General features: G+C 45.7%; 1 protein-coding gene across 2 annotated transcripts; it reads left to right on the top strand.

The window, feature by feature from the left end:
* Positions 1–181,317: 181,317 nt before the first annotated feature.
* On the top strand, positions 181,318–1,150,054 carry ARHGAP8 (Rho GTPase activating protein 8). 2 transcript variants are annotated; one of them, XM_085652441.1, is made up of 13 exons: positions 181,318–181,490; positions 256,871–256,965; positions 406,192–406,332; positions 493,228–493,315; positions 563,324–563,455; positions 660,597–660,683; positions 776,166–776,264; positions 913,697–913,807; positions 995,732–995,805; positions 1,043,284–1,043,361; positions 1,045,249–1,045,377; positions 1,112,044–1,112,147; positions 1,148,702–1,150,054. In XM_085652441.1, exons 2-13 carry the CDS (start codon positions 256,929–256,931, stop codon positions 1,148,897–1,148,899), a joined length of 1,278 nt encoding a protein of 425 aa, XP_085508567.1. In that variant the 5' UTR covers positions 181,318–181,490; positions 256,871–256,928; the 3' UTR covers positions 1,148,900–1,150,054. The 2 variants fall into 2 exon arrangements, with proteins under 2 accessions (XP_085508567.1, XP_085508568.1); XM_085652442.1 differs by lacking the exon at positions 181,318–181,490 and adding an exon at positions 181,728–181,849.
* The last annotated feature ends 3,379 nt before the right edge of the window (positions 1,150,055–1,153,433 follow it).

Raw genomic sequence — 1,153,433 nt, 5'->3', positions numbered from 1 at the left:
CTGTAGACTGGCAGAATAAGAAAATAGACTTGCGACATGCTAAATATTTCAGTGATGTAATTGAAGCAAAACAGCGAAAATTGAAAGAAAAGGCTATGTGGGCACAAGTGAAGGTAGCAGAGAGACAGGAAGCACAATTAGCAGAACAAGCGAATAATACAGGATCAAGACAAAAATTTAGTCCTGGGAAAGGTAAAGGAAACTTAGAGTAAGCTAAGAAGAAATTTCTGTGTCATAATTGCGGTAGGATAGGGCATTGGAAATTCGAGTGTAAATTTTCCCCAAGTACTAACAATGAAAATGCATCATTGAATCCACAGGTGCAGAATGAGGTGAGTGGTCAACCGCAGCGACAGCAGCAGGTTGTTACCCAACAGAATCAGGTGCCAAAACCGCCTTTTCCACAGAGCAAAAATTCCCAGAGGTATAGTAGTGAAACGGGATTCTACAACGGAGAACAGGTCAATAAACCGCAGCGCGCTGGCGCTGCTTCGCAGTATTGGCTGCAACGCGATGAGAGTGATTCAGAAGAAAGTTATTGACGGTGCCGAAGGGAGCAAGAAGAGTGCGTACTTGGCACAACTCTAGAAGTAGACCAGCCAGACCCATTTGTAGATGGAAAGATTAAGGATGAAAGCATTACTTTCCTAGTTGATACTGGTGCTACTCGATCAACTGTTAGATCAGCTGATGTTAAGAATCTTCCTCTCCTCGGATGAAACGATCCAAGTAGTTGGTGTATCCAACAAGCAGATTAAAACTTACCTTACAGACCCAGTGAAAGTTAGCATAGGGAAATTTTCTGAAATGCACCGCTTTGTCGTGTGCGATACCAGTCCCGTGAATCTGTTAGGTAGAGATTTGTTGTGCAAAATGAACTGCACTATATTCTGTACCCCGAATGGGATAGCATTTGAAACCCCGGATAAAGATGTGCTGTATAAAATGACAATGACAAACAGGGAAAATAAGGTAATTGAAACCTATGCTGTATTCAACCCTGATGAATTACCTAAAGAATTAAAACAATCTGTTAAGGCAGAAGTTTGGGATTTCACAGGAGAAGACGTGGGATTAATGAGAAATGTAAACCCAGTAAAAATATCAGTAAAAGAAGGAGCAAGTTATCCAAATGTCCCTCAATATAAATTGACACCTGAAATAATTGAAGGAGTGACTCCTGTGATTGAAAAAAATGATAAAACAAGGTATTTTGAGAGAAATAATGAGTAGTCCATGTAATTCACCAATAATGGGACTGAAAAAGCCTAGTGGGAAGTTCAGGATAGTACAAGATCTGAGAAAGATAAACAAAATTGTTGTGTCATGTTGTCCCATTGTACCAAATCCATCTGTGATTTTATATCAGATTCCCCATGACGCAGAATGGTATACAGTAATTTATCTATGCCATGCTTTCTTTTCCATCCCATTGCACCATGACAGTCAGCAGATTTTTGCATTTCGTTTCGGCAAGCGTATTTTGGCTTGGTGCCGAATTCCTCAGGGGTATACAGAAAGCCCCTCGATATTTAATTAGCTATTGAAGAAGTTTTTGGAAAGTCTAGAAATGCCTGAAAATTCAGTACTAGTCCAGTACATCGACGACCTTCTAGTGGCGTCAAAAACCCGTGAGGCTTGTGAACTTGACACAATAGCCTTGCTGAATCATTTGGCGGATGGAGGACTTAAAGTGTCACCATCAAAATTACAATTTTGCAACAAAGAAGTACAATATTTAGGACATCACATTGAAAAAGGGCTGAGAAAAATAACGATAGATAGAATCAAGATCATAAAAAGAATGAGTGCACCCATGACCCAAAGAGAGGTGAGAACGTTTCAGGGAATGGTTGGATATTGTTGGCAATGGTTTAGCAATTTTTCGTTGATAACAAAACCTTTGGTACGACTGACAAGAAGCAATGTGAAAGATCCCATTGATTTGAACAAAGAGGAATTGGCAGCATTCAAAAGATTGAGAGATGGGTTGTGTGAAGCACCTGCATTAGGTATGCCTGACTATGAAAAGGAGTTTGAGTTGTATTGCAGTGAGAGAAATGGATGTGTGCTCTTTGTGCTAATACAGAAGCATGGAAAACTGAGAAGACCAATTGCATATTTTTCATCAATGTTGGACCCAGTAGCTGTAGCCTTACCTGGGTGTTTGATAGCAGTAGGTGCTACATGCCGAAGTTTGGAACAGAGTGAGGGAATTGTGATGGGATATCCTGTGAAAGTGTTCATACCTCATGATGTGGCAATCCTTTTAACAAGGAGTCGCACTCAGTATATGACACACAGTCGACTGACTAAGTATGAGAAAGTTATATTAGGTGCCACAAATGTAAGTCTTGTGAGATGTTTGAATGTGAATCCTTCAACATTACTGCCTGATGCTGAGAATGTGGAAGTCAGAGATGAAGCAGATCATGACTGTCTGGATGTACTTGATTTCTGTACAAAACCTTGACCTGACATAAAAGATATATCCTTACCAGAAAGTGATTTTGTTCTGTTTGTGGATGGGTCTTGTTTGAGAACAGATGATGGAGTGTTAAGTGCAGCCTATGCGGTATGTACGGTTGCAGCAGTAATGGAAGCATCATATCTGAAAGGAGTAAAATCGGCACAAGTAGCTGAACTTGTCGCTTTGACTAGAGCATGTAAGATTGGAAAGAGTGTGAGAGTGACTGTGATGACTGACAGCCAGTATGGATTCGGAGTTGTACATGACTTCGGTCAAATATGGCTGCAGAGAGGCTTTTTGACATCAAGTGGAACTCCCATTAAGAATGCTGAAGTGGTTGGAAAATTGCTTGAGGCGAAATTGGCTGTTGTAAAGTGTGCCGCCCATAATCAAAGTGGTGATTATATCACCACTGGAAACAAATATGCAATTGACATGGCACAATACTGTGCCCGAAATCAGAATTCCATTAATCGGGCTAAGGAAAGAGAGGTGATTTCTTGCTCTTTGATGTTTACTAACACTGTGGGAACATGGGAAGAAGTAAGACAATTGCAGGAAGTGGTAGGAGAAGAGGAAATGAAGCAGTGGGTAAAAGCAGGATGTGCACCCAGAGAGAAAGATCAGGTGTGGGTCTATCGAGATGGAAGACCAGTCATGCCTGATAGCATGATGTCTGCCATGGCACGGATGTATCATGGACAGGGACACATAGGGAGAGATGCTATGGTCAGGTCATTTAAACAAACCTGGTACAATGAAAAATTCAGACTTGTAGCAGAAAGTCTTTGTCAGAGATGCCTAATATGTCAGCAATACAATCCAGGAAGAAAGACAGTAGTGAGTCTAGGAACAATAGGTCGAGAAGGAGGGCCTTTTACCAGAATGCAAGTAGATTTCATTGAAATGCCTCCCTGTAACAGACTGAGGTATGTTTTGGTTATGGCCTGTCTGTTTTCCAGATGGGTAGAAGCATTCCCAACAAGAAGAAATGATGGGGTGACGGTGGCAAAATTACTTTTGAGGGGATTCATCCCTAGATTTGGGTTCCCAGTGACGATTGAATCAGACCGAGGAGGACATTTTCATAATGAGATCATAAAACTGATTTGTGAAGCATTGAATGTACAACAAAAACGACATTGTGCCTACCGACCAGAGGCTTCTGGTGTGGTGGAACAAATGAATGGTACTATCAAAAACAGGATAGGGAAAATGTGTTTAGCCACAGGTATGAAATGGCCTGATGTCTTGCCTCTAGTACTCATGACTATTAGTTCAATTCCAGATAGAACTACAGGGTTAAGCCCCCATGAAATCATCATGGGACGAGCCATGCGGCACGTGTTTATACCAGTCAACAAGCTGATGACTATAACTGATGACATGGCGTTGGAATACTGTAAAAGCCTGGCTGACGCAGTTCATTCTGTGTTTCATCAGGTTGGAGCGGATGCCACCACCCTTGAAAAGAAGCCAGCCCATGATCTAAGCCCAGGGGACTGGGTGAGAATAAAAGTACACAGAAGAAGAAACTGTTTGGTCCCGAAGTGGGGAAAACCAAGACAAGTCATCTTGACCACAACAACAGCTGTAAAGTGTGCTGGATTGAAAAACTGGATCCATGCAAGCCATACATTGAGAATTCCAAATCCAGTGTACAGCACAGAAAAGGAGTATTTTGATTAATCAGAATCCAGTACTGAGTCAGATGACGAAGAGCCAAGAACAAAAGAAAACCCTGAAAGGGGGAAGCAGAACAAAGTCTAATACATGTTCCAAGAAGTATTTCCCTGAGAAGGAGGTTATAGATTTCTGATACCAGTTCAGACTCAGAGACTGAACAAGGAGCAAAGTGTTCGAAGGAAAAACGAGAGAAAACCAAAGAAAAAGACAGTGAAGAGACAATAAAAGAAATTCTTTGAAAAGGAAGTGCCAGATGAAAGATGGAGAGAAATTCCACCTGAAACAACACATCAAGATGGACAGGTGCCAGATACAGAGAGAGAGGAAAAGATTATTGCGGAAGACCCCCGAGGAGGTGTAGGGAAATCTAACATCCAGTTAGAAACAGGGACAAGTAGTCAGCAGGAAGATTCCGTGACGGAGATTCGAGGAGGGACAGAAGTAGGGACAACTAAAGAAGTGGTGGAAAAAGAAACTGTTGAGAGTAAAAAGCAAGTTGAAACAGAGTCAGAAGAAAGCGAAGATGAAATACCTGAAGGTCGAGTTCTAAGAAAAAGAGCTTGGAGAACTGAAAAGAATGATAAAGGAAGTAGATTGAAAAGAGCAGCAAAAGATGATGTTTGGCCGAATAAAATAAAGAGCTGAACAGGTGAATGAAGTGACAAGTCAGGTGAAATCAAAAGACGAAGAAACCACTGAAATTAAAGAGTGCAAACCTAACCAGAAGTGTAAATCACCAGAATGGACGTGTGTGGCCCTGCCTGAAGTAAAAGAAGAGGCGGATAGCCAAGGAAATCCAGAGGTGGTTGTACCAGAAGTGGTTGAGGAAGACGAAGAATCGGAAATCCTGAGAGTTATCTTGTCCGATATTGGAGAAGAAGTGGATGTTCAGGACATTCTGTATACCGATCACGAAGGAAAAGTGAAAAATGATGAAATGCCAAACTGAATGAGACAAGAAAACAACTGATAGAAAGACAATAAAATACTGAAAAAGACAAAAACTGGTAGAACCAAGTAGGTGCTTAGAGCCCTGGGTTAGAAAACTAGTTGTGAAGTAGAAGAGGCTAAGTCAAAAGACACAGTCCATTTTAGCAAAGGTGGCAAACATAGATGGTAGAAAAGATAGATGTAAATTTTTGAAGAGATGGTGTAAAATGTGTTGTTGTTGTACAGGATTATTAATGCTTCTATGGAGCGTATTTGCTCTCCTGATCTCATTTAAAGTTACTATAGATACATTAGAAGGACATGGTGAAAACATAACTAATATAGGGAAGATTCAAAAAGTAGTTCCGGCTAGAATAGATAAAAACTATTTACATAAAGACAGGTCTATAACTAATTTTTCTAATAATGTGTTTTCGAAATTGTTGTATGAATATGTAAAAACAATCGATGTAAGGGACTGCTATGTCTGCATGCAGTTACCTGCTTCTGTATCGGAGGGAGTGACTTATCACCCCCTTCCAGTGACTTATGGAATAACATGTAGTGTAATAGCTAGTTTATTTTATCAGACAGGAAAATTAGAATATTATTTTTCAGATGTAGATACTATATTTTCACAAGTACCGTCAATTAACAAGTTAAATAAGGTAAAACCTGCAAAGGTGTTAGGTGTATTTTTCCTAGAGACTAAATAACTAACATTAGAATACATATTTAAAAACAATTTGATTTACAGTTTAAAGAAAGAGGAAAAGACATTTTTAGATATGGTTGAAGAAAGGAGACTGAAAATGCAAAGAAAGGCTTCAGAAGGGAAGGTGGAGAAAACTGTATGGGATGTAGAGATGGAAACACACTTGAAAGGGGAAACGTGTCCAACTATGGCTTTAGATTGGCCTCAGAAAGGGAAATTGTGTATTAGAAGGAATCAACCTGCATATGATAATTATTTTGTAGGGAATAGCGAGTGCCATGATACATACTGAATCATGGGTGGATGGGAATTTAAAGGTGGAAAAGATCCAGTTTTTCCTGGACTATATTTCATTTGTGGGAACAGGGCATATTATCGTTTGCCAGACCATTGGTATGGCACATGTTATGTAGGCCTGGTTTTTCCAAAGATTTTTCACATGGATAGAGGAGAAGATGGTGTACATAACTTAGGTAGTAATTTAGTACGTAGTAAAAGAGAATCTTGGGCAGAAATTGTAGGTGATATTTTTGGAGCATTGATACCGGCAGTGGGAATATCTCTGAATGCAAACAAAATTAGAAGACTTTCAACAGTAGTGGATCACTTGTCAACAAGCACCGCTGGAGGATTTTTATTGGTAAATACTGAAATGGTTGCTATGCGTGCTATGGTAATGCAAAATCGACTTGCCCTTGATATATTATTGGCAAAAGAGGGTGTAGTCTGTGGAATGCTGAAAGTTCAACATTCTTGTTCTTACATTCCTGACGAAAGTAAAGATTTAAAAATTTATATTAAAAATATTACAGAATTGCATGACGAAATTGCACCACTGGAGGTTGAAGCTGTATGGGAAAAGATTGGAAGGAAGATATCAGCTATTAAAAATTTCTTAGTAAATTTAGGTAGTACCTTTTTAGGTAAGATATTATTTTCATTAACATGTGTGATTTTTAAAGTATTAATGATAAGATTAGGGTGTATCTGTTGTAAAAATAATAAAAAACAGAAAAAGTCAAAAAGAGAAAATTTAAGGAGAAAAGACGTAAAACAAGAGAGAGAATTTGATGAGATAGAATTGGAGGAAATTAAGGAGAGTATGCATAAATCAGCAAGAAGGGAAGAGACAGGGGAAACTGAATTATGAATAAAAACAAGAAATCACGTTAAAATTCCGAAAAGGGATACAACATTTTGATGGTGTGGTGATATAATCACCAAAGGGAGAATTGCTGGAGCGGGTAGTGCAACATTTTGTATACCCCCCCATTTCTGCATGTTTATATTAATCCAAATAATCTATTAATTGTAATATTATTAATCTGTTTGAAGTGATAACTCACCAATTATATTAATGAAAAAATTATATGTGGGATTTGAATGTGCATGGTTAAACTAACTGTATACTAATATATGTACGCATACTAATGGTAGAAAATTAGAATATTGCATGATATATGTTGCTTTTGTGACGTAATCGTAAGTTGCACCAGATGACATCACTGGGTGAATAAATGTTGCTATCATGCTAGATAATTACTGACACATAGGGGAATTAGTTAGGGTTTAACATTTTATTAGCCATTTCAATGTTTTAATTACGTTTTATGTTTGTTTTGCTTAAGTTGACCATTTGGGCCTAAGAAAAGATGGCTGACTGAGACACACGACGTGACTACTACCGTTTCACGAGCTTTTGGGTGAAGTGCGCCTGCGCCACAGCCAGCAACAAGTGGCCTCGTCCTGACCCCAGGCAAGATGTACCCATCAAGGTCACACTGGGAGAATCGCCAAATTCAAGAAACAAAGGACTGTCTTTAAAACCGGAACCAGCAAGTGTGATGACTTAACCTAACGGTCTATGTGAGAACTTTACCGAATGACCCCAAACCAGCCAATCAGGACTGCCTAAAACTGATTTTTGTTACATTTTGACGTTAGTTTAATTATAAAAGAAGGTAGACTAGGGAGTTAATGGGATTCCTTTTCCTTTTTCCTGACGTTATGCTGACGAAGAGGACAGTGACACTGCTGGACAGCTGTTTTCCTGAATCTTTGAAAGACTGAGTTGCTGCCTGACTTTGATGAATTAAAGACTTTTCCACGACTTGATTGACTTAGAGGACGTCTAATAGCCAGATTAGGTAAATATGATGTTCGGTGATTTGGTTTATGACTTACTGAAATTGAAATTGATTAGATAAACAAAATTATTATTCTAACGAACAAATGTGTTGGGTGATTTATTTAGAGAAATTAGAATAAGATTAAATGTAGATAAAAAGAATTGTGTCAACAAATATCCAAAATCAACTAACTGATTCATCGATTAAATAGAGGGAATATCTCAAGGTTCAGAGTTCAATAAAGGTACTTAATGTAGGTTCAGGCAAATTGGGTTCCTTAGTTGAAAAGGTATTCCTTTCATATCAGCGTTTGGACAATGTATCTCTCCCGTGAGAACAGATCAATGAAGTGTGAGTGTTGGGGTTATGGGCCCCACCATTGAAGATATTGAGTGAATGAGCTAGTGTGATATTTGATCTGTGACGAAGGGAGAATTTAAAAATCCACGCTGCATCAGCCTCACAGCTCTTTAACCAATTTCAAGGCCCAGGGTCATACTTGCAAGTGATTGACAACACAGGGCTTCATTGGCCACCCTCCTGCAAATCAATATAGGAACTTTAAAGGGAGAGGAGTGAAGGCCGAAGGTCCATTATCTCAGCTCCAGCACCTGAGGAGAACCTGAAGCGGAGAACTATTAGGCAGCACAGGAGAAGTGAAATAAAAAAAAAAAGAATGTCTGCTAGTGCCTGCCCAGAAGAGCGAATGGCTAAGATTGAGTGACTGTAAAAGTGAGTGAGATTAAGAAACTGGCAGAGAGAAAGTGAGTGACAGTGTGTGGCTGAAAGCGAGTGAGTGTGAGTGAGATTGAGAGACTGACTAAGAGTGACAGAGAGAGTGGCTGAGACAGAGAGAGACAATCATTGAATGGGAGAGAGAGAGAGAGAGATAGAGAGAGAGAGGGGCTGAGAGAATGACTGAGATAGAGCTAGAGTGAGAGACTAGAGTGACTAAGAAAGTGACTAATTGAGAGTGAGTGAGTGGCTTAGAGAGTGAGTGACAGAGTCAGAGTGAGCGACAGAGTAAGTGAGAGAAAGAGATTGAGTTACTGTGAAGATGAGAGAGTGAGTGACTGAGTGAGTAATTGAGTGAGAGAAAGTAAGTGGCTGAGAGAGTGGCTGAGTGACTGAGGTAGTGCATGAGAGAGAGACTGAGAGAGATGGACCTGACAAAGAAAGTGACTGAGAGAAATAGAATGACTGCAAGGCAGAGACAGAGAGATGGAGTGACAGAGTGATAGAAGGTGACGGAGAAAGAAAGTAGCAAAGAGACTAGAATAGTGATTGAGAGAGCTAGTGTAACAGAGTGACAAAAAGTGACTGCGAAAAATAGACAGTGACAGAATTACACACAGAGAGATGGAGTGACAGAGTAATGGAGAGTGATTAAAAAGTGGCTAAATTTGTCTGACCGAATAATTTAATTTTTTTTAAATTAATTTAAAAAAATGTATAAAGCACCCAAATCACCTCCAAAGGGGTATCTCCGCGCTAGAGCAGTACAAGAACTGAGCCCGTAAAGAACTAAACGGCAAAGAGTTCGGTTTTAAGGAGTTTCCTAAAGATCAAAAGATCATCGCATCTCTGAAGTTTAGGGGGCCGTTGATTCCATAACATGGGCCCATATAAGAGAAGGCTTTAGCTCCTGTACGGGCTTTCTTGAAGCGAGGAGTAATGAGGAAAGATTTCTCACCAGATCGTAGGGCCCTACCCGGTTGGTAGGGGATGAGTTTATAAGCTAGATAACCGGGTCCTTTGCCACTTAAGGCTTTATGTGCAAGGCAGCAAATTTTGAAATGAATTCTCTGGCGAATGGGCAGCTAGTAATGTTGTTGCAAGAGGGGGAGGGAGGGCGTTCTAGGGAGTATATTAGTGACAAGCCGCTGTGTTCTGTACTACCTGTAGCTTATTCAGTAATGCTTCATTAGCCGCAATCAAAAGAGCGTTGCAGTAGTCCAGATGATTGATAACCAGTGCCTGGACCAAGGTTTTACATGCACACAGAGGCAGAAGGGGAAATATTCTATGCAAAAGAGGCAGTTATAGAGAAAGATTGAGACAGCGACTGAGAGTAAGATAGTTTGGCAGAGAGAGTGACAGAGATGAAGAGAGACAGAGTTTCAGTGACTGGGAGATAAAGTGGCAGTGAAAAACTGAGAGTGAGTTAGAGTCTGACTGACAGAGTCAGACAAAGAAGCAGAGAAAGTGACAGAGGAAGACTAAGAGAGCGACTGTGAATGCGATAGTTTGGCAGATGGAGTGACCAAGAGAGAGTGACAGAAAGAGTGACAGAGAGTGGCTGGGAGATAAATTAGGAGAGTGTGACTGAGAGAGAACTACATTGTTAGAGAGAGTGACTGAGAAAGTGAGATAGAGTAACAGAGCGTGACTAAAAGAAAGAGTGACAGAGAGAATTAGAGTGAGAGTCTGGTGGTTGTGCAACTGTAGAGGCTGGTCTGAAAATGGCTGAGCAGTGGAGACACAGGAAAGGCCACCTGGTCGAGGGAAGTACCTATAGATTTGGTGAGCTCTCTTTGGCAAACTAGAAGCTGAAGCGGTTTCAGAATGCCAGTGCAACTTAAGGGTTGAGGGAGATGGAGTGCAAAGGGTGCTAACAGGCTGGTAAAGTTAGTGAGGGAACTGAGTGGAGTGTGATAAACAAAAAGCATGGGGTAACTCAGAAATCCAAAGGGCTAAAGTGCACGAGGAGACAAGGAAGTAAGCGGTTCTAGTGCATGGGCTGAGAGCGGACAGACAAACACAGGGGAATTAAGGGACATGTACACATGTTCCTCTCAAGGTACTGAAGAGTACAAGTGTAGGTAGGGGGTGGTGGTAATGAATAGGTTCAGCCAACATGAAGGACAGATGAGTGAGCAATGTGCTGCATCCACTATTTGTGATGGGACGATGGAGGAAGGGATAGGAAGGGAGCCCACAACATCAACGTCATTTTAGCTGGAGATGTGTCAGTCACAGCACCGGGGCAGCCCAGACTTGAGCGCTGAGGACTCCTGCTGCTCTGTCATGCTGAGGCCTGCAGCCTGCAAGGCTGGGAGCTCATGCCAACCCTGAAGTCTAAGATTCTCTCTCTGATCTGCAGACCTGCTCTTCTATATGCTTCATATTTGTAGCCAGAGCTCACATCGAGCCCGCTGATGGTGTCTGTCAAGCCTGATGGGGGCTCGTGTCACGGAGGCAGCGTGGAGAGCTCACATTGAACCCGCTGATAGTGTCTGTCAAACCTGCTGGGGCCTCGTGTCCAGGAGGGAGCGTGGAGACCTCACATCGAGCCCGCTGATGGTGTCTGTCAAGCCTGCTGGGGGCTTGTGTCCAGGAGGCAGCGCTCACATCCAACCCACTGATGGTGTCTGTCTAGTCTGCTGGGGGCTCGTCTCCAGGAGGCAGTGTGGAGAGCTCACATTGAGCCCGCTGATGGTGTCTGTCAAGCCTGCTGGGGGCTCGTGTCCAGGAGGCAGCGTGGAGAGCTCACATCAAGCTCGCTTATGGTGTCTGTCAAGCCTGCTGGGGGCTCGTGTCCAGGAGGCAGCGCAGAGTGCTCACAAAGAACCTGCTGATGGTGTCTGTCAAGCCTGCTGGGGGCTCGTGTCCAGAAGGCAGCGCGGAGAGCTCACATCGAGCCCGCTGATGGTGTCTGTCAAGCCTGCTGGGGGCTTGTGTCCAGGAGGCAGCGCGGAGAGCTCACATCAAGCACGCTTATGGTGTCTGTCAAGCCTGCTGGGGACTCGTATCCAGGAGGCAGCGCAGAGAGCTCACAGAGAACCTGCTGATGGTGTCTGTCAAGCCAGCTGGGGGCTTGTGTCCAGGAGGCAGCGCGGAGAGCTCACATCGAGCCCGCTAATGGTGTCTGTCAAGCCTGCTGGGTCTTGTGTCCAGGAGGCAGCGTGGACAGCTCACATCGAGCCCGCTGATGGTGTCTGACAAGCCTGATGGGGGCTCGTGTCACGGAGGCAGCGTGGAGAGCTCACATTGAGCCCGCTGATAGTGTCTGTCAAACCTGCTGGGGCCTCGTGTCCAGGAGGGAGCGTGGAGACCTCACATCGAGCCCGCTGATGGTGTCTGTCAAGCCTGCTGGGGGCTCGTCTCCAGGAGGCAGTGTGGAGAGCTCACATTGAGCCCGCTGATGGTGTCTGTCAAGCCTGCTGGGGGCTCGTGTCCAGGAGGCAGCGTGGAGAGCTCACATCAAGCTCGCTTATGGTGTCTGTCAAGCCTGCTGGGGGCTCGTGTCCAGGAGGCAGCGCAGAGAGCTCACAAAGAACCTGCTGATGGTGTGTGTCAAGCCTGCTGGGGGCTCGTGTCCAGAGGCAGCATGAATAGCTCACATCGAGCCCGCTGATGGTGTCTGTCAAGCCTGCTGGGGGCTTGTGTCCAGGAGGCAGCGCGGAGAGCTCACATTGAGCCCACTGATGGTGTGTGTCAAGCCTGCTGGGGGCTCATGTCCAGCATGCTAATGGAAATGTCCTGCTTCAAGTGCTGGAGGTGATGCAGGAAAAGGGTGGATTGATTTATCATGGGAAGCTGGTAAGAAAGAAAGGCAGTGGAGGCTTCCGCCCGCACTGGCATTATTGAAAATAATGCTTGGGGAGCCGGGACCTTATGGAGAGATGTGTTTCCCGTATAGTATGATTAAAAGGAGTACAGCTGGGAAGATAAAGAGCACAACAACCGAGTGTCAAGTTAGACAGATGGAGAGGATATGAAAAGGTAATTTACCTACAAAATATTTTATTACACTGACGCCCTACTAGGAAACACAATAATGTAATGGTTTGCAAAATGTGCAGACGGTTTAACTTTATTTAGAGATTAGGTTATGACAACTTCCATTAGGCAAGCTTAAATAAAGATGGAAAGGGGTTACTTGTAGGGTCAGCATTTTTGCTGCTGCAGGATTGTAGTGGATTCTAATTTACATATGTATTTAACATCCCCTCCCTGCCTGGAGTCACACAGAAGCCTCTACAGTCACTGTTCTCGCTGGGGTGCATTCCTTCTATTGCATTTACCTTGACAGATTCGATTAGTGTAGAGGGGGCGGATCACGGAAACCTGCGATATTCAACCCTATCAGCGGAAAATTGTGCAGTGCTTGATGTTAAACCCAAATTGCACCATATTTTGTATTACTCGTTGTCACCGACAGTTTATTATTAATATTTTATCCAGCTGTAGGCTGCAGACATCGACCGAGCAAAACATTCAGTCCCAGTTACAAATAAGATATTAGTAATGGAGGGAAAGAGCACACACCACAAACAGAAAAATACTAACATTTCTAAAACCCCTAAAGACCACTGTACCTTTCCTTGGTATATGGGGTTTTGGCAAGCACAGATTTCACCTGAGGGCATCTTGGCGCCAACGTCCCATTGAAAGCACCACAGATTGCAAGGATAGAGCCACATTTTCACCAGTTTCCTGCATCTCAGTGGGTTGGACTCCAACCGGATGTAAATCAGGCGGGCACTTCATAGGCAAGCCGCAGAGAGCATCCTTCCACGCTGGGGTATTTCCATGAAAGATAGTTCTTCCAGGATGGCTTGGGTGCTGAAACACATCGGATGACTAGGGATATACTAGTAAACGCCTTGACTAGGGATATACTAGTAAACGCCTTGACTAGGGATATACTAGTAAACGCCTTGACTAGGGATATACTAGTAAACGCCTTGACTAGGGATATACTAGTAAACGCCTTGACTAGGGATATACTAGTAAACGCCTTGACTAGGGATATACTAGTAAACACCTTGACTAGGGATATACTAGTAAAAGCCTTGACTAGGGATATACTAGTGAACGCCTTGACTAGGGATATACTAGTAAACGCCTTGACTAGGGACATACTAGTAAACGCCTTGACTAGGGATATACTAGTAAACGCCTTGACTAGGGATATACTAGTAAACGCCTTGACTAGGGATATACTAGTAAAAGCCTTGACTAGGGATATAGTAGTAAACGCCTTGACTAGGGATATACTAGTAAACGCCTTGACTAGGGATATACTAGTAAACGCCTTGACTAGGGATATACTAGTAAACGCCTTGACTAGGGACATACTAGTAAACGCCTTGACTAGGGATATACTAGTAAAAGCCTTGACTAGGGATATACTAGTAAATGCCTTGACTAGGGATATACTAGTAAAAGCCTTGCTGTATTGAAGAGTCTTTTGACTGTAGACTGTTTTTTTGACTTGACCAGCCATTGTCACCTAAATTGGGGTCACTCTGCTGTTGGGCACCAATTCGATACAGATATCTGTGAAATATGGTCTGATAGTTTAAGGTTCAGAAGAATACTAACAGCAGGAGTCTGGACCAGTTGGAGCTTATGCATAGGCTGTTGTGTTAGTCCTAGGTGCTAATGGCTTAACGCAAATTGATGGGAAACTCCTGCAGAATGTGATGAGATTGACTCAAGGAGACCAATGGGCTCACAAGCAAGCTAAAAAGAATCAGTGAAAGTTCTGATCTTGGCAGAACTCTGCTTTTAATGTTTTTTATCAGAGGTTAAATAAAGTTCCAGGGATAATCTTAAAACATTTTCCATACAAATAATTCAGCCATATATTGTCCAGGCCTTACATTCTTATTTTCGACACAATACTACTTATTCCCAAAGAAGAGTTTAATACTCTACTGCAAGCTATGGTCCTTTTGTCCATCAGTGGTAGCCAATGCGTCCTAGTCGGCTTACAAACTCAGTGCAGGCTGTCATCAAAACCAGTCCTTGGGTCTACACCTTTCTAGCAATCAAAAACAAACTCCACTGCCTGAAACTTATTTCTTCAATATAGGGGACCATCTAGAATAAGGGAGGAAGGAAATGAGTCACCTCGCCAGCACCGGGCTGGACACAGTGTGCAAAAAGTATTTTTGTAAAACACCCAATCATACATAAACTAAATTTTTGGGGGGGTATTTAACCTTAGTTTATTGTGCATGTCAATAATACAAAGAAAAATCAAAATACATACATAGCTGTTAAAAATAGAAACAGGGAAGAAATATGTATAAACAATTACAAAACCCTTATCACCCAGACGTAAGCAACATGAATATTATACAAAATACACATAACTTAACCATGCAAACTGATCAATTCCGCACTCATTCATTCATTCACTGATCGAACCACATAGACAAGAAGAACACCAGACTGATCAGCTCCACATAAACCACAATAAATAGCGCCTAAGCTAATCAGACATATACCACAAATTAATTTGTACAGATATGTTCCTAATATTTTGCTGTAACAATTTAGGCAGTTTATAAATTACTGTCCAATAGATTTTTGTATAAAATATCAAAATATATATAAAACAAAGACAATCGCATGGAATAACATCAAATCTGAAGAACAGTTGCGCCAGTCAAGTGGGGAGATGCGCCCATGCGCGGTTCAGTGAGAGACCCGGTAAAGGTCACACCTTCTTCGGGGCGCTTAGAGGAAAAGCTAAGAAAGCAGCAAATGCCCTGGGAATCTGGACAGGCTAAAAATGTGGCCCACAAAAGGAGGCAATGTCGTCTAGCTGAGTATACAGCTCCCCTAGGGGGAGAGATGACCTCAAGGGACGAGCATAGGAGGCCGGGCCAGAGGTGCAGCAGAGGGAATGCAACCCAGAAATGTCCGGGCCGGGTTATTTTAGGAAAGATCATTAGGAAATCGGCAATGCCCACATGTGGCGAGATAATTGAGAGCCATCATGGATAACCAATACGATCTGATGACAAAAAATCCATAACTGCCAAAGCCGGAACTGATCCGGGCGCCCGAACTCCTTTTGAAAGGAGGGCTATCCCGTTATCAATTCCGGCTCTGGCAGTTATGGACAAATTAATTTGGGTTATATGTCTGACTAGCTTAGGTTCTATGGGGCAGATTTATGTTCCCTGGCGCATCCCTGTAAATCAGCATGGATGCGCCAGGGAAGATGCATCACGAAAGTTTACCCTTGCGCCACAATAGATGCGCCGCATTTACAATGCAGCGCATCGTGGCGCAAGGATAAACAGATGCGTGATGCATCTGATGGCGGAAGGTTGGCGCATTGCTGGAGTTGCGTCGCAAGCGCGACGCAGCTCCAGCAAGGCTCGGGGGTGCCCTATCGTTACAATGCTGCGTCAATCCTTACGCCTGCTTCAAGCAGGCACAGGGTTTTGACGCAGCATGGCCGGAAAAGTGACTGAGTGAAATCTTGTAGATTTCACTAAGCCACTTTTCGGAGGCGTTCCTGCGCCGGAACGCCCCCCCCCTGTGCAGGTACGCCCACATGTGGCGCAGGCTTTACAACGTGACGCATCTCCCTAGATACGTCCCGTTGTAAATGGGGCGCAACATGGCGCAGGGTTTACGCCGCTGCTGCGTCACAAAAGTGACGCAACGGCGGCGTAAAAGTGGCGCAAGTCCGTTATAAATCTGCCCCCCTGTATCTATTTTTAACAGCTATTTATGTATTTTGATATTTCTGCGTATTATTGACATGCACTATAAACTACGGGTGCATACCCCCAAAAATTGTTAGATTATGTATGAATTAGTGTTTCACAAAAATCCTTTTTGCACATTGTGTCCAGCCCGGTGGTGACTCATTTCCTTCCTCTCCTAGAATGCTTTCCGCCTCGTTGAGATAGTATTTTCATTTACCGCATGCTGGTTGAATAAGCAGGGAAGAAACTCTTTAGTTTCTCCAAATTTTGAAATGTTGATTAGATATTCCAAGAATGTTATTGTTATGTACATTTCTATATATTACATTTAATGGAACTGTCGACATTTTATCTGAAGCTCGATTTCATAAAATAAACAAGCATTTACAATGCAATGGTCTCGGCATTGGTAAAGTTAGAGCTATTGGCATTGCTCATGACAATGCCGTTTCTTTAAATGTTTTAAAAACAAAAACATAAACAAAAATAATGTCATGAGCAATGCCAATAGCTCTAACTTTACCAATGCCGAGACCGTTGCATTGTAAATGCTTGTTCTACATCTCTCTAGTCATAGGTATGAAACTATTTGAGTCCACATACAGTGATGGACACTGTGGAGCATACTTACAAGGGCATTGCGCCACCGGAGCGTCAAGTTTTGATCCGGTGGCACTGTGCCCTGTTTCATCATCACAAAACGTTATTTTGCATTAATTAAAATGCATAAATGTACATTAAAAGAGTAAAAAAGAACATACAATTTGCTAGGAAAATATATGATCATGAGTTTTTTGGGCTAAACACAATATATTCATGTCCTTGTCTTTTTTCTCAGCATTTATACACTTCCCAAATACCCATCGTGGATGCCCCCAGTAAGCCATCATTTATTTCAAATGTATAAAAATTCCTCACTACAAATTGTTACAAACATCTTTCAATACTTAATGCTTAAAACATGGTAAGGATGGCCATTTAAAATCTTCATACTAAGATCTAAATAATTGTAGACTTATAATTGATTAAATTAAACTTCGTAGCTTTATAGACTATGGTTGATTTAGACAATTCCAGGTCCCTTGCCCTGTAGAACATCAGCAATAAAAACCCATATCCTGTTAATATTTGATCAAATGTGCAGGTAACTAATCCTTACATTTTCTTCAGATTATCCTTAACAGGTCACAGTCTAAGCGCTAATATTTTCCTTTCATAGATTATATCTATTTTCCTTCTCGCTATCTTTTCCCTTATATAGACCCTGTCCCGGTTTGTTTCACGTCAATTGGGGTACAGGTCAATTCTTCAGGACTACCCATAGAAAAGATACAAGCATATAGCACACATATGGATTTTCCAATTGTTGAATGACAGATAAAGCTGGCAAACATTGTCTAAAGTTATATTTACATAAAAGCGGGACAATTAATTTTTTCCTATGCTTCGTTTACAGGGAACAAAAAGTGCAAGTTTGACTGGGAGGATTTACCATCACATGGGCAAGAGGAAAACTAGTTAATTAAATATAAATTTGCGGGGTAACCCATCATGAGTAGAATGTAGTTTAAGCGAAACCTTATTAAAATGAACCGGTGCTGTGGGTTCTCTACAAGCGAGAAATAAGAAGGAGCACCATGCGTAGCAGGAGGTAACCGCTAATTCAGGACTACTGTGCTTTTGTCTTTGTTTATTGTCCATCTGTCACTTAGCCCAAAAAAAATCTTTAAGCTTAGACATGACGAAGCTACAACATAACAGGGGGGTATCATAGAGTTCACATAGTCCCAGGGATGTAAGGATAGTCTTAACATACGCCCACCATGGAATTCTAAATGCGTGATCCAATTTCAAGACATCTTTTAGGACTAGTTGATTCAGTTTAACTGTATCCCTCTTCCATATCAAGAGCCACAGCATTATGGGAGTCTTTTAATAGAGTCAGTGATGTACGGTAACCCTAATTCCGCGTGGCAAATAACTTTTGAACAGGCACGGGATGCAGATATTAATCTTTTACAGAATGCATCCTCTACGCACTGCAACACCCCAGCGTCTACCATACCCAAGATTGCTGCTCCATAAGTTGCAATTGCTTTAGCTTTGACTAGATAGACTTTGATCATTTCCTGGATTGGTTGTGAGACTAGCTTTTTTTGAGAATCTAAATAATGCAGCTATACTTTTTTCCATAAGGTTCCATAAGGTTGCTCTATTAAGCACCATGCCGTTCCAGTTCAACCTTAAATGAAAAAGAACACCCAAGTATGTAAACTTCACCACCACTTCTTTTCTTCTCTTTCCTATGAAAAATCTCATAGACTTCTTGGTGTCTGCGCCCGTGATTAGTATAAATGTTTTTTGTTTTGTTGACATATAAATCCACATTAGCCAATTAAATTTGTATTCTTCTCTATGAGACTCTGCAATGCCATGGATGTTCTAGCCAGTAGCACTGCACAATCTCCACTGAGAAGAATAGGAAGGGGAAGAGACTCAACATATGGGGTATCTTTTACATTTTCCATTAAAACCTTGTCTAGCTTGTTAGTACAGAGGGTAAATAGGAATGGGGCCAAGACACAGACCTGTCTTACTCCTTTTTCAATTTTAAAAGGTTTTGCGCAGTAGCCTTGCTTCCTGTATCGGACGCTTGCCTTTGCTCCCATGTATAATTGCCTTAAGAATGTTATAATTGGAGCATCCACACCCATGTTCTCAATAATGGTCCACAGTTTACTGTGGACCACACAGTCAAAGGCTGAGGTCCATAAAGGCCATATAAAGGTGACCTTTATTACCATGGAATAATTCGCCACCACCATCATTGAATTCAGACATTGGTCTATTGTGCCCTTGCCCTTTCTGAAGCCGCACTGGACAACAGAGAGGGCCTTCTTTTCCTCCACCAAATCTTCGAGTCTATTTAGTAGAAGGCAACCCATTAACTTGACTGTGCAGTCAATTATGGAGATGGGTCTATAGTTCTTTGGATTAGAACCATCCCCCATTTTAAAGACCAGTATAATTAAAGAATGATTCCAAGAAGTCGGCAGGCCCATTTTAGCTATACAGTTAAAGACATTTGTTAATAGTGGTGCCCACGCTATTTTATTAGATAGAAAAATATCAACTGGTCCAGGGGCTTTCAATGAAGATGATTGATGGAGCACGAGTTCTATTTCCGCTACTTCAAAAATCAAATGTGGACGGTCTAACGGAACCGGGTAAGCTACATAGGGAATTGCTCCTTCATTATATTGGAGTATCTTTTGAAAGTGCGTAACCCAACCGTCTTTCTCAATATGCACATGTAGAGGTGGCTCTCCTGTGTCTGTTAAAAATGGCATGATTACTACTGTCCAAAAATCTTTACGGTCATTTATTTCTGAAGCATGCCTTAAATATTCCCAAGCTTCCTCTCTTAGCTGTTTCAACCTATTGGCTCTGGCTTCTTTGTACCCTGGTTGTGAGATACATATAAGCTGGTTATTTGTGCAATTTTACTAATGCCTTAGAGCAATTACCATCAAACCAGCACATTGGTGAGTACTATTTGGCAGAAACTGGGCGTGTTAAATGCTACCTGATGTATTTTAGGACACTTTCAAAGGACCCCATTACCTGTTTAGATTGGCTGCTTCATCTAAACACACATGACAAGATGTGTCCATTCTTCCTTGCTAAAACAGGCTTTGGGACAATCTTCTTTGACACATTAATACACTCTCCACACCTCAAATCACAAATAAGCGAGGCATGGTCGCTAAGCTCTATGGGCTGTATCTGTATATTTTTAACATTATGTATCAGGTTGTCTGAAACAATAATATAGTCAATTGTCGAGGCCCTACCTGCGCTTTCAAAGGTTTTGTCCATCAATCCAGTCTGTTCTGTTTCCAATCTTTAAGCACCATGTCATCAATAGCCAATCTAGGACATTTCCATAGGGAGTGTGACTAAAGTGTATGATAGGGTCTCCGTCAGTCTGTTACCCCGCAGATCGGAAATTTCACTTTCAGACAACTTTTAATGTTAAAATCGCCCATCCAAACAATTTTCAGGGGTTTAGGGTGGTGATGGTGGCTAATTTCGTTAATCGACCTGTCAAGTTCTTCTACCACTATTGTCACATTGCTAAAACTATTATTATAGTAGTTTATTAACATTAGGTCCCAACTGCCTTGCCCTTTACTAACCAAAGTGTGAAAATAGGAGTAAATCATAAAAAAATTTATTAAGACTGACAGTGTTTGCTGTCAATATCAGTATACCCCCCTTGCCCTTCCAGCTATAGATTGCAGTGCCGGGGTTTGGTATGATTGATAACCATCCAAGAAAATAGGCCCTAACTCCCAGGTTTCCTGAAAGCAGATGATATCATATTTCGCGATTTCTTCTAACCACTCAGTATCGTCTTTCTTATTAATATATCCTGCGATGTTCCAAGATATTAGAATTAAAACCATATTCATCTCTCTCTTTTCGTCATTTACCCCACCATCTGGTTGCCTAGTGACAATCGCATTTGTCCCTTTTCGTATGGACCTAGAACGTCAGTCCCAGCTGTCTAGGCTCTCCAAAGGGGCAATCCGATTAATAGTGTAGATTCTGGAAGCTCCTGTAAGAGAAGCAGAATTAGTGTTTGAAGGAACCGTAACCCCTTCTCTTGCATTTTGGAATGTAAAGGTGTCTTAGGGCTTATAAAAAACCCCAAGGGAAAGGCATATATCTGCATACCAATGGATGGTGCTATTGGACGTTGGCCTAGTAGGTCTCCTACAAGGCGTGGACTATCAAAGCTGAGAACGATACAGTCCACCTCAATTTGTTTTGTAGTTGGACCCACCCAGGGTATTCTCCTTGCCATACTAAGATGTCCCTGAATGTGCAGCCCCGATCTTGCAAATTAATTCAACCAGTAACATGCTTTATCCATTAATTGCTTTGTAGATTCTTGATGTGACCACCTTAGCTCCAGGACATTAACCATTATAATAACATATGGGCACGCTGCTGGTGGGAGGTTTAGACATCAATTTGTAATCCCTCCAACTTGTTGGTAAACCCAAGTGCCCTTCAATCTACCCTCCTTGGTTTAGACCTGCCGTCTTCTTCCCTATGGCAATAGTGTTTTGATATGGGCCTCACATCTGGGGTAATTGTGGGTGCTGTCCCTAATCTCCCCTCATTGGGTGCTATAACTGGCAATCCGGCACCCATATCTAGCATCTGGGTGGTATGATGAGAGTATGTGTGGCCAGGCCCTCTATTTTCCTTGTCCCTCACCTCCTGAATCTGCTCGTGTGAGTTTCGGGAGGTATTCGAGGCATTAGTTATATTAGATGTTACCACATGGGGCCTTTGATTTGAGTTTGCCCATCTTTCTTGAATAATTCTAATGTCCGCGATTCAATATTTTCCAGACGAGACAATAAAGGTAGCACCAAAGTTAACAAAAGAGATTTCAATTTACCATAGAGTTCATCTAAATTTGGAATAGTAGAAGCCGGCGTTTGGATTTGACAGTCAGTCAGGGGCCCAGCTATAGGGTATTTCCTTAGTCTTTTCGTTTTAGGGGGTTGAAGCTCTCTAGTCTCACCTCTTTTTCTTTTTCCTAGGGACTACTTGGGGGGATTACAGGATTGTCACTTAATTCTTGAAAGAAAGGGGCTAAACCAGCAGAAAGATCTCTTTTATCCCTGTGAGCTTCAGTTGGAAATGAGCACTGGGGCCCATTTCTAGTATTAACTCCACTCCCGCCCACTTCTAATAAAAGTCTCTGTTCTGTGAGTACAATCTCTTCTGATATAGCATTTGTCACCTTAACAAGAAAAGAATCAAGCATAGAGATAGTTACCCCATTGGAGTAAGGTTATTTTATCTGCTTTTTGCCCACGATGGATTAAAGGTCGCCTTCTGTGATGCCCAAAAAGTTAGCAGGGGGGCCCAGCCCAACCTCCTCCGGGCTCCAATGGGTGTGGAACGGCCCGGGCTTTGCCCAGGTGTACCCATACGCGCGTCCCGCGCAGCGGTTTGGTATCACGCTTAAATGCGCATTGTTGGGCTGCATAGAATGATGGGGAGTGTAGTTTTCCCCCCAGTGGTGCTGAAGACCTGGATGGCATGGCTTTCTCCCCTCACTTTGAGGCTACAGATACCGCAGTTAGGTGTCATGCTTAAATGAGCGTTGTTGGGCTGCGGAGGATGATGGGGAGTGTAGTTTTTCCCCCAGTGGTGCTGAAGACCTGGATGGCACGGCTTTCGCCCCTCTCATTGTGGCCCTTGTCCATATGTTGCCCTTATCCATATTTACAAGCCGGTGCTTAGCCACTTTGCATGGCTTAATGCCGCCTTGTAAATGTGGTCCTCCTTGACAGTTTTTTGCGGCAAAGGGGCATGCAATGGGTATTGCCTGTGGGTGTTCCCATGCAAAACCCATTGCTTTTTGACACTGCTCTAGATTTACAAGAATCTGTAAATCTGAGGTAGCGCTGAAAACTTGGTGCAACAAGGAGAAATACTCTTATTTCTCCTCATTTTTTTTCTCTTTCTGTGTGTGCTACATTCTGCAGCACACCTAGAAGGAGCAAAACACCACTGATGATTGTTTTGTGGAGGAAGGTGACCCTTCATGCACACAATCGTCCCGGCAATGCAGGCACCCTTGCATGGTGCAAGGGTGCCTGCGCTGGTGCTTGGATGCTTTTTAGCTCAGACGCAGGGGTGAGTATAGGAATGTGCCATATTGTTTTAAATACAGCGCAATCCTTAGAAAATGACGCAGCTCAGCACAGCAAAATTGCTTGCAGCACCGCGCTGCACCATTTACTTGTAAATCTACTCCTATGATTTTATTACTAAATATCGCACCTTCATCTAGTTTTCCCCGAGTCCCCATGGGAGATACATAACTCAGGTACAAGGAATGCACAAATATCACTTTTGTCATCATTTAATAACCAAAAATAATCAGCCAGTGGGCTAGTGTGAAAAAGTAAGCACACGCTTATTGGTGCCATATCGGGTAAGAAGGTAATTATAATAAGGTGCTGCTAAACAAGTGACAAGTGACCTAGGACACCACAGAGTGTGGAGAAATAATAGGGTCTTAGCCATGGAAGTCTGGGTCTGTTTTCAGGAACATTACCTGTCTTGTGGTGCTACAAAGTCTAGGACAAATCATAGACCAAGTCAAATTACTCCATGTTTGTTATGTACACTTAAGTTCACTCTAAGAGCCGCAAACATATAGTTGAGTGCTAGCAGGGCAGCACAATAACTGTTCTTAATACCAGAAACTCACACCTTTGACCATTTGTCAATTTGGCATGTAGATAATCACCTACAAGTCTTGCATATATGCATCACACAAGATCTCGATACAGCTGGAGGGGGGAATGTATTTGGTTTGTCTTTGTGTGTGTTGCATTTAAAGTAACTGCTACAATTTATGCTTTATCTGTTAATTACTTTCTTCTCTCTTTTTACCAAGATAAGTAAATGGTCGTCCCTTTTCGCACTGTGTCATATGCCCATTGACCCCCACACATTATCCAAACACAGTTCTCCACCCTGTTCAAACCTAGCTAACCCCCATTTTTGGTTCCCAGATGCACCATACACAATCGCCATAAATGCCTTCACCGTGTTTAATCCCAGTATAGTGTGCAGCAGGTGCAAATGTAATATTTTTGGAATACCATATATTTCATAAACAAAGTCACTGCAATCCAACTGTTCCAACCTGAACTAGTAGAGTTCATTTTTTGTTTGATCTGTTTATTGAGTTTTGACATATATGATACATAAAACAACCACATAGAAAATGTGCGGGACCAGTAAACATTTACAGAGATCAAAATGTTTTCAAGCACTTTACCACAATGCAAACAGAAGGTTGCTAACCTGTCCATGTTCATGCAGCATAATGACTTATATCCAATACGACAGAGATATATCATATTAATCAATTCCTACTATCATTACAATAAATGATCAAGTTACAGGTGCCTGTATCACAAACAAATTTGTTCCACATGCATCTTTTCCAGTAGCTTCTGTCGGCCCTGCTGTAGCATCAGGGTTGGTGATCAAACTACTTTATGTATAACAATAGAACGTTGGACAACAAACCAAAAAGAAAGAAATGGCAGAGCAGGGTAGGCTAAGGTAAAGGCAGGCAAACCATGCCTGTCACAATAATGCCAGTTTGACAGTTTTAGATATGTCAGTTTTAGTATCATACTACTGCATGCTGGGCCAAGTATGCATTATCTGTGGCGTGCGTTCCATACCATCTCATTGCCAGGGCACACTACGACCCATGAGCAAACTAGATTAAGTAATGTTGGGGATGTCTAAGGGGTCATCCGGGGCTATTGCCACTTGAAGCGCAGTCAGGATTGTATTCCAGGATGTCGAAATGGGGTACTTGCGCAACTCAAGTGTATCCTCCCTCAGTAGAGTGACCGCTTCAGCCTTAGCCCAGTTGAGCATGGATTGTATCCGGGCTTTAAGCGGTGGGGAATCTTCGGCTTTCCATCGTCATTGACGATACTTTTGGCTGCCGCTAGACCCAGATCCAAGAAACTAGAAGAGGCCCTGTGTTTCTTATCTCTTGGAAATATTTCTGCAATTGCAAGCCTCCCACGTGTTCAGTAAAGCCGTATCTGTGCTTGTGATCAGCAAGTGAATCACACCATACCAGTATTCGTGCAACCTGGGGCATGACCACAGCATATGCAGAAGATCAGCGTCTACCATTTTGCAGCGTGGGCAACAAGCGTCCACTCTCTTAAAGTACCTATTAATTTTATTTGAGGCTAAATACGCTCTGTGAATTATATAGAATTGGATCAGCCAAAATCTTGCATTTCTGGGAATATATTTAGGGCTCTCCAACAATGTGGCACATTTTTTGGGTGTACAAGGTCGTATCAAGTCATCCTCCCATCTATTATGCAGGGGTGTTAAATCAATCATGGTATGTTCACAAATTGATTCTGCTAACCATTTTATAAAGTGCTGTCCTGTGCCCATCACATGTATGTACTGCATCAGGAGATGTGTTGGGAGTTCCTGTGATATATTGCCCCAATGACGTCCCAGCATGGCTACCCAAGCGTCATGTTTCAGAAACGGCCCAGGGTGAACAGCCTCTTTTTCAGTCATAGAGAGAAAGGGCCATAATGCACCTCCCATGTATAAGTCTCCTAATGTGTATATGTCAGCGTCATGCCAGTCTGTGAGTTCAGCCGCCCCAACTTTGCCCCCCTCTTTCGGCATTCCCAATAATGGTATTGTAGGCGCATATGGTATGATATGTCTTGTAAGATGCAAAGCTCTATGGAAGAATTTCTGGGCTATTCGCACCAGGAGGGGAAGAGAAGTGGGTGACCTAGTGCAGGGGTGGAAGATAAAAAGGAGTCTATCCAGCATTTACGGGGGACCACATTCCGCCATATCTGTAAGATCTAGTTCCGCTGCCAATTTTGCAACCCATTGTATTTGGGACGCCAGCTAATAATGCTCCATGTTGGGTAGGGCTAACCCACCCTGTGTGTGAGGTAAGTATAATTTAGCTAGCGCCACCCTACAGCACGTATTGTTCCATATGAGGTCTCTCATCATGCCTTCCAGTGGCCGAAAGAATGACGCTGGTAGATATAACGGGAGGTTAGCGACGTAATACAACAGTCTGGGCAGCATCACCAACGTGCCACCCTAACTGCAACAGACAGGTTGAGCGTTTTCCAGAATTCTATTTGGGGTCGCAAGGCAGTGATCGCTCTGTATAGATTACCATCCAGGAGATCCCTGTCGGTGTGATAAATCCAGACCCCCAAGTACTGGGACATAACTGGTTGCCAGGCCACTAGTGCACCATCCACTACCAAACTGAACTAGTAGAGTTCATGTAAGTGTTGTGTTGCAACCGGGAGCTAAGTGGTCACACTGTCCGGTTATCTGCTATTGTGCCTCCTACACCGGGCTCCTACTTATCTCTTTCTGAACAACCATCAGCCCTGCTATGTGCACCTGCTTGCCCTTCTCAGATTGGCACACAACAAAGTGAGATGAGAACGCAAAACACACAACTTCTGCACACCACAAAAATCACTCTCAGCCTAGATTGACTGCAGCACGTGCTGCACTCCCTAACTGAGAGCTACTTTTTGATTAGCTAAGTATGCATATTACATGATTAGATCATCCATACTCTCCCCAGTGCTTTCCTCAGTTCCATGAGAGCAAATAAATTCAAGGGCATGAGTAATCAGACAGGCTTCACACAGTTTGAATGGTTCCATAGCAGTAACTGGTGCAATGGATGCATTCACGCCTTTGACCCCTGCTGCCATTGCAGCAGCAGCACCATTGATCGCTGCGCTTCAAATTCTGGCTCTAAAATGAGCTACAACAGTCATAGCCTTTTCTACCACAAAAGGAGAGGTTGTTGGTCTGTACAGTAGTGCCAGTGGCTGCAAGAATGGCTAGATGGATTGCAAGATTGGACCAGCATACATCAACCACCACCTGAACTTCCATTAACCCTCCAGACCCGTACGCTCTGTCTTCCTCTCCTTCCCTCACACCCCCGCATCCGCTGGAGCAACATTGGAGGGAGATCATTCTCCTACCCGTAGCAAAATCCTGGAACGACCTCCCCCTTCACCTGCAGACTTCATCCTCTCTTCTGGAATACAGGAAAGAACTCAAGACCTAGCTGTTTGACTCAACTTCATAGCTTGCTCTCAGCACCTGGATACCATAGCGGGTGATTAGCAACGCTACATACATCGGATTGATTGATTGGCTGATTGAAGATTAGCTACAGACTGAATGAAATGGAACATCTTGCTTGAGTGTAAGTGCCACTCAGTGAAGTTTTTTATGCAGTCACCATAGCAATACAATGGAAACACCACAAAAATACTCCAAACAGGTTTAAAAAATAGAGAATACTTCTATGACTAAAACAAGACCTAAATACCAAAAATCTAAAAGTAGAACTGGAGTTTTGAATGTTTAAAGATTAAATCAAAATGTAGTGCTTAGAAGCAAATAGTGCTTAGGGGTTCCTTGAGGTCACGCTGGACTGGGGTAAATCCAAAGTTCAGCCGACCGTGATGGAGGGCAGGCCAGCTACAGGATTCACGCTAGTCCCGCTGAAAAAGTACCTTCACAGGTCCAGTAGTGTACTCTATTGGTAGAGTCGAGGCCCAGTATTTATATCCATTTGTGCCTTTAAAGTGAGGGTGACTTCAAAAACGGCGCTTGAAGTACACCAGCTTTCTTCCCAGCCCTGGCTCCAGACAATCAGTAGGGGGTAATCAGAACTTTCTGTGGGCAAACAGGACACTGCCTTTTCAAGTGTAACTGTCAGCTCTCCCCTCTATTCCTGTCCAGGCAGAGCTATCAAAATGCAGATGGTTGCAGATGGGCTCTCTGTTACACCTACACTTCCTGTGTTTGTGGCTGTCTCGAGGGAATGCACAAAGTGCAGCTGTTACCAGCCCAAGACATGTTTAGGAGACAGGCTGCAAGGCACATAGTGCAATACGAGCAGATAAATGTCCACTTTCTAAAAGAGGCATTTCTAAAACAGTAAAGTTAAATACAACTTTACCAGTGAAAAGAATGTATCATTACCATTCCAAAGATCTGAAACACGATGCAGCTACTCCTTTCTAATCAGGAAAAACAGTTTGAAAGTATTTTAATGAATTCCCAATGTTAGCCTATGAGAGGAACAGTAGTAGAAAAACGACTTTGGGTGTTTGTCACTACCAAGACATGCAAAACTTAAAAGTACTTGTCCTACTTTTTACGTACACAGCAACCTGCCCTTAGGGATACCTAGGGCCTACCTTGGGGGTGACTCATGAGCACTAGCATGAGAGTTTAAGGATTGGCAAGTAGTTTTAAATGCCAAGTCGAAGTAGCAGTAACTTCACACACAGGCCTTGCAGTGACAGGCCTGAAACAGGTTTGTAAGGCTACTTGTGTCGGTGGCACAATCAGTGCTGCAGCCCCACTCGTAACATTTAATTTACAGGCCCTGTGTATATGATATGCCACTTTACAAGGGACTTACATGTAAAGTAACTATGTCAATAGTGTATACACCATATGAAGGGTAGTAGCATATGTAATTTAGCACTGGTCAGCAGGTCAGAAAAAGAGGAGGAGGAAGGCAAAACGTTAGGGGTTACATTTCAGTGGGGTCCATTTTCCAACACGACTTCCCTCTGGCCTAAAGCCAAGGTAGACGAATCAATACCTTGATGGACTGCCCTGCTCAGGGCGATAAAGCATGGACAATGGCCTGCTGCTGCATGGGCACTTGCTAGTTCTATGCTTCTCTGAATCCAGTTGGATCCCTCTGTCTATGCCCTCTTGGGCTACTGAACTGAACCAAAGGAGAACCCTTCTCCTCATCTGTGGACCCCATTTGTGCAGCCCTTAAGTTTAATATGCTCACAGATGCATTCCAGTAGGCAGATATTACCACCATGGCCAAAAAAGTGATGTGGCCAATTCCACCCCTTGGGTCTGATTTCTTCCCCAACCCAAGGAAAACTCTGTTCACAAGGACAGCAACCAACATAGGCTACTGACAGCTATCTGTGTCAAGAGCCAGGCCACATGCCATTCAGGGCTCTCTAGCCTCTGGAGTTTCTTAGAGTGGAGGCAGTAGCCCCAGATGACTTGCATCCTTTTTCCACTCTCCCTTCCACCAGTTCAGGGGTAATATCCTGAACCCAGCCCTTCAACCCAGGGTCTGTACCCTTAGGCTGAACATGTATCTGGCAAGCCAGGACTTCCAGGGGAGTACAACTACCCTCCCCAAGGGAAACACATTCTGCATGTGTTGTGCAAGAGTCTGCCTGGTGCAGTTCTCTAGCCCTATGTCCCTACGACAGTGCATAGGACAACCCCCAGCCCATAAGTGGCCTCAACAGGGTCAGTCTTGGGGTACTCTTAACTCAGAGCTGGCAACCTCTGACAAACTGCTCCTCCCACTGTGGACTGTTCCACCTCCTACCCCTACATCTCGGCTTCTACACATTCTGCTGTGGAGTGGTACCCCCAGACAAAACAACTGGCAGAGGGCTTGTGGCAGCTGCCCCAAACCCAGCTCTATTGACACTATGGATCTCCCATCAGTGGATGATCTCTTGGTACAGACCAGGTTCCCCTGCTTGGGCTTCCTCAAGGAACACTCCAAGCTCTGGGTTAGAAATAGGGCACCCTAGGCCTCTGTCCACCCCCACCTCTCCTCCTGCTCTTAGAAGGGACATGGGACCCTTTCATCCCCCCACTATACTGGCACCTGTCTGGGTCACTGTGAGCCTCCCTCTCACTCTGTTGAGGGGAACCTATGCCAATCCTCTTAGGATCACTCCCCAGTGCCTTCTCAGACACTCTGGTACTCACCCAGAGGTCTGCATCTTTTGCAAGTTCCCTGGGGTCAGAGAACCTGCAATTAACCAAGTGTTGGTGTAGCCCTGAAAAACATTGACTGAACAAGTGCTCTCTGGCAATCAAATTGTACAGCCCCTCAAAAGAGTTTACCATACTACCCTTCAACCAACCCTTCAATGCCTTGCAAAAGTACCACACAAAGTCCTCCCAGGACTTGTGAGACAGTTTCTGACTGCCCCTGAATTTCAACTTGCACTCTTCTGGGATTTATTCATACTTCTTGATAAAGGTCGCCTTCATGGTGGGATACCTCAGCCTGTCCCCCTTCTCTACGGCCAGTAGGGCATCCATCCCATCACCAGGAATATGACTCCATATGCCGGCTCACCAATCCTCAGGAATCCTGTGCACCTATAGAGCTAGCTCATGAGCACCTCTAGAGCTACCTCATATGCCTGAAGCCACCTGTTTATGTCATCCCCCTCCTTGAGGTCAGGCACCAGGTCTCTGGGTATGTGGATTTCTTCTTCAATACTAGGCGCAGCAATAGCTATGCACAAACTGGTAAGGGGCTGGTACGATGGTGGATTAGCCCTACCACCTATCAAAACATACTATTGGACCTCGCAACTCATTGTGGTAAACCAGTGGCTGCATGCCCCGCAAGACGAACCAGCGCTTCGTATGGATAGACACACTCTCAGCAGTGAGGGGGTGCTCAGAGCACTATCCAACAAATCCCGGAAAAACACGCTAATGGGACCAACTGCGCATACAGTACACAGTTGGTACACGGCGCTTCGTGCACTTGGCTGGGACGGGGTCTTAACACAACACACACCCCTTTGGGACACCCAGCGACTAGGTAGACTCCGCAACAGTAAGGGTTTCAACCGGTGGGACCTCATAGGTATATCAAAGATAGGGGATCTGTGGAAAAAAAGGTGGGGTCATTTTATTTTACCAACTTCAAGAGACATACAAAATGGCAGCGACGGAACACTACCGCTACCTGCAGATTAAACACGCGCTCATGAACGTTATTACACTGGGCACTGACCTCCCCAAACCCTCTCCCCTTGAGGACAGACTGCTGACGGACTTCATGGCCAAAAAAAACATCTCCCTGACGTATCGTAAAATCATAAATAACCAGCATGATCCCACAAACACCCTTTGGGAGAAATGCTAGGCTGAGCTTGGGGAACTTGACGAAACAGACTGGCAGGAAGCGCTTGCGTCTCTGTGCGGAGTGGCCATACCCTCCAAATTACAACCAGTGCAACTCAAAATACTGCACCGAACATATTACACAAGAACGACACTACATAAAATTGGAAGAGCTGACACCCCATTGTGTTTGAGGGGATGCGGGACATCAGGCACTTTCTATCATACCCTGTGGGAGTTTTACTTTACTGGGAGGCTGTCATGGAAATGATCACACAGGTCTGCGGACCCACTGTCCCCCCGGAGCCCAAGAGATGTCTTCTCAATATTTGGGAGCCGACAGATCTTAACCATGCGGCTCAGGACTGGGCGACTTTAGGTATGATGCTGGCTAAGCGGACTATAGCTCAACATTGGGGAGCGCCGACCGTCCCCATACACACAGTGGTGCAACGACATGGATAGTGTAATGGTGGCAGAGAAGGCGGTCTTTATCCACAGAGGGTGCCCCAAGAAATGGACACGGGTATGGGGGAAGTAGAATGCTTTCATTTTCTCCCAGATACAGTATGATAAGTGCAGTGCGTGATAACACTTTAGTTTAGGCACACAAGTACAGAAACGCTTGTCAATATCGGCGCTGCAAGCGGTGTGCATTCTGCACACGTTCCTGGATTATTGTTCTCCATCAACAGAGGAGCAAATATGTATAGAGGCGCTTGGAAAATGTGCTTAAAGTACCACTCCCAGAGGTAAGATGCTGTCAGAGGGCGTGGTCAGACCAGTAACTCCACGAGGAAGCCAATCACAGGGCGGTAAAAGAGCACACCACCTAACACACCAGCACAGATTTTCACAGATGCTAAGGGGCAAATCGTGCTGGGAGGTGAAGCATTGCGCTCCCACCCCTTCCTGTTTGAAAAGGCTCCCATCAGCCATTGAGCTGACGAGCTTGTGGAGATGCACCTGTGCACCTGTGCGAGGTACTGAGACCTGAAAGGATTGTGGCAGCCTCCTCAACAACCCCAGATTAAATTTGTTTTTATCTCTACTGATGATGGATGATATCAAGAAACACGTGTCTAGAGACTTACAGCACTAACCTGCACCAACTTTGTGGAATACCCCAGGAAATATTCAAGTAGGCATGTAACATGAACTGCATTTACCATAATGCTAAGGGGCGAACTGTGCTGGGAGGTGAAGCAGTGAGCTCCCACTCCTTCCTGTTTGAAAAGGCACCCTTGAGCCATTGAGCTGATGAGCTTGTGGAGATGCACCTGTGCACCTGTGAGAGATACTGAGACCTGAAAGGATTGTGGCAGCCTCCTCAACAACCCCAGATTAAATTTGTTTTTATCTCTACTGATGATAGATGCTGTCCAGAAACACGTCTGGAGATTTACAGCACTAACCTGCACCAACTTTGGTGGAATACCCCAGGAAATATTCAAGGAAGCATGTAACATGAACTGCATTTACCATAATGCTAAGGAGTGAACTGTGCTGGGAGGTGAAGCAATGTGCTCCCACCCCTTCCTGTTTGAAAAGGCTCCCATGAGCCATTGAGCTGACAAGCTTGTGGAGATGCTCCTGTGAGAGGTACTGAGACCTGAATGGATTGTGGCAGCCTCCTCAACAACCCCAGATTAAATTTGTTTTTATCTCTACTGATGATGGACGATATCCAGAAACACGTGTCTAGAGATTTACAGCAGTAACCTGCACCAACGTTGGTGGAATACCCCAGGAAATATTCAAGTAAGCATGTAACATGAACTGCATTTACCATAATGCTAAGGGGCAAACTGTGCTGGGAGGTGAAGCAGTGTGTTCCCACCCCTTCCTGTTTGAAAAGGCTCCCTTGAGCCATTGAGCTGACGAGCTTGTGGAGATGCACCTGTGCGCCTGTGAGAGGTACTGAGACCTGGAAGGATTGTGGCAGACCCATCAACAACCCCAGATTAAATTGGTTTTTATCTCTACTGATGATGGACGTTATCCAGAAACACATGTCTAGAGATTTACAGCAGTAACCTGCACCAACGTTGGTGGAATACCCCAGGAAATATTCAAGTAAGCATGTAACATGAACTGCATTTACCATAATGCTAAGGGGCGAACTGTGCTGGGAGGTGAAGCAGTGTGCTCTCACCCCTTCCTGTTTGAAAAGGCTGCATTGAGCTGACGAGCTTGTGGAGATGCACCTGTGTGCCTGTGAGAGGTACTGAGATCTGAAAGGATTGTGGCAGCTTCCTCAACAACCCCAGATTAAATTCGTTTTTATATCTACTGATGATGGATGATATCCAGAAACACGTGTCTATAGATTTACAGCACTAACCTGCACCAACTTTGGTGGAATACCCCAGGACATATTCAAGTAAGCATGTAACATGGACGGCATTTACCATAATGCTAAGGGGCGAACTGTGCTGGGAGGTGAAGCAGTGTGTTCCCACCCCTTCCTGTTTGAAAAGGCTCCCTTGAGCCATTGAGCTGATGAGCTTGAGGAGATGCACCTGTGCGCCTATGAGAGGTACTGAGACCTGAAAGGATTGTGGCAGCCTCCTCAACAACCCCAGATTAAATTCGTTTTTATCTCTACTGATGATGGGTGATATCCAGAAAGACGTGTCTAGAGATTTACAGCACTAATCTGCACCAACTTTGGTGGAATACCCCAGGAAATATTCAAGAAAGCATGTAACATGAACTGCATTTACCATAATGATAAGGGGCAAACTGTGCTGGGAGGTGAAGCAGTGTGCTCCCACCCCTTCATGCTTTAATACATCCACTGGACAGCATACATAGAGTGGTAAAATTACACGTTAGTCATGCGAATATCAAGCGATACTACACTACTTCATTGTTTCATTTGACACTCAGATTTCATGCACAGCGAGATCATGCAGCTGATTTTGGGCTCGTGTTAATATTTGGCGGGCCGTCCTCCACCAGGGTGACATTGGGACGATGACCAAATGTAGAAATGTCCATCAGGCAGGCAGACATTTCACCATTGACAGGAACTGCTATCAATCCAGTTCCTCACAATATATTGTAATTTGCCGTCTGGCTCCTTCAACCATGATTGGGCCAATCAGCAAAGTTACAATTTTATTTTAATTTTCAAAAATAAAACCCCAAAACAGGAAATTTAAAAAAAATTACCCCTTTGCCATAAGAGTTATCACTCATGGCAAGGAGGGCATTTTGAAGTTTTCAGTGACCTTTAATCCAAGGGAATCCTGGCAGTGACGGGCAGTGAAAATCAACCTGTTTATCTGCCCATCTAAATTAGGTGGGCAGACATACAGGTCAACCTCCGATGGCCCTTACTTTGTTGGGCCGTCATAGGAGTGTAACCACAGCGGAGAAGGAGTAGTCTCTGCTGTTTTTTCACCAAAGGTCCACCCGCATTTAAATTGGGCGCGTGGACCATTTTGTTCATAGAAAGGTAGTCTGTCACCATTGCAATGGAGTATCCTTTCTGCCAGAATATAAATTGGATCCTTTTTGTGGAATCCAAGGGGTGTTTGTGCTGTAACGCACTCCCCAACACCAATTTTGCATATGTTATCAGGTTTAGTGCTTGTTGAAAAGTGAGTTATTAGTACTGGTAAATATGCTGGTGGGGAGAGCGAGTAACGCAAGGGTGGCCCATGGTAGTGGGTGGCCCCAAAGGAGAGTAGTTCTCGAGCTAAGGGGTGTAGTGGTAGCTCCCAGGTTCCCTAGGTGGGCTAAGTGACTAACCCTGAGGAGATATCAGAGGGTTAGTGGTGGACCCTGAAGTGTCATTGTAGGGTTGGTGGTTATCCAAGGAAGCGAAAGGATGTCATCCAGGAGCTAGTGTTGTGAATCTGAAGTGGTGGCTGTGGCGATGCCTGGCCGGGTGACCAATCAGGTAGATCCTCTGGGGCCAGACTGGGGTGTGTCCCTGGGGCCCCTCAAGGTGGCAGTTGAGGGGTGTCCCCCAGCTAGGTGCAGAAGGTGGTTCTGCCTGTAGTGGTCCAACCAGCTGGTAGCCACTTCTGTCCCATGCTGTCTCTGTGAACTGTTTATCAGGCATGCTTCACTCGATTGAGCTAGGCAGACTTCTGACTAGTAGTATCACCCTGGAGCCAGGTGGTGCCCATCTTAAGTGAATGGACCCTGCGCTTCCGGCTGGGGTAATGCAGGCCAGCAGGGATCTTGAGGGTCCCTGTCTGAATATGGTAAGACCAACCTGAAGCCAGGTATGTCCCATCTTAAGTGAAGGGATCCTGCGCTTCTGACTGGGGTGGTGCAGGCCAAGAATGGATTTTGAGAGTCCCTAGATGGTCTCCCAAAAGGCAGCAGGGAGACCGAGGAGGGCTCTTAGAGGTAGGCCTGGGAGAAGCTGACTCCGGGCTCACAGGCTCTCCAAGGGTACTCCGAGAGGGGAGTGTACCTTTTGGAGGGAAGGGTGCATAGGCCCTGTTCTTACAGTGGAGAACCAGGAGAGGGTCTAGATTCCCAGTGTGATTTCAGTGGGGAGCTACCAATGGGGTGGGGTAAGCTGCAGGATGTCTGGCAAGGCACCATCAGTGCTCCTCCCTGGTACTGCCTGTTTGGTGGGGAGACTGGTCTGAGGTCCTGTCAAGGAGCCAGGTCCGGGGCCAAGGGTGCTTCTCTATAAGGGAACGGCATGAGTGGGCTGTTCTTTCTTTATCAAAGACAATTGTCCCAAAAGGGTGGTGGCAGCTAATGACCCCAGCAGCAAGCTGTAGCTGAGGGTCCAATGAGGTTGCATATTCGGGATGTGGGGACCTAGAAGCAAAAGGGATTCATCTCCAGAAGGGGGACCAGCTGGTAACTCAGGAGATAGGTTCTAGACCTATCCAATGTGGAGGCATCAGTGCTGAGGCACTGTACCCTTTCTCAGACGAGTGGTGGGCGTAGTGTTGCATGACCCAGGGCAAGGGTACGGCTAGTTCTGCAAAGTCTACGTAGACATGTAGTGATCTAGATGCCTATAACCTAGAACCAGGAGGGTTCCTAGTGCAGTCTGGGATCCATGTAGTGGGCAGAGGTCTCATGGCTGGGGGAGGTAGGTGGTCTTAGCAGAAGACTGGTGAGTAGGGTGTCTGGTCAGGACCCAACATCATTTGTTATCGCTGACTAGGTGAAGAATACCCATGCATAGTGGCTATGTCTTCCCTGTAAGCATCAGCTGGGCACGGCGATTTTGAGAAGGTGGTTCTGACCATCTGAGCTGCCTGGATTTTTCACTTTTTGATCACCTGAGTTTTGACCTTTTACTGTGGGAGAGCTTCATAACCTGGGACTCACCCACGGTAAACTCATGGTAAAATGGACTGCTCGTGTTTACTGCCCATCTCTGCCTTGTGAAATAAGGCTGCTGCCGCGCAGCCAGGGTAAGGGGCACTGGCCTGGTTACATGGGGACAAGTGTGCACACGCATTTGCACCCATGTGAGGGCTGCACGTGGGAGACTGGACATGCGCAGCCCAGGAGCCAGGCAGAGTTGGGTGCTGACCTGGAATAGGCCTTATAATGTGGGTGTACACATGTAGGGGATGGTCAGTGTGCTTTACTGTTTGACTGTAGGAACAGTCCATTATGCTCCTATGGGTAAGGCTACCTCATGGTGCAGCTTCAGTACCCTTGCGCCTACGAACTCCAGACATGCAAGAAAGTACACTGTAAACTATTTGAAAAACCCAAATATGCTATGTCCAAAGCGTATTTGCACTGCTTACGGGTCACCCAGAAATGTCATGTACCTCAGCCTCAGCTCAGAACCAGAACCCTGGCCTTGAGTGACCCTGCCAGGCTAGATTAATTACTTTTCTCCCCAAGTTGTAGCATCAGATGCCTAGCCCTTCGCAACAAGCAACCCCCAGGGCTCAGGTCAACGCTCCAGGAGGGAGAGACGGGCGACGCTGCTCGCCATCAATCAGCCAGCCGTCACTTAGTGCCACATACCCAGACTGTTCCCCACCCTGGCCATGATGTCAGGAGTGGGGAAAGTGGGCTTTTCAGAGGCCATGTGGCAAGGGATCCCTGGGCGATGCCATATTGAAGTATGCCAGAAGCCTATGCTGGAAGGTGGAAACAGGGGTGGAGAAAATATGTCACCACAGGTTAGGCCAGAGGTACATTACTGCCAGCACCCTCCGCCCTCCTTGCACAGACAGGAGAGCTCTCTGAGATGTGCTTTTGCTGAGGAACTCAGGGACTCGAGGGTGACGCCATGGACAGTTAGAAAGAGGTATCCCCTGACTGTCCCCAGGTCTACAGACTGAGTGAACTCAGAACTAGTGATGGAAAGCCTTGGTTTCTGCACATGGGAGAGAAGCCCAGAAGAGGAAACCAGGTGAAAGCCTGGCGCAGGGATCCAGTGAACCCAGCTCCCTGCCAAATTTGTCTGCTTGGAGTCCAGGAGGCTGAAAGAAAGTGCTCCAGGTGGCTAGCGCTGGCCACCAGGAGTAAAATAGTCAAGATTGTCTAAATTGACCTAACAGGGCCAGAGATCTGCCCCCGTGAAGGTAGGCGACCTTTGACCTCTCCAGATCTGACAACAAAGCGCGTTGGGCTCCGCTGCCTGTTGCCGGAGTACCCCCGGGGTAGTTTTGGTCCCGGGAGAAGGCAAAGTTGGGAAGCTCCTTCACGCTCTCTATGAAGCAGCCCTGGGGCCCAGGATCCCACCTCTGGCCCCCGACATTGAAGCAAAGTCAGTGAGCGCCGTTGCACCCCCCGTGAAGATGCCCGGGAAGCCAAGGTCCCCATCCCTGGGCCCCAGCAAAGAAGCGGAATTCGGGGTGCACTGTGGTACCCCATGACCGGAATCCACGACGCAAACCATGCGATGCGGAGGAAGAAAAAGCATAGCGGCTCTCCCCAGAGCAGGGGAGAGCCCGTGCTATGATATGCATGCTCCCGGAGGAGCGCCCCATAATGCCTTGCGGGGCCTGGCTGCATTCTTTGCATCAAACTGTTCATTTTCAGTGGGAGGTGACCCCAGGAGAATGGGATCACCATCATCTTCAATCACATGTGTGGGTGGGGGCTGCAGGAGCAGCACAGACTCCTCAGGAGAGCTGGAAAGTCCCCCATCCGTAAGTCTCTGGTGACTTTGAGAAGATAACCCCTCAAGGGTTTAGGAATGTTTTCAAGTCTTCCTGATGCTGAAACTTTTGTTTCACAGCTGGATGGATAAAGAGTATGGCTACACCCAGGTGTGGCATGGAGATGAATAGTATGAGTTTTTATAAATGGTAATTGCACAGGTGTGCATTTACAATAATGTTGTTCCTTGGGTACGAGGTTTCATGTGTAGTATGTTATGCTAAATGTGCATTTTGATTATATGTCACTAGCATTCTTTATGGGTTCCTGATTGTAATTGCATAGTCATCTAATGATAAATGTGATGTCCTTTGGGGGTTGTGAATGAATTGTGTTAATCGTGCCAACAGTTATGATAAGTACACCCCCCTCCCAGTCATGCTTAGATATTTATTCTTGCTAATGCTTTAGTTGAATAATGAGATTGTCAGCCACTGTGATTAAAGTTTGTATACATTATTGTCAGTATTAGGTGCTCTCGGTCAGGGTTATATGTAACCATTGCATTTATTCCCATATTGAAATGCTTGTTGAAATAGTGCAGTGGGCAGCCACTTGCTTGATGCCAGTGGTAAGGGCCCTCACTCCAAGTTATGGTCAAACCTTGGCATTTAGTGACAAGGTAATCGTTACACATCAGAGTGGTGGTATTAGACCCCCCTCCTGTGGGACAGGTAGGAATGTTCATGCAATGTCATCAAGAAGTATTTCCATCAGCTTATGTATATTTGTAAATTGTTGCATTGTATTGAGTAGTGTGTGTGTAATAAATGTACTCTGAAGAAAAGCACAGACTGGTCAGTGATTTATTGAGTGTTATTATTGTGTATCTGTGAATGGTGATTCCTAGCCTTCACCACCTCCCTTGGGTAGACTTTGGACTGCTCTACAAAGCTACCCTATGAGAGTCAAGCACTACCTTGGAGTGTTTGGTTTCCAGTGAAGGACAAATATACACCCATTACTTGTGCAGGCCACAAAACTAATCCTTCGTTTTCCAACAGTGCTTCTTGAAACAAAGCGTTTTTGGGGCTGTGCTAAAGTCACCTTTAAGTGCAAAATAGCTTTAGTATGTGTAAATTGATGAATACTTCCATTGTGTCACTTTACAACGTAAAACGCCCTTTAGTGTTAAACAAGAGTTCACGCTGTTCTATAGTAAATCTGAGCCTAAATATGGTGAAGTTGTTATATGTCTGTAATATTTCTGTCCTTCATTTGTATGAGGACCTCGAAAATGCTCCACCGGAAATCCCAATTTACCTGATGTAAATGGTTTGCATCAATCAAATTGCTAGTATTCTACTGAGCTCTTAGGGAGAACATTTCAGTTGTTCTCAATTACTTCTTGGAATTGGTTATGGATGTCTAATGGAGTCTATGGGTTTGCTGCCATTATTAATCAGTGCAGATCCCCTTTGTCTTCTGGACCTATGAAATCCATTGTCCAAAAATCCACTTGGAGCAAACGGATTCACTAGAAACCCTTTATAACTGATCAGATGTAGTGTCCTCTATGAGCCTCCTTGAATTCTAAAATGTAGCTTTCACCCATTGTATTTGACAAGTATAGGGCTGCTTAGTGCCCTGGAGGGCTAGAACACTATCGGTGCCCCGCTGCTGTTTCGCGCTGGTCGCGCGTCATCTCTGCTCTGCCTTGATTTTAAACTACCCCGTTTTGTGGAGTTTAGTTCTTTTATTTTTGCCTTCCCCCTGTTTTTATAACGCGCTCCTGGCCCCTACCTTGCACCATAATCTGTCATCACCACCGCTGTTTGGCGGGTCCGGGTTACCGGGAGGTCTGTGGGTTTTGCAGGGTTCGGCGCCATTTTGCATTGGGGAGGAAGCGCGAGCGCCATCTTTGAGCGTCCAGGTCACCTGGGACGCCGAGACGACGCTATTTAGGGCGAGCTGAGCAGCAGGTGAGTCTGCTTAGTGCCCTGGAGGGCTAGAACACTATCGGTGCCCCGCTGCTGTTTCGCGCTGGTCGCGCGTCATCTTTGCTCTGCCTTGATTTTAAACTACCCCGTTTTGTGGAGTTTAGTTCTTTTATTTTTGCCTTCCCCCTGTTTTTATAACGCGCTCCTGGCCCCTACCTTGCACCATAATCTGTCATCACCACCGCTGTTTGGTGGGTCCGGGTTACCGGGAGGTCTGTGGGTTTTGCAGGGTTCGGCGCCATTTTGCATTGGGGAGGAAGCGCGAGCGCCATCTTTGAGCGTCCAGGTCACCTGGGACGCCGAGACGACGCTATTTAGGGCGAGCTGAGCAGCAGGTGAGTCTGCTTAGTGCCCTGGAGGGCTAGAACACTATCGGTGCCCCGCTGCTGTTTCGCGCTGGTCGCGCGTCATCTTTGCTCTGCCTTGATTTTAAACTACCCCGTTTTGTGGAGTTTAGTTCTTTTATTTTTGCCTTCCCCCTGTTTTTATAACGCGCTCCTGGCCCCTACCTTGCACCATAATCTGTCATCACCACCGCTGTTTGGCGGGTCCGGGTTACCGGGAGGTCTGTGGGTTTTGCAGGGTTCGGCGCCATTTTGCATTGGGGAGGAAGCGCGAGCGCCATCTTTGAGCGTCCAGGTCACCTGGGACGCCGAGACGACGCTATTTAGGGCGAGCTGAGCAGCAGGTGAGTCTGCTTAGTGCCCTGGAGGGCTAGAACACTATCGGTGCCCCGCTGCTGTTTCGCGCTGGTCGCGCGTCATCTTTGCTCTGCCTTGATTTTAAACTACCCCGTTTTGTGGAGTTTAGTTCTTTTATTTTTGCCTTCCCCCTGTTTTTATAACGCGCTCCTGGCCCCTACCTTGCACCATAATCTGTCATCACCACCGCTGTTTGGCGGGTCCGGGTTACCGGGAGGTCTGTGGGTTTTGCAGGGTTCGGCGCCATTTTGCATTGGGGAGGAAGCGCGAGCGCCATCTTTGAGCGTCCAGGTCACCTGGGACGCCGAGACGACGCTATTCAATGCTCGCTGGTGTCGCGCAGCGGTAACGCGCAGCGGAGCGCCTTCCCTGCGCCTGAGTCGTGCCAGAGTCCTGCCCGTCTGCGCTCGTCAGCGTCTCGGAGGCGGACGAGGTTGGACTCTGGCTCTCGGCTCCGATGTTTGCTGGATAAGAGGAGCCTACCTGTAGCGTCAGGATGATTACGTACAGCGCTGCTTCATTGCGTGCGTTGCGCCCTACACGCTCTGCTTGTCTGTCTCTCTTCCCTGGCGGTCGCCGTTTGGGACGGGGTTGCCCCGTGTGTAATTGGCTCCCCTTATTATCATCTACCCATAGTCCATCTACTCCTCCGCAACACTACCAGTGCGCGCTGCTCAACACTAGGTCCCTGCCTCGCCACACTTCGGATATATGGGATCTACTCGCGCATGCCAAGATCTCATGTTTATTTTTAACTGAGACTTGGCTGGGAGTGGGTTCTGAACCCGACATCGCCTGTGCTGTCCCTCCTAATTATTCCATCTTACGGAGGGATAGAACTGAGGGACGAGGCGGCGGGGTGGCTCTGGTAGTGGACAAGGTTTTTGACTGTTCCTCCTTTGTGGTGGACAGCATTGCCGGATGTGAAGCATTAGGCTTTACACTCCATCTATCGGCGTCCCAGACCTGTACTGGTATTCTCCTTTATAGACCCCCTGGACCCATTGGATCCTTTTTTGAGGACTTACAGTCGGCCTTGTCTGTACCGTGTATGCGTTCGGCGCACTGCCTGTTACTGGGCGACTTAAACTTGCATATGGACTGCCTTACGGATCCGGAGGCTATTAAACTCCGCGAGATTACAGAAATGTTAGGGCTAGCCCCTTTTATCCATAGCCCCACTCACGAGAAAGGCCACACATTAGATGTGATCTTTGCTTCCAAACCTATTGAGGTGTTCCCTCCACTCCCAGTCCTTTGGTCAGATCATTATCTGATAAATTTTGACTTGGTGCTTGAATCCAGGCTTAGTCAAAGGGCTCGAGAGGAAGGTCCCCGGCATTTCAGAGCCTACCATCTTGTGTCAGCAGATATGCTATCCGAGGCTCTCTGCAAATATCCGTGTCCAGTGACAGGGGTTCTGGATACTGATCTCATCTTGGTCCAGAACTGGTTGCAGGCAAGATTTGAAGACTTGGCCCCTCTGAAGCTTGCTAGAACAGCTCATCTCAATTCTGCTCCATGGTTCTCGCCCGCTCTACGTATAATGCGACAAGACTGCAAAAAGTTGGAAAGGCAGTGGCGGCGCAAGTACGATCTTGTGGAGCGAATGAATTACCGAGGTGCGATAAAATCCTATTATAAACAGATTGCCGCAGCCAAAAAGAACTACTTGGAGCAGAGAATTGATAAAGCGGATAATATGAGCAGGGAACTCTTTAGGGTTGTGAAGGAGTTTGTCAACCCGGCAGTAGGGACCCCGGTCCATTCTCATTTGGAGGAACGGATCAAACAGCTCGCTGACTTTTTTGTGACTAAGATCACAAAGATTCAGGCCACTTTTCCAACGGCGGATTTTCAATCAGTGGACGTGGTGTCAGGGGACAAGTTGACTTATTTAGCGCCCTTGCAGGCCGAAACTGGGCCCTTATTGTCTGCTTTTCCCCAGTTGTCCTGTGAGACATCGCTTGAGCTGCTATCTAGGCTGCAATCTGGTTCGCCGTTGGATGTCTGTCCGGCGAAATGCTTGGGCATGGTGGCTCCGGCGGTGAACGGTCTGCTGAACCCCCTGCTTAATCTCTCATTAAGCTCAGGGGTGGTTCCACGCCAATGGAAACACGCACTTATTCTGCCGCTGATTAGGAAGCCTCAGCTCGACCCCCTGCAATGTGCTAACTACAGACCAATCTCCCTCCTCCCTGCTCTGGCGAAGGTGTTGGAGAAACATGTTCAGCATACTCTGACCACCTTTATTGAGAACAACAAACTGCTGCATGACTCCCAGTCCGGCTTTCGTGCGAATTATAGCACGGAGACGGCTCTGGTTGAGGTCACCGACGCCATCAGGGAGACGCTCGATCATGGGGGAAAGGCTATGTTGGTTATGTTGGACCTATCGGCGGCATTCGACACCGTCCCACACGCAGGCCTTCTCTCAAGACTTAGGGAGATTGGTCTGCGAGGGACGGTGTTGGACTGGTTTCAATCCTTTCTTGCCGACCGCCGACAGGTGATCTGGGCCCCACCGTTCTCGGCCGAAATGCTTCCGCTGGAGGTGGGGGTGCCTCAGGGCTCTATCCTGAGCCCCACCATCTTTAACATATACTTGGCCCCTCTTGCGGAGGTAGCGGAGGCGTTCGGGGCCCGGGTCATCTCATATGCTGATGACACCCAGCTCTTGTTCACTTGCAGGAAGGGAGAGGCCTTTAGCGGCGGCAGAATCAAGGACTGCCTGAGTGCAGTCTTTGCTTGGTTTCAGCGGCACAGCCTGAAATGCAACTCAGACAAATCTGAGCTGCTCTTTTTCGGCTGTGCCCCTGATCCGGGCTGGAAGTCATGGTGGCCCCAGGACATGTCCCCCACAGAGAAGCCATCATCCCAGGTAAAAAATCCCGGAGTGGTGTTTGACGATGTTCTATCTTTTCGTCCACACATCCTGGGATTAGCAGGGAAATGTTTTAGCATCCTTAAGATGCTTAGGAAATTTCTCCCTCTACTTTCACTGCAGTATCGTAGGAAGGTAGTCCAGGCGCTTGTGGGCTCCCGCCTGGATTATGCAAATGCTCTTTTTTCAGGCCTACCTAAGTATTTGTTATCTAAACTGCAGATTGTCCAGAACTCGGCGGCCAGAGCTATTTATGGGTTGCCTAGGAGAGCTAGTGCCTCTGCGCTTTTGGCTAGGCTGCACTGGCTCCCAATTTTGGGGAGAATTAGATTCAAGCTCCTCACTCTGGCTTTCAAAGCCCTTCACGCGATTGGCCCTCACTACCTGAGGAAGCGTATCGTCTTCTATGTGCCGCGGAGGCTGCTGAGGTCGGCGGACCTGGCTAAAACGGAGGTGCCTGTGGTCAAACGTGTCCGGATGGGAGGTCGCTCCTTCCAGTACGTGACAGCCTGCCTGTGGAACGAGCTCCCACTTTCCCTTCGGAAGGAGAATAATCTTCTGGCTTTCAGAAAGGAGTTGAAAACTCTGCTTTTTACTAAGTAACCTAGTGTGACGGTAGTAGGTCTTTCCCTTTGGTTTCGTGTTTCTCTGGGTCACCTTGCCAAAGCGCCGGGACACCCTTTCGGGGTAGCCGTGCGCTCAAAAAGTGCGGAGTAACATAACATAACATATACATTTGTCTTTTCTTCTTAAATCCAGCAATACCTAATTTGTATCCCATTTATTTATGTAATAAATTTGTATAGATGTAGGTTTTAAAAAATGTAAAACTTTCTAATGTTAATTCCCTTTAGGTCTTATCGGGATAGTTTGTCAACCACTGGTCTATGGGGCGCGATCTGTGTGAGATTTTCAGGGCATCCACATGAGAAAACCACTAGTTACAGCCTTTCATCCTTCAGAGGTTGTTCTTTATCAATAACATAACATCAATTAATTATAGCCTTTTTAAAAAGGCAAAAAATGTAGTGCGAAGAACCATATAAAAACGTGCATGTTTTATTCTGGAAATCTGGCATGAGCTGACTCTCCAGTCCAAGTTAAGTTAAGAGACGCTAGGCATGTACTGCCAATAACATATGGGAGGAAAACAGCCTCACGGCCAGAGCCGACAACTCTGGAAGAGGATTGAGTCCTGGCATCGGCTCAACAGCCTGTGATTCTGGGCACATCACTTAATCTCCCAGTGTCTTGGGTACTGTAAGCTGGTGCTCGTGTAAAGTGCTTTCACGCCTTTTGGACCAAGCTCGCGCTCTATAAAATTGCAAAGAAAAAAACAACATATTTATGTCATCAGAGAATCGTTAAACATTGCATTTGCTCTTTACTTCAGAGCATTACCCAGGAAAGAATTTGTTTCAGGATGAATTTTGCTGGCAGCTAAATCAGGACCTGGCTTACACGGCCCAAAGTCCACTTTCAAAACCTGGGCGGCGATTGTGTTCAATACAAGTGAAAGCTATGAATCAACTCTGTATGTAAACTCCCTCGGTGTTCCTTTGCAAACACCATTTGCATGACTAAAATAAATATGGGCATATATATCTTGGCCTAAAGTCTGCTTTTAGTACGTCATAAATGTACGCGCCCTTTGAGTTGTGCTTCCAACTATCACTCCCTTCTCTTAACCAATTCTTCAGGCATTCTACTGGGTGGCTGTTTCTGTAGGATTGGCGCCTAGCACTCATGAGGTTTGAAGGGGATTTAGGAGCCTATTTTCTTAGTTTCTGTGTTGGCATTTGCTAAGTGGATTAATAAGACATCTACATATCCAAACTGATGACCCACCGTAAAAGTGCCTACCTGACATCTGGAAGGCTGACAAAAGTCCCCCAGCAGAACTTAAATAGTTTATAGGGGAGGGGATTGACCGGTGACATCAACTCACTAAATTCATAGGGGTTTTGAAATAATTGAGCGCGACAAATGAGGAGGAGAAATCTTAGCGAGACTGTTCACAGGTATGGGAGGGACTTGTCTGTTGGATTGTTTTTACAAAATTTGGATCCAAATCTGCACTAAGAAAAGAATATTCCTGGAGGTGGATACATATGGCCGCTTCGTATTGACAAAGGGCCGTCTAAATGGAAGACAAATAGTACTAGGCTCATTATACGCCCCGAACACGGAACAAGGAGCTTTCTGTCGAACACTGTCTGAACTGTTATCGCGCTGGTGTGATATTCCTGGTTACTGGGGGGGGGGGGGGGGTGACTTTAACGCGGTGCTAGACACCAACCAAGACAGGTCCTTCCCACCCCTGCAGAAAACTGAGGACACATCTAATGCGTAGGTCCTAGGGCAGTGGTTACGTCATTGGGGTCTGTTAGGCGTGTGGACAACCCTAAATCCGCAGGCACGCCTCTACTCGCACTACCCCCACCCACACGGATTGCATGTCCACATAGACCGAATTGTGGTGAATACAACACAGCTAGCAGACCGTTCCAGCGCAGGTTATTTAGGCTGTACACATTCGGACCATAACCTTATACACTACAACTGCACAATGACAGCATAGAGCGCACCACTCGATTGTGGAGACTGCAACCCCTGGCGTTGGCCCCCTTTAGAGCCATGGTGGGAGCGGCTATAGACACCTACTTCGAAACCAATGCGGGCTCGGTCCCTGATGCCAGCGTGCTATGGGATGCAGGCAAAGCCGTAATCAGAGGGCAGTGTTTAGGACCTACCTGCAATATCCGTCGCCAGCTAGACCAGGAGGCGAAGCGCATCAAAGACACCCTTGCCCAGTTAGAGACTGACTTAGCGCACAGCACTGGTACTCAACAGGCTCTGGACAACCAGAGACAAAAACACGCTGACGTGATGGAGAGGCTGCGCTGCTTAAAATTTGCAGCGCACGCATCGCGCATGCACACGGCAGCTGAGAGCGCAGGCAGATTGCTATCACGATTGATCAGGCAGGAACACACACAACAACCGATACTGCAGTTGCGATCCAGGTCAGGGTAGCTGCTGACTCGCCAATATGACATTCACTGTGAGTTCACCGCCTACTACACCAGAGTGTATAAGTCAGTAATCCGCGTAGCACCGACAGCACTAGCATCCTTCCTAGCTCTGCTCACTAGGCCTTGGTTATCTGTGGAGCAAGCAGAGAGCCTCCTAGAGGTACAACAGGCGATAAAGGCACTGGCCACCGGTAAAGCGGCGGGACCAGACGGACTGCCAGCCCAATACTACAAACCATACCAGTCAGCTCAAGCCCCACAATTACTCTCGCTATACCGCAGCTCACGGAGGTCATCCATATTACCAGAGACGCTCCGCAAATCCCTACTCGTATCATTGCCTAAGCCCGACAGAAATGCAGAAATTATAGGCTTGTATTGTCTGTTAGCATTATTGAATACGGACTATAAGGTACTAAACAAAATACGGGCAAGCAGGCTGGCCCTATTGGTACCGCATCTGGTACACACAGACCACAATGGGTTTGTACCCACTCGCTGCACATCACTAAATCTGAGACGCTTCTTTAGAGTAGCTCACTACTCGAAGGAATGTTGGGCACATTCGGGTTGTCTAGTGCTTAACTTGGAGAAAGCATTTGACACGCTGGAGTGGGACTTTTTATTCGCTGCTTTTCACAAGTAAGGCCTAGGTGCCAACTTCCTAAGTCCCTCCAAGTTGCTTTATACTCAATCTACCGCCAAAGTTAAGACAGGCCCATACATATCTCAGCAGATTCCAATCGGACGCAGCACACGACAGGGCAGCCCGCTCTCCCCCTTATTGCTCGCCCTGACCAGTGAGCCGCTAGCTGAATCCCTGTGCAGGACACAGGAAGAGTGGGGTATTCCCTTAGGAGACTGTACACATGCGGTCTCTCTATACGCGGATGACCTGTTAATATATTTTCGAGATGTCAAGTCACCGTGCGGAACAAAAGAGAAGGCTCTGCTGAACTTTAACTCCCTATCAGGACTTTGAGCAAACTGGGAGGAGTCGTGCCTGTACCCCTCTGTCGAGTCAACACTCGACCCAATGCTGTTGATTAACAATTTGTGGGTACGCTGGCATCAGACAGTATTCCGATACCTTGGGATCCACACCTATAGGGAACCAATGGATCTATTGGAGGGTAACCTCACGTGTGCCACTACAGCATTTAGGTCACAAATGACATTCTGGCGCACCCTTCCATTAGCTGTCATGGGCCCCTTTGCACTCCTGAAAATGGGGGTACTCCCCAGGCTCCTTTATCACTTCACAAACTTACCCCTTTATGTCAGGCCAGCATTCTTCCGCATGTTTGAGCGAGACATGCAACAGTTTATTTGGCATGGAACGCGTTGCAGGGTAGCACTAGCCAAACTATATCTCCCAACTAACCGCGGCGGCCTGGCTGTGCCTGACATGGAGCATTACTACCTAGCAGCACAGTTACAGCAGGTGGCCTGATTGTTCAGTCGCCGGTATCTCGTGGACACTGATACACAACAATCGGGCTGCATCCACCCCCAAATAGTAACACTATTTCATCCCTTCAGGGCAGGAGCATCACCCACCCAGCTGTTGATGAGAGTAGCTGTTAAAAATGGGGGACTCTAGTTGGCAATGGTTGGCCACTGTCCAAGTAGGGACCCTTCTTCCTAACTCAGAGTAAGCGGGCTACACCCTTTGATAACCCCTGCTCAACCCTGTGGTAACGTAGCACGAGCAGCTAGGCTTATCTCAGAGGCAGTGTGTGAAGCATTTATGACCATACACAGTAACACAGTGAAGAACACTACAAAGGGACACCACACAAGTAATTATAGAAAAATAAGCATCTTTATATATAGACTTATCACAAGACCAATAACGGTAAAAAGCCACAATACTAGAAAATAGGGTTACTCTTGAAATGCTGCAAAAATAGTTCAAAGTGTGCAAAGAGGAGTTCAGTTCATTGCAGTGGTCTCTGCGACCCTTTTACTTACTAAGTACCTGGATTCTGTAGCAAAACAACCAAAATGTCGCAAAGGAGCTGTAGCGATGATTTACCTCACGCGAGACCGGCGATGCGTTGAATCCTTGCCGCAAGGGAGGATGTTGCGCTGATCTACAGATGCGTGCGGGACAAAGCGACAAACTTCTCCATGCTAAGCCGGCGATGCGTTGAAATCCTTGCCGCGAGTGAGGATGATGCGCCGAGCCTGTTGCGTGTGCGACCCTGTTGCAATGAGAAGAAATGGGGCTCCGCGAGGGAGCGACGATCCGGGTGTGATGCGATAAAAATGGCGGACGCACGGCGCTCGCACTGCGATGTCGTGGTGCGATGATCTCAATGCGATGATCCTTGTTTAGCGAGCACTCGACAGCCCGTAAACGTGCGATGCGATGATCTTTGGGTGTTAGCAAGCACTTTTATTGTTAAATATGTCGCTATAAGATTAAGGCAATGCCAATATAAATCCAGTGTACCTCTTATTTTCAGGAAAATTGTGTGGCTTTCCTGACGAAGGTGCCGGTGCGCCGAAACGCGCGTCGAAGACGATCCATTGCCGCATTTTATTTTAATGAATTGTTGATTTGTATTGTTTTTTCTGTACATGTATTTTACCCCCTTTCTTGGTTATTATATCCAAATTATATAGTGTATGATCTCAACAACTTAGGATATAACCAAAGAAAATCACATTTATTCATTTGTTGCATTGAAAAAATGTGTTCCTTTTTTTAACTTGTAACTATAAATTGTTTAAACGTCTTTTTTACAAAATACTAGCTCCTCCTTATAATAAAGAAAAAAAGCTTATTTACAATCATTAAGTGGTACACTGCGTTTTATTAGATAATTCTTGTTTTCTGTTTTTTATAAATACATTTATTGTGATATTCATCTCTATGTGATTGCCTAGGAAGTTATTATTCACTATATAGCAAGCACTTTGTGGCCCGCAAGCGTGCGATGTGATGATCCTTGGTTTGCGAGCGCTGGGTGGCAGCAGCGCGATTATTTTTCGTACGGTCTTCAGCTGCGGCAGCTCGCAAACGGGCGTTAGCGACGATTTCAGCACTCTCTTCTCTGTAGTAGAACTAGAGGCCCTGGAACTCACAGGAGCCTCACCTGCAGATAGAAATCCTCGCTGGGAGGAATCAGGAGGCTGGTGGTGGAGTCTGATGTGCCTGAGACTCCAGCAGGAGGCTAGCTCTCTTCTAGCCCTTGGGTGATTGCTTTAGCAAGTTGAAATAAAAGTTCCTTCAAAGTCCTTTTCCCTCTTATTCCAAGTACAATGGTAACTACTGCAGGCCAATTCAAGAAACAGCACACAAGCACAAGGACAGTCACCTCCTGCAGATTCCTTCAGTTGTACAGGAGCAATACAAATTGTAGGGGTTTCAGAACAGATATTTATACCCCAAAAGTCTTTGTTCTCAGAAGCTACAAGTCACTGAACCCAGCCAGAACCAGTTCTGCCCAGTCCTGGAGCACTTTGTTTACCAGGCTGCATCCTTCCTTTCAGAAAGAGAGGGTCTGCCATCAGACGTACAGTGGGAAGTGGAGCCAGCATTCACCTTGCCAGGCACAGCCCTATTCAGGTCAAGGAGCTACCCCTCCCCATACTCCAAGTGCAGATCTCTCTATTCAACCCAGGTCTGACTCAGCCTGCCCTGTCCCTCCAAAACCAGACAGCCAATACACATAAAGGCAGAGCACACTGGAAGGCTTAGGCAAGAAAATACCTACTTTCTAAAAGTGGTATTTTCAAACACAGAATAGAAAAATAAACTTTACTAAAAGATGTATTTTAATATTCTGTGCTCAGGCATACTAAATTCGTTTTTCTACCATGTTCCTGGGGTCAGTTAGGACTATAGAATGTAATAGTCAAACTGCCCATTCTGGCCTATGGACAATAGGTAGCCTTACAGTAGTGAAAAACAAAATTGGGTGTAAATCACTACCAGGACATGCTACACACACCAAGGCATGTCCTACCTTACTCATACAATGCACCCTACCATAGTGGTGACTTACATGATGCCAAGGGAAGGTTCAGGGGCTGGGAAGTGGGTGCACTTCACAGCCAAGATGGCAGTTCTGGACTGCACACAGACTCTGCAGTGGCAGGTCTGTGACACACTTTACACGCTGCTTCTGTGGGTGGCGCAAACCAGCGCTGCAGGCCCACTAGCAGCATTTGGTTTACCAGCCCTGGGCACACACAGGCCACACTACTAGGGACTAACAAGTAAACCAAATAAGCCAATCATGGATATACCGATTCACATGTCATATTTACACAGGGAGAGCATATGCACTTTAGCACTGATCAGCAGTGGTAAAGTGCCCAGAGTCATAAAACCAACAAAAACAGGTCAGAAAAAATACTGGAGGAAGGCAAAAAGTTTAGGGATGACCCTGCAAAAAGGGCCATTTCCAACAGTAGCCTACGCCTGTTATAGCCGCAACCTAAGAATCACGAGAGCAGTCACACCATACGTACCATCTCTACCAGTGCTTGGCATGCCTAGACAATGCCGAACAACCACCGGAGCAGAACTCCACTTATGGGAGGAGGCAGGAATCCAAACCCTAGGGGACTTATATCGAGATAAGCAGTTGATGCCGTTTGATATACTTGTCGAAGAATTCATCATGGCGCAGGACCAATTCCTGCTGCATGCTGCACTGACGCGGGCGCTGCGTGATTCATGGGGAAACATAGCGCAAAAGCCTGCAACACATTTAACACTCCAATATTTACACAAACTAGGCATCGGCTGGCACCTCACCAAGTGGTTGGCAGAATCCCAATGTGCGCATGCAGTACCTCCACTGACATCACTCAGGGCCCACTGGGACACAGATCTACAGCGACCGAGCACACAGCGCAAATGGGGGGCCATATTAGAAGGACCCACATGCATTCCTCGAAACGTCAGATTCCGGATCATCCAATATTTCATAATGCACAGAGCCTACATGACACCAGCCAAGATCAATCGATACTTTGGCCGCAACAATATCAAAAATGCCCCAGGTGTGGGCTAGTGAGAGGAGAACTCTTACACATGTTGTGGGCCTGCACTGCTATTGTGACTTACTGGGAAATGGTCACTAATAACTTAGCCCAGTGCACAAAGCGCACGTTAGAGTGGACCTGGGAGGTATGTCTTCTGGGACTCTACCAGAGGTCTAAAAAGGATAAGGTCAAAACTCGATTCATAGACCTGGGACTCATCGTGGCCAAGCGGCTACTCACCAGGCATTGGAAGTCCCCTGAACCCCCGGATGTGAAGGCTTGGTTCCCATCCCTACTAAGCTGGGCGCAGGCGGCAAGCATGGCGCTTCATCACGAAGATACAATGGGGCTGTGCGCACTGACGCTGGCTGCACCATGGGTTGCAATACTGGCAGACTTCTGTGGCTCCTGGCAGGAGTATACAGAACCACAGGATGCTTCCTCAGGGGTGGGTGGGACACCAGAGTCAGCTGACAACATAGAGTAAAACAGACATCGCCACGGGGGAGACTGTTAACATAGGAACCTGCAGGGCCTTAAACATTGTGCACCTCATGCATATATCCAAGCCACAGCTAGATCATTCCAGCAGTAAGGTATGGCGTTACACACTGCCAATATACAATTAAGGAGCAGTGGGGGGTAGGGGCAGATCGAAGACGGCGGCGATACACCACAGCTAACACAAGAAGTTGTCTTATCATGTCAAACCAATGGGACTTTACTTTTGCATTTTATTATACACAGTTAACACTCTATTTGCTTAGGCACCTTGTATGCTATGCATATGCAACTCCCAATTCTACAAATGTCAGGATGATATCGTATGCTATATGATTTGTTTCACCAATGTAAATGTGCATATTATTGCCTATGTTAATTTGTTCAAATGCATACAATTAAAAAAAATGCAATGAACAAAGTTAAACAAAATAAAAAGAAAAGAATATTCCTGAATATATGGATCAAATGTGTAGTCCAGAGTGTGGTTATTTATGGTGCACACTTTTTCCATCTAAATTTTGTCTAGGTAAGGGCACAAGACCTAAAAATAGAAGTGGGGACGTGGCCAAGATGGCGGACGGCTGGGACGTGTTTTTTTGTCTCTTGAATCGAGGCCCTGGTCCCGCACACTTTGAAGCATTTTGGAGCCAAGGTGGGGTCCGGCATGAGCAGCGGTATTTTCGGATTCCCCCTGGGCACGGCAAAAGCTTGACCTGAGTAATGCTCCTGCTGAGGGGTCCACCACGTGGCAAGGACACGAGATTGGGCCTGGCGCGGCTGCGGAGTAGACGACCTGCGGGTATGGCTTTCCGGCCTGGTGGACCCGACCTGCAGAGGGGGAGGGACTGTGTCCAGAGAGTGCGGGCGCAGGTCTATGCCACCTGCTCCATCACCAGCACACCATAGTCAACCCCGGGAGAGCACAACAGGTTACGGCCCGATCGTCCTTGCACCGGGATGAGGGCCTGGTGAAGCGGCCGGAGGCGGCTGGGATTGGGCCACGGCACGGGCTGGGGCACTCCTGACGCACTGAAACACCTGAGAACTCCCGAGCTCCCTGGGTGGGGGGGAGAGCCTTCTTCCGACCCTGCCTGAAGTGCAATCGTCCATTGCCTGGACCGCAACAACCCACCGGGCGGCATATACTGCGGAGGCAGCCCCGAAGGATGTGGCTCCTGGAGGACACAGCAGGCTCCGACCAGCACCAAGGACCTGTGCATCTTTAATAGAGGGCAGTAATGTTCAAATTGCCTTTATAACGGAAACATGGACTGATTAGGCTTCTGGCCCTGATCTTGTGAAGGCAACCCCTCCTGGATTCATATGCTATACTGCTAATAGACCTTTTAAAAAAGGTGGAGGATTGGCAGTTATTTATCACAGTTCTATCAAAGCTAGTTTTGATATAATGCCTAATCCTTTGTATGAAGTGTTATCCTTCTCTCTCAGCCTCTCTGATCATTTTATGTTTAGGGGAATTCTAGTGTATAGACCTCCCAGTCCTTGGAATCCGTTCCTAGCTGAGGTCGGCACGCTTTTGGAAGCTGGCTTGAGCCTTGACTCGTACACTATATTGGGAGATTTTAACTTCTATCTAGAGGATGATGCAGATAAATATACGCTAAATCTTTTAGATCTAATGAATAGTGTCGAGTTTAAGCAACTAGTGAAGGGACCCACGCATTTGGCTGGGCATAGGTTAGATGGGATTTTTTCAAATTCCCTATCCCTCTCTGTTGTAAATGTATTACCTCTTCCCTGGTCCGATCACGCGGCAATTATGTTTGAACTGACCATTCAAGAAGGCCGGGGTAGGGATCCCCCCTCTAGGAAATCAAAGGAGATTAGAGCTTGGAATAGGGTAGGAGAGAAAGAACTCACTGAGCTGCTATTTTTGACTCAGGCTTCCCTGCCCTTGGAAGTGGAGGAGGCTTCGGTTGCCTACACTACTTGGTTAGAGGATGCTTGTCATATTTTAGCTCCTAAAAAAGTAATAATTCCGAAGAGGATACAGCCCACGGCTCCTTGGTATTCTCAGGAACTAAAGACTCAAACATTGAAATGCAAACAATTGGAACGGTCCTGGTCGGAAGTACTATCATCCAACTAATAGAGCTTTATACAAACAAGGCCTCGAACAATATAAACAGATGCTTTTTAATACTAAATGTGAGTTTTTCGCTGGACAGATTAAACTAGCTAGTAATTCCTCTAAGGAATTATATAAAGTTGTTACTAGGCTCGCTCATCCACCACCTGCAATCATCTCAACCAGCCAGGCTCTCTGTGAAGAAATGGCCAAGTTTTTTCAATCTAAAGTGGAAGCCATCTATAGCACTTTTAAGGACCATGTTGGTAGTAATTCAGGGGACTTGGCCCATGACGTTGAGGTAGGGCCCAAACCAAAATTTAGCATGGATATTTTTCCTCCAATAACCTACCCGGACACTTTTAAGCTTCTTGTATCCACTAGATCAGGCTCACCCTACGACCCGTGCCCAGTAGCAATTGCAAAAAAGGCTTCTGAACCTTTAGCTGGGACGCTTACTACTCTCTTTAATGCCATGTTCGCAGAAGGGCTTTTCCCTAAATTGTGGAAAACTGCGTCTGTCCTGCCGCTCTTAAAAAAACCTAGCCTAGATAGTAAAGACCCAAGCAGCTTTCGCCCCATTTCACGCCTCTCTTTGCTTTCTAAACTGGTGGAAAAATACATGGACACTACCTTGAGTTCTTACTTATGGGAAGCTAAGGTTCTGAATCCCACCCAGTTTGGGTTTAGAGAGGGTCATAGTACGGAAACCGCCCTCCTTAAATCCACGGAAGAGATTAGGAAAACGCTGGACCAGGGAGGAATGGCGGTGTTGATCTTGCTTGATCTCTCCGCTGCCTTTGACACAGTCCATCATGGGGTTCTGATGGATCGTCTATGGGGTTGCGGAGTGAGAGATAAAGCCTGGTCTCTCCTTAAATCCTTCCTCTCAGACAGATGCCAGACTGTCTCATTAGGTGAGTTTGTTTCCAAACCTTTCTCTCTTCCTTGTGGGGTGCCTCAGGGGTCTTCCCTGAGCCCAACGCTTTTAATATATACATCTCCTCCTTGGCCCCCTTGATTGAATCCTTCGGCTTTGGTTTAACATCATGCGCCGATGACACTCAAATTGTCATCTCTCTGCAACCAGGTCAGGAGGAGGCAACGGGTGAGATGCTTCACGACTGTATGGGGGCAGTGGGAGACTGGATGTTGCATAACTGTCTAAAATTGAATGCTGGCAAAACAGAGGTGATTCGGTTTGGGAACAATGTTAATCTCTGGACCCCTGGTTGGTGGCCTGAGGCCATGGGGACTCTCCCAGTACCCTCCAGGAAAGTTAAGAACCTGGGGGTGGTGCTGGATGAACACCTTGACATACGTGATCAAGTAAATGCCGTGGTTTCTGCTACTTCTTACACCCTCAGGACCATGAGGAAAGTTCTGCCCCTTCTGCCGGCTGACTGCAAGCGGACAGTGGTCTCGACCTTGATTATGTCAAGACTTGACTATTGTAATAGCCTCTACTTAAGTAATCATGAGCGCAGCTTACAAAAACTTCAGATGCTCCAGAATGCAGCTGCCAGGTTGCTTACCGGAACTCCGAAATTTGCTTCCATCTCGAGTTCAATAAAAAAACTTCACTGGCTGCCAGTAAAAAAGCGAATATTTTTTAAATCACTATGTTTGGTTTTTCGAACACTCCATGATATAGGCCCATTCTATCTGAAGCAACAATTTCAATGGTATGAGCCTGGAAGATCTCTACGCTCATCAGGAGCTAAACTTACTGTAGTGCCCACCTCTAAGAGAGTTAGATGGGGAGGCAGAAGCTTTTCCGTTAGGGCAGCCAAGGCCTGGAATAAACTTCCCGTTGGCTTAAGAAACTGCAATGTTTTTTTTGCTTTCAGGAAGGCGCTCAAAACATAGTTGTTTTAATTTCCCCTGGCCAAACCTTAGGAGGTCTGTAGCAAGCGCCGGGACACCTTCGGGTAGCTGCGCCCTATATACGTTTTTCTAACATACCATAACATAACATAACACAGCCCACCAGTTGCCCGGACATATGACAGATAAGTGCCTTCTGCTCCACTATTGCTCCTGTCCCCCACCTGGACTGTGTTACTGAACTTAGGCCGGGACTGGGTCCCGGTGCTGGCGGCTGGTGCTTGGGGTGTATGAACACCAGAGTCTGCTATGCGCTGAGACCACTGAGGCAAAAACAACAGTTGATGGACAGAATGCAGAACAATGTCATACATTCACCCCAGTACAGAGATCTGGGCCTAAATCCATCGTTTTTTTGCTCACCATGCTGTTCCAGTTTGAACCCTGTCATATGCAAATCAGTCTTGACCCTGTGCCTCATGGGAACTGCCAAGCAAGGTCCTCCCTGGACTGGAAACAAGCATCCTAGGACCGGTTTCGAGACCACTGAGGGGCCCAACTATGTGGTGGTGACATCTATCTCTTGGATTCCACGAATCGGAGCTGTGGGGGTAGGGGTGCTAAAATCCTGCGCACCCCCTTCCTTGGGATCAGTACCTGAGTGGGCAGCTCTGCCCTCATCCTGACCGCAATTCTCCCTTCTCCCTGTGCTCAGAATCTACCGATCCAGGGGGTGGACCATGGACCCCTGGAGCTGCACGTCAGTGGGACAGTGCTCCCCATTCAGCGACCTGTACATTGAGCACTATCACTAGGAATTAAAGCACTTCTACCTTACCCATGCAGGACCTACGTCGCTGTGTCTAGCACCATGGCCACAGGGAGGGGGAAAAAAGACCGGTCAGTGAAAGGCATGCTATTAAAGAACCCTGGCTGTCAGGCAGGCAGCCTTGCAACGACCTTGAGCGCAGTGGACACAGCGGAGCCCGACAGACCGGAGGCCCTACTGAACTGTTCTTTCATCGAGGCCCTGTTCACGTCCCTATGCAAGGACCTCCAAGTCATGAAAAAGGACCTTTCAAATGATCTCAAAGAGGTCCACCGAAACATTGATGCTCTTGGAGACAGGGTTTCTACACTTGAGGACCAGGGGGCGAGCAGTCAGGAGGAGACTGAGTGCCTGCAGCAAGAGGTTCTCAAACTCCATGACCAACACCTTGACCTACAGGCCCATGCGGAGGAATTGGAGAACAGGTCCTGCCACAGTAACATCCATCCTTGTGCAGAAAGCTCTGACTTCACTGCATTTGTAGCTGACCTATTTTGCATGATACTTGATGAGCCACCAGAATTTGAGATCAGGCTAAATGGCACCTACCGTGTGAGCCCCAGGAGATCGATCCAGACGCCCCCTGTTGACATCTTCACATGCATCCACGAATACCCACTGAAGGAACGCAACCCACAAATGGCCCAGAGCAAGCAACCGCTTCAGTTCCAAGGTCACACGGCAAAGCTTTACCATATCCTCGCTTCATCCTCTTTACTGAAATGCAAATCCTTCTGCCCAGTCACTGCTCACCTTCGATACATTGGTGTGTCTTATTCATGGGGGCACGAATTTTGGTTGATCTTCCCGTTCCAGGGGTAACTTCGCCAACTCAGGTTGGTGGAGGAAGCATGCAGGCTCCTAGACATCAAGGCAGACTCTCCATATCGCTCTGTCTGCTCGAGGAGACGAGGGGGCACCTACAGGTGGAGAGTTGTCAAGCGATCGGCCTCGGGGCTGCATCTGGATCCAGACGGTGGGCAGAGGGCCATCCTGACGTCGCTCATAGAGGACCCTGTGGACTTATGATTGAAATGAAGCTGGCAGCACTCATTTACTACTGCCCTACCTCTGCTCCTCTTGTTCTCTTCTCTCTCTTGCTTGTGCTGGAGTCGGCCCAGGCTCGGGTGGGGGAAGGGAATACCGGTCTCTTTAACCCCTTTATCTCTTTCTACCAGTAGGGCATCCCACCCTGGACATTGCTTTTTGCTATGGACCTTTAAAGACACTTTCTGGACCTGGTTAAATATACATGTATATATTGCTTTCTTCCCCTTTAAAGCCTTTAAAAAGTCACATAGTGACAAAACACGTGTAATAAGTGGAATGTACAGAAGAGCACAAGATTATACAATGTGTTACTAAATTGTATCTCTCCCCAGGGGCGGCTGGTCCATAGGGGCGTTGGGGCAGCGCCTCACAAAAGAATCGGGCAACAGGTGAACAGGAATGTAAGCAGACGAATTGAGCTTTCAATTAGTCTGTTTACATTTCTGGCCGCCTGTGCGCTTCACTGGTGAAAGTGCGCATGTCACGCACAGCGCACACAGGCAGAGACGAGCAGGAGTTCAGAAGATTGTCTGCGCATGTGTGAGAGGAGCGTTGCACCTCACTCACATTCACAAACCATTAAGGTTTGCTGCGCATGCCCAGTGTAATGCAGGAGTTTGAAGATAGGCTCCTGCTCGGGCGTGATGCATTTTGCGCAAAGTTGCCCCATGCCCTATCAAATGCCAGGACAAGTAAACAATGTTCAGCCGCCGGGCCCCCCAGTCTCCTAATTGGCAAAAGATAAGAGCGGGGAGAAGTTACTTCCACCACGTTGCAAGGAGACGTGATGCGACGCGGGACTGGAGGAGATGCCTGGTAAGTTCTTTTATTCATTAAATTAACCTCCCCCTCCCCGCGCGTATTCCCCCCCCCCCCCAGTCATGTCGGCCACGTCTGCCCAATTGGCAAAGCTCATGGTCTGGGTTGAATGTTTGCATGCAAATACAATATATGCACCTTTGTGTGAGCACTCTGAAGCCACGGCCAAGGCTTGTTTGTTATCCCATTACATCTGGGCATTCACGAGACCACACGTCCCTCACACAGGTGCCTGTGCCACACCGCACAGTGCCCTTGTCTCTGCCCACTCATTAGACTAAGATACAAACGTTTATTGGGCTGAAACAGAGGGGTTAAAACGGGGGGCTCAAAAGGGTTTTTTTTACCGCACAGGGGCTCTGTCATGAAAACGATCGTATATGACTTTTTGTGTGAGTCTAACCTCCTGTGTCACTTCATTACCACAGCAAGTCAACTTCGAAAAACGATCCAGGTACAGTTTTAATTAACTGTCATCTGGCTGATTATTAGAACAAGCATTGGCATAGCCAATAGGTCTCGCCTTTGGGACCTTATAAGTGTTTAGTTATGCAGCACAATATCCTTGGTGCAACAACATCAACTGTTGCATGGCTAAACACTTATAATGTCCCAAAGGCGAGACCTATTGGCTATGCCAATGCTTGTTCTAATAATCAGCCAGATGACAGTTAATTGAAACTGTACCTGGATCGTTTTTCGAAGTTGACTTGCTGTGGTAATGAAGTGACACAGGAGGTTAGACTCACACAAGTTAAATACTGAGTTTGTGCTTTTCTAGACCAAGCACTATTAAATTACACTGCCTACCAGTATGGATGACATGTGACTCCTACACCTTATAGTCCTCTGGCTTTTGTAACATTTCATATACGCTGAGTTACTTATTGTCTCTGTGTAATGTGTGTGTGAGGCAAAGTGCTCTGACACCCTACACTGGTATGAGTGGCGCTATAAATGCATCTGAGAGAGATTGGTTATGGAGACTTGGGCACTATTAACGGGTGGTGGTTAGGGAATCCTTGGCAGAGGTGGTCATTGGGGGGCGCCAACAAACATTGTCGCACTGGGCGCCAACAGCTCTAAAGCCGGCCCTGGCTCTCTTAACGTGCCTACCATGTGAAGTGTAATCCTTCGACGTTTCAAAGAGAGCTAGCGGAATTTTTACACAATACCAGGGGATAATGGAGAAACCTTGACTTCAATGCTGACTTGCATGTTTGTCAAAACTCCAACCCTAATTCTTTCTAGTGGCCCTTGCATTTTAATGTTTGTGTCTTACTTAACCCCGGACCCCTGCAATGCCAAGACATATCATATAGATTTAAAGTCGTATATAGCTGCTTGCCCTCAGCTGGCGAAGGGTAACTAATCAGCTTATAGAATCATAAAACAAAGACCTCACCAGAGTTTACTTAAGAGATTATTTGTCGCCAGATTGACATTTGAGAGCCCGGTCCGTTTCTTTGTGGGCGGAGAGTGTGAAAACGGTCACGAGGTAAGAGGCCTGATGTTTGCTTTGGATACACGGACTCGTTCATTTGGATCTAATGGTGGTGTTCTAGAAACAATCATCTGGTCTGTATTTAGTGTGTGCTCACAGAGAAATAAAGACGATGTTTGTTTTTTCAAACTCTTAATTAACCTCCGCTGTATTACCTCATGAATCGAAGTTCCTATCAACAAGCTGCGCCTCGATAAAACAAACAAACAGACCCAGTGAGAATTAAGGTACATTCTTTCACCAAGGATGCATGCCGGGGAAGACCAACTGTCTGCGGAAAAATGTCCTGAAACGTGCGCCCGGGGGGGGGGGGGGGGGGGGGGGGGGGGTCTGACACTGTGCGTGCAAAAGTAAACAAGCGTTGCCAGTGTCAATCGATAGGGTGTTGGCTGCCAGCATTTTGTCTTTGTCAAGGCTTTTTTGTCATGGTTTTTTGCAAATGTTTTATTTGGGGGGAGCTGCTGGTCCCTGGCCAATATAAAAAAACAAGCATTGGTCGCGGGGAATGCAAAGATGGGGGCTGCAGCGGGAGAGAGAGGCGGAGGCAAACACGCGAGTGGTGCACGCGCAGCAGCGCCCAAAGTGAAAATAATTGCACGTTCATGCGAGCGTGAACGCAAGCATTAGCCCAGCAAATGCCGGTGGGAAGCACTTTTAAATCCCACTTACAAAAGTCGAGCAACAGCGCATGCGCTGCTGTAGGCTCGACCTAAAAATGAGCAGTGTCTATCAAAATGTAGCATTCAGATAATTTTGATTTATATATGTGAGTTTTACAGATGTTTCCTTACATCTTTAATGTAAAATATACAGTTATATTGGCATATAGCATATACACTCGATTCCCGTGCGTGGCATTTGAGGCCATTCCTCTTTTGGACCTGAAAGGCCCTTATTGAGCAAAAGAGATTCAAATGTTTTTTTTTCTGGGAAAATCACTTGAAGACCACGTGCATTAAAGGTGAATAAATGTGACCTTGTGTAATAAAACTCGTGTTCATGTGAAGCGCTCCAATACTTTTGGGTCGTGTTCATGTTATGTTAATATTCAGTCAGTGTGACCTTTTCGGTTTGTGGAAAGGAGGTTGCAATAATTTTCAACACCGGGAACTAGATAGGTTTCTGGGACACAAAATAGCACTACGTCAGGGAAAGTATTGAAATGTAGGGTATTTTTATTTAAATATTATAAGGTGGAGGTACACGAGTGTCAACACTCCTAATTAATTAAAGAATAACCATTGGCAGGAAAGGGAGATTCATGAATGTTAACGCGCAGTCAAAACAATGAGCACTCAAGAACCATCGTAAATGGGTCAAAATGTATTTATGGGGATTGGCTGAGGGCCCCATAGATGTTGACAAAAAAGTAAATAACCAGTGAAGCAAAATAGGACTGAAAACGTACTCATGTTATGTATATGTATAAGCAAAATGTGGCTGCGAGGTGAGTTTCAAATGTATTTTGTGGTCCAAGAACCTCTTTAATTTTGTAGCAGGTTCATAATCTATTGCTAAATTAGAAGACAAGCCCTTATCTCGTTTTCCACAAATTGTGTGATCCTGGACAAACCACTTAACTTCAGTCTCCCTTCTGCCCCAAACTGTGGTTGCCTAGAGCTGTCCAACTGAAGTGTGCACTGCTGCATTATAGCGGCCAGAAGCTTCCAACCTGTGGCTCCCACTGTATGTTTTTTCGGAATTTGTGTCGCGAACCATTGTATCCTAATCTCTGTTATGACCTAGAGAAAATGTACAGTTTTTTTTCATGGCGAAGAGTGGAAAGTTTAGTGAACATTGCGGAAGGTCCTTAGTACAGTCTGCTGACGCAACCGTACATTAACCAACAGGGATATTGTCAAGCTGCAGGCGGTTCGGATTTTTTTGCACACCATACCTCTGTTAAGCAAGTAGCTCGAGTAACAAACATGAATGAGAATTGTGTGCCTTTGTTCATGCCTCCGCGTGTATGGCATGCGGTGACACTTTTCTTCACACACACACACACAATATGTGCGGTTAGACCACAGCAGTGTTCCACCCTTGTTTTACTTTGTTAATATGAGACAGTGTGCGTTTTATTGTGCATTCTCAGGTAACACTGGCGGAGCCTGCCACCAAATCTCCCCTTCAGCTACTATTAGGTGTGTTGATACCAAAACCAATATTGATGTGTCAACAGCAGGTGGACAGTACACCTGTCGGCATACAGGCTGCGTATTTACATATTTATTTTGTGCACAGAAATCTATAGCCATGATTTAGTCCATTTTCTTTATTATGCTAAGCGATCTTTGTAAACTCTCACATGAAGATTGTAATTGTGTTTTCATATTAGAATCCGCATAATTCCTTTATCAAATGTACATTACGTTTGTATTACTCTTTGAATCTTCTACGTTGAAACTGTCTCAGTTTACATGCTGTTATCCAACTCCGCCTTTCATACTTTTGATAAAATAAATACCATTAATTCAAAAGCATGTGTTGTTTAAGGCACTGAGAGAGTGCTGGGTCTTCAGTTTATGGAGTAAGAGTGCTGTGTATTGTGTCCATGAAGATGAGGTGCCGACTGAGTACTGATTAAAGGGTGAGAGGAGTATGCAGGAGGGGTGAGAGAGCGACAAGAGAAACATAAGGGAGAGAATAGAGCGTGCGGAGGGAGAGAGAGAAAAGTAGTGGAAGAGGGGAGGAGAAAAAGTGTGAACACTTGGAGGAGAGGAAATATATGGAAAGAGTGACAGGGAGATACAGAGGGAAAATAAAAGACAAACCACAAAGAAAGGAGAAAGGGGCCGACTAGAGTGAGGAAGCAGAGAGAGTAAGCAAGAGCAAGATAGGTAAATAATGGGAGGTGGAGAAAGAGAGAGAAAGAACGAAAGAGGAAGGAGGAAGAGAGGGGAGAGACAGCAGTGATAGAGAAAGAATAGAAGATGAAGATAGAGCAGGAGAGGAGCATAAAGAAAGAAAGAGACAGAAAGAAAGAGGAGAGTTAGAAGGATAGGGGAAGAGAGAAGAGGAGTCAGGAAAGACGAGAGAGAGAGACCAAGTGCTGCGATTTCTGTAATGAACACAAGATGATGGACGGAGTGCTGAAACTTTTCAACTACTCACCCCAGTCAAGACAGCTGGGTTTAATCCATTGTTCTTTTGCTCACCATGCCACCCTAGTTTGGACCCAGTCATATGCAAATCAGTCTTGAACCTGCTCCTCATGGGAACAGTCCAGCACAAACTGCCAGGTTTCTATGTTTGCCCTAAGTGGGACGGGTATGCCCAGACGTGGGTCACGTGTTCACTACCCCCACCAGATACAAGCTAGCCTGGCTGATGAGGGATGATACCCCGAAACTGGTTCTAGGGTGCTTGTTTCAGGTCCAGGGAAGACCGGGACTGGCAGTTCGGGCTGGACTGTTCCCATGGGGAGCAGCGTCAAGACTGATTTGCATATGGCCGGGTCTAACCTGGAATGGCGTGGCATGCAAAAAAAATGGATTTAACCGAGATCTGTGACTGGGGGTGAATGTTTGATTTGTTCACCATGAAGACTGAAGGTGGGGAGCTGGTTTCTGGCGTGTTAAACATGTAATACTCCCTTGTGTTTGGTTTCCAGTTCCCCGGGCGAGGCAGGTGTGCCCGTTAAAAATGTGGGTGCTGCTAAGCTCATGTCCTGGGCTGGGAAGCTTATTTTCAAGGCTATTTTTCAGCACCTTGATCCTTTTTCATGTTTCCATATTGCCTATTGGAGACTTGGTACAGCACTGTGGCTAATAACAAAAATGCTTCCTTTGATATTACTCAGCAATGCATTGTATCTCGAAGTCTCTTATGAAGCTCTGTGGTTATACGGAATAAGCAGCTACCTATGTTATATGACATCTCTTTATTAATGTAATAACTGCACTTTCACAATTGCTTTCTTAACCTTACTTTCTCAAATTTGCTTCAAAATGCACCATTTGTCCACTCTTTTTTCAAAATGTTCTCGGGGGGGAAACCCCCCGATCCCCCCTTAGGTTGTCTGGGATCGCTTGCTACGCTCATTCGCAGCGGTGCAGTATGACAATAATTTTACGCCCCCTCACTTTCAAATTTCACCAGCCGCCACTCTCTCTCCCCAAACAAAATCCTGAATGTTTGAATTTTTTACTGTTGTGACACTATACGAGTGCTTGAGTTTCTGATTCCATTGATACTGCTGTACTCGTGCCAGAAGATAAGTCCCCAACTCTGGGGTTTCCACACAGGCAGACGGGTTACCCTTCCCTACTCCCACTTAGATGATAACGAAACTTAAGATCACTACCCTTAACGTGAAGGACCCAACAACCCCAATAAATGGCGAAGCCATACTTTCCTATTTGGAACATTCTGGAGCACACATATGTCTCTTACAATAAAACACATCTCCTCACTAGCGATATCCTTATGCTTCATTCTAGGGCATTTCCCCACCAATATTTTTCTTCTCTCCTTTCTAAAACATCTGGTGTAGCCCGTCTTGTCTCCAATACCTTTAACGGTCCCAAGCAGGCTGAAATTAGGGGAATATTATTAGCATACTTTATCATGGTGGGCTCCCACAGCTTAACCCTATGCACGATCTACGCTCCTACTGATGGCCAGGAAGGTTTCATTCGCTGGGCTGTGATGGAGCTATCGGGATCGGCGGATTGTTGAGGGGAGACCTGAATTTGGCTTTCAACACTGAGCCAACGTCAGGGACAATCTAAGGCTTTCCCCCGAGACGGGGCCTGCTTTTTACAGGAAATGGGCATGGTTGATATCTGGCAGACAGTTCACTCCCACACTAGAGACTTCACCTTTTATTTACATGCCCACAAAACCTACACCAGAATCGATTACTTTTTCGGTTTGCCAGTGGTGCTTTCTCTTACCCCGACTACTAAATTAGAACCTTGCTCGCTTTTTGATCATGCTGCGGTGACGATCAGGTTAGACATTCCTTTAACTTGCCCATCCCTGAAACATTGGTGCTTGCACAAAACCATTTTGCAGTGCCCTGACGTTGTGCAATAGATTACTAAAACGCTGGAAGACGTTATAGCATTTAATAACACCCTGGATGTCTCTTTCGCTACTCTATGGGAGGCCCCGAAGGCCATCCTCCGGTGCATTTATCGCGATCTCTTCGACGGATAATGAGATCAGCAAAGATAAAAGGGAACAACTAGCTCGCCAGGTCCTTGAACTGGAGCGTTTACATAAGCACACTGGGGCTCCCCAGGTCTGATTACAACTCGAAGCGGCACGTTCACAATTGGTGATCATCAACTTAGACAGGGCAGAATCTACGGCTCTTCGATTAATGTCAGATGTATTTCGCCAGGGGTGACAGGTGTGGGCATCTCCTAGCCAATAGGTTGCGTGCACGGTACCAGATAGTGGGTGTCCAGGTAGTGCTAAATTCGTGGACTTCTCAGCACCTTTTACGAGAATCTTTACACGGCTCAACAGCTATCTGTCGAGGCCCCGTCCCGCTATCTCCAAAGGATGTCCATTCTCAAACTCACCTTGGAGCAGGCCATTGACCTGGATCGCCCCATTTGCATTGAGGAGGTTATGTCCACGATTGACCACAGGTAATTGCTAAAATCCCCGGTCCGGACGGGTTCCCGGCAATATTTTATGCACCATTCTGCCCCTTCATCGCTCCCATCCTTACTCGTTTGTTTAACACTTTTGGCGATGCCTCTGCGATTCCCTGATTGATGCTATCAGCCTCTATCATTGTTATTCCGAAGAAAGACAAAGACAAACGCCTCTGTGCATCGCATAGACCGATATCTCTTCTTAATGTCGACTTCAAACTCTTCACTGGGATACTTGCCATCCGTGTGAGCTCGATACTGCCCAGACTCAGACCCCGACCAAGTAGGCTTTGTTCCGAGTCATCAATGCAGCGACAACACGAAACGGCTGCGCCATCTCATTGACCAAGCCCAACACTTCGACACGGAATGCATGCTGCTGGCGATACACGCTGAGAAAGCACTTGATATGCCACAGCTACTAGGCCTTAGGCCATTATTTGCTTTATATACGTAAAACTCAATAAAGAGATTTAAACCATAAAAATAGAAGTAAGGGAACTTACCAAGTTAGGTAATATACAAGTGACATCATGGTGTCTGACTTCACATTGCGTGACATCGCAAGTGGCATCACAGGAAATGGCATCACAACCCACGACCTCACAGAAAGTGACATCATAATAAGTGACATCAGATCTTAAGACCTCACACACATGTTTAGCAGGTCTATCATGAGTACATTTGAATGGATTACAATATTTAACAAATTATATTTAGCGCCAGATTTAGGCCCAAAAAGTTATGCAACCGTGACGCAAAATCTGGGCCTCAACTTATACAATTATTTTTTGTAACTCTGCCGAAAAGTAGTGGGCAAGAAGGAGAAAGTGGCAATAAATCAGTCTGGTTAATTAGTTGTAAAATCTGCATTTTGGTTTAACTGTTTTTATTGAGGTTTAGGTATTTATCTTAACACATACCGTCGCCTACAACCCAACAGCTGGCGAGAAAAGCCAGTGTGTAAGAAGGCACATAGAAGGAAAAAAGAGAAAAAGAACAAATATCCCAGATAATCACTGCCCCCACCAGCACTCGGCGTTTGCCATGTTGTGAAAAGGGGTTTATTGGAGCGTAGTGGGACGACATACTTCAAGTCTGGAGAGCTAATGCGTGCTAGGCACTAGAGGAAAGCAGCTGAAACCGCTCTCTAAAATGAGATGTAACACCTTTAAATCCTGGAAGTCACAGGATAAAATGCGTAGGAAGGGTCGCAAGTGACTTCATATGCGTGGATAGAGGGTTGGGTGGCCATCGAGAACTTTTGAATTGCCAGCCTTTCCAGATGCGGCCCATCCATTCACGAAGTGTGGGTGTCATAGCCGTTCCCTAAAATGTTAGTATTCTCTGAAGGGCAGTGACTAGAGTCATGGCCATCTGTTTCCCTGTAACCAATTTGGGGAAACACTGGAGTGGGTATGGTTGCCCAAAAGGGTAAGTGAGGGGTCTTGCATCATGCATGTCATGTACCTCCTCCCAGTAGGTGTGGAAATTGGGGCGGCGCCAGAGTAGGTGCAGCAGTGTGCACTTGACAACGCACTCCCTCCAACATTGGGCAAAGATTGCTAGGTTACACTATATAATTTTGTATGGAGTTTTATAGCAATCAGTCCATATTTTATATTGGGTTTCCTGCTGGCGCACATCAGCGGCGAAGCAGCAACCCCTTTCGTATATTTTGTCCCAGTCCTTCTGTATAATCTCATGCCCTAGTTCCCTCTCCCACCATTTCTGCCCTGGTGTCTTATCCCCACTGGGGGAATCTGTGAGAAAGTGGTAAAGAGTGGATTCCAGAGCTTTGCTATGAGGTCCATCCTTGAACCATTTCTCCAAGCCCGTTAGAGGTCTAGCTGCTCCCTCCAGCATGGAGGGCTGTAGGACCCAATGTCGGATTTGAGTGTAAGTAAACCGTTCAGATTCAGGAAGCTGGAATCACTGTTTAACCTCCTCAATGGAGAGACTTTGTTGATTTGTGAAGATGGAGCCTACCATAAGACATTTATGTTCCCTCCAGGTGCTAAATCAGGAGGGTGACTGCGTTGGGGAAAAAGCTGGTTGAAAAGAGATAGGTGTAAATGGGGACAGGAATGACGTGAAACCTGGACAGGGTGAAACATTATCTTAGACCGCCAGGGCAGCCCTCATTACTGGTGAGGAGTAGAGGCCCCATCTACGATGGAATTTCTTCATCCAACGGACATGCCACAGTAGAAGGCCCACTATGGGTTCTTTGATATGGAACCATGGTGTTTGCGGATCTTTCTTGCCCACTTCCACGGAGACTTGGAGCTGTGTAGCTTGGTAGTATGATGTTAGGTGAGGAAGCACCATTCTTCCCATGCCACTGGTTTGTAAAGATTGCGAATGGTGCTCCTTGGGGCTTTGTGCTGCCAGACAAATGTGTTTAGCAATGTTTGAAGGCACTCGAGAAAAGGCGGAGGCAGGAGTAGCGGTATCGTTTTGAATAAATAAAGGATCTATGGCAAGAGTCTCAGCTTCACCTCTATGCTACCCAACCAAGAGAACAGCTTGGAGTGCCAGCTCTGTATATCTTGTTGTAATGTTTTAAGTAGAAGTGTATAGTTGAGAGTGGTTACTTGGGTTGGGGTGCAGCCTATGAGGATGCCTAAGTATTTTACCGTATTGGACGCCCATCGAATAGAAATGAGGCCTCCAGGGTCTCTCTCTGCCCAGGTTGGGGGTGCAACAGGAGAGCCTCTGATATAGAAAAGTTCATTTTAAAGTTGGAGACAGCCTGGAACACCCCAAGTTCCTTCGATAGCAAGGATACCGGCCGCTCGGGATCTGTTAAGGAGAGCCTAATGCCATCTGCATAAATAGTTATTTAAAAACATAGTCACCAATTCTTGTGCTTGGTATCTCTGTAGCAGAGCGAATAGCATTAGTGAAGAGCTATAGTGTCCGGGCAAAGATAGGAGGCATGTACCTTGTTTAATGTTAATGAATTGGGAAAAGGTGTAGTTAACTCGAATTTTAGCTGTGCGAGTCTGATAATTGGCAGTGCCTCATCAGAGGAATCACTATGTTAGCTAAAGTCTCTTTCATGTATGTCCAATCCACCCTATCAAATGCATTCTCTGCATTGAAGGAAAGGAGAAGGGCATTCTTAGATTTCCTGTGGACGTTATCCATGATATGAATGAGTGTTATCGCTGCACTGTCTGCCCGGGATAAAACTCAATTGATTTTTATGGATAAATGTGTGTAGCATGGGGCCCAGTCTGGCAGTCAAGATGGCCATCAATAGCTTTGCATCTGTATTAAGTAAAGATATAGGTCTGTAGGAATTGCATAGGGAGGGGTCCTTCACTGGTTTTGGAATAACAGTCACCATTGCCTCTCTCATAGTCGCCAGTAGAGAACTATCATGGCCTACCTCATTGAAGAGGTGGTTTAGGAGTGAGGCCAAGCTGGGACAGAATCTTTTGTAGAAGCTTGTTGAATAGCCGTCGGGCCTGGGGTTTTTCCAGTTCTGAGTTTGAAGACGGCCCTTGTTAATTCCTCAGTTAGGATAGGCACGTCGAGAGTGCATTGCCACTCGAGTGACAAAGACTATTGTGATTGAGCATCAAGGTAATGGGTAACCACCTCCAGGATAGGGAGGTTCCTTGTTGTAGAGAGATTGGTAAATCTTTCTGAAGGCTTCCTGTATAGCTGGGTCATTGCGAGCAGTCTCAGAAGTACAGCGTATGATCTCTTTAACTCTACTTTTATTAGTCTGGATGCACAGCTGCACTGCTAGGAGCCTACCCACTTTGTTGGTCTAGGAGTAATACATGTTTGGTGTAGTTCAAGTCGTATTCAGCTCTGTCCCACTCAAGGGTTTTCAGTTGTGATCAGAGGTTGGTGACCTTATGCCTGTTCCTAGCAGATGGGGCGTATTTGTGTGTGCATTCTGTTTGCTCTAGTTCCTCCTGTAGATCGCGGAGCTTCTCAGCACGTATAGTTTTACGCCATGTGGCTATAAAGATAAAGACCCCCTCAGGTAAGCTTTGAGAGTATCCAATAGAGTGGCTACTAAGACAGCTGGTGAATCATTGCTATGTAGGAAGTTTGCTATCTCGTCCATGTAGCTGGGTCATGTATGAGGAAGTCGTTCAGTCTCCAGGTAGAGCAGGTACGGCGTCTCTGTGGGACGGAGATGGTAAGGAGGACGGGGGCATGGTCATACATTTTCTGTGCCCTATATCTACTGAAGTAATTGCACCAATCAAGCTGTCTCCCAAGAGAAAATGATCTAGGCACATATACGATTTGTGCACCATGGAGTAAAAGCTGTCATCTTGGTCCCCAGCATGAACTGATCTCCATCCATCCCTCAAGCCTATGTCCGCTAACCAGTCTTTGAGCACAGAGGAGGCTACAACTGGTACATCATGGCAGGATGGAATCCTATCAGTCATATTGTTCATTACTAGGTTAAGGTCTTCACCCACTAGCAAGAGCCCTTTTGTAAATTGAAGCGCCTGGGAGATGGCGTTCTCTATGAGTGCTTCTTGGTGGGTTTTAGATACATATACATTCAAAATAGTAATGGTCTGTGAACCCAGCCATAGCACTATACCCTTCAAGCGACCCATCTTCTCTGTGTAGACCTCTAGGACCTTACCCTAGAACAACTTGCAACTCAGGATAACAACACCTGCCTTCTTTGTGGTGGTGGAGATGAAGTATTGGTATGGGAAAACCTAGAGCGCATGCAAACTGTATCTTTCGTGTGTTTCCTGGAGTAGGCATACATCAGCCTCCGTATGTTTCAGGAAGTTGAGTATTGCTAGCCTCTTAGCAGGTGACCAATTTAACCATGTGTGGTACGGGTCTGAACACTGTATCATTCCTGGGTGTGCTGATGCGGTGAGTATGAATCCTACTACTGTTGCTGTGGGTGTTACTCTGAACCCTACCCAAACTATGTGTGTGTCTCGGATGCATCAACTCAACCTGCTCCTCTCTCCAACAAGCTTCCAACAAGCAAACTGAGTAACCTCTCAATCAAGAAAATTATCAAATGAAAAAAAATGTCTACATTATGAGAAGTTGCCATGGCCATCTGAAGCAGGGGAAGTAGGTCAACGTATCACTCTACTGTCCCCCACCCGTGTTCTCTGTCTCCGGCGCAAGGGCCTGAGCCTCACGTGACCTGACCAGGATCCTCCCCGCACTCTCCAAGGCTGGTGTCTCTCTGTTGCCCCCCCTCATGTGACATTGGATCTAATTTTCCCTGCTTCTCCCAGGGCCGCCTTCCTAGCCAGTTCAATCTTCCCTGGTGGTGGTGAGGCGCTGTTCCGGTGGCGCTTAACTTTGGACCAATTAGGGCATATGGCTCAGTCTGCAGGACTTTGGGGAGATGTTGCATTTGTAGGGCATTCCTCTGAGAGGACCAATATGTGACTGATGACTGTTTCCATGTATACCATGTGCTTCTGACCGTCCCATGTGAAGATGAGTCAAAAGGGATGACCCGTTGATACGGAACTTGGTGAGAGCGGAGGTGATTGGTTTCAAGGTGCACCAACGCTGCAGCATTGTCTCTGTTAGATCATTGTAAAGGGTCGGGGCCATGGCCCTCGAAGAGCACTGAGTGTGAGGAGCAGATGAGAGAAATAATCTCCTTCTTCTCAACGTAAAAGTATACCCTTGTGAGGATGTCTGTCGAGCCATCTCTCCACCTGCCCCCGGGGACATAGGCCTGGACATCCAGAACTTCCACCCCTCCCGGTAGACCCCTGATTTGAATGTTATTGCAGCAGGGTCAATTTTCTAGCTCCTCCTGCTTCAGCTCCAGTTCCAGGTAGAGATTCTCTAGTGCAGACAGACCCATATCTATGTCATGAACCTGCCCCTCTTGCATAAGTCATGACTTTGGCATAACTCTACAAGTGGTGCTTTCCCACCCACGAGTGACATGGGTGAACTTGGTTCAATGCACTAGCAATGAATGTTAAAAATGAGTTATTGTAGCCCCGCAAACCATAATTCAATTTGTAATTGACATAGAAGTGCTGCTTTTGGGTAACTAACAATCCCATGAAGGGATCAGGGGCGCCGTGGAAACAGCAATAAACCTTATTTCATTATTCACAGTATCACACAGACTGTACTAAGAAGAATGAACACTTTTAAGTTGAAATTGTTTATTACTATAGGAACAATCTGCTTCGCAGAACATCTAAAACAACTATACAGAATATGATAAAAGCAGCAACGAGACACGTTATAAATAATGAGAATAAAATGAACATATCTAGCATTGTTAAAACGCCACTAAAATGTCATTTAGAACCTAACACCCTAATGCTTACTTCTATGCTCTATACTATGAGAGCATGAAAGGAGGAACAACTTGCAGCCCAGGCTTTCTTAGGTAGAAGGGATGCTCTGTATACCTTGTTGACAGCAAAAGCTGTCTTTATCAGTGGAGGCGTGAAGACAGTGTTCCCAGTGAAGGGCAAACATCCACTGCGGTGGCAGTTAGTTGGTCTTACTCCGGAACTTGATCTTTATCAGCTTCAGGCGAGATGTATCATCTGCGAAGTGTGAAGTCTACTGGCAGCAGGTGACACCATCTCCGGCAGAATCTCAGGTGATAACGTGGGCGAAGGACCTCTCCTGACAAGTGGTCAAGTAGCGGTCCTTATAGCCTAAATCTTATCTAAAATTGAAATTTCTGACATACGTTTAGGAATGTCTGACATAGATCATGTGCATCACGGTTTCCATCCCAGGCGGTTCTTTAGGAAGACATATGGTAAAAGGACGTCAATTCGGAACACATTATTTTGTTTATATGTCTGTATATGTTCTTATTAACCTTGACATGATGAGGAGTAGACATTTGACCCAGATAAATGTCACATTAGATGTTGTATCTACATCAGTGTTTCCCAAACTGGGGTCCGAGGACCCCCAGGGGTCCGTGGCACATTCCCAGGGGGTCCGCAGGCAGCAGTTCTAAAAGCACTGCAAAGTTCCTTGTAAAATTAGCAGTTTTCGAGCAACTATAAAAGTGTCAAGAAAATGCCAGTGATTAATGTACCTGCTGGAGAGAGATGAAAGTTTTTTCCAGTGGCAGCTTTGACTTATCTAACGTAACACAGAGGGTTAATATGCCTACTGCAAAGAACATGTACAATGCATTTTAAAAAACAGTATTTTATGTGCATAGGTCAGTGGGTTACTGATTTTGTCACAGAGATTCTTTTGTCACTGTGCAATCCATAAGGGACAATCGTAATCTAGCACAGTGTCCTATAAACTGTCAAACAGCTGCTTGCAAACTGCATGGTAAAATTTAGCAACATATGTTTATTCCCTGTCTATCATTATACTGATGCTGCTATGTTCCCACTTCCTGCACATGAACAATTTTGTAATGCCTTTTTGTCACTTCTATGTGTGCTGCCTAATGCAGCACACATGGAAGTTGCAAAACGTCATTTTTTATTAAAGATTGTTTATGTGCAGGAAGGGTCACCTTCCTGAACATAAACAATCAAAGGTGTTTTGCTTTTTCCGTTGGAAAAAGCAAAAACGAGGAAAAATATGGCATTTCTTCTTCTATCGCCAACTTAATACCAGGTTTTTCATGGTCTTAATTTTGGTGCTGTCTCCTATTTAAGCTGACTTTGTAAATAGAGGGCAGCATCAAAATCAATGGGTGTTGGAGTGAAACTTCCACTGCCCACCTTTTTCATGCTAAGCATTGCGTGAAAGGGGGTCTTATTTACAAGGCAGCGTTAAGCCACAATAAGTGGCTTAACGCTGCCTTGTAAATAAGGCAAAGCCCCTATTGCCACAGGAACATCGCAAAATGTGACGTTCCCATGGCAATAGGGACTTGTAAATATGCCCCTAGAATCCTTAGTAATTTGAGTATTTGTTTTGTGTGCACACGTGCGTTTTTTTAATTCGAATTACTGTTTTAATGTTTGAAATTTAAATCCTACAAATTGCTTGGGGGTCCCCGGCTTCCAGTGGTGACTCAATGGGGGTCCTCAGAAGTCAAAAGTTTGGGAACCACTGATCTACATCATTAATCAAAGAAGCTGATGATATCACAGTTCCTAGAAAGATAAGGTCTGGCGACATCTATGTTAAAAGGCAGACATGACAATAATTCTGCATAAATCAGGGAATATGGCGGCTTCCATTGCCTAAATTAGGGAAAATGGCAGCCTCCATGAAATAAGATGGAGTCGGGCCGACATGAGATGGAGTCAGACCAAAGGGTCTTTACATCATTCTCGACTAGTACGTCTGAATTTGACATCATTGGGACGTGTCTAAGGAACAGGAATTTGACTAACGTGCAGGAAAATTCATTCTCTCAAACTAACGTCTATATTTACCTAGGACAAGATACATGTAGTAAAATATAAAAGCCAATAGTGCATTAAAGATATAAAAGATAAATAAAGCATATGTCATAATATATTCCACATATTGAAGAATGAGTATTTTTAATCTTTGCATTACAGCTAATGATCACAAAGCATGTTTCTTAATCTATCTAAAGTTTGTTATGCATGTTAGTGACTAAACATACCAATGATAATATAGATAGGTCATCCATTGTTTTCTCGAGGTCTCCCACTCTGTGGGCCAGGTCTGTGACGTCTTTTAGAATGTCTCGTAGATAATCTTTGAGGTCAGCACATATTGAGCCAATTTCTCCTTTGATCTCTGTAAGGAACGATTGCAAGAAGCTTTCTGATATTGCAGACCCTGCAGGAGTTGGGGGTTATCTTCATATGGAGGGCTCGATTGCCTGTCAAAATTGTGGATTTAAAAGCCAGTATCTCCATCTCTCTGATGGAGGTGTCTCTTCGGGGTCGCCCAGAAACCATGTCGTCAGGGGCCCCAGTCTCTGGTGATCTCATCTAGTGACCATCGGCTATCTCATCTCAGAAATGGGCGAGCACCAGCTTGGGCGGCTTGTCTCTAGGCTCATGAACCTTCCCTAGGGTACAGGCAACCATGGAGAACACCCCAGGGGGACTGGTCCTGTTAGTGTGGTTATCCCTCGTTGGGCAACCCCCGCCAAGGTCCGTTGCAGTTAGCCCGTAGTTGGAGTGGCCACGAACCATCTGGTGGCAAGGTAGCTCCGGTAGGGAATGCTATGTGGACAGAGGGCCCCAGCCTCCAGGCAGGAGACATTCCACAGGGGCTCTCAAGGCCACCTCCCCCACCCTGTGCTCAGAGAGATTGTAGATCAGATCACGGAGGCGCACCCAGCTGTGGAGCCCCAGCAAAGTCCACAATACCTAAAGCTGTTACTTGGGAGCGAACAGATTAGCAGACCAATGGGGAGAGTCAGGAGCACTGGGGGCATCATTGGGCTCCACGATGGCATTGATGGCCCCCAGTCTTTGGTGCTATCATATGTCCAAACCCATCCAGTCTACCTTCGATCCGTCCAAAGTATCTCTGACAGGAGTGGTCGGAGGCTCTGGAGTCGTGGTTGCCCAGGCCGATGTGCTCTCCCTATGCTTCTGGGAGCAAGTGTACCAGGCATGCCAGGATGTGACCCAGGGCGTGATCCAGGCCGTGGTCCAAGGTCTTGATCAGGCTGCTCTGAGGTGAAGTACTTGCAGTCCAGTGGACGTGGCCGGATCAGCGACCGTAATGGCAGCTTAGAACTGCAGCTCCGTGCCGACCCCACTCACCACGGCACAGAACAGCACATTAATATATCCAGCACCCACGCAAAGTGAAGATTCCGAAATCGGAATGTAAGCGGCAACAGCTGGGGCACAAATTGCGGTTTGAAACGGACTAATGAGCCTGAAATCGGTGATTGTAAACCCCGTGCCCCGTCTCACAAAATGTCGCCGGTGAATCGTAAACCTTCTGCTGACTGGGCCGAGGGTGGAGTAGCCTTATTTGCATAATCCCTGCACTGGAGCCGTAATCAGAGCAACTGGAAAGACCACGTCTCCCTGATTCCTGAAGCAGCATCGATACTGTGATTGCCGCTGGAACCGGGGCTACACTGCGCGGCTTTGGTGCCGGACGAGGAGGTGCTGCACCGCAGTGTGCTGCGGATGCCCAAGCGCGATATTGTGGCGGGGCGATTTGGCAGACCTCCGAGTTGGAGGCTATGAGCGAGGAATGTACATGGCCCACGGTAAATGCCCCTTGAACGTATCACACGCATCGGAGATTGCGCATCCCCTTTTTTGGAGAGCAGCACCCCCTGCAGCAGCAAGCCCACCGCTGTGATCTCTCTGAGCGCGCAGGCGTCTTGTCACTGGAGCGAAAAAGGTCAGGCCGCCCCCTCGACCCCCCCGGTTCCTGGTGTATAGACGTTGAGAGCGGAGTCTCTCTGAGAGCTGCCGGTGAGGCCCGAACTGAGTCATTGCAGACAGGGTACCCGGCAGTGTTGATCCTTACAAACGGCTGATCGGAGCACGGAGTCTGAGGAGCTTCTAATTCAGGATGATACCAAGCAGTCCAAGAACCACCGCGCACCGACACAGTGATCTGGTGAGTGCCCCCATATCCCAACGGTGTAGCAGTTGAATACCCAGCGCCTTACCACAGGGTAAGGAGCATGCATAGCGCATGTTGGAGTCCAGGAGGGTCGGATAGCACTTGATGAGGTACATGCAGCCAACACAACGGCTATCTCCCTAGTCCATGATTACTAACTTTGGGAAGCTTAATCTTCTATTCTGTGACTGCCTCCTGTGAGGGACAGATGGTGTGGGAACATGTCTAAGAAGAGGTGCCGCACAGCGCAGTTGGACTGATTGAAGACTCTGGCGATCGTTGAGAATGGTGCGCAAGGACCCTAAGCAGAAACAACTGCCTTTTGAAGTCCTTACAAAAACAGACAGCCGGAGACCCGCAGCGATGGCAGCGATTGCCTTATTGCTGGAACTATGCTCTGGGTTTAAGGCATTGGACACCAGATTTGACTCGCTCGACCAGCGCCTCAATGGATTGGGAGAGAGGATTGATCGTCACAACACCAGACTGGAAACCGTAGAAGGCTGCAAATCAGATCTCGAGGATGGAGCAGCTCAAACTATCAAGCGGGTTGAAAGGTTAGAACGTATTTTGAAGACAGTTGCCACAAAGAACGAGGATTTGGAGGCAAGAAGCCGACGCAACAACGTGCGAATCATGGGGTTCCTGAATCAACCAGCACCGGAAGACTGGACCAATTCGTGGAGCGGCTTCTGACAGACCTGTTTGGGACGGAGCATTTCACAACCACCTTCACTGTAGAACAAGCCCAAAAAACACTTGGTCCCCGTCCTAATCCGGGACTGCCGCCGAGCCCAATCATGGCACGGTTTCTAAATTTTAAAGATAGAGACAAAGTGCTCAGACTTGCTAGAGAAGCGGGAACACTGTCATGGCAGGGCTCCAACGTCTCATTCTATCCAGACTTTACCACTTTGGTACAAGAAGCCAGGCGTAAGTTTGAGGGAGCCAAGGCTGCAGATAGGAAACTGGGGTTACGCTACGGCATGTTGTACCCAGCCCGACTTAGAATTGATGTAAATGGCAAGGCGCAAAATGAGCATCCTCCCCTAGGAGAGCATCGCAGGATGCACTGGTGGGGACGAGTGCGGATCTGTTTTCAGCAAGTTAACCGCAGCGCCGGGACAGACGGAAATCAAATGGAGGCGACCCACGTCTGGTTCATCCCAGGCGGTAACAAGTATGGGCATAGATACTGAGTAACACTGTGAATACTGATTCATGTACATAGACATGACTGAAGAGGGATAAATACTACTTCATTGCTGGGCGCGTGGTGTCCCACGTGGCATTGCCACCCCCCGTGGGAGCAATAGTTATTGGGAGGAATACTGGGGTATCACCTGGTGGACAGCCACCAAGTGAGGGAGGGGTATAGAATTGAATTGCCATTTATTTGATGCAGGTTGTCGATTACACATATTTGTTAGTTGTCATATCCCCGAAAAGCAAGAACAGTACATACATACAGAATCCCTGTCATGGCTCACAAGGTAGAAACACGGCGCAGTGCTAACATTACCCTATTGACCTGGAATGTCAGCGGTTCAAATAGCCATAAGAAATGCAGATTAGTTCTTCAGTACATGAGATAGCACGCGACAGATATAGTTTATCTTCAAGAAACACATTTATCTCCTTCTTCTCCGTCTAAATTTGCGTTGACTTGGGGAACCCACCGATACTTCTCCAACTACAGTACATATGCTCGAGGGGTAGCCATACTGATTAATCGAAGAGTGACGTTCACACACCTAGACACAATTTGAGACCCAGGCGGCCGTTACTTAATAGTATTAGGAGCACTTGCAGGCCACAAAATTGCACTGCTAAATGTTTATGCCCTAAACACTGACAAATTCGCCTTTTTTTAACAGTTGCTGATGCACATAGACAGACTAGTGACGGACCACATAGTGTTGGGAGGAGATTTAAACATCCTCTTAGACCCCCTTTTAGACAGCACAGTGAAGGCCCCGGTGAACAAACCCCGCTCCCACAAGGTTATACAAGATATATGCCAGGACCACGACTTGGTAGACACATGGAGATATCTTAATCCTTCCGACGTAGAATACGCCCATTACGCACAACAACATAATACGTGGACAAGACTCGATTATTGGCTGATCACTAGGCCAACTGTAGCGTGGGTTAACAATGTTAAGTATGTACCCTGTACTCTATCTGACCATTCTCCAGTGTCTCTTTCATTACAACTTCCCGCAGAAGGGGGTTTTGAGAGGCAATGGAGGTTCCCATCCATAGGGCTGAAAGATTCAGTATTCCAAGAAGAACTACGCGCAGCAATAGTGGATTATTTCGCTATTAATGCTGGGTCAGTCTCAACGTAGGCAGTTCTTTGGGAGGCCTTTAAGGCGGTCATGCGGGGGGTTTGCATATCCACACATACCGGAGTATTGAGAGACCTAAGAAGGCGGCTGGCTAGACTTGAAAATTACCTTCACTTATTGGACAGGGAAAACATGACGGGAAAGACCGAGACAGCGCAAACTACATGCTCCGCAGAACAGAGTTGCTGGCAGAATACACAGACAAGGCTGGCCAGGAAGCACTATATCTAGGAAAATATGCCACAGCTCGCAGATATGGGAAAGGGGAATGGCCTGGCCGCACCTAGGACAGGCTTCTCAAGCCCCGCTATACCCAGAAGTACATTACCAAGTTGCGCGACGAAGATGGGCGGATCATAGCAGGGAATACCGCTCTTGGACGCACGCTTCTGAAATACTACACAGACCTATGTACTACTAAGTCAGAAAACCACGCGGCTGGGATTAAGGAATACCTGGACGAGAGTGCCATGGTATGGCTTCCTGATGCAGACAGGAAGTTTCTGAGCGAACCTTACTCGGTCGGATAGAACAGGCTATTGAAGCAATGGATGGTTCTAAAGCTCCTGGACTAGACGGGTTTCCTGGCATTTTTTACAAAACTTACAAAACACTCCTAGCCCCACACCTTTTGGAAGTCTATGCTGAAGCGTTGGAAGCTGGCACTTTTCCACCTTCATTCAGGGAAGCGGTATTAGTGCTACTCCCTAAGCCTGGTAAAGACCCTGAGCAGTGTGGATCGTATCGTCCATTATCGCTTCTGGATTTTGACTACAAAATCCTTGTCAAAATGATGGCGACCAGACTATTGCTTTTAATGGAACAGATTATAGCGCCCACCCAATCTGGGTTCGTACGGCATAGATCCACTGCGCTTAATCTCCGGACCTTTTTTCAGTAGTTAACAGAATAAACCCCTGCACCCCTGCCATCACTGCCTTTTTCAACGCAGAAAAAGATCATTCGCAACCGTTATTGATTGAAATAGAACATTTTGGAGCATTGTCCGGCCTCAAAATCAACTGGGGTAAATCAGAACTGTTCCCCCTGACAGATATATAAAATCCCGAGTGATACGGGTAAACATTTGTTTGTCGATAAATTTGTCGCTAATATGTTACCGGAAATAGCTAGTCGCTTAAAGGCCAGCGAGAGTTCTTGGACCACGTCTTCCCCAGTTTCCCTTTTGATTATGGCCCAATATTATGAGCGGCAGGAACAGGAAGCAAAAGGCAGAGAGGATAAGAAGGTTAAAGAATTAAAGACAAAAGTTATGTTGGCTCAAGTATATGGTCCACCATTTAGGGGAGGTGGAAGAAGCGGACGTGCAGTGTATACACCTTGGGTGCCCCCTCTTCCTCAAGCAAATTTGTCCCCTGATCAGTGTGCTTATTGTAAAGAGACTGGGAATTGGCGTTCTGAGTGCCCTCTTTTGCGAGGTTAGCAGTACCAGCGGGGAAGGGGAAGTAAGAGAGGATTCCCAGGGAATTCAGGAAACAGGGGAGGTACAGGAGGTCGCCCCAGATTTGAAGCAGTTGAACAAGGACCAAATTACTCTAATACTTTTGATAGACGAAATCAATATCAAATGTCTGATTATTCTGCTGATGACCTTGCGGATTCCGATTATGCATAGGGATGCCTAGGATGGGGTAAGGAACCGGTTGAGGAGCCAGTAGATCAAATGGGTCCTTATGTTGACGCAAACATCTTGGGATTTACTGATCGGTTTCTGGTTGATACAGGAGCTACCCGTAGTGCTCTGTCTAAAAAATTGGTTGCTAGGGCTTCCCTGTCCGGCACAATGATAACATCGATAGGATTCGATGGGACACCTACACCTAGCCCACTTTCACATCCACTTGAATTCAGACTTGATAAATTCACTGCAGCATGTCCATTTTTGCTTTCCCCTACCACACTGGACAACATTGTGGGTATCGATATGCTTAAATATTTTCGTACCACAATACGTTGTTCTTCGGAAGGTATGCGTGTTATTTTGAATGACAATTATCCAATGGTTGAGAGATCTTGTCTTATCAATGAGGATGTCGCTCTGGCATCCTTGCCCAGTACTTTGTGAGCTAAATCAGATACTGATGTGGGTCAAATGGTTATTCCACCGGTACATATTCAAGTAAAGGAGGGTGTTTCATTGCCTCGATGCCCCAATACAAAATATCCCGAGAAGATGAAGAAGCATTAGCACATATTGTTCAGGATTTTATTAAAGTAGGGGTAGTGGAAGAAGTCCCCTATAACATTTGCATTAGCCCTATCCGTCCTATTTTGAAAAAAAGACACTGACACTAAAATCTACAGATTCATTATTGATTTGCGAGATGTTAATAAAATTGTAGTGCCGCAATACCTAGTAGTTTCTGATATCACTACACTTCTCACTATGGTCCCTCCTACTGCCACTATATTTTCGGTGATCGATTTGAAGAATGCTTTCTTCTCGATACCCATTCACCCTGAAAGCCGCTATCTTTTCGGATTTACGTTGAAAAATAGATCGTTCCGGTTCTGTAGAGCTCCACAGGGCTATACGGAAAGTCCTAGTATTTACAGTCAGGCTTTAAAAAGACAGCTTGATTCCTTTCCTGTACCTAAAGGGGTGGCTCTTATCCAGTACGTCGACGACATCTTGTTGGCTGCAGATACCCCTGAGCAGTGTGAAGAAAGAACACTGTTATTGTTATCATTTCTTGCCTCTCACAATCACAAAGTCTCGTGAAAGAAATTGCAATTTTCTAGACAGCAGGTTACCTATTTAGGTCACCTCCTGTCTAAGGAGGGACGTGCACTTACACCAGACCGCATTCAGACTATTCTAGATACTCCTGTGCCCTGTACTCAGAAGGATGTCCATGCACTGATTGGCCTCACTTCTTTTTGTAGGCAGGGGATTCCCAGTTTTTCACACATTATTAAACCTTTGTTGGCCCTTTTGACTAAAGACACTCCGATGCCCCTCCCATTGACTACTGAATGTCAGAATGCCTTCCAACAGTTACGCCAATCTCTTTGCTCTGCACCAGTATTAGGAACTCCAGACTACACTAAAACGTTCACACTCTATGTCCACGAAAGGGAAGGTTGTGCCCTCTCGGTTTTAACACAGACACACGGAGATAAACAACGCCCTTGTGCATATTTCTTAGCTGTCCTTGACCAAGTCGCCCGTGCGCTACCTGGATGTTTCCGAGCAGTGGCAGCAACGGCTGTATCAATATGTTGGAGTGAAGGAATAGCTTTGTAACATAAACTGCTTGTTTTAGTACCCCATTCTGTTGATGCTTTGCTAAAGCAAACGAAAACACAGCATGTGACTAGTGCTCGCTTGACAGGATATGAATTGACACTTTTGGCCCCTCATGTTACACTGAAAAGATGTCTGACCATAAACCCTGCTACACTATTGCCATTTCCAGCTACTCGGTCTCAGTCACAAGAGTTACATGATTGTATATTCCTTACTGAAGAGCAAACAAAGGGCTGCGTTGACCTACAAGATACACCTCTCCCTAGTGTTGATGGGTGCTATGGGTTGACGGCTTGTGTCTAAAATTGCCTGATGGCACTACATCTGCTGCCTTTGCGATTACAACACTTCAGACAGTAGTTGAAACAGCTCGCATCCCACAGAAGTCAGCCCAAGCGGCCTAATCGATTGCACTAACGAGAGCATGTGAGCTCAGTACAGATTTGCTTGTTAACATTTTTACCGACAGCCAGTACGCTTTCGGAGTTGCACACAATTTTGTCGTTTGTGGAAAGAAAGGGGCTTTCTCACCTCACATGGGACACAGATAGTGCATGGAGAATTAGTACATAATCTTCTTACTGCTCTAACCTGTCCTAAGAAATTGGCAATTGTTAAGTGTAGTGCACACAAGAAAGTGACTGATAAAATAGGAGCAGGTAATGCCTTTGCAGATCACACAGCACGTGAAACCACAATTCAGCGAAGTACCACATCTATGTATGTAGTGAAGTCACAAGCTGAACGTTGGCATGATGCCAGGCAAGAGGTGCTGGACATGCAACAATCTTCCTCCACTGATAAACTAGACCAATGGTCTAAGGAGGGAGCACTGGATGCTGAGGGCTGCTGGAGGAATAAAGATATGACCAAATGGAAGTGACCTACAGCTTACTTATACCCCATGATTCATATGGCACATGGGCTGGCACATGTTGGTGCATCCTCAATGGCAAAACAACTTATGCAAGTTTGGGGTCATCCTGATATTGCCAGCACTGCTAAAAAGATAATCCAGTCTTGTTTGGTCTGTCTCCATTATAATCCTGGAAAGGGAACACGAACTCCAACAGGAGGGTTTGCAACACCAACTGCACCTTTTGAGGTCCAGCAAATGGACTATATTCAGTTTGAGTGCTGTAATAACTTAAAATATGTCCTAGTAGTGGTTTGTGCCCAAGTAAATGGGTGGAGGCGTATGCTACGAAGGATAATACAGCCCTCACAACAACGAAGGTACTCCTAAAGGAGTTCTTTACTCGATTCGGCATTTGTCGGGTCTTATGGAGTGACAACGGACCTCATTTCATTGGGCAAGTTGTTGAATATGTCATGAAAGGGTTAGGGATTAAGGAGAAATTTCATGCCGCTTTTCACCCACAATCAGCAGGCTTGGTGGAGCATTACAACTCCACCCTGAAATTGAAATTGGCTAAAATACAGGCTTACACCTCTTTGAAATGGCCTGATGCCCTGCCCCTAGCACTACTTTCTATCAGATCAATACCACATACACGATCTGGCCTTACGCCATATCAAGTTGTGTTTGGCAGGCCCATGAATTTTTGGGGAATCTCTAAGCCTCGCCCTGTACATAATGTACCCTATGTGTTGATGAGTGACTATTTGTCCCAGTTAACTGACAGCTTGTCTTCTATTTATCAGCAGATACAGGAAGCCCTTTCAGACAGGTCGCAGGGGGATGGCCATGATCTGCGGCCTGACGATTTTGTCTTGACAAAGTCCTTTCAATGGACTAGTTCCCTCGCACCTCGTCGGCGCGGACCGGAACAAGTCCTCCTGGCTACCAGAACTGCAGTGCGAGTGACCAACAGGAAGAATTGGGTGCATGCCACCCACTGTCAAAGTCCCACATGCCCTCGCGAGCCCAGCTGCGTTGACAGACCACCGCGACATCCTGGTCACCGAGAAAGGACGAGCTGTGTCACCTGAAAGACCTGAGGAAGTCTTCCCGGACCACACGATCCCTGATACATCTAGATATCTGCTTCGATCCAGGAAGAAAGACATTTCATCGCAGAAAGAGACTGTTTGAGCACCTGTCCTGGGTGGTTAAAGACTGACTACAAACGGGGTTAGCCCATTAGTGACTACTCGTCTCAACGTTAGTGAAGAAACCAACGCCTGCCCAGGACCTTAGGGCACCATCTGTCTTGTTGTTTACCGACAAAATGAACATGTTGAAGGAGAAGAAATCGAACGCTGCAAAAGTCTGTAGTAAAAATATGATGTTCGCTATTGGACTAACTTTGACTGTTTTCATCATTGCTGTAATAATGTGGGTTGTAGAGGAAGTAGCTCTGACTCGAAACTTATTGACTGTTACTACTCCTGTCCCCCCGAACATTATTATTTTACTCTTCCTTATCATGAAAAGAAGCACCGAATGTCGTATCTCAATAACACTTTCATACAAATGATGCATCATACTCATAATGCTACAAACATTACCAACTGCTGGGTATGGGGAATGATGCCAGCTCATCAGAAGAAGGGAGGAACGTCTTTCATTCCCTTGTCAATCTCGCATAATGGCTCCTATAGAGCCTGGTTCGCCCTGTTGTGGGCCTCTGAAATTGCTAATATTACTCTAGCTGATGTAGGAGGACTTAATGCAAAACTTAATAAAGTTTGTTACCCCGATGAGGAAGGGGACCCACAAGCCAAAGGAGCTGTATGGGAAATGGAGGAGTATCGCAAAGGGAATTCCTCCACATGTTATGTTTTCCCCAACACTCGAACGACCAAGGGTAACGGGCCTTTTGTTATCGATGTTACTAGAGCCCGAGCAAATCTTTGTGTGAGCAGTTTTGGTAGTATCCCAGTGGGAAAAAGTGACTGTACCACAGTATTGAACATTACTTGAATGAACAATAGCAGTTTTCTATCCTCACACAACACTTATTTCATTTGTGGGAGTAAAGGCTACTATCATCTACCAATCGGATGGTCTGGAACATGTTATGTGTCCTTCTTGCTTCCTCCTGTGTTCCTAGCACCTGCATCTTATCATAAAGATAAAAAACTGTTTAATGGCATTTCCTTGAACCAATTCAAAAGAATTATAAATAATCATGAAGTGGATCAAACTGACACTGCATTACAGCAATATGTTGACTTTAATTTAGGACTCTTTTTCTTTGTTGGTGCGGCTTTAAATAGCAGGAAAATCAGATGCTTAACCCGTGTTTTAGAGGCTGTGACTAATCAGACATCAATAGCGGCTGGAAATATTACAGAAGAACTCCAAATTACGAGAATTGTGACTTTACAAAACCGGATGGTGCTAGATGTAACTCTAGCTGATTGTGGTGGACCATGTCGCATTATCGGTAGTAGTTGTTGTGTATTTATCCCATGCCCCTTCTGTTTATGATGCCATTTCCAAAATGCATTAAATAGCCACTGAGATACATCACGATTGGAACATGGACTTGGGCTGAATGGTTCTGGAGTGTATTTTCTGTACGGGGTTTAAAAATATTATAGGCCTTGTTCATAATTATTGCAATTCTCTTCTCTTGTTGTTTATGTATCCAATGCGGGCCAATGCTTTGTTCCCCCTGTATTTCCACTTGTACTACTTGTCTACCATCTAAAACAAATGTCCAAAATGTAAATACCCCTTTAGCAATAGACTGAGAAGTCAGCGATATGATGCTAATTGATATACATGATGTTTATCGTACCGCTTTTAAAGCATGTCTTAACTTATGCTAAAAGGGTCGTCTGTTGAAATGTGTAATATTTTACTTAGCGTAAGCGACAGCCATTTTGGCTGTGGTGTCCATTTCATTTCCTTCGTAATTCTCCCGTCCTCTGCTGCTTGTCTTTGCACTCTGCTTGTGTTATCTATTCTAGTTGACCTCCTGACTCAGCTAAAAGCAATGTTCGTGCTGAGGGTTTGTAGCTGCCAGTGCACCTGGTCTCAGATGTTAACTGTCGACCATTTACTGCTGCCATAAGCATTCCTGCTCAGCCTCCCACTTTGCTGACCATGTAGTTATGCATCTGCCCTTGTTTGCTGATAACTATTTCTAAAACTTGTTCTTCCTATTTCTGTTCACACGCTTACATTGCAGAAAACCAGTATAAAAGGGACAACGGTTTGTGAATTCAGTGTACTACCTCCTGCAGCACTTGAGAGTGTTGTGTGGATGTGGTCCCACTCATGAGTGACAAGAGGGTGACCCTGCACCAGTGTGCCCACTTTTAGGCACATTTCCACAAATAGTGAGTGGACGACGTCTATCTGCGTGTACCCTCAAGTAGTGCCCTGGTCTAGGTGTGGATAAAAAGAAAAAATCACCAGGAACATTTAGAGCCACACTAGAGTTTAACTTGGATATCAGGTAAGTTGTAATGTTTTTCACAATTTACAAGTGACTACTTCAAAGGCAAATCGGATAGAGACCTAATAATTCATTCAAAACTCACAATTTTCCATAGCACCCTCAATGCATTGTTTTGCTGACACTATAAATGTTATGCAATAGCCAAAATCTTTTCCAACTGAAACATTTTGGCATGTTAGATGTGACAAGCGTCATTAATGTGTTGCAAGAAAGCACAGAGATCATTAGGAATGCAGTGTTAATATTAAACTGTCTGAAAACCATAAACAATACACTGACATCAGATATATCATCCAGAAATAATGCCTATGATAATAGAAAAATAGGATATTACCACTCTGAATGCTGTACCATAGAACAATGCTTTTCAGGTGGGGCCCTCCCGATTATATATAGATTATTAGGCAACAGAACTTTACCTTGAAATATTGTGTTGTAGAACAGTGGTTCTTCACGTGTGGTCATGGGCCCCTGGGGTTTAGTGAGACTGCTCAGGGGGTCCACAACTGCTTAGAAAATAACATAATATAAACAAAGTATATATAAATAAATAAGTGTTAGAAATAGTGTTTCTGGTTGGCTAGGGCACGCACCTCAGCCAGGCAGAACCCACCACTCTAGTCAGGGTAAGCGAGTTACGCACCCAAGATAACCCCTGCTCACCCCCTTGGTAGCTTGGCAGAGCAGTCAGGCTTATCCCAGAGCCAATGTGGAAAGTGTTTGTGCAACACACACACACACCAGCAACACACTAGCACACCACAAAAAGACTCCAAACAAGGTTATATAAAATTATTCTTTGTATTATACATAAGATACTTTAGACAATAATCACAAAAATCCCTTTGCCAAATAGGGAATTGTCATGACGTCACATAGATCATAAAATTACTTTGCCACTAGGCAATTGTCATAACAGCATAGATAGTGCAGTAGGGTAAATACTCATTGATTGCACACATCACAAAAACACCATCACTGTGTACATAAAGGCAACTTCCTGAAATAATAATCTGTGTACTGATACTGTGTAAGGCAAAACGACATATATCATAATATCAGGGCCTGAGCTGCAAGAGAATATACCATAAACCACACAAGGATCATAAATGCAGTGCCAACATATGCGGTAATGTGAGAACCATGCATAGGTTACAGGGAAGTCTCCAGGTTCAAATGGGAGAGTGCCTTAACACCTGCCCTCCTATTAGGGACAATATGGTAGTCTGTTCTCTGACTACCGAAGCAGGTGCCTACGCCCAGGACTCACACTTCGTGTCTCCAAGGTCCTGTGCCGCTACCACCCCGGCAGCCAGGCGCCACCATCAGGTATGAACCCACACAAGGGACGCACTATCACTTTGATCTGAAGGGAAAGGTGGCTCGGTCTTTCCCTCGGGTGAGGAGAGCAAACGGCAGCTGCCCGCAACTGTGCGGGTCAGCTTTTGAAATCAATGCCATCTAAAAGGCGCGGATCGCCGAACAATCCCGCAGGGACCACCCGGGTCTGAGATAAGCAGGCAAAAACACCGCCACCGGGGTCAAGGATCTGCCTCGCAGCACCCCAGTGGGGATGCACAAAGCTGCAATCTCTGGCTGTCACCCAGCCGTGCCCACATAGGACCTTGGGCGGCCTCACCCTTTCCTTCCTTGTAGCTTCTGCGAGATTGGCTTCCTAGGCAGCATCAGAATACAACCCTTAGGCACTCTGTTCCACGGGAAGAGACACAGAGTGCTATGGCAATTGCCCCAAACCATCCCGGGGGTTGGGGGGGGGGGGGACCCAATCCGCAGGAGAGTGTCAGACCTTCAGAGTGGCCAAAGGTGAAGCGCTCAACACATGCTGCGCCACATCAGCGAAAGGGAAGAACACTTCATGCGCTATCAAGAGGATTTAGAAGCACTCCAGCGCAGTTTTCCACAGACTCACAAAACCGGGGGGGAGGTGGGGGGTGAGGCACACCACCCGGTCCCTGGAGAACAACTGGGGGCACTAGAGCAGGGAGCAACCAGCAGGCCAGCTCATTAGGGTCCTTTCAAAGCAAAGTGGCAGTCCTTCATGTGACCTAGCAGGCACAGGCCAGCACAACAAAGTAAGCAAGTTCAGATGGCGGTTCCTCCTGGCAGTGTGTAGCATGTAGAACCAACAGCGTCCGGTTACAAGTTTCACGCAGTGTCTGAAATCATGGGGTCACAGCCCCTGTACTTATACTGCCAAAGTCTTAGTTCTGGAAGCACTGCAAACAACTTTAGCAGTGCACAGCACCCCTATTCCATCCCCAGCCTGGCTTCAGACACTACGGAGTGGCGGAGACAGCACTGTAGAAGGCAGGCACAGCCCTATTCAGGTGCAGGTGACAACTCCTCCCACCACTCTAAATGCAGACCAGGCCTATTCAGTCTACTGTGAGTCAACCAGGAAAGGCAGGGCACACCTCAACCCGCCGTTGTGACTCGCCAAGTGAATGCACATCCCCTGCTCCTGTCAGTCTAAACCAGCCAGTGAATATAAAACCAGGAAGGGCACAAAGAGTCATAAGCACACAGAAATGCCCACTTCTAAAAGTGGCATTTCTAAAATAGTAATAACAAATCCACTTTCACCAATAAGCAGGATGTATTACTACTATTCCAAACATACCAAACATGGCCATGCTACCCCTTACAAATCAGAAATTACCACTGAAACTTATACCGGGAAAATCCCGATGCAAACCTATGAGAGGGCAGCCTCACAGCAGTGAGAAACCAAATAGGCGGTTTGTCACTACCAGGACACGTGGCACAAAAAAGGCACATATCATACCTTTTACCTACACAGCACACTGCCCATAGGGCTACCTAGGGCCTACCTTAGGGGTGACTTATATGTAGTAATAGGGGAGTTTCAGACGTTGCAAACACTAAATGCCACGTCACTATGGCAGGAAACTGCGCATGTAGGCCCTGCAGCGGCAGAGGCCTGAGACAGGTTTGAAAGGCTACTTTGGCGAGTGACGCAAACAGAGCTGCAGGCTTACTAGTAGGACTTAATTTAAAGGCCTTGGGTATATGGGATACCATTGTACAAGGGACTTACGGATAAATTAAATATGCTAAACAGGTGTAGGCCAATCTTACCACGAATACAAGAAAGAGCACACGTACTTTAGCACTGATCAGCAGTGGTAAAGTGCCCAGAGTCATAAAACCAACAATAACAGGGCAGAAAAAATACAGGAAGAAGGCAAAAAGTTCTGAGATGAAATTGGTACAACTGAAGATACTGCACAGGGTTTACCTTTCAGGGAGGCAACTAATGCTCATGGGTAGAAGCGAGGATGGGCTGTGCAAGAGGAGATGTGGGATGGAGGGTGTGTTCTTACACGTTCTCTGGGAATGTCCACTAATCCAAGACTTCTGGCAGAAAATCTTGAAATGTAGGAGTATGGTTTGGGGCGTGACTTTGCTGCCCGAAGCCAAGAGATGCCTGTTGAACATCTGGGAGCCCACGGACTTAAATGTGAAAGGGAGGCTCTGGGTTACACTCGGGCAGATGATTGCCAAGCGCAACATAGCGCAGGTATGGGGGGCCGCTGCACCACCGACACTGAGGAAGTGGAAAGAGGACATGGATTGGTGTATGGCGAGAGAGAAAACAGTTTATGTAACTCGGGGGTGTCCTAAGAAATGGATAGCAATTTGGACTAAATGGAATGTATATCGGGGAGGGCTGTGCGAACCTCCTATTATCCCATCCCTTGATGAACACTGCACAGTATGAAACCCACTGCATGTACTGTAGATGTAAATATTGCTAGCGGAAGCACTATACCGCTGCCTGTAAAGAAATTGTTCCTTGGAACTGTACGAAAGGCATAACTGTATTGCATGACCATTTTTCTTGTTCAATAAACAGAATTGAATTAAAAAAAAAAAAAAAAAAGTTCTGAGATAACCCTGGAAAAATGGCCAGGTCCAACAAGAAGCAAAATGTATAATTGGAAATGTTCAAAACTTGAAGAAATTTGAAATTGTAGGCTAAAAATTCAGTTGGTATCTTTAGATTGATTTGTGGAAGCAGCGCAAGTACATCAAATAGAACATAGTGTGGATGATGGCTAACCTCCATTCAATATGGAAAAGATCAATCCTTCCCATTAAAATTTTGATTTGTTTTCACATTTGTTTGTGAATTGCACAAATATTTCATCATTTAATGAATGCTTGTTTCTGGCTTTATGTGTATTGTTTCGAGGTTGAAATGGTCTAAATTGCTAAGGCCAGAGTCCTGTTATGTCTCAGTGTGGGGAGGGGTGAATCTCTGGATTGCAATAATGATTAGTGAGGCTCCCCGAATTCCAGTAATGAATAAACAGGGGTCCAAAGAAGTAAAAAGGTTAAGAAGCGTTTTTGTAGAACACGTACAGCACCAACATTTTCTGATGAAATAACATTTGTGACAGTAATTACATTATAATACATGGGAGACTACAATCGCTGTATGAAACCCTGGCACTAGTTTTCTTATTACAGTCTAGTTGTGACATCACTAGTCACTGGCAATAAGAAAATTACTTACCTACTCATCTGTGATGCATTATTACAGCTGAGCAGCTACATCATGACTGTTACTGGGGAGTTGTGATGTCGCAATTCCCGCTAGCAGGCAATGGAGCAGAATTAAAACGGCTATTTAAACATTGAAAAGTAGAACTACATTTCCATCACTTCTGATCTGTTTCTGAACAGACAGGCAGCGTATTTATTTTGTGCAGGGGTATGGCTTATTACACGAAAGCAGGTATCTATCTGCATCTTGCACATTGTGGACTAGACGTTTTAAAAATGACAACTTATCATGTAATTTCCATACAAATAGCCTCATACTGGTGTGTTTAACTTCACGTTATAGATTATGTACATATTCTCTTCTACATATCTGCAACCATACTTTTTCACATTAGGCAGCAAGAGACTAAAGACAGAGGGCCATATGTAGGTAGCATCACATTTACCGATTCATAAATACCGAATTTTACCGATTCGGTATTTATGAATCGGTAAATGTGATGTAGGTAATAATTCGGTAAATTTTAACGAATCGGAAAAATTCGGTAATTATGAATCGGTATTTACCGATTCGGTAATGAGGCATACCTTCCCATTGATTCCTATGGGCCTGGAGGCCCATAGGAATCAATGGGAAGGTATGCCTCATTACCGATTCGGTAAATACTGATTCGGTAATGGGGGAGCATATTCAAGGGTGGCAGGGTGTCACATTGACACCCTGTTGCACCCCTGAATCTTGCATGTGTGCACATGTGGCGCACATACATGCCTTAAGGGCATGTATGTCTGCCACATGGCACTCTTAAATCTGCAAAATATTACTTTTTGCAAGGTATTCGTTATTTATCACCAACCTGTATTTGGTGGTAAATAACGAATTCTTAATACTAATTTTCACTCTTTAGAGTGCTCCCTACATATGATTTCAGGATTCGGTATTTACCGAATCGGTATTTGACCGATTCGGTAATTTACCGAATCCTGAAATTATGCCTCCTACATCTCAAATAGCTAAATACCGGTCGGTAACGGGATATTTACCGAATTTCGGCCGTTACCGACCGGTATTTAGCTACCTACATGAGGCCCTTAGTGCCATATTACGACTTTGGTGGTGCGGGAGCGGGCCACCATGCCGCCGCCCTGCTCCGACACCACCAAATCTCACCGCCGCCTGCCCGATTACAAGAATTTGTGTAGTCTGGTGAGTGGTCCCACGGTGGTGCCTTTCAAAAAGGCACCGAAATAGGAACGTCAAAGGCTCTTCCTGCACGGCATGGACTATTAAAACCATGCTGTGTCGGAAAAGGGGGTGCTTGCACATAGGGCGGCAATACTTGTGCCTCCTGCATATTTCCCAAGGAACAGAGGCGAAAGGGGGCCCTGTAGAGCACCCTTTGTTTCCTCCCCAACTCTCTTTTCACTGCGGGCACACCGCTGTGAAAAGTGAGGCGGGGAGGAAACTCGTAATATGATTGGCGGTGCCGCAGCGGCACCGGCAAGCATATTGTGTCCTGAGGATCGCCATGCCACCGCCAGGGTCGTAATCCCCAGTGGTTGCAGCAGTCCCTTCACAATTCGACCGCTGCACTCGTAATGCAGCAGTCAGACCACTAGAGCCGCTGTCCACGACCGCCCTGCACCTCCGCCACAGGTTCGGCAGTCCTATGGACTGCCAAACTCGTAATCAGGCCCTTAATATTTTTGGGGCGAAAGGTTAAGGTGTTCCCATGTATTTTAAGAAATAAAATACTCTTTTACTTAGTTATAAGGATATTGAAAGTGCCCCTGAAGTAAAAGACATTAAAAAGAAACTCGGCCTTTGAAGTTAAATGACCTTAAAAAGAAACTCTGGCTTTGGTATTGTTCCTCTATATGGTGATGTTACTCCTCAGTGACTTGCAATAGCCTGATATAAAATGCATACTATAGTTACCCCTCATCTAACACAAAGTAATAATTAACATCTGTATATTCTAGAATGATATTGTAGAACAAATATTTTTCATAGATTCTGTCTATTTTATCTCTGTTGGCTCAGAGAAAAGTGACTGTGTCTCCAAAGTTCAGCAGTAAGTATTTGATGGGATTTTCTATTGTTTCCTTTTCTCCTTTTGGCTAGGTTTGCGCTAAATGAATATCAAATACATACATGCATGGATATTGACTTAATTTTTGACAATACCAAGAAGAACTGTAGACTCTGCTGCTGATAATCCAAAGGCAGAACGACAGCTCTTTCCTAGTAATTAATTACAATCCTCCAGATACTTGCTGTTAATATTCCCTCAGAGATTTGTTGTTGACGTTTTACCTACTGACACCCAGTGGTGTAGCTAGACCTCAATCTGCCCAGGGCGGTCCCTGCATTTGCCGCCCCACGGCAGCCGCATTGAAGAGTGGGAGGGCGGATTTCTTGGATTTTGCACCCCACGATGGCTGCACTGAAGAGCAGGGGAGCGATTTCTGCCCGAGATGGCATGTGTGAGCTGGAGGAAAGCCACCTCCCCCAAAACTCGTGCCACCCAGGGCGAGCCGCTCCCCTCATCCCCCTTGTTACGTAAGGCGTGATACCACTCAGAAATGTGGTATTGATAATGCATAGATTCACTTGGAAATGTGCCCTTAATAATGCAGACATACTCCAAGGTTTCTTCTTAGAATCCCCTACAGTACATTAGAGATTTTCTCTTAATAATTCCTAGAGTAACTCAAAGCTCTCCTTTTCTCCCATTAACACCCAAGCAACTTTGTAAACTTATTCTTGGTAGTTCCAGTCTCACTCATAACTCTGCTATATATTAGCCCTGCTAAGGGCCCCCAAATTCAGTTTCCGACTGCCAGGCCATGTCGGAAAGGCCAACATGAAATGACTGTCGGAACCGACATCGTAATCCTTACAGCGGAGCCGAGCCTGGCTCCACCATCACTGAAGGGATTACTATTCGGCTTCTGTTCCGGCAGGCTCACAGAGCCTGTCGGAATAGGAGCAGAATCCCCTTGAGATTTTCCCTTAGACCACTGTAATCAAAATACCGCGGTCGGAGGGAAACCTCAGGATGTCAGGCGAAGAGACTCCGACCGGTGGTCGAAGGCTCTACGCCCGACATCCAAATCAGGCCCATATTGTTTTAGAAGTGTAGTGTCAATGTATTTAGTCAGTCATAAGTGGATTCATAACCAGTAAATGGTGTAGTAGTGGAATGGGGTCATGAACCTACTGCACAGATCCACAGAAACCTCAAACTAGGGTAAAGACAATTCCTGCTTTACAAGCTTGATGGTGAATTAGTTTCAACTCACAACACAGAGTGTTGAAACTTTGGAAAAATTATTCAGAACAACATATATGTGTTTTCATGCATCTGTTCCTCCTCTCAGGGGCCTTAGTACGAATGTCACTAAATTTACAAATGAAACGTTCAAGCTACAAATTGCTAATAGTTTGCTCAGACATATAAAAACATAGATCCAACCAATAAAGATTAATCAAATGTTTGTAAAAAGTTTTCTCTGAATTCTACTTACCAGCTGTCAACTCGTTATGTATAGCTCTCATTGAGAGCCTACATTATTTACATAAATATCTGAATCTGATAAATCACTGACATAAAGTTGATACCAACACTCCAAAGACGTCCTTTATGGGTCGCAATGGGTCGCTGCTGCGACCACTGGCAAGCTCCTTGTGATCCCTGGTGACCCCTAGGCATCATCAGTGGTAAAATCAGTGCCAGGATCAGAAGCAGGTCGTCCTTATGGTGGGGGCTTCACTCTTCTTATTATTTGTAAAAATTTTATTACACTAATACTGAATAATATTACATTATTCACTATTCGCTTAATAAAAAATGGAGTACAAATAGCTGGAATATGACTTTCCCTGGCAGCTGAGGTAAGTAAAACAAAATGCTTATATATATATATATATATATATATATATATATATATATATATATATATATATATATATATATATATATATATATATATATATATATATATATATATATATATATATAATCTACTGGCGGTCGCCAGTAGATAGTTATAGTTAGGACCGTGTTTCCATAGGAAATCTCAAAATTCTATTTTGAATAACTTTGGCGCCGGTTGACGAATCCTCGCGAATTTTTCAAAACTAATGGGGCGCTCCGTTCAGCTCCTACCCTGAAAGTCTCGGGGTGATTCGTCAAGCGGGGGCCGAGAAAAAAGGGGGGTCCCAAAACGCGTTTTCCCCATGCATTTTTCCATAGGACCTTTAGTCGCAGCTACAGCCCGAACGGCTGAACAGAATTACTTGAAATTTGGCAGAGAGGTAGCCATAAGGTCAAGGAAGTGCCTTTTGCAGGTCTGGTGTAAATCTGTTCAGTATTTCCGGAGAAAATAGCATTTAAAAGCATATATATATCTATACGCGCGCAGGGTGCGCGCACCGTGCGAGCACCCTAACGTGCGCGAGCGTAATTCTGATTGGTGGTTACATGTTAGTCAACGTTCGAATCGGTCGAAATCAGGAAGTGTCGGCCGCCATTTTGTTTGTTTTCAGTGCGAGAGTGAAAAAGGAAGGTGGCGAACGTGAAAAGGGGGCAGGGTAGAGAGTTCCTGACCCCCTAGCCTTTGTCAGGGGGTCCCTGAAGGACCCTGAAGGCAAAATAAATGTTTTTTTTAAATCGCGGGGGTGCGCGCACAGTGCGCGCACCCTGAAAAACCCCAAAAACGTAAAAAAAAAAAAACGAAGGGTGAAAACCCCCCCAAAAAAATAAAATAATTTTTAATACGCAGTTTATTGTAAAATAAATATATAAAAAAATAATAATACATAAATAAATTAGCATTTAAAAAAACCGTACCAATTCACTGAAAAAACCATAGGTTTCACACACGTTATAGTTAGGAATTAGCATTTAAAAAACCTTGCAAATTCACTTAAAAAACCATAGGTTTCACACATGTTATAGTTAGGTGGATATTTCACTCGTAAAAAACCAATGAAATTCCCCCGTTATAGTTAGTTCAGATAACTATAACTCGTGCGACCGCCACTCTATCACAAGGATGATGTCATCAGTGATGTCATGAGTGATGCCACTGACCATGTCATGAGTGATGTAATATGTGACGTCATGTGCAGTGGATTGCGGGCGCACGAGATATATATGCTGCAGATCCTAATAAAAAATGCATGGGAAGAACATAAGGAGTTGGTTGAGCAAATACATCATTTACTGGATGAAAAGAGACAGACCAGAATGAAGTGAAAACAATTCTGACTGTAGTCAATGAAAAAATCAAGATTTTTGAGAAAGAGATTTGAAAGAGATGAGCGAGATTATCGATGCAGAAGAATTCTGACATTCGCAAGGAAGTTTGACAAACTGCACTTCAATCTCAACAAAGATCGAGCTCTGGGAGCAGCAGATAGAGGAAGATGGGAGTCTGGAACCAGCCTCAGCTCCGATATGGGCTCCATCGACAGCAACACCTCAAACCTCTCTGAAATCTTATCTTTTTCCATTTTGGGTCGTACATTTTTTCCTGACACACCGCTTAATTACACACAAACACGTATTGATCTTTATCTATTTGCACATAAGCTCAAACTTTACAAAATACACAATTTTAAAAAGAAAAGTGAGCGCATTACACAAGACAGCGACGAACAACATCATTGTACATTGAGGACTTAAACATTCTCATGTCACTCCAAGCACTGGAAGAAACACCTGAAATTCAGGGTACTCAAGACATAGACCCTCACATCGTGGCAACATCCCCACTGTATCCAACCTAGGTATTGTACAAACAGCACCTAGCATGACGGATGAGCGAGCTTATCGATGCAGAAGAATTCTGACATTCGCAAGGAAGTTTGACAAACTGCACTCTAATCTCAACAAAGATTGAGTTCTGGGAGCAGCAGATAGAGGAAGATGGGAGTCTGGCACCAGCCTCAACTCCGATATGGGCTCTATTGACAGCAACACCTCAAACACCTCTGAAATCAGTTTTTTTTCCCGAGGATCGCGCCTCCTACAGGAGATGAACGAACAGTCAATAAGAGGGAGAACAAGGGGCAGAGGCATAGGAAGCAAAACAAAAGCGAGAGAAGAAGAAACCGCCGCAAACAAAAGCAGCAACATTGGCATGTGAACAAGGGGCCAGCCCAGGATGGAGAAATAACACAACAATTAACGGTAATGAATTTATCCAAAAGACATTTAACTGACATTGAAGAAGAAGTACTGAAATTGGGTTTTACATTTAGTCCTGATACACCGCTTAATTACACACAAACACGTATTGATCTTTATCTATTTGCACGTAAGCTCAAACTTTACAAAATACACCATTTTAAAAAGAAAAGTGAGCGCATTACACAAGACAGCGGACAAACAACATCATTGTACATTGAGGACTTAAACATTCTCATGTCACTCCAAGCACTTGAAGAAACACCTGAAATTCAGGGTACTCACGTCATAGACCCCCACATCGCGGCAACAACCCCACAGTATCCAACCTAGGTATTGTACAAACAGCACCTAGCATGACGGGGTTTAGAGCAAAATTCAAATATATACCACAAATTGCCAGGGTCAACATAGACACTTTTCACGAAGCTGTAGATCAAGATATCTTACAGCTACTAAAAAAGCCAGCTGAGAACTCCAATAGAATCAAAGCACAGACGGATGCCATATCATCACTATAGAGTGATGAAAACATTATAATTAAACCCTCAGATAAGTAAATCCGTCCTATATGCGCCCTGCGAGTAGCTTGGTGATGTGTTGCGGGAATCTGTATCGCTCTCTGAAATGTGGAAGCCTTCTGCATTTCGTAGAGTGATACAGATTCCTGCAACACATCACCAAGCTACTCGCAGGACGCACGTAGGACAGATGTACCCATCCGTTTTTTACTGTGGATAAGAATTCAAGGGGAAGGGACTTATCCACCCTCCCCCCCAACATTTTCACCAGCAAACCACCAGCTGCTTACTCTTGCAGCTTACCCGTTCAAACCAGGTTGGAATTATCACCAGCTCAGCGATACTACGTTTCAGTTATCCCTTCAACCCTGAAGAGTCACGGGTGAAAGCCCCAGTGATGAAACACATGTCGGCTGGTTTTTCGACTCATGATACTGTCTGAACAAAAATTCATAAAAACCACACACAAAAGAACCTACTGGTGTCGACCGGTGTTATTATTTCATCTGTAATATATATCTTGCTACTTGACAATTACAAACACTTCGTTGAACGTGTGCACAGGACTTTGTTTGAACTTTACCTTGTGGGCCCGCGCCCTCAATTTGCAGGGGTTGTTTTGGGTTTCTCCTGACCTAGTAGCACCGTAAATTATCCTGTACTTTTCCCAACCGTTTCGCATACTCTGGTTAGCGCCATTCTTCCTATCCACTTAAAACCCCACGGAGAATCAATAGTCGAAAGTCTTTATACCAACATTAGAAACAAGGACGGTCTTAAGGCCTGTGAGCACTTTTTAAAGACACAAAGTTTGCATCTACTGTCACAAACATGTTATTACAAATGATAGAGATGTGTTTGACTGAAAATCTGTTTTTGTTTAACGGACAACTTTACAAACAGATACAGGGTACTTCGATGAACACCTGCTTCGCTGCCAGCTACGCCAACCTGTTGGTGGGCTGGTGGGAAAAGCAGGTGCTCTGGAGTGATTGCATGGAACACTGGACAAGTAAAGTAAACATATGGCTAAGGTACATCGACAATGTCTTTTTTGTATGGGAGGGTGGAGAAGCAGAACTTTTACAGTTTGTCAATGAATTAAATCAAAACACTGTTAGTCTCAAATTTTCCATGCATCATAGCCAAAAAACAGTGGAGTTTCTTGACATTAGACAGAAAATTGAAAATAACCAATTGGTAACAGATCTGTTTAGGAAAACAACAGCGGGTAATTCTATATTACACTCAGCCAGCTGTCATCCACTGAACTTTAGATAGAGCATTCCATTTAGTGAGTTCTTAAGAGCTAAAAGAAACTGCAGCTCTGAGGCCAACTATCAGAGAAACAAAGAAGAGATGAAAGCTAGATTTCGAACTAGAGGTTATTCCCCCAAAATGTAAAATTGGGTGAAAGTAGAGCTGACCCCATAAAGAGAAACAAAGCCCTGTACCAAGTACCAAAATCCATGGATCTTCGCAAAGACTTCGTGACTCCTGCGAATACTTCACAAAAATGGAAAACAAAAGCAGGCATTCAATGGCCACCAACACACCCAAAAATAATGTATAAAAAAACGTTCCGAACATTGCCCTACACACATTACTAAATACATACTTCTTTGAAAGCATCTGTAAACTCATATCTCTGTAATAAGTTTCTTTAAAAACAATCTTTCAGACCGATTTTCTTTTTCATGGTTATTCGGGATGTTAAGACTACATTATTATTCATGACGATTGTGCCTTTCCCATGAAGTGAAAACACATATATGCACACATATTAACTTATTCCACACACTTGAGGTTTATTACTGTACACTTAAAAGTCATGATTTTCTAGTGTATTTCGAGAACAACCATCTCTAAAACCTATGTTCTATTTTCACTGTGTTTTCGGAGATCACGATGACGCCACTCCTCACGATCCCTGCGGACATGTCGTGAAAACAGAAAACAAAAGCAGGCATTCGATGGCCAACAACACATCTAAAATGAATATGTAAATAAAGCATTCTGAACATTGCCCTACACACATTACGATATACATACTTCTTTCAAAGCGTGTCTAGCCTCATATTGTTGTACCTTAGTTTCTTTAAAAACCCTCTTTCAGACCAATTTTCTGTTGTCACGGTGATTCGGGGAGTCGCGATGACGTCATTAACTGCGACGATCGCACCTTTCCCATTAAGTTAAAAAAACATATATACACAGACAAAACAGTATTCTACACGCTAGAGGTTTATTACTGTACACTTCAAACTCATGTTTTTCTAGTAAATTTAAAAAAAATCCATCTACAAAACCTATTTTCCATTTTTGCAGTGAATCAGGAGATTGCAATGATGTCACTCATTGTGATCCCCGAGGGTATGTCGCAAAAGAGGAAGGCAAATGCAGGATTTCAATAGCCACCACCACATCCAAAAATTATAACTATATAATTAAATCTAACCATCACGGTAGTTAACTTACTATAAAAATAACTCAATAAAAACATTTATCAGAATCTGAATATCTCTATAAATATGCACATTAATGATTCACCATTATTCGCGACACCGCTGATAGTCGCAACGTCCATGCAGTGGTACATGGGGCTGCGATGGCTGTAGCGTCGTCGTCGAGAATATCGCATGCAATTAAAAAAATCCATTTTGGACACACCTTCATTTCTCAATCATGGGGTCAGAGTATCTCACTCTGATCCCTTATGTGGGCTTTCGCACACATTTTCAGCCCCAGTAACTGTCCCCAATAGATAAAATGGCGGCTTCAATTTTCTATTGAGGTTGCGACTAGCCAGCCAGAGCATTCCCCTTGGTGTGTTCATTCGCGAATAATTACAAAGCCACCGCAAAATATCCGCTGCCAGAGATATCACTATAATTTTAAACTTACATTTCTCAACAATGACTGAACGGATTTACAACAAATAAGCAAAAAGCACTTCCTTGAACCAACATCTACCTCCCCGCCAAATTTGTCCATTCAACGGTTCGGGCTGAAGAGGTGGCTAAAGGTTCCTATGGGAATTAACATAACAAATACAACCTCATTTATCACCCCAAATTCTCGGTCTCCACTGCGCAGGTCACTCCCAAACTTTCCCAGGAAACTAGGTCATAACTATAACTACCTACTGGCGACTGCCAGCAGGTTATATATATATATATATATATATATATATATATATATATATATATATATATATATATATATATATATATATATATTTATTTTCACTGAAAAAACCACAGGTTTCACACACGTTATAGTTAGGAATTAGCATTTTAAAAACCTTGCAAATTCACTTAAAAAACCATAGGTTTCACACATGTTATAGTTAGCTGGACATTTCACTCGTGAAAAACCAATGAAATTCCCCCGTTATAGTTAGTGCAGGCAACTATAACTCACGCGACCGCAATCCTCTGCTGATGATATTACATCACTGTATTTAGTCTCTTATTCACCCATGTCTTCTTCCATTAATCTTTAGCTATACATATATTAAAAATATTTATTTTTCAGAAAGACACATATGTCATCAGCAGAGGATTGCGGTCGCGTGAGTTATAGTTGCCTGCACTAACTATAACGGGGGAATTTCATTGGTTTTTCACGAGTGAAATGTCCAGCTAACTATAACATGTGTGAAACCTATGGTTTTTTAAGTGAATTTGCAAGGTTTTTAAAATGCTAATTCCTAATTATAACGTGTGTGAAACCTGTGTTTTTTTCAGTGAATATATATATATATATATATATATATAAATATATATATATATATATGTTGTATGCATGCTTGCAGTTTTTGGTGTGTTTATGTGAGAGTGTGTGTGTGTATGTCTCTATGTCTAGGCAGAGTGTGTGTGTGTATGTGTATGTGTGAATATGTGTGTATGTGTGAGCATGTGTATGTGTAAGCATCTGTGTGAGTGAGTAAAAGTGAAGGTCAAAGGGCATGTATAGTCACTACCGCTATCCCTGGCCTTTTGATGAAACAACGTCCATGCAACACTTACTGTTGCTTGTCATAAAGGCCTTCCAGACCAGGCTGATGGGGCTCTGTTAGAGCCTGTCAGCGCATCTCTGCTTGTCTGATTTGACTGAACGCAGAAAGCACAGCTGCAGGAGGGGATAGGAAACCAGGTAAAATGATGCAGGCGGGTTAAGGATGGCAGGTAAGTTATTTATTTTTCACATTTGGGTCAGGGAGGAGAGGCCCTGTTAAGTATGGCTCCCCTTTACTCCTTCTTCCCAGCGTATCAGTTGAAAACAGGGACAGATGACTTTGGGGGCAATACTTAACAGAATTACGGGGATGGTTTTAATCTTGGGGATCTGAGTATCTTGTGGTCTATTTGATGTCACTCAAACCCCCTCAGTGAAAAACATCCCCGTAATTCACTGTTACCTATCTATAATTCTATGTATTGCCCTTCGTCATCCTGTATGCCCTCTGTGTGATATGAGGCAGATAGGGCTGCACCACCTGCTAAACATCTAGTTTCAGTGAAAATGACAGAGCTTCCTGAAGACAGTGCAGCTAAAAAAGGAACTTTATAACATGAATAGACAGCACCTACAGATCTGACTTTTGTCTTTTACACAACCTAGAGGCATACATATAAACATGTGCATTCACAGAGCAACTAACGTACAGGCATTCATTCGTATGCACACAAACCAGAAGGCTCATAGGCAGCCATGCACATAGACCGAACACGCATGCAACAATCTATTCACACACAGGGCAACACATACATGGAATCCAAACTCATATAACACATATGCAGCTACTCATGTACACAGACAACATTTATACAAATTAAAAAATAACATATTTCAATCTTTGTTTTAACTAAATATATTCTTTATTCACACCGCAATGCTGTCTCTAGCTTAAGTACTCTGTTACTTTTTCAATTCTGCTTTATTTAGAGTTTATGTTCTCTGGTTATTTGCAGTGATCACGTCTGCCCATCAGTCTGCGGGTGGGGAAAACCACTAATAGAGCAGTCGGTATGACATAGGTATACTGTCAGGAAGAGAGGGGGCTCACTAATAAACGTATGTTTGTTATATGTAACGGTTTGCTTTACACTTTGTGGAATGTACATGTACAATAAAAACCAATACAGAAATTTGTAAAAAAATAAATAAAAAAAAATTAAACAAAAAGATCACGTTCACCTTCCACAGTGTAGTATTGCTAGAGAAAATTGGAAAAAAACGTAATAAAATACATTCACATATAAATACATATAATGTCCCAAACAACACACATATTGGCACTCGCATGTGGAGGAATGAATGTAAGAGTGTATGGGTAGATAGAAGGATGCAAGGGTGCAGTTCAAGTTCATATGCATGGGTGTAGATGCACTGTTGGATGGATGCATTTTTAGCTTTGGTTGTTGGATAGATGTAGTGATGTGGATGGACAAGTTGGTGGGTGTGGATGCATTGTTGGATGGATGACTTTATAGCTGTGGTTGTTGGATAGATGTAGTGGTATGGAGGGGTAGGTTCTTTGGTGTGGATGCATTGTTAGATGGATACATTTATAACTGTTGCTATTAGATGTAATGTGTGGAGGGATAGGTTCTTAGTGTGGATGCATTGTTGGATGGATTACTTTGAAGCTGTTGCTGTTGGATAGATGTGGTGGTGTGGAGGGACATGTTCTTTGGTGTGGATGCACGGATGGATGGATACATTTATAACTGTGGTTGTTGGATAGATGTAATGTGTGGAGGGACAGGTTCTTAGTGTGAATGCATTGCTAGATTGATGAATTTATGGCTGTGGCTGTTGGATAGATGTGGTGGTGTGGAGGGACAGGCTCTTTGGTGTGGATGCATTGTTAGTGGGATACATTTATAGCTGTGGTTGTTGGAGAGAGGTAATGTGTGGAGGGACAGGTTCTTAGCGTGGATGCATTGTTGGATGGATGGATTTATAGCAATTGTCATTGGATAGATGTGGTGGTGTGAAGGGACAATGGATGCGTTGTTGGATTGATGACTATATAGCTGTGGTTGCTGGATAGATGTGGTTGTGTGGAGGGACAGGTACTTAGTGTGAATGCATTGCAGAATGGATGAGTTTATAGCTGTGGCTGTTGGATAGATGTAATGTGTGGAGGGATAAGTTTTAAGTGTGGATAGACAGAACATCAAATAAATTGGTGAGTGAATGTATGTATTAAATGCATGGATGTCTGTGGACAGGTGGATAAATAGTTGGGTGTGAGAAAATACCGGGTGAAACTTTGGATTTGAAAGAAGCTGCAATACTCTGTTACCATTTAATTTGAGATGATGTTTTCTTTTAACAAGCAAGCAAGCTATGCAGGAATAATTCAAAATAGTTTGCATGGTAACGCGACTGACAAAGTCATTTAATAAAGACGCCGACAGAATGGGAAGTGCATTCAGTTCCACACTCCACCGTGGAAGTGATTGTTTTCAGGGCTCTACCCTTTTTCTGCCAGTAGCCGGTGAGCTTGCTCAATGTCATCTTTTTTTAAGTTTAAAATGCTTTATTGAATTGAAATACAGGTTGTAAAAACAAATATCATATAACAGCAGAGGTCAAATGATAACATATTCAGAAAAATTTGGAGTAGCAAGTAGAACAATATTACAATGGTAGAAGTATAAAATGATGACAAAATGTACTATCGAAGCTAATACCTAGGCAAATGCAATTTTAAGGTTTTTATAAAAGAGGAAAGGGAAAAGAGAGGAAAGAGAGAAAGGAGGAAGTAAGAAACAGCCGCTAAGTAATTATAGAAAAAGAATTACAATACGAAAGAAGTAGAACATAATCTTGTTAAAACAGTTTCTAACAGTGTAAATAAAAAGACAATCAAAGAGGTGACCTGGAAAGAAATGTCGTGAGTGGTGACCAAAGAATGTCCTTTTTAATCAATAGGGGAGTAGAAGTAGCAAATGCACGATCCAATCTGTGATGATGAAATAGCAGGTTCCACCAGGTTTGATATGACATTTTTGAAGTGTCCTTCCAATTGGTGGTGACAATCTGAAGAACAAGTTACTTACCTTCGGTAACGCTTTTTCTGGTGGATACAGTATCTGCCTGTGGATTCCTCACCTTATGAATATCCCCTGCAGCAGCATTTCGCAGAATTTTTTCCTAGCTCTCCACGTCGACGAGGACGTCGGCTCCCCTTGCGACTCCGCATGACATCACCGGAGCCATAAGAGGGTCTTGTCGGCGTGATGGCGTCAGTGCCACCTATTTTTTTCCGTGCCTCCGAGGCGAAGAGGTGGACATACAACAGATTCAAAGTATACACAGTACACAATAGTCGAACAAATATACATAGTACATAATCAAAAAGGAAAGCTAAAGAACATAAGCATTTCCTATAAATGTACCAGATAGAAAGAAGATACAAAGTAAAACAACATGTCAAACAAGGCATCCTTTAAGGTATACAAAGGTGGACAACGGGGAGGAGGGTGGGTCAGTGAGGAATCCACAGGCAGATACTGTATCCACCAGAAAAAGCATTACCAAAGGAAGGTAACTTGTTCTTCTGATGGATACATCTGCCTGCAGACACAGCAGTCCAGCTCCCGGAGGAGGGTGTCCACCCTCTTATACCAAAAAGTCCTGCAAGACAGAGCACGCAAAGTGGCCCTCCCTCCTCATCTCGGAGTCCAAGCAATAATGCTTTGCGAAAGTGTGGAGGGAGGCCCAAGTCGCTGCCTTACAAATGTCCAGTACAGGAACACCTCTAGCTAAAGCAGAGGTGGAAGACTTGGCTCTAGTAGAATAAGCTCTAATACCCTCAGGTGGTTCCTTACCAGCAAGGGCGTAGCAGATCTTAATGCACAAGATGATCCACTTGGAAAGAGTGCGCTTGTGCACAGCTTTGCCTTTAGAGCGTCCAACGTAGCCCACAAAGAGCTGATCGTCCATATGCAAGTCCTTTGTCCTGTCCAAATAAAAGCTCACCACTCTTTTAGGGTCCAGGCGGTGAAGTCTCTCCTCCTCCTTGGAAGGGTGAGGGGGTAAGATACAATACTGGGGTAGTTACTCCCAGATGAAAGGGAGTAACTTCCTTAGGCAGAAAAGCAGCCCTGGTCCTGAGGACCATCCTTTCAGCATGTATGGTCAAAAAAGGGGGTTTTTAACTAAGAGCTTGAAGCTCACTCACCCTCCTTGCTGAGGTAATGGCTACCAGAAAGACAGTTTTAAAAGGCAAAAGCCTCAAAGGACAGCTATGTAAGGGCTCAAAGGGGGAACCCATCAAAAAAGTTAAAACAAGATTTAGATCCCATTGGGGCATAACAAAAGGAGTAGGCGGAAACCTATTGGTAAGGCCCTTGATAAACCTCAAAACGATGGGAGACTTAAATAAAGACGGCTGATCGGGTAGACACAGAAAAGCAGATAAGGCAGACAAATAGCTCTTAACCGTGGCCACAGCACAACCCTGCTGAGCCAAAGAAAGAGCAAACTGAAGAACATTCGGCAAGAGGGCCTTTAAAGGATCAATGGATCTCTCTCCACACCATTTAACAAACTTAGACCATCTATAGGAATAAATCGACTTTGTGGAGTGTCGCCTGGAAGATAAGATAACATCCACAACATCCGGCGGAAGAGAGAAGGAACTCAGGTTGCCCCGTTCAATCTACAGGCATGAAGGTGCAGGCTCTGGAGGTGGGGGTGTAGAACCTGCCCCTGCGACTGCGACAGGAGGTCTGCCCTGAGAGGGAGACAGAGCGGAGGGTGCGATGAGAGGTGAAGAAGATCTGTGTACCACACCCTTCTTGGCCAATCCGGGGCAATCAATATGACTTGGGCCCGGTCTTGGCGAATCTTCCTCAGAACCAGAGGAATCAAGGGTATGGGAGGAAACACGTAAAGGAGTTGTGAGCTCCAATCCAATTGAAACACATCCCCCAGCGCTCCCTGCAACAGAAACTGGAGACTGCAGAACAACGGGCAGTGCGCGTTCTCTTGGGTGGCAAACAGGTCCAACCGAGGAGATCCCCACATCTGGAAGACGTGATGGACCACCTCCAGATGAAGCCGCCACTCGTGATCGGCCGAGTAATGCCAACTGAGACTGTCTACACAAACATTCAGCACACCGGCTAGATGACTTGCAAACACACAAATCTGATGGTCCTGAACCCAGGACCAGAGTCGCAGGGCCTCTCGACAGAGACAATATACCCCTACACATCCCTGTTTGTTGATGTACCACATCGCGGTAGTGTTGTCCGTCAGGACTTGAACCGACTGACCCCGAAGGGAGGGAAGGAAAGCCTTTTGCGCCAAACGTATCGCCCGCAATTCCAGAAGGTTGATGTGAAGCAACCTTTCCTCTGGAGACCAAAGACCCTTGACCTCCAGATCCACCAGATGAGCACCCCACCCGAGAGTCGAGGCATCCATGATCACTATAGGCACCGGCGGAGGAGGCTGAAAGGGCTTTCTTTGAGACAGATTGCCCTCCACACTCCACCAAGTCAGATCTGCTGCAGCGTCTCTGGAGATCCTGACTGACTCCCTGATATCTCCATTGTGTTGAAACCACTGTCTGCGGAGGCACCACTGGAGTGCCCTCATGTGCCAGCATGCATGGTTCACCAACAGTATGCAGGAAGCAAACAGACCAAGCAGGCGTAGAACCTTCAGGACTGGAACAACCGCTCCATCGTGACACAAAGGAATCATCTCCTGAATGTCGAGAATTCATGTGGAGGAGGAAATGCTCGACACACAGTAGTGTCCAGTACCACCCCTGTGAACAGGTTGCTCTGAGAGGGCACCAGGTGAGATTTGGGCACATTGATTGAAAAACCCAAGTTGAACAACAGCTGAGATGTTACCTGCAGATGATGAAGCACCATCTCTGGCGACTCCGCTTTGAGCTGCCAGTTGTCCAGATAGGGAAAAACAGGAATCCCCGACCTTCTGAGATGAGCTGCCACCACTGCCATCACCTTTGTGAAGACTTGAGGTGCAGTAGTAAGACCAAACGGGAGGACCGCAAACAGGTAGTGCTGCTACCCAACTTTAAAACGGAGATACTTTCTGTGCGACTTCAGAATGGGGATGTGAAAATACGCATCCTGTAAATCAATCGACACCATCCAGTCCTCTTGCTGCAGAGCCAGAAGAACCTGAGCAAGGGTCAGCATCTTGAATTTCTCATGCCTCAGGTAAAAATTCAAGACCCTGAGGTCCAGAATCGGACGTAACCTGCCGTTCTTTTTGGGGATCAGGAAATACCGGGATTAGTATCCCTGACCCCTTTCCTGCTCTGGAACCACCTCTATCGCACATTTTTGTAGAAATGCAAGGACCTCCTTCTGTAGAAGAAGCAAATGGTCCTCTGAACAAAAACCTCGGCAAGGAGGGTAAGGAGGAGGAAATTCCCGAAAGGGAAGGGCATACCCATTCTCTACAAGGTTTAAAACCCAAAGGTCTGACATGACCGATTTCCAACCCTGTAGAAAGTGAGACAGCCGACCCCCTACAGGACTCACATGATCCAGGATGGGGGATCTAGGGCTGCTTTTCTGCGGTAACAGAGGGAGCGGGGGAGGCAGAAGAGGAGGAGGAGAGATTGCAAGGAGAACCACGTTGGCGACCTTTGGCTCTTCCTCTATAAGATTTATAGAGTGGATTCTGCTGCTGCTGCTAAGGTTGACGGAAGCTGCGAAAGGAAGACCTTCCAAAGCCACGATATTTCTTGTAGCCAAAACCTCTTTACTGGGTTTGCAATCCCAAGGATTTCGCCGTGACTCTGCTATCCTTAAACCTTTGCAAAGCCAAATCTGCCTTTTCCCCAAAGAGCTTGGATCCGTCAAAGGGCAAATCAAAAAGAGTGGCCTGGACATCCGGGGACAATCCAGAGGATCGAAGCCAAGCCTGCCTTCTTGTAGCTATGGAGGAGCCCATAACCCTAGCCACTGAGTCAGCCGTATCCAGACCTGATTGAATAACCTGTCTAGCCGCAGCCTGAGAATCCAAAAGAACCTCCATAAAGTTTCCCCTCTCCTCATCAGGTAACATTGGGGCCAACTATATCGCCGAGTCATCAAGGCATCTATATAACCGCCCAACAGACAAATAGCATTGGCCGATTTCAGTGCTATGCTAGACGAAGAGAAGACCTTTTTAGCTGACTGCTCCATTTTCTTAGAGTCCCTGTCAGCTGGAGCCTGAGGAAAAGCACCTGAAGATTGTTTGGAACAGGATGCCTGCACCACCAAACTCTCTGGAGATGGATGAGAAGAGAGAAATACTGGATCCCCTGGTGCAGTCCTATATCTATTAGCCACAGCCTTAGAAACAGCAGGCGAAGAGAGTGGTTTACGCCAAACTTCGAGGATAGGCTCCAATAATGCTTCATTAAAGGGTAACAGAGGCTCAACTGTAGAAGAAGGCGAATGCAAAACCTCTGTCAGTAAATTTGATTCATATTCGGCAGTAGGTAACTGTAAATCCAAAAGCTCCGCAGCTTTCCTTATAACTATATGGTAGGGAGCTACCTCTTGAGGAGGAGAAGCCCTTGTCGAAGAGAGTTCCCACTCAGGAGAGGTATCCAATCCACTCGCCTCCTGAATTCCCTTGAATTCATCAAGAGACTCTTCCAACTCGCCCTCCTCTACTTCCTCTCTACGATACTGCTCCTCTTCTAACAGCCTCTGTGCCTCTCTCCTTGAATGAATCCGCGGACGCGGCATCAGTGGCGTCGTACGCGGCGCTGACTGCTCCGGAGCCGGCGTCGAAGGCGGTTCAGAAGGAGGCATGGGATCCGTACAAGGCCGAGAGGAAGACTCACCAGACGGTGCCGGGGATTCCATCAACGGTGTCGAGACACTCGGTGCCGGAAATTGCCATGACTGCGCCATCGGCATGAAAGGCACGAAGGGTGCCTGGGCATAGTGCTGGGGCACGCCCAAGTTGAATGCCACAGGACCAGAAGGTGCTCCTGATGGGAAAGCCGGTCTTGCAAACTCCGTGCATTACATTTAAAAAATGCGACGGATCCGAACCTGGAGTCGGGAACTGTGGATACGGATTCGAGCCAGTATCCAAACGGGGAGTGTCCGACGTCGGAACAATCGGATTCACTGCCGAATCCCCGGTTCATTCTCAGGCACAGGCGAAGATGGATCATCCTGAACCGGCTCGGCGTCTGATGCCAGTGAATCCCTCGGCACCAGAGACTGCACCGGAGCGCCTCTAGGCGAAGGAGACCTCTTCAGAGTAGTACGAGGTGAAGGCAAGGGCGAAGTAGATACAAAGTCTTTACGGCGATGTCGAAGAGCAGGCGAAGGCGACCTCAAAGCCTTACCCTTCGTTGAACGGCGCCGAGATCCATGTCTTTCCCGGTGATCTCATCAGTGCGCTGCTATGTGCTGTGCCTATTGTGGTACAATCGGATATGTCCTGTTGGCAGATTCAGGCACTCTATATACCCTGAAAGCAGCATTGTTAATGGTGCTGTACTCTGTCCGGGAGCCTCTGGTGGGTGCCCCCATGCTGCTCCGAGGGCTGGCAGTTGTGTTTTTGCTGTAGACCAATATCTCTGGTGAGCCAGCTGTAAGAATTTAGAGGCTAAGAAATTAAAACCGCACTCACTCAATCCATCAACACAAACCAATGAGTGGAAAGGCAGTACACTGGCATTCCAATAAAAATCCTGCTCCACTTAGAGATAATGGAATATTTCTCTAAAGTCACACTCTGAGGCACAAGGCACGGGCAGCTACTAAGAAGTTAAAAACTGTTTCTCTTGGCTCTTCACTCTATAAATCAGGGGCCCGTTGGAGCCCTAGAACGGAGAGTCTGCTGCCTTCACCTGATCTAGAAATGTTTTTAGAGCCTTGACACCGTTGGTGTTAAGTAGTGGGCGCTAGGCCCACATACTTAGGAAATAATGCATTCAGACACGGTGTCTTCGGTACTGGTAACTGGCACAAAGCGCGTGTGCCTGGCCCCTATTATTATCAGGGTTACCTGACCGGTGACGCATGTGCTGGATGGGTGTACAGTGTAATACATCACACTCTTGAGCATGAGACCGTGTCCTGCAGGACACTACATTTGGGTATTTCTGCGCTCTTACCAGTTTATTTCATTTCATAGTGACAGAGAAGGTAAGAGTGCAGAATGAAGAGTGAACAGGAGACAGCTCGGTGAAACTGGCAGTAGGCAAACATCAAGCATTGCAGGAAACGTAGAGTAGATAGTGCTAAGGTAACACAGTGTGAGTAACTGAACAGGCAGCAGCAGCCAATGAGCAACATCCTTATATATGAGCTGCAGGAACGGTCTTTCATGATTTTTAGCTTTCCAAAACATATATTCTCCCTGTTTGCCATACACAGCAACAAGTTATTTACAAGAACTGGGATGGACACTGGTGCATGTTGTTGACTAAAAACAGAGACCTTCAATCGAGCATTGAACAAAAACCAAGCGCCGCATTTATAATTTGGTGGACGGGTTATCCATCATAAACGTGACGGATATCCTGTCGGTCTTATTACAAGGGCATAATATCCCATGGCACCTGTAATAATACAGAGAGGATATCCATCACATTTGTGATGGAGTATTCCACCCGACAAGCTTTAAATAAGGCTCAAAGACAGGGTTTGCGAGCGCCCAAGTCTTCCTATAAAATTTATAATAAGTCTCTTGTAATACCCTAAAATAGCAATTCTGCTAATAGTTCATTTATTATACTATCCACAGTGACGCATAACTATGTCACCTTCAGAACTGCCTACAGAACCTGCATGTGGTTACAGACAGAGGGTGGTGCAAGCTTTCTGTGCTGTCACAGGTTCATAGGAAACACCTTACCCCTCACCTTTAGGGGTTGGTCAACTAGTGAGTTCCTTCAGCTGTTCCCAAGTAATGCATCCAGTGCTTCCACAATGCATATTGATCTGCGGCATTTAGGTACAGAGAAACCATTTTTCAATCTGGTCTAGAGAAACTTTCAATGCATTGCAGCCTCTTGTAATCAAAGAAATTCATAAATAAAAGAATGCATATATACACACCTACAGGGGCTTTGGGTCAGATGTCTTTATACATTTCTCTGTTCAGATGTCATTCTGCCCACAATAACAGACAGAATGGGGCAGGGGGCAGCCCACTTCAACCACTGGCTCTATTGCACTGTGAGCGCCAGAATTTTGTCTGATCATATGTCCACATTCAACTTAGAAAAGTGAACTTCATTGCCAGTGATGGTAGGACAATGCTTACTATACCAGTGCTTTTCCATTCCAATCATTATATTTTTCAGTTCCTGTTATGTGTTTAAACTATGTCTTTACTTTACAGTGATTCAAAGTACCAATGTAAATCATATGTTCTGTGACTTGTATTAGAACTTCTAGAAAGTGCTTATACTGATCTATCAATATTATATTGATGTTTATTTTATTTTTCAGATTTAAACTTTTTATTGCAAGCATATCGGCCTGCATAATCTTCAAAACCAGCGGCATCATTTACAAAGCCATGACAACCATCACCCCATTTATTGTGCAGACAAGCTAACCATCTCTGGTGGTTCTTGGCACATGCACAGCCTGGATAACATCAGACAGCACATTTAAAAGTGTAAAAACAAAAAGAAAAAAACAAAGCAGCTGTTCTTCTCTACCTAGGCACCGGGGATCTCGAACAACATCCCCTTATCCATCAGGATCGACCCAACAATGCTCAAATTAAGTAAAGCGTTGAGGACTCACCTCTTTAATCCCTTTGCTGCTAGGACTTTTCCTCACTGTGCCAAGCCTTTTTTGGCTATTTGGGGTAGTTTGCGCTTAGGCCCCTGTAACATTTTGACCACATAAGGTATCCATGCCAAATTTGCGTCCTTTTCTTCCAACATCATGGGGATTCTAAAGCTACCCAGGGTTTGTGGATTCCCCTGGATGGGAAGAGATTAGCCCAAATTTTGATTTTTGAGGGAAAGTGGGAAAAAAGGGCTACAGATGAAAGGGTCTGCTTTTTCCCCTCCAAATGGTATCAACAAAGGGGTTGTTGTGCTGAAATCACAATCTTCCCAGCTTTCATGGACAAGCAGACTTTTGTCACAAAACCAAAATATTTTACACAGTTTTGGCATTTTTCTGAGACATAGCCTAATTCCAGTTAATGGTAGAAATGGGTGTGAAAACAATAATGGATCCTGGAAAGCTATACATTTTAGAAAAGTAGACAACATTCTGAATTCAGCAAGGGGTCATTTGTGTAGATCCTTCAAGGTTTCTTTATAAATGAATATAGGAAAAATTGAAAATTAGTTGAAAAAAACAGCCATTTGTGTCAACGTTTTCACCTGTAACTTATTCTAATTATGACAGCTGTTTGAAAGCTATATACTGTTACATCCGCTGGACCTCTCTGGTTGTGGGGATATATAGGACTTGTAGGTTCACCAAGAACCCGACGAACCTAGAGCCAATAACTGAGCAGCGTCTTGCAATGGTTTTTTATTATATACTGGGTATATAGTAATTAATTTGAGAAAATATATACATGGAAAAATCGGTATGAAAGACACCTATGTATTTCTGAAATTGGAAAAAAATATAAAGTTTAGAAACAGTAGATATTTGCACATTTCCGTAAATTGTGAGTACCCATAATAGCATGAGAATTATAAGTCATTTTTCAAAATGACTTCTTTTTTACACATTGTCTTTCATTTGGAAGGCAGAAATGCATCAAAGGTCAATAGGTAATAACAGTTGCTCTACAATTCTGTGTTACCCTAAGTCTCACGCTAAAAATGGTACCTCACTTGTGTGGGTAGGCCTAGTGCCCGCGATAGAAAACGGCTCAAAACGCAAAGTGGGCACACTTTATTTTTACAGTGAAAACTGACCCCTTTTTTGTAAAGTGCCTAGCTGTAGATTTTGAACCCTAGCTCTGCCGGCATATATGGAAACCTAGCAAACCTATACATTTTTGAAAACTAGACACCCAGGGGAATCCAGGATGGGGTGACTTGACTAGCTCTCACCAGGTACTGTTACCCAGAATCCCTTGCAAACCTACACATTTGTAAAAAGAAACACATTTTCCTCACATTTCTGTGGTGGAAAGGTCTGGAATCTTCATGGATCCACAAAATTCAACCCACCCCGTGTTCCCCTAAGTCTTCTGAGAAAAATGGTACTTCACTTGTGTGGGTAGGCCTAGTGCCTGCGACAGGAAACGGTCCAAAACGCAACGTGGACACACCACATTTTACAGTAAAACTGAAACTATTTTGCTAAGTGCCTAGCTGTAGATTTTGAACCCTAGCTCTGCCGGCACCTAGGGAAACCTAGCAGGCCTATACATTTTTTTAAACTAGATACCCAGGGGAACCCAGGATGGGGTGACTTGACTGGCTCTCACCAGGTTCTATTGCCCAGAATCCCTTGCAAACCTCAAAATGTGTAAAAAAAAAAAACAAATTTTCCTTGCATTTCTGTGGTGGAAAGTTCTGGAATCTGCGTAGATCCACATAATTCAACCCACCATGCATTTTGCAAAGTTTTCAGAGAAAAATGGTACCTCACTTGTGTGGGTAGGCAAAGTGCCCGCAAAAGGAAACAACCCAAAACGCAACGTGGACACACCACATTTTACAGTGAAAACTGAAACTATTTTGCAAAGTGCCTAGCTGTAGATTTTGAAACCTAGCTCTGCCGGCACCTTGGGAAACCTAGCAAACCTATACATTTTTTAAAACTAGATACACAGGGGAATCCAGGATGGGGTGGCTTGTCTGGCTCTCACTAGGTTCTGTTACCATGAATCCCTTGCAAACCTCAATCCATGGAAAAAAAACACATTTCCTCACATTTCTGTGGTGGAAAGTTCTGGAATCTACGTGGATCCACAAAATTCCACCCAAACCGCATTCTCCAAAGTCTTTCGAGAAAAATGGTACCTCATTTGTGTGGGTGGGTCAAGTACCCGCGACAGGCAAGGGCCCAAAACTTATTGAGGCGACTTAAAAATGACCTATCACAAAACAACATGGTTTTGCAAGGGGGGCCCACGAGTTTGTGGCCTTGGGCTCGGCGGCCGGCTTGGGAAACCCATCAAACCCACACATTTCTGAAAACTAGACACCCGGGGGAAGTCCAGCAAGGCATGGCTTGCGTGGGTCCCCCAACATTTCCCTACCCAGAATACCCTGTAAACCTCACATTTTGTTGAAAAAAATCTTTTTTCTCTCTCATTTCTGTGTGGGAAAGTTGTAGGATCACCGGGCTGACACAAATTTCCTACCACCCAGCGTTCCCCCAGGTCTTTCGATAAAAATGGTACCTCAATTGTGTGCGTAGGCATAGTGGCCACAACAGGAAATGGCCCAAATCGTACTGTGCAGACTTAAAAATTACCTATAACAAAACTACCTGGTTTTGAGGGGGCACCTGGGGTTTGGCCCTGGTCTCGCCGCCATCTAGGGAAACCTACCAAACCCACATATTTCTGAAAACTAGACACCCTGGGGAGTCCAATGAGGTATGGCTTGTGTGGATTCCCCAACATTTCCCTACCCAGAATTCCCTGCAAACCTTCCTGGACTCCCCCGGGTCTCTAGTTTTCAGAAATGTGTGGGTTTGGTAGTATCCCAAGATGGCCCCCGAGACCGGGGCCAAAAACCCAGGTGACCCCCCTTGCAAAACCAGGTTGTTTTGTGATAGGTAATTTTGATGTCTCCTCAATACGTTTTGGGCCCTTGCCTGTCGTGGGTACTTGACCCACCCATGTGAATGAGGTACCATTTTTTTTCGGGAGACCTGGGGTAACGCTGGGTAGTAGTAAATTTGTGGAGACACGTAGATTCCAGAACTTTCCCACACAGAAAGTTGAGAAAAAGTGATTTTTTTTCTTCAACATTTGAGGTTTGCAGGGGTTCCTGGGTAGAGAAATGTTGGGGGCTCTATCCAAGCCATACCTTCCTGGACTCCCCTGGGTCTCTAGTTTTCAGAAATGTGTGGGTTTGGTAGTTTTCCAAGATGGCCGCCGAGACCGGGGCCAAAAACCCAGGTGACCCCCCTTGCCTGTCGCGGGTACTTGACCCACGCACGAGAGTGAGGTACCATTTTCATCGGGAGCAAATCCAATAGGCCGCACCCTGCTCGTCACACCAGCAAGTTGCCCCAAGGAACTGTGGTCAATGTAGTGGCGACGGCGAGTACGCCTATGCCACGGTGTGTGTGAATAAGTATGTGTCGCATTAGCCATCCCTGGACACGTGTTTCGAGGTAGTTGCCTCTCGTCAGCAGGGAGCAGGTAAGTGTGTAGGGGTGCCGCGTGGACTGCCAAAAAGTAATTAAAACAGGTAGAGTACCTCTCATGGCGCGCAGGTGCAGGTCCAAGGCTCGTCAGCCCGATAGCTCAAGGGAGCCGTAATAGATCAAATCCAATAGGCCGCACCCTGCTCGTCACACCAGCAAGTTGCCCCAAGGAACTGTGGTCAATGTAGTGGCGACGGCGAGTACGCCTATGCCACGGTGTGTGTGAATAAGTATGTGTCGCATTAGCCATCCCTGGACACGTGTTTCGAGGTAGTTGCCTCTCGTCAGCAGGGAGCAGGTAAGTGTGTAGGGGTGCCGCGTGGACTGCCAAAAAGTAATTAAAACAGGTAGAGTACCTCTCATGGCGCGCAGGTGCAGGTCCAAGGCTCGTCAGCCCGATAGCTCAAGGGAGCCGTAATAGATCAAATCCAATAGGCCGCACCCTGCTCGTCACACCAGCAAGTTGCCCCAAGGAACTGTGGTCAATGTAGTGGCGACGGCGAGTACGCCTATGCCACGGTGTGTGTGAATAAGTATGTGTCGCATTAGCCATCCCTGGACACGTGTTTCGAGGTAGTTGCCTCTCGTCAGCAGGGAGCAGGTAAGTGTGTAGGGGTGCCGCGTGGACTGCCAAAAAGTAATTAAAACAGGTAGAGTACCTCTCATGGCGCGCAGGTGCAGGTCCAAGGCTCGTCAGCCCGATAGCTCAAGGGAGCCGTAATAGATCAAATCCAATAGGCCGCACCCTGCTCGTCACACCAGCAAGTTGCCCCAAGGAACTGTGGTCAATGTAGTGGCGACGGCGAGTACGCCTATGCCACGGTGTGTGTGAATAAGTATGTGTCGCAGGAGGGGCTAGCGGAGTGCGGTCCATTGTGATTGGTTTACAAATATGGCTCCCTCGAGCTTTGAGCTGACGAGCTCCTGGACGACGCACCTGCGTGCCTGTGCGGGCAACGAGGCATTTGACGGTTGTTTGGCGGCCCTCTTTTCCACCCCTAACTATTTTCTCTACTGAGGAGGGAAGTTATCCCGAAACCCGAGCCATGTCTCGGGTGATATTTTAAAACCCGGGACATGTATCGGGTCTAGAGATCATCAATTCAACAAGTACTTACTTGCACCCACTGGGGTGAACCACTCAAGAACTCCATGTCAGAGATCATCAGTTCTACAAGTACTTACTTGCACCCATTGTGGTGAACCACTCCAGAACTCCATGTACCAGCTTCCCCAGGGGCGACCCGGAGGAGGGGCTAGCGGAGTGCGGTCCATTGTGATTGGTTTACAAATATGGCTCCCTCGAGCTTTGAGCTGACGAGCTCCTGGACGACGCACCTGCGTGCCTGTGCGGGCAACGAGGCATTTGACGGTTGTTTGGCGGCCCTCTTTTCCACCCCTAACTATTTTCTCTACTGAGGAGGGAAGTTATCCCGAAACCCGAGCCATGTCTCGGGTGATATTTTAAAACCCGGGACATGTATCGGGTCTAGAGATCATCAATTCAACAAGTACTTACTTGCACCCACTGGGGTGAACCACTCAAGAACTCCATGTCAGAGATCATCAGTTCTACAAGTACTTACTTGCACCCATTGTGGTGAACCACTCCAGAACTCCATGTACCAGCTTCCCCAGGGGCGACCCGGAGGAGGGGCTAGCGGAGTGCGGTCCATTGTGATTGGTTTACAAATATGGCTCCCTCGAGCTTTGAGCTGACGAGCTCCTGGACGACGCACCTGCGTGCCTGTGCGGGCAACGAGGCATTTGACGGTTGTTTGGCGGCCCTCTTTTCCACCCCTAACTATTTTCTCTACTGAGGAGGGAAGTTATCCCGAAACCCGAGCCATGTCTCGGGTGATATTTTAAAACCCGGGACATGTATCGGGTCTAGAGATCATCAATTCAACAAGTACTTACTTGCACCCACTGGGGTGAACCACTCAAGAACTCCATGTCAGAGATCATCAGTTCTACAAGTACTTACTTGCACCCATTGTGGTGAACCACTCCAGAACTCCATGTACCAGCTTCCCCAGGGGCGACCCGGAGGAGGGGCTAGCGGAGTGCGGTCCATTGTGATTGGTTTACAAATATGGCTCCCTCGAGCTTTGAGCTGACGAGCTCCTGGACGACGCACCTGCGTGCCTGTGCGGGCAACGAGGCATTTGACGGTTGTTTGGCGGCCCTCTTTTCCACCCCTAACTATTTTCTCTACTGAGGAGGGAAGTTATCCCGAAACCCGAGCCATGTCTCGGGTGATATTTTAAAACCCGGGACATGTATCGGGTCTAGAGATCATCAATTCAACAAGTACTTACTTGCACCCACTGGGGTGAACCACTCAAGAACTCCATGTCAGAGATCATCAGTTCTACAAGTACTTACTTGCACCCATTGTGGTGAACCACTCCAGAACTCCATGTACCAGCTTCCCCAGGGGCGACCCGGAGGAGGGGCTAGCGGAGTGTGGTCCATTGTGATTGGTTTACAAATATGGCTCCCTCGAGCTTTGAGCTGACGAGCTCCTGGACGACGCACCTGCGTGCCTGTGCAGGCAACGAGGCATTTGACGGTTGTTTGGCGGCCCTCTTTTCCACCCCTAACTATTTTCTCTACTGAGGAGGGAAGTTATCCCGAAACCCGAGCCATGTCTCGGGTGATATTTTAAAACCCGGGACATGTATCGGGTCTAGAGATCATCAATTCAACAAGTACTTACTTGCACCCACTGGGGTGAACCACTCAAGAACTCCATGTCAGAGATCATCAGTTCTACAAGTACTTACTTGCACCCATTGTGGTGAACCACTCCAGAACTCCATGTACCAGCTTCCCCAGGGGCGACCCGGAGGAGGGGCTAGCGGAGTGCGGTCCATTGTGATTGGTTTACATTTTCATCGGGAGACCTGGGGGAATGCTGGATGGTAGGAAATTTGTGGATCCACGTAGATTCCAGAACTTACCCACACAGAAATTTGAAAAAAAATCGTTTTTTTTCATCAAAATATGAGGTTTGTAGGGGATTCTGGGTAGAGAAACATTGGGGTATCCACGCAAGCCATACCTTCCTGGACTCCCCCGGGTCTCTAGTTTTCAGAAATGTGTGGGTTTGGTAGGTTTCCCTAGAAGGCCGTCAAGCCTGGGACCAAAAACTCATGTGATCCCCCCTGCTACTCGGGGGGGGGGCAGAAAGACTTGTGTGCCCAAACAAATACGGGGGAAGCAAAGGCCCTTGCCCAAGGGGCAGGTCCCCCCTCCCTGGTACTAGTGGGTGAATCCCTATTTGGGGATCGCCCTCCTGGGGTGATCCCCAAGGCAGGGATCCATTAGGGAAGGGTACCATTGGAAAGGGGAAATTCTCCCCTTTCCAACAATACCCCTCCCATCTTTTTCGGTGCTCGGGGGTCTGGGATAGCCCCACAAGCACCGAAACTGAGAAACTGAAACTAAGTTTGTTTCGTTTTCATTGCAATGACGTGCGCGATCGTCATTACAACGAAATTCAAAAATAGGCCGGGGGAGGTTGCGGAAGCTCTTCCCTACCTCCCCAGGCAAAAAAAAGGGAAATCCCTCTGCTGTCTGCAGCAGAGGGATTTTCTGAGCATTCCGTCATAAGCATGGAAGGGGTTAAAAAGCACTACATCACAAAACATTAACTGTCCACAACTCAGCAATCTCTCTTATCCCTCATTGACTTGATGCTTGTACTTTGCCCTTTACAGCGCTCCATTGCCTTTTAGCTAGGTTTGGACTATAAATGTACCCTATACATACCACTGCCAGTTTAGGAGGCAGCATAGTTTCTTTTTTCTCCCTTGTATTTTGTGCCATATGCTTGCAATACAAAATGACAAATAATGACCAGCTTGCCAAATCCAGACCAACTGGATGTGCCAATGCTGGTTTGCTCTTTCTGTGATCTGTTCTGAATATTTGCCGAATCAGGCCAGCGAATAAAAACAAAATTGATTGTGCAGGGAAAACATGGTAGCCAAGAAGTGGGGCGAACTGACAGAGGATCATTGTCCATTCTGAGCACGTTTCAGGCAAAATAACATAGGACATACGCAGCTATAATTAAATGTATTTTTCAAAATGACACCGTAGCATAATTTCTGGCCTGGTTTTGATTGCTTTTCTAAATATACTTGTTACAGACATGCACCAGGCAGCAGAAACCTGACAATTTCCCCCTCTCCGATCTAATCTGTCATAGGAGATAGAATTAATATATACTAATGTTTGCATTTTTGGTGCAATGTAATAAAAAAAAGATTGACATATAATATATTGTTTTGGTGTCTTAGATTTTTTATGTTGGAATATGTATTTGTGCAATGTGAAATTGATGAGCATGTTTATAAAAACAATGGAGAGTATACTAGTCACATTTTCACATATGCATTACGTAATTCACTCATTGGGGTCTGTGGCACCCCTATGCAAACGGGAATGCACTCAGCAAATACACAGCATAATAATGAATAGAACTATGAATGCAACTATGACATAATCATTCTCTCTATGTTGGAAATTGCCTGATAAAAAATACCGTATGAGACATTGTTGTATGTTGCACTCCATGTTCATAAAGCACACTCTTTCTTACTTATGCATGTCTTTGTTGGTATGTTGCATATTTTTGAGTGGTTAGTAGGCCTTGTGGACTTTCTCAAGTCATCCAAGATCATCAGTGATCCAGACAAAGCAAATATTCTAATTATAAATAAATGATACTTAAAGAAGCATTTTTTTCTGCATAGCATGTCTTAGACCTGTCAGCCTTTGGGTGGTCTTCCCAAAAACCTTTTGCCTTACTCCTCCATTTTTGCTGACCTCATTTTTGTTGGCCTTAGGACTCTGTGCAATTTACCACTCCTAACCAGGGCTAAAGTGTGTGTGCTCTTTCCTTTAAACATGGTGAAATTGGATTACACCCAATTGGTACATTTAATTTACTTGTAAGTCCCTAGTAAAATAGTACTACAAGTACCCAGTGAACCTGCAGCACTGATTGTTCCACCTAGTTAAGTATCCTTTTAAATATGTCTCAGGCCTGCTATCGCAGCCTGTGTGTGCAGTTTAAACTGCCATTTTCGACCTGGCAAAATAAACCTTTTGCTCGACCTAAACCTTTCTTTTTACTACATATAAGTCACCCCTATGGTATGCACTAAACAACCCATAGGGCAGGGCGCAGTGTATGTTAAAAGCTGATGATGTACTTTTAACTTTCACTCTTCCTGTTTGTGAAAAACTCTAAAATTTGTTTTTACTACTACAAAGCCTACCTCTCCCATAAGTTAACATTGGGTTAACTTATTACATTTAATATGTAATAACTTTCATTTGAGAGCAGGCATAAATATCAAGTTTGTTGTCTACAGGATTGTAATTTAAAGCCCTCTTTAATGGTAAAGTCGAATTTTGAGTCACAATTCTGAACATGCCACTTTTAGAACGTTGGTATTTTCTTGTACCACCCATTTGGTGTCTGCTGCCTGTATCCTGGGACATATGACTAGGTGTAGCTGGCAGTTGGTCTTTGTGTATTGCTCCCAGACAGTGCGACAAAGGGAAGATAGGTGTTGATAGGATGGGCCATCTCTGACATGATGAAGAGGAGGAGCCTACCACACTTGCACATCACAAAGCCTCTGCCTGAGCACACTCACAAAGACTTTGACACTAGTCTATTGTGACCTTAGACAAGCTGAGGCCAGAGCAGGGTGACAGGCAATTCCAAACACCTCTGAGAGTGGAAACCTCCAGAACCTTCTCCTTCTTCAAAGTGGGCACCAGATAAATACAAGAGAACAACAAGCTGATGAGAGGCAACACAAAAAAACAACAATGGGTTAAGACACAGAATGAAGAGTTTGTTTGCAGGTGTTGTTGGTTTCCGAAGCAAGTCCTTTATTTGAAACAATCTTTTAAATACTTTTGGATACAGCCAACGCGTTTCACCCTTCAAGAGGGCTTCTTCAGGGTAAGGTCATAAAGAATTTTATGCCGATGCCTGCGTAAAGCATCAGAATGGAGTGCCAAAAGTGATCACCGTGTGGGGGCGTCACTAGTGATGAACGATATTGCCACAGTTCCCAGGCCTTATGTGAAAACCGTATGTCTCAAGGCATCAGTGTGTTACCAACTCCCGTCGTCTCCAGATTAGTAGGTAAGCAAACAGAGAATCGGTGTAGGAGAGTAGGATCTGCACTTATGTTGCCCCCACTTTTTTTCTGATGTTAACACTGGTTTCTGGCTATAGTAAGGCTGGGTCCCTGCTAATCAGGGCCCCCGTCTCTCTGTTGTCTCTAAACAACTTGGAGTGCATATTAGATGCACTAGTGATTGGATACTGTGGTACCTTATGAGCCCCTAGTATATGATACCTTAGGTACCAAGGGCATAGGTACTTCACAGGCCTACCAGGGGCTGAAGCATGTATTATGCCACCCCTGGGAAGCAGACTAAATCTGACACCTCAGGCCTGCTACTGCAGCCTCGGTGAGGTAGTGATAGCACTCCTCACTGAGGTATAGGTTCCTATATCTCACCATACACACACATATAAACCTATCAGCCACCCCTAAGGCAGGCCCTATCAATCCTGAGGGCAGGGTGCTTGGTATACAATGTGAGGGGGCACATCTGCCTGAGCAGGGCCCCTCAGCAGCTGGCAGGGTCTATTCCCTGTGGCTGTTTGTGGATGCGGTTAAACCATATACTCTTAAGTGCATTATAACCTCCCGGTAAATGCTAACTTTGGAATGACTGCATCAAAACATGTTGTGTTTGGTGTCAAACAACTTGGAATCATACCCCCACACCAGTAACTGGTGTGGGAGTATGATCCCACCCTTCTAGAGGGGACGACATGTACCCACTGTGGAAACACGGTAGAAATCTGAAAGAGCCCTGGCATCACAAAATGGATGCCACCAGCACAGACACTGGGCTGCCCTCCTGCTGCTGACTGAAACTCGCAGTGGAGGAGGCCCAACAATAGGCATCCTGTCACAGGGAAGTGTCACCACCTTCCAGACAGGATTTAGTGTATTGGGGCTGGGTGGGTGCACTCTTAGAGTGCTTTGAAGTCCTGCACTGGGGGAGCAGGAGGCTCCTCTGTGCATATGCCAGCTCAAACCGGTTCAGGGGCTACCTGTCCCTGCTCTGGTGCGAAACTGGACAAAGGGAAGTGGGTGTAACAACCCACCCCCATGACCCTCCCAGAAGAGTGGTCATAGAGCTAGTCCCTCCCTTCCTTTTGGTATAAGTTAGGGAACTCTTGCCATTGCAAATCAGATATCCCTGGACGACGCTCTACAAGAAGAATCCTGGCCCTTCGACGTTCCACTACCTTTGGAAGACAGAAGAATCTCCCTTGGAGTCAAGGAGTGACTCCCCTGCTTGGCAGGGACCAAAAACTTGAATCAACGGTCGCAAACTTTCCCGCTCCCGCCGGAGTCCGAAGTCGCTGCAGCCCCGGTAGTGGATTTCCTGACTTCTCGACGGCCATTGTGAGTCCCCAGCAGAGCTGAGGCGAGGAACCGCAATACCTGGGTAACGGGCACTATTGTCGAGTGCCACCCCTTCACGACGTTCTACGAACTTGTGCTATGGACCACGTGTGGCCCAAGCCTCCAGCAGGTTTTTTCAGTGAAAATCAGAGACCTACCCCGTCCCGAGTGACCATGGGCTCCTGTAAAGCATTTCCTCATGAGGCGTCTTCGCGATCCCTTGCCCGTTGGCTTGTGGGTCCCCCGAAGACTTTATCAAACAAAAGGGCTCCCCTGGTTGCTCCAGGCCTGCCCTCACTCACCCTCGCTGGGTGAGCCCCTCAGACCTTGCTGGTCTGCACCGCTGACTTTTTCCACTCCCACAAGACTTGCTGTTGCCAAGGCTTGTTGGCTCCAATCCGGTTGCTGACACCTCAGTAAGCTGCAGACGTCGTGGGACACTTCGAATCCAGCTGCTGGTCATCGTCGATCCCTCCTGGACCTCGTGAGCAAAGAGTCAAAACACCATCGATTACCTGAAATCACCCGACTTCCGTGGGCATCCATCTTCCTGGCCCCGGTTCACTGGCAAGTGACTGTGAACACTGTCCCTTCTGCTTTCAGGTCATCTTCATCTTGAATCCAGCCTCGGATTCCACCGGACACTTCTCCAGTCTTCGCAAGCAGCAAATCTTCTTTGGCTTCCATAGAAAACAGCGACGCGACCCGACACCAAAAGACACCTATGCACCCGGCTTCCCTGGGTGAGGTAACTAGTGCACTCCGGTGCCCTAGAGTGTGTTGGCCCTCGAATTACTTACCTTGTAAGTGGCTTGCTTGTAGACTTCCTCGAAGTACCCTAAAACTTTAAAAATCCAACCGCGACTTGCTACATTGAAATCAATAGGGAACCCGCGGCTGTGTTCTAACACTGCACGCATCTCCAGTGGGTCTTTTACTTACCTGCCTTGGGTGGATTAGTGAAGCCCCAGCGATTCTACAGGCCCTAGGCCTTGTCCCCCTGCAAGTCGACTTTCCTAAACCTCTTTTTTAGTATATGGTCTGGTACGCCCCTAGGGCCCCAGCCATATTTGTGCTTAACTTATTGTGAAACGTTGATATTTGAATGTGTTCCTGACTTCTAATCTCATAAAGAGATTAGTAGAGTGTGTCTAGAAATAAATACATATATTTTTGATATATATACACCTGTGTGGTGTCCTTTCATTTGGTAATTCAAGAGATTATAAGGTAAAACAAGCTGCTTTACATTACTCTGAGACTTAGCCTGAAGGCTGCACTCCACAGCTACCACTAGGATAGCTTTCTTTAAAAGGTTGTCTTAAACCTATCTACCATAAGAGTCGAATTGGACTGGTGCAAGGTGGCCACTATAACTAGTGACCAGCATATGCCAGGCAACTTCTTACAATCGGCGAGTAGGTCATCTGCACGATCCCGTGTACGGTATTCAGTAGGTCTGTTTCCCTGCTGACTAAGTAAGAAGGATTCGACCTGCCTCTTTATCCCAGGACCACCAGAGTGACTCCAAGGGCTAGTTGTTTGCCTTCCTGATCTGAGCCTCATGAACAGAAAAGGCTAAGTTAAAGCCTGCCTGCTTGAAGCCAAGCCACTATGGATTGAGCATGAGAATAATTTATAGAGTCCTCTACTGAGCCTTAGACCATGCTAGTGGCCCTATTGCCAGTGGGAGATGCACATTTACAACTACTAATAAACCACTTTCCAACAGGCCCTAACTTCTTCCCTGTATCGGGCCCACGCTCCATCTCGGTTGACCTAAGCATGTGACTATGTCCCAGTACAGCGCGACCAAATAACCCCAGTTGGTGCTTTGTGCTTTTCAACACTATTTTCACTTAAATCTTTGAAATCATATATCTCTGGTTCTACTGATTGAATTTTTGTCACTTAGGTCTTAAATAAGTTATTAAATTTGACTCTATTTTACTAAATTGGTGTGGAATTTTCTTGTGTTTTCACTTTATTACTTTATTACTGTTTGAAGTGCTGCATAAAAACTTCACACAATGCCTCTAAGTTAAGCCTGACTGCTTGTGCCAAGTTACCAGAGGGTTAAACACAGGTTTTTTTTTGATAATCGAGTTTATTGATTTAACAAGTTGCAGCAAAGAAAAACAATACCAGCATTTGATACAGTGGTCATGACATATCAGCAACAAAAATAAATAGTACCCCAGCATACAGTATTCAACATGTGAGTAGCAAGTGACATTATCCGCACCCAAGTCCATAAGTGATCATCAGAAATGTTCAGTCTTCTACCACCCGACCTATTTGCCCCACACCCTTCAAAACTTTTTGGGACAGCCTTGGGCCGCATACATTGCTCGTTCTTGCGCTGCCCACCAATCTACCCCTCTACGCCATCGCGCCATAGAAGGAGGTGACGGGTCCAGCCAGAGAGCTGCAATATCCTGTTTGGCCACCATCAATGCCGTGTTCAAACAAAGCTTCTCGGCTCTGGTCCCATCCAATCCCTTAGTAACACCCAAGAGTATGGTGATCTGGCTCAAGGGAACCTCCCAGCCCAGGAACTCCGTAAGTTCCCCTGTCAGCAGCTCCCGCTAGCGCATGATAGTAGGACAGAGCCATACCATGTGATAAAAGTCAGCCTGGGGCAAACACAATGGGGACAGGAAGCATCAGGTCGGAGTCCAGCACGATGAAGACGCAATGGCTTGAGGTAGGCCATGTGCAAGTAGTATATCTGGACCAACCAGAGCTGTGCCGAAGCGGGGACTGTTTTGGGAGCTATCAGCAGATCCCTCCAATCAGCATCGTCCAGGGAGCCAAGCCAACCCTCCCACTTATCCCGGAGATGGGAGAAGGAGTTGGGGGTGTTATTCGTGAGAGAACGGTAGATGCGGGAAATCCCCCTTTTCCCCAGATTGACAGTCATGACCTGAGCTTCAGGTGGACTATACTCGGGTAAAGAGGTCCCCTCTGGGATGTGGGTGAGGAGGGCGTGGCGCAGCTGTAGGTAACGGTAGAACTGGGAGATGTGGAGGGAGAACCGGGCCTGCAGATCTGGGCCTTGCGTAAGTGGCTCCTGCCCCAAACATCCCCAAGTTGTGAAATCCCAATGAGATCCCAGGGTCCGAAACCCAAAAGGGCAGCGACGTCTTTGATCCACGTTCCGCACCACAAGGGGGTGGATCGGGTCAATTTGCCCGAACACTGGGTGTGGCGCAGGGAGGCCCACCAGGCCAAAAGCACCCCATGCGTGACCTCCGGCTGAGTGTGGGGGATAGCGGTGCCGTAAAGAATCCCCTGAATATTGGAGAAACCCAAGTTGTGCAGCTCTAGATGGTACGCCGGGTCCGACCATCCACCATTAATCCAGTCATGGACGGTGAGGAGCAGAGTCGCCAAATAGTATAAATACAGGTTCGTCATTCCCAACCCACCATCAAAGGGCGGTATCCTGCATTGGACGAGGGCCAACCGCGGCCTCCGACCTCCCCAGAGGAATTTAGTGGCCAAGCCGTCCATCTCCCGGAACCAGGACCGTGAGAAGGAGAAGGAGAGGGGTGTATTCTGGAGCAAATAAAGAAATCGGAGCAGAATCATCATCTTGAAAAGGGCTATTCTGCCCATAGGGTTTAGTGGAAGCTTTTGCCATCTAAGAAGGTCGGCCCAAGCCCATTTCACCAGAGGAGTGACGTTGAGAGACCGGGAAGGAGGGCCACCCAGATCCCCAAATACTTGAACGACTGCTGCCGGAGAGGAATCGAGGACTGCCAATCAAAGCACTCCCTCAAGGGATGGAGGGGGACCAGGACCGATTTGGCCGCGTTCAATCAGAGGCCGGAGACCTGCTCAAAGAGGTGCAGGGCTCGTAGACATAGAGGCCCTGATCGAGCAGGGTTTGACAAAAAGATCAGAACATCATCAGCATAGAGGGCAATCTTGTCCTCCGCCAGACCGGGCCATTGCCATCCCATGAGAAGTGGATCGGATGAGGGAGGCAAAGGGCTCCATCGCTAACGCAAAAAGGAGGGGCGAAAGGGGGCAACCCTGCCTCATGCCCCTCCGAATGGGGAAGGGGCGTGAAAGAGCACCGTTGACCATCACCTGGGCTCGCGGCTTACAATAAAGTGTAATGATCAGTTTACAAAGGGGGCTCCAAATCCCATTTCCAGCAACACTGCCTCCAGATAGCGCCAGTCAACTGAGTCAAATGCTTTCTCAAAGTCCACGAGGAGCAAGGAGTGGTAGGGGGTCAGATGTTGCAGATTGCCAAAGCGAGGTGGAGTCGTCTGAGGCAGTGCCTGGTTCCCCGGTAGGGAATAAATCCACATTGGTCCATCTGGACCAGTTTATCCAAGTAAGGACATATGCAGTTTGCCAGGACCGAAGCGAATATTTTGAGTTCCAAATTAATGAGGGAGATGGGGCGATAATCGGAGCAGTGGGCCGACGGAGACTGAGACTTAGGAATCACCACGATAGTGGCCAGGTCTGTTTCAGGACGGAAGGAGCCGCGGTCAGCCACCTCCCGATACACTGCTAGGAAATGGGGAATCAGCATGTCCCGATAGGACGTGTAGAATTCCTGCAGGAGTCCGGTTGGCCCGGGTGTCTTACCCGCAGCCATGCGAGAGATAGCATCATTGATTTCCTTCGGAGTAAATCGGAAGATCCAGGTCCTCCACCTCAGTGTCACTGAGCTGCGGGAGGGGGAACCTTTCACCTCGGAGGAGCTCTGGGAGTGTGAGGCCTGGATACTGGGCAGAGTACAGAGAGTCGTAGTACGAAGCAAAGCACTGGGCCACTGCCGTGGGGGCCTGATGGATCTCCCCGTGGGAATCAGTCACTTCAGGGATAATACGGTTAGCGATTGGATAAGTGGCTAAGCGATGCAGCAGCTTCCCATTTTTATCCTCCCATCCATTCACTTGCGCCACGGAGGACCTCCATAGCAGCTTAGCGGACTCCATAGAGGCCTGTCTGAGCTCATCTCTCAAAAACACCGGTTTCTGATCCTGTGCCTCTGTTCTCTCTCCTGGCGGGTAGGCTTCCAGCTAGGCAGCCTGGGCCTCCAGAAGCGTGAGCCGGGCCTCTCATTTTGTGCACTGAAGCGAAGCCACGGACGGTGACCTTACTGGCTTCCCATAAAATACTAGGAGATGAGACCGAGCCCTGATTAGTGGCGAAGTATTGACGCAGTTCGTCTCCTACCTGTTCTCTGAAGTCTTTGTCCTGGAGAAACCGTGTGTTCAGCAGCCAGATGGGACGTGAAGATGCCGGGAGGCTGCCCAGTTGCATGGAGACAGGGGAGTGAAAGGCCCCTGGGATGGTCTGAATTGATCAACAGTCTAGGGCCGGAAGGAAGAGATAGTCCACTTTGGCATGTGTGTGGTGAGAGGCCGAAGTGTGAGTGAACATACGAGTAGTCGGGTGCCAGAGTCTCCAAGCGTCACCGAGGCCCAAAGTCGCAGCCCAGTTCGAGAGGAGCGCTGACTGGGAGACCCGAGAAGCAGAAGGGGCCGCGGCAGAGTCAAGGCCCAGGTCCATAACTGCATTGAAGTCCCCCCAACAACAGTTGTCCCTGGGGGAGGGCAGCTACTAGCGGGGCAAGACACTGGAGCGTGAAGGACAACAAATAGGGGGGGGGGCCGTAGTACACAGAGTTCAGATTCAAGGATTGGTTCCCAATATTCCCTTCCAGGGTAACAAAGCATCCTCCCGGATTATGTACGACCTTATGCACCACAAATGGAAGAGCGCTGTGCATGAGGATCGCACCCCCCTAGATCCAGAGTGCCAAATCCCACCATAGCCATATCGCACCAGAAAGGGACACGGATTGCCTACTGGATGGGTCTCCTGAAGCATTAATATGTCTACATTGTGTCGCTGGGCATAACGCAGGACCGCAGTGCGCTTGACCTTATCCAAGAGGCCATTAACATTCCAGGACATAACATGATGTGATGTCACTCCGGAACAGTCGTCGGGAATGGGGAGGTTGGGCAAGTAGTTGAGCACCCAGCATGGGCAGGGAGCATAATAGGACAAGTGCGCAGGATAAAAAAAACCATAGAATTGCAATGTCGATCACTGGACAGTCGTTTCACAACGAGGCGGAAGTGCTGGTGCCAAGAAATAAGAAAAAACAAACAATAAAACTCGAGACATCGGTCCCCCCTCCCCAACCCAACTTCCACCCCCCACCCTATACTTCAGGAACAGAAGCATCTGTCGCCCTAACAGTGAGATACTAACAAAAGACCAAACTAGAACGCTTGGGAATGGGGGAAGCGTGGAGGACCCCTCCTCATATCAGGATTTGCATAAGCAAGTCCGTCGGGAATTGAAGTGGTGGTGAGTCTTTGCGTCGCCTCTGGTTATGGAGCCAAGCCCGGCAGGCAGAGGCGAAGATATGCGGGGTACGTGAGGAGCGTCAGGCTACGTGAGAGGTCCGTATCCGGCAGGTCCAGCAGCGATGAACGAGGCGAAGTACCCCCAGAGTCCAGGTGGCTGGAGGAGCCAGACCGCCGCACGACCAGGTGGTCTCCAGGGAGCAGCGTCGGCTGCCGAGAGGGGCCCAATGGGGAGTCTGAGTGGGCTCGAATCTGGCCACGACGCCTACGTGAGCAGTTGTGCTGAGGCCGGGGTGCGGAGGCCTCCTGCCGGGCGCCACCCTCACGAGCACTCTTGGGTGATGGATTGTGGTCACTGACTCGTAGGTGGCACTCCTCTGTGGCCCAAGTACAGGCCTCCTCATGGGTGTCAAAGAATAGGGTCCTGTTGAAGTACACCACGCGCAAGCTCGCTGGAAAGAGGAGTACTGTATGTTAAGGGCGCGGGGCTTCTGTTTGACCTCCCCAAAGGATCAGCGCTGACCCTGGACCTCGCGGGTGTAATCAGGAAAGATCATGATGATATGATTGTCATATTTGAGGTGCTGCTGCATGCGGGCCTCGGCCAGGACAGAAACCCGGTCCTTAAAATTGAGGATTCGCATTATGATTGGTCGGGGGGTGCCCCGGGGGGCGGCCTAGGAGCAAGGGAGCGGTGCCCCCGCTCAACTGCGAACAATGAGGAAAGGGAGTCCTCGGGGATCCAGGAGCGCAGCCACTTCTCCACAAAGTCCGCCAACGTCCCTGTTCCACTCCCTCTGGAAATCCCAACAGGTGGAGGTTGTTGCGGGGGGACCTGTTTTCGGCATCCTCCGCTCACCAGGTGCAGCTCCTGGGTGTGGGATTGGAGGCGAGCGAGTTGTCCCTTAAGTTGCTGAACGTCGTCTTCCACAGTGGAGATTCGGGATTCGGTTTCTTTAATCCGGGCCGTGGCGTTCCGAAGGTCTTGCCGGAGGAGTGTCACATCCACCCGGACCTCAGCAATCTTGCCCTCTACGGAGGACTGCGAGGCATGGATCGCTTGAAGGATGGCAGATAGGTCCGCAGCAGGTGGGGCATCCTTATCCGTGCCTCCTCCAGTCGCCCCAGAATCCGCGGTGGTGAAACGACCCATTTTCGTCTGGGTGGCCGGGGTTTTGGCTGGTTGGGTGCGACCAATGGCTACCACTCAGCAGGGCAGGAGATCCAGTCGCGGTTCTTACAATGCCACTGCAGCGGGGGCTCACGGCCAGCCTCAGAGGGCCTCAGATCACGACAGCCGCAGGGGACACTGGAGGAGGTCTCCGTGAGACCCACGCCGCATGATGCACGTGGCTGATTCCACCACCTCAGGTGAGACCCACATCAGAGCACAGAGGTCCACCCTAAGATCCGCAGCAGGGCCTCCACACAAGGATCCCGAGACCACTCCGGGTGCCACAAGAACAGCACGAGGACAGGGGGATGGCAGAGGAGGCTTCTTCCAGGGCTCCACACCTCACGCTACAGGGCCGGTTCCACCTCCCAGGCGGCACTCCCAAGCAGAGGCGACGTTATAAAGGCGAAGGAGCAGAGCAGGGTGGGCCGGAGGGGCGTCGGGGAAGGCCCCACCTAGGACCTCACGCCGCTCGATGGATGCGGCCGGACACCCACTCCCCCCGCACCACAGCACCTGGGAGGCATCACATCCACGGCTCGACATCAAGGGCGGCAAGAGCAGCAAAAGGATTACCACAGCCAAGGGCCCAAGGACAGCACTGGAGATATCGCGGTGAGTTGAAGCAGGGGCCGCAGGGGCCCGACCCCGGGATTGCGTGCCGTCCAGTGGGCACCACCGGTTCCACCCACCTCAGGGCCTAGTCCCTCCAGTAGTAATTTCAAGATCCCAGGGAAATGGTAGAGGAGCAGCACCAGGGGTCCGTTGGGCCAGGGGCTGCAGCGAATCGCAGCGGGTGAGAAACAGCGGGCCAACTTCCAATTCGCAACGCCCAGGTCACCTCCAGAGCGGGCAGTCCACGCATGCGGGGGGGGCCCTCACACAACACAGTCCCAGCGCCCCCGACGCCGTCACTCACCAAGTCCCCGTCCTGTCGAGCACCGGACCTCCAATCGCCGCGACCCAGAGGGTGTCAGTCGGTTCTCAGCCACTGCAGCCCCAGTTCCCCCACTGCCCGAAAAAGGCAGCCGGCACCACAGGGGGCCAGGGTGTCACCTGAAATGGCTCCGGCCATCTCCGCCATCGGTTCCAGCCCCCAATCAGGCAAGGCAGCTCAGCGCTAGCATGCAGGGATCAGCAGCAGCGGCGGCGGCATGTGTAAAGGTCCAGCCGGGCGGGGGGAGGAGGGCACGGTGGGCGTCTCGCCAGGGGGGTCCACAATCCGCTGGCAGTCACTGCAGCCCCAGGGGTCGTCTCCACCAGGACGAAAGGCTAGGAGCGGCCGCAGCAGCCCAGACCGCGGGATGCAGGGGTCCAGGTTCAACGCAAGGCGTTAAGCACAGGTTTGCTTGTGACTTCACCCTGACAAAAATGGTGGCTGTTGCTTGAGCAGGGTTTACACCCCCCCCCCCCCAACCAGTGGCCCAATGCAGTTGCATTTTAGGAGCCCAGAGCTTTGAAATGTATTGGTTGCTTTGGCTCCCATTTCAGAATCCTCCTTTATGGCCCAAAGAAAACTCAGTTGAAAAAAAAAGACAGTAAGGCTAAAGGCCATTGCATTTTAGGCCTGGCTTGACAGTATAGATTACTGCATAAAGGAATATTATTACAATTACAGATTTTTTCAAATAGACGTAGAGTAGACTTTACCTCCATCAAGAGGAGTATTGCTCTCTCACATCTTGCTATTGGCTATTTGGTGTATGTTGCTGCCATTCAGGAACTTACTCCATTGGAATGCATGAGGGGCTATTTAATTTCTGAAAAGTACACTCAATCATTTCACTGTTTGTCACATTCAATTCTTTATTTGCTATATGGATTATATATAGAAAACTCATTTTATTTGTTTTCCCCAGCATTGGTAAAGCCAATAAGGCAGGTGTCAATGTCATACGTGTGAGTTGTGCATGCAACACATGCAAACAGCATTTGTGAATGTCTGTGGTTAGATGAGTTGGCACATTAAAGCCAGACCTGTTTACAAAGGTATTTTAGGTTTGTGCTAGTTTAGGAGCAATGTAGAGATATCTGAAGAATTTCAGAAATTTGTTACAGAACATCTATAAAAAGTTTGTCATAATCAGTAAATATTTAGCTTAGCACTGGTGGGCTGCAAACTTCTGTTTTTTTGTTTGATCCGTTTATTGTCATTTTAACAGTAAGACATAATAAGACAGTAATTTCCTCCGGGTGCTTAGCACATGTGTTCAGGGCATCTTTACACAAGAATAACAGGAAGACACATTATATCAGCTGACTTTATTCAGTGATCTTATAACTGTACATATAATTATAGACTCCACAATGTATTCTACATCTCCAAGGATGTTTGCGGGTACCTTGTCAATCTACCGCATCATTTTAAAAGATCAATGAATATACCAAATTAACAAACTAAACATCTATAGGCAAACACAGAGCTCAAGGTATCCTCCCTTAACAGAAATTGTGCATAGTTACAGCATCATGTGTCTAATACTGTCTGAGTAAAACAGTGTCCCATACATGTGCTGCCACATAAATCTCCGCATCCCTCCCATCACAGCTAAAACTAGCTCCAACCCCCCGACTCAACTGATTTCGAGCTCTATTTGTTGTGATATATGTATTTCTGATCCTAGATTTATTTGAAGTGTTACAAGAATTGTGTTCCAATTATCCGAGAGTGGAAACGTACGTAGTCACAGTGTATCCACTCTTCTAAGGGATACGCCCTTGGCCATTGCCCAATTTAGGACAGAGCTAGACCAGGCCAGTAATGCCGGAGGGTCATGGGATTTACAACGCTTAATTATAAGTCTTTTAGACACTTCAAGGCCCAAATCTAGGAACCGAATTGTGGCTCTGTGTACTTTATTTCTAGGGAATACCCCCAGTATGCATGATTCCCAAGTGTTTGAGAGTTGTCTACCTGTGCATTCAGTTAAGTGTAATGTAACCCCTTCCCAGTACTGCTGAAGTTATGGCATGTCCATAACATGTGCGCAATGTTTGCGTCTAAATAGGTGCATCGGGGACAATGTAAGTAATTTCTGTGAAAATCTCAGTTGATTGTTCTCCGAGGTAAGGTATGCGCGGTGCACTATGTAGAATTGCATTAATTTGAACCTAGCATTACGGGGAACATGTGTAGGGCTTGCTAGTATCTCGCTCCATTCTGTATCTGTGCATGAGCGACCTTTGATCTGATTCCCATTTCGTGCTTAGTGAGGTCAGAACCGTTGGAGACAAATGGCGTCCGCAAACCAGCGAATGAGGTGGCTACCATTTCCCATCACATGAATATATTGAAGTAACTTATTTGTCTGTAACTCATGTGTAATATCCCCCCATCTGTTTTGTAATAAACTATCCAAGAGGCATGTATAAGAAAATGTCCTGGGGGCATTCCATCTTCTTGCACCAAATCACTGAATGGTTTGAGCACTCTGTCGGAGTACAAGTCTCTGAGTGTATGTATACCCGCATTGTGCCAATCCATCAAGTCAGAAGGGGTGGTGGCTCGAACCCTCTGGGCGTTCCAAGCAAAGGAATCACTGGGGCATGTGGTTTTACATGTCTGATGAGGAACAGCGCTCTACGGAAACATCGATAAGCCACTTGTAGCAATAGGGTGTGTGAACCACTTTTCCCCCTACAATGGTGGAAAATAGAAAGGATAGCGTGGACTGTGATGAGAGCCTCCCCGCCCCCGTGTCCGATAGGTGTCTACCCTCCACCCAGCGGGCCACCCATTGCAGCGGAGACACTATATAATAATGCTCTAGGTTAGGTACAGTTAGCCCTCCCTGACCCTTTTGTAGGTACAGCTTCGTAAGTGCCACTCTGCAGCGCGAGGTGTGCTATATAAGGCTACAGAGTCAGTGATTTCCAAAAGGTGATTTGTGATGACAGAGAACTAAGTGCTCTGGTAAGATTGTCATCCAGGAGATCCTGATCACTATGGTATATCCTGCTGCCTAGCTAGCGGAACATGGATTGTTGCCAAGTAACTGGGGTATCATTGATGGAAAGCACCGGGTCAGGTTTGGTAGGTTCAAATGGAAACAGACAGGACTTATCCCAATTAACCCGCAGTCCTGAAAGATGAGCAAAATGACTGAGAATAGCAGGTACAGTATCTGGAATCTTCCCAACGTTACGTATATATAAAAGAAGGTCATCTGCATATAGGGATTTTGCATGTGTAACTTCTCCCATACGGATGCCCCATTGAACTGCGGATGCCAGCATGGCCAAGGCCAGTGACTCAATAGCTAATGAGAAGGGGTGAGAATTGGCATCCCTGGCAGGTACCTCTGTATTCCGGTATAGGTTGTGACAGCATGTGGCCAGTCCTGACTCTTACCACCAGCTTATTATATAGTAATTGTATCAGTCTGGTAAAGTATGGTCCCAAGCCGAACCCAGGCAAAACGTTGAAGATGTATTGAAGGCTTTTTTCCAGATCCAGCACCATTCAGCCAGATCTGGGCCAGGTCAGTGGAGCATATTGCAAAACTCCGAACAATCGGCGCAGGTTAAGGGAGGTAGACCGTTCTGGGACAAATCCATTCTGGTCTTCGTGCACCAACTGAGGTATTAGGAATGCCAGTCTCCCAGCCAATATGCTAGCCAGTACCTTGTACTCTGCATTCAGTAATGCCAGTAGTCGATATAAGCCACGTCTGGTGGGGTCTCTGTCTGGCTTTAAAAGAGTGACCAGTGTGGCCTTGCACATAGAGCTCGGCAATTGGGACAGTTGTAGTGCCTCTTCAAATACCCTCACTAGATAGGGACTAAAAGGTCCGCATAAATCTTGTAGATCTCAGAGGGAAAACCATCCGGTCCCGGCCCCTTCCCCGATGCGAAGGATTTGATTGTGCCTTGAATCTCGTCTACTGTTATGGGTGTATCTAGTTCCGCACGCTGATCAGGAGAAAGCTGTGGGAAGGATATATTATCCAGAAACTCAGTAGTGTCCGATTCAGTTGCCTCTATAGTTGATTGGTAAAACGAGGTGAAATAAAGCACCAGGTCATTGTGTATTTCATGTTGGGTGTAATGTAGTACCACTGCTGCGGATTAGAGTGCAGTATTGGGCCCACACTGCTGGGGATTAGTATGCAGTATTGGGCCCACGCAGTTGTTCTTGCCTTATCAACCATGCAAGCAGGGATCCCGATCTATCAGCTAGGGCATGTGTTCTGGCAGAGTGTGCAGCATAGTGAAGACAGCACAGTCTCTCTAGTGAAGTGCCATATTGTTCCCTCCCTGCCAACAGCTCAAGAAGGTGCAAGAAGGGTCAGAGTCCGACCTTGTCTCAAGCGATAATAATGCTCGCTCCAGATCTTGGAGTTCTTGTTCCACTTGCCTCCACATACCACCACCCAGTCCCATACAGCCTTCTCGAAGCGTCGCCTTAAAGGCATACCATTCCAAAAGGACTGATGTCACTGTGCTTGAGTTTTGTGTAAAGTAATTCAACGGCTATGGCGCTCGACCTCGGACCTGGGGAACTGCGTTCGAATCTCGGTAATGACGCTGAACATCCTGTGATTCTAGGCAAATCACTTAATCTCCCCATGCCTAACAAAAAATGAATGTGTGTCCTCATGTAACGTAACTGGTGCTATGTAAAGCGCTCTGATACCTGATTGGATTCGGGTCAAGTTCGCGCTATATAAAACTGCAAAAAAAAACAAAAAACGGTGGTGCCGAGGAAAGCATGAAAAGGTGGGTCCTCTAATATCGTAGGTTGTAGGCACCAGGACAGGGATGTATGACAGTGTGCGTCCCATGTTAAAACGATAAAATGGGTGTTATGATTCAAATGCATTCTTTCCAAGTACTCCACCTGTGTTACATATGGCAACACATTGGGTGTGCGCAGGTAGCTCTCTATGGGGACATGCAAAGTTTGGGGGACAGATTAAAAGGACTATAAATGTGTGATGGGATTTCAGTGTCTCCAAGTGTCTACCAGTCCCCAGCTGTCGACCCAGTTCCTCAACAGTGAGGCCCCACCAGCTGCCGATGGGTCCCTAAGAGGTGGGAACGATCGATCAAGGGTCACATCTAATACATGATTGAAGTTCCCACCTATCACCCATGGTATAGGACACCATTTGGAGAACTTATGCCAAAAGGGGCCCTGCTCCATATTAGGAGCATATATGTTTCCTATTATGAGAAATCTACCATCTAGTTTACCCTTTAGGAAGATATAACTTCCTTCTACATCCGTCTCTACTCCCTCTATTATTAGGGGGGCCCCTGGGCACACCCACACCAGTACTCCGCGAGCAAACGCTGAGTAATCAGTGGAAATTATGCGGCACCGTAGTTTGATTGACTCCAAGTGTGTCAAGTGGGACTTCTACAAAAGGGCTATCTGTACATTATGACGCTTAAGGTATGAGTGGACCGCATATCTGCAGCAGGGGGTACATAAACCCCTCACATTCCATGTAATGATTCATTGTGACAGCATAATTTAAGTGTATATGTATATATTATTTGAGAGGCTAAACACATATGCTTATCGGTGTCTGCGACAATGTCATGTGGGGGTAGCCATAGTTGAGCGTACCAGCGCCTGAGCAAACGTTTTGCAAAATATAACATCAACCTTGCAAACATATAATGCCAAAAGAGCGGATCCTGCAACTGTGTAGGTCTGCCCAAACTTATGAGTGTATCTAACTCAGTAAACCAACCCTGGGGTCGTGCGAGTGTGCATGATTTTCAAAGGCCAACCAATGTTTTATGCCCACCCAATGACGGAGTAAATGTAATTCCCTCTCATAACTCACATATTGTTAATGAACATCTCAACTGCCGCGTCAGCCCTCAATCGACTGTGGCCAGTGCCCCCCCTCTTAACCATATCATCACTTTTCCATGCAGCAGCCACCCAACTGCACCTTAACTGTGTCCCCACATGGGCATGAGGTCCTTACCTACAAAACAGGCCAAGGATATATAATGTCATCAGATAACTCCCTCTGACGTCTGTGGAGTGACTTCTGGCATAATCAAAGAGTTAGTGTCTGAGGGGCAGGTCACCGAAGAGCATCCGTCATTACATCTTTGGGTTGATATCAAATCCCTGTCCGATTCTTTAGCAGCCTCCAAAATCTTTTCCGCTTCTTGAAGTGCTCATTGCCGTTCTTTAATTATTTGCTCCAGATTTGGGACCGCTGAGGGTTGCCCAGCAGCCAAGTCTCTTGACTGTGTTTGCAGCAGCTCCGCGTGTGTTTCCTCTTCCAGTGCGTCTAGGACCCCTCAATCTCCCAGAAGGACCCCTCAATCTCCCAGAAGACTCAAGCCAGTCCCATGCGTCCTGTGGTGTGTCAAAAAATTGAGTTTTACTATCTGCCACCACTCACAATTTTGCAGGAAAGTAAGGTGAGTATTGGATGTCAAGCTTCCAAAGTTGGTGTTTCACCACCAAGAAGGAACTGCGCTGATGTTGGAAACCCACAGTGTAGTCGGGAAAAACATTACCTTGACGTTGTCCACTGGTATGTCTTGTATCTTCTGGGTTTCCCTCAAGATTGAGTCCCTATCCCGGTAATGAAGCACTTTAAATAAAAATGGTTGGGGTTTGAACCGGGGCGGGTCTCCGAAACAGAACTCGATGTGCTCTTTCTACTGAGAAATAGGGAGATGGCGCATCTTCCAGCATTAGATCCTTCAGCCATTTTTCAGTGAACTCCACTGGCATTTGACCCTCCGCTCTTGCCGACAGTCCTATCAGGTGGATGTTATTCCATCTTGAGGAGCCTGCTGTATCCTCTACCCTTTGTTCCAGCTGTCTGAGCTGCACTTCATGTTCCTCAATTAGTTTCTCCAGGAGATCTGAGGCTGGCTGTATTTCCATTATAGTATGTTCCACAGTTGTGACCTGGTCCGTTAATTTTCTGTGGTCTGCAAGTAGAAGCGTGATCTCTGTAGCCATGCAGTCTATTTTGGACTCTACAGAGAATCTAGAGTGATCAATGGCCTGGAGAATGGCATCCGATCTATCTTAAGGTAATGGGTTCCGTGGAGTCTGAGATCTCTGTTTTTTCTCTCTCTGCTGCCGTAGAAGCTTGTGAGGAAGTTCTGGAATTTACTCTTCTGGAGCGCACCATCTCGACTTGTCACTCAGTGGCATAGCTCTGCAAATCTATCTTATGTTTTTTGTGTGTGAGCTCCGCCTTGTGTCAGCGATAAGGTATAAATCCCTCCTATCTGAGCGGTTGTTTAGTTGATCTCGCTCCTGTGTGCCAGCATTACACAGCAGGGCCTAACTTCAGCATGGGAACACCATTCAGCTTTAGAGGCATGTAACTGGGCCCTGTGCATGTCCCTGTGGATTCTCCCATCCAACGGTGTGTTCTAAAGAGGCTTTCTTTAAATCTTTGGGATGGTGTATGATCCCTTGTTTCCTGCTGCCAATATCATGCTCCCTGAACCATGCCCAACACTGCCCAAGGCCATGACATGTAACTCAGCAGTCCGAGATGGTAGCGGTAAGTGCAGGCAGAAGGGGTGAAGTAAAGAGACCTGTTCCCAAAGAGCCCACACTTATAGCTCTGGACTGAGCGCGTCTGTTCCCCTCAGCTTGGCCTCAGCACTGACGCTATCCCGGTGAGCTTGTCTCCTCTGAACGATAGTTATCTTTTAAATGTATTACCACCATCAACTTCAGGTCCCGGCTTCAATCTGAAGGGTACCAAGGCCGCCCCAACTCTCTCTTCCAGCCTATGCAGATTCTGGGGCCTGCTCCAATATGTAATCGGTAAACGGTAATCGATCTCCCCCACTGTCTGTGCAGCCCCCGCATTCACAGCCCCTCTGTCCCAGGGGTGGGAGGGAGGAAATTCCCCACCTAATTCAGTGCCCCAGGCATCCCTCCGAACTGCTCGGTGCTCTGGTCCCGGGACCTCCGGGTAGCAATCGGCCCCTTCGTCCAACTGCTTGCTGAGCTAACCTCGGCTCCCGCGGGCATCGCGCAGATACAGCAGCCACAATCTTTTTCTCTGGTTCCCTGATCGGGATGCTCGTTTCTCTATTCCGTGAGCCCGGTCGGTTCCCAGACAATGGGGAGTTTGGGGGGCAGCCGAGCACAGCGAGGTCTGCCCCCCGGGCAGATTGGGAGGGGGTGGGGCCAGCCAAAGGCGGCCATTTTGAGGCCTTTGGGCTAAATTTGGGGAAGCCCAATTGTAGCCCAAATAGAGAAAGTAGCCCAATTTATTTAAGGGGTTTGCGTGTTTTCCCAGCCACCATTTTAGGTCTGGTGACCTGGTGGCTGGGAGCGCTGCAGTGTAGGTTTTTGTCGGCTTAGGCCTAGGTTTGTGGTGTTCTATTTTATGGATTATTCACATCTGTTTAGGTGGTTGGACCTCGTGGTATTGGATTAGTTTGTGGCATGGCAGGTAAAGATTATAGGGTGTTGGAGGCAATCCGCCTCATCAGCGAAGCCGGCCGTATGGATTTGCTGTTGCCGGGCCCATCGGGTGGATCGCGCCCAGTTCGGCGTGCGTCAGCGGGTGTGGCGGCCGCCGTGGTGGCCTGCTCACACCCCCGCAAGGCAGCCAGGAAGAAGGTGAGCGTGCAGGGCCGCGCGGATGCGTCTGGGGGAGCGAGGGGCCGCGGGGGAGGAGGAGGCCCAAGTTGTGGGTGGGAAGAAGGCCCGGCGGGGGAGCACGTCTCCCCGCCGGGGCTGCAAGTGAGAGCTGGCAGCTCAGGTTCGCAAAGAGCGGCCGCGAGCGGTGGGGGGAGGAAATTGGAGCTTGAGGCAGGGGGTGAGGAGGCCCGGACCCTCGCGGCTGGGCCTCCGGGAGGCAGACAGGTGGCACGGCGGGGGAGAGCGGCCAGCCCCTCCCCGGCCCATACGCAGGAGGAAAGGGGCCGCCCGCAGGGGAGGAGAGCGGCCTCTAGTATGAGCGGCAAAGCGGGCATGACGCGGCAGGCCACATATGGAGAGGAGGACGTGGGGCCGGAAAGGGGGGGAATACAGGGCAGGGGGCTGAAGCCCCGGGTCCCAGTCAGGGTATGGAGATGTGAAGGGGGAGGGCCTCAACGGGGTGGGCAGAGGGCCTGGAGCAAGCGGTGGGGGAAAATCCCGTGGGGGCCTGGAGGGGGGCACGGTACAGGAGTTCGAGAGGGCCGGGGGTAGTGGGGCCTGGCACGCAGGCGTGGGGAACATGTCCCCATTGTTGTTGGAGTCGGATGGGGGTAAGAAGGACTGGGAGGGGTTGGATGTTTTTGATTCTTGGGCGGAGGGTGTCAAGGACGCCCATGGGGAGGGGAGGTTGGCGGAGAGCCGGGGGTGGCTTGTTTCCCCTTCCCCACGGGCCGGGGGGCTGAGGGGTGAGGCGGAGGGTGAGGGGGGAGACCTTACGGGGAGGTTGGGGCGGGGACGGGGGATCCCTGGGGGAGGGGGGTGTTGGGGCAGGGGGGTTGGTTTGGAGCGAGGAGGAGGGGGATGGCGAGGACGTAGGGGAGGGGGTCGACCTTAGCGTGGCAGGTAGGGCATGGGTGGCTAGCACTTTGGGTGTAGGTGCAAGGCAGAGTGGAATAGGTAGGGGGAAGAGAGTGGGGCCCAGCACACCAGACCTTACGTTTATATTGCAGGCGGCGGACCGACGTGGGGCACCAGACTTGGCAGGGCTGGGAACGGCCCACTAGCGCCAAGGAGAAGGGAGGGCTGAGCCTCGGGCAGCGTGCCCGGTACCGGCGGGGGGGATCCTGTCGAGGCCGGCAGAAGTAGGCCCACAGCGGGCTCGCCGGCCCCAACACCCACGGGGCCGCTACGGCCCGGGGAGCACCTTCGGAGGAGGAACGACGAGAAAGTGGGTTTGTGTGTGTTTCAGAGAGTGCAATCGGTGCCGCCGGCCATGAGGGCTGTTTGTTCTAAGGATGAGGATTTGATGTATGATGAGGACAGCATGGAGGAGGGAGAGTTGAGAGAAGGAGAGGGAGAGGGGGGCAGAGTAACGCTGTGCGTAGTATATTGCAGGTGTCACGGCGCCAGGCGGAGCACACGGGTTGGACATCACGCTGGGAGGACAGGTCGGCACCTCCGGGGGGGGAAGGAAAAGAGAACGGCGAGCGGAATCTCTAGCTTCAGGTAAACGGGCGGCCGGTGCGTCCACTTTTATGGAATCGTGGGGGTGGGGGGGTAGGGGACGTGGGGGCAGGTTACGGAAAAGTACGTATGTGATGGATGTTGGGGTGGGGACAGAGGACACAGACAAGGGAGCTCCGGAGGACGCAGGTAAGGCGTCCGGAGGGAAAGATGGCCCAGGTAAGGGGTCTGCAGAAAGGGAGACTGACGGGGGCAAAGGGGCTGATGGGTCTGGGGTGGACAAGACTGGGTCGGACGACGTATCTTCCAAGGAGGTGGGAGTCAAATTGGAAAGTAAGGAGTTGAAGATAAAACGTCTACCGTATATGGGTGTCACGAAACCGTTGGGGGCGCATTTAATGTTGTCCACCAAGGAGTGCATCTGGAAGGGAGAGTATGTGGAGATACTGAAGCTCCTGCATAGGGAGGTCAGGGCCAAAGAAGGGTCGAAAGAGGAGATATACGAGTTACAGAAACTGCCGAAGGTGCCGCTTACGATAGAGAACTGGACAGCGGCTTTCCTTATTTATACCAGCGTGTATTGTGAAAAGTTTCGGAAAGGTCTGTGGCCATGTTTAAATACATGGACGTGGTTAGAAAGGTCCAGATTACTGGGGGGGAAAACGCCTGGGCTCAATATGCCGAAGAATATCGGGCTCGCATGGCGTGGGACCCGGAAGCGAAATGGGGCGAGCTGGACTCAGACCTGTGGCAGCATACCATGGGGTTAGCTGGGTCTGGAAAGACGATTTTTACAGCCAGCGGGCTGCACATAGTGTATCAGCCCTTTCAGGGCCGCGCACCCGAGGAGTGGTGGGAGGCGTGGGGAGATGTCAGTCGGGATCCAAAGGGACCTGTTGAGACTATAATAAGGGTTCCTGCACACAGGAGTACTGTAGGTTTCGCCACGAGTGCTCAGGGTGTGGGAAGAGTGGGCATGCCTTGGTTAAACGTTGGGGGGGGGGGTCAGGGTCAGCAACAAGGGGGACAACAGGGACAAGCTGGGGGGTTCCGGTATGGGTCCCAGCAACAGCCTGCGGGTGGGCGAAGGGCCAAGAGGTCTGGGCCAAAGGGCTCATACGCCTTGGGTACGACGGACCGAGGACACGACGATGAGCAGACAATTTGAAGTCGGCAAAGGAGCATCCTGAGGTGGTGCAAGATAAACTAGACAAGGAAGTGCGTGAGGGCCGCATGGCCTGACCCTTTGAGGATTGGCCGCTACAAAATTTGATTGTGTCACCCATTGGAGTGGTGCCAAAGAAAGAGCAAGGGCAGTTTCGCCTCATACAGCATCTGTCATGGCCCGAAGGTGGCTCGGTAAATGATTTTATTGATGAGAAAGAGGCAACGGTGTCATATTCATCAGTTGACGCAGCCATGTCACTAGTAGTGATTGCGGGTGCAACGGCGATGATGGCAAAGTGCGACATGAAGTCGGCTTTCCGGCTGCTTCCAGTCCATCCAGACGATTAGGACTTACTGGGGATCCAGTTTAACGGGCGCTGGTACGTGGACAAAGCATTGCCGATGGGCTGCTCTATGTCATGCGCACTGCTCGAATGTTTCAGTACGTTCCTGCAATGGCTATTCTCGGCACGGACGGGTCACCAAGGAGTAACGCACTACCTGGATGACTTTTTCTTTGTGGGCACCCCAGGCTCCGCGCACTGCCAGGGGGCACTGGACAGGTTCCAAGAGATCATGGAGGAATTGGGTGTGCCGCCGGAAAAGATGGTGGGGCCTTGTACGGCACTTTCATTTCTAGGAATTGAATTGGTCTCTGAGGCGATGTAGGCACGCCTACCTGCAGACAAAAATCAGCAAATGTTGTGGCTGCTGGCAGCTATGTTGGCACGACACAAAGTCACAGTGACAGACATACAGGTGCTATTGGGTCACCTGAACTTTGCATGTAGGGTAGTGAGAGTAGGGCGGACTTTTTGTAGGCGACTGGGCAGGGCAAACCTCCGCATCATCACGTTTGCAGGGGTGAGGGAGGACCTGACGATGTGGCAGTTCTTTTTAATGAACTTCAATGGCATACCAATGATGCGGGAGGACAACATTGTCTGGGATGTGCGATCTCGCTGTGGGGGGAATTGCTGGCTCACAGACGGGTGACGTTTAGAATAGATAACATGGCAGTGGTGGAAATTGTGAACCGGCAGTCTGAGAGGAATGTGCAAGTTTTGAAGCTGCTAAGGGTGTTTGTGCTGGGCTGTTTGCGGCATTATATTGCCTTTCGTGCAGTGCATGTGCCAGGAGTGGACAATGACATCGCCAATGCGTTGTCTCGTTCATAGTGGGGGAGATTCCGTGGGCTAGCCAAGGACGCGGACAGGACCCCGACCAGCATGCCGCAGCATTTGTGGTACATAGGCAACACAGGATGTTGCAGCTGGTTCTAGGTTCGCTGGCGCAATCAACGAAGGTGGCATACACAGCGGCATGGGCAGAGTTTGTAGGCTTGGGAGCAAAGCGGCGGGCTTCACTGGTGAGTGTAATACAGTTTATCCTGTCTTTGATAGAAAAGGGGCTCACGAGGGTGACGATAGTGGGGAAATTATACAGGGATCATGTTCGTGGGAAAGCTTTTGTGGGGTTACGCTCCGTCGGCGGGGGAAATAGGGTCACGCATGTTGGAAGGGTGGGCCCGAGAGTGTGGACAGGTGGCTCGGGCCAGGAATCCCCTGTCATGGGACCTTCTGGAGAGGGTGTTGCAGACTTTGCCACGGGTATGCAGGGATGACTCAGAGCTTTGCCTGTTTTCCACGTTGATGTCGTGGATGTTTTTCCGGTTTTGGAGTTGTTGGGTTCCAAATGGGGGGGAGGGTTTGTTATGGACTGAGGTTTCCCTCCAGGGGAACAGGGTCTGCCTGTGGCTGAGGAAATCGAAAACAGATCAGAGGGGTGGAGAACGATGGGTCTCTTTACAGGCAGCCGATGCAGGCTCGACCTGTCCGTACAGGTGGGGGGTGAGATGTAGGTCTTTGGCCTCAGACACGTGGGTCTAGTTTTCAGCAATTCAGATGGACGGGTGGCGAAGGCGTCCCAGCTCCTGGCGGTATTGAGGAAGGGTTTAGCTCAGCTGGGGTTGGATGGCAAATGTTTTGGGACTCATTCTTTCAGGATTGGGGTGGCGTCGGAAGCAAACAATCGGGGTTGGGGGCGTGGGGACATTATGAGATTGGGTAGGTGGTCCTCCGACTGTTACCAGCGTTATGTGCGCAGCGCTCCCGGCCCATTGTAGCGCGGTTATGTGTTTTCCCTGTGTTCATCCATGTTTTTCATTTCAGGTTCAGTGATGGGTCCCCTCGCCAGGGAAATGGCCATTTGGATCGTGGGTCATTCTTTCGTGAAGTGGGCGCAGGTCCAGGCGCGCAACAGCTATTTCGGGGAGAACCTGGGTTTTAACAAAGAACCTTTTAATGTTTGTTGGAAAGGAAAAGGGGGAATGCTCTGGAAAGATCTCTTGCAAGTGTTGAATAGGATGTTGGTGGCTGGTAGGTGCCCCGACGTATTGGTCATTCATCTCGGTGAAAATGATAAGGTGAGGGAGACAGGCTTGGCATAGATGAGGTGCATGAAACGCGATTTGGACGTGATCAAACGACAGTGGTCGGGGTGCGCAGTAGTGTGGATGGAATTTGTGCCGCATAGAGTTTGGAGGGGTGCTGTGAATCCAGGGGCTGTGGACAAGGCCAGGAGAAAGGTTAATGTGGAGAAGGGGCGTTTTTGCCACCAGTTGTGTTTTTGCCAGAATTCGACATAGAGACATTAGGTACGACACGCCGGAGTTTTTCAGGGGGGACGGGGTCCATTTGTCCAGGCTAGGCATGGACTTGTATTTGTTGGAGTTGAGGGAAGTACTGGCCAGAATGTTGGGGGTGCGTAGAAGCTGCATGGGGGAAGTTTCTGGACGGCCTCAAGGGCTGGGGGTCTGGGTAGGGGTTCAGGGGGCAGGGGTTTGGGCTAGGGGGCAGGGGAGGCAGGAAAATGGGGAGGCGGCATTTCCGCCTACTCTCCCGCCTTTTCCTGGTTGGTGGGGTTGTTTGGAAGTTGGCCAAGTTTGGCTGGAGTTTTGTAGTTTCTTGTTAAGTTTGGGGAGTTTGTGAACAGGAGCAGGGAAAGGGTAAACAGATAGGAAGTTTACATTAGAGGTTCGTTAATTACAGTTGCATAAAGGCAGGTAGGATTTTAGGTCTTGGGAGGTTAGGATTTAGAAATGCTATATTGTAAGATTGTGTAATTATATTGTTATGGAAAGTTATTTATTGTATGTTGCAGGGTGGGGGTTTATGACGTGGGGGTCGTAGGGGTGGGGGGGAAGAAGGGGTCAGGTATTTTATGTATAAAGAGGTTGTAGTTTTGTAAGGCAAAGTGCCAGTGTTAATAAAATTGTGATATGCACCTGTTTCAATAAAGCAGCCTTTTTCACACACAAAATGGGTGTCGGTGTGGCTTGCCCTCCCTTTCCCTCCCAATCCACCAGTGCGGATTATATGGCTCACTCTTTTCGCGGTTCAGCCTCGATCATCGGAGAGGGACAGCCGTTCCGTCCAATCCCCCAGTTTTGGCTTTTAGGGGCACCAGCACATTCGGCTTGCCTCGAGGCATATCAGAGACATTTCAGGCAATCGGATGGTAATTGATGTGGGAAATAATTTACGGACAATTTGGGTGTGTGGCGGAGCGAGATTAAGTCGCGTGCGCCATCTTGCTCGCGCAAAACGTGGGGTGCAAACTTCCTTAGTACCTGGTTTTAATCTTCCTATCAGAAGCAGGACACAGGACTCCAGTGTTTACCCAGCCCAGATTGTCAACTATGAGTGCAGTGCTCATACCACCTTAGATTTTTCATTCTGTAGGCAAAAGTATTGCACATCAGTTTGAAAGACCACCAGCTTTTACTGTTTTTATATTGCAGTATACTTCATCGTAAATCAAACTACACTTGTGAGTAACTTACACTTGTAATTTATTTTTACCGTATTGAGTAACTTTCCTACTCTATTATTTAACATGAACAAATTTTTACTAATTTATTATAAAGTTTAACAAACTCCTTAAATGTTCCCTATACTTTACCACAGGGAGAACTGCCGCCCGACTAGGAAGAGTCTCCCCAAGGTAAATTGCCTTCTTTCCTGGACTAGCATCTTCTTTGAACAGGCTTTGTCATCTTTCACTATCTTGTCAGATAATTATATTCTGCTGCTGGTTGTCTTTTATTGCATCAAGTTCGGTGATCCATTGCCTTCCTCTTTTACATGATGCCTGGGAAGTCGATTGCTACCGCTGGGTGGTGTTTGGTACCTTCCAAAGCACCCCCCCCCCCAAAAAAAAAATACAATTATAATATAGCGTTTCAATGTCCATGTTTTCTTAACATTTACCTGCATTGTTAATTTCAGTGCATATGATTTCTTTGCATTCTAGCCACAGACCGCATGTCTATTAACTCTGTTAACTTTGGTGGTTTTCAGTAGCAAGATGTGTGATGAATAATGTATGATACTCTATTACATTTCAATTTGTCTTCCATAAAATGATTTAAAACAAACCATCAAAGTAAATGACACCAAAAAGTAAATAAAATCAGAAATGTAAAAAGAGTCATAATGCCATATAATAGAGCCCGTCTTTTATTATTTTGCGCAATAGCGGATCCTACAGAACATTATTTTGGAGCAAAACCATTTCAGAAAATGTCCATCCAATTTTTTATGGAATAATGAGATAGCCTGCTGTTAAAGAAGCCTTTTTTGTAAAGGATTACAATGTACTGTATTTGTAATAATTTTTTATCATCTTTCTTTACCACTCCACGCTGCGTTGTGTACTGTAGCACGTGTTTTACGAAGTGTGTGCAAACAAGCAGCCTCAAAAGGTAAAAACAAACTAGGAAATGTGTTTTTTCATTTCTGTAATCAGTTCTTGTCGTGTGGTTTTGTAGCGCCGGGGTTTTCTATCGCTTGGTCACAGGTTCAGAATGCATTTAAATAGCTTGCCTCGCACTTTCGGCGGAAAATAACATTAGCAAGTGATTAACTCTGCAAGAATTCTCTTATTACCATTTTCCAAATTGCATGAGCTGCCCTCTAGGGGGGTCAGGGGCCTGTCAGGAGCAGATGGATGAAGACATCTGCGGAGTCCTTTAGCTAAAGTATGTCTTCTTTCTTGAAGTACTTTCTAAATTGAACATTACACTGCTTAAAAGAGTGCCATACGCACGGAAGTGTATTTCAATTTTGTAGAAATTGTACGTAATGCGAGTCGAAAGGATGTTTAAACTTAGTTTATTTCTCCGATTGCCTTGAATATGACCTGACGTTTTTTTTTAGTTTTTTTTTTTAGATTTCATTGCTTCCCGGAGGAGCATTGCCCCTTAATGTATTTCAAATGCAGCTCTCAAACGTGACTGGTATGGAAGAGCCAGGGCCAATTACGAGCGAGACTCCACGCCACGTTACGTTCTACGACTTTCTATGAGCGCGCGTCATTAGAACAGTGGGTAAAACATCGCGTTGACACATGTCGAGGAAAATATGATCATTCAATTAGCATATAAATGGAAATGTCCAAATCTCCTTCCAAATCACCGTTCTGACTTTTGTCGCAGATGGAAATATGTTAATGCGAAAGAACGACTCCTCGTGTGATAAATACTCCACTTCTTGCGTGCGTTTCGGATGGGGAATAAAGCCCTTTTATCTCCACAAAGTTGTCTTTTTGCCTACTGCTCGCAACAAAAGACTAAAAAGGAACACATGCAGCACTCTGTAACAAGGAGGAGAATAGAGGCCGTCCACTATTGCACAGACTACAGGCCTTTTTAGCCTAGTTTTATTTTTTTTCTATTAAGTTAATTTGCAATACAAGTACATTTTTATTAAGATACTAATATGGGCCTTTCCCCCTCCCCAGCCACCAAAAACATCTGTTTATTTTTAACGGTATTAAATGTACTCATTGTGGGTGGACAAAGATAAGAAACGGGCACATATGGGCAATTTGAAAATAAGAGAGCAGAAGAAGTGAAGACAATCAATATTTGATGATGATTTGATAACTTTGTAAACGTGTTGCAGAAGAGCGATTTGCTCACCTTTCAGAGGCTTGCAGTCATCCGAGAAGGTATCAAGAAAAACACCAACTTTATGGGCCTTAATATAAAATAAATGTAATTTCCTGTGATTCACCTGCAGTGCAGAGTAAAATAAATGTAGTGATTATGTTAATCGACTTCTGGAGGGTGCTTTATTTTGTTTTTCTTTATGAATGTCCTGTCACATGAGTGTTTGAGACAGGTTAATGTCAGACATTTTATTTACAAGAGGCATTATTTTTTTGGTCTGGCCCGAGTTGTCTCGCCAACCTCATCTTCTCCCACAAATTCATTATATATATATATATATATATATATATATATATATAGTTTTTTCTTTTTCTTCAAAAAACACAAGTATTGCATGCTCTAAGGCAACACCAAGACGAGGAACTCTGAAAAAGATTTATTCCCTCATAAACCTCAAAGTAATGCGTTTTGACCGTCAAGCGGTCTCGGTCACACAATGAGAAGCACTGCACAGCGTCTTACATGTCATGCAATGAAACAAAAGAAGTACTAATGCATACATACAATGCGGATCGCTATATTGTAATGTCACAAAAACATAGAACCTGCATAGATTCATAAACAGAAGACAGGTAGAAATGGTATCTACTGCCCTAGAAGTGTGCAGACATATCAGGGGAGACATGTAGACATGGGGGTATGAGTTGAAAGCCATGCGTGAGGCACAGCGCGGTCGTACAATGTGGTCAACCGGTATATAGATGTAAAAGCTGTTGCCATGAAGGATTGCCCCCAATGTCAAAGTACAGAAGCGGATGTCTCCAGAAGGAAAGAGCACCCGGCGAAGTGAAGAGTAATGGACATAATGTCTTTAACTAAAGAGGGGTGCAACTGACAACCTGCTCAAGGAGGTATAAACGAGAGCATATCTAAAATAAAACAAGGATGGATGTAAATGTTGTCACTGGTGGCAATGAAAACCAGCTAGAGATATATATATATTACCTACTGGCGGTTGCCAGTAGGTAGTTATAGTTAGGACCTAGTTTCCATAGGAAGAAGCGTTTTTTGATTTGCCAATATCTTTGGTGCCGTTTGACGAATCTTCGCAAAATTTTCAAAACGAATGGGTTGCTCCGGTCAGCCCCTGTCTTGAAAGTTTCAGGGTGAATCATCAAGCGGCGCCCAAAAAAAAAAAAAAATAGGGTCCCGAAACACGTTTCTCCATGTTAATTTCCATAGGAAACTTTAGACAAAGCTACAGCCCGAACTGCTGAACGGAATGACACCAAATTTGGCAAAAGGGTAGCTCTTGGTTCAGAAAGAGTGCTTTTTTTTAAATGGTGTAAATCCATTTAGTAGTTCCTGAGAAATTCAAAAATAAAAAAACATCGATATCTGGTGGCCGAGGAGGATTCTCAAATCATCCAGAGCACAGGCTTCATTCTGATTGGTTGCCAACACTCCAAACCAAAATGTGTTGGCAGCCATCTTGTGACTCAGTAGAACCGAGTCACAAGAAAAAGGATGGAAAGGGAAAAAACAAAAACAAAAGGGGGCTGGCTAGAAACACCCTGACCCCCTAGACCTGCTCAGGGGGTCCAATATATTTCTGTCCGAATTCGCACTGAGTGCGCGAATCTGTCCGAATTAGTTTTTAAAAAACCGAAGCGCGGGCTCTGCGCTTTGTTTAATTAAGCCCCTGGGTGGGCCAGGTCCCGGGGGATATGTTTTATTAGGGTTTGAAATATTTTCGAAAAACTTAGTGTAGGCGGGCTCGAGCCCCCCCCCCACACACACTGCCCCGGGGACCACCACCTTCCCGGGGTTTTATTTAATTTAAGTCTGGGGCCTCATGGGCCCCCCAATCCCCGGGGACCGCCACTTCCCGGGGCTTTATTTAATTTAAGTCAGAGGGCCTTGCGGTCCCCCCCAAGCCCCAGGGACTGCTACCTCCCCAGGGCTTTTTGAAATAATTAGTGTGGGGGGCTCGAGCCCCTCCCCACACTGCCCCGGGGACCACCTGCTCCCCAGGGCACACTTTATTTAAATATGGGGGCCCGTTGCAGACCCCCGGCCCGGGGACCACCACCTCCCCAGGGCTTTAAACACTAAGGGTGGGGGGCTGCACGGACCCCCTCCAGGAGACCTCCTTGGCCCTGGGGACCGCCATCCTCCCAGGGCCGGCGCCGGCAATGTCCCAAGGTGCCTACCTCCAGGATATTGCAGTTTGCAATGACAGGAGGGGAGCACTGCTCCCGTCCTGTCATTGTAAACTCTGCTTCGCTTCATGGAAGCGAGAACAGAAAACCTGCTCTCGCTTCCATGAAGCGAAGCAGTATTGCTTTTGGACAAGGGGAGCAGCATGTCAGCAGCTCCCCTTGTGCAAAAGCAATGCTGGCTCCCGCAGGAGGCGGGGAGCCAACTGAGACAGCGGGGGCATTGGGGCTGCCACCGCGGTGCCTAACGTTGAGGGACGGCCCCGGGGAATGGGGTCCCTAGTGCCCTAACTGGCTATCCAGCTGTGTCGGGATTACTGTAGGTACCTGGTGGGCTAGTTGGCCCCCAGGGACCCTCAAGAAGCAAGGGGACTTCATCCCCGAACCCAGAGTGTACCAGCAGGTGCGTTTGCAGAGTGGTGGAGAAAGGGGGCGTGGCCTCGGTCCACCTCTCAGCAATCCCACTGTATGGGGCTTGCTGGAGGTATCAGGTAGGCTAGTTGGCCCCTTAGGATCCCACAAGCGAAGGGGACTTCAATCCCCATCAAAGAGCGTGCCACGAGGCGCGTTTGCAGAGTGGTGGGCAAAGGTGGCGTGGCCTGTTATGAGAGTTTAGCAATCCTGCTGTGTGTGACTTACTGGAGGTAAAGATGTCCTTCCTGTTACCTCCAGTAAATCCCACACAGTGGGATTGCTAAGAGGTCTTCAGGGGCCATGCGCCCTGTCTCCACCACTCTGCAAATGCGCCTCCTGGCAAACTACAGGTAGGGGATGAAGTCCACTTAACTCCTGAGGGACATTGGGGGCCAAGAAGCCCTCCTGGTACCGCCTGTAAGTCCCACGTAGCGGAATTCATGAGTGCTGGTCAGAGGCCCAGCAGCCTTTCTGCACCACTCTGCAAACGCGACTACTAGTTAAAGAAGCATTTGCAATGTAATATGTCTCGCATTTGCAAGAGTTAGAGCTATTGGCGTTGTAATTGTACGAGTTTTTTACTAATGTTTTTTGGAGTGGAGTGGATGTACGTGCTGCGTAGTGGAATTATGAGGTATGTTGTGCAGTGAAATTATGTGGATAGACTGAATGTAATGTGGATAGAAGGTATGTGGTATTTAGTGTATAGGAATTATGTAGAGTGGGAATATGTGTTATTGAGAGTAATTATGAGGTATGGTAGTCTGTGTTGTGGAGTGGTAACCTCGGGTTTAGTCTTCCTCGTTTCCATAGAAGCTAAATTATAAACTCAATGAGACCAAAAAAAGAAGGAACCACTGAGGAGCACGTCTGGACCTATTCCAGGGTATGAGCAGGGCCACTGGAATTACGTGACTGTTTGACTGCACCGACTGTCGCATAATTATACATTTTCCGCATTTGTCACATAATCCATCGTCTGCAGCATAATCTGCAGATTTGAACAAAAAAACCTAGCTTCCAGTTCAAACTCTACAAAAAATGCAGCGACAGGTGTTACAGTGTGGTGGAAGCCCCTTTACAAACGTAGAATGGTCCCCTGTTACTTATTGCTAAATGTGGGTATTACATTGGTACTAATGGTGTGCAAACCACTCTTACCTCTTTCTGCACCTCTGTTGCCTCTTTCTGCACCTCACCTGCATCTTCCTGTACCCCTCTTGCCTCTTTCTGTACCTCTCTTGTCTCTCTGCACCCCTCTTCCCTCTATGTGCATCTCTTGCCTCTTTCTGCACCCCTCTTCCATCTATGTGCAATTATCTTGCCTCTTACTGTACCCGTTCCCTCTTTCTGCACATCTCTTGCCTGTTTCTGCAACTCTCTTGCGTCTTTCTACATTTCTCTTGCCTCTTTCTGCACCTCTGTTGGTTCTTTCTGTGCTGCTCTTATGTCTGTCTGCTACTCTCTTGCACATTTCTGCACCCCTCTTGCCTCTTTCTACACCCCTCTTCCCTCTTTGTGCGACTCTCTTGCCTCTTTCTACACTTCTCTTCCCTCTTTCTATACCCCTCTTGCTTCTTTCTGCACTTCTCTTGACTCTTTCAGAACCTCTATTGCTTCTTTCTGCAGTTCTCTTCCTTCTTTCTGCACCCCTCCTGCCTCTTTCTGTACCTCTTGTCTCTTTTTGCAACTCTGTTGGTTCTTTCTGCACCTCTTTTGCTTTGTTCTGCATTTCACGTGCCTCTTTCTGTACACCTCTTGCCTTTCTGCACCTGTTAGTTCTTTCTGCACTGCTCTTGCTTCTTTCTGCACCTCTGTTGCTTCTTTCTGCACCTCTTGCCCTAGTCTACCCATCTGTTCCCTCGTTCTGCACCCCCTTTGCCTGTTGCTGCAACTCTCTTGTCTCTTTCTGCAGTTCTCTTGCCTCCTTCTGCACCTAACATGCCTTTCTGCACCTCTCTTGGTTCTTTTGCACTGCTCTTGCTTCTTTCTGCACCCCTCTTACCTCTTTCTGCACCTCTGTTGGTTCTTTCTATACCTCTCTTGCCTCTGTCTGCACTTGTGTTCCCTCGTTCTGCACCTCTTTTGCCTGTTTCTATGACTCTCTTGCCTTTTGCACTTCTCTTGCCTCTTTCTGCACCCCTCCTGCTGCTTTCTACACCTGTTGCTTCTTTCTGTACCCCTCTTGCCTCTTTCTGCACCCCTCTTGTCTCTTTCTGTATCACTTGCTTCTTTCTGCACCTCTCTTGCCTCTTTCTGCACCCCTCTTGCCTCTTTCCGTACCTCTTTTGCTTGTTTCTGCACTTCTTTTGCCTCTTTCTGCACCCCTCTTGCCTCTTTCTGCACCCCTCTTGGTTGTTTATGTACTGCTCTTGCTTTGTTCTGCACCTGTCTTGCCTCTTTCTGAACCCTTCTTGCCTTTTTCTGCACCTCTCTTGCCTCTTTCTGCACCTCTTTTGCCTTTTTCTACACTTCTCTTGCTTCTTTCTGCACCCCTCTTGCCTCTTTCTGCATCTCTGCTGGTTCTTTCTGCACTGCTTTTGCTTCTGTCTGCTACACTCTTGCACATTTCTGCACCTCTGTTGCTTTTTTCTGCACTTCTCTTGCTTCTTTCTGCACCTCTCTGTCGGGCACTGCTTCAGGCACGGACTATCGCTTTCATTGCTCACAGTCACGTTCCTTCCTACTTTAACGTGTTCAGCCTCAGGGATGTCCTGCACACTTAGAGACTGTCTTTTGAAGAATAGATAATACCCATTGATGTTGTGATATTGACTGAAGATGTTTTCGTTTGTAGATACCCCTTACAAAGGGCAACTGTGAATGCTCGAAATGCATTGGGATTAGCCAAATTGTCAGTTTTTTATATATTGAATTCGGACTCATGTCTAGGAGGAATATTTCTTTTCAAGATTCACTTTGTCGGAAATTAAATCGACCTGAGCAAGATACAGCCTACAACTGTTGTTGTTAATGGACCCTTTGTTTAAATATTGATCATATACACACCGTTAACTTGGTGCTTCAACTGTTGAATTTGTTTTCTTTGTAGTGTTTAAATTCTTTCCACTCTTGCAGTGAATCAAAGTAGTGAACTCCGTGTCTAGGACGCAAGTCTTGAGTATTATTTTCATTTCATTTTGAATTGGGTGGCTGGGCAGAGGCTCTCCACAGGGTACACACTTAGATTGTGCTTTTGAGTAATTTGTTAAACTCTGTATAATCGCTGTTAACTCAAGAGTGCAACCCAGCTGTTTTGCTGTACCTTTAGAACATTGGCATTTTCCTGCCTAAGCCAAATGTGCCTTTATGACAGTGTTCAGTGCCACCTGATTGTTAATGGTGCGGTTATGGTGAGATGGGTATTGCTCCCAGATAGTGGGCCAGGGACTTGGGTGTGGGGAGATGCATCTGGGCTGTGCCCAGGAACTTACACTTCAAAAGGTGTGTTAGAAATGGGGTCCCTAGTTGGCAAGGGCTTTCACCTTTGTCCAAATAGGGACCCTTCTTCCTAGTCAGGATAAGGGAGTTACACTCCTAAAATAACCCCTGCTCACCCCCTTGGTAGCTTGGCATGAGCAGTCAGGCTTATCTTAGAGGCAGTGTGTAAAGCATTTGCACATAAACAACAGTAATACAATGGGGGTCTTTAGTTGCCTAGGGCTTGCACCGTTGTCCAAATAAGAACCCTTCTTCCTAGTCAGGGTAATGGAGTTACACTCCTAAAATAACCCCTGCTCACCCCCTTGGTAGCTTGGCACGAGCAGTCAGGCTTATCTTAAAGGGAGTGTGTAAAGCATTAGCACATAACCAACAGTAATACAGTGTAAGCACTACAAAAGGACACCACACCAGTTTAGAAAAATATCCAATATTTTTATATACTTAAGACAAGACCAAAACGATAAAAATCCACAATACAGTACTTAAAAATCTTCAGTTAGCAAAATAACCTTGTAAAACAGTTCCTTGAGGTCGATAGCTCCGTCCGGGGCTATCATGGTGTCGTGAGCAAACAAATCCAAACAGTTCTGGCTGACCGCGGCGTCGCGGGCCAGCTACGGTGTCGGGAAGAACCGCAAACAGTACCTTTCAGAAATGTAGGGCTTTGAGCTTCCCAAAACACAGCGTCCGCAGGCGTCGGTTCCGGAGACCGGTGCAGGAGTCGTCGGGGCCCTCGAAGTCACACGCGTTGCAGATCGAACTCCTCTTTGTTGAAGTCAGGAGCGCTGGCGTTGGGTGCTGCAGTGCAAAGTGCAGCGGTGCGGCGTGCGGTGCCCTCAGGTCGCAGTGCGAGCAGTGGTGGCGTCAGATGGCGTCACTGGTGAGACCAGGGTCGCGGTGTGAGATGAAGGAAGTGCTCGTCACGGTGCTGGCAGGTGACGGTGCAAGCAACTTCATCGTCGCTGAAGCGCTGTCGTCGGCTGACGAACTGGAATTTATGGCACCGGCGTCAGTAGGCCAAGGCTGAGGAGCGGGATGAGGGCGGTGCATTGCGTAACTTTACGAGCTGTGCCCTCGAACCACGGTGCAAGCAGCGGTGTCGATTCCGGCGTGGAGCGGCATCGTCGGGGATCCCAAGGCATCGTCGTGAAGCAAGGCGGTGCGGAGTGCGGTGCCCACAGGTCGCTGTGCGAGCATTGGCAGGTGTCGTCGGTGAGACCAGGGTCGCGGTGCGGTGTTACGGAGGTACCCTCTACGGTGCCATCAGGACACAGAGTCGGCAGCGGCGTCGTAGATGTTGTCGAGTTGCTTTTCTTCTGTTGCAGCAAAAAACACACAGTTCCCAGTGCTGAGGGCAGAAGAGCTTGAAGTCTTTGCTGTTCCTGAGACTTCTTGAACAGGGGGCAAGCTCTACCTCAAGCCCTTGGAGAAACTCACAAAAGCTGCTACTCCTCCCACCACTCTACATGAAGATAGGTCTATTCAGCCTCGGGCTAACTCACCCGGTCTCCTGGAGTCGCCCTAGCCCCAGCCCCGGTCACTCACAAAAGTGTGCAAAAGGCTGTGCAATTCACTGTGACATGAAAACTTGCGTGTCACAAGGGAAGTGTGTACACTTGCCAAGTCGACATGGCAGCCCCAGGCTGCACACAGGCTATGCAATGGCAGGCCAGAGTTACACTTTATGGGCTGTTTGCGTGGATGGCACAATCCAGTGCTGCAGCCCACCAACAGCATTTGATTTATGGGCCCTGGCACTCGCAGTGCACTTTGTTAGGGACTGACACATAAATCAAATAGGTCAATCATGGAAACACCAATCCATAACACATTTTACCACAGGAGCACTTGCACAGTGCGCAGAATTATTACACCAGCAAAACCGGGAGGTCAGAAAGCAAAAACTCTGGGGAAACACGCCAAAAGATGCGAAGTCTAACACATGTCCCCTCCAGCTGAAAGCAGGGAGAACTACCCACCTTTCTGGGAGTTCTCTTCACCAAGGCAGAAGAACGTAGACAGACCATATGCGTTGGTGTCCTCTGTGCCAGGGCGGTGTTTCACCGTAAAGTCCATTCCCTGTAGGGCGCTGGACCACCTCAGCAGTTTTGGATTCTCAACCCTCATTTGTATCAACCATCTGAGTGGTCTGTCTGAACCCGGATGTGAGTCCCAAACAGGTATGGTCTCAGCTTCTTCAGTGCACAGACCACAGCAAAAGCTTCCCTTTTTATGGCACTCCACCTCTGTTCCCTGGGGAGTAGTCTCCTGCTAAGGAAGACTACAGGTTGGTCTAGGCCCTCTGCGTTCAGTTGTGAGAGCACCGTTCCCACACCATGCTCTGAAGCGTCTGTCTGCACGACAAATTCTTTGGAGAAGTTGGGTGCCTTGAGCACGGGTGCCGTGCACATGGCTGCCTTCAGGGCATCAAAAGTTTTCTGGCAGGACTCAGTCCAGATCACCTTCTTGAGCTGCTTCCTAGAAGTCAGCTCTGTTAAGGGGGCAACAATGGTGCCATAGCCCTTAACAAACCTCCTATAGTACCCGGTGAGACCTAAGAAGGCTCTCAACTCTGTCTGGGTCTTGGGGGGCTCCCAAGCCAGTATGGTGTCAATCCTGAGTTGTAGGGGTGCCACCTGGCCGCTTCCTACCTGGTGTCCCAAGTACACCACAGAACCCTGCCCCATCTGGCACTTACTGGCCTTGATCGTGAGACCTGCCCCTTGTAGAGCCCTCAACACTTTACCGAGGTGCTGCAAGTGTTCTTCCCAGCTGGAACTGAATACAGCAATGTCATCCAGGTAGGAGGCACTTGTGGTGGAGACAAGGTTCTATGTGCACACATTGCTATGTTAGCATAAGCGCTTTAGATGTAAAACGCCATCTTGCCACTTTGCTGCTTTTGCACACGACACTGCAGGTAGCTGTTATTACAAGAAAAACTGCTTGCTTGCTTCTTCTTCACATGAGAACGGTCTGTTGTTCCCATCCTTAGACGTGCACCGCGACCATAGTCTGAACACTATGTGCAGAAGCCGTCAAGGTTAAATAACAATGTATGCTTTTGAATTCAGGTTGATCGGCCCACGCTCTAGCCATAACACGCACACAGCTGCAAATATCTGAAACTCGGGTGCTTTTAATATTGCATTTTCATGCATGATTCAGACACTTGGAGAAAACCTTTTCCAGACACAGAGCAGAGCTGATCCAGTGATTTGATTCACCTAAGCTGAGAGTTTCCGGTATGGGATTCCCCATTCAAGCCTAGAGACCTTCTATTAGTTCCATAAAACTAGGTTACTCGCGAAGGGAGGGTGGTTGTTTTCCACTATCATTTGTAATATGATTTCTCCCTTCATGTTCTATGGTATTGTAACAATACTGATGGTTTTGTTTTTAATCATTTGTCTGCTTATGTTAGCCAAAGTACTGCACCTTAGAGCACGTAATTAATCAATCAATCAATCAATCAAGGAATTTGTAAAGCGCACTACTTACCCGTGAGGGTCTCAAGGCGCTGAAGGGAGGGGGGAACCGCTACTGTTCGAAGAGCCAGGTCTTGAGATGTCTTCTGAAGGTGAGCATGTCCTGGGTCTGCCGTAGGTGGGGAGGGTGTTCCAGGTCTTGGCGGCGAGGTAGGAGAATGATCTGCGGGGGGACGGCCGCGAGGGCGAGGTTTGCTGAGCGGAGCTGGCGGGTGGGGGTGTAAAAGTTGAGTCTGTCGTTCAGGTAGGCTGGTCCGGTGTTATGGAGTGCTTTTTGTGCGTGGGTGAGGAGTTTGAAGATGATCCTCTTGTCGACAGGGAGCCAGTGCAGGTCTTTCAGATGGGGGGTGATGTGGCTGCGTCGGGGTACGTCGAGGATCAGACGTGCGGAGGCGTTTTGGATGCGTTGTAGTCGATGCAGGTGTGTGGCTGGGATTCCTGCATAGAGTGCGTTGCCGTAGTCCAGCCTGCTGCTGACGAGGGCCTGTGTAACAGTTATCCTTGTTTCGGACGGGATCCACTTGTAGATCCTGCGGAGCATGCGGAGGGTGTTGTAGCAGGAGGAGGAGATGGCGTTGATCTGCTTCGACATGGAGAGGGAGGAGTCGAGGACGAATCAGAGGTTGCGTGCGTGGTCGGTAGGTGTGGGTTCCGTTCCCAGCGTTGTAGGCCACCACGAGTCGTCCCAGGCAAAGGGGGTGGATCCGAGGATGAGGACCTCCGTCTTGTCCGAGTTCAGTTTCAGATGGCTGCTCTGCATCCATTCGGCGACGGCCTTCATTCCCTCGTGGAGGTTCGTTTTGGCGGTGTGCGGGTCCTTGGTGAGGGAGAGGATGAGCTGGGTGTCGTCGGCGTAGGAGATGATGTTGAGATTGTGCTGACGGGCTACTTGTGCGAGGGGGTCCATGTAGATGATAAACAGCGTCGGGCTGAGTGATGATCCCTGGGGTACGCCGCAGATGATGTCGGTGGCTTCGGATCGGAAGGGTGGGAGTCGGACTCTCTGGGTTCTGCCAGAGAGGAAGGATGTGGTCCAGCGGAGGGCTTCTTGAAGGCGTGTTTTTAGGGTGCGATGGAAGACCGTGTCGAAGGCGGCCGAAAGGTCCAGGAGGATGAGGGCTGAAGTTTCGCCGTTGTCGAGTTGTCGCCTGATGTCGTCTGTGGCGGCGACATAGTTAAAAATAAACATTTTAAACTTTACTGTGTCTCCGATTACTCTTGTTGTGGACTGATATGAGAATAATAACGAAAAGGTGTTTCTGATTCCCACCATTCTTGAGAGTACTCTAAGTCGCTTGTTCTGGGTTGTCTAATCATTGGTAGCTTCGAGATGATACGGAGAACGAATGAGACACTGATGCTAGTCGGATAGGGGTTCTGGGTACTGAGGTGAGTTTTTGGTACACCACAATTCACTGAGGTCCTGGTTTCCTGCGCATACTTCTGTGCATGAGCAGAATCCCTGCAACATGGCGCACCTAACGTTTTGGTCTTATGATTGGGATGCCTTAGTAGTGCTTATATTAGTTCACAATACCCTCACTCTTGTTTCCGGTTAACGGGAGTGACGGTTTAAACCTACCTAAATAGTTAATATATAGGTTCTCTCAAGCTTGACAATTAAAAAGGTTTGTTTTATCTTATACCCTTTTTGTGCTATTGTTTATATAGATTGTTTATCTTCTCGGTGTCCTTATGGCTGAAGTCACTATTGCAGCGCATAGTCGCGCACCTCTCCGGCGTCATTTGACGTAGTTCGGGGTGCCTGACGATGGGATGTCTATTATCTTTGTAGTGAGTGCCGATGCATCGCATCCCTATGAGCTGTTTTACTCTTGGGTTACTTTGCCGGCGGTGAATGCGGATGATAATACGTTTCACTCATACACTCCTACGGCAGTCCCGGCTAATTACACGCCATATAGGACGCAGGAAATTCCAATTTTTGCTTGGCAGCATTGTATTTGGTTCAATGGTGCACTCTCCCACACGGTTACACCGGTTTGTTTGGGTCCCTTGTCTATTCCAGGGGCCATATCCAGGTTATTTGCAAGCCCCGGTGGATGAGTTATGTCAACTCCATACCGCCCTAATTACAGTACATAGGGCTTTAGTGCAATATGTTTCTCGCAATGTCCAGGTGGGGGCACCTGGGGCTGCGGCGCAACCAGCTGGCCCGGCCGGGATTACTATTAGTCCTGTCATGGTTAATTCGGTAATGGGCAAGCGCCCCCAGAATAAGGACGATATGCCTTATTGGCTTGCTGAGAAATTTGACCAGCTGGAAGCAGTTTTTCCGAATTCTACTCCTGTGGAAAAACACAGGATCCTCACCATTAGTTTGCAGAAAGACTTGGTCCCAGAGATAGTGGATTGTGATAACTGGGGTAAAGTGTTTGCAGCAGTCTACTCAAAGTGCTTCGACATCCCGTCTATGGCTGTACTGCCCTCCATGATCAAACGTGTTCAGGATCAACACGGTCCGGAGGTGGCGGTCGAGTTAGGGATGAGGCTTGTCGGCGTGTTCGTCGTAGTTGCCATGCTCATCCTTGCTAACATCAAGGGAGATGCGGTTAACTTTCAAGTGTCGAATGAGCTGCGCCTCGTCGCCGACGTCTATAAACCCCAGCAGTTACCAAAGATTATTGCGGAGGCTTATAAGACCATTGGCCGCAATAGTTTGGGGGTTAAGTCTTTTGTTCAAACAACAACTACGCAACCGCAAACTAAGACAGGGACGACTTCTAAAGACGACCGTCCAGCTTTTCCTAAACAAAATTGGAAAGCTAAAAAACAGGGGAAGCAGCAACAGAAACAGGGGTCTCGTCCCGCGTCGCTGGTTCAAGCGACTACTGAACGCACACATAATGTGCGCGATCGCACTAGGAATAGGTTTCCTGATAGATTCAGGTTCCTGAACAACGTTCTCCTCGTTCTTCACAGGAAACATCGGTCTCACAGTTCGGTGGAGGAGAACGTGGCAAAGGTCGGGGTGGCAAAGGATGGGGTGCCCAACAAGTACGTGAGCAGCCCCGCCAGACTGACGGTAAAGGCAAAGACCCCCGTTTGAAAAGAAGAAAGTTGCTGCACTAACAGCGAGGTATGCCACAGATAGTGAGAACGCAGCTTCGGAACCTGACATGTGCACTAACGTTGCTAGACATCGCAGCGGAGGTTACAGTAGTGCGGCAAGCACTGCGTCCATATCTGAAGGCGACAGCAACTGACACGTTCATTACTGTAGAAGCTGCTGATACTAGAGTGGCTCCCCCTGACAGACTATATGACATAGTCCTTTTAATAGAAGGTGACATACAACATACCATAAAAGGGATTTTTTGGGAAAATCTGACCTCTACATATGACATTCTGTTAGCAGAGGCAGACTGGCCCCCATCTTTCGTCTTGCCGCTCCTAGAGGGGAGGAGGTAATCCTCCCATCTTTCGTGTACACTGTGCCGAAGGATAAGGCTCAGAACTTTGCAGAAGAGTGGGCTCAGGTACATGCTCCAGCGTTGTACCGTACTCAGGTTGGGTGGGATAAGTTGTCGCCAAGCCATGAGATTCCAACATGGGCTATGCCCCAGCCGCAACCCCAATATCCCATGCGCCGCGAAGCTAGATCTCACGTCGCAGAAATCCTTGAACAATTGGAATATCAAGGTGTTATTGAAACGTGTGTCACCCATGAATAATCCTCTATTCACTGTAACCAAACCTGATGGGTTGTACCGCCTAGTTTTGGATTACCGACATTTGAACCCTCATTGTCGGACCTGTGCGGTACAGAATAGCCACAGTTCTGCCCTCGTTTATAGTCTGGTGAGAAAAAGGTTTAAAACCACACTGGACATCTCCAATGGCTTTTATAGCCATAATCTGTCCTCTATTAGTAGTCAATGGAGAGCCTACTTCTGGCGGCAAACAGAAACAGTTTAAACGATTAGCCATGGGCTATAAAAACAGTCCAGGTGTCTTTGCCGCACGTGTAGTCTCTCTGTTAGAGAGCGTTGATCCTGATGCGTACTCGTATGTTGATGATATCTATCTCACAGACGACGAATTATGGAGCAAACTGTGGCACGTTGACCGCATCATTGTCATGTTTGCGGACTTCGGTTACAAATTTAACTTTGCTAAATCACACATTGCAGAGTATACAGTGTTGTTTTTGGGCTATGAACTCAACAACGAAGGGCAAGGTTTAGCACCTCACTTCCTGGAGAAGTGTGCGTGTTTGTGTGCACCAACAACACTGAAAAAACTACAATCTTTGCTGGGTTTTTTTGAATTTCGGGCGTACTTACATTCCTGATTATGCCCAGCGTATCAAGTCGCTATATGCCTTGGTACAACCTACTTATTCCAAATCGAGCTGGCTGCCAGAACATTCAGCTGTCCTGCAGTCTTTGCAGGCTGATCTTCTTGCTTCAAAATACTTGCTGACGCGTGATAACCACACTAACCTGGTAATAAGAATTGTGCCTGGCGCAGTGGGTTTCACGTACTTAACGTTCAATGAGGGCGATACAGTCCCCATTGCTTACAAGTAACACTTGTACACTTCGGCTGAAATGCGCTTTTCTACTGTCGAAAAAGTTTTGACTGCAGTGCAGATGGCGATTCTGAAAGAGCGAGCGCTATCGCAGGGGAAACGCATGTTGGTTGTCACACCGTATCCTGCCCTAGAGGCAGTAACGAAAGCCAGTGTACCAAATTCTAAAGCTTTGCACCCGCGGTGGATACAATGGGCCACTTCTTTGACATCGCCAGATGTCACTTACATCTTTGCCTCATTGCAGACTCAGGAGTATTTGCAGTATGAATTTGTTCATCCAGCTCCTCTGTCCTTGCGCCCGCTTGAGAATTACCATTGTGTCATTTACACTGACGGTTCGACGCAACCGGCGACGGAATCTAAGCATGCTTATTCAGCGGCCTGCTCAATAGTAGCTGGTACTTTCGTATGGTGAATTCAAATCTGATGTCGTGCACACGCAGACTTTGGGTGATTGTACCGCCCAGTTGGCAGCACTATGTGCTCTGGTGCTTGCACTGGAGTTTGCTGATCCTCGAGTTACTACTCCTATAGTGAGTGACTCTTTTTACTGTGTTCAGTCTATCAATGACAATTTATTCTTTTGGTCTCAAAATGAGTATCGTGATTCCAATGGTAGCACAATCAAGCATAAAATGCTTTGGGTTCAAGTCGCAGACCTCAAACAACGTCTGCCGCTCGTGAATGTGATTCATACTCTAGGGCACCAACGAGTAGGTGTCCACGCTGTTGGAAACAGCTTAGCTGACGAAGCAGCAAAAATAGCAATGGCAACATATCTAAGTAGCAGCAGTTAGAAGATCCAAAAGTAAGATTGATTATGACATCTTGGCAGCTATATCTGTTACAGAGAAGGGTGGTAATTACCCTCTGGGTTTCCCTTCTAAATACTCTTATCATTTAAGTCCTGATAAAGTTCCCTATGTGAGAATTAACGACGTTGGTGACTGATTCCCAATGCAGACTGCAGACTTTCTTTGATAACAGCGGCCCACGAAGGGATGGCTTCTGCCCATGCCGGCGTTTTGGCGACTGTTACTCTCTTACAACAACGTTACTGGTGGCGCGGATTGTATAAACAGACTTGTGCTTATGTCCTTAATTGTGACATCTGCCAGCAGATAAAACCTTCAACTGCTGCTCGCCCACCTACTACACAGTTGTACATATCTAATAAACCACTTGGGTGCGTTTATTTAGATCACTGCAGTCCTTTCTCCTCTGATACTGCGTATAAGTACATCTTAGTTGCAGTGGATTCGTGCACACGTTTTCTTTGGGTCTGGCCACAACGGAGTGCTGATGCTCGAACTGTCATCAGGGATTTGCGTGTCTTTGTGGGAATTTTTGCATGTGGTACCCTTCATTCTGACCAAGGTCCTGCGTTCGCCTCTAAGGCGTACAAAGATGCCATGAGATCTTTGGGGGTCCAAGTCAAAATTTTCGTCTCCATACCGGCCTGAGGAGTGAATGAACCGTGACTTAAAGCAATCCCTGTCAGCTAGGGTTTTAGGTACTGGCAGAAACTGGTTGGCCCATCTGTATGGCGTTCAACGTGCACTTAATAATCTCCGTAGAAGGTCTCTGGGTGGGGGGACCCCATACGAAATGCTCTTTGGCATAAAGATGTTTGTCCCGGACCTTGATGGTCTAGACATGGCGGCGTCAGCCACACCCTTTGACGTAGATGATCACTGTGCTGTATTACAGAATCTTCAAGAGACCAGAGACAGTCTTGAAAAGGAACACTTGCCCTCCACAACTGATGCTACACTTCAGATTCCGGTAGTTGGTTGGCTACCTCGAGTTGGTGACCTGGTCCGTGAGAAGGTGGAGAACAAGAAGGAGTTCGGCCCCTCTTATCGTGCTCTAGTACCAGTGCTTGGCGTGCAGGGTACAAAAACAGTCATTTTACCTCCACTTCCTGGTCGCAAGGATAACAGGTACATCTCCATTGACAATGTCAAACTACAGCGAGTGGCCGATTCTTCTTAGTATGACTCCAGCGGTCTCTTGTCCAGCAATGCTGAGAAATTCTGTTTTGGCTCCGGCAACTACCAACAGGCCTGACATTGCCATCGAGATGCATACAGTTACTAATCCTTTATTGCCTCCACCGGCTGGTGGTCCAGTTGAAGATACTGAGTATACCTATCCCACAGATGTGTCGTTGCCTGGTTTACATTCAAGTGCAGTTGACCAGTCACGATTTTCATTTGACACTAACTCTGTGACTTCCAATGCCCCATCGAAAATTTCTATTTTTGCTGCTTGGTTTAAAAGACATTTTTTAATTCCCCCTTGGACTTACATTTGGCTGGTGCTCATAACTATTTTTTTGTTTATGTCCATTGGATTTGTGGTTGTATTTTTTCGTCTAGTAAATGGATACTATCTCACCGAAAGATCTACAATTATATTAATTGATGGAACTTTGGCCCCCCACTCCTCATCGCACATCATGAAAAGGGACCAGACTTTTGGGAATATTACTGCCTGGCCTGTGTTGGATGGGATTGTATGGGACGCTGTTAAATTTCAAATTCATGGTCCAACAGAGGTGATTAATGTCCCCAATATACTTTGTGTTTCTATGGGGGATGTTGTCAAATAAAACATCCGCTCTGATGATTGGGATGTCCAAGCCGTAGAGGCTCTTTTTTCTGATTTGAAATATTATGCCGCTTTTGATGCTGAAGATTTGTATTTAGCCACAGCAAATTATGGGGAGTTGTTTTGCTACCAACACTATGGCAATCATTTCCTGCATAAAGCAAACACATTTAGAAATGTTGTCAATTATACGCAATGGGAACATTGCCCAGCGCCCATTGAAGGCAGCTCCAAAACTCTAGTGAACAAATTTACATATTTTACTGACTTCAGCGTATCTAAACCTGAAGCCTTTTATTTTAAAATGGCTGCTGAGTCAGCTTCCAAAGTTAGACTGACCCACACTAAATTATTGTATTCCAAGTCCTTTATGAATGGATGAATTGGCTATAGGGGGCTATGAGCTGTGGAAAGATACCATTGATCTTAAAACTGTTTGGGGTTCTAAAGCATGGCAGGTACGGAAGCTCTGCATCGTGCTTGCCTTATGTCAAACTACATGATGTTTTTGAATTCTACCATTTTTCTAAAAAGATGAATTCCCCTACTATTCCTGATCTGGGTGCTTATCCAAGATGAGATAATCACACAGATCTGTCCCTTGATGCATTGCAGTCATTTATTACTAATACATCCTTCAACATTTCCAACTTAGATCCTGAGGGATGGTTGATATGGCAGATGAGCTCAGATTCCCGTCAACATCGTTTTCTGGGTCTATACCCTGGCTATACACAGGTTAGAGTGGATCCCCGATTTGAATCTTCCCATTCTGTTACTACCTATTCTGTAGGGAAGTTATGTCAGAACTGGCTGCAACATTCCACCTTGGCATCTGTTAAACTTAATTTATCAAGATTGAACGACAAAGTGGATTTGAATGATTTTGTTAAGGGTCCTGTGGGTGGCAGGTCCAAAAGATGGGTGTATGCCGTTTATAACGAAGTTTGGAAATTATCTCAAATTGAAGCTGCATCCAGATTAAGGGCTATTGATCAAGCCAATTTGGAAAAAGTGCTAGCTGTCATCGATAATAGCATTAAAACTTTTTCTTCCAGAATTTACACATTAGATAATATTGTTTCATCTGTTGTAGATATTGTAGAGGATGGTATGTCCGTTTTATACCATGGTCAAAATCAATTGCGTTCTATAATGCAGTTTGCATGGACTTTACAAACATTGAAGGCTGGGAAAGCTCCCTGGGACTACATGAATACATCATCTTTATTCCTGCTGTTTAATCTGACTGCAAAACAACAGTTCATGTCCATGAGTGATGCGACATACTTATTATTGCATATTAAAAAGTTGGAACCTTTACCTTTCTCTGTGGCCGAATCAAACTCAGCTGTGTGGCTTATCCACGGTTTAATCACCTTGCCGTTTCCATTGTTTAAGTTCAGTTCATGTATGAAACATTATGCCCTAGGCAGATATGAACCATTGGGTACTGCCTTCCTGCATGAAGTTTGGTCACTCCCATTTACATACAGGTGCATGAGAGAGGGTAAAGAGGTTTATTTAAAAGGAGAGGAATGCACTTCCACACCTGATCACTCAGTAGTCTGTAGGAATATCCATTTGCATGGCACCTGCAACGTTCAGGCACCGAATTTAGCTTGCATTCTGAAGGGAAATCCTGAGCCAGCAATTACACCCACTTTTACATTATAAGCTAACGGTAGCTATTTGCTTTTAAATAATGAGGCATGCTGCGGGATGCTAGTGGGGATTCTGTACATTGTAACTGTCTCCCAACACGTAGTCTGCTGTAAAAATTTCCTTTTGCCGCCCCCACATGGGAGACTGGATATATCCATCTGGCCTACCATCCCAACCTTGAAAGCAGAGTTCAACAGGATGAGCAGAATAAGGGCTCTATTGTCTCAAAAAGAAGTCGCTCTGACTTTCTCCCATGAAACATTCGTCCTTCACGTAGCAAACAACCGTACCGAGGTGCATGCGCTTTTAAATACTGATCTCCCCCTTCATTTTGGTGCTCTGATTCATACTATATTCAATGCCTAGTCAACAACTGGCTTGGTGCATTTTTTCAAAGTTGTGGGCTCCGGCCTAGTGACCTCCTTCCAAACAATATTTGGTGTGATACCGGCATTTTTTCATTCTATTTTTTCTAGCGTCTTCGGCGGGCTACCATTGATTCTCGCCCTTACTGCTGGTGTGCTCCTGTTGGTTTGTTTGCTCCGCAATGGCTGCACGATCTGTATCACACGACAACCCGCCGCAGCGGTTTCAGCTGTGCAACCGGATGCTTGAATACTATGGAACATTACCGCTGGCCACTTTAAGCGAGGCCTATGGATTATCCTTCCGGTTCTCTTACTTTACTTGCGTGCAACCTGTTTTCCATTGCCTAGATTATCCATTCGAGTGGGCTCTGGATTTGTGCCTCTCGAACACGTTATCTCCTGCCCCGGATTATGATCGACTAATGAGTCCCTTGGTGGCTCATGAGTTGGACTGCTATGGCATCGGGATTATGGCCTGTGGAGCGGCACATGGAGTCCTAGGGAATTGGGGGTATATATGGGGCAGCATATGACTTCTTGGCGAAAAGTTATCTTGAAGGACACGCAAGTTGTCCTCTGATTGTGCTAGAGGCTCCGGTTATTGAAGAACATGTATGTTCATTTCCTTTACTTGACTGGATGGCTGAATCTTTTACAGAACATTATAATGACTTCCTCTTGGAGGCAGTCACTACTTTTTGTGCCTACACGTTGATGGATTAACTTGGGAGTTGTCCATCTTCCGCAAGTACAAACCCAGATTTTTAAATTTTTCTTTTTTACTCCACATTAGGCTCTGTCACGCCTCTGCGAGATGTTTTAATTTAAATGTTGTACTTTTTCTTACAAGTTTTTCGAACTGTCACTACCAATTATATGGATTGGCAATACATGAACTTGGTTTTGTCTCAATCGAACTTGAACTCTGCGTTCCTACTTTGCTTCCCTATTTTGTTTGTGGTCCGATCAAGGGAGGGTGTGGTGGAGACGGGGTTCAATGTGCACACATTGCTATGTTAGCATAAGCACTTTAGATGTAAAACGCCATCTTGCCACTTTGCTGCTTTTGCACACAACACTGCAGGTAGCTGTTATTAAAAGAAAAACTGCTTTCTTGCTTTTTCTTCACATGAGAACGGTCTGTTGTTCCTATCCCTAGACGTGCACTGCGACCTTAGTCTGAACACTGTGTGCAGAAGCAGTCAAGGTAAAAAAACAATGTATGCTTTTGAAATCAGGTTGATCGGCCCACGCTCTAGCCATAACACGCACACAGCTGCAAATATCTGAAACTCGGGTGCCCTTAATATTGCATTTGCAAGCATAATTCAGACACTTGGAGAAAACCTTTTCCAGACACAGAGCAGAGCTGATCCTGTGATGTGATTCACCTCAGCTGATATTTACGGTATGGGGTTCCCCATTCAAGCCTAGAGACCTTCTATTAGTTCCATAAAACTAGCTTACTCGCGAAGGGAGGGTGGTTGGTTTCCACTATCATTTGTATTATGAATTCTCCCTTCATTTTCTATGGTATTGTAACAATGTTGATGGTTTTGTTTTTAATCATTTGTCTGCTTATGTTAGCCAAAGTACTGCACCTTAGAGCACGTAGTTAAAAATAAACATTTTAAACTTTACCGTGTCTCTGATACTCTTGTTGTGGACTGATATGAGAATAATAACGAAAAGGAGTTTCTGATTCCCACCATTCCTGAGAATACTCTGAGTTGTTTGTTCTGGGTTGTCTAATCATTAGTAGCTTTGAGAGGATACGGAGAACGAATGAGACACTGATGCTAGTCGGATAGGGGTTCTGGTTACTGAGGTGAGTTTTTGGTACACCACAATTCACTGAGGTCCTGGTTTCCTGCACATAGTTCTGTGCATGAGCAGAATCCCTGCAACACACTGAAATCCTCCAGTCCAGCCAACACCTGGTTGACCAACCTCTGAAAGGTGGCAGGGGCATTCTTCAACCCAAAGGGCATCACCCGGAACTGGTAATGTCCTTTTGGGGCCGCGAATGCGGACCTCTCCCTGGCCCCATCGGTTAAGGCAATCTGCCAGTACCCAGACGTTAAATCAAACATGCTGAGGAACCGGGCAGCTCCCAACCGATCAATGAGCTCATCAGCTCTGGGTTGAGCGTCAGTCCTGGTGACAGCATTGAGCCCACGGTAGTCCACACAAAACTGTAGTTCTGGAGTGGCACCGGGTGCAGCAACCTTTGGGACCAAGACCACTGGGCTGGAGGGCTCGATCACCCCTAACGCCAACATCTTAGAGACTTCCTCCTTGATGCTGGCCCTGACCCGGTCAGTCAACCTTTAAATCTTGTGCTTCACAGGAGGGCTCTCACCAGTACCCATGACGTGGTGTCCACGTCATGGGTACACCAGTGGGTAACACCTGGGGTCAGAGAGAACAGTGGGGAGAACTGTCCCAGCAACTGGCGACAGTCCCCCCTGCTGCACTGGGGTCAGTGTAGGGGAGAGGACCACACCTTCTACTGACCCATCATGCTCCTTGGTAGACTGGAGGCCAGGGAGAGGCTCAATCTCCTCTTCCATCCCATCATCTGTCGCCAAGAGCATGCTCACTTCGGACCTTTCGAAGTGGGACTTGAGGCGGTTCACGTGGAGGACCCTCAAAGGGTTCCTTGGAGTCTGCAAATCCACCAGATAGGTGATGTCACTTTTGCGCTCCACCAACTCAAATGGTCCAGTCCACTTGTCCTGCAAGGCACAAAGTTCCACTGGTGCCATGACCCACACTTTTTGCCCAGGTTGAAATTCGACCAGAGTGGCATTCTGGTCATACCACTTCTTCATTTCGTCCTGGCTTGCTTCTCGGTTTGCCTGAGCGAGTTTCCTGAAGCGGACAGTTTGGTTTCTGAAGGCCAGCATGTAACTAAACACATCCTGGGGAGTTTTCCTGGGAGTTGCCTCCCAGCCTTCCTTCACCAAACTCAGAGGTCCTCTGACAGGGTGGCCATACAGGAGCTCAAAGGGACTGAACCCAAGAGACTTCTGAGGCACCTCCCTGTATGCAAAGAGAAGGCATGGCAAGAGGACGTCCCACTTACGCCTCATGGGTTCTGTTAGACCCTTAACCATGCCCTTCAAGGTCTGGTTGAATCTCTCCACCAGACCGTTACCTTGTGGGTGATAAGGAGTGGTGGACTTGTAGGTTACACCACACTCCTTCCACAGGGATGTCATATACTTGGATATGAAATTGGCCCCCCTGTCAGAAACCACCTCTCTGGGGAGCCCCCCGCAGGAAAAGATTCCCATTAACACCCAGCGCACCACTGGCGCACTCGTTGTCCTGAGAGGATTGCCTCCGGGTACCGGGTGACATGGTCCACCAAGACCAGGATGCACCTGTTGCCCATGGCTGTCTTGGGATCCAGTGGCGCAACTGGAAAAAAGTAACCGAAGACCATCTCATCACCACACTCGCTCGAGACCCTCCACCCGAGCCCACCGAGACCGACGCAGCAGCCCATAATCTCAGACAATGGATCGGCGACTGCGCCAACACCCTTGCCCCGATCAGGAAACCCTCTAACAGGCACATTGACACAAGAGCCATCTGGTTCAATGCCGACCTTCAGATCTCCAAGCACACCTGCAGAAGATTCGAGAGGCAAAGGCGCAATGAACAGACACCAGACAACCACGCTGCTCTCATGAACGCCAGACGCAAACACCACCAACTCATCCGATCCGCCAAAAGATCCTCCTTCAAGGAATGCATTGACAACAACGCACACAACAGCAAATAGCTCTTCAACATCGTAAAAGAATTCACCAGCTCCAATGACGTACCGCCGTCACAAGAACTCTGCGACTCCCTGGCTACCTTCTTCCACCGCAAGATTGCAGACATCCACAACAGCTTCAACACCCAGACACCGACGATAGACGCCGACCCAACACCCAGCAAACACACCGACCTTCTGCTCTCCTGGAACAACATCACCGACGAAGACACCATCAAGACACCATCAAAATCCTGAACACTATCCATTCCTCCGGCGCACCATCTGCCCCCTGCCCCCACCACATCTTCACCAAGGCAAGCTCCATCATCACCCCCAACTCCGGAAGATAATCAACAGCTCCTTCGACACCGCCACCTTCCCTGAGATCTGGAAACACGCTGAGATTATCGCCCTCCTAAAGAAGCCCAAGGCAGACCCAAATGACCTCAAGAACTTCCGACCCATCTCCCTGTCCCCGTTCCCGGCGAAAGTCATTGAGAAGACCGCCAACAGACAACTGACCCACTTCCTGGAGGAGAACAACGTCCTGAATTCCTCCCAATCCCGCTTCCGCAGCAACCACAGCACCGAAACCGCCCTCTTCGCCGCCACGGATGACATCCGGTCCATACTGGACAAGGGGGAAACCGCGGCCCTCATCCTCCTGGACCTCTCGGCCGCCTTTGACACTTTCTGCCACCACACCCTGCGAACACGCCTCCACGACCCAGGGATCCGAGGCAAAACCCTGGCTTGGATCACCTCCTTCCTCACCGGCAGAACCCAGAGAGTCCGCCTCCCCCGTACCGATCCGAAGCCACCACGATCACCTGCAGCGTACCCCAAGGATCATCCCTCAGCCCGACACTCTTCAACATCTACATGACACCGCTCACCAACATTGTCAGAGCACACCACCTCAACATCATCTCGTACGCCGACGACACCCAGCTGATCCTCTCCCTCACCAAGGACCCGAACACCACCAAGTCCAACCTCCACGAGGGAGTGAAGGCCGTCGCAGATTGGACCAGCTGCCTTAAACTGAACTCTGACAAAACGGAGGTCCTCCTCCTCGGTTCCACCCCCTCTGTATGTGACGACTCCTGGTGGCAGACCATGCTGGGAGCTGCCCCGCACCCATTAACCACGCACGCAATCTGGGGTTCTTCCTGGACTCAACACTCTCAATGACCCAGCAAGTCAATGCTGTCTCCTCGTCCTGCTTCAACACCCTCCGCATGCTCTGCAAGATCTACAGATGGATCCCCACTGAAACAAGGAGAACGATCATCCAAGCACTCATCAGCAGCAGGCTGGACTAAGGCAACGCCCTCTACTCAGGAACCACGGCTACACTCCAGAAGAGACTCCAACGCATACAAAACGCCACCGCACGCCTCATCCTCGAACTCCCTCGCCACAGCCACCTCACCGCCCACCTTAGAGATCTGCACTGGCTCCCGGTCAACAAGAGGATCACCTTCAAACTCCTCACCCACGCTCACAAAGCACTCCACAACGTCGGACCAGCATACCTCAATGAAAGACTGTCCTTTTACACCCCGAACTGCCAGCTTCGCTCCGCCCACCTCTCCCTCGCCACCGTCCCATGCATCCGCCGAACGACCGCAGGCGGAAGATCCTTCTCCCACCTCGCCGCAAAGACCTGGAACACCCTCCCTGCCCACCTGTGGCAGACCCAGGACCTGCTGACCTTCAGGAGACTCCTCAAGACCTGGCTGTTCGACCAGTAGCTGCCTTCCCTCAGCGCCTCGAGACCCTCACAGGTGAGTAGAGCGCGCTACAAATGCTTGATTGATTGGCTGACAATTTCCATCCCTACCCTTTTAAAGGGTGTTGCAACAATTGGAAAAGGTTGGAGAGGAGCTTTGACCTTCCTCCCACTCCTGCCACTTGCCTGGCAAGTTTGGAAAGACCTGTAGTGTCCATCTGACTGCCTTTGCATTTGGGGCCAAAAGTAGTGGGTGACAAGCCTGTCAAAGGTCTTGTCCCGCCCCAAATGTCCTGCCAAAGGCACATCATGAGCCAGACCCAGTAGGAAGGTCCTGAAGTGCTGGGGTACCACCAGCACACGGGCTGACCCAGGCTCAGCAACCTTAGGCTCACTATACAGGAGACCATTCTCCCAGTAGATCAGATGTGACCCGGACTGATCACCAGCTGCCTGGTCTGTAGCCTGCCACCGCAGACCCTTGAGTAGGGCACTCTTTCTGCTCCTTGCAGAATTCCTCCCTGGTGGGACCCCCTTCTTGCTGCCAATGGGTCAGCTCAGAGATGGCCCCCAGCTTGGCTACTTGTTCCCCTGTAGGCACAGGGGCGTCCCCCTCCAGGTCAGCCTCCTCCCAGTCTATGGGAATTTCAGGGGCTGGTTTCCCATGCCCCCTGCACTTTCTCTTGGCAGAGACTTGGGCTACTGTTTCAGGCTCCAAGTCCTCTTGATTACCCTTTCTGTCTGCCATTGACCGAGTAGACACGCCTGCCCACTCTGGCAACCCAAGCATCTCCAAGTGAGACCTGAGCTCAACATCCTTCCATAAGGACTGCTCCAGGTCATTACCTAACAGACAATCTACAGGCATGGTGGGGCTCACAACCACCCCCAAGGGACCTGAGACCCCCCCTACTCAAAGGGAACCAGCGCCACCATACACTGGCACTCTGAGTTGTCCACAGCAACTACTTGGTGGAATGTCCCTGGGACCACCTGCTTCTCAGAGACCAGGTGACACCGGACTGAGGTCACACTGGCTCCAGTATCTCTGAGAGCCTCTACCCTTTTCCCATTGATGGTCACCCAGGTGCTGTATTTCTTTGTGTTAGGGGGCACCTGGATTCCTGGGACCATCTCACTGTCCCCTAGTGAGACGAGGGTCATTTCTGCGGGATCTCCACCCTCCTGTGGGTACCCCTCCTCCCCAAGCGCTACACTAGCCAACACCTTGGTCTGCCCACCGGTGGGTGGCTGCGTCCCCTTTGGGCACCTGGGGTCCCCCTTCAGGTGACCCACCTGGTAACATGAGAAACACTTGCGGGGGCCGGTCTCAGCAAGCTTTCCTGTAGAGACCCCTTTCTTCTGATCTCCTAGGGGATGGGAACCTTTACCCTGGGTATTAGTTTGGGACCCTTTGGAGAACTCCTGTGCTTTACCCTTGTCCCCCCCCCCACTTTTCTGTTGGGGACCCTGCCCACCTTTGGCTGAGTCTCCCCTAAATGCTTTCTTGTGGACCCTGGCACTCACCCAGCGTCCGCCTCCATAGCAAGCTTTCTTGGGTCAGTCCGCTTACTATCAACTTGGTTACTGGTGCAGATCTGCAAAAAATAGACTAGATAAGTGCTCCCATGCAATCAAATTGTAGAGCCCCTGAAACCCTGTTACATTACTGCCCTTCACCCAGCCATCCAGCGACCTGCAAAACATATCCACACATTCCAACCAAGTGTTGGCCACAGACTTTTTACTGGACCTAAACTGATCCCTGTACTTCTCAGGAGTGAGACCATACCTAGTAAGAAGGGCTTCCTTCATATCAGCATAGGTGAGGTTAGGCCCCTTACCCAAAGCTGTCAAAGTATCCCTGGCTTCCTCTGGAAACAGAGGCCACAATCCTGCTCCCCAATTCTTCTCAGGAACCCCATTCATGTGGATCACTGCCTCGTAACCCTGAAACCACCTCTGAATGTCATCCCCTTTTTTGAACTCTCTGCCCACATTCTTAGGGATGTGTACGATTCTGTCTGCCTGTCCTGATGAGTTGCTGCCACCATCTGAGCTGTGTCTACTACTTTGATCCAGTTCCTTCATTCTGAGCTCATAATCTAATATAATCCTTTTCTCTTCCATGGCTAGTTTGAGCTTCTCTAACTCAGTTGCTACCTTCCTTGCGTCCCGCCTGTCCTCCAGCTCCTCTGGGGACAAGCTACTGCTGCCTGGCCTGGAGAGTACCCCCCTCCCAAAAGCACATCCACCCTAGGAATAGGCTCCTCCGCCTCTCCATTGAGGATACCAGACTGCTCGCTGGACTGTATGGCTGCTACCCAGGCCCTCAGCGACTCTTGTAGTTCGTCTTTCTAGTGAGGCCTCTGAATTGAACTTTCAGGTTTTTGCAAACCGCTTTCAATTCTTTCACATTGTAGGATTCCAACCTATCCTCCTCAAAGGCAATTTCCACGGATGCAATAGATGATGATCTTGATTCAGGCATGATGAATTAGCAAGTTTAAACTGGCAAGATCAAAAATAGGCCAAAAAGAAAAAGAACCAGTATGTGGTACGTAGTGGTCTGCGATATGGTAGTAGTGCACACCGATCACTGTAAGTCAAGTGCAACCACAAGTCCTATCCCACTGCTACCACCAGTGTTAGAAATGGGGATCTCTAGTTGGCAAGGGTTTGCACCTTTGTCCAAATAGGGACCCTTCTTCCTAGTCAGGGTAAGAGAGTTACACTCCTAAAATAACCCCTGCTCACCCACTTGGTAGCTTGGCATGAGCAGTCAGGCTTATCTTAGAAGCGGTGTGTAAAGCATTTGCAAATAACCAACAGTAATACAGTGTAAGCACTACAAAAGGACACCACACCAGTTAAGAAAAATATCCAATATTTTTATATACAAGACCAAAACAATAAAAATCCACAATACAGTACTTAAAAATCTTCAGTTAGCAAAATAACCTTGCAAAACAGTTCCTTGATGTTGATAGCTCCGAACAAACAAATCCAAACAGTTCTGGCTGACCACAGCTTCGCGGGCCCGCTACGGTGTCGGGAAGACCCACAAACAGTACCTTTCAGAAATGCAGGGCGTCGATGACCTCTCGTTGAGCTTCCCAAAACACAGGGTCCGCACGCGTCTGTTCCGGAGATCGGTGCAGGAGTCGTCGAGCCCTCGAAGTCACACGCGTTGCAGATCGAACTCCTCTTTGTTGAAGTCAGGCGCGCTGGTATCGGCAGGCGTCGGGTGCTGCGGTGCTGTGCCCTCAGGTCGCGGTGTGAGCAGCAGCTCTGTGGCGGCGTCAGATGGCGTCGCCGGTGAGACCAGGGTCGCGGTGTGAGATGAAGGCGGTGCTCGTCACTGTGCTGGCAGGTCACGGTGCAAGCAGCGGCGTCGTCATTGCTGAAGCGCTGTCGTCCGCTGACGAACTGGAGTCTATGGCACCGGCGTCAGTAGCCCACGGCTGCGGTACGGGATGAGGGTGGTGCGTTCTGTAACTTTACAAGCGGTGCCCTCGAACCACGGTGCAAGCAGCGGCGGCGATTCCGGCGTGGAGAGTCGTCGTCGGGCATACCAAGGCGTCGTCGTGAAGCGAGGCGGTGCGGAGTGCGGTGCCCACAGGTCTCGGTGTGAGCATCGGCTGGGTGGCAGCCTCAGCAGGCGACGTCTGTGAGACCAGGGTCGTGGTGCGGCATTGCGGCGGTGACCTCTGCGGTGCAGTCAGGACACGGCGTCGAGTTGCTTTTCTTCTGATGCAGCACAAAACACACAGTTTCCAGTGCTGAGGGCAGAAGAGCTTGAAGTCTTTGCTGTTCCTGAGACTTCTTGAACAGGGGACAAGCTCTACCTCAAGCCCTTGGAGAAACTCACAAAAGTAGATTGCAGAAAATTTAGTCCAGTCCTTTCACTTCCCAAGACAGAAGCAGCCACTGCAGGCCACACAGCAAAGTGGTAGTTCCTCCTCAAAGCTTCTCCAGCTCTTCTTCTTGGCAGTCTTCTTGGTCCAAAAGAGTTCTGAAATCTTGGGGTCAGGGCACTAATATTTATACTCGCAAATCCTTTGTCCTCTGAAGGCAGAGGGTCCTGTACCTAGTTCAAACCAGTTTGGGTGCATTCTGCCAGTGTGCACCTTCTTCCTTTGTCAGTGTGAGCCAGGGTCATCAGCCGCACCACTGGAAGTGGAGCCAGCATTGTGGAAGGCAGGCACAGCCCTATTCAGGCCCAGGAGCTACTCCTCCCACCACTCTACATACAGATAGGTCTATTCAGCCTTGGGCTAACTCACCCTGTCTCCTGGAGTCTCCCCAGCCCTGGTCCCTCACAAACCAGACATGCAATACACAACCTAGCAGAGGCAGGCTGGATGGTTAGGCAAGAAAATACCTACTTTCTAAAAGTGGTAGTTTCAAACACAGAATATTAAAACCAACTTTACTAAAAGATGTATTTTATCATTCTGAGTTCCGGGATACAAATTTGTTTTTCTATCATGTTCCCTGGGTCAGTTAGGATTTTAGGATGTTCTAATCAAACATTCCATTCTGGCCTACGGGGAACAGGTAGCCTTGCAATAGTGGAAAAAAAAGTAGGCTGTAATTCACTATCAGGACATTCCACACACACCAGGGCATGTCCGACCTTTCACATACAATGCACCCTGCCTACAGGGGTACCTTGGACCTACCTTAGGGGTGACTAACATGTAGAAAAGGGAAGGTTTAGGGACCGGCAAGTGTGTGCACTTGCCAAGTCGACATGGCAGCCCCAGGCTGCACACAGGCTCTGCAATGGCAGGCCAGAGTTACACTTTATGGGTTGTTTGCGTGGGTGGTACAATCCAGTGTTGCAGCCCACCAACAGCATTTGATTTATGGGCCCTGGCACTCGCAGTACACTTTACTAGGGACTGGCACATAAATCAAATAGGCCAATCATGGTAACACCAATCCATAACACATTTTACCACAGGAACACTTGCACTTTACCACTGATCAGCAGTGAGAAAAGTGCGCAGAATCCTTACACCAGCAAAAACAAAGTCAAAAACGGGAAGTCAGAAAGCAAAAACTCAGGGGAAACACGCCAAAAGATGCGAAGTCTAACAAGGTGCCTACCCGATCACATGCCAGTGTAACTTACCTAGCCCTGCCCTCTTTATTGTCCTGCTAACCAGTCAGGCACCAATACCAGTGGGTGAGGGGCTGCAATCAGAACCGGTTGTGAGAAAACCACAAAGAAAGGTTTGCCCATTATCAAAGCCACACCTCTGGGTGGGCATAGGGTGCTCTGACCAAGGAAAGAAAGATTTTGCCATGTTGGATGTATGCAGAGAAGGGCACTGTGGGATAGCGGACAGTAAAAAACACAGGATCTGCTGCAAAAGTAGGTAGGGTCACGCCAGGGAACCTTTACCCCATTGGACAGGGAGGAGCCAAGAGTTGCACCCATCCACAGGCTTGCACTGGGCATCAATATGGCACCCTCAGTAACCGTCTCGGAACACTTCGGGACCTGTCAAGATCCAGAGAAAGACTACCCTTCTGTCTGCAGAGCCTGAAGGAAGACTGGACCTGCTTGACTTAACTCAATGACCACAAGGTCAGTTGGTTGACCTGCAGTTTGAGCCTCATGGATACAACAAGCTTCCAGGGGCCTTTCCTCCAACTGCCCAGCTGACCTGCTTCAACTGGACCTGCCCAGGACCCTGCTGCTTACTTCTACTGGAGAAATTCTTGACCTCCAAGTGCTGTCTCCAAGGTCCTGCAACCTTGGCTACTGTCAAGCCAATCCACCAAAGAGTGCCAAAGATTCAGGTTGCTCCTGTTCCTTTCTTCCCCACAGCAGCAAATCCGATCCAGCGAGACTTTGCAGGGAAAGTTTCTGGCCTTGTGGAACTATCCTCGGCTATAGCCTGCAGCCTTCCTCCGCTTGAAGAATCTGAGCTCCAAAAAGTGAGGAAGACTGAAGGTAGAAATCTTCATTGGGCGAATGTTCGAAAACATATACGGCCGACGAAGGACCTTCCTTGGGCGCAAAAAGTATATGTCCGACAATGGGCTTTCTTTAGGTGCGAAATTCTAATTTCTCCTGCCCGGACGTTTCCTGCCAAAAGTCAAAGGCTTCACAGAGACCTCCCCTAGCGGGTATCAAATGACGTGGAGCCTTCTTTAGCCACAGCCTGATTACTTGCCCTTTTGAGGATTTTCGAATTCCAACCCACAGGGTTCTAGTCTTGTGTTCGCTCTATTACTAATTGAGTACTGCAAAAATACTTTACACATTGCCTCTAAACCGGACTGCTTTGTGCCATGCTACCAGAGGGTTAGCCACAGGTCTATATAGTGACTTTTTGGTTCACAATGACAGAGATTGTGATCAATATTTGAGGTGAGTTCTCACCTTTTTCAACTAATACCCCCATTCCTTACAGGGACCAAGAAAGAAAAGGGCATAGGTGTGGAAGGAACATTTTTGTTATGGATGGGAAAAAAAAATCAAGAACGCATCAAACCGGGAAAGATGCAAGAATGATGTCAAATGGCGTTCAAAAAGCATGGAAAGATTTCAGAGCCGTGCGGGAGGGGTCGCAGGGTGACAGTTTTCAGTCATCAGGATGGAAAGAAACAGAGCATCACAGCTTTTAGTGGTAATGAGAAAGGTACTGGCGAGAGTAGGAGAAAAAGTAGAGGATTTTGACACACACTCTTTCAAGATTGGAGTGGCTTCTGAGGGTTAAATGTTTTGTATTCCCCTAAAGTCTCTAATGAGGTTAAGAAGGCGGTCATCAGATGGTTGCCTATTCTACATCATACAAGTGGAATTAATGTGCTAAATAGTGCATAATGGTTTGATTTTCTTTGATTTAGGTTGTGTTGAGGCATGGAGCTTGGCAGTATTTTAGATTCGGATTATCTGAAACTTATTTATTAAATGGTCAGCCAAATAAGCCGACAAACACATTTTTGGGAGAAACCTGGGTTTTAAGACTAATCAATTCAAGATTGACTGATGAGGGGGGAGGCGGTATGAAATGGGGGCAACTTTTGTCCTGGCTGTCAGAATTGGTGAGTTCACGGCCATACCCAAATGTGCTCTTGATCCTTCTAGGTGAAAACAATTTGGTCGAGCTTTTGGCTCTAGGTCTCAAAGGCCATGAAATGCGACTTGATGACTATTGAGAGGTTTTGGTCAGGAACACATATTTTCGGGACAGAGTTGGTCCCTACAAAGGTGTGGTGCGGAATAGTAAAATATAATGCTATGGAGAAGGCTAGCTAAAAATTAAACAGAGAAACGCAACCTTTTTGTCTAGGCAGGAGGGTTGTTCTGATTGAGAACATCACACAATAGGATTTTGCATTCTTTAGGCAGGATGGAGAACACTTGTCGTTTAATATTATTTAATGGAACTTAGGTTAACCAAAAAGCTATCAGTAGGGCTTTGGTGTCGTTTTTTCCCCCAATAAATGTTTTTGATGTTTATAATGAAAGCAATACGATGAGGAGGTTGAAGAAAAGATTCATCTCCCGTACTTTTACTTGTTTTTACCTCTGCAATACATAAATAATGAAAGGCGCCTTTTCCCAAACTGTATTTACAAACCACCCGAGTTTCAGGATTTAATACCGGTTTCTTGAGGGAGGCGCAAATGACCACAGGTACTTAGGCGAGCGCTCTCCAAAACTCGGCGGTTATCTAGGAAAGCAGGATTGGAAAAGCCAGTTCGGCAGGCGCGACCGACCCGCCCTTTCCGTTGTAACTGAAAGTAAATTTACCCTTTCCTGCTTATGTGAGAGCGCTGAGATTTGCAGGAAGAGCTGGCCAGGTACGTGAACTGGTGCGAACAGACTAACCAGGCACCGGGTCGACTCCAGAGAGCAGAGGGACCCGAGAATCCGGACGTGGGCATCCGGCCTCCGGAAGCCAGCAGCGGACTGCGCCGCAACCGTACCTGAGGTAAAAATGATTCCGCAATTACTTCAGTTTACTTCATGTTTTTGTTCGTTAATCTCGTCGCGCTAGACGCGGGCCCGCCCCCTCGCAGTCCTCGTGCTTTTCTATACGCGCAAGTACTGAACGGACACTAGCCGCATATGGCCACGCAAGGGCGTGTGGAGGAGGAGGAGGAAGAGCGCCGTTCTGTGTATGATAAGCAAGCTACAGCACGCCGCAGTCTCTCCTAGAGTAGAACCTTGCTTCCCCTTGTCGCTCGATAATACCTATCAGGCCATCCTTGGCCCTCAGTGGAGACCTGCACAGTGGCTACATTCAAAAGGCACTTACGATGGACTTTCTCAGACCGGCTGAGGATTTTTGTAAGTCAATTTAAACCAACGTATCCCGAACTTGGATCAAATATCGGTATTTGAGAAGGCCGTGCTCATAACCGAGCTGAAAGTCCTGGTGATTTACAGCACTGAGTGGGCCGGATACGAACCTGTTTTGAGTGCAATGAAGTTCTCCGAACCTGCTGCTCTGTAGGACATAGTATATTGAAGGCAAATAGGGAATATCTCTCAAAGGCTCTATTTGTTTGATATTAATGCACGCCTGCTTCAGCCTTCGGTGCTTTGAGGGCACAAGATCTCACGTCCCCTCTGTACAAAAGAAACACTAATTTGCCTGTCAGGTAGTTTTAAACATAGTATGCATATTTCAAGAAAAGCTTTTTCCCCCTTCAGAACTGTTTGTTGATGAACCCATAAGCAGTGTTTCGCGGTCAGCTGATGCGTATGCAGTCTAAAATAGAAATGCTGACTCGAGCAACCAGAGACTAAATTCTGTTATTTGTGCTGTTTAGGTGCACTGACTCATTCACTCCCAAAACCCCCCTCCTTTTCGTTGCAAAGCTTCGAAAGCAAACCGTTTTTTTGTTTGTTTTGTTTCCAGTACAATAGAAGACGTTTGTTTTGGTCTCCGAAATCATTTGGAAACACTTGTTGTCTTTAAACATTTAATTCCCGATGTGTTTTGCCAAATCACCGCAGGGTTCTCAATCTATGCCAGCTCAACAGCAGCGCCGGGAGCTGCTCCCTCACTGAGGAGGAAGCTGTAGAGATCGAATTAAAACAGCAGGGACGCAAAGCTACATGAAGTTTGACAGAAGCATGCAGTGGCTGCAGCTGGGCTTTATTACGAGTGGCCCCTAATTGTGTGTGTAAATGCAACATCTAGGCTTTTATTACAGATGTAGCATTTTATCCACAGTGATAACGCCATAGGTGTCACCGTCCTGGAATTATGTGGTCCCTAAAACACACCAGATAATTCGGGTCTGGAGACACCTGACCTGTCGGACACTGCAGCAGGCACGGCTCCAGGATTCAGGTCTGGGAGGGCCATTAACATGCATGAGTGGGCCAAGGAGATGAATGGAGTAGTCTAGCGGTTTCCGGGTGTCTGAGAGGTGGGACTGGGCATGTTGTATGGTCTTGTACGGGGATAAGCTTCATACTTCTTACCAGTTGGCACTTTATTGCTAGGGTTCTGCACCGAAGTGCGTTGTTTCTTTTGCTCTCTGCCTCATCCTCCCCACTCTCTCAACCTTACCCTCATTTCTTTGCTCTTCACACTACTCTTCTCACCCTCTGCATCCTCCTGCCTCACCCTCTTTTCTCTCCCCCCCCCCTTTTTCATGTCTCACCCTCCTCTGTCTCAAACTCTTCGCTCCCAGCTCTAGCCGTCTCTCACTCTCTTCACCTCACATAGCTATTTCTTTGCCTCTGCCTCCTCTTTTTCCATCACCTACTCCTCTTCCTCTCTCTGATGCTGTTTCATCTCTCTTCACCTCTCCATCCTCTCACTGTGCCTCCACATCTCCCTCATCCTTCTGTCTCCATCTTATCCCCTGCTCTTGCCTCAGCTGTCTCTCTTCCATGGCTTTATCTCACTCTCTTGCTCACTTGCCTCCTTCTCTTCACCCCACCACCCGCACTCCCTCGTCCTCCCTATCCCCTCTTGTTGCCTCACCTTTCTCAACCCCACAATCCTATCTCTCTCCCTCCTCTTTCTATGCTTCACCAACCTCTTTCTACCCCAACCTCCTGTCTCTCCACCCCAACCTTGACTCTCTTCATCGGACCCTCTTTTGTCCGCCATACCTTCAGTTCTCGTGTCTATGTAGTAATGATTTTGTGTGCGTAAAGGAAGTTTGAAATGGGTCCTTACGAGTGGTTGTGCTTGTGTGGGCGTGCGTAAGTGGACCTTACAGTCCTGCTGTCTTGTACCACCTGTTCACTTGCCGCGCTCAACATTTTGAAGAACAGCTGCACAAGGTCCTGGATTATGTAAAGTGTGCTCATCAGTACACAGATGGTCTATAAAGGCTTGGGGGCCATGCATATTTTAAAGAGATAGCAAAGAGCCATGCAACTTTTTGTACTTGTAATAACTGCTGCTGTCCATTTAGTTCAAATAAGTGCTATAACAATCGGAAAGCAATCCAAGTTGGCAACTGTTCAGACACCAAATGTGACCCGATTTATACACGTAGCTGCCCATTGTGACAAGAGTACAGATTCTGTGGTTGACGACTGGACTTGTAATTTGGTGGCTAGTTTTTCAACCAATATTCGCTTTCAGTCCCTAGAGTAGAATGTATTTTATGGGTAACAAAGTGGAACTGTGCAGCTTATGTGAATGCCACAAAACAGAACCTTCTATTGTAAATTGTGACTGGCGTGCCCTCTTTTTTTCTTGTTCTCTTATTGTCTCCTGGTAGTTCTATCACCATCTGTTTCCATCACTCTGCCCATTCATCGCTCACTTCTCCCTTATGCTTTACCACTCTCTTCCTAACACTCGTTCTCTGCCCATCCACTTTTTATCATTTGGTCTCTTATTGTCTCCTGGTAGTTCTATCACCATCTGTTTCCATCACTCTGCCCATTCATCGCTCACTTCTCCCTTATGCTTTACCACTCTCTTCCTAACACTCGTTCTCTGCCCATCCACTTTTTATCATTTGGTCTCTTATTGTCTCCTGGTAGTTCTATCACCATCTGTTTCCATCACTCTGCCCATTCATCGCTCACTTCTCCCTTATGCTTTACCACTCTCTTCCTAACACTCGTTCTCTGCCCATCCACTTTTTATCATTTGCCTATCACCCTCTTCTCTGAGGTCCTTCCTTTCTCATCATTCTAACCTTTTACTAGCCTCGTTGTCCACATTCATCTTTCCCTATTCCTCTCATTATACTTGCATCTCTTCCTTTTCTCAGTACAGAACTGAGCCAGCGCGACTGAGAGAGAGAGTTGGGGGAAAAAGAGCAGATTTACAGCTATCCTTCCTGCGTCGCAGACCCGACGTCACACTAGCTCATTCACACACACATTCATTGGTGGTGCCCATAACACCAACACTCATACATTTCCTCTCACGAGTCTGCACACAGGAGGGATGATGATTACGCACTGGACATGTGGGTGGGGTACCTTATAACCTATAGTGAAAGAAAAGTTACTTTACAAAATATACATTAACATTCGCCACCTATAGATTCCTAAACATCAAGTCACTCCGCCCACTTGGTCGACAGACCAATTAGTTGGATTGGTTGATGGTGATTTAGAACCAGCTAAAACACATTTAAGACTCAGAATCCTTAATTCTCTTTAACGAAGAACCACAAACTCATCATTTCTGTTAATCAATATTTGTTTATCTAAAATTTCATTGTAATTAATATTAGCATTTGTCACTTCAAAAGTTTAGAATTTCTAGATCAATTTAGTTAAATCACAGAACATCATGTTTACATATTCTGGCTATGTGGGTTTTCTCTAATTCATTCGCTCTGCATAACCACATTTTGTCGTTAAATTGTCCAAATAAGCAGGCCAGAGCTCAGAGTCCCAAAGTCCTTTGCTCAGCACGTTACAGTCCCAAAGATCGTCAAAGGACCAGAAGTCGTGCCAGCATCTGTCATCGCCTGATGGGGTCAAAGAGAGTGTGCAGTCATAGTTACCGCCGAATGTGTTAACCCCTCCCTATTCTACTACTCTTTTTATAATACATTTCGGGATAACATGAAACATTTTTGGGCGCAGAATGATTTCTATTGGTTGGGGGCAAACGTCCGATTTTTGGACAGTCCACGTTCACATGGATTTTGCTGATACGTTTCTGTTGATGATCCAATACTGATTGTTGCAAAGTTTCGTCTTCTATTTGTATGAATCCATTGTTCTTTTATACCAGTTTCTAATGTCCGGGGTCTTGGCAGTCCACCAATATCCTAACCTTGACAGGGACAGGGTGTATAGAGGTCATTAGGAAGTTCACAGAGCCATCCGAGTCTGCGCATTAGACTTCGCGCTTCAGGAATCGGTGGCCACTTCTGAACTCGGTTTCTGCCGCCATATTGCGATAGGCCCAAATGTCAACTTAAGCGAAACAAGCATAAAAGAACAATTAATACAAAGAAATGATGCTTCTAATGTTATACCCTTACTAATCCCTTTATATATTAGTATTTTCCTAGCATATAGCGACATTTAAAGCAATATATTCACCTTTACGGTCCTTCAGGAAGATGTAAACATTACAAAAGCAATATAAATCATGCGATATCTAATTACCACATATACTACTATTAATATGCGTACGTATTTTAGTTATTAGTTATTTTGCCAAGCAAATAGCAAGTTCCCACGTGTAATTTGTGTATGCAAATGGTTAGTTATAATAAATCACAGCACACCATTAGTAAATTATTATTAGTAGGTTATTCAATTAATACTTTCATGCAAAATAGAGGAGGTATACAAAATTTTGCACTACCTGCTCCATCAGAACAACCAATAACCCTATTCCCACCACCCACTTTGGTCATCACTCTCCTGCTCCATCTTCCTCCTTCATCTTCTTCTAGCACAGCCTTATCGCCTTCACTTCTTAGAATCACACCACGCTCCTCCTCACTAATCGGCCCTCTGTCATTTTATTCTCTTTCTTTCTATTTACTACTTTGACTCTAATTTCAACCTCCTCTTTCCCTACCGACCTTTTCTCTTATCATTGCTTTTTTTTCTGTACCATCATCTTTTGTGTGTTCTCACACTCCCCTCTAATCACTTCCCATTTCTCATCGCTATACCTTATCAACATTTGCCTCTGTCAAGATTCTAGAATTTTTTTATTGTATTTGCTACCCTTCAGAGCCACAGTTGCGAAAACTGTGGGGCTGGATTTTTCAGTACTTCTGACAATAGGACAACACCCATCCACAGCTGCAAGTTAATAGCTAATAAAATGAGTGGCCTGTGCGGGTCACGCACTGTACCTTTCAAAATGCACCAAAACATCATAATTATTTGCATCTCAAAGAAAGTGTTGTTTACCCAGATCAGGGTAACCTGGCAGCTCAGAAATTTTATATTGATAGGCACCTGGACACCTAGCCTGCCACTTGCCTGTGGCCTCCAGTTCCAGCTTGACCCAGACTGATCCAGTAACACCGCCCACCACTGCTCAGGTTTTCAGCTCAGGGTTTCCCACTCCTTGTTCTTCCTGCCAACATAATCCCCGCCCACCACAGGACCTACTTAATTCGGGCCACAGTGCGACTGCGCAGCGCGTGCACCAAAGGCAAGTTTGTTTGCGCAGTCCTCACCTGGACTGCGCCCAGCGCCACGACCCCTGGACTTCCCGCCCCTGAAGATACACCATCACCGAGCTCTCCACCCTCTACCCCAGACTCTGCAACAAACACTGCCACCATGCCGACTCATGCAACATGTTAGGATCTTTCACCGGCACCCACTGCCACTTCACCTGCCTCAGCACACACACCAGCCCATCGACCAGCCCCACCTTGAACATACCACAGACACCACCTGCACAAAAACACCAACTTGCATTCGCCCTTATCAACACACGCTCACTATGCAAGCATTCCACCAAATTATGGGACCTCATCGGCTCCCTTACACCTGACATTGTCTTCCTCACGAGACCTGGCTCAACCCCACATCTGCCCCAGACATTACCACAGTGATCCCCAATTGACTCACCTGGACCACGCCAACAAGCCGGGAGGAGAAACAGCCATCATCCACAAAGAGACCATACTGTGCACCACCGACAACACCCCCGTGGAATCTCTCAACTTCAAGCTCCACACGGATGACAAGACAACCATCAGAAGCACCCTCGCATTACGGACCCAGGCCCGTGCTCCAGCTTCTTCAATTCCATTGCAGACTTCTTTGTGACCCTAGCCTTGCACTCCAAGGACTACATCTCCATGACGACCTAAATTTCCACATTGACAACCCCAGCGACCACACCGCAATGCCTCCTCGACAGAATGAGCAGCTTTGGATTGACCCAGATCGTCCACGACCTCACTAACACCGCAGGACACACGCTGGACCCCATTTTCACCTCCAGCAACCGCGTCAAAGATAGCCATGTCACAGAACACCTCCAACCCAGCTACTACCACCAACCTCGAACAGGGAGTGAAGAACTTCAACATGTGAATCACCAATTGCACCACCAGCATCGTCCCCAGCAAGAGCAACATCCCCCAAAAAATCATCCAAACAGGCCAGCAGGTACACCCAAGAACTCATACCAGCGAAACGAGACAGCAAATAGCTGGAGAGGAGATGGCACGCCATCAAGGACACCTCCGACAGGGCAGCCTTCAAGACCTCCCTCAAACTCTACCTCTGCCTGTTGAGGGCAACACGAAGACAGACCTAACTGCATGTATCGAAATCAGCACCAACACCAAGAAACTTTTCAATATCCTTAAGGAATTCTCTAATCCAGCTGCCAGCGAAAACAACATCACACCCTCGCAGGAGCTGTGCGACAAACTCGCCTACTTCTTCCACAACAAGATCGCAACCATATACAGAAACTGCGAACCCCAACCCAAACCTACGGACTGCCTCGACAGACAAGCCACCACCACAACTGACATGAACCACAGACTGACCACCTGGAACCTTCCCTTAACCCAGGATACCACCTCCACCATGAAATACATCCACTCGGGAGATCCCAGAGATCCATGCCCACCTCACATCTTCAACCTCAGAAAACAAATGATCGGCCAGGAACTCGCCACCCTGCTGAACACCTCTATCAATATCGCAACATTTCCTGATGCCTGGAAACACGCCGAAGTCTGACCACTATTCCAAAAACCCTCCGGCGAACTCAAAAACGACTGCAAATCTCCCTGCTCCTATTCCCAGTCAAGGTACTGGAGAAGATAATCAACAAGCAACTCATGACACATCTAGAGCAGAACCAGCTACTCAACACCTCCCAATCCGGCTTCCACCGCACTGAAAGCGCCCTGAATGCAGCTACCAATGACATCCAAACCCTCCTTGACCGAGGAGAAACAGCAGCTCTGATCCTCCTCGACCTCTTGGCAGCCTGCAACACTGTATCACACCACATGCTGATTGAAAGACTTCACCTCATCGGCATCCAAGGGCATGTATTCGGATGGATCACCTCCTTCCTTGCCAGAAGAACCCAGAGGATCTACCACCCACCTCCACTCCAAACCCAAGGAGATCACCTGCGCTGTTCCCCAGGGATCATCCCTCAGCCCCATGCTCTCCAACTCCGATATGACCCCGCTGGCCAACATACTCCAATCTCACAGTCTCAACATAATTTCCTACGTAGAAGACACCCAAATCATCCTCTTCCACCACTGAAGAGCTCAACACCGCCAGAACCAACTTTCACAGATGCATTATAAGAGTCACCGACTAGATGAAGAGCAACTGTCTCCAGCTGAACACAGACAAGTCTGAAGTACTGTTCTCCGGCAACAGTAGCAACAGATAGAATTACTCCTGGTGGCTATAAGAGCTAGAACTCGCACCCACTCCATCCGACCACGCCAAAAACCTCAGAATCTTCATTGACAACAAGCTCACCATAAAATCACATATCCGTGCCGTCTCCTCTGCCTGCTGCCTCACTTTGCGAATGCTGCGTAAGATCTTCAAGTGGCTATTCCTACACATGAGACACACCATGACATAGGCCCTCATCACTAGCCAACTGGACTACAGGAACGCCATCTACACATCGCTGCACACCTCCTACACAGACTTCAGGCCTTACAGAATGCTGCAGCCAGATGCATCCTCGGCCTTTCCAGATATATCCACATCGCACCCTACCTCAGGTAACTTGACTGGCTCCCCGTACAAAAGAGATGCCAATTCAAGCTTCTGACCCATGCACACAAGGCTCTACACAACCAAGGACCCGCCTACATTAACCACCGCTTGAACTTCAACAGTCACAAAGACTACGGTCCGCCTACCTCTCACTTGCCCATACTCCCTGCATCTACCGAAGCAGAAGTGGAGGATGCTACTTCTCCCACATTGCAGCAATGCCCTGGAACAGCGTCCTTACTCATCTCCGTACCATCACCTAATTTCCAGAATTCCAAATGGCCCTCAAGGCCTGACTGTTCGAATAAGCCTACGGGACCTGCAAGCGCCTGGTTACCCTATTTAGTGATTAGCCGTGCTTTATAAATCCTTATTGATTGATTAGTGGCAGTCTATGCAACATTTTTTCAGTGCTTGCTGTCCCAGTCTTTAGTCGGAAATTAAAGGTTGAGTATCAATATATGAATTTATGAAGGCACAGATTCTAGAAACATCTTGGCAGCATGTGCATCAGCCCACTATATATCTTATAGGAGGGATCTCCAACCTTTTCTATAGTAAGAGATGCTTATAATCAATGAAAATCGTCCTGGGCTGTTATTAGTGTTGTACTAGTGGCTACGTCAGACAAGATTAATTAGTGGCAATAATATGCAAGATTACTAGTAGTGATCGCTTAGTGTATCAGGAGGGTTACCAGTAGCAATGTAGAAAAAGATTTGTCATTTGGAAGGCCTCTATATGAGTGATACATAACATGTATGTAATGCTCCTGGCACCACAGTAATAATATTAGTAATAAGTTTCCCCGATGCCACATGATTTATCACGCAAATATCATCTTTGAATATATTTCGAAAATTCACCATTTTCTCCAAACATCAGCTTATGGGTTCTGAAACTACACACGTATTTGTGTCGAATTCACACTTCTCAATCTTGGTATACATATATTAATCAATCAAGCAAACGCTTCAAATTTAGTAGTTTGGGCTGGAAACAGCAGAGCTGCTTACACATAGCTAGAGAGCTACAAGTTGCTCCCAAGCTAATTGTTGGAGAAGCCTATCATATAGGTTTTGGACTTGAAGGTGTTACAGCAGCACTATAATCCATTTCTTTCCATCCATGTGACATAAAGAGAGAATTGTTGGGAGAGAATAAGTGCACCGTCACCAGTGCCCTGAAATATGGTGTCTGAGCCTTAACGTCCTTCTAAATATTTTAGCGGACTCAGCTAACCCCTCTGGTGCATGGGAGTAGGTAGGACAGTGGAAGTACGTGTTGCAAGGGCTGCCACAGAAGACCTGCCACTACTGTTCTTTGTACAATGGGAAATTGCAATGGTTTGCCCAAGCTGTATCTGTGTCCTGTTACTGAACTTGGGCAAAAGGGTTTTCTGTTTAGTAAGTCAAAATGTGTTGTCTTGGCAGTCGTTTTCATAACGTTTTCATAAATTAAGACAGCAGGAAGAAAATAATACACGGCACTACTAAGATACAAATTGATTGTATGTATATTTTCAATTACTTTTCTTGGTATGGCAAAGTCCTACCAGATTGTTTTCGCCATATGCAGGGCCACCGGAATTATGTGGCATGGAAGGAAGAAATTTTGCTGCTGGTTTTACCAAATTACAAGGTAAGAAAAGGCGAATTATGGAGCGTAATGTGACAATATTACTTAATTAGTTTGTCATTTTTATACATGGTAACACGGACTGGGCAAAGGTTCCCCCTTATTAGTACCAGTCTAACACCCAAATAATGGGCTTCGTGTACCCTCCTGTTTCAGCGAGGGTGGGGTTCTTGCTGGACCTCTTCTGTCTACAACTCGGCAGACAAAGGCTCATAATTAACATGAAACAGGAGGGGGTAAGTGAATGAGTGAAAGGATGGATGGATGAGTGGATGGATGGATGGATGGATGGATGTATGAAGGAGCGAAAGTATGGCTGTAAGAGTGGATGAGTGAAATAATGGAGGAGAGTGAAGGGGTGAGTGGATTGATGGGTGAGTGAAAGGATGGATGAGTGAAAGTTTAAAGGGATGAATGGATGAGTGAATAGATGGATGGATACATGGGGAAGAGTAGATGGTTGAGTTAATGGATGGATGCCTGAGTGACAGGATGAATGCATAAGTGAAAGGGTGGATGGAGTGACGGGGTGAATGGATGGAGTGAAAGTGGGGATGGATGAGTAAAAAGGAGGATGAGTGAAAGGATGGACAGATGGGTAGGATGGAATGGTGAAAGACTGATGGATGAGTGGATGACAGAATGTAAAGGTGAAATGGTGGATATCAATGGGAGCATGGAAGGATGAAGTATGAATGGATAGATGCTTGGAGAGAAGAGGCCAGTTCACCTGAGGAGGGTAGTGATAACTTGCTTTTCTTGCTTAGTGCCATAAGCAAGGTCTTTTCTAAATGTCTGGCTACTCCCTTGAACCATATACAGCAATAGAAAACTGAGAGGTGAACAGTTGGCACAGGACTTTTCACTGTGCCCCAAAGCACATTGCTATATTTTTAGTAACTTGTTTCAGCTAGAAACAATGTTTTTTGTTAAACCTTAAATCTCTGGATTTATGCTACAGATGGTGGATTATGTGTTAAATGTGGTAAAATCCACACTTGTGCAGAAAACACAATGGGTGAAAAATCCATTATTTCAGTGGACCCCTGCATTTCACATGTGCATGATAACACCCAACACCTCCACAGACTTCATACCTCTCCCCAGGTACTTCAAGAAGTCCAAGGCATTGATGTTTTCATGAAAGTTAAACAATTCGGTCCAGAAAGCGAATCCTTATGGAAAATAAAAAACAATACTTTTCTGCTTATAAATGGACAGTGGGAGGGCTACCTGGCCCCCTGCTAGAACCAGGCCTGCACTGCAGGGTCAGGGGTTGTAGGTAGCAGCAGAGCCCAATCCCCTCTCTAAACCCAGCAGCAGCACAGGAGAGCAGACCATGATCACCAGACAGACACATGCATTTCTTGCTCACCTAATCCCCCCCCCCCCCCCCCCTCCACCCCAAACCTTAAACAGGAACTGTGGAGACGGGTAGGATCACAGCAGGGACCACAAAAGGGGCATAGACCCTCCTGGCAGACAATGATCCCACAAATCCAATTCTAATACAGATAGGTTGAGTTTTTCGTGAACACTAAAATGACCCAAAGTTGTAAGTCTAAAAACAAATGCTATGGAGTGCACAGAAAATTAAGGTGTAGTGGAAGCACACTATCTTTCTAACGGAACACCCACTGCACGTGGATTAGGTTGAAGATTTGGTCCTGATGAATTGCCATAGATTTGATTGGACTACTACAGGCGTGAAACATGTTGAACTACGACTGGAATATCCGCATTGTTTTTTCGCTAGTTAGCCCCTTGTTATATTCACCTTTAATAGAGCCCCATTTAATAAATCACTTGGGTAGGGAACCTTTAGTTAATTCTAACCTCCCAATTTACTAATCTACCCATCTCAGTTGAGTATGCTGCATGTACATTGATAGGTGGACTTCTAGTTTACTAGGACTTGTGCGGGGTAGAATCGAAAAAGATCTCTGGTAAAGAGCCAGACTTGGCCGCCCATTGGGCATTGCAGCATCAGCTCAACAAGGAGCTAAGCCCAATTGATGAAGCATGCCACCCTGGGTGGCGAGGGCTCTTGGTTCTAGAAGAGAACACTCCACCTTATCGCATGTTTTCAGCTCCAAATTAGGGTACCCTGACATTTATGAGGAACAGGACACTTGATTATATTACTGCAGGGGCAAACCTATCTAAATTTCAAACATGTTTAAGTTTTGCTTATGATCCACTCACACCTTATAGGTTTCAGGGCACTGGACGATGTAACTAATATCAAAAGGAGACTCTTGAACATTTAGAAAAGGTTTTCTCTTTACATGCTTGCGGCACAGCTGTTCAGGAGTGCAGTAGCAGAGTTGAATTTATGCTTTTAAGGGCAGTCATGTGGGTAGTGCCACCCGCATGATATTGGCCACTGGTGCACATCTTGTACCAAATTACAGTGCCCTTTATTAAGATATAAATATGGTACTTGGGGTTAGTCAATCTTACCATGTTTGCAGGCCAGAGAACACACAATGGGAAATTCTCAGCAGTCTCCCAGAGTTAAAATAAGCCAGCAGATCCTGTCCAGTAAAGGGGAAAAAGTCCACGCAGATCATGAGAAAAGGCAGATTTCACTATGACTGCTCTACCATGGACTTTGATGGTATAGTGATGCCCTCCATCTGTGAAATGTTGACCATAGCAAAATCGTGATGATTCTTGGCACATTAAGGCCATCCATGGCTTCAGACAGTGATGCATAGCAAACCCCTCCCTTCCAGGTACTGCATTGTAGATGAGCACATTTTAAAGCTCCTACAGTTTTAATTTTGTAGCTCACAATTGTGCATTTTGTAGCATTCTTTTCAACGGTTTATTGACAGGGATCACTGTTCAGTGTTGTAAATTGTAGTGATTCCATAGAGACTACACTTGTGGCTATTTTGCCTTTTTCATCTGCACAGAACCACTCTGTCTGCCCATCTAAGTGCAGACTACCTTTTAGTTGTTCTTGAAGGCAGTTTCCATCCCATCCCAAGGCAAGGGCTTACAATGCTTTTATGCAGTTTCACTCTAGCAGCATGTTGCTGATATTATTTTGACTTGTCAGACTTGGTGCAATTTTATATTTCTAAAAAGACAGTCTGTACTAGAACGCTAGTATTTTAGATGTGGGTAGAAGACAGATTGATGACTAGTAACATTTACAACATATAGCAATATGGAGTTTATATGAAATCTATAAAATGCGACTAAAAATGATTAATTTATATGATAAAAATTGCCATACCTTTAAAAACTCTTATAACTGTTGTTTCTTATTTCTTAATGTGATTCAAATAGGATAACTCTCTGCATTTGAACTTTCCAATGTTAGAGCTTTCACCGACTTTCAAAGCTCCATAATTATTGAATGCGTTATTGACATAACAATGTATATGAACCTACTTGGACTTTCAAATGTATGGGAAAGCCTAATAACATCATGCATGGATCTAAACTAATGTAATCAACCTAAAAATGTACAAATTCCACACCAGTAAATATAAGCCTTGGGCAGGCACCCACTATGTATTTTCAGTACCCAGTTGTATCATTTGGCCATCCACAACAAGAAAACTTTCTCAAATAAACCTTGAGTTTTCGGCATATAGTAAAGCATTCATCAGTGCAATAAATACAATAAATGTCTAAAGTTGCACCTCAAAATGGTTTAAAAGTATACAGAGATTTCTGTCATTTGTGTTTACCCCAGCTTCTTTATCCCATTTATCAAAACGTTTAGTTAGCCATTTCTCATGTGTTTTGCTTCAGCTTCTAGTACAAAGAGCCAATGCATTTCAAAGCATCTGCAAATGGGGCCTTAACTACAGCTTGCGAGTAAACTTTTATAGGCTGTAAATGAGACTGGAAAAGAAATTGTCTACTGAAAAGTAAGCCAGTGCTATAATTGATTCCTGGATCTTTTCCATGTATTCCAAACTTCTTCCTTAACAAAGTCTGAAACAAATGTAAGTTCCAATGTTCCCATTTCTTGATTAATTTTAGTTCAAGATTTAGACCTAGACTTACACACAACCTTAAGAAAGTAAACATATTTATCACGGTGACGGGAATTTGACATATGGAAAATACCGACCTTTTAAAAATTATCTTTTGTACATCCAGTAGTTGAATTGCCTTTTATCTTATTTCCTTGCCTTTATCTTCTGTTTCTTTAATAAAATGCTGGTAGATCAATTGCCCGCTTTTCAAACATTGTGTTCCTAAAAAGAGAGTTGAATATCATTGCTTAATTGACTTATATTTGCAAAGGCTGCCAGATAATTTTTGTAATATTAAATTTGGCTTTGATTTTGGCTTGCCTAGCCCACTATACTCTATATCAATTTATAGCATATCTAATTTTTTTTGGGGGGAGCAAATTTGATTGGTTTCGTAGAAGTACAGAGTGTTCAAGCAGCATGAGACGTATACAGCCTGTTAAATAAGTTCAATGCAATCATAAGTCCATTCTTCTCCCGAACAGTCTGAGGAAAAACAAGAAAAACATACCGTAACTCTGGTATTAACTTATTACTTTCAGTGCCCCATATTATACAGCATTAGCAATCTAGATCTCACATCATGCTAATCGTGCCGTTTATTAAGGCTACATGTCTCGCACATTTATTGTTACCTCACTATCCAACTGGCCTTCTGTTACCTTGTATATCTTCAGAGGAATGCCTCTATAGGTGGCCCACCTAGTCCATATTTTGGTGTGTTTCTGTGGGCAGCCTCAGGCAATGAAAACTGGAAGTTCTGAGTCCATTATGTAGTCCATGACCGCTTTCCAAAGCGATACTCAGGGTGAATTTTCTGCTTTCCATTGCAGAGCTATGTCTCATATGCTAATGTAAGGCCTAAGAAGGAGATGTTTTTTATATCTATTTTCACCTATGCCATCCGTACGGTGTAGAAGCGTAAGTTTGGGGGATCTCGGTAGTTCTCATGCCAGTACCTCAGCTAGACATGCCAGAGTCTGGTATAATATACCCTATTCAAATATTTGAACTGGATAAAGCGAAGTCAGGTGGAGATTGCTGCCTCTCATGGTGATTGTAGTGCCTCTGCCCAGTCATCGTCATCTATCGGCCCCACGTCGGCTTTCCATGTGGCCATTAGGGAGTCGATAGTCTTAGGGCTATTTGTCACTAAAGTTTGATACTTTTTGGACACTTTGTTCCCCCAGGTGTCCCATCAGGAGTTTGCCCTCTAATGGGCTGAATTCTGGTGTGCCTGTTACATTTCTAATGTAGGGATGAAGGGCATGCCGCACTTGTAAGTATTTGTAAAATTGAGAATGGGTCATGGAGAAGTCTCCTCGGAGGTCACCAAAGGATTTCAGGTCTGTCCCCTTTATAACATTGCCCAGGGTTTAAATGCCTATTCTGTCCCAGCTGTGGAACCCCTGAAGGTCTGCTATTTGCGAAAGTAGGCGATTCCACTATAGCGGAGTTTCTCGCATTAGCATATCTAATTTTAATTGCTGCGATTAATCTCTACATATAAAACTTTGGAATATATGTTCTTTCTGCAAAAATATTTTAGTCTACACATTACAAAGGCCGCCCAAGAATAACAAAAAGAGAAAGAATACACATTTTATCTAAGCCATACGGCCTATAATTAAAATGGTAGAGCTCGTCACCTTTTTAGCAGATGGATAACCTTGTTTCGTCATCTGAAATTATTTGGTTTGAACAAGTCTTCATAATTGGTGGAAATATGCACTCCCAAATACCGAAGTATATGATTTGGATCCTACCTTTCTCCTAAGCTGGCAGTTAAACTATCAGGTAAAGTGTTAAACCATATTGTTTCTGTTAGCTTAAGTTGGACCTGACATCCTTGGTGTGGTTTTCCACCAACTCTTTGCCTTCCATCCTTATGCTGACTTTGTTTTTGCTGGCATTAGGGCTCTGCACACTCTACGACTACTAACCAGTGCTAAAGTGCTTGTGCTTTCTCCTTTAAACATGGTAAAATTAGCTCCCACCCAATCGGCACATTTAATTGACTTGTAAGTCCCTAGTAAAGTGGTACCACATGTACCCAGGGCCTGTAAATAAGATGCTACTAGTAGGCCTGCTGCAATGATGGTGCTACTGTTGGACCTGGGCGCTTCTGCAGGGTCACCCCCAAATGTTTTGCCTTTTTCCCTCCCACTTTTTGCTGAATTTGTTTTAGTGTCCTTTGGTCTCTGTGCACTTTGCTACTGCGAACCAGTGCTAAAGTGCTTGTGCTCACTCCTCTAAAATATGGTTCAATTGGCTTATACCCAATTGGCATACTTTAATTTACTTATAAGACCCTTGAAAAGTGCTATACCGTATACCCAGGGCCTGGAAAATAAACAATGCTGGTGGGCCTACAGCACTTAACTGTGCCACCCACTTAAGTAGCACCTTAAAACATGTCTCAGCCTGCTACTGTAGTTTGAATGCAGTTTTAAAATGCAATGTCGACATGGCCTTAAAACCCGCTTGCCAAGCCTTAAACTTCCATTTGATTGCAAATGTCACCTCTAGGTTAGACCCTAAACAACCCATAGGTCAGGGTGCTGTGTAATTAATAGATTGGACATGTACTTTCAAGTTCTACTTGTCTTGGTAGCGAAAAACCCCTACGTTAATTTTTCGCTAATGTGAGGCCGACTCCTCCCATTGGATAACATTGGGCATTCCTTATTATAAATAATAAACTGAAATTTCCGATTGGGGACAGGTAGCCAGTCCCAGCAGACTGAGAAGTGGGTTCCTGACCCCTAAGTAGTGCCTCTCAGGTCCTGGACCCCTGGTGTGACTCAGGGAGCTGTATTCAAGCTGTTGGGCACTTTGCGTCTGCAAATGGGCCCTTTCGCACAGAGACCTTGCCACTTGCACTGCGATTTAACATGAAGCTCCATCAGCTGCTTCTTTGTGCTACAGCATCGACAACTAGTGGGGGACCGCCAATGTGAAGATCCAGCAACGTTCGTGACACCTGGCCAGTTGTTCGCGCTACTCCGGTAGCCTCCCGTGACGCTCTCCCTGCTCCTCCCTGCCCCGTCCTCCTCAAGCGGGACTCTTGGCATGGATTTGAGTTGGGAAAACTTCAGCTGGCCTAACCTGGTAACTGTAACTGACTATTGCCTTTGCGTCTGAACTTGTGAGTTTGATCTGGTCCAGCGTAACTAGACATCCGTAGTTGGTGCTGTTTGGCACTATTTTTGCTAGAATCTTTAAAAAAGTATAACTCCTGTTTTAAATTTTGGTGTCAAATAAATTATAAAAATGTACCCTACTTTTCTAAATTGATATGGATTTTTTCTTGTATTGTGTTTCACTGTTTCTGTGCTGCATAAATATTTTCACATTGCCTCGAATTTAAGCGTGTTACAGCAAACAAATGATGGATGGAATGCTGACAATGCAAACATTCTCCCCCGTCAAAAGATCTGGATTAAATCCATCGTTCTTTTGCCCACTACACCACCCCAGTTTGGACCCAGCCATATGCAAATCAGTCTTGACCCTGTGCCTCATGGGAACAGTCCAGACCGAACTGCCAGGCTAGGTCCTCCCTGGACCGGAAACAAGCATCCTGGGACCGGTTTCAGGGTATGTCACCCTTCTTCAGCCAGGCTAGCTTGAATCCAGTGGCACAGTGAGCAAGGGACCCACGTCTGGGCATACCCATCCCACTTAAGGCGAAAAGTGTTACAGCAAACAAATGGCGAGGCTGTTTTTTATGCCAAGCAACCCAGCACTGGTTAATTTAGTGATTTTATTTTGTAGTTCGCCCTGCAAGGGATTGTGGCTGTTGCTTGACCAAGGCTCACACCTTAGACAACCAGCAACCCATTTTCTCACAGATGCCCACTTAAGAAGAATTTTTAACCATGACTCAGGCCTGCCATTGCAGCCTGTGTGTCCAGTTTTCAACTGACAATTCGACCTGACAAAATAAGCTTTTTGCTAGGCCTAAACATTTCTTTTTTAATACGTATAAGGCACCCCTCGGGTAGGCCCTAAACAGCCCATAAGGAAGGGTGCAGTGTATTTTAAAAGTTGGACATGTACTTTTAAGTTTTACATGTCCTGGTAGTGAAAAACTCTTATATCTGTGTTTTTTACTACTGCACGGCCCACTTTTAAGCTACTTGTTTCGACCCTTAAAGGGTATCCAGGGACTGAAAACCTTAGTGTTTCCTCTGGGGTAGAAGAGCTCTCTGGTAAATAAACAAACCGGTTTGTGAATACAAACAACTATGAGTTCTGGGAAGTGGACAGGTTAGTCACAGGTAAACTAGTTCCAATCATAATGGAGGCTGACGCTGTAATCCCTGGGGCTTGGGGGAGCGATTGGCGGAATGCTACCTAGTCTGAAGTGAGACAGACAAATAGTCCTCATTGCAAAGGGGAGGGTATCCACCTGTGTCAACAGACGTGTCCTCCATTTCTGTGGACTGTTTATGCATTAACTATGATTATATTTACAATATTTTTACATATATATCTATATCAACCAATTGTTTATGTATAAGATTTCCTTTAACTGTACATAATATTTCCAGTTTTTGTTTGACTTTGCTTATCATTGATACCTGGTAGGACTATGCTGCCTTTCGCTCAATATAGATGGAGATGTAAAGCAGGGCAACATGAGTCAGGCAAATATGTCCACCACGCCTGATGCTCTCACAACGATGCTCTGAACTAGGCCCAGATCAAATTTGATTTTAGCTGCAGTAATCTCATGTAATTTCTGCAATTTGGCATTGGAGTTGTTTCGCAAAATGCCTGAGACAAACATTGTGCCTCGTCATTTATTTACTTAGTCTGTGTGAAAGGTGTATTGCTGGAACACAGTGAAAATGCGAACAAACTGAACACAAGTAGCTCATGATCGTGTCACCTGTGATTTTGCACATTTTTAAAAGCAGAAAATGTGTGCCTGTAGGAAAAATGGGTGTAAGTATACATTTGACGTTAAAAAATGGTGCAAAATGTGAAAGCCACCGTTTTGCGTAATAGATAATTTCACATAATTTTGTGTAATTTATGCAAAATAAATGATGCAAACTCGACCCAGGCTTTACTCTGCCACATGAGCCAGATGAAAATGCAAGTTTGTGGGCTTTTTTTTGGGGGGGGGGGGGGGTGGAGAAGGGGGAGGTCATGTGGGCCGTGATGGGACCAAAAAAGAGCACCCTGCACATGGGACTTTTCAGGCTAGCCTATGAGGGCAGTGCCAGACTGCCCGAAAGGCCAGTCCAACAGTGGGCCTACTCCAAACACCCTGGAGCCCAAGGCACCCATCTTATGACAGGTAGTGCAGGTTTGTCCTCCATCTATTGTCCAAGCAGGGCTTATGTATAGGGTAGAGCAGTGTTTCCCAAAGCGTGGGTCGTGACGCTCTGGTGGGTCATCAGCTGATTTTGATGGAATGCGAAAGTCCAAGTAATTAATAAAGATGCTTTTAAATTCTGTATTTATATTGTATTTGGTCTACTTTAAAGACAGAGGTCAAATGTCAGGCTTTGTCTTCTGCTGTTTATTTTTAGGGTCGAGCCTGCGAGAGCATGCAATGATAGTGCATGTGTTTTGTTTGCAAGACACTGTTGTTAACAGAAAGATCTTGGAGATCGCCCATTGCTTAACATTTGTTGGCTTGCTTTGCACTCTTCTTTACAGCCTAGTAATTTGTCAAGGCAGGCCTTACATTATTTCCAGTCCTCTCTGTGGGGCAGAGACCAAGCACTGTTGATTCAACTTAATCAGTGCCCGTCCACTGCCCCCGACGTGATTGAGGTACTATTTAGTTCTTTTTAACTTTTAGTGCCCGGCAAACAGAAGGCATGTGACTGGCAAAATTTGCACAGCAGGGCAAGCAAAAAAAATTACAAAGATGTATTTTCTTTATTTAACTTTCTTTTTTTTGCCAAGTCTTTTTTTTTTTCACACTTTCAACTCATGTTTTCATTTGTTTTTGCTTGTGGACGCTGTTCTCAAAGATGAGGATTATTTTACTGCAAAGCGAAATTGTTTCTTATGTGTAATTTTTGAAATGATGCTTTAACACATGATCTTGCAGCACACTCCAATCCGCCCCACACCAATCCGCCTTACTCAATCCAATCCACCCTAGAACAAGCCAAACCACTCAACCCAATCCAATCTCCTAAAACCCATTCCAATCCAGACCTCCCAACCTGCCCCACTCTAACCCTGCCCCACTCTAACCCTGCCCCACTCTAACCCTGCCCCACTCTAACCCTGCCCCACTCTAACCCTGCCCCACTCTAACCCTGCCCCACTCTAACCCGCCCCACTCTAAGCCACACCACACCATCCCACTCCAATTTGCCTTATTCTAATCCAAAACAATCTGTCCACTCCAATCTGCCTCACTCCAATCCAAAACAGTCTGCCCCACTCCAAACCAAACAAGTGTGCCTCACCCTAATCAGTCCCACTCCTGTCTGCCACACTCCAATTCACCCACTCAATCCAATCCACCTCACCCCAGTCCACCCACTCGATCCCAGTTCACCCCACTCCAATCCAATGCACATCACCCCAATCCAGCCCAATCCAATCTACCCCACTTCGATCCAATCCACCTCACTCCATTCCAATCCACCCCACTCCCTCCCCAATCGACCCAGTCCAATCCATTCCCTCACAATCCACTCCACTGTAATCCAAAACAATCTGCCCCACTCCAATCCAAAACAATCTGCTCCCTCTAATCCGCTCTTCTCTAATCTTCCCCACTCTATTCCAAAGTAATCTGCGCCACCCCAAACCATCCCACTCCAATCTGCCCCACACCAATCCAAAACAATCTGCCCTATTCCAAGCCAAACCAGTCTATCCCACCCTAATCAGCCCCACTCCTCTCTGCTGCACTGAAATTCACCCCACTCCAATCCAATCCACCTCACCCCAATCCACCCACTCCAACCCAATTCTCCCACTCCAATCCGGCTTAATACAATCTTCACCACTTTGATCCAATTCACCTCACCCCATTCCAGTCCACCCAGTCCAATCCAATCCATCACAATCCACCCACTCCAATCTAAAACAATCTGTCCCACTACAATCTGACCCACACCTATCCAAAACGATCTGCCCTGTTCCAATCCAAAACGATCTGCCCTGTTCCAATCCAAAACAATCTGCCCTGTTCCAATCCAGAACAATCTGCCCCACACCAGTCAAAAACGATCTGCCCAGCTCCAATCCAAAACAGTCTGCCCCATCCAATCCAAAACAGCCTGCCGCACTCCAATCTCAAACAATCTGCCCCACACCAGTCCAAAACGATCTGCCCAGCTCCAATCCAAAACAGTCTGCCCCATCCAATCCAAAACAGCCTGCCGCACTCCAATTCCAAACAATCTACCCCACACCAATCCAAAACCATCTGCTCCAGTCCGAAACGATCTGCCCCATTCCAATCTGCTCCTCTCCAATCCAAAACAATCCTCCTTGTAATTTGTACAAAACAATGTTGCACCGTATGTCACATTAGTCACTGATAACTGTTGTTTTGTTTGTGACAGCCTTATATATTAATAGACATTGAAATTAAATACAATTGAACAGATTGATTATGTCTCTTTTGTGGTGTGTCTAGACATATTTATACTAAATAATAATCTCCTTTTGTGATTAAATTGGCATTTTTACTAAGCAGTTGTTTTACTCAACAGAACATACTTTAGACTATACTACTCCAGTGCCCCACTCCAAACCAAATTTTTTTTCCTCCTCCAGTCTGCCCCACTCAAATCCCAAACAATCTGCCCCACTCCGAGCCCACAAAATCTGCCCCACTCCAGCCTGCCCCACTCCAATCCAAAACAATTTGCCCCACACAAATCCAAAACAATCTGCCACTCATCAATCCAAAATGATCGACCCGACTTCAATCCAAAATGATCTGCCCCCTCCAATCCACACAATCTGCCCCATTCCAATCTGCCCCACTCCAATCCACACAATCTGCCCCATTCCAATCTGCCCCTCTCCAATCCAAAACAATCCGCCCCACCCCAGTCCCAAACAAGTGTGCCCCACTCCAATCCAGAACAATCTGCCCTACTCCAGCCTGCCCCACTCCAATCCCAAACCATCTGCCCCACTCCAATCCACACAATCTGCCCCATTCCAATCTGCCCCTCTCCAATCCAAAACAATCCGCCCCACCCCAGTCCCAAACAAGTGTGCCCCACTCCAATCCAGAACAATCTGCCCTACTCCAGTCTGCCCTACTCCAGCCTGCCCCACTCCAATCCCAAACCATCTGCCCCACTCTAGTCCAAAACAATCTGCTCCACTCCAATTCAACGCACCCCACTCCATCTCCCCGCAAACCAATCCACCTCACCCCAATTTAATCCACCCTACTCCCTCCCCTCCCCAATCCAATCCATCACAATCTTCCGCACTCCAATCCAAAACAATTTGCCTGATTCCAAAACTATATACCCCACTCCAATCCAAAACAATCTTCCTCATTCCAATCTAAAAAAACCCGCTCCACTCTAATCCAAAACAATCTGCCCCACTCCAATCAAAAGCAATCTGCCCCATGCCCCACTCCATTCCCAAACAACCTGCCCCATTTCAATCCCAAACATTCTGGCCCACTCCAGTCCAAAACAATCTGTCCCCTCCAATTTAAAACAATGTGCTCCACTCCAGTCCACCCCAATCCAATCCACCTCCCCCACCCCAATCTAGTTCACCCCATCCCAATCCAATCAACCCCAATCCTATCCATCCCTTCAATCCACCTCACTCCAATCCAGTTCACACCACTGCAATCCAATCTCGTCCACTCCACCCCAAACCATTCCATTCCACTCTTCCACACTCCACTTCAACCCACTCCAATCTAATTCAGCCCACCCAGTCCACCCCACGCCAATCCACCACACTCTACTGCAGTCCAATCCAACCCACTCTACTCCAAATTACCCCACTCTACCTCAATCCACCCCACCCCAGTTCAGTCCACCCCAATGTAATCCACCCCAATCCAGTCCACTCCGTCCACTGTAATGCACCTCACTCCAAACCACCCTAATCTAATCCAATCTAACTCACTCCATTTTAATCCACCAACTCCAATCCAACCCACTCGAATCCACCCCACTCTGCTCAATCCAACCCACTCTACCCTAATCTACTCCAATCCACCTCACTACCTCAATCCACTCCACCCTATTCCACCTCACCCCACTCTACGCCACTACCCTCGACAACACTCTTTGCCACTGAACTCTGTACTCCACTCTACCCCCTCTACTCCACTCTGACACTCAACTCCAGGGGTCTCCAACCTTTTCTGTAGTGAGAGCTACTTCAGATCAGTGAAAATCATTGTGAGATACTGAAGGCAAAACAACTTGCACATTGTTACCAGGCACCCCCACGCCCAGCTTCATTGACTTTAAGGCTAATGTTATTATGGTTTGAAAAACAAAATACTTTGACTAGGGGCACTATGACAGGGCTACCATGTGTGTCAGTGAGAATGTGGTCTTTAGGGATTAATGAACATGTGTGTGTATGGATGAGCTATATGAGTTACTGACAGCCTGTGTCATATGTACACAGAACATAACCTTTTGCCATATGTTGCTCCGATACATGTATAACACAAACATAGAACCATTTTCTTTAAAAATATTCTGCAAAATTTGTCAAAATATGGAACATTTTTCTGCCGTTTAAATTTCTGCCATTTAAAAAAATTCCTGTATTTTTCAATTCTATATATGACAGTGTTTACTTGCATTACAGCTTTTTAGCAGCCATAGAGGCCTGCTAGTTGTAAATGCAACTCTTTGAGTTTTGAGAATACTAAAGTGAAGAGTTAACTTAATCATTAAGGTAACTTTTCGTTTTCATTTTTCCTCATTTAAAAGCATTCAGGAACATATTTATGTTCTCCCACACCAATATTGAGTTGACAAGAAATTTTAAGAGTTGAGTGCCTCAATGCTTCAGTTCTTCACCTCTGTGCTCCAGCCTGGTCATAAATCTGACGGAGCACTGCTCATTATCAGACCCTGCTACCTGCAGCCTAATGATAATAATTTAAATATAAACACAGACTTCCTTTAACTTTAAGAGGAAAATGTGAACCTGTGTTTATTTGAACTCAAGGCTGTGAGCTACTCTGAAGGTTTCTGGGGAGCTACTAGTAGCTCCCTATGGACTGGTTGAAGACACTTGCTTTACTCCAAGAAATCCAGTCTACAACACTCTACTTCCACCCCACCCCACTCCAGGACACTTCACGCCTCTAACATCTAGCCATGCTGAACAGCAGCCACACTGGTGTAAAATATGGCAAAACACATAGCTAAAACCCATAGCTCTTGTATATGCAAGACCTGTTGGCCTTGCCAATGCTTGTTTAACATGGGGGCTAATGTTTACAAACTCCTCTCGGTTTGCAAACAGAGAAAAAGTAAAGTGACTTCTGTTGCAGTCTTGCTGGGGTACATGAAGTATGGAAGGAAAGGCTGTAGAATGTTATTTTTTCATAACACAACAAAATTTAGATCGATACATGTTAATTAACTGTACACATACTGTACACATTCAGCAGTTAGGAAAGCAAACATTAAGCACTTTTTTGTGTGTGTAATTCCGAAGTGTGATGGAAACAAAGATTTTAACTGGTTCGGTGTGGAGGACCAGACCTCTTATTCAGGACGTCTCCAGGCCGGAGAGGCAGGAAATCCCTCTGGTATTCCTAATGGAGAGAGGAAGTGAGTTCCAGAGAAATAGAACGAGGACACAGAAAGAGCAGCCGCCGGCTCTTACTCTCCCGACTCGAGGAATGATGGCCAGGTTAAGGTCAGCTGAGCGCAAGGGCCGTCGGGACCGGTACGGTGAGAAAAGATTGGGCAGGATTGGAAGTGAAGGGTCTTTTGGGAAATGCACAGGTCTTGCAGTGAACGCATGTGTCCAGAGGGAGACAATGCAGCTTGCGAAAAAGACTGGAGGCAGAGCAGATTTTGGAGAGGAAAATTAGTAGCCCAAGTGCAGCGTTTTGGGCCAGCTGAAGTCTTCTAGTAAAAGATTTGGTGGCTCCTAGGTACAGAGTGTTACAAAAATCTAGCCGAAACAGAATTACCACCTGAATGATGGTTTGATGGATGCCTGGGTCGAAAAGTCCTAGGATGTCTTTAAGCCCTCTCATAAGCCCGAAGCAAGGACCAGCTACAGATTTGGCTTGAGCCTCATAGGCCAAGTTATCCATCCACACCCCTAAGTTTTGATGGAGGACTTGGGAGGAGTGGTTGCCCCAGGCATGGACATGTTTGCCTAATAGAAGTACTTCTGTCTTCTTCTCGTTCATGCATAGATTGTTGATGTTCATCCACTCTGCTACAGCAAGTATTCCCTTTTGGAAGTTGGCCATGTCTTGTGCAGGATTTTCAGACCGTGAAAGAACAGAATACGATACCAGCGCAAGCCCCCAGATTTTACCGACCTGTGTCAGTAGGTGAATGTATATATTGAACAAGGTAGGGTTTGGGACTCCATAGTGTAAAGCATGAGGTTGGAAGCTATGTGGAGGAGAGATGACCTTGAAAGAGTGCTTAGATAGGAAGGAGGTGAACCAGAACAGTGCAGACCCACCTATGTCAATGTCCTGTAAACGTTCAAGTAAAATTTTGTGAGACATCGTATCAAATGTGAGACTCAAGTCAAGCAGGCTCAGGACTGATCATCTGCGTGCAAAGTTGCTTGGATTCCATGCTTTGCGCTGGCCTGAAACCGTTTTGGCTTTGTCCAAGATATAATTATTCTTCCAGGAACTTGGTCAGAATGCCATTGACATGTCTCTCCTTGAAAGTGAAATGAGCCGATGGGCTCATTTAATTTCACTGCATCAGTGCTCTGGGCATATCTCAGGGGGAATCAGAAAAAAAAAAGATACTTTACTTAGTGATGCACAAATAATAAATAATCAAAAATTTCCACACACTGTCATTTGTGTGCAATATAGATTTATCAGTAACACTGTATCTCTTTGCAAATTTTGTGACCATTTCAATGAAAAATGTGCAGTCTGTAAAGGACCATGCGCTACCACACACTGTTTTAAAAAAAATGCCCTTGTCCATCAATGCTAGGTGGGTTGCAAATGTTTGTCCTACTAAAAAGTAAGTTGTGGTTTTAAAAAGTTTGGGAAGCACTGTGGTGGAGAGAAAACGACGGAATTTTAAAATGTCAAAAGACTTTCGCAGAGGGTGCCAGTCTCAAGGAGGCAGATTGTCCTTAGTGACGTATAGAATAAGGACGAGGAAGTGGATGACCAGGTAATGTACGCTTCAACGTTACAATATATACAGATAGAAAATATGAAGGGATATAGTGGTGTATGTCTCAAGGGGTTGTAACCTCGGCTAAATAGGAGTATCAGAGGAGTGGCCAAAGACCTGCATTAGAAATTAGTTCACACCCACAAAGTCACACATTCATTAATGTTTACAAACACACTTTATCACACTTTGCCGTGCACAAAATGTGCACCTATTTGTGTATGTTAATATGCTATTGCACACGTGCAGATTTTATGATGCTCAATAGACTTCCCATAAGTACAGTCCAAAACGAGTGGTAAAGTGTACTAGGGATGTCATAAGAAAAGTAAGAAAACCTTAAAAAGGACGTTTGTGAAATGTCATAACCCTGCACATGCGAAATAAATTAAAATATATTTGTAATGAAATGCACTTAAGTTATCATTCGATGTAAATTCCGCATAAAGACAGGAAAGTGATGCATTTTGTAATTTAAGTAAAAAAGCTTGCGTATAAAGGCGAATCGCCAAAATGTAATTCTGGGACCTGTGTAATCGTTATCCCTTTAATTTGAGTTGGACATTTGCAGTCTAGGCGGAGTATCTTTGGAATTCCTTGCTTTTCAGTGATTCAGTTAATGGTAAACACATTGATTCCCGCCCCCCTTACAACAATGCAACTGAATAGGCATCACAGTGTTTACCACTCACTATCAGACAAGTTTTTCGACAATCTTAGAAGTTCCAATCGCAGGTGAAGGGAATGTCTTTCGACTTGATGAAATAACTGCCTCAGACCTTATGAACCGCCTTCTTCCCGTCTGGCGAAGAACACACAGTTCTGCAGCTACGCCAGTCACATGCCGCCCACCACACACCGTGACTCAACCACCGGCTCAGGTCGTGATATGTTTTGCTGAAACAACTTAATGATTTCCAGTTCCTGCCAGCAGCATACATCATAACACGTGCTTGCCATTTCCAGCACTGCGCAATACAGACTTTCTCCCATTTTCTCAGCAGGGCTGCCTGCAGCACTCAGTGTTCTGTGCACCCATTTTGTGTGTTAGGCAAACTTTGAATTGTATATTCTTCCCCTATATCAGCCTCGATGCATTCTGAACTCTGTAGGCTGGGATGCTTCAGCGTGGATCAAACATTTGTGTCTAGATCTTCATCTTGAATTGCTTGGTATCTCCAATGTACCCCAAGGCTATTTTAAACTTGAAGTTTTCCTAATTATTAGATTGCTCATTATCCTTCTGCCTCCTCGAAGATCTTTTAAATGTAATATGTTTTTTTTACTTCCATCGTCCACCTATTCTTTGGCTGTCTCTTTGAAGTCTATAAACAATAAAACATTTAAATGGTAATAGCACATTGATTATCAAAAAATAGGGGGAATAAGAGGTTAACGGTTAGGTTCACCCTCCAACAGTACATGTATCATAAACAACCTGAACTAGTCAAGTCAAAGAACCTAACCTAAGGGAGAGGTAGGTGTCAGAAATCTATTGGATTCTGAAGTTCACCAATTCGAGAGAAAGGAAAAATGTATCTCTTTCTTGAGTTCCCTCACTCACCAGGGTTTCCCCACGGTGACATGCTTCATCATTGGGGTCTTCCCAGCCCTCTACGGACTGAGGCGTGCTGCGACTTGCAGATTACGTAGGAGCACTAAAAAATCAGATTATGTGTAGTGCAAGTGAAAGTGTGGTATGTGTAGTGCAAGTGAAAGTGTGGTGGAGTGGTATAAGGTAAATTAAAATAATCAGCTAGTGGGCCAAATATATTTTATTAATGCTCCTAGCTAATTGACTTAAAAACGGGGTGATATGCTAAAGGCCCTAACTATAATGGATAGGTGTACCTAGCATATGGTCAACTAGTTTCGAGCTTCCCCAGCTCTTCTTCAGTTCTACACCGGGACCAGCCCAGTGTGAAAGCACCACTCCTAGTTAACCTAATTAAGGTGCAAAAGTGAGACGCTGCAACTGTACGGCATGCGTTACAATTAATACATACGTAATGTACGTCAGGCAATATCTGTAGGATACAACAAAATACAAATATTAAAGGAACAAAAAGTCATATGCACTGTTATCATTATCAATTGTGAGCACACGACACCCAAGTGTTCGTACACTCTTGCCTCTGATGTGCCTCTATGTGGTTTAAAAAAAGAAAGAAACGTTCGGTAACTTTCTCCATGCCGGCGCTGTGCTGAGAAGTGAGTCGAAAATCGCAAAATATACAAAAGAACCTCACGCGTCTGACACAACATACAAAACACACAAGACTAACGGTAAAGAGACATTACATACATTTTACGAAGCAACAATGTGCTTCATGGTCAACGGAGGGGGTGTGGCGATCTCGTACACTTAAGAAAATGGTAAATGAGGTCGTTAGACGGTGGCGAGCTCCGTATCTGTGGCTGGCCCTTAGGGAGAGAAAACGGGAAAAAGAGTTGCTCTCCGCGATAGGGGTGGGCATGGTGGTCTTCCCTAAAGTTATCACTTACTTGTACGTGGACAACCACACTCACGAACACCTACTGGGGCCAAACCTCACGGACCGCATTCTGGCGTGTCCCCGGTGAGAGACTGGTTATCAATGGGTATTTCCGCATGGAAAGCGAGGAGGGCTCGCCGTCGGAGTCCCTTCCGGGTGGGGCCATTTTGGATTGGGATATTATGCGAGGGAGTGTGTATTAGTGTTAAGGCTTCTGGTCACATCATATCAAACGTTGAATAGTGGTGAGAAGGAATAATACCTTAAAAAGGCAGAAGTAAATGCCTCATGTGAAGTATACTAAAAAAGTATACCAAAAAAGTATACTAAAAAAAGTGGGGGTATCTCTATGGAGCGGCCATGATGTATAGGGCCAAAAAACGACCAAAATGCCTTAATAACCTCCTACACGATGATCTCAATCGGCTGAGTATTAGTGATTGTCCCGAGTCTGATACAAAAGGAGGTAAGGGAGTTTTAATAAAATCGCAGTGTGATAAATAAATCGATCAGGGGGACCACAAAACTCACAGTAAAGTGAATAAATGTGAGGAGACATGATGGATATCTGGGATGTTCAAAATGAGCCTGCATTGTAAAGGGTTAAGGCAAGTACATCGGATTCCATGTCATGTAAATTGTCCCCAAGGTATATCATCATTCAGACCTTTGCTGTCAGACCGTAACTTAAACACCCAACGTTGTTCTTTTTCGTGCAGTTTCCTTTCAATGTTGGGGTGATTGTTTACATGTTCCAGAATAACCCAGGTGAGGTCATTCGGTGTGTGTTGTTGTTCCAAAAAATGAGTGGTCATTTTTGTGTTACGTTTACACCTAAAGTTGCTTTGGTGTTCGATTATTCTTGTGTTCACCTTCCTTGTGGTCATACCCACATAATGAAGGTTACAAATGCAGGTGATAAGATATACCACCCCTGTCGTATTGCAATTGGTGAAAGATCGAAGATTCCATGTCATTCAATTGTTATAGGTTACTGTTTTGGTAACTTTGGTTAGATGACATACACTACAGTTGCTGCATGGGTAATGGCCCTCAGGTAGTGGATGGAGCAGACGTAGAGGACCAATGGTTTGCGTGGGGTTGGGGCGGGTGTGTACTAGATAGTTCCTCAGATTTTTGGCTTTCCGATGGCTGAACATAGATTTTGTAAATCCAAACCTCCACTATTCAGGATCCACCAATGTTTTTTTATTATTTTGGTTACTTGATCTGATGCGATATTGAAGGTGGTGATGCAGATTTGTCTTTTTCGGTCTTTTTGTGTGGTCTCAGGTTTGCCTTCAAGTAGTGCCTCTCTGTTATTATTTGAAGCTCTTTTTTGGGCTCTGGACACAAGATGTTGTGGGTATTGTCGTCGTTTCAGTTTCTGTGATAGATCATTGGCTTGAATGTTATAATCTTGACGTGTGGTGCAGTTGCGTCTCAGGCGCAAGAATTGTTCAAAAGGAAGTTTGTCTTTTAGACTTCTGGGATGGAAACTATCGTACACTAGTAGGCAGTTCCTTGCTGTGGGCTTAAAATGTGTAGTAGTGATTATACGTCCTTCGTGTGCTGTTATGTTGAGATCAAGAAAAACCAGATTGGACCTACTCATAGTGAAGGTGAATTTGAGGAAAGGGTCTTGTTGGTTTAGCCAAACAAGGAAAAGATCAGCCTCTGCTTCGCTCCCTTCCCAGATCAAGAACACATCATCTATGTATCTTTTCCATAGTTTTATATGGTCGATGTGCGGATTATTTTGGTGGAGAATCTTTTGTTTCTCGAGGTGATGTACATAGAGCCCTGATATGCTCGGCGCAAAGGTGCTTCCCATGCTGGTACCGTGCGTTTGTTTGTACAGAGAGTCGTTGAATTGGAAGACATTTTCTGTCCAGGGCAGGCGGCAGCATTCAAGGACCACGTGTCTGGGTGTGTGGTAACCCCAATTGTTTTGAAAAAGTACCTCCTCCAGGATATCTAATGTGTCCTTGTGTGGGAGACTGGTATAGAGGCTCTCCACATCCAAACTAATCAGTATACTGGTTGTGGGGTTAAATTCGAGATTCTGAATTAAACAAAGGACTGCTTTTGTGTCCTGTAGAAACGTATCAGTGGCTTGGACCAGAGGTCGTAAGAATGCGTCCGCAAACTTAGACAAAGGTTCCAGAATGGAACCAATTCCTGATACTATTGATCTACCAGGGGGCGCCACCATAGATTTATGTATTTTTGGAATTGTATAAAAATAAGGGATTATGGGTTTTTTGTTTTCCAAGAAATCCGCTTCTTTTTTACTTATCCAATCATTGGTCAATGAATCTTCCACCAGACTTGCGATTTCTATCGGTAGACGTTCAGTGGGTTCATTCTGTATTGCCAAATAATTTCGTTCGTCAGCCAACAGGCGTAGGCATTCTTGTTGGTAATCAGGTGTATTTTGTAGAACTATTGCCCCACCTTTATCAGCTGGTTTTATTGTAAGATTTTTATCATTTGATAGTTGGTGAATAGCCTCTTGTTCGATTTTGCTGGTGTTGTGAAATACCCTTATTGTTTTGGGGTCTATTTCTGTGACCTCCTTCAGTACTGCTTTTTCAAAAGCTAGTAGTTCAATGGGAAGGTTATTGGATGGAGGTGTTAAGTTGGATTTTCTATTTAATCCGGTGTCCGTAGAGGTATTAGTATTAGGTTCCTTGTCTTTAAAGTAGATTTCCAATTTTATCCTGCGAATAAATTCTTTCAATTCGCAGACCAGCCTGAATTTCTCCAAGCTGGCTGTTGGGACAAAACCTAATCCTTTTTCCAATACAGTTTTTTGGATAGGTGTTAGAGTGACTTTAGAGAGATTGACTACTAAGCTTGGTTGCTGCTCGTTGAGGGCATGTTCGGTGGACCCATGCTCCGTGTGTGGCTCCTCACCGTCTCCAGTGGCTGGGCCCATTGTACCTGTTGGCCTCGTCTGTTTTTTCCTCTTAAAGGAGTCTTTCCTCTCCCAAAAAAAGACTGGCTCTGTTCCTGGTTATGTGATTCATCCCAGTAAGGGTAGGGTTGTGGTGGATAGGATTGATGAAACGGAGGTGGTCCATAGAAAACTGTGGTGGGGGGGCGTATGGTGGCATGTTTCTATATGGAGGCCAACCAAATCTTGGTCCGCCCCTATTTCTTTGACGTCCTCCTCTTGATCGTCTGTTCCTATTTGTAAAGTTGTAATTTTTACCCGAATCTGATAAATCTGAGCCTGTGTCAGACCCATCGCTATCCGTGTTGTAACGTGGATTGCGATTTGTGGGGATGTAATCATCTATAGTGTAAGGGTACACTTTTTCTTGGGAGAAATTTTTCTGATCTTTTTGTAGTTTAACGTATTTCGTATCTTTTAAGCCAATTTAAAATTCAGTCATAGTCTTTGAGTTCTTCAAGTCGTTTTTTTAACTCAGCAGTACTCTGATAAGTTTTTAAACGAATCTCCAAATCATGAATGCCAATTTTCATTTCTTCAGAGAGGCGTGCTGCAGTTTTTATAATCAGCACAAGCCAGTCTCTGGTGCAATGCCAGGATATTAATGACCAATCCTTTTTAAACAGTTTGTCATGTTGAAAGATAAAGGGTTCATTTCTCACTATCAAGCCCCGTGGGGCAATGTTGGCTCTTACATACTCAGTCATCATGATCCCATGTATCAACGTTTTTATTTGTTGACGTTTCAATTCTGTTAACTCATGCCAGCATTGACTGGCTTCGTTGGTGTCCCTGGTACTGGTCCCAGCCAGGGGAAGCATGGATGCTATGATTCTATCTACCTCATCTTGTGAGTAGGTGAGACCTGTTACTTCGGTCATTTTGGTCAGAGATATCTAGAGGGGTATGTGAAGTGAAGTGTCAGACAGAGGTTAATTGTAAAAAACGGGGGGGGGGGGGGGTAGGTTTCCCACAGCTGCACGCTGTAAATAATGGTTATCAAAAAATAGGGGGAATAAGAGGTTAACGGTTAGGTTCACCCTCCAACAGTACATGTATCATAAACAACCTAAACTAGTCAAGTCAAAGAACCTAACCTAAGGGAGAGGTAGGTGTCAGAAATCTATTGTATTCTGAAGTTCACCAATTCGAGAGAAAGGAAAAAATTATCTCTTTCTTGAGTCCCCTCACTCACCAGGGTTTCCGCACGGTGACATGCTTCATCATTGAGGTCCTCCCAGCCCTCTACGGACTGAGGCGTGCTGCGACTTGCGGATTACGTAGGAGCACTAAAAAAATCAGATTATGTGTAGTGCAAGTGAAAGTGTGGTGGAGTGGTATAAGGTAAATTAAAATAATCAGCTAGTGTGCCAAATATATTTTATTAATGCTCCTAGCTAATTGACTTAAAAACGGGGTGATATACTAAAGGCCCTAACTATAATGGATAGGTGTACCTAGCATATGGTCAACTAGTTTCGAGCTTCCCCAGCTCTTCTTCAGGTCTACACCGGGACCAGCCCAGTGTGAAAGCACCACTCCTAGTTAACCTAATTAAGGTGCAAAAGTGAGACGCTGCAACTGTACGGCATGCGTTACAATTAATACATACGTAATGTACGTCAGGCAATATCTGTAGGATACAACAAAATACAAATATTAAAGGAACAAAAAGTCATATGCACTGTTATCATTATCAATTGTGAGCACACTACACCCAAGTGTTCGTACACTCTTGCCTCTGATGTGCCTCTATGTGGTTTAAAAAAAGAAAGAAACGTTGGGTAACTTTCTCCATGCCGGCGCTGTGCTGAGAAGTGAGTCGAAAATCACAAAATATACAAAAGAACCTCACGTGTCTGACACAACATACAAAACACACAAGACTAACGGTAAAGAGACATTACATACATTTTACGAAGCAACAATGTGCTTCATGGTCAACGGAGGGGGTGTGGCGATCTCGTACACCTAAGAAAATGGTAAATGAGGTCGTTAGACGGTGGCGAGCTCCGTATCTGTGGCTGGCCCTTAGGGAGAGAAAACGGGAAAAAGAGTTGCTCTCCGCGATATGGGTGGGCATGGTGGTCTTCCCTAAAGTTATCACTTACTTGTACGTGGACAACCACACTCACGAACACCTACTGGGGCCAAACCTCACGGACCGCATTCTGGCGTGTCCCCGGTGAGAGACTGGTTTGTCGTAAATTGGCTGCGATTAAATTAGCGTTAGCAGAATCCATCTGGTATTTACAGGCTATCCTGTACACTTTGTGGAATCCATTTTGTATTTCTGGCAGCCATTTTGTCTTCCCTTGTGCTCTGTTTAAAGGACTGGCTATACTTAGACTCTGCTACCCTGCACATGCGCAGGAATATCTAACTGTCCATGCATCTGTTTTTAGTCTGTAACTATCAGGTTGTTTCTACCAGAGTCAGCAACTGCTAGCTCCTCCTATACTATTTACGGTGCATTTCTGTATGACCATCTATGTATGTAACTCTTCTCATGTATGCTTGCATCGTCCTTTTCCTGAGCCCCTGTGTGGGTATAAAAGACCCATGGTTCTTCTACTCTGGGTGCTACCTTCATTCAGCACCACAGGGTGCTGGGTGAATGTGGTTCCACCTCCTGAGGTTTAATAAACTATGTATTTTCTATTTCAGTTTCTGTGCCAACTTCTTTCTAATAGTCTGAGGACTCTGTGCAGAGAAGGGCGAACCCCTTGCACTGGTAGGCCTAGCTGAGGCCTATTTTCTACAATTGGCGCCTCAACTTGGGGCTCATCGGTGACTCGGATGCCCAAAGGATTGGTCGCGACGAAGGATTGGAATCTCGCTCTGGACGTGATCACTGCCCGATAAGACCAGAGTCTTGGCATCCACGGCGACTTTTCCTTTCTTTCTGATCTGACCATCCAGGTGGCACCGGTCCTCGACTGAGATCTCTTCTGTTGATTCACCGTGCAGTGACCATTTGGTCGATTTTAGAACTTGGCAGGATCAATGGGTATTTCCGCATGGAAAGCGAGGAGGGCTCGCCGTCGGAGTCCCTTCGAGGTGGGGCCATTTTGGATTGGGATATTATGCGAGGGAGTGTGTATTAGCGTTAAGGCTTCTGGTCACATCATATCAAACGTGGAATAGTGGTGAGAAGGAATAATACCTTAAAAAGGCACAAGTAAATGCCTCATGTGAAGTATACTAAAAAAGTATACCAAAAAAGTATACTAAAAAAAGTGGGGGTATCTCTATGGAGCAGCCATGATGGATAGGGCCAAAAAACTACCAAAATAACTTAATAACCTCCTATACGATGATCTCAATCGGCTGAGTATTAGTGATTGTCCCGAGTGTGATACAAAAGGAGGTAGGGGAGTTTTAATAAAATTGCAGTGTGATAAATAAATCAATCAGGGGGACCCCAAAACTCACAGTAAAGTCAATAAATGTGAGGAGACATGATGGATATCTGGGATGTTCAAAATGAGCCTGCATTGTAAAGGGTTAAGGCAAGTACATCGGATTCCATGTCATGTAAATTGTCCCCAAGGTATATCATCATTCAGACCTTTGCTGTCAGACCGTAACTTAAACACCCAACGTTGTTCTTTTTCGTGCAGTTTCCTTTCAATGTTGGGGTGATTGTTTACATGTTCCAGAATAACCCAGGTGAGGTCATTCGGTGTGTGGTGTTGTTCCAAAAAATGAGTGGTCATTTTTGTGTTATGTTTACACCTAAAGTTGCTTCGGTGTTCGATTATTCTTGTGTTCACCTTCCTTGTGGTCATCCCCACATAATGAAGGTTGCAAATCTGATTTTTTAGTGCTCCTACGTAATCCGCAAGTCGCAGCACGCCTTAGTCCGTAGAGGGCTGGGAGGACCCCAATGATGAAGCATGTCACCGTGGGGAAACCCTGGTGAGTGAGGGGACTCAAGAAAGAGAATTTTTTCCTTTCTCTCGAATTGGTGAACTTCAGAATCCAATAGATTTCTGACACCTACCTCTCCCTTAGGTTAGGTTCTTTGACTTTAATAGTACATTGATCTCACCCAGTTGTTCTTAGAGACACCACCCAAACCGTATGCTCTATCTGTTTAGAGTGCTCAGGTTTTTTATCCCTCTTCTGAGGACATAAAGCTCAAAAATGTTTGCAAAGCCACTTCAAACCAAGCCCTAGCCCAAATTCAGATTCAGATTACATTTCTTTGTGTCGCCAAACTGCTTGCCTTTTGTGGTAGTTGTTTCATGCCTAAGACCTCATTTCAGAGGAGCAAAGTATGTCAGATAAAGCAATTACAGCTAACATAGTAAAAACAAATACAAATTCTAACACAGTAAAAACAAAGACATTGAAAACTACTTGTTTTTAAATAAGGAAATGTTTCTTAAGAGCATGCTGGCTTTAAAAGAACGAGTTGGAAAATTGAAAACTCAAAGTGGAGGCACAATGTAAACTATTTTGAATGTCCTAAAAAGATACTTAATTCTTACCACCATTGTGATCAGCCCTAACCCCATCAGAATCAGCCTTACCACCGTCTGCGGCAGCTCTAAAAGCCTTGGAGAAGAGGACTGGGTTTTTGCCCTTTCCGTGCAGCGGCCCGAGCACACCAGCACCTTGCCGAAAGCCATTGAGAACTTCAACTGCTGGATCACACATGCGCTGACATCAAGGCTTCCCTCAGGCGCAACCCAATGGCAAGAGCCTAACCACAGGCAACTGTAGCGCAATGGATAACAAGCCAAGGAAACACAGATAGACCTCTTCAAATCAGCCCTAAGATTCTACCACCAGCAGATATGGAACACCAAGCACACAGCTCTTGCTGAGCGCATCAGCACCAGCACTAACAGCAGCAAGGAAATCTTTGACATCTTCAAAGATTTCAACACCCCTCCTGCAGCCTAAAGCAACATCACCCCATCAGATGACCTTTGCAACTCTCAGAATTCTTCTGTCACAAAATCACCTCCATATACAGCATCTTTGACTTTTTTTAACCTGACCCCGTCACTGTCACAACTCCACTTCCCTTCACAGCTGGGAAGCGAACCTTGACCTCCTGGCCCACCGTCGCCACTATAGAAATTGTTGCTACCATGAAGGCCATCCACTTGGGGGGGCCTTTGTATTTGAACCTTTCCCCCACCGTACCTTCACTAAATGACTGCTATCAATCAGCGAAGCACTAACACTCACCCTCAACTCTTCCATGGACTCAGCCACATTCCCGAAACATGCCTCCAGCATGCCCTTGCTCAACAAACCATATGCTGACCCAGCCACGCTTTTAATTACAGACCCCTCTCCCTCTCCGTCATGATCCTTGACAGAGGAGACTCAGCAGCCCTCATTCTCCTTGACCTCTCTGCAGCATTTGACACAGTCTCATACCTGCAGGGGCATCCAGGGACATGCTGTCTGTTGGTTCTGCTCCTTCCTAACAGATAGAACACAAACTATCAACTGCATCTTGCTCCTATATATTTATGTAATATTTATATGGGAACTGACATTGCAGGAAGGACAGACGTACTACGAGTGGCCAGGTCACTTAAATGTAATCTAGGGAACACTCTAACTAGATGAAAAAAGATTTTGGCGATATCACCTCACCCACATTAATGGTGGTATTCTTAATCATAGGCGATATTCCACACCATAGTAGGCGAATACCACCATGACGGACTCAACCATTGCTGGGAGATGTTAGATTGATCAATATTGGATAATTGCAGAGATCCAATTGAAGTTAAAAATATCTTGAGATGTACCCAGTGGGCCTAACGTTATTATGGGTAAATCAAATATGATTAAAACCACCCCGATTTTGGGTATAGGATGAACTATAGTGCCCCATCCACCTGTGTACCTACGCCGACATGTTTCGGCTGTTTGGAAAGCCCGCTCAGGTCTCCATCCCTCGTCAAGACCACTGCAATCCCTGCCTAAGTACACATGCAATCCATGCAGTTATAGGAGGCCAAATGTGCTCACCTTTCTGGATCTCTTCATTAGGAGATGAACCCTGAGTTTAGGGTGGTCAGACCAAATACTGATCAGAACAGGGTTGCACCCCCCTGTACTCATACATTCGTCAAGGATATGTCCTGGTGTGCACACCTATGTGGATTCCTGTCTGCCAGACGCTAAAGGAAGGACTCCTACTTTGTCTTCAATTGGAATCTTCCAATAGTGCCCTCTGGATAATCAACCATCTTGGGAAGGTTAGTTCAAAGGCCTGACCATGTCTTGATACTCTACTTATCTAAATACTTATAGGTTTTTTGGCCTTCTCTATAAAATACCACCAAGTAATGAGTTTTTTAGACCTCTGGCACTAAAGACTTTGCGCCTCGTTTAGAGTTTGGCCAATGGGTTACTCCGTCACAAACATGGCTTGTATCCTGTTCGCCTGATTACAAGTGGATATTGTCCTAATGCCCTTGTAATTAGGTGAACGGGATATGTGGCATGTCAGACAGAGAATCTGGTGAACTGTAACCTCCCGCAACCCACTGGGCATTACTTGTGTAAGGTGCATTTTAGGCAACAATATGTCCTGTGAGAGGAACAGGGATAATTAGTGGATACCACATCCTCTTTCATCATGAAAGACACATTCAAGACTATTAGGAAACTAAGAATATACTTTCAGGATTTATGAAAATACTAACCTAGTGTGCCTATTATGAATAGTAATTATTGTGAAGATAAACAAGATAGTGGCCAAATTATTTTTAATTGTATTTTAGCGTTTCCCTACAGAGATAACCCCAACTACTCCTTTCTCACTTTCCTTAGCTAACTAAACAGATCTTCACACCAAAAGAGGCCTACTTGAGTCTCCTAGATGGTTGACACCTACATACCTGTTCTGAATAATAGAAGCAGTGTTCTATAAAAAGACAGTAGCTGTTGTCCTTATCTCTCCAGCTCAATGGCTGTGTGGTCCTCAAACATAAGCTTGTTGGAAGTCTTGATGTGCCTTGTGTTTAGCCTTCAAGAAGGAAAGGTGTTTACAGTTATTGCATGACCCCCAGACTGAAATCCCTGGATTGAAGTTCCCCTCTCTCTGATAATGCTTTATTTCTGTTTATGTATTCTGAACGTTGTTGAACATGATCAAAATGATGAATCCTGAAGCCCCTTTAGCCTTTCATCTACTTATATTCTGTGAAACATAACTTAATATTTAAAAACAATAACTGAGAAATCGAAATACCAATTTCCATAACGCGTTGTTTGTTATATGAAAACAATAAGTAGAAAAGCAATTCCAACCATGCAAAACGAAACTTGAATTTATGCAAGCAAATTGAATTATCACATGGCAACGACTGAAATACCTCAACAACATTGGAATTTTAAAGCCTACATCTGAATAAATTAGCTTATTAATTCAGAAGGGGAATACTTAAAGCAAAACACATATGAATATTATATCACTTCCTTGAGAATCATAGCTTTGTCTAAATGCACACAAAAAAGACCAAGTTTGACGTCCTTTTTCCACTGCTGGATTCCACAGCTCCACATCTCCCTGTGCTGGCTAATTATGGACGTCATTTAGGAGTCGCAGCTTCAACCCCTGGCTTACTTCTTGCGACCCCTGGCACTGTGTTTGCAACCTCTGACCTTAGAGATCACAAAGTCAGTGGCAGGAAAATAAGGCAAATTGGCTGGCAATAGCCCTGTTTACTTTCTGTTGTTCCAACAGAACTGGGAAATTTAAATTCATTAGAGTTTGCTTCTCACTTCTGAATGTCATTCTGAAATGCATGCAGTGCACACTCAATTTGAATTAAAACGTTATTTTCTGAAGCTTATTACAAAAGCCCAATTTCATTTCAGGGGTGCTAAGAGCAACTGCTGAACTTTGCCTGTTCCTTCTCAGAGCTATTCCCATCAAGGGAAGAGAGAAGATGATCAAAACCGAGGAGTGACCTGGCAGGTTATGTCTCAGTCACATTGACTTGTGGTCCGGGTAACTGCCTATTTTCTGCTGCTGGCCATGAGATGTATACTTGGGCCCAGATTTACTAATCCTTTGCACCGGATTTGTGTTACTTTTGTAGCGCATATCCAACGTAAAGTGTTATGCGAGGTTATACTATCCAATGTGAATCAGAATTTATGCTGTTAAGTGTCCCAAAGTAATGCTAAGTTGCCCTATGTGCTGCTTTATGTTACTGTATGGCCAGGGAGCGAGCGTTCCATGGGTGGTACATGGATGTTTCCATGCAACCATCCATGGATTTGATGCAAATCGATATCCACAAAATGTATAGACCGGGATTTGTTATAAAACCTTACGCCTCCTTGAGGTAGGAGTAACAAAGAGAGATATTTTCATTTCTCCTTGTCTTTCTTATTCTACATGTGTACTACATCATATAGCATACATACAAAACAGGAAAAGTGTTAAAGGATAGTTTTTCGTACTGAAGGGATAACCTTCCAATAAAAAAAAAAGCCTATTTCTGAAACAACGTGCACACCCATGCACTATGGCGCAAGGGTGTGTGCGTTGGTGCGTGTCAGCCTTAAGTGCACCAAGTCAGGTAGAGAGGAAAACAGCAGCATATCGAAGTAGATATGTCGCTGTTCTGCTCTCTCTTTTTCTCGCAACCTGTTTGCTGCGCTGTTGTGTGATTTTTATTATTTAATTATTTTTGTTTGAAAATCTGGACCTTGGTGTGTAATTCTTGAAATAATGGTTGTGCCTTTCGCTTCAGGCTGTGTGGAAGAAGTGAAGGCTGTTTCTGGAAATTGGGTGAAATGTTTGGCCCTTGGCTGGGTCTGGCATATTAAGCTGTTTCTTGGTATGGGAAACTGTTAATATGGGGATCTGCCCATGCTGGCTGTATCTTGGGAGATGACTACCACAAACCTGACATATCTTCGCATATAATGGCTGCACTCCTAGTATATTGTGGCACTACATGAATGAATATGTGTGTGTACAAAAATAGATTTGTAACTACTTTTTTGAAACATTTTGCCTTATTTGATACATTTTTCATGTAATGTTTACTCTTTGATTTATTGCTGTAATTTGATGTTGCACTGTTACTAACTTAATGCTATTATGTAAACGGTCATGCGACAACACTTGCTCTAACATTATCAGGGTCCCTTCCTCTGATGTCATCAGCGGCTGTCCATTTGGATGATGTCACTTCCACTGCCTCTGGTATTTTTGTGAATTGACACCGATGTGGCTAATGACTTCAACTTATCACAGAAAAACCCTTCTGGGCGACTGAGATCACAGAATGATCAGCGCGCACATTCCCGAAGGGCATCCACCAAGTGAAGCATCCAACAGCACACTCTCTGGGGGGTTGGTACATGCACAGTCTGCTCTGACTGCAGACAGTCTCGGGTGAGTCCTGGGCACATTTGTGAGAAGAAGAAATTAAAAATTAACAGACAAGACAAAAATCAGGCAACAATACTGATGACGCTGTTCTGACCAAAATGTTCTGAATGTGCATTAAGCTGAAGAGAACATCACCCACAGGTCACACTGTAAGAGAAAGCGAGTGTCAGAACACACACATGCTCTCTATCCCTGTCCAAGACATTTATCCAGGTGAATGTCCATTACACCTACATCAGGTCACATAGACTAAGCCACTGTACATATCTGTATCCCGACCAACACAGAACTTGAAAGGCAACAGCCCTGGATATAGCTTCCACAAAAATGCAAGTCAATGACACAAACAAGTGTATTAGTCACCAAATAGTCCCCTGGCATTGAAAAGTGCCTTTCCTTACACCTTGTGACACACAACTCACCAATATGAAAACCCAGAGGATCTGGGAAATCCAAACCTGAGTAAGGACAGTGTGATGTCATTGTCAACATTATTTCTATCTCATCCACATTCAAACCCTGAACTAGATCTCAAGGTCAATTGGAAGAGAATTTCGAAATGAAATGCACCCATTGAGTAGACTACAACCATCCATGGAGAGCCCATTTCGACCCATTTTATGTTTCCTGGTTACCCTACACCCCCCAAACACTGCAGCACACTATCTTCAACTCATACAGGATGCCTGCTTCCCTGCATGTGATGAGCAGCTGTGATGGCGGTTGTGTCTTCAATGATTTGAAATGGACCAGTGCCAAGGACTGTCTGAAATTCCAACATCTCTCCAGGAGTAACTAAGCCTAAGTCACCCTGGCGCCTGATTCAACAGTGATGAAATGTTTACCCTACCCTACCACATGTGATGCTCCTCAAGTCAAGCTGATCTGACACTGTGACAAAAAGGAAACGACCTAATTAAAAAGTAGCTGACATATGCAAGTGATTTTGTGCATAGTCTCAATTGCTGCTCATATAATGTATAATGTTCAAATATCACCCGATACTACTGCCACTGAAGAAACCATCAGACATGAATGTCAAATTTGACCCTTAGACTTGGCAATCGTGTCTTACACAGTTTCGTATTTCATCACAGTCCTTGTCACAGAACAATTTCACAGACTAAAGCTGTCCCTAGGCAAAAGGAACTGTAGCCAAACTTTCCTTTATTGCTTTTCCAGTGGGGATTAGCTCCAGCCTGGCAAAGTTATATTCAGCCCGGTAATATCAACGCTTGACTCAGTAGTTTCCAGGATCTTAAAACTGTACATAACTTTTTACTCTCCCTCACTGTTCTTTCCTGTTTATATCCTATTTATATCGATTATAATAATATAGCATGTGACATTATTTATGAATTGTCAGTGATGGCTCTACTGATGAAAAAAACATCTCTTATTTTGATTGCCTGCATTTGGCAATAGTTGGAGCTTATCCGAGTGCTGATAATTTGAAAAATTAATTACAGCTATATCATACAGGCATTCAAAAATATACTGCATAAATAGGTAGATATGCACCGTTGTAAGTAAGAAGCAGGAAAAAAAGAGAATACAAGATCAGCTGTTCGGGTCGAAGTTGTGAGGTAGTAGGGACAAGATCAGGATTTAGAGTTGAGGTAGTGGTAGAGGCTGCAGTGTCTTAGTAGGTGACAGTAGGTAACTTTTTACATGCATTTCCAGGACTACTTCATCTTCAAGGAGAACCTGGAGACAGCCTTGTACAGAAAGGCTGTCAAACTCTCCACACGGAACAGGGCAACTCCGCTCCTCAGTGGCTTAGACTCGCAGCATGACCACTCTCAGTTGAGCAACCCTATTGTACTCAGCCGACTTCTGTGCAGGGGGAAACTCACTGTCCAAAGAAGGTTGATCATACGGTACCTAACAGTATCAATCAATCGGGAGTTGGTAAAGCGCGCTACTCACCCGTGAGGGTCTCAAGGCGCTGAGAATCCAAATACTTGTATGCAACAACTATATCACGTATGCAGGGCATTGGTGTTAGTTTCATCTCATCGTAGGGCTGCTAAGAAGACGATCAAAGGTTTGAAGGAATCGTATCCACTATGACTTACTTCAAACGTGACTGGTCCCTAGTTTACACCTGGGATCTGAAAAGATGGGACAGCAGATCTTTGTAGCAGTGGTTGTTAGTTGGGAGGAGTTTTGTCTAGCATTCCTCTAGGTGGCTCTGCCAGTTGTCCCTGACAGTGCATACTCCGCCACTTCACAGGAATGTGTTCCCTAATTAGAAGGGACAAAGCTGAAGGCCTGAGGTGGGTCCACTCTCCTACATGCGAGGGGAAGGGTATAAGCTGCCTAAGACCGTCCTTTATATGAGCGGGGGAGGGGGTGAGATTGGAATTACTAAGGTTTCCTTTAGCTTCCTTGCTGTTCAAGACTTCGTTATTTTTTCCAAATTTGCTTTTGCTGCTATTACTACTAGTAGTATACTCTTATAACAACCTTGAATTCCCAAAGGTCAATGGGCGTTTGTTATCCTGAATCTAGATTGTCCGGTACTAAAATATCAGTGTATAAGCTTCTGGTTGAAGGCTTAGTAAGAATGGGAAGGACTTGCAGACCATTTTGACTAGAACAGAAAAAAAATAAAGAGCTGATCCCGAAATGAGCTTATGGCCCAATCTCCAGAGAAGCTTTTGAAAATCAGATAGATTCTTGGGATCAAGACTGCGCCTGTAGGTCTGGCAATCACTCTTGTACACAAGGCTTCCCGTTATTGGTAGCTAGTGAACATCTTCTAGTTTGGAAATGTAATTTTATGTTTTTCATTCTACCTGCAGGCCACGCTGCAGTGTTCAGAAACCTGTTACCAGAGTCTATTTAGTGATTTTCTGGTAACACGTAGGTTACATCTTTTTTAAATGTAAATAAGGGAAGTCCTTGGATTTATCTTGTGATGCTGAAGGAAGCGATTTATGCACTACCCTAACGTATGGTTCCAACGACTGGGTTAAGGGCAAGACGTCTGACGTAACTAATGCATTGGCAAAGCCTTCTGTCCTTAACCTGTAAACACCACATTCATACACCCATGGCTCAATGAATAACGACAAAGCCAACTAATAGCAAACGTGACCACAGACAATACACACAAAATGTCCTCGTTCACTGAATTCCATGGCATCGCGAGAACAATGTGAAAAGCCACTAGCTTGCCTAAAGTGCTACGATGACTAGTAGCAGAATGTTTGGTATATAAATGCTGATAATATTACATATTGAAGTGCAGAATAAATCCCCAGTTATTTGCTTTGGCTTTCTTGTACAGAGATGTCAACAAGAATATGAATAGGAGTAATGTTCACAAACCTTTTGGCTCATTCAGGTTGAAACATGTCATCTCTTGATGCAAATGGCAGATCCTGATTCAGACAATCCGAAATTAGGGAAATGTATGGCCACAATGTAATGCATTCCTTCAGGATAACTGCAATTATGCTGATTTTTCTACAGCCGAGAGTTAAGCGATGGGCAAAAGCAGAAGGGTGTTGTCATGGGAGGAGTACAAAAGTGTTAACTGGAAAGGTAGTGAACATCCAGATGATCCCAACTTTGTGAGCATGTACAAACATTCTGTCAGGAATTCTCTGGAATTTAAACACTCCAGAGCTAACCACACTTCTCCCACTTTCAGTAAAATGCGATCTGTAATGAACTCCAGAATCTGATGTGACTTTACAGGGAGGTAGAGAGATAGAAGGATTGCTCCATAAGACTCTGCCCGCTGACCAGTGCTGCACGGATTGGTGGAATGTGGGCAACAAGAACCCTCGATCTGCAATGAACCAACTGGTAAATCCTGTAACCCTGTAAAACAAGGTAACATTAACCTAAATATATGTAGGTACAACAGGTAACAATATCTTCAGAGTATCAATGGAATAGCTTTCCTGGGAATGAAAGTGGAGAGGTCATGACTAGCCCTAGATGACTACGTACAGTCCAGTGACTGAATACGAAAGTTGCATCAAATAGTAGAGGTGCTAGGGTGAATTGGAGTGTTTGAAGTTGGAGCAAGAATTCTTGAATGGCAGCAAGCAGAGCTCAGAATTTGTGTAACCAAGGTTACCTGAATTTCCCTAGGCATCTGAGGAGACTGAAGTGGAGCAAAACAAAAAAGGAGCAGAAAATGCAATCTGGGAACTACAGGGATAGAATAAGAGACCACTAACTGATCTTGCCAGGCAAAGTGTAATACATTCTGTGACAGGTGCTTAAATCTTTTCAAATCTTACTGACACGGAAGTGTCTTGAACTATACGACTTCTTCCGGAATGTTAATTCTCTTCCGGAATGTTTTTAGTTCTTTTCACCTTGCCCAGGAAGTGCTGATCTGTGTTATCCTGTGACTACACCCTCCTTTACCTCTCCTCCCGCCAATGGACAGTCTGCTTCAGTCTCGAAATTCAACCCATAGCAGGCTTGTATTGTGGAGTCTGAAAAATGTGACCGCATTCCTATGACATTGGAGGTAGTCCCCGGAGAGTAAGAACTCCAGGATTACTGACACTTTCTTATGGTTTTCACCCTCAATTTCTGTACTTATATACTGTACCAAATACAGCTGGAGTGAGAGTGCAAAATGTATGCAAAAAAAACCTTCATACATTTTCTGTTCGTGCATGGGGCATTGTATTATACCACCAAGAAAATTTTTTTCCAGGTGAAAAAAAGAGGAAAAAAACTGAACTTGCCCTCCCAACTGTAACTCGCAGAGTTTCCAACTGTGGAGCCTCTGTAATTTTACAACTAAGCAAGTGCATAAACTATTCAGTTTTGAAAAAGGTCTCGAAAGTCATAGAAGCAAACCTACAGTTTATAAGGTTACAGTATTCTTTTTAAATTCTCCCCCCCCCCCTGTCCCCCCCCCCCCCCATAAAGAACGGACCACTTGTCCAAACAAGCATTGGCAAACCCAATAGGTCTCGGCCATGAAAACTATTGACTGTACAAATGTTCATTTTTTATTATCTTAGAAAACCACCGCAAATAATTGTGCATCCACAGCACTCATCTTTGAATGGATTTTATAATTTAAAAAACTATTTTCAAGGAGGACCACCATTGGTGCATGGGAATCTATGGTGACCATAAAAATATTTTTATTAAATTTAACGACAATCATACAGATATTACTGATTGATAATATTGACTGGTTACGCACATCATGTTACAGTATACAGAAGTTAGCAAAGCAATTACATCAATTAGTCACATCCCTGTCCACAGTTCTGCGTATTTCCAACTCCACCATTGGGGATATACAACTTCTTTCTCCGCAATGATGCATCTAGCTAATTCTTTCACCCACAGAGAAGTGGAAGGTTGGTGCCGCCCACCCACTCCCTCGCCAATTCCCTCTTTACCAGCGTGTATCCCAGCATCACTAGCTGTTGTTCGAATTCAGTAAGGTCAGTGGCGGCCCAGATGTTTAATAAACCCAGTTGTGGTGTCAGCACTACCATCTTTCCCAGTGGTCTGTATGTGATTTGTGGCTTCCTCCCAGAAGTGACGAACAACCGGGCACTCCCAAAGAGTATGGTAGAAGGTGTCCAGCTGTCGGCAGCCCTTCAAACAGAGGTCGTCCGGCCTTGCACCTATTTTAGCCAAGGTTATCCCTGTCATATAGGACCGATGTAAAATCCTAAGCTGTATCAGTCTAAATCTGAGTGTGATGGCCGCTTCTCTAGGGGACATAAGGGCCGATCGCCAATCCTCCTCATCTGTCGATCCCAAGTCTCTCCCACTGCTCCTTAAGCTTACCAAAACTATCAGGCAGATTGTTACTAAGTTTTTTATACGTTAAAGATATGGCTTTGGAGTGTAGTAGCCCATCTAGCAAGCGGTCCTCCAGTGACGCGGAGTCCGGTATGTCCTCAAAGCTTGGAAAAGCCACCTGTAATGCGTGTCTTATTGTAGGTATCTGAATACCTCCCCTGGAGCCATCTTGTAATGCCTCTGGAGTTCCTCAAATTTAAGTATCAAGCCCTTTTTAACCAAATCTTTCACCACTGAGATTCCAATCGCGTCCCATTTATCAAGCCCTGGTTGATAGCACAACATGCCCAATTTTTGGGTGTACCACAGTGGTGTCACCTTGGTGAGGGTGTTAGACCAGCCGAGCCGGGAATTCGCCTGGCGCCAAATCCCTATTGTGTGCAATGTTGGGCCGACGTATCTCTTCTTCCGAGTGTGGTAGTATAAGGCCCCCAAGTATCCCGAGCGATCTGTCTGGTACCTATCCAGGGCATAGGCCGGGTCAGTAGGTGGGAAGTATATCCAACAGTGCTCAATTTGTGCCAGTGCTATCCGGTGCTCGGCACCGGCACCTTTTTATCAGGGCCGGGTCTATACTGCCAGTGCCAAACTACAACATCATGACTGCACTGCAGTCTGCATGTCATGGCCAAAGTATATTAAATATAATTGCCTTACTGCAGTGTTGCTCGCTTCACAGACAGTCTCCAGAATCCTCCGTCGGTGAAGAAGAGTGTTTCTCTGCATGGCTGCTGAGAGAGCGAGCCCGATAAATCCGTATCCATGATGCAAATTAATTTGCATTCAGTGTTGCTGGTGGTGGGCGGGCCACTGATTGGGCTGTATTTGGTTGTATAGGGTAGGGGGCTGCGGCAGCGTGCCGTGCGTAAACTTTTTTCATTCCAGGGATGGTGGACCACACCCCAGCACACACGCACTGGACGAGTCATTAGCACCAGTTAGAGCGACGTCGAGGCGGGCATTTCGAAGCAGCAGGGGCGGCTCTAGGCTCATGGTGGCCCTGTGCGGGGAGCGCAGGTAGGGGGCCCCGGAAGAGGGGGTCCGTGCAGGGAGCGCAGGTAGGGGGCCCCGGAAGAGGGGGTCCGGGCGGGGCGGAGCTCAGGAAGGTGTTTTAGTAAAACGTCCAGAAAAGGCGTTAGATGACCAGTAACATGGTAACAGAAAAACGACGTTTACTTTTTGAGTGCTCATCACTTGGATACTTTGTTTTAGAATCTGGGTCTCTGAAGGGACCCCTTTCAACAAGAAAAACACGTTGCGCGTCCGTAAGAGAGTTCGGCCACAAAGTAGGATCCCTCCAATCACATAAATCATATTCAGAACACGGGTCTGTAACATGGTCTTGCTCTTTGGCTTCCTTTTCAATACCAGCATCATCCGTCTGTAAACTCTGAACCTCCTTCAGAATGCCAGATGTTGATGGACCGATGAATGATGTTTGAGTTTCTCTGTCTGAGGGTCTTTTGTAATAATCCTCATCCTGAGTTGGTAATTGCTGCATGTTTGTATCAATTTCAGAGTCACCTTGTTCATTTTCATTGGTCTGCTCATGAGTATCATTCTGCTCATGGATATCATCATTGTTTTGTTCTTCTTTATGGTCGTCAGCGCCTGTTTTACCGAGTGCATCAGCAGTACTCTGGCCAGAGGATTCTCCATCTTTAGGTTTCCCTTGGGTGATAAAGTTCAGGATTGCTCCTTCCTGTGACACTACGAAAGCCTGCTGAGCCACCTTTCTCTTTCGTTTCGAATAACCAGATTTGTGTACTCGAATTCTCTTCATTTTGCTTGCAATGCAGCGGGCGAGGCTAGCAGTGGGTAGGGAAAAAAAGAAGACAATCAGCAGTGGCGGCTGCTGAAAGATTTTGATGTGTCATTTTTATTTTCTTGCAAAAACAACAGTTGATGGATAGAATGCAGAACAATGTCATACATTCACCCCAGTACAGACATCTGGGCCTAAATCCATCGTTTTTTTGCTCACCACACCACCCCAGTTCAGACATGGCCATATGCAAATCAGCCTTGACCCTGTGCCTCATGGGAACAGTCCAGCCCGAACTGCCAAGCCATGTCTTCCCTGGACTACACAATGAAGGACCAGCATACCTTAATGAACGAGTGAATTTCCACCAACCTACCAGGAAAATATGTTCCAGAACCATCTCCCTAGCAGCCACCCAATGCAGCCGCTGATAAAACAGTGGAGGCCGCTACTTCTCCCACCTGGCAGTGAAGACCTGAAAACCCTCCCCCTGCACCTCAGAGCCTCACCATCGCTCCAGCAGTTCAGGAAGGACCACAAGACCTCGCTGTTCAACCAACAAGCAGCATGATCCAGCAGCATGAATCCCACACCGCCTTGAGACCCTTATGTGTGAAGCACCTGAGCTTTACAAACCTTGATAGTAATTACCCTTCACCCTACATGTATGACACATTATGAGGACTAGCCACATATGGAAGGTTTATTTGAAGAGTGATATAAAACTATAGGGTAGATCATGTGACTTGGCATACAAGGTCTGTTTTCTCAGTCCACTGAGAACAGTAGAGCCTGGAGAATAGTTCATGATCTATTTGGGAAGTGACCTTAGCAGGAAGAGAGTAAGCTACCTTGAAATCATGGCACACAGAGACCTGTCTCAGTACGTCACTAACTGATCCTGAAGACAGCCTACAGGTAACCAAAGACTCGTCCACTTTACCACATTGTCAAAAGACAAAATACAATATATTTAATTAAGGTTTCTTGTATAGTGCCATATTCCAGCAACCAGTTCTGCTCGCTTTCAGAGCACCTATTAAACAAGGATTAATTACAGTGAGTCCTAAGGCTATGAAAAGGCACTAGAGGTTCACTGAAGCAAAATGAATGTGCAAGGAACATCCAGTCAGGAGACAACTTTCAAGCAGACGTACGAATCACTAGCACAGCGTACCAACGACCCCATGGGCCGTGGCATAAGCAAGGAAAATGGCCCCTTTGGCTGCTGCTCAAGAAGTAAAATATAGCAATTATCAGGGTTCAATGGCCCCCTGAGGGTTTTGGGTCTCAGTACCACTGTACTTGCTGAACCAATGGTAACTATGCCCCTAGTATGGATATAGAAGGCTGCTTCACCAATTGCAAATTGAGGACTAGTTAAACTAGTTTTCTCTGCTAGTCACATGACAAGCACTGGAATGTAAGAAATGATCAAGAAGCCAGTCTCCTACCAAGGTCTCTGCTAAAGGGCATTAGATTGGGTTAACATGGGTAGGCACTGCCATCCTATTCCAGGCGTCCATCCATAGGTGCTTGCATTTCATGTCTGCCTTAACACCATATAAACAGACATAACCAAATGCCAAGTACATTCGAACACTCGATGTTTTAAAAGATTTGTGCAGGCAGATCCACTCATTAGATCACAAGTATCAGCTTCATACTCTGTTTTCATGATTGTTGATAAGTAATTGTAATCATTTTAATGAATCCTTAACATTACGTCTAACACCTCGTACCCTGCTCTCCTCTTCCCCCCAATACGACCGTGCCTCCCAAGTTACACCTCCAAAAGTCACCATGCCTCCCCTCAGCCACAAGTAAACACCGCCCCTGCACTCCTGACTCACTCTTCCCTCAACATACAGCGCGGATCTGTACCACTCCCTACCCCTGGCGCACGGTGACCACCTCTCCGACCTGCGCCCTCTCAGAGATGAATCGTGAGAGAGAGGCTCTCTCTCACGATTCATCATGCCCTCCCTTCCCATGACCACCAGAATACCTCCAGCTCGCCACCTCACATGGCTTACCTCCACCTAGATCCAAAGCACACACCATCTACAATAACATCCTCACCCAACCTTCCCCACGCCCCCGGCTCCTCACCCCCACGGGCTGGGATACATTCCTACGCCAGATCTGCCCTCCTCCCCAGGGCTCCCCACACCCTCGTCCAATGGCTCACCTTCCCTCGGGTTCACTCTGCAGTGGCACACGCTGACCTCCTCACTCCCCCTCCCCATGCCCTGACCCTCGGGCTGCTCACCTCGCAGCTGGCACCAAAGGTTGCACACTGGCATGCTATCCTCTGCAAGGCGGCCTTTCTTGCCCAGGGTCTCTAGGCGCGCCGGTGCATGGCCTCGGCCGGTCTCGGTGCTGCTCGCTGCACGCCGGGCACGGGTGCTGCCACCCCTCCTGCCGCCAGTGATGCGTGGTGCTTCTGTAACCCCTTCGCTGCAGGACTCGCGGGCACTGCACATGCGCGCGCATGCGCGCGTCCGGAGGTGCCAGATCTGGACTATTAAAACAAGCTCGATTCTCCTGGAAAAAAAGTTCTAAACAAGCACAAGACCTACCAGAAGAGCCCGAAACAAGGCCGAACCCACACAAAGACGAGGCTGGGTTAGAAAGGAAAAGAGTATAAGAACAACCATTCAGCGTGCATCATATTGGATTTAGCACGCCTCAGTCGTTCATGCGCCAAATCCCTGCCAGGGGCCGCCACGAATATGTATTGTATCCGATTCCTCGTGGTGGCCCCTGGGGTTTGGTGGCCCTGTGCAGGTGCACAGCTTGCACATGCCTAAGGCCGCCCCTGGAAGCAGCAGCATGCCTCTTATAAAGTCAGTGCCACCGCAGTAAGTAATACAAAAAACAATGCTGCTGCTTTTACTGGCTCGAGGTGACAGTCATCTGAACTTAGGCTGAGGCCCCAGCAATCATGTTACTGGCATGATCGGGCGGGGCACCGTGTGCACTGCTGTGCTCCGAGGCTGCCAGAAGCGCAGGGCCTTGCCCTTAATTTAACCCCTGTTTACTAAAGTGTATACTTACTTTTTACTTGGCAGGCAGTGCTCAAAAGAAATGAAAAAATCCTCGAAAGCCAAATGGAATAAAAAAAAAAAGGTGTGATAATCTTTCAGGAAATGTGATTTTCACGGTGTGGGAAGAGCCACCAGCAGTAACCGTGGCGCATACAGTCAGTAAATAAAATCCAATGCTGCTTTTACTGGCTCGAGGTGACGGTCACTTGAATCGAGTCAGAGAGGCCCCAGCAATCATGCCACTGGCGTCAAGCGGGGCACCGTGTGTAGTGAATCGACACAGGGCAAAGAATCGTTCAGGTCACATACATGTGACACAAACAGTGTGTAGCCAAATCACGTCTCACTTGTCCCTGATTTCCAGTGTCCCCAAGTTACGTACTCTTCTATGTACAATACTCCCTGGTTGAGATGACCCTTCGAAAATAAGAATAATCCCTGCATAGCCCCCTGCAGCTGGCTGTAAATCCATTTGTAACACAAACACAGTAAAGAACACTTTTAAGCACGAGGGGCCTTCAGAAGCACATTTGCTAACTGACATATTATGAGAACGGTGCTGCGAATAAAATACACAACTCAACAATGCCTTCTAATTGCCACTTCACTGGTGTCCGGCAACATTGTCCCTGCCTCCATTGCATAATCTACTTCGTTTCTTTAGCACCGTCTTGCTAGGAATTCAATTCAAGGGGCAGAATGCCCATCGGCGCTATAATTAAGGCAGGCCGACTGGCACACTGACATTCTGCACGCTCAAGTGTTCTGTTTTTCATTAGCACCCTTTTCAAGGTATCGTTTCCTACTTTATTTGTGTAGAGAGTAGTTTCACCGTAGTTGTGTAACCTCTTCCAAATCATCTCCCCTGAAGCGGTAGGATGATCTCATGGACAAATTTCAAAATCTTTTTTATTGCTCTGCACTCTTTTGTTTGCACAAGCAGTTTATTCATATTTTTTTTCAAACAAAAATATTGCTTGCACAAAATATCGAAATTTGCAGTCAAACATGTAGAATTTCAAAACTAAGTTGCGATAATCAGGTCGCAAGAAAGGCAGAGGAAATAAACCCAAATATCCTCCCAACTGAGCTTTTCCAAAGCATACATCCATAGTGTGCACGGGATCAGGAGGGCTAGCCATGCAAGAATGTGCCTGGCACAAATTAAGCTCAAGAACAGTGCAAGAATCCCGAGGCCTCAGTCCACCGACCTGGCTGCAGCCTCCCAGGGGAGTTTGAGGGCCAGTGGGGGTGAAAGGTTTGTTGGCAGGCATGTACATGATGTACATGCTTGTGAGTTGTTAGTCTGTAGAATGAGGCAGTGACTTAACTTCACATTGGGGCACCTCCCTGCAGGGGGTGTGCAGTGCGTTCCTAGGGAAGTTTGAAAAGCGGGGGTGCGGCCGGCCTGGAACAATACCCCCCCCCCCCCCCCCCACCCCCCCCAGCATGGACAGAGGAGAGAGCAGCAGAGATTTGGAGGCCTGCCTGGAGAGGGCTGAGGAGGGCAGGTGATATCCGCTTGGGGAAGAGTACAGAAAGGCGTGTGGGGTCGGTTCGTGTCAGTCAAGTACAGGGGACTGGAGACCAGAAGGGAGTGGGGGTGCAGCCCTGTAGGAGAGAGCAGGAACGAGGGGCAAGTCTATGTTTAGAAAGCAGAAGAGATGAGCAAGTGTGCAGGCCTACCGGAGGTAGGGGGTCAGAAGGGCATGTAGGATGGGGAGGTGTCGGGCATAGCGAAAAAACCTGAAGGAAAGTAGGGGACATCCCGGTGAGAACTTGACATGGGGGAGGGGGTGTCATGCTCATGGCTGAGAGGGGAGGGGGCCTCAAGGAAAGATCAGAAGAGATGGGGACTGGCAGCAGAAGAGGGTTAGTGTGCAGGCCTTGGAGACATCAGAAGGGGGTGGGGGGGGTTAGAGCTTGTCTAGATAGAGGCTGAGCGCAAGGGGAGAAAGTGCACAGGTGTGTGAAGACAGCAGCAGGGAGGGAGGTGTAAGGGCGTTTGCAGGTCTGGTGGACGGAACAGAGGGGTATGGGGAGGTAAGGGCGCACTGTGGAGGAAGTGGGTGGAGCCAGGGGGAAGTGGGTGGAGCCTCCAACAAATATTTGAGCACCTGGACTTCATATTTTACAAATTAGGCACTGATATCCAATGGTTCACAGCCACCAGCTGTGAGGCCCAATAGTAAAGCTTGAGGTCCGGCAGTGCTATACCTCCGTTGTACCAACTTTTCGTTAGCTTTTTCAGTGCCACCCTAGGGGCCCTGCTATCCCACAGCAGCGTACGGACCTCCCCCACCACTGCTGCGAAATATGTGTCTGGGACTTGGTTTGGGCTGTTCTGAAGGGTATACAGAAAGCACGGGAGTGCCAGCATTTTGAAGAGGGCGGCTCGGCCCCCAGGGATAGAGGTAATGACCTCCAGTGCTTCACGTCTGCTCGCAGCCTAGCCAGCGGGGGCGCCACGTTACGTTTATAGAAAAGAGCTGGGTCTGATGTAACAAAAACTCCCAAATATCTAAATCCTTCTCCAGCTACTTCTATCTTACAGTTTACTGGAAGACGGGTAATTTGTCCCTGAAGCACGAATAGCACTGACTTGTACCAGTTGATCGCGTACCCAGAGTATTTCGCGAAGTTTGAAAATATGTTCAGAACAGCATGTATGGATTTATAGGGGGAGGCAAGATACAATAGTATGTCGTCAGCATACAAAGATATTCCATCTTCCTGATCATCCGCCCACCTCAAGCCTCGTATCATTGCGTCCCGGCGTATCCACGCCGCCAAGGGTTCCAACATAAGGGAGAATATCAGTGGGGACAGAGGACATCCCTGTCTGGTGCCCCTCCGCAGCGTAAACGCGCGGGACGTGTAGTTATTTACTCTCACCTGTCCCTGTATGTCAGTATATAACAGTTTTACCCTTCCTATACATTTGGGACCCAGCCCTACTCTGGTGAGGACTTCAAATAAATATGGCCATTCTATGGAGTCGAATGCCATAGAGGCATCCAAGGACAGTATAACTGCGTCTTCTTCCAGAAACTCTCTGCGTGCCAGTACGTTGTGGAGACGGTGTATGTTAAGAGCAGTGTTTCTCCCAGGAAAAAAACCAGATTGATATGGGTGTGTTAAGGAGGAGATTACTGTCCCGAGTCGTATAGCAGGAACTTTCGCAAGAATTTTTGCTTCCACGTTGATCAACGAGATCGGTAGATAGTTGTGGCTCATATAAACCTGTTTCCCGGTCTTGTGGATAACGGCGATGTTAGCTAGACGTTGGTCTGCTGGCAACCGTCCCCTCTCATAGCTTTCTTCGTACATAGCACACAGATGCGGGGCCACTTGAGAGGACATGACTTTTAGGAACTCAATGGGGGTACCATCGGCCCTATCGCCTTCCCAGACTTAATTTGACCAATGGCATTTTGGATCTCTTCACTTGTCAGGTCTTCATCTAGTGTGTCCCTGTCTGATTCCGAGAGGGTCGGCACATCGCTGTCTAATAGGAGCTAACTTGAATATTCTGCCTTGTATGTGGTAGAAGGGGAGTATATTCTTTCTAGGTGGTCTGGGAATGCCTCCGGGATGTAACTGGGATGCTTAAGTATCTCGCCATTTGGTAGCATCAATCTAGGCACCCATCTCGTACCCTGTTCCCCGCCTCTCCAGCCACGCTAGGGTTTTGCCTGCCCTGTCCCCTAGTTCGTACAGCCTTTGTTGGGTGTTACGGTCTTCGGCAATCATGTGCTCTCGTGCCTTAATTCTGTACTCATCTTGTTTCAGGGTCAGTCTATGGTGTGTATCACCTGAGGGGTTATTCGCTTGTCTGCCTCTAGCCTTTGGGGTTTCTCTTCTATCTGAACCAATATTTGACGCCTCTTTTGAATGTACCCCGTTTTTAAGGACTGGGCTTGCCCCTTCAAAACCACTTTATACGCTTCCCATATGGTTTGTGCAGAGTCAACCGAACCTAGGTTTTCTTTAAAGTAGTTCCCCGTTTGCGTGCATAGTTCTTCTTTAATGTCAGGTATTGTCAACAGCCACTGGTTAAGGACAATAGTGGTACGTGTCTGTCATTCCCAGCGTGTAAACTCAATCCTGACTGGGGAGTGATCCGAGATATCTCTGGGTAGGACTTGGGGGTGCCTAAAACTACCTATCGAGGCCGTGTACGTTAGAAAGTAATTTATACGGGATAGACTTTTGTGCACGCTAGAGAAATACGTGTATTGTGTGTCTGCCGGTTGTATTTCTTGCCGACGTCTGAGAGCCCCAGTGCCGTGGTGAATTCTGCCATGAGTTCGTTCGGTCTAGCTCCCGGCTGCTGTGGGTGCCTGTCAGTCGTATCATCCATCCTCATGTTGTAGTCTCCTCCCATAATTAAGGTACCGTCAGGAAGTCCGGTCAGCACATTGCCAAGGTCTGCCAGGGCTGTCTTACCTAATGCTGGCAGCAGGTCGAGAGAGATGACATTAAGTGCTCTTCCCTCCCACTGGGCTTCTAATACAGCAAATCGCCCCATGGGATCCACCCACATCTTATGCACAATAAGGGGTGTACTTCTTTTTACCAGGATACCCGTTCCCCTAGAACCAGTGGTGTAGTCTGCATGGACTAGGAGTTGTATCCCCTATCTAGTGGGGGCCCTACTTTTGTTCCCCACCAGGTGGGTTTCTTGTAGCAGTACAAGGTCTGGGGAGTGCCTCTTCAGATACTGTTGGACGATTCCCCTTTTTATTTTATCGCCCATTCCATTTACGTTCCAAGATAGGACAGAGGGTGTTAGATCTCTTTCAGCCCCCATCCCATATCATAATGAAATCTGCAATACAATAGATCAATGATAGTGAATACATGTCGTGTAGTATCAATTGAGCGTGAGTAACTCCTCTTTGCGTGTGTCCTCCGCTTCTAAGACCAGTGTGAAAATCGGCATATAGCAAGATACAGTAACTACAGTTTAAGTCAACATAACTCTGGATAGGTGAACACCCCTCCCTACTTCCCTGCCCGTGGATGTAAAACTACCCACTCCCCAACTAGGCAGAGTGCCTCTCTTCCCCCCCAAAATGCTGAAAGAGCGCGGACTTAGCCAGTCCCTATCCCCGCTAGTTTCATGTTACATCATGCCTGTTACAATCTGTCCTTTGTCCGTATCCTATGAGTGTCTCGAGAGGGTCCCCCACAGTGAGGTGCAAACTAGCTAAACATTTACCAATCGTAGCCTCAATCGGTCACGTGTATATCAGCCTTTTTTTTTTTAACTTATTTTTATTGCCATTTTCATATTTCATACATTGTACATCATTCATATTCTTCAGGTGAGCGTATCCGATCATACATCCTGTAATGGTGTTTAACAACTGTACTGATTGATGATTCGTCACCAGGAAGCATAAATAATGCATACAGTTATCCTGACGTTTAGATCCTGCGATCTCGGGTTCCATATATGGCAAAGGAACTGGGGTTTAACATAGGCATAAACTAGGGAATGGATATGGAGGAATATGTCCAATTACACTGGCGAGGGAATGTAGCGTCGTGATGGTGAGGCATCACTGATACTTATGTTTGCCTATCCTAGTCGGTGCGACCGAGAAGTGCAATAGTGTGCCTGAAGCTAAGGCTTGTCAAGAATGTGTATATCAGCCTTAGGAACATTCTCCCCTCCCCAGCGATACTTGCAATTCCGTAGAGACACTGGCCGGTGCCCCGTATCTCCAGGCACTATTCAGGCTCCGTCGTCTTCTCACCTCCAACAGTGGAGTGACCCCCAGGCAGTCCGTCTATGTTCCCTCTCTTCTGTCTGGGTCCGCCAGGTCAATCTCTTCTCTGGCCACCCACCCTCTGCCATCCCTCCAGCCAGTCCCACGCTTCCTCTGGCGACACGAAGAACCATGACTTTGGCCGTGAAGTCCGGAAAAAATGTAATCTCGATGTTGTCAATCTTTAGCGGTGGGCTAGACCTCGCCGTCTGCAGTATGATGGCCTTGTCACGATAGTTAGAGACGCGAGCGATGAAGGGGGGAGGGGAGGGGGCCAGGCTTTGGGCTGCCTCCGGCACCCTATGCGCCCTTTCGATTGAGAAATTGCTTGATAGGGTCTTGGGTTATAAGTGTGTAGTTATCAAATGTTCTACATAGAGATCAGCTGCTGGCCCTTCGGCCCGCTCCGGAACAGCTAAAATTCTTATGGTATTTCGACGTGCCCGACCTTCATAAGCGTCAAGTTGTTGGCCCATTCGCTCCTGTTTAGTCTGTAAGTCAGCCACCTGCTTTTGTAGCTGGGATGTGTCCATGTGCAACATTGTAGTAGCAATTTTGAGTTCCTTAACTCGGTCATCCATTTTACGAAAGTCTGCTCTGATTAGTGAAACCTCTACGGTAACTGAGTCTAACGAGGTGTGTATTCCGTTTATCGCTGCCATAACATCGTGAAGCGTCGGTTCTCACCCCGGTTTAGGGCTATTCTGTGTCTCGGCCTTCTCCATTTGGTGCGTGTCTCTGTCGTCCGCCGCCTTGCCCCAGGCGAATTTTGCGAGTTTGTTCTGCGCGTTGGCCTTAGGGCCCCTGCCTGTTGCAATGTGTGCACTTTGGGGTCTCACGAGCCAATGACAGAATGTAATACCTGCCGCCTACTACAACAGGGGGGAGGGGTGCCTCAGTAGTCTGGTGGGACTCGCCAGCCTCTCCAACAGTACTTTAATGAGCAGGGTTGCTCACCTTGACCACCATTGCTGCCACATCCGCTTCACGCGCAGCTTACGCCTCTCCCAGTGACCGCACTGGCGACAGCATGGGGCGAGAAGATGATCCACTTTACTCAATATAGGCGCTGCTGCAAGCGATAGCGTTCCCTCGTGTCCCCCTCTCTACTCAAATCCTCCATCAGCGTGGTTGTCGCAGCTTCACTGCCTGCGGTGCACACATGCGCGCCCACTAACAGCCGGGGCTATCACTCTCACACTCGGACCCCAGCATGTATTCCAGCTCCTATGGGATCCAGATGGCCCCTAATCAGCGTGCTGGCTGCTTACAGTCTCTGCCGATTCATTCAATGGCTCCTTTTTCCTTATGCAGGGTCCTGGGTTTAATTTTGGCCGGGATCCAGAGGGGGGGGGGGGGCGCAGTACAGAGGGGGGGAGAGCAGGCCCCCTACATCTGGAAACTCCCGTCTGTCCCTCGGTCTGCGCCCTGGCACCCATCAAACACCAGGCTCTCCCTCCACTTTCTGCCCCCTTTCAGGGCCTCGTTGCCCTCTGAGTCCGGTTGGGGCCTAGCAGTCCCTCAAAAGCCAGGGCCTCAATAAGTAGGTGCCTCCCCGGGGCGCCCGCTCCGTTACCTCCGCAGCTGTGCTTCGGGTGGCTGGGCCCGCGTGTATGTGACAGCTAGCCCGAACTCGAGGTCCCAGCCAGTTGCAGGCCTCTCCATTGCCGTCCGCCTCCTTCCCGGGCCTCGTAGCCACCTGAGCTCGGGCGGGGCCTAACAGGTCTTCAGAAGCCGGTGCCTCGATTTTATTAAAGCCGCCTCGGGACGGCCGCCTCTGTGCCGCTGGGCCGCCGCACCTGTAGCTTGGACCTCTCCCTCCACGTCTGCCAGGTCTGTCTATTCTTGCAGGTCCACGTCTCTCTTCGTATCTCGTACCAGCTGGGAGGTGGCGCTGCAACCCCACAGGACACTGGACTCTATCTATGGGCCTCCGAAGGCCACCATGTTTGAAGCCGCCGTCTTCTGCCTTCACCTCGCTCAGGAGCCGCCGTCACCGCTTCGTCTGCATTTATTCACCCTCCACTCTATTCCGGACTCTTCTACACTCTCGGACCGGATGTATTAGAAGCTGATGGTATAAGATTGTTTAGGATAGCCGACGGGAATGCTGGAGCTCACTCAGGCTGCTGCCATACTCGTCGGCTGCTAGCCACGCCCCCGGACATTTTTTTTTTTTACAGTTCAGGAATAGGTTTATTTGAGAAAATTAGCAAGGTGATATTAAGAATACTTCGTACAAGTAATCATTCACCATTGCATTAGTACAAGGGAAATAATTAAATAATAACAATAGTGTGCAATGAACTTGAATAATAGAGAGAACAAAATAAGTAATATGAATACAATCAAAATACATAAAATCAATTCACAGTAATCTTAAAATAGTAGTACTTGTTAAAAATATACAGTCGAAAACCTGTTACTAAAGTATTATATTAAAACAGAGTCATAGTCAAACATTAGGAAGTCAAGAAAGCTTAGTAACTTCCTGTAGTAAGGGTGGAGGTAAAGAGGTTTTCTTCGCGCTGTCGTCTAAAAATTGTGTGATGGGACACCAAAGGTGTAAACGTTTTGTAGCGAGAGATCTGGGATGTACAAGTGCTGTATCCAAGCGATGATTATGGCAAACAGCATACCACCAGGCTAGATAAGACAATTTGGAGGCGTCTTTCCAATTTTTTGTTATCCGCTGAAAGGCCAGCGCTAGTAGCAAATCAATAAGTAGCGACTGGGATTGTCCCCTCTCCCAGTCTGATGTCAAGCTACCTAAGAAAGGATTTGTAAAGGAGAGGGGGGGCTGTAGTGTTAAAAATAGTATTGATTTAAAGCTAGACCTGTTCCTAAAATTTAAAAACGTGTGGACATGTAAATAACATATGTTTCAGATCAGCATTGTCTTGAGAGCACGTCCAGCAGGTTCTGAGACTTGTGTTATGTATCCTGTGTAGGTGTGCAGGGGTGAAAATAATCTGTTACATATTAAAAAAAGTGTTTGTGATGTGCTGGCCGCTCTAGATGATTTCCTGATTTTTATCCAAATTCTGTTCCACAGGGAGATAGGCCAATCCACTTCCAAATCCGTTTCCCAGGAAAGTTTCAATTTTGTTTTGTCCCGATTTTTGGGGGGCTCTATTAAGCAAGTGTAGATGGTAGAAGCTTTAGGGTTTATAAGTAAGAAGGTATGCCACAGAAAATGAGATTGGGAAGGTGGAGAAGTTGTACTTGAAAGTTTAGTATAAATTTATGTTGAAAGGAAGAAGGTAAATGATAAAGTGTAGTGTAGTTCCTATGTCCCTGATAGGCTCTGCACATTGGAATAATATACACTATAGATTTGACATAGGACTGAGGTCAGTATGTCTCTATCGAGTACATTAAACTTAATTACTTGTGTGTGACAGCTAACTCAGAGGTCACTAGAAACTTCTCTAATAAACAAGAAGGGATTAGTTTCTGACAACCGCATAAACATGACAACTTTGTTTCCCTTAGAGTCGGAACAATCTCAGAACAGTGGAAACAATAGATAACAGTTTCACTCAGTAAATCGTGCATGCTGCGTTTCTACAGAGTTCCATAGAAATAGAGAGACGGGCGTTTCAATAAAAAGGGTTTATTTATTACAGTCTTATTTCTCGTGCAAGAGATATGAACTGCTACAATCGTAAGACAACCTGCGAAGTACAATATGTACAGAGTTAGCAGTAAGATAAAATAATACTGCAATAGCATGGTTTTTAGCTATGACATATATTAATTAAAATACATACATAAATAACACAGGCTAAAATGTGAATACTCATCTGATGCTTCTAAATAGTTCTACCCCAGTGTACCTAACCTAAGTGTAGTACGAGGTAAGAAGTAGGTGCTGTTTTCTAAAGTATAGCTAGCTATAGTTTTAGTTTTGCCAAGAGTTGCCAAAAGTTTCTCTAAGTTCTAGTCTGCTCCATACCGTAGAATGTGTGAGGTTAGAATCTCTTTCCGGGACTCGATATCTAACACCCCGCAAGGGGAGTCAGAAACACTGGAGCTGGATTCTCTGCGAGGAGGATGACAGCGTCTGGTCAGTGCATCAGGCTGGAACTCGATCTCCTTACGAACTTGCTGTGGCGAACCGCAAGTAGGCAGTCGAACTGGAATGTGCTGGAACCGTGGTTTGCCAGGGCAAGTGCAGGTATATTTATACCTTGAAGGTGTTTAGGAATGCCTGTATTGACGTAAAAGTCGGGCATCGGAACATCATGAATGAACCCCTAAGGAATAGATGTTCATGCATAATAATGAGTTCTTGGAGAAATCAATATCCAAGCAAGGGAAATTCCTAAAGGCTTAAGAGTCTGGTTTTCTAAGAACTCGTTGTGACGTGGATTGATGGATGTAGGAGACCATGACTGTACATGGACAATGCCTAAATAAGGGCTGGATTTTCTATGCCTAAATAAGGGCAATATGAATTGTACCTATATAAGGGCATAAATCGGGAAACCTATATACGGAATCTAAATCTACACACAACAAAAGGGACTGTAACTGTGTAAATTGAATAGGTGAACCTTGATCAAATAATTGATGAATCCAAAGTAGACCCTTATTTCTCCAAACTTTCCAGTATATAGGTTTCTTGTTGATAAGGACTAGTTTATTGTGCCAGATTGTGGAGTTGAGAAAGGTATCCAAGTCATGTGCAGCTAAATGGGATGTGGCAGCTAATAACTTACAGGAATGCTTAATTACTGGGGTAGAAAGCTTTTGTGGTTTTCGAGTGAATGAGAGATATTCTTGAAATGAAAAAGGGGCTATAAATGCGGACCGTAAAGGTTTATCAGTTGGTTGATCAGTAACCCAATTCGATAGTTGTCTTAATTGAAAGGCTCTGTGATAATTAGAGAAACAAGGAAAGTTTACGCCACCCGTCCGATTTTGGCCTTGTTAATTTCTGCAACGCAATTCTTGATTTTTTTTAGCATTCCATAAAAAGGATAACAAAATAGTGTTAATCTTGTGAAAGAACTTAGCTGGGATGGATATTGGTATATTGGATAAGATGTATAAAATTATATTAGTGAGCATCATTTTAATTGTCTAAAAACGACCCCACCAAGAAAGATGAAGGGGAGCCATTTTGCAGTCAGTGTTTTAAGTTTATCGGTGCACTTGTCTATATTTAGAGAGATAGATGACTTTATAGAGGGAGAAAACCATAGACCAAATGTGCTTAGGGTTCCAAGTGAAATTAGAAATCTTAAAGTCGTCCTTAAAGGTATATTTGGTCAAGGGCAATATCTCACACTTTCCGCTGTTCAATTTGTAGCCCAACACCAATCCATAAGCTTCAACCTCTCCCATAAATGCTGTGAGTGAAGACTGTGGTTGAGAGAGAAATACTAAAATGTCATCAGTATATGCTGCTAATTTAATCTGATGGGAACCAGAAAAAACCCTGTTATACCGTGATTCTGTCGAATTCTAGACAAAAAAGGTTCTAAAGCTAAGTTGAAAAGAAAAGGGGATAAAAGGCAACCCTGGCGTACTCCACGTTGGAAATTAAAGTAAGAGGAAATGAGGCCATTAGTAGGTATGGCAGCTTTGGGTTCAGAATAAAGTAAAGCAATTAAAGAGGTAATTTTCGGTCTGAATCCGAACCATTTGAAGGCATGGAACAAAAATGGCCAATACACCCTGTCAAAGGCGTTTTCCTCATCCAAAGCAATTGCTGCCAGTGAATCTGGAAAATGTATCGATTTAGACAGGATGATAAAAAATAAGCGTGTGTTGTCGGTGATATTACGACCTCTGACAAAGCCTGATTGTTCTTTCTCAAGTAATGGTGGAAGATGAGGTTCTAAATCTTAGGGCTAGAGCTTTCGAAAACATTTTGTTATCCACATTTACTAGGGATATAGGCCTATAATTCTTACAAAATCGTAAATCCTTATCATCTTTTGGTATCAAACATATCAGAGCTTCGGAAAAGGAGCTCGTGGAGTTGCTGGAAGTAATGAAGGAAGAAACGAGTGTATAAACGTGGAAGAAGTAAGTGGGCAAAGTATAAATAGAATTCCACTGTAAAGCCATCTGGGCCTGGGGCTTTTTCCTTTTTAAGAATGTTTAGTGCATTTAGCAATTCTGTCTGCGTAATATCATTTTTTAAAAGATAAGATCAAAATTCATTTAGGAGTTAGTTTGTTTCTGGATTGTAGATAAATACTGGGATATATCCTCTTTTGCAGGTACGTTTTCTGATGTATAGAGAGATTTATAGAAGTTTACAAATTCTTGGAGTATTTCGGGGTCTTTGAAATGTGGTTGTTGGTTATCATCTATAATAGATTCAATATGAAGTTTATGTTGCTTAATCTTTAGATAGTTAGCTAGTAATTTGCCTGACTTGTTCTGGCCACCATAGTACTTCACAGAGGATTTTAATAAGTATAGGGAGGCCTGTTCGGTGGAAGTTTCATTAAAGGCAATCTTAGCTTTGATAAGATCCTTAAGACATTCTTTTGACTTGAAGGTATAAAAGGAATGCTCAAGTTTCTTAATCTTAGTGAGAAGTGCATTATTTAACGTATGTGATGTTTTGCGTCTATTTGACACAAATCGGATGATGAAATCACAAGCGGATGCCTTGAAGGCATCCCAAACTGTGTGAAAGGAAACATCATTTGTTTGATTTATACGAAAGTATTTATGGAAGAAAGAAGTAAAAAGTATTGAATTTAGGATCAAGAAGTAAGGAATTGTTAAAACGCCATCTTTTTGGTCGTGTGGACTTATGCAAAATATCTAATTGAATCGAAACAGGAGCATGATCTGATATAAGAATAGGGCCTATGTCAGCTGAGCGTAGGGATTGGGAGACATTTCGTGAGATGAAAATGTGGTCTATTCTAGATTGTGTTTGATGTGGAGGGGAGAAAAAAAAGATTATTCTCGTGTGGACGGATTGCACAGTCGCCAGGTATCCAATAAATTCCTTTGTTTAATAGCTTGTAAAAAAGCTTTGTGGGACGTGTTTGGAATGAAGGGAGACTTAGAGTTTCTATCAATAAAAGGATCCATCACTTGATTACAATCTCCTGCTAGAAGGACATTTTCTAAAGGATATTTTAACAATAGTTGAGAGATATGTGACCAAAACAGGGCATCTCCATTGGTAGGGGCATAAATGTTAAGCAAAGATAAAGGGGTTTTTCCCAACAACAGGTTAGTGAAAAGCCATCTGCCACCTGTGTCTGATTCTTGAGAGATGAGTTTAGCGTTCGGCGCTTTGTGGCAAAGAGTTATAACACCATTCCTTTTACCGTCTCCTGGCGAAAAGAAGACTTCACCCACCCAGTTTCTTTTAAGTTTTAGTGATTCGTTTTCTGCGAGATGTGATTCTTGTATTAACGCAATATTAGCATCAAGCTTAGAAAGGTGGGATAAAACTCTTTGTCTCTTGATGGGGGAATTTAAGCCTCTAACATTCCATGTGACAATTTTCAGAAACATATGTGGAATGAGAATATTGAAATATGAAGAGAACCATTGAAATTCTGCATATTGTGAAATATAACATTTGTAGAAAACACAACAATGAAAACTGTAAAAACCATTCGAACAATCTTAAAATTAAGTACGATGATAAGAACCATAAAAACCGTTTGAGAAAAATTGAAAAAGAGGGAAGATAAGAGTATGAAAAACGAGATAGATGATAGAGTAGTATACAAGGAAAAGGAGAGAGCGGGAATACAAGAAGGGAAATGAGTACTGTAAAAAATAGTAGAAGTAAAGAGGTCATACCTAGATGGAATTCAAAACAATGAAGGGGTGAGGGGGATGTGGCCACATGGAACGATGACATGTCCAGACTCCACAAGGTGAGGCATGGGGGACTTCAGGATGGAAACAAACATACAGGACGTACAGTTTGGACACACAGAGACGGAACCTGTGAAAAGAAAAAATTATTAGTACTGTCAAATATATTACGACAAAATGCATTATGAAGGCATAAATTGCAGATTAACGACCTGAAATCGAAAGGTTGGTTAAGACAAGCAAACCAAAATATTTCTTTAGAAATTAACCTTTGCATCTACAAAAGAAATGATACAATAGTTTAAAAACTATATAATGTTAGACAACATAAGCAAGTTCATTTAAATCGTGCACTGGAAGTGTCCATCCGATCTGGGCAATGCGTATTGAGGAAACTCCTTAGCTTGGTTGCGTCTTCATAAGTCATGGTATTGTTGTTGGAAGTAACCGTGAACATACAAGGATGAAATACTCCAAACCTAGCTGCAATAGAGTGTAGCGCCGTCCTCTTGGTAAGGAATTCTCTGTGACGATCTGCCGTTGATTTAGCATAGTCCTGTGAGAAAAAAAGTTGGTAGCCTGAGAATGAAATCCGTTTCATGAGCTTGACTGCTTGTAAGACTTTAAGGAGATCCGTATATTCCAAAAAGTATAATATGAAACCTCTCGGTTTCCTTGTGCTTGAGGATGCTGAATGCGTCGGGCCCAGTCGATGAGCGTGTTGAATATTGAGTTTGGTGCCCTCAGGCAAGTTGAGCACTGTTGGCAGGAACTTCTGAAAGAAAGAAATGGGGTCAGGCCCCTCTGAACCTTCTGCTAGGCCATATATATACGAAGGTTATTTCTCCTGTTTCTGTTTTCGAGATTTTCAACCTGTTTTTGTAGGGCTGTGACTTGGGATTGAAGAGCCTCAGTTTCCAAAAGAGATGAGTTTAGCGACTTAACACTATGCTCGACTTTAGTAACGCTCTCCTCCAATTTTTCCCAACTGTCTGTAAGGAACTGGATTTTAGAGTTTGTCTCTTCAACAAATGGTCGTAGGGCGCGAATCTCCTCCAGAAGAAAATCCATAGACCCTAACGAGGTTTGCTTTGGTGGAGAAGGAGGATCTTTTTTCAGCCGCTTGGTTGTTACTTTGGTAGCTGCCGAAGAAACATTAGCAAGAGATGAAGACGCCATTTTGGGTGATGAACTCAAGGGGATTTCCATTTGGGCGGAATGAGCTCGAAAATTTGAGTGCACAAGAAGCGTACGCTTCGAAGTAGCTTGCAGAGAAAATACTTTTTTCAGTTTGTCCATAGAAGAAAGGAGAGTCGATGGCAATATTGATAATGGAGCAAATGTTCACTTTAATTGAAAGTATGCAAGCTGAAAAACAACGTAACCGTGAAGTACCATGAGATGAAAAATGCCATTAAAAGCTGCAGGTGTGTAGGGAAACCCAAATCATAGTAAAACACCATGTAAAGCTATTTAAACGGTCAAAATGACATTACCAGATGTCTGGGTTAAGAAGCAAAGAGCGATTGAAGAAACTCATGAGGTGAGGAAAAGTACCACTTTGCTGATAAAATGAACAGAGGTGGTGTACAGCAAAGATATTAAAAAATGAACTTATTATGTGGTAAAGTTGGAGTGTGCTGCATCATTTCCCCGCAATTTCCTGTGACGCAAGGCAGGAAATGTTCAGGAACATGTGAATGCAGGACCCGCGGTGAAGGCATTTCTCCTCAGGACGCGAGCAGCACTAAGATAGCGGTCGTCCAGTCGGTCGCAACAAAAGTAGAGGATATAGGGCTGAGAAGCGCCTGTAAAAAGCTGATACTCGCTTCACCTTGTGGAAAGTAGGTTCCAACGTCTGTTCGTCTTGAAAGAATCAGTCCATGCCGTGAATTACATGAGGAGTTCCTTCCGTCTCCCCTCCGTCCTCAGCCGAGTCACGGGAACGCCGCTATCTTTGTTGGGCGCTAGCCACGCCCCCTATGGTTGCCATTTTTAATACATTTTTTCATATTTCCCAGTCTGTTAACAGCTGTCATTTTTTAATGGGAATTGTTAAAATATAATCAATGTTAAAATATAATCAATGTAATTTAAAAATGTCTTCTGCTCTTAGGTGCACTTGTGCATGCATGGCTGGCTAGCGTGAAATGGTTAAAAAAGCATTTTAAAATGGCCACCTGCAGATGGCACAGCAGGTGGTGGCAAACAAAGCTTGGGGGTGTATAAGTGGGAATGGGGAGGGTACTTAAGTGTGGGTTTTAAAGAGAAGGAGTTGGAGGAGGAAAGGGAGCACATAGAGAGAAGCAGTGAGTGAAGGAGGGAAATAGTCCCTCACAGGCCCTGCAATTTAAAGTATGATGTCAGCAGTGAAAGGAATCCTGTCAAAACACTGTGTAACAGAAATGTCCTAGAATAGGTAGGAAAGCCATTGAGTTGGGGGAGGAAAGCGATAGAGAGAACATAGTTATGCAGTAGGGGCTGAACCAAAGCCCTCTCGAAGCGCCTATAAGGTATTGGTAACAATAGGTCTCCAATAAGCAGCTGAAGCTGTTTTTAGCGGAGACCTGAAAAAAATAGCTCAGTAGTATTTCATGGCAATCTGTTAAAGGGTAGATAGAGCACAGTAATTGGTGAAAGCTGTCAGGGAAATATTGGTAATAATAATAATGACAAACTGTTAATATTGTGCATACTGAAACGGGTATAAAAGATGAAAGTCTTGTAAGGGATGGTGTTATTAGTATCCCAACCTAATGGTTGTTACTTTGCAAACATCCAAAGGTGGACTGGAGCACGCTCCATGATTCCAACTGTCTGCTGTGGGTTGCACATAGATCTTTTGTGGTTGCGTCATTTTCTGAGCTATCTTAGGTTCCATGTTTGGGAACATCACCAAAGGATGTGGGGCGTCTAAGTTGTAAAAAGTCAAATGTTTAGTCACTGGGTAGTCATATCCCAATATCCCCATTGTTCTGGGACAATTTTGTTTTTGTTAAATAATTTACACCTATGGTTGCAGATCTACACTTTGTCAGTCAACATTTATAAATGATATCTAAAATTCTATCTTTGTTCACCAAAAATCTGTTTTGCATATTATTATATAGCACGACATGTAAAAAAAAATTGCACGCCAAAGCACACCTATTTTGTATTTCACTGTAAACAGTTTCATCTTTTCCTTTTTATATAAAAGACAAACCACTCATTCATTTTTAAATGCTTTCTGGAAAATTAAGGAAATCTGTAAAGGCCATTTAGTCCCAAGTGTGTTATTGTTTCAAAGGACTATTTTTTTCCACACTATTACTGTTTCCATGAACCTACAAAGTTATTATTTTAGTATGTAATGTAAGCCTTTCGAACGTTTATAGATAAAAAAAAATTCCCCTCAATTTTACAATAACCTTGAATACTTTTAATGGGCAATTGAGACTGCACAATAACCGATTCATAAATAATAAAAAAGTTCTTTCTTTCATAAAGACATAATAGCTGACCTTGTTTTTATGAACTGTTTGTTTTGCTAGACCAGTGGCTAATCTTTTGTTAAAGAACTACTTTGGACGTGCATAATGTACTTATCTCTGTTTATTGTAAAAGCAAGTATTAGGAAATCCTGTTTAGAGAGCCTTCAGGTCACACAGTGTTCCTGAGCCTGAAACTGATCCAACTAATTGTAGTATGGGGAAAATGTGAGTTACAATGTTAGAGGATTAGAAGGTGACTTGTGCAGTCAATCCCATGGAGTTTACTGATGTGGTAAGGGATTTAATATGTGCGAGCTCTCCCCTAACCCCCATTTGATTCTTCAGAGTGTTTTTTTTTTCCGGAACTGGGCCCTAAGGTATCAGAGCGCTTTACTTGAGCACCAGTTGCCTTACAGATAGAAACATTCATTTTGTTAGGCATAAAGAGATTAATTTAGCGATTTGACCAGAATCACAAGATGTTGAGCGTTCCTTGCCGAGACTCTATCACGGTTCCCCATCTTCGAGGTCGTCGTTCTAGCCGTTAAGCTACATCCTCTCTCCAAGAGGTTAGGGAATGTTTTGCGGCTTAGATAAAAGGTGAGGATCTGGAACAGAAAGAGGTTTCTTACAGTAGGAGGGTATAATTGGTAACAAGAAGACACAGAACTGCCAACTTTGAGTTATTATTAGAAGGAGGCTGTGAAAACAAACGAGTGAATTGCGTGCCCCTATCAACTTTATAGTGAGGAAGCTTAAGAGGGAGCTAAGTAAAATAAAGCCTTTTTGACTATAAAATGCACATTTAAACCCTAATGAGCGGCACAGTGGAGGATGAGATCTTTATCAGCCCCAAAACCGATGCCCTGGGGATCTGTATTTATCGGGTCCAAAAAATGACCATTAGGAATTTCACCCATAGAAATGGGGATTCACCTGCATTTTGTGTTGCTTTCTGCAGCAGGGTCTCTACCTACCTGTGTTTACCAGCATTTTCCCCTCCTAATCTTTGGCAGGTTTGACCTGCTGAAATTCACTTGCAGGGGATACAACAATTACAGACAAACCTATTTGCAGTGGGATCGGAATGACATAGGCCATTGATAATGGGCGGCAGCAATACGTGTTGCATGTATGCATGCACTGTGCCACTGGAAAACATGAAGAGATCTGTAGAAGGCCTGGCTCCTCGTCCACTGTAGCAAAAGTGAGAAGCAGTTTCTTACAGCTGGGTAGTGACCATACATTCTCAGTCCATGCTTTAGTGTTCTCTAGAAATGATGGTCTCTTACTGGCTGCATGTTCCCTAAGTTTTTCATTTTGGCATACAAACCACAGGAATACACTTCAGCCTTACATTATATGGGATCCATGTTGGGCGTTTTCAGCCTATCGAGTTCACTATATGTGCTCTCGGAAGTACACTATTCGTCAACATATAAGCAAACTCTTTGGCGTTCAGTGGCTTTGTGACAGAAACATTTGTGGTGCAAAAAAGGGTTCAATGCATTTGCTTCATTTTTGTTGCTTGCGAAATATGAAACATTGCAAATGCTATTTGCGCCAAATCAAAACACTGAAGCAAAGTAATGAAATGTTTTGGGTGCCTGCATAGTAGGACATACCTGCTTGTGTTTGAGTGCTATATCTATTTGCTAGTGAAATGACATTAATTAGAAGAAGCAGCCTCGAACATCGCAGGATTGGAGGTCCCGAGCCAGGCCTTGCAAAGACCATTTCTGTTTATCTACAGTGCTAGCTGTGGTGTCGCAGAGTTACCATCGTGTATTTGTTCTGAACAATATGTTAACTTGCAACATGCATAACCATTACTTATGCGTGTAGGCATTGTTTTACATTTAGATTTAGTGAACCCAGTGATCTGTATGTTTTCTATTGCCTATAGTTGGCAGATGTGCGTCTTAACAGTGACATGAGTGGACATAGGCCCTAGGCATCTACTCCTTATTGAAAATAAAAACGTTGCATTTCCGTTTGCCCTTTTTTTTCGGGCATCAGAGTTACTGCATTTTCATTAAATATATTATTTTTAGTTAGCTTACTGTGTGAAGGTCATTTGTGTTGCAATGAATTGGTTTGACCATGATTCTCAGCATCTGCACAGAATGGGAGGCTGAGAAGGTTAATACTCTGTGATGCTGCGATGATGGAAGAATCTTGCATTGTATTGTGCATGAGTGACAGACCGACACCAAGTAAAGCAAGAAAACGGATCTGTGATAGGCTCTTACTCTGTGGGATCCTACACAATGTGTCACTTGGCTTCATTTCATGTTTTAACTGTGAAAGCTGAGTTAGTTAAGAGACTTGCGCTTTGGCAGGCAGACGTTTCTTCGCCTCTCTTGAATCGCAATACTCCTTATATTTCAGCTCATTGATTTACTTTCCAGAGCAGGTACATTTCTCCTTTTCATAATTGGAACCTTCATTTGGTCCTACTTGCCATTTTAAATTTGATGACTCCTGCTGCTTCCAAATCTCCTACTTACTCACAAGCTTTGTATTAGGAGGTTTCCCTTTATGGGAATGGAATTTTATTTTACTGTGCATATGCTGTGTTTAATAGTGTGTGCTTACTTGCATTTGTCAAATTGAATTGCCTGGATTATATTCATACATGCTGTATTTAGGCGACTATTGATCTATGCTTAATTGATCTGATTTCAGATTGTTAACTTTACTAATGTGTTAATAAGCGGTCATGGTAGTAGAAGTACCAGATCATCTGGCATTCCTGCGAGGCAAATTCTGTTTCACTGTCATTGTTATTGCTAAATTTACTATTTTAGCCTAAGTTGAAGATAGAGGTCCATCCCTGTGGACATGGCGGAGATTCGAGTTTGAGCCAAATCTGCACCACATGTGTGTGGTTCAAACACCATCCTTCTCTCTCACTCTGTCACCTGCTTTGACGATGCTTCTCACACAGATATGGGCACAAATTACAATAGGAGCGATTAATGACACTGACAAGCAAACCTGGTTTAAGTCAGCACATTACGACGTGGCATCTCAGCACTAATCTTTCTAAGAAGTATCAGAATTGGCGTGTAACGCCTGAGATTTTGAAGCAGGCCTATATCCCTCCCCATGTTTTTCTACGTCAATTTTTATATCTCTTAAATTATTTTCAGCCATTTCACCTATTTGAGTTCCAAAACAACAAGTCCTAGCGGGACGAAGGGAGAGTCTGTCCATTTCCAGTGCAATGATGTCTGATATTTGGCTAAGGTGCCCAAACTAACAAAAGTCTTCTTTTTTTGTTTTGTCAATACCAGCTCACTTGCCTTAATGTTGTAGAACGGGGTGAAAGGTATCAGGTAGAGCACCTCACAGGAAGAAAACTGCAGTCAAATAAGACCGCACAACCGACTCTATTGCACCAAGTAATGGTAGAAGAGAGGGGAAGCTGCCAAAATACAGAGGGCTTATGTAGTTTGTGAGTCATAATGCCCGGCTACCGAAAACGCAATAAATAAAATGCATACATAAATTATATGTCAAGACCAGGCTCATGAAGGAAAGGCATTGTGGCTAAATTTAAAATGGACTGATTACAAAAGTGAGGATTTGATAAAAATGCTGTAAAACCAGTTTAAGAAGGGATGTGCACTAAAGCTATGCTAAATAACGAAGGATGAGGCACCAATGCCAAACATGTTGAACTAATATAATCACTGTGACTAAAACTTAGAGTGGTTGGGCACAAAGGAGTGGCATGGGCAATAGCGCCAATGCTGGCAAAAGGGGCACTGGAGCTGTAATTAAAATAAGACATAAGGCACTAATGCTAAAGTTGAGGGGGTCCGGTATAAATACCCTTGAATAAGTGTAAAAAAAAAACGTTTTTAATTAACATTTTGCATAAAAGGCATCATCCAATACAAAAAACGCACTGGTTCAACAATCCGTAACTTTTATAAATGCAGCATGAATATAGCATATTTCCAGTTCACTATATTTTACAATCAGATTCAAAGGATGTTCTTGTCCATACTGGGTGGGAAACAGGGAGGGGAGGGGGCTACGCGGCACAGGTCCTACCTCTAAACGGCAAAAAAAAGTTTTTACAATGTTGTAACACTGGATGAGTGGAGGGAGCATCTCACATCCACCAGCTGCACACCCAGTCATATCAACTGCAACTCTCATTATGTATCTGGTCCCCAACTAGTCAGGAGGGGGGTGAGGGAGGAGGCGGGGAAGCAACCCAACAACAAGAAGGTTACTCTGGGACTGCCAGCAGACCACAGGGGGACAGAGCAGCGGGCACAGGTGACCCCAGGTCTGATTCCTCTTACTCTGCTGTCTCAACGTCTCCTAACCTGTCTACCTTCTCGCGCCGCGTCTCCAAGTCCCTTTCCGTATGTTAATTTGTGCGACCCTTCCTGAGTTGACACTCCTCCGCTACTACCCACTCTTAGTCAGTTTTCCATGTGTTCCACGTACGCGACGGCACTCGTGCCCTGTGGATGGCAATACGGCATCGGGCCAGAACCAGGCCTCATTTTTCCACCCTCCTTTGGGAGTGACAGAAGGCCCAGGAGACTATGAAAACGACCTATCTGTCCTGGTTCCCATTACCAGGCCCACCGAGTGTAGTATCCTTGTCCAGTAGGTCCACTGTACTCTCGAATAAGTTAATAAGGGACATCACTAAGGCAGACTAAATCACTAAGGCCAGGGTTGTAAAAGACATATGGGACATTAAGACCAGAGATGGAAAGAAAGAGCCCAATGTAAGTAAGGATATCTGTACCATCAAGGAGAAATGGGATCATAATGTGGGATTGCACTACACTAAGAGAAGGAATGACCCGTCATCAAGGGTAAGGAGGTAGATAGTTTGAAGTCGGAACTAACTCTTGTTCCTTAATTGACAATATAATCAAAAATTCTGAGTTAGGAATGAAAATAGGTATACACTGCAGAATGTTATCTTTTTCATGTCTATAAATATGGCTACTTTTAATTTAGAGAGCTTTGCTCAGGCATGGGAATTTGAATGGATGATCTTACAAAGCAATGAGAATAACTGACAGACTTGAGACTATAGCTTCACATAGGCATAAAGAAAAGGTGTATCCCTAGGGACAAAAATCGATATTTAGTGATGCTTCTAAAGCTGAGCATGCTTTAAGGCCAGACATCAGATCAGATTAAGAGAGGCACAAAATCAATTTGGTAGGAAATAGCTCAGGACATGAGTCCTCCTGTGTAGGTTCTAGGTTGAAGGAGCATAGGAGCGGATTGCTGAAATCCACTTCGACTCCAAGTCACAGCCAGAAATTTGGAAGGCTTGGAGGTAAGGAGCATGAAATTGTCTTTCTCGAATAAGGAAACCTGCTTACTCAACAAAATTGCTCTATCATAAGCCCAGAAACCAGAATAAGAAGAGAGTCGGGACAGACCAGCTCTACATACTCCAACAATCCACATGATGTGTGCTTGCATGCATCGCAGAAGTCCGGGTAGTTAAACCGTGAATTGCTGTCTGTCTTGGAGGCACCTCAACGATGCCGATAAACCTAAATTTTATCTTACTTTTTTGACACTGGAAAAATCTCCCATCAGACAAAGCATACCCGAAAGATTCTGGCTCCTCTCCAACTGTTCAGGTACAAATTCCACAACATACTCTTAGAAACCCATAATTCATTCACAGTGCCACCAAATGTTTAGAAAGGAATCTTGTGAATTGCCACATTAAAGAGTGAACTCATTTGGTGTGCTGTTTATTTTGTACATCAGCTAGGGTGTAAAATAACCTTGCTGAGATCTTGTCCAATGATTCAGTTCAGCTGAGCCCCAATATTGTCTTTCAGTTTCTCTTGATTGTAAACGTTTTGTATAGTTATTATATAAAAAGCTCTGTAAAGTATGGTAATGCCTTTGCCGCCCTCCCTTCCCCCGCATATGGGATGCAAGAGTTATCAATGGCATTCCTTGGGTAATCCATCCTATCCAATTCTTCCACACTTTAGCAGATAATACAGTCTATGTAGTTAATCTTCCCCTCCACACTATACATAAAAGTCTCCAAGTTGGCAAATCAACTATTTACATGATCGTATCCTATAGTCCGCTCCATATCCCTAAGGAGGGTGGGGGGGTTAAGGGGCTTGGTATAGGGCTGTAGGGGGAATGTTAAGCGGATGGGAAAGTATTCCGTTAGCCCATTCTGCACATTTGGTAAAGTCTGTCTTAAAGAAATCACTTTTTCATCATCATATTTCGGAGCACTGTAGGCGCATTCGTCTTGACAGGTGAGCAACAGTTTGTGTGGATTTTGAAGTCCAAAAAGTAAACTAACTATAGTAAATGTGTTTATTGCAAAGTTATCTTCAATTGACTGCCACGGGGTGGGGTGGTCAGAGGCTGCAAATACAGTTTTGCCGTTGCATTCAGTGAGTGCTTAGAACAATAGCTTGTCAAATGTAGTGGCCTTCCTCTTGTCTGGTGCTTCCACAGCATATATCGATGGAGGTTTTCCCTGTTTTTATTGTGGATAACTCCTTGCATACTTTACTTATGAGGAGTCATTTACTGCTTAAATCCGAGTGAGAGACTAGCCTCTCATAGTAAGGAGCCGTCTTGAACAGAAACCCCACCATAGTAATGAAGTCTGTACCCTTTTCTTTTCAGGACCCTGCATCCAGCGCCCTTTAACACGAGTAACACGAAGACCGCCGCATCCCAGATCATGTCTGCGTTTGACTTCGAGCAGTTAGCCGAAATAGGTACTCGCAGAATTCCTCTGCTTTTCACTCATGTCTTCAGATTCTGGCATGTACCTTAACACAAAATATTCGTTACCAAGTGATACATAATGAATGCAGTGTCCCATTTCACTGAATGAGCCAATTGTATATCTTTATTCACAAAGGAGCCCTGTCGTTTTGGATACAGATATTAATAAAACATGAATGGCTGTTCTGTTTTTGTATGGGTGCACGCGCATATGTGATTGTATTGCATGAATGGCTATTCTGTTTTTGTATGGGTGCACGCGCATATGTGATTGTATTGCATGAATGGCTATTCTGTTTTTGTATGGGTGCACGCGCATATGTGATTGTATTGCATGAATGGCTGTTCTGTTTTTGTATGGGTGCACGCGCATATGTGACTGTATTGCATGAATGGCTGTTCTGTTTTTGTATGGGTGCACGCGCATATTTGACTGTATTGCAATTTCTCTTGCACTTTTTGGATTTCTATAATCATTCGCTTCACCTGATGCACCTGAGGGAGCTCTTAAAATGTTATTTAAATGTTATGCTTTTTTAAAATGAGTAAAAACTTGGTATTTTGATACTTGTATTCAGAATGAAATTACGTTGCTGTTGAGTACATGTATAACAGTGTAATATCGAATTTATTTAAATTCTAGTTTAAGTGCCGGATATTCCTGTTTATATATACACTGGACACAACCTACAACGAAAATGGTAGATTATGCGTTATTTTATATCTACTGGGTTTCAAATCTACGCTGACTTTAGGACAAGAAAATACTAATATTAAACTTAGCACCATGGACTGACTTTCAAGATATGTATCAGATATTTTTATGGACTTAACAGGCAGCCTGCTCATGGTCTTTCATTGTGAAATTCGCCAATCATGACGAGTCTGTGTTCTTTACTAGTTCAGACTTCCAATGAAGTAGCTCCAACTCGTCAAGTAATTCTTTAGCTGTGAAATAGCACATAATTGTGGCACGATTTGAGATGGAATGGAATATTAATGTTCAAGTAAAGTAATGTGATGTCACTGTCAGTTTGCAGGAAACTGGACAAATCTTATTCAGTACATCTCAGTTGTCCTATCAAATGACAGTGCTCTCCTTTCATCTCCAGCTAAGCTCCTGAAATGGCCTTCCCAGTGAGACGTTTTCTCCAGAATGTAGCTGGATCATATTAAGCTGTGCAATAAGGGAATGCCCAGTGGTGTAGAGTGAAAGCTTCTTTGCAGAGTCTCCTTCAACCTTGGCCTGATGAGTCATTCTTGATGTTCCCAATCAAGAGCAATATATCATATAAATATAGGATCAGGTGACAGTCACTCTCTCTTCACATTTCATCTTCCGGTTGCTCTCTCTCATCCCATAATCTCTTTTATCCGTTCACGGTGTACATTTTCGTTACATCAGTAATTGTGTTCTAATGAATTTATAACCGTGTCCTTCAGTGTATCATCCCTGTTTCTTAAGACTCTTTCCTATTGGATTTATTACCCCACAAGTGTAGATCCACCAGTCGCCTTCTCTTTTCTCATATTACCTCTGAGCCAGCTGGTATTTATAAGTGGGATACAAGATTGTTTTGCTAATAGAACTATGAGGAATGAATGTGTAATAATGGATTAAACTAGGGCTTGGCGTCAGGCTATGGATCAGCTTGCTGTTGCATGTCTGAGATATGCAAGTCAATGTTTTCTACAGCTGGGTTTCAGGATAGGTTTGGTCTGCACTTGACCAGTCTCTACAACTGCATCTCAAAGAAAGTGCTTAATTTAGAGAAAAACCTGTCATACCACATTAGCATCAAAGCCTTTCTGTAATTTACTGCAGCAAATTAAGTTCTACGATGGTAAGAATGCTTTGTTTTGGGGAGGCAGAGCCTGGCGAGACTCAAGAAAGCAGTCTTTTTGTGAACTCGGTCACACCCATCTCTTCTTTTTCCAGATTCTGGTGTGACCTTCCGAATGGCAATCCATTATCCCCCACACTGAACTCCCAAAACTCGCCAGATAGATCACAAGACTCTGAATACTAACTTTTGACCATTGACATTTTCTCGCCTGCAGCCAACAAAACCCACCGCTTTACATGTTAAAAGCAGACGCTCTTTTCGGTAATTGTTACATAGATCAGGAGCCTGCTGTCAAAGTGATAACACTTCTTTGTACCTCCAGCAGCATCGTTTCCCTTTATTACCCTAGAAGGCAGCTGCAGGAACCTGTTGTTCAACCTCAAACTGCAGCAGCCATCTTAGGTCCCGGTGATGCTGTATTGAATATCCTTTGTACAGAATGTACCCTTGGTGGCCATGACGATAATAGGCTCTTTCATGGCAGCTGTCACGGTATCGGGAGAAGCTCCAGGGCCACATGAACATTCCAAAAGGCTTACTGTTAGCTAAATCTGACATGATTTGCACTGCGTTCCACTGAATAGAGCAGTCTTGTGCTAAAGATAGGCATTGACTAGTGTCAAATCCACGATCTAGATGTGGACCTTAGTGGAGGAAGTACCCCCTGTTTACAATCACACCTTGAGTAGTTGATAATTCTTGGCACACCACAAACATTTAGCTGTGATCCATCACTGTGGCCCTAGTGATGGTCCAGAATAGTGGTGGGGCAATCCAGTCATTCCTCCAGCACAATACTTATTGCATAAGATTAGCACTTATGAATAATCGGTGGGTTGGTGTGCCATCTGTTCCATTAACCCCCATAAATCCATTACAGTGGCTCTCAGGATTGCACTAGACGGATTTATACAAGTTCAATGCAGTTCTGGCTTTGCATTGCTTTAATTTTACGATCACTTTTATGTGAGCTAGAGATGCTCATTACTAGTGATCTACCACAGTGACTTATAACATTGTATTTCTGTCGGAAGTCATGTCAATGATTACTCTAGATGAGGAACTCCTCGCAATAAAGGTGTTCATAGGGTTCCTGAAAGGTGCAATGTCCGAAATGTCAATAAAAGTCCAACATAGTCAATTCTCCTCCTTCCAGCAATGGCTAGATTCTGCCAAGAGGAGACAAATGGCAATGATAGATCAACTAAATCATCCCATGGACTGGGGCCAAGAGCTTGTCAACCTTAATTGAAAAAAAACAAAGAATTCGAAGACAAGAACTCGAGGGACAATGCAAGAGTTTGTGATGAGATTTCCTGGAAATGCAGGGAAAGGTGTCGTGCCTGACTTTATTATCTGCTTTCTAATGACTAGTGGAAATTGACTTTACACCACCTCTGGAATCTCAAGAAGCACACTGGATACCTTCCTGCTATTCAGCCAAGAAGAACTTGTCACATCTCATCATTCCTTTCTTTTTATGACCTCAGCAGGCCAAACAAAAGCAGATGTTGGCAGGGAGGTGTGGTCTATACTTGAGGTGGGCAAGCCAGCAAATTCACAAAGAGATCCGAGACAGGGTTATGGCTTGACCAAGTCAGGAGCAGAGCCATCAAAAGATTTCTTATCTAAATGATGCAACACACTGAATGTGAAGATATGATATACCCTATTTTTAATTTTAAAAGTTGGTTATTTCTATGCGGTTGATTTTCCTGTAGTGTTATTGGGTATGTGTGCTGAGACCGGATCACATGACTGTCATTACCACTTCCCATCCAGACAGCACACACTGCATGTCGGACCCAGGTATGTGGTTGCAGGTGTCTTGGTGATGGGGCTTTCCATGTGCAGGGCCTGAGGGCAAGATTGATTGTGTTTGATTAGCTGAATGCTTGTATGGCTGTGACTAAAATTGTTAAATAAAAGAATATTCTAAGGGCAGCTAAGTTGTGGGGAGAAGGCTTGTAGGGAGAAGTGCCAGGTTGATCTCCACCCAGACACCCAGCAGTTCACAGAGGGACCCAAACCTGTAACTGTCATAGGGTTATAGGCTTTGCATTCGTCAGGTACGCAGGCCAGTTCCCCTACCCTGAGCCCACATGGTGTGAACAGACCTAATCTGTATCAGCCACTTCACATAGCTGTCTGGTGTTAATGGTGCGGCTTGAGGATAAACCTTATTTTTGCTACAGGACTTGACAGTTGTACTTGTAGGTATAGTTTCAGATTCAATGTATAGATTAGGAAAGTACGAGAAGGTCTCCTGGGACTGGTGCAAGGTGGCAAGGCAGTCCTGACTTCAAGTGTGGAGGATGTAAGCTCTTGGAGAAATGTCGAGTGGTCAATAGGAAGGCCAGTAGGACAAGATGGCATGTGTTCTGAGAATGACCCTTATCTGTAGCAATCAACGTGTGGTGGGGCATGCCACCTACGAGGGGCCATCTTTCATTGTCCTCAAGTTGCACATAGGGTGGTCTCTTCTGGGCGGCGGCTAGATCAGAGTTCCAGAGGATGCTTTAATGAGTGCCAGACTAATGCACATAACCAACGGGGGTGTGTGTTTTTATTCTGAGCTGCCTTTGGGGTGTCTAAACTAAGCGCTTTTTCAAAGCACCACAACTCCTTGCTTTAACCCACTCCTATGGAGACTGGTCAGCACTTTAAACCACATGGTGTTTAACCCACTCCTATGGAGACTGATCAGCACTTTACACCACGTGGTGTTTAACCCACTCCTATGGAGACTGGTCAGCACTTTACACCACATGGTTTTTAACCCACTCCTATGGAGACTGGTCAGCACTTTACACCACATGGTGTTTAACCCACTCTTATGGAGACTTGTCAGCACTTTACACCACATCGTGTTTAACCCACTCCTATGGAGACTGGTCAGCACTTTACACCACATGGTGTTTAACCCACTCCTTTTGAGACTGGTCAGCACTTTACACCACATGGGGTTTAACCCACTCCTATGGAGACTGGTCAGCACTTTACACTACATAGTGTTTGCGGTACAGCAGCCTCGTGCAAGAGGAAAAGTATTTGTCTTGAAGTTGACCAGTCGGTGGAGAAATGCAGGCCGGAAGTCGTCAGTAGTGCCAGGGAACAATATTGAATTAGAATATATCTGCTTCGATTCCGGTACTTTTTAGCCTGTTCAGCGCTCCTTCGTATGATTTAAATAATCCTACAGATTATCATGAATACCTTCATGAGAATATACAGGCACGCCTCCTCATGTCCCCACTGTGCAAAAAACGTTATCATCTATGGAACCCTGGCAGACGGGGTCACCATTTCATTTCTACCACGTATTCGCGAAATAGGACATTCTTTACAAATTGTACCATAATAACATTAATCCCTGATTTTCTACAATGTATAAAAAGAATGCGTGACAAACATTGCAGTACAACATTTACATTTCAGCTCAAGTTATGTGGAACACATTACACATTTACTTCATTCCTATGGTCATTAAATAAAGATGGGAAATTTAGGAAGGTCACCAGAATATGGCATGCAAAGGAATCGGTTCATATTTTTTCTGTAGCGGTTTCTATATTGCATGAACAGTTGCAATCAATATTTAATCGAGTATATTTAAATGTGGTTTCAATTGCATCTTCTGTAGAGATGAAACCATCTGTTGTAAGACGCGTGAAGATAAAATGTCATTGAAACTGCATAAAATTGGATTTGAAACCTTCTGCAGACCCCGTCAGCATCAGGAGTGGTGTGGATGGAATGGTTTGTGACTGATTTGATTAAAGGAACTGATAGTGTTTGGTGTGAAATACAGAGTGGGGGCGCAGCCGCCGCCGCATGATGGGGCATGTTTCACGTTCGTACATTAGCTTGCTCGCAGCAAAGCTCTTTTGAGCATATGGTGCCCCGCGGTATTAGATCACAGCACGCGCTTCAGCCTGCGACAGAGGGCTCTCGGCACCGCTGCTTTCTCATTCTGTCGACATTCAGAGGTGTGTAGGCGGGAAGGATTCTGCTCGTGGCTGTAATGTAGGTAATGGCGCTGCATGGCGGTCCTAGGGCAAATTAGAGCAGATGTCGGCAACCTTATCTGCAATTGTGTCTAAACATTTAGTGGCCTGTTAAACAGTTTCTCAGAATATGGTTACGCGGTTAAAAATATGAATTGTGTAGCTCGACCTACACTATTAACACGTTTAACTTAAATTTGTTCATGAATTTAAACAATGCCACTTTAATGGTAAATCGTGTTTTGATGTAGCTGGGTACAGATGATAAATAGTTTCAACTATTTTTTGTCTTACAGTGAAAGGCCTTAACATTTTGTTAATAACTATATTTTGATTTCGGATGATCTACTGTTGCTCTCTTATGCTACCTTCTTTTTTTTTTTCACCCCACACCCTGGGTCTTCTTTAAAAAAAAAAAAAACTTTAAAAAAACTGCTTTTAGATGGACTGCTTTCTGTAGTCGTAGAAATGAATACAGTAGCTGTTCTTTTGTTTTAGAACAAGAAAGGCATAATAAATCGATTAGCACTATAAGTTCATGGTCATGTATTGTATTCTGTCACACCTCACTGAAGTTTTTAGAGCTTCCACGATGACCGCATGAACAACATGATGTCCTAAACTGTTAACCGTACACACATACACACTTTCTATATAATATGAAATGCACATGGAAAAAAAGAAGGCGCTGAAACAAAATGGCTCTGACCATAGAATTAGTGAAACGTTTAGGATATGACACCGATTTAAAGGCTCCAAGCTGTAATGACAGATGGAAATGTAGTAAGATATTGACCACTCCCTTTCAAAGAAGGCTGAAACGAGAAAGCCTTATCCAAGAAATAGAGGCCAAAAAAAAAGGCAATAGATCAGATAACCACTCTAAATCCAAGGAAAATTAACTAAAGCATAGCATGACAGTAACTAGGGTTTTAATACCTTAGAGATTAACTAAGCCTTGGATGCAATCATGAAACAGGAGTCCAACTCCAACTGAATAAAAGAACAAAGGGGGTGATTACGATAGCGGGCGGACTCGAGTCCGCCCACCATCGTAATGGTGCGGTCCTGCACCACGTATTATGATGCGACCGCCACTGTGGCGGTCGCATCATGCTAGGTTAACATTGCGGTGGGTGCTGCTGGCTACAGCACACCCCCACAATGCTAAAACAGCATTTTGTGCGTTTCCCTGCACTACGTGGCAGGCACCACGCGGTGCCTGCCTCTCGGTGCAGGGAAATGTTGGGGTGTACCATGGGTATCCCTCCAGTGCACCACTACTTCAAGGGGGACCCACAACAGGCCCCCGAAACTAATCCCCGCCTGCCTTTCAATGGCGGTTTACCTGCCACGGAAAGGCTGGCTGCGGTCAGCATTGTAATTTGGCGAACCGCCACCATTTTACAGATGCTGACCGCTCCGCCAGGCAATCCGTACGATTGACTGTGGTGGAAGTGTGGCGGGCGGTCTATGCAACCGCCGCGGTCCGAAAGCAATTCCCCCCTCCATCGTAATTTGGCGGGGGAAAAATTGCTGTCAGATGGCGGAGGGCCCACCCCGCACGGCTGGTGGTGGCGGGCCTTTCGCCATTGTAATCACCTCCATAGTCTTTAGTACTCAAAATAAATACAGGCCATAGGAGCAGGAAGTAACCGGTAGCAGAAGGTAGAAAATGCCTTAACACAAAGGCCTGAATTAAATTTGTAAAAGCAAAGGCACTTGAAAGCAGACTTCACATGAACTCTGTGCATGTGAAGGAAAGAGCCGGGTTTCTGAGAGATTTTTAAATGCCCATTAATTAATAGGTGTCAGCCGATGTGTAGCAGAGCGAGCCTCTGTTTGAGGTCCAACAAAAGTGAGGCCCTCTGCAATTCTCTCAAAACGAGGCTGCTGGAAATGAGAGGCAGGAAACCACATCCTCGCAGGAGCGAGACTTCGCACACTACATAGAAGCCCCTTTAGCAGGACACATGAAGTGAGGCAACTCGCCCCTTTAGGGCTCTGGCAAGTCAGGCTCACCTGCCAAGATGGCCCAGGGGCGTAACACAGGCCCCCGCAGCCCCCGCGTTGCGGGGGGGCCCCCGCGCTCCAGGGGCCCCCTCACTTCATCAAGGAGAATTAAAACAATAAATTAATTAATTAATAAACTAATAAATTAAATGGTGCACTGCACACGGGACGCACGCACCACGGGCCTGAGGGTCAGGAGAGAGGCTCGCCTGAGCCTCTCTCTCATTATAATTAAATGGTGCGCAAGTTACAGCAGCGCAGTGCACACGAGCGGGCCCCGGCCGGGCCTCTGCCTGCCCTGCTTTGACCTCCGAGCCTCTTCATTCAGGAATAGGTGCTTGGGCGCGGGCCCGGTGAGGCTCTGCTGCTGCTTTTTATAATATATTAAATAAATGGTGTGGGCAGGTGCGCGCGGCGCGTAGTTGTCTCCATGACGCGTCTACGCAGTGCGCGGTCTCGGGGCTGGTGACCAATGAATGAACTGCCTTGCTGGCCCCTGATTGAAGTTATTGTGCGCAATGCGGGGCGGGCGTTTCTAAAAGTGCGGCGTGCGCTTGAGACTTGGGTGTGGCTACTACGCTGAGAAGGACCACCCGTCCCGACCATAATAATTTAAAATATTCCTAACCCCTGGCCTGCCTGGCTAGCCTTGCCCTGCTGCCAGTGCCTTCTCTGCTGCTGTGCCCGGCCCGCTCCCGCCTACCTCTGAAGAGTGAAGCTGCAGCCTGCAGGCCAGGCCAGGCCTGCCCAGCCCCAGCCCCAGCCCTCAGGTCAGGAGGTGAGTCTGCGTCCGAGGCTGCGAGCCTAGGCAGGAGTGGTCCGTGGGTGGTGGAGTCTCAGTGGGTGGTGGGTGGGGATTCGGATGCAACATTAATTTGGGAATGAGGGAAGCCATCATGTTGGGGCCCGGCGGGAATAAAAGGATAACACAGTGTATCAGTCAGATACAGTTCCAAGGTAAAACAGTGCGATGGGTGGGGAGTGCAGTGAGTAGGAGATTTGATGATCGGGGAGGGGGGGGGGGGGGTCTGCAGGTGAACTGAGTGTAGAGGGCAGAACCTCAGTGAGGGTGCTGTCGAGTGGGGGAGTGGCATAATGTGCGTAGCTAGATGCGGGGCAGGGAGTGTTCAGGGTAGTGGGCCGGTTAGATAAGAAATGCAGTATGGATGAATGTAAACATCATAGGGCTGGTGTTATTTATGGGCTGATGTTCCCGCCAGAACGTGGGGACCCAATCACTCCTCTCGCATGATAGCGCATGGTATGTCTTTTCTCTTTTTTGATACCACAGCTTCCGGGGTCCTGGCGCATCTGGGCAGTGGGGGGGGGGGGGGGTGGAGGGGCTCACAAGTGGGGCTATATAGAAGGCTGGCGAAGGAGCTCATGGTATAGAATTGCTGGCAGCAGCAGAGACTTGTCAGCGGCCTTCCAATTGTTTTCTTTTTTTTTTTTTTTTTTGAAAACCTTTATTTCAAAATTCAGGACACAGCTATTCAGCCGACAGCCCGGAGGTTCGGCAGCATTGCAAGTTAGATACAGTGATGTGTCCCCAATGCAGTTCAAAGAGTAATGCAAAGGTCCAATTTTAAGTAAACACAGAAAAAAAAAAAAAAAAAAAAAACTAACAACAAACCCCAGCAAGGCAAGGACATTGAAAGCCCATGGCGGAGGCCCCCAGGGGAGGCCGGACCCCACTCATCTAATAAGTACAAGACTGTGTAAGGAGGAAGAAGGGGAACAGCAGAGGCCCAGAACAGTTACTAAAACCAAACTGTGCTGGAAAGTAGGTCAGGGGGAAAGCTGTTCCTCGGGAGGTTCCAGGTCCGGGGCATGACATATTCCCCCCCTGTATTGGTTCCACCGCCCCCAGATGGCATGCCACTTCCGGGGGCGACCTCTAGAGCAGTAGACCGTCTTCTCCCTAAACATGCTCCAATCCATGTTCTCCTGCCACGCGGTCAGTGTAGGGGGTCCCGAGGAGCCCCATAGTCGCGCGATATCCCTTTTAGCTACCATGTTACCCAGAGTCACCCATTGGGTCTGCGCCTCATCGAGGTCAGTGGGCCCCCAGACGTTCAGGAGGCAGCACCGTGCCTCCGGCTGTACCACAATGCCCGTCACCTCCCCCATAACTGCATGGACTCTCCTCCAGAACTCCACAATGACACCACATTCCCAAATGATGTGCAGGAAAGTACCCACCATACCACATCCCCTTCTGCACAGGCCGTCCTCCGAGAATCCCATGCGGACCAGCCTTGGCCCCGTCACATACACCCGGTGCAGTATTTTAAGCTGCACCAGCCTCAGACGCGACGGGATCGCAACCTCCTTAGGCGAAGAAACCGCTGACTGCCAGTCCTCATTATCCAACTCAAGGCCATCCCTGGTCCACTGTTCTCTCAGCCCCAATAGCAAGTCTGCCCGGACGTTTATCAGCTTCTTGTATATGAGCGAGATCGTGCTCTCGGGCATATGACCATCAAGGACTCGGTCCTCAAGGGGAGAGGACTCTGGCACCTTCTCACCCTCCACGAGGACTGATCGGAGGGCGTGACGCAGCTGGATATACCTGAAATACTCTGAGGGCCCTAGCTCAAACTCAGTCTGCAACTCCTCGAAGGACTTCACCCTCCCCTTATGCAGCACATCTCCCACCTTGGATATACCTATCAGATCCCACTTATCAAAACCCTTCGTGTGCCAGAGTTTTCCCAATCTTTCCGATTCAAACAATGGGGTAGCGAGGGTTAGCCTATCCTTCCAGCCCAACGAGTCAGTCGCCATCTTCCATACGCGCACCGCCACACCTGTGGGCCCCGTGAGGGACGAGTCTAAGGACCGTGAATACAACGCCCTGTAGTAGTTGCCGCCGCGCAGCAGCCACCTATCCATGGCATACCCAGGGCTGAGGGCAGGGCCATAAAACCCATGGTTGATCGCGCTCAGCTGCGTGGCCCAATAGTACCGTCGGATGTCTGGGAGCGCAATGCCCCCATCGTACCATGGGAGCGTCAACTTTGAAATAGCTATTCGTGGCCGCCCATCCCACAGCAACGTCCTTTGGAGGCCTTCGACCTCCCGAAAGTATTTGGCCAGTACCCAGTCCAAGGTGTTCTGGAGGGCGTAGAGGAAGCGGGGAAGAGACATCATTTTGAACAGGGCCGCACGCCCAACAAGGGAGAGCGGCAGCCTCCGCCAACCTTCCACATCTCGCCTCAAGCGTGCCAAGGGGGGGAGCAGATTCCTCTCATAGCGCACAGCAGGATCCATGGATATAAAAATCCCCAAATACACAAAACCCTGCTGGGCAACCTGTATCGAACATGTTCTAGGGATCGGTGGGACTTCGCCACTAAGAACGTACAAGTACGATTTGCCCCAATTAATCACAAGTCCCGAGTTCCTACCGAACGAGGCGAGTACGTCACAGACCACTATAAGTGACTTCTTAGGTGAGGCAAGGTACAGTAGGATATCATCGGCATAAAGCGAAATACGGTCCTCGTGATCAAGCGACCACCGAAGGCCCCGTATATCCGGGTGCCAACGTATCCACGCAGCCAACGGTTCAAGGGCGAGGGCGAACAACAGAGGCGACAGGGGGCAGCCCTGCCGAGTACCCCTACCAAGCTGAAACGGAGTAGATGCCCGACCATTCACCACAACATTCGCTAGTGACCCCTCGTACAGCAACCGAACCCAACTCACAAAACCGCGACCGAAACCAAACTTGGCCAGCACGGCCCATAAATATGCCCACTCCACCGTGTCAAAGGCCATCGTGGCATCAAGAGATGCCACAACAGCCGGTTCACGCAGCGTGCCCGCCCTGGCGATGACGCCATGAAGACGCCTAAGGTTCAATGCTGTGTTTCGGTGCGGGATAAAGCCAGATTGATCCGGGTGGACCAAATCGCCAAGTACCCTAATCAAACGGGTAGCCAGGAGTTTGGCCAGAATTTTCGGCTCAGCGTTGAGGAGGGAAATGGGCCGATAGGAGGTGCATCTATCTCGGGGTTTACCCTCTTTATGTATGACCACAATCGACGCCAGCCGCTGGTCCAACGGAAGGATCCCATCCCCCCGCGCCTCCAAAAACATGGCGCGCAGGTGAGGGGCGACCCTATCCGGGAACAGTTTGTACAGGTCGATCGGCAGTCCATTCGGTCCGGAGGCCTTACCCGAGTTCAACGCGCGAATCGCCCCCGCCACCTCGTCAACCGTGATGTCACCATCCAAATCGTCCCTATCTATGTCAGAGAGGCAGGGCAACTCGATATCACGGAGGAGATCAGACGAGTCCTCGGACGGCCTGTCCGACACAGAGGAGTAAACCCTATGAAAATACTCCGCGAAACACTTCACAATCCCCTCAGGTTCCACAATAGCCTCTCCCCCCTCTCCAATCAACTCTGGCACCACTCTATTGACCCGTTCTTTCCTGTCCAACCACGCCAGGAGTTTCCCTGCCTTATCCCCAACGTCATACAGGCGGCCCTGTTGTTCCCTGCTGAGGGTCTTAGCGGCGTTCGTCACCAGGTCCCTATACTCCGCCTGCTTCAGGCAAAGCTCATGCAATGAGGACTCTGTAACCTCCTCCTCCATATCCCCCTCAAGGGCCGCAATCTCCTCCTCCACTTGCCGCACCTCGCCATCCCTCCGATTCTTGGCAGCCACCACCAGGGAGAGGGCTTCCCCCCGAAGCACGGTCTTAAAAGCTTCCCACAGCGACACCGCCGAGTCCACGGTTCCCAGATTGTCCTTAAAGTAATTATCTACCTTCTTTACCAGGGCGCTGCGCATCTTGGGGTCTCGGAAATACCATGGGTTGATGGGGGCCACCCTCCCTCCTCCCTCACGACCTAGATCCAGCTGGATCCACACTGGCGAGTGATCAGAGATACCGCGTGCCATGTGCCTCGCCTCGGATATCAACGAGGCATGTGCTGCCAGAGTGAGCAGGTAGTCAATCCTGGAGAGGCTACCATGCGCCCCGGAGTGAAACGTGTATTGACTCTGTGTGGGGTGCCGGAGTCTCCAGCAGTCGATCAGACCAAACGTATCCAGGAAGTCTGGAAGCCATTTCTGAGCCCCCCCTGTGTCCCTGGGCGGGTATCTATCCAACAGTCCTGAACCCACAGCGTTGAAATCCCCTCCCACTACCAGCATTCCCCCCGGGAGAGTCAGCAAAGCCCTGCCCAGTTCAGCAAATGTGGAGGCCTGCAGGGCCGGCGGGACATAAACCGAAACCAAAACCAAAGTCCTTCCTTCCCACCGCCCCGCCACCGCCACAAACCTCCCCCTATCGTCAACAATGGTGGAGTCCACCTCAAAGGGCAACGATGCTCTAACGAGGATGCCCACACCCCTGGACCCAGAAGAGAATCCCGAGTGTGCAATGAATTTATACCCCTTCCTATTCAGGGCATAGCACGTATTGCCTATGAGATGCGTCTCCTGCAGCAGGACAACGTCTGGCATTGAGCGTTTCAAAAATTGCAAAACAATCCCCCTCTTGATGCGATCCCCCAAACCATTAACATTCCAGCTTATAACACTTAAGCCTCTACCCCCCATCCTCAAACGGAAAGAGGCCCACCCCACACCCGAGGCGCCACCATGGAACAGCCCTGAGGATAATCATCATGCCTTGCAGAAATAAACCCCCCAACAACAAACTCAAAATCCCCAAAACTCCCCCCACCCTGCACCCCTGCTGCAGCTTAAAAAGCCCCCCCAACTTGCAGTGTGCCTGTCGCCCTACAAATACAAAAATCTACAAAAAGTACCCTAAGGGAGGAAAAGAGCACCCCTCGTCCTCCCGCAACCCTCCACAGTTACTGCACTCTGTTCAAATCTTCAAGTATGATTAAATCAAGTCAGGCCGGCTTTGAGATATCAGCCCTGTCCATCCCGGCCACTGTCTCCATGCTCGGCTGTGTCGTCCCCGGTCCGTCGCCGGGGCAAAGCGTCCAGCCATTCGTCGGCCATAACAGGAGAGTCAAAAAAGAATGTCCGGTCTTCATGCACCACCCGGAGTCTGGCGGGGAAAAGCATGGCATACTTCAGGTCCAGTTCCCGAAGTCTCCGCTTCACCCCCAGGAAGCTCTGTCTCTGTCTCTGCACCTGCTGGGTGAAGTCCGGATAAAAATTCACCGACGCATTCTGGAAGGGGACTGGGCCCGTCACCCTCGAGGCTTGCAGGATAGCGTCCCGATCTCGAAAATGAAAGAGCCGGGCGACAATCGGCCGCGGCGGGGCACCCGCCTTGGGCCGCCCGCCCGGCACCCTATGGGCCCTTTCCACCGCAAAAAACTTTCCAAGGCCCTTAGGCTTCAGATGATTGAGGACCAAATCTTCCACAAGCAGGTCCGTCGAAGCCTCATCCGAGGACTCCGGGACCCCGATGACGCGCACGTTGTTGCGCCTGGACCGGCTCTCGAAGTCCTCCAGCCGGCGGGCGGCGAGGTCACTCTCGGCCCTCAGCTTCCGGACCTCGTTCTGCAAATCCGCGACATCATCAGTGAGGCCCGTGGTCTTGTGATCGAGGTTCTTGACGCGTTCGTTTGTCTTGCCCAGGTCCGAGCGGATCAAATTGACATCCACCAGGATGGCATCCACCTTATGCGCCAGGGCCTCGAATTGCCTCCCCATCGAGGTCTGCATCCCATCAAGCGCGCCCATGACATCCTGCAGGGATAGCTCCGGTGTCCCAGGCGAGTCCTCCTTCTGGGCATCCGGCGCCTGGCTCGGTCCACCAGGCGATGTTTTCAGGAGAGCGTAGCGGTCCATACTGTTGACATGGGAGTACGTTCCCCGCCTGGTGGACTTAGTCTTCAGCCGATCCCCTTCTGCCTTGCCCGACATAATGGACTCCAGGCAGTCCAATGCAGTGAAGACCGTTCCCTCTCAGAAAGAGGAATAAGGAGTGAGCAGGTCCGCCTTGTGCTGCCAGAGTAGCCCGCCGAGTGTCCTTGGGGTTATAAAGCCACCCAGAGCTCTACAGTGTCCGGGCAGACAAAGGGAACGAAATCGAAAGTGAAAGAGCGAAGGCCTCCGTCCGACAGTTCACACCTCACCAGGCCGTTGTTGATCAACTAGGAGTCGGGCATCCTGCCAACTCTAGCCCCTGGCATCTCCGGGAGTTAGGCCGCAATCTTTCGCCAGTCGTAAGTCCGGTTCCCGATGGGCGATCCGACCGCGGGTGGCATCAATCGCCTCCCTGACAACTCAGCTACACGGTGCCATGCATACCATCAGGATTAGAGCCAGGATAGTCGACGGAGGGCGCGAGGGTCTCGGGAGCTCTAAGCTCACGCGGCCATCTTGGTCAAGCGCTCCACTTTTCCTCGCCTTCCAATTGTTTGTGCCCTCGAGGTGCAGCTGGGGGTTGAGGGCCGGTGGTATTGAGTGGGGGATGCAGAGGTGAAACCGGGTAATAAATAGTTTGTTGCGTAAGGAAGAGAGATTAGAATGGAGAGTGGTGCGATAGGAAGCATCGGTGAAGAGTAAGAGAAGAAAGTGGGACACACAACAGAAAAAGAGAAGGAAAAGTTGAGATATAAGTGGGAGGGGAAAAGACAGACCAGTGAGAGTAATCCGAAGAAAGGAAATATGGAATGAGAGACCTAGAGACTGACAGAGAGTACGATTGAGAGGAGTGAGGTGAGGTCGGTGATGGGTGAACAAGTAGAATGAAAGGAGAAAGAGAGAAAGGAGTGACGAAGACAGAGGAAAGAAAGGGGGAGAGGCAAGTGCAAGCAACTTTATTTAAAAACGCTGCAATAGCTTTGGAAGAACGTTTATTTAAAACGCTGCAAGACATTTATGTAAAAAAAAAAAAAGTGGCAAGATATTGGAGAGACAGTCTATCAAGCACGCAGCAATAACTTAGACATTGGCATCTCTTATATTGCCATTGGATTTAATTTGATTGTGAGGGACTCGAAATGGAGGGGGTAGAAAAGAAATGGGTGAAGTCATCATTTCTTATCTGAAAATATTCAACTTCGCTCCTAGAACACACACTCGTTTAAAATTAAAGGCTGCACATTGTCCACAGAAGTAGCACATACTCTACCTCTCCCTCCATCTATCTCCTTCTCCCTCCCTCTATCTCCCTCCCTCTACCTCCCTCTCCTTTTCCCTCCCTCTCCCTCCCTCTCCCTCTCTGTCCCTCCCTCCCTCTTCCTCCCTCCCTCTACCTCCCTCTACCTCGACCTTCCTCTACCCCTCTGTCCCTCCCTCTCTATCCCACCCTCTCCCCCTTTGTCCCTCCCTCTCTGTCCCTCCCTCTCCCTCTCTCTACCTACCTCTACCTCCCTCTGTCCCTCCCTCTGTCCCTCCCTCTGTCCCTCCCTCTCTACCTCCCTCTACCTCCCTCTCCCTGTCCCTCCCTCTCCATCTACCCCCTCTCCCTCCCTCTCTCTCTACCTCCCTTACCTCCCTCCCTCCACCCCCCTCTCCCTCCCTCCACCTCCCTGCCTCTACCTTCCTCTCTCTACCTCTATGTCGCTATCGGTTTGTCTCTGTCCCTATCTGTCCGTATCTGTCCCTATCTGTCTCTGTCTTTATCTGTCTCTAGGCGCAATTGTCCAGATTCTGAATGTGCTTACATCCAGACGTGCAACGCCCATTGAGCTCAAAGGGCTACAGCCCTAGCTATTCCCCCTCTTACCCCGTCATGTGTGGCAGCCCGGGCTGAGACAGCTTCCCGGGCGTGCACACAGCCGCACCTGAGTACTTCACAGGTCTTCCATTTGCTTGTTAATGAGGCGTTGTTGTTTTATTTCACCTTTTCTTACAGCCCCTTCATCTCCACTCTGCCTAGAAACGACAAGGCAAGGTCCGTGGTCCGCCAATGAAGGCCTGCCGTGCCTCTGGCGGCCCACGGGCCGTACTATGAGTACCGCCGATGTAATTAGTTTACACAACTTTAAAATACTTTTTAAGTGCTTTGAACTTGTATTTGCTATTTTGTCAGCTAGAAATTACAGCAAACCTAACCACACAACACAGTATGGTTTACTCCCATCCAAGATGAACAACAGCAGAGGAGTGCCCGATGCCTCTGACCTTTCCCTCCCCACAAAGACCTTCTCGGATTCTCACAAGCAGGAACGCGTGCTCTCCCGCCCTCGCTCGCAGTCCCAGCACCTTCCACATTATTATTTGGATTGATACTATTTATCTGACATGGGGTTTGACTTCCTTTCGCCTTGCACCAGAGAATCTGGCAAACCAAGCAGACAGAACCAGCAGCAACGTCTACACTGCACCTGCTGCACCCTCTGCTTGTGTAGCTCCCCTCCCCGGATTGTGACACTGCCTGGGACCAGCACAGGCCAGAGGTGCAACTGTAGGGCAGGAAGGCCACACACTCGAAATCGGTGAAACTGCGTCATCAGAGGAAAGCTGTGTGTGGCTGTTCATGTTTTAACGCGGAAAGCGTGGACGTCAATGCCCAAAAATGCCAGGGATAGTGAAAGTAACATCAGACACCCTTTGACCATGTGGTATCACAGTGTTGACCTGCATTCCTAGACACTGTGGCTGACCCTCAACAGCCCCTATTTGCTGCTGGTGAGCGCAGATAGGCTGTCTGTGGCAACAGTACCCTGCGGCCAGCCTGTATGGCGTTTGCCTCGTCACTCTCCCCATTGGCTATGTCACAGTAAGTGTTACTGTCAAGAGGTGAAAGGCGTCCAATGTGCAGCACAGGGCACCCATCTCAATGCGCACAAGAACGCACACAGGATGCAATATTTATCTTATGCACAGCACCTACTTCTCATTATGTGATGCACCTCTGCATACCTTTGCAAACTGGATTCAGAGGCTTATTTTTTTCTGGTTCCAGGCATTACACCCTGGGGCTACTCCTTACATTTGAAATTTACATTTACTGCAGTAGCGCGAGAAGGCATTTCATGAAAAAGAATGAAGATAAAGTAGGGTTGCCAAAAGAAAAATACAGCCATGTGTTTAAAGACACTGAAAGACCCCGTCTTGACACTAAATAAGGTTGTAAATAAAAATGTATGAATTCATTTGTAATGCGACTTTTCTGTCTTTGTTCCCTTTAATTATCAGTCATGAATCATTCAGGCAGCCCTAAAACACAATTAAAAGTGTTTTCTATTTATGTTTGCTGTTGGAAGTATGCACAGATAAGTGCTGAAAATACGGCTTTAGGTGACTGCTTATTTTTGTCCTGTATGGGGCATTAAAATGAGTTGGCAACCCTAATTATTAGACTGGAAGTTTATTGCAGGATCAGCACATTATTTCCTACACCCTTGATCCCTATTAATGCCAGAATAACAATAGTTTAACTTTGGTTTCTGCTGTACCAGCCTTCAAACTCTGCAATTAATTTCACCAGGCTCCTGCAAGTACTGTTCCTACTCCTAGTCTGATTTTCTATATGTATCTGTCCTTTGAATCACATGAGGAAGCAGTAAGTAATATGGTATTCTGCCAGTATTTCATATTGTTCGCTTATATATAGGCTAGCTCAATATTCTGAACGTACATTTATAGAGGCAAGTAGAAATGTATTCAGTTTAACCTGACTATATGCACCCCCTTGGCACTTAATTTTGCACAGACAAAAGGGGCATCGTTTGAGTAAGCAGCTTTGTTTATTTTGCTGCTTAGCTTGTTATTGTTTTGCCGGTCACTTAAATATTTGTGACTTTATGCACAAACGAAATGGGCATACTTTGTTGACTTGTTTAATGTTCATGCTGCTAAACTTGTTTTAGTTTTTAGCACTCGCGTTGAAATATTTGCACCTTTATGCACAAATAAAAGGGGCATTGTTTGACTGGATGGGTTTGTTTATGTTGCGAAATTGTTATTACTTTACCAGGCACTTTGAAATATTTATACCTTCATGCACAATCAAAAGGGGAATTAGTCTGACTAAATAGGTTTGATTTATGTATGCTGGTGCTTGCTGTACGTGTTGTTTTACCAGTCAGTTTGAAATATTTGCACCTTCATGCACAAACCAAGAGGCATTGGTTTGATTTTTGTATGCTGCTGCCTGCTGTACTTGTTACTGTTTTGCTAGTCACTTTGAAATATTTTGGGCCTTCAAAAAGGGAATTGTTAATTTAAACTGGTTTGTTTATTGTATGGTGCTGTAGTTGTTGTTTACCATTTGCTTTGAAATATATGTGCCTTTATGCACACACCAAACGGGGAGTTGTTTTAGTAACCTGGCTTCATTTTTGCATACTGCTGGACTTGTTTTTATCATGCACTTTGAAAGTATTTTCACCTTGATGCAAGAAGAAAGTAGATTGTTTTACAAAACATGCTTGATTTTTGTATATTGCTGGACTGGTGATTGCTTTATTATGCACTTTGGAAGTGTTTGCACTTTTCTTTTGCTTTACCAACTACAGTTTGTATAGATTGTCATTAGGTACTTGCTGATATGGTTTGTTTTTATTCTACATGCAGTGTTATTTATGGTGTTGCTTGCACTTGTCTGTAATACGTGTGCCTTAAATCTTTTATTTAGAATTGTTTACACTACAGAAATGATTAATTAAAACAGACAAAACATCTGCATCAATGTTCTGAAGCATCCAAACAGTGTTCTTCCTCAGCCTTGTTTGCCTGCCTGTTTTCTAATGCTTACTAATAAAGACATGATGGTAGGAATTGAAATTGCTTCCTCAGTTCACGTTATCATACACAACCCTTGACAGTCGCTAGTGTGTGGCATGCAAATAATTCACTAGTCTATTTCTCTTGACTTTCGCAGGATACTGAGTTATATCTTGTGTTCTTCTCATGTATATTGTCAGTCGAGTTTTTATGGAATTGCAGGTTTGGGTTTGTCTTTCAAAGTTTCAATGTATTGTCTATTAATGTCAATTCTATTTCAGACCCTTCATAGTTATTCTTCAGCCAGAGGCAGTTCCTGAGACAATAGGATCGCTCCTTGACATAGTTCTGATTGCTGCCTCAGTTAAATAATCTGCTTCTAACAGTATTGTTACAAATGGCATAGCTTGTATGTTACGAGTATTTCCCATTTTTTCATTAGAACATAGAGAAAGACAATATAGAGGCATTTCATTTAAATGTTGGAGTTTTCAAATCAAAATATACTAGATTTCAGGGTGGTTGGGGAAAGTGGTAGGTGGGGGCTGGGCCGCCAGGGGGGGGCCCCCTCCATGTGCTTTGCAGGGGGGCCCCCTCAAGTTTCGTTACGCCACTGCAAGATGCGCTCCATGAGGTAAGAGATGGGAGCGCATCAGTTACAGTGGTGAGCGGCATGAAAAGGAAGGCAACACAAGTTGTAGAATATTATCCTTAACATAAAATTTGCAATAGAAACATTTCATGAATTCAAACATTGTATTCATAATACCATTAATCAAATCTAACACGTCATCTCTGCCACACGTCCCTACTGTCTTGTTATTATTTTGAAGGCGATAACTTTTGTAGGAGACCTCTCATAATTGCTTTTTAAATACTTCTTTCACATTTCACTTCTTCACCTGTGTTTGATCATTGGGATGATTGGTCATTTTGTATCCAAACGTTCTATATTTAAGAGATCGTTAACTATTTTTATATTTAATTCCCTCTGATGCATTAGTCCAAATTAGTCCTACTTTATGACTGCAATTATGCCTTCAGTTGTTATTTTATTGTGATTTTGGTATCGAGTTTCACTATTGACTTCATTCTTTTCGCTGTTTGAATGAGTAGTGGATCCAGTGAGCATTTCTTTAACATGCCTTTGCTCAGGATTTTGTTATCTGTTTTTGCCAGTTTGGATTTTAAAGCTCTTCTCAGTGATCTTGTTATAAACTGAACTTTGTTATATTGTGCAATTGTTTCAGCATGTAAGGCTTGGGTTATTTATGTCGTCATTAGACATTGCATTTGTTTTCAATTTTGTTGTTGTTTAGGCGTCAAGTTAATTTTGTGCTGGTATCCTTAAAAATACTATTAATATTTGACATACTCGTGGCGGTATTTCTTTACAGAAAAAAGTAGTCCCTGCTCTTTTTTTCTATTATGTGCCAAGTTTCTTAAAAATACATCTTGTTGATTTTAGATGTATCTGCTTCTCTTTTCCAAATAAATGAGATCATTAGAATGATTAAGCTTCACCATTGTTGTCATTATGTGACATCACTCGCACAATTCAGATGCCTGATGGCAAAAATTCAGCAGTACCACTGGCATAATTCAGGAAAGACCTCAAGACCTGGTTCTTCGAATGACCCCAACGGAGCTGGCCACACCCTCCCCATAGCGCCTTGAGACCCTAACGGGTGAGTAGTGCGCGCTACAAAACACTGATTGATTGACACTTTAAGTAGCCCCACTGGCATAACTGGGCATCACTGTTTGCTATAATTAAGTATAACTGTCAGACAGCCCTTGGCAAAATATGTAACTGCGACACTGGCAGGCTGGTTTAGGTCCTTGACATAATTGAGAATCATCCTTTTTGTAATTTAACAATGCAGCTAGCATAATTGAGTGACACCAATGGCACACATGAGCTTTTGTTCCTAGCATAATAGATCATTATTACTGCCACATTGAGCTAAACCCTGTTATTGTATGACTTTGGCCTTAGGCTTCATAGTGGTTGTAAGAAATGAGGGTCAAAGGGTCCCATGGCAGAGAGAAGGTACTGGGCCTTTTGTCACTGGTGTTCTGGGGCCTCGTACTGAAGACCGCCAAACTGGGAACCAAGTATACATTTTTAGCCCTTGACGCTTAGGGTGGTGAGGAAGTTCAGCCTTAGTCTTTCTCAGGGGAGGTGTTGTGGGCTAGAGACTCGGAACTCGGCAACAGAAAAGATAGCACCTATTGTGCTGTCCAGTCAGTGCGTTTCCTTTGATAATGAAAAATACTTTACTATACCCTGCTAAATATAATGCACAAGTTAACAAATATATACAGAATGGCAGATGGAAGTGCCTATGGTCACCCCCTCTGCAAAGATATATGGAGCCTGCCTTTGCCCTAGTATATTTGTCGATAAGCAGCGCTAGGTTTGTACATTGCTCGATAGTCCCTATTCACTTTCTGAACCCATACTGCACCGGGGTTAAAACTGAGTATTTGGTTGCCCATTCCTCTAGTCTTATGAATATAACCCTACTCATCACTTTCATGGTTGTATCAAGGAGTGAGATCGGTCGATAGTTTTTTGGGACCTCTTTATCCCCTTTTTTAAATATGGGTATGATGGTTGATTCTCCCCATGTCTCTGGAATTCTATCTACGGCAGCTATGTTAAACACCCTAATTAGGATGGCTCCCCACAGAGTAGGTGCGGATTTAAATACATCTACTGGGACACCGTCCGGCCCAGGAGCCCGACCCCTGGCACTTGCATGGTTTGCCTGGATAACTTCCTCATTTGAGATATTCATGGGGAGGTTTCTTCCTTCACTTATCAAACCATCATGTATCGTCCTCTGTGCCATATTACTATTAAATATTTCAGAAAAATGATTTACCTATTTATCCGCAGAGACAAAGAAACAAAAATTTGGGATATTTTCGTTCTTCAGAAATGGGACGTTAACTACATCCCAAAAGAGTTTGTTATTTTTAGTTTTTGCAGCTATGGTCAAATCTTCCCATGCCTCTTCCTTTTAGTATCTTTTTCTGGGCAGATACAGCTATTTTATACTCCCGACGTAGGGTTTGAATTGTAGATAATTCTCTTGGTGATTTAGAAAGAGCATGCTTCAAATCCCTTAGAGCTTTAGTGCTGGCACCATCAAACCTCCCCTTCTTTTTACTGCATGATGGTCCGGTGGTTTTAGTGAGAATTGCCGTGATCGATTGCGTAATGGTACAGAAATTCTCAACCAATAACATGGGTATAATCTCTTCCTGCAGACAGTATGCGATTTCCCTTCGATTAGAGTCCACTATTTGCCTCATTGTTAAACATGGGTCAACACCTGACCATTTAATTCTAATCCCATTTGTCCTAGCCATATTTATATGATATGCTATGTCATGAACATCAATCTTTTTACTCCAGAAGAAAAAGGATCATTTTAATAAATTATGATCGCTAAATGGAGAAGGAGCTACATTAAGATTATATGCACAAAAAATACTCTAACAGATCTGAAAGAAGATCTAGTAAAATAAAGGAATGGGGGGAGAGAAATGAGAACTCATAACACGAGGTTGTGCCTAATACAACCGTGGTCGTGGGGAAACTAAGTGTTTCTTTAAGTTACCCTCACACACCCTAGTGGTGTCATGCTTCATCATCGGGTCACCCAGACCCCTAGAAGTCCGGGTGGGCTCGACCACAGTGTTGGGAGTGCTTTTAATATGTTCTACGGCAGAGGGAGTTAACTAGATAAAATACCTCAGACAGATCCCCAGTATCCCTTTATTCTTGGGTCTGTCCGGGTAATTAAAATACTTTAAAAAATGGGTCTTTTAGGAGTGTTATGGTCCTGGACCCTAGTGCCATAGGACATATTAAAAGCACTCCCAACACTGTGGTCGAGCCCATTCCTTTATTTTACTAGATCTTCTTTCAGATCTGTTAGAGTATTTTTTGTGCATATAGTTTCTATGGGAGGATATACTCTATACAATCCTACCTCTCTTACCCCCTTAGTCATTGGGGCTTCCCAATACTTTTGATGTGTTATAGCTACATTAAGATTGCCACACAGACCAGCAGCAGAAATGTATACCAATACATGACCGATAGTAGATGTGCATTCCTTCCTATAAATGTTGGGTATAAACACCCATTGGGGTCACTGCCCCCCTTGAGGAGTTGAAAATCATATTTTGCGATCATTTGATTGAGTGCTTCCCCATAGTCGTTATGGCTAAAATGGTGAATTTCCTCACCAACATTTTAGACGACCACAGGGGATCAAATTAGGGCCTCCGCATGCATTTAAATTAAAATCTCCAGCCCAAAATATAACGTACTCTGTGTTGACTAGGGACAGAAAATGCTGCAAGCCCTGATCGAGGGCTGCTACCAGGTTAACTCTTGAGGAGTCGAAGATGTTATTATAAAAATTCACATTTATCATGTCCTTCGCATCTTTTTTGCTAAACCACACCAGTTGTGCATGGGGACCCACTGTTGCAACCTTTTTGATATTAACAGATAATTTGTTAGACACTAGAATTTGTAAGCCCCCTTTGGCTCGACCAGCTTGTGATCTAATAGCTGCTAAAAAAAAGGGAGGAGTACCCTTCAACGTGAACCAGGTTGACACACCAGGTCTCTTGTAAACATACTGTGGAAATGTGCCTAAAAGTGGGCACACTGGTGCAGGGTCACCCTCTCATCCACGGGTCCAGAGACCAACAAAATAGAGATCAGCACTGGAGTTGGAATAAATAACAAGTTTATTAATCACTCATGAGTGAGACCACATCCACACAACACTCTCAAGTGCTGCAAGGAGGTAGTACGCTGAAGTCACAGAACACAGGTCTTTTATACAGGTTTTCTGCAATGTAAGCATGTGAAGAGAAATAGGAAGAACAAGTTTTAGGAACAGCCATCAGCAAACAAGGGCAGATGAATAACCATGTGGTCAGCAAAGTGGGAGGGGGAGCAGGAATGCATATGGCAGCAGTAAATGGTCGACAGTTAACATCTGAGACCAGGTGCACTGACAACCATAAACGCTCAGCACGCACATTGCTTTAGCTGAGTCAGGAAGTCATCAAAAATAGATTACACAAGCAGACTGGAAAGATGAAAGAATTACGAAGGAAACTTAAATGGACACCATAGCCAAAATGGCTGTTGCTTATGCGAAGTAAAATATTACACGTTTTCCACAATATAATATCATATTCAGAAATAAAAGTGACCCAATCGGCTATTAGAATCTTGCCCATCAGCCCATTCACGTTCCAAGTAGCAATGTCATTGCCTTTATAATAAAGTGTCCATGCACGATTTGTTGAAGGTACCATTATACAATCATTAAAATTATCATCATTATTAGTTAGGTCATTTCTATATACGACCGGCCCTTCGGAAGAAGGGTCCTGCATGGTCGGTATATGTATATTGGTTGTCCTGAAATGCTTCTTTAGATCGCTAACCTTAGAATTTTCTATATCATGCACAGGCTGCTGATCCTTAAAGGCCCCAGCCCCGATTGGCTCAATACTGAGTCATTCATTATCGTCTAAACTGCTCAGTGCTTTGAATCTATTATGCGTTGCGAAAACCGGGGCACGGTGGTTATACAAATTTTGGGTGGGTCTCTCAGTTTGGATATCCAATACGCCCTTATGGCGTTGATCTATGGCCCTCAGGTGGCGGTAAAAAAAGCCCAGTGGGAGTATGCTCATAGCTGATGGCTCAACAGGCATGGTCTCAGTCCTGTTGAGAATACCTCCTGCAATACTGGGGTTTCTAAAATTGATTATAACACAGTCACCCCTATAATCTTTAGTCAATGGGCCAATCCACCCTATTCTCCTTGTAAACAAGATCTCATAAGCTCTACTAGGGAAAAATAAGTGTCTTTTACTTAACCAGTGAACTACCTTATGCGTCAGGCATTCTGTGGTTTCTGTAGACCCTTCTTTACGTGGCGGGACATTAGCCAAAATTACCACATATTGACAACTTCCGGGTGGTAGATTAATAGTGACTAGGTCTTGTGGGGGTGAAGTGTTATGAGGTTGTTCAATCAATCAAACATTTGTAGAGCGCACTACTCACCCATGAGGGTCTCAAGGCTCTAAGGGGAGAGGGGGTGGTGCTGCTACTGCTCGAACAGCCAGGTCTTGAGAAGTCTCCTGAAGGTCAGCATGTCCTGGGTCTGTCGCAAGTGGATGGGGCGGGTGTTCCATGTCTTGGTGGCGAGGTGGGAGAAAGATCTGCTGCCGGTGGTCGTTCGGTGGATGCGTGGAATGGTGGCGAGGGCGAGGTCAGCAGAGTGAAGCTGGCGGTTCGGAGTGTAGAAGGTGTAGAGTCATTTGTTGAGGTATGTTGGACCGGCATTGTGGAGTGCTTGGTGCCCGTGGGTAAGGAGCTTGAAGGTGTTCCTCTTGTTGATAGGGAGACAGTGCAGGTCTCTCAGGTGGGCAGTGATGTGGCTGTGGTGGGGGAGGTCGAGGATCAGGCGTGCGGAGGCGTTCTGTATGCGTTGAAGTATTTTCTGGAGTTTGGCCGTGGTTCCTGCGTAGAGGGCGTTGCCGTAGTCCAGCCTGCTGCTGACGAGGGCCTGGGTGACCGTCCTTCTGGTTCCGGTGGGGATCCATCTGTAGATCTTGCGAAGCATGCGTAGGGTGTTGAAGCAGGAGGAGGAGACGGCGTTGACTTGCTGGGTCTTTGATAGTGATGAGTCCAGGATGACCCCCAGGTTGTGTGCGTGGTCGGTGGATGTCAATGCAGCTCTCAGCGTGGCCGGCCACCTGGAGTCGTCGCAGGCGGAAGGGGTGGAGCCAAGGATGAGGACCTCCGTCTTGTCCGAGTTCAGTTTCAGGCGACTGTTCTTCATCCATTGGCGACGGCCTTCATTCCTTTGTGGAAGTTAGTTTTAACGGTGGCGGGGGTCCTTGGTGAGGAAGAGGATCAGCTGGGTGTCGTCGGCGTATGAGATGAGGTTGTGTGATCGGACGATTTTGGCGAGCGGTGCCATGTAGACGTTAAAAAGGGTTGGGAAGAGGGATGATCCTTTGGGTACGCCGCAGGGTGTGGTCGCAGACGGTGTTGAAGGCGGCCAAGATGTCCAGGAGGATGAGGGCCGCGGTATTGCCGTTGTCCAGCAGGGTCCTGATGTCATTGGTGGCGGCGATAAGGGCGGTTTCGGTGGTGTGGTTGCTGCGGAATCTGGATTAGGATGAGTCCAGGGTGTTGTTCTCCTTGAGGAAGCGGGTCAGTTGCCTGTTGACAATCTTCTCGATGACTTTCGCCAGAAACGAGAGCAGGGAGATGGGCCGGAAGTTCTTAAGGTCCTTTGGGTCCGCTTCGGGTTTCTTGAGTAGGGCGTTGATCTCGGCGTGTTTCCAGCTCTCCGGGAAGGTGGCGGTTTCAAAGGAGCTGTTAACGATCTTCTGGAATTGGGGTGCGATGATGGAGCTCGCTTTGTTGAAGATGTGGTGAGGGCAGGGGTCGGAAGGTGAGCCGGAGTATATGGTTTTCATGATTTTTATGGTGTCGTCGTTGTTGGCATGGTTCCTGGAGAGCAGGAGGCCGGTGTGGCTGGGGGTGGTGAGTGAGATGTGTCGGCGGCTGTTGGGGGGGGTCTGGGTGTTGATGCTGTTGTGGATGTCTGCGATCCTGCGGTGGAAGAAGGTGGCTAGGGAGTCCCAGAGGTCTTGCGACGGCGGGATGTCGTTGGAGCTGGAGCTCGGGTTGGCAAGTTCCTTCACGATGTTGAAGAGCTCTTTGCTGTTGTGCGTTTTGTTGTTTATGCGTTCCTTGAAGGAGGTCCTTCTGGTGGTTCGAATGAGTTGGTGGTGCTTGTGGCTGGCATTCTTGAGGGCTGTGTGGTTGTCCGTTCGTGTAACCACTTCTTCTCGAGTATTCGGCAAGTGTGCTTGGATGCCTGGAGGTCGGTGGTGAACCAGATGGCCCTTCTGTCGGTGCGTCTGTTTGAGGGTTTCTTGATCGGGGCGAGAGTGTTGGCACAGTCGCCGATCCAGTGTCTGAAGTTGCGGGTGGCTGTGTAGGTGGGGTCCGTTGGTGGGTCTCGAGCGAGGGTGGTGATTAGCTGGTCTTCGGTGACCTTGTTCCAGCTGAGGTGCTGGGTTTGTTGCGTGTAGTTGTGCGTGGTGCGTTTCTCGAAGAAGTGGATGCAGCGGTGGTCGGTCCAGTGGAGTTCGGTGGTGTGGCTGAAGGTGACGTGGTTGCTGGTGGAGAAGATTGGGTCGAGCGTGTGTCCGGCGGAGTGGGTGGGTGTCGTGATGAGCTGTTTGAGTCCGAGGTTGGTGAGGTTGTCGAGCAGGGTGGTGGAGTTGCTGTTGTTGGCGTTCTCGAGGTGGAAGTTCAGGTCTCCGAGGAGGATGTAGTCTGTGGATGCAAGGGCGTTCGTGCTGACTACGTCGGTGATGGCGCCGCTGAGCAGTGGCTGGGGGTTCTGTAGACGAGGGTTCCTCTGAGGGTGGTGTTGGGATCGGTGTGGATCTGGAAGTGCAGGTGTTTGGCAGCGCTGACGGTGTCTTCGGTGCTGGTCAAAATTGTGAGGGTATTCCTGTGGACGATGGCGATTCCTCCTTCTGGTCTGTTGTGCCGTGCCTGCGGGTGATCTTGTAGCCGTCTGGGATGGCTATGGCAATGTCGGGCGCCGAGGAGGGGTTCATCCAGGTCTCCGTCAGGAAGGCGACGTCCGGGAAGGATGAGTCGAGTAGGTTCCAGAGTTCGATGGCGTGCTTGTATATGGAGCGGGTGTTGAGTAGTATGAATCTGAGATGGTTGCGACCTGCCCTGGTGGGAGGGGCAGGACGTGCAGGTGTTCTCTGGCCAGTGAAGCTGCAGCTTCGGCAGGAGAAGGGTCCGTGGGTCAGCTTTGGGGTGGCCTGTGGATGATTGACCCGTGTTGAGTTCGTGAAGGGTGTTGGCATCGTAGCGGCGTCTGGCGTCGTGAGGGCCAGGGGGTCAGGCGCTGAGCGCGGTCCAGTGGCGGACACGCGCAGACGGGCTTGCCTTTGGCGTCTTGTGGCATGCCAGCAGCGCGCCAGCTGTGCTCGTTGTGCAGCAGATGCCATAATGTAGGGAGGGGGAGGGACGAGGAGCTGGGAGGCGGAGTGGGGCGGTAGGGGAGGGGTCAGTGGCGGCTGTAAAAACGGAGGGGAAACGAAGGGGAGCAAGAGCCCGCAGCAAGGGCTCTAGGGGAACTGAACAAAATATGGGCAACAGAAAACAATATTTAACAGTGACAACAATAGTCAGATCAGACGAATTTACAAAAAACACAATCACCATGTGCCTGTGGGAGAACCTGTACCAGGGTAGTCTTGAACCCTGCAACGGAGAGGGGCTGGCTTCTCGCCGATTCTCAACCTGTTGGTTTCTGACACCCTCATTGACTTTTTTTGTTTCTTCCTACACCCTACACAGCCTTTCTTTAAGTGGGTTTACTATTTTATTAACAAAAGCAGATAATTTATGCCAAAACAGTGTCAAAATGTGTGAGTCCATTTGATTATGATCTTCATAGCCTTCTCCCAATAGTAGAAGATCGTCTGGAGTTCGGGGGTGATCGGGGACTTTCGCTTCCGTTTAGCGGCAGGTTTTTGGTCTCTGGACAGCGCTCTTTCTCCCCTTGTAGATGTTACTTCTGGGGTGATGTGTAGCGATCCCTGTTCACCTCCAGCTTTCGTGGGAATCTGGTCACTATGGTCATTATCGCCTCTTACTTGATCGACTTGGTCTGTTTGTTCGTTGACCATACCCTCGCCAGTAATTGTAGTGTCTATGCTTGTAGCACACCCCCTGTCATCAGACCCTCAATCCCGGCCCAGTGAGATGATCAACAGGCGCCACTCTGCCATGTCAATTTATTTTGTAAAAACTCCAACAGCCCGTGCCAAATAGCTGTCAATGTTGGTGGGCCGCTTGGGTGTACTTAGTGAGTCAATTGCTGTTTGCTTACTGGGCCCTATCTTTTTCCTGCCCATCTTTTAAACACGTGTCCACCACCTGGGTCAGCAGGTATATTTAATTAAAACTTGTCCTGCTTTGCGGTTTCGTTGATTCAGGGGCACAAGCACAGCAGGATCATATAGGTGCTCTCTGACAAATCCTAGGATTAGGCAGGTAATGTATGTTCTACGCACAGTTTGATGGTATAACCTGCTGGGTATCCACTCTACATATCACGGCCGAGGACCAAAAGCCAAGGGGGTGTCCTGCCCTTCCTCTTCCTGGTGATGACGGGCACAGGACGGGTCTGCCCTTGGCCTGGGCTTTGCTTGGGCGGGGCCCACGCGCGTCCCACGCCGCGGGGTTGGAGCAGCGTTTGTGAGTGCGCTGATGGCACCTCACTCTCAGGTGCAAGAGCGCCGGGAGTCATGCGTTGCACTCTGGGACTTGGAGTCCCACCAGAGTGTGTGGCCGCATAGTGGTGCGCGACGAAAGGAAGAGTTACACCCTGGGCTTGAGAAACAGCGGAATTAGAGCTCCGGGTGGTTTCAGCTCCCAAAGTGTGTCCAAAACTGCCCAGCACAGGAGCGCCTTTAACATAAATGCAATAATTCATTTTTTAAATTCAGTTGGTATCAAATTCAATAAATTAGCACAAGATCAGCTATAAACATGGGAATGCAGTTGAAAAAAAAAACACTTAAAAATTATAACCTTCAACCTTATTATTGTTGCATTTGACATCCTAAGTGCGGCGGGTATGCCCAGAAGTGGGTCCCATGCCCCTCTGTACCATAGGACTCAAGCGACTATTTATGAACCCCAAGTAGGGCGAAACCGGTCTATGGTTGCTTGAGGTCTCTTCCGGAGGGGGCATCATCTGGTGGTTTGGGATAGGCTTTTCCTATGAGGAGCAGGGTCTGTACTGATTTGCATGAGGTGGGCCTTTGTCAAGAGTGGCATGGGTTGCGAAAAGAGTATAGGCCATGGCATCTTGCCCCGGCGAAACATACAGTCGAGCAACAAGTTACTTGGAATAAATGTAGAGCGATACAGGACCCACAAGATAGCAGATCAGCTGGAGTTTGAGGTGCGCCCCACGCCGCGGCTAACTGGCGCTGTGTCAGTTCTTGCAGTCAGTTCCTGTAGCAACTGCAGAAAATGCTGCCTCTGGCTCCCAAACTGCCCCCTACCCTCCATCCTTCCCCCTCCAACTACCCCCCTCCCTTCCCTCTCCCCCAGGCGTGTCACGTAAATCCATTATCATTATTATTTTCAGTTTTTATATTTATGATTTTCAGATGACCGCAATATTTTCATATTTCTTACATTGAATGCTATAATCTTTTTTGCAGCATGTAAATGAAATTAAAGTGGTTCTGCTTTATCTGTCAAATTTTGTTGGTTGAATGGATCTGTGCCTATCTATCCAAACAAATGTTCTCCCAAATGGCACACAGCGCTATAAACTGGTGCCACATGTTGTCTCCAAAAAAGGGTTCAAACATCAGCGTTTCATTTTCTTGATCAACCTTCATCTTATTTTCACTTTCAACATACTACTTTTTTAATATAATGATTCTTTTATAATAAATTAAAACTACGATAATGCTAATGTTTTTTAGTAGGATCCCTTTTATACAAAATAGGCTTTAGCGACGCATTTTGTTTTCATTTTTATCGGTCACTCCACATTCCATTTAAAAAACAGAGTTTAGCTCATCTTGTGAATGATATGCAGTACCACCAACATGGCATCCTCTATAAGAGACTTTGGACCTTATTATGATGTTGGTTGGACCACAATTGACAGGCCATCGGTGGCAGTCTCACCGACATCCAGCACAGCAGTCCGACCACCGCATTATGATGCGGTCGATCGAACCACAGCGATCGGAGGGAGCAACCGACGCTTCCAACAGGCTCAAAGAGCCCATCAGAGCGTCTTTCTGACCGTAATCCCTTCAATGGGGGCGGTGTCTGCGCAGGTACGGCCGTAGGTATTACAAAGTCCCTTTCTGACAGCCTTCCCAGGGTGGTCTGAATGCCAGGGAAAGGCTGACGTAAAGTGACCTCCGCAATGTGGCTCTGGGGGCACCACAAATATCCATGCACCATGGGCCACTGCTCAAGCAAGTATTTTATATGCAGCCGCAATAAAATACTAGCCGTGATTTGTGATTAACTATGATTAATTACCATATGTGAGTCAAACACACTCCCCAAGGTTAAAGAGCAAGGGAGGCGTGCTGTACCATTGGGGTATTAAATGTATTCAAGGTCAAGATCTGTGAGGACCAAGAAAAAAGTAGTGTAATGAACCATGAGGCACAGTGTATCACAAAACTATATATTTGATCTAGAATTGCAACATTCCAAGAGTTGATGCCAAAATTAGGGCTTACCTCCTGACACGAAAAAAACATCAAGAGACCTTGTATCCAGTGTATATTTATCCAAGAGTATTTTCAAAGAAAAATAGTCCAATAGTAAACAAAATTGCCATATTCTGCAAGAAAACATCATAGACCACGAGTAGAAATATCTACCCCACGTATTATAAATACTGTCCCTTTCAGAAGGCTGAAAACAATGCTCACAGCAGCACGTTGTTTCAGAACCCCTGGGGAGAGTGTAAACTCCCGTTAGTTCGGATCAGGTCCCTTGAAAAAACTCTTGGATAAATATACACTGGATACAAGGTCAAGTTAATCACAAATCACGGCTAGTATTTTATTTTACAACACTATAGGGGCATCAGAAATACGGATGACGCAACTTGTTTAGATTTCAAAGATATGTCACCATGTGTATTTCGGAACTAGCATGCTTTGCTTGAACTATGAAATTGTATTAGGCACCGAACACTTGATTTTGAAAACCATGAATTTATTGGTGTATGTTGCTAAACAGTGCACTAAATGGGCACATTATTGAATGAATATGATTTTCTTGCACAGGGCGATTTTTGGGCATGCACTGAGCTCTAGAAAGGTGTGTAATGTTTCGTGTATTACATATTTGGTATTTGTATTACTTTTAGGCCTGAGGAAGTCGTAGGGGTGTCACCCCCTAATGATGAAACTCGTTGGCTAAAGGGAGTGGAAGAAATAAAAAACACCAAAGATGATACAACAGTCTATATCATTGCTTTCATCTTTCTCAACTGTACTATACTCTGACTTGATCTGGAAATGTGTGTGCATCAAAAATTGTAAATTGTTATGTTCAATCTTGAATTGATGGTTGGGGAAGTAGGGTGTATCTCCCCCTTTTGAACGCACCGCAAGGATACTACTTGTGTTGATCAGACTAATATTGATTGTTATGATTTCTATATCAGTGCCTCTTACCCCTTGCACCCAACTCAGTACATTTTAGGAAAGGCAATAGTAAGTTTTCAGACCTCTGCACGTTAAGGAAGTATTCAAAATCAACCTGGTTGAGTGACAAAAAATGTATGCACTTTAGCAGGATGGCCAGGTGCAATAAAAATCTTGATTGGCAATTACCTGGAAGAAGTAAAACTCCACCATCAATAGATTGGATGTGGGAGGAAGTAACAAATGCAGACTGCAGACTAGAAAGTAACGGCTTCCACCTTGAGAATAGAGGGTGGAAGTAGAAGAGAAACCTATAATGCAATGGCCAAATCTTTGATCCAGAGTAATGGCACCACTGTGAAACTTGTAGGTAGACCGGTAGTACTACGTTAGAAATTTGATAATTTCATAATCTAATTATGTATAAGGAAAAAGGGAGTATGGAGTTGATCTCTGATTTTGCATGTTGCATGATCTGGGATTGATCTCTGATACTGCATGTAGCATACATTTATGATATTGCATGTTAGCATGTATGCTACATTTGTACATCAAGTATTATTTATTTGTTATGTTCAATGTTTTCTGCAACCACTGTTGTCTTGTAAACATCTCTCTTGTTCACATCTCAAAAAACTATTAGTGTTGTGTGTTCCACTTCAGGTTGGCAATACCTCAAGGAGGCAGCCACTGTGGTGGAACTCTGCAACAGTCAGCTGAGTATCATCGGCATATGATATGATGAGTGATTGCATGACTCATAATAAGAAATCCAGAACACTCAGTCTATAAAACCCTGCAATATTCCATCTTCTCCCTCTTTTGGCGCTGTTTATTGTTAAGTCCTCCATCCACTTCCTTCAAATTCCATCGAATCCAAAATGGTTTCCTATGCATCTGCGACAAAATAAATCAAGTAACGTATCTTTCTGGAAAATGTTATTAGAAATATTTCAATTCAACCACATTAAAGCTTAATTTCAATTAAAATGTACCACTCCCTCCCAATGTTTTCTTATATCCCTGGGTAGGAAGCGAGGGATAATGCTGTCCTCCTTGTCTTTAATAAAATCATGATTCTCCATCCGCTGAAGCTATGAGAACTGCATTTTATGGCAAGAAGCTAGTATTATGCGGGGGCGCTAGGTGGCGCACGAGTGGAATGGCCGCCTTTGAGTGAGGCTCCCACAGGCTGGCTGTAAAATCCGTTAATTATCCTGCTCCACCTGGAGATATTTCGCCAAGAAACCACAGGTTATGGTGGTGTAAGCCTGCAGCATCACCCGGTGCCTGGCAGAGGTGTCTGATGGTTAGTTTGCACCTGCTGATGCTCGCTTTCCCTTTTGGCGGAGGGCAGCGGTGACTCTTCTGGAGCCGGACGGCGGCGGAGAGATGTATGTGAGTGGCGGGCGGCACACGCAGCTACCACGCCGCGCTGGGGCAACGGCTGGGAACCACACCGCGATGCACACTGGGCCCTCTGCGGACAATGCCGATTGACTGTGGACAAAGTTGAGGCTACCTGTGTGGGTGACACGGGAGAAGAGGTACGTGTCCTGATCGGGGTGCACAGGGAGCGGCCATAGCGGATACAGCCCGGCCGGAGATCAGAAAGGCGGGAGAGATCCCGGTGAGCAGCGGCCAGAGGCGGGACTAGAGCTGCTTCGGCCTGGGGACGGACATCACGCAAGAAGGGCATACCGGCGGTAGTGAGACAAGACGAATTGCTGGGAGCGCTAAGCTAAGCGGGCACTGACACACTCGGACAGGTCATCAGCAGCGCTTCAGGGGGAGAGGCGCGGCGGCGTGAGCCCGCTGTATGTGCGGTAGGAAACCTGAGGACTGCATGCAGAGGGGCTGAGTGCATTATTGAGATCCAGAGGGATTGTGGCTCAGACGCACCTCGATGGAGGTGAAACAGTGCATCAACGTTGGCTCCCTGAACGCGTGGCAGTTGGTGGACTGAATTGGGACAGCAAACCTGCGCACCTGGAGAGGATGGTGCGCAGATTACATTCTCTTCACGAATTGCAGGGAACGCACTGCCCTATGTGCACTACTAGAGATAGATGCCAACACAAGCTACCCTCACCATAGGATGCTGCGCTACCTCCCAGTGCTGCATGGTACATCACGAGGCTGCGTGCAAGTGGCTCGAGGACCGGAGGCAGACCTACAGAGTCTGGAATATTTCAGCTGTGTGGAACTGGCGGAAAACTGTCGAACGTTGTGACTAACAGCGGCATGAGTGGTGCGCTTTGAGCTACTTGAGGAACTAGCATTGTCCTCCCTGGTCACTCCGACTTGTGAGATCTGAAGGACGGAAAGAGCGCTGGTCCCAGAACTCTCCTTAGTAATACTATGATGGGGAAAACAGATGCTCGCCAACAGCGGCTAACTTTTGATGCCCGGAAGCCGGTAAGGCAGCCACAGATAGAGGTGGGCTCAGAGGTAGAACCCTCACAACCGGAGCGGGCGGCAGCCCCAGAGGAGGATCTGAAAACGATCTTAACAGAAATACGGCAGGGGTTTGCGGTCATAGCAGGCAAAATGGACACAATGACCACTCGCATGGACGTGATAGCTCGGAAGCTGGAGGGCCACGAAACGCGCCTAACGGAAGCGGAACAGCGTATCTCCACTGTAGAGGACACTACTGCCCATGTGCAAAAAAACACAGAACAGCTTGAAAAGTTGCTTAAAGTGATCGCAGCAAAGAATGAAGACTTCAAAGCGCGCAGCCGAAGAAATAACATACGCGTTTTAGGTATACCAGAAAGTACCAACACGGGTAAATTGGAAGATTATATTGAAAAACTGCTAACGGCTGTGGTGGGGAAGGAGGTCCTCTCTCCGCAATTTATAGTAGAACACGCTCACCGGTCCCTTGGGCCACGGCCTCTTCCTGGTGGCGTCCCCAGACCAATCATCGCCCACATGCTAAATTATAGAGACCGGGATGTAGCTTTGCGCGTGGCCAGGGAGAAGAAAAAACTGTCATATGACGGAGTGACATTCACCATGTACCCGGATTTCACGCCGCACGTGCAGGAGGAGCGCCGTCGGTTCCTGGGGGTGAAACAGAAGCTCAGACAGGCTGGGATTGACTATGCGCTAATGTATCCGGCCCGTCTCCGTATAATGCATCAGGGAACGCAAAAATTCTTCACTAACCCACATCAGGTGGAAGAATATCTGAAACCGATACGGCGACAAAATGAAGCGTCAGCACCGCTTGACCGGTCAGAGAGATCTCCCTCACCAGAAATGGAGTGATAGCTGCTGGGGATGGAGTTGGCAGGATGTGAGGGCACACATTGTGATTAGTGTCAACAACAATGCCTGGGATTTTGCAGGGAGGGATTGGCCAACTGCTGTTGTAGGCGGTAGATATGACATTCGCTAGATCATGCACCGTGAGAGGAGCTGAATATACTGTGTTAACCAGCCACCCTCAACGTCCGTCATGGGGTCTAGCGGATGATGCTGCTGGACCTGGGCTGACCAGAGGTTTTCGTGCGCCACCCAGACACACAACCTCACAGGGGAATACCCTATGTCTGTTCACTGTTGTTTTTCTGTTTTCCCATTTGCCCTTCCTTAACTGGGAACGGGGAGAAGTTGTCATGTTATTCGACATGGGAGAGCGGATGGGGGCAGGGATCCTTTGTACTGGCATGTTTGGGATGCTTCAGTGGGTGGGTGAGGAAAGGGGTGGGGGGGCTAATGGGTATGATGAAGTGCGCGCACAGATTGTTTATTATGTGCAGATGGGCCTTCGAGTGTATATACATGTTTGCGCAGGTTTGCAGAATATGAGAGGCATTTAGAGATGAAGAACCCTGATGGCACAGGAGGATAGGCACATGATTAGAGTGATGTCCTGGAATGTTAGAGGCCTTGGGGACCCGAGGAAGAGGAGACAGATCTTGGCATATCTGGATAGGCAGCAAATACAAGTGGCACTGCTACAGGAGACTAATTTAGATCCGAGGGCTACTAATCATTTTGCATGCAAGTGGGCGGGTTGCCGTCAGTTCTCATCCTACTCCTCCTATGCCCGAGGGACAGCAATACTTTTCTAAAAGCAGGTTCGGTTTGAACAGGCAGGGGTGCTCACGGACACGCAAGGTAGATATGTTAATGTATGAGACAGGTTAGGTATGGACTCCATGACGATAGCAAATTGTTATGGCCCTAATACAGATAGCCCCGACTGTTTCATTGACTTATGGAGTATAATACAGACCATTGGCTCCACCCACATAATATGGGGGGGGGATTTCAATGTGGCACTGCGGCCGCACCAAGACATGTCGAATGCTACGATGCACCACTATACCAAGTCCAGAGAAGTACTCTATGGCATTCTGGGGGAGGGGGGTCTCCTTGACATCTGGCGACATCTGCACCCGCAGGAAAGGGAAGGCACACACTTTACCTCCCATAGGGGAACCTGGGTGAGGATAGACTACTGTTTCATGTCCAGGGGGCTGGGGCCCAGCATTCAACAGGCCTCACATTTGGCTAGAACTTTTTCGGACCACTGTCCGGTAAAGGTATCGTTCACCACGCCGGGATATACTAGTCCAAGGCCGCGATGGAGGTTACAACCCACGGCGTTGTTAGACACCGTTTTTCATGCAGAGCTGAAGGAGGAGATCCATTACTTTTGTATTAGAAATAAAGGGTCAGTAGATAGTGTTGAGGTAATTTGGGAAGCCTTCAAGGTGACGGTCAGGGGGATTTGTATATCGAAGAGTTTTGGGGTGCTACGAGATATACAGCGTACACTCAGACGTCTGGAGAGGGAATTGAAGGAGTTGGAGAGGAAGATGGGGCAGGGTGAGGCAAGACAGGCACACAGTGTATTTCGGGATACGCTGACGGAATATGAGGCTACAGCACAACGCGAACTGAACTTTCGCGGGCGATACTGGACGGCCCGCAGATATGGCGAAGGGGAACGTCCGGGTAGAGCATTGGCGGAGGTGACCTGACATCCTCACTTCAGCACATACATACTGGAGGTGCAGGGCCCTGGGGGCACCACTCATAGGGACACATTAGACATTCTAGAGACGTTTATTGCACATTATGGCACACTGTACACATCTCAGAGACGGGGGGTGCTCGGGCTGGAGGAATTCCTGGGGGAGGTCGCACTCGGATGGCTAGGAGATGCGCAGCGAGAGTTCTTATGCCATCCATTTGAATTGGATGAAATACGGGAGGCAATCATGCAGCTGAAAAACGTGAAGGCGCCCGGTTCGGATGGTCTGCCCGCTGAATTTTATAAAAGCTATATTGATGTTATGGCGCCGGTTCTAAAGGAAGTATATGAGGAATCCTTGGAGATGGGAGCGTTGCCACCCTCGATGAGGGAGGCGACGGTCACGTCCTTGTTGAAACCGGGAAAACCCCCTGACTCCTGTGATTCATATAGGCCATTGTCGCTCATAAACTACGATGCCAAAATATTAGCCAAAGTACTGACTAATTGTCTGTCCCTGTTGATGGAAAAACTTGTACTGCTGGACCAGTCAGGGTTTGTACCGGGTAGGTCGACTTCACACAATCTCAGGATACTGTTTTCACAAACAGTGGACTCTGACTTCCCCCTGGCTGCAGTTTTCCTTGATGCCACAAAGGCATTTGATTCAGTGGAATGGGATTACCTCTTTGGAGTTTTGCGGAGGATGGGATTCCCACGTCTGTACATCTCATGGCTTCAATTATTATACCATCAGCCCAAGGCCCGTATATTGATAAATGGACATCTGTCCCCCCAATCTCCATTTCCAGAGGCACCCGTCAGGGGTGCCCGTTGTCGCCCTTATTATTCGCTCTTGCTGTTGAGCCGCTGGCTGCCAGGCTGAGACAGGTCCATAATGATAAGGCATTCCTTTGTTGTATGCGGCAAATATTGATATCGCTGTATGCAGACGATATAACTTTATACATCAGAGACCCGCAGAGCAACACAAATCCCATATTGCGGGAGTTCATACGATTTGGGCAGCACTCTGGCGTGGGGCTCATGCAGGCGGTAACCCCCTTCCCACTAGACTTTCCACTGGAGTGGTGCCAGGATGAATTGAGGTATCTCTGAGTCCGTGTAGCTAGGGACAGAGACGAAACTATACGGGTGAACTATGGCACAGCTATTGAACGCCTGAAGGGTAATATCACGCGCTGGGTGGCATTGCCCCTGTCCATGGCGGGCCGAGTGACGCTTATTAAAATGGTGATACTCCCACAATTTTTGTACCTCTTTCTCAATATTCCCTATCACCCAGGACGTTTTTTTTCCGCCACACTACGCTCTGAACTAATACGATTGGTATGGGGGGGCAAACAGCTGCGGCTGAAATGGTCCATATTAACAAAGCCATATGAGCAAGGTGGGTTGGATGTTCCTGACTTTGAGATCTATTTCCTAAGCGCCCAAGCGCACTATGCATATTATTGGGTGCACCCTCCACGGTATATGCCGCGAGTAGCGGTGGAAGACTGGCTTGCGGATCCGATACCTCTTAGCGGCATCATATATGGTCCGATACATGCGCCGGCACCATCACCCACCACCGTCACAGGCACGATTGCAGCATGGCACCGGATAAGGACCCTACTAAATGTGTCCTTCCTTTACTCTCCTGGATAGCCACTCACATATCACCCGAATTTGACACTATTGCAGGAGAAGGGGTTCCAGGACCTATGTATGAAAGCACAGATCAGTATGTGGGGGGATCTTTTTCATGAGGGAACCTTCCTCACGTTAGATCTGTTCCTGCCGACAGAGGCACGCACGCCACTAGATGTTTTCTTATACGTGAGATTGCGACAAGGTATGAGGTCACTTCTTCCGGATTTACCTCGGGCACCTGTGAGATTGGAGCCATTACATCGGATGTTACGATCTGCAGATGGCAAACATTTGGTGTCCTGGTTATATACCACGATACGGGCACTTAGGGTGGGAGCAGATAGTCAGTCCAGACTGCGTTGGGGGGAGGACTTGGGGAGGGACATCACTGCTGACCAGTGGCAGTATTGCTGCCTACAGACTGCACAGATATCGGCTAGTAGCTGGCTCCGTGTGATCCACTACAAATTCCTGCACCAATTGTATTATACACCGGTTAAGAAGCTGCGCTTTAAGTTAGCTGAAAATGATCGTTGTGAGATGTAGACGACCGGGAGCAGGGTTCCTGCATCTAGCGTGGGAATGTGTGAAAATAGAAGAGTACTGGGAACAAGTGTTTTGTAGCATTGGTAGACATGATAGACAGTCATCTAGCCAGGTATCCAACATTTGCGCTCCTAGGATACATGGCGCAGATACCCAAAAATTGCAGAAAATTTGTTGCTATTTCACTATTGCTGGCAAAGCGTAAAGTGGCCTGTCGATGGGGTAGAGGCAGGGCCCCGAAATTTAAGGAATGGCTGGCGGATCTAATATATTGTCAAGAACAGAGTAACACTTACGCTGAGCTGCTGCCACGGGCGTCTCAACCCACAGACATATGGGGACCACTGGTGTGATACCTTCTCTCGCATAGTACCGGGGAGACGGCGGCAGTGGGGAGTGCTATTGAAGAGGGGGTAGAATAATATGATGGTCTTTTTTGATTCAGAAGGGATGATTATATGTGACCGGATAGGTGTGGGAGGCAAGCCAGTTTGATGAGCTCTCGATGCGCACCGGCAGACCTGGGAATGTCAGGAATGTCTTTATGTCTGTACAACTTCTTAAAGCTACATGCAAGATGTGTAGATTTTGTTATTCGCTCCTCAGCACCTCGGATATTGAATGGACATTACTACCAAACCTGTGATAATAACCACAAGATATGTATTGTAATCTGCATACACTGGCCTGTAACTGATTTGCTGAATTTGTTAACCACGTGATATTGAACTACTATGTACCAGCTTAAAATTATAAATAAAGTTTTTTAAAAAAGAAGCTAGTATTATGTATGTTCAAAGTCTCTAAATGCGTGAATTTGAAACATGCTCCACAGGTTTAAAATAGAATTGTTTTGAAAACTTCAGAATTTGATCAATCTGCTGCTTTCATCACCTCCTCCAAACATGCTCCTGCTGTAATAACTCTAGAAGCCATCGCGCCTCTCACCGAATGTGATTTAAAACTTTCAAAGTTCACACCAGATTCCTTCATGACCTCCTTTACCCATGTTGCAATTGCGGCAACAGGCACTACTTTATGAGGTTTAACATATGACTTACACCATCTCTCCTCTAAGAAACTGAACAAAGCAAAGTTGTTAACTTCCATGTCAGCTCCCTTAAAGCTAAATATGTATTCAATGACCAGGACTCAAACATCTTTAAAACCACATCTACATCCCAAACACTTTCATAACGAGACCTAGGAGATCTCTCCAGACAAATTCCTTTCAAAATGCTAAAAATCAAAGAACGTTTTCCAATAAATAAACCATGCACCAAAGAATGACCTGCTGCAATATATGACCTGTAACAATGAACTGTCATGTATGGAAAACCTTTTGAAAACGACCCTGATAAAAAGAAAATTCTATCTCATCAGCCTCTACGGAATCCAAGTCCCTTTCATGCACCAACGTACGCAGACATTCCATGCCTCTTTATATCCCTTCTTTGTTCCTGGTGCCTATGACTCACTGAGAAGGTCTAAAGCCTGCCAAGAAAGTCCATTGATTCTTCCTGATCTCCTAGTATCTTCTAGACTAGAAGTTTGAGCAAACCCGGTTCTACCAGAGGATTCTCCTCTCCTATACCTACCAACATCCCTTTGCATGGCTGAATCAAACAAGGAACTTCTACAACCAACTCCATGACTGACGGAAACCAAACTTGAGTCACCTAAAAAGGTGTCACCAATACTATCTGACACTTCTGTCTCCTGGACTAACGCCTTCTGTATCATTGAAAACAGCGGGAAAGCATAATCTTTCAGATCTACCAAACTTTGAGTAAACGCATCCACTGCCATTGCCCCCTAATTTGGACACCACCTGAAATATTTCTCCTTCTTGAAATGTTAAACGGGAAGCAAACATCCACTTATATTGACACTAGACTTGACTAGATCGTCTGAAAAAGCGCTCTCTTCAACATCTACTTGCTGCAGTCCCTCAAATTGTGCGAATTGCAATCTGCCACTATAGTCTCCTTTCCTGGAAATATACTATGCTAACACATGAATTTTGTTCTCCTGACAAAACTCCCACCCATAACTCCTTTGCAATCTCTGACAGATTCTTTGACCTGCTTCCTCCTAACTTGTTTGCATAGGTTACTGCTCGTTCATTGTCAATAAAAACAGACCTTTCTTTCAACTTGTCCTTGAAACTGCAAAGGGCAAACAGTCCTGCAGTCATTTCCAAAGAGTTTATTTGCTCTTTTATAATCCTCCCACCTCCATATCCCTCCAGTTTCCTGACCCATACACATTGGTCCACATCCAAAACTGCTTGCATCTGAATCCACCACATAATCTGGAACTGTCCCAAAAACTGCTTGACCATTCCAAGCATCCAAGTTTTCTAACCACCAGGCAATCATCATCCTCTGCCTCTATCATCTCTAACTTGTTTGCATACCACAGACTCTGTGCTACCCCAACCTATTTTAAGCACTGCAGAACCTTATAATGCAATGGACCTGAAAAAACTGCTAGTATTGAAGATGAAATAAGACCAAGTAAAATAAGGTAACCTCCTTCCTTTTCCTCAATTGACGTAACTCTCCTTTTTATCATACTTATCTTCCTGTCTGACAACTGCATTTGGACTTTCACTATACCTTTTTTTTTATAACATATTTTTATTGGGTTTTTACAACATAAAATAAGCCATGTCCAATATTTCTTGCCAATAAAAAGATCATACATAATACCATGCAAATATCAATATTAGTTCAGAATTCAAAGGAGTCATAGCAGTAGCATTCGATGGTCACTGGCGGATTAATAAGCAACATAATGTATATTCTGTTAACCTCCCACGTATTATCAGAGTTTTGTACATAGTATTCTTTTGATATGACATCTTCCGCCTTTTTCAATAAACTCAGTTTATCGTTTCTGTCGAATGATTATGCGTTTAACAATTAACATCCGTCTAAGAAAACCCCTCCCATCCCTCCCACCGACTCAGCTGTAATGAACATTTCTAGGCATCTTTCAGAAAATCAGAGTACCCTTACTTGTCATTATGGATATCCCAATCAAGTAATAGGTTATAAATCAGTAGATGCATGTATATTATCCCTTATTTCATCCAAAACCGGGCCCAATAACATTGATGTGTATTAATTCTCTCAATCATTATCATTACCATGGCTATAAACTCCTCCATCATTACATTCCAGTCTAATTATATCATTATTTTACGCAGGCTTCTTTGTTCTTCTTGCTTAATTTCAGCACCCACTGCTCTTCCCCATCTAGTCGTTTTGGTATGCCAGTCTAATATTGACGGAGGTTTAGCAGTCTTCCACCTCATTGTGATATTACACTTTTCCAATATAAGTGCAAGATTCATGAATTTACGAACAGGGCCCGTCTTCTCACCTCTAGGACCCAATTCCAATATACAATATTCTGGTGAGTCATCATTTAATATCGGTGCAATTTCATGTAGTATTTTGTGCACCGTTGACCAATAATGTAGCAATCTTGGGCAGTTCCATATCATATGTAACAATTTTGCATTTGGTGCATGGCAACGGGGCAACTATCTGTTACCTCTGGGAACATCACGTGCAATCTATGTGGTGTTAAATAAGCTCTATGCACAATCATCAGTTGAATAAATTTGGGATTTCTGGAGGTTTTCCTGGGGTGTTTCAGTATAGCCTCCCAGTCTTTGTCAGTAAACTCATGGCCCAGTTCTGTGACCCATTTTTCGCGATTGGAGAGGGGTCGCCACTACCGTACGGATACCCCTATATAACCATTTGGTTATGTGGCTGCCGTTCCCCATTAGGTATTGCATGTTTAGTAACTCATGCGTCAAAGGTTCCTGGCGGTTGGGGCCCATGTGGTGCGTATATAACGTGATATATGTGCATGTAATAGAAATAATGTGTTTGGTACCCCGTGAACTCTTATAAAAGCGTGATGAGTCATGAGGTTACTATCTGTAAAGAAAGCACCTATAGTATTGACACCGGCGTCTTCCCAGGCCAGTATAGTCCTATTTGTGACAGTCCCCGATTGTAATGGCAGTCCAAGTTATGGTATGTTCAGGGCATATGGGGGTAATTTCTTTGTATAGTGCACTGCCTTGTTCCAATATAATAACGCTACTTTCAATAAATGAGGTGCAGTTGGATTAGCCCTGCCTCCCGGTAACATAAGCTTATGTAAACTTCCACTTTTCTAAGATTGATGAGACATCTCAATTTCCTGCAGGTTTCTGCACATGCTCCAATATTGTTAACCATTGTAATTGACTCGCATAGCAATAAGCTTTCAAATCTGGTGCCCCCAATCCTCCACTTTTTGTGTCCAGTTGTAGCTTCGTTAAGCCTATTCTCCTGCATTCAGGTCCCCATATCGGCTCAATTAGTAGGGTGTCTAGTAATTTGAAAAATGGGGCTGGGACAATTATTGGAAGATTGGTGAAACAGTATAGCAGTCTGGGTAACAGCACCATTTTGCTGATTGCCACTCTTCCCTCCACCGATATGGGTAGGGAGCCCCTACATTTTATTTGTGACTTAAGTGTCGTGATAGTGCGCAGTAAATTACCGTCTAGTAGGTCTTGTGGTTTCCCGACTGTGTCTGTGTATGCGTTATCTTTGAAGGAATATGCATAGGATTTGTTTTCATTTAGTGTTAGACCGGATAACTTTTTGAAATTATAAAAAATAGCTGGTATAGGGTTATATGTGCCGTTGAGGTTATTGAGATATAATATTATATCATCCGCATATGCAGAGACTATATGCAATGTCATACCTATTTTTATGTCCTTGTGCCCTGCGGAGTGACGAATTGTGCATAATAACGGTTCTAGTGCAAGTATAAACAATAATGGGGATAGCGGGCATCCTTACCTCGTGCTATTGAATATTGTTTTGAAATCTAGTTTCCTGTTCGAGCCCTAGCCGTTGGATTAGTATATAGTAACTTCACCCATTTAATATATTCCTCTGGTATACCAAACTTCATGAGAGTGTACAACATGTAGCTCCAATGTAAAGAGTCAAAGGCCTGGTGAAGATCCAGAGAGCTACAGCCCTGAAGTCCCCCAATCGCAGACGTGTGCTGCATTATCGGGTGCTGTCTCCTAATATTGAGGGCCGTGCTCCTACCTGGTACGAAACCACATTGATTGGTATGTATTAATGTAGGGATAAATTGGGATAGTATATCTGCAAGTATTTTACTTAGAATTTTGTAATCCGTATTTAGCAAAGATAGTGGTCTGTACCCTGCTACCTCCATACTATCTCTTCCCGGCTTCGGTAGTGGGACCATCATCGCCTGCAAAGTGGTAAGTGGCGATGTACCAGCATCTAGAGAAGTTTGATACAATTGTTTCAAATGTGGGGTCAGTAAATCCTATGTATGCCATAAAAAATTCTATAGCTAGGCCATCACCTCCCGGTGCTTTATTTCTGGGTAGGGCTTTTTTCGCAGCTCTAATCTCCAGGTTTTTTAAAATCCTCTTTATAGTCATTTATTAATTGCGGGAGGTGTAAATCCTCGAAAAAGGGGGCAAAATCTATATCATTTAGCTCTCCAGGTGAGTCATACAGTTTTTCATATTATTATTGGAAGGCAGTGTTTATTTCCAGTTGGGTACACACCATATTCCCTTCTTCAGTTTTTACTTCTAGGATAGGGGACTTCGCTGGGCCATTTTTAATAATTCTTGCTAGGAGTGGGCCCGCTTTATCTGCTATTGCATGCTGTCTTTGTGTATATAAAGCGTGATCCATTGTCCTTAGCTCTTCTACTAACTCTGCATGTTTTATATACGCCTCGTGTAGTGAGGCCATTTGTGTGTCTTGTGTTACTGCTTTCTGTTCTAATTTACCAATTTGGTCTTCTAGCTCGGTAAGGCGCTTTATCAATGCACTGCACACTCCTGCCTTCATGCTGATCGCCACTCCCCTAATTACAGTTTTAAAAGCATCCCATTCGATCTGACAATTACTCGCAGTGCCTACGTTTTCGTTGAAATAATTTGTGATTGCATCAGACAAGGCATTTCTAAATATCTGATCTTCTAAAAGTGTGGGGTGTAATTTCCATGTTGGTACTGGTGCAGGGATTTTTCCCCATGTCAATGTGAATTCCAAAGGGTTGTGGTCCGATAGGGTTTTCCCTAAATAGGTGGCGTTGCTAACTGAGTCTACCAAATTCAATGAGCCAAAAATTCTATCTATGCTAGTATGTAGCCCATGTGGATACGAAAAGAAAGAGGATTCACTGCTGTGCAGGTGATGCATAAATAAAAATGTAAATCCAGTATTTGTAGGCATCCCGGTTCTGGGGCCAGTCGGGAAGATTAAGCGAGCTATTGGCCAGAGTCACATGGTGCTGGGCTGACCTGCCGCCGGTGATCGCACCGTGATCTCAGCATCCGGCGTCAGTCGCCCTGGCCGCTGCACCACACCTCTTCCGGTCGCCATGCATCTCCCAGTTCCCATCCATTGGCCCACCCTTGCAATGCCTCAGCTAGTTTTCTGCCACTTGTATTTTGTAAGGGAGGATGGAATCTATCCAATGCTACATCCAAAACCATATTAGAGTCGCTTCCTATTATCCAAGGGTATTCCTCCCATCCAACTAGTATAGTACTAATGGTCTCAAGAAATTTGTCCTGGTCTGTGTTTGGGGCATGTATGCTACCTATTACAATGTTCTCCCCGTCTAATGTGCCCCGCACCAGCACGTAGCTGCCATTTATGTCTTTCTTTTGCTCTATTGGTTTGAACGGGACTCCGTTTCGAACCCAAATTGCAGTACCCCAAGCAAATGCCAAGTAAGTCGCACAGAATAATTGGCCCCGCCATTTCTTTTACAGCTTAAGTGCCTCGGCATCCATCAGGTGAGTTTCTTGTAGAAACACCAAATTGCCCTTTCTGCGATTGAGTTGCACCAGTAGCCTATGTTGTTTGTGTACAGAGCCCAACCCTCTTATATTCCAAGAGATATACATGTATTTACTAGGTTGTGTCATCCTTTGTGTCTGTATGTAAGTAGATACATTCGGAAAGTACCCCAATTTTATCAAGCGTTGTAATGGATACAGCTGAGCCTACATTCCCTGTGAACAAACCTAATACTAGGTTCCCCCGTTTAACCATAGGAGACCAAACCATATAAAGTAGCTCAACAGGAACGTCACATAATCCATAGTGTAGTGCAGTTGCCAAGGGAGGGGGGGTGGCAACCACCAAACCTTCCACGTTCATTAACCGTTAGTATATTTAAACAGTGCAATCCGGCACAGGCCCTATTTCAATATGATAATAATAGAGACCAGGACCAAACAACCCCAGTGAACAACCGATCAACTCATTAGATTGCATATTATATTTCACCAATATGCTAGTGTTACAGTCTTTAACCTATATAGTCATTCGCAGTCTGCGGGGTAAGTATTGGGAACAGGGCCAAACTGGATTCAGAATCCGATTGTTCGTTTATTTCTTCCGATGAGTTTCTGTTCCCATCCATTGTTTTTGCGTCCAAGTCCGCCAGGGCTGCTGCGGTCAGAATGGCATTATTCTGGCTTTCTGTAACTTGTTCCTGAGATGGGCTAGCTCTAGTTCCTGCACCGTGTTGGCAGTGTTTAGTCATCGCAGGTTTGTCTCTACATTGCGGTAGGGGAGCTTGACTTCTGTTTGATTGTAGAGAGAATTGTGTTGACTGAGTTGCAAATGTGACCTCCAAACACTCTGATACTTCTTCTGGGGTATCAAAGAATAAAGCTTTTTGATCAGATATCACCTTTAATCTGGCTGGGAACAAAGGGGTGTATTTTAAATTATGGACACAGAGTGCCTTATCTTCCTGAAAAGTAGCTCGTGCTTTTTGCACTGCCAGTGTAACGTCTGGATATAGTGATATTGTTTTATTTTCAAATTGTATGGGGGCATTCTCACGTGCGGTAAGTAATAGAGTATCACGATCTTTATAGTTCAGTATACGTGCTATGAGTGGTCTAGGTGCAGCTCCTGGTGGAGGGGGTCTAGGTGGAACCCTATGCGCACGTTCCACACTAAAATGCTCCGTAAGGCCTTCTGATGCGGCATGATCTTTTAACCATTTCTCCACAAAGAGAGTGGGGTTAGACCCTTTGCTTTTCTCCGGTATTCACAGAATTCTAACATTAATTCTTCGAGATCTCCTCTCCGCGTCATCCACTCTTTCTTGTAAGCTCTTTAGCCGATGTTGTAATTGTTCTATTTGGGAGGAGTGCATAGTTTGTTGGGGCATTAAGTCATTCAGTGCTAGCTTGTTAGATTTCACTTTGTCTGACAATTTCTTGTAGTCTGCTATTAGTAAATTAAGTCCCACAGACAGTGTGCCCATCTGAGTCTCAAGAGCTTCGCGTGTGTCTCTAATTTCCTTCAGGATTAAGTCCAATTTATATATTTGTCCTTCCTGTGCCGTGGGTGGGACAGCGTCATTTTCAGAGCTTTGCAAATCGTCATTTTGGGTGCCAGTACCTAGTTCACCTGAGATCAGGGGGTCTGGTTGTTTAGGCTTCGTGCGCCCCATCGTTGTCGAGTGTAGGATGCTCCTTGACTTTAAATTGTATAGCCCCTTGCTTTATGTGTATGCTAAGTTTGTTCTTATAAGTAGCGCTCAATGACAAAATAATGATTCAGTAGGTAGTGAATATTTACACGTTAGCTCCTAGTAATGTTTCTTGGCCCATATAGATATCATATTCTTGGGCATATATTTAAGCTTTATTTATTATTTCATAACCACTTTATGGCAAGTAGTAAACAGTGCCAATGTCGTGACCCCACACTTACTGCTTGAGGTCTGCTTGAATTCGTTGTTAGTGCATAATTGCCGTATTTTCTTGGGTACTCGTGTCACAATTTCCAGTCTGATTGACATCCACACCCAAGTTTTCTCGTTAATATATACTCGCGAGGCGCCAGAAGGCAACAACGTAATGCAGAATTATTGAGCTTTAAGTAATGTCTGATAGTCAACCGCTGTGCGCAGATCAGGCTTCTCCGGCCGGTTCCGGTCTGTGTCGCAGGTAAGAAATTCCCGAACACAGAGGCGCTTACAGGGCTTCCTGATGTTGTGCACAATATGTAGTTGGCCGTATATCCGGGGACTTCGCTATTGGAGGGCCGAATCCCATTCTATAAAGTTACATTTACAGCTCAGCGCTGCACTTACTTGGTTTTCCTCGATGTTGTTTGCGGTCCACTGCCGCTGCCATTTTGGCCCGCCATAATTGCGCTGTTAATGTCTGCCAATCCTCCCCGAGGGTTCTCCGAGTCTGTACACCACCGCACTTGCTGTCACTGTTCCCCGCTTGGTGAGTCTCTCAAGCCCAGTCCGGCTCACCGTCGTACAGTCCCCCTTCAGTGCCGCTTCTCCGATCATCCGGCACACGCAGCAGCTGCCGATGTTCTGCTCTTGTAGGCTCTCAGTGCAGTCCGTTGTTTTTGGTATCCTCTTAGTCCCAGTTTGTTTCGCCGCATGTGCCACTAGGTTCGGATCACCAAATGGTCCTGGTCGCAGCTCATCACTGCCATAGTATTCGGGCCTGATGCGGAGCTCCACTACCACACGTCCGCCATGCTCGGCAGTTGGCAATGCCCCCTTCACTATACCTTTAACAAACATAAACACCATAATTTGCGAAGGTTTAAGAATAGATTTCTCCTGATTGACAATGAAACCGAGTCTTTCCAATAGCTCCTTCGCCATGCGCTTGTAATATAGTAAACACTGACTCCTCCTGTAATAAGCCTCTTTCAGATCCATCTTTGTCATCCAATCTAACTCCTGCAAAATGTCATGCAACATATGCACACCCTCTATTTTTAAAGGGAGATAAGTTACAAAATGATTCAGGTCTCTCAAATGTATTACTGGTCTCCAATCCTTGTCTTTCTTTTCCACCCAAAAAGGGTACTTTTTGCCTCTTCCACTATCCTTACAGTAGCCTCCTTCTCTAGTAATAGACATATATTTTGCTACGATCTTTTTCTAATCTTGATTGAACACCAACTCTCTTGGTTCTCTTCCCTGAAAAGGTTCTTTCTTGAATTCTATTACATATTCTTTTAACTCAACAACCACTAAAGGATCTTGAGTAATTAAGTTCCATTCCTCTGCAAAATGTTGCAACCTTCCTCCCACTTTTAGATAAAACCAGTAATACTATTCCTTATACTCACCTTGTGGTGCTGAAGATTGTTGTCCTCTCCCTCTTGAGGTCCTTGTTCTTCTGCCTCTTCCTCTTTGCAGGTAACCTCTCTAAACTCCTCTTCCTTGATTATATTGGGGCCTGAAATTACCTCTGCCGAAGGTTTGCCCTCTCATTCCTGCCTAACCATATAAACCTTTCCTCATCAATGGTTGAGCTTTATCCAAAGCAATAGAAGTGGAGACCTATTTGCCTAGGGATTCACACTGGCATTTGCTTTCCACAGAAAGCAAATAGAGTTTTGATTTCATCCTCTCAGGAGCTCGATATTCATGTCACTTGACATAGACCTCTTCCACCAAATCAAAAATATGTGCCAACGGACCTGAAACAACCTGCAACCTATCTTCACATTGGTTTAAAACATGCTCCAATCCTTTCCTGGGATCCCTACCAAGTTTAAATAAATATGTTAATAGTTCAGGATCTATATTTGGAGTCATAGTCTCCTTTTCACAAATAACAGGTGTTAAGCATTCTACCCTCATTAAATTTCTCTCCTCTTTGTTTTATATAATCTGCCACATGTTTCTTTGGCGACCAATCTGAACTTCTCAAATGCCTCACATCCTTTGGGTCAAATATGTTTTGACACAACTGGTCTTTGACTGACTTCCCTGTGTCTACCTTAATCTCATCTAATTATCCAAACTGATTTCCTGATAATTTATTGGTCTCTAAATCGAATATATATTCATTCCAATCTCTAATCCTTTCCTCTGTATTGATATGTTCAAATACCCCTTCATTCACAGGGATATCATCTCCTCTCGCCGTGTCACCTTTCCTCTGTAAGACACTTAGGACTCCATTTCCTGATATTCCAGCCTCCGCCACCACTGACATGTCTCTCTTTCTTAAGACACTTACCTCCTGGTCCTTTATTCATGAAATCCTCCTCTTCCAAGAATCACTAAAACTCTTCCTCTTCATTCCCTATAACCCTTTGTTTCCTGCTTCATTTAAAAATGGATTTCATAGTTTCCTGCAGAGTCCTTAATCTCCATCAATCAGCCATCCTGACTAAAATCCTCTTTAATATCTAAATTCTTTCAAACACTCCATACAAATAACTTTACTGGCTTCCTTAAACTGCAGCCTTTTCAACTGTCCTCCCAGTGTGGAAAACCTGTTACTCAGTGCGTTTGTTACTGATCTCTCAACGTTTCCCTTCGATCGTGAAAAAAACGATCTAAGGTTTATTACTCTTAACGCATTAGAAAAACTAGGCTGTGTTCCGTTCAAATTCACTCAATGAGGGGTGTTCACTTAGTAAAGATGGCCGCTTGCTTTCTTGCTTCTGTTGAAGCATGCATGAACAGAATTGCCCTCACTTCATTACCCAATCAGATAAATTGCAGGACGCACGTTTTTAAATTATGCCTCAAAATGGATTTGTTTTATTTCGCGATCGTGAAATTACAAGTGCCCAGGTTTTATAAGCCTATATATTTACAGTAATATTTGAAAAGATGATTGTTTTCCCACAAAAGATGTCCATCTTAACACTTACACTAAATACATTTGTTTATAAAAGCTAACAGAAACAATTTAATTCAACAATTTTCCTATGTCATTTCTTTTAGAACCAAACCATCACTCTCTCCCAAAATCCATAAATTGAATTTACTTTGTAATGAAAACCCAATCTATAGCACTCATCATGAGACTAATGTAAATGGAAATACTTATCTGCTCAGAAGCAGCAAACAAAAGAGGGAGAAGATGGACTGTTGAGGGGTTTTATAGACTGAGTGTTCTGGATTTCTTAAGAGTCATGCAATGTTCGAATTTTGGAACTTTGAAGTATTTGTTGCTTGGAAGTAGTGAATAAAAGATAATGTATAATGCTAGCCTCTTGTCTTGCCATAACATTAAGAGTGTTTGTTTCCTAACAAATGCACAGGGAGAGGCCGGCCTCTTGTTTTCCTTCACTTAGATAGGATGGATCATACATGGCTGTGAAGTACTCTAATCAAGAGTGTGATTAAGACTTTTGACCATCCCTTCACTGCCCCATCTAAATAGGTCCCAGAAGCGCTTTTTGTTCTGATCTTGTATTGTCAGCTTGAATGCTGCCCAAGCTTTGACATGAATGGTCCTATTTGTGTTTAGTTACTTGTTATATTCTTTCTTTAATGCCAAAAGGTGTGCCTCACTCATTAGGAATTCTATCCATGGCGTAGGACATTGTCCAAGGATTTCTTCAGTTTTAAGCATTCACTGTCAAACTACTCAATGTTAGTATTTTCAGTGGGGCAGGATTGTTCAGCTCCGGTGACCTTACTGTTTTGGGCCAAATTTGGAGTTCATTTCAGTAAATTTTCCATCTTGTAGTTTGGCAACTTGAGATATTGACTCCTTTAGGGGTGCAGGATGTGTCTGTATCTTGATAATGCTCAAGCTGGATGCTCAAGGCTGCTGTTAGGGGGTCATGGTTACTTTCAAACCACCTTGAGACACTCATGCCAGCAATAATATTCCAGATCTCCATATCCATGTAATCAGTTCAGTTGGTGTGTTTGCTAGCTTTAAACATGTACTGTGCAGGGCAGTCAGACATAGTTTGGCCATTGATCAAGTGCAGCTCATTTCTGAGCAGTAATTCAATTAGGAGAAAAGCAAGTTTGGTGATCCCTAGCTTAGTGTCATCAAGGTGAGGGAAGGCCCCACATAACCTTTTGCTTGGACATATGTGGTTCCATCATCATGTGGGGGCTAGTATTGACATCGCCACAGACAATTGTGTGGGCCCTACCCTTTCTTTGAAGAAAGCTTTCGAGGCCAAGAAATTTATTTTGGGTACTGAAAATATAGTCCCCTAGCTCCTTGATGTTGGCTGCAAAGTCATTCAGATTTCCTGGTGGAAATTAGATAATAAAAATAACGATGTTCCACTTATCATTCCAAAATTTTAATAGCTGGATGTTCTTGATTTTATGATTTATCAATTGTATTGCACAAATGTTGGTTGAAGCCCAAATTGCAAGTCCGCCCCATGGGCTACCTCTCCCTTCTCTCGCGGCTTTAATGCTTAACGATGTATATCTGTGGAGCTCTAGATCCTCCAGCGCCCTGCATCTTGAAAGCAATGCTGTAAGATTTTTTTTTGAAAATCTTTTTTTATTTTGTCAAAGATAATTACAATAAAGCAGAGGTTCTCCGTCCGTTGGCTATACATAACAGTCAGCAGCAGTACAGAATCCCAACATTTCGCTGTGAGAAAGCACATTACATCATAATCACACCCCGTAACAACCCTTGACCACCCTCCCTAGCCGTCCTCATCAAGGCTCTCATCCGTGTGTTCTTGTAGAGGCTCACAAATGTTGCCCCTGTATTTGTTCCAACCTCCCTATAGCTTGTTCCATTTTTTGGGGCAGCCCCGGTTGGCAAACACAGTCCTCTCTGCTATCATGGCCGTGTCCATATCGGTGCACCATGCGCTAAGCGGCGGCACCTTCTCCGCTCCCCATTTCCGCGCTATTTTGCGCTTAGCCAGCATAACCCCAAGTGTCGCTCAGTCTTGCGCCTACTGTGTTAAGTCGTTTGGTTCCCAAACATTCAGCAGACAACCCCTGGGCTCTGGCAAGAGGGACACCCCCGCTACCTGCGAAATCATACTCATCACTTTCACCCAATAAATCATAATCTTCGGGCAGTGCCATATGGTATGATAAAAGGCGCCCTCCTCCCCACATCGCCTGAGGCAGTATGGGTGCGAGGCTCTACCCATCCGAAACAATTTGCATCTTGTATAGTAGGTTCGGTGCAAGATTTTGAGTTGTACCAATTTGAGTCTCGAGGGTATACTCACTTCCCTCGGGGAGGACAGCGCCTCCTGCCACGCTGTGTCATCGAGATCACCCACATCGCGGATCCATCGGTCCCTGAGAGGCATCGTGGGATCCGGTAGGTTGTTAACTAACTTGCGGTAAGTAAACGACGTAGCACGCTTATGCATATAGTCTGTCAACAACCTATCCTCCATAGGGGAAGCCTCCGGGACTGCAGTACTGAGCGGCAGGGCTGACGTCAGTGCGTGCTTTATCTGCGTGTATCGGTAGAATTCAGTGGGTGCCAATTCGTACTGTTGCTGGAGGTGTTCAAAGGTGACCACCTCCCCTTTATGCCACATGTCTCCCACTGTAGAAATGCCAATGGCATCCCACTGGTCGAAGCCCTTACTATTCCTAAGCCGCCCCAGTTTCCCCATGTCCCACAGAGGAGTGAGTTGGGTAATGACCCCCTGCCAGCCCAGTTTTGACTGCGCTTCGTGCCATATGGCAACTGTGTGTTTCGTGGGCCCTATTAGTGTACGGGTGTGCTTCTTATTGTAGAGGGGAGACCGCAAACTTCGTGTTCCTAGAAGGGATCTGTCAGCCTTAAACGCAGGATCCGCCTGTGGTACATGCACCCACTGATTAATCACCTTCAGTTGCGCCGCCCAGTAGTACAGGTGTATATTTGGGAGCGCTATCCCCCCGTCATACCACCCCCGTACTAGTTTAGCCTGCACTATGCGTGCTGGTTTGATTCCCCACATCAAGTTGGAGACCTGGGCCGCAATTGCTTTGAAGTAACTGGGATGGACCGGGAACGGGGTGTTTTCCAGCACATACAGGAATTGAGGAAGGGCCATCATTTTGGAAAGCGCTGCCCTCCCCAGCAGAGTCAGCAGCAACAACCCCCAGTGTGCCGCGTCCCGTTTAAGGCGCTCCAGCGGGGGCAGCAAATTCCTTTTAAAGAAGTCATCAGCGTCAGCCGTGACATAGATTCCCAGATATTTAAACGCAGCGTCAGTAACCTTAAGCGGGCAGCCCAGAGGCAGCTGTGGTGGGGGGCCGCGCAAGACATATAAGATGGATTTGGACCAGTTAATGGTGTACCCAGACACCCGCCCGAAGAGCTCGCATACATTGAGGAGAACCATTATGGAACGCCTGGGGGAGGCCAGATATAATAAGATGTCGTCCGCATACAACGAAATGCGGTCCTCCCACCCGTCCAACCAGCTGAGACCTCTGATCGTTGGCTCCCACCGAATCCATGCCGCCAAGGGCTCCAATACCAGGGCGAAGAGCAGCGGGGACAGGGGGCACCCGTGTCGCGTGCCCCTCGTTAAAGGAAAGTCAGTAGAGATGTGCCCATTAGCTGTAACATGCACCACTGGCTTGGTGTATAGAAGGCGGACCCACGCACAGAATATAGGGCCAAAGCCCATGTGGCGAAGAACTGCAAACAAAAAGGGCCACTCGACCATGTCGAACGCCATTCTGGCGTCCAGGGAGAGCACAACCGCCGGTTCTTGCAGATATGGGATACGTGCCATTACTCCGTGCAGGCGCCGCAGGTTCAATGCAGTACCCCTACCAGGCATGAATCCGGACTGATCCGGGTGAACCAGGGTCGCCAGGTGCGGCGTTAGCCTCAGTGCCAGTAGTTTTGCCAAAATTTTCGCCTCCGCGTTAATTAACGATATCGGACGGTAGGAGGTGCAGTCGTCAGCAGGCTTGCCTGGTTTAGGTATTGCCACTATCGTGGCAGTTCGCTGGTCCAGTGGTAGCTCGCCCGTCGCCAAACAGTCGGTGTACATCTGCAGCAAATACGGGGTGACGGTCCCTGATACCTTTTTATAAAGCTCAACAGGAATGCCATTTGGTCCCGTTGCTTTGCCGGATTGCAATGACCCAATTGCCAGTTGTATCTCCTCTACCGTGAGGCCCTTCTCCAACGAAAGGGCTGCCTCCGGGGTAAGCCTGGGCATGGGTATATCCTGTATATAGGACAGTGCCACCTCTGGTGTGATCGTCGACGCCGACTCATACACCTGCTGAAAATGGTGCGCCAGGGTGGTCACTATTACGCGCGGATCCGTGGTGAGTTGCCCCTCCCTCGTCCGGATTCTCGCTATCCACTTACTACCCCGCTCCCTGCCATCCAGCCACGCCAGAAGTTTCCCGGCTTTATCTCCGGTTTCGTATATCTTGTGTTGCGTGGCCGTTAGACGCGATCGGGTCACACCTTCAAGGTATCCCCTATATTGTTGCTGCTTAAGGTGCAGCCTCTGGGCTGTATCTGGCGTTGGGTCGCTGTTGTGTTGGGCCTCTGCGTCATGTAGCTCCAACTCCATATCATGCAGTTCCCGCTGCTTTTCACGTGTGTACCCCGTGATCGAAACTATGGCCTGTCCCCTAAGGACAGTCTTATATGCCTCCCACAGAATTGTCGGGGATTCTACCGTCTGCGCATTCTCCTGAAAATAGTGTTTCGTTGCCTTAGACACAGCTTTCTTGATCTCCGGGACCTGCAAATAGCCCGGATAGACGGGATAGATACGGCGCCTAGCCGTATGGCGGTATGTGTATGTCATCTGCACCGGGGAGTGATCGGATATCCCCCTGGGTCGTATCTCAATACTAGCAACGTGTTTTAAGCAGGCCATCGGAGCCAGGAAGTAGTCTATTCTGGATAAACTGTGGTGTACCCCAGAGTGGAAGGTGTACTGCCGTGTCGCGGGGTGGTGCCATCTCCACACATCGGAAAGCCCCAGCGCCTCCAGAAAGCTCCCAAGGCGGGACGCACCCTGCCCAGGAGCTCTCGTTGGATGGCGGTCCATGGTGTCATCTACAGTGGCATTAAGGTCCCCCCTAATCTAAAGGTCCCCCGCCGGGAGACTCAGCAGGAAGTCACTAAGAGCTGGGAGCGTCACTGTGTGTAACGCGGGGGGAATGTATACTGACACTATATTTATAGATCGGCCCTCCCATTGACCTATTAGGGCCGCAAAGCAGCCGCGGTCATCCGTTTTAGTATGGTGCACTATCAGTGGTGATTGTTTTTTAACTAGGATACCCACGCCTCTAGAGCCGGAGGAGAATTCAGAATGCACCACCATAGTAAACCCCCATCTGTCCATTGCCTTACAGGCGACGCCAGTAAGGTGCGTTTCCTGGAGCAGGGCCACCGCCGGGGAGCATCGTTTCAAGCATTGCAAAACCAGTCCCCTCTTTATTTTATCGCCAAGACCATGTACATTCCAGGAAATCAAGGACAAGGGTTTCACCGGTGTCACAGGGTGCGCGTCAGGTGTGGGGGTAGTCGGAGTATGTGCTGCCATACCTGATGTCGGGGGTATGTGGGTGCACGGAGATATCTCTATACTGCAGCTGCCCGATGTCGTGGAAAGGCACCCTCCGCCGTAGAACTTCCTTAAATTCAGTCAAAAAACATAACAAACAAAGCATATTCACCTCTCGCCCCCCCACCTCTACCCCCCTCCCAAACACAACATACCAACGTTCCCTATACCTCCCTTCCCCCCTCCTCCCTAAACCAGAATCATTCAGTAGCAACAAACGAGTTATAGGCATACGAGCTGCAGAATCCAGAGTTAGGTACATTCTCACATATTCACCAAATTCACCCGGCCTTACGGGCCTCTTATTTCTCACTCCCAGGAGAGGCCAGATAGAAATCTCAGTGCTCGCACAAGTTTATCAGCTACATTAGTCAGCATAATAAGGTAGAAACCAATCATGAATGAAACCAGAAAACGTCCCGTCACACCCACCCCCTCCCTCCCTGCCAGACGGATCCCCAACTATCCGCCACCCCAACATAGCAGAGTGCTTCAACCCCTTCAACAGTACTTGCGTGTGGGGGAGAAGAGAAGTCCGTGGGATGTCGCAGTTCATCCCCTCCTCAGAGACAGTCTAGTAGTCGTAGTATGCCACAGCCCACTGAGTAGGCCCAGCACGTTGGGTCCGAGCCCAGCCCCCCCGGAACGGGAGGGGAGTACATCCTCTATAGTGCAGTCAGGAACTCAACGCCCCCGTACTTATGGCCGGATCTCGTCAGCCATGCCCCGACAATGCTTCTCCCAATCGGTGTACGCCGCTATCTATCAAGCCTCCTCTTCAGTCCGGTGCGTACCGGCCTCCTCACCAGTCTCCACCCGTCCCGGGCTACGGTCCACAGAGCCCTTGGTGTCTCCAGAGCGTCTCTGCCGCCTCTCTTTCCGGCGGGACCCTTCCGCTCGTCGCCATCCCTCGAGTCAGTCGTGGGCCTCCTCTGGGGAGTCGAAAAACCAGGTTTTACCATCCGCCACCACTCGCAGTTTTGCCAGAAACAGCATGGAGTATGATAGTTCCCTGCGTCTCAGTTCTTTCTTGACTTCAAGGAAACTCCGGCGTCGCTTTGACACCGCCGCCGTATAGTCCGGAAAGAAGGATACCACCGCGTTCTGAACTCGTAGTGGAGGGGCCACCCTCGCCGTTTGGAGTATAACGTCTCTGTCGCGATGGTTGAAAATGTGGGCCAGGATCGGCCTGGGGGGAGCTCCGGGTTTGGGTCTGCCCCCTGGCACCCTATGTGCTCTCTCCACAGAGAAGAAATGTGAGAGTCCTCTTGGCTGTAGTTTGGCTTTGATGAGCTCTTCAACATAGAGGTCCATAGCCGGATGACCTTCGCTTTCCGGAACACCCGTAATGCGTATATTCTTACGACGCGCGCGCCCTTCCTGGTCGTCCAACTTCTCTGCCATACTCCGATTTTCGGCCTCCAGATGGGTGACCCTATTGAGTAGGGTGGCGGTGTCTTGCGACAGAGATTTCGTCAGCTGTTCCACCTCGGTGACTCTGGCGGTCATTTTTTGGAAGTCCGCTCACAGGAAGGAGACATCAGTTGAGAAAGTGCCCACCATCGATTGCACATTAGTAAGGGCCGCCATAATATCATCCAGCGTCACTTTCGTCGCCCCTGACTTCTTGGGGTCTGCATGAGGGCTGTCCTCCCGAGCAGGCCCCGCCGGAGCACTTTTATTATATGCGTATTTGTCCATTTTGGCCTGCGAGTGCGTGCGTGGGCCCCTGCCCCCCATCCCCGCCACAGCGACGCCGCTCCGGCCGTTAGTCGCTGCCGCAGGAGCGCCCTCCTCGCGCGGCCTGTCGGTTTTCCCACCGTGCTGTCCTCCCTGGGCGGGTGGGGCATCTATGTCCGTCCAGCCGGGTCAGTAGAATAAAGACTTCGTGGCATCAGGGGCACCACACCACCCAGACGTGTCTTGTCCCTCGACCGCCACCTGGCGCGCCAGCCGTTGACTCCGCCGGGGAAGGAAGCGGCACCCCCTTGTAGGTTGGGCTGTAGGGTCAGAGCGCCCGCCTGTCACTCCTTGCAATCCGGGGGCCCCCCAGCCCGGCTATGCAGCCCCCGGTGCCTCCAACAGTCCCCTGCTCCAGCCACGCACAGCAGCGCCGCAGTCCCAATGTGTGCCGATCCAATGTCAGTAGCCCCCGCAGGCCACAAACCATTCAGCGCCGTGGAAGAGGCCCCTCGGACCACCACCTGCTCCAGCAGCCCCCGGATCAAACGAAATGGTGCCCTCCAGTCCCTCTCCACTCTACTGCACGTGGCAGTGCAGGCTGAGTCGCAGTGTGCGTCTCGCCGTCACCCCCAGCCCACAGGCGTGTCCGGGCGCCCGGTACCGCCAGTACTTTAATCAGGAGGTGGGGGGCACGGGCTCACCCACCGCGCTCCGACGCGGGATGCGCTCTCACCGCTTCAATCACAGGCAATGCGGCCGCTCACCGCACCCACCGCCGCTCCCGGCGACACAGGCACTTCCGGCCGCTTGCTGTCCACGCCACTCCCCAGCTTTCAACGGGCTGCCGGGCCGCACCTCGCCTTGCGTCTCCCTCAGGGCAGAGCGCGCCTTCGCCAGACTCGGAGCGACTCAATCGGTTCTCCCGGCGTGGCACTGTAAAGCGGGGTCTCTGAGGCACAATAATTAACCGGATTACTGTACGGATGTGTCGGGGATCCTGCGTTTCTCCCCGGAGCTTCTCTAGCTTGCGGCCATTAAGCTCGGCTGCTGGCCACGCCCCCCCAATGCTGTAAGATTTAATAAAAATAACCCAGTCATGATCTTTTAGTTTTTGTCTCATCCCGGTGATGATCCAGCTTAATACCCATCCAAGCCTGCTTCCATTATGAGCGAGTTTGGATCCCTATGCTTGTGTCTGTTTGGGTCCAGGTTAGCATCGATGAAGGGTTGTTTGTTTGTAAATTGGTGAGGTATGGTGTAAATTTAAGCTTACTTCAGATGAATTGATGGTAGGTAGTGGTAATTCCTCATCGGCCTCAATTGAGTGGACCATTACTCTTATGGATGAGCCTACCGGGCCGTATTTCCCGGGACCCCTGACCGATCTTATTGCTGATCTAGAATAAGTGTGGCTAAATTGCTGGTCATTGGAGTTAAATAGGGTCATGAGGCCTATTGATAGTAGTAGTGAAGATGATGCTATGGAGTCCCTTAGCTCTGTGAGAATTCTTTGAATATATGTGTGGACCTTACATGACACATCATATTTCAGAGGAGAGACAGATGATACTGGGTTCTCTGCAGTCGTTCCTCTTTGTGACCCACGACAATCATTCCAGGGAAAACATGTTCTTGGGAAACTGGAGCTAATTGCTCTAGGACTTTTACATGTTTAGTATAATTATTCTCCATAAAATTCAGTTTTTTCTTGTAAAATGGTTTTTAACGATTTTGCACAAGCGTACTTTAGGCCCTTTATTCTTCTTGGTTTTGTTTTTGTTTGTTTGTTTCCTTCATGAGGAGGACTGTTCAGTACATTGGAGTTAGTTTCTGAGATTCTAAGTGAGGAGACTTGCATCTCGTGTTCCTCTTGGTTGGGTCCGTGATTTCATGGTGAGCTGCTAGAGATTTCGTTCTTAAATTTATTACAACTTTTAATATTAGACTTCATCATAATTCTGTGTCCTTGTTTGCTTAATCCTTTTCGCCTCTTCACATTTTGCACTCAGAATTGACTGAATAACCTCTGGAACAGCACCCAGTTTTGTTAATATTACAAAGCAATGACACAAATCTCCTGGTTTTAAGCTACTCTTGAATGAATCTCACCTTCTTCCATCAAGCACATTCTTTTATCAATTAATTAGCCAATTGACTCAGGGGTGTGGAATTTAATAAAATATCTACTTGTCCATGGGGCAGGTTGCTTCATAAATCTACTTGTCCTGTACCAAAATCCACTTGTCCCTTTTGTGCCATGTAATGCGAAGACAAATCATGGCAGCAATCTCATTATATAAGAGCTCTGAAATAGCCTCTCTGATAATACCGGGGCTCCTTCCATAGTAGGGTTTGAATACTAGCAACTCCCTTATGTTGCCACGTTTCCGCAGATCTACATACTGGGGCTGAAGGTAATGTTCAGCAACAGTTCCAGGGTTGGAATGCCCTTTTGAGTCTGTGCAAACCTACTAACGTGCATGTTTTAAGGATTTTCACCAACTCTTCTCTAATCTTTTCCCATACTGAGAAATGTTGGAAATATACTCCTGAAAATGGCAGACCTAAAACCTCTTCCAGGATTGGGAAAAAAGTGGTTGGAGGGAAAGTGAACTTGCAAACACTCAGATTTTCGCATGAGCAAATCTACATCTGTACATTTTGCTCATGCTAAAATGCAATTCACAAATATTTTCTAGGCCTACTTCTGTATTGTATATCTGCACTTAATGCAATGACATGGGTGTACTGTTGAGACTTTATTTAATAATTGGGCCCCTAATTAAATCTGGCGTTAACCATGACCTTTTGTGTTTATTAACATTCTGTCTCTCTCTCCCTCTCTCTCCCTCTCTCTCTCTCCCTCTCTCCCCCTCTCTCCCCCTCTCTCTCCCTCTCTCCCCCTTTCTCCCCCTCTCTCTCCCTCTCTCTCTCCTATCTTCACTGCGAGTGATAGCATTCTGTTCTTTCACAAGAAGCATATCGACACATTGTACCCGGAACTACTGTGGCAATGTGTGATTTTTGAAACCCAATTTTTTTTTTGCTTTTGCCAATGTTTGTTATAATGGTGAGGGCCCGGCAGCTCCCACACCAAAAAGGTTTTACAAAAACAAGTCACACATTGACAAAACCAGTCAGATGACCAACAATTTCAGACCTACTGACTTTCCCAATGCTTATTTTTATGTTTCCCATAATCTTATTATAACTGGTTACACTGATTTTCCAAAACACTAGCATATATCAACACATTTTACTAAAAGATGCTGCAAAGAAATGGTACCTAAAATTTGACAGTAGTTTAGCGAAATGTTTTTGCATTTGTTTTGTGAACATTTTATTTTGAAAGAAAAGAATCATCAATCTTGCTTTCAAGCTTCTACAAATATTTGCACCTAATCAGACCGCATTCTGGGAGCATTATAGATAGCCTCATATTGCTAAACATTGAAAACGTGTGTACACATTTTTATATTGAAACCACTGTCAGTGTGCAGTCTGAACTTACATTTACTTAGAGCGCTCACCCTAATAATAAAGGCTTTGCATTAAAGAACCATAGATGCAAGTTTGAACAACATTATCACATGTACACAAAGATTACCTTAACTGCAAGCAATGCCTTTCCCTGATTCATAACGTGGCACTATAAACTGGCCGCAAAAGGATTTGTGCTGTAGGGGGTTTGGCCTACTTGTCCCAAGGACAAAATACATATGAAAACTAGTTGCCCTCGACCCCAAACAATATGTTTCGGGCATCAGGCTATAGGAATGCCACATCCCTGAACTGACTACGTTATTCGCAGCCAGAATATTAGTCTATTCGATCTTATATGTGGAAAGGGGATATCTTTTTATTATGGATCTTAGTTTTGTACTCTTTTTTTATCTTTTTCTAAAGGTTTATTTCTTGTATATATTTTTATTATTTAGAATTTGAAAAAATTGACATTTAACATTGCATTTGCAACAACCAATTACCGACCTGCCTTCCCTAGTTTGGGAGTGAATTACCCACTAAGCCATTAGATTATTTAAATATCTCCTGTTCAATTAGGCACATTGTCTAACCACTTCCGATTGTGTGTGTCAAGTGATCAATGATGTATTTTAAAATTCTCCATTCCAACTTATGTTAGTCAAATATTGCCCGAAGTACCCTCTCTCAATCCACAGTTGAGTTCCAGCCCCCCATACTTTCTCAAATGTTCGCAGACACCCTCTTCCCTTATAGACTTCCTTTTCCATTAAACTATATAGTTCTATTCCCCTTTCCCAATTTTGGTGTGTAGGAGGAAGCCTAGAACCCCATCTCTGCGCAATATCCCGCTTGGCCACCATGCAACCCAAGTTCACTAACAATTTCTGGTAGCGGGAATGGTCTGTCGGGTCTCAGATCCCCAGTAGTGCCAGTCTGGGTTGCAGATGCAGGAGTTGCCCCATTGTTTCCTCCAGCGAGTTCACGATTGGATCCGAGAAGGTTTGTATGCGCAGGCAGCTCCACATGGTGTGTAGAAAGGTGCGTTCTAACCCACATCCTTTAAGGCAATCTGCGTCCCTGTCCTACCTATCTGAAAGAAACACGTTAGATTCCTCACCGTAGAATATCCCCAGGTGTCAGGCTGGATCCGGAAAGATTTTTCGTCAGCAATAACCCTTGCGCGTTGCTAGGCGTCGTCTGCGGCTCCGCGTCCGTCGTTGGCGTCGTGCGCCGGAATGACGTCATCGGAGTACTTGGACGCCGCCCTCGCGCGCTGACGTCAGTTCTTTTTTCCGTGCCAGAGAGCGCCGATCCGGGAAGAGCTTACCCCTTTAGTCACTTTTTGACTAAAACTTTTTGGACTCTTTTGTCTACTCGATTCGAACTGGTGCCGGTAGATTGCCCGGGTTTAAAGCCTGTGACTCCTGTCATTGACTGAGGTCGGTGACGGACCACCACCACCGGTGCCTCTACTGCCTGGGGGCCGACCACGATGCAGAGTCGTGCATCGACTGCCAGGCCTTGACCTCGAAGGCAAGACGGGAGCGGTCCGGTAAGCTTCTCGAGCTCCGACACTCGGCTCCGCGCCGTTCACGGTCCCGGTCCAGGAGGAGGTCGAAGGACCGGTCACGGAGCCGCAGGCACCACCACCACCACCCCTTCGGGGTCGAAGTCTTCTGGTAAGTCGAAGCATGCTAAGAAGTCCAAGAGGCGCCATCGCTCTTCGGACTCCCCTCGCCGGTCGCACGACTCGGTCGAGGGTCCGGGTGGTACCACCCCCGCGGAGCCTCAGGAGTCGCGTCCGTCCCTCATACCCTCTGGTCCCTGGGACTGACACGGCTCCGGCGGAGATCAGTGCCTTCCTCTCGGCCATGAGGGGCCTGACTCCGCCGTCGATGCCTGCCGGCGCGCCTTCGGGCCCCTCGGGCTCGACTGGGCGACCTAGCGAGCCGGCGGCTCCGGCCCCGGCGCCGTCATCTACTTCGGTCCCGACGCCCCAAGTCCCCGTGGGATCCAGGCCTGGATCTCAGTTGGTGCCGGTCGACCTCATGACGCCTCCTCCGCCGGCACCGACACCGGTTCCACCCCCGGCGCCGTCTCCGATGGATGACCATTTCATCTATCGTCCGGCCCGATTATTCCCCCTGTTTATCAGGAATCGGATGACGGGGGCAACTGGGAGGGGTCTGAGGACCCTCTGGCCATGCAGGCCAACTTATCTCAGGACTGGGCAGATGAGCTGGGGATGCCAGTGGTCTGGACACCTCCCCGGACACTGGTTTCATCTCTCCTCCGACTGTGGCTTCGGAGGAAGGTGTGGCATTTTCAGTGGTGCTGCGCAAGGCGGCCGAAGCCCTTGGGCTGGAGCTGCCTGCTGTGGCCGTGAGGACTAACCTCCTCACTGAAGTGCTTCAACCGTCAGCATGCTCCTCGGAGCTTCTGCTGCAGTTCAATGAGGCACTAGTGGACGTTCTGAAGGGCACCTGGCCCAAGCCCTCCACAGTACCTCCTGTGGATCGGAACGTGGCCCGGTGCCACCACCCTGCGGGCGACCCCAGTTTTCTGTCCCAACACCCTACGCCCGAGAGCCTGGTTAGCCAGGCCTCTACTTCCCAATCCTCCTTTCCGACCGCTCCCCCGGATCGGGAATCCAAGAGGCTAGAGCAGTTTGGTAAGAAGCTGTTCTCTTCCCTTCGTTTGGGACTGCGGTCCTTGAACACCGCTTGCCTCTTGGACCGTTATTCCCACTCTCTGTGGGATGCGGTGGAGGACGTGCTGCCCCAGTGTCCGGAGGAGGCCCGGACGCGGCTCGCCCAGGCTCTTGCCGACGGGCGGGATGCAGCACGACATGCTATTCGATGTGGACTAGACACTACGGACTCGCTGGGTAGGGCGATGTCAACCACGGTGGCGCTCCGCCGCCACGCCTGGCTGCGGTCCACGTCTTTCTCAGGGGATGTCCAGAGCACCCTCATGGATATGCCCTTTGATAGCGCTCGCCTTTTTGGCGAGAAGGCGGATAGTGCGCTGGTGCGCTTCAAAGACTCCCGGGCTACGGCCAAGTCCTTGGGCCGCAACCGCAAACTTCGGCCTTTTGTGGCCAAGGAAGGGGCGCCCCCTCACATCCGCCTAGCCACCGGCCGCAGATCCAACCTGCACGCGGACGTGGATTCCGCCAAGGCGGTACCGGGGGTCAACATGCTGGTCAGTCCATATCCACCCCGGCAGCATCCGCCTCAAAGCCCTCCTAGTAAGTGCTTTCATGCCCATTCCACGCCAGTGGGCAGCAGAGTTCGCCATCACCTGCTCCACTGGCGTTCCATAACGTCGGACAGGTGGGTGCTGCAAATCGTCCGAAGGGGCTACTCCCTCCCCTTCGAGACGACCCCTCCAGCCATGCCACCGCAGTGCCACCGCAAGGTGGAGGGATCACTTGAATATTCTACGGGAGGAAGTTGCAGCCCTCTTGGCCAAGGGGGCCTTCGAGCGCGTTCCTGGTCCAGAAGTAGGTCGTGCTTGTTATTCCCACTACTTTCTGGTTCCCAAGAAGGGCAAAGGGGGCCTACGCCCTATCTTGGACCTCAGGAGCGTCAACGCCTTCCTCCGGAAGGAGAGGTTCAAGATGCTTACCCTAGCTCAGGTTCTGGCTGCCCTGGATCCAGGAGACTGGATGGTAGCGTTGGACTTGCAGGACGCCTATTTTCACATTCCCGTCCTGCCGGCCCACCGGCGTTACCTGCAGTTCACGGTGGGTCAGGAGCATTTCCAGTTCACGGTGCTCCCCTTCGGCCTCACCCGTGCCCCTCGGGTGTTCATGAAAGTGATGGCGGTGGTCGCAGCTCATCTGCGCAGATCAGGGGTTCCAGTCTTCCCCTATCTCGACGACTGGCTGTTGAAGGCGGGCTCGCCCCAGCAGGTTGTCTCCAGACTACGGCCGACCTCCTGCATTTGCTGGGGTTCTCCATCAACTTGCCGAAGTCACATCTGAGTCCCTCTCAGAAGCTCCTTTTCATCGGGGCGGTTCTGGACTTATCCTCCGGAGCAGCGGCTCCGGGATATTCAGGCTCTGATTCCCATCTTTCAGCCTCTATTCCGGGTTTCGGTCAGGTTGGTGCTGCGGCTTCTGGGTCTGATGGCCTCCTGCATCCTGTTAGGGCATCACGCCAGGTGGCGAATGCGGGCTCTGCAGTGGGACCTGAAGTTTCAGTGGGCCCAGCATCAGGGCAACCTGTCCGACCATGTCTTGATCTCGGAGGGCACTGCAAAACAGTTGCAGTGGTGGCTCACGAACCGCGATTGGGTCAGCGGCAGATCCCTCTCCCTACCCCACCGGGAGCACGTAGTGGTGACGGATGCGTCCCTCCTGGGATGGGGGGGCCACATGGGGGAGGCGGAGATCAGAGGACTCTGGTCTCCGGCGGAGGCTCGGCTCCATATCAACCTTTTGGTGCTGAGATCGATCTGACTTGCACTGAAGGCATTCCTTCCCGTTGTCCAGTGTGGTGCTGGTGTTCACGGACAACACCACCACCATGTGGTATTGCAACAAACAGGGCAGGGTGGGGTCGTGGACCCTTTGTCAGGAGGCTCTGCGCCTCTGGACATGGCTGGAACATCAGGGCATCACCCTGGTTGTTCAACTTCTGGCGGGCTCTCTGAACGCCAGAGCAGACGAACTCAGCCGCCGGTGCATGATGGATCACGAATGGCGTCTCAACTCGGACATGGCGCAAGGCCTCTTTCGGCAGTGGGGAGAGGCTTGGTTAGATCTATTCGCCACCTAAGAGAACGCGCAATGTAAGCAGTTCTGCGCGTTGGAGTTTCCAAGGTGGCACTCGCTCGGGGACGCTTTTCGTCGCGAGTGGAGTTGCGGTCTGTTGTACGCCTTTCCGCCTATACCACTTCTGCCCAGAGTGCTGAAGAAGATCAGGCGCGACCGGGCCCAGGTCATCTTGGTGGCTCCGGATTGGGCACGAAGGTACTGGTATCCCGAGCTACTCCGTCTGTCAATCGATCCCCCGATACGACTGCCTCTTCAGGAGGACCTTCTGTCGCAGCAGCAGCGGACGGCCCTCCACCCGAACCTGTCCAGTCTCCACCTTCATGCGTGGAGATTGAGCGGCGACAATTGATGCCATTTGACTTGCCTCCTGAAGTCTGCGATGTGATTCTGGCAGCCAGGCGTTCCTCCACTAAAACGGTATACGCCTGTAGGTGGAACAAATTTGTGGCATGGTGCACAGCAAAGGCTGTGGATCCCCTTTCCGCCCCTCTTTCTGAGGTTCTCCTCTTCCTTCTTTCTTTGGCCCAGCAGGGCTCTGCTCTGGGCACTCTCAAAGGTTATCTTTCTGCTATCTCTGCCTTCCTTCGGCTGCCTGATCAGCCTTCTCACTTCAGATACCCTGTTGTTTCTTGTTTCCTTAAGGGCATTACTCACATATTTTCTCCTGTCCCTTTCGTAATGCCTCAGTGGGATTTGAATCTTGTTTTGACTTATCTGATGTGCGCTCCCTTTGAGCCACTTCATAATTGTCCTCTTCGTCTCTTGACGCTTAAGACTGCTTTCCTGGTAGCCATCACCTCTGCTAGAAGGGTGAGTGAGCTCCATGCTCTTTTCTAAGCCTCCTTTCCTTTCTATTCATACGGACAAGGTTGTGCTCCGCACTCGCCCTTTCTTCCTTCCTAAGGTTGTGACTGCCTTTCACATCGGGCAGTCTGTTACGCTGCCCACCTTCTTTCCGCCACCGCATCCCTCGAAAGAGGAAGAGCAGCTCCACCGTCTGGACCCAAAATGTGCGCTCTCCTTCTATCTGGACCGTACAAAACAGTTACGGGTGGACGACCAACTCTTCGTTGGCTCCGTGGGCGCTAAGAAGGGGCGGGCGGTGCACAAGCGAACCATCTCTCGGTGGGTCGTTTTGTGCATCAAAGCTTGTTACTCTTTAGCTAAAAAGGAACCTCCTGTTGGGTTGAGGGCCCATTCCACTCGGGCCACGGCGGCGACGACGGCCTTGGGTCAGGGAGTCCCCTTGCAGGACATCTGTCAGGCAGCAACGTGGGCCTTGCTGCACACGTTTGCCAAGCATTATTGCCTCGACAGCCAAGTCCGGAGAGACGGCTTCTTTGGCCGTTCTGTTCTCCAGTACTTTCTGGTGTGATCTTGGTTCGCAGACCCGCCACCGGGGTTGGTATTACTGGGGTATCTATTCTAAGGTGAGGAATCTAACTAATGTGTTTCTTTCAGATGAACAAGTTACTTACCTTCGGTAACGATGTATCTGTAAGAAACATTAGTTAGTTAGATTCCTCACCGACCCACCCATCCTCCCCGTTCTGCGAACCGACATCTAGGGTTAAGGTTATCCTTTTCAGGCCCCTAGACGTTTTTGGCACCAGTGTCAGTCTCTTGCATCTTGCATGGCTCTGCGCTCCTGGCGCGGAAAGCTATGTCCAAGAACTGACGTCAGCGCGTGAGTGCGGCGTCTAAGTACTCCAACAACGTCATTCTGGCACACGACGCCGACGACGAACGCGGAGCCGCAGACGACGCCTAGCGACGCGCAAGGGGTATTGCTGACAAAATCTTTCCGGATCCAGCCTGACGCCTAGGGATATTCTAAGGTGAGGAATCTAACTAATGTTTCTTACAGATACATCGTTACCGAAGGTAAGTAACTTGTTCATTCTGTGTAAAAATGTATGTGTGTAGTATTCCCTGTATAGGACCTTGAGCTGAATAAGTTTGAAGCTCATCCTCACCATTCCCATATGGCCAGCTCCACACCTGTGCATCCACATGCACCCACTCCAACAGTACCTCTATAGCCAGAGCAAACCACATCAGCGAGAGCGGGCATCCCAGCCTTGTGCCCCTTTGTACTCTCTTGACGTGTAACCACTGATCCATACTCTGGCCTTAGGTCGATCATATAGCAGTTTAACCGACCTCCTATATATAGGGCCAAACCCCATTTTGGCCAGTAGTTTAAAGAGATAAGCCCATTCCACTAAGTCTAAGGCCTTATTAGCGTCAAATGACTTAATCGCACGCCCGACCTGTGAGACCCAAACTGTCGCCAAGTTATGTAGTCTACTTAAATTAAGTTAGTCGAGCAGCCTGGCATTAAATCGTTCTGTTCTGGATGTACTAACTCTTTCACAACCGCCCTCAGTCTATTTGCCAAATGTTTGGCCAAAATGTAAAAATCTGCGTTTACTAATGATATGGTTCTTCTTGAGTCACATTTATTTGGGGGTTTTCCTGCCTTTGGCATAAGAACTTCTGTTGCTGACCGCATATCATCCGGTATTGCCCCCTCCTGAAACACTTTCACATAGGCCAGCCTCTCCTAAAGGTTTAATTCCCAGTCGCCTCTATCCGGCCCGCAGTCTCCACCTCCGAAGAATCGTCATCCTGGCAACATGTCTCTGGTGAGTTTTGTCCCCCTCCTCCCTTTGCCCTCTACCTAATCCGACCTTTAAGAGTCATAATTTTTAACTCCAGCGGAACCTTTGGGAGATTGATCGTCCTCCCCTAAGTCATTCCGCCCTGACACTTGCTCTCTTACCACCCCGGTACATGAGACACTCTACTTGGCCGTGGACTCCTGTGTATGCCCCGAATTCTGCCTACCCGGCCAGAGCCCGGCACTTCTGCGGACCCTAGGCTGGAACCTCCCCACTCCACATCATGGCAGGACCTTGCTTGACTCCCACGGGCGACAACACCTATACCGTTGTCTATCCTCCTAATCTCTCCAAAATCTCCACCAAGTCCTTCAGACACTCCATCCTGAAAAGTCATCCCGAGACCCTGGTCACCGATCCGCGCTTCAGCTCTGACAAGGGCGCAGTCATTAATGACCTCATCTTCTCTCACCACTTTAAGGTACGCAAAACTAGAAACATTCCTTACGGCCATAAACTCAGGGTTGCACCTTCCGCAAAACTGTTTGGTGACCTCACCATCACCATATACAAAAACAGCATCATCCTAACCCCAAGTCCACCCAAAGACCTCAATAAATTTGCGGACCTCATCACCCTCCTCAAAAGCTATGTGCACAACCCCCCTCCGTCCACGCTCCTCCCGCACCATCCCGAGTCCATTCCTCCAAGGGTACCTAGCCTCTCACTATCCACCATACCTAGGGCTCACGACACAGGTCGACTAAGCCCCACTACCATACCACCAGCTCATGCCAACAGAGGCGTGCCTAAACCTCGGACCTCCTGCTCGATTGTTCCTCCCTCTCTCATGGTTTCTGAAACTCCCCCTAGGGATCTCGACTCTAGCTGAACTAGCCTTCCACCATGCTACCAGCTCAGGCAAACAGAAGTCTTTCCAAACCCCTAACCCACTGCCCGCAATCCCCTCCTCCCCATATGGATATTGAAACTCCTGCAAGTTCTCAGGACACCGGTAGACTTAGCCTCACTACTAGGTCGCCATCACCTCCCATCAGAACCATTCCCTCTCCTTCGGCCCCCTGCTCGCAAGAACATCCTTCTTACAGAGATATCGACGCACTCCACAGCAGAGCTTCTGAATTAACCCTTAAGTATCCTCTACTCCATTCGGGATCTGCAGAACCTTCTGCACCTCACCGAATTCTCCTTCTCGAATCTCAAGCTCTCGCAGAACCTGACTCCCCCCCCCCCCCCTTCTCTGAGCCCCTCCTTATCCCTCTACCGCTATCCCTGAGACACGTGCGCCCTTGAAAGAACCCTTGCTATTTTTCAGAGGAGGAAACTAAGGCACTCCTCCTTAACTACAAACCTGCCCCTGCTTTGCCCAGCCCTCTAGACCTCACAGAGGAAGAAGTTGTAGATCTCATTAGGTACGAGTCAGCCCTTATAACCTCTACCCCTTCAGACCTGAGCGAAGAACACCATATCCACACGGTTGCAACCAACCCCAACAGATTAGCCACCCTCCGCAACTTAGCGCCAGTACCCATTTCTGCCCCTACTCACGGCACGCACCCCGACCCCCCTCTGTCCGGCCTCCTAATTAATTGCCCCTCAGCAGTTAAATATTCCTCTGATATCGCCGATCTCATTCTGAGCCTAAAATTGGACTTGGTGATCTTGACCAAATCTTGGCTCAATTAATCTGCATCGCCCTGCCTAGAGCGCCTAGTCCCGCCCAATTACAACATCGTAAGGCTTGACAGACAATCCCCCAAAAAGGGGGTGGCATTGCCTGCATCTACCATTCTAACCTCCTTGTTACCGAACTTCTGGCTGATCCCACGGACTCTTGCGAATACCTTGACACCTTCACTGACCTCCTCATGGAAATCAACACAGCTAAAACTTCCTCCAACTTTAATGACATTTTTCTTGGTGACTTCAACTTACACTGGAATGACCCTCAGGTCAACGCCATCAGAGACTTCTTGGCCGACCAAGACCTTACCCAAGCCTGCTCACTCCCAACACACTCGAAAGGCGCCACTCTAGACTGGATCCTCGCTAAGGAATCAGCGGTCAAACTTATCTCTATAGACCCCTGTGACTGGTCTGACCACCACACTATCACCTTCCTCCTGCCGGGCTCCATCAAGACCTGGACACCACAATCCGTGATTCCCAAACCTTGGGTTAGAGACACCAAGAACCTTGATCACGGGAAACTGGCTGTCCCCTGCGAGACTGACCTTCACCCCCCCCCCCCCCCCCATCTCAAGGACGGTTAACAACCTCACCGATCATTATACCTCAACTATGTCCAACATTCTCGATGACCTTGCTCCTCTAAAACTAAAAAGAATCCAGATCAAAGACAGAAACCCCTGGTTCAACGGATCCCTCAACAATGTGAGGAGATCCCTCCGGCAGACAGAACGTAACTGGAAACAGCATCCGTCGGCAGCCCATCTAAAACTTCTCCGCCAGGCCAGAAATGCTTACAACAGGAAAATCCTTAACTCAAAAAAAGATTTTTTCAGAAAAGAACTGGAGAATGCCAAGAACAGACCTCGCAAGTTTTTCAATTTGGTCAAACACCAATCCAACAAACTGGCTATAACCTCCAAAGAAAACCCTAAATCGCTAATATCATGCGAGGAATTTCCTCCTCCTTCTGTGACAAAGTCACAGCCTTAGGAAACAAACTTAATTCCGCAAGGCACTCTCAAATACCGGCTCTACCACATCTCTCCACGCTGCCCTCCCAGTCTTCACCTAAAAATCTAGCGCACTAGTCCAACTTTAAAGTCTATGATGAGCACTCTATTTTGAAAATCCTATCCTCCTTAAACCCGAACAATCACTACTATGATCCTCTCCCCTCCAACTGCCTAGCCGCAGTCTCGCAAGCGATCCTCCCCTCTTGGACTGCTATAATCTATGCATCCCTCCTACAGGGTTCCATACCTGATTTGCTTAAAGCGGGCCAAGTTGTCCCATCTTAAAAAAACCTACACTTGATCCCGCTTCCCCGGACAACTATAGACCGATATCTAACATCCCACTACTATTGAAAGTCCTGGAGAAATGTGTACAATAGCAGTTGAGCAGACACATCACCAACTTCCACCTACTTGATGACTTCCAATCCGGGTTCAGACCTGGACACAGCACGGAAACCATCCTCCTTCACACCGTGGATGATGCCCTCCAAGCCCTTGACCAAGGCAAAACCTGTCTCCTAATTCTCCTGGACCTATCCTCAGCCTTCGATACGGTCAACCACGAAACTCTCCTTGAATGACTCAAATTCAGGATGGAACTGGATGGCACCGTTATTGAATGAATTAGGTCCTTCCTCCAGAATCGCTCACAGAGAATCCTAATCGACGGTAACTTATCCACTCCCTCTCCGATTACGGTTGGTGTCCCCCAAGGATCAACCTTGTCCCCCACCCTCTTCAATCTCTCCCTTGAACCACTCACAGTTGTGCTACGCACCGCCAACATCGCCTACCACATGTATGCTGACGACACCCAAATCTACATTAAAATCTCTTCTCCTGAGGACATTCGCTCCCTGAATGAGGCCTTGAGACTGACTGTTCACTGGCTCACCTCTAACCAGCTCAAACTGAATGCTAATAAAATTGAATTTCTTCTCATCTCACCACCAAAAACGAATCCAGACATTCAGGAATGGATTAAGGCTATCACAGCGCTAAACTGCCCTCCTACCATTGTGGACTCAGCTAAATCCCTTGGAATAACCCGAGACTGTAGCTTGAATATGTGTGCCCATATCAACTCGATGGCCAAAACTGCAAGATTTCACCTGTACTACCTAAGACACCTGAGACCTTTCCTTGACACACCCGACCTAAAAATGGCAACCCAGGCATTAGTCCTCTCCAGACTCGAATATGGTTGCTCTACCCTCGCAGGTCTACCCAAGAACTCTCTGGCACCATTGAAAGGCTGCCTCAACACTGCCACCAGACTCCTAACAGGCTCAAAGAAATTCAACCACATTTCTCCACACCTCAAAGCTCTAAACTGGCTCCCTCTCGAAGCCAGAATCCAGCTTAAGCTGGCTTGCATCACACACACAAGGCTCTTTACGCCAATTCCCCAGCCTATCTCGCCCAGAAACATGTGATCTCCGGAGGAGCCAGAACTTCAAGGTCCGCCAGTGACCTGTTGCTCCAACCGGCATGCTTGCGGGAAAAAAAACTTACAATTGGGTCTTCTCTGGGGCTGCCCCAAAAATATGGAACTCCCTTCCGCCCGCCATCAGAAGACTTCCGTCTCTGACACACATTAAAAAGGAGGCTAAAACTTTCCTGATGGGCAAATTCCTCTCCTAACGCTCGCAGTTCATTTACCTCAGCGACTTTAGTTTCTCACTCTTGTATGGTTTTATCCACGGTGTCCCGGATGATATTAGCCTGACACTACTGGACATCCTACCCTGGATTTGAGGCTACATTATTGTATTCTTGTTCTATCTTTTTTTTTATCCCTATTGTGTCCTTGGTGTGCTATTGAGTACTCTTTTTATTTTTGTTAATGCAGCTACTGTTTTACCCCTTTTGTATCCACCCATCCTAAGTCCTGTATTCCACCTGTCAATTCTGTAAAGCGCTCTGATACCCTCACGGGTCTGGTTCGTGCTCTATAAAACGAAAAAAATAATAATAATAGGCCACGTATAGAGGGGTCATCATTCACCTCCATAGTTTATTGAACAACTCAACCGGGAACCCGTTCGATCCTGTGGTCCTCCCAGATTGAATTAGTTCCATGGCTGAGGAGTCTTCCTCCACTGTAATGGCTGCATCTAAGTCTCTTGCATGGTCTCTATCCAACCTTCTTGTGGGCAATCATTTATGAATGCCAGCCCCTCCCGTTTAGGGGCCCACAGATGAGAATTATAAAAGAGTTCTAATTTCCTTGCAAATTCCTCCACTATTTCACTACTCCCTCTCACCATGTCTCCCGACTGTCCTCTTTCCTTGCTGCCAAGCTACGCAAGTAGTTTGCCAGTCTTGTTCCTTCCTTTGTAGAGCCACTTTTGTTTCCCTAGATAAGAAGCTCTGGCCACGTGGTTTGTTACTGTTTGATACTCTACCATTTTGAGGTCCATGGCCGATTTACCTGCGGGATTGGGGGAATGTGCGTATTCCCTTTCCAACCAGGTCAGTTCCCCCTCCCAAGTGGCCCATCTTTCTCACTTGTCGCCTATCTCTGCTGTGATGATTACCACCCTTATTGTGTCTGTGTATGCCTCCCATAACTCTTCTGGGCCAGGGGTGTGGAATTTAGTAAAATATCTACTTGTCCATGGGACAGGTAGCTTCATAAATCTACATGTCCTGTACAAAATCCACTTGTCCCTTTGGAGCCTTGATGTGCACCGTCAAATAATGGCAGCACTCATTATAGAAGAGCTCGGATAATAGCCTCTCTGGTTATGTCAGGCTCATAGTATAGAAGGATTTGAAAACTAGTGATTTCCGTATTTTGCCTCTTTTCTGCAGACCTACACATTTATCCTTTCATTCACCCACTGATATCTAACATTTCATCTTTACATTAGCTTCCATTCATTCTTTAATCAGCATTTCACCATTCTGCTTGTCAATCCATCCATCCGCCCATCCATATCCAAATCTACCCATCCATCCCCAAACATAGCCATCTTTTCGCTCACCCATTCTTCCTCTCATCCATCAATTGACTCTTCCTCTCATCCATCAATTGACCCTTTCACTCATCCATCCTTCCACTCATCCATCAATTTACCCTTTCACTCATCCATCTTTTCGCTTACTGATCCATCCACCCTGCAACCCATCTATCTTTTCACCCTTTCCTTCATCAACACATTCATCGTCCATCCAACATCCCTGTCACTCATCCACCCTTTCTCTCACATCCATCCTTTCACTCACTCATCCTTACACGTTAATTATGGGCTTTTGTCTGCCGAGCTCCAGACAGAAGAGGCTCATCAAGAACTCCACCCCGCTGTAGCTGCTAAAGCGAGCGGTTCACAACACCCCTGGCCAAACCTTTCCTTCCAGCTCCAAATCTATCATTCAAACTCATCCATCCCTCCTTCCACTCATCCATCCATCCTTTCGCTCATCCATTCATCCACTTTCACCCCCTCCATCCACCTTTTCACTCATATCCATCCACTCTTTCACTCATCCCTCCATCCAGGCATCTATCTTTCACTCCCCCATCCCACTCAAATCCATCCATCCTTTCACTCATCCCACCATTCATCCTTTTGCTCTTCCGTCTTTCACTCCATCAGCCTCCTTTTCACTCAAATCCATCCACCCTTTTACTCATCCCTCCATTCATCCATCCTTTTGCTCTTCCATCTTTCACTCAAATCCAGCCACCCTTTCACTCAAATCCATCCATCCACCGTTTGACTCATCCATCCATCCACCGTTTGACTCATCCTTCCACCCACCCATCCATCACTCTTCACATCCTTCCACCCACCCATCAATCAATCTTAACATCCACCCAGCCATCCATCCATCCATCCATCCACTTTCACCCCATCCATTCACCCTTTCACTCACTCTCTCATCCATTAATCCACCCTTTTATTCAACCATCCATCCTTTCACTCACTCTCTCTCATCCATTAATTGACCCTTTCATTCAACCATACATCCTTTCACTCACACTCTCATCCATTAATCCACCCTTTCATTCAACCATCCATCTTTTCACTCATCATCCACTTTCACCCCATCAATCCATCTTTTCACTCATTCATCCATCCATCCTTTCACTCATCCATCCATCCTTTCACTCATCCATCCATCCTTATATCCATCCATGTATATATCCATCAACCCTTTCAAGTAAATTATGAACCTTTGCCTGGAACTGTAGAAAGAAGAGGCCCACCAAGAACTCCACAGCTGCTGTTAGCTACAGTGGCGTGTTCAGATGCCCCTGGTGCATGGACAAAGTGAGAGGAGAGGCCCAGTGCAAGGAGAGAAATTAGGGTGCGCCTGAGGATTGCATGAATTCCCCATGGGTAAACTATTGAGCTTTAATGTAAGCCCTGGATGAGGTAAAGATATGAGAGGCCAAGGGGAGCGGGGTTAGCAAGTACAGGCACTGGGTGAAACATAAGGTGCACAGGAAAGGCAAAGTGCAAAGGAGGGTTGTGCAGGGGTTGCAATAGAAGAGAAAGCATGGGCTTTACTTTAGGCCCCCGGAGGGGAGGGCAGGAGGGATCTTGGGGCCGATTTGAGGCCGAAGGGTGAAGCACAGAATAAAAGGCAGGGGGTCACAAGGTTAAAGTCAGAGCATGAGCCAAGAGGCCCAGCCTCTTACATTCCAGTGATGTGAGTGTTCTGGAGCTGCATCTTATGCTCCAAGGAAAGGAAAGGGCCAGAGGAGGGCCTGGAAGCCTCGGGGAGAAAGCAAAATGACTCTTACCTGACAGTGCTGTCCATGTTTTATATGGAGCTGCAACTTTGAGCTCAGCTCAATCATTTTGTTGTCCTACTCTGGTGAAACTAAAGTGCAGGCCCCAGCTTTTGAATTGACCCTTTCACTGCCAATGAACTGCTCAGAGCTCCTTATTAACTGGCTGTGACCAAGAGGGTTAAACTGCTGTGTATCAGATTACCGTAAGCCTGTCTACTTGTCCTTTGGACAAGTTAGAAATTAAAACCTCTTGCCCTTGTAAGAAATCTAGATGTCTCGGGCGTCGGGAGATAGGAATTCCCCACCCCTGTGGGCTTTCTACCGACTTCATGTTTTCCTCAAAGCAATGTTTGGATGGGGGGGCGCTAGAGAGCCGGAGCAAGATGGCCGCTTCCTAGCGCAGCTCTGCCGGCCGAGACTTCTATCCGCCAATTATCCTCCGCCTCCCGTACCATCCATGCTGGGTACGATCGGACCTGCCATCCCTGCTGCCTGCTGTACATTTTGATACTCTTTGGTGGCCCGCAGCTACTTCCTGCTTGCTTTTCTGCCTCTGGGGTCCTGGCATGTAATGGCGACTGACCTGCTGGCGAGGTGACGGCTGGGCGCAGCCGGTTGCTGGGTGCGGAGTCCGGATCTGTGCTTTGCCTCCGGCGGAGCGGTGTACCCTGGGCCTTTGTGGATCCGAGCCGGGGGTGAGCTCCGAGCAAGTCCTTTGTTGCAGCCCAGCCCTTAACCTAACGGGCACAGTACCTTTCCGAAAGGCGGGAGGCAGTCCGGTCGTCAGTGGTGACTCACCGGAGCTTCAGTGGAGGAAGCGCAAGGAGCGGAGTGTGGCGACGGATGCAGGCTGGAGGTGAGGGGGCCGCGGTGGAGTTCGGGGCCCTGTAGTCCTGTGCCTGGCCTCTTCTGAGCGGTGCGGAGGGTGACGCTGCCCTCTCCCCGCCTCCGCTCACTGCTGCTGCTCCCTGTTGCTGCCGCTGGTGGTTCCGATCTGCCGCATTGCGAAGGGGAGCTTCTCTGGACCTCGTGGGCTGCTGTGAGCGGGCGGTCCTACCTGGGCTTGTGCCTGGCCCTCTCGATCGCCGCTGGAGTCCACTGAGTGCTGCAGTGCGGAGTGGAGTGCCCCTGGACCTGCATTGGTAACAGTGAGTTTGCCCTGCCTGTGCTCCCTGCGGGCTTGTGTCTTCTTGCTGCCTACTTGCTTCATCCTGTGGGAGTGCCGGCCTGCTTGGATCCTGGGCCCTGCGCTATATTGGCTGCCATTGCTGGTGCCCTGGCGTGTCTTTGCGGCCTGCGGTGCGGCGGAGTGGCGGCTGGAGGGTGCTGGGCCCTGCGTGGGCACCACATGCTTTGCCCTTTTTGCTGATTATCCTTCTTGAGCCCTCTCTGCTGTGTGGGTATCGTTGTGCTGGTGGACTGCTCACTGCCCCACGCTATCTGGGCGATTTGGTGGCTGATTATGTGCCTGCAGGCCCTTGCAGTGGGTCTCATAGCGCTGCTCGCCGCCTCCGCCGTTTTTTTTTCTCTTTTTTTTCCTGCTTTTTGGTAGCGCTTTTGAGTAGATTTGTTGCTGCTACCCCTCGCAGTTACTTCTGATTTTCCCCTCGCGGGTGGCTCTGGGTGTTCGACATGGGCCGCACTGATAAGCAGCAGAGTAAGCTCTCTTTTGACGCTAGAAAGCCTCCTAAGCCTCCCACACCTATTACTTCGGACGCCGAACCTGACCCTGAGCAGGGCTCCGGGGCTAGACTGGAGCGCATGATGATGTCCATGCAGCAAAGCCTTCACACTATTGATGCCAAAATAGACAATTTGAATCTGCGCATGGACACAATGGCGTCCAAGTTGGACAAGCATGGCGCCCAGCTGGCCGAGGCAGAGCAGCGTCTTTCGACGACCGAGGACCGGGTTGAGACACTTAATACCTCTTGTGAGGGTATGGAAAAGCTTCTGGAGGTCATCCGGGCTAAGAACGAGGACATTGAGGCCCGCTCGCGACGCAATAATCTCCGTATTACCGGAATTTCGGAATCAACCAACACTGGGCCCATGGAGCTATACGTTGACGCTGCTGACCTCTCTGCTGGGTGCGGAGCACTTTTCAAAGGTGTTCATTGTTGAGCGGGCTCATCGCTCCTTGGCTGCTCAACCTATTCCGGGAGCGCCGCCCCGGCCAATAATAGCCCGTTTGCTGAATTATCGTGATCGTGATGCCGCTGTGCGGCTGGTGCGGGAAAAGGGCAGTCTGAACTATCAGGGCATGAAAGTCGAGCTCTTCCCTAACTTTAAAGTGGCGGTGCAGCAGGCGCGCAGGGAGTTTCACGCTGTCAAGAAAAAACTGCAATTGCTCAGCATTCCCTACGCAATGCTCTATCCTGCGCGTCTGCGCATCCAACACAATGGCAAAGCTCACATTTTTTCATCACCTAAGGATGCTCTTCACTATCTCCGGCAGCTGGAGCGCCGCTCCCCGCAACATGAGACTATGGGGGACTCTGGCCCCGATGGCTGAGCAGTCGGCTTGATATGTATCTGTATTATCTATGTTCCATTTGCCTTCTATAATGCTGATTTGATGTCTCATGCATTCTCTTTGCGTCCAATTGCTGTTTTGTGATGCTCTGTTGTAGTTGTAAGGTCCAGTTTGCTAAAGCCTCATTTTGACAATTTGTTTCATATCGTCATGACACTTCGTCCTGCATTGCTTGTTGTGATGTGTATAGGGGATGGGAGGTCCTTTGCTGTAAGGGTTACGTCAGTGACAACTATGTAGATATTAAGGTCAGCATAGGGTGGCCACACATGTGTTGTCTCGGCCCACCCTGGGTTCCTCGGGGTGCCGGTGGCCTCTAGCGCGTCTCTGAATGGGAAATCCCAGCAAAGTTGTTTTTTTTGCTCTAGCTCATAGGTGCGGTTTGTTTCTCTCCTTGTTACTTTGGCGACTGTTGTTGCCTGTGTTGCTCCTGTTGCAACATGTTTCGGGATGGTTCCTTCAACGTTGTCTCCTGGGATGTCACGGCAGCCGTGGGTGGATTGGGAGGTTGGGGTTTTTACCTTTTTTTACTTGTGCAATGGTATGGCGCTGCAGATGTAGTGATGTAATGCTTTGGGCTGGTCCTAACTGTGGGCACGGGACATTGTTTCTCCTTGCTGGGACGTGACTGCCTCTGCTGCCCTAACGATATCCTGTCTTAGTTGGAATGTAAGGGGGCTTAATAATCCGCGGAAGGTACGTCAGGTGCTCTCATACCTCGACCGTCACCACATCCAAGTTGCTCTTCTACAGGAGACGCATCTTCTCTAACAGGCTGTGTCCGGTATCGCCACTAGATGGGCCGGGGTGCGACTTGCTGCCTCGTATTCCTCTTATGCTCGAGGGGTGATGATTCTGGTTAAAAAAGGCACCCCCCTTTACACCGCTCTCTGTAGATGAAGACGACGAGGGGAGATATCTTATTGTGCAGGGTACACTTTATGGTAGATCTCTGACTATTGTCAATGTGCATGGCCCTAACATCGACGATCCTGCGTTCTTTGAGGCTCTCTGGCGAAAACTTTGCTGTCTGCCGCCATGCACTATCATCTGTGGTGGGGATTTTAATGTGGTTCTGGACCCTGCTGTGGATCGGGTGTCCACTGTGGACCGGCCCCCTAAAAAGGCAGCTGCAGCTCTTCGAGATGGTATGTTGACGCTGGGGCTGGTGGATGTCTGGCGCTCGCGCAACCCTTGCGCTAGTGACGTCACTTGCCACTCTTATACCCGTCCTGCATGGTCCCGTATTGACTTCTGGCTGCTGTCTCGTGATGCTTGTGACTGGACTGTGCATGTGGAGCATTTACCTAGGACGCTCTCTGATCATTCCTCTGTGCTGGTCCGAATGGCGCTTCCCTCATGCTCCCCCCCTCCCTTCCACTGGCGACTTCAGCCTTCTGCCCTGCTGGACCTGGTGTTCTGCGAGGGTGTTCGGGAGGCTATCACTGATTACTTTGCGCGTAATACTGGATCGGTTGATGCGGTGGGAACATTATGGGAAGCCTTTAAGGTGACCATACGGGGGGTCTGCATTGGGCTCCAGACTGGGGTTCTTAGAGCCCTTCGGCGTACAATGTCCGCACTGGAGCGTGAGCTGCAGGGGCTGGAGCGCAGTTATGAGAGCTCGCCTGACCCTTCTGTGCTGGCCCTCATTAATGACAAACTGGCAGAATACAATGAGGTGGCAGATCAGGAGGTGCGCCACATGTCGCGGAGGTGTAGGGCTAGGTACTATGGGGAGGGTGGTCGGCCGAGTTGGGCATTGGCTGCCCGTCTTTTGGAGCCCCGAGGGGGGGGTCTATACGGTTAGCTCCATTGTAGCTGATGGCGTTACCCATCATGACACTTCTCATATTCTGCAACAGTTCGCGGATTTCTACACGGATATGTATGCTCAACGGCAGGTTGCGACTGAGGTGGAACTGCAGCACTATTTGGACATCGCCTTAGTATGGCTCTCTTGGGGACAACAGGAATTTTTAATGCACCCTATTACCCTCGGTGAGATACGGGATGCCATCGCGGCTCTCCCTAATGGTAAATCTGCCGGCTCTGATGGCCTGCCGGCAGAGTTCTGTAAGGCTTATATTGATATCCTGGCTCCTTGTTTGCTTCAGGTCTATGTGGAGGCATACGATGCGCATTGTCTGCCTCCTACCTTACGGGAAGCTCTGGTGGTCACTCTTCTGAAGCCAGGCAAGCCGGCCGATAGCTGCGACTCCTACTGACCTCTGTCCTTAATTAACACAGATGTCAAAATCTTGGCTAAGGTTCTTGCGACCCGACTGCAGCTGCTCCTTCCCGTTATGGTTCTGCCGGATCATTCAGGTTTTGTGCCGACTCGATCCACCTCACATAATCTTCGGACGATTTTTGCGGCTATGCATGTTCGAACGCCCACGTTGCCTGCGGTGGCTGTACTTCTTGATGCCGCTAAGGCTTTTGATTCTATCTCTTGGTCATACATGCTTGCGATCTTGCACCGGATGGGGGTGCCTTTTGTCTTTACCAACTGGATAAAACTGCTTTACACTTGGCCCACAGCGCGCGTGAGGGTCAATGGTGCTTTATCTTCTCCTTTTCCTATACAGCGTGGTACACGGCAGGGCTGTCCGCTCTCTCCGCTGTTGTTTACGCTCATGCTTGAACCCCTGGCCTGTATCTTGGGGCAACGTTATTCCCATGCGGCGTTGCGGTTCTTGCAGCGACCTTTGGCAGTCTCCATGTAAGCAGATGACATGGTGCTGTACGTGCGGGAGCCTGCCCTCTATTTGCCTCCTCTTCTCCGGGAATATGTCCGTTTCGAGTGGTTCTCGGGGTTGGGCATCAATTGGTCCAAGTCCGTGGTGCTGCCCTTGACGGACTGTACATCTCCCATTGACTTGGAGTTTCCGCTGGTTTGGTGCACTGACGCCGTCAAATACCTGGGCGTGTGGCTGCACCGTGATCCTCAGGAGGTGGTGCGCGCCAACTATGGAGTGGCAGTTGCGCGGCTTGAGGAGCAGGTTGGCCGTTGGATTAAGCTGCCTCTTTCCTTTGCCGACCGTCTGGCGTTGATAAAAATGGTGGTCCTTCCCCGCTTTCTGTACCTTTTTTTAAACGTGCCAGTGCATTTGTCCCGCCAATTTTTTCGTTCTCTTCGCTCGCATCTGAGTACGCTAGCATGGGGGTGTACAAAGCCTTGTCTTAAGTGGGAGGCGCTGGTGTTACCATATGAGCTGGGGGGGTTCGCTGCGCCTGATTTTCAGCTGTACTATTTGTGCACGCAGGCCCATTTTGCGTATTATTGGCAACATGACCCGGCTTATATTCCCCATGTGGCGGTCGAGGCTGGGGCGGTGCACCCCATACCACTCAAGGCCATGCTTGTTAACACTCACTCAGTGTTTGAAAGGGAGAGTTTGATACGGTACAGACCACAGCTAGGGCTTGGTGAGAGCTTGGCAGACGTGCTTGGAAGCTGCCGTTATATGCGCCTGCTATGCCACTGCTTCATCATACGGATCTCTCGGTGATCACTGAGGTGGGCGCCTTGCGGGTCCTTAAAGACATGAATTTGGTGACCATGAAAGATGTCTACCCTGGGGGTCACTTTGTGACTTCGGCAACCTTGGCTGCTACTAGCCCTCTTCCTTCTATGCACCTCTTTGCTTACATCAGATTGAGGTCGGCAATGCGTGAGCTGTATCCGTGCTTTCCTGCTGAGCCGCCTACATTGGAGGCACTGCAATTGTTATACACTACCCCCTCCAGGGTGAAGGTAGTCACGCGGCTTTATCGGGCGTCGCAGAGGGAAGCTGCTGTCTCTGATGCGGTGGCCTTGGCCAAATGGAATGCTGTCCTGCCGCGTGCTCTGACTGAGGATGAGTGGGGTGGTTGCTGTCGCCTTACTGGGCATCTAACGTCGAATGGGAATTTGGGGATGGTTCATTTTAAGTATATCCATCAAATGTACCATACCCCTGCTCAGCTGTCTAAATATGGGTTACGTGATTCTGCGGCCTGTAAGCGGTGTGGGGCTCCTGATGCTACCTTTTATCATCTAGCATGGTTGTGTCCTAGAGTATTCTCATACTGGGAAGATGTAATAAAGATTCTGCACTTAATGACTGAGCTTTCCTTGGACTGCACTCCTCAGCTATGTCTGCTTGGTCTCCTTGCCGATGTCAAGGCCTCCTATAGACGATTTGTGGCTATTGCGCTGTTGGTTGCCAAACAGCGGATCTCTCTGTGTTGGGAGAGCAGGTCGGCGCCCACCACCAAGCATTGGCTGCAGGACTTGACCTACTGTAGGGATCAATTGGTTTTCTATGCTGAGGAGCTGCCTGTCCCCTCGCGGCCACGAGACATATGGTCGCCCCTTACGTCCTACTTACTATCAGTGACTGCTATCTAGTCGCCTGCCTTCCCGGCCTCTGTGATGGATTGGTCCCCCTCACCTGTGTTTCCCCCCCCTCAGTTCCGGCAATATTGTATGCTCTAATTACGTGCCTGCTCCAGCTCTGCTCTTCATGGATCTGTTGCCCTTGCCATGTGCTGTATAGTGACCAGTCTTGCACCCTGTAGTGTGTTTCATTGCACTTTTTGATTTCTTGTTTGTATACTTCATTGAAAATGACAATAAAAAAAAAAAAAAAGTAATGTTTGGATGCCTTGCCTAAGCTTTTGACTTCTTGTTTGTTGTTGAGTCGCCATATTTCCATTTTCCATATCCCTTTTGGATTCAGAGATTTAATGGTTAGTGCCACTAGTAGAAGGGAGTGATGGATAGATATGAGGCCTCTCTACATTTGTAGAGTGAGTCACTTGTGCATGTTGTGTGCCCCAGAGTGGAAGAAGTATCCTCTCTCCTCAGTGTGGTGTGTCCTTCAGATGTTGCTCTTCTACAGGGGCTCTACCTCACTAGGGATTAGTACCAACTTAGTGATGTTAGTGCCCCATTTTGTCAAGTTAGATGATTTTTGAGCAACTAGTTTCTGGCTAGGAATTTCACCACAAGTACATTGATGAGCTTCTGTGGGCGTGGGTTCTGTTCAGTAGCTAACTCAAGATCGTCATCTTGGGTCTCCCCAATATACCGGACATACACTGCCCATAATTACTGGGGTTGCTGAGCGGACTCTCCAGGTCTTTAGGGATAGTAAGGCCCTGGGTTGCTTCAACCGCTTTTTTAATGTAGTAGTCCATGATTTTATTACTTGCAATTACAGTGCACAGTTCCTACACTTGAGGGTACTTCATGCTGTGAGGCACACTTGTAGGGGCAGAAGTGGCTGCTAGTAGGATCTTCAAGAATAGTAGTAAGCTGAGTGTGGAGAGAGAGTAATGTTGCTTTTTGACCATACAATGGACTCTTCCATACTAGTGCTAATGACTTGATCTTTGTAACATCTTCATGGGCTGTGGACTCTGGATTGTGTGTTTGATCCTGCTGCATCTTATAGGGAATACCATAATCTGTTGAGTTTGGATCATGTTTTGAGTCTTGTGCAACAGACTTTAACATCTCTTAGTCTATATTGGAAGATGTTGTTTTTAATTGAAGAAGTATTTTTGTTCTCTGTCCGGTGGCCATTGTGACTTTTGATTTACAACGACCACAAGGATACTGATTAGAGGCTATGCTGGGTCTGCCTTGGCTATGAATGAGGATTCTTTGCCCTCACTCCTCCGCCTTCCACTAATGCCGACAAAAAGGTCTAACTCCTTAACCAATTGGGGACACTAATCTGGCATTTTTCAAAAGGTATCCTGGAAACAGCAATACCACGACACACAGGTATTAGCACACTCAACCACACCCACAGTGTAGATCAGTGTCAGTAGCTCGGAGCAGTACTTCAAATCACTGGTCAGCTTGCCTACGTGTTCCGCTACAGAAATGGCAAACGAGGTTGCAACAGTAAGTGCAGGCAACCGATGCTGCAATGCGGCGAGGGTTGGAAGATAAAATACAGGGGCTTTAGTAACTCCCCCTGTGGAGTAGCTGAAATAGCTAGAGTGGCTAGGCAGGTGTGACTGCGAAGAAAAAGATGGCTGGATGGTGAAAGGTGAGAGTGGAGAAGAGGGAGTGCCGAAACACATGCTGCACCAGCACCTCGGCCGACCTCCTCCGGCCCAGTGGTCGCTTCTACAATGCCCCTGCTCCAGCCGCTCCAGTCCCTGTTCTAGCTCCGCTTGGCTGCGCTTCTGCCAGCCCACTTCCTTGCCCGTCCTCCTTGGGCCTCTTGCTTTTCAACGTCTCAATGACTCCGATTCATTTATAGCATGATTATCCTCACCATCATGATTCAGAATAATTTACTTCCCCACAAATGTGTACAAATTATACATTACATTTTACGTCTCTAGCCCCTGTGTAATTTATCCCTTTGTCACCATTGAGAAACACAATGGTTGTATTTTGTATCTCAGTACCCAGATGGGCTGTTGCCGTTTTATCACCAAACTTTAGAAGGGCCTTGTGTATTCCATATATGGATGGAACGCATAATACGGTATTTGTAGTGAACATGGCCATAGTACTGTGGGGTGCTACTTCAGTCATTACACTAATCCCAAAAATAAAGATGACTATAGAATTAACCTTGTGTTCCTTACATCGATGTAATACATGATACGGGAGACTAGACGTCTCTCTTGGTGCACTTGACAATATTATTACTGAGTGTCACCTTAATCATTACACCACTCTTGAAAATATTGACTATGGAATTAATGTCTGCTCTATTTTTACATAAGTTAACACTTTGCTTTGATGTTTATTTCATTTTTGCTGTTTACAATATATGTTTTGACTTTATGATACATAGTTCCTCAAAATAGTCCAAACAACTAGGTAGGACTTTATCAATTAACAAGACAATGTGTTACCAACATTTTATCTAATTAAAAGCACAATTGAGACCTGAAATGCTGATTGCTTACGTTGGAGGTATAATTATTGAAGTGCTTTTCTGCCACATTCCCACGTGCATATATTTATATTAGATCTCTCATCAATTTACTGAATTTGATACTAATTGGCTTTAAACAAATTAATGACAGCATCTATGCTAACGGCATCTGACTTCTAACACAGAATATGAGTTGTACATTTTAATATTGGTACATATTCCTTTTATTTTGAATAAAGTACATTGACTTCTAAACCTGGAGAATAATTTGAATTATCTTCTATTGAAACCTCTTGACCTCAACAACAGATTCTTCTAAATTCGGTTACTTGAGCTCTGTTTGTGACAGTCTACTACACTTCAAAGCTGCCAATGCGCTCCGTTCGAAGTGGCTGCAGTTTGGAAACATTTCCTTTTTGGCTTTATTTTTATGCTTCCCGTGGCGCATAGAATTTTATTTTAATTTGAAGCGGTTGCCATTGACCTAAGTCGGACACCCATGTCTTCTATGTTCGGGGCTCCAAGGGTGCCCCTGCAGCCCGTGTGGTCCCGGCCAGCTCCTCACCTACCTTGGACTGTTCTCACTGCTGGTGTGGGAGCCGACTCTTGTTTCTTCCTCCCTCCTGTAGTCCTGCTGGGTTAGATTGGAAAACTGATGCTTGTGCTCTCTCTGTCCCAGCTCGGAATAGTGCTTTGTATCAGTTTCAGCCAGGAGGCGCTGCCTCTGTTCTCTTCCCATGCCACATGCCAAAGCCAGCGGCACTCGCCTTCCCGACGTTTAATTAGAGGGGGAGAGAAGGAAGCTCTACTTGTCCTCCATTTCGACAGATCTTTTGGTACACCTGCCCTTCCCGGGTGACATGGGAGAAAACTGTGATTAGATTGCTCTTGAACCAGCAGCAATGGGGACCCACCAAGCAAGCCTGACTCTCACAGGGGAAACGCATACACAAAAGGAAGGCCCTGTTAGACCTAGAAAGATGTGGTTTACTGCATTCTGCTTCTGGTGACTTGCTCTAGCCATCAGTGTTACTTGCAGGTCTTCTGGCCTTCTGGTTACACTCTCTTCTTGATGGACTTTTCTGTGATTTAGGTATCGCTTCCTCTGGTGAAGGAGGGCGTAGGAACCTTGCTGTTTGAGCTTTTTAGCAGTCGCCTTGGTCCAAGATCTCCCAGCAGCAGCACCATGCAGCTCTCACAGGGGTCCAAACCACCTGCCTTCATTCCCCAGCTCCTGTGGCCTCCTGGCCATTTGCCGGGCACCTGTGTGTATTACAGCAGTCTGGGCTATCACTGACTTGGGCATCTCCAGCAAAAACTGGTCTACAAATGGTTCAGAAGAACCCTTTCCTTCAGGGTCCCCATCAAGTCCGCCCTCTTCTGTCCCCCAGAGGGAGTGGGGATACCAGTGCCCTGGGCCTGGAGACAAGAGACCCAAAGAGCTAAAGACAGTTCAAGTGTAGAGCGTCCCTTCACTCCTGGCTGGTATTCGTACGCATAGTTTTCGACCTTCCTTTTCTTCTGTAGCTCCCTCTCCTTCTCAGAGTTCTTTCCTCATGTAGGGGTTTAAAGTGGCAGTTAAAGAGTTCTAGAATGTGACCACCTCACCCATATCCAAATATGTCACATAATATCTCCACCCCGGATAGACACTTTCTAGGAGCGCACTCTGTCTGGTTCACCCCTTTACACATCATGATTACATTTTAAAAGATGGAAAAATCAATTCATGCTGTGCAATAGTTTTATCCTGGGCTTTAATCCTGCCCCTATCTGCCACTGCAAACTGGTTCCTTGCCTCCATGTCTTCTCCAGTGAGCCCCTTGTGTGATTGGTGCCAAAGGAATGCTTGTCTCCCTTTGACTTTCATCTTTCCTCTGTGTTAACCAATGCAAAGTTAATATATTGGTTCAATTTTCACCTAGAGAGTGAATACGGTAAAGCACCAAAGACTTTCAGTATAGCACTACAGACACACTGTAGTAAAAAAAGAAATGGGGGCATTTATTTTGGAATCAAATCAGAACCAATGTATTCCAGGTCCCACCTGTGAAAGGCTATTTGTGCACACATAACGGGCAGATTTAGACAGTAGTCATGCTTGCTCAGGCAGCACACATGTATACAAAGCATGTGTACTCGTGTCCACGTGTAACCAGCACAGAGTCTCCTGCACCTTAACGTGGTAGTTGACCTTATTTTAAAAGTTTGGCAATGCTGGTTAGTACTTAAGTCAATGTTAGCAGAATCTTATTGTGAGTGTGACTCAGTGAGATCCAAAAACCAGGTATCCAAAATCAGATAATGCAAGAGGGATTTAAGCTGACCAGAAGGCTCTCTCACACTAGGGTTACTGTTAGCACTCTGAATACTGTCAAAAGATAAGTCATGGTATCTTCCAATATTTCCAACAATCACTGGGACTCCTTTCAGTCGGTTTCATGCTTCCTCTGTTCTTGAGGCAGATATATATATTTTTAAACACTTTTTATTTCAATTTGCATACAAACAAAAGGTATGGTAGATACAAACATTGCATTGCATTGGCATTTACTAATAAATTGTGGAATCGCTGTGCAGTGATCCCTAATGTAACAATGTAGCATAACCAGTTCAGAAGTTGCTGTCGAATCTGAGCCATTTTGTCCACTAGCAAATTGTTCACAAGAATACTATTTGAGCCTTCATCAAGGAACAAACAACAAATAGGCTAGACCCCCCCCCTACCCCTCCCCACACCTCCTCCCCAGGTCTCATATGGTGCCCATAGTCAAAACACATAGAGTTTCAACATACAGTAGGGATCTCAAGTGTCTTTGATCAAGATGCCAGGAGACAATGTGATAATCTCACAGTAATGTACCCCGTTATTGTTAATTGACTAGTGGTGATGATCTCTCGTTGCTCTATTTCTCCATTCGATTAGCCATTCGCTTCGGCGTGTGGCCGATTACCTACGAGTAGTGCTACCCAGTGACATCTCATCCTCTGTCCGCATTGTGTCCAACAAACCCTACCATGCTTTTGCAGATTCCAGGGACCTCTGCCTTTTTGGTGTCCCTGAAGAGAATTACACTATTGTACTCTGCCCACCTGATATGCTCCCTCTTCCTATTCTCCAACTGTAGGCCCACTGCTGAGTTCTATTTAAGCATTGTTTGTCGATTGGCCATGGTCAGAGCAAAGTTGATGAACCTAGACATGCTTTTCTTCTTGATCGGGTGTGGGTACAGATCCAACAGACATGTGGAAAGGGATATACCGATCCGTGGTGTCATTAAGAAAGGAAATAACTTCCACCCAGTATTCAGTAAGATGTATGCATTCCCAAACCATGTGAGACATCTCCACCCTCATAGTACCACACCTGTCGCCTAGGCATGTGTGTGGAAATGTGTAATATTTTACTTAGCATAAGCGACAGCCATTTTGGCTGTGTGGTCCATTTTGTTTCCTTTGTAATTCTTCCGTCCTTTGCTGCTTGTCTTTTCACTCTGCTTGTGTTATCTATTTTAGTTGACTTCCTGACTCGGCTAAAGCAATTTACGTGCTGAGGGTTTGTAGCTGCCAGTGCACCTAGTCTCAGATGTTAACTGTCGATCATTTACTGCTGCCATAAGCATTCCTGCTCCCCCTCCCACTTTGCTGACCACGTAGTTATTCATCTGCCCTTGTTTGCTGATAACTATTTCTAAAATTTGTTCTTCCTATTTTTGTTCACATGCTTACATTGCAGAAAACCAGTATAAAAGGGACAATGGTTTGTAAATTCAGTGTACTACCTCCTGCAGCACTTGAGAGTGCTGTGCGGATGTTGACCCACTCATGAGTGATTAATAAACTTGTTATTTATTCCAACTACGCCAGTGCCGAACTCTATTTTGGGTCTCTGGACCCGTGGACAAGAGGGTGACCCTGCACCAGTGGCCGACTTTTAGGCACATTTCCACAGTTGGCGCCCGACACGTGGGGCCCCATCGGAGACGCGGCCGTCCATAGGAGTGGTCTCGACGGAGTATCGAAATATTACTGAGGAAGCGCACTGCACAAGGAGACCTTTGTCTTTGCAGGCCGATGTGACTTTTCCGGTTTTCCCGATTTGACCCTCCAGGTGGTGGCCGGTCTCAACCGGGGTTTTCTTTGGCGTAATTCTGTAGTGACTATTAGGTCGACCAGAGCTCGGCAGGTGGGAGTTGGAGACTTCTGTTTGGTAAGGTCGCTGAAGTGGCACTCTTGATTTGTTTGGCCTGGGCTTTTTGTTTAGATTTATTATTCATTCTTTGCAAATTTTGAAGGCAGGTAATGTGGAGATTTTTCTCCTTTTGGAATATTTTTTTTTTTTACATATATTTGTAAAACCTGCCTGTTCTCAGCAGTCTCCGTAGGTGGTGTTGCTGCTCTGGTGGTACCAAAGTAAGCTTGGAACAAAGGCAGCCAGCTCCCCCAGAAGGGACACCTTATAGAGACATGTGTGTCAAATATGGTATTTCTTCCATAATATACGGTCCACTATGGAACAAATACACAAAGAAAGATTCTGATCTGCAATGGCACGTGAATGGGTCATTTGATTCTAAAAAGGTTCAATATGTTGAGCAGTGTTTATTGAAAAGAAAAAGTAGACCGGATATGTTTGATTGTTTGCGTATGTGGGAGAAAGAAGTACGTGAGAGAGCGAAGAGAGCAGAAGCTATAGCAGAAAAAGAACAATGAAAAACGATATATCAAAAAGCGCTAGAATTGAAAAATAAAGGAAAAAAGGAAAAAATAGAAAAAGAAGATAGGGAACGTCGATTAGAGGTAAATGGCCAGTATCCTATTAGGCGCCCTCTCTATTCCCTACTTGATACGTCTGAGGATGATTGCATCCTATTAGAACGTCCTCCACCCCCGTATAAATTTCCCACTCCGAGTGCCCCTGATGAGGCTTCTGACGAGGAGCATTCTTCTTCAGAGGATAAAGATATAGGTAAGCAAGGTGGGCAGCAGACTCGCTCTACTTCGACTCTGGCAGAAAAGGATACCTTAAAAACCGCTGCCAGAGAGAAGGCTCGTCGGCCTCATGCTGCATCGCTCATTGTAACTATGGTTCAACAGTGGAAAATTTGCTTGGGAGGTAATATTTGATTATGGACAAATTTCTCAGGAATTTGAGCCAGCTGATATAAATACTGATTATAAACGATTAACAGAGGGGACTTTTCCTTTTTCTGACCTATCTGATATGATTAGACGAGTGGTTAAAATACGAGACGTAACATTACGTTTACGAAAGGAGCAAGAATTAGCTAGAAAACAGAGAGGTTTAGAAGCAGTTCAAACTCAAGCACAGAACGTAGATGCTCCGGTGGATGAGGTTGCACCCAGTAGTAGTATAGTTACTGTGAAACCTATGCGTGAAGCTGTACCCGTGTATGTTCCTCTGAAGGGTGCAGGAACGAATGATGATAAAACTTCGGATGATGCAAAGGGATATTTTATATACAATTGGGTTTATACTCCTTGGAGTAGAGCTGATGTGATGGCTCTTAAAGCGGCTTTACCCGACCCCCAGAAATATCCTGCCGCCTTCTATGAGGAGGTGGAAGGAGCCACCTGGCTCCTGGATTATGACCTTGCTAGATATTGATATGTTCTTCTGGCTTATTTTGCTCCCTGATATGTGGAGAACGATATGTAAAACAGATGATAATGTAGCCTATGGTGATACCTGGGAACATTTAGAACAAATAGATGCGGAAAAGGAGCCTGCGCAGAAACCTCAGAAGGAGATATTAGATCTTCCTAAAGCTATTGTGACTAAGTTACAGACTTTCATACCCCCTAAGAAAATAGATTGGACTACGTTAGCGTCCTGTAAGCAGAAAAAGGATGAGTTAGTTTCTGATTTCTTTTCAAGATTTGAAGAGACATTCCTTGATTTTAGTGGTCAGTCATTGGCCGATGATATGGGTAAGCATTTGTTTGTTGACAAATTTGTCGCTAATATGTTACTAGAAATAGCTAGTCAGTTGAAGGCCAGCGAGAGTTCTTGGACCACATCTTCCCCAGTTTCCCTTTTGACTATGGCCCAATATTATGAACAATAAGCAATCAAAAACATCCGAGGTCTATATAACGCAACTAAAGATGCAATTCAGAAGTTGCCATACAACACTTGTGTTTGAGTGTGAGGTGCAAAAGGTGAAGGTCAAGATGTAGAGTGAAAAAGTGAAACAAGAAAGAGAAAGACTCAATCAGGATTATTGGCATCCCATCATTTCACTTTCAAGTGCCCAGTGTCATCATCTGGGATACCAATCAACTCTTCTACCTCCCTCTTGAGTCACAGAGGGGAAAATGAATGAGTTGTATCCTCTTGTCAAGTTCTTGCCAGAAGAAAAAATGTAGAAAAGAACCACTCTTTCAGAAAAGTGCAGTGCAAATAGAGCAAAGAAAATGTGATTTAAAATAGGATAAGCAATAAAGACAGAAGGTAATATGCTTCTTGCTTATATTCTCTAATTGCATTCCTACATAAAAAACAGTGCAGGAAAGAAAACAGCAGTTGTAACTAATCACTGCTTGTGTCTATGGTCGACATGTTTCAGCCGTTCGGATAATTCTTCCTGGCTTTTTTCAGGACCTCACAAAAACTTTGCTACTGCTATATTCAAAATTCGTAGGTATTGATGGGTTACTACTCAGGAACAATGTTCAAGTCCTCAGTATTTGCTCGATGTGTAGGACATCAATGCATTTTGAGGAATAGACCTCACCTCTCTCGGCACCAGCTCAAGTCAAAGAGGCCCCGCTCTGTCCGTCGTTGCCTCCAGCTGCGACCTTCGCTAGGATGGAGGTCCAATATTATGATCGACAGGAACAGGAAGCGACAGGCAGGGAGGACAAGGTTAAAGAATTAAAGACAAAAGTTATGTTGGCTCAAGTATATTGTCCACCATTTGGTGGAGGTAGAAGAGGAGGACGTGCAATGTATACGCCTGGGGTGCTCCCTCTCCCTTGAGCAAATTTGTCCCCTGATCAGTGTGCTTATTGTAAAGAGACTGGGCATTGGCGTTCTGAGTGCCCTCTATTGCGAGTTCAGCAGTACCAGCGGGGAAGGGGGAAGTATGAGAGGACACCCAGGGAATTCAGGAAGCAGGGGAGGTACAGGAGCTCGCCCCAGATTTGAAGCAATTGAACAAGGACCAAATTACTCTAATACTTTTGATAGACAAAATCAATATCAAATATCTGATTATTCTGCTGATGCCCTTGCAGATTCCGACTATGCATAGGGATACCTAGGATGGGGTAAGGAACCGGTTGAGGTGCTAGTAGATCAAACGGGTCCTTATGTTGACGCAAACTTCTTGAGATCTACTGATCGGTTTCTAGTTGATACAGGGGCTACCCGTAGTGCTCTGTCTAAAATATTGGTTCCTAGGGCTGCCCTGTCCGGCACGATGATAACATCAGTAGGATTTGATGGAACACCTACACCTAGCCCGCTTTCACAGCCGCTTGAATTCGGACTTGACAAATTCACTGCAGCATGTCCATTTTTGCCTTCCCCTAACACGCCGGACAACATTGTGGGTATCGATGTGCTTAAATATTTTCGTGCTACAAAACGTTGTTCTCTGGAAGGTGTGTGTGTTATTTTAAATAACAATTATCCAATGGTTGAGAGATCCTGTCTTATCAATCAGGATGCCGCTCTGGCGTCCTTACCTTGTGTGTAGAAGAACACTGTTATTGTTATAATTTCTTGCCTCCCATTATCACAAAGTCTCGCGAAAGAAATTGCAATATTGTAGACAGCAGGTTACCTAGTTAGGTCATCTCCTATCTAAGGAGGGACGTGCACTCACTCCAGACTGCATTCAGACCATTCTAGACACTCCTGTACCCCGCACTCAGAAGGATGTTCGTGCACTGATTGGCCTCACTTTTTGTAGGTGGTGGATCCACTGTTTTTCGCACATTTTTAAACCTTTGTTGACCCTTTTAACTAAAGACACTCCGATGCCCCTCTCATGGATTGCTGAGTGCCAGAGCGCCTTCCAACAGTTACGCCAAGCCCTTTGTTCTGCACCAGTATTAGGTACCCCAGACATGTTGATGAGTGACTATTTGTCCCAGTTAACTGACAGCATGTCTTCTATTTATCAGCAGGTGCGGGAAGCTCTTCCTTCGTGAGCCCTGCTGTGCTGACAGATCATCGCAACATTTTGGTCACTGAGAGAGGACGAGTTGCGTCACCTGGAGGACCTGAGGAAGTCTTCCCGGACAACACAATCCCTGGCGCAGCTATATACCTACTTCGATCCAGGAAGAAAGACACTTCATCACAGAAAGAGACTGTTTGAACCACTGTCCTTGGTGGTTAAAGACTGACTACAAAGGGGAGTAGCCTTTTAGTGACTACTCGTCTCAACGTTAGTGAAGAAACCAACGCCTGCCCAGGACCTTAGGGCATCATCTATTTTGTTGTTTGCCGATAAAAATGAGCTCGCCTAAGAAGAAAGAGATCACTGCGACAACGTGCAACGGCTGTACAATCTGTATCCTTGGTCTGACTTTGACTGCTGCCATTATCGCTACTGTAATGTGGGTAGTGGAGGAGGTAATGCCTGGAGCCTCCTTACATAACATTACTGTTAAATCACTTGCTGCAAAAGAGCACCATCATTTTGATTTGCCGCAACATGAACAGGGATATCGGCAAAATCTGAGAAACAATTAATTTCTTCAAATGTTGCATCAGACACACCAACTAAGCAATGCTACTAACTGTTGAGGAGGAATCTTGCCACAAACCCATCAGAACATAAAAGGAATCCCGTAGTCACCACTGCCATTCTCTCACAATGGCTCATGCCCAGCTTGGTCAAACTTCTATATGTCTCTAATGAACAAAGTCTGTTACCCTAACGAAGATGGGGACCCACAAGCAAAAGGGACTACTTTAGAAATGGAAGAATATAGTAAAGGAAGTGCAGCAACAAACTATGTGTATCCAAATTCTAGGTCGGCTAAAGGAAATGGACCCCTTGTCATCTCTGTTGCCATGACCACTGTCCCCCTTTGTGTACAAAGTACAGGCGATGTGCTAGTGGGCCACAGTAACTGTACTACAGTGTTGCAGATGTCTACGAGAGGCTGAATCAGCTTCCTTGTATCACGTCACACTTATTTTGTTTGTGGAACTAAGGCATACTACTTCCTACCTCCAGGCTGGTCTGGTACCTGTTACATAGCCTTCCTTCTACCACCTGTATTTTAGCTCCCCTCAACCTACCATCAAGATTTGCAATTGTTCGATCACCATGCTGATAGTAGGGGAAAACGTGCAATCGATGTCTCTGCAGTCGACCAGACAGAGACCACATGGTAACAATATAGACTTTAACAGAGGATTCTTCTTCTTTGTTGGCCCAGTACAGAACAGTAAGCTGGTACGTCGCCTCACCCGTACAATGGAAGCAGTGATCAATCGGACAACTGCGGCCTTAGGGAACTTGACAGAAGAACAAGCATCGATCCGCATAGTTGCTTTGCAGAATAGACTTGTTCTAGATGTTGTTCTGGCTGATCGAGGTGGAGCATGCCGTATCATCGGATCCAGCTGTTGTGTCTTCACACCGGACAATTCACCTTCTGTATATGCGGTCATCTCCAAACTACACAAAATAGCTACTGAGATCAATCAAGACTCAGGAACATGGACTTGGGCTGGATGGTTCTGCAGCATATTTTCGTATGGGGTCTGAAAAAATTGTCGGCCTTATTCATAATTATTGCAATTCTCTTCTCTTGTTGTTTATGTATCCAATCGGGCCAATGCTTTGTTCCCTCTGTATTTCCACTTGTACTACTTGCCTACCATCTAAAACGAATGTCCAAATTGTAAATGTCCGTTTAGCAATAGACCGAGAAGTCAGCGATATGATATTAATTGATATACATGATGTTTATCGTACCCCTTTTGAAGCATTAGAAAATGTCTTCGCTTATGCTTAAAGGGCCGTCTTTGGAAATGTGTAATATTTTACTTCGCATAAGCGACACCCATTTTGGCTGTGCTGTCCATTTCGTTTCCTTCGTAGTTCTTCCGTCCTCTGCTGCTTGTCTTTTTACTCTGCTTGTGCTATCTATTTTAGTTGATTTCCTGACTCAGCTAAAGCAATGTACATGCTGAGGGGTTGTAGCTGCCAGTGCACCTGGTCTCAGATGTTAACTGTCGACCATTTACTGCTGCTATACGCATTCCTGCTCCCCCTCTCACTTTGCTGACCACGTAGTTATTCATCTGCCCTTGTTTGCTGATAACTATTTCTAAAATGTGTTCTTCCTATTTCTGTTCACATGCTTACATTGCAGAAAACGGTATAAAAGGGACGATGGTTTGTGAATTCAGGAGTACTACCTCCTGCAGCACCTGAGAGTGCAGTGTGGACGTGGTCCCACTCATGAGTGATTAATAAACTTGTATTCCAACTCCAGTGCCGATCTCTATTTTGTTGGTCTCTAGACCCGTGGACAAGAAGGTGACCCTCCACCAGTGTGCCCACTTTTAGGCACATCTCCACATGTGGGAAGAATTAGTTTTTCTTAAAAGGCATGTGATGCACCCTGTTTGTGAAGTAAAAATATATTAATTTGAACCGTGCCTTCCGAGAGACCCTCTGGACCTCATCCAGCATTTTAACCCAGTCCTCTTCTGCAGTAGGTTCCCCTCACATCTTCTGCCATTTGCCTTTAGGTGCATTCAAGGGAGTATTTATATCTGCTCTCAAAGCTCAATAAAGTCCAGAGATGTCCTTGTACTAGCTGAGGTGGAGCATATAATATGACATCCCTGATATGTCTTAGGTTCTACAGAGACCCCCCCCCTTCCAGTGCTTCATAAGCGCTGCCACTGCTGAAACTCCATGCAAAAAGTTTCCAAGCCTGGAGTTCAATATCCCCTCTTAAATCCTCAAGGGGCAGGAGTTTGTTGGCTCTGAATAGGTCACCTAGTTTCTCGATCCCTAATCCTGTCCACTCAAGTACTCCCCTCCAGTTGTCTTCAAGTGGAAGTACAGTTAAGTACTGCAATGCAATATTAGGTGAGTTTGGGACCTCTGCTCCAGTTCTCTGCAGGCAGCTAATCTAACATTGTCCCATTTCTCTTCAGTCAGCTAATCCAACAATGTTTTTTCAGCAAATGCAAACACACAAGGCTAGCGGTAACCCTCTAGGACAGCACCGGATTTAAAAATAACTCAATGTAACTACTGGTGATATATTCCATTAACCATAAGTGTGCAATTTTGGTTGGCACCCGCCAGCACAATGCCGTTCCAGTTACTGGAATGTACATGTACAAGAACAACACCAGATGCACCACTCTACTTATACAATATGATTCAAATAAGTCCAAATCCTTAGAGTTTTTTTCTTTTTCAAAAAGTTCTTCTTTATTATGCAGTAAGTCATGCAATTATAAAAACTTCCAAAGCAGCCGACGCGTTTCGTCCACCTCTGGACTTCTTCAGGGCAAAAGACTTTGTAGGGAGTATCACCGTCTTTTTGGATTCTGTCTTTCTTCTTTCTGCTCCCTCACTATTTCAATTGGTAGTATTGCTGGGAGTAAAAGTCAGAATCCTTTTGTTAAAATAAAAAACATTCTAATCGATGTAGAGAAGTTGTCTATTGATTAGCCCAGGTGAGGCTTGCCAATGTAATGATGGTCAATATAAATAATCATCCAATGGTAAGGACAGCTATAACACGTTCTGAGATACCCGATTCCGTATCTCGGAAAAATAAGGAAATGCACCGATCCTGTCAGGTAGCAACCTGACAGGATCGGTGCATTTCCTTATTTTACGTGTTATAGCTGTCCTTACCATTGGATGATTATTTATATTGACCATCATTACATTGGCAAGCCTCACCTGGGCTAATCAATAGACAACTTCTCTACATCGATTAGAATGTTTTTTATTTTAACAAAAGGATTCTGACTTTTACTCCCAGCAATACTACCAATTGAAATAGTGAGGGAGCAGAAAGAAGAAAGACAGAATCCAAAGACGGTGATACTCCCTACAAAGTCTTTTGCCCTGAAGAAGTCCAGAGGTGGACGAAACGCGTCGGCTGCTTTGGCTGCTTTGGAAGTTTTTATAATTGCATGACTTACTGCATAATAAAGAAGAACTTTTTGAAAAAGAAAAAAACTCTAAGGATTTGGACTTATTTGAATCATATTGTATAAGTAGAGTGGTGCATCTGGTGTTGTTTTTGTAAATGTTTTTTCAGCAGTCCATACTTTTCTACCCTAGTCCATTTAGGGTCCTATAGCATCTGCATCAACAGCTGCAGCTTTGGCCTCTGCCATCGTCCCCTGTGCTGTCATGTAATAAGTCTTGAAATCCCAAGTTGCCAGCTCTCCATCTGTCATGGGGCGTTGTAGCTTGCTCAGTGTCACTATTTCTGCCTCCGTCTCATATCCATTCCGTGAGGAAGGTATCTAACTCATGATATTTACTTCCGGGGATAACCACAGGTAAGGTTTTGAAATAGTACAACAGTCTGAGCAGAGCTACCATCTATGCACTCGCCACCCATCCTGCAACTGACACTGTGAAAGATTTCCAGAAAGCTGCTTCAACTCCTCATGGCTGTGATGGCTTTCCTTGCCCTTTAAGTAGTCAGAGTCGTCCTGCAAGTTCTTGCGCAGCCCTGAAATGTATTTCAACACGTTCAGCAATTAGATTTCTTTCCTAGCATCCGTCCATTTATCATTTAAGAAAAGCATATCATCACTATATAGTGAGATATGAACTTTTGAATCGCATGCTATTATGCCAGTAAAGTGAGATTCCAGCTGTGTCCTACACAGTAGCGGTTCCATCACAATGACAAATAGCCGAGACAGACCGCATTCCTGCCTTGTACCCCGCTCCACCCGATCTCCTTTGGAAATCATGCGACCTGTCTTACCTCCTGCCGTTGGGTCAGAGTATAGTAGTCAGTTCCATCCGATTAATCCCCTCCTTTGGCCCAGTCTATCCATCACAGCGTAAATGTATTTCCAGTCCAGGCTGTCAAAAGCATTTTCAATATCCAGATACATCACTAAAGCCTCCACGCTAAGGAAAGGGACAATCATCAGAAAGGCAAGTAACCTCCTTATATTTGATGCAGTGTTCCAGCCAGGGATGAACCCCGACTGGTCCAGGTGTATATTGCCATGCATATGCGGTGACACCTTACAGAATATTTTATAACAGAAGTTTAACATCCATAAGAGCCTTTAGGCTGCTACATCAGTTGGAACCCTTCCAGCTTTAAGTAAGGGCATTACTAATGCTTCCCTCATTGACAGTAGCAGGGAACGGCCCTCCCTCGCAGCTCGGTAATCTTCTATGAATCTTTCAATGTAGGCTCCCAATAACTGGACCAGTAGTCTGTCAGACCCTGGTACTTTTCCTCAGGCCATCTCTTTGACCATCACTTTAACGACTTCTATTATTATTCCACTACCTAGCTTCTCCGCCCTTCTGGTGTAACGTGGGCAGGGAAAGGTCGCTGAGAAACTTCTGTAAGGTGTCCACTGTCTCTTAATGATTGCCAGAGTATAAATTAATCTATTAACATGTGAAGACTTCACCCGCTGTTTCTACTATACACTGCCCTCTTATTACTGTTTTAACGGTTTCCCACTCTAAAAGCATGAAGGAGGCATTGCCTTCATTCGTTGCAAAGTAGTTATGGATACCTTCTCCTACAGTGTCATAAAGACCTGAACTTCGCTTGGACTTTCAACCTCTAACTGGGTATGAGGGTGCCTGTTCTGACCCAGGCCATAGTTATCAAATGAAAAACAACATATAAAGTGCAACATCCACCCAATCGGGCCTCAAGGTACTAAAAAAGCCTAGTAAATCCAAGTTACCTGAAAGGACAACTAGCATTCCCTAGAGGATTCTAAAACAACTTTTGAGTAAAAAGCCATGTTTTAAGATGTTTGCTAAATGTCAAATAGCTTTCAGTCTCTGGCAGCTGAGGTGGTGGAGAGTTCCACAATTTAGTTGTGGCGATAGCAAAGGATCTGCCACCCTATGTGGCTGGACAAAACCTGGGGACCAACGTCTGCTTACAACTGGCTGAGCGAAGTATCCTGGTAGGAACATACCAGTGAAACTTGGATCCAATGAACCTCAGTCCTGGGTTAAGAGCCTTGTGTGCAGTGCACAAGGACTTAAAAATTCTCACTGGGGGAAGTCCAACGTGTCTGGCCACCAATTCCTGTTCCATACAGAAGTATTAAAGCCAAATATAAGAATCTGTCTTATCCACATTTAACTATAAGCAATTGTCCTTCATCCAAGTGCAAATGGCCCTCATAGAGTTGTTCAAGTTCCTGGCTACATATTGGACATCTTTCGTGATGGTGACTGTAATTAGTGTGTCATCTGCATACAATACCACTTAAAGACCAAAAGACTGGATTAGCTTAGCAAGGGAGGATACATAAAGATTCAACAATGTGAGACTTAGTGAAGACCCCTGTGGTTGCACACATGGCAAGAAAAAGGACTTTGAAACAAACTGTCTACACGCAACTGTTTGGATCTTTCTGACAGAAAAGATTTTAAAAGACTCAAGGCCTTGCCCTTAATTGGCACTGGGATAGGCAGGATGTCAGCAGTAATGACGCCACATTGAATGCTACGGATAGATCCACCTGACCAGGATCGCGACAGCTCCCGCATCTACTAATAGTCTGATATCATCTACTGCCGCAACCAGTGTGAATTCTGTGCAGTGCTCGCTTTGAAAGCCAGACTTTGAGGGGTCCAGCAGATTCTGTGTTTCAGTGAAAGTCGTCAGTTGTTGATTATGATACTTTTCCAGCACTTTCGCTGAGAAAGGTAGCAGGGATATAGGGCAGTTGGACCTAGCCCTTTTTGCAGGGTCACCCCTAAATATTTTACCTTCCTCCGTTTTTTTCTGAATTGTTTTGTTGACTTTAGGAATCTGTGCACTTTACCTCTGCTAACACATGCTAAAGTGCTGCTTGTGTTCTCTACTCTAAACATGGTAACATTGGCTTACATTCAGTTGGCATATTTAATTTACTTGTTAGTTCATAGTAAAGTGGCACTGCAGTTGTCCAGGGCCTGTAAATTAATTGCTACTGCTGGACCTACGTCACTGGCTGTGCCACCCACTTAAGTAGCACTTTAAACATGTCACAGGCCTGCCATTGCAGAGCCTGTGTGTGCAGTTCCAACTGCCATTTCGACCTGGTAAAACAAACTTTTTGCCAGGCCCAAACTTTCCTTTTTAAAACATATAAGTCACCCCTAAGGTAGTCCCTGGACAGCCCCAAAGGCAGGGTGCAGTGTATTTTAAAAGTTGGACATGTACTTTTAAGTTTTGCATGTCCTGAAAGGGAAAAACTCTTACATTTGTTTTTCACTATTGCAAGGCCTATCGCCACCATAGGATAACATTAGAGATGCCCTATTAAAATTTTATATGTGTCATTTCCAAATGGGAAGAGATCACCAATCCATGGTTGGTGTCTCTGGAATCCTTATTTAAAATCCTAACTTATGAAGAAGTCGGTTTTTAAATTAAAATTCTGAAAATGATACTTATAGGAAGTTATCAAACAATTTAAGGGGCAACCCTATAACCCTGGGAACCTGGGTTCGTAAATTACAAAACAATGGTTTCCGGTGAGGTAAGTCACATGCCTAGACCCCCTATTCCGAAGAATTGACAGCCAAATCATATGAATTTTGAAAAATCATTTAATTCAATCTAACACTAGTAAAGAAAATCAAGCAGTTGTTCCAGAACCGATGCCGTGAAAGTGTAAAGTAACATCAGTGAGATAATTGTTCATAAATGCTGAACAGTAGAAATATTGAATACATTTGAAATGTACATTACTAGCTAGGGACTATTGAAATTAATTTTGGTAAGACTCCACACTGAGAGTACATAAAGATTAATATGGTCAATGAAAACAGTCTACTAGAAAAATTGTCAACATTTAGACCCTGTTATCAACAGTTTGTCAAGGTCATCATTAGGGCAAACAAGACAATGTTAGCAACCATAGCAGGAATCAATCAATCAATAAATCGTGGAATTGTAAGCACGCTACTCACCTGTGAGGGTCTCAAGGCGCTCGGGGGGGGGGGGAGAAGGGGTGCAGATCCATTCAGCCGAAGAGTCAGGTCTTGAGAGCCTTCCTGAATTTGTCCAGGGAGGGAGCGTGTCTGATGTCCGTCGGTTGTTTGTTCCAGGTCTTGGTTGCAATGTGGGAGAATGATCTTCCGCCTGCTCTGGCTCTGTTTATGCGTGGGGTTTCAATTGTGCGAGGTTGGCGGATGGAAGGTTTCAATTGGGTGCATGGAAGTTTATTCTGTCGTTGAGGTATTTGGGTCCGTTGTTATGTAGGCATTTGTAGGTGTGAGTGAAAGTGACTCTCTTCTCGACGGGGAGTCAGTGGAGTCTTGGCAGGTGCTGGCTGATGTGTTCGTGCCGGGGGACGCCGAGGACGAGTCTGGCTGCGGTGTTCTATATTGTCTGGAGTTTGCGGAGTAGGGATTTGTTGATGCCGGCGTAGAGAGCGTTACCATAGTCCAGTCTGCTGGTGATGAGTGCATGGGTGACTGTTTTCCTTGACTCCAGGGGGATCCATTTGAAGGTCTTTCGAAGGATGCGGAGGGTGTTGAAGCCCCCTGGGAATGACCCCCTGATGTCGTGTATGAATCAGGAAAATGAATATTGTGTTTCCCGTCAAATAAGTATCAGTCATGTGAACAGAAAATCCATATTTTCCCGGGGAAATGCACCCTCGGGAAGGAGACCACCGACCAAGGAAAAGTGCTTGCGAGCTTTAAAATACACCGGGGATATATATACCCTCGGGAGGAACTACCGTCTATGAATCAGTGGTTCGGGCTTCACAACCAACAATCGTGCTAGCAAGCTACAGACTCAGCTTGGTAGCATGATTGTTGGTTGAGAACGCGGAGCGTCCACCCAGCAAAAAAGAGGGGCAAATAAAAATTCCAGCTAGGCCACTTCGCTTTTGGAGGTTTCTCTTTGAACCGAATTTACATGCAATGAAGCTAAAAGAACATTGCAAACAGAAAACAATAAACCAAATTAAAAAATCCTAAATAGCAACTGTTCAAGATGGCACCTAATTAAAAATGGAGCCAGGCACCTCCAGAAGCGCTCACTGTAGCGCAAGTACAAGTAAATAAAGTTGCTCCATCTTGAGAGTAGAGAATCCAATAGAAACAGCACTCAAAGGTGTGTAGTCTCCAATCCCACTCGGGTTCACAGTTATAAGACTAGGATTATGATCCATGATGGTTTTAGCCAGGTATTCGGAATCAGTTGCTGCTGCATGCAAGTCTGATGTGCATAACAATGTATCTAGTCAAACACGAAAATCATGTAGTGCAGAGAAGTATGAAAAGTTACGGTTATCTGGGTGGGTTACACTCCATGTATCTCTAACACCCTTACTGCTCTTGCCATTTGTGAAAATTCCTCACCAGCCTTCTGATGGGCGAGTCCCACATAGGTGGGTGTGATCTGTCCAGCCGTTAGTCATCAGCACTGTTGAAGTCCTCCTAAATAAGGTCAGAGTGTGGCATAAATGTGCTCTGATTTGCAAAATCATGTTCAGAAATGTAGCCTGATTAATATTGGGAGCATAAATGTTCACTATAATTATATCCCTGCCGCTAATTATGACAATCTGGCCGTCCTTGTCTTCCTTTTCCCCTGTACCTGAAATTAGACCCTAAGTTTCACCCATATGAGTGCCCCTCATGCAAAGGAAGAGTACTTGCTTTTAAACGTTTGTCCACGTCAGTGCCTTTGTTATGTCACCACTTCTTGTTTGGTCAAATAGGATTATTGCGCGTAGAGCGATATGGATCCCCCAATTTTAAACAGTCCTAGACTTAATATTGGTTTGCCATATTATTCAGACCCCCTACTTTCCAGGACATGATCTTATATGCTGTATGCTCTCTCACCATCTATGTAACAACGAGGCACAACCCCATTCTGTTCATATCAATGTACAGCTTTTGGGCAACCCCATGTACCATAACAAACTAACCCAACTCCCCCTCCAGTATAGAAAGGCAACATCCCTCCATCAAAACAGCATAGAACGATGTGAATCACTTGAGCAAATGCACAAGATAAATTAGAAAAACTCCTCAAATAATATCATTAGCCGGCTGTGGCATAAGTTGTGGATATGAAAGGTCGATTGCCAGAGTCCAGTGTAGAGTATGATTCAGGATCTGTGTCTGGATCTTATGTCACACCGCCTCCCAGGTCTGAATGTTGTCCAGCCCCAGAGTTGTTGAGTTTTGCAACCACATATACTGCGCGCAGTTTGTCCTGCTGTTATTGGACTTTGGTAAGGTCCAACCACTACATTTGGGCTTGCTCTGGGAGTGAGTCCACTTGAAAGTTCAGGCCTTCATACAAATGTTTGTTGATCTGTTGTGCTTCAAATCAATCCCATGCCTCCTGTGGGTCTAGAACTGGAGTCTCCAGCGTTAGGAGTCCTAACTTTACTACTCCTAAACTGAGAAAAATCCTAATTTTAAGACTTTCGGTATTCACAGAAGGCATTTAGGAGTCCTAAAGTTAGGACTCCTAACTTCTGTGAATACCGAAATGAGTAAGTGCCTTCTGTGAATACCAAAATGAGTAAGTGCCTTCTGTGAATACCAAAATGGTAGTAAGTTTAGGATTTTGTCTTAAGTTAGTTCTGTGAATCGGGCCCTTAGTCTCAGTGTCTGTGATTACTCTTATCTTCACAGCGTATAAGATTGTGTATTTCTTGCCCATCTGGCAGAGTTGCTTCCTAACCTCCAGAAAGCATGCCATTTGTTTTTGTACTGCCATTTTGAAATCCAGAAACATTATTACCTTGTGATTCTCTATTAGGAGTTCACCCTTCTCGCATGCTTGCTGCAAGATATGGTCCCGTCTCGATAATGCAGTAACTTAGCTACCACTGGACGTGGAGGAGCTCTGAGGGAGGGGCCCACACTGGGAACCTATGGGCTTGTTCCAGGACAAAAAAGGAAGATGGGCCTTCTGGGGCTCCAGTTAGCCTCATCACCCTGATATTATTCCTACACCATGCACTTAAGCATCTTCAGCCCTGTACTCAAGGAAACAGACCCTGTCCGTGAGCTAGAACAGCTGATTCATCAAGTCTCCAGCTAACTCAGCCAGAGATTGTTAGTTTCTTGTGATTCTTTCCGCTATTTTGTACTGATCATCATCATTGCTGACATATATCAATGTCAGCAAAAACTGTGTCAATTTTGAGCTCCAGTCCCTCCCTAGTCTCTTTGATGCTAAGCAGAATAGAGTCCAATTTGTCAATAAGGGTGATGTCAGTGTCTTGAGAAGATCGAGTAGATCTTTCCTCGGTGTCGCTTACTGAACGAGGCATCGTCTGCTTACCATTATCCGCTTACCTCCATTTAGAGTGTCGACCCATATTGTGCCCATATTATAACCACAGATCTCCATGGGCGTTCGCCAAAAGACCAAGGGCCTCTCTTCTGGAACAGCCACTGTGATATGTTCAAAGCCCTATAGTGGGGATTGCACCCCTTCCCTAGGCTCATTCTCTACATCAGGGGCCCGTAATGTATTACACAAGCAGTGTACAGTATGATGGTGTTCAGCCACCCAAAGGCACCTGCAGTACACTATTCCTTCAGGTGCCTGGTGGAGAGGGGTAGATCTCACTCTTCTCCCCAAACTAACAGTGTCCTAGATACTCCACTAACCCGCTTGTATTGTCTTCCACACCGTACGCAAAAGAGTTTCCTAGGGTGGCCCAGGGTCTTATTGCCAATCTTCCACCAGCAGGGGGCCGAGATGTAGCAGCGTTTGCAGGCCGGCCACATAGCTGTATCGCCTCACCGCAGGACCATGAGCGGTAGAATCACTTCCGCTCACTGGCTCCCAGCAGTGAGGATGGGGCACCACCATTGTGCCCAATGGTCCCTCCACAGCTCTGGTGTTTCATTCAGAGATTCCAAGGGCAGCTATGATGCAGCAGCGTGCTAAAGCTAGCCATATCACCTCATCACAGGACTACCAGGGGTAGTGTCACCTCTGTTCACTGATTCCCAGCGGTAGTACACTGGCCACTACCATCGTGCCTAAGGCAGCTCCACAGCTCGGGCGCTGCTTCAGTCAGAATACGCAGTGGCCACTGTCTTGGTGTCCTCTGCCCAGCTGCAGACTGGCGTTTCTCAGTCAGGTGGTGGAGGTGTAGACAAAGAAGTGACCGCCTCAACTAGCCCAAACCTCTTCCCCACCGACCAGATGTGGGCCAAGGGTCACTGCTGCAGCGTTCTAGGGTAGTGCCTTTACAGGGGCGCTGCATCACACAGAGCCGATTGTGGACCCCATCTTAGTTTTTGAACCTCATGGCTGCAGTCTGCTTCGGCCCTCAGCTCTCCCTAGCAGGAAGGACACCGGTATCTCCGTTTGCAGGCAGGGATAAGAGAGGTTCATCCACAAGCCCCATGCCAGGAAGCAGGGAGCAAATATTTCAGGACGGTGCAGGATGGCAGTGACCCTCTGGGAGCTCCTGGAGTTGCTGCTCACTCAATCTGTGTCAGGCCATGCCCTCTTCTTGAGGCACATTTCATAGTACATTGGGGTCGTCCTACTGCACTAAAGGGCCCATGTGAAGTTTGGTGGAGTGGGAGCATCATAAATTCATAGTTCCCTAGCCCCACCAAATTTCTGGTTTTCCCACCCCATTCAGGGGAGGGTGATCAACACAGTTTCTGACAGCAGAGGGGCACCTGGCTCTGCCATTGAAAACCTTTGAGCCAATTGCGCATCTGCCACTGCCGCCAACTCAGTGACAATCCTCCTTCCAAAATTTGATTAGGTGACCATCACTTGTTTTCCCTGCCTGGGTCTGCAATGGAATGCATGCTGGGCCTAACCAGAGAAAACTTCCAATAGCCTCAAAGTGCAGGGAGAAAAGTCCCTTCGTGCTCTACGTGCCAGTGTCATTCTGATTTGTGAATTTGTTTCACTAAAACTAAAAAGTACGCCATTGGGGTCCAAGAAAACATGGTGCCTACTTGGTATACTGCTCTGCCTTCCATGCATCCGCCCTACCAACTGATACACAAAAGGTAGCATGGTCGCCACTAGTCAGGCGGATATCTGAAAATGTGTCGGGCGGTCCTCTGCCAGCAGAGCTGAGGCCAGGGCCTTTGTGGACCTGGCAGTCTAGCAAATGCCTGCCAATATTAAAATGACCCTGTAACACTGCAGTCTTCCATGGAGTCAGTTCAAGAGGGGCATTAGGACAGCTGTTTTCTCTCAAACAGAAAAATCATGGCTTATTTCTTCTTCTCTCTTGTTGGGCTTGAACGAAGACTGAGGAGCAGTCAAACCAACATGTGTTATTTAGAGGCCCCTTTAGAATATCATTGACTGTTATCCCTACCAATCTATAGATGTCTGATATGTGTCCCTCTAACCCTACTCCTAAAAAGCGTGACATCTTTCAAACATTTTGCTACTTGCCTTATGGTTGTGGATATTTCACAGAACACATTCTGCAAAATATCTGCAGCTCTTTTGGTCAAGTGGACCGTGTTCTTGTTCAGTAACCCATCCCTCAGCACTACAGAGGTCTGTATAACCCTACTACAGAGGTATAATTTTAAAGAAGAGATATTTATTTTCATTTTTTGTGACAATCGAGAAAAAATATAACAGTAACAACACTGTCAAAGTTAAACATTTTCAGAACCAGATTTTGGCAACTTCTCACCCTGTGGACAATCGTAAATACAAAACATAATTGTGTTTCACACATAGACATCATGAGATATGAAGGACAGTGGGAAGAATATTTTTGCTTTGTAGGTATGGCCCGATCAGAGTAACTCTGCACTGACGCAAACACACAAGGTCACTTATAATGTAGTGGCTAGTATTAGTTGACATCTCCTTGTGTCGGCGGGGTACTCTGACAGATTCAAGTAAATGTCAAGTTAACACGGCTACACTGAACAGAAAAAACAATATCGGGCAATAAGCACCACCACAAGCCAAAATGGGATAAAAGGCCGCTTTATTGGACAGGTAAGCAGTTCATGTAATACAGATAGGCAAATAAGGCCTCATTAATACAGAGTCCTAGTCTATCACCCCCCGCCCTTAAACAATACCCCACAACAAACTTCCCCAAGATTGTTCTAACTAATCCTTCTCCCCAACCCCTATCTTTCGTCCCCTGCCTACCTCCTGCCTCATTCCTCGCTCCCCTGTTTCCCTCTATCAGAAGCTAGTCTGAATGCCCCCAACTTCCTGCCTGTCTCGATCTCCTCAAATTCTGCCACCAGGAAAAATCCTGATATAGGTGTTTTTCTCCTGTCCCCCTTTTACCCTTTGGAATATGAAATTGCTATAAAAAGTTTTGGCAAAAGAAAAAACACACACTGTCGCTAAATAGGTACATAGCTTTTTTACCATAACTGAACAAAATATTCCCCAAAACACTTGGCTTTAATGCAAAAGGCAGAAAAAACTCTGATACGAAAAAAGGGGGTTGTGGGGAGGGGGGGGGGGGGCGTGGGGGTCGACGTGTTGCAGAGAATACATGAAGCTGTCACCTAACAGCTGATCTAATAACACCAAGATTTTAACTCCAGAATTTTTCAAATCTTTATATTCAAAATGTAAATCTCATTAACTATGAAAGAAAGGTGCACTCCATCATGACAGAAAAATTGATAGTCCTCTTTTGTAATATCGCTGTGAGCCAACCAATATATACCATTAATACTACAGAAATTATGTAATTCCCTGTTAGCTTTCCTCCCTGCTCTTTCTACGGCAGTAAGCCTTTCTGCCCCCGCCCCCCCCACCCCTCCAAACCCTTCTAGGCATCAGAGCTGTTAAAATCACCTTCGTTGACGCCCATCATTTTGCTAACAACTCAATATCCACCTTTATTTCTATGAGTAAACCCAGGCTGGATAATTGTACAAGATCATTTTCACCGAGGTGAATCAGTAAAGCTTCTGGACGCTTTTTTGATGACAGCTCACTTAAAGAGGCAGTAACTGACCCCATTTCATACCGCTTTTTCCCCACCATATAACCGAAACTTCTTCTGAACGCAAACCCAAATTTGTTTCCAAAATGTCTCTCTTCAGATTGTTTTGCAGCCCACTTGACAAATGAATGTCCAACTATCCACACGGCCTTCTGTGGTAATGTAAAATCCACTGCCTAGGGGGACGCTAGGTGGCGCGCTCGCGAATGGACGCCTTCTTGTAGGGCTCCCGCAGTCCGGCGCCATTCATCCGGTAATTTATCCTCTTCGGGGCACACCCGGGTGCCGTCACTGCAGGCGAAGGTCTAGCTGTCTGGCAAGAGTGTGCGGGCGGACGTGGAGGGCTCCAGCTGCTGGGAGGCCGCCGTGCGAGGAGCCGCATGCTGCGGCGGACGCGACACAGGAGGACGCGGCGCTGAGGCCCCGGATCGGGCTGGCAGGCAAGGCCGTGGATGGTAGCGAGGTGGAAGGCCGCGGACGACGGATACAGACTGAGAGGCCCCCTGCGATCGTGGTGGCCTGGAGGGGTGAAAGGAGCGGAGCATTGGAGAGTAGGGTGAGAGCGAGTGGGGGTGCGCCATCTCCCCCAACTCCCCCCCCCCCCCTGGAGCGACTGCAGGGCCTGGGCGCCCGGGATTGATCAGGTGTTGGCTGGTGCTGGCACGGGTCCTCGAGGCCATCACTGTTCTGGACCCTGGGATAGCGACGGGGGTGTTGGTCCCTCCCCCCTCCCCCCCCCCCCCCCCCGCCCTGGACACTGTGAGCGGAGCGGTCCGAAGAGCTCCTGATGCAGCGGTAGCAATCTCAGGTGTGCAGTGGGCATGGTGGGGTGAAGCTTGGTGGCTGTGCGTACGGCGCCGCGATTGGCATCATCAGTGGAGTACTGTCCCCCCAGGCCTGAAGATCATCGCTGGTGCCCCCTGCTTGCGTGGCTGCGCAGGTTGAACGCACGTGGCCTGCGCTATTGAAGTGAAGCTGGTGAATTGGCGAGTGCACTCCCCTTGTGGACTGGGTGCGAAAGCGGTGGCCTGCATGGAGGGGCGTGCACGGTAGTCCCTTGGAAGCTCCGACGGGCGCATCGGACGCTCGTGGGCGATTGAGGTGGGGGTGTCGTGGTGCTTGTACTGGTGGTGCTGGAGACCCTTGCCCTGGGAAAACGATGGGCAAGACGGACACTAGACAGCCCAAACTTTCGTTTGCGGCTGGTAAGAAAGTGGTAGCCCCAGAAGAGAAGTCGCGTCACCCGGAGGAGACGGCTGAAGCGTCGGGTGGAGCAGTGGATGCGGCGACGGATTTACAGGCAATACTACGCGAGGTGCACCAAGGGTTCGCGACAATTGCGGACAAAGTGGACAGGCTCTCGTCCCGTATGGATGCGGTGGTGCACAAGGTGGATGCGCACGAGGATCGCTTGAAAGAGGCTGAACAGCGCATATCGGACTCAGAGGATGTGGTGACCCAACACTCGTTGCAGTTATCCAGAATGGATAATCTCCTACGTGTCATCGCAGCTAAAAATGAGGATTTAGAGGCGAGGAGCAGGCGTAAAAACGTACGCATCGTAGGTATTCCGGAAACAACAAATGTGGGCAAGATAGAGGAGTACGTCGAGAAGATGTTGGTGGCGGCGATGGGTTCTGAGGTTTTCTCTACACACTCTATAGTTGAGCGGGCGCATCGGGCCCTGGGCCCCAGACCAAAGCCGGGGGCGACGCCTAGACCAATTATAGCCCGGATGCTAAATTACCGCGACCGGGATGCGGCCTTAAGAGTGGCGAGACGCACGAGGTCATTGTCGTACGAGGGCAATTCCTTCACGCTGTATCCGGACTTCACCCCGCTGGTTCAAGAGGAACGTAGGAAATTCCTTGCAGTCAAGACTAAATTGCGCGACCTGCAAATGGACTACGCGTTGCTCTATCCGGCACGCCTGCGGGTCACGTACCAAGGGCGGCAGAAATTCTTCACGAATCCACAGCAGGTGGAGGAATTTCTCAAGCAGCATAAAAGGGCTCGGAGGTTGGTAGCAGGAGCGGACGAGGAACTAGCCCCCAGTCAAGAGCCGCAGGACGATGGTGAACCGTGAGTGGCCAGTACTGTATCTGCACATAGACTCTTTGCTGAGCGCGGAACGCTGATTATGTGCTCTGCTTGGGATTTATCGTTGAAAGACATTGTACTGCTCTCAGAGTGGGCATGTTTGCAGTGGGGGATAGGGGGTATCATGTTAGAAGGTGGTTGCCGGGGTCCTTGTGGGATGGGGTCCCTCCTCGTCTGTGAAGCAGGAACTTATTGCTATAACAGGTTTATGGTTATCAACAGAAGCTGACGGTATGCATAAGGTTGCCTTTGATTATAGCGCCGGACGCCCTCTCCTGGTTGCCGGGCTGGGCTGCACTTGATGTGGTTCGGGCGGGCTGTCATGGGGGGGGTATTAGCGGTGCCACCTAGATGCGTTGCCCTATGGGAATTACCCTAGTATACGGATTTGGGGTTGAGGGTTGTTTGAGCCCTAGTTCTGGGGGTGTGTGTGGGAGGGATTGGGAGGGTACGTTGCTGGCAGGTTGGGGATTGCTTCAGTGGGAGGGGGGTGGGTATGAGGGTTGTGGGGGTTGCTTGTATGATCGGAGCTCGCAAAATGAGAGGTGTGTGCCTACGGGGTATGGTGTTGGTAGGCTAAGGAATAGGACAAAGCTAGGAATGCACAGCGCTGACACTGCGGGGGCTCTCGTGGTTGCATTGGTTGGATATAGCTGGGGGTACGTGCGATGTGGCTGCTCCCTTTGGCGGGAGATGTGTTCGGAGCGGAGTGGTGATCTAGATCATGTGGGATTGACTGGGGATGACTGAACAAAGCCATAATTCCAGAATAACGGTTATGTCCTGGAATGTCCGTGGGTTGAATGATGCGAGAAAATGTCGGAGGGTGGTGGCCTATTTGGACCAGCATCAGGTGCAGATCGCTTTGCTGCAGGAAACGCATCTTAGCCCCCGGGCTACGTATACCTTTGCGAATAGATGGGCGGCAGTGCGTAGCTTCTCCTCTTATTCTGGGTATGCCCGGGGTACGGCGATTTTGATTAAAAAAACGGTGCCGTTCGTGCGGTTGGGTGAACGAATTGATGATGAGGGTAGATTTGTATTGCTGTGGGGTAGACTGGGAACTGATACGGTCACTATTGTCAACTGTTATGGGCCTAACGTGGATTCGCCTGCGTTTTACACCAAATTGTGGGGTGAGGTACTGAATACTGGATCCATGCATATCTTATGGGGTGGAGATTTTAATATCACATTGACACCTGGGTTAGATAGATCGGAGGGTAGCCCCCAGTATAACAGAAACGCGAGAAACGCGGTGGAGGGCATAATGACGGAAGGCGACCTTATAGACAGTTGGAGGTTTGTGCATGCTGGGGTCCGTGAGGGGACGCATTTCACGGGGTATGCCGACACTTGGGCTAGACTTGATTACTACTTACTGTCCCGGGGATTGGCGGTGGACTTGGGCAGAGTGACGCATTTGCCGCGGTCCTACTCGGGGTACGGCAGGGTAGCGTCGCGGTGGCGATTGCAACCCACGGCGTTACTGGATCCACTATTCCAGAAGGAACTGGGGGAGGAGATTGTGGAATTTTTTCCACACAACAAGGGGTCGGTGGACAGTGTTGAAACCATCTGGGAGGCGTTTAAGGTTACGGTTCGGGGTTTTTACATCTCCAAGAGCTTTGGGGTATTAAGGGCCATACGTGGCACGCTCACCAAGCTGGAGGCTGAACTTAAGGAGCTGGAGACGGCCATGGCCCGAGAGCTGATGGGCCCACTCCACGGGGAGTTTCGGGAAAAGCTGTCGCAATACGAGCGAGAGGTGGACAGAGAAGCCAACTTCAGGGGGAAACACTGGCAGGCCCGTCGATATTGTGAAGGGGAGAGACCTGGGCGTGCATTGGCGGGAATCACTGGGCATTCACGGGGCGCTTCGCACATATTAGAGATACGCGCACAGAGCGGAGCTCTACATCAAGACACAAAGGGGATATTACGGCAATTCGTTGAGCATTACGAGGGATTATATGCAGCCCGTGATGTTGGGGATGTTCAGTTTGGGGACTTCTTAGACGATGTAGCATTATGTTGGCTGAGCGATGAACATAGGCAATTTTTGGGGGCCCCATTTGAGCTGGATGAGATACGAGAAGCGATAATGTCTTTGAGAAATGGCAAGGCGCCTGGGCTGGATGGGTTGCCGGCGGAATTTTACAAATGCTATATTGATATAATGGCTCCTGTACTTCGAGAGGTCTATGAGGACGCCCTGGAGACAGGAGTGTTGCCGGGATCGATGAGAGAGGTGGTGATAACCTCCCTGTTGAAACCAGATAAGGATGCGGTGGATTGCGGTTCCTACAGACCACTGTCCTTGATAAATTGTGATGCCAAGATTCTGGCGAAGGTGTTGGCCACGCGACTCTCATTGTTAATGACTAAAATTGCCCTTCCTGATCAAGCGGGGTTCGTCCCGGGTAGATCTACTGCCAGTAACTTGCGAACGCTCTTCTCCCTGATTCAAACGATAGCGCCGGAACTTCCTGTCGCGGTTATCTTCTTGGACGCCACCAAGGCGTTCGACTCCGTTGAGTGGAATTATTTGTTCGCTATTCTGTATCGGATGGGTTTTCCCAAAATCTTTGTCGACTGGATAAAATTGCTTTATACTGACCCTAAGGCTAGAGTGTTGATCAATGGGGAATTATCACATCCGATTTCATTAAGTAGGGGAACCAGACAAGGGTGCCCGTTGTCCCCGTTACTGTTCGCCATAGCGATAGAACCACTGGCATGTCGTATCCGACAACTCCATAAGCAGAGTGCCTTCAAATGTTTTCAAAGGCAGATTGATGTGTCCTTATATGCAGATGACTTAACCTGAATTCGCTGCTCCGCGAGTTTGTTGTGTTTGGGAGACTGTCTGGAATCCACATTAACTGGAGGAAGTCGCAATTTTTCCCGCTGACGGCCGCGGTAGGGCGATATGCACTAGATTACCCATTGGAGTGGTGTGAATCGGATCTCCGATATTTGGGGATTCGAGTCTCGACGGACCGGGAAGAGACTCTCCGTCTGAATTATGGCACAGCCATTAGTAAGCTGGCGGAGGATGTGAGGCGCTGGATATCGTTGCCACTGACCATGGCCGGGAGGGCCTCCTTGATTAAAATGGTGGCTTTGCCTCGTTTTTTATACTTCTTCCAGAACATTCCGTATTACCCAGGGGCGTTTTTCTTCCGGACGTTGCGCTCTGAGCTGCTGCGACTGTTCTGGGCTGGTAAGCAGCCCAGACTAGCTTGGTCGACTATCACCCTGCCGTACAGTAAGGGGGGATTTGACGTCCCCGACTTTCAGGCATATTATCTGAGCGCGCAGGCACATTTTGCTTATCATTGGATCACCCCTACGCCCTGCATGCCGCAGCTGGCGGTTGAAGACTGGCCTCTGCCACTACAGGGAATCATTCATGGCCCCGTCACTGCGATCGTGACGCCGCTCACCACCGTGACGTGCACGATTGATGCCTGGCAGCGCATATTACGCAGGCTGTCAGCTAGTCTGTTATATGCTCCGCTGTTGCCGTTGGCTTATCATCCGGGCCTCTCTCTGTTGCAGGAAGGCGGGTTCCGCGTGTTATGTACTAAGATAGGGGTCCGACGCTGGGGAGATCTCTTTGTGAATGGCCAGTTCAAGACGAAGGAGCAAATTTTCGAGGGATATCCGCCTAATCCACTGGAGGTCTTTTACTATATCCGGTTGCGGCAGGGGATGAGAATGGTGATACCGCATTATCCGGTGGAGCCCGAGGTGGTGAAGCCGTTGCAGGTTCTGCTTGCTTCTACGGATGGTAGGCATTTGGTCTCTCAGTTATACTGCAGTCTTCGAGAAGGTGGTGGTACTGCAGGCAGTAAAGCGCTTCGCGGATGGAGTGTTGAGTTGGGTAGGGACGTCACGGAGGCACAGTGGGTGTATTGCTGTGAACTCACTTCCCAGATCTCTTCCAGCTGCAGACTGCGGATCATCCATTAGAAGTTCTTGCAGCGCTGGTACTACACTCCTGTTAGGAAGTTTCGATTTCGGTTGTCGGATTCGGATCGATGTGAAAGGTGCCGATCGGAGGGGGCGGATTTTTTGCATTTGGCTTGGATGTGTCCGGGGGTGGCTGACTTTTGGTTGCAAGTCCATACTGCGCTTGCGGCCATGGTGGGGGCTGTGGTTGAGCTTGACCCGCTTGTGATGCTGCTGGGCCATACAGTGTCGGTGCCTAAGGAGCACCGTCGATTTGTTAATATTGTATTGTTGCTTGCGAAACGGCGTGTTGCATGTAGGTGGGGTAGGGGTCGAGCACCAAAATTCAAGGAGTGGCTAGCGGATGTTCTGTACTGTCAGGATCAGAATGCGATATATGCCGAAACGCAACCTTTGAAGAGCAGGGCAAAAGACATATGGGATCCGTTTAGAGCATACTTAGCGGCGCAGACTAGCTCCACTGCAGGGGAAAGCCAGGTGCCGGAGAGTGCAGGGCGGACTGGTGTGGCGTCCGACTAGTGGGGGCCAATTGTGGCTTGGCCGGGGTGGGGACATATGTGGGGGGGTGTTTTGCTTGATAGCCCAGAGGGATTGGTACTTGTGTAGTCCCTGGTGGGCTGCGTGGGGGTGTTGAGTTCCATGCTTGGGGAGCGTTAGAGTTCAATGGTCTGAATGGGCCTACTGGACGCTCCCTCATTCCGTGGCCCGGGTCTGCTCTGTCTCACACAACATTGACGTTCAGAGGGGTATATACAAACGTGCCGCCGGACCCCCGGGTTGTCGGCAGATTGGCTGTGTACAAGATGTTTGTAATTTCAATACAATTCTATCGTAGCCGGCCGGTGAGGTTGTAGGCGAGTGGCTGTATGATTGCTGAAAGTTGAAATAAAGGTTTTTGAACTTATAAAAAAAAAAAAAATTAAAAAATCCACTGCCGAACCTAGGAAGAAATAGCAATGAATAAACTTGAACTATAACATTATTCATCTAATTCTCTAATATATCTTAGGCAGCAGTCAGAAGACCAACGCCCCAATTTCTTTACTTCACTATTTGAAAACCCCCACCTGGCAGCTTCGGAAGCCACACCAATTTTAAAGGAGTGAGTCCCAAAATTAAACTGATTTTTATCCAACTTTTTTAGTGTTTTCCTCATAACTACCAGCATCTGGGGAGCCTTGAGGGAAGACCCACCTAGGTGCCTAAAGACAAATTCCAATGCTGCACCTCCCACCTCTCTAAATTCTAACCATGCTTTTATAGGGCATAAAGGTCCATATAATTTTTGTAAAACTAACTTTGAACCTTTGCCAACTTGATCCGTTTTATATTTCTTGGGAAGAATACCTATCCATTTTTTTATTAACAACAACGTTTTTAACTTGAAGATCTTCATTTTTTGATTTGCCCAACAGTTCGGATATTCTGAAAGCCCCAAAAAATAACCAAATCATGCATCACTTAAACGGCATTCAAATTCATTGCAAACTCCTTGTCATATCGAATAAGAGTTTCAGAGTAATTGGTTCTCTTGAAAATTGTCCTCTTTTTTTTATTTTTGCCCATCCTTGCAGTATTCTTCTCCCCATCTCACCGGCTGAAGGTTCATATCCCCAAAAGTACTTCCCATAGAAAGACACCCCTGCTAACTTCCCCGCTATTGTTGTTTTGCGGAAATATTCCTTTCAGTGTTGGACATTATGAAATGAATTAGATAAACCCTGTGCCTTCCAATCACCTTGGCACTACTAGCTCTAAATGAAGCACCTGATTCGAGGAATTTTAGCCATGCTTGTGGAAATGAGCCTTTTTAGGGGCCCACCGGTGCAGGGCTTCACCCTTATCTGTCCACAGGTCCTTAAACCAACAAAGTAGAGATTGGCACGGAAGCTGGAATATCAAAGAACAAGTTTATTAATCACTCATGAGTGGGACTACATCAATACAACACCCTCAGGCACTGTATGAGGTAGTACAAAGAATACAGAAACCAAGGGTCTTTTATACCCTGTTTGTCGCTGAATAAGCATGGAGACTCAAATAGAAGCTACAGGCATACACGAGAATAGCTATCGACTAACATGGGCAGACAGAAATCACTTAGTCAGCAAAGTGGAAGGGGAGACAGAACTGCTTGCATCAGTTGAAACAGCCTGACAGTTACTTTCTAAGACAGGTGCATTCTAGCAGCTAAAGGCCTTTCTGAGCATACACAGTGCTCTGGCTCAGTACTGAAGGAGTTAACTATAGTTGATGACTTAAGCAAAACAGAAAGGCTAGCAACAGTGAACGCGAAAGAATCACATGGCTAACGAAAATGGATACCACAATCAAAAGGGCTTCAGCTTATGCTAACGGCAATTTCTGCGATTTCCACAGACGGCCCTTTTAGCATTAGCTGAAGACATTCACAATGCAATAGAAAAGACCTGAAAGTTATCACCTATATCTACTAACATCAGTTGACTAATGTCTTGGCCAGTTACTAGTCGAGCATTTACATTCTGAACATTTCGTTTAACTGGTATACATGAGGTACAAGTAGAAATACATAGGGAACAGAGCGTTGGGCCACATTGAATACAGAGGCAGCAGGAAAAAAAGATCGCAACAAATATACATTGGGCTGATAATAACTTCCAGCCCCAGACGGTAAACATTGTCCGTAAGCATCCAGTCCAAGTCCATGTTCCTGAATCCTGGTGTATTTCAGTGGCTATTTTGTGCAACTTGGAAATCGCCTCAAAATCTGAAGGGGCGTGGTCAGGGATATACACGCAGCAACTGCTCCCGATGATGCGGCATGCTCCATAGCGGTCCGCTAGAACCACGTCGAAGACAATCCTGTTTTTGAGCGCCACAATTCTCGCAATTTGTAGTTCTTCCGTGATGTTTCCAAGTGCCATGGTTGTCTGATTGGTTACAGCCTCTACAACACTTGTCAAGGGCCTAATCTTTCTGCTGTTTAAGGCCGCACCGACAAAGAAAAACAGCCCCAAATTAAAGTCAACATATTGCTGCAGTGCAGTATCAGTCTGATCCACCTCATCATGATTTATTGTTCTCTTTGATCGGCTTTTAGAAATGTAATTGTACAGTTTATAGTCTTTGTGGTAGGATGCAGGAGCCAAAAACACAGGCGGTAACAAAAAAGACATGAAACAGGTTCCTGACTAACCAATGGGTAAATGACAGTATCCCTTATTTCCACAAATAAAATAGGTGTTGTGTGATGACATAAAACTGCTATTGTTTATTCCAGTAATGTTTAATGTTTTAGTGCAGTCACTTTTTCCCACAGGAATGCTACCAATACTGTTCACATACAGGTCTGCTCGAGCTCTAGTGACCGCTATAACAGGAGGTCCATTAGTCTTAGCTGTTCGTGTGTTGGAGAAGACATAGCGTGTGGAGGAATTTCATCTGCGATACTCTTCCATCTCCCATACAGTTCCATTAGCTTGTGGATCTCCTTCCTCATTAGGGTAACACACCTTGTTGAGCTGGGCATTCAGTCCACCTACACCAGCTTCAGTAATGTTAGCAACGTTAGAAGCCCATAGTAGCACAAACCAGGCCCTACAAGAACCATTGTGTGAAAACGGCAGAGGAATGAAAGGTGTGTTCCTCCCTTTTTCTGATGAGCTGGCATCATTCCACACACCCAACAGCTGGTGATGTTCGTAGCATTATGGGTGTGATGCAACATTTGAATGAACGTATTGTTGAGGTAAGACATCCTATGTTGCTTCTCATGATACGGGAGAGTGTAGTAGTGGTGCTCAATGGGGACAGGAGTAGTGACAGTCAGTAGATTTCGAGCAGGAGTTACTCCCTCTACAACCCATGTTATCGTTGCAATGATGATAATAATGGAAGTAAGTCCAATAATGAATATAGACTTTCGATCACAGACTCTCGTAGCAGTTGATCTCTTCTCCGCAGGCATATTCATCTCGATGTTGAAAAACAAAACAGATGGAGCCCTAAAGTCCTGGGCAGCCGTTGGTTTCTTCACTGAGATTGAGACGGGTATCACTAGGCGGGTCCCCCCCCTTTGTAACTCAGGCTTTCACTAACCCAGGACAGTGACTCTACCAGTCTTTTTCAGCAACGAAGGGTCTCTTGTCCGGGGTCGCAGCTGATATTGCTATGTACCAGGGATCGTATGGTCCGGGAAGACTTCCTCAGGTTCTTCAGGTGACGCAGCTTGGCCTCTCTCTGTGTCCAAGGTGTCGCGGTGATCTTTCAGTGCAGCAGGTTCCACCAAGGCAGACAGCACCCTCTTGCAATGGGTTGAGTGTACCCAGTTCTTCCGATTGGTCACTCAGACTGCAGTTCTGGTGGCCAGAAGAACTTGTTCAGGTCCTCGCCACCTCGGTTCTAGGCTGCTCCACCTCTGGAACACCTTCACCATCACTTGGTCACCGGGTCGTAGATCATGACCATCACCTTGCGACCTGTCAGGAAGATCTTTTCAAACCTGTTGATGAATAGAAAGCAAGCTGTCAGTCAACTGAGAAAAGTAGTCACTCATCAACATATAAGGTACATCATGTATAGGGCGTGGCTTAGGAATCCCCCAAATATTCATTGGCCTCCTGAAAACCACCTCATACAGTTTGAGGCCAGATCGTGTATGTGGTATCGAACTAATGGATAGCAATGCCAAGGGCAGTGCATCAGGCCATTTCAGAGATGTGGAAGCTAGAATTTTGGCAAGTTTCAGTTTCAACGTGGCGTTATAACACTCCACCAAACCTGCTGACTGCAGGTGAAAGGCTGCATGAAATTTCTGTTTAATCCCCAATACTTTCAAGACATACTCAACAACTTGCCCAATGAAATGGGGTCCGTTGTCACTCCACAAAACTCGACAAACGCCGAATCTGGGGAAAAACTCTTTTAGGAGCACCTTTGCTGTAGTAAGAGCTGTATTATCTTTCGTAGCGTATGTCTCTATCCACTTACTAAAGGCACATACCACGACTAAGACATATTTCAGGTTATTGCAGCGTTCTAGCTGGATAAAATCCATTTGCAGAACCTCAAAAGGTGCAGTAGGTATAGCAAACCCTCCTGTTGGAGTTTGTGTTCCCTTTCCAGGATTATAATGGCGACAAATCAGACAAGACTGAACTATCTTTTTAGCTGAGCCGACAATATTTGGATGATCCCAAACTTGCATAAGTAGCTTTGCTATTGAGGATGCTCCAACATGTGCTGGCCCATGTGCCATGTGAATCATGGGATGTAAATAGGCTGTGGGCAATTTCCACTTGGTCATTTCTTTGTTCCTCCAACAGCCCTCATCATCCAATATTCCCTCCTTAGACCATTGGTCTAATTCCTCAGCAGAGGCAGATCGTTGCATGTCCAGCACCTCTTGTCTGACATCATGCCAACGTTCAGCCTGTGACTTGACCAAATACATAGATGTAGTACTTCACTGCAGTCTCAAGGGCTGTGTGATCCGCAAAGGCATTGCCCTCTCCTATTTTATCCGTCACTTTCTTATGTGTAGTACACTTAACAATCGCTACCTTCTTAGGATATGGCAAGGCAGTAGGGAGATTATGTACTAATTCCCCATGCACTATTTGTGTCCCATGCCAAGTAAGGAAGCCTCTTTCCTTCCAGAGTTGCCCAAAATCGTGAGCTACTCCAAAAGCATATCGGCTATCGGTGTAGATGTTAAGAAACAAATCAGTGCTAAGCTCACATGCTCTTGTTAGCGCTGTCAACTCAGATGCCTGAGCTGACTTCTGTGGGATGCGAGCTGTCTCAACTACAGTCTGAAGTGTTGTAATTGCATAGGCAGCAGATGTCGTACCATCGGGCAACTTCAAGCAGGACCCATCAACCCATAATTCCCCATCAACACTAGAAAGGGGCATATCTTGCAGGTCAACACAACCCTTTGTTTGTTCTTCAGTAAGGGATATACAGTCGTGTAACTTTTGTGACTGAGGCTGAGTAGCTGGAAATAGAATAGTGTGGTGGGGTTCAAAGTCGAACATCTTTTCAATGTGATTTGAGGGGCCAAAAGTGTCAATTTGTAACCGAGCACTAGTCAAATGTGTTTTCGTTTGGTTCAAAAGGGCATCAACTGCATGGGGCACTAACACAAGCAATCTATGTGACATGACTATTCCCTCACTCTGACGTATGGACACAGCTGTTGCCGCTACCGCTCAAAAAGACCCAGGCAACGCACGAGCGACTGGATCAAGGACAGCTGAAAAATAGGCACCAGGACGCTGCTTATCACTGTGTCTGGGTTAAAACCGAGAGAGCACAACCGTCCCTCTCGTGTACATAGAGTGTAAAGGCCTTAGTGTAATACTGGTGCAGAGCAAAGAGCTTGACGTAACTGCTGGAAAGCATTCTGGCATTCAGTAGTCCATGGGAGAGACATCGGAGTGTCTTTAGTCAAAAGGGCTAACAAGGGTTTAACAATGTAGAAAAAGCTAGGGATCCATTGTTTACAAAAAAGAAGTAAGAGCAATCCGTGCACGACCATCCTTCTGAGTACGGGGAACAGGTCAGTCTAAAATAGCTTGAATGCGGTCTGGTGTGAGTGCACGCCCCTCCTTAGACAGGAGGTGACCTAAATAGGTAACCTGCTGTCTACAATACTGTAATTTCTTTCGAGAGACCTTGTGACGATGAGATGCAAGAAATGAAAGCAATAACAATGTTCCTTTGTCACACAGTTCAGGGGTATCAGCTGCCAACAAGATGTCATCGACATATTGAATAAGAGCCATCCCTTTCAGTACAGGGAAAGAAACAAGCTGTCTTTTCAATGCCTGGCTATAAATGCTAGGACTCTCTGTATACCCCTGTGGAGCTCTACAGAATCTGAAGGATTGATTATTCAAAGTGAAGCCGAACAAGTAACGGCTGTCAGGATGAATAGGTATCGAGAAGAAAGCGTTCTTCAAATCGATCACACTGAATGTAGTTGCAGTAGGAGGAACCATAGTAAGAAGTGTTGTGATGTCAGAGACTACCGGATATTGAGGTACTACTATCTTGTTGACCTCTCGCAGGTCAATGATAAATCTAGAAACCTTAGTGTCAGTGTCTTTTTTCAAAATGGGAAGAATAGGGCTATTACAGGTATTATAGGGGGCTTCTTCCACAACCCCCACTGATCAAATCCTGAACAATGTGTATTAGTGCTTCTTGGCCTACCCAAGATATTTTGTATTGGGGCAGTCTAGGCAACGATGCACCTTCCTTTACTTGAATATGGACTGGTGGGATATCCATTTGTCCCACATCAGTATCTGATGTAGCCCACAAAGTTCTAAGTAACGATGCCAAAGCAACATCCTCTTTAATGAGACAAGACCTCTCCAGAACTACTACTTAATGACGGCCGCTACAGTCCCGCCCCCCCTCCCCTACTTAATGGTGGCCGCTGCGCGGTCGTGCCGCTGGCACGCCTAAGGCAAGCCCGTCTGCGCCCGTCCGTGCCTGGACCATGCCCAGTCCCAGACCCCCTGGCCCCCACGAGCGCCACGACACCCGACGTCGCTACGAGGCCCCCATCCTCCACGGACTCAACACCGGCCGATCACCAGACTGCGTCTAGGCCAACCCGAGGCTCACCCATGGACCCTTCTCCTGCCGACACTGCAGTTTCACCTGCCACCGAACACTTGCACGTCCCGCTCCACCAGTCAGGACAGAACGCAACCACCTCAGATACTTTCTACTCAACACCCGCTCCGTCCACAAGCACGCCATCAAACTCCGTGACCTACTTGACTCATCCTCCCCAGACATCGCCTTCCTAACAGAAACCTGGTTGAACTCCTCCTCGGCACCCGACATTGCCATTGCCATCCCAGATGGCTACAAGATCACTAGGAGGGACCGCAACAACAAACTTGGAAGAGGAATTGCCATTGTCTACAGGAATACCCTCAGAATCTCGACCAGCACAGCAGACACCTCCAGCACCGCCGAACATCTCCACTTCCAGATCCACATCGACCCCAACACCACCCTCAGAGGAACACTCGTCTACAGACCCCCAGGGCCCCGGCCACAGTTCATCGACACCATCTCCGACATCTTCAGCACGCACGCCCTTGCGTCCACAGACTACATCCTGCCCAGAGACCTGAATATCCACCTCGAGAAAACCGATGACAGCTACTCCATCGCCCTGCTCGACAACGTCACTAACCTCGGACTCAAACAGCTCACCACAGTCCCCACCCACACCGCCGGACACACGCTAGACCCTATCTTCTCCGCCAGCAAACACATCACCTTCAGCCACACCTCCGAACTGCACTGGACCGACCACCACTGCGTCCACTTCACCTTCAAAAAACCCACCACGCAGCACCACCCGCAACGAATCCCCCACCGCAGCTGGAACATGATCACCGAAGACCCGCTCATCACCACCCTAGCCCGCTCCCACCTACCGACACCACCGACACAGCCGCCCGCAACCTCTGGCAATCGATTGACAACTGCGCCAACACTCTCGCCCGATCAAAAAACCCTCAAACAGACATACAGACAGAAAGACCAGCTGGTTCACCGCCGACCTCCAGGAGTCCAAACGGAATTGCCGAAAACTCGAGAAGAAGTGGCGCCATGAGCAGACACCGGACAACCACGCTGCCCTCTGCCAGACGCAAGCACCACCAACTCATTCGAGAGACCAAAAAGACCTCCTTCCCGGAAAGTATCAACAACAAAGCACACAACAGCAAAGAGCTCTTCAACATCGTGAAGGAACTCTCCAACCCCAGCTCCAGCACCAAAGACATCCCACCGTCGCAAGACCTCTGTGACTCACTAGCCTCTTTCTTTCACTGCAAGATCGCAGACATCCACGACAGCTTCAACACCCAGACCCTACCTACAGCCGCTAACACCACTGATTCACAACCCCCAGCCTCACCAATCTCCTAATCTCCTGGAGCCACGTCAACAACGACGATACCATCAAGACCATGAACACCATCCACTCCGGCTCACCATCCGACCCCTGCCCTCACCACATCTTCAACAAAGCCAACCGCATCATCACACCCCAACTCCGTAAGATCATCAACAACTCCTTTGAGACCGCCACATTCCCGGAAAGCTGGAAGCACGCCAAGGTCAATGCACTACATAAGAAACCCACAGCGGACCTCAAGAACTTCCGGCCCATCTCCCTGCTCCCGTTCCCGGCGACAGTCATCGAAAAGATAGTCAACAAGCAACTGTCCCACTTCCTCGAGGAGAACAACATCCTGGACCCGTCCCAATCAGGATTCCGCAGCAAGCATAGCACCGAAACTGCCCCTCATCGTTGCCACCGATGACATAAGGACCATGCTGGACAATGGCGAAACCGGGGCCCTCTTCCTCCTGGACCTCTCGACCGCCTTCAACACCGTCTGCCACCACACCCTTCGCGCACGCATCCACGACGCAGGAATCGGCGACAAGGCCCTGGGCTGGATCACCTCCTTCCTCACCGACAGAACCCAGAGGGTCTGCCTCTCCCATTCCGCTCGGAAGTCACCAAGATCATCGGCGGCGTGCCCCAAGCATCATCCCTCAGCCCTACCATTTTCAACGTCTACATGGCTCCACTCGCCAACATCGTCCGCTCCCACAACCTCAACATTGTCTCCTACGCCGACGACACCCAACTAATCCTCTCACTCCCCAACGACCCCGTCACCGCCAAAACGAACCTCCACGAAGGTCTGAAGGCCGTCGCCGACTGGATGGAGAACAGTCGCCTAAAACTGAACTCAGACAAGACGGAGGTCCTCATCCTTGGCTCCTCCCTCTCTGCCTGGGATGACTCCTGGTGGCCGGCCGCGCTGGGAGCTGCACCGACGCCCACCAAACACGCATGCAACCTGGGGTTCATCCGGAACTCATCTCTCTACGCCGTCTCCTCCTCCTGCTACAACACCCTCCGCATGCTTTGCAAGATCTACAGATGGATCCCCACCGGAACCAGAAAGACGGTCACCCACTCCCTCATCAGCAGTAGACTGGACTACGGCAACGCCCTCTACGCTGGAACCACGGCCAAACTCCAGAAAAGACTTCAATGTATACAGAACGCCTTTGCACGCCTCGTCCTCAGCATCCCCCGCCACTCCCACATCACTGCCCATCTGAAGGACCTGCACTGGCTCCCCGTCAACAGGGGGATCACCTTCAAGCTCCTCACTCACGCTCACAAAGCACTCCACAACACCGGACCAACATACCTCAACAAGCATCTCACCTTCTACACTCCGAATCGCCAGCTTCGCCAACCTTGCCCTCGCCACTGTCCCACGCATACACAGAACCACCGCCGGTGGCAGATCCTTCTCCTACCTCACCGCCAAGACGTGGAACACCCTCCCCACCCATCTGCACCAGACCCAGGACCTGCTGACCTTCAGGAGACCTCTCCAGACCTGGCTGTTCGAGCAGTAGCTGCTACCACCCCCTCCCCCAGCGTCTTGAGACCCTCACGGGTGAGTAGTACGATATACAAATGGCTTGATCAATTGATTGAACCATTGGATAGTTGTCATTTAAAATAACACGCACACCTTCTGGGAAACAACATATTGCAGCACGAAAATGTTTAAGTTGATCGATACCCACAATGTTATCTGGTGTGTTAGGGGAAAGCAGAAATGGACATGTTGCTGTCCATTTATCAAGACTGAATGCTAGTGGTTGTGACAGTGAGCTAAGGGAAGGTGTCCCATCGAATCCTATCGATGTTACTGTTGTGCCAGACAGGGGAGCCCTAGGAACCAATTGTTTAGACAGAGCGCTACGAATAGCTCCTGTATCAACCAGAAACTGATCAGTAGAACCCAAGACGTTTCCATCGACATAGGGACCCCTCTGATCTACTGGGACCTCAACCGGTTCCTTACCCCATGCTAGGCATTCCTATGCATAATCAGAATCCTTAGGACCATCAGTCGAATAATCAGACGTTTGATATTGATTGCGCCTATCAAAGGTATTAAAAGAATTTGGGTTGGTCCCAACCGCCTCAAATCTGGTATGATTATCCATGCCGCCCCTATTTTCTTTGTTCCCTGGGCGGCCTCTCATACTTCCTCTACCCCGCTGATACTGCTGACCTTGCAAATGGGGGCACTGAAAACGCCAATGTCCAATCTCTTTACAATACGCACAATGATCAGAAGACAAAGTTGTTCGAGGAAAAGGGGGTACACCAGGGCGATACATCGCACGTCTGCCTCTACCACCACCTCTAAATGATGGACCGTAGACTTGAGCAAACATAAATTTCGTTTTTAAATCATTAACCTTTTTATCCTCCTTGACTTTAGCTTCCAATTTCTGATGCTCATAATACTCCGCCATAGTCAAAAGGGAGGCAGGGGAAGACGTTGCCCATGAACTCTCGCTGGCCTTTAGGCGGTTAGCTATTTCTGGCAACATGTTTGCGACAAATTTGTCTACAAACAGATGCTTACCCGTGTCATCTGTCAACGACTGCTCACTAAAGTCATGGAATGTCTCCTCAAATCGTGTAAAGAAAATAGGAAACTGACTCATCTGCTTTCCGCTTACAAAACGCTAATGTAGTCAAATCTATTTTCTTAGGGGGTATAAGAGTTTTCAACTTAGTTACAATAGCTTTGGGAAGATCTAATATCACCTGTTGTGGTTTCTGCGCAGGCTCACTATCAGCATCTATTTCCTCTAAAGGCACCCTAGTATCACCATAAGCTACATTGTCATCTACCTTCCGAATTGATCTCCACATATCAGGGGGTAAAATACTTCTTCATAAAACGCTGCTGGATTTTTGCGCGGCTCAGGCAAAGCAGCTTTAAGCGCCATGTCGTCTGCTCTAATCCAAGGGGTATAGACCCAATTATAAATAAAATATCCTTTCGCATTATCTGAAGTTTTATCTTCAATTGTTCCTGTTCCCTTTGGAGTAACATACAATGGTGCAGCTTCACGCATCGGTTTCATAGTAGCTACGAGATTACTAGTGTCTGCATCTGTCCCTGTAGCTCCTTCTTGTTGCGCTGGGATCTGAACTGTTTGCTCCGCTGTAGCTTTATCAGCTGCCTTTTTCTCTTCTCGAAGACGCACTGCATCAATACGCAATTTAGCCACTCGCCTAATTAGATCGGACACCTGTGAAGACAGAAAGGTGCCATCACTTAACTGTTTATAATAAGAATTTATATCAGCAGGCTCTAGAGCACCTGAATGTTTTCTAAAACTTATTACTTCACAAGTGAATGTCTCTAAAAAATATAACTGCTCTAAATCTGACCAGTGCTGTTCCATTGCTAGAATTTCTGGAGCGGAGGCATTCCCATAAGCTGCTTTACGAACAGCAGATCTAAGAGTGGCCTTTGTCGTCTGAAGAAAAATGCTCTTCATGAGAACCTTTATTCTCAGGGGTGCTAGGAAATTTATACAGGGGTGGAGGTCTATCTAACAAAATAGAATCATCTGGAGGTCTATTAAGTATGGGATAAATGGGGCGCCTAACAAGGTACTGGCCAGTTACCTCGAAGTGACGCTCCCTATCTTCTTTTTCTTTTATTTCCTTCATTTCTTTATTTTTCAATTCCACTGCTTTCTTATAAATCTATTTCCGCTGTTCTTTTTCTGCTATAGCTTCTTCTTTCCTCACTCTCTCATTCACCTCTTTCACCCACATTCGTACACAATCAAACATATCTTGTCGACTCTTTCTCTTAAACAGACAGTGCTCAATATACTGAATTTCCTTAAAATCAAATGTTGCATTTACTGGCCATCGTAGATCAGGATCCTTTTTCGTATATTTGTTCCAGGGGGGTATACATTATGGAAGAAATACCATATTTAATGTACATAAACCTATTAGGTGTCCTCTTTAGGGGAGCCGGCTGACTACTTTCTAGATCCATATTGGTACCTCCAAGACAGCAAAACATTCTACGAAGTGTGATAGGAGCAGGCATGCCAAAAATATTATAACAAAATATTATGTTATAACCAAATAGTATTTATCTCAAGTATTATAAAAAGTGGAGACAAAACATCTCCTCATTACCTGCCTTTGTTTATTGCAATAGACAAATCAAACAAAACCAGAATCTTGGCCAAGCAAATCCAAAACAATAGTGTCGCTTCAGCGACCTTACCAAACCAAAGTCTCCAACCTCCACCTGCCAAGCTCTGGGTCGACCTAATGGTCACTTACGCCAAAGGAGACCTCAGTCGGGACTGGCTGCCACCTGGAGGGTCAGATCGGAAAAACCGGAAAAACACGTTGGTCTGCAAAGACAAAGGGTCTCCTCGTGTAGGGTACCTCCTCAGTAGATTCCTGTCCTCCGTCAAGACTGCTCTTTCGGATGGCCGCGTCTCCGATGAGCCCAACAAGCCGGGCGCCAATTCTGTGGAAATGAGCCTTTTTAGGGGCCCACCGGTGCAGGGGTTCACCCTTATCTGTCCACAGGTTCTTAAACCAACAAAGTAGAGATTGGCACGGAAGCTGGAATATCAAAGAACAAGTTTATTAATCACTCATGAGCGGGACTACATCAATACAACACCCTCCGGCACTGTATGAGGTAGTACAAGGAATACAGAAACCAAGGATCTTTTATACCCTGTTTGTTGCTGAGTAAGCATGGAGACTCAAATAGAAGACGGGCATACACGAGAATAGCTGTCGACTAACCTGGGCAGACAGAAATCACTTGGTCAGCAAAGTGGGAGGGGAGACAGAACTACTTGCATCAGTTGAAACAGCCTGACAGTTACATTCTAAGACAGGTGCATTCTAGCAGCTACCGGCCTTTCTGAGCATAAACAGTGCTCTGGCTCAGTACTGAAGGAGTTAACTATAGTTGATGACTCAAGCAAAACAGAAAGGCAAGCAACAGTGAAGACGGAAGAATCACATGGCTAACACATGGCTAACACATGGCTAACGAAAATGGATGCCACAACCAAAATGGCTTTAGCTTATGCTAACAGCAATTTCTGCGATTTCCACATGCTCTCCTGTTACTCTTGATACTCTTTGCCAGAGAGCTTTCAATTAGTCGATGCGCTTTCAGTTTGCTAAATCCCATACCTCCTGGGGAACCTGAGTCTTCTGCAGATCTGCTCCGGGTGCCAAACCACGGAGTTTTTGCCACTGAAAACGAGATCATGTGTCTGCAATGTTATTGTCAGCTCCAGGTACTTACTTAGAATTTTGTATTTTTAAAAAATATATATTTTTATTGATTCCAAAACAGAAATATTCAATCATGATCAGGGTACAAAAACAAGCAGGCGCTCATTACCTGCAGTATGCCCTGGGCGCACCCAAATACAAGTTACATAGCCAACAGATATTATATACCGTCCCTCAAAGTGATAGGACAAATTGACAGCCAGATTCTTGATAAGGAAACATATTAGTAACGACTAGTGAGCAATGAGCTACAGGAGAGCAGTACCTGAGTCACACGTTGTAGGAATACAAAACTAAACGTGTCACCCCACCCTCTTATCCCAACCCCCTGGCTTGTCACACAGAGCAAAATGTATGATAACTGCAGGGTGTAGCGCAAAGGACCACCATACAGATATACTGCAGCGTACAACAGGGAATTCTGCAGCGTCAGAGGTAGATGTAATCAGGGATACAGTAAGTACAGACAGCCAATTATTGAATATATATTGGTCGGGTCTCAAACCGTGGGGTCTGTATCCAGATCAGTGTCCGGGGCTTTCAGTAAGACTACTAATGCTTCCCAAGCCCTTGCAGCCTCCAAAGCTTACTCACTATTCGCTCGGCCAGCAAGCTGTAGTCGAACAGTGCCCTCACATTCAGCCCATTTAAGGAGGTCAGCTCTCCACCTCTGAATACTAGCCCCCCCCCCTGGATTTCCAATGTGCTGTAATGTCTTTTAGCCAAAAGAAGGCCCAAGTCCAAGAATTTACTAGTGATCTTGTTCTTGGATGTGTGGGGGAACAAGTGCAGCAGACAAAGGCCTATAGTGGGTTCAATCTGTCTCTCAGTTATGTCGCATAATAGCGTTACCACCTCCTCCCAATACTTCCCAAGTTGAGGGCAGCCCCACATCATGTGACGAAATCTGCACGCTCCGTGTTGCATTGCGGGCACGCCGTTGCTGGGGTGAGGTACGCCCTGTGTAGTATAAAGAAATGCAGTAGCTGGAAACGGACATTTGTAGAGCTTTTCCACGCCCGTTAAACCAGCTCAGCCCACAATTTCTCAGGGTTTCTCTCCGCCGAAGTCTGACTCCCACTTCTGCTGCAGCTCCAACAACGGAGTCAGGGTCTTGTGCGTCATACGCCTATATGGGCAGGTAACTGCCTTAAAGGTTCCTGCTGCTAATACTACGTACTGGGAAGCCATGGACTTTGCAGTTCAGACAACCATTCCCTCCAGAGCTTTCCGGTAGCCGCAACGAGTGCCGAGTGAAGCCGAAAGTCTCCGCGAGGCAAGCCGTATCTGTCCCACCAGGCATCAAAGGGAAGCAGGGTGCCATCCTCATACAAGTCCCCTAATGTATACAGACCCTTCTCCCTCCAGTCGGCCAACGCAGTCCAGTTGCCCCCGTGCGGTATAGCAGTGCACATGGCTAAAGGGATCTCAGGGGCATAAGGACGCTCGATCTGCGCTCTCCTCTGGCTCCTGTTCCAGCAAAGCCGAAACGTCCACAACTCGTTAGTGAGTGCCTTGAGCTGCAGTGGCAATTGTAAAATAATGCGGGAGGCTACCTGCCGAAGGGCCCGTCCCTCATCCCGCTCATCAGGTCTTTGAAATTCCAGCCCTACTGCTTGGGTAAGCCGCTGTAACTGGGCCTTCAAGTAGTATGTCTCAAAGTTAGGCACCGCCAGTCCGCAGTCGGCCTTTGGTCTCATCAGAGTTTTCAATGCCGCCCTCCTCTGCCAGCAGCTCAGAGAAACCCCGTGATCATCGACTAAAGCTGTTTAAAGATCGACGCAGGAATCCAGATTGGCAGGGTACAAAAAAGCAATACAATACAATAGCCTGGGGAGGGTTACCATTTTGAAGAGAGTCACTTGGCCGGTCACCGAGAGAGTCAAGTTCCCCCAAAATTCCAAGGTTACCTTTAAGGCTCCGGATGGCTCTACCCACATTACCCTCCAGTAATTCAGCCTGCGTATGATAGATACAGGTCCCCAGATATGTCGAGCAACGATATTCCCACTGCACCCCGTCTGTAATGAGAGGGCCCCCATCCATTGGGGCAGTGAGGAACAGGCAGGACTTCGCCCAATTCACCTTGAGTCCCGCAACAACGCCAAGGTCATGGAGTACGTTTTGTTCCGACGAGGGCGTTGGCCGTATTCGCTAAAAACATGAGGAGATCATCGGCATAGAGCGCGATGTAATGAGTGTAGCCATGCACACAGAGCCCTGGATACCACCGCCCCGTTCTGACCTGGGCCGTCAGGGGCTCCATGGCCAGGGCAAACAGCAGAGGGGAGAGCCGGCAACTGGACTGTTCCCATGAGGCACAGGGTCAAGACTGATTTGCATATGACTGGGTTCAAACTGGAACGGCATGGTGAGCAAAAAAAACGATGGATTTAGGCCCAGATCTCTGTACTGGGGTGAATGTATGACATTGTTCTGCATTCTGTCCATCAACTGTTGTTTTTGCATTTGTCACCCCAAGTGGGATGGGTATGCTCATGAGGGCTCCATGCTCTCCATACCACTGGAATCAAGCTGTTCGAGGCATGTGGGCTGCTGAATTCATATCTGTGCATAGATCGCCGCCTAGTGTTGGGTCCGGATGATTGCACGTTGTTGTCCTGGAAGAGTCTTCGAAGTATCCTGGGATAGGTGACTCCTCCCCTGGACTACAGTGCGCATGGGCATCCTCTCCATCCTCAGATTGTTTTTTTCCGCCATTGGGTTCGGATGTGCTTATCTTGACTCAAGTTAGGAAAAACTTTTTCTAGGCCAAAAGGCCTTTAGTTCGCGTCGGTACTGTTCCCGATTGGTATCGATAGTATCTTGTTAGTTTACTAACTTCCAGAACCAACTTTTTCGCTTCCTACCCGACCATCGACCCGTCATCGACGATGGAGTCGAGGACACCATTCAAGCGGTGTCCGGTATGTAATGCGAAATATCCCCACATCGACGTCCATCCGGTGTGCAACAAATGCCTTTCACCGGATCACGACGAATCTACATGTATGGCCTGTGCCCGATTCCGATCCAAGAAGACTCTCCGGAATCGACGAGCAGCGAGACTCGAAGCGCAGCAAGCGGCACCGGCCCCGGCCGACATCTTCAGCGCTGAGACCGAAGATGTCGAAGACGTGGAGAACCTACCCTCCAGCCCCGTTTCCGAACACGACTCCGGCTCGGAAGACGTCGAAGAAAGCCTCTTTCGCAGAGACGAAGACGACACCGAGGTAGGAGACTACAATGAGGCCTTAGGGGCCGAAGAGAGTAGCTCCGATGACGAGCAAGGCCTACCCGTACAGACTGAGGACATCCCAGTGCGCCAGTCTATGGCTCCGGTCGAGGGATCGCCTTCGGGCCTTACCCAAGACCTATCCCGCAGTTCTTCGGCCCCGCCCTCTGGCCCGGCCTCGGACATTCAGCGGCAGCCATTAATACCCAAACCGGCTGGTTTCCCTTCTTCGAAACCGAAAGCTGTATTGGTTCAACTGAAACCGAAACCGAAAGTAACGCTGGTCGGATCGAGGCCCACCACACCTTCGACGCCAGCAAAACCCATCGGCACCGAGCGCACCAAACAATACTTCGGTGCCGAGCTTGCAACGGCCGACGTCGGCGTCGACATACGGAAGAAGACCTTCGGTGCCACCAAACCTACTCGGCTCCCGGCACCGACGCAATCGACTCCGACCCCAAAGGTCAAACTGCCTGCTGCGTCTCACACCGCTTCGACAGCACCATCAAAGGCACACTCATCGAAGACGTCGACGGCCATTACCGCCCCTCGACTCGATGACTCACCGACGCCGAAAAAGTCCACGCCCGCTTCTACGGAACCGGTCGGCGCAAAGGAATCGATGGCGCTCCAGGTGCGGCCCGTTGCTGCGCAACGCACCAAACACAAAACAGTCCTCCAGGACACATCGGGCTCCAAGCCAATAAAAGCTCCAACAGCCTCTTCGGCACCGGCCAACATTACTTTTGGCCTGCCGCCATCCACGGCCCCGAAACTGTTCCAAATCAGGACACGGGTCACCCACACCACGATCACGCCTGCCGAACGTTCTCCTGCGGAGACGTCTCCGTCACATATCATCGACGCCGACACCGGCAGGATGCTGCTCCACAAAAGGAGAATAACTTCAGAGCCAGCTTTGGACTCCTTCCGGATCCCACTTAAAAGAAAGCTGCCAGTGGCTTCGGAACCGGTTCTTTACGAACCTCTCCATTCCCCCTACCAGGATCCACAGTCCTTCTCTCCCACACACTCCGACACAGATGTTTTGGAGGACTACATGGGTGACCACGTCCCCTACCCCGGAGAGATGGACCCTGAAGGCCCACAGGACCCTGATCAAGCTTGGGATGACCCTGTCGACTCCGGTGCACCTATAGATGCACAGGACCCGCAACTCTATGGAGCAAAAACATCTCCCACAGAGGACACTGCCGCGTTCAACGCCTTAATTGAACGTGCTGCGGCCAATCATGGGGTGCAACTTCACTCTGACACCGTAGAGGACGACTTTCTCATGGACACTTTCGCATCCTCAGAAAGGAACATAAAAACTCTACCCATGTTGAAGGGTGTCCTCAAACCAGCAAAGGACATCTTCAAGGAACCCACCAGGGCAAGAGTAATAAACCCCAGGATCGACAAAAAATACAGATCGGCCCCTGGGGACCCCACCTACATTAGAGGCCAGCTACCTCTGGATTCAATTGTAGTTGCGAATGCTCGCAAGAGGGCACACTCGCAAACAACAGGTGATGCTCCTCCCCCGGACAAAGAGTCCAAGGTGCTAGAGACCTCCGGCAAACGGGTTGCCGCACAGGCGGCTAACATATGGCGTATTGCCAATACTCAGGCGCTCCTCGCTCGCTACGATCGAGCACACTACAACACATTAGAACAACTACTCCAACATCTCCCTGACCAACACAAAGAAGGTGCAGAGATCCTCATCAGGGAGGGACAGCTCCTCACAAATGCATCCATTAAGTGTGCACTGGATGCCGCGGATACAGCTGCCAGAGCCATAAACACTAGCGTCATGTTGCGACGACATGCCTGGTTGCGAATCTCCGGATTCAAACCTGAGGTACAAAATAACATCCTCAACCAACCTGTCAACCCCGACTACTTATTCGGGCTGGAGGTTGACACCACCCTAGAGAAAATAAAAAAAAGACACGGACACTGCAAAGTCCATGGGGGCTCTACAAACGCAGTCCTTTCGGAGCGGCTCCTTTCGTCGCCCCGGAAATAGAGGAGCAGGTAGAGGACAGGGGTCACAGCAAACATACAACAAGGGCAACACACAGAGCACCTACGACAAAAACACCCGGGGTGGATATCGTGGCTCCAGCACAAAGGGCAGAGGACGCGGCTACGGCAACACCAGGTCCTCCCCCAAGAACAAGCAGTGACGCCCTCTCCCTTCCTCCCGACCACATAACACCTGTCGGGGGAAGGCTACAAAGGTTCCTGTCCACGTGGAACTCCATCACCACGGACAGGTGGGTCAAAGATATTGTCAAATACGGTTACTGCCTAGAATTAACCTCAACTCCACCCACAATACCTCCAAAAAACCGTCCTATGTCCTCAGAGCACTTAACGCTCTTACAGCAGGAGGTGCAAAGTATGCTACTAAAAGGTGCAATAGAGGTCGTACCCGTCCACGAGCAAGGTACGGGGGTGTACTCCCTGTACTTTTTAATACCAAAAAAGGACGGGTCGCTCAGACCTATATTAGACCTGAGACCCCTGAACCGGTACATTCTCTCCGAGCATTTTCACATGCTCACTTTACAGCAAGTCCTCCCGCTGCTCAAGCAGGGAGACTTCCTGGCCACACTGGACCTCAAAGATGCGTATTTCCACATACCCATTCACCCCTCACACAAAAAATACCTCAGGTTCACTGTTCAGGGGCAGCACTACCAGTTCAAAGTCCTTCCCTTCGGCGTGACAACAGCACCCAGGGTTTTCACAAAGTGCCTAGCTACTGTAGCGGCACATCTGCGGAGGCAGCACATACACGTCTACCCTTACCTGGACGACTGGCTCATTCAAGCAAAGTCAGCCCAACAATGTGCCAGCCACATGTCCCGCACCATTCACCTCCTTCACAGTTTGGGGTTCTCACTAAATTACCCAAAGTCCCATCTCCAGCCCGCACACGTACAACAGTACCTAGGTGCGACCATAGACACTCTGGCGGCCACAGCTCAGCCAAATTTAGTGAGAATCAACAGCATACAGATGCTGATTTCCAAGTTCAAACCACAACACTCCCTGCCCGCGCGAGTGTTCATGCAGTTGATAGGCATGATGGCCTCCTGCATTTTCATAGTCCCACACGCGAGACTACATATGCGCCCGCTCCAGGAGTGCTTAGCACGTCAGTGGAATCAGGCTCAAGGACAGTTGAAAGACCTAGTGTTGGTGAGCGGTCTGGCATACAACTCTCTGCATTGGTGGAATCCACAAAACCTTTGCAAGGGCCGACCGGTCCAAGAGCCTGTTCCACAAATAATACTGACAGCGGACGCGTCTCTCCAGGGATGGGGAGCTCATGTACTCAACTACACAGTGCAGGGACTATGGACAACACAACAAAGGAAGAGGCACATCAACATTCTGGAATTGATGGCGATCTTCCTCGCGATGAAAGGGTTCAAAGTACACTTGTGCAACAAAGTCGTGTTGATCCGGACGGACAACATGACTGCCATGTTCTACATACAAAAGCAGGGAGGAACACACTCTCCACAGTTGTCTCATCTGGCTCAGAGCATGTGGAAGTGGGCCATTCAGAGGAACATGTTCCTCATGGCAGAACACCTCCCCGGCAAGGACAACCAGATGGCGGATCTGCTCAGCAGACACAGCCACCAGATACACGAGTGGGAGTTACACCCATCAGTACTCCAACCGTACTTCCAGCAGTGGGGTCATCCAGAGATAGACCTATTCGCCACAAGCGAAAACGCAAAATGCCAAAGCTTTGCCGCCAGGTTCCCACATCCGCAGTCGCAGGGCAATGCGATATGGATGAACTGGTCCGGCAGATTTGCGTACGCTTTTCCCCCAGCACCACTAATACCGCTGGTGGCACGCAAACTCAGACAACACTCACTGACACTCATCCTGGTTGCTCCAACGTGGGCACGCCAGCCGTGGTACACCACCTTTCTCGAACTCTCCGTGGTGCCGCATCAACGGCTGCGGGTCAAACCCGAGCATTTGACGCAGAACCATGGAGAGGTTCAGCACCCAGATCCGCAACAGCTGAACCTGGCAATCTGGCTCCTGAAGTCCTAGAGTTTGGCTACCTCAACCTGCCACCTGACTGTATGGACATCATTAAGGAGGCCAGGAGACCCACTACCAGAGCTTGCTATGCAGCCAAATGGAAGAGGTTCGTCATTTATTGCAATAATAATGACATCAACCCGCTAGACGCATCCATCCAAAACATTATTTGTTACCTATTACACCTCTACCGATGCAATCTGGCGTACACCTCTATACGTGTCCATTTGACCGCAATATCAGCCTATCTACAGACCAGGCAGCACCTCTCTCTATTCAGAGTGCCTGCCATCAAAGCATTCTTGGAAGGACTCAAACGAGTCATTCCTCCTAGCCACCCACCAGCCCCAATGTGGAACCTCAACTTGGTCCTCACACGCCTAATGGGTCCACCCTTTGAACCTCTACACTCATGCGAGATTCAATTCCTTACCTGGAAAGTAGCTTTCCTAGTAGCGATAACTTCTTTACGAAGAGTTAGTGAACTCCAGGCACTGACCGTCCAAGAGCCATTTATACAAGTTCACGCCAACAGGGTCGTACTACGTACCAACCCCAAGTTCATGCCCAAGGTGGTATCGCAGTTCCACATGAATCAGACTATTGAACTGCCGGTTTTCTTTCAAAACCCACAGACTGTCGCTGAAAGGGCACTCCATACCCTAGATGTAAAGAGGGCCCTCATGTATTATATCGACAGGACCAAACCCTTTAGGAAAACACAACAACTTTTCGTTGCCTTTGCCCCACACCACAAAGGTAACGCTATCTCCAAAGCAGGTATAGCCAGATGGATCGTTAAATGTATTCAAATTTGCTATGAAAAGGCTAAACGCACTTTAACGATTCCCCCACGAGCCCACTCAACACGTAAGTTAGGGGCCTCCATGGCTTTCCTAGGAAACATTCCTTTGCATGATATATGTAGAGCAGCCACCTGGTCCACTACACATACATTTACCAAACACTATTGTGTAGATGTACAATCAAAACAGCAGGCAGCTGTAGGACAGGCTGTTCTCAAAACTCTTTTTCAGACCGCTGCAGCTGGCACTGGTAGCCGCCGCTAAGAGAGGGCACTGCTATGTATTCTATGCACAGATATGAATTCAGCAGCCCACATGCCTCGAACTGAATATGCTACTTACCAGTATGCATCTGTTCTTGGCATGTAGGGCTGCTGACATTCATATCGCCCTCCCTCCTCCCCGGCGCCTGTAGCAGCTGCAGCTCTCAGAATTACTGTAAAGCATGGTCATCACTTTCTGTATCTACTCCATCACTGCCACAATGGCGAAAAACAATCTGAGGATGGAGAGGATGCCCATGCGCACTGTAGTCCAGGGGAGGAGTCACCTATCCCAGGATACTTCGAAGACTCTTCCAGGACAACAACGTGCAATCATCCGGACCCAACACTAGGCGGCGATCTATGCACAGATATGAATATCAGCAGCCCTACATGCCAAGAACAGATGCATACTGGTAAGTAGCATATTCAATCCTGGCTGAAGAGGGGTGAAACCCCGAAACCGGTCCTAGGATGCTTGTTTCCAGTCCAGGGAGGACCTGGCTTGGCAGTTCAGGCTGGACTGTTACCATGAGGCACAGGGTCAAGACTGATTTGCATATGGGTGGGCTCAAACTGGAACAGCATGGTGAGCAAAAAAACGATGGATTTAGGCCCAGATCTGGGGTGAATGTATGACATTGTTCTGCATTCCGTCCATCAACTGTGGTTTTTGCATGCGTCCCACGGCTTACAGCACAGGCATCCGAAATCAGTCCACCCGTTTTAACCCAAGCAGTTGAATGCTTGTTTAATAACGCTGTCCAATCTACAAAAGTATCTCTCAAGCCAAAACTGCGCGTGACCTGAAATAAGTAAGGCCATTCTAGGCTATCGAATGCTTTCTCGATATCGACCCATAAGATGGCAGCTGATGCCTTTGGATATGAGTCAGCTTCCAATATACGAATCGGGCGTCTCACATTAATGGCTGTGTTCCTTGTCGGGATAAACCCCGCCTGATCCCTGTGTACTACGTTGACCATGTATGGGAGCAGCCGGGTCGCCAGGATCCGACTTAAAATCTTATAATCAGTAGTTAGCATGGACAGCGGGCGATAAGAGGTCCTATCAGAAGGCGGTTTCCCGGGCTTCAGCAGTGGAATAATAATAGCTTCGCGAGTGGTGACAGGCAGTTGCCCTGCGCGCTTTGCCTCTTTAGAAAGAATCACTAACTTAGGAGCTAAGAAATCAATATAGGTCAGATAAAACTCAATCGGCAGGCCATTTGCCCCAGGGGTCTTATTCCGTGCCATATGTTTAATTGCTACCCGAACTTCTCCTACTGTTATATCCTGGCCCAGCTGCTCCACCTGTGTCCTATCAAGTTTCAGAAGGTCAACTGTAGCTAGACACTCCCCAAAAACATCATCATCCAACGTCACCTTGCTCTGATAGAGATCCGTGTAGTAAGCAAGGAACTGATAGTTAATCCCCTGCTGGGTATAGCAAAGATCCCCCGTTGGGCTACACAATTCTAAGATGACCGTCCCTCGTCTAGTGGGGTTGGCTAACCAAGCCAACAATGCACCTGATTTGTCACACTCTGCATGAGCTTGTGCTAAGTATTTCCTATAATCGAAACAGCGCAAACTCTCGACCCGCATGGCGACTGCTTCCCTCGCCTCCAGCAAACCCTGCTGTTTATCAGGCTGTTCAGGCCGTTCTTGTTCCACTTCTCGCAGGCGCTGGTCCGCAGTCTCTATATCTTGCAGTAGTGACTTACACACCCCCACCCTGTAGTACAGCCTTAAAGACATCCCACTCCACAGCCGACGAGGACGCCGTGTCCGTGTTCTCGAGAAAGTATTGGGTAATACCAGCCCCCACTGCTTCGCGGAAGGCCTGATCTTCTAGCAGTTCTTGATTTAAACGCCATGTTGGAATTGTGGGGTGCGCTGTAGTGAGGATATGGGCTGACCTGCGGACATTACTAAGTTAGCATAAGCTAGTATACGCTTGGCCTCCATTTTGCTGCTTTTTGCTCATGTTACTACATGACACATTTCTCGTTAACACTTTGCTTACTCGCTTTCACATGAGAACTGTCTGCCTTTCACATATCTAGTTGAACACTGTGCTACTAGTCTGCACAGCGTGTTCAAGGTCGAAAAACAATGACCTCAGTTGAATTGCTTTGGTCAGCCTCACGTCCTTAGCCATAACCTAGAACACAGCTGCAACACTGAAAATCTAGTGCTTTTAATATTGCATGCATGTTAGGGCACTTAGAGAAAATCTTCCCAGGATAGAAGAACTGTGCTTGTCCGGAGATGTAAATTCCTGCATCTAAACTCGGAGGTATGGGGCTCCCCTGACAAAGCCTGGAGGTCTTCTATAATTATAATAAACTAGCTTCTAGCACGGGAAGGGCGGCAAGGCGCTATAGTCCTGTTTCCACTATCATTATAATATGATTTCCCCTTTTGTTCTATATGGAATTGAAATGCTGATTTGTTTGATCTTATGCGTTTTTCTGCTAGTATTGGCTCGTGTACTGCATTATAGAGCACGTTAGTTAAAATAAACATTTTAAACTATACTTTGGCTCTATTTACTCATGTTGTGGATAAGTACGAGAGTTTGAACGGAAAAGTGTTCTTGTTCCCATGTATCCTGAGAGGGACGGAGTAACATGTTCTAGGATGTCCAATTATTGGTAGCTTTGCTGTAGTACGGAGAACGAATGAGAGACTATAGCTAGTTGGATTGGGGTTCTGGGTACCGAGGTGGGTATTTTGGTACACCACTACACACTGAGGTCCTGGTTTCTTGCACATAGTTCTGTGTGTGTGCAGAATCCCTGCAACAGCGCCTGGGCCCAATGTATCCATAGGAGTAGTGGGTTATGATCTCAGAGTGTTCTAGTGAGGTATTCACTATGTTTGTCTGCCGCGTGTATATCTGGGGAACACAGTATCACATCTAATCGAACATGAAGCTCATGCAGAGCTGAGAAAAAGGAATGATGGCGCACTCCCGGGTGGTGTGCCCGTCATGTGTCAACCAACCCCCATCTAAGCTGCCAATCCCTTCTAGCCTTAGAGATCTTATGAATAGGTGCGTCAGGGAGAGGTGGATGAGACCTATCCAAGGAAATATCAGGAACAGAGTTAAAGTCCCCGTCCATAATCACTGAGACAGTCAGATGCAACACCAATTTCCCAGACAATTGAGTGGAAAAAGCTGGTTGCTCCGTGTTGGCTGCATATATATTGCCCAACACAACATCCCTGCCATTGAGTTGACTCGCAACCATCACATACCTCCCCTCTGGGTCTACTAGTTGTTGTGTAGGGTGGAAAGGTACCCCCACCCTAATCCAAATCAATACTACCTGCGCAAAGGCAGAATAAGTTGTGTAGAAAGTCTGACCCCTCCTTCTACGCTGCAGTGCGAGACCCTTGTGACGTGTGATGTGCGTCTCCTGAAGAAAAGTGAATTGTACCCCTCTTCGCACTAAGTACGCATGTATCTTGTGGCGGCGCACCATTGTTTGCATGCCCCTGACATTCCATGATATACATTTCAATTCAAGTAGCGAACCCATGATAAAGCTGTGTACAGTATCCTAATAGTCTGCTGAAAGTGACACGCCGAAGCCCCAGAAACATCCCGTTACAAAACAAACAAAAAAGTCCCCAACTCCCCCTCCCAGAAAAGGCACTAATACACTAGTCCCCATTCAAACTAACTATACACTCTGTATCCTCTAGTAACTACAGAGGATCAAGGGGGAAAGCAGCTGTGAGCCGGTGTTGTCTGACAATGTAAACAACAATCAAAGCAGCGCCATGCCTCGAACAGCACCCATTGCCCTGTGCCCGGGGGTGCATAACAGTGATCTCGGAGAGCCCCCCTAGCATCCCAACAGTGCAAAGTAAGGCAGCGCAGTGCCGGGAGGCCAAAAAAAGAATAAACGACAGATAAGAGAGGAGGAAAGAGCGAGGCAGAATTAGGAAAAGGCAGCAGAGCAATCAAATAAGATCATCAGCTGTTCCTGGAGTAACATGCGGCAGCTTAACACTGTCATCTTGGGACTCATCAGAGGCCGAGCCATCCGATGCCTTCTCCGACCCCGATTCCACTCCAGATGGCAGTTTATAGTCCTGCAGCAACTTCGATACCACCCGCAGGGCGTCAGACCTCTCCTTCTCTGTCTGGGAAGCACTAGGTGTTCGCACGGGAGTATGACGATGCCTTGTCTGTCTAGTTCTGCACGGGCGTTGCTCCCCAAGGAGAGGCGTGCGTCTGCGCTCCGTCGGTCCGCGGCCAGTTTTGTAGGTTTCAATCCAGTCCCATGCCTCCTTAGGATCATCGCAAAAGTGAGTTTTGCTCTCTAAAATTTTCGGCAGTCGAGTCGGAAACATTAAGGAGTACTGGAGCCCTTCATCACGCAAGGCCCTCTTGACCGCCAAGAAAGCAGTGTGGCGGCGCTGGACCTCCAACGTATAGTCAGGGAAAATCGACACTTTGCAATTGTCCACTGTGTATGGCCCTGATGAGCGCGCTTTCTGCAGCAGGAGATCCCTGTCTTTAATAGTGAAGAAGTCGAGCGACCACCAGTCGGGGGGGCGTCCCTGGCGCCGGAGGACGAGGAGGGACGCGGTGAGCCCTCTCCAGAGTGTAGAGCTGGGTCAACCCAGCAGGTGCCACCGCATTGCGGAGCCAGCCCTCCAGGTAATCGATCATATTAGGGCCTTCCACTCCCTCCGGGAGACCGAGCACCTGTATATAGTTCTTGCAATTGCACCCTTCAGCATCCTCAGCTCTTTTCTTCAGCGATTGAACCCTGTGAGAGATATCCCTCATCTGAGCCGAGAGGGATTGCTGCACCGGCGCCATGTCCGCCAGGGAGGTCTCTGTTTGCTTCACACGGTCAGCCAGCTTGGTGTGTTCAGCCTGTAGGAGCCCCAGGCCCACCGCCACATTGGCAGTGTCCTGATGCATGGTGTCTTTAGTATCCGCTATAGCCTGCAGGATCTGGGCCAGCTGCTGTTGGACTAGATTGTCGACCGGCAATTCAGGGGAATCCTGCCTTCTGCGTTCCGATGCTGACTCGTCTTGGTCCTGGGGGACCCCCATCTGTTTGCTCCTGGGTTTCCCCATGCCCCCAGGAGTGTAACACCACCAGCTAGGTACAGATGGATAGTGGTGCCCACCAGGGCAGTCCTTGGGCCAGGTGCGACTGTAAGCCCCACGCACCCGAGTGAACACGCTGGCCAGGTACCGTCCCTGCTCGTCGTCTATGCGCAGCACAGTTGTCCAGGTCCCGGCGTCCGGTCCGCTCTATCGGGCCCAAGGGAAGGCCAGAGATACCAAGCACTCCAACAGGCCGCGACCCTCTTCCCACTAGGCGAGCAGTTCAGCACACAACAGCGCCGGGAAGGATGGGGCTCGGCCACCTCCTGCAAAATCAACTCCCTCAAATGGCCCAGGGATCCCACATCAACAGCCGGGACACAGCTTCCCCCCTCCTCAGTCAGTGGGGCGCAGAGTTAGAGCCCTCCGAAAGTGGGAGCCCAAGGTCCGCGGCGTGCGGCCCCAACCATCAGGAAAGGGCGCCCAGTCTGCCGCCAGGCAATCCCAGTTTCAAGTTTCTGGCTCCCAGCAGGCGCAGAGACTCTTATTCCACAAAGCCACACAGTGGTGCCCCGCTCCCAGCCTCCGCTCACCACAGAGAACCCCCGTTCCAATTGAGCAAGAAAGGGGCAATACGCTCCAGCAGGTACGCTGCTGCGGATCCCCACCCGCCGCACCAGCAGCAAAATGGCAGCGGCCGCATTGTGAGCTATCCTAGCCAGCAAGGAGCCGTCTCTGGGCTGTAGTTCTAGTGGGAGAGCCCCTCCGGTTTCCCATATATGAGGGAGGCCTTGGCAGTACTGTAGTGCAGCGCGGCCCCAGGACAGTCATTGGGAGCACAGGGAGGCTCCCAATGGGTCGGTCGCAGCACGCGAATCTCCGCGCCGGGAGAAACCGTGCGAGGTTGCGCTCACTTCAGCAGCCCCTGATAGTCCGCTTCAACGCAGCAGGGCCCCTCGCACAGTTCCCGAGGGGAAATTAGGCAATCACCGGGATCGGATGGGTCTTCTCCGCAGTCGCCGGTCCAATCACCCCATCACAGCCAGGGCCGCCATTTTGGAGATTCAGAGTCAGAGCCTCTCCGCTCGCTCCGCACGATTGCCACAGCTCCCAGGGCATTCGGGGTTCCCGAGAATCAGGCCTAAACACCCCCAGTCTCGGTGGGGCCAGGCGCATGTCCCGGAATCGAGGCAACAGCAATTTAACCAGGATAATTAGTTGGGCTGGAGCGGAGCTCCGAGCTCACACACCCGTCGCCCTCGGCTCGTTAGCCATGCCCTTACTTTGAAAATTATGTTATGCATTAAGCAGTGTAACATGAATCTTTGTAGTAGTTTAAATAAATTCTTCTCTTTTGCCCTCTGACCATTTACCAAATCAGCCACTGTCCTATTATCCACATGGAGCAGAACTGTCTTGTTATCTAGACTCTTCCCCACACAGCTAATGCAACTATCAAGGGGAAAAATTCGAGAAAAGCTATGCTTTTTGCTTCTGATACCCAAATAGATGGCTACTTCTCGGCACACCATTTTCCGTCCAAAAAAAGACCTGAAGCATCAGAAAACAACTGTATCTGCCAAATTAAGTCTTCATCCAGTGACCAAATCGTGACACCATTAAATGCTTGTAAAAACATCAGCCAAACTTCGAAATCTGCCCTCATGCTAGCAGATATGCTTTTTGCTTCTGATACCCAAATAGATGGCTACTTCTCGGCACACCATTTTCCGTCCAAAAAAAGACCTGAAGCATCAGAAAACAACTGTATCTGCCAAATTAAATCTTCATCCAGTGACCAAATCGTGACACCATTAAATGCTTGTAAACACATCAGCCAAACTTCGAAATCTGCCCTCATGCTAGCAGATATCCTAATTCAGTGATATGGCAACATGACACCTTTCCATGGCAAAGCCTAATCTTCTACAAAAACTTCTACCTGCCCTTACTACATGGCAAGCGAAATTCAGATGACCCAATAGGCATTGAACCTCATTCAGTGTCAACTTGTGAGATAATCTGGCATGCTCTAACAAAGCTGTAATCTCCAAGACTTTTTTTATGAGGAAGCCTAGCTTCCATCTTCACTGTATCTATTTCTATACCTAGATAAGTCAAGCAACAATTAGACCCTTCTGTTTTCTCAGCTGCCAAGGGCACACCTAGATCCTTTGCCACAATTTTAAAATCTCGTAAAGCTTTTTCACACTGCTGAGAGCCTACAGCCTCCATGAATAGAAAATCATGTAGATAATGCGTCGCATCCAAATGTCCAGTTTGAACGAGAAACACCATTGCAGGAAAGTACCGAAGGTCTCAAATTGCAGGAAATTTTTACAACCCATAGGTAGTACTTTATCCACGAAAAACTGTCCCTCAAATTAGATACCCAGCAATAAGAAGTCTGATTGGTGCTCCGGCAAGGGCCTAAACGCAGATTTAATGTCACATTTTGCAAGTTCAGTATTGGCCACCATTTTCCTTATCATACTCAAAGCTGTGTCAACAGAAGCAAATTTGACCTTAGTATCTTCCTTAGCAATAAAATCGTTGATAGAGAAACCTTGCGGCCAAGATAAATGCTGAATTATTCCAATTTGCCTTCCGTTTTCTTAGGAATGACGCCAAGCGGAAATATAATGAGATTTTTTAACGGTCAGGTTACGAAAGGGTCTGCCATTCCCTTCTTCTACTTCAGACTTTTTCTTCACCAACTGTGGGTATTTGTTTACAGCCTGTAATTTTTTTGCAAATCTGTAGCATCTAGGCCCTTGATAACCCAACCCAATCCTTCCTTGAAACCCCATTCCAACTTGGATACATCATTCAAATTAGGATACAACTTAAACCAGAAACACAAAACTTCCACATTAATTGGTGTAAAAGTCCTTGTGTCCAGGTTGAAATGCGTAACCTTTCCCCCTGCCTTGGCCAAACCCACCCCAGTTGTTCTGATCCCCAAAGCATTGCAATATGGCGTGCTTGCCACCACACCTAGAGCATTCATGTTTGTATTTGCAAGGGTTCTTCTGGCAATATCCCCTGTTGAAATTCCAGCAGGCACCTGACACGACTCCTTGCGATTTATTCCAGACCCCACCCCTCTCATCCTCCCGAGGTGGGTCTACCGAGAAAAGGCAGATGAACTACCGCCAAACCGCTCGCTGTATACATTGAAGGGAGAGGCCTCTGAGGATACATCCACTGAACCCAGAGCTCAATGTCTACTTCTCCCAATGCTTTTTCAGGATAAGTACCAATCTAGCTCGCAATCCTTCATCATAATGAAGCCAAGCAAAACCTCCAAATTCAGTGTACGCTTTCCTGATTGTGTCTAAGTATTTGAATATTGCCACAGATCTCTCTGGAAACTTTTCGTAATATACACTAGCGAAAATAAGGAATGCCAAAGTCCATGAATCAATATTAGTAGGTACCCTCGGCCTTTTTGCTAGCTCTCATGCTTCCTCTTTAGATCCCTCTCTAGATCCCTCTTTTGACTGAATTTCTCTGTGAAGTAATTTGAAAACGTCTACAAACTCCCCACTCCAAATTCTGTCTTTAGTATTCTTGCTTGAATGGGAAACTAAAGGCATAGATAAGCCCTTATAAGGTAATCGTTTCAAAGACACTGAACTTGTTTTTTCGCATTCATTTTTGCTATCTTTTGCAATACCTTCTTTAAGATTATCTTTATCAGCATTAGAACCTTCTTTAACTGCCTGATTTAAGATATCCTTTGAACATTGCTCACTTTTATTTTTCAAATCGGTTCCCGCATTTTTGTCAAAACATTGCTTTTTATTAAACACCCTTTTCTGAACCTCACCTGGTCTTAAGGAATTGTCCAGTTCAGATGTTATTTTTTTCTTCTTTTCCCCATCTTGATGATTATTATTTGCGTTTCTTCTGCATCAAACCCCTTCAATTTCATTATCCTGCGAAAAATAATCTCTGGACAAGTTTTTAGCATTTCCCTCCTGTCCCCAATTCGACTTTTTCAGAAACTTAAAAATTTCCCCATCATCATCAATTTCCCCCTTTTCCAAAGATTCAAAATCATCATTACCCCAATCTTCACCTACCACCCCTCTATATTGACCTCTTTATTCTACCATACTACCCCCAGGACATTCCCCGTCCCCAACACCCCCGTCATATACTTTCCAATTTATCGCTTTAGAACAGCCTGCTGCTCTATTTTGATCCATGGGTGTGGGAAAATTCACTTCAAAACTTTACCCTTCTTCTCTTACTTTGCTGCAGGACGCTAGAGACCTGTCCAAAACTTTTTTACTGCCCTTTATTTTGCTTGGCAGTATCTTTCCTACGTTGGTCTGCAAGCCGCCACAACTTGCAGACTCAGGAAATCTTTTGTTCTTCAATCTAGCTAATCTCCCTTCATAATTAATTTCTTTGGGGACCCCAAATCCAATTCCCCTCTACTTCTTCTGTCTATATTATCGGGTGAAACGCTTTTATTTTTGGATTACTGAAAATTGACTTCTTTATCTGTACCTAAATATACAGAGTCTAAATCTCCAAGTGAAGCGAAAATCCCTCTCATTGACATTAACGCTCTGGCTTTCAACCGTAGAGCCTTCACTAGATGCACAGGCAGCAACAGCGGCAGGCACACCACTTGCTACTGTTCTCTTCTGCCTTTCGAGCCCCACCCATGCCTGAAACAAGACGCCGGGTAGGATTAAATCCTCCCTCTCGGCCTCGCAAATCGTGCGCCATGCCTCTCTCACCGAAGCGGCCACTTCTGCCATCGCGCTGCTCACAATATAAATAAAAGGGTCCAACCAAGTGCCTCATTCTCAAATTTGTTTACAGTTTACCAAATAACAAGCGCCTACCTCAGCCCTCAACTGCCTGACTAACTCCGCATTCTAAAGCACGAGCCCCAACTGACTCGTGCTAAAAACGCCAGCCAGTCAGGACACTTACCTGTCCTTGGAATGTGCTGCCCGGGGTGGACATTCTACCAATACCACCCCCAGGAGCCCTCATTCGTGAAAATGCTAAGAGACCAAAAGACAAAACATTCAGAGGGAGCTCTCTGTGCATGCAGGATCTCATACAACCTGTTACTGGAGGTGCATGGTCAACAGCAGAAAATTGCTATGTGCTGCTATGATTTTTTTAAACAGTAGATAAGAGCCAAGGTATGAACAAAACAGAATTGATACATGTGTAAATGTTTACAATCAGGGTTATATTTTCTTGTTTCTTTTGCATAATTGCTGGACATTCCCTCAGGTTTCTAATAGATGTTTTACACAGATATCCATACCCACAGTAGATTATCACCTTCTATACGTTGAATGACTGTTGTTTCGTTTTGCCGAAAAGTGTAGTAGTAATTTTCATGAAAAAATTATTCAATCATTTTGCTAAAAGAAGTTTCCTTTTTTCCAGAATTACAGAAAGATGAGGAAGAGCTTGCAGTACTTGGAGTGGAGAATTGTACTTTAGCACCAGTTACGCATAAAGGTGCTGATCTAAGCATAAATCACCCGTACTATGATGTTGCACGGCATGACATCATACAAGTAGCAGGTAGGTTACTGACATGCAATTTAAAATCTTACCATGGAATTAAACGTTGTCATGCTATTTTTTTTTTTTTTAGATTCTCTTCATGCGTTTTTATTTATTTGTAAAACAAAGAAATCACATGGGGCTTCTTGGCGCTAACAGCTGGACAGGTTTGCTACCTTTGCAGGCTAATATGGGGAGTATTGTCTGCTCTTTTCTGCTATATCTCAGAAATGTGGTTTTCAGATGGATCTGAATTGGCTAGGAGTTCCACAGTCTAGCTACCGATACTGAAAAGGCTCAGCCATAAAGGCAGAAGGTCTAAGGAGCGTGCCCCAAATGGGGCAAAGTGGCAAAGCCCACCATTGGACACAATTTAACAGCAGGGAAGTCTCCTGGCCATAAACCGTGTTGTGTAGTAGGTACAGAGTTGTGAACTGAATTTATTTTGTCATCTGCAGACCGTTTAATGAGGCCAATCAAGGTGCAAAGCTGTCAGATCATTTAGAATTATGAAAAAGTCCGACTTCCAGCTTCTGAATTAGTTGAACTCTATGCTTGGCAGTCTTAGCTGCCTTGAATTACAGTAACCAAATCTTGCTGACATAAAATGATTCGCTATCACTTTGTGGCAAAAGGTGATGAGATAGAGTGTATGTTTTAAGAAATGTAATTAAAAATAACACGAGTGATTCCTGTATATATAAATGAATTTAAAGATTTGATATATTGATATATTATTTGTGCTGCCTATTAGTAATTTCCAATTATGAGTATTTTAATAAACTGGATTGTTGTATAATATGAAAACATCGGTGCATCTGTTAAACAGAGATCATGCTTAAGTAAAATTACTACTCTCACTAATTCACAGCCTGAGGCCTGCGGCAGTGACAGCACTAGGACATGAGCTCTCCTTGGAGTATTTATTTACTTATTTACTGATTAATTTTGAAAAGCCCTGCAGGCTGTCTTTTCGTTACTTCAGTGCACTTGTGACATCAGTAGGTGAATGGGAGTAGAGTGCTTAATATTCCTACATGTCCATTGCATCTCACTGGATGGACCTTCCCCACACTTTGGTATAATTTTGCTAAAATCATATGGCAGTGGAATTGTCAGTCTTTCTTTAAAGCTTAATTAGTTGTCAGCAAATAAATACAGAGTTATAGCCCAGTAGCAGGAACCAATGACAGGTGAAAGGAGGCATGATTAGTAGGTCATTTGGTTAATGAGCATACTATTAACATTTAAGCGTGGAAATCTATTGTGAGTTAAATATTGCAAAGCAGTGGTCTGTGCGAGCAGCCAAACTGCTTACAAACAGCAATTTAAAAATGTAATAATCTTTTTCTAAAACCTTACTTGTTGCTGATCCTATCTGTCCTTCATAATTATGTGAAACATGTTGCCTCGCTAATGGACGTTTGAAGTTCCTGGCTTTTCCCAGTTGTCCTATCTTCATTGTCTACATTTTTGAGTCCATTGTGGCTCCGCCCCCTCCATTCTAATAGATCACCCAACTTAGAATCATTCTTTCTTGTCCTGCTTTGCTGCCTGACCAAGGCCAGGCACGTTTTCCAGAAGTCGGGGAAGGTGGCTATGTTAAGGGCAGGGCTCCTTGACAGCTCTTGCCAGTCTCCCCGGAATAAATAGAGTTTTGTTATTTGACGGAGTCCTGTCGGTGATGAATGGCTGTTGCCAAACTAACTGTTGTGCAGTCTCTGCTGCCTGATTATGTGGGAGCAGGAAGAATGGCATGGCATAGCACACAGAAGATCTCCAGGAGAGAGACCAGATACTACTTCAACAGCACTGTAGAGTGGAGGTAGCTGCATCCCTGCTCTGTTATACTTTCTGGCTGTTGGGATTGAAGACATGTCCGGGAGGATGCACTCCATTAAAGTGAATGATATCAGAAGATGAAGCAGGTCTCACTCCCACTCTACATTGTCTTCCTTTTCTCCCAAGTGCAGCAGGACATCAAGGGAAAAATTTACCAATTGCACTTAGTAAGAAATTGGGTTACTGGTTGACTGGGGTGTGGGCCCTGTTTAAGCAGTCAGGATAAGGCACAAGTAAACCCTAAATTAACCAGTACTCAATCCCCTGATTGCTTGGCACAGAGCAGTCATGCTTAACTTAGAAGCAATGTGTAAAGTATGTGTGCAACACTTCATACAGTAAAACTGTGAAAACACCTCACATAAAGATCACACACTGGGTTGGAAAAATATACCTTAATCTAATAAATAAAACAAGACGAAAATGTTAAAAATCCAATCAGGGTGGCGTGGCCCGGCAATTAGGGGGGCAGGCAACATGGCCAGGTGCACGTGATACATACCGGCTCCGCAGCCACATTGCTGCCTTGCACTAATACAGTGAACGAATGTAGCATCCAGACACCAGGATGTGGTCCATACATCAAAGACATCCGGTTGAGCCTGAGACTGACTCTTGACAGAGGGATTTAGTAGCACCAGACTACAAAGATCAGGAGAGTCTGAGACACCCAAGATGGCGCCGCCGGTCTGCTTGAACGTATGGGAGTAGCCCCAGGCCATGGCCCGCCTTCGGGGCAATGCACAAGGAACCAGCAGTGACTTGGTATGGGCTGGGCCGGCGGCAAGAACCGGGACGGGCCAGAGGGTGAAGCCAGAGGAGGTACTGCCGCAGCAAGGGGTTCTTCGGTAGCATGCGGGGGCATCTTAGCGCAGAGATAGTGAGCGCAGGGCGGCCCGGACTCCCGGAGCCACATGCGGGTGGGCAGGATATCAGGGCGGACCCCACGATGTTCTAAAGGTCCCAGAGTTAGAAACTGGCGAAGGGCGGGGTCCGTGCCTGACTTTGAAATGGCGGCCGCGACTCTCCGGTCACCTGGGATGAAAAGCTGGTTATAAGGAGGGTGCGGTTCATCTCCTGAAACCGCAACTGAGCTATGGGAAGGAAGAAGATGCATGTCTGCGATGCATTACAGGCGAACACAGGAGCTTTACGTGGGGACTCTGCCTGACCTTAAGATGGCGGCCCTCTGATACAACCCCGATGACAGAGAGGGAGTGGGGAAGATCACCGACAGAAGTCCAGCGCATCCCAAGGGGGGAGCGAGGTCTCTCCTTCCCTGGCGAGTGCCCGGCCCGGTGGCACGGGGTCAGAGGCACAAGGAGTCGGGTGCGAGCTGCACCCACGAAAGCGGGGGAGTACCTGGTCGCACCTATTCCACCAAAAAAAGCCACAAGCAAGGTCTCAAATTTCTTTACCCCTGCTGAGAAGAAACAAGGGCCAGACCAAAGAGAATCCGATGTGACCATAGCTTTCAGCAGGAAAGATTTGATGGCCTCCCTGAGGGAATTTAGGGCCGAATTGCACACAGAACTCAAGATGGATATACGGGCCTCAATGGAGCAACTCAAAGCTGAGCTGACAAAGCGCATGACCTCCCTCCAATAGGATGTAGACCCTATAGGCACCAGAGTATTGGAGGTGGAGGCCCAAACACAAGACCTCTACAAGAGAGTAACGGTGACCCATGACAGAGTGCAAGACCTCCACAAGCGACTGTAACAGGCACTGCTGAAAAACGAAGACCTGAAAAACCGGTCAAGGAGAGACAGCATTAGAATTAAGAGACCTGGAGGAAGGAGCAGAGGGCCAGATCTGGATGCTTCCAGTGAGGGGCTTTTTGTGGAGATTTTGGGGCCATAACAAATTAAAATTAAAATAGAGAGGGTCCACCGAGTGGGTCGACAACTACCGGGAGAGCAAAGACGCACCTGCGGCATCCTGGTCAAGCGTCACTCATTAAAGTCAAGGAAGCCATACTACAAGCAGCCAGTAAGAAAGACTCGCTATCCTTTCAGGGCTTCTCCTGCACTCTGCTTTAGGACTTGGCACAGTCCACCCTGCAACAACGACACCACTTCCGACTCCTTACGGAAAAATTGAGGTCGGACAACATCAAATACCGCTGGACTTATCCATTTGGATTGGCATTTGAATTCATTAAAAAAACACAACACATCACAGAGCTGGAGAGGGGCCTGGAGGGCCTGGGCCTGCCAAATCCAGAGGTGGGACCCAATCAAACGTCCTCAAAGGGGACAGAGAGAGAGTACAAAAAAAAATGTGATGTCATACACTACCCAAAGGGTGACAGTCAGAAACCTGAAGCGGAAAGGAGATGACCTGTCAGCACCAGTCCTAGTTGGAGGGGTGGCGATTGACTCCTCGTCTGCACTTGGACGTAGCGATCTAAGGAGGGAGCCGAGAGTTACTTGCTTTAGCTCAAAAGACTCCGCTCTGGTCCCACAGACGCTACCTCTCTAAATTGACCACGGATTCAAAATAGATGCTGAAAGGACCTGCTACATCCCATATGCTCAAGAGGCAGTTGGGGTGGTGGGCCTAGACCAAGGTGCCTGACAAGATGCCCTTTTCCTTGAGAGACATGGTTGCTAGGGGCTCTCTGGCTCCCCAGCTTAAGTTTAGTTCTGTTACATGTTTCAAAGATTTGGGAGGGGGGGTTAATGCATTAGGCTTAGTGGTGGAGGCACAAGGGAATCTGACACACTATACAGCATGTCTGACACTGGGAGGTGGACGGCATGGGGTGGAAGTCCAGAGGGGCAGGGAGAGAAGAGATGGTGAGTCCAAAATAGGTGGACCAGCTCTAAAGGAGGGGACGAGATCTGAGACCGGAAGATTACGATAGCATTGTGGAATATGAAGGGCCTGAACCCTCCTCTCAAACATCATAAAGTCTGGAAGTACCTGGGTGATTACCAATTCGATATCGTGGCACTCCAAGAAAAACATTTAAAGCGGTCTGAGGAGCTCAGGTTACAACACATAAGCTACTCCCTTATATAGAGATCATCTGCAGGAACAAAACAGAAAGGGGTAGCACTATTGTTTCACAATTCCTCAACATTCTAACCAGAAGGTATAAAAGCAGACAGAGCGGGTAGAGTGAATATGGTGAAGGGGAAATTAAAGGGGAGACTCTGTACATTTGTCTCGGCCTATATACCTAACACGGGTCAGGTGGCCTTTACGATCTCCCTGCCAAATATGATGGGCAGATTCGCGGAAGGTCAGATAGTGCTTATGGGGGACTTCAATCGCACTTGGCACTCTGCAATCAACTGCACGCACCCCCAAAGATCTTCCACTGGAAGTTTCTCTAGAGGCTTAAAACAGACCTTTCAGACTTTGTGTCACTGCGATACCTGGAGGTCCCTAAATCATACCACAAGGTACTATACTTTTTTCTCACATGTCCACTAGACATATTCACGCTTAGATTATGTCTTCAATGCTTGCTGAGGTCCCTACAAGCTGCACAGATCCATCCCATCACTATCTCAGACCACAACCCCATATCAGTATGTTTGAAATGGGGATGTCCAGCTGCGGGCCCTTCAAGATGGTTCTTCCCCATCTCCTTAACATGGGAAAGATTGCTTAGAGATGAGTTGCGTGCTGCAATTAAAGAATTCTTTCAACTGAACCAACTGCACGCCACTACACCCATGAACAACTGGGATGCCTTCAAGGCGGGCAAATGCATCGAACTCAATGCCGCATTGAGCAAGCAAAGAGCAAGTAGCTCTAGAAGCAAAACTGGGGGAAATAGAAAAGGAACATAAAAGGACTCCCACTCGGGACCTCCAGCATAAGTTAAGTGCACTAAAGGGGAAAATCAGTGCGATCTACATCAGTATAGCCGAATACACCCTCCTGAGGCTGCGCCGTATTTCTTATTCTCAAGGGAACAAAGTGTCAAGAGTCAGTCTCATTTGGCCAGACAGCTTTGTGAAAAAAGGGAAAAGGAATATGTATGAGGGATCAGGGATGGGGAGGGGCTCATAGAACAGTCAGGTGAGGGTAAAGCTAATATATGTGGGTCTTTCTATAAAGAACTCTTTCAAGCACTACCCATAGATCCAACTGCCCAGCTAAACTATTTGGACTCGCTCATGTTACCCCAGGTACCACCGGCCTGGAACGACCAACTGAATGGCCCATTCACTGATAAAGAAGTAGGGCGTTAAAGCCACACAAATCCCCAGGACCAGATGGGCTGATGGCGCACTTGTATAGAACCTATGCATCAGAGCTCATCCCACACTTAACCTCTCTTTTTAATGCAATGGCGAAGGGCTCAATGGTGACGGCCTCAATGGCGGAAGCCATGATAACGGTGATCCCGAAGACGGGGAAGAACTCACAAGAGTGTGCCCCCAATAGGCCGATTGCACTTTTGAACCTAGACGCCAGATTATACTCTGCAATATTGGTGGCTAGATTGGAGAGCCTGATGCCAGATTTAATTCACCCCGACAAATCAGATTTTATAAAGGGGAGGCAAACCCATGATAACGTCCGTAGAACACTACACTTGATTGAAAAGGTCTCAAAACACAAAACGCCGGCAATCCTCGTCGGGATATACGCTGAAAAAGCCTTTGATAGAGTGGATTGGCCATTTCTTTTACACACATTAAAAAGCTGTGGTTTCTGGGAACCTTTTATTAATAGAATCAAAGTTAATTGTGCGCAACCCCGATCACGAATGCAGATTAACAGTGTTAGCTCTCTGCTGTTTGTCCTTGGCAGGGGGACGAGTCAAGGGTGCCCCCTGTCTCCCCTGTTATTCACCCTAAGTATAGAACCCCTAGCAGCATGTATCAGAGCAACTCCAGAGATCCAGGTGATCAAATTTAGAGACGAGGAACATAACCTGTAGTTATTCGCAGACGATATCCTGAGGACACTGACTTCTCCCTGATCCTCACTGCTGACTCTTCAGGAGGAGCTTCAGCAGTTTGAACGCATAACAGGGTTCCGGGTAAACCTGGCCAAATCACCCGTATTGAATCTCACCATGCCAGAAAGGGAGATGGCTCTCCTACGAGGGGAAACCCCATTCCAATTGGCTAAGCACAATCTCACATACCTGGGGATCCAGATCACACGTCACCTGGAGGGATTATTCAGGGCAAACTATCCCACCTGATTACTCCAGTTACAACAGGACCTCAAACGGTGGAAACCACTATATATTTCATGGTTGGGAAACCTACATGCAATAAAAATGACAGTGCTACCCAAAATCTCTATCTGTGTCAGGCACTCCCGATTGAACGTGAGAGAGACTTCCTCCCTAAACTACGCTCACTCATCACACGCTATATGTGGCAAAACAGTAGGGCATGTCTACCTTTTCACGTGTTAAGACGCACAAGGGACGGGGTAAGGGTTGCCCTACCTGATTTTGGCCTTTACTACGAGGGCGGCGCAACTGTGGGTTATTGCCCAATGGTCCATGAGGGAATCTGACAAACACTGTCTCTACATGGATCGGGCAATAGTGGGTAGGACGATTTAGGACATGATTTGGAAGCCCAGGAAGGATAGACCTATGAATGCCTACCTGAATACTCCCACACGGACCGTCCTTAAGGTTTGGGATTACGTTACCAAAGGGCTGGGCTGGACGATGTTCCCCTCTTTAAACACTCTGCTTCATTTCAACCTCGAGTTCTCCCCCGCAATGAAGGCGGGACCGTTTGATGCATGGAGGGAGGGGGGATGCCTGGTACTTTCAGATCTCCTCCATGGTTATGATATGCTCACATTGCCAGCGGGAGTTCCACCTCGCATCTAGCAAACACTTCCATTATTTCCAGCTTAAACATTGGGCCGCACACCCACAAATTAGGGAGGCAGCTACATGAGATTTTACACTGATAGAGACTATTAAACCATTTTGGGAGGAGATTCTAGCCCAAATGAAAGACATTTTGGGATACTCCATCCCGACTACAGCAGAGGCAGTGCTTCTGGGCCTCAGAGGCTCTGACCTGGAGCACCAATCGAAAACAGACGGGGCTATAATGTGGGCATTCCTGGGGGCGGCCAAAACGGCAATTGCAGTGGCCTAGAAGAAAAAAGCAGCTCCAGTGCCGGCACAGTGGCATTCCCGTCTATGGAAAATACTCTTCATGTAGAGCCTCGTAGATGACTATAAAAACTTTGAATATAGATGGGGCCCATTGGTGATATATCTTATGCAGGGCCTTCCGCTGGTGGTATGTCCCACCTCTACAAGAGATATGCACCTGTTCTAGTTTGAGATCACGTTCGGACCCACCCATATAACGCCTCATACTGCCTGACACTCGACGACCTGTCACCATGCCTCTCGAAACCCAGGGACCATGTCAAATTTCCCTTACAGACCACGCATAAAGTGCCATGATGGTTGTTAGCGCTTCTCCACCACTATTGTTAGGGGGAGGGAACCAGGGGGTGTGGGATAGTTGGGAATGGGTTATAATAAATGTACTAAGCAGATGATTGAATGGGAAGGATTGCAATGGACATGTTGTCTAAATCTAGACGTACCCATGCATTGAGAAACCGTGCTCCCTTTAGATTTGGATAAGATTGTGGGGACTGAATATATGATGTAATGCCTTTCCTCTTTTTGCTGGTTATTATTAAACTGAATTTTGACCAAAAAAAATCCAATCAGTTGAACTGGAGTTGCACATTTTTAAAGAATAAACTGTAAAATAGTGCCTGAAAGCTACTGGTGATATCTGGTCGCGCTGGACAGGGCCAAAGTCAAAAGATCATGCTGATTGCAATGGAGCATGGGCAGATGCAGTCCCAGATTAGTCCAGCTGAAGCTTACCTTCTCATGTTTTGTGCCATGAGTACTGTTCGCATTGGAGAGGGTCACAAGGAGCAAGGCGAGGGTTGCGGGCATCAGTCCGCATGGTGCAAAGTGCAGTCCGGGCGTCGCGGACGGGCGGGCTGGAGCTTCACGTTGGCAGTCTCTGCGGGCTGTCGAAACTGCTTTGCGAAGAGATGGGCTGGTGGCTGCTCACACTCATTTTCAGTGTGAGCCATGCAGTTCCGGGGCAAATGGCCTGTTCGCGGTTGTGAAGAGCACAAAAGCTTGATTTTCAGAACTCTGGAACCACCACCAAGGGTCCGGGACCTGAGAGGAACCACTTGGAGTTCAGAATTTCCCTGAAGACGGGTCCAGTAGTTGTTGGGGGGCCTTTTATGTCCCTTGGGCTCAGATAAGCAGACTATCCCTTTCAGTCACTCTAAGTTCCTGAGTTCAAGATGTAGCAGCAGGTCAGGTTCTTCTTCTTCAGGCAAGAGGGCAGCAGGTCACCAAAGCAGGGCAGCAGTTCCTGCAGAGCATCAGTCCAGCAGACTAGCAGTTCTCGTAGCATCACACCAGTCCTTCCTGGTAGAGTATCCACAGGTCCAGAAGTGCACTGAAGAGGTGGTGTCTGAGGCCCTTCTTTTATACATTGGTGACCTGGTTTTGGAAGGTGGAAGAAGGTTCTAGAGGTTTGCATTTGCAGTGCACAGATTACCTGCCTTCAGTGCCCTGGCTTCAAGCTGGCTGAAGTGACAAAGCAAGGTAGTTAGACCCTTTGTGTGGAGACAGGACATAGGCTATTCAGGTGGAAGTGAGCCTGCGCCTAGTTCCTCCCTCCCATCCTGCCAGTGATGGCCCAACCAAATCACACTTAATCTCCCATTGTGTGTGGCTGTCTGGGAAGAATACACAAAGCCCATTTGCCAGTTACACCCAGTCATGTGACCAAGGCAGGCTGCAGGCATCAAATGGCTAAGACAAGAAAATGCCAACTTTCAAAAAGTGGCATTTTCAGAGCTGTAATTTAAAATCCGATTTCACCATAGTTTAGGATTTTAAATTTGGATTACAAAGACACCAAAAATGAACCAGTTGCCTGTCCCCATTTGGAAATTACAGTTATAAACAGTAATACAGCAACCCCAATGTTCTCCTAAGGGGTAGAGAGGCTTCGCAGTAGTGAAAAGCGAATTTGAGTTTTTCACTACTAGGACAACTTAAAAGCACATGTCCAACTTTTTAAATACATTGCACCCTGCCCTCGGGGCTGTTGGGGCCTACTCTAGGGGTGACATATTTGTGTTACAAAGGAAGGTTTGGGCCTGGCAATAACTTTATTTTGCCAGGTCAAAATAGCAGGTTAATACTGCACACACAAGCTCTGCAATTGCAGGCCTAAGACATGTTTAAAGGGCTACTTAAGTGGGTGGCACAATCAGTGCTGCAGGTCCACTATTAGCATTTAATTTACAGTCCCTGGGCATATGTAGTGCCACTTTACTAGGGATTTACCAATAAATTAAATATGCTAATTGGGTATAAGCTAATTCTACCAATTATACTAATTAAGGAGAGGGCACAATTACTTTAGTACTGCTTAACAGTGGTAAAGTACACAGAGTCCTAAGGCCAACAAAAAACGGATTCATCAAAGAGTAGGAGGAGGAAGGCAAAGTTTGTTGGTAACCCTGCAAAAAAAGGCCTGTGTTGCAAGCAGTGATTCAAGAGGCGATAGAGGGGCCTGTGAGTATGAACTTGAGAGCCAAATTATTTCTTAAGACTCTGAACAAAGTGAGGGAGTGGCTACCCCTCAATCTCGTTTTATTGTAAATGAGGTTGTGTAGTAGATCATGCTCGACAAATCTAAACTAGCATTTAGGGGGGCGCTAGGTGGCGCCGAACCAAGATGGCCGCGCATTAGCAAGGCTCTCGCCCGACCGGGCACTCTTTCAATCCTTGCAGCTATCCTGACCACTCTATCCTGCATGCGGACGCCTTGGCTGGACGTCGGAATACCTGCTGATTGCAGCGGTGCTTGTAGAGCGTGGATGCCCTGCCGAACGGCGGAGATATTGACGGCGATTGTTCCCGGGCGGCGCTGCTGGCAGTCCTGAGACTAGCGAGGGGGCGGAGTCGACTGCCAGGAAACTCCGTGGCTTCTGAGGCCCTTGCGCTGCTGCGCAGACGCCCCCCGGGGGAGAGCGGTGCATCGGTGGACTCGAGCGGGGGCGCCGGAGCCTGCAACGCCCCTGTCGTGAGGAGCTTTCCTGGTGCCAGAGCGCAAGAGACGACGTGACTGGTGGCGGAGTGGATGGCCTCTTCCCGACGACTCTGGTAGGACGTTGCGGGGGCCTGGCGGCGATCCCACCGGTCCGGTGGTGCAGTGTTTTCCTGGGCGGGTGGCCTGGCGGAGTGTGGCCCCCAGAAGGCTACAGAATTGACTCTGTCTGTCCCCTGGCTGCGGGCTGCGGGCCGTGTGGGGGAAGGGAGGAGCTCCCCACGCGGTGCGGCCTGTCCGGATTCGGCGCAGGAGGCGCAATCTACCCGTGCCTACCCACCACGAACGCCTCAGTGGATCGGTGGCATACCGTGGATAGGAGGTACATCCTTGGCTCACGGGTCGGCTGGACGCCTTGTCGCGGCCCCCCCCCCCCCTGCCTTTGGTTCTCTCCCTGTGCAGGACGCGAGGCGGTGCAAGGGCTGTGGAGCGACTGTGACGGGGCGGGGGCCGGCCAGAGGAGGTGGGGAGTCCACTTGCTGGGCGCCTCGACCCGGAGCTCGTGACTGCGGCGCTCGCCCTGGGGCTGGCCCGCTGTGTGCTGCCTGATTCTGCCTGCTTGCGGTCATTCGGCTGGAGGGGGCCGCGCGGAGTCGCCACTTGCACCGCCGGTTGGAGATCGTGCCCACGGACTGCCCGGCTACTGCCCCGGCTGGGGGGGCTCCTTTGATCGACCGGTCTGACGGACTCTGGAGGGGGCGGCCCTGGACATGGGTCGCAAAGATGCTAAACAGGCCACGCTGCCGTTCGAGGCCGCGAAGAAATCTGCGACAGCGCCGGCGTCGGGGAGCGAGCCGCCCGCCGCGTGGGCACCCGACGAAGACTGGAAGGCTCTGCTAGTGAGTATGCGGCACAGTCTGACATCCATAGACGCCAAAGTGGATAGCATCAATACCAGGTTGGAAAGTGTTGTCACTAGGCTGGAGCACCATGATACTCGCATCAAGGAAACGGAGGACCGGATTTCTACCCTGGAGGACGGGGCCTCTTCTGCTGCCAGGCAGGTGACCCAGATGGATCGGCTCCTTAAGATTATTGCGGACAAGAATGAGGATTTAGAGGCGAGGTCCCGTCGCAACAACATCCGCGTACTGGGCCTGGCGGAGTCCACCAATACGGGGAAAATGGAAATTTTCATGGAGAACCTTGTAGTTGAACTGTTCGGGAAAGACTCCTTCTCCTCATCTCTCATTGTGGAACGTGCCCATAGATCTTTAGCTGCCAAGCCTCCACCGGGAGCCCCGCCGCGACCCATCGTGGCGCGCTTCCTTAATTACAGAGACAGGGACGCGGTGCTGAGGCGAGCGCGTGAGATTGGCACGGTGGTGTATGGTAATGCCACGTTATCTTTTTTTCCTGACTTCACTGCCTCGGTACAGGAAGCTCGACGCAAATTCACCGGGGTAAAAAAGAAACTACAGTCCCTAGAGCTGCCCTACGCCATGCTCTACCCAGCGAAGCTAAAAGTTTCTTACAAGGGCCGCCTGCATTTATTTCAAACCCCACAACAGGCTGAAGACTTTCTCAAATCCTATAAAAAAGACATGGCCACGGAGGCGACAGGAGGGGAGCGCTCGAGGGCGCCGTCGCCAATGGCGCTGCAGGACTGATCGTGCTGGGGCGTCATGCAGGCCGCGTGAGGCCACTGCTGCTTCATATTCCCGGACTATCAGATGTATATTCTGGTGCGACATTTCTGATGAACAGGTCAGGTGTTAAGCTGAACTGAACTATTTCATTCTTTGTGCCCGGTCACCCGCCTCTGTCCCACATTGTGCTACCAGGAACATACCTGGTTCCCAGTGGGTGAAAGTAGAGAGGGGGAGGGCAGGTTTGGAGCCCCTAGGCATCGTCCCCATATGGGCGAACCCCTATACTCCCCCTTCCGAAGTGTGGGGAGGGCGTCAGTTGTTTCCCTCATGTTCTTGGGGATGGTTTTGTTCGTGGAGGGGGGGACGGGGAGGGAGCTAGGTACCCGGCTAGTGGGGTTTGCCGGTGTGGGAGGGAACCGACTCCGGCTAGTTGCTGAGATCCTAGATGTGGCACTGCCAGTCACCTGGAGTCGGGGGGAGGGGGCTGTTGTTATGGGAGTTTATCATGTTGGTGAATTTGAGTGCTACACGACTTCATATGCTATGCCTCTCAACCGTGGATGTTTGGGTCTGGGTGAATGGGTGACGTAGCTGATTCGCGGCCCTCTATACAATTGCAATTAATATCCTGGAATGTACGAGGGCTGAACAACCCGAGGAAGAAGAGACAGGTCCTGGGGTATTTGGACAGGCAGGGGGTTTCCATTGCCATGCTTCAGGAGACGCATATCTTACAGGGGGGGTCCCCCTTATTTGCATCCCGCTGGGCTACCTGTAGGGTGTTTTCATCCTACTCTAACTACGCTAGAGGGGTTACGATTCTGGTGCGAAGGGGAGTGGGGTTTGTACCCGAGGGGACTGAGACGGACTCGGGTGGTAGATATTGTCTGGTCTGGGGGACACTGCACTCACACACAATACTCTTTGCCTGTTACTATGGCCCCAACACAGACGACCCGGCCCCGTTTCTCACACTGTGGGGAAAGATACAAACACTGGGAGTGGCGCATGTCGTAATGGGAGGCGATTTTAACACTGCGCTTCGGCCCGCAGCGGACAGATCACACCCTCAAACGTCGCACTACACGCAGACCCAACGCACACTATCAAACATTGTCGACGAACATCACTTGATAGATGCGTGGCGGCACTCGCACCCCTCGCTCGGGCAGGGCACACATTACTCGGCAGTGCACTCCACGTGGGCACGCATAGATTATATATTTCTTTCGGCGGGTCTCTCTTCATGGATCGGCCGTACACAGCATCTCGCCCGTACACTTTCTGATCACTCCCCGGTCCTCCTCTCGCTGCGCATACCCGTGGCAGTTTCCCCCTTTCTTGGTTGGCGCCTCAACCCGGCGCATCTCCTGGACTCGGTCTTTAGGGCGGAACTGGAGCAAGACATACCGGAGTTTTTTGACCGCAATGTGGATTCCGTGTCCAGTATTGCCACGGTCTGGGAAGCCTTCAAGGTTACGGTGAGAGGCTGGTGCATAGCCAAGGGAGGTGGGGTCCTCAGGTCCTTGCGCGGGGACCTGCGCAGACTCGAGACCGAGATCCGTCGCTTAGAGGGCGAGCTGGCGCGACTCCCGCGGGGGGCTGCAGTGGCCGCACAACTTCGAGAAAAGATGAATGAATACACGGAAGCGGCGGATAGGGAGAGTAGGTTCTTGGGGAAACCATTCGTGGCGAGGATATATGGAGAGGGAGACAGGCCAGGTAGAGCATTGGCCTCGGCTGTCCGCCCCCCTAGATACCGCAATTTCGTGGCCTCCCTGCTCGACGAGCGGGAGATCCCGCAGCGCAATCTCCCGGATCAGCTTCGGGTCCTCACTGACCATTATACTAGACTCTACACCACACATAGGTCGTCGCCGATTAATCTACATGATTATCTCGACGACACGGCTATAGCCTGGCTGGGCCCTACACAGCAAGAATTTCTTCATCATGAACTCGAATTGGATGAAATAAAAGATGCCATAATGTCCATGTCATCGGGCAAGGCGCCGGGCTCGGACGGCATACCGATCGAGTTCTACAAAACTTTCATTCATACTCTGGCCCCGGTGCTGAAACAGGTATACTATACTGCGCTGGAGGAGGGCTCTCTGCCGGCTACGATGCGTGAAGCCCTTATCACGTCCTTATTGAAGCCTGGGAAGTCGCCGGACCAATGTGATTCGTACAGGCCTCTATCGCTACTGAACGTGGACAGTAAAATATTGGCGAAGGTACTGGCTACCCGCCTTAATCTACTTATGGAACGCCTGGTCCTTCCGGATCAGGCCGGATTTGTCCCTAACCGCGCAACCGCCCATAATCTGCGCACGTTGCAGGCTGTGCTGCAGGATATCGACCCGCAGTGCGAGGCGGCTGCCATTTTTCTCGACGCCACTAAGGCGTTTGACTCCCTGGAGTGGGACTACCTCTTGGCGCTACTAGAGCGCATGGGCATCCCCTTCAGCTTTCTGAATTGGATCAAGCTGTTGTATACCCGGCCCCAAGCCTCGGTCTTGCTCAATGGTGCCCGATCTGCCCCCTTTGCCATCCGCAGAGGTACCAGACAGGGGTGCCCCCTCTCTCCAGTGCTGTTCGCAGTCGCGATCGAACCCCTTGCGGCTAAACTCCGACAGCACCATAATCACCGCTCTCTTATTTATCCAGAGCGTCAACTGCTGGTTGCATTATATGCGGATGACATCACTCTTTATGTGCATAAGCCGCAGGAAAACCTGAATCCTCTGCTACGTGAAATCACTAAATTCGGGGCCATATCTGGGATACAGATCAACTGGGCGAAATCAGCCCTATTCCCCTTGACGGATCGTACTCTACCGTTCCCCCTGGACTACCCATTGCTGTGGGAGTCGGAGGAGGTTAAATACCTGGGCATCAGGGTGACCAGAGACCGGGAGGCTCTAATCCGGGCTAATTACGGGACGGCGCTAGACAAAATTACCGAGAATGTCACTAAATGGATACATCTTCCGCTGTCTATGGCAGGGCGTGTTTCCCTGATTAAGATGGTGGTGCTTCCCAAATTGTTATACCTTTTCACTAACATCCCCTATAGCCCGGGTCCCCACTTCTTCCGAGCTCTTAACTCCCAGATGTCTCGTCTGGTTTGGGGCGGGAAGCAGGCCAGGCTTGGGCTGCGCACCCTCATGTTGCCTTACCACCAAGGAGGGTTTGAGGTGCCTAATTTTCAGCGCTACTATGACTGTGCCCAGGGGCACTTTGCTGCCTACTGGCTCCACCCCCCACCCTTTATGGCGCACCTGGCGGTGGAGGATGGTTACATGAGACCTGAGCAACCTTCCGGTTATCTATATTCGGAGGTCCGCTTGGGAGAACGCGACCCCACTACGGTTGACTGCACGGTACGGGCTTGGAAGCGCATAGCGGCACGAATGGGGGCCCCATTTCTATACTCTCCCCGTATGGTCCTAGCACACGATCCTAGGCTGAGTGTTGCACGTGAGGAGCTCGGTCGCAAAATGTTTACAAAACTCGCGATTTGCACGTGGGGTGACCTATATCATGAGGGGAGTTTCCGCTCGGCGGCGCACTTCTTTGGCGAGATGTCCCCGTCGGTGATGGAAACGTTCCTTTATGTCCGACTGCGACAGAACATAAAGGCGGTCACGCCTAATTTCCCGGACGAGCCCGAGGTCTTGGCGCCTCTACATGCTATGTTACAAACGGACACCCCGAAACATGTGGTCTCCATGTTGTATGCCCACGTACAACCGGCCCCGTCCCCCCCCTCCCTCAGGGCGCGGACGGACTGGGATAATGACCTGGGGAACCCGATGACGGACGAACAATGGGAGGAGAGTTGCTCTCATGCCACCGCGGTAACGGGGAATGCGCGACTCAGATTAGTCCACTTTAAATATTTGCACCGCCTCTACTATACCCCTGCCAAACTGTGCCGGATCGGACTGCGGGGTGATGACCGCTGTGTGAGATGTAAGAGATTGGGCGCCGGCTTCCTCCATCTGGCCTGGACGTGCCCAGCTGTGGCCGATTATTGGGAGGAGGTCTTCTCGGCCCTGTCCGAGATGGTAGGGGTGCCCACCGCGCCTTGCCCTGAGCTCGCTCTATTGGGACGGACGCACCCGGGGCTCAAGGCGCATCGGAAATTCTTTGCTCTGGGACTCCTGCTGGCCAAACGCCACGTGGCGTGTAGATGGGGACGCGGACGGGCGCCAAAATTCAAGGATTGGCTGAGTACCATGTCTACATGGCAGGAAAGGCTTCAGCAGTATGCTGACCTTTTGCCCCCTAAATCGCGACCTAGGGACCTCTGGGGACCCCTCGTCGCCTACCTCCTGCGGGCCGATGAGGGGGGAGAGGCCGATGGGGGCGGGACGGAGAACGTTGGGAGAGCCGACTCCTCGGCTACGCCCTGCGCAGTCGCTACCCCATAGACCGTTACGACGGATTGATTGCCTTGACCCCCCCCCCCTTTTTTCCTTTTTTTTTTTTTTTTTTCTCTTTTTCGTCTTCCTGTTCCCCCCCCAGGATGGGTGTACGGGACGCTCCCCGTTTGCCCGGACCGAATACATGCTTGCTGGTGTGCAAGCTTTTTCTGCGCTTGCTACATGGGTGGGAGGGGGCGGGATCCCATTTCCCCAGCTTCGAGATGCCACCAAGCTTCCCCCACCGCAGCGCAGGTTGAGAGGTTGTGTCGTGTGTAGCACCGGTTCATGTTCACTACATTGCATCAAGGATGTCTCCCCCCAGGTCACTGGCTAGGCCAGTTACGAGCAGAGCAACATAACCCTACAGTTGCTTTGTACCCAACCATGGGTCCACCTCATACCACGGCTCTGCACTGAACAGTTTCGCACGCCACATACTAAGTATGGTGGACAAGCGCTGGGGGTGTACAGTTCTCATTGAAGTTGAAAGTTGGTTCTGTTAAAATGAAAAACGAAACCTCACAGGGTGATTGCTTGCGTGCTTCTTGCTGTTATCGTTGCCACTATCTACCTGGATCAACAGCCTTAATGTACTACCCAGTGGCCGATAGATATCGGTTGTTGGCGACATACTGTGAGCCTGACTTACTCCTGTATAGCAAGTGTTCTCCGCCTATTGCGCTACATATTGTTGCTGCCGGCCAGGTGACATGGTTGTAGGCAAGAAGCTGTGTATGCTTTGTACTTGATCAATAAAGGTTTTTCAAAAAAAAAAAAAAAAAATCTAAACTAGCATTTAACTGGTTTGATGCTGCACAGTTCTATAAAAGAATGGAGATACCCCAAAAATCTGGTGCCTAAATGTATGGCCAAAATGCTGTGGATAATGACAAAATGGGCTTATCTGATGAAGTAGTGGTGGGTGCCGGCACATTTCTGTGGCTGTAGATGACATGACACCAAACAATTAAGTGGACCATTAGGTTGATTCTGCATTAAAACATGTATATGTGGTAGCAAATGTATCCATAGGAATTGAGAGTTATTTGGCATCTGTGGTAAAATCCTTGACTTACATGCATGCATGCAGAATGAAATGAAATGGAAAGGCATTTGTAGAGCGCACGCCTACTCAGAGAAGTGTCCCTACGCTCGAGAAAGGTTATCTGCACACTTGAGGCTGGACGATTGCATCACTTGCTAAACAGCCAGGTTTTTACCTTCTTCCTGAAAACTGAGAGTTCCGGAGTAGCGCGAAGTGCCAGTGGGAGTTGATTCCAGGCCCTAGTCCCGAGATAGAAAAAGGATCATCCACCAATTCTGCCCTGGTGAATTTTAGGGGTAGTGGCTAGGTGGCCAAAAGTTGACCGAAGTGTCCTACAAGGGGCATAAGTAGAAAGCCTCCTCCTAAGGTACATTGTGCCTTTCTTTTTCCTGCAGTGCTTTAGGAGTCAGGACCAGTGTCTTAAAGCATATGCTCTTTTTAATCGGGTAGTCAGTGGAGGAATTTTAGATGTGGGCACATATGGGTTCTAGGAGCAAGATTGAGAACTGGTCGCCATATTCTGAATCACTTACAACTGGTTCAAAAGGTAATCAGGCAGATCTAAATACAGAACATTTCCATGGTTGAGTCTTGATGTGATCAGGCCATGATCACTGTTTTCCTAGTTTTGTCTGACAAAAGAGGCAAGAATTTATTTCAAAGTGCAAAGCAGTCCAGTTATGAAATCGAGACTTATGCTCTTTCATGGTTGATCTGGGGTAGACAAAGGCATCAGTTGACCCATGGGTTTAGAAGTACTAGCCTTGGCTCTAGCAGATACACCACATTTTGTGATCCATTGCTGCACATCCGCTCTCATAGCTTCCCACCAAAAGTAACGCTGAAGAAGCTCCCTTGTCTTGCTGGTTCCTGGATGTCCGGCCAACTTAGACTCATGACACCACTCAAATGCCTTGAGCTGCGTTTCTTTAGTGGGCAAGAACAACTGGTTACCATAGAAAGGCAGTCCTTGTTTGATGCTACGAGGATTACCTTGAGTGACCCATACATCCCATGAAGAAGATGATTTGGCTTTTTTCACTGCATCCATGAAGGCTTCAATGGTGATACAGCACCTTGGAGGTTTGGATGATGGTTTCCATGGATGTTTCTGGTACGTCTTCCCCCACCGAGTGTCTGGACAAAGCATCTGCCTTCCTGTTCTCGGTGCCTGGTCGATACATGATAATAAAATCAAAATCAGCAAAAAACAACATCCAACGCATTTGTCTTTGGGTCGATAGCCTTGCAGTTTTCATGAATTGGAGATTTCTATGATCCATATAGATGGTGACGTGTGTTGAGCCCCCCACAGGTGTTGTCTCCATTCCCGAAATGCTCGTTTGATAGCTAAAAGTTCCTTCTCAGCGATAGTGTAATTCAGTTCAGCTGGATTGAGTTTCTTGGACATGTAGGCTATGGGATGTAGCTGACCCGTGTTTTTATTTCTTTGTGACAGTATTGCTCCTAAAGCCTCATTGGATGCATCAGCTTCCACTATGAATGGGCTTCAGGATTAGCGGGGCTCAACACGGGTGCTGTAGTGAACGCATTTTTAAAAAAACTGAAGGACTCTGCGGCTTCAACCGACAAGCTGAAACATACTCCTTTTCTTAACAATCTGGTAATGGGTGCTACTACTTGAGAGAATCGATGTATAAATCTCCTGTAGTAGTTAGCAAAACCCAAAAAGCATTGCATGTCTTTCACACTGTGAAGTTCAGGCCATTCTTGCACGGCTTGCACTTTTCTTTCAGCCATATGAAAACTAGAGGAACAAAGCATGACCCCCAAGAATTCCACCTCCCAACACATGGAACTCACACTTGCTCAGCTTGCAATACAGTCGGTGCTGTCTTAATTTACTCAAAACTAACCCCACATGTGCCTTGTGCTCTTCCTCATTGGCTGAGTATATTTGAATGTCGTCAATATACACAACGACAAATTTATCCAGATATTCCATTAACACCTCATTCAAAAAGTACTGGAATGGTGCAGGGGCATTGCACAAACCGAAAGGCATAACAGTATACTCAACCAATCCGTATCTTGTCTTAAATGCCGTTTTCCACTCGTCCCTGCTCTCATTTGTACCAGATGGTATGCACCCCTTAAATCCAATTTAGTGTACACTGTGGCTTCCTTGACTTGATCCAACAGAACCGAGATCAAAGGAAGAGGGTACCGGTTTATTTAGCATGCAAATGTCAATGCAGGTACGCAACTCCTTGTTAGCCTTAGAAATAAAGAAAAGTGGTGAGGCAGCAGGAGAACGGGATGGTCTGATAAACCCTATGGAGGTGTAATGGTCCAATTATTTCAGGTGCAACGTTTCGGGTTCTGACAAAGCGTACACTCTACAGGATGGTAGAGTAGCACCTGGGACCAGATCTATTTGGCAATCGTACTCCCTTTCAGGGGGCAAAGACTCAGCCTGACTCTTGTTGAAGACGTCCCTGTATTCTGCATAACACAAGGGTAATGTTTCTTTTTCTGCTGCTGTAGCTATCTTAAACTGTTGTACTGTAGCTAAAGAGTGAACTGGGGCGTTCTGTATACATAGAAGCTGGCATTCTGTGGAAAGGAATTGCAAGGACTTTTCCTTCCAATCAATGGAGGTATTAAGTAACCTGAGCCAAGGCATACCTAAAATTATTTTGTACTGAGGGGCCTCTATGAAATTGAATGTGATAATTTCTACATGTCTGTGCATTCCGTCTTTGATAGTTTAAAGTGACTGGTTTGGTTTGTTCGGCTATGGGACCAGACTTTAATGGTTTGCCGTCTACGGCCAATACCTTTCCAGGAAAGGCTCTGGGTACCATGGGGAGAGAAAATTTGTGTACCAACCCTGTATCTATTAAGTTCCCTGTGGCCCCATAGTCAATCATGGCTTCTATTTGTTGTTCAATGTCTTCCACCTGCACCCCTACTGGAACCAAAATGTGTGACTCACTTTCGTCACGGGAAGGAGAGGATAGGGAAGGTACCTTCCATTCAGATTCAGGGTCTAGTACAGAAGGTAGACCGTGTGGTGTTGGAAGGACTGACACTGCTATATTCTGTGTTGTATACTTTGAGAAGGATTTCTTGGGTTTCTTTGGACAATCACGGACGTAGTGTGCTTTAAGACCACAATACATGCACAGGCCTTTCAATCTACGTGACTCCTCTTCTTCGGTAAGAGGAGTCCTTACCGCTCCTACCGCCATCGGCTCCGGAGTACTCTCACTAGTAATAAGGTCTTGCAATAAGGCCTGTCATATTGACCTCCCGCTCTCTTTTTGCCTCCAGACCTTTCAGTTAATCCATGGTCCAGTCTTAGAGTCAAATTCATTGTATCCATACAATTAGCTGGTTGAGGTTCAATTTGTGCCAAAATGTCTTTCATGTCATCCCTCAGTCCTTGATAGTACAAGGACATCCTTTTTATCCTCCGGCTAGGCTGACTCAGCTACCAACCTATTAAAAGAGGTCATATAAGTAATGAGGTCTTTCTTTCCTTGCCTTAATTCAAGCAATTCCCTGTCTGCACTAAACGTAGTAGCTCTTCTGTCGAACACTAGTTTGAACTCAGCCCTAAAGGCATTCCAGTCCGATAGAACCAGGTCGTTGTTTTTAACCAAGGAAACTGCCCAATTGGCCACATCTCCCACCAGATAGGAAATGGCAAACGGTACACGTGAATGGTTGTTCGGGAAGGCAGCGGGTTTACACGAGAAATGCAACAGTATCTGCGTTAAAAGCACCTGTACCCTATGTGGATCACCCAAAAACCTTTCTGGGGAGGCTAACGGGATTTGTGGGGGCACATGGACCTGTATTTTTGATGTAGCGGCATTGAATGGGTTCCACTGCAACTTCTCTACATTTTCTCTCAATGCCGCTGTTTCTGCCCTGGAATTGACAAACTCCTGTTGAACTGTTTGTAAGGCCTGAAGGACATCATTCATAGTGGCCATAATGAGATTGAACGGACCAGGAGGAGTTAGTAACGTGGGTGCGTAATTCTGTCACGGCTTCCACCTGGCAAGGGTGAAAGAAGGAACTCCTCAGGATCCGAACGATGCTCAAATTGGTCCACCTTTCGATACCCTCAATTCAGATATGTGAAGCAGAATATTAGGGTGATCAAGCGGGGGAAGGGATAGCAAGGGAACAGCTGGGAAGAGGAAAAACCTGAAAAAAGAGAGAGAAAGGATTAAATGCATGGAAAAAACGACTCTCAGTAATTCTCGAAATAAGGGAACCCCACATACCTCAGGAAAGATTAGGGTGTTCTCTCACTTCTTTCACACCGCAATGCAAGTGCCCCAATACTACGTACTCTATCATTGAAACCAGAAAACAAGAAGAGTCATTAGTCACCACTTACATACTACCATAAACCATTTAAGCGTTTGAATCGTACTTGGTTTCATACATACCCCTCAAACAATAATCAAAGGAATCAAAAATCATCTGCAGAATCCTTTTTCAGCTTCCTCAGCCCTCCGCAACATGTCAACAAAATAATAGACATCCACGAGTAGAAGCTAGAGCCAAAGTCTTTCGTGGAAACAAAGTATCCCTCCAAAATGACACATGTCGACCGACGTGCCTCGTCCTTATTTAACGGCCTTGGATTGGTCTCCTTAAAACTACAAAAACACCCATTGCCTCAAGGGAGATGTAGTTTTCCATGTCAGTGTCTGAAACGGCTTGATTCGTTCATGATCGTATTTCACTATTGAATGGTCCCACTCCCTTACTGCAGACGCCATGCGCCAGAGTCCTGACATAAGCAGAGAATGGGACAGACTGTTCTGAAGTACTGTCTGTGATCGAACAGTAAGTTGATTTATTCACAGATTTCGCTTTTGATTCGCTTGGAGCCTCCGCATTCACTGGTGCTTCAACTGTAGGCCAAGCAGAACACTTGGTGCAAGAACGGCATACCTATTCAAGCTAGAAAGTTTTGTTTCTACAATGTCTGTGGGGGGAAGGAAATTAGTTGACGACCATTATCTGGAAGATATGGTCTGGAAGGCATTTGGAAACAAAGTTTGCATATCCATTTCAGAGCAACTCTCATTTTCAAGGGGGTGGTTTGAATAGCAATTAATCAAGTTCTATAACTGGTGGCAGTAACCTATCAATATTTTGTTTCCATTATAAAATATCTATTAGTTGAAAAAGAGAGAACTCTCAGCATCCTTGCAGTGTTCAAAAGAAAGAGACTAGGTCTTGACTGGCTGCAGGCTCTGCTTCTGGGGATCGTGGTGGGGGGTCAACATCACAGATTCGGGACTTCATGGCAACGGTTGTTCAAGTACCCTTCCATTCTCTTTGTAGTGTCCTGCAGCTATCAAATTAGTTTTCTTCCCTTCCTGCCCAGTCCAGTGTGGCGAATATTCCTTCACGCAGGCATCCATTAACATGACCAGTTTTGATGAATGAAATTCAGGATCTAATACACAAGAAAAAAGTCATTCTCGTTTCCCTGAGGAGTGGAATCGGTACCTATTTTGCCATTTTTGTGGTGCCAGGCAAAAGGTGGATTCAGATTGATATTGCATTTCAAGGAATTAAATCAAAATTTCCTTTCACGATGTAGACTTTAGAGAGGTGAAACCTCTTGTGTAACCAGATGATGTTTAAGCTTAACTTTATCAGCAGAAGACATATCTCTTTACCCTGATTTGGAATACTCGCCAGAGATATCTCTTGGAAACTCTGTGAGACAAGCATTTTCAATTCAGAGTCCCGCCATTCAGGCTCAACCCATGGTGTTTACCAAATGTCTTTGCTCTCCTTGTGGAATTGCTACTAGCAGAGAGTGTCATGTTACACACGTATTTGGATGACTGGTTTGTCCATGCTCTTACATTGCCCCTGACGACTGCAAATATAAGATGTATATTCTGACCTCGTTTCACTCAAATTGTTAATTAACCTTCACATGTCACAGCTAAAGCCATTAAATCTCTGGGATTTATAAGAAAACAATTTCAGACATCTTTGGGGAAGGTGTTCCTACCAGAGTGCAGGATGCTGACACTTTCTCCAGTATTGGGGTGTCTTTCATAGATTCACATGCTTGAATATTCCCCGTCGTCGGAGTGGGAGTCCCACGGTAAATAAAAATAGCAATATATATAGTATAATATACATAAATAATCACATAAATAGAGCTATGCAGGTGTAAAAACACCAAGAATGTACCTATATGAAAATCTCCATAGGGATACATGGAGAGAGAAAAAAAGACATTTGTAGTCTATCTCTGTCATTATCTTGGTCCAAACTACAGCCAATCAGGCGTCAGCACCTCTCCAGAACCTTCTCCTCCGAGTTCCTGACCTCAGATTTTCTACCGCACGTCGTGTGACAGGGAGTCTCCCTGAGGTCTGCTCAGTTTTTGTCTGTCGGAATGTCTTCAAGTAAGAAATCTTTGTTTAGACCTTGTTCTTCGTGTGGAAAACTGCGTTTATTCTCTGAGGACCCACAGTAAGTGTATTTACTGTTTGTACCCAGATCATGAGGTGGCAAAATGTAAATTTTGTAGAACCTTTTCTACAAAAACTTTGAAGGACAGGGAAGGCCGTCTCTTATTGTGGCTACAGAGACTGAAAGATAAGGAGGATCCAGTTTCTGATATTGAAAGCCTTATTTCTGGCCGTTCCCAGACAGCCTCAAAGCGCAGTAGTGTGCAGGAGTTGCCATCTCCCTTCCTGAAGAAAAAGAAACTGTCTTTGGCTCTGACATCTGCCACATCTGCTGACTCACCTACTGCTTTGTCGCCTTCGAGACCTAGTTCTCAGGCTGTTGAGGCGTCTACTTCCCAGTTTTCTGGAAAAAGACTGGCCGCCTCGTCGACGATGCTTCCGACGACGAAATCTGCAGTGTCCGGCTCGTCGACGGTGACTCTGACGACGTCATCAGCAGCGTGTTCGTCGACGATTGTCCCGTCGACGTTATCCTCGTCGACGGTAACCATCAGTACCACAAGGTCGGTGACTTCTATATTGCCCATTACATCGTCGTCGACGAAGAAGGAAAAGGTTCCGTCGACGATGACTTCGTCGTCGACGAAGAGTGTGAGATCGACTTCGAGAGGAAGAAGATTCCGACGGCGGCTCCGTCGACGACAGCTCCGTCGACGACGGAATGAGTTTGTCGGCACAAATTTCGTCGACGATTGTTCCGTCGACCACCGTTCCATCGACGGTAGCTCCGTCGACGAGTCCCTCTCCGAAAACGTCCTCGGTGACTACCATGCAGCCGTCGACGGCAGGTTCGTCAATAAGGATAAAAGTGAACAGACTGTCATCTGCTCAAAGGTCATTGAGGGAGCAGCTGCCTCCCGCGACTTCAGTGCCGGTTTCATCTTTCGCTGTGGTTCCCTTGATGCCATTGCCACCTAGTACTGGCCTAGATAGGCAAGACGAGATTATTCCTGTAGAGGATTCGCAGCTTCTATCACCATTATTTGCGACAGATTCTGAACAGGAGTCCGAGGAAGGTTTACCTGAATCTTTTGGAACGGCGCAAAGCCCATCCGACTTAATAATTAAATGCCAGGATGACAGTAGTGAGGCTGAAGATCCAGTTTACATGCAGCAGGTCCCTGCGAAACATTCAACGGCGACTCTGCCATTGTCACTCATAGCTAATCTCCAACGCATGTTGGACGATTATAACCAACGTTTTCCTCTGTCTCCGCAACATCCTGGGGTTCCGTCAACTCCTGTGGTTTCGACAAATATAACTCCGGTGCCGATTGGAAATCCTTCACCCCTGATACCGTCAGCACCACCAAGACAGCCTTCAGCGAGGTTTTTACCTCACCATGAGTCTGTGGAGGAGGTCCCTCAAGAAAGAGAAGAGGGTGAAATCCCAGATGATGATGGTGATGTTGATAACGACGATGATATGGCGGAGTGGGACGATTACCAGGCACAAACACCATCCCCCTCTCCGGTAGTATCTGGTGACTCACCTCCAGTGGACATAGCGAATTTTCACCAACTAATGGAAAGGGCGGCACAACGTTTTAAACTGACAACGGAGCGCAGAGAGGAAGATTGTTTCCTTTATGATTTCAAGAGTCAACCTTTTAAACAGACGCATACTATTCCCATTGTGGAATTCATTTGGGAAGAAGGCAAGAAGTTGATGAAAACACCGAATACCTTGCCAGCACAGGTGCCTCGATTAGAAAAGAAGTATAAGGCACCACTAGGAAGCCCAGCATGCCTCACGGGTCAGTCAAGACCTGAGTCCGTCATTACGCAGGCAGCGCAACGTAGGGCGAAAAATCCTGCGTCTACTGTCACCGCACCACCGGATCGTGACGGACGTCGAATGGATGCCATAGGGCGAAAGTTTTCTTCAATGGCCTCTACTGTGGTTAGAGCGGCTAATTTCTTGGCCATCTTGGGTCGTTATAACCGACAAGTGTGGGCTGATATTTCAACTTTTGTTCAAGAACTGCCGGAGCCATCTAAAGGCGAAGCAATGAAGTTGCTCCAAGAGGGAGAAGCTACGTCGGCGGAAATGATTGATTGTGCAGTGGACATCGCATGCACGGGTTTCCATCAGCTTGCTGGAGCGGCTGTTCTGCGCAGGCAGGGGTGGTTACGATCGACATCCTTTCGCCAGGAGGTGCAGTCCATGATTCTAAACATGGCTTATGACGGAGAGGCGTTATTTGGAAATCACGTCGAGGAAGCGCTCCAGTCCATAAAGAAAGATACTGAGACTGCTAAATCTCTCGGAAATTTACATTTTCAAAGACAAAATTTTCGTGGTGCACGCGGACGCGGCACCTCCTCAAATTTTCGAAGGGGGAATAATCAATACAGACCCTATAATCAAGGATCCAACCGCTATTCATATAGCCAGCACCAACAATCATCACGACAGCAGGCCTCCAAGTCGTATAGAGGGAAATCCTCATACAGAGGAAACGCGTCAAAAAGACAATGACTCCTACCAGACATATAAAGTTGGAGGTCGAATCTCTCTGTTCTTTTCTCAATGGTCCTCCATTACAAGGGACCGTTGGGTTTTGGACATTGTGAAAAAGGGGCACGCTTTAGAGTTCACCAAATTCCCTCCGTCCACACCACCCACTGGACCACCACCAGCTCACATCAAGGAACTTTTACATCAAGTTCGACTTCTAAGGCAAAAAGGTGCTATAGAGTTGGTACCAGTATCTCAAAGGGGAAAAGGATTTTATTCCCGGTTCTTTCTTATCACAAAGAAGAACGGAGAATGGAGGCCCATCCTCCATCTGAGGGCACTCAACAAATATCTAAAGAACCAATCCTTTCGTATGATGACGCTAGTAGAGATCTTGCGTTTACTCTCGCAGGAAGATTTCATGGCAACGATAGATCTCCAGGATGCCTATTTTCATATCCCTATATTACAACGTCATCGGAAGTTCCTGCGTTTTCGAGTGGGTCAACACGATTTCCAATTCAAAGTGTTACCGTTTGGTCTGCGCTCGGCCCCTCGAGTGTTTACAAAGGTACTAGCTCCAGTGATAGCGTTCCTGCGACTCCAGGGAGTGCAAATATTTCCATACCTAGACGATTGTCTACTAAAATCACAGTCAAGCACTCACCTGCGACAACACACGCTTCTATGCCAGGAGGTGTTTCGCTCATTAGGTCTCTCCATAAATGCAGCGAAATCCCAACTTCATCCTTCGCAACAAAGGGACTTTCTGGGAGCCACTCTGGAAACGGTATCAGCAAAAGCGTTTCTCTCCCAGGAGCGTCTACAAAAGATACTACGGCTGGTGACTTTGATCAGGTCAAAAAAGTCAGTTTCTGTAAGACTGTTAAAATCATTTCTGGGGATGGCATCATCGTCCATTGCCTTGATTCCTCATTGCAGGCTAAGGACACGTCCTATCCAGGAAGCACTGGATGTTCAATGGCGCCAAGTTTCGGGATCTTTCAACGACATGGTATGTGTCACAGATCAAATGAGGTCAGCACTCGAATGGTGGACAATACCAGCCAACTTAGCAGAAGGCACTTCATTTCTGTCGGTGACGCCGGACAGGACAATCACGACAGACGCCTCATTAGAGGGATGGGGCGCGCATTTAGAAGATCTCTCTGTAAAAGGAAGGTGGTCAACACATCAAAGAACTTGGCACATCAACAGGTTGGAGCTTATGGCGATTTTTCTGGCTCTAAAATCATTTCTACCCTAATCCAAGGAGAATCAGTGCTAATACAGACAGACAACACAACCTGTATGCACTATGTAAACAAACAGGGCGGAACGAAATCCCCAAGTCTATCCAGGTTAGCTCAATCAATTTGGGACTGGTCTCTCAATCATCGCATCATGATTACAGCAGTTCATCTACCAGGAATATCCAATGTCCTAGCGAATTCCCTGAGCAGGTCCTCCTCCTCGACCCACGAATGGGAATTACACCAACCAACTCTAGAGAGGATATTCCAACAATGGGGTCGTCCACGGCTGGATCTCTTTGCTACGCCGGAGAACCGAAAATGCCGAGATTATGCAAGCTGGCATCCCCACAAAGGATCGCAGGGAAATGCCCTTTTGATGAACTGTTGCAATCTATTTGCGTACGCTTTTCCTCCAATTCCCCTCATACCTCGGGTCCTTTGGAAGATGAAGAGACAACCTTCCCACCTGATTCTAATAGCCCCACGCTGGCCCCAACAGGCATGGTTCTCAGAATTGCTCCTGCTGTCTCAATGCCAACCAATCCTCCTGCAGCCTCGGACAGATCTGCTCACGATGAGCGAAGGGAGAATTTGTCATCCGAATCCCTCCTCACTGAGCTTATCGGCCTGGAACCTGAACACCATGAGTTCGCCCATCTAGACATCCCGCAGGATTGTAGGGACATTTTGGCCCAAGCAAGAGCACCCTCTACAGTCAGGACGTACAAGTTGAAATGGAAGAGATTCTGCCACTGGTGTGCTTCTAACGGAATCCACCCAATACATTCCACGGCACACCAATTACTACCATTCTTCTTGCACCTAGCTAGTTCCGGACTGTCCCATGCAACCTTACGGGTTTTCCTAGCAGCGATTTCCCGTTTCCTACAGGATGAATCAAATTCCCTTTGTTCCTCAAGAATAATCTGCCAATTTTTTAAAGGCTTATTTCGAAAATTTCCACCAATTCGGCGCCCTCCTCCATTGTGGCATCTTAACATTGTGTTAGCGCAATTGATGAGACCACCGTTCGAGCCCATTCACAAGGCCGACTTAAAATATCTAACTTGGAAAGTGGCCCTGCTTCTGGCACTAACGTCTTCACGTCGTGTCAGTGACATCCATGCTTTTACCATCAAACCTCCTTTCCTGCAGTTCAAACCGGATGCTGTAGTGTTGCGTACCAATCCATCATTCCTACCCAAGGTGCCTTCTGATTTTCATATTAACGAGCCAGTGATATTAAAGACTTTCTTTGCTAATCCTCAGACACCTGCAGAGCAAAGGTTGCATTCTTTGGATGTGAAACGATGTTTAAAGTTCTACATCAGCAGGACAGCTTCGTTTCGAAAATCCGATCAGCTTTTTATAGCGTATGGACGCTGTCGTAAAGGACGTCAGGTTGCTAAACCGACGATTGCACGCTGGATTTCGACGGCTATTGTCTTCTGCCATCAAAAGACAAACAAACCACTGCAGTCTTCAGTGAGAGCACACTCCACTAGGGCAGTATCATCATCTACCGCCCTATTTGCTGGAGTACCTTTGCAACACATCTGCAGAGCAACTACGTGGTCGACCAGACACACGTTTACTAAGCACTACTGCTTGGCGGCTTTAAGCGAGGAGGATGCTGCAGTGGGACAGGCAGTGCTGCGCAATCTTTTTAAATAAGGTGAGCCTCTTCCTCCCGCCTCCATATTGTTTCCATTTACTGTTCAATACTATTCATTGCATTTATATACATGCTGTATGTCGACAGTTATATATATATATAGATGTGAATATATATGTGATGTTTTTATAAGAAGGTTTATGATCATTGCGATCTCACGTTGATGTCATTATGGAAACAATAATATGGTTACTGCTTTCTATTCATATTCAAGCATGTGAATCTATGAAAGACACCCCAATACTGGAGAAGAACAATTGTTACTTACCTGTAAACAGGTGGTTCTCCAGTATTGGTGTCTTTCATAGATTCACATGCAACCCTCCCTCCTCCCTTCAGAGGCTCTTTCCTCCTCATAAACTATGCATACACTTTGGTGCTACGAAAATCTGAGGTCAGGAACTCTGAGGAGAAGGTTCTGGAGAGGTGCTGACGCCTGATTGGCTGTAGTTTGGACCAAGATAATGACAGAGATAGACTACAAATGTCTTTTTTTCTCTCTCCATGTATCCTATGGAGATTTTCATATAGGTACATTCTTGGTGTTTTTACACCTGCATAGCTCTATTTATGTGATTATTTATGTATATTATACTATATATATTGCTATTTTTATTTACCGTGGGACTCCCACTCCGACGACGGGGAATATTCAAGCATGTGAATCTATGAAAGACACCAATACTGGAGAACCACCTGTTTACAGGTAAGTAACAATTGTTCATAAGCAAGCCTATTGAACATTCTGGCGATGGGCAGGGCACCAGTGAGGAAACGGATACAAGTTTAAGGTCATATGACAGCAACATTTTCTCAGGTGCTATAGACCAGATTCCAGACAAACCCTATACCACAATTTTTGGAGTCTGTGTGCCTGGAGACAGGAAATCGAAATGTGGTGTTGCCAGTTCCTCCAGTTCTAAAACTTAAAGTGAAATTGTGGCATGGGGCAGAAATCCTGAGGAAGGGTATGCAGCTTGATCCCATATGATCATGACCGATGGCGTTTCTCGAGGTTGCCATATGTCTGGAACAAGAGGCGCAAGGTCAATGGATGAGAATGGAGAGGAAAATGTCCTCCAACTAGAGTGAACTGAAAGCAGTGAATGTGGTCTCCTGGCCTTCTCTCCCCTTCTGCAGGGAATACCAGTCATTAATTAGGGCAAACAGTACTGTCTCAAATGCTTTTCTAATCCAAAAAAGAGGGGTACCAAGGTGCGAATTCAAGCTTGCTTGAGCTGTCCCTTCAAGACATGCTGTATTCAGGATATGTGAATAAAGCCCCGCCCACTTCCTGCCCATCTTTTTAATTGGCTCCTGTCCCTGTCCTTTATAAATGGTGGCTTTTCATTGGGTAATAGACTTAGTAGTCCCTCCTTAGTAACCGCCTTGTCTCTTCTTGTAACCTCCCACGAGGACACCCCCTGTTACATGTGTTGTTACTCCCTAGATCTCAATTACAGCCTCAAGGGACTATTTTCTTAAAAGGCTTCAGGCAGGACACACACTTGGTCCTAAGCTAGGCTTCCAGTGCTTACTTCACTCACAAGAACATCTCACATTTATATGAGAGAGTCTACTAATTTCCCTTCATCAACTCCACACAGAGTAGAACCTAATCTGGAATTAATTATCTTGTCATATTTCAAAGCTACTAATTTTATACATGGACATAGCTAGTTGAATGTACTTGTGGTACTGTCTTGCATGCAATGCATAATGGGTAGGGTGGATTTACCATATCTTTTGCAGGGTGCAGTACCATTGTAGTGTAGTTCCTATTTCCCTAGTAGGCTCTGTGCATTGGAATAATATACCCTATAGATTAGGCATAGGACTGAGGTCAGTATGCCCCTATCAAGTATATTAAACTTAATTACTTTGGGCCAGTTAACTCAGAGGCCACTAGAAACTCTTTGTAAACAGGAAGGGAGTCGTTTCTGGCAACCGCATAAACATGACAACTTTGTTTCCCTTTAGAATCGGAACACTCTCAGAATCGTGGAAACAACAGATAACAGTTTCACTCAGCTAATCGTGCATGCTTAATTTCTTCAGAATTACACAGAAAGAATAGACTGGCGTTTCAATAAAAGGATTTATTGAACAATCTTGTTTCTCGTGTAAGAGATATGAGCTGTTACAATCGTAAGACAGTATGCAAGATATATTATGTACAGCGTAAGCAGTAGAAAGAAATAATACTGCGCTAGCATTATCTTTTAGCTATGACACATATTCATATACATAAATAGCATAAGCTAAAAATGCGAGTACTCATAAGATGCTTCTCTAACTAGTTCTACCCCAGTGTACCTATCCAAAGTGTAGTACAAGGTAAGAAGTAGGTGATGTAGGCTATAGTATAGTATGCTATAGTCTGGTATGCCAAGTCTGGTATGGCAAGAGTCCCTCTAGGTTCTAGTCAGCTCCATACCTTGAGAATGAGAGAGGTGGGAATCTCTTTCTGGGTCTCGAAGTCTTAACACCCCGCAAAGGGAGTCAGTTATACCTGGTAGGTGCCTTGAAATGTTAGCATTGACGTAAAGTCGGGCAGAGGAAGACGTCAGGAATTAACCCTTGAGGAATAGCGGTTCATGCATAATAAATGAGTTCTTGGAGAAATCAATAATCCTGTGCTAGGGGAACTCCCAAGAGCTTAAGGGTCTGGTTTCTAGGAACTCGTTGTGACGTTGGGGTGGATGGATGTAGGTGACCATGCCTGTATTTGGATAGCATGGCTAATGCCTAAATAAGGACTGGGATCTTATGCCTATATAAGGGCAATGCGATTTGTGCCTATATAAGGACATGTATCAGGAAAACCTATATACGGACACCTAAAGCGGAATACAACACCCACTCCACTTTCGAATGAACAATAATACTAAATGCTAAACATTAAATGCTAAACATTAAACAGAGTACCACATGTTGTAAAAAAAAAAACATTTGTAAAAGCATAGTAAAAGAATTTTTTTTTTTTTACTTTTGCTAAACATGTAATGCAAAGGTACTGTACATTTTAAAGCATTTTTTCATTCTAAGCATATATCGGAAATAAATGACATATGAATGAATAGAAATATATACATATGACAAAATGATTGACAATTATTCAAAATCAAAGCCATTTCATAACATGGTACTAAGTGAAATAGTGGTGAATAAGGTGACAATGTGTCCCTTGAAGTATTCAAAGAAGTCCGTTCTATATGAATAGTTCTACTGTAAACAGATTGAATTGCCATGTATTTTCAAATTTATAAAAAAAAGTCAATTTTAGGAAGAGTTCCAAGTTTTGCTCTGTTTTGAAAATATGGAGGCCAAATTCATAGCTTCCCTGGTACACTGTGAGCCAAATCAAAAGTCAGTGTATGGGTCTGGTGTAAACATGAAATCATCTACTCCAGTAGACAGAAGATCGTCTACCGGTGGCAGTTGTAACACCTCGTTTAGAAGGTTAACTGCACAGAGATGTGAAGCATCGCCTTCAGCATGGGATGCCACAGCAATGTTCGCGTCCGTTGTCACCTGTGTACCTGTTGATCTATCTCGTACCTCAGCAGCAGCAGGAAGCGTCTGTGAGATCTCAACGAATGCCGTCATCAGGATTGGTAGCCTCTGGAGACAACACAGAGCATGGGCCGTTATCGGGTCCAGCAGAGTATCGATATCCGTTGGCATGACTGATTGGAGTGTTAGACAGATGTCTAGCACGCATTCTTCATCGCAAAGCAGGCAGCGTAGAACAGGTAAGATGCAATCTTGCCAGAGTGGTCTAAATGACAGAAACTATGTTGTATTAAGTTCCCGTAGAAGGGGTATGCCCAAAAGGTGCACTATGCGCTCTCCGCACTTCCGTTCTAGCAGAGCTTCTCCAAGTTGCTGGGAGTGACGCCGGTGGATAGGCTTGCCATAGCGTAGTAGTAGGAATAGAAACCGGATTCCCGCAATGAGTGCTAGAATTAATGGCAGACCACCAAACACCGAATGCACAAAGTTTGAAATGATTCCGAGGACTGCCTGAAAAGGTGTTAACAGTCCTGAACATATGGTCTTAAATACATGTACAATCCCGCTCGTATCAGAAATTTTTAAGATACGTCCCATCATTTCTACGAAATGTATAGGGCAGTTTGTACGAATTAGAGCCTGTATCTCAGCCGAAGTCCTTACAATTTGTAGAACATAGCTTTCTTTGGCCGAGGTCAAAGGCACGGTCTGTTGCAAAAGCATGGTTTTCATTCTGATTAAAGTATCAAAACGTATAAAAGAAACATTCAATGAAGGCCATAGAGGCGACACCCTGACTGTGTCTATTTGGGGGAACAATACTTGCATACAACAAGTAACCCTGGAGCTAACCGTTACCAGATATGGGATTCCTGGCAACATGCCGCAGCAACTTTGATCATTCAACATGAGGTAACTCCCGTTAGAAAGTTGGATTAATCACAGCAGCTGGTGTACCCTGCAGCTGACAGGACAAGTTTGCCACAGAACCATTACAAGCCCTGTGTAAAGAAATGTCCTGACATATGAGTGATCCGCTCAGTGCATTTTCACAGTATGTACCGCTTAGAAACACTTTACGACCCCCACTCCAACATCTGTATTCGTAAGGTAAATCCCAGGATGTCTTAATGTATTCCTTACCCAACCTTTCATATTTGCCTGCTTGCATTTGTTTGATGCAATACTGAAAATGAAAAGTAGTGACAGGTAGAGTTATTTTGCCATGGATAAGCCATTCTGTAGCTGGTTTTTCTGCTACCGTAAATGGTAATTTTTCCAGTTTTTCAATGCTCAGCATTGTACGCTTTGCTCCCCTTTGTGCCAGTTCGATCTGTTTATCCGTGAGATTGTATTCTGAAAACAGAGACGACGTGTGGATAAAACGCCAAGGCACATAGCCTGCACGCAAGAATTGCAGCGCCGAGCCTAATAACATAATAGAACGCAACTGAGATTGGCCTTGTTGTAACATGGCTAAATCTTGTTCCAGTATGTCGACAGCAGAGAATACAATGTTGTCCAGTGAGTATATTCTGGATGACATAGTTGTTAACCCATTGTCGACCACAGTGAGAGATTTCTCTAAGTTAATACGATCAAGCTCACGTATTCTTTCTGCGGCCTCTGCCTGTGAAACCTTCCATATTTCATTATAAGCAGCATAAATGCCGGCATATATGAAACATTTTTGTTGCGGTTTTCTTGGTCCTAGCAAGAAATCCTGAAGGTCTGCGTCTTCTTTAAGTAAAGATAAGTGGTGTTTCACATCCTCAAGTGTAGATTTTCGTAACCAGTTGAGGTACAATTTTCCTACACTGTATGTTGTTACTACCCCCGGGTGCTGTCGTTGAACATTACGTGGGTTTGGCCTATGGATAGTAAAGCCCTGTATTCTATTCAGGAATCTTTCTTGACAGATGTTTGTGAGACAGAGCAACCATTTTTTCCAGTCAGGATCTGATCTGCTGTTTTGTAGTATTGTGTCTACTGTGACCGCTCCCTGTGTAGTGCTATTACTTGCAGGTTTTGGTACAGAAGGTGTGTTCATGTCTTTGATCTTGGCTAATCCAAGGCAAGACGTTTGTTGCACAGTGTTGTTCAAAAACATTATTTGCTGTGGGAAGATACAGGCTCTAAACAAAGCATCTATCCCCTTCACTTGCCAATCTTTAGAACCCCAGACAGATTTTGTTGATTGTGTCTTTCCAAAAGTCAAACCCTTGTCTCGACAGTTGGGCAATAAAGGCTGCAGAATAAATCTGTTTTGTATTAGTTAACATATTTTTCTGTCCTGTTATGTTTACATTTCTTTAGAAAAATGTTTCTGGATCAGATGTATTGTACCCTGCAAAATATGGAAACTTATTTGCAAAAGTTTTTTAACTACCCTTTGGTGGTGTAGGACAATGTTCCCATTGGTTAAACATAAACACATTTCTAGGCGTTGCAGATTTATGCAAGAAATGATGACCATAGTGGTTGTAACAATAAAGCTGTTCGTAGTCTGATGAACCCTCGAAGTTTTCATTGTTGGAGAACGCAGCAGACCTTTCTAGATCAGACATCATGTTATTAACAGTCTCAAAGTCCCAATCATCAGAATAGGTACTGGAGGTAATAAAGTAACTTAATGAAATTTTAAATAAATGTGGAATCTTCAAAAGTTCAGTCGGCCCGAATTTGTCCCAAACTATACCATCCTGTATCGGAACGGCTGTGATGTTCACTGCTGACAAGTCTCTTGCTTCACGATGGGAAGATTTGTGTGGCTTTAAAAGTAAGTTCACATTTTTACTTTGTGTCCAAACTAATGTATCTGCCATTCATAAGCACGCTAAGAGTCATTACCAAAGCTAGCCAAAGTAGAAAGAAAAATAATCCATAGTTCAATCCATGGTGAAACCAGATAAGTGTCTTTCAGAAAATGAAAAACATCTTGTACTTGTTGTTTGAAAGTTTTTAGGGCTGGCGTCGTTTAAGGCTCACTTGGATCCTCAGAAAACGTATCAAAGTTAATGAAGTAGCCAGAAGCAGTTAGTTGGAATTGCATCAGGATTCGTCTAAATCGCTGGAACCAGTTTATCACGTGTTACGTTGGTGTAGACAGGTGTTTTCCAAGAGGGATGAGTTCCATAGCATTGTTGCTTAGTCCTTCATCTCTTACTGCTGAATTCTTGATGGTTATGAGTCTTTCAGTCTGAACCTCTTGGATAGTAGCAAGAGGAGGGTGTCTGCTACTAGGTCGGAGTCCACGAGGCCTACTATTTAGTATCGGCCACATAGTGTGGTTTGGTAAGGTTGATTGACACAAATCTTCTCTCCTTTTTTCCAGCAAGGGGCGGCAGAAGTACTGTTCTTGCTCGGTGGACGGCTAGGACAGGCACTGGTTGTCTGTAAGAAGGTCCAAATTCCTTCTTGTCTGCAATCTTCTCTCTGACTAGATCCCCAACTTTTGGGATCCAGACAGGCCTTGCTGGGACTGCCGGTTTTTACCCCAGTGGTGGTTGGCTTCAGTAACACGTGGCTTTGTTTCGATCTTAGTTCATTTAGATCCTGTAAAACAGCCAAACGATCTATGATATCAAAGGGTTTATTTTCCACCACTGTGCCTTTACATTCGAGATCAGGAACCCACATTCTTGTCCCAAATAGGACCTCATATGGAGTGATCCCCCAGAGAACTTCTTGGCAAATTATTTAATGAGCGTTGGACCCCATAAAGATGTTTGACCCACCCATCACCTGAATCTAATACTCTAGCTGTTATAGACTGCTTTATGTCCCGGTTTTTCCTTTCCACAACAGAATTTCCCTCCGGATGAAATGGAGAGGAGTACCGCAATGCTACGCCCAAACTGACCATGACTTCTTTGTAAGCCCGAGAGCTAAACGCAGGGCCCTGGTCAGAATGCAGTGTGCCAATAGCATATGTGCCGATAAAGACTCGCAAATCTTTTATAACAGTTCGAGCGTCAGCCGAGCGCTGAGGCCACATCCATAGGAACCTTGACTTAGTGTTTGTGGGAATGCATTTGTCATAAAGGACGCCTGCGCGTAGATAGTCTAATGCTGTCTAACAATGGTGTCTGTACTGGGCAGGCTACTTCGTAGTCTGGTGTCTGATGGCGTTCTGCACTACGCTGTCTATTGCAGTCTCTGCAGTCATTGATGAAGATGTGAAGCAGTGTATTTGTTCCAGGCCACCAGTACATCTCTTTTAATGTTAATATTGTTTTAGAGATCCCCTAATGTGACAGACCCTCCCCAAGATGTGCTTCATAAATCAAAGCTGCTCTACGTTCCATGTTTGGAATTACCCTATCCCCCTCTCCGGGGATTCGAGCAAAAGAAACGTTGTTCGCATCAATTACATAAGAGTACTTCAGTGGAAATGTATTTGGTAACGCTGCACCACTGCCTTTGCTTGAAGCATTAACAGCCAACAATATCTCACTGTCTATTCTAGTTTTTGAATGAGTGATCGCAGCTACAGAAGCCGTCTGAACAGCCCCCTTTGCGGCTTCATCAGCCAATGAATTCCCTGCAACGTGAACGCCATCACGTTGATGACTCAGCGTGTGTATCACATGAGCTTTTGGTAGTTCGTTTCTCAACTGAACTACTTGTTCCCAAAGCATTTTATGCTTTATTGTGCCACCTTTTGCATCTTTGAATCCGTTTTGAAGCCAATTCTGTAAATATTCATTATATGACTGAACACAGTAAAAGGAATCGCACACTATAAGTGTGGGGAATTCGCAATCTGTACTTTCAAGTGCCAGTTTGAATGCTTGTAGTTCAGCTCGCTGAGCTTTACAATTTCCTAGAGATTGAGTTTTAGTGACCATTGGTCGGAAGTTACCATCGCGCATGTGACCTTAAACGATTGCGCACGCTGCACTGTAAGCTTGCTTACTCCCTGTAGCGGGTTTTGCTGATCCGTCAGTATAAATTATAAATTCGGAATGATCGAGAGGCAGAATTTCAGTGGGCAGAGGCATTCATGTTCATATTGCAGGAACGTTTGTATTTTTAAATCAGGATCAAAAACATATTCAACATCTGTTGCAGCAAGAGAATTAACCCATTGTATCCATCCAGGATGTAAAGCTTTTGCATTTGGAACGCTCGCTTTTGTAACCGCCTCTAAGGCTGGTACTGGAATCACGACAATAATGCGTTTCCTCTGAGCTAGTTATTGCTCTTTCTTTTATTACAGCGGTTTGAACGTCTGTCAGTATTTTTTCTGTTGAAGTGAAGCGCATTTCTGCTTGTGTATAAAAATGTGATTTGTATGCTATTGGTACTTTTGAACCCTCATTAAATGTTAAATAGGTGAATCCGCATTGACCCAAAATTATTCGGATCACTAAATTGCGTTTATTTACACGTGTTTGTAAGTGATTTGTTGCTAACATGTTAGCTTGGAGTGAACGCAGGATGTCTGTGTTCCTGTGTCCAATGTTTTGTTGAAAAATTAGGTTTGATTAATTCGTAGAGAGGTTTAACCCTTTCTGCATAATTTAGAATGTAAGTTCTTCCAAAATTTAGGAAACCCAAAATGGATTGTACATTTTTCTGCGTTTTTGGAGGTTGGAGCAGCGCACACTTTTCTAAAAAGTTAGCTGCCAGGCTTTTGCCTTCACTTGAAAGCTCATATCCTAGGAAAAGGACATTAAGATGAGCAATTCTGGATTTTTTTAAGTTGAATTTATAGCCCTCAGAGGCGAAGCCCAGTATAATGGTACTCACCCTGTTCAAGTGCCTATCTAGGTCATCGTCTGTCAGATAGATGTCATCGACATATGACAATGCCTCATCATCATAAATTTGTAGTAACTCTGTTACCCTTGCTGAGAATAACCCCGCGCCTGTTTTTGAACCCTTGTGGGAGTCAACAAAACTGACGCTGGGTCCCCATTATTGAGAAAGCTATACGATATGTATTGTCTGGTTTGGAAACAGGAAACAAAGGATTGTTCATTGAGGAGGTGCATGTTTCAGTCACCCCTTGGTATTCAAGTTGATCTAAGATCTCCCTGACCTGTGTTTTTAGCTTCTTGCTTTATTGGGTACTGCCTTTGTGCAGTAGGTTGATTTTTTTTTTTTAGCTGTATTTTGTGGTGAGGTGAGTCCTCATCACATCTTACATGATTTTTGTATAATGCTGGGGCCTGGGCCACTGCCCATTTCCTGGCATAAGTATATTTTAGGTGAACTGGAATATGGTTGGAGAAAGCTGGTATAATTATGTCCTCGCCATGTGGGCACTCCATGACAAATTTTGGTTGCCAGTCCTGTTCTGCTAAAAGTATATCATAACCCTTTGAAAGTTTCTCCCAGAAGAGTGCTTTCACTTTTCTTGGTGTGTCTCCCTCCATCCGGAGTGTTATTTAATATAAATGTTGTGGAGTACTAACCCTGGTGTGTATAGTCTCTACTGTGATGTACTCATTCAAGTCCACTATTTCCAGAAGTTCCTTCAGGTTCTGGCGAGCTATTGTTACTTCTGCTGCACTGTCCAGCATTGTCTGAGTCCATTCGCCGTTCTTGAGCTGTGTTTTCAGTATTCTCTGCATGTCTGATCTTCAGACCTGCTACCTTCTTTTTGGTGAATTGAGGTTTTGATTTATTTTTCTGAACGTGTTGATCGTCTTTGGACTTCACGCGTTCTTTGTGATCTGACCGTCCTCTTCTTTCTGATGTCTGTGTCGATATCTGAAAGGTACGAGAGGAACATGTATCAGTATCCTGATACCTGGCAGGTTTTCTTAAATTATCCCTATTCCTGAGGTTATACCTCCTTTCAGAGGGCTCCTTTCGAGCTGACCTACCTCGGGATTGAGAAAGTTTCTCTTTTGAATTTTATTAGTTTCCCACTTCTTTTTAGAAGATGTAGGATTTTGTGTAATAGTCCTTCTCAGGACCTTCAGACAGTTTTGGCTTCAAAGGTTTTCCACCCAAACTGTCTCTGCCTAATTCTGCATAAGATTTTTCTGTTATTCTGGGTAGTTCATGTTGATGTTTTGTTACATCAAATTCCCTTAAGCGTTGGCGGATCGCCACTGATTCTGCCTCCCCTTTAATATTAGATGATATTATTGTTGAGACCTGGTCGAAGTTTTTCAGTAATTTCATACCTAAATTCAGAGCAGGCTCTGCCCCGTATTCGTTTTGAATTTGTTTCGGTACATCTGGTATTACTGCAATTGACAGAACACCATGTGTTTTAGTATAGATGGCAGCAAAGACTGTGCCTCAAGTGGTGCAGTCTTCCAGTTGTGGTGTGATCCCCATTGGTAAACAGATTGTTAGGATTCTGTGTTTCTCAAAAGGGCTAGTATGTGGAAGTACTGCTTCGATTTGAGTAATTATTTGAGCTATCCAGAATGAAATTTGTTCACGTTTTGTGGGCATTTTACCCATGACTGCGTGTAAAGTCTGTGGAGTAATTTTTAGTGTATACCCCTGTTGAGAGGTTTGATTTGGAATGGTCATTGGTGGTTGGACTGTGAAAGTCCGAATGACATATTGGACTAATTGTCTGTACATTTTTATTAACTCTTGTAGTTGAGTGAGTAATTCCTTGTCTGACATCTCTTCGATGTCAGGATGAGGTGTGTAGCCGGCTAGAATCGGGCATGTTGCTCCTGGTCTACCTAGTGGACCGAGTCTGGTAATGTTTTTGTGATGTTTTAGGGCGCCTTTAAACCAGAGATTATGCTCCTGGTACGTGAGTGGAATTTCAATATCCTCGAAAGGAATATATTCCTCAGGTGGTTCATCTCCTTTAAAGAAGTGAAATACTTTTGTTACTGGATTTTGATTCTGGGAATACAATTCATGAATAGAATACCTCTGTCTGAAAGGATTTGTGTGCCTCTATCACGAAAACTGCTCTACCACCTCTTGGTGTTGGGCCTTGTTTTATACGTTTTAGAGTGATGGCTCTCCTTAAGTTTGGAGGGATGTGTACAACACCCCTATCGGTTTCATTTAAACCTGTAAAATTAAAAGCTGTTACGACTGGGTCAGTCGCAGCTACACCGTTCTCGATGTTAGTATCCCTGTTAAGGGACATTGTTTTTTTAAAAAGGTAGAACAAGTTTCAAGGAATCAAAGATAAGGTGCACAATATTTTGGAACACTGTATCCTTCAACATTGACCAACCAAATAGCTAATATATAGGATTTTTATCCTATTCAGCTTTGGCGGATACTTAACCCTACCCACTCTAGACGTCTTATGGAGTTTGTGAGTAGGGGTCTCTGAGAAAAGCACGACTGAGTTACTCAGTATCTAGTGTTAAATTAGTGCCTTACCAAACGTTGGGTGCAATGTAGTGTAGTTCCTATTTTCCGAATAGGCTCTGCGCATGGGAATAATATACCCTATAGATATGCCCCTATTAAGTATATTAAACTTAATTACTTTGTGCCAGCTAACTCAGAGGCCACTAGAAACTCCTTGTAAACAAGAAGGGAGTAGTTTCTGGCAACAGCATAAACATGACCACTTTGTTTCCCTTTAGAATCGGAACACTCTCAGAATCGTGGAAACAACCGATAACAGTTTCCCTCAGCTAATCGTGCATGTTTAGTTTCTTCAGAGTTACACAGAAAGATTAGACAGGCGTTTCAATAAAAGGATTTATTGAACAGTCTTGTTTCTCGTGTAAGAGATATGAACTGTTACAATCATAAGACAGTATGCAAGATACATTATGTACAGCATAAGCAGTAGAAAGAAATAATACTGCGCTAGTATTTTCTTTTAGCTATGACACATATATTCATATACATAAATAACATAAGCTAAAAATGCGTGTACTCATAAGATGCTTCTCTAACTATTTCTACCCCAGTGTACCTAACCTAAGTGTAGTACAAGGTAAGAAGTAGGTGATGTATTCTATAGTATGGTAGGCTATAGTATAGTATGCCAAGTCTGGTATGCAAAGAGGCCCTCTAGGTTCTAGTCAACTCCATACCTTGAGGATGAGAGAGGTGGGAATCTCTTTCCGGGTCTCAAACTCTAACACCCCGCGAAGGGAGTCAGAACACTGGAAGCTGGATTCTCTGCGAGCAGGGATGATAGCGTCTCTTGTCAGTGCGTCAGGCCGCGACACGGGCTCCTCTAAAGTCGAGGTCTCCTCCTACTTGCTTAGGCAAGCAAAGGTATATTTATACCTGGTAGGTGCCTTGGAATGTTAGCATTGACGTAAAGTCTGGCAGAGGAAGACGTTAGGATTGAAACCTGAAGGAATAGCAGTTCATGCATAATAAATGAGTTATTGGAGAAATCAATAATCCTGTGCTAGGGGAACTCCCAAGAGCTTAAGGGTCTGGTTTCTAAGAACTCGTTGTGACGTTGGGGTGGACGGATGTTTTTGACCATGCCTGTATTTGGATAGCACGGCTAATGCCTAAATAAGGACTGGGATCTTATGCCTATATAAGGGCAATGCGAATTGTGCCTATATAAGGACATGTATCAGGAAAACCTTTATACGGACACCTAAAACGTAATACAACACCATATGTGGCCAAAAGAGGTTCCCTGGGACCTCTTTTGGCCACTTATGGTACTGCACCCTGCAACATGTCTAGATTTAAAACAAATGGCATTTATAATGCCATTAACTCCAACTCCAACAAATGCAAGACCAATTGCATTTCCAATGCAATAGGTCTCAAATTTGTTAAAGTTAGAGCTGTTGGTGTTGAAAATGACAATGTTTTTTACTTTTTCTTTTTTATACCATTGGCAATAGTGCAAAGCAAATACATTAATTCCACGGCAAACAAAAACAAACTAAATGTTCTGCCCCATTTTTTGACTCGGCTCCTGTCCCTGTCCATTGTAAATGGTGGCTTTTCATTGGTCAATAGGCTTAGTATAGACCGAACACAAGCTATGTTCTCTGTAAAGCTGGCAGTGGTTACTTTACTCACTAGCACATCTCACATTTATATGAGACCTTCTATTGATTTCCCTTCATCAGCTCCACACAAAGTACAACCTAATCTGGAATTAATATAAAAATGATTTTGTCACATTTCAAAAGTACTAATTGTATACATGGATATAGCTATTTGAATGTGCTCTTGGCACTGTCTTGCATGCAATGCATTATGGGTAGGGTAGATTTACCATATCTTCAAAGTTTATGATGCTCACTAGGGACCTCTAGGCACAGCTTGTGCTACTGCACCTAGACAAGCAGTGCTGGATTTATGATGCTCTCTAGGGACCTCTAGGCACAGCTTGTGCTACTGCACCTAGACAGTGCTGGTGCCTTGCTCGCTAGGGATATCTGTGCGCAGATTGCTGTACTGCACCTACCACATCTCATTTATATTAGACCTTCTATAAATTTCCCTTCATCAGCTCCACATAGAGTACAACCTAATCGGGCATTAATATAATCATTATTTTGTCACATTTCAAAGCTACTAATTGTATACATGGACATAGCTATTTGGAATGAATGTAATATTTTTTTTCAAAGCGACTAGTTGTATTTGTACTTTGTACTTATAGTCGTTGCTTATGAGTAGCAAGGCTGGCAGTAACTGCGCCTCTTTTACTGCCAGACTTGTTGTTCATAAGCATGGATTATAAGCACAAAATGCGTGTTTAGGCACTGCTTGCAGGTTTTCAAAACACATAAATAAAATACATTTTCATTTACAATGGTAATAGCTCAAATTCTCAAAATGCGATACCTATTGCATTGCAAATGCTTGTTTACAACAAGTCTCTGCCCATGTTAATCTATATGTGGAGAATGTTTTACATAAAAGAGAGGTTTACTGCACAAACTAAACTCAGTAATGCTTGGGCATAGAATGACAGTTTTTAAATGATTTCCCAGACAAAGATTAATGTTTTATTGCGGAATCAAATGTCTTTGTGTACCAAAGAAAAAAACTATACAACAGTTTGGCAGTCCTAAGGATGAGGAAGTGTCTTTGATGATTGGAAAAAGGGTTATATGTGAGGTTTTACCGAGTTGAAAGAGACTGTAATTGATTGTTAAGAGGTGCAGCAGAAAAATTAGGTGACTGAGTTGGTGGCAGAGAAGAGGTGGTTAAAGTGGATAACGAAATTTGTCCTACCTTCAGGGGAGAGTGTGGGAGTGATGTATGGGCCTGGGACGCGTTTACAAAACTACTTGTGTGGTTGTTGCTTTGGTGTGTTCTTTAGCACTATGTTTGATCTATTTTATTACCATGATCAGTCGTGCTTTATAACAATAAAACGATCAGCTGCATTTTTGCCTACCAGTATTGATTACCAGAAAGGAAACAAATCCAAACAGTACACCTATATAATGTGCATTTGTACTATATTGTACTAAAGAGAAAATGAGCACCCTACCTGCAATTTAAGGCATCGGCTCCTGCTTTAGGGACTGCAGTGAAATACAATTACGATAAAGGGGTCCGCTTGTGAGGATTTTTGTAATTTACAGGATAGAGGGAACTAAACCCCTCCTTTTTGAAGCAACTTTTTCCTTTTTCCTTTTTTTAAGCTAATACTTCATTTGCTCATTCAAATAAATTAAGTTACCAATAACTGCAAGCTTAAGGTGTGCTGGCAGCATCAAATGACCAGATTTCATAAACTGCATTTTCAGAAATTGACTCAAGTCTGGTCATTTTGCCTTTAAAACACAGATGAGGGGGGGCGTGGCTAAGATGGCGGCCGAGTGAGACGTGTTTCTCTGTCTCTCCAGAGCCGCCCGAGTATCGCATTGATTATCTGGCCCCCTGATGCCCATCCGAACCTGCTGTGATACTCCTTTGTGTGGGCCACTTACCTGCTGCCTCCGGCGGTCCTTCTTTTTTCGAGCGGCGGTGCCCCATGTGCCTTGTGGGCCCGTCCGGCCCCGGCCTTGCTGCGGCCCAGCGGCCCTTCTGCTGGGAATCGGTGGCCGCGACCAGCGTCGTGGAGCGGAGCCAGGTGCATCGGAGACGATTGGCGACGGTTGGCCGGTAGAAGCGGCGCTGCTTGGGACTCGCCCCTTGTGAGGGCTGGAGCGCCTGCGGTGAAAGCGGAGCGGCCTGCTTCCAAGCCGCCAATAGCCGCCATTTGCAGCCCCGGAGGGACTAGCTCGGCGTCTTCCGGCATTGTGGGCCTTCGGCCGGAGGCGGTGCAACCTGCAGACCCTGGTGCCTCCCGCGGTCCGCTCTCCTGAGGTGAGCCGCCGATCTGTGGATTTGACGGGGCCATCCGGTCCCGGCCTTGCTGCGTCCCGGCGGCCCCGCTGATCTATGTTGGTGCCGCCACTGGGCGGTATAGAGCTGCGACGGAGGCGGAGGGGGTGCCCTGAAGCGACCTGAGGACAGCGGTGGCATTGCCTGGGGCGCGCCCCCTGGATTCCTTGGGGGTGGTGCGGAGCGAGCGGTTGGCCTGCTGTCGGGCAGCTCGCTGATCTACTGGAAGGCCTGGCCGCGCTGCTCGCAGACCGGAGATTCCATGGTGGGGCTTCACGCCTTTTTTGACTGCAACGTCAGGCGAGCTAGTGGTGAGTGCTCGTCGCTGTGGGGTAACGCTCGGTCCGCATATCGGTGGACGGCGAGATTTGCGCTGCTGGGGCATGTGTGAGGCCTCGCTGGGGGACCCTGTGGCCTACCATTGGATGCGGTGCTCCGTGCTCCTCAAGCACTGTTTGTGACACTGCGGGGAGGCGCGTTGTGACTGGGTGATCACCCCTTGCCCCTGCCTGGGCATTGGTTGGACTGATGGCTGGCTGAGGGCCCGGGAGGCCGGTGGCTTTGGCTTTTCGGCCCGCAGACCGGCGGGCGGTGCTTCATTAACTGTACTCTTCTGTGGAGGTCTCGGTGGGGAGGCCCTCTGGGACCTGCAAGGTGGGGGCCTTCCACTGCTACTGCTGTTTGTGTGGAGGAGGCACTCGGACCGTACGTCGACGGTCGGCGAGGGGGCTGGTTGACCCCCTGTGTTCCAGGGACGGCCTTGGTGGCGTTATTGCGCTGCCCCTGATTCTTCAGCCTCGTGGGCCCTGCTGCTTTGGTCGCTTAGTAGAAGGCCCGTTTTGCTGCCATGTCCTCCTCCAAAGCTAGACGAGATAAGACCCTGAAAGACGCTCTACAGAAGACCGCGGGCCGTCCTCTTCTCAGTTGGCTCCCCTTTCGCAACCGCCTGAGGATAGTGACCAGCCGGCCACTAAGGCGTTTATGCTCGATTTACTCTCCGCCATCAAGGAGGACATTGTGGAACTCCGCTCCCAACTCTCCTCTGACCTTCGTGAAGTGCTGCGTGACGTGGACGCCCTTTGGGACCGCGTCGCCACTGTTGAAGAGCATGATTTGGGGCGTGAAGATGATATGCCTCAGCTCCAGCAGGATGTCCTCCGTCTCACGGAGCAAAACCTTGACTTGCAGGCCCAGGTCGAGGACCTCGAAAACCGGTCTCGACGGAATAACATTAGAATTCGTGCGGTGCCATGGAAGGGAGAGGGAGACGATCTACGTGACTATGTTCTTCAACTTTTCCGGCAGATTCTAGGGGAGGGGACGGAGCGGGAAATCCAGATGGATCGTGTGCACCGTGTTGGCTTGCCGAGGGGTCCGAAGGCTCTCCCACCGGACATACTGGTGTGTGTGCACGATTTCCAACTTAAAGAGCAAATTCTGCGCATGGCCCGTGATCTTAACCCGGTGCAGTTTCGGGGCCACCAGCCGACCCTCTTTCAGGACTTAGCTGCTTCCATCCTTGTGAAACACAGGGAGTTTAAGCCTGTTACTGCTCACCTTCATGAGAATAACATCCCATATTCGTGGGGTCACCCATTCCGACTTACCTTTAAATATCCGGGTAAACTCCTCCAGCTCCGTTCTTTGGCTACAGCGTATGAGGTTCTGGGATTGGATCGGCCCCCCTTCCCGGCTGGGGTGGCTGGCGCTTCCTCACGGCGGCGTAGACGCTCGGATGGCTGGCAGCGAGTTGGGCGCTCCCCCCGGCTCCCGACGTGTCCACTAGTCTTTTGGAAAGGGAAGCGGCGGTTACTTCAGTGGCACAGGTGACGGACAACAACGGCGCTCCATGAACTTTCTGTAGTGGGCATCAGGTGGACTTTTTCTTACGGCGCCGGAGGGAAGAGGTCCCTGTTAGGGGGTTCTTGTCATCAACTGCCCTTTGGGGGTTGGATGGCTGGTGCCCTTAGTGCCGAGGTGTCATTTCTCCTGATGGCACATTCCCCCACATCATTTGTTTCACGTGACAGACTGTTGTCCTTTCTCAGGGCCTTGGTGTCCTGTGTTTTGCATTGTCTTTTTTGTGTTAGTGGTGTTTTTTCCTGGGTTTGGGGCAGAGGGGTGGGGGGTGGGGGGAAAGGGTTGTTTTTGGGAATGTGTTGGGGCTCCGCATCAGTCCTCTCTGGGGTTTGGGAAATGTCTGTCCCAGAGTTGCTGCCCATTGGCCCGCCTCATCGCTCTGGGGTCCTGCGCTTGAGCCCTGGCTGTTCCCCCCTTGACTTCCATGGGTAGGAGTCTCAAGGTGGTGAGTCTGAATGTTAGGGGCTTAAATAACTCGGTTAAGCGCTCCGCGATCCTGTCCCTCCTGGAGGGAGTTGGGGGCGACGTCTGTTTGCTGCAGGAGACTCATTTTCTCTCTAAAGACACTAAGCGGATGAGGGATCGGCGATTCCCGCTACAGGTGTGGTCTTCCGGCGCAGCTAAAAACATGGGGTCGCAGTTCTTTTTAGCGCGCGTGCTCACTGTAAGGTTCTTTCCCAGGTTGCTGAGATTAAGGGGAGACTCCTTGTGCTTCGTGTGCAATGGGGGGACATGTACTTTACTGTAGGATCGATGTACGCCCCGAATGAGCATCAAGAACACTTCCTAAAGGCGGCCTTTTCTGAGGTGTTGGCTTCGCCAGATTCCCTGATCTTAGTAGGAGGGGACATGAATGTGGTGATGGATGCATGCATGGATAGGTCGGAGCAGCGGTCACAACATACAGGCGCTCTCTCGCAGGGGGGGAGACAGTGGTTGAGTGATGGCAGTCTACATGATGTCTGGCGTGCACAGCATCCTACTGAGCGTGAATATACTTTCTACTCGGCAGCACATAAAACTTACACCCGCCTTGACCATTTCTTCGCCTCCACCTCCCTTTTGCCCTGCCTGACAGATGCGGTTATCACTCCCCGCTCCCTATCCGACCATGCCCTCATTTCGGTGCAACTCAGCTCTCCTGCTGCGCGTCCCCCATCTTCCGGATGGCGCCTGCGCGATTCTCTGCTACACTCGGAATCCGTGGTTACTCGTATACGGGACACGATCGTTGCTTACCTGGCAGTTAATGACCAAGAGAGTACGTCTCTAGAGGCGGTTTGGGAAGCCCTCAAGCTGGTGGTTCGGGGTGAGTTCATAGCGCTGACGGCTGCGTTTACGAGTCTGCGTAAGGCTAAGCGTGTGCAGCTGGAGCAGGAGGTAGGAGCCCTGGAGTCCATCCATAAGCGAACCGGTGCACCTAGGGTGTGGAGAGAGCTTGAAACGAAACAGTGGATGCTGAAACACCTGCATCTCGATAGGGCCAAGTATGCGCTTTTGCGCCTGTGCCATAAATTTTTCCTTAGCGGGGATAAAGGGGGGCGTTTGTTGACCCATAGCCTGCATGCGAGTGCGCAGCGGACAGCGATCCAATCCATTAGGGACTCCCAGGCAGTGGAGAAGACCACCGACGCCCTTATTGTGGACTCTTTCCGTCATTTTATCAGCACTTGTATACTAGGGAGGAGACCGTGCCAAAGGAAAGGGAGGCTTACCTTGCCTCCTGCCGTATTGCGCCGTTGTTTGCATCCTCGGCTGACGCGTTGGAGTCCGCCATCCGTATTGAGGAAGTCATATCGGCGATAGCCCGTCTTAAGGTCGCCAAATCGCCTAGCCCGGATGGTTTCTCCGCTTTGTTTTTTAAGACCTTCTGCGCTGAGCTGGCTCCGCTTTTAACGCGCCTTTTTAACTCTTTTCTGGATACGGGGGAGGTGACTCCCTCTATGTCGGAAGCCGCGATCACGGTCATACTTAAGCCTGGGAAGGATCCGAGGGACAGTGGCTCATATAGGCCAATTTTCCTCTTAAATATCGACGCCAATTTAGTAGCGAGTATTCTGGCGGCGCGTCTCAGTCCGCTGATGGATGGCATCATAGACCCAGATCTATCATGTTTTATTCCTACGCGCCAGGCCGGGGACATCACCAAGCGTATTCTCCATTTATTTGACCTGCTTCACCGATCTCGGGCCCAAGCTTGTCTCCTTTCCATCGACGCCGAGAAGGCCTTTGATCGGGTGGATTGGGACTATATGTTTGCTGTTCTGCGCGCTTTTGGTATCGGTGAGCACTTTCTTCGCTGGGTGCACTGTCTCTACGTAGCTCCTAAGGCATCAGTGAGGGTGAATGGGTGTCGGTCTTCCCTCTTCCCCATCTCTAGGGGGACGAGGCAGGGATGCCCCCTGTCTCCGCTATTATTCGCGCTCTATAATGAGCCCTTTGCCAAGCGAATACGCTCGAATATGGATATTGAGGGTATTAAGTTTGGCGCCAACATCCATAAAATTAGTCTCTATGCGGACGATGTTATTCTCTCCCTTACTCACCGCGTACCACCCTGCGGTATCTGGCGCGAGAGCTTTATGACTTTGGCTTGGTAGCAGGATTTAAAGTCGATTTTTCCAAATCACTGGTGCTTAATCTTTCTATCCCTGAAGATGAGGTCAGTGACTTATTGCGGGACTTTGCCTTCCAATGGGTGCACTCTGACATATCCTACCTGGGTATCTGCTTGACCCCTTCCGTTGCTAAAACTGCCCACCTCAATTACAAGCTATTGGTGGAGCAAACTGCTAAGTCGTTATCCGATTGGTCTCGCCTTGGTCTGGCCTGGTATGGGCGGCTCGTGGCGGTAAAGATGACTGTGTTGCCGCGTGTCCTTTATCTGTTCCAGATGCTCCCGGCGCAGCCACCACCAGGTACCCTTTGCAGGTTACAGGATCTGCTTAATAAGTTCTTATGGCACAATAGGAGGCCGAGACTCGCCTTATCGCTTGTTACCTCGCCGAAGTCCGCCGGGTTTTCCGCTTTAAAGTGCGTTTTACCAGGCCTCTTTCCTCCGATATATTACGGAGTGGAACCGGCCTTTGCCCAGCAAGCACTGGCTTTTTATGGACCAGACGGTCGCTGGTTGTAATATCTGGCGTGAGCTCTGGCTTCCGCGGAAGCATGGGGCATGGGGCCTTTACTCGTCCCCGGTGACCTGCCCGACTCTCAAGGTGTGGGATCAGTTGGTGGGCTCAAGGGGGTGGACAATGTTCCCCTCCCCTATGACCCCTATCGTGGACAACCCTGGCTTTCCGCCGGGGTGTGCGTCCCCTGTTTTCCAGCACTGGCAAGAGGAGGGATGTAAGAGAGTGGGCTCCCTCTTTGAGCCGGATGGCGTGATCCCTTTCGCCCAACTGCGCAAAGACTATTTTGCCCTGCCGAACACTGACGCCTACCATTACACGCAGCTAGCACATTGGGTGACCCTCCCCTCCAACTTCGCCTTGATGTCCCGTCCCTTGACCGCTTTTGAGCGCTGGTTGGTTTATAAGAAGGATGACCGGAAACTCATATCGGAACTGTATGCAATGATAATGGCGTATCCTAAGCAGCAGCGGTCGAAGGCGCAGGTTGGATGGGAGACTTAGTTGGGGCTCCCGTTAACAAGCAAGGAATGGGAGCATGTTTTCTATCGCGCCCACCACACAGCGTCTGACACGGCGGGAGCAGAATCTGACTATAAGTTGGCAGCATACTGGTACTATACTCCAGCGCGCATTCAGTTTTGGAACCCTACTAAATCTGGCCTTTGCTGGCGGGGGTGTGGTCACCCTGGCACTCTCGTTCACTTGCTGTGGCGCTGCCCGAAACTGGTGCGGTATTGGGTGGCGATCTTGGACGACCTTGAGGTGGCGTTTCAGATCAAGCTGCTGCGGAAACCTGTGCACACACTATTGGGTCTCCCTCACCCCAAGTCCTTTCCCTTGCGCACGCTGAGGGGCAGACAACTTGCGCTGGCGCTGCTCGCGGCGCGACAGGTTTTGTTGGCGCAGTGGGGCTCCCCGGCTGCGCCAGACCCAAGGGACTGGATCCGGAGGCTCTGGCACCTGCTTGCGATGGAGCGTCTATCGCTCAGACTTGATGGGGGGGGTTCGGAATATGCTAAGCTCTGGGGCCCTTTCTTGCAGCTTCTGTCAAAGGAGTTGCGGGAAGTCATGTGCCCCAAATATTTGCAAATTCCTCAGCTTATCCCTTTGGAACCGGCAGGGGCCACTGGGGAGGTTTGACTCATCTTTGATCAGGGCTGTCGACTCCCGGGGACCTCGGGGTGGAGTGTAGAGGCTGATGCGGAGAGGGTGGGGAGGGTTGGGGGGGTGTTTATCTGTTTTCTTTTCAAACTCTTCTTATAAATGTGTGAGCAATTTCCTGGCAGACCTGGCCTGTGCTACATCATTTTCTTGCGGGGTCGCACTCCGGGCTGTAGACCTGTGTGCTGTGTACTGCCCATTCTGTTTCGCTCTGCCGGCCGAGGTTTGTAGGCAGTTGCGCTGTGTACTTTGCAGGTGTATCACTTGATAAAAATGGTTGATTCTAAAACACAGATGAGTGTTATCCCTTTTTAAGAATTCTGGATTTAAAGGTGGGCGAGCCAACAAATTAACAGGCAGAGTAGGAGCAGAGCCATGGCTGTAAGAGCCCATGCACGAGCCGAGCTTTATGTTTGGCATGGATATCATGCAACAAAAATCATGTACAAATATGATAAAGTCTCTTCGAAATTCAAAAAAGTGTATTTCTTTAACACGTGGAAAAGTTTCACCTTAATACATCAGAATATATCTTTGCATTAAGTGGCATTTATTAGAAGTGATAGTATTTAAACATGAACTTAGAAACATTCATGCCCACCCCCAGACCGTGATGACAATACCCTTAGTGAACGAAGAAACTAGTCCGTTATCATGCATATCCTCTACGTGGCCAAAGTTGTTATTAGACATGGAGCAAAATGATAGACTATTAAATTAAACCTAAGGGAATTTTTGTACAAGGCACATTTTGGACTCCTGTATCACAAGGTGCTCCCATTTGTGATAATATGAAAAAGTAGGAATGGTACAATAGAATAATTGCTGAGGATCTCACAGTTTTGTTAAGCTGGAAAGAGGAGATTCATATCAGGTTGTCTGGTTTCACATTATACAATTCAGCCATTTTGATGGTTATCTTTTTACCTCCCCCATTTACAGCAAAGGTTAATGCTTTGTCTTTAATTCCTGGATGAGGAGGTTAGCGTGTGGGTGGCAGACCAATGAGCCTGATATCTGGCTTGAGCCTACCTCGAGTTTTCAATGCCTTGCCCACCCCCATGTGAATTGATTCAAGTAGCCACATAAATCCCTTTAAAACAATGAATGAATGCAGGGTTTGCTTTGACCCTTAACAGGATGTGTCATCCAATACTACAGCATTTAAATGAGTCCTGATTTTACATCTTGTGTGCTGTAGCCATGGTTTCACATGGTTCTAATGTTTAACAATGGCATTACAAAACGTTGTACCTCTTTTTTAAGGGGCTTATATAGTAAAGTAATTTACCTGGCATGGAATTGCTAATATTATTTTGTTTACAGTATAAGCAGAGCAATACCGCAGTTTATAATGCTTAGTCTCATGCAGTCATTTTGTCCTCTGTCAGTGAAGCTCCTAATGCTTCTGGGCAGATAAAGGTTTTCAGTTGAGAGAAATACAATACAGTGTAATGTAATGCCGTTTCATTCACTTTGCTTCATATAAAACTCCCTAAACGCCTTACAATAACAAATAAAAATATGTTATATACAATAAATGGAAAAAAATCAAAAGATGCTATTAACACTCTGAGGATCGAATAGATACAGCTAGAGTAAAACAGCATAACCATAGCAGGCCTCTCAAAATCCTAAAAATGTTACTAGACCTGCAAGTCTAGTCACTTGAATAATCTACTCGACCTTACTGTAATGCCCTTGACCCATACACTGGTTAAAATTTTGTGATCCTAGCAAAATACTTTATTTTATCAAGTTACCTTTTTCTTCATTATTAAATATAAGAGCACCTTCAAATATGTCTGTCACACATCAGAATTTTAAAAAAGTGCTTTCCCAACTACTGAAATATATTTTGAAATATTTGTACAGTTCATTTACAAGGTATTTAAATGTTTTTTAAACAAAACTGACCTCTTATAGCCTTTATTTGCACACAACATGATTGTCAGACAGTTCACGTTAATTTTCTTTCTCTGACTGCAAAATTGAAGGATTTTGTAAACATGATCTCCAGGATAAAATAAAGAACAATCTGTAAGAAGATATAAGCTGGCATTTGACATCTGTCTCCGAAGGCATAGCAAATGTAACCAGATTTAAAGCCATCTTTATTGTTCTTTCACTTTCTTAATTATAAGAATTCCTGTTCTTTGTCACCTGGAGTCTCTCGAGCCCTGATAACATCTGACTCGCCATAGCCAGTCAGGGAGTAGATTTATCGAGGCCTGCTTAGAAAAGTTCCATTCTCAGAGTCAGTGTCTCCGAGTTGGGTATGTTTTTATATTAAATTAATTGAATTATCAGGACGCCCCTCATTCCTCAGCCAGGTAATGTTAGCATAATGCTACCCTGTAATCCAGAGATCTTCCAATGTTTTTGGTCTGAGGTCACTTAAGCAAAATGTTTTGAAATGTAGCTCTCGCCAAAATGTTATGGTAAAGACTGTCGAAGTGGGAGGGGCATGGCTCAGCGGAGAGGGCGGGGCTTATGAGATTATTTTAGGGGCACTTTCTCTGTAGCTAGTAATCCACACTAAATGTGAGATTTATTAAAGATCAAACGCATCAAACAAAAATATACAGTGACCAGAAAACACTGCTCCCCATAATTGGGGCACTGTGAGCCCCTGCCGCTCCTGGACCCCAATGCAACTGCACCTGCTGCTGTGACGCTGACTTGCAGGCTATCTCCACTACATCTTTCACCTCTTCCCTACTTTGCAGGGTCATAACTCCAATCGTGAAGCTGGCTCTCTCTTTTAAAAACATTTAGCTTCCATGTGTTACCCCCTCTTTGCAGCAAGGGTTCCCTCAGCTTTAATACAAGCAAAATGGGCTCCCAGGCCCTATTTTTAAAGTATGACAATCATAATTGTGATACAGTGGCCGCTCCCACCCCTGGGACCCAGTGCCACTGCACCTGCTTCACTTAGCCACTGTCTTGCAAAGTTGGCTGTCTCCTCTGCCCTTGGTTAAAAACTAGGGCCTTGTTTTGCCCCATCCCCCTCATTGCCATCTCCCTGAGGCCTAAACTAAGCTTCCCTCCTCTTGGACCACTGCTGTGAGGCCCAGAGCAGCACTGCTGCAGCAAGTGCACACTGGGCCATAATGCAAGCAAGGAAGGAAAGTAAAAAGGCCATGATTAAGATTTAGTTGGCCCCTCACTGCCCCTGGCCCCAGTGCCACTGCTTTCAAAAGAGGAGGGAGACAGAGGAAAAATAGAAACAGGAGGGCTTGTCCTCCAAATCGGCACGTATCAATCATAGAGAACCCCTCTGTTACAAGAAGGGTTGTTTTCTTTCCACTTTGATGGATGTTTGTTTTTAAAACAATGTTTTTTCCTAAGATAACCCTCACCCACCAGAGTTGCACCTTGGTGGCATGATTCATCATCGGGTTCTTCCCGTTCCGTTGCGGAACGGGGTGTGCTATGACCTACGGGAACGTGGGAGCACGTATGGTTGGTACAATGTGTAGATGAAGTGTTGAGGTATGAATGGGGGAAAAAGAAATTAAAAATACCTGGCTAGTAGGAAATTATTCTTTACTATTACCTCTATCCGGTATGGTTAAAATATAGGGAAAATGGGAACTTAAAGGGGACAATGTGCCTTGGTTCCGCTGGTCAACATGTTTCTAGCCCTACCCCAAGGCTATTCTTCAGGACCAAATATTAGTGAGTTCCCTGCTACCATTCTTACAACTCCTTATAATCAGGAGGAAAACCAAAGAGATAGCTTTGTTCATTTACACAAGAATTCTGTCTTTCCAGTAGGCAGCGCTTACCTCTACCCTACCATAAAAAAATTTGTTTCGCTGATAAAGTAGCACTTCCCTCTACCTTACCCTTCTAACAAGCAAAAGGCAAACCTGTTTCTCTGGGGATAAAACACATGTGGAGACTACACTGCTCCTGAGAATTAAGGCTGAAGTTTCACAAGAAAACCTAATGCTATTTCACTCACACACATTCATACGGAGATTTTCCTAACGTAACACAATTCAGTTTTTTTTTACCACAAGAACCCAAGCAGAAGCTTGCCAGAAAAGCATATGTACATCCACTATGTCATATATTCAAATCAATAAATCACATTCGATTAGTGTCTTGGGTTCTCTCAGGCAACAAGTCCTCCTCTGCCTTTGGAAGACAAACCAAACTCCAAAAAAGACAAAAAGGCCCTTTGGAATCCACAAACTTTTTACACACTTGCCGAGGCACACACAAAAAGTACTAAACCAGAAAAGCTGGTTTCCACTGTTTGTTTATATGTATCAAATTGGAGTCCACAAATTGCTTCAGGATTTTCTTTCCATATTTCTTCATTATTTCTTCTTTTTGAAAAAACAAATATGTGTTCAAAACAGCCAAAACAGCCGACACTTGTTTCGTTCAAAAAGACTTTTTCAAGGCTGTAAATAATACAGAAACAAACAATCACAATCCATATAAATCACCATCAATATTTAACAATTTACAAAACATCTCATATTTGCTCATTTTCATCATACTCATCATCTGAAACTGGCATCAGAACAAATAGAATGTTATATCCTCTGTTCGGAAAAAAGCTCTTATTTGACATTTATTAAAACATTTTTTTACAAAAAACAATATCACCACTTTACTGTCCTCTAACAAACAAATTCCATGTTTGCTCAAACTCGCAGAGTTATAGCCACCACCAAGAACAAAGATGTCTGTTATGGTGTATCAAACAGAAACCACCACCAGAAACCACATGAGAATAGAAACAGTGACCTCTTATTATTCTATCTCACCTAATGAGTATTGAGGAATCCAATAAAAAAATCCGTAGTCAATCGGACATGTAGAAACAGCAAATACAACTGGGTAATAATTGTCCCTTGATTTATATTGGTATTCGAGCTCCACGGATCAAGTGCATTCCATATTCTGTAATCACCTTGTTTCAGGTCATAATAAACCTATGCGTAATGAATATATATGTTATTGACTTTATTCCAAAAACTAGTGTTATGTAAAACTAGTTATATTGTTTTAAAAAAGATACACATATATTTCCTGTCTCCAACGTTGTTCGCTCTTGGTATGTAAAGAGCAAAAGGTTTTACATAAGAAACAAGCCAAGGATTTCGTAGTCCATGTGCTTGAAAATAATTCAACTTGCCACATGTAACTTATATAGACCTCTGATAGAGTTCTCTAATTTCATGTCGATCCCCAAATGCGGGGGAGATAACAACTTAATCTAATTAAAAACGACATTGACGTCCAGTCTACGTTCATCGTACAGTGTTACGGAAAATATTAGCATTCGATATGAATCACCATCTCTAATTACGAAAAGTGGAAAAGCAAAAGTACGTATGAGCTGATCTGCCCTCCATCTTTCTTTATAGTTCCGAAAAAGCACAGACCACAATTTCCTCCTTTTAAATAATATGTTAACTAAATCTTCCCACATACATGTCTCAGAGTTGAAGTCTTGACTCTGAACGGAAAGACAGCGTGTAGCTCCCTTCACTAGGCTCTCGCTATAACCTGTGAGCCCGCGTAAAAAAGATAGAAAACGGACTAAAAAGACAAGGTCGCCCCATTTCCTATCGCGCCATATTTGAATGGTTGGAAAACAGGATAAGTGAAAACACGAAACCTATTTGTAATTAAAATTACATTTGCACAGATGTATAATTGCAATACAATCAATAAAAAAAATTCATATAGAGACCAAAAGGGAAAATTAAGATGAAAACCTTTCAAAGGGTTTATATCGATCATCGTTCTTTGTAAGTACAAGTTGCTGTATGTTACTTTTCTTAAGTTTTTACTTTTATCAAAAATCTGTTAGTAACAACATAAACACATCTCCATTGCCTGTTTCACTAAACAAAAGAGATAGCTTTGTTCATTTACACAAGAATTCTGTCTTTCCAGTAGGCAGCGCTTACCTCTACCCTACCACAGAATTTTTCATTTTGCCGATAAAGTAGCACTTCCCTCTACCTTACCCTTCTAACAAGCAAAAGGCAAACCTTTTTCTCCGGGGATAAAACGCATGTGGAGACTACACTGCTCCTGAGAATTAAGGCCTAAGTTTCACAAGAAAACCTAATGCTATTTCACTCACACATTCATACGGAGATTTCCCTAACATAACACAATTCCGTGTTATCACAATTCTTGAAACCAGGCAATGTTCGATTCCATGTGACTTCTCTTGCCACATAAATCCACTCCCTACTTCCCGGAAGCTTCAAATTTCCGACTACACTTAACGTAAACAATACTCAACATATAGTGTTAAAACATAAATCAATAATCACCAAACCAATACAATAGTAACCATCATCTCTGCTACCACGAAATACTGATCCAGCACAAAGGACACAATTTACATATTCTCCTCATATCACAGATTCTTATTCACAAAGGTTCATTCATACATTCATTCTTTGGTGGGGCCCATAACACCAACACGCTTCTCTTCCACGCAAACTCACTCGAATCTGTACACAGGAGAAAGGGCTGCTGGAGCAAGTGGGTACCTTATTACCTATCAGGACTAATTTTCTACTATTTTATATATACATTCTATATACAGTCTTCTGAACTCTTGACTTTATCATCAAGGCACTCCACTGTTTGGTCGATGGACCAACTAGTTGGACTGGTTGATGGTGAATTAGAACCACCTAAAACACAATTAAAGTCTAGAAAACATTTAATATCTTCAGTGATTAATTTAAGAACCTCAAACTCATTTCTTATTATTTAACTTTTGTTTATCTAAATCATTAATCAATCCTTTTAACCTTACATTTATATACTAGAACTCATAATTTGAAATTTAGGTTTATTAAAGAGTAATTAAACATCTAGAAATCTCATTTAAGCATGAATTTAGAAAAAATGCAGTAAATCATTTTCCAATAAACAGGCGACGAGTAGCTTCAGGTCGAACCACCCAACAAGAACTCCCTCTCAAAGAATAGCCCATAGACAAACGTAGCCGCAACTCCAACTGCAACTATCGAACTCTTCCCGAACCCACTAACTCCAACTCCAACCAACTCTAAAACCCCACTGCGACTGCAACTCCCGAACTTCAACAACTTCGAACCCTGAACTCCTCCGTAATGACAGATGAGTGGTTATTATACCTTTTTGTGCCTTACTTCATACAAAATATGGCAACTTTAGGGGCAGACTAAATGTTCGGATTGGACATTTCGGGGTTATCAATAGTTCATTGCACTCTTCCCAGTGCAAACTGGTTCTGCATAGTGACTTGGCACAAGAGTTCACAAGTTGTCAAGATCCTTTCTGATTCCCATGCAGAGACCAGTAAATGTATCTTTTCAAGGCAAATGGGTCCTATTGACAGGTTCATTCTTTGTCTCTTCCGTGGTTCTCATAGGGTCATCTTCTGGCTCGCGGTCAAGTCCCCAACACATCGACCTTGGCAAGGAACACGATGTCAGGAGTTCATATCACCTCGTGATCTCAAGAACCATCTGGGCATGCGCAGAAATTATCGCGCGCACAGGGTGGCATCTGCTTCAGAGAACGCCATCTTGAGTACTGCGGCCTAGTAGGCCCGAATGTTAACTAAGCGAAAATAGACATAGCAGCAATTAATATGTAGACATGAAGGTTCTAAAGTTCAAACCCACACTAATCCCAATGTATATTAGTATTTTCCTAGCTGCAGCAACATTTAAGGTGATAATACTTACCATACGATAACTTTAAGCCACAATACAATCACAAAGCAATATAAATCATGCAATTTTACTATCTCACCACAATCTAAAGTTAGTTTACGTACTATTATTAATTATTTAATTTTGCAATGCAATTAGCAATTTAGTCCCACATGTATTTGTGTTTATCAAGGTGCAAATGTTGATTAGTACCACTTCCACTGCAAACGTTATGTAAATTAATTTTAGAATGATTACGTAATTAATTTCATGCAAATTAAAGGAGGTATACAACATCTTGTTTTATCTGCTCCATCAACCTCACCAGTGCAATACCCCAGCAGGCAACTTCCTGAAAGATGTCCATCAAAGATAGACTTTACTTGTGAGGGTGACTATTCCATCAGTGTGATACTCAAGAGTTTTTGTAAGGTAGCAGAGGAAGAGTAAAAGATGTGTTCCAGCATCTTCTTAGAAAATAATTTAGGAACTGCAATTCTGAGTGTAAAACTCTGGCATGAAAAGCTGTTCCCAGAAATGTTGTTTGGAGCTGAAAGCATGAAATGTACTCAAAGTCTGTACCTTGCTATACTATCCAAAGTGTTGCCTATGTTGTCTGGTTTGCTTGCTTGTGATCCCAAATCAAAATGTACCTTTGAAAATCCGTTTATAGTGCAGATATAATTACTCTTTAATATGGGCATGTGAGTTGTGCATGTCTGCTGCACAAAAAAGGCTGTGACAATTCGTCCAAACACTGGCAGGGACTTAGTTCACAAAATGTAATTTTCAGACCAGGAGCCGTAAATGGTATAAAGTTATGCTTGTATGCACACTTCTGTTTGTGGATATTATTCAGCATTGTAGTATGTCATCCCATTCTGCTAGTGTACCTGTGAATGTCTGGTTGTTTGAGTGCACAAACCATAGAGCGCGTTGACAAATATTCAGGCAACACAGGAGAAGTACATCGAGATAGCATTTAGTCCAGCATACTGTTTTCATCTGGGTCCCCAGAGGGAAGGATTGAACCTCGCACTTGGTTATCATCAGTGTGTTGTCCGACTTAGTGTGGTGTTCATATAATACTAGATGGATGTACTTGGAGCTGCTGAACAAATACTACTCCATGTGCTCAGAAAGACATGCTCATTCCTTCTTTAATGTAAATTCCTTGATAGCCTGGGTGGGCCACATATAATACTCTCACGTGGATCAACGGTGCCTCCAAAGGGTGGTTGGATTACATCTAATACTTCCTTGATGGTTTAAGAGTGTGTTCTATAGTGTTTAGTGTTACATATTAGTTTATTTTCATTTAGTGCATCATTTATGTTCCTAGTGTATGTAAGTCTTTCTTCCATTTCTTTAACTCACTGTTGTCATACAAATCACTCAAAATGTTATGTAATAGTGTAGTTGTTTTGTTTATCTCCTTCAACCACACCACCGGACTTCACTGGACCTACCACTGCTGCATCCACTTCACCTACAAGAAGGCCACAACGCACCACCGTGCCCAACAGCTGCCCCGCTGCTGCTGGAGCAAAGTTACAGAGGGCCAGCTGGCCGCCACCCTCGCCCTGAACCCACCCACCGACCCAGACGCCGTTGCCCGCAACTTCAGACATTGGATCGACGACTGCGCCAACACCCTCACCCCAGTCAAGAAACCCGCAGCCAGCCGCACCAGCAAGATAGCCACCTGGTTCACCGAAGAACTCCAGACCTCCAAACGCACCTGCCGGAAACTGGATAAGAAATGGCTCCACGAACGAACACCGGACAGCCACACAGCCCACAAAGACGCCACCCGCAGACACCACCACCTCATTCGACTCGCCAAGAAATCTTCCTTCAAAACCCGCCTGGGCAACAACGCACACGACAGCAAAGAGCTCTTCAGCATCGTGAAGGAACTCTCCAACCCTAGCGCCAATTCCAATGACATCCCACCCTCCCAGGAACTGTGCGACTCGCTGGCCACCTTATTCCACCGCAAGATCGCCGACATCCACGACAGCCTCAACACAACGACCAGCCCGACAACTCAAGTCCCCACACCACCTGCGAACCCCACCTGCCTCAACAGCCTGACCTCCTGGACCAACGTCAACGACGACGAAACCCGCAAGACAATGAACTCCATCCACTCAGGATCACCGTCTGACCCCTGCCCTCACCACATATTCAACAAAGCCGACGCAGCCATCGCACCCCAACTTCGGAAAGTGATCAACACTTCCTTCGAGACAGCCACATTCCCGGAAAGCTGGAAGCACGCCGAGATCAACGCCCTCCTCAAAAAACCCAAGGCGGACTCCAAAGACCTCAAGAACTTCCGGCCCATCTCCCTGCTCCCGTTCCCGGCGAAGGTCATCGAGAAAATCGTCAATACACAACTGACCCGATACCTCGAAGACAACAACATCCTGGACCCATCCCAGTCCGGAATCGGAAGAAATCACAGCACCGAGACAGCCCTCATCGCCACCACAGACGACATAAGGGCCCACCTGGACAACGGCGAAACATTGGCCCTCATCCTCCTAGACCTGTCATCCGCCTTCGACACGGTCTGCCACCGCACACTAAAGACATGCCTCCAAGAAGCCGGAATCCAAGAGAAGGCCCTGGACTGGACCACTTCTTTCCTCTCCGACAGAACCCAGAGCGTCCGTCTCCCCCCCCCCCCCCCCCACTTCCGCTCCAAAGCCACCGACATCATCTGCGGCGTACCCCAGGGCTCTTTCCTCAGCCCGACGCTGTTCAACATCTACATGGCCCCCCTCGCCCACGTTGCCCGCCAGCACGACCTCAACATCCTCTCCTACGCCGACAACACCCAGCTAATCCTCTCCCTCACCAGGGACCCACACACCACCAAAACTAACCTCCACTAGGGAATGAAGGCCGTCGCAGATTGGATGAGGAACAGCCGACTAAAGCTGAACTCGGACAAGACGGAGGTCCTCATCCTCGGATCCACCCCCTCAGCTTGGGACGACTCCTGGTGGCCGACCACGCTAGGAACAGCACCGACACCCACCGACCACGCACGCAACCTGGGCTTCATCCTCGACTCCTCCCTCTCCATGTCGAAGCAGGTCAACGCCGTCACCACCTCCTGCTACAACACCCTCCGCATGCTCCGCAGGATCTACAAGTGGATCCCCACCGAAACAAGAAGAACAGTGACCCAGGCCCTCGTCAGCAGCAGGCTAGACTACGGCAACGCACTCTACGCAGGTATCCAGGCCAAACACCTACGACGACTGCAACGCATTCAAAACGCCTCCGCCCGGCTGGTCCTTAACGTCCCTCGCCGCAGCCACATCACCCCCCACCTGAGAGACCAACACTGGCTCCCCGTCGAAAAGAGGATCACCTTCAAGCTGCTCACCCACGCACACAAAGCCCTCCACAACACCGGACCAGCCTATCTCAACGGCCGACTCAGCTTCTACACTCCCACCCGCCAGCTCCGCTCCGCCAGCCTCGCCCTCGCCGCTGTCCCCCCGCATCCAACGAACGACCGCCGGCGGAAGATCCTTCTCCTTCCTCGCCGCCAAGACCTGGAACACCCTCCCCACCCACCTGCGGCAGACCCAGGACCTGCTCACCTTCAGAAGACTCCTCAAGACCTGGCTCTTCGAGCAGTAGCAGCACCCCTCCCCATCTCCCCCCCAGCGCCTTGAGATCCTCACGGGTAAGTAGTGCGCTTTATAAATGCATTGATTGATTGTTTGTGCCTGCTACTGTGGTTCTGCATCTGTTGGCTTGAGCTCTTGTTTTCGGAGACGGCTTCCAGCGTGTAGTGCTTTGCTCAGCACAGGGACTCCAGTGGTTTGGGACTTTTAATGGCAGTTGGTAGACTCCACTTGTTCTAGTTGACCCCACTCATGCACATCACCAGTGGTTTTTAGGTCTCGCTGAGTCAGCGCGCATGCACTGCTCGGAGAGACATTTAGTATGTGAGTTTTGAAAGTGCTGCTGGCTGGCTACAAGCTTCCGTTCCCGCGAGCGTGCACGCGCGCAGCCGGCAGCTTTGCAATATGTACAGATGTGATCACTCACTTTCGCGCGCGCACCCTACTTTCACTTTTCGCGCTCATGCACCACTCACGTTTCTTGTTTTTTTCTACTTTATTATTTTATATACATTTTTCTGCCTCTGACTTTCGCGCGCGCAGCCTACTTTCACTTTTCGCGCGCGCGCACACCACTCGCGTTTTTTTTTTTTTTTTTTTTTGTCCTCATCTGCCATACAAGTTTCAATATGCGATCTTGCTGATGTACAGACCTTGCGCTGCCTCAGTTACTAGAACTGGTTGGAGCAGTAATGGAACGTAGGGCTCACTCCTCAGCAACAATGTTTTCAACCAGCAGTGATCACTAATTTATAACCATACAGGCAATTGCCAAGTTCACGTCACGGCACTAAACTTAGTACCATGAAAGAAGAAACCCCCAGAATGAGGATAATGGCATAATCATTGGACCTGGGGAAAAGAAAAAAAAAAAAAAGAAAAAAACCCAGGTATTCAATGAGACCAATTCAATGAGACCAATTCAGGAGATGCCAGAAAGATCTTGTATCTGGATTACCGGATCTAGCCAAGTCCAACTGAGAAACCATCAGAGCAGAAGCATACCAGTCATTAATAGAAGGAGATGAAGAGTCTTTCCATTTCATACATATTTCCCTCCTTGCTAGCAGAATGGTGTAAAAAATAAGCTTTTTTGCCAAGGAGGGAACCCCTTGGTAGCAACCAAAAATTACTGATGTTAAATCCAAGGAAATGTTGACTCCAAGAAATAGTGAAAGAGTCTTACTGATAGCTTCCCAGAATTGGGCCAAATGAGGGCACTCAAAAAACATATGAATGTCAGAAGCAGCCACCAAACCACACTTCGCACAGGCCACACTACTCCCCTCAGCAAATTTAGATAGACGAAGGGGTGAGTAGTATGCTCGATGGATCGTGAAAAGATGATTCCTGCGCAACCATGCAGGTTTAACAATATCCCACATCATCATGCAAGATGACTTCCAAAGATGTTGCAAATCGGAATTGATGACATGTAGGGACCAAAGGTCGTCTGGGAGTGAAAAAATTCCGTCCATTTCCTCTAAGATTAAATTATACCATAATGAAATTTCCTTCTTGGCAGACGGCTTATCTAGCAAAAGTGTTATAAGATAACTATATACACCCAAGGGAAATTTAGAACTATATGGTGGTTGAACGGAATATTCCCGAGCCCAGCTTGACATTTGAAAATACTTAAGTCTAGAGAAGTGTGGGCCAATCTTTGTGCAGAGATACTCCCAGGGTAACAAATCCCCGTCAACAAATAGGTTACCCCACTCCTCCAAGCCTGCCTCTCTCATAGGTATAGCTAATGCATCTCCCAACCATGATGGCCCATCAGGTAGGTCCCACAGCGGTGTCCTGCTTCCATAGTACCCCACTTTAATTACTTTAGACATCTGAGCCCATATTCTTGCCATACCCTTTAGGATTTTCAGTTTAATTTTTTTGAAGAACTTGGGGTTCCCAAACTTAAAAAGGAACCCTGACTGACTTACACCTTCCACATCCAATAACTTTGAATAAAGAGACCGCACTCCCTGCCCCACTGGCCTCTTTAATAGGATCCTGGCATGTGATAGCTGGAAAGCCCAGGCATAAGCCTGAAGATCAGGTGCAGCAAGCCCTCCTTTTTCCCTCCGCCTCCTGATTTTTTTCCAGGAGATTCTTGGGAGATGTTTATTCCAAATAAAGGTACTGATATCAGACTGCAATTTCCTAATAGAGGTGGGATCAAAATATAAAGGTATCGTATTAAATAAAAAAGTAACCTTAGGCAAAATAGACATTTTAACCAGGCTGATCCTACCCAATAGAGAAAGTGGGAGATGGGCCCAGGTCTGGAACAACTTACGACACTCCTTTGCAACCCTTGCAAAGTTAATAGTAGTAGTCTGATCAAGATCAGCTACAATATCCAGACCTAAATATCTCATACGATTTGCTGGCCGGGTTTCAGAAACAAAGATGCTTTGATCAATATTCCAGGTCATCATCTCAGTTTTTAAGGTATTAATTTCGTATCCGGAGACCATTCCAAATTCTGAAGCCAACTCGAATATTACTGGGAGAGCCTCATGAGGATCAGAGGTGAATATAAGAATATCGTCGACGTAAAGGGCCACCTTTCTCTCCCAGCCCCAGCCCCCGCACTCAAACGCCTTGATGTTAACACTATCCCTCAAGTTCTGAGCAAAAGGTTCAGCATATAAGTCGAACAAGAGCGGGGAGAGAGGGCAGCCCTGTCTGGTACCCCTCGAGATTTCAAATGAGTCGGAGAGTATACCATTAACCAAGACTCGAGCACTCGGGTTACAATAGAGAAGACTAATCGCCCGGCGAAATCTAGCCCCCACGCCAAATTTTGCCAAGGCCTCCGACAGGTACAGCCAATTAACTCTGTTGAAGGCCTTGGTGGCATCCAGCGTGAGAACCGCCAAGGGTAAAGACCTCAAACATGCCATGTCAATTGACCCAAACAAGTCATACGTCAATTCAAAGAGCTGTCGTCCCTTAATAAATCCCTTCTGGTCAGTAACAATGCAAGAAGATGTAATATTCGCATTCTCAATGTTCCAGAGGGATCTGAAGGTGGGGATGTTAAGCAATTTGTTGTTCGCCTGTTGAAGGAGGGATTGTGTTTGGAACATTCCTTGGACCAACTATCATCTGATATTCAGAGGGTCCATAGGGAACCCTTTAGACAGAATCCACAAAGGCAAAAACCACGCAAAATTCTTGTTAATTTTCTTACCTATACTATCAAAGAGCAGATTTTGAATGCAGCTCTCAACAGAGGTCCCTACTTGGTAAGGGCTTTACCTTCCTCGTCAGGTCTGATCTATCTAGGGTTACACTGGAGAGGCAATGGGAGTTTGGAAGGCGGCTGGAGGCTTTCAAGAAGTTGGGCGCTTCCGCTCAATTGGTGTTCCCAGCCTCTCTGAGGGTTATGTACAATAATAAGATGGTTAACATTAGAACAGTCCAAGCTGCTGATGAATTTCTTTCGAATATAGGCAACAAGTCATCAGATAATAGCACTTAAATTTTTTTTTAGAGTTTTAGGTTTTATGGCCACATGCAGCTATTGTGACACATTAAAATCTATTATTCTAGTGTTCTATAAAAAAGAAGGAAGGGAAAAAAAAAAAAAAAAGGGGGTAGAGAATAATGGGGAGGGTTAATTTCTCTTTTCAGCATTGGGTAGTGCGGTACTACTTTTTACCTCTATACTGTTTAGTTGTTGGTTTTGGGCGGAAGAATAACGGGAGCCTGAGGTTGGGGTGCCATTACTGGACTTGATCCGGTTAGGTACATCGTGGGTTCTCTATGGGGGAGTGAGGGTGGGGGTGGGTGGGGTTCACGTGCAAACTTAAAAAATTCCTCATCAGTCATTCTGTTGTATTTTTTTTTGCTTGCTGATTTTGTTGTTTTTTTATTTATTTTTTGCTGCGAGTTTCTTTTCCTTGTGGAGGTGGGTCAATCTTTGATTGGTTCTGTTATAAAGATAGGGCTGACAGTGTTTTGGTTTAGTGGAGATGGCTAGTTTAAAAATTATGTCTTGGAACATTAATGGGCTCCGAACCAAACCTCGGGCTAAGACATTGATGCAATATCTCCGGGATTCCGATGCCCAGGTCATCATTCTTCAGGAGACACATTTGATACAGTCTGAAATCGATACCCTGGTAAAAGGGAATAAATGGATTGATTTTATATCATCTACATCTCAGTCTATGACCTCCCGTGGTGTGTCTTTGATTTTTAAAAAGCAGCTTAGAGCCAGGGTATTAGATTTTAAAGCTGACCCTGCGGGAAGATGGGTTACTGCCTCTATGATAATTTTGGGTGCTTCGTTCACTGTGGTTGGATACTATGGCCCTAATGTGGATGACCCTACATCTTTGGAAGTGGTTTTTTCTCATCTTTTGTCCTTCCTGGAGCCAGTTATATTAGCTGGAGATTTTAACATCGTTCTAGATCCAGTCCTGGATAAATCTAATAATAGTAGATCCCGTGTCCCTTCTAAATCAAGATCTTTTCTGTTGAATGAAATGAAACAATATGGATATGTTGACATCTGGAGATTAAGGGCTGGGCAGCAACAGGGGGTGTCCTTTAGAAATTATAAATACAATCCTCAATCTAGGATAGATTTTATATTAATTAACCATAGTTTATCCGACGTAGTTAAGGATATTTACTATCTCCCGCTACATCTATCCGATCATTCTGCTGTGTTTTTGGAACTTATGGTTCCTACCTCTGATGTAGTAAGGTCTTGGTCTTTTGACCGTTCTTTGCTCTCTCACCCTGAAGATGTTACTTTTTTAAAAACTGAAGTGGGATCTTTTTTAGAGGTGAATGTGGGTTCAGCAGAGTCTGGTGTGGTTTGGGACTCACTTAAAGCCTTTCTGAGGGGTCTCATCACAACAAAGACCTCATACAGACGGAGGGAATACAGAGAGGCTATTGCCTTAGTTGAGGCAAATCTGATTAAAACGCAGGCTGAAATCGATGACAACTTGGATTCCACAGATGATGTCTTAACACCTATACGGGCTAAATTATTGAGCCTAAGGGGTGAATTAACCTCGATCCTTAACCGGCGGCTTCAGGAAAGATGGGAGGCCAGTAAAATCGCACACTTTCAGTATGGAGAGTGTGCTGGTAAGTTATTGGCATGGAAAGTAAAAACTGATCAGGTTCGTAACAACATTAGCCAGATCCATGTCAATAACGTTCCTCTCTCCTCTGATGCAGACATTAGAGCAGCATTCAAAGATTACTATCAAGACATCTATCATGAAGATAAGAATATGGATATTATTAAGATCAATGACTGGCTTGGGAAAGTAGATCTACCAAAACTTTCAGTTGACCAGTCAGGATCATTAGATAGTAAAATTTCGGAAGAGGAGGTAAGGGAAGCCATCCAGGATGCCAGGAAGGGCAAGGCGTCTGGGCCTGATGGGCTGCCTGCTGAAATATACAAATCATTGGAGCAGGAACTTGTTCCCTTTCTAGCTGTATTGTTTAATCAGATCTTGATGGACGGAGTTCGACCACCAACATCATGGGATAACGCATCCATAACCGTTATCTTGAAACCAGGGAAGTCTACAACTGCCTGTGGTTCTTATAGACCAATTTCTGTATTGTATGGAGACTATAAGATCTTTGCCTCCATTCTTGCAAAGAGACTGTCCTTGGTTGCTCCCTCCATCCTACATACCACTCGCGTTTCTTGTTCTGCTATAGCACTACGGTGACATGAAATGAGTTACAGTGAGAGGATCTGAGATTATTGACAGCGTCAACCTGTGCGAGTAAGTATGGGTAACATAACGACAGTTTGACTCAGATTTGAAATGCTACCTTTTCCAAAACGGGAACTATGGAAATGCCACACATAAGCAACCTTAAAACTTAATAGATATGAAAATATTATTCTGCATTTAAAATCGGATACACGGGACTACAAGTACCAGGATGCAAAAAAAAATGCACCGGGTCCGTGAGCTACTCTCAGACTGCCATTGCAAACTTAGCTCTTCCCAACACCACTCTCCTCCCTCCCCCACCACACACACACTTTTTCCTAAAGGATCACACTGTGGAAATGTTTATACGGTCTACAGTCATAACAATAACGCTCATTCTCAAATTCCCAGCATGCCTCAGACAACCCACATTACAGCGTGGAGGGGGTTAGTAGTCTCAAACATCCCCTGGTTTTGTTTTCCAGCATGATTCACTGAACCAGGCTGGACATGGGGTACACATTTTCGCAGCCTGCCGTGGGCACCCGATTTCAAAACATGCCTCAATAGCTGCCAGACCACAGCTCGATCAATAGCCAACGTTTATCTATCTCCGGTAACAACTAACCTTCCCACCATAGTTTCAGTAACCCTCGTGGCGCAGTGGGTGGGTTTTAGTTACATGTCTCCAGCAGCCCCTCGTAGCCCTCCTTCTGGTTCCTGTCCCTCCTCCTCAGCTTTGATGTGCCTTTTCCAGGTCAAATCCATGTCATTTAAAGAGCCCAGTGCTGCGGCTGAGCGTTGTTACGTCAAAAGAAGAGTGCATCATAGGAGGTTTAGTTCCCTGTTGTGAATTCACAGTCTCTGCGTTTGTTACAAATGCTTTTCTTGGATAATAAGAAACAGGTAACGCCAACAAGTTGTGTTCACAAATTAGACCAAATTAGGTATTGTAATACCATGCAATACAAATTAGGTACGCACACTGTGCACTCCAGACAGAGAAAATTAACCACGAAGAGTGCCCCTGAACCTGTGTACAACCTTGGGGCCACGTGATGGTGGAGTGATTCAATAAAGAGAATTCGATTTCTTCCATTGTCAATAATCTATAGAAATGTTTATCCATTTTAGGAAATACTACAGTTATTTGCTGGTGAGTTTGGGGAAGTTACCTCCACTCCAAGATGGCACTCGGTATTATGAAGCAAGATTGTCTAGTTCCTCTAGGGTGGCTGACTTCCGAGTTGTCTCCTTTTCTATGTCGATTCATTTCTGTAGTCCCTCGCCAAAGTTGTTAGTCCTGTCTTTATTTATTTTGCCTGGGAATAACTGGTATAGGTTCTTTTCTAAGATGGCGACGTCATTATAGCTAGTTCTCATTATCCAATTGAATAATGCTTTCAATGAATTGGCATGACACAACTTAGTCTTTGTTTATATTGTACTGTTCACAGTGCCGAAACCCTTGTATGACCACCAAATGGCGCTGCTGAGAAAATCTTTTGATGGGGCAGCGATAACATTTGGAAACAAACATTGGCAAAACCAATAGATCTCGCCTATCATTCGAGAGCTATTGACTTTGCAAATTTGTTTTATCCGTGTTGTACACCAGGGAGCCTGCTGTTTAGGATGGCTAAAAGTTAGTGCCGTAGCAAAATGTTTATCTAGCACGAACTGGTGCTATTATGTCTCTCAAACAAGCACTGTAGTCTTCAGCACAAACCAGGTAGTTACAATTAACAAGCATTGGCATAGCCAATAGGTCTCGCCTAAGGGACCTTTTGTTTAGACATGCAACACTATATGTTGTTGCACCAAGGATATTGTGCTGGATAACTAAACACTTATAAGGTCCCAAAGGCGAGACCTATTGGCTATGCCAATGCTTGTTAAGTATGATACTGGCCACCTTCAAGATGGTGAGGGTCTGCATGAACAGTTCTATCTATTCTCAAACTTTCCACAACATTCCATGCTAAAGCTCGGTGCCATTTGATTTGCTGTGCGTCCACCTTGTCAACAAACCTCAGGTAGTTCACTCAACATGTTGCATGCAGTCCAAACCAAAAACCATGCGCCCAGGAACTCAATGAAACGAGCAAACTTAACGACCTCGACGAGGCTCGGAAGTGCCATATAAATAATACACTTGGACCACCCAGAAGGCGCTTTGGGCCTGGCTAAGTCAAGGAAATTGAATATTCAATTACAAAGACAATTCATACTCTTAGTCGCACAAAGCAGTAAGGTGCTGAAGAATCCGAATACAAAATACATCTCTGAGTTTATTTAGTCTGATCCAGCGATCTGGGACTAACAAATTTCTAGTACCTGGGCCCAATTCATTACCCTACAAGTCCCTTCACGCTGGGTGAGTGAATACCAAACTTACCAATTTCCAATTAGTATATCATCCTCGCATATACTTTGTGGCAATGTGATCTTTATTTATGTAATCAGGGTTTGGCAAACTAATACCTGGATCTAGAAATACTCTCTATAAACCAAATTCAAAATCTTTAATAAAGACAAACTCACTTGTATATTTATAGTGCTTTATCTAAATAATGCGATTGCTCGTCAAATACAATATAGCTCGAATCATCGATTACCATACATGAAACAATAAATGAAAATGACAAAAGAACATCTCAGCATCAATGCAATGAGTGAGTGGATAGGCGTAGAGACAAAAGATTAGAGACAAAAGACATTTGCAAAATGAATATACAAATTCAGAGATTATACTAACCCACAAAGGAAATTAGGAAAAACTACTCTCTGGCCACGAGAGCAGCAAGGCCCCTCAAGAAGAGTTTAAGACCAAAGACTAAATCAGGATTTAGCAAACCGGAACAGCCAGCCCAAATAGGAATAGGAGACAGCAACGCAGCCCTCTCCTATCACAAAGTAGAAAATCACGCAACCTTTAAACCCCTCCAAACCCGGTACCTAATATTATACTCTAAAACCCAAAAAGACCAACCCGCATTGTATCATAGCACACAATTTCTCTTTATTCTATTTGTTAAAGAAGGGGGTGTACTGTGACACCACTCTCGTCATGACACTTCTGTAAGACTGTCCATTGTCCTCTTTACTCATTTTATCAACTTCCAGCCCAGGAAATACAAATTTGAGCTGCTGTCATAATACACATTTCCTCCATCTCGGTCATGTAACAACTTGTATTCCTCGATTGTTCAATTGCGCTGCCGTCAAAGGAAGTGTTCCGCTTCCGAAGATTATTTTATTTCTCCACGCAAACTTTGGTAGGCACACAGGACTTGTGAAGGACGAATAGCTATCCACCTTCCCTTTCTCACTCAGATTAAACCCGCATTTATTTTCTAAAATGACTCTCTGGCCTTTTCTGCAGAGCAGAAAACCATACTTCTATGGAAAGCAAACACATTCATTATTAATCACTTATAATGCTAGACCATAGCGCACCCACCCTGTGTGTTGCATTTACCCATGCGCATCCCAGATTAATGTGATTTCCAACGCATATTACTATAGAAAAATCAAGCTGCATTCGTCCTTTTATTTTACATTAGTCATAAACATTTGCGGGCTACTCCAGCATTTTAGTTTGCGCTTGCGCAGTTTCATTTTCCCTCATGTTAGCCCTTTTCGCATTCAGTTTGCACACCACACGTGTAATGATTTCACACTATGGGGGTTCAATCTGAGCAGGTTTCATTTCGCGGAAACCCTGCTCCATCAGTCACTAGCATTTTCTGAGTATCGGGCAGCAACAACTATTTTTGTCAGACTAATAGTTAATTCATAACAATATTTTCTGCTCTTAGAGTCCAGGATAAAATCCTAGCTGTGAAGACAGGCCGCCGACGTAATTAAATGTTAATAAAATAGTGTGCTGTTAATTGTTGTTATTCCGACTTTGCAGAAAACCATAGCTGTGGAGGACGAGCCGGCGGCTGGAATGAACATAATAACCGCTTACGGCGCTAAACACACACTTTAAGTGTATTCCACAGCAGCCCCTTCTTAAAATGTGCTTTGTGCAGGTGCCTTCGGAAAATAAAATATCTTTAATAACACAAATATAACGCTGATCTCTCGAGCAGTCAAGTCATCAAAAATGTTGTTTCTGAGTAACTGAAACGCGAGCGCAGATTTCAGAGCAGAGGATGCAGACGGTGGGAACTTGTGAAATTAAGATGGTGCTATATTTTACAGCTGTGAACTAACAGTAAAATCCCGAAAACCATGGCAACAACAACTGTGCGGAGACAGTGGATCCTATTCCTGAGTCAGAAGGAGAGAAAATGTCACTGTCTCGCAAGACCATTTATAAAAGGTGTTTGTCTAAGCACGGGTTGTATAGAAAACGGAAGCCCTCGCTCCGCTTTCACACATGTATGTTTATTCTCCAAGACAAAAGTCGTGATTGATGAATATTTCCTTTTGAAACTTGAGCAAGGCTAATACCATTGTGATTGGCAACTATCCATGTACATTTAAGTTGAAAAGTTAATGTATTTTTTGGATTATGTATTTATTAATTTATGGCTTATTTATTTGAATATGCCTTGCCGGATGCTGAAGAGTTAAGTTGAATAAAGGTAGGTTTTCATTTCTTTCAACATCGGAGTCGTGTTCGCTCTTTAGTGGGGTTTGCTTTGCGTGTGTGGAAATGTATTTTCACAGGAAACCAGGAGACGGTACTGTCTTGTGCTGTCAGCTGTAAACAGCGTATGAGCAAGCGTCTCATTAAAGGTTGTTAAACTAAACTCTGCGTCTCATGAAAGGTTGTTAAACTAAACTCCCTCTTTTGACTATCTACAATTAATGAAATGTCACTGTCACAGCGCATTTCATCACAAGGAATTCCACTTTGAGCATTTTTTGGTTACAGTTTCTATGTAGTGCAAACTTGGCCCAAGGGTATTAAAGCGCTTTATATGAGCACCAGATTACATTACACAGATATTTTTTGAATGTACGGGGAGATTAAGTGATTTATCCAGAACCACAGGGTGGCGAGTTGACACCAGGACTCGAATGTGGCTCCCCAGTTTCCAAAGTCGGCAGCTGTGTACGATAGGCCACTGTTGCAAAAAAAAAAAAAAAAAATACAAACCTTTGATAGCAAGTAAGGGCACTTTATTAGGACATGTTTGTAGTTATCAATTTGGTATTTACAAATACATCCAAATGCTCCTTACTAATGCATAAAAACTCACTCAAGAGATTCCCCGCTTTAAAATTCCCCAACAACATAACATTGTGCAAACAGCTCCACATACCCCACAACATCATTCTTTGTTGTTGCATTCACTGCTATTCCCTTCTCCAAACTCCCTCTCTCTCTCTTCCTACCATTCATTGCCGTGCAAACTCCCATTTGCCTTGCTCCACATCCCCAAACCTACTCTTCCCCCTCCTCCTTAGGGGTGGATCTGCCCACACCTGACTCTATCCCCCAAACTACCGCCTAATAAATTCTAAAATACCTGCCCTACTGAAGCAGAAATCTTTTGAACCATATTCTCAACCTTTTCTAACACTCGATTATGCTGTATTCCAGGCTTACCTTTTGTACATAATGGCTCAGATACCCAGAAAGCTCCATAAAACATCCACAGTATAAGTTAACAGAAATATGATTCCTTCTGATGCTTTATAGCAACAATAGGGCAACATTTCTAGTAACCCCTCCAACTCTTCAACTGTCACCGGTTCATGCAAAGTGTATCTCACACCTCTTTCCTTCCCCCCCATCCAATCAACACTCTCCTCGCCGGGTCCCCATTTGCCGGGTTGCATCCCCACCACAATTTCTTTCTGCACGATGATGCTCCCACAAATTTCCTTGCTACGATATTTGGGAATAAACCTTTGTTAATTAAACTCATGATGAAGCCTAATATCTCCCTGTCTCTTCCTACCATTCCTGCACCTTCACAAACATGTCAACTACATACATAATCAATACATTCTTGCCACGCTTGCAAATAACTCCTCCTTGTAGGTGATGAAATGGATTTTTCAACCAATTCCAATACTCTAATTCCACCCATGCCCAGATGTCTGGTAATTATGTCTTCTCCTGTTCCGCTCCTGAAAATCACATGCAAAATCTCTGTCACTGCAAATGAGGTAAAGCATCTGCTATATTATTGTTTGCTCCTGCCACGTTTAGCTTTAAAAACTATGCTCAACTGTAAACACTCCAGCATAAAATGTGTTAACAGATGCAGTACACTCAAATCCTTTCATTTTTAGCTATTTACCATTCCACCACCATCATGTTGTCTTAGTGGAACATTACTGAACTGTCAGCTGAGTAGTCAACTAGCTACCTCTCCCAAACTGTCAGTGCCACCAACAGCAGGAAGAATCCAAGAAATGCAATGCTTCTCCATTTCACCAGTCCATGCACAGGCCATCTCTCAAAACACCATCGCCTGTTCTAGAAATTCCCGAAACCTTTGCCTCCTGATGCATCAGGAAAAAATTAAACCTGCCAATATGTATTTTATTTTAAAACATTAATAGAAACTCAGTTGAGCTCCTCTAAAAATTAGCAGCACACACACCACTCTACCCCCGCTGCCATGGTAACCCTCACATTGATGTGACAACGTGGCAGCTGACAGCAAAGCTCGGTCTCCTGCAAAACGTCCTGCCTGCTCTCCCCACTCTACAGACAAAGGTGAAATTACCCAACAACTTTTGAAACCTCCTCAGTTCCACTTTTCTCATCCTTATCACACTGCCCAGAAAATCTCCAATCTCCTGCACCTTACTGTCGAGTAACTTTGCTACCATGTTCTGTGTAGCCGGTTCAATGCCCAAAAATGTCAGGGAAGTTGTAGGTCCTGCAATCTTTATAGGGGCTAGAGGCACTCCCAGCTCATATGTCAACTGTTCAAAGAACTGAAGCACCCTATCCCTTTCTCCTGTTCTATTCGTTTCTTGCCAACAAACAGAAGATCATCCAGATAGTGACATGGCCAGCATTCAATTGAAAAGACTATTGGAATAATGTTCTAAAGGTCTTACATGTTGAGCAATAACTCACACATTCTATTGGTAGAACCTTATCCTCATAGATTGCCCCGCCAAGTTGCAGTCCCAACAGAGATATCTCCTGGGTAAAAAGGGAATAAGCGAAAGGCAGACCATCACTTTTTCAATTGAGCTCCTAATTCCCCACACTTGACTAATTGTAAAGCATCATTCACCGACCCATAAGTTACTGTAGCATCCTCATCTTTAATGCAATCATTTACTGAAGCACCTTAGGCCAATGGAAGTGGGGCATAAGGTGGTTCTTGCTCTTTGTGGTTTTTTTAGGCACCACTTCCCGGAGAGAAGTTATCAAATCCAGCAATTGCCACTCCGAGAATGGTGTCGCAATCCTTCCTGCTTTCAATTCTTTAACCTCTTTTTGCTCCACAATCTCTGGTAACTCGTTTTCTGATCTCTTATTATCCTCCTACCTCCTAGACATACGTTCTTAATACCCCAACCTATCTATTCTCTGAATCTCCAATCCAATTTAGCGGCAGCCTCCCTATCAGTTTCAAGTTGCAACCACAATCTTAGCCTGTGCTCATTAACTGGAGTACTCCCCCCCCCCCCCCCCCCCCCCCGTTTGCAGAAGTTGTAATTGTCCTCTACCCCTTATTGGTTTCCATTGTTTTCCACTATTTGCCATGGCAAAACATTGGGTGACCGCCCCCACATTTGGAACACTCATGCTTATAACGGCAAACTTGCTTGGGGCAGAACCCTTTGTTGAATCCCCAACATGCTCCTGAAGTAAACCTATGCTACCTTCCATATGACCCCATCCCTTGCTGGGTGGCATGGTGAAGAAAGGGACAATATGTTGCTGGTAGACCCCGGGCAGTATGTTTTGTTGCCAGGGGATGTATAGATGACATCCATTGCAGCCATAATTCCACGCCTACATCCCACCACTGTTTCTCTGGCTTCAAACTCAATCGTACCATCAATCCCTCCTCATGATTTGACAGTGCATATCCCCGGAAATGCATTTGCGCTTACAAATGATGTCCATATTTTTAAACATAGGTACTACTCTGTCAGCATGCTTCTTACAGTAAATACTAGCATATATAGGATATGCTGATGTCCAGTTATCAATGGCCATAGGTATCCCAGGCCTTCTTGCCAGCTCCCATTCTTTTTTCATGGACACTTCTTTGGACTGTATGTCTCTTTGAAGCAGTGTAACAACATCGACATTCATGTTTCCAAATTTTATTTTATTATTTTCTGTTAACTGCTACCCCAGAGGCATTGCAATCTCCACATAAGGCAGCCTCTTACTATGTTGTGTCTCCTCTGGCTTCTCCTTCCTTATTATCTTTCAAGTTATCTTTATCTTTCTTATCACATTGCATTTTTTTTTAATTGTACATTGCCTTCATCTTGCTATTGGAACACTTACCTTTTGCACTGTGCCTCTCCACATCGATGAGTCCTTCACCCACCTCAAATAATTTCCTCCGTGCTTTTTCCCTGACTTCACTTCCTATGTCCCTTGTCGACCACCATTGTTCCATGCATTTTTTTAAGCTTCCTCCTGCTTTTATAAACCTCTTGTCCACGTTCTGATGTACTCCTCCATTCTTGCCCACCACATCTGATGGTGCACTGTTTGTCTGCTTGTGACTTCTAAAATGTACCAGTGTTCCTCCTTTCTTCAGTTGGACCCCGTTTTCCCCTGCTCCCTATGCCTCCCCTATTCCGAAAAAACTTGCTACCTCCTACTTTCCCATTCTTCATCCTCCTCCAACTGTGTTGATGCATGATCCCTATTGTAGATCCTTTCATGTCTTTTGGTCAACGTCCAGGAACCGTAATGCACTCTGCTGGCACCTGCATGCTATTACTAGTCCTTTGGATTAGTGCTGATACTGCCTCCTCACCCCCTCCCCAGGCTGCTCTAACCTGGAATTGCCTCAATACTGGTGGCCCCATAAACTGCTATAGCGCCTTTTTATCCAAGTCATCTCCAAAGTCTCAAAACCTACATTTCCTTCACTTTCCAGTTGACCTGCACTCATGCCCCATTGACCGCTATTGTCTGCCTGCATAAAGCTGCTTCTATGAATCTTTACTGCATCTTGCTTGCCCGACTAGACTACATTTCCTGACATACACTCAGCTGTGACCTCATCGCTTTTTCTGACCATAGTGCACTTTTAATCCTGTGCCGCCTGCTGGTGTGCATCTGGCACCGCGCTTGCCGACTTCCTGTGAATAGCCTGCATGGATGCTGCTCCACTTAAACAAATCTTGTACGTGCTGACCACAACAGACAGCCTCCCACCGGCCTTGCTGCTACTGACGGCGCACCCTCTGCCTAGCTCTGCACCACAGTTGGAGGCCTGCCCACGCGCACCAGGTAAGCGCCTTCGCTTCTTGGGAACTTCCTCCTCAATCCCAACAACAGAAAGATCATTGCTACTTTTCTTTTCTAGCCTCCTTCCCATTGGCGATGAGCATGCAGCCAAGGCTACCACCATACTGCCTCCTGCCTTGGCATCACCGCCAAGGCTTATTCCAGCACTGCCACCTTGATTAGATAATCCCTGCCCAATGTACATAATATGTGCAGCGCTTCCCTTGCTAAATCATCATCACACTTTATCGGAAGGCTGTGGCAGGGTAACTACCTTAATTTTCTTGAGGTTAACCTTACATTACCTTACTTAAGGATTTGCTGATGAGTGTCAAACCATGTACAATCTTTTAAAATTATTACGGAATCCAAGGAAGCTCTCCTGTTTTATTTGAGAGACTTCAGAAGGGGTAAATACTTGAGGGTCTCTGCTTCTGCTAGGTTCCCTCGAAAATGGCATTTTAGGAGAATATGTTTCAAATATAGTTCTTACTGCAGCAATGTATTCTAATTATTAGATAGATAACTTCAGTCCTAGGTTGCCAGGCATTCCAGAACCTTCCATATTTTTCGCATATTTTCCTGGGCCCCCTCTACAAAGTCGATTTACGTTGGGTGCTGAGACCAATTTGTGGACTGGCATGGAGTCTGCCACCCAGACACCTTACAAGCCAAACTGTTTGTTTTGTTTGTTTTGTCTTTGGACCAGCAAGGTATTGAAGTAGGCCCCATTAAAGGTTGTCAGCCCTTTGCTTTATCACAGACCAACCATCCTTGTTTAAATCACCTGTTTTTATGTGGTTTACTAAATGTTAGGCACACATGTTCCCTTTGAAAAATTTTGTACCGCCACAGTGCCATCTTAAGTTGGCCATACGCTCCTCATATGTCCTCTTTGAACCAATGCACAGCTGCACGTTGCGTATTCTGACTTTCAAAACTGTCTCCCTGATTGGGATCACTTCATCTCATTGTGAGAGTGAGTTCTAGGCTGTCTTGGTGTAGTCACCCTACACCACCTTTTTCCAAGACAAACTGGTGTTGAGGGCTGGAACTGCCTTCTAGTCGTAAGTTGTGACTCCTTTACATGATGGACAATTCAGCACTCTTTCAGTGTTGTTTTGCACCTCCTCATCCCTCGAAAAAGGAGGAAAGAATCAGTCAACTGGACCCCGAAAGAACCTTAATTGATCACACAAAATACTATTGTGTGGGCAACCAATTTTTTGTGGGGTTCTCTGGGGCAAAGAAAGGCAAGGCAATGCAGAAGAGGACTTTGTCAAGGTGGATAGCCCTCTGCATTAGGATCCCCTATGCACTGGCCAAGAAGAAGCTTCCGGAAAGACTAAGGCTCATTCAATGAGGGCCAAGGCTGTTAACCACTGTGTTGGAATGCAGAGTGCCTATTATTAACATCTGCCATGTTGGCATCAATGCATATGTTCATAAGACCTTGACAACAAGGTTCAATATGAAGGGTATTTCACCAGTTCGGGTTTGCAGAACATTTTGGTCTGAGTCTAATCCACTGCCCATCCACCCCCTGCACCACCCAACAACCACCACAACCACCATGGGAGGTACAACTTTTGTATGTAGTCTAAAGGTGAGGATGTGTGATTAGAATAACAAGTTACTTACTTTTGGTGACTCTCTTTCTGGTAAATACTCTATCCACAGAATCCTTACTTTTGTACCACCTACCCATTCTTGTGCAGTGGCCTCTCTTTTTACCATCTAGTAAGGTCCCAAATTGGAGATCTGCACATTGGTACTGGCAATTTTTTTGTGCTACGGAAAAAGTCAAACAAGAAACCGACATTGGCATGCCTGTGTGGTGCTTATATGTGGTTCAGCTCCATCATCACTTCCATGGTGGAACAAAGGCATTGCGGAACAGTACAGTGCCACCCTGATGAGTGTGGTAGCATTGCTGTGAAAGATTACTTGATCCAATCTAGCTGCTGGGGATATCCTAAAGTTGAGGGATCTGCAGATAGAGTATCCACTAGAAAGAGCGTTATTGAAGTTAAGTAACTTGTCTTTTTGGGGATCGGAACTAGAAGAGCATCATCCAACCACCTTAAGATGGAAACCAAGCAAATACACCTTTTATTATTTCTAGAAAGGAGATGGAAAAATTGCAGGCTGTTGTAGTATTTACGTGAACTGCTCACTTAACCGACACTACACATTCTATTCCAACCAATAAGCCATGATTTCGTAGCCATGATTCAACTTGCAGTAGGACTTTGTAGGAGAGAGCTGCACAGAAAGGGCATAAACTGCATCAATGATGAACACGTTTTTGCCCTAGGAGTACATCTTTCGTTTAGTGATTCTATACCTGCCTGTTATTCAACTGCTGATACTGAAAACTACTTTTCTGACTCCCTTTGGTGGTACAGCTTATTAATTTGTTAATCCTTGATGTCTGTACTTCGCTCGTATACGTGTTTGGTTCTTGATCCCACATCTATATCCTACCTACCCCTTCATGTAAAGTACTCTGAAACCAACTAGGGTCTTGTATGCACTATATAAAACTTTAGAAATGAAATAAAAGAAAAAAAATCAGCAATCGATTCCAAGGCTCTGCATTCTGGTAGGTGGGGGAAATAGTGTTCCCTGAACTGTCCTTGAAGAAACTTCCTGAGTTACTTCTTATAGCTACACCTGGTGGAGCGGCATCGGTGCTGCCACCTGCATTTTCATTAGATGATAATTAATTGGATAAATGCAAAAAGGCAGTATTTGATTTCTATATACAAAACTTTGTGACCTTTGATGTCACACCATTAAATGATTTTTTAAAGGACTAAAAATCCTTAAACAAAGATTTTACTGATTAAAATATTTTTTACTGGTAGTCCTAAAAACAGAACGGGACAGATTTTATGGAGGCCATAAACCTTATTGCAGTTTTTATTTGGATATTTGCAATCACAAGAGAAAATAGGCCAACCAGTGTTTTGCATCTTAACAACTTTGTATGTCACTTTGTAAGGGAAATACTTTCTATAACCGCAAAGAACGATCATTAAAGCAAAGGACGATCATTTAAGCCAGGTTGCACAAAAAAATAAAAAAAGTCAACCGTGAACGATAGCGATACAGAGATAAAGAGAAATGAACAAAAAATAATCGTTAATGGCCTGCACAGATATTATTACAAAGTTCAAGTTTCAATTATGAAAACAAAAATGTGATCAAAGCAATCTATTCTATACAACCATACAATGAGAAGGATATAAAAGAAATTAGTGATATTTACATTGCTGATGCTAGTGCACAGAGACTGAGATGTGAAAAAATTTACAATTAAAAGGGAACTCAAGTAGATAGTGCATTGAAAGCATCCCAAAGACCAAAAAAAAGGTTCAAGAGGTTTATGAAAATATCAAGCCTTATACAAGAAAACAATAGCTTAAAAGATTAATCTTTCCGAGGAACACCATTATACGTATGCATGTATAATGAACGGCGCTGACTCCTTTACAGCCCAACATTCATTGACTAGAGATAAACCTCTCTGTGTATATATATGTATATATATATATCACTTTCTTCCGTTACCAATAGGATGGCTCCAGATACGGACCCAAAGATGAGTGCTAAAGCTGTTTTATTACTCTGTCACCATAACGTGTTTCGGCTCCCGCGAGCCTTGTTCACATGACATGGCAGGTTCAACTGGTTTGCATTTAAAAAAAAAAAATGTATAACTGTTTTTATTTTCAAAAACGAGAAAAATGCATCGGTGCATAACATAGTACAATCACATAAATAGGTCCAAAAAACAGCTAAACAGAGCATTTGCATCACCCCTTCCATAAATGATGTCGAAAATACCACAGTTCACTGCCTCTGGCGGGCCCCCAAAAATCTATGCCAGACAAATCTGAGCAAATACAGTACATTTCAAGATACATGGTAGTAATAAGGCCACACCAACCCCAATATGTTAAATCGTCGGTGGGGAGGACCCAGCTTCGTCATTGGGGAGGACCATCATCATTTGTCTTTCACGCCTCCGTTCAATTGTAGGGGAGACGCAGATGTCTCCCCAGTATTTGTTCCATTTACCCCATTTATGATCCCATTTCCTGGGGCATCCACGTCCCTTGAATACAGTTTTTTCCGCTATCATTGTGCAATCCGTATCTTGAGCCCAATCTTTAACCGGGGGGCTCGCGGCCACCCCCCATTTCTGTGCTATGTTGCGTTTTGCAATAGCCCAACCCGTTGCAGCCCACGCCTTCTCCGCCTGGGAGAGGTCAGTAGCCTCCCATATGTTGAGAAGGCAGAGTTTAGGAGAGGGTCTCAGGGGTTTGTCACATGTCCTAGCCATTTGGCGTGTCACCTTCTCCCAATAGTTATGTATGTGTTGGCATTCCCACAGTATGTGTGTGAAGGTGCCAATTAGATTGCATTGTAGAAGACGGAGCGGATCAGGTCGTCGATCTAGTCGGAACAGTAGTTTAGCATCAAAATACACCCTGTGAAGGATTCTAAGCTGGATAAGTCGGAGACACATGGGGATTGCTACCTCTTTGGGAGAGGCTAGGGCATCTCTCCAGTCCTTGTCATGTATGTCCCCCAGGTCAGCTTCCCAGCTCCTACGTAATTTCTGCTTCGGGTCTGTACGGTTATTTACCAGTTTTTATAGGTGAGGGAGATAGCCTTGTGGTTCATTGGATCTAATAACAATCGGTCCTCTAACGGGGAAGAATCAGGGAGAGGGATTTCCTTTGATATGGCAGTTGAAATAGCATGACTGATTGGGATGTATCGAAAGGTTGGTGTGCATTTTTAAAGTGACAGTGCATTGTCAAAGAACATCACGTGACATTAAAACCATAGACATAGAAGAGTAATTGAAGAACACTTCCAAAATGAGGCACTGCATATCGATATTATATTGATGGGTAAACTGAATAATATTAGCCTCCAAAAATTGTTAATACCTGCTAAAATTCATTGCTTAATGCCACAATTCAAATGGATGCCAAATACATAAATACAAGTGTGCATATATATAATGAAATCGATATGTCAATCATAGGATTTGTGTTAAAATTCCCAAATGTATCCTAAATGCAACATTGGCCATATAGTTCATCTGGGTGAATAACAAGTTATCCTGCGATACCATTTGACAAAGGTTCATACAAATAATGAGGAAAAATCCTCAAAGTAAGCATCATTATGATGTGTAGATATGCCTCATTGAGATGTCTAATTTACTAGTTTTGTAGAGTGCTAACGTGCTAACGCGAGGTGTAAAAATTCCAAATTAATAAATAAAGCAAACGAACGCGTAATGCATATCTCCATAACCTTAATACTGTTTTCACAGTTGATATATCCATTTTTACCTTTTTTCCCCAATTTCATATGGTGGTTACTGTCCCGTATGATATAGTTAATGACGATGTGACTACCAAATCGCGCACTGATGGAACATGTTGTGCCTGACTCAATTACATGGTTTTGTGCAAATTCTGCAACTATCTATAAGTAAGTTCTATATATACAGTGCCAGTATGGGTATCAAATCCGGCAATGTACGCATATATTGCCTGTTGATGTTCTTAATGAATTTGTGCAAATCTACTGCATATGTACATAGATGTATTTGATAAAAGTCCACATATAATCTGTAAAATTGTATAAATAAATACATAAATATATAATACAGAAATATATAAATACATAGCAGCATCTAAATGTTCAAATATCAATATAAAGTCATAAAGATTATAAACTGACCTTAAAACTGTAAAAATTTTAAAATATTACCAGATAAGAGCAGTTTGTGTGTGTGTATATATATATATATATATATATATATATATATATATATATATATATATATATATATATATATATATATATATATATATATATATATATATATATATATATACTACAGGGTCCAGCATGCACCGTGCACTTAGCTACACCCACTCAGGGCGGGACGTTACTTAACAAGCATGCTGGGCCGCCGAAAAAACTTTGAATGCAGCTGCCCATGAAGAAGAGGAGAAAGTCCTCGAAACGCGTCGGCAATATGATTTTAATTCAGGATGTAATTGCTGGTTGCCGCCAAGAAATAAAGATTACAGTAGCACTGAGTGCGTCCAGATATGCTTGGGCAATTTGAGTGAAGATGTTAAACCGCGGTAGCCCTGCCGCGCTGGAGCGCACCGTCTGCAAATTGAAGAGGCTGCGGTAGGAACGATTCCTGACCGGCTCAGCAGTGCTTCTGTGGCTCAACATAATCAACATTCCAACCTGAGCTCTACATAGAGTTTGTTTATGAGCTGCTACACGAAGATACTTGGAACCCACTCAGGGTATGTACTACAGGGTCCAGCATGCACCGTGCACTTAGCTACACCCACTCAGGGCGGGACGTTACTTAACAAGCATGCTGGGCCGCCGAAAAAACTTTGAATGCAGCTGCCCATGAAGAAGAGGAGAAAGTCCTCGAAACGCGTCGGCAATATGATTTTAATTCAGGATGTAATTGCTGGTTGCCGCCAAGAAATAAAGATTACAGTAGCACTGAGTGCGTCCAGATATGCTTGGGCAATTTGAGTGAAGATGTTAAACCGCGGTAGCCCTGCCGCGCTGGAGCGCACCGTCTGCAAATTGAAGAGGCTGCGGTAGGAACGATTCCTGACCGGCTCAGCAGTGCTTCTGTGGCTCAACATAATCAGCATTCCAACCTGAGCTCTACATAGAGTTTGTTTATGAGCTGCTACACGAAGATACTTGGAACCCACTCAGGGTATGTACTACAGGGTCCAGCATGCACCGTGCACTTAGCTACACCCACTCAGGGCGGGACGTTACTTAACAAGCATGCTGGGCCGCCGAAAAAACTTTGAATGCAGCTGCCCATGAAGAAGAGGAGAAAGTCCTCGAAACGCGTCGGCAATATGATTTTAATTCAGGATGTAATTGCTGGTTGCCGCCAAGAAATAAAGATTACAGTAGCACTGAGTGCGTCCAGATATGCTTGGGCAATTTGAGTTAAGATATATATATATATATATATATATATATATATATATATATATATATATATATATATATATATATATATATATATTCTAAGTTTGTCCTTTTTTGTCGTTGATTCTTGCAATGCCGAATCCAAAAATGGAAACAGACTCCTCTTATCTTGTGCGTATTCTTTATTGTTTGTGCTGTGCTGCCATGACGTCTTACGGCCTCGCAGGGCCTTGATCACATGGTTTATCGTCATTTCCTATCTGAATTTAAAGTGCTAGGTGCTCAACTAAATAGCGAAGACAGACTACCCGTCTGAACTCCCCTACTACCGTACACACATGGGCAGTCATGAAACTACAAATATAAACATCGGTCCTACATTCTCGCTACTATGTGCAAATTATGCAATTAATCTGTATAAATACATTTAAATATTAGCATACATACAACATAATGCCATGTACTTGAATAAATAGTGCCTTAAAAATTGCTAAAATTATGTTATTCTTATTGTAAGGATCCCTGAAAAAGTCATGTGCAAATGCTGCAAAAACAAGGAGAATACTGCCCCTGTGGGCATCTGTCCTACTGTGTACTGTATGAATGTAAAGTGCAATGTGCCTATCTGTGAAAAAGGTGCTCATCTGCATATTTATCATATGCAGAAAAAGTGCATAGTGCAAATTTAAAACTGAACTATTATGGAAAATTGGTTACTTATAAACCCATATCCATAATAAGAAGAAGGGGAAAAGGGGGAAATAATTCATGTTTCGCGGTTGAGTGGAGTAGCGGCCTATAATACATAAAAACACCCTAATGGTTTAAAATAGTTGTTGGAAATGTATGTCCACTATGTAGCATGTTAGTGGGGAGGCTGTGACATCAAAGCCAAATACATAAGTCCTCAGTAGTATTTAATCCTTAAGGGGACTCTTACTGTCTAGTTCTAAAATATACTTAGTTTCTAGCCTCCTCAGGCTAGCCTCCCTATTGCCACCTGGTCTCTGTGGGGGAATGCAGTCTATCACGTAGTACTTCAAGTGGTCCAGATTTTTATCATGGACTTCACTAAAATGACGAGCCACTGGATAGGTTGTATCCAAATTTGTTATAGCTCGTAAATGCTGGAGAATTCTCTTGTGGGCTGGCAGTTTTGTGCTGCTCACGTACCACAGCCCACAAGAGCACTCCAGCACATATATTGCAAACTTTATATATTCCTGCACAAGCCTAGCCACAACCATCCACCAAAGGGTGGGGCTGGTGTGAAAAGACTGGTGCAGGTCCACTTCCAGTATGACAAGGTTTTTGATCCCATTGTTAAACAGAGCTAAGGACTAAAGTCAAAAACACCCAAGTACCCAAAGTACAGGGGAATGAAATGAGTAAGTAGTAGTGATAATGTATGTATTTAGGTTTTGATTGTATTGGTATTGACGGAATAAATGTTGGGCGAAAAAACATATTGGTTTTAGTTCTCATTAAAGAATCTTTATAACAAAGACTGAAAAAAAATTCTTAGTGCACCTGCTATTTCACCACTGAATGGTTATATTTTTTAAAGCCCTACGCGTTATTGAGGATTTTTTTGTTTTCTTCTGTTTTAGGTGATGACAATTCTGGAAGAATGGTGATTACTTTCAGTTGCTGTCGTTTGCCGCCATCTTATCAGCTTGATCACGTCAGGCTTCTCGAGTAAGTGTTAGCAAATTTTTGCCTTTCTTCACTAACTAACTTATCACTTCTATCTCAAGCATCTTTAGGCAGTGCTTCAGTTCTTCAAGAGTCGTCTAATGTTAGACGTTGCATGAACTATTAAAGTAATGCAACAAATACATGAATAGAACCACTCTCTTGAGAAAATGTGCTTCACTAGGAAAGAAGTTCCATTTCGATAGATTCTTACTTTTAAAAAGTATTGATGGTTTTCTAAATATTATTTAGCTTTCAAGCAACAGTCTTTTACACCCCCCACAAGTGGGGACCAATTCTCTAAGCATAATGACCAGACTTTTTAAAATTTATTTTGGGTTGATGTTGGATCACACAGTGTGTCAGGCTGTATGTTCATTTTAACATAATCTACCATAAGTGTATTCTGAACCAATGGTGCCATTTTCTTAAAGAAAAAAGTCCTAGCCACGATAATGTAACATTTTCCAAGCTAAAATTCACAATTCAGGTTTTTCAGTTAGCTCTAATTTTATTTTGATCTATGTTATTTCCAATGGGGGTACTGCATAAAAGCTGTCCATTTTTGCACCAAATGAACACTTAAGATGGGTCCCTTTGAGAGAGCTCACAACATTTTGATTAAAAAAAAGTGGATCCAACGGTTGTGTTTTATTGCTCTATTTTTCAAGGCAACACACAAAAAATCCATAGATTTTACGAACTGGTAATCAAAAAATATCCAGTGTTTTAAGTGATTTACTTTTCTCCCTGGCGTTGCAAAATTGCATAAAGGCGGGTATGGAGAACAAAGTACAGATTGAAAAACATTGATCCAAATGATGCATTTCACATCAATATTTTGTAAAGAAAGTGAAATTAGTTTCTGAACCTAGAAGATATTTATTTATTTTTATTACTACTAAGGGGCCGATTCCGATCCGAGTCAGAAAGCTCTCCGACCGAGCCGGTTCCGGAGTGTTTTCCGACCGAGCTGGAGTCCTGCAGTCCGACCGAGCGAGTACGATGTGGCCGTATGCTGCCGGACTCCCATAGAAGTCAATGGGAGCCGGTCATATGACACGTACATGGGCTCCCATGAACTGAATAGGTACGTCTCGCACAAGGGCGCCCCCTACAGTGGGTATGCGTCGTGCCATCCGCACCGTACATGCCTGTGTTGGGGCAACACTTGGGAGTGTCTCCCTGTGTCCGAATCGTAGGGCTGCATGTGACAGGGGTCCGACGCGGACCCCCAAAGGCAACTTCCCGGACGTTTTGCAAGCCGGACACTCCGGCTCGCTCCGGCTGTCTAACGCGTGCATTGTACTGGCTAGGTCGTAAATCATATCCATTGCACGCCACGGTTAGCTTACGGCCGAGACGTACGGAGCGGGTCGGACCCGGGAACGACTCGGTCGGTGAATTTCACGTAGCTCGCATCCTACTTGCTCGCTCGTCCAACTGTACGAGTCGGGCGGAAAAATCGCATACGACTCGTAGTTTTTCCGGCCAGAACGCGTTCCGTGCCCTTCCGACCCGGATCGGAATCGGCCCCTTAGTAAAGAACTCTCTCGTTAAAACAAGAAGAATCCAGTTGCCTTCACCAAAAAATGAATCTCCAATAACCAGCAACAGTGACGGCCCAGAAAGGCTTATTTAGCTGTCTGTGGATGAGGACTTATTGTTTGTATAATGCAACAAAACACTACATAAAGTGGTTTTTGCGTCAATCCCTTGCTCATGATTGGATGACTTTAAGATCTATCTCAGTCTGAGGTCTGTTCTCCATATTCCTATTAGATTTGATTTTTGACCGCAAAGCGGTAAAAAAAACTATTGTTGACAGTATAGATGGTATGGGGGTTAGAACCACATCTTTCACCCATTGGTTTTCTTTGACCAACACTTATAGCTATTGAGACTTTTTTAAATCACATCTTGGCCACTGACCAGTGGCGTATTTATCGCTTACCTAATGCTACTGGCTGTTTGAGTGTATCCCTCCACCTTCAGTCACAGGCTTGCATTGATCTACTTGTGGGACCATTTCATTGCTTATTTAATCATTTTTTAGACTTGTAAATTGCTGGCTTGTGATATGTTGCAACTTTGTAGTTCGGAGCAATTTTAGACCTCTCAGTACACTCCTACTGGCAACTTCCTGTGTGTCTCGTTCTAATGTACTAATGCTGAATATGTTACCACATTAAACCAAGACCTATTGGCTGTGATTGTTCCTCTGATGACATAAAGGAACTATTTTTTGATTTGTGTTTTTTCACTCCATTCCAGAACTTGGCTTTCCTTGCTCTCTCACTATACCAGTAATCAGGAAGTGAGTATATGTCTCCTCTTCAACCTCCATCCTTTCCACCAGGTTTTAAAGAGAAGCACCTGTGGTTTGGGGAGAAAGAACAAAATCTACCTTTCAGATATAGCATAATCCTTCCAACCACCAGATATTGCTGTTAACCTCACTGTATATGTGAGTCTTCATTTCCAGGCTCGTTTTATAAAGATCCATCTATTAGGAATAGAGGAGGAGTGCTTACTACATTGAAGTAATGGCCTTAACTCAGGATGCATGGAATACAGACTGGATGTGACAGTTGAACTACTAAAATACCACCTTCCCTATTAAGGCACAAGGGCCTACAAAATGTGGTGTTAAGTTGATGGCCATACCTTGTCCCCTTTCTGATAGGTGCCACACTCTAGTGATGATATGCAAAAAGTTAATATTGTGCTTTGGCTTGTAGGAGATGTTGATGCGTTGCCCTTTGGTTGGTCTGAATTTCTTGTAGAAGGACTGCCACCATGGGGACTATGAATGTATTTATCCTGAAAGGCACCTCTGTAGATGGTATCCTTACGAGCAGAAGAGTGTGTAGAGTTATGATGTGCTAACTGGAATTGCAATTCATTAGTACTAGGTATTCTGATGATCCATTAAAAGCATCTCGGATTTGATTCACCCTTTCCGTCTGTCAATCAGTTTGCGGATGACGGCTAGGAGACTTAAAATGCTTGGTATCAAGACTTCTCATCAGTTCTTAGTTACGTCTGTCAGTAAAAATGGTTGCTGAAAGTCCTTGCAGACGAAAGATGTGTACTATGAAGATACCTGCTACTATGAAGATACCTGCTACTTCTACTACAGTGGGAAGTTTGTTGAGTGGAATGAAGTGTCCTATTTTATCTAAGTAATTCACTATGATTAACAATGTTGCATCCCCATTAGAAGGGGGATATTTCACAGCGGGACTAACACAGATGTGCTCTAAATGCCAGAGTTTGTCCCACAGTGATGTTGCTCTTATCCCTCTTTCCCTGCATGTTTTTTTCTTTAATTTTTATCACTGCTCCGTGTTCTTTTGAAAGACCTGCAGGCACCTTTTTTTCTTGCAGTCCACGGTCCAGATGTGGATATGGGTTTCTATAGGCTGCTATCTTTCTGTGGCCCCCTGTTACCCAGTGCTTCCTTTTTTTCTTTACAAGTGTGGTTATCTCCCGTGCCTCTTTTTTATTTTCTTTACAGCGGTTGCCCGCCATTCCTTCACTCTTCCAACCTGCTGTGGCATTTCGCCACCTGCATCTGCTGCATTGTTTACGCAATGCAGTGCGGATGAGATATGTCCAGCATCAGGAAAGCTGCATACCAATAAATCAAATAAAATAAAGTTCTAAGGCTGTCAGAGTATGTAGATGACACCATTTAATGACTGTTTGTTGAGTAGACATGCGGGTTGGAAATACTGCTCCTCAATACAACTATCCTCACTGTAATGACCTTTCGTCAAGTTCTCGCTGTATCCATTGCAGAGTGTCAATGCCTTGTTGCGTTTTATTTATGGAGTCAAAGAAACTAGAGGAACCTTTGGTAGACGAAGCAAATATGCATGAAGATGTAGCGGGCATTTCAAATTCATCCGTTTCTCATTAGTGAGCATCCGGCTTGCCAATCCTTTTATTCCAGGCCTGTATACGATTACTTAGTTAAATTCAGAAAGAAATTCAGTCCATCCAGCATTTGCACATTTCTTGGAAGTAAGATAAAATAGGTTCTTATAGTCAGTCTGTGATTTTATTGTGAGATATTGTCGACAGTGAAATAATTCTTCTTCAATGGATAATAATTCCATATGGTAGAGGGCATAGTTTTCCTATAAATTAATGACAGAGCTCAGGAATATTAGGTTACCGGATACAAATGTTGAGTCTTCGAATCAGGTTGTGGTAGCATTGCTCCTATAGTAAATGATAATGTATCATATCTACTTTAATATGCAATAATATATCACAAAGGCAAAGTATTGGTGCAGATGTAAGAAGGTGGGCTCTTGCTCTTCTCCCCAACTAAAAGATGTCAGCTGGGCAATGGGTTGTTTTATTACTGGTGGCCCTTGCAGAGCAGCACCTTCAGCATGTGCTGCATTTTTTTAGAGAAGGGAGCTTCACAGTAGTGTTGTAACCGCACCATCAAAAATCGCACTGAGGATATGTTCAGGAACAGCAGCAACAGAACCTTAGTTTTCCTTTCTGCATGCATCTTGAGACCTCTAACTGCTGTTTCTCACATCCTTGTGATAAAGGAATCCTTTGGCAGATTTTCTAAGGAGTGTTAATGTTGACCCTTTAGCAGGGATCTTCTGGCATTTGCATTGGAAAGGCTATATCTACCCTCTCACCCACTGGGGTGTTTAACTTGTGATTGCCTATCAGAAAAAAAAGCTGAAAGCCAGGAGCTAAAGTTTAATTTGCATTTACAACTCTGCGCTTTGGCACTATGACATACGATACCATCTTTTGTTTGCTTTTTATTCTTCCAGATAGCAGCATGTTAAATTGTGGGACTTGTAGTTTTGCTTTTAGCATATTCATCCTGAATTGAAATATTTAAAGGTGCTCTCAGAAGTACTGATGATGGAAATGGGTGCACAGGGAAGGAAAGTAATTGCCTATGGTCATACTGTCAAGCTTAGAACCCAGGATTGAAATCAGATTTCCTGCCTAGACATTGTACAATTCTGATCCTCTATGGGTATCGCATTCTTTCCCTCTTTTGCCCTGATGACAATTTTATTAGTGACCCAAGAGGCAAGTCCGTTGTCTTGTAGTAGGGCTTTATTGCTATTATAGATGAAGCAACATTGTTGCCAAATTAATCCATATATAAGAACAGATTTTTGTACAGTGCAGATCCTGAACTAAATATTTTCATGGTGCTCTCAAATGTGATGATTACAGAAAAAGAGGCAGAGTGAAGAAAAGTAATTGTCAATGATCAAACACTTTGGTCAAGCTGGGAAGCCGTCATTGAAACCAGGGTCCCTGAGTCAGGGTCGCTCAACTATTTATTGCCCTTGGTCCAACAAAAGCTTCTGACTTGCCTTGGCATGTTCTGGAAATGCATTGAAAGTATCCTTTGTATTTTTATACGGTGGGGTAACCACATTGGAAACACATCCCTTCATAGAACAGGTACACCTTGGGCAGAAGCAGCACAAGATTCCCAACCTCAGAGGACAGATACTGGTAGGGTAGCATCAACACAAGCTTTTCGAATAGATAGGTACAAATCAGGCAGCAGCAGTGCAAGCTTTACTTTCTTACAGAGCCGGGACAATATGGCAGTACCAAAACAAGCTTCCCTCTCTCACAGAAGGCAAACATGCAGTCTTCCATATCCCGCAGAGCAGATCCGGCAAGGAAGACTTGTACTAGCTTTCATTGTTCTCAGAATAAGTACAGTTAAGGCATGAGTGACATGTAGGTTACAGACGGATCTCTGAAGTGGGTGCTTGAGTCACTGAGGTGAATGTATGGGTGGATGAGTCGGTGAATATGCAGGATCTGACATCATTCCTGCGTAGGTGATATTCTAAGTCAGCATCTTGAAACTCCTGCTGCTGTCATTTAGAGACCTGCTGTTTGTGTAGATTCTTTGGTGTTCCAAGCATTAAGCGGTAGCGGTCACCTACTTAGTCATTGTTATTTGGATCAGCCTTGCCACGACATAACCAACTATTCTATAGACAGGCAGACATGTGTCAACCTCTATGAAAACGTTTGAAGTGTGGACTCCTTAGAGGACTCCATACTTGTTCTTTGTCTGGAGATCTCTAAACCAAGGAGATGCTGGAGACCTCAACCATGATTAAAAAGTAATTTGTGTCAATAACAGACAATTTAGTTATTATATTGCTTATCCCTTGTTAGTTACTTAGGGAGAAACCAATCCATTTCCTGACAGCTGTGGGCAAGCCAGAACGATGTAGCCCATTTTTCTGCGTCAAAGGCAGGTTCCTCCTTACTCCTATGTTTTCTTCTGTAGTAAGAGATTTTCAAGCTTCACCAGTCTTGATTGATTCCTCTTGGTTGATCAAAATCTCTGTGGGTTCAGAAGTGTTAGAAATTCACGATCAACTGTTATAACCTCTCCTCCATTGTACAAGACTTTTGTTGTGCACCTCCTTGGAGTGTTAGGTCTATTAATGCATAGTCTTTTGAGTATAAGACCATATGCATCTTATAATATCTTCCCGAAGTCTTTGATGGATTGCCACAGCAGCAGTGTCATCAGTCCAGGCCGCTCCAACTGCTGAAAATGGCTTAAATTACTAATACTTATCCCGGTGTTCAAGAAAGGAGATAAGTCCCTCCCTGCCAACTATCGTCCAATTAGTTTGATCGATACTACACAAAAGATCCTAGGCAGGTTGATCCTGAATAAAGTGCTGGACTGGGCTTTAGAGAATACAATCCTTTCCCATCTACAGGCTGGTTTTAGAGCTAGAATAAGCACCATTGATCAGGTGCTGCATTTTGCTATGCTCTATTGGAAAGTAGTCCACTTAGGGGGGGGCAGCTTATATGCTGCCTTTATAGATCTTAGGGCAGCCTTTGATCTTGTCCCCCGGGCATCCCTATGGACCACCCTAGACAAGATGGGGATGCCTGCTGTCTTAATCTCCCTAATTGCCAGACTTCATGTAGACAATTTTGCACAGATCCGATGGGGTGGTGTCGGCCAAGTGACTAAACAGTTTCCTATCCAGAAGGGGGTCAGACAGGGATGCGTACTTGCACCAACTTTATTCTCCCTGTATATTAACGATGTTGCTGCATTACTGATAGATGCAAATATAGATGCCCCCTCCTTGGCAGGTAAAAAAATTCCTATTTTAATGTTCGCTGACGATTGTCTTATAATTTCTAAAACGCCGAGTGGCCTCCAGAAGTCTCTAGGTATTTTTGAGGACTTCTGTCTAGCCCGCGGCCTTGAAATCAATGTTTTAAAATCTAAATTTATGTCTTTTAACCAGTCAAAATCTTTTAAAAGTAAAATATATATGAATAACATGCCATTGGACCAGGTCCAAGATTTTACTTATTTAGGTATTTGCATTCAACATGATTTGGGATGGAAAAAGCAAGTAGATTTGGCATCCCTTAAACATTCCCAGCTCTCTGGCGCGTTAAGCAAAGAGCACGCCAAATCCCTGACTAAACCCATTAACCCTGCTCTTCGGGTGTATGATGGCAAAGTGGTTGGTGCTGCGCTCTACGGGGTAGAGTTGTGGGGTTTTGATAATGTATATAAACTATCTACCTCTGAAAATAGATTCTTAAGGAATCTCATTAAACTACCTCAGAGTACTCCCCTTTGTCCCTTGTCCTATGATCTAGGTATAAGGCCAATAGCACTAATTGCCCTGTTTCGCCCAGTTTTATATTGGAGACGCCTATGGGTGACTCCTGAACTCAGGCTTTTTGCTCTTGGCCTGATGGATATTATTAAATTGGATACTTTTCATAAGGTCAAGTGGCTTTGTAGAATGGGTGATTCGTTCCAAGATCTGGGCCTAAAAAACTTGTGGGAGGATCCACTAAATGCTAGCTTCCCGTCTAAACAAGTATTGAAGGCTCTATACTGGGAAAAAGTAGCAACTCGAGTTTTTAGTTCCACAGCCCCGCTTTCATTGTCTGGTATCTTTCTTGATTTTAAGGATACTATTTCTCTGGCACCTTTTTGGGATGACATTACAAATCCTTTGGACAGGAAGCTATACTTTCAATTTAGGGTTGGCAGTCTCCCAGTTAGAGAGTTTACTTCTAGGTGGGCCGTGTCTAATGTGCTTAACTGTCCTGGCTGTACTGCACCTATTGAATTGGTCAATCATTTTCTGTTCCAATGTCCATCCTATGTAATTCCCTGCAAGTTCTGGCTAAAATCAATGTGCCGACTCCTAGGTACCAGAAATGCCAAGGTGGCAGTGCGTATTATGCGTTCTGCTGAAATCCCATTTGTTTACATATCTGTTGCCAAGTTTTTAGGTAGGGCATGGGTGATCAGGAATAAAATGTTGGCGGGATAACCATCCCGATATTCTGTAATGTTAATCCCTCTGCAAATGCCTTTATTTATTGTCTTAAACCATTTTTAATATGCTATTTGTCAATTGTGTATATATATAAATTTTGTATGCTTTTATGACAATCGTCGAATAAAGCTTTCTTGACTTGACTTACTAATACCTTCCTTGTTTACTTGTTTTAGAGCTAATAATCTGGTATTGAACCAATTGGTTGAGTGCAGTTGATCAAAAATGGCTTTAAAGTGAGTGTGAGGCTGATTCCAGTTTGATAACCAAGCCCTGTGATTTAAAATCGGAGTTGTTGCCCAAGTAAGAGCGTCTCAGGTTCAGTATAAAAATGCAAAGGCAACTTTAGAAATATCTTCAGCAAAATGATGAAGTCAAACTAATAAGTGCATATGACACTATGCAAATGGTCCTGAAATGGGTGATCACTCCCCCCAAATATATCTAGAAGCCATACAACAATGGAGTTTTGTGGTAAAGGATTTCTTTCAATCCCTGTTGCAGGGTGTTAGAAATTGGGTTGCTGGTTGACTGGGGTGTGAGTCCTGGTCAAGGAGCAACTACAATCCTAGTCAGGGTAAGGCACAAGCAAACCCCAAATCAACCTGTGCTCAACCCCCTGGTAGCTTGGCACAGAGCAGTCAGACTTAACTTAGAGGCAATGCGTAAAGTATTTGGGCAGCACTTCAAACTGTAAAACAGTGAAAACACCATACAAAAAGATCCCACACCAGGTTAAGAAATAGAGCTTCATTTCTAAAATGAAATAAGACCAAAACGACAAAAATCCAATTAGTATGACCGGAGATGTTGAATTTTAAAATTTGTAGAGAAAATAGTGCCAAAAGGCATAAAGCGACAACTTTGGATATCTGGTTGAGCCGGACTAGGACAAAGTCAAAAGTTTAGGCTGACCGTGATGGAGTGCTGACCAGCTACAGGGATCCAGTTAGGTTTGAAGAACAGAGTGCCTTAAATCCTTGTTTGCGGAGCATTGCAAGGGTCCGCGCTGAAGATGCGTCGTGCAGCCGAAGCAATATGTCGGTTCTGTGATGCGGCGGTGCGAGGGCCTGTGTCGTCTTCGAGTATTCTGTCCACGGGACTTGCGATGCGAAGTCTGGCGTCGAGGATGCGGCATGCAGTCGGGGCAATGCGTCAGTTCCGAAGAGCTGCGAGGCTGCAATGCATATTCCAGCCTCGTCGAACCTGCCATCGACTAGGATGCAAGAGCCTGCTCCGGGGATGCGTCGCGCAGCGGTGGAGATGCATCAGCTCCGTTGGATCTACAGACGCTGGCAGAGCACCTTAGGCTCGCTTCCAAGGGTCCAGGACTGGGGTGGCACCAATTGGCAGGGACAACTCACAGATGGCAGAGTCCAGGGGCAGATGCAAGGTTGTTGGAAGCCTGTTATGTCCCTGAGGTTTCAGATCAGGAGGTCAGCCAACTAGCTCTTGAAGTCACTCTGGGTTCAAGTGATGCAGGTCCAGTACTTCTCCACCAGGCAAGAGAGCAGCAGGTCAACACATCAGGGCAGCAGTTCTTTCAGAGGAGCAGTCCAGCTGTGAACAGTCCTTGCAGCACACAGCAGTCGTTCTTTCTGGCAGAGTATTCACAGGTCCAAAAGTATACTGAAGTCGTGTTGTCTGAGGTCCTTCTTTTATACACAGTTTTGCCTTTGAAGTGCACAGATGCTCCGCCTTCCTGGTCTTGGCTCCAGATTAACTACAGGGGGTATGCAGCCCTTTGTTTGGAGACAAGACACAACCTATTCTTGTGTAAGTGAGTCTGGGCCCAGCTCCTCCTTCCCATCCTACCAGTGATAGCCCATCCAGTCACACCTAAACTCCCATTATGTGTGGCTTTCTAGAAGGAATATACAAAGCCCAACTGCCAACTACATCCAGTCATGTGACCTTAGACAGGCTGCAGGCACCAAATGACTAAGGCAAGGAAATGCCAACTTTTAAAATTGGTATTTTCAGAATCTTAATTTAAAATCCTACTTAACCTTAATTTAGGATTTTAAATTAGGATTCCGGAGACACCAAATATGAACCAGTTATCTCTTTTTAGCTCTATTATACAGTACCGACAGGATTCCATCCTCTCCTAGGCCCTGCCTATCCGCCTGAAACACTGGGTCGTCATGGGGAGTGTGCAACCAACTATTAATCGCTTTCAATTGGGCTGCCCAGTAGACTCCTGGCCAACTTATCCTGCCCAATGCGCGCCGGTTTATTTCCCCAAATCAGACAAGAAACTTCCGAAGCGATTGTTTTATAATAGCTCAGTGGCACTCGAAACGGGGTATTCTCCAAAACATACATAAAGCGCGGGAGCGCCTTCATTTTAAAAAGTGCCGCTCTTCCCAGCATTGATAACGGCAGACCGCGCCATACCGACGCGTCGCGCCAAATCCGCTCCAAGGGAGGTCCAAGATTTCTCCTAAAGAATTCATCGGGTTGGGGTGTAATATGGATGCCTTGGTATTTAAAGGTCCTCTCTGTGACCTGCAACGGGCAATCCCTGGGAAGCAACGGCGTCGGACCGTGCAATATAAATAGGACCGATTTGGACCAATTGATGGTGTATCCGGATACCCGACCGAATATTTCGCAAATATTTAAGAGTGCCAGGATGGAGCGTTCGGGGGATGTCAGATACAGTAGCACATCATCCGCATAAAGGGAAATGCGGTCTTCCCAGTGTGGTGTCCATTTAAGTCCACGAATCATCGGCTCCCATCTAATCCATGCCGCCAGTGGTTCCAACACTAATGCGAAGAGCAACGGGGACAGTGGACACCCTTGGCGCGTTCCTCGCGCCAGCGGGAAGTCTCCAGATATATGTCCATTGGCCGCTACATGTGCTATTGGTTTAGCGTAGAGTAGTTGTATCCACGCACCGAATTTTGGGCCAAAGCCGAAATGCCTAAGGACTGCAAAGAGATATGGCCATTCCACCATATCAAACGCCATCCGTGCATCAAGGGAAAGGATAACCGCCGGTTCCTAAATATGGGACATGCGCGCCAGCACTCCCTGCAGCCAACGCAAGTTGAGAGCCGTGCTTCTATTTGGCATAAACCCAGACTGATCCGGGTGAATTAAGGAAGCCAGATGGGGGGTCAACCGTGTCGCCAATAGTTTGGATAATATTTTGGCTTCTGCATTAAGTAATGATATCGGGCGGTAGGAGGCGCATTCTTCAGGAGGTTTTCCGGGTTTCGGGATCGTCACAATGGTAGCCATTCGTTGATCTCGCGGGAGCTTCCCAGTCTCCAGGCTCTCAAGATACAAATGTAAAAGATAAGGGGCAGTCATAGCGGCCGTCTTTTTATACAGTTCAATGGGCAAACCATTAGGTCCCACCGCTTTTCCCGACTGTAGGGAGCCAATAGCCAATTGCAATTCATCGACCGTTAGGTCAGCTTCCAGGGTGAAGGCTACTTCCGGGGATAATTTAGGTAACCGAATATCTTTAATATACTCTTGAGCCTCTATAGTCTCTATAGTTGTCTGTGATTCGTATACCTGTTTGAAATGCCCAGCTAAGGTATTCACTATTTCCTCCGGTGCGGTCACCAATGAGCCACCTGGCGTCCGTAATTGCGCTATCGTTCTTTGTGCTCGCTCCTTTTTATCAAGCCAGGCTAAAGGTTTACTAGCCTTATCACCTATTTCGTATACGGTGTGCCGCGTGGCTTGGATCCGAGCCCTAGTCGCCTCCAGCTGATATTCCCTAAACTCGCACTGTTTAGCGCGTAATGCTCGGGATGCCTCTAAGGAAGGATTCTGTGCATGTTGATCTGTAGCAGTGAGCAGTTCGGACTCAATGGTATCTAATTCGGCTTGTTTTGTCCTCTTGTGGCCTACAACAGATGAAATGGCCTGCCCACGGATCACCGTTTTATATGCTTCCCAAAGACTACCCGGAGACTGGACTGAAGAAGCATTCTCTTGGAAGTAATGCCGTGTCTTCGCGATTATGTCTTCTGAGATCTTAGGGATTTGTAAATATCCCGGAAACACGGGATAGACACGCTTCCGCGCTTTGTGATGGTTCGTGTGCGTTAGCATTAAGGGTGAGTGATCTGAAATACCCCTAGGGTGGATCTCAACATCCACCACATTCGTGAGATGATCTGCGGCTGTGAAGAAGTAATCAATACGGGAAAGGCTATTGTGCACCCCGGACTGAAAAGTGTATTGCCTCGTCTCTGGATGTCTGTATCTCCATGCATCTGTAAGCCCGAGAGCATCCACAAACCCCTTTAGATGCGCAGCGCCTGTCTTGTTTTGCCTGGGGGGTGCCTATCTCTGGTTCCATCAATAACAGCATTGAAGTCCCCACCAATCCGTATCATACCCGCTGGAAGACTTAATAAAAATGCACTAAGCGCCGGGAGAGCCACTGAGTGAAGGGCTGGGGGGATATATACTGACAGCTTCCCCTCCCATTGACAGGAAATTGCCGCAAAGCGACCCTGGTCATCCGTTTGAGTGTGCTGTATTATCAGCGGAAACTGTTTACGCAGTAAAATACCCATGCCTCGTGACCCTGAGGAGAACGCAGAGTGCACCACCATTTTGTATCCCCAGCGATCCATAGCCCTGCAAGCCGAGCCCACCAAGTGCGTTTCCTGCAGCAGGGCCAGCGCCGGTGCGCATCTCCTTAAGTACTGTAGAACGAGACCTCTCTTTATTTTATCCCCCAGCCCATGCACATTCCATGTAAGCAGCGTTAAGGAGGTAACCGGTGACACCGAGGGTATCTGCAAAGTCGACTCAATTCGTGTCTGTGTCATCCCTTGCCATCACGCACAATCTGCCCTCTCTCAGGACCATTTACATAGTGCATCCAAAAACTTTTTCTAATCCCGTACCGGAAGTGTGCAATGCCTGCCCTTATACCAATCTTAACCAAGAACAGAAAACACCAACACCCTATTGCCCCCCTCCCACCCACCTCTCTATCTTCAAGCTCACCCCAACCAAACTTCTACTGATGAGCGCACGGTCGTCATGATATCGAGGTGGGCGTGCATGAGTGCAGACAGTATTCAGGGGTCCCCCTTGTAGGGTACATAGCATATCCATCAGTCACTTTAATAAAGACCACAGCCGATGTATCTGCAGTCCCATGTTCATCACAATTTGGCTAGCCCATGTAAAATAGTAAAAACCATAACAAACCTAAAACGAAAAACACCCCTCTACCACCCCCCTCCCTGCGTCCCTGCCAGACGGACCCCCAACTATCCGCCACCCCAACTTAGCAGAGTGCTTTACTCCTAGTAACAGTACTTGCGTGCGGGGAGGAGAAGTCCGTGGAACACCGCAGTTCTTCCCCTCCTCAAAGATAGATTATCCACAGGAGCGTGCTACAGCCCGTCGTTCCGTCCCGTCATTTTGGTTCTTTACCTACCACCTTCGAGTGGGAGGATCATGGTGTTCATATCTGGGCCATGTAGCAGCCGCCTCCTTCCTTTTGATGAAGCCGTGTGACATCCCAATACGAAGACGTGACCCAGGTAATCCATGTTTCCCTACTTCAATCCTCTGTCGCAGTCTGCAGCGTATGGCCTTCCTCACGCTCCCCTCCGTGGTCCCTGGAATCGCCATCTTCTCTGCGTTGCTGCTGTCGCTTCTCCGTTAGTCCGGGTCCCTCCACACACCGCCACCCCTCGAGCCAGTCATGGGCCTCCTCCGGGCTCTCAAAAAAACAGGTTTTGCCTTCCGCCACGACACGCAGCTTCGCCGGAAACAGCATGGAGTATGATAATTTCCTGCGTCTAAGTTCTTTCTTTATTTCCAAAAAAACTCCTGCGACGCTTTGTTACTGCTGCCGTGTAGTCTGGGAAGAAGGACACCACTGAGTTTTGGATGCGCAGCGGTGGAGCCACCCTCGCTGTTTGTAGTATTGCATCCCTGTCCCGAAAATTGAAAATGCGAGCCAGGACTGGTCCAGTCCCCAGTTTCGGTCTACCACTACCCCTACCCCCCCCCCCCACGCCCCCCCCCCCCCCCACCCCCCTGGCACTCTGTGTGCCCTTTCCACAGAGAAGAAATCCGAAAGTCCTCTGGGCTGGAGTTTGTGTTTTATGAGATCCCCAACGTACAGATCCATGGCTGGGCTCCCTTCGTTTTCGGGAATACCTATGATACGGACGTTGTTGCACCGAGAGCGCCCATCCTGGTCGTCAAGCTTCTCCGCCATAAGTCTGTTTTCTGCTTCCAAATGACCGACCCTTTGAAGCAATGCAGTGGTGTCCTTTGACAGAGATTGTGTCACATGCTTAACTTCCGTGACCCTAGCCGTCATCTTCTGAAAGTCTGCCCTCAGGAAGGAGACATCAGTGGAGATGGACCCCACCGTTGATTGCACTTTATCGAGAGCCGCCATAATATCTTCCAGTGTCACTTTCGTCGCTCCATCCAGATCAGAGCCTTTATCGGAGACATCTTTGCGCTCAGGCAGAGCGGAAGGGTCTTTATGGTAGGCGTATTTCTCCAGTTTGCCCTGCGGGTTCGCACGTGGGCCCCTGCCCCCCATTTTTCGCCCAGTTACGGTCTGCTCCAGCCGGTAGTTGACGCCGCCTGCCGCGGGAGAACACTCCTCGCGCGGCCTGTCGGGTTTCCCGCTGCGCTGGAAGTTGAGATTAGGCGGGGCCTTGGACTGCCGAAGCGCCGTCAGCAACCGTGCACCGATGCCATAGACTATTCTAGGTCAGCGGGGTTATGTCAGCCTTATTTGCAGTATTGCTACAAACGCCGTCAATGGTAACAGCTATGGTCCAGGGGCAAAGCTTGTGGGTTAGTTAAACACCCCTCCTCAGCAAGGGCCGTCTAGAGTGTTCTTGTGTGCCCCAGACCACTTGGTACAGCAGCGATATTGCCAGCTGCCACCCTTACCAGGCCCGCACCAGCAAGCCCCCTTGATTCCTTGTGGAGCAGCAAACGGGCACACCTCGCAGGCGAAACCCCAGCCGTCCTTCGGTGCCCAAGTCCCTCTCTGTACCAGCGCTCAACCACCTGCCTTCGCCAGCACAGGTCGCGCTTGTCGCCGTGCGCGCACCTCGATATCTTTGCCTTCGGTCAGTCCGGTGCCCCCTCCGGTAAGCTTTTTCCTTTGTGCCTCACTTTTGGATTCTAGGCCCAAATCTTCCCCGCAGGCGTACTGGGAGTGCGGGAGGTGGAGGGGGAGAGTAGGAACCTCCAGATGTGTCAACACGATAGTCGCGGGCGTGCACTATCTTCTGCAGCTGCTGTCCGCAAATGCGTCACTCGGTTTCCGCGCAGCCCCGCTGCTCCCGTGCACCTCCGACGGCTTGAAATGTACGCCAGTCCCCGGTGGCCTTCGCGCGTCCAGGCCTCTACCTTCGTTGCGCACCCGTCAGTGCATACACGATTCGGTCCGCTCAGGAAGCAGTGCGATCGATGCACCTCACCTCCGGCTTCCGAGAAATGGCTGTTGAGGTAGGATTAATGTCCGGATTCAGTGTCTGATTGATCGGGGAACCGGTGTTTCCCTCGGAGCTCCTTTAGGTCGTGGCCACCATGATCGGCTGCAGGCCACGCCCCCCATTTTTCCCTTTTTTTAATTGTTTTTTGAGTGAGATGGGGACCCTTAATGGCAGTTAATCTTTTCCATTCCCAGGGAATTTTATGTTTGCAAGCTTCAAGTAATGCAGATACCGCTTTTTGACCATAATTTATCTGGCTAGAGTCTAAATTACATAATCTTTTACTCAAAATTGTGTAGGAGTTTCTATGATATTAAGCCATCTCTCCCCAGATAAAAAATCCACTAACTTTTAAACCCTACTTTTGCCCACTTTAGAGTGCCAGGTTAGCACCAGACACCGTAACTAATTCTGAGAGGGGAGTTACTGCATTAATATGGGGAACGGCATACCTCCTATAGAGATCCATATCCTTCCAAAGAACCCACTTGAGACACTTAGAACTGACTTTTTGGGGTGAGTTTCTGATTTTAACACATCAAATATATATCATATTCTTTAAAAATTAAATACATAAAATAATTTGTAAAAATACCATTGCATAGCTTTACATTAAACCTGGACATATACACTGCAAAATAGGCGAAATAGTAATCCTTAAGATTGGGAAGCGCCATTTTCCACCCCTTCATATAAAGTGCTCAGTGCTGCTCTGGCTATTTGTTTTTGCCAAATAAAAGATGTAAACATAGATTTCACCTTTCTAAAGAATGATGTGGTTAATACACACAGATTAGCCGAGAAGAGAAAATTAAACAGAGGGAGAATCGACATTTTGACCAAGGAGACCCTCCCCAGAATAGTCAAAGGAAGAGAATTTCTTGCATTTTTAAAAGCAACTGGGAAAAATTGAGATCATATAAATACTCAATCCTTGATGAGTATCTAATACCAAAATCTCTTTTCGACTGCGAGTTGACGCACAAGGCTATACCTAGATGTATTATATTGGAGTTACTCCCACATAATATTTCAGTTTTCTTCTTGTTGATTTTCTAGCCTCCCAATTTCTAGTACTATGAAAAAAATCCCAAAACCTTCTCCTGGGCACTCTTACTACTGTCAAGAAGTAGCATAATATTGTCAGCATATAGCTTTGTCTTCCCCATCTGTGGCACAGGAGGGCGGATACAGCCATTCTCCCTCATCGCTATTGTCAATGACTCAATAAAAAAAGGAAATAAAATAGAGGATAAGGGATAACCTTACTGGATTCCACACAAGACTCTGTAGCATTCACAATGAGATTGGCTTCTGCATTACAGTACATCTTGTATATCAACCCCGTGATCTGGGCAGGAATCACAAATCTACATAAAATACATAACAAAGTTTCCCAGGTCCCGAGGTCAAATGCTTTTTCTGTATCTAACAGAAGCACTATAGCTGGTGTATTGTTGAAGGAGAAATAATCTAATGCTTCGGCCAGATAATTTGTATTTGTGCCTAATTGACATCCAGCAATAAAACCATTCTGATCTGAATGAATCAACTTTGATGCGATTAGGTTGATCTATTGGCTAATAATTTTGTGATTATTTTTTAATCCATGTTTAATAATGTAATTGGTTGATAAGAGTTTGGGTCTTTGTCGTCTTTTCTCTTTTTAAAAAGCTCACAACATACCCCGTATAGGCCCGCCCTCTAATATTGTGTTGGCAACAAGTAAAAAGTAATCGACTAAAACCTCTAGAAAAAGGATTTTTTATCTACCGGTTGGTTTTGGTATCGATCTGTTTTAATGACCAACCATAATTTCCCCCATTTTCTCCGGTTCTTTACACCTGATTCCTTAGACTGGACATTTCAGAGCGTCTATCCTATTGTTGGCAGCTGGTGTGCATGCCTTCCAGGCTAAAAACCGCCCAGTGAAATTACTCTCCTCGTAAACCTTTTGCATGTAGGCCCGATTTTAAAACCTCACATTTTGGATACTTAATGCCTGTTGAGTCCTATCATGTTCTGTTTTGTTGGGCTTTGATGAATTGCTTTAAAAAATGTCGTAGCTATGCTAAACATTTCTTTCTAAAGTTTGCATTTGTAATTTAGCCTTTTTAGTATTCTCTGTGTCCTTAATTATCACCAACCCTCTGATATATGCCTTTAAAGCGTCACATACTATACTTGGGGTGGGGGGGGGGGGGGGCAGACCCATGTTTCATTGCTAAAAATTCCTTTATATCTTCTTAACAACTCTGAACCCACCCTGCCTCCTGCAAAAAACAGTTTATTAACAACCCAGCGTCTAGGATGTTCTGTGGTTTTCCGCACCAATTGAATGACCATTGCGTGGTCTGAAAAACCATTAGGTAAAATCAGTTAATCTTTAAAAGCCAAAGCCTTAGAAAGTAAACATAAATTATGTGAGAAGAGCTATGAAATCGTCCAGAAAGACAAGTGTATGCCTTTTTTGTAGGGAAGGCCGCCCTCCAATGATCAATCAATCCCAGTGTTTTTTGATAATTTTGTAAGACCTTCAAAGTTTTAGGTTTTAGCTGCCCATTTAGATTTACTGAGGAGTACATTTTTGGATTCTGCAGGAAATTATAATCACCTCCAATCACAACTTTGCCTGGGATTTGTAATAATGATTGAAATAGCTCCTCATAGGGTGTGACATTCTCGTTTGACTGGAGCATACAAACTTACAAACGTGAGACGCCGAGACCACACAGGTAGCTCATACAGCACTGCATTTGTCACTGGCGGAATCAACCACTTCTGCCCTAGCCTCTTAGCCACCTGCTGCCTGGGCAGAGGAGAAGCCTCTATAACCTGCCCAGGCTTTAAACATTTAAAATTCTGACAATATTCCTACCGGAAAGTGTGTTTCCTGGACAGAAATCACAGACGCGTTCTCAATGTGATCCAAGTTTCTATTGCACGTAGTTTTTATTTTTATTATTGAGGCCATTAACATTCAAATAATCAACTTTCAAAATGTTATTCATCATTATGTTGACTTTCCTTTCCTAGTAAAACCATTGGTGCAAACAGGTGGCCGCCAAGTGTGCCCAAGGACCATACAATATAACCTATACCAGTTAATACTACACCACCCAAAGGTCTACTTTGAAAAGAAGAAACTCAAACCTGGACTACCCAGCTAATGCCAACATCTAGATTTTTAGTGACCAACATCCTCCGCTTCAAGTCTAATTTACTGGAACCTTATATCTGCCCTTCACCTCTGATATGCCCTTTAAACATAACCTACTGTAAAACAACAACAAAATCATATTGACACTAGGGCAGAAGGGGTGGCGCCTCCCTCTTGTAAAATTGACATTCTAGACTTCTATAAATCGTGCATGTAACAGTCAATCGCTGGTTTGGATCTCTTGTTTACAAGCCTTTTACATCCAACCACCACCTTACCCCATCAACCCCACAAACCACAACCAATCACCTACCATTCCTCCTCCCCAGCCATATGCCACCCCCACACCCTGAGCAGCATTGAGTGGGTCGCCTTCCCACTCACACCTGACATGATCATCCCACCCAGACCAATCTGGCACTATGACACTGTAAACAGTGAGGAGTCTTACATACGTGCTACTGAGGCAAAGCACATGCCATGTCTGCACGCAAAAACAGAAAATCATGATCAAGTTGGTATAATTGAAAAAGCTGGTGTGCATCCTATCACTTATTTAGAAACTGTGACACTGTGCCTGGACCCAACGGCCTGTCTCCTCCAACCCCCCCCCCCCCCCCCCCCCCTCACGTCAGGAGAACCCAGAGAAATTCAAAGAAAAAGGAAAAAAAGAAATACAGTAGGAAAAGCGACCAAACCTCCCATAATCACAAAATAAGATACCTTCACTAATTGTGTCACGTTAATTCTGCCACATCGTGAATACTACAAACTAAGAATAGCTATTGTATGTTGTATATAAAATCTCACAGTAGATGCAAAAGACTTATCAAGACTTATTAGAGATCTGTTGAAGTAGCTGCCGAGGCTGACATATCAGAGAATATACGACACAGAGGGACATCGGGCATAGTAAACTGTCTCTGTTGAATTGCCTTACTTAAAACTTGCTCCTTAATTTGGTCATCTTCAAAGTTTGCAAGCATTAGGCACAGAAATTTTGAGTTGGGGGACTGTTATGCCGGCACATGGTATGCTCTTGTTGGTGTCTAGTCCCCAGAGTGTTCGCGAAGGATGTGTGATTTTTATGAAATAGTCCACCCATTCAAGTACATGTTGGCCCTCTCTTCCTTTTGGGACCCCTACAATGTGGAGATCAGCACGTCGAGAATGATTTTCCAACTCCTCGAGTTTGTTTTCTACCGTAGATTTTTGCTTTTGAAACATGTCAGAGTGACCTGGTGCATCAGAGTGACCTGGTCCGCAAGCTGTGAGATCCTGGGCTCCACTTCTTTCAACATCTCCGGGATCTGGGCCATGGTGTCCTAGATTTTGGACAGCCTGGCATATAAAGTAGCTATTTCTGTGCTTTGTGAGATTTTAAGACCCCTTATCTCTTAAGAATAAGATTAAGCATGCTTTCTGCACCCCATTGCATAGTTAGCAGCGTGTCCCCCTGTGGCGTGCCTTCATTTAGGGGTTCTGGAAATCACTCTGTGTGCGCCTTTTCACTTCCAGGGTTGGCCTATTCGGAAAATTGAGACAAAGTCAAAAACTTTGGTGCGGCAAGCACTGGTGATTTTGATTTGTCTGGAGCACTACCAGAAGGAGCAGCCGGCATTGGAAGAGAAGAAAATGGGTCGACAAACTGAAATCTTTCTGACACTTCTGCCTCCCAGCCCATGGCTGATTTAGATTTAAAAACAGCAGGTATTCCTTAATTTTTACAAGCCAAGCCTCTGGCCCCAGGGTAGAATCCGCAGAGATCCCCCAGTAATCAAAGACTTTCTGCTCGAACGCTGCTTGGGAGAATCTGCTCCAATTACCACAGTTGTGGCAGAAGCGTTACTGATGTTTAACTCCTCCAGATCCCCATCCTGAGAACGTTATGAAGCGTTTGCCCCCTTCATGATCCTGATAATCTGAATTAAGAGGCATTACCGGATCTTTTCAGAGGGAGGTTGTGCGGTTTGCCCGATCTGTGGCCTGCCCCACACACTTTTTAACACTTTGAGCCAAGACTGTTGTATCAAGACTGGCTGTAGTGCCTGGAGCTTTAGAGTGACTTTGCATATTTTTCAGAGTCTTCTTCTTCAAAGCTTAAGCCATTCTAAGCTTTTTTAAGGCTTAAGCAATTTCTTTTCTTTCGTTCTTTTTCCTCCCCCATCCCCCCCCCCCCTCAATTACGCTGGGGAAAACAAAACAAATAAATCAGACTCGGATCAAATAAACCCCCCCCCCCCCCCACCTCCCCCCCGGCAACCATCAACCGGGTAGCGACTCTCTGCCCTCCTTGGGCTTCCCACAGAGCTGCACGCTAACCCCCCCCCCCTCCCAATGAGAAACCTGGTGGCCTTACTGGAGACTTTTTGCGTGAACCAGTTACTTTGTAAAGGATTCAATGAGATGGGCCATACCGTGTAAATGATGACCCATAGGAAGGCCAAATAGTGTACCTTTAGTATCCTTAGGTGAAGAGTGAAGAGAAAGGGCCCTGCCTGGCCTCGACCAAGCGCGAACCAATGAAGCTAGGCCACTCTTTGCCAATCTTTGCCTAGGCTGCGGGACACCAATGTTGATTTTTATGCTCCGGTCAGGGGCGCTGGCAATTCCCAATGTAGATTCTCCAGCCGCTGTATTTTGCTGGGGCCCGTTGCCCTCATTTGCCTCTGCCAAATGTATCCATCGCAACGGGGCACCAACGCTGACTTTTGTGCGCCGACAATGTGCACTGGCATTTTCAGGCGTTGCAACTCCTGACCCTGGGTTCGCTGGGGCCCTTACACCTCCCTGGACTGTGCAAGGTTTCCCCCTGCACTTTTTAACGCCAATGACACCTATGCGCAGTTCTCCCCCTCACAACGGGGCATGGACATTGACTTTCTGCGTCGGCGCGGCGAGCTGATCATTATAGACGTAGTTTTGGTTGCATCTAGGTTCGCCGAGGCTCCGGTCAGGTTAGTAATGTAGGAGCCGCTTCCTAGTATATTGCCCCGAGGTATAACTTAACAACAATTGTGGTGAATTAAATGAAATAATTGAGCGAAGTAAGTTCAATGCTGGCACTGATCCCCGTGCACTCATCTACCAAGAAGTTTTTCAATAAAGTAGGAGAGCGGTGTAAACATTTCAGGAGTTCAGTTAGTATGGTGAGGATCCAGAGAGATGGTGCCTCTGAGGAGAACAAGACAAACAGTAGTTGACAGGCTTCAGCACCTACAGACTATGTCCCCTGCATGCCAAGATGGACAGAATCTAGTGTGCTCTTTATTGCTGAGTGCCATCTACTGTATACTCTCATCATCATGCATTGTGTCTGTTTTTGGCTATTATTGTGCCCTACACAATGCCATAGAAATATTGGGTCGTTTATAATAAAATATGCCAGTTACATGCGTTATATAGTGCTTAATACAGCGAGCTTGCTGGTTGTTGACGCTACAACAAGAAGTATTGTTATTATTTAAATGAATAGTTCACACTGAAAGGGTACTTCCCCCCTAACCTAATGTACATCTGGTTACTGCACAGAGTTCTGCAGCATATGGAGTAAACCATTACTCTTATCTATCCCTAATGAAGAAAGAGCCATAGACAATTGCTTAATATGATCTGTGAGCTAGTGCATGTATTTAGGCAACTGCAGCTGAAATTTGTTTGAGGCCTATAGGTCATGTTCATTCTGTTAGGATCAATGCCACCTTATATCCTTCTTAGATCAATAAAAGGATCACCATTTAATGTGACAATAAAAAAACATCCAGAGTGCCAAACTGTAACAACAATGGCTTCTTAAAACATGGTATTTTGACTAACAAATTACAGGTTGCTGCTTTATATTCTTCAGTGTCAACGTAATTTTTTGCACGGAGCATGAATAATGTGCCCTTCACAGGGGCCAAATGGCAGTTCCTCCTCATTCAGCACTGTTTCATTATCATTTACTATACAAACACAGGTCCCTTGTGCTGTCTGGTTTACAGTGATAGAAGAGTCTTACAAGTCACCAGCACACAGTTTGTGGTTTACAGAAGAATAAGACAGTAATTTGATAGAAAAGGATCCAGAGAAACTTGTATTGGCCGATAAGTGGTCAGCAGACCAGAATAACAAAGGGCTTTAGCAGCCAGCATAGTAAAGCCAGAGGGAGAGGGGAACTCTCAACATACTGGTTCCAAACTGGAGGGTAAGAGCCTTGGCAATTTCCATTAAAGGATTCAGGGTTCAGTAAAGGTGGGAGGGGAATTGGGTTCCTACTCAGGAACAAAAGGACCAAGGAGGGAAGGAGAATTCCTTCTGCTCAAAGTAGTGACCTGTTATTTGGATTTGAAAATGGGCATTACTAAAGAGACTGAACGATAAAAGACCCAGTATCAAATACACTCTTATTTTTTTAAGAATCTTGACCACTAATTGAGGGGACCCTGTGACGCTCAACCTAGTTTTAGGCTACGAGTTTGTCGATGTGCCGAAAACCCTCTTGCCACTCCTGAGCGTCTATGCCAACAGCAAAACAGGACATGCTGTCTGCAGTTGTAATGCTGGGAAAAAGAAAAATGTAAACCGGCCTGGACTCTTTCAGAACCTCATCAAATCTGTAAGGGTCTGGCCTCTCACAGGCAGTTGTTGATAGTTTGCAGAGTTGACCCAGCTGTTAAACAGGAAGGGGTTGATAAGTATAATGCAATAGATGGGGGGTCGGTAGAGAGCCCACGGCAAAAGGGCCGCATTTTAGTGAAGCTCGGCCGGCCGTGAGCCTACAACATTGCCAAATCCTGTCATTGAGCCAGACTGCGAGCGATAACCCGTGGGGGACACCTCTCAGAACACAGAGGGCACCGAAGGACCCCAAAACAACAACTCACCAGAGCGGATGCGGAGCGATGCCGTGGCGGGCTGGCCCGGAGGAAACTGCCAACATGGCGGCCTCCCTGTAGTGGTCATCCCCGCGGCGGAGAGGAGGTACAGGCCCAGCCTGCGAGGTCCGATGCAAACCTGCCAGCGCATACCCTGCGGCGAACGCACGACATCGCCCGATCCCGGGCTGTGGTGAAGAACAGGAGCCGCGGTTGCCAAGGTCGTGGCCCCACCGTGCGGAGGGTGACTGCGCCGGTGAACGCAGAGCCAAATCGCCAGGCCTTGGAGGTGTGGGCTGTATGCGGCAGGCGGGCCCTCGCTGATGCTGAAGATCCGGGCTTCTGCTACTGGCCCTGATGCGGGGGGAACACTGCAGTGGCTGGAGGGGGTGCGATTGCAGACCCGGCGCCGAGGAGCAGCGGCCCCCAAGAGATTTAGCAGGAGGTAAAGTGCCGATCGCCGCGCTGCCATCATGACCGGGTCCTCTCTGCGTGTGTGCGGCCCTGCAGCACGTAGGCTGCGGGAGCACCTATACTAACGCGCTGCCCTGCGGGAGTGCTCTAAAGTGGCTGCCAGCCCTGCCGCCTATGCGAAGAGAGCGGAAAGTGAGGAGGGTGATAAGCGGGACGGGTGAAGTGCAGTGGGGGCACCCTGCTGCTCCAACCTGGAGACAGTGCACGCGCTTGGGCCTCTTGTAAATGCCGGGGTGGCCCTCCCCAGCACGGATAGCGATACTAACCACTCGGTCTGATCCCCAGGCGCAGGTGCACCACCCTGCACTGCCCTGATAGACGTGGCTGGTCGCGACCCCTGAGGGTGGCGGGCGGGCGGAAGACAAGCTCTGCACGGAGTCGCGGTGAATACGGGGCTACAGCGTTGGAGGGCCATCTCGGGCTGATCCACCGGAGAGAACGGACTGGCGGCTCGGAGTGGAAGGACTCCCCGCGGGCTGACCGGGCCCCTGATATATCTAGTGGAGATTCACTCTCGCCTCCCCGCCCACGCATTCTGATGTGGAGGCCGGACAAGATGCAACCGAAACTGTCCTTTGAAGCACGAAAGGTCACCCGTGCAACTAGCGACGCCACGTCAAGCATGGGAGAGCAGGGCACAAGCCTGGATGCGATCGCGGCCTCACTAGCAGCGGTACAGCAGAGTTTGACCACCATAGATGGGAAGATAGACCACATGAATCTCCGCATCAACCACATATCCACTAAACTGGACCAACAAGCAACTCGGATTACGGATGTGGAGGCCCGCGTCTCAACGACAGAAGACACGGTGCACGAGCTGCTGACCAAAAACCTCAACATGGAGAAATTCATGGCTGTCTTCCAAGCCAAGAACGGGGAGCTTGAGGCGCGCTCCAGACGTAACAACGTCTGCATCACAGGAGTGCCGGAGTCAACAAACACGGGGCACATGGAGCACTATGTGGAAACCCTTCTCAAAGATGTCTTTGGTGAGACGAAACTGTCCCATATACTAATAGTTGAGAGAGCGCACCGAACACTTGCTCCGTGACCCTCGCCGGGAGCGCCGCAGAGACCGATAGTCGCCTGGCTACTAAACTATAGAGATCGCGATGTGATTCACAGGCTGGCACGGGAAAAGGGCGCCATTAATCATCAGGGAAATGATCTGCAATTCTTTCCAGATTTCACGGTGGCAGTGCAAATGGCGAGATGGGAGTATCAACAAGTGAAATCGTGCTTGCAAAAAGCCAGCATAAAATATGCAATGCTCTACCCAGCCCGTCTCAAAATAATGCACAAAGGCGGGAACAAGATCTTCACCACTCCGAAGACGGCCATGGCATACACCAAGTCTTTGCTGAAAAATGATCGACAGTCCACACTCCGATACAGACGTTTGAAGAGGTCTACTGTTGGAGCACAGCGTGGGGAGGCAAAACATGACCCATCTTCAACACCACGGGCTCCGCACTATTGCCTCACACCAGACAAAGGTGAACCCTGCATGAGAACAGAACAGGTCTGGCACAACACTGACTGCGGCCCTCATGGCCCTCCCCAGTACTACCAGGGGAGCATGTTGGGACTCAGGCGCAACCACGATGGATAAGCCCCAAACTGTTATATACAAAGTTGTAAGATTTCTAGTGAGTCTGTTTGGCACTAATTGGGGTGTTCAAGTTACAAATGTTGTGGGTACACTCTCCAGCATGGTTGGGATGCGGGAGTGGGTGGGGGAGGGAATTGGCAGGGTTGTACGTTTATGCTTGTTCGCTTATGGTACCAAGTCATATCAGAGCAGTATTGTGGAAGAGGCTATTTTAACATTCTTACTATATACATATAACACACCAAGATGCATGACCCAGCTGGTAATAGGTCTCTAAGATGTTTGACTTGGAATGTCTGGGGACTGAACAATCCCAGGAAGGTACGTCAGGTGATGGCCTATCCTAACAGACACCACATAGAGGTGGCAATGATACAGGAAACACACCACACCGTTCATAATGATAAGGCATTGGGTAGAGGCTGGGCGGAACTGATTGCGGCCTCCTCCTACTCCTCATACTCACAGGGAGTTATCACCCTCATTAAAAAAGGAACGCAATTCCACCTAGAACAAGTTCTGAGAGATGATCAGGGTCGCTGGGTGATTCTAACAGGTATACTTCGCGGTACGCGGGTGGGGCTGGTCAACTCGTATGGGTCAAACATAGATGATCCCACTTTCTACACAGACATACGTAATCGACTTCGGGACCTGCACTGCACTGGCTTTACCTTGGGGGGGGGGGGGGGGGGGGGACGGGGGACCTTAACCTCACATTGGACGCTGAACTGGATAGGTCGAGAGACGCGACTGAATATCACAGACAGGCCACCACGGAGATGCGGGCCTGCAGTGACGAACTTGATTTAGTTGATGTATGGAGGCTTCGACACCCAGACAACAGGGAGGGCACATATTCCTCCACTGCGCACGCCAGTTGGTCCCGGCTGGATTACTGGCTGACTACCACGCGTGCTCATGGATGGGTAGTGGACATCCAGAACCTTCCCAGGACACTCCGATCACAAGCCTGTACTACTCACGATGAACATACCCACATATGCGTCACCACAGTTCAGTTGGCGATTCAATGCAAACTCCCTGCTTGACCCTCGCTATAGCGAAACTATACGGGGGCGATAGAGGAATACTTTCAGCACAACGTAGGGTCGGTTGAAGACCCGGGGCTAGTGTGGAAGGCCTTTAAGGCCACCATACGTGGGGTGTGCATTAGCACCAGTGCAGGGATCCTGAAGGATGTTCGCTCCAAGCTACGGAATATAGAGCTGACTATCAAACAGTTAGAGAGCGAATACGAAACCACACACCAGTCAGATGTCCTAGGGCGCATAAAAGAACAACTCATTCAATATAACGAATTCGCAGAGGACGAGATTAAATATATCTTGAAAAGGCAAACGGTGAGGGAGGCAGATCGGGACGCACCCTGGCTCGGAAAATACAACAGCGCAGTGCAATGCAAACAATAACACACATAACTGATGACTACTGAGAAACCCACTACAACAATGCTGGCATCTCTTCCACCTTTGCTACAGCTTACACTCACATGTACAGGATGAAAGCCAATTCGCCTGGTGCGTTGGGGTCCAGAAACGGTGGGATACCGTTTGCAGGGAGCTCAGTGGCTCAATGGTCCTCAAATATTGATGTTCCATTACCCTGGAAAACCTAATAATCCTGCCGCCACATCCTTGCATTAATTGCAATCTCATAGGACACATTTGTCGTTTAGGCAATTATTGTTTGTCCTGATGATGATCCCATTATTTTTGTAAACGGGATCGAAACGTCGTCGACCTCTGTAAACAATGTGCACACTTACTATTTCTTTAAACTAGTGTCACGGTTGTGCCAATCATTACGCTTGTTTTATCCTTTATATTTTCCAACAAGCTTTTTTGTTTTTCCTGAATGTTTTGTTTCTTGTGTTTAAATGTCACAAACTACCTTACCCCTATGACTCTGGATACAGGACTGTATCCCACTGTGTATTTTCTTGTGCTTTGTTAATTAAGAATAAACTGTATCTAATCCCTATCCGGCTGGATAGTTAACATATATTGATTCCATTCTATATTTATTTGACCTTATTCACTACTTACAAGGACCGTTGTCCATAATAAAAAAAATAAGTATTATATGGGGCTCAGCAACCAATCATTGAACTGTCCTCAGACCCCAGAAGAGAGTAGTGCAAGGGTCTGCAGTTAGCTGTCTAGTGTTCCAAATATAGCTAGCAACTGATGCCTTTTCCATCACCTCCAGCCCCCGGGGCAGATTAAATTGCATTTCTTTTCCAAGCCTCACGCCTGATACCTAGTGCTTTGGAATTTTCGGAAAGGGACCCAGATGCCCTAAAGCACATCAATCAAGATATAGTGTGATTTGTGCTGAAAACAAGTATAAGTTGGATGAAGGATTCTGTCCTTGGGGATACAGGTGCTTACATGACTATGTTTGTGAAAAAGTATTTCAAATGTAAATAGATTCTTCTTTGTGTTAGTGGTGCACACTTGGTAGCCAGTAGGATGCCATGGAGTACCCAGTTAACAATGTTGAGGTAAACGTCAGTGGCATGGTGGCTGTGATCGATGTAGTGGTATGAGAGAAACAAGGTGCTGGACATCTCGTGGGCAATTATTTACTTGCACCTGATTTAGTGCCGGGACTAGACGCCTGTATGATTTGGACCCTGTCCGTTTTTTTGACCAGCGGCATGGACTACATGTCAATCTCTAGAAGAGTCTGGGACCGTTCCAGACTTGCAAAGGCCAGAGAACAGTAGAAACAGGATCTGGGCAGTCTCTGAGAATGCAGTGGGCTTGGTGTCAGTCACCCCATGCCAGACCGAACGACGGATGAAGCACTGAAAGCGGGCCAAATGTTGGAGTTTGGGTCACTGCCAGAACCGCAGGGTTTGTTGGTTGCTGGAGGACCTACTGGAAGTAATTCTGCCAGGCAGAAGTTGAATGCCATACATTTGTGGACCTTGGAAGGCAAGCCAGAAAGGGGTGTGCAAGGAAGCGGTTGGAAGGTATTTTGTTAGCTAGGGGATAGACTACTTTAGAGTAAACCCTTGAATTCTGAGCCAGGAGCTAACAAGAGGCTAGCTTTCCCCCAGTGCACAGAAACCTCCTGTTGTCACTGGCTCTTAAAGTGCCTTTACCAGGGCCCTTAGGCATTAAAAAGCCTATGGATAGATTGGTCTCTTTGTTACATTAGCTAGAAATGCACCAAGACACGCTGGTTCTGTAGAACCTGACCCAATTTTTTATTGAGTAATAACTTGGACATATTAGTGCATACTTAGTTTTACTGCCAGTTTAGGTGTGCCATTCGAGTGCATGGACATTGGCATTTTTAGTCCATTTCAACATCCCCTCTGCATTGGCAACATACATATATTGTTTGTGGTGGACCATGCCACCTGGTATCCAAGACTGTACCTCTAAGGTAATGAAGTAGTCCTAGTACTCTCAGAGATCATTTAAAGGGTTGGATTTCCCAAGACTGCAATTTCCACCCAGGGAACAAATTTCATCTCTTCCTGTATTAGTGAGATGTGAGAGAAAGCTGCTGTAATTTACTACTTTTCTATGACATGAGACCCACCTACTAATGGGTTGGTGAAATGGTTTAACAAGACCCTTAAGAGCATGATTGAAATTTTACCTAAGAACTTTGAGGAAGTAATGTTCTCTCATGCCATACCTCTTATTCGCCTACTGGGAAATTCAGAAGAAATAGTTCATCCCTTCCAGCTTATGTTGGGGCACTCACTATAATTAGAGAGTCTCTCCAGAAGGATGTGGTGGACTATGAGATTACCCTCCAGAAGCTGGTGGTGTAGCATGCGAGTCGGGTGAAGAAACAACTTCAGACAAGCCAGGAGCTGACAAAGGAGTTGTTGTACCAGAAAACAACACCGAGTGATTATCAGCAGGGTCTGGAGGTATTGTTGCTGAATGTAAAACAGCAAAAGGAATGTAGAGAGGTACTAGGATAATTTTCTCATCTCTTCTTGTTGATCCCAGGGTTGATACTTAGCTGCATACATAGCATAGATGCAAGGAGATAGCTGAACAGTCTAGAGCAATGTCAGATCTAGTCCAAGAAAGCATCAAGATAGAAGTAGCTATTGGGCCTGGGAATGATTGAGCAGTCACGTAGTCCTTGGACAGTGTTGGTTCCTACGTGAGGTCCATATACCTATGTTTTTTTGTGGACAACCAGGAGCTCATTGAGGTGAGCAAGACCAATGCGCATCCTTTTCCCCTAACTGAAGCGCTGGTGGACCAGTGGAGTGTTTTTAGTTTCTTGATTACCTTTAATAACAGTCCTCTTTGGCACCTAGTGCCAACAAGTGGAAGCCATTTTCCATGCTCGAGGCCGTATAACAGTTAAGTGTTGTGCTTTTTGGTTTTTAGACTGAAGATTGCTCTGGCCACTTGCCAGCACCTGATGAACCATCTTCTGTCTTGGCTTAAAGAATTCTGTATGGCTTACCCTGATGACTGCCATCTTGAGCAGTTTACTGGAGGACTACCTGAAGCACTTAAAACACATGTTGATCAGGATACGTAGGGCTCACCTGACCATCAAAATACCAAGTATGTCAGACAGTACACAGTAGTCTATCTTGAGTATAAGATGGGCAATGAGGAGATCCCTTTCTTTCACGGACTGTTTCATAATGAAGAGAACTGGCCTGCGGTTGAGAAGGAATGCTTTGTGATAGAGTGGGCCCTCAGGAGTTTCCTGATTTAATTGTTTGGTGTAACGTTTGTGGTACAGACAGATCACACGCCACGTACATTTTTGATGGCAGCGACGGGGAAAATTCCCAAGTTGTTAAGATTGTCTATCTCGTTACAAGGCTTAGAACTGTAGCACAAAAACAAAAAGCACTGTAGAACAAAAAGTTGAAATGCACCATGGAAATGCAGATGAACTTTACAGCCGTTCTTCCCAATCTGACAACCAGACTTCTGCTACGGTAGAGTAAGTTTCCGGGTAAACTGATCTCTCTAAGGAATCTGTTGGGATGGGACTGTCCTCTGCATAATAAACTGGCTTCTACCCCTGCCTTGAGTGAACCGATTGCATGTGCATCTGGTGTCCTCACATTTTGTTGGCCCAGCTACCATGTTAATCTAGCACTGTGCATTGAAGACTAAGCCTGTCCATGGTAAAGCCAGTTTCCTGAATGTGTGATCTAGAGTGGCACACCAAGCATGCCCTCTTTACTCACATGGAACTTCTGCCCATGTCCTCGGTTGTTGACATGCAGCGGTTGTAGCAGTGCACTGATTTTTGTGGATCATTAGTCCTGAGCAGTCTTAATGGCCCCATTCAGTTCAGTTTGTTTTTATTTCGATAAATTGTATTTTTATGATGATTTTTAATTATCACATTTCATTCCTGAACTTCAACAATTGAAAAAGAGAAGGATTAAAAACATATACTAGGGACATGATTTGTGGGTCAGGGGCAGAAAGGACATGCAAATACGATTATATTAGTTCCTTGTATTCCTAAGTCTAACAGTAACTTTTAGGAAATTTGAGATAGCATAGAGAGTATACATATCATTTGCTTTTTGTAAAAACAACAGGGCTGCTTTTGCTTGGCGTATTTTCTGGTTTTTCAGTATTTGGACCAGGAAGCGGCGCCTTGGAAATTGATAAAATGGACATAAAAGTACAAAATGAAGGGTGTCCTGCGGAGACTTATTGTTGCAGCCGCAGGCACCCTTCTGCTCAATCGTTGTGGTGAACCCCGCGGGGTAAGCTAAAATGTTAGGTAAAAGATTGAGCCTAAAACGGCACATTAAAAATCTGTCCTGTTGGTTGTACATTAAAAACAAATATGGTTCCATGCCTGCCCTGTTTGCTACCAAGCCATGTGCAGTTACTGTTCTCTTAAGTTGTCCCACTTTGAGTCTAGCACTTGGAAAGTTTTCCAGTAACAGTTTCTTTACTATGAGTTTAGACATGGTTGTAATCTGCGTATGATCCAAGAACAAATGTGTCTGATGAATACTTTTCAAGGTATTTTTAACATATTTCAACCATGGAATTTCAAGTGCGTTTTCCCTTAGCAAACAGTCTTTAACAATTTCCCTGGTTAATTCCGCCTCTGGGTTGGTCCATACTCTTGTCCACATAGTAATTGGTCTGATCTTTACCTCGTCAGAGATATAGCCCGTCCCCAGTTCAAGATGAGCAATGTCCGCAGGGGTGGATTTTGGGATTCTGAGAATTCGGCGGAGGAACTTGTCTTCTTCGATTTGCAATTTAGTCACATCCGTAAATCCCCACACCTCTGCCCCGTATAGGGCCTTTGACTTAGTGATGGACCCATAGAGTGTCATGATCTGTTCCGGGCTCCACCGACCCAGTCTGTGTGCAAAGCTTAAAATTACCCCATTGGATGATGTAAGTTTTGAACAATGTTCGTCTACCAAAGGCTTAAAGTACATGTTAGAGTCCAGGAGCAGGCCCAGGTAAGGGAAAGTATTTACCGTTTCCAGGACATGTGGCCCTATCTTGAACAGTGGTTTCTTAGCTGTTTTTTTCCCTGCTACCAAGACAAATGATTTTTTCAAGTTCACTGCCAGATCTAGGTCAGCCATGAATTCAACAAACCCATTCACCAAGATTTGTAGACTCCTTGGTGTGCGGGCCAGCAGGACCGCGTCGTCCGCGTACAAAAGGACAGGTATTTGTCGTGATCCTACTCTTGGACAATCTGCGGCTAGAGAGATGAGGTGTTGTTCCAGGCCATTTATGTATAGCGAGAAAAGAAAAGGAGCAAGGATGCATCCTTGTCTTACTCCTCCTGTGCAGGGGAAAGCATCCGTGCAGCCCCCATCCGAGGTGAAACGTACTTTAGCCTTAGTATTCCAATGGAGTTCCTTTAGAATGTTAATCAACTCCGCCTCCATACCCAGGTTAAACATCATGGCCCAGAGTTTAGTTTTATTGACATTGTCAAAAGCAGCTGCCAAATCCATGAACCCCATGAAAACGGTTCCAGTGGAGGCTTTGGTGTATTTAGCTGTTAACAAATACATTCAATTAAATGTCCCCTGACAAGTAACACACATGCTCTGATACTGACATTTCGTTTTCGTGTTGATTACATGTTCATGGTCTGTGTATTGCACCTGTTTGATAGCAAGACTCTGTTTCTGGTGAGAGTATGATTGCCAGGACCATGGGATCCATTATGGTTCTTCCCTGGTTAGCATGGCCCTAGTTGGAGGGCGTACACATTGTCTCTAGACAGAAGTGTGTATTGGGTGCAAACCTGAAGCTGGAGGTAGGTAACCCAGACACTGAGGTGTGACGGAGAAAGGGCTGTCCTTAGAAATTATGCAAAAAGCTTTTAGCAAGGGATTGCTTATTTTTCTTCAGCATTGTCAGCATAATGGATGATAGGGGAGAGGGGCATAAGTCAGCAACCTCTGTCATTTAAAGTGAGGCCGTTTCTAGGTGTAGGGCCTTTCCTTTGTCTTCCCTGATTGCTAAATCAGGAAGGCTGATGCAACCTTGATACTGAGTCTTTACACTGCATTGTGTCCATGTTTGGAAGAATACTCCTGCTTAAAGCCATCCTCGTGACTACCTGCTCTATGATCATGACCCAGCACAAAGGCTCTCTACACTGCAGTCAGAAAATCATATTTGAAAGTGCACTACCTCAAAGTGGTACCTGTACCTTGGGCAGTTCATTCACACGCCCTGTTTGTAAATGAGTATAATGAGTATGAAGGTGTGATCCAAACATCTTACCTTGTTTAGTTGGAAGTTCATTTTGACAAAGAAATGGAGTGCTCCACAGAGAACTTGACAAGGTGCTGCGAAACCAGGGCTAGTGTATGTATGGCAACCAGTCTCTCATTGGTGAGGTGATATCACTTAAAGTTGGTGCACAGAAATTGGGAGTCAAACAAATCAAGCTCACCATCCAGATGAGGACTCCAGATGGGGAGTTCTAGAATGAGGAGCATGCATTTAAAATACCACGGACTCTTCTCCGCATTAAGACATGATATGATCTTAGAAAAATCCTTATGTCTCTCATTTACATGCACACCCACAAACACGCACACAACACTACATGTGGCCATTAAAACAAAGAAAACATACACCTTAAATAGCCCAGATCTGTTGGGTTTGCCAGTGCTTGTTCGAAGTTTGGTTAGGCTTAAACACTTCTTGTGACATCATCCACTAGATGACCCCTCTTAAATGGCTTTAAGGGTTCAAGGGTCTCTTTTTGTAGTCATTACTTTTTCGAGATTCTTAAGTTTGTTCACATATTTAAGAGTGACGGCTACAGATTAGTGAACCATAAATGTAAGCCATCACTGGGCACTGAACACCCACTAAGAAATAACTTTATACATTACTTACGGAAAAAAAATTACAAGTGAGATGCATTGATCCAAGAGCAAAGTCTTCTTTTTATTTAATCACGTAGTAGTAACAACAGCAAAAGGGCCAACATATGTTTCATAAGATTTCTCGCTTCATCAGGGCGATAATTTTTTTTATTTGTCACTCACTACAGTATATAAACAAAAAGTAGACCATTACTAAAACCTGATATTTGCTTGGACAAACAAGAATAACCACACAATTCAGTGTCTGATACTTCATGAAAACTGTCAAAGAAGAATCTTTTACAGAGACCCCCATAATTTCAATACCTCACTGATTACCAGCATCTTATAGAGAACCTCAGACAGTAGTACACCAGGCATCAGTGAAATTCAGTATATAGCATCTCCTCAATTTTTCCATAGCTTTCACCTTCTATGTAAATTCAGAATCTCTGTTTATATTATCAGAATTCAGAATCTCTTAATTTATGCAAACATTACTTGGCAAATTCCTAATAAACGTTTAACTAAGAAATCAAATAGGTAGGATATGCCTTCCAAAACTTATAATAGTATCCCCACATTAGAATAGGCGAATTTTTCCTAAGTATTCTTTCTTCTCCTACAACAAATGTAAAATGCTCTCTATAATTAACAGCATCTTAAAGGTGAAAAGCACATTCACTAACTCCCTGTTTGAAAACCCCGCTGGTCTGGCCACTTGTCTCTTAACCTCAAGGTGTAACCTATATTATGCCCTCAAAAGATCAGTGTCCTATCAAAATTGTGCTCTCCAAATAATCTCCTTTTATTCCCAGTTGAATCCAAAATGGCCGCCACCACCTGTTCTCTGCGTCCTAAATCTCTATGGTACTTCCATCCTACTGTTTTTACTCGAAGCATCGCCCAATGGCTTTAGCGTTCTAAGGCTTAACTGCAATCTGTTACTCTTCCTAGTATAAACTCTAATTCAATATCCAGAAACCTTTGATGTTGTCCTTTATTACCTACAGACCTAATCAAAAAAATATATAAGCTCCCTAGTATGTAAAATAACATATAAGGTTTATATTCCAAAATCATTAATTTAACAGGATACATAATTTTTATGTTCTTAATCCAGGATCATACCCCTCTTCTTTCATAACCACCAATCATGCAACTCCACAAGTGATATCACAGGGATGTCTATTAACCTTGGTACCAATAAGTGACTAGATATGCTATGATGCAGATAAATCAAACAATTGGATTTCCCAACATTCATTATCAATCAATCAATCAAAGATAGCTTTATTCGGTATTTGACAAACACCATATAAGCAAACATTACAAAAATACGATTAAAACAACGTTATTTAAACATTTACCTACTAAAAGGAGATTACTAAGAAGAAATACATATTCATTACCCTAGTCATTCAAGTAATCTAATATTAAAAACCCTTTAAAAAATTTTTTCTAGAAAGCGATTGATATATGTATCGTTACATTTGCATGATAGAAGGGTCGAGGTAAATATGACATATTTATGTATTATATGATGTTATTAGGCACAGAATAATACTTCTACAAACCCTCAACCTACTAATCGCTTCTCATAGACCCTCTACATTTTATAATAAACGACAGGAATTTTATCATCACTCCAATAGTACATTCGTCTTGAAGCAGATACAATCTGTGGAGGGCTGCTTTACAGCTTCTCAGGCCCCACAGTTTTAACAGAGGCAATAGATGTTTTTTCCTACCCCATTGATAGTACTTGCAGAACAGTATGCAATGTATGTTAGACTGAGTGGCTACTCCGTCACACGGGCAATTAATCATTTTCACTGACCAATCATTCGGTGTAGGGAACGTTATTAACCTGAAGAAACAGTCTGTCCTCAGACGGGCCAACAGCATTCTATGGTAAGGGGAGATATTTGGCGCCAGATAAGGATGTAAACCATGTTCATGCAAAATCTGGCGGTGGGCTATAATGGTGGACTTATTCCCATCTAAATAATATCTCCTCTCCTCCAATAGGCCAAGACACGTCTCTTTTAGTGCTTTTTTGGGGATTTGGGCGCATGATATTGGGTCTGAAAAGAATTCTGGGTTGCCGATGGAGTTCAGGAATTTTTTAACGTAGGCTAGCCAAGGTTGTTTAGCGCCATTTCCTTGCTGCAGGCAATCCTGAATTACCTCCCTATTGAAGGTTGTGTCCTCGCATGTCCAGATCTTATGCCACAACATAACTGGCGCTATCTTTATAATGTCACTAATGTGAGATCTATCCAGTTCGTTGTGGCAGATAGTAGTAGATGTGGAACGCGGGACTCCTAAGAGGTACCTCAGGAAAGCATTCTCCACCCTTTGAATTTCCGAGCTATCTGCAAGTCCCCAAATCCCCGCCCCATAAACAGCTGTGGACACACATTTAGCTGCATAGATCTTAAGTAGTGTGTCTACCGGTTTCCCGCCCTGTTTTTTAGCAAATTGCTTAACCGCCCCTATTGCGCGGGCAAAAGCCAGGTTTCGGGAGGTAACCGCTGCAGACCATGTCCCCCTATTATTAAAAATAATACCCAAGTAGGAAAAAGTTTTCGACATCGCTATCTTTGAATTATTAACAAAGGTTTTGCAGTCTGGTACTTTTTTTCTCGTTGTGCATGACATCGTGAAAGTTTTCCCCACATTTATTATAAGGCCTCTAGAGCTCATGAAGGTTGCAAAGCCTGTTAGTGCCTTTTGGAGTCCCCGCTGAGTGCGGGCCATAATCACCGCATCATCAGCGTATAACAATAACGGGACTGCGAGTCCGTTTATCTTGGGGTAATCCACCTCCAGGTCATTCATCGAGTCTGCTACCTCGTTTATATACAGATTAAATAAAAACGGTGCAAGGATGCAACCCTGGCGAACGCCCTTTGCAATTGGGAATTTTCTGGTTTGCTCGCCGTTTTTGCCATATCTCACCGTAGCTCCTGCATCTCTGTAAAGTTCCTGGATAAAAGTTAGGATGTTTTTATCTATCCCCATATTAGTCAGGGTTTTCCACAGGGTTCCATGATCCAGACAATCGAAAGCCGAAGTTAAATCGACAAATGTCAGGAACAAGTTCCCTTTTTTTGATCCAATATATTTGTTTATTATAAGGGACAGGTTTAAACCCTGCTCTATGGTTCCCACCCCCGACTTAAAACCATATTGAAATTTTGAGAGTATCCCGTTAGTCTTGGACCAAGTTTGTAGTTTGGTTAGTAGCACCCTGCCAGCAACCTTCATTAAATTATCTAACAGAGAAATGGGGCGATAACATTTTGGGTCTTGTCTATCTCCTTTTTTAAATATTGGAATGACTATCGCTTCCTTCCATGTGTTGGGGAAACCTAATTTAGTGTAAGCATTTAGGACATTTGCCAGTAAGGGTGCCCAGAGATCTACATTCCCTTTAAATAGATCAATGGGTACACCGTCAGGCCCTGGAGCTTTTAGGCTTGCACTCTGAGAAATCGCTTGTTCCAGGTCTGCAGGGGTGAACATTACTTTTAATGGGAAATTTCCCTGTGGTTGTAAAAGGATCTCACTCCCCTCAGCCAACTCCTCTTGTGAGGTCAACATAAGTGAGTCTTTCTTGTAAAGCGCAGTAAAATGCTTGACCCAGACGTCTTCAGCTATGCCAATTTCCATGGAGTCTACCTTCCTATCTAGAAAAAAGGGGGCATTTACCTCTTTCCAGAAGGACGTATTATCCCTTAGTGCGCTTGCCTTTATCAAGGCTTCCCAAGCTGCATTTTTGAGTTATTTCTTCCTTGTCAGGAGAGTCAGCTTGTAAGCTTGTCTAGCCTCCTTGACTTGTCTGCTATCCCTGGGTATAGTCTTTAAAGCCTGTAAAAGTGCTTTATGGGCACTTGTGCAGGCTCGGTTAAACCAGCCATATATTCTCGTTTCCTCCCTTGCCTTTAATTTTTTGGTTAGCTTAGCGTTTATTTCTGCTTTAATCTCATCGAATGCCTGTATTATTTGTTCTGGGTTAATGCTTAGTTCCAGGCAGGTGTTAAATTGACTAGTTTCTTTCTGTAATAGATCTTTCAGAAAGTTCCTGGGTTCAATTTTTGCCCATTTAATGGCATAGCCATTTTTCCTGGCCAATGCCACTGAACGGCCATGCAATATATCCGTGGTGCTTATTTTTTGCGTGCCCCGTTTCCCTAATTTAAGGGAAATACTAATGGGAAAGTGGTCACTTATTGCTAGGCCCTCCGTTTCAAACCCGCCCACCCAACCTTGGTTCCTATTTGAAACCAGGATGAAGTCTATTACAGTACCTGCCCCATGACCAAAAAAGGTTGTTTGAAACACTACGGGTGGCTGGCAAAGTTCATTTGCAAAAGCCAAATCCCATTCATGCATGAATTGATTTAGCAGATTTCCCGCTAGGGAATGTTCAAAATGTGTGGTGGGATCCCCTTGTGAGTCAAAAATGCCACAGTTTTTTGTTTGGCTATAGGGACATAGGTGACAATTAAAATCCCCTGCTATAAGTAAGCAGTCTGCCGCCTGGCCGCCTTTGTTTAGCAGAGAATCCAGTTCCGCTATTAGAATTTTTACCTCTACTTTTGGCATATTATTATAAAGGTTTATCAGAAAAAAGGAGCGCCCATTTAATTTAAAAGACAATCCTTGCAGTGAACTCCCTACACCTGCTTTTGGCCCATTTGCCTCATACATGTTCTGTTCTATGTTACAAAGGTTAGAGGTAAAAATACAAAGTCCCCCCAAGCCCCTGCCTCGGTTACCCTGGATCGAGGGAACGTAGAAAGTGCTAAAACCCTCTACTGATGTCTCATATGGGTCCCAACACTCCTGTAGGCAGACTATATCCTGCTTTTCCATAAAAGTTAGGAATAGCTGGTCACGCGCTTTTTTCGAAAGCCCAGCAATATTCCAGGAAGATATCTTAAGCAGACAAAACCCCTCAGTGATGGGGCAGGGTTCTTCCTGCCTAAGTTGTGAGACCATGCCCTCTTGCAAGGCTTCGATCTCATTATCGAGTTGGGTCTTAGTCCTATCTACTGTACTCAGATATGGTTTTATGTTGATAATTTCAGTTATTGGCCCAGTTCCGTTCTCAGTCCGTGACCTGCTGGATTTTTCTGTTAACTGCTGGCTTAGCCGGTTTCCTCCACACGTGTCTTGCACTAGTATAATCTCTGACATCACGGGGTTAGTATTTTCTACTAGGGAAGGGACTTCATGGATCTTATGTCGGGGAACAGTGACTTCTAAAACCCCTGTGGTGACCTTTATTGGTCAATCGACCATGTCTAGATAGTCGAATCTGTTCCTCAAGGGAACCCCCTCCCAGTAATCAAAATGTGGGTTGCCTCTACTATGGTACCAGGGTCGGGAATTCCAGCCTCTATTCCATCCATTATTATTGTTATTCCTATTTCTGTTTCTATTAGTGTACCCCACCTGTGTCCAGGGCCAATCCTGAGCATCCTCCCATCCAGTTCTGTTTTCATAATTCGGAGTATTTAACGGAGGATAAAAAAAGGAAAGGCGCTGTACATCCACCCCCCCCCTTTTTTCAAGTGCTGACCAGGAAGAGATATAGTCAGCCATAGCAGGATCGTCACAGTTGACTATAACGCAGTCACCCTGTAAGCTTTTTTTAGTTTCCCCAATCCAAAACACTCTTCTAACTGAGTTGATTCTGCTATGATGCGATGGCTGTATAGGTCTATTTTGGCTAAGCCATTGCAGAACTTTGTTTCTCAGTGACCACTGGGGCTCATCCGCGCCCTCTGTTAGTTCTGAGACCCCTGTTAGGACAACAGTGAACGGGGTGGCCTCAGGTGGAAGATGGAATGGCCGTCTAGGTCTAGATCCCGTCCTCTGTTTCCCCTGGGCTTGAGAGGGCTGAGATTTTTGGAGTTTTTGTGTATTCTCCTTTAGGTTTGCTAGCTGAGTATTTAGGGCTACTAGGGCTGGGGTGGGTTGTGCGTTATCACTAGTGGTGACGAGTTGGCCCTTTTCCTCTGCAGTTTGGGGTTTAGGAGTATTTTGTGGATTCTGTTTGACATTTTTAGTGGTCTGGATGTTCCCTTCTTTATCTGGTCCACAGGACTTTGGGCAAACAGCTGGTGTTGTAGATGGTTGAGTTGATTTAGCCGATTTGGCCGGTTTACTCGGTTGTTTGGTCTTCCCCTCCCCCATGTCTAGGGTGCTAAGTGACTTCTGCATAAATGCAGGAGTATTTAGTTTGGCGAGTTGTTTTTCAATTACCCTTATGCTTTTCTCCAGGGGTTTCAGATGGTATTTTAACAGTTCCCCCATGCTGTTTGTGAGAAAATCGTGTAGTGTCACACATGAGGTACAGGGTTTTTGTATGCCCTCTACTGCGCCTAGTGTATCTAGGTTCCCCAGTGGCGTGATGTTCCGTGGGGGCGTGTTTAGGATCACACTATTGGTTGGTGATGGTGTTTGCAACACTACGGTGTTGTTACTGTTTATGTTCAGGTTGCTGGGAATCCCACCATTTGGTGGAGCTAATAAATGCACATGTGGGTTCGACCCCTTATTTAACCTCTTAGGTATAGCGCCCTCCCTGGCCCCCGTGGTGTTTGATTCTGTGGCCATTTCATGATTATGTAGGGGTTGTAAATCTGGTGTTTTTTCCAGATCCTCCCTAAAATCAGAATCGGAACCTAGTGACAACTGTGTTGCTGACAAATCCACAGTGTTTGAAACTGTGTGAACTAGTGCACTTGTTGGATTCAGCAGGGGTATGATCGACCCCTTTTGTATAGGGGTTTGTGCTGAGGCCAGCGGGCCCATAGACGATCTTTTTCTGGCCATCTCCAATTCGTGAGACACCCGTCGATCTATCAATTGGATAGTATTGTCAATGGCTGCATTGGCCTTGTGTAGGAATAGGTCAAGTGGACCCGTTATATCGGTGGTTTTGTCTGTTTTTTTACTTCTAGTGACTCTGGACATAATTAAGCGCTCTGCGTCGCAGGGGCAATAACTTGTGGGTCGCGAGCAAAACTAGTGTCGCTGTTACAACTAGAATATGAGGTCCCACTAATTTATGACCACACAGAGCAGCAAGTGGACGGAGGGAAATGTAAACATGAAAACAAAAATAAAAATAGAAATACCATGGCCCAGTCCAGTCCTGCACAGTCTGTAACGGGCTGAAACGGGCCCGCCCTTGGCCCGGGCTTCGCCTCGCGCTTCTCCTCGCGCGCGTCCCGCGTTGCGTGAAGTATGGTTTAATTTAAAGGGGGGGTAAAAGGGCGTTACCGCCGGGGGAAGAGGCACCAGGTGGTGGAAGCAAAGGCTTCTGGTCCTCGCAGTCCCCCGGTGCAGGCAGCCAACTAGAGTGGGGTCTAGCGCACGCTGGGAGCTATTGGACACTCCGTCGATCAAGGAGGAGCTCCCACCAGCAGCGCGACCTCGAAAGGTTTCTCCAGGCAAGTTTGGCGCTAGTCCGCTTCCCAAACGTCCTTCAACGCAGCAGTAACTCGGATTTAGTGAGTGGCACCCGCGAAGCGGGTGTCACGAAAGGTAAATAGGGAACGGCAGGTGATGGGCGTTACCGCCGGGGGAAGAGGCACCAGGTGGTGGAAGCAAAGGCTTCTGGTCCTCGCAGTCCCCCGGTGCAGGCAGCCAACTAGAGTGGGGTCTAGCGCACGCTGGGAGCTATTGGACACTCCGTCGATCAAGGAGGAGCTCCCACCAGCAGCGCGACCTCGAAAGGTTTCTCCAGGCAAGTTTGGCGCTAGTCCGCTTCCCAAACGTCCTTCAACGCAGCAGTAACTCGGATTTAGTGAGTGGCACCCGCGAAGCGGGTGTCACGAAAGGTAAATAGGGAACGGCAGGTGATGGGCGTTACCGCCGGGGGAAGAGGCACCAGGTGGTGGAAGCAAAGGCTTCTGGTCCTCGCAGTCCCCCGGTGCAGGCAGCCAACTAGAGTGGGGTCTAGCGCACGCTGGGAGCTATTGGACACTCCGTCGATCAAGGAGGAGCTCCCACCAGCAGCGCGACCTCGAAAGGTTTCTCCAGGCAAGTTTGGCGCTAGTCCGCTTCCCAAACGTCCTTCAACGCAGCAGTAACTCGGATTTAGTGAGTGGCACCCGCGAAGCGGGTGTCACGAAAGGTAAATAGGGAACGGCAGGTGATGGGCGTTACCGCCGGGGGAAGAGGCACCAGGTGGTGGAAGCAAAGGCTTCTGGTCCTCGCAGTCCCCCGGTGCAGGCAGCCAGCTAGAGTGGGGTCTAGCGCACGCTGGGAGCTATTGGACACTCCGTCGATCAAGGAGGAGCTCCCACCAGCAGCGCGACCTCGAAAGGTTTCTCCAGGCAAGTTTGGCGCTAGTCCGCTTCCCAAACGTCCTTCAACGCAGCAGTAACTCGGATTTAGTGAGTGGCACATTCATTAAAGCACCACACTAGGGTAAATACCCAGATCCAAAAAAGTACATTATGAAACACATTTCCAACACTCGAATCCCTCTCTTTTCCATGATACATCTCTTTTGTTTCCTTAATCCAGGATTAAACCTCTATTTTATCATGACTTTAGGTCCGTGTTTAACCAAATACGCTACTCTACAAGTGATATCGCATGGATGTCTAATAGCCCTACAGCATATCAGTACCAGATGTATTTTTTAGCTCGATTAACCTATTTGATTGGTTAACAGCCATGAGAGATCTACCTTAGGGTAAGTATACAGATCCAAAAATTCTTACATTTTAAAACAAATCACCTTCGTTATTTCCAACACTCAAATACATCTTCTTTCCAGAATTGCAATCATTAATAAAGTCAGCATCTTCCTTCCTTATTATAATTCGAAAACCCCACTCTCTGCTCCATAAGAAATCCTTCTAAACATTCTTCTAATCCATTGTTACTTCACCATGTTCAGTGTATTACCTTAATGTAGCAACATTTCTTACCAAGTACTACGCTCAGTTCAATATGCAAGTCTTGGAAAGTTACTAAACTTATTAATAAATAAGCTACATTTAAAAAAATTCCAAGTATACACAATTTCTGAAACAAAATATAATATATGATCGCCCAGTATTACTGATCGAACCGCTGTACCTTTTTCTCATGCATAGAATCGCTGTTTCTATCAGTGCTACACCATAACCTAAATACTACCATATAGTACCATACTGCTCTCTTCTAATGTTCATTCTTGTGGGTGGAACATCCCCTCTACCATAATATAACTAAACATCAGGTGAACATTTTTTAACCATCTTTACAGTTCCTCACTATTTGAGTATTCACATTATTCACACAAGTGTTTTGAAACTTCTTAAGATTGTCTCTTTGAAATGTATTATACATAACATTCATAAATACATACTCTGAAGACCCTATCCCCATCTCTTCTAGAAGGGCTAATCATTGCTATTCCTATTAACCTAATCTTCGAAAGCTCAGTTAGTGAATGCTCCCCCCAAAAATGGAACACTAGTGAATACTTGGGCCGCTTCTCTTTAGAAAACACATATGTTCTTGCCATCTAATTTTTAACTTCCAAATTACTGACCCCATATAGATTTTCTTAAACATTCGTGATTAAATGTAGGCAGAAAGTAGTCTTACTTATCATTCTCATCCACGGTTCATCTAAAGCCAAGTACATAAATGTTGAGAAAACGTGCCATCAGATAACCTAGAAAGATAGCAGCTCCTATTGCTTGCAATAAAAGATAACAGATGATCCCCAGATCAATCATACCGTGTGACAGTAATCAGTAGTGTTGAAAACTGAGTGATTCTGGTGCACTTTATTTTGTTTAGCAAATATCTTTACATCTTTCTTATAATTGTTTATGGCTTCCTGTGACTTCAGGTTCTAGCAGTGCATAATGTTTAACTTCAGACTTGTCCACGTCTGGTTCTGGGTGTGCACATGCGCTGAAAGAACATTACTCTTGTTCTGGTTTTTTTGTATTACTTCTAAAAATGTTCATTTATTTTCCATGCGTCCACCGTCACCAAAACCAGTATGTTTTAGAACGCCCAGTCATTGCAAAGTGCTTATTGAGAGAACAGGAACATCCAGGGCACCTCTATCCTTGCAAACAAAGGCAAGTGTATCCCACTGTAGAGAACTTTTAGATTTGTCAGTAGCAGTGAGCAAACATTTAAGCTACACATGCTATTTCAGTAAATGCCGAGCAAAGGTCTTTGAAAAGTGTGATTAATACGTTTTTCTTTACCCGCCGGGGAACTGTTTGTATAAATGTAAACCCATGCTTTTGCGTGATAGCTATGGTAAATAGTGTGCACATATGTCAAGAAAAACATTTATATGTGACACAAAAGCAGCTCTGCTTGTACAGTTTAACACTAACAGCTAGACTTAGTGTATTACCAATCAAAAGTATCTTTTTATGATAGATGTTTATAGTTTAAAATGAGCCAGAGTAAGACTAAGGTACCTGGGCAGTATCTTTTTATGATAAATGTTTATAGTTTAAAATGAGCCAGAGTAAGACTAAGGCACCTGGGCAGTGGCGGCTACTCCAATTTTGGTGTAGTGAGGCAACGCGAGGGAACGGGACAGGAGACGGGAGTGAGTGGAATTTTTTTTTTTTAAAACTGCTGCCTCGGTGCTCCTCTTACAACACTGGTCACGCTGCACAGGCTCCTAGGGTGCAACCAGTCACAGCGCTGCTCTCATTTTGGCCTGAGCGGCCTGACTTGACGTTCACTCAGGCCCAGTGCGCCTGGGGCTTTTCTCCAAACCGGCTGTACAACTCAGCTGGGTTGGAGGAGCACGAGTGCACACACACGTCTGTTTAGCTGGGCTGAGATGACCAGCCAAAAACACATGTGCACTTACAAGTGCCCAAACACTCCTCCCTGACCTTGACTCTCGGCAGGATGGCCCCGCCCCAGCCCCAACCTCAGCCGGGAAGTAATGAAAAATATAATCATAATAAAGTGGTTTTATTATCATTTTATTTTTCTGTGGGGTGACACTTCTCCACCATAAGGGAGGTGCTGAGCTACCCTGTGGCTATGGTCCTCATGTATGATATATAGGACCGTCAAGTAGGCAGCCTGGAGTTTCGGAGACGAGATGAAGAATACTCCCATCGGAGCCAAACATGGAGATTCACGACTCGTGTACTAGATTTCCCAAATGTTGCAAACTAGTGCCTGTGCCTGGTGGGAGTGAATGAGGGGTATTCTTCCAAATGATTCTTAAACCAGTGTTATCTCGTCTGGTGAAACTTGTCCCTGGTACAGTATGTCATTGACATTGTTGTGTTTAGTGGAACAGTTTTATCTGTCCACATGATGAGAGAAAGTGGGTTGTTTGGGATAGGCCAGTCAGGGTTGGAGGCAGTCTGAGTCGGTCCGTGGAGTTGCTGAGGTGCCATTGTGTTGCATTGACGCCTGTCAACCGACGGGCGAGAAGTGCAGAAGAACATCTGATTCCTGTATTAGTTAAAGAAGGGCTTTATAATTTTTCCAAGATCTAGGCAGTATTTAGTTAAACATTATAAAACCCCAAAGTGGAGATAACAACATGCCACTGCATTTATAGGTCTGTTTGGAAAACCTCTCATGCATTGTCTTTAGAAAGTGGTCCCAATTAGAACACAAGAGACTAGAGGTTTAACTGTCACTCACTTCTTTACTTGAAAAACACAAAATTAAATACATACTTATAGAAAGAACTGTAAACGTTTCCCTAGAATTGGTCCTGCGCTGTTCATTTTTATCCCATGAATATTAAGATATAACTCTATTCATTTTATTAAAATAGAAGCATTGATTTCACACATGCTACCAACATACACTTAATAAAGCATACTGCAAAAAGCAAATTTGTTCCTTTGCACATTGCATTCGGTGCTGAACTCAGTGCAACAGTATGGAGCAGGTTACACTGTGAACATGTGTTTAATTAAAAAGATGTCAAGATGTTGAGAAGGGTCTTTGAAGGCTAAGTTATATTTAGATCAGCGAGTTGTTTTTGTGAAAAGGAATACAAGACAAATACTGCATTCATTGTATCTTACACGTTCGAGAGGAGTGTTGCACGAGTGTTGATAACGCATTCTACCGCAGAGCACAGTCGTGTCAAAGTGTTACAAGTGAATACATTATTTGCCGTCATTTTAATTTCTTATCATTTTGGCTGTCTGCAATGTTGAACCACTTTAAAGTGGTTCAACATTGCAAAAGGATTAGAAATGAAATGCGTTAAATTGATAGATATTCCAGATTGCACAGTTTTAATTCAAAAGTATTATTCAAGTTCCCTGCAGGGGATACTGATGAATCTTCTTTCTATGTGGTTTAGGCTTGGAGAGAAACCAAGCATTGCTGTTTGTTCTTCTTTTCTGTGAACTTTATATGGTATGTGATATTGCGCATTTCAGTGTAGCAGTATTACATATTTTCATTTTTGACTTACATTGAGAATAAATCTGTATTTAGGAGAACTGGTTGTTTCATTGAGTTGAGTCTGGTTCTTTATATGTAGCACCAGTTGGACTGCCACAGGCCACGAGGGGTGGAAGGGTTATATATGACGAACGACTCTCACAAATTAATGCATGAATGAATTTGGAAATTACTGCCAGCGGATGATTACTGTACCACTACATTCAACAGACCAGGCGTGCAAATGGTTGTGGCAGCCCGATTTGGATACTACCTAACCAGGCTAACACTAAAAGAGCCAACATATTAATAAATATATCAAACTTCATGTTCCTTTTATTTAAGTACTGGCTTTACAAAATTACCAGCGCATTCATTACTTTTACCTTTCTCGCATCCTTTTGCACAGGCTAGCTGTCATTTATTGCAATAGAAGCATTTCCATTGTACGAAAATAGTCGTAGGTTTAACAAGCTTTGACAAAGCCAATAGATCTCTTCTATATGAGAGCTATTGGTTTTGCCAATGTCTGTAAGCTATATTGTATAGCAGTGTGGCTTTTCAGCATGGCTAAAAGTTTGTGGCATGAAGGAAAGTGGCATAGAGGAGAGTGGAGTGGTGTAGAGTGGAGTGGCATAGAGTGCGGTGGAGTGGTGTAGAGTGAAATGGTGTAGAGTTGAGTGGAGTGGTGAGTGTCGTAGAGTGGCATTGTGTGGTATTGAGTGGCATAGAGTGTCATAGAGTGGAGTAGACTGGAGTAGAATAATGTGGAGTGGCATGGAGTAGCATGGAATGGCGTAGAGTAGATTGTAGTAGTGTATTGTGCCGTATAGTGGCATGGAGTGGAGTCGGTAGAGTGGCGTAGAGGGGAATGGAACTGCATAGAGTAATGTGGAGTGGCGTAGAGTGGGGTGCTTTGAGTGGAGTGCTGTAGAATGGATTTGATTAGAGTGGCATAGGATAGGACATTTGTGGGTGTAATTAACTAAAGCATCAATAGAGACGGCAGATAGGGTGAAAGCAACATAAATAGAAAGCCAAATACCTGTGTTAAAAGTAGAAAAGTACATTGCAAGTCAAAAGATTGCAAATGAGAGTGACAACAAAACCATCTAATGGTATGCTGTGGGTGGATTGTAAGCCCACTGAATTGTAAACAATTTATCTTACACCACAGCACATGTGTTGTGCAAGCGATACCTAAAAATGTGAATTAAACTTAGATTGGTCGGTCGCCTTGGGCAAAGAAGCAGATGTCTGTGTGCCGGTGTCAAGAAGTTGGTATGCTAAATACAATAAGGTAGTTAGTGTTGCAGTTTGCTCTCCTACTTGATAACTCGTCTAAGCACTAATATTAGACTTAGCTTAGGTGTTCACTTTGGATAAGGTAAAACCCATAAAAGAACAGGTTCCTGGGTTGGTACCCCTTGATATTGAGTCTTAGAATATTTTTGTTATCATGTTCTCATTTTCAATTTCAATATTAAACCCATAGTCAGATTTTGATGTTGTACCTTGTAGTATGGACCATTAGCGAGGGTGACTCCATGCTCACATTCTTCCACCTGTCACAGCCTTTGGCTAGAGAGGCCTGAGATAGTAACTGCAATGCAGGCTTCCATTTGGTCCCATACCTACATTGTACCAGGCTTGGCCGCTCCAAGGCTATTTTTGGTTGCAAGCAGTAGAACCAGTTGTGATCCGTGACACCTGTGCAACTCCTCTTCATAGTGTCGTGTGGATTACTCTGCTGAGTCCTAGTGAGAGGACAAGGAAGATGTGCTATATGTGTGTATCGTTTATCTGGAAGACATTTCACTATAATGACACCGCATGGAGCTTAGTTTCTTGACCTCACATCCATGTTATGTTTTCAGATTTGTGTTTGTGGTGAGGTCACCACTTCCCACTATCCTGAGCAAATTAGTGTGCACACAGAAGGGTCAGAGACTCTGCCTGGCTCAGAAACTGGACTTTGGTGCCCTTGGCACACTGAAGAGTTGCAGTTAAGGCCCCCTTCCTGACAGAAAAAAATACAAACTACGTGTTTATTACGGGGAAGAAGAAATGGCAATTTGGTCACACGTGCACAGTTTAACTCTCTGAAATGTGAAAGACGAGACAACCTATACCTAGGCAGCACATCTCTGCCTTCGCTTTCTATCTTGTATTCTGGTGGGGATTCACCCCTCGTGGTTTTATGGTGCAGCCCGCTCGGCATAAAAACCATTTTGTCTTTGTTGAAGAGGTGATCTCATGGTTTAAGCCCACATCATGTCAATCATATGTCCACTTGTCCTATATGTGGAACTGGATACTCCTCTTTTTCCTTTCCATTGATCAAGTTGATCTGAAGAGCTCTATTTGGCATGTGTGTATTTTTCTGCAAATGTGCAAGCATTTGGAACATTTCCCGTGACTGGTGAACAGTAAAAAACATGTTGGCATGCCAGTAACTCGATATATGTCCCTGGCAGGCACAAACAAACATGTTGATCAGATGGATGCATTTTGTGTGGTTGGTATTTACTTGCTGTTCTGAAAGACTACCCACTAATAGATTTGGCATTGGAAAGGTTCTGCTGGAACAAAATGCATTGGCTAGGCTGACGTTTTATTTCTTCTGAATATTAAGCCAATAAAGAACTAAGATAATATGGATTATACTTGTGTTAATCATGTTTGGTTTGAATTTGGATCTTCATCCTAAAAGGGAAGAGTGACCTTGGAATATAAAAGCTAATGAAAATAGTTTAAAAAAAAAAAAAAAAATTCTTTATTAACCTTTTCAATAAAGTAGACTCGCTCAGTACAAGAAACACAATCGGTCACTCCGGGTCCAGGGGGACAATGTGGCGGGCTCAATCGACGTCGGCGCCGATCCATCCTCCTCTGCTGTCTCATCATCCCCTAACTGGTCTACCATCTTGCTCCACATCTCCAATTCCCTTTCCGCATGCCTGTGCAAACCTTCCTAAGCAGACACTGCTCAACTACTGCCCACTCTAGGAAGTCCGTTCTTGATTTGTTTCACGTCGGTGGCGCCCTCGTGCCCAGTGGATAAAAATTCAGCAAGGGGCCAGAACCAGGCCCAACTGGGCAAACTTATATCTCATTTTCCTGCCCTCTGTCGGGAGTGGCAGAAGGCCCAGAAGACCATGTCGGATTGACCGATCCGACCTGGTTCTCGTCATTTGGTTCACCGAGTGCAGTATCCAGGTCCAGCAGGTCCGCAGCTGACGGCACCTGCATGTCGCATGGATAAAATCAGCAGAGATTTCACCGTAGCGAGCACAGCCCACCGGTCGTGTGGTGTAAACCCTACGGAGTATCTGCGGCGTCAGGTAGGCTCAGTGAAGATCATAAAATTGCGTCTGCTTAAATCTAGCATTGCTTGCAGATTCCTGTACTTGTGCTCTGGTGTGGTTCCACTCGCCATCTCTGAATGGGGAGTCAAGGTCATCATTCCATTGAAGACTGGGAGACGTTATGTCCATCTGCCTGTCACCCTTCAGGGCAGCATACAGTCGTGAAATAAGGCCCTTGTGGGGCCCAGATCCAGCAGCCCCTCTAGCACCTTGGACTCACTAGGTTCCGCCGGGAAACCTGTCCGGAAACTAATGAAAATAGTTAACTATACCTGTTATGATTTACATACTGAGTGCTTCCTGTATCCCTTAAATTCACTGATCAGTCATGGCATTTTGCACACCAAGAGAATATAGCTTTACATAAAATGCAATTCATATAATATATAAAAAAGCAGTTTTTTGTCACCGTTATAAGAATGAAAATGTCTTGAATTTGGATTCCCATTACAAAATAATGGGGTAACCCATTAATGGCCACAAGACCTGGGTACAATGCTGTAATGAAAAAAGTGGTCCTCGAATGCTTTAGAGGAAAATAAATTGTAGTTTATCCTGTGTGTGTAGCTCTATAAGTCAAACACTGATAAACAATAGCAAATAGAACGCAACAACATACCCTGCTATTTAGACAATGTATATATTGTAGGCATGCGAGGCTGTGAGTTATTAAGATAGTCGTGTTCATGTTTACTCAGGTACCCTTCTGCAAAACCCACCTCAGTGATGTTTTTAATGAGTGTCGCAATATTAATGTTGGGTCGGAGTTAAGTTTGGTATAGTTATCCCGTATACCTAGTTGATTTAGGATCTCTTGTTTGTAGTCTGAGGTGTTTTGAATGACTATTGCCCCACCTTAGACCGCCGGCTTAATGATAATGTCAGAAGAGTGATTCTAGGGTTAAACGTTCCGGCTTAGAAATTTTATAATTGACATATTCCTTATGATTTAGAGAGTGCATGATGTCCCTCATGACTACCTGCTCAAAGGCCAGGATTTTGTGTGACATCATTTGGGATGGTGGATTAAACGTAGAGGGAGGTTGTAGGCCTGTGTTCGTGAAAGAGGGGTTGAAAGGGATTTTGTTGAAGTAATACTTTAGCCTCACCTTCCTAAAGAATTGGTGTAGTTCCAATTTCAGGTTGAAATTGTCAAGTAGGTTGGTAGGGACAAAAGATAACCCCTTTTAGAGTACTTTTTCTTCCTCAGGACTAAGAGTGTGACCTGATAGATTGACCACCGGGTTTTCCTTTGTCAGTGGAGGGGCTATTCACCAACGGTAATGTTGGCGGCGTGTCTGAATCTCGCTGTGTGTTTTGGAGGGGAAGTGTACCTGCTTCTTCGCCCTGCCCTTGCCTCTGTTCCAGGTTGTTTCTCTCAATCCCCTGGGTCGCCCCCAGGGACGTCCTCTCCCCCTGTGTTCTGACCATTGTTCCTGTGCTAAAAAATTAGGTTGACGGTCGTTGTACGTATATCCTTGTACCTGCACTAGTACCCAGTCTTTCGTTATCACAATCAGAGTCATTACTTATCGAGGAGTACGAGAAGGTGGCGTATCTGCGGTACCCCCCTCGTCCTCTGCTGGAGAATCTGCCTTGTGAGTCCTGTTTGTGGTAACCTTCCTGTAGGTAGGGATACGTTACTTTCTTGTCGTAAAGCTGTATGTCACGAGCTAATTTGTCAAGTTTGGTTGTTTGTGTGAAAGTATCAAAATCCTTAAGGGTTCTTTCAAGTCGTTCTAATGCCTCTTTGGCATTAGTGAGTGCCTTGTCCTCTACAATCTCTTTTTTTAAATCAGCAATCTCTTTCATCAGGCGTTTCACTTCTTCAAGGGCAGTTTCTACGCCGAGCACCATCCAGTGCCTTGAGCAATTGTTAGAGACAAAACTAAAATTCTCCTTCAATTTAGGATTGTCAATAAAAATTGCCGGCTCGTTCCTAACTTTGAGACCAACATGAATGACATTAGCTTGAAGATATTTGGCCAAAACATGCCCGTGTAGGCTGGTGCAGATGAGCATTTTTCTAGTCGTTCAAGTTTTTTTATTTTATCATTTAGTGTGAGATCAATGCCATGGGTTGAAGCATCCAGAAAACTTGAGCCAACTTGGCCCTGTAATAGTTTGTCGATATAGTCCTCGCTGTAGGCTAATGTTTCTCTCTCAGACATATTCTTAAGTGATATAGACGTGAAGTGTTAGGACAACCTAGGCACACCAGTGTAGTCCTATACAATATTTACAGTGCAACCAGAAACACTTTTTAAGAAAAAGAAAAGGAAAATTTTACTATATGTACATTTATACAAAAAACCCTTGCAGGCGTGCCTGCACAAGATAACCATTACAAAATAATGGGGTAACCCAATTATCGCCACAAGACCTGGGTACAATGCGGTAATGAAAAAAGTGGTCTGCTTTAGAGGAAAATAAATTGTAGTTCATCCTTTGTGTGTAGCTCTATAAGTCAAACACTGGTAAACAATACCAAATAGAACGCAACAACATACCCTGCTATAGATGATAGCATTGTTCAAAACATAGTCAATGTAAAACAAGAAAGCGCCAAGAATTGTTTAAGTTCAGTATATTTAATTTCATATTCTTGAATTAGATCAAAATGTATTTGACAATAAGATGATGCAAAAGGTTGCTCAAAGAAGGGGAGAGTAAAAGTGGTGAGGCAAAGTGGTTTGACCTGAATAGAACCCGTTAGCTAATGCAGCAAGCAAGGCTTTTTGGAAAGAGGAGGTGTGAGGGGTGTTCTCTCACCTGGATGCAAATTGTGTATTTTGCTCAATTCATTTGGAATAAACCTACTGCAAATAGTTTTTAAAAAGGTTGCAAAAGGTACCCTTTTGCATGCACCACATTGCACTCACAGACCAAAGTCTCACCCTGCTCTCAGACAGACACACAGCTCTCTCTGCCTTCACTCAGGCGCAAAGCTCACCATGCTCTCACACAGCAACACTGCTCTTCACACACTTACACAGATTACCCTGTACTCACATAGACACACAGTTCGCTCCGCACTCAGAATGGCACACAGTTCACCTTGCATTTACAAAGACACATCATTCACATAGACACCATTCACCCTGCACTCACAAGGGCACACTGCTCACTGTACCCTCTCACAGACACAACACTTACCTTGCACTCACAGGTACACTGCACAACCTGATCTCTTACAGGTACACTGCTCACCTTGCACTCACACATGCTCAGTTCACTCACATTGGCATATTGCTCATCCTGCACTCTTAAAAGGCTCCCATGAAGCATTGGAGTACTTTCACGCTCTGGATTAGGGGAGGGAAAGGTCTGCTTCATGTCAGTAGCTCATGGGATGCTGGATTCTGTCAGTCATTACTGTAGGATAATTTGATGCCTGTAGTAAATGCAGTTCACCGTGGTGCATTCGTTAAAAGGAAGTTACACACAACATTTAACAAATGCAGTTTTAAAAGGCCCATTTACTGAATGCAGCTCTCTGTGGACAATTAATGCTGTTACTGTGCAGCATGCAACAAGTGTATTTGGCTATGATGCAGCCAATAAATAAAAGTGACCTTTGAATCATGCTTAAAGGCTCATTGAGTTGATCCCTCACTGCTTACCAACGCAATAAATCAGGGAACGTGAATTCAAATCAAATCCTGCCAAGGTAGACTTTCATCCTTCAGAAGTCCGTAAATTGAGCATCAAATATTAGTTAAAGTCATATATGTGATTTACACTGCAAGTGGAATCCGGCTAATGGGGCCTAATTACATCATGACAGTCATTCTCAGGGTCGGACTGACATAGGGCAATCAGGCAGTGCCCGACAGGCTGGTCTCACAGGTCATTGTGCAGATCCGTGTTTTGGCAGTTTGTGAGCTTGTTCCATGGTACGCTGGGCCATTTATTTTTACTGTTACTCTCCCTGATATCAAAACAAAGATTCCGTGCATCAGGCTCAAATCTAAGCTGTCTTCCATACTTTGCCAAACACTTTCACAGTATGTGTTTGCAAGTACAAAACGACATCATTTTGCTCTCATAGACCACTTTTATTTTGGTACTCATGCCTGTTTATGCCCCAGCCCAACCATGACACTTCCCGTTGTAAGAGCATGACGCTCTAGAGTTTCAGATTGGCTAGGCTGGACCTGCTTACCTCTCACATCCTGCTGCAGCATTACTGGTAGGCTGAGTGTCTGTGACAATGACTGCTAATCTTTACCCACAGTCCCAACCCAACGTGACTCTTGGCAGGCCACGGTAGTTGGGGAGGGGCGGGGGGGAGGGGTCGTGTCTCTAGATGGGCTGCTTACCCCTTGCAGTCCACAATTAGCTCAGAGCTCTTTCTAGCACTTTTTTCACCTTCGTTGATATCGGTCCTGACCTCTGTGGCATAGCAAGGAGAGGGGTGGGGGGGGGGGGGATGTGTCCGTCCCTGGTGGCACACGTTTTGGGGGCTGAAACCTCCCCCCCCATGCCCCCACCCCCCTTCTCCCGCTCCTACATGCGGGTGGCTAACTCAGGGGCCGGCATGGGCAGCAAAAGGGCTCGCTATGCCACTGCCTGACCTGTGATCATAGCATTGATTATATGATTTTAGACTGCATGGCGATTCCTCTACCTCGGCTGGGCCACCAGAGCCAGTTGCATGGGCTTCTACCCTTCCAGAAGCAATGGATAGAGTTGGAGGTAGACCCATTTGAAGGTTTCACCTATGAAATCTCTTGTATTTAATATATCTTAAAAGGGGGGTCTTATCATTTCCCATGGCCGAATTACTGTGTTTATTCGCTCTTGTGTGAAGCTTTTCTTTTTGTTCCCTTCCCCTGACTGTACAAATTTACGATACTTCTACTAAAGCTGTTCACACTGTTTAAGCTCTATTCACTACCAGGATTAGATCTCTTCCCACAGAAAAGGAAGACCGCTTCTAACAGTATGCTGGAATGCTTGCTTTTTATTAGATGTGTAAAGCAGATACTTTAGCATTAGAACGTTTGTGGCATTTCCTGTTCATGCCTCACAACTTTTCTTTGCACTTTGTAGACATTATCGGATTGATTTTTTTCAACTTAATTTATTTGGTCATTATGATCAAATTCTAAATTTTGTATTAAACATTGCATGTTAAAAATAAAGGTAATATACAATAGCTATGCTATATTTTACTACCAAACAGGCAGCCACAATTGCAGTTACCTTTCTGACAACAGGGTCATGATTTGTATGGTGCAGCAGGAGCAGTAGCACCGGGCCCTAAAGTTGTCCGAACTCCCCTAAACCCAAAATATTGCTGTATTTGACTACTAAACAGGCAATCTTAATTGCAGTTACAAGGGACTTGATTTGAATGGTACAGCAGGTGCAGTATCACTTGGGCCAAAAGCTCTAGGGGCCCCACTAAACACAGATTGTTGCTAAAATTTAAAACCAGACAGACAGTCACAAGTGCAGTTACCTTGCAGACAACAGGGTCATGATTTCAATAGAGCAGCAGGTTTGGTGGCACCGGGCCCAAAAGCTGTCAGAAGTCCTCTAAGCACCTAATATTGTTATGTTATACTACTATACAGGCAATCACAGGTGCAGTTATTTTGCAGGCACTAGGGTCATTATTTCAATTGTGCAGCGAGTGCAGTGGTACTGGGGCCAAAAGCTGTAGGGACCCCACTAAACCCAGATTATTGCAAAATGTTACTACTAAACAAGACAGTTACAAATTCATTTATCTAGCAGGCAATAGGGTCATGATTTGAATGATGCAGCAGGTGCAGTAGAACCAGGACCAAAAGCTCTAGGCATCCCACTAAATACCAATTATTGCTATATTTTGCTACTAAACAAACAGTCACAAGTGCAGTTAACTTGCAGACAACCGGGTCATGATTTGACTGGTATAGCAGGTGCAGTGGCTCCGGGGCCAAAAGTCGTCGGAACTCCTCTAAACACCTAATATTGCTATATTTTACTATTCTACAGGCTGACACAATTGCGGTTATCTTTCAGTTAAAAGGGGCTTGATTTGAATGGTACTCCTTTTTCACTCCTTTTTCACCATATTCGGGTGGGGGAGACATAGGACTATTATACATAGATAGTCATTTTGACATACCTCGTAGACAAATTGCTTTTGTCTTCTGTTAGTGAACTACACCGTAAAATAGCTTAGACGATAGAATCGCAAGCTATAAATGAGGGTCTAATATTCATAGCCATCAATACGGATGTATGAAATATCCGTTCACAGTGTGAGCAGGTCCTTGTTGTTTATAATGTACTGAGTGGGGGATGACCTGCTTTCTGCCCCTTTAGCTCCTTTATATAGATTGGCCGTGGTACCGGGGCCAAAAGCTCTACGGACCCCATTAAATGCTGAATATTGCTACATTTTACTACTAAACAGGCAGTCACAAGTGCGATTATCTAGCAGGCACTATGCCATGATTTCAATGGTGCTGCAGGTGCAGTCGCACCGTGGCCAAAAGTTGTCAGAACTCCTCTAAACACCAAATATTGCTATATTTAACTACTAAATAAGCAGTCGCAAGTGCAGTTACCTTGCTGGACTAGTCATGATTTCACTTGTGCAGCAGGTGCGGTGGCACAGGGACCCAAAGATCTAGGAACCCCTCTAAACACTAAATATTGTAATATTTTACTACTAAACAGGCAGTCACAAGTGCAGTTACCTTACAGGCAATAGGGTCATGATTTGAATGTTGCAGCTGGTGCAGTGGCACTGGAGCCAACAGTTGTCATAACTACTCTCTAAACGCATAATATTGCTATTACATCAATTCATTCTATTATATCCCTCTTTGATTTCATTTTTCAAAATTGTGCTATTACTTTCCCACACTATACCACTTAAAACAGCACAATATATTCGCTGTTTGTACATAAACAAGTCATAACACTTTAACAGACTTTCTATAACTTATATTGTACAACTATTTAGCAAGCTACAACTTACAACAAAAAACAGCTTATTATTAATCACATAGGCAAAACCTAATGCATTTGCCAATGTTTGTTCTCTAGGCAAAACCAAAGGAAATGATGTACGGAGTCTTGAACATTGCAAGCACTCACCCCCAGTCAACTGACCTGGGTTTAATCCATCACCGTTCTTTAGCCCACTCTGCCACCCCAGTTCCGACATGGCCATATGCAAATCAGTCTGACCCTGTGCCTCATGGGAACAGTCCAGCCCGAACTGCCAAGCCATGTCTTCCCTGGACCGGAAACAAGCTTCCTAGGACCGGTTTCTGGCATTTCAGCCGTCTTTAGCCAGGCTTGCTTGAATACAGTGGCAAAGTGAGCAAGGGACTCACGTCTGAGTATACCCTGCCAACTTATGGTGAACAAAGCAAAACCAAAGGAAATGATGGACGGAGTGTTGAACATTGCAAGCACTCACCCCCAGTCAACCGATCTGGGTTTAATCCATCACCGTTCTTTAGCCCACTCTGCCACCCCATTTCCGACATGGCCATATGCAAATCAGTCTGACCCTGTGCCTCATGGGAACAGTCCAGCCCGAACTGCCAAGCCATGTCTTCCCTGGACCGGATACAAGCTTCCTAGGACCGGTTTCTGGCATTTCAGCCGTCTTCAGCCAGGCTTGCTTGAATACAGTGGCAAAGTGAGCAAGGGACTCACGTTTGAGCATACCCTGCCAACTTATGGCGAACAAAGCAAAACCAAAGGAAATGATGGACGGAGTGTTGAACATTGCAAGCACTCACCCCCAGTCAACTGATCTGGGTTTAATCCATCACCGTTCTTTAGCCCACTCTGCCACCCCAGTTCCGACATGGCCATATGCAAATCAGTCTGACCCTGTGCCTCATGGGAACAGTCCAGCCCGAACTGCCAAGCCATGTCTTCCCTGGACCGGAAACAAGCTTCCTAGGACCGGTTTCTGGCATATCAGCCTTCTTCAGCCAGGCTTGCTTGAATACAGTGGCAAAGTGAGCAAGAGACTCACGTCTGAGCATACTCTGCCAACTTATGGCGAACAAAGCAAAACCAAAGGAAATGATGGACGGAGTGTTGAACATTGCAAGCACTCACCCCCAGTCAACTGATCTGGGTTTAATCCATCACCGTTCTTTAGCCCACTCTGCCACCCCAGTTCCGAGATGGCCGTATGCAAATCAGTCGGACCCTGTGCCTCATGGGAACAGTCCAGCCCGAACTACCAAGCCATGTCTTCCCTGGACCGAAAACAAGCTTTTAGGACCGGTTTCTGGCATATCAGCCGTCTTCAGCCAGGCTTGCTTGAATACAGTGGCAAAGTGAGCAAGGGACTCACGTCTGAGCATACCCTGCCAACTTATGGCGAACAAAGCAAAACCAAAGTAAATGATGGACGGAGTGTTGAACATTGCAAGCACTCACCCCCAGTCAACTGATCTCAGTTTAATCCATCACCGTGGGCTAAAGAACGGTGATGGGTTAAACCCAGATCAGTTGACTGGGGGTGAGTGCTTGCAATGTTCAACACTCCGTCCATCATTTCCTTTGGTTTTTGCAATGTTTGTTCTCTATTCCGACTTCTGACCAGGTAAAAGGGTGTATGATTGACAAGCCCTGAAGATTCATTATGCTGCACTTTGTGACACAATGCAGCCAAGTGGAGCCCTCTTCTGCTGCCTAACTGACATTACAGCTTTTACATGCAAACAAATGATCAGTGATGACATATGCTTTCATGTAAAAGTGTAAGAGGTAAAGCAAGATGTTTGTGGCAGAGCAAGGTGGCAGGTCAACGCCCAGGCGCCCCTTATGGAAGAACTGCTCTGACATTCTGGAAAGTTCAAGTCCCGGGTGGAATATTTTCCTCAATTTAATCCTCAACCACAAGAAGGGAACAGTGATAAACCCCTGCGATGTCAAGCTTGGGTGTCTCTGACTTAAATCTCTCAATCCTATAGCATAGTAGTTTGCAAACCTTACAGTTGGAGAAATCATGGGGATGCCAAGTGATAGAGTACATTGCACTGGTCATGATTACTACTAACCACCATCTTCCTCCTGCACGTACCTCAACTGATGATACCTAAAACAGATAATCCATGCAACAGGTGGGGTTTAAACAGCGAATTAATGCTAAGCCTTTACATTAAAGGAATTGTAGTCTGTATTCTGGCAAGCAGCAAATGGCAGAATTGTACTATAATATAATTCTAACAGGTGTGAGAGATAGTATTTGGACAGGATATTGGAACCAAAATATCATGGGACAAAATACTGTGTCAAGAATATGAAGGACAAAAATATTGTGACGGTAAGTTTCTATAGGTAAGCAAAGTTTTGCCACATCTTGCTCCACATGTATGTTCCTTGATGATATATATATATATCTTCAAGGTATGTTGATGTGGAGTTAAGAATAGTAAATCTGTACTTACCTTTATGCACTTACATTCTAGATATTTTGATCCTCGATGTTTTTGGCACAATATTCTGTTAACACAATATTTTTGTTTTTGATATTCTGTAAGTGATCTGTGAGAGGCCCGCACTTGCTACTGACCACTCTAACTTCCCTCAGCTCTGCCATGCCTGAAAACCCATGGCCCTAACTCTTTCTTCATTATCTTCCCCCCCAATTTCTCACTTAAATCGAAAACAAACTTCAAACACAGGCTAATTAGACAACACCCGGAAACCCTCTTCGCCGACACATACCACTGCTCCTCCAACGGCCAGCAAAAAATGGATCTCATTTTCCACACCCAGCAACCTACGAAATAGAACACCACTCTTAGAACCCACCTTCACATATCAAATACAACTAGCACCCCTCTCAGCTGCAAACTCACAATCTCTAACTCAAACCGTCCTATGCGCAGTGGCAACATCTCTGCGACCATCTGCAGCAATGGTACAGACCTGATCCAAGCCAATAAATCCAACCTAGACTCATTTGACTCCCTTTTACCCCCTTTACGCAATGCCCTCACTCATTTACGCTATACCCACTTGCACAACTCCCTACCACCCATTCGAACGACCACCCCTGTGAAAGCACAAAACAATCCCAAGTCTCTTTCAACCAACTCCAATTCTTTCCCCTCTGACGCCACCCTCTTCTCACCTTCCACTACCCACTACCTTCCACTACCCTGGACCTGCACAATAAACACTTCTCTTCCAGAACAACTCCGAGGAATGTCTGCCGACCCCCACCTCTCCCTCTCCTCACCAGGAAACTATTCCTTACAACTAACTAGCGAAACCGACCCTCAATCAATGCCTCATAACTCTCACCTGCTCACACCCTACACCCTCAGACACCAACATTCAGCACTCAAGTCACCCCAAGGCACAGGGGCACAGCTGGAAAACAACCCCATTCTTAAACCAGCCTCAGAGACCCAAAAGAACAAGCGCTGCAATATCCTTGAGAGAGGCAATTGATCTTGCCAACTCCTATGACTCTTCTACAACTGTCAACCCCAGCTCCAAGATCCAGGTTATCACTGGATTTGGGAGAGGCGGCATCACACCTAGAACGTTGAGACCACCAGCCTTCCACATCAATATACCCTCAGCTCCTCCCACAAAGAAATCTAACAACAAGGGGACGTCCAACTGCATGCTTATAAACTGCAGATCTGCAACTAAACACGCAACAGAACTGGCAGAAACCATCCTCACCCATGACATTGACATCACGTTCATCACAGAAACCTGGTTGAATGAGTCCTCCTTCCCAGTCATTGACATGCTTGTGCACCCTGGGTTCTCAATCATCAGTAAAGACAGAAAGAACCATTGAGGCGGGGGGATTGCAATTATCCACAAGAGCAATATTTCCGTAACTGAAACTGATTCCTTCAAATATAACACAATTGAATATCTAACCTCCACCATTAAGACGAATCACAACAAAACACTTTACTGCCATCTCCTCTACCATCCGCCTGTCAACACTCCCACATTCGGAGAACCCCTCTCAGATTTGAAGTCAACTTCTACTCATTAATAATCTTATCCAACACTGCACAGAGCAAACCCATAACAGAGGTTCATTCCTTGACGCCATTATAGCACACGAAGATACGGTTACTATTGACTACATCCTTCCTGTTGACTGGTCAGACCACCACATCATTCTATTTCACATCAACAAAACGACCCATTGCCCACATAGTACACAGGAATCCCTACATTGGGCGAGAAATCTTAGACAGATTCCCCTTGCAGACCTGGAAGAAAGGGTAAGATCACTCCTTCCCCACACCTCAAGCGACCTCTCTACAACTGAACTTACCTCTCACTACAATGCAACAATGACATTCATACTGGACCAAGTAGCTCCCTTGAAACAAAAAAGAGTCTGGAACATTCCATCGAGATCTTGGTTCAACATAGACCCAAACTCTGAAAGAAGACAACTAAGAGCTGCAGAAAGGCTTTGGCGGAACAACCCGTCGACAATCCACCTTAATCAACTCAAAACAGAACGCAGGAAATACAAAAAACACAATTAAGAACTAAAAATCTACCTTCTTCTGTGATGCGTTAGACAATGCCAAAAATCGTCCCAAAGAACTCTTCAATCTCATTAGACAGTAAACATCCAAGCCTCCCAGTACTTCAGCACAGGCCTCCAAAGACCTGTGTGACAACTTTGCCACTTTCTTTAACGAGAAAATCACAAAGATTGAGCTTTTCCTAGATGCCCACCTCCAGGCATCCAAGTAAAGCCCACCCCCTGCAAAGAAGGCAACAACCCACCCATGCACCCCCCAACAACTGGAAGTCTTTAAATCTCATCTCCGAAGCAGAAATTATTGCATTGATCCGCAGGTCCAAACCCTTCTCACACATAGCGGACCCTATTCCTGCCCAACTGGCAAAAAAACGAAACCTCGCCCTAGCCCCTCTCTGGACCAAGATTATAAATAGCTCCCTGAGAGCCGGAGTCATGCCAGATTGCCTTAAAATCGTCCAAGTCACGCCAGTGCTAAAAAAAAAACGGGCTCTTACCCAAACATTTCCTCTAACTTCAGGCTCGTCTCCAATCTCCCATTCTTAGCCAAAATCCTGGAAAAAATGTGTTCTTCTCTAACTTAACCAACACATTGACAACAAAAACCTTCTAGACTCTCACCAATCGGGTTTCAGAAAAGAATGCAGCACAGGGACAGCAATCCTGAATGTCATAGATGATGTCCAGAAATCACTTGATGCAGATCGATGCTGTCTACTTATACTCCTTGACCTTTCTGCAGCGTTCGACACAGTCAACCACAAATTGGTCATTAACGTGCTCCGTGAAAGGATTGGATCAGATGAAGTGGTCCTACAATGGTTTACCTCCTTTCTTCTGAACCGCTCCCAACGAATAAAAATTAATAACTTCACGTCTGACCTACTCCCCATAACCAGGGGTGTCCCTCAAGGATCAGTTCTCTCCCCATCACTATTCAACATATACATGGAGCCTCTCACCAACATACTCAAAAAAGGCAACATCCCCTTTCACCTCTATGCGGCCGACACCCAGATCTACCTAGAAACGTCCTCTATTGGAGACATACAAAGACTAAACGTCACTCTAAGAGAAGTCCAGCACTGGCTATACCTCAACCACCTGAAACTCAACCAGGATAAGACAGAAATCCTTATCATATCCAACAAAGAGTATTCCCCCCAAGTCACCTAATGGCTAAAAACCATTCTCTTAACTGCAATCTCACCCTGACCGACTCCATAAAATCTCTGGGAATCACTCTGGATCCAAATTTAAACATGGACAAGCATATGAAGAACACCGCAAAGAGTTCATTCTTCAACCTAAAATTACTCAACAAAATAAAACCCTTCATCCCTCCCAATGACCTTAAACAGGTTACACAATCCCTGATTCTATCCAGATTGGACTATGGGAATGCAAACCTCACAGGCACGGCAACATCTCACTTAGCTCCCCTCAGATCAACTCTAAATGCAGCTGCCAGGATGGTCACTGGAGTAAAGAAATACTACCACATCTCTCCCTCTCTGAGGGAGCTAAAATTGCTCCCAATCCAAATGCATTCCAACTTCAGAACTGCTCGTCTCACACACAAAGCTCTGCACACTGGCAAACCTGCCTACCTGGCTTCTAAACTCATCAAGTCCGGCCAGACAAGGAATCTCCGGAGCACTAACACTCTACTTCTCATTCCCTCGAAAACTCTCAAATAAAAAACCCCATCACGCTCCTTCTCCTGGAAATGCGCCTAAAATCTAGAACGCCATCCCAGTTCAAAGACCTCTTCCTCAACCGAACTCATCCGAATGGATAGCTGCTGCCTAACGAGGAACCTTGCCCAGCGCAGTATATATTAACTTCGATAAGAAGACTTTTACATCGCCTGCCATTTGACTCGCTCCATTGTCCCCCCCCCCAACCCCAAACAAGATTTGTCATGACTAAATGTTTTTTATTGAAATACTTTGTGTTCGACTGCATCACGATAAATGTTGTCAAGCGCTCTGATACCTTCGGGTCTGGCCAGCGCTATATAAAACTCTTAAATAAATAAATACTTGCAGGTTTTCAATGAGTTTTCAGGCAGTAATGTCCTTGAATAACTGCTCTAGTTAAACAGACCTTTGAGGTGTGGATGTTGAATAGGTTCCCTGTCTGAAATAGTCTGGATACATCATTCTTCAAGTACAGGCTGATTCTGCTTCTGTGTCTTGTTTATCTTAACTAAGGTAGGTAAAAGTGCCAACAAGGGATTCACTTGGAAGCAATATTAATAAGGCAATTATCATCACTCCGCGGTGCCTGTGAGTGACATCTCAAATAAATGGATTATTACTTGATAAACAGAACATGGTTTGAAAAGAAAAATAAGCCAATCATATAGGCAGGTATATACGTTTTCAAATTTGTATTAGCGTAAAGCAAATATTGAAGAAAATACAGGGGTTTTAAACAGATAATAGTTCATGGTACAATGTAATCCAAGTTTCAAATGTGTTTGACATATGACAATCACTCTGTACCCACTTTAATACATACAACTAGAGAATGTTTGTTTTTTGACAAAAACAAGACTCCTATGGGTATTATGGATTGTCCAGAAAAAAGATTGGTTGTGCATCGAAGTTTTGGTCTCATTTGGTAAACAGGACAGTTTTTGTCAAAGGACAAAAATTCTCTAGTTATATGTATGAAAGTGGGTACAGAGTACGTTGTCATATGTCAAAAAACTTTGCAACTTGGATTACATTGTAATAGACACTGTCAATGTATTATGAGATTATTTGTTTAGAACCCTTGTAATTTCTTCAATATTTGCTTTACTGTAATAAAAAGTTGAAAACGTATACACCTTCCTGTATGATTGGTTTCCTTTTCTTCAAACCATGTTCTGTGTATCTAGTAATAATCAATGTATTTGAGATATCACTCACGTGCATCATTGAGTAATGATAATTGCCTTAGTAACATTGCTTCCAATTGAATTCCTTTTCCTTTTTTGCACTTTTACTTTTCAATGCAGTTACCCAAGCCCCCTAGGGAATACTGGGTCGCTCTTTTGTGTTTTATATGTTTATCTTAACCAACACTACACTAGGGTTCTCCCTGTAAGATCCACATTCTTCTGATACAGTTATATATGAACTAGGAGCCATAGCCAGTTATGCTTTGAGGCAACAGATATGTATATTACTGCTTTTGGGTTTTCACAGAGGCTATTAAGATATTGACATTGGATGGCTGTATATTGAGGAATGTGTATTATCATGCCTAGTTCTATAACCAGTAAATACCATAACCTGTTCTTACATCCAAAAGTTGCACTAGTAAATTCCCATTATCTAGTCTGCATACAGTAATACTCTAAATTTGAGTTGAGTGTCTTACTGAAGCACATTAGGGCTCCAAGAGACCAACCTAGGTGAAGGCCTAATGAGTAGTAGTGCAGCCTTCGTAAGTTAGGTTCTGTGAGGTTGCTTAGAAATCTAATAAAGAGTTTAGTAAAAGGTTTATTTTTCGGTAAAATGTATGTGTCACAGGTATTGTCAAAGGCAATAATGCTCCATTATGCATAGTGTTCAAATCTGTATTCCTAACATTTCATTGATTATTTGCAACAGCCTCATTTGGAGGTGTTGGACTGGACATCTTTGCCGTAGTTTTCCCCCAACCTTTTGCCCTCCATCCACCCGGTTTTGTTGACTTCGTAGGTGCTGGCTATAATACCCTGCACACCTTACCACTGCTATCCCGTGTTAAAAAGCTTCTGCTCTCTCCTTTAAAAATGGTAATATTGGCTTACACACAATAGGCACATTTTATTTACTTCTAAACCCCTAGTAAAGTGGTACGACCTGTACCCATGGCCTGTAGATTAAATGCTACTAGTGGGCCTGCAGCATAGATTGCACCACCCACTTAGGTAGCCTTTAAAACATGTCTCAGGCCTGTGTGTGCAGTTTTAAACTGCCATTTTGACCTGGCAAGATAAACCTCTTGCCAGGCCTAACATTTCCTCTTAATACGTTTAAGTCACTCACAGGGTTGGTCCTAAATAGCCCAGAGGGCAGGGTGCAGTATATTTAAAATGTTGAACACAAAATTTTAGGTTTTACATGTCCTGGTAGTGAGAAACTTACATGTGTTTTTTATTACTGAAAGGCCTGGGGTTACCTTATCATATGTAAAAGTGCTAACTTTCCATCAGGAGCAAGTAGGAATGTCGACTTTGGCATCTAAAGAATTGTAATAAAAAACCTTCTTTAATCGTAAAGTCGGATTTGAAGTCATAATTCTGAAAATTTTACTCTTAGAAAGTTGTAATTTCTTGTCCTAACCATTTGGTGCCTGCAGCCTGCATCACATGACTGGGTGTAGCTCGCAGTTGTGTATTGGTCCCAATAGGGAGACAAAGGAAAAAAGATGTTGGCAGAATGGGTCATTTCGGACTTGATGAAGCGGAGGAGCTATCACCTACCACACTTGCACATCACAAAAGCTCTGTCGGAGCACCCCCCACTAAGAGTTTGACACAAATCTTTTGTGACCCCAGAGCAGCTGGGACCAGGGCAGGGTGGCAGGAAGTTCCAAGCACCTCTAGGGGTGGAAACAACCAGAAACTTGTCTGACTTCAAACAGAGCACCAGTTATAAAACCCTCAGACTCAATTCTTCAGTGCACCTCTGGTCCTGTGGAAGACTCAGAAGGGCTGCTACTCTGTTGCCCTCCTGTCTGAGTGAAATGGACTGGACCTGCATGTTGACCCCAGGACTACCGGATTCACTCCAAAGGCTAGTTGGCTGAACTTCTGATTAGAGCCTCAGACTGAAAAAGCTCCAGCCACCTTGACTCCAGCACCTGAACTCTGTCTGCTGTGAGTCCTACCCTCCACCCCCCTACATAGTGCCTACCAGTCCTGGACCCTTGGAAGTGGTCCTGAAAGTGCTTTGCAAGTCCAGCTGTGGTCCTGTTAGCATAACAGATGCGCAGCGACGCATATTCTTGCTGAGGCTTTGGAACTGTCACTGCGTGACCCATCCCTGACACATCCACGAAACAGCGTTGTAGCCCGCAGCTTCCTCTGAATCACTGCTGCGTGGTGAATCCTTGACGCAGGCCTCCACAGCGCAGGCTGCCGCAGCGCAAGCCTCTTTTCGGCGGCATACTCTACAGCAGTGCAGGACTCCACATTGCAGCCCTGCAGCTTCTTTGGAACCACGATGCATGACACATCTTAGACACAGGATCTCCCAATGCTCCTCAAACCAGGATTTAAGGTACTTTGTTCCGCTTACCTAACTTGGTCCCTATACTCGTCCTACGCTCCATCACGGCCGGCCTGAACTTGCAACTTTGTACTGTCCGGCATTACCAGAGAACCACAGTTGGCGCTTTGTGCTTCTAGCCACTATTTTCACTTAAACATTTAAGATTGCATATCTCCGTTTCTATTAATTGTTTTTCTGTTGTTTGGGTCCCAAATAATTTTTTGCATTTTACTATTATGAATTTGTACTTGTGTTGTATTTTTACTTTATTGCTGTTTGAAGTGTTGCATGCAAACTTTACACATTGCCTCTAAGTTCGGTAATTTGTGGTTTGCTTATGACTTCATCCTGATAGGAATTGTGGTTGCTACTTGATTAGAGTTTCACTCTCCTTAACCAGTAACCCAATTTTCTATAGAGGGATTTTAAAATACTGGTTGATATATTGCCATTATGATCACTGCTTGCACACTGTTTGCCAACTGTATTTTATGTGTTTGTGATTCTTTGCACCGTCTTTAACTTGTGAGCACTGATATATTTTTATTTTTAAAACATGTTTAAAAGTCCTGAATGGACAGTGATATATTGACTCATATTATGTGTGTTACTGAGTTCTGAGTTTTCAACCCACATCACCTCCATGAGGGAGCCATGGACTGCTCTTCCATCGCTAGCTACCTTGATGGAAAAGGAATTATGCTTGGTTTTCAATTCGGGGTGACAATAATACAAACTGCGGGGGCCCCCAGACCCAGTGATGAACAACATCAGTTGGCACAGTTGCAGCCCCATAACCCTCCGATGCCCAGGGACCCCTGGAACAAGACCTCATCATGCAGGCCATATGTCAAAACAAGCATTTACAATGCACTGGTCTCGGCATTGGTAAAGTTAGAGCTATTGGCATTGCTCATGACATTATTTTTGTTTATGTTTTTGTTTTTAAAACATTTAAAGAAACGGCATTGTCATGAGCAATGCCAATAGCTCTAACTTTAACAATGCCGAGACCGTTGCATTGTAAATGCTTGTTAACTCAAGAAGCCTGACACTAGGCACCCGTAGCTTTTCTACCCAATCGTTGTGGCCTACTGCGAGGGATTAAGTCCACGTCCCACATCCAAAACTTGCTAATTGTACTGCTAAAAAAAAAAAGCAGCTCCCCCTGGGGAGTGGGATGGGAGGAGGTGCATCGCATGCTGTGACTACTTGCTGGACCATTGATATTCTGCACATAAAAAATGATCCGGGTTGACTATGGCTTTCTCCATTACAATCGCCTAAACTGCAGCAGCCTTTCCTGTTGAGCGCCAGCAATAGAGTCAGACTAGGGATGTGGTGGACTTGCTTTTCCCGTTGGAATGGCCGTGGGTGGCCAGAATATTCCTTGGGTGGGCTTGGCCCACCTCGCCCACCCTCTAGAACCGGGCTCGCTTGCAGCCTCGAACCTTCCAACAGGCACTGGAAGCAGTGAGGCCTGGCCAAGCAAAGACCCACTCTAACTGCCGGGTTGACAACACACACAGCTAAAATCATCCGCAACCGATGCACACTCCGCTATGATGTTTAACGTCTACCATCCTGTGAAAGACGGCTCGCTCAGTACTCAGTCTGTTGATATACCTAAGACGCACGTGCAGACTCCACAGCCAATGAACGCTTCAGAATTTTGTGCAGCACTTCAGGATTGGCAGGGGTGTCGCATTACGGGCTTCCCCTCCCCTCACAGATGATTTACTGAATATGTTTAGCTATGGGATTGGCTGTCATGCAACCCGGAAGTACTGTCATTCCTGACGAATATCTTCCGTTCAAAGAAGGAGCAGTGTAGCAGGGAACGGACTTTAAACTGCATTTACGGGTGGTCCGTGTAATTAACGGGCGATTGGTCACCTTTATGGCGAACCCGCGCGAATTCCCCACGCAGGTAATTGCACAAATCGATGCTTAAAACAATGTTATTCTCCTTAGGGGTAATAGTAGTAGGGTTCATCCTCTTAATGTGTAACTAATCCGGTCTGCAGACACATGGGGTTTCCAAATCTGTCTTGTTTATGCACCACGGGAGAGAGCTTCACCTTACCGCAGGAAGCTGGAAAAGATGCGCTTCCTTTTCGTTTCACATTCCCCAGAATGTCCAAAGATTGACGGCCCATCCGGGACACTTTCATCGCACCAGAAGCAGACCGGGGCCTCCGCGTGGGTCACCCGGGAGGCACCGAGATAAACCCCCCTCCTGCTCTTTTCAGAAACCTAAGTCCATGAAATACCTCGGAATGAGAGATGCGCCGGAGGTATGTCGGAATGCTTTTCTGCGAATGTCTTTGTGCTGCGGGTATATCGGGAACGGAGCGCGCCTGCTTTAATTCCCTGTTAACGCCCTGCTGTTTTAGAGCGGAGCGGAGACTCCGGGTTACGGAATGAGCACGGACGCTGCCCATGACGCGGGTCCGTCACCTCAGCGGCCAAGCACAGAGCTCCTGCCGTACAGTAGGAGATCAGGTGAGGGAGCAACGCCGGGACACCACCGCCTTTCTCCGAGGCACAGCGAAAATGCCTCGGAGAAAGGGAGCCTCATTTTCGGATTTGGGGGCGTGTTTTGCTGTTGTCTCCTCCCTGAGACTTCTCGCAAAAAACACGCCCCCTGATCCGAAAAAGACGGGGCTTCAACGGAGTGACTGGACCTCTTCTCCAGTGGCTGGCCAGCATTTAAGAGGCCAGCCAATGGAGAACAGGAGCGAAGAGGGGCGGGTGCAAGCCCCTCTTCTCAATGACATTAAATCTCCGGACTTCCGGTCTGCCGACCGGATGGTCCCGAGACCTAAAAAGGTGTAGGTTCCGTCCATACTATTGTGAGTGTATGAATGGCTCAACACTCTAAATAGAGCAGGCAGGGCATCTGCCAAACTCTGAATAACCCTCTCTGATCTACATAGTACTACACTGCGCTCATGAGTAAGTCTCTTGAATATAAATGCACAGGTATGGCTTGATCCACCATAATGTTGTAGATTTAAAAATAGTTTTCTGAGTTTTGCTTGTGGACAGGAAAAGAAAATTCAGATACCGAATACATCCTTAGTTTCATGGCAAAATATGTGTATATCCAGTGAAGAACCTAATGCTATATGACTGTCTCCTTCTCTAGGTACTTGAAGTATACACTGGATCGTTATGTGGAGAACGATTACACCATTGTTTATTTTCACTATGGGCTGAATAGTCGCAACAAACCGTCACTGAGCTGGTTACAGAGTGCGTACAAAGAATTTGACAGAAAGTAAGTTCTCTAAATATTTTCAGGCCTTTTTTCTCTGTGCTTTTGGCAAAGCACATTTTATAAAGTTTTGACTTTGTTACAGCAAATGCACTCCATTATTTCCATGTTAGAGGTGTATGTTTATCATATTGCTAAATATGGACTAATATTAAAGCTATCAAATTTGATCACATATTTTAATCTGATTTCATTAAAATTGGGATATTAGCAGAAACATCATCTACTGTATAGAGCTCATTTTACATAGCACTGTACTACCGATATTGCAAAAACTATGGGGCAATATGGCAGTGTCAAAATGGCCTAGATACCCGTAAAACAGAGTTATAAATTATGAGCATTTCAAACTAAAGTAAGCGAGCAAAGTGTAAGCGAACTTAAAATTCTGAAACTCCCATCAATGAACTTCTAACTATTCATTTTAAATGATAACCCTGAATTTTATTATTTTATTTCCTTCAATTATTTGTGTGTGATGGACCTACTTTTCTAGGGCATATTATGTTGTCTTTCATGCCTGACTAGTTGAATAAATTATAGTACAGCCGACAGTATTTGTGGAAATGAATCTAAAGTGAGCTCAAGAAAAACGGGACAATCAGAAGAATTCTAATTTTTGTGGGTAGGATATTCCCTTTGTGTTATGCTAAAGAAGGGGAGTCTTTGGTTTTGGGTCTTTAGAAGCTTCCAGTCTGAAGCTGGATGTGTTGCTTTAGTCTCTGCTTCATTCTGCACGTTTGACCTTGTCCGTCGGTGTGGGAGAGGTAAACTGCCATATATATTATCTAGCAGATATTGAAAGAACTATGTGCACCCAGTGGTAGTTAGTGGGAGAAACTGAGTAGAGGGATGATGTGCTGAGGCTTTTTTGACCCGAAGATGTGCTGTGCTTCAGTATGATTTGGTAGATCTGTGAGAATAGCATTGTAGTCTTTCATAATGGGAGAACAGTGGAATAGAATGAAGTTTGAAGGCATTCAGAGGGAGGAAACACTTGTGCAACAGCTAATGTTTGTAAGAGGTAGATCTTTTCACTTTGGTCTTGTATTGCTGAAGTGTGGATTTGATAGACATGGAGCTTGTTAATACTTTGGGTCTGATTACGATGCGGTTTGGACCGCAACCCACGGCATGTGGGTTGCGGTCCACACTACATCTACTGATGCGGTCCGACCGACGCATTACGATGCGTGCAGTCGTAGGCAGTTGGTCGGTCATAAAGGCCTCATAATCCATTAAGGACGGCGTTTCCCCTGTTGGGATTATGATGTCGGTTTCCGACATCCTTTCCATGTCGGCCTTTCCGACATGGAAAGGCTGTCGGAAGTGTGACATTGGGGGCCCCAAGCAGGGCCCACTTACCCCCTGGCCCTCTGCATCTGTGCTTAGGGCACACCTATGGTGTCCCACTGAACATCCCTGAGGTGCCTGTCACATGGTGCAGGGATGTTCACAAACTCCCATTTCTCAATGGGAGCTTGTGCAGTGGGAGGTTGGAACCACCGACCTGAGGTTGGTCGGTTCCTAATCTGCAGCGATGACGGTCGGAGGCAACTCCAACCGACATTGTAATCAGGCCCTTTGTTCGCCAATGATATTCAGTTGTACATAACAATGGGAAATACTCTCAAATGTACTACTAAATATATACTGTGTCTCATAGATCAAGTTTGCAAAAAAAGTGGAGGTCACCTTTCATAATGAGCTTACAGGTTTTCAGTTTAGATATACTACATGAAGACAACCTCCGTTAGGATTTAGTGTTGTCTGTTGATTGCTGGATGGAGCCACATTGACTCCCACCTAAAATAAGTTGATCAATGATGGTGAAATGATTGATATTTAAGGCACTTCGCAATATAAATAATGTGGTAGTAGCCTACAATGATCAATTCAAATGAACTGATATCTTCTAGAGAGGGAAGATGTAAACTATTCCAAACCCCATAAAAGCAGTAGAGGTGTGTTCCACTATCTACAGTGGTCACTGTTGCACAAAATACTAATGAGCAGGCATCTCTTTCATTCCTAATATACTTTGTATCATTGAGCACCTGCTAGGTAGCTGTCTTTCTGCTGTCTGATATTTGATTTTGATTTTTTGTTAACCCCATGGCTACCTTATTGATAGGTGGGAGTGTCTATATGTGTGTCTGTCTGTCTCTCTCGCTCTCTCTCTCTCTCTGTATATATATATATATATATATATATATATATATATATATATATATATATATATATATATATATATATATATTCACTGAAAAAACCATAGGTTTCAGGGGTGTTATAGTTAGCTGGACTTTTCACTTGTACAAAACCATTGAAATTCCCCCGTTATAGTTAGTTCAGCTAACTATAACTCGCGCGCCCGCAATGCACTGCTGATGACGTCACATATTACATCACTCATGACATGGTCAGTGACATCACTCATGACATCACTGATGACATCTCAAATGACATCACTGATGACATCATCCAGTGAATGTGTGTTATTCTGAAAATTAAATATGTTTCATATATGTATATCTCAAGGTCGATGGAAGAATAAATGGGTATATAAGTGTCTAAATGGATGATTTGTTTTTGAAAAATTGATTGTGTAACTGACTGATTAAGTGTATCATAGTGAATACATGGCTTAGTGAGTAATGTTTAAATATGTAAATATCTGTATCAGTCTCTCACTTTGTGTATAAGTGGCTGCATGGGTTGGTGAATAGCTACATGGGTGTCTATATAGGTTATTAGTTGGTTTTTTGAGTATCAGTCTGAGTGTCTGCATGGTTCGGTGGGGTTATTACGTAGTGCATAGGTGCATGAATGAGTGACTCACTGTTTGTATGTGTTGAACACAGTATGTGTGCAGGACTGTATGGGTGGATGAGTGTGTGTATGGGTGTGTTAGTGAGTGAATGACTGTCTCAATAGTGTCTTTATGAGTAACTACATATGTTTTAAACTAGTATATGTGACTATTGGTGTATATATGTGAGTATATGTGAGAGTGAGAGATTGAAAGAGTTCCTGTATGAATAAGTATGTGTTTCTATAAGTGATTGTTTAAAAGACTAAGTATGTGTAAGTTTCCGTAGAAGTAAGTGTGGTGGTGTGTGTATAACTGTATATGCAAGTAAATGTATGTTTGATTCTTTATTAGCATGAGTGACTATGTGTGTGAGTAACTATGGATGAGTGGCATTGTGTAACAGGATGTATAGGTGTATGAGTACATATGATGAGTGAGTACATGTATGAGTGACTGTATTGGACTGTTGGTGAATGAGTGGATGTGTATGTGGATCTTAGAATTACTGAAGAGGTTGTTGTAACTGGTATTGGTATGTCCATTGTTTTGAAAATTTTAGTCTCTATTTTTGAATGTGTGTATCAAAGGTTATATTAGGGTGAGAGGAGGTCTGCCACTCTATCACAAGGATGATGTCATCAGTGACGTCATCAGTGATGTCATTTGAGATGTCATCAGTGATGTCATGAGTGATGTCACTGACCATGTCATGAGTGATGTAATATGTGACGTCATCAGCAGTGCATTGCGGGCGCGCGAGTTATAGTTAGCTGAACTAACTATAACGGGGGAATTTCAATGGTTTTGTACAAGTGAAAAGTCCAGCTAACTATAACACCCCTGAAACCTATGGTTTTTTCAGTGAATTTCTGAGGTTTTTTAAATGCTAATTCCTAACTATAACGTGCCTGAAACCTATGGTTTTTTCTGTTAATTTCAAAGGTTTTTTAAATGCTAATTTCTAACTATGCCTACAGAGATAGGACATGTGAAGAAAGAAGAAAAAATGCACAGAAAGAAACAAAAGAAGTGCAGAAAGAAGCAACAGAAGTCCTCAAATACGAAGATAAGTGCAGGAAGAAGGATAACGTGCAGAAAGAACAAAAAGAAGAGCAGAAAGAAGCCTTGTTGCAAAATCATCCTGTACCCTCAACTTTTTCAGACGGATACTGGTGGTAACTGAGTCTGACTAACCAGTCCTAGAGCCAGTGCTATGTTAAAAGACACTTAGAATACAGTGAAAACACCTACATACACTAGGGAACATTATGCGTTGGGGTCCCCCTGTGATTAGCCTTACCTCCTCTATAAGCCCCTAGTATATAATAGGGCATGGGGATTAAAACTACCTCTTAAAACAGGCCACAGGGCGTTTTTGCACACGTTAACTCAGGCCCCGTCCCCTCCTTTCACCATTGTGTAAACACGCCCTGTGTCCGTTTTTAGTTGGGAGATTAAGTTCATTTGAGTCCTGAGGGTCCCTAGGGTCCAACTAGCCCACTAGGTACCTCCAGTAAGTGCCACAGAGCTGCGTTGCAGAGAGGTGTAAAAAGTGGCACGGCCTGGACCACCTCTCTGCAATGCAGCTCAGTGGCGCTTACTGGAAGCACTTGGTGGGCTAGTTAGCCCCCAGGGGCCCTCAGTATTGAAGGGAAATTATATCCCCAATTTAAAACGTGCCATGGTGCCTGTTTGCACACGTCACCTCAGGCCCCGTCCCCTCCCTTCACCACTGTGTAAACGCGCCCTGTGGCTGTTCTAAATTGAGAGATTAAGTCCCCTTGAATCCTAAGGGTCCCTAGGGTCACACTAGACCACTAGGTACCTCCAGTAAGCGCCACAGAGCTGCGTTGCAGAGAGGTGTAAAAAGGGGCTTGGCCTCAGAACACCTGTCTGCAGCGCAGCTCCCTGGCGCATACTGGAGATGCCTGTTGGGAGCGCGTTTGCAGAGTGCTGCATGGAGGGGGCATGGCCTCCGGCACGATGCCAGTCTTTTATTTATTTTATTTTTTTAAGAAGGGGGGCTGTGTGGTTCCCCTTCTTATTCTAATTTATTGGCCCTGATGACCCCATCCCCCAGGGCCTGTCTCCTAATTATATTTTTTTGACCCCAATCCCCAGGGCCGGCCACTGTTTTTTATTATTTTTAAAAAATATATATTTATAGACACACCTAGGACATGCTGGACAAACCGTACGTACCTATCACCATGACGATTTGCGTGATATTCATTAAAAGGCGACTATGCATGCAATTAATCCACGTGGAATGTATTTACACCACTAGTGAAGCTCTGACATGTCTGATGCTCTACCGTGCCTAATCCCGGTAGACACCCTTGTCGTTTATTTATACAAACATGGGTAGCTATTGACGGGCACATTTAATACACATGCACACCAAGCCATTCAAAGGGGATTCGACAAAAATTCGACCAAAACTATGCAAGAAACCCCCCTCACAGTTAATAAAACACACATCCACTGCCGGATGTGTAATACTTTTTATTTTACTCTCTGGAAAGGGGACGAACATCACTTGCGAGTCACAGCGCGCTCCTGACAGAGCCCAATGCTGTGTTACACCCACCATTGCCTGCCGAGTGCCACACACCTCTCTGTATTGTATTCCACTAGCTAGTGCATATGCTATGACACTCTCTAGCCCATGTGCACTGTAACACCACCCCATGAAAATGTCATGCCACACTTGTCTTCGCACGGGTTATATTGCCCCATCTAACGTGCCTTCCTCGATGCCTATGTTATAACGCACAGTGCTATGCCATACATATTACAATTTGGGATCCATATCTTTGTCACAGTGCATATGCAACGTTACACTCCCCAGCACATATTTTATATTACAACTTTAGAGACTAGTTAGGTTACACAACACTGCCCTGTGCATATTACACTCCAAGGCGCATATCGCATAGCACACGCTAGTGCCTGTGCTATCTCGCGCTCTCCAATGAATCTGTCATTGCGCACAATGTATTGCATATTATATTTCACGCCTGGTTCATCTTATATCACACTTTTTGGTGCATAGTTTATACCATACACTATATCTAGTTTTCATTTTCAATCGTGCTCTCAGGACTATGTTCTATATAACACTGTGTTCACCTACCCTTTTCACGGGCATTACATTTTGCGATAGGGGGTGGAGGGTCAGGGCTTGTTTTTGCCAAGTGAGCCCGGAGTCACAGTCACTAACGTCTTCTTCTTCCTGAATAAAAGTGAGATTATGCTGCATACTTGTTCATATTTTAAGTAGTTTGCACAGACAAAATGTTTTAAAAACAATAAAGTTTCTAATACCCGCCTTCTCTGAACAGTTAGCTTGCTGCCCCATCCCCCTCCTCCCTATCCTCTGTTGTGTGAATCCATGGACTAGCCTCCTCCCTCCTGCCATGCATGGTCTGATGTGCTGCCACTGCCCTCAATTTAGTATGATGTACCAGTCCACTCCTCCTGCCCTCCATTGCCCAATTCTATGCCCCATCATTGACCTCCTGCTTAAACTCTGTGCTTAGCTTGCTGCCCCTATTCTCCTTCCCCCTGCCCTCCGATGTCTTTGTGCATGCCCCTGCTCCATCCTTTTTGCCCACCATGTCCCATGGACCTGCCACTCCTATCTACTCTGAGTGTTCTGTTGAGCTGCCACTCCCCTCCCACCTGCCTAGCATTGTCAGATGACTGTAACCTGTCCCTGCCACCTCCACCCTGCCTGTCCACATGCCATGCCTCTATCCTCTTCCTCCTGTCCTACATGGTCCATTGTACTGCCACACCCTTCTGCCCTCCCTGGTCTGTTGTGCTGCAACTGCTCCTCCTGCCTGCCCCGTGTGGTCTGTTGTGAGGCCCCTTCCCCTGAACTTTCTTGTCTGTGCACAGGTCCTGACCCTCCCTTCTATCCTCCATCGTCCTTTGTGCATGCCCCTGCACCCTCCTTCTTGCCCATCATAGCCATTGTGCTGCCACTAACCCTCCCACTTGCCATGCATGGTCTTCTGTGCTGCCATGGCCCCTCCCACCTTCCCTGTGTGGTCAGTTAGCTGCCCCTGACCCCCTCCCACCTTCCCTCCATGGTCTGTGTGTATGCCATCACAGTCTCACTGTTGCTCTTCATGTTGTGTCTTGCTTCTAGTGCCCATCCTGCCTGACCTCCATGGCCATCTTGCTGCTCCTGCCCTGCCCCCTTGCCCCCAGCCCTACTCCCTCCCTCCTGGCTTGTCTGTTCCATTGTAATGCCCCTGATCCGTCCCTCCTGCCCTTTATGGTCTGTTATGCTGCAGCCTTCTCTCCTGTCTGTCCATTATGGTCAGCTAGCTACCATTGCCTCTTGCCCCTCTGTTCTCTGTTGTCCATGTGCATGGTCCTGTCCCCTCCCTCTTGCTTTCTATGGATTGTTGTGCTGCACTCCCGTCCTGCATGCCCTGTGTGGTGTATTGTGCTGCTGCAAACCCTGATGCCTGCCCTGCAGGGTCAGTTTGGTGCACCTCTCCATGTCTCTCCTGTCCTCTGTTATCCAAGTCCATGTCCCTATCCCATTTCCTTCCATGATCCAATGTACCATACTTGCGAACATTTTGAACTTGGTAAAAGGGAGATTTTGAAAAAAAACTGGGGTATTGATTTTCCCCTTTGAGTTACATTGAAAAAGAGGATATTGTAGACAGGAGACAGATCAAATAAAGCCCATTTGAGCTTAAAAACATTGGACGTTTCCTGGCTGAATCGGGTCTGTTGGCATGTATGGTTGTTCTACCATTGCCTCTTCCTTCTGCCCACAATGGTCTATTACATTGCCACAGCCTTGAAGGAGGGTAGATTTTGTATCACAGGGGGCCCCTGGCCCGTTCTGTCCACACCTGAAGTATGAGACCCTTGTCCTTGCCCTGCCAGCCGCATTTGTAGGCCGTATTAAATTGACCAGCGGGTCCTGTGTTGCTATATAATTATCCTGAGACATCCTTACCACTCAGCCAGCATAAAACCCCTGTGTAGGCCCTTCTGTTCAATATGTAGGCCTCTTTGTTAAATTGACCATAGCTCTGCAATTTTAGTGTATAGCAGTCTGAAGGCAGGTCTGCGAGGCCTTCTGCTCCAAACTAGTAGCCCCCACCCTACCCGAGTGCTCCGTGCTCGGTATCAAAGTTCAACATCCCCCTGAAGCTGTCGACATACAGTAGGCTGCATCCTGGACTGGTACTTGCTTCCTGGGCAGGTTTCCCGCTTTTAAGGAAGTGGCAACCGCAGAGCGTCAAGTTAGGAGAACTGAGGAGATTTTATACATGAATATATTGAATTCCTGTACAATACCCATTATTTTCTGCTTGCTCTATGGAACTTACGATAAGCGATTGGCCTGAGAGACTGACCTTTTCACCCAGTCCATTGTCAGCATTAAGTGGGTAAATGACGAAATGTCTGGTAAAATCTGCAGACGAAGCTTTTGGGTAGCATACGTAGGTAGATGTAGCGTGCAAAGGAGCCCACAAAATGATATAAAAAGGGAGCACCCACAGATATCGACGGACAACCTCGCCGTCTGTATGTAGGTTAACAGGCTGTGCAGGTTTTCCCCAAGAACTGGGAGCTCTTGTCTTCCTTTGCTTAAAATGTCTTGCTCGGCTTTGCTTGAAGTATCTTATTCTATTTTACCTATATGAAATGTCATGTTATGTTTAACCATTGTTCTCTTTACTTTTGCATTTAAAAGATGTTGTATTGTAATTGCAGGAATGCTTGCTCTAAGAGTAAATGTGAGTGTCCCTAGGTAACATTTTCCTTGGTGTAACTTGTTTCTCATGATGCATTTATAGATGTGTTTTCTCTCTCTCTCTGTCAGTCCATTAATTGAGATACAGAGAATATCATGACAGCTGTTTGATTATCTGGATTCTGTATTTTGTACTTTAGGTCTCTATTCTGCGGTTTCTTTGAAGTTGCATCTTCTCATTAAACTGCCATTGTATTCTGCCTCCAATTCCATGTCTCATATGTCTGTTTTCTTCATTTTTGGAGCAAGCGTTCCTAGGCACCCCGGCTCAAATTTAGGTGCCCCTTTTGTCCCTGACTCACTCTCCTGCTCAGTTCTGTGGTGGCTCCCGGGGCTCTGGGGACCGCCCCTAGCTTCCTTGACCCGTAATAGATCTTCCCTCCAACAGCCTCTCTTGCAAGTCCTGTATTGTTGGTTTGTTGCCCCTGCCCCCCTTTCCACTGCCCTCCATAGTCTGTTGTGCTTCCACGGCCCTTCCTGCCTGCTCAGTGTGGTTAAATTGTTGCCTTTGCACCCTCCTACCTGCCTTCAATTTTCAGAGTCCGTGCCCCTGGCCTCTGCCTCTCAACAGTATCCTAATGAACAACTAGATTGCTAACATTCTATATTTATTACAAAAGTGTGGAGCGCCTGACATCATCTTGATGTAATCAAAACTGTAATACCTAGAGCATTCCTTTAGAAATTACATATATGAGAGGGTCTTATTGGCATCAAAATTATGGTTAGTGCTCTAAAAGACTAAAATAAGGACATATTTTCTGAGTTTTCAAATAGCGACAAAGCACTTTTAAATTATTTGTTATCTTTATGTTTTTTTATCTAGTTGACAACTTGATTAAATGTTGCACTTAGGGGAGAGGATGTGGTGTTACTTCCAGAACTGCAGACTTTGCAACTGGGGAACCAGGTTGAAGTTTCTGCTTCAGCTCGACATTCTGTGATTCTGGTCAAATCACTTAGTCTCCCCATGTCTACAACCAAAATGAATTTGTTCTTGTGTGATGTAACCAATGCTCATGTAAAGCACTCCAATACCTGACAAGTCTGCACTATATAACACTGCAAAAACACAAAATAATAAGTGTTTTGCACACTTCTGTCATTGGGCTATATTTGGGCTATATCTGGGTGATTTTGGGCTACATTTGGGCTCTTTTGTCTCCGGTGGCCATCTTGGGAGATTTATTTGTTATGAAGTTTCCTAATTTCCTCATGTACTGCAGTCTCCTCAGTCGGAAATGCTTTCAGTTTTTTACTTTGATTCCATCATGAAGGTATTCAGATATGTCACACATTTGCCATGAATTCTGAATGTTAGCACTCTAGTTGCTCATTAGATCACTGTAGTAAAACTACTGCTCACCATGGAAGTCTGCTCCTGGTATTAAAAGTGCATGTTTCAGTCTGCATGTCAGAATTTTTTAATGAAATAGAAGAGGATTTGAGAAGTCACTCAAAATGTGCCCTCATTTTCTTTCTTCAGCATTAATCATAATTTCTATGGCAAAATGAACCCCCTCATTGTGTTCCTTTTTAAATTAAATGTTTTAAGTGTTACCAGTTTATTCCAATCAAGATGGCTTCAGGTGTGCCATACTTTTGTCATAATGAAGACAGTAAGTGCTCTAGTTGTTTTTAAGAACATTCTTGGACATTCTGTCATTGGGCTATACTTGGGCTACATCTGGGTGATATTTGGGCTCTTTTGTCTCTGGTGGCCATCTTGGGAGACTTATTTGTTATGAAGTTTCCTAATTTCCTCATTTACTGCAGTCTCCTCTGTAGGAAATACTTTCAGTTTTTTACTTTGATTCCATCAAGAAGGCATTCATATGTGTCACACATTTGCCATAAAATCAGAATGTTAGCACTCTTTTTGCTCATTAGATCACTGTAGTAAAGCTACTGCTCACCAGGGAAAACTGCTGCTGGTATTGAAAGTGCATGTTTCAGTCTGCATGCCAGGATTTGAGAAGTCACTCAAAATGGACCCTAATTTTTCTTTCTGCAGCACTAATCATACTTTTTATGGAAAAATGAACCACCTCATTTTGTTCCTTTTTAAATTAAATGTTTTAAGAGTTACCACTTTAATCCAAGCAAGATGGCTTCAGGTGTGCCATACATTTATCATAAGTAGGACGGTTAGCGCTCTAGTAGTTCTTTGGAACACTCTGGAAAGCTGCAGTAGAACACAAAGGAATCAACTGACAGTCTCTGCCCTTGTTGGATGTACATGTTTTACTGAGAATGTCAGACTTCATTCTCACATGACTGAGAAAGATAATGTGAATTTACAGAAAATAAGCTCTCAGTTTAGCTTATAGATCACCTTCCAAACCTCTGTGGTAAAAGCATGAGAAAATATTTTTCTCTCAATCATGATATCCCAGCAGAAGGCTTTTTCACATGGTGAAATCACCTTAGAACATACCACAATTCCTAAAATGAGTATGGTACCATCAACAAAAGATTTATAATGTAACTAAAGTCTTAAAATCTTCTATTAACTGCAATGCTTTTTAATGAGGTGCTATCATGTATATTGGTCCCAAGATGGCTGCCAACACTTCTTGGATGAAGTGCTGACAGCCAATCAGATCTCAGGATGAGATGTGTGGTTAGGCTCCGCCCACATATATATTGATTTAAATGCTATTTTCTCAGGAACTACTGAACAGATTTACACCAGACCTACAAAAGGCACTTCCTTGACCTGAGGACTACCTCTCTGCCAAATTTCAAGTAACTCTGTTCAGCCGTTCGGGCTGTAGCTGTGTCTAAAGGTCCTATGGAAAAATGCATGGGAAAAACGCGTTTTGGGACCCCCCTTTTTTCTCAGCCCCCGCTTGACGAATCCCCCCGAGACTTTCAGGGTAGGAGCGGAGCGGAGCGCCCCACCTATTTTGAAAATTTCGCGAGGATTCATCGACCGGCGCCAAAGTTATTCCAAATAGAATGTTGCGGATTTCCTATGGAAACAGGGTCCTAACTATAACTATCTACTGGCGACCGCCAGTAGATGATATATATATATATATATATATATATATATATATATATATATCCTCATATATATATATATATATAGTTTGTATATACATGTGTGTGTGTGTGTGTGTGTGTGTGTGTGTGTGTGTGTGTGTGTGTGTGTATATGTGTTTATATATTGACAAAGTCTTCGCCGAAACGCGTCGTACTGTTTGGTTTTTGAGACAATAAATCTTTATTGGACTCGTCCTTTGGTGTGCCGCTGGAAGTTATTCTTTATTCTTGAATGACTACTTCCTTGTGAAAATATAATTAGCGGTACTGTGTCCGCTGCTGGCACCAGCGTCGTTAGGAGGGTGAGCGGCTGCTCACAGTGACTCTTGCAAACATATATATATATATTTTATTTTTTTTCCCACTGAATAACAAAGGTTAAAGTAATGTTATAGTTAGGAGACGATGTCAGTTTAATGCCTTTTAAACGTACGAAACCACTGAACTTCACCAGGTATAGTTATCTTAAGTAACTATAACTTGTGCCCTAAGGTAACTAAAACTTTTGTCCTGCCATGTACAGTTTTCTTTCCAATAATTTCATTGCAAATGTTGCAATAATATTATCAATGATGTCATGGAAGATGTCATGAGTGATGTTATATGTGGGGTAATTAGCAGTGCATGGTGAGGGCATAAGTTATAAGTCAATGGCCGTGCATGGAGGGGTTTGGCCGCAGGGCCAGGTCTGCGGTCAGGCCCTGCGTCTAACCTCCTGCAGGCAGCCAAATCCCCTCAGCGTACTTGTGCAGCACTAAAGTATGAAAATTGAGTCTATTAGCTTTATCAAGGGGAGAGCATATCAATATATATGTAAAGCAGATCGATCATCTTTCTCCAAAAATCCACAATAATTGTATTTAAATGTATATTTCAATCATTCACTCAATGCTATATTTATTAATATTGATTACAAAATATGTTAAAGTTTTATTAAAACATGTATGTGACTCTCTTCTTACATCATTTTATTATTACATTTTGTGGGTATAAAACTTGAAAATAAATACATATTGGGTTTTTTTTTAAATAAATAAATAAAACAAACAAGTCTCTTTCTTTTTTTTCATCCCCAAAAATTCAATCATAAAAACAACCACAAGAGAACTTATGTCTTTTTTTCAATACATTTTCAGGCCACATTCAATGCAGCCATACAACCAGACCCTAAATGACATTACTTTATCAGGTGTAGAGCAAAATCACCAGCCTTGGAATTGCTGAAAAGAAATATAGTAAGTTCTCCTGGGGACATTAATTCAATGACCCAGAAGACTTACTGTGCCTCTTAAAGGCGTGGGGGCGACGGTCATGCACCCCCCTCTGTGATGACATAACCCAAGGGAATGGGGACGCAGGCACCTTTCTAGGCTTGGGGAAGGGTACCACATGGCCCCTACCCTTTAAGAAAATGTCAACCCCAGGGATGGGTACCCATGGCATTTTATAGGCTTAGAGGAGGGGGCCATGTGCACTAAATAAAAAGTGCACCTGCTCCACGGGCCTTGGCCCACCCCAGAAGGGTGTTATTTTACAGGCATTTTTCTTTTCTAAATTTTCCTGCAAATTTGCGGATTCTCTTTAAATTCTCCTCAAATTAAAAAATAAATGTTTTTGGCCTCATGGAACCCATCACTAGGCCTAGGAAGCCAGGGTATCCCTACCTTGCATCCAATGTATATATGTATATTACTTTTTTCTTAGGACTCTGGTCTGTTTCCAGCGGTAGCTTTCATATACAGTATTGTAACTATTTTTTGATTCTCCACCCTCGACTTTACATCAAAAATTTTCAATTACGTTGAGCTAATCTTTTTTGTTTGTTACAAATTTAAAGTATGTCTTTTCAGGCCCGACAGTCATGTCTCTGCCTCTACCAAACTCCCATTGCAAATTAATAAAAATTCCATCTATAAACCAGACTCATGAGAAAATATTTTCAGCCCAGCTTCCCAAATCTGGATCATTGACCACCTGCTCTTCTTATCAGCGCATATGCCCATAGCTGGGAGCTAAGCAGGTGCCCATCGCAGTGCCTCCCTGTTGTTCATATAACTCATCATTAAAAACAAAGATATTCAGTGTAAGACATTTTTCTTTGTATAGCTTACGGTTATGTTCATAAAAGTGTATAGGTCTGGCCCTTAAAAAATGTTCCACCACTTTCAAACCATACACATGCCTTGTGGCGGTGCATAAAGCTGATACATCTTGCGTCATCATGTACATATCTTTTTCCCACTCACAATGAAGATTCTTCTAAGAAAATGAGAAATATCCCTGATATAGGATGGTAAGCTCTCAACCAGAGGTCTAAAATAAAATCAATATATCTAGTAATGTTTTCAAACAAACTCTCTTGCACAGCTATAATGGGACGCCCAGGTAGATTTCTGGCATCCTTATGTATGTTATGTATAAGGTGAAAGATGTGTAATCTTGGATGTTCATTCATTTAAAATCTGTAATGGAACTGCACAAAAATTGGCATGCTCGACCTTAGGTGAGTGCGCTAGTGATAGCCAATTTGTCCTCTGTGCAGTGAAGATACTTGGAGATAGGGAATAATTCACAATTTGGCTATTTGAAGGGCTAGAATTTTAATGAATATAGTGGAGATGGGATCATTATTAATAAGATGATGGTTCAAGTAGTGAAACTGATTTTAGTGAGAAACGAATATCTACACTAAAGGCAGATTGTGCCCTATATAAGTGCCGGATAGTAGCATAGGAGTTTTGAAATTAGACCAAGTAGTGCTAGAGCAGGAGTCACCTCTTTAAAGAACTCCACTTAAACAATGCATTAACCATCCACAACCCAGCTATCTCTTCTATCACTAATTTACTTTATGCTAGTCTTTGACCCAATACAGCACTCCACTGCCTTTTGACTAGGTTTGTCTTACCAAACATCTCACCCATCCTGCATATGTGAATTTGATGCACTGTTTTTGTTGGCTGTGAAAAAGCTGGCCAATCAGTGATTGTCTTGTCTTTCCAGTGCTGTCAATCTACCAATGTTAGCTACAGTTCCACTGTATGTCCTATGAGAAAGCCCAGTTGTGATTAAAAGTAAGTTTTTAACAACTTTGCCTGGAAAATGATATAGACTTGATTGAAACTTGCATTACAGATAGCTTTTCACTTTTTAGCAACACTCTAGTTCAGTGGTGAAAGTAGATTCTTGATATATGTAATGGAAAAGTGACATTTAAAATGTACTTTGTACTACCCTTACACACTAGCAGAAGAATTGGGAGCCTTATGCAGACAACACTCAGTTGCTTTTCTCCTGGTGTAAGGGATCCCAGCCCAATGGCACCCAAATTAAAATCTGCCTTACTGCAGTCGTTTACTGGCTAGCCAAAGCTCAACTTAAATGTTCTTCTTTGGGACTTTCCCACCTGACTTTGTGTCAACTATTTGGTCAGATGACGTTTCCCTGCCTGGTCCTGAAAAGGGCTCCGTTAAAAATCAGGGAATAAGCTTTGATAATAAACTATCCTTTTGTCAGCAGATCAAAAACCTTGTGGGTACGTGCTTTGGAATTTTAAGGTTGCTAAAGAAATGTCTGCCCCTACTCTCCTTATCTGCTAGGAAAACAGTTATTCAGGCACTGGTCACATCTAGATTGGATTACGGTAATGCTCTTTATCTGGGCATACCGGTATATCTTATGGACAAATTGCAGTTGATCAAGAATGCGGCAGCTCGCCTTCTGTTGAATGTGCCAAAAAGACAACACATTAGCCTTCATCTGCGGGGACGTCACTGGTTGCCCATTTGGGAGAGGATTGAATATAAGGCTCTGACACTGGTGCATGATGTTCTGTATCAGATGGGCCCCGAATACCTTCTAGCTAGATTTAGCTTTTACAACCCTGCTAGATATTTACGCTACACCAATAAAACTGCTACCTGCGATCCCAAAGTACCAGTTCAAAAGATCTGGAGGCAGAACTCTAACTTTTTTGAGCGCCTCAGCGTGGAACCAGCGCCCGATGGAGTTTCGCTCTGTTGGTAACTCATTGCTGTTCAGGAAGAAACTGAAAATCTGTCTCTTTGTGCAAATCTTTAACCCGCCTGACCTCTCTATGTCTAAGCTGGGACACTCCTGGGAGTAGCCGTGGGAGTAGCCGTGTGCATTATAAATCGCCTATCATATCATACCTGAAGGCTAAACAGAAATAAGCCAGTTCTTCTGGCCTGACTTTACTTCAGTGTCTATAATTGTGCTGTATGAAATCAATACACTCACTTTAAAAGTCAGAAAGACTGTTGTGATACAGACACCTATTACACACTTGGAATGGGCCATTTGGAAAGAGAAAAAAACTGATGGTATCACAAAGGACTTTAGGAAGAGCTTTAATTTTCGCACAACATTTTCAAAAGGGGACCCAAGTGAAAGAAACGTTTAATTTAGAGGCGTCTGTCAGACTTTTGTCTGTGCACACATCAAGAGAAGAAGGTTTTTCCTGATCTGGTAGACTGGGTGGTCCCTCATTTCCATGGATCTGAACCTCAAGGGGACTTAGAGCTTCTAAGAGGGGAGCATAACTTCTGCCATCTTGGACAAGGGCCTCAGGGAAGGGTTGCAGTTAGGTGAAACCGAGGGTGTAGAAAAAGATTTTGTTGTTGGAATTCTGCAACAGTTGGCCCTAGGAATGTCTCCAATCATTTGTTCACTGCCTAAACATGGCACCCAACTACCAAATTCTCAGAATGCTCCTTGACTTTGAAGAAAACACTTGAAGGAATAGGATTCCTGACTGACCAGCGGGGGAAGATGCCTGAAGGACTCCTGGACTCCTCTGACACCTAGGAATGGACGTGCAGACTATGAGTTAACTGCCTGGACTCCAGTTCACTGTTTCAGGGCACAAAAGGCTGAACAGGGGCTCTATTCTGTGCGACAGAACCCACTATCCATTTGGTAGGGGACAGCACTGGATCTTGTGTGTCTGGAGAGTGACCTATAGCTCAGAAACCTTTCCTGAGCATGTGGGGCTATTGTAGAGACTCTCAGTGATTTTTCCAACATCTTCAAGAAATTGGGTCTCTTGACTGTAGCATGACACACTGGTAAAGAGGTCTGTCTTGGTGCTGTGGTTGGAGTCCCACAGAAGAGCATCAGGAAGATTGAAAGCATTATAGTCTACCGGTGTAGAAGATAATGGACTTTGCTCCTGACCTCCCGGTTGCGATAGACTTGAAAGTTTGGTGATAACTTTTTCTTCTTTTGCTTTTGGAGTAAGAGCAGTCTCTGTTGGCTATTTTTGGGTAACACACAGAGACAAATGGTGACTTTTACTAATTCACCCCTTCAATAGGCAGCTATATAGAATTCCACCTATTATCTAGAATACTTAATAATATCATGACCGTGGTGGCTTTAGGGGGCTGAGTATGGCCCTAATCAAGATTTTCACCTCCAGTTAATGCTCCAGAACTGCCCGGAGCCTTCATGCGAAGTACGACCAGTCCAGAGTGCCCTGCTGCTTTATCCCCTCGGGCGAGCTGTCAGAAGGCATCCAGCTCTGATTGTTGCCATTGGCATGGACTTTTGACAGAATGAAGCGCTCTTGTTGACCTCAACACAATCTTTTCAGCTACTGCTTCTTCTGACTGCTGGAGCTCCCTGGGCCTGTGACATTGCCCCGAGGTCTCACTGTTCTCAATCGATTCAGCAGAGCTGCCATGGTTCACATCGGGATTCTCTTCGTCAGACTTGGACCCTTGCCTGGAAGACCCAGCCTTGGTGAAACACTATGGCCTCCTGGAACCGACCACAATGTTAATTACTGGTGATGGCAAACAGAGAATTCGAGAAACCGGAGGATCTTGAACAATATTTATCCTCCCTGACTCTAACGGATATGGACACATCACACTCGAACATAGATTATCATGCTACAGATGGCCATCGAATGTCTCCGCCTCCATGTCATGAATCTACTTTAACTACCATCTCCACAGAACACCAAAGGTTGGACACTGTGCTTAAACGATGGGAAGAGAGAGCACCTGGAGATGGAAAAGATGTGACTACCAGAGGTCGCAATAAGTCTCGCTCTCCCTTCAAACCTTGCCCATGCTAGCGTTAACAGCTCCTTTTAGAAAGCCCTTGATTTTATAAGACCCAACCGATATATTTCTTCTACCATGTTTCCTCTCATTGTCTCCATCCCTTAAACTGATTGGGAGTGACTGTCATTCTGTTAAGACTACTATAAAACGCTCCCTTCCTATGATCACATGTTCCTGCTGCCTCGGGCCTCACATCCCGTCGACATGCTCTTGGGTTTATGTATCCTTTAGCTTCTCTGTTGGGACAGGGTACTTGACTGAACATTCTTGTATCTGGGCATGTCGGTCAGGTGGAGGGCTGGGAGGACACTTGCCTGTATAAAGTAGTTTTTCCTTCTACCTTCTTAAAATGCTTCTTGCTTAATACCTCTGTTAACTATTTAATTGGAATATTGTTCTGTTACATCACCGACTCTTACCATACATTGTGATGGTGCTTACTCTATATATCACTTCACATATATAATTACTTTCTAATAGGACACCTTGACTCACAGGCTCTTTACCACTTTTCCCATGCCTGGACTGATGGGCTTTTCCTGGTGCTCCAAACACCTTTGTATCATATCTCTCAATGTCAAGGGTCTAACCCATTACATTAAACTTCAAAAGACACTTAAATACCTAGTATCAAACTCCCCTGATATAGCCCTTTTATAAGAAATGCACTTATCCACCCTTGAGTCCAATATAATAGGAAGAGACTGGGTGGGCAAAGTTATAAGCAGTTGTTTTATTCCTACTGTACTATAGTATTGCTATCCTATTTCATAAATCTGTTCCACACACTGTTCTAAAGACATGGACGAACCCGTTAGGTCGCTATGTTTTTGTGAAGTTCAAAACATTTGACCACGTTCTGATCCTGGGTTCTGTCTATGCCCCTCATCAAGATAGAATGTCTTTTTTTCCGTCTATTTCCAGACTCCTGACAGAATTTGGTAACACTAAGGCCATTATGGAAGACGATTAGAAGTTAGCGTTAGACTCCCTTCTCGCCAGATCAGGACAGCTTAACAGAGGTAATGCTAGAGATGGGGCAGTACTATTGGACCCTATACAGGACCATAATCTATATGACTATATGACCCATGGTGCCTTACAGACCCCCAAGATGAGGACTACACCTTTCTATTGTGCAAACATGGCACCTTTTTGAGAATAGACTTTTCCTTGTGAACCATCCATCCCTAGCCTTCCTTCCCACATGTACGATTGAGGTTGGGGGAATCACTTATCCCGCCCCACTAGTTCTCGGACTAGACCTAAGACATATTACTCCTACCTCAAAATGCTGAAGACTCAATCTCTCCCTCTTTTGGAGGCCGGAGGATAAATGTGATCTAATGGCTCACCTTTGAAAATATTTCTGTGACAATGAAGATTCCACCTCCTCCACGCAGGCTCTCTCGACTGCTGGGAAGGCTACTCTACGGGGTGCCCTCATGCGGGACTCAGTGGTTAGGAAACCCATAGCCCAGGAGGCCCAAGCTCTGCTAGAGACTGAGATTCGTACTCTCACTGAAAGGTATACCCATCATCCAACTCAAGACCTACATTGTTTGGAACAAGTGAAATATGACTTAAATATGTATTTCAGGGCACAAGCCAAACAGGCCCTTCTTTGCCTCAAATGTGGCCATTATGAACTGGGGAAAAGGTGGGCAGACTCTTAGCTGCACAGTTATGCCAACAGGAAGCTAGTTTTGCTATCCTTGTGGTATTGGACACCTCTCAAAAATTGGTGATCCACCCTGTGGAGATTGTCAATACCTCTTTGGACTTCCAGGGTACCCTACCCAGCTCGAAGGCACCAACTAATCTCCTCTGAGAACAAGCCTTTTTGAGACCATTTGCATACCCACACTGCCCAAAGCAGTTCGGGAACTCCTTGAAGGGGAGATCTCGGAGGCTATTACCTCTTTGTCCAACAATAAACCTTGTGAGTGGATGGGTTCCCAGCTGTGAATTGTATTAGTTAAACCTGCAACTAATGGTAACCTTGCTTTATAAGTTGTTCAAAGAACTGGACTCCACTAACGCATTATGACTGGAAAGCAATAAGGTAGTCATCAGTCTTATTTTGAAATCAGACAAGGACACCACAAATTGCATGAGTTATCCCTTGATATCGCTTATCAATACGCACATGAAAATACTCACAAAGATTTTAGCAATCTGCTTACAGCAGGTAATACCGAGCCTGCTACATGAATTACAGGTCGGGCTTGTACCTGGCTGTTGGAACTGGCACTTTCTGTTTGGCTAAGGCAATGCCCCAGCCAGATAGAACCTACCCCTCCCATCAGGGAGTATGACATGCGCTCACCCTTGGGTAGCTTGGCACTGAGCAGTCTGGCTTACCACTGAGGCAACGTGTAAAGCATTCGCACAGCACTCATTCACAATAAATACACTGAGCGTCACAAAAAGACTTCACACGGGATGTATGTAAATAACGTTTGTTTTCAGTACACTCAATAATCAACACACTATGAAGATCATCTCAACACAACATGAACATCATGTAGTGCAGGGCATAAATCACACTGGAACTATTACTAGCAGTACTAGGTCCGACTATGTTGAAACAACATCAATAATATGCACACTTAGGAACGATTCTATTCTAAACCCCCCCCCCCCCCTCTCCGCCCCCCCACAGCACCCTTATGTGATGCAACACATTGTCCACCCCAGGCCCACCCTAGCATTTCTCATAATTCAATACCACAGAGTTAGAGGGTGCACCCCGGGTCACAACAATATCTCAAATATTTACATACAATGAATTATAACACTTTTTAGCAGCACCGCGGCCTGAGGCTGCGCAGGTAAAACCAATATCAACCGTAGTGTTCTTCTGGTAAGAAATCAATGTGCAAAGCAACACCACCGGCCAGTGCTGTGGATCACAAGCGGTCCGCAGACTGTTCCTCCCACGCACACACTCACTCCGCACTGATACGCAGTGCAACAGATATCAGGAAGGTCCGTATGGAACGCGCTCGCACATATACACACTCTGCACCCAAATGCAGTGCACTAATACCCAGCATGTCAATTGATGGCATATTGCAGACCCTGTGGCTGAATACTTCCTCTACCCTCCAGCTCACCCCGACTGTCCTACGCCCACATATGGAAGATAATCGGCCCTCCCCCCTGGATACTAGGCCGCACGTGGCTGAACTCGCACGTAGTCTGGGTCCCACTGGAGTAGGTAGCAGGACTAATTAGAAGACCGTTTACAAATGAGGGGCTTGGCAGCCACTCAAGAAGTTCACTCACAGGATGCGGAGCAGAAGCGGGCTGAAGGCAATAGTCTGTCACTCAAAAGGGTTCCACAGGGCCTTCTGGCACCACCCCAGCCCAGCTCTGCGAAGCACAGGGGGTTGGGGGGAACGGAGTCTTTTGACCTGCTTCCGATCGCTCTCGGAAGCGTTCCTTCAACCCAGTCAGTCACTTTCACTACCCAAGTCCGAGCAAGGCAATACTACCTGGCAACACAATGTCGTCGAAAACCGGGTGAGGAGAGGGGAGTTGGTCCGTTTCACTGAGGGCCAAACAGGGAACAAATCGATGTATGGGGAATGAAGCAAGGGAGAGTCTCGCAAGAAGGAGGCACCCTGTCAGGTACGCGTCGATTAGGGTCGCACTCAGGCAATCCGGGCACAAAGTCTGGTGTGCATTGATACGGGTTGCACCAGACCGTTCCCGTCACACACGACAAAGAGTTGCATGTTCTGTACCTCCCTGGAAATGAGGCATAAAGTCTAGTGCACGTTGTTATGGGTTGCACCAGACAATTCTGGTCACACACAATGAAGAGATGCAAAGTCTGTACCTCCCTGGAAATGAAGCACAAATCCTGGGGCGCTTTGATACTGGTTGCACCAGACAATTCCGGTCACACACACAAGCGCAAGTTCAGCACTGTCTCACAAGATAGAATAAGGCACTTCTATGGTTACGCCCCCATCTTTGAAGGTCGCAGCCTGTGAATTGGACACAGCACGCAATGAGCATGCAGTCGACGTGTTGCACAAGAGAGATGTGGCACGATGGACGAAGCAGGCCATGCTGAATCCTGCAACCAGTGAATTCGCTCACCACCAACAAGACGCTTATTCATGCCGAGGTCCCCACGATGCAGGGGTCACAAGCCTTCGATGCAGGCATGGTTTCTGGGGCTCTGCGCCAGGCAGTTTGGTCTATAGGCGCAATTCTTAATTTGACGCTCACTCCCTGCTACCGGCTGCGATCCAGCAGACAATGTGGGCACTAAAGGTGGCAGCACTCTCCAAGTGTCACAAGTAGACCGTGTGGGTCCCTTGGAGGAGGTTTTTGATGTCCCTGAGAACTCTGAAAGAACAGGGGGCAAGCCAACAAGCCCTTGGAGAGCACAGTTCAGGGTGCCACACAGCAGCAGGTAGTCAACCCAGGGCCCCCACTATTCAAGAAGGGCACGCGGTTCCTTTCAATGGCAGTAATCCTCCTTGTGCACAACAGATTCCTCTGGTAGTGGCACTACGCAGTTTCAGGTTCTCCAGTCCCACGTCCCCACAAGTGTATCTCTGCCCTACTGAAGTATGGCACCGGTAGCTATATTGTAGTGTGCCTTTGAAGTTGGGGGTGGTTCAAATTATCTCCCTTTGAACCACAGATGTCTCCCCTAAATATCAGTCCTGCCTGCCATGAGGCTGTGGAATGCAGATCTTATTCTTTAGTTGGGACATGATCTGTCTCCAGAGGGCAAGTGTCAAAACCTCTTCCTCAGATCTATTCAGCAAGGCCCACTCGCTGGGGAATGCCCAGATGTGCTCCCCATGCCTCCAGTCTGGACTGGAGTCCAGCTAAAAGGTACATAAAGAATTATAGAGCAGAGAAATACCCACTTTCTAGTATAGGTATTTCTAAGCTAGTAATGACAAAACCACCTTTACCGCAGGAAAGGGTTTGTCATTGTAAATCCAATGATAGGAAACATGATGAGGCTGCTCCCCTGCAGTCCACTATTGCAGCTTGTAGTAATTTCAACCATTTCCCCAGGTTAGCCTATGGGAACAGCAACCCATATGGGTAGTGAGACACACATGGGTATTCCTCAGTGCCTGGGCAGGGAACACTCATGTGTACCTGCCCGGTCTTTTATCTACCCTGCTTCACACCTTAATACGTACCCTCTGGGACGTGCTTTAGTTGTAGTGAAAGGTCCTCTCAGGTTGGCTAGTGATTTAAAAAGGCCAGCCTGAGCCGAAGTGCAATTGCGCACACTCAGACCTGCAATGGCACGCTGGACACATGTTTATAAACACCATAGGTGCAAGTGCGCACACCAGCCTGCAATGGCAGGCTGGACACATGTTTAAATGCATCATTGGTACAAGTACACAGGCTGGCCTGCAGTGTCAGACTGGATACATCTTTAAGCACATCATTCGGGCCAGCCCACACACCTGCCTACAATGGCAGGCTGGTGACATGTTTTGCGAACATCAGGTAAACACCCTTTCCTAGCCTGGGAAGGAAGATCGCACACACTTTCACGCTGTTTTTACAGTGGTAAAGTGCCCCATGCCCTAAGGCCATAACAGGAGAATCAGCAAAACTCAGGAGGTGTCCCATGGGGAGAACCGACACCCTAGTTAGGGAAAACCCACATGGGGGTTCTTCCATCACTGGCAGCGAACACTCAGGTGTCCCTACTTGACCACTCACCTACCCCGAGCTTCATCCCTTAGGACTTACCTGAGGGTCACTCTGGTGGTAGTGAAAGGCCCCCCTCCGGTTGGCTTATGAGTGAGATAGGCCAACCTGAGCATGACACCGGCTATTCCGGTGGGTAGAACAATCAGGGTTGCGTCCCACTACTAACCAGGGCAGTACCCGTCCTAGGTATGTGGTGTACCTTTTTACAGGGCACTCACCAGTACGACACCTAAACCAATCAAGTAAGCACCCTTTCCTGTCATTGGTCAAAAGGGCCCGTGCACTTTCCCTCTACAGTACAGTGGGAAAGTGCCCAGAGTCCTAAGGTCATAAAAAGACAAGTCAGCAAAAACCTGGAGGACAACAAGCGAAATGTTTTAGGGAAATTCCCCTAAGAAGGGCCATGTCCAACACTGGCTGTTCCTCACTCAACCATGTGTGCCTACTGGCAAACCTCATTTGGCATGTACGCAATGACCCTGACTAAAGATTTCTCCTCTCATTGGATGCTGAAAAAGCCTTTGATCGCGCTGAATAGAGTTATTTATTCTGTGTGATGGGCAGAATTGCGATTGGCCCATCCTCTCTGCAGAAGGTCCAGTGGCTCTATCCCATATTGACTGTGGCAGCCATCTTTAACAGACATTTTGGATACACCGGGGGAAGAGATGGGTGCTCCTTGTCCCCCTCTGCTGTTTCTCTTAGCCCCGGAACCCTTGGCATCTGCAGTTCGTCTCTCTTCTCTTATGCTAGGCATAGAAACTCCAACAGGTGAACGCTAAATTATCTTATATGCTGACGATATCTTGTTAACCCTGCATACACCAAGATTCCCTATATCCGATCTTTTTTCCCTGACTGATAACTTGTTACGTTTTTTCCGACTACGAAATAAATTGGACAAAAAGTAAAGCACTCTCCTTGACAAGCCACAATCATGATCCTATTCTAGATTCCTATGGCTTTCCGTGGAAGTCCTCAGGATTAAAGTATCTAGGAGTCCTTCTCAACAGAGGCCTCAAGTGCATGGTTCTTGCCAATCTCCACCCCTCATATCTAGGATGGAGCTGGACTTTACTCGCCGGACCGCTTTGCAGATCTCTTTTTGGGGGTAGAATCCAGATAATCAAAATAATTTCAGCACCATGATTCAATTATATCTTTGGCATGTTACACCTTCCCATACACATGCTCCGTGACATCAACAAACACATCAAGTTTATTTGGGCAGGCAGAAAGCCTCAACTTTAACCTGCCCGGCTACATGCGCATACTAAAGCTGGTGGCCTCTGACTCGCCAATATCCATATGTACTACATGGCCCACCACTTATCCCAGCTGGCTTACTTTCTCACACTTATCAACGTTCAACCTCTGTATATTCTCATACCTCTCATCCTCCCCCACTTTACGGGCTATCGGGGAATCCTGGAAATATGCAAACCGGCAGCTAGGAATTGACAGAATGGCCCACAAGGAAGTGCCACGCTGGTCGAATGAGAGCATACTCATAGGCCTCAAGCCAGTCAACTGGCCGACATAGGCGACCAGGGGAATTTCGACAATGAGAGATCTTCTTAGTGGAGATACTTTCCAAACTTTTGCACAACTTCAAACTGACTCTGGTCTCAACTTTGGAGGTATTGAGACATTGTCTAAGATGTAGACTAGGACAAGACCCCATACACCTACTGGACTCTCCCATTTTCAAATATCTCGGGACATTGGGACTCTCCAGGGTTACGGTCTCGAACCTATATCAGATCTTATTGACAACATGTACCCCAACCTTACACACTATGGTCCTCTAAAGCCTACTGGCAGGAACGACTGAGAATTGTCTGATCGGAAGTTGACTGGAAGGAGATTATGGAATACCATGATTGTTCACTCCGAGAAGCAAGACTCAAATACTCTTACTTGAAAGTGTTGCCTGACTGGTACTGGTATCCTTACAAATGGCATAGAGCCTGCCTGATCCCAAAAGGCAACTGCTGGAGGTATTACACCGCTGACTGTTACCTTTTCCACATACTATGGTCCTGTCAAACTTTGATGTCGTACTTGCATTCAGTATGGAGAACATTACACAACACTAGCTCTGCCCCCTTCACAGACTCTGCCAGATTGGCCATATTGCATGACTTTACAGATGTGGTTGACAGCACTACTCATTAGCCTAGATGAATATCGACGGCCCTCATGGTGGCAAAGGTGTATCCTCACACGTACCTACACACCAAGAATGGTTCACTGAACTATATCGTTTGTCCACTTACGAGAGACGCATATACAAACTCCAAGACCAATTGCCCCACTTTAAGGCTGTTTGGGATGCTTTCCTACGCCTCCAAGACCTCTAATACACTGCTGTGTTATGGAACCCCACACACTCTTCTCTATTACTCATGCTCCTCCCCCCACATCGAACTCTGCTCTCGACCTGTGAAGATAAACTTACATATTTAGCACACCAGATATGCCAGTGAGTTGGACAGCAAAGTTGATGACCCCTGACCACATGTTTATTAGATCTAGTTTGACCTTCTGGGCGTTTGCTCATTTACTTACTGGAAGTGTTTATTTGTGATCGTCCCCGCACCCCTGTCCTATCCATGACCTGATATCATATGGATATCGCAGAACTTTAAAAACTATGCTTCAGTTCAATCCTTTTCTCACTGACATATGTTATGATGCTTTGTATACGTGAACACAGACCATGTATATGCTCTTTCCTCATATAATTGGATCATACTGTTTGTTCCCTGATACGGATTGCCATTGTTTTGAAATACCAATAAAGAAATGTTTACAAAAAAAAGAAGGTGGTGGCTTGTGGTGTGTAAAAAAAAAAAACTAAAGCGTCGGTGTGTGTGTGCCTGCGTGCGTGTGTGTGCGCGCCCCCACCTATGTATGTGTAAATTGTATCGGAGGGGAAGGTACTACAAAAGGTGGAATTTAATATTAGGATTTTGCCTCATTTAATTGTACAAACCATTATATGTGCATAGAGAAGGGGATAAATGGGCAGTATAATTTCTTATTTCTCATTTTTCTGTGCGTTAATACTCTTGCTCTCTGCCCCCAACTCAATATGGGAAGAAACACACTTGAAATATTAAAGAAAATTTACAGAGACGAGATACAGCTATTTGTTGTTCAGATATAGCCTATTATCCGAACTTTTAAGGTTTATCTTGTGGTATATGCCAAATGGTCTTAAAACACGTTTCATTAAAAAATAGTTGAAAGCAAAAATGAGCCTGGATAGTTTTGATGAAGAGCTGCGGGCAGTTAAGGAAAGTTGTGGGTAATGGAGTGACACGGCTTATACAGCCACAATTGATAACACATGATTTATATAAATAGCAGTTTCTACTTCACTGGACCCAAGAGAGTCCAGAGGAATCGACCTTACGAAATGGCTTTCTGTCTAGCAAGGGGGAAGGAAAAACGTATCCATTGATCTGCCGTACTGTAAGCCAGAGTCCTCGATGTGCAGCAGTACGAGGCAACACATAACAGAATGGCAAACTTTTACAGTGCTGTACTGGTACTGCTCAATATCGATTTTTGTGCGAATTGTAGTTTGCATGGGGTCAGGATTAGATCTGCTGTGCCAATACTGTACAGATCCTGTGGGTTTTCTCTGCACAAATTGTGCCAAATTATTTGGAATGTCCCATATCCGATCAGGGTTATTGCCTTCCCTCGTTTATGCCTGCCTCGCCTTCTAATGTTCTTCCCTTCATCCCGCAGCCCACCAGTCATTTTCGCCCATTTCAAGATACTTAAATGATACACAGAATTAAACATGCATCGGTAATGCCTATAGGTCTGGCTGCCGCTGCAAAAGCTGCTAATGCATTCAAACACACAGGTGAGCATTTGGATTCCTCCATTTCATGTGTTACTCGAGTAAACCCCTGCTTTAAGGTCCTTGACAAACGGCCTGTGGCATAAAAGCCAACTTTGAGTGCATAAATACGGACACATGGGCTTATGTCATTTATTAATATTAGCGATTAGATGGTTGAGCTAGACAAAGGTTTGTCTGTAGTCGTTGCTTGCCATTGCATCGAGATCAAGAATATTGTGCAAGGACAAAACACACACCAACTCAGATAGGGTGGCTTTTTTGTTGATCCGCCCCACAGCCAGTCACGTGCCAGAATCACTCGACTTTTCAAAACCAGGAGGTGAAAAAGAAAGAGACAAAACCAAGGAACAGGAAAAACACAGTCTAAGCAGCGACACAAACATTTACTAATCAATATTTCGGATTACCCTTATCAGCCCTAGAACGAAAAGTATTGAATAAAGATACATATTTTATTCTGGGAGCAAAAGACACACAATTGATGGACGGAATGCAGAGCAAATCAAAACATTCACCCCCAGTCAAGAGATTTGGGTTAAACCCATCATTCTTTTGCTCACCATGCCACCCCAGTTTAGACCTGGCCATATGCAAATCAGCCTAGACCCTGTGCCTCATGGGAACAGTCCAGCCCGAACTGCCAAGCCAGGTCCTCCCTGGACTGGAAACAAGCACCCTAGGACCGGTTTCAGGGTTTCACCCCTCTTCAGCCAGGATAGCTTGATTCCAGTGGCACAGTGAGCCCAGGACCCACACCTGGGCATCCCTGGCACACTGATGTACTGTAGTGTCAAGTCATAGGGCTGTACACCCGGATCCCACTCACCCTGAGGCACCAGCACCTTAGTGTACGTGTCCATTTTGGTCTGTGTGGTCGTGTGCAGGAGGTGGGGGCCTTATCTAATTTGGTCCAATAGTTCAAATAAATGGTTTTGAGCTATTAATAAATAATTCAAGAACATTCATTAATTTAAGCTGGCAATGAAATGAAATGAAATTAAAAGGCATTTGTATAGCGCTCGCATACTCTGAGAAGTGTCCCAGTGCTGGAAGTTGGAAAGCCTGCCAGCAGCAAAAAAGTGAGTCCAGCTAGCCTGGCTGATGAGAGGTGAAACCCCGAAACCGGTCCTAGGATGCTTGTTTCCATTCCAGGGAGGAAATGGCTTGGCAGTTCCGGCTGGACTGTTCCCATAAGGCACAGGGTCAAGACTGATTTGTATATGGCTGGGTTCAAACTGGAATGGCATGATGAGCAAAAAAAAAGATGGATTTAGGCCCAAATCTCTGTACTGGGGTGAATGTATGACATTGTTCTGCATTCTGTCCATCATTTGTTGTTTTTACATATTTTGTTCCCACATCTCAAACTAATTTGTTGGAAAAAGAAATTGCAATGTTTACATTTATGCCCAACTTAAGGCTCGAATATTTTTGTAACCACCATTCCAGGTTTGAGTTCTGCAACCAAAGAAGAAAGATACAAATAATTCAGTCCACAAAGTTTGTATATGTCTCCACTTTCACATAAAGTACTAGACACATTCGAAATTTTGGAGCATCAGGATCTACTAAAACTTACATTTGGAATCTCTTGAAGTCGTTTGCTGAAAATAATTAAAAAAAAAAAAACTTTTCTAAAGCTGATAAAGATAGAGGGTTCGTAGTGTTAAACATTGTTGTCTACAAAGCAAAAGTATGGGCTCACGTCAATGATGAAAAAGTTTACATCAAATTACAAAATTATCCCACATGATCTTTTCAGAAACCGTTGAAAGAAATTCTAGACAAAGCAAAAGAAATGGTATGTATTTTGGTGGAAAAAACGGTATTTGTTTACGGCGTTAACAATTAGACCACAATTTTACATGCTTCCAAAAATGTATAAAACTCTAATGTATCCACCTTTTAGACTAATATTGCCATTCTGTGGTTCTATTCATGAACCATGATGAAAGTACTTGCATCACTTTGGGGGGCGTGGCTTGCGCGCCGCTGTGAAATGGCGGATCGCGCTTGAGCTCCGTACAGAGCGAGGGCCGACGGAGGTATTGCTGCCGCTGCGGACTGCTCCGTTCAGCGTAGATGATGATTTCTTGACTATAAGGATGCCGTGTGTGCTACGAGGGAGTTTTCCGGTGGTGTGAAGCGGCCAGGGACCATATTTCGGCATTTCAAGGTGGCGCTCGATGTTTTCACGAGCGGCCACCGTTTTGTTTCTTCACTGAGGGAGTTTTACTCTCTCCTCTACACGACGACGCTACTGGGACTATCCTGTCAGGAATGAGGTCATACAAGAACTGGTCACGTTTTTTCACTTTTTCTAAGCTTATTTTGATTTTTTTCCTTCCGCCTATTGCAGTGCTGCCCATTGTGAGAACTTTTTGAGTTTTCTACTAATATATTTCTCGTCAGGCGCACTGCCACTTCCTTATTTGAGACTTCTTTGCTCTATGCTTGCTCTTGGTTGTTTTCGAGGTCGGTGTGCGTCCACTTGATACCTGCAGCACATGATATTTTTTGTGAGGTGTTTTTTTTTTTCCTGACCTTGTTCGCCTGCCATAATCATTGTCCTGCTCTTTTTGCTGAAAGTGCGTTATCCCTTTCTGCTCGTTTTTCTTATTGCACATTAAGTGTTTTACATCCCCTGGCATTTCCTTCCCTTACTATCTGAAGGGGTGTATTTTGTTCCTGCTGAGGTGTTGTGCCCTATGGCTGCGAATATGGGCCCGTCACCGAATGCTAAGGACGTAAAGGACTCTAAAGCATCCCTTAAGAGGTCCAAACAGTTATCCCCTACACCTGAGTCTGCTCCAAAGGACACTAACTCCACTCATGAGTCTATCCTGACGCGCCTTAATGAGGTCTATGAAATTGCGCAGTCTACTAAGACGAACACAGATTTACTGCAGGTGGAGGTGTTAGCCATCAGGAATGATTTCAAGGCCCTTTCCCTTCGTGTTTCAGGTACAGAAGCACGGATTAGTGGCGCAGAGGATACCATGCAAAAGCATTCTAGATCTCTCAATCAGATGGAGCGTTCCATGGCAGCATTGAGGAAAGACCTCACTGAACAAGAGGATCGCAATCGCAGATCTAATCTGCGTATTTTTGGTCTTCCGGAGGATGTTGAGAAAGATGCATCTTCCATGATTGAGTTCCTTTATCAATGGATTCCTTCTACACTACAAATTTCTTTCCAAAGAGATTTTGAACTGGAACGTGCACACCGTGTTCCCACCTTTCGCCCCAAGTCTGCTACGCAACCAAGGGCGATAATTTTTAAGCCACTGCGTCATCAGCATACAGAGCAAATTTTGGCTCACATGCGGAAGGTTAGAGCTGTTTCTTGGAATGGCCATCGTATCTCCATTTCTCAAGACTTTGCCAGGGACACGGTGATAAGGCGGAAGGGCTTTCTCAATCTCCGGAAGCGTTTATCTGAGATGAATATCCCCTTCTCCTTTGCTGGCCCTTCAAAATTCCGCATTACTTTCAAAGGTCGTGTCAGAATCTTTGATGAGCCCGCTGATTTGGCCTCGTTTTTGGATAATCAGATGGAGTTACAGATGGAACTTCAAATGGAGGCCTGACATGTTCCTGGTTCTTCGGGCACCTGATGCGGTTATACATACTGCAATGTGCTTTCTTTTTTGTCAGATCTATTAAGTCTAGTTGCTTTTGGATCTGCGTGGTGGTCTTTGTGTCCATTGGTTTTGGTGTGTTTTTGTCGTCTTTTGGTGCTCCCTTATTATCGTTATGGTGTAGTGGTCTTTATTGTTGTTAGTTTTACTGTATAAACCTTCCAATATTTTGTGGTAGCGTCTCTTGATGGTTTGACTTCACTCCTGCTCGCGTGTCGTCCTTTTACTCCTTTCCTTCCCAGTTTGTCTTTCGACGTATTAGGTTCTGGTCCGTTTCTTATCCCGTTGTATGACTTCTTTATTTTCGCCAAATTTTGATGTGAGATTTGTTTGTTTTTTATCTCTTTGTGGTTGGTCTTTCTGCCTGATGGTTGTCTTTTGTTGTCTCGTATTTATGGAGTATGCCATTGTTTTTTCCTTTTTTTTTATCAATGTGTTGATGTATGGATTGGTTACATATTTGAATCATAGGTGTTTATTAGATGCTTATTTATGGCTATAATTAGAGTCAATATGGTTCGTCTATATAGTTATTAGTTATTTCTATTTTACTGCTATATCACTGATTGGTTTGTTTATTTAGTATTATTATTTATCTTTTTCGAATAGGTCAGATTTCTATAGATGCTTTGTAATTGATAGTCTTATGCCTCTTTACCTCCATGTTCACTTACTTAGATATGCTTACCTCTTTTAGCCAAATTGTGTGTATCCGGTTCTATCTATTTATGGTCAGTTATCTATAAGCTTATCTATAGATTTTACATATTTATATATAGTACTAGTTCTTTTATTTATCTGCCATAGGGCTTCATTGATTGTTATATTGAGAGGTTACTACATGCCGTTTTCTATTATGTTTCACTTATTTTTCCCATAATGTATCATATAGTATGCTTTAGAATGTATTTTTTCTTTTCTCTTCAGTCTGTTCCTTTTTCTCTTCATGATGTCTGCTTTGGTTTCGCTCTACCTAATAGTTATGTGAACTTTTAGCTCACTTTACACCAGCTCTTATTGCTTACATTTGTTTTTCTTTCTCTCTTTTCTGCCCTTCCCGATTTCTATGATCCATTTTAGCTGGTACCTATTTATCAACTTGGTTAAACGTGTTGCCTTTATAGTCTTTCATTTCGCTCTGTTTCCAGAATACTATAATTAATTCCAGTTCATATCTTATAGATAGTTCTTCTTTTAAATACGTATAATCAGCTATGTACTGTTTTGGGGTTGTTTATGCTGATGTTTTTTATTCCTCTTGTTGGTCCTTTGCTCTTTTTCCCATGTTCCCCCTTGTATGAATTTGGTCTTTTTCAGACCTGCCTTATGGGCCCTTCTCTCTCTCTTTCTGTGTATTTTCTTGCTTTCTTTTTCCTCTTCTTTCCTCTTTTCTCTTCGGATTTCCTTTTTGGTTTCACCTTGTTTCGTGTTGGTTTCTAATGTCTGCTGGTTGGTTTTCCTGAATGTTGTAGTTCATTTGTCATATATGAAATGTCTTTTTCTCCTGATAATGGTTCTATGTCTGGATTGAATATACTTTCCCTTAATGTCAAAGGGTTAAATCACCCAGTTAAAAGGTCAAAGATTTTGGACTACTGTAAATCTCTTTCTTCGGATCTCGTCCTTTTTCAGGAAACAAAGATCTCTGCCAAGGAGGCGTTGTTTCTGAAGAAGGAATGTGTCTTTGATGTTGCTTGTTCAGATGCTTGTGGTAAAAGAAATGGGGTAATTACCTTAGTTTCTAAACATTCTGGGTTGTCTATCGTTTCCTCTGAACAGGATAGAGAGGGTCGGTGGTTGCGGTCTAAGATGTCCAATGGTAATGCTGATCTCTTTGTCATGAATATTTATGCCCCCAACAAGGATGACCCGTCTTTTTGGAAAGCGATCACTAAAAAGCTAAATGACACACCTCATTCTGGTAATCTTATTGTAGGTGGAGACTTTAATTTGCCAATGGATCCCATCTTAGATAGGAATTCTGCCTTTAATTTTCGTCCCCCTAAAGCACATAAACAAATGATTAATATGTGCTCTCTTATCCATCTTCAGGATGTCTGGCGTCTTCATAATCCCACTGGCAGTGACTTCTCCTTTTTTTCTTCCCCTCATTCGTCCTTTTCACGCATTGATTATCTTTTGGTTCACTCCTCTTTGGTTCAATCTTCTTCTTCTCCGCTTATTCACCCTATTTTAATTTCAGACCATGCCACAGTGACTTTTACACTTATGTCTTTTGCCCCTAGGGCAAGATCTCGTTCGTGGAGACTAAACACAGAAATTTTACATGATGATTCCCTGGTGCGAGAGTTTTCCAATGATATTGAGACGTTTTTTATTGAGAATGTTGGGTCAGTCAGTTCCCCTGTTGTTCTCTGGGACTCTTTTAAATGTACTTTCCGTGGTCAGGTCATTAAATGTATGTCAAGGAGAAACGCAGCCATTAAAAAGGAACTCGCGGACTTAGCAGATGAGATTAAACGTCAGGAATCCCTTTTTCGACATTCTAAGGACAAGTCCTGCCTCCAATCTATTAAGAATTTAAAATATTCGTACAATACTATAGTCACTAAGAGAGCTCATATTGGCCTTCAGGCTCAGAAATCTAAGAAGTTGCTGTTAAAAAATCGTGCGGGCAAGATTCTTGCAGCCACTTTAAAGTTTCAGGAATCATCTTGTAAATCTTCCCAAATTTCTTCTATTACTGACCAGCTTGGTAAGAAAAAATTTCAAACTGAAGAAATTCTTGAGGTCTTCCGCGATTTTTATAATAATTTATATACCCCGTCTGCTCAAGCTTCTTTTGAACAATGTCAGGAGTTCTGGAAGTCGGTTCCTTTGAAAACTGTTTCGGAGGAAGATAATAACTCATTGAATTGTCCGATTACTTCTGACGAAATCATTTCTGCGATTAAAGCTACTCATTCTGGTAAGGCTCCTGGTCCTGATGGATATCCTATTTTGTTTTATAAAACCTTTATTTCCGTGCTTGTTCCGAAACTTCAATCCGTTTTTGATGCTTTTATTAAAGATGGTTCTGTGTCTGGTTCCGCGGCTGATGCTACTATTGTAGTTATCCCCAAAGAAGGGAAAGATCATTCAGATCCCAAGAACTTTCGTCCTATTTCCCTTCTTAACATGGAAGCTAAGATCTTTGCTAAAATCTTAGCTAAACGCTTAGAGTCCTTTATTCCTCAATTGGTTCATCCCTCCCAAACAGGTTTAGTAAAGGGGCGTCTTGCACGTGATAATATTCGTACTTTTTGTCATATTCTTGGTTCCGCCAAGCGATCTAATCTTCCAGCGGCGGCCTTGGCCCTTGATGCTGAAAAGGCCTTTGATAAGGTCTCTTGGCCTTTTTTAAGAGCTGTTTTATATGCACATAACCTTGGTGATTCCTTTATTCGTATGGTTATGTCTCTTTACTCCAGACCTAGGGCTAACATACGGGTGAATGGAGCTACGTCGTCCTTTTTTAACCTTTGTCATGGCACTAGACAAGGGTGTCCTTTGTCTCCTCTCTTATTTTTGTTGTCCATTGATCCTCTTCTCAGAATGATTGACTCACATCCAGATATTAAGGGGTTCTCTTTTGGGTCTCATCAGATAAAAACAGCTGCGTATGCAGATGATGTTCTCATCTTTTCTGATGATATTGCACTGGCCATCCCTGCTATTTCGGATACGATTTCTCTTTTTTCAAAAGTTTCAGGATACACTCTGAACAAAGATAAGACAGAGATGTTTCCCTTAAATGCTTACTGCTTCTCTTCTCATATGGGTTCGGCGGGATTTAAGTGGCAATCTAAACAGCTAAAATATCTGGGTATTTATTTTTGTTCCACCCTATATGCTACGGCTACTTATAATGAATCCCAAACTATTCTTAAGGTGAGACGTCTTTTATAAACTTGGTCTCCGAAGCATATTTCTTGGTGGGGCCGACTGCAGACTCTTAAAATGATGATCACACCTATTATTAATTTTGTTTCCTCTATGCTTCCAGTAAGGCTTTCTGATTCCTTCTTTCATGAACTTGACTTACTTACTTCCAAATTTCTATGGAATGACAGAAGGGCTAGGATTGCTTATAAATTTTTACGGAAACCTTATGATATGGGAGGCTGTAATTTTCCTGATTGGGGGAAGTATCAAACTGCTTTTCTGGCGTCCCAGGGTGCCCTTTGGTTTTCTTCTCCATCTCTTCATGTTCCAGCATGGTTGACAATAGAACAGGAACTGGCCTCCCCACTGCCGACTGCCTCTTTTTTAACCACGAATACCCTTTCCATTCCATTCTCTCGTTCTATTATTTTAGACACTATTGCTGCGGTTCGCAAGGTTGATAAGAGAGTAGCAATTCCACTGCATAAAACTAGATGGTCGTCTATTTGGCGGAATTCTAAAATCAAAATTAATATTGATCCAGAGTTGATGTCTTACTGGGCTGGGAAAAGTGTCTCACTTGTTAAACATCTCTATGATTCCAACAATGACCCTTCCCCTTTCTCATCCCTAGCTCAACAATTTTCTTTATCTAATTTAGACTTTTATACCTTTCTTAAGATAAAGGTAGCACTTGCTAAAATGCACCTTCATCCTTCTTCCCCTATGATTACGCTTTTTCAGTTATGGATCAGGACTGGTCATGTTGCGTCTCGGATTTACAAATTCTTATCGTCCTCTACACTTCCTTCCCAAACTGTCGCACAGCAAAAATGGCTACATCATTTTGATCATAGTGTTACCGATCACATCTCTTCTGATACCTGGCAAGATATTGGTAAATTTTCTCTTCGTAACAAAATCGCCCCCTCTTTAATGCAGTCTAAGTTTTTCTCTATTAATCTTCTTCGCTGGACTCCCACTCGTTTGTACTCGCTAAATCTCAAAGAAGACAATCTGTGTTGGAGTTGTGGGCTTTTACCAGGCGATTTTCAACATATGTTCCTTGATTGCTCCCATCTCCAATCCTTTTGGGATTTAATTCACAAACACCTCATGCTCATCTTTTTTATATTAAATTCCAACTTTCTTTTCCATTAATCCTTTTAGGTCCGTTGGCGGCCCCAGTCCCTCTGCCTTTAGATCCCATGGAGTTACAGTTGCTGGATCTCTTATTGACTATTGCAGTCAAAGTAATTCTCATGGAGTGGAAGTCCTTTTCATCCGTCTCTTACCATACTTGGTGGGCTTGGGTTTCCTTTCTACGAAGTGCTCATACGTCAGTTGACCATGCTCATCTTTCTCCTTCTATATCTACTGGTGTTTGGAAAGCCTTAGATTCGTACATGGAGTTGGCCTCTGAGGGGTTGGTGGAGCAATATCCCTTTGATTTGTCTGGTTAGTGTTGTCTTGTGTGTCGGGTGAATCCTTTGGAAATCCTCTCCTCTTCCTTTTCTCCTCTCTGTCTCTCCTTTTCTTTCCTCATCTCTTTCCTACTCTTTCCGTCTTTTCTTTCTTCCTCTCTTTTCTTTCCTCTTATCCCTATTTTGCCATCTGATGGTGATACTTTTGATAATTATCTTTGCCGGATATCAATTTGGCTCGTCCCTCCTTAATTAATTTATTTATCTGATATCTGCGGATTAATGAATGACAATGATTTGATTTCCTATTATTTAATTTTATTCTAACATATTTATTGCCTTTGTCTGATATCAATTGTATCACTTTTGCTTGTATCTCATGTTCCGTATTTGTTTCTTTAAAATAATAAAATTCTTTTGAAATGAAAAAAAAAGTACTTGCATCACTTTTTTCAAACTATAGCACAGTGCATGAGGTCGTCCGTTAAAGATGCCACATCATTCCTAAACTAGCTATCAGGAATCAAGATTGAGTCAGAACCAAAAAAAATGGTTAAGCACCATTGACGTAAATGCATTTTATATATCTATTTTGCATTAAGAAGGAATTAAACCTGTAGAGTGAGCATTGCTTTGGTATGAAAATATACAAGCAAACAGTGTTTTTACACGAACCTTTGTATTTTTGGTTATGCCACTGCTACTATGAATGGAAAGGTACTTTCTAACGACAAAAAATGGAATTTACTGGTTCCCTTAGCTATGCAAATATCTTCATGGTGAATGTCGAATCTGATTATGTTAACAATGATCATCTGAAGCTATACTTAAGATACATAGATAACATTGTAATTATATGGTCAGGTCCACTCTCTGAGTTGCAGGAAATTTATGTTGAACTGAATAAGAAAAACCCAAATATTTAGTTTACACATAAAATTGAAATAGAAAAAAAAATATTCTTAGATGTGGAAATATACATACAAGATGGATTAATGCAGATAAAGTTACATCGGAAACCCACTGATAGGAATAACAGTTTGTCCTTCTCTAGCTTTCATTCAAATTCACTGAAGAAGCACCTTCCTTGCTTTGAATTTTCGATAATTAAATGCATAACATCTGAGATACAACCATTTAAAACAAACATTTAAAATACTTTGAGCATTTTGTGATTTGAGGGTGTCCCAAAACCCTCATACAAGATTCTGTAGATTGATTTAAATACAAAATAAAAAACAGTTATTGTTTGCTAAAACAACAAAAGAAAAAGCCACTAACAAGATTTACATTCAAGTTTTTCACCAACTGAAATCAAATTAGAGATAACATTTTATGACACTGGGTAGTCTGTATTTAAAGAGAAAGTTATTAACATACCAGCGCTCCAGGAACCTTAAAGAAATCTTGAGCAAACCCAAAAGAAATCTTGAGCAATCCGTGGAAGGAAAAGGCATATTGAGATCTGAGGATTGTATTAATTGTAACAATTTGATTCTGGGTAATACAATCACTCATCCCCATCGCAGATATATGATGACATTGAGGCATAGGTTTAGCAATGACAGCAGTGATTGTATGTACGAATTGAAGTGCCCTTGGGGATTAAGGTACGTGGGTAAACCTACCCTCAAAATCAATGTCTGAATCACTTGACATAAAAGTAACATTCATCACAAATTGAAAACATCCAGTGTTGCCACACATTGGCAATAATTCGAACATAATCTAAGCCAGCTATGGTTTCAAATTTCGGAAGTAATAACACTGAGTATGGCAATGGAGACTAACAAGAAATTACTACAGAGAGAAATCTATTGAAAAGAATTACGTGATATGATGCACCCCAATGGGTAAAATTACAGATTAGAAATGATATATTTTTTTATAATCTTGTATATTGTTAACTTGCATTTTCTGGATGTAGATTATTAATTTTTGTGTGGCATTGCGATTGTTCAGTTATTAGTAGTCTCAGATTTCTGCTGTTTGTACAATTTGTGGCAGCTCAGTGGGACACTCATGTTGGATTTTGTGTTTTTGTTTCTGTTGCACTGATTAAATTAGTTGGTTGTGAATTTAGCATTTTAACAATTTGGCACACACTAACATTTTTCCACCAACCGTCCATTTTTAAAACTTTGTTATTGCTGATTTGTGATGATGCAGATATGGTTGAGGACTTTTTCCTTGTAAATGTTTTCCACACCAAATGTTTATAAATCCCTGGTGCGGTTATTTTTAGTTTGTCCCTGTTGGATTATAACAGGGGCTGTAAGGTTTTGGTTTTGGGGTTGTGTTTGACTTCGCCCTTTCTGCAGAGTCATCCCCAAACGTTTTGCCTTCACACTCCTGTTTCTGAACCCATTTTTTGCTGGCTTTTAGGTCCGATATCCATTGCTAAAGTATTTGTGCTCTCTACTTAAAACATGGTAGAATTGGCTTATACCCAATTGGCATATTTAATTTAGTTGTAAATCCCTAGTAAGGTGACACTTCCTGGGCACAGGGACTGTAAATTAAATGCTACTAGTGTGTCTGCAGCACGGATTGTGCCACCCATTTAAGTAGCCCTTTAAACATGTACAGTTTTAAACTGCCATTTCATCCTGGCAAAATAAATAGGCCAGGCCCAATTATTCCTTTTTAATTCATATAAGTCAACCCTAGGGTAGGCCCTGGACAGCACAGAGGGCAGGGTACTCTGTATTTAAAAAGTGTAACATGTACTTTTAAGCTTTACATGTCCTTTTAGTGAAAAACACAAATTTGATTTTCACTACTGGAAGGCCTGCCTCTCCCATACATTAACATTAGAGTTATCTTTTTGCATTCAATAGGCAGTAATTTCCAAATGGGAACAGGTAACGTATTTATGTTTGGTTTATTTTGAATTGTAATGAAGAATCCTCTCTTATAGTGAAGTCGCATTTTAAATTACAATTTTGAAAATCCCCTTATTAGAAAGTTGGCATTTTCCTGCCCTACCTGTTTAGTACCTGCAGCCTGTCTCTGGGTGATATGACAGTAGTTGACAGTTGAGCGTTGTGTATTCCTCCTAGACAGTCACACATAGTAGAGAGCTTAGGTGTCCTTGATGGCCCATCACTGGCAGTATGGGAGGGCGGGATCAGCCCTACTTACACTTGAGTGGGCTGTGTCCTGCCTCCACACAAAGGGCTGCAAACCCCCTGCAGTAAGTCTGGAGCCATGGCAGGGAGCCTGTGGACCTCAGGGAAACCTCTAGAAGCTTCTCCCATTTCAAAGCAAGACCCAGGTATATATATTGGACCCAAGACACCAACTCTTCAGTACGCTTCTAGACCTGTGGATACTCTACCAGGAAGAAGGACTGCTGTGCTGCTGTGCTGCTGGACGGACTGTCACTCTGCTGGACTGCTGGCCCAAAGGACTTCTGCCTGTTGTGCTGACATGTTGCCCTCCTTCCTGGGTGAGAAGGACTGGACCTGTTTCTGTTAAACCCAGAATCCCAGAGTGACTCCAAGTGTTGGTTGGATGGCCTCTTGACTAGAGCCTCAGAGACAGAAGGCTCCAACCACCTTGAACCCAGGACCATACTCTGCCATCTGTGAGTCCTACCCTACCAAGTGGTGCCACCTCTGCCCTGGACTCTTGGAAGGGGGCCTGAAAGTACTCTGCTAGCCCATCTGTGGATCCAGCAGAACTGATGCTTCACCTCTGCTGCACTGCGCTATCCCGAGCAAAACTGACGCATCGCTTCTGATGCGAGGGTTCTCGCAGCACAAGGACTCGGCATCAACCTTGCAGCCTGCATGGGAATCACCGATGTGCGAAGCTTCCACGACGCAGGACCTCGCATCGCAAATCTCTGGTCAATGGCAGTCTCGGTGACGACGCAGGTTCTCGCATAGCAGCCTCACAGCTCTTTGGAACAGGCGCATTGCCCTGACTGCGTGATGCATCCTTCACCCCTGACTGTGCACCTCAAGCCCTCGTTGACGGGAGCCTCGAGGATGACACAGGACCTCGCATCACAGCTCCTCGGAACCGACGTATCGCCTCAACTGCATGGCTCATCCTCGATGTCAGACCTTAGAGCATTCCGTAAGCAGGACTTAAGGTTCTCGTGTTCAGCGGGCCAAACTATGCCCCTGTAGCTGGCCCGTGCTCCATCATGGTCGGCATGAACTTGTGGCTTTGTCCCGGTCTTGCGCTAACAGATATCCATAGTTAGCTCTATATGCTTTTTTGCACTATTTACTATAAAATGTTTAAAACTGCATGTCTCCGGTTCTGCTGCTTGGATTTTTGTTGTGGTGGTCTTGATCTATTTATTAACATTTACTCTATGTTTCTGAATTGGTGTGGTTTTTTTTTGTATTGCGTTTTCACTTTATTACTGTTTGAAGTGCTGCATAAACCCTTTTCTCTAAGTTAAGCCTGACTGCTCTGTGCCAAGCTACCAGGGAGTAGAGCACAGGTTAATTTAGGGTTGGCTTGTGCCCCACCCTGACAAGGACTGTAGTTGCTGCGTGAGTAGGGTTTCACCCTCCTCAACCAATAACCCAATTTCTTACAGCATGAGTATTAGATACCTTTATATTACACCTTTCCGATATGATGCTGATACTAGAAGGTATTATCCCAGTTCACGTTTGGTCACATGATCGAAGTATGTTAACATAGGCTCTGCAGCATCAGTTGCAATGGCATCGGTCCAATAGTGGCACAATTTGTTATTTAATACAGAATTGTGGTAAACTTTATAGCTAAATTGGAGATAGTGGCAGTATGCAATGTTTTGATTGTTTATGCACATGGTGATGGATTAGGATGTACAGTTCACCAACATTTTAATTGAGTTGAGGATAACTGGTAACCAGTTATCTTTAAACTGTTTACACAGATGGTGACAGATCAAGATGCAAGTTCCCCGATTGTTTAATTGAGTCTCTTCTATATTTTGGATTCGCATCTTTTAATTCACAATTTTGTGGTGTTGGGGTTTGATTTCTTGTTTTGCCAGTTCGAGTTTTAAAAGAGTTCACTGCATATAACTGTAATCGCAGTTTTTTTTGCGACACCACACCAGTGTGTCATTGTTAGCACTGGGTGTTGTGTCCAGGAGCTGAGACACATATCTTGGTATATTTTTGGCATGTTTGCGTTTACTTAACAGAACATTTCACATATAGTAAATAGTAAGGTCCATTGCATTTAGTTCCTTTTTAGATCTTGGCTAGACAGCGCATGTGCTGTTTCAAAGAGATATGAGGTATTCATTATGTGGGCTTCAGTCCTCCCATAGGCTTCCCACTTGCTGGCCATCATCACTCTCATATTCTTTCTCCCCATTTGTCCATGGCATGCATGCATCATGCCTCTTCCTGTGTTTAGGCCCCCCTGAAAGCATGGACCTATTATCAGTTTCTATCCGCTGCTCCCATTTTAGGAACTGTTTTTGGAACTACTTTTTTGTTTGTTTTAGAACACTTCACACAAGCGCTCATGTTTTTACTCGCTCCGAGCTACATTTCTGTAAACAGGCCTGTAAATCTTGTTCTTATCTCATTTGCTGTGCATTCTAAGACCATGGTCAAATGTCAGATGCTGTTTTCCGAAGGCACCTGTTTACTTTTCTTTCTTTCACTTGAAAGTGAGAGGATTTAAAAAAACAAAATGTCCCAGTGTTGCTTGTTTAAGAAAGCCTTCAACATTTCAGCTAATGTATTTATTTACTTCTTTCCATCTATAGCAAAATCTATTTTAAATGACTCTGCTGTTCCCTCTGAGTCATGCAATACACACTGCCTCTGATGTATTTTCGCAGCGAAAAATGCAAATGGGTGTGAGAAAATTTAAGGATGGTATTAATATTTGTGTTGTGAGTTTGTTCATGTACGCGCAGTCACACATGCACAAATGCGAGAGGATAGATAAAATATTTATAATCGGAACATGCATGGAATAAAAAATTTAATTGCAGTGCTTTCTTGCCAGAGCAAGAGTTTGGTAGCTCGCGTCTTCCTGGCAGGGAAGGCATGGCAGACAATGAAGTGTTTTCTCTCGCAGCTCATTTTGAATGCAGAACGCATCCCGGCTGCTGCATACCACCGCAAGCGTGTACAGGCAAGAATTCTGACTGGCTTTGGCTTTATATTTCTCCAGCTACACACCTCAATCTTGTGCAGAAGTGCGAGACAATTGTGTGTTGAATTGGTTAATAAATCTTCAGATTTATGCCCGTGGCAGATGCATAAACTTTGTCTCTAAACAACAGTAAAAGTGGTAATATTTTAACCACTGAAGTGCTTGGGCTTGTGTAAACTGTTTGTTCACATTTGAGAACATTACATTCGAGGCTTTGTTTTGTTCTGCTTTCGAAGAGCGAAACACAAATTTATCAAAATGGAGAATTACTATTCCTCAGCCGTGTTTACTAATTCGATCCTAATGGTGTTGTACATGAGTCACCGCAAAGCAGGATGGGAAAAATACCAGTGCATTATAATGCACCACCTGTTACCATACTCATGCATGGCATTAACTGCATGCAGGGTGTGTGCTTTCAAAATAAGTACAAACTGCTCTTGACTCAGTTTCACAAAGTCATTCTATTTGTTAAAGTTGTCAGGGAGAGGTATTTATGTGCAGCAGTGGCTCATATTCTTTCTCCCCATTTGTCCATGGCATGCATACCTCCTGCCTCTTCCTGTGTTTAACCCTCCCTGAGAGCATAGACCAAATATTTCTATCCATCCACTGCTCCTATTTTAGGAAGTGTTTTAGGAACCACTTTTTTTCGATTTTTTTGTGTTTTCACTTGCTCCGAGCTCTGTTTATGCAATCGGGCCTGTAAGTCTTGTTACTATTTCGTCACATTTGCTGTGCATTCAAAGACCAAGATTAAATGTCAGATGCTATTTTCTGAGTGAACTGAAAGAGACCCGTGAAGCGAAATGTAGATGCACAGAAATTCAGCAATTATATCACAAACTGCACTCATAATAAATGAATGGCCAGCCTTTCAGCGAACCTATAATTAATAACTAGTCTATAATAAATGAATGGCCAGCCTTTCAGCGAACCCATAATTAATAACTAGTCTGAAAAGGCAAGTTTAAAGTGGTTATGTAATGTGTTCTGTACTTGATGCTGTGTTCAATCCGTTGCACAGACCCGATGAATCGTACATTTTCACATTTTCAAAGGTGAGATTTCAGACAAGGGCTTCATATTTGTTCTGATGCACAACGAAATGAATTTGTATTTACAATAATCCACACTGAATTACTGCTCTTTTACTTGGTCATGCATCTTAAGGAGCAGCAAAGGGAGCACAAGCCGATCGGCCCGGTTGAGGCGGCATCCTTGCGCCCACAAATTAAAAAATACCATCTCTAGCCCACGGTCTGGACGCACGGAGTAATAGAAGATAATTCATTTCCAACATTCATTCTCAAGCACGCAATACCAATAAACTGCTTCTTTTAATTTCCGCTAGAATTATTTTTTGCCTTCCCCGGTTTGTGCCACGCAACATTTGTACACTCCACATAATACCACTCAACACCACATGATTCAGCTCCCCCCTAATTACACTATATACCCCACATAAATCCACTCTTTGCCAGATAATCCACATAAATACACTCCACACCATGACACATAATTCCACTGAACATAATTTCACTCAAATCCACACAGTTCCAGGCCACACAATTCAACGCTACACAATTCCATTCCACACCACATAATTCCACTCCAAACCACATAGTTCCACTCCACAATATAATTCCACTACACAACTGTGAGGTAGTCCCCGGCCACCCAAAACCCGTGTTTCCCCCCCCTGGATTGTTCCCCCTCCAATGTTCTCCCTTCCAGGGTACACCATATACGGAAAACGATCTACAGCGTCCGTGACAACGGAGACCCCGCCCCTCTCTTTATTACAGGAGCCAATCCGGAACGACAGCGGACCGGAAGGACTGCCCCGTGACCCCGGAAGTCCCTCCTCCATACTGTCGGCCAGAGAGAGAAAAGACGGAAGGAGGGAGTCAGCGAGTGTCGGAGTGTCGTGGCAGGAGGTTTCGACTGGAGGTGCGGAGAACAGTGAAGGCGTGGCGGAGAAACCGAAGAGTGGTCCGAAGAGTGGTGGACTCCTACGGAGGTGGCTGAAGAGCGGCCGTAACTCGGAGGAGAGTTACGGCGGAGCGCGTGAGTACCAGTTACCATCTTAATAGCACGCTAGGTGCTCAGTGTAAATAGTGTAACTCCAATGTAAATGCCCCTCTCCCCTAGGCACGTACTTTTTCACCGGATAGATCCTGTCTAAATCATATACAGCACCGTGCACGTTGTAAATATTGTCCCACACGCCCCATTCCGAGCACCCCTTTTTCCCTTTGTCAGCCCCGCTCCGTTCCCCTTCTCTCCCCTTTGCCCTCACGGTCAGTTCTTCACCTTTCTCACCCCTGGTTATGGTTACGGTTTCAAACAACGAGCCTCAGTAGGACTAACGGCTCCTTTCCTTTCTCTTACTGCCCTCCGAGGAACCGTCCACACCGGGTGCCGGGTGCCGAAGTCGACGTCACCGAAGTTCCTGGGCCACCACAAAGACGGAGAAAGAGGAAGAATCCTACTCGGAGTGTCGTCCTTCTCACGGCTTGAGACCTTTCTGGGACCCCTTGTTTATTATACAACCTGACTTGTGTACAATAAAAACGTCAATATTGCCCACTATATCCGGCCTCCTTGCCTGCTTTTCCAGTCTGCCTACAGCCCACGATCACATTTGGTGTCAGAAGTGGGATCACCTGGAAGCATGGAGGCCGTGATGAAGAGGATGGCCGATTCCCAAGAACAATTGGGGCAGTTAATGGAGCGATTCTTAAAGACCGCCGAAAATGATCGGGGACAGCTCCACGATGTCTTGAAAGGACAGGGGAACACCCACGAACAAGCCATGGGGAAACTGACAACCGTTCTGGAACACCAGAGACCAACAACCTCCCTGCCCTCTGTCGTTCTACAAAAGTTCGTACCAGGAGAAGACCCCGACTTCTTCTTCACAAATTTCGAACGACTAGCACAAGCTGCCTCATGGCCTAACGACCGTTGGGGCCACTACCTGGGTCCCTTGTTGACCGGTGACTTGCAGGCCGCATATCAACAGGCCAATATACAGGGTACCACTCCTTATGCGGATATCAAGAAATGCATCCTCGAACGACTGGGCATTGATGATGAAACCTATCGTGTAAAGTTACGTCAGGTCAGGGAAGGACCCCAAGAAACCCCCAGAGCCCTGTCATTTCGAATCAAAGACTTAACCAATCGATGGCTGAGACCGGATACTGCCACCAAAGAGGAAATCCTCGAGAAAATCTATCTTGAACAGTTTTTGATGTCCTTATATCCTAGCACGCAAAGGTGGGTTAGACAACATGCCCGTCTTACCCTGGAGGTCGCAGTAGAAATAGCCAGCGCCTACAGTCGTGCTCAGGACCTGCAACGAGGCAAGGATGATTATCCCCCTAAGGCACACCCAGCAATAGGGCCACGAGCTCACCGTCCTCCCTTCCCAAGAAGACCAGAACCAGTCCCTCTGCCTCCTGTCCCTGTGCTACCGAGGCCTATCAATCCCGGGCCCCAATGTTACAGTAGTGGTGGGTTTGGACATATCGCTCGGGTTTGCCCCCATAAGGAAGAACCGATGGAGGTTGGCCTGGCCCGAAACTATGTGTGCTCAGTCCAGGGTACTGCACCACCACCCTTTCATTGTCCGGTGACCATTGAGGGACAAACGCTGATGGCTCTGGCAGACACCGGGTGTCGACAAAGTGTTCTTAGGCCTCAGGTCTTGCCTCACCCTGTTCCTTCCCCGTCAGGTACGGTCGCCATTCACTGTGTTCACGGCGACACTAAAAGTTACCCCACCACCCGAGTGCAAGTACAACACCCCAAGGATCCTGGAACCACCCTCACCGTAGGTCTGATACCTGCTCTTCTGGAACAGGCCATCTTGGGGAGCGACTATTCTGGCTTACCGCTTCTGCAGGACACCACCGATTCCCTGACCCGCTGGTGGGAAGAAGCCCCTTTTCCCCAGGGGCCATCCTCCCCTACGATGGAATCCAAAGTCCCGAAAAGCAAAACACAAAAGAAAAAGGAGAAAAGAGAGTACACCGGGGTTTTCCCCGTCATACCGGAAGAACACCCCTGGCAGACCAACAGGGAATTCAGGGCGGCACAGCAAGAAGACCCTAACCTACAAGAAGCATGGGAAAAGGCGTTAGACCACGAGGATCCCCTTACCGTATGTCCTTACTTCTACAAGAAGAATGGGTTATTATATCGTAAAGGGGGGACCCAACAAAAGCCCCAACTTCTGATCCCTGGCCCTTTTCGAGAGAAGGTCCCGTTCTTGGCCCACAGCCACCTCCTGGGCGGTCAGTTTGGGGAGGAAAAAACCAGCCAATCCATCATAGAACGGTTCTACTGGCCAGGTGTCCACCAATACATTAAAACGTATTGTAGAGAGTGCCCGGTAGGTCAAAAGCATAGCCGATATCGCCCCCCTAGGGTACCCCTACAACCCCTTCCGGTTATTGATGTCCCGTTCAGTAGAGTAGGGATGGACATTATAGGTCCCTTGTTGCCCTCACGCAGCGGCTGTAGGTACGCGCTAGTCATAGTGGACTATGCCACGCGTTTCCCTGAAGCCCTACCGCTGCGTCAACCAACAACCCAAAATGTCGCCAAAGCTCTCATCTCTGTGTTTTCTAGGGTAGGGTTTCCCCGGGAAATCCTAACCGACCAGGGCACCCTTTTTGTCTCCAATCTCATGAAGCAAGTCTGCTCCAACCTAGGGATCAAACAGATCCGAACCTCAGCATACCATCCCCAAACCGACGGGCTTGTGGAAAGGTATAATGCCACACTAAAGCAAACCCTCAAAAAATTACTGGGGCTAGAGGCAAAGCGGTGGGAGGACATGTTACCGTTGGCCCTGTTCGCTATTCGCTGTAAGACCCAGAGCAGCACCGGTTATTCACCCTATGAATTGCTCTATGGCCGACCCCCTCGTACCCTACTGGATATGGCCCAAGAAGCCTGGGAAGCGGAACCCGATCGTACTAGACCCCTCCCCGAATACATGGAGAACCTCAAAACACACTTATCTATGATAAGAGACATAGTCCACCGTAATCTAGAGAACGCGCAAACAAAAAAGAAGGAGCAATACGACAGGGGTACCAAAAACCGCTTCTTCTCCGTGGGTGACCAGGTCCTCCTAATGATGCCATCCTCCGATCAAAAACTCCTAGGCCAGTGGCAGGGTCCTTATGCTGTCCTTCGCCAGGTAACCCCAGTCACCTACCAATTAGAGCTTGATCCCACACGCGGTAACACTCAAATATATCATGTAAACCTGTTGAAAAAATGGGAAGGCCCTCCTCTCGCCCTATCTGGCTCGGTGGACCATACTCCCCTTTCCTTTTCCCCTTGCATAGACTCTGGACTAACCTCACAACAGTGTCTCGAACTAACAAATAGTCTATACCCCTAACGCAAGGTGTTTTCGTCTTTTCCCGGCCATACCACCGTCACTGAACATGCCATACGAACAGTACCTGTGAAGGTGGTGCGGCAAAGACCGTATAGAGTCCCTGAAGCCCGCAGGGTGGTTATTCAGAGGGAGATCGAGCAGATGTTGAAAATGGGTATAATAGAACCCTCGGTGAGCGATTGGAATTCCCCGATAGTACTTGTACCCAAGCCAGACGGGTCTGTCAGATTCTGTATTGACTTCCGGGAAGTCAACAAGATATCCTCCCTTTGACACATATCCGTTGCCTCGCGTCGACGAGATGGTCGAGCGTATAGGGAAGGCTCAGTATATCTCCACGCTGGATCTCTGTAAAGGGTATTGGCAGATTCCCCTCAGAGAGGAGGACAGAAAGAAAACGGCGTTTTCCAACCCTGAGGGGTTGTACCAATTTCTAGTACTTCCATTTGGCCTACATGGCGCCCCTGCCACATTCCAAAGAGCAATGAATCACATATTGCGGCCCCACAGCTTGTATGCGGGAGCCTATCTGGACGATATCGTCATTTATAGCGACAGCTGGACACAACACCTAGAACACCTGCAAAAGGTCATCACCTCCCTGGGGTATTACGGGTTCACCATCAACCCTGCCAAAACCACACTAGCAGCCCAAACGGTTAAGTATCTGGGATACCTCCTGGGTGAAGGCCTGATACGACCCCAACAAAGCAAAACTGAAGCCATCCATTCCCTTCCCTTTCCCCAGACCAGAAAAGACCTTCGTGCTTTCCTGGGCCTCCTCGGTTATTATCGGAGGTTTGTACCTAACTTTTCCCAAAGGGCAGCGCCGCTTATAGATTTGTTAAAGAAGTCCATAAAAACAGAGACTTTCCTTCAGAACCCAACCCCTGATTTGTGGCAAGCTTATACCGACCTGAAAAATGCCCTGACCACTAGCCCCGTATTAGTCAGTCCTGATTATGCCCAACCCTTCCTCTTCCAGACAGACGCCTCAGAACAGGGACTAGGGGCGGTGTTGTCCCAAAGAGACCCGTTTGGGAACGAGAAGCCTATCCTCTACCTCAGCCGCACATTATTTCCACGAGAAAAGAACTATGCGGTTGTAGAAAAACAGGCTCTGGCAATCAAGTGGGCCGTGGAGAGCCTCCGCTACTATCTGGAAGGGAGGGACTTCACCATATTCACGGATCATGCCCCTCTAGAATGGATGGCTCGGAACAAAGGACATAACAACCGGGTCCTCCGCTGGTTCCTGGCCCTCCAACCTTATTGCTTCACCACAGTGCATCGGAAAGGAGCGAACCAAGGTAATGCGGACTACCTCTCCCGCTACCCGATGTCCACAACCCGTACAAGAAAGACAGCTAGGGAAAGGGAATGTGAGGTAGTCCCCGGCCACCCAAAACCCGTGTTTAACCCCCCTGGATTGTTCCCCCTCCAATGTTCTCCCTTCCAGGGTACACCATACGGAAAACGATCTACAGCGTCCGTGACAACGGAGACCCCGCCCCTCTCTTTATTACAGGAGCCAATCCGGAACGACAGCGGACCGGAAGGACTGCCCCGTGACCCCGGAAGTCCCTCCTCCATACTGCCGGCCAGAGAGAGAAAAGACGGAAGGAGGGAGTCAGCGAGTGTCGGAGTGTCGTGGCAGGAGGTTTCGACTGGAGGTGCGGAGAACAGTGAAGGCGGTGGCGGAGAAACCGAAGAGTGGTCTGAAGAGTGGTGGACTCCTACGGAGGTGGCTGAAGAGCGGCCGTAACTCGGAGGAGAGTTACGGCGGAGCGCGTGAGTACCAGTTACCATCTTAATAGCACGCTAGGTGCTCAGTGTAAATAGTGTAACTCCAATGTAAATGCCCCTCTCCCCTAGGCACGTACTTTTTCACCGGATAGATCCTGTCTAAATCATATACAGCACCGTGCACGTTGTAAATATTGTCCCACACGCCCCATTCCGAGCACCCCTTTTTCCCTTTGTCAGCCCCGCTCCGTTCCCCTTCTCTCCCCTTTGCCCTCACGGTCAGTTCTTCACCTTTCTCACCCCTGGTTATGGTTACGGTTTCAAACAACGAGCCTCAGTAGGACTAACGGCTCCTTTCCTTTCTCTTACTGCCCTCCGAGGAACCGTCCACACCGGGTGCCGGGTGCCGAAGTCGACGTCACCGATACAAAGTTCCTGGGCCACCACAAAGACGGAGAAAGAGGAAGAATCCTACTCGGAGTGTCGTCCTTCTCACGGCTTGAGACCTTTCTGGGACCCCTTGTTTATTATACAACCTGACTTGTGTACAATAAAAACGTCAATATTGCCCACTATATCCGGCCTCCTTGCCTGCTTTTCCAGTCCGCCTACAGCCCACGATCACAACAACGTTTATCCAATTCAGAACACAGAATTTCACATCATGCCACAAAATTCAACACTACAGCACATAATTCTACTCCAGTACATGCCACTCCATGCCACACAATACTACTCAACATAATTACACTCCATGACAAACAATCCCGCTCCACATAATTCCAGTGTACTCAATACCACATAATTCCACTGCACACCATGCCACATAATTCCACTACATATAACTCCACTCAACACCATACAATTCCACACCACCCACTATTCCACAACAAACACTTCCAATCCAACCCACATAATTCTAGTCCTCATCATATGCATCCACTTCATAACACGCGGCTAAAAGGCATTGACATTGTCAAAGCCAATAGCTCTCGAATTGCCACGACCTATTGGCTTTGCCAATGTTTGTTTAAAGTAGTTGTCATGATGAAGGACATGAATTGCCCGAAATGCATAGGAGCGGAGTTTTGAGTATTTCCAGAATTGGATTTGATTGACTTATGTGATCAATTAATAAGTTATGGATTGACAACATTATCATCATTTTGTTTAATGTTATCAAAGGAAAACACTACTTTGGATTTGTTTTGAAAACCTTTAGAAGTGAATATATGTTTCGAATTGAATAAATAAGCACACTCGTTAGAAAAAAAAATGTTTTGGTAGTGAAATTGGAAGAAAGGCAAAAAAATATTGCTATCTTGTTGTGTGTGCAGTAGATCTGCATGCCAGGCGGTATGCAGCATTATTTGCAGAGCCTCCCTACCAAAAATCAAGCTTCTTTAGACTGGTCATATAAGACGTATAATTTCCTATTAACCATGTTGTTTTTCAGTCCTGAACAGCATGGACTGCAGTAAACGATTTCTGTCAAATCTATCATCAATTTAGAAAATGTACCATTTTTGGGGGAAAAACTGCTGTTTAATCAATAGTTGTTTTATATGCACTTGTGCCTTTTTAGGGAAAGTAAGCTATTTGGCTGGTTAATCTTTCAAGAATCTCCCTTTAAGAGAATTCAATCGTAATGCATTAACTGGCTAGAGATCCCGCAGGATGGTCTCCCTGGATTGCATTTTCCATGGTGGCATACTGTCTGGGATATTCCCCAACAATCTGATTTGCTAGTACTCATTGGAGGCTTCCACCCATAATATCACAAGTAATCAAGACTGAGTCTTTCCAATAAGCATCCAAAACACAAAGAATCTATACATGCAACAATATATATTCTTCCTCCTTCCTTACTAGATCGTGATAATCACAAACCATTTGCTCATGTGAGAATGTGGTTTTAAATTCATGATTTTAACAAATCACCTCATTCTCGTCACTTGAGTCTTTGCCTGAGCAATAGGTAGAATCATTTTCCTGAGTAATACGGTCACCTTTAAGTCTTCTTTGTATTAATTTTTCTATCTTTGGACTCAAGTAAAATGGATTATCAAAAGAATAATCTGCAAAATGCCATCTGTACTGAATACATATAAATTTGTATTTTGCTGAGACCCGCCCAGTTGCCTTCTCTTTCATTCTTCGGGCAATTTCACCCAGACTCTATGAAATTACAGGTATTCTGCGAGTGGGTAGTCTGCTTTCCACTCATGCAAACTTTAATCTTTGATTGTCAATATCTGGTTGCCTGTTAATGAAACTTTGCGCCCAATTCCACACTTCTGATTTGCAGAGCTTTCACATTGATTACTGACAAAACCTGGAATAACCTGCCACTGGCCTTGCGTAAGGCTGAATCTGAATCCAGTTTTCGACATGACTTGAAGACCTGGCTGTTTTCCAACTCTTCGCCCTCTTTGGTCCCTGCAACTGCCGCCTGTCTTAGCGCCGGCACACCCCCGTTGGGGGTAGCTGAGGGCTTTATAAGTCTAAAAAATAAATAAATAATACTGCAGCTAAGGCTACTGATTGAAGATTCCATATGTTCTCCACCTTGATTTATTGTTTTGACTTCATTTTCTCTGGGAATCTGATTTTGTTAACTCCCACTACCTATTACACCAAATAGATGCTGTGGTTGACTGTTTAAATATTTGGCCAGTTCTCATGTGAAATTATATTTTTAATGGCAGATATAGGACAAAGAAATTCTTGGTTGGTAACTTTGTGTGGTACATCAATTGTTTTGACCGTCATCAAACTCCCAGAGGCATATTGTATGTTTAGTTACTTCTTGACCCATGTGCATTTGTTTTGGGAACCCTTAGTATCTTAATTGAACATGTGTCACATTATTTTAGAGTACGTATGAACGAGTTACTGGACTATCTTTTTTTAGGACTCACTACCTCTCCAGTCTCTGATCTTGCGTCTACCTCAGAAGCAATAAGACTTTGAAGTACTAGTAGAACTGCCAGCCTCATCTTGCATTTACAAGTTCAGATTTAGGGAATGGAACTATGTGGGAAATGCCTATTGTGACCACTTCAGCAATCCTATTAAAACATTGCCAGGACATATATAAGAGGAAGAGGTGGAATAAACATTGGCTTTAATTGCTTTTTACATTTCTGTGATGTCAATGATGGCAACATTTGACAAGCTTCTATATGGTGATTGAGATGGATCAGCAGGGGGAAAAGGAGGTGATAGGTGGGGAGTTTTTCATGTTTTTGAGTCTGTCATTTGGTCATTGAGCCAGTAACAAAGGGTTTGTGATGGAGGTGGTGGAAAGGAGAGCAATGACTGGTATGAGATTTGGTTGTGTATCAGTAGTTTTTAAAGACAAAGGCTTTGCTATTAATTGGCTCTGTGTAGAAGGTTCTGTTAGTGCCTTTATAGCTCTCTTCAAGCTTCTATTGGAGTTAGGAGTTGTATGTGAAATTGATGAAAAACATACTTGAAAAACCCTGATGACCATTTTTCCTTCAACAATTTTCCACATGTTTTTCACTCTAAATATCTAGGTTGACAAAAGTTCTTCTGTTGTATTATCCCCAAATTATTGAGATCACAGTAGATCCCCCTAAACCAAAAAGGTTAATAGAGCCGGTTGGAAATTGGGTTGCTGGTTTAAGGGGAGGGGTGCGAAACCCTACTCAAGCAGCAGCCATAATTTCTGTCATGGTGAAGTCACAAGCAACCCCAAATTAACCTGTGCTTAGCCCTCTGGTAGCTTGGCAGAAATCAGTATGGCTTACCTTAGAGGCAATGTGTTAGAAGGTGGATTATTGGTAGGGGCAAGTATGCACCTTCCGCTAGCAATAAGGCCACCAATACAATATATGGCGATAATACATTAGCCTCTGGGTCAATCCTTGGTAGCTGGCTGTGAGCAGGCAGGCTTAACTTAGGAGACAGGTGTGTGAAGCATTTAAAAACACCAATACATTCCATAAGTAAAACACAACCTACAATAAAAATCCACAACAAATTTACAACATTAGAAATTATTTATAGGATTACAATGATACCAAAGTGACTAAAATCCAATATAGAGTACCAAAGATATGATTTTTTAAAGAATATACACTTTCTAGTTCTTCAAAACATATAGCGCCAACTTGGGACATCTGGTCGCACTTGACTGAGTTAAAGTTTGAGGCCAACTGCGTTGGAGTCCTGGTCGGATACTCTTAAGCGGGAGGCCCTGGTCAAAATTTTACCTTCGCACTTAGAAACTTTTCTGGAGGATTTTCTCTTGTCGTCGAGCAAGGCTCCTCTTCAGGCTGGGATGCGGCTTGGCTTAGAGCGATGCCTTAGTGAAATACTGGAAGTCTTGAGCTCTGGAGCTTTCAGCGGGACAACCTGAAATCCAGGCCGGGTCGCAGTACGACGTTGGCTGCTTGACTCATCAACGGGTTGGTAACCTTATCGAGCTTTTTCCAAAAGCTGCTCCAAACTTCTCCAAAATTCTGGAACTTCTTCCTAAAGTTCCACTTGAGGGTTTAAAATGTCCAAAAAACAAATCCAAGGGTCTAGAAGCTCTGAGATGGTCCTTGGAAGTTGGAACTACAATTCCCACGATGTGCTTGGCCAAATCCTAAAAAGTCCATGTGACGCACTCCATGCTGCAGACTTCTTGGGGAGATGATACTGGTGTGCTCTGTTAACCTAATTCTTCCAGGGTGTCCACTCCTTAATCCTTTTTTAGGCAAAGTCCTACATGGCTGTAGTTACCTGTGTACAGCAGAAGCAGTCCTTCAGAGTGCAGTGCTTTGGGGTGCAGACCAGAGTTCTAAAAGGGCAGTCCCTCTCCTTGTAGTTTGACAGCAAATCTCAATTGCTTTGTAGCTCTCACATATTTTTTCAATGTTCTGGGGCGACAAGCAGGGAGGCACCCCTGGCTAAGGGGGTACAGGGTGCCACCCAAAGGCATGACTGCCTCCTCCAAAGTGTGGCATATTCTTGTCCCACAAAGCAGTGTACTTTAAAATGGAAAATTCCTCTTCTTGAAAGAAAGAGCTGGCTAAGCCAGCCTACTGGTGTGGCTCATTTCCCTGAACACTCCCTTTCCAGACCTCCTGCAAATTCCATTCCTGGGGCTCCCATCTGACTGGGGAGTACAGGAAGAGGGGGAAGGCCTGACTGGCATTCCTACTGTCCTGTTCACTTTGAAGCCCAGTTTGTGTACCCAGCCCCCTTCCTGGCCTGTGCCCTGCAGCTGTAGAGCACCCCCACCAGATAACCTCTATCTGTATGCAGGGCACTTATCACCTCATCAAAGCGGTTTGGCTAAGCCTGCTAAGGGCTGGCCAGTCAGGAGAGGCTGCCGGAAGGCTGGATTTTAACACACAGAAAAGAAAGTTCTATAACTTCTTTTCTGTATTAGTTATGATAAATTCAACAGTGGCGAGTTGTTGATTTATTATTACTAATTCGTGAAATATTATTTTACCTCACTCCAGTCAATAGTTACAATGTATTGCCGTAATCCCATGTTAGCCTATGGAGCTAAAAAGTGCTACTGGGCATATAAAACATCTTTTAATATGTCCCTGCTTATATTTAAATGGCATCCTACCCTAGCGCATCTAGGATAGACCTTAGGGGTGACCTATATGTAAAAATAAGGTAGTTTAATACTTTGAATGTACCTTTAAATCCAAGGTCGAATTTGCATGTCATTTCAACGTAAAAGCAGCTTGCAAAGCAGGGCTGACATTCAAAATGACAGCAGGCAACACAGCAGTGCACACTTAAGTGCCTCAGAGGTGCTGGGCCTTTAAACGTACATGTCCTACCATATGCTAGGGACATACAGGTAGGTTGTCAGTGCAAATTGCAATTACACCTACGGAGCTTTGCGAGATCCCACGCAGAGGAGGAGTTACTCAGCGGTGATTCCCAGGAAGTCCAGTGACAGTATTGAGGGTGCTGGTGATGAGGGGCTTGCAATGCAAAGTCCTGCGTTAAAGATGCTTTGCGCTTCATGGGGTCTGAAGAAGCTACAGGGATGAGATATGGGGTCCGGTGTCGGGGATGCATCGCTCTGCAACAGTTTCTGATGCAGCTGTGAGGAGATGCATTGTGCTGCAGAGAATCGGTTTACAGGACCACAGCTAGGTTAGCAGAGAACCTTCAAGCCCACTTCCAAAGGTCCAGTACTAGGGTTCACCACTTGGAGGGTAGGACTCCTAGCAGGTACAGTCAAGGTGCTAGGTTCAAGATGATTGGAGCCTTTTCTGTCCCTGAGGCTCTGATTAGGAGGCCAGCCAACTAGACCTTGAAGTCACTCTGGTGGTCCTGGGATCAAAATGTAGGTCTAGTTCTTCTCACTCGAGCAGCAACGCCAGTAGGACAGCAGAGCAACAGAGTTGCCGTCTTTCTGGCAGAGCAGCACAGCAGTCTTGAGTCTTACACAGGTCCAGAGGTCTACTGAAGAGCTGAAGCTGAGGGTCTATTATTTATATCTGATACCCACTTTAAAGTAGGAGACTCTGCTGGACACCTCCAGAGGCTTTTGAAATGTCCTGCCTCCTTTGCCCTGGCCCGAGGTTGCCTGAGGTCGCAATAGACTAGTATCAAATCCTTTGCGACTGTGCTTAGACACCTATGCTCCTTTGTCTCATTGTCTGGGAGCAATACACAAAGACCAACTGCCTGCTACACCAAGCCTTGTGATCTAGGTTACAGGCTGCTGGCACCAAATGGTTGGAACAAGAAAATGGCAACTTATCCTGGGATGAGTAAATTACAACTTTCTAATAGTGGCACTTTCAGATCTGTGACTTTTAAACCATCTTTCCTATTAAAGAGGGTTTTAAATTACGATTCTTTAGAGACCAACCTTGACATTCCTACCTGCTTCCAATTGAAAACTACCACTTATTAAATGTAATAAGCTAACCCAGTGTCATCCTATTGGAGAGGCACGCCTTGCAGTAGTGAAAAACTGATTTAAGGGTTTTTCACTACCAGGACATGTTAAAAGTAGAAGTACATTTCCATCTTTTTAAATACACTGCACCTTGCCTTCTGGCTGTGTAAGGCCTACCCTAACGATGACATATATGTATTAAAAAAAGAAGGATTAGGCCTGGAAAAAAGTTAATATATCCTGGTTAAAATTAAAACTGCATACACAGGCTGCAAAGTTAATATATCCTGGTTAAAATTAAAACTGCATACACAGGCTGCAAAGGCAGGCCTGTTTAAAAGGCTACTTAAGTGGATGGTACAATGAGTGCTGCATGATCACTAGTAGCTCTTAATTTACTGGCCCTGGGTACAAGTAGTACTGCTTTACTAAGGACCTACAAGTAAATTAAATGTGGCAATCATGTGTAAGCCAATTTCACCATTTTATGTAGAGAGCGCAAGCACCTTAGCACTGGTCAGCAGTGGTAAAGTGCGCAGAGTCCTTAAAGCCAACAAAACAGGTTCAGAAAACAGGAGTCAAGGCAAAAAGTTGAGGATGCCCCTTCAGAATGGGCCAAGTCCAACACAATCTTTTAAAAGAAAGGGAGAAATGGCAGTTGTCTCTCACTCCTCTTCTACTTAGTTAGGCTGTAGTGAGAAGCAGTGTTCGGAGTCAGGCTAACCTGTCGGAGAATCTCTTCTCAATAGATAGTATGCATAGTCCTGCTCCTTACCCCAGAAATCTGTACTTACACACAATGAATGGCATTTTACTAAATTACTTAATTTTCATTCTCTCTAAATTTACGTGCATTACAATGACTGTTGAACAGCTCAGCAGAAATTATGCAAATTAAGGCAGAGGCTAAATATGCCCCAATCATATTTAAACAAATATCCCTATCCTACTAGTTTTACATATATGTTTGCAACCAGCCCTATAACTGCATGATTGGGTAAGTTCTAACTATTATGCTAGTATGCCAAGTAATAAAATGTCGCCCAAAATACCCTATGGTGCCTATAGAGTTAAAGGTGTAACTCCATGGTTCATCAATCCCTCCCGCAATTGATCCGTTGTCTCACCTCGCCCCTTGTACTAGTGCCTTGTATACCTTTTCTGGTTATGATGTCCAGTGGAGCAATGAGCTCATGCTTGGCTCCTGTTTTATTCTATAAAATATTTGAACAATGCATCTTTTAAAAAAAAATTACATCGAAACCTACTGCTACTTTCTTTCCTTCTTCTTACAGGACAGAACAGTACTTCTCCATTGTAGCTATCTTTCTGCTGCCACGTTTACAACCAATGCATGCACCAGGGAATGGAAATGTTCCTTCTCAGTCCTGCTCACACGGGTTAAGAAAAAAGTGGCAATCCAAGCAAACACATATTAGCTGCAAAATTAACTCAAGTTAACCTGCTTTTCTAGGCCTTTCAGTCACTCGACATGTGCACTGTACTTTAATTCAAACACAGTGTTATACACTATATATTAGGTCAGACCCCTTTGCATATTTACACATGTCACTTATTGGGGAAGAGTCTGAAAAGTAGTTTGTTTTTCCATGATTTCTTTTTTCCTACCCCTGCCAATCTATCCTCTTTTTTGGTCTCGCCTACGCAGTGCGCATGCACTGCATAGGAGACCTTTAGCCGTCATGCAGCTCTTTTTCCAAGCACATTCTCGTGCTAGTGGCGGCATACGCCTTGCGGGAGTGCGCTGCGGCTCGCCACAAGCACGAGTATGTGCTTTGAAAAAGAGAAGACTGCCCGCGCACGCATACACGCACGCACCTATCAGCATTTCTCAATGTGCTTCTGACAAATTTTTGCCTTATATCCACATTGTTTTAAAATATCGGCAGTAGTAAATGTGCTTTGAAATATCCGCTTTGCTTTCATAGCCTTAGCCTTAGTTATTCACTCACTCGTGCACGGCTTTTTTTTTATATTAGGCATCGGTTTCTGTGTGATGACACGCCTCCCCAGCGCGCATCCCATAATTTTACCATTCCTGCTGCATAATATGGTTTTGAAATGCTGCAATCGTCGTGTGTGTCCCTTATCACACTTTTGGATACTTTCAAATCGTGGATATTACTGATAGTAATTTCTGGATGTGGTCACCTATCGCCACCTGCAGGTCAAAACTATCATTTGTGTGCTGTAATCATCTGTAGTCACCGCAAGAAAGCTTATAGGGTGTCTGTTCACAGGGTTGAACGTGTGATTTTTAAGGAGTTCGGCTTATAAAAAAGGTATTCCCTGTTCTTGTTTTTCATACTAGTTTTCCTTTCTCAATTTTGAAGTAGTAGGGTGAATGTGTAATTAATCTTTTGCCATTTTAAGGATATATAATGCAATTGCAATAGTTTTTCTAATTTCCATACAGGTTTAATGCACTATGACTCTTTAAATAAAATGCTGCAACCCAGGCAGGGTAGCTGTTAACAAAATGGGGATAAATATTTCACGCTATTTGAGACGTTGACTATTTATATCTGCTGGTCACTTAGTGTAACTTTCGCGAAACAAAATCCGATTGTAAATTTCAGGCTGCTTCCGCAGACTTATAACCAGGGCAACTAGCCTTTTATTTAGGATTATGTCAGTGAGAAAACATTCATAAGAAGAAATACCTGTATAAAGAAACTACCATGAAGAAAAGCAGTGTTTAATTAATTCTTTTTAGGTCATTTTAAAGAAAAGAATTCAGTTTTTCCCTTCCAGTGAGACAACGACGATAACACAAGAATTGGCATAGCCAATAGGTCTGGCCTTTGGGACCTTATAAGTATTTAATTATGCTGCACAACATCCTTGGTGCAACATCAACTGTTGCATGGCTAAACACTTATAATGTCCCAAAGGCGAGACCTATTGGCTATGCCAATGCTTGTTTCAAAATAACCTTCATTCAAATCCCTACACTTAAAGCGTCCTCCTTTCTTGTTTCCGCGCCAAAAGCCAAGCACCCTGTCGTTCTGACTATGGTCCCCTCTGCAACTCTTTGGCTCTCCCCTCCTTTACTCTCTCCTTAGTTTGTTTTGCTTAAACATCCCTTCCCCCATCCCCCCACTACTCTTTAACCTTGTCCTACATTGCCAGTGAGACACTTGCCCCTCTTCAAACTATGGGTCTTTTGTGCCTCCAAACCATGCCAACATTTTCCTCCCCTTTCTTGTATTTTGTATTTGTGGCTATAATCTTCTGTTGCTCCCTTTCCATCTTCTTCGTGCTTTTTTCTTTCTGAGTTGCAACAGTCAAACAAAAATGTAAAACCACCATAACATGCGTTTTTTTTACTTTTTTACCTCCTGACCCTGTATCCCCTTTTTTTAAGGCACAATATTCTTATAATTGCTACTATTTTAGTGTTTTCTATATACCAAATCATTGGATTTTCTTGCAAAAGATGTTTTGTCATGATGCCAAATTCCCAAAATGGAGTTACAGCAGCCTAGTTTTGTCCGTCTAGTGTTATTTATTTTGAAAAGTCATCAGAATTAGGTGGAGCTGAATATGACAGGTTAGATGATCTGATTGCATGGATATTGTGAAAAATGTATAAACAGTTCAACCCTTAACTTGCGATAGAGATCTCTAACTCCGCCCTAACTCTGTCTCTCAGTCGACAGATCATTGCCACCATGTTAGAATGGATCTGTTGGGTGAGAGCAATCTATTTCCGGGATGCGGCAAAGGAGCGTCCCCTTTCCATGATTCATTCCGGAATGTGTGGCTCGGGTGCTCAGGACCAATTCATTGGTTCTCCTGCTGTGTGAACCGATCTCCACAGCTGCCCACCTCAATGGTAATTTATGCAGATTGAAAACGTCAACCACCTCCCATTTGTTGTTAAGAACTCAACCTTTGGAGTCTTCCTGAAGTTTTCAGATTTTCGCACCCTGTGCGACATCTTTTAAGGCAATCTTAGGAGAATTATCCTTGATTACGCTATCCTCGATTACGCTGTCCTCCCTCCCTTGTCCTGAAGAAGACCCGCCAAGACACTTCCCTAACTAAGGGTTACATCAGGGTCGAAACATCGACGTTGCTGTTGGTTCAGTTGGTCCAGGTCATCTGGTTTTAAATAAACTAGCAACTGTGCAATTAACTAGAGGCATTGGCTTCCCCGCATACTGACCATTTTTAATTTCGTTCCCCCATGTATATTTTCTGTACATAAATATGTCTCACTGTTGTACATTCACTTCACTTTTGTCACTGACCACTGTTGCTTTCACTATATTTAATGTCACCTCAATCATTAAATGAATTGTTGACAGCCCTAGCATAATAAATGCATAACAATGTTTCAAGTAAACATAAGTGTTTCAGCATAAAATTGTGTCTCTTTTGTCTTAAGGTTCCAACGTAATCACTAATGAAATGTACATGTTATGATTATTATGTTAAATCCAAAGCAATTGCTCTCACCTGACAGAACCAATTGTAGCTTTTCATATAGTTACCCAGGTTCTGAAGTACACAGGGTTACCCCATTGTTGCTAGATATTAACTATGTTAGAATGGAGCACAAATCAAATTAATCAATTTACAGCATTTAGAGTTCAGACAATGATGAAAGATTTGGCAAAGTTTTAAAAGCTTTAGTTCTCATCAAGAGAATTTGGTTAGAGTCAACATGTAAAAATAACAGTGTGTTCCGTAAAGTAAAGAGTCACTAACTTGATGTAAAGGATATAACCTGTCCTAAAAAGAACCCATGGAGAGTTCCATTTGGAAAAGAGCAAGATTTCTTGGCGCAGCAAGTTAAAGGTTACAATGGAACAAACTCCCCATAAAGAGCAGTTCAGGAAACTCCGCTGAACCCCACCCCAACAGTTTTAGTAGCAGCTGTTATATCAGGTAAAAGAAAATGCTCACAGTAGTAGCTTTGATCAGCATAGAGGGAGAGTCTCTTAACAAAAGCCAGGAAACGGAAAACCACGGTAAGCAGTAGTTTGCATCAATTCGGGCAAAGTAGCACAGTCAAGTGCAATGGGGTGTAGCAGGGAAAGGTGCACAGATTGCCTTAACTCCTCTCTAGCTAGGAACATGTACTATATAGAAACAAGAAAACATATGGTTCAAACTCCGAAGTTTAGGTAATCTTCAGCCAATGGTGAAGGATCTTCCGATGATCTGTCATCTCTCCTCTAGATTCCCAAGGTAAACGCTCGAGTCAACATGGTGTTCTCTGTAGTTTGCTAACATTTCATACAATTGTTATAATAGAGAAGGTTCCCACGAGAGCCTTTGCAAACCCTATTCTGTTAGTTGTTCAGTGTTCCATTGTGTGTTCAATGGACTAGTCTATCAGATGTAGCATTTTCTATCTGCAACATCCTGGGTAAGTCATGAGAACAATAAGCACATAGCGAATGCCTTTGTCTAAAACGATAAAATCATATGGTGTGAGGAATAAAGGAATGCATTTTCTTTAATACAGCGCATTTCACAGCCATGACAGGTCTGGAGTAAAATACTAGCATTAAATCAGCATTTACAACAAAGCGCTCAATTTATTTAAAGGGGAAAGGTAAGAAAACTAGGCCTAATCGTGAAAGGTCTATAAAAATTTGAGATTTCTGCCAAATATTATGCTGCACTGTAATTATTTGCACATTTAAGAAAGGCACATATTCCACAGTTCACTTTGTTATCCATTTTCTATGTTAATGGCGGCTTATTTTTTATTTAATGTCAGATTTTTCTGTTTAAAAAGTTCAGATTTCTCAATTCTCCCCTCTGATGATTTCTAAATCATTATATAACTACGTTTCTCATGTGAGTCCATTTCAGAGTTCACTTTCATTGTCATTTGAGTCGTCTTTTCCGACCCCTGATTTTCAGTGATTTCATGTAATCATCATTCATAATGCCTCTTAGTCCCATGTCCTTCTCATACAATTTCTTTTGTAGTCTTTCCTTTCTTCTGCACAAACATATTTACAAGTTAGAAATCGGGCAAATAGAAAAACTAAGCAAAGCTACACTGTTATTATTGGCACTAAAATGGGCCTCAATATACCCTTTCCTGCTGTTGAAAACCAATTTAGAATCCTAGCTATTTCTTTTCCAAAATTTTCAAACAAACTGGGTGTTTCCAATTCACGCAAATCAGGTTATAAACCTGAAATGTTCTTTGCAAATTTATCTTTGTACTTATTCTAGTCATGTATGTATGAACAACAATGGGCTAATTTAAGCATTTTACAGACTCTGCCTTTCTCTGTGAACAATATGTCCAAAGTAAGTCGGTCCTGCCACAGGTGGAATAATTGCTCCAAATATATTCTCTACCGATCCAGTTCCTGTCTCTATACTACGTTTTGGTCGGTGTGCTGGTTTAGTGTTAATGTGTCTAACCTCTTCACGTGGTATGTCTTTGGAATTAGTGTGCCTATGTAACACGTACACTCGCAATCAGTTGGTAGTGAAAAGTACGTGTTCTGTCCACAAATGTAGTAAATCCCTGGATCGCATTTTCGTCCTACTGTAGAATTTGCCAAGCTCCCCCTGTTAATTCTGATGTGTGTTCACAGCTACTAATCCCTATATGCTTAGTCCTTTTATGTGCTCGTCTTCTGTATAATCAATTTTTTTCTTTGTGTCTGCTGTCTAGTCTTAGTTTAGGGTAAACCATTTTCTTTCTAAATTCATTTTCTTCCTTCTTCCAAACATTTTCTAAAAAAAAAATACTCTCTTTGTCTGTGGTCTTTGTCATGTTAGTGTATCTTTCTTCTAAAGTCATTATGTTAAAGTTGTTTTTGTAAGCTTTTACACTATCTATAGGTATATGAGGAAAGAAATTATACCAAGCTCTGTCCATCTCTCTTGCTTTCAGGTGTAAATTCATACTTTTGTACTAGAGGCACACTAGAAAGGATTTTATCATAATTGGAATGAAAATACTCAAATGTGTTCTTGTTTGTAAACTGAGAGTAGAATACTGCAAGAAATCCCATAGGATGAAGGCATGTGATAATAGATAACTTACTCAGAAACTGAAGTAGGTAAGTGTGCACACGCATAACAATCCTTCGCACACATAGCATTAGTGTATTCTTGAACTAATCTAGAATAAACATTAGTTGAATAGTCATCTTTCTTGTAGCTTGTAAAGGAATAACTAAATGAGTTATCTCTAAGATTGTAAGTATGTAAATCAGTAATATTTCTTGAGTTGGTCTGTCTCTGGCGTTAAGTAAACACTTTAAGTACTATAGTGGTCATTTTTACTGTTATTACGAAAACTAAACCCATAATATAGTTACACTTATTTCTAATGCAACACATTCTGTTTGAGTCGGATATAAACACACAAGTTCAGTAGCTTGTAGTAAGTTTTAGTACGTAGCTTCTTGATTGCAGTTAAATCCTCTTTCAGCAGTTAGTTTTCTAGATAGATAATCCCTAACCCTACTCTGTTCTCTTCTAAAATGTTGCCCTTATTCTTCTGTAGCTTTTGCTCGGCCCTAGGGTGATCTTCTGTAAAACAAAGAACTAAAATAATAAATTTCTAACAGGCATGGTTCAGAGATTTCTTTCTTCAATTTTTGTCTTAGCTTTAAGTTTTTTTCCCTCCAGAATCTTTACCACTAGTCCTGATATTTCAGGATTCACGTTGCACAAATCTTCCAATGTGACATTCAAAGGAGTGTTCACGTAGTATGACTATTCAGGTGGGAATATGTTTGACAGGGTACCTGTGCTCTTTTTGATCTTCTCAGGATTTGATTATTTGTATCTATACCACTTTCGTCACTAGATTCAGTCTCCTCAGATATAGTCTCTGGAATTTGAGCTATTGAAGAACTTCTCCTCAAATTTTTATGTTTAAAGCTTTGTGGCCATTTTTTTTTAGTTTATTCCCTCTTCTTGTTCAGTACTAGTGGCTTCATCTGGATCTCCTTCTTTTGTCGGTACCACTTCAGTGACATTTCCACTTTGTGATTTAATCTCTGCTTCTGTGTCGTTAAGGATCTCAGTGCCACTCTGAGTCACCTCAGCTACTTGCACTTGGACTATTACCGGTGCTGCTGGCCTGGGAGGTCTCTCGACTAGTGGTGGAACCACGAAAGCTCTTCTTTCAGGATCAAAGATAACATTTGCCTCTTCTGGATTGCTCACTCTTTTGGTGTGTGAAGCATGAATCAAATTTGGAACTTCAGCGCCCTTAACAGCAGTGTTTGTAGTCAGGATCACCTGGAAGGTGCCTTTCCATCTGGGTTCAAGACAAGTCTTCTGAACGTGCTCCTTGATCTTGACCCAATCACCAGGATTGAGGTTGTGGCACTGTTCTTGATGTGGATCACGTGTGGCAGCTGAAACCTGATCAGAAACAGAATGAACCACATCAGCCAATCCTTTTCAATGATCCAATATTATATCGTCTGTGATATTCAGAAGAACAGTTGCAGGAACGGCAGGATGTGTCATTACCCTGCCCATCAATAATTAATGGGGTGATAAACCTGTCTTCATGTCAGGAATACTTGGAATGCTCATCAAAACCAACTGTAAAGCATCTGGCCTCTTCAAGGAATCTAAATTGCCAATCTAACTCTGCCCGTAAAGTCTCACCATTGTATCCCTTCCCAAGTATGTATATCCATGGTAATATCGTGTCATTGGAAACAACAAGCTGTCTGGCAATACTGGTCTCCCATCAGCTGACATCCAAATGTCACTTGCATTTTTCCTGCATCCTGCTTACACCCAACTGTTTTGTTCTGCTTCTAACACATTTTCTTGCACACATTTCAGTTCATCCCATGTGTCAGTGACTTTCATCAACTTTGTAAAAACTCTCTTACTTGGATTCACATGTGAAACTCCTATTAAATGTACAGACTAACAAAACACAGTATCTAACAATTGAGTCAGCGTATCAGTTGCCAATGGCAATTTTTCCGCTTGCACTTTGATGAGCCAAGCATTTTTCTATTGCAATTTCTTTGAGTAGCTGAAGAGCTCTCAACAGTTCCTTGACATAAGTTTCATTCTTAATTGGTGTACCTGAGGAGGTAAGAAACCCTCTCGGGGACCATAATTTCCCTAAATCATGGACAACACCAAACCTGTATTGGCAATCAGTGAATATGGTGACTCTCATTTGTGCAGTTAAACTGCAAGCTCTTGTAATAACAATAAATTCAGCAACTTGGGCAGAGAAAACTTTCTGAAGCCATGAAGCCATAACAGTATCGTTTATAATGCACATGGTGTATGTTGCTCTTAGTGTACCATCATATCCTCTTAAACATGAGCCATCCACATACCTGGTCGGGCTCAGTCCGGGTTTCATCCTTAATATCAGGTTAGGGTTTGGTTCATAATTCCATGACATCTAGGCAATCATGTTCCATTTCATCACAATCATCATCATCATCATTTATGGGTAACAGTGTTGAAGGATTCAGTGCAGTAAATGTTTTCAAGACGATATTACCTGAAGAAAGTATGGTTTGCTTGTATTTGGTTAATCTTTTGTGGGTCAAATACTGAGTTTTTGTTCTTGTAAGCAATAGCTCGACAGAGTGTTTGACCATGACAGTTAAAGGGTATCCCATTTCGATCTTCTCACTCTTTTCCAAACTAGTGCTTATCGTGGCTACCACTATAAGGCAACCGGGAAGACCTGCGGCTACCGAGTCAAGAGTAGTGGAAAAATTAGCAATGGACTTTGGAGTCCCTCCATGCATCTGTGTCAGAACTGAGAGAGCGCACCCATCTCTCTCACTGCAAATTATATGAATTATTTTGTATAATCAGGCATCCCTAGCGCCAGAGCACGGCGCAATTTCTTTTTCAGCTCAAGGAACGCCTTTGTACATTTGTTGTCTCATGGAATCAGAGCAGAAACACCTTTGTGTGTCAACCTCAGTAGAGGGTTGGCTGTCAAGGAAAAGCTTAGTATCCACTACTTGCAGTAGCCAACCATTCCCAAAAACATTATCGCTTCCTTTTGAGTTTGTGGTGAATTAATCTGTAAGAGTGCTTCCACTCTTTCTGGAGACACCTTCTTAGCTCCTTTCACAATGATGTACTGAACCTCTTTTTGACCGTACTGCAGTTTCCCTGGAGACACTTTGTGTCTGTTTTCAGCCAGGTGATACAGAATTGCAATGGTGATATTGCTTACATATATTTCCTGTGATTCCAATGCCGTAAGTAAGTAATCTGTGTACTGAACAAGGACAGAATTGCATGGCATTTGCAGGGTTTCCAGAAAATAGATGGGCTTTCTGTATACCCTTGTGGGACAATACACCATGATAATATCTTCTGCTGGAACACAATGGAAAATAGAAACTGACTTCCCTCATGCAGTGGCACTGAGAAGAAAGCCTGGCACAAATCAATGACTGTAAACCACTCTGCAGTACATGGGATTAGAAATAATATGGTGGTTGAATTCGGTACCACAGGACAACAGGGCACTACTATTTCATTCACCTTTCTTAAATCCTGCACTGTTCTAAATTTCCCACTCCCATAATTGGAGAGTTACATGGACTTCCAAGTAGTTCTCTCAAGATCCCTTTCTGTAGCATGTCATCTATTACTGGTTTATTCCAGCGGCTGTTTCTGGGGTCAAATAATATGATGGTGTTCTGGGATAAACAGCATTTGCTTTCACAGTGATTCAAACTGTTTCCCTCGAATCCTCAGGTAATTAGCTAATGGTTAGCTGGCAAATGGAACATTTCTGTCTCAGCTTGTTGTTTGATCATTTTAAAATTCACATGTAGTCTGAAAGGCGCCGCTAAACCATCCGACGTACAATAAATGGTGCAATTTAACGTGCACAACCAATCTTGTCCCAGTAAGTTTACAGGACTTAAATCCCAAAGAACAAATTAGTGTTTTTCTTTGAACACACCTATTTTCACTGGAAGCTTCTCTGAAACTGGATTTAGGATCTGTTTATTTGTAGCTTTTACAACTTGGATAGTTTTCCCCAAGTGGGGTAGGTTTGGGACTTCCACTGTTCTAACAGTGGGCTCGGTAGCACCTATGTTGAGAAATGATATGGGGTGGCCATAGACTTCAGCATCTACATTTGGGCAATTCTGGGCTACCACTAAGACTGCGTCAAGTACGCACTCTTCCTCCCCTCTCAGGCACCGTCATTAAGAATAATCTGAACCAAAATCATCATTCTAAAATAAAGAGAATTGCTGCAAAGCATTTTGATTTAGATTTTGATATTGTGGCATTGCATTTTAAAATGGATTGATATACATTTTTGGCTTTGGATTTAGATTGACTCTGCATCAGCATTTGCATCTGCTGTGCGGACACATTTTGAATCTGCCTACCGTGCTGGAGTTAGACATTTCCTACAGTATTTTCAGGATTATATTGACATTTCCGCTTCCACTGACCAATTCTATAACGGATGTGACAAGCAGTAATCTTTTTAATTGCAGCATGTGATCCACAATCTTTACCCACAGGAACACCTCTACCTTGCGATACATTAATTCTTGCTTGGTTTCCCAGAAACCAGGCTGTTGCACAGCAACTCTTTGCATGTTTCCTTGATTCCCTGTAAAAGAAGGGTTCCGAAAACCTTTCTGAGCCACCTTTGTCTGCTCTAACATGAATTTCTCCCTTATTTTCTTGTGCTTTATGTTCAACTCATCGCTAGAGTATTTTGCATATCTCAGAATTTTGAGTGACTTGTTCCGCCAGCAGATTACGCATTGTGTTATGTGCAAACAGATCTCTGGATTCAGCCCTAAATCAAACTGGGAAACAAAAATCCCTATATCCTTCTCCTCAGGATACTCACATCCACTATCCTACTGAAACACCTTCAATAATATATCTTTTTTTTAAAATCTGTTTTATTGCATTTATCATCATTACAGATACTGAGCAAGCAAATGCAATATGACTAGTACAATACATAACAATTCTGGTGACAATTATTACTGCTACATAGTGTAAGAACTTGAGTGGCTAACAAGACTCCCCAGCTATTGTGTGCAGCGAGCAGGGCCCCAGGTCTACAATTTGTCGGGAGCGCCTCAAAACTTTCTGCGGGTCGCGTGCGTATTACTATTCTGTGATTATGCTGGTGGGCGGGAAATTTTTTTGGGGTAATTGAGAGTAACTGGGCTGGGGCGTGGGTTGGTAGGACACCTCCAAGCAACCAAAGTGATGGTCGTTGTGCTACCACGTTTTCTGGGGCTGGCGGGTATTCTTTGTAGGGCATGTAGGTTCTGCATGTACTTGTTTAGTACTTATCCTCATAGGCGCAGTGTATGGGTGTCACATATGCGAAAGATCGTTTCAGGCTGTGCATGAGTGGGTCCGCTGCTGTTTATTCATTATTGATTCTGCTTCGGGTTCTAGGGTCTTGCTTCTGCCCAGGAGCTCCTGCAATATTGCATCCCAACAGTCTGCGTTTGGGATTTTACGTAGGCCTAATGTGTCCTCCGTGCGTAGAGTGACGCTCTCTGCCTTGGCCCACACCTGCACCGCTGGAGGCTCAGCCGAGCACCATCTTTTTGTGATCAGCCTCTTTGCAACAATCGTTACAGCAAACAAATGATGGATGGAATGCTGACAATGCAAACATTCTCCCCCAGTCAAAAGATCTGGGTTAAATCCATCGTTCTTTTGCCCACTCCCCCACCCCAGTTTGGACCCAGCCATATGCAAATCAGTCTTGACCCTGTGCCCCATGGGAACAGTTCAGACCGAACTGCCAGGCCAGGTCCTCCCTGGACCGGAAACAAGCATCCTGGGACCGGTTTCAGGGTGTGTCACCCTTCTTCAGCCAGGCTAGCTTGAATCCAGTAGCACAGTGAGCAAGGGACCGACGCCTGGGCATACCCATCCCACTTAGAGCAAAAAGTGTTACAGCAAACAAATGATGGATGGAATGCTGACAATGCAAACATTCTCCCCTTGTCAAACAATCAGCCCTATCGCCACAAACTGGGAGGTGACTCAAGTGTTTGGTGTTTGTGTATAGATGTAGAATGCAGGTCTCCCAATTCAGAGGTATTGTTTGATCCGTACAGTGACTTAGTGTGGACACTACCGACCCCCAATCTCTGGCATCTCCACATCATGTGCAACAGGTCTGCACCCTGCCCCATTCAACATCTGTGAAAGGGCGTTGTAGGTCCTCCTCCCAGCGCTTCCGTAGAGAAAGTAACAGTGTCGCTGTGTGAGACCTAAGGGCGGCTGTGAACCACTTTATAAGATGTCTACCCCGGCCCATTACGTGCAAGTATTGGATGGTTAAGTGCATAGGGTGTTCGCATGTCATGTCCCCCCCCAGTGTGTGTGTAGTGCAGCTATGACTGATCGGTGCATGAGGAATTGCCCTGGTGCTACCCCTGAGCTGTCTACAAGTGAGGCGAAAGGCATCAGATTTCCTTCATGATACAGGTCTCCCACATCTTATATACCACTTTCACTTAAGCAGCGTATCTCTCTGGCTGTGATGGGACCGTGGCGCCTCGGTGTACCTGTTATTGGGAACGCAGGGGCATATGCCTTAACGCTGCGTGTCAGGAGCAAGCTCCTGCAGTAGCATCTGACCTGCAATAATCTCTCATAATACTCATGAACAGTCTCCTTTGGCTCTTGGGTTGTTCTTTTAATCTTGAGCCAATCCATAGCTTTCAAAAACGTAATAGCTGCTTCATATTTTTCCATTACTACAGGTGATGGTGCATTAGTCCTAACCTCCCTCACTGGTTCCTCTCTAGGTCATTGTACTGCAGTCTTACATACAGGCCTTAAATCGGCAGACACCACAATGTCAAAGAATGTATTCAAATCAGTCCTTAACATCTTTGATATTTTTATGAACCTTTCCACTTGTGCGTAGCACTGCACCGTCTTGCCTCTCAGCTTTAGGAAATTGTTTGTAAATGCTGCCAAGTTACCTCAACTCTAAGGAACGTGCACATACGTTTTCCTGCTGTTTCTCTGAGTGGGTAAACTGTCACTTCTCCCTCATCTGGCTCATCTTGCTCTCTTGCAATGGCTGATTCCTTTCCTTTCTTTTCTTTTTGTTTCTTTGTCCATCTATTTTCTAGTCTTTCCATCTGCGAATACTTTTAACTAATCCACAACGTGCAAACGCATTCCTGTAATACTCATGCTTTCTATAGTGGGTTCATCCAAATGAACCCTGTAGCTTTGGTGCAAATGTACATTATTAGTGAGATCTACTTCATATTTATGGGCTATTTCAGTCAATCTACCGTGCAAAAAAGTTGCTTTCCACGTAATCTCCTTACACAGGTAGATACATTCTTTTCTCTGATACTGTTCTAGCTGTTTGAATTCCAAACATCCTCTTATTATTTCCTCCAATTTCACCATCAATTTTGATATGTTCAAGGGTCTCTACTTTTCTGTGTGTGCTTTCTCTTGTGCCTCTGTGCTCTCTGCCTTCTTATTTCCTGCTGTCTCCTCAAACCAAGCTGGTTTATATCCTTCCTCAGTGACACACCTGTGTCACCAGGAGTCGGTGGGGCTGAAAAGACTATTGTCTCTCCATCTATAAGTGCTTGTAACATTTGTGGGTGCTTCCAGAAAACTATCCGCTAATTTTGGGAATTCTGGACAAATCCAGATGCTATTTGAGCGTCTGTTCCCATCTCTGTGGGTGCAGGAGCACTTGAAACAACTCGGGAAGCAATCTGGACATTGACAATGGGTACCAAGGCTGTTCTAGGTACTGCAGCTGTATTTGTCACAATGGAGACTATAGCTTGTGGTTGAGCCAAAACTGGTGGTACAAATTGCAAAATTTGTAAAGGTTGTTCAACACATGGATTCACAGGGGCAATATCCACCACTGGATTTGAACTAGCACCTAATCCTCTTTGATCAGCTAGGCTGAAGTAGTGGAGATCTGGAAGTTAACATTTGTTCTAAAATTTCATCACCCGAATCAGTATCTGACTCATCCCTTTCTTTCTTAGGGGAAACCTCATCCTTTCCTTTCTTAGCAGCTTCTGATGTAATCACTGGATATAATCTGGTTCCTCCTATTATTGCCTTTCTCCAGCTACACTGTTCTTCAGCCCACAGAGCATTCACATATTTTTCACTGCTTGATTGGTCCTCCTCTGTTATTTGTCCTTCTTCTTTTCCCTCGCTTCTTTTTCCCACGCATTAATACCTCATATTGAACGGGTCTAGGTGGTGGCTTAATTTCATAGAATTTTCCCTTCAAAAGGTCATGAATTCTGGTGCTGAATGTCCCATATCTACGAAAACTCAATGCATCCTCGTTCTCAGTAATTCTACTCCATGGGTGTAGTAAACGACATGTGCTTAAACCATGTTCAGTAGTCATTAGATATGCAGTCGTACCCTCAGGAGGCGCCTCGTCACCTTTGCGTACTGGAATAATGACATCCCCTCTCACCAAATTCTTAAAATCCTTAAAACATTTCACAATGGCATATCTATTGAAACCAACATGTATTATGCAGAATATTTAGATTTTGTTCCGTGTACGTCAAATCTCAATGAGGTAATTAAATTGCAGCTATTATTTTTCACAAATCTCGGTATTCAATCCAAATGCAGTATTCACTTTTTGAAGACCCAATACCAGTGCAGCACTGCACCGTCACCAATCAATCCCAGCGCGAAAGCACACCAACCGACCAGTCTCTGCGCAAAACACTATAACGTAGAACCTCACTCTTCATTTCAGTTCTCCCTCCTTTACAATTTTCTTTTTATTCACACAACTTCAACAAATAACTTCAGTGGAGAAGTGTGGCTCAATGGTTAGAGCGGCAGACCCTGATGCAGAGTTCTGGCCCGGGACCAGAGTTCAATCCCCCGCCTCGGCGGGTCTTGGATTCAATTTCCTCGGACCTGATAATTCTCGTCTCAGTGCCTATTCTAATCATGGGTCCCACGCTGCAACTCTGGGCAATAGCTTGCTTAATCTCCACAACGGCCCCAGCAGCGCTGGGATGCCTGGCTTCACCATGGGGGTGCCCAGGAGTGGACATTTCACAGGGAAAGGCCAGGAAGGGTTCCACAGCGGTATGAGTAAAAGCGCCAGGATACCCCCGTTGGGGGTGGCAGTGCGCTATACAATTACATATACATTTACATTTAAAACATCTTCTTGTTTGCTTTACTAAATTGAAATGACACTATTGCAATCATTCAAGAATTTTCCACAACCGCAAGTGAAATCTCAACCAGCACTATATCACCCAGACAAATATGCTCCCTCTGTTTCTGCAGTTAGGTTCCACTGACACTGTTCAATGTTAATCGGTGACAACAGACTTTGTGTGTCAATAGCGTAGGTGATGGTACCTCACACACTACACCCAAAATCCTGCAAACAACTTTTCAAATTTTTCTATGTTATCCCGAGATCTTTCAACTACCCTGAGCCTGAAATCTTTAATCACCTTTGTCAACAACTTCTTTTCACTCACTCAACCCAACACATTAATCCAAAGAAAGACACAATCTCAAACACAGAACATTTACCCTATTGATACTCACACCTTCAAAACCGCAACCGCCTTCGAATACCTCCTTATCGGAACTTCAAGTTCTGGACATTGGGTTCAGGAATTGGGATTTTTAAGTAAGGTTAGGGTAATATTTTATACCACCATTCAGGGTGTAAACCTATTCCTCTGCTTACAGATCTGATAGCGCTAAAATTATGAAAAATGTATAACCAGTTCACCCCTTAACTTACAACATAAATCTCCAACTACATGCTGACTCCATCTCTGTTGACAGATCTTTGGCACTGTTTTAGAATGGAGTACAAATCAAATTCATCAACTTGCAGAATTTAGAGTTCAGGCAATGATGAGAGGTTTGGTAAAGTTTTAAAAGCTTTATTTAGCATTAAGAGATTAGTTATTGTTTTGTTTCTTTGTATTCAGGTTAGTCAGATAAGTCTGTTTACAGAAATAGCAAGAGAATTTGGTTAGGGTCAACGTGTAAAAATAGCAGCGTGTTCCATAAAGGAAAGAGTCTCTATCTTAACCTAAAGGACCTAACCTATACTGAGAAGAACCCATGAAGAGTTCCATGTGGAAAAGAGCAAGATTTCTTGGAACCACAATTTGAAAGTTACAGAGGATTAAACTCCCCATAAAGAGCAGTTCTGGAAACACAGCCAAGTCCCCCTATGGTTGCAGAAGCAACTGTAAAATCAGGCAAAAGAAAATAATCACATCAGTAGCTATGATCAGCATCGAGAAAGAGGTAGAGTCTCCTAACAAAAGCCAGGAAACAGAAAATCACCATTAACAGTAGCTTACAGCAATTCAGGCAAAGTAGCACAATCAAGTACTCAGGGGTAAGACAGTAAAAGGTGCACGAAATGCCTTAACTCTCTAGCTGGGAACACATACTATATAGAAACAAGAAAACCTATGTTTCAAACTCCGGGGTTTAGGTCATCTTAAGACAATGGTGAAGAATCTTCCAATGGTCTGTCATCTCTCCTTTCGATTCCCATGGTAAACGCTCGAGTCCACATGGTTTAATCTGTAGTTTGCTAATATTTTTACAACTATTACAATAGAGAAGGTTCTCTTGAGAACCTTTGCAAACCCTATTATGTTAGTTGTTCAGTGTTCCATTGTGTTTTCAATTGACCAGACCAGACCATTAGATTAAAATTCTCTATCTGCAGTATCCTGGATAAGTCATAAGAACTATAAACACATAGTGAATGCATTTGTCTAAAATGATGAATTCATATGGTGTGAGGAAGAAAGAAATGCATTTTTTTTAAACCGCACATTTCACAGCAATGACTAGTTCTGCAGTCAAATACTAGCATTAAATCAGCCTTTTCATTTTATTTGAAGGGCATAGGTAAGAAAATACGAAAGAAATTTCGGTCGATAGAAATAAGAGATTTCTGCAAAATATTACGCTTCACTGTAATTATTTGTACTTGTAAGACACATTTTACACAGTTCACATTGTTATGCCTTTTCTACGTAAATTTCGGGTCACATTTTTCAGTAATGTAAGGTTTTTGTTGTCTAAAACTTTCAGCTTTTTCACTATCCTCTGATTCTTGCTAGTATATCAGACATGAGTTGGGCTCCTCCTAAAATGAATGTAACATTTTGTTCTTACATTATATACTATCAGGGAAGAGGTGTGGCGCCGCGGCCAGGGCGACTGATTCCGGAATCTGGGGATCACGGTTCGATCCCCGGCGCCGGCAGCAGATTAGCCCAGCACCATATGACTCTGGGCAATAGCTTGCTTAATCTTCCCGACGGCCCCCAGCGCCTAGACCCTTACGGGTGATTGTTCGCGCTTTAAAAATGTGGATATTATATTATTAATATTCAGTTATACTGTGAAGAGAAGCTATCCTGTTACATTAAAGCTGTAACATATTCTGGGAGACACATTCCTAATGATTATGTAGATAGGACAATTGACAGTAACTAAATGGAAATATATGTTGGCTAAATATGCAAATAATGTGTGTTAAGGAAATTCTTATGGCTAGGAACGAACCTCTATTTTGAACTGGGGGAGAGGCTTCCATTTTGTTCTGTCTGTGAGTAGGAATGCACTTCAAACCAATTGGGAAAGAGATATTTGGAAGCTAGCTTGTACACAAAAGAAGATGAGGAAAAAGTGTGTAAGATGAGAAGAAGCTGTGTAAGAACATTTCACTTAGCACTGTGAAGGAAGATGGGAAGTTTGGCATAGATGGGTTAGCCTGTAGTAAACTGAAAACCTCTTGAGGTTAGAGAAGCAACTGAAGAAAGACTCCTATCAATATATGTATTTTATATGTTATAAAATATAACAAAAGGGGGCCACCCTTTCGTTCACTGTGGATGAATAATGAATTTGGCAATGTTGATTTTTTTAATTTTATTTCTGCTTTTCTATGGAAGTTCTTCCTTTAGAGTGAAAAGTGATACATGTCTCTTGTAAACTCAGCTAATAGGTGAGGATGAATGTGCAGACTAATGTGGAGGAATGCACTGCATACAATGTAGGGGTCAAGTTGCCTTACCCTGGTTCATGCCATGCCCAGACAAAGCAGAAGAAATTATTAATAAACCAGTTCAAAGCTACTAAAGCCGGTACTATATTGGCTAGCTGAGGCACAGCTCTTCTATGTCACAGGCAGGTGTCATGACCTCCTCTTACCCCATTTTTGGGTGACCCTCATGCTGCTTACCATCGCCTTAGTCTCAAAGCTTTGGCAGTTGTGACGGGCACCACAACAAGCGGCACTTTGCGAAAGCCTGAAGAGTGTTCCGTATTTTCGGTGGTGCTGGAACTACTTTTAGAAGCAATTAATTAAGAAATACATAATGAGTAAGCAGGGGACCAAGTACAAAAATTCCAGCTGTCACAGTATCAGATATGAAAAATTATTTAATTTTAATGATTCGAATGCTCATATTCATCAGATGACTAGTCCAAACAATGTTAAGGTTCTACATGTGACGGCAAAGTGTGAATGAAAATAAGTGACAAACAAAATGTGCAAGAGTATATACTGTGCTCATAACACAAAGTTGTTGCAACCAACAGGGCAAAATTTAGATATTGAGGAACAGCAACTTCCATCAAATCAAAGATTTTTCTCAAAAAGGGACTGGCTTTAAGACATATCAGTCAATCTTTTTGAGAAAAATCTTTGACTTAATGAAATTTGCTGTTCCTTCATACCTAACTTGTGTCCTGTTGGTTGAGACAACTTTGTGTTTATATTCTTGCCCATTTTTTGTCACTTATTTTCACTTGCTTGGCACCGTCACATGTAGCACCTTACCATTGTTTGGAATTGTCATTTGATAATTATGATTAATCCAATCATTACAATTGTGACAGCAGAATTGTTTGTACTTGATTCCCCTGCTTATTCATCAAGTATTTCTTATATAATTGCCTTTGAAACATCTGTTGTACTAATGGCTTTTATACCCCTGCTCCATTGGAATAAAGGGTCTGTTTCCCCTTTTCTTTATAGGAACTATTTTCAGAGCGGGTGTGCTTCCATTAAGGTTACATCACTAAAGTCGTAGGGATTGTGTAAAATCTGAGCGTCACACAAAAAACAAGTTTAGCAAATGAGCCACACATATTCAGCAGGAGAGTGGTAATGATGTGTTATGTAGCCAGTGGTGCATTTTGGAGCACACTTGTGCAAATATATTACTAAAGCATGTTTTGGTAGTATACTGTTATATAGAAAAAAGCAGATTTTACGTTCAAGTGGGAATAAAAATTGCACATTATAATGTGTGAATATTGGGTTTCAGCAAATATTTATCATTGACATGACCAAGATAAATGCCTTGATTTGTTTTGACCCTATTAAAATCTTTGTTCCCATCATACTTCAGAATTACAAAAAAAAGTTCCTTTGTGCTTTCCTCACTGCGGGTATTATTTGAAATATGTGTACAGTTCATTTACAGTTATTTAAATTATATTTTGTGTTTGAAACAGACATCTCACAAACTTTACTTTCGCACACCTTGCGGTCCAGCAATATTGTAGTAAACAATAAGAGAGGTGGCCCAAAGGGTTCCAGGGAACCGAGCTTTTATAACCAGTAAGCAGAGAAAATATCCCCTGGAAATAGAATAACATACACTCAAATCCTTTTTCACACACTCAAATGGCTCTATACCCACAATTACAAAATCATAATTATTGATCCTTAATAAACCCACGTAGTGTGGCATAAAAATTAAACCCCACCCTGAAATATAGTGCTAGCACAATTTTATTTATATATGAAAGAAGAAAAATGTGCCTCAATCCATACACATGTTAAAAACCTTCATGAATATCTGAAAGGATAAACATGAGACAATATATACACTTTGAAGGAACCAATACAGTACTGCTGATAAAAACATTTTTACATTAAAAACACATTTTCAAAAAGACGGAGACCCATAAAGTGCAGTTATCATATTCTGTTGTAGCCAAATGTGATCCACTCATAACACATTATACAAAAGGGTATTTTGGTAAAAATTATTATTCTTATCCAAATGTCCCTTGTTTTTTGGATTCTTTGTAGCAGAATGCGTCGACGCGTTTCGGTGGTATTGGAGCCTGTTTAAAAGGACCACCTTCTTCAGGACAAAAATATTTTAGAGGGTCAAATCTCTTCACGTGCGGACACATTTTGAATCTGCCTACCGTGCTGGAGTTAGACATTTCCTACAGTATTTTCAGGATTATATTGACATTTCCGCTTCCACTGACCAATTCTATAACGGATGTGACAAGCAGTAATCTTTTTAATTGCAGCATGTGATCCACAATCTTTACCCACAGGAACACCTCTACCTTGCGATACATTAATTCTTGCTTGGTTTCCCAGAAACCAGGCTGTTGCACAGCAACTCTTTGCATGTTTCCTTGATTCCCTGTAAAAGAAGGGTTCCGAAAACCTTTCTGAGCCACCTTTGTCTGCTCTAACATGAATTTCTCCCTTATTTTCTTGTGCTTTATGTTCAACTCATCGCTAGAGTATTTTGCATATCTCAGAATTTTGAGTGACTTGTTCCGCCAGCAGATTACGCATTGTGTTATGTGCAAACAGATCTCTGGATTCAGCCCTAAATCAAACTGGGAAACAAAAATCCCTATATCCTTCTCCTCAGGATACTCACATCCACTATCCTACTGAAACACCTTCAATAATATATCTTTTTTTTAAAATCTGTTTTATTGCATTTATCATCATTACAGATACTGAGCAAGCAAATGCAACATGACTAGTACAATACATAACAATTCTGGTGACAATTATTACTGCTACATAGTGTAAGAACTTGAGTGGCTAACAAGACTCCCCAGCTATTGTGTGCAGCGAGCAGGGCCCCAGGTCTACAGTTTGTCGGGAGCGCCTCAAAACTTTCTGCGGGTCGCTGAAGGGAGGCGTGCGTATTACTATTCTGTGATTATGCTGGTGGGCGGGAAAAATTTTGGGGGTAATTGAGAGTAACTGGGCTGGGGCGTGGGTTGGTAGGACACCTCCAAGCAACCAAAGTGATGGTCGTTGTGCTACCACGTTTTCTGGGGCTGGCGGGTATTCTTTGTAGGGCATGTAGGTTCTGCATGTACTTGTTTAGTACTTATCCTCATAGGCGCAGTGTATGGGTGTCACATATGCGAAAGATCGTTTCAGGCTGTGCATGAGTGGGTCCGCTGCTGTTTATTCATTATTGATTCTGCTTCGGGTTCTAGGGTCTTGCTTCTGCCCAGGAGCTCCTGCAATATTGCATCCCAACAGTCTGCGTTTGGGATTTTACGTAGGCCTAATGTGTCCTCCGTGCGTAGAGTGACACTCTCTGCCTTGGCCCACACCTGCACCGCTGGAGGCTCGGCCGAGCACCATCTTTTTGTGATCAGCCTCTTTGCAACAATCGTTACAGCAAACAAATGATGGATGGAATGCTGACAATGCAAACATTCTCCCCCAGTCAAAAGATCTGGGTTAAATCCATCGTTCTTTTGCCCACTCCCCCACCCCAGTTTGGACCCAGCCATATGCAAATCAGTCTTGACCCTGTGCCCCATGGGAACAGTTCAGACCGAACTGCCAGGCCAGGTCCTCCCTGGACCGGAAACAAGCATCCTGGGACCGGTTTCAGGGTGTGTCACCCTTCTTCAGCCAGGCTAGCTTGAATCCAGTAGCACAGTGAGCAAGGGACCGACGCCTGGGCATACCCATCCCACTTAGAGCAAAAAGTGTTACAGCAAACAAATGATGGATGGAATGCTGACAATGCAAACATTCTCCCCTTGTCAAACAATCAGCCCTATCGCCACAAACTGGGAGGTGACTCAAGTGTTTGGTGTTTGTGTATAGATGTAGAATGCAGGTCTCCCAATTCAGAGGTATTGTTTGATCCGTACAGTGACTTAGTGTGGACACTACCGACCCCCAATCTCTGGCATCTCCACATCATGTGCAACAGGTCTGCACCCTGCCCCATTCAACATCTGTGAAAGGGCGTTGTAGGTCCTCCTCCCAGCGCTTCCGTAGAGAAAGTAACAGTGTCGCTGTGTGAGACCTAAGGGCGGCTGTGAACCACTTTATAAGATGTCTACCCCGGCCCATTACGTGCAAGTATTGGATGGTTAAGTGCATAGGGTGTTCGCATGTCATGTCCCCCCCCAGTGTGTGTGTAGTGCAGCTATGACTGATCGGTGCATGAGGAATTGCCCTGGTGCTACCCCTGAGCTGTCTACAAGTGAGGCGAAAGGCATCAGATTTCCTTCATGATACAGGTCTCCCACATCTTATATACCACTTTCACTTAAGCAGCGTATCTCTCTGGCTGTGATGGGACCGTGGCGCCTCGGTGTACCTGTTATTGGGAACGCAGGGGCATATGCCTTAACGCTGCGTGTCAGGAGCAAGCTCCTGCAGTAGCATCTGACCTGCAATAATCTCTCATAATACTCATGAACAGTCTCCTTTGGCTCTTGGGTTGTTCTTTTAATCTTGAGCCAATCCATAGCTTTCAAAAAGGTAATAGCTGCTTCATATTTTTCCATTACTACAGGTGATGGTGCATTAGTCCTAACCTCCCTCACTGGTTCCTCTCTAGGTCATTGTACTGCAGTCTTACATACAGGCCTTAAATCGGCAGACACCACAATGTCAAAGAATGTATTCAAATCAGTCCTTAACATCTTTGATATTTTTATGAACCTTTCCACTTGTGCGTAGCACTGCACCGTCTTGCCTCTCAGCTTTAGGAAATTGTTTGTAAATGCTGCCAAGTTACCTCAACTCTAAGGAACGTGCACATACGTTTTCCTGCTGTTTCTCTGAGTGGGTAAACTGTCACTTCTCCCTCATCTGGCTCATCTTGCTCTCTTGCAATGGCTGATTCCTTTCCTTTCTTTTCTTTTTGTTTCTTTGTCCATCTATTTTCTAGTCTTTCCATCTGCGAATACTTTTAACTAATCCACAATGTGCAAACGCATTCCTGTAATACTCATGCTTTCTATAGTGGGTTCATCCAAATGAACCCTGTAGCTTTGGTGCAAATGTACATTATTAGTGAGATCTACTTCATATTTATGGGCTATTTCAGTCAATCTACCGTGCAAAAAAGTTGCTTTCCACGTAATCTCCTTACACAGGTAGATACATTCTTTTCTCTGATACTGTTCTAGCTGTTTGAATTCCAAACATCCTCTTATTATTTCCTCCAATTTCACCATCAATTTTGATATGTTCAAGGGTCTCTACTTTTCTGTGTGTGCTTTCTCTTGTGCCTCTGTGCTCTCTGCCTTCTTATTTCCTGCTGTCTCCTCAAACCAAGCTGGTTTATATCCTTCCTCAGTGACACACCTGTGTCACCAGGAGTCGGTGGGGCTGAAAAGACTATTGTCTCTCCATCTATAAGTGCTTGTAACATTTGTGGGTGCTTCCAGAAAACTATCCGCTAATTTTGGGAATTCTGGACAAATCCAGATGCTATTTGAGCGTCTGTTCCCATCTCTGTGGGTGCAGGAGCACTTGAAACAACTCGGGAAGCAATCTGGACATTGACAATGGGTACCAAGGCTGTTCTAGGTACTGCAGCTGTATTTGTCACAATGGAGACTATAGCTTGTGGTTGAGCCAAAACTGGTGGTACAAATTGCAAAATTTGTAAAGGTTGTTCAACACATGGATTCACAGGGGCAATATCCACCACTGGATTTGAACTAGCACCTAATCCTCTTTGATCAGCTAGGCTGAAGTAGTGGAGATCTGGAAGTTAACATTTGTTCTAAAATTTCATCACCCGAATCAGTATCTGACTCATCCCTTTCTTTCTTAGGGGAAACCTCATCCTTTCCTTTCTTAGCAGCTTCTGATGTAATCACTGGATATAATCTGGTTCCTCCTATTATTGCCTTTCTCCAGCTACACTGTTCTTCAGCCCACAGAGCATTCACATATTTTTCACTGCTTGATTGGTCCTCCTCTGTTATTTGTCCTTCTTCTTTTCCCTCGCTTCTTTTTCCCACGCATTAATACCTCATATTGAACGGGTCTAGGTGGTGGCTTAATTTCATAGAATTTTCCCTTCAAAAGGTCATGAATTCTGGTGCTGAATGTCCCATATCTACGAAAACTCAATGCATCCTCGTTCTCAGTAATTCTACTCCATGGGTGTAGTAAACGACATGTGCTTAAACCATGTTCAGTAGTCATTCGATATGCAGTCGTACCCTCAGGAGGCGCCTCGTCACCTTTGCGTACTGGAATAATGACATCCCCTCTCACCAAATTCTTAAAATCCTTAAAACATTTCACAATGGCATATCTATTGAAACCAACATGTATTATGCAGAATATTTAGATTTTGTTCCGTGTACGTCAAATCTCAATGAGGTAATTAAATTGCAGCTATTATTTTTCACAAATCTCGGTATTCAATCCAAATGCAGTATTCACTTTTTGAAGACCCAATACCAGTGCAGCACTGCACCGTCACCAATCAATCCCAGCGCGAAAGCACACCAACCGACCAGTCTCTGCGCAAAACACTATAACGTAGAACCTCACTCTTCATTTCAGTTCTCCCTCCTTTACAATTTTCTTTTTATTCACACAACTTCAACAAATAACTTCAGTGGAGAAGTGTGGCTCAATGGTTAGAGCGGCAGACCCTGATGCAGAGTTCTGGCCCGGGACCAGAGTTCAATCCCCCGCCTCGGCGGGTCTTGGATTCAATTTCCTCGGACCTGATAATTCTCGTCTCAGTGCCTATTCTAATCATGGGTCCCACGCTGCAACTCTGGGCAATAGCTTGCTTAATCTCCACAACGGCCCCAGCAGCGCTGGGATGCCTGGCTTCACCATGGGGGTGCCCAGGAGTGGACATTTCACAGGGAAAGGCCAGGAAGGGTTCCACAGCGGTATGAGTAAAAGCGCCAGGATACCCCCGTTGGGGGTGGCAGTGCGCTATACAATTACATATACATTTACATTTAAAACATCTTCTTGTTTGCTTTACTAAATTGAAATGACACTATTGCAATCATTCAAGAATTTTCCACAACCGCAAGTGAAATCTCAACCAGCACTATATCACCCAGACAAATATGCTCCCTCTGTTTCTGCAGTTAGGTTCCACTGACACTGTTCAATGTTAATCGGTGACAACAGACTTTGTGTGTCAATAGCGTAGGTGATGGTACCTCACACACTACACCCAAAATCCTGCAAACAACTTTTCAAATTTTTCTATGTTATCCCGAGATCTTTCAACTACCCTGAGCCTGAAATCTTTAATCACCTTTGTCAACAACTTCTTTTCACTCACTCAACCCAACACATTAATCCAAAGAAAGACACAATCTCAAACACAGAACATTTACCCTATTGATACTCACACCTTCAAAACCGCAACCGCCTTCGAATACCTCCTTATCGGAACTTCAAGTTCTGGACATTGGGTTCAGGAATTGGGATTTTTAAGTAAGGTTAGGGTAATATTTTATACCACCATTCAGGGTGTAAACCTATTCCTCTGCTTACAGATCTGATAGCGCTAAAATTATGAAAAATGTATAACCAGTTCACCCCTTAACTTACAACATAAATCTCCAACTACATGCTGACTCCATCTCTGTTGACAGATCTTTGGCACTGTTTTAGAATGGAGTACAAATCAAATTCATCAACTTGCAGAATTTAGAGTTCAGGCAATGATGAGAGGTTTGGTAAAGTTTTAAAAGCTTTATTTAGCATTAAGAGATTAGTTATTGTTTTGTTTCTTTGTATTCAGGTTAGTCAGATAAGTCTGTTTACAGAAATAGCAAGAGAATTTGGTTAGGGTCAACGTGTAAAAATAGCAGCGTGTTCCATAAAGGAAAGAGTCTCTATCTTAACCTAAAGGACCTAACCTATACTGAGAAGAACCCATGAAGAGTTCCATGTGGAAAAGAGCAAGATTTCTTGGAACCACAATTTGAAAGTTACAGAGGATTAAACTCCCCATAAAGAGCAGTTCTGGAAACACAGCCAAGTCCCCCTATGGTTGCAGAAGCAACTGTAAAATCAGGCAAAAGAAAATAATCACATCAGTAGCTATGATCAGCATCGAGAAAGAGGTAGAGTCTCCTAACAAAAGCCAGGAAACAGAAAATCACCATTAACAGTAGCTTACAGCAATTCAGGCAAAGTAGCACAATCAAGTACTCAGGGGTAAGACAGTAAAAGGTGCACGAAATGCCTTAACTCTCTAGCTGGGAACACATACTATATAGAAACAAGAAAACCTATGTTTCAAACTCCGGGGTTTAGGTCATCTTAAGACAATGGTGAAGAATCTTCCAATGGTCTGTCATCTCTCCTTTCGATTCCCATGGTAAACGCTCGAGTCCACATGGTTTAATCTGTAGTTTGCTAATATTTTTACAACTATTACAATAGAGAAGGTTCTCTTGAGAACCTTTGCAAACCCTATTATGTTAGTTGTTCAGTGTTCCATTGTGTTTTCAATTGACCAGACCAGACCATTAGATTAAAATTCTCTATCTGCAGTATCCTGGATAAGTCATAAGAACTATAAACACATAGTGAATGCATTTGTCTAAAATGATGAATTCATATGGTGTGAGGAAGAAAGAAATGCATTTTTTTTAAACCGCACATTTCACAGCAATGACTAGTTCTGCAGTCAAATACTAGCATTAAATCAGCCTTTTCATTTTATTTGAAGGGCATAGGTAAGAAAATACGAAAGAAATTTCGGTCGATAGAAATAAGAGATTTCTGCAAAATATTACGCTTCACTGTAATTATTTGTACTTGTAAGACACATTTTACACAGTTCACATTGTTATGCCTTTTCTACGTAAATTTCGGGTCACATTTTTCAGTAATGTAAGGTTTTTGTTGTCTAAAACTTTCAGCTTTTTCACTATCCTCTGATTCTTGCTAGTATATCAGACATGAGTTGGGCTCCTCCTAAAATGAATGTAACATTTTGTTCTTACATTATATACTATCAGGGAAGAGGTGTGGCGCCGCGGCCAGGGCGACTGATTCCGGAATCTGGGGATCACGGTTCGATCCCCGGTGCCGGCAGCAGATTAGCCCAGCACCATATGACTCTGGGCAATAGCTTGCTTAATCTTCCCGACGGCCCCCAGCGCCTAGACCCTTACGGGTGATTGTTCGCGCTTTAAAAATGTGGATATTATATTATTAATATTCAGTTATACTGTGAAGAGAAGCTATCCTGTTACATTAAAGCTGTAACATATTCTGGGAGACACATTCCTAATGATTATGTAGATAGGACAATTGACAGTAACTAAATGGAAATATATGTTGGCTAAATATGCAAATAATGTGTGTTAAGGAAATTCTTATGGCTAGGAACGAACCTCTATTTTGAACTGGGGGAGAGGCTTCCATTTTGTTCTGTCTGTGAGTAGGAATGCACTTCAAACCAATTGGGAAAGAGATATTTGGAAGCTAGCTTGTACACAAAAGAAGATGAGGAAAAAGTGTGTAAGATGAGAAGAAGCTGTGTAAGAACATTTCACTTAGCACTGTGAAGGAAGATGGGAAGTTTGGCATAGATGGGTTAGCCTGTAGTAAACTGAAAACCTCTTGAGGTTAGAGAAGCAACTGAAGAAAGACTCCTATCAATATATGTATTTTATATGTTATAAAATATAACAAAAGGGGGCCACCCTTTCGTTCACTGTGGATGAATAATGAATTTGGCAATGTTGATTTTTTTAATTTTATTTCTGCTTTTCTATGGAAGTTCTTCCTTTAGAGTGAAAAGTGATACATGTCTCTTGTAAACTCAGCTAATAGGTGAGGATGAATGTGCAGACTAATGTGGAGGAATGCACTGCATACAATGTAGGGGTCAAGTTGCCTTACCCTGGTTCATGCCATGCCCAGACAAAGCAGAAGAAATGATTAATAAACCAGTTCAAAGCTACTAAAGCCGGTACTATATTGGCTAGCTGAGGCACAGCTCTTCTATGTCACAGGCAGGTGTCATGACCTCCTCTTACCCCATTTTTGGGTGACCCTCATGCTGCTTACCATCGCCTTAGTCTCAAAGCTTTGGCAGTTGTGACGGGCACCACAACAAGCGGCACTTTGCGAAAGCCTGAAGAGTGTTCCGTATTTTCGGTGGTGCTGGAACTACTTTTAGAAGCAATTAATTAAGAAATACATAATGAGTAAGCAGGGGACCAAGTACAAAAATTCCAGCTGTCACAGTATCAGATATGAAAAATTATTTAATTTTAATGATTCGAATGCTCATATTCATCAGATGACTAGTCCAAACAATGTTAAGGTTCTACATGTGACGGCAAAGTGTGAATGAAAATAAGTGACAAACAAAATGTGCAAGAGTATATACTGTGCTCATAACACAAAGTTGTTGCAACCAACAGGGCAAAATTTAGATATTGAGGAACAGCAACTTCCATCAAATCAAAGATTTTTCTCAAAAAGGGACTGGCTTTAAGACATATCAGTCAATCTTTTTGAGAAAAATCTTTGACTTAATGAAATTTGCTGTTCCTTCATACCTAACTTGTGTCCTGTTGGTTGAGACAACTTTGTGTTTATATTCTTGCACATTTTTTGTCACTTATTTTCACTTGCTTGGCACCGTCACATGTAGCACCTTACCATTGTTTGGAATTGTCATTTGATAATTATGATTAATCCAATCATTACAATTGTGACAGCAGAATTGTTTGTACTTGATTCCCCTGCTTATTCATCAAGTATTTCTTATATAATTGCCTTTGAAACATCTGTTGTACTAATGGCTTTTATACCCCTGCTCCATTGGAATAAAGGGTCTGTTTCCCCTTTTCTTTATAGGAACTATTTTCAGAGCGGGTGTGCTTCCATTAAGGTTACATCACTAAAGTCGTAGGGATTGTGTAAAATCTGAGCGTCACACAAAAAACAAGTTTAGCAAATGAGCCACACATATTCAGCAGGAGAGTGGTAATGATGTGTTATGTAGCCAGTGGTGCATTTTGGAGCACACTTGTGCAAATATATTACTAAAGCATGTTTTGGTAGTATACTGTTATATAGAAAAAAGCAGATTTTACGTTCAAGTGGGAATAAAAATTGCACATTATAATGTGTGAATATTGGGTTTCAGCAAATATTTATCATTGACATGACCAAGATAAATGCCTTGATTTGTTTTGACCCTATTAAAATCTTTGTTCCCATCATACTTCAGAATTACAAAAAAAAGTTCCTTTGTGCTTTCCTCACTGCGGGTATTATTTGAAATATGTGTACAGTTCATTTACAGTTATTTAAATTATATTTTGTGTTTGAAACAGACATCTCACAAACTTTACTTTCGCACACCTTGCGGTCCAGCAATATTGTAGTAAACAATAAGAGAGGTGGCCCAAAGGGTTCCAGGGAACCGAGCTTTTATAACCAGTAAGCAGAGAAAATATCCCCTGGAAATAGAATAACATACACTCAAATCCTTTTTCACACACTCAAATGGCTCTATACCCACAATTACAAAATCATAATTATTGATCCTTAATAAACCCACGTAGTGTGGCATAAAAATTAAACCCCACCCTGAAATATAGTGCTAGCACAATTTTATTTATATATGAAAGAAGAAAAATGTGCCTCAATCCATACACATGTTAAAAACCTTCATGAATATCTGAAAGGATAAACATGAGACAATATATACACTTTGAAGGAACCAATACAGTACTGCTGATAAAAACATTTATACATTAAAAACACATTTTCAAAAAGACGGAGACCCATAAAGTGCAGTTATCATATTCTGTTGTAGCCAAATGTGATCCACTCATAACACATTATACAAAAGGGTATTTTGGTAAAAATTATTATTCTTATCCAAATGTCCCTTGTTTTTTGGATTCTTTGTAGCAGAATGCGTCAACGCGTTTCGGTGGTATTGGAGCCTGTTTAAAAGGACCACCTTCTTCAGGACAAAAATATTTTAGAGGGTCAAATCTCTTCACGTTTTAAATGTTTCATCTACATGAGAAAAGACAGGTATCAGCCAAGTCTCAGACAATATATATTATCACATCACATGTATAGTTATTATCATATTCCAGTTATCCCTGTGCCCTATGCAGACAAGTGTTCAAAATTGCATACCCTATAGGTGCCCACTCATCCCTCTAGAGAATGCCATATCTATAAGCACTATATTTCAATTTAGAGAGGAACAAAAAGGGTGCCACTCCCTTATATTGTATATTACCCCACTTTATCCCTATTTTATGTACTTGCATCTCATACTCAAACATCCATACTTGAATCATTTCTTTTTTCTACTCATTTTACTAACCGTGGCATATGAAAAGTTATGTCATACGATCCATGTGCGCCTTATCTTGTTCAAAACTTTCCTATAGAGGAGGCAACTACACCCTGTTAAATCTGTTTCAGGGAATGGAAGAGAAAGGGTAAGAGAATCTCTTATTGGTTCTTTGCAGTTTTCTTAATAAAAGTACTATCATCTCTACTACTTTCTCTTATCTCTTACCTTAGGGCTTGATGCCTCTAGGATGCAACACCTCTTATTTTATATCACCCTAAATGCCCCACCTTTCTTCTTTTCAATTGGATACGGTGCAGTATATGTAGCAATTTGGTAGCAGAACCTTAAATAAAATCAGTAGTGAGTGAGGGAAAGAGACTCGTATTATCTCTATTTTTATATGACTATTAACGATCCCCCCTGAATGGTAGTTTAAATTTGCTTACCTTACCTTAAAATACTCCTTTATTCTACACAGCGTGCTGTGGGAGTCCGTTATTCTGCCCACATTAAAATTGATCCCGTAGACTTCTGATATGTCTATCTGGGTTCGCAGGATATCGGTAATTTTAACCTGCCCGCGTATCTGTGAATGGTAAAAATGTACCAGCTTTATTTTCTTCTCTGCTCGTGGCTTCTAAATATACCCTGTTCCTGCTGATGATTAATTTAGTCACTTTGCTAGTTTTCTAGGGAGAATGTATCGATAACTCGTACTCAAGGCAGTACTAGGTTCACCCCCCTTTTCCGTGATCAGACTATACTGCTTGTACGATAAAAGCCCTTTTTTTTAATAGAACTTTATTACCCAACTCATCTGGGACCAATCTCCAGCACCCCATTCCTCTCCCATACATTTAGGTTTCCTTTCTACTCTTCAAAACGACTCAATGGTTCTTTCAAACAATATTTTTCTTTTTAAACAGGATCTTTACATCCAACAGAAAGGGACCAGCATCGGCGCGACCTGCGCGCCAAGCCTGGCATGTATATATGTAAGCTCCTTTGAGGAGAGACATATATACAATGAGATGAGTCCATTTTTTGAGAACATACGTAACTGGGTCCGTTTCATAGATTATATTTTTTTCATATGGACGAGCCCAGAGGAAGAGCTATTGGAGTTCCTAGAATGGATCAACTTAGGGGATAAGAACTTGAAGTCTACGGCCCAGTATATTAATAGTAAGGTAAACTTCTTAGACATTAGTATTGAGCATGATGAGGGACATTTGATGGTGGAACTATTTTCTAAAGAAACAGATCGTAATACATTATTGCATTACAATAGCTACCACCCTAAATGCCAAAAAGATAATATACCGTTCGGTGAATTTCTTCGATTGCGAAGGAATTGCACCTCATTACAAGATTTTTACAAACATTCAGAGAAGACTAAGAGCAAGTTTAAAGCAAGAGGTTATCCTAAGAAACTTATTAATCATTCTTTTAAAAGGGCAAGATTTTACGACCGAGACAGTCTCCTGGAAGGAAAGAGGAAAGATGAGACTATGGATAAAATAATGAGGGTCAGCCAGTTTTCCAATATAAGTAACAAGGTGAAGAATATTATTAACCACAACTGGAAAATTTTAAATTATGGTGAAAATACGAGGCGGCCTAAACCCATGTTTGCATATAGAAAAAATAAAAACCTGCGCAACTCTCTGGTACATACATATAGAGAGGATGTGGTGGAAACCCAACGAACCATCTGGGGTAATAAGGCAATGGGTAATCACAAATGCGGAAACTGCAGTGTATTTGATCTCTGTATCACTACCAAGAGTATAACATTAAATACAGTTAAATATGACATCAAAACATTAAACAACTGTAAAAGTAAAAACATCATATACCTTATCCTATGCCCATGTGGGCAGGGATATATAGGTGAAACAGGGAGGGAACTAAGACAAAGAGTATGCAAACATAGGTCTGCGATTAATACAAATAAAGAAAATGCACCCTTAGTGAGAGAGAAGGGACATAAGGTGAATGAAATCAGATGGGTCATATTGGAAAAGATAAAAGAACAGAGGATAACAGGAGATTGTACCCAATGTAGAAAACATCAAGAACAGTGGTTTATGATTAAATTTGACACAATTAAAAATGGCCTGAACAGTAGGGAGGATTGGGAGACCATTATTTCAAAGTAAAGAAAGGAAAGAATTCTTAACAACTTAAAAGGAGCAGGTAGATAAATAATAATGCAACATATGTAGCAGTATGAGTAAGATAAGGGAATGCCCTATTAAATAAATAAAGATTATATTCAACATCCTTAATATGCGGTTGGTAGTTCTCTTTCTCTTAAAAGAAAAGAAGGGTGGCACTACTAACCAATTCAAACATGTCAGAACAACTCTGTATAACAACGTAAGGACTTATGAGGTGACTGCGAATATGGAAGGAAGGCGAGGGTACTTCCAATATGGCCACGGGATATGCGCAAAAAGGAGAAATGCCGCGCTGAGAACGTACGAGCTCTCGCGTGGCTGAGAGCAGTAGAGATGTATAAAAATGAAAGCGTTTAGTAGCCGCATTTACATTGGAGGCGGGTGGAACACTGACGCTGCTACACAAAGGTAAGAACCTAGTGCGGGACTAGTGATAACTTTCCTTCCCATATGAGTCATTTTGAAGAGTAGAAAGGAAACCTAAATGTACGGGGAGGGGAATGGGGTGCTGGAGATTGGTCCCAGACGAGTTGGGCAATAAAGTTCTATTAAAAAAAGGACTTTTATCGTACAAGCAGTATAGTCTGATCACGGAAAAGGGGGGTGAACCTAGTACTACCTTGAGTATGAGTTATCGATACATTCTCCCTAGAAAACTAGCAAAGTGACTAAATTAATCATCAGCAGGAACAGGGTCTATTTAGAAGCCACGAGCAGAGAAGAAAATAAAGCTGGTACATTTTTACCATTCACAGATACAGCGGGCAGGTTAAAATTACCGAAAGTGTGACCAAGCTGACCGACCATTTCTTAAAGTCAAACCACACACCCAATGATATGCATTGGACCATCATTGAACATATCCAAGCAGGTACACGTTCTTCACATCTGTTGTTCGAGAAGGAACAACGATGGTTTTATCGTTTGTCCACACATACTTGTGGTCTTAATGATAATATACCTTGGGGATCAGTGTTGAAACGTTGACAACCTTGGCTGTTTTGGACAACCCCTTCTTTATATTCTGGGTATGGACATGGGACTCTCTCCCATTTCCCTTTTTTTCTGGGCTGGGATACAGACCCGGAGCATATTTATATGTACCCTTGGGAATTTTCCACCTCTACTAGTTCGTGATCCAATTCTTGGATATCCACGTAACCCCTTGAATGTGGCCTTGTAGCGAGGTTCTTTCTGGCTGGGTGTAAAAAAACTAGATGAATTTCCTCTCTTCTTTGCATACACCAATGAGAATATTAATAAAATCCTCTACATGTTTCATAATGCATTACTCTGTGCTATTGTTTGGGTTCATTTAAGGGTTCTAATATGCGAGATCAATCTCTCCTGTCCACTTAAGATTGATTTCCATCTTTGCTACGATAAGCGAAAAAGCTGTTGCGCATTTATTGAGCCAGCTACTTGGTTTCAATAAAGTTTCTTGAAACACGATCTTTGGTTGACGTTCTAGTGTTTCCAACCAGAACAAACCTTAGAGGTTTTCACGCAACTAGGTCGCTCACGTGACTCCCCGCTCCGGAAGCACGTACAGAGTTGTACGCGCGCAGGGGCAAAACCACGAGTATTTATCTGCTGCCGTACAAATCAACATTCACCTCCAGGGCTGTAGGGACCAAGTAGGTGTTTCGGCTGGCGGTTGAACTGAAGCTAAGTGAGTACCATTTGCTTTTCTTCACAATAGAAAAGTGTCATTCCAATCGGCATTTTACTGATTAGCTGCTCTGACTAAAATCTTTTGGAGGTTATCTAATACTACTACCTCATTCTGTTTACTCTTAAATTTGCATTGAGGTTCCCACCACCCTGCAGTTTCCAAGGAGCGCAACCTTTTTCGCTGTGATGTAAGCCTTGTGTTTTCTCATGTTTTGTTTTCCCCCCCCCCGAGTGTGGGATATATTAAGACTGCCATTGCAAACTACTATTTAGTATGTAGTTTTTTTTTAAAACCATGTTCTTCGATTTTTGATTATCTTAACTAATGTTAAGTTAACAATTGGGTCTGCTGATAGATGTATGAACCAATATTATGGTACACTCAGATTAATAACTCACGAAGTACCATCTAAACGATAAGTCGAATATAATCATTCAAGAGATATCAAATCTAGGATTCTGTTTCCCCTCCCCTTCCGTTGAGTGAATGTTATACTTGATTGAATTAAATTTTGTTCAAGTGAATTCAGTGAGGGGTAGTAGTGGAAACATCCCTTTCATTTTGGGATAGTCACTTTTATAAAAAGTCTCTTTTCTTTTGTTTCTTTCAGAAATCATTTGCTTTTGGGAAATCCCTGAAGGTTCACACGTAAACCGTGAGTTGCAATTTAAAAGAATTACACGAGAGGTTAGGATAAGCCTTAGCGTGCTTATACCGCCATTGTGTTATCTGGTCCTGACGAAAGCTTCAACAACATCATCATGGAAGCTGAAACATGTTGACCGCATTTTTTCAGGATGTATCTGGTCAACTAATTACCAGTTAGCGACATCCATTTCACTTTATTTTAATTGGTGCCATTCCTTACCTACCATTAAAAACTTTTCTTTGGATTGAGAAAAGGCCCCATTTTAAATCACCCTGTTCATCACCTGAGGTTATAAGATACAATCTGCTCCGCAATATTAAAAGCGTTGTAGCACACCAGGAATACACGTCGTATTCCTGGTGGGGACCCCATGATGAAGCATGTCACCGACTAGGTCGGTGAGTGAGGGTTCCATTCTTTCATCTTGAGTGACTTCTTCCCACTTTTGTATGCGGAGACACTCTTTTGTTGTAAAATTACCGATATCCTGCAAACCCAGATAGACATATCAAAAGTCTACGGGATAAATTTTAATATGTGGGCAGAATAACGGACTCCCACAGCAAGCTGTGTAGAATAAAGGAGTATTTTAAGGTAAGGTAAGCAATCTAAACTACCATTCAGGGGGATCGTTATTAGTCATATAAAAATAGAGATAATACGAGTCTCTTTCCCTCTCTCACTACTGATTTTATTTAAGGTTCTGCTACCAAATTGCTACATATACTGCACCATATCCAATTGAAAAGAAGAAAGGTGGGGCATTTAGCGGTGATATAAAATAAGAGGTGTTGCATCCTAGAGGCACCAAGAGAAAGTAGTAGAGATGATAGTACTTTTATTAAGAAAACTGCAAAGAACCAATAAGAGATTCTCTTACCCTTTCTCTTCCATTCCCCGAAACAGATTGAAGAGGGTGTAGTTGCCTCCTCTATAGGAAGGTTTATGAACAAGATAAGGCGCACATGGATCGTATGACATAACTTTTCATATGCCACGGTTAGTAAAATGAGTAGAAAAAAGAAATTATTCAAGTATGGATGTTTGAGTATGAGGTGCAAGTACATAAAATAGGGATGAAGTGGGGTAATATACAATATAAGGGAGTGGCACCCTTATTGTTCCTCTCTAAATTGAAATATAGTGCATATAGATATGGTATTCTCTAGAGCAGACGTATTCAAACTGTGGGGCGCGCCCCCCTGGGGGTCCGTGGCGGCATTCTCAGGGTGGCGCAAATGTCTCAGAAAAGAAGTGTAAATGAAGACGGCCTGGAATCGCGAACGTATTCATTTATTTGTCCCGTTTCAAGGCTATCTTCATTTACACACAGCCAAAGGGCTATAAAAAAAGCATGGGAACTGTGATTTTAACTGGCATGGGGCAGAGGTCAGTCGGTGTGTTGCCAGGGTCAATTACAGGCCTACAAAAAAAAATATTCAGTAGCTGGTTTTAAATGGTTTTCTTTTTCAACTCTACGTTAACTGCATTTAAAATAATACACACACAAATTAATTAGTGGGAAAGGCACTCATAAAGGATGAAATCTCAGTTGGTTAATGCAATTGCTGCAGATGTCTGTGTGTGTGAAAGTCAGAATTAAATCCTGCTTGGTGCAGTGGGGAATAGTGATTTTGTTTTATAACGCTACAAGGTCCCTGTTTTTGGCAGGAAGCACTATGAGTGTCATTATTTTAAAGTGTTACTACACACAGCTTAAGACAGGCTGCAGCAATGATTTAGGCTCAGATTTACAAAGACTTTGCGTAAAGTTTGTGTTACTTTTTTTTAAACAAACCTAATGCAAAGTGTATTGGTATTAACAATCCAGTACAAATTACAATTTGCACTGGATTGTACCCAAATGTAATACAAGGCTGTGCAGCGCCACTGTAGGGACAAGATTTACTAATGCTTTGCAACAGGTTTGTGTTACTTTTGGGATGCAAACCTGATGCAAAGTGTTTTCTTGGGATTTACTATCCAAAGCAAGTCAGGATTTGCATTGGATAGTTTCCCAAAGTAACAGAAAGTCTTACTACATGCTGCCTTGAATTACTTTGCATCAAGGGTTTGTTTCATGGGTAGCACATGGGTGTCTTTGCAAAAGAGACATCAGGGCTCACATTCCTTGCTAGCATTAGTGCATAGGGAACCCTTGCTGCAGAAGGGACACCGTGCGGGAGCTATTTTTTCTGAAAGGTATAGAGAGCCTGTGTCAAGACTGGAGTGATGGCCAGGCACAGTGGGGAAAGGGGTGAAAGAGGAACATGTGACCGCCTGCTACTAAGGAATGGAAGCATTTGGTGTTGTACTGGGGACCAGGAGTGTGAGGGGCTCACAACTCCCCCAACTATGGGGAGTAGTGTTTGTTGGTCAATTTCTGTTTTTGTTTCAAGCATTTACTCTTTTATAAGTTTCACATTACTGTGGGTTATGAGCTGCAAAAAAAGTACTTCTGAAATGGTGTTGCATGCTCAAACCTCTGTGCTTAGCCCTGCTCCTCCAGCTGTTCCTGTCCTTGCCATAAAGTCTTGGAGGGGGGCCTGACTTCAAAATATTTAGCTTAGGGGGCTCAGCGCAACAAAGTTTGAAGACCTCTGCTCTAGAGGGACGAGTGGGCACCTATAGGGTATGCAATTTTGAACACTTGTCTACATAGGGCACAGGGATAACTGGAATATGATAATAACTATACATGTGATGTGATAATATATATTGGCTGAGACTTGGCGGATACCTGTCTTTTGTCATGGAGATAAAACATTTAAAACGTGAAGAGATTTGACCCTCTAAAATATTTTGTCCTGAAGAAGGTGGTCCTTTTAAACAAGCTCCAATATCACCGAAACGCGTCGACGCATTCTCCTACAAAGAATCCAAAAAACAAGGGACATTTGGATAACAATAATATTTTTTACCAAAATACCTTTTTGTGTAATGTATTGTGTGGATCACATTTGGCTACAACAGAATATGATAACTGCACTTTATGGGTCTCCGTCTTTTTGAAAATGTGTTTTTAATGTATAAATGTTTTTATAAGAAGTACTGTATTGGTTCTTTCAAAGTGTATGTATTGTCTCATGTTTATCCTCTCAGATATTCATGAAGGTTTTTAACATGTGTATGGATTGAGGCACATTTTGCTTTTTTTTTTATATAGATATAAATGAAATTGTGCTAGAACTTTATTTCAGCTTGGGGTTAAATTATTTATGCTACACTACGTGGGTTTATTAAGGATCAATAATTATGATTTTGTAATTGTGAGTATAGAGCCATTTGAGTGTGTGAAAAAGGATTTGAGTGTATGTGATTCTATTTCCCGGGGATATTTTCTCTGCTTACTGGTCCTGCAATATTGTCAGATTTTTCTCTTTACAAAATCCTCTCACTTTGCAGTCAGATAAGGTAAAGCAAACACCAGTCTGCGTGTTGAAAGAATAAGCAGCAATTTGTGAGAAGACATAGCCTGACATTTAACCTCTGTCTTTGAACAATCAGCAAATGTGACAAGATAAAACAAAATTTAAAGGGATCTTTATTGCTCATCCACATTCTGAGCTAGAACATGATTATTTTGGGGGTGTTACTTCAGCCCTGAAACATCCCTACTTTCAGCCCCTGCGCATATTTGTGGTAACTTATGTACACAATGTACATATTCGCCATAACCAACCCATCTATGTTTATTTACTCACTTTCACGGCAAAACATTAAGGTTTGCGGCACTACATGAAGTTACATTTAAAAAAGAATACATGCCTCACTTGTTAAACAGTCCCAGTCTGAAAGAGACAACACGCCCATTCGAAAAATTGTCAATGGAGGAAATGGGAATAGGCTCTAGATGTATGTCTACCCTTCACTCCTCTCTGTACTTAACTTCTGGGTCTGTGTGCTGCTGGAACCGCTGCAGCAGGTATCAGATGGCTGCCACATTGAAAGGTTCGTTCATCACAATTTACACCAAAAGCTACTTAGATGCGGGATCCCGGAGGGGTGCAGCAGGTGCAGTGGAACTGAGGTCCAAGGGAAGGGGCGGGGCGCCCTAATTGTAATCTTGTTTTACTGTCAAACCAGTGGACATAGATCAATTTTCCTTGCTTGCACACCGACCCGGTGTGCGTCATAAAGTGAGTGACTTACGCAGTCGCATCAGTGATTGAATACATCATATGCTAGGCAGTATAGTCGCTGTGCCCATTTTGCCAGGCACAAATAGCTTGGGCCCTTGTTAGCGTTCAAAGCCATAATCAATTGAGCAAAAGAATCTACTTTCGAAGATGCCAAGTCCTTTTTTCATACTTTTTCATTTTGTTAGTTGCAGCATCTGACCGCGTTTTAACCAAATCGTATGATCCCCAAAATATAAAAATGTTTCTGTCCTTGATGTTGCTCGCAAAGCGAGCTTCAAAGGGAAAGCTTCGGGATAATGGAAGGAGATATTATGTGCACTCGGGAAGGCAGCGCTTTGCAGCCATTACACGGAGCTCAACGGCCCAGACATTGACCACGAGGGTAATGGCGGCGCTGTCATTTGATCTCACGCGCCTTGATTCCAAAGTGGCCACAACACCCTCCGCTGTTCTGTTCTTCGTCCATCTCTTCAGTATGTATCTTTCTTCCAGCTGAAAAGAGTATCTATGATTGGCTATTGAAGAAACCCGACTGTCATACATTCAGTGGCAGCTTCCATTTTTCGTGCATGAAAAAGTTACAAAGGTTGTGCTTTTTTTCTCTAGGTACAAGAAAAATCTAAAGGCCCTCTACGTTGTCCATCCGACCAACTTCATTAAAGTGCTATGGAATATCTTCAAGCCTCTCATAAGGTGGGTACCTGCAGAGTACTATCATATTGCCATTGTGTTGACAGGAGATGACGTCTGTACTGAACAGCCAATCAAAAGGCCAGTAAATTCTTTACGTGTTAACTCTTACCAGGGTCGTTAAAAAAAAAGTAATATTTATATAGACAATACGTCTGTGAAGAATGTCAATAAATATGTTCAGCAACCTATCAGTGTGTTACTTCTGAATACCCTATATTTTGCCAGTTACTGCTGAACAGTGAATTATGTTCTCAGTGGACTGCGAATCGTGATGGTTTAATGGTCTTAAGTTCTGTAGGGCAATTGCTGTGGAGCCATTTTCTACATTATTTTATAGTTGTTGGGGTTTGATTAGTATATTTCAACCTAAGGAAGCCCGCATTGAGGTAATGCCATCAGTTGCATCGGCATCAAAACACTTGTCTGAGATCCCTCTTCATCACAGAGTTAGAAAGAGACAGTAAATAAATGAGGACAGATAGATGACTATGTGAAACGTATTCTTCAACATAAAAACAGTTGTTAAATTAAATTTGAATCCATTAATTTGCATTTTTTCAATGTGTACATTTCCAAATTAAGGACATTCTAACACATAGGCTCTAGGGCACTGCGACCGGTGCCACCGCACCGGGTGCTGACTTAAGGGTGGGGGCGCTGTGTTTGCAAGCATAATACGGTTTTAAAACCACCTGCTGTTGCCTTGTTCCTTGACTCAAGCAATTTTCTGGTAACATTAAAAATGTAAAGATAACTGGTGATTAATATTCTTCCTTGAGAGAGATCCGAGTAAGATCGCGCAGAGGGTTAATATGCCTGCTGCAAAGAACTTTGCACCATGCACATCACAAAGTGCACATCATTAGATGGGTCAGTGGGTTACTGCTTTTGTCAGAGAGATCAATTTGGTACTTGCAGTTCATAAGTTAAAATCCTAATATAGAACAGTGTACTATTAACTGTAATCAAAGAGCTGCATGCAAACTGCATGGCATAGATTACAGCACTATGATTTTTTTCCCATCTTTCATTATCCTAATTTTGCAAAAAGGGTTCATTTGGGTAAAATCAATTCTTATTAGTAAAAAGAACCCCCAACTATGGTGTTACATTTTAAATTCTGAGTTTCTGCTTCTCCTGGCCAAGCACTCTTAAACTATACTGCCTACCAGTGGATGACATATGACTCCTACATCTCGTAGTTCTCTATCTTATGTAACATTTCCTTTATGCTGATTTACACACCTATGATTGATTGACTCTGTGCAATGTGTACGTGATGTAAAATGCTCTGACACCCTACACTGGTATGAGTGGAGCTATACAACGAATTAAATGCATCTGAGAGAGAGTGGTTATGGAGACTTTAGGGGGTACTGTTAAAGGGTGGTAGTGTGGGAATTCATTGCAGAGGTGGTCACCGGGGCAGGAGGAGGCGGGGGATGCCAACAAATATTTTCATAAATCACAAGGGGGGAGAATGGACCACTTGTCCTGTGTTACCATGGTCTTGTTGGTTGTATCCTTCATAAAAAGACCCTCATAACATCTACACAGGTCGAGGGCTCGCAGATACTCTTTCATAATGATCCCATGTATGGCTGTTCTCACTTGATCTTTCTTCATTTCTGTTAATTCGTCCCATTCATTATTATGGGTCAATGTGTTTGATAAATCCTTGTCTTGTAATAGTGAGGCTCCTGAAAGGATAGCGTTTACTTCTTCTTCTGTGTAACTTAAACCTTGGTTGTCCGCCATGTTTGCTAGGTTCTTCTTCTTGATAAGTGTGTCAGACCAGTTGTAGACACTCTTATGGGGAATAGGTTTTCCCACAGCTGTGCGCTGCTTCAATATGTAGTAATCAAGTGGGGGAAAAAGAAGCTTAGGTCCATTCGGCTTCCTAAAGTTATTTATAAATCACAAGGGGGGAGAATGGACCACTTGTCCTGTGTTACCATGGTCTTGTTGGTTGTATCCTTCATAAAAAGACCCTCATAACATCTACACAGGTTTTCTTTCCTTTTAGGTACAGATACAATTGATCTGACCTACTAATTCCAGTGGTGAATTACACCACTTCATGTAGAACCTCATTGGTCCTACACAATTAAGTTCGGTCCTGACGAAAGCCCCGAGAATGCACAGAGGGCTGAAACATGTTGACCACTAAGAAGTGCGAATGAACAGTAACTCATTCAATACGCACATTACCTTTCTTTTAAACTCCCATTCACTGCCTCCGGAATAAATTATTGAGGTTACAAGTGACATAGGGATTTTAACTTTAAATTTCTTCACTTCACCACGAGCACTAATTCACGATATCTCTGACCACTACTGTCAGTACCAGTAGGTCTTCCTCCGGGTGGAGGTCAGCATTTTTACGACAAAATGACCCAATGATGTTGCTGAAACAGTACACAAATGGCGGAGAATGAAAATATACCGCCCTCGACCTGTGTAGATGTTATGAGGGTCTTTTTATGAAGGATACAACCAACAAGACCATGGTAACACAGGACAAGTGGTCCATTCTCCCCCCTTGTGATTTATAAATAACTTTAGGAAGCCGAATGGACCTAAGCTTCTTTTTCCCCCACTTGATTACAACATACAACAAATATTTTCACACTGAGCGCCACCAGTGCTAAAGCCGGCCTTCACATTGCAGACAACAACTTCACATTTGCTTTTTAGGTCTCGTCTGAGCTAGCGCTTTAGCGCTGCTCTCGCGAGAGCTTTTGTAAATGGGGGATCTGGAAGTGCAAACGAGTGCTTCCAGGCCTCCAAATACAGTGCATGTGCGCCGGGCGCGCGCACCATTTGGCAGCCTGCACACCATTTGCTTTCACTTTTGCGGCCGCACGGCCGCTTTGATGTTTGATCGCGATCGCGCGATCACTTTCACTTTCACGCCGCTTGTTCTAATGTAACCCAGATTGCCAGGGGCGTAATTTAGGCTCCTGCAGTTTATGCTAGCGCAGAGTGACCCAGACGTCAACCCCCTAACTCCCCTGCTGAAGGAGTTTATATAGCTGTGTGTTAAAACATATTTTATAGCGCCGCTCCTCCACAGTTTCTAAGCGCTGCAGATAGCTGGGGTTACCCTGGCTTGCACGCGCTGCTATTACGGAATTTGTTCTATGCATCTTTTAATGAACAGCCATTTCTCAAAGTAAAGCAATGTGACGTGCGATCTGTGTGCCCAGTCACAAGGGAAGCATTAAACACATCTTTATTGATACCCGAATGAGCGTAGCCTCTGCGGGCACGGGCAGGCCGGATACCCAGGTCAGCCTGCAGCGGGGCCCGTCCTTTTCACTTGACCAGCGTGAGATGTAGCAGGGAAGGCCAGCATTTGCAGTATGTCTCCTCCGAGAGATGTCAAACAAATGCTGGCTTTTCCAGCAGACCCGCCAGAGCTCGCGGGCCTTCCCGACGTTCCGCAGGGGAGATGTAAACGTCAGCGTTTACGGTGCTCGATTTGAGATGCTAAACGTCACCTTTCCCGGCGTTTCACAATTGAAATAAAATGTCAGCTTCGCCAGTGGTCAAGGTGAGATTTTAAAGTACAGATTTTCAGTGTTTCAATGCGTCATTGGCAGCTGTCTCGGGTTTTCGGTGTCAGATGTAAAACGACGGATACTTCAGTGGTTCAAATTGAGGTGTTACTGGTCAGGCACTCGGTATCTCGGAGTTAGATGTAAATGTCAGTGTTTCCAGGGGATAATAATTCCATGCTAAGAGTCAGGTTTTCCAGTGTGTTAGCATTAGCTCTAAAGCGATAGCCTCACACGGTTCAGGGTTAGACGTTATAATTCAGATTTTCTAGTCCTTCTGAGTGAGATATTAAATGACATTTTTTCGGGCCTCGGTCAGATATGAAAAGACATGGACGCTTTTCTAAAGGATCAGAGAAACAGTCGTTCAACTCACTCTGGATATAGCTGCCCCTGCACGAGGGGTCAGCCTGACCCAACCGGAAGCTCGACGCCCATCCCCTCCCCCTTGACCGGTAGACAGGTTCGATGTCAACAGAGCCAGGGGTACTTTCCTTCCACAAAGGACCGCTCTAGGGAGTGGACTTTTCTCCCACCCCTAACTGAGGTCAGAATAGAACAAGCATTGGCATAGCCAATAGGTCTCGCTTTTGGGACCTTATAAGTATTTAGTTATGCAACTGTTGCATAGTTAAACACTTATAAGGTCCCAAAAGCGAGACCTATTGGCTATGCCGATGCTTGTCAATATTTTACATTTTAAATGGGTTCAACTATTCATTTTTTTAGGTCTTGCCTAGCGACGCAGCGCATGCGCTGATCACCTTGGCGAGACCTATAGTCGTCGGTTTTGCCAGCGAAGGGAGTCAGGAGATGGCACGCGCCCGGACAGGCGATGTGCACGCGCATGAACATCTCCTGTCCCCGCTCGCCGTATTTGAGCAGAACACGCGCCATGCGCGTTCACTCTCACGGCGACAACTTGTTATCGGGAGAAATGGCATGTAGGAAACTTTGAGCAATACATTCAACTTTCTCTGAACAGACCGTAACAATAGGCTTCCGTTTCAACACGTTTCCGTGTAACGAGATGTCGCACCTTGGTCCCTTTAATGTTTGCACAAATTTGCCTACATGTGCTCGCGGAGCCAGCATCTCGCGCCAGTTAATCGAACTCGCTGAAAGAAGTTTAGCTGCTACACCTGGGTAAACTACGATATTCTGATGCAGCAGCTACCGCCGCAACAGTCGTTTTTATGTAGGCGTGTCTGGTGCGTTTCAGCGTGCGAGTTTACAGCAACTTATTTCCAGGCGCACAGCCATCATTTTTTTTTCCTTAAAATAAAACCCTTGTCATTTTGCCAAATCGCATTAAGCCGCTGCCCGTTACTAAAAGCTTTTCGTTATTCGTTCTGGAAACTTTATTGGTCGTTTTTAATTCGGATTAACGACTGGCACTGGTTAGTAACTTCTGATCCGTTTGAGCTAGACACTTTTGTTGTAGTTAATATCTGCAGATTATGCTGCAGATGATGCCTTATAAGGCAAATGCGTAATCCATATTTATGCGGAAAGCGCCGCAGAATCGAGCTGGCTCTATAGGTGCTTTCTAGTAACCTGGAATCTGCCCTGACTGTCCAGCACCTAACTTTACACTTTGTGATCCTCGTGGCTTGCGGTTCCGCCTTGTCCAAACTGTCCCAGAAATTGGTTTAATCTTTCCCTCTCCCTCGTTATCTCCCCCCTACCAGGATTAGTGTCCGTCACACAACCCCAATTAGTGCAGCATGCCGTGGATTAGGACACCCTTCCACCCCTCCATAAGGTCGGAATCTCAGCTCCCGACAGAAGTCTGTTGTTGTTGTGTTCATGCACGGGGTGGAGTCACGTGTTGTTGGCCCACTCCCAGCCTCTCGCCGAGGAATGGGACACACAACTCTCTAATAACAGCTGCTGGAAGTCTTGGGCAGCAAAAACTAGAGCTGGGTATTCCCACAGACAGAGTGACACATCCAGGAAGTTAACATCAGTTATTTATTAAACTAAAAAGCCTCCATATTTCAGTTGTGTCCGTACTATTACGGCTGGCGCCTTGGTTACATTTAATCAATATGCGGCAGTTTCGGTAAGGTACTGTGACACTTTTGTTTAGTGTGCTTGTCGATAAAAGTATTCCCCCATGGATATAGTGCAGTCGTTTGTTTGGTAGCACTTCATTATTTCAACACACCTAGGCGTGCCTGTCCTCTAGTATATTTCTTCCAAGACAGCTCCACACTGCCCTTGATTTAATCCCATGGCAACACCTTTCTTTAAGTGCTCTTTCTGTGTACACGTGGTGTGTGGGCTAATGAGACCAGCAGAGCGGAGGTGTCTGGATGCTAGGTGGAATGTTGTTTGCTGTTCAGGTAGGCCAGGTCCTGTGTTGTAGGGAACTTTGTAGGTGTGGGTGAGGAGTTTGAATTGTGCCCGTCTGGTATTGTGAACCTGTGGAGTTCCCTTCTGTGTGGTGTGGGCTCCCAAGGGAGTTTGAAGACTGGCCTTGCAGCTGCAACCTTATCCAAACAAACATCTGACCATCTAATGTGGTCATAGAGGCAAAGACACTTTACATTTGTTAAGTCCAAGATGTAAATTATTTCTTGCCTTGAATCCATTGTCTATTAATGGTGTAACCAACACCATTGCGGAAGGCCAGTCACCGCCAGCCATGTGGTGGCGGTCCTTCCGCAATCGTACCAAGCTTTCCCCCCGCCACATTACGATGGCAGATGGAATTGCGCTAGAACCGTGGTTGATGCAAAGACAGTCCGCCACCGGTCCACCTGAAGCAATCTCAGAGATTGCCTTGCGGACTTTCCTCAGACAAGATATGGTGGCGGTGCCTAGCAGGCACCGTCCACCAAATCATGATGCGGGCTACAGCCGGCATTTCCATGGCGGCAATGCCACCATAGAAAGGCTGGTGGGGATTGGTGATGGGGGTCATTAGCGGGCCCCCTATGTGTAAGGGGGAGGTAAGGGTGCACTTGGGGGGTACCCATGGTACCCCCTACATTTCACAGCACCACTTGGCAAGCACCGTGTGGTGCCTGCCACGTAGTGCTGTGAAATGCGACACCCAACATTTTCGCATCGCGGTGGGTGCTGCTGTCAGCACCTGCTGCACTGTTAAAATGCAGGATCCGTCTGCCATACTGGCGGACGCATCCTGATCCGGTGTGCGGGACCGCCGCATGCATGGTCGTCGGTCCTGGTTTACTCCAGGATGGCGGACGGACTACAGTCCGTCCGCCATAGTAATGAGCACCTCTGTTCCTCTTTTACTAAGAACCTACAGTGCTGTATCATTTTTACTAATTCCTTAGCAGCATTCTCTCTTTGTCCGCTGAATGATCCTCAACTGTTTGTCACCAGGTCAAGGTTGTTCTGTGAACAGAGTGCATTGGCATTAAATTCATTCATACAGTGAAATTTTCACTTTGCTGGATCCTACATCACTACAGGTCATGATAGTCTACTCCTTTGGCATGTATTCTAAAATGTTCAGGTTGTCTTGCATCTAAATCATAATTAGTTGAGGTTTAGTTATTTTCATAGATATTACTCAAAAGTTCCTTCTTTCAAGAGTTCATTTGTCAGCAGAAAGGCAACTTCTTAAGTTGGTAGCCAAGAGGTCCCTGTCTTGTAAGCTGATAATGACAGCTTTATGTGGTGAACGAAGCTGCTTGTGACATGTAGCAAAAACTGGAAATTCTAATTATTCTTTTAAATTAATTTAGGGTAAATTGTCAGTGCTGTTGCACTCATTTTGCAAAAGTAGCGATGTTAGAGTGGTGGATGCGTTCTACTTAGTTCTGCCAACAGTTCAACAGCAACCATTTCCTTTCCGCTTATAGAAAACTGCAAGAAAAACTCTCTTCTGTTAATGCTACAGTGAAAGTAGTCTCCTATCATTTTGTTTTTTTCCCTATAACCCAGAATAGCAGTGTCCTAATTGAGAAACAACTGTCACCATATGTGTCATGGCTGATGCTGTCTGACCAGGCGGTAGTCATCCATGGGCGCTCAACAGCGCATAATTTAAGGACAGTTTCGCTTTATTCGCCAGACCCATCCTGAGTTGTCTGTTGCTGCAGTATTTGACTCAAAGTAGTGGGGTTTACATTTGTAGTGTTGAGACATTGTAGTAGTGGGTTTGTAATTGTATTCCCTTAAAATAATTTAGTATCGAATTATATGATGTAAGTAGGAATACTTATTTATATTGTGTCATGGAATGTACATTTGGGCAGGTGAGATTTTGTCTGAGGCTGTGGACATCCTTGTACGTATGGATCTACATGTGAATAAAGAATCACGATTTACTCCAGTGTGCTGACTTCCTACAGACATCTTGGTTTGAGGGAGGAGACGGTTCAGTGGATTACACTTCTGGATTGGGCCACAGTAGCATAGGTGAGAGTGAATAGCTATACCTCCCTAATATTCACTATTAGTCCACGAGAAAAGGATGCCCTCGCTCAGTACTACTTTTTGTGATTGCGCGGGATCTCCTTCCATGTATCCTCAAGGAATATCATTCCAGCAGGGGCATGATGTTTCCTGGACGTCAAATACACTTGTCTCTGTATGCAGTTGATGTTCTGCTTTCCATAGAAGACCCTGATCACAATTTACTTTCAATTGTCACAGAGACTAAAACACATTGGCAAACGGTCAGGACATCGCATTAGCTGTGGCTCACAATTCAGCTGATCAAGCCTCATGTAGATTTTCTTCTGCAGTGGAGGGAAGAATGGCTCCAGTATTTAGGCTTCCGAATTCATCAAGACAGCCACATTGTGATAACTATGGGAAAACGGTTATCAACATTTCGAAACACAGATCAATGAAAAGATCTGCCTTTGGTGATAGAAATATGTTCATTATTTAAAAAAACACAAGTATTTTTTATTTTTTATCAAAGGTATTTTTATTGAATTTTTTTAACATACATTCTGAGAGAATACCACCACAGCATCCCACGCAGGGGAGCAGTACAATTCAACAAGGGATAATTGCTGTTCAGGGTGCAGTGCCCAATGTGAAACAAACTCCTTCCTCAGTTGGTAGCTTAAATGAAAGTTACGGTTTCCGACAATAGTGGAGTCTGGAGCAAAGTTTATCAAGCATAAAATATGAGCAGGCAGGTCTATAGGTGTTATTTCTGCTTCCTGCGGTGGCAACTTCCTTGAACCTTCCAACTGGAAGGTGTTACATAGAATGAACATAAATCATATATAAACATGTCCCAAACATGAGACAACTTAAATACAAAGAAAAAACAAAATGAACCCTTCCCTGTACCCACCCACCACCCTCCCCGTGGTGACGGTGACATTTGCAAAATAAGGGGGTCGAATGACCCTAGAGTTCTAATCAAAATTGGAATAGATTCAGGGTTCTAATGGTGGAAGAACAAACAGCCGATGGGAGGCCTCGTGACAGAAAGGTAACCAGGGGGTCCCATTTAAATTCAAAGTTCTTGTAATTGGCCCTGAAGATGTCAGACATTCGTTCTAGACTAAGCAGTTGCCAAAGGCGAGCGTGCCAGAGGGAGATAGCCGGCGCCTCTTTCCTCTTCCAGGCGGCTGCCAGGGTAATCTTAGCTGCTCCAATACAATGCCACATGATCATTTTATCAGCTCGGGTTTGGTGTTCCAGGGAGGCATCACAAAGCCCCAAAAGGACACTTACCATGGTAGTGGGGATGGGATAACCCAACATGTCTTTTATATGTGCCAAAATTTCTTCCCAGAAGGGACGGATAGTTGTGCAGTCCCACCATCTGTGTTGAAAGTCCCCAAGTAGTCCGCACCCTCTCCAGCATCTATCAGAGGTGGTGGGGAAGATCTGCCTAAGTTTGGATGCGTGCAGGTACCAGTCTATCATGGTCTTCAGATGTGCCTTCCTGAGCTCCGAGGAGTGGTTGAATCGTGTAATGTCAGACCACAGATGCGACCATTCCTCATCTGAAATAGGGCGTTGTATCAAACCTGCCCACATGGACATATATCATGGGCGCGGGGATAGTGTAGTTTTGAGTAGGAAGCTATATATAAAGGAAATCACTCCTTTCATAGAAGTAGTCTTGTTGAGGAAGGCCTCAAATTTTTTGAGGGGTCGGGTGGCTGCCTCCCTTACCTGAGGCGTGAGGGCCCAATGCATCAATTGGGTATAGTGGTACCTTTCTGTGTGTCCTACCTCATATTCCTGTTTGCCGTTGTCAAAAGTGAGGGGGTCAAATTATGGAATAAATGTGTCAATGTTAGGCAACCTCCTCTCCTCCAGGCATCAAAGGGTCCCTCATATAAGGCTGGGGGGAATGCTGGGTTGAAATGGAGCGGTGTAAATGGCGAGGGGAACGAAGTCCACCTATCATCTCCCGTAACTGAGTCCCATACTCTCAAAGTGGTACGTGTGGGGGTGCTAATGTATGTATTCTTAGGTCTGTCCTTTCTGGGGCGCCAAACCAGATCCCAAACAGTCCTCCCTTTCACGCTGCGGTCCATATGTAACCAATGTTTGTCGGATTCCTGTTTTGACCATTCCACCAAGACTCTCAGCTGTGCCGCTTTGTAATATAAGTGAATGTCAGGGAGTCCAACCCCCCCGTCCTTGCGAGAGCGGTGCAGTAGGGAATAGGAGAAGCGAGGGCTCCCCCCAAATGAAGCACAATATCATAGTCTTCACTCTTCGAAAGAAGTCACCCTCCAGTTCTATGGGCAGGGCCTGAAATAGGTAGAGGAGCTTAGGAAAAGTGTCATTTTTATGGCGTGTATTCGGCCTAACCAGGATAGAAACAGAGGTTTCCATTTCGTGAGTTCTGCTTGGAGGCGTGTAAGGATCGGGGGGAAATTGGCAGCGTAGAGCCCCTCTATTTTTGGCGTTAGTTGAACCCCCAGATATTGAATGGAAGAAGTGGCCCAAGGTAGAGGGGTAAGGGAATGAAGTCTGAGGACTTCCGATGGTGGGAGAGTAAGATTGAGTATATACGATTTGTCTAAATTTATTTTAAACCCTGCCACCGCTTCAAAGCGTTCCAGTTCAGATTGCAAATGTGGGAGGGACGTAGCAGGCTCAGAGAGGGACATAAGGACATCGTCCGCAAACAAGGAGATTTTATGTGGCTCCCCTGTGAATGGTAGTCCCTGGATTCCCGGGTTGGCACTGATCGCTAATGCCAGTGGTTCTATACTGAGAGCAAAGAGTAAGGGTGAAAGGGGGCATCCTTGACGGATGCCTCTTGAGTGGACAAAGGAAGAGGATTGTACCCCGTTAACCACCACTCTAGAGCGGGGGAGGAGATAATTAGCCCTAATCATGTTAAAAAATTTAGGTGAAAATCCGAAAGCTGTAAGTGTGCGGAATAAGAACACCCAGTCAACCCTGTCGAAGGCTTTCTCAGCATCCAATTCAACTAAAACCACAGGGATTTGGGGTGTGGGCCTTTTCTATCAGGTGTATGATTTGACGCATGTTATCGTGTGTCTGGCGTCCTTTGATAAATCCTGACTGGTCGGGGTGGATGAGGTCGGGCATAAGATCATTTAGTCGTTTGGCTATAATTGAGGAGTAGAGTTTTACGTCCAGATTTAGTGGGCAATCGGTCTATATGAGGCGCAGCACTGGGGGTCCTTTCCCGGTTTAGGTATCACCGAGATTACGGCTTCGGACATAGTGCCGGAGGTCGTGCCGTCCTCCGCCATCCGGTTAAAGAGACGTGCAAGATGGGAGCTAACGTCAGGGGCAAATGTCTTATAAAAGAGAGCAGTATAGCTGTCCGGTCCTGGAGCTTTGTGGGGCTTTAAGGCTTTAATGGCGGTAGTAACATCGTCTACAGTGATAGGGGCAGTGAGTAGGTCATTCCATTCTGCAGATACCTGGGGTATGGCCAATGACTGAAGGTAGTCCCACTGGGCATCCGAGTCCAGGGTCTCCCCAGCGTACAGATTTGCATAAATGGAGCCAAAGGTCTCAGCTTTTTCCTCGTCTTTATAGGTAGTTTCCCCCGAGGGTCCCCTGATGCCTCCTATGTATTCCCTCTCCTGCTTGTCCTTTAGCTGCCTAGCCAGATGTTTACCAATTTTGTTACCTTGTGTATAGGATAGATGTCGTAGTTTAAGAAGCGTGAACTCTGCCCTATTGTAAATAGCCCGAAGTTTACCTCGGAGTGCCGTTAAGTTGCGTAGGGTTTGCCTTGTGGGGTTTAATTTATGGGTGCGTTCAAGGGTAGATAGCTCAGTTTCCAATAGTTCTCTTTCACTAGCGCGTTGCCTATTCAGTGCCGCATTAAGGGCGATACATTTCCCTCTAACAACAGCCTTAAGTGTGTCCCAATTAGTGTATTCCGATGTGTCCTCCGGACTGTTAGTAGCGAAGAATTCAGTAATAGTTTCTCTTAGTTTGGTACAGGACTCCTTATCTCGGGCAAGTGACGGTGGGAAATACCACCTGGGGTTAGTTGGAGCGTTCCCGCTCCAAGTGAGATTGATGGTAAGTAGGCTATGATCTGATACCGAAAGAGGGAAAATCTTGGCATCCTGTAGGGCCCCCTGCAAAGACTGACTAATAAAGATGTAGTCGAGCCGAGAGTATGTACGGTGGACATGTGAATAGAACGTATAGTCTCGGGTCTGCGGGTAGAGAGTGCGCCAAGTGTCTAGGAGGCCCATGTCGTGTATGCGTTGCTGTGTCCCCTTAGTAAAGGAGCCCGTTTCTGAGCGTTGTGTGTGCGTACTGTCCAGTTTCTTCTGCCATATCAAGTTGAAGTCACCCATAAGGGTTAGTGGACCCTCTGCAAAGTCTGTTAATCTCCAAATAGTGTATGTAAGAAGACCGTCTGGCGCTTTTGGGGGGAGTTAAGACCCCTGACGTTCCAGGTTCCAATGGTAATCGGCATCATGTCCTAGAGAAAAAACTACAGCTCTCACAGGGTCCTAGAGACCCCCTCACTACCCTGATCCCAGGCTGTCCTCCAGTGGGTATACAGTGCCAGAACCCGCTGTGCGCCTCATTCCATGTATCAGAAAGACCCTTAAGATCAACAGCTAAAAAAAAGCCGCCACCACAACCCTCCCACTCCCACCCTCTGACCCCTAAAAGAATGAAAGTAAACATGAACAATGAAACAGTATAAAAACACTGCAATGTGGTCCCCCTGTAGGGTCATGAGGACCCCGCAGGAACCAGGGGAGACAGCAGGTCCGAGGACCCCGTCCACGCCCGTCCCATAATATATTCGAACTAAGACATATTTGTGCGGCTCAGAAGTGCACTTCAATACAGATCGATACTTAGGAGAATTACACTGGCAAGTTATTGGTAATGATAAGTAGAACATTCAACACCACCCTGCATAACAATACAGAGCTAGAGGCGGTTATAACCTGCTGAACGTTATAAAGAAAGGAGCAATATTGTTCATAATGGTGATGCTAACAGTGTCCATGTTCCCTCTTTGATTTGAACAGGTGACCGCAGGGTCTTACACAGAGTCAACTGTGGGAGCAGGGAAGGATCGTACCTGGGAGGAGCAGTGTCCTGTCGAGTCCCACTGAACGCCCCCGGAGACTCAGGCACTGTGGTAGGTCCGCCGGACTATATAAGACAATCTCATGATGCAGTCCTGAGATAATCATCTGCGTCCCCTGCGTGTCCACACGGACCATGCTGAATTTGACGTGGATCCTCGGTTAGGTTCGCCAGGTTTACCTTAGGAAGGGCAGTCCTCCTCGGAGGGGAGGCCCAGCAGATCTAAGCCTTCCTGTAGGTCAGTAATGTGGCATCGTTTATTCTGGAACTCAAAACTAAGCCCAAAGGGGTAGGTCCATCTATACTTGATCTTGTTATCTTGCAGTTTAGTGGTGACAGGTCGTAGCTGTTGTCTCCGTGCCAAGGTAGATGGTGCCACATCCTGGTAGATGGCGCAGGAGTGGCCTTGAAATGAAATTGAGTCTTTCATCCTCGCTGTCTGGAGCACTGCCTCCTTGACTCTGTAAGAATGGAATTTTGCCAGAATGTCACAGGCACTTTTCTTTTCACCAGGTTGTAAGGGTCCCACTCGATGAACTCTGAACAGTTTAATTTTAAGAGACTGTGGGGCCAGGACTTATGAGAAGAGGCCCACCATGAAGGCCTCCAGATCAGGCCCTTCCACGCCTTCTTCTAAATCCCACACTCGTATGTTCTCTCGTCGTGCTCTGTTTTCGAGGTCTTCTGTCTTGAGCTGTGACTGGTGCAGATTTGCCTCGAGTGTTCTTACATCGTCCCGCAGCTCGTTTGAAAGTTGTTCTCGTTCCTGGTGCTATGTCTCTAGGTCAAGGACCCTGGTGCCCACCGAGTCCACATCCTGTTGCAGGGACGTCAAGTGTTCCGACAGGTCCGACCGTAGATGCTCCTTTGAAGATTTGATGTCTTGACTGATGTCACTGCGTAATTCAGATTTGAAGTCCTTGAACATGTTCAGGAGGTCCGCTTTTGTGAGAGCCATTGCTGCCGCGCCTGTGTCCCCTCGAAGCGCGGATCGTTTTTCAGAAGTCGAGAAGAAGTCTGAGACCTTGTTCGGAGTCTTGCCTGTCATCTTCTTAGGCGGCATATGGATCAGGCCCCCAGAATCGTGTGGGATTGATAAGAATAGTGTGAGTGCGCAGATTCCTGATTGGGGTGCTACATGAGATGGTAGGGTAGTGTTGAGCTCTGGGCTGTAAGACTCCGCGGCGTGTGAGTAATGGCGGCCTCTCTTCATGAATGCAGCTGATCAAGCGGCCAGTGCTCGGTAGCAGCCACCGTTGCTACTTGGGAGCCGGGCCATCAGGCGGGAGGCAGTGCCCCTGGAGGCGAAGAGGCCGTAGTTTGCCCCTCAGACAACCAAACAAATGCAGGTGTGGTATTGCGTCAGTGACGGCAAGGAGAAGATGGACTTTGGCCCCTAGGTGCTGATGCTCGTTGCAGGCGTTGGCCTGTGGGTGCTGGATCGCGTTGCTAGCTGAGTCCTATGAGTGGGGGAGGTGTGCCAGCATGTTAGCACTGGGGTAGCTGTGAGACCCAGCACCACAGATGCCCAGAGTATGCACGAGTAGGTGCCAGCCTTGTAGAGTTTCCCTCAGACTTTCCACTGTGCGCAGCATTAGACCTGGCAGTGAAGGAAGGGGAGGCGGGTGGTCCCGTGTTGAATGTCGCGAGTGCTCGATATCGCCGCCATTTAGCGTAGCGCGGCTGCCATTTTAAGGTCAAGCACGCGTGGAGGTAATGAGGCTCAGTCGGGTGATACAGCCACAGCAGCCGCTGCGAACGACCCCAAGCCTCTCCTCACCTCAAAATCGCTTCCACTCTGCGTATTTGGGCGCCTGCATCAGTCCATCCAGGGGGGAATCGGCAAGGGCTCTTGCCGCACCTGGGCTCACGCCGCCATCTTAGCCCCAACTGTCGGCGCCCTCCGAGGGAGCGCGAGGCTGAACCGGGGGATCTCCGTGGTACTCAGGTGCGTAAATCGCTCCCTCCTGTGTGCTACATCTTCTGACATCTTTCTAATCTACTTGCGGCGTCCTTGGGTCGCTGTAGCCGCCCTTTTGCACCTCGGGAACAGCATATGGACCAGGAGCCGAGACGGTCTACATCTGATCGGCTATCTTGCCCGGCTACGCCCCCTATTTTTTATTTTTTAAATAAATGCACAGGGATATCCACCCTTTACGATAAGAAACACTGTCTATAGAACATATCCAATCTCCCACAAAGACCAACATATAAGCTATATAAACATAAACCCCAAACCTTAGATTCAGTTATAATTAGGGCTCCCTGTTTTATGGTATTTATATTTTTGTCATTTCCGTCTGTATCCATATTTATTTTTTGCAAATGTTACCTGTATTTATCCATATTTATTTTAGGTTTTGTGAAAAAATGTAGCTGAAATGTGTATATTTCTGCGTTTTTTAAACTAGTTAATGTGCACTCGTGCCGGAACGCCTGACAGGTTTCAATGATATATACGCACTCAGGTGGTAAAATATGCACTGGTAAGACAATATATACATTTTAGTATCAAGGTTGTGCAAATCTGCTGTTTAAGGCTCTTTAGTAAAATCCCTATATTTATTTAATCCCCTTGCCTATCAATCCGCAAAGCTATTGGCCTGGCAGTCATAATTGACAGTATTTAAATCACTCAAAAACAACCCAATTTCCATTTTTATCCACATTTAAAAATAAATACAGACCGGAAAATAAATGGTTTTCTGTCTGTATTCATCTGTAAAAATCCGTAAAAATGGAAAACAGGGAGCCTTAGTTATAATCCATCACTGCATTATTTGTCATTCTGTCATTCATCAAATCTATATGCGCAGTGTTAACAGTAAGCTTTTTTCCTGAAAAGGCAGTGCACCCTTTCGGTTGTCCCAATTCTTTTACTCCACTTTCAAGACTGATGGATTTTAACAAACACATATTCATCCAATGCTTCTCCAAGTATCCCACAGTCTATTTTCCAGATGTTCTCCAGTTTATGCACTCTATTCCTTCTTTTCCAATTGTTCTGAGTTATAATATCCGGTCACAGACTTGTTTATTTGCCTGCGTTTGAGATCCTTAATTGTTCTGATCTGCGTTTAACGCTGGTTAATCAACTAGAACTGATAAATTCTCCACAGCCAGAAGAGCTTCTATTTCAGGCATTAAAAGCACCTGACGTACTGATGACTCGAACCGCACAAATTATAACCAATGGCCAGTTAGTATGGGGTCCCGGTCCTAACAGCCTTCCTCAGGCCCTGTACAGGGTGGATATTGAGTTGTGAGACAAACATCTGGCACCCTTATTCGCCTACTGTTGGTCTAGTCAGTATATTCCAGAGTCTTGGTGTGGAGCCATCATCGATCCAATCTTCAAAGGGGGTCATGAGATCTGATCTTAAAAATTACAGGATGGTAGCCCTTTTGGACGTCAAATCCAAATATTACGCCAGCCTGCTGCCTGAAGACCTGTTGCCTTGGGCCACAGAAAATCAACTTTTACTTTTCAATCGGACTGGCTTTGTGGCAAAATCAGGAACCACAACAAACCTGCTTGTCTTATCAGTATTGACTGAGAAAGCATCAGCTTCAAGAATGCCACTCCATTGTTGCTTTGTCGACTTCAAAGCGGTGTTCGACTGCATGCCCCGGGGTCTTCTATGGTTTAAATTGGAGAAATGGGGGATCCCTCCTGTCTTCCTAAAGGCCATAATTCAGCTCTACTATAACACAAGGAAAATACAAACATCCTGTGGTGTAAAACAAGGGTGCATGCTGGCAACCCTTCTTTTTAACCTTTTCATCTCAGATCTAGTACAGTTACTTGAAGATGTTACTTCCCACCCTCCAAAACTTGGTGGTACCCGCGTCAGCAACCTGCAAATGCAGACTACCTCGTCTTGCTTAGCCATACAAGGGTCAGCTTGCAGAGGCTTCTCGACCAGCAGCTCCTCTACGCAACCTGCAATGAGCTGGAATTAAATCTATCAAAGACATTTACCTTTGAGAGAAGAAAGCTGCAAGGTGGATTGGAGTATTGAAAGCACAGCCACTTACTAGCATCTGGGGGTTTATATGGACTCGAGGGGTACCTTCTCTAAACAGAAGGCTCTATCAATCGAGGTAGCACTAACAAAGCTTGCGAGGTAGTTATCTGACTCAAGTCTGTCCCCTCTACTAACCGTCATGAAATCTAAAACCTCCAATTATTTCTCTTTTGGCGAGTAGATTATGCTGGGGAAAGACTCCTGTCTGGTGAACTACATAATAACAAAAATCTTCACGCGAGTATGGAGCTTCCCAAAAACCTACACCCCAGCCCAGATAAGACTTGAGTTTGGCCTTTTAGATAGGCCTGGGCAGTAAATTCCGTTCCGTTCGCGGAATTTGCGGAATTTGGGTAATTTCGCGTTCCGCGGAGAACGCGAAATTGCCCAAAAATCTGCGTTCCGCGACTTCGCGAAATTTTTTGCTTGTTCGCGTTCTCAATATGCGTGTTCGCGAGATATTTCACCCCGAGCACGCAAACAGCGATCGCGAACAGGAAAAAAGCATCGCGAACAAGCAATTCCGCGTGTTCGCGGAATTTCTGCGTGTTCGCGGAGATTTTTTACCGTTTCGCGGAGATTTGCGTAACGCGATTACGCAAATTCCGCCCACCCCTACTTTTAGACCATCGAGGGGTTGGGGCCGGTGCTTTTATAAAGCTGTGCAATAAACTGCACATCTCAAGCGAAGGAAGCCTGGAGGCTATGCTGTGGCAAGAAATTTCAACTAGCCAACTGGTTTAAAAACGCAGCTGCCACTTAGAACACTCACTGCAAATGCTGGACGTGAATGAAATCTGGTGAATTACCCCATCCCAGCAGGCCCTCAAAACGTACATTTAAAAAAAAGAGTCCGGTCCTGGTCCTTTCACTCGGATAGGGTGCAACTGGCAAAACGCAAACACGCCTGGACGGTTATATTGGGGTTCAAGCCAGGGATCGCAGTACCATATCTATTGTGCACCAAGGTAATACTATGAAAAAAAAGATTTTGGGCCCTCAGGATGGGGGAATGGCCTTTTTTGCACCACTTACCAGAATGGTGCTGATCAAACAACAATACAATGCGTAGAGGGTGTGGGTGCATCCCGGAGTCGATTGAGCACGTGGCATGTGTCTGCCCTGCCCTACTCAATGACCGAAGGATGCTGCTAAGGGGCGAATGGAACAAACTTGGTGTTTGCTCTTGTCGTCGAGCCATTTTAGTAGCCAAGGACCAAGAGGACCTGATGCTCAACATCCGGTTCACTAAGTTCTTCACCAGAGCGGCAAAAAGGCTAACGTAGTGGGAGTGTCAGTAACCAAATCTCCACCACATTGCACCGAGTCACCTTCCACTCAATATACAATTAGTTGTCACCTTTTTTCTGGATCAATTTGTTAGCAGCCTTGCGTGGCATTTTGGCTGCTCACTTCATTTCATGGCTTGAGTTTCGTTGTAACACTGACGTTTTTTTCTAAGCAGGGACTATCCTTCTTTCAAATAAAGCCCCAAAGTGAGCGAATCTGATAGTCTGACCTTTTTTGGACTAGTGTCTCGTCCATTTCTTTTACTGTGTTTTAACGGAAAGGATCTTTTTTAGTAATGAAGCTATTTTGTGTCCCTTGTCAAACATTTCATACAGAAAACACATGCTGTTAGAAAAATCATAAAAAATTAAATCCTGTACCCTTTTGGCTTTATGTAACTATGTACTGTCAAATATTTTAACTTTTGAATCACCGAATCTTTTATAAAATTTTATTATCAGAGTGTTTTTTCTATTACAAAGATTTTAATTAATCAAACAATAAAAGTCTTTCAATACCTGGTAAATACTCCACATGTGTACCTATGCAACCCCGGTACAGCAGGGTATATGATGTTCCCCTATTTGTATCAAGATAAAAGCAGAAGTGCCATTTCCCTTTTAAATTTTATGAATGGTTTAGCTATTCCTCTGTCAAGACTTCAAAATGCCACTTAACGAAAGGGCTCATATTCTGCATAAAAAAGGAATAAAAGCTAGAATGGGAGCCTTGCCTCCACAGAAATCTGTTATCGTAAATCCCACTTAAAGGGTGGGAAGTGAGCATACCAAACTGTGGTTTGGCTTGAAAGTTATGGAACACCCACAAAAATATCTACGTTCATAGACATTCCAGTGGCGGCTGGCATCTATGCGGAGTGGTGGGGTGGGCAAATGGGTGGTGGGTAAAAATAAAAAATTAAAAGCACTTACCTGCGACACGTCCTACTCCGACCCCTTTCACGCTTTACGTCTTCCTCCTGCAGCACGAGTCCTTGTTAAGTGCCTTAACCAATTCTTTTTGGGGGAAAATGTTTTTCCCACAGAGTCATTTTTTTTGCATTTTCACAGGAGGCTCCATTCCCACTGTGCAATGTCCCCTACAATGGAAGAGTAGTATGTATTAGAAAAATCCACATGACAGTGCGGGCCAGGTAACATACCCTTTGCACAGCTTTCTACGTGTACTCCTGGGGAATGATTGTGAATATAAAATAAGCTGCAAAATTACACTCTGGCAAAGGTGCAAATCTCTGCCCTAACAATTTTTTTCACAAATTGGGCCAAATGTTTTTTTTGTTTTTTTTCTCTTAATCTCAATTGATTGAGATAAGCGATATTTCCATATCTACATTTTCAAAGACTCATTAAATATATTCTGTAATACGTTTTCAATTTTATTAGTGGCATTCAATTAAAAAAAAATATTTCAGCGAAGCAAATCGGACCAAGCCTTAATCAAAGAATCTTATTGGATGTTATTATATGTATACTTGGCCAACTGACCCTAAAACTGGTATTGAAGGAAAATGTAAACTTAAAAAAGAATCAAACGCTGTACTGGTTGTCAGTAATCCCTGCTCTAAATTTATAGGATGTCCCACTATTTATGCTGGTCAAAGCAAGCGGACACATGAAATAGTCATTCATTAGACTCGAGCGACATTGTTATAATTCCACCAATCGTGCTCTAGATTGGTATGGAGGCCAGGAATTTATACATGTGAATGTTCTTCAGGCTAGGCTGTTCTATACCACAAGTCGGGTATTGGACCCCAAGTCAGAGATGTGCCTCCTTTACTCAGGTGAGGTGTGGAAGACAAGGCCTCATTTAGGTAATGGGAGAGAGGAAGCCTTGTGGAAAATACTCGGTATTCCCCCACCTTATCTAGGGATGGGTGAACCACCAGGTTTTCAAAAGACGAGCCTCTGCTGGACGCACCATAAAAAGTCCTTGAATCTGTGAGCCATCTTCCTTAAAAAACATTTTTTAGGAAGGAGCTGCCGCTACTGATTTTTGTCCCAGATGCACAGTCTGTAAACTCCCTGCATGAGAAGGACATTTTTATTTTGTACTGCTGAAAAAACTTCGCATTGAGGGGGTTTCTTTCTGCAGGACAAAACAAATGGCCACATAGCATTTTGTTTTGCTATACTGTTGGGTGGCGGTGTCAAGATACCAGTGAGTCGATTTCCTCAGAAGCAGATGACTCGTCCTAAATCCTCTCCACTACTACCTGCAACAGCCCAAAGGGTCTATTACATGCACCAGCAGGGAGGAAGGGAAATGGATTGAGAATGAGAGATTGCCTCAGAAACTGGTGTTCATTCCCAAATGTTGATTAACTGGAAATACCTTTATTTTTATTATTTTATTTTACAGAGTTTTATATAGCGCAAACTTGACCCGAATCGGGTATCAGAGCGCTTTACATAGCACCAGTTGCATTACATGAGGACACGTTCATTTTTTAAAGCACGGGGAGATTGTGAATTGCCCAGAATCACAGGATGTTCAGCTGTGATTGCCGAGACTCGAACCCAGTTCCCCAGATTCGAGGTCGACCGCCCTAGCTGTTAGGCCAACTCCTCTCCCCTTTGTTCTCTCCGGCACCTGAGAAAAAGCACATTTACAATTAACTCCACTGTCTCAGGTTTTTTTTTGTAATTAACTTTTGTCTACATTACTATACTCTTCTTTACCTGTCCTTACCTGAGGGGTAACTTCTCTCTATATCTTTTATCTTAATTAATTGTCTTTAGTATGTGTTTGGTCTTGTCTTTTCTTGCGCTTGAGAAAGATTGACATTGACTACTTGATACTGCCAACTCTAGTTTGTCTCTGTTTTTCTTTGTTTTTGTTGGTTAAGGAATTGTATATATATATGTGTATATATATATATTCACTGAAAAAAACATAGGTTTCAGGGGTGTTCTAGTTAGCTAGACATTTCCCTCGTACAAAACCCTAGAAATTCCCCTGTTATAGTTAGTTCAGCTAACTATAACTCGCGCCCCCGCAATGCACTGCTGATGACGTCACATATTACATCACACATGACATGGTCAGTGACACCACTGATGACATCACTGATGACATCACTGATTACGTCATCCAGTCACTGTGTGTTTTTCTGAAAAGTTTAAATATGTTTTATATATTTATAGTGAAAGGCCTGTGGAAGAATGAGTGGGTGTACAAGTGTGTGAATGGATGATTTTCTAGGTGCGTAACTGATTCTATAAGTGAGTCATTAAATGTATCTTACTGCAGACTAGTGTCTAAACTGTGTGAAGGTCTGTATGTGTCTGTCTGTTGGTGTATAAGTGGCTGCATGGTTTTGTGAATAGCTATATGAGTGTCTATATGGGTTATTGATTGGTTGTCTGAGTATCTGTATGGTTGCCTGAGTGTTTGTGTGGGTAGGGTGTGTGTGACTCTGTGCATAGATGTGTGACTGGGTGACTCTATGGGAGCATGGTTTTAAGAGTGCATCTGTGATGAACTGTATGGTTGGGTGAGTGTATGTATGGGTGTGTCAGGGATTGAATGTATATCTCAGTTGTACATGTGTCAGTAACTACATATGTGAAAGGCAGTATATATACGTGTAAGTGTATATAAGTGGGTATATGTGTGTGTGTGTGTGATTGTGAGAGTGGCTGTATGGATGAGTGTGTGCTTGTATCAATGATTGTATAAGAGCGTAAGAATGTGGTACTATTTTTATGAGTATGTGAACTTGAGTGTGTATAACTGCATAGGTGAGTAAATGGGAGTGTGATTAATTATTTGCATGACTGACTAGGTGTTAGAGTACCTCTATGGATGATTGGTGGTGTGTGAGTGTCTATGTAGGTGTATAAATGAATATGATAGTTTTGTACAGAGTGACTGGAAGTATGAGTGACTGTACAGGTGAGTGAGTGGAGGTGTATGTAGACCTAAGAGTTAATGAGTGGTTATGTAGTTATTGGTATTGGAGTATCTATGGTTTTCAGAATGGACGTCTGAAATCTTGAGTTGGTGTATCAACGGTTAAATTAGGGTGTGAGAAGATGCAGTAATTTATCACATGGATGATGTCATCAGTGATATCACTGACCATGTCATGAGTGATGTAATATGTGACGTCATCAGCAGTGCATTGCGGGGGCGCGAGTTATAGTTAGCTGAACAAACTAAAACAGGGGAATTTCTAGGGTTTTGTACGAGGGAAATGTCCAGCTAACTATAACACCCCTGAAACCTATGGTTTTTTCAGTGAATTTCTAAGGTTTTTTAAATGCCAATTCCTAACTATAACGTGCATGAAACCTATGGTTTTTTCAGTGAATTTCAAAGGTTTTTTAAATGCTAATTCCTATCTATAACTTATCTCTGAAGATATCATGTTTAATGATTTTCATTGGATTTGTATATTTTTCAAATTCAGTTTGTCAATTTCATTATTTACATTTTTTTTTAAATACTTTTTTATCACCATTTTTTAAACTTATTTTTTCAATTAATTCTTTTAAAAATTAAAAAATATTATTTGAACTTAATCGGTTTTTGAAACATATTTTTTTAACTATATGTTCAAAACTTTATTTTATATATATTTTTTACACTGTTTTTGGATCCGCGCACCCTACACGCACCGTTATCGATCTCTACGCGATAGCATCCGCGCATGGTATGCATTGGGTACGTATTTAGTGCGCGATTGCAATGCGACCGGTACACGACTCCCAGCCTATACGCGACACGTTCGATGTACGTAACACGACGTTTACACGCTTCCGCGATGCGGCATCTGCGTCTATGACGCGGTAGGTACGCGGATCCCGCGAAATATTTAACATTTAAAAAAACATATATATATGTATTTCATGTGAATATTAATTGAAGACAAACTCTAAACTAGTCTTAAAACTAATATATTTTTACATCTAATCCTATAAAAAAAAATTATTCAATTTCGCGGATGCGTGCTGGGTGCGTGCTGCGTAAGCGCAGGGTGCGCGGATCCCATGTGACCTGCAAAAACAGAGATTTTATTGGTTCATTACACTTCCTCTTCTAACTATTGAAAGACCCCACCCATTTCAATCATTCTTCTTTGACCTTCTTTAGAGCACCATCTCTTTGGAGAGAAGAAGATTTTTTAGACTAAGTTTACACTTAGCTCTAACTTTTTTCAACCAAAAATGGCTTCAGGGCAGCAGGCATCACCTGCATCACGTCATACTTCTGAGGATGAATTTTTGGCGGAGGCACCACCCAAAGAACGTTTTTCTTCAGTGGTGTGCAAATTTTTTACTTTTCCCGAGGGGCAGAATAAGACCAATGCCACCTTGGTCACGTGCAAGATTTGCAAAAGAGTCCTGTCGCGAGAGGATCCTAACAAGAAATACTCTTGCGGCACGGCAAGTATGATGAAGCACATGAGGACCCTTCATCCAAACAATCTTGCACGAGAAGAGTGCCGACGGATGAGAAACACTCCTGCTCCTGCGCCATCCACCTCATCGCAGCCGAGCACATCAAGAGTGCATCCATCAGCCCAAACCTTGGACATCCGTCCTCAATTTCAATTTTTAAAAGTGCTCTGCACTAAGTGCAATGCGGCTTTGTGCTATGGTGAGCAGTCGATCGATCTGATCTGCCGCCGGCAAGAAAGTCATATTTGCTAGTTTTTTTTGTTGTTTTTTTGTTTTTATTGTTCACTGAAGTTCATTGTTTGGTTTCTCCTGTTTTGTTTTTTGTTTTGTTTTTTGCAGAAAAAACAAAAAAAATTAAAAATTGTTCAGAAAACTCAAAAAAAATATATAAAAGAAGAAAAGAAAAAGTTCTTGTAAGAACTAACTTTCCTGGTTTAAAAAAAGAACTACATTTCTTTGTTAGTGTGTGAAAGTTTAAATAAATGTATGTGTAGTACGTAATTGACTGAATGAATGCATTAGTAGCGTATGGTGAATGTATAAGTGCAGAACTATGAGGAAGTGCTGCAGCATCACACAGTAACCTCCTTTAACTGCAGTGTGCTGTAGTACTTCCGAAGCACAGAAATGCAACATATGTACATAAATATGTTGCAAATCTATGCTTCTCTCTGCACGGCTGCTTAAACTGCAGCCATGTGGTGACACAGGCACCCTTGCACCATAGTGCAAGGATATCTGTGTCATGTGCTGTTTGTTTCTGTGCAGGAAGACACACCTTCCTGCACAGAAAACGCTTTTTCTCCTTCAATGTATGCTGAACATTTTAGCATGCATTGAAGATATAAAAATGTGGAGAAATTAAAACAATTCTCTTTCTTGTGCTTTCCTACACCGATTTTAGAATGGTGCAGCATTCACACACATATCGAGATTTATGATTTCTGATAAATCTAGACATGTGTCTTGTTCTAAGAGTATTCAGTGCAATCATGCACAGCAACACTTATAGAACACCCTTTCAACGCAAAGTGGTGTGCATAATGAGGTTGTATTTACATGGAGTATAAAAAGTACACAGAGTGCTTTTTCCTCTCTTTGTAAATATGAAAGAGTGTCTTGCGCAATAACTATGTTACAAAAAGTGACATATTTAAGTTTTTAAAATTCCTTGTGAATGATAGAAGGTAAGCACAGAGTTTTGTCTCCAAAGATGTTCAAAGAAGAATGATTGAAATAATTGCGGTCCTTCAATAGCTAAAATAGGAATTATTATGAACCCCTCAAATCTCTTTTTTAGCAGGTCACATGATATCTGATTATGGTCAGATTTCAAAACTACAAAGGTATAAACAGAGTGTTTTTAGAAACATGTTTCAACTTTTTAGCTTCTTGCAGACCTCCTCATTCTGCATATTGAGACTTAGTTAAACTTACCTTCATAGTAATAAGAATAAAAAATGGTACACATTTTTTTCACATTTTCATTCCAATCTAAATTCATAAAAATTGCTTATTTTAAAATTTGGATCTGTGAAACAAAAGGAAAAAAAAATTATAACAAGTAATAATACATTTTTTACAACACAGCATAATTTCCACAAAGTAATTCTTTTGCCTTTTTGCTGTTCTCAGAATATATTAAATTTCACTAAAAATAGTGATTTCAATCGTACTCATCACTTAACAGCGGGCAAAAAAAAAAAACAATCTCAAAAATTGTTAAAAAAAAACAACATGCTATTCTCAAAAACAAAAACAAGATACAAATCACAGATATATAAAATGCATACAGCTAACAAAATGTTATAAGTTTAACTTACAAAAACTATAAATGTTGTCACTTTAAAATATTCACCGAATCCAAGGATGAATTTTTGGAGGATGCACCACGCCCACAACGTTTTCCTTCAGTGATGTGGAAATTTTCTACTTTTCTCGAGGGGCAAACAAAGACCAATGCCACCTTCGTTACGCGCAAGATTTGCAAAAGAGTTCCGTTACGAGGGGATCCTAACAAAAAATACTCGTGCGGCACAGCAAGTATGATGAAACACCTAAGGACCCTTCATCCAAACAATCTTGCATGAGAAGAGTGCAAACAGATGAGAAACACCCCTGTTCTGTATCTGTAAAAAAAATCACAAATAAATGTATATTAATAACTTTCAAATGTATACTATTCCATTACTGTACAAACACATTTTATATAAAAACTGACTAAGAAACTATAGCCCTGAACCACAAGTGTGACGATGGTTAAAACACTACATGCATAGTGCATACTACTTTGAAGCAGTTCATGCCCTAAAGCCTACCTCACTAAAAGACTACATGCTAACTGACTAAATGATTACAGTACTATAAGGAGACACACTAGGTGAGTGAAAGGGTGTTTGCTATAAGTGTATGAATACTAACTAGGGAATTGAAGGTGTGAAAGACAACTGTGTAGGTGATTAGAGGACTGCATCCATACTGCATAGGCATTTAAAGCAGTCCATGTGGTAAGGCATGGCTCACTGCATGACTACTTGGGTACTGACTGACTGATTAGAGTACAGCAAGGAGAGTGCCTAGGTGAATTTATAAGTGGAAGGCTTTTCGCACAGGGAATGGATTAGTACTTGGTACTGAATGGGTCACTAGAGCAGTGCAAAGGGAGTGACAGGATGTTTGCTGGACTGTATGGATACTGACTAGGGAATTGAAAGTGTGAAAGACAAGTGTCTAGGTGGTTAGAAGACTGCATACATAGTGGATAGGGGTTTGAAGCAGTCCATGTGCTAAGGCCTGGCTCAGTGCATGAATACTTAGGCACTGACTGAATGATTAGAGTACTCCAAAGATAGTATCTTGGTGAATTTATAAGTGTTTGGGTTTTGGCACAGTGAATGGATTACTACATGATGCTGAATGGGTCACTAGAGGTCTGCAAAGGGAGTTACAGGGTGTTTCCTGGAAGTGTATGGATACTGACTAGCGAATTGAAAATGTGAAAGACAAGTGTATAGTATGCTAGAAGACTGCATGCATACTACATAGACATTTGAAACAATCTATGTGGTAATGTATGGTTCACAACATGAGTACTTGGAAACTGACTAAATCATCAGACTACTGCTAGCTTAGTGCCTGGGTAAAACTTTTACATTTTTCAGTTCTGGCACAGTTAAGAGAATAGTACATGCACTTTAGTGTCAAACCCTGGCTCATTTTATCAATGCATAAGCAAAGAATAGCTTCTAAACCTACTAAAACTTGACAACATGACAGATTTTAAAACAGTTATCTCTCATCAAATACACTATGTTACCAAATGCTTCTCTCACAATCCTTACCCAAATGTACACAGACTCACAGTGTGATTTTAGACAAGCAACACTATCCCTAGCAGTTTACCAAAACTCATTCACTAGTCTAGAAGAGGTAATGGTACTGCACACAATCTACATATTTAAGTACAGCACATTAGTGTCAAAGCATGACTCATTTAATCAACGCATAAGCAAAGACTGGCTTCTAATGCTACTAAAACTTGACAACATGACAGGTTTTAAAAAAATTATCTGCTAAAAAATACACAATGTTACCAAATGCTTCTCTCACAGTGGTTCCCAAATGCACACAGACTCACAGTGTGATTCTAGACAACAACCACTATACCTAGGACTTTACCAAAAATCATTCACTACTGTGGAACTGATAAGGGAACTGCACACAATGTACATATTTCAGGACTGCACTTTTCTGTTAAAGCCTGACTCATTTAATAAAAGCATAATCAAAAACTGGCTTCTAATTCTACTAAAACTTGACAACATGACAGGTTTTAAAAACGTTATCTGTCAGAAAATACACAATGTTACCAAATGCTTCTCTCACAGTGGTTCCCAAATACACACTAACTCACAGTGTGATTCTAGACAAGCACCACTATCCCTAGGAGTTTACCAAAACTCATTCACTACAGTGCAAGTGGTAAGGCAACGGCACACAATCTACATATTTCAGGACTGCAATTTTGTGTCAAAGCCTGACTCATTTAATCAAAGCATAAGCAAAAACTGCCTTCTAATGCTACTAAAACTTGACAACAAGACAGGTTTTAAAACAGTTATCTGTCAGCAAATACACGATATTACCACATACTTCTCTCACAGTGGTTCCCAAATGCACACAGACTCACAGTGTGATTCTAGACAAGCAACACTATCCCTAGCAGCTTACCAAAGCTCATTCACTACTGTGCAAGGGGTAAGGGGACTACACACAATCTACATATTAAAGTACAGCACATTAGTCTCAAAGCATGACTTATTTTATCAATGCATAAGTAAACACTGGCTTCTAATGCTACTAAAACTTGACAACATGACAGGTTTTAAAACAGTTATCTGTCAGCAAATACACGATGTTACCAAATGCTTCTCTCATAATGGTTCCCAAATGCACACATACTCACTGTGTGATTCTAGACAAACAACACTATGCCTTGCACTATACCAAAACACATTTCTTCATCTAGAAGAAGTACTACATTTTAGTATAGATACATAACATAACTCATTTCACAAATTCATAAACAATGACTGGTTTCTAATTCTACCAAAATATAAAAACAGCACAGTTATCTGTCTGCAAACACATGAAAAACACAAATGATTATCACAGAATGGTTTCTACATGCACGCACACTGTCAATAAGATTGTAGAGAAAAAAAGTACTCCCTACACTTTAGCAGGAGAAATACATTAGTCTGATTAAAATGAAAATAGTCTACATACATCCCCTCACAATTAAATAACTCACCTTTCAAGTTGTTTTGTAGATTAAAAAGTATATCAGTCACTCATCATATTTTCTTTTACAGAATCTGTGCCCTGTGCACCTCTCAGCAAAAACAAAGAATGGAAAAGTTTCCCTTTCACTTTCCACACATATACATGTAAACATCAAATCACAATCCTTCACACATAAACTCAAAAGCAAACACACATTTCTATTGGTTAAACATTTCAACCCTTTCCAACTGAAATACATTTCAACCCTTCCCCCAATCTGCCTTCTACCTGTTAGCATAGAAACAGCTCATGGAACACTGCACTGAGCACACAGGTCACAAGTTCAGCACACAATGTTGCTAAACAAGACAGGAAGTGTGCTTGACTTTTCAACATATCAGCTTATCATATATAATGTTCCTTACAATCTGTTTTTGTCAACCAATAAGAATCATACCTTTAAAAAACAAAAATATACACCCTACCTTTCAGTGTAGGAAGTAGTCATAGAACCAATGATTTCTTGTCTTTTTTTTAAAAAAAATTCTGTGGACCCGCGCACCCAACGCGAGAGAATCCGTGCACCCAACGCGTTAGGATGCGCGCACCGTGCGCGCATTCCGCCGTTTTTTGTTTTTTTTAATTGGACCCCAGGGGGTCCTAGAAGCACCTCTAGAGGGTCAGAGTATTTCCACTCTGCCCCCTTTATTTCTTATTCCCCTTGCTTCTTCAGCCTCGCTTCTACCGAGGCAGAAAATGGCCGCCAACAGTTCCTGGTTTCGAATGTAGACAGACACTCGACAGCCAATTAGCATTCAGCGCGCGATCGCTAGGGTGCGCGCTCGGTTCGGGGAGAGTGCGCTTACGGTGCGGGTAGGGTCCGCGGATGCTCCCCGGCCATAGATATTTATGTACTTTTAATTCTAATTTTCTCAGGAACTACTGAACGGATTCACAACATTTATGCAAAAGGCACGAGTCTGAACTGAGGACTACCTCTGTGCCAAATTTGGTGTCATTCCGTTCAGCGGTTCGGGCTGTAGCTGCGACAACAGATCCTATGGGAAATTGCATGGGGAAAACGCGTTTTGGAACCCCCCTTTTTTCTCGGCCCCCGCTTGACGAATCACCACGAAACTGTCAGGGTAGGAGCGAGCGGAGCTGGCCAAAAGTTTGGAAAATTTCGCGAGGATTCGTCAACCGGCGCCAGACTTATTGGGAATAGAATGTTGCGGATTTCCTATTGAAAATATGTCCTAACTATAACTACCTACTGGCGACCGCCAGTAGGTAATATATATATATATATATATATAATGATTTTGAGTTCTTGTCGAGCGGAATTAACCTTTTTTTTATTAAGGAAATATTCGTTCTATCTTTTGTTCACATTAAAGTCTCTTGCTCAATATTTATTCTCACTTTTATTTCCAGGATTAGTTTGTCAGAAAAAGGAAATGTTCTTTATTATCAGCTGATTCAACAAATGGTTCTCGAGAAACACTAGTCACTCGGAAATCCTTCTTTTACTAGAAATCTTAGTTCTTACCATGGCTGATGAATCTCCGAGACGCTAATCTCCAAGGTAAATTCTTCCTTGGGTTCCCGGGAACACTTCTCCATACCTACGAGGGTCTTGCACAGACTCCCTACTGCAACTCTTATTTCAGTTCACTTCTTTTCCACAAAACTCTCTTTTCTGAGGAGGCGTGGATTAACAAGAGACATTGATCTTGTGGTCACAGACGCTAGACCGCGCTCCTGGGTGCAGTACAGTGACAGCCATGTTATGATGATCACGAAGCAGCGGGTTCAAATTCTGCAAATCAACCTTAAGGCTCAATTCCACAGCGGGCTCACTTGGTGCCAAAATGGGCATTTCCTAACTTTGGTAAACCTTTGACTCTGACAGGTTTTCTTGAGATAAACACAGTTACATACTGTAGCATTCCTGACAAGTGGATGGTCTCCCACTGAAAAAAAGGACATAAGGGCCTTTGCTAACCCGATTGCTTAGGGGACTGCCTGCTATGGTCCAAATAAGTCCATTACTCCAAATTCCAACTTTTGGTCAAACAATCTTAGTCAGACTAAGGGTCTTTAAATACATCATGCAGTCTACTGCTGAGAAGCTAGAGTCTACCTGCCAAGAGATAAATATGAGGCTTTTGATCGACGGTTCCATCTTTTTCCCTTTATTAAGAATACAAAGCAGTAATGGGCCTGCCTCAGCCTGTGTATCTGAGCTAGGTTACCCCAAGGTTATTCCACTCTCTAGGGGCCCAAATGGCTCTTCAAAATGTAAACAGAGTATTTATAGGAATTCTTCCCTCCGCCACTGCCAGGGTGACACAAACTCCCATCAGCCCCTTTACAGACCAAGTCTGCCAGTTTGGATTTCAAACATGGCCTCCCTGAGGGTTCCTTCCTAGATGACGTACAGGATTCTGCTCGGTGACCTTTTTGCATTTTGCACAGCTATAAGAGTGATGACTCCTGTGTCATCTGTTTGTCGAGAAGCATTGCTGCTGCTGATGGAAGCATAGAAGCACCGAGGAAAATAATTGCTCACCCTTGTAATAAGAGTGCCTCTTTGATTCCTATTGCAGCCACATATATCTCTTTTTTCCTGAAGAAGCAGTTGGCGCTCGGGTGCTGCAGAGCTCTCTTTGCTCTATCTCCTTCTTCTCCTTCCATTTGTTAGTAAGCCTTTTTCCCAACATTGACGTCGTTGTGATTCTGACGGGATGTTTCTATGACAAAAGGAGTCTTCAAAGGTCTGCCATATTTCACTCAAGTGCTGATCGCAGAAGCAGCAATCAGAGACCAATGTTAAGCCTGTTGTAGTTGCTTTGATGCTCTGTTAGCCCGCTTTGTAGGAGGCAGTTAGAGTTTGCTGTGGTTTTTTTCTGTATCTACTGGGAGACCATGTTTTCATTCCAATATAGAAAACCCGGAAACCCTCCCACCCCAACAGACCATGCACGGTACCTTGGCATCATACTCGACTCTTCACTCACTGTGAATCACCAGATCAACGCCATATCCTCTGCATGCTTCAACATCCTCCGCATACTTTGCAAGACGTTCAAGTGGATCCCCCCCGACTCCAGGAAAACCGTCACCCATGCACTCATGAAAAGCAGATTACCTCAATGACCGAATCTCCTTCCACGCCCCCCAAGAGAAACCTCTGCTCAGTCGACCTCGCCCTAACCACCGTCCCTCGTTTCTACAGGACCAGAGCAGGTGAAAGATCCTTCTCCTACCTCGCCTCCAAGACCTGGAACAAGCTCCCCCTTCACCTCTGACGAAACCCGACACTGCACCAGTTCAGAAAGGACCTCAAGACCTGGCTCTTTGAATGACCCCAACGGAGCTGCTCACCCCCCAGCGCCTTGAGACCCTCACGGGTGAGTAGCGAGCTTCACAAAACCCTGATTAATTGATTGATTAGAAGTTTTTCCAGTGGTGACTGTTGGCTTTTTTGTTTGCTTGACAGAAGGGTCATGGAGCGATGTTTTAACACCCCGGCCACCAGTCACTCCCAAGTCTCCTTTGAAGGAGACACATGCAAAAAGAACAGATGATGGACGGAATGCCAATCCAATCAAACATTCACCCCCAGTCACAGATGTGGGATAAGGCTAGATCGCTGCGACGTTCGTTATGTTGAATTGACCCGGGATACCTGTTTCACCAATAAATATAAATTGCAGCATTTAATATGTTTGTTTGAAGACTTATGCACTGTCTAAATACGCCTAAAGGAAACTGGTTTTTCTTCTGATTTAGAAGCCTTGAGAAAGCCCTGGTCCAATTCACCACCTAGGGCGAAACACATGTCGGCTGTTGAATCATGTACAGTATAAAAAAACATTCTGGAAAAATAAGGATGTAACCAATAAAATCCTTTTCAAGACAAGCCAACTGTTTTCTTCAAAAATCAACAGAATCCTAGTGGGAGGGTGAACAGCCATTACTTCGTGACTGTTAGTGCGCATACCGTTACTACGCAAGCGTTACAAGGCATGCGTTGTAACAATGCGTAGCCATTACTACGCGCTTTGTTACAACGCATGCATTGTACGTATCGCACTATCTGCCGTGAAGTAATTTCCTACCTTTCTTTCCACTGTTATCACGTGATGTCCCTGGCAGGGGGAGTGGTGACAAGGAGCGGCGGATTAAGGATTGTGAGAGCGGGACCAGCCGTCATGGAGGGAGTGTTAAACACCTACGAGGAGGCCGTCAGGAGAGGTAAGCTGGGGGCGTTGTTTTAGGGAAGTGTAGTTTTGTTTGTGTAGTGTAGGGACTTGTAGGGGCAGTGTTGTGCTGGGGGTACAGGTTTAGGGTAGTGTGGAATTTGTGTAGTGCAGGGTAGTGTTTTTGGGTTTAGGGTAGTGTTGGGATGTCGTGTAGGGTAGTGTTTGGGAGTAGGGACAGGACTAGGGATAGGGCTAGTGTCGTGCTGGGGGTAGTGTTTTAGGGTTTAGGGTAGTGTTGTGGTGCTAGTGTACTGTAGGGTACTGTTGTAGGGTTTAGGGTAGGTTTGGGGGTCCTGCAGGGTAGTTTTTGGAAGTAGGGACAGGACTGGGGCTAGGGGCAGGGTCGTGCTGGTGGTAGTGTTTTAGGGTTTAAGGTAGAGTTGTGGTGTTAGTGTAGGTTACGGTTTTAGTGTTTAGTGTAGTGTCGGGGGTTGTGATGGGTAGTGAATGAGTGTAGGGTCCGGAGTGGGGGAATGCGTATGTTCATGCAGGGGGTAGTGATTTAGGGTTAAGGGTAGTGTAGTGGTGATTCAGTAGTGTAGGGTAGTGTTTTCCATTTTTAGATGTGTCGGGTAGTGTATTTCTATTCATTAATTAAAGTAGTGTTGTGTTTTTAAATTTTTTTTTAAAAGGGTTGAATGTCTTTTTTAATACGACACGTTATTCCGCATACCATTTTTATTACTTAGCAAGTTTTTACTTTGTATACATTAACACTTTCAATGTAATGGTATGCGAACTAAAAACGTGCGTAGCAACGGTTATTGCTAATAACAGTGTAGTAATGGCATGCGAAGTAATGGCATGCGAAATAACGTGTAATATTCTAGTGGGTGTCTTTACGTATATTTAAAACTTTTATTAACTAAGGAGGAGTACATCATCAAATTTTCCATGTACAGATCTTGGATAAATCCATTGTTTTTTTGCACACCATGCCATTCCAGTTGAGTCCCAGACGTATGCAAATCAGCCTTGACCCTGTGCCTCATGGGAACAGTCCAACACGAACTACCAGGCCAGGTCCTCCCTGGACCGTAATCAAGCATCCTGAGACCGGTTATGTGGTTTCACCCCTCATCAGCTCAGTCAGGCTAGCTTGAAGCTGGTGGCTTAGCGAGCACGGGACCCACATCTGGGCAAAACCCTTTCCGCTTAGGACGACAAATGCAAAAAGAACAGATGATGGACGGAATGCTGGATCCATCAAACACTCCCAGTTACAGATCTGGGTTAAATCCATTGGAGAGCCACACATTCGCTAATAATGTAGAAATTAGTCAAGGGCTATTTTCCGATTTTCTGCTTTTCTTTTTGGGTCTGCCTCTTCAGACTTTTCATGCGGAAGTATCTTTATTGTGCCCTCCTCCCCCACACACATACACCTTATTTTCCGCTTGTCTGGACCGGGTCCCTCTAATGACATGTTTGTCAATGTTGGTCTGTGGTGAGGTCTCCGTGCACGCTGAGCTCGGCCTCCTTTAGATGGCGGTGATGAGTTTTCATGCTGGCAATTTTTGACTTCTCTGCTAGCATTGTCCATAACAGCAGTGACACCATACTGGTTCTAACCTCGGAGCCTGTCTCCATTGGATAATTCTGGGCTGCTGGTTCCTCCCGCTTACCTTAGTGGGAATGAGTTGCCTTTATTCTAATGGAGTATCCCGTTCTCTTTCCGGAAACTCGTGGTTGCTTTATAATCCTCCTCTCTGTCTGGAGGAAAAGGGACTGAATGCATCACAAGTACCAGCTACTCACTGTAGTGACCTTTGTGCCGCTGCCCTCAGTCCGACTTCCTCAGACGGTCACCCCGCTTCCTTTTTTTTAGGTCTCGCTCGCTCAGCGAGATATTTTGTGGATAAGGGGTTTTCAGAAGGGGACTTGAAACCCTGCCCCTCATTTTCATTGGCTTGCGTCACTGTTAATGCTAAACGGTGGCCTGCCATTGGAAATGGGGTCTTTTGGTTGCCGTCCTTTCGCCTTTTCGGCCAGCCCATCAGGACTGGCTCGTCTGCTTTGCGGCTGTGCCAAAGCAATTTTTTATCTTTAGTAGGGGGCCATCTGTTTTCACTCAGCTGCTTGTTTACATAGCGTTTTCACTTAAAGTGAAAGCGCGATGCAAATATAAACAAGCGGCTGAGTGAAAACAGATGGCGAGTGGTAAGAGGAAATTTTAACCCAAGTTCTGTAACCTTAAACAATGCAATAAATATGCATGTTATATTGTAGTCATTACAAATACTAATAGTACTGTAATTGTAAGTAAAAAAAAAAATACAAATTGAGTATTTATAAAATGTACATTTGAGGGTAAAATAATGAGTGCTTCTAACATTTAATGAAAGCGTTTCAATAGTTTGATAAAGTTGTGCAGTTTTAACTAAATGTTAAGAGATTTCTCTTCTTATTGTACGAAGAGTAACACTAGGATGTGTGTGTCTGTTATTGATGTTTGTGGTCTCGATGTCAGTAATCGAGTAATCGTCTTTTCTCGCTGTCTATGGCAGTTGTCGGAGCTGTGCAGGTCTGTAGCTTCACATTCTTCTTCGGGCTGCTCCCATCCTATGCTTCGGGGATGTTGGTCGGGTGCACGATTGAGGAACAGGTTGGGGTGGTTGGGGGCAGGCCCCCTCGTAGTAAGGAGAACAAGCGAGGAAGGAAATCAATAAGTGGCAGCAGCCTGCGATCCATGGGCGCCCCAACCGTAGGTGAGTGTTGGGAACAGAGCTAATCTTCAGTCCCTCATATGAATGCTGCGATGGGGAAAAAAATCTTGGAAACACAAGGCACCTCGAAACTCATCACGCAACACTGGTCCCAAAGCAGAGACCAACAGAGGTACATCTAAGGTCATCCCACCTGATTAGTGTGTGAAGTATCGAGATATGGGGCACAGAAGTACCCCAAGACTGCCAAGTAAGCAGTTATAGTTATTTATGCATTTTTATATAGCGCAGACATTATTCAAAAGTGCCAGAGCGCTTTATAACAGAAAATTAATATTTCATAAGGTGCAAGATTATTATTACAGAGGTCATGGTATTGGTAATGTTCGAGGCACGTGGGCTGCTGAATTCATATCTGTGCATAGATCGCCGCCTAGTGTTGGGTCCGGATGTTTGCACGTTGTTGTCCTGGAAGAGTCTTCGAAGTATCCTGAGATAGGTGACTCCTCCCCTGGACCACAGTGCGCATGGGCATCCTCTCCATCCTCAGATTGTTTTTTTTTTTCCGCCATTGGGTTCGGATGTGCTTATCTTGACTCAAGTTAGGAAAATTTAGTTTAAGGCCAAAAGGCCTTTAGTTTTCGTCTGTACTGTTCCCGCTCGGTGTCGACAACTTACTTGCTAGTTTAGCAAACTTATTCAAGTTTTTTCGGCTCCGTTTAATCCGACCATCGACCTTACATCGACGATGGAATCGAGGACCCCATTCAAACGGTGTCCAGTTTGCCACGCCAAATATCCACATATCGACGTCCACCCGGTGTGCAACAAATGCCTCTCGCCGGATCACGACGAATCGAAATGTATGGCCTGTGCCCGATTCCGATCCAAGAAGACTCTCCGGAATCGACGGGCAGCGAGATTAGAAGCGCAGCAATCGGCACCGGCCCCGACCAACATCTTCAGCACCGAGGACGAAGATATTGAAAGCGTGGAAGACATAAACTCCAGCCCCGCTTCCGAACACGATTCCCGATCGGAAGACGCCGATGAAGCGCTTTTTCACAGGGAAGAAGCCGACGATAAGGTAGGAGACTACAATGAGGCCTTTGGGGCCGAAGAAGATAGCTCTGGTGAAGAGCAGGGCCTACCCGTCCAAACGGAGGCTATCACAGTGCGTCAGTCTACGGCTCCGGTCGAGGTATCGCCTTCGGGCCTTACCCGAGATCAATCCCGCAGTTCTTCGGCCCCGCCTTCTGGCCCGGCCTCGAACATCCAGCGAGAGCCATTATTACCGAAAAAGACTGGTTTCCCTTCAACGAAACCGAAACCAATCGTCGCACCGGTTCACCAGACACCGAAAGGGAAACTGGCAGTGGTCGGCTCGAAGACCTCCACTCCTTCGACGCCAGCCAAAACCATCGGCTCCAAACGCACAAAAAGGGATTTCGGCGCCGAACTCGCTGCAGCGGATGTCGGCACCGACCCGAAAAGGAAGGCCATCGGTACCACCAAAGCGCCTCGGCCCCCGGCACCGAAGTAATCGGCCCCGACCACCAAGGTTAAAATGGCCGCTCCATCGGAGTCCACTTCGAAGGCAGCGACTAGGGTCCAGTCATCGACGCCGTCGACCGCTACTACCTCTCGACTCGATGACCCTGTGGCTCCGAAGAAGTCCACGCCTACCTCTACAGAACCACTCGGCACCAAAGAACCTTCGGCGTTCTCGGTGCGACAAGTTGCAGCGTCATTGCAACGCATCAGAGAACAGTCAGCCCTCCAGTCCACGTCGGGCTCCGACCCTAAAAAGGCTCCAAAGGCACCTTCGGCACCAACCAACATCACTTTTGGTTTGCCGCCGTCCACAGCGCCAAAAATGTTCGAGATCCGAACACGTGTCACCCAGACAAGGTCCCCATCTACTGGACACTCTCCTACTGGGCCTTCACCGTCCCAATTCATCGACGCCGACACCGGCAGACTCATGCTCCGAAAACGGAAGGTCACGCCAGACCAGGCTTTGGACTCTTACAGAATCCCTCTAAAGCAGAAACTGCCAGCAGAATCGGAACCGGTTCTATATGAACGCCTGCACACCTCCTATCCAGATCCACAGTCCTTTTCTCCAACGCCCTCCGACACTGACGCAATGGAGGATTACATGGGTGATGATACCACCTACCCCAGGGATATAGATCCTGAGGAGCAGCAGGACCCAGATCAAGCTTGGGATGACCCTGCAGACCCGGGTGCCACAACAGATACCCAGGACACGCAGCTTTACGGCACAAAAACATCTCCCACAGAGGACACTGCTGCCTTCAATGCCCTCATAGAACGTGCTGCAGCCAATCATGGAGTGCAACTCCACTCTGACACAGTTGAGGACGACTTCTTGGTGGACACTTTCGCCTCCTCAGAGAGGACTGTCAAGACTCTGCCCATGTTAAAAGGTGTTCTCAAGCCAGCAAAGGACATTTTCAAGGAAACAACCAGGGCACGGGTGATAAACCCCAGGATTGAGAAAAAATACAAACCTGCGCCCGGGGTCCCTATGTACATTAGAGGTCAGTTACCTCTGGACTCCATGGTGGTTGCGAACGCTCGCAAACGAGGGCACTCGCAAACAACTGGTGATGCTCCTCCCCCGGACAAAGAGTCCAAGGTGCTGGAGACCTCCGGCAAAAGGATTGCAGCCCAAGCAGCAAACATCTGGCGCATTGCCAATACACAGGCACTCCTGGCTCGCTACGATCGTTCACACTATGACACGCTAGAGTCACTACTCCAACATCTACCAGATGAGTACAAAGAGGCAGCGGAGCTCCTCATCAGAGAGGGACAACTTCTGACAAACGCATCCATTAAGTGTGCACTAGATGCTGCCAGCACAGCTGCAAGGGCGATAAACACCAGCGTCATGTTACGCCGACACGCTTGGTTAAGAATCTCCGGATTCAAACCTGAGATTCAAAATAACATCCTAAATCAGCCTGTCAACCCCGACTACTTATTCGGACCAGAAGTTGACACCTCCTTAGAAAAGATCAAAAAGGACACTGACACTGCGAAGTCAATGGGGGCTCTGCAAACACAGACATTTCGTAGTGGCTCCTTTCGTCGCCCCGGAAATAGGGGAACAGCTAGAGGACAGGGGTCACAGCAAACATACAATAAAGGGGGCTCACAGAGTACCTATGATAAAAACAACAGAGGTGGATATCGTGGCTCCAGCACCAAGGGCAGAGGACGCGGTTACGGCAACACCAGGTCCTCACCCAAGAACAAACAGTGACGCCCTCTCCCTTCCCCCGACCACATAACACCTGTCGGGGGGGAGACTCCAGTGGTTCCTGTCCACGTGGAATACCATCACCACGGACAGGTGGGTCAGGGATGTTATCCAGCATGGTTACTGTCTCGAATTAACCTCCACTCCACCCACAATACAGCCAAAGCACCGTCCTATGTCCTCAGAGCACTTAGCATTATTGCAGCAGGAAGTGCTAAGTATGCTGCAAAAAGGTGCGATAGAGGTCGTGCCCGTACACCAGCAAGGGACAGGGTTGTACTCTCTGTACTTCTTAATACCAAAGAAGGACGGGTCACTCAGACCTATACTAGCCCTGAGACCCCTCAACCACTACATTCTCTCAGAGCATTTCCATATGCTCACCCTACGGCAGGTTCTCCCGCAGCTCAGACAGGGAGACTTCCTAGCCACACTAGACCTCAAAGATGCGTACTTCCACATCCCCATACACCCGTCACACAGGAAATATCTCAGGTTCACTATTCAGGGGCAGCACTACCAATTCAAAGTCCTCCCCTTCGGTGTGACAACAGCACCCAGAGTTTTCACCAAGTGCCTAGCTACAGTGGCTGCACATCTACGGAGACAACACATTCACGTCTACCCTTACCTGGACGACTGGCTTGTTCAGGCAAAGTCAGCCCAGCAATGTGCCAACCACATGTCCCTCACCATTCACCTTCTTCACAGTCTGGGATTCTCACTAAATTACCCAAAATCACATCTCCAACCCGCACACGTACAACAGTACCTAGGTGCGACCATAGACACTCTGGCAGCCACAGCTCAGCCAAATTCAGTGAGGATCAACAGCATGCAGATGCTGATTTCAAAGTTCAAACCTCAACACTCCCTTCCTGCGCGAGTGTTCATGCAGTTGATAGGCATGATGGCCTCCTGCATTTTCATAGTCCCACACGTGAGACTACATATGCGCCCGCTTCAGGAGTGCTTGGCACGTCAATGGAATCAGGCTCACGGGCAATTAAAAGACCTAGTGTTGGTGAGCGGTCGGGCATACAACTCTCTGCATTGGTGGAATCCACAAAACCTTTGCAAGGGCCGACCGTTCCAAGAGCCTGTTCCACAAATAATACTGACGGCGGACGCGTCTCTCCAGAGATGGGGAGCTCATGTACTCAATTACACAGTGCATTGACTATGGACAATACAACAAAAGAAGATGCACATCAACCTTCTAGAACTGATGGCGATCTTCCTGGCAATGAAGGCATTCAAAGTACACTTGTGCAACAAAGTCGTGTTGATCCGGACGGACAACATGACTGCCATGTACTACATACAGAAGCAGGGAGGAACGCACTCTCCACAGTTGTCTCATCTGGCTCAGAGCATGTGGAAGTGGGCCATTCAGAGGAACATATTCCTCATGGCGGAACACCTCCCCGGCAAGGACAACCAGATGGCGGATCTGCTCAGCAGACACAGCCACCAGATGCACGAATGGGAGCTACATCCGTCAGTACTCCAACCGTACTTCCAACAGTGGGGTCATCCAAAGATAGACCTATTCGCCACACACGAAAACGCAAAATGCCAAAGCTTTGCCGCCAGGTTCCCACATCCACAGACGCAGGGCAATGCGATATGGATGAACTGGTCCGACAGATTTGCGTACGCTTTTCCCCCAGCGCCATTGATACCGCTGGTGGCACGCAAACTACGACAGCACTCACTAACACTCATCCTAGTTGCTCCCACATGGGCGCGCCAGCCATGGTACACCACCTTTCTAGAACTTTCCGTGGTGCAGCATCAAAGGCTGCGGATCAAACCTGCACTCTTAACGCAGAACCATGGCGAAATTCAGCACCCAGATCCGCAACAGCTGAACCTGGCAATCTGGCTCCTGAAGTCTTAGAGTTTGGCTACCTAAACCTGCCACCTGACTGCATGGAGATCATTAAGGAGGCCAGGAGACCCACTACCAGAGCCTGCTATGCAGCTAAATGGAAGAGGTTTGTCATCTACTGCAACAACAATGACATTAACCCGCTAGACGCATCCATTAAAAATATAATCTGTTACCTCTTACACCTATACCGATGCAATCTGGCATACACCTCAATACGTATCCATTTGACCGCAATAGCAGCCTATCTCCAGAACAGGCAGCACCTCTCCTTGTTCAGAGTGCCCGCCATCAAGGCTTTCTTGGAGGGACTTAAACGAGTAATTCCCCCAAGACACCCACCAGCACCGGTGTGGAACCTCAACTTGGTCCTCACCCGACTAATGGGTCCACCCTTCGAACCTCTCCACTCATGTGAGATTCAATTCCTCACCTGGAAAGTAGCTTTCCTGGTGGCAATCACTTCGTTAAGAAGAGTTAGTGAACTCCAGGCACTAACCATTCAAGAGCCATTCATACAGGTTCACGCAAACAGGGTCGTACTTCGTACCAACCCCAAATTCATGCCTAAAGTAATATCACAGTTCCACATGAATCAAACTATAGAACTGCCTGTTTTCTTTCAAAATCCACAAAATGTGGCAGAGAGAATGCTCCATACACTAGATGTAAAAAGAGCCCTCATGTACTATATAGACAGAACTAAAGTCTTTAGGAAGACAAAACAACTTTTCGTTGCCTTTTCTCCACAACACAAGGGCAACGCCATTTCCAAAGCAGGTATAGCCAGATGGATCGTTAAATGTATTCAAATTTGCTATCAAAAGGCTAAACGCACATTAACGATTCCCCCACGAGCCCATTCAACACGTAAGTTAGGGGCGTCCATGGCTTTCCTGGGAAACATTCCTTTACAGGAAATATATAGAGCAGCCACATGGTCCACTACACACACATTTACCAAACACTATTGTGTAGATGTGCAATCAAAACAGCAGGCAGCTGTAGGACAGGCTGTTCTCAAAACTCTTTTTCAGACCGCTGCAGCTGGCACTGGTGGCCGCCGCTAATAGGAGGTACTGCTATGTATTCTATGCACAGATATGAATTCAGCAGCCCACATGCCTCGAACTGAATATGCTACTTACCAGTATGCATCTGTTCTTGGCATGTAGGGCTGCTGACATTCATATCGCCCACCCTCCTCCCCGGCGCCTGTAGCAGCTGCAGCTCTCAGAATTACTGTATAGCATGGTCATCACTTTCTGTATCTACTCCATCACTGCCACAATGGCGAAAAACAATCTGAGGATGGAGAGGAGGCCCATGCGCACTGTGGTCCAGGGGAGCAGTCACCTATCTCAGGATACTTCGAAGACTCTTCCAGGACAGCAACGTGCAAACATCCGGACCCAACACTAGGCGGCGATCTATGCACAGATATGAATGTCAGCAGCCCTACATGCCAAGAACAGATGCATACTGGTAAGTAGCATATTCAAAAGTATGAGTACAGCAGTTATAGACTTCACGCAACAGGATTTCGAGGTACACTGCCCGTGACTATTGCCAACACAGGTACTACCAATGCCCTTGTGTGGATGAAGAGAGAGGAACATGCAGAGAAACATCTACCTCACCACCTCTCCCTTCATACAGATAGTTTTTATTTATTGTTTTATGTTGTATGGACTTCACATAGCAGGGTTTCAAAGCGACGTACAGAGGGCGTGAAAGCACCAGGCTAAAGCCAACCATATGTAAACTCGAATATAGCTCTAAAGTTTTATTGAAGCTATACTGACATCAGGATGTGGCACAGCTTGAAGATGTATTGGAAGGCAGTGGACTGAAGCTCTAAGGAAGGTCACAGTAATTTTCTTAACTTTGCAAACATTGATTGAGAAATGCTGATCGTAAGTGTCAAAGGAAGAGCAAGCTGTGCTTTTGGGGCTATAAAGTCGTGGGTACAAAAAATCACTACCTTACGTTTGGCACCTGTCCTAATATATGAGGGTTAGTCTATACTTTATTGACATAAAGGGATGTTTCGTTTGCTCTGTCGTATTGCCCATTTGATCTCATTGTAGACTTATCACACAAAGTGGCAACTGCACCCTTCCACCTGTTAGTACATATGGGTAGGAGCCTCCCAGAATGAGAGCCGGGCTATTCTCTAAGACAGAAAGCTATTGATGGATGCAAATATTTAAAGGTGCAGAGCCTTGAAATTATGGTCAACCAAGAAACACAATTTCCAAGAGAGTCCTTGTGGGAGCGGGGCAAAGTGCCTCTGAATTATGGGCAACGCTGAGGCAACTTGATTTTACAAAGAAGTTCTGGAGTTCCTGGGTGTGTTAGTAATAAGATGGGATATTTAAGGGGTGGCAGATGTACAGATTTATTATACTTTATTACTCTACTTTATTTCTATTCTGGTCTTCCACTGAACCATTGTGTAATGTCACGAGGTTTGGTGTTCACTTTATAAAATAAACGAGTTTGCATCGCAGTTAAGTCTTGTGGGCATGTGGGCACTCAGCACCAGAGATGCGAATACTTGATAGATGGCGGCACACCCTTTGAATCATAGATTCTGTACCCTACTGCGTGGTTGGTTGGTCACCATAGACCCCACAGTATAGGAGTTGTTGGTGGCCTAAAGAATATCCCATCTACCATACACATGTAGTGGTGGGGACACAGAAAATGCTACTCGCCTTCATATACCCAGTCGAGATTCTGAAGCTCCTATTGGCACAGCACCCAGTGCGTTCCCAGCTTGTGTAGTTCATACAAAAGTGGGTCGCGTGCACCATGTAGCTCAGGCGCCCGCACCCGAGCACTTCACAGGTCTTTAAAGGACCATTTGCATGTTAATGAGGCCTCGCTGTTGTTTCACCCCTTCTAAGAGCCCCTGCAGCTCCACTCTACCTATTGCTTAAAGATTCAGCCCCCCCCGAAATCAGCTCCACTCACCCCCCCCCCAAAAAAAAATTCTTTTACCCCCCCCTCCCTACCCCCCGAAATTTGGCTCTAGTTGCGCCTCTGATGTAGCTCATACGTAGTGCATTCATGTAGCACAAATGAATGTTCAGAGGTTTTGCTACATACTTGCCATTAATATGTAACAAATGTTTGATATTTTCAGTTTAAATAGAGTGGCATGAGATTGTGTAAAAGTAACACCTACTACCTACCTACAGCAGTGCTTTTCAGTCTTTTTGTCCTGAATATTTTTCTCAATAGCAAACACATTGCCGTTTGGTGGTTAGTGAACCTCTGAGGTTCAGATGGGGGCTTGAAGACCCGCACCTCATTTTTTTGTTGTTAACTTAATAAGCCCGGCGCCGTCTTAAGACACCGCATCAAAAGATTAATTTTTAAGGTCACTAACAAGTGGGCGTTCCCTTTAAGTACAGCTCTGCTCTTGTTACGCGGTTTCACGTTCACGTATGTAGAAGGGCTGCATGTCTTGGAATAAAACACAAATTGCTGATCAGTGCCACGGGCTGCTCCTGAAGGCACGACGACGATGCTTGGAAAAGAGTGTTGCTTCCAGGATCACCTGCCACCTTGTTATGGCAACAGTTTGCTGAAGTGCTGCTCACAGTTTGAGCTGTCCAAAATAAACCCACGAGATGAAGACCAAGCAGGTGCGCCATCTGCTAGCGCGCGTGCTGTGGAGCCAGCAGCCTGCCGAGTGCCTCCTTTGCAGGGGGCATTCAGAAACACATGAATAGATCTTTTATTTCGTGTTTCGCTACGTGGAAGGTCACTAATGTTATAGTGTGCATGCTTGTCTCGAAGGTTACTCGCTTCCTAAAATCATATTCATTCGAGTGCACGTGGCGTCATTGTGTGCTTTGTTGTGCTACCCAACCGCCAGGAGAAGACCTTGAAAAGATGGTTTCGCCGCAAAATGGTTTCTATGGCAACCGAAGCCTGAGAGCATTGCCTAACACAAATGCAAAGTGCTTCCGATGTGGTCAGCATTTCAGAACGGGCGTCGTCGTTAGGAAAATTAGAGTGTTACTCGTTAAACGATTAGGACAAAGCTTTTCCTGATGTTTTTGTTGAAGTAGTTGGCCTTAGAAGACCCTTGAACTTCAAGACTGGGGGAGGTGAGGGGGCCCTTAGTATCCATTATACTCAAGCAACAACATTCCAGCACGCGCGCTGCTTCTCTTAGTGAGTGGATAAATGCTGTGACGTATTTCTCATTGCGGTATGACAAACGCACCTTTTAAAATATTTAGCTGAACATAGAGATCGGTGTAATTCACCAGGATTTTTTTTATGCAAATGGAAGTATAGAGCTGCGTATCATGAGTATTACAGTCCATGCACCGCCTATGTCTTGCGTACTATTTTGTTTCAAGCGTTTTACTTGTCAGTATTTGACCGGGCTTCTGTGATAGTCTTTGTCGTCAGTTCGGGACAATCAATTATGCGACTCCACATGCTGCTACGACTGTAATTTTTTTAGAGCATGCACGTTAATTGCTAATTGAAACATCGGTACCAACTAAAATATTTGCAGTCTATTATGCTTCAATTTTTTTCTGCAAGGCCATTCACGGCCTGGTGTGTATCAGTCTGATTTTATGAACTGACACATAGCTGGTATTCAGAGATGAGCTCCTGCCTTACTGGCTGAAATAGTTTAGGACTACCAGAAGAAGGCACTCTCCTCTTAACTCAAAGAAGGAAGCACAACCCTGGTCCCAGATGACCTTGCCTTGGAAAACACAGAGCTTAACAGTTGCGTGTGTTGTTCTCAATCAGTCAGGTCGTATTTGTAAAGCGCAGCGTGTCACCCTAGAGCAGAGGTCTTCAAACCTTTTTAATCTGAGCACCCCGTAAGTGAAATGTTTTGAGGTTGGGCCCCCCTCCCGATGTGTATGGTAAGGATTGGGGGAGCGGGAGGTATATGGATAAGTGCAGGGAGCTGAGCTTATGAGATGATTTCTGCAGTGGCCGCTGGTGACGTTTGAAAGTGGTGGGGCTTAAAACAGTTGCCGTAGAGCACTGTAGCGAGCGAGCCTGAACCACCTACGGGAGAAAATTTTGAAAAAAAAGAGTGCGCAAATGGTGCATTTTCAAGCACATTTGAGAAAGCAGGAAGGTGACTGATGACCACATAACCTAAGTGCACAAATATTCTTTTCCACATATGAACATCTCTAGAAACCTGTGTTTATTATATGGTTTGCAAAAAGAGCTGCCTTAATTTACCACCAAAGACTTGAAGCAGCGCAAGTCGAAAATGCTTTGTGATCCGGCCCTCAGAGAGCACCATTTGAAAAATTATTTTTGGGTCAATTTGATAAAATTGTTCACAATATTGGGCTGTACTTTAGCGCACTGTGTGAGTTACGCAGATAAAGATAATTCTCCCAACGTCCACAATGGGTCAAATTTAGAAGTACAGAGATTAACTTTACAAAGTTTCTTCAAATTTCCATACAATCAAACCTGCAATCTAAGTTACGGAAAGCCCAACTGTGTGCTCTGCTGAGATTTTGCAAAGTTAACTCAAAGAGGCCCATCCGCCTGCGAATACTTCCACCCCCCGATAGTCTGCGTGGGAATAGTTTCCTACTAAAGTGGAATTTTTACTATATCCATCCAGTGGCGTCACTAGGGTTGGTGTCACCCAGTGCGGGTAACTCATGGTGTCACCCCCTCACGACTTACCCCATGAATCCATGATGGACGGTTGGACCTTCTCGAGGAGATGTATTCATCTGAGGCTCTGAGGGCTGGACAGCCAATTCATATGTTATCCGTCCTTTCTGGCAGACATCGCAGCTGCAAAGTACATGACGGAGGCTTGGTGGACGCCTGAGGCATGAACTGGATTGCCTCCTAGCCGCTAAACAACGGCATAGGGCGCGGATCTGTGCGGCGGCGTGCCCTGGACCCAACATGGCAGAGCATTGGGGCCGGCGACATCAATGAATGTTCGGGAGCCCCCGGGCAGTAGAAGAGTCCAAGGGGAGGCGCTACCTACATGGCCTGAGTGTGACCCCCCCCCTTGACATAAGAACCAAGATGTGGGAGGTGAAGGCTGGTGTGGCGAATCGCTGGCCGATGTGGAGTGTAGGCCCGCACCTAGTCCTGGAGAAAAAAGTTGCTGGTGTGTTAGTGCTGGGAATTGCAGAGCCCCTGAGGAGGTGGCTCTGCGGGCCTGATCGCCTGTGGGGGGTCAACTAGGCACCATAAAGGTGGAATGAAGGAGCTGGTGAGCCCCATACCACAGGAGGACGACAGGCGGATCATCTCCATGACTGAGCAGAGAAATAACAGTGAGTGGCATACTCTGAGCATCCTTGCCTGGTAGAAAACCACTGGTGAAGTGGGTGGTGATGAGTGTATCAGGTTTCTTTATTGACAGAGGGGAGGCAACACCATATACTCTTCTCTGCCCCCACGTACTGCACCGCTTCTCGCGATACCTTGAGGCAGGGCGCAGGTCACTTGGGTGCAAAACACTAGACCGTAGAACCACAATGGGGAAGAGCAGAGGCAAACAGGCGGAACATAGTGGCTGAAGTGATTGTGGCCGGCCCAGAGAGAGATAGAAAATACAGTGTCTCAGTAGAGTACAGAGCTGTGGAGCTGGGCCTGCAGGTAACTTGTGCTGGGCGGGCGGGGGGAGACAGGGGGGGGGGGGGATGGAGTCCCCGGGTGCATCTCGGCAAAGGTGGGCACGCCAGCCAGAGAGGCCCGGGCCTGATGGAGAATAGGGCTGAGTGATCTGAGGCGGAGCGCCTGGGGCAGTTCCACCCACGCAAGCCAGAAATACAGAGAAGGGAGAATCTGGCCAAGAGAACAATACGGAGCCCACCGGAGCGCCGAGAGACGCAGACCACTGCCTGACAGGCTTTGTGGGAACGTGAAGGACGTTGCCAGATGGCCTATATATAGGCCTCAGGAAGATAAATACAAGGACTCCCTGTCGTGGATTGCGGGCAGACTCAGTGGGGCCTGACATCCCCCTCCCCCCCAGCACCGAAGTAATTAACTGGCAATAATATACAGCCGAGTCTGCAGTAAGGGGCTATGCCTGTTGGTGGAAAGATTTAAACATACAATCTCACAACTTCGTTTCCAAATCATTGAGACAATTAATGTTCGACCAGGGGGGGATGCCACTAACATGCTACTACGCAAAGAAATCTTTTGGATTCAAAAACTCCATACCATGACCCCGTTTGGTCTCAATGATCGCCTGGATATGTCATGCTTCTTATAGGAATCCTTCCAAAGTAACTCTCATAATTCTCTTTTTCTATTCCATTCACACTCTCTTCCTACCACATTCTCTTCCTATCACATCCTTTTGTCCGGATGCCTTCAAGTAGCTACTGACATTTCCCTCATTATAGCCAGCAAACCATGTTTTGCAAAAGAGTTTTGTCTGGATGCCTTCACTTAGCTACTGACATTTCCCTTATTGTAGCCAGCAAACCACGTCTTTAATATAGAGTTTTGTTTACGGTGTTTCCCTCCTGTTTTTACACCATCCTGATCCATCTGTTTCACGCTCTCCAGCCTGGTCTCTCATTCGTACACCTCCTTATCCATTTTTTCCTCTAGTTCGCACGGTATGCCAGCTGATTCACAATATCTACCTATGTTTGGCCCCGTGGCCATACACCGGTTCGGTACATCCCTACCCCACGACTTTGCAGTTACATTCCTCCTTTTACTATTATTTTTATTATTTATTATTCATTATTATTTTCCCCGTTTTATTCGCATCCTTTTGGGGCATTACGTTCCTTTCATTATCTCACTGTGCACTCTTGAGTAACTTTCTCCTCTCCAACATGGCGACACCCGCCAGTCCTGTTTCCATTTCTACCTAACCCGGACATCACGCTTTGCACTCCGTTTTCAGCTGTATTTTACGGCACTCGCCAATCTTCCAAGCACCGACTCAGATACCGGTCGCCACCCGCCACTACGGTTCGCGTTTCAACTGTTTCTTCACCATCCACGTAAGTCTTTAGTCTCGTTTTCTCCTATACCCTCCGTTGCACTGGACATTTTTTGTTATGATGGATCCCCCCATCTTCCAACCATACACTTCTTGTTGGTTTTTTTAGTTTAATATTCACGTGTCCTCCACGACAACAGTTGCTGGTAAGTGAGGTTAAACTTTCATCCAGTTTGTATACACTTTGGCTTATTGCCCTTGTCACTCACCCCCTGTCGTTGTGTTTTTCCGTAACAGCGCATCGGCTGGTACTTCCGTTTTTCACTTTCATTAGAGATCCCCTATGTTTCAATATATGAGGTGAGTTCACCTCGTTATGCATTACCCTCGGACTTTCCTTTTTCCCACATTCTTCACAAGATACAAACAACCTTCTTCACCATCACCATGGTGTATTCTCTTTCCTGGTGACGTTGTTTCTGTTGCTTGGCTTCTTTCCAAATTCCATCGTTATATTTCCATAAATAGTGGCATGTTTCAACTACTTATGAAGTGAGAATAACAGTTTGTTGCATCATAAACAATGGTTCTCTTTGAGTATCAAAAAATGTTCATTTTCAGTAATGTTCATTATTATCTTTGTCCGTAGATTTCCCCTGACGAAGGGACGTGCCTGTCCCGAAATGCATTGGGCTCATCTTTACTCTCTCATGTATTCCATTGAATGGATCAAAATGTAATTCGTTTGTCTACTGATACAATTGTACTTGTTTATGGATATAGTACAAATGATGTGTTATTGTTTATGAAATGATTCACAAGTATATGTGTACTTGTATTTTACATATATGAATCAATATATGTCTTTTTGAACCTAATTGATTTGTTTGATTACTTTACATAAGTCAAGGTGACTAATAACCAAGGGTCTTAGCTACCCCTAGCACTGTGCGCAGTGACAACTACCGCATGGTCAGTTTGTTTTGTTGGTGGAAAGGCCAGTGACAGGTGGGGGCAGGATCCGTGAGAGCGACACCGGGGAAGAGGTCTTAGGGAGGGGAGCATCGATGGGATAGGTGACCTTTGGGGCATAGTGTGGATGACCTTGCAGCAATTGAAGAAGTCGCGGCCTCCTGTGGTGTCTATGGAGCACAATGGCTGAGCAGTCGAATAGGGACATCACCTGGGGGGTGGTCACCGCCACTGGACTCCAGAGTAGACAGTAATATTTTGCATTTTGGTCACGGTGTCACCCCATGTGATGGTGTCACCCGGTGCAGTCCGCACCCCCCGCACCCACCAAGTGACGCCACTGCATCCATCAAAACCGTATTGGACGTGAGCATGAGGTGGACACGCTGCTGTTTGGAAGATAAAATACATAAATATTGAGGTTTCAGTGGTCCTGTCTCTAGGCCCCAGTGCCCCTGCTGCACCAATGGAAGCTGCGTCCCTGGTCATGGGTGGTATTCTGCAACAAGTCATAATGGATGAATAGGTTGAGGGCTATTTCCCGCTGCCATCTGCTGCGGTCTTATGTGCTGGACAACGTCTACACCGTGGGCTCTACCATTACAAAGGCAAGTCCCCGCTCACGAGGGGAGAATTGTAGCATCCAAAGGCCAAAGGAAGGTAAAAGAATGCCAGCGGACTGTACCACCCCACGTGGGACCCCTGCTGCAACAGTAGGAATCAAAGCGCCCCATCTTACACATTTAACGCGGACGCCTGCCTTGGAAATGCCGGTCCAACTTAAACTTTTACAACCATGCACTGGAATAATTTAAGGGTGGGAGGAGGAATATTTCACTGAGAGAGTAGCCTTCTCCGCCAATAAATCTCGCAAAATTTTTTCATTAGTTCATAACCTTGCCACTTCCGATCGCACCTGCACATCCCTTGTTCCATCCCAATTTTTATGTTCCTCACTCAATGATTTTTTCATTGACAAGATCTTCAACATTAAGGCTAACATCCCTTCTGTATCCCAACCCGAACTCTCTGTTTCCTCTCCTCCACCCTCCTCTTCTCTGAACTATTTCCAACCTATTTCTTCTCAGCTTTTCCTGGACCTGCTTGCTAAGGTTAAGTCTGGCTCTCCTGCGGATTGTGCTCCCGCACGGATCCTCAGAGCACTCTACACTAGCTGCCCCATTCCCCCTCTTGCCCTTCTTAATGCTTCCCTTACTTTGGGCTCTGTCCCTTCCTCATTCAAATCTGCTATTGTTCTTCCAATTCTCAAAAAACCTAGTCTTGATCTCTCTCTTTTATCCAATTTTAGGCCTATTTCTTTGCTCCCCTATCTCGGGAAGATCCTTGAAAGCCATGTCACATCTTGCTTGTCCACCTATCTCGAGGAGAATCATCTTCTGGCCTCCCATCAGGCGGGCTTCCGCCCAGGCCACTCCACTGAGGGAGTGGTGCTTGCGGTCATGGATGAACTCAAGGGGAAAGCCGACATCAATCTACCCCAAGCTCTGGTCCTCCTCGATCTGTCCGCTGCGTTTGACACAGTCGATCATGCCATTCTTCTCGATCGTGTCAGCGCAGCGGGCATTCAGGGCATTGCCCTTTCTTGGATCGCGTCCTTCCTCCAAGGCAGGACGCAAGCGGTTCACCTTTCCGGTTTTTCCGCTCCCCCTCGTTTGGTTACCTGTGGGGTTCCGCAGGGCTCCTCCCTTTCCCCTCTTCTTTTTAATCTCTACATCCGCCCTCTTGTCTCCTCTCTTCTCGAGCTGGGGGTTTCTGTGTATAACTACGCTGATGACCTCCAGCTCGTCTTTGATCTCTCGTCCCCCCTTGTTTCCCTCCCCAAGTTCTGCTCCACTTTAGTCTTCATTTCTCAGTGGATGAGCTTCAATTATTTGAAGCTCAATCCGGACAAAACGGAGCTTGTCCTCACGGGTGATTCCTCCAATCCTTGGTCCCCTGCTCATTGGCCCCTTTCCTTTTGTCCCCCCCCCGTTACCGGTTTCTTCTGTCCGGACCTTGGGCATCAAGGTCAGTCATGACCTGTCCATGCATTCACAAATCAGCTCCGTTGTCTCTTCGTGTTTTCTTTCCCTTCGTTTAATCCGTAAGATCTCTCGGTTTTTTTCTGTTGATGCCCTTAAAACCATAGTCATCGCTCTTATCATCTCCCGCCTTGACTATGGGAATGGCCTGTACGTTGGCATCCCCGCCTATGAAACCCGCCGTCTTCAGGCCATTCAAAATCAGGCGGCTCGTCTTATCCTCCGCCTGCCCAAATCTTCTCACATCACATCTGCTCTTAAGTCTCTTCACTGGCTCCCTGTGCATCTCAGATCTTTCTTCAAACTCGCCTGCCTGGACTTTCGGGCTCATCATCGCTCCGCCCCACACTTCATCAACTCTCTCATCACCTCCCACGTCCCCAGTCGAATTCTTCGTTCCTCATCACTTTCTCTGCTTCACGTCCCCCGCTTTCGCAAATCACGCACTGGGGGCACCCGTTTCTCGGTTCTGGCCCCCCGGTTCTGGAACAGCCTCCCCCTTTCTATTCGCTCTATCCCCATCTACACTCACTTTCGTAAGGCCCTCAAAACTTTTCTGTTTTCTCAGGCTTTTCCCAGCTAGTCCTCTTGGGTTTTTCTGTGAGCTTGGATGAGTCCTCAGCGCCAGGAAGCCGCTTGGCCGCAGTGCGCTTAACTAAATACCCTTTTTCATTTCATTTCATTTCATTTTCATTTCATTTCATTTCAGGTAGCAGGGATTTGGGGGCATATGTATCAAATTCTCTATTTGCGATTCTCAAATAGCGATTTTTTGAGAATCGCTATTTGGGAATCGCAAACGAGATGTAAGTAAAAATTCGCAAATTGTTAGCGATACTTTGGCATTCCTTAATTGCGATTAGCAAATTGCGAATTGCAATTAAGGAATACCTTCTTATTCATTCCTATGGGCCAGGAGGCCCATAGGAATGAATGGGAAGACATTCTCAATTAGCGATTCGCAATTAGAGAATCACAAATTGAGAATAATTTCAAGGGTGTCATAAGGACACCCTGATGCACCCCTGAAATGAGCATGTGTGCGCATGTGGCGCATATACATGCCCTAAGGGCATGTATGTGCGCCACATGGCACTTTGAAAAATGCCAAAAAGTGCATCTTTCAAAGAAATCGCAAATTACCACCAACTTGAAGTTGGTGGTAATTTGCGATTTCTTAAGGAGAAATCGCACAACTTGGGTGCTTGTTACATCGCATTTAAGGAATTGCAATTTGCAATTCCTTAAATGCAATCGCAAAACAGAGAATCCCAAATTTGCGATTCTCTAATTTGCGATGCCATTTTGGGATGATACATCCCAAAAGGCCTTTTCCCGTTCGCAAACGGGCCGATTCTGAGATTCGGCCCGTTTGAGAACGGGAAAAGGGCTTAATACATATGCCCCATAGTTACATTTTGACAAAAAATATGCGTAAATTAAAAATGGTCACTAAATGAAAGTCAGTGGAGTTTGGATTGTACCATTAATTCTATATTAAGTTTTGTCGACTGTAAATAATCCTAACTTAACTGAATATGACATTATCTTTTAAACATTCAGAGTTATAAGAACCAATTATACTCTTTAACTCTGTACTAAGTTTTGTTAACTGTAAATAAACTATAAATAATCCTAACTAAACTCAATATGACATCACATTCAGTGCAATAGTGATTTATAGCCATCATAATTTTATGTACCAAAATAAAGCCCACCTATAGCAGGTTAAACAGTGTCCTGTAACACAAGCCAGGCCTGTTGGGTGGAGATCTGTAAGGATTTCTCTTCTGGCGTTCTGCTTCCGCTGTATAAGCCTGGGGAACCGAAGATAGCTGCTCCTGTTGCGGTGCAAATAATGCCAACGCTCTGCCGCCATGGCTCTTATTACTATCAACTAGTTTCTGTCAAGGTCCCGCCTCCTTTCCGCGCACACAGCAGTCTCCACGCATGATCAGCACACTGCCACGATGTTACAGTGGCAGTGCAAGGGACTGGCCGGTATACTGCCCTCTTCACTGTATGGCCCCCAATAGCACTATCTAAGAGTTCTAAATTTCACTAATGACGCCTCAGATCTACGGGGGCAGCTCTTAAAATGCCGCGTTGGGTACAGCAGTAACTAACTACGGCGACAGAGTTTGTCCCTTGGAGGAAATTGAGTCCTCCGTACCCGGCCCTGAAGCTCCTGAAAGTACCGGTCCAAGGTTACCCGAAAGCAACACTGGGGTGCAACAAAGCCAAGTACAGCAGCTAATGCTAATGCCTGCACAAGCACCACACAGTTCTCCTCTGTCCGCCTCGGAGGTCAAAATGCTGTATGAAACAAAAGTGGAGCTATGCTACAACAATTCAGCAGTTGTTATGACTTTCTCCCGATCAGGCCTCAAAAGTAATTACAATCATTTGTATATGTACGTGTGCCAATGCACTGAAAGCAGCTAAGCTCACGTCACCAGGGTGCACAACTGGTGACTTGCAATGGGGCCACTGCCTTCTTTAATATTTTCAGGGGTGAGGTCGTCCAAGCTATCCCCTGCACAGCAATAAATCCGGTCCTCGGTCCCCAGTGTTATAAACAGTCGCGGCCGGCATGACGGGCGGGTGGGGGGGAGGGTTGGAAATGGGGTCGTCGCGGTGGGGGGGGGGAGGCGGGAGGAGTTTAAATAAAAAAATAAAAAAACGTACTGTCCTGGCTGCGCCACCTCAACTTCTGGATGGGTCCCGACTCCTGCCGCCCTGCGTTATTCCTGCAGCTCTCGTCATCAAGGAAAGGCAGCCTCCCTCTCTCCCCTCCACCAATCACAACGCTGCAATGGCAGCATTGTGATTGGTGAGGCGCAGCGGAGAGCGCCCCAGCCGGGCCATTTTCTCTATGTAGGCTGCTGCATGCCAATTGTGTAAGTAGCCACTGTTGGTTATCATTAAGGAAGCAGATGCAGCAGGACTGGGCCCAGGGATTTAAGGGCCCACTGCATCACAGTTATGACTGTCTACAAGGGGCATCGGACCTTATTTTCCTTATAAGCATTAGGACCGAGGTGATGATCCGTCAAGGTGGGGAAGAGGTAAAAGATGCAGAGGAGATAGCCTGCTACTTAGGACTGCAGTTATCATTAGTGCAGCAGGTGTAGTTGCCTTGGGGTCAAAGAGTGTGAGGGGCTCACAACATTGGGGAGCAGTTTGTTTGGGATAATATTGTTTTATTTTTGATTCATTTGCTGTTTTATAAGTCTCATATTTAGTGCGGTTCATAAGCTATAGAAAAAGTATTCCTGAAATCCAGTGGCGGCTCCCCCATTGGGGCGTGGGGGCGTTGCCGTCATGTCCTGGGTTGAGCCCCGCTGCTGTCCTCCCCTTCCGCTCCACAAGGGTCTGGTGTACCAGTAGTATTTCTCTCCTAGTGATTACCGGTAGTGAGTATATCTCTTCTTGTGATAGGAAATTCGCCTGCAGTGCGATCTTGGGGTCATGTAGCACCTTTTTCTTTGCTCTTAGCTGCTCCACGTTGCTAAGGCCTCTCTGCTGTTGTCTTCCGTTCCTCAGCTATTACCGAGACAGATTGAGTCGGATTCAGGGCATAAACATACCCGCTGTCTGCCAATTTTTCGGCTGCAGAGGGCATCTCAAGCAGAGCTTCAGAGTACAGTCGCCATTTCCATCCGCAGCTATCTCCGCCCAACCATTAATCGTTAAGAACAAACGTTGCTTGACTTTGAAGTGGTACCCATAGACAATGAGATCCTTTTTGTTCAGATAAAACACAGCACTGATGTTGTCTTTCTGCAATATAATCACAATACGTGGCTTTCAGGTGAACCATGTTAATTTTAGGGCCTCTTCCTCTGAGCTAGCAAGAGAATTCAGAGTGGCACTTCAACCATACACCAAGAAATAAAACGTTAAAGAGATGGTTGCGGTTTGGATATTAGTATCTTGATAATATTGCCTTATATGGCCGGCCAATTCAGTGCTGACCTACTAGAAATAGTTTGTAGCGCCCGTAATCCTTCCTGTGAAGACCTGGAACAACTCCCTGTCTCTGCACTTCAGGCAATCACTATCTCTGTTGCAATTTAGGAAGGACTTCAAGACCTGGATCTTTGACTGAACCGCAGATCCAGCCCCCTCCCCCAACCCAGTGCCTTGAGACCCTCGCTGGTGAATAGTCACGCTTTATAAGACCCTGCTTAATTGATTGAATCCATAACGAGATTCCTGTATGCAGGACCTTTGTGCGTGCATGAGACCAGCACTGCAAGGTTCCCTGAAATCAAAATACAAGTGTTGTTCTGCAAACACACAGGTAAGACATTGTCTTTTGTAGTCTGTGTCCTGTGGTGAGAAAAAAGTGTAGCCAAGATATAATTCACAAACGTATTTGGAGGGACTGAGGTCGGATTTAGGCTGAGTAATGGACAAACTAAGCCTATGAAGTGCTTCCCGAATGATCTGGATGCCTGAGACAACCATTTTCAATATTCTGACCATTACTAAACAGTATTCTAAGACGTTCCAGATATCTACTGGTGGGATGAGTGCAATGCAATTTATTTTAATGTAGATGTATTTTATTCCCTACTTTGAGACTGGAGCCCTCTTTAAAAGGGTGCTGGGAATACTAATGCAGTATTATGGCACCTGGCATTATCAGGGAAATCAGTAATTCTGAAATGCAGGAATCCAGCGGTATCGCAAATGGGCAATTACTGTGGGAATGAGAGTTACAGCTCCTGATTTCTGTGTCAATTTACATTTTTAACCTCTTTCCCACCCATAGAGTTCTGGGGATGATGGGAGTACTTGTAGTCATTCAACACCTGCTTAAAAACTACGAATTGAAGTTTTTATGGGTATATTTATGAAAATGAATATACTTAATTTCCAGGAAATTGTAAAAAGTATTTAGAGGATTTAAAAGTGTTTTCCTTCCCTCTAATTGGCTTATTTCTTCTATCTGGGCCTCTCATGCTTATTTAGGTCTCTTCTTATTGCCTCCTGAGTGTATGTTGCCATCTCTACCCCGAGCTTGTGTGCATATGGCACTAGAATAGCAAGTCATTAATCTAGTGCTACTATAATACCATAGCAAAAATACCGATGACCAAAATATCGACAAGGTAACTAAGTAACGATGGATCAACTGCACTTAACTTTATATGTATGTTTCTTGGTGATGTGTGGATCCTTACCAATATATTTTTACCTGCTTAATATTTTGGACTATATTTTTGGAACAGTATGGTAGCATATTATTAGAAACTCAATATTTTAAGTTACAGTTGCTTATGTGCAAAGGTGCTCTCTGGCACCTTATGTCTTTGTCTAAGTTATTGATACTGTGCGCCTCATCCTCATTTGTGCGCCAGATCCCTGCTTTACTCCAGAATGTGTATGCCGAATCCCAGCTATCTGTGTTGTTTCTCTCCCACAATTTGCATTGTGCTGTCCTGCCCAAGAAATGTGCCCCACAATATGTCTTTTCTCCTTTACTTTATTTGCCCTGCATTCCCCGTTTTTGGTGATCTCTCCCAGTGTTGTCTCAACCAGGATATTTACACTTTCACTCAATTATTCAGGGCTTTCTTCTCTTCGAGAACGGATCAGTTAAAAAATATTCTTCATCCTTAAAAAACGAAATGTGCCAGATTAAATATCCATTTAAACATATAAAGAGATTAGCCATACTAAAAACAAAAATTGACTAAGCCAATAGGATGCTTTTATTAACGGCAAAAGAAAAATGGTTTATTGTCAATGCTAAAGAAAATTGGCAAAAAAAGAAAAGACAAAAAGAAAGGCCCACTGCGATGATGAATGTGCGAACAGGCATAATGAGGCAACCATTTCTTTCTATTTATTTGCTATTCCAGGATGCCAGGCACACACCTTGGATTGGTAAAGTAAAAAATGAAAATTGAACTAAATGTCTTTTTTATAGACAATAGTGGCCTGGCACAACTTGCAGATGCTTGACACTCCTAAAAAGAAAACATGAAAAAGAAATACCATATTAACTGCATGGACGGCTATGTTAAATACCGTTGTATATCTTCCTAGAGCACCAGAAATTCTCCTGAAAAACAGTGGGGCGAAAATTGCTCATCCTTCCCCTATCATGATCTTTTACAATTTATCACTCGCACTCTTCCAGTTATCACATAATAGTCCGTTTCCTTATTACAATACAGTTGTCATTGGGTAATACATCCGCATCTGAAACCAAAGCACCAATAAATATATCCGTGATACAGGAACATAACTTGAAAGTTCATTAGAATTCCAAGTACTCTAGGAAGATAAAAGACAGGATTTAACATAGCCGCCCATGCACCTAATTTGTCAATAGGAGAATTTAACGCCTATTGACAAGCTCAGAAGAAGTTACTGTGTATGCTGCATGTTGGCTAAGTCTGTATTCAACAAGTGGGCTGAGACTACTTTCGACACGTGGTTTTAAACAAACTATGAAAATTAAAAATCAGAAAAGCTTGTTAATGCCAAGTAAGATTTGTTTTTGATGTGATAATCTTTATAATTGTGAAGGTGTCATTAATGTGTGTAGATCATATTTTTCTGCAATATATTTTTCTAATAAAATTTGAATGTAAAATTATGGTATGTGAATAATATTTGTCAATTGATATGTGAAAAGCTGCTTACGAATTGACACTAATTAATTCCTAATTTATCGGTCATGTTTTTTTATTTATTTAAGATGTTTTATATCGCGCTGGCCTGACCCGAAGGTATCGGAGCGCTTTACATCAGATACAGTGCAGAGAATAACATAAAACAATAATAGTGCAGGTCGATGGTGGGGAGTTCTGGTTCGAAGTCTTGCGGACATAGAGTCGAAGCAGTGAGAGGTGTCTGCTTCCGCACTCCGACTGCTCCTATCGGTTCCCTAGGGAGTGGTCGAGGAACAGGATTTTGAGTTGACTTTTGAATTTTACAAAAGAAGGAATAGTTCTGATGTGAGGGGGAATAGAGTTCCAGATTTTGGGCGTGCTTCCGGCGAAAGGATCGTGCCGCAGATTTTTGTTTTCGAGTTTTCAGCAGGATGAGTAGAAGGGAGTTCGAGCTTCTGAGGTTCCTGGCCTGACCGTCTGTTTTTAGTTTGGGCGCCAAATATTCAGGTTTGCCGGTGTACAAGGCTTTGTGTGTGAGACAGGCTGTTCTGAAGCTAGCCCACATTTCGACTGGGAGCCACTTAAGTTCTCTGAGTGCAGGAGAAATGTGATCGAATTTCTTGATTCCGGTGACCATTCTGGCTGCTGCATTGAGCGTTGTTTTAAGGGGAGCAAGATGTGATTTGCTATTCCTGAGAGGACAGCATTCCCATAGTCCAGTCTTGACAACACCAATGCTTGGGTGGCCTGTTTTGAGATCAATGGGTGGAATGAAAAGTTTTATTTTGTTCAGTAGCTTTAGGTTAAGGAAAGCGCTCTTAGCTGAGTTCTTGATGTGTATGGTCATGTCCAGTTTCGGGTCTAGCATGATGCCTAGTGATTTGACAGAGTCGGCCAGGGTGAGGTTCCCGTTGAGCGCATCTACAGCTTTTAGCCATTCAGCAATTTGGGGATTCACCTCTTTGATCGAGATGAGGAGTATTTTGGTTTTGTCTGGGTTTAGTTTAAGGTGGTTACATGACAGCCAGTGTTGAACATCTCTCAGTACGTCATTGAGTCTTTGAATGTCCCTGATGGAGGCGGTTTCCAAGTAGATCTGAGTATCGTCTGCATAAAGATGGAAGCGGATGTTGGCTCTCATGGTGAGAGGTTCCATGTAAGTGTTGAAAAGTTGCGGGGAGAGCACTGAACCTTAAGGGACTCCCTTGTTGACTGGATGAAGGTCGGATGCAAAGTTTTTGATTTTGATTCTTTGGGTGCGGTTGTGTAGGAAGGAAGAGAAACGTTGGAGGACCATCTCGCCATGTCCGGCTCTTTCTTTGAGAGCCCTAATGAGAAGTTTGTGGTCTACCGTGTCGAATGCTGCCAATAGGTCTAGGAGGCAGCATTGGTCAGTGATGAATACAAGCCCCAGCTAGGCCCGCAAGAGACAAGGGTTCGCTCTTCTGTAACGAAATCTATAAGGAAGTTGGCACGGAAACTGCAAAGTACAAAAACACCGTTTATTAACCCTTAAGGGTGGTCCTACAATCCACACAACACTCTTCAGTATTGCAAGGAGTAGCACACAGAACTTGCGTACATTGTCCCCTTTTATACACAACAGAGGGGCTCATGAGTGGGTGGATACCACATGAAGTCGAAGAACATTACCATTTAGGGTCATTCTCGATACCAAATCAATACATGGGCGGAGCTAACACACTCCTTGGGCCCGCGAAAACACATGGTCAAGCAAAGCTAATTATAACAGATGTGGTCAAGTCTGGGCATGCGCCAGATGGACGAGAGAGAGAGCTATTTATAACTGTTGCTAGGCAGATTACAAGAGCAACTAACACAGAGGTCGGACTTTCCTCGTGGTGAGCACGTGGCAGCATGTCAATACAAAATGGAGTCCGGACTTCGGCCAACATAATGAGGAAAACACGATAAAAGGGAAACACTAATGTTTTCAGTGAATGCTTAATCACATTCTGCCTTAATTTACAACAGACGACCCTTTCAGCATTTACTGAAGACATCCGGTTTCCAGGAATAATCATCGTATATGTCAATTATCATCATTCCTTTAACCTCTTTAGCTAGACCCTTCTGGCGGGCAACATCGGCAATAGCTTTCTTATCTGGAATGCAAAATGAAATGCATACGGAACAGCACAATGGTCCACATTGAATACACATACAGAGAAGGAACAGAATTGCTACAATAATGCAGAGACCAGTTAAGACCTTCCATCCCCAGGCAGTAACCAACGCCCAAAACCATCCAGAAAAGGACCAAGTGCCGTTTTCTGTGTGGATTTCAGCTGCTATTTTATGCAGCTTATTAATGGCGCTATAAACGGATGGCGTATGATCAGGGATGAACACACAGCAGCTACTTCCAATAATTTTACAGGCTCCTCCTCGATCAGCTAGCATCACATCCAATACCATACGATTCTGTAATGCAACAATCCTGGTAATCTGTAATTCTTCCGTAAGATTCCCAAGAGCAGCAGCAGTCTGATTAGTCACAGCTTCTACCACTCTTGTTAATCTTCGGATCTTCCTACTATTCAAAGCAGCTCCAACAAAGAAAAACAGTCCTAAGTTGAAATCAATATACTGTTGCAAGCTAGTATCAGTTTGATCCACCTCATTAATAGATAGAGTACGTTTATATCTATTTACAGTCACATTATTCAGCAATTTCAAATCCTTATGATATGACGCGGGTGCTAGAAATACAGGAGGTAATAGGAATGATACATAGCATACCCCAGACCACCCAGCCGGCAAACGGTAATAACCTTTATTTCCACATACAAAATAGGTATTATGGGATGCTAGGAAGGTGCTATTATTTAACCCATCAATGTTTAACACAGTTATACAATCACTGACACCGACAGGGATAAAACCCACACTCTGGACGCACAGGTCCGCTTGGGCTTGGGCCACTTGGATCACAAATTTTTCCTTCCCCACAGTGTCTCTGGTATTCGTGAAGATATAGGGAATGGATTCATTGTCCGGTCGGTACTCTTCCCATTCCCAAATTGTCCCATTCGCTTGTGGATATCCATTCTTGTCCTGATGGCATTCTTTATTAAGTCTGAAAAGCAATCGTCCCACTGTCGGTTTTCGAGTAGCAAACAACAGAGTGTACCATGCTCTACAAGAGCCATTGTGAGAGAAAGGAAGGGGTATGAATGGCGTACCTCCTTTCTTCTGATGGGCTGGCATCATCCCACATATCCAACAGTTCGTAGCATTTGTAGCAACGTGGGTGTGATGCAGCATCTGAATGAAAGTGTTATTCAAATAGGATTGTCGATGCTTCAACTCTTGGTATGGCAATGTGTAAAAGTAGTGCTCCGCAGGCACTGGAGTCGTCAACACAAGTGTCTCTCGGGCAGGAGTTGCCTCCTCCACAAACCATGTGGTTATACCAATGATAGCTACTGTTAGCATGAACCCCAGTGCACAAAGAATTTTCTTCTTCTCCATGTCAAAGGAAACAATACCCTGGTATCTTCCTGAAACTAAAAAGTCTGTCAGAACTCTTCCCCTTGGGCAGCGGTTGATTTCTTCACCAGCGGGCCAAGACGGGTGTCACTACACTAATGCAGGGCTGATCCCCCCCCCTTGCCTCATCGGCTCTCCGTTTCACTAACCCAAGGGCCGTTCTGACAGTATGTCCCGGTACTGGAAACCTCACTTCCTTGGTCGCAGATGATATCGCCTTCCTCCAGAAGTCGTGTGGTCCGAAAAGAGCTCCTCAGTGTCGTTTGGCCTCGCAGCACGGCCTGTCTCTGCTGCTAGGACTTCTCGTTGATCGGTCAGCACGGCAGACTCCACCAATCCGGGCGGTACCTTCCGACAGTGCAAGGAATGGATCCAATTCTTCCTATTCGAGACTCGCACTGCCGTCCTTGTTGCAAGAAGAACTTGCTCAGGTCCGACCCATCTCGGCTCCAAACTGTTCGATCTGTCGAAGACCTTTATCATCACATGATCTCCGGGCCGGAGACCATGTCCTTCGCCAGTAGACCGATCAGGGAGCGCCTCTCGGACCTGTTGATGAATAGAAACCAAGTTATCCGTTAACTGTGCCAGATAATCACTCATCATCACACAAGGTACATCATACACAGCCTTAGGTCTTGGTGGACCCCAAATATTCATTGGGCGTCCAAATACAATCTCATAGGGTGTAAGGCCGGTTCGAGAGTGTGGCACCGACCTAATTGACAATAACGCCAGTGGCAAAGCGTCTGGCCAAGTCAAAGACGTTGAAGCTTGAATTTTGGCGATCTTAAGCTTCAGTGTACCATTATATTTCTCAACTAGTCCTGCAGACTGAGGGTGGAACACGGCGTGGAACTTCTGGGTGATGCCTAGGCCCTTCAAGACATACTTTATAACATCTGCTACAAAGTGAGGGCCATTATCACTCCACAGAAGTCTACAGACGCCGTATCGGGGGAAAAACTCTTTCAGCAATAGCTTCGCTGTAGTCATTGCAGTATTGTCTTTCGCAGGGTACGCCTCGACCCATTTACTAAAGGCGCAAACCACTACTAGAACATACTTCAAATTGTTACAGCGCTCAAGCTGGATGTAATCCATCTGCAGAACCTCAAAGGGTGCAGTAGGTGTCGCAAATCCTCCTGCTGGAGTTCGCGTGCCTTTCCCTGGGTTATACTTCAGACAGATCATACAGGTCTGCACCACCCTCTTTGCCGTGCTAGCAATCTCTGGATGCTCCCAGACTTGGGTAAGCAATTTCACAATTGCGGAAGCTCCAACATGTGCTAGCCCATGTGCCATCTGGACCATAGGTTGTACAAAAGCCGTGGGTAATTTCCATCTATCCATCTGCTTATTTCTCCAGCAACCCTCGTCATCCAGTTCTCCTTCGCTAGCCCATTGTTCCCGCTCTTTGTCAGAAACGGTCTTTTGTATTTCTCGCACTTCCTCCTTCGCATCATGCCATCTCTCCACCTGTGACTTCACTACATACATGGCAGTAGTACCGGGCTGCATCGCAGTCTCCCGTGCTACTCGATCCGCTAACGCATTCCCTTCTCCAACCTTATCAACTACTTTCCTATGGGCACTACACTTAACAATGGCAATTTTCTTTGGGTATGTCAATGCAGTTAAAAGATTGTGGACTAACTCCCCATGCATTATCTGCACCCCATGTGACGTTAGAAACCCTCTCTCCTTCCAGAGTAGGCCGAAATCGTGCGCTACTCCGAAGGCATAGCGGCTGTCTGTGTAAACATTCACACACAATCCTGTACTAAGCTCACACGCTCGTGTTAACGCTATCAGTTCCGCTGCTTGGGCTGATTTCTGTGGTATGCGTGCTGTCTCCACTATCGTCTGTAACGTGGTAATTGCATATGCTGCTGAAGTCGTACCATCTGGTAGCTTCAGGCATGATCCATCTACCCACAACTCTCCATCTACATCTGAAAAGGGCGTATCCTGGAGATCAATACGACCCTTTGTTTGTTCCTCAGTCACAAGAATACAATCATGCGCTTTCTGTGCCTCAGGCTGTGTCTCGGGGTATGGCAACAATGTGGCCGGGTTTAACGTTACGCACCTTTTCAGCGTAATATGAGGAGCCAAAAGCGTCAGCTCATATCCCGTTAAACGGGCACTGGTCAAATGCTGCGTCTTTGTTTGATTAAGCAGGGCATCCACAGCATGGGGAACTAACACCAACAATTTGTGGGACAACACAATTCCTTCACTTTGGCGTATTGACACAGCTGTCGCCGCAACCGAGCGAAAACACCCTGGTAATGCTCGGGCGACAGGATCAAGCACAGCCGAAAAGTATGCACAAGGGCGCTGCTTATCACCATGCATCTGTACTAAAACTGATAATGCACATCCATCTTTCTCATGCACATACAACGAAAAGGGTTTTGCATAATCAGGGGTCCCTAACACTGGTGCTGAACAAAGGGCCTGTCTCAATTGCTGAAAAGCAGCATCACACTCATCTGACCAAGGGATTGGGATAGGCGTATCTTTTGTCAAGAGGGCTAGTAATGGCTTAGCCATGTGTGAAAACCCCAGTATCCACTGTCTACAAAAAGAAACGAGACCCAAAAATGCACGCACATCCTTCTGCGTGGATGGCCTTGGTGTGTCCAAGATTACTTGGATACGATCTGGTGTGAGTGCACGCCCCTCCTTAGACAAAAGGTGACCCAAATAAGTCACCTTTGGTCTACAGAATTGCAATTTCTTCCTAGAGACCTTGTGATTGTGGGATGCTAAAAAGGAAAGTAAGGCTATCGTGCTTTTCTCGCACAACTCCAGGGTGTCAGCCGCCAACAGGATGTCATCGACATATTGAATGAGGGCGACCCCCTCGAGTAAAACAAAGGAATCCAACTGTCGCTTCAAAGCCTGACTATAGATACTAGGGCTTTCTGTGTAGCCCTGGGGAATTCTACAAAAACGATAAGATCTGTTGTTTAGTGTGAACCCAAAAAGAAATCGGCTATCAGGGTGAATGGGAATAGAAAAGAAGGCATTTTTCAAATCAATCACTGAGAACACGGTCGCCGTAGGCGGGACCTAGGTAAGCAACGTCGTGATATCGGAAACCACCGGGTACTGAGGTATCACGATCTTGTTTACCTCCCTCAAATCAATTATGAACCGATAGACCTTTGCATCCGTGTCCTTTTTCAGAATAGGGAGAATCGGACTGTTACAGATATTATAGGGAACTTCTTCCACTACTCCTACTGCGATCAAATCCTGCACACTCTGTATGAGAGCTTCCTCGCCCTCCTGGGAAATACGATACTGTGGGAGGCGTGGTAGCACCGCCCCCTCCTGGACACTAATGTGGACCGGAGGAATCACCATCTGTCCGACATCTGTGTCTGAAGTCGCCCATAAAGCTTGGGGGAGGGTAGCCAACAACGCATCCTCTGAGATCGTACACATCCGCCCAGATCGGGGGTAGTTGTCATTTAAAATCACCCTCACACCCTCAGGGGAACAGCGAATCGTAGCCCTAAAGTACTTTAACATATCAAGGCCCATAATGTTATCCGGTGTGTACGGGGCAAGCAGAAACGGACAAGGCGCAGAAAAACAATCAACTTTAAACGCAAGGGGCTGTGAAAGAGGGCTTCGGGAGAGTGTACCGTCAAACCCTACCGATGTAACTATTGAGCCGGATGGGGGAGCCCCCGGAACCAAGTACCTAGACAATGCACTACGTGTCGCTCCTGTATCCACTAGGAACTGATCAGTAGAACCTAAAACCTCAGCCGATACATAAGGACCCGTCTGATCGACCGGCACCTCAACTGATTCAGACCCCCATCCAACGCATTCCTATGCATGCTGAGAATCATGATATCCCGAGTGATCGATGTCCGATACATGATACTGATGCTGGCGATCGAAAACGTTTGAGCTAACTCGGTGCTGTCCAGCAGTGTCGAAACGGACATTATCGTTAGAATTCCCTCTAAAGTTCGAGAAGCCCCCTCTACCTCTCTGGCCACCCGGAGTGTGCCCCTGCCGCGAAGCACGCAATGCTGGGCACTCCCTGGCCCAATGGCCCAACTGCTTGCAATACGCACACTGGTTCTTATTCAAATCAGATCGGCCCGAAGGGGGACCATAAGATCCGCCCCTTCCCCTGTTATTATTACCCCGGCGGGGCGGGCCATATACTTGTGCTAACATCACTTTGGTTTTGAGATCTTTCGATTTCTTCTCCTCCTGGCCCTTCGCCTCGTGCTCCTGACGCTCATAATACTGAGCGATGGTCAGAAGGGCCGTCGGTGTCGCGGAGGACCAAGAACTCTCACTCGCTTTCAACCGGGCCGCAACTGCCGGCAGCAGATTGGCCACATATTTGTCCGCGAAAAGGTGGCGGCCTGTGTCGTCGGTAAGCGACTGGCCACTAAAGTCATGGAACGTTTCTTCGAAGCGCGTGAAGAAATCTGCAACTGACTCATCAACTTTCTGCTTACATGCCGCTAACATATTCCAGTCAATCTTTTTAGGGGGGATTATTGTTTTCAATTTAGCCACAATAGCAGCAGGGAGATCTAGAATATTCTGGGGTGGTTTCTGTGCGGGCTTCCGTTCCCTATCCTCATCCTCAAGCTCAGACCACCGGGCCTTAAAAGCAACTGCATCATCCACCTTTCGGACAGACCGCCACGTGTCCGGTGGTAGAATAAGGCCAAAGAACAGATCTATATCCGCTAAGGTCATAATGCAAGAATTCAAGGCCCCCTCGACTTCTTCATAGAAGGCCGCTGGATTCTTGCGGGGGTCAGGCAATGCATTCTTTAACGCCATAACATCGGCCCTATGCCAAGGAGTATAAACCCAATTATACACAAAATATCCCCTAGCATCGGCGGAGTTAATGTCCGAGCTAGTCCCTGCTCCTTTCGGAGGGACATACAAAGGTGCCGCCTCTCGCATCGGTTTAGCATGCACTACATTATCCTTATCTGACTGGGAGGTGGATGGGTGGCCCCCTGCCGCAACTGAATCCGACCGCTTCTCCTCCTCCGCTCGTTGGCGTGCTTTCTCTCGAAGGGCCAGCACCTCGTCCCGCAAGGCGAACAGCCGCCGAGCCGCCTCAGGAGCCTTAGAGGGAGAAAAAGCACCGTTACGTATTGCTCTGGCATCCGAAGACACTTCGTCAGGCTCAAAAACATGAGAATATTTTCGGAAAGCATTAATCACTTCATCCGCGAAATGACCCAGAAAATACACTTTATCTCTCTCCTGCCATGGCCCCCAAATTTGAAATAATTCCTCCATGGATACCTTGCCTTTAAGCGCACGGAAGGAAATTTGCCGAAGCTCAGCCATTTGCTCGGCCGGCAGCATGGACCGTGTGTCTACCTTACCCGAAGCCGGGTCAGAATCTTGCGGCCGTGGAGCGGATGCGCCAACATAAGGGGGCGGAGAGCGATCTAGCAAATAAAAATCATCATCAGGATTATTAAGGACAGGATAAAGCGGCTGGCGAACAACATATTGACCCGAAACTTGTAGCCTACGCTCTTTCTCTTGTCTGTCCGTTTGCTCTTTGTCCTCCCGATGCTTCGCTTCCTGCGCTCGCATATGATCATTCTTTCGTTGCTCCTTATCAAACAGCGCTTTCTCACGTTTCTCTCGCTCACGCACTTCCTTCACCCATAATCGCACACACTCAAACATATCCTGACGAGCACGTCGCTTACACATACACTGTTCCACATACTCAATCTTACGTATATCAAACGATCCATACAAAGGCCATCGCAACTCAGGATCCTTCTTGGTATATTTCCTCCACAACGTGCTGTACATTATGGAAGAAAGACCATGCTTCACGTACATATCCCTATTAGGAGTCCCCTCTGGGGGAGCTGGAGCAGATTCCTCGAGGTTCAACCGGTTACCCAAACAGCAGCACCACTTACGAAGTGCGCTAAAAGCAGGCATGCTAGGAATAATGCAAAATATGCAGTATTATCAAGAAAAATGGCACTTAATCGTTGCGCCGTTCCAAGTTTACACAGCTCCGGAGATATTTCTCCACATTACCTGCCTATATGTGTTGCAACGCATATATTTTCACAAAGACAAATTCAAAATATGACTAGTCACCATCAATCAAACTCAAATAGCCAGACCAGGCTTCAAAACTCGGAGCAAGTACCGTACAACGGTTCTTACCAATCAAGAGTCCAGGTTCCAACTGCCAAGCTCCACAATCGCCCAAACGGCTCTCACGGCAGGACCGACAGAAGAGGTCTCAGTCGATGACCGGCGCCACCCAGATGGTCAGCTCGGAAGGGAAGGAAGAAAAACCTCGGGATGCCAGGGCTAAGACGCCGCTGGCAGTGATCACGTCCCCGGCCAAACTCCTCACCTTCGTCGCGACCAGTCCTTCGAGCATCCGAGTCGCCGATGAGCCCCACGTGACGGGCGCCAATTGATGAATACAAGCCCCAGCTAGGCCCGCAAGAGACAAGGGTTCGCTCTTCTGTAACGAAATCTATAAGGAAGTTGGCACGGAAACTGCAAAGTACAAAAACACCGTTTATTAACCCTTAAGGGTGGTCCTACAATCCACACAACACTCTTCAGTATTGCAAGGAGTAGCACACAGAACTTGCGTACATTGTCCCCTTTTATACACAACAGAGGGGCTCATGAGTGGGTGGATACCACATGAAGTCGAAGAACATTACCATTTAGGGTCATTCTCGATACCAAATCAATACATGGGCGGAGCTAACACACTCCTTGGGCCCGCGAAAACACATGGTCAAGCAAAGCTAATTATAACAGATGTGGTCAAGTCTGGGCATGCGCCAGATGGACGAGAGAGAGAGCTATTTATAACTGTTGCTAGGCAGATTACAAGAGCAACTAACACAGAGGTCGGACTTTCCTCGTGGTGAGCACGTGGCAGCATGTCAATACAAAATGGAGTCCGGACTTCGGCCAACATAATGAGGAAAACACGATAAAAGGGAAACACTAATGTTTTCAGTGAATGCTTAATCACATTCTGCCTTAATTTACAACAGTCAGAGTCGAGTGATTTGTGGATATCGTCAATGATGTCGAGGATTGCGCTTTCAGTGCTGCAGCCTTTTCTGAAGCCAGACTGATGGAAGTCAAGGAGGTTGATGTTGTCCAAGTGTTGGGTTAGTTGTTGGAGCACACATCTTTCTAGGATTTTGGGCAGAAGAGGAAGGTTAGAGACAGGTCCAAAGTTATTCAAATCCTTTATGTCAGCAAAGGCGTGACTTGTCCCACTTTAAGGCAGTCTTGGACCACTCCGTTTTTTATGGAGCTATTTATGATCGTGCACCAGAGCGGTGCTAGGGAGCACTTCATCTTTTTGGTCAGCTGGGGGGGAATAGGGTCTAGGACATGAGATGAGGGTTTGGAGGTGGAGATAAGATTAATTATCTCAGTTTCCTGAATGGGGCGGAAGCTTAACCAGGATTTGGTAAAGGGACAGGGGGCGATATCATACATCCAAGACGTGCTGCTCTTTGTGTGTGTGGGGGGGGGGGGGGTGTTGTTGGTGTCCAGGGAGAGTTCGATCTTGTCATTAAAGAAGTTGACGAAGTTGTCGCAAAGTTCTTTGGACGCCTGTGTTGAGGATGTAGAGGGCTTGGAGGTTTGTTGCCTGATGATGTTATAGAGCTCTTTGGGTCTATTTTTTGCGCTGTCCAGCACAGAGCGGAAAAGCGTGGATTTTTTGTTCTTGATATGATTGTTGTACTTCCTGCGAACTGTTTTAAGTTTTTCACGGAGGGTAATAGTAGGATTATTCCTCCAGCGTCTTTCTGTAGCTCTTAGTTGTCTCCTTTCGGAGTTGATGTCAGTGTTTAACCATGATCTGGACGGAATAGCTCGGCTTTTTTTAACTTCAGGGGGGCTAGTTGGTCAAGCATGGACACCAAATTTGAGTTGTAGAGCGAGGTGAGTTTGGTTGTGGTGAGGTTACTGGCATAGTAAATGGCAGCTAGTGCAGGGCCAGTGTAATCAAATTACCCAAATAAATTAAGCCATCCTCAGCCAAGCCCATTTGAATGTCTGGGACACAGCAAAGTTGGCCATCAGGTACAGGCTTGGCACACCAGACTCCCTAGGCAGTGCCATTGCTTCTATGGTGGGACTGAATCCTCATGCCTGGGTGCAGTCCACTGGGTTCTCATCGGATATCCAGGCGTCACTGATAGACCCATAGAGAGGGTGCTTGTGCTAGAAGTATTTGGTGGTTGCTACTCCTGCTACTTTCTGCTGCCAATAAAGGATGGAGGACTTTGCCATGCCCTAGATCTGTGTTCTCTGAACGGCTTTCTGCGGTATGAAAAATTCAAAATGGTCACCCTAGCTCAGGTCTTGTCTGGCTATATGTGAGAAGGAGGGAGGTAGGATTTGTGTAATGCCAAAAGAAGAAAACAGGGGGAGAAATTACCTTCAGGACAAGAACCCTCACTCACCGTTAGGTGACATGCTTCATCATATAGGTTCCATCCTCACACCAAGGTGTGGGCTACAACTCCCCGTGGGGAGGAGCTGAGGTGTTTTCTCAAGATGAGCGTATAGATGGTGATGACTGAGGGGCAGAGTGCAAATAAGTGTGTGAGTGATTAAAAGTGTCTCTCTGGGTCCACTAAATCTTTGTGGGTGGCCACAGGGACACATTTAAAAAGCAAGAGGACTAAAGATTAAGCCAATATATCCCTAGAGATATGCATAAAAGAAATGTAAATATACTGGCCTCCGCAGGAGCAGGGCGTTCAGGTATTCAACGACCCAATTCACTTCAAAGGGGTTCGTCTACTCTGGAAAGTCAAAAAACAGCATTCAAAAAATCATGTAAAGACATTACACAAATAGTGCTCACTTTTCTTGGTCTAGGTTACGCTTATCTAAAATGCGATATACCAAACCAACTCTCCATGCTCTTGGAACGTCTTATTGTGCACAACTGTGAAGAACATAGAGCGTAGTGTCTACTTCTGTGCATGTATTATTATGAGTATTAAATCATATACACGCATAGAGATCGTTGTGGGAAAAGAAAGGCTCAATCTGTTCTTTCTTTCTTGAATAAATATGATTCATAGTATGGTCTCCTAGAGACTGGTAGGATCGTGTTCTCCACATGGTATCGTATACTGCTTCTCATTAGGGAATATGTCTATGTGTATGTCTGGCCCCACACTAGTGTGCTGATTGGACCTGCACATCTCTGGTCCCCTGTAAGGCTGCCCGGCAATGGCGCGACAGCGCAAAATGAGAAGCAGAATACAATACCATGCGGGGAACATGATCCCACCAGTCTCTAGGAGACCATACTATGAATATTTACATAAGTATTTCTATATAATAATAATAAACAGATACATCAGTTTTAACAAACGACTCACACATGGACATATTTCTACAGAAAGTTAAATACTTAATTATTACAGAAAATTAAATATTTGGCATGTAGATATGTGAACACTATTAAACAAAGAAATGTAAAGAAAAAAGACAAGTGGGTGGCCATTTTTACTTTAAACATTGCTGCATGATCAGACCACAATTAAGTACTGATAGTTACAAATGCTTAACAGTCCAGATGTTATCAAAGGGACCATGAGACCGCATGGCGACCTCCATGTGCATGATTATGAGAGTGGTGCAGGGGAACAAGATGTTGGCAGTCACCCCTTAAATTGAGTAAAGACAGTCTAGAAACACTAATAGACTGATAGGGTACTTGCAGGTCTCTGGATAACCCCTAGTAAGAGGTCCCGCTGCTGTGCTCCTGAGTAAGAGTGCAGACTATTTACAGCACAGTCCTGAGCAGGGGAGCACGTGTACCCTGCAGTTGCACACCACATCCCAAGTTCAAGCCACAAACTACAGAGGGGACGCAGGTAGGTACTGGAGGACACGGAGACAACCAGCTTTAAGCCTCCAGGAGAGAGCATATGGATCTAGGGACACCCCACCTCTCAGGGCAGCCAGAATGCACAGACACACATTGGAGGTGTGTTGCAGGACCGACTCTGCATTACAGTAGCACATTCCTGCAGATATTCTGGGTCAGGGGGTGCCGGGAGGTCCGAAGTTCCTCTGTGGCTACCCTTGCTTCTACTGTAGCTGACTAGCTCTGGAAGGAAGGATAGGAAAGGTGGTGCATCAGGTATGCACATCCCAGTCTGAGTGATGCCTAAGCGGCTCAGGCTAGCCTGGTGGTTACTGAACTGGTTCTGCTAGTCTTCATGCTGCTGTTGATGGGGCAGAATGGCTTCTATGACCTTCTGAATGATAGATGTAGTCTTTGCTCCAGCTGAGAGATGGGGTTTGCAACTTGAAACATGGGTGATTCAGGAATCAGTACTGAAGTAAATGCATTCATCTTCTATCCACGAAAAGTGGTGGGGGTGATCTTAACAACAGTATTCACAAAGCTCTGACACCAGCATAGTGTTGAAGTAAACACTAACTTGGGAGACTATGGGGTATTGACCATGAAGGAGGTCACCATGAGCGCATGCTATAGTGTACGATGGTCTTATCTGTTGCACATGTGCACCTCAATGCAAGTAAAGTCAGTGTGAAAGGAAAATTGGAAGATAACAGCATTTGAGCGAACAAGAGCTGGTGAAATGAAAATTAGAGGTGCAGGTGATAGGGAAACTGTGTACTGAAAGATTTGCAAAGGCAAATCTCCCTTCCAGGTTGGTCCAAGTCTGCAAAATCCTTACTGGTAGTTTTTTGTGGATAAGAATTGCAACTCCACTTTCTGTAGCGCAATGAATGCTGCAGTTGTTGTTCATCTTGTTGTCTTGTGGGGACCCGTAAAATGAAATTCCTTTAACCATCCAGCCTCTTTTAAACTTTTATGACTCCTTTTGAGAAAGAAGAGTCTCCTGTATTAACACAATGTCTGGTTTCCTGGAGACTATATACCACAGGATTGTTTTTGCATTTGATACAGCGTGAAAGATTGTTCACATTTAGGGACCAGAGTGAGAGAGGCCAGGCTCCAGACATAGCTAAGTACATTTATTAGTTTATTTGCTTCTGAGGCTCCTCTTCTATGAGGTTGAGTAATGGTAAGAGCAAGGGATGAGAAAGTATTTACCATTTTGCCGGGCTTGTTTGTACTCTGTTTATTCGTTAATATTGAGTCTCAAAGAGAGTTGATTGCTTATTGTGAACACAAACAAACTTGACATGGTACAGGGGAACGTATCTAAACTTTATACAGGAGTGCCATATTTCTTTCTTAAGCCTATCTTTCAATGCAGAAATTGGTGTAGGTTGTCTTTGTTATTTTTCCACGAATTGACTTGAATTTAGATGCATATGGAGGTGTATTCTCTTCTAGATTGTGTGCTATGGGATTGTGCTTTGGTGTGTCCATGATGTCAAGATTCAAAGGGTAGTTTTGATTTCTCGCTGTCTCTATGGGGCATTGGGATCAACGATGTAATATTGTGGTAAACAATGTTGGGGACAAAAATATTGTATCCAAAATATCGTTAACCATAATATTGTGTTCCTACACTTATAAGTGTAAGCACCAAAATATCACCAAAAATATATTGTTGACACTAATATTGCCAAAAAACGTTCAACAATAATGATTATTATAAATATAAACAGAGTTTAAAGTAGTAAATGTTAAATATTTTAATATATACATTAATATAATGTAAATTAAATGAACTCTACAATTTAATGCTATATATAAATATATACTTATATAAACACAATTTTCAGAAATGCTCCTTCCAACTGCTTCGGGACCCCCGGGAGGTGGAGCACGCCGGAACGTAGTCCTCTATTCAACAAAATCAATTTTGTGCGCTCTGTCACCAAAGATTCCAACAGATCAGATGATACAACAAAGGGTGTTTATTCACAACGCGTTTCGACTACAGGAGTCTTGATCACGTGAATAATTGTGCTTGCACTGGTGTCTAGATAAAGTATTTGACTGTGGGTATAGAGGAAGGACAACATCAATGTGTACGGTACAAACATGGCAGACATCTTGGAACAGTCTACGCCAGTAATGTTGCTAAATGCTATTGAATTGCCGCGTATGTAGCTGCGTATGCTTTACTGGTCCATTAACAGGCATCTTCAACAAAAGATCTGATATATCAAATATATATCTATATTGCAATGTTGTGAGCCCCACTTGTTATGTATCATGCGTTTTTGTAACTAACAATGCATATTTTTGCAAAGACAGTATGTTCGCTTGTAAACACGGCAACATGCGTAAAACAGTACCAAGATTAGTTTGAATCCGCAAATGCTTAATAGAATCAAGTTGCACGATAAATCTCACAATGGATGGGCAAGTGCCCAGAGATAATATGACCCCATCTTTCTACACTCTGAAAGATGGGTATTCATGTGATTCATACATCTCTTGTAGTGCCTCATGAAGGGTCCAAAAGTCTGCATTGGCCAAATACTATTTGGAAATGTAATACACAATCACTGACCGTATCCTATAAAAAACTGAAGTCCAATGCTCTTGTGCACCACGTCTCACAGTACCCGACTGTCGGTGATAGAAGTGATAATAAGGGGAAAAGGGTAGGTTGCCCGTGAAGAGTGAGTGCTGGTGTCCGGGCCCCTTCCTTTCCTCCTGTAACATAAATCAACAAGCATTTACAATGCAATGGTCTCGGCATTGTTAAAGTTAGAGCTATTGGCATTGCTCATTACATTATTTTTGTTTATGTTTTTGTTTTTAAAACATTTAAAGAAACGGCATTGTTATTTACAATGTCAATAGCTTAATCTCTCTCAAATGCGAGACCTATTTTTGTGCAGGTTTCCTTCCTGCACAAAAATAATCATCCCCTCAACGCAGGCACCCTTGCACCATGGTACAAAGGTACCTGTGTGGGAGGGGTGTAGGAAAGCAACAACACAGGAAGGGGTAGGCAAGCAACAACAGGGAATGGGCAGGAAAGCAACAACACAGGAGGTGGGACGGGGCAGGAAAGCAACAATGTGGGAAAGGGGCAGGCAAGTGACAACGGGGTAATGGGGCAGGTAAGTAACAATGCAAGAGAGGGGCAGATGGGACAGACCAGGAAAGCAAACTGTAAGGGAGGTTGGCCAAAGCTCCCATTGAAGAGTTTCTATCTGTTCTGGGCCCAGTGATTGGAGGAAAGTTCTCAGGAGAACATCGATGGAAATAAAAGATCATGTCAACAGTTTAAAAATAATTGTCAGACAGTAATATTACGTGAACACAATGCAATCAGGGAAAGTATCTGACGTCCTATCTCACCTATTTTCATTCTGTCCCATAGGTTAGTTAGTACCTTTCATTTCCCAACTGATTAGTGCTTTTCATTCATGTATCGAATAAATCACCTCACTATCAAACAGAATTAGGCTCTCTCATGAATTAGTATTTCGTCCTTTCACACAAATGCTGCTCCTTCATTGCTCCCTGCAGTGCAAAGCTTCTCGTTTCTCCCCATATATTATAGCCCCTCATGAACTATAATGGTCCTTCATATCACTTCCAGTTTGTGGTCCTTCAGGTATCCCCAAATATTGGTCCATCATTCATTTAACATATCACAGCACCTTATTCCTACCCATCGATTACACTATCTCATTCAACTGTTTCAATACCCTCACTCCTTGCAATGACAGTCCCTTATTTTTCTCCAGAACATTGCCCTTTCTTATAGCTTATGACCTTCATTTCTCCGTAGTTTTAACAGTACACAAATCCTTGCCAATACTATTGTCACTCGATCCACCCTATAGAAAATGTGTCCAATGTATTCCTATAGCACAACGTTCCACATTCATCTCCATTAACTACTGCCCTCCATCATCTGTGCTCCTCATTAAACACCAAAAATAACGGGGAATGATTTCTTGTGATGGTAGCCTACATTTTTTAATATAGACCATTGCCTCTTATCCCTCTATATAATAATAACTTTCGTTTCTCTTCAGGGATAACAGTATCCACTTCATCATAAATATTGCAGTGCCTCCCTTATCACTGCCCTTCATACTTCCTTGTGACTTAGTCTCCTTGCTTTCCCACATATTATCATCACTCATTGCTCTTACTACTGCAATCTATACAAAGAAACTGAAGTGAGGGCACAAATTGGTTTGTTTAGGAGCACAGGACTAATCCCAGTAACCAAAAATAATCAATAACACTGGACTAACCACTAACCTTGGGTTTCAGAGCAGCATTACTGACTGGCCTAAAGCGCTCCAATGCCTACTCAGGGTTAGTAAGTGCTATATAAATGCAATTACAATACTCATTTCCACATATAGATTCGTGTACCTCAGTCCTCCCTCCATTTTTGTCCCTCTTTTCTCACAAGGACCATTTTCCCACCACTGTGAAGAGCCCATATACTTCCAAGTGTTTCTCCCACCTCCACTCACCGGAGATGCACTGATCCTTACCTGCTCGTCCTCTCCCTCAGCCGGATGCCACAACCACAGCCCCATCTCTCGCTCAGCTGGCTACTCCCACAGACGTCACTCGGCACCACCTCAGAGCTTCAGGATTGGCTGGAATATTACTTCAGAAAGACCAATTTTTCGATTGGATACTTTTGCTGTCATTCGCTTACAGCAACCCACAGGGAGCTCTGGGGCGTTTTAGAAAGTAAAATGCCGCTCAACGATTGGTGGAAGTTCTTGTCAATGAAATTATCTACCGCCGCCACGAGCAGAGTGGCAACCACTACTTCCTTACTCGGTCTTTTTCTTAAGTCTTCCTGTATATTATTAACACTAACATAGAAAAGGGACAGCAAAACGTATCGGATGGAATTAAAACAGACAGTCGTTTAGCATTCGTAGACGGCTACTGCAGCCTGTGAAACTAACTTTCGCTGCACTACGACTTTTAGCTTAAACGCCGTCATGTGTGCGTCAACGTGTGCTTTGTTTACCTTTCTTGTCCTCTTTCTAAGTTCCCGACGCAAGAGTTACAGCCATCTTGGGATGTTGCATTTTTACATACGGTAAATATATTTTGAATACTTCTACTCACCGAGTTATGCTGTGTGGAATTATGACTTCTAGCACCAAAGAAGCCTGAAAACTCATATTTTAAGATTGTAAATATCCAATCAGACGGATTTTAACTCTAAGGTACTGTTCCCTGTCTTTGGCATAACGGGGTATGATAGTGGAGCTGTTCAAAGATGGCGCCAGATTGCATTAATGATTGTTCCCTTTTCAGGACAACGCACGCGCTGAAGTAAGACGTGACAAACACGTATTATTAGTTGGTAGGTTAGGAACACTGCTCAGCCAGACCCCGCCCGTTCATGATGGTCGCCATCTTAAAATGAAAGCTTTTACAATGTATGTATGAGCACCGTGTTTAAAAGAAGTTGAACACAACCAGAAATTTAGTTAAATCCATCACAGCATAGATTTAAAATATGTTAATTGAAATGCGCATTCATTTTATGAGAACACCACACAATGTATATCCATATTTTTAGAATAATAAGCGCTTCCGAAGTTTACTTTAAATATGTGACGGATTGATCACGTGTCATTTAATGCTACTAATTCTGGTCGTATGAAATTTATGTAATGAGTTATTTAAAGTCCAACGCGGATGCTTAGACTTTGTAGGTGAGAATATATGTACCACGTTGCCTGAGAGACGGGGAGAGGACGAGCACACCACTGCCTTTCTCCGAGGCGAAGCAGAAATGCCTCGGAGAAAGGCAGCGGCGGTTTCGAATTCGGGGGCGTGTTTTTCTTTTCTCTCCTCTTGCCATTGGCTAGAGGAGATAATTAGAAAAGTAGCAAAAAACACCCCCCTGAATCCGAAAAGGACGGGGCCTGTTCGGAGAGACAAACCTCTTCTCCAATGGCTGGCCAGCATTCAAGAGGCCAGCCAATGGAGAAGAGGGGAGAAGAGGGGCGGGTTCAAGCCCCTCTTCTCCAAGTCATTAAATCTCGCGAGCGAGACTGCGCAAGCGCAGCCTTCGCTAGCCGAGACCTAAAAACCATTATAAAAAACAATTCACACATTTGTTTTAAAAAATTCTTATAACTACTTGCTCTAGGGCATACTGCTGAAAAAAGACGAAGAGGAGAGAAGGTAAGAAGAGAAAAGAGAAGAGTACCAACTGAACATCAGTAGAGTGTCAAAATATAGACACATTATTCTCTTAGATGTATAGCCATCTCTTCGTCTTGATTGAGGCCCCCCGGATCCTTGGTCTGGAAATCCACAATATATTTGGATTCCCTTTGTCTCAATCTCAACACCCTATTCCCTCCCCTAGGGTTGTTCATAATTTGTTCCAGAATAAAAAATCTGAGCAGTGTGGGGTCGGAAAAGTGTTGGTCTCTAAAATGGCGTGCAACTGGATACTTTTCATCTACATGCGTAATGGCCCTGCTGTGTTCTAGTACCTGTTTTTTTGCCTGGAGAGTGGTACTGCCTATGTACCAGAGTTTGCATGGGCACTCAATTACATAAATTACAAACGTGGTACTGCATGTGAGGAATTGATTAATTGCCTTATCCACCCCATTATAGGTGAGTCGTCTTGAGAAAAGTACTGTTCCTGCACGCCTTGCAATGGCCGCAGGGAAAAAATCCCTTAAGGCCATGTTCATATCTCATGGGATATGTGGTCACATCACTGTGTACCACCGTTTCTCTGATATTTTGCCCTTTCCTGTACGTGATACTCGGTCGGTTGGGAATGCTGGTACCGATGGTATTATCGCTTTTGAGAATATCCCAATTCTTGACCAAGATTTTCTTGATATTATCAGAATCTGCATTATATGTCATGATAATGCGGGTGTTATTGTCATCCTCTGTCGTGGACTGTACAGGTTTGTCGGTTAAAGTAAGGGATCTAGCTATCCCGTTGGCTCTGTCTTTGGCTCTAAGTAACACCCAATTCGGGTATCCTCTGATCCTGAAACGGTCCAACATCCCATGAATCCAAATATATTGTAGATTTCCAGGCCAAGGATCCGGGGGGCCTCAATCAAAACGAAGAGCTGGCTATACATCTAAGGGAATAATGTGTCTATATTTTGACACTCTACTGATGTTCAGTTGGTACTCTAGTTTGAGATCTTCTATACTGTTTGCGTCTCTTCTCTTCTCTTCTCTTTTCTCTTCTTACCTTCTCTCCTCTTCGTCTTTTTTTAGCAGTATGCACTAGAGCAAGTAGTTATAAGAATTTTTTAAAACAAATGTGTGAATTGTTTTTTATAATGGTTTTTGATTTATGTTACAGGAGGAAAGGAAGGGACCCGGACACCAGCACTCACTCTTCACGGGCAACATACCCTTTCCCCCTTTTATTATAACTTCTATCACCGACAGTCGGGTACTGTGAGACGTGGTGCACAAGAGCATTGGACTTCAGTTTTTTATAGGATACGGTCAGTGATTGTAGATTACATTTCCAAATAGTATTTGGCCTATGCAGACTTTTGGACTCTTCATGAGGCACTACAAGAGATGTATGAATCACATGAATACCCATCTTTCAGAGTGTAGAAAGATGGGGTCATATTATCTCTGGGCACTTGCCCATTCATTGTGAGATTTATCGTGCAACTTGATTCAATTAAGCATTTGCGGATTCAAACTAATCTTGGTACTGTTTTACGCATGTTGCCGTGTTTACAAGCGAACATACTGTCTTTGCAAAAATATGCATTGTTCGTTGCAAAAACGCATGATACATAACAAGTGGGGATCACAACATTGCAATATAAATATATCTGATATATCAGATCTTTTGTTGAAGATGCCTGTTAATGGACCAGTAAAGCATACGCAGCTACATACGCGGCCATTCAATTGCATTTAGCAACATTACTGGCGTAGACTGTTCCAAGATGTCTGCCATGTTTGTACCGTACACATTGATGTTGTCCTTCCTCTATACCCACAGTCAAATACTTTATCTAGACACCAGTGCAAGCACAATTATTCACGTGATCAAGACTCCTGTAGTCGAAACGCGTTGTGAATAAACACCCTTTGTTGTATCATCTGTTCTGTTGGAATATTTGGTGACTGAGAGCGCACGAAATTGATTTTGTTGAATAGAGGACTTAGTTAAACACACATATATGTATTTGTGTGTATATATGTGTATGTGTATATATGAAGTGTAGCATATAAAACAACAATTTATTTGACATTATATTGTTTTTTTAATATTTTAACTGTATTATCATAAAAACCATATACATTAATATATTATTTATTATAAATAGATAAAAAAAATAACTATTAAAAACTGAATCAATTGAATAACAAAATATATTAATCAATTTGGGCAATAAATATCGACCTTAAAAACCAACATTTTTAAAGCTTTGAATAATTGGAAAGCACGGGATTTGTTAAGTCAAGAGGAGTACTTCTTCCTCAAAAAATAGTACCCCTAAACAACAATATTCTGTTTGATTCCAGAAATCCACAAGAACAAAGCTATACCCCCTAGAAGACTCATAATTTCAGCTATTGATGGGGTATTTGAGACTACATCACAGTATATAGTTATATAGACCATTTTCTTTAAGATTATGTGAAGTCATTACCATCCTATGTCAAAGACACTGGGGACTTGTTAAAGAATATTTTTTGGGAGCATGACTAATGTGCCTGTATAAGCACACGAATGTTGTTTGAAATGGCGGAATGGTGTCTGGTTTACAATTATTTTATATTCAATCAAGGAATCTTTCAACAGGTCACTGGGACATCGATGGGCATTTGCTTCGCCCCTTGCCTAATGAACCTCCACATGGGCTGTTGGGAAGAGCACGTGCTCCAGCAGACATTTGAGACGGAATGGTCCAAGCATATTATTATGTGGCTACGTTTTATCAACAATGTATTTGTTGTTTGGAGAGGTATCATGAAAAGTGCAGATAATTTTGAAACTAAATTAAACAAAAATGATCAGTACATATAAATTAGCAGGCCATATGAGTACAACAGAAGTTAACTTTTTAGACTTAAGAGTATATGTAAAAAATGGAAGATTGGAAAGTAAAATCTTTCGTAAACCAACGGTAGGCAATACAGTCCTATTCGCTACCAGCTTCTACCCAGAAAACCTAAAAAAAGTATCCCATACAGTGAAACCTTGAGAATTCACAGGAATTGTAGTGAGGAGAAAGAATCCCTCTTAGCACAGAAATAACTGGGAAGTAGATTTAAAGCTAGGGGATAGACGGAATCGACATTGGTGGCTGCAAGGCAAGGGGCCCAAAACAAAAAAAAGAGAGGATCTCATGTTTGGGGAAAAGTCTAAAAAGAGTAAGAAAAATAATCAAACCTCCAATTAAAAAAGGTTTATAACAAACTATTGTGTAGGATGGACAAATGCAAAAAGAGCTATTGATGGACAGAATGCAGAACAATGTCATACATTCACCCCAGTACAGAGCTTTGGGCCTAAATCCATAGTTTTTTTGCTCACCATGCAATTCCAGTTTAGACCCAGCCATATGCAAATCAGTCTTGACCCTGCGCCCAATGGGAACAGTCCAGCCCAAACCTCCAGGCCAGGCCCTCCCTCGAATGGAAATAAGCATCCTAGGACCGGTTTCGGGGTTTCACCCCTCTTCAGCCAGGATAGCTTGATTGCAGTGGCATCAGTGGCATGGAGAGCACGGGACCCATGTCTGAGCATACCCGTCCCACTCGGGGTGACAAATGCAAAATGAACTATTGATGGACAGAACGCAGAACAATGTCATACATTCACCCCAGTACAGAGATCTGGACCTAAATCCATCGTTTTTTTGCTCACCATGCCATTCCAGTTTGAACCCAGCCATATGCAAATCAGTCTTGACCCTGCACCCAATGGGAACAGTCCAGCCCGAACTGCCAGGCCAGGTCCTTCCTGGACTGGAAACAAGCATCCAAGGACCGGTTTCGAGGTTTCACCCCTCTTCAGCCAGGATAGCTTGATTGCAGTGGCATGGAGAGCACGGGACCCACGTCTGAGCATACCCGTCCCTCTTGGGGTAACAAATGCAAAAAGAACTATTGATGGACAGAATGCAGAACAATGTCATACATTCACCCCAGTACAGAGATCAGGGCCTAAATCCATCGTTTTTTTGCTCACCATGCCATTCCAGTTTGGACCCAGCCTTATGCAAATCAGTCTTGACCTTGCGCCCAATGGGAACTGTCCAGCCCGAACTGATTAGCCAGAAACCGGTCCCAGGATGCTTGTTTCCGGTCCAGGGAAGACGTGGCTTGGCAGCTTGGGCTGAACTATTCCCATGAGGCACAGGGTCAGACTGATTTGCATATGGCCATGTCTGAACTGGGGTGGCGGAGTAAGCTAAAGAATGATAATGGATTAAACCCAGATCAGTTGACTGGGGTGAGTGCTTGCAATGTTCAACACTCCGTCCATCATCCCCTTTGGTTTTGCTTTGATCGCCCTAAGTTGGCAGTGTATGCCCAGACGTGGGTTCCTTGCTCATTTTGCCACTGGATTCAAGCTAGTCTGGCGGTTGACGGCTGATTAGCCAGAAACCGGTCCCAGGATGCTTGTTTCCGGTCCAGGGAAGACATGGCTTGGCAGTTAGGGCTGGACTATTCCCATGAGGCACAGGGTCAGACTGATTTGCATATGGCCATGTCTGAACTGGGGTGGCGGAGTGAGCTAAAGAATGATGCTGGATTAAACCCAGATCAGTTGTCTGGGGGTGAGTGCTTGCAATATTCAACACTCCGTCCATCATCCCCTTTGGTAGGATGGAGGCAAGTGAGAGGAATAATGGCAAACATTGGCCTCTAGTTTAAAAAGGTATGCTATAATTGGAGCAAAGGTCCCTAAAAGAGTGATGATCACCTATAGAAAGTGCAAATTGATGAGCGATGCACTTTGTCAGGACTAACCAAGTTGGTTGGAACACGACTGACTAGGTGAAAGGAGTTTTAGAGATGTACAAAATGTAAAGCATGCCAATTTAGCATAAATAAAACTGAGTACAACACACCCTGTTGGATGAATCTAAAAACAATAAGAGGATAAAAAATAAGAGGAACCTTTAACAGCAAAACAGACTTTGAAGTCTACATCTATACCTGTCTTTCCAATCTGATTTATATAGTGAGTATGGTGCATCCAGTACATAAGCTAATTTTGCAGTATATACGTGCTATCAAAGATGTGGACAAGGCATACCCAGTGGCACGCCATTTTGATTTAAAACACAAGTGAGAAATTGAGATGCTCAGATACTATCTGTAATGGCTCTAAAATGAGCATTTTTATAATTCTGTATTTTCTTCAGTGGCTTAATAGGCGTAGTTTTTTCTTTACATTTTTTATATTCGCAACAACATTGCGATAGCCGTAGTGATGTTGCAAAGGGCGAATGTTAGTGAGGAAGTCTTAAACATATATAAAGACAGATTTTACTCAATAGCAGACACCAGTTGTTTAGTAATGTAGACTTTATATTTGTGTTTGTGTGAAGGTTTTGTGAAAAAACCTCTAAAATGTGGTATTTAATATATTCGCAGTGACTCTGTAGACCGTGGCGTCGTTGGTAGTCGCGAAGTGCGCGTATTTGTTTTGAAACTCTGGAACACATACTCACACATATTTTAATTAATATTTGACACAAGTTGTTTATTGATATACACTTTAAACCTAACTTTTGTGACAACTTTTCAATTAAAAGCCTTTTACTTGGTGTTTTGCGTGATCACAGCAAAGCCGGAAGTCAAAATGATGGCGGTAATCTCGATAAACGCGTGTTTTTTGGTAAAGTGTATAACACATATCTATACATATTACAATGTATGATCCACATTTGGGGTTTAATATCAGTCCGTTAACACTTACGTTTGAGTACTTATTTTCAAATAAAATATCATTCTGTTTAATTTACTGTCTTTGAGCAGACTTCAATCGTTGCGAAGATCATGTGACCGGGTAATAAAGGAAAATGATTGGATGATACACTTTTCAACTATAAGAATAGGAAGAACACTCCCATTTATCTATCTTGAACATTCTTTAAGAGGAGTTCAATTTGAGCTGCTCACTAGCATTAGTTGGAGTGTTTTTTTTGCATATTTTGGCACCTCAGCAAGACGAGGGAGATCACGTGGATCAGGAAGTCCAAGAGGTGGATTCTGGTGACTTTGGAGATGAGGTGCCTCCCCAGAAGAAATCAAGCTTTGCCTGGGACTTCTTCAGGAATCCATTGAGAGAATCAAAAAAAATGGCTAAATGTGCACAGTGCAGGATATGTGATAAGACCTTGTCAAGGGGTACAAATAAAATATATTCTTGTGGGACTACATCCTTGCTTTTCCATCTAAAGATATTTCATGGCAATTGTCTAAAAGCAGCAAGGAGGCAACGCGAGGCTGAAGAACCCTCAAACAACACCGGGGCAGAGAGTCCCTTCAGATGTCCAATCTCAACTTCCAAGTTTTGGCTCCAGAGTTTTCCGGGATGGTATCATACTGCATTAATTGTGGAGTTGTAGTGAGTGCTGGAGAGCAGTTCATAACAGCCCTTTGCAATGCTGCAAAGAATCACAAATGTTTTTTGGGGTTTTGTTTTTTGGCCCTTCATAGCTTTTCTACACTAGCAGAGATTTTATTATCTTCTAACTTATTGTAACAGTACTTGCATATAACGTGCCGTATGGACAAGTTAAAACATTCATCTACAAATAAATACACAGCTAACGTTTGCCAGTTATCATTATTTTCTTTTTCACTTTTTAAATAAAAGTCAATAGTCCGTGTTTGAATCCTATAGTGAGTGCTCGACAACATATACAAGCATACTCTAGTTTTTGAAACCACACTGCGGTAAATTTTGTAATCTCTTCTTCAAAACTATCAACTGTAATATATGTGGCCTGTTCCACAACGCCTCCTCTTAACAACTCTATTTTCCCTAGAATCCTGCTCAGAACCAAAGAAACAAACCTGAACATCATCACAAACCATTTCCACGTCTGCCACAGTACCATGCAAAAGTGCTCTATTAATTTCTCCTAAACATAAAACAGGAATTTTCACATAGTACAGCCTCCTAACTAAAGATCTCATTGTTGAGTGATGTATAGCGAACATCCTGAAATGATGATAGATGCTTTGGTACACTTTGATAAACAAGCTTGTAAGAATCCCTGCATATTTGTATGCTTTCTAATCTTGCAGGGATCCAATCCTTGTAAAGTACTTATTTTGTGTTTTAAACTTTGCTTTGGAAAGATACATAAAAATGTCCTTAACACATCAATTGATTGCTGTTGAATACTACAAAAAGTACTACTATTCCATTTGTATACAAGCGCTTGACTCTGCCTTCCTTGTACCTCTTCTCCAATAAATTGTTCTACATTTCTAGGGACCATCGCCTCTATAAGAGTGCCATTCTTCATTTGATAACATCGTCCTCTTTAATCAATAGCATGAACTAATCTATTATCCTGGAGATAGCTTTCTTCATTAAAGAAAGGCTCTGAACTAGAAGTATGTATTCGTTCTCCTCTTAAAACTGTACAAAAGTTACTTATGTTAACTAATCTTTTTTCTGGTTTTATCTCCTCATGTATAACACCATTTTGTCAAGAGTCTTCATTTTATTTACACTCAAAAGGAAATGCTTCCTCTTCAAAGCAAAGGCGTTATCAACTACTCTCTCAACTCGTTCTTTCTGTTTCACTGCCTCTCTCCTTCTATACTGTTTCATAGTTCTCAGTAGTTTATAACTACTCTACTATGCAAGATCCTTGCTGTGATTTCCTCAAACTGCTTCTGTCCCCTGGTTAAGGTGTGTTCATCTTTGTTACATTCTTTCCTGTTCTTGTTATATAGATTTTGCCCACTGTTATTTTTTCTCATAGTTTGAATTTTATTTTCCTTATTTTGTAATCATTGGAAATGTCCACATATATTTTGAATAAATAACTTTGTTCCCTTACCAGTAGCTCTTTTTTTTCTTTCAACACTTTTTCTTAATTTTTCCCTTTTTTTGTCTCCGTTCTGCATGGATAGAGTAGTTGCTTCTATTAATTTTTCCTCCGAGCTAGCTTTTGTAGGCATTCTGTCTGTAGTTATGCAGATATTGTTCTGTAAAAAAATATATATATTTTTGAATTTTTATTCTAACCAATGCACCCACTACTTTACTACTGGCTTACACATAATAAAAAAACAATTTCCATGTTATTTTTGCAGTTTTAAGTTTACAGATGAATCTAGCCACATAACTACATGCACTTACTTCAATGTACAAAACCTAAACCAAAACAAAAAACTTAATTTATTAGTTACCTTTTAATATTATAGCACCCTCTCCTAAAATACAGCAGCACCATATCTCAGTCCTCGCTTATACACGCTAAAAGACCTTTTTATCCTTTTTGTAGTACATTTTTAAATAAACATCAACCAAAGTGTAAAAGTACATACAGTGTCTCAATACTGTAAATCCGAAAAAACAACATAAAAGCTATTTCTGTGCCTGTCTACCACTGTCTCACTGGTAGATTTAGTGTTTCAGTACTTTTCTACTTAGATGTGTCAGATTAAAATTTTGAGAAACACTGCATATAAAAATCTTCACATTAATCTGTATCACAGCATATAGCTGACTAATTCTTCAGAGTACATGGAAACAGTGTGTGACAGGTTACATATATAATTCACCAGATGGTTCTAAAAGAGTACATATTCCTCACTAAAACTTGTAAATACATGTGTTTGTTGTTGAGTACAACAATACTCCCTGGTGTCGTGTAGTTCCTAATAATACATAGGATCTGCGTGTTTAGACAACATGAACTAAGGGATTGGTGTCCAGACTGATTCCAGACACCCCTGAAGGATATGTTAGCCTTTAGACCAGCTACCTCACAGTGCAACTATAAACCCCCTAACCTTACCAAGGAGCAAATAGTTTCTGGCAACTATCGAACATGACAAACCTTGATCCTTCAGAGATCGTGGAAACAGTAGAGTACTTTTTGCTTAGTCACTCGTGCTCACTTCTTCTCAGAGAGATATACAGAATAAATGATGGGGACGTGTTCAATAAGCATTTATTGAACCAGCGACATTCTAGTATAAAATGTGTGCTGCGACAACAATTAGACAGACACAGATATATACGATTGCAAGCACCGACAGAGTAAATAAAAGGTAGAATTCTACCATGGTGCTCAAACAGTGAATCTATGCATGCATATAGATACATAGCAATAATCAAGCGTACTCGTAAGATGTGAACCCTAGCTAAATCTACTTAAGCATACCTAGCAGGTGTGAAGCCAAGAATCCCCCTGGGAAAGAGCCCACCCCATTACCTGATGGGAAAGAACAAAGGACCCCGTCTTGGTCTCAAGTTGGACACCCCGCAAGGGATGTCAGACTACTGCGTGCTGGAGGTTCTGCGTGTAGGGACTCCAGCGTTTTGTGTCAGAATGGAAGCTTCTTCTCTGGTTTGCCCAGCGAAGATGTGGTGCTTAGGTACCCAAAAGGTACCCTCAGGGGGTCTACCTAGAATGGTACTGTGAGCCTGTCTTTCAAGGAGGACGATTGTGGTGTCTTTTGTACAGAGGTATTATACAGAAGATGGTAATCCTGCTGGGTGATACTAAGAATCCTCATGCATAATATATAAGGCTAGTTTTCGAGGAAAACCCCACGACCTTTATTTAGCACATAACTAGGTAAAAGGTCAGTACCAGAACCTTTATGTGGAGCAAGGTTAGAGAAATGTAGGTAAAAGGTCATGCATCTGCCTAGGCCTATATTGGGGTACACTGGATGATTGGATGAGCGCATAGATAGTGCCTAGGTGATTTCCTTAGAATATAGGTAGTGCCTGGATGATTCACTGAGTATGTAGGAACTACATCAGTGATTCCATATCTGTATAGTTAGTGCTTGTGTATCCGCATCACTATATTGCTCCAATCTTAGTTTTTGGATGAGTGCATGAGTGCTGCCTGAATGATTAGATAAGTGAATAACTAATGCCTCAATGATTCAAAACATGCATAGATAGTGGTTGGATGATTAAATGAGTGCTACTCTAGTCCCTGGGTGATGACAGAACTACATGCGTGGTATAAACGTGATTTTTTCAGTGCATGCATAGTACGTACGTCATTGTTTAAGTGCATACATAGTACCTGGCAGATTGCATGAGTAGTGTTTCCATGATTGAATGAGTATATGACTGATGCCCATGTGTTTTTGGTTAATTGATCAGGTAGTACCTGGGTGATTACAAAACTACATGTGTATTGCCTGGATAACTGAATGATTGCATTAGTAGTGCCTGGCTGATTACATGAGTGCATGACTAATGTCTGAGTAATTGTATAAGTCCATTGTTAAAAGTATGAGTGATTGGATAAAAGCAAGTGTGATGCTCTGGTGATTATATTAGTGCAAGAGTATTGCCTCAGTAATTGGATGAGAACATAGATACTGAATGAGTGATTGGTTCACTGCAATGGTACTCCTGCGTAATTGGATGACTGCGTGACTAGTACCTGAGTGTTTGGATGACTGCATGGTTTGTGCCTCAGTATTTGGATGAGTGCATGGGTTATAAGTGAGTGATTGGATGAGTGCATGATGTTTGAACAACTGCATAGGTACAACAGTGGTGACTGTATATGTGAATGGTTAGTGCCTGGTGATTCGATGAATGCATGGGTGTTTCATGAATGTAATTAGTGCTTCCGTGTATGGAAGAGTGCATGTGTAGTGCCTGGGTGATGGAATAAGTGCGTACATAGTGCGAGAGTGATTCGATAACTGCCTGAGTAGTGGCTGAGTGATTGGATGAGTGCCTGAGTAATGCATGGGGGACTGTAAAGTATCTCCATTGCTGTTACATACATAACAGTTGTGACTATAAGTTGAACTCCTTGTTTAACTCCTTCTGTCAGTATCGAAATATCTGATTGAGGTGTATCTATCCTTTACTAATGACCTATGTCTCAGAAAAGTTTAGATATGACACTTCATATATAATTGGATACATGGCTCTCTACAACCATACATTGCATACCTACATAATTTCTCACATTTTTCTTGTGTGTTTAAAATATACATTCAGCATTTCTCAAAGAAAGGTTTCACGTGAAATGAAGGTAGCACACGAATTCCCAACAGACATTCTGCACTATAAACTCAGCTCAGTTTTATGGAACCATTCTGTTTATTGAAAAGGATCCGTTGCATCTTTACACAGCTGAGTGCCTACAACCCTTGGCCGGCAGCCTCTACCATAAAATATAGCCATAAACAGCTTTGCCCCTACTATCAGAAGACTGGCAGTGATAAATGGATCATTTGGTACAAAATCGAGACTACTCAACACAAACAATTTAAATAACTATCCCACCCGCTCCCTCCCACTACCCACCCATCCCCCACACCAGTCACGCCTAGCCCTAGCCATGAGAAAGAGAAAGCCTAATTAAGAAACGGATTGATCCCTGGTTCCAACTTGGGGAGGTGATAGTGGTTGAGCCCCGCATGCTGGGGGGGTCATAGTATTTGTAGGTATTTGGGGCAAGTGATCTCCCATAGCTGTGAATAAGGTGCGAAATCGCAAAACAAAAGCAGACATTCAACCGCCACCAGCACATCCAAAAATATTAACTAAACAAATCCATTGTAAACATTGCGCTACACATATTACTATATACATGCTTCTTTAAAAACATGTTTAAACTCATGTTTTTGTACTAAGTTTCTTTAAAATCCACCTATTTTCTGTTTACGGGGTTATTCAGGTAGTCGCAACCACGCGGTTTACCGCGACGATCGCACCTTTCCATAAGGTGAAAAACACAAAAAAGCACACATAAGACAGTATTTTACACACTAGGGGTTTATTACTGTACACTTCAAGCTCATATTTTTCTAGTGTAGTTCTAGAACAACCATCTCGAAAATCTATTTTCCGTTTTAGTGATGAGAAAGGAGATCGCGATGAAATCGGTAATCGCGATCCCCGCATATACGGCATGAAAGCGGAAAACAAAAGCAGAAATTCAATAGCCACCACCACATTAAAAATTATAACTATATAATTAATCCTAACTATCACACTAGATAAATCATTATCTAAATAACTCTATAAAAGCATTTATGAGAATCTCAATATTATACAATGTGTAGTAATGATTCACTGATATATTTTTTAATATGTTCACCCGTATTTGTGGTGTCACCGCAATAGTCCCAATGTCCCAGCAACGGTACTCGGGGGTTGTGCTGGCGATCGTGTTGTGGTCGTGAATTTCACATGCGATTAAAAAAAATCTATTTAGGACACATAACTTGTGTCACTAACACATTTCTGAAACATAGGGTCAGAGTACCTCAACCCTGACCCCTTATGTTTGCTTCCACAGAAATCTTTAACCCCGGGAACTGTTCCCGATAGATAAAATGGCGACCACAACTTTTTGTTAAGGTTGCATCCAGCCATTCACTGCATTCTTATACGGGTGCGCAGTCGCAATTCATCGCAAAAGCATGGCAAAATACCCGCAACCAGAGATATCACTATAATTTTCAACTTAAATTTCTCAAAAACTACTGGATTTGCACCAAATAACAAAAAGCACAGTCTGGGTAACACCATCTACCTTTCTGCCAAATTTGGTGTAATTCCGTCCTGTAGTCCAGGCTTTAGGTTTGACAATGTGTTCCTATGGGAATTAACCTTACAAACGCCCCCTTATTTCACTACCCTATTTCTCAATTCCCACTGCATGGATCACCCCCAAACTTTCCATGACATACATAACCTACTTTGATGCTTTTTTTGTACAATATCAGGATGTTTGGTCAAATGTTGCCAAAGTATAGGCAAGACAAAAATTCCTTTCCTATGGAAACTAGGTCCTAACTATAACTACCCACTGGCGACCGCCAGTATATATGTATGTATGTATGTATATATATATATATATATATATATATATATATATGTGTATATATATACATATTATATGTGTGTATATATGTATATATATGGCTATATCCATATATATATTCACTTAAAAAACCATAGGTTTCACACATGTTATAGTTAGCTGGACATTTCCCTCGTAAAAAACCAATGAAATTCCCCCGTTATAGTTAGTAAAGGGAACTATAACTCACGCGACCGCAATCCACTGCTGATGACGTCAGATATTACATCACTGTATTTATTCACTTATTTACCCATTTTTCTTTCCTTTAACCTTTAGCTATACATATTTAATAAATATTTATTTTACAGAAAGACACATATGTCATCAGTGATGTAATATCTGACGTCATCAGCAGTGGATTGCGGTCGCGTGAGTTATAGTTCCCTTTACTAACTATAACGGGGGAATTTCATTGGTTTTTTACGAGGGAAATGTCCAGCTAACTATAACATGTGTGAAACCTATGGTTTTTTAAGTGAATTTGCAAGGTTTTTTAAATGCTAATTCCTAACTATAACGTGTGTGAAACCTATGGTTTTTTCAGTGAATTTGTACGGTTTTTTAAATGCTAAGTTATGTATTTATTATTTATTTATTTTTATTTTTTTAAAGGTTTTTCACCGTGCGCGCTCTGTGGGCGCACAGTGCGCTTCGCGCACCGCGCGCCCACGTTACGACGTTCGCGTAATTTTCACGGTTCTACCGTGCGCGCACGGTAAGCGCACTACGCGATTTTTCGTAAAAATATTAAAAACATTTATGGCCCTTGGGGGTCCTTTGGGGACCCCCTGACAATGGCTAGGGGGTCAGGAACTGTCCACCCTGCCCCCTTTTCATGTTCTCCACCTTTATTTTTCACCTCCCTCGGACTGCGAGAGACAAAATGGCGGCCGACACTTCCTGGTTTCGACCGATTCGAATGTTTACTAAGATCTAACAACCAATCAGAATTGCGCTCGTGCACAGCAGGGTGCGCTTACCGTACGCGCATGGTGCGCGCCTATAGATATATATATGCTTTTAAATGCTATTTTCTCAGAAAATACTGAACAGATTTACACCAGACCTGCAAAAGGCACATCCCTGACCTGAGGACTACCTCTCTGCCAAATTTCAAGGTTTTCTGTTCAGCCGTTAGGGCTGTAGCGCGGTCTAAAGGTCCTATGGGAAAATGCATGGGGAAAACGCGTTTTGGGCCCCCCTTTTTTCTCAGCCCCCGCTTGACGAATCCCCCCGAGACTTTCAGGGAAGGAGCGGAGCAGAGCGCCCCACCTATTTTGAAAATTTCGCGAGAATTCGTCAATCGACGCAAAAGTTATTCCAAATAGAATGTTGCGTATTTCCTATGGAAACACGGTCCTAACTATAACTATCTACTGGCGACCGCCAGTAGATAATGTGCATATATATATATATATATATATGTTTTCAAAAGTTACCCCTTCCGGTGGAGGGCGCACTCGGGATCGCTCCTCATTACAGATAGGTGTAGCAGCCACATCCTCATTATTTTGGCCAACGCGTTTCGGGCAGAGACGCCCTTCTTCTTGGACCATAGCTGAAGATGACGACAAAAAAGCACTGTCAGTACAATCCCTCTCTTATTTCTATAATCAGCATGTTAATCATCACCCAATGTATTCTGGGACTGGTAGTGCAAAATGTCTAACCCATGTGGGCGTCGTCAAAGTCACTTCTTAAACAATCAAAATGGGATAAAAGGTGCTGTCCACCTCACTGTACAATATATATTTGGCATCTCCCGCTCCACTCAAACTGTACAATCCAAACAGCAAGCAGACCCGCGTGGCTCCGGGGGTGGAACTCCAATGTAGCAGCGGCCACACAGGAAATGCCTTTTCCGTGTAGCTGACCAATTCAAACAGCACACGGACCCACGAGGCACAGGCGGTGGTGCACCTCCGTGACCAAGGGCTGGTCACTAATTTGTTTTCAAAAGTTACCCCTTCCGGTGGAGGGCGCACTCGGGATCGCTCCTCATTACAGATAGGTGTAGCAGCCACATCCTCATTATTTTGGCCAACGCGTTTCGGGCAGAGACGCCCTTCTTCTTGGACCATAGCTGAAGATGACGACAAAAAAGCACTGTCAGTACAATCCCTCTTTTATTTCTATAATCAGCATGTTAATCATCACCCAATGTATTCTGGGACTGGTAGTGCAAAATGTCTAACCTATGTGGGCGTCGTCAAAGTCACTTCTTAAACAATCAAAATGGGATAAAAGGTGCTGTCCACCTCACTGTACAATATATATTTGGCATCTCCCGCTCCACTCAAACTGTACAATCCAAACAGCAAGCAGACCCGCGTGGCTCCGGGGGTGGAACTCCAATGTAGCAGCAGCCACACAGGAAATGCCTTTTCCGTGTAGCTGACCAATTCAAACAGCAAACGGACCCACGAGGCACAGGCGGTGGTGCACCTCCGTGACCAAGGGCTGGTCACTAATTTGTTTTCAAAAGTTACCCCTTCCGGTGGAGGGCGCACTCGGGATCGCTCCTCATTACAGATAGGTGTAGCAGCCACATCCTCATTATTTTGGCCAAAGCGTTTCGGGCAGAGACGCCCTTCTTCTTGGACCATAGCTGAAGATGACGACAAAAAAGCACTGTCAGTACAATCCCTCTTTTATTTCTATAATCAGCATGTTAATCATCACCCAATGTATTCTGGGACTGGTAGTGCAAAATGTCTAACCCATGTGGGCGTCGTCAAAGTCACTTCTTAAACAATCAAAATGGGATAAAAGGTGCTGTCCACCTCACTGTACAATATATATTTGGCATCTCCCGCTCCACTCAAACTGTACAATCCATACAGCAAGCAGACCCGCGTGGCTCCGGGGGTGGAACTCCAATGTAGCAGCGGCCACACAGGAAATGCCTTTTCCGTGTAGCTGACCAATTCAAACTGCACACGGACCCACGAGGCACAGGCGGTGGTGCACCTCCGTGACCAAGGGCTGGTCACTAATTTGTTTTCAAAAGTTACCCCTTCCGGTGGAGGGCGCACTCGGGATCGCTCCTCATTACAGATAGGTGTAGCAGCCACATCCTCATTATTTTGGCCAACGCGTTTCGGGCAGAGACGCCCTTCTTCTTGGACCATAGCTGAAGATGACGACAAAAAAGCACTGTCAGTACAATCCCTCTTTTATTTCTATAATCAGCATGTTAATCATCACCCAATGTATTCTGGGACTGGTAGTGCAAAATGTCTAACCTATGTGGGCGTCGTCAAAGTCACTTATTAAACAATCAAAATGGGATAAAAGGTGCTGTCCACCTCACTGTACAATATATATTTGGCATCTCCCGCTCCACTCAAACTGTACAATCCAAACAGCAAGCAGACCCGCGTGGCTCCGGGGGTGGAACTCCAATGTAGCAGCGGCCACACAGGAAATGCCTTTTCCGTGTAGCTGACCGGAAGGGGTAACTTTTGAAAACATATATATATATATATATATATATACGTATGTGTATGTATATATATATATATATGTATGTTTGATGGCATGCGTGGCTGCATATGCTTAGCATAAGTCTGCCTTTTAGCGTTGTGGTCAGAAGTGTGCAAGATGTTTTTCTTCAAACATGTTTTTTGAGTCACAAGGTGGAGTGACTTCTTCTCTTGCTTTCAATGCGCATGGTCCTTGACTCCATTGTTGGATTGTTTTATTGTTTTTCCCTCCATCGGGTTAGGTTTGTGTGCTCCTCTACTCCAGTTGGACACTCTCATTAGGATACTTCCTAATACTGTCGGTATTTTTTCGATCCCGACTCGGTCACTATTTTCAAAAATATTATATTAATGTCAAATTCATCCAGGTTGCTCGATTCAATCACTCTCTTCGACGTTCCTTCTGAAAAATGGCCAAGGGGTGATGGAACGGATACCCTTTGGATATTGTCTTTCATTTCATGCAAAATTCCCACACGCAAATTTACATGAGGTGTGTAATTTGTGTTTGTTACAAGACCTTCAGGAAGAGACCTGCGAAGCTTGCAGGTCGTTCCGATCAGAAAGGACTTTATGAGAGCGGAAAGCTGGAAGACACCAAATGTTTTGATGCATCATTGAAGAGATGCTGGACATTTTCGGTTCGAAGGAGCCTGAAATCGAAATAGATGCAAAAAGAACAATTGATGGACAGAATGTTGAACAATGTCATACACCCATACATACAGAGATCTGGGCCTAACTCCATTGTTTTTTTGCTCCCCATGCCATTCCGGTTTGAACACAGCCATATGCAAATCAGTCTTGACCCTGCGCCCAATGGGAACAGTTCAGCCCGAAGAGGCAGACAAGGTCCTCCCTGGACTGGAAACTAGCATCCTAGGACCGGTTTCGGTGTTTCACCCCTCATCAGCCAGGATAGCATACCCATCCCACTCGAGGTGACAAATGCTAAAAGAAAAATTGATGGACAGAATGCAGAACAATGTCATACATTGACCCCAGTACAGAGATCCGGGCCTAAATCCATTGTTTTTTTGCTCCTCATGACAATCCAGTTTGAACCCTGCCATATGCGCCCAATGGGAACAGTCCAGCCCGAACTGCCAGGCCAGGTCCTCCCTGGACTGGAAACAAACATCATGATCGAAATGGAGGAACATCTGGGAAACTTCTCTCCAGACCACAGCTTGGAGTCGGGATGCAGAACATGATAACATCACATCAGGGCAACAGACCGTGAGTACTTTGCCCTATCCGCCTCCACCCAGGCAGCAAGCACCAACACCCCAACAATCTGCTGTTGGGCCACCACAGCTTATGGGCCATGGTCAGCACCGACCGGTTGCTTCCAGAATGTCTAGCCTCGGCTCAGCTCCGAAGTAACAGCCTAAAGCGCAAGTCTTTGATCCGAAACCCTGCGCTTCAGAATCTAAACATCCCAAGGCAGACACTAGCGCATTTTTGGCACAGAAATCTTCAGATCTGAAAAAATAAACCAATTTGGCACTGAAAAGGGTGAAAGCAAAACCCTCTGCATCGAAATAAACTGGAGATAAAACCGGGTCGGAGCCAAAAACACAAACAGTTTTGCTGCATTCTCCAAACACTGTACAACCAGTACTTGAGAAGTTACATCAGCAGCTGGATTCTCTGCAAAAATATTTAATAATTCACCCTGACGCAGAAAGAATCCTCACCAGATCCCCTTATGAACACATACAGCCAGCAAAAAGCCAACTTGCTATTGAAGAGGCAATTGATCTTCCTATTGTTACAAATAAGAAGAGGAAAGAGGGCAAGGCTACTATCCCACTTCGCATTAGCCCCCCTCTAATTCCTGCTGTACATTCTCCATCACCACAACAGTCATTAATGCATGACCCTGTAGATTCATCAGAGGGCTCACTACATTCCTTTACAGGGGATAGGGAGATGATGACCACTACTTATTACCATCACTTATTACCACCACAAGATGACTGGGAGAGCATATGACACGGATCAACTGGATAAACTGATCTTGATCTGTATCGATCAAAACCCTCACCTCCTGATGACACCACTACTTACCATGACCTTATAAGTAGGGCAGCTAATTCTCATAAAGGGCCACTTCACACTGAGACAATAGAAAATGACTTTCTCTCTGAAACTACCTCTTCTACTCAGCATTCCATACAATATCTTCCCATGCTCAAAGGAATGCTCAGACACACCACAGACATTTTTAACGACCAGGTCAGTTCTAGAATTATTACTCCTAGGGTTGAAAAGAAATATAAGCCCTTCTCCAGCAGACCCTCCATACCTTACAAGTCAGCAGACTCTCTAGTGGTGGCCACTGCTCATAAACAGGCACACTCTCAAACAACTGGCAAAGCTCACCCACCAGACAAAGAGAGTAAACATATAGATACTGCTGGTAAAAGGGTGGCAGTTCAATCAGCCATCCATTGGAGAATTGTCAACTCCATTGTTCGGGTGTCACACCATGGTAGGGCACACTGGCAGGAAATGGAGGAGATAATATACTACCTTGCAAAACGTAAAAAAAAGAGCGGACCAAATTGCATCAAAATGGAAGCATCTTCAATGCAAATATAGGATTTTGCCTGGATGTAGCTGACACAGCTGCTAAGGGTAAAAATTCCACGCTTATACTAAGACGCCGTGCCTGGCTAAGGGTATCTGGCTTTAAGCCAGAAGTTCAGCAGAACTTATTAGCCCTTGCCTTCAATGGGGAACATCTTTTGTGCCACAGGTGGATGCTCTCCTAGAAAAGATAAAAAAGATAATGAAACAGCAAAAGCAATGGGAGCCTTCCGACACACAATCACTACAGGGCTCTTTTCGCCACTCCACCCATCGTGGAGAATCTAAAACAACCTCCACTGAGGCATCCAGTTATAATAAAACATAAAATCAAGTACTCTCTCCTAGAGGATACCATAGGGGATCCCATAGAGGAAACAATCTTAAAGGGAGAGGCAGAGGAGATTTTACCAAACCCCCCACCTCCACCAAGCCTTGACTTGCCAACAATCCCCCCCCCCCGATCACACAACACCTGTTAGGGGAAGACTACAGCAGTTTCTTCCTGCGTCGATAAATATCACATCCGATCAATGAGTGTTGGATATTATCCAACATGGTTATTGTCTGCAGCTCGCTTCAACTCCTCCCCATATTCCACCTTGCACTCACAAAATGTCAACAGACCATCAAAAACTGCTAAAAGAGGAAGTTCCAGCTTTACTTAACAAAGGAGCGATATAACTAGTCCCATTACAACAACAGGGCACAGGGGTCTATTCCCTTTAGGTCCTTATACTAAAACAAGATAGAGCTCTAAGACCCATTTTAGACCTTAGACCTCTAAACAGGTCCATTCTGCTGAACTTTTTCATATGGTCACTCTTCAGGACGTCAAACCACTTATGCAATACAGCGACTTCATGACTGCATTAGATCATATTTTCACATTCCAGTTCACCCAGCACACAGGCAAAACCTCAGGTTTGCTTTCACAGACAACACTTTCAGTTCAAAGTGCCTCCGTTCGGGATCACCACAGCTCCCACCTTGTTTACTAAATGTTTGGCAGTAGTAGCAGTCCACTTGCGCAGAAAAGACATCCCTATTTTTCCTTTTCCGGACTGGCTTATCAAAAGCAACACATATCACAAATGTTTGCAACACACAGAAACCTACTACACCAGTTAGACTTTACAGTAAATGCAGTAAAATCACACCTGCACCCTCTCCAACTTCAGCCTTATTTAGGAGCCATCCTAAATTGTCACACAGGAGTGGCGTACCCAAATGAAGAAACTTTCAAAACACGTATTCCCATGTTTCAGCCTCACTAACTGATATCAGTGAGAACAGTTATGTGTCTCCTACGGGAACATGGCATCATACATAGCTATAGTACCTCATGCCAGACTCAATATGCACCCTCTGCAACAATGCTTAATGCAACAATGATCTCAAGCGGAGGGTCAGTTAGAGGATCTAGTGTTGATCAGGTGTCAAGCTTCCCACGTTTTGCAATGGTGGAACTCCAAGAATCTCTTCGAGGGACCGGCCTTTCATAGACCCAGTTCCGCAAACAACCATAACAACAGATGCATCATTGACTGGATGGGGAGCGCACTCACAGGAGCTGACTGTACATGGGCACTGGAGACACAGTCAGTCTTTCCTACATGTCGACCACCTAGAGCTGCTAGCTGTTCATCTAGCGATTGAAGCATTTCTTCCTCACCTCATAGGCGAAGCAGTCTTAATCAAAACAGACATGACGATCATGTATTATCTGCAAAAACAGTGGGAACAAGATTTCCACAACTGTCTCTCCTAGCACACAACATCTGGAAGTATGCTGTCCAACACAACATTCAGTTATTCGCAGAGTACGTACTAGGAGTGGGCAACAATGTGGCAGAACTCCTCAGCAGGACACACCAACAAGTCCATGAGTGGGAGCTCAACATACAAATCCGACACCCATTCTTCCAACTATAGGGACAACCAGACATAGACCTATTTGCAACACCACAAAACGCAAAATGTCTAACCTGCGCCACCAGGTTTCATCACCCACAATCCAAGGGCAATGCACTATGGATCAATTGTAAGGGATATTTGCTTACGCCATTCCACCTCTCCCCTTGCTTCCATTTGTATTTCTACCAAGACAGACATCCCTGACACGCATCCTAGTTGCTCCTACATGGGCCGAGCAACCATGGTTCACAGCCCTACTAGAGGTATCAGTAGACCCACATCAATTGCTACTTAACAGACAAGACATCATCACTCAGAACCAAGGATCAGTAAGACACCCAAAAACCAGAGCTCTCAATCTTGCACTTTGGCTCCTGATGTCTCAGAATTTGGATATCTAAATTTACCACAAGATTGTATGAATATCCCAAAAGAAGCAAAAAGACCCACAACACGAGCATGCTTTGTAGCAAAGTAGAAGCCCTTTTTTCATTATTTTCACTCAAAGGCTGTTGATCTACTAAATGCATCTCCTCAAAACATTCCCTGTTACCTGCTTCACTTACAAACTGCAGGGTTAGCTTTCACTTCTATAAAAATACATCTTACAGCCCTAGCTTCATACCTTCCATATAGAAAACGAACTTCTATATTCAGAATCCCCATAATTAGGACTTTTATACAAGGTCTCAAGAGAGTCATTCCACCTAGAGCTCTACCCACACCACTGTGGAATCCTAATATTGTGCTAACAAGGTTAATGAGTCCACCATTTGAACCAATGCGCACATGTCATCTGCTATTTCTTTAATGGAAACTTGCTCTTCTCATTGCAATTACTTCACTCAAAAGAGTGGGATAGATTTAACCATTAACTCTGGAGGAACCATTTTTCCAAATACACAAAGGCAAAGTGGTTTTAAGAACTAATCCTAAATTCCTACCAAAAGAAGTCTCACAATTTCACGTGACTCAGTCCATTGAATTGCCTGTATTTTTTCCTCAATCAGACATCGTGGCAGAAAGAGCATCACACACATTCGATGTAAAAAGAGCACTAATGTACTATATTGATAGGACACAGTCCTTTCAGAAAACTAAACAACTATTTGTGGCATTCTCCAAACCACATAAAGGCAAAGCAATTTCAAAATCAGTTATTACACATAGATAGTAAAATGGATCCAAACCAGCTATGCTAAAGCTAAAAGACCCATCCCTATACCAACAAAAGCTCATTTTTCACGCAAAAAAAGGAGCATCTATGGCATTTTTATGGAATATACCAATAGCTGCCATATGCAAAGCAGCTACATGAACTACACTTACACAGTTACAAAACATTGCTGTGTAAATGTTTAGACGATGAATATAAACCTTTAAACCACCCAAAAACACATTCACTAAAAATTCTATAAACATTAAAATATATAAACAAATAATATAAATATAAAAAACATAAATACTATAAAATCTATTTAGCCACTGTCAGGAAAACGATTACAGACTAAGAATATAAAGTATACTATTTCCACTTCAGTTTATGCAAAAGTAGGGAAAGCGTTGAACTTCGAAGGGGTTCAAATTACTATTCCTTCTCTCGTCAGCCCAAAAAAAGGGAAAGTGTTGGACTTTGAAGGGGTTAAATTCACTATTCCCTCTTCAGTCTGAGTAACAGTAGGGAAAGCTTTGGACTTCGGAGGGGATACATTTACTATTTCCTAAAATCTAACCAACAGTAGGTAGGTATAGCATTGAACTTTGAAGAGGTTATATTTACTGTTCCTACTCTGGTCAGCGCAAAATAAGGGAAATTCTACGTTCTTCAGAAATATTGAATTAGAGTACATAAAAATAAATATATTTATTTTAAAATTTCTTTTTACCATAACACTAAACAAAGAAATAAAATTACATATAATAACATCAACTTCACGAACTATAAAAAACATAGCTCAATTATAAAGCATCACCTATCTATTTAATTTAAAATAATAAATACAAAATAATGACTTTTAAATAACAAATGTCTTTTCAGAAACAAATTCTCACAAACACCAGAAAATAAAATAAATTAAATTGAATGAATTACATAAATATATAAATTAATATAAATATAAAAAAGATATATTTGTATTTTCTTACCAAGCTACACAAATAACAGATTATCTAAAAATACATGTTTAATAAACCACTACTAAAATATAACTTCCTATAACTAATAATGATACTAAATTAAATTTTTTAATGAAATGTTTGCATTTAATTATAATGCAACACTACAACAATTGCATAGTTAATAATCAATTAGAAAATTAATTACCAATTAAAATAAATCAACAATAAATTAAAAGTATTTATAAATTACATAACTTCCCACACTACCGCCCTACAAACCCTACAACCCTCTTACACTATAAATCACTAATAACATTTAAAAAAAATCACTTAAAATTGCACAATGGACAAGGTTTAAATTGTGAAATTGTTCAAGTTGATAGAGATCCTTATGGTAGATGGATCTTGATGCAGGTAAAGATGGAGGGTAATTTGGTGAATTTGGTCAATTACTATGCACTCGTTGTGGATAACTCTGTGGCGCTCAAAAGTATTAATGATAAAGCAAGAACGGCGTTAGGCCCAATCATTTTAGGAGGAGATTTCAGTTTTATTCAGGATCTGCAATTAGATACATCTAACAAGACAAAAAGGCAGATGAAACCTGGGACTAAGAAGTTGATAGATCTTATTAAACAGGATCATCAATTGGTGGATCCTTGGAGAAGGGCTCATAGTGTAGCAAAACAGTTTACTTACTACTCCAGCCAATTTAGGTCAGCTTCCCGTATTGATTTCTTTCTAGTATCACGCTCTCTGAGCTGCTCAAATACGGAGATCATGGCTAATTCTTTCTCAGACCATTCTTTAATAAAAATAGAAATTGATTTTGTATTGGGGGCTAGAGAGAAATCCAGGTGGCAGATGGATTGACTTCTCTTAACCAACCAACAGTGGGTAAGGGATATGAAGGAATGGATTGGGGATTTTTTTTTAATTAACAGAGGAACAGCGAGTCTTTTTTCAGTTTGGGGGGCATTTAAAGCAGCAATTAGAGGACAAATGATAGCTTTTATGGCTGCACAAGTTAGAGAGCATAAAGCTCGAATTGAAGAACTCCAGAAAGCAGTGGAGATGGCTTTGACAAATAAAAGGAGAGGCTGCTCTATCAGGGGTCAGGTAACTGGAGAGGAACTTAACAGGGCCAAACGGGAATTGAGGGAATTTTTTATCATGAAAGAGATATGCAGTACAAAAGCATATGAGCAAAAAACTTATGAAGAAAGCCAGATGGTAGGGAAATTACTGGCATGGTCAACTAGGGTTAAACAAGAAGCGGCAGTAATTAATGAAATGCTAATTCCTGGAACCCAGAATCTAGTTTCGGGACAAGATAATATTTCTAAAATCTTTATAGATCATTATAAAGATCTTTACTCAACTGACTACCAGGTAGCTAATCATGCTATACAGTCTTATTTTGAAGATCTAGCTCTCCCTCAACTTTCAACAGGTCAAAAAGAGGCCTTAGTGGCCGACTTTTCAGTAGAAGAAATTTCCAGGGCTCTAACTTCGATGCCTGGAGGTAAGGCTTGTGGGAATGATGGTTTGCCGACCGAATTTTTATAACGTTTTCTCGGCAGAATTACTTCCTTTTATGCTTGAGCTTTTTCATTTTGTTAGTGCAGGAGGGGAAATTCCAACAGCCTTTAAGGAATCATCAATAGTTAGCTTCGTTAAAAAGGGAAAAAATTCTAGGGAAGTTGGCTCTTATAGGCCAATTAGTCTCCTAAATGTAGATTATGAAATTTTGATGAAAATGTGGGCAAATCGATTCGCATCTATGGCTCAGTATGCAATTCACAAGGACCAAGCAGGCTTTATAGCAGGCAGATCAATGTCATCAAATACAAGTTTTCTTATTCAAGCAATTGACTATTTTAATACTCATCGAAGTCCTGCAATAATAATGATGGTTGACGCCGAAAAGGAATTTGACCTTGTGAATTGGGGAGCACTATTTTATGGTCTTGAAAAATTTGGTTTTCCAGATCGAATAATTACCATGCTTCGGAATATTTATCAAGGAGCCCAGGCCCAGATCAGGATAAATTCAAAATCTATAGGTCTAATAGATATAAAACGTGGGACCCGACGGGTGTCCCCTATCGCCCATTTTGTTTACTTTCTTCATAGAGCCTTTAGCATTAAAGATTAGGGAGAACTTAGATATAAAAACTCCTATAGGGGGGGATGTCTAAAATTAAATTATTTGCTGATGATGTGATACTCTGCCTTAAACCGGAATAGCATAATGTTGATAACATTTTGAAGTAGTTCGCTCAGTTTAAAGCAATTGGAGGATACAAAATTAACCACAAAAAAACTAAAGTATTGGCACTTAATGTTTGTTGTAATTTTCTTCCGGATATTTTGAACCAACAAGCATGCTCCCCTGAACCGATCCGCTATTTAGAAATCTATGTATCAAACCGATATGCGGATCTTTATAAGCTAAACTATGAAGCTACATTGAGTAAGATCAAAGATTTATTGGGTAAATGGGGCTTCCTCCCTCTTTCTTTGATAGGGCGGGTTGCCCTGATCAAGATGTCAGTACTACCCTTATTAATTTTTCTTTTTTCCAATATCCCGATTAAAGTTAGCGCGGCATATTTTGGAGAATTGGATAAACTTTTTCACCAGTTTATTTGGAATAAAAAAGCTTCAAGAGTAAAACTATCAATTTTGCAGTTAGATCCAAGTTGGGGGGGGGTTGGCACTTCCCCATATTCGAACTTATTATGAGGCAGCATTTATGGATATTTTAGTTGGTCTGCTTGATAATAGGGGGTCTTTGGATGTTTTTTTTATGAGGAAAATGGTTGATGCAGCAGGGACTCCGCTTCCGGTGTTTTTAAAAACAGCAAAATTGCCTAAAAAAGTAAGATATAAGACGCTACAAGAATTCTCTTCTAGACTTCGTTTTTTTTTTTTTTGCAAAAAGCAAAATCTAAGGGATTTGAATATTTGGGGTTGTCAGAGGCTAGAAGCTTGGGCCTTTTTATTCATAGTAGTCATATTAAACTTTGGGAGTTAAAAGGTTTTAAAGAGTTAGGTCATTTTCTGTTAGGAGGCAGATGTATGACCTGGGAGGAGGTGCAGCCCAGATGTGGCACTCAGAATAGGCTCCTTTTTTTTTTAGTTTCCTTCAGGTCAGATCCTGGATAAATAAATATGCACCATTAGGTAACACAGGCACCCCTTCAGTTCTTGCGTCCGTGTTCAGAATTAAATTGAGAGGCATAGGGAATTGGTATAGAGTTTTTCAAAATCAAGGGGAGCCTTTGATTGTTACTAATTTATTAGAAAAAACAAAAAATGAATTGGCCTGCAATCTCTCAATTAGAGAATGGCAAGCAATTTCTCTAAATGGCAACAAGGTGCTTAGGGCTGCCAACTTTAAAAGGATGGCTTTTCTATCCCGATGGTCGGCTTATTATACACCACAGGCCCTCCATAAAATCTATCCGGATGTGGAAAATACCTGTTTTCGATGTCAGCAAGCCGGTGAGGGCGGTTGGCTACATATTGCCTGTACATGTCCTAGTTTGAGGCAGTTTTAGCTGGAATTTTGTGCAGGGCTCAGCGGAACCATTGTCCAACTAGAACCGGAGCCAGCATTATTTGGTTTATTAAAACAAAGACCAAATCAGGTGTTAACAAAAGGGGGTGAAATGTTTATATCAATTTCCTTCTTGGTGGCACGTTCATTGATCTTGCAGAATTGGAAAACAACCAAGACCCCAACTCTTATTGAATGGTATAAAAAAATGAAACGTGTGAGAACCTTTGAAGAAGCATATGCTAAAAGGGTGGGAGCGATTAAGAAATTTGAGTCAATCTGGAAACTTTTTGATCAAATAGAAAGACATCTTCAGGGACAATTTGGTGTTGAATAAATTATTTGGATTATGTTTATGATCAATAAGAAGGTCCAGTGGTAAGGATCATTTCTGATTTTCTTTTATGAATCATACTCCCCAGTCCTCAATGGTATTTTCATTTCCTTTTCTACGAGAATGGGAGTATATATCTGCACTTGCATTTGTGCTTTACTTGATCGTGTAAATTACACTGTCAAATGATATTTCTTTGACCTTAACTCTATTTTTTGCATTTTTTTAAATTTTTAAAAAATATTTTATTGGTTTTCAGTGACAGTCATGCATACATGAATGGACGACAGAGCCAGGATATGAAAACATAATAAGGAACAGCCACTATTTCTCAGTGCGTATTATCCCACTCCCTCACCTCCCAGCTGCCTATTCACTTCCATTTCGACAGTAGACGATATACAGGAGTTCCCTCGGTACGCATTCCAATGTGACCACTTTCTGTCCCACCTCCTGGGGCATCCCCGAGCCTTAAAAACTGCGGTCTCCGCTAGCATGCATCTATCCATCTCATTAGCCCACAGGGTGACGCGTGGTGGGTTTATTGAAAACTATATGAAAAGCAATATTCTTAAAAATATTACTTCCCAAAAAAATCGAAATTCTTCACAGCAATATTCTAAACCACGAAATGTATGCCTTATGATAATGTAAAAAAAATATTTTTGAGTTATGATATTTCGATCTTGATAATTTGTCAGTATTGTCATTGTTGAGATCACTGATAAATTCTCTGTTTAGGGGTGCATATTCTGTGAAAGGTCTGCTCTTATGTTTTCTTATTCTGCTGCTATGAAAATAGACATTTCTCTGTTTTTTTGGCATTGCTTGTATACATCAGAGGACGGTCCAAGCCTTCTCTCAATCTTTTAAGTTACTCCGGATTAGCGCCCCTTCTATTGTCACTAACACTGTGGCTGGATCCAGCAAGTCGCATCCGTTTATCGTATTCAGTCAGGTGCACTAGCAAAAATTTTTTTTTTTTATAGCAATCGTTTTTTATTGATTTTCAGAACAACAGTTGCAGTGCACATGCATAGGCATACCATAACAAACAACTTTCGGGCTTCCCCCGGCCCTAGGGCTCTACAAAATTCCCCATAGGTGGTACAGATGCTCCGTGTGCGACCCAGAGGAACCCCTCCTCAGACTCCTCCGGGACCCCGCCCACCCCCCACCCCCCCCATTACCCCCCTCCCACCGCCCCCCCCCCCCCATAGGCTGCTGCATAGCGTCCGAAAAGACAAAGAAGAAGAGACCGCTTCAGTCTGTGGAGAGCCAAGTCCGGAAGAGACGCATCCTCCGCCACGCGGGCGGGATGACGGCTGACGGGAGGCCCCTGGACAAAAAGGTCAGTAACGAACCCCAAGACTCCTCAAAGGCCGTGGGATCATCCCTAAAGCACAGCGCCAAGCGCTCCATCGAAAGCAAGCGCCACAGGCGGGCATGCCACAGGGACAGAGCGGGAGCAGCCTGTTTCTTCCATGCCGCTGCCACCGTGAGTTTAGCTGCCCCCACGCAGAGCCACCATATGGCTTTATCCCCCCTGGACACCCCCTCCCAGTCCTCTCCCCGAAGGCCCAGGATGACATGAGCAAGGTCCCCGGGCGGTTCAAAGCCCAAAATCTCTTTAATCTGTGCTAAAATTTCCGCCCAGAAAGGTTGGATACTAGGGCAGTCCCACCAGATATGTTTGAAATCCCCGAGGAGACCGCATCCCCGCCAGCAGAGTGCAGAGGTCCCCGGGAAGATCCTGGCCAATTTAGTGGGGTATAGGTACCAGTCGAAGATGGTCTTGTAGTGAGCTTCCCTCAAGCCTACCGACAGGTTATGCCTAGGAATGTCCCGCCACAGGCCCCTCCACTCCTCCTCAGTAACCTCCCTCCCCAGGAGACGCTCCCAGAAGTCCATATGCCTGGCCCTGGGTGTGTGTAGTGTAGTCAGCAATATCTCATAGAGAGACGAAATCGCCCCCTTCATTGAGCCCGCCCGTGATAATACCAGTTTCTCCACCTCCGTAAGGCTCCGGCAGCCCGCCTCCCTGTACGGCGGCGCCGTGGCCCAGTGCTTGAGCTGCAGATAGTGGAACTGCTCACTGTTGGGAACCCCAAATTCACTCTTACAGACCTGGAACGAGCGGAACTCCCCCTTATCGAATAGATCCGCCAGCTTTAGACACCCTCCCTCTCGCCACCCATCAAAGGGACCCTCCTCTCTGGCTGGGGCGAAGGCCGGGTTAAAGTGTATCGGGGTGTAAGGTGAAGGGAATGTCGTCCATCCCTCCCTCCGCGTGACTCTATCCCAAACCTCCAATGTAGTGCGCGTTGGCGTGCTAAGATATGTATTCGGCGGTCTATCTCCCCTTGGTTTCCACAGCAGGTCCCAAATGGACCTGCCGGCTATCGCACGGTCCATATGAAGCCAATGCTTCTCCGATTCCCGCACCGTCCATTCCAGCACGACCCGCAATTGGGCCGCCTGATAGTATAGCTCAAAGTCCGGCAGCCCCATTCCTCCATCCGCCCTGCGCTTCCGAAGCACCGTGAAAGGGAGCCTGGCCCTCCCGCCCTGCCATACAAACTGAGTGATCAATGTCTTCAGCTGCGGAAGGAGTGCCTTCTCCAGCGGGATCGGCAAGGCTTGAAACAAGTAAAGGAACCGGGGCAGTACCATCATCTTTACCGCGTTGATGCGCCCTAGCCAAGATATGTATAAGGGCGTCCACCGCCGCAACTCCTGCCGCAAGTGTGGCAATACTGAGGCGTAGTTGGCCCCATATAGTCCCGAAACCGTCGGTGTCAGCTGCACCCCTAGATATTGTAGTGAGTGTTGGGCCCAGGAGAGCGCCGTCTGGGACTTGAGCGAGGCCACCTCCGCTCTCGAGAGTGTGAGATTGAGTATGTAGGATTTGGTCATGTTGACCTTGAACCCTGCCACTCTCTCAAAGTCTCTCAATTCCTCCTGCACCGCGGGCAGAGAGACATGCGGCTCCCCCAGAGTCAGCAGAATATCATCCGCGAAGAGGGAGATTTTGTGGTCCTCCCCTCCAAATCGGATCCCTTGAATGGAAGCATTCTCCCTCACCCGGATGGCTAGTGGCTCTATGCTGAGGGCGAAAAGCAGTGGGGACAGCGGGCACCCCTGTCTGGTACCTCTAGCTAGCTGGAAGGGCGCGGAGGTTGTCCCATTGACCACCACTCTCGCGGAGGGAAGGCTGTAGTTGGCTCGCACCATCTCCATGAAAGCGTCCCCGAATCCAAATTTTCGCAGGGTTAAGAAGAGGAATGGCCAGTCTACGCGATCGAACGCTTTTTCAGCGTCCAAACCCACTAGCACCGCTGGAATCTTGAATCTGGATGATTTCTCGATAAGGTGGATGGTACGCCGTATATTATCGTGCGTCTGACGCCCCTTAATGAAGCCCGACTGATCCGGATGGATCAATCGGGGCAGCAGGTCGTCCAAGCGGCTAGCTAGGATCATGGAGTACAGCTTAGCGTCTAAATTCAGAAGTGCTATGGGGCGGTATGAAGCACACACCAGCGGGTCCTTGCCCTGTTTAGGTAGGACCGTAATCACCGCCTCTGCCATTGAGTTGGACACTCTCGCCTCCTTCGCCACCGCCCGAAACAGAGCCGTCAGATGTGGGGCGAGCTCGTCTACAAAGTGTTTATAAAAGTGGGCGGTATAGCCGTCGGGCCCAGGTGCCTTGTGGAGCTTGAGACGCTTTATGGCGCTGCGCACCTCCTCCATGGAGATAGGTTCATCCAGCCTGTCCCGATCCAGCGCCGACAGCTGGGGGCATTCCACCCCATCGAGATAAGCCGTTTGCGCGTCTTGCGCCAGCGGATTCCCCCCATACAGCTCACTATAGAAATCCCTAAAGGCTCTGGTCTTCGCCTCCTCCTCGTGCGTGACTCGGTCTGGCCCCACCCGGATGCCTCCCACATAGGATTTTGCCCGCTGAATGCGGAGCTTTCGTGCCAACTGAGAACCCACCTTGTCCCCCTGTTCATACCCCGCGCGGCGCAGCCTCAGTAAGGTATATTCTGCCCTGGCGCTATAAATCGCCCGCAATTTGCCCCTCACTGCCGTGAGTTGCCGCTGCAGATCGCGAGTGGGTTTATCTTTGTGCCTAACCTCCAACCCCCTGAGTTCCTCCTCCAGTGTTTCCCGTTCCATCGCTTGTTGACGCCGCAACGACGCCTGCAATTGGATACATTTGCCCCTCATCACCGCCTTGAAAGCGTCCCATGTATTTTGATGTGAGGTGTCGGTAGGTGGGTTGTTCTGAAAGTATTCCCCTATGGCCTCGGTCAGTTCCACTCTCCGCACTTGGTCGCGCAGGAGGGCCCCCGGGAAGTACCATCTGCCACGACTCCGCTCCCCCCACTGGAGCTCCAACAAGACCATCCCGTGATCTGAGACCGAAATGGGGAGAATCTGCGCCCCCGTCGCCTTCCCCACTAATGCCTGACTAATGAAGATGTAGTCTATTCTAGTGTAGGTTCGGTGAACATGGGAGTAGAAAGTGTAGTCTTTTGCCGTCTCATGAAGAGCCCGCCAACCATCCCGCAGCCCAAGGGAATCGAAACGGTCCTTGACTCGTTTGGAGAATACTGAGGATCTCGCCCCCGCCACGTGAGAACCGTCTAGGGCACCGTCCCACAGGCAATTAAAGTCCCCTAACAGAACGATGGGGCCCTCCGCAAACCCGCCCAGGGACCCCAACATGCGAGCTGTGAACACCGCCTGTCCCGTGTTCGGGGCATATACGACCGCGATGGTACACAGTTGGCCCTGAAGCCGCCCCTTGAGCATGAGCCATCTCCCCTCCTTATCTCTCTGTGAGTCCACTACCTGGAAGGGCATCGAGCTGTGGAACAATATCGCCACACCATTATGTTTGGTGGCGGCCGCCGAGTGAAAGATCTGTGGGAAAGCCCTATGCTTGAGTCTACCCACGTCCTCCCTTGTAAGGTGCGTTTCCTGCAGCGCAACTACCTTGACCTGCCTATCCACGATGTACTTCAAGACCTGCTGCCTCTTCTGGGGCGAGTTCAGGCCTTTCACGTTCCATGTGGCCCACGTCACCATCTTAGGTAAGTGTAGACCCCCCTCTCCACCCCGTGTTGTAAGCTTCCCCGATGCAAGACCTCAGCGCCCGACCTCCACCCCCCCCAGGGCCCCTTCCCAACTTCTCACTGTCTCTCCCCGTTCTCCCCCCACGATTTCGTTGCAGCCTCCCCTCGGTACCCTCTCCCCCCCACCCAGCCCCCTCGCACCCCCCCCCGCCCTCCCGTCTCCCCCCCCCCACAAGCACCTAACCATGGAACCCCACATACCCGGGGTCGTTCCAGGGAAAGTAACCAAGACCCCGCCCCAGCGAACTCCTAACCTCATCAACTTGCTCCGCAACCGGCAGAGCGTCCCCAACATGTGGGCCAAACAAAGGGCTCATAGAGAAAAACAAAAACCTCAGTGTCTATGTAGCCGCGATGTCTCTGTGGAGATTGCTGCCTCTATCTCCGCTGGGCCATCACCGACTCGTCACCAGCCACCTGGCTGCGCCGCCTGGGCTCTCGGGGCCCTCCCGGCCGGAGGACCCCCCGCGACGGCTCTTGAACCACATCCCGGAGAATCCCGGACTTCCAATTCGCGACCGTTACTCACGGTGAGGACCTCCTCGCTGGCGTTGCGCCTTGCGCCACTGCTCCCCCCGGGAGCCGGACGCCGCTGACCCGGATGGCCCCGGGCCATCGCCCTCCTCCGGTGCCGACGGGAGGTCCAGGATACGCAGCCCTTCTCCCAGGTCCGAGATGTGGTGTCTTTTATTCTTCCATTCGAAGCTGAGCCCAAAGGGATAGGTCCAACGGTAGCGCACATTGTCCTCTCTAAGTTTGCTGGTCACCGGGCGGAGCTGCTGCCTCCGAATAAGAGTGGCCTGCGACAAGTCCTGGTACAGAGAGCAGCTGTGGCCCTGGAACGAGACGTCCTTCTTCTTCCTGGCTGCTTCCAGGATGGCTTCCTTGACCGGGAAGGCGTGTAGCTTTGCCAAGACATCCCTCGGCCTCCGGCGGTCGCCCTGGCCCGGTGGTCCGACCCTGTGCACCCGATCCACTTTGATGTTGAGGTCTGGCCGGTTTACCACCTCCCCAAAGAGGCCTATGACGAACGCCTCCAGGTCCGGACCTTCTGCGCCTTCTTCCAAGTCTCTCACCCGTATGTTCTCCCTCCGGGACCGGTCCTCCAAGTCCTCCAGCTTCAGGGCAGCTTGCGCCAGCTGAGCGCGAAGCTCCGCACACTCCGACCGGGAAGCCTGAGCTGTATTTTCCAGAGCTTGCACCTTTTCCTCTACCTCCAGGGTTCGCGACCCCACAGCGTCCACATCCCTGCGCAGATCGCCAAGCTTCTCCGTGAGGTCCCCCCGCAGTTGGTCCAGGCCGGCGTGGAGGTCCCGTTTGAGTTCCCCACATAGCTCCCTCTTGAAGTCCCGGAGCGTAGCCACCAGGTCATCTTTCGTCAAGGCCATGTCTTCCCCTCCGCCTGGCCCACCTTCGTCCGCAGCGTTGGAGCGCGCCTGGAAGTACTTCGCTACGTGGTTTTCCTGAGGTTTTGGTGCCTTCTTCGTCGGGGGCGCTCGGGACGACTTCCCCATCAGACCGCCCCCTCCGTGCCTCACGGCGTCGCCTCCACCGGTTCTCTGGCCTCGTCGCGCCTGGCCGCCGCGTCCCAGTCCCGGAATCTCGGAGACCAGTTCCGGCACCCAGGCAGGCCCACGTGCTGTGCCCGGAAACCCTTGTCGGTGCCGCGGATACTCCTCCGATCTCAGCGCCGGCGGGTGTCCCAATTGGCCGCCATCTTGGAATCAGGCAGCTTCTCCCATCGGGGCGCGCGGTGATGGCTCCCCGCGCCCCAGCTCCCCTCCGCCTGGCGTGATCTCCCCCAAAGCGGACTGCTCGTCTCCCACTGGCCCACCGTCCGTCTTCACGGGCTCCGGGACGGCCGCAGTCCTCGCCTCCTCACGGACGTCTCACCAGGAAGAGTCCCCCTGCGCTGGTCCGCTCACCGACGTCCGCAGTGTCCGGCGCCGCCTCTCCCTCTCACCGCGGTGTTCTTCTCCTGCTGTGCGGCCACCGCGCCCCGCCTCCGGTCACTCGCTGGGGCCCGGGGAGCCGTCGCTCGGCAAGCGATCGCGGCCGTCCGCCGCCATTTTTCTGGGACCTCGCTCCCGGAACATTGCTCGCCACCTGGCCGCATCGGAGCTAATTCATCGCCGCCACCGGGCCATTCTGAGCCCCAGGCCCCCCGCGAGTGGTCACCACAAGAAACACCAGTCTAGAGCCCCATGTTGGCTGCGCACAGGAGTTCGTGGGGCTGGAGCTGACTCGGTGCACTACCAGTCAGCCATCTTACTTGGCCACGCCCCCCAAAAATTATTTTTGAGGAGGTTATTGTCAAACGTGAGTGACATTGTGTGGTCAATATATGTTTAAGGACCATGATTCCTGAACGTTTGTAGGTTTAGGCGTGCCATACTAAGTAGGCTATGATGGATCTGGTTGCATAAGTATTATATAACTGCCTCATCCGTAGCCTGTGTGCCCTTTGAAACGCTGGGGGAGAAGGGGGTGTCTGAAGGTGGCCAGGCAGCCTTCTTCAATGGATGTTCTGCATAGCGGCTGCAATTAAGAAGATCTCAGGGAGAAGGGAGGATGGGAGAGTGGGCCGGGCTAGCTGCTCGAGAGAAGCGTGGTGTCAGGAAATGCAGTAAGGAGCAAGGTGAGAGTAGGGGGCCTAAAAGAAGAGAAGAGAGGGCAGAAGGGGACTTAAAGGGAGAGCGGTACAAGGAATAGTACTTTCGACCAATATAGTGGAGATAGCTAACGTAAGCACCATTGAAGTCTGATGGAGAGGACGCTTTGCCTGCCCAGTTCTGCAAGACGTTTTGGTCTGAGCCAACTCCACAGATCCCTCTGCCCTGGAGAGGTACTTCTCTGATAATTATTCTATGGTGAGGAATTTGCAGTTAGAAGTATCCATCAGAAGAACAAGCTTCCTACCTTTGGTGAAGCTTTTTCTGGTTGATGCTGTAACCGCAGATTCATTATTGCCCGCCCACCTCCCCATTTGTGGAGTGACCTCTTTATAACATATAAAAGTCCAAGTTACTACTCTGCACACTGTTACCAAAAGTTGTTTACCCTCCGGTCTTAAGGATGCAGTTAGGGAAAAGACAAGAAACAAACATCAGCACGTTGTTGACTGATAGAAAGATTTTGACCGAAACAGCAAAATATATTAAAACTAGGATTGACACTGATTTAGAACAATTGGTAACCAACAGTTTATTGCAGTCAACAGAATGATTAGGATCATTTATTTATGTGATGGAAAATGAAAATATGGGATGGTCTTGTGAGAGCACCATAGTACCACAGTTCAGAGTGTTGCTCTCTCCTCTATAGTACATCTCAGATATGTGTGTGGTAGCCACTGTCCCTCTGAAGGGTCATGGTGGGAGCCATGCTGCTGTGAGGATCTCAGTCTAGAACCAACACATTTTAGGGTCTTGGTCAGAAGCGTTCAAACTCTGGGGTTCTTTGAGGGTCCCTCAAAAATCAAGGTCTGAGTCAGAGCAGACTTAAAATGAGTAACAGAACTTGTGCCATATGGTTATACTCACTGAACATATAGGTGGCCTGCCTTCTAATGTCTGGAAATAATCATCCCTGTGTCTGCTTTGTGGAATACAGGGGATTCTCTAAAATATTTCCCACACATCTGTGAGCTACAAAGGTGCAAGATTAAACATCAGATAGCTACTGGATGAAGGAGCTGTGTGCATATGTAAGTAACAATACCAATTACTAAGTCATATGATGGATACGGGCTATACATATGACTGGAACTCGTTTTAGTGACTGTTCAGTACCTGGCTTGTTTGAACAGCAGCATTAAACATGAAACCTTGCAATGTAGAAAACAATAATTAAACAAGCATTTGCAATGCAATATGTCTTGCATTTACATGAGTTTAAGCTGTTGGCATTGTAAATGACAATGCGTTTTATTTATGTTTCAAAAACTAAAACATAAATAAAGGGCATTGTCATTTACAATGCTAATAGCTCAAACTCGCGTACATGCGAGATGTGTTGCATTGCATATGCTTCAGTGACGCTTCCAACGCTGTTCATGAGTGGTGTCCTAATAAAGCTTGGCGCCACAGTTTTTTCCAAACTGAAACAGTCCCAATCCATTGTACTTTTCATGACCACTTGCAACTTCGCCCCCGCTCCACTGCCAAGACTGATGTCGTAATGCATCTAAAATCACACCATTTGTAACATGTGTCAGATTCGGATCGCAAACGCTAATCCGTCTGCTTTCTGCTTTTCTATTAAGCCACTGTAATTTTTGGAGGAACGTTTTTAACTTTCCCTGTGAATTAGAGGGTGCTATTTTTTAGCATAGAAAAATGTCAGGACCTGCAAAATGCATTTTTCTCCGATAGAAACCATTCCGAGATAGGATGGAATAAGGGCAGCTAACACTCAGTTACACACTGCATGTGAAAACGGGCGATAAGTAAAAACAAGTTGTCCGGTTCCAGCTGTGCGTGACTGCGCTGTGTTTAATGATCCACAAAGGAATGCAGCTGACACCCAGCGCAACGCTGCTCGCTCCCGACAGCTGGAGGCCGTGGGAGTGAAAATTTACAGAAAAGGTGGGACATGCACCCGCCTTTGGCCAGTTGCGTGCTTTCATTTTTGAAAGTCACACGCAAAGGCCAATGGAATGAGTGGAAGTTGAAAAACCACACGGACAAGTTTTGAGAAAGTCTGGAGTGATTCCAAGAGGCCTCCCAATAGAGCAGCGCTGCACTAGGCTCGACCTAAAAATCAATATTGGAAAAATAGAGAATGTTTACAAAAGGAGACATTACAAATACTTTGTTAAGGTGTATAGTTTGCTTTTTTTAAAGCGATTATTTCACCAGAGTTCCCCATAACATATGAATTTATTGTTTATTTTCTTAGGTATAGTATCTGTGAATGTATATGTCCTTTACTATAGTATCTGTGAATGTATATGTCCTTTACTATTGCTATGCTATGTTACTGGTCTTTTCTTCTATTATTTTCTCCATTACTAACTGAATGCTGCTGATAAAAGAAAATGTGCACTTTGGCCATGTTATTCATTTTGTGTTCATTGAACTCCCTTGTCCTGTTAGAAAAAAGTTCATTTGAATGTTATCAAAGAAAAAAGCAAGTACATTTATTTCTCATAATATTTTTTAATTATATTGGGTCATGCTATTTGGTTGATGACCTGACGAATAGGAAATATTATTGTAGTTGAGTAGCTGTTATTTTAAATGCATTGCATCGATATTAAGCTCACAAATGTATCTTGACAGAAAGAGACTTTGATCTGATGAAAAGTGATATGTTACTGCTATTTACTAATGAATTTTAGTTGCCATTGATCGGTTTATGATCAATACAAACACATATGTTAATATACACACTGTATTCATTATACACACTGATTTGTATTCATTCACTTTTTCAGTCACAAGTTTGGGAAGAAGGTTTCATACATGAATTACTTAAGTGACTTAAGAGACCATCTCAAATACGACCATCTTAATATCCCTGAAGAAGTTAAAAGGTAGGTGTTGAGCTGTATTTTTGTAAGGGTTGTATCATACAGGGCTTCATATTCTTTTCTTCACATAAAAATCGTCTGTTCTTAATATAAATTACAATCGGGGTTTGGTGGTATCTGAAAATCCTCTACTTTCTGGTTGAAACTCTAAATATTGAATGGAATCCACCTCCTGAATTCTGTCCACAGTTCTATTTCACCAATGGAGGAAATGAAGCTAATGTAGTCAACTCATTATTATCATTATCATTTTCCTCATTTAAATCTTTATTCGATTTTATAGATAAAATCATAAAAGGCAGATCATTTAATAACAACATACAGAGTGTCAGTGCCATAATCATTCATGTTTTAGAACTGCCACCAAGAAACGCACAAGGAAAAAGCAGATAGATGGTGAGTTCAACAACTGTCAAAATAATAAGGCTGGCCTAACTTGGTTAAAATTCAACGGTAAAAAATTGGGCATACGAATTAATGCTGCAGGTTACTGTATTTTGAGCAAAACATAACCACATGTGATGTGTTATCACAATTACAAAAAGGCTGATCTGAGTACTTAAAACAGCCATGATTAAAAGGGACCAATTGATGAAATAAATTTAATCTGAAATAAGTCAACAATCGGTGTTGGTGGCGAGTTATATCCCAAGTCAGATAAGGTTCGATATTGCTAACTGTTTGTACCAATAGGGTGTGTCGAATTGAGTGTTTTGTTAAGGCAATGTCCTCACGCTCTGAGGTCAGCTTATCCATGAAAGCGGTTTCAACCCATTTTCCATCAGCACAGGTTATGTTTGTGGTGTTAAGAAACAAACCCGGCCTCCCTATTGCTCGCAAGTTGCGTGCCACATAAGCCAGCCAGGGAATCTGTGAAGACTTATCTAATTGTAGACAGTCTTTCAAGATCACTCTACTAAAACTCAACTCCTTCTTTGTCCAAATTGACTTCCAGAGTTTTAATGGATTGATGCGGAGTCGGTCAATTAAAAAAATCCATACCTAATTCTTCGTGGACGATTTCATAAGGTGTGGTTTGGCAAACTCCCCGAAGACTCCTTAAAAACGTATTTTCTGCAAGTTGGAGTGGTGCAACCTGGCCCTAACCCCAAATTTCGCTACCATAGCGCACTAAGGGGATACATTTGGCCCTATAGATCTCCAAAACCGATTGGATATGAGTGCGCCCCAATCGGCGGGAGAAATCCCTGATACCAAATATTGCCCTGCCAAAAGAGGAGTCATTTTGAGATATAAGCGGATGCCAATTAAGCTCAGAATCCAATTGGATCCCGAAATATTTGAACTTGTCCACCATTCTGATTTGATGGCAATCTATTACATATTCATTGTTTTCATTTTAGATGGACCAAATTTCATGACATGAGATTTAGAAAAATTTGTAGCTAAGTCAAGACTATTCATAAAATGAATACAAAGGGTAAGAAGCTTGTTCAGGCTTTTAGCAGTACGGGCCATTAAAACTGTATCATCCGCGTATAGTAAAGCGGGAATGGGGCGGCCTCCTACTCTGGGGACATCAACACCCGGATCGATCAGGACCTGTTCTATGTTATTAATATAAAAGATAAATAAAAAAGGAGCTAAAATGCAGCCATGCGGCACCCCTCGCTGGAGTTCAAAGTGCTAAGTGCATTCCCCATTGGGACCATATCTAACACTTGTGGATAGACCGATGTGCAAATCACGCAAAAAATGAATTAAAGCTACCTCAACACCCATCAGTTCCATCATGGACCAAAGCTTAGAGCGGTTAACTCTATCAAAGGCCGAGGTAAGGTCCATGAAGGCCAGATGGATGGCCCTTTTTTTGGCCTTGGTATACCTGCAAGTTAAAATGTAGAGGTTCAGGGTCTGTTCTATTGTTGGAGGAAATTAGGCTAATGAAGTCGACTCTGTATTTAGAATTTCTTCCAGAAGTTGGTGGTTTTTCAGTTACCACTGAATCCCAAGTCAGGGTATTGAGAATTTACTTTTCATTGGTTTTATTGACAAACTTTCATACAAACCTTTGAAAAATGTACCATAACTTATGCAAACCATGACGGTTTGAGGAGTATCCTCTCATGATTTTAACACCTTGAACTTCCTGTTTTTTTAATGTTTTTCCTCTGTTACAACTTGGACTGTGATGTACCTTGCTATGGTACTTGACGTATTAGTTATAGTTCTGGCTAGGTTAGAGTATCCAGTTTTGTTTTGTTATTAACTATTGTGCCATTTGACGAATCGGGTGTTAATTACAATACAAATTTTCATAAATTACTCAGCTACCAAGAGTGTATCGGTAAAATAAAAAAAATATTTAAAAAACATACACATAAAGAAAAACAACATGACCAATTACTAAGGGATGTATGATTTTACAGCATATTTACAATAACGTTTGGACATTTACATAAAAAAATTGTTAATAAAACATGGGCTCCTGAATAAAGTTAACATACAGTGCTCAATTGCACAGTACACATTACATTACATAAATGTAATGTACGGGCCCTTGGTGAACATTGATTGGACTCCTACAGGTGTGTACCTTCTTACTGATGTCAGGAGGCTCATATTCACACTTTGCTACCAAAAATTAAGCAGGGGGCGTAGAGGTAAGTACATCTTGGGAATGTTGACCATGATATGCCATCTCAAGTCAAATAAAGAAAAGGCAGTATTGGAGGTTCTTGGAAGAAAAGAAGAAAAAATAAATAGAAGCAAGTCACAATGCAGAAATTACCCAAAAGGTGCTGCAGGAAATGTAAGCGAACAATCTTCCTCTCAGCATTTCTGCACTTTATTGTTTGTAGCTCAAAAAGAATACATGGTGCAGAGCAAGAATTGAAGACCACTGCAAAAAGATTACATCAACAAAAAAAAAGATGTTATGGGTTTATAAGTGGGTGTTTGCCACCACAGAGGCAACAAAATGCAGTAAGATCATGTTAAAAAGGGGGCATGGCTTAGAGGCCGCTCCTTACAAGAGCTCTGTGCCACCACTCAACAAATTTGTCTAATCAGGTCCCTTTCCCTGGGACTCTCCATCCTAGATTGAGTCCTGCGACGTGGCGACACCCCGTCTTTCACTGGATCTTGCTAGGGACGGCCGAATGACATGGGAACAGGCATCAGCAGCCAAACGGCTTGCACGAGGCAGGACTGGGACGCTAGTGAGGCTTGAAAGAAGCCGGCAGACTGAGGTCCTGTGAGGTGCCGCTTCTCGGAACATCTCCTACTGATCCTCTCACCCGCCTACACCAGTGCCTTACCCCAGGGCTCTTCAGGTTAGATTGATCCCTGGGACTTGGCGTAGTGAAGTTCCTGGCTGGGCCGGAGGTGTGATAATTGAACTGCTGGCGGCATAAGGGGTGCAGGGTCCGCTGCGTCACAGTAGACTGGTGGCTACCCCTGTCTTTGGCGTGGCGTCGCTGCTGATCCATTTCGCGAGTTCCTTGAAGAGAAGGAAGCTAGGAAGGGGAGCTTTGAAGACTGCAGTACCCACCACACCAGGCCTCTTCCCCTCTCCTGTTGCCGGCCAACTTGTGCTACTGAGCCCTGGTGCTCTGCTAATTAGGGGAAAGGGTACAAGGGGCCCATCCCTGAGGAGAACAATAAACGCCATGGAAGTGATCCTGATCACTGCCTCTTATCGCAGCTGCTCCCCCTCCCTGTGTCGTGATAAGCGGGGGTGATCCCCTCTATTTATTATACGGCCTCTAATGCATCATGGCACGTGACAAACCCTCAGCCCCAGCAACGCATTAAAAGATTGACAAATATGCCAAGCTGATCGCGACATTGGAGGAAACGGATGCTGTGTGTGGTGGAGACACCTGCCAGGAAGGCCTCCCGGCGGTCTCCATCCTCCAGGTCACTCAAGACTCAAGTAATGATGGAGAGAAAATGAGGGATCTGAAAATTGACTTATCTTTAATAAGGCAGGACTTGCAGAACATGGTCGACAGATGCACAGAGGTAGAGGTTAAAGGTTCTGAGACCGTAGACGCTGGAAATCACAGGAATTTCGACTAATCAAATTGCAACAACTGGTTAGTCATTTGGAGGCACGTGCAGAGGATGAGGACGGTGGGACCCGCTGTAACCATCTGTGCATCGTAAGGCCAGAGGGGGTAACTCTGATCACGTTCATCTGGTACTGGCTAAAGAGCTGGGTGCCAGCTTCCGAAGTTTCCTTTTGCTTCATAATTGAAAGGGCTCACAGGGTCCTCCTCACCAAGACTTCCGTGGGCTCCATGTCCTAGCCTTTCCTTGACCTCGTTCTCAGTTATGCAGCTCGAGATGCTGTTCTCCGAGCGGTGCACTTCTTGGGCAACTTAACATACCATGCCTCCCCGGTCATGATTTTCCCAGATTATACCCGGAATGTCCAGCAGCACCAGGGATCCTTCCAGGAGGTGAACCCGAAGCTGCGGGCCTTGAACATTTGGTATAAGCTCCTTTTTCCTGCCCGACTGAAGGCCATCTTCCTAGATAGGACTTTGTTCTTCGATACGCCTGAGATGGCTTAGGACTGGGCAGAGGAGCTTCCCAACCTGCCGAACCAAGCATTATTTCTGGCAGAGGGAGTGGGAGGGATGAGACCTGTCAGGGGCAGTGAAGTTTGAAGGCAACCCAGAGATTGGAGCACTGTCCCGTGGTGAAGGAATCGACACAGGCTGGGCTTGCTTGAGCCTTACGCCTCCCCAGCAAGGGGACTTAACTCAGAGCCTGAGATCAACCCTCCATAAGATGCTGCTGAAGTTGACCCTTTGTCCACTGTCCATGGAACCCAGGCTTGACCTGCTCCAATAGATATTACTGGGTACATACTTGCTTCTGTTGAGACTAAGTGGCGGTGCTAGGGGATGTTTGGGAATCCATGCCCCAGCTTAATTTCACTTTTGTTGTTGTTATTGTTTTTGTTTGTGCATGTTGGGGAAGGTTGGGATAGGAATCGTTTGAAAGGGGGGATGCACGGTAGGGGAGGCACACACCTTAGAGTAGCCCAGTTGGCTTTAGTGCCTAGCTGCACCATGACAGGTACTTAATGTTGCCAAAGTATAGGTAGGGAGGAATTTAGTTTAAGGGAGGAGGGGTCAGTAGTGTTTTCTTTCAACCTCAGCCTAGCTCTGATGTGCTTGTTTCTGCTAAGATCGTCGGTGCATGACACATACACATCAGATCTTAAGATGCTGCAACTTATGTGACCGGCCCCTTGGCCCAGTGACTGGCCCACTTCAACACCTAGGGAGACTCACCATACTCTCATGGAACGTCAGCGGTCTTTTGGACAAAATAAAAAGTGGGGCGATCATGAGAGCAGCACACAAATATAACCCAGACATACTATTGCAGGAAACACATCTGATGGGTAAAGATTTTCCCTTCCTAGCACGTAAAGGGTTCGCACAGGTGCTACAGGCGGGGTTCTACCACGGGTCGAGGGGAGTAGCCTTCCTGATATGGTATCAAGTTCCGTTCATAATGTTGAAGGTGTGGCACAATGGGTTGGGATGTTACGTGGTGGTGACCGTGTCTCTGTAGGGATCCGTTATCCATACTATGCGTCAAAGCCCCTCCCCCCTTTTGACGTCTGAGTTCGCAGCGGAGCTTTTCCGGGCCCTAAAGGAGCTACTGGCTACTTGGTCTTGGGTGTAGACCTCAATGGAGTCCACGACCCAGTTGTAGATTAGGAGATATGGAGTGATCATGGTGGCATCACACCAGATTATTCTTACCACCTTCCTGCGTAACATGTAATTCCTAAATGTGAGGTGGGTGCATCACCCAGCAGAGCTATGATAGCATACCTTCTTCTCTAATGCATAATGACCTTCTCCTGCCTTGACTACCTGCTAATCCCTAAAGTGGAGAGTCACAGGGTACTTAATGCGCAGATTCTAGCACGTGGCTTATCACACCACTCGCCTGTGCAGATCCCTCTCACATGGGGGTGTTTGGGGACTCCGGCTGGATGGCGCCTGAATCACTGGTGCCTGCAGGATGAGAACTTCTGCGAAGTTTACAACCAAATGGGGGAAATGTACTTCAAAGAAATAAAGGGTCGATAGAATCCACAGACGCTCTCTGGGAGGCCTTGAAAGTCACCATAAGAGGAGAAATCATTAGCTATACTATGAGCCAGCAACGATGGTCCCAACAGAAGATCTCTGAACTCGAGTCACGCATAGGCGGGTTAGAACAGCAATTCCTCACTGACAGAGACAAAGCTAACAAGACCCTTCACTGACTGTATACGCCCCGTTCCACCGGAAACCCCATAGCCTACATCGACAGAGACCATGGTCAACTTGTCACAGACAGTACTGATAGTGTCCACTTCTTTGCTGCCGATATTGACGACTGTACAGCCCCGAGAAGGAGGGGAGACAGATGGACCTGCAAAAGTTTGAGGCAGATCTCCCTCTGACCAAACTGAGATTTGCAGATAGGTAACTCTTGGGAGGCCAATATCACACTGGAAGAACTGGGGGCACCCCTGACACACCTCCAGTCTGTTAAAGGGCTGGGGCCGAATAGATATTTGTCAGAGTTCTGGAAGCTCCCATGGCCCCAAGTGGACCTGCTCTTGCTGCAGACATTTCAGGAAACCTGAATGCCTGCTCAGTGACCTCCGAGCGGCAGTCATAGTAGTGATCTTGAAGTCAGGACACGAGGGCACGTGCTTTGAGGAGTATAGCCAACCACACTGCAGTCTTATTTAACCTTGACATAGTGAGGAGGAGACATTTGACCCAGACGATTGTCGCATTAGATGTTGTATCTATGTCATTAATCAAAGACTATATCGCATTTCCTAGAAAGAAAAATCTGGCGACATCTGCGCTACAAGGCAGTCATGACCATGATTCTGTATAAATCAGTGAATATTGCAGCCTTTGCTTTTAAGGTAAGGAAGATGTTGCTCTCCATGAACTAAGATGGAGCTGAGGCCTACATAAGATGAAGTCGGACCTTAGGGACTTTGTCATCCCTTGCTTGTATGTCTGAATGTGACACCATAGGGGGCATGTCTAATCAATAGGAATTTGACTAATGTGTAGAAAAATTCATGCTCTCAAGTTATCGTCTACAATTACCTAGGATAATGTACATGTCTAAAATGTGTAAAGCATATGAAATATACTTGTAGTGAAATATAAAATAATATTTGAGCCATTAGTACATTGTAGATATAAAAGATGACTAAAACGTGCTAACATATAGTTCACATGTGAAGCATGAATATTTGTAGTCTTTGCGTTACTGCTAATAATAACAAAATCATATTTCATTATCTATATGGAGCATGTTATGCATCTTGGCAAAAAAACATACCTGTGATAGTACAGATAGTCAAAATTAAAAATAAGCTGTATCAGAGGCAAAAACAAAAAGAGAGTACTTCAAAAAGAAGGAAAATGATTTTATTTTCAGTAGGCTTTGTGATACACACAGTGGGTACAGGTCATGATTCTTTGGCCAACTTACTTGTTGAGTTAACTCCTCATCAGATGAACACGCAGCAGAAGTGTGGTCTTTGCGATATCCATACAAATCATGTTCGTAGTTGACAGTTGGTGTGCTAGATGGACAAGCAAATTATTTCTCACCTGAGGCACTTGATGTTAGTTGTAGCTCCTCTCCAGGGTACCCGAAGAATAACAATGAGTCAAGCCATTCGTCAAGAGCTGCATCAAAACGTGCCACTAGTAATACTGCTCTGTCATGGGTGGCATCATATAAAAGGGAAAGGTGCATTACTCAGCATTGTTTCTGGTGCTCATGTATAGGCTGCAAGATTATTTCCCCATCAGGTTAAGCCACAGGGGATCTGCTCCAGATGTAAGTCCAAGATGTGTCAGTTGGACCTTTAAAGCACCAGAACACAGGTTTTACTTGGGTAGTATTCACTTTGCGATATGGGAGCATTGCGTGCTCACTGAGTTCGGATAGCCAAGCATGTCCCATATAGCATGTTAGAGTCTCTCTGCAACTTTGTACAGTTGGATATGGGTTGCATTTGCCCCATACCCGTGCCCATTTCTGGGGGCGCCCTCCCTGCCACCATCGCCCTATCTAAGTCATGACACCAGTGTTGATGTAGGGGGGCAGTAGGCGCTCCCCAGTGTTGCGCGATATTTTGCTTGGCCATTGTGATCCCCAGGGTCGCCTGTGCTGCGTGGTTGATGTCATTTGGTTCCCAAATATTAAGGGGGCATCTCCACGGTTCTGGGGTTACCTCAAAGCCATTGTAGCCATGACCATTTCCCAGTAGTGTGCTATAGTAGGACAGTCCCATATCGTGTGGTAAAAAGAGCCCAGCATCCCACACCCCCTCAAACACAAGGGAGTTTCAGTCCATCCTATCTTGTGAAGCATCGTCCTAGTGTAATAAGTTCTGTGCAATATTTTCAATTGCACAAGTTGAGGTCTGGACGGAATTGCCACATCCCGTGGGGATGCCAAGGCCTCCTGCCAGTCTTGGTCGTCCATGTCTCCCAGCTCGGCCTGCCATTTCTCTCTCAGGGTGCATGTGGGATCTTTCTGATTGTTTACCAGTTTGCGGTACGTAAGAGAGATTGCTTTTTTGTTAAGGCAGTCAGTCAGGAGGTGGTCTTCGAGTGGTGAAGACTCGGGGAGATCGGTACCTAGGGGTATGGCTGTGGTAAGTGCGTGCTTGATTTGCAGATATCGGAACTGTTCCGAGTCCGCCATTTGATATGTTGTGCACAGAAAGGAACTTCTTTTTGTAAGAGAACAGACAATAGAATAGAACAGGCAATCACGTAAATCAACTATATTTCTCCTTCCACTTCCAGCTCTTTAGATACCCTCCAATAAGGATACAACTCTTCTGAAATCTCCCATCTTTTAGGCCAACCTTCTTTAACACACAACAACACTCTTTTAGCAACTTATCCTCTTCCACTGCAAATTTTCACATTTCCCCATCAACACCCCCAAACTCTTTGGCCATGACATCAGCAACACTGGCTATAACTTCTGTGTCTCCTTCTTCCTTACTCTCCTCCCTGCTGTCACATTGAAGCCTCGACAAACAACCTGCTGTAAAATTTTTCCTCCCAGGTACTTGTTCCACACTGTAAGTATACTCTTTAAGCCTAGACATCAACCTAGCAATATGTGCAGTAGCACCACTTACCCCACTGGGATACCTGATCCGCAACAACGGTTGTGATCAGTCTTCAAAGTAAATCAAGTACCCCACATATAATTACGGAAATGCTCCACCGCCCACTCACGCCAGAAGCTCCTTTTCCAACACTACATACTTCCTCTCTGCCTCACTAAGGGTGCGTGAAGCAAATGCCACATTCCACTCTTCTACTCCACACTTGTATGACAGAACATTTCCCATCCCATAAAGACTGGCATCCACAGTAATTATGCATTCTTTGTTCCTACAGAAAAGCTTTAGAGTAAGTCGGTTCTCCTACAATTTTAGATTTCACTAAATCAAATGCATGCTATTGTCTATCAGGCCACGTGAATTTCACATACCGCAATGTTAGTTCTCTTAGAGATTCCATTTTTATGGCAAAATCCTCCATAAACTACCCCTCTCAGTTTTTGTTTCACCAACAGATCCCCTCTTTTGAGCTTTAATACAATGAGAATAACCTTGTATCGTGCCCAACTCTCCTGAAAATACATCAGGAATTTTTTTAATTAACCAGGCACAATCCTCTGGGTCACCAACCACCAGCACAGGTTCTTTGCTGCGAGGATTTAAAATAATGCCCAACTTCCACTGATCCTTCCACCCCAAAAGATTCACACCTTTATTGGCAGCATACAGCTTAATATGAGCTGCGCTACCCTTGAACATAACATCTATCTCCACAAACCCTCTCATTTCAATAGTTAACCCGTCAAAACTTTGTGCGATTATGTCAGTCTCTTTCAGTTCACCCACAGTTCTAATATTTCCAAACGTCAGTAGAAAATAATCTTCTGAAATGATAGTCCAAGGAGACCCTGAGTCCGCCATAAGCTCCAGCTCACTACTAAGCACTTGAACTTTGCATTTGGGAGGTTTAGTAGCTTCTCCCTCCCATTCCAGATTATTCAAAGATAAAGTCACTTCTCCATATCACTATCTAAACCACTCACACATTTATCACAGGCTGCTTCCTTTCCAGTCCCAGCCTTACTATTGAACAGAGGAACACCTTTCTTCCTCTCACTCCTACAGACGTGAAAAATGTCCTTTACGCCCTCAATTGTTATACTCTTTCACCATGGCTGGGCAGTGAGGTGATGAAGCCAAATGGTTGGAGCTAACACATCTATAACAAGTAAAAGTTTTATCAGACCTCTTCCCCAGTGGCACATACTTGCGTTCTGACTTGTCTATCACAGCACACACGTCTTCAGTAGGCTTCACATTTTTCACAGTACTATCCTGCACAGATTTCATCCAAATTTCTGACTTTTCTATGGCTTTAGCTGTGGCAAAAGCGTCCTGTAAATTTGGGTCTCCCATAACCCCCAGTCGTTCTTGCACGTTCCTATTCTTAACATTCACTATACTTTGATCCTTTATTATTTCCTCAGTGATAGCTCGAAACCTACAGTGTAATCCTAGACCACGTAATGCAGTCAGAAAATCATCAAATGACTCCTCCTCCTGTTGAGCTATAGGGTAAAACTTAAATCGCCGAACGAGAGAAAGGCTTAAACTTAAGTTCCATTCTTAACAAAGCATCCTCAAAAACATTCCGTTCCCCTCCACCTTGAGGAGGAACCTGGGGGTAAAGTTCTGAAAACTAACTGGCTTTCTGACCCAAAGCAATGGAGAAATATATTCTTCTTCCTCTCTGCACCCATCCTTTCACCATCAATAACCTTCATATAAGTGAGGAACTCCTTCTTCCGCCTTGCCTAAGGTAAAAGAGGATCTCCTTTATTTTGTAAAAACTTGCATGAAGTTCAAACTGCAGGTTTCCACACAAAAATGTACAGTAACCCTCTTGGAATACCTTTCAAAGTGTTATGTAACAATAACAATAATGCTTGTAAAACTATAATGTTTATAGTCTGCTGAGTGCATCAGCGGCATTGAAAATGATCAATGAAATACCTTACTGTGAACAAATTCCAAGCATGCCGTGTTTGTTAGCATAATGAAATATGGTGCGAAGTGTTCCAAAATTGTTTTAAAAGATGTGACTCCAACTGTGTGTATCGACTTTGAACACACACAGAAATAATAAAGCTGTGTGCAACAGTGCTGAAATACTGGGAAACGCACACACACCCACACACACGCACACACACACACACACACACACACACACACACACACACACACACACAATGCAACCAAGCTGTGCGGGTCGGCACTAGAATAGCACACGCACTAGAGCAACAGTGCGTGGTTGTAAAGTGTACCCAAGATGGTGTGGAGACGTGACAAGGTCTTGATGCCCAAAGTGATGCAGATGTGGTTGCTAGGTTCTTCCAAGATGGCATCAAAATGTGAACAGCGCCCAGACGTCCACTGTTTAATCGACGCAATGGTGACGTGGAACGTAAAGCCTACACAGCATATTGAGGACGACGTGAAGAGCTACCTGATGAACACAACATGTGAGCAGACACGTTTGAGGCAGACGCTACAGAACGCTAAATGCGCGAGGAAAGCACACGCGCCTTACAGGCAATATTTGGAAGATGGAGTCATCGTTCAAACTCCAGGTTTTTAGGTCTCGCCTAGCTATTGCGTAGCAATCCCTATGCAAGACTCTAGTAAGGGGCTCCCAAAAGTGCTCCCAAAAGTGGATTGCATGGCGAGCACGCGCACAATCACGTGCATCGTGCCGCCATGCAATCCACTTTTGGGAAGCGCTTCAGCCCACTGGCGCGTGCACCTACTTCAAAGGGTCCGCTCCCCCGCCTGGAATGCGCTCCCCCGCCCCTTGCCGCTTCAAAGCCCGCGTTCCCGCCCACGGAAAGACACACGCCACTTTTATCTTCCTTGTTAATTGCAGCGCTCCATGCGCGCTCTTACTTTAAAAATGGCGACTCGTCGTATTCAACTTGTTTAGCCTAGGTATAAAGTGCCTCTCTCCTTCCCCCTCCCCCATTTTTCCATTCAAAAGGGGCATGGAGAAGCTCCCTCCCTTCTGTCCTGGGTAGTGTTATTATCTTGCATTTCGGAGGTGCGTTCTAGTCGGATCCTCTAGGGGGCAGCCCTGCACGTGATTCCGACATGAAACGAAAATGAAAACCCTACGCACTTTAAACCAGGAAAATTAAAGATATCGCCGGAGCAGCTGTTCCTCTCTACATCTAAGGTTGCCCCACTTGCCCATGTACACGTCATCACTTGGCAGAGAGACTGAATTAAAGGATTTTGTTTCTTGTGGTAAGCCTGTCATACTCGGCGAAGCTCAGATCTAGCTTGAACTTTTTAAATCACTGCCACTAATTCTCGCATTTGGACGTCGCGGGTTTGTTCCATATCGTGGAAATCTTTTATAAGTATTTCAGTTCCTTGAAATCATAGTTCGTGCAAAATGAGTTCCCTAGAAAAATGTGTACTCTGATCTGGGTTTACGAGTTAATTTGGAGATTGCATAAGGCACGCCGCAGCTTAATCTTTGCCAAACTTTTTCACTCGAAATATCGGGCACATCACCATCCCTACATACGTATACTGGAGTATGTGCACAAATACGGTGTGCCAATTACGTGCTTTTTTTCCTTTTTACAGTCAGAGCGCTTGAAATGAGCACCAGTTACGTTAAACACATTGATTCATGGTAGACACGGGGAGATGAAGTGATTTGACCAGAATCACAGGATGTTAAGCCGACGCTGAGACTTGAACCTAGTTCCCAACTCCAAAGTCGGCAGCTCTGGCCTCAGTCACTCCTTGAATATATAACGTGTTCCTTGTGTTTGTAATATGCTAATTGAACTCTAGTACACATTATAAACAAAACATGCAGTTATTCACATAGGGCCAGGCGTATTTCAGTGGGGACGAGTTTATGATGATTTTAAAGTGTCTGTGGCTCAGCTTACGTTTCCTGCTCCTTGGCCACTTTGGACGCCAGTTCCACCAAAGGTATATGCACCGTTATTAAACCATAAACGCAAATGCTGCGCGTGACTGCCTGTCACTAGCATCAAAGTGGCCAGAAGCGTTTGAGGCGCTATAATGAAGATATTAAGTACAATAATCATACGTATTTTCAAGAGTTTGAGCTATTGGAATGGTAAATGACAATGCCTTTTATTTAGGTGTTAATTATCAAAACAGATAAATAAAACGCAGTCATTTGCAATGCCAATAGCTTAAACTCTCACAAATGCGAGACCTATTGCATTGCAAATGCTTGTTTTTAAATGCTGTCCAAATCTGGAAAAGCACCAAAACATGGGTATCCTCTGCTGCAAATGCTGTGAAACGCTGCAAAGGTTTACCATGAAGGATTTCGGGATACAATTCCAAGAACAGTAAATCCACTGCATGCCTAAAGACAAACAAAAAGAATGCACCCCTCCTGTGCTGTCGACTTGATGAAGGTACCACTTCAACTTGTTGCCAAAATTGTAGTAAATTCAGTAATCCAGTTATCATGGGGAGAGTTTAAAAAGATTTATTGGAGAGATAGCAGAGTACCTGTACTCAGTCCAGGCAGTCAACTCCCCAGTCCCCCACAATTTTAGATCCAGAACACAGGCAGAGAAACTGGCATAACAATGGCATTAGAAATATAACAGGGCCCTTAAAGTGAACCCATCAAAAACGACCTCAAATGCACAACACGTGTATCAGGAAGGTTGTTATGGGTAAAGAAATATTATAATGTATTACCTAGGTAAATGGTGGCATGTCACTGTTCTAATTAGTGCATCTTCAACTTGTTCTATACCAAGTAAAGTATATGTGGAATCTTTCTTGGCCATTGTTATTTCAGTGAGTGTCAAATGATATGGTTCAAATAAGGCTGTTTCATTAAACTTGATCTAAGTGTTTGTAATGCCCAATATAGTTTTATAATTGCCCTTAACTGAGCCTGCCCATATTGAAACCCTTTCAGATCTCCTTTCATGAAGTCTAAGGTTGAGGACAAAATGTAATGTTCGAGGCATATGAGCTGCAGATTACACACTTTTGCATAGATCGCCATCTGGTGTTGGGCCCGGATGTTTGCAATTTGTTTTTCCTCTTGGAAAGTCTTTGGAAGTCACGAGGTCGGTGACTCCTCCCTTGGTTCGTATTGCGCATGGGCTTCGGCTCCATCCTCAGATTGTTTTTTTCCGCCATCAGGCTCAGATGTAATACTTCGCGCTCCGGTTCCGAACATTCCAGTTCGACGATCGAAGCGGAATCCTCGCTCTCCGCGGTATTGTTCAGATACTGATCTCCTCAATCACCTTCTTCTTCGACACACCTTCGATTCCAGTCATCGACGGCGGCCTTCGGGCCTATCCAGGCTCCGGTCCCGCCTGATGGATAGAACTCCATTCAAGAAGTGCCCTTGATGTGGGTCCAAATTCCCCTACACCGATCTTCATGAGGTGTGCAACCTCTGCCTCTCCCCTGAACACGAGGCTAGAGACTGTCCCGCCTGCAAGTCTTTTAGATCCAAAAAGACTATTCGAGATCGAAGGGCCAGACGAAAAATGGCGCACTCCTCGACTTCCGTTCCAGTCAACATCTTCGGGGGGGACGTCAAAGCTCCGGGACAGCAGCACACCGAAGAGGACCTTGTCAGTGCTTCCGAAGCCGACGACTCAGATGTGGAGGACATCACCCCGGCGCAGAGGGTTGTGAGTAAAATACCCCCTCCCACACCTGCGCCGACACCCAAAAAGGCTTCGGTCACGCCTTCGCCTCCGGGCCTAGGCAAGACCAAAGACACTGCTTCGAACACCCCACCTTCGGGCCCGGTGAAGAAGCCAAGTAAGCCTTCCGGCGGCTCGGGCTCGAGCCAGCCTGCCAGCGGTGCCGAAAAACACCCTTCGGCACCGAAGAAGAGATCGGCCTCTACCTCGACACCGAGCTCCTCACCAAAGCCCTCGGTGTCTAAACCCAGCCTCTCGGTGCCGACCAAACATCATAAGGCCCTCGGCACCGACACTCCCGCGCCGAAGCCTGTCTCGGCACCGAACAAAAAATCGGAGTTTCCAAAAAAGCACGGCACAGACAAGCCTAAAAAGCCATCGGCCCCGAAAACGTCAGCGCCGACCGAACAACCAGTGTCGCAAGAACTTTTTACACCGGATCCTTTGCAAAAGACACTTACCAAGGAACCAAAAACTGGACATTTTGCACGGTCTTCTAAAAAGAGACATTTGGACAAACCACCTCCACCTCCAAAGAGGAAGGACTGTGCTACCTCCCCTTTCAGAATGCCTTCCCCACCTCCTCCACCCTCTCCACCTCCGCCCCCTCCACCTTCTCCACCCCTGCCTCATCGCTCTCCGACCCCGTCTCCAGACCATGATGATCAGGGGTACCTTTACTACGACCCAGCAGATGTGCCACAAGACCCCACCCCTACAGGATCCCCAGACCCCTGGTATGATTATAATAATCCAGACATTCCAGATGTCCCACAAGATGACCTTTATCCATCCAGGCCATCTCCACCAGAAGACTCACTAGGTTTTCACCACCTACTTCAGAGGGCGGCACATTATCACGGGGTAGAGCTACACACTGACCCAGTAGAGGAAGATTTCCTCCTAGACACCTTTGATACTGCACATAGGTCTACTGCTATACTACCTATGCTCAAAGGGGTAATAAAACATGCGCCAGAGGTTTTTAAAGACCCAGTCAGGGCTAGGGTCCTAAACCCACGCATAGAGAAAAAGTATAAAGCTGCCCCCACAGATCCTGCCTACATCAAAGGGCCAGCGCCACTGGGTTCCCTAGTGGTATCCACTGCAAGGAAGAGATCAAATTCCCAGGCGTCAGGCGAAGCGCCACCGCCTGACAAAGAGTCAAAGCTCCTGGACGCGTCAGGAAAACGCACTGCGTCACAGGCAGCCAATATATGGCGTATCGCCAACACTCAAGCGCTATTGGCCAGATACGACAGAGCGCATTATGATGAACTAGAAACCATCATGCACCATGTCCCAGAAAAATATAAAAATAGGGCCAATGAATTAATTCAAGAGGGAAAGACCATAATTAATACCTCTATACGCTGTGCCTTAGACGCAGCAGACACAGCCTCCATAGTGTCCTCCTCCGTCGACACGCTTGGCTGAGAGTTTCAGGCTTTAAACCTGAGGTACAAGCCTCCATATTAAACCATCCATTTGATCAACAACATTTATTCGGTCCAAAGATAGATGAGGCCCTCGAGAAGATGAAGAAAGACACAGATACGGCGAAATCTATGGGAACCCTACAGTCACACCCTCCTAGGCGCTCCTTTCACCGCTCTTCCTTTCGGGGCACAGGCAGAGGCTACTCCTCAGATAGCGCGTCCACGTCCTACAAATCCCCCACTCAGTCCACCTTCACAAAAGGTTATCAAAGAGGCGGATATACAGGCAATAACAATAAAGGCAGAGGCAAAACAAATACCGCCCGCTCTGCCACACCGCCTACCCAATGACTTTCCCCTCCTCCCTCCAGACCATCCCACTCCGGTCGGGGGCAGACTACAAAATTTCCTTCACGTCTGGGAGTCCATCACATCAGACAAATGGGTGACCCGAATTATTCGTTCAGGGTACTGCCTAGAACTCACATCTACTCCCCCCCCCTTTCCCCCCCCCCCCACATACCACCCAGGCAACGCCCAATGTCACAAGAACATTCCACGTTACTAAAACAGGACGAAGAGGACCTTGTCAGTGCTTCCGAAGCCGACGACTCGGATGTGGAGGACATCACCCCGGCGCAGAGGGTCGTGAGTAAAATACCCACACCCGCGCCGACACCCAAAAAGGCTTCGGTCACGCCTTCGCCTCCGGGCCTAGGCAAGACCAAAGACACTGCTTCGAACACCCCACCTTCGGGCCCGGTGAAGAAGCCAAGTAAGCCTTCCGGCGGCTCGGGCTCGAGCCAGCCTGCCAGCGGTGCCGAAAAACACCCTTCGGCACCGAAGAAGAGATTGGCCTCTACCTCGACACCGAGCTCCGCACCAAAGCCCTCGGTGTCTAAACCCAGCCTCTCGGTGCCGACCAAACATCATAAGGCCCTCGGCACCGACACTCCCACGCCGAAGCCTGTCTCGGCACCGAACAAAAAATCGGAGTTTCCAAAAAAGCACGGCACAGACAAGCCTAAAAAGCCATCGGCCCCGAAAACGTCAGCGCCGACCGAACAACCAGTGTCGCAAGAACTTTTTATACCGGATCCTTTGCAAAAGACACTTACCAAGGATCCAAAAACTGGACATTTTGCACGGTCTTCTAAAAAGAGACATTTGGACAAACCAGCTCCACCTCCAAAGAGGAAGGACTGTGCTACCTCCCCTTTCAGAATGCTTTCCCCACCTCCTCCACCCTCTCCACCTCCGCCCCCTCCACCCCTGCTTCATCGCTCTCCGATCCCGTCTCCAGACCATGATGATCAGGGGGACCCATACTACGACCCAGCAGATGTGCCACAAGACCCCACCCCTACAGGATCCCCAGACCCCTGGTATGATTATAATAATCCAGACATTCCAGATGTCCCACAAGATGACCTTTATCCATCCAGGCCATCTCCACCAGAAGGCTCACTAGGTTTTCACCACCTACTTCAGAGGGCGGCACATTATCACGGGGTAGAGCTACACACTGACCCAGTAGAGGAAGATTTCCTCCTAGACACCTTTGATACTGCACATAGGTCTACTGCTATACTACCTATGCTCAAAGGGGTAATAAAACATGTGCCAGAGGTTTTTAAAGACCCAGTCAGGGCTAGGGTCCTAAACCCACGCATAGAGAAAAAGTATAAAGCTGCCCCCACAGATCCTGCCTACATCAAAGGGCCAGCGCCACTGGATTCCCTAGTGGTATCCACTGCAAGGAAGAGATCAAATTCCCAGGCGTCAGGTGAAGCGCCACCGCCTGACAAAGAGTCAAAGCTCCTGGACGCGTCAGGAAAACGCACTGCGTCACAGGCAGCCAATATATGGCGTATCGCCAACACTCAAGCGCTATTGGCCAGATACGACAGAGCGCATTATGATGAACTAGAAACCATCATGCACCATGTCCCAGAAAAATATAAAAATAGGGCCAATGAATTAATTCAAGAGGGAAAGACCATAACTAATACCTCTATACGCTGTGCCTTAGACGCAGCAGACACAGCCTCCAGGGCCAATAACACTAGTGTCCTCCTCCGTCGACACGCTTGGCTGAGAGTTTCAGGCTTTAAACCTGAGGTACAAGCCTCCATATTAAACCATCCATTTGATCAACAACATTTATTCGGTCCAAAGATAGATGAGGCCCTCGAGAAGATGAAGAAAGACACAGATACGGCGAAATCTATGGGAACCCTACAGTCACACCTAGGCGCTCCTTTCGCCGCTCTTCCTTTCGGGGCACAGGCAGAGGCTACTCCTCAGATAGCGCGTCCACGTCCTACAAATCCCCCACTCAGTCCACCTTCACAAAAGGTTATCAAAGAGGCGGATATAGAGGCAATAACAATAAAGGCAGAGGCAAAACAAATACCGCCCGCTCTGCCACACCGCCTACCCAATGACTTTCCCCTCCTCCCTCCAGACCATCCCACTCCGGTCGGGGGCAGACTACAAAATTTCCTTCACGTCTGGGAGTCCATCACATCAGACAAATGGGTGACCCAAATTATTCGTTCAGGGTACTGCCTAGAACTCCCATCTACCCCCCCCCCCCCTCAACTTTCCACCCAGGCAACGCCCAATGTCACAAGAACATTCCACGTTACTAAAACAGGACGTAATCTCCCTCCTACAAAAACACGCAATAGAACAGGTCCCCCACGATCAGCAAAATGTAGGGGTCTACTCCCTATATTTTCTGATACCAAAAAGAGACGAGACTCTACGACCTATCTTAGATCTCCGGCCTCTAAACACATACATACATTCGGACCATTTTCACATGGTAACACTTCAGCAGGTACTTCCGCTCCTCTCCCAGAATGACTTTCTCACCACACTGGACTTGAAAGACGCATACTTTCACATTCCGGTACACCATGCCCACAGAAAGTACCTCAGATTCGTAGTGGACGGGCAACACTACCAGTTCAAGGTGCTCCCATTCGGGGTCACAACAGCACCACGGGTATTTACCAAGTGCCTAGTGGTAGTGGTGGCACATCTCAGAAGACAGCACATTCACGTCTTCCCGTATCTGGACGACTGGCTGATAAAAGCCGCGTCCTACAACCAATGTGTACACCACACCGCCACTACACTTCACCAACTAGGCTTCACGGTGAACCACCAAAAGTCCCAGCTAACACCATCCCACATAAAGCAATACCTCGGTGCCACCATAGACACCTCAAAAGCCATAGCTTACCCCAATCCGGCCAGGATTGCAAGCATTCAGGCTTTGCGTCAAAAATTCATACTTCAACACTCCCTCCCAGCAAGAGTGTTTATGCAACTGATAGGGATGATGGCCTCTTGCATTTTCATAGTGCCTCATGCAAGACTCCAGATGCGTCCACTCCAAGAGTGCTTAGCGCGCCAATGGAACCCGGCCCAGGGGCAACTGACAGATCTGGTGTTGGTAGACGGTCGCACCCATCGCTCTCTGCAGTGGTGGAACACCACAAATCTTTCCAAAGGTCGACCGTTCCTGGACCCGGTTCCACAAATAATCCAGACAACAGACGCATCGCTCTCCGGCTGGGGAGCTCATCTACTACACCTCACAGCACAGGGCACATGGACGCCGCAACAAAAGTTACTCCACATCAATCATCTGGAGTTACTGGCAATCTTTCTAGCCCTAAAATCCTTTCACACACAGATTTTAGGCAAGGCAGTCCTTATCCGCACAGACAACATGACCGCCATGTACTACATCCAAAAACAAGGCGGCACACACTCTCCACAGCTCTCTCAACTAGCACAGAGCATATGGAGATGGGCAATTCCACTCAAAATCTTTCTCCTAGCCCAGCATGTCCCAGGAGTCCAAAACACCGTGGCAGATCTGCTCAGCATACAGACGCAGCAGATCCACGAGTGGGAACTTCATCCGCAGGTTCTTCACCCGTTCTTTCAGATGTGGGGGCATCCACAGATAGACCTATTCGCCACCCACGAAAACAAAAAATTCCCAAGCTTCGCCGCCAGATACCTACACCCATTGTCCAAAGGCAATGCGATATGGATGAACTAGTCAGGCAAATTTGCATACGCCTTTCCACCTCTCCCACTAATTCCATTAGTGGTGCGAAAGCTACAACAGCACTCCCTCACACTCATTCTAGTAGCTCCAACATGGGCCAGACAACCGTGGTACACCACGCTGCTGGAACTCTCAGTAGTGCCACACCAAAAATTACACCTCTCACCATGCCTCCTAACACAGAACCATGGCGAGATCAGACACCCGGACCCAGCTCAGCTCAACCTTGCGATCTGGCTCCTGAGATCCTAGAATTCGGATACCTTAACCTTCCCCCCGACTGTATGAACGTTATCAGAGAAGCTAGACGCCCTACCACTAGATTCTGCTACGCTGCCAAGTGGAAAAGATTTGTTGTTTATTACCATAACAACACAATCAACCCTCTAGACGCATCCATACAGCACATCATATGCTACTTACTACATCTACAAAGATGTAACCTAGCATATACATCCATTCGGCTACACCTCGCAGCAATTGCCGCTTACCTACAAAACAGACAGCACCTATCACTTTTCAGAGTGCCTGCCATTAAAGCCTTGATGGAAGGCCTAAAACGAATAATTCCCCCCAGAGTGCCACCCTCACCTGTGTGGAACTTAAATATAGTGCTCACAAGGCTGATGGGACCGCCTTTCGAACCCTTGCATAAATGCGAACTGCAATTCCTCACCTGGAAAACAGCTTTCCTTGTAGCCATCACCTCCCTTAGAAGGGTCAGTGAAATACAAGCACTTACTATACAAGAACCTTTTCTCCAAATGCACCCGAACAAGGATGTCCTCCGTACCAACCCAAAATTCCTACCCAAAGTCATCTCACCCTTTCATCTAAACCAATCGGTAGAATTACCGTTTTTTTTCTCGCAACCTCAAACTGTTGCAGATAGGGCTCTACATACACTGGATGTTAAAAGGGTCTTGCTTTACTATATCCAGAGAACACAACCTTTTAGAAAGACAAAGCAACTGTTTGTCTCTTTCTCTCCACCTCATAAAGGCAACCCCATCTCTAAATCAGGGATAGCTAGGTGGATTGTAAAATGCATACAGATTTGCTACCACAAAGCAAAACGCACGCTATCTGTTCCCCCTAAAGCCCACTCTACAAGAAAGATAGGGGTTTCTATGACTTTTCTAGGGAACATCCCATTAGATGATATAAGCAAGGCTGCTACATGGTCAACACCACACACTTTCACTAAACATTACTGTGTAGATGTGTAAACCAAGCAACAAGCTAGTGTGGGCCAGGCTGTACTAAAAACACTATTTCAAACCACTGCAGCAGATAACGGTGGTCGCCGCTAAGGTTGGGAACTGCTATATAGTCTATGCAAAAGTGTGTAATTTGCAGCTCATATGCCTCGAACGGAATATGCTACTTACCAGTATGCATCTGTTCTTGGCATGTAGAGCTACAGATCTACACACGCCCACCCGCCCCCCCGGCTACCTGTATCTGTTCTAGTCTATCTTATTTAGATACAACACACATGGGTTTCTTCACTGTTATTACTACGCTCCATCTTTCCCTGTTGGCGAAAAACAATCTGAGGATGGAGCCGAAGCCCATGCGCAATACGAACCAAGGGAGGAGTCACCGACCTCGTGACTGCCAAAGACTTTCCAAGAGGAAAAACAAACATCCGGGCCCAACACCAGATGGCGATCTATGCAAAAGTGTGTAGATCTGCAGCTCTACATGCCAAGAACAGATGCATACTGGTAAGTAGCATATTCCTTAGAGGTCGCTCTTTCAGAAAAAATGTGCATTCCAATATCAATAACTTTCAAAACTGTTTGCATGTTTTCCTGATCTACTTGCCTAATTTGGTCTCCAGTCCGAATATTTATTTATTTTGTTGTATATGGCACATATTCCTTTCTCCAGCCTCTTTGTCAGAAAATGTATGTAAATGTGTATGTAAATCATTGTATTTGGCATATATTCCTCTAGCACAGAATCTTTTATTTCTTTGAGGACATGGTCCCAGAAGAAAATCTTTTAGAAACCGTGTGCATTCTATTGTCGATAACTTTAAAACTCTTTGCATGTTTTCCCGATCTATTTGCCTAAGTCTCTTTACAGCTTCTTTGTCAGAATATTTATTTGATTCTTTGTATATGGCACATATTCCTATAGCAAGAGAAGTATTACTTCAAAGCTGAGAGACTGGAGTGTTCTAGCCATTGTTGGAATAACTTGCCTACACTGTATGTGGTAATCACTACAGGTGATTGTGTATTAGAACGTGGATCAGGATGATTAAGTTTAGGTTCGGCAGTGTTGGAAAGGAAAGGCTGCATGCATGTTTTAGAATTATAAGGCTAAACCTTCAACAGAGAATTGTGTTGAAATATAGGTTCCATTCTATATCATATTATTTATATCTGATTCAGACATATTCATTTGAAATTGCTAATTTTTAAACCTAGTCAGACTGACTTTATGGAATGGTAGGTTTCTTTAAATCCTTCATTGTTCCAAATCCAGGACAAGTAGATTGCTGGATATTTTTGTTTAGAATAATCATTTCTTTCTTTATTATATAGGTTTGCAAAAAGGCTTCTTTACCATGAATCTGCCAGAATGTGGTTTCTTAAATACTGTTCTTATCAACATTTGCTATCCAATACTCATATCCTTGAATAGCCATGTTTTGACTTGACTCAGTGGAGAAAAACAGCTTGTTGTTACTGATTAGTTTTTTGGAATCTGCTGTGGATTCTGTGTAAAATAAAAGGCTCAAGGGTGTGACTTGTTAACACTCTGAAAGTAAGGACATTTCTTTAAGAAATTTGAATTTCTCTTGGGAGGCGGAGCCTCACAATGTTCCCATTGTGTGTAATTATGTATTTCTCTAGGATAGCTAGTCCTATGTATGAAATAATGTGCATAGTGATGACAGCAATACATTTCATTGTAGTTTGCTGAATTCAAATAAGGGTCTTCATTTTTCAAAGTAGCATATGCCTTCAAATCAGACATCATTCTTTTAACAGTTTCAATGACCCAATCATCTGAAAGAGTACCGGGTATAATAACATCATTCATTGCAACTTTTATCACATAAGGCGATTGTAATGTATTAGTGAGTCCCATAATCTGATATGGAACTTTTTCCTAGGCTATGCCCCCAGGCACCTGATAGGCTGTAATGTTTGCAGCGTAGCAACCTCTTCGGGTTCTGTTGGATGAAGAGGGAGGCTGTAGTTCACGAACCACAGGTGATGGAATTGTTCTTGCCTGGACAAAACGTCCATTGAGTAGCAGTAGAATGACTAATATCGTTGACAACCACATGATGAGAAGAAAAGTTCCTAAAGCGATCCAGGAGTAGGACCACGATGGAATCATAGACTTGTCATAAAACCTCAGACTAGCATGATGCAGTCTTTAGCGATTAGTGACCTTGAAAAGGGTTGAAAAAACATTTTCAGTATTGGTAGTCTTGCGAAACTCTCAAAAGGGCACCAGTTCAAATGGTGTAGCATCAGGTGTAATTTTTATAGTAAATCATGGAATGACAGTCAGTAGCCACTGTCATATCGGTAGCATCAGCGGTGTTTGTTGCATATAGGTGCCGATTCCGATAGCCGGTCGGACAGCCGTGTCGGTAGCCTTACCGTGCGACCGACACGTACCCGGAGCCGGTCCGTCCTGTAGAGTAAGTACGATGCGCATAACTGCCAAAAACACGACCTACACGTAGGCTGTGAATCAAGCTCCATTCTCCGTCCGAGCCGTAACTCCTAACAATGAACCGAGTTGCCCGGAAGCAGTATCCATAGCAGTTTCCGGCATGACAAGTACGATGCATACTTCCTACGTGCCGGACGGGTCATCACGTACGGCACGTCACAGCATCCGGAAAACAAGCATATCAGCTACGATTCGCGCCACAACTCAATACACGGCTACGAGACGGAGCAGCTTGCAGCGGGTACGAGACGGAGCAACAAGCAGCGTGTACGACACGAACACATTATGAATCCCATCGCGCAGGTCATACCAGTACTCTACATCTATGACCAGATCAGGAACCGACGCCGACGGCGCAGGCGGTAAGTCAGACACCTACCACATAAACAAACGACACGTACCCGCAAAATGGCACACACACACAGGGGATCCACATCCTGGCCACTAACAGCCCACCATAGGGGTTGCATGGCCAGCACCACTAACACCCCCTCCCATAGGGCTCATGTTGCCAATCACTACTGCCACCCCCACTCACAGGGGACCTGTTGCCCATCACCCCTGCCACCCCCACCCATATGGCTGATGTTGCCCATCACCTCTGCCACCCCCAGTCACAGGGGACCTGTTGCCCATCACCCCTGCCATCCCCACCCATAGGGCTTATGTTGCCCATCACCCCGCCACCCCCACCCATAGGGATTATGTTGCCCATCACCCCTGCCACCCCCACCCATAGGGCTTATGTTGCCCATCACTACTTCCACCCCCAGCCATAGGGCTTATGTTGCCCATCACTACAGCCACCCCCACCCCCACCCATATGGCTGATGTTGCCTATCACCCCTGCCACCCCCACCCATAGGGCTGATGTTGCCCATCCCCCCTGCCACCCCCACACATGGGGCTGATGTTGCCCATCGCCCCTGACACCCCCACCCATAGGGACTATGTTGCTCATCACCCCTGCCACCCCCACCCATATGGCTGATGTTGCCCATCACCCGTGCCACCCCCACTCACAGAGACCTGTTCCCCATCACCCCTGCCCCCCCCACCCATAGGGCTTATGTTCCCCATCACCCCTGCCACCCCCACCCATATGGCTGATGTTGCCCATCACCCCTGCCACCCCCACACATAGGATGGGTGATGCGCAACACATCCAGCATACTCCAACATCAGGTATGTCTGCAAAATACATCCCCCCTAACATGTCAACAGTGGGTAGTCTGTGACAAATGCCCACAACAGTGATTATGGCTACGAGCATACAATGTAAGTAACAGCACATGTGTGACCAACACATGAGTGTGACATACACAAGGCAAGCATCACCATAGCACTGTGGCAATGTAAAAAGAACACCCCCTCACTGTGTAGAACAGAAGTTAAGTGGGGGCTTCCAAAATGTAGCAGATGTTGAGCATTGTGTTGATGGGGAATAAACCCCCCTCATCACAGTGACCCAAAGGTAAGTGTCATCATGGTCAAAGCTGCAAATAACAAACAGCATGTATGATCCCTGCTCCCAACACATCAAACACTTCTGGGGCAAACTAGTGGTTGTGTCCCATACACACAGAGATGTGGTGAGGCTAACGGTGCTGTGAAAACATAACACTCAGATGCGGATTCAAAACTTGTACGAGTTGTGCACTGGAAATTCAGTTGGATGCCTACAACAATGTTGCAATTTCAAGTGTTCCATGAAGGTGAAGATTTGAACGATGTGGAAGGCGTGTACGAGTCGTACTTTTAAATGGATTGGCCAGATTCATAGAATGCAACCGTGTTGGACCTATCACTTGGGACACATGGCACAGAGTCTGCCTCTGCAGCACAGATATAATGCTGGCTGGCCCCCAGGGAGCTCTCTTGCCTGCACTACATGCTACTGGACCACATCCCTGCTACCACTGCTGCTGTCTCTGCATCCTCTGGCTCCTGCTATGGCACATACTCTGGAGAGGGCCCCAGCCTTCACTGAGGAGGAGAACCAGGCCCTGCTGGATGGGCTCCTTCCAGAGTACAGAAAGCTCTATGGGAAACCAGGGGAGCAGGTGAGTGTGCAGTCCACTGACTTCCTAATTATGCATGTTGTCTGACTAGCAGTACTAGCAGTGTGTACACCAGTGGCAAGCATTCTCACTGACTACTTTCATCCCCCAAAGTGTGTAGGTACATGTAATGAATAGTTTTCCTGCTGCTAAAGTGCATTATTGCAAGCTTAAACTATCCAGGCATTGTTAACATGTCAACGTAGAATACCACGCACACCTTAAATCGATCCAATGATTTAAAAAGTTTATGTAGATCTGGGCATGCTAAGAGGAGTCGTCCTCTAAACCAAGACGTGGAAATTCAAGCGTCAGTTGCACCAATCCCGAATGGATGGTGTCCCTCTTATAGCACAGCCCCTGTGTGCAACAAAGTTGCAATAATGTAAATCATGAAGTTAAGACTGTAGTTTGAAAGTAAATGATTTATTGATGATAATCCATCAAAATGATAATCTTCATTATAATCATGAGATTTTCAGTTTCCAAAATTCAAGTTGTTTAAAGCAACCGGAAAATAATCCTCAATGCCTTTCGGGTATACAATTACGGTCCACGGCTGCCATGTGTATTTTTCACGGAGCATGTTGAATTCTTTTCGTCAACTTCACCGAGAATTCCTCCTGATGAAGGGTAATTGTATACCCGAAATGCATTGAGGATTATTTTCCGGTTGCTTTAAACAACTTGAATTTTGGAAACTGAAAATCTCATGATTATAATGAAGATTATCATTTTGATGGATTATCATCAAGATCTGGCTGAACATCGCTTGGGCTGTTCGTTCTGTGGGGGTCTACAAGCGCCGGATCCGCAACTGCCAGAAGAGGTGGCAGGACCTTCGGGGCTGGACACGGAGGATAGCTAGAGTCCAGCTGAAGCTGTCACCTCCACGCAGAAGGGGTGGACACCGGACCCTGACTCCCCACATGCTCCATATCCTGGCGGTGGTCTTCCCGGACCTGGATAGGCAGCTGAAGGCCAGACAGCAGCAGGAAGGGGGTGAGTCCATATCTGATCTGTGTACTATGTCTGACATGCAAATAGCAGTCTTTTGTCCTGGTCACACTTCCACATTACGTACGTCATGTAGTACAAAACTCAGTTCCCTCAATTGTGTGAGGCACCCTCCTCATCTGTTCCACAGGTGTGGCCCCTACAGTCTGTTGCTTGTGTCACTAGGGCACTGTGTCCCTGCAGTCAGCATCAGTTCCCGTGAATCTGTTGTGTGTTTCATGGGTGGGTCAATTGTTTACACAATGTCTGAGATCTGACATGTGATCTGTGTGTGCCCTTGAGATGTGCACAAATTGCTGGTCTGACTCTCAACATGTGGCTGGGGTATTCCAAACAAACCCATGCAGCAGGGGACTCCAATTTTTGGGCCTCAGGAGTATGTATATCAAGAATGTCACACTTGCTTAGCCACCTGACTACTGCCCATGGCCAAGCACTGTTTCACGTAGTCCTGGCCAGTCATGCCCCCTCAAGGGCATTTAGAAACACTCTGTAATCCCACTCCTGTGTATGATATTGCAGGTTGTGCTTAGTGACATGTGCCCTCAGGTGTCTGCCTCTGTTGTTACGTACAACTGGGGTGTCCATAATTCAGAGGGTCAACATGACATCTGCGATGTGACTGTGAGAGACAAGACCTGTGTGACATATAGGTGTGTGATCATCTGACAGCGCACAATGGTGTATGCAACTATGTCCTTCATGCAGCTGGGTTACATGCATGGCAGACTGTGATGTGTTAATGTACAGGGATTTGTGTTTGCTGAGACTCATATATATGATTTGCATGATGTGGGGTCTTCTGGGTCCTGGATATGTTGTTTGCATGGGATAGGCAAGTGCGCCGGTCATCTGCAGAGTTAGCTTTACCCCTGAGCTAGGATTGTGAGTCAGTGCATATTGTTGTTGTCTGGATGCCCTGCCCCTGTGAAAGGAGACAGTGTTGACTGACTTTCAGGGCATCCCAGTGCCATGGCATTTAACTTGCTATGAGTGAGCCTGCATTGTGTTCAAGTGTGCACCATGCACCCCATTGTGGCATTGCCCATCAGGACACGAGTACATCATAGTGTGTGTTGCTGGCATGCATCCCAAGCATATGAAATGAGATTCTGCCCATCCCTTCATCCGGACACCTGTACTGAGTCAGTAGCAAGAGATGTGCTGTGTGTATAGTGACATACTCCTACATGTTCACTTGCATGTACAACTAATGTGTGGGTGGTACATGTTGGCACATTGGGGTGTGGGCATCCAACATGCAACGGACATATGTGTGAAAGTCAAGGAGGGATATATGTGCCATGGTTGATGTTGAGAATGACAATTGCCTTATCCTTAACAGTGTTGGCACTTTGTGATGTGTTCTGCTGATGATGCCAGGGCTTGCCCTGTGATGTGATGTACTCACTGTGGTGTGTGCAGTCGGTGCAGGTGACTGATGTTGTTCTCTTACTTCCCATTCCTATCTAGATACATCCACGGCCACAGGAGGGGACCACTCCACGGACCAGGAGGAGCCACAGAGCCTTACAGGGACAGAAGAAGAGGAGTCGGGTGGACCCAGTGGCACGGAGGGCGAGTGGAGCCACACAGAGGAGTCGTCAGCACCATCACCCCCAGCTGAGGGCCACAGCAGCTCTGAGGATGACTCCCTTGTGGAGGCAGGTGTCAGCAGCCACCAAACCCCAGCTAGTGAGGCTGTCCCCGCCCCCGCCACCACCACCACCCCCCTCCCATCGGCTCCGATCCCAGAGGTCCCTGTGGGCTCCCGTGTTCGTGAGTATGTCTCCTTTGTGCCAGGCACCGCACCCCCTGCCCCTGTGTCCCCTGCTGCCCTGAGTGAGGAGTCTGTGGACTTACTTCGACAGATCCATGTAGGGCAGACGTCGATGCTGAAGGTCCTCCATGCACACACAGGTCTGTTGACACAACTGGTGTCATTCATGGAGGGCATTTCCTCGGGCATGTCTGCCGTACAGAGGACCAATCGGTCCATGGCCTCCTCCCTGACAGCAGCAGTGTCCCTCCTCCAACAGTCCCGCACCCCTCCTACCCCTGCACCACCCACGATTCCTAGCACCCTACCTGTCCCAAGCACAGAAACCCCCAAACCAAGGTCTAGACGTGCACACAAGCAAGCGCAGGGGACTGATTCCACACTCACAGGGGCTGGTTTGCAGACACACACACAGTCATCCACAACCACTCCGCAGTCCTCCGAGACCTCTACCTCCCAGCCCCCTTCCCTTGCCTCACCTGCAACCCCAGAAGTTCTTCCTCTGTGACCTTGGCCTCTTCCCCACTGACCCTGCAGATCCTGATTACAAGGGGAAGAGAAAGTCCCCACACACAGAAGGGAGTGCCCCTCACACCCGGACACCCTCCCCCAGGCGCAGTCAGACAGAGACCCCCACCCGCAAGTCCCCCCGGCGCCAGAAGAGCAAGACCCCCCCGCCACCACGCAGCTCCAAGGCAAAGTCTCCGTCCTCCATCCCCCAGGCCACCACTCCAGAGGTTCCCCTGCCACTCCCTGCCCCGGGTTCCCCCACCCACAGATACACCATACCCAAAATGCTAAGGTCATCCCCCCCCCCTAGCACTTGCTCCTCCACGCCTGGTCAGACAGTGCCACTGATGTGGGGACCGTGCCCCCCCCCCCGCCCTGCCGACCTCACCTGTCCCCCATTCCGCTCCCATGGATATAGGCACTGCTTTGGAGTCCACGACCACCCCGTCTGACTTGGGCACTGCAGTGGTGAGCCAATCCACTCCATCTGACCTGCCCACTGGAGTTGTGCCGGCACCCCCACCATCTGACTTGTGCCCCACAGTTGTGACAGCACCCACCACTTCAGTCAGCTACACTGTAGTTGCAAGTGTCTCGCCTGCATCCCCCACCTCTTCATTGCCTCCTGCTGCGCCCTGATCCTGTCCCTGCGGTGCCTGGCCTGCCCCCATGTATGCCCCTCCGAGGGGATGACCCCGGTCCTTAGCAGTGCAGGCAAGCAAGGTGTGACAGTTGTCACTCTACTTCACTCCTTGGCATTTGGATATGGACTGGCCATTGGCCTTTTGTTTGCACAGACGTTTAACTTTTAAAATGCTGAATAAAGCTTTTTTCTTTCTCCCTGGGAACTAGATTTCGCTGTACATTATGTTGATGATGTTTAACATGCCCTTGCACCTGTGATGCTTTGTTTACAATGTTGAATTCTGATGTGTTTCTGTGAGGTACTCCCTGTGGTCCATGAGATTTGTATACTATTCTGGTGGGTATCCATGTCATCCTTCGCAGCTACCTGGGTGTGTCAGGATCAACTATTTGTGAACATCTTTCTGTGAGCATTTCATTTGCATGGTCACATCTGTGGCTTGCACCCCTGCACATATGATGTGCTTCCCATTGTCCAAATTGTCACCTCCACAGACTTCGTGCTCATCACTACTGGCCCTACAGGTGTGGGCATCATTGTAATAGGAGAAACTGGGTCCTCTGTGCAACTTGCTAGACATATGTTTTGGGTATGTGCAGCTGACTTAGGGGAGACTCCCGTACCCAGGCTGTTGTGACCAGAGCCTTCATTGTGTGGTAACTGATGGCTGACTGACCAAGTCTTCTGCAGACATGAGTGGGACTTGCGGTGAAAATGTTTGGCACAGCTGGGCTCCCACAGCAGTTGTGTCCCCTCAAGTTAGTGTGTTGTCCAGTGACATGGCCTGGGCCCATGGTGTGTGTTGTATGTGCATGTGTGTGTGTCCACATTCCTGTTCATACACAGACAGGGTTCCCTTGATATCTTCCTGTTGTTGATGCTTGCTGAGTGGTACACCTACAGTCTACACATGTTGTTTTGATTGGTGTGTCTATTTTCGAGATGTGTGCATGCTTGGTGATGGTCACTTCTGCTGTTGTCATTGTACGCTGTATGCATTGTCAGCCCCCATGTGTGGTGCTTGTCTGCACATGGCCGAGAGGGTGTTATGTTTTCACAGCACTGTTAGCCTCACCACATCTCTGTGTGTATGGGACACAACCACTAGTTTGCCCCAGACCTGTTTGATGTGTTGGGAGCAGGGATCATACATGCTGTTTGTTATTTGCAGCTCTGACCATGATGACACTTACCTTTTGGTCACTGTGATGAGGGGATTTAGTCCCCATCACCACAATGCTCAACATCTGCTGCATTTTGGAAGCCCCCACTTAACTTCTGTTCTACACAGTGAGGGGGTGTTCTTTTTACATTGCCACAGTGCTATGGTGATGCTTGCCTTGTGTATGTCACACTCATGTGTTGGTCATACATGTGCTGTTACTTACAGTGTATGCTCGTAGTCATATTCACTGTTGTGGGCATTTGTCACAGACTACACACTGTTGTCATGATGTCGTGGGGGATGTATTTTGCGGACATACCTGATGTTTGCGTATGCTGGATGTGTTGCGCATCACCCATCCTATGGCTGGGGGTGGCAGGGGTGAGGGGCAACATAAGCCCTGTGAGTGGGGGTGGCAGGGGTGATGGTCAACAGGGCCCCTGTGAGTGGGGGTGGCAGGGGTGGTGGGCAACATTAGCCCTGTGAGTGGGGGTGGCAGGGGTGATGGGCAACATAAGCCCTGTGTGTGGGGGTGGCAGGGGTGATGGGCAACAGGTCCCCTGTGAGTGGGGGTGGCAGGGGTGATGGGCAACATTAGCCCTGTGAGTGGGGGTGGCAGGGGTGATGGGCAACATAAGCCCTGTGAGTGGGAGTGGCAGGGGTGATGGGCAACATAAGCCCTGTGAGTGGGGGTGGCAGGGGTGATGGGCAACATAAGCCCTGTGAATGGGGGTGGCAGGGGTGATGGGCAACATAGTCCCTATGCTTGGGGGTGGCAGGGGTGCTGGCCATGCAACCCCTATGGTGGGCTGTTGTTAGTGGCCCGGATATGGATCCCCTGTGTGTGTGTGCCATTTTGGGGTACGTGTCGTTTGTTTATGTGGTAGGTGTCTGACTTACTGCCTGCGCCGTCGGCATCGGTTCCTGATCCGGTCATAGATGTAGAGTACTGGTATGACCTGCGCGATGGGATTCATGTTGTGTTTATGTCATACACGCTGCTTGTTGCTCCGTGTCGTACACGCTGCAAGCTGGTCCATCTCGTAGCCGTGTATTGATTTGTGGCGCGAATCGTAGCTGATATGCTTGTTTTCCGGATGCTGTGACGTGCAGTACGTGGCGACCCGTCCGGCACGTAGGAAGTACGCATCGTACTTGTCATGCCGGAAACTGCTATGGATACTTAAAAATATTTTACCCATCTAAAGTTGTGTATATTTCTTTATTTATTTATTCAGTCAAGTCAAAGGCATTTGTATAGCGCAAACATATCACTCCGAAGACTCTCATGGCGCTTGCAGACGGCTCTGAACAAAAGGATGAGATATTACTGGTCGAACAACCATGACTTTTTATTCCAGGAGGACGGCGCAAGATACGAGAAGGATCTGCCCCCTTGTCTCGCTGTATATATTCTGAAAGGAGTGAGCAGTGACACAGTGCTGGACCTAAGTGTCCTCTGAGGCTTATACCAATGAAGCTTTTTAGACCAGTATTGTGAGCCTTTCCCGTATAGATATTTGTGCATAAGGCAGAGGACTTTAAAGCGAATTCGCTTTCTCACCGGCAACCAGTGTAGGGCTTTCCAACATGGAGCGGAAGATGTTCTATACGGAAGATTCAGGACCATTCTGGCCGCTGTATTCTGTAAAATCTGAATCTTATTTAGTAAGTTTTCGTTTATGGAAAACAAAAGAGCATTACTGTAATCCATTCGGTTTATAACTAGTCCCTGAATCAATGGTTTTCTTGCGTCAATGGGAATCCATTTAAAAACTTTCCGCATGGTACGCATTATTCCAAAGCATGTGCTAATAATGTGATTTATTTGGGTTTTCATGGACAGTTGATTGTCCATGTAAAAACCAAGAATGCGGACCACCTCTTTGGGAGTAGGACAGGTGCCTAGATCAGATGGCCACCAGTCAGGTGACCAATGTTCAGGGGCTTTCCCAAAGAACATAATTTCTGATTTAATACCATTCAATTGGTTACTTTTCAGCCACCTATCAATGTGGGACATGCAGTTTTTAAAGCGTGCCTTAGTCTTAATAGGATCAGAACCCAGTGTAATCAGGATTTGAGTGTCGTCAGCATACGATATGACATCAAATCCGTAATTTCTGATCACTGGGGCCAGTGGAGTCATGTACAGATTAAAGAGTGTAGGACTCAAAATGGAACCTTGTGGGACTCCCATCATGACAGATCTTGCGCAGGAAATGCAGTCTCCCATCTGGACAATAGTTTTGCGGTCCGATAGATAGCTTTTGAACCATTTCAGGGCGTTGCCTCTGACACCAATCTCCCAGTGCCGTTGCAGTTTTGTGGAGCATTTGCTAGGTCCAGTGTGTGACACAGTGTGCTACACAGGATCAAGTTACAATTTACAGGTTATTCAAGTGATTGGTGCATATATTGTAGATACCTATGGTAATCATTATGCAGCAGTATCCCATAATAAATACATTGTCATTGTAATGCATATAAATACCATTACATTAAAAATGTATATATACCTACTATATGATGAGATTATTTACGGGATTATTATTTAAAGGAGTGTTAATAGTGGCTTTACAGATATTTCTTGAATAGATAGATCTAGTGATATGAGGAATGTATCACAGGAAGAGTTTACCATGATGGCTTATGTAGTGGAGTTCAAGACCCTGAGAGCTCTCCCAGTGAAAAATTGATTAACAGTTTTTGTCTTACAGTTGGATGGAATTTGAAAATGAAGTGTGCCATAAATCATAAGGTGGTGCTGGCTACTTGGAATTGCAGTTTTGTTAGGCAAGGAATGGAGTTCCTTAAATGTAATGTACTGACGTATATTAAAAAATGATGGATCAAATACTTGAAATAATCTCAGCCACTGGTAATCACTCAGGGTAGCATTCCAGTCCATTGATATTTTGCTCACCATGCCACCTCAGTTTGGACCCAGCCGTATGCAGATCAGTCTTGACCCTGCTTCAATAGGAACAGTCCAGCTCGAACTGCCAAGCAAGGTCCTCCCTGAACCAGGAAGCTAAAACCTTTAGGTAAGAATGGTATTTTGAAAACGTTCTTTTCCCCAGTCCCTATGACCTAACTGTGCTCTAGCTGGGAAACAGACCTCAGCACGCTGACTTATAATGAGGGATGTAATATTGGAGTTAATTAGCAGTGCATGACGAGGGCGCGAGTTAGTTTCTTGAGACAACTATAACTGGTGAATTTCAGTGGTTTTGTTCATTTTAAACGGTAAGTTATAACGGACATTTTCACCTAACTGTAACATCCTTTTAACCTTTGTTTTTTCCAGTGAATTTCCGTGTTGTTGTTTTTTTAAAGTAGTTATAAATGTCTTTCATCGTGCACGGTGTGGGGTTGGTGTGCCCAACCCCTTGGGAGCACATTATCCTCTGCAGTTCACGGTCTTTGGCCGTGCCCAATGTGCAGTTGGGCATAGGGCCTGGTTGTTTCCAGGCCCTGCGTCCAACCCCTCACTGGCATCCATCCGCTCGCTGCACACGGCCTTTGTCTGCTTGTGGCATGGGAATGAGCACTACAGGTCTGGCCCTGAGCCCAACCCCTATGAGCGGCTACCTCCCACAGCTCATGGCAGCATGATGATGTGCGCAGGCCCTGGCCACAGACTTACTGTTTTTTTAAATATTGCTTTGGGGTAGTTGCACTCCTACAACCTCCCACAATATAAAAAAAATGTTTGGTGGTACCCCTGCCTCCTCTAGAGGCAGCCCCAGCAAGAACATATATATTACAAAAAAAGGCCTAGGGCAGTAAAGAGTGCTCCTTGCTTGGAGCAGTGATCAATAAATGAGCGGCTCTTGCCGCTCATCTATTTTTTTGTGTGTGTTTTTTTGGGGTGTCCTGGTGCCAACCCGGGACACTCACATTTTTAATTTTCATGGAGGGTAATGGTGGAGCCCTAGGGCACCTGCGGCCAACCTGCACCTAGAGTGGGTGCCAGCAGAAGCCTGCTTTTTTTTATTATGTGGGCGCCTTGGTGCCCACCAGGGGCACCCACAGCTCCATTTTTGTTGGGGACTGTGGGAGGAGCCCTACAGTCACCAAAGCCCCATCCTGCTCCCCAAGCAGAAGTTGGCCATTCCAATTGTTGGTGGGGGCCCACCGGGGGCACCCCCAAAGTCTCCCACGTTGGGGGCAGTGGGGGGAGCACCAAGGCCCCCAAATGGTTCATTAGTTAATTTACCAGAAAATCACTAGCTAGTATTTGAGAATAAAATTGTGTTTTGAGAAAACTGTGCGTTGTCTCACACCGTTTGGGAATAATTCTTCTGTTTTCTTGTTTGTGACTGACAGATTTTCACTGGCAGTCTGAAACAGGAAAAAGTATGTCCGAATATCCACCCCAAATAGAGTCGACATTCTGATATACTTAGACCAATGGCCTGATGTTGTGGGGCCTTTGGTCTAAGGTTTGCACCAGAAGAGCCAGCGGAGTCTATGCTGGCTGAAACATGGCGGTATGCCTGACTTTAAAGTGGGTGTCAGGCAAACCACCAAGTGGTGGAGTACCCTGTCTGCCAAACTCTAAGTAAAGATTTTTGCTGAGTTCGGAACATATTGCTGATATTGTTGGCATGCCTTTTTCTTATGAGGCGGTACAAAAGGGGGTGGTGATGGACGGAGCATCAGAACCAATCAAACACTCACACCCAGTCAACAGATCTGGGTTTGATCCATCACCGTTCTTTAGCCCACTCTGCCACCCCAGTTCAGACATGTGTGGTAAATATTTAAACTACCTGTACTATTTTTTATGCGGTAAAGTCTAGTAAGAATAACTCAGTCAAAATAAGAGGCAGAATCCGTGGTATTAGAGGTTCTGAAAAGGGCTTTATTCCTTACAAAGGAATTATGGTTCGAACCAGGCAATCATATTCCATCACCACGAAGGTTCAGGAAGGGATAGGCAATACATTATTGACAAGTAACGATATATATATGAAAAGCATTGCAGTAAGACAGATGCAGGAGGCGTAACAGCTGATAATACAGATAAGAATACACATACGTAATGAAAATAGGCGTAATAATAGGCGTATACTAGAAACGTCATTTAAAATGATGTCACAAGTGGGTGGATCCATAAGAGAATCCTGCAGTGTCAGCAGAAATATTTGGCAGAGATGCGTGCGCAGCCGCATGACGTGTGATTGACGTGCAACTAGAGGGTGAAGGGGAATTGACATTTAGCTCTACATGTGGAGACAGAAGTCTGGGGGGTCAGGTCAACCTAATCCCAAATCGTATCTAATATCTTTGTTTAAGGAACTGTTTTATCCAAAAGGAAAGGTCTCTCGGACGGAATCTATTCTATACTGACTGTTAGTGCATGTACAAGCGTCTATGTGTCTACATGAGATGCGAGGGGGCAGGAATCTTCCATGGTAACAGGGGCTATGAATTACTTGCATAAAGACAGCGAGGCCGAGCCCTTTGCTCGGTAGCTGGAAGGATGTTTACCTAAACTACTAGACAGGAATGCATTGGATGAGGAGCGGAGCAGATAACTTGAAGGCTGAATACAGTTTTTGGCAGGCAACAGGCCGCGTCAGGCACCGTGAGCCGCGTAGGGAGTAGGACAAAGTTCATGGATACCGATGCAGGTCCAGGCTGGAGCATTTCAGAGGCAGAAGCAGGAAAAGGCTTGATGACAGAATTCAGGGCCTACTCGCCTGAACTGTAAAACTAGAAAAGTGAACCATATAAAGTCAGTGGCCAATCATACTTAGGAATGGAATATTCGACCCATTCATGGCGGATCTGAAAGAGGACATGTTGACGTTGGACGCACATGTATTTGCGTCTTCATAGCTGGAACTGGAGGGAACATACATGTACTTGTAGCATGTACATGGAGTCGTTGGGGTCTAAGATAGGGGACACAATTGACCATAAAAATTCATATTTCCTCATTCCCTCCTTGTCCCCTACGGACCCTCATGAAATATCCATCTTCATCAATCCATCAATCTGTTCATATAGCATCATTTGTTCTTCTTTCTTCTTCCGGGATCTTGAATGAAAATTTGAAGGCGGGATACACGATGTGGCACACAGACCACAAATCGCTGGCCCACATTGTAGACACAAGCAGCAACTGAATAGTATGAGGAAGCCAATACCTAGGAAGGATAGGATCCTCCATCCCCAGGCTGACAACACGCTCCAGAACCAACCGGACCAAGTCCAGGTGCCTGGATTCTGGTGTATCTGGCTTACGATTTTATGAAGTCGAGTTATGGCTTTATATACTGACGGCGCGTTTTCTGGTATGAAAACACAGCAACTTGATCCGATGACCCTACAAGCTCCGCCCCTATCGGCCAGAATGACGTCAAGGACAAGACGATTTTGAAGAACAACAATCCGCATCGCAGACTGCTCCTCTGTTAAGTTGCCTAAGGCGGAAGTAGTTTCATTCACTACTGCTTCAAGGGTTCTAGTTAATCTACGTATCAACTTACTATTAGTGACTGTACCTATGTAGGGAAAGAAACCTTTATTGAAATCTGTGTATTGCTCCCATGCTGTTTCGTTATAGTCGACAATCGGGAGATCTCTCTGCTGTCTATTGTGTACTAAATGGGTATTCCTATGGTAATCAGGCGGGGCTAGGAAAACAGGTGGCAGAAGGAATGCAATGTAACAGGTACCATCCCAATCTAGGGGTAGGCGTATGTATGCGGTGTGACCACAGATGAAGTAGGAGTGACGAGAAGCTCTAAATGTAGACTTGCCTTTATCACTGAATTCTATTACAGTGGTACATTTACTATGGCCCATGTGTATTGAACCATTCTTTCTTACACATAATTCGCCTCTAACTGGAAATACTGACATAGCGGGCAAGATTGGTGTAGCTTCGGATTCAACATTCAGGATCATGAGGTTAAGTGTAAAGTTACCTAATCCATATACTTCATTTTCTAGATCAGTTCCTGTTCTTTTGGGAAGTCCCTCCTTGTTAGGGTGGCAGACTTTAAGTAAAACTAGGTTCAGGTTTCCCCAAACCCAGTTGTCTTGATAAACTACTGAATTTGAATCTAGGGAATTAATCAAACTAAACCATGCTCCACAGGAGCCATTGTGTGTGAATGGATACGGAAAGAGGGGCAGAACTCCCTTGTATTTCTGATAGGGAGGGAGTCGGCCACATATCCAACAATTTGTAGCATTGCTGGTCTGATGAGAATGATGTAACATACTAATGAATGTGTTGTTGCGCAGCGCAAATCTATAGGACAACTCATGCGGGGGTAATTCGCTAAAAGAATGTTCGGCAGTAGCATTGAAAGCACGCTTAGAAATAGGGTAATACATGTGTAATAATATACTGGCAATAATAATCCGAAGACTTAGAGAAAACATAATTAATAATGTCACTATGCAGTGACTACGAAGTGATTTACAGTACGCATGTTTCTTGAGCTGTTTCTGTCTATTTCTCTCTCTATTTCGGTCTAGAGGATACATGTCAGAGACAAATTCAACCGATTCACCTTGGAGAGGACTTAAACAATCAAATTGTCTGACTTGCTAGACCTTAGTTTCAGTTTATAATTCTCTTTTTCTGGCTCATCAACCAGGGGGAGTTTTGAGTCAGTCTGTGAGGGAATGCAGGGCTGAAAATTCAAGTCGGATGATAGTCCATGAAATTTTTTGATATGGCTCGAGTGCAACCACCCTTTACGTCCCTCAATCTTCACAGCTGTCCTTGTGGTCAATAAGACGAGTTTAGGCGACTGCCAGCGAGGCTCCAGCGGGTTCCTTCTGTCGAAGTTCCTTACAAGCACAAGGTCTCCCGGAACCACGTCATGGGGCTTCACCTCAGTGTTATCGGGAAAAGCTGCAGCTACCTGTGAACGACAAGATTGTAGTGCAGACATCAAGGAAGCCAGGTAATCTGTCAGCATATTACAATCAACATCAGTGATTTTACGAGGTATAGGCGTCCCCCACATATTTGGTGGTCTACCGAAGATCACCTCATACGGGGATAGCCCTGTTCGAGAGTGTGCTACCATTCTCATGTAAAAGAGCGCAACTGGTAAAGCTACTATCCAGTCGACACCTTTTTCTCTACATACTTTGGACAGTCTAATTTTCAAAGTTTGATTATGCCGCTCCACGAGACCTGCTGCCTCGGGATGTCGGACACAGTGGAATTTCCATTGATAGCCTAACAGAAGTGAAACATGTTTCATTAGCTCGGATGAGAATGGCTGGCCATTATCTGAGTACACGACACGGGGCAAACCATACCGTGGGAAGAATTCTCGAACTAACTGTTTGGCAGTAGTCGGGGCAGTGTAATCTGAGACGGGATACGCCTCTGTCCACCGGGAAAGAGCGCATACAACTACGAGGACATATTTGAATCCTCGACAACGTTCCATCTGGATATAATCCATCTGGAGGACTTCAAAAGGGTGATCGGGGGGTTGAAATCCACCCTGTTCTACAGGTACGCCTTTTCCTGGATTGAACTGGCAACAAATCATGCATGTACGTACTTTCTGTTTAGCTGCTGCTCGCAAGTGTTTATTGAACCAAATGTGTTGAATACTGTCTAGCATAGCTTTCTCTCCTAGGTGTGCTGGACTATGTATTGTGTTAATGATGACTTGGACCATTGAGTCAGGAAGAAACCATATAGATTTTCCCTTCGTCATCCATCCTTGATCCGTTTGGATCCCTCCTAATTCAGTCCATCTCTTTATTTCTTCTGGTGTAGCATGTGTCTGTATGTCAATTACATCAAGGGCGGGATCCTTAACTGTCATGCAGTGTGTTGGTGTCGGAACTATTGTCTTTGTCATGTCAGTTGGATGAGTCTGATTCTGAGCAGTCTGTTTAGCTGTTCTGTCAGCTAGGTCGTTACCCTGAGAAATAATGTCAGTCACTTTCGTATGGGCCTTGCACTTCATAATCGATATTGCAGTAGGCAGATGTATTGCATCTAACAGAGCTTGAATAAGGGGACCGTGCTGGATGTGGGCACCGTGAGAAGTTAAATAACCTCTCTCTCGCCAAAGCACGCCGAAGTCATGGACGACTCCGAATGCATAACGTGAATCTGTGTATATGTTGACTTTCTTATTTTTGGCTTGAATACAGGCTTGTGTCAGAGCGATGAGCTCTGCTGCTTGAGCTGACAAGGTATCGATACAATTTGTTTCAATAATTTCAGTGTCTGTTGTGACTGCATAAGCGGCCACTAACTCTCCTGTACTTGTTCTCATGCATGAACCATCTACATACAATGTCAGGTCTGGATCTGATAATGGAATATCTGTCAAGTCTTGTCTGGGTTTCGTCGTAATAGTGATAACTTCAATACAATCATGTGCCAATGGGTCTGTTCCACTTAATGGCAAAAGTGTGGCAGGATTTAATGTACTACAACGTCTGATTTCTATGTGTGGCTGGAACAATGTCAATTCATAACCCGTCAGTCTTGCTATAGTCAAGTGTTGTGTTTGGGTCCGGTTCAAGAGAACCTCTACTGCGTGTGGTACTTGTACTGTCAATTGATGTCCTAACACTATGGCATCGCTTTGTCTGATTGCTAAAGCTGTTGCTGCGTCTGATTTCAGGCACGCAGGAAGAGCCTGAGCTACGGGATCTAATGTACTAGAAAAATAAGCACATGGCTTGTGTGATCCTGCTTGTTCCTGCGTGAGTACTGACAAAGCAGTACCTTCACGTTCTGTAACATAAAGTGTAAAACGTTTGCTGTAACATGGTGTTGCTAAAACAGGTGCTTGGCATAAAGCTTTCTTTAAGCTTTCAAAAGCTTGCGTATGTTCCTGAGTCCAAGGGAGGACAGTCGATGTCGCTGCCTCCTGTGTTGTCAACTGAATGAGTGGTTTCGCTAGAAATGCATATTGAGGGATCCACTGCCTACAGTACGAAGTGAGGCCTATGAATGCCCGTACCTCCTTTTGTGTCTTGGGTGGCGGCATGTTAACAATTAACTGGATACGGTCGGGTGTAAGCTATCTTCCCCCCTTGGACAGCAAGTGCCCAAGGTACACAACTTGCTGGACACAGAATTGCAGCTTCGAAGGGGACACTTTGTGCCCCTTGTCGGCTAAGAAATGTAAAACCGTCAGTGATGCTTTTTCACATTCAGGTTCGCTTCGGGCGGTGATCAGCAGATCATCGACGTATTGAAGCAGGGCAGTGTTAGCTGGCATGTGGATACTGTCAAGTTCTCTTTTCAGTGCTTGGCTATAGATGCTGGGGCTTTCTGTGAATCCTTGAGGTGCGCGTGCGAATTTAAAACTTCGTCCATTTAAACTGAATCCGAACAAATATTGGCTTTCCGGATCGATTGGGACGCTAAAGAAAGCGTTCTTGAGATCAATTACAGTAAAGAACGTTGCTTCTGAATCTATGGCTGTTAGCAATGAAGAGATATCTGGGACCACGGGGTATTGTGGTACAATGCATTTATTTAATTCTCGCAGATCAATAACTAATCGATATACTGGTGGTGCTTTTGGATCAGTTCGTTTAAGAATCGGAATTATCGGGGAATTACACACATTGGAGTCGGTTTCCACAACCACTCCTTGTGCAATGAGCTCGTCAATGATTTGCAGTAAAGCCACAACAGCATCTGGGGGTAACTTGTATTGTCGTATTCGTGGTAGTACTACTCCTGTTTTGAGTGTGACTCGATATGGTGTAATGTGCATACAACCTACATCAGTGGGGCCTTGCGCCCATAAATGTGCAGGTAGATTCTGTAACCGATGATCCATGTCTCTAGACACGTAGTGACCTTTAAAGTCACGCAAAAATAGTCGTACTCCTTCCGGAGAACAACATATTACAGCTCCTAGAGCCTTCAATGTTTTTATACCCAACAAGTTTTCTGGACATGATTTAGTAAGCAATAGATCTGTAGTCCGTGTTAATGGACCGACTGTGAATGCAAGTGGTTGCGATACTTCGTTAATAGTGGGCTTTCCTGAAAAACCAAGGGAAATATTTTGTGAGCCTAAGAGGGGTGCCCCTGGGACTTCGCTGTGACTGATAGTTGTTCTGCTTGCCCCTGTATCGAGTAGAAACTTTCTGTCTTTCCCTAATACTTGACTCTGTACGTAAGGACCCTCTTGATCTACGGGGACCTCAATAAGGGGTAGGCCAACTTCCCTCTCTAGGCTATTTCATGTGTAGCGCTGATACTCTGGATAGTCATTTTGTGCATACTGGTACATCTGTTGTGTCGTGTTTTGTGTTGCAGCAATAGGCTGTGGTTGTTGTTGTTGTTGTTGTTGTGGTTGTGGTGCGGTCTGTTGTGGAACTGGCATAGGTTGCGCATGCTGAGGGACTTGTTGTTGGATCTGATCCTGTCTAGGCGGACGTGGTCTCTCTTTCGTTATACCCGTAGAGATATTATGTTTCAGAACTGCGCAATCGTGTATATAATGACCTGGCTGTTTACAATAGTTGCATGTCCCTCTAACAGGACCCGCTGAATCATTGGACTGCGTCGTATCCTTTTTATGACCGTCAGCTGGAACTGACTGAGCAACGAGCATTTTCATTTTCGTGTCTTTCATACGTCTTTGTTCATGTTCTTGTTCTTCTCTAATTCTATTGTGATGATATTGTAACATTTGTAACATCTGTGACGGTGTGTTACCTTGCCAAGTACTCTCGAATTTTAATACTCTATTCTTAACTTGGGGCAGGGAATTTTCAACTAATTTTGTCACAAACAGATGTGGATACGACTCACTACTTGCTTTTATGCCACTATTAATACCAAAACATTTTTCAAATCGGGAATAGAAATCACTAGTGTCTTCATCTTGTTTTTGTTTACAGGCTGAAATTGCACCCCAGTCTTCCTTTTTCGTAGTTAATAAACGTGGTAGTACCTGCACTAATAATCCTGGTAATGCTGTAGTCTTTTCCCCAAGCCCTGAACCTGCAGCTCGGGCTTTTTCTTCGTTTTCTAGTGCTGTCCAATCTATCTTTTGGTCTCCCACCTCCCATTCCTTTTCTTTGAGTTTCTCGTAAATACCGGCAGGCAATAAAACTTTCAATATTTTCATAATGTCAGGATAAGTATACTCTCCCATGAGTAACATGTCTTTTATCTCACGGTGGAAACCTGCTGGATCTTTGTCATGGCTAGGTACTACTTTCTTCATTTCTAATAATTCAATTTTAGTTATGGGCGCGTACACAAACACGCGTTTAAAATTATTGTCATCACCTCTGATTGGGTGTACTTCGCGTAAGGGATTCTGTCTGTCTATGTGATACGTTTTTCTTTCCAACTTGGGGGGAACTGAAACATGTTCTGGGCATACGAAGACAATGTACTGGTGTCGATATTCTAGAATTTCTTTAATTAAATCAGTACCTGAACCTTTCCATTTATTCGTGAGTAATTCTATCAGTATATCAGGTAGGGGACCAGGATCGGAGTGTTTCACTTCTATATAATATAAGGAGGTGTTGTATCATGTATATACCAGCTAAACGCTGTTCGTCTGGGGTAAGGTTCAAAAACGTGTGTGCTAGCGCATCATCACTGTATTTTTCAGAACTGTCAGCCCATTGTACTGCTGACCTGGCTAATTCTTGTTCATCCATAGAATCGAGCATATGATACCCCCTTCGGTCTCGGAGTAATTTATCAGCAGCTTGGAATAGATGTTCAGGAGACCTTGTATTTAACATAGGGGTTTGAAAATTTCGGTTATATTCTGGGCGTATCGGACGTATTGGATCATTAAAGTATCTGGTATTGTTACAAGGTCTTCCCCTACCTACATAAGCTATCGTTTCTAATTGTCCTGTGGGCATTTCTGATTCTTCCTCCTCCTCTCCCTCTGATTCAGTTTTGTCTGCCTCCAATCTGGCTTTATGTATTCGTTCTACTTCTTTGCGGATCTTTCGGCACATAGCTACTATACACGTCTGTTTATCATGTTTTCCCTCTGATATATTCTGACCCCATCTGGTAAGTACTTGCATTTCATCCTGGTCTACCTCGGACCTATCTCTGTCTCTGATCAAGCAGTTTATGAAGAAGCGTAACAGTAGTCTCTGTATATCCACTTTCTGGTATTCCATGGCTTCGTCAATACTTTCAGGGCCTTGCCCTGTTTGGACAAAGCGATATATATTGTCTAAATGTTTAATCATTCCTGGTAGTGTCGTTAAATATATTGAAGCTCGTCGTATACGTAGTGATGATAGCAGCATTCTGTCATTTTTACCGGGCACTGGATCATATCTACAATCTACAAGATGTTCCTTAAACATGTCGGACGTTGCTATTTGGGGTGTACGTTGGTTTGCTAAATCTCTAAGAGACGATTTACTTCGTGATGGTGGCGTGGCGAAAATTGCTGCCGCACCTCCCGTCGCACCTTCTGAGGTGCTAGGCACAAAAGGATTTGTGGGATGTAAGGTAGAAACTGTGGATGCAGGAAAAGTTGGATTGTGCGGAGGAGTTTGTGGTTGCGGAGTTGGGGGCGGATGATCTCGGGGTTGAGCACCATCGACAGGTGGCGTGTGTGGTGGAACATTAACATATTCGTGAGCTACATCGTCTAAATAGGAGGAAAGGACAATATCTTTTGCGGTCTTGGGATGTGCTTTAATCGGGAGTAATGGGGGTGGCAAATCTTTCGGTATTTCCGGGGTGGCCTTAGGTAAACCTTCGGCCAAAAGAGGATACATACCATTCATAAGAGTGTTTCGTTGTCGGTCTACTTGTTCTGTTTTTACTCGGATACCTTCCTCAACTAATACGTTTTCTCGGGCTTTATTTGAGTTCTCCCTACTTTTCTCTTCTTGTCTGAGCGCTTTCTCTGTGCGCCTATGCGATTCTTTACGCCATAGTTCAATGGCATCTTTCTGTGACTGTCTGGCTTTCTTTTTCCATAATTCTTCTTCTACTCTCATGATGCAATCTGCATCCCATGTCCCAGCTGCGGGCCACCTCTGACTTTCTGCTAGATCCTTGGTGTAGTCCACCCATAAATCAAGATATAATACGGCATCTAGGCCATGCTTATGGTACATAAAATACCCTGGAGTGTCCCTAGGTGGAATGGGAACAGCTTCTTCGAGTACTCCTTTTCTAGTTTTGATCTGTCTTAATTTTGAAAAGAACGGCATCTTTAAACCTTGCTACTTGATTCTTACTCAAACTGGACTTGAACACAATTAATACGATAAACACAATAATGAACACTCATTCATACCACAATTTTAAACACTGTAAACATTTAACATTTAACATTTAACGAACAATGATAATTAAGAGAAAACTAACTACTGACATAATACTAATACTAGATAACACTGAATTATATACATGAACATACTGGATATACTGCTAAACAGTACAGATACACTGCTAAAACAGTGCAGACCGGATCTGTGTACCCAAACCCGTCAGGACCGGCACAAACCAATGTGCACGTCTAAATGCCTCCCCAGCAACGGTACTCACCGGGTAGCACGGAACGGAAGGCCTCGGAACTGAACTGAACTGGACCGGACTGGACTCGACTCGACTCGGAACTTCGGAACCTGGTGGGCCTCTGTATACCTCGGATCTTGCTCTCTCAGCTAGGCTCTGGTCGGGATACTTCGCACTTCTCACCACCTCGTCTGGGTGTTGATCGCAGCCTCAGTCACCCCCGCTTGGCCGGAGGGAGATACAGGAAATCCTGCGGGTACGCGTTTTTGTCCGTTCAGCTGTGGCAGGGGACCGGGCCTGCAACGCACCTCCGGCGCGTGAGATGAGAAAGTGTCCCTATTCGGGCGCCAATTTATGTGGTAAATATTTAAACTACCTGTACTATTTTTTATGCGGTAAAGTCTAGTAAGAATAACTCAGTCAAAATAAGAGGCAGAATCCGTGGTATTAGAGGTTCTGAAAAGGGCTTTATTCCTTACAAAGGAATTATGGTTCGAACCAGGCAATCATATTCCATCACCACGAAGGTTCAGGAAGGGATAGGCAATACATTATTGACAAGTAACGATATATATATGAAAAGCATTGCAGTAAGACAGATGCAGGAGGCGTAACAGCTGATAATACAGATAAGAATACACATACGTAATGAAAATAGGCGTAATAATAGGCGTATACTAGAAACGTCATTTAAAATGATGTCACAAGTGGGTGGATCCATAAGAGAATCCTGCAGTGTCAGCAGAAATATTTGGCAGAGATGCGCGCGCAGCCGCATGACGTGTGATTGATGTGCAACTAGAGGGTGAAGGGGAATTGACATTTAGCTCTACATGTGGAGACAGAAGTCTGGGGGGGTCAGGTCAACCTAATCCCAAATCGTATCTAATATCTTTGTTTAAGGAACTGTTTTATCCAAAAGGAAAGGTCTCTCGGACGGAATCTATTCTATACTGACTGTTAGTGCATGTACAAGCGTCTATGTGTCTACATGAGATGCGAGGGGGCAGGAATCTTCCATGGTAACAGGGGCTATGAATTACTTGCATAAAGACAGCGAGGCCGAGCCCTTTGCTCGGTAGCTGGAAGGATGTTTACCTAAACTACTAGACAGGAATGCATTGGATGAGGAGCGGAGCAGATAACTTGAAGGCTGAATACAGTTTTTGGCAGGCAACAGGCCGCGTCTGGCACCGTGAGCCGCGTAGGGAGTAGGACAAAGTTCATGGATACCGATGCAGGTCCAGGCTGGAGCATTTCAGAGGCAGAAGCAGGAAAAGGCTTGATGACAGAATTCAGGGCCTACTCGCCTGAACTGTAAAACTAGAAAAGTGAACCATATAAAGTCGGTGGCCAATCATACTTAGGAATGGAATATTCGACCCATTCATGGCGGATCTGAAAGAGGACATGTTGACGTTGGACGCACATGTATTTGCGTCTTCATAGCTGGAACTGGAGGGAACATACATGTACTTGTAGCATGTACATGGAGTCGTTGGGGTCTAAGATAGGGGACACAATTGACCATAAAAATTCATATTTCCTCACATGGCCATATGCAAATCAGTCTCACCCTGTACCTCATGGGAACAGTCCAGCCCGAACTGCCAAGCCATGCCTTCCCTGGACCGGAAACAAGCTTCCTAGGACCGGTTTCTGGCATTTCAGCCGTCTTCAGCCAGGCTTGCTTGAATCCAGTGGCCTTCACACATCATCGATGCCGCAACAGGCAGAATGATGCTTCACAAGAGGAAGATAACTTCTGAGCCAGCTTTGGACTCCTACCGGATCCCACTAAAGAAAAAGCTGCCAGTGGATTCGGAACCACTTCTTTACGAGCCTCTCCATGCCTCTTACCAAGATCCACAGTCCTTCTCTCCGACACACTCCGACACAGACGTTTTGGAGGACTACATCGGTGACCACGTCCCCTACCCCGGAGAGATGGACCCTCAAGGCCAACAGGACCCTGACCAAGCTTGGGATGACCCTGTAGACTCGGGTGCACCTATGGATACACAGGACCCGCAACTCTATGGAGCAAAAACGTCTCCCACAGAGGACACTGCCGCATTCAACGCCCTCATTGAACGTGCTGCGGCCAATCATGGTGTTCAACTCCACTCTGACACCATTGAGGACGATTTTCTCATGGACACTTTCGCATCCTCAGAAAAACATGTTAAAACTCTACCCATGTTGAAAGGTGTCCTCAAACCAGCAAAGGACATTTTCAAAGAACCCACCAGGGCCAGAGTAATAAACCCCAGAATCGACAAAAAATATAGGTCAGCGCCTGGGGATCCTACCTATATTATAGGACAGTTGCCTCTAGATTCCATAGTAGTCGCGAATGCTCGTAAACGGGCGCACTCGCAGACGACTGGAGATGCCCCTCCCCCGGACAAAGAGTCCAAGGTGTTAGAGACCTCCGGCAAACGGGTTGCAGCCCAAGCAGCTAACATATGGCGTATTGCCAATACTCAAGCGCTCCTGGCTCGCTACGACCGAGCGCATTATGACACACTAGAAACATTACTACAACATCTCCCTGACCAATACAAAGAGGGAGCAGAGATCCTCATCAGAGAGGGACAACTCCTCACAAACGCATCCATCAAGTGTGCACTGGATGCCGCAGATACAGCTGCCAGAGCCATAAACACTAGCGTCATGTTACGACGACACGCCTGGTTACGAATCTCCGGATTCAAACCTGAGGTGCAAAATAACATCCTCAACCAGCCGGTCAACCCAGACTACTTATTCGGGCCAGAGGTTGACACCACACTAGAAAAAATAAAAAAGGACACAGACACTGCAAAGTCCATGGGGGCTCTCCAAACGCAGACCTTTCGGAGTGGCTCCTTTCGTCGCCCCGGTAATAGAGGAGCAGGTAGAGGACAGGGGTCACAGCAAACCTACAACAAGGGCAACACCCAAAGTACCTACGATAAAAACACCAGGGGTGGATATCGTGGTTCAAGCACAAAGGGCAGAGGACGCGGATACGGCAATACCAGATCCTCTCCCAAGAACAAACAGTGACGCACTCTCCCTTCCTCCCGACCACACAACACCTGTCGGGGGAAGGTTGCAAAAGTTCCTGGCCACGTGGAACTCCATCACCACGGACAGGTGGGTCAAAGATATTATCAAACACGGTTACTGCCTAGAATTAACCTCTACTCCACCCACAATACCCCCAAAACACCGTCCTATGTCCTCAGAGCACTTAGCGCTATTACAGCAGGAAGTGCTAAGCATGATGCAAAAAGGCGCAATAGAGGTCGTACCCGTCCACGAGCACGGTACAGGGGTGTACTCCCTGTACTTTTTAATACCAAAAAAGGACGGGTCACTCAGACCTATACTAGACCTGAGACCCCTCAACCGCTATATTCTTTCGGAGCATTTCCACATGCTCACCCTGCAACAAGTCCTCCCACTGCTCAAACAGGGAGACTTCCTGGCCACACTGGACCTCAAAGATGCGTATTTCCACATACCCATTCACCCATCACACAGGAAATATCTCAGGTTCACTATTCAAGGGCAGCACTACCAAGTCAAGGTTCTTCCCTTCGGCGTCACAACAGCACCCAGAGTTTTCACAAAGTGCCTAGCTACTGTGGCGGCACATCTACGGAGGCAGCACATACACGTCTACCCTTACCTGGACGACTGGCTTGTTCAAGCAAAGTCAGCCCAGCAATGTGCCAGCCACATGTCCCGCACCATTCACCTCCTTCACAGTCTGGGGTTCTCACTAAATTACCCAAAATCACATCTCCAACCCGCACACGTACAACAGTACCTAGGTGCGACCATAGACACTCTGGCGGTCACAGCTCAGCCAAATTTAGTGAGAATCAACAGCATGCAAATGCTGATTTCCAAGTTCAAACCACAACACTCCCTTCCCGCGCGAGTGTTCATGCAGTTGATAGGCATGATGGCCTCCTGCATTTTCATAGTCCCACACGCGAGACTACATATGCGCCCGCTTCAAGAGTGCTTAGCACGTCAATGGAATCAGGCTCACGGACAACTAAAAGACCTAGTGTTGGTGAGCGGTCGGGCATACAACTCTCTGCATTGGTAGAATCCACAAAACCTTTGCAAGGGCCGACCGTTCCAAGAGCCTGTTCCACAGATAATACTGACAGCGGACGCGTCTCTCCAGGGATGGGGAGCTCATGTACTCAACTACACAGTGCAGGGACTATGGACAACACAACAAAAGAAGATGCACATCAACCTTCTAGAACTGATGGCAATCTTCCTGGCTATGAAAGCATTCAAAGTACACTTGTGCAACAAAGTCGTGTTGATCCGGACGGACAACATGACCGCCATGTACTACATACAGAAGCAGGGAGGAACACACTCTCCACAGTTGTCTCATCTGGCTCAGAGCATGTGGAAGTGGGCCATTCAGAGGAACATGTTCCTCATGGCGGAACACCTCCCCGGCAAGGACAACCAGATGGCGGATCTGCTCAGCAGACACAGCCACCAGATGCACGAGTGGGAGTTACACCCATCAGTACTCCAACCGTACTTCCAGCAATGGGGTCATCCAGAGATAGACCTATTCGCCACAAGCGAAAACGCAAAATGCCAAAGCTTTGCCGCCAGGTTCCCACATCCACAGTCGCAGGGCAATGCGATATGGATGAACTGGTCCGGCAGATTTGCGTACGCTTTTCCCCCAGCACCGTTGATACCGCTGGTGGCTCGCAAACTCAGACAACACTCACTGACACTCGTCCTGGTTGCTCCAACGTGGGCACGCCAGCCATGGTACACCACTTTTCTCGAACTTTCCGTGGTGCCGCATCAAAGGCTGCGGATCAAACCCGCGCATTTGACGCAGAACCATGGCGAGATTCAGCACCCAGATCCGCAACAGCTGAACCTGGCAATCTGGCTCCTGAAGTCCTAGAGTTTGGCTACCTAAACCTGCCACCTGACTGTATGGACATCATTAAGGAAGCTAGAAGACCCACTACCAGAGCTTGCTATGCAGCCAAATGGAAAAGATTCGTCATCTATTGCAATAATAATGACATTAACCCGCTAGACGCATCCATCCAAAACATAATTTGTTACCTCTTACACCTATACCAATGCAATCTGGCGTACACCTCGATACGTGTCCATTTGACCGCAATATCAGCCTATCTCCAGAACAGGCAGCACCTCTCTTTATTCAGAGTGCCTGCCATCAAAGCATTCTTGGAAGGACTCAAACGAGTAATTCCTCCAAGCCACCCACCGGCTCCGATGTGGAACCTCAACTTGGTCCTCACACGCCTGATGGGTCCACCCTTTGAACCTCTACACTCATGCGAGATTCAATTCCTTACCTGGAAAGTAGCTTTCCTAGTAGCGATCACTTCTTTAAGAAGAGTTAGTGAACTCCAGGCACTAACCGTTCAAGAGCCATTTATACAGGTTCACGCCAACAGGGTCGTACTACGTACCAACCCCAAATTCATGCCCAAGGTGATATCGCAGTTCCACATGAATCAAACTATTGAACTGCCTGTTTTCTTTCAAAACCCACAAACTGTCGCAGAAAGAGCACTCCATACACTAGATGTGAAGAGAGCCCTCATGTACTATATTCGACATTCGACAGGACTAAGATCTTTAGGAAGACTAAACAACTTTTCGTTGCCTTTGCCCCACACCACAAAGGTAACGCTATCTCCAAAGCAGGTATAGCCAGATGGATCGTTAAATGTATTCAAATTTGCTATCAAAAGGCTAAACGCACATTAACGATTCCCCCACGAGCCCCCTAACACGCAAGTTAGGGGCCTCCATGGCTTTCCTGGGAAACATCCCTTTGCATGATATATGTAGAGCAGCCACCTGGTCCACTACACACACATTTACCAAACACTATTGTGTAGATGTGCAATCAAAACAGCAGGCAGCTGTAGGACAGGCTGTTCTCAAAACTCTTTTTCAGACCGCTGCAGCTGGCACTGGTAGCCGCCGCTAATAGGAGGTACTGCTATGTATTCTATGCACAGATATGAATTCAACAGCCCACATGCCTCGAACTGAATATGCTACTTACCAGTATGCATCTGTTCTTGGCATGTAGGGCTGCTGACATTCATATCGCCCTCCCTCCTCCCCGGCGCCTGTAGCAGCTGCAGCTCTCAGAATTACTGTAAGCATGGTCATCACTTTCTGTATCTACTCCATCACTGCCACAATGGCGAAAAACAATCTGAGGATGGAGAGGATGCCCATGCGCACTGTAGTCCAGGGGAGGAGTCACCTATCCCAGGATACTTCGAAGACTCTTCCAGGACAACAACGTGCAAACATCCGGACCCAACACTAGGCGGCGATCTATGCACAGATATGAATGTCAGCAGCCCTACATGCCAAGAACAGATGCATACTGGTAAGTAGCATATTCAATATGTAACCATAAAAGGTTATAGGAAGTTCTGCCAAATTGCATTCCTGAATAATTTGAACTGCCTCTCAAATGTACGACTTTTTACCAAATGTGTTAATGGAATTCAGCTGTAAAACATAGGCCAGTTTTCAAAATATTTTTGACAGATAAACTTGCAAGAAGCACTGGCAGTTGTCAAGCTTACTTAGCAACCCTTAAGTTATTGGGAAATGCCTGTTAAATACATTTTCTTTGCCCAGAGATCCTCTGATCTCTTTGGATATCGGATGAATGTGTCTTGCTAATGCTCGGTGCTGTAACTGTGAGGAATGTCAGTCTACTCTTCCCGTGGAGTCCTGTTCCCCCTTTGTGTAGAGATCTCCTTAGTGGAGAAGTCCACACAGGTGGAAAGTAACTTACTGTGAAGACCAACACTGTTCTTCTGTCTGTGGGGAAACATTTTGCTCCAAAGATAACGCCCATCTCCTGCACCACTGCCCAAATGTGGGGGTGATCCAGCCCCTTCCTATTACGGAATGAGAGTAAATCTTCAACCATTCCTGGGTGGGAAGTGGTGTGATCACAGTTTGGGGATGCCCACAGATGTACATGTTTCTGGGTGTTACTAAACTTACAAGGTAAACCAAACTTTGAGGCACCATCTTACCCCTCTTGAGTGGTATTTACGAACGCACATTTTTTTTTTTTTTTTTTTTTTTTTAACAGTAAAACAATTGTCCCTTGGTGGATTCCTGGAAGACATATATTTATTGGAGTTACCTTTGCTGTCTGGCCCTCATCTTTTTCAGTGGCCCATACTGACACTTTGCACTTTTCCTTGTGACTTTTTATTTTTTTAAATGAGATGTGTCTTTTTGATTTCAAATAGTTTTTATTTTATATATGAATTCAGTATATTACAGTACAATAAAAATGGTTGATACGTTATTCCACCCCACAAAAGGTTCATCAAAGAAGATACTGGGTAGATAGTTAAAATATTGCATCCTAATATCTATATATAATCTTGTGCGAGTTAAAGAAGGATAAAGTAAGAATGAATTGAGGAAGAAAGAGAGGAGATAAGAAATAAGCAAACCTTGAGTTCTATTGAAACTCAGCGCTTTGTATGCTCAGGGAGGGTTGATGTTTCACAAATAAAGGTGTAGTTTGAACCTTAGAAGGCGAGAGAATTAGTTATTGAAAGTAGCATTGTGTAACATATTATCTGCACTTCTGATAAAGCAGAGCCACACCCACCATGTGTGATATTAATTGTTATTATAATTCTTCCAATTGGAAAATATGGTTTTAATACATGTAGTTAGCAGAATATCAATAAGAAAGCAGTCCCATAGAGTTAAGGAATTTACCAAATGTGTATCAGAACAAGCGTGTATGCCCAAAGAGACTAAAACATGACTTAAAGACAAATTAACATTACAAATATTAGCTAACATGGTTTCGATATCTTCCAAGAAAAGACCTATATATTTGCAATAAAATATTAAATGCTCTAGCTCACTCAGAGGTTGATCACAATGCCAACAAGCAACTGAGGGCAAAAGCCCCTGTTTGTGTAAACGTTCAGGGGTCCAGTATGACCTATAGGCAGTCCAAAATTCACATTGTAGTATAAGGGGGGAGATTTTATATCATAGCAAATTTCTCCATATACTATCCCATTTATTGGGGGGAATAGATTGGTTTTTTTTAGAGCACACATTTTTCCAGGCTAGTTGGATCTTATTGGTCTCGGGTTTGGACATTTTCTGTAAGGTTTTATAAATTATTGACGCCGTATGGGTCTTGGACTCAATTTCTGGAGAAAGAGTATACAGTCAGCCTTATGTGGCTTTTGATGCCGCTTAGTTCAACTTTTAGTGTCAAGAAGTAGTAGAAGTCCAGAGGTTAAAGAATGAACCTTTCAGATAACATAGCAAAAGCCATGGGGTTGTCAGGTTGAATAATATCTCCAACATGGAGAATACCCACAGAAGACCAAAGTTACCAGAAAGAAAATACAGGATCTAATTTAATAGCCACATTAAAGCAAAAAGAGACCAGCTCTGACCCCCTTAATTTTTTGAAGGAATCATCTATTTTTCTTTGTTTTAGCTGAAATTGAATCCTTTATGATTTGAAAGGAATGAGGAACTTTTATTTATTTAATTGTCAAAGTGTTATTAAGAGAAAGATTGTGAACCAAATTGGATTTGATATCAACCAAAGCTAGATGATTGTCCGCTGTTGGGTGAAGCCACCAGATGGACTGTCTGGCCAAAAAGACTGTGATAGTTTTTAAAATTAGGAACATTTAAATGACCTTGAGATTTGCCTGTTTATAGTTTTTGAGCGATATTCCTGCTCTCTTACCCCTCCACATAAAAGATGATAACATGACATTGGTTGAGTTATGAAAAGAAATTGAGGGGCTGGCTGGAAAAATACTGTGGTGCAAGCATCATCTTAACCGTTTCAACCTGGGCCCACCATGTAATACATTTTGGTGACCATGCCTCAGTTAGTTTCTTAATTTTGGCAAGTAGGGTTTCCTCAGTATAAGCCCTGGTGTCAACGACGGAGCCTGCAAATTAAAGACCCAAATATTTTAACCTATTCTGTTGCCATTTTGCATTAAAATGAGCTGCTATATGAGGAAGATAAAAGACAAGGGGGAACATTTCTGTGTTATTCTTATTCAGAGTGTATCCTGAAACATTTGTGAAGGTTGTAATAACCCTACGTATTTCCAGAATGGCTTTGTCCGCACCTATAGAAAAGATCAGCACATCATCAGCATATGCTGCCAATTTTTGTGTGCCACTTTTAAAAGGAATGCCTTTGATTGTATCATTAATCCGAATGGAGTGTTAGAATGGTTCAATTGAAAGTAGAAAAAAGGGAGGGGACAGTGGACATCCTTGCCTGGTACCTTGTGACACACTGAACTTATGTAATAGTTGGAAATTACGAATCGAAGGCTTCTGATAAACCGCTTTGGCCATTTGAAATGAGTCTCCAAATTAAATGTTTCTAGTGCTGATATTAAAAAGGTCCAAGAAACCTTACCAAAGGCCTTCTCATCTAAGGCCATAGCCATAGTGGGAGAAGGGATCTGTTTAGCTTTCTCAGTTATGTGACAGAAAGTTCTGATGTTCTCAGCCGGCAAGTGACCCTTAACAAAACCAGTTTGTGAGAGCTGCATGAGAGCTGGAAGAACCTTTTTCAATCTAAGAGCCAAAAGCTTAGTATATATTTTACAATCTGTATTGAATAAAGAAATAGGGCAAAAATTCTTCATTTCTAATGGGTCTTTACCTTCCTTTGATATTACCACTCTGTGGGCCTCACCTTGCAAGCTAAAACTTTTTAAAAGATCCGAGAGGTGGGGCAATAATATATGTTGAAAACTCCTGTTTTGTTTTAAGAAAGTTAATGGCTTTAGGAATTTTATCTTGTGGGATTGGTTTATTAAGAGAGTGTATATATTTTTGGGAGAGTGTGAGAAGCTGGAAGAGATCTAGGAACATTTTTCACGCTTTTAAATTGGACTTATTTCTGGTCTGAAGAGGGTTCTATAACTAAGAGTAAAAGTCCTGAAAAGCTTCCACTATTTAGCTTGATCTGTTTGCAATCAACTATTCCTATCTTTGATGGCTGGTATATTAATAGATTTTCTGGTGTCTTTAAGGGTCAATGCAAGAAGGCTACCTACTTTGTTACGTTCTAAAATATTTTTAGCTATAGATTTAGTAGACCATATATGGGCCCTATCACTTAAGATTTTATTATATTCATATTTAGATGTTTAATTTTAGACGTTGTTGAAGGGTCAAGGTTTAATATCCTATCTTTTCCCATAGAGGTAATTTGTTTCTCTAAAAGATTCAGTATTTTCAATTCAGCTGCTTGTTCTTCTTTGACATAATGCCAATCATCTCATCCCTAACAGTGGCTTTCATGGCGTCCCATAATGTTTCAATGTCCATCTCTGAAGTGACATTCGCTTTTTTTTTTTTAAATGGGTTAAAGTTTGGGCAATTTGATCTTTCAAAGAAAGATACGGTAGTAAATCGTCATTCTTTCTCCATGAACGAGGTTTGGATTGTTTTATAGATAGTTTTAAGGTTAGTGTGATACATGCATGGTCCAATAAAAGTATGGGCTTGATAGTGGGATCAGTGGTTGATTGGACCAAAGTTTTGCTTTCCAAACAATAGTCAATTTTAGAAAGAATATTGTGTGTGCGGATAGAGGGTGAAATCATTACCTGTCGGGTTGTGAAGTCTCCAAATGTCAATTAAATCATTATCCTCCCACATTTTATGTAGCTGTTTATGAGTACAGTTAGGTCGATATGTGTATTGTGAGAGTATGTCCAGAGTGGTATCAAATAGAAGATTAAAATCACATGCCAAGTGAGTTCATGTAATTTTTTATTCAATGAAGACCAGAAGGGTGGTTCATCTGATATTAGAGAGTAGATGCCATTTTGGTGATTTTAGATAATGTACATCAACACCAAGAAGGAGTGAGAGCTTTGATAAGGTGAAACCTTCATCCTCCCAGACTGTATTGAAAAACGACACAATGGAGGGTTGACCTATCTCTCTTAAATGCCGTCTTTATACAAGGCTAGTTGCGTGGCTCTTATTATATCTCAAGCTAGGTCCACCCAGGTAAATTAGTATGATGACACTATTCTTGGAAATATTTGTAGGGCCCTCACCCACAGGTCCCACCTGTGGCCTGTTTCTCATCAAACCTACACTCACATTACCTAGTGGGAGTGGGTGGGCACTACACGTTTGTAAGCAGAGCACTTAGGGGTGCAAAGGAGGGATTGTGAGTGACATAAAATTGCCTTGTTGCTCTTAAATTGCTTCTATTAAGAAAGATGCTAGGGCAAGGTTTAAAAGAAGTGGGATGTCACCAGGGGTATGATGGCCCTTGACATCAGAAGGTCGACATGTTTCAGCCATTTAAATGCCCAGTGGGTCATTCAACTTTCTTCAGAACCAAATGTAATATGTTGAATCCCTGCGTGGTGTAATTGCTAGTTACAACCCTGCCTATATGCATTCATACATATTCAGTAAAGCATGCACGCAACTATATAGACCATAATAAGAACTCTATCCTCGATATGCTCTTGGCAAGAAAGAATAAATATTACAAACATGATTTAATAAGACATTGCAATTAGAATGTCTTAAGACTTTGGCACAATCTCTCTGTTATGTGCAGCAAAGCATGCAAACACATGTGAGTTGCCCCTCAACGCATTTCCTGATTTATAAATTTAACAAATATATACAATTAAAAGGCCCATGAAACATGAGGTAAAAAGATATATAACTAACAAAAAGATTAAAATGAGTGTATAGAATACACACACAAGAGGGGTAGAAGAAACCATTGTAACTATATACCTACAAGGCCTATATATTAATTAGGCATCATAAGGTTTGAAGGGTTAGCCAATCCCTGTAGTCAAACATTGTGGAAAGAAACAAAATAGAATTATTTGCAATCGATAGTCACCTTAGCCTAGCTGAACATGTAGCACAGCGGACCTACTACACTTCTTCAAGGGATATTGTCCGTGATAACACCTACTTGGTTCCCTGTAGCCCTGCATGTTAGCACTCCTCTCACTTAATGGCGTTTTTTAAACACAGTAGCTACGGTTATGTGACCGGGGTATAGTCACATGACATTTGCTACAAAGATGTAAGCGAGAGTGCATTGTAATTCATTCCTATCGCAATGTTGCAGTGGCGCCGAAGCGCGTCCCCGGGCAGGCTTTGGAGAGGCTGGGAGTTGTAGGCCTGCCTCTCTCTCTCATTCCTCTCTTCACGTTGCAGGGGCGCAGAAGTGCGTATTTGCAGTGTCATCCGGCAGCATCTAGGGAGGCTGGGAGTTGTAGGCCCGCCTCTCTATCCGAAGAGACCATGTCGTGAGCGATCTTAATTAGTTATGTGCCCCCGCAGGGGAGCAAAGTGAAAGCCTGGGGAATGAGTGTTCGTTGGTTTTGAATAAGAGGTTCTAAAAGAGGGGAGGGGGGCCTATGGTGAGGCCTGCCTGTTTCTAAGTCAGAGGTCTTCAAACTTTTGGATGCCGAGACCCCCCTGTCAACATTTTGAGGCGTAAGGACCCCCTCCTGACAAAAATGTCTAAACCTGTTGAATAAATTGCGTGGGATGAAAATGTAAATGAGGTTATGTGATGCAGCGTATTTTGGGATAGCATTGATTCATTATTACACAGTAACACTGAGGAAAGATTTCACCCAATCAGTACCCATTTATAACCAAAATACAGCAATTATCATCAGAAAGATTTCAAGTCAACCTTTGTTAAGGGCCTTCCACTCTGCAGCAATACGTGCTGCCACATTAGAAGCTCACCTGGCCCTGACCGGGAGAAGCAGGGGTCACTTAAAACCCTGGCGGTTTTGTGCAGAGTTAAGCAGTTTACCCATGCAGCATTCCTCTCAAACCCTCCCTTCCATCCCTCTCTCCTCTCCTAACCCCGGATCCCTCTCTCACTTTGCAGGCCATTTTCTTTCACCCCTTTTTACAACTTCTGAATTCTCCCCATTCAACCTCTCACTTCACCTTTAATCACCTCTTGCCATTCTGTCCTTTCACTGCCCTCATCTCTAACAGTCTCTCACATTTATCTCATGGCCTCTCTGGCCCTGTCACCTCCCGTGCCCCTCAGCACTTTGCATTCACCTCGTCTCTCCACTCAAATTTTTGTCTATTTGTATCTTACACCTCTCCAGTCCCCCCATTCCTCTTTCACATCTCCCCTTGGTTCTAACAGAAGCCCTCACCTTTGGATCACACTCACTTCTTGTGTGTCCACACTTCTCTTCGGCAATTCACATTTCTCCTCATCCCTGACCTCTTCAATCAAATTCTCTCACTCCCTTGCTGTCCTCTCTCATCCTCTCATCACCAAGCATACGGGTCAGACCCGTGTGCTCCTCTCGGCATGTGTCACTCTGCTTATTGTTCCCTAATTCAAGAAGGCATGAGTTGTCTGTCTCGCTGTTTTGGTGCAGGCCGCGCAGTTATGGAACCTGCACCCTCCTTTGCTTCACTCCACCAAGAATCTATTATCCTTTAGGAAGATATAAAAACCTTTCTCTATGCTCTGTAGGTTACCCCATTTGGCTGGTTCTCCTTCTCCTTCTGTGTGTTTCTCATTTGCCTTCAGGCAGTAGATGGTTATTAGCCCCAGGACATCTTTTTGTAACAGTAGTGCACTACAAATGTAAATAATAATAGGCAGAAGCAGGGGAGCCACTAGACCAGAACTTCAGAGGGGGGCTAACACTCCCAGTCAGGGCTGGTCCTAACGCTGGTCGCACCCGGTGCATCAGTCTTTTTTGATGCCCCACCCCCGTTTCCTCCTTCTCCATGAATTCCTTCACTGCCACTCACCAACAATGCACCGCAACTCTCTATAGCACCTTTCTGACAAACAGTTCATTTTTTATAGCACTACTCATAGTTTACTCACACTCATTTCTGGGATCTGCATGGTACATATTCTTTGTAGCAGGCACATTAACCCTCTGCACTGTGTGGGTGACAAGAGTGCCCATGTAAGTGCACGGTGAGCGATGCAACAGTGAGAGTAGGACAAGAGGAGTGACTGCAGGGTGAGTGAGGTGGCATATGAATTTGGGTGCGGATGCAAGTTCAGAATGGGATGAATGAATGTATGATTACTGATGGGCTTGTTTGAGTGAGTTGCATATTGAGTAGTGAGGGGGACAGGTGTGTGAAGTGTCACATGAGTGCAGGATGAGTAGTGTACTCATGTGACTGCATGTTGAGGTATAGGGTGAGCAGCACAAGTGCATTGTGAGTGCAGAGTGATCACTGTGAGGGCAGGGTGAATGGTGCGAGTGCATTGTGATCAGTGTGAGTGCATTGTGATCGCTGTGAGTGCAGGGTGAGTGTGTAAATGAAGGGCGAGAATGAGGAATGAGTTGTCTGAATGCAGGGTGCATTCCCAGACCCATGAAGTAACTCAGCATGTTATTAACGGCGGCGTAGAGTTTAAGATCTAAGTTAAACTATTGCGGCATTAATCGGGTATCGAGGGTGAAGGAAATAAATAATGTGCTGATTCTGCAACAAACTTCCAGTCCTATGGTTAGGGTTGCCAGCAGATTATTTTGATGGCCCAGTCGGTACAAAAAAAAGCAGTCACCTAAAGCGGTATTTTCAGCACTTATCTGTGCATACTTCCAACAGCAAATATAAATAGAAAGCACTTTTAATTGTGTTCTAGGGCTGCCTCAATGATCCATGACTGATAATTAAAGAGAACAAAGACAGAAAAGCCACATAACAAATGCATACATACTTTTTTATTTCGAAGTCTATTTAGTACCAAGAGGAGATCCTTGCAGGCTCTTTAAACTAAACACGGCAGGCATTTTTCTTTTTGCAAGCCTACTTTGTATTCCTTTCCATGAAATGCATTCTCACACTACAGCACTAAATGTAAATACAAATGTAAGGAATAGGCAGAGTGGGGACCCAGGGGGTACTGGAGCCAAAAAAAAAATAAGCCTCTGTAACCAGTTTGCAAAGGCATGTAGAAATGCAAATGGTCTTTAAAGACCTGTGAAAAACACAGGGGGGTGCTGGAGATAAGACTCCAGACAGTACCCAGCTGAGCCCCCAGCAGCTCAAGTTTCACTGCAGCAGCCCGGGCTGAGACACAGGACGGGGGAAGAGGGGGGGGGGGGGGAGGGCTGAAGCCCTTGGTCCTGGGCAGAAGTGTGACTGGGAAGGCGCGACCCCCTTTGCATCACTCCACGGCCCCCCTGGGGGTCGCGCCCCACAGTTTGAAGACCCATGTTCTAAGTGAATGGTATATGGGAGTCCTCAGCACTCATTGTGCTATAATAGTGTGTTCAGAATAGCAAGAACTATATGGGTTTCTTTTTGCTATAAGATTTTCCACCATAGAATGTCATAATTCAGACCCTTTGTATGGGTGAATCCACCTCTGTTCTTTTTCAAATAGGATTTTCGCCTAATGTCTGGTCTCTGCTGTTTCATGTACAAGAATGACCCACCTAAGGTCTTTCATGGCGTGTCTCATGGTGATATAATGTTCTGCCAGTTTTGTGCTAATTTGTCTGCAGCGTATATTACTCCTGTGGTCTGTTCTCGTAATCTCTTTCCTCTTTGTCATTCCTATGTACTTTAAGTTACAGGGATGGTTTATCAAGTAAATCACCTGCTTAGTATTGCAGTTTGTATTTTTTCTTAATTGCCATGGGGGATGTAATGCCCAGATCAATCTTTTTAGTAGATGTTATGAGGATAAATACACTGCATTGGCCACATGAGTAGTATCCTGTGACGTCTGATAGATCCAATGCATTGTGTATGGTGTTCGGCGGTTTAAGATTCTCTTTGGGTCTCATGTATACCAGTGTATCTGTTAAGCTGCTTGCTCGTTTACGAGAGAACAAGGAATAATCCCTAGTGCCTGTGTTTTATTATATGCCAATTGTGTTTTATGATTTACTTGACATGGTCAGGTGCCACGTTGTATGTCCAAATATATCCAAGAAATGTGGCAATCACACTAATTTTACAAATAGCCTGTGCACACGTTGACGGTGTATGCAAAGCAGTGTCTGCGTATTAGTTCTTCAAAACATTTGAGAAAACAATCAATATAAGTTATTCTCATATAAAAAAGAACATTCCAACAGTATCATATGTTCTCCGTGTTTAATTCGGATCGAATACCCAGACCGATGGCATGAACCGGAGGAGTGACACACTTCCGGTTATCGCTACAGTCATTCAAACGTTCAGCACACTCGCTGCTTCCAGACACGTCCTACAGGACTCTGCATCCTTTTCCCGCTTTACCTTGGCTCCGGGCTTATTACTCAGAGCGCCGTGTGAGCCCGGGGGCTCCAACCAGGAGGGATACTCCTCCGGTTCATGTCATCGGTCCATAAATCCGGACTAGCATTTAATTTTTAGAAGTTCCATTTTCCAGGCCAGCCGGGACGGAATTGCAACCGGCGGAGAGATCGATCACCACCTTGCATTTTGCCTACAAGCCCTAAAGAAGTCTTGGGTTACTACCCAGACGAAACATGTGTTGGCTATTCGATCAGAATTAAACACAGCGAACATATGATACTGTTGGAATGTTCTTTTCCATATGTGAATAACTTATATTGATTGTTTTCTCAAATGTTTTGAAGTCCTAATACGCAGACACTGCTCTGCATACACCGTCGACGTGTGCACAGGCCATTTGTAATTTTGCTGACCTTGTGCCTGTGCTTCGGAGGTTCAGGGTTATCCTTCTGCTTGTGGCACAGTCATTAACAGATTAGATACATCATACTTACACACACACACGAGCAGGCGCCAACGCATACCGCATACACTTTAACCCTTCCTTATGCATCACACTAATTTTCCTGGGTGTAGATCGCACACTCGCTTGAGATATATGGGCCATGCAACTACCCTTGTGAAAAGACTGGATTTAAGAGGGATAGATCAACCCTCCATTCTGTAGTTTTTTGATTTTAGGTAACAGCCAACTACCCTGATTAACATGTGCAAAAGTGTCAACTGAGTGCCTGACTTGTTTTGAAATCAGAGTAAACACACCATTCTTATTATCAATTGCTGGAGAGCAGGCACAGTCAGAAATCCAGGTGTGTTGCATACTACGAGCTTCCGTCTGCCCAGCTCTGGCCTCTTGAAGAAGTATAATATCACTCTTCAGTTTGTGACAATAATCTAAAACCTTCTTTCCTTTCATTGGGTGATTAAGACCTTTAGTGTTAAGAGAAAGATTTTGAGTGATGCTGGAGTCATTCTGAAACAATCTGATTCAAAAACAACTTGGTATGCACCGAGTAAGATCTTCCATAGAAGAGAAAAAGAGAGGAAGCGTTTAGAGAAAAGGGAAAAAAGAGAGCACAATAAAAGGAGAGGACAAGTGACATCATAGCAAATATTTTAATTGCACCGTGTTTCAGAGGAGATAACCAAACTTTCGATTCCCATACCACCCCCACCCTCAAAACACCCTAGAAACGCAGCCTCACTCCCAAAGCAGAAAAACGAGCCATGTAGGCCTCGGAACAGGAGCACGGTCCCAGAAAAATGTCCAGATCGGATTGGTACAATGGGTATAAAAATTACAACCATATAAATACGAACAACATCTGTAAAACATCCTGCAGACATGACATTTGTAATTACAAAAGCTAAAAATAAAAAACATTAACATCATATCAATAGCTTACAGTAATTAGACACGGTAATATAATGTTTCATATGGGTTGAATAGTTGGTATAAAATCTGAAAGATTTTAAGTATCTTATAATCTTATAAAAGGTGGACAGTGTATCTAAAAATTACCTTATATATTTTGTCCTGAATCAGGAGAACTAGCAAATCTCGTGAAAAAGGGTATAATACAGTGTGTAGTAAAATTATCTTATACATTCTCATCTGAACCAGTATACGGAATAAAATCATAAGGAAGGATGTTATCCAGTATGTAATGAAATTAACTTGTACATCTTACCTGAATCAAGGTACAAGCAAAGTTCATGAAGAGGGATATTATCCAATACATGGTGAGGATAACTTATACAGTCATATCTGGACCAAGATAACAAGAAAAATACTTGAAGAGTAGTATTAACCAATATGAGTTAAGATTACCGTATACAGACTTGTCTGAATCAAGATAACAAATAAGAAATGCATGAGAAAGGATATTATCCAGTGTGAGGGTCTGGTAGGAAAGACCGTATCAGAACTGCAACCTGGAATATGACAGGAGAGATCGCTGAGACATTTGCGAATGTAATAACTGTTTCACAAAGGCCTCTAGATTCATCAAAAATCTGTGAATTTCCTTCATGAATGATCTTCAACTTTGCTGGGAGTATTAAAGAAAAGGTGATTTTCAAGGATCTGAGCTCAGTCCACAGTGCAAGGAACTTTGGGGCTCCTTATGATGGCGGAACGATCGCCACTGCCAGCCCAGCGGTGGCGATCGTTCTGCCATCACAATGAGATTTACCCACTGCCATATTAGGATGGCGGTGGGTATCGCGGCAGACGCAAAGTCCGTCCGCTGCTTTTCCGCTGGTGGCAATCGTAATGATTGCCACCAGCGGGCGGAGCAGGACCACTAATATGGTGGTGGTGCCTAGCAGGCACCGTCTGCCATATTAGGATGTGGGAAATGAAAGGCCTTTCGATGGCGGTGATGCCGCCATGGAAAGGCTGGCGGGGATTGGGTCTAGGGGCACGTTGCGGGCCCCCCTTGTGTATGGGGGAGGTGGGGTGCACTTGTTTCACTGCACCAAGCGGCAGGCACCGTCTGGTGCCTGCCATGTGATGCAGTAAAATGCTAGACATGAGATTTTAACATTGCGGCGGGTGCTGCTGTCAGTAGCACCCACCGCAATGTTAAATTACAGAATGCGACTGCCATGGTGGCGGTCACATCCTAATTCGTGGTGCGGGACCGACACATGTCTGGCGGCCGGTCCAAACACTGCGGACCCGAGTCCACCCGCCATCCTAATGAGGCCCTTTTTTCTCCGATCTACCTTAGACTTGGCATAGTGCTGTGAAATGCCCACTGTATGACCCATTGAGTCAATGGCTTTAATACGCCTGATGCAATCCAGAATAATTTAATGTGTTGATATCGCAATGGTCGCAATATAAGTGCCCTTGGGTTATTAACTGAAGCAGAGTTCATACGTGTTGGAACTCGTATGAGCCTTTTCTATCTCAACGCTGCAATCAAATGATAATTCCAAAACTCGTGGAAGCTATGACTCAAGAAAGGGGAGGATGTAGCCTTATGGTTAGAGCGGTTGACCTCAAAGCTGGGGAACAGGTTTCGAGTCTCGGCAACGACGCTCAACTTCCTGTGATTCTGGGCAAATCACTTAATCTCCCTGTGTCTAACAAAAATGAATGTGTCCATCTGTAACGAAACAGGTGCTCGTGTAAAGCGCTCTGATACCTGATATCTTTGGGTCTAGTTTGCACTATATAGAACAACTCTATAAAAAAGAAAGGCCACACAAGATTTGTCACTGTTTTCTGTGTTCTTCGGCACACCAAAAATTCTCAAATTGCCTCTTCTGTTTCTGCCCTCTAGGGCACAAATTTCTCTTTCCATCGACACCACTTTTTATGACAGAAAGTCTGAGCTTTTCATCAAAGAATTCTGAGAGTCCTCAACTTTGCTCATCCTGGATTCAGCCTCCTCTATTCTAGTGGCTAAAACTTGAACATCTTGCTTAAGGTCCACCATTTCAATCTTTAGACTTTCTGTATTGACTTTGGTAGATTGCGTCAAGTCATGTAGAGAATGAAAAATGTCCTAGCTTTCGTGATGGAAAGTTTCACTTCTATTAAGGACACGGAGGCGAGGAATATGCTTGTTTGACTTGGCTCTTTTTGCAGGGTCCTCCTTAAACTTGTTGCCTTTCTCCTGGCCTTTTCTCTGACATGGTGTTGGTGGTTTTAGGCCTCTGGGCACTTTAGCACTGCTGTCCAGTGTAAAGTGCTTGCGCTGTCTGTGTTACATATGCTAAGATTGGTCTACACCTGTTTGGCCTATTTAATTTACCTGTTAGTCCCTTGTAAAGTGGTATCTCATATACCCAGGGCCGGTAAATTAAATGCTACTGGTGGGCTTGCCATGGTTCCAGTGGATAGTACACAATGATTTAGGCAATATATACGCACAATGGCAATAATTTTGTGAAGGACTCTGTAATGTCAAAGGACAAAAATGAAATCTCTACACAGTTGAATCAATACTGTATTTCATACACAGCAATGAATGGTATATACATTTCTTTTAAATCATACACATACAAAATATTTTAACCGTAAAAAGGTTTTTTGGTGCATAGTGTCCCCAAGTGAAAATTGGAACCCAAAAGTGACTGTACAAGACAATAATGCTTTTTTAGAAAAATAGGTTTCCATAAATAAGAAAAGACAGAACGACCATATTAATACAAATTCTTAAACAGTTTGTGTATGCAATGATACAGGCTGAATTGTGGTCTGTTCTATGTGATTGTCGACGGCGTTTCGACCCTCCTGTGAATGCGGGGTCTCTTCAGGACTGTGGATACTGGGACATCTACAATAAATTAATGAGAATGAGCATGAGGCCCGTGTGTCGGCACCAATGCGAGAAACTGAAATGAAAAGGCTAATCTGAGGGAAAGTACCTGAATGTAGAGAGCGCAGCCAAAGTGAAGTGCTTTTGTGAGAAGTGAAATAAAAAAACTCACGTGAGGACCCAGCTGGGTTCTACAGTAATAATGGAGGACAAAGGAGTGGTTAAGTATTAACCAACATGGTTGTAATCGCAACGAAAGACAATGGTAGACTGTGAACAATACGATCAGTGCCGGGAGAAACCAAAATGACAGTTTACCTCACGTGATGACGGCCGGCTCTTTGGATAGAAAAAACAGGGCAACAACAGCTCCTCAGATACGTTGCTACAGCCGTAGCAATTAGATTCCCCTTATCTCTTCTTGGCGTTTTAGGGATCTGGCATAGATAGTGAATGGCTACGGAGAAAAAGGCGGGTAGGTAGGTAAGGGCTGATTGGGCGGCAAGTGAGTAAGTCAAGGGCCATTGTTATTCCCGATAGGACGACTTTTCCGCGTTCTGCACGCTACGTGCGAATTGGCAGGCCGAGGTGGCGACTACTCCTGTATATAACGAAGCGAATGACTATTGCTCGCCGTTATTACACCAAAAGCGCATTGCACGCTCATTCATCTGCAGCATATCCAGGTCGCTGCATTGACACGGAGATTGAACTCTAATTGTAAGTACAAATGTGCACTCTCTAACAATGGCCCTTGACTTACTCACTTGCCGCCCAATCAGCCCTTACCTACCTACCCGCCTTTTTCTCCGTAGCCATTCACTATCTATGCCAGATCCCTAAAACGCCAAGAAGAGATAAGGGGAATCTAATTGCTACGGCTGTAGCAACGTATCTGAGGAGCTGTTGTTGCCCTGTTTTTTCTATCCAAAGAGCCAGCCGTCATCACGTGAGGTAAACTGTCATTTTGGTTTCTCCCGGCACTGATCGTATTGTTCACAGTCTACCATTGTCTTTCGTTGCGATTACAACCATGTTGGTTAATACTTAACCACACCTTTGTCCTCCATTATTACTGTAGAACCCGGCTGGGTCCACACGTGAGTTTTTTATTTCACTTCTCACGAAAGCACTTCACTTTGGCTGTGCTCTCTACATTCAGGTACTTTCCCTCATATTAGCCTTTTCATTTCAGTTTCTCGCATTGGTGCCGACACACGGGCCTCATGCTCATTCTCATTAATTTATTGTAGATGTCCCAGTATCCCCAGTCCTGAAGAGACCCCGCATTCACAGGAGGGTCGAAACGCCGTCGACAATCACATAGAACAGACCACAATTCAGCCTGTATCATTGCATACACAAACTGTTTAAGAATTTGGATTAATGGTCGTTCTGTCTTTTCTTATTTATGGAAACCTATTTTTCTAAAAAAGCATTATTGTCTTGTACAGTCACTTTTGGGTTCCAATTTTCACTTGGGGACATGTTCTGCTTGGGTTTTCGGATCAGATAGAACCCGCTCATCAGAGCCTCTCTAACCCAGCCAGAACGTTACCCTCTCCCTAGGGCCTATTCACAACAAGTAACCACAGATATATACCACCTAAGGACAGGGAATTCCTACTATATATATATATATATATATATATATATCTAGACCTCTTATAATACAAGTGGCGGCCTCGCGATCCCAGACGGACCCAGGACTTCCTACCCAAACGGCAGCCTCAGCCTCGCGGTCCCAGACGGACCCAGGGCTTCCTACCCAGATGGCAGCCTCAACCTCGCGGTCCCAGACTGACCCAGGACTTCCTACCCAAACGGCAGCCTCAGCCTCGCGGTCCCAGACGGACCCAGGACTTCCTACCCAGACGGCAGCCTCAGCCTCGCGGTCCCAGACGGACCCAGGACTTCCTACCCAGACGGCAGCCTCAGCCTCGCGGTCCCAGACGGACCCAGGACTTCCTACCCAGACGGCAGCCTCAGCCTCGCGGTCCCAGACGGACCCAGGACTTCCTACCCAGACAGCAGCCTCAGCCTCGCGGTCCCAGACGGACCCAGGACTTCCTACCCAGACGGCAGCCTCAGCCTCGCGGTCCCAGACGGACCCAGGACTTCCTACCCAGACGGCAGCCTCAGCCTCGCGGTCCCAGACGGACCCAGGACTTCCTACCCAGACGGCAGCCTCAGCCTCGCGGTCCCAGACGGACCCAGGACTTCCTACCCAGACGGCAGCCTCAGTACAAGTTCATCCTATGATTACCATAACATACAACAAGGGAATCAGTTTTACTATTTATCAGATCACACAAGAACTGCCAGTTTGAGCACAACCTGTTCTCTGGTTCGAGGGGCTCCTCTCTCCCTTATTCAGTTACCACTTACCTGATCAGGGTTAACATCTGTTCATGTCAAGTCACAGCTGGCTAGAAGAATAGGCTACCCTCTTATACAAGAACACGCAGCACATGTTGATTCACTACAAACTGGGTACTTTATTACTCATTACATACGCAATCACATAACATTACTATGTAACACATAACCTGCAAAGAAAAGTGAAAGATTAGGTTGTACACTCTAATAAGAAAGGGGTCGACATCACCTTAGTCGTGTGTAGCCTGCATTCAATGGTCATCTAGGTTCCCTTCTCGTCTGTGCCTCGGCTCGCCTGTAAGTCACACCTCCGCAGTCACGGATCTGTTCCCTTCTCCCTTCTCCGAGTCACTGGGACCTCTTCCTCATCGGCTACTCTCTCCTCTCTGGCTATTCTGCTAGAAGAGTATCTGTCTCTCGGTTTTTCTCCGCCTTCAAGTTTGTCATCTGTCTTCCCTGGAATAAGTAGTAGCTTTACTGCTAACGGCTAGATGCCGCCTACGGACTGAAGTAAGTGCCCCGTATCTGCCTCAGACTTTCACTAATATAGAGGTGCATTTCCTCATGGAAAATTCCGGCCCGTAACCTGCCGCCCACCAAATTCTTGTACCTCCCCGTACCAAGGACACGTTCCCAGCCGGCCGGCCTGATGTAGTGTCTTCGGCATGAAGAAAAATACAATCCTTCGATAAGGGCCGGCCTGAACCGGTTCTCTCCAAGCGAATAACACCTCATAACTAAAACATCACCCTTAACCTAGAAGCATCCCAAGCTGCCGGAGCAGAAAGAAAGATGGAGTCTCTCCCGTTTGAGGCCTACCAGGCCTGAATTCAGCACGGCTCCATGAAATACCCTCACTACAGGACAGGTGATCCCTAATACTAACGAATCTATCCCCTAGGATATGTGTGCAAGCCCTGATCTATGGGGAAGAACACAGGATCATGTCGAAGTGCCTAGTAAATAGGCTCCATTCACTACTCTAACCCTTAGACTTGGATGGTAAGAGACTGAAGTCACACTAATCACCCGTCAACACAATAGGGCCGGGAAAATCGAGCAGTACATTTCACCCTTGACTTCAGTCTATTATACATTCATTAAACAGAACTAACATCTGTGGAAGAATAATATGAAACAAAGCTAACTGATCTATGTCTAGTACCAAATGTGCAGAATTGAAGTAGTGAAGGAATACACTGAATAAAGCAACAGATAGAAATCAAAACAGCGATGGTAATCAGAATACCTCCTAATACCTGACGTAACAGATACAAATCAGGTAACCAATTAAAGAGCCAGTCAAACCAGCCCTGGTCAATGTGTTTTCTAACTTCTTCTGTCAAGTCATGTAGCTTATCAATGTGAGCGCGAATGGATTGTGTATGATCAGACAAGTTAAAACAACAAAGACCCTCAAAATCAGAACAATCGTGTCCATGTTTAAGCAAAAGATAATCAATGGCCGCTCGATTTTGCAAGATGGCTCTGCGTTCACCCTGGGCGTCTAACAGCATGTCAGACAGGACTGTAGAAGTATGATTAATGGATTTTACCATCCAGCAGGCCATTTTCCCAATAGATTTGGCATTATAAACCGCCAAAGCAGGAACACCAATAATTGAAATAGCCAGGCTAAGGTATTCTGACTTGGAATATAAATGCAAAGACGAGTCACAATCCTCCTGTAACATCACTGTATCTCGAATCACACGAGAATTGGCATTCGGATGTGACGAGAACATCAGTAAACTGAGTCTCGTAATGGCACAAGGGCCTCCAGAAATATTTGCGGGGACATATGGCCAGGAAGTATTACCACATGAGAAAAGCCATCCGGCAGGTAGTAACATCGTGCGATAATGACTGGGGGTAACTACCAAACTCTTGCAAGTCATATTGTTCTGGACAGAAGCACATGTTTTCGGTGTCCTTTGAAAGCACAAAGTTCGCTCATGAAGGGTAAAGGAAGTAGCACCTTTCAATTTTAGACGCAGACATTCAGAAATTGCACCAGGATTACACGTAAGGAAAAAACACAAATCTCCTTGTGTGATATTATAGGTAACTATTTGGGACTGGATGGGGGGTATCTGATCTGGTAGTTCAGTACATAAGGGGCAATACGCATGGGTAGCAAAATCGCCCAGAAGAACATTGGGGCGAGCCTTTGAAATATTAAAAATATGAGTCAAAGTTTCTAGCGAAGCAGGGACAGCTACCAGACAGGTCGCCAAGATGTCGTGTACAGATCTCATCGGCGTCAAACAGAAGTGAGGGGCATCAGTCACCCTTTTCGCCAGTAAGGTCCAAAAGTTCGATGACGAATCCCACGCAGCGAGGGAACGCGACACTCGGGTGCGTAACTCATCCCGGGTTGACGGGATCCCTCCTCTCTCGTCGAACCAACCCGAAAATAGTCCGACGCCGACACATCCTGCAGCAACAGTCCAAAGAATGATCTGAAAGAGAATCAAATACAGGCATTATTCATTCTCGTAAGTAACATTTGTCAGCCGGGACCGCTTCCCAGCTATCTTTCCCTGGTCTCATAACTAAAATGGTATTGTCATGACCGGTGGCGATGACCTCTGCTTGTTCAGGGGGATTCTTAGGCGACTGCACCCAAACCCTGGCCCCAGGGTTATCTGTGGAGCCAAAACCTTTCTGGCCTCGTACAGTTAGCAAAGTTGGGGCAGTGCCTTTTATGATCTCTCCACTGAAAACAGGCATTATGAGTAATTGAGCCACTCGGTCAGTTTGATGTATCAGTAAGTCAGCCTCACTGCTATTCAGCAGGAGCACCTTAATCTCTCCCTGATAATCACTGTCAATGATCCCTCCAAGCACCTGAATGCCTTTTACAGCCAGCCCCGATCTAGGGGCGATTAATCCAAAATTCCCGGGTGGTATATGAACACCAACACCGGTCGCGATGATGACCCGATCTTTACCTTTTATAACGGTGTCATCCATGGCATGCAAGTCTAAACCTGCCGACCCTGGGGTCGCTCTACATGGAGCCAAAGCTCCGGGAGTAATTTCCCAGTACATCACAGTCTCTCTGATTTCATGTGGCTGAGCATTAACATTCGGAGGAAACAAACGCATAAGTGGAGATTCAGCATTTAGAAAAGGACGATTATTCAGAATTAATAGCGCTTGGGGCAAAAAGTCTCGCCAATTCTTATACTTGTCATCTGTCAATTTACGCAGTTGCTCCTTCAGCAGACCATTCAATCTCTCCACAAGACCCGAGGCCTGCGGATAATATGGGATATGAAATACCCAGTCAATATTGTTTTCCACACAGAATTCCTGTACCAATCTTCCACGAAAATGGGATGCATTATCAGATTGAATTTGGAATGGCACACCATAATACATCATAATCAATTCCAATGTTTTAATGGTATTCAATTGGGTAGCTTGCTTACAGGGAAGGACTACCAACAGGCCACTGTATGTATCAACAATAGTGCAAACATATTGACAATTCCTACTCATGGGAAGTGGACCGATGTAATCAATCTGCCAAATTTGAGCGGGCAGTTTCCCGCGATGTAAATGACCTTTAACAATTTGGGGCACTTTGCGCTGTCTGATATGCTGACAAATGGGACAATGTAAAATAACATTTTTGATTAAATCTAGGGGAATAGAAATTCCTCGATCAGCAGCCCACCTGCTAGTGGCTTTCTCTCCAAAATGTCCTGCCTTCTGGTGGGCCCATTTTGCCAATCCCGCAATATCAGAATCTTGCCTGTCCACCACTGCCTCAGCAATTTTAGATTTCTCATCTGCAATGTTATGAAAAAATTTGTCAAGAGAATCTATCGGGGTGTGAGCATCCACATGGAAGATTGTAACAGTACTCTGTGGGAGCATCTCCCAAATCTCCTGCCATAATTCTTTTCCCCACAATTCTTTTGAATGTAATTTCCAATTATGGGAATGCCAAGTCGGTAACCAAACTGCCAGTCCATTGGCAGTAGACCAAGAATCTGTGAAAATATGACATGTGCCAGGTAACTCTTGTTTCAGAACTTGATAAACAGCATAAAGTTCAGCAAATTGACTGCTCTTACCTTCACCAGTTGTGCTCAGCAGTTTTTGTGTGATCGGATTATAGGACACCGCTTTCCAGTGCCGTTTCGTCCCTATGAACCTTGCTGAACCATCCGTAAACCAGACATGGTTTCTGTCCTCTGCGGACAAATCATCAAAAGGTCTACCCCACTTGACAGGAGACTCCTGTACTAAAGGTACGGAACATTCACTCTCAGTCTCAGTCGATGGCGCTCGCGCCACCTGCTCATGTAAAGATGCAACTCCTTTTTGTCCCACACGTGCCCTGTCTTGTATATACCATTTCCATTTAATCACACTCGCCTCTTGAGCATGTCCAATTCGGTGAGTTTTCGGCGAACTCATAACCCACTGCATGATAGGAATTTCAGGTCGCAAAACTATATCATGTCCCAAAGTCAGTTGCTCGGTATCCACCAGAGCCCAATAACATGCAAGTAACTGTTTCTCAAAAGGTGTATAACGCTCACCAGCATCAGGTAACTTTTTGGTCCAGAAACCCAACGGCACTCTACTCCTGCCTTGCTTATGCCACAAACTCCAATTCGCATAAAGGCCCTGTACAGACACATTCAAATCCACCTCACCATCACGTACGGGCCATAAATCCAAAGCATGCTGAATTGCCTCTTTTGCTAGGTTGAACGCATCTTGCTGTGGTTTATCCCATTCAAATGCATTCTTTTTACGAGTGACACGGTACAAGGGGGCCAATATTTGACTCAAATGAGGAATATGCTGACGCCAAAAACCAAACAAACCAATGAAGCTTTGGGCTTCTTTCCTATTCCTCAGAACTGCAAAATCAAGGATTTTCTGTTTAACCTGAGGGATCACTTCACGGTGCCCTTCATGCCAATTAATACCCAAAAATTTTACAGCCTGGGACGGGCCTTGTAATTTATCCGGATTGATTTCCCAACCTTTCTCACGCAGGCACTCAATGACTCTGTCCAATTGGGTCTGAACTTCCTCTTGTGTTTCGCCTTGGATCAAAACATCATCAATATAATGACACATCTGAATTTGTGGATGAACCAGTACCTCAGCCAAATGCTCTGCCACCAGCCGGTGACATATCGTAGGACTATGCACATAGCCCTGAGGAAGACTTCTAAACGTCATCTGACGCCCATTCCACGTAAAACTGAACTGTTCCTGACACTCAGGGGCAATCGGAATCGAAAAGAAAGCATTAGCAATATCAATGGACGCATACCATGTACCTGGATGTTTTTGGATTCTTTCAATTAGAGTAATGACATCCGGTACTGCAACGGTCAAAGAGGGTGTGTGTTTGTTCAATTCTCGATAATCAACAGTCATACGCCAAGAATTATCACTCTTACGTACAGGCCAAACAGGATTATTCCAAGCAGAAGTAACTGGGGTTATAACACCTGCATCCACCAACTCCTGAATAGTGGTACTAATCTCCTCATGACCACCTGGAATACGATACTGCTTCTGACAAACCACTTTTGTCGCCTGAGGAACTTTTATGGGGGGCATTCTTAAACGACCAATCCGTATAGGCCTGGACGATATATAATGCGTAGTTCCAAATTGGTAACATCCATCATCTAAATGCAAAGTCATTCCTTTCAAAATATCAATTCCAATTATGAATTCTAAGAGTGGCACCACTAGTACAGAGTATTCTTTTCTAGGGATTCTACCTATTCTCATTTCAAGTAAAGTTTGAACGGCAGGAGTTTCCTTTCCACCCAATCCGGTAATTGTAAAAGGCTGACCTGTAAACTTCTTTGATTTTCCATGAATAAGAGTGGCCTCCGCTCCTGTATCTACCAATGCTCGGGCCCTTTGGATATTACGATGTCTCCAATAAATATCAATATCTACATAGGGTCTATTATCTCTGTGAGCCCATCTGTGTACTGGAGCTTGACCTATTTCCTAGTCATGCTTGCTGCATTCTGTGTACCAGGATAAATCAGGATAAAGACTCTCACGTTTCTTAGGTATCGGTACCTCCTGTTCATATCCATTCCCAGTACGAAATGGATTCGTGTCTTCTGCATTGCACTGCTGGTTTCGATCGGCCAAACTATGACGATCCTCTCTCCTCCTCAACTCAGGGGATTGATCCCTATCATCTCTACGTCTGCTGTAAACATAATCATTTCTCCCCCTTTCTCTTTCCTCCTCTCTCTCTCTGTCTCTCTCACGACGGGGGGACATATCACGTACATAACGTCGATCATCACGACGAACAGAGCGCCCACGGCGGTCGTCATCACCGCTACCGCCAGAACCACCACGATCACACTCAGTCGTCCGAACACGCCGGGCACCCTCCTTCCGATCCAAGCCACGTTTGCGAAACAACTCCCACAAACGAGCAGTAGTCTCACCGTCAATGTCCTCCCTCCGCACACCATCGGCCAGAAGACCAGAAAAGATATCACGTCTAGTAAGTTTATTGTCACCAGGAGTACGAGTGTCAGGCCGGGACTGACGTTCAGGTTTAAACCACTCACCCAACTCACCGAGTTGGCGTACCGATTCCAGTACCGTAGATAACACGTTACCAGTCTGATTAATCAATAAAGTCATCATGACCTGCTTATAGGCAACAGGGGAAGAACGAATGATACGATTCCGCACAGAAGATGTCAACAAACCATCAAGCAACCTGTCAGCAGTACCCAGAAAAATTGCTGTTTTCATCACCTCCTCTTTGAGACGTTGTGCAGCGTCGCGCAAAGTATACCACGGTTTGTCATTCACAGGCCAATCAGACTCAGTAGGATACTTTTGATTACATCCCTCAGTCGCCAATTGAAGTAAAGAAATTTGACCACCACCATTATAGTTACGAAAATGATCCTGTACAGTAGAATCCGAACTCAAGGAACAAAACTTCAAACAATCGCCATTATCTAACATAATGCCAGCAGCGCCCAGTTCATAAAGGCGCACCATCCATGTGAGCAAGGTCTCACCAGCTCGCTGCCGAAATCGCTGCAAAATATCACTAATTTCTTGTTGAGTAAAGTCCTCTAAAGAGTCTAAAGAAACAACCTGCGGAGCAGCGGGAGACTGCTGCAACTTCCGACGAAAAACTGGATGCACTGAGACCGCGGGACGAGCATTACAAGGAGCTCGACCAGTACACGTAGAGGAACAATCAGTGGAAGAAGCATCGACCCCGCTCGAAGGACGAGCGCAATCACGGGGTGCACCATCAGAGGCGCAAGAAGCAGACCTACAAGCACGGCCGGAGCGAGAGGACTCGCGCTTGGCAGACTCCTCACCCGAGGAAGGAGAATCACTCGAGTTCCAGATATTACCATCCCATTCATCAGGATTCCAATCCAGTCCGGCTTTCGCCACGACCAGACGCACCTTTCGCTTTGAAACCCGACCACGCCGATTCTTGTATTTATAACGAGCAATTCGCACAGCCGCCCTCTCGGCAATAGTTTGGTACGTCTCAAGTTTGTCAGCAAGCAACTTATTTTGACACCGCAACAAAGTATGAGAATTCTGAATCTCAACAAAGTGCGCTTCCACATCCTTAAGAGATATCTGTAGCTTCAACAACCTCTCATGCAGAATCCTGTACGCAGACAGAACAATCCAACCTCTGCGCCCCAAAATGGGAATCTCCTCACCCTTCGAGACGGGTGCCTTCTGTAAACAAGTAATCACATTAGCCGGCTCCGCCAGCTCCAAAGAAGAATTCCAATTCTCACTCAAACCAGTAGAATCAGCCCACTCACGGGCTAAGGCTTCATAAGGCGTTGAATCCCATCCGGGAATATCAACGGGCAACTTAAAAGTAGATTTTGACTTTCTAGAAAACATCGTGAAAAAGAAAGAAGAAAAGAAAGAAAAAGAAAAGAAAGAAGAAGAAAAACTATACACACAATTATACCACAAATAATATACAAACAAAACCACGCACACGCCGAAAGCAAACACGAGACAACACGACGCACACAGGTTTCGAAAACGGTTCGTGACGCCAAATGTTCTGCTTGGGTTTTCGGATCAGATAGAACCCGCTCATCAGAGCCTCTCTAACCCAGCCAGAACGTTACCCTCTCCCTAGGGCCTATTCACAACAAGTAACCACAGATATATACCACCTAAGGACAGGGAATTCCTACTATATATATATCTAGACCTCTTATAATACAAGTGGCGGCCTCGCGATCCCAGACGGACCCAGGACTTCCTACCCAAACGGCAGCCTCAGCCTCGCGGTCCCAGACGGACCCAGGGCTTCCTACCCAGATGGCAGCCTCAGCCTCGCGGTCCCAGACGGACCCAGGACTTCCTACCCAAACGGCAGCCTCAGCCTCGCGGTCCCAGACGGACCCAGGACTTCCTACCCAGACGGCAGCCTCAGCCTCGCGGTCCCAGACGGACCCAGGACTTCCTACCCAGACGGCAGCCTCAGCCTCGCGGTCCCAGACGGACCCAGGACTTCCTACCCAGACGGCAGCCTCAGCCTCGCGGTCCCAGACGGACCCAGGACTTCCTACCCAGGCGGCAGCCTCAGCCTCGCGGTCCCAGACGGACCCAGGACTTCCTACCCAGACGGCAGCCTCAGCCTCGCGGTCCCAGACGGACCCAGGACTTCCTACCCAGACGGCAGCCTCAGCCTCGCGGTCCCAGACGGACCCAGGACTTCCTACCCAGACGGCAGCCTCAGTACAAGTTCATCCTATGATTACCATAACATACAACAAGGGAATCAGTTTTACTATTTATCAGATCACACAAGAACTGCCAGTTTGAGCACAACCTGTTCTCTGGTTCGAGGGGCTCCTCTCTCCCTTATTCAGTTACCACTTACCTGATCAGGGTTAACATCTGTTCATGTCAAGTCACAGCTGGCTAGAAGAATAGGCTACCCTCTTATACAAGAACACGCAGCACATGTTGATTCACTACAAACTGGGTACTTTATTACTCATTACATACGCAATCACATAACATTACTATGTAACACATAACCTGCAAAGAAAAGTGAAAGATTAGGTTGTACACTCTAATAAGAAAGGGGTCGACATCACCTTAGTCGTGTGTAGCCTGCATTCAATGGTCATCTAGGTTCCCTTCTCGTCTGTGCCTCGGCTCGCCTGGAAGTCACACCTCCGCAGTCACGGATCTGTTCCCTTCTCCCTTCTCCGAGTCACTGGGACCTCTTCCTCATCGGCTACTCTCTCCTCTCTGGCTATTCTGCTAGAAGAGTATCTGTCTCTCGGTTTTTCTCCGCCTTCAAGTTTGTCATCTGTCTTCCCTGGAATAAGTAGTAGCTTTACTGCTAACGGCTAGATGCCGCCTACGGACTGAAGTAAGTGCCCCGTATCTGCCTCAGACTTTCACTAATATAGAGGTGCATTTCCTCATGGAAAATTCCGGCCCGTAACCTGCCGCCCACCAAATTCTTGTACCTCCCCGTACCAAGGACACGTTCCCAGCCGGCCGGCCTGATGTAGTGTCTTCGGCATGAAGAAAAATACAATCCTTCGATAAGGGCCGGCCTGAACCGGTTCTCTCCAAGCGAATAACACCTCATAACTAAAACATCACCCTTAACCTAGAAGCATCCCAAGCTGCCGGAGCAGAAAGAAAGATGGAGTCTCTCCCGTTTGAGGCCTACCAGGCCTGAATTCAGCACGGCTCCATGAAATACCCTCACTACAGGACAGGTTATCCCTAATACTAACGAATCTATCCCCTAGGATATGTGTGCAAGCCCTGATCTATGGGGAAGAACACAGGATCATGTCGAAGTGCCTAGTAAATAGGCTCCATTCACTACTCTAACCCTTAGACTTGGATGGTAAGAGACTGAAGTCACACTAATCACCCGTCAACACAATAGGGCCGGGAAAATCGAGCAGTACAGGACACTATGCACCAAAAAACCTTTTTACGGTTAAAATATTTTGTATGTGTATGATTTAAAAGAAATGTATATACCATTCATTGCTGTGTATGAAATACAGTATTGATTCAACTGTGTAGAGATTTCATTTTTGTCCTTTGACATTACAGAGTCCTTCACAAAATTATTGCCATTGTGCGTATATATTGCCTAAATCATTGTGTACTATCCACTGGAACCATTGTTCTTCTATATCTAATCATTACCCTGGTTCCGTTGTGAGTAGGGTTCCCCTGTTGTTATAAGTGACTGGTGGGCTTGAAGCACTGATTGCGCCACACACCAAAGAAGCCTTGCAAACCTATCTCAGGCCTCTGCCATTGCAGGGCCTGTGCGCGCAGTGTTACTGCTGCTGTGACGTGACACCTAAAGTGTGTGCCATGTCTGTGACCTCCCTTTTACTGCATGTCAGCCACCCCTAGGGTAGGCCCTAGCAAGGCCTATGGGCAGGGTGCATTGTAGGTCAAAGATAGGACATGTACCTTAAATGCGTGACATGTCCTGGCTTGTGACAAACAGCCATTTTGTTTTCTCACTACAGTGGGGCTGCCCTCCATAGGAATGCATTGGGGATTCCCTGATAAGTGTTTCAGTGGTAATTCCTGATATGAGAGGAGCAGCGTGGTCAAGTTTAGTATATTTGGAATTGTAATAATAAATGATGCGCAATGTGGTGCGCAGCTTTATTATAACTATTTTAGAAATGCAACTTTTAGAAGTTGGCATTTCTGTGTGCTATGTGTCTGCCTGCCTGATGTGAATTGCATGTCTGGCTTTTGAGTGAAAGGGGCTGGGAGGTGTGTGTGGCTCCAAGAGGGGCAGATTGAGTCAGCACTAGGCTGAATAGGACATCTACATTTGGAGTAGTAGTCCCCTGACCCTGAATAGGGTTGTGCCTGCCCTAAACAATGCTGGCTCCGCCCCCTGTGGTGTGTCTGATCACTGAGCCCCCACCTGACAAAGGGGAAGAGGAGCATGATAAACAGAGTGTTCCCATTCCCCCCATAACCAGTTGCATCTGCTTCCCCCAAGCCCTGTACTGCAGACAAAGGAATGTGTAGTATAAGTATAGGGGCTGTGACCCCATGTTTTTGTGCTGTTTCTGGACTTGCTGGGGGCTTGCTGCTACTGGGGGCCCATGAGGAGCCGCCACAGGGGCTTGCCTCCCTGCTGGAGTGCCCTGTGTGCTGGCCTCCCTGCTATGCCCCTCGTACTTTTCGGACCTCTAGCGCCTTGTGAGCATTGTAATTTACTTGCCCCAAGAAACAGGAGAGTGTGGGCTGCGCAGCGCTGAACTGCCCGTTTTTATAGAGGGAATCCCCGCCGTAGGGATTCCCCCGTGATGCCTCGTGGAGCAGGTGCCCACCTCACATTGTGGTGCTCAGCGGGAGCCTACCCCGCTTTATGAATATTCTAAGCGGCGTGTGGTAAATAATTTAATTACCGGGACTTAATTTGATACAGAAAAATAATAAATATAGCTCAGTAAAATAAGAGGCAAAATCCGTGATATTAGAGGTTCGGAATGGGCTTTATTCCAATGGACGATTTCGAAATCGTGGACTCCAGGTTCCATCACCACGGAGGTTCAGGAAGTGAAGTACATACTTTATTGATAAGTAATTACTTTTATACAATAGGCATTACAGTGAAGCAAATGCAGGAGGCGTAACAATTGATAATAGAGATAAAACATACATGCGTAGCAAAAGTGGGCGTAACTGGGTGTAACTAAAGAACGTCATCAGGTATGATGTCATAATAGGGTGGTTCCATGAAAGAATTTCGCAATGTCAGTAGAAATACTTGGCATAAATGCGCGCGTAGCAGCATGACGTATGATTGACGTGCGACTAGGGGGTGAAGGGGATTTGACAGTTAACTCTACATGTGGCGACAGATGTCTGGAGGGTCAAGTCAACCTAATCCCAAATCATATCTAACATCCTATGTTTAAAGAACTATGTTATCCAGAAGAGAGGTCTCTTAGAGTAGAATCTTATTCTATACTGACTATACTGACTGTTAGTGCGTGTACAAGCGTCTAAGTGTCTACACTAGATGCGAAGGCAGAAGTCTTCCATGATAATAGGGCTATGAATTACTTGCATAAAGACAGAGAAGCCGGGCCTTTGCTCGGTAGCTGGAAGAATGTTTATTTAAACTACTAGACAGGAATGCATTGGGCAGGGAGCGGAGCAGATAATTTCGAAGGTGAAATACAGCTTTTGGCAGGCAACAAGCTGATGTCAGGCACCGTGAGCCGCGCAGGGAATGAGACAAAGTTCACGGTCACAGATGCAGGCTCAGACTGGAGCTCTCAGAGGCAGAAGGCAGGAAAAGCTTGATGGCAGAATCAGGGCCTCCTTGCCTGGACTGTAAAATGGCATAAGTGAACCATATAAAGCCGGTGGCCTTTCATACTTAGGAATGGAATATCCGGCCCATTCATGGCGGATCTGAAAGAGAACATGTTAACGGTGGACGCACATGTATTTGCGTCTTCATAACTGGAACTGGAGGGAACATACATGTATTTATGATTCATACATGAAACCGTTGGGGTCCAAGATAGGGGACATAACTGATCATAAAAATCCATATTTCCACATTCCCTCCTTGTCCCCTACTTGCCCGTCAAGAGATATCAATCTTCATCAATCCATTGATCTGTTCATATAGCATCATTTGTTCTTCTTTTTTCTTCTGGGACGAACGAAATCTTGGTGGTGGAATACACGATGTGGCACACAGACCACAGATCGCTGGTCCACATTGTAGACATAGACAGCAACTGAATAGTATGAGAAAGCCAATACCTAGGAAGGATAGGACCTTCCATCCAAAGGTAGATAATACACTCCAAAACCAACCGGACCAAGTCCAGGTGCCTGGATTCTGGTGTATCTGGCTTACAATCTTATGAAGGCGAGTTATGGCTTTATATACAGATGGCGAATTTTCTGGTATGAAAATGCAACAACTTGATCCGATGACCCTACAAGCTCCACCCCTATCGGCCAGGATGACGTCAAGGACAAGACGATTTTGAAGCACAACAATCCGCATAGCAGACTGCTCTTCTGTTAAATTGCCTAAGGCGGAAATAGTTTCGTTCACTACTGCTTCAAGGGTTCTAGTTAATCTACGTATCAGCTTACTATTAGTGACTGTACCTATATAGGGAAAGAGACCTTTATTGAAATCTGTGTATTTTTCCCATGCTGTTTCAGTGTAATCGACTATTGGGAGATCTCTCCTTTCTCTATTGTGTACTAAATGAGTATTTCTGTGATAATCAGGAGGAGCTAGAAAAACAGGTGGCAGAAGGAATCCGATGTAGCAGGTACCATCCCAATCTAGAGGCAGACGTATATATGCCGTCTGACCACATATGAAGTAGGAATGGCGGGAAGCTCTAAATGTCGACTTGCCTTGATCACTAAATTCTATTACAGTGGTGCATCTACTATGGCCCATATGTATGGAACCATTCTTTCTTACACATAATTCACCTTTTACTGGAAATACTGACATGGCGGGCAAAATTGGAGTAGCTTCGGATTCGACATTCAAGATCAAGAGATTAAGCGTAAAATTACCTAATTCATATACTTCATTTTCTAGATCAGTTCCTGTTCTTTTGGGAAGTCCCTCCTTGTTGGGGTGGCAGACTTTAAGTAAAACTAAGTTCAGATTTCCCCATACCCCGTTGTCTTGATAAACTGCAGAGTTCGAATCTAGGGAATTGATTAAACTAAACCATGCTCCACAGGAGCCGTTGTGTGTGAACGGGTATGGAAAGAGAGGTAGAATTCCTTTATAATTCTGATAGGGAGGGAGTCGGCCACATATCCAACAATTTGTAGCATTGCTAACCTGATGGGAATGATGTAACATACTAATAAAAGTGTTATTGCGCAGCGCAAATCTATATGACAATTCATGCGGAGGTAATTCACTAAAAGAATGTTCAGCAGTAACATTATAAACATGTCTAGAAATAGGATAATATATGTGCAACAATATACTTGCAGTAATTATTAAAAGACTTAGGAAAAACAGAATTAATAACGTCACTGTGCAATGACTACGCAGTGATTTACAGTACGCATGTCGTTTCAGCTTTATCCTTTTGTTTCTTTCTCTGTACAGGTCTAAGGGATACATGTCAGAGACAAATTCGACCGCTTCACCTTGGAGAGGACTTAAACAATCAAATTGCCTGACTGGTTAGACCTGAGTTTTAGTTTATATAGTTCACGACTATTCAATTCAACCAAAGGAAGTTTAGAGTCACTCGGGGAAGACACGCAAGGTGTGTCGTTTACATCTGATGGTAGTCCATGAAATTTCTTGATATGACTTGAATGTATCCAGCCTTTTCGACCCTCGATCTTCACGGCTGTCCTCGTCGTCAGTAATACGAGCTGAGGCGACCTCCACCTAGGATCCAGCTGAGACTTCCGATCAAAGTTCCTCACTAAGACTAAATCTCCTGGAATTACGTCATGGGGTTTCACCTCAGTGTTGTCGGGAAAAGCTGCAGCTACCTGTGAACGACAAGATTGTAGTGCAGACATCAAGGAAGCCAAGTAATCTGTCAGCATATTACAGTCAATATCAGTTATTTTGCGTGGTATAGGCGTCCCCCACATATTCGGTGGTCTGCCAAAGATCACCTCATACGGGGATAGCCCTGTTCGAGAGTGTGCTACCATTCTCATGTAAAAGAGTGCAACGGGTAAAGCTACTACCCAGTCGACACCTTTCTCTCTACAAATTTTGGACAACCTAATTTTCAGGGTCTGATTATGTCTTTCCACGAGACCTGCTGCCTCGGGGTGTCGGACACAGTGAAACTTCCACTGATAACCTAACAAAAGTGAAACGTGTTTCATTAGTTCGGATGAGAACGGCTGGCCGTTATCTGAGTAGACAACACGTGGTAAACCGTACCGTGGGAAGAATTCTCGAACTAACTGTTTGGCAGTAGTCGGGGCAGTGTAATCTGAAACCGGGTATGCCTCTGTCCAACGGGAAAGAGCACAGACAACTACGAGAACATATTTGAATCCTCGACATCGTTCCATCTGGATATAATCCATCTGGAGGACTTCAAAAGGGTGATCAGGAGGCTGAAATCCACCCTGTTCTACGGGAATGCTTTTTCCTGGGTTAAACTGACAACAGATCATACAGGTACGGACTTTTTGTTTAGCCGCTGCTCGTAAATGTTTGTTGAACCAAAGGTGTTGGATGCTGTCTAGCATAGCTTTTTCTCCTAGATGTGCTGGACTATGTACAGTGTTAATAACGACTTGGACCATTGAATCAGGAAGGAACCACACAGATTTTTCCTTTGTCATCCATCCTTGATCCGTTTGGATCCCTCCTAATTCAGTCCATTTCTTTATTTCGTCTGGAGTAGCATGTGTCTGTATGTCAATTACGTCAAGAGCGGGATCCTTAACCATCATGCCATGTGTTGGTGTCGGGACTATTGTCTTTGTCATGTCGGATGTTTGAGTTTGAGCAGTCTGTTTAGCTGTTCTGTCAGCTAGATCATTGCCTTGAGAAATGATATCAGTAACTTTCGTATGAGCTTTACATTTCATAATTGATATTGCAGTGGGTAGGTGTATTGCATCTAATAAGGCATGAATGAGGGGTCCGTGTTGAATGTGGGCACCGTGAGAAGTTAAATAACCTCTCTCTCGCCACAGCACGCCGAAGTCATGTACGACTCCAAATGCATAACGTGAATCAGTGTATATGTTGACTTTTTTATTTGTGGCTAGAATACAGGCTTGTGTCAGAGCGATGAGCTCTGCTGCTTGAGCGGACAAGGTATTTATACAATTTGTTTCAATGATTTCAGCGTCTGTTGTGACTGCATAAGCGGCCACTAACTCTCCTGTACCTGTTCTCATACATGAACCATCTACATACAACGTCAGGTCTGGGTCTGATAATGGAACGTCTGTCAAATCCTGTCTGGGTTTCGTCGTGATAGTGATAACTTCAATACAATCATGTGCAAGTGGGTCTGTTCCGTTTACTGGTAACAGTGTGGCAGGATTCAATGTATTACAACGTCTGATTTCTATATGTGGCTGAAACAATGTTAATTCGTAACCGGTGAGTCGTGCTATAGTCAAGTGTTGTGTTTGTGTGCGGTTCAAAAGAACCTCTACTGCATGTGGTACTTGTACTGTCAATGGATGTCCTAATACTATGGCATCGCTTTGTCTGATTGCTAAGGCTGTTGCTGCCACTGATTTTAGGCATGCAGGCAAAGCCTGAGCTACGGGATCTAATGTACTAGAAAAATAAGCACATGGTTTGTGTGATCCTGCCTGTTCCTGTGTGAGTACTGACAAGGCAGTACCTTCGCGTTCTGTAACAAAGAGTGTAAACTGTTTATTGTAACATGGTGTTGCTAGGACAGGTGCTTGACATAAAGCTTTCTTTAAACTTTCAAAAACGTGTGTATGTTCCTGAGTCCAAGGGAGGACAGTCGATGTGGCTGCCTCCTGTGTTGTCAATTGAATGAGTGGTTTTGCTAGAAATGCATACTGAGGGATCCACTGCCTACAATATGAAGTGAGGCCTATGAAAGCCCGCACCTCCTTTTGTGTCTTGGGTATTGGCATATTTGCAATTAGCTGGATGCGATCTGGTGTAAGCTGCCTTCCCTCCTTGGACAGCGAGTGACCAAGGTAAACAACTCGCTGGACACAGAATTGCAGCTTAGAAGGGGACACCTTGTGCCCCTTTTCGGCCAAAAATTGTAATACCGTCAGTGATGCTTTCTCACATTCAGGTTCGTTTCTAGCGGTGATCAGCAGATCATCGACATATTGAAGCAGGGCAGTGTTGACTGGCATGTGGATACTGTCGAGTTCTCGTTTCAGTGCTTGGCTATAGATGCTGGGGCTTTCTGTAAATCCTTGAGGTGCGCGTGTGAATTTAAAGCTACGTCCATTTAAACTAAATCCGAACAAGTATTGGCTTTCCGAATCTATTGGGACGCTGAAAAAGGCATTCTTGAGATCAATTACAGTAAAGAATGTTGCTCCGGAATCAATAGCTGTCAGTAATGACGAGATATCTGGGACCACAGGGAATTGTGGCACAATGCATTTGTTCAATTCGCGCAGATCAATAACCAATCGATATACTGGCGGGGCCTTTGGATCTGTTCGTTTAAGAATCGGAATTATCGGGGAATTACATACATTGGAGTCTGTTTCCACAACCACTCCTTGGGCAATGAGCTCGTCAATGATTTGTAGTAAAGCCACTACAGCATCTGGTGGTAACTTGTATTGTCGCATTCGTGGTAGTACCACTCCTGCCTTTAGTGTAACTCGATATGGTGTAATATTCATGCAACCCACATCAGTAGGGCCTTGTGCCCATAAATGTGTAGGTAAAGTCTGCAGTCGGGGATCCATGTCTCGAGACACATAGTGACCTTTGAAATCACGTAAAAACAATCTTACTCCTTCCGGAGAACAACATATTATAGCTCCTAGAGCTTTCAGTGTTTTTATACCTAACAAGTTTTCTGGACATGATTCAGTAAGCAATAAATCTGTAGTTCGGGTCAAGGGTCCTATCGTAAGTGGAAGAGGCTGTGATACTTCATTAACAATAGGTTTTCCTGAAAAACCAAGGGAAATATTCTGTGAGCCTGAGAGGGGTGCCCCTGGAACTTCACTACGTTTTATAGTTGTTCGACTTGCCCCTGTATCAAGTAAAAATTTTCTATCTTGGCCTAATAGTTCACTATGTACATAAGGTCCTTCTTGGTCTACCGGGACCTCGATAAGGGGTAAGTCAACTTCCCTCTCTAGGCTGGTTCATGCGTATCGTTGATAATCAGGATAGTCATACTGTGCGGTCTGGTACAGCTGTCGTGTCGTGGTTTGTGTGGCAGCAACAGGCAGCGCTGGTGCAGCTGGCACAAACTGTATAGACTGTTGTGGAGCTGGCATGGACTGGGCATGCTGCGGTGCTCCTTGTTCATTCTGATCCTGTCTAGGTGGCCGTGGTCTTTCTTGTGTTTTACCTGTGGCGATATTACGCTTCAAGACTGGGCAATCGTGTATGTAATGACCTGGTTGTTTACAGTAGTTGCATGTCCCTTTTACAGGTCCTGCTGAATCACCGGACTGTGTCGTACCCTTTTTATGACCTTCAGCTGGAACTGTCTGGGAGACTAGCATTTTCATTTTTGTGTCCTTCATGCGTTTCTGTTCATGTTCTTGTTCCTCTCTAATTCTATTGTAATGGTACTGTAACATTTGTAACATTTGTGATGGGGTATTACCTTGCCAAGTACTCTCGAATTTTAATACTCTATTCTTCACCTGGGGCAAGGAATTTTCAACTAATTTTGTCACAAACAGATGTGGGTATGACTCGCTACTTGCTTTTATACCACTATTTATACCAAAACATTTTTCGAATCGGGCATAGAAATCACTAGTGTCTTCATCTTGCTTTTGTTTACAGGCTGAGATTGCACCCCAGTCTTCCTTTTTCGTGGTTAATAAACGTGGCAGTACCTGTACTAGTAAACCTGGTAGTGCTTTAGTTTTATCCCCAAGCCCCGAACCTGGACCTCGGGCCCTTTCTTCATTTTCTAATGCTGTCCAGTCTATCTTTTGGTCTCCCACCTCCCACTCTTTTTCCTTGAGTTTTTCATAAATGCCAGCAGGCATTAATACCTTTAATATTGTCATAATGTCGGGATAGGTATACTCTCCCATGAGTAACATGTCTTTAATTTCTCGGTGAAAACCCGCTGGGTCTTTGTCATGACTGGGTACCACTTTCTTCATTTCTAACAATTCTATTTTCGATATGGGCGTATATACATATACACGTTTAAACTGATTGTCCTCGCCCTTTATTGGGTGTACTTCTCGTAAGGGATTCTGTCTGTCCATGTAATACGTCGTTCTTTCCTTGATGGGCAATGAGACATGTTCTGGGCATACAAAAAGGATGTACTGCTTTCTTGATTCTAGTATTTCTCTAATTAACTTAGTACCTGAACCTCTCCATCTATTCGTGAGTAATTCAGTCAATATATCAGGTAACGGACCAGGATCGGAATGTTGACTTTTATAAAGTATAAGAAGTTGTTGAATCATATAAATCCCAGCTAAACGCTGTTCATCTGGGGTGAGGTTCAAAAATGTGTGTGCTACTGTATCATCACCATATTTTCCGGGACTGTCAACCCAATGAACGGCTGACCTGGCTAATTCTTGTTCATCCATAGAATCGAGTAAATGGTAACCCCTTCGTTCTTGGAGTAATTTGTCAGCGGCTTGGAACGAATGCTCGGGGGACCTTAGATTTATTATAGGTGTATGGAAATTCCTGTTATTATCTGGACATATCGGACGTATCGGGTCAGTGAAACATCTAGTACTATTACAAGATCTTCCTCTACCTACATAGGCTATGGTTTCTGACTGTCCTGTGGGCAGTCCTGATCCTTCCTCCTCCTCATTTTGTTCAAACTGGTCTACCGCTAATCTCTCTTCGTGTAGGCGTTCTATTTCTTTACGGATCTTTCGGCACATGGCTATTATACATTTTTGCCTATCATGTCTCCCTTCTGATATATTCTGGCTCCATCTGGTAAGGGTTTGCATTATTTCCGGATCTACCCCCGGTCGGTCTTGATTTCTGATTACACAATTTATGAGGAAACGTAACAGTTCCCCCTGTATCTCCACTTTCTGGTATTCCATAGCTCTGTTAATACATTCAGAATCTCGCCCTGTTTGGACAAAATGATATATATTATCTAGATGCATAGTCATTCCTGGTAGCTTTCCTAAATACACCGCAGCTCGTCTGATACGTAATGATGCCAGGATCATTTCGTCCTCTTTTCCGGGCACAGGGTCATATCTACAATCTACAAGAAGTTCCTTAAGTGTACGGGAATTTATGAGTTTGGGGGTACGTGGATGTGCTGATTCTTGAAAAGTAAGTTTATTTATTCTGGGTGGCGTAGAAAAAATGTTGGTAGCACCTCCGGTAGCCCCGTCTGGGGTATCGGGCGTGAAAGGATTCGTTGAACGCGATACAGCAACTATAGGTGTGGACACAGCTGTAGAAGCGGCTGTAGGAACAGATGTGGAAACAGATGTGCTTGCCGGAACTTGTGTCAGGATTTGATGCCGTAGGGATACAGATACAGGATCTTGGCGTTGAACCTCCCCGGCAGACGGTCTATGTGGGGCGGGGTTAGCATACTCGGGAGCTGCTTCATCTAAATATGAGGAAAGAAAAACATCTTCTGCTGTTCTAGGATGCCCCTTAGGATGCATTTTTATTGGGAACAATGGGGGTGGCAAGTCTTTTGGTATCTCCGGGGTAGCCTTAGGTAATCCCTCGGCCAGAAGGGGATACATACCATTCATAAGGGCATTTCTTTGTCTGTCTACTTGTTCTGATTTCACTCGTGTACCTTCTTCAATTAATAGATTTTCTCGGACTTTATTTGAATTTTCCTTACTCTTCTCTTCCTGTCTACGTGCTTTTTCTGTACGTCTATACGATTCTTTACGCCATAATTCAATGGCGTCTTTCTGTGATTGTCTAGCTTTCCTTTTCCATAATTCTTCCTCTACTTTCACGATGCAATCTGCATCCCAGGTCCCAGCTACGGGCCACCTCTGACTTTCTGGTAATTCCTTAGTGTAGTCTACCCATAGATCAAGAAATAATATGGCGTCTAGGCCATGTTTATGATACATGAAGTACCCTGGAGTGTCCCTAGGAGGAATGGGAACAGCTTCTTCGAGTACCCCTTTTCTAGTTGTGATCTGTCTTAGTTTCGAAAAGAGCGGCATATTGAGAACTGATCTGATACTTGGTCTTGAACAAACTTAATACAATAAACACAATAATGAACAGTCATTCACACCACAATATGCAGAACGTTTTAACACATTTAACATTTAACGTTTTAAATGAGCAACAATGATGATGACGATCTAAGAAAACTTAATCACAAAACATAATCCTCGGCATTAACTGAATTATTCTGAATTTATATACTTGATATACTAGATATACTGCTAAACAGTACAGATACACTGCTAAAACAGTGCAGACCGGATTTGTGTACCCAAACCCGTCTGGACCGGCACAACTTATGTGCACGCCAGAACGCCTCCCCAGTAATGGTACTCACCGGGTAGCTCGGAACGGAAGGCCTCGGAACGGAACTGAACTGAACTGGACTCGACTTGAAAACTTCGGACACTTCGGGACATCGGAAACCTCGGAACTTCGGAACTTCGGAACTTGGTGGGCCTCTGTATACCTCGGATCTTGCTCTCTCAGCTAGGCTCTGGTCGGGATACTTCGCACTTCTCACCGCCTCGTCTGGGTGTTGATCGCAGCCTCAGTCGCCCCCGCTTGACCGGAGGGAGATACAGGAAATCCTGCTGGTACGCGTTGTTGTCCGTCCAGCTGTGGCAGGAGACCGGGCCTGCAACGCACCGCCGGCGCGTGAGATGAGGAAGTGTCCCTGTTCGGGCGCCATTCATGTGGTAAATAATTTAATTACCGGGACTTAATTTGATACAGAAAAATAATAAATATAGCTCAGTAAAATAAGAGGCAAAATCCGTGATATTAGAGGTTCGGAATGGGCTTTATTCCAATGGACGATTTCGAAATCGTGGACTCCAGGTTCCATCACCACGGAGGTTCAGGAAGTGAAGTACATACTTTATTGATAAGTAATTACTTTTATACAATAGGCATTACAGTGAAGCAAATGCAGGAGGCGTAACAATTGATAATAGAGATAAAACATACATGCGTAGCAAAAGTGGGCGTAACTGGGTGTAACTAAAGAACGTCATCAGGTATGATGTCATAATAGGGTGGTTCCATGAAAGAATTTCGCAATGTCAGTAGAAATACTTGGCATAAATGCGCGCGTAGCAGCATGACGTATGATTGACGTGCGACTAGGGGGTGAAGGGGATTTGACAGTTAACTCTACATGTGGCGACAGATGTCTGGAGGGTCAAGTCAACCTAATCCCAAATCATATCTAACATCCTATGTTTAAAGAACTATGTTATCCAGAAGAGAGGTCTCTTAGAGTAGAATCTTATTCTATACTGACTATACTGACTGTTAGTGCGTGTACAAGCGTCTAAGTGTCTACACTAGATGCGAAGGCAGAAGTCTTCCATGATAATAGGGCTATGAATTACTTGCATAAAGACAGAGAAGCCGGGCCTTTGCTCGGTAGCTGGAAGAATGTTTATTTAAACTACTAGACAGGAATGCATTGGGCAGGGAGCGGAGCAGATAATTTCGAAGGTGAAATACAGCTTTTGGCAGGCAACAAGCTGATGTCAGGCACCGTGAGCCGCGCAGGGAATGAGACAAAGTTCACGGTCACAGATGCAGGCTCAGACTGGAGCTCTCAGAGGCAGAAGGCAGGAAAAGCTTGATGGCAGAATCAGGGCCTCCTTGCCTGGACTGTAAAATGGCATAAGTGAACCATATAAAGCCGGTGGCCTTTCATACTTAGGAATGGAATATCCGGCCCATTCATGGCGGATCTGAAAGAGAACATGTTAACGGTGGACGCACATGTATTTGCGTCTTCATAACTGGAACTGGAGGGAACATACATGTATTTATGATTCATACATGAAACCGTTGGGGTCCAAGATAGGGGACATAACTGATCATAAAAATCCATATTTCCACAGGCGGGTGCCCACCCCGCATTGTGATGCCTTTTTGCGGGTGCCCACTCCGTTTATGATAGTGATAGCGGGTGCCCATTCCGCTTTTCGTGATGATGAGAGCGGGTGCCCACCCCGCTTTGTGCCATGGGTGTTCGCTGGTGCCCACCCCGCCTTGATGAGTTATTTGGTGAGCGGGTGCCCACCCCGCAATTGTCCTTATTTGAAACGGGAGCCTACCTCGTATTGCCGCCGCAGAGAAAAGGTGCTGCCGGCCGCCGCAGTGCGACCAGGAAGCCAGGCGAGCTGCCTGACTGTGGATAGAGCTGCGGCCAGAGGGAGGAAGTCCTGCCCACCGCCGAGGGACGTCGGGAGCCTCGCGGCTCCACCGTGAAGACCTGTGTCCCAGGAGAGGGACCAGGTGAGAAGCCAAGTTCCCCCTGCCGTGGAGGGAGTCCAGAGAAGACCAGAGGAGTCCCCAGCAGAGAGCCCGGTGAGTGGGGCTGGCTGAGGGAACGAGATCGAGGCACAGTGCCGGTGCCTATTTCCTGAGCAGACCCGCAGGAGAGCGGGCCGCTCCAACGTGGGCTACATTGCTTTCAGGGCAACCGTACGGGTCTAGAGGGCCCAGGGGGGCACGTGCCTCTTCTGTGTGGCCATTTTTACAGCTTCCCGCCTGATAGAGGGCAGCTGCAACGTTTGGCAGCATTTTTGTTGTAAAGTCCCTGAGTGGGACAGAAGAGGCACAGTCGTTCCAGGGCCTCCTTATTTTATTCACAGCTGCCCCGCCTGATACAGGGCAACTGCAACATTTGGCAGTATTATTTTAGAGTCCCAGTGGGGACCCACCCAGAGGGCACAGTGAGTGCCCATGCCCACATTGTGTTTCACAGCTGCACAGCAATTAGTGGCAGCTGCAACGTTTAGGCCAGAGCAATTGCGCACTTTTGGATACTGCCGCATTGGCATCATGCCCTGACATTATGGACCTAGGGCATTTGAGCCCTCTGAGAAGGACAGTTGTCCAGGGGGTCAGTTGGTTGGTAGGGCGCCAGGCCCTGATGCGATTTATGTGCTAATATGCTAATGTGATTTATGTGGTGCCCAGGAAATGTGATTTATGCACCCTGATTTATGCCTGTAATGTGATTTATGATTGTGAGGTTATTGCATACTGTGTTTATGCTGGTGAGGATATTATGGTCTAATATGTTTAGGCTTATGAGGTTGGCGCATAATGTATTTTACGCCTGATGTGATACTGATTGCATAATATGATTTATGTTACAGGATATAATGCTGAGTACAGTGTTTTGCCAGTAGTTACTGGTTGTGTTCTACATTTACTATTTTTACTTTGTGATGGTTCTGACAGTGGCCCAATTGGCCCTGTCATGTGTATATAATCCCCTGTAAATATTGTCTAGTGCCAGTTCGCACAGTGTATATTGTGTGATTACTATTCTAATATGTTTATGATAATACAAAGGCTATTTTTAAATATAACCTTGTGTGGAGTTCCTTTTGCGGTGTGCCGAGTGTGTTCCTGCTGTGTGTGTGTTGCGCACACGCTTAACACATTGCCTCTGGGATAAGTCTGACTGCTCGTGCCAAGCTACCAATGGGGTGAGCAGGGGTTATCTTCAGCGTGTAACTCCCTTGCCCTGACTAGAGTGGTGGTTTCTGCCTGGCTTAGGCGCAAGCCCTAGCCAACCAGAAATCCAATTTTTAACAATGCTCTTCTTTCTCCATTTCATTTTAAAAGCATCCTTATTCAAAGAACAAATCTACCTTTTCCAGAAACCTAAGTAGGACCGCAGAGCAACTAAATAAAAACCAATCAGTGAACGATCCCCCTATTATACTCTATCGAAACTGTTCATGCTCCCACTTTCTTCGCTGCTCCAGCATCCAGCAGTTAAGTGTCTCGACTCTCCTGCTCTTTATGAATCTTTATTGAGGGTGTTTTACATTTATTGGTGAATTCAATGTGCGCTCACACTGTGGTTTCGAATTCTACCTAACGTGCTTGAGTTTGTTTACAGGTTGCCGCGGGAGCACCTCTCAGCACTCTTCACGCGGCGTGTACGCTGTTTTGCAGTTGTAGGACCTCGTAGAAGTGGTGCTGACCGCCAGCCATTCAAGGGCGCTTGCAGGCCAGCGAGACGCTCCTCCAGCTCTGTGGGCATTGCGTGCTTTGTTCGCCAGTTGCAAAGAAGCTGCCCAACGTTTCATGGAAGCCTTGATACCTGTGAAAACGGGTCCATAATACTCAGTCCCGCTGGAGTGAGCTTTGATTTGGTGACCGATGGGGTTCGAGTATATAAAATATAATCCCTCAGGGCCCCGGAGTCTGGAAGTGGATCCTGTGCAACCTGCCATTCACCCCATGTGCCGTGGCCTGTTTATGGTGTGGATATTCTTCATAAGTACCTCTGTACCTCTTGGCTGTGCTGCGGTCCTGTAAGGGCCCATTGGCCCATTGAGATCCACAATTACTTTGTGTTGGGGCCCATAACCCAGCTGGGCTTACAATCCTTTTATTTTCACTGCCTGCCGGCCATTTCGGCTCCACAGGGACAGGCCCATGCTCTATACCCTAAGAATTGGATAGGGTGTTCCAGTTGTCTGAGTCCCTGACTCTTCCTAATCTGCTAGGCTCCCTAGCAGCCCATCAGGTCCTAACAAAAGAGCATAATTCGAGCCTCCGGTATTGACATAGAATTGAGCTTCTGGAGAATGGTTTCAATGTTATCAGAGTGATCTTGATTCCCTTTAAAAGGGAAGTCCAGTGATGGAGGGTCTTGTTTGGTCTGTTTCTGACCGGGTTTCTGTTCTCTTTGGTCTGTAGTGCCTTTATGTTCCCACCAAGGTCTTTCTCTTTTGTGTCCACCATGTTGGGGAACAGTTTGTATGCTGAGGTAATTTAAGGTTGCTTCTGCTCACTGCTTCACTATAAATGCAGTTGTTTTCCAAATTCAAAGCAACGCCCCTAAATAATTATAGCTGCAACAACAGTCAAAATATACTGCCACATAAAAGTTATACGATGTCTGCTCTTAGGAATCTTGTCAAAATAGTTTGTTCTCCATTCACCTTCATCTCTGACTCTGTGTCACAAACTTTCTGTAACAAGAGCCCTCGTCTGGAGTAATATAACATGGATTGGAATAAATTGGAGGGAAGTCCACATCACACTGATTTGCTGTGAAGCAAAGAGCACTGAAAAAACTGTACATTAAACAGCAAGAACCTGGCACTGTATTGAATTGTAGTTATGTAATGAAGCACAATACCAAAGTGTTCTCCTCGTACGTAAAGTAGCAAATCATGCTGTTGTATGACCAGGCTCCATTTATAGACCATGCCTGAGGCAAAATGAAGAAAATGCTTTCTCTCACCATACAGTTCCCAATCCGAGAGATGGTGGCAATATAATGAACGATTGAAGCACTTTAAGTAAGAGGACGTATCCCCTCCATTAATGTCCATACAAGTCACCCAAACAGCTATGTTAAAGAATTTCAGGCCGTCTGTCAGACCATTTTAAAGAATAGGCGCCATCTTGGAGGATGAGGGGAAAATCAGTACTGAAATAACGGGGCTTAAAAAAGCCTGCTCAAGCGGTGTGGGCATAAAGTATATGCAGCAAAGTGGTAGTGTGCCCTCCTAACTTGAAATATTCGACCGGCACAATTATTCAGGAGCCGCTTACGTTGAGAAGAAATGTTGCTCATTGCACGATGAGTTCAGGTGCCGTCTTGTTTGCTCAGATGGTCCCCTCATCTGTGCTTGTCCCTTCGGTCCACAAATTATTAGGAAGCTCAAAAGGGGCTTTATCAGGACCCCATCTGCACGGCAGCACCCTCACATTATTGGAACTATAAATTTGCAGGACAAAACGTTCCCCAGTAAGGTAATTTCCATGCTAGAAAGCCGCTCGAGTCTGGAGCGCCGCTAGTCACGCCCTCCCAAATATGATGTGTCTTAATGGACTTTTTGGAAGGGCTAGGACCGTGAGCAAGATAAATGTCTCTGAGAAATTCAGTCTTTGGTGCAGCACCATAAAGCCAAGAAAATAATTCATGCCAGCAGCATGGCTACCATAGAGTCAGCGTTCCTCCTTTCTGATTGGAAGGGAAGAAAAACACTTGATTGGCATTGATTTGGAAATTTTCTACCTGTACAATGCTGGTGTGTTAAGACGTGTGTTTGACATTTTAGACATTTTCTGCTTTGTTAGCTAGGTGCATATGAAGGGCCAATTTGCAAAGCCATTTGCGCGCTAATTTGTGAAGGGGTTTGGTCACACTAATATTGTACTAATCTAATAAGGTGTCAAACCACGTGTAAGCAGATCTGCTCCCCAGAGAGTTTGGTGTTCTACGACAGTGGTGCCTTTAAAAGTTAGCGAACATTGTAAGTTTGAGAGAATTCACAAATATTTACAAGGCATTCTTCTACCTTGGTAGCGTTTGGAGCTTTACTCTTATCAAGGGCTGTGATAATTCTGTATCCAGGATGGGAACCCTAGAATTTGTGGTGTGCATGGGAAGAGATTTCTCTAACGTAGAAATATATGTTCGAGGCATGTGAGCTGTAGATTGTATACTTGAGAGGCGCGTTAAAGACTCTCAGGTGGTCCTTGTGTGTGCGCTCCGTATCTGCAACTGTTACCGCATTTTAAATGTTTTAAATGTTTTTAACTGTTGAAGTACTTTATGCCAGCATTTGTACTGTATGCACTCTGCCGCTATCACGCATTTTAATTTGCACTTCCGCTCTTAGCTACGCGGTCTAGTGCTGGAGGGAGTTTCAGCTGCTGCACAGCAGAGCTGATTGGGTGGTTGGGCGGAAGAGGACTGCCTTATTAGGACGCTGGAGCCGCCGCGCAGCGGGCGCGCCGCGGGCGCGCCGAAGGCGCGCCTAAGGCAAGCCCGTCTGCGCCCGTCCGCGCCCTGCCGGGACCAGGGGCCACAAACCCTGGCCCAAACCTCCTGTATTCAGCGAATGCTCTGTTGTCCTTTGCTACTGGCAAGTATACCTTAAACCCCCTCACCCGCTCAATACTAAAAGCCGAAAACCTCTTAAGGAACCCGGGGACAGCTTCTGACCCTCCAGATGGGCTCCCTATCCACCTCCCGTCCAAAACAGGGAACCCGTTAGGTTTGTCTGTGGCAGTTCTGAACACCAGATCCCTGCAAAAACACCATCTTGAGATCTTTACTCTGCTGCAGGAGGGGGATATTGATATTCTCTCCCTGACAGAAACCTGGTTGGGGGACGCATCAGTCCCTGACATCATTTCGTCCCTTCCAGGAAATTTCGACGCCATCTGGCACAACAGGCAAGATGGCAGAAGAGGGGGAGGGGTGGCTACTCTTTTTAAATCGAATCTCTCAGCTACCAAGTTAATATCTGAAAGTGTCGATAACTCTGACATCTTAGGAATTAAGTTTTCCCTCAATTCCTCTTGTTTCATACTCCTGACAGTCTATCGCCCCCCGGATGCAGCACCTGGCTTTTGTGATCACCTCGGTGAAACCTTGTCAGACCTTAGCACCCGTTATCAAAAGCTCATGGTCGTAGGTGATTTCAACTTTCATTGGGAAAGTTTCCCACGAGAGCCACAAGCTAAAATAATTGATTTGACAATGTCAAATCTAGGACTTTGTCAATTGGTGACCCGCCCCACTCACATCAAGGGGCACACCCTCGATCTGGTTTGGTCATCTAGCCAGCAAGCTAGGCTCATCAACATCCTGCCGTGTGCCTGGTCCGACCATTTTTTAATCACTTGCTGGGTCCCCTTGGACAGCCCCCCCACTCAACCTCGTGCGGAATGGAGGAGAGTGCGAAGCTGGCATAAGATTCAGTCGGGTAACCTCATTGATACCCTCCAGAGAACATCTCTCTGCAGGCCAGAGGGAGGTTATACCAATATCGACATAGCCAGCCTGACCCTTAGTAATACCCTCCAATCAGCTATTGACCATCTAGCTCCAGAACGTCGGGAAAGAGTCAAGCCCAAACGTAAGGGGGCTCCCTGGTTCAATGAAGCTTTGCGGGTAAAAAGGCAGAGTTTGCGGAAAGTGGAGAGACAGTGGCGGAAAACCTACAACTCCACTGACTTGATCCTCTATAAAGCAGCTCTGACCCTATATAAGAAATCCATTATCTCGAGGAAAGCCGAATACTATGAGGCTCGGATTATAGATGCCCCTAATAAACAGAAGGAAACCGTTAAGATCCTAAAGGAACTAAGTAAAAAAGGTGATGTCAACTCAATCTCAATCCCTTTTAATGTCAATACCCTGCAGACTTTCTTTCTGCAGAAAGTGACAGATATCCTCTGTGAGATCAACAGATCCCCAGTTGCTCTAAGTTCCCAGGAACTGGCGTTGCCCTCCCCCTCGCCAGCTCACTTCCTTACAGATTTCCCCCCTCTGGACTCCGAAGCTTTGGCCTTTTTAATCAACAAGACCAAATCTGGTTCACCGGCCGATCCCGGTCCTCCGAGGATCTTCCAGATGGCCCTTCCAGCCTTGGATTGCCAGATCCTTACACTTCTTAATAATTCCCTGGCCATTGGCCAGGTACCATCTAATCTGAAGGAAGCTAGAGTTATTCCCCTACTGAAAAAGCCTGGAGCGGATAAGGCTGAGTTGAAAAATTACCGGCCTATTTCGCAACTTCCTTTTTTAGCCAAGGTCATGGAGCAGCATGTCCTGAAAACTTTATCCGGCTTCCTCGAAAATTCAGAGCTACTCCATCCACGCCAGGCTGGCTTCAGAGCCCACCATAGCACGGAGCTAGTTATGTTGTCTGTTCTCGATGACCTCAGATTAAAGGCTGACAACAGAGCCCCGAGCGCCCTGATACTTTTGGATCTCTCCACGGCTTTCGACACGGTTAACCATTCCATTCTACTGACTCGATTGGCGGATTTGGGATTTAGGGGTGCTGTCTACAACTGGCTAAAGTCCTTTTTATCGGGACGGTCGCAAAGGGTTCAACTCGGCAGCTACTCCTCAAACAGGGGAGATATCCCCTGTGGCGTGCCCCAGGGTTCGGCTTTGTCCCCTCTGCTTTTCAATATATATCTGCAGCCCTTAGTAACTGCACTATCCAAATTGGACTGCCGAGTGTTCAACTATGCAGATGACACTCAATTCATCCTGAGCATTGACAACTCGGCCCAAGCTCAAGAAACTGTTCAAAACATCCTACGATTCACCACAAACTGGATGACGGTTAATTCTTTGAAAATTAACCCTGACAAGACGGAGGTCCTCGTCATTCCAGCAAAAAACAACTTCTGGAGTGGCCTGTTTTGGCCCAAAGAACTTGGGGCCCCCCCATGTCCGTCACCAGTCGTGAAAAGTCTGGGAATTAAAATCGATTCGGAACTTTCCTTGAGTCATCAGGTCCACTCAGTAGTGGGCACCTGCACCGACGTCCTGAGACAACTGAGGAAACTGGCCCCTCTCTTATCAGTTTCCTCTTTAAATTCAATAGTCTCAGCCACTGTGTTATCGCGCCTTGATTATGGAAATGCACTCTACTTAGGACTTCCTTTGAAACTGATGAACCGCCTACAGGCTGTGCAGAATGACGCCGCCAGGCTGATTTTTAACCTTCCTAGGAGGACCCATGCATCCCCTTTGCTGCACAAGTTACATTGGCTGCCCGTCAGACAGCGTGTAAAATTCAAGGGCCTGTGCATCGCCCATAAAACCCTCTACGGCCATGCCCCTGGCTACATTCGGGATCGCCTAGCTAAATACGTGCCAGGGCGCGTACTTCGCTCTACAGAGGCCTTCCAGCTAGCCTGCCCTCGGAGTAATCTGGCCACCAAGGGTGGCCGAGCCTTCTCAGTTGTTTTGCCACGACTTTGGAACCAATTACCTGATTCTTTGCGTAAAGAACCGGGTCTGTTTCCGTTCCGAAAGCTGCTAAAAACCCTGCTATTTGAAGATACTCTTTAGCTGTGCTCGCTACAAGGATTGTCCGTACCTTCTTTGATGCAATCTCCTTCTGTCAAGCGCTAAGAGACCTGCCGGTATATATGCGCTATATAAATAAACAAACATAAACATAAACTTGTGCATAGATCGCCATCTGGTGTTGTGCTCGGATGTTTGCACTTTGTTTTTGTCTTGGAAGCAGTCTTTGTAGTCACAAGGTAGGTGACTCCTCCTTAGGATGATAGCGCGCATGGGCATCGACTCCATCTTCAGATTGGTTTTTTTCCGCCGTCGGGTTCGGATGTGTATTGCTGCGCTCCGGTTCGGGATCGTCTTCGAACCTTTCGACGCGCAATCATTCCCCTCGACGGTATTGTTTCGATCACGGTTTTCCCCTTTGACGCGCATCATTGAAATCCCGCCACTTCGATGGAGAGCTTCGACGCGGGCCGCAAGGCCTACCCACGCCGACCACGCCAGCAGTCGATGGAACGGACTCCATTTGAAAAATGTCCCAGTGGTGGAGCTAAATTTCCACTCACAGACCTACACGAGGTTTGTAATCTGTGCCTCTCCCCGAAGCACAAAGAAAGCAGCTGCGAGGCCTGTCAATGTTTCCGATCGAAGAAAACGTTTCGTGACCGTCGGGATTGACGTCACGAGATGAGACGTGGCACTAGCCCGGTGCCGGCCATCTTTGGAGAACAGAGTGACTCATCAGCACAGAGCTGATCAAGAGGAAGAAATCTCCGTGTCTGAAGCTGACGACTCCGACATGGAGGTAGACTCTCACATCACTCCAGGTCAACGAACTGTGAGTAACAAGCCCCAAGTCACCGAAAAACCCATGAAGGCACCGGTACTACTTTCGCCCTCGGGCCTAGGGAAACACCAAAAAAAAGTTCAGATGCCCTACCCTCTAGCCGGGCTATGAAACAGAAAGACAAAGTCTCCGGCTCGGGATCGAGCCGTCCCCACGGTACCGAACCTCCATCTCCAGCACCGAAAACTTAATCCAAGCATGGAACCAATGCCCCGATACCGGCACCAAAGTCATCTTCGGCACCGAAAGACTCTGAAATCTCATAAACCAAAGATTTCGGAACCGGTAATAACTAAGCCCAAATCTTCGGAGCCGAAACCCAAAGATAAGTCTTCAGACACAAAAGTTAAAGACAAACCTTCGGAACCCAAAATTCCAAAAGACAAAACTTCGGTGCATAAACAACATGCATCAAAGGGTTCGGAACCGAAAAAACAGACTGCTCATAAAATACCCTCTGAAACACTCAAAGAGAAGGAATTACCACCTAAAGAACTTCCTTTGCAAGAACCAATGGATCCTAAGCAAAAGAAACTGCATATTGATCCAACAACTGGACATCTTGTAGCAACCCTTCGTAAGAAACAAAAACAGGACATTTCAAAGGAACACCATATACCTCCCAAAAAGAGGAAGGACATGGGTAACCCCTCTTCCCCTTCCATACCTCCCTCTCCTCCACCTATTGATCATAACTTACTAATATCTCTATATAACTCACCACTTCCTCATTTCTTCCTGACCCACAGGGGGATAATGACACAAATGAGGATACTAATACAGAAGGGGACGGGGATGGGGATAATGACCATCACACCACTCCACAACACCCAGATCCATGGGACGACTATGATAAAGACCCAGACAATGCTAATGATCCGGACCTATATCCTTCCATACCATCACCACCCAATGATAATATAGGATTCGCACAATAGGGCTGCTCTATATCATAGGGTAGAATTACACACTGACCCATTAGAGGAGTATTTCCTCATGGAAACTTTCGCTCCATCCCAAAAATCAACTAATACATTGCCACTGTTAAAAGGCATGCTAAAGCATACTGATGAAGTATTTAAGGACCCAGTTAGAGCACGAATCCTCACCCCAAGAGTTGATAAAAAATGTAAAACTGCTCCTACAGACCCAGTTTATATTAAAGGTCAAGTCCCCCTAGACTCCCTTGTTGTATCTAATGCCCGCAAGCGAGCTAATTCACAAGCCACAGGCGACGCACCTCCTCCTGATAAAGAGTCAAAGCTCATAGCAAACGAATTACGTCACAAGCCGCAAATAGTTGGCGTATTGCCAATGCGCAAGCCCTCCTGGCACATTATGACAGAGCGTATTATGATGAACTGGAAAAGCTAATGCAGCATTTACCAGATCTATACAAAGGTAAAGCCAACGACCTCATTTAAGAGGGTAAATTAATTACAAACACCTATAAAATGTGCACTTGATGCCGCTGACACCGCATCCCGTGGCATAAACACCAGCATCTTGCTACGCCGACATGCTTGGCTTCGAATCTCAGGATTCAAACAAGAAGTACAGTCGGCGATACTAAACCAACCCTTTGACCAACAACATATTTTTGGACCAAATGTAGACTCTTCATTAGAAAAAATGAAGAAAGATACGGAAACTGTCGATTCTATGGAAGCCCTTCAACTCCCCTCCAACAGAGGCTCCTTTCATTGCTCCTTTTATAGGGGCGGCTCCAAAACAATTTCATCAGAGAATACCTCCTCTACTTACAAAAAACAAAATCAACCTTCCTCCTCCAGGGGGTACTATCGAGGAGGATATAGAGGAAACAACAATAGGGGAAGATTCCACCCGCACTTCCCCTGCAAACAAGCAGTGATTTACCTCCGCTTCCCCCCAACCATTCCACTCCTGTCGGGGGACGCCTATCAAAGTTCCTACATGTCTGGAATTCCATTACAACAGATAAATGGGTAAGACAAATTATCCAGTATGGTTATTGCCTGGAACTCACTGGTACTCCACCAAACATTCCTCCCAGAGAACGCCCAATGTCCTCAGAACATCTCACTCTTCTTGAACAAGAGGTTCTCTCCCTGTTACAAAAACATGCAATAGAACCAGTCCCTTTGCCTCATCAAGGCACAGAAGTGTATTCACTATACTTTCTAATACCAAAAAAGGACGGCTCTCTCAGACCGCTACTGGACCTCAGGCCATTAAATCTATACATTCAGTCAGACCATTTTCATATGGTCACTGTCCAACAGGTACTCCCACTACTCCAACTACCAGCACGAGTTCATGCAGTTAAGAGGGATGATGGCTTCTTGCATTCTGATAGTCCATTACTCAAGACTCCAGATGTGTTCTTTACAGGAGTGTTTGACATGTCAGTGGAACCAGGCTCAAGGTCAGATAACAGATCTGGTGTTGGTGGACAGCCGCACACATTGTTCTGTGCAGTGGTGGAACACTCAAAACCTTTCCAAAGGGCGGCCGTTCCTAGACCCGGTTCCATGGATAGTACTCACAACAGACGCATCGCTCACTGGCTGGAGATCTTATCTTCAAAATAATACTATTCAGGGCATATGGACCCCTCAACAAAAACAATTCCACATAAATTATCTGGAATTGCTAGCGATCTTCCTGGCATTAAAATCATTTCAACTCCACCTAGTAGGCAAAGCTGTCCTGATCCGTACAGACAACATGACAGCAATGTATTACATACAAAAACGGGGGGGGCACACTCTCTGCAGCTTTCACACCTGTCTCAAAGCATATGGAGGTGGGCCATTCTGCAAAACATATACCTCCTTGCAGAACACCTCCCCGGAGTACAGAAACAGACTGCTGATCTGCTCAGTCGTAAAAAACAGCAGATCCACAAATGGGAACTTCATCCTCAAGTTCTGCTTCCATTCTTTCAGATATGGGGCTACCCAGAAATAGACCTGTTCACCACACACCAAAACGCAAAATGCCCAAGCTTCGCATACAGGTATCCACACCCATTGTCCAAAGGCAATGCGCAATGGATGAACAGGTCAGACAAATTTGCTTACACTTTTCCGCCTCTCCCACTCATTCCCTTAGTGGTTTGGAAGCTCAAACAGCATTCCCTCAGAATGATCCTGGTGGCACCAACATGGGCCCAACAACCATGGTTCACAACCCTCTTGGAACTATCAGTAGTTCCTCATCAAAAGCTATGCCTCTCACCCAAGCTTCTCGCTCAGAACCATGGAGAAATAAGGCATCCAGATCCCAGTCAACTCAACCTTGCGATCTGGCTCCTGAAGTCTTGGAGTTTGGTTACCTCAATCTCCCGCCAGACTGCATGAACATCATTAAACAGGCTAGACATCCTACCACTAGAGCTTGCTATGCCGCTAAGTGGAAAAGATTTGTGATTTAATATACCAATAACAAAATCAACGCACTAGATGCTTCTATTCAAAACATCATCTGTTACCTCTTGCGTCTAAAACAATGTAACCTAGCCTATACATCCATTAGACTACATCTCGTTGCAATAGCAGCCTATCTCTAAAACAGACAACATTTGTCTTTATTTAGAGTACCAGCTATCAAAGCAGTTATGGAAGGACTCAAAAGAATAATCCGACCTAGAGTTCCACCTTCACCAATATGGAAATTAAATGTGGTCCTTACCAGGCTCATGGGTCCCCCATTTGAACCTCTGCATAAATGCGAATTACACCACACACGTTCACAAAGCACTATTGCGTAGACGTGCAAGCAAAGCAACAAGCTAACGTGGGCCAGGCTGTATTAAGAATACTTTTTCAAACCACTGCAACAGATACAGACTGCTGTATAGTCTATGCACAAGTATACAATCTACAGCTCACATGCCTCGAACGGAAAATGCTACTTACCAGTATGCATCTGTTCTTGTCATGTAGAGCTGTAGATCCATATACGCCCACCCGCCTCCCCGGATACCTCTATCTGTTCCAGTACTATCTTACTTAGATACTTTACACATGGACATCCTATGCTATTTCTTACTAACTCCATCACAACCCTCCATTGCAAAACAATCTGAAGATGGAGTCGATGCCCATGCGCACTATCATCCTAAGGAGGAGTCACCTACCTCGTGACCACAAAGACTTCTTCCAAGACAAAAACAAAGTGCAAACATCCGAGCCCAACACCAGATGGCGATCTATGCACAAGTATACAAATCTACAGCTCTACATGCCAAGAACAGATGCATACTGGTAAGTAGCATTTTCCTTCCTGTGGGTAAAAAAAAGGATAGCAAGTGCAAAGGAATTGTTCCCAGGCATTTACACAAGCCTAAATGAATATATGTAAATGCTGGAAACCTGCAGCTGTCCATAATGACCCCTGAACTTTGTGAATTCCCAAAACTGTACATTTACTCAAAAACTTATAGGAGTACAATTTCAATATTGCTTGACACAGGCCTGGTTCCTGTTTTCATGCTCATTTACGTGCTGCAGCATCTAAGGTGAACGAATGCAAGATGAACCTTCTGCATTGCAGACACTTATGGTCTATACATTAAGCAAAGGTACCTTTGAAGCAGTCAAACACAACATGCACATAAATTCATTTTACTCTGGCTTCCTGTATTCTTTCTAATAGTTGAACACCGGTAGCAATTTTGTCCAGGTCACATTTGCTCTGCAGTTGCACATGTGTACTTTAAATAATCATGGGGGATTATCATTTCAGAAAGGCCTAGTTCGTGCAACACGTATTTGATTTTCTGCCATTGCCAATTCTGCCATTAATTAGCATATACTCTATTTAATGGAATCTCAATGTTCCTATTGGGCTCGAATCTGAAAGGGAATCTTTTGAAAGTCGGGAATGTCTCAGGGATTCACAAAGAATCTGCCTCGTTGGCCTCTCTCTGCTAGAGGGTTAGACTGTGCAATATCACTAATGTATTGGAATTGTTTCAGAAAATAGTCGGAGTGAAGGAATAGACACCTTTTGTTGTGTAGTTACAGCTTGAGTGACTTTCTCTTTTTGCCTAGAAGTCCTGGAGCCGGGTCCACAATTGAGCTGCCAGCACCAGAGCTCATTTGCTCCCCATTCTGAGGTTTCTGAGTTGAGAGGCACTGAGTAGTTTGCATGAGAAACCGTAGCTAAGTGAATGAGACTTTCTCTCAAAACGTCACACTGGGAAATCCTAGACCAAAGAGGCGATTAAGCGTGCTGCATGTCCTCTCCTAGGCTTCCACACCAAGGAGCATTGAATATCTATTACTTCTGTTCCATGAATTTACCCGAGGTAACGATATGCAGTTAAGGGAAGGAAGCGTTTTTCTGGTATCTGCATTCAGTGCCTGATGAAGTGGTGTGACTTTGGACTCCATGCTCGGAGCACAGGAAGGTCTCTCCAGTTACTGCTGAGGCTGTCTTGACATGTTTGCAGCCGCAGTCACCCTGAGGAGTGTTTCCTTGACTTGTGCAAAGCACCAACTTTAAAGCTCAAGGGATAGGGCGTAGAAGCTTGCACTGAAAGAAGAGTGTCAAACATACGGTTCTTCTCATGCCAGCAAGAACCCATTCCTCTTAAGATGTAGTCATGGCTAGCCATATATATATATATGAGGAAGGAGCAGCCCAGCTATGAATTGTTCGGAGCCTCTTAGCAGTACAGAAGATTTCAAATGCAAAACCGGCTTTACTTACTGAGGCCCACTGGAGGGCTGTGAAAATAATAATGATTAATGGTGGAAATCACAGAACCCACTGAAGGGTAAAAATCGGAGTCATACACTTCATCTCCCAGCATGCATAAATATTGCAACTCACCAGAGAGGCCCACCGGAGGGCAATTATGGAATTAGCTTGCAGAAAAGGAGAGAGGGTGTGTCTTTTTCTGTGAACTTCCATCGATGCCTATGAGGAAGGAGCAGCCCAGCTCCGAAACGCGTCAGGCTAGGAACAGAATCAGAAAGGAATGCCAATTTTGAAAATAAAGGTTCTGTTGAATCATCCTCTGTGAGTGCGTCTTCGCATCAGGGCAACTTGTTTGAAAATATATATATATATATATATATACACACACACCCTACGGTGAATTTCTACGTATGCGTAGAATCTGTAGCTCTGATGGAGATCTGATAAAATGCCAAGATGAGGCCCAACTGAGATTTCTAGCTCGTGGTTATCATTTAAAAGAGCTAATTCAGGCTAAAGACAAGGCTAATAGCCGCACAAGAGAGGAGTGTTTAAACACCACTGCTACATCCAAAAAAATGAGACAAAAATACAATGATGAGGATTTGCCCAATAACCAAAGTGGGGTTAGACTTATAACTACATATAATGTAGAAGAAAAGAAAATAAGGGGTATCATAACAAAACATTGGCCTCTTTTGAAAACAGACATAACTTTAGCTCCCTTGATTCCGACTAATCCTCTCATTACTTTTAGAAGAGCGCCCTCAATGAGAGATGCATTAGTTAAATCTAACCCTGAGGTAATCGTTTCCACCAATTGGTTATCTAAAAAATCCGGGTTCCACAAATGTATCTCATGCAGGCATGTAAGTTTGGCATCAATACCACAGAATACACTAGTGTCTTTGAGAAGAATCCCATTAAAATTCAAAGTCTCTTTACTTGCCGCACAGATTATGCAGTATACGTTTTGGAATGTACTTGTAAAATGAAATATGTGGGCAGCACTAAGCTACAGGTGTTCCACCGTATCCTGCAACATTTAAGAGCGATAGTCAATTCTGATGATACTTATCCAGTAGCTCGTCATTTTAAATTAGCACACAATAAAAATTTGAATGACCTATGCTACTATGTAATTGAGTCTGTAAAAAAAAAAAAGAATATAAGAGGCGGCAACAGAGAGAAACAACTCAGGCAACTTGAATCCAAATATATCCTTCTCTTAGATACTAGAATCCCGAAAGGATTAAACACAGGAGAGGACTTACATAATTTTTTATACGGGTATTTCTTATGAAATGTTTGTATGATTTTATGGAATATCATACTCCGTTTGTGCATCCATTTACCTGTATTTATTATGGAATTAACCTATGTCAATATTTCAGGTTTTCCAATTGTATTCTGTCTTTATAAATTTTAGAACTGGGGGATCTCATCTGTTTATAAGATTGGATATATTTCATGAAAGTTTTTCTTGGATGTAATGCTATCAATTTCATCCAATTAGTAGATCATGTATATCAAAATAGGAATTGTTATTTTTTGAGCATCATATGTAATGTTTGTGATATTCTTAGTATTTTTGCACTTTTTTAGCACTAATTTTATCAGTATCGTGATTTGGGATGTAATATAGAATATATTTATATGTCTGTATTTATTTTTTACTTGATCTTATTGTGAGACAACATTTTGAGCATTTTGGCACTTTAAGTAGACTAGTTACGACGTTATTTTGAATTAATATGTATTAGAGCACTATTCATGCAAAAGGGAACACATCGTGTCACTATGGCACTGAAAAAACCGGGGGGAGAAGATAAAAAAATACCCGGAAATACAACCCGACTATGTAGACCCTTTTTTATTTTAAAGGTCTTATATATTATATGATATTATTTTTATGATATTTTATCATAGTAATTGTGATTATATATTTAACAATGATGACATTTTAAAGTTATTTATGTATTTATGGATTTTAACAAATATTTCTACATTTGAAGTATTTTGTTTAGCTCTACATTTTTTCAAAAAACGTAATTGTAACTGCCAAACATCCAATCATGAGCTGTATAGAAATCATGTGCGTCACTGGGGGGTCATGTGATCAAGGCTGTGTGTCAACAGCCGAAACGTTATGCTGACCGTGGAAGAATAAATTAGCACGCTTAAAATCTACTTGGCACTTTGTGGTCTGTACCTGTTTAACAAGGAGAAAGACAGGACTGCTGAAAGTTATATATATATATTTATATATATTCACTGAAAAAAACCATAGGTTTCAGGTACGTTATAGTTAGAAATTAGCATTTTAAAAAACCTTAGAAATTCACTGAAAAAAAACATACGTTTCAAGGACGTTATAGTTAGTTGGACATTTGACTCATATAAAACCAGAGAAATTTGCATGTTATATTTAGTTGAGCTAACTATAACTCGCGCCCCCGCAATGCACTGCTGATGGCGTCACATATTACATCACTCATGACATGGTCAGTGACATCACTGATGAAATCTCAAATGACATCACTGATGACATCATCCAGTGAATGTGTGTTTCTCTAAAGTTTAAATATGTTTGATAAATATATATATGCCAAGGTGTATTGAAGAATGAATGAGTGTATAAGACTCAGGATGGATGATTAATTAGATGTGTGACTAACTGTATAAGTGACTAATTAATTGTGTCTTGCTTAATGCATGTGTTAGCGACTGATATAGACATTCACACAGTTTAGGTTGTTAGTTGGTGTGTAAGCAGTTCCATGGTTTGATTAGCAACTAAATGAGGATCTAAATGAGCTATTCATTGCTTGTCTGAGTACCTGTATGAGTACCTGAGTGTCTGCGTGGGTGGGTGTGACTCTGCATAGATGTGTGAGTGGCTAATTCACTAGGTATATGTGTTCAAGTCTGTATCTGTGAAGGTCTGTATGGCTGAGTGAGTGTGTGTGAGTGTCTCGGTGACTGAATCGATGCCTCAGTGGTACATGTGAGTAACTCCATATGTGAAAGGCAGTAGATATGAGTGTTGGACTATATAAATGACTATATGTGAGAATGAGTGATTGTGAGAGTGCCTGTATGGATCAGTGTGTCCTTCTATTAGTTATTGTATTAGAGTGTAAGTATGTGATAGTATATGTTTAAATAAGTGACATGGTATGTGTACAACTGTACTGGTGAGTAAATGAAAGTGTTACTGATTATTTCCATTACTGACTAGGTGTGTGAATAACTAAGAATGAGAGGCAGTGTGTGAGTGTCTGTATAGATATGTGACTGGATATGATAATGCTGTATTGATGGCTGACTGTATGTATGAGTGAGTGTATAGGTGAATGAATGGATGTGTGTAGACCTACAAATTAGAGAGTGGATATGCACTAACTGGTATTGATGTGTTCACGGTTTCGAAAATTATAGTCTGTATTTTAGACTGGGTGTATCAAGTGTTATATTAGGGTCTGATCAGGTGCATCTGATTTTCACGTGGATGATGTCATCGGTGATGTCAATTGAGATGTCATCAGTGATGTCACTGACCATGTCATGAGTGCTGTAATATGTGACGTCATCAGCAGTGCATTGCGGGGGCGCGAGTTATAGTTAGCTCAACTAACTATAACAGGCGAATTTCTCTGGTTTTATGAGTCAAATGTCCAACTAACTATAACGTCCCTGAAACCTAAGGTTTTTTCAGTGAATTTCTAAGGTTTTTTTAAATGCTAATTCCTAACTATGACGTCCCTGAAACCTATGGTTTTTTCAGTAAATTTCTAAGGTTTTTTAAATGCTAATTTCTAACTATATCGTGCCTGAAACCTATGTTTTTTTCAGTGAATTTCAAAGGTTTTTTAAATGCTAATTTCTATTTATAACGTTCATTAAACCTATCTTTTTTTTCTGTGCTTTTTAATTATCATCCCATTCTCAACTTGGTGAAAACCTCTCTTCCATCAATACCTTACACCAGCAAAATCGCCACAAACAAGAGCCCACATCTAACGCTAATGAAATGCACAGTAGGCGTTCCCGTGCAAAAAAAACACGAAAACACCACTTCTCCATATTTTCAACGACCAGCCAAATCTGCAATGCAATCCAAAAAGCAGACGATAAGCCGAGTTAGCAGTAACAAATTAACATCAACCTTTAACTGGTGTAAGGAGGTCGACTATCTACTCTGTTATTTTGACCAAACTCACAGCCACATCCAAAGACCAACACGTGATACAGCTACTGATCATGCAGCTCCGACACCCAACAACGCCACAACACCCAGCCCCACCACCAGCAGAACCTCCCCCCCCCCCCCCCCCCGGACCACCCCCCTTACTACCACCGAAGCAGCACAAAACAAAACAACGGACCTTCCCAAAACGCCATGTCCCTCAGCCATATAATAGCTAAATGTTGGGAGATGAGCAACCAACTATATATGAAGGAGGCAAGTCACCCATCACTGATAAAGCACACAATGCCAAGTGTAACGCTCATGTGCTGCACAGGCCTCACTATGCAAAGCACAAACCTCTCCATGTGGAGATATACTATTGATACTTGTAGTGCACAGTGGATGCAACCATCTTACCTCAGGCAGTGGGGAAGATCTCGGTCATGTAGCTGTGTTGTTCCCCCCTGTAAGTGGAGTGGGCTGCTCCAACGTACGCCACTCCAGCGTAGGAGTATGAATAGGCGTGGTTCACTTGTGGGAAGACCAACAAGTCTGTCAGAACGGCAGCCCTCACCCTGACACGTGGCAGCCGCCATAACTGTGGCCCTCCTCGACACAGGGCCCCTGCGAACCCAGCGGCACTGCACCGCAGACTTATGTCTGTACCGACTTCTGCCTTCGATCTACACTACGGACAGCACGGCTCACAATTCAGATGTAGGGGCGATTGCAGATATCGCAGTCCAGTTTGCAAGACACGTTGCTCCTAGTGCGGCCCACCCATACCACACATCGCAGGGTGCGCACACGCTGTGTGCTTCAGGTACTACTAGCTCACTGCACCATAAGTCATCGCCACGTGGCCTCCGCCCTACACTGGAGTTACATGGTTCACAATTCAACATTTGTAGCTACGCGAATTGTGTAAGAGACTATAATGGGTTAAGAAGACCAAATGCTCCCAATCTGTGCAGTTCAAGTCAACGTCACCTGCCTGTGGGCCTTTGCTGACCGCTGCCTCCGGCCTACACTGTGGAAGACCGGCGGCACATGGTGCCAACTAACCCTGTTCAACACAAGCCAATCCCACATGTGTAACTGACCTGAGTCCTCAATGGCAGCGACCACAGCACCAGACTCCCTTCGATCACCGAGGGGTATTTCCACATGGAAGACCGGCGACACGTGGTGCCACTGAACCTGTACTATGCAAGGTTTGTTTGGGTCACCAACGTATGCACGTGGCTGTGGACCCTAGCTCAGCGCTACCTCTGCCCTACACTGTGGGCGACCGGCGACAAATGATACCACTAACCGTCTTCAACACAAGCCGAACCCACATGTGGAACTGTGTCCTGAGTCCTGAATGGCAGTGACCCCAATTTGCCAGCGACCACAGCACCAGACTTCCTTCGATTAGTGTGGCGTATTTGCATATCGAAGTCATCAATGTGGAAAGTATTGCCGACGAAGAGATAACGCAAAAGATAAATTTTACACAAACTGTCGATTTCCCTTTCCACGTCCAGTAATTTCCAAAGGAAGAGTGAACAGTTTTATGTCAACAATGAGACATACCATCACTCGAAAATCACCCAAAAATACTTATAATTTAAAAGAACAGACGCATCGAAGTACAATAATGATTACAATACGGAGATTTTGAAGATGTGAAATGCAAATACGAACATGCAATATGATGCACATAACTCAATTGCTGTTTCTCACTATGTCACGTCATATATTACCAACTCTGAGAAGACAGAATTGAAAGAAATGTGGGAAGAAATTTCACAGGAGAAGACACTTAGGAAAAAAATGTACAGCTTCAGTTTGAAGATACTTTAACATCGAGAAATTGGATTCTACCAATGTTCGGATCGATAGACATCTGCAAGTTTATATTCAAAGTCAACAGGAACCATCTGGATAAGTCTAGGTTTTCCTGCGGCACGAAATCGAGTTTTAATATAAATGTTCTAAAACAAATTTGTGATGATATAGACTTGCGTTTCTTTGCTAGTCAAGAGAACTGTACAGTAAATAACAGTTGGATATGTCTAGGTGTTGATCAACAAATGGAAGATAATACTGTTGTGAAGTTTGAAAAAGAAATAACAAAGTTTAAAGTAGTTTCTGGTGATAATCCCAACTATGTTTATATTTATTGCCGACGTACTCATTATAAAATTAAAACTAGGATTGTAGATGTACTATCACTAACCCTGTTCAACACAAGTTGATCCCACATTGTAACTGTGTCCTGACTCCTGAATGGCAGTCACCCCAAGTCCGTGGCAGCGACCACAGCACCACACTCCCTTCGATCACTGAGGCATATTTCGATATGCAAGGCCAGCGACACGTAGTCCCACTAACCCTCTTTAACACAAGCCGATCCCACGTGTGTAACTGTGTCCTGAATGGCAGTGACCCCAAGTCTGTGGCAGCAACCACAGCAGCATACTCTCTTTGATCAGTTAGACATATTTCCATATGCAACGGCGGTGACACGTGGTGCCAATAACTCTGTTCAACACAAGCCGATCCCACATGTGTAACTGTGTCCTGAGTCCTGAATGGCAGTGAACCCAACTCTGTACCACCACACTCCCTTTGATCAGTGAAGGGTATTTCCATATGCAACTACAGACTCCAGTAGACAAGTAAGTATCACAGTCCTACACCCTACATATTATCCTTATAGTATCCTTGCTTCAAGAACTTTTTTTATATCATTATAGCTTTACTACAATGACCAAATTAATCTTCAAATGAAAACTAAAATGGAACAGCAGTCTACACTGCAGGCAGTACAGCTCGCAATTCCATTTTTAAATGTTAATTTCTAACAACAAGATTGTACTCAGAAAATACAACTCTTCGTCAGTGTATTCTATACTTATTTCATCTTTTCATCATACGCCTACACTGCACTCACTAGGGCTCCCAATAGAAATTATTTCTTCATTCATTAACTACAGAGTCCACTAAGCACGTAACTATTACAGGCCTCAAATCTACATAATATGCTTTTAGTATCCTTTCTTCTTGAACATTTTTTATATCAGTTATACCTTTAGTACAATCACCAAATTCATTTTCAAGTACAAACGAACACTCAGAAGTCTACACTGCGGGCAGCAGACCTCGCAATTTGAATTTTTGACACATGGTGCCAACTAACACTGTCCAACACAAGCCGATCCCACATGTGTAACTGTGTCCTGAGTCCTGAATGGCAGTGACCCCAAGTCCATGGCAGCCACCACAGCAGCAAACTCTCTTTGATCAGTTAGACATATTTCCATATGCAGTGACCCAAAACTTCCTGGCAACGACCACACTCCCTTCGATTAGTGATGAGTATTTTCATATTGAAGGCTGGCGACAAGTGGTGCCACTGAACCTTCACTACGCAGGCCGGTGAGGCCACCAACGTATGCACGTGGCTGTGGGCCCTTGCTCACCGCTACCTCTGGCCTACACTACGATCAGCAGGCCTCACAATTCAGATAGAGTCGTGATTCCACATGACGCAGTCCTATAGCCAAGACACATTGCTCCCAGTGCGGCCCGTCCACACCAAGCATCATCACAGGCTCATACACTCTCAATACTTCTGGTGCCAGTAACCCTCTTTAACAGAAACCGATCCCACATGTGTAACTGTGTCCTGAGTCCTAAATGGCAGTGACCCCAAGTCCGAGGCAGTAACCACACAACATACTCCCTTTGATTTGTGAGGCATATTTTGATATGCAAGGCCGGCGACACGTAGTCCCACTAACCCTCTTTAACACAAACCGATCCCACATGTGTAACTGTGTCCTGAATCCTGAATGGCAGTCACCCCAACTTCGTGGCAGCGACCACAGCACCAGACTCCCTTCAGTCTTATTTGTTGTTCTTTTCTTTAAATAATTTTTTTTATATGTAAATCTATACATGTCTAAGAATCATCTTTGTCCAACCGCAAAAAGACACTTCCGGGCCCAAGAAGGTTGTTGGGGGTATGATGGTAATGTGGGAAGAGGGTGCGTTACCTGCTGATGTGGGGAGAGGCAGCGTCAAAGGGGTATCTATCACAGAAAGAACTACGATATGTTTTCACAAATACCTCGGACAAATGCCAGCTGACGGACTAAATCACAAAATGATTTTTCAATACTTATGTAGTGGGAGTTATGAACAGTTTGCACCCAGGCTCGCAGAGGGACAGCTGCGGCCCGTCCACTCCACTCACAGACGCAGTACTATGAGCCGTCCGCGCCATTGCAGCTATCCCTGCCCTGTTCCGTCGTACGCCACGCCACTCAGATTACGTTCCGACGATGGCCCCACATACCTACCTGTCACAGGCGTGCTCGCTGTTCCTGTGCAGGTCAGTGGTCTAGTTCTCCACATCTCCCGCCCACTCACGCAGCTTTACCCACACACCACACCCGTCCGGCACGTTCGTCACAGGCCATGTGACCACGCAAATATAATAGATCGACAACGTCACATCCTTTATTGCCGGTGCTGACTAGATGCCGGATGCTCCACGTATCTCAACCATAAAGAGTCTTTCAAAACTTGCGCAGAAGGTTACTCACACCCTAATCTGTATAGCCCTCAGGGGCCTACCACCCCCTTGGTGCGGACTTCAGATGTACAGGGTTAGTGCCACCCGAAGCTCATATGGCCATCAGGGGCCTACCACCATGTGGAACGAACTTAACTTCCACAGGCTTAGCGGCCTCAAAAGCTGATGTGCTCTCCGCCATTGATGACTCAGGACTCAGCGATGTGTGAGATCTGCCGGGCCGTGGAGAAGATGATGTGGTTTTCGCCATTCATGACTCAGGACTCAGCGACATCTGTGTGATTCGCCAAGCACCTGATGTGGTCTCCGCCATTTATTACTCAGGACTCAGAGACATATCTGGGATGAGTTTTGACGGGCACGTGGAGTGCCCACTGCTGCACACTCCGGTGGCACCAGGTAATTATTTGCTCATGGATGCGCAGGGGCGGCAGTGTCTCTCTCTCTCTCTCTCTCTCTCTCTCTCCCTCCCCCTCTCACTCTCCCCCTCTCTCTCTCTCCCCCTCTCTCTCTCTCTCCCCCTCTCTCTCTCTCTCTCCCCTCTCTCTTTCTCCCTCTCTCTCTCTCTCTCTCTCTCTCTCTTCCTTCTTTTCCTTCTATCTCTCTAACTCTCTCTTCCTTCTCCCTTTCTCATTCCTTTCTTTCCTTCCCTCTCTTTTTCTCTCTCGCTTTTTTTTCCTTCTCTTTTTCTCTATGTCTCTCTGCTTTGATATGCGCATTACACACGTCCTTATTTTGTGCTTTATTTTCCAGCCTCTGTCGTCCACATCCATGGTCCTCCACAGCAGTATTCCACCATGTTATTTTGTATTTTGTTGATAAATTTTGTTAATTACTTTATTGTTGATATATGTTAATAAAAAAATAAAGTTTGAAAAAACAAATTAATAACGTTTCTGGTTGTTTTCTTAACTGCTGTGTAACTCTTTCTTGTTCTTATTACTGTTATTTGATGAAGTCCACCATGGTCTTAAATTTTGGAGCACTTATCGCGGGAATACTGGTGATGTCTGCAGTTTCCACCAACTTCTGAATAGTGTGTTAGATTTAGCTTAACTTTACTTCCATTAAAGTGCTGATAATGAAATGCAGACTAGCCGTTCCTGTGCAAAAAGACACGAGGTGCACCTTTGCGATTTATTCTAAATACTAAAATCCTGTATTGAATTGCACTGACGTAGTGGCTGCACTCACAGTGTACACCCAAAATCATTTACGAAACCTCATTGTATTTATATTGATTGGGACTCGGGTGTCAGGTGCTGGATCTTGATGAGATACACTGCCAAGTTCGTATATTGTCCTGCACACGCAAAAAATTACATCACAACTTTCACACCAACTGCAATGCAAAACAAATTCCGGCGATAAGCCACGTTAGAACCAGGGATTTTACACCTGCTTTCTGATGGTGTTAAGCAGGACGACTACCTGCACCATGAAAGAGAACACAGCCAAGAGCCACACCAGAACACCCACAGGTGCCATAAAATAAATGAGCATGATACAGGGATACCCATGAGGGCCACAAGACTCTTCGGAACAACTCCGGGACCGCCAATGCCCACCAAACCCACATCTGAGAAAGTGTGTCCCTCTGGTCATTGTGTTAGCATGATAGGCCATACAACACAACAAGACCTACCCCGAAAAGAAATTCTAATTAAAATTTATATAGTATCTAGGTACTCAGTATCTGTAGTGCCTATCTCACTGTCACTCACTGGTGTTTCTGCCACATAAAAATGAAAAGGTTGCTGTTAAGCACTACCTGCGCATAAATTCACGGGGTGTAACAACAACAACACAACCCTAAGTGTCAAAGTGTTTCCCTACACTGTGGTGCTGTAAAAACCTGCTAGTGATCAGGCCAAAACCAAAAAAGGTAAAAAAGGTGTGATAGGACGACAGTGCCTCACGAAAGCAGCCCCAACGAGGTTTATGTAGACAGGTACTCGCCTACTACCTCCTGTTGTCATCATCGGTCACTGCCGCCCAAACAGAAACAGAAAAGTAGGAAAATGATAAAGAACGCTGGAACCCTCGTGTTAGTCCTAATGACTGGTGTCTACGGGGCAAACTATATAGTGAAATGTGTCTGGAAATCTAAGGAAAGGAAGAAGTGTCGACCCAACTGTTGGTGAACTGAGTCTGATCAGGACTCAAGTCACTCCAATTAAAACCGAGCAGCACTACACTGGCTATATGGTACTTTATTCTAAACTGTGTCGCTGCTCATTAAAACCGACATGTTTCGTTGCCCGTTCAATTTACCGGCAACTTCATCAGGGCTTGGGTCGACTGGTCTCTCTGCAACGCTAGTGTGAACCAGCGATTACTTTTAGTCAGCACCTGGGGGAAACACAATTAAAAACACATACTCAGTATCTCACCCATCCGATCACAACTAGTCCTTCCGAGCATCTGCTCGTCATCCAGATTACCAGCTTCACGCCTGACATGTGCATTTACCATCAAAGTGGCTGTCTTTCAGCATACCTGCACCTTCAGTGTGTAAGTATCTGTAAAGTTTTGCAAAGACCCTTTGGCTGTTTCTTCCAAGGCTGCGGAACTGCGTTTCTATAAGTGCACACTTAAAAAATGTAACAGTTAATGAAATGGCATGGTGTATATACTGTATAGTCACCTCTGCTCAAGTATCGTGTATCGACTCCTTTACTAATGACTACATCCCAGTGATAGCAGAGCCCTGCCGTGATGCCTTTGTTCGAAAATCACCCTGGATTGATGCTGTTTATTTTCATGAATGGTCAGATGTAAAATTGTAATTGGCACATTGCGCTGCGAAACGCTGTTACCGCGGCTGCCTGAAGTTTGGAAACCCATGACTGCCCTGATGTTACGCGGCTAATCAGCGTGCGCTTGTCATGCGCTGGCACAGTGCTAAACAAACTGCCCTCGTCAGCCAATATGAGGAAATTACACTGCTCGGCCCGCTACACCGGGTCTTACCTCGTTAGCCTGTGCGCCGGGACTTGACTAATCCTCGATCACTGGGAAGTGGCCTGCTTCCTGTTTAAATGTGTCATTCGCACGGCAACCGCGCATGCGCACTGAATTGCTGAGGGGATTGGCGGCCATCTTGTGTAAACCGCCGCTGTTGATTACACTAAGACTGCTGACTCCCTGATTGTTTTTAAATGTTTTTGAATGTTTTTTCAAAAAAGGGGCATGATGTGGTGTGCCAACAACCTCCCTAGTTCATAAATATGTAGTTTACACAATTCATTATGAAAATACGGAAACTAGATGTATTTATATATTTAAACTGGTATATTCCTATGGATGTCTTTATATATTTAAACTGGTAAATTCCTTATCTGCATGGTGCAGATTATGGGGGCGGTTATAGATGTGCTGGGATCCTACACCTAAGCTCAGCCCCGGTCAGTGAGTTTATAGGTATACCTGACTACGCTGAATTCTGTGGTCGATGGTGCGGGGTCAGCAGCCTCATGTGTTGATGCCTAACCCTGGCGATTGAGACCTTGTATCACAGTACCACCTTACCCCATTCAATGAAGTCATTAAGGCCCTGTTGGTCTGCCTTCTCCTGGTAAATCCAACGGGCCTCTTTGGTCGAGAGCCTTGCTTCCATATTGTGGGAGTCGCCCACCACCCGTTCTAGTACTACCCATTGTACATCTCTAGGGTTATGTCCAGTTGTCAAAAAATGCTGTACCAGCTTCGTTGTTAATTTGCCCACCCTGATAGTACTGAGGTGTTCCTGTATTCTGATTTTTACCTTGCGTGAGGTAAGACCAATGTAGTGCAAACCACATGGGCACGTTAGCCTATAGATGACATTTTGTGTGTTGCAGTTACTAAATGAGTTCAGGTGCCAGGTCTTCCCATTTCTCAAGGTACGGTATCGCAGGAACTGTTCCTCCACAGAGGAATTCATCACACAAGCTGAAGCCTTATCCAACAAACTGGAGGAAAGATCATATCCCACAAAGATAATTAAACAAGCACGGAAACGAGCCCTCAACACCCCCAGAGCTGCTCTACTAGAAAGAACACCCAAAATCAAGGGTGATTGCATTCCGGTTGTCACCACCTTTGGCCCCCTGTCTACCAAAATCAGACAGGTAATTAGAAGACACTGGCCCCTGCTCAACACTCCGACCATGACGATGCCACATCCGCGATTTGCCTTCAAGCGGTCCACTAATCTGCGTGACCGTTTAGTGCACTCACGACCCCAGTCTAAGTCCACGGATACTGGCATCCCGCCGGGGCATTACCAATGTGGTGGGTGCACAGTGTGTGAGCTTACCACCCCCACTAAAAATGTCACCTTGAGAAATGGGAAGACCTGGCACCTGAACTCATTTAGTAACTGCAACACACAAAATGTCATCTATAGGCTAACGTGCCCATGTGGTTTGCACTACATTGGTCTTACCTCACGCAAGGTAAAAATCAGAATACAGGAACACCTCAGTACTATCAGGGTGGGCAAATTAACAACGAAGCTGGTACAGCATTTTTTGACAACTGGACATAACCCTAGAGATGTACAATGGGTAGTACTAGAACGGGTGGTGGGCGACTCCCACAATATGGAAGCAAGGCTCTCGACCAAAGAGGCCCGTTGGATTTACCAGGAGAAGGCAGACCAACAGGGCCTTAATGACTTCATTGAATGGGGTAAGGTGGTACTGTGATACAAGGTCTCAATCGCCAGGGTTAGGCATCAACACATGAGGCTGCTGACCCCGCACCATCGACCACAGAATTCAGCGTAGTCAGGTATACCTATAAACTCACTGACCGGGGCTGAGCTTAGGTGTAGGATCCCAGCACATCTATAACCGCCCCCATAATCTGCACCATGCAGATAAGGAATTTACCAGTTTAAATATATAAAGACATCCATAGGAATATACCAGTTTAAATATATAAATACATCTAGTTTCCGTATTTTCATAATGAATTGTGTAAACTACATATTTATGAACTAGGGAGGTTGTTGGCACACCACATCATGCCCCTTTTTTGAAAAAACATTCAAAAACATTTAAAAACAATCAGGGAGTCAGCAGTCTTAGTGTAATCAACAGCGGCGGTTTACACAAGATGGCCGCCAATCCCCTCAGCAATTCAGTGCGCATGCGCGGTTGCCGCGCGAATGACACATTTAAACAGGAAGCAGGCCACTTCCCAGTGATCGAGGATTAGTCAAGTCCCGGCGCACAGGCTAACGAGGTAAGACCCGGTGTAGCGGGCCGAGCAGTGTAATTTCCTCATATTGGCTGACGAGGGCAGTTTGTTTAGCACTGTGCCAGCGCATGACAAGCGCACGCTGATTAGCCGCGTAACATCAGGGCAGTCATGGGTTTCCAAACTTCAGGCAGCAGCGGTAACAGCGTTTCGCAGCGCAATGTGCCAATTACAATTTTACATCTGACCATTCATGAAAATAAACAGCATCAATCCAGGGTGATTTTCGAACAAAGGCATCACGGCAGGGCTCTGCTATCACTGGGATGTAGTCATTAGTAAAGGAGTCGATACACGATACTTGAGCAGAGGTGACTATACAGTATATACACCATGCCATTTCATTAACTGTTACATTTTTTATGTGTGCACTTATAGAAACGCAGTTCCGCAGCCTTGGAAGAAACAGCCAAAGGGTCTTTGCAAAACTTTACAGATACTTACACACTGAAGGTGCAGGTATGCTGAAAGACAGCCACTTTGACGGTAAATGCACATGTCAGGCGTGAAGCTGGTAATCTGGATGACGAGCAGATGCTCGGAAGGACTAGTTGTGATCGGATGGGTGAGATACTGAGTATGTGTGTTTTTAATTGTGTTTCCCCCAGGTGCTGACTAAAAGTAATCGCTGGTTCACACTAGCGTTGCAGAGAGACCAGTCGACCCAAGCCCTGATGAAGTTGCCGGTAAATTGAACGGGCAACGAAACATGTCGGTTTTAATGAGCAGCGACACAGCTTAGAATAAAGTACCATATAGCCAGTGTAGTGCTGCTCGGTTTTAATTGGAGTGACTTGAGTCCTGATCAGACTCAGTTCACCAACAGTTGGGTCGACACTTCTTCCTTTCCTTAGATTTCCAGACACATTTCACTATATAGTTTGCCCCGTAGACACCAGTCATTAGGACTAACACGAGGGTTCCAGCGTTCTTTATCATTTTCCTACTTTTCTGTTTCTGTTTGGGCGGCAGTGACCGATGATGACAACAGGAGGTAGTAGGCGAGTACCTGTCTACATAAACCTCGTTGGGGCTGCTTCCGTGAGGCGCTGTCGTCCTATCACACCTTTTTTACCTTTTTTACCTTTTTCGGTTTTGGCCTGATCACTAGCAGGTTTTTACAGCACCACAGTGTAGGGAAACACTTTGACACTTAGGGTTGTGTTGTTGTTGTTACACCCCGTGAATTTATGCGCAGGTAGTGCTTAACAGCAACCTTTTCATTTTTATGTGGCAGAAACACCAGTGAGTGACAGTGAGATAGGCACTACAGATACTGAGTACCTAGATACTATATACATTTTAATTAGAATTTCTTTTCGGGGTAGGTCTTGTTGTGTTGTATGGTCTTGAGAGGGGGGCTTCCTACCCTTTAACCCCCTAGGCTCCTTTTTTTGTTAGCATGATAGGCACCAGCCCTGCAACATCACAGTGTGCTATCACCTCAGCGTTGGCAGTGAGCCTGGACATGTAGCTATGCACGCATCCTCCTGCATGCACAACCGGCATGTGCTGGTCCGGAGTACACAGGTCAGCGCAGGGGTGTGCCTATCCGACAACGGGAACGGGGTGTCTCGGACATCTCCGTGTACAGGAAGTGCGGTAAGTGTGTCTCTGTGTTCTGGTGTGGCCTGCCACAATTGCCGCAGCAGTCGATGTTGTAAAGTGGCATGCACCACCTCCAAACGGCACTGTGATGGTGTATTTGGAATGCAGCAGCACATGCGCAATTAGGCACTACAATGGTGTGCCGTACGAGTGCACAAGATACAACAGCGCACCGCAGAAAAGTGTGGGAGCTCGTGGGAGGGAAGAGCAGCTGTTTGCAACGTAACAGACAGTGAACTCGCCCATGTGCAACGTGCTGGGCATCTCATCCATGATGACCACGGTCACAGACATCCCACAACACCAACGACCCGCCTTTGTACACATCCTCTATGAATGCAGCGTGGTTTTCACTTCTATGCTCGTTCACTGGTGTGATGTTGGCGAGTTGTGTGACTTGTGCTCCTTGTTGGTGTGTTTCATTTTGGCCATTGTTTGTCTATACTTGGGCTATACTTAATTGTGCATGTCTGCCATTCTGCCCATCTCCCCTTGTCCCCCCACTCCCTGCTTCTTCCTCTTCCTGGTGCTGTTCTGGCTATAATTGTGTTGCTCCACACATAAATACATGTAAAGAACAAATTAGAATAGTTCCTTGATTCTTTTAGGTTTCAAAACTTCTCTCTCTTGGTTTCTTTTTAATTTTTCATACAAACAGTTTTTTTTAATATTCAACAACACCTAGAAGTCAGAAGTGCAACGTATTCTATCAACACACTTTCTAGAACATTCTACAACACGTGCAGGTTAAAAGTTCATCAATCTTTTTAAACTTAACAATATTTTTTGCAACATTTTCTCGAACGTTTAACGGCACGTGCAGGTTAAAAGTTCACGATTGTTTTAAGTTCGAACAGTGCCTTCCAAATGCAAGTAGCAGGTGTGGTTGAATTGACAACTTTTATCCTATGATATTTACTCCACGTTGAAACAGCTTTTTCTTAACCAATCACAAAGATGCTTTTCCACAAAACGAATGTGCAACCTACTTTGAAAAAAGAATGCTTTTCGTCTCCCAATCACGTATCGTTTTGTATGGCAATAAAAAGTAGTTCCCCATCTTTAAACATATCTCTTATTCTACCAAGGAACTGCATGAGCTACAGACATATTTCCATACCTTCCAGCCATACCTTCAAAATGCTAGTGTGGATCGTAGGACATAGCTATATTTTCTGGTGCAACAGGTATGCAGAACAGAGACGTATTGACTTAGACCTAGGTTTACAAAATGCGGACATTAAATGGTTTGCACAGAGAGGATTGAAGTGGCACCAATTGTTGCCTTTGGTTAAAACCTGTTTGCACCAACACCCTGACCTCATGATTGTGCACTGTGGTGGAAACGACCTAGGCACATTGACTGGGGTAGGTTTGGAAATGCTTATGAAGGACACCTTTGGACAATTGATGTTACTTTTCCCTCAAACTGTCTTTGTATATTCCAATATATGCCAAAGAGAGAAGTGGAAATGGTCAAAACAATTTTGTCCTCAGATTGAAAAATCTAGGAAGAAACTCAACAAAGCTGTGTCTGCATACCTCAGAGACCACAAAATGGGGTCCATCTACAACAACAACATACGTTTTGATATGGCTGATATCTACAGAAGTGATGGAGTACACTTCACAGATCACGGAAATCGAGTTTTCCTGAATAACTTGAAGCTGTGCATCCGCACTTATATGTAGCTCCAACTAATCAACACAAGGGCTCTTTTTAGAGCCACCCTATAACTGACAACTTAGGCCCGTTATTTAAGGGCCAGATAACCGCAACTCCCGGACCCTCGCCAAAATGTATTCTCCACACAGCTGTGACGCAGCGGCCAGACCATCTGACTTTGCAGCACAGAGCTCTCGCTTTGATCACCACCTCTACTCCACCATAGGGGTGAGTAGTTTGCGCTTTACAAAAACCGTATTGATTTACCTTCGCACTCCCTGTACAAACCACCTAAGCACCATATACATGTTGGACAAGTGTGGCACAGCGCCCAGAGCACATGACTTCACAACATAGCAAACACAGGCTCACGGTTTCATACCCGAGACCAGCAGCAGCTCAATTTAGTAGCATGACACTCTAGGGAATACCTCACTTAATTTCCGTACCCAGCACTTTCAGACCAGTAGGGGTCAGTAGTTCACCGGCTTTACCCCAAGTCCGTCAGCAGCCCAGCTTACGCCCCCAGCGCCATCAGACCCGTAGGAGTAAGTAGTTTGCACTTTACAAATACCGAATTGATTTGATAAGCGTAAATTTACCTTCGCACTCCCTGTATAACACCCCTAAGCACCATACACAAGTTACAATGTTCGAAACAAAAGTTCCTCCGAGTAGGTATTACTACATACTGACACTACTTGGACAGATGTGGCACAGCAGCCAGAGCACGACTTCACAGCATATGACACACTGCTTGGACTCACGCTTTCATCATCATCATCTTTTCTTTATTTCGACATTTGTCATAAAAGAATCTATACAATTGAGCATTGTAAAAAAAGAAAAAAAAAAGAATTAATACAAGTATACATAAAACAGTTATTACAACAACAAGAAGGTAGCGGCGCCCATGGGACATGCCAATAGTGATAATCAATAAATTGTACCTCCATACAATCTAAACTTTAGGGGACCTCCTCATGGCAGCTGTGGAACTATAATGGAAGGATGTAGTTTCAAACAAGATTTTTACAAATCATTCTTTTCCTCCACATAGCTGCCAGAAATGATGACACAGCAAAAACTATTACAGTAGTTAAGTCTGTTTTAAGAATTCGATAAGCTTGCATACAATGCGTAAACCCCAAATTTTTGCAAAGAGGAACAATCCAGCGCCTTCTAAACTTTTGATAAACAGGACAAAAGAATAGTATATGCAGTTCATTTTCCTGATCGAAGGCGCAACCAGGGCAATTTTTTGGAGCGAGCGGGGACCATTTACTCGTAAAAGCTCTAATAGGTAAGGTACCGTATCTCCACTGCAAGTACAATTTTCTCGCTACAGATGGACTAATATCATTTAAAACATGCTCAAAGTGATAAAAATCTTTAACCATTATAAAAGTTCGTGTTAAAATAGCAGATTGAGAATTCTGTGTAGAAACAGTTAATTTGGTTTCATAATACAAATTGGCCAGGTGCTTCCGTGAAACACTAGTACAAGCTGTCTCCGGGTCAGACCACAACATCGGGAGGCCTATTCTCCCCAGTTCCTCTTTCACATACCTCAACCAAGGATGTTTCCCCACATTCGGGAGCCCTAAGACTTCCAAAAGTTCTTTCCTATAGTCCTGGAGCTCGGGGGTAATCCAAATCCTCCACCAAAATGTTAGTGGTTTAAGACCCAATTCCTCATCTATGGATCTGAGGCCCAAATCAAGCCTCAGTGGCAATAAGGGAGTACTAGGGGGGAGGGCCAAAAACTGCCTTAAAAATGTGTTTTCTGTGGCTTGGATCTCTGGACGGCAATGAAAGCCCCAGAGTTCACCGCCATAGATTACTCCCCCCCCCTTGCCTGTAGTTTATATATTTCAAGAGGTGGGGCAATTGGTTTGGCACATGATTTATTTAGAAGTCTTAGAATACCCCCCGCTGTTTGGGCTAACTTGAGTTGAGATTTAATTTGGTGTGGGACCAATGTCATAGTTTGATTTAAAGTGAGCCCCAAGTACTCAAAGGTCTGAACCCTTTCTAGGCTAACTCTCCCTATACTCTGGTTTGGGCGCATCATTGCTGGTGGATTGAAAATCATATATTTTGTTTTGAGAGTATTTATCTCTAAGCCCCGTTCGAGGCAGAATGTCTCAAAACCATCCAGCACTCGTTGAATGCCCATCGGGGACTTCGAAAGTAATAAAGTATCATCTGCGAACATAATCGCAGGAAACCGACATCCAGCGAGCTTGGGGGCATCGCTATTTATAACCTAATTCAGCTGTGTAAATACTCCGTTGACATAGAGGGAGAACAGGGTGGGTGCCAAGACACAACCCTGTCTGACTCCCCTGTCAACGGGAAATCTGGATGATAAGGCACCATTTTTTCCACACCTGACCTGTGCGAAATTCCCCCTATGCAATCGAATTATCATGTTCAATAGGGGGGCAGGAATGCCCAGTTGTGAAAGGACGGACCATAATTTAGCCCGGGGGACCAAGTCAAAGGCCGCACGGAGGTCCACAAAAACAGTGTATAATGACCCACCCTCAACTTTAACAGTTTTCCAAAATAACAGGGTCAGTCGAAAGATCTGGTCCGTAGTAGACACATTCTTCCTAAACCCTGCCTGGTAAGGGCTTAGAATGGAGCACTCTTCTATCCAGTCCATAAGGCGGTCTAAGATCAGCCTTGCAAAGATTTTTTGAGACACATCAATGAGGCTGATAGGCCTGTAGTTGGCTGGGAGGAGAGGTGAGCCCTTCTTAAAGATAGGGACTATCTCGGCTCCCAACCAAGTACTAGGTACCGCCATACCCCTCTGGACTGCATTAAATAAAGCCGTTAGATAAGGGGCCCAGACCTTAGGTTCTTGTTTGAAGAGGTCGCTTGGAAGTTTATCCAGCCCAGGCGCTTTACCGGCTGGAAGTTTGGATAATGCAACAAGAACCTCTTCTTCCATAAACTCGACCTCATATAAATCGACAGTAGGGTTCGACAGTAATCCCCCCTGCTCCATATCATAAGTAGAATACTCCCCTCCATAGAGGGTGGAGAAATGATCTTCCCACACATTAGCAGTGATATTGGGTACAATCGCCGGTAGAGGATCGGTCGACCCCGTATTAACAATTTGCCAAAACTTCCGGGCATCTCTTAATTTTAATGCAGATGTTAAATTAGCCCAGTTATCATTGTCCCACTCCATCTTGGCATGGTATATTAACTGCTTGTATTCTAATCGTTTTTCTCTTATTAGCGCCTTGTTATTATTAAGCTTCACAGCCCGAAGAAGTTCTGTTTTTAGCTTCCTACAGGCGGTGTTGTACCATGTGGGTCTATTACCTCTCCTTCTCTCTTTGGGCGCTATAGGGTTGAAAACATCAGCCAAAATAGCATTAAGTTCCAGGTTTAGATCCCTAAATTTTTGGTATATTTCGGGAGTGGGATGGTGCAGCGGTAAGGCACCTATAGCTTCCAGTACCGGAATAACCTGCGCATAGAGTTCTGCCACTAACGCTGGATAAGTTACTAATTTTTCCCACCTGACCCTACGCCTGTTACTAGATAGGAGGAACCTGGCATCTAGGCCATCGTTTGGGTTACCTGGGTCTTCGGGGTTGCCCGGGGATAAAAATTCTAGGATCAACGGATTGTGATCACTATCACCCCTGAGTTCTACCCTGAAATCAATGACCTTGTCCCAAGCACAACTTTCAACAAATATATAATCCAGGCGTGACTCTTGCCCGGGCTTGTTGAAAGTACATTTTGAGGGGGTTTCTGATTTTGAGCGGCCATTACAGGCCCTGATTGAATACTTTAAGTTTAAGGCCGTAATTTGAACGGCCAATGGCGCCCATGACCTAGGTGAAGGGCCCACTGCTGGAGGTATTTTCCAGTATTCATCCTCCTCCAAATTAGCACTATCCGTCAAACCCATAAGCGGCTCGAAATGGCAGTTAAAATCACCCCCTAGCAAAAGAGTGATGCCCTGAGGAATCATATTTAAGAATACAGAGAGCTCTTCAATGGTTCTAGACTCAGATGTAATGCTCACAGGTCTTGAATAAACGTTGACCAAAGCAAGCCTGGAATCATTCGGCCATTCTAAAATCACGCATTGGAGATCTTCTGATGATGTGTTCAAAACCCTGGCTCTACAGCCCAAGTGGGAACGCACCCAGATTATTAAGCCCCCCGACGGTCTACCCTTCCCCCCCCACCTTGTCGGGACTGAGAATGAAACAAAACCACTCCGATGATGTTCCTCCCTGGCCCAAGTTTCCTGAAAGAGGCATATGTCATTCCTATCTATGAACGAGCCCCACTCAGGACACACTATTTTGTTACCTATTCCTGCTAAATTCCAAGACAAAATTGTCAGTGGACCAGCAATAGGTGTAACTTCCAGAGTTAGTGCACCATATCCCTCACTAATCGTTGTAGTCGCCACCAAGCCGCCTTCCACTAAGACCCCGCTCTGGCCGTCGGGGATGATAGTGCCCAGAGGAGCACCGAAAGGTGCCCCTAACTGGGCACTCTCAACACTGTCTACTCCCCCCGGCCCAGCCTTATTCGTACATGTGACTAAACGTCCATGCAGGGTAAGATTATTAATGATGATATCGCTCACCCTCAAATGGCCCCCCGAATCGGAGTTACAGTGTAGTCAATCCACCTCATCCAAGCAGCTAAACCGATTGTAATCCAAATATTGAGGTGTCCTATTAATGTATTGTGGGCTATTCCTGTTCCCTCTGGAGTGGCTTCTAGATCCCATCCTTGACCAACCCTCTTCTAATCCCATATCAGAGCAACTAGCATAAGGTGGATAAAAAAAGGACAAGGGAAGGGTCTGAATTGTAGTATCCTCCTTGGAAGACGGCCTCTTAAGAATGTGGGAAACTGTCCCTGGGTCCCTAAAGTTAACCATAATACAGTCGCCACTAATATTTTTCTTGGTGGATCCCAGCCATGAGACCCTTCTGACCATCAAAATTTCACAAAAAATTTATGGGGGAAGGGGTCTGTGCTTGTTTAACCAGCTTACTACTTTGTTTTTTAATGAAGGAAATTATTCTACTCTTGTGTTGGTGAGTTCAGTTACTCCTACTAGGACCACTACCAGGGGAGCAGCTTCCGGGGGTAAATTTACTATCAGTTTCTTTCTCAATCTATTACCCTCCAGATTTTCTTGCTCAATATTTACCAAAGGCTTTTCAGGCATTAACCCGGGACAGGAGGGAAGGGTGGAATTGGTGTTCCTATTTAGGATATCCTGTACTGGAGAGGGGGGGGTTACCAAAACTGGAAGAGTTGCTAAAGGAGGGGTATTAACTAAGTGTGCACCCCTTGCATTAATATCCCTCTTCCCTTCGATGGTTTCCACAATTTGCAAGTGATCTAGCAAAGACCCAGTGGCCCTTTCTATGAGCGCCAGCCTAAGATCAATTTGGTCAAGTCTAGCGATCAAAGGGTCCAGCAAAGATTTCAAACTACTTCCCGGGCCTGAAGTCTGATGGTCAGCCCAAGCCTGGATGTTATCACCAATATTCAAGGTGGTAGGCTGTGCTGCAGAGGGACTCAGGACTGGGGAGTTTATAGGATCACTGGCTACTGGAGGGATCACCTTAGCTTTTACCCGGCCTTTAGAATTAATATACGTTGAGGAGTTAGATAACCTTGCCTTCTTTCCACCCCCTATCTGTGTCCCTCGCTTTCTTTTTGGGACAGGCCCCTCCCTATTGCCTCGGAACAGAAAGGTGTTAGCCACGGACCCACTAACAGGCGTCATAATAGCAATAGGAAGAGAGACAGTACTAGATTCAGGAATTACCGGTATATAATCTATTTTCGATCCAGGACAACGCCTGGAGTCAGACGGAATAATTACTTCCGAATGGACACTATTATTTAGAGAGTTAAGAGGTGAAGTGCACCTTTCAGGCGTTCTGGCATTCGCTATGTGACCCAGCGACGATCTTTTCACGTTATCTATACCCTGGGAGAGGCGACGTTCTAGAATACTTATCTCATTTCATAGCAGGGAATTTGCTCTAATCAAAAAACTGTCCAGAGTACCCACCACCGTTGTACTGGACAAAAGTGCTTTGCTTCTTGTCTCTCTGCCCGCCATAGTCCTATGTCTTCCAGAGTAATATGTCCCTTGGGTGACAAAGTCTTAAAGAGATACCTCAATTAGACAAGAAGCCAAGAGGAATGGCCCGGTCCGGTCACACACGGTCTGTAACGGGCTAGATCGGGCCCGCCCTTGGCCCGGGCTTCGGCCGTGCGCGTCCCGCGCTGCGGATGAATAAGGCAATTATATTTGTCCAGGCAGGGGGCGGGAGCGTGAGGGAAGAGGCTGCAGCTGTGCAGAAACTGGGCTGCTGGTCCTCGCAGTCCTTCACTGATTCACATCCACCAAAGCAGCAACAAGGCTTCCACGAGCGGCATCCCAGAGTCCGGCAGCAGCTCAGCCTAGCACCATGAGACTGTACACAATACCTCACATATTTTCCGTACCCCAGGACTTTCAGACCAGTACGGGTCAGTAGTTTGTCCTAGTAGATATAAACACATGCTGACACTACTTCCACAGGTGTAGTGCAGCGGCCATGGCACATGACTTCACAGCATAAGACACACAATTTGGGCTCACGCTTTAATCCTCGACTCCTGCACCAGCTCACCTTAGCAGCATCAGACTCTAGGCAATACCTCACTTAATTTCCGTAGCCCAGCACTTTCACACCGCTAGGGGTGAATACTTCGCTTCACACCCCGTCTATAGCACACCCTAAACACCCCACAGAGGTTACAGTGCTCCTACCCTCCTCTTTCCCACTTTTTTCACTCTTTTTTCCCCTTACTCACTTCCGACGGAATCACAAAATGGCGGCCAACACTTCCTAGTTGCAACCGCGCGCAGCGCTCACAACCAATAAGCAGTAAGCTTGTGCTCGTAACGCCTCAGCCAATCAGATGGCATAATTCCCAAATATCGATATCTGTGAATTTCGATACTTCTCAAAAACTACTGAACGGATTTACACCAAATAAACAAAAGCGTGCTTTCTAGACCAAGACCCTTCTCCCTGCCAAATGTGGGGTAATTCCGTTCACCCGTTCGACCTGTAGCCTTGGCTAAAGTTTCCTAAGGAAATTAACATGGAGAAAACACGTTTTGGGACCCCCCTTTTTTCTCAGCCCCCCCCCCCCTTGACGAATCACCCCCAAACTTCCCACATAGGAGCTGATATGAACAAAGAATTAGTTTGGAAAATTTCATGAAGATTCATCAAAAAACGCCAAAGTTATAAGCAAAACAAAAAATGCTCTTCCAATGGAAACTTGGTCCTAACTATAACTACCTACCAGTAGGATATATATATATATCACCCAAAGTTTTGCCCTGCAAATGAGTCCGCACTCACAATCAGGTAGGCTGCACAACAGCATTTATTTGCGTGGATGAAGCAAGCATTTTAGGCTGGGTCATGTTCCAGTACTGCCTGACGCGTTTCCGAGATTCACATCTCCTTTCTCGAAGGCACTTGAAAATCCAGCATTGTCACTGCACCGTGATCGCTTCTGCTTTATTTCACAGTTTTTTCCGGTGTGCTCTTGCAAGGTAGGCTACTTTGCATAATTAATTAGCGCTACATTCTCTTCTTGCAAGGCATGACGGTGCTTGCAGTTTAATGTCTTTTGTCCTCAAATGGGTTTCTGTGGCTTTCGCAAATTAATAAAAGGATACCTGATTGTGAGTGCGGACTCATTTGCAGGGCAAAACTTTGGGTGATATACATATATATATATCTCCTCAAGCACTCTTCCACTCCGCGATTCTGCCACCAGCCACGGAAAAAGAGCACGGACCACAAGCCTTTAAATACCGATAGGTTTTATTGTCCTTTGGGTTACATCCACAACACAGCAGCCATTACGCGTTTCATCCCTGCATGGGGACTTGATCACATATATATATATATATATATATATATATATATATATATTATCTACTGGCGGTCGCCAGTAGATAGTTATAGTTAGGACCGTGTTTCCATAGGAAATCTCAAAATTCTATTTTGAATAACTTTGGCGCCGGTTGACGAATCTTCGCGAAATTTTCCCATCTAATGGGGCGCTCCGCTCAGCTCCTACCCTGAAAGTCTCGGGGGGGATTCGTCAAGCGGGGGCCGAGAAAAAAGGGGGGTCCCAAAACACATTTTCCCCATGCATTTTCCCATAGGACCTTTAGTCGAAGGTACAGCCCGAACGGCTGAACAGAATTACTTGAAATTTGGCAGAGAGGTAGTCCTCAGGTCAGGGATGTGCCTTTTGCATATATGGAGTCAATCTGTTCAGTAGTTCCTGAGAAAATTGCAGTTAAAAGCACATACATATCTATAGCCGCGCACCCTAACGTGCGCGAGCATAATTCTGATTGGTTGGTACATGTCAGTCAACGTTCGAATCGGTCGAAATCAGGAAGTGTCGGCCGCCATTTTGTTTGTTTTCAGTGCGAGAGTGGAAAAGTAAGGTGGCGAAAGTGAAAAGGGGGCAGGGTAGAGAGTTCCTGACCCCCTAGCCTTTGTCAGGGGGTCCCTGAAGGACCCCGAAGGCAGAAAAAAACATTTAATTTTTTTTTTTTTTAAATCGCGGGGGTGCGCGCACCGTGCGCGCACGCTGAAAAACCATAAAAAAAAAACATTTAATACGTAGTTTATTGAAAAATAAATATATAAAAAAAATAATACATACAAAACTTAGCATTTAAAAAAACGTACAAATTCACTGAAAAAAACCATAGGTTTCACACATGTTATAGTTAGATGGATGTTTCACTCGTAAAAAATCAATGAAATTGCACCGTTATAGTTAGTTCAGATAACTAGCGCGACCGCCACTCCATCACAAGGATGATGTCATCAGTGATGTCAAGAGTGATGCCACTGACCATGTCATGAGTGATGTAATATGTGACGTCATGAGCAGAGGATTGCGGGCGCGCGAGTTATAGTTATCTGAACTAACTATAACGGTGGAATTTCATTGTGTTTTTTACGAGTGAAATATCCACCTAGCTATAACATGTGTGAAACCTATGGTTTTTTAAGTGAATTTGCAAGGTTTTTTAAATGCTAATTCCGAACTATAACGTGTGTGAAACCTATTATTTTTCAGTGAGTGAATATATATATATGTATGTATATATATATATATATATATATATATATATATATATATATATATATATATATATATATATATATATACACATACACATACATACATACATACCCCTTTCTATGAAGATGTGATTACCATCCAGGGTGCCAGGGTTGGATAAGATCCCCAGGGACCTCTTCTGTTTGGGCCCCCTATTTGTGGTCATTGTTCAAGCCTTCCTTCAGGGTATGGCAATTCCTACCGCCGGGGCAGAAATTAGTCCAATCTTTAAAAAGGGCTCCCCGCTAATTTCCGCCAACTATAGCCCCATTAGTCTCATAGACATAAGCCTGTAAATATTTGCCCGTGCACTTCTAGGGCGAATACAGACCTGGTTAAAGGAGCACATGTTCTCACCCTCCTCCAAGCAGGGTTCAGGGCTAAAATTTCCACGATCGATCATATCCTCAGACTGCAACTCCTATTTTGCAAAACTGTGACCATAGAGGGTGGCAGCCTCTACCTATTATTAGTGGACCTCAAATCCGCATTCAATCTGGTCCAGAGGGATAAACTCTGGGCAATATTATTGGATATGAGAGTTCTGAGTACCTTTGCCACCAGCTGAAACGCCTACATCAAGGTAACTTTGCACAAATTAGTATGGCAAAAATGTAGAACTTTCAGCCCCATTCCCAGTAGAGAGGGGAATGCGCCTTGGCCCAACCCTTTTTCCCTTTTTATTAATGGCCTAATTGAGTCACTGACTGCCGGTAAGGATATTGATGCCCCCAGGCTAGCGACCCGCTAAATACCAGCTATGATGTTAGCAGATGATACCCTCCTGCTCTCGAAATCCCCTGTGGGAATTCAAAGGGCACTTGATATTTTTAGTGTCTTCTGATAGAAACAGGGGTTTGGGGATTAATCTCCAAAAAACAAAGTATATGGTATTTATTGCGAACAACAGCACACGCCCAAATCCCCGTTTAGAAGGAAGGGCGTAGAGAGGGTATCTATCTTTGAGTACCTGGGTATAACGCTCACTGAGAAAATGGACTGGGGGCACAAAGAAAGAAAGCAAGTTTGAAGTTGGCCCAGACAGCAGGGGGTGTCTCTAAGGCATACAAGAGCTGCACTCATAAATTGGTTGTCCCTGCAATAGAACTCTGTAAGGTGCAGGATAGGGGTGCCACGCTTTATGGATCCGAAATTTGGGGTCACTGTTCATTAGGATCTATATCACAGAGAATTCCTTCGGCAGGCAACTTCTGGGCCTTCCCTCTAGCTCCCCACTAACACCCCTTAGAATGGACCTCGGGATCAGACCTATTGCAGATGAAGTAGCTGTCAGACCTCTCTTGTTTTTGCGACGTCTGTGGCGCACTCCCGAACTGATCCCGTACAGGGACAAGCTGAGAGAAGTTATGGGCCTCCATGGTGCAGGAAAACTCCCATGGCTGGTATATATTAGGAACACCTGCGAGGCCATGGGGTGGGGCAATCTGAGGAATACTCCAGACGAACCCTGCCTCGACACCCCTAGAAAGGTACTTCTAGAGAGCTATAGAGAATACAAACTGACCCAGCTTTGGAGGGGGCCCACGCCTGGTCATTTAACCCTCATGTTTCTGGAAGTAAAAGCCGAATATAGCCTAGAATCGGTTCTGGACGATATTCAGCCGCTCCTTGCGAAGAAGTTATTCTTTCAATTCAGACACGGGGTGCTCCCGCTTCGTTCATTTACTAATAAGTGGGTGGCGTCCCCAGTCCGGTCTGCCCAGTGTGCGAAAACACAGACAAGACTGAAATACATGTTATTTTTCTTCCAAGGCTATAGGAGGGCAAGGACTCGTTGGCTGCTACAGATATGTAGGAACCTGGGGTCCAGGCATTGTCGCGAGGTTTTCAGGTTACTTAACTATGATACTTATATGCCCACTGTGTATTCTATTTCACGCTTTCCATTCTCCATGTGGTGTGCTCGCAGAGCTATTTTAAAGAAGAGCTCATAGGCCTGCCCAGTCTACTACTACTTGCTAAATTAACAGGGCTTAGCTCTCTCTTTCTTTTAAAATTGAATGAAACCAATTGTCGATGCTTATGTTTAGTACTATTTTAATCCTCAAGTCTTCCACAAAATGTTGCCTCTTTTATATTGTCTTATTTTAAACTTGTATGTAAATAGCATCAAGCCCTGTATTACTTGTGTCCTGTCTAGGCACATTAGCATGTATGGTCCCAATTCCAAGCAACAATCCCACTGTAGCTGAAGATTTGTAAATGCACTATTTCTATCCCAGGAACTGGAAGCCATTTCGGCGGCTCCTCTGAATTACATGGACTCCTTTTTAAATTTTAATGTTTACACTTTTATCTTGACACTACTAACGTATGAAACTGCTTTTTTAAACATCATAAATTGACCTTATGCTGCTCAAGGCATTGCTTTTGTACCCTCCAAGGAGACCATATTTGAGTGAAGATGATCCTTTCCAAAAATTACCCCTTTGTATTTGCACATGCACTTTATCGATCTCTATTTTGCAGTTAATGTAAAGGCTATATGTTGTGTGTATACTGTACAATTAGCCCAAGGTAGTCGAGTAGAGGAGCCGATCTCGTCAACCTAAAATCTTAAACTAGAACTATATATTTTTATCAAGGGACATTCATTATTTTTTATTTTACAGAGTTTTATATAGTGCGAACTTGACCCGAATCGGGTATCAGAGCTCTTTACATAGCACCAGTTGCTTTACATGAGGACACAATTTTTGTTAGGCACAGCCAGGAGATTAAGTGATTTGCCCAGAATCACAGGATGTTCAGCGTCATTGCCGAGACTCCAACCCAGTTCCTCAGATTCAAGGTGGTCCGCCCTAGCCGTTAGGCCAACTCCTCTTCCATTATCTGCAAGTTGTATGCAATGTACTGTATTTAACCGGTGCTTTTAGGGCCTTACAGGCCGAAATAAAGATTAATGATAATGAAGATTTGATTTCCAATAATTGTTGCCAGAAGTTCCGAATTCAAGCTAGAGCTAATCCATTTCCGGTGCTGCCATTTTCTTTTTCAACCATATACAAGGCAGCACTTTAGTGTCCATCGCCTGCTTGCAATCACTTATGTCCCTGATTTTTGCTATTTTTGAGCTTAAATTCCTTCCTGGATTCTTGTTCTGAAAGATATATGCTGGGCTCTTTCTCAACCAATGCTAACAAGAGACCAAAAATAAGCATCACTGTAAGAACAAGCATCGGTAAAGTTAATAGATCTTGTCCATGAAGCCTGTTGGATTTGCCATTGCTTGTTTTCAACCAATGTGAGTGCCGTGCGACAAGCAGCAGCCATTTCAGATACATGGATTTTCTTAAAGCACATACAAAGTCATTCAAATTTGGCCACTGTAAATGTACACGTAGCTGCCGTCGCCATATTTGAATGGATTTTCTTAAAACATAACACAATGTGTTCAAGATGAAAGCCGTGCACGCACAAGCTTATCCGTAAGCCACCTTCTCACTTTATTTTCAAATTTACTGTTCGAAGATTGCGGATATTAAGTATACACCGGATGCTGCACGCTGTTTAAAAAGTGAGCGGCTAGGGCAGTGTGCAGGGGCCAAGCACTCAACAATACAACTATAAGAAAAAAATTGGGGGGAACGGTAAAGTAGGGGCCAGGAGGTGGAGCGACGATTACAGCTGAAGAAGGCGAGGCCCCAAAAGCGAGTGGCCTGATAGCAGTGTACAGCTGCGTCAGCAGCTACACTAACATTGTTTAAGATGTTCAATTTGTCTATAGGTTGAGATCGAAAAAGGGATGACAGCCATTTAATTTGTTAAGAGTGGGAGCTGAAACCTAACTGAACAGTACGGCATCCCTGGTTCCAAGGCGGTATGGGTCTTAATTTGGTTCAAGAGACCCTAGAAGATGAGTGGTGATTGATTGAGCTCTTTTGGCTCATCTGTGCTTTGGCTTTACAGGATCAATTGCTTAATCCAGTTGGCCAATCTGCAGTTCACCCAGCTTGAAGAGAAACTCCATGTAGGACTGCCAGAAAAACGAGTGGGCTTGGTCCTAAACAGACCCTAGACGTGAGAAGGTGTTAAGAGAAAGAAGAAAGAAATCTGAGCATAAGATTGTTGGAAGAGCTCAAGAGAGTGGGGACTGAATCTATTAACCGGACCTCTGACCCCCGTAGGCAGTTCGTACTGTCTTCTAAAAACTTCACCATCCTCTAACTGGCCCACTAATCACAGTAGGACATGATGTGTATGGAAAGCGTGGCTGCTTGTGGCTGATTTCAAAGTTGTGTTTTTTATAAAGTGGAATGACTACAATAGGTTCTTCAAAATTTGAACTATCGGATCTATTTGTTTCTCGATTTTTATAGAGCACACAGTAGAATTTAGATGCGCCTGTTTATAAGTTTTAAACAATTAATGTAGTCGTCACCTAATGCAGGAAGTGCAGTCATAGGTTTTGAGTCTATCCAAAGTATGTGCCTTTTGTTCTAGTTTTCGTCTCCATCTCTGCATTATCTAATGTATACGTTTTTTTTAGAAATACATATAATGCCAGATTATACTATTGACGTGTATTGTATAGTGTGAACTGAAAGGGATTAAAGAGATTAGTAGATAACCTATTAATGTTATAATTCGCATTTGTAAGGATGGTAAATATATGTATATGTATGTGTATATACATATGTATATATGTATGTATATATATGTGTGTGTATATATGTGTGTGTGCATATATAGAGAGAGATAGATAGATAGATAGATAGATAGATAGATAGATAGATAGATAGATAGATAGATAGATAGATATTGGTGTATACTTTTTCTAAATTATTATTGAAAAGTTCCACATTGTACTTCAGGCACATTCTCACTTACAGATATTATTCTTTTCCTGTTCCTTGCTAATATTAGACATGATGAAAAGCTGCAGAGTAAACACAAAGGACTTCCAGCTCGCTCATCCAAGATCCCTCCACCACGACCTCCTCTTCCGATGCAACAATTCGGAGTCAGCCTTCAGTAGTAAGCAATAACATCTCTCATCCCTGCGGCTATTCAGCAGATGATGGCTTTGCACACTCGTGATGTCTGTTCTGTGTTGTTTTACTGCTGAACTCAAATCGTGTTAATCTTATGTGTATGCATTTGTGTCCCTAGTCAGAAGAGCCACTCTGTCCCTTCCACAGTCCTTGCATTCTATCTACAGAAATGTTGCTGCTAACGTTCATTACAGCTTCAGTGATTTTTTTTAACCTTTTAGAGCTGATTACATGTTAACTGCAGGCGTATTACTTGGCTCCTGTCATTCTCAACGTTGTCTTCAGTGCAATACAAAAATGTTAAAGCTGAGCGACAATGACATAGCTGCCACGTTTTCAATTTGCATGTGTGTGACATTCTCATGTTTGCAGTGTGTTTATCTGACACTTTAATGCCTGTGGTTTCACTTTGAGTGACACTTATTTGTGAGTGTAATAAGGCACTTGTGATCATGTGTAGATATTAGTTTCAGAATTGATATTAGTTTTTTGGGTTCTTACTCTGACCCTGTACAGAGCAGGGTGCACCCCAAGATGCCGATGAAGACGGTGAGGGGGCAGCTTGTTTGCCTGCATTACACTGTTGGGGTCTTATACCTTTATTTACAGAACATTTTAAAGTTTGATGCCTCTCCTAAGTCATGGTCCACCAATGGACGCGAGGAACTCCTTTACAGTTGTGGTTCGAAGAGCAGCTGGGGTGCTAAAGTTACTGGTGCCCTCTATTGAGGCTAAAACAAATGTTTCTACAGAAGTTCTGTAGCTTTGACCAGCAACATCTGTGGCCTTACTTCCATTTAATGATCCCTTCGTAGACTCTCTGATAGATACCTGGCCAAAATCATGTTCTTGCCCTCCTTAGAAGAAGCAAATGGCCAGACATCATAGACCGGCGCCTGGTGACGGCTCTCCAGAGAGCCTTATTTCAGGGGTTGACTATTAAGATGAATCCTAATTCATTTCCACCCCTCCTCCGAATAGAGATTCCAAAAAGATTTTTTTTAATATCTTTATTTATGGCAATTTATAACATCCAGAACAATAAAGCAATAGGAGATACAGACGTAGTGAAATCACATTGACATTGTGAACTGCACATTATAGTCGCATAGAGGAGACCACTCAAATATGAAAGAAGCACCCGTGGGAGGAAATAATAATAGGTGCTAAGACATCGGAGGGAAATGTAAAACATGAACAATAATATAGTAAATTCTAGACATACATAACCGCAATATAGGGTATATGCCATCCATCTGCGATCATTGAAGCACAGAACAGGCTTCTACATCCTCGTCAGTGTCAGGGATTGACAGTAACAAATAGTCTCGGAGCGGGGGCGCAAAGTGGCGCATGAGTGGAATGGCTGCACTTGCGTGAGGCTCCCGCTGTCCGGCGTGATCATCCGTAAATAATCCTACACAATGGGGCCAAACTGAAGCGAAATTGATCCGCATCTGCTGCTGAGTTCCGCGGGTTTCCCCAGACAGAATTTGAAGTGTGGGGGCCGCTCCGATCCTACTCCCCTAACAGCCTGGAGCAACGACCGCACAGGGGCTAGCAGAGGGATGCGCGTGGTCTGCAGCGCTGCCAGCTATGTGAGCGCCGCGGCTTCACACGTGGTGTCCAGGCCCACATCAAAGTGCCGCAGTGAAACCGCCGAAGCAGTGAGTACAACCGGGAGTGCGAGAGGCCGGATATTAGGCTGTGTGAAGGGGCACGGATTTCTCCTAGCAGGAGTGCAAGGCGGCCGTTTGGACTGACGTCAGGTGTGTTTGCAAGTCCAGGAGGGGGCACGCCGTGTGGGTGGCGGATCGGCCATTAGCGACGGCGCCATTATCCTACATTTAAGTGCCAGGACTGTCGGCTGCCACACCAAAAAGGAAAACCAAGCGGCCACAATGTAGTGGGAAGTTCCCCTGAATTATTGCAAAGTTTGTTCCTCATTGGAAGCGCTGTGGAGGAAGCGATATTGTTGCGCTGGCCGGAGCGCGTTGTGAACAATAGTGATACAGGCGGGTGCCATTGCCTTCATCATTGTTCCCACCCAACGTGTTGACAATCACAGGATTGCCGGGCTAGCACACAGGGATAAGCAGAGTGTACGGCGGGCGCGCCGCGTGGGTGGCGGATCGGCCATTAGCAGCGGCGCCGTCTTCCTGCATTAAGTGCCGTATCTGTCGGCTGCCACACAAAACGCCCGCATTGCAGCGGAAGTTCATTCTGCTTGAGTACTGGCCCTCAACACATACTGGGAGCGTAATGGAGGGAGCAATATTTCTACAATAGACGGAGCGCGTTATGAATCACTAGCGCACGTGCGAGTTCAACTGTCTTCTCCAGTGTTGCTTCCCAGTGTGCTGAAAGCCACTGGGCTACCGGACTAGTAAACAGTGACAGGCAGATTGTAGGGTGGCTGTGCAGTGCAGGTGGAGGGTCGGCCATCAGTGGCGGCGCCACCGGTCTGCCCCTGGGTGTCGGGCTGGCAGGCTGCCCCAACAATTACCACATGATGACAAGACTTACCCGGCGGTTTTCAAGAGGATAGCCCTCACTACATCCTGCAGGTGTTACAGGGGATGCGGTGCTGCAGCGCTGATCAACAATAGCCACTGGCCATTTTGCAGGTTATGGTCAACGTACTCACAAGAACGACAGTGGAGGGAGCTGCGAGGTGGTACTGCTAGACCATACGCCTGGAGGCTCCGGGGACTCGTGGGGTGGCTGAGGACGGCGGTGTGTACTCCTTAGGGCGGGGAAAATATCCACTGCACCGATCTCCCTGCTGCAGAAGTCGGGCTGCTTGGGGCCCTTTCCCCCCACGGTACTCTGGGGATTGACTCATTACCAAGTCTCTCTCCTCCGGCGTCACATCGCACTGTGGGCCATTACATGCAATGGGAAAGCCAGACGCCAAACAACCTTGCCTCCAATTTGAAACTAAGAAGACCACGCGTTCCCAGCAGCCAGATATGGATGCTGGCGCTGAATCCACGCTATCCGAGGCCCCTGCACCAGCGGGTGAAGACGTGAGGGCGCTCATGCTCGAGGTCCGACAAGGGCTAGCTACACTTGCAGACAAAATGGACGCCATGAACTCTCGCATGGACAACATTGTGCATAAAATTAAAAAACACGATGAGCGTATCACCGAAACAGAGCGCCGCATCTCTGATACAGAGGACGCCACTGCACAACTCCAAAGCACGGTAACCCAAAGGGACAAACTCTTAAAAATAATAGCCGCCAAGAACGAAGATATAGAAGCGAGAAGCCGCAGGAATAATATAGTTGTCCTAGGGATACCCGAAAGTACCAACACAGGAAGAATGGAGACCTAAATACAGAAGCTGCTGTTAGAGGTCGTGGGGGTGGAGACACTCTCCCCGCACTTCGTAGTTGAGCGAGCACACAGGGCGCTGGGCCCCCGCTCTCCTTCAGGTAGCGCACCGCGCCCCATTATAGCTCGTCTCTTAAATTACAGGGACCAGGATGCTGTTCTCCGGGCTGCTCGCGAGAAGAAACAACTACACTACGAGGGAGTACCTTTTACCATCTATCCTGACTTCACAGCCACTGTACAGGAAGATAGGCTGCGCTTTCTTCCCGTGCAGCAAAAGCTGCGACAAGCACAGATAGAATATGCCCTACTCTACCCGGTACACCTGCGGATTACCTACGAAAGCAAGCAAATGATCTTCACCAAACCTCAGCAAGCTGAAGATTTCCTAAAACGCCTCAAAAAACAACCTGCGAAACCGCCCAGTCCAGAAAGACCTGATGAAGCAGATTGACCACATTGAAAGAGATGGGCGCATGTACAATATCCTTTTTACGGTGTCACTGGGCATCTCAAATGTGTATGGGAGGGGGTTAGAGTTCTACACTGGTACACCCTGCTGCAGCGGCTGGGCAGCGAGATGCTGGACATATCTAGACATATGGCGCGTGCCCATAATGTATTGTACGCCGGACACCCTCTGACCCTGGTAGAGGTGGACAATCCCAACTAGTTGCCTCAGGATAGGAGGGGACTGGGTGAGCCACCTAGACGTGAACCCCACACGGGAGAACCCCGGACGCATTACGCAAAATGCATTGTTTGTTGAAATGTTCATATAACAATGAAGCACATGTTGTTTTGGAAATAAGGGAGGTGGGAGGGGTGGGATTCTATGGCATGATTGGGATGCCACAGTGGGAGGGGGTGGGGGAAGTTGATCGTTTTAACTGAGGTTTATTGCTCCGCTCAGAAACACAGGCAGGCATATCAGAGCAGACACATTCTTCATATGACACACATGCGCCAAAGGACCGCAGGCCACATACCTCATGAGTACATCAGGTGATACTCCACATGCGCCAAATTTGGGGATCCTAGGGAACGTTAGGGGGCTGGGGAACCCACGCAAGCGCAGACAGATCCTCGCGTATCTAGATCGACACCAAATACAAGTGGCTATGCTGCAGGATACTTACATGAATCCCCAGATAACCCCTACTTTTGCCAGCAAATGGGCGGAACATAGAACTTTTGCTTCATATTCTACATACGCGAGAGGCACAGCGATCCTTATTAAGAAGAACACGCCGTTCACACCTATTGGCACACACACAGACCCACAGGGTAGATATGTTTTGATGTGGGGACGACTGGGCGCAGAGACTGTCACACTGGTATGCTGCTACAGCCATAATGTAGACACACCTGAGTTTTTCACCACCCTATCAGGTAAGATTCTGGAAGTGGGATCTACACAGCTTATTTGGGGAGGGGATTTCAATGTGGCCATCAACCCTGCCATGGACAGGTCAAACAAGGCTCCACACCATTATACCAAAGCACAAGCTACACTGCTGGAGATTATGCAGGAGGGAAATTTAGTGGATGCATGGTGCCATCATCACCCGGCGACACGGGAGGGAACACACAGTAATACTTACACGGCTACTTGGGCGCGCATAGACTACTGCATGCTCTCGAAAGAGTTAGGTCCCACAATAACTGCAGTTACGCACCTGGCAAAAATGTTCTCAGATCACTCACCAGTTAAGCTTGTGATCCTACCGCCGGGATATAACACACCCAGACGCCACTGGAGATTGCAACCTACAGCTCTATTAGATGCAGTCTTTCACACGGAATTAGGCGAGGACATTCGTGCCTTCTTTCAAAGAAACAGGGGATCAGTCGACTCAATAGAGATCTTATGGGAAGCCTTTAAGGTCACTATTAGGGGGTTTTGTATTTCAAAAAGCTTTGGGGTCCTTAAAGACCTACAGAGAACGCTACGTCAATTGGAACAAGAACTTAAGGCGCTAGGAACTGGGATGGCTGAAGACTGCAACGCGAGAATCCAACTTCAGGGGGAAATAATGGAAAGCCAGAAAGTACGGGGAGGGTGAACGACCCGGGAAAGCCTTAGCGGTCATGATCAGGAGGCCCAGGGGGTCCCAACACGTCTTGGAAATTAAAGGGCCAAATGGGGAGACGCACAGAGACACAGCCAGCATACTGACATGCTTTACAGCACATTACTCCACGCTCTACACGACTTAATGCCGCGACCAACTGGAACTTGACAGTTCTCTGGGGGATGTGGCGCTGGGCTGGCTTGAGGATCATCAGAGAGAATTTCTCAGTGCCCCGTTCGAACTTGACGAAATCCGGAAGGCCATAATGCAACAAAAATCTAGTAAAGCCCCGGGTCTAGACGGCCTTCCTGCCGAATTTTACAAAACCTACATAGACATTATGGCCCCAGTGCTGAAAGAAGTTTATGAAGAATCCATGGAATGTGGCATCCTTCCTCCTTCCATGAGGGAAGCACTGATAACATCCCTCCTCAAGCCTGGCAAAGACCCTAATTTGTGTGACTCATACAGGCCATTATCTTTGTTGAATGATGACGCGAAAATACTAGCTAAAATTATATCCAATAATCTAATACTACTGATAGACAAACTGGTATTGCCTGATCAATCAGGATTTGTGCCTGGCCGTGCCACCACGCACAATCTTCGCACCCTTTTTTCCATTCTGCAGAATGTTGCGCCGGAGCTTCCTTTGGTGGCAGTTTTTTTAGATGCCACAGAGGAATTTGATTCAATAGAATGGGACTACCTCATTGGTATACTGCACCGTATGGGATCCCCAGCGATATTCGTGTCCTGGATCCAATTGCTATACCAGCGCCCCACAGCCCGAGTGCTCATAACAGGGTTGCCCATTATCGCCCTTGTTGTTCGCCCTCACAATCGAGCCACTAGCAAGTCGACTGCGGCAGCATCACAGGGAGCGTGCGCTATGCTGCCAGCTACGACACATACTAATATCCCATATGTTGACAATATGACACTACATGTCAGAGATCCGCAGACACACCTCAATCCATTGCTACGAGAATTTATAGTGTTCGGGCACCATTCTGGAGTCCACATCAATTAGGCTAAGTCCCAAGTATTGTCCCTTACACCGGCGGTGGTGAGATTCGCACTTGATTACCCTTTGGAATGGTGCGACACTGACTTGCGATATCTGGGGATCCAAATCGGGGGCAACAGGGATGAGATACTTCGCCTCAATTATGGCACGGCAATGGAGCGCCTGAAGCGGAATGTCACGCGGTGGATAACACTGCCGCTGTCGATGGCTGGAAGGGCATCTCTGATAAAAATGTTAATACTCACGCAATTTTTATATTTTTTCATGAATATCCCATACCATCCTGAATGCCATTTTTTCACGTCTCTTCGAACAGAGTTACTAAGGCTATTCTGGGGGGGTAAACAACCTTGTTTACAGTGGACCCTACTTACGAGACTTTATGCGCAGGGTGGGTTTGATATACCAGACATTGAATTGTACTTTGAATGTGCACAGGCGCATTACGCATACTTTTGGATCCATCCCCCCCCGGTACATGCCCCAAATAACGGCAGGACACTGGCTGGCGGACCCTCTCCCGTTAGATGGGATGCTTCACACACCAACCACTGCCAGGAATGTGCCATTTACAACTATCACCAGTACGGTTGCCGCATGGCATAAAATTGGTTACTCCAGGAAATAGGGTTCCGTAAATTATGTGCCCGAGTGCACATTACCACATGGGGAGATCTTTTCCTTAATGGGAAATTTCGCTCTTCTGACCAATTCTTCCAACAGGCGACCCCATCCCGTTAGATAACTTCTTATATACACGCCTGCGACAGGGAATGCGAGCCATTGACCCGGGATTTCCACAGGAGCCTGCGATGGTGGAGCCGCTACATCGCATGCTGCGCGCTGAGAGCCCAGGACATCTGGTATCCACACTCTATCATAATATACGTCTCCAACAACCAGGGCCTACACACACGGCATTAGCGCACTGGAACGCAGACCTAGGCATTGACATAACACCAGAGCAATGGAAATACTGCTGTCTACAAGTTGTGCACATTTCCGCTAGCTGCAGATTATGCATTATTCATTATAAGTATATCCAGCGCATATACTGCACTCCTGTCAAACTATACCGCTTCAAATTGAGAGACACAGATAACTGTGACAGGTGCGGTGGCCCAGGGGCTGGTTTTCTGCACCTGGCATGGGAATGCCCGTAGGTGTTAGAGTATTGGGTGAAGGTATTCGAGGCACTGACACAAATGACATCCATGGTGACGGAATGCAGTCCACTCACGGCGCTGCTTGGGTACACAGAGCAGCTCCCCAGCTCATGTCGCCGCTATGTCACACTTGCACTGCTATTAGCAAAGCGTAGAGTGGCATGCAGATGCGGCAGGGGCCGCGCCCCTAAATTCAAAGAGTGGTTAGATGATCTGATATACAGCCAAGATCAGGGTGCTATATATGCAGAAACATTACCTGGCAAGTCCCGACCCAAAGACGTATGGGAACCCCTTAAGCATTATCTCCTACTGCGTCCTGCCGAAGATAACACAAACGCACCGTTGGAGGGGGAGGCGAGATGAGGCTACAACCTTGACAAACGCTGTGAATAAGGTTAACATGTGTTGAACAGGCTCATGGGACGAGACATGTAGCACTGTTGATATACCTCCCACACACTTGGGGCTACTTATACTGCTGGGTAATGTGGCCACCTGCAGATGATGCTTGATATTATTGACATGCTGAGCTGATCCCCCCCCTAGCGGACTTTGAGGTTGCTTGTGTAATGGACCATGCAGGCGAGCGCGAGAGGCATAGGCCTCGATGGACGATACGCATAAGTGATGGCTCTAGACCCCAACACTGTTTAAACACAATATGTGGACTATGCATGATGTACAACTATGGTCTAATTTTTTTGTTTTTCTTATGTGCTGTAACTACTGCTGATATGCTGCATGCATTGTATGTTGTTCTTATTTGTCTTGACAAAAAAAATAAACTTAATAAACACATGTTTAAAAAAATATATGTCAATTCACGTATCCATGCTGCTTCGGTAGGGCAGGAAACATCACATCAATGTAGAGCAACTTGCTGCTTGGCCAGCAACAATGCATTTGCGGTAAAGTGTTGAACACTTGCCGGTATCGGCTTAACATAACATAACCTAACAGGGCCATGAGTGGGCTCGGGTGAATGCCTGCCCCATCATGTGTGGAGCGAACTGCCTCCCTAAAAGTAAGTATAGGATCGCAATTTCAAGCGAAGTGGGCCAAGTCTGCATAGTCTGCCAGACACCTGGGGCACTGAAGCGACCTAGTCAGGTCAAGTCAAGCAAAGAGAATCCCAAAGGATTGACGCCTTTGGCAAACAAATGTTTTTGTATCCGCAGGTCCGTAAACGCAGTTTGTCTGTTAAGCTGATGCACCTAGGCCATATCCTTTTGGGCCATGATAGTGGCTGCAATATCTATGATCTTGTTTAACACCTCCTTTGCCAGAGGAACTAGTTGTGCCTTTTCCACTCTTTCCTTGATTAGCCAAATTCCTGCAGTCAGAGCCAGATCTCTTTTCTTATTACATTCACCTCACTGTTAACCTTCCCAGCAACTGCTACCCCAGTCTTTTGTTATTCCATCTTTTGCATTTCCCTTATGCATACCTCAGGCTGTTATGCCACATTGGCTATAACAATGCTCTCTTCAATGACGGGCTATTTGCAGCCCATAAATGCTTTGCAGAGGCATTAAAAAAAGTGGTCTGTTAATCTGTCTGTCATAGGCCCCAACTGGCACTTGATTGCAAGTTCCCTTACATTTCTACAAATTCATCCACTCTCTCTCCAAGCCTTTGCTGTTGAGTGTAAAATGTATGTCTGGTCATGGCTACATTTACAGATTTTTTATCTGTAAATGTGACCATGATCAAATATACATTTTTTGCTTCTTATTTTATTTTTTTAAATCGGAGCGCTTTACATAGCACCATTTGCGTTACACAAGGACACATTCGTGCGGCTATGATGTGCTGTTCACAATGTCAATGTGATTTCACTACCTCTGTATCTCCTATTGCTTTATCTATTTTTGTTCTGGCTGTTATAAATTAGGCACGGGGAAATGAAGTGAGTTGCCCAGAATCACAGGACGTTCAGCGTCATTGCCGAGACTCGAACCCGGTTCCCCAGGTCGACCACCCTAGAGGTTAGGCCAACTACACATTCGGAAAAATCACCCTGTATGCATCCATTACTGGCGGCAAATATTTTAACTCCTGCTACCCTTCTTTTCTTGAATTGCTCAACAGTAAAGCTTTTTTCCTGCTTGATCGGAAATGTTGAGGATCTAATGTCTCAATATATTTGGAAAATATCACAGTGCAATCTTCCCACTCTAAAGGTTTCTGGCCCTCGTTGCGAGCGAAAACACAGTAGCGCCATTAATGCTTGGGAAACATCCATGTTGGTAGCAAGTGGTAAGGAGTGATATGCGTCGAGTTTGCAAATTTGAGAGCTGGGAATTGTTGCTGTGCACGAAAATTGTGAGTGTTAAAATCAAGCTAGAAGTGCCTGCAATGTGGCTTACAGACAGTAGAGGGCGTAGTAGGTTGTCTCAATTGATTAGAAGTGCCCGAGTTAAGAATCCTTTAATGTGGTGATGCGTGCGCTCCTAGTAACCAGAATTGAGCTGGATAACAAGCGATGAGTGAGTTGCATGGTGGCCGCGGAACCGCTGCATTGCTTTAATTGGCACTGCACTGTGCCAAGGAGTCCCCTTTCTAGGTGGGGAGCCATGGAAGAATTGCGGATGAGCATGCGTACAAAGAGGAGGCAGAAGGAGGGCGGGGCGGGTTGCTGGTGTGTATGCCCTGTTGCGCGTGCATACAGAGACAAGCTGAGGGTTCTCGAGTGGAGAGTGTAGCACGAGATGCCTCGCTCCATGCGTGCTGGAAAAAAAATGTGACACGTGCCATTTAAAACAATGCCTCTCAAACTTGTGGTTTGCTTTGAGAGCTTCTAAAAATATTGTAACTTTACCCACTGCCTTTACTGCTTAAAATGGGATAGATGAGGGAGAAGGTGGAATGACGTGTTCTGTCTGTGTGCGTTCATAACAGCGCCTTCAGGTCTGCATCCTTCGACGCTGCTGGCCAGGTTGTTGTAAATGTCCAGGCCCCAGATCCCCACAGAGCCGGTGCACACAGTTTGGACTGCCACGAGGATTCCAAGCTGCCTTAAAGTTACAATAGGGGCCATGCAGGTGCGAAGCTGAAGTGACAATAATATTAAAACCAGAAAAAACTTACTTTGCTCATCATATAGACCCAACAGCCTACTGATTGATTCACACTGTTGATGTGAAGTTTTACACAGAGATAATTGATTACAGACTAGAAGAGGCAGCTCCTGGGTTAAGCCACCAGGACTGATCAAGTGTTATAAGGGATCTATAGGCCCAGTACAGCATCAGGACAATGGTCCACTTAGGCAAGAAAGAAAAATACCCAGACCATGCTTCAATTGCTAGAAACTAAATAAGCCTAAAATGAGTGAACTGTCAGTTCTAGAATGACCACGAGTGGCTTCTGGATTTGTTCCATGGCTCTTGAAAATAGGCAGGACCAATTATTGCAACCCTGTAGCCAGAATATTTTTTTAACAAGTGTTTTTATTGGAGTTTTTAGCAATAAGCACGTTGATAGGTCAAAGGTTACATATTGTCTGTACGGGGTGCCCATAAAGCAAACCTTGCACCTAAGCAGGGCACATAGTTGGGATAGGTCTGGGGGAGACCAGGATTCAACCTGATTAGGGGATGCAGTTGGTGTCTGGGCGTCATCCTGCTGATTAGAATGTGGCTGAGGGGGAGCGAACCCCCAGGGGGAGGGTAGAGCATCAAGGGTATCCGGAGCGGTCACAAACGAGGGGCTGAATCCCTAGATTTACAGGGGCAGGTTGTCACCCCTGGTGAGCTGGAGAAAATGGTCAAGGAGAGCATCTCATATGGGGAAGATGGGGCACCTGTGGATGCATTGGACCACCTCAGTGTGCAAGGCCTCACCCTCGGCCCTTCCCCATCGCTGTATCGCTCCGTACCAGGTCTCCAGTCTGGGGGTCTGTGGTGATCATCAGTGGAGGTTGACAGCATGCTTAGTGAAGAGCAATGCAAGTCTAGAAAAGCGTTCCCTAACCGCCACGAGCTTCCCAGGCTTAAATATGCCCAGAGCGCAGGCTTCCCAATGGTCAATGTCTGGAAGTTCTGTCACTTTGCGGAGCTTCCTGTGGATTGTCCGTCAGTATGTGGAGGGGCAGGGCAGGACCATATCATGCGCTGGAGGTCAGCTGAGAACTCATGCCAACGCGGGCAGCCGTGGGAAGAAGTGGTTGACGTGATGTGGGATGAGATAGGCTCTATGAAGTATGACGTAATAAATCCTGTTAATTTGGGCATTGCGGGAGACTGGTGTGGGAATTCGAGATCCCTATCCCATTCTCCGTCATGGAGTGGCGGTCCAAAATCTGCATCCCATTTGTCTCTTAGTGATGTTAGTGAGGTCTCTGAATGTTCCCTCATTGCTCTGTACAGCCATGTTATCAGGCGACTTCCTGTTCCCATGGTTAACAGCGACTGTATGGCGCGGAGCATGTACCGCATCTGATGAGCCTGAAGGTATTGAGCCCTGGGGAGAGCCAAGTCACTGATTAAGTGGTTGATGTTGCGGAGTTGGCCATCCTGGAATAAGTCGCCTACCGTGGTGAGAGAACAGCCCTGCCTGGGCGTGAGGTCTCTGGTTGAGTGGGAGTTGGGAGAGTATGGGACACCATGCTGGGGAAAGCAGGAGTGTACTGGGAAACATGACTAGTCAGGCTGAGCGCCCACCGAACACATTTGTGTGCGATTGTTACTAACTATGGTGATTGCCAGGAATGGGGGGCAACTTTGGGTTCCAGGAAATCCTTGAGGTCTGTGGGGAGAGTAAGCCTGTGTCCGGGCTTGTTGCAGCCAAATTGCGCGGCACCAGCCACAGTGACACCCATTGAATCTAGGCTGCCAGGAAGTAAGACACGAACGAGGGCGTGCCTAGACCGGCCTTCTCCATGGGCAACTGTATTTTCTGCAGCTTTACGCGATGACGTTTATTACCCCTGATAAGCTCTCTGAGCAGCGTGTCTATGCCTTGGAAAAAGCTGTGAGGAGGGTAGGTTGGCGAAATAATAAAGGAGGTGGAGAAGCATAATCATTTTAGAGGTAGCAACATTTTCTGTTGTGGCCAGCGGGAGTGTTTTCCGAAATTGGACCTGGGTATTTAGGTCTGTAAACGCCCTGCATAGATTTCCCTTGAAGCAGCCTGTGGGGGAGTGCATAACGTATTTCCAGGTACCGAATTGTATTGCCTATCCACTGCAGCTACCGCCTCGCACCCCTCAGTCGAATATCTACAGGAGGCAGGGAGCCACCAATGGGTAACACGCATAACTTTTTCCATTTGACCCATAGCCTGGCTATTCGTGTGAAGGAGTGTAAAGTTGTGTGTATGGAGGAGAGGTCTGTACGAATGTCCCGGACGTAGAGGAGTAGGTAGAGGGAGACCCATGGACTGTGCTCTCCAGGGTTATCTTCCAGGTCTCTCCCTCCGACCGGAGTCTAGCGGCTAGAGGTTTCATTCCGAAAGCAGATCAGGGCAGAGGGGCAGCCCTATCTAGTGCCTCTCTCCACTGGGAATGCTGAGAAAGCCAGCCGGACCAGGACTTGGGGGGTGGTGCAGAGCAGCCACGTATATGTGCAAAGGCGTTCGCCGACCCCCAGGGTGGTCAACACTTGGAATAGGGGGTCCCACTCCAGGGTACCGAAAGCTTTTTCTAAGTTCTGAATAAGGCAAGCCACATAGGGGAAGTGGCGGGCCGGGTCCATCAGATGAAAAAGGCAGCGTATATACTGGGAAGTACTCTGCTCTGGAACAAAGCTGTTGCGATTGAGGTTGACTAGGGTTGGCAGGATCTGAGCATAACGTTCAACCAGTACCTTCAGCAGGATTTTGTAATCCATGACCAATATAACGATAGAGCGATAGGACACAAGGAGATTCGGCTCCAGATCTGGCTTCAGGAGCGACGTCAGAATGGATTTACAGAGGGAGGGAGGGAGGCACTTGGTACTCAGAGTCTCCTCGTATATGTCAGCCAGGCGGGGCGAGAAAGCAGCTGAAGGCACTATAATATTCAATTAGGAGATCATCCAGAACGGCGTTTTTATTCCTGGCCCGTTTGATATCTTGGGCATTCAAGGGCCCATCTAGTTCTTCTCTACTGGCGGGTGCTAATCCTGTAGCCAGAATGACTTTAAATGGCCGTACTTTGCATATGATTCAATTTGGAAAGAGGACACTGCAAGGGTACTCCGTAAGCCCAATTCTTTGTTTCATGAGTTTCACTCGCATGCAATGTTCTTCATAAGGGCCAAGATAGTGTTGTCTTCCTGTCTGAAAGACATTTGTGAACCCTTGAATTCTCATCGCCGACAAAGAAACACAGAGTCACCCACTGGGACTAACACCTAGGCAGGAATTAACACCGCTAACCCTGAGTAAAGATGCCATATTCCCATGCAACGCACCACTGGCCTTGTGTTCTAAAACTTTGTACACACATCAATTTGTAGGCTGGCCTGCTGGCTTCTTAGCTCAGGATGTGCTGTATTTGTAGTGGTTCTTGTGACCAGTTCTCTAGCGAATTAGGCCGTGCAATGAGTGCTGTATTCAAATGTGATCCTATTTTTTAACACTACTATAACTGGAATTGTATCTTGCATATGTGAAATGCCAATGGGAAAAAAAAAGATATTGTTGGCTTATCCTTTTACCCTGATAGGCACAAACTTTGCCCTTTCGCGGATGCTGCGCTATAGACACAAGTGGATCCAACTAGATGGCGCCCGTCATTGTTTGAGTAATTGCAGATCTTTCAAAAAAGCTGGTCTGTTACAAAATTAATATGAAGTAGTCCGAAATTTAGAATCTTACATTACTTGAAACCTAGTGAGCTTCCGGAAAGAAAAACACCAATTCCACTGATATGTAAGGCACAGTAAAACCTTGGGGGTCAGGAGAACCCCTTTAACAGATGACCTTTAGAAAGCCAATTTTACCCCTTTACTTGAGGACACCCTAAGAGATTTAAGAAAGCGGCCTCCTCTCTTTATTTCCTGAATGGGCAGGATTGATGTGGTGAAAATGAGCATATTTCTGAGAATACACATGTTCATAGTATTTGTGGCTCTGTAGTTACACATGCTGTGCACACTCCTGGATCTAGTGTTGAGCTTGGACTGTTGTAACTCCCTTAGAGTTACATTTGTTTTCTTTACCATCTGATCCGGACATGTGCCAGAGTTGCTTTCAGTATCAATGTTGTGGTCCCAGTCCAGGGCTTGTCACTTGCCTTCCTGTTGCTGAGAACATTTCTCAACTCTGGTGGTCATTTCATCATTTCTCCTATTCATTGCTCTACCACTCCAGACATTGTCATTGAAGACTGGGCCAGTCGGTCCTCTGGGCGCCCCTGCCTTTTCAAGCCCTGCATCTTCCTTATTAACGTTGGAGAATGAAGGTGTTTAAAGGGTGATGGAATGGACACCCTTGAATCAACTAGCACCTCCCAAATAGCCTTAGCCGTTCTATTCCTCCTCCTGCCCCCTCCTCCGAAACCTCCTGCAACTCCCTCTCAGGGGTCAGCGGAGTCCTATTCAGGTAGAGATAGCCTTAGCCCTTACTCCCCAGCAAAGGTGCGACAGTCTACTTGCATCCTTCGGGCGATCCTTAGGATGGCTACTTTGCAGAGGACCCTGTTAGGGTTCCCCCCCCCCAGGATTACACCACCATGTCATCCAGCATGCAGCCGCTTCCCACAAGGTGGACATGTACGTTCCTGATGGGAACGCTCCAGAATCAAGCATTCACTCCAGTTTCTCCTTATACTAGAGTATGGTAAAATCGGCCTCAAAGATATTAGGGAGCTCGTAAAATCATGGGTGGTAATACTCAGGATTGAAAACAAATTAAGCCGGAACCATCTGATCCTTTCTATTTCAGAGGTATAGCCCTCTGTACTCCCTGATTCTCTCCATCGCACGAAAGACAGCAGCATCCCAGGTCACAGGCGATTCCCCCCCCTCCGTATAAGGAGAGTAAGCTCTTTGATGCAGCTGTCACCACACATGCCAATTAAGTAAGACTCCTGTCTCTCTACAACAGGGCCCAATGGGAAAAGATTGATTCCTTACTCCAGCATCTCCCTGGCCAATACCAAAAAAGGGGAGAAGAAATTGTTGAAGAGGGGAAAGGTAATTTAGCACCACCATTTGCTGTGTGTTAGATTCTGCTGATATAGTTGCCAGAGGGGTCCTCAACCGCCACTCTTGATTGCTTCTCTGTAGCTTCGAGCCAGAAGTCCAGCAGCATCTCATCAACCTGCCCTTTGAACGAAAAACACCTGTTTAGTCTGCAAATTGATGAGATGTTGGAACAGGTAAAGGAGGACACCGATATTATAGGCCATGGATTCCCTTTAAGTTCCGTCAGCTAGGGGCTCTTTTTGAAGGCAGCAGACAAGGGGTGGGTGGGTCCAAGGCTACTTTCTCTAACCACACGCAGTCGAATCAGCACCAGCAGCAGACTTGCCACCAACAAAGATGTAGCGGTTATGCACTGGGCACCTTCAGAAGTCACAGCAACTTCAGCCCTCAATCAAACTGACAGACCTCACCAAATGCCTCCCAATCTTATCCAAAAAACCAGTGCCAACCACTTGCCCATCATCCCCTAGAATAAACCACCACTACCATGAAGTCTATACACTCGGGGGCCCTATCGGAACCCTGCTCTCAACACACCCACACAACAAGGCTGCAACCCATCAGCGCCATGATCACCCCCATTCTTAATGCCTCCACCTCTTCCACTACATTCCCAGATGCTTGGAAACATGCAACTGTCCCCCCATTGCTGAAGAAACCTTCTGTGACCCTTTAACGCTCGCTAACTACAAATTGATCTCCCTTCTACCATTTTTGGGCAAGGTCTTAGAGAAAAACATCAGCTAACACCTCGCCGCCAACCTCAACAACCACCAACTACTTCACACCACTGAGGCTGGTTTCACACCCAACCACAGTATGAAAACCGCCCTCATTGCTACCATGGATTACATCTGCATGACTCTGGGCAGAGGAGACATGGCGGCCCTCATCTTCCTGGACCTCTCTGCATCATTTAACAAAGTCTTCCACCTTATCCAATGCCTACACAACACTGGAACCCAAGGACAAACACTCCGATTGATCTGCTCCTTCCTGACTGGAAGGACACAGTCAGCCTGGCACCATACTCCTCAGCCGCCCATGAACCTCATCTGCGGAGTTCCACGAGGAATCTCCCAGGGCCCGACCATCTTCAACGCATACATGAAATGTCTAGCCATCATCCGCTCTCACACTACACCGGGTTGTGAGGAAGCTCCAAGAGACTGGATGGTGTCCCTGGACTTGCAGGACATGTATTTTCATACACCCATGCTGCATTCCAACCAGGGTTATCTGCGGTTCAGAGCGGGCCAGGTATGCTTTCAATTTACCATGCTCCTTTTCAGCCATATCTAAGACCCTCCTCTCCGGTGTTGATAAAGGGGAAGGCGGCAGCAGCTGCCCATCTTCATAGCTTGGGGATACTAATTTTCCAGACCTCTGCGACTGACTGCTGACAGCAGTCTCACCGCAGTTAGTCATAGACCACCTCAGGATGATGGCTTAACTCTTGACCACCTGGGGTCTTTACATCAATAATCAAAGTCCTGCCTCCGACCCTTGCAGAGGATTCCCTTCTTTGGGGCTGGACACAATAGCATACAAGGTCTTTACACTGCTGCAGCAAATCCTGAACATTCAGGATATGATTCGACGTTTCGTGCACAATCCATGCTCCAATAACGACTGATCTGAGGCTTCTAGAACTCCTAGTCATGTGCATCCTTCTTTTCCCGAATGCCGGATGGGATATGTGGACCCTGCAGTCAAACCTCAGATTTTAGTGAGTCTACCATAAAGGTTGCCTCTCTGACTCCATTCAGATTCCACAGGAGACCGCTCAGGACCTTTTGTGGTGGTAGACATACACCCTACCTGCAGCAGACCACCCTCCCTTCTCCACCTAGACTTGACAGATGATTCATGGCTGGGTTAGAGATTGCCTTGGTGAGGTGGAGATCAGAGGCCTTTGGTCCCCGATGCAGAACTGGCTCCATATCATTCTTCCGTAGTTTCGCGTGATCTGCCTAACCCGTGAAGCCTTCCTACCGTCCATTGAGGGGAGACCGGTGCAGTTCCTTACAGACAAGATAATTACTATGTGGTCCTGCAACAAGCAGGGTGGAGTAGAGTTCTGGAATATGTGGCAGGAGGCCTTAACTTCTCTGTTGGCGACTGGACCAGCAGAATATTGTTCTGGTAGCCAACTGTGAGAAATAGGATTTTTGGTTGAGTGAGGTTATAACCCTACTCAAGCAACTGACTCAATCACTGTCAGGGTAAACCACTAAAGTCACTAAATTGACCTGTGCTTAATACTCTGGTAGCTTGGCACAAAGCAGTTAGGCTTAACTTAAAGGCAATGTGTAAATGTTTATGCAGCACACAAACAGTGAAAACACTACACAAGAAAAATCCCTCAAAAAAGTAGAGTGAATTTTAATATATTATTTGAAACCAAAATGACAATATTCCAATCAGTAGAACTGGAGTTATGAATTTTCAAACTCTAAGGTAAAAACGAGTGCCTAAAAGATCAAATCATCAACCACGGACATCTAGTTATGCGAGACCGGGTCAAAAGTATGGCTGACCACGATAGAGCGTAAGTTGGATACAAGAAGTGGATTGGTCCTGATTGACTTTTACCTTCTGAGTTAGAGGCAATTTTGTCAAATGTCTGAGAAGGTTCATTTCAGCAGGGTAATGTTGCAAGCGGTGTCTTAGGAGGAGGCTTCATTGTCAGGGAGCCACTAAACGAAGTCACTGTGAAGATTTCCACGTTCTGACTTCTTTTTGTAATTTGGAAACCTCCAGTTGGACGAAGCTGCAAGCTTTTGCTGACGAGGGCTCCGCAAGGAATACTATTTCTGTAGAGGGCCACTTAACAGAATTTGCTGCTACAGAGAAGAGCAAAGCAGGAGCTGCCTTGAAGTCAGGCAGACTGGCAACACACCTTGGGTTATCTGCACACTCGGAACATCATTTCAAGGGTCCAGGACTGGAGCTGCACCACTTGGGGAAACGGGGGGGGGCAGTCAGGGCTCACTCAGGCTGGATCCGGGTGCGAGTTCAAGATGGTTGGAGCCCTCTCTGTTCCTGAGGCTCAGGTCAGCAGGCCAGCCAACTAGCCCATGGAGTCACTCTAGTAGTCCTGGGTTCAAGCAGTGTAACAGGACTCAAACAGCAGGGCAGGCCTCTGAGGGTTGAAGGCAGGCTTCAGGCAGTAGAGCAGTCCTGCCAGGTACAGCAAAGCAGTATTCAGAAGTGTACAGCAGGCAACAGCAGCAGGCAGTCATCTGATAGTCCTTCGTAGGTCCAGAAAGTGCGCTGAAAGAGTGGGCTGGGCAATCCTCTTTTTATGCCTGGTGCCTTCTTTGAAGTATGGAGAAGCTTCTAGCAGTTCTCTTTAAAGTGCTTGGAATTTCCTGCCTCCACGGCCCTGGCTCCAGCCTGGCTGCAGGCACAATGCACTACTGTGAAGTTCTTTGTATGAAGGCAGGGCACAATGCACTACTTTTAAGTTATTAGTGTGAAGGCAGGGCACAGCCTATTAATTTGCAAGTGGAGCTGTGCCTAGCTCCGCTCCCCCATCCTGCCAGTAACGACCCATCCAGGCACACATAATCCCTCAAATGTGTGGCTGTCTGTGAGGATTATACAAGGTCCAACTGCCAATTACACCCAGTTATGTGACCCAGGGACAGGCTGCAGGCATCAAATAGGTAAGGCATGAAAATAGCAACTCTCTAGAAATGACATTTTCAAAATTGTAACTTAAAATTTGACTTTACCATTAAAGAGGATTTTAAATGACAATTTCTCAGACACCAAACATGGAATCTCTACCTGTTCCCACTCAAAAGTTAGCACTTAATAAATGTAATAAGGCAACTCAATGTTATCCTATGGAAGAGGTAGGCCTTACAGTACTGAACATGAATTTGTGATGTTTTTGCTGCCAGGACATGTAAAATTTAAAAGTATATGTCTAGCCTTTTAATTGCAATGCAACCTGCCCTATGGGCTACCTAGAGCCTACCTAAGGGGTGACATTTATGTAATAAAAGGGGAGTTTAAAGCTAGGCAAGGGATTTATTTTGCCAAGTCAAATTTACAACTTAAAACTGCATTCAGGCAGCGGTGGCAGAACTGGGACATGATTTAAATGGATACTTAAGTGAGTGGCACAATATGTGCTGCAGGTCCACTAGTAGCATTTAATTTACAGCCCCTGGTATATGGTATAGAACGTTACTAGGGACTTATAGATAAATTAAATAGGCCAATCCGGTGTAAGCCAATTTTTCCATGCTTAAGTGAGCGAGCACAAGCACTTTAGCACTGGTTAGCAGAGGTAAAGTTCATAGAGTTCTAAGGCCAGCAAAAACGAATTTAGAAAAATAAGAGTGCTGGCAAAAAGTTTAGGGGAACACCACCCTTAGGTTGACAGGTCTAACACCAGCTATCTAGCAGGATCTCTGAATGCTAGAGCAGACGAGCTGAGCAGATGTCAGCTGGCGGACCACAAGTGGCATTTCCACCCTGGGGTGGCAAAAGGCATCTTCAGTCAGTGGGGTGTACCCTGGCTAGGTCTATTTGCCTCAGTCCTGAAAACGCAGTGTTAATGATTTTGTGTGTTGGAATTTCCTCCAAGGCATTCACTCGGAGAAGCATTTTGGCTGAAATGGAATGAAGTAATGAATTTGGATTTCTCCTTCTACTCCTATCTTCTGAGAAAGATCAGAACATCGCCCTGGTCTGGGCCAGGAGAGTGCGGTACCCAGAATTCCAGATCAGTCTGTCACTTAAGTGGGACCTACGATCTCAGCAACAGAACAAGCTTCTACATCTAAGTCCACGTCTCCATCTGTGAATACTGAATGGTGGCAATTAAATGCTTTTGAAGTTCCAATGAGGTGTGGATGTCACCCTTGCAGCTAGGTGCCATTTTATTCAGCCTGTCTATGCTGGTCCAAACTTGTTGCACAGTGCAATACCTTAAACTAATCGCTTACATGCCAGGCTTTCAGATATTCTTGTGTTTGTTCTTTTGTTGTCCTCGCCATGTCTTACAGTGGGCACGGTGAAAGGTAATCTGTTAGCCCTTTCAGTCTTTGTTTTTGCCTAATAAACCTTTGTTTAAGTTTCCAGTAGACCTGCATTTCGTCAAAGGTTTGGCTCGCTTGTTTCCCCCAAGCCTTTTATTGTATCACAATGGGACCTGAGCTTGATTTACTGTTCTTCATTGCGCTGTGACTGTTATCGGCACTACTTTCTGTGCTAATCACCAATACAAAGTCTACAAGGGGAAAATTGTAAGCATCTGTGAAATACCACTGGGTGCGGCAACGTCTGATGAACATATCTTTGATGCAATTAGTGATGGAGGGTCATTCAAGAAAGCTGAGGGTTGAAAGGGTTGATCCAAAGCCCCTCTCGCTATACTTTTGTTAGATAGTTGTTCTGTTGCTGCTTTTTGTGTTTCCATGAATGAACTCTGGATGACAGGTAAAAGTAGGACATAACAGACCTAAAGAAAGGAGATACATCTGTTTTCCTTTGACATAATAGTTAACAATTTAGGAATTTTGTAAAACAGAATCACAATTAGAACTGGAAGAAAAAATAGGACTAACCAACAGAGGTCAACAGATTTAAAACTACTCTTCCCAAGGTCCTTAGACATAAACCTTGGCTCAAACAAAATTTCAGTAGCAGTTTCCTTTGTATTACAAGTAGTTGAACTGGTTACATTCTCAGGAAGCGGCTGCTTTGATACATCTTTACGAGACAGAGTAGAAGTATTAATATATATCTACTATAATAGAACTTAAAACCGGCTCATCTACTGCAGGGTTCAAATGTCTTTTGAGATTGCATACTAATTGACTAACATCCATGTAGCAATTTACCTTTTTCTACATGGTCTCCCTGATGTTTTTCCTTTTTTGAACCATATTTCTGCTGGTACTATTTTTCATTTTCTGCTTGTGCACCCCCATTACATTTCATGTATCGAAGTCCACATTTTTCATTTATATACAGGGACGGCAATTAGTATTGATTGTACATTTACAGAAGCAGTGTTTGCTTTTTCATAGTTGACAGCGCATCAATTATTCATATACATGTATTAATATGATTTATAATGTGTGATAGAATTTAGCGAATGTGCAGTGGAATACATATGCTAATTCATGTATTTTACACATTATCATGAGTGCTGTCCTTTTCAAAATTTTCAGAAAAGTGTACTCAAGGCTGTTACCGACAACTATTAGGCAGTGATCAGCTTTGCTTCCTGGGAGATTGGTTTGTGTGAACTTGTGTATGTATGTATGTTTATGGTATTTCTATCGTGCAAACCTAGCCAAAAGGCAGAGGAGTGCTGTACATGGTCAAAGGCAAGCGTAAAGTCAGTGAGTAATATGAGAGGAAGCGGAGTTGTGGGTTGTAAATGCATTGTTATGTAGTGTTTTTAAAGAGGTGAGCTTTCAACTGTTTCCTAAATTGGAGCAATGATGGGGCGGTCTTGTTGGATACGGGTATGTTGTTGTAATCTGGATGCATGTATGAAAATAGACCTGTTGTCCTGTTTTTTCTTTTTTACACTTCTTAGTCTGATGGTGTCCTGGCTGATATTGTGCCAAGAAGCACCAGAAATGGTGAGCTTGTCTGCAAGATAAGCGGGGGTGTTGGTTGTAATGGCTTTGTAAATAATGCAGCTAGTTTTGAAGATGGTCCATGCTGGCACGGGAAACTAATGTAGTTCCATTGGTGTTGGGGTGATGTGATCATATTTCCTCAGGCCCTGTATGAGAAATGCGGTGTGTAGGATGCCCCTAAGAGGTACCATTGTGGTGTCTGGGAGGCCATAGACTAGGTCATAACTACCATCCAGATGCAATATTACAAGGGCTTGATCAGCAGTTCTGAAGCTGCATTCTGGAAGAAACAGTTTGACTTTCTTTATAAGAGAAAACTGGTACCTGTTATTCTTTGTGTTTTTGGTAATGTGTTCCTTGAGGGAGATGTTGGTGTCTAAGGTGAATCCAAGTGATTTAGCATTCAGTAAGAATTTCAGTATTTCAGTAAGAGTTTGGGTCAAAACTTTAAAAGTTAATGTCACTAAGTCAGGTTTGTGCTGAATTTTGTTTCTCTTGGCAAATAACAGAAAGTGTGCCTTGGTTGGGTTTAGCTTTGACTAAGTGCTGGATATCCAGGTCTGTATTATGTGCAAGCAGTTTTTGAGGCATTGGATGGCTGAAGTAGAGGAGACTTTTCAGTAGAGATGTGTATCATTGGCAGGATAAGTTGCAGACATCACTAGTTAAGGCAATCTACTCCTCTGAGCCACTACTGCTTTATCAGCTTGGTTGGGAATGCCACCACCAAGACATAGCAACAGAGAGCAACCTTTTCAAAGAACAGAAGAATGGACTTGTTGTTCAAATTAAGCTATGCGGGCTAGAGGCCAACTCAAGAAACTCAATCAGGCTGGTTTGATACTAAGAAACTTAGGTACAGAACCTCACACCACTTCCTATCAGAAGACTACAGGCGACCCGGAACAGCTCCAATGTATGCTGCTCAATTCCCGCTCCCTCAGCAAACTGGGATACCATCAAATCCTCTCCCTGGATGTCGCCTTCATCACTGAAACATGGATCAACCCCTCATCGAACCCGGACATCGCGACCCCTGACGGCTATAAGATGATCCACGAGACTGCTCCAACAAACATGTCAGAGGCATTGCCATTATCTTCAGGGAAACCATCCAAAGCACTGTCGCCAACGAGGACCCGATGCTGCTTATTGAGCACCTCAACTTCTGGATACAGACCGACCCAAAGGCCACGATAAGAGGCACTCTCTCATACAGACGCCCGGGACCCCGCCTAGCTTTTTGCTACATCATCTCCAACCTCTCCCCCCGCCCCTGGCCATCAACTCCCACCACTACATCCTACTTGTCGACCTCAATTTGAACGCCAACTCCATCACCCTCCTGGAGAGCCTGAGCAACATCAGCCTCACCCAACTGGTCACTGAACCCATGCGCAAAGCCAGACACACACTCAACTCCATCTTTACCTCCAATGACAAAGTCAAATTCACCCACATCACTGATGTAGCCAGGCTCGACCACGCCATTGTCCACTTCACCCTCTCCACTCCCCAGCACTCCATATCCAAACACCACTGCCCGCCCCACCGAGGCTAAAGCAAGGTAACTGAGACTCCGTGGACTCAGACCTTCAGCTCCACACAACCCTAAACGGCAGCAGACCTCGACCAGGCTGTCCAGAACTTCTCCGCCTGGATCACCAAATACACCGACAGTCCCGTGGAAAACAGCAAAAACCAAATGAACCTCAAAACAAGCAAGTTGTTACACCCCAGAACTCAAAAGCAGAGCTCAAAATCACCAAACGCAGCTGCTACCGACTCGAAGATATGGCAAACCACTAAGTATCCCTCCGACAGAGACGCTCACAAAGCAGTCCTCAGCAACTACCACCTACGCCTCAAGGAAGCCAAGAGAGCAGCCATCACCGTCTGCATCGACACCGCAGCTAACCTCACGAAGGAGCTCTTTGATATAGTCAAGGATTTCTCCAACCCGACAGCCACAGAGAGCACCTTTCACCCCTCCTAAGAACTCTGCGACACCCTCTCGGACTACTTCCACAGCAAAATCCCCATCATCTACAACAAATACGACTCCCAACCAACCTTCCTCAATCTCTGCAACCTCTGCCTCCGAGCAGAAACCAGACGAACGATCACCACATGGTCTCCACTCAACACTCAGACCACCACAGCTCTCATGCCGTCCATCCACTCTAGGGCACCCACCAATCCCTGCTTCACCATCTCTTCAACCTTGGAACCAGCCGTATCAGCACGGAGCTCAGTAGCGGCTCCTCCGCTAAGGTGGAGGAGCGTCGCCCCAATGAATAAAAATAAAATGATAACTATTGTTATTTTATTTTTCCTATATACTTTAGTGGCTGTCAGGTGGTGCAGGGCTGACGGAGTAGGGAGTGGAGTGGTTTTCAATTCTGAAGTGTGCAGGACTGCTTGGCGGGCCCTCTTGGGCCGTCCAAGCAGTCATGAGCACTGTGCATCTTTCCCACCAGGCTGCATGACACAGCCTGGTGAGGAACATTGCAAACCCTCTCAGAACCCATCCACGGTGCTCAGACCAATCACAACGCTACATTGCAGTGTTGTGATTGGCTATGGGGAGGCTGGGAGGGCGGATGCTTCCTGCTGCTGGCCGGGAGTGCAGGAAGATGTGGGAAGAACAGAAGATGAAGGAGAGGCGGAGGTCGTTTCAGGTAAGTGGTCCAACACAGTTGCTGCAGTGGCTGCTGCTTTTCTTACATCGCCGCCAAGACCTGGAACAGGCTGCCCCTCCATCTCCAGGCATCATCCTCCCCGGCAGACTTCAGGAAGAAACTCAAGACCTGGCTTTTTTCGACAGAGACTCTGCACCCTCAGGACCCAGAAAGCCTTATGGGTGGCAGTTCTGCGCAAGGGGCTAGAATGAAGGGGTTGATTCACAAAGAATAGTTCCTTCATTCCACACACTGAATTTCCGATACACCATCACAGTGTTTGAATTCATCTTAATTTTTTACTCATTGATTGCTTTAAATGCCACTTTGTGTTTTTTTACAGTTCATCTATGCATATTATGTGCACAGGATTAGGATGGCGATTTTTAAAAACCTTTATAATTATATTGTGTGGATTTCTTGTGTGTGCGTGTGTCCATCAATAATGAAAGGAGTTTCAGAATTCACTACCAAACAAATGATCAGGAGTGATTGTTGCATAGTGCACACCAACATCATGTAATACGCAGATGATTCATGGGTCACAGTCCACCAGGACCCTGTCTCTAGTTGGCAAGTGAGCTCTGAGCCTGTGCTTGGTCAGAGAGTCTAGGGAATCTAAAATTGTACCATATTTTGTAAAACTGCAAAAACTATATCACTATGACTTTGTGCACTTTGATACTGTCATTCAGTGCCACAGTTTGTGTGCTATTTCACTAAAACCTGTCCCATTTTTTACGTTTTATTGAATTTCTCATAAAACACAGAAAAGAACAAAGAAATAAGCAGTGCAAAGTACTTTCCAACAGGGGTTCTGGTCCCTTGCGTCCAGCCCACACCGTAATAAACAGAACAATACCATGACGGGCATGTTTTAGGAGGTATAAAAACTTACATCCAGAACAATAGAATGATGAGTCCAAGAGATAGGGGCAGCTAGGTAGACTAAGTCACTGCACCACCTAATAGAGTCACACATACGTTTCTTAGCACTAGTATTGCCCTCCTCAAATCACCAGCTGCCAAAATGGTAATACATCATACATATGGGAACACAGAAGATGAGAGGCAACACATGAGCAAGGAAGAGCAATTTGACATCAAATCAAATATTAAAGTAATTTCCAGTATAATTCAGAGAGTTGGTGTTGCTTGAATGGTTGTTATTTTCTATTTTCCAGTCTTGAAAATGTGACAAACAAGCTACCCAATCCACGTTAAAAATATATTGCCATATATTGACTATACAAATCATATTATTGACATGGATTGAATAGCACTGGATCTGGGACCCTGACTTGACCGTGCTGCTCACAAACTTTGTTTCTTGATGAGTCCAAGACATTACCCGATTACTGGGTGAGAAAATGAGGGTGTAAATTATCACACTTGACTGTCATATTCTATGCAAGGCAGTAAAATATAAACCAACATCTCACTCCTCATTGCCCGAGCCCTCCTTTGAGCTGGTATATCCTTCTTCATTGAATTTATTAAGAATCAGCCCCCCGGTCATGATCTAATTCTCTGCTTTCTCATGAGGCCAGGCTCATATGGGCCTCCTCCGTCACACCCCATTCGCATAGGTCCCTAAGCCATGAATTTAGCTGTAGCAGGCTGTCACTCATCCACCCTATTGCTAGTCTCATCATGGCTAATAGAAATGCAAGCTGGGCTAGCTTGTAAGGGATCTTACAGCCCTGGGGTTTCACCAAAATTCTTAAAAGGTAAGCCAACAGAAAAAAGGGGACCTCCAACCATGTCGCTGTCACTATCAATGGTACTACTGCCTTCAAGAAATTCTGGATCACGGTGCAGGTCCAGGCTAAATGGAGAAAAGAGACCCCCAGCTCCCCACACCGTGCACAGCCAGCCCCTCTCTCAGGGTCTATTCTGATATCGACTCGGTGTTAAGTTCAGATATGGGTGTGGCACCTAAATTAGGGGACAAAAAAATACCATACCTAGCATATGCTGATGATTTAGTTATTTTATCCTTAACTCCTAATGGATTACAGCATCACCTGAACCAACTAGACACATAAAAAAAAGTGAATGGTCTGATAGCTAACTTATCTAAAACAACAATTGTTACGTTTGGACGGTCTACACAATCAAAAGCGTGGACTTTAGGAGATAATCCAATCGAGGTTTATGAAACTGTGTGGAGGGAATGCAATTATCCCACCTCTAAAAGCTTTACAGATGAAAATGATTCCGTTTCTATTGTACGCATCTCCTGCCATGAACAAGAAAGTCAGAGTCAGAAACAGCTTTATTCGATTTTAAAAGCAAAACCATAAAAGCACAGATATATAGCATTTCATTCATAATATATAAAATAATTTGACTTTAAAAAACAAGCTTTTTCCATTAAAAAAGACCTAATTCATAGAAATCCTGAATCTAATAATAGGTTTAAGAAACATTGACACCGAGAACATAAGAAATTCATCATCTAACATTTGTAGTCTGACCAATGCCACTCTGCATTGTCTCAGGCCTAGTTTTTTTAAAACAGGTCGAAGAATACTTTTCCTAGGTTCTGAGTAGAATTTGCAAAAAAGAATACAGTGAAGGGAGGATTGAACGGAAACCAAATCACAAGGACAGGGAATTAGTTTCTTTAACCAGCAATTCATCTCAGGGAAGGTAACTAATCTAAAAAAGATATCTGCCCTAAAGCGAGACATTAACATTCGAGAGTAACAGCTAGGCACTAACTTCAAGTATGGCTGAATACCTTGATTTTGAATAAGTAGGTGGTTAGCCATAACAGAACTTTTACATTTTTCTGTCTGCCAGCGTTTTTCTGCTAAGAAATGCAGGCAGGTTTCCTTGAGCTTCTTTCTTGACAACCCAGCCATACTATTCGGTGTATAGAAGAATTCTTGATGGCCCATATCCACAAGGAAATTTTTTATATATTTGAGCCAGGAAATTTTTGTCGCCCCATTAAGACCTAAGCAGTCCCTTATTATGTCCCTATTCAGACCTGTCTCATTACAGGACCAAGCTTTATGCCACAATAAGATAGGCTCCAATTTAATAAGATCCGAAATATATAATACGCCCAGCTCTTGGTGGCATACATAAGAGGAAGTGGACCCAGGCACTGCCAGTAGGTAACGAAGGAAAGCATTCTGGCAGGACTGAATACTAGAAATATCTGCTATCCCCCAAATTCCTGCACCGTATAGCGCTATGGATACACACTTCGATTTGTAAATGTCTATTAAGACTGGTACTGGGCGGCCTCCCACCTTATTAGAAAAATGTTTGACGGCCCCTATTGCTCGTAAAAATGCTAGTTTTCGTGTTTCACCTGCTGCTGTCCAAGTGCCCTTTTTGTCAAAGTTAATACCTAGATAAGAAAAAGTGTTCACGGTCGCAATTTTTGTGTTAGATAGAAAGGAATTACAGTTAAGATTCTTCTTTTTAGTGCAGCACATATTAAAAGTTTTACTTATATTAATCTTTAGACCCCTATTACCCATGTATTCTGAAAAATTGTTAATCGATCTCTGGAGACCCATTTGGGTCCGGGCCATGATTACAGCATCATCTGCATATAAAAGAATGGGGATATAGGAGTTGCCAATTTTGGGATAGTCTTGCATATCTTCCAGGAGATGAGATGCTACCGAGTTAATATATAAATTAAACAGAAATGGGGCTAAAATGCAGCCTTGTCTCACACCCTTTCCTATTGGGAATTTAGAAGTACAATCCCCCTTATCCCCATAACGTACCCTGGCACCTGCCTCTCGGTATAGTTCTCTAATAAATATTAGAAGGTTTGGGTCCACTCCCATTTCCTGCATTGTTAGCCAAAGTTTATTATGGTTAAGACAGTCAAAGGCCGAGCTTAGATCCCCAAAGGTAAGAAATACGTTTTCATTTTTGGCCTCGACGTACTTGGCTACTAGGAGTGCTAAGTTCAGTCCTTGCTCAATTGTTCCCATGCCTTCCCTAAAACCATATTGAAACTGAGAGAGAATACCACTATCATCAACCCATATTTGCAATTTGTTGAGTATAACTCTCCCAGCGATCTTCATAAGCGAATCAAGTAAGGAGATCGGTCTATAACATTTCGGTACATTACGATCACCTTTCTTGAAAATAGGCACCATAATGGCTTCCTGCCAAGTCAGTGGAAAGCCAACTTTGGTACAGCTGTTTAAGACATTAGTTAAAAGCGGGGCCCATAACTTAGTATTAGCCTTAAAGGTATCCACGGGAATTCCATCCGGGCCCGGTGCCTTCCCCGCGGCACTCTTATCAATAGCTATCAGGACTTCCTCCAATGAAAATTCAACATTTATTGGGTAAGGTACTGAATCCTGTGTTCTTGAATTTAGCCCCCTCTCTGCTGCTACCACAATATCTACTTGGTAAAGCTCCCGAAAGTAAGTCACCCATGACTCTTCAGTAATGGCTACCTCAATAGAATCTGTTACGTTGTCATTAAAAAATGGAGCATTCACCGCTCTCCAGAAAGCAGTACTATCTTTTGAGTGGCAGGCTTCTTGTAGGGTCTGCCAAGCTTCCTGTTTGATCTGTTTTTTCCTATTTTTTACTGCCTGTTGATAAGCAGATCTAGCAGATCTAACTTCAGCCATGACCCTAGGATCTCGTTTTAGCTGAGTCATTAAATGAGCATGAGTCTTACTGCACTCTCTATCAAACCATCTCTTCGTCCTACTCGCCCCAGGTTTCTGGGGTTTTGAGAGTAACTTTCTTATTTCTTCAGTGATACTGAGAAATGCGTCATGGACTTTGGAGGGATCCTCGTTCTCAGAGAGGCAAGTATTAAATTCCAGTTCTTTAGAACAAATTCGTTTTCTAAAAAAAGCCACTGGTTCCACTTTGTCCCATTTTAGGGTGTAACCGTTCTTCCTGGCAAGTTCCAGTCTGTAATTATATAGATTCTGGACCGTTGTATCTGACTTGCTTTTTCCCCCCGCGATGGTAAAAGACATACTGAGTGGCAAATGATCGCTCATTGCTATCTCACATATTTCAAACGAGCAAATATAACAGAAGTATCGTTTGGAGATTAACATGAAGTCGATGACTGATTTACAACCCCTTCCTATAAATGTAGGATTGAAGGGGACTGGAGGAGAACAGAGTTCATTTACAAAACCCAAATCCAGAGAGAAACGTATTTCATTTAAGTAATTTCCCAAGGACATATGGGAGAAGTGTGCCGAGGAGACATCAACAACCTCCCCCAGTCCACAGATATTTCGATTACTAAATGGACATAAGAAGTGAGTAAAATCACCCGTCCAGATCACACAAGGATCACGGGCTTGTTTTTCATCCATGTTTTTAAGGGTCTCGTGTAATTCTTTAAAAGTCGAGGCCCATACATCTTTCGGGATATTATTATAGAAATTTATCAAAATTATGTTTTGTTTACCCCCAAACGTTATAGACAGTATGTGATAAAAAACAGAAACGGGGAGAAAAGAAATGTTAGTTTCTTTTAAACAATTTGATACGTAAGTACATAGGCCCCCTTTGTTTCTCCCTCTTATCGTATAAATTGCCGGCATGTGAAAAGTACGGTAACCGTTCATATGAATGGGGTCAACCGTCCAGCATTCCTGTAGACAGATAATCGAGAACTGATGTAAAAAAGAAATACAACTTGTATCCCCTAGCCTGGCAGACAGCCTTGCAACATTCCAAGACAAGAGTGTAAAGTCAGAATCTCTGACAGCATCTTTAGATGGTCTCACATTGAGAATTTCATGAGAGGCCCCACATTCAGAAATACCTCTTTCGGACAGTGGGAAGTAATTAATTTCCTCTCCACCCTCAATATTAATAGGGATGTTTTCAGGCTTATCCTGTAGAGAAGTTGACAGTTGGGCAGGCCAGGAACCAGAGGGTAAAATTAACGCATCATCAGCTGCCACCTCCCATGTGGATTCAGATGCGGTAGGTTTTAGGGGTAGTCAGTTAACCATATCTAGGCAACTATATCTGTTTGTTCTTGGGAAGGCCTCGAGCCAACCCTGATCAGCTGGGGCCGGCCTACCTCTTTGAAAATCAATGTTTGTTTTGCCCCTCCCTACCTGTTCCCACATGCTATTATTTGCTTGGTAAGGATAGAAATAGCCAAGGGGAAGTGGCCTGATTCTTGTGTTGGGCAAAAATGGTCATGCCTGCTGGATTTTTTTTACAGCCTGTGTATCCTTAAAATTAACAACAATACAGTCCCCAGATATGTCTTTGTTCCTCCTACCCACCCAACTGACTCTCCGAGCAAACAAGATTTTAGTATGTATATAAGGAGGGAGTGGTCGATTTATGTTGAGCCAGTGCATTGTTTTGTTCTTCAGCTCGTGATATGTTTCGATGGTGTTTTCTTCCAAACCAGGAACCCCTGTCAATACGATAACATACGGTGAGGATTCTGGCGGCAAATCTAAACTGGGTAGCAGGAAAACTCCACCATTGTTACAAGTAGATCTATTTTCCATCTCGTTAATATTCTTTACCATACCACTTTTAACTTTAGCATTAACATCAGAAGATTTCTGCAAGGACATTTCTCTTATAGGTAAATCTTTAAGTCCACTGACATTTGTGGAGTTTTTGGTACAAGCAATATCCTCTCCTTTATCCCGAGATGTTCCCTTCTGCAGGTCTGAAGAAGACGTGACCAGGGGCACAAAAGTTTTCTCCATAGGATTACTTGCTTGGTTGCCAAGGGGAAGCTGTTCGAAGGGCTCTCTTGATAAGCCTGTCTTCAACAATTGATTAAGTTCAAGGTTGGATAGAGCAATCTGTTCAAGTTTCTTAAGACGCTCTTCTATCAAGTTGAGTCTATCCAAGATAGGGCGAGTTGTAAGAGCAAAAACGTCCCCTATTTTTTAATAAAAACCATCGTCTAATAGCCTGGTTGGATCTGCAGTTGCTTCAGTCTAGGATTGTTCGACAGCACCCAATAAATAGTTGGATGCCAGTTTTGTATTTTTAGATTTCGTCGATCTCAATTGACTGCCCTTTTTTCCTCGCTGAGCAGGCTTCTGTTTTGATTTAGCTCCTAAATTTAGATCAGAGGAAGGGAGAATAGCCTCAGTAACAGCTTGTATTTGAGCTCGGGTGGATACACCTTCTAGTTGGTTAGTCGTGGCGTCTGCCGTAGTGGTTACAGGCCTAGCTGTACTTCTACCTTCTTTACTGCCCTTTCTTTCCAAAATTAAATCCGTACAGACATCGTTACTTTCATCCTCACTAGCCGTGGAATCAATTAAGGTAGGATTTATAGTATTTACCTTAGGTGTAACAGACAGAGCAATTTTGCCTAAAGATGAACGTTTGTTGGAAAGAGGGTCCAAAGAAAGACGACGCTCTGTAAGGTCAATTTCTCGTTCGAGAAGATTAGCAGCTCTTACAATAAAATTGTCCAATGTACCTGCCATGGTAGTACCAGCTACGGCACTTTTACCCCTAGTCATTCCACCCACCATTGTCAGGCTACTTACTTATAGCAAGTTTCAGTGCGGGAATGTACAGGGAGTAGCCCAGCCCAGTCTCTTCAGTCTCGAACAGGCTCAAACGGGCCCGCCCTTGGCCCGGGCTTCGCCCGGCACGTCCCGCGTGCGTCCCGCACAGCGGCTTATGTCTGCAACTTATAGAGACGTTGGAGGCGGGGCGGGAAGAGGAACCAGCTGGAGTTGGTGTGGACTGCTGGTCCTCGCAGTCCCACACCCGGCAGAGTCCGCAGAAAGTAAGCACTCCTCAGGTCAGGTCAGCAGCTGCGAGCGGCACCCACGAAGCGGGGGCCGCGAGCCGCTATGAAGCAACAGGAAGGCGGGGCGGGAAGAGGAACCAGCTGGTGTTGGTGTGGACTGCTGGTCCTCGCAGTCCCACACCCGGCAGAGTCCGCAGAAAGTAAGCACTCCTCAGGTCAGGTCAACAGCTGCGAACAAGAAAGTAATTTTTGATCTTGAAAAATGTTTTATGAAATGCGTACGCACCATAATCCATTTACGACAGGCTACTCTGCATTGTATGATACGGTTGGAATTTGGCCTAAAATCTCTGGAAAATGCTGCATAAGATCAGTTGTGTTAACTACATTATCGATTGTGCTAAGGCCGATTCATGTACATTGAAAGATCTAATAATGGAGGAACTCAGGAGAAAAAAGTAAGAGATCTGCAACTTTCTACTATAATGATGGAAATAGACTCTTATGAACTGCCTGATATTCAGGAGATGGGACGAATGACCAGGGATGTTCGGAAAAAACGTAATAGGTAAAACATTAAAGCTAACACAGTGGAATTTAATAATTGACACATATACCTTGCAGGCTCAAGAATACTTGGGATGGAATTTGACCATCTACATTAAATGGAAATACGTAAAGTTCAGACAATTCTATATTCCGATAGGGGAGTTTGAAGGGAGTTGGAATAAGGCTCTTAAAGATACTCAGAGATGTCGGCTTTGTGGAACCGGCAAGGAAACTCTTGAACATTTAATATGCATTTGCCCGAGACTTTTGCCCACATGGAGGTCATATTTATGCCCCATGTTTGATTAATGCCAAAATAAGAACAACTACAGAGGCTATACGTTATTGTTTTAAGCTCACAGGGGAAAGTGAAATCGGAAGGATGGTACAGTTTTTAGAACATGCCTATAAAACATTACTTGACTAGATGGTTTTTATTGGATCTGTATATAGATGCAAAGACAGGTATTACGACCTGTGTATATCTTCTTTTTTATGATACTACGCATGGTAAATATGTGATTGTTTTATTCTACTTTTATGCCTGCTATTCTGTTCAACTGTCTAGGCGGTCACATAAGTGCGGTGTAGGGAACTGAAATTCAGTAATTTAAACCTGTGGTTAGAGGACATCTGCCTCACCTGTTTGCCCGTGCAGGACCAATCTGCATTTGTGATATGTTCCCCCCCAATTCACCGGCCTAAGATCCTCTCGATGCGTACTCTGTGCCATCCATATCCTCCTGTACAGCGACATATAACAGGGTAATGAGGTGCCACCCATCCCCCAACAGGAGGAACCCACCGAGCTCCCAGGAGGGCCAGGGCGGCGCCGGGAACCCAGCCCACACCTCTCTCGCTGTATTCTTCAGTTTCGCATAGTGTAGGAAGTGACCCGGGCCCACCCCAAACGCCTCCTGTGCCTCCTGAAAGGTGACAGTGGCATGAAATTTCGAAGTAATTTGTGGGCTGCATAGTTATTTCCACAACAAACATATATGACTAAAGTTTATGGCTCCAGAAAACACCATTGTGCTCTGGCTGGCTGCAGTTTAAAATGATTGTAGTGACGCATTGCTAGGCAGAATGGTCTGCCATGTAAAGACACTTACTTATTTCCATTAGATAAGCAACTCCACAAGGTTGGGAGCTTATTAATTTAAAAAGGACATACTGGATATTAAGCAAAAGTATTTTTCCACAGTGAACAGCTGGCAAAATCTGTTGGTCACTCTGTAGGCCAAACTACATTTGCTGTGAATAGGCCGGATTTGTGAATAAAAATAATTTTTCAGAATTATGCCTTGGAAATGCTAGAGAAATAATTCAGTTTCATTTTACCTGGTATTAAACTTATAATTAAATGGTTAAAGTAATTGTTTGATAAATGTAATGAAAAAGCAGCTTTTTAAAAAGCACTATGTGCTGCCCGCGTAAACTGGATTAAAATCAGTATGCCTTGTAGCCTAAGTGCAGTTCCTAGAAAGTGAGGTAAACAATCTGGCCTCTTGGAAGACAATAGAACTGCCTCTAGAAGCATGAAGGCGGGGGTTTTGTCAACAGAACACTTCTCACATATGAGTAAGCTGAGAGATACCAAGTGGGAATTCTGGAAACTGAAACCCTTTATACCAAGAGCTCCTAAAGACATTCATCTGTGCCCACAATAGGAGGAACAAACTTGTTAAATCACAGGGAGAAGGGAGATGCTATCATTTCAATAGATGTGTGTCTGAAAGTGGGCTAAGTTCTCCAGCAGGGGGAAGAAGACTAGAGCCACCTTGAAAATCTTTACAGTAAGGAGGAGAAAAGAACTGCTGAAAAAGGGGGTTGGGTTGTGGTAGGAAAGTTGTTTAGAATACGTTGAAGAAATTCTTTAATCACTAACTAGTGCACAGAAATGGAACCTCACCACCACCTCATCGAAACATTCCTGGACCTAGAAGGAAATCTGGAAGATGATATTTAGTTTGAAAACAAAAACTGAAGGACTCTCCTGCTCACGTCCAGGGACTGGAACTGTTTCCCAAGGGTCATCTGGTTGATCTATTGCTGCTGCAATGTCACAAAAGACATAAACCCTGTTCTCTGAGTATACCCGGGAAGAGTACTGCCTGGAGAGAGACTTGGTGCCTACTTGTCTCGCCAGAGAGCTGTAGAAATGACCAAATGTGACTTTTTTCAGCATCATCAAATATTAAGACTCGGTTGAAGCGGGAGACCTGTCTCATCCACAGAGCTGCGACTGTAATCCCCAAGAAGATTGAGGGCATTGTAGTGTCCCAACATTAAATAATACCGACTCTGCTACTGACTCCCAGGCCTCTGTGAGGAAAAACGGTTTTCTGGTAGTTTTTCCTTGTTTACGGTTCTAGCACAAAAGTGACCTCTTTTTGCTTTTTAGGTAATGAATAGACATTAACAATCACTTTTACATCTTCATTTTCCTATGGGTATTTATTTTCATCATTTTACCTTAAAACATTTCATGTTTGTCTTTTTGCGTAACAAATATTCTTAATTTTATCTAAGTTAACTTGGGAATGGCGATTCTCCAAGCAGAGTGGTACGAGAACAAGATTTAATTAAAGACACAGAGGTTAACATTATGCATATTAACCTTTTAATTGCCACTCCGCAGCACCTTTAAAGAATTACAGCACATCACAAACACTAGTACACAGCAGTCCATAAAAATCCCTTGTCCTGAACATTCCTCCTCTTTTAATTTGTGAACATCCCTTTCTTCGCTTCCTTCTTCTCTTCTTCTATCCGCCATGTTCTCCAAATCGATCCTCCCTAATCTGTCGAGATTAGATAAAAAATACAAAACATCAACATCAATCTGTCAAACGTGCATCCAAACATAATGCCACCTTAAATAGACATTAAACAATGTTAAAAAACCTCAGTGCTACTAATATACTCCATTAACTCCCTAGGGCGAGGGGGAGGGATAATGTTAGCCTCCGCATCTTTAATGAAATCTTGATTCTCATACCACTCTGCTTGGAGAATTTCCATTTAATTTCACGACCGGGGTCTACCATTATGCATGTTGAAAGCTTCTAAGAATCACATTAGGCACATGCTTAATTGGTCTAAAAAAGTGCTTAGCAAAAACTCCTACATTAGACCAATCTGCTGCCTTCAAAATCTCCTCCAACCTTCCTCACAAAAACATCTTACTCACACCAGCACCTCTTACAGAATGTGCCTTGTAAAATTCCACATCTACGCCACTCTCTCTCATTACGTTCTTCACCCATCTAACAATAGTCACTGTACTTACTGCTCCATAAGGTTTTACATATTGACCCAGCGGTGAACTAGCCACAGATAATCCAACACCATATACTCACCTGGGCCCATAAACGCACATACACACTGACTAGTTAAACTGCTGGGGTCAAGTTTATGTTGTTTCTTATTGCAAGATCAGTTACCTGTCATACCTAACCAATCCTTCACTGATCAAAAAGTTCTTTCCTCTGGTCAATGGACCATTAGTTGAACTAGTTGATGGTGAACTGACATACATTTAATTATCTTTGCAATGAAATAACCACAGACTCTGAAAAGTTTTAAGGCTTTATCTAAATCAAATGCATGTGGAATATTTCAAAGTACAGTACAGTCTCCATTACTCAAAGGAAGGAAGATTCGATTAGTCAATTAATCAGACAATATCATAATTTGTAATGATAGTGCTTGGAAAGAGAGGATAGAGAGAAAAGTAGATCTCCACTTTCTTGAAAGTATAATTACCTAGGATGGTGTGAAAACCAACCCCTGGCCAAGGAGCTGGGAAAGGTCCCCCGGGAAACATCAGCCGACAAAGGCTTCAGGACAGGATTCAGGACAGAATAGATGACCTTTCTAGCACCGACGCTGGTGTCGCACCCCTCTCTGACACTCTCTTCGAGGTTCTTCCGTGATCTTCTTCTGTTTTAATTTAGTCTAAAGTGATGTTCTGCAATATTCTTCATCATCATTCGCTCGTCACTCCAACAGCATCCCGAGCTCTGCAGCAATCAGCAAATCTCCGTCTAACTAACCAACTAAAGCTACCTCAATTATACCCTTCTATGCTCATGTACCACCCATTAATGTTTCAATATCATTAAACGTCTGACTCTGATTGGACAGGCAAGGGGGGATGATCATCACACTATGCTTACTTTCTCAATTATTCTTTGACTTCTTTGTTCAATGATCCCACCCCTTAATTTTTTTTCATATTTCTTTATTCCCACCCTCATTCACATTAATTTAGAAACAGTATCATAGACTTTGCAGGTTCACATCCATTTCTCAGGACATTGGGCTGATTCCCAGGGTATGTATCGGTTTTGTCCTTGGACGGAGTTCAAGTCTCGCATCCTTTCCTTCAGATCTCTTATACTGTGCATGTGTAGCGGTCACGTGGGTTATAGACTCCAGCATCCGATAAGAGGCCCAAATTCGTACTAATAGGAAATCAAAAAGAACACATATTAATTTAAAAATTAAATGGTTTCACTGTATACCACCTATCTCTACTGTAATCCCATTTACTTATAAATGCTCTCCCCGCATTAGCATTTAGTAAATAACTTGTTTTAGTTTTAGCAAAGCAGATGCTTAGCATGTGAGCTTTCAAGCGGCCATTTTAAGAGCGCAGATGCAGAAAATTCCCTCAAAGCGATAGCTCGTCATACTGCGTAGTTGACGCATGGGCAATACAGATTCCAACCTTAGCAGCCATTTTATCTTTCACTCGAGTTATTTATTAGTAAGACACATAGGCAAGCTTCTTCTTTATTTTATATCGTGTGTGGTGCATATTAATTTTCACAATACATGATTAATACAAGGTTATGAGTTATATGAGAGGATTGCTTCCGAACATGTCTCTTTTCTACAAGATCCTTGCACCATCACTCTCCTCTCTGATGGCATTTTAAGCCATCACAAAATACCCATCAAACCCAGGTGCCAACTTTTAGCACATCTCAATTCCCTTTTCTATCTTTTCACCTTTAATTCCATCTTCAACTTACAAGTTCTTCATTCTCTTATATAATTCTCCTTTCATTTTATTATAATTTTGAAATAAACTTGAAGACAACACAGCAGAAAAGGAAGTGCTTCTTTATTCCGATCATCCACTCTCCTCAACTGTCATTGTCAACCTTCTAATGCAAGCTCTCTCTGGAACGTTCTAAGTGGGAGCAAAGGGGAGGGGAGGAGGGGAAGACCAAGTAGGAAGGGAGAAAGAGAGAGACAACTAGGAGGATTACAACAAAACTCCCTTCCTAGGGAGAATGGAAAATGTAAGAAATGTCAACCAGCCTATCACCAATCCAAATCTGTCCATTTTCTAGGCGGACCACATTCTTGCTAGCCTTTACCACTCGTTGGGGAGGTAGGTATTTGCTCAGTCCTGGTTGTACATGTGTGGGGTTTCTTATTATTACAGGTGTGTTGATCTTGAAGTCATGATCTTTAACACCCTGTTTCTGGTCATACCAACTCTTGTATTTCCTTTGGTGTTGTTGGATTTTCTCTTGGCTCATCTCATGGTCGGGCCTAACCCTCTTCCCACCCTCCAACCACTGGGGATTCATGTTGGTGCTGGGTTCCCTCCCTCTTAGCATTACAGAGACCCCTGTGATAAGGTTGGGTGTAGTATGGAATGCCCAGATGCATTCTTTTAAGGATTCTTCGGTCTTGTGGCTATTGGAGATGGCTAATTGGATGTGATCCTTAACCATGCGGTTAGCTCTTTCCACCATCCCATTTGCTTTAGGACAATAGAGTGCAGTTTTTTCATGTTTTATGTTTAACTTTTCTAGAAACTCTCTCATCAACTCGGAGGTGAACTGCACCCCGTTGTCCGTAACCAAAGTCGCCAGTAGTCCTTCAAATCAAAATATTTTTTCCAAAAAAGAGATGAAATTGTTTGTGTGTGTGTGGATGGTGTAAATTTGGAATTGATCCAATCAGAGGTGTAGTCTATGAGGACAAACATGAACCTCTTTTGGAGCCCCAAAACTTCCATGGGCCCAATTATGTCCGTGTCTAACTTGGTCCACGGTATCTCCGGAACATCTACTGGAAATAGGGGAACTTTACGTAGCACTTTGCTTTTGTCACTTTTAGCACAGCTGGTGCATTCTTTGACTTTCATTTCTACCAAGGAGTCCATCTTTGCCAACCAAAAGCAACTTCTGACTTGGTTTTTCGTGAGGCTTCTGCCTAAGTGTCCTTCATGGTCAAGGTCAGTTATTTTATTCCTGATGTCTTTGGGTGGAACAATGTTGCGGTATATTCTATCTGCCATGAGGGTTAGTTTGTATCTTACTTCCCAGAAGTCTTTAATGGAGTCAGAGATATCAGAGCGATTCCCAGGCCAGCCACTGATGATCAAATCTTTAAGAACAGTCATGTCACTGTCATTCCTCACACTCTCTTCCCATTCTTCTTTAGTTAGGGATGGAAGATGCATGGCTAATATGGGAACGTCTAATTGGTCCTCACAATGACTGACGTTGAGAGGGGCCCTTGACAAATAGTCTGCGACAACGTTCTCTGGTCCAGGTAAGTATTCCACCCTGAAACAATAGTTCTCCAAACCCAGCACCCATTTTGTAATGTGAGGAGATTTGTTGTGAATGTTTTTGGATGAGAACATGAATGTTAATGGCTTGTGGTCCGTGCGTATAGCTAATTTTGTACCCCACAGGAAGAATTTGAAGTGATTCACAGCCCAGAAGCATGCTAGCGCTTCCCTCTCGATGACTGAATAGTTGCGTTCCGAGGGACTAAGGGACCGGGAGGCAAACGCTATTATAGTTTCACCATTCTCACCTCTTTGAGATAGCGTCGCCCCTAGCCCTTTATTAGATGCGTCAGTGGTTAGCATTGTTTTTTGGGGGGGATCAAAAGGCCCTAAGGCTGGTGAATCCAGAATTTGTTTTTTCACTGTCGATCATTTTCTCATGCTTCTTCTCCCATGTAAATTCCTTACTCTTTTTTAAGAGGTCACGTAAGCCATCACACAATTCCGCAAAATTCTTTACAAACTTGTTCATGTATTCGGCGAGACCTAAAATGGATTTTAGTTCTTCTTTGTTGGTTGGGTATGAAGTGTCCTTGACTGCTTGTATCAAACTGTACTTAGGTCTGAAACCTTCTTGGGAAATAGTGTGCCCCAGGTAGTCTACTGAGTTCACCTTGATCTTACACTTGTCCAGTTTCACCGTCAATCCTGCATCTGTGAGTCTTTGGCACACTGGGTTAAGAACGCGGTCATGTTCTTCCATGGTTGAACCATACATTAGTATGTCATCCTGGAAGCATAAGGTATTCCTGATGCCACTGAGAATTTGTTGCATTATCTTTTGGAAGATTGCTGCCGAGGAGGCTAGGCGGAACGGCATCCTGATGAACATGTAGGCTCCAAAGGGAGAGGTAAATGCCGTCAACGATCTAGACTCCGGGTGCAACTCCACCTGGTGATAAGCCATCGAGAGATCAATGACCGAAAAGAACTTCTCCCTCCCCATGGTGCTTATCATCTCGTGTATGTTAGGAAGGGGAAACCTCTCCACCCATATATTTTCGTTGAGGCTGCGCAGGTCCACACATAGGTGGATACCTTGCCCATTAGCTCTGGACGCTAAGACTAAAGGCGCCAACCACTCTGAGGAATCTATGGGTTGGATGACCCCCATTTCACACAATTTATCTAATTCCACCTTGAGGGTCTCTCTCCAAAGAAGTGGTACAGGACAGGTTTTGTGAACAACAGGTTTTGCACCTTGTCTGACCTTAATCTTATGTTGAAAGTCCTTTAACTTTCCTAACCTGTCAGCAAACCGCTCCGGAAAAGCATAGCGTAAGGAACCGTTGCTGTTGGGAGCTTCAACCTGAATGACTTGGTCTTTGTTGTTGGGGTCAAGTATTATCCCTAGCTCTTTCTGATGTTGCCAGCCCAGGAGATTAGCCCCTCTCTCGACTACATACACCTTACCTACTGTAGAGCTCCCTTTGGAGTCAATGTGGGCTCTCACCATGCCGACTAGGGGAATGGGGTCTTTGGTGTACCCTTCAGGTGAAATATCAGGTGGGTTTAACTCTAATTTAATGCCACACAGGGAATTCTCAAAGTCCATAATATTGATTAGGGTAAAAGGAGAACATGAGTCTGCATACATTTCTATAGGCTTATTTTCAATATATACTGTACATTTGGGATAATTGGGTTTGGCGGACTCATCACAGTCTTTTAACTGGAATACAAATTTGGCAGGTGGTTCCTTTTCCTCAATAACCATTTTTACTGTAATATTTTCCCCATCTCTACAAACTCTGGCGAGGTGACCTCTTTTGTTACACTTTTTGCATGTGACACCCCGCGCTGAACAGAAAGGACTGTTGGCCAAATGGTTGTTGCTGCCGCATCTAAAGCATTCGAGACCTTGTCCATCTTTTGTGGATCTTATGGTAGGTACCTCTTTTGTAACTTCTTTGTTTTTGACTTTGAGGACTTCTCTGTTTGAAACTTCAGCTTGGACAGAAGCCACCACTTCTTCCTTTATTTTCATTTCTTTTATGGATTTGGCTGTATGTTCTATAGATTGCGCTAAAGCAACTGCTTCTCACAAGGTCAGATTTTTTGCAAGTAGTTTTTCCTGTACTCTGGTACTATTCGTGCACCTGACCAGTTGATCCCTTATGAGGGAATCATTTAGATCTCGGAACTCACATAACTGGGTGAGTCCTCTAAGCGCCGCAATGTAGTTGTTGATGGACTGACTTTTGCCTTGCACTCTGCTAAAGAACTTATGGCATTCGAGGACAACGTTGACTTTGTCCCCAAAATGTGCCTCCAATTTCATATGAGTGATATCATACACATCTGAGTTATCATCATCATCTTCCAAATCGGGCTCAGTAAGTGTATCGTACACTTTCCGAACATGGAATTATGTAATAGAATGTGCTGTTTGCGCATTGCAGAGAATGTTTCTCCCCCATGGCAATTAGATACGACTCGAATAATTTTGTCCAGTCCTTCTTATGAATTTCGTGGTCTCCACAATTGTTTAGAAATGATGGCGGTTGGCTTATGCCAGGGGTGCCCATGGTGAGAGGCGAGTTTTAGGAGTGAGGATAGCAAAGACAATGGTGTGTGTGTCACCGCTGAAGAGGTTGACACACAAAAGATTTGTAATGAAGGTGAGGGGTGTATGTCACCGCAAAGCACAACTAGAAGGTCGCCCTCAATTAAAGACTATAGAAGGCTGAGAAGCCACAGTGAATTATAAGGAAGGTGTGTGTGTCACCGCTGGAGAGGTTGGCACACAGTATAATTTGTAACGTAGAGGAAAGGTGAGTGTGTCCCAGCAGCCAGAATGGGAGAATAGGCACAAAAAAGGAAAATTCTTACTTGGCGCTTGGTAGATAAGCAGGTTTTGCACTCAACTAGGAAATAAAGGCAGATCCATGACTGCAGAAGGGAACCGGCACACAAGAGGTTGCAATGCTGATCTTGACCACTGGGGCACTGTAGCGCTGACAGGAACTGAGCGGACGTCGAGATCTGGAGCGCTGACAGGAATAGATGAGCCGGGGCTCAGCGGCAGCCAGAGTCACACGGAGTCTCCACAGCACAGTCAGAACTTTGAAGCGCCGGGCCTCCACAGAGGTAAAAGCTCCGCAGAGTTTCTCACAGCGCTGACAGGACCTTGAAGCGCCGGGTCTCCACAGAAAGTAGAAGTACCGTGGAGTCTCCCACAGCGGGGACACTCGACGGAGGCAGGCGTCACGCGGAGGAATGGAGAAGACGAAGGACGTGCACGGGGCAGCCAACTCACCACAGCTCACGAGCAGCCCAGCCACGACAGGAGCCTGAGTCACAGAGGAGCCGCTGGGGAAGCACGGAGAGATTGGAAGAATTCTCGCTAGACACCTTCCGTGCTGGTGACGGACATGCGCTCCGCTTAACAAGTCTAAGATAAACTTGAAGACACCACAGCAGGTAAGGAAGTGCTTCTTTATTCCGATCATCCACTCTCCTCAACTGTTATTGTCAACATTCTAATGCAAGCTCTCCCTTGAACGTTCTAAGTGGGAGCAAAGGGGAGGGGAGGCGGGGCAGACCAAGTAGGAAGGGAGAAAGAGAGGGACAACTAGGAGGATTTCAGCACATTTCTTCCAACTGTATCTCTTCATACTTTCTTTTCTTTCCCTTTCCATTTACTTCGTGCCTCCTTCTCTTTCTACAACATTTGCACCATATCATTATGATTAAGACGATCATGGTTACACCAACTAATGGAATTACTATTTGGCCTATAATGCCTATCCCTATATTAGTAAACCAGGTCCCTATTGAAGAAATACTCTTTGTTAGTCTTTCCCATACACTGTCAACCTCCAGTGGTTTCAATTATTCTTCAAGTTTCGTAATATTTTTAATATATCCCTTGTTTTTTGTGCTTTTATCCGGTATATACGTGCAACAATGTTGCACTTTCAACATTTTACAGACTCCGCCCTCTTTTGCTAACAATATATCAAGCGCAAGTCGATTTTGTAAAACCATAGATCTAATTGCAACCATTTCTGTATTTATCTTCAAGAAACCTCCACCAGTATCAGCCGATAGGCGGTCAACTACTGTAGACAATTGACAGAATTCAGGATGACTCCCACTGAAGGTATTAATGTACCAAATATGTCACCTATTATCACTATAAGACTAGCTCTCTTTCTACGTGTTAGTTCTTTAGTGTTTTCATAGCTTCCAGTGATTCTTTTTACATGGTAGACTTTTGGAAATACTTTTCCGAAGTAACAACTCCCGTACAACCGTGCAGTTAGCTTATAATAAGCATTATTTCCACACACGTAGTAAACACCAGGAAATACTGGATCTGTTCCCCCTTTAAGTCCCCAACCTCCAAGCATTAAGAAATTATGTTCACACCCACTGGAACCAATAAATACGGTGTTATCGTCTGTTTTTAATCTATGGAGGCAGGTCTTCCCTGTCTTTACAAAATCTAGGGACATCGCAGCATGTGTCTTGCCAGCTGTATAAATTCCCTCTTTCTCAGCCCATGGTGGAATATGGGTTTTCTGTTCAGAAGCCTTTCTTTGGAAGTCCTGTCTCCTTTCTTCAACTAAATTCAAAAACACTTTCTCTTCTTCATGTAATAAGCATGTTAAATTATGGTGTAATGTAAGTCCAACTCATCTGATGCTTCTCATTCTACTCTGTCTCCTTTCAAATTAGCTATATTTCCATTAGTATCTGTGTCATTCCTTTTATCTGCTATCATAAGGTAAGGAATTGCTACTGTTAGAAATAGCCAAACTATGACCACTAATAAAATGCTATGTATACAAATCCTACAGCACTTCTTTGCGCAATTTCGTTTTGGTTTTACAACAACCCTGTCTTCAACCATTTTAGTCGAAGAAGATTTCCCTTCTTTTATTTACTTTGCTTTTGGAATTTTTCGTTTATTTTTTCAAGGAGCTCTCCCTTCTCCTTCGTCAACCTGTCCTGTATTTACTTCCCCATCACTTTCTTCATTTAAATCTAGATTCTCGAGTTCTTCAAGAATCACATAAGTCCACTCAGGACCCTTGAATTTATTGTTCAAAATTCTCAATCTTTGACTTCTTCGCCTAGCTTTCACAGTCGACTGTCCTGACTGGCAAGTTACTTCATTTACTTGTTCAGGGTTTGCATTTGTTTTCCTTATGTGATACTTTAATCTTTTGACTCCACCTGGCCAATTATCACCTTTTCTGTACTGTTTAGCTTGTACTGCACTTTCTTTGTCTCTTTCGGGAACTCGTTTATTTTCGTTATGTTGTGGCACAACTTGATTTTCCTCTTCATCAGACTCCCTCTCTGTCTGTCTTGTTCAGTACCCTTTATTGCATCTTTATCAGACCGAACATGTTCTTCTTCCTCTCTCTGTTCCTGTTCAGGTATTATCTTGTACTGTTCTTCTTCTCCTAACTGATCCTGTTCAGGTCTTACTACAATTTGTTCTTCTACAGCCTGAACGTGTTCTTCTAGGCCTGTCTGTCCCTCGTCAGGTCTGTGATTGTGTTGCTTCACCTCTGCCCGAGTATGTTCGTCTCTCCTTATCTGGTCCTGCTCAGTGTCTCCAGTATATTTAGTCACCCTTTCCTGAGCGTGTTTTTCTACACCTATCTGGTCCTCTCTAGCTTCTTGTCTTTCTAATTTGGCTCTATTTCTTGTCTTGATAATCACCTCAGGTATGTCAACCACTGGTATCCAGTCCTCCTGATCTGTGCTTGGTTGTTCCTTTCCAGCTTCTTCAGAATCTACTACTTCAGATTCTTCGGCTGCACAACCTTCAGCTGCCTCAACTGCTTGAGTCAGTTGCGGTCCCTCTTCATCAGGGGCTGGAACACTTTATGTATGACTGGCATGAATCCAGTTAGATAAACCTGCACATTTTACTGCTGTTGTAGTGACCAGTATAACCTGTTTTGGTTCATCCCACCTGGGTGTTAAACATGACTCTCTGGTGTGATTCTTCACCACTACCCAATCTCCGGGATTCAGATCATGTGATTGATCCGGCTGCCTGGCAACTGCGTCTTCTTCAACCTGGTGAGAGACAGAACGCACTAGGTCAGCCAATCCTTTACAATATTCTAATACCAAATCATCAGTTATATTCACCGATTTATGTCCTGGTATAAATGCTTGTCTCATTGCTCTTCCCATGAGAATTTCATGTGGACTCAGTCCTGTGTTTCTGTCAGGAATACTTCTGAGTCCCATCAGAACAAGAGGTAATGCATCTGGCCAACTCAGTGATGTGGAGGCACACACTTTTGCCCGTCTTGACTTGATTGTGCCATTCATTTGTTCCACCACTCCAGAAGCCTCTGGGCAGTATGCACAGTCCAGTTTCTGTTCAATTTTGAATGCTTCACAGATTACCCAAATTATTTCATTATTAAAATGAGATCCTCTATCTGACTCCAAAGTTACTGGGAAACCAAACTGCGGAATCAGTTCACTCAACAATAATTTAGCAACTGTTATGCTGTCATTTCTACTAGTAGGATATGCCTCCACCCACCATGAAAACAAACATACTATAACAAGGACGTACTTCATTCCTCTGCATGGTGGCAATTGTATGAAGTCTTAACTGTAACCTTACAAATGGTCCTTCTGCCTTTCAGATTTTTCCCCAACTGGCCACTGTCTTCTTTCCTGGGTTTATTTGTTGACAAATTAGACACCGCTGGCAAAGACTCTCTGCGACAGCCCTAAATCTTGGATTCTACCAATTTTGTTTGAAAAATCTGATCATAGCGACCCTGCCTACATGAGTGTCTCCATAGTACATTCTGGCCATTTGTGAAAGCAAACAGTCTGGCATGACTGGTCGGCCATCAGGATAAATCCACATGTCATCTTCTGCCCTTCTTTCACAACCTGATTTTATCCAACCTTCCTTTTCACTCACTTCCACCTCATCCTGCAACTGTCTTACCTCATCCCGTTTCAAAAGCTGAGAATAGCATAAGTTGGCAGCCGAATCCACTTGTTTCAATTTCATTGTTTATTACCATATTATTTCCTGCACAATATTGAGCAATCTGGTCAGCGTATCGATTACCATAGTCATTTCCTAACTGGTTTGCAGCACACTTGACCACTGCTAGTTCTTTTGGCAATTGTATTGCTTCCAACAATTTTTTCACAAATTTTCCGTTTCTGATAGGGAATCCTGAAGAAGTCATGAATCCCCTTAGCATCCAAAGCTGGCCAAAGCCAAGTATAACCCCGTAACCATATTTTTTTTTTGATAAACAAGTTTTTATTGTTTTAAACAGTACAACAACAAAAACAGTCTGGTATTCCGAAGCAGTACCACACAGCAATACATTAGGAAGCACCCCCCGTTCCCCCCCGCCCCCAGAAGCCCCCCTCCACCCCCCGAACCGCCCTACTAAAGTATGTTGCCTAGCCATTTCCCCCAAACTTTCCGGTATTTCTTGGGGCATCCTCGTGCCCGATAGAGAGTCCGCTCCTGCGCCGCGCACCAGTCCACCCCAGCTCCCCATTTAGCCACACTTGGCGGCAACGGCTGCTTCCATGCCGCTGCAATGTCGCGCTTGGCCACCATCAAGGCCGTCATGAGAAACAGCTGCTCTGAACGCGTGCCATCTAAGCCATCTGTGATGCCCAGCAGCGAGTGTCGGGGGTCGTGTGGCACCTCCCACCCCAGGACCTCCGTAAGCTCGGTTTCAATGCCTCTCCAGAACCCCTCCAGGGCAGGGCAGGACCACACCATATGCAGGAAGTCTGCCGGCTCGGAACCACATCGGGGGCAGGCCACGTCCCCGGAGAGGCCCGCACGGTGAAGGCGAGCCGGTGTGAGGTACGCCGCATGGAGATAATAGATTTGGATGAGTCGCAGCTTAACGGAGGCCGTCACCAAGCGGGGGGCCATAAGGGCGTCCCGCCAGTCGGCCTCATCCAGGGGACCCACCCATCCCTCCCAGCGCTCCTTAAGACCCGCAAGGGATGTAGGGGTGCAATTGACGAGGGAGCGGTAAATCCTGGAAATGCCCCCCCTCCCCAGGTTGCCCAGCAGGACCTGAGCCTCCGGGGGGCTGTGGTCTGGCTGCCGGACGTCCAGTGGGGTGTAGGTGCGTATGGCATGGCGCAGCTGGAGGTATCTATAAAATTGAGAGGAGTGAAGGGAAAAACGCGCCTGCAGCTCTGAAAAGGAACACATCCGCCCCCCCCTCCAGACGTCCCCCAGTTGGGAAATGCCGATGAGGTCCCATGATTTGAAGCCTTCCAGCTTTGTGACCTCCCGCAACCACGTCCTGTGCCACAGGGGAGTGACCCGGGTCAACTGTCCCGTCCATCGGGTGAGGCGGAGCGCCGCTCGCCAGGACAGGAATACAGCCCTGGTGATGTCCGGGCAAGAAGCAGGGATGGGGGCGCCGTACAGGCGATCTTGGATATCGGAGAAACCCAAGCCGTTAAGTTCCACCCTGTAGGCCGGGTCAGACCAACCCCCTCCAAACCAGTCATGAATGACCAGGAGGCGGGTGGCCATGTAGTAGAGGTAAAGATCAGACATGCCCAGGCCCCCGTCAAAGGTGGGTATGCGGCACGTCGACAGAGCCAGCCGCCGCCTCCCCTCGCCCCAGAGAAATCTCGTCGCCATCCCGTCTAGTTCGCGGAACCACGGTCGCGGAAAGGAGAGGGGGGCGTTTTGCAATACGTACAGAAACCGGGGAAGGATCATCATTTTGTAGAGGGCGACCCTCCCTAGCGGGTTAAGGGGCAGCTGTTGCCATCGCGCCAGGTCGACCTTGGCTCTCTTGACCAGGGGGGCGACGTTGAGCGCCCAGCTCAGCTCCGGGAGGAGGGAGACCCAGATGCCCAGGTACTGAAATGATAAGCGGCGCAGAGGGATGTTCTCCTGCCAGTCAAAGCATTCCCTGGAGGGGTGCAACGGAACCACGACCGACTTCCGCGGGTTGAGGGAGAGACCCGACGCCCGGCCGAAACGGCTCAGAATGGATAGTGCACGCGGTCCGGAGCGCGCTGGGTCCCCAAGGTATAGTAGGACATTATCCGCATAGAGGGCGATTTTGTCGGCTTCCAGGCCAGGCCATTCCCACCCCCGAAGGAGGGGGTCAGATCTAATCAGGGCGGCCAGAGGTTCCATCGCCAAAGCGAAGAGAAGGGGCGACAGTGGGCAACCCTGCCTCGTCCCTCGGCCGATCCGAAAGGGCCCTGACAACGCACCATTAACCAATACTCTGGCACGGGGCCGGGCATAGAGGACTCGCACCATCCCCACGAACCGAGGGCCAAAGCCCATACGGGACAGGACGTCGAAGAGGTAAGTCCACCCCACCGAATCGAAAGCCTTTTCGAAGTCGACGAGGAGTAGAGCGAGGTACGGGGTCAGACGCTGGCGGTGGGCCAAGGCCACATGGAGAGGGCGCAGACAGTGGCGCGTGCCCCGAGCGGGCATGAAGCCACATTGATCCGGGTGGACCAAGGTAGACAACAGGGGCCTAAGCCGCTGGGCCAAGACCGCCGCATAGAGCTTCACATCGGTGTTGATGAGCGAAATTGGGCGGTAGGCAGCTCTATCGGTGGACGGCGGCGTGGATTTGGGCAAAACCACAATCGTGGCCAGGTCAGACTCCGGGGGGAAGGAACCCCTCTCAAGCGCCTCCGCATAGTGAGCTCTCAGCCGCGGGACCAGGGTGTCCCTATAGGCCGCAAAGAATTCCTGAGGAAAGCCGTCCGGGCCTGGTGTCTTCCCCGCTGACGTACGCCCGATTGCCTCCCCGATTTCTTCGACGGAGATGGGGGCCTCCAGGCTCTCCATTTCGTCCGGCCGAAGCCGGGCCAAGCAGGCGTTCCCGGGCGCGAGCAGGGCGTCCAGAGAAAGGTCCGGCGCACGCGCTCGGCAGAGCTGAGAATAGAACTGGGCAAATGCCGCTGCCATCGCCACGGAGGAGGACTGGAGCACCCCCGACGAGTCGGTAATCGCCGGAATGATGCGCGACGCCCTGGGGTAAGTGGCCAGGCGGTGCAACAGTGCGCCGTTCTTGTCCCCCCAGCCATACACCCTCACTACCGAGGACTGCCAAAGAAGCTTGGCCGCCTCGAGGGACCGCTGACAAATCTCCTGACGAAGGAGCCGCAACTGTCGGTCCACCGCCGGGTCGTCGTGCTCGGAGAGCGACTGCTCCAGCCGCAGCGCCTGGGCTTCGCAAGCAGTGAGCTGCCGCAGCTGTGTCTGGCGGTGCTGCACCACATGTGCCTTGGCCGCCCCCCTGATGGTTGCCTTGCAAGCCTCCCAGAGGGTGCCCGCCGACGAAACGGAGCCCTCATTGGCACCGTAATAATGAGTAAGCTCAGTGCCAACCGCCTCCCGCAATGTCTTATCCTGGAGGAACCAGGCGCTGAACCTCCACACCGGCCTAGCCGCGTGAGTCGGGGGGCCCAGACCCAGGAGGACTGGTGAGTGATCCGAAATGCCCCTGGGAAGGATGCGGGCATCCTGAACGCTTCCGCACTCGGTGGGAGGGACAAAAATCACATCAATACGGGCGTGAGAGTGGTGAGCGGCTGAAGTGTGGGTGTATTGACGATCGTGAGGGTGCCCTGGGCCTCCGCCCATCCCGCCAGCTGTCTTGCCCGCGCGGCGCGGGAATCCGAAATCGGTCCCGACGAATCCAGCTGTGGGACCAGGACCGCGTTAAAGTCGCCCCCAAGCACGGTAGTGCCCACGGGGAGAGAGTCCAACAACGAGGCAGCGTGGGATAAAGCCTGCGACAATCCCGAGGGAGGCACATAGAGCGAAAGGAAGCTGACCGGGCGACCCTCCAGTGTACCACAAATAGCAATCCCGATTCCATGGGGCGCACGGGCCACCCTCTGAAGGACGAAGGGGAAGGAACGACGCAGCAGGACCGCCACCCCGCGGGAACCACGGGAAAACCCCGAGTGCCACACCCGGTCGTACCCGTAACGCGCCAAGAAAGGGCATTTTTCCCCAAGGAGATGGGTCTCCTGAAGGAGGAGGACGTCGGCCCCAACGCGCTGAGCATACTTAAGGACCGCCGTGCGCTTAAGCCTGTCCAGCAGGCCGTTCACATTCCAGGACAGGATACGCAGCTGCGCCCTGGGGGCTACGTCAGCCATAGATACAACGGGCGCAATGGGACGCCGCAGGGTCGGAGCCACCCCAGGGGAGCCAGGAGGACCTCATGCCGCACCGGCGCGCAGGGGCCAGGACCCATGGGGAAGGCAGGGGACAGGCAATAGGGGGCCAGGGGTGCCAGGCTGAGAGCGGGTGGCAGCAGACCGTGTGTGTGAGCCAGCGCGGAGCGCTGCAGTGACGCCCGCGGGAGGAAGCCAAGGGGCGCCAAGACGGGAGCGGGCAGCAGCAGGTCGTGTGTGTAAGCAAGCGCGGAGCTTTGCGGTAACGTTCGCAGGAAGCAGCGATGCGGCGCACCCAGGAAAAACCAGACACAAACGAAGAGGACCACCCTCCCTAGGAGGAACATCCAACAAAACATCCAACAAAACCCACCCCCCACCCTACACTTCGAGAACTGAAGCATCTGTCGCCCTAACTTCAACAACTATTACAAAAGCCCCAAGCGAAACGCTCGGGTGTCAAGAGCGTGGTGGACCCCTCCAGAAGTACGGATGCAAGTGTTCCGGCCTAGACTACTACCCCTGAGCGAAGATCCGCTGAGTCCAGGACCGTGGCGGAGGCCTCAGCCGCGGGACCGGGCCGCCAGAGCTGCCGCCAAGACAGAAGACCACCCAGAGTCAAATGGCCGGGCTGCGGGAGAGATCAGAAAGGTCCACAGGCGCGATGAGGGGGGTCAGGGACGTGTCCGGCGGGCGCGGCGACCGGCTCCGGAGGCCCCCAGCCGCCCGAGAGGATGTCCCGGATGAGGCAGACGAGTCCCTCGGCCTCCTGCCCGACATGCTCGTGGAGCGAGGCCCAGCTGCCAACCCCCCCCCGGGGCCGCCGGGACTGTGTGCGTCTCCTGCGGCGTGGGCGAGGAGGTCTGGTTGGATCCAGGTCCGAAGGCCTCCGAGCCAGGGACGCCCGCCCAGATTGGCGCAGGGGTCGTTCCTCAGTGAGCCAAGTCCAGGCCGCCCGGGGAGTGTCGAAAAACAGGGTCTTATCCTTAAAGACCACGCGGAGGCGGGCCGGGAATTGAAGTTGGTAGCGAAGACCCAAGGAGCGCATCTTATGTTTCACCTCCAGGTATGAGCGGCGTTGCTCTTGAACCTCCCGGGTGTAGTCGGGGAAAACCATGATGGTGTCGTTATTGAAGGACAGAGGAGACTGTACTCGCGCCTCCTTCAGAATAGCATCTCTGTCTCTGAAATTGAGGATCCGCAGGATGAAGGGGCGCGGTGGGGCCCCCACCGGAGGTTTGGCGGCCAGCGACCGGTGCGCTCTTTCCACTACGAACCAGGTGGACAAGCTGGCCGCCGGCATCCAGGACTTGAACCACTTCTCTAGAAAGTCGTCGGTGCGGCCAGATTCGACCCCCTCCGGAAAGCCCACCAGGCGGAGGTTGTTGCGGCGGGCCCGGTTTTCGGCATCCTCCGCCCGCCGGTGCAGTTCCTTGGAATGGGTCGTGAGCTCCCGGACCTGATCCTGGAGCTGCCGGATGTCGTCCTCCGCGGTCGAAATTCGGGACTCCGTCTCGGTGATGCGGGCCGTGGCATTGCGGAGATCTTGTCGTAGGAGCGCCACGTCCACCTTCACCTCCCCGACCATCCCCTCCAAGGACGTGCGGGAGGCGGTGATGGCCTGCAGAATGGCGGCAAGGTCCGTGCCGGGAGTCGGCGCCGACTCCCCCCCAACACCCGGGGGCTCGGAGGTCGTGAAACGGTCAATCTTGGTCTGGTGGGGCGCGGCCGCCGACCTGGCACCCCTTTCCTTGCCCATGACTGCCCTCGGGGCACGTGCGCCGGTGCCCAGGCGCTGTGTGGCTCGTCGTCCCAGTGTCCCAACAGCCAGCTGGTGCGGATGCGAGGGGCAGGAGCGGTGCCCTCCTCCCGCTGCGGCGGGCCAAGAGACCACCGGGGGTGCCGCAGCCCCGCGTAAAGGTGATCCGGCGTGGTCTAGTCCCACCGTTATCTCAGGCACAGGGCCCGTGTCCAATCAAGCCCCCACAGCGGCCTTCCGGGCATACTCCGGCGGCGCTCCCCGCCGCGATCTGCAACTGAACCCCCCCCAAGGAGGGGGAAGGAAATAGGGGGCCCTCTCTGCCCAGGCGGCGACGGGGGGGGGCACACGGACCCCCGTGTGGCGATGGGCCCCCGCCGCCAACCGCCGACGCCAGTACCTGTTGTGGGTGCTACACGCTGTCTACGCCAGTTCTAGGCCACCACAAGGAAGGAATCCAGGCCCGGCCCCACGGGGCCGCTCACTCAGGTGCGCGCCTCTCTCCTCGGATCGGCGTTGTCTCGGGGTCCCTGCAGGGCTCAGGAGTCCCGTGGGCACAGCATGCACCCTCCAAACCGGGATCAGGGATCAGCAGCTCCGGACAGGACCGGGACCCTCCTCCGCGGGTCCCGCGCTGTAAGACCAGTCGCCGCCGGCCACACGGCCCGTGCCCCCCTCGGGCGCCGCGGTCTCGCGTAGCCCCCGGCGCCGGCCCCAGATCCAGCCAGCCGCGTCCCTCGCGGCCGCTAAGCGAAAGTCGGCAAAACTCGGGCCAGGGAGCATGAAGACGGCCAAGAATGTCACCGATGGTAGAGCCCCGGTCCCGCAGCAGATGGGGACCTCCGGGGCGCTGCTAGGTCAGCGGAACACGGAGAAAGGCCGGATGCGAGGGGTCGAGCATCGGGAGCCTCACATCAGTGCGGCCATCTTGCAGTGCGCCACCTAGCGCTCTCCAACCCCGTAACCATATTGACTATCAGTAAATATGGTTACTCTCCAATTTTTCCCAATTTTGCATGCTTTAATTAAAGCTATCAATTCGGCTACTTGTGCAGACTTGACTCCCGCTAAACAGGATGCTTCAGTTACTTCGGAAATTTTACATACAGCATAGGCTGCTCTCAGTCCTCCTTCCTCAAGCCTCATACAGGAGCCATCAACAAAAAGCTCATGGTCAGATTCTTTTAGTGGCTCTTCTTGTATATCAGGGCGGGGCTTAGTGCATAACTCTGTCACATCCAAGCAGTCATGGTCTATTTCATCTTTAACTTCTTCACAACGTGAGTCTGGCAATAAAGTTGCTGGATTCATCATTGTGCACCTGATCACTGTCACATTTTCAGCTCCCAAAATTAATCTCTCGTACTTAGTCATCCGACTAGGTGTAAGGTGCTGTGTATGAGTTCTTGACTGAATGGGGAACATACACCTTCACTGGATGTCCCATCACAATTGACTCAATTTGTTTCATACTCATACAGGTAGCAGCTACTTCTTTCAAGCAGCCAGGTAATGCTGAAGCCATAGGATCCAAAGTAGCAGAGAAATATGCTACTGGACATCTGCTTAATCCATGTCTCGGAGTTAAGACTGAAAGTGCACAACCTTCTCTCTCACAACAGAATAATGCAAATTCTTTTGTATAGTCAGGCATACCTAAGTCAGGGGCCTCACACATTCAAGTTCGTAATTTTACAAATGCTTCAACACTTTCATCATCCCAAACGATTGGATCTTTCACTCTTTTTCGTGTAAACTGAATTAGTGGCTTTGCTAATAAGGAAAAACCTACAATCCATTGCCTACAGTGTCTGACTACTCCAAGAAACATTCTAATCTCTCTCTGAGTTTGTGGCAACTGCATCTGTTTTATTATCTTAATTCTTTCTGGGGTCACCTTCCTCACTCCCCTTTCTATTTGATGTCCCAAATATTTGACTCCAGTTCGACAAAATTTTAATTTTTCTGTAGATACTTTGTGTCCTCCATCAGCCAAATGGTTTATTAATGCAATTGAATCAGTTACACAGTCATCTGGAGATTTCGATGCTACGAGTAGGTCATTGATATATTGCACCTGATCTGAATTTCTGGGCATAAGCAATTTCCCAAGACACTTTTTCAAAATTTGATTGAAAATTGAAGGACTTTCTGTATACCCTTGAGGAACTTGGTTCCATGCCAAAATACGATCTTCAAATTTAAAAGAAAAAATATATTGGCTGTCTGGGTGTAAAGGAATGGAGAAGAATGCCCGACATAAATCGATTACAGTAAACCATCCTGCATTCCAGAGTATCTGATACAAAATCACTGCTGGGTTTGGGACTGCAGGACAACAAGGCACAACAATCTTATTAATCTTTCTTAAATACTGCACTATCTGGTATTTTCCACTAGGCTTTTTAAGACCTATTATAGGTGAATTACAAGAGATGCTCATTACTTCTTTTAAAATGCCTTGTTTAATCATTCGATCAATTTCAGAAGTTACTCCTGCTTTGACTTCGGGACTCATTTTATATTGTCGGGTGTTAGGGTAAACTGCAACTTCTTTCACAGTCACTTTCATTGGGTCTACATTTGCCATTAGTCGTATCTCTTTTCCCGTGAAATCCCATACTTCTGGATTCACAGTTGTTTTCAATTCTTCTGGTAAGTCATCTTTTGACATTAATGAATACATTTCATCTGCCTCTGTTCCTTGCTTTGCAAGCCTTATCTTGTAGACAATGTCCTCATCAGTGGTATGAATTGCAACACCATCCGGTGTGCAATAAATTGTGCAGTTCATTTTGCACAATAAATCTCTCCCTAGTAAATTCACTGGACTGGAGTGGCACACCTCAAATTTGTGCAAGTCTTTAAAGTTGCCAATTCGCACCTCCTTTGGCTCTGTAATTGGGGTTCTAATCTGCTTATTAGATACACCTACAACTTGGATTGCTTCTCCCGAGAGAGCTAGGTTTGGGGTGTCTGCTGTTTCACAGTAGAACGGGTAGCACCAGTTTCCAACAGAAAAGTGATATCATTACCTTCTACATTCCCATCAATAAATGGACCTGACTGATCTACCGGCAAGGATGCGCCAAGTACGCACTCCTCTTCCTCCCCCTCAGGCACCGTCATTGTTCGAACTCAGTGTCGTTGTTATTTTGCAAAAACAATATTGTGAAATCACAGAATTTTGCTTACCCCTTCCTCCTTGAAATCCGGCTTCCGCACTGTACTTTGTCTTACCCACAAAATTTGGCATAGGGGCAGGTGGCACCTGACTCTGCCGATTAGCAACCTGCTGCGGTTGATTAATAAGCACCTCATTCTGCATCTGTGGATTTAAATTTTGATTTAGGCCATTATTATTCTGAATATTCTTACACTCGTTTTTCCAATGTCCTAACTTTCCACACCCATGACAAGGAAACTTTTTGTTTGCTTCCTCTGCTCATTCGTCCTCTCATTTTACCACCACTCACTTCATTATCATTCTGACCCTGTCCTTTTATTTGACCATCAGTCTGATTGTTCAATTTAAGTTCCTGCTGTTCTGCCAATTTTACTTGAGCCCACATCATCTTCCCCTTTAAGTTTGTATGCCTTGCTTCAATATCATCCCCACAATATTTTGCATATTTTAGAATCTTATCTATGGGCTTTCCCTGCCAACATAACATATGTTGCTGTATCATCTGACTAATCTCTGGTTTCAAACCATACATAAATCGATATACAAAATGACCCAGGTCCTTGTCTCCAATGTTCTCAAACCCACTATAATGTTTAAATACTTGCAACAATCTTTCATAATATACATGAACAGACTCATTCGGCTCTTGGGTTGTTCTATCTATTTTTACCCAATCTGTTTCTTTAGGAGGAATTTTTCCTTTTAAGAAAGTAATTACTTGGTGATATTTCTTCATCACATCATCTGAAGGTGCACCTGTCTTAGGGTCTCCTGGATACTCATCACTAGGCCAATCAACTGTGATCTTACATTCTGTCCACAAATCAGCAGGTACCACTATGTCAAACAGACCATCCACATTTTTCAACAAAACCTTCGAAACTTTCACAAACCTCTCGACCTGTTAGTACCATTCAACTGGTTTCTCTCTCAATTTAGGAAAATCATTTGTAAATGACAAAATATCTTGTTGACTCCATGGCACGTGAACATATCCTCCTCCTGGAATTTCTCTCATTGGCCACAGTCTTTCTGCCTTCCCTGATTCCCTTAATAAAAATTCAGATGTTGTCCGACTTGCCTGTGCTTCCTCTTTTTTCCACATCCACCTAGTTTTCCACCTGTCTACGTCTCCCCACTTTTGCAAAATAGTCATCAGCTCTCTAATCTGTACTTTTCTTCCAGACACATTCATATTTTCCAGGTCTTTATCAGTAAATTCTGCTCTAGATGGTTTCTGTAATACCTTCGATCTCCCTATTTCTATTCCCATTTCAGATGCAAGATCTGTCAGTTTCTCATGAAATATCTTTGCATTTCTAGTTAGGCTCCTACATATAAACAACAACTCTTCTTCGCTGTAGGTATTTAATCTATCTATTCCCACATTTCCACCTATCATTTCTTCCAATTCCACTTTCAATTTGTAAATGTCTAAAACCTTTGGAGGTGAGCTTTGTTTTTCTATTCACTGTGCCCATCTTTCCAGATCTTCTGGAGTTACCACTGTTGCACAGTTCGGTGTAACTTTTCTCGGGTTTTCATTTACCTGTTCCCTTATTGCCAGATCCATTAATGAAATTACTGAATCACACTCACTGGCTTGATCATCAGCAAACACAATTTCTTTTCTAGGATTATTCAAAGAAGTTGCCAAAACTGGTGGGTTTGGACAATTTACCTTGTCTCCATATAATGGAACAACGGGACCTATAGTTACAGGTATTGTCAATGCTTCAGGATTTATATTCATTTGAGTTATTTTCTGTATTAGTTCCTCTCTATTTTTGTCCAATGCTTCCTTTTCTTTATGCTGAAGTACCCTATACACTGTTGGATCATGTATAATCTATGGAATCAAAGGTGTTCCGAGAACTGGTGCACTTGGAGTAACTCTACTGGGTCCTTCCTGATATGGTGGAGGGTTTTTTGTTCAAATGTCCTCCATACATTCATCTTCTGATTCACCAAAACCTATCACTGTCAGATGTTTATTTTTCACTTTACACTTGCCCCCTGACTGTTCTTCAGCCATCAATACTGGATATAGTCCTTCTCACACCATCGCTTTTCTCTATTGTTTCATCTGACCTTCGCGTGATTCCCTCAGATATCTAGGGAAATGACCCATGTATCTTCCGCTCCTGTTTTTCTCTCGTTCATATGATTCAGTCTCCCAATCTTTTAATGCTTCATTCTGGGTCTTGTATCTAAATCATTTATCCGCATTCTCAAATTCTGCACAATTCTTCCATTAAACGTACCATGTTCTGGAAAAGCCAAAACACTGTCACCCTTCGTGTACTCTATCCAATTTTCCATCCAACACACGTATGATATCCTCTCTCCATCATCATAAATGAAGCAGGTGTTTTTGGCGGAGGTATAGGAATTACCTTCCTATTCAATACAGGTTTATCTTTCTTAAATACATTTTTGATTTTCTTTACTGGTGAAATTTTTCTCTTTTCACCATACATTCTATGCTTTGAATACATAAAACAATATTCCGCAAACCTCGAACTTTTCTGTCAGGGCGACTTACACTAAATGGAAAATAAGAATCAAGCATACAATTTTCGTCAACCAATCCTACCGCGGCTTCTATTCTTTTGACCAATCAAACTTGGGCTCGCGCTGTTCGTTTAACCAATACTAGTGCGGCTTTTTTGTGACGTCAGTATCACTCCTTACTACTGACCCCTACTTTAGAAATTTTCGTCAGTCACACACCAGCTGTTTCAACCTATCCCAGCGCAGCTCTCTGTGACATCAGTGCAACTCCGGCGACTGACCCTCCCTTCACAAGGTAACACAAAACTTACTTTCTTACAATTTTCATTAATAACAATATAAAAACATTCGCTACTCTGTCTGTTCCATTAAATCCGAAGGATAGATTATTTATTTTGCTGCGAGTAAAACCTTCCGCTTACTCTTCATACACTGCGAGTAAAACCTTCCGCTTACCCTTCATTCAAACTTGGAAGAACCTGTTACTCCTTCGGCGTTACCCTTACTAAGTGATATAAGACCAAAGTTTCACCAGCGAACTCTTTTGTTGTCAATCACTCTCACTTGTATATAGAAATAGTCCCTACTGTAGCACTGTTAGCCCTACACAGCTTCTCAGCGCTATTCTAACAGACGAGTAACCTCACCGCAGTGTGGCCATTTACCACCCGCTATTCATTCCCTGGGAATTTCCAGACAACACAAAACAAAATACAAACAGGTTTGTTAAAACATAAATCAGTAATTCAATAAACAATACTTATCAACAAACTAGTCAATAATAACCATAGCTCTGCTACCAGAAAACTGATCCAGCAGTGAACCAGTCACAGATAATCCAACTCCATATACTGATCTGGGCTCATAAACACACATACTAGTTAAACCGCTGGGGTCAGGTTTATGTTGTTTCTTATTGCAAGATCAGTTACCTGTCAATCCTAACCAAACCTTCACTGATCAAAAAGTTCATTCCTCTGGTCAATTGACCATAAGTTGATGGTCCTTGGTGGCCGAAATAAAGTTATCGAACGAACGAAATTAAATGCATGTGGAACATTTCAAAGTACAGTACAGTCTCCGTTACTCAAAGGAAGGAAGATTTGATTAGTCAATTAATCAGACAATATCATAATTTATAATGACAGTGCTTGGAAAAAGAGGATAGAGAGAAAAGTACATCTGCACTTTCTTGAAATTATAATTAGCTAGGATGGTGTGAAAACCAACCCCTGGCCAAGGAGCTGGGAAAGGTCCCCCGGGAAAGATCAGGCGACAAAGGCTTCAGGACAGGATTCAGGACAGGATAGATGACCTCTCTAGCACCGACGCTGGCCTCGCACCCCTCTCTGACACTCTCTTCCTCCTCGAGGTTCTTCCGCGATCTTCTATTTTAATTTAGTCTAAATTGATGTTCTGCAATATTCTTGATCAGCATTCGCTCGTCATTCCGACAGCATCCCGAGCTCTGCAGCAATCGGCAAATCTCCGTCTAACTAATTAACTAAAGCTGCCTCCATTATACCCTTCTATGCTCATGTACCACCCATTAATGTTTCAATATCATGAAACTTCTGACTCTGATTGGACAGGCAAGTGGGGATGATCATCACACCATGCTTACTTTCTCAATTCTTCTTTGTTCAATGATCCCACCCCTTAATTTTTATTCATATTTCTTTATTCCCATCCGCATTCACATTAATTTAGAAACAATATTATAGCCTTCGTAAGTTCACATCCATTTCTCAGGACATTGGGCTCATTCCCAGGGTATGTATCGGTTTCGTCCTTGGACGGCGTTCAAGTCTCGCATCCTTTCCTTCAGCTCCCTTATACTGTGCATGTGTAGCGGTCACATGGGTTATAGTCTCCAGCATCCCATAAGAGGCCCAAATTCGTACTAATAGGAAATCAAAAGACCACATATTAATTTAAAAATAAAATGGTTTCACTGTATACCACCTATCTATACTCTAATCCCATTTACTTATAAATACTCTCCCCGCATTAGCATTTAGTAAATAACTTGTGTTAGTTTCAGAAAAGCAGATGCTTAGCACGTGAGCTTTCAAGCGGCCATTTTAAGAGCATCTGTGCAGATGGCGAAAATTCCATCCAAGCGATAGCTCGTCATACTGCGTAGATGCAGTTGACGCATGCGCAATACAGATTCCCGCGTTCGCAGCCATTTTAGCTTTCACTCGAGTTATTTATTAGTAAGACACATAGGCAAGCTTCTTCTTTATTTTATATCATGTGAGGTGCATATTAATTTTCACAATACATTATTAATAAAAGGTTGTGTTATATGAGAGGATTGCTTCCGAACAAGTCTCTTTTCTACGAGTCCTTGCTCCATCAATATATCAACAAGTAATTTTCTCCATGATTCCTGAATTCCATCATCCTGCTTTCATATTCTTGCATACAATCCACAACACACAACTTTCTCTTCTCAAGTTTTGGATAGAAAATTGTCTCAGACATCATCTTTGTTCTTTTCCAGATCTCAAAAAACACCCCATCTGGTGCCCACACCTTGTTATTTATCTCCAATGCTCGCACGTCTAACACTCCTCTACATGAAACAATACACAACAAGGTTGCCAATTTTCCAGAAAGTCTTTTCAAATCCAAATACCTATTTGCCGGCCAAAGCAAAAACAATTTGAACACCACATTGACATCCCAGAGCACACTGTATCTTGCCCTAGGTGGTCTCTTCACCCTCATACTTTTCATAATCCTGCAAACCATAATATTCCTACCAAACGCCTTGTTGTCCACCAGAGCATGTCCTGCTGATTCACCTGATCTTTAACAATGAATCGTCCTGTAACCTAATTCCTCTTCAAACTTTTCCACCAAAAAATTAACCACCTCAACTACAGGAGCATCCACGGGATCCAGACCCCCTCTATATGCGCCAACTAACCTAGACTCATCAAATTCCTCTATATCTACTCCTGGTTCCTGGTGCCCAAGATTCTTCCAATAACTCTGCAGCTTTATCTGAAAGTCCTCTGAAACTGCTACATCTCCGGACACTCTCCAGACAAGAAGGTTCAGCACTTTGCTCCGCACTAAAGGATGTTCTTCTCCTTCTGTATTCTTTAAAAGCCCCTCTTTTGCTGGAATCAAGTAAGGCTCTGCACAAGCCAGCTCCATCACAAACGGAAACCATACTTGTGACACCCAAAACGGAGTCACCAGCACTATTCGACATCTTTCCTGTCTGACCTTCAATAAAACTCTCTGAATCATTGCACATGGGGGAAAGGCATACGCCTTCCTTCCCGCCAAAACATGTTGGAATACATCCACTGCTAATGCCAAAGAATCCGCTCTCCATCTAAAAAACTCAGCATCTGAAAGGTTAGTGACTCGCAAACAGATCCACTTTCAGAGGGCCCAACAAATTGTCTGTTCTCCTGAAACTCGTCACATCCAACTTCCAATCGCTGAAGCCCTTCAAATTTCTTGAATTCTAATCTGCCATCTGATTCATCTCTCCAGGCAAATACTCTTCCCTCACCTCTATATTGTGTTCCAAGCAAAAATTAAAAAATTCCATTGCCAAATTTGCCAGTCCTCTGAACCTGTTTCCTCCCAACCTGTTTATATAAGGCACAGCTGATACATTGTCCATCCTTATCGTCACTGATTGTCCCCTCAGAATCCTCCTGAAACTCTTCACTGCGTACAAACCCGCAGTCAACTCCAAACAATTTATGTATCCTGACCTCTCCTCCATAGTCCAAAGTCCACCTGTTTGCTCCTCACCTAACCTAGCCCCTCATCCATTCAGACTCTCATCTTTCTCTAAAACAAAATTTGTACCTCTTCCAAATATTGCACATGCATTCCATGCATCCAGATTGCTCAACCACCATTCCAATTCTTCCTTTGCTACCATGCTTACCGAGATCTAATCTCCATACCATAAACCTTTTCTTAATGCTTCCCCTTTCACCTTCTGCAATGCTTGATAGTGAAGGAGTCTTGGAAATATCGCCTGTATTGATAAACCTAAAATCCTTGCTAAGTCTCTTAACATCATAGACTCTTTCCTCATCCACAACTTTATCTCCTTCTTTATCAACCTCACTTTCCTTTGTGGCAACATGAGCATGCATTTCACTGTATCTGCCTGAAAACCCCAAAACTCCATAGCCTGACTCAGAGTCAGGACAGACTTTTCCATGTTAACCACAAAACCTTGTTTCTCTAACACCCTGATAACATCCCTTACATTCTTCTCCAACTCTCTTTGATCCATCAATAAAATATCGTCCAACTAGATTATCATCCGTACACCTCTCTTCCGAAAAAAGGACACTACCACTCTCATCACCTTTGTGAAACACCAGGGTGCCAAGGAAAGTCTGAATGGCAGACACATAAACTGGTAAAAAATCCCTTTTCACATGAACTGTAAAGATTTCTGACTCTCCTTGTTATTGGAATCGTAATAAACGCGTCCATTAGATCCTATTTCACCAACCAATCCTTCTCCTCCAACAGATCCCTCAGGTAGTGGATTCCCTCCATTTTGAAATGTCAGTATACCACAAATTTGTTTAGCTCTTTCAGATTCATGACCGGTCTCCATCCTTTTTCTTTTTTCTTCACCAAAAAAAAGTTGCTTACAAAACCTTTCCTTTCTTCCCTTATTTGAACAACCTCTCCCTTCTCTAATAACGATTCTATCTCTATATTCACGATCTCCTCCTTATCTTTTTATCTCTCTTGCCTCCTCTCTCAGGCTGGGTAATTCCGTTAACTCTATTCCATACCCCTGTATTGTTTCTAAAACCCAAGAGTCCTGCGTGATTCTCTTCCATTCTTCTACAAAAAACCTCAGCCGTCCCCCCACTTTTCCTGGGGTAGAGCCAATGAATGTCTCCATACTCACCTTGTCCTCATTGAAATTGGCTCTGCCTTCTTGTTGAACTTCCTCGTCCTGTCCTTCCAAATCTTCCTCTACTTGGGAAGAAACCTCCAAGCGCACCGCTTCTTCCTCTATAGCTACTCCGGCCCTACCAAAAACACTCCCTCCAAAGACTTTTCTCATGTTTACTTGAGCTTTATCCAACGCTGTGAATGTATTCACATATTTGCCAATGTTCTTTAGAAGAGCCTCTCCAAAGAGAAGTCCTTTTGCATCTTCGCTCCTTTCTTTCTGTGCCATGTCACCTAATTTTGGAATTACCTTCTTAATAAGATAGCCCTTCTACGCTCAGATAACAGCCCTGCATTAGCATTTCCCAAAAGCACTAGAGCCCTCTGGCTCCAACCTCTAAGCAGCTCTATATCTACCGCTTCCTCTGTAGCATACGTCAACTCTGCCATAAATAGGATCCTTGCTAGGGGTCCTAACACATCCAGAAGCTTATCTTGACAGATCTTAAATGACCTCTCAAGACCCTTCCTTGGGTCTCTCCCAAGACGAAATAGAAAACTGATCAGTTCTGGATCTAGATTTGGAGTACTGCACACTTTCTCATCTATAACAAGCCTTGCACATTCAGACCTCATTACTCTTCTCACTTCTCTATCCAGAGGCCTACGAATCCATGATTTAATGAATTTTGCCACATGATCCATGGCCCACCACTTTCCACTGTGTGGATGTTTGATGTTTAGTGGTGTAAACATTTACCCTTCAAATGGGTCCTTAATGGCGTCACTAGAAGTTGACCCTTCAATGTCCTCAAACTCCTCATCCAAAAACTCATCCTGATTCAGATCAAAGATATACTCATCCAAATCCTTTGCATCTCCATCCCCTCTGCTATTATCATTTCCTCCCAAATTTTCTTCCTCATGTGTGCCGTGGTCTGATAATGAAAATTCTTCTTCTCCACAATTCTTATCTCTTTTCCTACTCCTCAAAACGCCATCTGCTGCATCCTTAACCTGTTTTTTCATCTCATTCTGTATTCATTTACCCACCTCTTCATTAACCATCTCACTAGTCCCAGTTAAACCACTACCCTGTTCCTCAGACATTTTGCGTTATCCTCCTAAAATTCTGCCAAAAAACTACTTAGATATACCTTTCTATATACCAAACACCTCCTACAACTCCCTTAGCCTACCTGAACAGTTACTTCTCCTCACCGTTAGCACTCTGATTTTGCCGACCGTTCAGCCATCACCTGCAGTTACATAACCCCCACATTCTACCATTATCCTTTTCCCAATCTAAAATAACCCCCAAATCTAGTGTCTTTTAATTAATTCACGCGCTGCTCATGCACGCAAAAGCGTGCTGTTCATGCGCGATGAAAACACATTTCTTAATCTCTCCTAATGCGCTGCCCTTGCACGTAACTACTTGCTGCCCATGGGCGTTGGAGTTCCGCTGAGTAGAGAGAGACAGTGATGCTCCGCCTCTCTTCCAGGCAAACGAGGCCACAAACTTAGGCAGCGTCCTCTCCCCCGAGATGTGTCTCCCTGCAATGAGGATTCCCAGCATGGCCGCAAGCTTCAGCCTTCCTCGCGGTAAGGTCACATGCAAAAACTCCTTCGCACTAACAGTAACCTCTCAACTATTTGAAAAAATGCTACTCTGTCAAACTCAGTCTCTTTCTCCTCTTTTTTTTTTTTTAAAACACTCTAATAATAAACTGCTCCTCAATCCAAAAAGAAACCAAATATTAAATACTTAGGGTAAATCTAAACTATGCCTAAAACGTTAAGATTAAATACATTCACCGCAGCACCTGTAAATTAGAAGCTGCAGTGTTCACTCATAAACTCTCAAACAAAATCATACTATAGAAAGTCAATCAAACATACCTCTCACAAAATGCTTAAAACATATCTAGTTAATGTTAAAGTTACTTATCTTGTCCTGAGCAGCAATGAAAAGAGGATGATTGTTCAGGACAAGGGACTGCTGTGTTCTAGTGTTTGTGATGTGTTGTAATTCTTCAATGGTGCTGCGGAGTGGCAATTAAAAGGTTAATATGCATAATGGTAGACTCCGGTCTTGAAAGGAAATTTTATTGTGGTGTTTAACTTTTATATTGTTTGGTACTGCTTGAAAGTAGCACCCATTTCACTGGGGAATTGATTGCTGCTTGTGCTATAGCTACTAGGGCTTAAGGAGAGAAGATTCATTTAAAACTATGTTGTGACCTAACCAGATTCCTCTTATTACGTTGGTAAGAGAATGTGCTTATTACGTTGATAGGCGTACCCCCTCCTAACTTCATAACACAGTTTGTGACAGCTTGCATTTCTTTAACAGTTAAATATTGTTAGAATGGTTGTCTTTTGAGAATGAAAAAAAACTTTTTGTTGACTTTCTAGTTTTTTTGGGTGCTTTTCACACAAATAACTTGTGAGGAAGAGTGAATACTGGTTGCATTGCAAGAGTACAGCTGGACATTTAGATCTGTAGAAAACTCGCCATTCATCCTAGATTCTTAACTAGCATCCCTAAAAATATCTTGTCCTTGAGATGAGCTACCAGCCCTTCCTGTTTTTTTTGCCATTTGTAGTTGTTTTGCTCTCTGTTATCTTAGGCTTACAAGAGTGCTGATCAGGAACCATGGATAAAACCTTGCTGGGTGTGATTGAAAGCAAATTAATGGCTGCTGAGCTAGACGTTCAACACCGTTCCACGTGCACCATAGCAAGGTCGGCTGACAAAGAGGTAGAGTTAGGCTGCCAATCATTAATATAACATACCCACTTACCACATGGAATGGCAACCCAAATTTATTTGAAATGTTTACATATGTCATCAAAATAGGTTGGTAGAAATCACTTGAGCAAAATGTTACGCTCCCCCCTAATGCGTGTCCTTAAGCAAAGAACAAATTGCAGCGGGTTGAACGACACTGTGTGTTCAGCACAGACTCCGATATTTAACCCCTTGGGTGCGTCGGACAGCCAGGGGCCGTCCGACGCACCAGTGCTCATGTGCGTAGGACGGCCACCGGCCACCATCTGATCACATGGCACTGGGAATCCCTCTGGTGCAGGCACCAGGGGGATTCCCTCCCCAGCAACCCCCCCCCCCCCCTTAACAAGCCCCTCCCCCCCAACAGCCTCGGGAGCTGGGGAAGAGCTTCCCTAGCTCCCGAGGCTGTTTCTTTAGTTTCCCTGAAATAACGATCAGCGCGCACATCGCGCTGACGTCATTTCAGTGAAACCAAAACTGAAGTGGGCCTTGAGGGTCATTTTCGTTTCACTCTCTACATGCTCCGGGGGCTATCACAGCCGCCTGAGCACATAGAAAGACGGGAGAGGTATTATTGGAAAGGGGAGAATCTCTGTGGAAATGTGGTGTGTCCACGTTGGGTTTTGGGCCGTGACCTTTCGCGGGCACTGGACCTACCCACAGAAGTGAGGTACCATTTTTCTGGAAAGACTTTGGGAAATGCGGGGTGGGTGGAAGTTTGTGGATCCACACAGATTCCAGAACTTTCCACCACAGAAATGTGAGGAAAATGTGTTCTCTTTGGACAAATGTTGAGGTTTGCAAGGGATTATGGGTAACAGAACCTGGTGAGAGCCAGACAAGTCACCCCATCCAGGATTCCCCTGGGTGTCTAGTTTTCAAAAATGTATAGGTTTGCTAAGTTTCCCAAGGTGCCAGCACAGCTAGGGTTCAAAATCTACAGCTAGGCACTTTGCAAAAAAAGGGTCAGTTTTCACTGTGAAAATGTGGTGTGTCCACGTTGCGTTTTGGGACATTTCCTGTCGTGGACACAAGGCCTACCCACACAAGTGAGGTACCATTTTTCTCGGAAAACTTTGGGGAACGCAGGTTGGGTGGAATTTTGTGGATCCACGCAGATTCCAGAACTTTCCACCACAGAAATGTGAGGAAAATGTAGGTTGTTTGACAAACCACAAGTGAGGTACTATTTTTATCTGGAGACTTAAGGTAACACAGAATTGTTGAGCAACTGTTATTACCTATTGACTTTCAATGCATTTCTGCCTTCCAAATGAAAGACAATGGGTAAAAAAGTAATTTTGAAAAATGACCTATAATTCTAATGCTAGTATGGGTACTCACAATATCTGACAAAAGTCTTGTCCCTGAAAGCTGGGAAATGGTGATTTCAACACCACAACCCCTTTGTTGATACCATTTGCAGGGAAAAAAACAGATGCTTTCATCTGTAGCCCTTCCCTCCCTCCCCCCTCCCTCCCCCCACCCTCCCTCAAAAAATGTAGCTATATTTTGGCTAATTTCGGGGTTCCCTCCAGGGGAATCCACAAACCTTGAGTACCTTTAGAATCCCCATGATGTTGGAAGAATAGGACGCAAATTTGACATGGATACCTTATGTGGTCAAAAAGTTACAGGGGCCTAAGCGCAAACTACCCCAAATAGCCAAAAAGAAAGGCTTAGCACTGGGGGGAAAGGTCTAGGAGTTAATGAAGGTTAGAAAAAGGTAATAAGTCCTCAAGGGTTTTCAGTCATAATGCCGTCCACTCTAGGTATATGCTTAAGTAGATAGGCTCCGCAAACCTGGTTGTTTCCCACAATGGAACATGCTGCTATCTTTTGCGGAATTCGCACAATTCTGTACCATTTTTATGCACTGCACTTCTTCTCCCTAGGTCGGTTGGCAGATCGTTTACACCTGGAAAGAAAATAACTCCAACGTTTTCTTATGTGTTTTAACTGACAGTGACACATACCTTTTTTTCTCACTTAGGATGTTGCCTCTTATGGTAACGTGCACTTTTTGTTTCACTGCACTCGCACTTTATTCTATCCGAAAAATTTATATATGTTTTTTAGGTTGTATGCCTTTGATGGAAATGCTTATTTTTAGCATCTCAATGTCATTGCATTTCAGTGTTTCTGTTGAATTTGTTGATAGATTGCGGTGCACATGCTTTTACTGAGTTTTTGGGCCACATGTATGTAGGAGCCGTTTTGCGATTGCCTAATTGCGAACCCTTACGATTCGCAGTTAGGAAATTGCAAAACGGCATGTATGAAAGCGTGTTGAACACTTTCAGTGATTCCTAGGTGTTCGCAAATGACCTATCTCATAAATATTAATGGTAGGTCGCAACTTGTGCCCCCCTAGGAATCGCTAAAATCATGGGTATTGTGGACTACTGGGGTCAGCTAACCATCATGTCTGTTATTGCTTTTAAATAAAGCAAACATCGTTTTTAAAATGAAGCTGATTTTCCTTAAAGGAAAACAGGTTACATTTAAAAAAGAAAAATGAAAAGTTTTGAAAAAAACTTATTCGCTGACATTACCAAAGGAGAAGGGGTCCCATGGGGACATCTTCCCATTTGCGAATGGGTTTCAACCTACTTGAAGTCGGTGCAAAAATGCGAATGTTTTGTGACCGCATTCACGGTCACAAAACATTCATACATACCATCAGGATTCACTATTTGGAAGGGGCTCCCTAAACACTCCCCTTCCAAATAGCGATTCGCAAACCCATTTTGCGATTCGGTAGCAGGTTACTGAATCACAATATAGAGTTTGATACATGTGAAAATAATTTTTTGCTTTCGCAAATGGGCCAATTCTGCGAATAGACCCGTTTGCGAACGCAAAAATGCTTGATACATGTGGCCCTTTGTTTAATATTTCATGCCCTTAAAATATTGTAATAACAAATAAATAAAAATATACAGTTACTGAGTCCTAATGTTCAAAAGAGGAACGACCGGTGAGGCTGATAAGGTGTCACTCGGGTCCTCAGTTATACACAATAGAGTTTTGGGCTTACACTCTATGCTTGAAAAACAGTGGCAGACAGTAGCGTCGAACCTTGTTAGCGGTTGGGCATCCTCTCGTAGATCGATGAGACAGGCATGCCTGTAAAATGACAGTGGCATTTGATAGCCTAGAAGGTGGAACACTTGACCCTGATTTGAAGTTTAGAGCTAAATTCAGATCCCTATGATGTTTGATAACTATCTCACCCCTATTGTTTGTATTTGTGACAGATTACAGCAGGTCAAACCTAAACCCATTTATCTGGGGTAAACGCCTAGGAAAAAGGAAAACGTGAAATTCGGTGTCTTAACTTCCAGTTCTGCATGGTAGGCCTAATTTCCAAGCTGGAACAGGGGAATAGGAGGTGTTTGCCAAAGGGTAATTGTATTTCCCATTTGTGATAAATGCCACACCCTACTCCACACAACTTGTATTCAGGGACTGCGTTATTCTTTGGGTGATGCACATTGTAAAATGGACGAGCAAGAGAAAAAACAACTTAAGGAGACGTTACATAAATAGGGAAAACAGAATTATTTCATGTCCTCAATAGACTGTAACACGGAGCATATGAACGGCCTCATTCTGCTCCAGTTAGAAGGCTATAATCTGTAAAAGAAAAAAATGGTTTTCCATTTGTTCGTGTTGTATCCACTGGTTGTGTCTTTGTTTAAATACTTCCACAGTGCATAGTTTTCTGACAGTATCTATTAAGTGGAGATGCAAGGGATGTCCCATCCGCTGTATTAAGAGTGCACTGGTGTCAGCAGCACCAGTGGCGGCTCCCCCATTGGGGCATGGGGGGTTGCCCCACTGCTTTCTCGTGGTGCGAGAAGGCAGAAACATAAATGGTAATAACTATCATTTTATGTTTCTGCCTTCTCGCACGGCGAGAAAGCAGAAGTGCCTGGTTGGGGGTGGGCGGTCCTGCTCGAGGGCAGGGGGGGAGTGGCTTGCCCACTGTTGTGGATACTGACTGTTTGGCCGGCCTGGGTGCCGACCAAACAGTCAGTATGCCCAACAGTGAGCAAGCCACTCCCCCCCCCCCCCTGCCCTCAAGCAGGGCCGCCCAATCTCCCATTTTCTCTATGCAGGCTGCTGCATGCTGCTGCACGCATCAGCCTACATTGAGAAAATTGCCCTGGTGGGGCGCGCTCCGCTTCGCCTCACGCTTTGTGATTGGCGGAGGGGAGGGACTGGGAGAGAGGCTGGCTTTCCTTCCTGATGACGTCGCGGCGATGAGAGCTGCCTGCAGAAATTTGAAAAGGCTGCAGGACGGTAGATGGCGGGAGTCGGACCCCAGAAGCCGAGGTGAGGACGGTAAGTTACGTTTTATTATGTTTTTTAATTAAAATCCCTCCCGCCTCCCCCCATCCCCCTGGCACAACACCATTTCCAACCCCTCTCCCCCCACCCGCCCGTCATGCCGGCCGCGACTGCTCTTCTCATCCTTTTCCTCTCCCACTTTTTCACGCGCTCACTCAGAACAATGGCAGCTGCTATATGTGTACGTATCAACGGTCACCCTATCTGATTGGTGCTTAGCCAGGTGAAAGAGAGACGTGCAGTCACTGATTTTCACCCTCTCCTTTAAGCACTGCCTGCAGGCCAGTGTGACTTTTTTAGTGCAAACAAAAGATTACTCTCTCCCTTGAATCACTCCAGTGTTTGATTCATATGTGCGCTCCTCAAGGCCGCACCACATCTCCTGGTTATGTGGTCACCAGATGGGCCTGTACATTTTCTTTTAGCGAAAGAAGGCGCTTCTGTAAATGAAATCTATACTGGGGTCACACGTGCAAGATTTATTCAAAGGCGTCGGCCGTGCAATGAGGAAGGGAGATGTGTTTGCTGTGGTTAATATGCGGTTCTAATGAACCTTTCCAACAGTTTTGAAATTTCTTTCTGCTCCTGGTACATTTGTCAGCTAATGGGTTGTTCGGAAAACGCTTTTTAAATTAAGTACACAGCACCCTTTCCTTTGAGTATTCTCGTTTTCTGATTTCCTTATGTAATTTCCAAGTCTGATAGTTGTCTAGGAGAGGGGAGTCAAATCCCATGCTGTGTGCACTCTTACTGATGGAGCTCGACCAGGAGTGATGCCTCTCAGACAGGAGGGCCTGGGTCCAGACAGAGGAGAAAGATCAGCGCTTGTGCACAATTTGGAAACACAACATGGCGGGTGCTTCTTGGTGACAGTGTGTGGCAGGTGATTTGTGAATCTAGGAGCCAATAGATTCAAGGAATATGACTGAGAATAGGGGCAAAGGTGGTGGTGTGTGTGAATAGAATAAATTTAGTTGTACTGGTAACCATTTTTTAATCCCCTTTATACCATAGTGCTTCTAGGCATGCAAATCCTGGGTACAGGCTGGAGTTTGATGGCTAGTATTTCAAATAAGCCCCCCCCCCCCCCCCCCACCACTTTCAAATGTCACCAGCCGCCACTGAGCAGCACTCTAAATACGGCGTGGTGGGCAAATACATCTACTCTGTGGCGGATGCCTCACATCTGCCCAACTCTGGATAAAGCCTTTAGTTGCAAGTCTCAGAAAATGGCGAAGGCTCTAAATCTTGACATGCAAAACATCCGTTGGTGTAAAGAAAGGAAAGACAAGTAGCTTAGCAAAACTGAACCATCTGAAATACCTCACTTTTTCATATCAACAAGATAAAATCGATTAAAAATACAAATATTGGCTGCGGGGCACAAGTCATACGTGGGTGGATGTAAGGGACGTTTTTGGACTCCAATATTTCAGTCCCTATAAACCTGTATTTTATAAGTATGTTGCATGAGTAAAGTTAACCAAGTACATTATATTTCATTCTCACCTCTAAATTAAGTTTCATATGAAAGCAAATTAGCTTGTTGTAATCACATTGTTTGAACATCTGCAGGGATACCTGGCGGACTTGCTGCTTGATGCTGGCTTCTCACCGGACCCTCTACTACTCCTTGCGGAACCCGCTTCGCGGGTCCCGCTGCGGCATGAGAGCCGTTTGTTCAAACCTGCGGATTGCTTCAGGAGGGACTGGGCGAGTGCAGGGCTGCGAGCGGCGGGACAGGACTACGTCTCCCAGCAGTCCTGTTAACCCGCGCCTCCTGCCACCTGGCCGCTCTCCCTGCAAGCCCCGCCCCACTCACAGCTTGAAAAAGCCCTTCTGAGCTCTTCTGCCCCGGGATACCTGGCGGACTTGCTGCTTGCTGCTGGCTTCTCACCGGACCCTCTACTACTCCTTGCGGAACCCGCTTCGCGGGTCCCGCTGCGGCGTGAGAGCCGTTTGTTCAAACCTGCGGATTGCTTCAGGAGGGACTGGGCGAGTGCAGGGCTGCGAGCGGCGGGACAGGACTACGTCTCCCAGCAGTCCTGTTAACCCGCGCCTCCTGCCACCTGGCCGCTCTCCCTGCAAGCCCCGCCCCACTCACAGCTTGAAAAAGCCCTTCTGAGCTCTTCTGCCCCGGGATACCTGGCGGACTTGCTGCTTGCTGCTGGCTTCTCACCGGACCCTCTACTACTCCTTGCGGAACCCGCTTTGCGGGTCCCGCTGCGGCGTGAGAGCCGTTTGTTCAAACCTGCGGATTGCTTCAGGAGGGACTGGGCGAGTGCAGGGCTGCGAGCGGCGGGACAGGACTACGTCTCCCAGCAGTCCTGTTAACCCGCGCCTCCTGCCACCTGGCCGCTCTCCCTGCAAGCCCCGCCCCACTCACAGCTTGAAAAAGCCCTTCTGAGCTCTTCTGCCCCGGGATACCTGGCGGACTTGCTGCTTGCTGCTGGCTTCTCACCGGACCCTCTACTACTCCTTGCGGAACCCGCTTTGCGGGTCCCGCTGCGGCGTGAGAGCCGTTTGTTCAAACCTGCGGATTGCTTCAGGAGGGACTGGGCGAGTGCAGGGCTGCGAGCGGCGGGACAGGACTACGTCTCCCAGCAGTCCTGTTAACCCGCGCCTCCTGCCACCTGGCCGCTCTCCCTGCAAGCCCCGCCCTACTCACAGCTTAACTCTCCTCCTACTAATTTAAACAGCCACTTCCGCGTCGCGGGAGCGCGCGGGAGCGCCCGGGGATAAGCCCGGGACAAGGGCGGGACCGTCTGTGGCCGTCAGGGGCCGCAGGAGGCTGGGCTGGGCCCACTCTCTTTCACCTGCATTTCCTTGAACCTATCTGGTTTGTGAATTAGGTTCTGGGTATGCCATCATCGGCCCTAGGCGGAACACCAGCGAAGGAGGGGGGAGCCAACACCGGGACTCTGGACAATTATTTCAAATCGTTAAAGGATGACGGGGGAAACGAAACATGTCTGGAGATGCGTAGGGTAGAGCGCCGTCGCTCGATTGAACACATGAAAAATAGGCCCCTCAGTGATATAACTTCCTATCCTATCTCCCAAGAGGAAGGTTCCCTTAATGCTAGCCAGGATCTTTTATCCCAAGAAGATGTTCCCCTATTACTACGGGATAGTTCTTCTATTTCTGGCCCACTTCCTAAACAAACTACGGACATCACTCCACTACTAGCTGCCAGTAGTACGGTAGTTGACTTACTCACCCAAACGCACACCAGAGATAAAACCAGGATTAACAAGCCAAAGCAAACTGTGGTGGCAGAGGTGCATGACCCACCACCAAATAAGCGCAGAAGGAAGTTGAGGGGTGGTCAGGGGAAGACCAAGATTCCCCACTCGGATTTTGGAAAGTCACTTAAGTCCGTATCTATGTTGGATAGGCCATTAGCTAATGTGCACAAGGCTACTCCCCTTAAGGGTACTAACACTATTACCTCTGTGTCTACCAGCGACAAAGGGAAGAGCCCACTTAACACATTACTTCCTGGCATCTCCTTGGGGAGCATCGAAGCCCTAATTAGATCACTCCTGTTGCCCATTAGCGAGAGCTTGCAGAAAATAGAACTCAGGCCGACCACTCTGGAGGCTACCTTAACCACCACGAAAACCTCAGATAACAAACAGAGTAGAACCACTGAGTCCAACCGACCAATAGGTACCTTCCCCAATATACAAAACGCACCGATCCACACGGGGCCTCCTCTGGGCTCCACTGCCGCTCCCCTTTTACAGCCACTTATGGCTATTCCAGTTCCAATTCCTTCTAGCAATCCTAACATCCTACCACCACAGACAGATGGCCCAGCTTTCCAACGCATAGATACTGGCTCAAACCCTCGGGTCCTACATAATGCTGGTACTGCCCCCCTGTTCCCTGGTAAGCCTGCCCCTAGACCACGGGGACCCGACCTACCACCAGAGGCTAACAGCCTCATGGTGGTTTTGGCTGGTGTTCCTTCTTTAGAACTGGGTGAAAATGAGAACTTTCACTCACTCAAGAGGAAAACCATTAAATGGTTGAACTGGAACAGACCTCTCCCAGCCCACCTTAACAATGAGATCATTATGGTAAGAAGGGTACCATGGTTGGGGAAGTCGGGGAAATCAATAGCAGGGGACTGTATCATTGTGTCTTTTCGAGACCCTGGAACAGTACTACACATTTGTGCTGGGTCAAATAGATCACTGGATTCTACCATACAGACCTTGCCAGTTTCCTTCTTTTTCCCTCCCATTTGCGTGCACCATGATCTGTCACAAGGCAACTGGACAAGGGTGGAACGAAGATCTAGATATAGGGGATATGCTCCACGTCCAGTTTATCGACCTCTGGAGACTCCCTTTTTGGACCACAATCGTTTTAACTGCCTGAACGGTTTGGATGGTGTGGACTGACTTCCCCCAAACCCGGACTCAAATCCTGTGACCTTGGGTAACGGTCCCAGTAAACTTCCTGATCCGGCTGAACCCACCTCTGAAAATGACCCTGTTAGAGCAATAGGTGTAGTTTCTGGCTCTGGTGCTGGCTCTTCCCCCCACTCCACCTCTGCAATCTGTTCTGTGGCTTCTCCAGCGCACATGAGACTAATTTGGTGGAATGTGGCTGGCCTTGCCAGTAAACTGGGCACTCAAGATTGGACAACTTACATCGAGTCCGGGCATGTTTGCATGCTCCAAGAGTCTTGGGCAAGGGAAGATTATAACCACCAAGGTTACGAGTCATTTTCCATCCCGGCTAGGTGGGAGGGTAAGGGCCGCCCCTCTGGTGGACTCACAACCTGGGTGGCATCCCACTTAGGATGTCAGGCTTCACGCCTACCGGTGCCATCAGATGATATCCTAGTGGTTTTACTGGCCTGGCCGAACCTAGCGAAACTTGCCCTGATAAATATTTACTCCAGGCCAGTGGGAGCTTCGCGTGAATCTCCCACGATAGAGGAGCTTTCAGTATACCTAGCGGAAATGCCAAGAGACATTCCTTATATAGTGGGAGGGGATTTAAATTCCCATTTCGAGCCGCTGGTCGGCCTAGTAGAGGGATTTCCCATGGAAGAAGAGTTCAGGTGGTCAGTACCCTCTGTCATAGGACCTTCCCCAAAGGTATGGACGCCTGTGGCATTGCAGATTACTGCCCTTACCCTAAAGCATGGAATTAGAGCCTGCAATGGACGTATTAAGTCTGATGTACCAAGCAAAACCACGTACAACAGACTGGGAAGAGAGTCCCGCTTGGACTATGCCCTTGTGCAGATAGTGAACTGGTCTTCTATCTTGGATTTTAGGGTTGTGGAGAGATTGGATAGTGACCATAACGCCCTTGAACTCGACCTTAGCCATCCTGGGCTAAAGGCCTCCACAACAACCATGGAGGAGTTCAACCCTGAACTACTATTAGATAATAACAGGAGAAGAATCAGGTGGGATAAACTAGCTACGAGCCAAGTGAAACTTTCGAAGCTCTACGCAGGTTTAATCCCTATTTTGGAAAATGTGGGAGAGCTAGCCAATGATGTGGGCAATATAGATCATCATGAGAAATTATATCAGGCTCATGAGGACCTTATAAAGGGAGCGGCTTCTGAGCTTTTTAGCAGGGTTCAGAGTCAGAGGAGGACCCAGCAACATAAGGCCCTATGGTACAATGCAGCCTGCAGGAAGGCAAAGGGAGAACTCCTTAGAAGCATCAAGGAGGGAACAGGCAGAGAGAAGCTGCGAGAAAATAGACGGGCTTATAAAAAACTGGTTACCCATGCTAAAACCGAATGGGAGGAGAACCAGTGGGAGGAGCTCACCACTTCCCTCGCAGCAAGAGACCACCGAACGTTTTGGAGAGTAGTAAACGGGGGGTCGGGGAACCTCCTTTCGGCAATAGAGCCAAATATTGCAGCAGGGGTGTGGCAGGCACACTTCCAGTCTCTCTACAGTTCTGAGCTGGGAGTAACTAAGATTGACATCGGTACTGGACTGGCAGAGTATGGCGGGGATTTGATAACAGTGGGCGAGGTGAAGGTAGCATTAATGGGACTTAAAGGCGGAAAGGCGCCAGGTCTGGATGGCCTGCCCGGGGACCTGTTCAAGCAGGAGCCCGGTGTATGGGCCCCCTATCTGGCTGCTGTGTTTAATGGAGTCTTACGTGGCATGGAAATTCCGAGTACTTGGCTGGGGGCAGAGGTGGTTCCTATATTTAAAAAGGGCTCGCCCCTGCTCCCAGCCAACTATAGACCAATCAGTTTAATTGACGTGTCACAGAAGCTGTTTGGCAGGATACTGCTGAATCGGCTTCAGGACTGGGTGGAGGAAACAGGTGCCCTCAGTCCGTACCAGGCGGGATTTAGAAAGGGAGTCTCCACAGTGGATCAGGTTTTTCGTCTGAACGTTATCTACTGGAGGGCAGCAATACTGGAAGGGGGTAGTTTATACACTATATTTGTGGACCTGAGGGCTGCCTTTGACCTCGTGCCCAGAGGAAAACTCTGGAGTGTTCTGGCTGAGATGGGGGTCCCCCCAGACATCCTGATAATTTTAAAGAGATTGCACCATAATAACTATGCCCGGGTCAGGTGCGGGAAACTTGGGGAACTAACGGACAGATTCCCCGTTGACAGGGGGGTTAGACAGGGCTGTGTATTGGCACCGACCCTGTTCTGCCTCTTTGTCAACGGGGTAATCGCCCATCTCAATGGAACTGAATACACTGATGCCCCAAAATTGAATGGCAGCAGGGTGCCTGCAATTATGTTTGCAGATGACACCCTGCTGCTGTCCAAAACTCCCATGGGGATACAGAGGATCCTTGATTCTTTTGTGGCTTTCTGCACAGATAGGGGGTTAGAAATTAATTCTACCAAAACTAAGTTTATGGTCCTGAACCCAACCCCAAGATCACGCCCGAACCCTTTACTGGGAGCATCACGTTTAGAGAGAGTCTCCACCTTTGAATATCTAGGTGTAACGTTGAATGAAACCATGTCTTGGGGATCCCACCAGACTAGGGTTAATCTTAAATTAGTGCAGACCACTGGCGGCATCGTTCGGTTGATGAAAAGCTCGACATATCGACCGCTGGGGCCGCTTATCCAGATATACAAGGCTCAGGCAAGAGGAGCTCTGATGTACGGGGCGGAAATGTGGGGTCACACAGCATCCTGCAGCTTGTCTATAACTGAGAACAACTTCATTAGACAGATAGTAGCACTCCCGTCCAGTACTCCGCTCCTCCCCCTGAGGATGGACCTGGGCCTGAGACCATTAGCAGATGAACTAGGTCTCAGACCCATAGTCTACTGGCGAAGGCTATGGAGCAGCGAAGAACTTTCTTCGTATAGGGCGGAACTGAGGGAGTTTCTAACCCACCCTAAAGCTCTACAGATCCCGTGGATAAAATATATAAAAAAGTCCTGTACGGGATTGGGGCTCCCCGACCTGTGGTCGGATCCTGCTAATGCCTCACTAAGGATCCCACGAAGAGGTTTGGTCAGTGCTTATCACGAGCAGAAATTATCTATGGCCTTAGACTGCAAGGATGAGGGGTCATTAACATTTGTATTCACGCAAAGTAAGGACTCATACCGGCTGGAGAGGGTTCTGGACGCTATGTCTCCTGTGTTGGCCAGGAAGCTATTTCTCCAATGGAGATATGGCACATTGCCTCTGCGATCCTACACCTGCTCCTGGTCAACACTGCCATCTACCAAGCTATGTCCGGCATGTGTGGGAGCAGAGGAAAGCGATTTGCATGTGGTCTTGTTTTGTCCAACTTACAAGGCCGCCAGGAAATATTGGCTCCTACCACTCATTAGAAACCTTGGTTTTAGGGAGTACCTCCCGGTGTATAGAATTTTAAAAACTGATGTTTCAGGTCCAATTGTGTTTGCACTAGCCAAATTTCTCACTAATGTCTGGCATATTCGCACCCGTATTTTAAAGTCGCAGGCTTCCACCTAATTTTAATTTCTAATTTTAATTGTATGGTCTTTTATCTGATGTGTTTCCTGATTACCTTCTCTGATGGTTTTACATGTTCATGTGCTTCTTTTGTACATCTTTTATGGCCAAATCGGCCGAAATAAAGATTAAATAAATAAATAAATATGTTTTAATGTTTGAAAAGTACGGATGGATGTTGACCATCTTAGGACAGGACTCCCTTCAAGCCTTGCATTCTTGAGAAGAAGCATGTGCTTTTCTTTTTTTTCTTTTTTTATATAAAAGGAACATGGCTATGTTTTAAAGTGCATGAAGTATGTATAACCATCCAACCTGATAACTGAAAGACAGTGCCTTGCCCGATATTAGAGAAAAATCAGTTTCGTTGGTATGCTTTAACTGGAGGATAGGTAGGTGTGCATCTGTTTGGTTAAATACTCTTCTTTTGCGCATCATTTGTGATCGGCAGGATGTTAGCGCATTTTTTGCACTGGGGGCTTCTGTAGAAATGTCATGTATATATTTTTTTAAATTATGTGAAAATCTATTGATAAAATGGGCATAACAATGACTCCAGCTGGACATCAGGACATACTTCCTACCGGTATGCTCCAGTTTGTGTCAGCCATATTCCTCATAAAAACATCTAACTCAGGGTGTTACAATCTTTTCTATAATAATAGCTACTTATGTTCAATGAAAAACATCCGGGCCTACTAATGTTAGTGATGTAATAGTAACCACATCAGACAAGATTACATTTATGTTAACCTTATGAGAGATTATTAGCAGTGATCACCTCAGTGCATCAGATAAAAAGGATTTGTCCATTTGGAGTGCTTCTGTGAACGTTGTTAAGCTTTTCTAAGCTTCCAGTGTGTTTGAAATCGATCTTGCACTAACATAACCGAAAAATGTACTGCCTTACATTTTGAAATGATCCTGCACCACACCACGTGACCATTATTGTCATTGTTGCCTTTGATCTAATAAAGACTTTAGAGCTTCCTCATTCTTTGGGATTAAGAGGTACATAACCAAGGACCACCTAGCTGTTCTGGACTGTTCTGTATACAGTGTTACAGTTCATGTCACCTGAATAGACCCTGGGATCCTCTAAATTCAATGCAAAAGTATTATGAGAGAACCTGTGAGTGGATTCTGTAGTAAAATGGTCCTTTTTGCCTGTCCCCACTGGTGTGTGTCTTGGGAATCGTGTATTTATGAAGAATTATGTGAAATCCTGTCTAAAGTCTTATAAAAGGCCCTTCATTTTCCACGTCGATCAGACCCCCATTCTCTCGCTCTTAGAAGGTGAATCTGTGCTTGATTTACTATTGGACTTTGCGGAGTTATTTTTACTCTTGATCTGTACATTGCTGTTAACCTTATCAATGCTATTCCATGTAATTTGCCAAATAACTTTTTATATAACGTCTTGAAACTTTGACCCGTCTGTCTTATGGAGAATGTTAAAATTCTAGTACATTGCCAAGCCCTATAAAGGATAAAGACGGGTCCAATCAAAGAGCGCTAAAGTATTTGTAGGTACTACCCTGCTCCTGGTTTGAGCCATTGGCAGGGATAGGGTAAGTCAAGGGGATACAGGTTTGCGTGCCAACACCTTTATACGGTTAATGCATAACAGCTATAGATGCAATAGCTCTGGTAGCAAGGCAATAATATCAGTAATATGTCTTCCCCAGGCCACATGATTTAGCATTCAAATATCAACTTTACATATATTTTGGAAATTCAGCCATTTATCTCGAAATGTCGACTTATGAGTTCAAAGTACAAAGCTTGTAATTTAATAGGTTAGGCTGCACACAGTAGATCTTGAAGCTTGAACTCAAACCAGTAGCTCACTAGTTACTCCTTGGACAAGAGTGATCTAACCAGTGAGAGGGTTGTTTAGTTTTATTAGTAGCCATAAAGTTGATATCAGGAAAGATAACAATAACTATTTGTTGTCATATGTCGGTTGCTATCCATTTTATCTCTTCTTTGGCGCTATTGTTAAGTATTTCTTTAATACAACTCTGCGGTACTCGTATTTTTAAACCTGTGGGGTGTTAAAAGCTGACTCCGCACTGGCCGGATTCTTGTGGCCTTCAGGTTACACATCGGTGGAGATAGTGAGGGCATTACTGACTGACCTTGGAGTTCACTGCTTCACTTGTGCCTGTAAGAAATCGATCTGTTGCCATTGACATCAAGGTATGTCCATGCTGTCATCAGGGTTTCTTCAGGGTTTCATTCGCTTGATGTATGAGGTGCAGATGTTCACTCACTATAGACCAAAAGCAATGCCGGGACCATTAGTTGGCAGGCGGTATGACATGTTAAAGGAGCCTTAGAAGGTGCATAAGCAGGTATGTAAGTATGTGCATGCCATGGTCCGTGTGTGGTGTTTGCTTCTGCCACACGTCCAGTACATCTGCATGTGTGCTCTGATAGTCAACGGCTGTCAAGGTCTCTACTTGGCAAAGTTGCCGCTAAAGGGGCACTTATTGCTTTACCAATATGCGGTGGCATTGGAATCCGTTTAAACCTGACTGCCATGTAGGCTTAGTGAAGGTCCTAAATGGTGTTTTATAGACATTTTTAGGATTGTGATTATATTTATCATAAATCTGATGTAATTATTATAAATGAGTAGCGCAACCTTTCTGTTGTGTTTCTTACACTCATTAGAGGTTCCTTCCCTTGTGGTGGCATACATTTGCTCCCCTTTGCAGAGCGAAGACATTTCCACCCTTCTTATGGCTTGTAAGTGGTAAAAGAGGCCAATGTACACATTTTGCATGCTCATTAATGTAAAGACGGATTTCTTAGGTAATTCCTCTCTGCTTGACCTTTATGACCCATCAGTAAATATGCCACACACCTGTTTAGCAATGACGCTTTGTTTAATGAAGGGCCTACCTAGATTAAAGGTACCAGCTTGAACGGGCACAGAACCATTGGCCTTTTTTAACCAACTCAGACACATTCTTGTGTATAGGTCTTATCTAGTTAATGGATTTAAAAGCTTCTATTCAAGACTTACTATGGAGTACTTATTGATTTTCTTTTTATATCAGACCCAATTTCAACTTCAAATCACGCTGATTTAATAGATGCGTTTTCAGTAGGCCACCTCTGTGTTGTAAATTTAAGGGAGTGGCATTTAAAAAGCTCTCCCTTTCCCTCTTTTGAGTAGAAATGTTATGTGAAATTTTCTGTGTTTTTAAAACTGCCAATTTTAAATGCCTGCATTAAATTACGCCTTAGTTAAATTATTTTTGCTTTGCTCATGAACCTGTTATAATGCTTCAGCTGACGCGCATGACGAGTTAGTCCATCTGTAACTGATATCTCTTTTTCCAACAGCATCAAAGACAGAAATAAGGGAGAACTTATCCCAACAGTGGTGAAACAGTCTGTGTCCTATCTGAAATTGAAAGGTAAGATTAATTATTTGTTTAAAAAACGTTCTTTTTATCACTGTATCTTTGGAATGATATCCGTCAAGTTCGCATTTAATTTATACCGACGGGGCTGGATTGGGATTAAAAATCGGCCTGGGCACGCTAAAATAAAGTGGCCCACATTTGCATATTGCCTTTCCGCAAAACACTGCTTCAGCGAAATTTTATTAAAAAGGGGGGGAGGGGGTTAAAAATGGAGGGATTAGTTTACACTGGTGAAGCACACCTGAAAACAAGTGAGACCACTTTTGCTCAGGCCCCCTGCCCCCGCTCAATATGCAAATGTATATATTAATGGGCCGGCCCAGCGAGAGAAAGGGAGTGCCACCTATGCTATTGTTAAAAGGGAGGTAATGGACGCCCATCTACCTCCAGAAAGGCCACTCAGGCACCCACTGGACCGCTGGCGGCATCCAACATAGCAGAAACCACCCAAATCGGCCTCCCAGGCTGCTTAAAACAGCAGCCCGCAGCTGAAACAAGGATACCGACCCCTCAGGCATTGCCCGCGTTACCAATCCGACGCTGTATACTGGGTTTCTTAAAGATTCTGTGCACTGCACTATACCGTAACCTCTGTGAATAACTTCCTTAGTAGTTTGACCATACCATAGCATCGGACTGGCATGCATCTTTCGATTTTAATGGACTTCTAAAGTAGAGATGCTTTGAATAACATTCTGATTTTATATTTAACGTTATTTTCTATAGAGTAAAAAAAAACAACTTTGAACAAAATATTTTTCTGGTAGTGCGTTTGAAGTGAAATGGCACACCCCTCCTTAAACGTACAATGATACATTATGCACTGGACAATGCATGGGGGAGAGAATGTAGCCTAACGGCTAGGGTGCTCGACCTTGGTGCTGGGGAACCGGGTTCGAGTCTCGGCAGGGACGCTCAACATTCTGTGATTCTGGGCAAATCACTTCATCTCACCGTGCCTAACATAAAGAAAAAATGAATGCGTCCGTATGTAACGTAACTGCTTCTCATGTAAAGCACTTTGATACCTCTGGGTCTAGTTAGTGCTATATAAAACTCCCCCCAAAGGCTCAAATTGCATGCATAAGATCTTAAATGGTCGCTCTTTGATGATAAAGGCGGTTAATAATTTGGAGCATTATTTCATACAGCTTAGTGTTTGGATGCCAAAATGGCCGCGGGCAATCACCAGAAAGGAAAATCCATAGCTACCAAGATCCTATCAGTTAACAATTTCGATATTACCTTGGCTACCTTTTCTCTGGTAGATAAGACTGTGTTGCAAATGTAGTATTTCACCAACACAACCTCGTGCTTTAAATAATATATCACTGGAAACTCTTCCAATTTCCCAGTTCTTAATGGAAGATTTCCCCACTGTCATCCAACACTGACGGCAACATTTTATGTTGTGGGATACATAGGTATATCACATGAATCTAACTTAATTTTAAACTCCATTAGAGACCTTCACCCAATAATGCGTAAAACTTTTTCTACATGAGCGTTTCTGCGGGTACATTACTGATAACATTCTATGTCAAACAATACATTCATAAAAGCAAAAGAGCCCTCCATTATTGATTTGTTTGGATGTACTCTGAGATGGATGTCAGCGCGTACCTGTTTGTGCAATGCAACTGATTGACAAATCTGCCTTATAGTGATAGGGTATCCTGAATATGATCTGACTCTTCCATTCTGTGTGATGACCTCGAACCTGACCATCTACCACTGTCAAAACTCAGTTATTCATGTTTTTCTGTGCTTTATGTACTCCCTCTGTCACAGTACTATCACTTCTCTTTTAGGACTTATTTGAAACACTACCCTTTCTTGATCTGTGGTTGGACAAGTTATTCCCCATTGAACCCGTATCTACTTCCCCTCACTATGTATCGGGTGCCTTTGTATAGTGCATGAAAATTGCCTGCTGTGACCAGCTCCTTAGAGGAGGATATTAACTTCTCAATGACTTCAGCCTATAATTGCAGCCTTCTGTAGAGGTGGGCTGCTATTCCTACCAAAACGTTTCAGGAACTCGATCAATCAATCAAGGGTTAGTAAAGTGCAACTACTCACCCCTGAGGGTCTCAAGGCGCTGGGGAGGAAGAGAGGCGGCTCCGTTGAGTGATGGGGTCATCCGAAACGCTAGGTCTTTAGGTCCTTACTGAACTGGGGCAGTGTGGGAGATTGCGGATGTGGAGCGGGATGGTGTTCCAGGCTTTGGCTGTGAAGTAGGAGAAGGACTTTCCTCCCGTTCTAGTCTTGCTGATAAGTGGGACGATGGCCAGAGAGGGCTGGGCTGATCGGAGGTGTCTCTTGTGTGTGTGGAAGGATAGGCAGCTGTTCAGGTATGCGGGTCCGGTGTTGTGAAGGGTCTTGTATTCATGGGTGAGGAGTTTGAAGGTTATTTTTCTTTTGACTGGAAGCCAATGCTGATCGCTGAGGTGTTGGGTGATGTGGCTGCGAGGGGAGATGTTGAGGATCAGTCTCACTGCGGCATTCTGAACAGTCTGGAGTTTGAGGACAGTTTCTTGTTAATTCTGGCATAGAGAGCGTTACTGTAGTTCAGTCAGCTTCGGATAAGTGCGTGCGTGACAGTTTTTCTGGTTTTGGTTGGGATCGATCTTAACTGATTTACTGAAGCAAAGTACCGCAAACCGTTATCTGTTATGCTGACAAATAGACTCATCAAATTTGAGAGTGACTTACAAAATTCGTAACTCATTTGCATACACCTCTATCTACCTATTTAGCTATCTTTATTTATTTATTTAAATGCGATTTTATATAGCGCAAACTTTATCCGGAGGTGTCGGAGCGCTTTACGAAAGGACCAGTTACATTACATAAGGATTTTGGAGTATATGAGTTACTTAAAAGATACAATCAGGAAAACTCTAAATTCACATAAGAATGGTAGTAAGTACAAAAGTCTAATACAGATATAGGGGTTAGAGTTACATATATAAAAGTTGCAGATTGGCTCGAGATTACATTTTACTAAAAGTAGAAGCAGTAAGGGTTGGAGAAATAAAAATACAAATTTACAAAGCATGATCTTCTCGCCAATGCTGGGATGGGGGCCTCCTCACCCTTCCTGTAACTGGCGAGTCACGAGATTGAGAGAAACATGAGGTGGTATTCCTTGAGTCAATAGTCTGGAGCACTCCTCATCAGTCCTGCATCTGGCAAGGTGTACTCTTGAAGAGGTGGGGTGGGGGTGAGACCGTAGACCAGCGGTATCGAGCTACCGGGAGTTGAAAAAAGGGGCAACTGCAGGCTCACCTCCTGTCCCTGTTCTTCTTGGCATCATCTGTACTCTCCACAATGCGACCTCTCCCCTTATGGCGCTGCATCTTCCTCGACTCCCTGTCCGGCGCTGCGCTCCAGCAGTCTGCGGCACCATGGGATAACTCCATAGACAAAGTCAACACCAAGCGCAATAGTATGACTTCTTGCCCCCAGCCCGGGGCGAGCAGGCAGCCACTTGTCCAAACGGCAGCGGGCTGGCACTTTGGTGCTGACGGCCCCCTCTACTCGCTGTGTCAGGCACAAAACGGACCTCCAGAGCCGCTAGATGGCCTTCGCCCATCCCACCCATCTCAATCGTTCAGCGGGCCTGGAGTGCTGAGGAGACCAACGGTTGATATGAGGGGGCGGGGGTGAGCTCAAGGAGGGCACCACGGCAGCCCCCGAGGCTCTTTGTGCCACAGCCTCCTCTATCCATCGGTGGTTGGGAAGGGAAGTGGCCTGGGCAGGGCCAAGTGTCCACGCTCCAGCCGATGCCACCACCACTGTATATGTGGCGAGTCGTGGGGTGTCTCTCAGGACTATGGAACCCCCAAATATTCTCCTGGGAAGGGGGTACCTCCCCCGCAAAAATGTACCGCTGCAGTCAGGAAGCCAGGATAGCATCCGCGTTCAGAGTGGGGCTGCCATCTTTGGCTCCATCGTGAGTGGAGGAGCCGGGATGATCAGCGCTGCCCCAGCTCTGCGTCACACTCTCGGGGGTTTCAGCATGCACTGCCGGTGTTTACGATAAATCGTCACGCCTGTCCTGTAGAAGCGGGGCATCGATGGCTGCTAGGTGAGGCCAGGGAGATCATGGGCCGTCGTGACCCGGAACCGCATATTCCTTTATCTTTATATATCTTTGGATTTATAAGGTGCAGCAGCTACTCAGAAGACTGTCCCGGCACTATAAACCAAATCTGATCCCTAAATAACAGTAAGACTAGAAAGCCGAATTAAAAAGCCAACTCTCAAGGAGTCTCTTGAAACTCGCAAGTTCTCTAGAGGCGCAAAGATGTGCTTAGAGTGCATTCCATTCCCTGGTGGCTAGATAAGAACAAGGAACTACCCCGCAGCCCACACACACTTTTTCCTTCTGAAATGAGGAGTGACTCCCAACAAGGCTGGAGGAACGCAGAGTACACACTGGTTGGTAGGGAATTACTGTATTGGACAAATGCTGAGAACCATTAAGGTGGAATACTCTGCAAGCCATGACTAGACCTTTAAATCTAAGCCATACTTTTATAGGCAACCAGTGAACTTCTTGTCAGCCTGGTTGGATCTGGGCTCTTCAGGGAAGGCGTAATAGAAACCTGGCCGCAGCATTCGGCACCAGCTGTAGTCTCTTCAAGAGACCCCAGTAGGTTTGTATGCTAAGTTATAGCACCTGAAACACCCTTCTGGTGTTTTATTATGATGTTCGGCTGAGATATACAATGCACCACAAGCTGTGTCACAGCTTTCTGAAAAATATAAAGATTCATGGCGCTGTTAGATTTTTGGGATAAATACAGGCAAATATTCTAACACTATTTGTACTCTTACACCTAAAGCATGGAAATGTAGGACACACTGCATTTCAGTTGGAAAGGCGCCTACTTCGATAGCCAGCCACCATTAGGTTATTAAATGTGTGACACAACACTTTCCACTTGATAGGTCGCTTAGCCGGGCTTGACAGGAAAATAGAAGGTTGACCCTGAGGCCCACGAATCCGTTTTTTGTTAATTAATATCCTAGAAATTAGTTCATGGAGCAAGGACAACAATGACCTTTATCCATCGTTATGTCTGAAGAGCACAGCCTTGCTGCACAAGAATGAGCTCCATCGGCAAGTGGTGCCCCAGCACCTTTAAGAAAGGTCTAAATCAGCCTCTCTTTCATCCTCACCGCCTTTCCACACACAGTATTCGTGGCCTCACAGCATATTTAGCTCGAAATGAAAGTTGACCTGGAGAACCGCAGTTCGGTCTGTTTTTATGCATGTAAATGTGTGCATTGTGTTTTCTGCTGTTCTCTAATGCTTTGAAGCAGTTTTATTCAAACTCTCTTTGCAGTATTACCTTAAGTGCTGTTGAATAAACAATGCCAATTAGTAGATTAAAAAGGTGTTTATTCGCAAATAACATACACCCACGACCACGGCGTCCAGCTGGTGCGGATTCAAGCACGAAAATGAACGTTGCTTGAAAGTCCGCTTAACAGTAAATGGCGTGGAGTGTGGAACACAGTTGAGAGTGAACAAGTTTGTGCATGAGATGATAGCGTGCAAGAACCTCGTGGAGGACAGCATGCGTTCGTCTCGTGCACAAGAATGATGACATTACCACAAGTGCGCATTCATTTACGTATCCTACTCCATCTTTTCCACATGTAACCTTCTCTCAATGTGTCATCTAAATGCTCTCTGAAAACCGTAAATGTGTATGTTGTGTTCCCAGCAGCATACTAAAGGCCTGTTGTAGTAAACACTGTATGTGCGTTATTCGGCCCGCCATCTCTGAGACTTGAAGAAGGAGGCGAAACCGTACAAATGTTCACCCTTAACAATAGTTTGTGAAGTGTGCGTTTGTACGTGTGATGGTCATTGTTCCTGATTTAGGCCTTCATTTTGAGTTTCTTGTAGATCTTGATTCGGCATTGGCAAGTTTTCCTGGAAAATTCAGTCCATTGTGTTCGTATTTCCCTAGATACATGTACATAGTTACAAGCATTCAAAATTTATCTGGGTAAAAGTACTCAACATGTGTGGTAAATGGTGTGCAAACAAGGATTTTGGTGTCAGCCATCCAGTCTGAAAGACAGAACCTGTAGTTACGCAGTAATACTGCACCAGGTAATTACTGTACGCTGCGGTATAGCTAATTCTGGGTGCGTTATTATTGTCACAGATTTCAAGCAGAGCCCATAATGAACCCCTTTGTATATGCAAATACACACGTTTCTTAACAAAATGTGGCGAGAACATCTTTTGTTCTGCACAGTGATTTGTTAGGCCCTCAGTGCGATCATTACTGTTATTTCCCCACCCTGGATTTAGTGTGACTCTGGACTCCAGCAGTAGAAGGGATAGGAAAATAGTGCAAATTAGAGTTCCACAGCACTGAAACTGCCCTCCTCGCTGCAACAGACGACATCCGCACCCTACTGGACAGAGGCGAAACAGTAACCCTCGTCCTCCTCGACCTCTCAGCGGCATTCATCACAGTATCCCACCGCATCCTAATACGCAGACTCCACGACGCAGGGATCCAGAACAAGGCCCTCGACTGGATCAGCTCCTTCCTTTCCGGCAGAACGCAACGGCTCAGACTCGACGCTCTTCAACGTCTACATGGCTCCGCTCGCCCCCATTGTCAAAACCTATTGACTCAACATTGTGTCATATGCAGACGACACCCAACGCATCCTCTCCCTATCCAACAAACCCAACACTGCCAGACAACTTCCGAGAAGGCATGGAAGCTGTCACCAAATGGATGAAAAACAGCTGCCTACAACTAAACATCAACAAGACGGAAGTACTCATCATGGGTCCAAACCCCGATGCCTGGAACGACACCTGGTGGCCCCCCGCCCTCGGAAACCCGCCCACCCCCACGGATCACGCACGCCACCTGGGAATCAACCTGGACTCCGAGCTCAAAATAGACCGGCAGATCAACTCAGTCTCGTCCTCCTGCTTCCACACCCTCCGCCTCCTACGTAAGACCTTCAAATGGATCCCCCTCAAACACGGAAAGACCGTCACTCACGCTCTGGTGACCAGCAGACTCGACTACGGCAACGCACTCTTTGCCGGAATAAACAAAAACCTCACCCGCAAGCTACAGAACATCCTGAACGCCGCCGCAAGACTGGTCCTCAACCTGCCAAAACCCAACCACATCTCCGAGCACCTGCACACTCTCCAATGGCTCCCCATAGAGTCAAGAGTCACCTTCAAGATACCCACGCACACAAGGCCCTCCACGACACCGGACCAGCATACCTGAACAGCCGACTCAATTTCCACGCACCCCAAAGGACCCTACAATCAGCCCAACTCTCCTACGCCGTGGTCCCATGCACCAGAAAAACCCGATCGGGAGGCCGCTCTTTCTCCTCCCTCGCGGCCAAGGGCTGGAACGCTCAAGGGAACAGTCCAGCCCGAACTGCCAAGCCATGTCTTCCCTGGACCGGAAACAAGCATCCTGGGACCGGTTTCGGGTTCATAACCCTCATCAGCCAGGCTGTCTTGAATCCAGTGGGATGGACTGTTCCCATGAGGCACATGGTCAGACTGACTTGCATATGGCCATGTCTGAACTGGGGTGGTGGAGTGAGCTAAAGAATGATGATGGATTAACCCCAGATCAGTTGACTGGGGGTGAGTGTTTGATTTGCTCAAACGCTCCGTCCATCATCCCCTTTGGTATCGCTTTGTTCGCCCTAAGTTGGCAGGGTATGCCCAGACGTTGGGTCCCTTGCTCACTTTGCCACTGGATTCAAGATATGGCGACAACATTGGGAAGTGAGCAGCGGGTCAGCTCACTGAAACCAAAGAACAACAAGTATGGAATTGCACAACGTACAGGGCTAATGTAACAGGAATGCAAAATTAAGTGGCACAAAAGAGGGAGCAAAATAACACTCAATATGGGGCTAACCGGAGAGCAAAAGTTAATTGGCACAGATGATAAAACCGAACAAAATAACACGCAATATGGGGCTAACAGGAAAGCAACAGTTAATTGGCACAGATGATGGAACAGACCAAAACAACATGGGGCTAACAGGAAAGCAAAAGTTAATTAGCACAGAAGATAGAGCAAAACAACACGCAATAAGGGTCTAATTTAACAGGAAAGAATTGACTAACTGGCATGGATGATAGACAACAGTGAGGCAGCTAGTGGTGGCAAGCAGGGAGGCGAGTGGCAACGACCGCGGCACACAAGCGGCAGCGAGGGAGACCTGCTAGAGGACAGCCAGGGGGAGTGGGCACAAAGACTCATAATTGCAAATGGTCAGTTAATTTGTGTTACAGTGCCCATCGGAATTAACCGGCCACTCGTAATGAGGGCACAGGTGCAACACAGAAGCCATAACACATCAACAAAATAACAATAAGAAAACATTTTAAAACAGGCATAAGCAAAGGCAGTAGGTCAAGCATTGGCTGCCTGTATTTTGGCTTTGTCAATGCTTGTTTTGTGGCCCTGGTTTTTGTAAAATGTAATTGCTGGAGAAGATCCAAGGCCGTCACCAATATAAAAAGAAGTGACTAAAGGCTAAACTACTATTTTGATCTCAAAAAGTACACATTGCCAGGTGTGCTCCTTGTGAAAGAACAGAATGTCGCAATTCAAATTGAAGTAGGCTGACCTATTACCCCATGATGTATGCTGTAGTGATTGGAATATAATGTTAATGACACACAAGTAGACCAATTGATGGAGCCGGCTCACTGAAACCCTTTTAAGTATGTGTATTAGATATATAATTTTTCTAACATCAAATTTTAGACCTAATGAGTGTAGGCAGAGGTTATGTAACCTATTATAAATATTGCGTAGTATTATAATTCACATTGTGTGTCATTACAATATTATTACACAGATTTTTAAAGCTCATAGCTACCCAAAAAGGCTTCCCAGCGCTAGACACAGGAGGTAGATAAAAGTCAGACCAGCCAGATTTTGAGGTTTTTGCAAAGGTGGTCAAAGATTGGCAGCTTCTCAGTGAATCAGACATCGTGTTCCAGAGCATAGGGCCCAGCTAGTAAAAACGACCACCCAGGTGGGCTTTTTTAACTTTGCGGACCTTGCAGAGGTTGTGGTTGCTTGACTGAAGTGAGCAATTGGGGCGATAGGATTAAATTTGCTGTTGCAAATAGAGCGGACTGACATTCGACCTAGCTTTATGTATATAACATAGGGCTATAAATTGTATACGTTTGTCCGCCATAAGCCAGCAAAGGTTGCAAAGAAGGCTAGACACCAAGGAGCAGTTGGGAAGATGAAATAGAAGCCTGGCTCTGGAGTTCTGAATCACTTGAAAGCTTTTGATTGATGACTTGCCAGCCCCCAGATAGAGCATATTCCCGTAGTCCAGCCTTGAGAAAATCAAAGCCTGGATAATCGTCCTCTGAGCCTCAAAGGGGAGCATCCAAATGATTTTCTTCAGTCATTTTAAGACTGCGAAACAAGTGGAGGCTACCTTGGAATTTTGGATTTTCATAGATAGTTCATCATCCAACCAGAAACTGAGCTTCTTAACCTTAGAGACCGGCATAGGAAGGCCTCCTAGGGTGTCTGGCCAGTGTTGGGGGGGCTCTTACACTTCACCATAACCATGGTCTTGTCTCTGAAGAGCTTTAAGGAGTTGCTGTTCTTCCAGTTGGAAACCTTAAGGAGACCGGAGTTCAGGGTGTCCGTGCTGTGGCCCTCCACAGATAACAAAGAAAAGATGATCTGAGTGTCAGTGTTGGAAAACAAAGTGAGGTCACAGCATTCAACAATATCAGCACAGGGACAAATATCAATGTTGGATTTCATGGGGCTCAGAGCTGATCCCTGAGGCACTCCAGAAGAAATTGAGTGTCACCTCGACTCAGGAAGAGGGTCTCGAGGAGAGCCTAACTTTATGGATTGTAATAGTGCGCGAAAAAGAGAGACATCCAAAGGGACAAATGAATCAAGATATTGTTTATAGCAAGAAGTGGCGGCATCAGCGGTGTCAGATTCAGTGCACGCAATCGATAAAGCAGTATCATTGGTTTTTCCATCCACCTGAGACTTAACAGTCAGGGCATTAGAGAAGGAATGTTGAATGTGTGCCATCTTTTTATTTATTTTTTATTTTATTTTTTTACAATAAAATATGCCAGTTCATCACATTGTGACTGTGAAAGAGAGGGTTGGGGAGATGAGTTAGTTACTATGGTCGAATAGCACTTTAACTACTCTAAAAAGAGTTTTGGGACAATTTTCAGCAGCAGTGATTTTATCTGAGTAGAACGCAGCAGCAGTGGCTCTACATGATATTCTGTCATTATTAAACCCATTAAATTTATAAAGCTAACTTACCATGACATATTTTTCTGATTCTTAAATTGATCCATTTATATGTATCACAGCCTATCGAAGTCGGCTTAGCACAGAACCAGCATGTTAGCTATTTTAAACAAGTTTTTTTAAATATACGCAGGGATTGCATTGTGTTCCTTTATATTCCTCGCCACCCGGGACCTCTCTTTGAATCATAAATTATTTTAAGCCTTTTGTTTGCATACCTTTTGCAGTCTGTGACTTATCCAGTTGTGCAGTTTGCATCCAGTATGCCTGGAGGATAGCTTGGGTAAAGTGGAATTCAGTATATGGGCTATACCGTGCTCTGCTAATGCTCCAGCTATTGAAAGTATCATACACAGACAGCTGCAAGGCTGTGAATAGCCGTTCATACCACCTCAACCCCCTCCCCCCTCCTCCCGTCGTCCTTTTCTTCTGTACCCTGGCCTGTGTGCATAAAGAAGTTTAATATGTGCAGTCTGGTTCTGCAGGCTTATGCTACAATTCCAGGGATGACCTGGACCACTAAGACCATGCAAGAGTGAAAGATACAGATCCCCGAAACTGAAGCGAACAGCGAAAATATTTCGTAACTCAACTCCACTACCACCCTTTTTCACATGGTAGTGACTGTATTGTCACCAGATCATGTCTGCTATGCCTACGGTTGAGACTAACTTATAAACTACATATTAGGGTCCTGTGCTTAACGCACAGAGCGCTGTTCACAAACCAGGTGGTGCAAATTTCACACCATCTGGTTGTCAAAGACGACTCCAATTTGTGATAAGACTCCTGTACTAACCATATACTTGATCCTGGCGGTGCACTGCTGATACATTGCTCTCAGGTTTGTTTGCAACAAACAAAGATCTCATTATTCAAGGGTAATTTGTTTACTCGTGCCTTGGAGATACCCAAACAACACTGGGCTTCTACGTTCACTTTCACTTAGTACTCACTAAGAGTTGCTATCTACAAATGTCCTTGACAACGTCTTGATAAATACCACATTTCTAATTTCTATTAGTGTCAAAATGTTGACAATTCTTACTGGTTAGTCTGTTGTTGGTCAGTATACGGGACATTATGCAACTTATTGTTGGGTTTCCTAATTATTTGCAGCCAATTAGTTCTGTCATTTGTCACCTGGACTGCATTTGTGCCCATATCATCACTGTGCAGTCACGTTACCTTTCTTTTATACATTATATGTAGATCTTTTTTTGCATATTTGTGCTAATATATATAACTATGGTAACTTAGCCCCTCGGCTGTGGGAGGTGACAATGTCTTCTCCTTACACCAGGGGTGAAAATTCTTCCGGTGCTAACACCAGAACGATTTTCTTGTAACAATAATAATCTCAAACTGCGAGGAAAGGTATTTCTCCACTTGCCCTTTACGGGGGCAACAATCCCACTAGGCAATTAAAATAAATGTTTTTTTGCCATACTTCCACTGCCCAAAGGCCCCAGCAGTCTTTCTGCTTCCTCCAGGAGGCAGGTTGGAGATTTACCCCTAATCTTCTGTACCTCTCTGCAACAGGGTTTTTAATATAAAAAAAACCTGGTGTAATTCCTGCAATTCGGTTATAATCTCCACCCTATAAAGTCCCAACACGTTTCCGCCCCCAGGCAGGCTGATTGTTGGTTTATCCCCGTCCTGCAATATGGAGGGTGCGTCTGTGAATGCCAGGGATCGATTTTTAAAAAAAAAATTTTAATGAGGTCGGACTGGTCTTTCCTGATATTGGGCCATAACTTCACCCTTAAAGCCTTAACTGTCTTTCTGACCCACCCTCCAAAACTGGTAGGGAGATTCGAGAATTTACCCCCAATCTCCCCTCCAAGTGACGTAAAGTCCCTAAGGTCCAACTCCATCTTATGTAGGCCTCGATGGCCATCTTGACTAATGAAGGTCGTTTTCTTCCCTCTCTCAAACAACCGAAGTCGCCATCTTCCCCGATTTATGCAGAATTATGCAGAATCATTGTTCTTGGCTATTCAACGCAGGTGACGCCTGACCTTATTTTTCTAAGAAATCTAAAAGCGCCAAACCCTTCGATTGATGACACATACACAACCAACAAGGCGAGATTTGTCTGGGTCACATGTATATTTTTCATCATGTCATGATTGAGTAAGAACACATATGGACATATAACCAAAATAGTGTAGTCTGTATTGACTTCCTTGGATACATACATTGATACACATAATGTATGTCAGACATTCTTAAACTTATGTCAGAAAATCCAATCTCTGATAAAGTTTAATACATAAGGAAAACCTCTTGACCACTTTGTCAGGGGTGGTCCTTCACCCAGCATATTGCCCGAGATCCTATCAGAGACAGTCTCACGTACTGCTGGCATACTTCGCGGATACTACATCTCATCTGAAGCGGATAACGCGGAGTCCCAGAGGAAAACTGACTGACTGACTGCTGTGTGTGTTTGCCCTACACGGGGAACACTGTCTTCATGCCTCCACTGACAATGACAACCTTTGCTGTCAACAACATATGCAGTGCTTCTCCTCTCCCTAAGCCCTCTGGACTGCAAGTGGCTCTGCCTTCCATGCTCTCCCAGTATAGCTCATAGAAGTAGACTTTAGGGTGTTAGGCTCTAGATGAAATTTTAAACAATGCTAGAAGTGTTACACTTTTATCCTTGTTATTTATAATGTGCCTTCATGCTGTTTTTAATATACTCCTTGTACTTCTTTTAAATGCACTAGGAAACAGATTGTTCCTGTAGTACTAAATACATTTTACTTAAAAGTTTTCATTCTTCTTAGTACAGTGTGCGCTACTGTGAATAACGAAATAAGGTTTGTTTCTGTTTCTACGGTGTCCCTGATCCCTTTTTGAAATTTTTAGTAACCCAAACGCAGTACTTCTATGTCAATTACACATTGAATAGTGTTTTGTGGGGTTACAATAACATGTCTTTTACATTCATCACTGGTGCATTGAACAGACTTCACTCATGTCACCCGTATGTGGGAAAGCACATCTTGTAAAGTGATGCCAAAGTCGTAACTTAAGCAACAAAGGGGGTGGTGTGCAGAAAGCTCACTGGGTGCCAAGGATAGCTTTTTTTTTTGTTAAAGAATGAGTGAGGCCAGCATGTATCAGGCTGTACTCCCACCCCTGAAGCCCTAACAGTCTTTCTACACCCCCCTCCCCGGGCCTAGAGCATCCTAATCCCCATGTCAACTGAGAGGAAATGTGGATTTGTTGGATGTTGCCCAGGGGTGGAGGATGCAGTGCAGTTCCAAATTGTGCAAACCTCTAACCCCGTTCCGCCACCCACTTTTTTTCCTGATGGTCTGGTGGGCTTTCTTATCTTCTTTGGATGTGCAGATAGGTGGGAAACAGCCCAATTTTCCCACTGAGGAGGGGCTGAATGCCCAAAGACTACCAGGGAAGGAAGCAAGAAAAGTATTGGGGTAGGTGCTGCCCCATCTTGCCATCGGCTCCCATACCATGCACCAGACATTATATCTGCCCGCATAAGTAAGCAGAATGGGGATGTTTCACATCTCTACTGGCCAATATGTCAACACTAGGCCCAAAGAAATCACATTTTCCTCTTATTTGCCATTGTGACTGGCTTCAGTATTTGGGCTCTAAGTCAGCCGGCAACAATCTAACCCTACCAACTCTGAGCATTTCTAAAACACAGAAAGGGGAATCCAGCATGGTGAGGCTTTTGTGGATTCCAGCACCTTTTCTTACCAAGACTGTCCTCTCAACATCAAAGTATGGCTCATAAAGGTATGTTTATGTGACAAAAAACAGAGGTAATTCTAGCCTATGGCCAAAGTCTTCCCCCATATGTTCCCACACATTTCCTGATTGAAACACCGCCACAATCTTTGAGTGCAGCCAACAAAGCCAATAAAAACAGGTTCAGAAAACAGGAGGGTGAAGGCAAAAAGTCTGGGGACGATCATACAGAAAGGGCAACGTCCAACAGTATTGAAGTTGCCTTGCTTGCACTGGGCGGGATGTGCACGGCAGTATGCAAAGCAATTCTTGGCATTCTCAAAGAAGAATTCCTGTAAATGGGACTGAGATCCTTGACTATTTTAGAGACCTTTGTTACTGCCAGCTAAAACCATGAAAATACATACCTCAATTGCTAATTTTTTTACCCCATGTCTTCTTTGTAATAGATTTTTTCCGCTTTATTCTCTAGAGGACATACATTGACTGTCTAATGCTGTCTCTCGTTGCTAAGACTGTTTTTCCTCTTTGATTATTTTTTCTCATTCAGCACCACTTTACAATTTTAAAAACTCTAGTACTAATTTTATTCTGGGGAACACAGCTGGTCTCCATTCCAAATAAAGCTACTAGCGATTGGGCTAATTTTATTAGTGAATGTAGCATATTTTTATTACAAGAGATGCACACACTTTATGTGATCCTTGGTTTGCTGTTGTCATCTATTTGGGCCAATGGGAGTCTGAATACATGGAGTTTGGCCTACTGGAGTTCTCAGCATATCATATTGAAACTGAAATTGAGGGAGGATTGTGGTCTAATACTTATTTAGTTTTTTTAATGACAATTTATTCTGACTAGCACTACTCACTTTCCAAAACCGTTGGACATTTTGGACTCTAATATACCCTCTGATTTGAGCTAAAATAGAAAGACTTTTGCAATCATTTTGTTAGGTGATTTCCATTTTAAACTAGGAGACACATCACTTAGCCTAGATCTTTTAGATAATACATCTACCACTTGAACAGCTATTCTTGTATCTCAAAGTAGTATCAGTCGAAAGGGATTTTTTCACTCAATTGAATTTCTGAATGGACTCTGTCTGCTACCAATCACATTCCTCTGCATTCTCGACCACCATTCCAACATTTCTTCCAAGAGGCAGTTCATGTATTACAGATTGTTTCTAGTATAGAGTCGAGGAGGATCGCTGATTAAAGGGTGATCTCAATCTTGTTCAGTGATTATAATTCTCTAACTTTTATTTATGAGTTCTATCATTGTGTTAAACCATGCGTTCTAGCTATTCCACATAACTAATCTAGTAAGAATTTTGGCATTAAATTACACTGGGAAATGAATGACCCAGCAATGGCCTTTCAACAAGTGATCGTCTCCTCATTAATAATATTGATGTTCAGAATAAAATTGCAGTGACTGATGATATTTTAAGGGGTTGTAATTTAATCTTGGGCATCATTTCTAATATATCTAGAGTATTCAGTCTGAACGTAATGCAGATAAATATATTGACACATCATGTATTCAGCCAATTGTAATCTTTTCACTATGCACTGACGTGTTCTCCACTTATCTAGGGTAAACTTGCCATATGTAGAGCTCTATATAAAAAGGTATTAAATGGAAATTGTTACTTAGAGTAAGAAACATAGAAGGATCCAAACAGTGCTTGTGCTGCAAAGAATTTGACAAATGCAAAAAGAACAATTGATGAACAGAATGTTGAACAATGTCAAACATTCAGCCCAGTACAAAGATCTGGGCCTAAATCCATTGGTTCGAGGCATATGAGCTGCAGATCACACACTAAGCATAGATCGCCATCTGGTGTTGGGCCCGGATGTTTGCACTTGTTTTTGTCTTGGAAAAGTCTTTGGAACTCACGAGATAGGTGACTCCTCCATTGGATGATAGTGCGCATGGGCATCAGCTCCATCTTCAGATTGTTTTTGTCCGCCATCGGGCTCGGATGTGTTTCTCGCGCTGCAGTTCGGAACTGTCACCGATTCCACTCTCGACGCACAATATTTCACCCTTCTCTGGTATTGTCTTCGATCGCGATCCCTAGTCGTCGCGCATCTCTTCAGCATCGAAGCCCTCGATTCCGGTCGTCGACGAAGGCCTTCGGGCCTACCTGGGCCTTGGTATCTGGCTCATGGAAAAGACGCCATTCAAGAAATGTCCTCAATGTGGGTAGAAATTTTCCCACACCGATCTGCATGAGGTGTGCAACCTCTGCTTGTCTCCGGAGCACGAGGCCAGAGACTGTGTGACTTGTGCCTCTTTCCACTCGAAGAAGACCATTCGAGATCGTCGAGCCAGGAGAACAATGGCTCCCTTGTAGGCGCCCTTCCCCGATGACATCTTCCAGGAGGGCGTCGATGTTCCAGAACAGCAGCGCATCGAAGAAGGTCTCGTCAACGCCTCGGAAGCCGATTACTCTGACCTCGAGGACATCACTCCTGGGCAGCGGGTCATAAGTAGAGACGTCGACCACGACCCCCTCCCTACACCATCGAAAAAGGCTTCGGTCACACCTTCACCTTCGGGCCCAGGTGCACACCGAGAGACTGCTTCCTATGCCCGCCCTCGGGCCCGGCAAAGTAGCCTACTAAGCCTTCAGGCGACTCGGGCTCGAGTCAGTCTACCATCGGTACCGAGCGGTCGCCGGCACTGAAGAAGAAACCGCCCTCCTCCTCAGTGCCGATTGCTGCCTCCACATACAAGCACTCAGCCCCGAAATCTACAGGCACCGTCCCATCGACTCTGAAAAAACACTCGGAGCCAAGCAAAACGCCGATCCCTAAAGCTTCGGATTCACACCCTCCGGAGCCCAAAAAAAACCTCGGATCCGAAAAAACACACAGTTCCACAAGCGGCCACAGAGACTGTAAAACATCACATTTCCGAGCCAAAGGAGCACACAGCCGTTCCAGAGTCGGTGCCGCGCAAGTCTTCTGAACCGAAACTGTCGGCGCCGAAAGATCAGCCTCTTATCAGAAGAGCTGTTTAAACCAGTCCCTAAACAGAAAACACTTCTAAAAGGCCCTAAAACTGGTCAGCTGACTTTAAGTACAAAGAAGAGACCATTGGATATGCCTGCACCGGCTCCACCACCTAAAAAAAGGGACATTGCCACATCTCCCCTCAGGGTCCCTTCTCCACCACCTCCTCCCTGCCTCCTCCCCCACCACACCATTATCCTACACCATCTCCTCCACCAATGGATGATGATGATGATGACACCTCTGATGACATGGGAGGGGGTGCAGATGATCAGCCACTAGGAGATCTACCTTATTCCCCTGACCCCTGGGACGATTATAGTACGCCATATGTCCCTAATGTTCCACAGGATGACATCTACCCCTCCAGGCCTTCCCTTCCGGAGGCCACAATGGGTTTTCATCAGCTTCTACACAGAGCTGCCCAATACCACGGGGTTGACTTACATACTGACCAGGTGGAAGAGGATTTCCTTATGGACACCTTTGATAACCCACACATGTCCACCACTATTCTGCCCATGCTAAAAGGAGTTACCAAGCACGCACCTGAGGTATTTAAAGATCCTGTCAGGGCTAGGGTTATTAACCCCAGGATCGAGAAAAAATACAAATCTGCCCCAGCAGACCCAGCGTACATTAAGGGCCCCGTACCACTAGGCTTCCTTGTGGTCTCCAATGCTAGAAAGAGGGCCAACTCTCAGACATCAGGGGACGCTCCACCCCCCAATAAAGAGTCCAAACTCTTAAACGCCTCTGGCAAAAGAACCGCTTCACAGGCAGATAACATATGGCGTATCGCCAACACTCACGCACTGTTAGCCAGGTACAATAGGGCACATTACAGCTTGAAACCCTATTGCAACACCTCCCGTACAAATATAAGGATAAAGCCAATCACCTTATACAAGAGGGGAAACTCATCACCAACACATCCATTTGTTGCGCGCTGGATGTGGCAGATACCGCCTCCAGAGCTGTCAACACAAGTGTTCTCCTGCGTAGGCAGGCCTGGCTACGCATTTCAGGGTTCAAACCTGAAGTACAAAGTTCCATCCTAAACCAGCCATTCAATCAGGAACACTTATTCGGCCCTAATGTTGATTCATTCCTTGAGAAGATGAAGGAGGACACGGACACAGCTAAATCAATGGGAGCCTTGCAATCGCAAGCTCCCAGACGTTCCTTTCGTCGTCCCTCTTGCAAGGGCACCTCCAGAGGCTACTCCTCTGACAACCCCTCCACCTCTTATAAGACTCCCACCCAGTCTACATTCACCAGAGGTTACCAGAGAGGAGGCTACAGAGGCAACAATAACAAAGGTGGAGGCAAGACCAACAACATCTGCTCTGCCTCCACCCCTACCCAATGACTTCCCGCCGTTCCCCCCCAGCCCATTCCACTCCAGTCGGGGGAAGATTACAACAGTTCCTGCCTGTTTGGACAAACATCACAACAGACAGGTGGGTGAGACAAATCATTCAATCAGGCTACTGTCTAGAACTCACCTCTACCCCCCCCCCAAACATACCACCCAAACAGCGCCCAATCTTGTTAGAACATTTATCACTGATCAAGCAGGTAGTCATCTCCCTCCTACAAAAGAGTGCAATAGAACCAGTTCCCCTGCACCAACAAAACACAGGAGTTTACTCTCTATATTTTCTCATACCAAAAAAGGACGGCTCTCTAAGGCCTGTTCTGGACCTCAGATCCCTAAACCTCTACATACAGTCAGACCATTTTCACATGGCCACACTTCAGCAGGTCCTTCCTCTTCTTTCACAAGGCGACTTCCTTGCCACTCTAGATCTCAATGACGCCTACTTCCATATTCCCATTCACACATCTCACAGGGAATATCTCAGGTTCGTAGTGGACGGTCAACACTACCAATTCAAAGTACTCCCTTTCGGAGTCACCACAGCACCCCGGGTATTCACCAAGTGCCTGGCGGTAGTGGAAGCTCATCTAAGAAGACAGCACATTCACGTCTTCCCATATCTAGACGAATGGCTCATAAAAGCCAGGTCATACAGTCAGTGTGTACACCACACTCACGCCACTATTCAACTACTCCACGACTTGGGGTTTACAGTAAACCACACAAAGTCTCATCTACAACCGTCCCACATACAGCAGTACCTAGGTGCCACAAAAGTGCTCACTTACCCCAGTCCAGCCAGGATAGCAAGCATGCAAGCCCTCATAACCAAATTTCAGTCTCAACACTCTCTTCCAGCTCGAGTGTTCATGCAACTCATAGGGATGATGGCCTCTTGCATATTCATAGTGCCTCATGCAAGACTCGAGATGAGTCCTCTCCAAGAGTGCCTAGCACGACAATGGAACCAGGCTCAAGGTCAGTTAACAGATCTGGTGTTGGTAGAGGGTCGCACTCACCGCTCTCTGCAGTGGTGGAACACCACAAACCTTTCCAAAGGGCGCCCGTTTCTATAGCCAGTTCCACAGATTGTCCTGACAGCGGACGCATCGCTCTCCGGCTGCGTAGCTCATCTTTTACATCACACCATGCAGGGCAGGTGGACTCCTCAACAGAAATGACTCCACATCAACCACCTGGAGTTACTAGCCATATTCCTAGCCCTAAAAGCATTAAAAAAAAAATATCAGGCAAAGCTGTCCTAGTCCGCACGGACAACATGACAGCCATGTACTACTTACAGAAACAAGGCAGGACACATTCTCTACAGCTCTCTCATCTAGCACAAAGCATATGGAGATGGGCTTTACCGCAGAACATTTTTCTCCTAGCCCAACATGTCCTGAGAATCCAAAACAACATAGCCGATCTGTTAAGCCGTCAAACGCAACAGATTCACGAGTGGGACCTTAATCCGCAAGTTCTTCAACCATTTTTTCAAATATGGGGCCAACCACATATAGACCTCTTCGCCACACACGAAAACGCCAAATTCCCAAGCTTCGCCGCCAGATTCCCACACCCATTGTCCAAAGGCAATGCGATATGGATGAATTGGTCAGGCAGATTTGTGTACGCTTTTCCGCCTCTCCCACTCATTCCATTGGTGGTGCGAAAGCTACAGCAACACTCACTGACTCTCATTCTAGTTGCTCCAACTTGGGATAGACAACTGTGGTACACCACATTACTGAAACTCTCTGTGGTGCCGCACCAAAAACTGCACCTCTCCCCACGCCTCTTAACCCAGAACCATGAAGAGATCAGACCCCGGACCAAGCTCAGCTCAACCTTGCGATCTGGCTCCTGAGATCTTAGAATTTGGTTACCTAAACCTTCTTCCTGACTGTATGAATGTTATTAAGGAGGCAAGACGTCCCACCACTAGAGCCCGCTATGCAGCCAAGTGGAAAAGATTTGTTATGTCCGAGGCATGTGGGCTGCTGAATTCATATCTGTGTATAGATCGCCGCCTAGTGTTGGGTCCGGATGTTTGCACGTTGTTGTCCTGGAAGAGTCTTCGAAGTATCCTGGGATAGGTGACTCCTTCCCTGGACTACAGTGCGCATGGGCATCCTCTCCATCCTCAGATTGTTTTTTTCCGCCATTGGGTTCGGATGTGCTTATCTTGACTCAAGTTAGGAAAAACTTTTTTCAGGCCAAAAGGCCTTTAGTTCGCGTCGGTACTGTTCCCGATCGGTATCGATAGTTATTTGTTAGTCTTCTAACTTCAAGACCAACTCTTTTCGCATCATATCCGACCATCGACCTGACTTCGACGATGGAATCGAGGACACCATTCAAGCTGTGTCCTGTATGCAATGCGAAATATCCCCATGTCGACGTCCACCCGGTGTGCAACAAATGCCTTTCACCGGATCACGACGAGTCCACATGTATGGCCTGTGCCCGATTCCGATCCAAAAAGACTCTCCGGAATCGACGAGCAGCGAGACTTGAAGCGCAGCAAGCGGCACCGGCCCCGACCAACATCTTCAGCGCCGAGGACGAAGATGTGGAAGACGTGGAGAACCTACCCTCCAGCCCTGCTTCCGAACACAACTCCGGATCGGAAGACATCGAAGAACGACTCTTTCACAGAGATGAAGCCGACACCGAGGTAGGAGACTACAATGAGGCCTTAGGGACCGAAGAGAGTAGCTCCGGTGACGAGCAAGGCCTACCCGTACAGACGGAGGATATCCCAGTGCGTCAGTCTATGGCTCCTGTCGAGGGATCGCCTTCGGGCCTTACCCAAGACCTATCCCGCAGTTCTTCGGCCCCGCCCTCTGGCCCGGCCTCGGACATTCAGCGGCAGCCATTACTACCCAAAACGACTGGTTTCCCTTCATCGAAACCGAAACCGAAAGCCGTATCGGTTCCACAGAAACCGAAACTAAAAGTAACACTGGTCGGATCGAGGCCCACCACACCTTCGACGCCAGCCAAACCCGTCGGCACCGACCGCACAAAACGGGACTTCGGTGCCGAACTCGCAGCAGCCGACGTCGGCGCCGACACACGGAAAAAGGCCATCGGTGCCGCCAAACCGCCTCGGCTCCCGGCACCGAAACAATCGGCTCCAGCCACAGTGGTCAAACTAGCTGCTGCGTCTCACACTACTTCGAAACCAGCACCAAAGGCACAATCATCGACGCCGTCGACAGCTACTACCTCTCCACGACTCGATGACCCCGTGGCGCCGAAAAAGTCCACGCCTGCCTCTACAGAACCGGTCGGCGCCAAAGAACCGTCGGCGTTCCAGGTGCGGCAAGTTGCAGCATCCTTGCAACGCATCAAGGAAAAGGCAGCCCTACAGGACCCTTCAGGCTCCGAGCCGAAAAAAGCTCAAAAAGCTTCTCCGGCACCGGCCAACATCACTTTTGGCCTGCCCCCATCCACGGCACCCAAAATGTTCGAAATCAGAAGACGTGTCACCCACACTAGGATCACGCCTGCCGAACGCTCTCCTACGGAGACGTCACCATCCCACATCATCGATGCCGACACCGGCAGAATGATGTTCCACAAGCGGAGGATAACTTCCGAGCCAGCTTTGGACTCCTACCGGATCCCTCTAAAGAAAAAGCTGCCAGTGGATTCGGAACCAGTTCTTTACGAACCTATACATACCTCAAGATCCACAGTCCTTCTCTCCGACACACTCTGAAACCGACGTTTTGGAGGACTACATGGGTGACCACGTCCCCTACCCCGGAGACATGGACCCTGACGGCCAACAGGACCCTGATCAGGCTTGGGATGACCCTGCAGACCCGGGTGCACATATGGATACACAGGACACGCAGCTATATGGCGCAAAAACATCTCCCACAGAGGACACTGCCGCATTCAACGCCCTTATTGAACGTGCTGCGGCCAATCATGGTGTGCAACTCCACTCTGACACAATCGAGGACGATTTTCTAATGGATACTTTCGCATCCTCAGAACGGAATATCAAAACTCTACCCATGTTGAAAGGTGTCCTCAAACCAGCAAAGGACATTTTCAAAGAACCCACCAGGGCACGAGTAATAAACCCCAGGATCGACAAAAAATATAGGTCGGCGCCTGGGGACCCTACCTACATTAGAGGCCAGTTGCCTCTGGATTCCATCGTAGTCGCCAATGCTCGCAAACGGGCGCACTCACAGACAACTGGGGATGCTCCTCCCCCGGACAAGGAGTCCAAGGTGCTAGAGACCTCCGGCAAAAGGGTTGCAGCCCAGGCAGCTAACATATGGCGTATTGCCAATACTCAGGCGCTCCTAGCTCGCTACGATCGCGCACACTATGACACATTAGAAACATTACTCCAACATCTCCCTGACCAATACAAAGAGGGAGCAGAGATCCTCACCAGGGAAGGACAACTCCTCACTAACGCATCCATCAAGTGTGCACTGGATGCCGCAGACACAGCTGCCAGAGCAATAAACACTAGCGTCATGTTACGACGACACGCCTGGTTGCGAATCTCCGGATTCAAACCGGAGGTTCAGAATAACATCCTCAATCAGCCGGTCAACCCCGACTACTTATTCGGACCAGAGGTTGACACCACCCTAGAAAAAATAAAAAAGGACACAGACACTGCAAAGTCCATGGGGGCTCTCCAAACGCAGACCTTTCGGAGTGGCTCCTTTCGTCGCCCCGGAAATAGAGGAGCAGGTAGAGGACAGGGGTCACAGCAAACCTACAACAAGGGCAACACCCAAAGTACCTACGATAAAAACACCCGGGGTGGATATCGTGGTTCAAGCACAAAGGGTAGAGGACGCGGATACGGCAATACCAGATCCTCTCCCAAAAACAAACAGTGACGCCCTCTCCCTTCCTCCCGACCACATAACACCTGTCGGGGGAAGGCTACAAAGGTTCCTGTCCACGTGGAACTCCATCACCACGGACAGGTGGGTCAAAGATATTATCAAACACGGTTACTGCCTAGAATTAACCTCAACTCCACCCACAATACCGCCAAGACACCGTCCTATGTCCTCAGAGCACTTAGCGCTATTACAGCAGGAAGTGCTAAGTATGCTGCAAAAAGGCGCAATAGAGGTCGTACCCGTCCACGAGCACGGTACGGGGGTTTACTCCCTGTACTTTTTAATACCAAAGAAGGACGGGTCACTCAGACCCATACTAGACCTGAGACCCCTCAACCGCTACATTCTCTCAGAGCATTTCCACATGCTCACCCTCCAACAAGTCCTCCCATTGCTCAAACAGGGAGACTTCCTAGCCACGCTAGACCTCAAAGATGCGTATTTCCACATACCCATTCACCCATCACACAAAAAATATCTCAGGTTCACTATTCAGGGGCAGCAGGTTCTTCCCTTCGGCGTGACAACAGCGCCCAGGGTCTTCACAAAGTGCCTAGCTACAGTGGCTGCACATTTACGGAGGCAACACATTCATGTCTACCCTTACCTGGACGACTGGCTTGTTCAGGCAAAGTCAGCCCAGCAATGCGCCAGCCACATGTCCCGCACCATTCACCTCCTTCACAGCCTGGGGTTCTCACTAAATTACCCAAAATCACATCTCCAACCCGCACACGTACAACAGTACCTGGGTGCGACCATAGACACTCTGGCAGCCACAGCTCAGCCAAATTTAGTGAGGATCAACAGCATGCAAATGCTGATTTCCAAGTTCAAACCCCAACACTCCCTTCCCGCGCGAGTGTTCATGCAGTTGATAGGCATGATGGCCTCCTGCATTTTCATAGTCCCACACGCGAGACTACATATGCGCCCGCTTCAGGAGTGCTTAGCACGTCAATGGACTCAGGCTCACGGGCAACTAAAAGACCTAGTGTTGGTGAGCGGTTGGGCATACAACTCTCTGCATTGGTGGAATCCACAAAACCTTTGCAAGGGCCGACCGTTCCAAGAGCCTGTTCCACAAATAATACTGACAGCGGACGCGTCTCTCCAGGGATGGGGAGCTCATGTACTCAATTACACAGTGCAGGGACTATGGACAACGCAACAAAAGAAGATGCACATCAACGTTCTAGAACTGATGGCAATCTTCCTAGCCATGAAGGCATTCAAAGTACACTTGTGCAACAAAGTCGTGTTGATCCGGACGGACAACATGACTGCCATGTACTACATACAGAAGCAGGGAGGAACACACTCTCCACAGTTGTCTCATCTGGCTCAGAGCATGTGGAAGTGGGCCATTCAGAGAAACATGTTCCTCATGGCGGAACACCTCCCCGGCAAAGACAACCAGATGGCAGATCTGCTCAGCAGACACAGCCACCAGATGCACGAGTGGGAGTTACACCCATCAGTACTCCAACCGTACTTCCAGCAGTGGGGTCACCCAGAGATAGACCTATTCGCCACAAGCGAAAACGCAAAATGCCAAAGCTTTGCCGCCAGGTTCCTACATCCGCAGTCGCAGGGCAATGCGATATGGATGAACTCGTCCGGCAAATTTGCGTACGCTTTTCCCCCAGCACCATTGATACCGCTGGTGGCTCGCAAACTCAGCCAACACTCACTAACACTCGTCCTGGTTGCTCCAACGTGGGCACGCCAGCCATGGTACACCACCTTTCTCGAACTTTCCGTGGTGCCCCATCAAAGACTGCGGATCAAACCCGCGCATTTGACGCAGAACCATGGAGAGATTCAGCACCCAGATCCGCAACAGCTGAACCTGGCAATCTGGCTCCTGAAGTCCTAGAGTTTGGCTACCTAAACCTGCCACCTGACTGTATGGACCTCATTAAGGAAGCCAGGAGACCCACTACCAGGGCTTGCTATGCAGCCAAATGAAAAAGGTTCGTCATTTATTGCAATAATACTGACATTAACCCGCTAGACGCATCCATCCAAAACATAATTTGTTACCTCCTACACCTGTACCGATGCAATCTGGCATACACCTCAATACGTGTCCATTTGACCGCAATATCAGCCTATCTCCAAAACAGGCAGCACCTCTCTTTATTCAAAGTGCCTGCCATCAAAGCCTTCTTGGAGGGACTTAAACGAGTAATTCCCCCAAGACACCCACCAGCACCGGTGTGGAACCTCAACCTGGTCCTCACCCGACTGATGGGTCCACCCTTCGAACCTCTCCACTCATGTGAGATTCAATTCCTCACCTGGAAAGTAGCTTTCCTAGTGGCAATCACTTCGTTAAGAAGAGTTAGTGAACTCCAGGCACTAACCATTCAAGAGCCATTCATACAGGTTCACGCCAACAGGGTCGTACTACGTACCAACCCCAAATTCATGCCCAAAGTCATATCGCAGTTCCACATGAATCAAACTATTGAACTGCCTGTTTTCTTTCAAAACCCACAAACTGTCGCAGAAAGAGCACTCCATACACTGGATGTAAAGAGAGCCCTCATGTACTACATCGACAGGACTAAAGTCTTTAGGAAAACAAAACAACTTTGCGTTGCCTTTGCCCCACACCACAAAGGTAACGCCATCTCCAAAGCAGGTATAGCCAGATGGATCGTTAAATGTATTCAAATTTGCTATCAAAAGGCTAAACGCACATTCCCCCACGAGCCCACTCAACACGTAAGTTAGGGGCCTCCATGGCTTTCCTTGGAAACATTCCTTTGCATGATATATGTAGAGCAGCCACCTGGTCCACTACACACACATTTACCAAACACTATTGTGTAGATGTGCAATCAAAACAGCAGGCAGCTGTAGGACAGGCTGTTCTCAAAACTCTTTTTCAGACCGCTGCAGCTGGCACTGGTAGCCGCCGCTAATAGAGGGTACTGCTATACATTCTATGCACAGATATGAATTCAGCAGCCCACATGCCTCGAACTGAATATGCTACTTACCAGTATGCATCTGTTCTTGGCATGTAGGGCTGCTGACATTCATATCGCCCTCCCTCCTCCCCGGCGCCTGTAGCAGCTGCAGCTCTCAGAATTACTGTAAGCATGGTCATCACTTTCTGTATCTACTCCATCACTGCCACAATGGCGAAAAACAATCTAAGGATGGAGAGGATGCCCATGCGCACTGTAGTCCAGGGGAGGAGTCACCTATCCCAGGATACTTCGAAGACTCTTCCAGGACAACAACGTGCAAACATCCGGACCCAACACTAGGCGGCGATCTATGCACAGATATGAATGTCAGCAGCCCTACATGCCAAGAACAGATGCATACTGGTAAGTAGCATATTCAATATTGTCATACCAACACCATCAATCCCCTAGTGTGTCTGTCCAACACATCATAGGTTACCTACTACATCTCCAAAGGTGTAACTTGGCGTATACATCTATTAGGTTGCACCTCGCTGCCATAGAGGCCTATTTACAAAATAGGCAACAATTATCACTTTTCAGAGTACCTGCCATCAAAGCATTTATGGAAGGCCCCAAAAGAATAATTCCTCCCAGAGTACCACCCTCACCTGTGTGGAATTTAAACATAGTTCTCACAAGACTAATTGGTCATCCATTTGAACTGCTACATAAATGTGAACTACAGTTTTTTAACATGGAAGGTTGCTTTTTTAGTGGCCATCACTTCTCTTAGAAGAGTTAGTGAGCTCCAAGCACTAACCATTCAGGAACCTTTCTTACAAATACATCATAATAAGGTTGTTCTACGAACTAATCCTAAATTCCTCCCTAAGGTTATTTCTCCTTTCCACCTCAATCAGTCTGTGGAGTTGCCAGTGTTCTTCTCGCAACCACAAACCGTCGCAGAAAGAGCTCTTCACACTCTGGATGTCAAAAGAGCACTGCTTTATTACATTGAGAGAACGAAACCTTTTCGCAAGACAAAACAACTTTTCGTATCCTTCTCACCACCACATAAAGGCAACCCCATATCGAAATCTGGGATAGCAAGGTGGATTGTCAAATGCATACAGATTTGCTATCACAAAGCAAAACGAACATTGTCAGTTCCCCCTAAAGCCCACTCTACCCGAAAGATAGGGGCTTCAATGGCTTTTTTAAGGAACATTCCCTTACATGACATCTGCAAAGCAGCTACATGGTCTGACACCACACACATTCCCAAAGCACTATTGTGTAGATGTGCAAACAAAACAGCAAGCTAGTGTGGGCCAGGCTGTACTCAAAACATTCTTTCAAACTATTGCAACAGATACTGGTGGTCGCCGCTAAGGAGGAGTACTGCTATACAATCTATGCTTAGTGTGTGATCTGCAGCTCATATTCCTCGGACGGCAAATGCTACTTACCAGTATGCATCTGTTCTTGGCATGTAGAGCTGCAGATCCACACACTCCCACCCACCTCCCCGGCTACCTTTATCTGTTCCAGTATTAGCTTATTTAGATACAGCAGGGGTCTCCAACCGGTCGATCGCGAGCTACCGGTAGCTCGCCAAGACCCTGTGAGTAGCTCGCGCCGAGTGCTGCTCAATTTAGTAGCCCATTAGTCTTATTTGGGCTATTTAGGCTTTTTTCAGTGTCCGTTGCCGCCCTCACCCAAAGCAGCTGCTCCGATTGGCTTGAGCTTAGCTGGGGTGGGGCGGGCCGAAGAGGATGTTGTTGTTCCTCTCCTGAGTCTCGTGACAGGGGCGCGCGCAGAGTCTCGTGACTCGTGTTTACGCGCCCCCTGCCTTTTCCACTGGCACCGCACTGTCCAGACTCCATTGTGTGAGTGCGACGTGCGGAGCTCAAGCAGGCGTGGCAGGGCGGAGCATTGTGGAGCAGTTTGCAGGCCGAAAGAAACTGCCGCACCCGCGCTTACAACTTTGCACCAGACTCGCGCAGGTAAGCCGCAACACTTAATTTATTTATTTAGGCAGGGCAGGCAGATTAAAAAGAAAAGTGCGAGAGGCCCCAGGTTTAAACTCGTAGGGCCTCAGCACTCACTGCTTAGTTCTGTGAAATAAACCATAAGTGCAGGGAGCCAAACTTTTTCTTGGGAGGCCTGCTGGGTTGATTCCTAAACCGGTCTCTTTCTTCCACAACTTGCGTTTCTCATATCACCCTTGCGTTTCCTTTTCATATCTGCATTCTCCCAATTTTACTGTTTCCTAACTTTCTCTTCCTTATTCTATCTGGGTCGAGATCGGATGATAAAAAATAAGATAAAGCCAACCACTGGCACACTAACCTCTTTGAAAGCGACAATGTTTAGGACCCAGGTGTTCCCTCTGTAAAAACGAGACTGGTCTCTTTTGTGGGAGAGAGACGAGTAGCAGCTTCTGTTTACTTAAGTGCTTCATCGGCCTCCATAAGCGCCCTTACCCTCGCTGCCTCCACCTGGGCTTTCCATAGTAAATTGATGCTGGCTTCCTAGTTTACAGATTACCTCACTAAATTTTATTTTTTTAACATAGGATCATCTTTGGTTTAAGTATGGATGGATGATTGTATGTAAACGTATATGTGAGGGCTTAAGTAAGATCTGATGTCACTTTCTGTGATATAACGCGCCGCGATGTCACGCGCCGCGATGTCACGTGCTGTGATGTCATTTGCATACTGATTAGCCAGGCTAGTCCCCCCACTTATATTTTAGGACTTGTGCCCTGCGTGAGCCTCACTCTTTCTCTTCTCAACCATCCACCTAGGTTTCGCTATCTCCCATACTGTTCTCTTTCTATGTTTCATTCAAACACTCCTTTGTGTCGACTCTACTCTGATAACCTGCTCCCTTCATACTTTCCACCTCCCTCAGGCTCACCACTCAAATTCTCCTTCCTCTAGCAAACCCCGAGTACTTGCCCTTCTCACACTTGGTCTCCCCTGGCCTAAACTGTGCCGCCTTCTGCTCATATCATTCTAAGCTCCCGCTTCTCAAAAGCGCGTTCACTGTTTTACCCTCTCCTTTACACAGAAGAACACTTTAAGGAGCATGTGCTTTCATGTTCCTGGACTGCCACAAAATATGCATTACCACAATACCTGTAAGAATGTGTCATGTTGTAATGTTGTCAGTTTATTCCTGACACATACTTAACACATGCTTTCCGCGCTTCAGACGAGTGAGTGCCTTAATGATGAAGGAGAGTGTGCCTGGTGTAGGGTGATACTCTGACGCAGTCTTCAGCCCCAGTCTGTGCTGGAATCAAGCTCCTTGTCTTGCCTATTCCAGATATTAAGGAAGGCGCTGCAGTTCACTCCCCCAGCTGGGGAGAGGGCCTGTCCTCCAGGACTGGGCAAGGAGTGAGATCGCACTAGGTCGGAAGAGTGGGCGTCCAGAGTAGTTCTGCCGTTGTATACTTTTAGATTTCCAGCCCTTAATTGGCCAGTACTTCACCAAATATCTCGGAGGTGGCCAACCTCAGTAAAATCCGGGTATAATTACAGAAGGGTCTTGTTTCTGCACTAAGAGGAACTATTGGGAAAAGTTGTCCATGTTAGAAGAGGGACAACCTTCGTAGTGCAGGGTGATGGTAGTCTGCTCAACTTCAGCCCATGTAAGTGTGACGCTGCAGTAATATGAAACATGTGTGCAGCCCTCACCTAATGTTACAATACTACCTGCATCAGCATGACAGCCAGACCTGCTGGTCTACTCTAAATTAAAAGGAGTTTAATGTGATAGGCGTCCGTAGTTTGGGGCCCCCCAATTACGTGCAATGACCCTTCCGCACTATGTCTTATGTAAGTTTAACTTTAGGGTTCCTAATCACGTCCAAGTGTTAAAATGTTTTCCTCATAAGGACTGAAACCATGTGACACTTCCATGGTTGGGTCATTGGTGTGGTGTAGCCTGGGAGGGACTTCAGTCATGCTCAGAGGCATGTTGTATGTAATTGCAAAAAGAAAAGCTAGTCAACTTGCTGTCATGTATGATCAGTGCAAGGGAGCTAATCTCTTCTTTTCAGATATGGTACCTTTGTTTGATCAGCTCAAAGGTTTTACCATCATTTTATCATATTGCCTTCTGTCTCCAAGTTACTCAGAGTTTCTTTTGTATCTGCAGGTACTTGTAGTATAGTTTTTGTAGTGGAGAAGTATTCTCTGGCTGGGACTATTTGATTTGCCTGCCGCCCTGCCCTATATTAACAACATAATATAATAACAAGTCTATTTGTAAAGCGCACGATTACCCGAAGGTGTCCTGGCACTGAATAACAGATGTTTATTGTTACCCAACTCAATGGTACTCATTTTATCGACCTCAAATGGATGAAAGGCTGAGTGGACCCGCTGGGATTTAAAACTGTGACCATGAGGTCGGACACAGGCCCCTGCAGTGGCTGCTTTAGTGCACTGAGCCACCAGTCCCGGCTTATGGGGCTACTTCTAATTTGGTGCCAGGGCCTCTTTCCCGTCCCATTCCGACAGGCATTGGCCTCCGCTTGCACGGCTTGTGCTATTGTTGTGTCACTGTTGTGGCTTGTGCTTTAGTTTTTTGTCTCACTGTTGTGGCAGTGAATGCACTGCATTTACATTTTAACATAAAATGATGCATTCCTATTCTTTCCCTGCACTGGCACACAAACTGCTGCCCCCTAGTGCCAACACAGGCACCCCATGTGCCATGGGGCAAGGGTGCCTGTGTTGCAGACAGATTCGTTTTTAAAATTTATTATACAGGAAGGGGCACCCATGGTCCACTCACGGAACGCCTCGCTGGGGTAGACTCGGTAGGTAGAGAATAACGCAGCACATCGATTTGCACTGCCTTGCCTCCATATCTATGAGGCCATTAAAGGCCACACAGTGTGGCTTTGAGTGGCCTCATAGATTTTGTACAGTGCACATTCAACTTATGCATTTCAAGGTGCTGTCATGTGTGATGATGAAGAAAGGGGAGGCATTGTGTTGCAGTATTATTAGCATAGGTAGGGCACACATACTCAACATTTTTACTCTGCCTTACAGCCTTAACAGCTAATCATGGACATGGTCATGGACGAAGAGCCAGGTCCCTCCAAAAGGGCAAAGAGCAAGACTTACTACTTCCATCAAGAGTGGGAGAACGAATTTTTATTTACACAAATTAAGGACAACTGTGTATGTTTAATCTGTGGAGCAAAAGTTGCAGTGGGAAAAAAGGGCAATGTTGAGAGGCATTTTTCAACTAAGCACATGCATTTTGAGAGGAAGTTCCCTAAAGGGAGCAGCCTGAGGTCACAAAAAGTAAATGAACTGAAATCTGCATTGCAGACACAGCAATCTTTTTTTACGAAGCCCACGAAGAAAGCCGCTGCGGCTACTGAAGCATCCTTTGTAGTTACTCATCACTTGATTAAGCACAAAGCAACATTTTCAGATGGAGCTGTTGTGAAGGAAGCAATGCTTCTAATGGCCAACTCCTTATTCAAAGACTTTAAAAATAGCCCTGAAATTATGTCTGCCATTTCAGATGTGCAGTTAGGGTCAAACACTATGGCAAGAAGGGTATCTGCATTATCGACCAACATGATAGAGCAGTTAGAGCGCGATTTAAAGACATGCAAATATTTTTCTCTTCAATGTGATGAATCTGTTGATGCAAGCGATATTGCACAGTTGGCAATGTTCGTTAGAATGGTTTTTGAAGATTTTACTGATAAAGAGGAATTTTTAACATTGTTGCCTTTGAAAACCACAACCAGAGGATCTGACATTCACAATGAGGTGAAAAATTATTTTGTGAAACAAAATGTCCCATTGAAAAAGTTAGTGGCGATAACCACTGATGGTGCACCCGCAATGATAGGGCGTCATTCTGGCTTCATTGCCAATTGTAAAGCAGATCCTGATTTCCCTCCGTTATTGAACTACCATTGCATTATACATCAACAGGCAATATGTGCCAAGGTAATGGGGTTTGATCATGTCATGACTCCTGTTGTTAAAATTATTAATTCAATTCGTGCAAAGGCCAAGCAGCACCGAACCTTCAAATTGTTCCTTGAAGAACTATCAGCCGAGTATGGTGACCTTTTACTGCACACTCAAATCCGATGGCTTAGCAGGGGAAAAATACTGCGAAGATTCCTTTCGCTATTGCCAGAAGTCAAAGCTTTTATGGAGTCTAGAAATGAAGATACCACACTGTTATCAAACACTCAATGGTTGCTCGATTTAGCTTTTTTGACAGATGTGACAGAAAAATTAAATGCATTGAACTACGAGTTGCAAGGCAAAAACAAGACAATAACCAACATGGTAAGTTCTGTGAAAAGTTTCAAATCAAAACTTAACCTTTTGATACAGCATGTGCAGAAAAGAAAGATGCAGCACTTTCCCTCTGTGCTCCAAATCCTTTCAGACAACAAAGCTGAGGCTGAGGTCCTGGACATAGAAAAATACAGTAGCCTCCTCATGAGGCTTAATCAAGAGTTCAGTGACAGATTTAGTGATTTCGACCAACTGGAGCCCTGTGTGATGTTCACTTCAAACCCCTTCATGGACGTGGATGTTAGTGACATTTCAGAGAAAATTAGTGCGCTTTTGAACCTTGACTCTGCCACAATGGAAATGGAGATTGTCACACTTCAAAATGACATGGAATTGAAATCAAGGAAATCTGACATTAATTTCTGGAGTCTTGTGGATGCTGAAAAGTTTAAGAACATCCACACAGCTGCATTGAAACTTTTTTCCCTATTTGGCTCTACCTATCTTTGTGAATCAGCATTTTCGGATATGAACTTCATAAAATCTAAGTTTCGCACACGTCTAACTGACGAACATTTAAATGACTCCATAAGAGTTGCCCTCTCAAGCTACACCCCAGATTACAAGGCATTAGTGGACACCATGCAGTGTCAAGTCTCTCACTGAAATAATTTGAATGCATTTGCAATCAATACTTGTTCAATGACAGTTCCTGGTGAAATCCCAAACCTAGGTATCTGTGTCATTACGAACACCAAGATTAAAGTTGCTGCAGAGAAGAATCTTCAGCCACCAGTTTTTTATTTTGTAATAATTGAACAAAAACAAAGCAACTTGCACTGCAGGCCTGATTTACAAACACAAGAAAAAGTTGCTGGAGAGAAGAATCTTCAGCACCTTTCCAACTTTTTATTTGCTGCACAAGAGCAAAGCAGTGTTTGCTGGAGGCCTGGTTTATTGAGATCAAGGAAAAAAGATAGCTATAGAGAAGAATCTTCAGCATCTTTCAAAATTCCTTTTGTTAGTAACAGTTAGTAGTTGAACAAGATAAGAACAAAGCAATGTTTAGTTCAGGCATGGGTTTCAGACACCAAGAAAAAAGTAGTTGGAGAGAAGAATCTTCAGCACCTTTCTAAATGTAACATGTATTTGCTGCACAAGATAAGAAAAAAACAGTGTTTACTGGAGGCCTGGTGTATTGATATCAAGATAAAAAAAGAGCAAAGAGAATAATCTTCAGCATCTTTCAAAGTTCTTTATAGTTGAATAAGAACAAAGCAATTTGTACAGCAGTCCTGGGTTACTGGCACTCCTACAAAGTAAAGGGAGCAATAAGAGTGGAGGACAAAATAGTTACTTTCCAATCCAAACAGAGCTGAAGTTCAGCTTATCTGGCAATTGAAAAACACAGCGATCTTGTCAAAGCTACAGTAGAAGACTCCATCAATTGTGATTCAGCAAAGCTTTGCACAGGCTGACTGCCACACACTGCGACTACTTCACTACTATAATGACTTCTTCGCAACTGCCCCCGCCCGGCTACCAGATTACACAGCATTAGAGGACATCATGCAGTTCCACAGTGAAGGTAAGAATTCTGTTCCTGTTTGTTTGTTAATTGAGCTGCATTACAATGATTATTTCAGTGACAGCTATTGATAGGTCCTGATTTTGAAGCTATTAATTGAAAGGTCGTAAAGTAAACTAGCGGTTTACCAACAGCACACATGCAAAGTCTTTTCTTTCAGTGTTATTGTGTTCAAACCACAGTATGGGCTCTGAAGAAATAGGCTTAACGTCAATGAAAATGGGCGGGGGAGGTCTCTCGGAAAAATGCGCGAGTTGCTTGGGATTTAGTAGCTCACGACGATTTTCACTGACCAGAAGTAGCTCTCACTACACAAAAGGTTGGAGACCCCTGAGATACAGCATACATGGGCATCTTTTCTGTTTCTCACAAAACTCCATCATTTCCCTGCTGGCGAAAAACAATTTGAAGATGGAGCCGATGCCCATGCACACTATCATCCAAAGGAGGAGTCACCTATCTCGTGACTTCCAAAGACTTTTTGCTCCCCATGCCAATTTAAACCCAGCCATATGCCAATCAGTCTTGACCCTGTTGCCCAGGGGAACCATCCAGCCTGAACTGCCAGGCCAGGTTTTCCCCAGACTGGAAAACAAGTATCCTAGGACCGTTTTTGGGGTTTCACCCCTCATCAGCCAGGCTAGTTTGACTCTAGTGGTATGGAGAGCACTGGACCCATGTCCGGGCATACCCGTCCCACTCGGGGTGACAAATGCAAAAGAACAATTGGTGGACAGAATGTTGAATAGTGTCGAACATTCACCCCCAGTACAGAGATGTGGCCTAAATCCATAGTTTTTTGGCTCCCCATGCCCTTCCAGTTTAAACCCAGCCATATGCAAATAAGTCTTGACCCTGTTCTCTATGTGAACAGTCCAGCCCGAACTGCCAGGCCAGGTTCTCACTGGACTGGAAAACAAGCATCCTAGGACCAGTTTCAGGGGTTTCACCCCTTATCAGCCAGGCTAGGTTGACCCACTTTTTTGTTGATGGCAGGCTTTCCAACTTTCAGCACTGGGACACTCCTCAGAGTATGCGAGTGCTATACAAATGCCTTTTAATTTAATTTAATTTCATTTCATTGCTAGGTTAAATTAATGGATGTTCTTGAATTATATATCAATAGCTCAAAACCATTTATTTGAACTATTGGACCATGTTAGATAAGGCCCCCACCCCCTGCAGACGACCACACAGACCAACATGGACAAGTACACTAAGGTGCTGGTGCCTCAGGGTGAGCGGGATCCAGGTGTACAGCCCTATGACTTGACCCTACAGTACATAATGAAAGCAATCCAGGACATGCAGACCTATCTGGAAGCTAAAGTGGATGGGGGAGATGTGGACTTGGGCCTGGTGCGCGCTGATCTCCGGAAAGTCAAAGAGAGGGTCACACAAGTGGAGCAACGGGCACAGGAGACCTCTCCAGAGGTGGCAGGTGTACGCATAGATGGATGGCCACCCTAGAGGCTCAGGAGGATGATTCCCAGGGATGCTGCTGCAGGAACAATGTCCGCCTATCGGGTCTCCCCAAAAGAATGGAAGGAGAATGTCTGGACCAGTGGATTACGGAGGAGTTTCAACCATGTGGGCTATCTCAAAAAAAAATTATTCGATCGTGATCACAGGATGCCTGTCAGGCCGCCCCTCTGGGATAATCGTCCCAGACGACCTCGACCTTTGGCCTTGCTTTTCCGGCACCTCCGCCAGAACTGATGAGAGTTCTCCGTCTGGGTTGTCCGATCGCACAGAGACACAGAGGGGCTAACTGCCGCCCGCAGGTTTCCACAAGTGGCTCAAAACAGCGGGCTTCATACCAACGTGGGCCGGACCAGACTCAGCCCAGCAAGGGATCGACCAGGTGTCCTGCGCATTCTGCACCAACCCGCCTGCCCAAGGAGGCCGATGCTGCACTCACAGATAGCCGGGTAATCCTTCATCTCTTAGCCCCTTGATGGCCGGCTCCCTCTCTGGACTGGGCGCCCACTCCTCGGGGCCTACCTCAGTGCAGAGCCTGTTCCACGTAGTGCCCACACCTACTGAGAGCTGCTCAGCTCTCCTGGGCTATTGGTGTTTGAACTCGCTAACTGCCCCCTCAGCTGAATCACCCACGTGTAGATCCTGAGGTGTTTCCTCCAGTGCAGAGCTGTCTCTATCTTTCTATCGGAGGCATCCAACGGCGCGCTGCATAATAAGGCGCAGGGTGGTGATCCGCTTTACTGCTCAAAGTGCTCCAACTTTCAGCACTTTCTGCTGAGTGCTGGGGCCCCCGGCAGGGCAGGTCTCTGGCCCCCATGGTCGACTAGTATACTGCAGTTGCAGGTCTGAGACAAGTTTACAGAGCTACTTATGTGGGTGGGACAACCAGTGCTGCAGGCCCACCAGTATCATTTGATCTATGGGCCCTGGGCACACACAGTACACTTTAATTTATCAGTATATCAAATATGGCAATCATGGATAACCAATCAGAATCACAATTTACACAGAAAGCATATGCACTTTAGCACTGATCAGCAGTGATAAAGTGCCCAGAGTCCTAAAACCAACAAAAATAGATCAGAAAAAATAGGAGGCAAAAGGCAAAAATGCTTGAGGATAAACCTGCAAAAAGGGCCAGGTCCAAAGGCCAGCCCGGGGGCACAGCATCCAAGTCATCGGACATACTCATGTCTTTCAGATAAAAGAGGACATCTTGAGAGCCGCCAGAATGAAAAAACCCATCAGCTTCTGAGGGCACACCATAGGCCTCTTCCAGGATGTCTCTCTAATCACCCTCCAACGTAGCAGGTAATTCAGGCCAGTTTCTGATTTCTTATGGTTCAAGGAGGTGTTCTATAGCTGGGGACACCTCTTCAGACTGATCTTCCTCTGGGAGGGTCAGCTCCACCAGCCGCGACAAAAGCTTGCCGGGTTCTGGGCCTTCCGGCTGAGGGGGTATACCCCGCTACTATGGGCTCTCCCTGTATCTCCCTGAAAAGAGCATCCGCATGGCAGACCATAGCGTTAATGTAATAGCACCTCACATAATAGGGTTAGAGACTTGCTATTAGGAAGGGGTGTTTCAAGGGAGTCCCTTCCTAATAGCGACTCTGAACCCTATGTAAGAATGTTTTGCAGGTCGCAGAACACTTGCAGTTTACCACCCTCTTAATAGGGTGATAAATCATTCTCAATCGGGAAGGGGTCACCAGGGAACCCCTTCCCCTTTGTGAGTGGGTGCGCAAGCCTTTTTTAAGAGCAGACAGTGGTCCCAGGGACCACTACTCGCCCTTAAGAAATGTAACAAAAACGTTTTAGTTCTTTTTTTCTTTATTGACAAAGCAGTCCCAGACATGGTGGTCTGCTGACCCCAGCAGGCCACCCTCCCTGGGAGTGCCAGCCATTCCCAATGGGGTCGCAAATTGTGACAGTTTCATTAATATGCGTGATATGCAATTTGTGACCCCATTGGGAATCTCAAACAATGTCTCTGACACTGTTGTACATTGATGTTTGCGACTAGCATATTGCGACTCGCAATTCAATGCAATTTGCGAGTTGCAAACATCAGTCGTCGTACATCTAGCCCCTAATGCTTATATAATCTACTTGATAAAGTATCGAGTAAACAAAAAAAGTCTTTCTCGTCTGAATCTACTCGGTGAAGGCGTTTGATAGTATCCATTGGACCGTGGAACTTTTCGGCTTTGGGGACAGGTTCCTACGATGGATTAACAGCATCTACAGCTGCCTTCAGGGCAGCTGTGGGTGTCAATGGACTCTCATGCCAGTCTTTTCCTTTCTGTGCGGCATCCAACAGGGCTGCCCTCTTTCTCCTCTCCTTTTTGCCCTGTATATGGAGCCCCTCACCTGCTAGCAGATCCCGATATCACAGGTATCCATTGTGGGGGGGAACAGCAACTCATCAACCTTTACGCTGACAACGTGATCCTTGCCATCTCTAACCCATAGGTATCTTTCCCTGCCCTGGTCACGAACCTTCAGACTTATGCAGCCATCTCTGGGTTCAAGGACAACATGCAAAAATCGCAAATCTTCAATCTTTCTGTCTCGCCTTCGACTGAACATCTCCTGTGTGACTAATTTCCATTAGAGTGGGCCTCTGACTCTATCCCCTACCTCGGGATCAAACTAGTGAATTCCACACCCTAGACAATTTCAATTAATTACAACAAGCTGGCCAAGCAAATCCGGTCAGATCTACACGGCTGGGAACGCCTGGGAATCTCATGGCTGGGCAGAGATGCGGCCGTTAAAATTACCACCTTATCATGCAATCTTTACCTGTTTCAAGCCCTACTGCTGACCCCGCCTAAACATGCACTTCAATCGATGCAAGTTGATATTAATAGGTTTGTTTGGGGGGGAAAGAAGCCTCACCTCCACAAACATCTGATATACCGTCCGACACACAAGGGTGGCCTCGCATTGCCTCCTTTGCTTCGGTGCTACCAAGCCTCACAGGTAATTTTCTTAGTAGAATGTAGCAGGCCACTCACCGAGAAGCACTGGTGCTTTATGAACCAGGCAGTGGCGGGTTCCAACATCTGGAAGGAACCCTGTCTTCCTCAAAAGCATAGGGCTTGGGGATTTATTCTTCACCGGTCACAAGCTCTGTCTTTTGAGTATGGGATGCTGTGGCAACAAGAGCGGTGTTAACATCCTTCCCTTTCCCAATGACTCCTATCCTAAATAATCCAGATTTTACTCCAGGGCTCCAGCCTGATCAGTATCAACTTTGGCACGATGGCGGCTGTAAATAGATTGGCTGCATGTTTGACCCTCAAGGAATAGTTTCCTTTGACAAACTAAATATTTATTACGGCTTGGAGGAGGCCGATTGCCTTAAATATCTTCAGGTTCACCACCGGGTGATGCAGTCTTCTGTCTGGCACCATGTAGAGAGACCCTTGACGCCCTTCGAGAAATGGTTGATACTTGAGAAAAATGACAGAAGATTCAACACTGAGCTTTATGCCATCCTTATCCGAGGGGAGTCTACCACTCGCTCTGCAGGACACAGGAGCAGGGAAGAGAAAATCAGCAGAACACTCACCTATGAGGAATAGGCTGACATTTTCCATAAGGCCTGTCATACTGCGCACAACATGTTCAGTACAGTAACAGCATACAAAATCGTGTCCGATCGGTATCGAACCCCTGCACAAATTGGCTCTTTGAACTCTAAGGAATGCTGGAGGGGTTGTGGGGGGATCGGTTCGCTACTCCACCTTCTATGGCACTTCCCCAAACTCGCTCGCTTCTGGGACCAGGTCCTGGACAAGAGACTTTGATCCCTCGATTTCTTGCATATTTAATCCTTGGGATGCCTAATCCACTGATGTTTCCACTCCACTCGCGTCGAGGGAAGCATATGGCATTGGCCTTAGGTGCAGCACGCCAGGTGATCCTTGCTCTGTGGGTATCTGACAAGAGCTCTAAATACACAACTTGGCTACACAAACTCTGGTTCATTCTAGGCATGGAGAAGTTGCTCTTAACAGTCTACCAAGGACTAGATGACTAGAGTGGGCCCCCTTTATATACGCCTTTTTTAGGTCTCGGCCTGAAGTCAGCAGCGCATGCGCTGCTCTCGTCATACGAGACTTCTTGGAATCAATAGGATTCCTGAAGCCTCGTCCCAGCTCTGCCTTCAGCTTTCATTCGTGCGTGTCGTTTGGCGTCACGAATTATGCCAAAGGCAGTGCAATGATTGCACTGAAGGCGTGGCAATCATTCCTTGTTGCGACCCTGTCTCCTTTTAGGCACGCCCACCGGGATTGGATCGTTTGCGGGCGGATTTACACTCTTTCCTTTAAAGGACTCGAAGCACTATTTTTTTCTCATTTGCAGTGCCGTCCACACGCTTGTAATGGCCGCTGACAGCCTCTCCTGCTTCAGCCCCCCACCCTCGCAAAATGTGGAATTCTGCTGCATCATCAACGCACCTTATTTCTCTGGTGTTTAGGTTTATAAAGAAATCTATTCATGCATTCATTTGTGCATTATGATGAGCTGACGAGTATATTTCTAGTGAGGCGGGGTTGGACTACAGAGGTATGTTTGAATGGTCCTAGTTAAGGATACAATGTATATTTGTAATACATGTTCTGGTTTGCGGACATGAACCCAGTGGTCTTCGGGGTAGTTAGCCAGGCCTTGGAAGAAACGTGGGCTCTTGTTACACAGGGAGTGCAGCGTCATCTTAGATCTTGCACGGCAAGGATGCAATGAGCCCCAGTGGGATACTCACCTCTTAGAGGTGATGCAGACACACCACAGAATGAACACAAGTGCCTTTTGTGCACCCCACATGTGCGTCTGTTGTGACTCCGCGCTTGTGCCCTTGTGCTGTGCACACGGAAGCAGGGCCGCGGGAAGCAGGGCTGCGGGAACAGAGGCGCCTGGAAGGTACTCGGCCTTTGTGTACATTATCATGACCCTCTGTTCGGCAGCAGCTCAGTGCTGTATTTAACGATTGGAGGAGAAGAGACCCCCTGATGTACACACACTCGCTGTGCATCAAGAGGCAGAGAACCAGGTCAGCAGAGCTGCTGTAGAGCCAGAGAAACCAGGTCAGCAGAGCTGCTTTAGAGGGAGAGAACCAGGTCAGCAGATATGCTTTAGAGCCATAGAACCAGGTCAGCAGAGCTGCTTTAAAGCCAGAGAACAAGGTCAGCAGAGATGCTCTAGAGCCTAAGAACCAGGTCAGCAGAGCTGCTCTAGAGCCAGAGAACCAGGTCAGCCGAGCTGCTGTAGAGCCAGAGAAACCAGGTCAGCAGAGCTGCTCTAGAGGGAGAGAACCAGGTCAGCAGAGCTGCTTTAGAGCCAGAGTACCAGGTCAGTAGAGCTGCTCTAGAGCCTAAGAAACAGGTCAGCAGAGCTGCTCTAGAGCCAGAGAAACCAGGTCAGCAGAGCTGCTCTAGAGCCAAAGAAACCAGGTCAGCAGAGCTGCTCTAGAGCCTAAGAACCAGGTCAGTACAGCTGCTCTAAAGCCAGAGAATCAGGTCAGCAGAGCTGCTTTAGAGCCAGAGAACCAGGTCAGCAGAGCTGCTTTAGAGACGGAGAACCAGGTCAGCAAAGCTGCTGTAGAGCCAGAGAAACTAGGTCAGCAGAGCTGCTTTAGAGAGAGAGAACCAGGTCAGCAGAGCTGCTCTAGAGCCAGAGAACCAGGTCAACAGAGCTGCTCTAGAGCCTAATAACCAGGTCAGCAGAGCTGCTCTAGAGCTTAAGAACCAGGTCAGCAGAGCTGCTCTAGAGCCAGAGAAACAGGTCAGCAGAGCTGCTGTAGAGCCAGAGAAACCAGGTCAGCAGAGCTGCTTTAGAGGGAGAGAACCAGGTCAGCAGAGCTGATCAAGAGCCTAAGAAGCAGTTCAGCAGAGCTGCTCTAGAGCCAGAGGACCAGGTCAGCAGAGCTGCTGTAGAGCCAGAGGACCAGGTCAGCAGAGCTGCTTTAGAGGGAGAGAACCAGGTCAGCAGCGCTGCTCTAAAGCCAGAGGACTTGGTCAGCTGAGCTGCTGTGGAGCTAGAGAACCAGGTCAGCAGAGCTGCTCTAGAGCCTAAGAACCAGGTCAGAAGAGCTGCTCTAGAGGCAGAGAAACCAGGTCAGCAGAGCTGCTTTAGAGGGAGAGAACCAGGTCAGCAGAGTTGCTTTAGAGCCTGAGAACCAGGTCAGCAGAGCTGCTCTAGAGCATAAGAACCAGGTCAGCAGAGCTGCTCTAGAGCCAGAGAACCAGGTCAGCAGAGCTGCTCTAGAGCCAGAGAACCAGGTCAGTAGAGCTGCTTTAGAGCCAGAGAACCAGGTCAGCAGAGCTGCTTTAGAGCCAGAGAACCAGGTCAGCAGAGCTGCTGTAGAGCCAGAGAAACCAGGTCAGCAGAGCTGCTTTAGAGGGAGAGAACCAGGTCAGCAGAGCTGCTCTAGAGCCTAAGAACCAGGTCAGCACAGCTGCTCTAGATCCAGAGAACCAGGTCAGCAGAGCTGCTCTAGAGGCAGAGAACCAGGTCAGCAGAGCTGCTCTAGAGGCAGAGAACCAGGTCATCAGAGCTGCTGTAGAGTCAGAGAAACCAGGTCAGCAGGGCTGCTTTAGAGGGAGAGAACCAGGTCAGCAGAGCTGCTTTAGAGCCAGAGAACCAGGTCAGCAGAGCTGCTCTAGAGCCTGAGAACCAGGTCAGTGGCACTGCTCTAGAGCCAGAGAACCAGGTCAGCAGAGCTGCTCTAGAGCCTAAGAACCAGGTCAGTACAGCTGCTCTAAAGCCAGAGAACCAGGTCAGCAGATCTGCTTTAGAGCCGCTAGAGAACCAGGTCAGCAGAGCTGCTTAAGAGACAGAGAACCAGGTCAGCAGAGCTGCTGTAGAGCCAGAGAAACTAGGTCAGCAGAGCTGCTTTAGAGGGAGAGAACCAGGTCAGCAGAGCTGCTCTAGAGCCAGAGAACCAGGTCAGCAGAGCTGCTCTAGAGACTAAGAACCAGGTCAGCAGAGCTGCTCTAGAGTCAGAGAAATCAGGTCAGCAGAGCTGCTTTAGAGGGAGAACCAGGTCAGCAGAGCTGCTCTAGAGCCAGAGGACCAGGTCAGCAGAGCTGCTGTATAGGGAGAGAACCAGGTTAGCAGAGCTGCTCTAAAGCCAGAGGACTTGGTCAGCCGAGCTGCTGTGGAGCCAGAAAACAAGGTCAGCAGAGCTGCTCTAGAGTCAGAGAAACCAGGTCAGCAGAGCTGCTTTAGAGGGAGAACCAGGTCAGAACAGCTGCTCTAGAGGCAGAGAAACCAGGTCAGCAGAGATACTTTAGAGGGAGAGAACCAGGTCAGCAGAGCTGCTTTAGAGTCAGAGAACTAGGTCAGCAGAGCTGCTCTAGAGCATAAGAACCAGGTCAGCAGAGCTGCTCTAGAGCCAGAGAACCAGGTCAGCAGAGCTGCTCTAGAGCCAGGTCAGCAGACCTGCTTTAGAGGGCGAGAACCAGGTCAGCAGAGCTGCTATAGAACCTAAGAACCAGGTCAGCAGAGCTGCTCTAGAGCCAGAGAACCAGGTCAGCAGAGCTGCTTTAGAGCCAGAGAACCAGGTCAGCAGAGCTGCTGTAGAGCCAGAGAAACCAGGTCAGCAGAGCTGCTTTAGAGCCAGAGAACCAGGTCAGCAGAGCTGCTTTAGAGCCAGAGAACCAGGTCAGCAGAGCTGATTTAGAGCCAGAGAAACCAGGTCGGCAGAGCTGCTTTAGAGGGAGAGAACCAGGTCAGCAGAGCAGCTCTAGAGCCAGAGGACCAGGTCAGCAGAGCTGCTGTATAGCCAGAGATCCAGGTCAGCAGAGCTTCTTTAGAGGGAGAGAACCAGGTTAGCAGAGCTGCTCTAAAGCCAGAGGACTTGGTCAGCCGAGCTGCTGTGGAGCCAGAGAACAAGGTCAGCAGAGCTGCTCTAGAGTCAGAGAAACCAGGTCAGCAGAGCTGCTTTAGAGGGAGAACCAAGTCAGCAGAGCTGCTCTAGAGCCAGAGAACCAGGTCAGCAGAGCTGCTTTAGAGCCAGAGAACCAGGTCAGCAGAGCTGCTTTAGAGGGAGAGAACCAGGTCAGCAGAGCTGCTTTAGAGCCAGAGAACTAGGTCAGCAGAGCTGCTCTAGAGCATAAGAACCAGGTCAGCAGAGCTGCTCTAGAGCCAGGTCAGCAGACCTGCTTTAGAGGGCGAGAACCAGGTCAGCAGAGCTGCTCTAGAGCCTAAGAACCAGGTCAGCACAGCTGCTCTAGAGCCAGAGAACCAGGTCAGCAGAGCTGCTCTAGAGCCAGAGAACCAGGTCAGCAGAGCTGCTTTAGAGCCAGAGAACCAGGTCAGCAGAGCTGCTGTAGAGCCAGAGAAACCAGGTCAACAGAGCTGATTTAGAGCCAGAGAAACCAGGTCGGCAGAGCTGCTTTAGAGGGAGAGAACCAGGTCCGCAGAGCTGCTCTAGTGCCTAAGAACCAGGTCAGCCGAGCTGCTCTAGAGCCTAAGAACCAGGTCAGCAGAGCTGCTCTAGAGTCAGAGAAACCAGGTCAGCAGAGCTGCTTTAGAGGGAGAACCAGGTCAGCAGAGCTGCTCTAGAGCCAGAGGACCAGGTCAGCAGAGCTGCTGTATAGCCAGAGATCCAGGTCAGCAGAGCCGCTTTAGAGGGAGAGAACCAGGTCAGCAGAGCTGCTTTAGAGCCAGAGAACCAGGTCAGCAGAGCTGCTGTAGAGTCCGAGAAACCAGGTCAGCAGAGCTGCTTTAGAGGGAGAGAACCAGGTCAGCAGAGCTGCTTTAGAGCCAGAGAACCAGGTCAGCAGAGCTGCTCTAGAGCCTGAGAACCAGGTCAGCAGTGCTGCTCTAGAGCCAGAGAACCAGGTCAGCAGACACTGACTGACTGAAACTGACTAACATTGACTGACTGACACTGACTAACATTGACTGACAATGACTGACTGACACTGACTGGCTGACTGACACTCACTGACTGACACTGACTAACATTGACAGACTGACACTAACTAACATTGACTGACTGACACTCACTCACTGACACTGACTGATTGACACTGACAGACACTGACTGATACTGACTCACTGACTGACACAGACTGAAACTGACTCTTACTGGCTAACTGACACTGACTGACAATGACTGACTGACTCTGACTGACACTGACTGACACTGACTGACACTGACTGACACTGACTGATACTGACTCACTGACTGACACTGACTGACACTGACTGATACTGACTGATACTGACTCACTGACTGACACTGACTGACACTGACTCTGACTGGCTAACTTACACTGACTGACTGACAATGACTTACTGACTGACTGACAATGACTGACTGACAATGACTGACTGACACTGACTGTCTGCATGACTCTGACTGAAACTGACTGACACTGACTGACTGACACTGACTGACTGACAGACTGACACTGACTGACAGACTGTCACTGACTGACACTGACTCACTGACTGACTGACTCTGACTGACTGGCTGAAAATGACTGACTGACACTGACTGACTGACAATGACTGACTGACACAGACTGACTGACTCTGACTGAAACTGACTGACTGACACTGACTGACTGACACTGACTGACACTGACTGACTGACTGACTATGACTGACTGACAATGGCTGACAATGACTGACTGACTGACTGACTGACAATGACTGACTGACAATGACTTACACTGACTGACTGACACTGACTGACTGACACTGACTGACTGACACACACTGACTGACACTAACTGACACTGACTGACTGACACTAACTGACTGACAATGACTGACAATGACTGACTGACACTGACTGATTGACACTGACTGATACTGACTCACTGACTCTGACTCACTGACACTGACTCACTGACACTGACTCTGACTCACTGACACTGACTGACAGACTGACACTGACTGGCTCTGACTGACTGACTCTGACTGGCTGACAACGACTGACTGACACGGACTGACTGACAATGACTGACTGACACAGACTGACAGTGTCAGTCAGTCAGAGTCAGTCAGTCCGTGTCAGTCAGTCATTGTCAGTCAGTCAGTGTCAGTCAGTCAAACACTGACTGACTGACACTCACTGACTGACTGAAACTGGCTGACTGAAACTGACACTGACTGACTGACACTGGCTAACATTAGGTCTCGCCTTTCATTAAGTTAAAGTCATTTGCTTTGCTATACAATACCATTAGCAAAGCAAATGGCTTTTACTTAATCAAAGGCGAAACCTATTGCATTTTCAATGTTTGTTTTCTACTGAATTCAACGAACTGAGATGTCCAACCTACCTGAAATTACATCGACTGCTGCCTCCACCTGTCCCCCTTTCAACTGCTGTCTCCACTTAAAATGTCCTGAGCCACCGACAATGACTGACAATGACTGACTGACACTGACTGATTGACACTGACTGACTGATACTGACTCACTGACTGACTGACACTGAGAGACGGACTGACACTGATTGACTGACCTTGACTGACTGAGACTTACTGACATTGACACTGACTGATACTGACTGACTGACACTGACTGACTGACTCTGACTGACTCACACACTGACTGACTGACACTGACTGAAACTTACTGACACTGACTGACTGGCACTGACTGACTGAAACTTACTGACACTAACTGACTGAAACTTACTGTGACTGACTGCCACTGACTGACTGACACTTACTGACACTGACTGGCTGACACTGACTGACACTTACTGACTGACAATGACTGACTGACACTGACTGACATTGACACTGACTGACATTGACACTGACTGACTGACACTGACTGATACTGACTGACTGATTGACACTGACTGACACTGACTGACTGACACTGACTGACACTGACTGTCTGACACTGACTGACTGACACTGACTAACACTGACTGACTGACACTCACTGACTGACTGACACTGACTGACTGAAACTGGCTGACTGAAACTGACATGACTGACACTGACTGACTGACATGGCGAACATTAGGTCTCGCTTTTCATTAAGTTAAAGTCATTTGCTTTGCTATACAATACCATTAGCAAAGCAAATGGGTTTTACTTAATCAAAGGCGAGACCTATTAAATTTTCAATGCTTGTTTTCTACTGAATTCAACGAACTGAGATGTCCAACCTACCTGAAATTACGTCGACTGCTGCCTCCACCTGTCCCCCTTTCAACTGCTGTCTCCACTTAAAATGTCCTGAGCCACCGGTCCTAATGACTACTGACTTTTGACACGACGGACTTCCATCACTGACCACTTAACTACACCTTATGAAGGATTGGGGGTGCGTGGGGGTTTGTTATTAGGGTTTCTTGTGTATTTTTTATGGTTAACTGCCTCAGTATCGCTGCCGGCCCCTGGGTTGTAGGCAAGACGCTGTGTTAAAACTTTACTGCGTAATCAATAAAAATAATTGATTCATAAAAGTGCAATCGTTTACACAATGACAGTGCCTTTAAATCATTGTTCATGGTTCACATGGTAAAAAGGCTGCTCCAAACATTTAAATACGATTCCTTTTTAATTCTAATGACTGTCTATGTCAATAATTATCTCTATTCTACGTTAAATAATGTGTCTGAGTGCATTAGCCTATTTATTGGCAATCAGATTATCGATCCGGAAATAATGAAGGGCTGCATGTGCCTCACCTGGGTGTATACCGGTGCCCTGCTGCTCTCTGATCACAGCTGTGCCTTGTGTCGTCAGTCCCCTCGTTGAGCGTGGCTTCTTTTTCTATCCACAGGGCTCAGAACAGAAGGCCTGTTTAGAAGGTCAGCCAGTGTTCAAACTATCAAGGAGCTACAACGACTCTACAATCTGGGTAAGGCTCACCTCGTCTGCCAGGGTAAGGCTCACCTCGCCTGTCACAGCATACATTCTCAGAGCTGTTAAAGTCCCATTGACATGTGTCTCTGAACGGCAGTATCGCTATCTGTCATGTAATTAGTTCATCATAAAACCATTTGCAGCCTAAATGTCATATTACAGTTCGAAGTATTGCTGCCCCTGAAAGATAACAAAAGGCACGTGGATCTCTCTGAAGAATGAATCATCGACTGAAGGCAGCCGGTGCTCGACGGTCTGCGGCAGCCGCTGAGTTATGGAATCGGAGACAAAATATGTCATTATTTCATACACCGCTTATTTACTTCTAGATTGTTGGAGTTTGTTAAAACATTACCCGCAGCTTCCATGTGTTAGCTAGTTTGCCTCCAGCAATGTAAAGTGTTGTGACAAAGTATTTTATATATGTCTACATCTCAGAGATTTTGAAATTGGTTAAGTTAGTTTAATTACATTTTCGTTTAATTGTTCGCACAACATCCGCAAATTTCAAAGAAAACTAAGCAATAACCGCGCTAAATAAGTCAAAGCCTCGTGTCCCAGGATATAATTGATTTATGTCATTTGACAGATATAGGATTCATATATGTTCTGATTAGAGCCTGATAATAACGAAATTAAATGCAGCTAAGGGAGTCAAAAGCATTGTTTTGAGCAGTGTGCAATAGCGCTTTGTTCCCTACAAGAACCATGTCCTGTTGTTCTGTTCTGGATCGCGGAATGAGTGACCGTGTTGACTAAGAACCCTTACGTTAAAGGTGTGAGTAACGGACGTGCTTACAACGGGGAAGAAAGTTGCAACAAGCACAGACTCCCTTAACTAATTGAGAGCTGGTATGCGGGCCCGTGGCTCTCATTAGACACTCTTTCTTAAATAGAAAAAGTCCAGGGAAAGTGAACGCAGACCCTTGATGCCCTGATGAATTTGCCGCCATTTTGAAAAGGCAATGACACATGTAGGCCATTCCTGAATGTGGTTACATGACATGACTGTGTTTTTTTAACCTTGGGATGACTCTCATACTGAAATAAAGAAGTTGGAATTATATACGTGAGTCAGACCTAATTTTATTTAAGAATTTACTGGTCTCTTTTTTTGGTTTTGGAGTTTGCTTTTTCCATTTTTATATTTTCACACGTTCTTGAATGGGATACACAGTTTCTTTTTTTTTTTTCCATGAGAATGATATCGATGATAAAATCGTAAACAAACTGGTGAGTACCTGCCAGCAGCTCCTTTGGTGTTGCACACGTGAGATATTTTCTCATTTTTTCCTCACTTTTTCTTTATAATTATTGCAGTTTAGTCACCTATAGATGCTGGTTGAGTGACTTTAATACATGGCAGGGTTTTTTTCACTTTTTGGGAATTAATAAATATTAAGTTGCATGGCACTGGGGACCTAATGATAGTTCATGATAAGAACTACTAATGTAGGAGTAATAGATTTATACATTACCCTACTAGGAATCCCATGTAATTATATTGTTTAAAGTAGTGCCTTTTTGTTACCAGGTCTTTGTTGTTGTATTACAGATTGAGTGGAGGGTGGCCTGGTATATATTTTCCCTCTGTAACTCCTTGTTAAATATGCGTTCTGTTAATGGGAACAGTGAGGCAAAGAAGGATCGAGAGAGACCAAAGTGCGGTGGGCAACGACTTTAAGTCTTGCACGCAGAAGATGCAAATATAGAAGCTAAAATCTAGTACAAGATGAATGACTGCTTGGTGTCTACAATTGGAAATGGTGAGGTTCATTTATAGGGATTGAAATTGATATGATGGACAAATCTGTACAGATGTAAACTTCCTCCTGCCTTGCATAAGTTGAGAGATGCACTGAAATATCTTCTTTAATTTTAGGAAAGCCTGTCAATTTCGATATGTATGGAGATATCCACGTCCCTGCAGTCATCCTCAAGACCTTCCTTCGAGAGCTTTCCGAACCGTTACTGACCTTTGACTCCTTTGAGGCTATTCTTCGAATCACAAGTGAGTCCATGAGCAGTCGTCGTAGTTCTGAACTCTGTGTTGGCTTGTGGTTCATTGCTTCCTTGGACAATCGGAGACATAGAATGAGAGACGTGAGAAAGAGAGCTTGTGTGAATGTATATATGCCCTCTTACTACCTTGTTGAACCCTCTTCCTTCTGTCATCCCTTCGCACTCTTGGAGTACCGCAGTTGTGTGGCACATTCTCCCCTCACACGCTTTGCGTGCCGCAGTTGTATGGCACATTCTCCCCTCACACGTTTGGCGTGCCGCAGTTGTATGGCACATTATCCCCTCACACGCTTGGCATACCGCAGTTGTGTAGCACATTCTCCCTTCACTCGCTTGGCGTACCGCAGTTGTGGGGCACATTCTCCCCTCACATAGAACCCCTGTTATCCTCTGATGCTGTGTGGATGCCCACATGCACTATGATGCCCTCTATGTATCTTTACCCACTCTCTTAGCAGTCACTCTTTCAAGCATTACGGTGAGGCATTTCACCCACACCCCTTGGTGTCACTTTATCGCAGTCTATGCTGTTGCCTACTCCATCCCTTCACTCTCTGGACCAAATTGATGAATATGAAAAAAAATCCACAATACCTGTTGTATACCAGAGCATATGTAGCCACAATCTTCCAGTTTAACTGAAAGTCCAAGTTGGTGAAATCCTTTTCATGTTGGAAGACCCCCGTTACAGCTTTGAAAGGTTAGGAACTATTCCATTGAACGGCTCCTATCATCTTCCCTGTGGCCTCTTTCATGTGCTATTCCAGCGCGGTTTTCAAACCGAGCGATATCACTTATAAAATATATTTATTTATTTAATGTAATGTTCGAGGCATATGAGCTGCAGATTACACACTATGCATAGATCGCCATCTGGTGTTGGGCCCGGATGTTTGCACTTGTTTTTGTCCTGCAGAGTCTTTGGAAGTCATGAGATAGGTGACTCCTCCTTAGGATCATAGTGCGCATGGGCGCTCCATCCTCAGATTGTTTCTTTCCGCCATCGGGCTCGGATGTGTTTCTCGTGCTCCAGTACGGAACCGTTACCGATTCCTGTTTCGACGTTCAATCCTTCACCCTTTCGATGTTATTGTCTCGATCGCGAACCCTAATTGGCACGCATCTCTACAAGTCTTCGATTCCGGTCGTCGAAGAAGGCCTTCAGGCCGACCTGAGCCTTGGCATCTGGCTCATGGAAAGGACGCCTTTCAAAAAGTGTCCTCGATGTGGTCGAAGTTTCCCCACACTGATCTGCATGAGGTGTGTAATCTCTGCCTCTCTTCGGAGCACGAGGCCAGAGTCTGTCCAGCTTGTGCCTCTTTCCGCTCGAAGAAGACCATCCGGGATGGACGAGCTCCAAGAACCATGGCTCGCTCGTCGACTTTGATCCCCGACGACATCTTCCAAGAGGGCGTCGATGTGCCAGAGGAGCAGGTCGAAGAAGGCCTCATCAGCGCCTCCGAAGCTGATGACTCCGACGTTGAAGAAGTGACTCCGACTCAACGGGTCGTAAGTAGAGACGTCGACCCCGACCCACTCCCTACAGCAAAAAGGGCTTCGGTCACACCTTCACCTTCGGGCTCAGGTGCACACCGACACACTGCTTCCCAAGCCCCACCCTCGGGCCCGGCAAAGAAACCTTCCGGGCTCGAGTCTGCCTGCCACCGAAGACACCAAGCAGTGACTCCCCGGCACCGAAAAAACACTCGAAGCCGACGAAGAAGCCACTCCCCAAAAGTTCGGACTCACATTCTTCGGAGCTGAAAAAACCATCGACACCGAAGAAGCACAAAGAGACTGGTAAATCACACGGCTCCAAGCCCAAAACCGCTCCGGAGCCAGCGCCGATAAAGCCCTCGATATCGACACAGTCGACACCGAACACCCAACCTTCTTTAGAAGAGCTTTTTTGACCAAACCCTTGACAAAAAATTCTAAAGACCCTAAAACTGGTCAATTAACTCTGAGTTCCAGGAAAAGACCACTGGACATGCCTGCACCAGTTCCACTACCTAAAAAGAGGGACATAGCCACATCACCTCTTAGAGTCCCTTCTCCACCTTCACCTCCTCCACCTCCCCCACCACCTCGTTCTCCTACGCCATCCCCTACACCAGTACGACGATGACGACACATATGATGACACAGGGGATGGTGCGGACGACCTGCCACTAGGGGACCCAGTCCACCAACTTCCCCTGACCCTTGGGATGACTATAATACGCCTGATGTCCCTAATGTCCCGCAAGATGACATCTACCCCTCTAGGCCTTCCCCACCAGAAGACATCATGGGTTTTAATCAGCTGGAACACCGAACTGCCCAGTACCACAAGGTCGACCTACATACAGAACCGGTCGAAGAGGATTTTTTAATGGACACTTTTAACACCACCCAAAGGTCCACATCCACTTTACCCATGCTCAAAGGGGCTATTAAACACGCTACAGAGGTATTTAAGGACCCTCTTAGGGCTAGAGTCATCAATCCTAGAATTGAGAAAAAATACAAAGCTGCCCCTACAGACCCAGCTTACATTAAGGGCCTTGTTCCATTAGACTCTTTGGTGGTCTCAAATGCTAGAAAGAGGGCTAACTCGCAAACATCAGGTGATGCAGCTCCGCCCGACAAAGTCTAAACTCCTGGACGCCTCTGGCAAAAGAACAGCGTCACAGGCAGCTACCATTTGGCGCATCGCAAACACTCCGGCCCTGTTAGCCCCATACAATAGGGCTCACTATGATGAGTTGGAGTCCCTACTACAACACCTCCTGGACAAATACAAAAATAAGGCCAACGACCTCATACAGGAGGGTAAAATTATCACCAACACCTCCATCCGGTGAGCTCTCGATGTGGCAGATACAGCATCCAGAGCAGTAAACACAAATGTCCTTCTCCACAGGCACGCGTGGCAACGCATTTCCGGTTTTAAACCTGGGGTGCAAAGCTCTATCCTCAACCAACCATTTGACCAACAACACCGTTTTGGCCCTAATGCCGACGCATCCCTTGAAAAGATGAAAAAGGACACGGACACAGCCAAATCAATGGGAGCCTTGCAATCGCAAGCTCCCAGACGTTCTTTTCGTCGCTCATCCTACAAGGGCAACTCCAGGGACTACTCGTCTGATAACCAACCCACCTCTTACAAGCCTCCCACCCAATCCACCTTCACCAGAGGGTATCAGAGAGGAGGATACAGAGGCAACAATAACAAGGGCAGAGGCCAGACTAACAACACCCGCTCTGCCTCCACCCCTGCCCAATGACTTCCCTCCGCTTCCCCCGGACCATTCCACTCAAGTCGGGGGAAGACTACAACAATTCCTTCCTGTCTGGACCAACATCACCACAGACAGGTGGGTGCGACAAATAGTGCAATGAGGTTACTGTCTCGAACTTACCTGTACCCCCCAAACATTCTACCCAAACAGCGTCCAATGTCAACAGAACATTTGACACTCCTGAAACAAGAGGTAATTTCCTTACTACAAAAAAGTGCAATAGAGCTGGTTCCCCTGCATCAACATAACACAAGAGTTTACTCCCTGTATTTTCTCATACCAAAGAAAGACAGCTCTCTGAGACCTCAGGCCACTAAACCTATACATACAATCAGACCATTTCCACATGGTCACACTTCAGCAAGTCCTCCCTCTGCTTTCACAGGGCGACTCCTGGCTACCTTAGATCTCAAGGACGCCTATTTCCATATTCCCATTCATGCAGCTCACAGAAAATATCTCAGGTTTGTAGTGGACGGGCAGCACTATCAATTCAAAGTACTCCCTTTCGGAGTCACAACAGCACCATTTGGTATTCACAAAGTGCCTAGCGGTAGTCGCAGCCCATCTAAGAAGACAACACATTCACGTCTTTCCATACCTCCATAACTGGATCATAAAAGTCAGCTCGTACAACCAGTGTGTTCATCACACTCACTCACCTATCCAATTACTTCACGACATGGGGTTCACAATAAACCACGCCAAGTCTCATCTGCAACCCTGTCACACGCAACAGTACCTCGGCTACACAATAAACGCCTCAAAAGCGCTAGCCTATCCCACTCCAGCCAGGATAGCTAGCATTCTCGCTCTCCTCACCAAATTTCAGCCACATCACTCTCTTCCAGCTCGAGTGTTCATGCAGCTCATAGGGATGATGGCCTCTTGCATATTTATAGTGCCTCACGCAAGACTCCAGATGCGTCCCATACAAGAGTGTTTAGCACGACAATGGAACCAGGCTCAAGGACAGCTAACAGATCTTGGTAGACGGTCGCACTCATTGCTCTCTCCAGTGGTGGAACACCAAAAACCTTTCCAAAGTGCGACCGTTCCTAGAGCCAGTTCCTCAAATTGTCATGACAGCGGACGCGTCGCTCTCCGGCTGGGGAGCTCACCTATTACATCACACCATGCAGGGCAGGTGGACACCTCAACAAAAGTTATTCCACATCAATCACCTAGAATTAATGGCCATATTCCTAGCCTTAAAAGCATTCCAAAAACAAATATCAGGCAAGACTGTCCTAGTCCGCACGGACAACATGACAGCCATGTACTACATACAGAAACAAGGCGGGACACGCTCTCTGTAGCTCTCTCAGCTAGCACAGAACATATGGAGATGGGCTATCCCTCAGAACATTTTTCTCCTAGCCCAGGAGTCCAAAACACCATAGCCGATCTGTTAAGTCATCAAACGCAACAGATCCACGAGTGGGAACTTCATCCACAAGTTCTTCAACCATTCTTTCAAATGTGGGGGCAACCACACATAGAACTCTTCGCCACCCACGAAAACGCCAGATGCCTAAGCTTCCCCGCCAGATACCCACACCCATTGGCCAAAGGCAATGCGATATGGATGAACTGGTCAGGCAGATTTGCGTACGCCTTTCCGTCTCTCCCACTCATACCACTGGTGGTGCACAAACTACGGCAACACTCACTGACTCTCATTCTAGTTGCTCCAACTTGGGCCAGACAACCGTGGTACACCACATTACTGGAACTGTCCGTAGTTCCACACCAAAGATTACACATCTCACCACGCCTCTTATCCCCGAACCGTGGAGAGATCAGACACCCGGACCCAGCTCAGCGGATCCTTGCGACCTGGCTCCTGAAATCTTAGAATTCGGTTACCTTAACCTTCCTCCTGAATGTATGAACGTCATTAAGGAAGCTAGACGCCCTACCACTAGAGCCTGCTACACAGCCAAGTGGAAACGATTTGTGATATATTATCATAACAATAACATCAATCCCCTAGATGTGTCTATCCAACACATCATAGGCTACCTACTACACCTACAAAGGTGCAACTTAGCCTATACTTCTATTAGGCTACACCTTGCTGCCATAGCAGCATATCTACAAAATAGACAACATTTATCATTGTTCAGGGTACCTGCCATCAAAGCCTTTATGGAAGGACTCAAAAGGATAATTCCTCCCAGAGTTCCACCCTCACCTGTATGGAATTTAAACATCGTTCTCACAAGACTAATGGGACCTCCCTTTGAACCTCTACATAAATGTGAGCTACAATTCTTAACATGGAAGGTTGCTTTCCTAGTGGCCATTACTTCTCTAAGAAGAGTTAGTGAGCTACAGGCACGAACTATTCAGGAACCATTCTTACAAACCCATCACAATAAGGTTGTTCTCCGAACTAATCCTAAATTCCTCCCTAAAGTAATTTTTCCCTTCCACCTCAATCAATCTGAGAATTGCCCTTATTCTTCTCGCAACCATACACAGTCGCAGAAAGAGTTCTACATACTTTAGATGTTAAAAGAGCATTGCTTTATTACATTGAGAGAACACAACCTTTTTGAAAAACGGAACAACTTTTTGTTTCTTTCTTACCACCACACAAAGGCAATCCCCTATCAAAGTCTGGGATAGCCAGATGGATTGTTAAATGCATACAAATTTGCTACCACAAAGCAAAACATACTGTTCGAGGCATATGAGCTGCAGATCACACACTTAGGATAGTAGATCGCCATCTGGTGTTGGGCTCGGATGCTTGCAGGTTGTTGTTGTCTTCGGAAGAAGTCTTTGGTCACGAGATAGGTGACTCCTCCCTTGGACTACAGTGCGCATGGGCATCCACTCCATCCTCAGATTGTTTTTTTACGCCATTGGGTTCGGATGTAACTTTTCCACTCCAGTAGAATACTTCAAAAACAAACTTTCGAAGCGAAAAACATTTACAAAACTGCATCGAGGCACCTTCACTCGACATCGAGTTCATCGGACCGGTTCCGGATGTCGACGCGGGCGATTGGACCTATCCGCGCCATGAGGCCTACGGCTCATGAAAAGGACGCCGTTTAAAAAATGCCCCCAGTGTGGAGCAGAATTCCCACACAGTGACCATCATAAGGTCTATAACCTGTGCATGTCGCCGGAACACAACGAGTCCAGCCTGTGCCGCATTTCGATCCAAAAAGACCATTCGGGATCGAAGAGCTCAATGCCATATCATGGCACACAGACCAGCCCCGGAACCAGAAAACATCTTCGATGAGGGTCCCGATGTCCCGGAAGAAGCTTCCGAGGAACTTCAAATTATCTCAGAAGCAGACGATCCCATTACTCTGGGGCAACGCGTGAGTACCACTGCCCCTACCCCAACCCCTCCAAAACCAAAGGCATTGGTCAAGACTTCGCCTGCTGGCCCCAGTCGAGACCGAAAACACCCTTCAGAAGCCCCGCCTTCGGGCTCGGCTCCGAAAAGAAACAAGCCTTCCAGTGGCTCGGGCCCGAGCAAACCACATATCATTGTGCCACCGGCACCTTCGGCACCGAAGACACAAGACCTCTCGGCACCGGCTCCGGCGCCTTCGGCATCAAAAACACCGAGGCCCTTAGATACACCGCCACCGAAAGCTCCCAAGCTCAAAGACTCAACTTCGGCACCAAAACCTTCATCGGCGCCTAAACCTTCACCGGCACCGAAACCACAGGCTAAGGACTATAATACACCTCCTAAAGCCAAAGACTCTACCGATCACCCAAAACCTCGATCGGAACCGAAAAAATCGGCGCCAAAGTCTGTTCCTGAAGACCAAGAACTTTTCCACCCAGATCCAACACAAAAAAGGATCTATATTAATCCAAAAACTGGACATGTCACTGCTGTACCTTGTAGGAAACGGAAACCGGATACTACACCTGCCCCAGTTCCTATAAAGAAGAAGGACTCGGCAACATCACCAATTCCTCCTTCCTCTCCTGTACCACCTCCTACCTCACCCCCTCTACCTACACCACCATTACCTCTACCATCTCCATTACATACACCACCCCCACAGGATGATGATGATGACCTAGGGGGAGGGGGTGATGCGGGTGATCCTGATGATCTTAATAATCCGTTCACAAATCCAGATACCGTACCATTGGACGACTGGGCATACCCTCTACCAGATATTTCTGACCCTACACCATATCCCTCCAAACCATCACCTCCAGATGACCACCTGGGGTTTGGACAACTAGTACACAGAGCAGCACTTTATCATGGCGTCACCATGCACTCCGATGCACCCAAGGAAGACTTCCTCTTAGACACTTTTGAACAGTCTCAGAAGTCGGTTCAAGTTTTACCCATGATTAAAGGGGTCATAAAACACACCACAGAAGTATTTAAAGACCTCGTACGGGCCAGGGTACTCAACCCAAGAATTGAGAAAAAATATAGACCTGCCCCAGAGGATCCTTCTTACATCAAAGAGCAGCTCCCTCTGGATTCTCTGGTCGTTTCCGACGCAAGGAAATGCGCCAACTGCCAAACTACGGGAGATACACTGTCCCCGACAAGGAATCCAAACTATTAGAGGCATCGGGCAAAAGAGTAGCAGCACAAGCCGCTAATCATTGGCGTATCGCCAACACTCTAGCCCTACTAGCACGCTACGATAGGGCTCACTATGATCAGTTAGAAGACCTGATACAACAACTACCAGACCAATACAAGGCCCAGGCAAATGACTGTATACAAGAGGGAAAACTTATCTCAAATGCCTCAATTAAATGTGCACTTGACGCCGCAGACACTGCCTCTAGGGCAATAAACACAAGTGTACTCCTTAGACACCATGCATGGCTACATATTTCAGGCTTTAAGCCAGAAGTACAAACTACTATACTTAGCCAACCATTTAATCAAGAACAACTGTTTGGACCAGCAGTAGACACTGCACTTGAGAAAATGAAAAAAGACACCGAGACTGCTAAATCCATGGGAGCATTGCAGTCTCCACAACCACGTGGCTCCTTTCGACGCTCCTTCTACAGAGGAGCCTCCAAAAACATTGGAGCAGACACCTCCTCCACATTCAAACCCTCTACACAAACATCCTCCAGTAGAAGATATTTTAGAGGAGGATATAGAGGAAACCACACCAAGGGACGAGGTCGAGGCAGTACCAACACTCGTACCTCTCCCGCCACAAAACAGTGACTTTCCTCCACTCTCCCCAGACCATTCCACTCCAGTCGGGGGAAGACTCAAACAGTTCCTACCTGTCTGGAACTCCATCACAACAGACAAGTGGGTAAGACAAATTATCCAGTATGGTTACTGCCTGGAACTCACCACTACCCCCCCCCCCCACACATTCTACCCAAGCAACGCTATATGTCACCAGACCATCTTACGCTCCTCAAACAAGAAGTGCTCTCATTGCTTCAAAAACACGCAATAGAACCAGTTCCCTTACAACATCAGGGTACAGGGGTATACTCACTGAACTTCCTAATCCCCAAAAAGGACGAGGCACTCAGACCAATACTGGACCTCAGACTCCTAAATCAGTACATAAACTCAGATCATTTCCATATGATCACTCTTCAACAAGTACTCCCACTACTACAACAAGGCGATTTCCTTGCCACATTAGACCTCAAGGACGCCTATTTTCACATCCCCATGCATCCTGCTCACAGGAAGTATCTAAGATTTGTGGTGGACGGACAACACTATCAGTTTACAGTCCTTCCATTCGGGGTACCAACTGCGCCCAGAGTATTCACCAAATGCCTAGCAGTAGTAGCAGCGCATCTCAGGAGACAACAAATTCATGTCTTCCCATATCTAGACGATTGGCTCATAAAAGCCAATTCATTCAACAAATGCATCCTAAACACTCACCAAACTATTCAAATCTTACACAACTTGGGATTCACAATAAACTATCCCAAATCTCATCTCCAACCCTCCCACATACATCAATATCTGGGAGCCACCATAAATACCTCCAAAGCACTAGCATATCCCAGCCCAGCCAGGATAGCCAAAATACAAGCTCTGATCGCAAAATTTCAAACCCAACACTCTCTTCCAGCAAGAGTGTTCATGCAACTCATAGGCATGATGGCGTCATGCATCTTCATTGTGCCTTATGCAAGACTTCAAATGTGTCCCTTGCAAGAATGTCTAGCACATCAGTGGAATCAGGCTCACGGACAACTGGCAGATCTGGTGTTGGTGGACAGCCGCTCACATTGCTCTCTAAAATGGTGGAACACTATAAACCTGTCCAAAGGGCGGCCGTTCTTAGAGCCTCTTCCACAAATAGTGCTGACAACCGACGCATCTCTCACAGGATGGGGAGCCCATCTCCTAACACACACCACTCAGGGCACATGGACCACTCAACAGAAAGGGCTCCATATCAATTACCTGGAGCTACTGGCAGTATTCCTAGCACTAAAATCATTCCAATTACATCTCCAGAACAAAACTGTCCTCATCCGGACGGACAACATGACAGCTGTGTATTACATACAAAAACAAGGAGGCACACATTCTCTCCAGCTGTCCCAGCTCGCACAGAACATTTGGAGATGGGCCATTCCCCAGAACATATACCTGCTAGCAGAACACCATCCAGGAGTTCACAATCAGATTGCCGACCTGTTGAGTCGACAAACTCAACAGATCCACAAATGGGAATTACACCCACAAGTCCTACTCCCATTCTTCCAAAAATGGGGCCAACCAGACATAGACCTGTTCGCCACACACGAAAACGCAAAATGCCCAACCTTCGCCGCCAGGTTTCCCCACCCACAGTCGAAGGGCAATGCAATATGGATGAACTGGTCAGGCAGATTTGCGTACGCTTTTCCGCCTCTCCCACTCATTCCATTCGTGGTACGCAAACTCAGGCAACAGTCTCTCAAGCTGATACTAATAGCTCCCACATGGGCGCGTCAAACCTGGTTCACAACACTGCTGGAACTCTCTAGTTCCACACCAAAAACTGCGCCTCTCCCTGTCCTTATTAACCCAGAACCATGGAGAAATCAGACACCCAGATCCACATCAACTGAACCTAGCGATCTGGCTCCTGAAGTCCTAGAGTTCAGTTACCTCAACCTACCACCAGACTGCATGAATATTATAAAAGAGGCCAGACGGCCTACTACTAGAGCCTGCTACGCTCCAAATTCAAAAGATTTGCCATTTACTGCACTAACAATGATATACGCCCACTGGATGCATCCATCCAGAACATCATTTGCTACTTACTACACTTGCAAAGATGTAATTTAGCGTACTCATCCATACGTCTCCACCTAGCAGCATTAGCAGCCTACTTACAAAATCAACAAAACTTGTCATTATTTAGAGTACCAGCGATCAAAGCCTTCATGGAAGGTCTTAAAAGGATTATTCCTCCCAGATTACCACCCTCTCCAGTGTGGAACCTAAATATTGTTCTCACAAGGCTCATGGGTCCCCCATTTGAACCTCTGCATAAATACAAGTACAGTTCCTTACATGGAAAGTAGCGTTTCTTATTGCTATCACATCCCTTAAAAGGGTAAGTGAGATCCAGGCTTTAACCATACAAGAACCATTCCTACAGCTACACCGTAACAAAGTGGTTCTTAGAACAAATCCTAAATTCCTACCAAAAATCATTTCTCCGTTCCATCTTAACCAATCAGTCGAGCTACCAGTGTTCTTCCCAAATCCAGACTCTGTAGCTGAAAGAGCTCTTCATACCTTAGACGTTAAAAGAGCCCTGCTTTATTACACTGATAGAACCAAATCTTTTCGTAAAACCAAACAATTGTTTGTTGCTTTCTCTCCACCACATAAAGGCAACCCCATTTCCAAATCCGGAATAGCCAGGTGGATAGTTAAATGTATCCAAATATGCTACCACAAGGCTAAACACACTCTAACAGTTCCCCCTAGAGTGCATTCCACATGCAAAATAGGGACTTCTATGGCATTCTTAGGAAACATTCCCTTAGAAGATATTTGTAAGGCAGCCACATGGTCTACAACACACACCTTCACTAAACACTATTGTGTTAACGTGCAAGCGAAACAACAAGCTTCTGTGGGTCAGGCTGTCCTTAAAACTTTATTCCAAACTGCTGCAACTGATACAGGTGACCACCGCTAGGGGAGACACTGCTATATAGTCTATCCTAAGTGTGTGATCTGCAGCTCATATGCCTCGAACGAAATATGCTACTTACCAGTATGCATCTGTTCTTGGCATGTAGAGCTGCCGAGCCACACACGCCCACCCACCTCCCCGGGACCTGTATCTGTTCCAGCATCGTCGTACTTAGACATTACACATGGACATCCTTTCTTTATTTTTACAAACTCCATCATTTCCCATCATGGCGAAAAACAATCTGAGGATGGAGTGGATGCCCATGCGCACTGTAGTCCAAGGGAGGAGTCACCTATCTCGTGACCAAAGACTTCTTCCAAAGACAACAACAACCTGCAAGCATCCGAGCCCAACACCAGATGGCGATTTGCTATCTTAAGTGTGTGGCACTGCAGCTCTACATGCCAAGAACAGATGCATACTAGTAAGTAGCATATTCCTTAACTGTTCCTCCTTGAGCTCACTCTACAAGAGAAATAGGGGCTTGTATGGCATTTTTAGGGAACATTCCCTTAGATGACATCTGCAGAGCAGCTACATGGGCTACACCGCACACGTTCACAAAACACTATTGTGTAGATGTGCAATCAAAACAACAAGCTAGTGTGGGCCAAGCTGTACTCAAAACACTATTTCAGACTACTGCAACAGATACTGGTGGCCGCCGCTAAGGAGGGGGACTGCTATACAATCTATGCATAGTGTGTAATCTGCAGCTCATATGCCTCGAACTTACCAGTATGCATCTGTTCTTGGCATGTAGAGCTGCCGATCTACACATGCCCACCCGCCTCCCTTTATCTGTTCCAGTTTTATCTTATTTAGATACAGCATACAAGGGCATCTTCCGGTTTCTTACAAAGCTCCATCATTTCCCCGCTGGCGAAAAATAATCTGAGGATGGAGCTGATGCCCATGCACACTGTGATCCTAAGGAGGAATCACCTATCTCGTGACTTCCAAAGACTTTCCAGGACAAAAACAAGTGCAAACATCCGGGCCCAACACCAGATGGCGATCTATGCATAGTGTGTAGATCTGCAGCTTTACATGCCAAGAACAGATGCATACTGGTAAGTAGCATTTCCCTTTTAATGCGCTCCATCATTCCTAGACTAGAGTCTCCAGGTGCAAGACCATAATAATGCACATCCTGTGATAATTGATAGAATTAATTGTGAGAACAGACACATATTAAGGTGCTTTATATACCTCACAAGATTTTCTTCTGCTATCATATAATGGGGTTGTGAGTTACAGCTTCTGGAACCACGAATCTTAAAGGGTGTACCTCCCCAGGGCTGTCAAGTGGTGGGTGGAGATGAATTTCTGGGAGAGAAAAAAGGTGTGTTCCCATAATTGATTTTGTGTAGTATACCTGCCACTTTAAATTGAATTAGTTTCGAGACAGTGCAGCTGTAAAGTTATCTTCTGTGGGTTGGTATTTGATCAGATTTAATGACGGTCACAATGTAGGGCCCATTGTCAAGTTAGTGTCTAAATTAATGCCCAAATTACGACCTTGAGGAACAGGGGTACGACCTGCGCCCAGTGAGGAGGGCCAGAGAGAGTTGTTTCCTCCATATACTTTGTTGTAGATGGGAAGGATCTCTGTTTCAGAGGGTTTACTACTGGGATTTGAGGTCGTCCAAGTATAGGCGGGGTTAAACACTTTATTGAGGGTGACTTCTGCTTTTTTAACATTAGAAGGTAATTTATATGGAAATTGAGTTTCATCTAGGTATTAGCACTTTTTAATAGGGAAAATGTAAATGGAAGCTAGTGGAGAAACCTACAAATTTAATAGGAGCAGCGATAAGAAGGAACCTTATGGGATGCTCTCTGTAAAAGGTATAGGCTGGAACGTGAAACTTCACATTTCTATGGGTGAGAATCTTTTGTTTAGGAAAGAGGGATTCCGTTTTAGAATAGTACCCCCAATGTTTTAAAGACGTTTCTGAAAGAAGGATCAATAACGAATTGAACTCTTAAGCATTCCATATAGTACCAAGAAGAGTAATACGTCTTTATAAGGAAATTAATTAATTTGCTTATTATATACATCTAATGGTGGTTTTGAAAAGTATGCCAATCAAAATTAGATTGGCTGTAAGAATTCCTTCTTCTTTAACATGACATAACATGTTCATTCTCTGTGTGTGTTAGACTTCATTCATCACATTCATCAAACATTTCTTATTCCAGCCACAGGACAATTCGTCTACCACTGGGAGGAAATTTTGTTTTTCTAAGGGACCATCTACTAATCTTTATATGGATTCATTAATACCCTCTAGCATGATTGCGGCCCTGACTATGAAATCTGAAGAATCGAATGACATTCCAGTACCAGAAATAAAGACATTCACTTTGGCATCATTTACCTATCACTGGGAGATGTTAAATTGTCCAGTAGACAAAAGTATGTGTTGCTGCCAGTAATGATCAATTTATTTGGAAAGAAAAGGGAGTAGCTGAATGATATTCTGTTAAAAAAAACCTGGCAGGCGGTGGGTATGTGCTTCAGCCTCTTTAACCTCAGTGCCATGTGTGTTAACGAGCCTCGCAGAAGACCGGCTAGGCCAGTTAGAATAGCTTGGAGTGCATGGAAAGACATTTATTGTCACTAAGCCCACAAGTGCGCTTATGCGTTGTTAACAAGAATAAATAAACAAGTGGTACAGTTTGCCAAACGAATGCCTTAACAGTGACAATTGAGAATAATAGTATCCTGTTAATAAAGAACAATGCTTTTTTATTAGTAAATTGCTTACACTATTGCTTACACTATAAAAGGGGACTTCCCCGCTGCTTGAGGCCTGCCTTGTCCCTAAGAGGCCTGCCCTGATGCTACCAGAGGACTGTCCTGCTGCTTGAGACCTGCCCTTTTCCCCAGAGGAGTTTCCTGCTGCTTGAGGCCTGCCTTGTTTCCTAGAGGTCTGTACTGCTGCTTGAGGCCTGCCCTATGAGAAGGAATACTGAGTGTGCTCCCTTCATCCAAGGAAATATAGCATGTTATAACGCATGCGTATACATTGCATGCTATTACAACAACCGCGTTGTTAGTATGCAATACCTTTACATCGCAAGTCATTACAACGACTTGCTGTAGGGGGCGCACTGGACTTAGGAATAGTATTATTTACTATTCCTACTCCAGTTTGTGCAACAGCAGGGAAGGTGTTGGATTCTATATCCAATACCTTTGCGCCCCTGCAAGAAGCCGTTGTAATGACTTGAGGTGCTAAAGGTATTGCGTACTAACAACGCGGTCGTTGTAACGACCGCGTTGTAATAGCAAAACATTGTAAAAGCTGTTTCCCATCCAAGGCTAACCTGAGTGACATCATGGGTCAGTGGGCTAACTCCAGAGGCCTCCCTACAACTGTCCAGCTGATCTGCTGCGCTGGACCTCCATGAACCCCAAGAGATGCCTCCCCATGCCCTGGACCCTTGGCCGGCACCAGAGTGCACTCTTCCATGCTTAACGGAAGTTTCCATCGAATCTGGTGCAAAGCGACTCGTAGCCCCGCAAAGCCTCACCACACAGCTGAAAGTTTCATTGGAACAGACACCAATCAACACAGAGCCCGCGGAGTCTCGCTGCACACCTTCAAACTTCATCAGAACCATCGCTGAGCAACGACAGCTGAAAGCTTCATCCGAACCGATGCCTAGCGACGCAAAGCCTCACCGCAGAGCTTTATTGGAACTGACGTTGGACAGTGTAAGGCCTCTCAATGCTTTGCAGATCTCGCACCAAGGACATGAGGTACACATGTCAGTGGGCCGAACTTGGTCCTGTGGATGGCTTGAGCTCCATCGCAGTCAGCCTGAACTTGAAACTTTGTCTGGGTCCAGAGCGACCAAATACCCACACTTAGCGCTTTCTGCTTCTTGGCGCTATTTCTGCTTAAACCTTTAAAATTTGATATCTCCAGATCTACAGATTGGATTTTTGTTGTTCCAGTATAATTTTATTTGTTACATTTTACCTTATTTTTCTAAATTGGTTTGGGGATTTTCTTGTGTTGTGTTTTAACTTTATTACTGTTTGGGTGCTATATAAATAGTTTACACTTTGCTTTTAAGTTAAGCCTGACTGCTTTGTTCCAACCTACTTGTGTGTTAAGCACAGGAAATGTAGTGACTTTTGTGGTTCACCTTGACAAGGATTGCAGTTATTGTTTGAGTAGGGCTTCCACCCCCTCAACCAATACCTCGATGTCTTACAATGGCAAGCCAGCCAACCATCTTACTGGGCCATATAGTTAATGTCCGTAGCAAGGACACAGAAGACAGGCCATTGGATCTGTTGATGTAGTTGCAAACAAAAATATTTTAATTATTTAAATGTTACTGTGCCATTGTTAGTGCTGGATGGAGAAGCAAATAGTGTGATGCTGACCATCTTATGGGTGACTATTAGTCTGATTTCATGCCCTATTCCCTGCGCTTCCTGACTTCCCACTGATCTCCTTTAGAGGCATCCTACATGTATTCCTCAGCACGTCACATCCAGGGCCTGAAGAAATATGAGCCCATCACCCCCATCCTCATTGAGCTCCATTGGCTTCCGTTGCCGGCCCCCACCACTTCAAACTCAGCTGCATTATTGACCAAGCCATCATAACCAACACCTCTTTCTTGCAGACAAGATTCCCATGTCTGGTGGTTCTTGGTTACCATCCGAGGACACCATCAGACTGCAAACTAAGAAATTTAAAAAATGAAAAAACATTACACCAGGCCTTTTTCATGTAGTGCTGAGCTTCTGAAACAACGTCTTTGTATCCATCTGCAGCGTTCCAACTCTGCTTCAGTTTAAGAATGAGTTAAAGACAAAGCTACATAAATACTATGTCACAATGCATCACCAGTCCACAACCAGCTACCTTTCCTGTCACTCATTGCCTTTATGCTTGTCTTTGAATCCTGTCCAGTGCTCTGCTGCCTTTTGACTGGGTTTGACTATTGAAATAAAACATACATACATGCAAACCTACATTTTGAGGCGAGCTATTAGCCATCAAACGTGATCAAAACTCCTTATAGATCTGAGCCTAATGGCAACTACTAGCACACTCTTTCTGAATCAAACACTTCCTTTCTTTGCAGAGTTAGTCATTAGATGCTACAGTATCCCCTTCAAATTAAACAATAGATCATACCCCTTAAATATAGAAAGGATTTTTACTCCTAATTAACGAATTCCACTTTCTGAAGGTGTAATCCTCTAACAATTCAACATTGTTAAGACGAGACAGAAATGCCTAATACATTTTCAATGTAATAGATGTCAAAGTAGATGTAAAATAGTTTCCCAGGCTTTAGCAAATGCTTAATACTGGCCATACTCATAAAGGCCTGAATGGCATAATTGTATTGGAGTACAGTATTTCCTGAAAAGTATTGTTGGTATATTAACCTTAATCCGAAATCGAAGTTATGCCTAATAGCCATCATGCAAGATATTTGATCATGTCTTGTTTGAAAAAATCCTACGTTAATTAGTAGCCTATGCCTCATAATGTTCAAACACTCATAAGTCAAAGAATTTCATTATTTATAGGATTCTGAAGCAGGTCTCTCCTCCAAATTTTTTAATGCCGTTGAAATGGTATATTTCCAGAAGATCTGGGATCCCAGCTCTTTTGATGTTTACATTTTTCTTTTGTCCCCAAAGGGCGTTATCCTCAAGTGGTTTCTTCTGGTTTATTTAAAAGCTAAACTTTATTTTTTGGGGGGGAGGGAGGCAAGACTTAATTTTGCACGGGCTGAACACCTACAACAATAGAACTTCAAACATTGATCATGTTAACTTTAAATTAAGAATGTATTTAGACAGGAGGAGCCTAGCGCTTGACCAAGATGGCCGCGTGAGCCCTGAGCTCCCGCTACCCTCGCGCCCTCCTGCACTTATCCTGTCCTAAATCCTGATTTTCCTGCACGGAATCCTGCAGATGAGTCACAGCTGGGGCGACTGACGCTGTCCGGGCGAAGATCGCCCACCGGGGACTGAAGTTGTGCATGGCGGAAGATTGCGGCCTACCTCCGAAGGATGCCAGGGGCTTGTGTCGGCAGGATGCCCGGCCACTAATTGAACAACAGTGGCCCTGGGAGGTGTGAACTGACGGACGGATGTCGCTGCACCTTCACTTTCGCTTTCTCGCCCTTTGTTTGCTCTGGCTTGGGAGCGCTTCACGCATATCCTCCTCTGTCTGGAGGACTTCCACTCGGTCCTGACTGACTGTTGTAGTCCTATTTGACCCTGTTTCCTCTAGCTGCGTGAGGGACGTCCTTTGGCAATTGATTGTCCTGCTGTTCGGGATGTCGACCAAATCGGAGGCGGACAGGTCGAAGTCTAAGACTACCCGGCGGGGAGGCTATACCCAATCCAACAATTTGGATCGTTATGCCCAGCAGAAGGGGTCGCCTGGTGGATCGGGACAGTCGCTGGAAGCGCAGAAGGCCGATTCATCCCCTGCCTCGGAGCTATCGCTGCAGGATATCAAAGGGGCGATAGATGGGATGCAATCTTCGATTGGGCGGCAGTTCGAGACCCTGGCGCACAAGGTGGACATGATTCTGATTGATGTCAACTTGATTCGCGCGGACCTGGGCAAAACCAATGAGCGGGTCAAGTCCCTTGACCTCAAGACCACTGGTCTCGCGGACGATGTCTCGGAACTTCAGGCTGAGGTACGTAAGTTACGAACCACGAGTGACCTCTCCGCCCGCCGGCTCGAGGACTTCGAAGGTCGGGCCCGGCGCAATAATGTGCGCCTTATTGGGGTCCCAGAAACTTCAGAGGATCTCTCCGTGGATTTACTCGTCGAGGATTTGGTGGTGAATCATCTTGCGCCTAAGGGCCTCAGCAAGTTCTTTGCGGTGGAGCGGGCTCACCGAGTGCCTGGAGGACGGCCTAAGGTGGGAGCCCCCCCGCGACCGATTGTAGCCCGGATCTTTAATTTTCGGGATCGAGATGCTATCCTGCAAGCATCGAGGGTGACAGGCCCGGTCCCTTTTCAGAACGCCTCTGTGAGTTTTTATCCTGACTTCACCCAGATGGTGCAGAAACAGAGCCAGAGTTTCCTGGGGGTGAAGCGGCGGCTCAGAGATATGGACCTGAAGTATGCCATGCTTTTCCCCGCCAGGTTACGTGTGGTGTATGAGGACCGGACTTTCTTCTTCGAATCACCGGACATGGCAGGGGACTGGTTGGATGCGCTCCCTCGGCGGCAGCCCGGCCGGGACAGCGTGGACGGAGCGGGAGGCGATCGTGATGGACAGAAGTGAAACCTCCGGTGTTGGCACGTATTGACTCAGCCCCGGACAGTGACTCGCATCTTCCTGCAGTAATGGGAGGGCGGCGGGGGGAAGATAGGAGCTCTTTCCTCCCTTGGGGTACTTTTTGTAGATTTGTTTTTGATAGGGCGACAGGCACACTGCAAGTTGGGGGGGCTTTGTAAGCTGATGCAGGGGTGCAGGGAGGGGGGGGATTTGGGATGTTGGGGTTGTTGTTGGGGGGTGTGTTTTTCTTTCTTGCAAGGCGTAGCAATTGTTGTCAGCATTGTCCGATCGTGGTTCTCCGGGGGGGGGTGGAGGTCTCTTTGTGTTCGGGGATGGGGGATAGGGGCTTAAGCATAATCAGCTGGAATGTTAATGGCTTAGGGGATCGTATTAAACGGGGGATAGTCCTGCAATTCTTGAAACGGACCTCGCCAGATGTGGTCCTCCTGCAGGAGACCCATCTTATAGGGAATACGTGTTATGCACTCAACAGAAAGGGCTATAAATTCATTGCTTACTCGGGGTTCTCCTCGGGCTCCAGGGGTGCGGGCATACTTGTTAGAGCTTCCCTACCATTCGAGGTTGATTCCACCATTGCTGATGACAGGGGGCGCTTTGTGGCTGTGGCGGGGAGATGGGAGGGCAGAACGTTGGTATTGGTTTCTGTTTATGTCCCTCCTGCCCTGCAGGCCTCCACGTTTGCTGATCTGGGCAAGGCCTTGTTGGAACTCCCCGAAGGGATGCTGGTGGTGGGAGGAGACTTCAATGCGGTTGGTTCTGGAATGCTTGATAGGTGTCCGCCCAGGGACACCGGGGGTGCTCAGAAGTGGCTTCCCGATTTTATAGACACTTTTGGTCTGGTAGACTGTTGGAGGCTACGGCACCCCACTCAGAGACTCACCTTCCATTCCGGGGCCCACGGGAGTCTCTCCCGGATTGATTACTTGCTCACTCTGGCTGCGCACGCCTCTTTGGTATCTGAGGCTAGGCACCTGGCACGGGGCATTTCTGATCATTCACCGGTGTGGGCCCGCTTGAATATTGGCCGGGTGGCGGGGGGCAGGGTGGCTCCCATTAACCCCTGGTATTTTCGTGACCCCAAGCTGCGCAGTGCGTTGCTGAAGTCAGTTGACAGCTATTTCCAAGAGAATCAGGGTTCAGTTGAATCTGCGATGTCCCTGTGGGAAGCTTTTAAGACTGTATTGAGGGGGGAGGCCTTTTCCCTGGTAGTGGCCGCCAAGCGGCGGAGAGATGCCGAGGTGACGGAAGTAGAGGACGAGATAGCGGCTTTGGAAGTGGCCTTGGAAGAGGATGTTACACCGGCCACACTGCATAATTTGAGCTTGAAGCAACTGGAATATAGGGATCTGGTGACGAACGCTGCTAAGACCCTTCATAGGGAGCAGCAGGGTCGACTGTATGATGTCGGCGATAAGGCCGGGAAATTGCTGGCGTGGCTGGACAAAAAAGAGCGTGTCAATCGAGTGGTGCCTGAGTTGTCTACGGATGGGGGAGAGGTTGTTACTGACCCTGACGGTATAGTTCAGTGTTTCTCGGACCATTTTCGTACGGTATACACCTCGGTCTCGGATAGGCCGACTGAGGAGTCGTGTGACCTGTTGCGGGATATCGCTCTGCCCTGCCTTTCTGCCATTGATAGGGATGACCTCGATGGAGATATAACTGTCGACGAAGTGGCGGGTGCTATCCGCGCGTTGCGCTCCGGTAAGGCTTCGGGCCCAAATGGTTTGCCGGTCGAGCTGTACAAGCTTCATCCAGATAAGTTGGCTCCTCACCTGCGCGCCATGTTCGTGGAGGCGCGGGTGAATGGGTTTCTTCCGCTCGACCAACGGCTGGCAACGATTGTGGTAATACATAAAGACGGTAGGCCCCGTGACAAGTGTGGCTCCTATCGGCCGATATCACTTCTCAATGCCGAGCCGAAAATCCTTGCTAAGCTCCTTGCTAACCGCCTGGTCCGGGTGCTTGGCGACTTGATCCACCCGGATCAGTCGGGCTTTATCCCGCACCGTAACACTGCACTGAATCTTAGACGCCTTCATGGTGTGATTGCCAGGGCGGGCACGATGCGGGAGCCGGCTGTTGTGGCGTCCCTCGATGCCACGATGGCCTTTGATACGGTGGAGTGGGCGTACCTGTGGGCTGTGCTAGCCAAGTTCGGCTTTGGGCCTGGATTTGTGGGCTGGGTGAGGTTGCTCTATGAGGGACCTCTCGCCAGCGTCGTGGTGAACGGGCGGGCGTCGGCACCGTTCGAGCTCGGGAGAGGCACCCGGCAGGGTTGTCCCCTGTCGCCGTTATTGTTCGCTCTTGCTCTTGAGCCACTGGCGGCGTGGATACGATGGCACCCGGACATACGTGGGATTCGCTGGTCGCCTGACCACGAAGACCGTATTTCACTTTACGCCGACGACATTCTGCTATACCTCGCCTCGCCTAAGAAATCTCTGATAGTGGTTTGTGACGTCTTGACTTCTTTTGGTAGAAACTCTGGTCTTGTCATTAATTGGGGGAAGTCATACTTGTATGTCCTGTGTGGTGATGTCCCGCCTGTCCCGCGCAACTGCCCGCTCCAGATAGCCCAGCAGGGCTTTTTGTATTTGGGGATCTATATTTCCATCGATCCCATTTTGCGATACGAGAAGAACCTGCTCCCTCCCTTGGCGCGTCTGCGGCGGGACGTGGCGGGCTGGCGGCGGTTGCTGCTTTCCCTCCTTGGCCGTGCCGCTCTGTTCAAGATGATGTCTCTTCCCCGTTTCCTCTATGCCCTGCAGAATACTCTTGACTGGGTCCCGGCCAGTTACTTCCGTGAGGTTGAAAGCCACCAGCGCGCGCTATTGTGGGAAGGGCGTCCGCGTATAGCGATTGCTAAGTTGACGCTTCCGTGGTACGACGGGGGTATTGCGCTTCCGGACATCCGACGTTATTACTGGGCCACCCAGTTGAGTGCGATTAACCATGGTGTATATGGTCCGGCGCTGAGCCCTGGTTTCGCCATGGACCGATGGTTGCTACGTGGGGGTAACTACTCCAGAGCGCTGTATTCGAAGTCGTTAGACTTAACCCTAACGGGGCCCACCAGGGTGGCTGTGCATGTATGGAAGGTTGCGACGGATTCACTGGGCTGGAAGGGTAAGCTTACCCTCGCCACCCCTCTGTTTGACTCCGATATTCCGGGTAAGCTTTGGCATACAAAACGGTTTGAGAAATGGGACCTGATCAGCATATCCAGGGTTGGAGACCTCTTGGTTAAGGGTAGGATAAAATCATTCGAGGAGCTGCAGAAGGAATATGAGCTGGGGAGCACGGAGTTCTTCGGATACGCTCAAGTGTCCCACGCCTTGCGGTCAGTTCTTGTAGAAGGGGAGAAGGTGCCTGAGTCCTCTCCGTTAGAGGACCGGATCCTGGATGGCCATATGCCAGAGAGTACGATCTCGCTCATTTATAAGTAACTTGTTAATGTTCGGGCAGATCTTCTTCTAGGGTTACGTGCTCAATGGACCAGGGATGGCCTTGAACTAGATGACGAGGACTGGCAGTACGCAGTTTCCTCTCCCAAAGAGGTCGCGATCCCCGCGCGCCTGCGGTTGGTGCAGCTTAAAATACTCCATAGGGTCTACGTGACGGGGCCCAGGCTGGTCCATATGGGTTTTTCTGAGGAGGGCTTATGTAAGAGAGGCTGTGGTATGGTGGGCACCTTCCTACATATTATTTGGGAATGCGGTGTGATTATGGAGTTTTGGAGGCGCATCCACGAGGTGATGGGGAGGTGACGGGCATCGTCATGCAGCCTGAGGCGCGGTGTTGTCTTCTGAATGTTTGGGGTCCTACTGACCACGATGCGGCACAGACTCAGTGGGTGACCCTGGGTAACATGATTGCCAAGCGCGACATTGCTCGTCTGTGGGGCTCTAATGGGCCTCCTACATTGACAGCATGGATGGAAAACATGGATTGGAGCATGTTTAGGGAGAAGACAGTGTATTGTGCTCGAGGGCGCCCTCGGAAATGGCACTCTGTATGGGGGCGCTGGAACCAGTACAGAGGGGGCATATGCCTGCCCCCGGACCCGGATCCGCCCGAGGAGCAGCTTTCCCCTTAGCTTTCTTTCCGGCTTTGAACTTCTTGCTGATATGTGTATGTCTTCTTGAGTCTCTGACTTCCCCTCCCTTCCCTTACTACAGACCTGTGCCTGTTAGACGAAATGGGGCTCGCTTCCCCTGATGAGGACCCCTTCTGGTGCTTACAGTACTTATCGCCTTGCTTGTGTTTAGGTTTGGATTTGTGTTTATTTAAAACAGAACCTTCGATTCTCCTGTCATTGGAATGTTGACGCTAGCATGTGTTGTGTTTTTAAAGCTGCCGTACCTCCGGGTTGTCGGCTGAATAGCTGTGTCACTGATCTTACAGAATAAAGGTTTTTACAAAAAAAAAAAAAAAGAATGTATTTAGACTCGCAGTTCGTATACAAAACAATTTTGTTGTCTTTATTATATAGGTTATAGGTGCTACAATTAATGGTGCAGTGCGCTAGAGTGCAAATTTGCAGAAAGCGTTGCATTTATAAAACACTCACAGGGATGAAAGAGCTTAATGATTACACTGACCTCAAAGTTGGGGCACCCGAAAAGTGGATTGTGGCTTTGATAAAATAGGAATTCTATCAGTTTGTAGAGTTTCAGGTTGCTTACTATGGTCTCCTTATGACTACTGTATATCTCAAATTGGATGTACATCATCCCTTGAATAATGTGATTAGGATGCTACTGTAAAATGTGTATCTTCCCAAAATTATTGAAACATGAAACAGACCTCATTAGTATGGATACATTATTTCGTGTATCATATTAAGGACTCAATAGTATTTAAGGAGACCTTGTAGGAAACTGCTCTGTATATACTATACCAAAGTAAGGTATAGTGTGCACAGAGTCCACTGGAACCCCAAAGGTAGGCAGAGGTAAACGTAGATAATACCTTACTCTCTGTTTGTGGTAGTGTGGGCGAGCAGTAAGGCTTATCAGAGGGTAGTGGTAAGGATTTATTGTACACACTCAGGCAAGAAATTATATCACACATTCAAAGACTGAACTCAGATCAATTTGTTTGTATAAAAATATTTTTTAGTTCTGTTAATTTCCTATAACCAAGCAAGCCTTGCACAGATAAGTGTAAGTGGTACTTTTCAAGGCAGGTTGAACAGTACAAGCAAGCTGAATGAAAATGACTTTGTTACAGGTTTGTGAATACTTTGAATACATTTGAAATTACTGTTGGATCACTTTTGATTACTTTTCAGATTACTTTTTAAGTTACCTTTTCTACTAAGTGTGATTATGCCTAGATATCACACTGGTATACTTCCTAGAGAAAAGGTAAGTAAATCAATTTTTGCATATTTGCAGTTTCTTAGAGTTCCATACAGATCAACTCCACACACAACAATTTTCAAAGAAAAGCCGTCAATGCAATCCTATGGGATGAAATGAAGTTGTCAGTTCACAGGTAAGTACTTGGTTGTGGGAGTTGGGTTTCTGGGGTTAGAACCAGGGTTCCCCCAGGGTCGAGGATGCGCTCTCAAAGCACTGTCAGCGGCACTAGGGTGGCCGGGTGCAGAGTGCTGAGGCCTAATGTTATCCAATGGGGGATAGGGGCCTCCGGTTGGTGGCTGCTCACGAGCAGTCCACAAGGTTGTGGGAGCTAAGCTCCTGGTGTTAGGCTCAGGGCAAAGGGGGATCCGATTTAGCCTATCAGTTGGTGTCCTCCTCCTTCTTCTTTCCGCACGGCCTCTTCGGTCCTTTTTCTTTTATCTACTTGTCTGAGGCAAGATTCGGGGTTGCCCCTAAATACTACATTTAGGGGCGTTACTGGTAGGTACAGATCGGGACCAATGGATCCCTTCCATGGGGTGGGTATTATGCCACCCTCCAGTGGGAGGGGGGCATAAGCCTCACTTTGGTTGGCTGGCTCCCCCCACCTGCAAGATGGCTGGGACTGAGGGTTGTGCTTCACCTCACCTCCCCCACCTGAGGGGTGGGGTTAGCAAAGGTGGGCACACCTTTACTCTTAACTTCGGTTTCCCCGCTGATTCTCCCCCCCCACAGTGGGGGTCAGAACCGGTGGGGGCCAATTACTGGGAGCAGCAAATGTCTGGGTTAGCTCCCAATGGGTACTGCATTCCGACGGTCGAGTTAAAGCCCAGAAGATTGTGTTGCACTGCGAATCGGCACTTCTCTTAAAGTCTTTTTAAGAAGTCTGTAATCATTTATTCTACGCAATATCTAAGACATCACGAGATTCAGCAAATTCTGAAGTGCACTGCTTACCGAGTCAACGTTATACCTGTCTATTATAGGAAACTCATGTTGACAGCCTAACCATTGAGTCTGAAGCTCTAAGAATGTCAGCATAGGGGGAGGAGCCAAGCGCTTGACTAAGATGGCCGCGTGAGCTTAGAGCTCCCGAGACCCTCGCGCCCTCCGTCGACTATCCTGTCTCTAATCCTGATGGTATGCATAGCACCGTGTTGCTGAGTTGTCAGGGAGGCGATTGATGCTACCCACGGTCGGATCGCCCATCGGGAACCGGACTTACGACTGGCGGAAGATTGTGGCCTAACTCCCGGGGATGCCAGGGGCTAGAGTTGGCAGGATGCCCGACTCCTAGTTGATCAACAACGGCCTGGCGAGGTGTGAACTGTCGGACGGAGGTCCTCGCTCTTTCACTTTCGGTTTCGTTCCCTTTGTCTGCCCGGACACTGTAGAGCTCTGGGTGGCTTTATTACCCCAGGGACGCTCGGCGGGCTGCTCTGGCGGCACAAGGCGGACCTGCTCACTCCTTATTCCTCTCTTTGAGAGTGAACAGTCTTAACTGCCCGGAGTCCATTATGTCGGGAAAAGCAGAAGGGGATTGGCTGAAGACTAAGTCCACCAGGCGGGGAACGTATTCCCAAGTCAACAGTATGGACCGCTACGCCCTCCTGAAAGCATCGCCGAGTGGGTCGAGCCAGGCGCCGGATGCCCAGAAGGAGGACTCGCCTGGGACACCGGAGCTCTCCCTCCAGGATGTCATGGGTGCGCTCGACGGGATGCAGTCCTCGATGGGGAGACAGTTCGAGGCCCTGGCGCATAAGGTGGATGCCATCCTGGTAGATGTCAATCTGATCCGCTCGGATCTGGGCAAGACGAACAAACGCGTCAAGAACCTGGACCACAAGACCACGGGCCTCACTGATGATGTAGCGGATCTGAAGACCGAGGTTCGGAAGTTGAGGGCCGAGAGTGACCTCGCTGCCCGCCGGCTGGAGGACTTCGAGAGCCGGGCCAGGCGCAACAACGTGCGCGTCATCGGGGTCCCGGAGTCCTCGGATGAGGCCTCGGCGGACCTGTTGGTGGAGGATCTGGTCCTCAATCATCTGAAGCCTAAGGGCCTTGGAAAGTTTTTTGCGGTGGAAAGGGCCCATAGGGTGCCGGGCGGGCGGCCCAAGGCGGGTGCCCCGCCGCGGCCGATTGTCGCCCGGCTCTTTCATTTTCGAGATCGGGACGCTATCCTGCAAGCTTCGAGGGTGACGGGCCCAGTCCCCTTCCAGAATGCGTCGGTGAATTTTTATCCGGACTTCACCCAGCAGGTGCAGAGACAGAGACAGAGCTTCCTGGGGGTGAAGCGGAGACTTCGGGAACTGGATCTGAAGTATGCCATGCTTTTCCCTGCCAGACTACGGGTGGTGCATGAAGATCGGACATTCTTTTTTGACTCTCCTGTTATGGCCGACGAATGGCTGGACGCTTTGCCCCGGAGACGGACGGGGGACGACACAGCCGAGCATGGAGACAGTGGCCGGGATGGACAGGGCTGATATTTCAGAGCCGGCCTGACTTGCTTTGACCATACTTGAAGAATCGAACGGCGTGCAGTAACTGTGGAGGGTTGCGGGAGGACGAGGGGTGCTCTTTTCCTCCCTTAGGGTACTTTTTGTAGATTTTTTGTTTTTGTAGGGCGACAGGCACACTGCAAGTTGGGGGGGCTTTGTAAGCTGCAGCAGGGGTGCAGGGTGGGGGGAGTTTTGGGGATTTTGAGTTTGTTGTTGGGGGGTTTATTTCTGCAAGGCATGATGATTATCCTCAGGGCTGTTCCATGGTGGCTCCTCGGGTGTGGGGTGGGCCTCTTTCCGTTTGAGGATGGGGGGTAGGGGCTTAAGTGTTATAAGCTGGAATGTTAATGGTTTGGGGGATCGCATCAAGAGGGGGATTGTTTTGCAATTTTTGAAACGCTCAATGCCAGATGTTGTCCTGCTGCAGGAGACGCATCTCATAGGTAATACGTGTTATGCCCTGAATAGGAAGGGGTATAAATTCATTGCACTCTCGGGATTCTCTTCTGGGTCTAGGGGTGTGGGCATCCTCGTTAGAGCATCGTTGCCTTTTGAGGTGGACTCCACCATTGTTGATGATAGGGGGAGGTTTGTGGCGGTGGCGGGGCGGTGGGATGGAAGGACTTTGGTTTTGGTTTCGGTTTATGTCCCGCCGGCCCTGCAGGCCTCCACATTTGCTGAACTGGGCAGGGCTTTGCTGACTCTCCCGGGGGCCATGCTGGTGGTGGGAGGGGATTTCAACGCTGTGGGCTCCGGACTGTTGGATAGATACCCGCCCAGGGACACAGGGGGGGCTCAGAAATGGCTTCCAGACTTCCTGGATACGTTTGGTCTGATAGACTGCTGGAGGCTCCGGCACCCCACACAGAGTCAATACACGTTTCACTCCGGGGCGCATGGTAGCCTCTCCAGGATTGATTACCTGCTCACTCTGGCCGCACATGCCTCGTTGATATCCGAGGCGAGGCACATGGCACGCGGCATCTCTGACCATTCGCCAGTGTGGATCCGGCTGGATCTAGATCGGGAGGGAGGAGGGAGGGTGGCCCCCATCAACCCATGGTATTTCCGAGACCCCAAGATGCGCAGCGCCCTGGTAAAGAAGGTAGATAATTACTTTAAGGACAATCTGGGAACCGTGGACTCGGCGGTGTCGCTGTGGGAAGCTTTTAAGACCGTCCTTCGGGGGGAAGCCCTCTCCCTGGTGGTGGCTGCCAAGAATCGGAGGGATGGCGAGGTGCGGCAAGTGGAGGAGGAGATCGCGGCCCTTGAGGGGGCTATGGAGGAGGAGGTTACAGAGTCCTCACTGCACGAGCTTTGCTTGAAGCAGGCGGAGTATAGGGACCTGGTGACGAACGCCGCTAAGACCCTTAGTAGGGAACAACAGGGCCGCCTATATGACGTTGGTGATAAGGCAGGGAAACTCCTGGCGTGGTTGGACAGGAAGGAACGGGTCAATAGAGTGGTGCCAGAGTTGACGGGAGAGCGGGGAGAGGCGATTGTGGAACCTGAGGGGATTGTGAAGTGTTTCGCGGAGTATTTTCGTAGGGTTTATTCCTCGGTGTCGGACAGGCCGCCCGAGGACTCGTCTGATCTCCTCCGTGATATCGAGTTGCCCTGCCTCTCTGACATAGATAGGGACGATTTGGATGGTGACATCACGGTTGACGAGGTGGCGGGGGCGATTCGCGCTTTAAACTCGGGTAAGGCCTCTGGACCGAATGGACTGCCGATCGACCTGTACAAACTGTTCCCGGATAGGGTCGCCCCTCACCTGCGAGCCATGTTTTTGGAGGCGCGGGGGGATGGGATCCTTCCGTTCGATCAGCGGCTGGCGTCGATCGTGGTCATACATAAAGAGGGTAAACCCCGAGATAGGTGCGCTTCCTATCGGCCCATTTCACTCCTCAATGCTGAGCCGAAAATTCTGGCCAAACTCCTGGCTACTCGTTTGATTAGGGTACTTGGCGATTTGGTACACCCGGATCAATCTGGCTTCATCCCGCACCGAAACACAGCATTAAACCTTAGGCGTCTTCATGGCGTCATCGCCAGGGCGGGCACGCTGCGTGAACCGGCTATTGTGGCATCTCTTGATGCCACGATGGCCTTTGACACGGTGGAGTGGGCATACATATGGGCCGTGCTGGCCAAGTTTGGTTTCGGTCGCGGTTTTGTGAGTTGGGTTCGGTTGCTCTACGAGGGGCCACTAGCGAATGTTGTGGTGAATGGTCGGGCATCTACTCCGTTTCAGCTTGGTAGGGGTACTCGGCAGGGTTGTCCCCTGTCGCCTCTGTTGTTCGCCCTCGCCCTTGAACCGTTGGCTGCGTGGATACGTTGGCACCCCGATATACGGGGCCTTCGGTGGTCGCCTGATCACGAGGACCGTATTTCACTTTATGCCAATGATATCCTGCTGTATCTTGCCTCACCTCAGAAGTCACTTATAGTGGTCTGTGACGTACTCGCATCGTTCGGTAGGAACTCGGGGCTTGTGATTAATTGGGGCAAATCGTACTTGTACGTTCTTAGTGGCGAGGTCCCACCGATCCCTAGAACATGTTCGATACAGGTTGCCCAGCAGGGTTTCGTGTATTTGGGGATTTTTATATCCATGGATCCTGCTGTGCGCTATGAGAGGAATCTGCTCCCCCCCTTGGCGCGCTTGAGGCGAGATGTTGAAGGTTGGCGGAGGCTGCCGCTCTCCCTTGTTGGGCGTGCGGCCCTGTTCAAAATGATGTCTCTTCCCCGCTTCCTTTACGCCCTCCAGAACACCTTGGACTGGGTACCGGCCAAATACTTTCGGGAGGTCGAAGGCCTCCAGCGGACGTTGCTGTGGGATGGGCGGCCGCGAATAGCTATTTCAAAGTTGACGCTCCCATGGTACGATGGGGGCATCGCGCTCCCGGACATCCGAAGGTATTACTGGGCCACGCAGCTGAGCGCGATCAACCATGGGCTTTATGGCCCTGCCCTCAGCCCTGGATATGCCATGGATAGGTGGCTGCTGCGTGGCGGCAACTACTACAGGGCGTTGTATTCGCTGTCCTTAGACTCGTCCCTTACGGGGCCCACAGGCGTGGCGGTGCGTGTATGGAAGATGGCGACTGACTCGTTGGGCTGGAAGGGTAGGCTCACCCTCGCTACCCCATTGTTTGAATCGGAAAGATTGGGAAGACTCTGGCATACGAAGGGCTTTGATAAGTGGGACCTGATAGGTATATCCAAGGTGGGAGATGTGCTGCATAAGGGGAGGGTGAAGTCCTTCGAGGAGTTGCAGACTGAGTATGAGCTAGGGCCCTCAGAGTATTTCAGGTATATCCAGCTGCGTCATGCCCTCCGATCAGTCCTCGTTGAGGGTGAGAAGGTGCCGGAGTCCTCTCCCCTTGAGGACCGAGTCCTTGATGGTCATATGCCCGAGAGCACGATCTCGCTTATATATAAGAAGTTGATTAACGTCCGGGCAGACATGCTTTTGGGGCTGAGAGAACAGTGGACTAGGGATGGCCTTGAGTTGGATAATGAGGACTGGCAGTCAGCGGTTTCTTCTCCTAAGGAGGTTGCGATCCCGTCGCGCCTGAGGCTGGTGCAGCTTAAAATACTGCACCGGGTGTACGTGACGGGGCCAAGACTGGTCCACATGGGATTCTCGGAGGACGGCCTGTGCAGAAGGGGATGTGGTATGGTGGGTACTTTCCTGCACATCATTTGGGAATGTAGTGCCATTGTGGAGTTCTGGAGGAGAGTCCATGCAGTCATGGGGGAGGTGACGGGCACTGCGGTACAGCCGGAGGCGCGGTGCTGCCTCCTGAACGTCTGGGGGCCCACTGACCTCGATGAGGCGCAGACCCAATGGGTGACTCTGGGTAACATGGTAGCAAAAAGGGATATCGCGCGATTGTGGGGCTCCCCGGGACCCCCTACACTGACCGCGTGGAAGGAGAACATGGACTGGAGCATGTTTAGGGAGAAGACGGTCTACTGCTCTAGAGGTCGCCCCCGGAAGTGGCATGCCATCTGGGGGCGGTGGAACCAATACAGGGGGGGAATATGTCTTGCCCCGGATCTGGAACCTCCCGAGGAACAGCTTTCCCCCTGACCTACTTTCCAGCACAGTTGGGTTCTGGGAACCGCTTTGGGCCTCTGCTGTCCCCCCTCTTCCTCCGTACACAGTTTTGTAATTAGTAGACGAGTGGGGTCCTGCCTCCCCTGGGGGCTTTCGCCATGGGCTTTCAATGTCCTTGCCTTGCTGGGGTTTGTTGTGAGTTTTTTCAGTATTTACTTAAAATTGGACCTTTGCATTACTCTTTGAACTGTATTGAGGACACATCATTGTATCCAACTCTTAATGCTGCCGAACCTCCGGGCTGTCGGCTGAATAGCTGTGTCCTGAATTCTGAAATAAAGGTTTTCAAAAAAAAAAAAAAAAAAAAGAATGTCAGCATAAAACTAGAACAAATGAGATTGTACTAGCCTGCATAGGTGCAACAAGGCAGTGTTGGAAAACACTATAGCCGTCTTACATATTACATCCATCGGATAACTGCTTATATACCAGTACGATCTGTTCCCCCTTCATTGTTATGTTAAACCATACTAATTGGGAAGGACCTGAGGATGGTGATTTTCCATCTGTCATACCCCACCGAAACGCTCGTCGCCCTTATTGTTACAGACCCTGTTGAACAATTCCATCCAACATGGTTGTGGAGACTTATTAGTTCTATGTCTCCGTCTGAACCAGATGTGTATGATGGTTTGGGTTATGTATGAGTGTGCCAGGTTAGATTGAGTGAGTCTGACAACTGTGATTTGTCTATATATCTTTTTTCATTGAGGGGTCCAGAGCACAGTGTTGTATTTTCACATAAGTCTTCAATGCATTGGTTCATATATTATTTTGTATAAAAAGAACATTTAAAAAAAAAATATATATGTATGTACTTTGTTCTATGAAAAAAAGAAAAAATTAATGGATTTTGATACAATTGCTCTGAATAATAAACTATAAAAAACAAAATACAATGTTGATTTGCTCTGACATTGTTTATATGTTTAACCCATACTAGATTTTTGATATAAGACTAAAGAAATATAGGTTGTGAGGGAGTTATCATTGTTTATTATATTGACCGTTGTTTCCCCTCTTCTCCCTGACCTTAATCTCTCTCAGAGGGGGTCCCCTTTTTTGCATTAGCTCCCAAAGGCGTCAAGCCTTTGAAGCATCACCTTCGTGGGCCCTGCCCATCCTGGGGGAGGAGGCTTGGCACCTAGTCCCAGGATGTGCTTTGTTTCAGGACCTAGAGAGCGGGTCCAGAAACAAGTCTGGTGGTGGCAGCCGGCGAGCAGCCATTCAGCCAGGACACTAGACTTGGGTTGTTTTTCAGGGGGGCAGCTCTAAGATTCCCTCTGAGTGCATTTTAATTAAATTCCACACTGGCATCCGTGTGGGTTTAATGTGTGGGGACGTTTGGTACCAAACTTTCAAGTTTTCAGTAAAGCCATTATGGTGCTGTGGAGTTCGTAATGACAAACTCCCAGCACTATATACTCTTTATGGCATTACTGCACTTACAATGTCTAAGAATTGACTTAGACGCTGTAGGGGCATAGGGCTCATGCATCTGTACCCTCACTGGTATAGTGCACCCAGCTAGCGGGGTGGCTTACCTATGCAAGGGCAGTGGTTTGTAGGCATGGGACACAGGGGTGTGTGCCATGGCGACTCTTCACTTTGTTCTGCACCAAAATTCGCAGCCTGCAATGGCAATGTGTGTGTGTAAAGAAACAGGCTCTCTAAGGGTGGCACAATAAGTGCTGCAGCCATTAGAGGCCTTCCCTGGCCATAGTGCCCTTGGTACCTGTGGTACCTTTTACAAGTCTTACATGTGGCCAGAGAGTTGCCAATTGGGTTTTGTAACAGTACAGTTTAGGGAAAGAACATAGGCCCTGGGTACCTGGTTGGCAGTTTGGCAAAAAGTGGGGGCAACCAAGCAAAAAGGCGCACTTTCCTCCAGACCTTTTCTTCTGTAGAACTCAATAGGCAAATACTACGTGGTGAGGACCAAGATGGAGATCCAGCATAGTCCTTAATTCACTGTTGAAATCCCCTTTGGGGTCTGAAAAAGATCTCTCACCCACAGATTGAACTGCTTCAGCATAAAATCCTTCATCCAGAATGAAATGCTTCTGGATGGGTCCAGACTTTCAGAGGGAGCTATTCGTGCAGCTAGGGGATCAAACATAGGTGAGCTAAAATTACCTAGGGCATTATCACATCAGTTAGTATATTCAGATGCACTGTCATTATTGCCAAAACCTGTGTGCCCTGTGAGAAAGAAGAGAGCACTGGAGGGAGCGAAATCTGGGGGTGCATCCTGTCAATTGCATACCTGTAGCGAGGTATGAGGAGGCAGCTGCTTCACCTAGCGGATCTTTGCTCGTGTGCAGGGAAAAGTCTGCGACCCCCGTATGCTGGAGGAGGGCCACCTTGAAGTGAGCTGTGACTGATGCTGCACTAATCATCTCATCACCCATGTACAAGTTATAAGACGGCGAGGTAGAGCTGCTGTGAAGTGCTGCAGTGCCAATCGGGCTGAAGCCCGTGTGTGGACCTATGTTGGCAACCCCGTATGCCAAGTGGTGCCGCAATAAAGAAACGCTGCCATGCAAATCGGCCATAATCCAATGTGCGGGATAAGTCGGTGACCCTGTGTGTCAGGTGGAGCCGCTGTGAAGATTGCTGCACAAAGTAGGGACAGTAACCCTGTATGCCTTGAGGAGCACCGGGACAAAGCATGGAACATGGTCGGGTCGAGACCAGTCGTCATCAGGAGGAGGCCACTGTAATGATCCAAGCCCCGACTGAAGTTGAGCACCTGGAGCATCGCAATGTCCACCCGCCCCCAAAGAAACTTACCAGCATTGGAGGAGAATCAAGGACCCTCCGACTGCTGACTTTGTAAAACTATGTGTGAGGAACTCAAGGACATCTGACTGCTATCCCTCCCAGGCCACACGAGGAACTTGTTAGAGACAGCACCTGCAGCTTCAGCGCCTGTGAAGGGGGCGTGCTCGGAAACTCCTGTCGCTCGGATCCTGCTGGTACAGGTGCAGTTGATTTATGGGGCCGACAGCCCTGGGGAACTTGCCTTCCATATAGCACTTCGGCGCTGGAACACTTTTGACTTTCATAGAGAATTGGAGTGAGACTCCTGAGATTTGGACTACTAGTAGGACTTAACCTGAATGTCACCCAAAGAACCAAAGCTTCAATAGCACCAAGCAAGGGAGACTGACACTTCCTGAAAGAAATCCTAAGTCTCTTTCATCCAAAGCATCTATCCATTCATCCTTTCACCATTCCATCCACTTCCTGATATCCACCATTTCACCTTTACATTCTGCCATTAATTTATTCAGTCTTTCACCATTCCATCCATCCACTGGTCATTCCATCCAGTCATCTGTTCACACATCCATCATCTATGCATGTGTCCATCCATACATTTATCCATCAATACAGCTATCCTTTGACTTACCCATCCATCAATAAAGCTTTTCCTCCATCCATCCACTCGCTCAAATTTCCCTTTACTCTGCCATTCTTTCATCTGTCCATCCACCTATTGATTCACTCATCCTTTTACAGACTTATCCATCCACTCACTCATCCATCCACTCACTCATCCACCCATCCATCCTTCCAATCACCCTACTACCTTCCTTTCACCCTTCCTTGCTTTCAAATTTCCTTCCTTTCAGCGTTCCATTCTTTCCCTTTTCTTTCAACCCCTCTTTCTTTCTCCTTTATATCATTAGTTATGAGCTTTTGTCTGCCTTCTTTCAGACAGAAGAGGCCCATAATTTAATTAGAGACCAGTTTGAGACACGGGGCAAAAGGGATGAGGCTGAAGTTGATTCTGGGGAGTGAAGCATGTGGGGAAGCCAGACAAGCTTGTGATGGTGGCCGACAAATGGTTAGCTAACAGTCTTGAGAAGGGGCTATAACAACACAGTTTTAATCTAAAGGGGGAGAGGTATTCTCCACAGACTGGTTCCAAACTGGAGGGTAACGTTCAGGGTAATTCCCATGAGACTTGAGGAGGGCCCAAGTGAAATGGCAATGGTGTGTCCAGGAAGGAGCATCAAAAAAAGGGAGGACAAGGAAGTTCTTCCTAGTCCGAGGTGATGACTTGCTGCAAGTGACGCCATGTGGAACACTTCAAGAGAAATTGCCAGGTCAAAGACCAGTGATAGCAAGTATGTTGCATGTGGGTGAAGGGACCAGAGAGGGCCCAGTTGCTCTGAAGCACATTCATCCTAACACAATGGGGTTTGTTTAGGGAGTTAGTGTCAATGGGAGGAAAGTCCATGCGCTGAGGGATACTGGAGCCTTCTGCACAATGGTTGAGATAATGTACCTTAAGCCTAAGGAGGTACTCCGTGGCAGAAAAGATACAGGTTTGATAGCCTGTGGAGAGGGCATAGATTACAGACCTCCACAAATCTACTCATCCACTTGCTATCGCGACTCAGATTTTATCAGGTCGAGCTATTTTTAAGATGTACTGGTCCGTAAGCTTAAGCTGGAAAGGAACATGTGTTCTGTTCGTTCAGGAAGTGAATTAGAAATGAAGATGCCTTTAAATCTTGTTTGTATCTTAACATATTTGCTGTCTGTTCAAGGACAGAATTCAAATGTCAGTTGTCTTTTTACTAATTGATGCTGATCTTGTCCTGTAAAATGGTGTTTCTTTCTCTTACAACTGTTAGAGGATTTGATAAAGAGAGCTGTTTGACAATCATTTTGAAACAAAAGGCTGTTGGGTGTCAGTTTTTTTTAAAACAAAAAATATAGATAGCTTGTAAATTAATAATACAAATATTTAAAAATGTATCCGGAATTATGAAAGCACAATTTTTTGTAATTCAGAAGTGTGATGCAATCAGAACACTTTACTTGGTGATGTGCAAATGGCAGGTATTTGTGGAAACTCAATTTCCAAACATTATTGTTTCTGCTCTATATAGTTTTATCAGTAAAACTGCATGTCAGTGGGACATTTTGGGTCCATTTCAATTGAAAATGTGCTGACTGCAAATGACAATGTGCTACCACTTTGTGTTTTAGTTATATATGTATTAAAAAGTTATCATTTCTAAACATGATTTGCGAAACTTTCCTGCCCCGCCCTGTTCACAATGCTTTTAACAAACTAAGAGACTACTCGGGGTCATTTGTATCCTCTATCTGGCTAGATTTGTATTATATATAGAGGAAAAGTTATCTTTATTAAATCAAACAAAATAGATTTTTAATACAGCAGACATGCTGAATTTACATACTTTGAGGGTGCTCGTGTGTGATAATGAAAACATTGGCTGTTCAACAAATATTTGCTCAGGATCACATAATTTGAAACCAGTTTATGGGTCAAGAGCATTATAGTTGGGTTGAGTCGAATATTTAAGTCACTAGACATGCAGGTCTGGTAAACTTTTATGAAGTTTCCGCTTGCCAGGGTTGAGATTGAGCTCAATGCAAGGCATTCATTATTGAATGTTGGGGTAAGGGAAGAACAAGGTGCTGGATGTCTCTTGGGCAATGATTTGTTTCCCCCTGACTTGATGCCAGGACCAGAAGCCTTTATGGCGTGGGCCACGTCAGCTATGTTGACCAGAGCACCGGTTAAGCATCAATCTCGAGGTGGGATCATTATTTTTGATCTGCAGGGTCTCTGGGAAGGCAATGGCCATGGAGATCCTCGCTTCTCCAGAGGGAGGGGGGATCAGGCTCCTGAAGCAGACCAGGTGCTGGAGTCTGGGTCAATTCCTGAGCTGAATGATTTTCTAGCTGCTGGTGGGCTACCTCAGAAGATTTCCACAAGGCACAGGAAGAGTGCCGTTTGTTTGTGGAACTTCATAAAGAAACCCAGGAACCGGTCAGCAGAGGAGTGGTAAGGAAACCCTATGTTGGCTGGGAGGATGGCCTACTTTATAGTGAGTGAGTGAATCCTGAACCAGGAACTAGCAAGAGGCTAGTGGTTCCATTAGTGCACAGGACTTTCCTGTTGGAACTTGCAAGAAGCTGGTGGTGCCATTAGTGTACAGGACCTTCCTGCTGTCACTGGTCCTTGACTTGCCATTAGCAGGACACTTGGGGGTTAGAAAGACCTAGGATAGGTTCCACTGGCCTATGGTGTGCAGAGACATACAGACGTTTTATAGAACCTGTCCGACTTGCCAGATGATTGATAACATAGGAGGGAGGACTAAAGCACCATTAGTGTCTCTACCAGTTGTAGGTGTTCCATTTGGACGGGTGGGGAAAAACATAATTTGTCCATTTGACCACCCTCCCTTTCACAATTAGTCAATAAGATTATCTTCGCTGTGTTGGATGTTGCCACCAGGTACCCGGAAGCTTTACCTCTGAAGAGCATGACTGCAAGAGGGATAGCAAGAGCTCTCCTGGGGATCTTTTCTAGCGTTGGATTTCCAATTATAGTAATTTCTGACAGAGAAACCAACTTCATCTCTTCTTCTATGAGAGAGATGTGGGAGCATGCTGGTGTGACAGAGCACTTTTCCAACTCATACTACTCACAAACCAATGGTTTATTCAAGTGGTTTAACCAGATACTGAAGCGCCTGATGAGAAGTCAGCTAGGGAACCTCAGGAGGAAGTGGGATCTTCTCCTACCATGTCACTTATTTGCCTACCAATAGGTTCCGCAAAAGGGGGTAGGGCTCTGTCCCTTTGAGATTCTGAATGTGCACCCAGTGCAGTCCACTCACTTTAGTCAGAGAAGGGTGGGAAGGAGCCTCAGATTCTCCATAGAAGGATGTGGTGAACAATGTGATTGGCCAGCCAAGCACTGATAAAGGGGTTGCACGGCCAGAAAGCTACACTATTGGGGTGTCAGGAAGGTCAGGCGGTGTTGGTGCTATAGCCTATTTGTCCCAGGGCTTTGGAGGACAAATATTGTGGGTCATATAAGGTAGTTAAGAAGGTTTCTGAGGTTCACTACTTTGTCAACACAGGTACCACAAGGGAACCCAAGAGGATGTTCTACGGAGAAATCACACAGTGAATGTCCTGGTTATGGCAGAGGAAGTAGAGAAAGACAGTGAGCCTCTTCCTGAACTGGTGCATAGTGACATAAAGGATGGCACTGTGGAAGGGGTTCAGCTAACCACTTAGTTAACTTCTGAGCGGCACAGAGTGTGTAAAGAGGTGTTAGGATTGTTTGCCAACCGCTTCTTTTTTGACTCCAGGGTTGACACCTGTCTATGTGCATGACATAAACACAGGAGGTAAGTCTGCCAGTTAAGAGTAGAATGCACTGAAATTCTGACTGTTCTCAGGGATACATTGAGGCAAAGTTGCCAAAATGTTGGACCAAATGTTGGCCATGGAAGTCATTGAGAGGTCTCGAAGTATGTGGTCTAGTCCTGTGGTGCTATTTCCCAATTAAAGGTCTACAACCTTGCGTTTCTGTATGGAGTACTGAGCCTTCAATGAGGTAAGCAAGACCGATACCCAACCAATTCCAAGAGCAAATGATCCTGTGGATGGTTTAGGTGCTGTAAAGAATTTGGCCACCTTGGATCTGACAAAATGTTAAGGAGAATGGTGCATTCTCTACACCAGAGGATCTATATCAGTTCAAGGTAATGCCATTTGGGTTGAAGAATACTCCTGTAGCTTTTCATTGCCTGGTGAATCATGTTCCCTGCAGGACTGGAAGAGTTCTGTGTGGCTTACCTGGATGACATTGCTGTGTTTAGTAATTCATGGAAGGACTACCTTAGACACCTAGAACAGGTGTTGGCAGGTGGGGCAGTCCTCTGTAGTCTACCTTAGACATGAAGTGGGGAACGGGAAGATTTACCCTTTGGAGGCCAAGATTTAGTCTGTCATGGAGTGGGAGGTGCTAGCCAGCCTGTGATGAGGACCTTTTTAGAATTCACCTGGTATTACAGGAACTTTGTGGCAAAATATGGAGCTATAGTTGCCCCACTGACTGCTTTGGCCTTCAAGAAGCAGCCCAGGGTTGTGGTATGGACTGAGTAGTATCTGAAAGGATTTGAGGTAATGAAGAAGGCACTAAGCACTGCACCAGTACTAAGAGCCCATGACTATAGTCAGCCTTTCATTTTACCCTGCCTCTGAAAAGGGAGTAGGAGTGGTGTGGAGCATAAATGGACTAGAAAGGTAGAGAGCATCCCGTAGCCTTTATTAGTAGTAGGTTACTGCCCAGAGACCAGAAATGGGTGGCTATTGAGAAGAAGTGCTTTGCCATATGTGGCCCAGTGCTTAATTTGAGCCAGTGGTTTCCGGTGCTCAGCACCAGCGCCAGCACTTAATTGTCCACACCAGCGTTTGTGACAGTGTGCACAAGGTGGTGCAGTCTAGCTCATTTAGAGATGACCACAACAAAATTACTAATTCCATTTACATTAAAAATGACTATTACCTACTGCCCACCCCATTCTTCTAGCTTTGAGGGCATGAAATAGTCTGAATTTTCATACTTGTAGTGGTGAGATGGTTAGTAGTTGTGTTGTTACTATCATTGGTAGCATGGCAGGGTCAATGAGTGGTGCAAGTTGCAGCGGCCTCCTGATGAGAGCACTTATGTTTTGTACAAATTAAGCACTGTTGTGTGCCCTTTTGTATGTTCTGTCCTTACTTGTTTGGCACTTAGTTTGTCGTGCAGATGGCTCATAAGCCACTGAAATGATTGATGGCTATAAAGGGAGAGCACCCCAAGTTGTTAAGATGATTTATTTATTTGCAAGTGTTAGACTTTGTGGTGGAGCAGAGTCGGTTTGAACCACTGGAATGCTCCCCCGTCGGTTTTACCAATCAGACCACCCATCCTCTCCATGTTAGGAGTTGCTTCAGTGTGTTCTGATCTGGGAGGGGCGTCCGTTAGGATGGGAAAGTTCCTCGCATGGTGATGGACTTGCACCCCTGACCTGAGTGCCCACAACTGTAATGATGTCCGGATCTCTGATGCTGAACTATTTTGTCATGGATGAACAAGGGCCATCGCCGTGCGCCATCACATAGGCCTGCCTCACAGATTGCAGTATTTTAGGATTGGGAGGGGTGCCCAAAGCCCTACCCTCATAGTGGTGAAAGGCTACTGCTTTTGCCAGGAGTTAAGCAGTTCAAGTACGTTGGTGGCAACATACCGTGTAGTGATCAGTAAAAGGGAACAGGTCCTTTTTACTTGTTTAACTGGAGTGAGGCCTCCAGGCTCACTCATATAAAGTTCTGCTGCTATGTGGTTAACATTAGCCTACATCGTCCTGCTATGTGCTTCCCTGGCCTACATCGGTTTGGTGTGTTATACATGAGCTGGATATATGTGTGCCTTTGAATGGTATGGTATAGGTATGGTACAGTGCTGTGCAGTGCGTGTATGGTTATATGCATGTGCTGGGTGTATTGGTGTGTGGGTGCTTGTGAATGTTACAGTACAAGAAGATTGTGGGTTCCATTTTGAGAGACCCAGGGCTAACATGAGAAGGTAGAGGACTCCCCCCAGACAGATTTGTGGATTGCTGCATTACTGTGAGCTGGGAAGGACACAGAAGAGGAAGGGAGAGCCAGTATCTTCAGTACATTTCAAAGTGTGCTCTGTGATTTAGAGTAAAGTGACAAGGAAGTGTGTGGGCACATCTCGGGAAGGAGGTGTGGCAGATAAGTGAATCATAAAGAGTAGGGCTGAGGCCTTAGGGTAACCTTTTGATGCACATTTCACTGTAGCTAACATCGAGGCATGAACCTGTAGTCAATTCCATGGCCTGTGTTGTGGACTGCAATGTGCTCCTGCTGCGACAGGCTGCTTTCTGGAGCTAGGGCAAAGGAGAGGGCACTTCAAAATGAAGCAGCCCCCCCCCCCCCAACATAAATGTGTAAGACTTAGACTCTAAATCACATTTGATGTGTGGAGATAGGCTATGAGAAGGGGAGCTTGAGGCCCCCAAAATTCTCAACTGTCAAGCAGTGAGTCGGGCTGTGCAAGGAAGAGAAGGAAGAGAAGCTCTGCAAGACTTCTGCCTGTGACCAGGAATGCGGGCTTAGGCCTTGCAGTCTTCCAGCTGGGTGAGGGTAGGTCCCGAAGGACTTATAGACCACCTGCCCCTTGAGCCTGGAGTACCAGTGCCTGCCTGCTTGCTAAGGCCAGTGTGTCCTGTGAGGAAGAGGAGAGCGCTGAAGAGAGTGAGGTCCATTGGTGATACTGTCGATTGGCTCCCTGTAGTGAGGTGTGAGGAGGCAGCTGCTGCACCGATCGGGCCATTGTCTGTGTGCAGGGAAAAGACGGCTACTCCGTATTCTAGGTGAAACCGTCGTGAAGAGGTGCTGCTGTGACAATACGCGCTTTTAGTCATGTGAGTCCCTTCACTCATTCAATTTAATTATTTCCCTTCCTTCCTGCCTCAGCATCACGCTAAATTCCTAACTTTACATCGCGACCTCTACCTCCGCCACTCCCATTGAGGACATTCCCGCTACCCTTACTCACCGACGTATAAATCCACGGTAAGCTCCCGCACATTCACGTTGCATGCACGCATGCAGCTGCAGGTTTCTTAACGCATTACCTAACGCCTGACTTCGGCATGATTCATCGCTACTGCCGTATCTCTCTTAACCGTGTCCCCTCCATTCTCTTGCGTAACTCATGTGACAATGGACTTTATTTTCCATTCCTGCTATTAAGTCACTCTTTCTCTCTCTTAAATCTCTAAATTTGGGGTCAGTAATTAGAAAAAAGCTACAGAGGTCTCATAATAGTGTTGAACCAATATTGTTTTCACTAAGTCACTGCGCCGTTTTTTGTAAATATGCACGTTGTCACAATACCTACTTGTTGACGCAGCACTTGTTGAAAAGTCTTTTTTGCCACTTTCTTGCGCCATCTTTCAATGCTGAACTCCGTGTTATTTGGCCTAATCTTGCAGGTTGTTCCAATTGAATGTTAGTCTCTAGAGGTGCTATTTTTCCAGAATGACATACAAACTAAACTAGGTTACGTTGTCAAGATATATCCTCCTAATTCCAATCTTCTTGTTTTTCTCCCGATAATCCCTTCTTTCTCCCAAACTGTTTTGTTCATATAGTAATTTAAGGCACCTAGAATACAGGCATTCTTATTTAATGTCCCGAAGATGATCCACATGTTTGTCTCCTCGATCAAAATGCAGTCGACACCCTAAAACACCTCATACATACACTATGATGTTACCATTTGTCATGTAGAGGTGTTCATTGCGATTTGTTTACCTATAACTGTGATTTTTTCTCCTGAAAACAAACCGTGAGCGTTGCCTGAGCCTTGCTTAAATGTTTCCCAGACTATATGTTTTGTATGTTTCTACGTTTCTGTAGTGGAATGCAGGCTTGTGTCCCACTCTCAGTATATTGTCTTGTACATATCTCCAAGAATTGCTGAAAAATTAAACATTGAACCTCTGTCCGGCTGGACACGTTTAACTAATACAGCACTTACTGGGTCTGTATTTATCAGTTTTGTTCACCCTTTCCTAGGGACCATTGTTGCTTAGAATAACTGATTCCCCAGGTCCCAGGCAGACTTTATTTGGGTCCCCTTGTTGTTTAAAAAGGAGCTGAGACAATCAGGTCATAGCCTGTGTGAGTAACTACATTGGTGACCCTATATGCCAGGTGGTGAGACCGTGAAGAAGTACTGGGGTGCCGATCGGTCCATGCCCCATATGCCAGGTGGGACCACCATGAAGATTGCTGCTGTGCTGATCTGGGTGTGGCCTGTGTATATAGTCTAGGAGTGGGGGGTCACCGACTCAAGACAAGGAGCGTAGTCTAGTTTAGACAGTCGTCGTGAGAAGGCAGCCGTAGTAACCCAGGCAGGCTCCAGCTCTGTCGGAGGACCAGCACCAGGAGCATTGCAACCTCACCTCCCCCACCTGCACGGAGGATCCCAAGAAACATAGCATTGGATGAGCATTGATGACTCCCTGGCCGCTGCCTCCGCAAGACTGCTTGTGAGGAATTCAAAGGCACCCGACTGCTGCCCCTCACAGGCCATCTGTGAGGAACTTACCAGAGACAGCTGCTGTAGCTATAGTGCCCGTTAAGGAGGCGCACTCGGAGGCTCCAATCCGTCAGATCCTGCTGGTGCAGGACAATAGGAACTTGCCTGCCATATAGTGATTTGGGACTTGAACACTTTTGACTTTCAAAAAGAGTCAGAAGGGGACTCCTGAGACAACGAGTACTAGTGGGACTTAACTTGAATGTTGCCTATATTTACTACTACCGCTAAAAAGAGGGGAGTGGGACTCAGGGACCCACCTATAAAACAATATACCCCTGACCTGAGGGGACTGGGTGTTTTATTTGTGGGTGTTGTATTTTATTTTATTTTATGTTTGTATATAAATACTCCTTTTTTTCCATAAAAACAAGTATTTCAGTGAAAAGTTTATTGCTGCTGAACGTATTTTGAGTTGGGAGCCTGTTTTCATCCTACCCCTGTGTCAACCTCTCACCCTCTTGCCCCGAGAAGCCTTAGACTGCTCGACTCGCTTAGAGTTGACTGTTGAAGAACTACTTGGCCTAGTTGCTCAGTATTCATAATAGGTCGGACCCCGGGATATCAGGAGTAAAAGTCCTCAACCTCCACTTTTGGGCCCAGTAGCTCCTGCTTGCCCCGTGACCCTCTGAATAAGGTTCAAACACACCCTATTTTAGCTCTTTTTCTATATGGTGTTCTGACTGGTGAATGATTTTCAACTACGATGTTGGCATACACTAAAAATCACAAAAACAAATTATTTAGGTTTTCTTTTACTCTGTTCTTTAAAATATGGTGCTCCTGGACTGCCTTTATTTAATAAATATATATCATAAAAATGTGTGCAAATATCAAACGATGGGTCTTTAATATCTTTACAACGTCTATGTAAACAGTGGAGGAAGTTCAAGGTACTCTGGCAGTCGGGAATTAATGATTTCTCTAAATGGAACAAGCTCAGCTAAGTAAATGCATCAAAAGATGTTTAACTCCCTGACCTTGGACAAAATCCACACCGATAAATACGGTTTCTTGGCTTCTCCGTTTCTTAGTTATAGGTGGTGTGTCCTAGCCCCCTTCATATATTGTTGAAATGTTTGGCGTGAGTGGTTTTAAGAAACGTTGTGTGTTCTGGGTTATCCCCTGTGTCGCATTTCCATTGCTATTTTTGTTGTTTGTTTGGGAAAGGAAAGAGTGTTGTATTTTGGTTGTATACTGTGATTTTGTATTGCATTTTGAAGTTTACCCTACCCTAGATAGTCTGTGCCTTATTCACGTGTCTTAGATCCCTCATCTTTTATGTCAGGTAGGAGATCTGTGATCAGAGAACTGATTTAAGAAAACATTTACCACTTGATCTGGAGTTTGACCCTGGTGGTATTTAATATGAGACTTAATTAAAGACCATATTGCATTGGGTTTGGCTGTGGACAACAGAACATTAGAGACTTATAGGGGAGCTATTAGAGACGTTCTACAAATCAAAGGAACCAAAGATCTATTGTCATTTGCTCATTGTGCTTTGTTCTAACCACCTTTGGTTTCGTGCATCTCTTGTTCCATAGAGAGACTTCAATGAGGTATATCATGCCAAGAATAAAAGAAAATTATAGGGGTTGTGTTCTGGGTAGATTTCTCCTTATGATGCTGGCAAGGATAACACTGCACAAAAGACTGCATCAGGCATAAGGCTATTCACTCATCTTTATTAATTCCTCATCTCTTACACTACTGATGTAAAGCTACTCTCCACACGTCCTCTTCCCTATTCCTCCTCCGATGTAGTGAGAGGGAAAACTGTGCTCCTGTCTCCTCCCAGAAAGTTCCTGGTATCCCATTTCTGTCCGGGCCTGCTAGCCTGCTGATCTACTTATGTAACAATGTCCTTTCCTAAAAGCCATGACAATGGGATCAGGGCACTTCTTATTTACCACTGTTGCAGTAGTTCATGTTCTCACAAGTATTCGTCAAGTAAATGCATGGTAGAATTTGAGTTGGACCAGCCAAGGTTTTTACATTACATTCCACTTCAGTACCCTTCTTTTTTTCAGCCCTTTCACTCAAATATAGTAATGCATATAATAATTCATATGTTTGCTGTTATTGTACTACCGCAGAGAAAACGGAGGTTCACCATTAATATTTCTGCTTACTATATCCCACCCTACAAAAAGTGGCTATTACACATCTTATTAAATATGGGTATTAAAAAGTCACCTTCTCACTTCGCCTGGTGATTCTTCCTGTGTCCAGGTTTGTAATAATTTCCTTGATCATAGATAGGAAATAATTGTGGTTGGTATAATGTAGGACAGAGTTCTACAGTCTTCCTTAATCTTAACAAAGCATAATATTAAGTGACAAAATGAGCATTTCTACCCTTGCGCTGCTTAATGAAATAATGTGTAGACTAGTGGTGACATTTTAATATGGTTACATAATATGCTCTTTACTACACCCAGCTCCATTCGGCTATTAAAAGATAACTAAATTGTTGTTTGTATTTCGTTTTAAATATGTATATAAATAGTAACATGTTGATTAATTGCCCAGTTGCACAGTTCTGTAATTCAGTTTTTCTTTTCTGTTCCTGCATACTAGGAGCTGATATTAGTGTTTTCTCATGATCATATTCAACAACGTTAAATCTGCAGATGTGTTAAGATGTTTAGAAAAACTTTGTCTAGTGAAAGATGATGATGTACAAATTCATGCTACCCAAAAACTGGAAATCTGCAATGAAAATATCAGTAGGTAATTGGTTACTGCAGATGTGAATAGCAGGAATCTGGAAAGTATGTGAAATGTTACTTAATCCTTTCAAACTCAATAAGAGAATGATGGCAATGGAATATATACCATCATGGGTATGTGCCCTGATTGCAACCTCTCAGTTCCCCCCACTTCATTTAGAAACCGCTGCCAAACAAAAGAGTTTATATTAACCTATTAATGACCACACAGCAAAAAAGGCCTTTAGTAGAACGATTAAACACCTTTGCGACAATAGCAAAGGCCACACTCGTCAACTCAGAAGCGAAAATAAAAAAATTCTATTACCATCCACTACCCTCTAGTCAACTTACTATAGTTATCTCAAATCCCTTTCAATCCAGGCAAATGTCTTGTCAATACTGAATTACTTGCAGAAACCACTGAAAGGAAGGCTGCTGACCACTGAAGAGGAGGCTTCTAAAGCGGAACCAAGATAATATCCAGCCCCGGCATGGAAGATAGCACAGGATTGGTTATGTGGACATCCAGTAGGACACATTGGATTGCGTAAATCACCGAAGATTACACAGGACAGTATATAGGTATAGCACAGAAGTGAAAAGGGCAAGCTGTAGTGATTAAATATGCACCCCAGCCATTAGGAGATTTAGTAAACTTGGAGAAAAGCACTGAAGCAAATATGGTCTGCCAGAAATTAGGGTGCACACGTTTGGGTGAATGCAAGCTGGAATGTCTCCTAATGAGTGCTAAGATAATTTTACTTTAAAGATAATGTTAATTCAGAATTCTAAAAAAAAAACTTAACATCATAATTTCAAAAAACTGTTATTAGAGTACTTAGTCGTTCAAGGGAATTGGTAAGACTAATGGGAGTGCAGAACTGTGTTGCAGAACTGCTTTTAAATGTAAATTGTGCTCAGACTCGACTTTGGTGGTTTGTACCTCCTGTGGGTGTTTCTCAGAGTAGATAGAGCGGCCAGATATGACTCACGAGAGTTCAAAGTGCAGAATAAATGCTGGAGCAGAGGGCTACAGAAAATGCGAGTTAAGCCACCATATTCCCCAGAACTGCCTCTAGAAATGCTGAGAGTCAATTGGCGCGACCTTGATCTTTGGATTGAGGCGGAGTCGATGAAGGTGAGAGACCTTTACCGGGATGCTGAATTGCTCCTGTTTGAAGAATTCTGTGTGGAGTTCAACTTGCCTCGGGGACATTTTTTGGTCGAGCCGATAGTGGCAGCGCGCCTGCGCTGCTCGCTTTGCGAGGCATGCAGTATTCAGTATGGCGTGGAAGCTCCATGGAAGCTCTGCTCACTCTACGCCCATCTTTTTCGTTGGCTAAGTTCCTAAATGCTGCCTTCCGATTGGTTTTAGGCTTGTTAGTCCCTCCTCGTGAGGGCCATGTCGTCATTTGTATCCTTCCATGGCTACTGGCCCCTTTACTTCGAGCACTATTTTCATCCCGTGCCTCCCCCCCCCCACCCGCAGTCAGTGCCTACGTCACGTCTCGACTTTTTACTATGTCTTGACTATACCCCTTTCCTCGCTCCCGTCTCCTGTCCGAGGAGATGTCATTCCTTATCAGCGGAGCGTTTCGCTCCTGCTCCCCGGTCTCTCCCCTTTTCCCCGGTGTGTGATGCTGACCGAGAAACAGAGGACTCTTAGTGGCGGCTGGAGAGAGAGCATGCGGCCGTGGCCGTTGGAGGCGGCACAGTGAGCGCACGTGGGGCTGGCAGCGGAGGAAAGTGGCTAGCACGCAACAGCGGGTCCGACTCCACAGCCCCGGATTCAAGCATGGCAGTGTAGGCAGTGCTGGAGAGCCGGCCGCAGAAGGGAGCTGCCGCCTCCAACTCCTCGGGCCAGGCCGCCAGGAGCAGCTCCACTTCCGGAGGGTCCCTGGCTGGTGGGCTTTCTCAGCCGGCGGGCTGGCAGTCCTTACTCTCCTTCACCATCCTCTTCTAGGGCTGGCTGGCCAGATTCAGCTCAAGGCTCTTTGCTGTCATACGCTTCGAGAGCATCATCCATGAGTTTGACCCTTGGTGAGTGCGGGGATGGTCTTTCTGATGGAGTGGGGTTTGTGGAGAAAGAGGGAGGGGACCTTTAATGCTCAAGGGAGTGAGTCTGATAACCCTGTCATGGACAGGAGAAGAGACGTTTTTGGTGCATTCTGGCATGATCTGCACGAATCCCCTCTCCAACCAGATCCTACTGGGCCAATTAAGTAATTCCACCCAGGATGAGCATGGACTGCGTTACAATCCTGTGCCGCTCCACCTGCCGATGTCAGTCAAGAGGCACATGGAGGAGGTGAGGTATCTCGTGAAACTGAAAGGAGGCCTTTGCTTTGTATGCAGCTTTAATGGGACAAACTTGGGCAGTTCCACAGCTTTGCTGCATAAGACATGCTCAAGACTTCAAACTTGCAGCATACTCGCCCTTGGGCCTAATTATAACTTACAGGGAAATAACAAATAGGGGTACTCATTTGAAGCACTGTGCCTTCGTTATAGGAAGCCAAACTGTGATTTACACACCATGTTTTACCGAGCGCTTAGATTTTGAATTTTAGAGGTCGCACTGTTGCAGTCTTTTGCTCGTGGCAGTTGACCTGCTAATAGAGATCGAAATAGTGACTTGACTGCGTTAACAAGCTATCTACGAAGGTGGCTGTGGCCTGGAAAGACCGCTGATGATATTAACTCATATAGTATACAGTATGACACTAATGTACCCTGAAACAGTACCCTGAAAGATCGAGCAGCAGTTTCACTGCCACCAGTAGAGCTACTTTCCAACTTTTTAAACTCTAGCCAAGGTGAGGTCGGGCGATTTTAAGGTAGTTCCATTTGAATGCAATAGAAACTGACATTTTTATTTATTTGAGCAGAGAAATAAGTTTTTTTTTTAAGTTGAGGCATTTGATTTGGAGGTTGAACTAGGACACAGAGTGACATACTCCAAATAATGGTTTATGGAGAGATACAAAAACATGCATACGAAAACGTTGAATGCAAATAACGATAACTTGAAAACGCACTGTGCTGACCGTTCGGTTAGCTTTTGGGTACTTCATTTATTTTCTTTTATTGTTAGTAGATATAGACCGTCTCCGCACCATGATGTATTCGATTCTAAAAAAAAAGTGCCATATTTTGCCTTGGAAATAGTTCAGTTTCCCAGTACTTGCAGTGTAGCAAACTTCAGAGAATGAGGAGTCCTCAGCTGACAGTACAGTACTGGGTGATTTAGCAGATGGGTTTAGTATGTAGTGGAAAAAACAGATGTCTTTATGGCAAAGCAGAGCAATATTCAAGAATGCATCTCCAACTTTCTTTAATTGGAGGATGAATGGGGGACCTGTGTGTTGGTAGGCTATTGCAGAGTTTGAACACACACCATAGACTTCAAGTCAAGTCAAGAATACTTTATTCGGTTTTAAAGACAAAAAACCATGAAAGTTACAGCATTAAATTACAATTTAGATACAGACACAAGAAGATATAAAAGGGAGAAAGGTAAACTTAAAATACATCTAGACTCAGTGATTTCCTAAGTTTAAAAACGTTTTTTAAATAAGTTAAAACTGCGGTAACAGTAAGAACAGTGTCCATTCTCTGAAGCTCTAAGAAAGCCAAGCGACATTTGTTAATTTTCCATTCTTTGAGGAGTGGAATAATATATGTCTTACGAGGTAAGGTATAAAAAGTGCAGAAAAACAGAATATGAATATCTGACTGGGATGAAAAGTCATCACACGGACATAATGGTAGGCTCGATGGCCAAGAATTCATAACTGGAAAAGACAATAATCTAAAAACAATAGACAATCTAAAACGAGTCAGGATAAAACGTTCATAATTAGACATCGGCAAGGTTAAGTAAGGCTGCAGGCTACTGCTCGTTAGAAGGGAAAAATGCAGAGACACAGTTTTTTTCTTCAATTCCTCTTGGCTTCTATTTTCTATAAGGTAATCCAGGGATAGTTTGGACAGAAGATTCCTGGATAAACCTTCCATTGAGGATGGATCTGCAAAATGGTGTTGGCGACCAATTTTGGCAAAAAATGATTTGATGTAGTTTAGCCAATCTAAACGGTCCACGTTTTCCAGTTTTATAACATCCTGAAGGATGGCTCGATTCAGGGAGCACTCATCAGTTGTCCAAACCCTGTGCCACAGAAGAATAGGTTGAATTCTGATCAAATCAGATATATAGTTTAGGCCAAGTTCAGAATGACAAATATAGGTCGCGACACTTTGGGGGACTCTCAAAACATGTCTCAGAAACCTATTCTCAGCTTTCTGAAGTAGATCAATGTTAGTGTGGCCCCAGAGGCCCGAGCCATACATAGCAACCGAGGTACATGTAGCTTTATAAATAGTTAAAATTTCCTTAATTGGTTTCTTTCCCAGTTTTTTAATAAAATTCATTAGGGCCATTGTAGTTTTTTGAAACAGGAGAGTTCTTGCCTTTACCGCGTGAGACCATGCCCCAGTTTCATGGAACAGTACGCCAAGGTATGGGAAGATAGAGGTAGATTCCAATGGAACGTTATTTAAAAACATTCTTTTTGCATGATTACCAGATTTAGTGCCACAGTTCATTGAAAAAGTTTTAGTGCAATTAACTTTTAAGTCTAGACTAGACATAAAGCACTCAAAAGATTTTATCAAATTTTGTAAAGCCACGGGAGTGCGGGCCATTAAAACCGCGTCATCCGCATACAGGAGTGCGGGGATAAACCTCCCCCCAACCCTAGGTATGTCCCCGCGATCACGCAGAAGATGACGCTCAAGGCCATTAATATACAACAAAAATAAAAAGGGTGCCAGGACGCAGCCCTGGCGAACGCCCCGGCCAACCTGGAATGACCTTGTACATTGACCCTCACGGCCGTAGCGGACCGAAGCTGAGGCACCTGAATAAAGATCCTTCAAAAAACAAACAATGGAATCTTCCACGCCTATCTCTCTTAAAATGGTCCATAATTTAGCATGGGAGACGCAGTCAAACGCCGATGAAAGGTCGACGAATGTGAGATAGAGGCGCTCCCCCTTGATCCTCAGGTATTTTGATTGTATAATCATTAAGTTTAGGCACTGTTCTTGAGTTCCAATACCCTTTTGGAAACCATATTGTAAATCGCTCATTATTTTATTTTCTTCTGCCCAGGTTTGCAGTCTGACCAAAATGATTCTCCCAAGAATCTTGACGGACGAATCTAATAGAGAAATTGGTCTGTAGCAGGCGCAGGATTGCCTGTCGCCCTTCTTATAGATAGGTACAATCACGGAGGTGAACCAGGACGGATTTAGGCCCCTAGCCAGAGCTGCATTAAATAATTGCACAAGCATGGGGCCCCAGAGCTCAACATTATCTTTAAACAGGTCAGCAGGGATACCATCAGGCCCTGCAGCCTTGCCACCCTTCGTTGCATTCAAAGCCAAGTTGACTTCCTCCAAATTTACAACCAGTTTAACTACCTTGTCCGCTATATGGACCCCGGGAGAAATATCAGTAATATGAAGATTGTCATGCGGTGTATAAAGACAAGAAAAATGCATAACCCAATCCTCCTCAGTGATGGCATTTTCTATACGCGCCTTGGTGTTATCATAAAGAAGAGGGGTATTAACAGCCTTCCAGAAGGCAGACGCATCCTTCTGTTGTGACGCTTCGCATAGCGCTTCCAGGGCCTCCTTTTTTATAACCATTTTCCTATTTGTTAGGGCTTCATTATATGCTTTCCTGCAGATTCTTATTTCAGTAGTATTACGTGGTACTTGGTGGATAGCTCTTTTCAGGGAGGTTAAGGAGCTGGTGCAAGCGTTGTCAAACCAGCTCCTTTTACCCTTTGCCCTATCATTTGCCACAACCCATAAATCTTCCTTAATAGTGAGAGCTATTAAGTTAAAATGTTCAATTATAGAATCAGGACTAGAATTATCGTCCAAGCATGTGGCAAAACTGGTAGAGCAGATACCCAGTAATTTATCTAAAAACCTTTCCGGGACCACCTTATTCCATTTTAAGCTATACCCGTTTTGTCTACCAAGGACCACGTCCAAAACTACATGAAGCGAAGGCGCGTCCGTTTGTTGGTCCAAAAAAAGATTTTCAATTTCCATAATCTGAGGCAGATGGTCACTCACTGGCTGGTCTATAATGTTGAACTTAATAATATTGTGGCGACAGCTATTAGAGGCAATAATAAAATCAATAATAGACAGTGCTCCTCTACCGACAAAAGTTGGCACAAAGATAGAGGGCATTTGAGCAATTTCATTTACAAAACCTAAATCATACATAAACAATATGTCATTTAGTAAATCCCCAATCAGAGAATGTTCAAAATGAGTTGAATTTGTTTCCTGTTCGATAGTTAAACCGCATAAACCCTGTTTACCTTTAGTGCAGAGTTTACAGTTAAAATCCCCCCCCAAACAAACATAACTTCTCTATCGGTTTTGTCTATTTCATAATGTATATCATCCCTCAGCGTGGATAGAACGCTGGGGATTTCTTTCCTTGGTATATTATTATAGAAATTAATTACAGCGACATTTAGTCCCTTGCTATTCCTTAAAATTATTAAATGATAAAAACTAGATTTAGGAGAAAACCGGATAACCTCGTATTTAAGCTGATTGGAAACTAAGGTTAGTAGACCCCCCTTAGCTCTTCCATGGGTGCTCCCCACAGCCGGGGTGAAAAAACTTCTGTATCCATTAATATTTACCGGATCCAAGGACCAGGTTTCCTGGAAAGCCAGGATATCATGGCCCTCAATAATGGAGCCCCATGATGGATTGTTGATTTTCTCCCTTAAACCGGCCACATTCCAGAATAAGAATGTACAGGCTTTCCTGATTACTTTAGTACCTTGATTACTTTGGGAGGCAGATACCTTTGTTTCCTCAGGTTGAGTACAAGTAGAGGCACCAATAGGTCCCTCAACGTTTGATTTGAGTAAGAAGAGAGCCTTGTGAGTGTTACTACAGCTAACCTCACTTATGTTGTCATTAATCAAAGTCTGGGTAATTTGTACCGGGGTAGCGTCCTCAGTGAGAGGTAAGGGGGCCTGAACTTTGGGGATCAACGGGACATCATCGAGTTTAGGCCCTAGCCTAATGGAAAAATTGTCACATACAGTTTTCCTATGTCAATCCACAAATTCCAAACCTGAAAAAACATCAAAATGGTTTTGAGTAGGCAAATTATAAATGGACGGGGCAATGTCATTCCCGTCCCATGTATAATTATTCGGGCCTCTATGCAAGGAGTAAGGGTGTCTGAAGTACTGATGGTGATTGTATGGACCACGAGGTTGTACAAAGGGAGTCCGGCTATGACCATGATGAATACGAGCAGACCTAGTGACTGTCTGCCATCTATCCGCCTGGTTCATAGGGGATGGAGTTGGCACATATGGATAAAAATAATTCAAGTAATGTGTAGAAATAGCATCACTACTACTGTGGACATACCAGTCCCCAATGTGCCTAACTGCCCTATGATCTTTAAAATTCACAATAATTACGTCCCCTTTTTTGTCTTTGGGACGCACCCCCACCCATTCACAACGCCTCACGTGCAATATTTCCCCATTAATATAGGCAGGCAAGGATCTGTTTTTACGCAACCAGTAAACAACTTTGTTCCGAAGACCTTGAAAATCTTCCCTAGTCCCAATAGGGAGCTCGGGAACGCCAACTAAAATGATTACGTACGGGGCAGCTTCAGGAGGAAGGTCCACTATTGCGCTATTTTGCCAGTCTTTATTAAGGTCACTTCCAATCCCAAAGTTTTTAGTGGCTGGATTATCAAGACTTTGTGGTGGGACTGATTTTGAGTCTAGACTTGGATTGACTTTTGAATTATCAGATGTCTTACTGTGTGCAATGTTATTCGTTAGTGTGGGTATTATAGGGGAAAGAGGATGAGATGGCAAGTAACCCTTCTGAGTAGATGGTAAAATAGTAGGATGGCTTGGAGGTCCAGAGCTAGTGTTTGTCAAGGCTTTAGCGGGTGTATAAAAAGAAGTGATGTTTTTTAAACCTGACACGCAGCCCGAAATAGCAAGAGTATTATCTGCCAGCTTTTTCTCTATAGAATCCAAGCGAGTGTTTAATAATGAAATATTATCCAGAAGGGGCTGTATTAGGGGTTTCATCACTTGGTCGATTTTGGCCAAAGTGTCGGTCGCAGTCGTGCAACCATAATTGGTCTTTAGAGGCAGATTAAGAACAGACACTTGGGCCATCGTATCCATCAAAATTGGGGTGATAATTTTCTTCAGGTTCTCGGATAGCCATTTTAAAGTTGAATCTTCAGAGCCATTGTCACAATTAGTCCCTTTAGATTCCCCATTAGTTAATATAGGGGGTGAGGCAGGAGAAAAGCTGAGCAAATTTGGAGAGCCTTCATCAACACTGCTAGAGCAAAAGCTCAGCAGAGATGCAGAGGCATTGATGGGCGTGTTTAAGGGGGAATCAGTTACAGAACAATTAACCACGCCTGACCCTGTAAGATCTTCAACAGCAGATTTACGAGGTGAAGTAGGAAATAAAGGAGAATTATTTGATTGGAGCGTTAAAAATGGCACTGCATCCAAATGCCCTGAAGCAGGGTTTTTATCCAAGGGAGACTGTATTAGGGAGCAAACTTTTTGTTTGAGGGTTGCTGAACTTTGTTGTGCATGCTTCCCCCTATGTCTGCGTTTTACCTTTGTATATTTTCTAGCCGTTTTGGCAGGTGGCAATGGGAGCTGTGAAGTAGCACTAGAATGCCTAGCGTTATGCACCTGAGCGGTAATCGTGGTACTCTTATTTGCTCCACAAGAGATATTACTAGTCATGATAGTCGGAGCCAGTAAGGGAGGGGTTATGTCTTCAAGAAGTCTAATGGGACTCACCTTGCCCAAGGAGGCCCTCCTATCAATGTTAATCTGATTTACTTTTTTAATAAGATAGCTATCCATAGGGCCTGTGGTGTGCAAATGCCTCTCGTCTTTGCCCTTAGTCATCAGGGCAGGTAATTTGCCGACGTCAGTCATTACAATCAGGCAAGAGAAGAGAGGAACTGCACCCAAGGCAAGCCCGCTAAGCCCACAAATATAGTGGGATAAATAACCCCCTCAAATAGACTACCAGAACATGTAATAATACACAGCTATGAGTTATAATTGTTGTACGGAACACAGCTGCAAAGTACTTGGCCCAGTCCAGTCTCCTCGGGCCTCGGAGGGCCACAGAGGGCCCGCCCTTTGCCCGGGCTTCGCCCGGCGCGACCCGCGCGCGATCCCGCGACGCGGTGCTGTGCAGGCTTAAATCTCTCCTCCGGGCGCGGGAAAAGCGTCACTGAATACCAGGGCAGGCTGGGTAATGTAGTCTCCCTCCACGCGACGGCCGCTGGATGTCCGGTTGCGGCAGCGGGAGGGAGAACGGCGATGTCAGCAGCACACTGGACAGGTCACTGGGTGAGTCTTTCCCCTAATTCGCGCTCCACCCGCTCCTCCGTTCTGTGCAGGCTTAAATCTCTCCTCCGGGCGCGGGAAAAGCGTCACTGAATACCAGGGCAGGCTGGGTAATGTAGTCTCCCTCCACGCGACGGCCGCTGGATGTCCGGTTGCGGCAGCGGGAGGGAGAACGGCGATGTCAGCAGCACACTGGACAGGTCACTGGGTGAGTCTTTCCCCTAATTCGCGCTCCACCCGCTCCTCCGTTCTGTGCAGGCTTAAATCTCTCCTCCGGGCGCGGGAAAAGCGTCACTGAATACCAGGGCAGGCTGGGTAATGTAGTCTCCCTCCACGCGACGGCCGCTGGATGTCCGGTTGCGGCAGCGGGAGGGAGAACGGCGATGTCAGCAGCACACTGGACAGGTCACTGGGTGAGTCTTTCCCCTAATTCGCGCTCCACCCGCTCCTCCGTTCTGTGCAGGCTTAAATCTCTCCTCCGGGCGCGGGAAAAGCGTCACTGAATACCAGGGCAGGCTGGGTAATGTAGTCTCCCTCCACGCGACGGCCGCTGGATGTCCGGTTGCGGCAGCGGGAGGGAGAACGGCGATGTCAGCAGCACACTGGACAGGTCACTGGGTGAGTCTTTCCCCTAATTCGCGCTCCACCCGCTCCTCCGTTCTGTGCAGGCTTAAATCTTCCTCCGGGCGCGGGAAAAGCGTCACTGAATACCAGGGCAGGCTGGGTAATGTAGTCTCCCTCCACGCGACGGCCGCTGGATGTCCGGTTGCGGCAGCGGGAGGGAGAACGGCGATGTCAGCAGCACACTGGACAGGTCACTGGGTGAGTCTTTCCCCTAATTCGCGCTCCCATAGACTTATTTGTGAATGTTTATCTTGCATAACTTCTATTAATGTCTATTAATAGTGTCCACTGCCCAGCACTGAAAGAGGCTAGAAATAAATATTTGCTTCCTTTAATATAAAGATTTACGTTGTACTCTCCTCAAGATTGGATGGACTTGCTGCAAAACCCACCAAATAAATTTGTGTGTTTTGAAATGTGCACATTTAAAAAATGTTTTTCACTTGTTTATTGAATGGATGTAATATTATTTGGAACTTTGAATGATAAGGAACATTTTCTGTATTTTGATTACCAATCTTTTTAATGTGCTGATTGTAGACCTCGGGGTGTGTCAAAATCAATTAAAGAATAACCTCGAAACTTCATTGTGACAAGCATAGAAAACCTGAGATGGATTAGTGCGAGTGGAGGACCTCTGTGAAAAAAAGGGCACTACAGGGACAGAGATTCTGGTCTTGGGTGAGCTGGAGGAACAAGAAGAGAGCAGCAAGTGGGAGCTTTGTGGGTCCTCCTAAGTGTGCCAATTGATTGGTAGGAAAAGGCTTGAGGGACGTATCAGGTGGCGTATTGTATTTTCTTTAAGTTGGTGTAGGCGTTTAGTTGAGGAGGAGTGGCAAGGGAAGTGCTACTGGCTGTGTGTGTACTCGGGCTAGGAGTTGGGCTACTGTGATGCTTGTTTGTGTGATGCTCTGTGTAAGGCTCAATCAAGTCTGTGTACGAGCAGGGAGTGGATTAAGTTTTGGAACTCCATGCAAACCAGGGAACTAGAAATGCGGGTGGCATGCGAGCTAGAGGATAATGTGTAGGATGTCCAGCTTTACATTATCAGTTCTTGGCTTTGTGTTTGCAGACACATGAGAAAATGTTTGTTTGGCAATGGGGTAACTGAGTCACATAGCTTATTTCTGGGGTTTCATGCAAGACCCCTGTTATAACCTCCCTCCTCCTCTTTGTTCACCTTTCGTGTTGGTACCTTCCTAACCTCAACCACCCCCCCCCCCCCCCCCTTCCTGTCCTTTTGGTACAGTCTAAGAAGGTGACAGGAGTGCACCTTAGAATGTTCAGATGTGGAGCTGAGGAGCGCCAGGCTAGGCAGTTTGAGATTTGTAAATAAACCACGCTTTCCTTTCAACGGAGTATGAATCTCGTTATTTGACAATTTTGGCGATGATTGGAAGGGAGATGTGCAGGGGACAGCAACAAATCTCACCCCTGTTTACCTTTGCCAGCCATTTCAGTTTGGCGTCCTATCTTAAGAATTCTCTTACTATTTTGGACAAATTTCCTCCGTGGGCAGTACTCTCTTTGACTAGCAGTGTTCTTCTCCTCATCACCCTGTCAGCATGAAGGAGTTTCCTTCGTGAATTCCTGTGATGCAGTGTCCTTTCTGGTGACGTGTTACTTCTCGTCAGAGAGTTTTGGAGGAGCTCTCGCAATCTGCCACCCTGAGGAAGTGCCGTTCCCTCACGTCTTCACGCCTTCTTGAGGCAGTGTCTCATTATCAGCGCATGTGGCTATCGCGTGAATATCCTCATTTCATGTGAGCAGCGTTGGACATTGCCGTGCAGCGTCTCCTCATGTGACTGCGTTTCTTTGAGGAAGTGGAGGAAGTGTTTTGTGAGCGTTGGGAGGAGTCTTTGTTTCAAGTCATCGTGTGGGAGCGTCGTCCCCTCATGTACCACGTTTCCAAGGAGGTAGTGTTTCGATGTCAGCGCATGTGTGCATCCACACGCTGATAGGCACAGATTGCCTGCAGTGTCTCTTCTCAACCAAAACATTTCGCTTACAGACACAAGTTTGCTTGGTGCAGTCATTTTTCTGCTATTTTGTCTATACTACAGTGAGCTATCAAGTACTCTCGCTGTTTGATATGGTGCCTCACGTTCTTTCCTAAAATTGGTGTATATTCGCTGGCATATACTGCTTTTTGTGTCATTTGTGATTTTACCTTATTTGCCTACAGTTATTTTTATATTGTCAAATGTCTATTACAAACATGAATCAAACCCCTCCATTTCTAAATGATGAAGGGTAGCCAGAAATCCCATGGGATAGGTGGGTTAAAATGCTTCATTCATATTTAATTGCGATAGGAGGTGAAAAGTTTTCCCCAGTCAGGAAACAACACATATTACTGCATCATTTGGGCACATCCCTTGCTGATACTGGGGAGGAGGATGGTGATGTGGATGTCTTCACAACCACCCTAAGGAAATTAGGTGCTCATTTCAAAGATAAGGTAAATGTTGTTTTGGAACACCATAAGTTTTTAGAGGGCACAAGGAAAAAATGAAAAAGTAACATCATACATAGCCACTTTGAGGGGACTCTCTGCCACTTGTGAATTTGGTGCACTTACCGATTCGCTCATCAGAGATCAGTTGGTTTGTTGCACCAATGATCACAAGGTGCAAGAGAGGCTGTTAACCCTTAGTCCAGAGTTAGATGAAGCTGTGGCTATAGCGAAAAGTATAGAGCACACAGCTTTTTGCGTCAAAGAAATGAAAAGTAGTAAAGAGTTCGCATCAGAAGAGAAACATGTTAATGAAGTTAAAGAGGAGGATGAGATTTTAAAAGTTGAGTATAAAGGTAATGTTGCTAAAACTAAACTTAAGAAAGAAAATTTCAAATGTTACAGATGCGGTAATACTAATCATCTTCCCAACTTCCCAAAGTGTCCTGCTAGAGGAGTTCAGTGCAGGAAATGTAACAAAGTGGGACATTTTTCTAAAGTATGTAACACCAAAGATGTAGGAAAAAGTGTACATGTGGTTTACGACCAAGCCACAGAAGTTGGAGACAACAAGTTTATATTTCAGGTACACAGTGATGATGAGACAATTAGTTATCCCATTTGTGAGATACAACTGGATGGAAAAGTGGTCAAGGCCTTTGCTGATTCCTGTTCCCCGTACACCCTCATAGAGTAAAAGACTTTTCAAAGTATGTTTAACCCCTTCGCTGCGGCGGGAATATCGCCGCAGCGCTGGGGGGTGTGGGGGGGCAGCGCGGTGGCGCTGTGCTCATGACGGAGCCACTCCGTCATGAGCCACGGTTGAGCTGTGCTCATGACGGAGTGGTTCCGTCATGACTCCGCCCAGTTGCATTGTCCCCCCGCACAGGCGGGGAAACAGCGCCGCGTGGGCGGAGCGGCAGCCAACGGTCGCGGCATGACGGAACCACTCCGTCATGAGCACACGGCAACCGTGGCTCATGACGGAGTGATTCCGTCATGAGCGGGGAAGGGGTTAAGGAAAGTGAATATATGTTAGAAGATCCTGATGTACATCTAGGAGGGTACAACAAAGATCCTATTCCCCTAGTAGGAATGGTGAAAATGCGTATCACTTTTAAAGATAGACATACCTGTGGCAAAATTTACATTACTAAAAAAGGCAGTAATTTACTGGGGTGGAAACACCAGAAAGAATTGGGAATCAGGCTTGACCCCAATAATACAGAACAGGTAATGTTGGTTGATAGATCGCTAACAGGAAAGGAGGTATGTAACGGATTTCCAGAAGTGTTTACTGAAAGAGTAGGTTTGTTAAAAAACTATATGCATAAAATCAAGCTCAAAAAAGATGCTGTCCCAGTTACCCATAAAACCAGGTCTATTCCATTGGTAATGTGGGAACCACTAAAAAAGAGTTGGAGAAACTAGAGGGTTTGGGCATTATTCAGGCAGTAGAAAGTTCAGAATGGTTGGCCCCCATTGTTATTACTTCAAAAAAAGAGAGTAATGAGATTCGCATGTGTGTGGACCTCAGGAGTCTCAATGCTAATATTTGGGTAGGCAGGTACCCACTTCCCAAAATAAATGAAATGTCTGTAATAAACAATGCCAGGTTTTTTTCGTTACTAGACCTAACATCGGCATACCATCAAGTGGCGTTACACCCAGAATCCCAAATCCTCACCGCATTCACCACACCTTTTGGCACCTACAAATTTTTAAGAATGCCGTTTGGGTTAGCCTCAGCAGCAGCAGCTTTTCAGAGAATAATGCAGCATGTCCTTAAGGATTGGAGAAATCCATCTGTTTCCAAGATGACATCTTAGTGTATGGAGCAGATGAAGAAGAACATAACCACAATCTAAGGAAAGTATGCACTAAACTTAGTGAGTCAGGTTTCACCATTAAAAAAGACAAGTGCAAGATTGGAGTGGCATCAGTTGAATTCTTAGGGCATACATTGTCCAATGAAGGCATGAAGCCTAAAATGAATCTCATAGAAGCTGTGGTTGAGGCTCTCATTCCTGTCAACAAAGAAGAAATAAAATCCTTTTTAGGATTGGCAGAGTACATGTCCAAATTCATTAAAAATTTCTCTCAGTTAGTACAACCTATCAGAGACCTTTTAAAAAAAGAAAATAAATTTGAATGGCTGCCAATCCACCACAGTGCATTCATGGAACTAAAAAAAGCTATTGTTACAGCACCTTGCATAGGTAATTTTGATAGTACCAAAGATACGTTCCTCACTACTGATGCCAGCAACAGAGGTATTGGAGCAACACTTTCCCAAATGCAAGGAGGGAAGGAGAAAATAATAGCTTTTGCTTCTAGAACGCTCAAAGATGCAGAAGTTAACTACTGTACAATAGAAAAAGAGGCATTATCATGTTTTTGGGCCACTAATCACTTCAAATACTTTCTATGGGGTATACCGTTCGTGTTCAGGATGGATCACAAACCTCTTGTGTCAATATTTCCTTCTAAAGACATAGAAAAAAACACACCTCGCATTGGCAAATGGCTAGTGTCCTTACAAATTTTCAATTTTAATATTGTATACGTTCCAGGCAACTGAAATCAGGTAGATGATTGTCTTTCACGGTTACCTTTAGATAAACATTTTGGAGACAGTACAGGGGATTTCGAGATCCTGCAAGTAAACATTCCTGCCATTTTAGAAAAAGATTGGAACATGCTCATGTCTAAGGATGTCACCCTAAAAATGGTTAAAGAAAAGATCATTAATGGGTGGCCTAAGAAATGTAGTGACCTTCCCAAGGAGCTACAACCATTCTGGAACGTAAGAGATAAACTATCAATTACAGGCATCAATGTGTTCAAAGCAGACAAGGTAATTCCCCCGGGAGAATTCAGAGAGCGTATCAGTGAAATAGCTCATGAGGGCCACCTGGGTAGAAGTCTTATCAAAAGCAAGCTTCGTTCAGGATATTGGTTTCCTTGTATGGACAACTGTATTGAGGATTTGGTCAAAGGGTGCCATGCTTATGGTCTCAGTGATAAAACCAAGAGCACACGGAAAACACCCCTGGAACCGGTTCACGTGCCCATAAAAGCATGGGAGAAAGTAGGTATGGACATTATTGGCCCCCTTCAAATTCAAGGTTTGCAGGAGAGATTCATTATAGTGTTAGTAGACTATTTTTCAAAATGTATCAGTCTTAAATTTGTCAACAAGTTAGACACAAAATCTATTATTTTTTATGTCAAACGTCTTTGCTAATGAAGGTATTCCTCATACCCTCATCACGGACAATGGGGTACAGTTGGTTTCTGAAGAAATGAAACAATTTCTTACCAGTCTTACCAGTCTGGCAATAGGACACATCCGCACTCCATTATACTGTCCTCGTGCTAAGGATTTAGTGGAACGTTGCAACAGAATGATCAAAGAGTCTATACAATTGGCCATGGTTGCAAGTAAACCCATTGTTCAGTCCATCAAAGATACTATCTGGTCATACCACATCACTCCCAACAGTGTTACTGGTTACTCTCCTTTTTGTCTTCTAAGGGGACGCAAACCAGGATCAAAACTTACACCCAACTGGTTATTTGAAGACCGCGCTTTTGCAAGAGATGACATTTCGACCAGGGAAAGAATTGAGTGCAACCAGAATAAGTACAAACAGGCTTATGATCGTAGATGGGGAGCCAAGTCACGTGAATGGAAAACAGGTCAATTAGTTCTTGTTAAAAGACCTCCCGATGGTGCCAACAGGTACAATAGATATTATGGTCCGGCTAGGATAAAGGATGTCAAGAAAAATGTAGTTACTATGTCTGACGAGAAAATGTGGAGTAAGGATAGATTGGTTCCATATTCAGAGCAGAGTAATGGCAACAAGTTGGATGTGAAGAACAGAATAAAAGACAGCAATCCTGTAGTCAAGCACAGTGACAGGAGTGTGAAACCCCCCAGATGGCATGGAGACTATGTCATGAAATAACTGTCATGGGAGTTTCTGTTTTTATACATATGTTACTACATATTTGGTCGGTATAATTTGTGATGTTCTGTGGCGCTTTGCCTATGTATTAACCTTTCTGAGTTCACTATCTCTCTCCTTTCCTTTGTCTTTTCTTCCCGTCTCTCTTTCCCCTTCCCTTGTTTTTCTTTCCTTGGGAAAGGAGGTGTGTTATAACCTCCCTTCTCCTCTTTGTTCACCTTTCGTGTTGGTACCATCCTAACCCCCCCCCCCACCCCCTTCCTTTCCTTTTGGTACAGTCTAAGAAGGTGACAGGAGTGCACCTTAGAATGTTCAGATGTGGAGCTGAGGAGCGCCAGGCTAGGCAGTTTGAGATTTGTGAATAAACCACGCTTTTCTTTCAACGGAGTATGAATCTCGTTTTTTAACAACCCCCCTCTAAATCCGATTATCTTCAAATATATCTCAGCTAGAGTGATTTTATAGAGTGTGATTACTATACATAGTCTATTTGAGTGCTCCCATTACCACCTTCTGAAGTAAGACCAGTCTGCACGCTGTTACAGGATTTGAGAAGCAAATTTAGAAAATGACCATCTATGCATCTAAATGGGAACACTTTTGGTAAATAGTGTTTAGCATTTACCACGCATACTGGCTAGTAACTACTTACTGCTACATGACGTGATCCAGTGGGTACGTTTGAGCCATTGATCTAGATTGCTAGACATCAAATCTTAGCTTTAGTAGTTCACCAAATATGATGGAAATAAACACTGTATTCTGAAGCTAGGCAGGTCTCACAACACTGACATTACCCTGGGAAGGGATTCCGTTCCGCGTTCCCATCATGCCTCAGCTGCAGTCTATTGGACTAGTTGGAAATGTAGAACCAGTAGACAAGTTTTTATTTTCTAATTTTTATTCGTGGCCTCCCATCTCGCCATATTGTGTACTCTTTGGGCAATAACTTATTGAATAGATTGTTCTGCCTACCTCTTGTCAATATAGAATCCTTATTAATGATACTAGTCAGAGTGTGGTTAAAAAGATTGGACTCACTTTTGTGGAAGGGGAGAAGTGCCCTTTCTTCTGCTATAGTCACCAAAATGTAACATGGTGGTAAATGGGTACTCTGGTAGAAGTAGCTGTGTGCTGCTTTCTCGGGTCTACAACTTCAAATTTATGGTCCCTGTGAAATCATGCAGTTTGTCCTGGATGATTTGTATCATCCTGTTTGCTCCTGTACCTCTGTCCACTAATATGACAATAAGTCAGCAGTGTGAAATAAACCTAATGGAAGAAATAAACATAAGCTGTATACTCCCAGGACAGGTCTCCAGCATTGTATTCAGTAACACATTCAGGGCATCAGCAGGTGGCTGTATTTGCATCTTCATACCTCAATGTGCCCCCGAAGGTGCACTGTGTAGGACTCCCCTCTTGTGCTGCAGCTTTCAGCCACATAGAAGTACAACATTCACAGCTCATAAAGGAATGAAAGAGTGGGAGTTGCTTGTCTTTTGAGAAGGTTAAAAACAGTGTCTTTTGCATTTCTTTGCTTAGAATAAAATCCTTGCCTTTATTCTTATTTTTAGGTCGAGCATTCGAGATCTCTTGTATATACTTTAGTATATACTTATATGTGTATGTACTTTGTGGGCTCTGGAAATCAGCCCTAGGACTTGTCTGCTTCCGCTTATGGACTTTTGTTTCAGTTCAACTGCCTCTATTTAACTGTCTTGATAGGAAACGACCAGCAGAAGTCAGTAAAACACCAGAATTGCTCTCTGCTGAGGGACTTTCTTTTTGTAATTTTTCTGGCAACTGCCTCTATTTAACTTTCTTGATAGAAAACGACCAGCAGAGTTCAGTAAAATACCTGAATCACTTTAGCATTCTCTGGATTCTAGTCCATAGAAATTATCTTTCATGAGCACCCGTAGAAAATATTTTTTCAAATCATGTATTTTCAGTGATATGACCACCGAAGGCCCTGATTTTAAATTAAAGACAGAGCGTTGGACTATACCGTTTCCTGCTGAAAGGCAATATTTTGCTCCATGTGTTCCCATACCTGGCGTGTCACACATTTTGGTGCTTATTTTCCTTCCATCTTAAAGAACAGTAGATGTTTCAGCACACAGGCTAATGTGCAGCATAGCTAAATACATATAAGGTCCCAAAGGCGAGACTGATTGCATTGCAAATGCTTGTTTATTACATAGAGCGCTTACATCAGTACTACATAAACACTGGTGCACAGGAACCACCGAACCTCTGACACTACAGAGATGTTTCTGCTGGCTCCATAAAAGCGGCCTCTTGTTTGTACAGAGGGAGGAGGATTTAGGCATTCCTATTACTACAAAGGACTGGGACATGATATTGGATAGAACACCCAAGGTCTCCAGGAATGCATGCTTTAGGTTAATTAATTACTTTGTCCTACATGGATCGTGTCTGACCCCCGAACGCATAGGTAGATACTTCCGGATAGTGGACGCGGCCTGCCATAGATACGGGGAAAGAGGAGCGCACATACTCCATATGTTCTGGACGTACCCTGGGTTACAAGCGTGTTGGGAGGGGCTCTTGCATATGGTTGAGGAGAACATCGGAAGGGAGATCCCACACACCCCGGGATGCTGTTTATGGAGTTTGTTACCCCACACGTCTAAGACTAAAGTTACAAGTAAGCTCCAGGACCTGGCATTTATCCTTGCCAAGCGGGAGATCGCTTTGAATTGAAGGACGCCTGGAAGTTCCCGCCTACACACGTGGAGAAGGGAAATGATAAAGTGGGCTGGGTGTGAAGGGCGAATATTGATGAGAGAAGCCAGGAGAGGGATAGGAGATTTAGAGATAGCGCGAGCCTGGAGAACTATGGCCGATAGCTTAGTCAATCCTGAACGGTATACGCCCATGAGGGTGTGCCAGAGGTGGGGGGGTCTGGTAGCTATAAGCAGGGTCCATATAAAAGATGTTTTATAGGCCATGGTGTTGGAGAAATTGTCCATTTAATTTTCCCCATTCCAGATCCACAGACACATAGGTTAACATTGCAATAGTTTATGAACTCGTAACTTACGCTAGGAATCAAAGAAAATATCATTTAAGGACATAGGAGAATGGTATTGATAAATCCAACAATATGCTATTGTTGAATTTATCCTGAAGTACACAGAAAATGAGTTATAAGACTTTCTTGTCTGTAAGCCAAAATTCAGCCTCCCTGTGGTCTCCCCTGATTGGTCAGATTTAAGAGGATTAGCCAGGCTGCTTTGATAAAGTGATAAGTGGCAACCTGGGAGAGAGGCAGTGGCAGCTCCTCCTCTGCTAAGGCGGAGGAACGTTATCCCACTGAACAAAAGGAAAAATAACATGATAACTATTGTTATTATCATGTTGTTTTTCTTATAGCTGTCAGTGGCTCTGGAGCAGGGCAGGGCCGGGCTGGCCTGAGCAGGGGAGGAATGCTGTGCACTCCCAAAGAGCACATGAACTGTTTGGCCGGCCTCTAGGACCAACCAAACAGTTCATGCGCACTTTGCATATTTCTATCAGGCTGCATTACACAGCCTGGTCAGGAACATGCACAGGCTCCCTGTTCCAGTTTGAGCGCCGATCCACAGCGCTCAGACTAATCACAACATTGCAATGCAGCGTTGTGATTGGCTCAGGGGAGCCTGTCTGGCGGGCGCTTCCTGCTGCGAGTCTGTAGGAAGATGACTAGGACGCAGGAGAGGCGGCAGCCGGCCGGCCAACTGGCCAGCCATTACAGGTAAGGTTCCCTCCGCCCCACCACCTGTGTCCGGTAGCAGCTGCTACTGGAGAGAGGCTTTCTCTTGAAAGAGGACCCTACTGAACAGGAATGCCAGAGCAGGGGGAGGGGTCATAAAGTATCAGCTTCAAAGACAGAAGGGGACGGGCAGAGACAGCCAGGTCCATCTATCCCCCATTCACTCTGAACCCATAGATGGTAGGCTTGAGGAAGGAATTTGTATATGTCTGGGGAGGAGAGCTATGGAAATGAGCCATACTGGAGATTGGTTTAGCTAGTTTTTGCTCCTCTGATGAGATTTCAGCCATATTGAATTTTGAAAGAATAGTGCTCTCTGGGAGACCATTGTGCCAAACTTTGGAGTAAGTGGTTATGCTCTGGGTCAGGACATTGGTAACATATGCTAGTTTCCAAGGTGCTGGCGTAGTCCTCTTTGAGCAAATGTACAAACTGCATGTTGAAGTTTGAAGGCACTCTCTTCTGTAAAAAAAAGGGTCCCTGACCTCATTCACGGATTGAAATGCTTGAGCATTGGGTCTAACATTGGACTTTGTCTAGCATAAACTGGAGAACTGAAAACCTTCGAGAAGCAATATAATTTTTTTATGTTGAAAAAAATCTGTATTCAAAATATACATTGTAATTGTTTATTGTGTGTGTATATATATAATGTGTGTGTGTGTATGCGTGCATATATATATATGTGTGTGTGTGTGTGTGTGTGTATATATATAAATTTGTGGGTGTGTGTGTGTGTGTGTGTGTATATATATATATATATATATATATATATGCACATACACACATATTGGTGAATTTTTTATCTTAAAGAAGAGTCTGACTACCTTGGGTTCTCCTCCACTTTCTCACCATTCCTTGGCATCCTATTATTACAAGTTCACAAATTACCTTTTGATTGCAGGTGTGGAAAGCATCTTACGAGTGGGTCACTGTAAAGAAGTAGTACACAAATTACCGGCACATAACTATGCTGTTCTGAAATACCTGATGTGTTTCCTTAATTTGGTGAGTATATCCGAGTATAATTATCTTTTAACATTTACTCAGCATCGGATGAGGTCTGTGTTCTACTGCCAGACGTGGCTTTAAAAAATGCTTCCAAGTCAGCTTCATGATGTTGGACAAAGGTTACCACTAACAAACTCCTAGTTGTATTGCAGGTGGACTACTGATTACTTCATATACCAATGTACTGTTTGCCTGTCACATGACGTTGTTGCTAGTTAGCCAGTGAAAATCTAATTAGCAAAATTGCAGAAAGTATCTTCAAACCTGGTCTAATTGGTTGAAAATGAGGACCTGATATTCTATACCAATGTGGAAATCTAGATCAAAATATTCACCTATTTTATATCCAGCTATAAAAAAGAAAAGTAACATTGTCAAGAGGGCAGTCGATGTATTCTCATGGAAGCATGTTCAGAAGGTACAGTGAATGTTTGACTGATTTGTTCTAACCCTCAGAGGAAAAGGTAGAATAGAAGACATTCTGTGGATGCCCGAATAGGCAGGAACATATATGAAATAGCATGCAGAAAAAAGCATAGATGTTGTAGGATGGAGTATGAAAAGCTAAACATTGGCTTGGTTGGGCTTTATCTCATAATTACTTGTTTGTTTGTTGGTGGTATGTACATACAAACTGACACCATCTTGGAGTCTACACGCCAAACACAAAATACCTTTGTACATCCTCCGTAATATTCCTAAATTGGCCCCAGCCTGTGATTCCATGACACCCTAACTAGTTGCACATAGTTGTAGCTTACTTGCATGTCCCTAAGAGAACCCTATACAGTATACATGCTCCTGTCACTGTTGGGGGAGCGAGAGTTTCAAATCTTATAAAGGCAGACTCCTTGGGACGCGCTGCCACCTTCCTAACTGGTTTCTGTACTACACCCATTCAACCAACCAATCAATCATGGGTTTGTTAAGCGTGACTACTCACCCGCAAGGGTCTCAAGGCGTGGGGAGCGCAGGGTCCTGTCCATCAAGGAGGAGATCTATCGAAGAGCCATGTTTTGATGTCCCTCATGAAGTTGGGGAGTGATGTCTGTCTGAGGTGGAGCGGGAGGGCGGGAGGGCGTTCCAGGCTCTGGCAGCGAGGAAGGAGAAGGAGCAGCCTCCCAAACTCGACTTCCTGGTGCGAGGGACCACGGCGTAGGAGAGCTGGGCTGATCGTAGGGTCCATTGGGGTGCGTGGAATGTGAGTCGGCTGTTCAGGTATGCTGGTCCGGCGATGTGGAGGGCTTTGTGTGCATGGGTGAGAATCTTGAAGGTGATTCTTGCCTCGATGGGGAGCAAGTGGAGTGTGCGCAGGTGCTAGGTGATATGGCAGGTTGAGAATTAGTCTGGCGGCGGCGTTCTGGATGTTTTGAAGTTTGCGGGTGAGGTTTTTGTTGATTCCAGCGTAGAGTGTGTTGCCGTAGTCAAGTCTGCTTGTGACGAGGGCATGTGTGACGGTCTTTCTGTGTTCGAGGGGGATCCATTTGAAGGTCTTGCATAGGAGACGGAGGGTGTGGAAGCAGGAGGATGCGACGTAGTTGATCTGGTGGTCCATTTTGAGTTTGGAGTCCCGGATGATTCCGATGTTGCGTGCAAGGTCCGTGGGGTTGGGCAGGCTTCCGAGGGCGTGGGGCCACCAGGTGTCATTCCAGGCATCGGGGTGTGTGCCCATGATGAGTACTTCTGTTTTGTCCGTGTTGAGTTGTAGACAGCTGCTCCTCATCCATTTGGCGATTGCTTCCATGCCTTCTTGAAAGTTGTGTTTGGCTGCGTTTGGTTCGTTGGAAAGGGAGAGGATGAGTTTGGTGTCGTCTGCGTATGGAACAATGTTGAGTCCGTGGGTTCTGACGATGGGGGCAAGCAGAGCCATGTAGATGTTGAACCACGTGGGGCTGAGGGAGGATCCTTGGGGGACTCCACAGGTGGTCGGTGTGGGGTCCGAGAGGAAGGGAGAGAGTCTGACCCGCTGCGTTCTGCCGGAGAGGAATGAGCGGATCCAGTCGAGGCCTTGTCCCGGTGTGTTAGGGTGCAGTGAGAGACTGTGTTGAAGGCCGCTGAAAGGTCGAGGAGGGCTATTGTCTCTCCTCTGTCCAGGAGGGAGCGGATGTCGTCTGTTGCGGCGAGGAGGGTGGTTTCCGTGTTGTGGTTCTTTCTGAAGCTAGATTGGGAGGAGTCAAGGATGTTCTGCTCTTTGATGAAGGTGGCGAGTTGGCTGTTGATGGCTTTCTCGATGACTTTCGCTAGGAACGGGAGCAGGGAGATGGGTCTGTAGTTTCTGAAGTCGGTAGGGTCCGCCGAGGGTTTCTTCAGGAGGGGGTTGAGCTCGGCGTGCTTCCAGTCATAGGGGAAGGAGGCGTTCGCGAGGGAGCGGTTGATGGTGTGGCGAAGCATGGGGGCGATGGTGTCGGCGGCTCTGTTGAAGATGTGGTAGGGACAGGGGTCTCTGGGGCCCCCAGAGTGGATTGACTTCATTGTCTTCAGTGTGTCTTCGGTGGCGAGGGCTGTCCGCATGTCAATCGTTGGCTTCAAGTTGTGGGGGTGGTTGGTGAGGGTTCTGTGTGTTGGCTGTCCTAGTCGAGATTGTCGTAAATGTTCTTGATTTTATGGTGGAAGAAGGTGCTGAGGCTGTCACAGAGGTCTTGTGAGGGAGGGATGTCTGTAGACTCTCTTTAATGTGCGAACATTTCGTCACTCTTTGTGCTTTCTTTGCCAAAAATAATGTTACTTGGAAGTGTTACATTTAAAATACGAACCAAAAGAAAAAAATAACCAGTAAAAAAAAAAAAGTCCCAGCCATGAATTTTAATTAGCATATTAAAAAAGGTTTTGCCACCAGCTTGCCTCCATAAGTCACTAATCGCCTCTCAGTCGCTTGCTGGATTTACAAGGACACATTCAGTGCCCGCTGCCACAATGCACCACCCGACTGACACCTGCCATGTAATCCAGTGATGTACAGTGACAGCTGATCATCATCAGTTCTTCTGCTGTCCATTCTGCCAGTGCCAGAGCAGCTTTACCTCGTTGATGTCCATATGCCAGTCCCCACCTATTTATCTTTGGCATTTCCCCACTCATATGGTGGTTCCCGCTGTACACTGCATACTTGTTGTGCCGGCGCTGTCTTGAACAAAGAAAAGACAAAAGTGACTATCAGCAGTGTCTGCTCTTCTTCTTCAACCTACTACAAACACTTTAAGAGTTGCCACTAAGGGCCCTACTAGCTGATTGAGTTCAGCTGTGTCAACAGTTGTTCCTGCTACTGACACCTTTCCCTGACATGCTGCAGTTTTGTGTCGCTTCATCCTTCTCCTCAGCCAAGGAACTACCACAGAATGAACACATACTAGAGCTCTGCCTTATTTGTTCCTTTCAGATATCCTGTCCTAGACAGAATCCGTTTCTCCATGAAGAATCGGCTTTGTCCGACAAAAGAGAGAAAAAAATCCCTTTTCGGTTGCTAGCAGTGACGGTTGTTGCCTGCCTGCGGGAGGTGTAGACCACCACCAGGTCCAGTGAACAAACTACAATGCACCCAAGTTACCTAAATGTTCATCCTCGGGGAGGGGTGTGGGAAGAAAAATCCCCATGCTTTTCCTTCCTTTGATTCTTGCTTATGGATACTACTAGCGGTGCTGCTGTCTGTTCTACAACCCAAAAAGCAGTTCAGGCTATACCTGTTGCATTTAAATATTTTCTTAAAAGTAACGTAGATTATTCTGTATTTTGTGGCCTTCTGGAATCAATATGCTTCTCTTTAAACCACTATTTCCTGATTAATTGCTTCGATTAGAACATTTAATAAACCAGCATTAGATCCATAAAATATTTGGATATGTATATGTTTTTTAACGGAAGATATACAATATAGCTTTAAAATAGACCAGGTCCACAAAGGGATTCCTGGCTGACATATATGCATTTGCTACGGCTCCATAAGTGTGGAGAAATTCACAGTAGCAAATCATTATTTAGTGGTAGCATGTGAGTGTTCCAAGACGTGGTTTGAGTTAAGTTAGTTTTCTTCAAGAGATACACATATTTGAGGGAATGCACACACTTCAGTCCAAGTCATTTCCTCCCTGGAAAAGGTTGGACTTTTACTACAGCAAAGGAAACTGATCACACCAAGATTTGCTGGGTGCGTTGGGCGAGAGCTTTCCCCATGGGTAATTTTTTCTCAGCTGGGAAAAAACTGCATTTGAACAGAGTATCCATCCACATATGGAGATTTATATGCAATGTAGAATACTGCACACTGGGAATAGGAGCCCAAGGGTTATGATACATGAAGTTTGGCACAGCGTCCTATACCTACTTCTGGGAAAATGTGTGAGTAGAAAAACAATGTAAAAGTATCTTCGGACAGAGATGTAAATCTCCACCTGCATGTCTAATGATATTTCTTCGTGAATTGGTATTAACATCTTAGAAGAGCACCATAGTATTTCTTCTTCAATGTTTTGTTCTTATGTTTTTTCTGAAAAATAGTGCATTTTGGATTTTCTATTCCATATCTTCTACTGAATTTTCAGTAAAGTGCAATATTATCAAATTTCCCTGGGAACGCAACAAGCTTTTGCATACATTTTTAGTGTTTCCAGAGCACTTTGTCATTGCTGGAAGTACATCAGATGTTTTTGCCTGCCATTCTTTAATATCCTTTACATGGCACAAGCCCATACTAATGTAAACTGGGCTCGCTTGAATTTGTGTCAGAATATGGCCCCATGTTAACAAGAGAATAACTTTGCCCGTGCAATTATTCCATGGTTGGCACGAAGCACAAGTTAATGGAGCACCACACAGTAAGTGGCAAGAGGAAAATAAAGGCCTATTTAGACAGGCATCAACATGCATAAGACGTTACGTTCACCAGAGGAGATCGATTGTTAGAAGATGAAAGTCTAATGGCTCCTTTCGATGCTGAACCATTTTATATTGTGACCAGCAAATGACACTTGGTGACTGCCCAACATCCTAGCAAGTCCATTACTCGAGACTCCTCCCATATCCAACATGTGGCTCATCACTCGTCGGGTACTGATGTCAATGTAGAGACTTGGCATGCAAGAACAAGTGAAGACCCCCTCACAGCTGCTTTTTCTACATCACCGATACCGGTCATGTACACTTCTATTGCCTGTCCCCAGTTTCCGAAGACGTGGTCGGGACGTGTGATCAAAGCATCACGAAGACTCATTGAGGAGATATGATTGTGTATATAGTTGTAAAAATGTTACATTTTTTATTTAACAGAGGGGGAGATGTGTTGTGTGAGTTTTGTAATGAAGGAACTGTTTTGACTCCTGAATGACCCTGTCGACCTGGGACATAAGCATTAGAGCATAGTGAAGTGAATGCAGGTTTAGAATGTTGGGTTCGCGGTTACACGTAGAAGAATAAAGAGTCATTAAACTAAGCTCTGTGTGTGGCGTAGTCATTGGCGAGTTCCCTGGCTGGGGAAGACGCTACAGATGAGACCACCATCGCAGGATTCTCTGTGACTCTATAAAGGGTCAGGCAGGCCACCAGGAAAAAGCACACGCGCTAATTCATTGAATTTGTGGTTGTGCTGCCGGCATCACTGTTTTATCAGTAATCCGGTGCATTGCACTTGCTACACTTTGCAGTACCAATGATCTGTTAATCGGTTTCAAGTCTCCTATTTCAATTTTCTCCTGTTTCAATTTGAACAAGTAAAATTATGTTAAATAGTCTATTCAGTATAATAGTTAAAGCTAATTAAAATGTTTTCTGCTCCAAGCAATATATACACATTTCTGCAAAGATGTAATTTGAATGAAACGCGCATACTTACTTCTAGCGAATGTGTTATCGGCTGGTGTATCTACGAAGGATTTCCCATTCATGGAGCTATATCTCCTACAGACAAAACAATTTTACACTGATTTCTTTGTGGTCACATTTAATAAGTAGAATATTTGCTTGCGTGATGTCCTCCGGGATTATGTATGAAATTATGGCTGGTGCAAAGCACTGTACTCGATTTGATCTGCTGGATTGATGGTTGGAAACAAGTTTTACATAACATAGAAAGACCATGAAAACCCTGCTTTTAAAAGTAAGCATACTCGATTTATCGGCGTTCCCATTATTATGTCTGTGTTTTGTCTGGTCATCCGGTAGCTAGTTATTTTCTAACGAGCACAAATGTGTGTGCCGATTCTTATTTTGCACAATTGAAGAGGGCAGAGGGGAGGCGTGTCCATTGTGGTTTAAAGCGCTGCTCCTTCCAAATGAAAAGAAATATTGAGAATTTCCGTTTCCTATCAGGTTGTTTCCAACATCAGCAATAATTCATATTGACATACAGAGTTGTAGGTTGTTAAAAGTGCACATGGCAAAGTAAAATTTAAAAGCAGAAAAAACTGTCCTCGATAGGCTACCAATTTACCAAACACATCCCCCGGTACTCTGACTGTTCACAGTCTAGATACTGTCCTTGTCAAGTTTGTCCTTAGACTTCTCATGCTTAAACGGTTTGTTTCACTTTGGATAAGCAGACAATCTATATACAAATGGAACGCACTATCAACGTGTGGTCTTTGCCCATCATATGTGACACAGAGAGACAATTACCCCCACGCTTATGAAGCCCACATCATGTCTTTGAGAACAGTCGGCCAGTGATTGCAGTTAGGTGGATATCAAAAGCATATCTGGGTCACTTTGTCCAGCTAGCCTCCCCGTACTCCTGCCTCCAGAACATTTAACGCTCAGCTCAGTCTCAAATCCTTTTGTACGTCAACGTGGATTGCTCCCCTCTCATTTCTATGCCTTCTGGAGACCGCTGTAGGTGTTTCGCAGAGCTTATACAATGCATTCATAAAGAGAGGGACAACAGGTTAGGCTCCTGGACAACAGGTTAGCCTCCCCAACCACTGAGTGTTACAAATGTTATTCACATGTTGTTTAGCCACATTCATTAGTCACTGGTTGATTGCCACCGTCATTGATGCTGTGTTGAGTATTTACGGTGCACCGGAATTTGGCCTTTTGTTTGGAGCTGTGGTAGCAGGCTGGACAACGTTTCCCAGGATAGTCCGTAATTAAAGACGGAAAGCCACTGTTGATTATTACTCTATTAACAAACATTGTATGTCCCATAATTATGAAAAGTAGACTCTTCAATGAAGCAATATTATTCTGAAGTAACTGACGCCACATGTCTCATCTTTAATGGCATCCTTCAGCACAGACTGCCACTAGGTGGGTATGCAGATATGAAGCTAAATCTGCCTATGCCTCCTGAACTGTATGGTACCCGACGCTGTTGTTGAGCAGTGGATGGAAAAGCTCCACCCTCACCAGGAAGGGGTGGAGCCATAATGTTGTGGTGCGTTTTAGAGCTGTGTTTCTGCCAAGCCAGTGCTTAATTTGTAAATAAGAGAGTGCTAGAGTCCAAGGTTTTGCTCAGGAAGCCACTACAGCTTGCACGCCCGGCTGCAACTACCATTGCTGCCACATGCCAATATAAACACTCCCTATTAAATATCACACTTCTAGTGTGACAGTTTGGACAATTGCAGGACACCCAAAGCTGTAAAAATGGCATGTATGAATTAGAATTATTTTTAAAATATGTATTTAAGTTGTTAAACTAATATGCTCATCTCAAAAGCAGAGAGCAAATAGGAGTCCATAGAACCATGCATTGAGTCACCGTTCTACCTAATCAGACCACATGGTGCCTACACGTAGGTCTCAAGATTTGCCCTTTTAAGTTTAAAGTATTTTATTCAGCGTGACACATCCAGACACATATACAGCAGTATAAGATCGGCAAATGAAAAGGAGCAAAAGTCCGGCATGACACAACATTTTAGTACCAACGTCCCCCGCCACCCCAACGTCCTAATGCCCCACCCAACTCCCCCCCCCCCACCCACCCCACCCACAGTCCAGTGCGCTACTAGCAGACAGCCCATCTCCCAAAGCTATAGATAATTGGGGAGGAGGGTCTCTTCCCTCTCACTGATCTTGCGCTAGCGGGCACGTAAGCCGCAGGAGGCGAAGGTACCTCGGGCAGGTGAGCTCCCGGAACTCTGTGAGCAGCAAAGAGTGGAATGGCTGCCACAGCTCATTAAATTGCGTTACATCCCCAGCCACCACCAAAGACAATTTCTCCATACCCAGCACGTGCCAAAGTCTGTGGAGCCAGCCTGTCATCGTGGGTACTGTGTCAGTACGCCAGTATATCAGGATATTCTGAACGGCAGAGCCGAGTGCAATGGCGATCTGCCTGCCTCTTCTGGACTTAAGGGGATACATTAGATCGTTTGGGAGTCCTAGCAGGGTATATGCCGGGAAGCGCGGGAGCTCTATGCCGAAATGAGAATCAATTTCATCCAGCACTTCCTTCCAGTAGCCAGTTAAGAGAGGACAATCCCAGAGAATGTGCGTGAGTGTACCCCGTTGTCCGCACCCCCGCCAGCATGTGTCTGTCTTACTATGGTCGAACTCATGGATCCGCTCAGGCGTATAATACCAGTAAGTGGACACTTTAGTAAAAGTATCAGTGAGGCCCATATGATATGCTGAGTGGCGCGCCCTATAAGATATGTGGTCCCAGTCCTTGGGGCTCAGTGTCCTCCCAAGCTCCCGTTCCCATCGAACCCTCCCTGGATTGTGGAAGTGTGTGGAGGGTAGTTGCAAAAACTTATACAGGTCCGAGATTAACTTCGAGTCCGATGTACGGGTCAACAGCCATCTCTCACACAGTGAGAGCCTCCTATCCGCCACATCCCTCACCTGTGGCTGGAGGGCCCAATGCCGAGCCTGCATATAACGGTGTCTCTCCGTTTCGGGGAGGGAGAATTCCAGCCGAAATTGTGTGAACGGGATGACACCCTTGGGGCCATACAGGTGACATAATGCTCTGCATCCTGCCTCCCGCCAATGTGTGAAGGCTCCCCTCTCCATCCCAGGGGTGAAGGCAGGATTATCCACTAGCGGCGAAAGCGGCGAAGGAAATGTGGTGAGGTCATATCTAAGGGAGGTCGCATCCCAAACCCGCAAAGGTACCCTAGTAATGAAAGAGGCGTAGAGATTCTTAGGCCGGTGGGACCGGTGCAGGAACGGTATCTCCTGCAGAGGCCGCCCCGCCACCGCTTGGTCCTGGAAGAGCCAATGCTTATCCAACTCCCACCTGCACCATTCGACCAAGTACCGCAATTGCGTCGCCTGAAAGTATTTACGGAAGTCGGGGATACCCAGGCCGCCAGCGTCAGGAGACAAATGGGAGAGGGTCCTGCGTATCCTAGGCTTTTTCCCCTGCCAAATGAAACGTGCTACGTCCGACTGCAACTGCTGTATCCACCCCTTCGGCAGCGGCAGGGCCCTGAATAAGTAGAGCACTTGTGGCAGAATCGTCATCTTGACGGCAGCAATCCTACCCAACCAGGCAAGAATGCCGCGATTCCAGCGACCTAGCTCGGCCCTGATCTTGGCACCCAAGGCCAAGTAGTTGGCCGAGACCATGGCTGGCAACGTAGGGGCAATCTGAATCCCTAAATATGGTGTCGCCTCTGAGGACCAAAGTAACGGGAACCTGTTCTGCAAATATGCCTTAGTATCAGGCGCCACGGAGATATCCAAAGCCACCGACTTCCCCATATTTACTTTAAAGCCCGAGACCGTGCCGAACGCTGCCAGTTCTTCCATACAGGCCGGAAGTGATGTCCGGGGTGTAGCCAATGTGAAGATGACATCATCAGCGTAGAGACTGACCGCATGGGTAAATCCCCCCCCCCATCCGTATCCCTTCCACTGCCGGCCCCGTTCGCACCCTTTGAGCGAGCGGCTCCATGTAGAGAGCAAAGAGCAAGGGCGAAAGTGGACAGCCCTCCCTGGTGCCTCTCTCGATGGGGAAGGCCGCGGAGGTGTGGACGCTAACCCGGACCACCGCGGAGGGCTCCTTATAGCAATTGAGTATCATCGTGCGAAACCGTTCTCCAATACCCGCCTTCACCAGCACTTGTTCCAAGAAGGGCCAATGCACGCGATCAAACGCCTTTTCTGCGTCAACCGCGAGCATCATTCTCTCACCCGGAATCCGGGAGGCCTTTTCCAGCAGGTGGACCACCCGTTTTGTATTATCCACCGTCTGCCGCCCCGGAACGAAACCCGCCTGTTCCGGGTCGACCAGGCCGGGTAGATGGAGCGCCAGGCGGCGTGCCAAAATCCCAGTATAGAGTTTCAGGTCGACATTCAGGAGAGATATCGGCCTATAAGATCCGCAGTAGGTCAGGCGAGATGGCTCCAGGTTCCGCGAAAGAGTTGAAGAGGCGAGTGAGGATTGGGGCTAACGACCCGCAGAACGTCTTATAGAAGAGGGCCGAGTAGCCATCGGGGCCTGGAGCCTTGCCTTGCCGTGCTTAAGTCTGGCAATGGCTGTCACCACTTCCTCTATGTTAATGGCCCTGTCCAGATGGTCCGCCTGTAGGGGGTCCAAGGAGGGCAGAGTGACCGAGTCTAGGTAGGAGGTCATAGCCGGTACATCCGGCGGGTCACCCGCGTAGAGGTTACTGTAGAACCCTCGGAACGCGGCCGAGATGCAGGCATCGTCTGTCACTGCACCGCCCGTGGGGTCAGAGAGTTCTTTCACCAACTGGCTCTGCCTAGTGGCCCGGAGTCTATTGGCCAAAAGTTTGCCACAGCGATCCCCCACAGTATAAAAAGCGTGGCGCAGTCGGAGGGCCGCATATTCCGCCCGATCCACATCTAAGGCGGCAAGAAGTTTCCTTGCTTCTTTAAGCTGCCGCCAAATCCTCGGAGCCCCAGTTCTGCGGTGGATCAGCTCCAGTTCCCGGACTCTGTCAGTAAGCTCATCCCTCTTTATCGTGCGCTCCCTATTTTCGGCCGCGAAGATTGACAAGAACTCTCCCCGGAGGACCGCCTTCAAAGCCGCCCACTGGGTAGCTCTGGTGGTGTCTGCGTTATCATTGTGTGCCAAATAATCACTAAGTACCTGCTCAATACGGTCCGTTACCGTTTTCCTGTGAAGCAGAGTATCCCGGAGGCGCCAGACCCTCGCCGGGGCGGCAGACGGTGGCACGCAAAAGGAGGCCGCAACAGGGGCATGATCCGACAAGGAAATAACCCCTATGTCCACGGCAGACGCCAGGGCCTGCACCGGTGAGGTGACCAGGAGGTGATCAAGCCTCGCGTAGGTCTTGTGCGCGTGGGAGTAGTAGGAGTAATCCCTGTCTACGGGGTGCTTATGACGCCAGAGGTCCTGGAGGTCTACCTCTGCAAGTCTAGCCTTACAACCAGCTGAGAATTCCCCGACTTGCGGGGAGCGCTGCGCCGATCTGTCGACAACCGAATCAAAGACCATGTTAAGGTCGCCCCCGAGGATAACATGCCTATCCGGCGAGGCCGAAATCTCTTCCACCGCAGACTGCAAGAACCGCTCCTGTTTATCATTAGGACTATAAAGGGAGCCTATCGTGAATGTAATGCCCCCCACCCGAAACCTATGTGCCAACATCCTCCCTTTAATTTCTGCAAATTTGTGGATGTGCTCCCCCCCGAAACGTCGAGCCACTAGAATCGCCACCCCGGCCGTCTTGGTAGTACCGGAAGAAAAGAACTGCGTCGGAAATTTACAAGAGCGTAGCCTATGTGTGTCCTGTGGTAACAGGTGGGTTTCCTGAAGGAGGCATATGTCCGCTTGGGCGTTTTCTAACAGGGAAAGCACCGCTCGCCGCTTAACGGGATTGTTCAGACCCCTGACATTCAAGGTCACGATCTTAAAGGTATGAGGAGGCATAGTAGGAAATGTGTGTAAAGGCGCAAGTGTCCTGCGTGGTGATCATAGTAGGCGGGCATACTCCCCCCAACTCAAACCGCAAGTCAGTCTCCCAAGAACAGTATGCAAAGCCTCTCCCCCCTGCGCAGCGCGGCCTAGTACCAACCACCAGCCCCAATGTGACCAGGTCTTCCACCACGCACCCGCCAACCCCACAATCCACCTCCCCATGCGCCTCCCCATCGACACAGAGCAAGACAAGGTGGAGAAACTCAGGCAAAGCAACAAATCTTAGCACAGCGCACTGGACAACTCCTTCCCCCACACCCAACTCCCACGGCCCCTCCCGGTACCCCAACACCCCAAAACAACCCCTTCCAAACCCAAAACACTGTCCCTGTCCCCCCAAGAAAGGAGTCAAGGAAACCATTGTCCAAGGCCGGCCCAAAAAGGCAAGTCTATGGAAGAGTCTCGAAAGTGGACGTCCAGCCACTAACCCACCCCTGCTCCCCCACCCCCCACCCCCCCAGGCCCCCGAACCTATAGCTCAGAAAAAGAAGAAGCGATGTCGATCTCCCCCCGGAGAAGTCCTAGGCGGTCAAGGCAACCTCTCTTGTCGCCGTTTCTCTAGCGACCTCACGCACGGCATTATCCATGTCAGCCCGGATAGTAGGCGAGTCCGGTCGCACTGATGAAGTCGAAGACCTGCGGCCAGGGACCGCTTGCCAGCCATCCCTGGTAATCCGGCGACGGCGTGGAGTGGGGGCATCTTCTTCAGTCGCCGTGATGCCCAATACAGTACAGGTGTCCTGAAGGGAGCGCAGCTGATGCAGTGTTCCGTTCCAGCGGAAGATAATACGAAAAGGGTGGCCCCAAGAATATTGAATGTCATGCTCCCGCAAGAAGTCAGTCACAATTTTAAAGGACTTGCGTTTCTGTAGGGTGACCACTGAGAGATCCTGAAAGAGGGCTACCCTATGGCCTCTGCACTCCAAGGAGGGCTTAGTGCGAGCCACACTTAGAATCCGTTCCTTCAGGGGATAGTCCGGCAGATAGGCCAAAAGATCGGGGGGAGGCGCCGGGGCTCTGCGCCGTGGGCCCACTCTGTGTGCCCTATCGATCCTGAGAGAAAAGTCTGTCGGCTCACCCAGGACCTCCCGGAACAGATCCTGCAGGTAGGAGGACGCATCTTACCCCTCTTCTCCGAGCGGGACGCCCCGGGCCCTGATGTTGTTCCTCCGGGAACGGTTTTCAAGGTCCTCCACATGAGATTGTAGATCAATCTGCTGGTCCCGGAGCCTGACCACTTCCTGCTGGAGCTGTGTGAGCTCCTCGTCCCGGGCATGACCCGCTTCTTCCACAGATGAGACCCTCTCTCCTAGGCCATCAACCTCTCTCCGGACCTCCCGCACCTCCCCCGCCACTTCCTGTTTGAGAGTCTGGAAGTCCTCTCGTAGGGAGCTAAAAAGCGACTCAAGGAATGACCTGGTAACTGGCGGCTCCCCTCCGTTCGCCCCCTGTGAACTGCTAGCCCGACTCGGGGAGGGTTGTCCGCGGTCTTGCCGTGCAGTGTTCCTGTTCAGCATTTCCGGTAGGGTGCGATCACCCTTCCTGTTCCCCTTGTGGCCGGCCATCTTGGGCGCCAAATGGAAGTGCGCAATCCCCACCGGCGACAGTGGCATACACCACACCGCCTAGGTGACCGCCCCAGCTGGGTAGGCCGTCCGTCCGCTCCTGTGGTGCAGTCCAGCACCCGTTCTCCACCTCCTCGTGCTCCTCGAGCGTCAGCTCCTGCCTGCTCCACCGCAGTGCTAGGCCGGTGGGGCGTAGCATCCAGACCAAATGGCGTCCACAGTCTGTAACACGCCGCCGCGCAAGTAGCTCCCCGAGCGGACCTCAACTCGCTCACAACCAGGGAGCCAACAAGTCACCGCGGCCACCGCGGTCATCCGCTTCAATGGCTTCTGAGACCCCACTGGGCCCGGGTTGCACCACCTGGCACACACCACCTCCTGTTTGGCGTCAACGGGTGGGACGGAAGGGCCCCCCGAGGTCCTCGGCACCTCACCAGTCCCCCCCACGGCCATAAGGCGGCCGGTCTTCTTGGCGGGGCCCCAACATCTCGCCGCCTCGTTCGCTTTCGCTCAGCGCCACAATCAGCGGCTCCTCTCCAGGCCGCACCGGCGGCCTCCGCGCAGCGCCTCAGGCTCGAGTATACGCGCAGGGCGGACCCAACGGCACTTCCGGTCGGGCCGCAGCCTTCGAAGGTCGCGGCTCGGCTTCCACAGTCCGCCAACGATGCCTTCTGGCGCACCGATGTTCCTCCCAGCCAGGTCCGCTAGTTCTCCACTGCACCCGCCGTCGCCGGCCAGCGACGATGGGGGGAGATCAGCAGTGAATAAGGTGCTCAGGGGCCTGGGCCGGAGGAGCTCGCCGAGGTCGCGTCCACCTACACCGCCATCTTGGCCATGCCCCCAAGATTTGCCCTTTTAGGGCTGGCTTGGCAATACAGCTGTCTTCACTACATATTGCCAATTCTCTAAAATCTACATTGTGTGATTTCGGATAGACCCATAGAGTATATATATTCTTTCACCTTATCCTGTATGCTATTTGATGTTTTATTCCACCTTCTAGGAACTACTTCCATTAGAATGGATGAGGGGCTATCTTCCGTCCCAAAAGTACCGTTGGTAAATCATTCTGATTATCAGATTCATTTCTTTATTTTCAATATACATTCTGTGCAGAGAAGCAATCCTTTTTTGCTACTTTTTTTCAGCATTGGCAACACACATGATACAGGCTTTATTGTGATAAACAACATTTGTTCATGAAATGCATGGAAACAACTTTACATTCATTGGTGCATTAAGACCAGGTCTATTGACTTTGCCAGTGCTTGTTTTACTTAGTACTTTCAAGTATTGTAAGTCTGTCACAAGCCCTTTAAAGAGATTGTACCTTTGCTAGAAATCAAGTTGATGAAGATTTTTGAGAAACAGAAGTGGAATAAAACCTTCTGGTGAAAGACTGATATTTTCTTAAGAAAATGGAATGCAAGTAAGGAATACTATTAGAAAAGTGATGTTTTTGATTCAGAACATCTTATAATCCTTCCTTAGAAGACATGCCTCACTGTGGGTTTAATGGTGTTATTTACAAATGAAGCAAACACGAGGAGATGATGGACGGAGCACTGAAACTTTTCAGACACTCATCCCCAGTCACAGATCTGGGTTGAATCCATCATCCTTCTTTAGCTTACTTCGCCACTCCAGTTCAAACACAGCTATATGCAAATTAGTCTTGATCCTGTGCCTCGTGGGAACAGTCCAGCCAGAACTGCCAAGTCATATCTTCCCTGGACCAGAAACGAGCATCCTGGGACCGGTTACGGGCTAACAGCCCTCATCAGCCAGGCTAGCTTGAATCCAGTGGCAAAGTGAGCAAGGGACCCACGTCTGGGCATACTCTGCCAACTTAGGGCGAACAAAGCAAACACAAGGAGATGATGGACGAAGCACTGAAACTTTTCAGACACTCGCCCCCATTTTAAGGAGGCATTAAGGTGGTGACTAAGATGTATGTTTATGGTGGCTTTACTTTTTCAATATACAGGTCCAGTTTATTCCATAGCTTGTGAGGGTCTTGGGGATTCAAGTTACTGTTGAGCAATGAGTTATCTGCACTTCTTGCAAGGCAAACTCATGACCACCATGTATGGTGGGGTACATTTTGAAATTATTTCCAGTCGCATAAAATATTTTTGTTTCCGGTTGTTGATAGTAGGTCTAACAGACTCATGTCTTGGGAGTTCAGTTTCGGAACAGATGCATTAGACTATGGACCCAAGGTAAAATGTGTGGAAGTCGAGAGGTATCTCCATGTCAAAGACATTGTTTATAATGTTTTCGATCTCTTCCCAGAATATTCTCAACTTCCTACATTAAAATAACATGTGATTCAGGGAATCTGGTGCTTTTTGACAATTCCAGCATTGGTCTGAATACCTGAGGGCGAATGCGGCCCGTAAGGTCTCATAGTTAGGAACGAACCATTCATTTTCCAGCATGACAAAACTTGGCATTGCACACGGGACTGGCTCAGTTTGAAAATAAACACAGCCACTCGCATCTCACAGGAAATGAAAACGGAAATACAGACGATAGAAGTACGTCTGGAAAGTCGGTCAGCTCACCGAAAAAAACGTTCAAAGAAGTGAACCAAACGATGAATGCATGGAAACAACTTTACATTCATTGGTGCATTAAGACCAGGTCTATTGACTTTGCCAGTGCTTGTTTTACTTAGTACTTTCAAGTATTGTAAGTCTGTCACAAGCCCTTTAAAGAGATTGTACCTTTGCTAGAAATCAAGTTGATGAAGATTTTTGAGAAACAGAAGTGGAATAAAACCTTCTGGTGAAAGACTGATATTTTCTTAAGAAAATGGAATGCAAGTAAGGAATACTATTAGAAAAGTGATGTTTTTGATTCAGAACATCTTATAATCCTTCCTTAGAAGACATGCCTCACTGTGGGTTTAATGGTGTTATTTACAAATGAAGCAAACACGAGGAGATGATGGACGGAGCACTGAAACTTTTCAGACACTCATCCCCAGTCACAGATCTGGGTTGAATCCATCATCCTTCTTTAGCTTACTTCGCCACTCCAGTTCAAACACAGCTATATGCAAATTAGTCTTGATCCTGTGCCTCGTGGGAACAGTCCAGCCAGAACTGCCAAGTCATATCTTCCCTGGACCAGAAACGAGCATCCTGGGACCGGTTACGGGCTAACAGCCCTCATCAGCCAGGCTAGCTTGAATCCAGTGGCAAAGTGAGCAAGGGACCCACGTCTGGGCATACTCTGCCAACTTAGGGCAAACAAAGCAAACACAAGGAGATGATGGACGAAGCACTGAAACTTTTCAGACACTCTCCCCCATTTTAAGGAGGCATTAAGGTGGTGACTAAGATGTATGTTTATGGTGGCTTTACTTTTTCAATATACAGGTCCAGTTTATTCCATAGCTTGTGAGGGTCTTGGGGATTCAAGTTACTGTTGAGCAATGAGTTATCTGCACTTCTTGCAAGGCAAACTCATGACCACCATGTATGGTGGGGTACATTTTGAAATTATTTCCAGTCGCATAAAATATTTTTGTTTCCGGTTGTTGATAGTAGGTCTAACAGACTCATGTCTTGGGAGTTCAGTTTCGGAACAGATGCATTAGACTATGGACCCAAGGTAAAATGTGTGGAAGTCGAGAGGTATCTCCATGTCAAAGACATTGTTTATAATGTTTTCGATCTCTTCCCAGAATATTCTCAACTTCCTACAGTAAAATAACATGTGATTCAGGGAATCTGGTGCTTTTTTACAATTCCAGCATTGGTCTGAATACCTGAGGGCGAATGCGGCCCGTAAGGTCTCATAGTTAGGAACGAACCATTCATTTTCCAGCATGACAAAACTTGGCATTGCACACGGGACTGGCTCAGTTTGAAAATAAACACAGCCACTCGCATCTCACAGGAAATGAAAACAGAAATACAGACGATAGAAGTACGTCTGGAAAGTCGGTCAGCTCACCGAAAAAAACGTTCAAAGAAGTGAACCAAACGATGAATGAATTTGAAGCAACTCTGAAGCAGAGTAAATTTACAAAACTGAAGAAAGACACGAGTAGGTTCAGCCATTAACGAGTGTACCTCTACATTCGAGACGACTATACCCCATCTGGCAGACATCAGGATTATACCGATGGGGACACATCCTACACCGGCTCAAACAGCTCTGGCTCCAGCAGAGATAGTGGAGCTGGCTATCAAGGCAGAAGAGGCCAGGGAAGAAGGGTGAACTATTGAGGGCAACAGGATGGGGTCTCAATCAAGGCCCCCAATGTATCCTGTACCTTTTTCTGTGGTCCCCCCAGCAGCACAAGGCCCACCAGTACCTTTCAGCCATTGGAACACGCCCCACCAGGATTATCAATACTACCCACAGAATAATTTTTTAGGATCACGCCAAGGCCCCAGGAGGGGACGGATTCGGAAGAGGAGCGAAGTACATAGGGCAGACGGAGTTGCAACCAGGAGCATGACCAGTGCTCAGAACAACCAGGCAACGACCAGCAAATGAGTGGTCCATGGTAAACCTGACTATGTCCTATCAGATGCTCAGAAGAAAATCCTGGAAAAATGATTAGGTTTTGTGCCCACGGAGAAGATGGATAAATTCAAATTGTGCACGGAGGTGAATGAATTCATCAGGAAACTGAAACTGAGGGCTTATTTCCCTAACAAGGAACCAGGTACATTAGTACAAGATGACACAGGGTTGAGGTTGAAGTCCAATTTCACCCCCCTGAATGCCACCTTACCAGTGGGGATTATGGCTTTTGAAAAAGCAGTATTGAAAGATCTGGAGAAAATTAATCCAGAAGACACCCGATAGTTCCACAACACTACCAAGGAGCAAAAGCAAGCAATAAAGGAGATGGCAAACAACAGAGACGTGGTCATAAAACCAGCAGATAAAGGTGGATCTACAGTAATCCAAACAGCAGAAGCCTACCATTAAGAACATATGAGACTCCTACAGGAGGTTAGAAATTATAAGGCACTTGTGAAAGGTCCAACAGAAGCCCAACGTGTACAGATCACTAGCATGGTGGAAGAGGCACTTACCCATGACTGGATCTCACAAAAGTAAGGTGAATTTCTAATAAACAAAAGCCCAGTGACACCATACTTCTACATAATACCGGAAATCTATAAAAACCTTACTTGTCAATCAATCAATCAATCACGGCATTTGTAAAGCGCGCTACTCACCCAGGAGGGTCTCAAGGCGCTGGGGGAAGGGGAAATGTCACTGCTCGAACAGCCAGGTCTTGAGCTGCTTCCTGAAGGAGAGATGGTCTTGGGTTCGCCGAAGGTGGGTGGGGAGGGAGTTCCAAGTCTTGGCTGCCAGGTAGGAGAAGGATCTTCCTCCGGCGGTGGCTCTGCGGATGCGTGGAACAGTGGCGAGGGCGTGGCTGGTCGATCGTAGCTGGCGGGTGGGCGTGTAGAAGGTCATGCGGTCGTTGAGGTACTGGGGGCTCAGGTCGTGGAGAGCCTTGTGTGCGTGAGTGAGGAGTCTGAAAGTGATTCTCTTGCTGACGGGGAGCCAGTGCAGGTCTCTCAGGTGTCCGGTGATGTGGCTGTGTCGGGGATGTCCAGGATGAGTCGTGCGGAGGCGTTCTGGATGCGTTGGAGTATTTTTTGAAGTTTGGCTGTGGTTCCGGCGTAGAGGGTGTTCCCGTAGTCCAGTCGGCTGGTGACGAGTGCTTGGGTAACGGTCTTCCTGGTTTCGGTGGGGATCCATCTGAAGATCTTGCGGAGCATGCGCAGGTTGTTGAAGCACGAAGATGTGACGGCGTTGACTTGTCTGGTCATCGAGAGGGAGGAGTCCAGGATGAAGCCCAGGTTGCGTGCGTGGTCTGTTGTTTGTCCACCTGGAAGACCGATTGTATCGGGCATAGGGTCAATTTTGGAACCATTGTCAAAATTTGCTGATGCTTTCCTAAGACCTATAATCCAGAAAACAGACACCTACCTGAAGGTCACCAAGGATATCCTTAGACTTCTACAGGACAGACCATTTGGCCCTGAGACTGAATTGCGGAAGGGTTCGGACGTGGAAATTGGTACACCAGTCTCCCACATGATGAAACATTTCACATCATTGAGGAGGTATTGTTCGAAATGGAATTGGAATATCAGACTCCAAAGAACATCGTAGTGGGCACTAACTAGGAATTTCTTCCAGTTCAAAGACATCCTTTACCTTCAGAAGCACGGGACCAGTATGAAGAGCACATTCGCCTCAAGTATAGTGGGACTATACGTACACCATCTAGAGAAACACATAATCCTCAGTCCAGGCAACCCTTTCCTTTCTCACATCCGTCTGTGGAAACGGTATTTAGATGACGTCCTGGTCATATGGAATGGAAATGTGGAGACAGCACATCAGTTCTTAACATGGCTGAACTACCTAAACGAATTTCTGAAGTTCACTAATACCATATCAAACAAGTAACTAGCATTCCGGGACCTCAACATCTACCATCAAGGGGGTGAACTAAAAACAACCACACACATCAAACCAATCGCAAAGAAACTCCTCTGGTTCATGATAGTTTCCACCCTAGACACTTGAGGGACAGTCTCCCATTTGGCCAATTCCTGCGGTTGAGGAGGAACTGCTCTGACCCTAATGATTTCAAACAGCAAGCGGAGGATCTACGTCACAATCAGGTAAAAAGGAATTACCACACTCAAGTAATTGACAAAGCAATGAAATTAGCTAGAAACAACAGGGAAGCTGTCCTGGAAGTGAGGTCATAGAAGCCTAAAGAAGAAAGACTGATCTGCATAACCACATGCAACACAGCCTCTAACCAAGTGAGCAAGATAATCAATGGACACTGGAGAATGTTGAATTGTGGAACGTTGGAATTCCCAAAGCCAATGTTCTCTCACAAAAGGGGCAGGAGCCTAAAGGACATGATAATACACACCAGACCACGCAATAACATGGATGTGGAAACACCACAGGTTTTCCTCTCCCCCCAACAGGTCACGCCCCATGCTGTAACTGTAGCGTCTGCCACTGTACCACCAGGAGTAAGAGTATCACATTCAACAACACCACCAATTGGGAACAACGCCGTTTCACAAATTGCAACACAAAAAATGTAAATTTAATTTACATGATCACCTGTCCTTGTCAACTCCATTACATCGGTATGACAAAACGCATGGTCAGAACACACATTTGTGAACATCGTAGCAATCTGCGATGTGACAGGGCATCAACAAAAATGTCCACACATATTGACAAGAGACACACGGTATAGGACCTACAGTGGACCATAATTTAACAAATCTCCATGGAATCCCAATTATTTGAAAAAGAACAACACTGGGTTTTCCGTTTGGGAACTCATACTAATGGACTGAATGATGGCATACCATTGAGCCATTTTGTCTGAACCAATGATATTTGTAAGCAATCTGCAGCAGACCTATATCGGTTCTCCCTGAACATAATCTAATGACCACAAACATTCTTTCGGGACAAGCTGGCATAATTTACAAAGAAACATCTCTGGCACATATAGCGCCAACAAGCGGCCTCCTTCAATACTACTACTATCCCCAAAATAGTAATATACACCCTTGGAATCACCAATCTTTCTTTTGTTTATAACCTAACCGTGATGTCCACAGAGCTATCGGTATCCCTTTGCTCTGTAATTCTCCTTATCATCCCTATCATTGCCTTCTTTTGTTTATTCGGTTTAGCCTGTGCTGCTAGTAAGTAGAGACCAAAGGACGACCACCCCTCCCACTTTTTTAAAAAATACATCTGAGGCACGATCGGCCCAGTCTTTTCCAAATACCTTTTCCTTTATATAAAAAGAATGACTTAATTGAAGTCTGAGATTTTTGCAAGATTTTTGTGGGTTGTGAGTCTATTATATTAATAAATGTTTGAGGAGATCTGTACAAGTTTTTGCTGAAACCCCAGATTTATGATTGTCAAGTTCCGCCGAACAGCAGGCTCAAACCGGCGTAGTGAGTGAGTAAATTTACCCAGAAAACACTAAACTGTGCCACTAACGGGCGGCCATTTTGTCGAGTTAGCGATCTAGACACCGCTGCCACAAGGACCCTAGCAGGAGCCGACTTGACAATTCAGGACGGGACAGTCTTGGCTCACAAATTCATCTTCTGAGCCACGGGCAGGCATAGTATGCTGGGCGAGGGTGCAGCTTTGATGAAGTGAGTACGGCATAGCCGATCCCCTTGACAATGAGCATTTCTCCATAGGAAACGTATATCTGTAACCAGTGTCTGACTAATTCACTGAAAAAACAAAGGTTACAGGGACATTATAGTTAGGGTCAGATTTTACTCATCCAAAACCAGAGAAATTCAGCCGGTCTAGTTACCTGAGTTAACTATAACTTGCACCCCCGCAATGCACTGCTTATGACCTCACTTATTACATCACTTATGACATGGTCAGTGACATCTCGTTTGACTTCTCAAATGACATCACTGGTGACAACAGCGATGACATCATCCAGTGACTGAGTGTTTTTAAAACGTTTGAGTGTTAAGTCTATATACCTGGTGTATTGGTGAATCAGTGGGTGTATGAGTGGCTGGATGGATGACTGAGTGGGTGCGTGACTGACTGTATAAGTGAGTGATTAGGTATCTCAGTGAATGTATGGGTGAGTGACTGGTTGTGTGAATGTGTGTATGTCTGTCAGTTGGGTGCATGAGTGTGTTAGTGGGTACGTCAATGGCTATATGAGTGATTGATTGGTTGTCTGGCTATCTCTATGGTTGTCTGGGTGTCAGTGGGTGAGAAGGTGTGTGACTGCCTATATGGATGAGTGAGTGGGTGAGTCAGTGGCTGTATGGGGTAGTGAGTGCATGTGTGAGAAGCTGTATGGTTGAGTGAGTGTCAGTATGGCTGTGTCTGTGATTGAGTGCTTGTGTCAGTATGGGTGAGGAACTGGGTATGTGAAAGGCAGTATAGTTAAGTGACTGCTATATGAGTGACTATGCATGAGTGAGTGAATGTGAGAGCAGCTACATAGATGACTGCATGCTTCTATCAGTGACTATATTCGATTGACTGTGTTACCATTTGTATGTGTAACTTCAGGTGAGTAAGTGGCTGTGTTATTGACTGTATGGATGAGTGCCTGTGTGTGAGTAGTTCTGAGGGTGACTATTTTGTATGGTTGTATGAGTGGATATGTAAATGGCTGTATTAGTGAGTAGGTGTATGAGTGGCTGTATGGGTGAGTGAGTGGATGTGTGTGTAGATCTATGGATCAGTGAATGGGTATGTAAGTACTGGTATAGCTCTGTGAATGGGTCTGTGAATGGTTGTGTGCGAGTGGCAAATAGTAACACATAGTCACTCGCCTATACAGTCACTGACAGATGCACTCACTCATCCATATAACCGCTCTCACATTCACTCATGCGTAGTCACTCATATACCCAGGCACTCGCCTATACTGCCTTTCAGATACCCTGTTACTCACCCATACTGACACAAGCACTTAATCACCGACGCAGCCATATACTCACTCACCCATACAGCTTCTCACATATGCACTCACTACCCCATACAACCACTGACTCACTCCTCCATACAGGCAGTCACACACCTCCACACCCACACCCACAGACACCAAGACAACCAATCAATCAGCCATATAGCCATTCATGTACCCACTAACACACTCATACACCCACTTAGACATCATCAACTGACAGACAGATACACACATTCACACAATCACTCACTTATACAGTCAGTCACGCACCCACTCAGTCATCCATACAGTCACTCATACACCCACTGATTCACCAATACGCCTAGGTATACAGAATCTGAAAGAAACACGTTAGTTAGATTCCTCACCTTAGAATATCCCCAGGCGTCGGGCTGGATCCGGAAGATTTTTGTAGCAATACCCCTTGCGCGTCGCTAGGCGTCGTCTGCGGCTCCGCGTCCATCGTCTGTGTCGTGCGCCGGGATGACGTCGTCAGAGTACTTAGACGCCGCCCTCGCGCGCTGACGTCAGTTCTTCTTTTTTCCGCGCCAGTAAGCGCAGATCCGGGAGAGCTTACCCCTAGTCGTTTTTTGACTAACCTTTTGAACCCTTTTTGGTCATCGACTCGACTCTGGTGCCGGTAGCATGCCTGGTTTTAAGGCCTATGACAGCTGTCATCGCTTGATGTCGGTGACAGATCACCATCGCCGGTGCCTGTACTGTTTGGGAGCCGACCACGACGCGGAGTCGTGCCTGGATTGCCAGGCCTTGACGTCGAAGGCTAGGCGGGAGCGGTCCCGTAAGCTACTCGAGCTTCGGCACTCGGCTCCGCGCCGCTCTCGGTCCCGGTCTAGGAGGAGGTCCAAGGACCGGTCGCGGAGTCGAAGCCATCGTCATCGCTCGTCGGGGTCGTCTGGTAAGTCCAAACACTCCAAACATTCTAAGAAGTCCAAGAGCCGACATCGCTCTAAGGACTCCCCTCGCCGGTCGCACGATCCGGCTGAGGGTCCGAGTGGTTCCACCACCGCGGCTCGTCCGTCCCCATACCCGCCGGTCCCTGGGACTGACGCAACTCTGGCGGAAGTCAGTGCCTTCCTCATGGCCATGAGGGGCCTGGCTCCGCCGTCGACGCCTGCCGGCGCGCCTTCGGGCCCCGCAGGTTCGACTGGGCGACCTCGCGAGCCGGTGGCTTCGGCGCCGTCAACGGCTCCGGCCTCGACGCCGCAGGTCCCCAAGGGGTCCAGGCCTGGACCCCTGTCGGCGCCGGTCGACCTCATGACGCCTCCTCTGCCGGCGCCGACACCGGTTCCACCACCGACGCCGTCCCCGGTCGGCGTCGTTCCCCAGTTTAGCCCAGTGCCGTCACCAACGCCGATGGGTGACTCCTTCGTCTTCTGTCCGGCTCCGATCATTCCTCCCGTTTATCGGGAATCGGATGACGAGGGCGACTGGGATGGGTCTGAGGACTCTCTGGCCGCACAGGCCCAGCTTTCCCAGGACTGGGCAGAGGAATTGGGGGACGCCAGCGGTCTGGATACCTCTCCAGACGCTGGTTTCATCTCTCCTCCGACTGTGGCTTGACCCTGTGGCCATGAGGCACAGGGTCAAGACTGATTTGCATATGGCCATGTCTGAACTGGGGTGGCGTAGTGGGCAAAAGAACAATGGATTTAACCCAGATCTCTTGACTGGGGGAGAATGTCTGCATTGTCAGCATTCCGTCCATCATTTGTTTGTTGTAACGCTTTTCGCCCTAAGTGGGATGGGTATTCCCAGACGTGGGACCCGTGCTCACTACGCCACTGGAGTCAAGCTATCCTGGCTGATGACGGCTGATAGCCAGAAACCGGTCCTAGGATGCTTGATTCCGGTCCAGGGAAGACATGGCTTGGCAGTTCGGTCTGGACTGTTCCCATGAGGCACAGGGTCAAGACTGATTTGCATATGGCCATGTCTGAACTTGGGTGGCGTAGTGGGCAAAATAACGATGGATTTAACCCAGATCTCTTGACTGGGGGAGAATGTCTGCATGGTCAGCATTCCGTCCATCATTTGTTTGTTGTAACGCTTTTCGCCCTAAGTGGGATGGGTATTCCCAGACGTGGGACCCGTGCTCACTACGCCACTGGAGTCAAGCTATCCTGGCTGATGACGGCTGATAGCCAGAAACCGGTCCTAGGATGCTTGATTCCGGTCCAGGGAAGACATGGCTTGGCAGTTCGGGCTGGACTGTTCCCATGAGGCACAGGGTCAAGACTGATTTGCATATGGCCATGTCTGAACTGGGGTGGCGTAGTGGGCAAAAGAACGATGGATTTAACCCAGATCTCTTGACTGGGGGAGAATGTCTGCATTGTCAGCATTCCGTCCATCATTTGTTTGTTGTAACGCTTTTCGCCCTAAGTGGGATGGGTATTCCCAGACGTGGGACCCGTGCTCACTACGCCACTGGAGTCAAGCTATCCTGGCTGATGACGGCTGATAGCCAGAAACCGGTCCTAGGATGCTTGATTCCGGTCCAGGGAAGACATGGCTTGGCAGTTCGGGCTGGACTGTTCCCATGAGGCACAGGGTCAAGACTGATTTGCATATGGCCATGTCTGAACTTGGGTGGCGTAGTGGGCAAAATAACGATGGATTTAACCCAGATCTCTTGACTGGGGGAGAATGTCTGCATTGTCAGCATTCCGTCCATCATTTGTTTGTTGTAACGCTTTTCGCCCTAAGTGGGATGGGTATTCCCAGACGTGGGACCCGTGCTCACTACGCCACTGGAGTCAAGCTATCCTGGCTGATGACGGCTGATAGCCAGAAACCGGTCCTAGGATGCTTGATTCCGGGTCCAGGGAAGACATGGCTTGGCAGTTCGGGCTGGACTGTTCCAATGAGGCACAGGGTCAAGACTGATTTGCATATGGCCATGTCTGAACTGGGGTGGCGTAGTGGGCAAAAGAACGATGGATTTAACCCAGATCTCTTGACTGGGGGAGAATGTCTGCATTGTCAGCATTCCGTCCATCATTTGTTTGTTGTAACGCTTTTCGCCCTAAGTGGGATGGGTATTCCCAGACGTGGGACCTGTGCTCACTACGCCACTGGAGTCAAGCTATCCTGGCTGATGACGGCTGATAGCCAGAAACCGGTCCTAGGATGCTTGATTCCGGTCCAGGGAAGACATGGCTTGGCAGTTCGGGCTGGACTGTTCCCATGAGGCACAGGGTCAAGACTGATTTGCATATGGCCATGTCTGAACTGGGGTGGCGTAGTGGGCAAAAGAACGATGGATTTAACCCAGATCTCTTGACTGGGGGAGAATGTCTGCATTGTCAGCATTCCGTCCATCATTTGTTTGTTGTAACGCTTTTCGCCCTAAGTGGGATGGGTATTCCCAGACGTGGGACCCGTGCTCACTACGCCACTGGAGTCAAGCTATCCTGGCTGATGACGGCTGATAGCCAGAAACCGGTCCTAGGATGCTTGATTCTGGTCCAGGGAAGACATGGCTTGGCAGTTCGGGCTGGACTGTTCCCATGAGGCACAGGGTCAAGACTGATTTGCATATAGCCATGTCTGAACTGGGGTGGCGTAGTGGGCAAAAGAACGATGGATTTAACCCAGCTCTCTTGACTGGGGGAGAATGTCTGCATTGTCAGCATTCCGTCCATCATTTGTTTGTTGTAACGCTCGGAGGAGGGTGCAGCTTTTTCTGTGGTGCTGCGCAAGGCGGCCAAAGCCCTTGGGCTGGAGTTGCCTGCTGTGGCAGTGAGGATGAACGTCCTCACCGAGGTCCTACAACCGACAGCAAGCTCTACTGAGCCTCTGCTGCAGTTTAATGAGGCCCTCATAGACGTTCTACAGGGCACTTGGTCCAAGCCCTCCACAGTCTCTCCTGTTGACCGGAACGTTGCCCGGCGCCACCGCCCTGCTCCGGGCGACCCCAGTTTCCTCTCTCAACACCCCACCCCGAGAGCCTGGTTATCCAGGCCTCCACTTCCCAATCCTCCTTCCCGTCCGCTCCACCGGATCGGGAATCCAAGAGGCTCGAACAGTTTGGCAAGAAACTGTTCTCGTCCCTGAGTCTGGGGCTGCGGTCCTTAAATACCGCTTGCATCTTGGACCGTTATTCCCACGCTCTGTGGGATTCGGTGGAGGACGTGCTGCCTCTGCGTCCGGAGGAGGCCCGGACGCGACTCTCCCAAGCACTTTCAGACGGGCGAGATGCAGCACGACATGCCATCAGGTGTGGACTTGACACCACGGACTCGCTAGGTCGGGCGATGAGCACCACGGTGGCACTTCGGCGTCACGCGTGGCTGAGATCCACGTCCTTTTCAGGGGATGTCCAGACTTCTCTCATGGACATGCCCTTTGATGGCACTCGCCTTTTTGGTGAGAAGGCGGATAGTGCGCTGGCTCGGTTCGAGGACTCCCGGGCCACGGCCAAGTCCTTGGGCCTCTCGGCCCCGCGGCCGCAAACTTCCGCCTTTCGCCCCTTTCGTGGCCAAGGAAGGGGTGCCTCCTCACGTCCACCCAGCCACCGGCCGCAGAACCTACCTGCAAGCGGTTGCGGGCGTGGCTTCCGCCGAGGCGGAACTGGAGGACAACGTGCCGGTCAGTCCACATCCACCCCGGCAGCATCCGCCTCAAAGCCCACCTAGTCCGAGCTTTCAGGCCCATTCCACGCCAGTGGGCGGCAGAGTTCGCCATCACCTGCTCCACTGGCGCACCATCACGTCGGACAAGTGGGTGCTGCAACTCGTCCGAAGGGGCTACTCCCTCCCCTTCGAGACGACCCCTACAACCATGCCACCGCAGAACCACCGTATGTCGGGGGATCATTTGCATCTTTTACGGGAGGAAGTTTTGGCACTCTTGGCCAAAGAGGCCGTCGAGCGCGTTCCTGGTCCAGAAGTAGGTTGTGGTTGTTATTCCCACTACTTTCTGGTTCCCAAGAAGGGCAAAGGGGGCCTACGCCCGATCTTGGACCTCAGGAGCGTTCACGCCTTCCTCCGGAAGGAACGGTTCAAGATGCTAACTTTGGCTCAGGTTCTCGCTGCCCTAGACCCTGGAGACTGGATGGTAGCGTTGGACTTGCACGACCCTTATTTCCACATCCCCATCCTGCCGGCCCACCGGCGTTACCTGCGGTTCACGGTGGGTCAGGAGCACTTTCAGTTCACCGTGCTCCCCTTCGGCCTCACCAGTGCCCCTCGGGTGTTCACGAAAGTGATGGCGGTGGTCGCAGCTCATCTGCGCAGATCAGGGGTTCCAGTCTTCCCCTTCTCGATGAGTTGCTGTTGAAGGCGGGCTCGCCCCAGCAAGTCGTCTCCCACCTCCAGACTACGGCAGACCTCCTGCTGGGGTTCTCCATCAATGTGCCGAAGTCGCATCTGAGTCCCTCCCAGAAGCTCCTTTTCATAGGGGCGGTTCTCGATTCGGCGCAGTTCCGGGTCTATCCGCTGGAACAGCGGGTCCGAGACATTCAGGCCCTGATTTCCATCCTCCGTCCTCTGTCTTGGGTTTCGGTCAGGTTGGTGCTAGGGCTGATGGCCTCCTACATCCTGTTGGTACCTCACGCCAGATGGCGGATGCGGGCTCTGCAGTGGGACCTGAAGTTTCAGTGGGCCCAGCAACGAGGCAACCTGTCCGACCATGTCTTGATCTCGGAGGGCACTGCGAAGCAGTTGCAGTGGTGGCTCACGAATCGTGATTGGGTCAGCGGCAGATCCCTCTCCCTACCCCAACCGGAGCACGTAGTAGTGACGGATGCGTCCCTCCTGGGATGGGGGGGCCATATGGGAGAGGCAGAGATCAGAGGACTCTGGTCTCCGGCGGAGACTCAGCTCCATATCAACCTATTGGAGCTGAGGGCGATCCGACTTGCACTGAAAGCCTTCCTTCCCTCTGTCCGGGGCAGTGTCGTGCAGGTGTTCACGGACAACACCACCGCCATGTGGTATTGCAACAAGCAGGGCGGGGTGGGGTCCTGGACCCTTTGTCAGGAGGCTCTGCGCCTCTGGACATGGCTGGAACATCAGGGCATCAACCTGGTGGTTCAACATCTGGCGGGATCTCTGAACGCCAGAGCAGACGAACTCAGCCGCCGGTGCATGATGGATCACGAATGGCGTCTGAACTCGGACGTGGCGCAAGGTCACTTTCTGCAGTGGGGAGAGCCTTGGTTAGATCTATTCGCCTCCGAAGAGAACGCGCAATGTCAGCAGTTCTGCGCGTTGGAATTTCCAAGGCGGCACTCGCTCGGAGACGCTTTTCGTCGCGAGCGGAGTTGCGGTCTGTTGTACGCCTTTCCGCCTATACCACTTCTGCCCAGAGTGCTGAAGAAGATCAGGCACGACCGGGCCCAAGTCGCCCTTGTGGCTCCGGATTGGGCACGAAGGTACTGGTATCACGAGCTACTCAGTATGTCCATCGATCCCCCGATACGACTGCCTCTTCGGGAGGACCTTCTGTCGCAGCAGCAGGGGACGGTCCTCCACCCGAACCTATCCAGCCTCCACGCGTGGAGATTGAGCGGCGGCAGTTGATGCCATTTGACTTGCCTCCTGAAGTCTGTGATGTCATTCTGGCAGCCAGGCGTCCCTCCACAAAGACGGTATACGCCTGCTGGTGGAACAAATTTGTGGCATGGTGCACAGCAAAGGCTGTGGATCCCCTTTCCTCTCCTCTTTCTGAGGTTCTCCTCTTTCTTCTTTCCTTGGCCCAGCAGGGCTCTGCTCTGGGCACCTTGAAAGGTTATCTTGCTGCAATCTCTGCTTTCTTACGGCTTCCTGATCAGCCTTCACTTTTCAAGTCCCCTATTGTTTCACGCTTTTTCAAGGGCATTACTCATTTATACCCTCCTGTCCCTTTCGTAATGCCTCAGTGGGACTTGAACCTCGTTCTCACTTATCTGATGTGCGCTCCTTTTGAGCCCCTTCACAACTGTCCCATTCGTCTTCTGACACTAAAAACTGCCTTCCTGGTGGCTATCACCTCCGCTAGGCGGGTGAGTGAGCGCCAGGCTCTGTCCATCACCTCCCTTCCTTTCGGTTCATCCGGATAAGGTTGTCCTCCAGACTCGTCCTTCTTTCCTTCCTAAAGTCGTGACTTCCTTTCACATAGGGCAATCTGTCACGCTGCCCACCTTCTTTCCGCCTCTGCATCCTTCAAAAGATGAAGAGAGGCTCCACCGTCTGGACCCAAAACGTGCGCTGTCTTTTTATTTGGACCGCACAAAACAGTTCCGGGTGGACGACCAACTTTTTGTTGGATACGTAGGAGCTAAGAAGGGTAAAGCCGTACACAAGCGGACCATCTCGCGGTGGGTCGTGTTGTGTATTAAACTCTGCTATTCTTTGGCGAAGAAGGTCCCTCCTGTCGGGCTTAGAGCCCATTCCACCCGGGCCACAGCCGCAACTACTGCTTTGGGACGGGGAGTCCCTTTTTCAGGCGGCGACGTGGGCTTCAATACACACGTTCGCCAGACATTATTGCCTGGACGGTCAAGTCCGGAGAGATGGCCACTTTGGCCGTTCTGTTCTCCAGGACTTTCTGGTGTGATCTTGGTTCGCAGACCCACCTCTGGGGTTGGTATTGCTGGGGTATCTATTCTAAGGTGAGGAATCTAACTAACGTGTTTCTTTCAGATGAACAAGTTACTGTAAGAAACATTAGTTTGTTAGATTCTTCACCGACCCACCCTGCCTCCCCTTTCTGCGAACCGATATCTAGTGTTACGGATCTTCCCTTCAGGGCCCTAGTTTTTTGGCACCAGTGTCGGTCTCTTGCATGGCTCAGCGTCCCTGGCGCGGAAAGCTATGTACAAGAACTGACGTCAGCGCGCGTGGGCGGCGTCTAAGTACTCCGACGATGTCATCCCGGCGCACGACGCCGACGACGGACGCGGAGCCGCGGACGACGCCTAGCGACGCGCAAGGGGTATTGCTACAAAAATCTTCCGGATCCAGCCTGACGCCTGGGGATATTCTAAGGTGAGGAATCTAACTAACTAATGTTTCTTACAGATACATCGTTACCGAAGGTAAGTAACTTGTTCTTTAACACTCAAACTTTTTTAAAACACTCAGTCACTGGATGATGTTATCACTGATGTCATCATCAGTGATGTCATTTGACATGTCATCATTGATGTTATCAGTGATGTCACTGACCATGTCATGAGTGATGTAATATGTGAGGTCATAAGCAGTGCATTGTGGGGGCGCATTATCTTGGGTATCTTTTACGGCGACATTTCTCTGGTTTTGTATGAGTGAATTCTGACCCTAGCTATAACGTCCCTGTAACCTTTGTTTTTTTTGTGAATTTATAAGGTTTTTTTAAATGCTAATTCCTAACTAAAACATCCCTGTAACCTTTGTTTTTTTTTCAATCAATCAATCAGGGGATATAGAGCGCAGCTACTCACCCAAAGGGGCCTCAAGGCACTGATGGGGGGGGCGCAGCTCAAGGGAGATTATGGAGCTCCGTCGAAGAGCCTGGTCTTGAGGTGCTTCAAGAACTTGGGGAGTGATAACGTCTGTCAGAGGTGGAGAGGGAGGGATTTCCATGCCTTGGCAGCAAGGAGGGAGAAGGAGCGTCCTCCTGACCTGGTCTTCTTTGTGCGTGGTACCGTTGCAAGGGAGAGCTAGGCCGAGCAGAGGGATCTTTGGGGTGCATGGAACGTGAGTCAGTGGTTCATATAGGTGGGTCCGGTGTTGTGGACGGCTTTGTGGGTGTGGGTGAGAAGCTTGAAGATGATTCTCTTCTCAATGGGGAGCAAGTGGAGAGTCCGTAGGTGTTGGCTGATGTGGCAGTGGCGCAGTAGGTTTAGGACTAGTCTGGTGGCGGCGTTCTGGACATTCTGTAGTTTGCGGGTGAGGTTCTTGTTGATCCCGACGCAGAGTGCATTGCGCTAGTCTAGTCTTCTGCTGATTAGGGCGTGGGTGACGGTTTTCCTGTGTTTGGAGGGAATCCAGTTGAAGGTCTTTAGGATTAGTTGGAGGGTGTGGTAGCAGGAAGAGGTGACAGCGTTGATCTGGCGGTCCATTTTGAGTTTGGAGTCCAGGATGATTCTGAGGTTGCTTATGTGGTCCGTGGGGGAGGGGAGTTCCCGAGGACAGGGGGCCACCAGGTGTTGTTTCAGGCATCAGTTGTGAGCCCATGATGAGTACCTCTGTTTTGTCTGTGTTGAGTTGTAGGCAGCTGTTCTTCATCCATCTGGCAACAGCTTCCATACCGTCTTGAAAGTTATGTTTGGAGAGGTTGGGTTCCTTGAACAGGGAGAGGATGAGTTGGGTATCATCTGCGTACGATACGATGTTGAGTCCTTGTGGTCTGACAATGGATGCGAGCGGGGCCAAATTGAAGTTGAACAGGGTTGGGCTGATGGAGTAGCCTTGGGGGACTCCGTAGATGGTTGGAGTGGGTTCTGAGAGGAAAGGAGGGAGTCTAACCCATTGCGTTCTGCGGGAGAGGAAAGAGCGGATCCAGCCGAGGGCCTTGTTCCGGTTTCTGGCGTCATGGAGTCTATGGGCTAGGGTGCGATGAGAGACAGTATCGAAGGCCGTGGAGAGGTCTAGGAGGATGAGAGCCACAATCTCTCCTCTGTCGAGGAGGGAGAGAATGCCATCTGCCGCAGCGTGAAGGGCGGTATCGGTACTATGGTTCTTCCTGAAGCCTGATTGGGAGAAGTCGAGGATGTTGTTTTCTTCTATGAAGGCGGCAGTTTGACAGCTTTCTCCAAGACGTTCAATGGGAACGGGAGCAAGGAGATAGGTCTAAAAGATTTTGAAGTCAGTGGGGTCCGCTGAGGGTTTTTTAAGGAGAGGGTTGATTTCGGCGTGTTTTCAGTCATCGGGGAAGGAGGCGGTCTCAAAGGAGTGGTTGATGATTTGTTGAAGCTTGGGGGAAATGATGTCTTCGGCTCTGTGGTAGATGTGGTGGGGCCAGGGGTCTGTGGGGGCCACAGAGTGCGTGGACTTCATAATCTTTAGGGTGTCCTCAATGCTGAGGGCAGTCCAGCTATTCAGTGTGGGCTGAGAATGGTGGGAGATGGTTCCTCGTGGACGTTTTTGTTGTCGAAGTTGTCATAAATGGTCTTGATTTTGTGGTGGAAGAAGGTGCTGAGTCTGTTGCAGAGGTCCTGGGAGTGTGGGATGTCTGTAGTCGTTGTTGGGTTGGGCGGACTCTTTGATGTTGCGGAAGAGTTCTTTGCTGTTGTGTGCGTGGGTGGAGATTCTATCCTGGAGTACTTTCTTCCTTGAGTTTGTGGTGAGCGGTGGTGGCTGTTTTGAAGTTGTCAAGGTCGGCTGGGGATTTGGAGTTCCTCCATAGCTTTTCGAGCCGTCTGCAGGTGCGCCTAGATTTAATATTTTTACTACACACATGCCTTAACCATGCAAAAATGTTAGTATTTTACAGGTAAGTATAGACACATTATACATAGATATGCATAAAAAACAAGGGTTTATACTTGCCTGTAATATACTTAGATTTTCGTGATAAAGGCATTCATGGTAAAGGCATATTGGTGGTGAAATAATGTAATTGTCAAGACTTTCGTTGCTAAGACTAATTTGTTGTTAAGGCATTGTTGTAAAGGAATGTTGGGGTTCCGGCTGTCACTGTTCCCTCATACAGCCACGTGGTAAATGAACAAAATCCTACCTGTGTGGTGAAGACATCCTTGTAAAGGCTGTTTCCTGTAAGTGTGTTTGCACAATGACAATGAGGGTGTTCCGGGGCATCCCAAGGCGTAGTTAGCCTTGGAAGTTGTGAATGCCCACAAGCAGGAACGTTAGTGGACATTAACAATATACAATAATAATTCCCCTTTGCAGTCTGGAAAGGATCATATATTTATTTCAGCCAAGTGCTGATGTAAATATTCTTTCTAGGTTGGGAAAGGAAATGGAAACCCCCAGATTATGCAGGACTGTAGTGGAAGGGATTCCTCCACAGTAAAATATTTTCCCCGTGGAGATAAAATGTGAATTTGCACAGGGGAATTTATTCTTACAATATAGAGTTTTTAACAAGGAAATCACATGGTTATCAAAGGAATATGTATGGAAACTTGCATCAGATACAGCTTTCCATGCGGATTCCTTGAGAGATTTAGAATTCCAAAAAGTAATAACAAACTACACTGAGACGTAGATTTAAAAATCCAAGTGTAGTTTTCCTACTTTTATTGTGAAAATGCTACATAATGATTAGTCTGATTTTACCCATTTGAAAAGACACCATCCGTTTGTGCTGGTTATTTATTAGATGGTATAATGGTGCTTCTAGAAACTACAACTGAGCCTTGGAGCACTAGTGAATGAAATGTGTAGGAAATGTGGTGACAAATATGACTCCTTATGGAGCTATGACAAATATATGGTGTATGTAGAGATAAATTATGTTTATTTGTTATAAGAAAATAATGGCCTGTTTTTAAAGAATGCTGTTGCAATACATTTATTTGTAATATAGGGATTTATTCTGCACTATCTTAGGACATTTATCAAATATATATAGGTGGTAGAGGGGGCAGTAAAGGATTAATGCTACAGGTTTGCAAACAAGAGATTAAACCATAAATAATAAATTTGTCTTGACACAATTTTGATATTTACTTAAGCGGGCAGGGCGGCAGTCGTGGTATATGAGGGCCTTGTGGAAAGCACAGTTTTACCCCAACCAATGATCGGAAGAGTCACAGCCTAGTGGTTGACCTTTTTTGTGCCAGTCTTCCATAGTCTTGAAGAAGACGCAGTGACTGGTGGCAAGGTGAGCAATTCAGGTATTTGATGTGGTAGAGCTCCCTCTCATAGGTAAAGTCAGGGAAACGGATAGCTCTCAAATCTGGCTGCAGCTTTGGGAGGGGAGGTGATCTTATGTCACTGTTGCGTGTAATAACTCATTACATACAAGTACACATTGCACATGCTCTCGCATCATAGCGGTAGATGCCATGATTGGGAGTTTATGCACTCCAACACAACTGGTTTTTGTTAAAAGTAGCATTTACCAGGGGCGGCTCCTCCATTATGGCGGAGGAGCATCGCCCCACTGCTGATAGCCATCAGAGGCAAAAGTTAAAATTAAAATAATAATAAAACAATTTTATTATCATTTTATTTTTCACAAAGCCAGCTGAGTCATAGGGTGGGGCAATCCTGAGCGTCAGGGAGTAGTGATGGGCACTGCTGAGTGTGAATGTCGGTTTGGCCGGCCGTCTTAGGACGGCCAAACCGACATGTGCACTTAGCATTTCTCCAACCCTAGCTGTGTTGCACAGCCAGCTGGAGAACAGACACAGGCTCCTAGGCCCTGTCTGAGCGGCAAACTAGGTCTCTCAGACCAATCCCATTGCTTCTTTCATGCTGGGTAGTAGTATTCCAGGCATGCAAGCATCGTCGGGATTGGCATCTGGGAGCCTGTGCAGTGTGCACCAGCCATGAGAGTTGCGAATCGGAAGAGGAGCAAGGCGGTAGCCGCAGCGGCAGGTAAGTTCTATTTTATAATTTGTATTTGTTCTTCTGTGTTTTTTTATTGTTGTATTTCCCCTGCACTGCCTCACCACTTTGCATTGCGATCAGCTGCCACTGGCAATTAATATCTAATTGGGAACTGTAGTTAACCCGTTTTTAAGCTGTTAACTTTTTATGCACTGATCTGTGAAGTGCTAATATCCAGCCATCCATTTAAGTAAAAACAAGTGTTTGGAAAGCCAGTGCATGTAAACAGTGACATTCACAAATGCTCTTTTAAAAACTACCCAGTTGGCTTTGTCAGTGCTAGAAAACAGGATTGCTTTCTGTGTAGAATACAGAAAAATTATATGTGACAACAGTGTTATACACACTTAATAGCCAGTAGTGTTAGTTGAGTGAGTGATGCTCCTCTGGAAAAAGCCAAAGTTCACTCAAAGCATAGTTTAAAGAATTGATAACAATATGTCTATCAGACAGCTGTGCTGCCGAGTCAGACCTAATAAAGAAAGATTTGGCAAAGCCAGTAGGTCTGGCTTTAATGCATCAAACTATGTAAACATTGGCATTCACATTTGCATGCACAAATGCTGTTTATCATATGAAGTCCTCGTTGACTCATTGACTTTGCCAATGTTGAGAAAAATGTAGCAAATGGAAATTGGGTTCCTTATATAGACTGTATATAGGCGACAAATGTGGCAAACGGCATGGATATTAAATTTACTTTTGAGATGTAAAATAGTCCCTCGTGCATTCCAATGGAACCACTTTCTGGGAGGCGGAATGATGCACCAAATAGCCAATAGTATGAGGTGAGAGCCAATCCCACTCTGTATATTTTAACAAATTGGTAACAGTACATCTCGCTGACAGTTACTTTTTCAAGCCAGACCTAAAAATGGCACCCTTCAGGATTTTGGATTTTAGCTACTTAAATGAGTTTGCCTTTGCAGTTCTAATTTTAATATGTCCTTAATATTTGTTTTGCATGGACTTGTCAAAGTGTGAGATGTTTGAGCTCTTTCTTATTCAACTACAACTAAGTTAATAATGTGCCCAATGAATTGTGTTTATTCAGCTGTTTTCTCCTTAAATGTTAATATATTTTCGGTTATTATAACTTAGATGTTTTCTATGTTATGTTTTAGGTGCACAAAGAGAGCCTGACCAACAAAATGACCTCTTTCAATCTGGGCTGCGTTTTTGGGTTGAATCTAATCTGGCCAGCAGAAGGAACTCTTTCGCTGGCTGCACTGGTTCCTGTGAATATGTTTGCAGAACTGCTAATAGAGTTCTACGAAAATATCTTCAGCTCCAGATCAGTAGCAGGAGAGATTTTACCGTAAGCTACAAAACCAGAGGATCAGTAAATGAAAAACTATGTTGTATTCATCGAGTTGAAAATGACCAATGCTTGATGCAAAAACGTATCTTGTGCCATCAATAAAGCAGGATGGACTCCTTATGTAATTCTTACTGTTTCCAAGCCTTCAAAATGTTCTTAAGTGCCCTTCTGTGATTTGTTTTCTTAGAAGCCCAACGTGCATTCAGATTACCTATCGAACTAGAACAAGCATTGGCAAAGCCCAAAGGTCTGTCTTTGGCTGCCGAGTTAATGGCTTTAACAATGCTTGTTTAATTTGCTATACTTTATTATAAGTTTACTATTGCAAAATGGATGATGAATTTATAAGCAACCTGGATGTGCATTTTGCAATGATAAAGTTTAGCAAAAAAGGCATTTTCAGATGGCCGATCATGCTCTTCCGTTGAGATATATGAACGACTATGCAAGAATGTTTTGTTATACGTTAGTCAATAATCAGCAATGACTTTTCATGCATCCACATGCATGCCCACAGAAGGATGCCAATCTTGGAGTGGTTTTCAAAGTCCATATGAATGTGGCCAGTGCAAACATTGCCTGTGGGCTACGTCACACTTCAAGCGGCAGCAAAGGCACGGAGTATCTGACCCTTACAAAACTAAATAATCTAAAAAATTATTTGTTGTACAGAAAACAAATTAAATTAAAGGAGACCTTGGCACTGAAATGGATTGTTTGGGTAACTACACCTGTGCACAGGAGAATACCGCTACTCAAGCTAGTTAATGGATGAAGTGGGCTGATCCATTGCCCCATGCTGTATGCTGTGGTAGGCTGAAGCAAAATGTAAATGACACTACAAGAGACCAATGGATGAAGAGGGCCAACTGAAAGCCATTCTTTGTAAATGTGAATTTATGTTTTTTTTTAAATTATTTATAAAAAGATATCTGCTCACAGCAGAGATGAAACAAAAAGCTTGAGGATTAGACCTTCAAACTAAATGGTAGAACTGTGTCAAATCTAACTGTATCAGATCTGTCGGAAGACGACAGCATGTTCCATGGTTCAAAGTTTGGAGGGAGAGTATGCAATGTGATGTTTTGCAAGGGTTGTACAGCTTTTGTATGCTATATTTAAAATAAGTCAAAATAAAATTTACATTCAATCTGTACAGAAGGAATACTGTGATATGTTACGGAGGTGTTGATGTCTGTGTCATATTATTAAGTAAATGTGATGTATTTTTAGGAGAGGAGTATGTCATCTTTGTTGGTGTAAAATCTGTCATTTATGCATAATCTGTCAGGCGGTGCGCATGCAGGATCTGTGTAGGAGTATTTTGAGACCGAAATATATTATGCACTTGGAATTTGGAACTCATAGCCCCTCAGTGGATGAAAGAGCCACTTCAAATCTAATTCGACCTGTTTTGTACGAATTATAGGTGTCCTAGAAAGCTTTAGTTATTCAGATCCTATTTGTAGGTGAAAGGCACTTTCCAGTGAACTGATTACATTTGAGTACTGTGTGCGCTCTGGTTAATAAAGGTATTTTGTTTGTGATAACCAATCTCAGATACAATTACAGAGAACATATGATCAAGTGTATATGGATCCCTTCATTTTTTTCTTCCACAGATTGCATCTTTAATACAATGTCTGTTCTCTTGTGCTTGTCATATTCATTATATTCGGATGCCTTGGAAAACAAGAATACAACCCGATTTATCTGAAAAAAGCATAGTGTGAGCCAATAAATAAGAGTAAAAATTCCAGGCGGCTTAGCACAGTACAGGCTAAGGGTACAGCCATTTTCTATCGTATCTTGAACTAGTATGAGACATTAATCAGATTTTACAAAAACTCGCAAGTATTTCTGTACTTCAGATCTTAGAATGCAACCATTGTTTTTAAAGTGGTAATAAGTAGAGTTGACTGGACAGTATAAAAATAGTCTGTGCAAGTGAGATTTCAAGCTATATATTTGACTAGCGAAGTAGCAATAGAGGGACGCAATATCTGCCTTTCTTAGCACTGTTTTACCCGTCTGATGGGAGGTTCGAAAAAGAATCTAAAAAATCCCTTGTCCATAGCTACATGGCCATTGAAAATCCTCCACACTCGCTAGTCAATTATATCACCCTGCCAATGAGCCATTGGGAGAGGAGCCTCCTGTTTCGTCTAAGCGCTGGCACCATCAAATTTGCATTATGTTTTCCCCTTTGCTACCACCCTGACCTCGATTGTACCCCTTGTCCGCGTGATGGCCAAAGTGGCCAAACTATTTTGCACTTCTTGTTTTTTGCAAATACTATCTAAAGTATATTAAGAGGCTTTTAACTCCGTATTTTAAAAAGCACATGCCTGTTAGTTTGGGAAACGCTTATTTAAAATTACTTACCCTGGACAATGATGAGTTGGTCTTTTGCACAGGCACTTTTTTGAGAATTGCAGTTCGAGCACGTCAAATGATGTCTAACCCTTGAGCCCTTATATTACCCTCTAATGACCTTCTATGAATTTTATGACCAGTCTATACTGTATGCTGCTATGGTTTTATCATAACTCTCTAATTTGTACATTTTTTAACTTGTCTGTCTGTTGTGTAGTTGTGCTTTTATGGATACGATGCTATCCGAATAAAGTGTTTTTGAACCTTGGTCCTTGAACCTTGACTAACGAAGTAGCAATAGAGGAACGTAATATCCGCCTTTCTTAACACAGTTTCACCCGTCTGATGGGATTGGAACGATTCTCCAGCGTCGCACTCACCATCCTCTTCATTCCTGTCCCATCTAATCTGGGACAAGTTTTACATTTTTATGAGACCACGTTGTGAAGCGAGAAAGACGAAAAAACAATGTAAGACCCGTGGGTGGAAAAATCATTTTACAGTTGGTTTCTCTCTTTGGAAATCTATACATGAGCAGTCGATAGTTTTTAATTTTAAAGTGAATAAAATCGAGCTAGGTTATTTGAAGCTAACATGCGTCGGCACGCTTTGAGGCATTCTGAGAGAGGGTTGTATCAGTCGATGGCAGAAAAGGCCTCTTGACATGTACGGCACAGCCCACGTCCGTAACGCTGAAATACATTGACATTCCGAGGAGGGGCCGAGTGGAGAACATGCCTGTGAGCATTTAAATCCAGAGTGCGACTGAGCTGTGCGGGAATGAGTTGCTGCAGCCTCGCCAAAGGACCCCAGACAGCAGGGCAAAGCTGTAGCAAGCGCCCTCCCTCTCAGCTACCATCACGGCATTTTTAGAAGACAACTGTTGTCCAATCTCCGCCAATCATAGCACGAATAATTCTTGTTACCAATAACATGTGAGCATAGTAAAGGGAATAAGAAGCCTCAATTAAACGGGTTGTGTTACCTTGGCCCGGGTGAAATTTGTGTTACTATGGTATAATCTCAAGGAATTTGGGGAATTTCACCTTACGACTGTTGTGCGAAATACACGAAATTATGTTACGTAATTATGCAATGTTCGCTGCAAAAATGTAGGGAAGTGTGTGCAGAAACAACACAAACTACCGGAATGCAAGCAGCTGCTGTATGCGGCACTTGTGGCTTTTGTGCTATATTTTAGTGCCAAATGCGTCTTCACATCCAGGATGCATTTCACACTAAAGTATAGCACCAAATGCAAATTTTGCATGTCACATTATTACGCTTAATTTCACCTAATTGTTCTGAAATGTCACATAATTAAGCAAAAGCAAATCATGCAAATTTCGCACACCCCAAGTGTTTACACTCCTGAGCCTGTCTGCAGGTCCTTCGACTGGTTACATTTTGACGTAGGACATGTACATATTTTTTCAGTAAACGTTCCCTCTTTATAGGACCTAATGACACCTATTGTGTGTATATTCTTAAGTTGGCAAAGGACTACTTTAATTGCTCTCCATCCCTGGTAAACCCTTAATAGGGCATAACAGTGACACTTTGTTTCTGTCGATGCAAATGGCTTCTTTGCTATCTTACTACCTTACTATCTTACTGTGGTGTCCTGCATTGTCTACAGCTAGAAATGTGTATATTGCCTACAATAGAGCTTCTAGAAATGTGTTTATTGCCTACAATAGAGCTATTTCCTGTTTTCAGAGTGATGGTGGATCAAAGTCTTTTTTTGTTTTTTGTTTTTTAATATCCCCTACCAGCCTTCATGTTCTACCCCCCAGCACCTGATTGGTCTGAGGATTTTTTTCTATGTCCATGCCAATGCTCTGATGCTGGTTGCTCAGATCTCCCATCCTTGTGCAAAAGCATATGAATGCACAATTTTAAGCACTGGTTGGCCTTCCACTGGGAGAGTGTGGTGGGAGAGACCTCATCTCCAGTGCAGAATCATTTCCTTGAATTCTGGAACTCGGTCTGTGTACCCACTGCTTTACAATGATCTTAAACCTGCACAAAGGTAGACATGCCAGCTTCGCCCTTAACACAAAAAAATAGCTGATTGTCAAGAATCAGTGCAACTGGAAGAAGCTCATTGACAATACGGCTTTCGCATACGTGTTCTGAGTGGCCACTCATGGACAACA

Source organism: Triturus cristatus, chromosome 4_1, assembly GCF_964204655.1.
Source record: "Triturus cristatus chromosome 4_1, aTriCri1.1, whole genome shotgun sequence".
Classification (NCBI taxonomy): domain Eukaryota; kingdom Metazoa; phylum Chordata; class Amphibia; order Caudata; family Salamandridae; genus Triturus; species Triturus cristatus.
The sequence above is the reverse complement of the archived record's forward strand: the minus strand, read 5'-3'. Positions and strand labels throughout refer to the sequence as shown.

Coding starts and splice junctions, on each gene's coding strand:
- ARHGAP8 (XM_085652441.1), top strand. CDS start 256,929: ATGTCTGCGTTTGACTTCGAGCAGTTAGCCGAAATAG. Junction 406,333..493,227: donor TGACATCATACAAGTAGCAG/GTAGGTTACTGA, acceptor CTTCTGTTTTAG/GTGATGACAATTCTGGAAGA. Junction 913,808..995,731: donor TTCGGAGTCAGCCTTCAGTA/GTAAGCAATAAC, acceptor TTTTTCCAACAG/CATCAAAGACAGAAATAAGG.